We start from the raw sequence: 1,153,433 nt of genomic DNA, 5'->3' as shown, positions 1-1,153,433 counted from the left end.
GTGAACGAATATTGTCCTCTTTAAAAATGACAAGGGATACAGTAGCATGACAGGCAACACAGGAGAACACAGGATGTCCATGATCTATGCTAGTGCCTTTAGAATTCCCTCAATCACTACCAGCCGAATGGCTGGTCTCACATGAGTACACAGCATCTCCATTTCCTTTACAACGATCACTCGACATCTGATGCTGTCCATGTCATTCATACACCTAGCAGACCTAGTAACAACACTAGAGATGAACAACACTCAGCACTCTGGAGGAGGGACGGAGGGGGGGGGGGGGACGGGGGGGAGTGGTTTACCTGTCATTAAATGATGTGTAGATGCCTGTTTGTTACATTGAATCACCGCAGTAAGGCGGCTCATCATGACACAACGTCAGGATGGACCACACTTTGAAAGAAGTTGTCCAATTTGTTTTTGTATCAATGCGGATTGTCTAATGTGTCTACAATGAATAATCTATCACCTAATTAGGAGTTCTATAAGGATTCTGGTACACTTTGTTTACAATGGCCATTCCGGACCTCTCTGACCTGGAATGCGGTCATTGATCTTCAAGATCATCATGTGACTGAGGACAATGACCTAATGATGCCATCATCCTTATCAGTGATACCATGCATAATGTCGTCAATGATCTTGGACTCATGATATCATCCGTATCAGTGGCATTGCCATCCTTATCTGTGGGAAGCCATGTCCCCATCCTTATCCCTAGCCAACCATAGTGCAGTTTTAATAATAGCCCAATTGAGTTGGTGGAAAATTATACATGATGTACTCACCTGCCCATCTCCAACCACTCACAGTGCAGTACTCCATATCTCCAGTCAATCAAAGTGCGAAATGGATCAGTAGTGGTATACATTCTCTCCTCTTTGCAACCAATCAGAGCATAGTATTAGACAGTAGCCCAATTGTGCTAATGGTAAATTGAAGAAAACCCTTTTCCCCTTTCCTGTCTTCAGCCAATCATAGTGCAGTATTAAAAAATCCAAATTTGGCGGAAGCAAACCAATTGCGCTTTATAACTCATGCCCCTACTCTCTCTCTCTCTCTCTCTCTCTCTCTCTCTCCAATAAATCAGAATGTAGTATTTAAAATATGTAAAAAATGTGCAAAATTACATTATTTCCGAGGTATACATATCACGCTCATTCTCCTTCCTCCCCTCTTTACCTCCAACCGTGATGCCGGAAATAGTCCAACTAAAGTAATGGAAAACTAAGAATCCTCCTCGCTATCTGTCTCCAGTCAGTCATAGCTCAGTATTAAAAATCCAGATTGATGGAGACAAACTAGTTGTGCTTTATATCCCACGCCCTTCCTCCCTATCGCCAACCATTCAGACAGTAGTGCAAAGATGGTGTCAAATTACATTATTTCTGATCCATTCAGAGCACAGTATTAAAATTAAGCGCGAGATATGCAGTAAAAACTTACGCAAACTCCTCATCTATGGAAACTGTCGTCTCTGTTAGTCAAATACTGTTCCTCTTGCAAAAATGTAATCTCCATGTATTTCTTGCATCAAATACTATACTAATTAAACATCTTTCTGAATCAAAGTAATTTTTTCTCTGTATTTTCCACGTCAAAAATTACTGTGCACACTTGTGCTCCCTCTCATGCAAAGTAACCATTCTCTCTACTCTCCCTCTCCTTCTCTCTCTCTCTCTCTCTCTCTCTCTCTCTCTCTCTCTCTCTTTCTCTCTTCCTCTCTTCCTCTCTCTCAGACACACCACACACACACACACACACACACACACACACACACACACACACACACACACACACCTCAGTATTTCATAAGTCAGATGTACTATACTCCTTAAACACAAGTTTGATCAGTAATCAGTTCTTGTCAATTTTTCCTGAAATTGCAACAAATTTCCCATTAAATTCCCAGAATTACCCTCTGTACCGTCTCGCCATTTAAATTAAAATATTTCCTAATTATATCTCATCTCACATATCACTCCTGGAAATTGAAATAAGAACACCGTGAATTCATTGTCCCAGGAAGGGGAAACTTTATTGACACATTCCTGGGGTCAGATACATCACATGATCACACTGACAGAACCACAGGCACATAGACACAGGCAACAGAGCATGCTCAATGTCGGCACTAGTACAGTGTATATCCACCTTTCGCAGCAATGCAGGCTGCTATTCTCCCATGCAGACGATCGTAGAGATGCTGGATGTAGTCCTGTGGAACGGCTTGCCATGCCATTTCCACCTGGCGCCTCAGTTGGACCAGCGTTCGTGCTGGACGTGCAGATCGCGTGAGACGACGCTTCATCCAGTCCCAAACATGCTCAATGGGGGACAGATCCGGAGATCTTGCTGGCCAGGGTAGTTGACTTACACCTTCTAGAGCACGTTGGGTGGCACGGGATACATGCGGACGTGCATTGTCCTGTTGGAACAGCAAGTTCCCTTGCCGGTCTAGGAATGGTAGAACGATGGGTTCGATGACGGTTTGGATGTACCATGCACTATTCAGTGTCCCCCTCGACGATCACCAGAGGTGTACGGCCAGTGTAGGAGATCGCTCCCCACACCATGATGCCGGGTGTTGGCCCTGTGTGCCTCGGTCGTATGCAGTCCTGATTGTGGCGCTCACCTGCACGGCGCCAAACACGCATACGACCATCATTGGCACAAAGGCAGAAGCGACTCTCATCGCTGAAGACAACACGTCTCCATTCGTCCCTCCATTCACGCCTGTCGCGACACCACTGGAGGCGGGCTGCACGATGTTGGGGCGTGAGCGGAAGACGGCCTAACGGTGTGCGGGACCGTAGCCCAGCTTCATGGAGACGGTTGCGAATGGTCCTCGCCGATACCCCAGGAGCAACAGTGTCCCTAATTTGCTGGGAAGTGGCGGTGCGGTCCCCTACGGCACTGCGTAGGATCCTACGGTCTTGGCGGGCATCCGTGCGTCGCTGCGGTCCGGTCCCAGGTCGACGGGCACGTGCACCTTCCGCCGACCACTGGCGACAACATCGATGTACTGTGGAGACCTCACGCCCCACGTGTTGAGCAATTCGGCGGTACGTGCACCCGGCCTCCCGCATGCCCACTATACGCCCTCGCTCAAAGTCCGTCAACTGCACATACGGTTCACGTCCACGCTGTCGCGGCATGCTACCAGTGTTAAAGACTGCGATGGAGCTCCGTATGCCACGGCAAACTGGCTGACACTGACGGCGGCGGTGCACAAATGCTGCGCAGCTAGCGCCATTCGACGGCCAACACCGCGGTTCCTGGTGTGTCCGCTGTGCCGTGCGTGTGATCATTGCTTGTACAGCCCTCTCGCAGTGTCCGGAGCAAGTATGGTGGGTCTGACACACCGGTGTCAATGTGTTCTTTTTTCCATTTCCAGGAGTGTATTTGCGCACATCTGTGCACCTATGTCTTATTAAATGTGATCTCTCATAACTTTTTGCGTAATAGAGTAAATACTCCGATACCCCACAGCGACAGATTTAGAGAGTACTCTACATATATTTTTCCATATTCTTCGCAATCACAGTAACATGGCTTCGATGCATTGTAGCTGATTCTTCCACTCGTTTACAGATGTTTATGATTATGAACTACGTGTGCGTTATAATTCTTTAGATTATGAAACAAAACAGATATCGTAAAATTAGGTCTACAGTTTGCATCACAGCGCTGCAGCACGGAATCTGCCTGTAAAATGGCAGTGATACCTGTGCTTCACATCTGTTGTCGTGAGGAGTTCTTTGGAGATGAGACAAATTTCTGGTTCTTCGTCTTCTGCAATAATAATCATCTGCTTTCTCCGCATCAGGTAATTTTTTATTCGCTCGGCAATCTGATACAGCTGATTGCAGTCTGCACTGCAGTATAGCTACAACTCTGAACATTCGTCACTGTAACTGTAGTGCAAGTAAAAATGTATGCTATAAGGTTTATGTGCATGAATTTCGTTGCTAAGGTTGATTGGACCAAGCATTCGATGTCGGCATAAATGACAAATAGTAATATTAATTGTTTGTTACACGGCTTATATTTAATGAACCATTTCTCCGCTTGAGGCATGATACTTCCACTGATTTGAACTGCAAACAGTCAACCAATTTCTCTTTAGAATAGAAGTAGCATAAACACCTTTGACGTACCTCATTCGAGCGACAGCAAACAGTGATGCTGTGTCTTAATGACCTCAATCGGTTTTTAATGTAGTAGAACAGTAAAAAGCTTGCGATGGGCGGCATCAAGAGATTCCCGTGATTCTCGCTTTTTTGAGGTTTCGACGCATTCAGTGAAACCATTTGAAACTTTTTTCCTTCATGTTCCTCTTCTGCCCCTCCTATAATCATCCACTTGTACTCAGATTACAGTATGCTGTACACATTAACAGATACACTTACGTTCATTTCTCAGATATGGTCGCTTTAGAATGGTCCACATCAAGGGGGCTTTGTCCCTAGGCTCTCCGTTCATTACTTCGTGTTTACCTGCTATTACTGAAGTTTCATGTCTACTTTTGCAAAAAAAAAACCTTTATTTGTAATACGCTAACACAAAATCTTGTGGTTTTTCGCGAACTTGGAATCTTGGAAAGTTTAACAGGTTTTTTTTTTTTTTCGGAAGTCGCTCTATGACACTGCTTGAGATACATTCACAGACCCCGTCAAAAGACGACACAGGCATGTTCTTGGTGTTCATGTCCTATCCCTAACTTCGCCTGTCTTCAGCAAAAAGGGAGTTGCAGAGTAGTCAGACATTTATCCTGACATACCGATTCGACTCCAACACTTTGTCTATAAACATCGGGAGACAAGCGACAAGAAATCATTTGGGGTCTTTGAACCCATGATGACTGACTCTTACGCCAGTACATATTTGATGTTTAAAAGCTGAATCATCAAAAACCTATTGTAGACTATTATCACTGACTTGTAGATGGCTCACCATGCCTTCGCAAAGTACTACTTCACTTGCTGTCAAGTTGACGGCGACAGTGTCCACAAAGTTACGGTTGTCTTTCTCTTCTTCTGCTGCTGCTGCTGCTGCGCCCGATCAGTAGGACTGCAGATTCTGTAACATTAAACGACAAAAAACATGAATTCATAGTTTCGGCGAACAAAATGTCGGAATAAAAATGTAAATATAGCGTGACTAGGGCCTCCCGTGGGGTAGACCGTTAGCCGGGTGCAACTCTTCCAATTTGACGCCAATTCGGCGACTTGCGCGTCGATGGGCATGAAATGATGATGATTAGGACAACACAACACCCAGTCCCTGAGCGGAGAAAATCTCCGACCCAGCCGGGAATCGAACCCGGGCCCTTAGGACTGACATTCTGTCACGCTGGCCACTTTTTTTTTCATTTTGTTCGGTATTTTTCGTTGCGTTTGGTCTAGGCGGACTTCACAAGACATCCGTTCAAGTTGATCGTTGAATCCTTTACTCAGTTTTCTTTTTTTATTACAGAGGGTGAGCGGCCCTCTGACCGAACACGCTGAGCTACCGTGCCGGCACCACTCTGCTACCGGAGAGCGGACAATGTCGGAATGACAGTGTACATAAGAAGAACAACGCATCGCACCTCTAACAGGCCGCTAAATCAACTGATGTTAATCTTGTAGAAATTACTTGGGACTATGTGGAACACAGGGTGAGCCGTAAGAATCAACATGACTGAAGTATGGTAAGTATAAGAGATCTGATTACCAACTAGTGGCTTCTCCTACGGATGAAATCCTTCAAGAAACTTGTGGATTCTTTGTCCTCGTCGAATTGAGGCCGACTATTTTTTTCGGACGTGCTTATTTACTAACCATATTCCCTGAAGAAATGCGAAAATTTATTAACATTAGCTTCGAAAAAAAAAAACGCGCATCGGTCCCGACGTCGTCAGAGCCGATCAACGCTAACCGGTAGAACGCCTGAACTAAACACGGCTGTGAGCGTGTGTGCGTGGTTGAGTGTGGCGCCTTTCCAAAGCGGTGGTGTTGCTGGCAGGTCGCGGACGCTGACGGCGCTTGCCATGGCGAGAGAGCTGTCCCCCGCCTACCTGCGGCTGGCCGGACACTGCACCAACCGCCTCAGCTTCCATAAGGACAGCCTGCCCCAGGACCTCGCCCACAACTACACCATCACCGGTACGTAGCGCTGCGTTACCTGCCAACATCTATTCCTGTCACCTCCTCGCCACTGTTACAATAGCGTCTTCCGGAAAGTTGGCTTTCACGTGAAGTAAAAATGAAGGGCCGACCGCTGTGGCCGATCGGTTCTAGGCGCTTCAGTCCGGAACCGCGCTGCTGCTACAGTCGCAGGTTCGAATCCTGCCTCGGGCATGGATCTGTGTGATGTCTTTAGGTTAGTTAGGTTTAAGTAGTTCTTAGTCTATGGCACTGATGACCTCAAATGTTAAGTCCCATAGTCCTCAGAGCCATTTGAACCATTCGTAACTATTAAGGTATACGTTTTAGAGCACGTGTCTGCTGGACATTTTCTTCTTATTTTTGTCCAGACTACCATTTCAGAAAATATGGAAAGCAACGAACTTGCAGTAAAGAGATTTGTTTCACGGTATCAAAGACGAAAAATTGCTCGTAGCTCTTAAGTTATGCATTTTCGACCCTATGTTTACTGAGACTGAGAGGGGGGGGGAATGAGATGGAATGAGAGAATGGGGAGAAGGAGAGAGACAGTAATGGAGTGATTGAGGGAAGAGGGGACAGTCGTAGAGACGGGGACTGAGGAGTTGATTCGAGAAAGGAGGAAGTCATGTTGGACATTGAGAGAGTGGGGAGAAGGAGATGGACAGAGAGAGGAAGGAGGGTGATATATGTGTGACATACATGTCAAACACAGGTGGATCTCCTCCCACTCTGTTCCCTATCACATACACACTGTGCGAAGGCAAGGTGAATAGAAAGGGATGGCAGGCTGAAGTTTGGCGAATGCATACACAAGTAAGTCTTGCGTATTTGGTTAGTACAGAAGTAATACAAAGATGTAACTTTGAGATTTTTCTAATTCATTTTCCTTAGTACTTCACTTATAGCTTCGCATACTGAGGTAGCGTGTGGTGAGTACAGTAGGCGGGTGTTGCATGTTTCAGAGAGGCAGTGGGTGTCGGTGGCAGGGTTTGCGCAGCACGCGGGCCTGCAGCTGGTGGTGGCGCTGCCGGCGCGGCCCAGAGACGGCCTCGACTGGGACCCACGACCTGCCCTCCAGTTCATCGCCTTCTGTGACCGCCTGCGGCTGCCCGTTGCTGCCTGGCAGCTCGGATACGGTATGGCGCGCCAGCGCTCCGTTACTCTGAACACTCCGTCACTTCAGCATAAGCAGTGGATGAGCCACAGACTAATGTGTAGTAGTACATGGTTAGCTAGGGCTGGATAAAGGAGGTTCCGCTGCAAACACTGCCCCAAGGATATGCATGTGAGGCCACATGAGTCGGCTGACCCAGTGTCCACACTGCCAGTTTCCCCAAGGTACTGGATACTGGATATCGTGACGAGTGCACAACACGAGTGGTAGAACCATACATGCTCAGTGGCCCTACACTCCTCACCTCTCGGATTCAGAAACAGAATAAAGTTCATGATACCCCAGTTGTACAATTTTATAGTTAACTAGCATTTTTCCCCTGGCTTCGCCTGCGTATGCATTTCATACATACACTGAACACATTTCCTCCTCCCTATCTTTATGTCCACCTCTTCCTTTCTCTGTCTGTCCACCTCCCACCTCTATCTATCTCCTCCTCCCCAATCTCTCTCTCTTCATGTCCTTCTCCCTCTCCCTTTTTCTATTTCATCCACTTCTTCTTTCTCACCATATCTTCCTTCCCCCTCCCTCTGACCACATCCTCCTCCCTCTCCCTCTTTCCATCTCCACCTCCCACTCTTCCTTTTACAACTGACCACCGCCCACCTAAACCTTCCATCTCCCTCGTACATCTCCCCCTCCTCCCTTCTCTCTGTCTGTTCCCTCCTGCATCCTTCACACCCTGTCCTCACCATGTTCATTAATACATATGGACTCTACAATAGAGTTCAATAAAGCAGGGAAGATTACACACGGGTATGGATGTGTGTGATGTCCTTAGGTTAGTTAGGTTTAATTAGTTCTAAGTTCTAGGCGACTGATGACCTCAGAAGTTAAGTCGCACAGTGCTCAGAGCCATTTGAACCAACCAGATTACACATCAGGGGATTAAAATCATTTATCTGCCTCTGGCATACAAGCTGCCATGCAAGTCAGGTCGATAAAGCAGGTTGATACTATTTGAAGATAAAACTTCTGTCAGGGAGGGCAGCCTGCATGTCAGAGCCCAGAAAACCATTTTGCGCCCCTGACTTATAGGCTGCCCTACAAAGTAAGATGATTTAGTAGGCCAACAATATTCCTACACAACATGCTTGTCGGCCATGGCAGCCTAAACGCCAGAGGACTGAAACAACAGGTTTTTGCCAATATATCCGCTCCTGTTGTATGAGTGGTTAGGAGGTTATAAGATCCCGGTGACCATACCCATGAGGCGTGCTGTTTCTGTGCCAAATTTCGTTGAAATCGATCCAGAGATTTGCAGAAGATCCCAGACATATACACATACACTCTGCTTCATATACATAACAGATTTGTAGAATTTCTACAGGTATATGATAAGTTGACTTACATGGTACCCATGAAGTCCTGCTATCATTTCAAAAAAATCATAACTTGTAAACTATTAGAGATAGAGCATCATGCTCTGTTACATATTTAGCTGCTCTCAAAGTTTTCTTCTCCCATGTCAAATTTCAGAGTGTGTACTATTCGTTGTTCATAGAACGTCAGGATGACATTTGAGTTCTACCCATGTAAGGATCAACACTGCAGCATCAACAGTCCTGATTGATTCATTGACTCATGTGCGAAAGGTAGCAATTTAATTGACTGGTGGTGTGTACAGATGATCCTTGACATAACACCACAAAAAGAGGTGTGATGGCGTGCCATTAGGATAGTACAGGGCCTATGTGATGGGACCATCACGATCCACCCACCTCTCAGGAACTGTGTCATTCAGCACACACCAAACGTTGAAAGACCAATTTTGGGGCGCACCATTATGCTGGAAGGTGATAGACACATGCACCTCTTTAGTTTGTGGTAGCAGTAACTGGTCAAGCATGTCCATGAAATCATTTCCTGTCATGGCTTTCTTTGCACCCCGTTGTGCATAAGGTCACACCAAATATTAAGCTTAGGGCTATCATTGATGTGTTCGCATATGTTTTCTGAGCTTTTTGAGCACCAAATACTAATCTTGTGGAGATTCACATGTCCATAAATGTGAAACGTTGCTTCATCCAAAAACAAGCACTTTTTCAGGTAGTCTTGTCAGTATCTGTTGAGGTCAACATGGAGGACACGTATACTGCAGTGGATGATCGTTTGGTTGCGTAACGTTTAATGGACAGTGGATCTTTCTCCCTGCAATTTGCGCGACACACGGTGAATTGACTTCTGGAGACCGCATTGAAATGCAATTTGCACTCTGTAGACACGTGCTTGAGGCACATAGGGATGTCCACTTCGAGGAAGATCTTTTCCTGTCTCTTTAAAGTTTTTGAACCACCTCATTATGCCCGTTTTTGCTAGCGTAGCGCTCCTACACCGGGGTCGGTAATTCCTCAGTACCATTGTCACAGATTTAGATTCTGCAAACAGTTCAACTTCTCCTGGTCTGTCACCATTTTGATATATTCCAAGTCAAATCTCTAACAAAGCAGAAAAGAAAAAATGTTTTGAGTGCCTTAATGCTTAACAGCAAACCACAATAGTTTCCAAGATGATTTTCTTGAAATAGTAGTACGACTTAGGGGCAACCTGTACATAATTTTAGTCTTATTACAATTTATTTCCTGGCATCAAAGAAACTGTGCTAAGTTCAGCCATTCGTTCCTGGAGTTTACCTGCATTAGAGGCATACAGTACACTGCAATCAACAACACGACGGTTGTTCAGCCATGTTCTCCTATCACATATTCTGCCTTCTTCTCGTAGGTTAGATATAGATGTAGATGTGGATGAAACTAAGCCGAAAACCATCTCAGAACATATTAGTTCAAGACTTCATACTAATTTCTCCGTTTTTTAGTTTCCATAACGACTTACAATTTTTTTCTATTCTGTTAGGGATAATATTGGTGAATATCATGTCAATTCCAGAAAGAAGACTGTTAGGTCTATAAATTTTATCTGTTGTTAGTTTCCTTGTAGTGAACTAAAGACACTTTTCTAGTTTCTGGAAACTGTCACGCCGGCCGGGGTGGCCGAGCGATTCTAGGCGCTTCAGTCTGGAACCGCAAGACCGCTACGGTCGCAGGTTTGAATCCTGCCTCGGGCATGGATGTGTGTGATGTCCTTAGGTTAGTTAGGTTTAAGTAGTTCTACATTCTAGGGGACTGATGACCTCAGAAGTTAAGTCCCGTAGTGCTCAGAGCCATTTAAACCATTTTGAAACTATCACCCTCTGCAGATATTCTGCGAACAAGTTTGGGAGTTCCTTTCCTACAACATTAACCAGTCGTTTTCAGACACAGTTTTCGTCTTGCATTCAAGCGCGACTCGAATCAGTTGCAATACACTCTGCAACTCACACTGACTTATACTACTTGTTCATATCATAGCCGTGGGCTTTGCTAAGGCCAGAGGTAACACAAAAGCCATTCTGGGAGAAGATGAATTTGAGTTACCAAGAAATGTAGGAACACGCAAGGTAACACTGAGCGTATGACTTAGCCCAGTAGATAGGCTGAAATAAGGCAAAAACACTGTACAGCATTCGTTTCTGACAATGTTGACTGGAAAACATTAAATTCCGAATTTTTCAGGCATCAAGGGAAAGGAATCAAGCGAAAGGTGATATGGTAATGGAGGAAAGTGCGAACGGTGAAAATTGTAGATGGTGACCAATACGTGACTAAAGAAATCACGTTCAAGTGAATATTATGCAGAGATGAAGAGACTTGCGAAGGTGTGGGGCCTTCATCACACTAGTCTTCAGGCTGAAGACTAGAACAAGGTTAATAATCAACTGAACACGAGAGTAGTCAGTACCTTTGAAATCACACTAAAACTGTGCAACACCGTCTCTAGCCTTGATTATGGCCTGAATATGGTGAGAAAGAGACTTCAAAAGTTTCTTCAGGTGTGCCATGCATATTAAAGCGAATCATTGATATTGGGATCCCACAGAGCCAAAAAAAACTGTGGGATATTGATTGCTATGTATCACCCGCTGTTACAAACAGTCCCAGACATTTCCTAGTGTATTAGGATGGGTCATTTAGCGAGACAGCCGAGGTGCGACAGGGTGTCTAAGTATCTGTCAGAACATGAATGTATATGTATAGCTACATGAAAACGGATGTTCTCATCTTGAAAAACGGGAGTATTCATAGCGTACTCATCATGAAGATATACACTGCCTGACATACAAGCAGAGGAGGAAACGAAAGGAAACTTCACGGGTTGAGAGGGTATCTGATGTTACTGCAGTGATTATAAAATCGAGTCAGATTTACAAAGTTGGCAGTATGAGTCTGTTTATCAGTAAGATCTTTCACCCCTTCTGGCTTGGATGTGTTCTGATTCGATGAGCAAGGCTGTCAAAGCCGTTGTATCTTCTCCTACGGCAAACTGGCACACAACTGTTGCAAATGGTCCTAGTTATCAACGATACTGGCACCGGAACTTACGTCCAAGCTGCTCCAATACGTGTTAGATCGGGGACAGATCTAGGACTCTCACCGGTCACAAGAGTATCTCAACATCACGCAGGTCACAGATACACGTGCCATCTGTGGACGAGCATTGTCCTGTTGAAAAGTGGCACCACAATACTCTCGCATGAGAGGTGACATACGAGGACACAGGATGTCCCTGGCGTACTGTTGTGCCCGGAGTAACCATCCTGCGTCTTTCTGAAACCTTGAAACAATCGTACTTCTCTCCAAATCGCCCCACTACTCACAGACGTTCTTTGGCATGAAGTAGCGCAGAACTGTGAGTCACGCTGAACACAGTGTGAGGCTATATTAGCAGTCCATGTTTTCTGGCCACTGCATCATTCCAGTCGGAATCGATCGTATTATGGCGTTAACTGTCGCACTAGTTCGGCTGCTGCTAGCGGTATGGCACAGAATGTTGCAGCGACTCCATTGCTTGTTCTCGGATTTTAAGCGCAGGCGTGTAGTGTTACAGTGTGCTTGGTGCACAATACAGCCATCCTCCCCTGTTGGGGTCAATAGTGGTCGGCTGGAAACTTGACTACAAGTACCCCTGCCCTCATGTTCCCATGCTGTTCGACATCGGACGCCTGTCACATCGGAAAGCCCCACAAATCTGAATACAGTTAAGTCAACTAGCAACCCAAATGGAAACTCACAATCAGGCCTCTCTCAAACACTGTCAGATGATGATAACGTTGTCTCTCACAGGTACATGGAATTTCTGTGTCCCCCACAGTGATCACTCGACATGTGACTACATTCACAATCCTTATATACCTTACCAGGCGTCGTAACAACACTAAACACCAACAGCACTGACACACTCTGGTAGCCGCTACATCTGTCACAGAGAATTGCAACTCTAAGCATGTCTGTACCCACTGATGATACGTACATGTACGAAGCTACATTGACATCGGACCATGTCTTCTTGATGCTTCACTTTTTTGCCACGTCTGTTGAAGTAAGGGGGACAGTCTGTCACCGAGAATTCTGAAATATACGTTCTGGTTCATGGTCACGATCAACTGAATAAGTGGGCTCCAGTCATCGTACGTGAAATACCCTCAAAACATCATAGGACCATTCCATCCTGACCTACGCCCTCCACACGCTGTGGGTTGAATGCCTCATTGAGCAGTTGGTACGTTTGATGACTTGCATAATTTAAAACGAGATGAAACTCCGAATTTTCTGTGTTTCTGTAGTTAGCTACTGTGCTGTCCTTGTGTTGTTTGGTACACTGAAGACGTGCAGGCCGATGTGTCAGTATGAGGCCTTTTGCGCAGTGCCGACTCAAAATGTCAACTGCATGCAGATCCCTTCTCGAAACTTTGCTCAGAAATCGGTTGAGGTCTGCATTCACTGAAACCAGCAATTCTGTTTTGGTTGGAAGACGATTGTCATAGACAAGGCGTGTCACTGGTCCCCGATACCTGTTGGTTATGATCTTCTTTTGACCACTGTTCTCACGCTACGTTGGATGCCTGCGAGTGGTACACCATTTACTGCAAACACGTTGGTCATTCCCCATTGATACAGTAATAATTCGGGCAGTGTGTTAAACAGTGTTTTCGTGGTCACATCCGAATGCGTTAGGTCTGTACAGGGTGTCTAGCCAGTTTGATTTACAGGATGTAATTTACTCAGAATCCAAAATTTTCTTTTATACATAGCTACAGGCGAGCTACAGGCTTGGAATATAGACTGAGTTCTTGCAGAGCTTACGGGACCAACCGGCCTGCCCGTCAGGACAGGAGCCGTCCTTTCTGAAAAAAAAACCGCTGACAGGGTACAATTTCGGCATCTGGTGAATAAGCTAAAGGCCAACGCCACCGATCAACCAGTGAGATGCATGAGAGAGGAGTCACGTGGTTGCTACTAGCCGCGTCCTTAGGAGCAGAATTTTGTCGCCTCGCTCACTTGCGACATAGCATACAGACACAGTAGACGCTCTTCCTTTCTTTGTAACCTCGTGACGCAGCAGACGGCCGCGTACCGTCTGCCTGTGTGTCTGCTCTCGCTGACAGGCCGCCAGCTAGTTCAAAGTGAACCAACTTTCCTTCTTTTCCCGTATTTTTCGAACACCCAGACTGGCATATGCCTCTACATTCCAGTCCGGACGAGCCCTCATGTACTCAATAAGTATCAGGATATACCACGATTTTTCAATCCTTAGTTTTCATTTTTAAAAGGTCTGTCTTCGGTAGCTGAGTGGTCAGCGCGACAGAATGTCAATCCTAAGGGCCCGGGCTCGATTCTCGGCTGGGTCGGAGATTTTCTCTGCTCAGGGACTGGGTGTTGTGTTGTCCTAATCATGATCATTTCATTCTCATCGAAGCGCAAGTCACCGAAGTGGCGTCAAATCGAAAGACTTCCACCCGGCGAACGGTCTACCCGACGGGAGGCCCTACTTCCCTTCAGGCTCTCAGAACCCATCCCTCTCCCATCCTGGACACAGGCTGCCTCGACACCAGGTGCAGTCTGTACAGGATTCTGCTGGTGTGTTGGCACACTCTCACATTAATGATCTTGCTATGCTGACTCCATGCAAGTAACTGATACATACACACCACGTTCTTCCACGACGTAGCCAGCGATCTACATCTACATCTACATGACTACTCTGCAATTCACATTTAAGTGCTTGGCAGAGGGTTCATCGAACCACAATCATACTATCTCTCTACTATTCCACTCCCGAACAGCGAGCGGGAAAAACGAACACCTAAACCTTTCTGTTCGAGCTCTGATTTCTCTTATTTTATTTTGATGATCATTCCTACCTATGTAGGTTGGGCTCAACAAAATATTTTCGCATTCGGAAGAGAAAGTTGGTGACTGAAATTTCGTAAGAAGGTCTCGCCGCGACGAAAAACGTCTATGCTGTAATGACTTCCATCCCAACTCGTGTATCATATCTGCCACACTCTCTCCCCTATAACGCGATAATACAAAACGAGCTGCCCTTTTTTGCACCCTTTCGATGTCCTCCGTCAGTCCCACCTGGTAAGGATCCCACACCGCGCAGCAATATTCTAACAGAGGACGAACGAGTGTAGTGTAAGCTGTCTCTTTAGTGGACTTGTTGCATCTGCTAAGTGTCCTGCCAATGAAACGCAACCTTTGGCTCGCCTTCCCGACAATATTATCTATGTGGTCCTTCCAACTGAAGTTGTTCGTAATTTTAACACCCAGGTACTTAGTTGAAATGACAGCCTTGAGAACTGTACTATTTATCGAGTAATCGAATTCCAACGGATTTCTTTTGGAACTAATGTGGAACATCTCACACTTTTCGTTATTTAGCGTCAACTGCCACCTGACACATCATACAGCAATCTTTTCTAAATCGCTTTGCAGCTGATACTGGTCTTCGGATGACCTTACTAGACGGTAAATTACAGCATCATCTGCGAACAGTCTAAGAGAACTGCTCAGATTGTCACCCAGGTCATTTATATAGATCAGGAACAGCAGAGGTCCCAGGACGCTTCCCTGGGGAACACCTGATATCACTTCAGTTTTACTCGATGATTTGCCGTCTATTACTACGAACTGCGACCTTCCTGACAGGAAATCACGAATCCAGTCGCACAACTGAGACGATACCCCATAGCTCCGCAGCTTGATTAGAAGTCGCTTGTGAGGAACGGTGTCAAAAGCTTTCCGGAAATCTAGAAATATGGAATCAACTTGGGTCACGTGACCGCCTGGAATCCCCTACCATCTACACGGCCCAGAACGCCCAGTTTGGTCTAAGTCTTTGTCCAATGCGGATGCCTCGCTGTGAGCTGGTGTGCTGCTCGTGCCGGCAGAGCTGCAGTACGAGCGCGCGACGGCGTGGCAGCTGGGCCGCGACGTGCTGCGCCTGCGCCGCCTTCTGGACGCCTTCCCGCGCTACGCGGGCTCGCAGGTGGTGGCGCCCGACGTGGTGCGCTTCCGCGAGCGCGCAGACGCCGAGTGGCTGCGCTCCTTCCTCGACAGCGCCGGCGACGCCTTCTCCGCGCTCACCTGGCACCCGTGAGTACTCTCCTAACTATGAGGGCTATTCGAAAGTAAGGTCCGATCGGTCGCCAAATGGAAACCACAGTGAAAATCAAAAATGTTTTATTTGCAACATTTAGCTTCAGTCCAGCTGCTTTTCTACATAGTCGTCCCCCCAACTCAGACATTTGTCATTGCGTTTCGCCAACTTTCCAGTAGGAGGCAGCCCCCTGTGCTTTCCATTTCTCTACACTGCTCTGCTGCTCGCTGCCTGTGCCAAAATGTTTTCAAAGCCAGCAGTTCGTGTTAGCAGATCTGATGCTCAGGGGGAGCCATTCACGGGCTGTATTGTGCGTGACCAAACACTTCCAATCGGAAACAATGCAGGAACATCTTCATTGCACCTGCAGACTGCGGCCGAGAATTGTCACGAAGAAAGTAATGCGTGACAGTTGTGTTATATGGGCTGCATAACATCAGGCGGAATCAGTCACGAGGCCCCCATACTTGTCGGCAGAATTACTTTCTACATAGTTATACATGGTCATGTACTTTCAGAACAGAACAGATCAACGTAACGCGATCGATGGGCCTACTACAGTCACTGCCCAACACGTCTGTGCAAAGCTTCATCGGATTTTCACAATGATTTCCATTTCGCGCCTGATCGGACCCGCCATTCCGAATAGCCTTCGTATTTCGGCATCTGGTGTTATTAAAGGATACCATTAGGTCATGTACTCTTTTCATTGTATGTCAATGATTTGTCGGCAGTGTTGTCCTACTGCAAATACCACATGTACGCTGATGACCTCCAGTTTTATCTAAGTGCAGAACCAATTAACCTGAAGACAGCTATCGAAAATCTCAACACCGACCTGTGAGCACTATCAAAATGGGCACAGAATAGAGGGTTAGAACTCAACCCATCCGAAACCCAAACGGTTCTGGTTGGTCATGTAGGCTTGTTAATCTGAGATATTAGGACTGCCTCAAATCCTAAATGGGATATATATCAACTTCTCTCAATGAACAAAAATTCTAGATATAAGGCCGGCCGGTGTGGCCGAGTGGTTCTAGGCACTTCCCTCTTGACCTGAAAAACAAACTAGTACAAATACTTATATTCCCAGAATTTATTACAGCGAGATATCCCGCAATGTCTTTTTCTGGAAAGATCACGGTGCCTGGAACTGGTTATGAGTGCCTGTGTTCGTTATATCTGTGATTTTAGACCCTTTCACCACACTTCACCATCACATGCACAGCTATCCAGGCTGTGTGCAGACAAGTGCGTGGATTCCTGTACTATCTGTCTTCTCTACTGTCTTATCAGCGAACATTTTTCCTCATGTCTCACGTCGACTTGAATGCTCTTACTTCAACAACGTTGTAGAAACGTCTGTGCACATCAGAGCACAATCCTTTCTCTCTCATTCCATCGTTCATCTGCTTTCTTGAAGTTCCTCTCAGTAGCAGGAATCGGACTCCAGAAAAACCTCCCATATTATATTAGAGAACTGAGTAACACCTCCAGCTTCAAAGGACAGTTAATGATATATCTACTGAAGCAAAAACGATGATTACCGTTACCCCAGTACGTTATCCCTCATCATCCTCACTTTCCAATACTCTTAGCTGGTGCAGTCCTCTTAAATTTCCTTTCCCAGAACTCCGTATATCAGAAAAATTCTATTTTACACACCTATAAATTCTTCGTATATCTGCCACTATCATTACAGTTGTTAGTGTCATTATTCTTGTCATACTGTTATTATTACTATTAGTAGTAGTAGTAGTAGCAGCAGCAGCAGTAGAAGAAATACTGCTGGTATTAACTTTATCAGGCAGCAAACCTTCGTCATGGCAGCCGAGCCTGGACATACAATTTTCAAAAGATAAGGCCGTTTGAGCTGCACGATCTCCATTTATAAGTACGTAATAGGAAATATTTCATTGAAAAACTCACGAACTTATCAATCTCAGTACGTACCCATCTGGCCCTGTTGGACATTCGGAACGTGTATAAGAATACATCTATTGACCAGCTAGAGTACATAATCGGTCACAATCTCAGGGCACTCAAGGGTCGTCCGACAGATGAGATCAACGCTGTGCTGAATTAATTTGGGTTATTTATGAGATTTCGTTATTTTAAATTCGCGGAGTCCAGGAGTCCACATATTTACAAAAGCTAGAGTTAACTATGGGTTCCCCGCTTGCCTTGTACCTAGCGAATATCTTCATGGCCGCTTTCGAGGGCGATGTCATGAACCATTTCTCTACATCTAGTTTGAGAACTGTTGCCTGGTACAGGTATGTGAATGACATTGTCTTGCTATGTGTAGATACACGAGATGACAGCTACCGAATCGTGGTTGAACTCAACCGCTTACACCAAGATATTCAATTCACTGTTCGACACAATGAACACGGTTCTTTACCGACCGGTGTTATATTTTTAAAATTAACTTTATCAGCTCATAGTTAGTGCTATTTACTCACATTGTCTCTACAGACACTGAAATCATTTTAGTTCAAAAATGGCTCCGAGCACTATGGGACTTAACATCAGAGGTCATCAGTCCCCTAGAACGTAGAACTACTTAAACCTAAGGACAGCACACACATCCATGCAAGAGGCAGGATTCGAACCTGCAACCTTAGCGGTCGCGCGGTTCCAGACTGAAGCGCCAAGAACCGCTCGGCCACAACGGCCGGCCTCATTTTAGTAACATTTTTCATATTAAGGCATGATGGCCCTAATCAGATCTGGTTCAACAAATGAATAAATAATAACATAAAATATCCGTGCCGTTACTAATATTCCGTAACAGCCACCTGTTTCTGGTGACTTTTACACCGCGGCTGAGGTCCAGAAATGAAATAATTTATTGTAGTTGACGAAATATTGGTTCGATTGAAAATAAGGGAAATATCGTGAATGGAGGATGTGTTTATGTGCACGTGGAAGAAGTTTCGTGAATAAGTGAAGCATCGAAAACTATAAGTAATGAAAGAGGATTGTGTAATAACACGTGAGTGGCAGGCTTTGATATCGCATGAGAATCTGAATATAATAAAGGTGACCGTCAATATAACTGGATACCAGGAGAAGGTATATACACTGAAGAGCCAAAGAAACGGGTACAGCTGCCTAATATCGTGTAGGGCCCTCGCGAGCTGGCAGAAGTGCCGCAACACGACGTGGCCTGGATTCGACTGATGTCTAAAGTAGTGCTGGACGGAATTAACACCATGAATCCTGCACGGCTGTCCATAAATACTAACAGTGCGAGGGCGTGGAGATCTCTTCCGAACAGCACTTTGCAAAGCATCCCAGATAAGCTCAATAATATTCATGTCTGGGGAGTTTAGTGGCCAGCAGAAGTGTTTCAACTCTGGAGAGTGTTCCTGGAGCCACTCTCTCGAAATTCTGCACGTGTGGGTTGTCCCATTGGCCTCCTGGAAATTCCCAAATGCACAATGGACATGAATGGATGCAGGTGATCAGACATAATACTTCCGTACTTGTCACCTGTCAGAGTCGTATCTAGACGTATCAGGGGTCCTATATCACTCCAACTGCACACGCCCCACATCATTACAGAGCCTTCACCAGCCATTCCCTAGCCGACATGTAGGGTTCACGGATTCATAAGGTTGTCTCCATACGCGTACACGGCCATCCGCTCAATACAATTTGAAACGAGACTTGCCAGACCAGGCAACATGTTTCCAGTTATCAACAGTCCAATGTCGGTGTTGACAAGTCCAGGCGGGGCGTAAAGCTTTGTGTGCAGTCATTAAGAGTACACGAGTGGGCAGAAAAAATGAAACAAACATGCCAAATTTAAGCAGACGCAAAATCACCCAGATTGGCGATATTTTACAGAAGCTGCCACTAAAATTGTGCAAAGAAATGTAGCAATTGTTTCATTTTTAACGAAACTATAATGGTTTCATATACTTATATGGATATGGCGTCTGTTCTTTCGGACATGTCCGCATGGACAGATACCATTGATGACCTGCAGCCGTCTAGAACGAAATTAGAATTATAGTAATACCTTCACGTGCTGACGGGCGTTGATATACAGCAACGGGGACAGGTGAAAATGTGTGCCCCGACCGGGACTCGAACCCAGGATCTCCTGCTTACTCTACAGAGGCTCCATCCATGTGAGCCACCGAGAAGACAGAGGATTGGGCGACTGCGGGGACTATCTCGCGCACGCCTCCCGCGAGCCCCACATTCTCACCTCGTATGTCCACACACTACATTCGTAGTGTCCCACCCCGACACACTAATTATTCGTGGAAGACATTCTTACCAAGTCTCGTACGAGTTCGGGGAATATGTGTGCATCCGCATAGAAGAAGAAGGTAATGGCCGGTATTGCCAGAACTATTTACTCACATGGATATGGTGTCTGTTCTTTCGGACATGTCCGGCCATGACCTCCTTCTTCTGTGCGGATGTACACATATTCCCCGAACTCTTACCGGACTTGGTAAGAATGTCTTCCACAAATAATTAGTGTGTCGGGGTGGCACACTACGAATGTAGTGTGTGGACGTAAACGTGAGAATGTGGGTCTCGCGGGAGGCTTCCGCAAGATAGTTCCTGCAGTCACACTATCATCGGTGCCCTCGGTGGCTCAGATGCATAGAGCGTCTGCCATGTAAGCAGGAGATCCCGGGTCCGAGTCTCGGTCGGGGCACACGTTTTCAACTCTCCCCGTTGACTTATATCAACGCCCGTCAGCACCTGAAGAATGTGAGAAAATACTGATACTCAGTTACATGCGTCTTTCTCGCATCAACTCAGAGGACCGACGGATACCGAGATCGGTGTAAAAAAGACATATAAGGGACATAAAATAACTGCATTTTTTATTCTTCAATTTTCTGTCAGCGTAGATATAATCATACATCCCTATGATATCTTTGCCGTAGGGAGACAGCGCGAATATTTATTTGTATCGTAGGGCATTTAAAGAACTTACACGCTATCTGTATTTAGATTTTTAGGTTTTATTTCCAATAGGTACTGAAAATAAAATCTGGAAACCAAAATACAGATAGTCGATGGAATTTTAGTCATAAATTATACTTCCAGAACGAGATTTTCACTCTGCAGCGAAGGCCGCGAAAGGCAAAGGTCCCGAGTTCGAGTCTCGGTCCGGAACACAGTTTTAACCTGCCAGGAAGTTTCATATCAGCGCACACTCCGCTCAGAGTGAAAATCTCATTCTGGAAACATCCCCAAGGCTGTGGCTAAGTCATGTCTCCGCAATATCCTTTCTTTCGGGAGTGCTAGTTCTGCAACGTTCGCAGGAGAGCTTCTGTAAAGTTTAGAAGGCAGGAGACGAGGTACTGGCAGAAGTAAAGCTGTGAAGAAAGAAACATAAATGCATGTGTGAGAGAGGAAGTAGGAACCGACTATTTCTCTTTTTTTGCACATTATTAGAGACCGATGACCTCAGCAGTTTGGTGCCATAAGACCTTACCACAAATTTCCAATTTCCAAAGGGTAACACTGATTTTTTTCCACTGTTTTAACAGTTGTTAAATGTTTCATATCTTGTACATCTGTTGCTGTATTTGTAACATTATGTGCGCGAATACTATTTGCTGTCTCTCCAACTGGAAATGAGTTTCTTCAACTTACGGGGGACATCATTTAAGGTACATACATACGTAAATACATACAGTTTGTTTTATAACGCCGGACGATGTGGCCGAGCGGTTGTAGGCGCTTCAGTCTGGAACTGCGCGACCGCTACGGTCGCAGGTTTGAATCCTGCCTCGGGCATGGATATGTGCGATGTCCTTAGGTTAGTTAGGTTGAAGTGGTTCTAAATTCTAGGGGACTGATGACCTCAGATGTTAAGTCCCGAAATGCTCAGAGCTATTTGAACCATTTTTTAACTAAAAAAAGTGTTTTCATGGAACATACTAATAAATTTAAACCATTCAAAACTTTACAGGTATATGCATAGAGTATAAATATCTATGGAGTGAGCATGGCCTACTGCGCATATTCTCGACATCAAACCTGGCTAGTGACGTCCTATTCGGACGTCACTGCTTGTCTGCAATTTGTGATAACAGTGAAACTTTAATATTGCACTTATTCACCTGTTTGTACATACATTTCTACACGTTTGTGTAGTAATAATAGCCATTGTGCAGTATTGTTGTTGCTACGGATGTAAAGAGAAAAGCGTGACAGGAGGACCAGTTACTTTTCATAGGTACGTACAACAAATCTCTAATAGTGAATATCATATTGATGTGAGGCACTTTATATGTTTAAAAATATCGGGACGCGGTATTATAATGTCTTGTATTGTAGAGCAAATGTCTGGTATTTTTATTTTTTATTTTATTTATTTATTTATTTATTTATTTTGCCGTGTGTTTCCTCGAATTTCTATAAAATGGGAACCACCTTAAGCAAAGTTACAAGATTGTATTTATTCCAAAAAAGACTTATTTGTCCTACCCATTACTAAGGTAATTCATGTGATGCTAATTAGTGCTCTTCACAGCTTCAAAACTATTTCAGTTGCAGGTATAAAATTTTTAAGATGTCTATAAAACGAATATACAAAGTTTCAGGATACTTCTGAAGACGATCTATCTGTTCTAGCGAAGTAACACTCAAGCTAAGCGCTATACGGACTAACATGCGCCGTCCCAATACCACGTGGCTTGAGCAGCAGGAGATGTTGGGAACAGATTTCTCGTTCTGGGCATCCGAATGCTCACTCCATAGAAATTTATATTCTACGGGTACAGCCCAAGACATTCTTGTACATCTCTCCAACGTCACAACTATACAAAATGTGCACTAGATTATCACTGAAATATGACCCGATGGCTGTAAGCTCTGGTGTATGACCACTACACGGCATCGAACATTAATTGCACAACATAGTTTTTTATCACGTGGGAATAATGAGTAGGTAGAAAGTGTTCTATCAAGCTGGAGATATGAAATGGTTTATCAGTTTTTCGCTAACGACGTACTGTGGGCGTTCAGAGGGCTTGTTTACAAATGTTACAGACGGCTGTTCTCACTGGCCTGAAAATCCCGTTGCTGCTACTGTTGAGTAAAGGTGTAATGTCAGCAGAAGTGTGACGCAGAACGTGTAGATGGCTGCGTACGATAGAAGACGTAGCTCTGTGTAGCCTATCACCTTGCCATATAGCAACTTTCGTTTCGCCAATACCAGTCACGATAAAAAGTGGACATTAATGCAGTATATTCCCTTCTACTCTAATTTTCTGAATGTAGCGTGATACTCAGTCAATAATTTCCGGTGTTGACTGCTACTGTGTATCTGGATTTAGAAGTTTATTACCATCCTTGTTGATTACATGAATTTCCTCTTCGGAAGTAAGGCACTGTCGCTACATATTGTCCATGTTTCTCGTCCACAGGCAATTTGTGGCGCCTGCCGCAGGGTTGCACCAGCACCAGGGGAGAAGAGAAGACGGTGAATACGAAGATGAGACTGAAGGCGAGCTGTACTTCCCGCCAGATTCGATAGTGTGGGACCGAGAGGCTCTCAACAAGGCGCTCGGCCGGCAGGGCTCTAGGCTGCCCCTCTGGATAGGTGGGTGGATGTAGTCTTTAGATACCTGTTTGGTGAGCGGGACCCACACATAACAGGGCAACCCAAAAAGTAAGTTCACTTCTTTGAAAACAAACTTTTTATTGTGAAACCAACCTTACAAGAAACATCATTTCTCTAATATAATTGCGTAGGCTTCTGCGGCCAGAGTCAGTCGACATAAAAGTTTTCTGGGTTTGGTAGCGCGTCATAATGAAAAAACTACTGCTGCTACAGAAAAACCAACGTTTTGGCCACGATTGCAGCGGCCTTCTTCTGGGTCTGATTTTTACATTATGACGTGGTACCAACCCAGAAAACTTTTATGTCGGTTCTTTCTCTACATAACACCCTCAACCTTTATACACTTGTTATACATCATTGAAAGCGTCCTACTTCTGTCCTGGAAGAAACTTTGTAGCACTGACAGCATCCACTCTTGCCCCACCTTCACAACCTCGTCAGACAATGAAAAACTTTGATTCACGCAAGTGATACTTCATAGGTCCAAAAAGGTGAAAGCCACTTTGAGTTAAGTGCTCTTACAGCTCACCAATATTTTGAATACAATGAGTTGTTTTCCCAGATGGATGAGGAGATTCATTATCCTGTTGGAAAATCACACTTTTTGAAAGCTTCCATTTCCCTTCAGTTTTGGTTTCGAATATCAGATCTCGCTGTGCTCCCAGTAGCTGTCACTACTCATTGTTTGATCTTTAGGTGTGCATCGTTCATATACAAAAACAATGTCATCATCAATTTTTCTGCAGTAACTAGGGCTCTGAACTTTTTTCTGTAGGCGGATGTTTCTACAACATGTTCTAACGCAGGGGTAGTAAAGAATACAGCTAGCGAGCTGTGGCCTGACTCAAATGACATAGGGCTCAGATTCGCTGCAAGTTTTCCCCACCGTCATGCCACGACGTTAGAGGGCGGGAAGAGGGAACAGGGGGAAACTGCAAACTGCATTTCAGTGCCATTCCAGTTTTTTGCATAATACCTGGTTTTATATTTCACATATCGCAACGACATACATAACAAACAAAACCGATTTTCAGTATTATTTAATTATTTTTGGCGCGCTGAGGACAGTTTTTATATGGTACAAACCGTCGGCATACGGACAGACCCAGTTTTACAGATTTTCACCCTCAGACAGTTACGTAATCGTGACTTTTTTAGTTTCACAATCGAAAAAAGGTCTCCTCACAAACATCTCGACCGAAATATTGTAGCACTTTTGCAACCTCGTTATGAAGTCGTCGAAACTCTACCAGAGGAAAGCAACGAAGACGTCCTGTCAGTTTCAACGTCAAAGGATTTTCCATTAAAACGCGAATTACCTTTCAGGTCAATCAGCTACATCTGCACATGAAAGGGGCGCTTTCATCTGAAACGGCGTCGGAAACAACTCGAAAACAGGTGTAAGATTGCCAGTGTACTCTGAACGTCTAGGGAACTGTCCTTGTAATCCTTTCAAGGCCACAATGAATTCTTCGTACCTCCTGTTTTTCCGTAATTGCAGTGAACTTAGGGAACCGGACTGTGTTTGTCAGAAGGTGTCCCTTCTGTAACGTGACTTTCCTTTTAAATGAATCCCCATCAAATCAGAAATAACTTGTTTCTCAACTTGCAATGCCTTTCTGTGGGCAGTGAGCAGTAAAGCCTACTTAAAACGTGAGGTCTATAATCCATTCCGGATGTTCGAATTTTCGTTCCTGCATTCCCTTTCCTTTAATTAATTCCACAACAGCGAATTTTGAATCGAAAAATCATTCCAGGCAGGCCCCTTAACTTAGTCAACGTACTTTTCAGGAGTATATAAAGTCCCCATACTCTTCGTTCAGTTCTGTCGAAAACAGTTGCAACTGACAGTGGAATAATGCCTGTGAATTCAGAAATGTTACTGTTCATACCACCAATTTCTTCACAAGCTGCATGCGTACAAATTTAGCACAAAGTGATTCTTGATGCACAGAACAGTGGATCTCGTCTGTCGTTCGTAATTTTTCGCTCTTTAATTGTCAACAAATTCTTTAAATTCCTTCTGCATGGTGTTGTAATATCATTTCATAACAAATCTGCAGTACTCGTTACTTATAAGACTGAACAATATACATTGAGGATTCTCATCCCTGTCTTCTGTGTTTCCCATCCATGGATCGCTAAACTGTCTCTTTTTGTGTAAGGAGCCACTCGACATGTGAACGTGCTTCATACTATGATTAAATAGAAAAGAGTAAACAGCGATGACACCATGTTTCTGCCCAACTGAAAAGATTTGTACCGACCGAAAAATGCCACAGTGCAATACTAAACAAAATGCCGCGCTGTATCGAGTATCTCCGTGAAGGACCGATCAAAACTGACACAGGACAAGCCTTCACGTATACCCGGCCCGGGGTCAGGGATTTTCTCTGCCTCGTGATGACTGGGTGTTGTGTGATGTCCTTAGGTTAGTTAGGTTTAAGTAGTTCATAGATCTACGGGACTGATGACCATAGATGTTAAGTCCCATAGTGCTCAGAGCCATTTTTTGAACACCCGGCCCGCGTGAACTTCGGCACGCCGTGGCCAGCCCTGTTCTAATGTTTACCGTTTGTTACAATAAACCCAAGTCTCGTCAATGATACTTCTGCGACGTCCTCCTCGGTACGTGCGCGGTCAATGCAGCGGATTGCTAACCGAAGGAGCTTGGGTTCAATTTCCGGCCCGGTAGGAGATTTTATCTGCTTAGGGGCTGAGTGTTGTGTTGTCCTTACACTCGTATCTGTATAAATGGCGTTCCACCATTGAAATGGCTGGATGGGCACGTCCTGATAGCCAATAAACTAAAAAAAGAAAAGAAAAAGTTATGTGACCCTTGTCCTTCCGCTTCAAAATACCTTCAACGTAATTTCGACATTTCCAAACGTTATTATTCGGTTTGTCACTTTACATTGAACCCAAAGAGTACTAAATTCCCCATAGTTAGGATATTCATGAACGACTTAAAATGTTCAACAGTTGCTAATATTCAGCTTACGTGCAATATCATCAATTCTTAAATAGGAATCATCGCTAGTCACTCGCTCAGACGTCTCGCATTTCCTGCTCGTTTTCGATGTGATGACAGCCTAACTCTCTTCATGAGACACATACTCGCTTTTAAAGCAGTGTATCCACTTCTAAGCTTTTCATTCGCCATGACAGCTATCACCATACTTTAGCCCCTTTCAACAATTAGACTTTTGTTTTGTTTTTAAAAATGTAGATCACGTTCCACGCAGTAGTGAAATGCGTGACATTAACAGTGAGGTTTAGCTGCAGTGAAATATTTGTGAACGAATAAACGGTATTTTGAAATTATATTACATCCTTTCAATGACACAGAAGCGACTCGCACTAACATAAAGTATAACTTTTCCTCATTGTTATCATACATCATAAAAATTACTTTTATTCCTAATATTTAAATTACGTAAAGTTTACTCTTTGCTTTCCAAATGAAATATTATTAACTACCAGTGGAGGGAGATAGAACACTGAACCCACGACGGATGATTCCTCCTGTATACCATCACATAGATAATGTCAAACACAATGAAATCTTTGCACAACAATAATTTCTCAGCTAGCGCCTGGTGCAAATAGAGCTCAATGCAAATTGCTTTTTTCCCAGAAGCATCGTCTCACTATAAAAGCTTCTCAGAAGTTAGCCTTTATCCTTAGTCATACTTCATGGAGCGTCTCAAATAAAATTCCATTCTTAGTCATACATCAAGCAGCGTCTCAAATAAAATTCCATTCTTTGTACGACACGTCCGCAATCCAAGCTCTGCGAAGACACATCTCTCTCTCTCTCTCTCTCTCTCTCTCTCTCTTTCTCCCCCTCTCTGCAATTCACTCACTCACTCACTAGCCCGAGCTCTACTCAGTAATAAGCCTCTGGTACACAAAGAATACGTATCACCTATGTATTCAGGCACGCTAAGAAACGTATAGTGCCAAACATACCAATATGCTGTCCTGTTGGCGCATTAGATCGTCAGAATCCCGAGCTCGTTGGAGCGCCTCGCGCATAATGCTCCAAACGTTCTCAGTTGGGGAAAGATCAGGAGCCTTTTTGACCAAGGTAGGATTCGGAAACGGACAAGCAGTAGAGACATTCGACGTCTGTGGGTAGGCATTATCTTGCCGAAATGTAAGCCCAGGATGGCAACAGGACGGTACGTAAAACATCGTCGCTTTCCGCTGTGCTGTAAGGGTGCCGCAACGAGATCCTGCTAGACCCTCAATGCTAGCTGTCGGGTCATTTGGAGGGCGACAGTCAGGCTAGTATTCCATCACTGCCCGTGGAGTTTCTGGACATGTCTTCGGCATGGAGTCTCACTGACTGGAATAGCATCGTTTTCAGTGATGAGTCCCGCTTAGAATTGAGTCCTAATAACCAAATAAGACTTGCTTGGAGACGCCCCGGACAGTGATGGAATATCAACCTGATTGTCGTCGGCCGTGGTGCCCGACGACCTGGAGTGTTTTTTTTTTTTTTGTTTTTTTTTTTTTTTTTTTTTATAGCAGGACCTCCTTGGTTGTCATCCGCGGCACCCTTACAGCACGCTGGTACATCCCGTTTTGTTGTCCTTAATGACAAACGACCCTGGGCTCACATTCCACCAAGATAATACTCGCCCACACACGGCGAGTGTTCTATCGCTTGACTTGGCCAGCAAGATCGCCGGAGCTCTCCCAATTTCAGAAAGTTTGGAGCATTATGCGCAGGGCTCTCCAACTACCTCGGTATTTTGACGATCTACTACACCAGCTGGACAGAATTTGGCACCATATCCTTCAGAAGGACATCCAGTAACTCTTTCAATCAATGCCAAGCCGAATAACTACTTGCATAAGGGCCAGAGCTGGGCCAACGCATTATTGACTTGCTCAGTTTGTGAAGCTCTTTCTCTTGAATTAACATCTAGTTTTTCTGAAATTGTAATCAGTTGTTTGTCTGTACAGTTACTTCACATGTACCGATTTCCATCCCATTCGGATAATTCCTTCTTGGTGCAACTTCTTTTTTTTTTTTCCTTCGAGTGTATCAATGCTGCTTGGCGAGGGGCCCAGGGTAACGAACAATATTCGACAATCCGTCGAGAAAATGTTTCGTAAACCCCTACATTCGTGGATGAACTACAGGTTTCTCCCAATAAATGCATCTCTAATGTTAGAAAATTGGCTTCGGAATGTTGGTAACTAGGCACATGAGCCATAACAATAATGACGTAAGTGTGCCTGTGTAGTGAGCCAGATGGTGTGTGTGTTGCAGCGGAGTCACACAGCGGGGAGAGCCGTGGCTGGTTCGTGGACGCGCTGCAGTGGGCGCACAAGCTGGGCGTAGCCACTCGAACCGGCGCCAGTGTCGTCTTCCGACAGCCCGACCCCAGGGCCTTCAGCACGCCCACGCCGGTGAGTCCCGCCTGCCCTACTAAACCCTCATCACTACTGAAACCAGCGTACTTTCATCACAGAATAAACCTTCCAAGAATATTGTTGTAGTTCTGGTCTTCAGTCCAGAGACTGGTTTGATGCGGCTATCCATGTTACTGTATCCTGTGCAAGATTCTTCATCTCCCAGTACCTACTGCAACCTACATCCTTCTGAATCTGTTTAGTGTATTCATCTCTTGGGCTCCCTCTACCATTTTTACCCTCCACGCTGCCCTCCAACACTAAACTGGTGACCCATTGATGCCCCAGAACGTGTCCTGCCAACCGAACCCTTCTTCTAGGCAAGTTGTGCCACAAATTTCTTTTCTCCCCAATTTTATTCAATACCTCCTGATTAGTTACGTGGGCTACCCACTAATCTTCAGCATTCTTCTGTAGGACCACATTTCGAAAGCTTGTATTCTCTTCTTGTCTAAACTATTTATCGTCTGTGTTTCAGTTCCATAGATGGCTACACTCCGTACAAATACTTTCAGAAACGACTTGCTGACATTTAAATGTATACTCGATGTTAACAAATTTCTCTTCTTCAGAAACGCTTTCCTTGTCATTGCCAGTCTACATTTTATATCCTCTCTACTTCGACCATCATCACTTAGCTCGCCAAATAGCAAAACTCATTTACTACTTTAAGTGTCTCATTCAATAATCTAATTCCTTCAGCATCACCCGATTTAATTAGACTACATTCCATTATCCTCGTTTTCCTTTTGTTGATGTTCATCTTATAACCCCATTTCAACACACTGCCCATTCCGTTCAACTGATCTTCCAGGTCCCATGCTCTCTCTGACAGAATTACAAAATCGCCAGCGAACCTCAAAGTTTTTATTGCTTCTCCGTGGGTTTTAATTCCTACTCCGAATTTTTCTTTTATTCCCTTTACTGCTTGCTCAATACACAGACTAAATAACATCGGGGATAGGCTACAACCCTGTCTCACTCCCTTCCCAACCACTGCTTCCCTTTCATGCCCCTCAACTCTTATAACTGCCATCTGGTTTCTGTACAAATTGTAAATAGCCTTCCGCTCGCTGTATTTTACCCCTGCCACCTTCAGAATTTGAAAGAGAGTATTCCAGTCAACATTGTCAAAAGCTTTCTCTTAGTCTACAAATGTTATAAACGTAGGTTTGCCTTCCCTTAATCCATCTTCTAAAATAAATCGTAGGGTCAGTATTTCTACGGAATCCAAACTAATCTTCCCCGAGGTCGGCTTCTCCCAGTTTTTCCACTCGTCTGTAAAGAATTCTTGTTAGTATTTTGCAGCCGTGACTTATTAATCTGGTAATTCGGTAATTTTCACATCTGTAAACTTCCAAATCTCTCATTAAAATACAGCTTCAACTCACATGCGCACGAGCGTTAGCAATAAAATTTTAGTTATCACTTCAAAAAAAGTGAAGTTACATGATTATTTTTGTCCCTTACAGAGACATCTCTAAAGTCCTAGTATACATTAAAATAATCGCGCCACAGTATCATACATGGCCTAGTTACAATAATGTGACCACCGCCTATTTTCGACGTCAACGTTCAGTTATCACTCCGAGACGGCAGGCGGCAGCGCTAACATGGGAGGGTATACGGCGTGTCAGGGGATGCGGAAAACAATGCAGTCGTTGTTGTAACGCAGAAATGATTTATCTGACGTCCAAAAGAGCAAGATCCTCCATTTCAGAGTCAAGGGTGGAAGCATTTCAGGAATGACTAAGTTTGTAATCTGTTTGCGTGCCGCCATCGTTAAAGCATACCGTGCACGGCAAGCTGGCGTTATACAAAACCTGCGCTCAGGCAACTGTGGTGCGCTACGGGCCACAGATGACAGGGCAGAACGACAGCTGCGAACAGACGAGCAACTGTTGAGCAACTGACCGCCCGAACGAACCAATGGGCTAGCAGCAGTGTCTCCCCAACGAGCGTTCAACGAGCCTTGATGCGTACGAGCCTCCGCAGCAGGCGCTCCGTTCGTGCATCCATGCTGTTCATCGGCGACGAATAAGAGCGATCTCGTCATTCTGTAAGGCACAATGGATCAATATAAGTTTGCATCTATCCTTGGGGACCATGCCCACCTGTACGTCAAGTGGCATGGTGGCATCTACTAGCACGTCAATGCAGCGAGTCACACAGCTCACAGACTGGCCACTAGACTCCCCGGATTTAATCGCGGTCGAGAAAGTGTGGGACCACCACAAAGGGGCCGTCCGCGCCGTGGATCATCAACCAAGCAACCCAGCGCACCTGGACACGGCACTGGAGTGAGCATGGCTCCACATGCCTGTCCGTACCTTCCCGAACCTCACTGACACTCTTCCTGCACGTCTTGCCCAGTAAAAGGTGGTTATTCACGCCCTTGAGAGCTAGTCACATTAATATAACTGGACAATGTATTTATGTTAAAAAGGACGTAAATATCATAAATTCTGAACAAATGGCGTGGTCCAATTCCTTTGTGACGTGTTGTACTCTATTGAGAGCTAGGATACTACAAAGCACCGCGACGCAAATGTTTCAAAGAGGAATAAGATCAAAGAACTCTTACAAAATGAGTAGAAAGACTAGCATGACTTGTCCGCAGCTCGTGGTCGTGCGGAAGCGTTCTCGCTTCCCGCGCCCGGCTTCCTGGGTTCGATTCCCGGCGGGGTCAGGGATTTTCTCTGCCTCGTGATGACTGGATGTTGTGTGATGTCCTTAGGTTAGTTAGGTTTAAGTAGTTCTAAGTTCTAAGGGACTGATGACCATAGATGTTAAGTCCCATAGTGCTCAGAGCAATTTGAATTAGCATGACTTGATCAAGGAGGACCAACTAATATAACAAGAGAAGGAAAAGTAGAACAGAAAAATAGTACTTGATTATTAATGTTTAAGTTGCAATCCAATGCTAGGTGACATCAGAAACCGTAAGTGTGTAGATGTGCGTAGGTGCTGATATTGGAATATCATTGGAATTTATCGTGAAGCATCAAAATGCGAACAGACAGATGAAAGAAATAAGAGAGTCTGATAACAACCTCGTGATATCCATGCTTTAGCGTCGTTCAAAAGATTGTCCACTTTAGCTTCTCCAACGCTCATCAATTAGAATGTCCCACTTAACAGTACCCCAGTTTCAGTAGCTGTCATTTATCCAGCTTTGAGGTAACACTTGTAACCAACCAACTACAGGAAGTCACGCCAATAGTAAACCTTCTGAGTCCATTTCTGTACCCCACAGCATAGAGTCATGTCTGACTGATTTCCGCATTACTGAACCACATATATGTTGTTCTTGACTGTAATCAGACTTTCTCCTGCGTCATCCGGCTACGGAAAATGTTTGGCTGTATTCTTGTCGAGAACTGTAGTCAGTGCCAAATAAGGCTAGCTTACTACGATGACTCTGTTCCGGTAAGAGTTTAAGCTCGCTGCTTCTGTGGTCAGTGCTACAGTAGGCCAGCTGAACAATGACGTCCAGGCCAGCACCATAGACTACCTGCACAGTCAAAACTGTCGATTTCTATTAGGTTTTTAGCGAGAGACTCTGTCCTGTAAATACACGTCTGACAAAAAAAGTAAACATTTCAGAAGGGAAGGGAAAAACGAAATGAAACTTCACGGATTGAGAGGGTAATAGATATCATTCCAGTGATTGCAAAATCGACTCAAGTTTACAAAGAACTTTGCGGAATGAGCCCACTTTGTCTGCGTGCATGATCCTATTCGGTTGAAAAGGGTGTCATAAACCCACTGTATCCTCTCCTGAGACAAGATGCCCGACATCTCTTGTAACCGTTCCTTAATATGCTAGATACTAGCTCTGGGACAGAGCTGACGTCCGAATTGGTCCATACATGTTCTGTCAGGGACAAATCTGGTGACCTTACTGGCGATGGGAGTACCTCATCGTCATGCAAACTGCATAAAGACATGTTCCATGTGTGGATGAGCACCCGTTTTTGTTGTGGTGGTGTCAGCAGCCTACGCATGGGATGGCAATTCCCTAGTCCAGCTGCTGATAGTCTCTGATCAACAGTGCAACATGACACTGAATGTTGCTGAGAGTCCATAACTTGTTGTCGGATGGCAGGTGCAGATGTGCTTAGCGCCATTCTCCCTAATGGTGCGATTCTCCCTAATGGTGGTCAGTCATGGCCGACCAGAAGCTTGACGACGAATATGCCTGTCCTCCCTTTCCCATCCAGTCAGTCATCGAGCCGCTGTCACGGCCGAGTGCTCCACAAATCTGGATGTTGCACGATTCTGCCAGCCGACCAAGTGGAAACCAACGATGAGCCGTCTTTCAAACACCGTCAGGTTCTGATAACGCTGTCTCATACGGAAGTACGGCATCTCAGTGTCTTCACAGTGATCACTTATCATCTGACGCTATTCATGTCACTCATTTCCCTGTCAGGCCTGTTAACAACACTTACCACCAACGACACTAAGTCTGTCGGCCGTTGTACCTGTCACAGAGAATCACAACTCTCATCATTTACAAGACCGCCAATGGTATACATAGTTACACTGACATCTCACCACGTCTTCTGGCTGCTTCACTTTCTTTGCCACATAGTGACCATACTGTGCACAAGTAACACTCATAATCTGTTAGCTCATTCTTAGGATTTGAGTGTGTATCGTTCAGGGTCTCACACGGTATTTCAGGAATACTGGGTGTCGGTGCTACACAAGCGGTTGGTGGGACGCACCGTACTGGACACGCGTCTTGCCGGTAACCGATCGCACGTGCACGCCTTCAGCGCATGCGCGAGACCTGGGTCCATTCCTCACGTCGAAGGGGGAGTGTCAGTCTGGGCCATCAACCTGCTAGCGCGTCGCGTCCGGCTGTCAGTCAAGGCGAGCTGGGGACACGCCGAGAAGGTGCACGTACTCCAGTACTCGCTCACCGCCGCCGGGCCACATCCCCTGCACTCCAGGTAAGCCTTCTCAGTGTCAACTGCTCGCAAAAATTTTTGAATCATTTACGTATCCGAGGACGTTTATAAAAGTCGATTCATGGGGAGCCGGGGCTGAAAGAACAAGCATTATGAAACTATAAAAATTTCTGTGTAACAAAAACCAAACAATAACGAACTTAAAGCAGAATGTACAGCTTCAAAATCAGTTCTCTCTTGCTGGTAACATTCAGTACAGTGTTACTCCATTTGATGCATTGTAACATGTTTGGTTGCTCCTTGGCAAGCTGTCTACAATGTGGTCGAGAAGTGGCTGCGCAAATCTGCCCCTCCCCTCGACCCTCTTAAGGTCATCCAGAGTCTGAGAAGGTCGGATTCGTGTAAGCAGATACCGAATTCCATGCGGCTGATTCCTACGCCTTCGAAGATGATGTTCCTTCTTTGGGAACAATGTGATCGTGTATTTTCGACTAAACCTGTGCTTCCGGACATGCGGGTAGTTACCCGCTGAAGGTTGGTTGGTTGGTTTGTGGGATTCAAGGGACCAGACTGTGACGGTCATCGGTCCCCCCGCTGAAGGGGTAAAATTAAAATTTCTACGGGGTAAAAACAAAATATTTTAGATAAAGTTTTAGTGACCATTGAAATTAATTCGTTAAAAATAAGCTCTGTTACCACAATTCCGGACAACTGTCGTATATAACAAATAATCAGCCATCTGATGTCCACTGCAGGATAAAAGCCTCCTCTAGATACTCAATGCACTGCGATCTTCAGAAACATGAATCAATTGTCGCTCTTGCATATCTTCTAACGTCAGCTATCTGATTTCACTTAGTTTGCGTGGTCAGTCTTCTCTCATTTCTTGGCGTACAGAAAAGAACTTCTTTGGGTACTTACCATCCATCTTACTGAGTGCTCTTCAGCCCATCTCCACTAACTTTCATCAGTATCATAGTTACGACTCCCATTCTAATCAACTCCCTAATCCAATTACTTTTTTTTCCTCCCTCTCCCAGTAATTTGCAACATGCATTTCTCCAACAGTCGATGAGCCATCCCCAAAATTTGAATGCCACCGTGTTAAAATTTCACATTTCACTGTTGAGAGCCAAAACTCTTAATACTAACTGTTTGTTAACGTTCAGTTTCATACACATTAAAAGCTTCATTTTGGAATATTTTTTCGTTTACAACAGCACTCAAGGTCAGCTTTATTGTTCTATTCATTGCTTTCGCTACCCATCCAGACAATAATTACTTGCTGTCAGTAATAAATTCAATTTTTTTTCAGATTTGGTTAACTGACCAGTTTCAGTGGATGAATAAATATTTTCAGGTAGTGAAATTCGAGACAAAGTCACATTTCTTGGACCTTGCAAAGGCCAACACACTATTAACAGATTTACATATCGAGAACAGAACTTGCTTTGTTTTAGCGAACGGTCTGTCGTTAGTAGCTATAGCGATTTCATTCGCCACAAATTGCAGGTCTGAAAGTAGACTTTCGATTACGGTAGCGATGGAAACAAAAGCTAAAACCTGAATGGACTTGATACACGACTTCCTTTGTGCAATGGCGGACAAAACGAAATATAAAAACGTTGTTAGGCATAAGCAGAAATATACATTCAGTTGATTCATTATTTTTTTGGGTTAGTGAAGCTGTTTGAACACAGCCGGCCGGAGTGGCCGAGCGGTCCTAGGCGCTACAGTCTGAAACCGCGCGACCGCTACGGACGCAGGTTCGAATCCTGCCTCGGGCATGGATGTGTGTGATGTCCGTAGGTTAGTTAGGTTTAAGTAGTTCTAAGTTCTAGGGGACTGATGACCTCAGCAGTTAAGTCCCATAGTGCTCAGAGCCATTTGAACCATTTGTTTGAACACTATTATTATAAATTATATTATTATTTTTATTATTATTAAAACTATTATTACAAATCATTTGTAACTTTAAGAATAGGAGAGTTCAGTTAGAAGCAAAATAAAGTTTAAGGCACTGGATGATACCTGATCTGCCGGCCGCGGTGGTCTAGTGGTTCAGGCGCTCAGTCCAGAACCGCGGGACTGCTACGGTCGCAGGTTCGAATCCTGCTTCGGGCATGGATGTGTGTGATGTCTTTAGGTTAGTTAGGTTTAAATAGTTCTAAGTTCTAGGGGACTGATGACCACAGATGTTAAGTCCCATAGTGCTCAGAGCCATTTGAACCATTTTTGATACCTGATCTGCCGCTGCTGTGGCCGAGCGGTTCTAGGCGCTTCAGTCCGGAATCGCGCTGCTGCTACGGTCGCAGGTTCGAATCCTGCCTCGGGCATGGTTGTGTGCGCTGTCCTTATATTAGTTAGGTTTAAGCAATTTCTAAGTCTAGGGGACTGATGACCTCAGATGTTAAGTCCCGTAATGCTTAGAGCCATTTGAACCATTTTTGATACCCGATATCGTTCACGGGTAATTATCTCAGAAAGGTTGGGAGCCTTTGGTCTGGAACATGGGAAAGTGTAGCTCATCCACAGACCGCGTATAGAGCACTAGTGTAAATCCTGGAAAACTGTTCGAGTGTTTGGGATTAAAGGAAGGCACTGAAGCAATTCATAGTTGTGCTGCTAGGTTGGCTACCAGTAGATTCGATCAATGCAGGAGTATTGCGGAGACGCTTTGTGTACTCAAATGGGAATACCTGGAAGAAAGACGATGGTTTTATCGGGAAACACTATTGAGAAAATTAACAGGACTGACATTTGCTACTGACTGCAGTACTGTTGGTCTTCAGCCAACGTCATTTGCCGTAAGGACAAAGAGGACAAGAGAAGTTAGGACCCCATTTGCGATTGGAACCGGAAAGAGGATGACTATTAATGGTATAAGGTACCCTCTGCCATGCTCCATATAGTGACTTGTGGCGTATGTACGTGTATGTAGAAAGACAAACCCATCGTGGAAATGTTGATTGTATGGCTGGATTACAATATGCAGGATTGTGTCCCGTTTCTTCACAGCCCTCAAGATATCATCGATAGCAATAGGAGGAGATGAACATCCGTATATGACAGTGGCACAAGATATGACTAACCCACCTCCCTGCCGAATATGTGGGGCTGTGTGGCTGTGATGAGCATTGGTAGCTAGGGCCACCTCCCCTTCAGACAAATCCTGCATTCCCCCGTGACAAGGGCTTGACCCTACTAATACAGATTCTGCTACAGTTTTTTTCGTGCACAATGATCATTCTTGATTAAGCAAGTTTTTCGTGATTGACCCCTAACATTTCCTTCTGTATTAGCATAAAAGGAATATTATTGTATTATATTCGGCAAACCTTACTGTAACAATGGTTTGGTTCACTTAAATAGTTCTAAATATTTTGAGGACAGAAAAAGACAAATAAGTGGAACGCTTCTTGATAATTACAACCTCCAAACAGTTTTTAATAATGGTGTTTCTAATTAGTAGGATAGTCGATGGATCTCGTTGGCGTAGCATGCCTCTAGGTAAAGGATATCCAGCGAAGAACTCCCTGATTTCAAAATTAAATATCTCGAAAACTAAAATCAAGAGATGAGCGAAAGAAGATGTATGTCCCTAGTAAAAGCAGTAAGAATTTTATACGGAAGTTTCAACATAGTTCGAAAAGATGCTAACAGATGACGCCGTGCTCTGTGCAGCTCGTAGAGTATCAGCGTTGCATAATTAAACTCGTCCTCTGTAAGCAGTATTTGCAGTCACATCACAGTCTTTTCGAAAAGTCCACCGCGCACAGTCTCTAGTTGGTGCAAACGAATAATGAAATTTGGCATCATATCTTGTAGTGTCTCAACGGAAATGGAGTCAGATGCCACACAGATCGCCGATTCAAGCTTGTCCAGAGTGGTGGGATGGTTCCAGTAGATAATGTCTTTCAATGTGCCCCACAAAAATTAGGTAGCAATGAGACAGATCCACCAAATGTGGAGGCCAGTTCACACCTATGTCAGTAAATGTGCAATAATCCAACACTATAACTGTATTCCCGAGGTATTCCCCCCCCCCCCCCCCAAAAAAAAGCGAAAAACCTGTGCGGTACAATGTGATGGAGCCATATCTTGCATGAACCCCTCGGTACCTGGTCGATATTCCGCCGCTAGCTGTGTGGCGACAAACTGTTGGGAGATTGCAAGCGTAACGTTCACTATTGATCGTTTCTCCCACGAGGAAGGGCCAATAATGCAGCCCAAACTTTGGAAGAATACAGTAATTTCGCTTCAGACAAATGAGCATTTTCGGAACCCCAAAATCGCTAGTTTTGTTTATTCAGTCTATGAATCAGATGCAACCAACATCAAAGACTTACTATGTAAGAATCTAGTTCGAAAAGTCGGCCCTCCGTCACACACCTCGTACAGATATGACCAGGTGGAATTGTATTTTGCATGGAAACATGTGTGAGCTTTATTTCTGTATTTCCTGCGTGCTGGTACGCTTCAAACCAGTCTCTACTGAAATCCATCAGAGGGACATCCTTGTATTTTGCTGAACAATTGCAGAAAGTATAGTGATATTTTCTGGAGGAACTAATTTGTCTGGGGCCAACATTCCAAGCTATTTCCTCAGCCACCTGCGTGACTTTTGGAATTTGGCAAAGAATTGCAAATGGTTTTCGCATCAGATCCTTTTGGAACATCAAATCGTGCTTTAAAACTGCGATTTGTTATCATAGGAGTGTGTTCTAACCTGTGGTATTCCAGTGGCAGAAAAAAACGTTCAATAGAAGACGTGATTTAGACCTCTTCCTTCGGTAAGCTAACAACGGTTGGACTGGTGGCACTGAGGTGCAGCGCAGTATTTATAGGCCCTGCATATTGCGATTACAGTGCCGTCAGTTTGCAGATTTTCGAACTATTTTGAAACTTCTGTATTAAATTCTTACAGCTTCCACAAGAAACATACCGTTTGTTGCACTTGTCTACCGATCTCATTTTTCAAGATATTTAATTCTGAAATCAGGAGGTCCTTCGCTGGACACGCTGTATATTTCCAGACTTAAGGGTAGTGAGTTTCTCTGTTTTAAAAACTTCTTTTGAAGAACAGTTCACAATACACATGAACGTCAAATAACATACATCTTTATAGCAAATGTCCATCTTAAAACCACGAAATTACAGACTTGACTCGCAACTACTCAGTCCTGTAAGAACGCAAAGTGAACTACACGGAAGTGTTATTTGACATTAAGATGAAATTACGTTTAATTATATTTTTCATTTACAATGTAGTGATTTGATTTTATTATGTTTAAATTCAAAATTAATGCTGTAAGTAATAGTAGTAAAGTATAAAAATGTCCCCCCCGGTAGCTGAGTGGTCAGCGTGGCAGAATGTCAATCTTAAGGGCCCGGGTTCGATTCCCGGCTCGGTCGGAGATTTTCTCCGCTCAGGGGCGCGTGTTGTGTTGTCCTAATCATCATCCCCATCGACGCGAAAGTTGCCGAAGTGGCGTCAAATCGAAAGACTTGCACTTGGCGAACGGTCTACCTAACGGGAGGTCATACGACATTTACATTTTATTACAAAAATTATAATTAACATTACTGGTGATTTCAAGAGGACAAAATACGTTTGACAAATTTCATAGTATTACGCTGCTTCATCCGAAATAATTCTTCTGTAGATATTTTTACTTTCGTACCTAAACAAATTACACTTTAATACCTGCTTGGATGTAAATGAAAACCGAAACCTTATGTAGCGCAAAAAATATAACTGGATCAGGTTGTGACCTTATTGCACAACGGAGTGCTTAAATGATTTGTCTTTGACGATAGCGGTTAAGTGTCCAAGTGGCTTCGCTGTGGTATACGCCAATTCAGCGTGCAACTTCCCCTTGCTGAGAGCGCTTCTTGCCGCGTAGGGACATTTCACCACGGGCTGAGCTGGAAATCACCGTTCTGGGCACACTGACAACATGGACGCTGCACACGAGCTGATTTTGTCGTTGGCGAATGGAGCGAAAGAGCACACGGAGAATAAACGGTTTTCACTTTTACCTCTGTTACTCAGGTGGATGTACGAGGACGACGCGATTTGTTCTGGCAAAAGAGTATTGAAAATGTGGTTTCCGATTGAAGGAAAACATAAGCAGTTAATCAGGGTTGTGCAAAGCCTTTTTTGTGTAGTTTGTTAAAAGTAGTGGGTAATGTGCCGGCTGCCCTCAAGATGTTCACTACAGAGCTAAAGCCAATGTAAACACCCCAGTAGTCTCTTTTAACGACAGTCGAGCGTCTCACATTGGTCAGCAGTTTTCCCCCGTCAGTTAACATTCAGTGGGAAGGATAAATGAGCTTCCCACCTTGATCACATATATTGAGGGGCGTGCATCTGTTAACAAACGATCAGCCGATTTCGGCTTTGACACTTTCACTGCCGGCCCGTAAGCCTTGCCGGGTCTCAGAATGCTGAGCATTTTAATGGTTTTTCAGTATTTTTTATTGGGATCACTGAGAACACTAGGCAGTAGTTAACTGGGGTACTATCCTTTCACGAATGCCTGAAACTTTTTTTCTTCTGGACTACTTACGTCTAGCTTCTTTGAATGTATCGCGTTTTCATTACGTTTTTAATGAATTTCTGAAAAAATATGAATGTTTAACAAAGTCAAAATAGTTTTCATTTATTACGCTAGTCCTCTATTCTGCTTTTAATAATTGAAGGTTTAAATCCTAAAACTATAATTACAAATTGTTACACATCCTTTTGCAAATACACTCCTGGAAATGGAAAAAAGAACACATTGACACCGGTGTGTCAGGCCACCCATACTTGCTCCGGACACTGCGAGAGGGCTGTACAAGCAATGATCACACGCACGGCACAGCGGACACACCAGGAACCGCGGTGTTGGCCGTCGAATGGCGCTAGCTGCGCAGCATTTGTGCACCGCTGCCGTCAGTGTCAGCCAGTTTGCCGTGGCATACGGAGCTCCATCGCAGTCTTTAACACTGGTAGCATGCCGCGACAGCGTGGACGTGAACCGTATGTGCAGTTGACGGACTTTGAGCGATGACGTATAGTGGGCATGCGGAAGGCCGGGTGGAAGTACCGCCGAATTGCTCAACACGTGGGGCGTGAGGTCTCCACAGCACATCGATGTTGTCGCCAGTGGTCGGCGGAAGGTGCACGTACCCGTCGACCTGGGACCGGACCGCAGCGACGCACGGATGCACGCCAAGACTGTAGGATCCTACGCAGTGCCGTAGGGGACCGCACCGTCACTTATCAACAAATTAGGGACACTGTTGCTCCTGGGGTATCGGCGAGGACCATTCGCAACCGTCTCCATGAAGCTGGGCTACGGTCCCGCACACCGTTAGGCCGTCTTCCGCTCACGCCCCAACATCGTGCAGCCCGCCTCCAGTGGTGTCGCGACAGGCGTGAATGGAGGGACGAATGGAGACGTGTCGTCTTCAGCGATGAGAGTCGCTTCTGCCTTGGTGCCAATGATGGTCGTATGCGTGTTTGGCGCCGTGCAGGTGAGCGCCACAATCAGGACTGCATACGACCGAGGCACACAGGGCCTACACCCGGCATCATGGTGTGGGGAGCGATCTCCTACACTGGCCGTACACCTCTGGTGATCGTTGAGGGACACTGAATAGTGCACGGTACATCCAAACCGTCATCGAACCCATCGTTCTACCATTCCTAGACCGGCAAGGGAATTTGCTATTCCAACAGGACAATGCACGTCCGCATGTATCCCGTGCCACCCAACGTGCTCTAGAAGGTGTAAGTCAACTACCCTGGCCAGCAAGATCTCCGGATCTGTCCCCCACTGAGCATGTTTGGGACTGGATGAAGCGTCGTCTAACGCGGTCTGCACGTCCAGCACGAATGCTGGTCCAACTGAGGCGCCAGGTGGAAATGGCATGGCAAGCCGTTCCGCAGGACTACATCCAGCATCTCTACGATCGTCTCCATGGGAGAATAGCAGCCTGCATTGCTGCGAAAGGTGGATATACACTGTACTAGTGCCGACATTGTGCATGCTCTGTTGCCTGTGTCTATGTGCCTGTGGTTCTGTCAGTGTAATCATGTGATGTATCTGACCCCAGGAATGTGTCAATACAGATTCCCCTTCCTGGGACAATGAATTCACGATGTTCTTATTTCAATTTCCAGGAGTGTAGTTCAAAATGGCTCTGAGCACTATGGGACTTAACATCTATGGTCATCAGTCTCCTAGAACTTAGAACTACTTAAACCTAACTAACCTAAGGACAACACACAACACCCAGCCATCACGAGGCAGAGAAAATCCCTGACCCCGCCGGGAATTGAACCCGGGAACCCGGGCGTGGGAAGCGAGAACGCTACCGCACGAGCACGAGATGCGGGCTTGCAAATAGTATAATAATTTTGTGTGATACACTTTGAAACAGGGCTCTCTGGAAATCGCGGGTTTACATTCACTGAACTCTACAAAGTATCTTTGCTTCCAGACTTTCCATTTTACCCGTAACAAACAAAAAAATTTCAACGTTCAGAAAATGAAGAAAACATCATAAAAGAACTTAACGTCTCAGCAAACGTTTTACGAAAAAAACGAGACGACACGCCCACCAGAGGTTGGACAAAATTCTCCTCGCACAAAGTCGTGATCATCCTCTGAGTCGTCGATGTCGTCATTCTCACTGACATTGTCAACGAAGTCTTGCTCCAGTCCACACAAAGATTCACCATCCGTAGAAAAACGCGAAGCCACGTCTTTAGTTGCTTTGCGTTCTGAATGAACAGCTGCTGTCCTCGAGCAGCATGATTTCAAACAACAAACGGCTGTTTCAAGAGCTTCATGTCCCTTGCAACACAATGAAGACCGATCGATCCAGTCAGTATACGTGGTTTCGTACTTAAAACCGGGAGAAATCGAACCCCGTCAAATGTCAGCATGCGCAGTCTACCGAAATTTTCGTGTCCCTTCAGTTGACGAGATTGGCAGTCAAAGTGGCAGTCACTGTCCACTTTGGATTGGTGTAAAGTCGAAATCGGCCGAAAGTGAGTAAATAAATTCGCGTTCATCAATAAATGCAGCCAAGGCTAAAGGTGAATACTTCCTTACCCACTGCAAAAATGGTTCAAATGGCTCTGAGCACTATGCGACTTAACATCTGAGGTCATCAGTCGCCTAGAACTTAGAACTAATTAAACCTAACTAACCTAAGGACATCACAAACATCCATGCCCGAGGCAGGATTCGAACCAGCGACCGTGGCGGGCGCTCGGTTCCAGACTGCAGCGCCTATAAACGCACGGCCACTACGGCCGGCTTAGCCACTGCAAATCTCTAGGACGGTCCCTAACAATACTCCGCAGAGTTAGATTTGTTAACCGTAGGTTCGATCAACACGCGAATATTACGGAGATGTTTCGTGAACACGGCCGCTGTGGCCGAGCGATTCTAGGCGCTTCAGTCCCGAACTGCGCTTCTGCTACGATCGCAGGTTCGATTCCTGCCTCGGACATGAATGTGTGTGATGTCCTTAGGTTAGTTAGGTTTAAGTAGTTCTAAGTCTAGGGGACTGATGAACTCAGCTGTTAAAGCCCTTAGTGCTCAGAGCTATTTGAACCATTTTTTGCTTCGTGAACTCAAGTGGAAACACCTGGAGGGTATTGAGAAAATTTAGAGAAGCGGCATTTCAAGTTGACTGCAGAACGGTTCTACTGCCGCCAACGTACATTTCGCGTAAGGGCCACGAAGTTACATAAAATTAGGCACATCGACAGTCTTTCTTCCCTCGCTCTATTAGCGAGTGGAACAGAAAAGGAAATCTGTAGTACGGTAGTCTTCGCCGTTCATCAGAATGCGGCTTGCCGAGTATGTATGTACATGTAGATGTTGTTGGACACTGATGTCTTCACCGAGCGAGGTGGCGCAGTGGTTAGCACACTGGACTCGCATTCGGGAGGACGACGGTTCAATCCCGTCTCCAGTCATCCTGATTTAGGTTTTCCGTGATTCCTCTAAATCGTTTCAGGCAAATGCCGGGATGGTTCCTTTGGTAGGGCACGGCCGATTTCCTTCCCCATCCTTCCCTAACCCGAGCTTGAGCTCCGTCTCTAATGACCTCGTTGTCGACGGGACGTTAAACAACAATAACCAACCACTGATGTCTTCTCCGTCCGTGTCACAGCAAATAGTGGCAGTTAGGACGGCATGTGGAGTTGGCTCCAACTAGTTCTGACAGGTCAGCAAACTACATTATACACTGAAGCGTCAAAGAAACTGGTATAGGGATGCGTATTCAAATACAGAGATATGTAAACAGGCAGAATACGGCGCTGCGATCGGCAACGACTATGTAAGGCAAGTGTCTGGTGCAGTAGTTAGATCGTTTACTGCTGCTACAGCGGCAGGTTATCGAGATTTAAGTGAGTTTGAACGTTGTGTTATAGTCGACGCATGAACTATGGGGCACAGCGTCTCCAAGGCAGCGGTGAAGTGGGGATTTTCCCTTACGACCATTTCACGAGTGCACCGTGAATATCAAACATCAAGACTCCGACATCGCTCCGGCCGGAAAAAGATCCTGCAAGAACAGGACCAACGACGACTGAAGACAAGGGCAACCCTTCAGCAAATTGCAAGAGATTTCAATGTTGGGCCATTAACAACTGTCAGCGAGCGAAACATTCGACGAAACATCATCAATGCTGGCCGCGGTGGTCTCGCGGTTCTAGGCGCGCAGTCCGGAACCGTGCGACTGCTACGGTCGCAAGTTCGAATCCTGCCTCGGGCATGGATGTGTGTGATGTCCTTAGGTTAGTTAGGTTTAAGTAGTTCTAAGTTCTAGGGAACTAATGACCACAGCAGTTGAGTCCCATAGTGCTCAGAGCCATTTGAACATCATCAATATGGGCTTTAGGAGCGGAAGGCCCACTCGTATACCCTTGATGACTGCACGACGCAAAGCTTTACGTCTCGCCTGGGCCCGTCAACGCCGATATTGGACTGGTGATGACTGGAAACACGTCGCCTCGTCGTAAGAGTCTCGCTTCCATTTGTATCGAGTGGATGGAAGAGTGCAGGTATGGAGACAACCTCATGAAATCATGCACCCTGCATGTCAACATTGTCCAAGCTGTTGGAGGCTCTGTAATGGTGTGGGGTGTGTGCATCTGGAATGATATGGGACCCCTGATAGTCTACATACGACTCTGACAGGTGACACGTACGGAAGCAACCTGTCTGATCACCTGCATCCATTCATGTCCATTGTGCGTTCCGACGGAGTTGGGCAATTCCAGCAGGACAATGCGACACCCCAGACGTCCAAAATTGCTACAGAGTGGCTTCAGGAACACTTTTCTGAGTTTAAACACTACCACTAGCCACCAAACTCACCAGACATGAACATTATTGAGCTTATCTGCGATGCGTTGCACCTTGCTCTTCTCCACCCGCTCGTACTCTTATGGATCTATGAATAGCCCTGCAGGATTCATGATGTCAGTTCTCTCTAGAACTACTTCAGACATTATTCAAGTCCGTGCCACGTCGTGTTCCGGCACTACTGCGTGCTCGCTGGGGCCCTACACGATGTTAATCAGGTGTACCAGTCTCTTTGCTCTTCAGTGTGTATCAGCTTTGTGTGTTCAACGAAAACTTCGGATATGCCCTAAGGGAACTTAATTACACTGTTAATGTCCTAAGTAACCGTAGGTAAATGATTTGTTAAATAATATCAGCAATAGTCTCAGATTGTTGGCTGATGCTTCTCTGGTCCACTGAGAGCGTCATCACTAGATGATTGTATAAATGAAAGATACTGAGAATAAATAATTGAATTAGCCCAATGATATCAGATTACAGTAAGACTCGTAAACTTGAATCCTTAGGAAATAGAATTGTACTTCGCGAAAATTGGAAAGTGTTCTAACGAGAAACAGATTTACTGGGAAAATTGTGGGGAAGTGCACTGCCGCTGTTAAGGAAACATACCCAAGTGTAGACTTTTAAAAATAGTGCTCCAACATTTGCGGTTATTTTCAAGTAAGCCTAAGGGAAGGCACCATACAAATTGAGAGAGATGCTCCCAGGACAGTAACAGTTGATCATAGTCTTCACGTAAGAGATGTGCTCAGGGAAATTAAACGAGCATTGCTGGAAGAAATTCTGGGAACAGTATAACAGGGGGTGACCTCACATAATAATTATTCCTGCTTTGTGTAAGGGGCGATCAAAAAGCTTCCTTTTGAGGGCGTTGTTGCAGCATACAGTATACGCAACGTAGCTCGACTCCGGTGCGGGTATGAAAAAACCAAAATGTAGGCAAGTAATCAGTATGGCATTCATGTGTTTCCAACGTGCGTTTGGCAAATGCGGAAACGTGAACTTTGACGACGTTATTATCAAATGCGCCCAAACAGGGCCAACGTGTTAATATTCTTTTCTTGGCTGCCGAAAGACAAACACCGGTAGACATCCATGGGAGAATGAAAAGTGTGTATGGGGCAACATGTCTGTGAAAACCACCATTGTGTAATGGTGCGCGACAAAGGGTGCTACTGCTTCGTGATGAAGCACGTCCCCACATCGCAAATGTTGAAAAGCAGAAATTACGCCAACTCCAGTGAGAGACACTCGAGCGCCTGTCCTGTACCCCTGATCTCTCCCCAAGCGATTATTATGCCTTCGGTTCCTTAAAAAAGGCCTTGAAAGGTCAGCGAGTCCTGTTGGAAGAGAATGTGCAGCAGACAGTTAAGGACTTCCTCACGCAGTAGGACACGGCGTTCTACCAGGCGGGTATCTTCCACCTCGAACGTGGCTGGGATAATTGTCTCAGTGCTCTCGGGATTTTGATTGGCAAACCGATTGTGGACTCTACGGCCTTCGCACGGAAACTTTTTGATCGCCCATTATAGCAGGGCATCGCAGTCGTCCTGCACAGCTCTTCAAAATCGGGCACGTGTGATTATTCGCAAAGTCATTAAATTTAGGTTGGAAAAGGTAAACAGGGAAGCTAAAATCTCAATACACAGCATGCCTGAGACGGTAGCAGGAACCGCTAGCTATTTCAGTTACACGATAAAGTGAATGAAGGAGGAGAGGGGAAAGTTAGCTACAAGTACTTCGCAAGGCTTCGCTACTTCAGGAAGAATACGGAAGAAGAAGGAAAAATTGTTATATTTAGGTAACATTGACGAATAGGTTGCCAGGGAACTGAAACACAGTTCCCATATGGCGTATGTTACTTATTTACGTGGTTATTTTCGTAGCAAGCAACACTGTCCGATTTGCGACATTTTTTACACATTTTTGTCTGTGAGATTTCCTTCTGGCAGCATGAGGTCTGATTTATTGCTTACTCTGATCGTCTGTTTACGCGACTATGTCTTTTCCGATGCTCTAATGAGAAACTATTGACAATTAACATCTGTATTTGCCGAATTATTGGTCGTACAGATATAAAATGTGAACACAATCGATTGCAGATTCGTTAGCTGTAGCTTTCGAGTTATATTACATACACTAACTGAAGAAAACTATCCGGACACCCCTATGTAATGCTGAATTAACCACTAGATATCACGTGAGACGGACCTGGCAATATGAAATGAGGCGGGGGATATTGTGTTGTTAGTAGAAAGGCAGTAACAGCAGAATGGGTTGGTCAGCAGAGCTCAGTAACTTCGAACGTGGACTGGTCATTGGATGTCAAGTGAGAGACAAACCCGTCAAGGACATTTCGACCCTTGTAAAGCTGTCCGAGTCAACTGTTGATCGTGTGACTGTTAAGTGGAACAGCCACCAAGGAACAAACTCGGCTAAACAAAGGACATGCAGATGTCATGCACTGATGGACTGGGACTGTCGAGCATTGCAGAGGCTGGTTGTAAAAAATCGTATGGAATCAGCAGAAAAAAATCATTCGGAAGTTAGAAACAGCTACCACCGGTCCAGTCAGAACAATGTGCTTAGGGAGTTAAAAAAATGGGGTCCCATTGTCGAGCAACTCCTATAAGCCACCTATTTCTGTAGTCAATGCTAAGTGACGCTTGAGCTGGTATAAAGAGCGACGCCACTGGATAACAGATGGCCAGAAACGAGTGATTTGGAATGACGAATCACACTATACCATGCAGCAATTCGATGGTAGGTTCTGGGTTTGGCGAATGACTGGAGAACGTTACCTGTCATCACATGTAGTGCCTACAGAGCCCAGTAAGCATTTGGTGGTGGGGTTGTTGGTGTTACGTAAGGAGGTGCGTTTTGTGGATACGGAGGGGTCCTATTAAGGAAAACACTAAATGCGGAAGGACATGATCACATTTTGCATCATTGTCCAAAGGTACGGAAGAGGAACAGTATGGAAACCATGACTGACTGTATCACCATGACAATGCACCCTGTCATAAAGCACCCTCCGTGAGGCAATAGTTTTTGGACAATAATACTCCTAAAATGGATTAGTCCAGACCTGAACGCAATGAAACACTTTTGTGATAAGTTAGAGCACCGACGTCGATCCAGACCGCTGCGTGCATCATTACCTCCTCTGGTTTCGACTCTTGAGGAATAATGGGCTGCCATTCTTTCACAGACATTCAGGCACCCCACTGAAAGTGTCCCCAGCGGAGTTCAAGATGTCAGACAAGGGAAGGGTGGAGACATTCCATAATAGGTGGCCTGATACTTTTGGTCAAATTACGTGTCCAGCTACACCTCCCCTGCCGCGCACGGTGACCATTCGCAACAGGGGTTCCAGCACTACCTTTACCTCCTTCTGTGCAGCTACAGATCAATTTATTTTGTGAGCAGTCTACACAGTTGTGTCATCCACGCGTAGCGCAGTGGCTTGCGTGGTTTACTGTTGCTCCAAGACAGAAAAAAGGAAACGGTGCACCTCGAAGGAATTATCCGAAAGAGAAGAAAATCGGTAGATGTGACGTAAATGTGCAGACAAACAAATGATTACAATTTCAGAAACACTGGATGATTTATTCAAGAGAAAGAGTTTTACAAATTGATTAGGTCCGTAACGCGTCGGTCCACCTGTGGCCCTTACGCAAGCAGTTATTTGGCTTGGCATTGACTGATAGTTGCTGGATGTCCTCCTCAGTGATATCGTGCCAAATTCTGTCCAAATGGCGCATTGGATCGTCAACATCCCGAGCTGGCTGGAGGAACCTGCCCATAATGCTCCAAACGTCCCCTGTTGGGAAGAGATCCGGCAACATTGCTGCTCAGTGTAGTGTCTGGACGAGCGTTATTTTGCTGAAATGTAAGCCCAAGACAAATAAAACGGTAAGAAAACAGAGCGTAGAATGTCGTCGACGTACCATTGCCCTGTGAGGTGCCACGGTTGATAACCAAATTGGTCCTGCTATGGTATGAAAAAGAATCCCAGTCTTTACTCCTGACTGTCAGACCATATGGCATGTGACACTCAGGTTGGTATCCCACTGCTGTCTAGGTCGTCTCCAGACAGGTCTTCGCTGGTCACTGGCGCCCATTTCGAAACGGGTCTCATCACTGAAGCTAATTCTACTCCAAGTAAAGAGATTTCAGGCCGAAGACGAATCTGGAGACGCCCCAGACAGCGGCGGGATACCAACCTGACTGTAACATGCCATATGGTCCGACAACCAGGAGTGATGGCCTGGAGTTTCGTTTCATATCATATCAGGATCCCTCCGGTTATCATCCACTGCACGCTTACTGCACAGTGGTACGTTGACGGCCCTCTACGTCCCGTTTTGTTGCCCGTCATGCCAGACCAACATGTGCCTACATTTCAGTAAGGTAATGCCCGCCGACACACGGCGAAAGTTTGTACTGCTTGTCTTCGCGCTTGCTAAACCCTATCTTGGCCAGAAAGGTCGACAGATCTCTCCCTAGTTGAGAACGTTTGGAGCATTATACGCAGGGCTCTCCAACCAGCTTGAGATTTTAACGATCTACCGCGCCATTTGGACAGGATATTGCACGATATCCCTCAGGAGGGCACCCTACAACTCTGTCGATCAGTGCCAATCCGAATAACTGCTTGCATAAGGACCAGATATGGACCAACCCTTTATTGACTCCCACAGTTTGTGAAGCTCTTTCTCTTGAATAAATCATCCAATTTTTATGGAATCGTAACTTGTTTGTCGGTACATGTACATCAAATGCACCGTTTTCCTTCCCATTCGGATAATTTCTTCTTAGTGCGACGTTTTTTGGCTCAGAGTGTATTATAATGAAATTACTAATCATTTTGTGGTCGAAGCTACTACTTTGTGCGCTTTTGCTTACTAACAATTTTGTTCTTTCTTGACTAAGCATAGTTGTTTTACTGCCTATACATGCTTTGGAGAAGTTTCTCCATGTTCAGAGTCACTGAAGATTAAGAAAATACTCCGAAACTTGAATGGGTAGTAAAACAAGATAACTGTCTGCTCAAAGCAGAGTCCCATTTCCTTATTACAAATTTAGTAATTAATTAAATTTTCCTTTGGTGCTTGGCAGAACATGATAACAATATCAGAAATGAAAATACTTCCAATGTTATGCAGAATTATATTTATTTGGTCACGAGCAGGTTTTCGGCTTCTCAAGTGACGAACTGAATCTCACAAACACAGATACATCGACATATCAGAACCAGTACTTAATTTTACAGTTCAATGGCTCCTTTTGAAAGAAAATTTGTTCGAAATTCTCCATGAAAATTTCGGATAGTATAGGACTAGGAGGTGAAGCCATCGCTACACCATCAGACTGACTGTAATATTTATTTTGAAACTGGAAGCAATTGGGTTTTGCATATATTTGAGTGGCACCAATTATGACACGTAATTCTACAGGATTCACTTTGGATATTTGCAAAAGATCTGTTAGTATGTTTATAGATTCGCCAGTATGAGTATTTGTAAATAGGATAATGACCGTAAGTATTGGTTCAGATAAGTCGATGATGCCCTGTGTTTGTGAAATGGTACCACTAGAAAGGTACATTACTATAGCGTTTCAACTCACAATATAAGAAAACTCAGTTTGCAATGCAGCTGGGAGGCTCTACCATAAATTTCTTGGACTTTAATTTACATATTAAAACAAGAAAACACATATTTATCATTTACAGGAAAAAACATATGTACTGATACAGTAATCCACGCAAACTCCCAGGATCCACACAGGCACAAACATACAGCTTTCCATTCAGTGGTGCAAGGCTTCTTATATGCTCCATTACACACACCAGTCTTTCAAAGAGAACTACAAACCATAAAATAAATCGTTTCCAGCAATGAGTTTAGCTCTGTGCTGATTGATAATACTCTACAAAAATGTAAATGAATAAAATAACACCGTTTCTGTACGCTGACCAACTGCAATCACTCTATAGTTTTAAAGCCCGGAGCAAAATTCCATACACTGGCAACAATACCGACAGTCGTGTAAAAAAGTTAGTCTCGCAACTACAGAACTGCCTATTTTAATACCAATAACATAACAAAACTTTTATTTAATAGTAATGACAAAATGCAACCCTTGCCACAGAGTGGTGTGTATAAAATGACTTGCAAACGGTGTGAAAAAGTGTATATTTGTCTGTCACGCAGATCTGTGGCAACATTAACATGAAAAAAAGCTGGCGATTAAGGAATAAATATGGACCTCTGCTGATCATCATTAAGCAGAAAACTATATATATGATGTAGAATGTGAAGTTTTACATTCTGTCAAAAAGAGCAGAAAGATGAACCTACTATGAATAATGGAAATCATTAAACACACGACACAAAATGCCAGCCTAGTATTATACGATCAGATTCAATTTCCATTTTACCCTGTATTAAATTAAGTTTTCGTTAGAAATACTAGATTCAAACTCTAAATTCATTTATTTCTCATCATTTGTACGAGGGCTATCCACAAAGTACATTACGTTTTGGAATTAAAAATAATTAAAGTATTGGATTTTTTTTTATTATATATAGATGAAAGCCACACTTAAATACTACTTTTCTACACAGTTGGCATTTAAATTAAGGCACTTATCGTAGCGATGGACGAGCTTGGAAATTCCTTCGTCGTAAAATTCGGCCGCCTGCGCCTTCAACCACATGGTTACCTCTTCTTGAAGCTGTGCGTCGTCATCAAAACGCTGCATAGCCAACCACTTCTTCATTGCTGGGATTAAGTGGAAGTCGCTCGGTGCCAGGTCGGGACAGTACGCCGGATGTGGAAACAACTCCCACTTAAAAGATTCGAGAACTTCACGAGTGGCATTTGCCGTGTGGGCCCGGGCGTTGTCGTGAATCAGCAAGATCTTTGAGCCCAACTTTCCCCTGCGCTTGTTTTGTATTGCTCTTCTGAGGTTGTGCAGAGTTTGGCATTACCTTTAAGAGTTTATTGTAGTGCCTCTTTCCAGGAAATGCACAAAAATCACACCTTTTCTGTCCCAAATTAAGAGGTAACGTGGTTGAAGGCGCAGGCGGACGAATTTTACGACGAAGGAATTTCCAAGCTCGTCCATCGCTACGATAAGTGCCTTAATTTAAGTGGAAACTATGTAGAAAAGTAGTATATAAGCGTGGCTTTCATCTGTATATAATAAAAAAAATTCCAATACTTTAATTATTTTTAATTCCAAAACGTAATGTACTTTGTGGATAGCCCTCATATATATATACATTGATAAGCCGAAACATTATGAGCAGTGCCCACCACGACGATGGATGTCGTCTGATGGCATTCCGGGCACGTGACGCGGTAACAAAAGTATGAAAGCGGTGCAGAGATGGACGGGGGATCAGCCTAGCGAAGATGTGGGCTGAAAATGAGGAAATCTTTTGAGATAAGCAACTCTAACAAAGGGCTAGTTATTATTACCCAGGGCCCGTGAACGAGTATCTCGAAAACGGCGAAACTGGTCGAATTTTCAGTGCTACAGTCGTGAGCATCTACAGAAAGAGGTAGGACAGTGAAACTATCACTAGCCGCTAAATGGCTGGACGTCCACGACTCTTCACAGAATTTGGCGTTCGGAAGCTTGTCTGCTCTTTAAACTAGGACAGATGCTGATCTGTGGCATTTCTCCTGAAAGAGCACAGTGATTGTGCATGCACAAGTGTTTTAGAGCACAATGTTCCTCATGAATTGTTGAACACGGGGCTCCACAGCAGACCACCCGTACGTGTTCACATGTTGACCTAACGACATCATCAGTTATGACTGCAATGGCCCTGGGACCATCGGGATTTGACTGACGATGAAATTTTGCTACACGAACGGCGGCTCGAAACGTACAGCTCGCCACAGACTTGGACTGGTGGGAGCAGTATTATGCTGTGGGAGACATTCTCCTTCGCTTGCATGAGACCTGTGGTAGTAATCGAAGGCACTCTCACAGCTGCGAACCATTTGCATCCCGTCATGCTTCCCCTACGGCGATATGATCTTCCAGCAGTATAATTGTCCGTGTCTCGGAGCCAGAACCGTGTTACAGTGTTTTGAGCAGCGTTATAGAACTCACGTTGATGTCTCGACGACCAAATTCGCCTGATGTAGATCCTCTGGAGCCCATCTCGGTCGCTATCGGGCGCCATCACCGCGTACGCAAATCAGCGGCCCGTTATTTGCGTGAGTTACATGACCTGTGCGAAGACATCTACTGTCACATACCTGCACAAAACTAACAACAAACTGTCGGATCTGTGATACGTGGAATCAGTGATGTATTTCGTTACAAAGACGAACGGGCAAGCTATTAAGTAGGTGGTCATAATGTTTTTCTCATCATCGTATCTCTACTCTAAAACTTTGATTACACCCACTCTTTCTTAGTCAGGGTAATTATTTCAATATTTTCATATGTAAACACGTTGTCATTTTTGTACTTTCTGTACGAATAACATCTGTGTAAGTCGCGCATCATGTTCCTCTGTGTTTGTGACATTCAGTCACCTGAAGATGGCCTGAGAAGCCAAAAACCGTTAGTGACCAAAGACATAACATTTTGCAGAATATGAGGAAATGATATCCTATTTAATACACATATCATAAAAAGGTTTGCATCATCCCAGTTCCAGAACTACTTAAGATAGACGTTGACTGGATATTGTGTCACAGACACAGCCCCTTTCAATGCTCAGAGATGTCACTAAACCCACCCAAAGATGTAAACAACCATGCATGAACAGCGCCTATTAGACAGAGGGGGTCCAACAGCCAATCAGTTCCAGTCACTCCACCAGGAAGGAGGTACACGGCTCGTGCTGTGCGTAGTTCAACCATTTTTTTTAATCTTATGGGACCTAACTGCTAAGGTCATCAGTCCCTAAGCTTACACACTACTTAACCTGAATTATCCTAAGGATAACACACCCATGCCCGACCGAGGACTCGAACCTCCGCCGAGGCCAGCCGCACAGTCCATGACTGCAGCGCCTAGACCGCTCGGCTAATCCCGCGCGGCAGTTCAACCATACCTAGACGGTCAATACCGTGGGTCGATCGCATCCGCATTGTTACTTTGTGCCAGGAAGGGCTCTCAACAAGGGAAGTGTCCAGGCGTCTCGGAGTAAGCCAAAGCGATGTTGTTCAGACATGGAGGAGATACAGAGAGACAGGAGCTGTCGATGACATGCCTCGCTCAGGCAGCCCAATGTCTACTACTGCACTGGATGACCACTACCAACGGACTGTGGCTCGGAGAAACTCTGACAGCAACGCCACCATGTTCAGCAATGCTTTTCGTGGAGCCACAGGATGTCGTGTTACGACTCAAACTGTGCGCAATAGGCTGCATGATGCGCACCTTCACTCCCACCGTACATGGCGAGGTCTATCTTTGCAACCACGATACCATGCAGCGCGGTACAGATAGGTCAAACAACATGTCGAATGGACTGCTCAGGATGTGCCTCACGGTGTCTTTGTTGATAGGTGACGCGTATTCCATCAACCGGACAATCGTCGGAGACGTGTTTGGAGGCAACCCGGTCAGGTTGAACGCCTTAGACACACTGTTCAGCGAGTGCAGCAAGGTGGAGGTTCCCTGCTGTTTTTGGGATGGCATTATGTGGGGCCGACTGTACGCCGCTGGTGGTTGTGGAAGACAACATAACGGCTGTACTATACGTGAATGTCATCCTCCGACCGATAGTGCAACCATATCGGCAACATACTGGCGAAGCATTCTTCTTCACGGTCGACAATTCGCGCCCCCATCGTGCACATCTTGTGAATGACTTAGTTCAGGATCGAGCGAGGTGGCGCAGTGGTTAGCACATTGGACTCGCATTCGGGAGGACGACGGTTCAATCCCGTCTCCGGCCATCCTGATTTAGGTTTTCCGTGATTTCCCTAAATCGTTTCAGGCCAATGCCGGGATGGTTCCTTTGAAAGGGCACGGCCGATTTCCTTCCAAATCCTTCCCTAACCCGAGCTTCCGCTCCGTCTCTAATGACCTCGTTGTCGACGGGACGTTAAACACTAACCACCACCACCACTTAGTTCAGGATAACGACATCGCTCGACTAGAGTGGCCAGCGTGTTCGGAAGACATGAACCTTATCAAACATGCCTGCAAAGGTCTGTTTATGGACGATATGATCCACCAATCACTCTGATGGATCTACGCCGAATCGCCATTGGTGACCAACAGTGCCTTGATGAACTTCTGGATAGTATGCCACGAAGAATACACCATGCATCAATGCAAGACGACGTGCTACTGGGTATTAGAGATACTGGTGTGTACAGCAATCTGGACCAAGACCTCTGTCTCGCTGTATGGCGGTACAACATTCAATGTGTGGTTTTCATGAGCATTAAAAATGGCGGAAATTATGTTTATGTTGATCTCTATTCCAATTTTTTGTATAGGTTCCGGAACTCTCGGAAACGCGGTGATGCAAAACTTTTTTTGATGTGTGTATAAAGTTACTAATTGTTTGCCCACTATGGTTATTTTCAGTGTGTAACTTGTCCTAGCGACTGCTGGCGGCAGCAGGTTTATGAAGGGCTAGGTGCCGAGTCTGAAAGCGAACGGCGGTGACGGTTTGTTGCAGGAAGGTGTTGCTGAACGGGGAGCCTCTGTCGCTGCTTCCCAGCGGGGAGGTGCCCGAGCTGCAACCGCGCCAGCGTCTCCTAGGCCGCGCGCCGGTGCTGCCCCTGCCGGCGCGTTCCGTCACCTTCCTGGTGTTCCCGGAGGCGCACGTGCGCGTCTGCCACGAGGAGGCAGCCGCCGAAGGCCCCCACCACAGCGCCGAACAGGAGGAGGAAGAGGTAGAGGAAGAGGGCGAGGGCGACGATGACTACGTGGAGGAGGAGGAGGAGGCTTCTGACGAAGAGGACGGCGATCCAGCGCAGGCGGCAACCACGCGCGACAAGCGCAAGTTGTCTGAGAAGCACCACCTCGCCGACGAGACTGACCACGAGTCGCACATCAAGCCCAAGATACCCAAAGAAAGGTTCAGGCACAGGCTGGAGAAGAAGAAGCTTCGTGGCAAGAAGCAGAAGGTCCGAGAACATTTGGATCTCGAGACAGACAAGAAATGGGTCCCAAAGGAGGGCTTAAAGAAGCACTACGCAAAGGATGAAAAGAAACATCGGATTCAAGCGAAGCTGAAACACCATGAAAATGAGAAGCCCAAGCGCATTCTTAAGGCACACGAAAAGTACGCTCTACCTCGTCCAGTTTACGAGAAAAAACATCACATCGGGAAACAAGCTGTCCACCTGGCCGCTGAACACCACGAACAGGGTGATCCGGAGCACACACTGAGTGAGGAGGATCTCCACCACGCACTGGAAGAAGCGGCGCATTACGTCGAGCACAAACTGGAAGAAGCAATCCATCGGGAACCCGTCGTGAAGCACGTGAAGCACACTGCATTTCGACCCGTTATCGAAAAGAAACATCACATCGGCAAACACGCAGTCCACTTGTCCCCTATACACCATCAACACGAAGAGCTGGAGCACAAACTGAAGCATGCGGAGCCCCACCGTTCATCGGAAGAGACGGCCCACCACGAACCCACCTCAGAGCACGAAGAACACAAGGTAGAGCATCTGCACCGTAAGGATAACCTGAGACATTACCACCATCTCGACGACGACTATCACCACGAAGCTAGTGCTGACACCCACGACCTAGTGAGGCATAGGAAACAAGCTCCAAAGCATTACCCCACGGGAGACGCACACAGCTCGGAGGCTGATGGGGAGCCAACCCACTACGATCACGCTCCATATAAATCGAATCTCAGATACCTGAAGAAGAAGTACGGCTATAACGACAAGAGTCACGTGTCGGAACAGAAATCCAGAATTTATAAATATAGCGTCTCTCCTCAAAGTCTACACGAATATTCGGACGATGACACTGGGAAGGATTACTACGCAAAGCGTAAATATTACTCGCGTAAAGGATCACCTACGATAAGTGAGATCCCGCCACCTTCGTCGTACAGTGGAAGCACCGTCGGTGAACAACACACTTCCACAACGGGACCGACGAGTAACGGATCGAGTGACAGGCAGTTAACAGAAAATATAGATATTCAGGCGCATGGGACATCAGCTCAGAAGATCAGGCACAAATTCAAACCATTCGAAGACTTCGAGAATACCACTGTCAGCCATTACAGCGAGAGTACTCGATCACGACAGACAACACATGTCGACGGGGTATCAGACAGGGCCAGCGGTGAGAACAAGACTGTTGATCACATTCAGGCTGTGAACACGTATCCTTGGTATCTATATAAGTCATACTCTAGTCCAAATATACACGTAATTTATCAGAATACAACGACGGCCAGCACACCTCCAGTGACACACGGCAGTATAAGCCCACCGGAAAACGTAACTGAAACTACGGCGATTGCAGTGGAAACTACCACTACACAGACACCTTATGTCTCACACAAGCCAGAACAGCTGTTTACCACAGTCGGTTCAGCAACTTCCGACCGTCACATCGCCTCGACGACACCTCCCTCAGGGGAACAGCTCTCTTTAATAAAAGTTTTAGACCAATTTCCTGAACAGAAGAGCACCGAAAGGGGAGCACGTGTCCCCAGACACGTTCCTGATTCTGGGCCGTATGTTATCCCCCGCCCCGCCAACGAGTTAGGCCAGGCATTTGGGAAAACGAAGAGCAGCTTCAGGCGCCGAAAGGAGGAAGAGATGAGGCTGATGAAGCGGAAGAAGAAGCTGAGAGAAAGTATGAGAGCCAGTAGGAGAAAGGACGACTCCGGAGCACACAGCCAAAGCTTCTTGTACGATCCTAACAAAAGCGTCAGTTACGAAGACGCTGACTATTTATTCGGTGCCGCTAAACGTCCAGAGAAAGGCGACAGCTTCCCGAGTGGAGACGTATACTTGACAGAGGGTGAATCGTCAGAGGAGAAAAATGAGGATTACGATTACGTGGAGCCCGATTCTTCGGAGGACGGTTTGGGCGAGCAACTGACGCAGTCTAAGAGAAGGACGAAACATGTAGAGTCGATAGAGGAAAACGACATAGAGAATCCAGGCTATTGGCAGTTCTTCGAGGACATTAAAGTTCAGATTCCGCGGAAGAAAAGTAAGTACCCTGCGTTCGGGGAATTGTGGGAAGCTGAGAGCCATAGCGATACCAGTCTGTGGTTAGAAGCAGAACCAGAAGAAGAGGAAGACACCAAGGTCGTCCAGGAGCCAGAACCTACACCGGAACAGGACACCAAAACGAAATCATCGGTCGCGAAAAATCTCAAAATGTACTTTGACAAGACACAGCACATCAGCAAAGAGAAGGAAATGGAGGACGAATTCCGAAAGAGAAAACAGAAAAGGAAGTATTACGCAGACGACGACGTTAGTGAAGAAGAAGAAACGGATTTAGAGAGAATTACGGACGATTACGACGTCGATGACATAGACGAAAGAGTACAATCGCAGGAAAGCAGTCTCAGAATAGACGGCGACACACCACAGTACTCTTCCTCAGGAAGAGCTAAGTCCGCACACGGTAGGGAGAAACGATCACTCGAGAAAAAGCACATTTCGCTGGCTTCTCATTCAGGTAATGATAAAAAACAACGACCCAAACTGGACGAAAAGGAGTTAGAAAAGATGGTCGATAAGATAGTGGCAGCAGTAAATAAGCTCGACGAGCAAAGCAAAGCTAAATTAATTACAATCGATATAGATTCAAGTGAAGACGAAAAAGTCTCCCAGCCGGCCACGGACGCGACAGACATTTCATACGGGGGACGAGAACGGCGGTCGGCAGTCCCAGCAGCCTACGACCACGAGACGATATCTAAAGTAGGACACGAACCTAAGTCCGAAATCCCACTGAATAAGCAAAACGGACCACATAAAGGAGGAGGAAAAGTACATTCAGAAGAGTCTCCCACTGAGAATAATATGTCAACTGTGTCTACCACTTCGAGAACTGCTGGTATGATAAGTACACACAAGGGCGTCACAGGAAATATACGTCATAATAACTACGAAGCTTCGTCGAAGCATCATTCACAGTCTCAGTTTGGAAGAAAGCAGCAAACTAAAAAGAAAACAGCTAATTCAAATCACACTCGTGACCCTGGGAAGGTAAGAAGCGGGAAACACAACAGTAATAGCGACATAAATTTTACCGACTCAAAAAGAGCTGCTGCAATTAACGCGGAAAAGCTGTCGGAAATTGTTAAATTTAACTCAAAAGCTAATCTGGACAGACATGCATACGTTGTCCAGCCTCATAACCATAGCCCAGAAAACAGTGTCAAGAAGGATCTCAAGGCCTCGTACGTCATACCACCCACAAAACTAAAGGAACCTAGTAAAGGCACACGTGAATCTACAGGAGAAAAGAAAGCACCATACAGTGAGATATCCGCCGGCAGTGCCCACGAGTTACATAAGAATCAAAGTCATCACAAAGGCAGCTCTGAATTCAAATCTGAAAACGGATTCAGCAGAAAGCTTGCCACTCAGTTGCCGAAAAAGAGTCAAAAAACTCAGACTTCTGGAAATTCTGAAGATCAGCATCCACAGATAAGACAGCGCAGGTCGGCATTCGATACGGAAATGGAAGACGTGCCGGCGCATCAAGTCGAGATACCAGCAGCAGGAAGCGACACACTGCACAGAAATCTTTTCGGAGAATCAGGTCTTTTTGGGGAGACTGTGTACTGGGAAGATGGCTACCGGGGATCGCCGTCAGATCTGCGCTTTATCACGGACCAAGAAGGACCTCAACTGAAGTTATATGAGAATAAGAAAGACGTGGCGCCATCGGACGAACATAGCTCGTCCGAAGAAAGCAGTAGTGAAACAGACAAGTATCGTCATGAAGCTATGACTTCTGCCCACCCAGTGGCAACAAGTGGCGCTTCTTTTGTCTTCGAACATACAGGTGACGATGAAGATATCGCAATACCTCTGAGTGATCGCATATACCCTCCAGGAGTGGCTGAAGGACATAGAATGCACTACCGAACACATGATTTTCTCATTCCCGATTCTATAGATACCATTGTTCTCCCAGAAGACCTTGAAACTGTAGAAGACGATTTCATTCTGCCGAGAGAGCATCTACCATATGATAAATTTTATTACAAAACGGATTCCAATGCGAATACAAACGGTATCGTAATAGACGACGATCCGGTTTCTGAACCAGAATCCGCTGCACACATTTTGACAGTGGACAACAACCAACCCGAGCAGATCAACAAAAACGGTTACCCGTTCGAATATAAAAAATCTGTTTCAGGCTCAGAAGAGTATCAGATACTGGGCGTGAGTGACGAAGTGCAAAACGAACTGAATAAAATACTAGGAGGTATTAAGAACGTCGTGATAGCACAAAGAACCTCATTCGAACCAATAGAGGATTACTTCGAAGATCATGTAAGTGTGCATTCCAGCGACAAAAAAGCCGGTCGACATAAGAGATCTGTTGCTGAAGAAGACGAGGTCGAAGAAGAAGAACAAAATACTTACGATGAAATTGTAGAGAAAAAGCCCTACAAGCTAGATTCGCGCTTGAGATACGTGTTCGATGACGACGAGGGGGACAGCGCAACAGTTGAATTGTTACCTAATGACACTGTTTCAATGAACGAAATCGATGATGATGATTCCGAACTCATCCAGAACAACGTCATTCGGAAACCCAATAAATACAAGCAGAGTCGGCTGAGCCCCGCTAAAGGTTTTAAATCCCTGGACTCTAATAGTTTGCCATCGGCATCACGAGAAAGTCTAAGTCAACAAGATGACGCAGAAGTCGTATCAGAACACAAATCAAAGCCGAAAATCGCGTCGAAACTTTCTGACGTGCACAGTGCTTCGGACGAGGCATCTCCTAGCATAACAGCAGCAGAAGCGAGTCTAGAAAGCCAACAATCGGCCGCTCCAAATCTTGATTCAGACCGTGATGAAGGGAGCTCGTTTCACATCTCAGATGTGTCAGCTACCGACGAGACATTAATCGCAAAATCACATCTGCCGACGCTTGAGATGTCGCCCCAGGAATCTGAAATGACGACAGGTGAACCTAAACTTGGCCTCAACAAAGCAAATACAGAAGGAGTTGGAACATCAACTCCAGCCGAGAAAGAGAGTGAAGCCGAAGTGGAATCAACAACTCACTCCTCAACTAGCAGCTCCTCTACTTCTAATGAAACAGTGTCGATAACCCACGACGAGAAGGACGTCAGCGGCTCTGAGGAAAATAGTCAAGAAACTCAACGGGAAGAGAAGAAAGGATTCTTCCAGAGAATTATGTCGAAAATAAACAGTGCCTTCAGAGTAATGGGAGCCTGGATGTTTCCACATAAAAGGCAGCCGAGTCCAAGTTCGTAAAACAAAAATATGTGCAACGTGACCTTTAACAAAAGTTTTGTTTTTGTACTTTTATACATATGTATAGATCGGACTGATAGTCTCCTTAGTATTATAACACTGCCTATGTATATATTCAGCATTATCATAATGTTAGTATTAAGTATAAAAACAGTACCTTTCAAAAATCCATTTATGAATGAACGTACATTACCTTGTAATTGTTGCTGATTGTCAGTTTTCTAATAAAATCATTGTAAATAATGAATTTCGATCTCGTTCCCTGAAATCGTAACTGATGTTAATGTGTTTTCTCGTAAGTTTCAAATACCTAATCATTTTTAGTATTAATTGATTGGTTGTTAAGTGGCCACTTCCAATTCCTTCCGTGAATCGGGTCAAGCAAGTTAATTTATACGGTGAGATGAAAGAAGCAAAATGTCACAGGCAAGTTAATTTATACGATGAGATGAAAGAAGCAAAACTTCACATAAACTTCAAAGTCCATGGGGTCTTTCCCGTTACCCCTGTACACTCTACAACCCACTGCAGCTGAGCGTGCTTCGCACCAACATTAGCCATTTTCTGACGTATTCCAACTACGTATTCAACGACGAACAAATTTCTGTCTAGAAGCCTCTTCCGGAGCCTTAACCTCGACTTCCTTGTGGTCTTCACGTGAGACATAAGATACCTGCAGCAGAAATGTTGCACTGTATTCCTCAGCTATCGTATCTCTCGGTTAAGCCAACAAGATTCCAAATAAGTTACCAGAGACCTCTTGTTACAGCATCCTATGGGTTATAAGCGGTTCTCACTGAGGCAAAACGATATTCCTTGCAATACAGGTCACGCGACGTGACGGTTGTCGTTTTCCCACGGGAGCGTCACATATACTACACGATACGATTTCAAATTCTGAAGGTGGCACGGGTAAAATACAGGGAGCGAAAGGCTATTTACAATTTGTACAGAAACCAGATGACAGTTATAAGAGTCGAGGGACATGAAAGGGAAGCAGTGGTTGGGAAGGGAGTAAGACAGGGTGTAGTCTCTCCCCGATGTTATTCAATCTGTATATTAAGAAAGCAGTAAAGGAAACAAAAGAAAAATTCGGAGTACGTATTAAAATCCATGGAGAAGAAATAAAAACTTTGAGGTTCGCCGATGACATTGTAATTCTGTCAGAGACAGCAAAGGACTTGGAAGAGCAGTTGAACGGAATGGGGAGTGTCTTGAAAGGAGGATATAAGATTAGCATCAACAAAAGCAAAACGAGGATAATGGAATGTAATCGAATTAAGTCGCGTGATGCTGAGGGAATTAGATTAGGAAATGAGACGCTTAAAGTAGTAAAGGAGTTTTGCTATTTGGGGAGCAAAATAACTGATGATGGTCGAAGTAGAGAGGATATAAAATGTAGACTGGCAATGGCAAGGAAAGTGTTTCTGAAGAAGAGAAATTTGTTAACATCGAATATAGATTTATGTATCAGGAAGTCGTTTCTGAAAGTATTTGTTTGGAGTGTAGCCATGTATGGAAGTGAAACATGGACGATAACTAGTTTGGACAAGAAGAGAATAGAAGCTTTCGAAATGTGGTGCTACAGAAGAATACTGAAGATAAGGTGGATAGATCACGTAACTAATGAGGAGGTATTGAATAGGATTGGGGAGAAGAGAAGTTTGTGGCACAACTTGACTAGAAGAAGGGATCGGTTGGTAGGACATGTTTTGAGGCATCAAGGGATCACCAATTTAGCATTGGAGGGCAGCGTGGAGGGTAAAAATCGTAGAGGGAGACCGAGAGATGAGTACACTAAGCAGATTCAGAAGGATGTAGGTTGCAGTAGGTACTGGGAGATGAAGCAGCTTGCACAGGATAGAGTAGCATGGAGAGCTGCATCAAACTAGTCTCAGGACTGAAGACAACAACAACAACAAGAGATGTCCAATATGGACGAGCGATAGATACTGTTATTCTGAAGAAGGAAATATAAAACGTGATGCAGCTCCGCATTCTCCATAGCAGGCGGCAATATTCTTCTCGCATGTGGCGTGTAGCTGCCAGTCTCATCGAGGACAACCTGCAACGTATCTTGAGATCTGTTAAGACGTATCGCTCTCCTTCCACCCATAAAAACGAATTCGATTTGTTAGCTATATTTCGTATTCAGCAATGTATGACCTAAAATCCACCAAAAGGAAACTAGCCAGCAACTACATTTTTCGCTGCAACCTTTTCAAAATATGGTGGACTGATAAGCTAAGGATTGAGGAAGTTTTGCGCAGAATCGGAGAGGAAAGGAATATGTGGAAAAACCTGAAAAGAAGAAGGGAGAGTGTGATAGGACATCTGTTAAGACATCATGGAATGACTTCCATGGTACTAGAGGTAGCTGCAAAGAGGAAAAACTGTAGAGGATGACATCGATTGAAATTCATTCAGCAAATAAATTAGGACATAGGTTGCCAGTGCTATTCTGAGATGAAAAGGTTGGCACAAGAGAGGAATTCGTGGTGGGCCGTGTCAAACCAGTATGCTGAAGATTGATGAGTGTTTGTTTTCATAAAATTCGCCCAGCAGATGTGTTATGAAAACAAACACTCGAAACCGACGTTTCACGTAAGTCACATGCAACGAAAATCTGTAACGCAACCATCTGTGTATGGCGTGTTTATAATTATGTATTATTTATATTTTAAGACAATTAATCTATAAAAAACACATCACAGGTCATAAAGAAAGCATGTAAACCGTCTGAGGATGAATCACAACGATTCGAAACCGGTAACGGTAGCCTTTGAATAAAGGAACTGAAAGTAAATTTGTCGCTGGTTCCTGTCCTAACACCATCAACATTTACCTTCTAGTGTACCCGGCGCGTTGGGGCCGCCCTCACCTCAGGGTGAGTGGCGGTAACGCGTTCGCGTCGCTCGAGGCGGAGGGTCAATGTGGAGGCTGGCCGGTTGGCCTCGCCCGTTCTTCTTGTCAGTGGGCAGGTGGCCGCTCCTTCAGCAGGGCCCGAGCAGGCACACGGGGGCAAAGGCTTGCTGCTTATTGGGAGCTCCAACGTTAGGCGGTTGATGGAGCCCTTAGGGAAATAGCGTTCAGGGCTGGAAAGAATTCCAACGTGCTCTCGGTTTGTCTGCCGGGGGGCCTCATTCGTGATGTGGAGGCGGCCTTGCCTGCGGCTATCGAGCGAACGGGGTGCAGTCGTCTGCAAGCAGTTGCTCACGTCGGCACCAATGATGCCTGTCGCTTGGGTTCCGAGGCGATCCTCAGTTCGTACGGGCGGCTGGCGGATTTGGTGAAGACCGTTGGCCTCGCACGCGGGGTGCAAGCAGAGTTTGCAGCATCGTTCCCAGAGTGGATCGGGGTCCTTTGGTTTGGAGCCGAGTGGAGGGTCTCAACCATAGGCTTCGTCGACTGTGGCGGTCTTCGCTGCAGATTTCTAGACTTGCGCTATTGTGTGGGAAATTGTAGGACGCCCCTAGATAGGTCAGGGGTGCACTACAAAAAAGGAAGCGGCTACTCGGGTAGCAGAGTACTTGTGGGGTGCACATGGGTTTTTTTTTAAGCTAGGCAGTAATGCGAGGTGTCCTGGTGAACACTCCCCAGTCGAAGTGGAGGCAGGGAAATCAGGACGCGCTCAGTGTGAAGACACTTAAGCTATCCAAATATCAGCAGTAAATTTTCAGAGTGTTCGGAATAAAGTTCCTGAATTTACTGCCCACCAGGAAGCGTGTGGCGCGCAAATTATTCTCGGGACTGAGACCTGGCTGAACCCTGAGATAGGAAGTTCTGAAATATTTAGTGAGGGTTGGAACGTGTATCGGAAAGACAGATTAGACACCGTAGGAGGTGGTGTCTTCATTTCAGTTGACAAAAATATTGTGTCTACTGAGGAGGAGGTAGAGTGTGATTGTGAAGTTATCTGGACACGTTTAACAGGGCTAGGAGAAATAAAGTTAATTGTTGGGTGTTATTACCGGCCACCAGGTTTCACCGTGACAGTTCTAGAATCATTCAAGGGGGGCCTACACTCTCTATCGCAGAAGTACCAGGATCATGCTATATTAGTATAGACTGGGATGTCTATGGATTCATTTCAGGTGGTACAGACAAGCCGTCGTGTGAATTACTTTTGAACACATTATCCGAAAACTGTCTTGAGCAGCTAAATCGACAGCCAACGAGTAATGGAAATATTTTAGATCTGGTAGCCACGAACAGACCAGACCTCATCGACCGTGTCAGTGTTGAGACAGGGATTAGTGATCATGCTGTTGTAATTACGACTATGGTTACGAAAGTTAGAAAGTCAGTCAAGAAGGCTAGGAGAGTATTCTTACTAGTAAGAGCAGACAAGCAGTTGTTAGCATCCCACTTAGAAAATGAATCGACTTTATTTACTTCCGGTACGATGGACGTGGAAGAATTATGGGCAAATTTTAAACACATTTTAAATCACGAATTGGACAAGTATGTGCCGAAAAAGTGGGTTACGGACGGAAAAGACCCACCGTAGTTTAACAGCGCATTTCGGAGAATGCTCAGGAAGTAAAGACAGTTGCACTCGCGTTACAAGAAAGATCGGGAGAATGAGGACAGGCAAAAGTTAGTAGAGATTCTTTCTGCTGTAAAAAGGGCGATGCGCGAAGCATACAACCACTACCACCGTCATACCTTAGCAAAAGGTCTTGCTGAAAACCCAAGGAAATTCTGGTCTTACGCAAAATCGGTAAGCGGGTCGAAGGCTTCCATCCAGTCACTCACTGATCAGTCTGGCCTGGCAACGGAAAACAGCAAAACGAAAGCTGAAATTTTAAATTTAGCATTTGAGAAATCTTTCACGCAGGAGGATCGTACAAACATACCGCCGCTTGAGTCTCGTACAGATTCCCGTATGGAGGACATAGTGATAGACATCCCTGGGGTTGTGAAGCATCTGAATGGGTTGAAAATAAATAACTCACCAGGTCCTGATGAGATTCCAATTCGGTTTTACAGAGAGTACTCTATTGCATTGGCTCCTTACTTAGCTTGCATTTATCGCGAATCTCTTGCCCAACGTAAAGTCCCGAGCGACTGGAAAAAAAGCACAGGTGACGCCTGTATATAAGAAGGGTAGAAGGACGGATCCTCAAAATTACAGACCAATATCCTTAACATCGGTTTGTTGCAGGATTCTTGAACATATTCTCAGTTCGAATATAATGAATTTCCTTGAGACAGAGAAGTTGCTGTCCATGCATCAGCACGGCTTTAGAAAGCATCGATCCTGCGAAACGCAACTCGCCCTTTTTTCACATGATATCTTGCGAACCATGGATGAAGGGTATCAGACGGATGCCATATTCCTTGACTTCCGGAAAGCGTTTGACTCGGTGCCCCACTGCAGACTCCTAACTAAGGTACGAGCATATGGGATTGGTTCCCAAATATGTAAGTGGCTCGAAGACTTCTTAAGTAATAGAACCCAGTACTTTTCCCTCGATGGTGAGTGTTCATCGGAGGTGAGGGTATCATCTGGAGTGCCCAAGGGATGTGTGATAGGTCCGCTGTTGTTTTCTATCTACATCAATGATCTTTTAGATAGGGTGAATAGCAATGTGCGGCTATTTGCTGATGATGCTGTGGTGTACGCGAAGGTGTCGTCGTTGAGTGACTGTAGGAGGATACAAGATGACTTGGACAGGATTTGTGATTGGTGCAAAGAATGGCAGCTAACTCCTAATATAGATAAATGTAAATTAATGCAGGTGAATAGGAAAAAGAATCGCGTAATGTTTGAATACTCCATTAGTAGTGTAGCGCTTGACACAGTCACATCGATTAAATATTTGGGCGTAACATTGCAGACCGATATGAAGTGGGACAAGCATGTAATGGCAGTTGTGGGGAAGGCGGATAGTCGTCTTCGGCTCATTGGTAGAATTTTGGGAAGATGTGGTTCATCTGTAAAGGAGACCGCTTATAAAACACTAATACGACCTATTCTTGAGTACTGCTCGAGCGTTTGGGATCCCTATCAGGTCGGATTGAGGGAGGACATAGAAGCAATTCAGACGCGGCCTGCTAGATTTGTTACTGATAGGTTTGATCATCACGCGAGTGTTACGAAAATGCTTCAGGAACTAGGGTGGGAGTCTCCGGAGGAAAGGAGGCGTTCTTTTCGTGAATCGCTACTGAGGAAATTTAGAGAACCAGCATTTGAGGCTGACTGCAGTACAATTTTACTGCCGCCAACTTATATTTCGCGGAAAGGCCACAAAGGTAAGATGTGAGAGATTAGGGCTTGTACGGAGGCATATAGGCAGCCTTTTTTTCCCTCGTTCTGTTTGAGAGTGGAACAGGGAAAGAAGATGCTAGTTGTGGTACGAGGTACCCTCCGCCACGCAACGTATGCTGGATTGCGGAGTATGTATGTAGACGTAGATGTAAACGATGCAACAACACTGTTTAACTGAGACTTCCTTTGCGAACGTCTCGCTCTTTCCCATAATCCTCCCAACAAATTTAAATTTTTTATCTACCTTCGTTGAAACTGATTTTACATGATCGCCCCTTGTCATATCGCTTATTAGTATTCCCCAGCTTTAACAAAGGGTGATAAAAATAAATGTTGTAACTTTAGAGATTCAGCACATAAATTATGTGCCACTATTCTGTATGTAACACTAAAAAGCTAATACCTGAATAACAACCAAATTTTTAGTAAGAGGATCAACTATTCACAATGTTTGTAACTACAACAAGTTATAGAAAAGAGACGAAAATTTAGCACAGAAACCCATCTTGCCTTTATAGATGTAGAAAAAGCATTTGATAATGTAAATAGAGAAACGATATGGAGTAGAATATCTGAACGGGGTTATTCATCTCATCTGATAAATTTTATTAAGAGTCTACACAAAAACAATATGGGAAACATTTTCACAAAGTCATTGAACACAAACCAAGAGTTAAGACAAGGATGCTGTATTTCTCTGGCACTCTTCAGAATCTACGTAGATGAAGTGATCTGTAAATGAGATGGTGAATAGAAAAGAAGTATTTTTAGATTGTGATGCTAGACTAAATGCAGTTCTACACGCAGATGACCGAATAGTGACTGCAGATAAGAAAGATGACCTTCAAATGGGAGCAAGCAGCCGCTGAATACACCCGGAAACTGCTTGAAGATAAAACGAAGGTTATGACAACCAGTAATATCAACCAAAATAAAACTTTGGAGCAAGTTAAACAGTTGACATACGTAGGAAGCGACATCACACCTGAATATAAACGTGACGTGGGCCATATGTGTCACGATTGTAAAAGACTTGCTGAATAAAGCAGGGAGAGAATCCTAGCTGAAGCTTCTCATAATAGTAACAGCACCAATCCTTACTTATGGAAGTAATGCATGGGTGAAAGCCTGCCGCTGTGACCGAGCAGTTGAAGGCGCTTCAGTCCAGAACCGCGCTGCTGCTAAGGTCGCAGGTTCGTATCCTGCCGCGGGCATGGATGTGTGTGATGTCCTTAGGTTAGTTATGTTTAAGTAGTTCTAAGTTCTAGGGGACTGATGACCACAGCGGTTAAGTCTCATAGTGCTCAGAGCCACTTGAACAACAACTTCTAGTTTATTCCCTGTTAGCCACTTCAGCCGTGAGCCAATCAGCAGACGAATCCACGAACGAATGTTTTTAAAACAGGAGGCATGATATAACAACGTTTCCTTCATTGTCACCAGCATAGTTGTGTTTTTAACTCCGTTGTTTCGACTACTGGAGTTCGGGCGTTCGAGTCCATTTGAAAGCTGCGTTCTTGATTTACCAATGGACAGTCCAGAAATTGCTGTCTGGCGTCATTCCTGGATCCGCAGCTTGGCGACCCTGTAAACTGTTTACAAATACAAGATATAAAAACGACAATTAATACTTCTTTGAGTTTTTAGGTTTCCACTTTCCCTTACGTACCTATGCTTATCATTAAATAAACGGAACACTAATACAAAAATAATCCCAACGTATTTCAATTTCCACTATGTGATAAATTTAAATGCCTGGATTCCCTATTTATACTTTTCTCTGTCAGTGCACGTCTAACTCAACTTCTTCAATTTTGTTGATTTTAAAGTGTGAGTTTGTCACAAGTCTGAAATGATGAGTGGAAGAATTTGTGGAACGGTCGCGATAACGAGAGGGAAGGAGGACTCGGGCGGTTAGAATCTGGACAGTTACACTTTTTAGCAACACAGTTTCGACAGTTCTATGTTACTGGATTTTTGCGTCAGCACTTTCTGCAATAATTTCAAAAGCAAGACACAAACTTGAGAATGTTTTGATGCAATTTATTTATATAATGAAACTTGCGTTCGCCAAGCAAAAACATACCATTTTAAGTACGGCAGTATGAAGAAAACATAGTAACAATGACGGAACTTCAGATATAACATTTACTATTTAATAACATTTAGCATTTAATCAGCGATTTATTTATTATTCTTTCACAAATTCAAGATTTAGTCATCAACGAAAGCATGTTCTAGTCAAATAATTTAACATTATTCCAATCAAATGGACACACACACACACACACACACACAAACTGAAAACTGTACTGGAACATGGACAAATTACCTTAACATAAAATTTAAAGTACGCTTCCAAATCAGCACCCATGTACATAATTTTGCCCCATACGGCATATGCATATACACTCCCGGAAATTGAAAAAAGAACACATTGACACCGGTGTGTCAGACCCACCATACTTGCTCCGGACACTGCGAGAGGGCTGTACAAGCAATGATCACACGCACGGCACAGCAGACACACCAGGAACCGCGGTGTTGGCCGTCGAATGGCGCTAGCTGCGCAGCATTTGTGCACCGCCGCCGTCAGTGTCAGCCAGTTTGCCGTGGCATACGGAGCTCCATCGCAGTCTTTAACACTGGTAGCATGCCGCGACAGCGTGGACGTGAACCGTATGTGCAGTTGACGGACTTTGAGCGAGGGCGTGTAGTGGGCATGCGGGAGGCTGGGTGGACGTACCGCCGAATTGCTCAACACGTGGGGCGTGAGGTCTCCACAGTACATCGATGTTGACGCCAGTGGTCGGCGGAAGGTGCACGTGTCCGTCGACCTGGGACCGGACCGCAGCGACGCACGGATGCACGCCAAGACCGTAGGATCCTACGCAGTGCCGTAGGGGACCGCACCGCCACTTCCCAGCAAATTAGGGACACTGTTGCTCCTGGGGTATCGGCGAGGACCATTCGCAACCGTCTCCATGAAGCTGGGCTACGGTCCCGCACACCGTTAGGCCGTCTTCCGCTCACGCCCCAACATCGTGCAGCCCGCCTCCAGGGGTGTCGCGACAGGCGTGAATGGAGGGACGAATGGAGACGTGTCGTCTTCAGCGATGAGAGTCGCTTCTGCCTTGGTGCCAATGATGGTCGTATGCGTGTTTGGCGCCGTGCAGGTGAGCGCCACAATCAGGACTGCATACGACCGAGGCACACAGGGCCAACACCCGGCATCATGGTGTGGGGAGCGATCTCCTACACTGGTCGTACACCTCTGGTGATCGTCGAGGGGACACTGAATAGTGCACGGTGCATCCAAACCGTCATCGAACCCATCGTTCTACCGTTCCTAGACCGGCAAGGGAACTTGCTGTTCCAACAGGACAATGCACGTCCGTATGTATCCCGTGCCACCCAACGTGCTCTAGAAGGTGTAAGTCAACTACCCTGGCCAGCAAGATCTCCAGATCTGTCCCCCATTGAGCATGTTTGGGACTGGATGAAGCGTCGTCTCACGCGGTCTGCACGTCCAGCACGAACGCTGGTCCAACTGAGGCGCCAGGTGGAAATGGCATGGCAAGCCGTTCCACAGGACTACATCCAGCATCTCTACGATCGTCTCCATGGGAGAATAGTCGCCTGCATTGCTGCGAAAGGTGGATATACACTGTACTAGTGGCGACATTGTGCATGCTCTGTTGCCTGTGTCTATGTGCCTGTGGTTCTGTCAGTGTGATCATGTGATGTATCTGACCCCAGGAATGTGTCAATAAAGTTTCCCCTTCCTGGGACAATGAATTCACGGTGTTCTTATTTCAATTTCCAGGAGTGTATTTTAGCGTCTCCACGTTTCGCTCCATCAACAACTTCATGGGAAAGATTTTCAAAATTGGTGTCTACGAAAACTGCGAAGTGCAGGGTCGTTTTATGCAGTATTTTGCCTACGGACCACGCATCGTTTACAACCATAGGCAAATGTTCTTGTCGTTTTCTTCTGCTGACTGGAGTTTTCCATGGCTGTCTGGGTGATACCTTGGATATATTGCACCAACTGCTGTCCCATCTCTCGGTGGTCGTTTTCCTTACAATCGTCCATGTTTACAAATTTTAACTAACGTTGTGGGGTCCATCCTTTCCACATGATCCTTCCAATTTCTTTTTCTCGTCTACATCCATTTATTTATATCTTGTATTCCTCACTGATCACTTATCGATATATTTGTTCATTTGTCCGACACGGTTGCCTAAACAAAGAAGAGGAGGCTAACAGATAGATAAAAGACTCTATAACGAGCGGCTAAATGAAGAACAAAAAATTGAAGAAAATATCATGCGGAGGGAAGGAGAACAGCATGAACATGAGACGAGGAAAGTGATACTGCGAGCAAAATTTGACACAGAAATGAAAGATATGTCTTAAAAGGCCAGGAGTAGACGCCATTCCATAGCCAAGATAAAACTGGTCCCCGAAATACCATCATACTTTAGGAAGAATGTAATAATCTCAGTACCGAAGAAGGCAGGTGCTGCCCGGTATGTCACCAAACCACCAGTTTAATAAGTCTCGACTGCATACACTGACATGAATTATCGACAAAATAATAGAACGGAAAGTGGATGCCGATCTGAGAAAGATCAGTTTGAGTTCCAGAGAACTGCAGAAACACGCGAACCCTACATATTACCTTGGAAGATACGTTGATGAAAGGAAGAACCCAATTACAGCAAGTCTTAGAAAAACATTTTCGGCTCTCCTTCCTGTCCCGGAAGCGGCGCTTTGAATGCATGGCTATCGGGGTGGGTGCACTGTAAGCAGAAAACTCGCAACTATAATTCCTTTTCCAGATTTCTCCTTGATTCCGTTTACTCCGTTGTTGTTGTGGTCTTCAGTCCAGAGACTGGTTTGATGCAGCTCTTCATGATACTCTACCCTGTGCAAGCCTCTTCATCTCCCAATACATACTGCAACCTACATCCTTCGGAATCGGTTTAGCGTATTCAACTCTTGGTCTCCCTCTACGATTTTTACCCTCCATGCTGCCCTCCAATACTAAATTGGTGATCCCTTGATACCTCAGAATATGTCCTACCAAGCGATCCCTTCTTCTAGTCAAGCTGTGCCACAAATTTCTCTTCTCTCCAATGCTGTTCAATACCTCCTCATTAGTTGTGTGATCTACCCATCTAATCTTCAGCATTCTTCTGCAGCACCACATTTTGAAAGCTTCTATTCTCTTCTTGTCTAAACTATTTATCGTCCACGTTCCACTTCCATACATGGCTACATTCCATACAAATACTTCCAGAAACGACTTCCTGACACTTAAATGTACAATCGAAGTTAACAAATTTCTCTTCTTCAGAAACGCTTTCCTTCCAATTGCCAGTCTACATTTTGTATCCTCTCTACTTCGACAATCATGAGTTACTTTGCTCCCCAAATAGCAAAACTCACTTACTACTTCAAGCGTCTCATTTCCTAATCTAATTCCCTCAGCGTCTTCCGATTTAATTCTGCTACATTCCATTATCCTCGTTTTGCTTTTGTTGATGTTCATCTTATACCCTCCTTTCAAGACACTGTCCAATCCGTTCAGCTGCTCTTCCAGGTCCTTTGCTGTCTCTGACATAATTACAATGTCATCGGCGAACCTCAATGTTTTTACTTCTTCTCCGCGGGTTTTAATTTCTACTCCGAATTTTCCTTTTGTTTCCTTTACTGCTTGCTAAATATACAGATTGAATAATATCGGGGATAGGCTACAACACTGTCTCACTCCCTTCCCAACCACTGCTTCCCTTCCATACCCCTCGATTCTTATGCCTGCCATCTGGTTTCTGTGCAAGTTGTAAATAGCCTTTCGCTCCCTGTATTTTACCCCTGCCAGCTTCAGAATTTGAAAGAGAGTATTCCAGTCAACATTGTCGAAAGCTTGTTTACTCCGTATAGACTGAATAATTTGGTCGGGTAGGGGGAAGCTTTAATTCTGTCTCACTTGCTTATCAATTATTCCACGGGACTTCATCTTCCTTTCTGCTCTAATCAATTACTTATACTATTTTACTTCTTTGGACCTTTGTAACTGCAATCTGGTCTCTGTATAAGCAGTAGATAGACTTTCACTCCCTGTATTTTATCCTGGATAATTTAAGAATTTCAAAGACTGCCTTAGTCAACATTTGTCTCCCTACGATGTCTTTGCAGCACAGGGTAACACGAATAATAATTTTTGCTAATGTTTATTTATATGTGTAGGCCAATTAAAGAACCTACACAACTGCAAACCCTCCCTCCCCCCCCCCCCCCTGTATTCTGGCGTGATCCGCATCACTGGACATCAGCATACAGTGGTGGTGCATTACACTATTTGCACCTTTTTTGTAGTGTCAGGGTAATGAGACCTTTATTTGTGGCCAAGTTTACCTCATTTACTCCCGGAACGTGTCATTACATAACACACATATCTAATTTTGTTTAACGTATACTTCACAAAGTATTACTACTGCGCTAATACTATTTGCAAATTTTTAAAGGATTGCGTCAAAAGGCCCATTTGAATTCAGAGTTTGTAGTGTAATTATTGGAATCTAATCTCTGCTATTGTGCACTGTCCAGCGCGCGCACCTCACTTGGGTTTGTTGACGCTGTAGCGAAGTTCAGCTGTCCATGAGGGTGCTACAATTTCACTTATTTACCCAAAGTCAAAGTGTTTATCCCGCTGTTGAAACGTGGAGTGCTGAGGCTTGTGCATAATGGAACCATCGGTGCACTGGGGACGAGGTTCATCGTTTACTGGCCAGGAGTTTGTTCCTGACGTGATCTACATGTTTCGGTGGTTGGACCAGATTCACACTATCAGCGTCCCAAGGACAGTTGAATGGCTTCAGTAAGCCTCTAATGCCTTTATTCTTTTCCATACCCTCCCTGTGGTAGAATGTCTTGTCGCTACCCTAGGTCACTGAAGATACAAATGTGCGTTACTGCCAGCACTGGCATACATTTTTTAAGAGAACACACGGAATTACGGATTTCAAACCTTCACAAAATGTTCGTAGCACATTTACAGTTATTAGTCCACATATACCGTCCTGGAAAACATGTTCAGCTTTACATAGTTTTTACATTTCATCATTGTTACGATAACATAAGTATGTACATTTTAAAACACATTGACACGCTGATTTCCTAACGGCTAAAATGGGGCTACAGTGTGGAGATAAGGATGATTATATTATTTCCCAGTTTAGCAGTCTATGATCGCTTTCCTCTCAGTCCCATGGACAGGGGTAGGAAGATAGCAGATGGTTTCGCGGGGGCCACCTCCATTTCGTATTTGTATACTTTCATTAAGCCAGGGCGTCGTTCAAAAACACGAGCGTAACGTGATAAAAGCTCTTGCTGTTCTTCCTTTTGTTCTTTCGTGAGATACGCTGACTTACTTACCTTGGCGCGCGCGATCTCAGGGCCTGTTTCCTCTTCCTGTAATTCCTCAATTCCCTGTTTGTTTACAAACATGACGGTAGGACAGAAGAATTGTATTCACACATCAGCAGTGTGCTTTGGTTAGCTTTCTCTGGCGTTTGACGCGACTAGGTCTTCTGAATACTGTTGGTCGCTCACAACGAAATGACACTTCCCCCTATCAATGTCAACTTGCCCCTAGTACTTCCTAAAGGTATCCATCGCGATAAGGCACTTTACTACTGGCCTTTCAACCACAAGAAAAATGCAGTGTAAAGAGAAGCTATCAACTTGAATAGGAACCCTTGCCTGAATTTTACGCTTTTATACTTACCTCCTACAGCTGTTTGAGTTTTACAGTTTTGGATTGGAAGCGTCGATAGACGTCCTCGTTATTGTAATTGATCAAACAAACTCTGTGAAAATATATTCGTGATAGCCCCAGTGTCTGATACTATGGGTATCCTTCAACCACGTATTTGTGCGTTGATTACTACCTGTACTGCGTCTTCATTTTTATCTACACAGTTGGTAATATCTTCCTGACACAGGCCACCTCTGATATGACCACAGTTGTCGTATGCCGGCCGCGGTGGTCTCGCGGTTCTAGGCGCGCAGTCCGGAACCGTGCGACTGCTACGGTCGCAGGTTCGAATCTTGCCTCGGGCATGGATGTGAGTGATGTCCTTAGGTTAGTTAGGTTTAAGTAGTTCTAAGTTCTAGGGGACTAATGACCACAGCAGTTGAGTCCCATAGTGCTCAGAGCCATTTTAGTTGTCGTGTAAGAAAACAGCTTTTAACTAGTTCCATACCGTCACCCCTATTACTCCTCATCGAACGGAGGTCTTTCGAGAACGGTTCGTTCTCCCAATTACCCTCCGTATTGGCCTCCTCGTTAGGGATAACCTCAACTACGTGCACATTATGCATCTGATTTACCCCGTTAGTATCTTATCCGGCTCTTGATTCGAATTTTCGTTGTCCGTGGCCGATATTCGAAACGTAATTTTGATTGCACTGATTATAGGCACGCGGCGGTGGATTATTGGGTCCGCCGTTTGCGTTCTGCCCTTGCTAACGGTCGGCGGAGCGTTACACGCTTGCTGACTATAACCTCTCTGGCCATTAACCCCTGACCAATTGAAACTCTTTCCTTGGTTGTTTGTATATCCGCGCTTGAAATTTTGTCCATTTCCGTTACCAAACTGGTTCCTGTTGGTACTGCTGCAAAGGGAATATGGCTGCCAATCGCATCGGTTGTTATTGCCATTTCCGCTGTGTTGTTCGTTAGTTCGAGTGGAGTCCGCGCGCGCACTGTCACTTTGTGATTGCGCCAGTCTCTCTCCGTAAATAAAATCAATGGAATCCAGAACTGAGAGGAAATTCTCTACATCGTGCTCAGGAATGGTGATTAATTTCTCACCTACACTCCTGGAAATGGAAAAAAGAACACATTGACACCGGTGTGTCAGACCCACCATACTTGCTCCGGACACTGCGAGAGGGCTGTACAAGCATTGATCACACGCACGGCACAGCGGACACACCAGGAACCGCGGTGTTGGCCGTCGAATGGCGCTAGCTGCGCAGCATTTGTGCACCGCCGCCGTCAGTGTCAGCCAGTTTGCCGTGGCATACGGAGCTCCATCGCAGTCTTTAACACTGGTAGCATGCCGCGACAGCGTGGACGTGAACCGTATGTGCAGTTGACGGACTTTGAGCGAGGGCGTATAGTGGGCATGCGGGAAGCCGGGTGGACGTACCGCCGAATTGCTCAACACGTGGGGCGTGAGGTCTCCACAGTACATCGATGTTGTCGCCAGTGGTCGGCGGAAGGTGCACGTGCCCGTCGACCTGGGACCGGACCGCAGCGACGCACGGATGCACGCCAAGACCGTAGGATCCTACGCAGTGCCGTAGGGAACCGCACCGCCACTTCCCAGCAAATTAGGGACACTGTTGCTCCTGGGGTATCGGCGAGGACCATTCGCAACCGTCTCCATGAAGCTGGGCTACGGTCCCGCACACCGTTAGGCCGTCTTCCGCTCACGCCCCAACATCGTGCAGCCCGCCTCCAGTGGTGTTGCGACAAGTGTGAATGGAGGGACGAATGGAGTCGTGTCGTCTTCAGCGATGAGAGTCGCTTCTGCCTTGGTGACAATGATGGTCGTATGCGTGTTTGGCGTCGTGCAGGTGAGCGCCACAATCAGGACTGCATACGACCGAGGCACACAGGGCCAACACCCGCCATCTCCTACCGCGATCTCCTACACTGGCCGTACACCTCTGGTGATCGTCGAGGGGACACTGAATAGTGCACGGTACATCCAAACCGTCATCGAACCCATCGTTCTACCATTCCTAGACCGGCAAGGGAACTTGCTGTTCCAACAGGACAATGCACGTCCGCATGTATCCCGTGCCACCCAACGTGCTCTAGAAGGTGTAAGTCAACTACCCTGGCCAGCAAGATCTCCAGATCTGTCCCCCATTGAGCATGTTTGGGACTGGATGAAGCGTCGTCTCACACGGTCTGCACGTCCAGCACGAACGCTGGTCCAACAGAGGCGCCAGGTGGAAATGGCATGGCAAGCCGTTCCACAGGACTACATCCAGCATCTCTACGATCGTCTCCATGGGAGAATAGCAGCCTGCATTGCTGCGAAAGGTGGATATACACTGTACTAGTGCCGACATTGTGCATGCCCTGTTGCCTGTGTCTATGTGCCTGTGGTTCTGTCAGTGTGATCATGTGATGTATCTGACCCCAGGAATGTGTCAATAAAGTTTCCCCTTCCTGGGACAATGAATTCACGGTGTTCTTATTTCAATTTCCAGGAGTGTATACTAGCTGATGCTATAGACGAATGTTGAATATTAGGTGGACTGATAAGGTAAGGAATGAGGAGGTTCTACGCAGAATAGGAGAGGAAAGGAATATGTGGAAAACACTGATAAGGAGAAGGGACAGGATGATAGGACATCTGCTAAGACATGAGGGAATGACTTCCATGGTACTAGAGGGAGCGGTAGAGGGCAAAAACTGTAGAGGGCAAAAACTGTAGAGGAAGACAGAGATTGGAATACGTCAAGCAAATAATTGAGGTCGTAGGTTGCAAGTGCTACTCTGAGATGAAGAGGTTAGCATAGGAAAGGAATTCGTGGCGGGCCGCATCAAACCAGTCAGTAGACCGATGACCAATAAAAAAGATTAGCTGGTAGTTGGCGGTTCAAAATGTTTAGGACGTCTACGTGTGATATCTGGTTTGTCCAGTAACGGGTTGCATTTAGATACTTCTCAAAGTATCTTCTGAACTCTCCGTGTTTACTGCTGAATGGTGCCGCGTTAAACACTTCGCACCTCAATTTCTCTTGAACTGCGATGGACTAGAACTTGTCTAGGAATGCCCTTTCAACTGTTCGTAGCTGCGACATTTTTCTGCCATGTCCGCGGCCCACAGAAAGTCATCACCGTGTGTGTAAACTACCACAAAACCTATCTTCTCCGCCTCGACCCAATTACTTGCAAAACGTTCTCGTAGGCTCTTGTGAACACGACTGGATTTGTTCTCATCTACATCTACGTCTTCATCTACGTGATTACTCTGCTATTCACAATAAAGTGTCTCGTAGTGGGTTCAATGAACCACCTTCAAGCTGTCTCTCTACCGTTCCACTCTCGAGGGGCGAGCGGAAAGAAAAAGCACTTAAATTTTTCTGTGCGAGCCAGGAGAAAACTGGTGACTGAAATTTGATGAGAAGATCCCGTCGCAACGAAAAACGCCCTTCTTTTAATGATTGCCACTCCAATTCAAGTATCATATCTGTGACACTATCTCCCCTATTTCGCGATAATACAAAACGAATCCCTATTTTGAACTTTTTCGATTTCGCCCGTCAGTCTCACCAGACGCGGATCACATACAGCACAGCAATGATCCAGAATAGGGCGGACAAGCGTGGTGAAAGCAGTCTTTTTACTAGACCAGTTGCAGCTTCTAAGTGTTCTGACAATGAATCGTAGTTTTTCGTTTGCTCTACCCACAACATTATCTATATCATCGTACCAATTTAGGTTAATTGTAATTGTAATTCCTAATTATTTAGTTGGATTTACAGCCTTAATATTTGTGAGACTTATCGAGTAATCGAAATTTAGCGTAATCAAAATTTAGCGGATTTCTTTTAGTACTCATGTGAATAGCTACACACTTTTCTTTATTCAGGGTCAATTGCCACTTTTCGCACCACACAGATGTCTTATCTAAATCATTTTCAATTCCCTTTGGTCATCTATGACTTTACAAGACGGTAATTGACTGCATCATCTGCAAACAGGCTAAGACGGCTACTGAGATTGTTCCCAGTCATTAACATAGATCTGGAACAACAGAGGGCCAATAACACTTCCATGGGGAACGCCGGATATTATTTCTGTTTTACTCTATGACTTCCCGTCTATTACTACGAATTGTCCTCTCCCATGAACCATAGACCTTGCCGTTGGTGGGGAGGCTTGCGTGCCTCAGCAATACAGATAGCCGTCCTGTAGGTGCAACCACAACGGAGGGGTATCTGTTGAGAGGCCAGACAAACGTGTGATTCCTGAAGAGGGGCAGCAGCCTTCTCAGTAGTTGCAGGGGCAACAGTCTGGATGATTGACTAATCTGGCCTCGTAACACTAGCCCAAACGGCCTTGCTGTGCTGGTACTGTGAACGGCTGAAAGCAAGGGGAAACTAAGACCGTAATTTTTCCCGAGGGCATGCAGCTTTACTGTATGGATCAATGATGATGGCGTCCTCTTGGGTAAAATATTCCGGAGGTAAAATAGTCTCTCATTCGGATCTCCGGGCGGGGACTGCTCAAGAGGACGTCGTTATCAGGAGAAAGAAAACTGGCGTTCTACGGATCGGAGCGTGGAACGTCAGATCCCATAATGGGGCAGGTAGATTAGAAAATTTTAAAAGGGAAATGGATGGGTTAAAGTTAGATATAGTGGAAATTAGCGAAGTTCGGTGGCAGGGGGAACACGATTTCTGGTCAGGTGCATACAGGATTATAAATAAAAAATCAAATAGGGGTAATGCAGGAGTAGATTTAATAATCAATTAAAAATAGGAGTTCGGGTAAGCTACTACAAACAACATAGTGAAAGCATTATTGTGGCCAAGATAGACTCGAATCCCAGGCCTACGACAGTAGTACAAGTCTATATGCCAACTAGCTCTACAGATGACGAAGAAATTGGAGAAATATATGATGAGATAAAAGAAATTATTCAGATAGTGAAGGGACACGAAAATTTAATAGTAATGGGTGACTGGAATTCGAGTGTAGGAAAAGGGAGAGAAGGAAACATAGTAGGTGAATATGGATTGGGGATAAGAAATGAAAGAGGAAGCCGCCTGGTATAATTTTGCACAGAGCATAACTTAATCACAGATGACACTTGGTTCAAGAATCATGAAAGAAAATTGTATACATGAAAGACGCCTGGAGATATTAGAAGGTAGATAGATTATATAATGGTAAGACAGAGATTTAGGAAACAGGTTTTAAATTGTAAGACATTTCCAGTGGCAGATGTGGACTCTGACCACAATCTATTGGTTATGAACTGTAAATTAAAACTGAAGAAACTTCAAAAAGGTGGGAATTAAAGGAGATGGGACCTGGATAAACTGACTAAACCAGAGGTTATACAGATTTTCAGGGAGAGCATAAGGGAACAATTCACAGGAATGGGGGAAAGAAATACAGTAGAAGAAGAATGGGTAGCTTTGAGGGATGAAGTAGTGAAGGCAGCAGAGAATCAAGTAGGTAAAAGGCGAGGGCTAGTAGAAATCGTTGGGTAACAGAAGAAATACTGAATTGAATTGATGAAAGGAGAAAATACAAAAATGCAAGTAAATGAGGCAATCAAAAAGGAATACAAACGTCTCAAAAATGAGATCGTCGGGAAGTGCAAAATGGCTAAGCAGGAATGTCTAGAGGACAAATGTAAGGATGTAGAGGCTTATCTCACTAGCGGTAAGATAGATACTGACAACAGGAAAATTAAAGAGACCTTTCGAGAAAAGAGAACCACTAGTACGAATATCAAGAGCTCAGATGGAAACCCAGTTCTGAGCAAAGAAGGGAAAGCAGAAAGGTGGAAGGAGTATATAGAGGGACTATACAAGGGCGATGTACTTGAAGGCAATGTTATAGAAATGGAAGAGGATGTAGATGCAGATGAAATTGAAGATATGATACTGCGTGAAGAGTTTGATAGAGCACTGAAAGTCCTAAATCGAAACAAAGCCACGGGAGTAGACAACATTCCAATAGAACTACTGACAGCCTTGGGAGAGCCAGTCCTGACAAAACTCGACCATCTGGTGAGCAAAATGTATGAGACAGGCAAAATACCCTCAGACTTCAAGAAGAATATAATAATTCCAATCTCAAAGAAAGAAGGTGTTGACACATGTGAAAATCAGTTTAATAAGTCACGGCTGCACAATACTAACGCGAATTCCTTACAGACGAATGAAAAGACAGGAAGAAGCCAAGCTGGAGGAAGATCAGTTTGGATTCCGTAGAAATATTGGAACACGTGAGGCAATACTGACCCTAGGACTTATCTTAGAAGCTAGATTAAGAAAAGGCAAACCTACGTTTCTAGCATTTGTAGACTTGGAGTAAGCTTTAGAGAATGTCGACTCGAATACTCTCTTTCAAATTCTGAAGGTGGCACGGATAAAATACAGGGAGCGAAAGGCTATTAAGAATTTGTACAGAAACGAGATGGCAATAATAAGAGTCGAGGGACATGAAAGGGAAGCAGTGGTTGGGAAGGGAGCGAGACAGGGTTGTAGCCTCTCCCCGATGTTATTCAATCTGTATATTGAGCAAGCAGTAAAGGAAACAAAACAAAACAAAATCGGAGTAGTTTTTAAAATCCATGGAGAAGAAATAAAAACTTAAGGTTCGCTGATGACATCGTAAATCTGTCAGAGATAGCAAAGGACTTGGAAGAGCAGCTGAGCGGAATGAACATTGTCTTGAAAGGAGGATATAAGGTGATCATCAACAAAAGCAAAACGAGGATAATGGAATGTAGTCGAATTAAGTCGGCAGATGCTGAGGGAATTAGATTAGGAAATGAGACTCTTAAAGTAGTAAAGTAGTTTTGCTATTTGGAGAGCAAAATAACTGATGATGGTCGAAGTATAGAGGATATAAAATGTAGACTGGCAATGGCAAGAAAAGCGTTTCTGAAGAAGAGAAATTTGTTAACATCGAGTACAGATTTAAGTGTCAGGAAGTTGTTTCTGAAAGTATTTGTATGGAGTGTAGCCATGTATGGAAGTGAAACATGGACGATAAATAGTTTGGACAAGAAGAGAATAGAAGCTTTCGATATGTGGTGCTACAGAAGAATGCTGAAGATGAGATGGGTAGGTCATATAACTAATGAGGAGGTACTGAATAGAATTTAGGAGAAGAAGATTTTGTGGCACAACTTGACTAGAAGAAGGGATCGGTTGGTAGGACATGTTCTGAGGCATCAAGGGATTACCAATTTAGTATTGGAGGGCAGTGTGGAGGGTAAAAATGGTAGGGGGAGACCAAGAGATGAATACACTAAGCAGATTTAGAAGGATGTAGGCTGCAGTACATACTGGGAGATGAAGAAGCTTGCACAGGATAGAGTAGCATGGAGATCTGCATCAAACCAGTTTCAGGACTGAAGACCACAACAACAACAATAACTACGAACTGTGACCTTTATGACAGGAAATCACGAATCCAGTCGCACATTGATGCGATATTCCATAGGAACCCAATTTGGTTAGAAGACGCTTGTGAGGAACGGTGTCGAAAGCCTGGAAATCTAAAAATATGGAATCAGTTTGACATCTCATGTCGACAGCACTCATTACTTCATGAGCATAAAGAGGTAATTGCGTTTCGCAAGAACGATGTTTTCTGAATCCGTGCTGACTACGTGGCAATAAATCGTTTTCTTCTAGGTTCGAACGTAGTATAGGTTCCAAAACCCTACTGCAAATCGACGTTAGTGAAATGGGCCTGTAATTCAAATGATTACTCCTATTTCCTTTTTGTGTATTGGTGTGACTTGAGTCTTTAGATACGGAACTTCCTGTGGGTGAGCGGTTGTACATAATTGCTAAATATGGAGCTATTTTATCAGCATACTCTGAAAGGAACCTGACTGATATACAATCTAGACTGGAGACCTTGCCTTTATTAAATGATTTAAGCTACTTTGCTACACCGAGGATATCTGCTTCTATGTTTCTCGTCTTGGCAGATGTTCTTGATTGGAATTCAGGAATATTTACTTCGTCTTCTTTGGTGAAGGAGTTTCGGAAAATTGTGTTTAATAACTCTGTTTTAGTGGCACTGTCACCGTTATTATCGCGCAGTGAAGGTGTTGACTACGTCTTGCGACTGGTGTGCTTAATGTATGACCAGAATCTCCTTCGGTTTTCTGCCAAATTCCGAGACAGAGTTTCGTTGTGGAAGTTATTAAAAGCATCTTGCATTGCAGTACGCGCTTTATTTCGAACTTCTACAAAACTTTGCCAATCTTGGGGATTTTGTGTTCTTTTAAATTTGGTATGCTTTTTTCGTTGCTTCTGCAAGATCGTTCTGACCCGTTTTGTGTACCAATGGGGATCAGTACCATCATTTATTAATTTATATGGTATATGTCTCTCAACTGCCGTCGATACTATCTCTTTAAAATCATGCCACATCTTTTCTACCATTACGTGATCAGAACGGAAGGAGTGGAGACTGTATCTTAAGAAGATTTTAAGAGCATTTTTATCAGCTTTTTTAAATAGATATACTTTGCGTTTCTTTTTTATGGTTGTAGGTGTTGCGGTATTCAGCCTAGCAGCAACTGCCTTGTGGTCGCTAATTCCTGTATTCGTGATGATACTCCCTATTTGTCAGGATTATTTGTTGCTAAGAGGTCAAGTATGCTTTCCAGTGGCTCGTGAACTAATTGTTCAAAATAATTTTCAGAGAAAGCATTCAGTAGAATTTTGCATGACGTTTTATGCCTGCCGGCGGTTTTAAACGTATAACTTTTCAAGGATATCGAGGGTAGATTGAAGTCAGCACCGACTACGATTGTATGAGTGGGATACCTATTTGAAATGAGACTCATGTTTTCTTTGAACTGTTCAGCAACTATACCTTCTGAATTGGGAGGGTCGGTAAAACGATCCAATTAATAGTTTAGTCCAATTGTCTAGTGTAGCCTCTACCCATACTATTTCGCAAGAACTATCTACTTCAATTTCAATGCAAGGTAAACTACTTCCGACAGCAATTAATACTCCACCACTAACTGTATTTAAACTATCCTTTCTGAATACTGTTAGGTCGTTTTAAAAAAAATTCGACTGAACTTATCTCCGGTTTTAGCCAACTTTCCGTACCTGTAACTATTTGAGCTTCAGTGCTTTCTAATAGGGCCTGGAGCTAGCTTAACGTCACAAGAAAAAAATCAGAAACTGGCTCTGTCTTGAAAGGCTTCATCCATGAGCGAAGCAGAAAGGCATGCAGCACTGTCCGTTGCCGGCGTGGCATTCCTTTGATGTATCGGATCTGCGTGACAGGTAGCAGCGCCTGCTACATGTTTTACTTGTGATCTACTTCACTTGACGCGTTAGGGTTCAAATGCTGATAGATGTTCTGATCATCTGTCTGTTGACACTTGATAGCTTGGGGTTAAATGTTCCCTTTCCTTTTCAGTGTTACTAACGATGTTAATCCGCGATTTTTCCTACACTGCTTTCAGCCTATGACCTATTTCAGCTCTCTGCCTTCTGTACCTTCATCGCTTCCTCGATCACATTTACATAACCCATGTGTTCCTGGACTACCTTATGCGTCATGGTACTGCCCTGGTCTAGCATACTTGATAGGCTCTATCCTTTATTTCCTTAATGTCTTTATGTCTCCTTTCTTGCTCCTTTCTCATGAACTGAGTATTTAAACTTACACTACTTAGTTGCAATGGCAGGCCTTGCACCTGTTCAGCTAAACCCTTCTACGCGGTTTGCAGCCCGTCAACGGCACCCGTGAGTGTATTTATATTCTGGCACGATTGTTACTGCTCCTACTGCATTTGTCTGAGCCTCAGATACTTCCGTCACCTTTTCCGCGAACTGTCCTAGTTTCTCGCCTACTGATGACACATTTTGGCTTAAATTACTTGCATCTTGTGAAAAATCAGTGAGCAATTGCGTTTTTAGATTTTTCCATATACTACAAGTTTATTCGATAATTCAGTTGAAAGATCAGTGGACAAATCTTTAGCCAAGTCATTGAACTGTTGTGCTAAACCCGGTTTTGGAATCATTGAGGTTTGCTTCTGCTGTTCCCGTAATTGTTTGTTTTTGTTCTTCCGTAAACTCGTCCTTGAAATCATTGATGCTTTGTTTAAATAACTGTTGTAACATTTGCATCGTGATCGAGATTTCCGGTGTGCCAAATGTAGCCCACCCAATCACGTTTGCATTAGGCGTAAGGGTGGCAGACAAAGAATGATATAATAAGTCCGCGTTGCCGCGCGTTACATTTTCACTAGCCGAAAAAATACTCCCTAGAGAAAATTGTGACCTGTCTCATCTGCTATCATTGTCTTATCATTTCGAATGATAATGTTACTACCATTTGCGTCCATTTTAAGTGAAAAATATGATTGGTCGTCGCCAATCCTACTGACGTTTTCAGTTTCCATTTCATTTGCTGTCACGTCCATGTATGCGATATCTTGTGCATGGCTATCCGGCAAAAGACCGGCAAGAATGTGTAATCATTTTTTGATAATTTTTCGAAATAAACTAAGACTTCTGGAATTGAAATAATCTATTTATAATAATAGAGATCCTACTACGAAACCTATTGAGTGGCGCCTTGCTAGCATGTGCCAAAATACAGTACATCATCGGCGTAACTCAATTTTATGCAAACATTTCTCTCCCAAAAATTAATTTATGGCCAAATGTCTACGTTTTTTTACTAGAATGCTTCAATTTGAGAATTGGATTAGGAAAGGTACTACTGTCGCTATTGGCAGACACGCTACTATGCGCAGACATGCACGTAGTGAATCGTGAATTTTCCTACCTTTTCGTTGGCTTTTTCGCTCTTTCCAGAATTAACTCTCCAATTGATTGTGTTTAATCTTTTGCAAATCGTGTGATTTCCATCCTCGATGCGATAATACAGTATCCCATTCATGAAACAGAGAAAGACAACAATTAGTCCAATAGAAAATTTACATAATTATATAATTATTTAAAGTTATTACAAATGAACCATGGACCTTGCCGTTGGTGGGGAGGCTTGCGTGCCTCAGCGATACAGATAGCCGTACCGTAGGTGCAACCACAATGGAGGGATATCTCTTGAAAGGCCAGACAAACGTGTGGTTGCTGAAGAGGGGCAGCAGCCTTTGCATTACTTGCAGAGGCAACAGTCTGGATTATTGACTGATCTAGCCTCGTAACACTAGCCCAAACGGCCTTGCTGTGCTGGTACTTCGGACGGCTGAAAGCAAGAGGACGCTACAGCCGTCATTTTTCCCGAGGGCATGCAGCTTTACTGTATGGATCAATGATGATGGCGTCCTCTTGGGTAAAATATTCCGCAGGTAAAATAGTCTCCCATTCGGATCTCCGGGCGGGGACTAGACAAGAGGACGTCATTATCAGGAGAAAGAAAACGCGTTCTACGGATCGGAGCGTGGAATGTCAGATCCCTTAATCGGGCAGGTAGGTTAGAAAATTTAAAAAGAGAAATGGATAGGTTAAAGTTAGATATAGTGGGAATTACTGTAGTTCGATGGCAGGAGGAACAAGGCTTCTGGTCAGGTGATACACGACTATAAACACAAAATCAAATAGGGGTAGTGCAGGAGTAGGTTCAATAATGAATAAAAAATAGGAGTTCGGGTAAGCTACTACAAACAGCATAGTGAACGCAATATTGTGGCCAAGATAGACACGAAGCTCACGCCTACTACAGTAGTGCAAGTTTATATGCCAACTAGCTCTGCAGACGACGAAGAAATTGAAGAAATGTATGATGAGATAAAAGAAATTATGCAGGTAGTGAAGGGAGACGAAAATTTATTAGTCATGGGTGACTGGAATTCGAGAGTAGGAAAAGGAACAGAAGGAAACATTGTGGGTGAATATGGATTGGGGGATAGAACTGAAAGAAGAAGCCCCCTGGTATAATTTTGCACGGAGCATAACTTAATCATAGATAACACTTGGTTCAAGAATCATGAAAGAAGGTTGTATACATGGAAGACGCCTGGAGATATTAGAAGGTATCAGATAGATTATATAATAGTAAGACAGAGATTTAGAAAACAGGTTTTAAATTGTAAGACATTTCCAGGTGCAGATGTGGATTCTGACCACAATCTACTGGTTATGAACTGCAGATTAAAACTGAAGAAACTGCAAAAAGGTGGGAATTTAAGGAGATGGGACCTAGATAAAATGACTAAACCAAAGGTTGTGCAGGTTTTCAAGGAGATCATAAGGGAACAATTCACAGGAATGCGGGGAATAAATACAGTAGAAGAAGAATGGGTAGCTTTGAGGAATGAAGTAGTTGAAACGTCCCCTTAGAACAATTTATACACGACTGTGCTTAAACTGACACACAATATTTTTTTTAGCGCAACGCAATCTCACTTCCAAAAATCCCTACGAAAGAATGGCCCTGACTAGCATTAACCTATACGTTTCACAAATCACTTACCTCACAAAAATCTTCGTTACTCAAGCTACTGCAATACAGCGAGCGCCACTACTGCCAGCTAAATAAAAGATTCAAACTACTGAAGGCACTAACTACTGATAGGTATAGTTAGCAAATGAAAGATTTTAATAGAGAACAAACAATGTATTTACCTCACTAGTCATAATATATATAGCAGTTCATGACACCAATTCTTACAAATTTCAAAACTCCGCCATCTCTCTCCCCACGTCCACCACTGCTAGCGGCTCACCTCCAACTGCGCAACGCTACGCGCTGTTAGCATCCAGCTGGCGCTGCCCAACACTACAATGGCGAGTATTACAACAATGCCAACCAGCCACAGACTGCACACGGCACAGCCAGTGATTTTATACAGAGCGCTACGTGGCGGCGGCGTTACCAATAAAAAACCTAAACAGCCTACTTACATAGCCCCCATGCTCCCCACAAAAAATTTACAAATTGTTTTGGGCAGTGGCCAATACAGATTTGAAAATTTTTTTCATAATTACAATGACAAAGAAATGAAATGCACACACTTATCGATACAGGGTTGGTCAAAAGCTAAAATTTTCTCACAGTCCATAAAGACAGTCATGATCATTCATCAAAGTAAAATTGCAGTGTTTTTCTCAAAGTCTGAGTAGTAAAAGAAAATGCACACGGAAGTAGTGGATTTCCATGCAGTCTTGAAGAAGTAGTGTTGTCCTTTCAACGGAAAGACAGTGCTGACTCTTGACATGCAGACAGGTAATGGGCCACAGCAGAGTCAGTCGACGTTGAAGACTATCGGTAGGTAGGTCATCACAGAGCAGACCCACTGTAGTCCTGGTAGAGATTACTATTGGTGGGCCACCAGAGGTGCAGACCCACTGCAGTCCTTGTAGAAATAACGGTATTGGTGGGTCGTCAAAGGAGTAGACCCACTGTAGTCCTTGTAGAGATGGCCAGCAGCCATCTGTTTGACTGTGCAGGTGCACAATCACCATTGAAGAGTCTTGCAGATAATATAGCAAGTCCATAACCACCACTTGTTCACTCACAAAAATTGTTTTTGAAATGTTCTTACAACCAGCAATGCTGTTATCCAGTCCCTTACTGAATTATTAACACACGTGCAAACACTATCAGTCCCTACTTCTCACATATTGTCCATATACTATGACCAACAGAAACGTGTGCAGTGAAATGTAATTTACAAGTTACTTAATTTGATGAACTGGTGTCAATTACAATTTAATAACATAAGAATGCCATAACAAAGGTACAAAATACATCTTTAAAGAACATAACAATACAGATAACATTTGCAGTAGTATAGGCTTTACAAAAGAATCGAAATAGCAAATACACCAGTGTTACAAAAATTATGACATAAGTACATACATAAAAGATCAGAATGAGTTTTGAAACATCAACTTCACACATGAGCATTAAAACAAAACACAATAAATAATGTCTGAAAATATTTACAAAGAAAATGAATAGTATTTGAAAAATTCTACAACATAAATCTTATTAGCTAAACACATAAAGACAGGAAAAAGACAAATACACAAGGGTACATAAACACATAGAGGGATAATACGAAAGGAAAGGACAGGGTTTGTTTTACTGCAGTATTTTGCATAGAGATCCCCCTTAGTTCATCATTATTTCCAAAAAGTCCTATCTAAACCTGCTTTCTGTATTCTGTTCACATCCTCTTTCAAAAATATTTTTTCTCCACTGTACACTTCTTTTTTGCCAAACCATTTTCTTAAAGCTTCTCAATGCTTTTCTTCCAATTCATCATAGTTAGTTTCTTATATAGTCTACCCCCTCTTAAGCTAACTTAAATCTACTGAGCTCAGATACTAAACTAAGGGACGACGCAATGCAGCAGCACAAAACAATTAACAAAAACAACAATGATAAAAAAAATGGAAATTGGCAAAAAAAGGCAGCAATATTACAACTAATATAAGGCAATGCGCAGCAAACAAGAAAAATAAATCAGTAATAAAATTGGCTTAACCTAGTAATACAAAGTGACATTCAGTAGCACTATGAATGGCAAACAGTCGCAGCAAATGCTATAACTTATACCTAAACATGACAAAGCTCAAGCAGAAAAAATGTTACACTAAAGACAACAATGCAGATAAGGACAATGTCTATTCACATCTTAATGTCTATGCAATTAAAGTGGTGCACCACAAAAATTTATTGTAAAAAAATATTACCATGTACTTGAAAAGACAATTCTGTATGCAATTTCTGTGAAGGGAAATGTCTTTTTGTGCTACTTCGTTTTTTTCAAGTACATCATAAAGTTATTATTTACTGGATCTGTAGGCATAAAATATTTATATTAGTACATCCATAAAATTTATTTTAACCAATGCTTCAGTGCAGTTAGAAACTAGATATTAAACAAAATGAGTAAATAAATGCATAAAGCATGCCACATGGCATTTCTCTCAACTAGCAGGACAATAGCCATGAAATGTTTCTCGTCGTTTCATTAGGCATTTTAGTAAATATCATAAATTAAGAGCTCCACAGTGTAATCATATGTTTTCAAGTTTGGGCGTGTAGTATTTGCGATGCTTTCTACAAAGGAATCTCAATAGCGAGGATAATGACCTCTTTTTTTTCCACCTGTGCCTCTGACAGGCACACACTAATGGCTTTCTTTTGTCAGGTGGTTGTCGCGCAGCTGGGTGCCCACGACGCATTACATGCAGGTGGTCACTTAACTGTCTTATCGAAATATTTACGACACCAGTTTCCGCTACAGTGGCAGTCTCGTATAAAAAAAATTCACAGGTCAAGAATTTGCGTTACAAATCTGTAGAAATAAAATCATTTAAACATAATTGTGTCCAAAACATTTTCGCCAGCATAGTGATACATTCACGCATATACACTCATTTCATAACTCTTAAAGTACGATTCTCGGTTTCCAACATCCTTTTTCACAAATCAGAGTCCCTAACCACTACTCATTATTTCTTACCTTATTACACATATATATATTCGTCGACACTTCTTCAATATTTCATCATAACAGATACGTAGCATAACCAAATAACTCATATAGCATCAGCTTAAACATACCTCAGCAGCATAATTCACGTCGTCATCGTAATAATAACATCATAACACCACAGTCAAATTCTCAAAATCTCCGTAGCTTCTTCCAATAATTTCAAAACCTAAAAAAAAAATTCTCTGCTCATGTCAAACGTGTCATCTACATCAAACGTACTTCAAAAATCGTGATCCCATACCAAATACATCATTCAAAGCTTTCATAGTATCACAATGGTTTTGAAAAAATATGAACATTTCACAAAGTACAGACAAAATAGAATTTCATAAGTGTGAAATTATCCAACTGTGTGATTGCGTAAACATGTGTCATTGGCGTAATAAAAAAAATGTTTGTCTCTCAGTTAAATGAACAGATATCTGTGTAATTTATGTGTTAGAGAAATATGGTACCGATGTGTAAAGTTGTATAAGCAAATACCATATTAGCTAGGGCTCCTTGTGCTTGCCAAACACATGATACACAAAGTAAGCGTGTACCCCCCTGAGGATTAATGTAATTATATCCTCAGGTGTTACAGATTACAGCAATGGAATGAAATGTATCACGGAAAACTTTCTTTGTAATTCAAATATGTTGAAAAATAAATAGTTTAATGCGTGTCCTGTAGCGCTAAATGTGCTTCTTGCTGTAAGACAATCTCTGTGGAAGTGTCGTAGTTATTGTCCTTCGAAAGCTAAGTTCTGCAGAAGGCAATGTACTTACCTCATTATAAACAAAATTGAAATGCTTTGCGTATAGATATCTTAGTTATTACGCTTATTGCCGTGATGAAGTAAGTAATGTACTGTACGTATTAATGTGCTACAGAAAAGGCTGTCTCATTGTAGCTATACCACAAACGTTACTACTAAAACATGTTTTACTTTCCAGAAAAATTCAGAAAAACTGTGCAGATATAAAACAGATAAACTGCAAAAGCAACATTGTAAATTGTCACTCATTAGTAGCGTCGTGATAAAATCGTGTAGCTGTCACATAAACTAACCACTGTATCATCTGGTATCTCACAGAAAGTACTTAAAACCAGAATGTATTTTCAAGTAAACCAAAATGTTGCATTAAAATCTCATTAGCAATACTGGTAAATGTTCTAAGTATGTGAGCCTTATAGTCGTTACGTAATCGTGCAACTAACAAGCAAGAATGTACACACGCAATAACACAGTGATGTCTGTTCACTATAACAATGCACTCGTAAATACTGTCTAAATATGTTCCGTAGGTTCTAGACTGGATAGTGAACTTCAAAACATTGTTGCATGTTAACAGTTTCTAAGTGTGACAAAGCATACTAGAAATGTGAAGTGAAATGTTTTATGGCAAAGACAAAGTTAAAAAGCAGATTATCTTTCAATAAACGGTTTTACATGTGAAATGTGGTATAAACCTTTACTCTTCCTAGTACGCAGAGTTTCAACTTCAACGCAATTATCATGTGGTATACGTCGGATTCTGTAAGGTCCATTGTAAACTAGGAAGAATTTGTGACTCAAGTGTTTCTTCTTATGTAACAATGGATGAGCTTTAATGAGAACTTTCTGACCAATACATAATTTCTTTGCATTTGCTTTACCGTGTAATTTTTTCCTTTTGTCTGCAGCAGAATTTATATTTTTAATAGCCAAATCAATTATGTCTTTGTGTCAAAGTTTACGTGTATTCGGAAAAGGTACAAGCTCTCTGATTCTGTTTGGTGGTTCTTTATTCTTCAGTACAAGAACAGGTGGTAAAGCAGCGGAGTCATGAGGCATGAGAAAACTTTAACTTTTGACCAACATTGTATCAATAAGTGTGTGCATTTGATTTCTTTGTTATTGTAATTATAATTATGAAAAAAATTTTCAAATCTGTATTGGCCACTGCCCAAAACAACTTATAAATTTTTTTGTGGGGAGCATGGGGGCTATGTAAGTAGGCTGTTTAGGTTTTTTTATTGGTAACGCCGCCGCCACGTAGCGCTCTGTATGAAAATCACTGGCTGTGCCGTCTGCAGTCTGTGGCTGGTTGGCATTGTTGTAATACTCGCCATTGTAGTGTTGGGCAGCGCCAGCTGGATGCTAACAGCGCGTAGCGTTGCGCAGTTGGAGGTGAGCCGCCAGCAGTGGTGGACGTGGGGAGAGAGATGGCGGAGTTTTGAAATTTGTAAGAATTGGTGTCATGAACTGCTATATATATTATGACTAGTGAGGCAAATACATTGTTTGTTCTCTATTAAAATCTTTCATTTGCTAACTATGCCTATCAGTAGTTAGTGCCTTCAGTAGTTTGAATCTTTTATTTAGCTGGCAGTAGTGGCGCTCGCTGTATTGCAGTAGCTTGAGTAACGAAGATTTTTGTGAGGTAAGTGATTTGTGAAACGTATAGGTTAATGCTAGTCAGGGCCATTCTTTCGTAGGGATTTTTGGAAGTCAGATTGCGTTGCGCTAAAAAAAAATATTGTGTGTCAGCTTAAGCACAGTCGTGTATAAATTTTTCCAAGGGGACGTTTCATAGTGAAGGCAGCAGAGGATCAAGTAGGTAAAAAGACGAGGGCTAGTAGAAATCCTTGGGTAACAGAAGAAATACTGAATTTAATTGATAAATGGAGAAAATACAAAAATGCAGTAAATGAGGCAGGCAAAAAGGAATACAAACGTCTCAAAAATGAGATCGTCGGGAAGTGCAAAATGGCTAAGCAGGGATGTCTAGAGGACAAATGTAACGATGTAGAGGCTTATCTTACTAGGGGTAAGATAGATACTGCCTACAGGAAAATTAAAGAGAACTTTGGAGAAAAGAGAACCACCTTTATGAATATCAAGAGCTCAGATGGAAACCCACTTCTGGGCAAAGAAGGGTAAGCAGAAAGGTGGAAGGAGTATATAGAGGGTCCATTCAAGGGCGATGTACTTGAGGACAATATTATGGAAATGGAAGAGGATATAGATGAAGATGAAATGGGAGATGTGATACTTCGTGAAGAGTTTGATAGAGCACTGAAAGATTTGAGTCGAAACAAGGCCTCGGGAGTAGATAGATTGGAAGAGCCAATCCTGACTAAACTCTTACACACCTTGTGTGCGCAAGATGGATGGGACAGGCGAAATACCCTCAGACTTCAAGAAGAATATAATAATTCCAATCCCAAAGAAAGCAGGTGTTGACAGATGTGAAACCTACCGAACTATCAGTTTAATAAGCCAAGGCTGAAAAATACTAACACGAACTCTTTACAGACGAATGGAAAAACTGGTAGAAGCCGACCTCGAGGAAGATCAGTGTGGATTTCGTAGAAATAAGGGAACATGTGAAGTAATACTGACCTTATCTTATAAAATAGATTAAGGAAAGGCAAACCTACGTTTCTAGATTTGTAGACTTAGAGAAAGCTTTTGAAAATGTTGACTGGCATAGTCTCTTTCAAATTCTAAAGGTGGCAGGGGTAAAATATAGGGAGCGAAACGCTATTTACAATTTGTACATAAACCAGATGGCAGTTATAAGAGTCGAGGGGCATGAAAGGGAAGCAGTGGTTGGGAAGGGAGTGAGACAGGGTTGTAGCCTCTCCCCAATGTTATTCAATCTGTATATTGAGCAAGCAGTAAAGGAAACAAAAGAAAAATTCGGAGTAGGTATTAAAATCCATGGAGAAGAAATAAAAACTTTGAGGTTCGCCGATGACATTGTAATTCTGTCAGAGACAGCAAAGGACTTGGAAGAGCAGTTGAACGGAATGGACAGTGTCTTGAAACGAGGATATAAGATGAACATCAACAAAAGCAAAACGAGGATAATGGAATGTAGTAGAATTAAATCGGGGGATGCTGAGGGAATTAGATTACGAAACGAGACGTTTAAAGTAGTAAAGGAGTTTTACTATTTGGGGAGCAAAATAACTGATGATAGCCGAAGTAGAGAGGATATCAAATGTAGACTGGCAATGGCAAGGAAAGTGTTTCTGAAGAAGAGAACTTTGTTAACATCGAGTACAGATTTAAGTGTCAGGAAGTCGTTTCTGAAAGTATTTGTATGGAGTGTACCCATGTATGGAAGTGAAACGTGGACGATAAATAGTTTGGACAAGAAGAGAATAGAAGCTTTCAAAATGTGGTGCTACAGAAGAATGCTGAAGATTAGATGGGTAGATCACATAACTAATGAGGAGGTATTGACCAGAATTGGGGAGAAGAGAAATTTCCACGGTGGTCTCGCGGTTCTAGGCGCGCAGTCCGGAACCGTGCGTCTGCTACGGTCGTAGGTTCGAGTCCTGTCTCGGGCATGGATGTGTGTGATGTCCTTAGGTTAGTTAGGTTTAAGTAGTTCTAAGTTCTAGGGGACTGATAACCACAGCAGTTGAGTCCCATAGTGCTCAGAGCCATCTGAACTATTTTTGAAGAAATTTCTAGCCCAACTTGACTAGAAGAAGGGGTCGGTTGGTAGGACATGTTCTAACGCATCAGCGGATTACCAATTTAGTATTCGAGGGCAGCGTGGAGGGTAAAAATCGTAGAGGGAGAGCAAGAGATGAATACACTAAGCAGATTCAGAAGGATGTAGGTTGCAGTAAGTACTGGGAGATGAAGAGGCTTGCGCAGGATAGAGTAGCATGGAGAGCTGCATCAAACCAGTCTCAAGACTGAAGACCACAACAACAACGTGCTAACTCTCTCGTGATGGCGATGTCCTAGTTCAGTTCGCCATATATAGTGCTTAGGGAGAGAGATAATGTAAATTGTTCAGAGCTCATGTAGTTATGCTAACGCACGTTTAGCCGCAGCACCAGAAATTGTAAGTCCAGAAACGCACGCTGGTATGGATGCTTGCAGTTTAAGAAACGTTCTGGTAGTTCTGGAACATTGATTTAAGATTATTCCTTTGAGTTCTAGTGTGCGGCTTGTTATGTACTTCGTCTCCCCAACGATGTATAACAATGCTGGCGTGACTGCATCGGCTATTCTCTTTTCTTTTTCTTCCCTTCTTTTCCGAAACAGTCCATTTAAAATTTAAGTCCTCTTCGCATCGGGGTGTAGAGATTAGCACGTAGCTCGATAGAAGAACGGAAACTTGCGACTTCCGCATATTATAACTTTTAATTAACACAATATTGGGAGAGTGAAAGCACACAGGTCTTTATCGCACCAGCTCAAAAGACCGACAGACACCGAGATCGGTGAAAAATAAATAGACATACATAAAAAAACTGATAGTGCGGCTTTCAGTTTTCTCTCAGCTTACTCAGATATACCTCCCCACGCTATATTTGCCGTATGTGGACCGCACGAATAAGAATTATTACAAATATTTTATTTCTGTCAGTAGGCCATTGAAAGAACCTACACAATCGCCATTCGTAAGCCAACATATGTTATATCCTTGACAACTGAAGACAGACTAAACATCTAATGTGGCTACCAGTAGACAGGTACGTTTCAAACGTGTTTACCGTCATAACAACGAAAAGTCACGCCAACTGGAATATTACAGCCCGTGAAATTACAAAATTCCCAATACTTCCTGAACACACCTCGCATATACAATCTTCATTCTGTTTAGCTAGTACTGTGAACTTTTTTTACGAGGTTTAAGCACTTCCATCCTCATCTTAACGCGTTTAGTCAATATACAATTTGCGTGAGAACAGAAGCGTCATTTTAGAAGAACTTCTCTCACATGATCGGACCGAGACAAATGATGAAAAAGTATTGAAGTATATGCGATGTACAGTGTAATGATTCACAGAAGTACCAGGTAATTATAAAGTGAATGATTTCTTGGGCTGTTCATCTAGCAACAACGTCCACATTCGTATCGACTGCTAGTATATGCCTGCAGTAGCTTTTTCTTTCTAGCAGCACTTGCTCTGTATCAACCTCAGGATAAATTTCTGCCAGATTTTCCAGGGCTCCAGGCTGAGCGTCATCGGTAGCTACAAACAAATTTTTTTCAACAGTTTGGGTAATTTTAATGAGTTCCTTTATGGCCGTGTATCTACGTGCCAGCTCTTCACTAAGTCAGTCTATGCATTCAAACACTGATCGACGAACTACAACCTGAATCTGTAATCCAACATCATGAGCTTGTTGGCCTGATATTATTTTATTTACTCTTCTTCTTCCTCGTCGATCAGTTTTAATGTTTACACCATTTTTTGTGCCGAAAGTAACAGCTTTGTCTATCACTGCAGTTCACCCGTAAGTACAAACTCATTCAGGGTTTTTAGTTTGGCAAGGCCTTAATCCAAAGTCATTTTCGACGACTGTACATATTGCTAGAATAAATTTACTTTTCTGGTATCGTGCGCCAAATTTTGATGTAGGTCAAAAAAGTAATATCCCATATAGCTCGAAGGACCCACGTTGCTGCAGATCTTGCACCAAGGTTTACCTTTGCGGGATCTTGCATGTCTTGCAAGGTGCTTACAGTTATTCCCTCGTTTCTTCTATGACTTCAACTCAGTTTCAGTGAGTACTCCAGCGAATATCAGATAAATCACTGTAAAGTTTTTCCTGTTTTTTCTACAAGTAATTACCATCTCTATGTTGAAGACGAGAAGAACGAATAAAAATTCTCTCCAGTTACAAAACAGGTGACGCTAGAGCGAACATATGGGAACGGATGAATTCTACGAAGATTTAAGGAATGGCTATCTCAGGGACTGAACAGAGCTTTCGGGCTGACGCGAATTTTTCGTTATACTCCCCCACGTTCACCTGATACTGATGCGGCGCTATCATATCTTGAGCCCTACGTAGCGCAATATCTAGCCCTTGTTTTCCAGCTGCTGCTGAACATCTTTTCACCTATCCTGTATAGTCTCTCCCGACATACAAAACCTAAGAAATATTCTCCAACTTCCACACAGTTATTTTCTATATTGACGTAACTGTACTTACAGTAGACCTGTGTAGATCGTATAGATGTCAAGAAATGTTTTACATAGAATAATTGCTCCTACCTGATTACTGGTTATCTACATCTACGTTCACATTCCGCAAGCCACAGTATGTGGTACGGTGAAGGTACCTTGTAATACAACCAGTCATTTACTTTCCTGTTCCACCCGTAAACAGAACGAGGGAAAACGATTCTTTATGTGCCTCCGTACGAGCCGTAATTTCTGTTATCCTATCTTCGTGGTCCTTATGCGAGATGTACCTTTGCGGCAGTAGGGTCTACAATCGTTCTGCAGTCAGCTTCAAACACTTATCATTGTAGAGTTTTTATCTACATCTACATCTACATGACTACTCTGCAATTCACATTTAAGTGCTTGGCAGAGGGTTCATCGAACCACAATCATACTATCTCTCTACTATTCCACTCCCGAACAGCGAGCGGGAAAAACGAACACCTAAACCTTTCTGTTCGAGCTCTGATTTCTCTTATTTTATTTTGATGATCATTCCTACCTATGTAGGTTGAGCTCAACAAAATATTTTCGCATTTGGAAGAGAAAGTTGGTGACTGAAATTTCGTAAAAAGCTCTCGCCGCGACGAAAAACGTCTATGCTGTAATGACTTCCATCCCAACTCGTGTATCATATCTGCCACACTCTCTCCTCTATAACGCGATAATACAAAACGAGCTGCCCTTCTTTGCACCCTCTCGATGTCCTCCGTCAATCCCACCTGGTAAGGATCCCACACCGCGCAGCAATATTCTAACAGAGGACGAACGAGTGTAATGTAAGCTGTCTCTTTAGTGGACTTGTTGCATCTTCTAAGTGTCCTGCCAATGAAACGCAACCTTTGGCTCGCCTTCCCGACAATATTATCTGTGTGGTCCTTCCAACTGAAGTTGTTCGTAATTTTAACACCCAGGTACTTAGTTGAATTGACAGCCTTGAGAATTGTACTATTTATCGAGTAATCGAATTCCAACGGATTTCTTTTGGAACTCATGTGGATCATCTCACACTTTTCGTTATTTAGCGTCAACTGCCACCTGACACACCATACAGCAATCTTTTCTAAATCGCTTTGCAGCTGATACTGGTCTTCGGATGACCTTACTAGACGGTAAATTACAGCATCATCTGCGAACAACCTAAGAGAACTGCTCAGATTGTCACCCAGGTCATTTATATAGATCAGGAACAGTAGAGGTCCCAGGACGCTTCCCTGGGGAACACCTGATATCAATTCAGTTTTACTCGATGATTTGCCGTCTATTACTACGAACTGCGACCTTCCTGACAGGAAATCACGAATCCAGTCGCACAACTGAGACGATACCCCATAGCTCCGCAGCTTGATTAGAAGTCGCTTGTGAGGAACGGTGTCAAAAGCTTTCCGGAAATCTAGAAATACGGAATCAACTTGAGATCCCCTGTCGATAGCGGCCATTACTTCGTGCGAATAAAGAGCTAGCTGCGTTGCACAAGAGCGATGTTTTCTGAAGCCATGCTGATTACGTGTCAATAGATCGTTCTCTTCGAGGTGATTCATAATGTTTGAATACAGTATATGCTCCAAAACCCTACTGCAAACCGACGTCAATGATATAGGTCTGCAGTTAAATGGATTACTCCTACTACCCTTCTTGAACACTGGTGCGACCTGCGCAATTTTCCAATCTGTAGGTACAGATCTATCGGTGAGCGAGCGGTTGTATATGAGTGCTAAGTAGGGAGCTATAGTATCAGCGTAATCTGAAAGGAACCTAATCGGTATACAATCTGGACCTGAAGACATGCCCGTATCAAGTGATTTGAGTTGCTTCGCAACCCCTAAGGTATCTACTTCTAAGAAACTCATGCCAGCAGATGTTCGTGTTTCAAATTCTGGAATATTCCATTCGTCTTCCCTGGTGAAGGAATTTCGGAAAACTGCGTTCAATAACTCCGCTTTAGCGGCACAGTCGTTGATAACAGTACCATCGGCACTGCACAGCGAAGGTATTGACTGCGTCTTGCCGCTTGTGTACTTTACATACGACCAGAATTTCTTCGGATTTTCTACCAAATTTCGAGATAATGTTTCGTTGTGGAACCTATTAAAGGCATCTCGCATCGAAGTACGTGCCAAATTTCGCGCGTCTGTAAATTTTAGCCCATCTTCAGGATTTCGCGTTCTTCTGAACTTCGCATGCTTTTTCCGTTGCCTCTGCAACAGCGTTCGGACCTTTTTTGTGTACCACGGGGGATCCGTTCCATCTCTTACCAATTTATGAGGTATGAATATCTCAATTGCTGTTGCTACTATATCTTTGAATTTGAGCCACATCTCGTCTACATTCGCATAGTCAGTTCGGAAGGAATGGAAATTGTCTTTTAGGAAGGCTTCTAGTGGCACTTTATCCGCTTTTTTAAATAAAATTATTTTGCGTTTGTTTCTGATGGATTTGGAAGAAATGGTATTGAGCCTAGCTACAATGACCTTGTGATCACTAATCCCTGTATCAGTCATGATGCTCTCTATCAGCTCTGGATTGTTTGTGGCCAAGAGGTCAAGTGTGTTTTCGCAACCATTTACAATTCGCGTGGGTTCGTGGACTAACTGCTCTAAATAATTTTCGGAGAATGCATTTAGGACAATCTCGGAAGACGTTTTCTGCCTAACAACGTTTTTTTAAACATTCAAGAATGCTGAACACACTCATTGAAACCTGCCATGGCACGATAATGGGGCGTTTAACTCCAAACTGCCTCTTATTTACTGGACATATTTTAGCCTTGTTTGAAATCTGATTAACAATAGTCTGCTCCTAGGGGGCCCGCAAATCTCGAGGCTCTCGATACTTGGAAGTCCTCCGCCCCCCTCCCACCCCTACCACCTTAGTCCTTCGCTGGGCATAATGTAAGAGATGAAGAGGTTACAAACAAGAGCTGCTCTCTTTAATTGGCTTGGGAAGCTACGGGACAGACATTGAGCACCAGGTGTCATGTAAGGATTTACTGTTAAAATTTTGATGCTGCACTTTCCACGACAGGTCGAGTACCGTTGTAACACTTACTTTCAATATTGATTGTATTTGCTTCATGTAACCTTGCAACGTACGGAGGTGAGGGGGATTGTACAATTATCGATATATCGAGAAATATCTACTAGTAGTCTTAGACGACCTTGAGTTGCAATCTGTTATAAGCTGGCTCTGTTTAAACAAGCGGTTATGCCCCCAGTATCGTTTACATCGAAATTATCATTACACTCTAATTATTAAACAAAAATATGATGGTTGCTCGCTACGAAATCAATAATGCGGTGATTAGCATATGATACCAAATTAAGATTTATTCAGAAAACAGGATGAGCAATATTTCTAGCCTAACATGACAATCCGATACAATAGCTAACCTAACTAGCCTAGCATTGGCACAATGTATCCTCTTTTCCTAACTCCTTAAGTCAACGCTGAACCCGCAACTGACTCTAGTGAAGTTCTGCCCGAACGGACACAGACTCAGAGAGCGCCAGTCAAAGAGCTAGCGGAATACGAACTCATTTGGAATTACAGTGCCCTACTTTGGCTGATGATTGCTAATATCACCGTAATTCTCCGTGGTGATTACGACGGTAGGCCCAGCTAACGTCGTGATGCCGTCTTTCCCGTGAGCGAACTTGGCTTTAATCTCCAACGTGGACGTGGTTTGCATCCGCAAACTCCTGTACGTAAGTGTTCAATTGCGGGGTCCGTCACGAGTCAATACTCAAGCTACTTGCACATATGCCAAGGGTAGTTGGTCGACTCAAGTGCGTGGCAGCAAAGGTACACTTCAGATTGCATATGAACACCACAAGTTAGTACAGATCTGTTTCTCTTCTCAGAGGAACAAATAATGCTTCGTGTGTGGTGTCGTATGCTCTACACTATTCAGACTTGGAGAGTAACCATTGGACTCAATGCCGGTAATTTCTCCAACCTACTTCTCTCCACGCTCTCCAAGCAGGGCAGCCAGACAGCGCGACTGTTCCGGTCCAGTGCCTACCCCAGAGTCCCTCATTCAGATTTTTTGCGAACTTGGCCGTTCTTCGCTTTATGGATCCGTGGGCGTTGGTAGCCAATCACGACACAGAATTCTCCCGCGGTTACTGTTGCCGCCAAACTTGTAATATGTATCTCTACGCGCTCTGCGCCAATCCCGTCACAGTCTTCGCAAAATTTCCACTGTGGCGCGATATCGTCTTTCTCTCTTTCGCATGTAGCTCTTTCTCACTTCTTGTTGTGATGGCCCAGCCTCTCCCAACGTCTTTGATTTCCTTAAGTGCCAGCCGACATAGAGGTCCGGCCGCGTTCCTGCCTCTGTGGCCATATCGTTAGTTTGACATGTAACACATAACTTCCTTTTCTGTGATCATTCTGTCCTACCGGTGGGCCAATTATCTCGACATGTTAAATGGCTATCTCTGTGTATCAGAAGAATGTCTCAGTCATACTTTTTAACCAGTAATTCAGAAACATGGGAGATCTTGCAGATAAGACATTTCGGAGTTCTTGTAAACTCTGTCGTGAACACGTCATTTGTTTTGTTGCCAGTTTTCAGTCGTGTACTTGCTTTGATATCATGATCTTGGTTAATACGATTAAGGATGTGGGGGGAAAGTTTACTGTAGATACAAATTTGATCCACACACACATCATACGTAACAGAAAGTTTTCGACGAGAAACGCAACACACGGATTTCATTGTTTAGAATACCTCTCTTCATTAACTGCAACTGCTGCTTCTGAGCCAAAGATACTGGTGAAATGTATTGCTTGTAAGGAACTAGATGAGTGTGGTTTTCAGCTTATAAGACGATCGTAAAAGGTGCTATTTCCAATGCAATGGCAGTGCTTATCGATTGCTGATGGTCTTCTGAACCATATTTAAGTACGTTTGGGATGGCCAGATTTGCCACTTACTAGGAATTAATAGCGTAGTGAAGCATTCTTTTTATCAGGCGCCCATCGATAAATAGAAAATAATAATTTCACTTCTGTCACTTGTACTGGTCATACACAACATTTTTTGTAACTCACGATTTCTAATTCAAAACGAGGAACAACGTCTTCGTCGTTTTACCATGGAAATAGTAAACTAAAGGCAGCGAAGACGGCCAAGTATCAGTTTTGGCATTAATAACCGATTTCCAAAACGATAAATATCATTTGTTTTATTTATTTGCACATACATGATCGCCCAACAGAAGTTTCAATTTTCGAAACAAACTAACTCTACCGTTTATAATATCAGCACACTATCAGGATGTTTGAGTGCACCATCGCTATTGCGTCGATTGGTTCACTGTTTAGGACACCGCAAGGCTGCGTGTCCCTATCGTGATCACAGCCTTACCAAGGAATACCAAGCGAACTAACATTAATGAACGAAACTGTATGGGAAATCTTCAATTCAGAAAAGGGAGCTACATAATATTTGGTTATGCGGTGTTATACCATTAACACACTTTTTCCTGTACACAATGCTCTCGCACGTAAGTTACAAGGTGTTATCGACAGGCCTTTTTTATTGTGTTTACTCCGAGTACGTTTTTCGTCTGGTCGCGTTGGAAATATATTGAAGAGTTCTGCCGCGTATTACTTCCATTTCAGAAATACTGTCGGGATGAGTCCTTCAAAAGGGCTTGCCCATCCTAATCCAACGGGGCTACTGTAGTGACCTCGATGTGTACAAAATGATAAGCTCTAACCTTCCTTCATTCGTAGTCCATGGCTCGAGAGGACCCCAAGCAGCGTAACCGTGCAAGGACGGCGGCTTGTAATGTAGCAGGTGTCCGGCGACAGACAATAAACAATCCGGAAATGTAGCTTCGCGGCGCACCGTGGCGGTACTTTGGGCAGAGCGCGTGCCCGCCCGTGCTGACAACGCAACGCGGCCCCTTGGCTTTATAACAACGGCCCCTCGCTTCCGCGACCTACTTAGTGGCTAGCGACAACAAACACAAGAGCTAGAGGTGAACAGCTAAGCCACCCACTCTTCTGCCCCTCTGACTAGTATACCACTAGCAACTGACGATCAACAAATGTCCTCTCCAGCTGCTGTCCAACTATGGGGGTGATAGTTGGCCCAATTCTTACAACCACTTCTCTAACACAAAAGTTCTGAGATCGTCTTCAGGCTCGGACTGATTCGTGCCGAGGGCGAGAAACGTCTTCCTACAGACAGCGAACTTGTCATCACTGTGCTGAAGCAGGGTTCAGCAACGTGAACAGAGAGAGAGACGATCGTCTTCATCCACCAACTGCTACTGCGGACGACATCGCCGGCTGCCATATACTCCTGCTTTCTCAAAGGGCATCTTAAAGACGGACAGGTAAGCTACGTTTCTCTACTCAATTTTACAATTTCTCTTGTTAACAAATATGTCGTCCATAATGGACTGCTCGTTAAGAGCTGCAGCCATTTAGCTACAAGTAATTATCGTATCGGTACACAGCTTGAGTCACTTTTATTTTCATTTTAACAACAGTACAATTTTCGATGGTCCTTCTGCAATCTTCAGGTGGATTATGGTACTTTTACATCATTGAATTTGTTTGTGACATAGACCTGTACATTCGGGAGGACGACGGTTCAATCCCGCGTCCGGCCATCCAGATTTAGGTTTTCCGTGATTTCCGTAAATCACTCCAGGCAAATGCCGGGATGGTTCCTTTCAAAGGGCACGGCCGACTTCCTTCCCCGTCCTTCCCTAATGCGATGAGACCGATGACCTCGCTGTCTGGTCTCCTTCCCCAAAACAACCAACCGTAGACCTGTATTGCCTGATTGGCAGACACCACTGTGGCAGAGAGGTTATGTGTCGTTAGTCACTGATGCAGAAACATTAGCTTTATTTAAAGCACTGAGAGGATTTGTACACTTTTGTGTATGAACTGGAAAACGATACTTATTTAATTTTTATACAAATCTATTTGCTGTATGCTGCCACAGCGAATTCCACGTGTTTATCACTTTATAAATTCCAATGTTACAATATTTACAGGTGAAAGATGTTTACTTTCACGTATGAACAGACTCTTTGTGAAAGTAGACATATTTGAATAAGACTTGTGAAGATAGTCCAGTGGTTCGTGCTCCTGATTGTTTTTCAAGAGGATGTAAGTTTAAATTCCAGTCTGTTCATCCACATTTATCTTTGGAGGAGTTTCCCTAAATCCCTTTTGGAGAATGGTGGGTTCTTCCTTCAAGAAACCATGGACTGCACCTATACTTCTGCAGCAATGTTCATGATGTCGAACGCAGTTTAACCGTCCTTCTTCAATGTGAACAGATGCCAAAAGGGTATGTGTTGAAGGACATATGTGTTATATACGTTTCCTGTTAACAACAACTACTCTCTCTCGAAGGGGTTTCTCATTTTCATTTTGAGATCTTCTAGGATGATCCTTCGATAAATGATCGTTTTCCACGTAAACATTTATTAACATCAATAAAAAGTAACACATTCGCTTTCCTAAATACCTCAAACAATTTTGCTGCATATCAGCATAGTTGCTGTAAACGATTTTCCATTTGTTGTGCCCTCTCACGGCCACTGGTGATTCAGCCAGTTCGTAGCAACATTCTAGAGACCGCCTTTATTTTTAAAAAACGATGTATGCACTTCACAGTGGTTTGCAGAGTACGGATGTAGCTGTAGATTACCAACCTTATGTTATTTCATCTTTGTAAAGACGAGGAAACCCGAAATCGACGCAGTCTGCTGGAGTGTTCATGAAGTGAACATACTACAAAAACAAAACTGAAATGAAATTGTCAAAGACCGTGCTTACCGTACGAAGGCACAGATACGTGTTGTGAAATGGTTAGACTTACTGACTTACCAACGCAGTTTTTATACAAGGTTACTTCCTGTTATTTACAGTTAGTTCACCAAGTGTGAGATAAATAACGTGAATTCGAAAGAATAAACGTGCGCATAAACAAATTATAGCATGAATTATTCATAAGTTATTGAGCCGGAAGTTTCCTACGCCAACGCGTAACACCTGGTCTCGGCCTTGCCGTACTGCCCTCACTATTGAAGCTTCTATCATTTCCGCTAACAGAGTCAGTTTACGTAAATGTATTCTTAAGGTCGTACCGCGTCATAATGTAAAAAAAGCTGTTGACAGATGAAGCACATCAGTAAAAAAAACGAAACGTTGGTTTTTCCAATGCAGGTTTTTTGTTGTTTTGACGCGGTACGATACTCAGAGAACTTTTATGTCTAATGAAGTTTGATCTGTTACATAATGGGTGCAAAACGACTGAACTACCTTGTCTCGTTGCCAGAAAAGCAATACATTGAAATGTGTAGCTCTAATCTAATTGTCACTATTGGGGAAATGAAAACACATCGCGTTTCTTGTAGTGGCCATTTTCGCAGCAGCTGTATAAAAATTGCAGTTGTTTCAAACAAAATGCCTTTTTTCATGCTGCACATCGAAATTTTTATTTATGCAACCAGACGCGTTGCGCCCTTCTTACAAGGCATTTTCAGTCAATGTCCTGAAATAGTACATGACTTGTCCATTTTTACACATAGTTTATGGTTTCACATCTAGGTTATACATTTAAAAATAGTTCCTTTTGTATGAAATGGAAAGGTACTTACAGGTAACTTCTAATTCATTGCATCCAAGCAAACTGCTTTTTCTCATCTGGCAACCACGTGGACATCTTACAGTTCACTTTCAGTTCACAGTTTACATTACATATCACTGTAACTGCCATCTTTTTAATACAGAGTTTCATTTGTTTTTCTAAGTGTTACCAACATTCTCAGTTTTCTACATTCAACTGTTTTGTGAATAAATATATATATATATATATATATATATATATATATATATATATATATATATATATGTGTGTGTGTGTGTGTGTGTGTGTGTGTATTAGAGAGGGAGAGAGATTTCTTTTTATTTCTTTTTTTAATGAAATAAAAATTATTTATTTTATTTTTATTATTATTTTTATTCATTTATTTAGTCTTAAAAATAATATTAATTATTATTATCATATTTTCCTGTATATACTTATGAGAGGAATCAGATGTGTAATCGTTTGTTGGGATTTCTGTATATTATATGATCTATCAGTGTAAACAGTGAGTTATTAGTCATATTTACGAACCTAATATTGTGGATGAAAATGTATTCTACACGCCTGGCATCCGAAAACACGCTATTCAGCAGAGTTGACAGCAATCCGTACACGACGAACAATGCGCGGTAGCGATCATATTTTCTCTTTATGTCGTACGCACCAGGCTTCAGATTCTTTAATCCATTTGAGAAAAAATAATGTCTCTCCATTTCCATGCGCAGTTGGAAATATTTTGCTATTTACTTTGCTTAAGAAATTTCTTCCAGATGAAGTGAGTAGGAACAGTAAACAGATAAATACGGAGAGTGCGAACAGAAAGACTTCGTTATTTCCAGAGTGAAAATTGTCCAAATTCTGCTCCATCACGTTGATCCTACGAAAGCAGATGCTGTTTACACTGATTGTGTTTCTCTATGGTTGCAAATGATTGTGTCAGTCATTCAAGCGTGCAATCGACGACACTTAATAACATTGTCGAAGCATTTGCAAGTTTCTATTTTTTTGTTTTAATTATACGTATTGAACTTATTTTGCTTATACCTTGGCTTATAAGCAAAAATATTTTTCAGTTATAATCCATAATTACATTCCTGACATGTCATCCCGCGTACAGTGTGTAAATGTATTGAGATTTGCGTATGTATCCTTTTCCTAATTCCCTCCACATCAATTGTAACCCTGTTTTCAATTATCTTCTTCACTTATTTGTAATTTACAGTTCCATATCTGTACAATGTTTCTCCCACAACAATATCTCCCAATTGGTTCTTGATATATATATATATATATATATATATATATATATATATATATATATATATATATATATATAACATCAAATTAGCATGCTTATATCTGCACATGGTTAACGTTGCAATACAACCGCATGAAGCAAACAGGTGTAAAGTCATTTGCATTTGATGTATAACGAAATATTACACGGTGGGTCCTCATGTAAAAATCGCACTTAAATGAAGCTTGTTTGTGAGAAAGTCTTGTTATACCTAATGTAAGAAGGAAAACCCTTTACTAAGATGGGCAGGAATTCAACTACGGGCGGTATAGTGTGGCCTATGAACACTGTGGCTTTTTAGTTTCTTGAATGTGGAATAGACGGGCTCAGGAAAGCCATACTCAACGCCATGCAGGATCTCAAACTTCCTTTGGTTATAGAAACAAAACGACAACCGATACAAAAAACCATATACAATATTGGAAAGAAACTACAAAGCGTTAACCATGTTTCTACATAGCTCTACATTTTTGCAGGCCCTTGTCGTAGCTAGTATGTCTTTTTCACTGAACATTGTCACCTTGATATCAGACGTGTGGTAATAATGTTTTTTTAGACTGACGCAGTTGTCGAATATCTTACTACCAAGGAACGTTTTCAGGCACGAAGAGAAGGTAGTCGCTAGGGATGAATTCAGGTATGTGCACAGGTTGGTCAAACTGTCTCCATCCAAAATCCTGTAAGAGTTGTCGTGGCTTGTTCGTATTGCTAAGGTCGGGCATTGCCATGAATCAAAATTTTTCGCGGCGCGTCTGTACCAAAATACTGTGCAGTTAATTTTTCGAGGTGTCAGGATATGTTTGGCTTTGCCCTTCGTCCACACATTGGTGCTGACAGCAACATTGGCCAATACTTATGGGACAGCGCCCACACATTGGAACCAATATTCGGTTGACTTCGTGTAGAGCCAACGTAAACCTGACTGACGCACATGTCGGGGACGGCGCATTTGCAGTTTTGAAGAGCCGTGGTTGCTTATGAAACAGTTCAATCGAAACAACAACCGATGGAATGGAGGCACATCACGCCACCGGTAAAGACTAAGCCTCGGCCTAACCAGTGATGCCAGTGTTCGTCCAATGTGTGTAAATCTTTGAATTGACATTGGAACCAAAACTGGCCCCAATGTTAGTACGACTCTGTTTCTTGTTGGTATTTCGAACAAATATCAGAGGATGTTGAGCCAATGTAGGTACGCCGACCACACACTGGCGCCAACGTTGCCTTTTGGAAACCGAGTTTTTTTGTCGTTCGTCATCTTCGCATTTCTGTCCAAGTTGAGTGTTTCGAAATGTATCAGGAACATTGGATTAGTATTATTCAAAACACTTTCTATAGCGTTCTTGCAATGCGACTACTTTCGTCACGTCTAAAAGTCATCACCAGATTAATATACTATGTATACACTGTGCTCTGTCGCGAGTAGCATCGTTTAGAGGCCTTCTTGAGAACACCAGCGCAAAACAGCATGAAACTGGTTGCGCCATCTGAATTAACAGCACTGAGGCACTATTATTTTATATAAATATTATTATATAAAACAAAAAGAAAACTGTGTCTGTCAATCCGAAACAGTTCTAATGTTCATGATATAGCACATTACAAGAAATACTGAAACTATTAAAGTAAATGCGTTACAAGGAAAAGATAGTCATATCAGATAACAAAATAAAGACAATATAGAAGACAGTGAATGAGGACACTGGTAGAACCAGACATGAAGAGGGCAAATAGCAATAGGAGTAAATTATACATTGGTGACAGATGTGCACAGTGCTCCAGAACTTTTTAACAAACATTTTATAACTGTTACTCAGAAGATGGGGTTGTCAGGTTCTATAGATGCTGCCATGGGATACATTTCAAGTAACTTCCACAATTGAATTTGACACTCACTACCCCAGAAAAAGTAATGTCCATCATATAATCTTCAAAATCAAAAATATCTAGTGGGTATGATGTAACATCAACAAAGTTAATTAAAGAATGTGATTCTGAGTTAAGTAACATATTAAGCAATCTGTGTAACCAGTCTTTTATCAGTGGAATATTTCCTGAATAGTTGAAATATGCTGAAGTTAAGCCACTGTTTAAGAAAGGAGATGCTGTTCAGAATTTATATGGGGTGTCCCACGAGTATATGCCTAACATATGATAAGAAGCAGATAGAATAAGTGGACAGTGTTGAATTCTTGGGATTACAGTTTGATGATAAATTCAACTGGGGGGAGCACACCACAGAACTGCTGAAGCGTCTAAACAAATCTCTATTTGCAATGCGAATTCTGTCAGACATAAGGGATATAAAAATGAAAAAGCTGGCATACTATGCTTACTTTCACCAATGAAGTTCAGTTTGAAAGAAGCCTAAAGGATTTATTGGTGGCCAACTCCTTCTACTCCATTGATGAATTTCTCAGTAGAACCAATTGATGTGTGTGTGTGTGTGTGTGTGTGTGTGTGTGTGTGTGTGTGTGTGTGTGTGTGTGTGTGTGTGTAAGGTACAATCTAACTTCTGCACCATTTCAGTACAGTAACGTGTTCATTTAAATAAGTGTTGTAGTAGTTCTATTATAAGTTTATTACCTTATAAACCTTGTTTATCTTACAAATTAAAAAAATTAATTTTAAATTCAGTGCATTAATGTAATCTTAGTAAATGAGTGTTGTAAAATGATCCTTTCATATAGCGCTCATTTTAAAAAAAACGATCATTCCACTTGGGACCTGTGGAAGGTACATCAACTTTTTTGTTTTAGTTGTAAATATTTGTCATGTGCTATTGTTTATCTGACATCTTCTGTACCCTAAAGCACCTCCTCTCTCTGGATAAAGTTGAATGAAAGTAAATCTGACCTAATCTAAAAACAAAAAGCAATGAGGCACTATTAGTCGTCAGAGACAACACAGGCGTATTTCTACGTCTATGTATTATAGAGTTCTGTGAACAACTAAGACGGACGAGGTTTGCTTAGTCTAGTGTTGGCAACTGATGTGGTGTGTTATTTGCATGAACTAAGCTATTATGCCTTAACGAAAATGCACCTTTTCTTCCATCTTAAACGAAAATATTCTCTCCTCGAAGAGACAAAGCTTATTCTTAGTTGTGAGTTCACTGTAAAATTTGCATTGCCAAATTTTCGGTTGCACATGGTGAGAAATTGGATACTGTTCAGCATGACAAATCAAACAATAACTGGCTTCTTCTGCTGTTGTTGCAAAAACTTTTGAAACCAATGACTTATTTACAAAAAAAAAAAAGTTTCACTCCTAAGAAAAAATGCATAGGTTGTTTCTACTAAACATGTATTTAAATATGTAAAAGAATGCCAGCATGAACATGCGTTATTAAAGGGGTATTATCAAATCAGATCCTTGATATGCAGGATCACAGAGCTGTTATATTTATTGTAATAGAGATATTATACTATCATCGACCGTAGACTAGGCACTTCACCGGAGTTACTCTAAGACATTTCATTGTGAGAACACCACGCTACAGTTATGAGCTTCAATTTTATCAAGATAGAATAGGTAAACAGTAAATGCGTTATCGGTGAAATTCCAGATAATGAAGATGCTACACTACCTGCAGCTGACGAAACTTCTGCATTCCATAATCTCTGTGGTACAATCACAGTTACGATTCTGTGAACTGCACAACAAATCTCATTAAAAACTCTCGATATCAGGTTTAGTTGTAAACGAAAGAGAGCTGAAGGCATTGTTAATAATTTGAACACTGCAAGATCATCCACTAATATCAGTAATCACAAATCAACAAAGTTTCTTCCAGTATTAGTTAAATATTTCATTTTAGGGGGTGGGGTCCATCAAAAAACTTTTGAATTCATTTGTATTGAAAATGAAGCTTCTAACATAATATATAAAAATATAATGTCAGTTCTGTATGATCACTGCCTTGACTCAAAGTTTGTGTCATTATCTGTTAACAATACAATGTTTTTTGCTTAATTACAAGGAAGCCTTGATAGGAATTTTCTCAGAGATGTGGGTTGCATGGCACATATCATCCACAACAGTGCAGAAACAGCTGTTGGGAAGCTCCCAGTGATATAGAGAATATCATTTGCAAAACTAAAAAAGTATTTTCGTATCTATACTGTAAGGGTGGAAAAGCTCAAAGAGTTCTATTACCATCAACTGACAGGTTACAGCAGTACAAGTTGGTATGCCCCTTTCTGTTCTTGAAAGAAATTTGAACTTATATCTCACTCTAAAACGATTTTTCCTCTCTAAATCACCTTGTCCTTATCTTTGCAATTAATTTTCAACAAAGAGGAATTGGAATTATGATTTTGGTTTGTTCATAGATCAATATTTTTGAAACAAGCACTCAAGAAAACGAAAAGCAGAATGCCTGAGATAACAAACAGGAAAGAAAATAATTTTGTGAGTTTTAAGGTTAAATCTATATAGAAGGAATTATATGACAGTGATCAAGCTGGTCACAGTTGGTTTTATTCCTATGTTCATTCATACTATAATGTAGCACTTGAATATTTGGTTTTTAATTTCTTGGACACATTTGAAAAAGAGCTACAATGGAGTGATATAGATTCAAGTATATCACTGATTCAAAAAGTAATCCATGTAGAAATTGATAATGGCGAACTGTTTGATAAATATTGTATTGCAAAAACCATTGTAGCTGAAAAGTTTAATGACTTGAACGATTCCAAGAAAGAAGTGTATAATAGATGCGATGGAATATTTAAAGTGTCGAAGGAAAACTGCATAAAAGAAAAAGTCCTACTTGAAATTGTAGAAATTGTTCTATGCATCCTGGGGTCGAATGCAGGAACTGATTGATTGTTTTCCAAAATTAATCATTACTGGCCACACGATAAAACATGTGTTTTAGATAGTACAATTGCCAATGCAATGATTCTCAAGCGTAATTTAATCATTTCATGCACAGACTTGTGCAACAGATTGTTGTCCAATAAGAAATTACATGAACAAATTCACTCACATGATAAATATAAACAAAATTCAAGTAATAAGAAGAATCTATAAGTGTACTTCACTTATGCTATTAACAAACACTGTTCTGGTGCAAAGAGCATTTATTCATTATCAAGTTTCTGACATTCTAATGTTCTGTTAACACATTATTTCGAAAATTAATTGAGCAGGTGATCACACCCTTTACAGGTGTGCCATACTTTCAAGGGGGAAAATTGTAGGGTTAAAAATGGGTGTATATATTTAGTGTCAGTGGTGTTCAGAAGCAGCTAAAATATTTACGCTAGTGGCCATTAAAATTACTACACCAAGAAGAAGTGCAGATGATAAACGTGTATTCATTGGACAAATATATTATACTAGAACTGACATGTGATTACATTTTCACGCAATTTGGGTGCATAGATCCTGAGAAATCAGTACCCATAACAACCACCTCTGGCCGTAATAACGGCCTTGATGCGCCTCGGCATTGAGTAAAACAGAGCTTGTATGGTGTGCACAGGTACAGCTGCCCAAGTAACTTCAACACGATACCACAGTTCATCAAGAGTAGTAACTGGCGTATTGTGACGAGCCAGTTGCTAGGCCACCATTGACCACACGTTTTGAGTCGGTGAGAGATCTGGAGAATGTGCTGCCCAGGGCAGCAGTCAAACATTTTCTGTATCCAGAAAAGTCCGTACAGGACCTGCAACATGTGGTCATGCATTATCCCGCTGAAATGTAGGGTTTCGCAGGGATCGAATGAAGAGCCACGGGTCGTAACACATCTGTAACGTAACGTCCACTGTTCAAAGCGCCGTCAATGTGAACAAGAGGTGACCGAGACGTGTTACCAATGGCACCCGATACCATCACGCCAGGTGATACGCCAGTATGGCGATGTTGAATACACGCTTGCAATGTGCGTTCACCGCGATGTCACCAAACACGGATGTGACGATCATGATGCTGTAAGCAGATCCTAGATTCATCCGAAAAAATGACGTTTTGGCATTCGTGCATCCAGGTTCGTCGTTGAGTACACCATCGCAGGCGCTCCTGTCTGTGATGCAGCGTCAAGGGTAACCGCAGCTATGGTCTCCGAGCTGATAGTCCACGCTGCTGCAAACGTCGTCGAACTATTCGTGCAGATGGTTGTTGTCTTGCAAACGTTCCCAACTGTTGACTCAGGGATCGCGACGTGGCTGCACGATTCGTTACAGCCATGCGGATAAGTTGCCTGTCATCGCAACTGCTAGTGATACGAGGCCGTTGGGATCCAGCATGGCGTTCTGTATTACCCTCCTGAACCCACCGATTCCATATTCGGCTAACAGTCATTGTATCTCGACCAACACGAGCAGCAATGTCGGGATACGACAAACCGCAATCGCGATAGTCTACAATCCGACCTTTATCAAAGTCGGAAACGTGATGGTACGCATTCCTCCTCCTTACACGAGGCATCACAGCAACGTTTCACCAAGCAACACAGGTCAACTGCTGTTTGTGTATGAGTAATCTGTTGGAAACATTCCTCATGTCTGCACGTTGTAGGTGTCGCCACCGGCGCCAACCTTGTGTGAATGCTCTGAAAAGCTAATCATTTGTATATCACAGCATCTTCTTCCTGTCAGTTAAATTTCGCGTCTGTAGCACGTCATCTTCGTGGTGTAGCAATTTTAATGGCCAGTAGTGTAAAATTAAACAAGGATCCAGAGGCCGATAGCACCTCTTTCAGATCCTATACAGAATTTGCAGCTGAATTAAATACCATTTTAAGCCTAATATTCCGTCGATCTGTTCAACAGAAACAAGTGCGAAATTATTAGATGAAATCACAGGTCACATCTGACTACAACAATGGTAGCAGAAGTGATCTGCATAGCTACCATCCAGACTCCGACGTCCACATGTGTCAGAATTATACAACATATTCTGAGCTCAAACATAATGAGGTATCTAGTTAACATGGAATCCGAAAACGCTAATCATGTGGAACTCAACTTTCACTTTTCTCACGACATGCTAAAAGTCATCGATAAAGGTAATCAACTGGATTCAGTATATATTGACTTCCGAAAACCATATGATTTATACCACAGCAACATTTAGTAACCAAAGTTAGAGTTAAATGTTGTTTTTGTGGTCTTCAGTCCAGAGACTGGTTTGATGGTGCACCCCAAGCTACTATATCCTGTGCACGCTTATTCATCTCCGGGTAACTACTGCAACCTACATCCTTCTCAATCTTCTTAATGTATTCATCTCTTGGTCTCCCTCTACGATTTTTACTCTCCATACTTCCCTCCAGTACTACATTGGTGATACCTTGATGCCTCAGAAAGTGTCCTACCAACCGATCCCTTCTTCTAGACAAGTTGTGCCACAAATTCCTCTTCTCACCAGTTCTATTCAGTACCTCCTCATTAGTTACGTCAATTACCCATCTTATCTTCAGCGTTCTTCTGTAGCACCACATTTCAAAAGCTTCTATTCTCTTCATGTTCAAACTATTTATCGTCCATGTTTCCCTTCCATAGATGGCTACTATCCATAACCTACAAATATTTTCAGGAAAGACTTCCTAACACTTAAAATCTATACTCGATGTGAACAAATTTCTTTTCTTCAGAAACGCTTTCCTTGCCACAGCCAGTCTACTTTTTATATCCCCTCTACTTTGACCATCATCAGTTATTTTGCTCCCCAAATAGCAAAACTCATCTACTACTGTAAGTGTCTCATTTCCTAATTTAATTGCCTCCGCATCATCCGAGTTAACTCGACTACATTCCATTAATCCTCGTTTTGCTTTTGTTGTTGTTCATCTTATATCATCCTTTCAAAACACTGTCCATCCCGTTCAACTGCTCTTCCAAGTCCTTTGCTGTCTCTGACAGAATTACAATGTAATCGGCAAACCTAAAAGTTTTTATTTGTTCTCCATAGATTTTAATACCTACTCCAAATTTTCTTTTACTGCTTGTTCCATATAAAGATTAAATAACATCGGGGATAGGCTACAACCCTGTCCCACTCTCTTCCCAACCACTGCTTCCCTATCATGCGCCTCGACTCTGAGCCTTTCGCTCCCTGCATTTTACCCCTGCCACATTTCAGAATTTGGAAGATAGTATCCCAGTCAATATTGTCAAGACCTTTCTCGAAGCCTACAAATGCTAGAAACAGGTTTGCCTTTCCTTGACCTATCTTCTAAAATACGTCGTAGGGTCAGTATTGGCTCTTGTGTGCCATCATTTCTGCGGAATCCAAGCTGGTCTTCTCTGAGGTCGGCTTCTACCAGTTTGTCCAGTAGTCTATAAAGAATTCGTGTAAGTATTTTGCAGCCGTGACTTATTAAACTGATAGTTCGGCTATTTTCACACCTGTCAACACCTGCTTTCTTTGGGATTGGAATAATTACATTGTTCTTGAAGTCTGAGGGTATTTCTTCTGTCTCATACATCTTGCTCACCAGATGGTAGAATTTTGTCGTGGTTGACTCTACCAAGGCTATCAGTAGTTCTAATGGAATGTTGTCTCTGAGCTCTAGATATTCATGAAGGTGGTTCTCTTTTCTCCAAAGGTATTTTTGATTTTCGTGTAGGCAGTATATATCTTTCCTCTAGTGATATATGCCTGTATACCCTTACAATTGTCATCTAGCCATCCCTGCTTAGCCATTTTCCGCTTCCTGTCGATCTCATTTTTGAGACGTTTGTATTTCTTTTTGCCTGCTTCATTTACTGCATTTTTATATTTTCTCCTGTCATCAACTAAATTCAATACCTCTTCTGTTACCCAAGGATTTCGTCTTTTTACCTTATTGAACCTCTTCTGCCTTCACTATTTCATCTCTCAAAGCTACCCATTTCTCTTCTACTGGATTTCCTTTCCCTGTTCTTGTCACTAGCCCCCTTCTTCCTCTGTTTCGTTCAGTTTATCCAGGTCCCATTTCCTTAAGTCACTACCTTTTTGCAGTTTATTAAGTTTTAAGCCACAATTTATAACCAATGAATTGTGTTCAGAGTCTCATATGCCCCTGGAAATGCCTTACAATTCAAAATCTGGTCCCTAAATTTCTGTCTTACCATTATATAATGTATCTGAGACCTTCCAGTGTCTCCAGGCCTCTTCCACGTTTATAACCTCCTTTCATGACTCTTAAACCAAGTATCAGCTATGATTAGGTTATGCTCTGTGCAAAACTCTACCAGGCGGCTCCTTTTTTTCATTCCTTACCCCCAGTCCATATTCATCTACTACTTTTCCCTCTCTTCCTTTTCCTACTATCGAGTTCCAGTCCCCCATGACTATTAAATTTCGTCTCCCATAGCCATCTGAATAATTTCTTTTATCGCATCATACGTTTCTTCAATCCCTTCATCAGCTAGTTGGCATATAGACTTGTACTACTGTGGTAGGCGAGGGCTTCCTGTCTATCTTGGCTACAATAATGTGTTCCCTATTTCCCTATGCTGTTCGTAGCAGCTTATCAGCGCTCCTCTTTTTTTATTCATTATTAAACCAACACGTGAATTGTCCGTATTTGATTTTGCATTTATAACCCTGTATTCACTTGACCAGAAGTCTTGTTCTTCCTGCCACCGAACTTCACTAATTACCACTCTAACTTTAAACTACAGATTTATCTTTTTAAATTTTCTGACCTACCTACCCAATTAAGGGATCTGACATTCCACGCTCTGATCCGTAGGACGTCAGTTTTCTTTCTCCTGATAACGACATCCTCCCCACCCGGATATCCGAATGGGGGAATATGTTACCTCCGGAATAGTTTACCCAAGGGGATGCCATCATCTTATAAGCATACAGTAAAGCTGCATGCCCTCGGGAAAAATTACGGCTGTAGTCTCCCCTTGCTTTCAGCCGTTCGCAGTTTTGTTTAATGTTACGAGGCCAGATCAGTCAATCATCCACACGTTGCCCCTGCAACGACTGAATAGGCTGCTGCCCCTCTTCAGAAACCACATGTTTGCGGTTAAATAAGGTATCAAAAAAATCATGATTTTGGATTGAGAATTTAGCTCTACATGTTATCCGGGATGGAGAGTAACCGACAGCAGTGACGCAACACTGCGCATGCCCCAGAGAAGTGCGTTAGCTGTTCCTATTATATATTAAAAATAACGTCAGATCTTTCGAAGATGATTTAGTCATCTGCAGTGAAATGCTGTCTGATAAAACTTAGACAAATAATCTGTCAGATCTTGGTAAATATTTCAAAGTGGTTGGTTTGAGTGATCAAAGATGTAAAACTGCGAACTTCACGAAATGAAAAACGTACTGCGAAGTTTAATTTCCATTTAGATGCAATTTTATGAGCTTTATCCTTTAATATTGATAGAAGTCAATTTTTATGTGCAGTACGGTATTGACAATATGGAGTATTAATTGTAAAAAAAAAAAAGTTATCCCCACATTCAGGATAACGTTTTGACACAAAGTCAGCGAGAGTACAGTTAAATTCATCTGTCACAAATATGGGCTGACCTAGTGCTTCTTAGTATACACAGTTATAACTTTCGTACAAATATGCCCACTTTTAGAGTTCTGGTTTATATATACACACAAAAACATTTGTCACAAAATTTGCCAATTTCGTGAGATTTATTTTTCTGATTTTCCTTAAAATCCAAATAATTATAGGTCTGTCCTCACTGAAATAAAGTTAGAATGAAAAAAATTAAACTACATTAAGCAACGTAATTAAACAAAACTGTTACACACTTATTTACTCCTATTTTCAGTGAAACGGAGGAAAAAAAAACTTTACAACACTTGCATTTAACACAATATCCTCTAAGAAAGGTCATTAGTTCCAACTATTAGATACTTACTTACAATTTCAATAGTATGAGAGAAACGGTCTAACACGTGGAATATAATATTTAGGGCACCTGGGAGTTGTATTTACGATTCAATTTGTAATGCGAAATAAAACATTGTCTTTTTACTAAAACATTCACAAAAGTCAAAAAATGGTTCAAATGGCTCTGAGCACCATGGGACTTAACATCTGAGGTCATCAGTTCCCTAGAACTACTTAAACCTAACTGACCTAAGGACATCACACACATCCATGCCCGAGGCAGGATTCGAACCCGCCACCGTAGCGGTCGCGCGGTTCCAGACTGAAGCGCCTAGAACCGCTCTGCCGGCTCACAAAAGTCCCTAACTTCATTAATGAGACTTGCTTTCTACAATTTCAAATGTCACATTTGTTTCTTAAGGTAAGCACGCAGTCACAAAGCTACCGCTGCAATCTTCGGAAACAACTTTTTCGCTTTCCAGTGGCTCAAGAATATTTTTGTGAAATTTAACTCTTATACAGAATGATCTGTACATTTAGCTTACTGGCATAAACTTACCTTCAGTTAGTCAGCTCGTCCAAGTTATCGGCAGTAGCAGTAAGTTTTCAAGAAATCTAGAGACACGATTTTCCACTTGCCAACAAAATGGTCCCGTGACCAGCTCAAGTGTAATGCACGTACTTGAGCTTCAGTCACTAATGGCAGTACTATGCAAGAACACAATGCAGCAGAGCTATAAGTGGAACGTTATCTGGTCAAAGAAAAAACAAAATGGTGAACTTCTTGTGGTCACTTTGAACGGAAAATTCTTTAGACTCAGAAATGACTCATCGACGTTTATCAATCACTGTGGCACTTTTGCTCCAGATCGCATGATACGCACACCGCTGGTAGCCAGACGCTACAGAGACATTAAAATTGGAACTAGCACATCTAGTAACTGCCTGCATATTATTGTATGGACTACAGGTCCAGGGCTGAAAATTTTAAAACTATAGACTTAATTGAATCTGGGCGTCGAAAAATTCAGATTCGAATTTTTGAGAACAAAACGTAGTTTTCCGGGAAGCGTCCTCCCAAATACGTATCACGAAATGACCACGACGGAAAATTTTAGAAATCAGAGCTTACACAGAGGCTTACCGACAGTCATTCTTCCCAGGCTCTATTCGCGAGTGGAACAGGAAACGGGGATCAGTTACTGGTACCAGAAGTACCCTCAGCCACACACCATCTGGTGGCTTGCGGAGTATTGATGAAGATGTAGATGAAACAAGGCAGACGCTACAGCAGGATTCTACTTGGATAAAGAATTAAAATCGATGGAGAAGAAATTAAAACTTTGAAGTTCGCCGATGATATTGCAATTCTGCCAGAGACAGCAAAGGATCTGGAAGAGCAGTTGAATGGAATGGACAGTGTCTTGAAAGGAGGATGTAAGATGAACATCAACAAAACAACACGAGGATAATGGAATGTAGTCGAATTAAGTCGGGTGATGCTGAGGGAATTAGATTAGGAAATGAGACACTTAAATTAGTAAAGGATTTTGCTATTCTGGGAGCAAAATAACTAATGATGGTCGAAGTAGAGAAGATATAAAATGTAGACTGGCAACCGCAAGGAAAGCGTTTCTGAAGAAAAGAAATTTCTTAACATCGAGTAGAGATTTAAGTGTCAGGAAGTCGTTTCTGGAAGTATTTGTATGGAGTGTAGCCATGTTGGAAGTGAAACGTGGGCGATAAATAGTGTAGTCAAGAAGAGAATAGAAGCTTTCGAAATGTGGTGCTACAGAAGAATGCTGAAGATTAGATGGGTACATCACATAACTAATGAGGAGGTATTGAATAGAATTGGAGATAAGAGAAATTTGTGTCACAACTTGACTAGAAGAAGGGATCGGTTGGTAGGGCATATTCTGAGGTATCAAGGGATCATCGGTTTAGTATTGGAGGATAGCGTGGAGGGTGAAAATCGTATAGGGAGGCCAAGAGATGAATACACTAAGAAGATTCAGAAGGTTGTAGGTTGTAGTAGGTACTGGGAGATGAAGAAGCTTGCACAGGATAGAGTAGCATGGAGAGCTGCATCAAACCAGTCTCAGGACTGAAGACCCCAAGAACAACATCGAATTCACGTTCAGTAAGATGTAGAATGCCGGGCACCTGTGCAAATTGTTACATTTCAACTTCCTGTAGTGGTCTCATATGGAAAGGCTTACACCGCACTACGATTTTTATGGTTTTTTGAACTTCCCACGTGAAACTGAGCAGTTAATAGCAAACCTTACCGCGGACAGGTAGTACAAGTGCAAGCCGGTAATTAACGGTCGACACGTTTCACGTCAGCCGTAGGAGTACCGCACGTAGCAGCCACATCTCCACTACTGTATAAAGTCTACACCGCTAGCATTCCTAAAACTGAATGGTGGAATGAAGGAATAGCCTTATACGCAGATGATACTGCATACTGCTGTTGCGCCCCAATTTGCGACAATATTAATGAACAGTCCAACCGCTACATAAACAGTGTGAAATCTTGGCTAAGAAAGGGGAGGATATTACCTAATCCTACAAGAAGCCTGTTAATATTTTTCCAACATCGGTACATTATTAATTTGCGAGGACAGAAACCAAAAAATACTCGTTTGTGGAAGTCAGGTATCACCCCACAAGCACACGTAAAATCCCACGGAGTTCACTTAGACGAACTGTTAAACTGGCGTAAAGATACAACAGAAAAAATAAGACGAGCAGTACGACAAGTGAAATGTGGAATGCGTGGTGTATTTACATACAAAATATTCATTCCCCCTACACGTGAATATGGTATGCAGGCATGGCTAATGGTACCCAGTCTACCGGCAGGAGGATGTAACGAATTTAGAATTACATATTAATACATTCAGCTGCTGACGGGCATTGATATATATCAACGGGGAGAGGTGAAAATGTGTGCCCTGACCGGGACTCGAACCCGGCATCTCCTCCTTGTTGATCGTTGCGGACGTCACATGACATCCGTCCAAGTTTGTTTGTTGATCCTTCCATTCAGTTTATTATTATTATTATTATTATACAGGCCAACCAGCTCTCTGACCGAACACGCTGAGCTACCGTGTCGGCATCCATCTGAGACACCGAGGACACAGAGGATAGTGCGACTGCAGGGACTATTTCGCGCACGCCTCCCGCGAGACCCACATTCTCACCTTATAGTCCACACACTGCATTCGTAGTACCCCCACCCAAAACACTCATTACTCGTGGAAGTCATTGTTACCAAGTCCCGTAAGAGTTCGGGCAATATGTGTGCATCCGCACAGGAGGAGGTCATGGCCGGTATTGCCAGAACTAACATATGGATATGGTGTCTGTTCTTTCGGACATGTCCATATCCATATAAGATGCAACGAATAGCCGGTGACCTAGCACACGACTTTCCTACTGCCTCATTACATGAAACTCTCACTACAAAGAAAATACAACATCAGCTCAAAGACCGGCCGCGGTGGTCTAGCGGTTCTAGGCGCTCAGTCCGGAACCGCGCGACTGCTACGGTCGCAGGTTCGAATCCTGCCTCGGGCATGGATGTGTGTGATGTCCTTAGATTAGTTAAATTTAAGTAGTTCTAAGTTCTAGGGGACTGATGACCACAGATGTTAAGTCCCATAGTGCTCAGAGCCATTTGAACCATCAGCTCAAGGAGAAATGTGCTAGATACGGATTCTGCAGATTAAAATACACTGGATCCACGAAATAACTCTTTCACCAAGAAACTAGGACCTCGACTACCCAGACTTCAAATAAACGTACGCCCCCAAACGTCATTCTCGAAGGTACATGAGATACACACTCTGTCGGTCACTTGTATTTAATGAAGAAATAAAGGCGATACTTAACACATCAACTACACCAACCGGAAAATGGGATGATTTAGCACTAACAGAAGGAAATGACATAATTACGTTAGCTAGAATATAAAGGATATCACTCCATGACAACAGGTATTATTGATAGATCAGACTACACGAAATGCCTTTGCGTATGACAAACCATTCTAGTTGAGGTTTTACTGCAGGAAGGTTTTTCCTCGGATGTAACACGAATGCCAGGATTAAATAATACATGTATGAACATCTTTCTCCTGTCCACCAGCATTACATACGGCCTACAAGCCGAATAAGAACACAAGATAAAAAAAAATAACAGTGCCGCAGCAGCATTCCCTACAACTGGCTGAAAAGCTCGCCAGCTCCTTTAGAGATGGTAAAAAAAAGGACATGTGCGTTCCGTCACTCATCTAGTATCGTTAATCGCTACAGGGAACAAAGTCTGCTATTTGAAAACGAGTACAGACGAGGCAACGCATGATCGAAACAGTCTGGACAAATGGCTCTGAGCACTATAGGACTTAACATCTGAGGTCATCAGTCCCCTAGAACTTAGAACTACTTAAACCTAACTAACCTAAGGACATCACACATATCCATGCCCGAGGCAGGATTCGAACCTGCGAACGTAGCAACAGCGCGGTTCCAGACTGAAGCGCCTAGAACCGCTCGGCCACCGTGGCCGGCACAGTCTGGACAATTTGTGTGTCAATTTGGATATGAAAAACTGTTCGAAGACTGAAAATAAAGAAATTAGTTTGAAATATGGTACGGATTTGTAGCAAACGATTTCCAACTGTTCTCATCACATAAGCTTCACTTTCGAAAATTTGGAAAGAACGTTCAGCATTCTATTCAGAAGTAGCAACATTCTTACGATTTTTCCACTCATTTTCAGAAATAAATAGTAATAATAAGGAAAGAGATAGAAAAATTTCCGTTGGTGATCTCTATAATTGCAGTGTCTTACTTGAGAGAGGTTCTTGCGTTGACATTGAGAACAATATGCGCGATTGTAGGTGCTGAACACGCATTACATGGTAAGCTCGACACGCGTTCTTCAGTTCTTTGTCCGCAAGCAACCCGTACAAAAGGCCACTTGCAAATTGAACAGCATTGCATCGAGCACGTCAGAAAGAAACAGGTATCTGTTGACTCGCTGGTGGCCTTGAAATGCTTACTTAGTCAGGAAGACGTGGCTGCCAGCCCATGTTTACGTTTTTGTTCCTGGTTTATAATTAGCCAGTAGGCGGCGCGCACGTACTCGCTTGCGTCACCCAAACGCCTATGGCCCGCTGACGTCTAAATAATAAATAAAACTAAATCAACAAGTAAACAAGCACGGAAGTCAGAGCAAGTTCGCCTTTATGCAACAGTGAGCAAACCCATTCCACCAACCGCTTCACACCGTTCCTCACAAACGGCTCGTAATCAAATTGTGCACCTATGGAGTGCCTCGGTTGTGCCATTAGATTTGTGATTTGCTGTCGAACGATCACAGTTCGTAGTAACCAAGGAAGCGTTTACGAGCACGCTTTCTTGTGCCTTTGTCCTGCATCGGCGCAAGAATAACAGGATTAGGAACAGATTTGGCCGGATATCCTTCCTGCCGCCACACCGTTACACCTGTCAACTGTCTGCATTCAAATGAAAGCGAGCGAAAGTTTTCTAAATGTTTGCGAACCGTGTAAATGAGGCGGAATATGACAACCAGCCTGTTATTCACATAGTAGCATGTGGGAAACACCGACCCTCGTTATTAATCCACCGAGCGGATTCGATCCGGGGACTGTGCATCCCCCCCTCCCATCCAACCCCGACCCCCACCCCCCCCCCCCACCACCACCACCACCACCACCACCACCCTGGAACCAGATTTTAAACACGTGCATGGTGCATGCTCCTCCGATAGGAGCTCATGTTTAGGAGACTGACTGACTAGTGGGGTACCAACTGCCTCATTCTTCCTTCTTCAGCACCTTTAACAAGTTCCCAAAAAAAAAAAAAAAAAAAAAAAAGCATAGGAGCATAGCTGTTCTCTTTTTAGCATGTAACTCACCTCTCACTCTCACAAGCTCTCCTAACCGTAGCTCGCTCACACATAAACTAGTTCATCACTGTCACTCGTCCCCTTCCACTCTCACTTGCCCATTCTCACTCTCTGTCACTGTCTCCTAGCTACTGTCTCTCTCGTTCTGTCTTCTTACTACTGTCTCCTCTCAGTGTCACTGTCTTCCTCTTGCTCTCTCTTACTGCAACTCTCATATATTCCTTCCCATTGCTACTGTCTCTTCTCACTGTCACTATCTCTGCTCTTCCTAATTGTCACTATCATAGACTGGAACTCTCATTGTCACTGGCTCTCACCCACTTCCACTTCCTTTTTCTCTTTATTCCTCTCCCTAGCACTGTCTCCTTCACTCTTTTTCTATCACTGTTCTGTCACTGTCAACTACGTTCCACTACTACTGTCTGCCTGTCTTTCTCTCACATTGCCATTGCCTCCTTCAGTCTTTCTCTTCCACAACTGCTGTCTACTATCATTAAGTAATTATTAATTTCTCATTCCCACTGCCACTGTCTCCTTTTCTCTCAGCATAAAAAAGCGCGCATATATTCAAGCCAATATTTTTGGGAAAATTTTTAAATGTGATGAATGTAAAATGAGATTGCAAGTACCCCACTTTTCAGTCAGACTCCTTTAAATAAGAATATATTCGCCTTTTTTGTGCTCCAATAGGAGCATTTTTACCCTGGTTTCCTTCTTTTCCCTGCTACAGTAAGGCGTGTCACTCGTATGAAAAGAACTTTATGGCTTAGCAAAATTTTGATAGTTTACTTATATGAAATTGAAATAATGCAAAACTAATTTTGGACCTCATACTAGAGTTTAAGTGCACAAAAATTTACATGTACTATAGTATTACAGCACAGGGTTCCCAGAACCTTTTTAATGATAGCAGAAACGCTTTACAGCGTATTTCTCCACACTACGTCACTTCACAAACTACGTTTTCGCTTCACACTTGCATATTTTACGTCTACAAGTAGGATAATTCTGAACTGCTGTTTCTCGGAAATGGACAAAGGTACTTAGAAAACTTTTAAAACTGTTCGAGATCAGGATCTGAGGAAAGAACCGTAAAAAATTCAGTCATTTGATATGCATAGCAGTCTTGGAATCCTCGGCTCGGTTTTCGTACGAAAAATGGTAAAAACTCCTTTTTCAAGGGTTTTCTAAGGAGCCGCGTTTGTATTAATAGCGGCGCTATAATCCCCTTAGAGCGCACTGCAGACCAGTCACACGCATAAAGAACCAACCTGTTTGCTCCATTTACCTAACTAGGAGGAAGTATGTAATAATCATACTTTGACACTGTACTGTAGGATACTGGCACTAAGACGACCCTGTTGGGTATGCATATGGTCCCTGGCCCAGGGGCTAACGAAAAATCTTGACTCTGCCTTTCTGTCAACGATAGAACCACAGGTATCCTCATACGACCCAGAAGAATACAGTTTTGACGTGCGGTTTTTTGAAAGATGTTAGGTAGCGCATGTCAGGAGCCCTCTTAAATTGTTTCAGTGCTGCCGGCGTTTATACGTATTAAAGTGGTCAGAACATCTAAACCAATTGCAAAATTATTTATAAAATAATCTGCATGGCGCGAATAGTGGCAACTGAGTCTAAACAATAAAAAGTATGAGGTCATGTATGTGAATAGTAAAATTATTCCATTAAACGTCGGTTACACGATAAATCATACAAGTTAAATACCTAAGGGCTACAGTTACAAATTACTTAAATTGGGACCATCAAATATACAACATTGTGAGGAAGGCCAACGAAAGAATGCATTTTATTTTCAGAAGACTTTGAAGTTGCAACAGTTTAATAAAAGGAATGCCTACACAGCGTTTCTATGTCCTCTTCTGGAGTGTTGTTGCACAGTATGGAATCCTTGCCTGATAGGATTGACGAAGGACATCGAAAAAGTTTAGAAAGGACAGCTTGTTTTGTATTATCGACGAATAGGGAAGACAGTGTCACGGATATGATACGCGAGTTGGGGTCGCAGTATTTAAAACAAAGACGTATCGAGATCTTTCCACCAAATTTCAGTCATCAACCTTCTCTTCCGAATGCCAAATTATTTTGTGACCATCGTAATAAAATAAATCACAGCTCGCGTGGAAAGATTTATATGCTCATTTTCCCACGTGCTATTCGAAAGTGGAACTGTCGAGAAATAGTCCGAAAGTGGTTCTATTAACACTATGTCCAGCACTTAAATGTGAACCGCAGAACAGTCATGTGGAGCTAAATGTAGATGTAAATCTTGCAGGTCAATATCCCAAACCGTATATGACTGCTTTTTCTTTTCTTTTTTTTTTTTTTTTTGTTAAAATTTAACACGGGTGGCACACTGTGTGTTGGGGACCGTAATATTAGGTCAGCATGTCACAAAATTCTTGAAATGATAATAAGACTGGATATGAGTGCGATCGTAATTTTCAAACCGCATAACACAAGCGACTACTTGAAGACAACAGCAATGTTCTCCGACTTTAGGATCAGAATTGTTGCCTGCCATGCAATGAACTTGGAAAGGGGAAGGAGTAGAAGAAAAGTTTACAAGAGAATATGGGCTTAGGACAAGGAACGAGAGAGGAGAAAGACTAATTGAGTTCTGTAACCACTTTCAGCTAGTGATAGCGAATACTCTGTTCAAGAACCACAAGAGGAGGAGGTATACTTCGAAAACGCCGGGTGATACGGGAAGATTTCAGTTAAACAGAGATTCCGAAGTCAGATACTGGATTGCAAGGTATACCTAGGAGCAGATATAGACTCAGATCACAATATAGTAGTGTTGAAGAGTAGACTGCAGTTTAAGACATTAGTCAGGAAGAATCAATACGCAAAGTATTGGAATAAGGAACTACTAAAGAATGACGAGATATGTTTGAAGTTCTCTAAGGCTATCGGTACAGTAACAAGGAATAGATCAGTAGGCAGTACAGTTGAAGAGGAATGGACGCTCTAAAAAGGGGCATTGCAGAAGTTGGGAAGGAAAACATAGGTACAAAGAAGGTAACTGCGAAGAAACCATGGGTAACAGAGGAAATACTTCAGTTGGTCGACGAAAGAAGGAAGTACAAACATGTTGTGGGAAACTCAGGAATGCAGAAATACAAGTCGCTCAGAAATGAAATAAATAGGAAGTGCAGGGAAGCTAAAACGAAATGGCTGCAGGAAAAATGTGAAGACATCGAAAAAGAAATGATTGTCGGAGGGGCAGACTCAGCATACAAGAAAGTCAAAACAACATTCGCTAACATTAAAAGCAAGCATGGTAACATTAAGAGTGCTACGCGAATTCCACTGTTAAATGCAGAGGACAGAGCGGATAGATGTAAAGAATACATTAGAAGCCTCTATGAGGGGGAAGATTTGTCTGATGTGATAGAAGAAAAAACAGTCGTCGATTTAGAAGAAATAGGGGATCCAGTATTAGAATCAGAAATTAAAAGAGCTTTGGAGAACTTAAGATCAAATAAGGCAGAAGAGATAGATAACATTACATCAGAATATCAAAAATCATTGGCGGAAGTTACAACAAATCGACTATTCACGTTGGTGTGTAGAATGTTTGAGTCTGGCGACATACCATCTGACTTTCGGAAAAGCATCGTTCACACAATTCCGAAAACGGCAAGAGCTGACAAGTGCGAAAATTATCGCACAATCAGCTTAAGAGCTTATGCATCCGGGTTGCTTACAAGAGTAATATACAGAAGAATGGAAAAGGAGGAGGATGCGCTAGATGACGATTAGTTTGCCTTTAGGAAAGGTAAAGGCACGAGAGAGACAAGCCTGACTTTGCGGTTAATAATGGAAGCAAGACTAAAGAAAAATCGCCGGCCGGAGTGGCCGAGCGGTTCTGGGCGCTACAGTCTGGAACCGCGCGACCGCTACGGTCGCAGGTTCTAATCCTGCCTCGGGCATGGATGTGTGTGATGTCCTTAGGTTAGTTAGGTTTAAGTAGTTCTAAGTTCTAGGGGACTGATGACCTCAGAAGTTAAGTCCCATAGTGCTCAGAGCTATTTGAACCATTTTTTTAAAGAAAAATCAGCACACGTTCATAGGATTTATCGACCTGGAAAAAGCGTTCGACAATGTAAAATGGTGCAAGATATTCGAAATTCTGGAGGAAGTAGGAGTAAGCTATAGGGAGAGACGGGTCATATACAATATGTACAACGCCAAGAGGAAATTATAAGAGTGGACGACCAAGATCGAAATGCTAGTACTAAAAAGGGGGTAAGACAAGGATGTAGCCTTCCGCCCCTACTGTTCAATCTGTAGATCGAGGAAGCAATGATGGAAACAAAAGAAAGGTTCAGAAGTGGAATTAAAATTCAAGGTGAAAAGATATCCATGATACGATTCCCTGATGACATTGCAATCTTGAGTGAAAGTGAAGAAGAATTACATGATCTGCTGAACGGAATGAACAGTATAAAGTACAGAGTATGGACTGAGAGTAAATCGAAGAAAGACGAAAGTAATGAGAAGTAGTAGAAATGAGAACAGCAGAAATTTAAAATCACGATTGATGGTCACGAATTAGATGAAGTTATGGAATTCTGCTACCTAGACAGTAAAATAACCGAAGACGGACGGAGCAAGGACATCAAAAGCAGACAAGCAATGGCAAAAAGGGCATTCCTGCCCAAGATAAGTCTACTAATATCAAATATCGGCCTTAATTTGAGGAAGAAATTTATGAGAATCTACGTCTGGAGTCGGAACAAAAGAGAATCGAAGCACTTGAGATGTGGTGCTACTTACGAACGTTGAAAATTAGGTGGACTAATAAGGTAAGGAATGAGGAGGTTCTGCACAGAATCGTAGAGGGAACGAACATGTAGAAAACACTAATAAGGAAAAGGGAGAGGATGATAGGACATCTGTTAAGACATGAGGGAATGACTTCCATGGTACTAGAGGGAGCAGTAGAGGGCAAAAACTGTAGAGGACGGCAGAGATTGGAATACATCCAGCAAATAATTGAGGACGTGGGTTGCAAGTGCTACTGTGAGATGAAGAGGTTGGCACAGGCGAGCCGCTTCAAACCAGTCAGAAGACTGATGACAAAAAAAAAAAAATGCGCGAAATGCAGCTTAAATACGGAACAGTGCCGTCTGGGACCGCTGCTGTCTTCTTCAGCCAACAAAAAGTACGTACCGCTCAATGCGCCACTGGCACGTTGCCTCCCTCTGGCGGTTTCTCAGTCTTAGGAACTCTCCATAGCGCGCCGCTACTGCTATGATCTTAGGTGGAGATAGAAAATCGGTGTCTGGTATCTATTACATAGGCTTCTGTAGGTTATTAATAAACTTGTCTCTAACATAAAACTATGCTTTTTTGAGTACAGGTCAAGCAGCAGAAAAATTCTGCTGTCGGAGCGCAAAAAAAAGAACGAATACGTCCCCCTTTAAAAGATTCTGGCAGAAAATTGGGGAACCAGTTGCCACAAACCTCATTCCGCCTTCCTCACCAAAAATTTCGGCATGCGAAATATTAAATGGTTCAAATGGCTCTGAGCACTATGGGGCTTAACAGCTGAGGTCATCAGTCCCCTAGAACTTAGAACTACTTAAACCTAACTAACATAAGGACATCACACACATCCATGCCCAAGGCAGGATTCGAACCTGCGACCGGAGCGGTCGCGAGGTTCCAGACTGAAGCGACTAGAACCGCTCGGCCACACCGGCCGGCGCGAAATATTAGCTCTCTTTGAAGACAGAACGTTCTAAATCATTTTACTTAGTCTCTCTTTCTAGTTAAGCCCTCATACTCAGCATCCCCCTCTCACTGCCACAGTCTATATGTGTCTCTCTCCCGCTGTCGCGTTTTTTTTTTTTTCCATTGATTTACAGTATACCCTGCTGCCCCTGTCCTCTCTCACACTCTCTCATCTACCTACATCTTAAAGTTCGCCAATCTACGTGGGCCTAGACCCCCCAAGCCTTTGTATGGTCTCCACTCATCTGTACTTTTCGTTTCCACTGCCTCTGCCTTTCGCCCCCTTCCTGCTTCTGTCCCCATCCATCTTTGTTTCTCCTTCACTACAACTGTCTCTCACGGACAATCAGTATATCCCCTCTCTTTGGCTCCCACTGCCATTGTCTTCATCCATCGCTCTTTTTCTTTCACTACCACTTCTTCTCTCTCACTATCGTTGTCTCCTCTCCCTCTCTCCCATCGTGACTGTCTCTCTGCTACTCTCTTTAATCGCAAAACGTGCGAATATGTTCGCATGTCAAAATTTTTTGTGAGGGAGGCGGAACGAGGATTGAGGCAGCACGTTCCCCACTTTGCCGCCGGAGTCTTTTAAAGAGGAACGTATTCATCACCATTTTTGTGCTCCAGCATTAACGTTTTTCCGCTGGTGCTCTTCTTTTCTCTGCAACAGCCTTTGCAGACGTAAACAAGAAATAATCACAAAACCGTAAAAGTGTTATGAGAAATATTTTACTGAATTTACGTATTTCCAGTTTTACATAATTTTTTCGTTTCCATGTGTTCACTATTACGTCAGTTAAAACTACGTTTACGCCTCAGATCGGATATTACGTGTATATTTTATGAACACAAGTTCTCTTCAGGCATGCTAAGACCCATTTCAGCCCATCTTTTGTAATTGCGCTACCACTGTGGGTATATTTGTGCAGACGTAAAGCTCATATTATACAGAGACAGCGCATCATGCAGTTTTATTGGTGAAAAAATGCTGACTAAAAACTAGTTTGGTAATCTCAGAACCGTTGCGATGGCACTACAATCGTTTCCGTGTGTTCACTATTACGTCAGTTAAAACTACGTTTACGCCTCATATCGGATATTATGTGTATATTTTATGAACACACGTGTGGAAAGTTTGAACCTCTGGATCTCGGTAATGTATAATGATATCTAAAAAATGTTTAGAAGTTCCCAGAGAATAGTATCTTGAAAACAAATGGTAAAACTTTCGACGATCTGCCATAAAAGTAGCCATCCCCACAATTGGTACGTTTCGTATCCAGAAATTATGGGTTTTCGGGGTCTTCTTAAGAACCGCCCATAAATAAATCATGCTTTTACATGGTGCGTAAGGTTCACTCCAACCCACGCGTACTCCAGAAGAACCAACTGATTTGCTCAGTTTGTCTTGAGCTGGAGGAAGTGTTTGTGACTCTGTACTATAGGACAGTTACAGTATGCCCGTTCCAGCGACAGGTGAAGAAATAGGTGTTAGGTCAAGAGCTATCCAAAACACTTGAACCCTTATCTCTGTGATCAGTAAAACCCGAGATGTGACCCACTGAAAAATCGCAATTCCGCGCACAGCTTATTGGAACGTAGTGGTTCCGTGCACAGCCATGCATGGACCGATTAGAAATTTTATGATTACAAACAATGAAACAATAACAACTCACTACATAACTGAGGCGTTCAGTGGTCAAAAGTTACATAAACAAGATAAACAAGATTCAAATCATTGCTAAATTCTTGGACAACGTCAAAAAAAATTACATGTATACCACCAAAGAGAGAGAGAAAGAGAGAGAAAGAAAGAGAGAGAGAGAGAGAGAGAGTAGAGCGAAATGCATGGCTGAGGGATCGTCCCGTTATTCGAAGTCTTAGTGTTTTCTCCCATTTCATTCACGTATGAAGATCGGAACGAACGGCTGCTTAAATTGCTCTCTGATAGCTGTAAGTATGGATTCCAAGCTTGTCTTCGTTTCACCTGTACATAGGAGGCAATAGTATATTCTTAGATTCCTCGCTTAACTCTGGATCACGAAAAAATGGAAGTAGGCTTTTGATGGAAGATGGGGTTCAGTCTTCAGGCATCTGCCAGTTTAGTTTCCTCACCATCTCTGTAACATTCTAACATGTGTCAGACAAACCTGAGACCATTCGTGCTGCCCTTCTTTGTGTCGGTGTAATATCCACTGTTAGTCCCACACTGAGGTGACGGAAGTCATGGGAATACTGTGTCCTTTTTGCCCGACGTAGTGGAGAATTTCAAGGTGGCACGGACTCAACATGTTGTTGGAAGTCCTCTTAAAAAACACTGAGCCTTGCTGCCTCTACATCCGTCCATAACTGCGAAAGTGTTGCCGGAGCACAATTTGGTCCACGATTTAACCTCTCGATTATGTCCCATAAATGTTCGATGTGATTCATGTCGGGCGACCTGTGTGGCCAAATCATTCGCCCGAATTGTCCAGAATGTTCTTCAAAGCACTCGAATACAATTGTGGCCCAGTGGCATGGCGCATTGTCATCCATAAAAACTCTACCATTGCTTAGGAACATGACGTGAATCAATGGCGGCAAATGGTCTCCAAATAGCTGAACGTAACCCTTCCCAGTGAATGATCGGTTCAGTTTGTCCAGAGGATCCAGTCCATTCCATGTATACACAGCCCACACTATTATATAGCCACATCCGGCTTGCACTGTGTCTTGTTGACAACTTGAGTTCATGGTTTCGTGGGGTCTACGCCCCACTCGAACCGTACCACCAGGTCTTACCAAATGAAATCGGGACTCGTTCGACCAGGTCACGGTTTTTTAGTTCTCTAGGGTCCAACCGATTGGTCCGAGGCTAGGAGAGGCGCTACAGGCAGTATCGTGCTATTAGCAAAGGCACTCGCGTCGATCGTCTGCTGCCCTAGCCTATTAATGACAGATTTCGCCGTGCTCTCCTAACGGTTACATTCGTCGTACGTCCCGCATTGAATTCTGCGATTATTACACCCAGTGTTGCTTCTCTGTTAGCACTGACAGCTCTATGCAAATTCTGCTGCTGCTGGAAGTGGAAACCGCCGGCCACTGCGTTGTCCATGGTGAGAGGTATTGCCTGAAATTTCGTATTCCGGCACATTCTCGACACTGGATGTCGGAATATTGAGTTCCCTAATGGTTTTCGAAATGGAATGACCCATGCGTCTAGTTCGAACTACCATTCCCCCTTCAAACTCTTTTAATTTCCGCCGGGCGGCCATAATCACGCCGGAAACCTTTTCGTATGAATCACCTGAGTACATATGACAGCTCGGCCAATGAGCTGCTCCTTTATAAATTGTGTACAGGATCTTCCCCCCATCTGTGTACGTGCATATCTCTGTCCCATGACACTTGTCGTCTCAGTACTGCACAAGTATTTTGCAAGCATTTTCCTTTGTAAACATTGCATTTTCCTAGTATCTTACCAATGAACTGAAACGAGTCACCTCGCTTCCCTACAAATAACATAAGCCTATGTAACCATTCTATTTCATATCCCCAGAAAATGTTACACCCAGTTATTTGTAAGGTGACTGACTCCAGTTGTGATTAATTAATATTGTAGTCATAGGATACTATGTTTTTACGTTTTGTAAAGCGCCAAGTTTTGCGTTATCAACATTTAAAGGAATTCGTCAGTTATGCCGTACTTTAAAAACTATTTTAAAGTAGCGTGAAAATCTGGCTGAAAATTAGTGCAGCTTTTATCAAACACTATAAGGGGCAGTCCATTGGAAACGAAACAGATGAAAGAAAGTAAGTAAATTGTTTTTTTTTTCTTCAAAAGTAATCTGTGTAACTGTTAATACATTTATCCCACTATGAAACAATATGGTCAATGCTAACATGAAAAAACTCTGCAGCTGCCTACAGAACCACGATTCTACCCAGGCATACACCTCTTCGTCTACATCTACATCTACATACATACTCCGCAAACCACCATACGGTGCGTGGCGGAGGGTACCTCGTAACACAACTAGCATCTTCTCTTCCTGTTCCACTCCCAAACAGAACTAGGGAAAAATGACTGCCTATATGCCTCTGTACGAGACCTAATCTCTCTTATCTTGTCTTCGTGGTCTTTCCGCGAAATATAAGTTGGCGGCAGTAAAATTGTACTGCAGTCAGCCTCAAATGCTGGTTCTCTAAATTTCCTTAGTAGCGATTCACGAAAAGAACGCCTCCTTTCCTCTAGAGACTCCCACCCGAGTTCCTGAAGCATTTCCGTAACATGCGCGTAATGATCAAACCTACCAGTAACAAGTCTAGCAGCCCGCCTTTGAATTCCTTCTATGTCCTCCCTCAATCCGACCTGATAGGGATCCCAAACGCTCGAGCAGTACTCAAGAATAGGTCGTATTAGTGTTTTATAAGCGGTCTCCTTTACAGATGAACCACATCTTCCCAAAATTCTACCAATGAACCGAAGACGACTATCCGCCTTCCCCACAACTGCCATTACATGCTTGTCCCACTTCATATCGCTCTGCAATGTTACGCCAAAATATTTAATCGACGTGACTGTGTCAAGCGCTACACTACTAATGGAGTATTCAAACATTACGGGATTCTTTTTCCTGTTCATCTGCATTAATTTACATTTATCTATATTTAGAGTTAGCTGCCATTCTTTACACCAATCACAAATTCTGTCCAAGTCATTTTGTATCCTCCTACAGTCACTCAACGACGACACCTTCGCGTACACCACAGCATCATCAGCAAATAGCCGCACATTGCTATCCAACCTTTCCAAAAGATCATTTATGTAGATAGAAAACAACAGCGGACCTACCACATTTCCCTGGGGCACTCCAGATGATACCCTCACATCCGATGAACACTCACCATCGAGGACAACGTACTGGGTTCTATTACTTAAGAAGTCTTCGAGCCACTCACATATTTGGGAACCAATCCCATATGCTCGTACCTTAGTCAGGAGTCTGCAGTGGGGCACCGAGTCAAACGCTTTCCGGAAGTCAAGGAATATGGCATCCGTCTGATACCCTTCATCCATGGTTCGCAAGATATCATGCGAAAAAAGGGCGAGTTGCGTTTCTGAAGAGCGATGCTTTCTAAAGCCGTGCTGATGCATGGACAGCAACTTTTCTATCTCAAGGAAATTCATTATATTCGAACTGAGAATATGTTCAAGAATCCTGCAACAAACCGATGTTAAGGATATTGGTCTGTAATTTTGAGGATCCGTCCTTCTACCCTTCTTATATTCAGGCGTCATCTGCGCTTTTTTCCAGTCGCTCGGGACTTTACGTCGAGCAAGAGATTCGCGATAAATGGAAGCTATGTAAGGAGCCAAAGGAAATCGACAGCCACTTAATGTCTTTCTTCAGGGTTCCAAAATATGGGCCCGCCCATAGGTTGCCAAGGTTGTTTCGACTACGCTGCAGAAGTTTCGCTCGGAAGCCCTCGCACGTCCTCCGTACAGTACCGATCTCTCCCATTTCCATATTTTTGGAGCATTGAAGAAAGACATTCGTGGTCGTCGATTTGCTTAGGACGAAAAGGTCTACGCTTGGGTACAAATATGGTTCCGTAGGTAACTGAAAACATTTTTTCATGTTAGCATTGATTGTTTTGCCTCACAATGGAATAATCTATCAACGGGCGATTACTTTTAAAATAATAAACAGTTTATTCGCTTTTTTCTATCTGTCTCTTTTTCATTTGACTGCCCCTTATACTCCATTGCAGTTAACTTCTTCGTCTGTAGAAAGTCTGAAATTGCTATTAATCTGAATGACAAAGCACCCCAACACTCATCCACGTGCCACGCTGAAATTAGTCCCACATTTGTTGTTGACGGTGCATTCCATATAACATGCTACTACCTCCATACCGATGAATCCTCAAACCCTGCCACATATTTCGTTTGAAACTCCATTTGGTCGTACTTTCATTTATTAGCATTTATGTGGTACAGAGTCAAATGTTTTCCAGATAAAACTGGCAGTTGAGTTTCGTCTGACCGATGTTTTAAGAATCCATGGTGGTTGGTATGGACGAGCTCATTCTGTTTGAGATACTTCATAATGTTTGAGCCCGGAATATGTTCTAAGATTCTAGAACAGATAAGCGACAGTGATATTTGTCGGTACTTTTGTAGATTACTTTTACTGCCCTTCTTGTGTTTCATATTTCTCCGTGAGATATAGCACTACTACCGCTATAACTAGTTTATTGCACATTTAAATCTTCTCACTTGTGTTACTTGTCGTTTGTCATTTCAGCTTTGACAATCATTGTTGCTAAAATTTCCGCATGGGTGTTGATACTAGTTTCAGTAGAGATACCCTCGAAAAGGTCAAGTCTCTGTGCTGCTATTAGATCTTTTTTTCACTGCCTTATTAAAAAAGTGGAGCACCCAGAAGCAGAGGTGGAAACGAAATTTCACGGGATGACAGGAACTGTGATTTATTCCAGAGATTATAAAATCGAGTCAAATTTACAAAGAACTTGGCAGTATGAGCCCACTTATCAGTATGACGCTATGACATCTCTGGCCCGATCGCATGCACTGGTTCGGTTGGGAAGGCCGTTGTTTCCTCTCCTGAGGCAAGCTGGCCCACAACTGATGTAAATGGTCCTTTATTTGTCGGGTATTGTCATTGGGTTGCAGTTGACGTCCGATTTGATCCCATACATGTTCTACTGGGAACTGGTTTGGGGTCCTCGGTGGCCAAAGGAGTGCTTCAACGCCACGCAGACGCTGCAGTATGACGTCACGAGTGACACTGCTGTGCCTCTCCACAACATTGGATGAATGGAACCTTTTCAAAGGTCGCTACCACATGCGCCGACGATGTTCGTCGAGGGTAGTGTAGAGCTGCGATTCATCACTGAACACAACGCGATGCCATTCATCAACAGTCCATGCTTCCTGGTCATGGCACCACTTGTCTTCTAGTGCAAGCAGCAGCCTACACATGGGATGGTAGTTCCCTAGTTTGGCTGCTGATAATCCCAGACCGACAGTAGTGGTTGACACAGAATGTTGCTGGAAGTTTATTACTTCTTCTCGGATGGAAGGTGCGAATGTGAAGGGGCTACAATGTGCTTGGTACACTATACTGAGATTCTCCCTTGATGACTAAGATAACCTTGATGGCGATTGTGCTTGCCCTCACATACCCATGCAGCCCAACAGTGGGCCTCTGCCGCATCCAAAGGCCCCAGAAAATTTGATACTGTACGATTCGATCAACTGGTCAAATGGAACCCTAAATGACACACCTTTAAAACTATGTCGGATGCTGATAATGTTGTCTCACATGAGTATGCGTCCGTGTTCTCCACCGTGATCACTCAACATCTGATGCTGTTCACGCTTCTTACCAGGGCTTTTAACAACTTTAAACATGAACAACACTAATGCACTCTGGTGGTTGTTCTACCTTTAATAAAGAACTGGACTCTGAATATTTACATACCCACTTGATCATGTGTACAAGTACAAACTTACATTGACATCCAACCATGTCTTCTGAGAGTTTCACTATTTTTGTCAGGCAGTATAATATATTTCTGCCAGGAGCAGGTTTCCCGACTATCTATTCTAATATGTTTTCAGAGAAAAGAATGAGTATTGTTTCCAATTATTTTTTTGTCACAAGCATCACTTTCAAAACTGGAACTGTCCCAATCGATGCTTGGATGATTGAATTCTCCCCCAATGATGTCAGTGTGATTGGAGAACATATATACTGGCGAACATGGGTTCTTCTTGAAGTTTTCAATTACATCAGTAGGTGAGTCTGGTAGTCAGTAGAAAGACGCAAGTACAAGTGTACGCCTATGATATCGAGCTTTGTGCAAACGATCTCACAAGCTGCGTCAGTTTCTACCTCGGTGGAAATGAGTTACTTGTTTACTGTAATGACTACATCACCACCATTTCTAGTTGGTCCATCCTCTCGATATACCCTTACATTTACTTCAAAAACTTCATTACTATCAATTTCGAGTTTTAGCCGGCTTTCTGCATCCAGTATAACGGGAGCACCACTGCATTTTACGAGTGCTTCAAAAAACTCAGACACCTTGTTGTTAAAGCTTCGGCACTTGATCACTAGTATTTTAATAGTCTCATCTGGGAGATATTAGATTAATATTTTGGGGTCTCATATACACTCCTGGAAATGGAAAAAAGAACACATTGACACCGGTGTGTCAGACCCACCATACTTGCTCCGAACACTGCGAGAGGGCTGTACAAGCAATGATCACACGCACGGCACAGCGGACACACCAGGAAACGCGGTGTTGGCCGTCGAATGGCGCTAGCTGCGCAGCATTTGTGCACCGCCGCCGTCAGTGTCAGCCAGTTTGCCGTGGCATACGGAGCTCCATCGCAGTCTTTAACACTGGTAGCATGCCGCGTTAGCGTGGACGTGAACCGTATGTGCAGTTGACGGACTTTGAGCGAGGGCGTATAGTGGGCATGCGGGAGGCCGGGTGGACGTACCGCCGAATTGCTCAACACGTGGGGCGTGAGGTCTCCACAGTACATCGATGTTGTCGCCAGTGGTCGGCGGAAGGTGCACGTGCCCATCGACCTGGGACCGGACCGCGGCGACGCACGGATGCACGCCAAGACCGTAGGATCCTACGCAGTGCCGTAGGGGGCCGCACCACCACTTCCCAGCAAATTAGGGACACTGTTGCTCCTGGGGTATCGGCGAGGACCATTTGCAACCGTCTCCATGAAGCTGGGCTACGGTCCCGCACACCGTTAGGCCGTCTTCCGCTCACGCCCCAACATCGTGCAGCCGCCTCCAGTGGTGTCGCGACAGGCGTGAATGGAGGGACGAATGGAGACGTGTCGTCTTCAGCGATGAGAGTCGCTTCTGCCTTGGTGCCAATGATGGTCGTATGCGTGTTTGGCGCCGTGCAGGTGAGCGCCACAATCAGGACTGCATACGACCGAGGCACACAGGGCCAACACCCGGCATCATGGTGTGGGGAGCGATCTCCTACACAGGTCGTACACCTCTGGTGATCGTCGAGGGGACACTGAATAGTGCACGGTACATCCAAACCGTCACCGAACCCATTGTTCTACCATTCCTAGACCGGCAAGGGAACTTGCTGTTCCAACAGGACAATGCACGTCCACATGTATCCCGTGCCACCCAACGTGCTCTAGAAGGTGAAAGTCAACTACCCTGGCCAGCAAGATCTCCGGGTCTGTCCCCCATTCAGCATGTTTGGGACTGGATGAAGCGTCGTCTCACGCGGTCTGCACGTCCAGCACGAACGCTGGTCCAACTGAGGCGCCAGGTGGAAATGGCATGGCAAGCCGTTCCACAGGACTACATCCAGCATCTCTACGATCGTCTCCATGGGAGAATAGCAGCCTGCATTGCTGCGAAAGGTGGATATACACTGTACTGGTGGCGACATTGTGCATGCTCTGTTGCCTGTGTCTATGTGCCTGTGGTTCTGTCAGTGTGATCATGTGATGTATCTGACCCCAGTAATGTGTCAATAAAGTTTCCCCTTCCTGGGACAATGAATTCACGGTGTTCTTATTTGAATTTCCAGGAGTGTAGCTATCATCTGGTGTGGATGGAGAGTCACTAATCTTCCCTGCCCCCCCCCCCCCCCCTCCAAACAAATCAGTTCTGGAGACAATGTTACAGGTTATGAACTTCGGTGGAAATTCTGAGTAAGGCAGTTCTTCTCAGTTTTCTCTCACCGTAATTATCCAAGTAGACCGACAGCACTCGGAACAGGAATCGTTCGTCCCAATGTACAACACAATCTGTAGTTGATTGTACCCTGCAGCGTCAGTGGCTGCCAGAAGCCCCTTTTCAAAATGTTGGCGCATAAGCTGCATGCAGAAGACAATCTTTCTTATTCGTCGCTACCACTTTCATAAAGGGTACTGTCACTAGACGTACATTCGAATTGTCAGCAATTAACAGGCCCCTAACCTTCTGCACTTGCTTTCCGAGCACGTAGGATAAAGCAGCCTTCCCAACAGGTGAAGTGTGTCGCACTCAGTTTCAGTGGGGCTAGGAGTTGCGTGCTGTACGCTCCCTACCCGCCCTGTAGAGGGCCCCTAATCCTGACTCTGAGATGCCATTCACCCTCGCGTAATGGTTAGCGCATCTGCCTAGCGAACAGGACACCTGCGTTCGAATTCTAGTCTTAGTACAAATTTTCGTTCGCCGCTTCAGTCTACATACATACATACATAGATGTCTGAGACTTAAAAAGGTCTCTGGAACAACATAGTTCCATTTGATTAGAGCACCTATGCCTGGGTTTCAGGCACGACCCACCTTTTCGTTCGATGCTGAGGTGCTATTCCAGAACAGTTGGAGAGCCTCTACGATGCTGTTCAAGTTTAGGGGATATACCAAGTGGACGGATACGTGAATTGAAATTTGAATTTAGGAGGGAGGCATGGTAGTGTACGCCGTGCAAAGCCATTGTGGCGCACCTGCCTAGTGAGAGACACTCTTCATTCGACGCTTCAGTCTGAATACATACTTTGTATATCTGCTGTGTGTCTCTAGGTAGCCTGCCATACACTTCACAGCCGTCAGGGTGATTTCCAGCTACTTATCGAAGAGCAACTAACTCATCACTTGCCCTAGAACACCAATCATAGTAGGAAATCATTGTGAGCAGTTTAATGTTAATTATCTTTTAATTTCAAGAACTGTTAAACTACAAATATTACAGGATTCCTTTAAAAACTGTAATAATTGAAACCCAGGAAGTGGTTTTGTGTTATAACAAGAGAAAAACTTGGGAAAAAATTTACTGATTCCCTGAAACTCCTTGGAAACTTTTAGTCACAACTGTTTAATAAAATTGTTATCACGAACAGATCTGCGTAACAAACTCAAATATAGCAGTAATTTATAGCAAACGTAGACAATATACATTTCTGTTGAAGGGAGAAACGAAATGAAACGTGATAGGAGAGTAAGTGCTATGCACAGCACCAGTATTACGCTACAGCAGACGACTTTATAGAAGCCGTATTTACATTGTGATTTTAAACATTTCAAACACTTCCGTAAAACAATCTGCTCGATGTCCGGAAAAAGGTAGAAATACTGCACTAACGATAGAAGTATAAGCCCTACAATTGAGGGAAAACGACAGTACAAACCAGATATTGCTGACAAAAATTTACAACGCACAACTGCAGCTGATGTGATTAGTCACATAGAACAGTTCTTCCGATGAGGAGACTACTGTAAAAATTTGTGAAATGCAGAAATGTAGCTTACAGCTGATGGTATGGTACCAATAATTACACGTTGTGCAGCATTCAGCTTTCAACGTACCCAATACACACTGATGTGAGAAAGGTCGTGGGATACCTCCTAATATAATGTTAGACCTCCTTTTGTCCGGTGTAGTACGGCAGCTTGAGTGGCATGGACTCAACAAGTCGTTGAAAGCCCCCTGCACAAGTATTGAGCCATGCCTGTATAGCCATTCATAATTTCGAAAGAACTGTCAGTGCAGGATTTGATCCACCAACTAACCTCTCGATTATGTCACATAAATTTCCAATGTGATAAACGTCGGGCGATCTGAGTGGCCAAATCATTCGTTCGAATTGTCCAGAATGCACTTAAAACCACTCGCTAACAATTGTGGCCCAGTGACATGGCGCGCTGCCGCCCACCAAAATTTCATCGTTGTTTGGGAACATGAAGTCAATCAATGGCTGCAAATGGTTTACAAGTAGCCGAACGAGACCATTTCCAGTAGATGATGGGTTCAGTGTGATTAGAGGATACAGTCCATTCCATGTAAACACAGCCCACACCATTATGAAGCCACCACCAACTCACAAAATGCCTCGTTGACGATTTGGGACCATGGGTTCGTGGGGTCTGCGCCACACTCGAACTCTACCATCAGATCTCACCAAGTGAAATCGGGACTCATCTGACCACGCCAGGGTTCCCCAGTCGCCAAGGGTCCAATCGATACGGTCACGAGCCCAAGATGAGCACTGCAGGCGATGTGGTGCTGTTAACAAAGGCACCCGCGTCCGTCGTCTGCTGCCACAACCCATTAACGACAAATTCCGTCGCACTGTCCTAATGGATACGTTCGTCGTACGTCCCACATTGATTTCTGCGGTTATTTCGCGTAGTGTTGCTTGTCTATTAGCACTGATAACTCACGCAAAACCGCTGCTCACGATCGTTCAGTGGCGACCGTCGGCCACGACGTTGCACACGATGAGAAGTAATGCCTGAAATTTCGTATTCTCGGTACATTCTTCACACTGTGGATCTCGGAATACTGAGTTCCCTTACGATTTCCGAAATAGTACGTCCCATGCGTCTAACTCCAAGTACCATTCCGCGTTCAGAGTCTCAACTTCCGCCGTGCGGCCATAATCACAGCAGAAAACTTTCCACATGGAACACCAGAGCGCAAATGACAGCTCCGCCAATGCACTGCCCTTATATCCCTATATCCCGCCATGTGCATATGTGCAATGACTCCTGTCACCACAGTATACACATGCACAAATTTTTATAAACTTAGTGAGAGATAACTGAGAAACGTCATGAACAACAGGTTTAGTTTGTACGTAAATGTTAGAACCCACATGATCGTAGCCAATTTACCTGATTCTCACGTCGTCTGAATCTTACACAAAGGAAGAATTAGATGACAGATTATACACACAAATAAAGGTGCGACGTCCGCACGTTGTTCACTTATATAATTTTGTGATAGTCTCAGAAAGGTTGAGGACCACTGCTCTAGCATACTCACGAGCGAAGACTCAAGTCATACCCTTAGAGGAAGCAAATAGGCAAAGTGTGATAATTAATGGCCTGCAATTAAAACTTAACACATCATAAGCAGACGCCTAATGAATAGGCCTACCTAATTTTCATCTTCAACATATTTTCATCTGCGCATTTTTTTCGCCCATGGTATCAGAAAATAGCCGTTTTTTTCTGTTTGTTTGTTGAACAAATGCCTAGAAGGCAAGTTTTTATTATTATAATCGTATTCATTTTATGAAGTTATTTCATGATTTCAGTGAGTATTCCTAAGATGTGACATACGAATAACCCGTTGCAGAGTACTGTTCAACAGTCTGGTACTCCCATCAAATAAAACTGATAGAAGAGATGGAGAAGATCAAACGAAGCGCGGCGCGTTTAGTCAAGGAATCGTTTAGCCGACCCGAGAGCATTACGAAGATGCTCAACAAGCTCCAGGGGCAGGCGTTAAAACAGAGGCGTTGTGCAACGCTGAGAGGTTCATTACCAAAATTTCGAGACAGCACTTACCGGGAAGAGGCGGACAACGTATTGCCTTCTCCCGCTTACATCTCGCGAAACGACCACGACGGGCAAATCCAAGAAATTGGGGCGAACGCACAGGCTTATCGAAAATCATTCTTCTCACGCGCCCGTTCACGTGTAGAACTGGGAAGAGGGATCAATTAATGGTGCCAGAAGTGCCCTCCTCCAAGCGCCGTTAGGTGGCTTGCAAAGTGTGATGTAGATGTAGATATAACGCTTTCTCCTTGATAGTGAACCTCGAGTATTCCTTTCAGCCACTAATGGAAATTAAAAACAGCCTTAATAAATATTTGTTGTATCGAATACAGGTGCCACTTCCTTCGCTTAGCTCTTTGAAATAATGAAGTATTTTTGTTTTTCTTTCTAAACTGAGAGCAAGAAAAAGAGCAAAGAGAAAATATTTTGATGATTATTTCCATAAGAATCACAAACTGAAACTTGTTGAACAGTTGCTTCGATAAGTGAGAAATATCATTGAAATTTTTCGATGAAGTCAAAGGCACACTTTTTCTGTATCCATTCTCAAAATTTAGTTTATGCTCTGGCTTTCGTTTCAACTGTTTTAACGCGACATCTGGTGATAGTCCCAAACCTCCGTCAATGATTGAACTCTCTTATCTTCATCTGGAAAGGAGATTGGTTAACTTAAATAAGACGATTAGTGAGAGAAATGGATCAATTTTTATATACAGCCTACCAAAATGTGAAGCACAGTCACGATCGGATGTCAATGTAACTTCATAAAAGTAGGGCCTACACACCATTGAAAGGTATGTAAATGATTAGAGTTACAATTCTCTGAGACAGGTAGAACAGCTACCAGACTGCATTAGTATTGCTCGTTTTTAGCATTGTTAGGCTATAAAGGGTCATGAACATCACGAGATACTGAGTTATCACTGTGAAAAGATGCAGCAGTGCCACATAATCGTGTGATACAGAGTTATCAGTACTTGACAGAGTTCGATAGTGGCTCTACTGACCGTCACCAAATAATGAGCTATCTATGTATGTGGGGCATTTGCATACAACAGAAGCATGATGTTGGATTGCGTGAGGGCAGACATAATCCCATCAAGGTTCCAGTCGACAGCAACTGGCCACCACAAGAGAGAGTCGTCAATCCTACCATTGATTGGAGACTAGCAGGAATTAAACTAGGTTCAAATGGCTCTGAGCACTATGGGACTTAACCTTTATGGTCATCAGTCCCCTAGAACTTAGAACTACTTAAACCTAACTAACCTAAGGTCATCACACAACACCCAGCCATCACGAGGCAGAGAAAATCCCTGACCCCTCCGGGAATCGAACCTGGGAACCCGAATTAGACTAGGAACTAATCGTCCCTTGCCTAGGCTGCCATTACAAGCACAAGACAAATGGCTGCATTTGAGTGATGCCGTAACCAGAAAATGTGGGCTGCTGATGAACGGCATCCAATTGTGTTGAGTCATGAATCACAGTTCTGAGCTATCCTGATGACAATGGTCAGTGAGTGTGGACAATACGGCAACCCCACATCCTCTTGGGTTGCATCTCATTTGGTAGTAATGTGGAGCCATTTTTCAACAGAACAATCCTCGACCACACACAGCATATGTCTCTCAAATGTCTGCAATTGAAGTACTCTTGTGATTAGCAAGATACACAGATACATTCCCAATAGGATCTGTGTGGGACCAGCTTGGAGGTCAACTCCATTCCAGTGCCATTATCTGAGTTTTCAAGGACCTGTTACAACAGCTGTAAGTGAAAGTGCCTCCGGAGAGGATTGACAGCCTTATGACACCCTTCTGAACCTGATCCATGTATGCACCCACACCAGAGGTGGCGCAACACCATTCTGATAATTGGGCTTTTACTGCCAAGTTCTTTGTTAGTTTGCTTTGATTTAACTACACTCCTGGAAATGGAAAAAGAACACATTGACACCGGTGTGTCAGACCCACCATACTTGCTCCGGACACTGCAAGAGGGCTGTACAAGCAATTATCACACGCACGGCACAGCGGACACACCAGGAACCACGGTGTTGGCCGTCGAACGGCGCTAGCTGCGGAGCATTTGTGCACCGCCGCCGTTAGTGTCAGCCAGTTTGCCGTGGCATATGGAGCTCCATTGCAGTCTTCAACACTGGTAGCATGCCGCGACAGCGTGGACGTGAACCGTATGTGCAGTTGACGGACTTTGAGCGAGGGCGCATAGTGGGCATGCGGGAGGCCGGGTGGACGTACCGCTGAATTGCTCAACACGTGAGGTCTCCACAGTACATCGATGTTGTCGCCAGTGGTCGGTGGAAGGTGCACGTGCCCGTCGACCTGGGACCGGACCGCAGCGATGCACGGATGCACGCCAAGACGGTAGGATCCTACGCAGTGCCGTAGGGGACCGCACCCCCACTTCCCAGCAAATTAGGGACACTGTTGCTCCTGGTGTATCGGCGAGGACCATTCGCAACCATCTCCATGAAGCTGGGCTACGGTCCCCCACACCGTTAGGCCGTCTTCCGTTCACACCCCAGCATCATGCAGCCCGCCTCCAGTGGTGTTGCGACAGCTGTGAATGGAGGGACGAATGGAGACGTGTCGTCTTCAGCGATGAGAGTCGCTTCTGCCTTGGTGCCAATGATGGTCGTATGCGTGTTTGGCGCCGTGCAGGTGAGCGCCACAATCTGGACTGCATACGACCGAGGCACACAGGGCCAACACCAGGCATCATGGTGTGGGGAGCGATCTCCTACACTGGCCGTACACCTCTGGTGATCGTCGAGGGGACACTGAATAGTGCACGGTACATCCAAACCGTCATCGAACCCATCGTTCTACCATTCCTAGACTGGCAAGGGAACTTGCTGTTCCAACAGGACAATGCACGTCCGCATGTATCCCATGCCACCCAACATGCTCTAGAAGGTGTAAGTCAACTACCCTGGCCAGCAAGATCTCCGGATCTGTCCCCCATTGAGCATGTTTGGGACTGGATGAAGCGTCGTCTCACGCGGTCTGCACGTCCAGCATGAACGCTGGTCCAACTGAGGCACCAGGTGGAAATGGCATGGCAAGCCGTTCCACAGGACTACATCCAGCATCTCTACGATCGTCTCCATGGGAGAATAGCAGCCTGCATTGCTGCGAAAGGTGGATATACACTGTACTAGTGCCGACATTGTGCATGCTCTGTTGCCTGTGTCTATGTGCCTGTGGTTCTGTCAGTGTGATCATGTGATGTATCTGACCCCAGGAATGTGTCAATAAAGTTTCCCCTTCCTGGGACAATGAATTCACGGTGTTCTTATTTCAATTTCCAGGAGTGTACATCTATATCTACATTTATACTCTGTGAACCATTGTGAAGTGCATTTCAGAGGGTATATTCTGCTTTACGAGTCATTAGGACTTTTTCCCTCCTAGAGTCATCATTTAAAGCTGGTTCTCGAACTTTGTCAGTAAACTTTCTCAGCACAGTTTCTGTCTGTCTTCAGACACCTGCTAGTCCAGTTCTTTCAACATCTCTGTGACACTCATGAGTCAGACAAATCTGTAACAAATGAAGTATCATCTGCATACATGACAGCATGTCCACCTACTATTTTGGGCATTTTATTTACATGTAAAATAAAAAGTAGTGGGACAACACTGATACTTGAGGCAATCCACATTTTAAAAATTCAAAATCTGAGTAAGTTTACACATTTGTAATAGTATTGTTCACATTTTGCTTCAGGTCTACGTACTGTTCTCTATTTTCCAGTAACAGTTATATGATATCAGCTGCTTTCCCCCTCATAATAATATTTTGTGGCATACACAATAACCAGCTTTTGAAAAGTCAAGAAATGTACCACGAACTTTCTTTTGTTCATCTAATGTCTTAGTTACACACAGCACAAATTCAGCTATTGTGGTACTGATGGATCTACCCTTCCTAAACCCATGCTGTTCATCATTCAAAGTACTGCATTTGTCCATAAAATTTACTACTTGTCTTTAATTACACATTCCATTACATTAGATAAGTGTAATAGTTATTGGACAGTAATTTTCTGATCTTCCTTGCTGCCTCCTTTGAAAATAAGAATCACTTTACTCTTTTTTAAACATGTTAGGAATATCCCTTCTTCCATGACTAAATTTATGAGGAAAGTTAGAGGCTTTAACACACATTACAGGCAAGATTTAACTAGTCTAGTAGATACACTGTGTAGCCCTCAGTATTTTTTGCTTTTAACTGGTTCATTATTTCACTAATACAGGTTCATTTGTTGGCAGAAGAAACAAACTTTTTGTCTCATGAGGAGTACTTTGCATGCATTTTGTGTCAGGAGATTTTTGTTGTGTACTGTTGTGCTGTCAGAATTCCCCCATTCACTACCAGCTGTAACCTGAAGCCGTACCCGACAGCCCAACACACCTTGATGACAGGAGTAACACAGCTGTGCCTCTCCAAAATACTGCAAGAATGGGACCTCTTCCCAGATTGCTGCCATACTCATCCACATTTGTCATCTGGGGTTGTACAGAACTATGATTTATTTCTAAACACAATGTAACACCATTCACCAGCAGTCCATGCTACCTGGTAACATCATCACTCTAGTCACACCCATTTGTGTTGTGGTGTTAATGGCAGCCTCTGGATTACATGGCAATTGCTCTGTCTGTCTGTTGCTAGTTTTTACTAAAGGCTATTTAGAAAGAATAGGCAGTAACAGCATATAGTGTTATTTTTACCTGTATAGCACAGATCCTAATAGCTATAACTTCACATGGTTTACCATCTTATTTTCTTATGTGCTGCATGAGTGGGCAGCTTGCATACCCAAACAGTAACATGTTTAATTCCTTTGGTTTTATTTCTACATTAGCATAAGATGTGCATGAAAGTGGGTTAAGTGATGGCTGCTGTACCTTTCTTTATTATGGCAGATCAGATTCCCAAAACTCCGGGATGATGCAAATGGTGTAAAAACAGTATTTCATTCAGAGAGATTATACAGTCACTTTAAATTTATTTACTTCTTTTACTGATGCTGGAAGGTCATTATATAATTTTATTCCCATACATTTAATACCATTACTGTACAGGTTTGTTAAGTGGAAATTAGTCTTAAAGAGATTTTTGATCTTTTATCATGATGGTGCCAATACATATTTCTGTCAAGTTTGTTAATGTTTTTCTTAGTGAAATGTAATATTTCTAGTATATATAGTATGTACTGGCCCAGAAGGGACAATATTTATCATCTTCTTAAATAGCAGTTTACATGTTTCATTTTGGTGTTTGAATAAAATTGTCCTGACTACTTTTTTTAGTTTAAATAACTGACTCAGAACTCTGACCTCAAAAAATAATCCCACAATTAACTATTGAGTGGAAAAGAGCAAAATACATTGTTATCACTGTACTTGGGTTCATAACATTCCTTACTGATCTGATCGTCAAACATACTTTACTGAGTTCTGTGCTAGCTAAATCAATGCGCTTTTTCTAAGAACAGGTGCCAGTTATGGAAACCTCCAAGAATTTAATTTCATTGCCAAATTCAACACTATTATTGTGCAGTGATATAGTTGCTACAAGTGGATTTCTATTTTGGTCAGTGTGAAAAGTTAATCTAACTGTCCTTTTTATGTTGCAAGTTCATTTGATCTGTGGTTCTATCTACAGCAGACTGGAGGGTTCGTTCCATAGAAGGTATGAGAACAGTAACATCACCAGCAAACAGAAGGATTTTGGTGTCTGATAGGCTATGAGGAAGATCATGTACACAAAGTGAAAACAACAAGACACCAAAGACTGAGTCTTGGGGAATGCCTTGCTTCATGGTTTCTATGTTAGAATGCGCAGTGCTGGCTGTTCCTGAGGGCTTGATTTGATTTAATTCAAAATATCCCTGTCAGTCTTTCAGGCAGCCTTTAAACCAGTCATGGGATGTTCCTCTTGTTCCATTGGTTAACCATGTCAAAGGCCTTTGTAAAGTCTAGAAAAATTACCTATGGTCAGAAGTTTCTTGTCAACAAGCTCCAGAGTATGATCTAAGAATTCATGTATTGCATCAGCAGTAGTTTTCTTTCCTTGGAAACCAAACTGAGCAGATGACAAGATTTTTTTCTTTGTTTAGAAATGAATTAAGTCTGATGGTCATTATATACTCAAACACTTCACTAAATATTGAGACCATTGCAAGAGGTCAGTAGTTGCTACGATCTTCTTTACCCCCATTTCTTACAAACAAGTGAGATTTTTGCAATTTTGGGCTTACTAGGAAATGTACCATTCAGGAGTGAGGAGTTTATTATGCGAGCCAATGGTTTACTGATAAAATTACTGTAATCATGAAGGAGAAAGCACAGAATTAGGGCTTGTCCAGCAAATGATTTGTCTATCTCTGTTTCTGGTGTTCGCATTAAGAATAGTGTATCAGCACATAAATATAGTTCTAATTTTGGAAGACCATTAATGTTGAGGTAATCAGTCAGGTTTTCAACTACTTTGTGTAGTAGTGTTTGAATTCATCTGCTGTTTCTTTTTCACTGAAGAATAGCTTTCAACTTACTTTAAGATTAATATCACTTGGTTGTTGTTTTCCTCTACAAGTGCTTGTGTTAATGATTTGCCACATGCATTTGCTTTTTGGCTACACTGGCTACATTCCTAAATATCTTTCTGTATGAAGTAAATTAATTCCTAAATTTTTCACTATTGCCTAATTCAGTTTTGGTAACAGAGAGAAATTCTCTTTGCCTTTGAGATGATCTAATGATCCCTGGGGTGATCCTGTCGTGATTCTCGTCCCTGTTTATACTTTTCATTTGTATGGGAACTTACAGGTAAGATAGTAGCAGAAAAGTCTAGGAGTGCTTAAATTTACTGATAACTCTGTCTTCTGTGAGTATGCAGCACTTCTGTGTCCTTCATAGTGATCACTCAACATACGACACTGTTCATAGCCCTTTACATACATTACCAGGCATGGTAACAAAACTAAACATGAACAACACTAATGCACTCTGGTGGCCATTCTACCTGCCACAGAGAATTACAGGTCTAATCATTTTCATACCCACTGACAGTGTGTATGTGTACAAAGTTACACTGGCATATGAGCATGTCTTCTGGGTGCTTCACTTTTCTTTTATCGGGCAGTATATATTCTGATGAAAACAAAGACACTGTGAGTGATATTTCATTGTTGGCACAAATGTAAGCTCTGGTTGCACTGGGCATTACATCAATTACATTTGTGTAATTCCTTTACTTCTTCACAATGAAATTGCTACCTCTTCATTTATATTGAACAGGTACTGTTAACCTCTCTTATTGCCAGCTTAATATTTATTTGATTACTTTAGACTTTTTCAAAGAAAATAGTTACTTATGTCTGTATATATTGAGTCCTGTTCACAGTCATAACAAACTGTCATACAGCTTTAAAAAAAACACTGCTGCTTCTCACATAGCTAACACAATTTATCTATTCTAAAATCTAGACATTGACATAATTTGTAGAAACAATGCCTAATGAGGTTTTCTTTTTTGAAAATTTTGTTTTTACAGGTATCTTGGTGGAATTCAGAATTTCTTGCTTGTATTAGATGGGATCTTGAATGTTTTTCCACCAGAGTACATAACTCCACTCTGAACCCTAGTCAAGGAGGTAATGTCTACATGACTGTATAACAAAATGAGCATAAATAATTCTAAGATCATCAAAAAGGCTTCTATAGAATCAATGATTATCTACTACTGCCTTGCTTACAGCAATTCAGTAATGTCCACAATCTGCAGCATACTCCACAAAAGTAATCATGGCCCCCTGGATCTGAGTCAAGTGGAATGTTGAACCAAAGGCTTTAAAGGTTCTTTGATAAGCTAGGCTGTAATTACCTTGACTTATGGCATAACTGAGAACTGTAAGTCTCTCTAAATGAGTCCAGGGTGTACTGCACATGAGTGACTGCTAGTCAGCCAGCTGACTGAATGTTGAGTGCACACAAGGGTTTATTTGGTTACACAAATCTCCCTTCAATTCAGATATTGATAGCTCTAGATCGTGAAATATTAGTTCAAGGACCAAAGAAATGGCCCACACAGATGAAATGATTAAAATTCTGATGATCAACTGTTGGAACATTTGCAAGAAAGTATCCAACTTTGAAGTAGTCCCAAACAGCACTGAAACCCCTGTAATACTAGGTACAAAAAGCCAAAATTCATAGCAGTGAAATTTTTCAGAAAATCAAAGAGTATATCAAAAAGATAGACTAGCAGAAAATGGATGTGGTGCATTTGTCATAATGGACAAGAAACTCATATCCATTGAGATACAAATTGATGCTTCTGGTGTGATTTGTTTAGGTAAGACTCGGTATGAAGGGTATACTTGTATTTGGATCTTGTGATAACTTCAAGTTGAACAAATATATTTCAAGGAAGATGCAATACTTGAAAGTCACAGATCAAGTAAACAGAGTAAGACGTGTGTACATTTTAACTGTCAAATCATAACTGAGTCCAAGTCTAGCGGCCGCTGGCTGGCTGGCTGCTTAGGTGGCGCTGCTGCTGCATGGCTGGCAGACAGTGCCATATGTAGAGGATGTGCACAACTGCATGGCGGTACTTAGAAAGATCAGTGAGTCACAACAGATCTTTCTATCAATGATCTTTCTATTGACCACCAAGCTCACTGCCAGGTGTAACCAAAACCTTTAGAGAAAACCTCTGTTTACTTGCATCTGTGTACCCCAATCACAGTGATAAGTGAAGGAGACTTAAATCATCCAACAGTCAATTCGGATACTTAAAATTTTGTAAGTGATGGTCATGGCAAGACATATTGTGAAATATTACAAAAAGCCTTCTTTGAAAACAATCTAGAACAGATAGTCTGGTAGCCTACTCATGATGGAAATATATTGGACTCAATGGAAAAAAAAACGGACCTGACTTCTTTGAAGATGTCCACATTTCAATCTGTGTCAGTTATCATGAGGCAGTTGAAGCAGCAATGATGACCAAAGTATGAAGGGCAGCTAAAACAAATACGAAGATTTACTTCTTCAGAAAGCTGCATAAAGTGACAGCAATGCCATATCTTGAAGAGGAACCCAGAACATTTACCTCTGGGTAGAGACATGTACAGGAACTGAGTACTTCAATAAGCCTATCTACCATGGATTAGCTGAGTCAGTATTCTGTCATAGGCCTCTTTCTCAGAAGCTTTTGGAAGGAGTGAAATAGGTCATTAATTAGAGACAATTTACTTATTGCCAGCTTTATATATGGATGTTACTACAACTTTTTAATGGACTAGTTTCTATGAGATGTTTGGTTATGGAGTTTACTGTGTAATCTCCTGTGAAATAAATACTTTTTTAAAAAAATTAGCTACACTTCCCTGTATGACTGTGCAATAGGACAATGTCAAGTGAAAGTACAATAGGAATCCTGTTTGCATGTCAGTACAGTGGAAGAGACCTCCAAATGCAAGAAGAGGGAACTGAACTTTGTGCTTAATTTAACCCTAGATTGGCACTACTTCAATTAGTTATCCACTGTGATGCCTTGGAACTTACACACTGTATTCAGTGTGTGCCTGCTTCTCTCTGTTTGTGGTACCTATATGTCACTTTTATTTGTCTGTAATTGAGTAATATGATTTTCAATAAATTATGTGACATAACTGCTTACCAATGTTCAGGAGATGACTTGTGTGGTACTGCTGATAGACACAAATAAAAGTAAAAGTGACCTATCTAAAGGTGAGTCCCTCTCATCCTGAGATCTAAGTTAGCTGCCTTTCCTCTTTAACCCTCCATGACATATCCCTCCCTCTTTCCCAGTGAAGGAACTATGGGTTCCAAAAGCTTGGTAGTCTGTCACTTTTGCTTTTAGATGTGTCTATCGGCAGTACTACACAGTTCGTCCCTGAAGAAAGTATTGGTCAGCAACTCTGTCTCATTATTTATTAGATCTCTTGACTTAACTTTCTTTTGATATGCTGTAATACAATATTGTTGTAATATTAAAAATTAAACTGTTTGCTACATACCAGATACAGAATTATTTCACTATTGACCTGGCTGTGTGGTGTATGTCTGGTACATATGTGTTTGAACCTTTTGTTGGTACAGCAAACATCACAGTTTTTGGAAAGTTCTCCAGTGTCCTTGGCAAATCATTTATGTATGACAAGAGTAAAAGTTGTATATCATATTTACTGTTTTCCTACTCAGAATTTATCATTTGGTAATGAGTCCATTTGTTTTCTGTTGGTGAGATATGACTCCATCCTTGCTATTGGACACTTTTCAAGCGATAATGTTTTAGTTTCCCATGATCTAAGGCCTGGATAAGGACACAGACACTGGCAGTGGAGTAATTTTTGTTTAATTCAATTGCAGCTGAGTTTTTGAGATCTTTTATTGCTTCCTCTATAGAAAATGCTTTGTGGAAACAACCCTAAGCATGTATTAAAAGCTCAATGTAAGAAAACTGGTTTAGTATTCTGCTTTAAGCTCCCCTCTCAAAAACTTTTGAAAACATGGGAAAGAGGGAAATGGGTCTATAATTAGAGGTCACTTGCTTATCTCCACTTTTATAAATGAATATTACTATTGCATATTTCAGAATTTCAGGGAATACCTCTTGACTTCTTGAATGATTACAGAAGTAACTCAAGGGAATACATTCCACTCAACCCAAGATTTCAGTATTTTTGTAGAAATTACTGCTTTTCAGTGACCTAGTAATTTATATGAGCTCATTAACTGGTAAAACTGATGTCCCTTGGTGGAGTATGCAGTGCCTGTCTCAGTAAACCTAATGGTCCACATTCAATGGTCTAAATATTTGTCCTCATGTTTTGTGCTACAATTTTAGAAAGAATTCATTGAATATAGTGGCAAATGATATGAATCTAACATCATCTGTCATCAGGGAGCTGACTACCATTTATCTTAATGAGTTTATGCATTTCATGGCTAATAAAGCTTCAATTTATCAAGGAATTTGTGCTTTCTTGTACAAAGTGAATGGTTTTTGATTTTTTAATTACTAATGGTCAATTTATCTGTATTAATTTTAGTGTACTTTTATGTCATGATTACAGTTAGCCCTCTCCATTAAATAAAGCTCTCTGTTTTTGGTACAATATACTTTGATCCCAGGTTATAGGCACCCTTTCTCTTGGCTTCTGCTATAACTGACCCTGGGTCACTGTAAAGAAAACTATTATTCATTTATTAATTTGCCTTTGAATACCATGACTGAGTCAGCATTTATGATTCTGTGAAACAGTATTTCTTCCTTCTTAGCTAAACAGATGCTTCATTGTTACCATTTGAATATATTGGTCATGCCAATTACTTATTCTGGGCTAAAAGTCTGTTTCAAGAAAGGCACTTGGATTTTGAAATCAATTATCACTCACTGTAGTGCTGTATGCTACTTTCTGGTTAGGAATGATACTGTGGCAGACAAATCAAAGTTAGAGATCTGTGACTGTAGGAGCCAATACTGGAATTACAGCATACAATGGTTACCCAGTTATTTCCATTAAGTCTTACTGGTACTAAATGACTCTCTCTCTCTCTCTCTCTCTCTCTCTCTCTCTCTCTCTCTCTCTCTCTCTCTCTCTCTCTCTCTCTCTCTCTCTCTCTCTCTCTCTCCCTCTCTCTCTCTCTCTCTCTCTCTCTCTCTCTCTCTCTCTCTCCCTCCCCCCGCCCTTTTAGAAAAACACTGGCACTAGAGACTCTGGTTACAGGGAGTGCATCTGAAAATTACTCAAGCAAGTAACTTCTTACAATAAACATTCATTTCGGTGCGCCATGCAACCAAAGGTAATTTATTGAGTCTTTAATAAAATGCATTTACTGTAGCAGAAAGTACAAAGATCAACAATGGTCAAATTAGCACGATTAACACAAATGAAAATTTGACTTTATTTATTACTTTCAGAAAACAGTGCCATGGAACTCTGTCAGCTGGAAGTGGGAATTTTATTTCATCTATTGGCCTCATACTTGAGTTTTTGCAACTTGAACATGGTACACTGTGACAGGTAAGTGCTCAGTGTGATTCCATGTTACATAAAAGTATTTCATCATACTATAGAGAAATTTGTATCTATATCAGTAGCATTAGTCACTCAAACAACATTCTCATGTGTCCGCTACTGCCATACAAAATGCGTAATTCACAGAAAATAAATATCTGAATCAACACTGAAACAGCAAAAGGCAGACAGAGAAAAGTATGAAGAGTGTGAAATAAATTCGTGTTACTATGACCAATTCAAATTTCTAACCACAACTAATGAACTAAGATAGCTTTGCAAAACTGATTAAGATTATTCTACCACACTCACCAAATAGAGCTACTGATTAATAACACAGAAGCATAAGACAGATGTAGATGATTACAGGATCATAGTTAGAGTTTGTTTTTGGATTATATCAATCCTACTTCCTCACCAAGTATTGTTAACCAAGACCTCAAACTTCCCATGTAGTGACAGATGTAAATTCTGGAATCTTCCACCAAAGAATGTTCCAAATGCTTTCTTGAGTGGTGGTGTGCTCCTTATTACATATATTAAATTTTTGTATGTTTCTACACCATCTGCACCCTTTTATGTTCAATTCTTTACTTACTTAATTTTACATTTCTTTAATTTTCAGCCAAGTTGCTCATACAGCTAATCACCAGGCTTCAAATACAGAACAATGGCTTGAACTGACTGAACTACAGACACCAGTATCTTTTATTAATAGTAAGTTGGATATTAATGCAGCCAGAGACAGAAACAAGGAGCATCCCCACGATTTGTGGAAAATAAAAGCTGCATCATCTGTAATTAAAGACAACTTAGAGACTTTACATTTTAACAAAGCAGATAAATCAAAAATATTTTTGAAAAGTGATGTAAATTTAGATGGACATTTGAAAGAACAGCAGGATCAGATAAAACAAGACAATATATATAATTCATGGACGGCACCAGATCAATATGTAGCATTACAACCACCAGCTACATTATTACATAATAGTTACCATAAGCTAACACCAAACAAAGGAAGCAGCAGTCATACTTTTGTTGACAAAGCAGCTTCCAGAGAGAACAACATATTACTTGATGTTCTGAACAACATTGGTTCCTATAGAAAATATGTGCCTGAGAATTTAGTAAATAATTCAAGAGATACATCTACTTCCAAAGACATATTTCCAGAAAACACACAAACAAAAACAAGCTTTCCTCTGCATTCCATTGCTAATACCAAAGAAATTAAAGGAGAATATGCTACATCAAGACCTAAGAGAGGATCTGCTGCTGCACAGTACATGACAATTCCTCTGCAAGAGTTAAGTCCGGATACAAAAACAGAGCACAGAAAATCTTCTCGTAGGAGAATTTACAAGAGGTATTTGAGAAGACTGGGTGACAAAAACCACAAGACAAGGCAACAACATGAAGCTAAATTTATTCTGTGTAGTACAGGAAAGCATGTAACAAAAATGAGACTTGACACTGATCACACCAGCTCAGAGGAAATCCAACACCCAGAAGAAAGTTACAGCTCAGAGTCAGCAGGCTCTGATGTTTCTGCAATATTAACTCCAATTTATGCACATGAGTCAAGGAATAGGATGACACAGTCACTAATACTGAATACATTAGCAGACAGAAGTTACACTGATTTGTCTAGAATAATAGTTCCAAATTATGAATACAAGCTGGAAAATAGGTTAGGTAATGCACTGAAATTCAAACCATTAATTAGTTACAACCATGAATCTCTAGATAGCTACTTTGCATCTAAAGAGACAGAAGAATTAAGTGAAGAAGAGAGAGAAAACTTTATTGACCATAACAACATAAAACTTTCTAACTGCTTAGTGACACCAAAAAAAGCAAAACTCAATAAAATTATTGTCCTTGGTTCGCCAGTGCCAGTAAGTGATAAACTAAACAATGATCACAATGTAACGTCACAACCTGCAAAGAAACCGGAAATGTCAAGTAAGGATTCAAAAAAAATTACTTCCCCCCACCCAGAATGTGTAGTAAAAAGACTTAATGTTACTCAGTTCAAAAATAATCATAAAATTATAAATACAAATAAGCAGCATTCATTGTCAAAATCTAGGCTAAATAAGATTATAGGGTTGTCTCAGATTGTTGGAGATCAAGACTGCCACAGAGAGCTTTATGGTTCTTATAAATCAACTGAGAAGGCACTTAAAACTGCAATACACACAGATATGAAACTTAGGGCTGATAATGTAAGATACAGGATAAAACCTGAAACACAACAAAAAGTGTACGATGTGAATCCAGTTGGTGACACAAATGAGAATGATTTCTCAAATGATGAAAATACAGTAACGGATGCGAATTTGTTTTTTACCACTTTTTTCCCACATATGCTATCAAATTATGATATCAGTAAGAACCTTGAGTATAAATTTGCCTCAGATCACTCAGAATATTCACAGACAAACTATAAACAACCCAGAATGTTTATCAATTACGAACCTTCCCAGGTAAATTATGAAGCAATTTCACAAGACAACAGATCAGACAAAGTAAGTGAGAATACAAAACAGAAATCTAGACATTTTCACAAAACAAATTCACCTGTAACTAGCAGACAACAAAATGTACGTAAAAACTGGAAACATTTTCATGAACACTCAGTAGATGAGGTGAAAGTTGGGAATACAAAAGAATTTACAGAACCCCATATGGTCAATAATCCGAACACTGTTGATACAGTATCACTGAAAGGAGTAATTACACAGTACGTAACACCAAGCAGCCATCAAGTTTCAGATGAAACAATACATAAAGATCATAATCATGTTCAGTCTCACCCTGAAAACCTCATGGAGATTCAAGGGAATTTATTTCCTAGTATCTATGAGTTCCCTACTTCCAGTCTGCCAAAAAAATTCCATTGTAAGCATCTATCAGATACTTCAAGCTTGGGGTCAAAGATGGAAGAAACAAAGGACTTAAAAGTTCCAAATGACTTTGTTGTTTTGAGAATAACACATCCTAACAAAGCTTGTCAAGTGCAGCCAAAGAATTCTATGCATGGAAAAATTCCTGTGGACACGAGAAGTAAGGAAATGGCACCAGAAGTCTTTCTTGAGAAAGAAGTTATTTTTTCACCAACATTTCCTAAAGACCAATCTTCAGACACTGCTGAAATAAAATTTAAAGAAGAACAAATGTTAGAGCAAAGTGCTCCAAAAAATATTGCCCAGTTCCACATAAAATTACCAAAAGAATTCCATCGTGGGCAGTACCTAGATATTTCACACTTAGGATCAGAGCCTGAAGTGCATAAAATAACTTTAAAGGACTTTGCTTTTATGCCCACTCCGTATTCTAATGAGCAGGGGCAATTTATGAAGACACATGTGAAATCTAAAAATGAACAGATAACAGCAGGAAGTTCTGAGAAAGAATCAGGTGAATTAAGTAAAGAACAAGGCACAGACATTACAGAAATAATATCACCAGAGAAAATCCCTTGGTCCCTCACAGGATCACCAAAAGAATTCCATAGTAGTCAATACCTGGGCACTACACATTCAGATTTAAAACAAAAAGCAGCAGTACATATAGTAATTCCAGATGACTTTGCTTTTCTTATGGAACCAGTTCACAATGATTTGATTCATGCAGACTCCATGAATAGTGCAGACATACATACTCAACTGAAAGATACACAAAAGCAAATAATATTAGCAGATTTTGATGAGCAAATTATTACTTCATCTCCTGAAACATCTCAGGGACTCCACCAAGACATTGCAGAAAAAGACATCCAGCATGAGGAAATTTCAATGCAAGATACTGCAGATAAGTTCCACATAGCAGTACCTGAATGGCATCATGGGCAGTATCTACGTACTATTCCTCAACATTCACAGTATGGACCAATAAGAGAGACACCAAGAGAGAAACAAAACTCTGCAGCCCATTACCAAGCACATAAAATAGGTGACGTGAAACTACACCAGACTGTATCTAGTGATGTAAGAGACCTATCACTTATGTCAAAAATGGAAGGTAGTGAGCTGGGGAACAAAAATGTTCTTTTTACTGATACAGATAGTAAACATTATAAACAGAAAATACATTCTGCAAATGAACAACCCAAGCAGTTCCCTATAAATGCTGAAAATGAACCAGAAAAAATTATTTCAGTGAACAAGCTTCAAGAAATGGAACAACATTATCAAAAATCTACTACTTCAGCAGATTATCCAAAAATTGGTGACTTTTCTTTGAACACTAGATCCACTGTATCTACAACACTAGACTCACACAAAAACCAAGAAGCAGATACAGTGATACTTGAAAAGCTAGCTCCGCATGGGTATTTCCAAAAAACAGACATCAGCAAAAATATTCGTAGCGACTCTAATCATAATTTTGAGAATAAAAAGCAAAATATTATTAGTAAATCCACAATGAATAGCTCTGGGGCTTTAAAAAGTCACTTGACTGTGGATGATATTCAGCAAGGAAAAAATAAATATTTAACAGGGCTCACTGTAGATGATATAACACAGAATGATTCAGTAATATCCTATGAGAATCCCAGTACAACATATCTGGAAATGCATGTTCAGCAGGACAAATCTTTAGATATTCTTCTCCCTGTTAATTCTCTGTCAAATGAGCTAAAATATGCTCATAAACAGTCATTGTCAGATAGCCTACACATTATAGAAGCTACACCATCCAGGATAACAGATGTAAATCATATACCAGTCAAAATTCCATGGACTTCAATGGAAAGAAATGTATTTCATCATGATGTAGCACAACCATTTGAAGCAGACAGCCAGCAATTGGAGAGAATAGGCACTGAAATACCAAAGCAAAAAAACAATCTAGAGCTCCAATCATCAGATTATGCAGCCAAACACAAAGATACTAATCAAACTCCCAGAAGCCAATATGTGACCCAAGTGCCCACATATGCAACTGAATACATCAAGAACACAGGGGCAGAATCGCATCAGTTGAACAGTGTGGAAGTGCACCATTATGTTTCACAGAGACTGGGCCACAGATATGAAAAGTCAACATCTACCCTACCAACAACCACACCTAATGCTCATAGTGTCATGATAACTGACCGCCTCAATATGGGGCAAGCACAAGATTTGTCAGAGAGCAGTGAATTTAATGAACCTGAAGTTGATCAGTGGGACTTGCTTAAACAACATTACAAAGAATCTTTATCTCAACCAAACCGTCAGAAAAAAACAACATATAAAAGTTTCATTTACAAAAAGGACACCATTCATGATAAACAGATAGAAAACCATATTGAAAACTATGTAGGAAGGAGTGTGAAAGCGAGTGAGAAGCAAACAGATATTGAGATATCAACTACCAATATGGGTAAAAATGTGCCATATTCTGAAACATTTTATCGGCCTGAATTGATCAGCGACAAGAAATTACATTTATCTGAAGATGTAGACTTACCAGATGGTACTACAAACATGATATTTAGTAAACAAGGTTCCCAATCAAGTGAACACATGGGTGTAGAACACATTATACTTAATCCAAAAACAGTGTCAGCCACAAACAAAAACACTGAAAGGGCTGTAAATGGTAAAATACAGCCAGACATGAAGTTGGCAAAATCACTGCATTCACAAGAAAACAACAATATGGAGGTGAATGCCAGAACATCTACTCACTTCATAAAATTCTTAGGTGAGTATGAGCTCTCATCCACTACTCCCCACAATAATGATGTGCCAATGTCTGTAACGACTGCACCACTTCTAAATATAGTCAACATGAGTGCAGATGAAAATGAAATTCATGTTACAATAAACCATGGAGGCAACTATCCTGATGTAAACAAGTCACAAATACCTATTTCTGCAAGTCATTCGATTAATGCTTCTACCAATATAAATAGCCCACAGGATAGCCAAACAATTTTGCTGGCCATAATTCCTCTCAAACTCAATGAATCAAGTGTGGAACAAAATAAAACAGTAATACCAACTGCACATAATGTAAGCCTCAGTGAAGCAGAAGATAGTGAACAATCAAGCACACTTTCCTCTTCCAAAACCATAAAGTTTGCACCAAATTTTAAACAAATTATTACAAAACCAAGAAGAGCTGCACGAAAAGTGGAATACAGTACTTCAACAAACAGAAACAGTGACAGAAATTCCCATTATGAAGCTGCTAATAGAAATTTAGTTTCACTACCTGGGCTTACAAAAAGGTCAGTACAGAATTTATATCCCAATGACAATAATAGTACAGGCATGCAGCTAAATAATGTTGATAATCATTTAATACATAGTAAAGAGGCTACAAAAATTTTAAAGACAGACAGTGGCCCTACCAGAAAACAGTACAATGACATAGAAAAGGGAGAATCTACTGAACTGGACAATATTATGTATGACCAATCTGCACATTTGAAGATTCCCAATGAAATTCACACACATACAAAAGATTCTCAAAGAGATTACAATAAAAAGGAATTAGAAAAAAGTCTGCAGGTTCAAAATCAAATGATTCAACATACAAAAGAATCAGAGTGGAACATTCACTCAGATTTTAAGCCTCCATTACATCAAGGAAATAATAAAAATGGTAGATACAAATCTTCAATGCTGCAGAAACCAATTGAAGTTACCCCTCTGGCCAACAAATTAATTACATCTCATAAAAACAGACCTATTATTGAGTCAAACCTTGACATAGTACGTAATGTCATTTTTTGGTTGAGAGACTGTGTCGCCGATGTAGATAAATTCACCTGCAGGAGGAATCACAATCTTATGCAAGGGTGACACAGACCAGATAGATACCCATTTTTCAAAAGTTATTACTGACAGTTGTATTCTGATGGCCCATACTGACATTATGCTTTGACTTGCAAATTCAGTAGGCCTCGAATATTAAGATGAGGGACATACTCTAGTGCTCCAAAATTAAGTGTAAAAGATCATCACTTTTTTTTAAAAAAGTAGCAAAACATTTCATAACTGTTTCCTATGAAATGCTACATAACTCTTGTGATAAGTGTTCACTTCTTCTCAAGGCATTGCAGATGAAAATGAATTTATACCGAAGTTTATCTCTAAGAAGTTAATATAAAACTATGTTCAGGTTACAAGATTTATATTTTTCGTTAACAAATGGAGACACCAACATGTAAAAGTTCAAATAATATCAAACATTGTATACAATGAGAAATATTTGAAAATCTGAAAAAGTTGAAAAATATAATAAACAGGATTAAACTATGAAAAAGCCTTTATCAAGAGAGGCTCATTTGGTAGTAACAAATGAAAATCAAAGAACATATAACAAAGATTCATAATATTGCTTCATTTCCATTCTGCTACATATCTTCCATTTCTCTCTTGGTTTCAGGTCGGTCTCTCCCGACCCACCCAAGTGATAAAATTAAAGTGATACCACTCTCACAATGCTAAGATTCTATTAACTCTCTATAATAATATCTTTCTTGTTTTCAATCTTATTTTGGTATCACATTTCAATTGTTTTAAATGGTTTGTAAATTCTCATTTATAGGTATTTCTATCCGGTATGTGATTAAGCCCATAGTGTTAATAGACTAATGAAAAATGAATTCAAGTAAAAATATGAGTTATGTAACATTTTTATATAATTGTTAAAATAACCTGATCAACATAATGGATAAGACATTGAGAAAGCAGTTGCTTACAACTCATATCAGAGCCATATTGTAATATTACAGATACATTTAAGACACACATATAAAACATAAGAGCCTGTAGTAAGACAATGTATACTGCTTCCTTTTGCTCCGGACTTCATTAACGGTGACGTATTAATACCATTGTGTATTATGCATAAGAATGTATATTTGTACATAAAGAATAATTTATTTGATAATGACTAATAACAGTCATATTTATTGTATTGTACATGTGTAAATAGGCTAGGTTAGACTGCACATTTATACATAATCTGTCTCTTGTAAGGAGATTTCTGCATTTTTACTGCAGAAACCTTGAGGTATTGTATACTAAAATTTTCTAGAATTTCATGCAATTTGTACAAGACAGGCAGATTAAGTAAACAGAAAATAAATTCTTAAACATTTATTCATTTTCATTTCTTATTTATTTTTGGTGTGTCTATATTATGACATCAGACATAATTTACATTCTGTAGAAAATTATTTCCGGCAGACAGAACATGCATTTATTCATTCATCCTAAAAATCTTTCCACTTTCTGGGAGACAGTACGCACGTGCATTCGCACATGCCCGCACCTGCACCCGCAAAAGCGCGAGCGTGCGCGCAATCCAGTGTAAATTTGTATAACACTATTTGTAGTGAAGGTTTTCTTACCTCATGTCCTTACTGACTAGATATAAAACTGTTGTTTTTCATTATCATACTCATGGATATTAAAGCTGTTGTTTTTCATTATCATACCCATGGATATTAAAGCTTTTTTTATGTCTTTTAAATTCTTTTTGACATTCTTACAAGTTTTATAGAATATACATATAGCGCAGTGGAAGGATTAACGACTTTTGAAAGACAGGTTTGCAAGAAGCTATTTGTTGAGCATCATGATTTGTTCTTACAGTTCTTTTCAGAGATAAGAAAATGACTTAACTAGGTGGTGTATTATTCCAGAATATAATTCCACATAGTAGGATGCTGTAGAATTGGACAAAGCAGGCAATTTGGACAGTGTGAAAACTTGTTTTAACAGATAGTGAACACAGACAACAGCGTATTTTATCTAGCATTCCATTTATTTTGTTTGCATTTGAAGTAATTTTGAAGCCGTATGCCTAAAAACTTTGTTTGCAAAGAAGATGTCACTTTCGTGGAATTTATTTTCACATTGGTGCTGCAATCACCAACTTTTAACCAGATGTTTTGGATTTTTTTTTTTTTTTTTTCGCTCATCAGTAGTTTGTATTATGTGAATCATTTTAGTGCAGTGCCTCTGATGCCATGTATTTGGAGCTTCACCAACTATATTTTGTGGTCCAGAATGTAAAAGGCTTTACTTAAGTAAAAAAAATTGCTAGTGACATTTTGTTTTTTCTCCACTGTTTCTGGGGCATTTTGCATACAATCATATATGGCAATAATTGCCCATTTATTTTTCCTGAATTGGTGCTGCATATCAGTGAGAGTTTTATTTTAGTCTTAAACTTCCATTAATCTATTATAATTATTTCTTCTGTGATTTTACTGCAGCCAGACAATAAGACAATTGGTCTATAGTTTTCTTTACTTGATTTGTCTCCTTTCTTATGAACACAGACCACTTAAGCAATTTTTAGACAGTCTCGGACTGTGTCTGTCAAAAAGGTTGAATTGGCTATTTAAGAGGCATTGTGTAATATATTGGTTTATGATGTAATCTGGAATAGCATAAATTCCTGATGACATTTTCTTCGGAGCTCGTGCAACATGGATGGTTTCAACCGGAGTTCTTTTGCAAGTATAGATTGATGAGGGACAAGAGTGTATATTGTTTTATGCCTCAGGATGTGTCCTATTAGGCAATCCATATTTTAGTCAAGTTGTATCATAAATTTATTTTTTCCCCACTTGGATTATGTGCTATCTCATTAATTATTCAATTTACCATCTACTCTTCAGCATTTTCTGTTGCACCACATTTAAAAAGTTTCTATTCTCCTCTTATCTGAACTATTTATTGTCCACATTTCACTTCCTTACCAGGCTACACTCCAGATAAATACCTTCAGAAAAGATCTCCTAACACTTAAATTTATGTAACTCTTCAGGCTTTCCCGGCAAGATTTTGACATGTGGAATAATCGGGTCCACTGCTGAACATTTGTGTCGCTCTGTCACAATATTTCAGCCATGTAACTTGTTGCCTTCTTCAGGTGCTACCTGAGGCTGATGTATTGGAGGAACTTGTCCAGTATTTATGCCCAGAGGGCGCTGGGTGCTCTCTTTGCCATCCACACCCGCCTGGTACTGCTTGTAATGTGTTGTCTCTTCCCACTGCTCCCTCGGACGCCCACATCCGACATGGTCGCCATCTGTGGCAGCTCTCTGAGGCCCGTCCTGTGTTCGGCGTTCCGTTTGCAGTCTGTGCCCAGCTGGTGCTGCTCCTGAGGCGTGCTCCGACGGTCGTCCATCATCTGTGGTTGTGGTGGCTATCAGAGGCCCATTCTGCGTCGGGAGTTGCGTTCGCAGTCTGCGCCCGCCTGGCGCTGCTGCTGCAGTGTTACAACTTCTTGAGCAGTTTATTGGTTCCTTTCATCGGGACCTGATAAGCTCCGGAGCCAGACTCCACACTGAGCTGAGTTGGTAACCACTGTCTCAGTTTATTAGGTTGTCTGTGACCTTGATCTCGATGGCCTCCTTTATGACACTGTCCCAAAATCTTGGTGCCTATGTCACAATTTTGGTGTTGTTGTAGTCCATTGAGTGGCCGAGCTCCAGACAGTGCTCCACTATGGCAGATTTGGTTGCCCGTCTGAGTCTGGTGTGCCTCTGGTGTTCTTTGCACCTGACGTCCATCATCCTGGTTGTCTGCCCAATGTATGACTTTCCACGCTGGCACAGGATGTTGTAAATGCCTGGTTTACGTAGCCCCAGGTCGGCCTTCACACTCCCTGGCATTGTCCCAATTTTGGAGGGTGGACAGAAGGTACTCTTTATATCATATTTTGAAACTATTCTGCTCATCTTTGCAGAAATAGGTCCAGTATATGGCAGGTATGCCACCTTCTCTGCCTCCTCTTCTGTACCCTGTGGTTGGCTGGTAGCATGAAGTGCCCTTTGGATGTCTGTGGAGGAGTATCCATTTCTGCTGAACACCAGCTGTAGATGTTCTACCTCTGTGGCCAGACTTTCCGTATCTGACAGAGCCCAAGCCCTGTGAACTAATGTTTTCAAGACTCCATTCTTCTGTGCCAGGTGGTGGCATCTACTGGCTTGAAGGTATAAGTCAGTGTGGGTGTGCTTACGATACACACTGTGCCCCAGAGTGCCACCTGCCTTCCTCTTGACCAGGACATCCAAGACTGGGAGCTGTCCATCCTTCTCTAGCTCCATAGTAAATTTTATACTTGGGTGGCGTGGACTTAGATGTTCCAAAAAATCATCTAGCTTCGCCCTGCCATTGGACCAAATGACAAAAGTGTCATCGATATACCTAGGAAAGCATTTGGTTGGCAAGTGGCTGAAGCAAGCCTCGCACTGGTAAGAGAAAGAGTGAGTGACATGCGCCACCGCCTAGATATCATGTCCAGGGAGTTGCTGTATCTCCACCTTTCCATAGCAGCTACCCTGACCCAATTAGATTGGGACCCAGTTGATGGTGCCTCCTGATCCTTGGCTGAATGCACCATGAGGAAATCAACAGCATGTCAACAGGCCAAGTTTGAGCACCTAAACAAGAAGGTACAACAGGATGGGGACACATGGACAGTTGTCAACCTGTGCCTTCTGAGGATGCCTGACATTTATCTCCAGATAACGGCCTTGGTGACACAGCACATTCTCCCAGTAAAACATCATTGAGCCAACTCTACAGTCTTTTCTCCATGCACTCATCAACATAGCTAGTCTTATCAATATTTGCAGTTTTCCTTGATTCTTTTTCCCATTATAAAGGACAATCTCAAAGCCTTAAAAAGAAAAATTTCTGGCTCTACTTTCTCACGAGAGCTCATTGAACACTCCTAGACTCTAAAAAGTTTCACTTTGTTCATCTCATTCTTTCAGCATTTCATAATTAGATTTATCATCTCCTGAGAAGGGGCGCCATCTGATTCTCTTTTGCCTTTTCTTATTAGGTTTGGGCAATGGAGGAGAGACAGACGCCTCAGTTGCAAGAACCTCCAGGTCTTTAACTGAGATGCTGTTTCCACCAGGTACATATAACTTCTTCCTCCTCTACTTAACATCGGTTGAGGCTATTAAACATTCACTTCTTTATTTCTCCAGCTGCTCTAAGAATACATCTCCTACCTACCATGTAACTTCATTTTTGTTCATTGGCAAGCATTCAAGAAGCTTTTGCATATTTAGTGTGACAATTACAAACTTTTCAAATCTGGAAATGAGGTTTTGGGACACAGTCTCTATTAAATCCTTCATCAGCTCATTTAAGAGCAATGGTTACCTTTACGCACTGCAGGAAGCTTAGAGCTGGACTTGGGACTCTTTCCACTTCACCCCTGACAATAGTGTCATCATTGGAGCAAGTTCAGCAACATCCAATGTTTGTGACAGATGGCTGGAACACTATAACACTGGTGCATGCAATTTACCTTGTTGAAAAGGTGAGAAATTCTATTCTTGGTTGCGGTACAAAGTCCTTAATGTGGGATAATCTCATTATTCAGCCAGGACTAGGTATTTAAGACAACATACCTACTCTTAGTCAGATTCCAACCTGCACCCATGAAGATTGAATATCACATTCATCTAAAGATCATTCAATAATTTTTTATGCTCTCTCACTCTGAATGTGGGCAGTAGTTCTATCGGATACCATGTAAAAATTTCTGTCTTCAAAACCAGTGTGATTTTTAATCGGCCACAGCAACCTCTTTGATTTTCCTGTTGCTGTCCCAACCCAGAGATCACTCAGATTCAACCCCCTGTCAACCATTCATAGCTTCCTGATCCCTGACCACGTTTTGCTAACTTACTACATGTTCCATATCCCAAAAACTTCTGCCACAGTCCATAAAACACCCTACTCCTGAACACTCATCCTGAAACACTGCTATTAACCTTCCCACCAAAACTCTGACCCCTGTAGAAGTCTCAGTATTTTCTAAAGGCTTCACCTTTAGTTCAAAACCAAAATTAAACAATGCTGTATTTATGAGTGACTTTCTTTCCTTTATTCATTCTCTGCAGTTGCAACACTTCTTCATCATGCACCTCACTGACAACAGCCAACCAAAACCCCATAAAGAATCTGTTTACAACTGTTCCAAACTCCCTCCTACAATTTCTTCCACCCTGTCTCATACAGTAATCTTTCAAGAATTTTTTCTCTCAATGTATAAAATGCATGTTTGACCATCAACTGTTTTTATTTTAAACCCAGTTAGTCTTGGACCATCTTCAACAGGTAATGGTTAAAATGGTTAAAGTCACGACATTACATTTGTCATGACAACCAGTTGGTATTTGAGTTTAAAATAAAATAAAATAAAATAAAATAAAAAAACAGCTAAAGGTCAAACATGCATTTTATACATTACTTGATTGCTGTCGATAGTCACCTTCCAAAAATGTTCTTCCTGTTAACCTGACCTCAGCTTCCTTTCGTAAATCCCTCCCCAACGAGTTAACATCACAGCTATGGGACCTGAAAACAATCCAGACCTTATCCAATTTCCTGTGTATCAAGTCTCCAACAGGCCAAATCTATAAAAAAAATCCATGGTACTGCCATGGGTACTTGCATGGCACCCTTTTATGTGTAGCTAGCTTACTTGTGGTCTTTCCAGAGGAAACCTTCCTGTCTAGAAAACAGACCCCAGTTCCCCCTGGGGTACCCCAGGTGGCCTTGCTTTCTACCAAGTCACCATTTGTTGATTCTGTTGATGGTTCTGGCTTCCACTCGTTGGGTGGGCCAGTGGTCCTGTCCATATTGTCATTTGTTGCATGTGTTAAGAGACTACCCATAAAGTGGAAGCCATGTGTTGGGTATGCCATCAGACTGTCACAAACAGTTGCCAAATGGACTGTCAGTGAGCTGTGAGTCAGTCATTGGACACTCCTGTGTTATTACTGGACTCTGGGGGCCACCCTCGATGCCCCATGTGTGTCACCCCAGTGTACATTGCTAGCGTCAGTAGTGGATGAGCAACCAGACAGATTTCAAGTAGACATGGAAGCGATGTATAGCCTCATTACTTTAGATAAATACAGGCTCTTGGAGTGACCACAGTTTCAGTGGCCTCTACAAAATATGTTACTTTATAGTAAACAGTGCATTCCTTTGTGGGTCAATTCTCTATCTCTCAAAATTATAATAAAGTGGAATGGCTATTTACATTGTTAGGGTCAATTCACCATTGCTGCAGAATATTTTTGGGCTCAACGCTTTTTCTCTTTTTGGTTCCCAGATAGTGGACGAAGGGCATTTATTGTCTCAATCCGTTCCTTTTCACAATTTGATGTTTCACTGCAGTCATAAGCGTACTGTTAGAGAGTACCTTAGATTGAGCAGAAATTTTCAAGGCATATGTTTCCCTTAATCTATTTGCGGTAGCTAAATTTTGCCACCCCAGCCCCCACCCCCACCACTATAGGCAGCAAGGTAAAGGACAAGTGTTGGTAGGATCAAAGCATCTTTTCTCCTATTTTGTGAAGTCTCTGGACTACCCTTTGGTGATGATTCAGAAGCCTGATAGTGCTGTGCCCTTCTGTGGCAATTTTGAACATGGTCAATGCACAATCTGCCACAGATTTGTATCCAATTCAGCAGCCGATGGACTTCTTGGTGAAGTTGTCAGGAGACCAGTATTTTTCATTTATCAGCTTCCACAATGTCTACCTGTAGTTGGCATTGGATGCAATTTCTTGAACCTTTTGGTCCTCAACACACTCTTTTCATTTTACCTGTTTAATTGTTTGCCTTCTGGAATCTTGTCTCTGTGGGGTATGTATCAACATCATTTGGAGCAGTTGATTAAGGACATTTCCTGTTGTGTCAATTACCTTAATGACAGTTCAGTAATAGGCCATACAAGGGAGGAGCATTTATAAAATCTTCAGTCAGTTTCCAACACCTCCTGCAGAATGGCCCTCATTGCAAGCTTCAGTTTTTTCTCCCCACAGACACATTTTTGGGACATGTGCCTAGCAAAGATATCCTCATCTCTACTGACACTTCTGATTGGTTTGGATATTATTAATTACCAAGTAGCAGCCTAATAAATGAATAAGGCTGACTGTGTCCTAAGGATAAGGCTGATTGGCTAATTTTGGTGTGGGAGTTGGTTTGTATCAGTGTTTCAACTGCTCAGTAATTAATTAACACAATCAACAAGGTTCTATTTCAATAAGAATCACTACAGTGTTCCACTGTAATTAAGTGCTATATTCTTGGTTTTATGCAAATGTGAGACAGTTACTCCTTTCACCTTACAGTTTAATGGTGGTTATAATCTTCACATCATTCTTTGATATCTTCAGGTACTGTTGTATTAATTGGCACAAACACATCAGAATCCTCACTGCAATCCAATTGTAGGCGGCTAGCACAGTTGACACAAAAAATGTAATCACAGTATGACCTAGATAATTAATAAAACCACTTCAAAATAAACTCTCTGTCATGATAGGTACATTGCTGAGGGTCAACCCATGGCGTTGGGGATACACTCAGTTGACAATATAAATAACAGGTGGCCATCTGCCATTACACTATGTCCTGCTCGCTTAGAGCTCTCTTAGCAACTTCTCCTCCAGTGCACTGTTTGCACTCCACTGACTGACAATTGCTGTATCTCTCTGGCACTCATGGTGCTCAACTATTGATATCTAGCCTACTGCGACCAGTGTGAGGCAAAATTACATTTATCTTTACATAAGGGGCTGAGGAACCCTTACATCTATGCCCAAAAAGGCTTCTTTATTGCTGGAGGCGAAAAAGAATGCAGGAAAAGTTTATACAGATCTAAAAAGAATGAACACATTACATCCAAGTAAACACTGAAATTATAAACTATCAAGTAAATTCTCTCTGACTCCAGTTATAAACTGCCTCTACACAAAATGTTACACAAAAACTTCATCATACCTTTTTGGAAAAATAGGAAATAGTTTACAAAAATTCTGTAGATTATGTGCAATAAATTTCTCTCTTCAGCAGTTTGTGTGTGCCATAGAACACTACATATCTGTTATACCAATGAAAACAATTTTTGAAAACATAATTTAATTTGATAGATAAAAAAATCTACTTTCCACGTGGTGGTAGGAGACACGTACAAAAATGAGGTTTTACTTATGCAAGCTTTGGGAGCCAGTGGCTCTATCTTCTGGCAGAAGGGTTGAAGGGGAAGGAAGATGGGGTGAAGGAAGAGGGGGCGAAGGAAGGGGAGGAGCGAAGGAAGGGGAGGGGGAAGGAAGGGGAGGGGAAGGAAGAGGGGGAAGGAAGAGGGGGGAAGGAAGAGGGGGGGAAGGAAGAGGGGGGGAAGGAAGAGGGGGGGGAAGGAAGAAAGGCTGCAGATTTTTAGGAAGAGAGATAAAGCTCAGAAAAATCATCCAGAGTTCCAGGTCAGGGGACACTTGCCAGATGGGATGAGAAGGAAAGACTTATTGTTGGGAACCGCACTGGATGAGATTTGAAAATCTGAGAGATTAAAGGTGGAACACCTAGATATTCCAGCAGAAGGGTTTATGGGGAAGGAATAGGAGTGAAGGAAAAGGACTGGAGAGGTATTGGGATAAAACAGTATCGTTCTTGTAACACCTTCTGAAATCTTTCTTCGTTCTTTTGGTCAACTTCTCGTAACATTTCTTCATTTTACTTCTCCATTTTCAGGATTCTTTCTTCATTTTACTTCTCCATTTTCAGGAATCTTTCTTCATTCTTCTGTTCAAACTCTTTCTTGCTTTGCAAGATCACTGCTTTCATTGATTGCATCTTCCCCCACCTCTCCTCATCTGGATCTAGTTTGTTTTCCATTGGTTTTATTGGTGTTTCAGTATAAGCAACTGAATGAGCTAATGGGCTCTTAACTGACAATCGACAAACACTGATTTCTGAATCATCCCTATTCTCCTGCACTACCTTCTTCTTCCCAAGTTCTACCTCCTAAACCTCTTGCTTAGCCTCAGTAGACATTTTTGGTTATGTGCTATACACTGGCAAGTAGTATACAATAATTCTTGGGTAACCCAGACTATCCTAATTATCAACAAATTAAACAAATGCTGATTGTAGGACCTCAGCTAAACCACATTAACACAATATCTATAATCACTGAATACAGTAAACCTCACAAGCCTATCAAAATCAAATATCAACAAAACACGCAAAATAGGATACACATCACAAATTACTACACATACAAACCTGTAATTAAGAAATAGTGTGATAGCATCTGCATCGAAGCTGTTAGTAGCTGCCCCACTGATGTAAACCTGCATATCCATGCACACTGTATTTTGGAGCAAAAATTTCGAGAAAAATGTCGAAATTACTATTGTAGTTATTTATACTGATTCAAAATATGATATGAGGTTACTTAAATATTCACTGTTATCTCATCCTAACAGTGCCACATCTGCTGATGAGTGAAGCTGTCATCTTAGTAGTCCAATGGTCAGTGGCCAGGTGGAGCTGCAGTAGACAGTTCAGAGATTTACCACGCGCTGTCACGTGGGCATGTTACGAATACACCCACTTGGAGTTGCTGCAGTAACCATCCAGTGTAGTTTGTCTGTGCTGTCCATGTTCTTTGTGCAACCTGCTACAATGTCGCGTTAGAATTACCTAGCTGCTCGATGTTCTTTGGTAAGGCTGCTACACGAGTCTGCAAGATGTCATTCAATAATTACACCAAAAACTTTGATTCTGAACAGACTCATAGCCAAGCTTCCCCCAATGCTTCTCATGGTGAGGCATCATCCGGCAGACAGTAGACAGCATGTGAATGACGCAATATGAGGCTCGATAAGTGAGCTCTACACTATGAAATTAAGAGATATGTGAAAGAGAGCAATTGGAGTCTTGGAATCTGTACCCTCAAAGAAGAAGAAACAGGACCAAGTAAGAAATACAGTGCCCATCTGTGAACTCACTGATTTCAGACTTAAGGTTGAAGACATCAAAAGAATGAATAAGGAAATAGAAACATTAAAAAAGAAAAATACAGCGTTAATAATGACCCTAAAATATCATCATGGAACCCTGAAAAGGGCCAAAACTGTTACTTGCACCTTTAAAAAGAGAGAGAGAGAGAGAGAGAGAGAGAGAAATAAGTAGATATGTGAAAGAAAGGGTGTTAGGGAAGAAAGTAGAAGACTGTATTATCTAAATGTTCCACTCCAGGACAAATTTGATGTGTTACAAGGCAACCGACAGATTAAATGGAGTTCCTATGACACTGCCAATACACTAACCCTTTCTCAAAAAGCTTATGTGTATCTGAACAAGCACAACATTCCTATGGCCTGTCATGCAGTCCTTCAGAATTAGGCTAGAAATTTTAAGTGTGAACCAAGTGTTTTGGAAGAAGTCTTGAAAATCTTGAGAGCAAAAACTGGTACATTTATTGTGTAAGAAAAGAAAACTGTGCTATGTTTCGACATTATAAACACTGACTGCTGCATCTGCAATGATGCGTCAGAAGACAAGATTTTACAACCTCACAGCAATGTGCTAGTTGTGATGATTTGTGGTTTATGTAAATCTTGGATCCAACCAGTTTGTTATGATTTTGATGTGACGATGAATAGTAACCTGCTTCAAGACATACTACTGGATGTTGAATGTTAAGGGCTACATGTTGAGGCCATAATGTGTCATATGTGAGGAAAAATTAATGGAGGGTGTAATGAGCTTCGTGTCAACACACATCTCAAACACTTTTCACAAATCCAGTGGAGAACAAAAAGAAGAACTGAGTTTTTCTATGATGTGCCTCACTCACTGAAGCTTCTTAGAAACCAATTTTTGGATGAATGAGTAGTTCTACCTAATGTTAATTGACAGCATTTTGAAAGCATAAAGGTGACCTGAATATAACACACCACTTACCAGAAGCTAACCTTAGTGTCACAAGTAGACTTGATAAAATGATAGGATGGCTACTCATTAACTTTCACACCACGTGGCTAAAGCTCTATTGTATGTTCTAGGAAAGGAGTGTGAAAGTATTTTCTTTGAATTAGATAAAGATGTTTTCAATATTTTGAACTTAGAGTTCCCTTTGCCTGCCCCCCATGAACCATGGACCTTCCCGTTGGTGGGGAGGCTTGCGTGCCTTAGTGATACAGATAGCCATACTGTAGGTGCAACCATAACGGAGGGGTATCTGTTGAGAGGCCAGACAAACGTGTGGTTCCTGAAGAGGGGCAGCAGCCTTTTCAGTAGTTGCAAGGGCAACAGTCTGGATGATTGACTGACTTGGCCTTGTAACAATAACCAAAACGGCCTTGCTGTGCTGGTACTGCGAACGGCTGAAAGCAAGGGGAAACTATAGCCGTAATTTTTCCCGAGGGCATGCAGCTTTACTGTATGATTAAATGATGATGGCGTCCTCTTGGGTAAAATATTCCGGAGGTAAAATAGTCCCCCATTCGGATATCTGGGCGGAGACTACTCAAGAGGATGTCGTTATCAGGAGAAAGAAAACGCGTTCTATGGATCGGAGCGTGGAATGTCAGATCCCTTAATCGGGCAGGTAGGTTAGAAAATTTAAAAAGGGAAATGGATAGGTTAAAGTTAGATATAGTGGGAATTAGTGAAGTTCGGTGGAAGGAGGAACAAGACTTCTGGTTAGGTGACTACTGGGTTATAAACACAAAATCAAATAGGGGTAATGCAGGAGTAAATTTAATAATGAATAGGAAAATAGGAATGTGGGTAAGCTACTACAAACAGCATAGTGAACGCATTATTGTGGCCAAGATAGATACGAAGCCCACGCCTACTACAGTAATACAAGTTTATATGCCAACTAGCTCTGCAGATGACAAAGAAATAGAAGAAATGTATGATGAAATAAAAGAAATTATTCAGATAGTGAAGGGTGATGAAAATTTAATAGTCACGGGTGACTGGAATTCGGTTGTAGGAAAAAGGAGAGAAGGAAACATAGTAGGTGAATATGGATTGGGGGAGAGAAATGAAAGAGGAAGCTGCCTGGTAGAATTTTGCACAGAGCACAACTTAATCATAGCTAACACTTGGTTTAAGAATCATGAAAGAAGGATGTATACATGGAAGGACCCTGGAGATACTAAAAGAAAGATTATATAATGGTAAGACAGAAATTTAGGAACCAGGTTTTAAATTGTAAGACATTTCCAGGGGCAGATGTGGACTCTGACCACAATCTATTGGTTATGAAATGTAGATTGAAACTGAAGAAACTTCAAAAAGGCGGGAATTTAAGGAGATGGGACCTGGATAAACTGAAAGAACCAGAGGTTGTACAGAGTTTCAGGGAGAGCGTAAGGAAACAACTGGCAGGAATGGGGGAAAGAAATACAGTAGAAGAAGAATGGGTAGCTTTGAGGGATGAAGTAGTGAAGGCACCGGAGGATCAAGTAGGTAAATAGACGAGGGCTAGTAGAAATCCTTGGGTAACAGAAGAAATATTAAATTTAACTGATGAAAGGAGAAAATATAAAAATGCAGTAAATGAAGCAGGCAAAAAGGAATACAAACGTCTCAAAAATGAGATCAGCAGGAAGTGCAAAATGGCTAAGCAGGGATGGCTAGAGGACAAATGTAAGGATGTAGAGGTTTATCTCACTAGGGGTAAGATAGATACTGCCTACAGGAAAATTAAAGAGACCTTTGGAGAGAAGAAAACCACTTGTATGAACATCAAGAGCTCAGATGGAAACCCAGTTCTAAGCAAAGAAGTGAAAGCAGAAAGGTGGAATGGGTATATAGAGGGTCTATACAAGGGCAATGTACTTGAGGACAGTATTATGGAAATGGAGGAGGATGTGGATGAGGATGAGATGGGAGATGCGATACTGCGTGAAGAGTTTGACAGAGCATTGAAAGACCTGAGTCAAAACAAGGCCCCTTGAGTAGACAACATTCCATTGGAACTACTGACGGCCTTGCAAGAGCCAGTCCTGATAAAACTCTACCGTCTGGTGAGCAAGGTGTATGAAACAGGCAAAACACCCTCAGACTTCAAGAAGAACATAATAATTCCAATCCCAAAGAAAGCAGGTGTTGACAAATGTGAAAATTACCGAACAATCAGTCTAATAAGCCACAGCTTCAAAATACTAACACGAATTCTTTACAGACGAATGGAAAAACTAGTAGAAGCTGACCTCGGGGAAGATCAGTTTGGATTCCGTAGAAATACTGGAACACGTGAGGCAATACTGACCTTACGACTTATCTTAGAAGAAAGATTAAGGAAAGGCAAACCTACATTTCTAGCATTTGTAGACTTGGAGAAAGCTTTTGACAATCTTGACTGGAATACTCTCTTTCAAATTCTAAAGGTGGCAGGGGTAAAATACAGGGTGCGAAAGGCTATTTACAATTTGTACAGAAACCAGATGGCAGTTATAAGAGTCGAGGGGCATGAAGGGGAAGCAGTTGTTGGGAAGGGAGTAAGACAGGGTTGTAGCCTCTCCCCAATGTTATTCAATCTGTATATTGAGCAAGCAGTCAAGGAACCAAAAGAAAAATTCAGAGTAGGTATTAAAATCCAGGGAGAAGAAATAAAAACTTTGAGGTTCGCCGATGACATTGTAATTCTGTCAGAGACAGCAAAGGACTTGGAAGAGCAGTTGAATGGAATGGACAGTGTCTTGAAAGGAGGATATAAGATTAGCATCAACAAAAGCAAAACGAGGATAATGGAATGTAGTCGAGTTAAGTCGGGTGATGCTGAGGGAATTAGATTAGGAAATGAGACACTTAAAGTAGTAAAGGAGTTTTACTATTTGGGGAGCAAAATAACTGATGATGGTTGAAGTAGAGAGGATATAAAATGTAGACTGGCAATGGCAAGGAAAGCGTTTCTGAAGAAGAGAAATTTGTTAACATCGAGTATAGATTTAAGTGTCAGGAAGTTGTTTCTGAAAGTATTTGTATGGAGTGTAGCCATGTATGGAAGTGAAACATGGACAATAAATAGTTTGGACAAGAAGAGAATAGAAGCTTTCAAAATGTGGTGCTACAGAAGAATGTTGAAGATTAAATGGGTAGATCACATAACTAACGAGGAGGTATTGAATAGGATTGGAGAGAAGAGAAGTCTGTGGCACAACTTGACGAGAAGAAGGGATCGGTTGGTAAGACATGTTCTGAGGCATCAAGGGATCACCAATTTAGTACTGGAGGGCAGCGTGGAGGGTAAAAATCGTAGAGGGAGACCAAGATATGAATACACTAAGCAGATTCAGAAGGATGTAGGTTGCAGTAGGTACTGGGAGATTAAGATGCTTGCACAGGATAGAGTGGCATGGAGAGCTGCATCAAACCAGTCTCAGGACTGAAGACCACAACAGCAGTAGTTCCCTTTGAGCACAGCACACTTCTACGTAGCAGATTCAGTTTGAATTTTCGAAGCCAAGAGACGTTTGTCATGATATGCACTATGGAAACAGTAAGGGTTTGTTGTCATTTCAAAAGAGGTTTATCATCTCCACCACATCATTTCTAGGACTGTTTGAAGAAGTAAGAAAAGATAAAGGTAGGTATAACTTAACATGCAAACTAAATCAAGACTGTCTGGAAAATTATTTTTTGAGAATTCAAGGTCTTAGTGATTCCTGTAACAATCCTTCAGCACTCAATGACAAGTACAGAATTTGGCTTCCTGTTTTAACAGGAAATGCGGACAACTTATCAAGCAGTGCATCGGTTGCTGATGAGAGAATCAGTGCAGCTGCTGCAGACTCCAAAACACACGATGATGAATTCATGAAATTTGTATTGATGTGACAGAGGAAAACCAAGTGAAGGCTCAGTGTGCAAGTATTTGTGAGAGTGTACACATTATGGAAGAGAAAGAAGAATTCCTGAGAACAATCCAAGAAATAGAGCAAAAAAAATCTGATGCAGAGGACATTTCACCTGAGTGTTCATTATGTGGCAGGCTACCTAGCATTTAAGAGTCAAGCTGCTGAAAAATCCTTGGGAACACAAACTGAAATGCACTCAGTTCCTGGAATACATTCCGATTTCTGGATATCTGCTGCTTCTTGAGGCACAGTTTATGCGTCCATACAGAATTGATCAATTTTAATAATTTGAACAGCGGTTCCAAGCATAACATCACTGGAACACATGTCTCTGATACTCACAGGATGAACATTTGGCCTATTTCATCGCAATAACGTTCACATGTCTCTCATTAGTATTCAATTTTCACTGCTTTGTACATGGGTTTTCCCATTTGTCTTTTGTGAGACAGCTTCTTGGTACCACTTCTATTGTCTAAAATGTCAAAACTAGTCTGTTCACTATTACAAGACTCTTCTGCATTGTCCTGGTCAAACATATTGTTTCTTCCCATGATTTTTTATTTTGTTCGCTACATTGTAGTAAACCGTCCAAAGTTTGATACATGTTATTCTGTTCTGTTCACAGATTCTAGCCATGGGAACAGTGATCAAGTATTGTGCGCCAAAATACTGTTCTCGACTCAATATTTTGCAGTTGTTTGTGCGCCCATAAATCAAGATAAAATCACAGCACAAAGTTAAATGTTATGTATTGTAGTCCTCTTCATCTGAAAATTGCAAATGGCCTTTCATGGAAAGCCATGGTGAAACACTCCCAGTTGGTTTGGGTATTGCTAATAATTGATTAGCAACCTAATAAATGAGTTATACTGGCAATCTCCTAAGGATAAAAGGCTGATCGACTAATACTGCAGTGGATTTGTTTCATACAAGTGTTTCTGCTTCTGAATAATGAATTAACACAATGAATATGGTTCTATTGTAATAATAATAATTGCAGTATTCCACTATAATTAAGTGCCACATTCTTGGTTTTACACAAATGTGAGGTAGTTGCTCTCTTCAACTTACAATTTAATGACGGTTATACTCATCACAGGTCGCTCTTGGATATCTTCACATGCTATTGCATTAATTAGCCTAAACACACAACAATCCTCACAGCAATCTAGTTGTTGGTGGTGGTCATGGTTGACATGAAACGCGTAATCACAATATGATGTAGGTACTTGAAACAACACTTCAAAATAAACTCTTTTGTCATGATTGGTAAATTGCTAAAGATCAACCCACGGCACCAGGGACACAATCACACTATGTATTACGGGCAGCCTTCCACCATTACATCAGATCCCGCTCCCTTAAGGCTCTCTTAGCGACTTCTGCCCCTGCACACTGCCTCCAGCCCACTGCCTAACAACTGCTATATCTCTCTGGCACTTGACTATCATTATCTAGCCTACTGCAACCTATGAGAGGCAAAACTACATGTGTCTTTATGTAAGGGGCTGTTGACTCCTTACATTATAGATGACCACATCATAGCCATCATCAGCCTGCTGGGTCCAAGAACCTGAAGAACCTCCATCTTATATGGGTAGGATTCAGTATTACGCCCATTTCATTCCCCTTTCTGGTCTATCAATTGTCAATAAGCTTTTCAGTCTCTGCTCTGTTCCCTGTCTTTTACACCACATAAAAGTGTAATCCTAGCCTGTGACTCATTCCACTATGGTACTGGTGCAGTTCTATCCCATTGGAACCCAGACAATGCCAAGGAGCCTATTGCTTATACATGGAAGATGGAATAGGAGATGCTAGCTACTATTTTTGGAGTTAAAAAGTTTCATATTTTCCTGTATGGGGCTATGTTCTTCCTCATCACTGACCACAAGCTGCTAGTTTCCTTATTTGGATCTCATTCTAGGCTCCCTGATACAACTGCCCACCGATCACAGAGGTTGGCCCTCTTTTCAGTACCTCTTCTATAACATACATTACTGCTCCACTGCACAGCATGCCAATGCTGATGCATTAACACAGCTGCCAGTGGCGTCTGACCCAGAGTTTGATCGCCAAGAGGCCATTGTGTTTTTATTGCACGATGTCTTGCAGTAAACCCTGTTGGATTTTCCATTAACAGATGAGAGATCATTACAAGAATGGCCGGTGACCTGCTTCTTCAGAAGAGTGTTTCATGGTCCAGACTGGTTGGTCGGAGTGCATCTATTCAGCTGTGGAGCCAGTGCGGCCTATGTTTTTTCTCCTATGTTATCACCTCAGTGTTGTCCACAGAGTTCACATGTTTGCCACAGGGGAGCAAAGCTGGCATGTAGTTGTCCGAGGAGCAAAGCTGGCACATGGTTGTCCCTGCGGCATTACACCCTTGCATGCTCCAGTTGACGCATGTATTGCAGTGGGAAATGACTTGTATAACGGCATTGACAGGCATCATGTCTACTGGCCAGCAATCTATTGTGATGTCGAACCTGTAGTGTGGGCTTGTGGGGCCTGCGCACAGAAACAGGTGTCACTGCTATGCCAATTTTCTACTTGGCTGGTACAGGACCACCCTCGGGATAGAGTGCAAGTCAATTTCACAGGTCCATTTTTTGAACAGTGTGGGCTGGGTGAATGATGCATTGTCCTATTTCCCATACATAGCCAAGTTGTCATCCACATCACTGACTGCCACTGTCTGTCCATTGTCAGCTATTTCTGTCACTGAGGGATCCCCAAGGACCATCATCTCCAATAATGATAGGTAATAGTTTTGAAAACTTCTGCATTTACATGATTACCACCCCATTTCAACCAGCTTCTAACTCAGAGATGGAACACTTCCTTTGTACATTCAGATGCAAATGAAAAAGTCTATATCAGTCTCTCCCCATGACAGTGCATTGTTGAGTTTTCCGGCTACAACTGGGTGACACTGGTCAACAGGCACAGTTTGGCAGAATGTTTGCCTGGGTGTCAGCCACAGGGTCGCCTCAGTTTGTTGCAACCTGACTTGTGTGCCGCAGACCACCATGGCCTGCTGCACTTTCCTTCCAGTGCTGCCATTTGGACCCGGTTCTTTGGCCGGCAGCAGAGGTGGCTGCCAGGTGTTGTAATGGGCCACAAACATTGGCAGTTGTTTGTGGCAGATGTCAGTAGGGAGCAGCTGACCCATCAAGCAAATCAGTTTCACCCACATCCTGATGGGACATCACCACTTCAGTCATTTGGTCAGTCAAGTGACAGTGTTGGTCATGATGATGTTCCAGGAATGCAGTAGTGTGCCTCCCCATTTCTACCCTCTCTGCATTCCTGTCACCCGTAGCCTCGGACCCTTATGAGGCTCATGCCTGCCTCTGCTGATGTGGAGCCCATGGATTCTGATACCCCTTCCTCCTCCTTGCCTCAACCTCCACACCCTTCTGCCCTTCCGGTAAAGTTAGTGGCATCAATGTTGCCTCCTTCATTGGTCAGATCACTGCTTCATTCTACAGTGGCCTCTCTGGTTCTGTGATGGAGGTCACACCCCAAGTCTGGCCATTTTCAGCTCTACATGGCCTTTTCAGATTTATTATCCCTTCTAACAGATATCACAATGGAGGCAGCTGAACAAACATGTGTAGCACAGTATAACAGTATGGAAATCTGCCCTGGAGTGTGCATGCAATGCATAGTACGGCCTGACACACTGAAAGGAAGTGTTTATCTGTGGGTGACAATAAGATGGGCGAACCAGTGCTTACACCTTTTTCAACCACTGCGGACATAACATTGTACTACATCATGTGTTCAGTCATTAGCCACCCCCACCAGCTGGTTTCAGACTTTCTGCTTCCCATAGATTGACTAGCATGGTGAGTTTGCATTTCCTCTCATGGGCTTCTGTTCCCAGGTTATTATCAAGCCACCCTCAGCCCATAAAATACCTGCACCGACAGTGCAGTGTAGCGGTGTTGTCTATGCATATACTACCCAAGATATTTTCCATAAGAATGTTTTATAGATTTTCACACCAGTTTCCACATTGACATCCACTTCTTATGTGACATTGGAATTAAAAAGTGGTAGAGTCATGTACACCATGCTCTTGTAAACCATGCGTCACTATTCCAGCATCAGTTACTTGTATAATTCTTTATATTAAGAAAAATGAATGGTTTGTTTAAAAATTGCCCTTGGCTGACTTAAGTGCTAGGATACTGGTCAAACTGCTGTATCTGTTCTTGTACCAATGAGACCAGTAAGGAAAATACAGGTCAGGAATTTGGAAAATTTGAAAAACTGCTACAGTTATTAATTGTGTTGTTCTCTTTCACTTATGGATTCCAATTAGATAACACTTCAAATGTAAGAAAATTGTTTATCTTTAAAATTTGGTAGAGGTAGGCAGAAGAATTTGGGAAGAGTGTTTGAAAGGGGAAATCTTGAGGAAAGTAACATAAAAAATACAGACGTGAGATTTGATCCTGAAAGACAACAAAGCTAAAAAGCTAATTTTAGAAATATGATAACATCAGAAAGTATGTAATGGTAAGGATATTATTTGCAAATAACACAAAGTTACAGAAACTCATCATAGTCCATTCCACAAAGCAGTTGATATTGGCATCCTATATGACACTATGTACTTTTACATCTGGGTGGCATTTAATGTGGACCATATTATCTCCTAATGAACAGAATACAAGTTTACAGAGGATTGGACCAGACTAAACAGATGACCTCTTAACAGACAGAACTCAGTAAATTATTCTCAAAATGAGGAATTATCAAATGTAAAACTAGCTTTGAGAGGGTGCCAAAGAAGTGCTATAGACCTTTTATCATTCCAAATATACATAAATAACTTAGCAAGTAATGTCAATAACTCTGTGACAGTGTCACCCTGTTCACGACATTGAACACACTGACTGCTGCACACAAGTGATGGATGTTTTGTGACAGGGCAGGTCCATGTGTCAGGCACAAGGCCAGATTGGCCTCCTGACAGTCATTGTGTTAATACAGGTGTTGTGCAAGCAGATTTCTGGATTGCATGACACCCTAGATTGACAGTAATAACTAGTACACACAATGTGCTTTACTTGCCATGCCTAACTTGTCTCATCTGCTCACACACTTTCCTGCTTTATATATTAACTCTCAAGCCTGGTATTTAACCAGTGCACTTCAGAGACAATATAAGTACATTGCAATACAGCAAAACTAGAGCAAAATGCAGGAAAAGCTGTAGTGGACAGGTGCTTGGCACAAGGACAGGCAGTTACATTCAACACAAATTTATATCACATCACTTGTAAGGAAGTTTAAAACTCCATTATTGTTTGACTAAAACATCAGCAGTCATTGAAATTTGTGACAACTATGAGTTATTCAGACAGTAGGTGTCCAGAGTGACTTAAAGGTTGGATAACTACATAAATGTAGATGTAGAAAAGGCAGATGCCAGACAAATTAAATGGAAGGATCCTACGGGCATGTAACTGATACAAGGAAGAGACAGCTTACAAAATCTCCATTCAATTGAATGCTCATTGGTCTGGGAGCATTATCAGGAATCAATAGTGTTGAGGGAGAAGATTCATAAGAGAAATGCTCCTTTCATTGCAAATTTGTTTAGAAAACAAAAGATTGGGATTTAACATACTCATCTCAGAGACATAATATAAGCTTGGATGTGTAAAGTATAGGGAAGGAAACTGGTCACTGTACTTTCCAGAGCATTAACCACTGTGTCACGTTGCTCGCTGCAGGCGTGACAATTTTGTTGGATTATCCACTCTTTTTGCCAATTTAAGATCAATTGTAAGCACTCAGTCTAAACATAATGAAAAGCTTCAGACTGAAGTCTCTTTAATTCTCATAACTTTAATTTTCACATGACAAGGAGTTGGTTCCATTACCATAACAGAGACTTCCAGGTACAGATCAAAAGTGTTTGAAATTATTGGTTTCATTCACACCAGTCATTTTACTTATATTACTCTATCATGTCCCATTGTATGATTCAAGTTTTCAATTTTGGTTTCATTTTTATAAATAATGACCAACACTGTTAACATTTATTGAAAGTCAGAACCAGTAATAGGTTTTGCGGGGACAACTCCCATGACGTAATCGCACATATCACGGTACAAAAGCTCTGCTCTACTTATTTTTTAAACACATTTTTTCAGTGTGTTTGAAGCAACAGAAATATCTCAGTAAATGCAGGAGGTACAAAATACCACTATTAGAAGACTTATTTCACCTACAAGAAGGTTCATTCACTAATCACTGATAAATTTTCAGAGTACTTCGCCTTTACAAAATCAGAATTCAGAATTTTACACCCCTGTCCAAGTACCATCAATTGAATTCTGTAGCAGTAACATTTTGTTCAATGACTATTTGGACAAATTAGTAGTGATTTATGTTTTTGGTTGTTTTTAGCCCTTCTATGTTAATCTCCACTTGGTCCAGTCAACATATTGTAAACATAATTTGCTCGCAAACAGAACTAGCAATCTGTGAGGAACTCCAATTTTTATTTTGAGGCACTGAATCTTCCATGAAATCAGCTTCAGTTTAGTCTGAAATTATAGAATAGATAATCTCTATTGCAAGACATACTGCAATCTCAGACGTTTGGTTTTTTTGGTGACATAACCATGACCTCAAAAGGAACCATTAGAAAAGAAGGTACCTAAGCTGAAGAGGAGACAGAGTAGCAGATTATCGGCAGGTTGGGGCAGTAAATATTAGCGGCTGGTCTGACAGTAATTGCATCACTTCAGATGGCACTGTACTTGCATTTACAGTAATGTTATTCTGGTAACACTGATGGCAACTACTCAAGTGCCATGCTGTACAGGACTCAAGTAATGTGAGGTCCCGAACAGCTGCACCGGTGCACTGGTTTAATAGTAAAGATATAAAACAAGGCAGCAGGTGGACAGATGAGCCAAGCTGTGAACGACACATATGTTATGTTTATTGTCTATTATGTTTATTGGTTATGGATATAAAAATAAGTTTTCACATAGTCCAGAAGTCTGAAACAGTGATGTGCTGACTACTTCATTACACAAATAATCTATAAATGCCATTAAGAGGATACAAGTTGAGGACAATCACTGGCTTGAAACCTAAATTCGTTAATAGTTTCTAGAAGTTAAATATAACCAGCTGCAGATTTATTAAGTTTCAATAGGAATAACATGAACCAATAAATATAAGCACAACACAATAGCTACTTTGATGAACAAGTGCAGATTCAGAATATCATTTAGGGATGTGGAGTACATCTAAGTATACATTAAACATAAGTAACTATTAAACTACTACTGAAAGTTGTGCTAACAGTTAATTACCACCAACAATGCTCTCCAATGATACATCATAAGTTTTTTCCCTACAATATGTAATTTCTAAGTCATATGCATAATATATTTTCAATTCACTGCATTTTATCAGACATATTAAATTATGCCATCATTAGGTGTCCCAGTAAGAAAAATGGCGCTGTTAAGTTAATAACTATCAGCCAGTCTCATTTCTACACTATTAATTTTTTATGTGACTGTCATCAGAAAGTTATTTTTTATTTTAACTGTTCACAGAAACTTTATGAACAAGGCAATTAAAATAAAAATTATGCACATCATATGATCACTCTCGAAATTGACATTTTATCTCACATTCTATTCTTACATCATCATCAAAAATTTTTGAGGCAACAGTATACTCTAGTGTTTTCACCTGCAGGTGTAGAAACAAAATATTTAATCAACCACAGTTTTTATATCAAAAGGTTTGCTCTGGCCAGGTAGTTATTTATGGTTAAACTGGGCAATAAATAAATAAATAAATAAATAAATAATAAAAAAATAGGATACATGCTTCAGCACAGCATCCAAAAAAACTTAACATGACATTCACTAACTTTCAAGGTACAGGACTTTGTACACATAGCCACTCTTGTCTTTCCTTTCTGTGTTTCTACAGTGTTCTGTTAGCTTGTATATACTTCAACATCTAGTGGCCAAAAAGACAACTGAGTAACTATTGTGGGTTTTGTGGACTTGAAAATTTAAGTTTTTAAGTATATTTTAGTCAACATTCTATGTACTTTACATTGAAGATACTTTCTTTAGCATACGCAGCAGTAGCAGTATTGACAGGTTATCTGTATGCTGAAGTTTCAATAGGCAACCTATGTCTGACTTCTCTTTACATGTGACCAGGACTGAAGTATTTCTCATAACTAACTTTACACACTTGCATATCTTTTCACGTGTACTCCTTGTAATGAATATCTAAATCAGTGTCCTTTTCTTGTTACATAAGTGAATATTTTACAGCCTATATTGTGCTTTAGGATACCCAATTTATTTGAAATTCCACTGTACGTAACTTGCACCTACTATTTTATTTACATACATATGGCTGACCCAGCTGAACATGAGCTCATAATGAACTTAGCACAATGTCACATGTTTACTTATTTTTACAACCTTTTTTGTTTCTTTATATCTAAAAACAAAGATGATGTGACTTACCAAATGAAAGTGCTGGCAGGCTGATAGACACACAAATAAACACAAACATACACACAAAATTCAAGCTTTCGCAACCAACGGTTGCTTCATCAGGAAAGAGGGAAGGAGAGGGAAAGACGAAAGGATATGGGTTTCAAGGGAGAGGGTAAGGAGTCATTCTAATCCCGCGAGCGGAAAGACTTACCTTAGGGGGAAAAAAGGACAGGTATACACTCGCGCGCACATGCACACATATTCATCCGCACATACACAGACACAAGCAGACATTTGTAAAGGCAAAGAGTTTGGGCAGTGTTTCTTTGCTATAGTTAACTAATTTTTGACCGTGTGTGGAAATTGGGGGAACTGTATTAGGAAAGTGGACAGTGGGATTCATTGTAAGGATTTTACAATACGTTCCCACTGGGGCAAATTGTAACGAGTGGAGAGGAGGGGGGGGGAGGGGGGAGAGGGGGAGGGGGAGGGGAAGGGAGATAGGGGTGGACACTGTAAGTCAGAGAACTTCTCTTGTAGCTGCAATACACATAGTAACAACAGCCTGAGAGAGGAACAGGAAAGGGATTGGAGGTATTTGGGAATTCATACAAAAGCTGAGGACTATGACGACATGGTCTGCCAGCTCTGTTGTAAGTACCCAAAAGACGTTCCGGCAATGTCAGAATTGAATGCAGACAAATGTCAAATGGGAGTACGGGTAGTAAATATGTACAGCAGACGTGACCTGAAAAACTGGGAATATCACTAATGTGATTTCTTAAGTTATCTCATCAAATTAACTATTTGTATTGTTCTCAGGTAACCCACCAGACGGAGTAATTTGCTAAACACAGATTTCAAAAGTGTAGCTTTCCATCATCTTCAGGTGATACACACAGAATGATTGATTTCCACATCACACCTCCTTTACACTCTTATCGTTTCCCACTACCTGGCCGCAAACCTCTCTTGCAATTGCCAAATGCTGGGTGTGAACTTCAGTCTCTCAGAGCTTCTGCTCCCATTGTAGAGTCCATAAGTTGCTTCTGACCATCATTGTCACTTTCTTTAGTTTGTTGAGTGCTGCGTTCTCCAGTTTACTGAGATTGAAACTACTATGTCTGTTGCTCAGGCCACTGGAAACATTAAACTCAACAACCCACTGAAAAAATACAGTCCTAAAATGACAAGGATTGTCTTAGCAGATCCATCTGTTGATGTTTCAGTAAGTCTCGTGCAGCTATGCGGTGTTCAGCAATCACAGATTTTGAGGGTTGCATTCAGAGTGTGTCCTGTGCTCCTGACAAATTTCTGACTATCCACACAATCTGCACAACTTACACCTTCCGGCATTTGCGCGGAATAGAGTAGGCACCAAGCTTAGAGCACCCAAAGTCATCTCTCGCTGTACCTACTACTATATCCATTTTTGGAGGCGGACAGAAAATGCATTTAATGTTGTGAATAGCCATGATTCTGACAATATTGTTGAATAATTTGTCTATGTATGGCAGATATGTGCCATGTCCTATTTGCTAGGCCTGTATTTTCTATCTGAAAGCAATCTGGAACTCTCACCACAGCCTCTCTTCTGGAATACGTCCTTAAGGTGGCCAAGTTCTTTTGGTGGGTTTGCTTCATCTGCTACTGCACAGGGCCTTGTGTGCTACCAGTGTATGTAGCATACTGTTATGCTCTCGAGGACGAGGATAACTGAGGTGTACAGGAATAAATCAGAGTAAGCAGCTTTCCTTGTAACCCACATTACCACCCTCTTTGCACTCGATTGGGAGGTCCAGAATAGGAAGTTCACCATTCACTTCCACAGTTAATTTAATGCGCAGCAGTGGGGGGAGGGGGGGGGCACAGATGGTTGAAATGTGGGAAGAACTTCTGAAGTCTTTCACATGCATTATGGGCTTCGTGCAGTTTCCTCCAGAGCTTTCTCTTCAAAATCCCGCTCAAATAAGTTTGTCACAACCATGACAGAGGGAACCCATGATGATGCAATCTGTTTGTTCATAATAGTCACTATTGATGAGAAAGAATATAGATGTGAGGAAAAATTTGAAGAGGTTAGTCACTGTGTGGCTGAACTGGCTCATTGTACAAATGTCACCTGAAGACAATGGCAAGGTATGCTACCGGAATATCCATCTGGCTGGACGCCGAAGGGAAATACAAACAATACAAAAATCCTCACTGATGTCATGTAAAAGAATGTCTTGCTGCTCAGTAGTAGTCATTTTAGGAACTTTATGTAAGGATTTCACTAAAGATGTTCAGGTAGTAATAGTGGGTGGGGCAGGGAATAGCCTGGAAGGAAACAAAACGCACACTGCAGGTGATGACCTAACAATACAGCCTCATCAACTGGTGGTACACACTTGTGACTTGCTGAGCTGCTTCCGCGATTGGCCTCACCTTGGCACTACTGTATGGGGAGTCAATATGGACATGGAAATGGTGATGACAACTGCTGATCAGGCAGAGGTGTAGATTTGCTAGCCATGTACTGACCTAAATAGGTTTGGGAAAGAAGTGTTGATGGGCTAAATAAAAAGATTGTAGTCTTTAGGGGTGGAACCACAAATGGTCAAATCCCTGTTACGATGGTTAGAAGAACATCTTTTTTAAATTTTTTCAAGGACCGATCACAAACTGGGTCTCCTGATCAAAGAGTGCTTTGACCACTTTCTGCAACAAGTATGTATAATAAAGAATGATTTACCAAATTGGGGCGCACACTCACAAGTAACATTAAGGAAAGAGAAATTGTAAGGACACATACCACACATATATAAACAGTATTATCAAATCTTTATCAGAATAACCATTACAGTAAAAAAAAAAAGCATGGCAACTTGAAGTTTGCATCAGGAAAAAAATATTAGTAAGTATATTCATGAATAGTTTTATACACCATCACGAGACAAGAGCCTGTTAGTACTTTTTAACCATGGATGTTGTTTTTCTTGTTACTGTTGTTGTCATCATCATCGTTTCTTCAGTCCGAAGACCAGTTTAATGCAGCTCTCCATGTTATTCTCCCCTGTGTAAGGCTCTCCATCTCCAAATAACTACTACAACCTACATCTCCATCACATCGACAAGACTACTCTGCGGTTTACACTTACATGCCTCTCAGTGGGTTCTCTGAACCACCTTTGGACTTCTACTCTACCATTCCACACTCTAATAGAACACGAGAAAAATAAACACTTAAATCTTTCTATACAAGCTATGATTTCTCTTATCTTATTACAATCATCATTTCTTCCTATGCAGGCTTGCGACAATAAAATATTTTCACATTCAGAGGAGAAAGTTAGTGGCTGCAATTTCATGAAAAGATCTCACCACAGCAAAAATGAGGTCTTTGTTATAATGATTGCAAATCCGAATTCACTTATCATATCCGTGTACCCTCTCCCATATTTTAAGGTAATACAAAACAAGCTGACCTCCTTTGGACTTCTTTGATGTCATCTGCCAATCCTATTTAGTAAGGATTCCATGCCACAAAGCAACAATCTAGCAGAGGACAAAGAAGCATAATGTAGGCAGTCTCTTAGTAGGCTTGTTCATCTTCTAAGCGTTCCGTCACTAAAACAGTCTTTGGTCTGGCTTCCCCGCAACATTATCTGTATGGTCACTCCAATTTAAGTTGTTCATGATTCTAATTCCTAATTATGTATTCAAACTACCAGCCTTTAAATTTGTATGATTCATCGAGTAACTGAAGTTTAACGCATTTCTATTCATACTCAAGTGGATGACTTCATACATTTCATTATTCAGAGGCAATTGCCACTTTTTACACTAAACGGATATTGTGTTGGTCATTTTGCAATTGGTTTTGATCTTCTGATCACTTTACTAGATGGTAAATGACAGTATCATATGCAAAAAATATACCGGGCTGCTCAGCTTGTCACCTAAATTGTTTATACAGTGGGGTTAGACACAATTTGAAAAGCTTGTAAAAGTGTTGGAGCACAGTCTGGGCTGAGAAATAATTGTTAAGAAAAAAAATATGACATGTTGCACCATTTCAAAGATAATTAGCATTAAAATTAGCCAACCAGGCCACTGGGTGTGCAAGTGCAAGGGGCCCACTGGAGACAGCCTCAACAAATGTGTTCATTTGGATTCCAAAAACTGAGCGAGCGAGAGAGAGAGAGAGAGAGAGAGAGAGAGAGAGAGAGAGAGAGAGAGAGAGAGAGAGAGAGAGAGAGATACAAAAGTTGGACTTGAGTCAGCAGTAAGATCAAACCTCGGCGAAAGGCTCAGCAATCTCGTCATGCATTATCACCTACATTGTAAGAACTGACACTAATTGTACATAGATTGGCTAACTTCATTGCTAATTAACTCAGAAACAGTAGAACATACCTTTTTTTTTTTTTTAACAATCATTTCTCTGCACAACCTACCATGCAAGGCCGTAACCAACTTTTCAGACTGTTCCTCACCACAACTGACAGATTACAAACATAGGGCGCCTATAACACTTCCTTGGGGAATGTTGGATATCATTTTTGTTTTACTTGGTCATTTTCTGTCAACTGCAACATGCTGTGACTTTTCTAATAACAAATCCAGTCGCACAACTGAAATAATACTCCACATGCAAGCAATTTGATTTGAAGTCTCTTATGAGGAATGGTATCATGAGCCTTCTGGAAATTTAGAATCAATTTGAGATCTCCTGTCAACAGAACTCATTACTTCATGTGAATAACGAGCTTGTTGTGTTTCAGAACAATATTGTCCAAATCTGTGCTCACTATGTGACCATTGCCTTTGAGGTAATTCATGATGTTTGAAAATCATATATGTTCTAAAATCCTACTGCAACTGACGTCAGTGCTATGGGTCTGTAATTCAGCAGATTACTCCTATCTTTCTAGTGTATTAGTGTGACCTGTACAACTTTCCAGTCTTTCGATACAGATATTCCGCTAAGCGAGGAGATATATATTATTGTTAAGTATGAAGGTACAGAATCAGCAGTCTCTGAAAGGAACGTAAGTTTATGCTATCTGGACCGGAAGACTCGCCTTCATTAAATTCTCTATGGTGCTTTTTAATACCGAATATATCTACTTCTAAGTTTCTAAGATTCACAGTTGTTCTCATTTCGAATTCTGAAATGTTTGCTTCTTTTTGGTAAAGGAATTTTGGGAAACTGCATTTAACAACTCCACTTTCATGTCACTGTCATCAGTAATATCAGCATAGCTATTGCACAGTGAAGGTATTGATAGTGTCTTGTCAGTGGTGTACTTTACATACGACAGTATTTCTTTGTATTTTCTGTCAGATTTCAAGAGAAAGTTTCGTTGTGAAAGTGATTGAAAGCATCTCACACTGAAGTCCAAGCTAAGTTTCAAGTTTCAGTAAAACATTACAAATTTTGAAAATTTTGTCTTCTTTTAAATATGGCATCCTTTTTTTGTTTCTGCAACAGTGGTGTGACCTGTTTTGTAAACCACGAGGGATCAGCACAATCTTTTATTATTTGGCACAAATCTCTCAATTGCCTGAGATACTATTTCTCTGAGTTTAAGCCACATCTCATCTGCACTTAAATACATAGATAGGGAGGAGTGGGGACTGTCTTAATAAAGCATCCCATGAATTTTTATGTGCTTTCTTAAATAGATATATTTTGCATTTACCTCTGATGGATTTGGATGTTGCGGTGGTCAGTCTCGCTACAACAGTCTCACATTCACTAATCCCTACATCTGCCATGACACTCCCTATTTGCTCAGGATTATTGTTGTTATGAGGTGAAGTATGTTTTCACAACCATTTACACTTCACGTGGGTTGCTGGTATAATTGCTCAAAATAATTTTTGAAGAAAGCATTTAGTACAATTTCTGACAATCTTTTATACCTACGACCAGCTTTGAACATATATTTTTGCCAATATATCGAGGGTAAGCTGAAGTCACCACCACTAACTATAATTGTATGAGTGGGGTGCCTATTTGAAATGAGGCTCAAGTATCCTTTGAACTGTTTAGCAACTGTATCATCCGAGTCCAGGGATCCAGGGGTCAGTAAAAGGAACCAATTATTAATTTATTCTGGGCAACACATATGGACTCTACCTATCCTAAATCACAGGAGCTATCTACTCAATTTTGCTGCAAGAAAAACTACTTGCAACAAAAAAGCCATCACCAACTGTATTTACTCTATCATTTCTGAACATCATTTGGTTCTTTGTAAAAATTGGAGCTTAACTTATCTCTGGTTGTAATCAGCTCTTGTTGCTTATAATGGCTGGAGCTTTACTGCTTTTTATTGCTGCTTGGTGCTCCGGTTCTTTCCCTACACAGTTAAAACAAATTACAGCTACAATATTGATTGTTGTTATGTCTATCCTCTCCCTGTGATCACCCTTCACTCTTTGAGACTGAACCTCTCTGTTTTCTCGAGACCCCCTGATCTAAAAAAACTGCCAGTCAATTCCACATAGCACCATTACCCATGTAGCTGCCTTTTGGGTGGTGTGGACACCTGACATATTAAATGGAAACTGAAATCCCACGCCGGCCGAAGTGGCCGTGCGATTCTAGGCGCTGCAGTCTGGAACCGCGTGACCGCTACGGTTGCAGGTTAGAATCCTGCCCCGGGCATGGATGTGTGTTATGTCCTTAGGTTAGTTAGGTTTAACTAGTTCTAAGTTCTAGGGGACTAATGACCTCAGAAGTTGAGTCCCATAGTGCTCAGAGCCATTTGAAATCCCACCACCCTATAGCACAAGTCGAGAAATCTGCAACCCACACAGTCATAGAGCATCTGAGCCTATGATTCAGACCCTCCACTTACCTCTGCATCTAAGGTCTGCAATTGGCCCTGTCAATGATGCTACAGACAGTGAGCTCTGCCTTCTTTTTGCAAGCAAGACAAAGTCATTTACCACCTCAGCTAGCTGCTCGAAACCAGATATAATGCCTCCTGTTTCAAAGTGACACCTGTCATTAGTACTGATGTGAACCACCAACTCCAGCTGGCCTGCACTCTGAGCTCTTCATGGCATCCGGATGCAATCATTCCACATCTGGAATGACTCCTCCCTGTATGCACACAGAGTGCACATCGGATTTCTTCCCCTCCTTGGCAACCATATTTCTAAGAGTCCTATTTCACATCTGACACTGGTGCTCCCAACTACCAGTAATCTTACTCTCAGTGATTGCACAGATCTTGCAGGCCGAGAGGGTGCTTCTGGAAAAGGACAAGCAACTGCATCTGGCTCGAAGTCTTTGTCAGTTACAGATATAGCTTGAAATCTGTTCATCAGGCGAACCGGGCATGTCCTTCGATTGGCACTGCAAAAAGTCTTTTGCTGCCTGCCACACTTTGGAACAACCTCCCACTTGATGTGAGGAGTCATCCTCAATGCGGGCAGTAACTGGGGCAGTCACGTAAGTGGACTGATTGGGCAACACGAGGGACATATCCTGCACCATCACGTCAGCCCCCCCCCCCCACTTTGATTGCCATTGGTAATGGCCTCAAGTTGCTTGACTGAAACCAGCATCACCTAGAACTGTGAGAAAACTGTCATCAAATGTACCATATCTGAATGCAGCAATCCCAGACCCTACAAATACTAAGGTTGGAGGAACTATGGACTAGACTGTAAATGAAATGTGGAACTGTGGCAACTAGACACACAAATACACAAGAAATTTACGATTTTAGACTAAAATACACACAATAAATAAAAATGTAAGTTGCTTCCACTTTTTAGGATCTTGTTACACCTAACACACCAAAGCTGTGCTTTGAAGTGCTGTTGCCCAGACAAGAGCAGCCGCCAAACTTCTTTCTGAACACACTTACTAAATTTATCGATAATCGGGCACAAAATAAATACATAGAAGTGAGACACAAAAACAGATAAAATTCTGTTTAGAAAGAGCTGCTGTAAAACAAATAATCTGGAAATGTGAGTCAGCAGTGCAAGTTCGTTATACAGAAAAGTCCTTTCACCAAGCTAATTAATTTGCGGGTATTGGCTTATTAACATCAGCAATTTACATCTGATGGAATTCAAAATGTCCTTGGTGGGAAACTTTAATCAGTGCAATCAACAGAGTAAACAAATGACTCCTGATTGGATTAAAGTTAATGTCAGCATTAAAGAATGAGTGATAACTTGGCTTCAGATAATGTGTCTGTATGTAGTTTTGATTTCAGGTCACCATTAACTGCTTAATAAAGGCCTCGGCATAAACAATTATATCAACATACTTCATTACGAGATAGCTACATAAAGTTCTAGCATTTGAAATAGCCATCTACGGCACAGAACATAAATTTAATCTGAGATGTCACTGGAAAAGAATTGTTGAATGGTAAATTGAAAACTGACTTGAATTTTCTAACCCATTTTAATAATGTTTACTGATGGGAATTCATATTGACAACTCACAGCAATATAACGTCAGTTGACAATCAGCAATCTGATTACAGAGATGTGCGTGCTGCAGCTTCCTACCTGAGACCACAGCAGTAGGTTCTCTGGCGCCGATACTCTGTTGTCTCATTGCATGCTGACCTGTCAAAATACTCAATGATCACCTTTCCTTGTTTCAGAAGGGTGGGCAGGCAGACTGAGTACATTTTATATACAAGATTATTTCCAGAAAACAACAGTGGATAGCTGGCTAATATTCACCCTGACCTGCAGTCCACCAGTTTATTTATCACAAAGCAAGAATTAAACTGTTTAGGAACTTGGCCGTCACATAAATTCCAGATACAGTTATGAGCATATGGAATCTGATCACACACAGTTCGCAGTCTGAAATGATGACAGTCTGTTTCACTCTTAGTCTTCAATTGTACTCATCATAAATCACTATTGTTCCTCAACTGTCCCTTTCTAGCACTCTCCATAAATATTAATTTTATTAATCAGGAGAAGCTCCTCAAATTACAACAAAATTACATGAGAACAACATTAGACCATAAACAATAATACTGATTCTACAAAATACATTACATTGCATCTGTAAATACAAAATCATTATAATCCAAGATGAGCAACATTGACACAGAAAAGAAAAAACACACACTGGTTTCATTAATATTTTACAGACAACGATAAGTAGTGGTGAAGGTACTATACAGTAATATATGCCAAGTAAGCTGTAGCGGTTCACCTACTTTCTTTCTTCCATTGTTTTCCTAGGTATCGACGCACTGGCTGAAAAACTAGAGGGTTGACGTGCAGTACTGTCCACTGTAGATGATGTAGCTGACAGACGCACAGTTGCATTTCACAGTCTTACTTTCACTTTTCACAACCCCCACAAATAATACACAGTTATTTATGGCCAGTGCACTATTGTTTAACTTTCGATAAGCCTCATTAATTGGTTGCAAGCGAACATCCACTTACTGCTACAATAGTCTACTGTTGAACATCTACAAGCAGTAAAAAACATAATCACAAATTCACAGTTCTTTAAGAATAGAAAGGTACATATGAAGCAGACACTGTCAGTGTTTTAACACATGGCCTACTGGTGTAACACTTATTTCACTGTTAAGATGATGCATTGTTGTCGTCTGAAACTCGGCCGTGGACTGTCTCCTGACCAAAAACTGGGCGCTTATATATCGTCACAATAATAGGTGCTGAAACTACACATTGTTCGAAGTTAAATTTACAGAAATTACAAGTAAAACTTAACTCATTAAATTAACTGAATACATTGAAAAATTGGTTCTTTTTAACAGTTTCACCTGCTATGAGGGTTAAGCCGAATTATTTGTTTAAATGATGAAATCAACATATATAGTTACGTAAACAATACTTTTGACAAAACTGTTAATTACTTTGGAATTAATTAAGGGTTGGTTTTGCTAACACGTTTTCGAAGAGAGCCAAAATAGATACTTTAAGAATACTATTAGTTGTTCCTCCAAATGTTAATAATTAATACAGAATTTATATTTGTTTATAAATCAACAATAGAATTTAAGTTACGAAGCAATGACTTATTTCACCCTATAATGAAAGATACTAGCTAGGAGTAGTCAAAATAAATTAGAAAACAAATTAGATACACAAAACTAAGCACAAAATTAGATCCTGTTTTATGAAGACCAACCTTTCTCTATTATGAAAACACAGATTATACTCTCATATGTTAATGGTAATTATTTCAAAAATGAAAAAACGAATTTAAGTAGGCAGATGGCAAAATAAGAGGTCAAGTAAAAATATCCAAGCTTGCTTCATCACAAAGCCCATTACACCTTTATTGCTTAACACTGGTTTTCATCTGAACTCCTGATAACGAACTACTGCTCAAGATTAAAGAAGAAAAAAAAACACCTTTATTTAGAGAGGCAGTGAAAAGAGTACCTCTTAAATAATATATATTCCACAACTAAAGATACTTCCATAGAATGAGATTTTCACTCTGCAGCAGAGTGTGTGCTGATATGAAGCTTCCTGGCAGATTAAAACTGTGCCGGACCGAGACTCGCAGTTGGGAGATTGTTGACATGTTACCTTGGCCTGCTCAATCACAAGATCTATCTCCAATTCACATATGGGACATCATCTGGCAACAACTTCAGCTTCTTCCACAAACAGCATTAAACATCCCTGTATTGACTGAAACTGCAACAGGTATGGAAATGCCATCCAACAAACGATAATTGGGTCAACAATGAAACTGGTATTGGCAGAATCCTATTCTGAATGCCATACAGCTTTCCTTGATGCTGACCTGATCTCGCTGAGTGTCAGCTATACACTTCTGTTCACATTAAACCTATTGACAAACGACAGTACCTACATTTTGACAGCTGCCATTCTATGTCAAACGTTCCTCCTACACAGCCTTGGCATTGAAGGCAAATGTATTTTTTTCAGATGCAGATGTTTTGCAGCAGTACACCATCATTTACACTTCAGCCTTCACTGGATGTAATTACCTCACCATCCAAGTACGAAAGCAGATTACCTGGTCAATCACATCCAGTCCTGGTACTGTTGATCCATTTAATAAAACAGCTTCATAGTACACCTCGTCACTCTGTATTATCCTGGTCATTAATACATTAATCAGGTACTTCAATGAGGCTATGACTTCCCAAAATAATGCCCTGAAATGAGGTCCATTCTGCCTGTCATTTTGTCCGCCACACCTAGAATAGCTTTCCGTAACCTTCCCAATCTCCGCAATATCCTTATCAAATCTTATGCTCCTTCTTCAGCCATTTCCTTACCTTGTGGCTCCTACCACTGTTACCGTACCCACATCAAACCTGGCCTATACACCCTTCTGCCAACACATGTACCAGCCCTGTAACTGGCAAAACATACACTACCAAACAGAGAGGCACCTGCGAAACAACATGTCATGTACCAGCTATTAAACACTGGCCTTTTACATTGACATGACTACCACCAAATTATCGGGTAGGATGAATGGGCATAAGTAGAGGGTGCATACTTCCAACACACAATTTCCTGTTGCAAAGCATACACTACAACGTGACAGTTGTGACCATGGTATCTCTTTTGCCATATGTGTTGTCTGGATTCTTCCCTGCGACAACAGTTTATTTGAACTTCACAGGTGGGAACTGGCATTACAACATGTGGTTCTTGCCCGCCCCCCCCCCCCCCCCCCACCTAACCTTAATTTACATTAATTTCTTCCCTTTCAGTATTTCTTCTCAGTAATTACTTCACTCCTGTTTGGTTTTCTATATATTTTATTTTCTGATTTATCTGTTTTTCCATGCCACCTCCCACCACCACCACCACCACCACCACCACCACCACCACCACCACCACCACCACCATATACAATGCAATTAACTATCTGCTGTTATTAACCAGTGTATGATATTTAGTCTTTAATCTTCTTCATTATCCTATCTTATACCTCTAAGCTCTAAGGTTTTCAAGTCTTCTCAGGTGCAATCTCCAACAATCAATCTTTCCTTCACATCCAGTTTGCAAAGTCTCTCCTGAAGCAGGGTTATGGTCATGTTTTCCAAACTCTCACCATTTCTTAAACGTCATTAGTCCTTTACCTTCATCCCTCTTCCTTCCCCTTCAATCTTTTGCCAGAAGAAGAAGCAATTGGTGCTGAAAGCTTGGAAAAGTTATGATACCTTTTTATATGTGTGTTCTCCTGCTGTCTTGTGAGTGTTTTTTTCAACTAACTAATTACATTACATACTTTAAGTTACAGTGCTTTGCTTTCCTAGTACCCATTTCATCTGTAATTATATTTACATTGCAACTCTGTTTTGGAAGAACTTACCCTCAAAAGGATTAATGAGAACACTGGAAACAAATGAGATTCAAAGTATATGGTTTTGGGCTTACTGGAACCTTCTGACAATTAACCACTCAAGCAGATTCATACTAGCAGCGTTCAGATACAAACATGCTGTCCATCATACAACACTGTGACGGGGCGACACATTGGTTGTATTCTTGAGTGTACACCTCTCTCCCTTTCAGCACATAATGTTTCACAGTACGCTTCATCTTGGACTTATTAACGGTGTGGTGATTTATGCAAGAGAACTGAGCATTATCAGTGAACTGCCTGATGTCATCCTCAACTGTATAATTAATGTTGATGTCAGCCTTGTGTCTATGGACAGATGACCTTTTACACAACAACACAGAATGACTTAATAAACACTACTTCATGAGGGAAACTTCTAAGTAAATAAAAACATCACTATTTCTCTTATATTGACTACCGTAAACCCAAAATATCAAAGAAGAATAAATATAACATTATGTAAATGAATTAAGTAAGAGGCGGTCAAAGAAATCTATGAAGTTCATTACCTGCTTTAGACAACATTATTCTTGTTTATATTTGCACAATGAATATTTTTGACTTTACCTGCATTACCATAGAAGATAATTCCATACTATGACATGGGGTGAAACTATGCAAAATTAACTAACATTCACGTCAGTTGTTATCCAACAGCTCAGCACTGCAAGTGTGTCGAACTGTTATGTAACAACAAGAACTCACTCCTACAAAAGTCTTCACATTAGAAGAGTAAGCATATAGTATGCAGTTAATACAAAGGAGTCCCCCCCCTCATCAAACAATACCACACAAATTGGAATGACAGAAATGTTTGCTCCGTTAGGGTTTCACCAGTGTCTGGCCTTCCCCTAGAATGAAGAACACCTTACCCATTGTAATACTTATTCATCTCTAGAATGCTGCTGCCCTCCACTATATCTTTTATTGACAGCAGTTTCTCATGATGAGTGCTCCTGTTATAAGGTAACTCAATGTAATCCAACTAGGTAGGCACGTCTTAGGAGTTCAATGATTTTTTTTACCTTTTGAAAAACCTTCAGTGGTGCTTACTTTTATATGGCAAACAGATAACAAATAACAAAAATTACAAAAAGGATACATTTTATCATAATTGCTGATATTCCAACCTTGATGTTACATGTTGAAAATATATTTACAATTAGTCATACTATTTAAATTGCACATATACTTTATGGCATCAAGGAGTAAGGCAACTGATGCTTCAATGTTATGCATGACCTACAAACAAGTCATTGATGTTTACAACCTGGATGTATTTCAGCACACCTCAGTGTATAGATACAGTTTTAATGGCATGAATATTGTTGGCTTCACATAATTGAATGTTACATTTTCTATATATTTGTTACTTGAAAATGAAAGCAAGTTCCATACAAGTGGAGCCATAATAATTATTTAAAAAAAATTGAAAGTCAAGGTCAATCTATGTGTTCGCTTTTACTGAAACACATCCTTCACTCGTTTAACATTCATGGCCTCGAATCCCCTTAGCGCTGTCTTCGACTTAACTATGCTCACCCTCACTGTACTAATGCATTCAGACTTCACAATCCTCTTGGCACCTTGTATACACACACATCTTTTCTTTTACTCTTGAGATGCTTTCTTCTTCCTGTACCATTTTCTTAGCATTTTTAATAGGGACCCCTTGACTTGCACTATTTGGAGGTGCCAGCCATCTCACCCACACACAAGGCAACATTTTATGTCCTTCATGCTTTTTAATTTAAAGAGAAAAATTGCTCCAAAGTCCTGCCAGATGATGTGCCACACCATCAAGCTTCAATTCAGCATAGTGATACTATCCTAGCTTTACTCAGCTCACAGCACTGGAGGCATTCACTTGGTTAATTGTGTTATTTAAACAAGATTCAATAATGATGAAAATTATGACAAAATTAAATGTTTATTTACAATCCTTCAAAAATTACAGATCGTTTAAATACTAAATGTATGGACATTACACATCAGCTTGTCCTAAGGGGTGTAGCCATTTCATGCTCATATTCAATTTCAACATGAGGCTTTCTAGACTTTTTCACACGGCGTTTGGATGACATTTTACTGGCAGTTGATGGCTCACCACTTTTTTTGTGTTTAGCTGCCAAATCCTGCAAAGAAGAACATCATTAATAAAAAATTGGCTAAACAAATTTTGAAAACTGCACTACAGAAACTAAGGTTCTGGTCAATACTTGCCTCAATATCTGATGTATCAGATATATCGATGTCACTTTCTACTACTTCGACATGTCCAGAGTCTGAATCCTAAGAAGAAGAAATAAACAGGATAAATAAACATATCCAATGTTTGTAGCACTACTGGCAATTACACATTAAAAATTATTGTACAAACTAAAATTACATGCTTTTATCTGCACTGCTGTGACTCTGGCACTACTGTGTTTATCCCTGTGCTTGCTCTTGTACACACTCAATATTTACACAAATGCATTATTGTACACGAGATCACAAAATAAGGTCAATCCAGACAACTGCCTTACCAAAAATACCTTGCATATTCTGCACAAGTGATGAGAAGTATACTGTATTTCTATTCTGTGCCTCTCAAATGTGTATCAACCGTCAAATCATTGCACTGCCTGATGTAATGGTTTATACTGAAAGCAAATCATTTAAATAATTTATTGCTACAAGCTTCTAAAGATGTCTGGAGAAAGGTACCACACAAACAAATTAAACTGCAGGATGCCATAGGAAATGGTATAAAATCGGAATTATTAATAACTGGCAGGAACCTGTCTCTTCCAAGTGCAGATATTACCTCAACCTACAGAATAGTAGCTATTACCTCAATCTACATAGTAAGTGAAACATATGTTTTACTGAAAGTCATATTGTCAGTGAAAAAACATCCATGTGGGTTCTTAGAAGAAAACAGTTAAATTTCAGCTTCAGTTCATACTGAGACACCGAATGTGTACATATATAATCTTTCCGTATTTGGCAACAACACACTATGATCAATAACAATAATAAGTTTATTAAATACAAATGCTTTTTGTCATTAAAACATGTAAGTAACAGACATACAGAATTAAAACCTTCTTTATGGTCTGATGGAAATGTTTGCAAATGCATCTGTCATACAATCCCTTTTTTATAAAACCCTTCATTAATTATATTTTCACAAATAAAAGTCTCATTTTGCGGTTTGTCTTCTTTACTTCCCTGTGCACGCTCTGTAATTTAATCGTGCAAGCATGAGTCATAGTCAACACTTAATATTTCAAAACTGAATTAAACTTCTGCAAAACTAACAAACTTGTACCTATTCAAATTGTTTTCCACATCCAAATTGCTTGTGTTCAAATGAAACTTCTTGCTTGAAGCCACCTTAGTGCCTACCACACATTAACACAACAGATATGTGTTTCTAATACTCAAAACTTCACATGGACAATGTTTTGTATTCACCATTGCAAAACATTCTAAAATCTTTTATTGAACAGGAGAACAGCTTTAGGATTAGACTGTGACTAGTACTTTTTGCAACATTATTAAATTAAATATGGCACTAAATTGGTTCATTAAATATGAATTCTCTTTTAATGACTGAAAATGAGTGGTCCTGCCAGACAGCAAACGAACTGAAATCCATCCTCCCTACCTCTCTCAATACAAGTAAAAACATGAATGGAGAATGATGATATCCGTACAAAAAGTTACTGTAAAAATATAGCCAAGAAGGACGAGTACAGAGTTAACACCCCTCAGTCTAATGATGTGTAATTCCACCCTTCGTATGCATACAGCAATGGCTACCCATCAACACAAAGACTTGACTTTTAAATGTGTTTGTCCACTTCTCAATACCTCCTCTATGTGGTGAGCAGCAATCTATCCAAATTCTTTAACTCTGAATGCAAATTAGAGTAAAATATGCACCAAAGTCATTATGCAGAAAATGAAAGCCACATAGAAAAAAAAAGAATTTTATCAAACAACAGCTGCCTCCCAAATTGAAAGAAAAAACCTGAAAGGAACACACATTTTACACACTCTTCCTCAACAACACACACAATATTTCTGCAGAAGAACAGGCAGAGGCAAAGCATTAAAACACAACATCCAAGCTCCAGTGGATCAAATGAAACTCATTAGTAGCGTCAAACAATTTAATCATCACCCTTGAGAAATGAATGACAATAGCAACCTGCCACAAAATCAACGAAATTATAGATAAGGATATGAGAAGAGAAGGAAAAAAGTCATAACATGTAACAAAGACTAAATTAAATACAAATAAAATAATAACATAAGAACTGAAAATGAAATACACCTGTAATCATCAACAGAGTAACATATATAGAGGAAACTCTAGACTTCTTAAAAGGCCACAACATAACAAATACCTAAAGACCAAACAGCCAGAATACAAAAAGAGATTAAATACATTTAAAATATAGAACTTCCTACTGAATCAAAACACACTGTAGCAATGATCTTGCATGCACCTTGCCTCATGATGAAACCAATACACAAAAACGGAACTCTTATCAGGACTACAGACAATTGTAAGAACAGTTCAAATTCAAACTCAACAAAAAGGTTTTCAAAATTCTTAAATAAACATACAGAAAGTAAGTAATAATAGAACAATTAGAAACACAGAACAAACATCAAACATACAAAAAATCCTGATGCAGCCACACTTGCCTCACTTGACATACACAAACTATTCCTCTGTTCCAATAGCTCCCATGTTACAGATAATTAATGCCAATCTAAACAGCAGAAACTAATGGAACTGTTACAATATTCTCACACACACACAAACACACACACTATTTCAAATTCAACAATACACTCTACAAACAAACTGATGCTCTGGCAATGGGATCAAACCTGCCTAAATTAGTAGCTGAAATATTTACAAACAACTTGGAAGACAACATTCTGAATTCCGACTACTATCATCCTCAAAAACATTACTAACATCTACAGATAAGTAGTAGTAGTAGTAGTAGTAGTAGTAGTAATCATTTTAATTAATGGCACAAAAGATGACATCAATGAGTTAAACCATTTGTTCAACAACTTCCATGAAAATATAAAGTTTGCAGTTGAGCACCAAGTAAATGACAGTGTAAACTTTATAGACCTGAGTGGTAGAGTAATAAATAATAGACAGCAATTTGAAATTTATTTTACCATAGCAAACACTACCTACCACAACTCACACTACCATCCACAACACCTCTCATCACCCCACAACCCCCTAAATGGCAGAATTCCGCTACATGGTCAACAGAGTGGTTGAACTACCACGTCTGAAGTTCAATAAAACTACATCTATACTCTACAAACCACTGAAGTCCATCGCACAGGGTATGTCCCATTGTATCAGTTATTGGAGTATTTTCTCATTAAAGTCACATATGGAGCACACGTAGAATGGTTATTCAAATACCTCTGTGCGTGCTGTGATTAGTCTAATCTCATCCTCACAATCTCCATGGGTGCGATAGGTGGGGGGGGATTGTACATTCCTAAAATCATCATTTAAAGATGTTTCTTAAAACTATGTAAGTGTAGGGTTTCTCGGCATGGTTTATGTATATCTTCAAGAGTCTGCTAGTTCAGTTCCTTCAATATCACTGTGACACTCTCCTGCAGGTCAAACAAGCCTGCGACCATTCAGGCTGCCCTTCTCTGTATATGTTCAATATCCCTGTTAGTGCTATTCGGTACAGGTCCCACACTCTTGAGCAACATTCCAAAATGTGTTACATGAGAGATCTGTAAGCACCATCCTTTGTAGACTGATTGCATTTTCCCAGTATTCTACCAATAAAATTACATCTACTACCTGCTTTACCCATGACAGAGCCTAAGTGATCATTCCTTTTCATATGTCTACAAAGTGTTACACCCTTGTATTGTATGAGTTGGCAGATTTAAACTGTGACTCATTATAGGACGAGGAATTCCACCTTATGCAAGACACCTTTTCAGTTTTGTTTTACCCAGAACTGCAACACCACAAGATGATTGCGACTCATTAGATATTATTGTCTTAGGATAGGATATTTGTTATTTATGTATAATTTCTTTGTAGAAGGAAATAATAAAACAAACAGCCATTGAAAATCGCTATAACAGTTCCACAGTAATGGTAAAACAATCGCAGCACAATAAACAAATGGAAGGTAAGATCTTCAGTACAATTCAATTTCTGTGTAGTATTTCATGTCAGATTGCCAATGTCTTCAAACAAAAAAATTATGCATCAGCAGGAGCCAACCACTTGCTTGAAACTAAACACCATGCTAATAACATTAAGTACCAACATCCTATTTATATCCTGCCTAAAAGCAAAAAACTAAACACCCTTGGAACACACCAAGCATACTACCACCAAAGTAAAGAGTGCAAGTCCATGTTAATTGACAAAAATGACAACACTGAAAATAGCATCATGTCTATATCAACCGCGGCCTACATTATTAATTTTGTGCACCCCCGACCTCTCACATCCACACACAAAATTTAACACAGTAATAATATGTAAATTTTTATTTGTGCATAATTTTTCTGCCACTGGCAACATAATGTTTTCAATATATCACTTGGTCACATGCGAGTGCTGCTCAAAAAGTATCTAACTTATTTATAAAATCAATCTTGATTTAGGTGCAACTGTCTGACACTAGTCACCTTCAAAGTAGTCCTATTCAGCTCCTACACACCTCTCCCAACACTGCTGGCACTTCTGGAAGCATCTTTTGAAAGCCTCTTTTGGTATAGCGTGCAGCTGCTTCATCGAAATCTGCATGTCTTCACTATTCTGAAATTTTGTTCCTTCCAGAGTATTTTTCAGTTTAGGGAAAAGCCAGAAGTCACTTGGTGCTAGGCCAGGGAAACAGGAAGACTGACAAACCACAACCATGATGTGTTTGGCTAAAAAAACTCTGAATTAACTGAGAACGATGAGCAGGTACGCCATCTTCGTGAAGATGCCAAATGCCTGCTGCCCCAAAGTCCAGCCATTTGCATCTCACTGTTTCACAAAAGTAGTGCAGCCCATCTGGTAGTACTTGTTATTGCCAAGAGTACCGTGTAGGCATACTCATGATGGACTATGCCACTGGAGTGAAAAAAGATGGTCAGCATGACTTTCACACTGCTGCAGACCTGCCTCACCTTTCTCATCTCAGATACAATGGATGCTTCCATTGCAAAGACTAGAACTTTGCTTCTGGGTCATACCTATAGACCCAAGACTCATCACAGTGATCACTGTGTTAAGAACGTTGGCAATACATTTCACCGTATCCAGCATGTCCTGTGCAATCTCCAAATGATGCTGCTTCAGCTCAACTGTTAGCAACTGCGGCACAAATTTTGCTGGGATCCTATTGAGGTAGAAATGTTGCTTTGAAATGGAATGAATGGACCCAATACTAATTTTAACCTTGTGTGGAAGTTCTCTGATTGTGAGTCATCTATCCTTCATCACAAGGATCCTTAAGTGATTAGTAACAACCCCATTCGTGGATGCTGGGGGCCTACCTGAATGTGCTCCACTCTACACTGATGAGTGACCATCTTTAAAGTAGTTGTAATACTCTCTCACCTGTGTGGTACCCACTGCTTTGTCACCAATCACTTGTCGAATCTTGTGCATTGTTTCAACTTGTGAATCACAGAACTTAAACCAAAATTTGATGCAATAACATTCGGCCACTTTTTCTGTCACTTTGCCTACATAACTGATGACTAGTACTTACATTTTTCAATGGCTAGCCAGTGACTGGCTGCTTTTGCAGTGGTGGGAAAAAAAATTATAAATAAAAAAAATAGAAATTAGGCTGCGCATTATGCATGCCTGCAAACACAGGGAATGTGTGCACCACTGATACCTTGATAGCTCTCCTGAAAATAAGGTTAGATACTTTTTCAACAGCCCTTGTAGATGTGCATGGCACAAAAGAATTTATGTAACACTGGGGACATTTACACTAACAAACCTATTCATCTACACAGACAAAAATCTCCACAATCTTGCTCCAAAACTGTGTTTCTTTGCACTTCTTAGTTCTAAATGCAATTTGTGATCAAGCAAAGTTTGCAGCGATGGTTTATATGTGATTTATCATGACAGAGGAAGGAGCCTGTGACCACTGATTGTATTCTATATTTGTTACTTTACTTTCACATTTAAACTTATGTTCATCTTTAGTCAAACTGCTCCACAAAGCATTGCTCTGAAACAAACAGTAAACTTCTTGTTTCATTCACAATCCTAATTCATATTTTTATTCATTGTTTACCAGACAATTTTATACATTCTTCAATAATTAATTATAAAACAACCCTCTTGACCATCATTTGTCAAAAATTATTGGGAGAGTCTTTGGACAAGATACGATGTCCACATACTTTAAGAGAACAAGCAGATAAAATAAAATGTTCAGATACAGATGCAAGAATTTCGGAACAGTCCACCCTTTAAAAAGAAGAAGAATGCACACAGTGACTGACAATACATATGAACTGTAGGGTTGCACAGACATACGTAAGTAGGAGGAGATTGTTACTTGGCTATCAAACTAGCATTGTTTATATGTTCGTTATCTGTATCTATTTTCTGTGATGTATGTAATTTTGATAGCTAATTAACAATAATCTCAATGTTTTATGTGTTGTACACTGCCCATTTCCACATATGTACAGAGAGTGGTCATTCATTCACTTGTTTTATTTTCCATGTAAGGTTTTGAGTAGTTTGTTAATACTGTCCCTATAAAGTTGGAAAGTAAGTAGTGGAAAGAGTAAGGAAACAATTCACTGAATAGTTAGAAGTACTAAGTCAGTTATGGAAACATAATCAAGACTGGGTACACAGCTAACTTTCAGATAAATCCTTCTTCAGAGCTATAGGATACAAACATAAGAAACACACATACACAATTGCACAGCTGAATTGTGCCTGTATTGCAGTGCAACCAGGGTGAGGAGAGAAAGGAGGAGGAGAGACTGGGGAATGATGGTAAACGGCTTATTTGAAGAGGCAGAAGGTGCAAGGAATAGAAACTTAGCAGTGATGAGTTCATTCTGGCAGCATGTAGTCAAGAGGGGGGAGGGTGGCATGTCTACACACTACAGATCTGAAGGAGGTCTGACCAAAAGCTAATGAAGTTCACTGTTTCGTTAATGTGTGTGTTGATATGTGGTGAACTATTATGTAAGTTATTACCACTAGTTTTTCTATTACTGTCTTAATATTCCACAAATAACTTTCCATTCCCGTATTTAACTCAGGAAGTAATTGCTTTAAGGGAAAAATGTAATGCCTTTCAGCAGGTGAAGGAACGAAGAAGATTGTGACTATCATTAAGTTTATAATAAAAGTGTACAAATGCATTGTTAACAATGGTGAATACGCCATAGATTACACTGTATACATGCCAAAAACAAACATGAACATACAGCATACATATAAAATGTAATACATGTATTTTTCTAATGCTCAATTTTTGAGAAAGTGGCTAATTATGAAACAGAATGCTTACTGTACTTACCACTTCATCATTCATGTCATCACTGCCTTCACTTTCATACTCATCACTACTCCCAGCCATGACATATTCTTCATCATTTTCCAATTCTTTATCCAATTCATTTTCGTACTCGACTTCAGCCTAAAAACAGGAAACAATTTATCTCGCTGGCAAGTATCCATCTAATTTAATATAAGTGTATAAATTTAATTTTGACCATAAATCTTTGAGTGTGGATTAAACCAAATTTGACTATGGCAGTAGTAACTGTTTACTGATCTAGAAAAAAAAACATTTATGGTGTTAGTTTACTAGTTTTTGGGTTTGCAGCCAAGCCTTCACTTTATTTTTGCACAATATTTCGATATCTTCCCTTGTTTTTGCAGTTATAATATGCAGATTTCATTGCTCTTTGTTTGTACTCTACCAAACTGAATAGTTCAGTTTGGTTGGAGTCCAAACAGCAAGCAACAAAATCTGCATTAAACCACTGACAGAGACAATTAGGGGATTTTCTTGAAATATTCTACAAAGATACTCTACTAAAAACCAAAAAACTCGTAAATCATCAATTTCACAAAGAAAACCTGAAACACCTCATCAAACACTGTGACTATATACCACTTGCTACTTACAAATAGATTTCCACATGTCTAAATTATATTATATATATTTTTCTTCAGAGTTGCACCAGATTAAACCAACAGATTCACCCTGTTTTGATTTCAGCAGTTCTGTTGTATTCAAAACTTCTAAGGAAGTGAAGATTTATCAGCATCACATGTTTATACTCTGAATTAATCTTTTGATGAAATCTTAATCTTTTGATGAAACATTATTACAATTTATTTATGGTTACGAACTATCAAAATTCCACTGAAAGTCTCTTGAACTTTCATGAAGCAGAGTCCATGTAACCTGTGTTATCAGGAAATTTCTATGATTACGGTACTGACAGGAATGAGACATATATGCCTACAGTGCATTTAAAATTAGTTGCAACTTTTGATTTTTGGTCCACATGAGAGAATGGCGAGCCGGCTTTTCCTACCATGCCACCAGCAGTTCTGTCGGTATAGCATGTCCGTTTCCACACCAAACAATATCATGTGGTGTCACACGTTACATGCCACCACCTCTAGTTGTGAAGTGGTATTTTTTGGTGCTGAAGTGTTCTGCAGTCATAAGGTGTTGTGAACAAGAGTTTTATATTGGTGTTGCATTAATAACAACAGTGCAGCACATCTGAACATGAGATTCACAATAAAAGTACGTGTCGAAGGGCATGTTCACCAGTTGTGAAGATATCAAGTGTTAGAAGGGGAATTCCAATCCGTGGTCACAGCCATGAATTTGCATGGTCTGTGTAAAGTTATTCTGGACTTGAATGCAATAGTGACTGATTTTAGATGTTACATGAGTGGTGGAAAGACCAGCAGCGGCATTTAACATTCACCGATCTACGGTTTTGAGAACTAGGAAGGAGAAAGAAGGGAAGACGTGTATGATGAAACAACGCCAGTTCATTCTTTACAAGAAACTCCGAGCAACAAAAGTAGTTAGGACATGTGTGTACCCAAGATGGATTCATTCAAACAGGATTCAATGTGAAAATATGTGTGTGTCTATTATCAACACAAGGGATACTCTACTCTACATAAACTACTTTACAGCCTCAAAGAAGCAGAGCTGTTCAATGGCAATAGCTCATCACTTTGAAATTGCCTTCATGAGCTTGGACTCAGCTCAAGTAGTTTCTGTGACATTCAATGCCAGAGAAGTTACACAGTGGCCTGGAGACACCAATATCTATGCACCATCAGGAGCATTTCGTTCAAAGACATTATGTGGCTGGACAAGGACTGAGTTAATGTGTGGCACACATTGACAAAGGGGGAATGGACCACACAGCATTAGGAACAATGAAAGCTTTGCAGGGTCATCATCATTCACACTGGCTCTGCTTGCAGCTTCATTCCAAACTGTTTATTGCTCTTCCATTCCAGGAATGATGACAACTATCACCAGGAAATGAATGGCAAAGTTTTCATGGAGAGGTTTGTTAATGTTCTGCTGAAAAATATTCATCTGAATCTGACAACAGAAAAGGACAAGGTGTCATACTACTCTGTTATAATCGATAAAGCTCCAGCAATGCAGTGAAGGAAAGCAGTTATTTTGCTCCAGGCACAAAGGATTGTTCCACTGGAAAAGATGTACCTGGCACAAAGGATTGTTCCACTGGATAAGATGAACCTGGCTTGAATAATGCAGAGTTAATGGAGTTCGCAGCACTGTACAAGTCAAAAACACAATGTTACCAAGTCGGTGAACTGGCAAAATGCTAAAGGGAATAATGTAATCTGGCTTGCTTTACGTCACACACACTTAAAGCCGACTAAAAATATATGGGGCCATGTGAAAGGCAATGTGGCAAAAAATAATAAGAAGTTCATGTTCGGTGAGGTTGAAATGCTAACATAAGAAGCTATTGCAACTGTTACTCCACATGACTGGTCTCAAATTGTAGGCCATACCACAAAGACAGTTTATGAGACATGGATTCGTGAGAACTGCTGGAAAAACACATTTAAGAAAGGGTCATTTCAATTGGCTCCAGTTCCATGTCCAAGGAAGGGGTTTGCTCCATTTATGCTGTAACTGTATGTATAAAAGATTCAATGATGTAACTGTTCTGTTCAGAACTGTCATTCCTTTACCACAAAATAATTTTTGCCTGGTGGCTAGCTAATGGCTGTGAGTTAAGGTACATTTGGCATTATCGGCACCCTCTGGTGCTCTCAGCACATGCTGACAAGTACACTTCCCTCCAGTCACTCCATACCAAACTGTCAAAATTCACAACCTTTTTTAAATGAGCTATAATCATGTCTAGTTTTAATAATTGTTCTAAAAGTAAATGAGAAATATCACAAAATACACAGCCAAATGAGACTGTTTCCTTCTAGCACCAGATGTGACTAAAGAAATCAGCCTTATAAAATTTATTCATTAGTAGATTAGGAGAGATGCAAAACTGATATCATTTTTTATTATTTATGTGATCAAAACACCAAATTTCAAAGGGAGGAAAGATTTACAGAAGGAATTTTGCAATATAATATTTTATGCACAAATTGGGAAAACAAATACAGAAACAACTAAACTTTTGAAATGAGCTGTCAAGCAAGCAGATCAAATGCAGGGATACAAACAGTTCTCCCAGTTCAAGACTGTCTATCCATCACTTGAAAATGATTCTTGACAAGGAATATTTTGACCTCAGTTAGTAGTGCTCACCTTGACAAAGTCAAGGATCTGAAGTATAGCAATTCTTGTCCATTAGAAAAAACTGACTGAAATGACAACTGATCCACGTTATAAGACGTTTGAAAATGTACTGAATGGCAGCAAAGCTTGCTCCTTGCACAATGACCAAGGAGCAATAGGAATGTTCGTGACAAACTAGTTCAAGCAAATGAAGATGACAAAACAGAGATGCACAGTGCAGTAGCCACCAGAAAGATCGCGGGAGGCGCACATCGGCACAGCACGTCACGGACGGTAGTTGCCACAAATAGAGTCCCGTCCACCAGAGGGCACGCGAGAATTCGGCCGCGACCTCTGCCAGCGGAACAACAACAACAACAACAACAACAACAACAACTCGGGCAGCAGGGGCCGTGTCCAGTCAGTTCACATCGGGCATGCCTATGAGACAGTTCCCGGTCTACTCTGAAGTGCGACGTAAAACGTGAACCGTGTTACTACACAATTGGCAACTACCGTCCGTGACGCGCCGTGCCGATGTGTGCCTCCCGCAATCTTTCTGGTGGCTACTGCACACAGCATTATCATCAGAGAATAGAAGACTGTTGCGTCTGGCCACAACATTGAGACAAATGTCCAGTCATTATATCATGGACTGACAAAGGATCTCTGTACTCTAAAGAACCAAACAGTTCCTAGTGACTTTTTTGTTTGTTTTTTAGTTTTTGCTTCAATCCATTTTAATCTGTACACTATCCATAACAGTAATAAGAATTCAACACATGCCCTGAAGGACATTCCAAGAGAAGCTTTCCAGAGCTGCACTGATGAGTGGAAACACCGCACTCACAGGTACATAGAAGTCCTCTGAATTAGATAAAGACCAAACATAAACAAGCTGAATAAATACTGTTTCCATTTTTTAACAGACCTGTTAACAGAAATACTTCAAAAAGCTCTTGACTTACCTCTATTTCTTCTTCCTCTTCATCTCGCTCTTCCTCAACTTCTTCTCTCTCCAATGCCTTATCAAATGCAGTCTGGGGGAAATTGTATATATCACCATGCTGCAAGGATAAAAAGATCTTAGTATCTTATATGAAAAGCAGATACATACTACATCTGAAAAATGAAATCAGGCAGATCCTCCAAGTATGACAAGTGAGACACAGGTATCAGTTATTTTAATGCTTTATGGATCATGATTGTTACCTATCACTATGACATGGAACAAGTCAGTTTTCCAATACAGCACACTTTCTCAGTACACATGTTCATTCTATTACATATCTGAACATTCAGAAATTATTACATGAAGTAAAAGGAATTTTCAAGCAGATATGACTTCAGTTTGTGTTTGAAGTTAATTTAATTATTTATTAAGTTCTTTATATCAGTGGGTACATGATTAACATTTTTGTGGGTGAATATCTTATTCCTATCTGTCAATGAAAATAAGCAATTTCTGAAAATATAACGAAACTCCATACAGACAAAGAGAGAGAGAGAGAGAGAGAGAGAGAGAGAGAGAGAGAGAGAGAGAGAGAAGAAAAAATTACTACCATAGCAGCAGGAGCAAATGCATCAGAGTTAACGAATTGGGCAAGATTTCAGAGCCAGTGGCTCCCTTTTTGTGGAAAGGTTGAAGTGGAAGGAAGAGGGATGAAGGAAAAGGACTGCTGAGGTCCAGGAAATGGGAAAACTATGGGAAAGTTGCTCAGAACACCAGGTCAAAGGAGACTTACCAGATGGGATGAGAAGGAAAGACTGGTTGTTAGAGGCTGCACTAGGCAAGATATGAAAACCTCAGAGTTTAAAGAGTGAAGATAGGGTAATAAGCATGACAGAAATTACTGACAAAACATAATTCTCCCCATAGTCTTCCTTGGGTGTAATTATCCTGTCAGCTCAGTCCAAAAGCAGATTTCCAAGGCCATCACATTCAATCCTGGTACTGCTGATACCTCCAAAAAATAACTTAGGAGTATACCTCTTGTCACTCAGTACTATCCTGGTCTTCAATGTATTAATCACCTACTTTGACACGGCTATGACTTCCTAAAACCATGTCTTTAAATGAAGTCCGTTCTGCCTGATATTCTGCCCATCACATTTAGAACAGCTTTCCATCACATCCCCCAATTTCCACAATATCCTTATAAAACCTTATGCTCCTTCTGCATCCACTTCCCTCCCATATGGCTACTACAATTGTTACTGTCCCTAAGGTAAGACTTGCCCTCTTTACCCTCCTACCAACACACATACCGGCCCTGTAACTGGCAAAACATATATGTCGAACTGAGAGCCATTTGTAAAAAGACGCATTTCCAATACCAGCTATTATGTAAACACTGTTTGGCCTTTTACACTGAAGCACCAAAGAAACTAGTACAGCACGCGAAGTATTCAAATACAGAGATATGTAAACAGGCAGAACACAGCCCTGCAGTCGGTAACGGCTATGTAAGACGACAAGTGTCTGGCGCAGTTGTTAAGATTGGTTTTACTGCTGCTGCAATGGCAAGTTACAAAGATTTGAGTGAGTTTGAAACAGCATCTCTGAGGTACCAATGAAGTGTGGATTTTCCCATACAACCATTTCATGAGTGTACTGCCAGTATCAGGAATCTGGTAAAACATCGAATATCTGACATTGCTGCAGTCGAAAAAAAGACCCTGCAAGAATGAGACCACTGACAACTAAAGAGATACGTTCAACAAGACAGAAGTGCAACTCTTCCACAAATTGCTACAGATTTCTGTGCTGGGCCTTGAACAAAACATCATCGATACGGGCTTTCAGAGCTGAAGGTCGACTCGTACCACTGATGACTGTACAACACAAAGCTTTATGCCTCAACACAAAGCTTTATGCTTCTCGGGGCCCGTCAATACCAACATTGAAATGCTGATGACTGGGAACATGTTGCCTGGTCGGACTAGCCTCATTTCAAGTTGTATCGACCAGATGGATGTGTACAGGTATGGAGACAACAGAGGACTGTTCAAGCTGGTGGAGGCTCTGTAATGGTATGGGGTGTGTGCAGTTGGACTGATGTGGGACCCCTGATACGTTTAAATACGACTAACAGATGACACACACGAAAGCATCCTGTCTGATGACCTGCATCTGTTCATGTCCACTGTGCATTTTGACGGACTTGGGCAATTCCAGCAAGACAATACAACACCCCATACTTCCAGAATTGCTACAGAGTGGCTCCAGAAACACTCTTCTGAGTTTAAACACTTCCACTGGCTACCAAACTCCCCAGACATGAACATTATTGAATACATCTGGGATGCCTTATAAAGCGCTGTTCGGAAGAGATCTCCACCACTCGTACTCTTATGGATTTATGGACAGCCCAGCAGGATTCATGGTGTCAGTTCCCTCCAAAACATTAGTTGAGTCCATGCCACTTTTTGTTCCGGCACTTCTGCAAGCCTGCTTGGAAACTACACAATATTAAGCAGGTGCACCAGTTTCTTTGGCTCTTCAGTGCACATTGGTATGACTACCACCAAGTTGTTATCAGTTTGCATGAATGAGCATAGACAGAGGGTGTATACTGGCAACACACAATACCTTGTTGCAGGGCCTGCTCTACAACATGACAGGCATGATATTGGTGCTGGTCATCCCCCTCCCCACACCAGTTTCTCAAACTATGCACATGGGAACTGGTGTTACATGCCCTTGCTTCTTGCCACCAAACTGGCCTTCATTTATGTTAATTTAATCTATGTTAACATTTCTTCTCGGTAACTATTCTTTTCTTCACTCCCTTTTAGTTTTCTATATCTTTTATTTTCTAATTTGTATATTTTTCCCTGTCCCCACCTCTACTATGTCTTACATACTTACCTTTCTGCTCTTATTATCTCTTGCACAATATGTTATCAGTAACCTCCGTGTCCCCCCCCCCCCCCCCCCCCCCACCGCCCAGTAAGTCTCCTCTGGATGGGGTTCTGGACAACTTTTCCATAATTCTTCCCAGTTCCTAAACCTCATGCCGGTCCTTTCGCTTCATCCCTCTTCTCAGCCCTTCAACCCTGCCACCAGGAAAAGGAAAAACTGACTCCAAAAGCTTGTACATTTTGTTAACTTTTGTGTGTGTTGCCGCTTGGTGAATGGATTTTTTTGTCAACTCAGTTATATTATATAACATCTTTCTGTGTCACACTGACAAACTCCATACAGGATCAAATGTACTATAAAGCTGTTGTCAACATGTCCTACTGTTAGAAGAACTGCTTACTAGAGGTTCAAGCATGGTCTTCATGTGTCTTTATTACCTGCTTCTGTGCAACGAATACCTTTTTCCTCAAAATGCTGTAAGATAACGGTGTATGAATATAAGAGTAGCAATAACCTTGTAGACTTTTTCATTTCTAGTATCTTCCATAATAAACTCCAAAACAGTTACATATAGCTTTTATATACAATTCCCTGATAGTTAAAGAAAACAGGAACTCTGTTACAAACTAAAAAAAGTAAATAAAATACTACTTTACCACTTCTACACAAAATATCTTTAGTTTTGCCACACTTTTAGATCAGTTAGCATCACAAAATGTCACACCATAAGAAAGATGAGTGTGGACAGTTATTCGATACAATTTTGCTTTGAAAAAATTAGTCACCCACGTCAGTCTACAATATTCATATGCTTCAGAGAAATTTAGAGTAATACCTTTAATCTCTCTGCTCATGCCATGAATCACTGAAAAGTTCCTGCAGTACGGAAACTAGTGCAGGAAGACTGCTGTGATAATACCATTGCATAGATGAATCAATCTACGGACCAGCCTGCATTTGCAATTGACATTATTCTGCAAGACGACACTACGGAAAAGATTATTTGTTTTTGTTTGTGCCCCACTTTCTGACAAGCAAGTAGCACAATGTGTCTTATGAAGTAAAGACGCACCAAAAATTTTTGTTAGTGATGTATTTAGCTAACAATGGGACCACACCTAGTCATCGTCACTGATTTCATCCAAACTTACGGTATATACATGGCTTGGCCAGAAGTGAAGATGACAGAAGTGGGAGCTCCTGATATCCAAACATTTAGATAAAATAGTATTTTTGATAGGGATCAGGCAACGCGTGAGTCATTTATGTTAGAGCAGATTCCAGTCAGTTGCTGGCACAGTGAAAAGACTTCAGATAGGTAATCCGAGGGTTGTGGAGTGAAGTCCCGTAGCAGAACCTCTTTTATTTTTTATTTTAAATTATTATGTTACTTAAATTGCAATCATTGACACTTTCATTAACAATATGAGAAGCGAAGGAAAAGGAAAATTTGGAATTGCAAATAAATTTCCAGGCACGGAGTGTAAAGCATACACGAGACGTTCATACGTAAAATCAGATTTTTTCATTGTATTACAGATGATGATTTACATGTATTGAAGTGATATTCACCATAAAAAGAGGGAAATCTATTGTTCATGTGCAGCAGCCGAGGGTTGCTCGAAAGTCAGATTGAAACTAACAGAATACAAAATCACATATGCTTTAATTGCTATCCATACCTGGAAATTTATTTGCAGTCTTCATGGACATTGTAAATACTACCCTTCTTTGTTGGAAATTACTTGCAAGTCCAATTTTCTTTTGCCTTTCCTTTTCGTGCCTTTTATGAAGATATTAATACGAAGGTTGGAAGTTAAATAGCGGCAACTATTTATTCATAACTGATACAAAAGAGTTAAGTGTTTGCACCTGTTACTGTCCTTCAAAGTAGTCACCAGCATTGTGTAGAACCCATTGCCAGCAATGTGGACGGCTTAGTATACCGTTAGCAGTGTCTGTTCTGTTGATGGTGCGAATGGAGAGGACTATTGCCTGTTGAATCTCTGGAACAGTTCTGAAGTGAATGCCACGAAGTGTTTCCTTCACCTTCAGAATCAAATCAAAGTCACAAGGGCTTAAGTCGTATTACCATTCATTTTTGGAGTATCACCTGCAACCTGCTTTGCGAAAGAAGCGGCTACACTTTCTGCGCAGCCCACCCATCATTTTGCATGACAATGCACGGGTGCTTACAGCGCAAGCTGTGACTGCTCGGTTCAACCGATGGGACTGGGAAGTACTGTACCATCCACCATACTCCCCAGACTTAAGTCCTTGTGACTATGGCTTGATTTCAAAGATGAGCATTCGCTTCAGAATTGTTCCAGAGAGTCACCAGGCAGTAGACTGCTCCATTTGCACCATTAACAGAACAGGCTCTGCTAAAGGTATACTACGCCTTCCACATTGCTGGCAACGAGTTCTACACAATGCTGATGCCTACTTTGAAGGACAGTAAAAGGTGCAAACATGTAACTCTTTTGTACTGGTTGTGAATAAATAGTTGCCACTATTTAAGTTCCAACCCTCATATATACCACATATTGAGCATTATTTCTGTTTATTTGCAGTGTAGATAAGGGGAGTGAGGATCGTACCAGTACAGTGGCTTGACCCCAAGACCCTTGGATTGCTATTGTGAAGCCTTTACACTGTGCTACCTGCTGCCAAGAAATTGCTACCAAACTGCTCGTACCTCACATGATCCCCCCCCCCCCCCTCCCCCCAGCAGCTGTGCCAACGCCTACTTATACCAAAAACCTCGACAAAATTGATGGTGATAGGACACACAGTTCCCTTGCAACTGAATATTACTGCTGCAGGCATATGACAGTGAGTTTTCAATCAAGTGTGTTTGAAGTGACATTCTACACATGTTGTTGGGCAAAAATCTTTGTCAAGAAAAAACTTCGGTTCCATATCTCTATCAGTTATAGCGGAACCCTTACTGAATCACTTCATTGTGTGTCTGTTCAGCTGTTAAGACCTATTTTTCTCAGGAACAGGTAGGGATATCAAGTTGAAATGTATGTCAAATAGCAAGGTCTACAGTTCTTTGGCAAGAAACAAAGATACAGCGAGATGCGTAACATCCTCGGTATATCTCTCATCAAAACCTATAGATGAATTATCACCATACATGTTGGGCCTGGTGGGCTAGCAGCAGAGCAAATGCCTGGGAACCAATGAGGTTACAGGATTGAATCTCAGTTGAAGAAAAGATTTTCTAATCTTTGTTTTAACCTAGCCTTCACGTCTCAATGATATGAGGAGATGCTAGAAGCAACACATGGTTCAGATTCTATGTCAAACCCTATTTAAAACCATGTGTTCTAGTTCTTTCAGCATAGCAATGCTCTAGTTTATCCTTTTAAAAAAATTACACCTAGTTAAGTTCAACAGGCTTAAAAGTTCTTGAGCACCTGCTCATCATCCCTAATTTTACACCCTGCAAGTTTATCATTTCCAAAAGCGAAGACTTTGTTGATAGGATTTACTACAACGACAGAGCTGCTACAAATCTGGAATAGTGAATGTTCCACCTGGCAGAACACAACAATGAGAGCCTCTAATCCCTGTACTATGGAATAAAAAGAAGGGCTGGAAATGTTCGTGTAGAATTTCCATTAACATAACTTTTTTTTTGCAAAGCTACAAAGTATTAACAGCAATTGCTGGAGAACTGTGACAAAAAACAGCTAATGATGCCAAGCAAATGGCTTGTGTGTGTGTATGTGCGGATGGATGTGTGTGTTCGCGCGCGTGCGCGAGTGTATACCTATCCTTTTTTCCCCCCCAAAGGTAAGTCTTTCCGCTCCCGGGATTGGAATGACTCCTTACCCTCTCCCTTAAAACCCACATCCTTTCATCTTTCCCTCTTTCCTGACGAAGCAACCGCCGGTTGCGAAAGCTCGAATTTTGTGTGTATGTATGTGTGTCTATCGACCTGACAGCACTTTTGTTTGGTAAGTCACATCTTTGTTTTTAGATATATTTTTCCCACGTGGAATGTTTCCCTCTATTATATTCAAGCAAATATACAGTTAGCCAAGATGCGATATGCCCACTGTAGTTCGAAACATGCTTGTGCATTCAATTGTCTGGGCATTGTATTGGTAAAATACTGCATTTTGAGTTACCTGAATGAAGGTAAGTACCTTGGGCAACAGAACATGCCTGCTGTTACAATGTCATCAACACACCGAAACCCAAACTATCACACTTGGTGTTTGTTAGCTTCAGAGCTGAAATATCTTCACATGAAAAACCCATTTAAATAACACAGAGTTATCGTAATACTTCCTGTCAAGGAAGCACATTGATTTAAAAAAGAATGCATGGATTTCAAAAAGAATGCATGGATTTCAAACTAGTATAACTGGCTCTGATTTGTTCACGTGCAAAATGCACTCACATCACTACAATTGGTAACATATCCAATTTAAGAGCTGTCATGTATTCGATTTTTTAAAGATAATATCAGGCAGTTAGCAGCCTTCTTCATGAATACACATTAAAAGCCTTTGTTTGAAGTTCGTCATCATTTTCGTCAAGACATCACATGAAACAGCAGCAATTTCTGGACATAATGCAGCTTCCAGGTCTTTTTGAGTGTACGAAGTTTGTTGCAGCACACTTTACTTTTTAGGTAACCCCGTAAAAAGAAGTCACAAACCGACGAATCTGGCAAGCATGCTGGCAAGTGGACATCGCTGAAACGGAAGATCACATGTTGGGGAACCGTTTCTCGAACAACTGCCATGGAACCATTAGCCATGTGGGCTGTGGATACATCTTGTTGGAACTAAATGTCTGCCATGTTCATCCCTGTAGTGTCCAGTTGTGGCTGTATGAAATTGCACAGCATTGCAAAACAACATGCAGCATTCACTGTTACACTACCACCACCTTCTTCCAATAAAAAAAATAAGGCCCAACGATTCCTACTTTGGACACTCCACACCACACTCACTTTTGCACTGTGCAGTGGTTTTTCACACATTTCTTGTAGGTTGTCTGCTACCCAATAGTGACAGTTTTGTTTCTTTACATAACCATCTAAATGAAAGAATACTTCCTCACTCATCGTCAATATAGCAGCAGCAGCAGCAGCATCAAGCATTCTCACACAAAACTGTCTCTATTCATCATAATCACAATTGTGAATCTTCTGCACGATCAAAATTTTGTAAGAATGAAAATGTAACTCATTCTTCATGAAACACTGCAGCGAGCAACAAGACAAGTCCAGAGTTGGAGCATGCTGCCTAGTGGAGCAGTGGAGACTTTGAAGAACAGATGCTCTTATTCTATCAACATTTTCCTGCATTTACACCATGTGAGGACGATCAAGCAACTGATGCAGTCATGCAAAAAGATACACCCCAAAGCAATATCATGTTGCGACCAGGTATCTAACTATTTCCCAGAGCACTGAAGCACATTCGGAAAAGCCGTTCAAATGTGATGACAAGGTCATTTCCTTCGAAGAAATGTTCAACAGTGAAAATGTAACGATCCACGGTCCACTGTGCCATTGCTACTGAAAAAGGACACTCCAAAACAACACATCCCTCACTGTGACATTCCATTCCCATCACTAATAATATACGAGTCAAATTTGTGTGTTCTTTTTGCACCACCCTTTATATTACTTTCATTTTTTCACTTCACCTGAGGCCACCCACTTTGCTTACACATTGGAGTATATGCTAATCATTCAGCAATCTGAATCACTTACTGTTAGTACAGTATTGCCAACAAAATTGGAAAGGGCAGTATAACAAAATAAAGAGCAAGATTATAATAACACCTCCTTCCCAAATACAATATCAACATGTTAATGTAGTAAGGAAGTGGAAACAATTACAATGGGCGTGTATAATTCAGTTGCAATTTCAAAATACTGTAAAACGAGATCTGCTGCTCAGAATGGCAGTAAATTTGAACAGAGTATAATTGAGGAGGGGAGAAACATTACAGAAACACAAAAATTTTATGAAAATATTGCCACTAGATGGTGCTGTAAGTGGCAGAATACAAAAAATATAAGAGGCAGGGTACACAAATGTTCCTCAGTTAGCGTCTGAGATGCTTGTCATAACAGTCTCAATATAAGATCAGGTGTTGCTTGGTAAGCTCTTTTACAAGAAAGGTGACTGTGCACCAGTAGCCCTGTAAAAGTTCTGGACACTCAATGGTATGAAAAAAGGTAATTGTCCAACGTCTGCCGCGGTTTTCAGGAGAATGATTATAAAAATTCAAAGTGAGAGGTTCTTTTCAAGTACAATGTTGCAGAGGGAGGAAAACAACTGATCCACTGTCAGTATAAGATATGGCCGCAGCACTGCAGGAGGGGTTTAGTGGTGGTATGCAAACGTGCAGTGCGTGGGGAATTACTGGAGCTTTGGACACACCTGTGAGCACAGCACATAAAATGCTACAAAACATCCTGCATTGCTATCCTTACAAAATTGCCCATGTTAAGGAGTTGCTTTGTACTAACCAGCCAGTAAGACTAAAGTATGCTCTAGAGTTTCTTGTTCACATCGAAGTACACAACGAATGGCCACGGACCATTCTGTGGGCAGACAAAGCCCATATCCACCTCCAAGGACAAGTCAGTACACAAAATTACAGAATATGGGCTAGGAAAATCTGCTTGCACATCAACTGGTACTGTTTCATTCTACAAAGATAACTTTATGGTGTGGGCTGATAACACAGTTTACTGTCGAGCTATGGGTCCTATGGGTCCTGTTACCCCCACCATCTCTGGTAAACACAATGGGAGTCTTTTGTGCACCAAAGTCATTCAAACCCTTCAACGGTGTGGTTGATTTTGTAGGATCATTTTTATCCAAAGTGGTACTGCTTTGCGCTTGGTACAGCCAGTGAAGCAGCTGCTGCAAACAGCTTTTTGAAAATACTACAATTATCAGCTGTCATTTCTTTACAGCCTGGCCATCCAAATCACCTGATCTTAAACCTGTTGGCTTCTGGCAGCTGTGTAATCTGAAAAATGCTGTATTCAGCGATCTGATCTCAAACACATTTCAATTGAAGGCATACACTGAGCAATGCATTCTTAACTTGAGCCCCGAGACATTATGATCTCTTTTGCATCATGCTGTTTCTCAATTTCCACTTGTGGCAGAGAACTGTACAGCATATTGAACATGTCTTGTGCCAGCTTCATGACAGTTAAAACTGATATTATTCCCACTTTTTATGTGATTTTTAGACTCAGGCCAGTTAAAAACTGATTTCATTGTCGCTTTTTATGTGGTATTTGCCTCACGACAACTAAAAACGTATTTTTCTCATTCGATGTGCCATAGTGGATGGGCTTACCTAATTAACAGTGCCACAACTGATGAATGCCAAACTGATGCCATCACGCATGTTGTACAGCACAGTTGGTTCAATGTGCAACTCACACCACCGTCATTGTATTGTGATTCATCTGTTAGTTGTAGCTGAACCCATTTACGTTATAACACATACAGAGCAATTTAGTGATAAAATTTTCATACCTTCCTCCCCACCCCCTCATTACTTCCCCCTCTTCTTCTATAATATTCTGTTCAAAATTGACATAATTCTTAGCATTGTTCCTTTTTTGTACAGTGTTCCAAAACAGGAACTTTTAACTATAATTAGCCTGTACTTTCCAAAACAGAGTACTTTATTTCTGTTTTGCTATGTGCGTTTTATGAGTAAGGACTATGAAACTGAATGTTATCTTTTATAATAACTGGATTTATTTGTCACTGCAGAATAAAAAAAACATAAATAAAAAAGTTCTGATTCTTACCACACCCTGCCTCAGTCTATTTATAAGTTCTTTCTCTATTGCAGTATCAAGTCTTGCTGCAACAAGTGCTTTAACTTCTTTCCTTCGCTCTCTTCGTTCAATCTTGCGCTGCAGAGGGATTAACTTCTTCCTGTAATAATAAGAAAAAAGTATGAACTTACAGACGCAGATTTGTTCATTTCACTTCAGAATTGTTTTAGCTACTGTGCAGTTAAAACAAAATGAGACTTTTGACAATTCTGATTACAGTGCAAGGGAGTGCTGTTGCCAGACCAAACTGAGTGTGCCAAGCCCACTTTCAGCAAGCATATGATCATTAAACAGCCATCACAGAAGCCTTGTTAAGTAATAAAAACAATAATACCTAACTACGTACTTATGCCAATGTATGTTTTATAAATACAAACAATTATGGAGTAATCAGTTTGGAAGGGAAGAATCATCATTTCCTCTTTCTTTGACCTAGAACTGGTGTTGGAGTTGATAGGAATCTCCATATCTTATTTGTTCCTCCAACAACACTTCCCAGACCTGTTTCCTTGAATACACTCCTGGTGTAGCTCACAACACAAGCTCAGTCCTGGGGGCATAGCTCCAGCAATAACATTTCATCGTCATTTGCAACTCAATGAGAATTAACTTTTTATTGTTCCTTGGCACATAGCTTTTCATAGGCCCATTAAGTTCAAAATGATTGAAACAAGTGTAGTATGGAGAGAGCTACACCTGATTCATTGACCTGGTAGAATTAGTTTCTTTACCTGTACAGTTTTACAAAGTCTCATTAACTCAGCCTTTTATTCATGACAATTTCAGTTTCTCCAATAGAATATTTCTCTGCATCCAAAGCAAAATATCTTATTTCCCCTACTGCATTTTCAGAGCTCTGACACAATGAAGTAGTATGGTGCCTCAAGCATTACTCTTGTAATTCAGGGAATATTTTGTATTGAAATGGATAACCTTTGCATAAAAACTCGTGAGTTCGCATGGTAGCCACCTTGCTTTCAGGAACAAAACAGCAATAAAGGATCTGGAACAAAGCTAAGAGGCAAGCCAATGTGAAGGACAATTATCCTGCCCCCTTTCCTTTCCTATCAGACTTTAGGTGTTCCTTCAGCTGTGCAGTCCATCTAGTTTACTGCCTTGTGAGATATGCATTAACCCATGTCCCATCACACCAAATGATATTGTAACAATGAAATGCCTCTACAGCATGAACATACTGGCAACTCTAGGACATTATATCACTTCCCTCAATGATAACCATCCAACAAAAGAATGTTTTATGTCAGAAATCATACCACAAAAACAGTTTAGAGGAGCTGACTTACTCCCATTAGATGGAAATGAGCGTTTGGCATCATTGACCAGGAGGTCTCTTCCGGGGCAGGTCAGACCGCCTTGGTGCAGGTCTTATTACTTCGACGCCACATTGGGTGACCTGCGCGCTGGATGGGGATGAAACGATGATGATGAAGACAACACGGAGAAAATCTCCGACCCAGCCGGGAATCAAACCCAGGCCCATAGGACGGCAATCCGTCACACTGACCACTCAGCTATGGGAGCAGACACTCCCATTAAATAACTGTGCTTCACTTAACGATAAAAAAAGCTTTTTACATAGGATTACCCCTTGTATTGATAATAACCATACACAATCCTGTGTATTGCATCTTACTAGAATGTAGCGATCTATATTATGGCCTCTTCTCTTGCCCATTGTTTCCAAGAAAGAATGACCTGGTGATGCTTCATTGTTCTCTTTTTTCTCACTTCTTTCTCCTTTCAAATTCTATGTGCCATGTTCATGTCGGATAACCTTGCACACTGTAGGCTCCTCTCTTCGTCCTGCATTCTCTTGCGCCGCACATTGCACATCATGCAAGATAGTCGTATGGACAGTCGCCCCCCCCCCCCCCTCCCTTTCTGTAGGCACACAAAATATTTCATATTCTCATGAAAAATCAAAATAGTCATTTTTGGAATAAAATCAAAATTGTCATGAACTCACATAAATTGTTGTGCACCCACAACCATGCCTTAATAAAAAAAATATACTTTTGCAGGGGACATGGCTGATCTTCCCTGCATATCCCCTTCCCCCATAATTACCCTCAGCAAGGCTGCAGCCCAAGACATGGAGGTGCCAACTCTCCCCGTCGACATTTCCACCCTGTGCACTGCCCAACTTGAACAAGACCTCACTGCCGCCCATCAGACAGCATGGGCTCAGCGAGAGAAGGAGCACATTCATCATCGCCTAACTGGCAGGGGCATCAAATCACAAACAAAAACACCAACACCACACATGCAGCCAGCTATCACATTAAACATGCCAACGCTATCACCGCTGTGGCCTCCCTAGTTGAGAGAGCTGAATCCAGGAACCTCAGAGGAACAGCAAAACAATGACAAAAGACCTTGGTAGCTGGCAGGTCCTGGATGCAAACACAAAGAACACACACAGACATTGAGCCTACAAACACACAATCCAAACACGAAGTTCTTCTGCCAACACCAAAAACACTGGCTCCCACGAGCTCCAAGTACCAGCAACTCAAGGGATCCCACAAACAACCCTGCAACAGCTAACCAACACAGCTCTACACAAGCAGCTATGCAGAGAAACACATCGATAGGCTTCCCACCAGTCACAATACGCAGCTACACTTGCCTCAGCAAGCTAAACACATTATTTGTAGAAAAACACTCCCTACAACATATCACATACAACTCTTAGGGGACCACACATAGGTGTATGTGGGAAATAAAACTGACTACACCAGCCTTCTCAGCTTCCTCAAAGCTGAGGGATTAGAGGACCCGGATGAAAAGACACAAATTTATGTTGTGAAACATTATAAACCCTAAACACATACTACACGAAGCCCTCGGCTGGGATTGTATGATCATGCACCAATTTCTTCACAGCGAAACTAGCTCGTGGAGCTAGCCGACATGGCTCTCTCCTGGGGCTTTCTGAAGTAGCTCCTGCTTCATATGGTCATTGTGGTAGAAATATACACACCATTGTGTGCCCCTCAACAATGCCACAGTTGCTAGCAGTTTGTGAATGCAGTCAAGAGCAGAATTCAGGGATTCTGCAAGTCTGCTGGCAACCACGAAGCACAACTCCACAAACCTGAGACAGCTGTAATATGCACCAACTGTGGTAGTGCCCATGTGAACCACAGACTGTGCGATGCATACAAAGAAGCTCTGTGGCATAAAAATGCCAAAGAAAGCCAATCGGCCGCTAGAACATGTTCCAGGTCCCCCACACCCAGTGAGGAGCACAATCTCCTTTGCTGGCATTGTAAGTGGCAGGGGATGGGCCGAGGAGGCTCAGAGTTCCACAAGCACACAAAACACTTCCACAGCAACAGAACCACAACAAACACACACAACAACTGACACCACTCCAACACTGGTTGCAACACTACTTGCCCCCAAATCACACCAAGTAAACTCTGACCACGCCAGACAGTGACACACACAAAACCTAAGACGACGCACCACCACAAAGAAAGGAAGGAAGCAAAGGGACCTGAAAAAAAAAGGGCAAACACTTCAACAGCACAAAAAATAAACCAACAACAAAACAGAGAAACTCAGGCACAGAGTCAAAGAGACAGCCAAACCACAACCCAATTATCCCCCCCCCCCCCCCCCCGCCAATCATACCAACAACACAGGTGACCAAAAATGAGATACAAAACACAAACACTCAAGACAGCCCATTCAGAACTCCAACAGAAGAACCAGCGACCACCAATACTACAGCCAACACAGCAGCCAACTTAAACATCCTCACAATGACCAGTGGAGCAGTGGAGACACTACTCCCCACTCACATGTGGGTTAAGACCCTCCTGAGGATCTTAAACTTCATCATCACAAAAGGCACACAGCTCTTCACAACCACACCTTGCCAGCGTTTGGCTGCCATAAAAACAGCTCTCACCATGCTCCCTACACTCTTCCATGGATAATACACCACAATCGCTCTAACACGCAAACAACAATTCACTGACACAGGTCCTGTTCTGAAATGCAGGTGGGATCAGTAACAAAAGGTCTGAACTAGCCGTATCCATGGAGAAGGGAATCCAGATCATTCTCATGAACAAAACTAAACTCCCACCAAACAGACAACTATGATTTTCAGGCGACTGCATCTACCGTACCGATTGACCAAACAGCACAGCTGCAGGTGGAACAGCAATCAGCACACACCAAGACATACAACATAGAAACAATGATCTCCCAGCACTTGAAAGATTCAAGGCCACAACTGTTACAGTCAGATTCATCGGTGTCAACATTACACATACACTGGTATACAATCCTGCTGGTATCATCATCACATGTGATATCAGCACAATACTCAATACAGTAGCGCACATTACAATCGCTGGCAATCTTAATGCTAAACAACCTGACTGGAATTCACACATACGAAACACCAACAGCAAAAAGCTGTATGAACACGCACTACGCTGAAACTACTTTACACTGGCGCAGGCCGAGCTGACGCACATTCACTACCGCAGGGAACAAAGGCCAGATGTGACAGACATGCCTTCTTCAAGGGAGGCACATTCACTCACAATGTTGAAGTTGTAAATGCTCTGGCCTTAAACCATATCCCTCTAATATTACACACAGACTCAACTACAAACACACAAATTGGGCACTGTTCAATGATACACTTGACAGTTGTATCCCAGAGCCTCACACAATTATGCTAACTGCACAAATTGATGAAGCTGTCAAAGCACTCACAATTAAGGATTCAGGGCACAATATCCGACTCCATTCCAGTACTCACACCACAACAGCATTCAGCAGCCCTGCCTCCAGAAATCCAAGGACTGGTCTAAATGAGAAACCATCTCCGGAGATACTGGCAGTGCACCAGGCACCCACTGTACAAACAGCACATTAACAGGAACTGGGATATCATAAAGGGAAAAATACAAACATTTAAAACCACAAAGTGGGACAGCATACTCGCAGAGTTAGATGCCGCACAGCAGGGTGTATGTAAACTAGCCCATCACTTCACCAAGGAGAAACACTACACATCAACTCTACAATGAATGTGGAGCAGAAGCCTGAACAGATAACCAGGATACTAGCAGCATCACTCACACGGAACCTGGTTCCTACCGACCGCCCTCACACTTGAAATGGACCGAGAGGTCACACGACCTGTTATCCAGCCGAAATGCGACATAATAAAATGAACTAGCACACATGAAATCGCATGGGTCATCAAGCATACCACAGCTGGAAAGGCTCCTGATCCCGATGGCACTCAAAACTGTGTCCTCCAGGTGTTCACGGATAAAGCTACAGAGTACCTAACACACACACAACAACAACTTCCATCTTTCAGCACCAACCCTTCCCTGCCTATTGGAAGACAGCCAAGGTCCTGAGGTTCAGGAAGCCAGGGGAAGACCTCTCCCTCCCACAAAATTGCTGACCCATCAACCTGCTGTGCTCACTCAACAAGGTTGCTGAGAAGGTAATTCTCAAATGCGTCACTAGCCACTGTATCACCAGCAACACACTGAGGCTGGAGTTCAGGAATCACCACGCCACAACAAAACTTCTCCGTGTAGTGGAACATATCATAGACAGCTAAAACACCAACAAAGCTAAAGGTGGTGTGTTCCTGGACATCGGAGAGGCCTTTATCATCTAAGGCACAATGGTCTCACTCACAAACTCAGCAATACTGGCTTCATGCTTCTATACTGATGTTCAGGGCAAACAATCAACACAACACAGTACAGTACACAAGCGTCAGTACCCTAGGGCCCCACTTATTTAACATCTACATCTATGACTTCCCAGCTACACAAAACACAAAGATAGCCGTCTATGCAGATGATACCACCATCCTAGCACAAGACTGGAAACCGTCAAACATTAACTCACAAATACAGACATCACACAGAATAGCCATGCCCTGCCTTGTCTGGAACAATCGCGTGTTAAGTAAATGTTGATTAAGTGTCAGCTATTCTGTTCACATACAAACCGAAACATCTACACAAACACCGAAACTGCAGACCAATAACACTACACACACGTCAAATATGTTTCTGTAAGGAAGTCAGATACTACAGTGTCAGGCTGGTCAAGAAACTTACATGGTGGCACCACACTGAATACATGACTAACTGAGGCTCAAACAGCTTTACCCTAAGCTTAAGAGATATAGACCACTGATTATGTATGCAGCTCCAGTCTTGGAATGCACAGCTCAAGCACGTCTGCACTGCCTGCAGATCATGCAGAACCAAATGCTACTTATCATAAGCAAAACACACACACACACACACACACACACACTGCAGACCTTCACAGTTAATACCACCTTGAGACTCTTAACACAGGTATTAAGAAAGTGAGACATTCGAAAAACCCTTTCATCATTAACGTGTGAAACCATTATCACAGCCATAGGTGGGAACATAACCATCCAAAAACATTAAAAATCAGGGATAATTAACCACCTATGGATAGCACCAATGCACAGACAGAGAAAATACTGGTGAACACCTGCAGCACAGCAAAGCTAACAGGAATTGCCAGCTGCAAACTTATCGATTTATGACCAATTGACCAAACTTAACGACCTTGGCTTGTTACAGGTACAGATGCTGCATCTGACTCAGGAGACTCACACAAGCCCAGCCCGATAGTACCTCTCCTTTTTCTTGATAGGGCTGGTACTCTCTGTGATGACCTAAGCTATGACAACAGTACCTAGCATTGCACAATACCCAAAACTAACAACAATCTCACCCTTGCATGACCTGTCACAATAGCAAGAAAACCACTACTGCTCTTACTACCCCACCAGACTATCACAGACATTTTGCCCCTTGGTGTTTGCCTTGGCACTTTTTTCTTCTTTGTCCTTGAAGCTGCTACTCTTCATTCAGTTTTGTCCACTATCTGTCTCCTCGATGTGACTGTATTGTGGGTAGCCCTACCCAGATGTACGGATAACACTGCAGCCCTACATCCCATGAAGTCTTCGATTAGTAACTAGCAAATACGGAGGTGACAGTAGAACTTCTGTAATTGTCATCATGTTTGTGTGGGCATGGAGAGGCCCCACCCTTTAAAAAAGGTCCAAGTGAAATGTAGGAACATGTAAGGTAATATTGCCCCTACAACTTATCTTTGAAGACAGATTTATTAAAGGTAAACCCAGACTAATAGTATTTGTAGATATAGAGAAGGCTTTTGACAAGTTTGAATTTTCAATCTGCAGTGCAGTATGCTGCTGATACAAAACTTCCTGACAGATTAAAACTGTGTGCCATACCAGGACTCAAACCTAGAATACTTGCTTTTTGTGAGAAAATGCTTTACCAACTGAACAATCCAAGCATGACTCATGACCCACCCTCGCAGCTTCACTTTTGCCAGAAACTTTCCTCCTACCTCCCAAACTTTATAGAATCTGCCTGGAAGTTTCACATCGGTGCACACTGCACCGCTGAATGAAAATGCAATCTAGAAAAATACCCTACGCTGTAGCTAAGCCAATTCTCTGCAATATTCTTTCAGCCAGAAGTTCCACTACCAAGAGTTGTGCAAGAGAACTTTTTGAAGTGTGGGAGGTACAAGAAAAGGTATTGGCAGAAGTAGAGCTGTGAGGACAATCTGTGAGTTGTGCCTGGATAGCTAAGTCAATAGTGCACTTGCCTGTGATAGGTGAAGTTCCCAGCTCAAGGCCCAGTCTGGTAAACAGTTTTCATCTGCCAGGAAGTTTCAGCTTTCAATAATACTGACAGAAATACACTCTTTTAAATAATGAAGGGAGCTGATACGAGGGTGAGTCAAATGAAAACATTAAATTTGTAATAACAAATCAAAATTTCGCACTGTTATCCTGTAAGTTGGTAAGCGTGCTACAAACAGCGTGCAGAATGGCCATTAGGTGACAGCATAGGCAGATGCACACACACCGCCACAGTATCAGTATAAAGATGGCCAACCCCACTTGTGACTTAAACCAGGGAAGAACAACATTCTGTTATTCGGTTTTTCCGTAGTGAAGGTGTGAAACCTATTGAAATTCATTGATGAATGAAGGTTCAGTATGGTGATGCATGTTTGTCACAGCAGCAAGTTTATGAATGGAGTAGGAAGTTCACAAATGGTGTAACTTCAGTGGAAGATGTTCCTAGTCCAGGTCAGGCACAATGAGTTGCGATTAGACAGAACATTGCAGCAGCTGAAGACATAGTGAAGGAAAACCGACCGTGTGACACCAAGTTACATTGCAGCATGTATACAGATTAGTCATGGGTCAGCACACCACACTGTGCATGATGTGCTCCAGTTTCACAAAGTGTCTGCAAGATGGGTGCCACGGCAGCTGTCTCCTGAAATGAGACAACAATATGTTGATGCTTGTGAAGAGCTTCTTCGGCACTTTGAATGAGAAGGTGATGCGTTCCTTGCAAGAATCGTTACTGGGGATGAAACCTGGGTTCACTTCCACCAACCGGAAATGAAGAAAGTGAGCAGAGAATGGCGCCATTCCTCATCACCAAAACCAAAGAAGTATCGAATAGAACCATCAGCAGGGAAGGTTACGCTGACACTCTTTTGGGATGAAAAAGGCATCATTTTGGAGCATTACATGCCTAGAGGGACCATTGTCACCAGTGTATCATACACAGATCTCCTAAAAAATCATCTGCAGCCTGCAATCAAATCAAAGTGAGGTGGATTACTGTCAGCAGGTGTCCTTTTGCAACATGACAATGCAAGGCCCCACACTGCCCATACAACAGTTGCAACAATCACAGACCTGTATTTTGAGTGTCTTCTTCATCCACCATACTCACCAGACCTTGCCCCTAGTGATTTCCATATGTTTGGATCACTCAAAGACTCAATGGGAGGAAAGAAGTTCCATTCTGATGAAGATGTGGTGGTGGTGGTGGTGGTGGTGGTGGTGGTGATTAGTGATTAACGTCCCATCGACAACGAGGTCATTAGAGACTGAACGCAAGCTCGGGTTAGGGAAGGAGAGGGAAGGAAATTGGCCGTGCCCTTACAAAGAAACCATCCCGGCATTTGCCACAAACGATTTAGGGAAGTCACGGAAAACCTAAATCAGGATGGTTAGAGACGGGATTGAACCGTCTTCCTCCCAAATGCAAGTCCAGTGTGCTAACCATTGCGCCACTTCGCTCGGTCTCTGTCTGATGAAGAGGTATGCCACGCGGTGCGTGAGTGGTTGCGCGGACTACCAAAAGATTTTTTTTTCTAAAGGAATTTATGCACTTCGTAAGTGCTCGAGGACCTGCATTGAGCGTGGGGGAGATTAGTTCAAAAGTGATACAACCTTGTACCACTTCTGAACAATAACTAACATTTTTTTAAAAAAATTTAAGGTTTTCATTTGACTCACTCTCGCATAAAGCACAGCGAGTGGATGGTCATCTACAATGTGTTGTAGCTTATGCCAATGTTATTTAATCTGCACAAGCAAGATGTCACGGAAATCAAGGAAAAATCTTGAAATAGAATTAAAATTCACAGGGGAAAAAATACAACTTTGAGGTTTGGTTATGACACTGTAATCCCATCAGAGACAGCAAAGGGGTTGGAACACTAGCTGAACAGAATGGATAGTGTATTGAAAAAAAGGTTGTAAGATGAACAACAACAAAAGTAAACAAGAGTAGTGGGGTGCAGTCAAATTAAACAAGGCAATGTAGAGGAAAATAAATTAGGAAATGTGAAGTATTAGCAGTAATTGTGTTTTGTTATTTGGGCAGCAAAATAAGTGACAGTAACTAAAGGATGGAGGATATAAAATGCAGATTGGCAATAGCAACAAAATCATTTATAAAAAAAGGCTGTTAACAGCGAATATAAATTTACGTATTAGGAGATGTCTTCTGTAGGTATCTACCCTGGTTGTAGCATTAAACAGGCATGAAAAATACAAACAGATCACACAAAAGGACAGTGGAAGCTAAGTATGAATGCTGAAGATGAGATGGGTAGGTTAGATAGCTAATGAAGAGGAACTGAAATGGAGAGAAATGAAATTCAGGGTACGACCTGACTAAAAGAAGTGATAAGTTGATAGGACCGCACCTGAGGCATCATGGTATCATCAATTTGTTAATGGAGGAAACTGGGGATGGGGATAAAAATTTTAGAGGCTGACTAAGGCTCAACTACAGTAAGCAGGTTCAAATGAGTTTAGGTTGCAGTAGTTACAGAGATATGAAGAGGCTTGCACAAGATAGTTAATGTAGAGGGATACTTCAGACTAGTCTTCGGACTCTAGATTACAGCAACCTTTCTAATACTTATATTTGTCTTTGAACAAGGATAGGGAAGGAATTTAAAGAGCCTAGCATCTGTTTTAAGCAGTTTTGATGAACCATGGACCACCTAAATCTGGATGAGTCCCACTCAAACAAGAGTGAGTCCAGTACTTTAAACACTGTACCACCTCACATGACAGAAGATATTTTAAGGTTTCATTGTTAATGTGAAGCCTTTAAATCATCAAGGTCACATTATTTCTTTCCACCAGCACCGATAAAATGTAATATACTTTAGTTCAAAAAGATATGAAATTAATTTGCTATCAAAATAAATAAATACATTGTGGTTCCCACAACACACAAATTTTTGAAAAATCATTAAGTGACTCCAGTGCAGTTGCAAGAGCACAAGATGAACGCCAGACACCACAATGTTACATACACTGATGAGCTAGAACATTATGACCATTGCCCACTGGGAGATCGATTGCCACGTGGTGGTGAATAAGGCACACGACATGGGAAGTATATAAGCAAAGCAGAGACAAATGGGTACATTATTCCAGTGATGATAAACGACACCAACAGGGAAATACACTGAGCAGCTCTGACGAAGGGCATGCTGTTATGGCTCGATTTCAGAGCACGAGTATCTCTGAAATGGCAAATCTGGTTGGCTGTCACATGCTACTGTCAGGGACAACTAAAATTGAAGGATAGTGAAAGAATGATAAGGCGACAAGGTGTAGAACGTCCAAATCCCATCACTAAACACAGAGATTGTTGGAGGCTTACTTTCTATGTCATTTATGACAGACGGCAATTTGTGGCAGATCTGACAGAGTACAAAAGTGGTGAACATGCAAGTGTTTCTGAGAATACTATTCATTATTGTTGAACATCGAGCTTCACAGCACATGTCACCTATGTCTCCCCATGTTACCCAAATTGCAGTGGGCATGCGATCATAGAGATTTAGCCACCCTCAATGGAAATGGATCACTTGGTTGAACTACACTTCTCAAACACAATGTTGGTGGAAATGTCCAAACACACCATCATCCAGGACCCTATGTGAACATTGCTGCATATCACGAGTCTCTTCATGCTACACTGGTTGCAGGAGCAATGTAGTTAACTCACAGTGATGACTTGGCCACCAAATTTACTGATTTGAATCCAATAGTCCACCAAAGACCGGCCCACAATTTAGGGTACAGTAAACTCTAGATTATCCACAATAATCTATAAGTGGCGTTGAAAAAGAATCGAGCCAGAGTTTGGAATACGCAGACCAGTGACAGGAGGGTAGTACCATGGCGTGTGTAACGAGGTGTGGTTCCAACCAGAGCATGGAAGTCCACAGCCCGTCGCTAGAAGGCACACGTGCATGTCACGTGACTATACAGAGCTAGCAGTAGCATGCATCAATCATCCAACGCTACCAGTTGCAATGCAAACAGTGACATGGAGGCGTCAACAGAAGAGCAAAGAGGTGTTGTTTGTTTTCTGACAGCGAAAGGAGGAGGAGGAATGCACATTCATCAACAAATGTCACAAGTGTACAGCGAACACTGAATGTCCCTTGCAAGGGTCAAGGCATGGCACAAGCACTTCAGGGAAGGATGGGTGTCATTAGCTGAAGATGCACGGTCCGGAGCACCACACTGCATTACCGATGACATCATCCAGCTAGTGGATGAACTCATTACCCAGGACCGCCAAATGACAGTGAAAGCCATAGCCACCGTCGTCAGATTGAGCAACAGAAGTGTTCACACCATCATGACGGAATGACTGCACATGTGCAAAGTGTGTGCCCAATGGATGCCCCACAGTCTTCAACCACACCAGGAGGCATGTCGAATGACCCACTGTCTTGTTCATCTGCAGTGCTATGCTCGGGAAGGGAATGCGTTCCTGGCATGAGTGGTGGCTCAAGAAAGTCATGGTGTCATCACTTCGAACCAGAATCAAAATGACAAAGTCTCCAGGGGAAGCATCCAGGGTGACATCACCAAAAAAAGGCCACCAAGATGGCCCCCTCTGATTCACTTCCTGTAGCACGGGACAACAGTGAATGCCCTGCGTTAGTCAAAAACCTTGATCACCCTTCGCCAAGCAATCAAATCAGAATTACCAGGCAATCTCACCCATGGAATTATTCTGCTCCATGACAATGCGAAGCCTCATATGGCCAACACAGTCACGGCAATCATGCAAGAAATTCAAATGGGGGGTTCTTGATCACTCTCCATACAGTCCAGACCTCTCTCCCTGTGATTGCGCCATTTTTTGTTCTGAGGTGCAAACGATTCACCTTGGAAGGAGACATCCAGCGGTACATGCACAACTGGTTAACATGGCAGCCCCGGGAATTTTATGAAAAAGCCATTCACCGCCTTGCACCACTGTGGGACAAGTGTCTCAACAGTCAGGGTCAATGGTTCTGTAATTATACCTTTGGCTTGTTTCTTTCTGAATGCCCCTTATACTTTAATCAGCACAGTGTATGTGAAAATTTGGTACACGACAAGACAATTTCACATCATCTTACACAACTTTGAAACAAAATACAGTCCAGTACTTGAAATGTTCGTGCAGCACATTGTTTACTGCACAAGTATTGTGACACGAGATTAATACTGCTCAACTACAACCATTCAGAGGTTAAAGAAAAATTTTCAGCAGAAAAAAGAAGTGAGAGAAAAGGGCCACAAATAATCTGCAAATCAGATAATTTGCCTGAGGATAATCAAGAGTTTACTGTAATTGCATGGCCCGTAAATGTAGATATCTCATGCTACATAACTCCAGACACCTACCTGATCAAAGCTATGCGATTTCCAACACCTTGCTAAGCAGGTTGTCAAAATGTTTTGGCTCATCAGTGTATCTTCTTGTATTTCATAGGATTAACAATGACAATGAAAAATTTAAATTTGATGGCTAAAAATACTTACTGTCTCCGTAAAGTCAGTTTCCTCATACGAATGAGATACTGTGTTATTTTGGTGAATCTCTGCTTACATTTTGTCCTAATGAACCCCGGCCAGTATAACAAGTTCTCCTTTATCTGATGGATTGCTTTCTCATAATTTCTTGAAAGTTTCACTTTCTCCCATGTCTTTTTTGGAAATGCTGATCTATAAGAAAACAAAACATGCTCCCATACATGAATAAACACATTACCAGTCCATTTTTTAAAAAGAATACAAACCTTTCAGCTGTTTTCATGTACAAATAGATAATTCCTTTTTCTTCTCTGACAGTTGCATACTGACTGTTGGCAAGAGGACAGGCTGATCTGCTGCACAAACCTGAGACATTATACTCATTTCTGCAGAATCTCTGAGTCTTGGTACTGCAACAAGTTGTAAATCATTTATAACAGAATGGAAACTATATTTATCACAGATGAAAAAATAGGATAGACAACTGATGCAGATATTAAAAGTGTGGACTGCAGATATATTTTGCTAGTAGTATCCTTTCCTTTCAAAAGACAAATTAAACATCTTAAGCTGTGTCATATCTCTAGGAGGTCGTAAGATCTTCCTATTTCTTTACTACAGTACAGAAATTCTTGTAATCCATTTTCATGTAAAGCTTCACTTTCTAGAACACTGAAGTAAATATAGTTTTTCCATGCCAATGTGTAATGTGTGAAGAATTTTCTGTTTATACATAACTTTTACTTACAATGCCTGCACCATCTTATAGGGTCTCAGGAACTCCTTACTCCTCTCAAATGCAAGGAAAGAGCGCATAATTTCTGATACAAATATTTCCATTGCCTGGCAAACACCAATGAAGTACTAAAGAGGTTGCTATAAGCTGTGTCCGGAAATAACACACATTCTCCACAGTTCATCCTGATTAGATCTCAACCACTCCATGTTCTAAACACAAAAGAAAAATCTGGAACTGTCCCTCAATGCAAAGCTTGCCATATGCAGCCTTCAACATTCACCTTATTTGGGTCTGCCACAGACTAATGCCAAATGACCTATTTTATGGTGTACTCCAGATGTGGGGTCTGCATATGGGCAATCTCGTCTAATGTAGACCACTGTAGAATCTGGGCAGAACTGCGAACTTGCCCACTGAGTGAAAACTGATGCAGAAGGGGAGCGATGCCAAGAGGCTGAAAACATTGCGAGCAGGGTATTTGACCTGTATATACTGAGCTCAATGTGGCTGAAGATGGGGAGTGGCATGATGTCACTGCACTCAAATCAGTGCAGGTGTTGTCATATTTGGCTTAGTGGTAGGTATGGATGCCTAGCCAACTTCACAGGACAATGGGAGTTGGTTACTGTGTGTATCCAATTTCACCAGCTGCCAGTTGTCAAAGTACAGAAGGGGCAAGATCAGTACTTCAAATTTGAGTTTCTGGAGTGTTTCAGCAGTGCGGGTGCAGTAGCCATCAGAAAGATCGCGGGAGGCGCACACCGGCACGGCGCGCCATGGACGGTAGTTGCCGCAAGTAGAGTCCCGTCCACCAGAGGGCTCGCGAGAATTTGGCCGCAACCTCTGCCGGTAGAACAACAACAACTCATGCAGCACGGGTTGTGCCCAGTGAGTTCACATCAGGCATGCCTACGAGACAGTTCCTGTTCTTCGCTATGTGAAGGGCGACGGAAAATGTGAACCGTGTTACTTCACAATTGGCGACGAGTAGGGTATGGAGGATTTAGTGCGGGTTTTGGTTGAGCAGCAGACGGAGCTCATGGCCACCATTAAACAAGTGCTTCGGCGTGGCTCTCCACGGCGTCTGCTCCAGTGCCGTTCCCTCCTCCCTTTCCCCCGTATGACGAGACGGCGGAGGATTGGGATGCATATGAACATCGCCTTCGGCAGCATTTTCAGGCATTTCATGTTGCCGATGCGGAGGTATGTAGTGCTCTTTTCTTGTCTTGGATATCTCCCTCGCTAGCGCCGTTGCAGGAACCCTTGTCCTTGTCTTTGGACGCATTGTGTTCATTGCTCTCTTCATATTATAGCCGCCGCATGCATGTTGTGGCGGCTAGGGTCGTGTTCTATCAATGCAAGAAGCAGCCCCATCAGTCTTACCGGGCGTGGGCCGCTACCCTGCACGGTCTTAGTCGCAAGTGCCCTTTTGCCACGGAGCAGTCGATCCTTTGCCTCATGCTGATGAATTCTTCTCCGTCGTGGTGGGAGGCCAATATTCTTCGAAAATCGATCTTTCGGAGGCTTATCATCAGATACCACTTGATGAGGACTCCAAACAGGTGGCAGCTGTCAAAACCCCGTTTGGCCTTTACCAATACCAGCGATTGGCCTTCGGCATACCCAGAGCCCCGGTGATATTCCAGTGTTATCTTGAGCATGTCACGTCGACAATCCCTCATTGTATTAATTACCTGGACGACATCATTGTCACAGGCCACAGCACGAAGGAACACTTGCACAACCTTCACACACTCATTCTCAAATTCAGGTCCGTGGACTTGCGTTGCAACCTGCGTAAGTCAAACTCCTTCCAAGCGTCCATTGAGTATGTGGGTTACACCATCTCTTGGCACGGCGTCCAGCCGCTAGGAAGTTTGGTCCAAGGTATCGTCGACATTCCACGGCCCGCTTCGCTGAAGGAGTTACAAGCCTCTTTAGATAAGGTTGCCTATTACCGCCGGTTCATTCCCAGGGCTTCCACCATAGCCCGCCCCCTGTACTGCCTTCTATACAAAGGTGTTCCTTTTGATTGGTCGCCTGTATGTGAGCGAGCGTTCACCTCGTTGAAGGGCCTCATCACGTCAGCGCCTTGTTTGGCTACTTTTGACCCCCATAAGCCGTTGGTCCTGGCTACAGATGCTTCACAGTATGGGGTGGGGGCAGTCCTGGTCCCTCGCAACGTGGATGGTTCCAAGCAGCCACTGGCGTTTGCGTCTAAAACTCTTAGTCTCGCGCAGGCCCATTACTCCCAGGTGGAAAAAGAGGCTTTGGCCATTGTCTACGCTATTACCAAGTTTCAACCTTTCTTGTATAACAAAAAGTTTCAGTTAATCACTGACCATAAGCCGTTAATATCGTTATTTGGCCTCACCTCTCAGATTACGGATAGGGTGGCCTACAGACTACAGTGCTGGGCTTTGTTCCTCTCTAAGTACCATTATGACATTCATTTTCGCCCTACCGGTCAGCATGCCAATGCAGACGCTCTTTCCCGTCTTCAGGTGGGCCCGGATCCTTAGTTCGATTGAGAGGAGATTGTGTGTTTTCATTTGGATGTGGCGTCCCGCCAAGTGGTTAATGGTTTCCTGATCACTGGTTCTAGCGTCGCCGGGAAAAAGGCAGCTGACCCGGTTCTCCGACAAGTAGTTCGCCTCATTCAGCAGGGGTGGTCATCCCGACTTCCATGCCGGGCCTCGGACCCTCTTCATATTTATTTGGTTCTATGAGACCGCCTCTCCGTCTTGGAAGTTCTCCTTCTGGCTACCAATGATACAGCTCCTCGTGTGGTTGTCCCTGCAAGTTTGTGAAGAGAAGTCCTCACGTTATTACATGAGGGGCACTGGGGTGTTTCCCGTACTAAAACCTTGGCTCGCAGACATGTGTACTGGCCTGGTATAGGTAGAAAAATTGAGCACTTGGTGGCCACCTGTTCCCAGTGTGCGAGCCAACAGGCATCTCCCAGGTCAGAGTTCTCTTCATGACCACCTGCAACACAGGCATGAGAACGTGTTCACATCGATTTTGCAGGCCCGTTTCTCAATGGCTTTTGGCTCATTGTCATTGATGCTTATTCCCGATTTCCATATGTGGTTTGCTGCTCCTCAACCACTTCAGAAGTTGCAATCCAGGCATTAGCAAAAATCTTTTCTGTGGAAGGTCTGCCAGTCACCCTGGTCTCCGACAATGGACCTCAGTTTATTTCACGGAACTTCCAGGATATTTGTAGGCGCTACGGTATTCGGCACATTTGCTCTCCCCCCTTTCATCCACAATCGAATGGGGAAGCCGAGCTCATGGTGTGCACATTTAAGACACAGATGAAAAAGTATGTGCACGAATTTCCTGCGGAGGAGGCATTGACATTTTTCCTGACGGCATACCGGACCACACCAACGGGAGAACGCAGGCCCGCAGAGCTCCTCCACGGGCACCAACCTAGGACTCTGCTGCACCTCCTCCAGCCTGGTCCTGCCAGTCTTCACACAATGGAGTACCCGGCTTTCCACCAGGTATGTCGGTCTGGGCACGTGGGTTTGGTCGCAGTCCACGTTGGATACCGGCGGTGGTCCTGCGCCAAAACGGCCGCTGGCTCTATACCTTGCAGGCGGGGGACCGAAAGGTACATTGTCAGCAAAATCAGCTATGTCCATATTTGGGCACCCACCCTCTGACCCCTTGGGCACCGGCTCTCCCATTGCCGGCACCCGTGTCGGTTTCTCAAGGGATACTCCGCACCTCCCCCCTGTGACTCCGCCACACTGCGGTGGTTCTCGACCTTGGCAGCCTCCAGTAGCTCCAGCACCGGCATCGCCATTGTTAGAGATACCCCAGCGAGAGCCGGCCCCCCTCGCGGGCCCGGTTTCTCAGGAGGCTGGTTCACCAGTGGTCGTCCCTTCCCCATCGTTCCTGCCACTGGGTCTTGCCTCTCCCGAGGTGGACCAGGATCGGGAGTTTGACAGTTTGTCTCCCGTTCTGTCCCGGGCTCCAGTGGCGGGATGACGGGGGCCTCTTCCTGTGGGCCACTTCCGGCTCGAGGGTTGGCAGACCCCCTTGACTCCAGCCTTCCAATGGACGTGGAGGCCATCGCTCCTGCACGACGCTCCACCTTCTGACACAGTGAATCACAGTGGCTTCACCCCCCGAAGGAGGAGTGCAGTAGCCACCAGAAAGATCGCGGGAGACGCACATTGGCACGGCGCGTCATGGATGGTAGTTGCCGCAAGTAGAGTCCTGTCCACCAGAGGGCATGCGAGAATTCGGCCGCGACCTCTGCCGGCGGAACAACAACAACAACAACTCAGGCAGCACGGGCCATGCCAAGTGAGTTCACATCGGGCATGCCTACAAGACAGTACCCGTTGTGCGCTATGTGAAGGGCGACGAAAAACGTGAACCGTGTTACTTCAGTGGGCAGCAGTATGCGGCGGGTATTGTCGTACAACAACAAAACACCTTTTGACAGCAATCTTTGGTGTTTGCTCGAATCACAGGCTTTAGCCCAGGAGTAAGCATCTCACTGTAACATACACTGTTTATTGTTGTGCCCCTTTCCCCATAATGTTCCAGTATTGGACCTTGTGCGTCCCAAAATACGGTAAGCATCCGTTTTCCTGCAGACGCTTGGATCTTGAACTTTTTCTTGCACGGCGAATTTGGATGTTTCCATCCCATACTCTGCCGTTTACTCTCTGGCTCATAATGATGGATCCATGTTTTGTCATCAGTACTGATCCTGTCTAAGAAGTTGCCCCCATCATTACCATAGTGATCCAAAAGCTTTTTGCAGATGTCCAAGCATGTTTCTTTATGCAACTGTGTGAGTTGTTTTGGGACCCATCTTGCAAAAACTTTATGAAACCCTTATCTGTTGTGGATGATTTCGTAGGCAGAAAAGTGGCTAATTTGCAGATGATGTGTCACTTCGTCAACAGTTAATCGTCTATCCAAGAGAATCACTTCATGTAAACGCTCAAAGGTTTCTTCATTTGTGGTGGTAAACAGTCGTCCGGCTCCTTCATTGTATGTAACACTTGTGCAACCATTTCGGAATTTTTCAACCCATTTGAAGACACTCCGTTGTGGCAAAACACTGTTCCCGCACTGTACCGAAAGTATTCGATGAATTTCAGCCCCCGATACACCTTCCGACCACAAAAAACGTATCACTGAACATTGCTCTTCTTTGGTGCAAATAGATAGCAGAGCAGCCATGATTAATAGCATGGCAGAGCTAACAATACTAGCCTAGCAGCTTGAAAATTGCATAGATAAAACAACAAAGAAACAAAGCATGTGTCATCAATATAAAATGACAGCAGCACCAAAATAAACAAAAATATAACTAAATTATGGATCATAATTGACTTACCCTCGTACAATTACTGATACTGGTATTAGACAACTATTCAAGCAGCAGTTACAGAAATAAATACCCATTTCCTCAAAACACTTAACTTCAAAAGCAAGTGAAATAGCAAAAGGAAAAAGTTATTTGGACACACCCAGACATTCCTGCTATGAAAATCCATTTCATGTTGCTCTGAAACATTATGTCTGGAATAAGGCTAGTGGCATATTTACATGTTTTGTGAAGGAACATTGTCAGCACTTGCCATAAAGTATGATGGGGACAAATGTAGGTGTCAGTTGTTTGTGTTGCGCAGCCAATGAGCACAGTATGTGAATAAATGCTTTTTAAATTAAATCGAGGGTAAACGTACAAGGATCAGAGTTTTTTCATTAAATCATGGAAGAAGGTAGGTGGATCAATGTATGTTAATATATCGAAACTGCGATCCTATCATTAACAAATATTGATCCACCTACCATCTGCCTTCATTGAAATAATAAATATTGATCCACTTACTCACGGTGGCAGCTTATGCTGCAGTTCCAAATGATTCCATCCAAACAATCCTTTGATTCTTTAAAAGTCATTTCACCACAACATCTGATACATTTTCATGTCTCTGAAATTAATCCATGAGACATGGACCAACAGGCGATGTCACTGTGCAAAACTGTATCACTTAAATCAATCCACTGCACTTCATAGCGTTCACTGCCATAATCACAAAGTACTCCTCTCAAAGCTCTTGAATACACAAAAACAGCAAGCAAGAAAATGGTTTCAGTTTCCGCTCTAGAAACAAATTGCCTCTGTTCTCACCTCTCACTTCTTATGTCTGTCTTACCTTAGTGGCTATGCAAAACTGACACACTGTCAACCTATCAGCAGTAGTTAAGCACAGTCGTGACTATCCCCGACCCTGATCTACACTTCAGCCAAGGAAATATGCATAGACATGTGCTGCACTAATTTGAAATATACTTTGTTTCATCACAAGTCGTATCGCAGGGAAGAAGTACATAGAGCCATACCTAATGCTTTTGTGTATACATCTAAAGCCACAAGAAAAATGTTGGTTGCACGGGTGTGCAATGTGTCCTGGTGCTGAAGAGATCACTATCGGAGCATTACACCTTCAGGATACGGACAATGACAACCTATGCACTGTCGAAAGAGGAGAGTTGGTAATGCAGACAATGGAACCAGGGATTTGAGTTAAACATAAGTTAACCATTGGATCACGACAGGATTAGTTTCCCATCATATCTGCAGCATTTTGAGACACGCCATAGCAGAAGTAAAATCGGCCACATCCTTCATTTTGAATTTTCTGAGAACTATTCTGTTGCATAGCAAAATGAAGTTCGAAGTTACCACTTGCAGTCATCTGAAGTGTAAATGTTCACACGAGTTGCTCTTTTCCTTCAAACCTCACACTGTGTTTCTATTTGTGATAACCTCATTCCTGACTGACGTGTATAAACTGTAATATTCATTACGAGACCTCTGCTTTGACCAGCAATGTAAGAAAAGTGCGACAAATACCATAAACAACCACCAACCCAAACGTTCTACAGACAACTCTCAATCACATTAACAGCTTCCAACCTAACATAAACCTTGGACTAAGCTACACAACAGTCTGTCAACACAATCAGAATTTTTAACTTTCACATTTGTTGGATTAACCAACTAACAACAAATCTGTGAATATAAATCCAAAAGATGACGTCACAGCAGCCATTAACATCATGGCAACGGTTAAAGCCGATGACTCATACCGAATATCCCTCTTGACCCAATGATAGAATACATGCAAACTACACTGTCAACAAGACTAAATAAGTAGCATAGATGGTGCAGTATCTCATTTTAAAAACTGGTTTCATGATCTAGGAAAATACTGTTCAGAAAATAAGACAAGAAAACAGATATTTTCAGCAACTGTGTATGGTAAAAATGCTGTGATGGGGTAGGAAGTCTCTGTAAACATCTTGCAACAAAATTCAACTTCCAGCACAAAGCTGTTGATGCTATAAAAGATGCTATTGGATTTGCACAGACCACAACAAAATTACTACAAACCATAAAACGCTTACTTCACAATAGAAGTACATATGGGGAATTCTGTTTACAGAAGAGACAATAGTGTCGATTACTCGATAAATAGTACAATTCTCAAGGCTGTCAATTCAACTAAGTACCTGGATGTTAAAATTACAAACAACTTCAGTTGGAAAGACAACATAGATAATATTGTGGGGAAGGCGAACCAAAGGTTGGGTTTCATTGGCAGGACACTTAGGAAGATCCAACAAGTCCACTAAAGAGACAGCTTACACTACACTCGTTCGTCCTCTGTTAGAATATTGCTCCGCAGTGTGGGATTGACGGAGGACATCGAAAGGGTGCAAAAAATGGCAGCTCGTTTTGTATTATCAGGTTATACGGAAGAGAGAGTGTGGCAGATATGATACGCGAATTGGGATGGAAGTCATTACAGCAAAGATATTTTTCGTCGCGGCGAGATCTTTTTACGAAATTTTAGTCAGCAACTTTCTCTTCCGAATGCGAAAATATTTTGTTGAGCCCAACCTACATAGGTAGGAATGAGCATCAAAATAAAATACGAGAAATCAGAGCTCGAACAGAAAGGTTTAGGTGTTCGTTTTTCTCGCACGCTGTTAGGGGGTGGAATGGTAGAGATATAGTATGATTGTGAAACTTCCTGGCAGATTAAAACTGTGTGCCCGACCGAGACTCGAACTCGGGACCTTTGCCTTTCGCGGGCAAGCGCTCTACCATCTGAGCTACCGAAGCACGACTCACGCCCGGTACTCACAGCTTTACTTCTGCCAGTATCCGTCTCCTACCTTCCAAACTTTACAGAAGCTCTCCTGCGAAACTTGCAGAACTAGCACTCCTGAAAGAAAGGATATTGCGGAGACATGGCTTAGCCACAGCCTGGAGGATGTTTCCAGAATGAGATTTTCACTCTGCAGCGGAGTGTGCGCTGATATGAAACTTCCTGGCAGATTAAAACTGTGTGCCCGACCGAGACTCGAACTCGGGACCTTTGCCTTTCGTGGGCAAGCGCTCTACCATCTGAGCTACCGAAGCACTACTCACGCCCAGTACTCACAGCTTGTGTATGTAGTGACAATATTGTCATTTCGTAGCAGTTACCGCAATATCGATGACGTCTTGGGTCAAAGCAGGCGGTTGGAATCGCACGCTTCCATAATGCTAAATATTGGCCATACTAACTGTACCTTCCGCAAGTACAATGACCAAATCATGTACCACGCAATTTTTGAAATATTTAGAATGGTTTGGAGAAAAACTTACAAAGAAACAAAAAATTCTTAAACTTTAATTCTTATTAAGAAATATTTCGATATTTAAGAAGCTACGAGTTTAGCATCATTGCTGGCAGCTTGTCGAGTTTCCACGTTATAATTTCTCAAGATGGTTAACATCCTATAACTATTAATGTTTTCAAACAAATTCTTAAGTTTGGAAAAGTTACTCACATCCTTCAGTTCCCCAAATTACAAATGAAAATAAGGCTCAAAAGTGCCTGTCTGTTAATCATTTCTTATAGGCCAGTATTGTGAACAATGTTATGGCTAAAAATAATTTCATATTACTAACTGTTATTTACAACTTTTTTTTCCTTTCCGTTACGAAATTTTCACAAATATTCTCATTTATACAAATAAACAGAAAAAGTAAATATTTAATAAATAAATGTAACTTCATTTATACTTTTATCAGCAACTTTGAAATAGTGAAAACATGTGACAGACTAATAAATGACCTGTATCATATGAGATTAAAAACTGACTCTACGAACTTTACACCTTTCACTTCGAAATAGTCTATTCGTTTGGACTGAAAAATTATATGAACATAACAGAAACGCCTGAGTGCGTACGGTAATGTACTTACTTAACTTTGAATGAGCAGAAAGATTTATTTATAACACTCCACACAACCTGGAACAATGAGAAACCGACAACCAAAGCTTAATTGAATCCAACTGACGTTATAGATATATGTTATTAAACATATGTCAGTACACATCCTTAAACACTTACGTCGTCGTGCTGCATCACGTAAAATACAACTCCCCCTGTAAGCGCAGTTTCTCAATGAAATCTGAAATTACACAATTAAAAGCTCACCAATAACCAACTACACACACCTACACACAACCCACATGGTAACTAACATGTCAACACTACGTCAAAGATCAACAAGTTGAACGAAACAACATTTCATGAGAGAAATACACGTTCCCACGTGCACTGAAAACTTGCACGTGAAAATCTCATCCAACCCCTAAAAAGTTACCGACAGAACTAACAATGAGGAAGTTCAAAAAACCATTATCGTATAAACCGAGAAAATGAAATGCGCTCATCCGGTTAATCGACATGCAGGATACAATTTGTGCGCTATATAGATGTTTTGACTATGAAGGTTGTTTCACACTGATGTTACATCACATCACCGTCACTTCAGTCACCTTCACGGCACGTCCATTCGCTTACGCCAGTACCAAAGGGTGAAAGTGAGATAAGATTATAAGCTAACATCCATAATACAAAAAGTCGGAGTGTAGCATCGAAATTGAAAAACTAACAACGATAAAGTTTATTATCAAAGAAGACACCACAACATGTGTTCTTGATCAATTTTTTATGGTAAAGTGCTGAGAAGTGAAACATTTCAAAATTTCAACATTTATATGCTAGTGAATACGTGTATGTATAAAAATACATACAAACACATCAAACGATGTTTATAAGGAAATAAATGAAGCCTGCTTACCTTATCTACTATGCTTTTTATTCTTACTCAATTAATAATCAGTAACAACTGTATTTTCCTCCTTCATTACAGCTGACTTTTCACTTAAAACGTTATTTAGTGAAAACTGCGTCGTCAACTTATGTTATTATTTACATATAGTGTAGATGTCAGCTCTGTTCTCCTATTATAAACCATAATTATTTCACGCATTCACATATGTAATCACACTTTTGGAACAAAAATAAATTTGATAAACTATACAAGTTGTCATGGAACATTTGCAATTTGCTGCGAAAATAAGCACTATAATAAAATGAATATTAAAAAGTAACAAAAGCATGAGATCCATTACTATTCCACGAATGAGCGCGGCGGAAGTGGATTAACTTCTCATCTTAACAAACGACGACACAATCAAAACGTTATTCCCGAGAAACTGTCACTGCCTTATTCAACTTCGACGAGTCTCTACCTGCATGCATGTCGCCATTTAAAATACGTTGTGAAACGTTCTGAAGTGACGTGACGGCCAGTCGGTGCGCGTTTTTCCGTTATCAGGGATAAAGTGAATGACAAAATAGAAGAAAACAAGGAACAAAGTGAATTGAAGGCATATGATACTAATTCAGTGTGTTTTAAGTCTAATTTTGTAAATAAGTTGTCCGATTCCAGCGGTTAGTGGGTGAGTAAGGGACTATTCACACTTGCCATCACTTCACGTCGAAACATTCCACTATGAGTTACAAATGGGGGCATTCAAAGTGGCCATCTATGGACCTTCGTGTCATATTACATAACGACATGTCACCTCACCTCACATCATGTCGCCTGCGAGGTTTCTCGAGAAGAAAGGTTGACAATGTCGTCGTCTGTTAACACTGGAAGTTAACCTATCTTCACTGCACTCACTAAAGGTATAGTAATGAATTCCATGTTTCATCTTTTTTGATTATTTGGTTTTCTTTTCGTATCAAATTGCAAATATTCCATCCTATTTTAGGCATAACATTCTTTAAGGAGTCAGGAATCAGGCACCTCACTATGAAAGAAGTAATACAATACAAGAGCTCACAAATTGATTCAGAATGCACTGCAAGGTAATGTTAACTTATTTCAACAGAATATTAAATGATTTAGTAACAATGTAGGTTAACTTCTTGTCTCTTTGGAAAATTTAGATAGCTCGGAAAAGACACACTTCCTGTGCTTATCTGAGCACCACATAACCAGAGGGTTAGAGATGTTAAATATACTTACATCTCAATGACGTAGTAGAGGTTGATATATCCAGAAACGGTCTGGTGGTAGTTGTTGGCTGTCAGATTGGTTTCAAGTGTACTGTCTCTTCTGAAAGCGACAGAGATACCATTTATCCCTTTCAGTGAACACATTGTTTGGTTTGGTATTTATCTAGAGTATCCTTGTGTACGCATCTCTTTCTAAAACTGGATAGGGTCCTGTGTAAGATGGTTCCAAGGGCCCTCTTACACAAACCAAGTGGAGTATGAGATGGGAGCAGTGAACAAGGTCTTTATGCACAAATATTGGCGGTTGCCCATGAGGGGACGACATCAAAGGCCAAAAAGCTCAGGATGCAGTTTCTCATCTGTAACACCAAGGAGCCAGGGTCCTATGTGTGGTATCCATGTTTCATGGAAAAAAAATGCAAAGGCATTCTTGCAGTTTCACCACACACTATTTCCACACTTGATGCACCATGGTCAGATTTGAATGCTGTGTGTAGCACCAGTGGTAAAGGGTCAACCAGGAAGACTTATGGCAGATTAATGCTGACTTATGTGTCCTGTGCTAGCATTCCACCATGCCACTGATGGCTGCACAGTAACAGGATTGATGATAAGCAAACCTGCATAGTACAGTCAGCTCGTTGAAAAGGGCTGATTCAAAATGATGGTCCTGGTCTGTCATCACATCCCCCGGGTACCCAAACCTCGAATACCCACACAGTGAAGAATGTTCTTGCCATGATGTCCAGGATAGGAGCAACATTTACCCATCTAGTAGACCTGTCGATAGCCATGAAACATAGCTAAGTCCTTGCACCAGTGGTAGTGGTCTTTGAGTTCTATGTGCACATATGAAAACGACCTATTTGCTCCAAAACTGAATCAAGTGGCATATAAGCACGACATCCTATTTAGATGGCTATTTCGTTGTATACCCAGCCACACATATCTGTCCATCACTATGAAAATGATTGCATTGCCCCCTGCATGTGCTAGTCAATGAATTGCATGAAACACTTACGCTCTACAACTTGGAGGCATGAAGATGCAGGATCGGCTCTGAGACACATCACACCAAATGAGGAAATAGCCCAACAGTAGTTCTAGGGGTATCCCCAACATTTGTATTGAATGGAAACTCTGGATTCCTCCACCTATTTCCTGTGACACAGACAGTTGTTTTAGATCCACATCTGCTGAGAATGTATTGATTCTGGAGAAATAGTCCATGACAATGTTGTCTGTTCCTTTCAGGTGATGGATATCGGTTGTCAATTGTGCCACAAACTCTAGGTGGCGAAGTTGTCGAGGACAGAAGGAATTGCTTGGGCTACTGAACTGCAAGGAAACAGGCTAATGATCTATGATAGCAATAAAGTGTCACACTTCAACTTGTGTTCAGAAATGCTTGATTGCTGCATAGACTACCATAAACTGTAGCACCATCCCATCTGATTGGCGTCAACGACCATTACTAGCGGTGCCAAAGCTATGGGATGAGCTAGGAGTACTGTTTCTCACAATGATTATTCACTTTGTCAACTGCAGCTAACATTTCCAGAGTCCATACAATAGCTCGCTGTTCCAACGAATAGATGCCCAAAAGCACTGCTGCAAGCAATACCTGTACCTGAGATGCCTGTGATAGGTGACATCTGTGAAAATTGACCATACCCAGGAACGAACATAATTTTGTATGTTTCCTGAAGCATTACTGCCTGTAATGAGTCTACTTTAGACTGAAATGACTTAATTTCTTCCAGGGTTATCCAATGTCCTAAGATATTCACAGCTTCTTTGTGAAGGACATATTGCCTTTGTTCATCTGCACTCCATATTCAGTAAGTCTTCCAAAAATCGTCTGTAAGTATTTTCTGTGCCCAGAAGCAAAAGTATTAAAAAATCAACACATCATCCAGATATGCAAAACAGAATTTTGGGCCAAGTAGGACCTTATCGACAAACCTTTGCCAGGTCTGTGTAGCATTCTTAAGGCCAAATGGCATTTACACATATTCAAATAGGCTGAAATGTGTGATAACTGCAGTCTTTTTCAAATCTTCTGGTGCTACCAGAATCTGATGATATGACTTCTAAAAATCAACAATACTGAACGCCTTGGAGCCTGCTGCTGCGGTCGTGAAAACATGTAAGTGCGGAATTGTATAGTGATCTATATCTACATGATTACTCTGATATTCACAATAAAGTGCCTGGCAGAGGGTTCAATGCACCACCTTAAAGTTGTCTCTCTACTGTTCCACTCTCGATTGTCATGAGGGGAAAAACGAGCACTTAAATTTTTCTTTCCAAGCCCTAATTTATCTTATTTTATCGTGATGATCATTTCTCCCTATGTAGGTGGGTGCCAACAGAATGTTTTCACAATTGGAGGAACAACTGGTGATTGAAATTTCATGAGAAGATCCCGTCAGAACGAAAAATGCCTTTGTTTTAATGACTGCCACTCCAATTCATGTATCATGTCTATGACAAGATCTCAGGGGAGATATTGTCATAGACATGATACATGAATTGGAGTGGCCTTTGGCGATAATACAAAACGAGCTGCCCTTCTTTGTACTTTTTCGATGTCATCTGTCAGTCCCACCTGATGCGGATCCCGCACCGCACACCAATACTCCAGAATAGGACGGACAAGTGTGGTGTAAGCAGCCACTTTAGTAGACCTGTTGCATCTTCTATGTGTACTGCCAATGAATTGCAGTTTTCGGTTTGCTCTACCCACAATATTATCTATGTGATCGTTCCAATTTAGGGTATTTTTAATTGTAATCCCAGAGTATTTAGTTGAATTTACAACTTTCAGATTTGTATGACTTATCACATAATCGAAATTTAGCTGATTTCATTTAATACTCATGTGAATAACTTCACCCTTTTCCTTATTCAGGGTCAATTGCCACTTTTCGCACCATACAGATATCTTATCTACATCATTTTCCAAGTCGTTTTGATCATCTGATGACTTTACAAGACGGTAAATGACAGCATCATCTGCAAACAATCTAAGGCGGCTAATCAGATTGTTTCCTATGTCGTTGATATAGATCAAGAACAATAGAGAGCCTATAATACTTCCTTGGGGAACGCCAGATATTACTTCTGTTTTACTCGGTGACTTTTTGTCTATTACTGCGAACTTTGACCTTTATGGCAGGAAATCACAAATCCAGTCTCACAACTGAGGCGATACTCTACACACATGCAGTTTGGTTAGAAGACGCTTGTGAGGAACCGTGTTGAAAGCCTTCTGGAAATCTAAAAATATGGAATCAATTTGACATCCTCTGTCGATACCACTTACTACTTCATGAGTATAAAGAGCCAGTTGTGTTTCACAAGAACAATATTTTCTGAAATCGTTTTCTTCGAGGTACATCATAATGTCCGAATACAGTATATGTTCCAAAATCCTATTGCAAATCGACGTTAGTGATATAGGCCTGTAATTCAACGGATTACCCCTACTTCCCTTTTTGGGTATTGGTGTGACTTGAGTAATTTTCCAGTCTTTAGGTACAGATCTTTCTGTGAGCAAGTGGCTGTATACAGTGACTGGTATACAATCTGGACTGGAGGCCTTGCCTTTATTAAGTGATTTAAGCTGCTTCATTACACCGAAGATATCTACTTCTATGTTTCTCATCTTGGCAGTTGTTCTTGATTGCAATTCAGGAATATCTACTTCGTCTTCTTTGGTGAAGGAGTTTTGGAAAACCGTGTTTAATAACTCTGCTTTAGTGGCACTTTCATCAGTAACTTCACCATTGTTATCGTGCAGAGAAGATATTGTTGTGTCTTACCACTAATGTGCTTTATACATGACCAGAATCTCTTTGGGTTTTCTGCCAGATTCCGATACAGAGTTTCGTTGTGGAATTATTAAAAGCGTCTCGCATTGAAGTGCACGCCATATTTTGAACTTCTGTAAAACTTCGCCAATCTTGGGGAATTTTCATTCTTTTAAATTTGGCATGCTTTTTTTCGTTGCTTCTGCAACAACGATCTCACCCGTTTTGTGTACTATGGGGGATCAGTACCAACACTTATTAATTTATGTGGTATATATCTCTCAACTGCTGTCGATACTATCTCTTTGAAAACATTCCACAACTTTTCTACACTTACATGATCAGATCGGATGGAGTGACGACTGTCTCTTTAAAAGACGTTAACAGCATTATATTCAGCTTTTTTGAAATAGATATACTTTGTGTTTCTTTTTGATGGTCGAGGATGTTACGGTATTCAGCCTAGTAGCAGCTGCCTTGTGGTCGCTAATCCCTGTGTTCGTCACAATACCCACTATTTGTCCAGGATTATTTGTTGCTAAAAGATCAAGTATGATTGAAGTCACCACTGACTATAATTGTATGAGCGGGAACTTATTTGAGATGAGACTCAAGTTGTCTTTGAACTGTTCAGCAACTATATCCTCTGAGTCGGGGGGGGGGGGGGGCATCGGTAAAACGATCTAATTAATAGTTTAGTCCGATTGTCAGGTATAACCTCTACACATACTATTTCACACCAACTATCTAATTCATTTTCGCTTCAAGGCAAACTACCTCTTACAGCAATAAGTACTCCACCACCAACTGTATTTAATCTATCCTTTCCGAACACTTACATTGTTTGAAAAAATTTCCGCCGAACTTATTTCTGGCTTTAGCAAGCTCTTTGTACCTATGTCTATTTGAGCTTCAGTGCTTTCTATTAGGGCTTGGAGCTCTGGTTCTTTCCCAACACAGCTACAACCATTTACAACTACAATACCAATTTTTTTCTACAACTATCTAACTGTATTTTACCTGCCCACTTTTAGACGAACGTCCCTTCTGTGGTTCCTTGGGACCCTCTAACCTAAAAAACCGCCCAGTCCCTTTCACACAACTCCCGCTACCCATGTAGCCACCTCCTGTGTGTAGTGGACTCCTGACCTATTAAGTGGAACCCAGAAACCCACCACCCGATGGCGCAAGCAAAGGAATCTGCACCCTACATGGTCACAGAACCGTCTGAGGCTCTGATTCAGACCCTCCACTCGACTCTGCGCCGAAGGTCCACAGTCGGTTCGATCAACGATGCCGCAGATGGTGAGCTCCGCCTTGATCGCGGAAGCAAGACTGACAGTCTTTACCATTTCCGCTAGCCGCATGAAACCAGACAGAATCTGCTCCGATACGAAGCAACACACATCACTGGTACCAACATAAGCCACCACCTGCAGTTGGCTGCACCCTGTACTCTTCATGGCATTTGGAAGCACCCTTTCCACATCCAGAATGACTCCTCCTGGAATGCACACGGAGTGCACACTAGCTTCCTTCCCCTCCTTGGCAGCCATGTTCCTAAGGATCCCCATTATGCGTCTAACGTTCGAGCTCCCAATTACCAGCGGACCCACCCTCTCTGAATGCCCAGACCTAATGGGCCGAGAAGCTCCCTATGGAACAGGGTGGATGACTGCATCTGGCTCAGAGACATCGTCAGCCACAGATAATGCCCGAAACTTGTTCGTCAAATGAACTGAGGAGGTCATACAATCGGCCTCTCAGATAGTTTTTCGCTGCCTGCCAGACTTTGGAAGGATCTCCCACTCGAACACGTGTGAGGTGTCAACCTCACAGCAGGCAGTACCCGGGGTGGCTACAGCAGTGGACTGATTGGAGAACACGTGGGACATGCTCGACGTCCCTCGCATACCTGTGCTCTATCCCCACAGTGACGCCCCTTGGCAGCAGCCTCAAGCTGTGTGATGGAAGCCAAAGCAGCCTGGAGCTGTGAGCGAAAGGTCGCTAGCTGAGCTAGCATCTGTACACAACAATCACAGTTCCTATCCATTACTGCAGTCATTTCTGTTTGAAGCTCGTAAAAATAAGCAACAAATGAACGATGTACACGCCTTATTAGCAGTGGGAAATCGAAGTACTCTCTCACTGACGGTCTAACCGACACTGAGCTGTTCTAACCACACAAACAAAAGCCTGTACGATACGAGGGTCGATAGCAAAGGCGGTACTGTACAGTACACTGTTATTGAAATAAATGGTTGTGCCTAGTATGCACTCACATACACAAGAAATTACAAATATAAATTAGTAACCACCCAGATAACTGAAAATAAGTCGCTCCTGTTTAAAGCTCGTAAAATATTTAACAAGTGAATGGTGTACTCGCCTTATTAGTAGCAGGAACTAGCGGTGCGCTCTCACTGATGGTCTGTTGTGGTACTTGCATTCAGGGCATGACAATCTCCACGTGGACACCACGACCCACTTTTCTTCCTCACTAGACGTTGGGGTGTTGCCCAAGGGCTGTCAGAAAGTCTGATGACCCCTGCTCCAATTACTTGAACTTGTGTTTTGGCAGTTGCTGACGCTGCAGAATTTCGCAGCGTCCTCAAATGCCCATGTACCACTTCGTTGTTCATCTGTAATGTAGCAGCTCATATAAATACTGTGATATGATGGCAGTATTAGTAAATCAGCTTCAAGACGTCAGCAACAGGAAAGTCCATCTTAATTTTTGAGAAAAACCTAGACTTGCAGCTGCCTCTTCATTGTCATATATAGGAATCTTCGATTCATTTGCTGCCGTTGGCCATGGTTGTATGGGAAAACGATTAATTGATATTGCCAGAAGGAAGCTGACATCCAAGCCTGTGTCAACTGAAAATGAGGTGGTAGTATCTGTCTTTGACATAAAGTCCCTGTGATGTGAGGATACTGTGAAGTCGAAAGTGCTTACTTGTCCACCTCAACACAGATACACTGCTAATCCTAGGAATCACATGGTTATGGCATAATACAGCGTTATTATCACATATCAGGCACTGTCCATTGGAGTGACAGGCCATGCGTAAGTCTGGTCGCTTTACTCATTTAGATAAGTAGATGGATGATTCCATTTGTATGCCAGCTGCCCAAAGGATACATTTTACCAGCACAGTTTCCCCTTTTGATAACTGTCATCTCACGTTCTCCACCGTCTTTCAGGTTGGGAGCCAGTCAAAGGGTTTGCTGCTGTACAGACATGCTGCTGGAGAGCATCAAAGTTCCATCATAGCACACCCATCTGTTCCTCTAGTGGAAATTGTTGATCATTGTCCTCAACGTCTGTGTATATAATCTCTACACTATGTCGTCCAATTTGTGGAATTCCTCTTGTGTCTGGGGGCATCAGCGCATGATAAAGTTTGTCTGTGATTAGCAGTTTTGAGTCGAACGAAAAGGAGGCGCCAGAAATGCAGAAGATAACTGATTAATACAAACTTTTCTACGTGTAGCGTCAGAAATCTTAGTTGCAGAAACCACCGATCATGGACGTTGCTAAAAGACCGAAGGAACCTTGCCCCCAAATGTTACTCTTTGATGTGCATCAGTTTGCGTACTCATTGGGGTACATTGGTTTTGATGTGTGCGTATTTTCCTTCTGGGGACGTGTTGTGCACTTTTAAAAGAAAAGAAAAAAAATTCCTTGACGTCTATATTTATGTGCTGCTCCATGACTCTGCTGTCAATATCTTTATTCTTGGCTTGTGTGTAGCTTCTTTTTCTTTTTTTCCAGTAAATGTGTTTTTTTTTGTTTCCAAGGTGTAATAATAAAGTCAATAAAATGTTTTCTTGCCTTTAAAATAATATTTTTCATCCGGTCATGGGCCCGGTACACGTGTAAAGGCAAACAACATAGTTTAATTAAAACAATATTTGAAATGAGCCTATGTCTGTAAAGAAACATGACTGCTAGCGGCGATTATAAGGTCGGCATTGATAAGCTTGAAGGACCTGAGGACTGGTCCAAATGGAAATGGCATATTTCTATGGTGCTGCGTTCATATGGACTAGAAGATATTATTAACGGTACACGTGAACGTGTAGAGTTGCCGCAAGATGCGACAAGTGCACAAAAAGAAGCGTATGTGGAATGGTACAAGGACGACGCAAAGGCAGCAAGTCTTATAGCAAGTGCGCTAAGTAAACCTGTTGCAGAACTCGTCTTAAGATGCAAGAATGCTAAAGAAATCTGCGACAAATTAGGAGCCCGATTTGAACGTAGCAGTACTCAGCGTTTGAATATGTTGATTGAAACATTTTTCCGTGTTAAACGTGATGAAACGGAAGATATTAGTGCACATGTGGCCAAACTGCAAAAGTTATTTGTGTACCTGAACGATGAATTAGCAAAACATTAAGAAAATACGCTATCCAAAAGAATCTTAAATGCTCGAATTATGTCTACACTGGGAAAAGACTACGACAATTTTAAGGATCTCTGGGATACGATGCCGACAGAAAAGCAAAGCTTGAATTTATTGATTGAAAAACTCTGTACTATTGAACTGCGTGAACAAGACATTAATGGAAGTGCAGCTTTTGTCGTTTCTCAAACAAGAAAACGGCAAACAAGTAATCAGCAAGTAAAGATGACGAAGTCACAATTAAAATATGCAAACAATTAGGTCACTGGGCAGCAGAGTGTCCACAGAACACTCGTGACAGCAATAAAAGAAAAGAGAAGAAGCGAGAAAGTGAACACGCTGCATTTACTTCATACGCTATGGGTGTGTGTACCAGTAATCAGTGACCCAAATAAATGATATTGCGACAGTGGCGCTACAAATCATATCACTCCTAACAAACAGTATTTTGTTTCGTATAGTGAATTTGATGCTCCTCAAGTAATTTCATTGGGAAAACAAGATGTCAAAATGTGTGCGTACGATCAAGGAACAGTTTACATCCAAATTCGACGAAACAATAAATGGCGCAATGCTAGAATGGACAATGTTTTGTACGTCCCTGATGCAAGTGCTAATCTGTTCTCTGTGAGAGCCATTGCCTGCAAAGGCTACAGGACTAATTTTAGTTATAATAATGTCTGTGTTCGGAAACAAGTCAGTGGTAATAGTGATATGACAGGTTATGTGAAAAATGGACTTTGTGTGTTGAACATGCATGTTGTTAGAAATGCAAAAATGAATCGTGTGAACTTGAAGACTTCATCCGAAACATTGCAAGTGTACCATGAAAGGTTTGGTCATAAAAGTAAACAGCATGTGAAGAATATTTTAAAAGGAATGAACATTAATATGGAAGATGCCAAGAATGAATTTTGTGACCACTGCACGTTTGGAAAGATCCATAGGCTGCCATTCAAAACACGAACAATACGCTGTACCAGTACTGGTGAATTAATCCACATGGATGTCAATGGACCAATGAGCACGAAATCTTTTGGAGGTAAGCATTATATGTATGTTTCAACGACGATTTTAGTAAATTTCGTTGAATTTTCTTTTTAAGAGACAAAAGTGAAGTGTGTACTGTGCTTAAGCAGTTTTTAAATGAAGCACGAACTAATGGACATTTTGTCAAACAATTTAGATGTGATGGTGGCAAAGAATTTAACAATAAGAATGTCAGTGAACTGCTTGCAGACAGGGGAATAGAGCTACTGATTCCTCCTCCTTACACTCCTGAACAAAATGGTGTGGCTGAACGGAAGAATAGGACCATTGTTGAAGCTGCCCCGTCAATGCTAAATCAGAGTAAATTACCTAAAGGGTTATGGGCAGAGGCATGTAACACAGCAGTCTACCTAATAAATCGTACTGGAAAATCTTCAGTTGAAAATAAAACCCCTTATGAACGATGGTTTTATCGACCAGTAGGACGACTTGATCATCTCAGAATTTTTGTCACAGGCTGCTATCTTCCCATTAACAAACAATTCCATTCCAAGTTTGATGATAAGGCAGCTTTTGGACGACTTGTTGGATATGTTAATGACAAGGATAGGTTTAGAGTTTGTATTCCATCTAAGAGAAAAGTGGTGTTGTGTCATGATGTGAAATTTAAGCCAGAAATTGTTTGTGATTTACATAGTGATCATGTTGGATTTGAAGTCCCTCAAGAAGAATTTAATGATCCGAATCATCTAAAGATGACCAACGTAAATCTCCTAGACTGGACACTTTTGGAGGAAGTCAAACTCAAGGAAAAATTGGCATTCTCGATTCTAGAGAAAGTCAAAAGTCGAGTGAGTCTGATGAAAATGAAGAATTAACAGAATTTCTAAAAGCAGAAGCTGCTGAATCTTCTAATGAAGAGAAACAGAAGAATAAAAGACAACGAAGAAAACAAACTTGGATGGAAAGTGGTGAATTTTGTATGGCAACAAAAGTTGATGCACTTGAACACAAAGATCCAAGCTATTTTTCAGGAATATTGGAGTCAAACGAGAAGGAAGGAAGGATGCAAGCTATCAGTGACAAACCTTAATCTCTAAAGAAAAACAATATCTGGATACTGGTTGAGTGTCTGAAGAATGCCAAAGTATTGGAAAACCGAAGAAGAATTAAAGATTTATGCTGATGCAGATTTCGCAGGTGATAACTGGACAAGGCGCTCAACAACTGGAATTCTTGTAAAGTACTCAGGTGGTGCAGTGTCATGGACAAGTCAGTTGCAGAAAGTAAAGCAATAATTTCATTATTTTTTTCTTTTGGAGGAAGTGATAAAAGAAAAGAAAAAAATTCCTTGATGTCTCTATTTATGTGCTGCTCCATGACTCTGCTGTCAAAGCTTTATTCTTGGCTTGTGTGAAACTTCTGTGCTTTTTTTTCAGTAAATGTGGTTTTCTCGTATCCAGGGTGTAATTATAAAGTTAATAAAATGTTTTCTTGCCTTTAAAATAATATTTTTCACCATGCACCACATGCACTCGTAACAATAATGTTTGCGAGTCCAATGTTCCCATGGTGATGAGGAATTGCATGGTATTGTCCATGATTCTGTAGGTTTCGAAAGAGAGCTCAAGAATTCAGAACCAGATATCTGACTGTTGCGGCATACACGGCGGAGAAATAAGTTTACTACATGATGCAGAGGATGCAATGCAGCGTCTTCTCTTGGCGGAATTTCCATGACTAGTTCGGACGTTAATATTGGTTGCACAAATAGTCTGATGTTCTTTACTCGCTCTTGATATGCGTTCTGCCTCGTTAGACGAACTGATTTCTCTCTTAATTGATTTATCTTCTGCCAGAGATGGGGTCACTACTTGTGGGTACTACACTCTGTAATCTATTAAAAGTTTCTGTAACTATATTTTTTTCGTTTCAATCACTTCCGAAATCTCGATATCTCCAAGAAGTGAATCCACATAATTATAAAGTTACTAAGTTGCAAAACAACAACAAAGACTCTTTTTTCATCCATCACCTAGGTCCAAAGAGATTCTACCACACTACTTGCTCCCCTGTTTATGTTGTGATATTTTGAGTAAGTCTGACAATTTATTGCAGAATCAATAAACGTTTTATGTTTTACACAATGGTTTAATAAGCAAGCTTTAATCTCAGTATAAGCAGAAGATAATACACTGAAAATCTATCATAGTACTAAGCAACGGTATTTAATTGTTACAAATATGATGCAAACTGCAGTGAAGTAATTTTCAGTCCTCTCCAGTAGTGTTTCCTTTGAAAGCGTATTTTGTTAATAGATTGTACTGCTGAGAAAAGAGATGAATTGTTATCTTGAAGAACAAAGCTATAAAATTCCTCACAAAACATATCCATATACTGCACCAGGTCTGTAAAATTTCTTTGGCTGAGTTTACCAACAAATTCTCCTTTTCTTTTGTTCATTTAATAATTATAAGAGAAAACGCAAGTTCATTAGATATGCATTGCGAACAGTAACCACAAAGTAGAACTGCCAAACTTTAAAAAATCCTCAGAATTTTTTTGGACACTTAATTGAGCATGAAGCCAGATGTGGGACTTGATCACGTCATCCCTTGATTTTCTTCTGTGCTAAGATGTAGGTAGTGGGGCGCGGGCGTGGTAATTACGACGATAAATAATCACTCGTATTCCCATCACTTTATTACTTTTACTTTTTTAAATGCGTTTAGCATAGAGCGCCTACTATAGAGATCTGATCTGGCAAAGATACAGTTATTCTAGCTGCGGTAGGGCAGCGATATTATTGGAGGGTAGAGCCAGTGTTTCTAGGTCCCCACAATGTCTTTCAAAGATCACAGCGCCCTTATATCCCATATTAACGTAACTATCACACATTGGACATTTTCATTTCGTCTGTATCCAAAGCAATATGCTTTTTATTTGTCTGAGAACTTGCCCTGCCCTTTTCTCCTTTCGCTACTGTGTACCTGAATAGAGGACATATTTCTAATTATTAGGATGCAGCTGTATACAGCAACAGTACAACAGTAAGATTCTCAATGAATAAGTACTTCTAAACATGATAACATTCGACAACTTCGACGTCAGACGATTAAAGGCAAATTCACACTGGCCATCGTAGCATTATCATATCACACCACTGTCACGTCAAGCCATCAAGGTATATTCACACTGACACGTCGACTTGCATGGCTGTTAAAAACTGTTTTGTCGCTGGAATTAAAAACAGAAAATGCGCGTACACGTGTGGTAGCTTATATATGCAGATGCAGGAGTGCATATTTGTGCCTAAACGACATTTATTAGACTAATACGGTTTGCTGCTTGTAGAGGTAGATCGTATTTTAGAAGAGGAAATAAGAATTGCGAATGCAAAATACAAAAAAAAAGAAACGTGTGGGTACGAAAAATGCTGTCATTACTTGGTACAGAAGGGGATTTCACTTATTTTACAAGATGATGATGATGAGCGTAGGGGAGGTTGGAGGTGGTTGGAGGTGGTTTGCCATTGCCTTCCTCCGACCGTGATGGGGATGAATGATGATGATGAAGACAACACAACAACACCCAGTCATCTCGAGGCAGGAAAAATCCCTGACCCACTGGGAATCGAACCCGGGACCCCATGTGCAGGAAGTGAGAATGCTACCGCAAGAAGCACAAGGAAGAGGAATCTGCATTTCATAAATATTTTACAGTATTGAAGCACCAATATCTTTTAATTTGGTCCGTCAAATTGCAACCAGACTTACTGAAACGAACACAGTGTTACGAGCTCCAATCACACTACATGAAAAATTTGGTTTGTTTAAGGTTAATGTGATCAGGCACAATAAATGAAACACGAAAATAAGCTTGTTTGTGCGGAGTTTATTATAATGTGTAACAGCTTACAACTAATGGCAGGCAACAACACACAGAATAAAAAGAAAAAGCTAAAGCATGTAACGAATGGAGGATAACACAAATCAAAGAAAAACAGTGTTGCTTCTTTAAGATAAAATTAATATTGTGTTATTAATACCATCCGTCAATGTTAATTGCCAGTGTCAGAAAAACAAACAAGCTCTAAGTAGCAAATACTCTTCTCGGGTTTGCCGCCGGATTGTATTGTGTAACTCGCACAATATTTCGTCGATGCAACTGCTCGACATCATCAGGTGGTGGTAGCTGCTGTTATGCGAGTTACACAATACAATCCGGCGGCAAACCCGAGAAGAGTATTTGCAGCAGATCCGTCGGGAAAGCATGAAAAGTCACAAGCTCTAAGTAAGTTCTAACAAGACAAAATTTTTAAAATTTTATTTTACCTAGTGGCTTAGCTAGAACATCAGCTTGTTGGTCATTTTTGCTAATGTGCTTTAACCGAACTTTCTTAGTGAAAACTCTCACTCTCACAAATAAGAGCTTCGTGTCTATATGCTTTAGTTTATGACGGAACTGTAGGTACTTGCAAAGGCTTATTACTGGCATATTGTCTTCATAAAGTACAACAGCTCTTTGACTGCCAGAAAGACCGCGATACAAATTACTGAGCCAACAGGGTTCACTAGTTGCAATGCTTAAGACTACAAATTCAGGTATTAATGATGACAGACAAACTGTAGGGTGCTTCTTAGATGCCCATGAAACACTAAAACTCGAAACTTTGAAAAGGTACCCACTTCTAGACTTACTGTCTACTCTGTCACCAGCCCAATCAGAATCCACATAAAGATGAGTAGGATCTGTACACTTTTCATCCATAGCAGATAACATACGCACTTTTAGGGTTTCCTTAATGTAACACAAGACACTTTATATGGCATTCCATAAATCCAGACTTGCACATGATTTTCACCTGTGTAGAATATTTTTAGCTGTGCAAACATCCGGTCTGGAACGTAACATAGCGTACATCACTAACCCTATTAATTTTCTATGCCTTTTGTCAATGTCTTCATTTTCAGGTTTTTCTCTTGTGACCAAACTTTCCTCCATGAGAGGCGAAACAGAATTACATTTTTGGTTATCACAGTAGATTAGTCGAGAGATAACTCAGTTCTATGTGAAATATACATTTATTGAACGCTTGTACATATGACAATTATGGCTGTTACACTTATCACGAGCAGAAAGTTCATGCCAGACTAGCTAGTCCAAAGAAAAAGGTTCCCAAAGATATAACACTCTGCACCAGAGACGCCACACATTCAAATATTCCAAAAACTTTCAACATTTTTTCAAGGTAGATACTTTGGCAAACAGTAATAGTACCCTCCCTTAAATTTTGAATAGTATTTATTCCCAAATAGTTCCTAATCATACCCAAATCTTTTATTTTAAAGTTACCACTTAATAACAGCTTTAAATTATCAATTTCACTCTGGGAAATTGAAGCTATCAGCAGATCATCTATGTAAGCAAGTATGTAAATTTACGGCTATTTTCTCTCTTTACATACAAGCAATATTCAAAATCACTTCTTACATATCCTAAGGTAGTTATTAATGTGTGAAATTTAACAATCCAATTTTTGGGTGAGCCCTTTAAACCATATAGAGCATTTCTAAGTTTACAAACTTAACCATTCATTTTACTGCAACATCCAGTAGGTAATTTAACATAAAAGTCTCCAATTTTCTCTCCATAAAGAAATGCACTACTAACATCCAATTGGTGGACGGGAAAGTTATTATCATTACAAAAAAAAGAGAAGACTCACTGAAATTAGTTTTGCTACTGGAGTCTATATCTCTGAATAAGACAAGCTTTGTTGGGAGTCTTTTGTAACAAGATGAGCTTTATAAGAACCAGCATTACTTTTTTCATCTTTTTTCACCTAAAAGTGGACTTTGTGTCAATAACATTACTATCATTTGAGTTGCATGCATAATCCCATGTGTTGTGTTCTTCCAGGGCTTGCAGCTCCTCGCTATGCATCTTTCTAATTTTTAGTTTAACTGCAAAGCGTTGCTTCAGTGAAGGTGCTGGGGTCTTCATCATTCACTGCTGTTAACTTACAATCATCCAACTAATTTGGGTATTGAATTTTCCTATATAGTCTAATATTCTATGTCTTCTTGTCATCAAAAATTACATCTTCCTCTGCATCTTCAAAAGAAATGTCTGTGTTTCACTGTCTTCACCAATTTCTTGTTCTTCTCTAGGCTGTCTTTTATTTTCTTCCACACTCTCAGTCTTTGCTACTTCTTTCTGTTCCTCTGAATCTGGAGCTTAATCTATGTTCTCTTCATCACAACAGATAGTATTTTATTGTCTAATGTGAACATCAGTTTTCTTCTTCCTTTCAAATACTGCTGGTGGCAAAAGAAAAATTACATCTCAATGCATCTCAATTTTCTTTGTGGCAGCTATAAATATTCTGTTCCCCTTCACATCATTACCATAAACCATAAATAAACCTATCTTGTAATTAGGATCTAGTTTCAGTCTCGTTTCTTTGAGTAAAAGGACAGACACATGACTTCCAAATCTGATACAGATAATTCTCTGCCGCAAAAAGGCTGCAAAAGGACGTTTGCCTTCTACAGCATTTGGACCAGTTCGATTTAGTACATAAGCCGCTGTGTTAAGTGCTTCAGCACAGAAATTTTTGTCAATTCCTGAAATCATTGAATGAGCAGTTTCAACCAAGATGTGCACTTCCATTCCATCTGTTCCATTTTGCTGTGGTGTTCATGCAGTGCTTCTTTGATCGGTTATGCTATTTTCACTCAAAAATGTACCTAAGCCAGCGTTCATAAACTCTAGTTCATTATCACTCAGAATTTTAATCTTCAGACCAGTTTCTCTCCCAGTTTTTACAATAAAATTCCAAATCAAACCTTTAACTTCATTCTTTTGTTTTGTAAAGAATACTTCGAGATGATAATTAAATCGACACCCTAGCTGCAAACAGGCATTGATATATGCCTGTTTGCAGCCAGGGTGTCGATTTAATTTATTAATTCTAGAGAAGCTGCATGGTCATCAATGGTATCTCTTCTTTCGGGAACAGATACTGCCTTCATATTTAGTTAAAATATGGCTACCTGGCCATTGACCTTGTTGTGCAAACATGCACACTATGTACCAACTTGTACACGACTTGGTAGATTAATCTGCCACGAGTAATGAGTGTGATGGGCAAACATCTATTAGGCGCGCTACAAATGTAATAGTGTGGACATCTTGGGAACATGCAGATGCACAGAGAGTAGTAATAGAGTGTCCAGGAGATCTGAATGCATTAGTACAAACAGTGGATAAGATAGCACAGAATTATCCCTCAAAGTGAGCTGCAACACTGATGCTGCAACAGGATAACACGTCAGCAGTGATGTAGCATAGTTGCAGTCTCAGTCAACAGAACGAACTACACAAGTTGCCACATTGCAAACAGCAAGTACCAAACAACGACAGCATCGACGTTTTTCAAGAAGTTGTGACCATTCGCCTGCAACATCAAACACCTGCTGGCATCACGAAAAATTTGGTAAGGATCCACGAAAATGCACACCACCATATAAATGGAAAGGTAACAAAATCTGTGGCAACAAATGTTGTTTGTAAAATTATTTCACTTTTACAATAACAGAACAGAGCTGTTACATACACTGTGTATAAATAATAACAAAACTTCATTAAGGGCTTTTGATTAAATACCATCTTAAAATGAAAAACTCAGTTCTTACAATGGAGAAAAATGCAGTTGTTTATGATGTTATTAGTTATGCAAAAACAAATGTACAGGATAAGGTAAATAGGCTCTACTTATTCGGTTATAAATATTGTTTGAGGTGTTTGTACGCAGTGCCTATATATTTTCACTAGAAAAGAAATGTTGTTTCACTTTTCAGCAATTAAACACATAAAATTGATCAAGAACATATGAAGTTTCCTTTGGCCATTAATAAAATTTATAATTGTCAGTACCCAAATTCCAATACTAATCTCTGATGTTTCTCATCACAAGTGGTATGTCATAACCTCACTTTCAGTATATTAAACAATGTAAATCTACACTTTTCTATGTATGTAAGGCTCTAGCTTCTTTGAGATTTTCAAAATAAGAAAATCCCTATGTTAATATAGGGACAATAGTCCAAAGAGTACACTCTGTATTTGTGAACAAGTTTGGGCAAGTAGGGGCCAATAAAAGCTACATTCTAGTCTTAAGCAATACAACTCATGAGAAACAGTCATTAAAGTTGGCAGTGCATCCCTGCTCCATATGATGGCTTTGTCTGAGCACTGCGTGTCCCATCTCATCTTGCAGTTTCCTTTCTCCTGCTCATCAGCACTGTCTTCCCCATGTTTCAGGTTCTCTAACAGTTCTCCCCGATGGCCTAATCTTTCTTTATCTAAATTTAACATTTTTTTCACTGTGAAACAACTAACAGTTCGAAGCAATATTTTATGAACTTCACACAATGCAAGATTTCCTTCATTGGATGTTACAACTAAGTCAAGGACATAAAACTGCAGTGTATTAATTGACACTGGTGGCGTACACTGGTGCCAGCACACCATGTGGCAGAGATATTATGAGAGAATCAATACAGGCCAACGACAAGACTCACTGGAAACACGCCGCCAATGCGCTCTCAACCACCAGTATTTAGAATCACCGCTGCAGACCAGAGGGCCAGTTTAGCCAGTCAGTTTAGCCAGTTAGTTCAAGCTTTTTATGCTCCTTAGTTCGGATCTGTACACCGTGGAGTTCCAGCTTGTCACCAAGACGGAGCCACAGACTTAGCCTGTAGCACAGAGACAGGCAGCACACAGCAGCCTTATAGTGGACATAGCAGACTTCTACAGCATTGAGGTTATGAGGACTATACAGAAGAAAGCTTATACCACAACACATGGAAACTTAAAGTTAAGTAGCTCTTTGTTTATGAATAAAGAGACCAGTTATGAATTGAGTGCAGTTTGTGTTATAGATCGAGGATTCCGGCCACCAACCAATGTCCTCTCCTTGCTTCCCATGGTACATCTCTACAGAGACAATGAGATGACATTAAAGTGGCTAAAGGGGATATAACAGAGGTGTTGAGAACACTGAAGAAGAAATTTGCTTCCATCTCTCTTGTTTCAGATTGCAGGTGTACCTAACTGCAAATTTGTTATTGTGCTCTTGCATGTATTCCAGGATGGGGGCTGCAGAACTAATTAAATTTCTCTTTTAGAGGCCTTGCTTGCTTTTTGCTATAACATATTTGTATAAACCATGGCTACCACGCCCCTGCGCCTCAGCCACAGACAGACAATGTCATGGACCCAACACAAGCTTTTCAGTTGCAGAACCAACAAATTGTTGCCTTGCTGATGAGAGTACAACAACTTCTGTCTGCACAGACGACGGTGGCTGCCCTACAGACTGGTCGATTCACCCAACAAGGGCCGCCAATCACTATTCCTACATTCCAACAATTTAACGACACTGAACAGGAATGGCATGAATACCTGATACAGTCCCAAGTTCATTGTGCAGTTCATCACATTCAAGGTACTGTGAAGCTTCAATACTTTCCTCCAATTTTGCGGTTACCAATGTGAGGTTAGTACAAAAAAAATTCCCAACTGTGTCTCCTGATGAACTCAGTTATGATGCAGTCATTGCTGCATTAACCAAATACTATGACCAGCAAGTTCAAGAAGCTGCAGGCAGATACCAGTTCTTTCATTTGCAGCAAAAGCTGCAACAGACGTCCTGTCAGTGGTATACAGAATTAACAGGCATGAATAGGAAGTGTAAATTGAAGTGTAGTTGTGGCAACTTTTACAGTGACCTCATGATTCGAGGTGCTATAAAATCAGCGACCCCAATAGGGAACAGATACTAAAATACCCTGATCCTTCACTTCCTCAAGTGTTGCAAATCTTAAAGAAATGTGATTCAGGTGCTATAGAGGCTGATAAATTTGATCAGGCCCCGATTTGTTGGGTCAAGTCGCCCCTTGTTCAGAACCGCCCCCGGGAGCCACAGCAGTGAGCACAAACACAGCCGTGCGGACAGCCTCATAAAATGCAAACAGACCTGTGATCTTAGTGAAGTCTTGCCCTAGATGTTTTGCTCACTATAAAAGGTAAGACTGCCCATCACATAACGCAACATGTTACACATGTGGAAAAAAAGGCCATGTACAAGCAGTTTGATTGCAATGGCCCAAACACACCAATTTTGCCCAATCCCAGAAAAAATAGGCTTGTGCACATTCTGTTTTTCAAACGTACAACAAGTTCTGACGAACATAAGATTAAGATTGTGCCTCATTCTTGCCCTAGTGCTGTGCAAGAACATTCTAACAAACTATTTGTCTTATTATGCATTGCTGTCCATTATACACTCCTGGAAATTGAAATAAGAACACCATGAATTCATTGTCCCAGGAAGGGGAAACTTTATTGACACATTCCTGGGGTCAGATACATCACATGATCACACTGACAGAACCACAGGCACATAGACATAGGCAACAGAGCATGCACAAAGTCGGCACTAGTACAGTGTATATCCACCTTTCGCAGCAATGCAGGCTGCTATTCTCCCATGGAGACGATCGTAGAGATGCTGGATGTAGTCCTGTGGAACGGCTTGCCATGCCATTTCCACCTGGCGCCTCAGTTGGACCAGCGTTCGTGCTGGACGTGCAGACCGTGTGAGACTACGCTTCATCCAGTCCCAAACATGTTCAATGGGGGACAGATCTGGAGATCTTGCTGGCCAGGGTAGTTGACTTACACCTTCTAGAGCACGTTGGGTGGCACGAGATACATGCGGACGTGCATTGTCCTGTTGGAACAGCAAGTTCCCTCTCCGGTCTAGGAATGGTAGAACGATGGGTTCGATGACGGTTTGGATGTACCGTGCACTATTCAGTGTCCCCTCGACGATCACCAGAGGTGTACGGCCAGTGTAGGAGATCGCTCCCCACACCATGATGCCGGGTGTTGGCCCTGTGTGCCTCGGTCGTATGCAGTCCTGATTGTGGCGCTCACCTGCACGGCGCCAAACACGCATACGACCATCATTGGCACCAAGGCAGAAGCGACTCTCATCGCTGAAGACGACACATCTCCATTCGTCCCTCCATTCACGCCTGTCGCGACACCACTGGAGGCGGGCTGCACGATGTTGGGGCGTAAGCGGAAGACGGCCTAATGGTGTGCGGGACCGTAGCCCAGCTTCATGGAGACAGTTGCAAATGGTCCTCGCCCATACCCCAGGAGCAACAGTGTCCCTAATTTGCTGGGAAGTGGCACTGCGTAGGATCCTACGGTCTTGGCGTGCATCCGTGCGTCGCTGCGGTCCGGTCCCAGGTCGACGGCCACGTGCACCTTCCGCCGACCACTGGTGCCAACATCGATGTACTGTGGAGACCTCACGCCCCACGTGTTGAGCAATCTGGCGGTACGTCCACCCGGCCTCCCGCATGCTCACTATACGCCCTCGCTCAAAGTCTGTCAACTGCACATACGGTTCACGTCCATGCTGTCGCGGCATGCTACCAGTGTTAAAGACTGCGATGGAGCCCTGATGGCCACGGCAAAGTGGCTGACACTGACGGAGGCAGTGCACAAATGCTGCGCAGCTAGCGCCATTCGACGGCCAACACCGCGGTTCCTGGTGTGTCCGCTGTGCCGTGCGTGTGATCATTGCTTGTACAGCCCTCTCGCAGTGTCTGGAGCAAGTATGGTAGCTCTGACACACCGGTGCTAATGTGTTCTTTTTTCCATTTCCAGGGGTGTATTAACTTTCAGTTAGACGCAGGTGCATCAGTCACTTTGCTTAATCATGCCATGTATGAACAGTTAGGCTCACCAAGCCTTTCTAAATTAATTTATTTATTTATTTACACATCAAGTTCTAACATTTTCCGGGTGACCAGAGACTGTGTGGTACTGGACTGCAAGACTCACACATGCGTCATTTATGTATTGTGTGCAGCCAGTCTTCTTAGGACAGACAGCTGTTTTCATCTTCACAATGGTTTTCTAGGAAGATATTGTGCTGGTTAGGGAAAAGATACTGAACTACTTCTATACTTTTGAAATGATTTCCTACTCTCATCAGAATATTTTCTTATCAATTTCGCTATATTTTCTACTTCACAATAAAACAACTACACAAGTTCCACATGCACTTTCAAGTCTCACAAATCATCCCTAACTGGTAAACATTAGTACTTAACATTACCATTACAGTGTCTTTTGGTTTTAGTAACCCTTGTAAAAACAGTCCTTGCTCCTACCAATTCAAACAACAGAGTATATGAGTCTCTGGATAACACATATTTCATTCGTTCCCAACAGTCATTACTATTTCACTGCCAAAGAGTAGCCCTTGATTACTCCTTGTACTGCTTCCAAGGCGTGCATGGCCACCACTTGTATACGTCCACAGACCGCCACAACTTTAGTCTTCTCGTAACACACACCCATCCATCACAAATATAAACCGTGGCGCAGTATACACATTTACACTCTCACACACTCATCCTTAAATTATCGTGTGTTCCAGATGGTGAAATACGAGTGTCTCTAGAATTTACCCCGAAATTCTAGAGGCACTTCAAAGTTCCATAGGACCAAATTGAGGAGCAAATCTCCAAGGTCATGGAACATGTCAGTACATGAAATTACAACATGAAAGTAATAACAGATAAAAATAAAGTGTTTATGAACCTGAAAAAGGTCAAGTCATAAGGTTAAGTAAACTCAATCAACAATACAACAAGAATAAGCTTGATTTTTCAAGGAACTCCTCGACAGAATAGAAGTGACCCATGAGGAAACTCTTCAGTTTCAATTTGAAAGTGCCTGGATTACTGCTAAGATTTTTGAATTCGAGTGGTAGTTTATTGCAAATGGATACTGCACACTTTTCTGCACAAGAGTTAAGGAAGTCTGATCCAAATTCAGGTTTGATTTCTGCCAAGTATTTACTGAGTGAAATCTGCTTGTTCTTGGAAATAAGCTCATATTGTTAACAAGAAATGACAGTAAGGTGTATATATTGAGTGGCCAATGTCAAAATATCCAGACTTGTGAACAAGTACGTTTGCCATAAGTCGCGGATTTTGAGGACGAAGAGGAAAATGTCCGCGAAAAAAGTGGATAAAATTAAAAAAAAAGAAAATTACGCAACTTTTGCCACTGGCCACCGGTCAAGTGTTTCATAACACTTGCAAACTCGATGATTGCCGTTGAAACCTGTGCTGATATTCCGTATCACTGCAGAATCGCTCGTCTATTTTAGAACAGACTGTGGAAGCAGTGCAATAATAGATTCCTTGCGATTGTTTCAGTTTTGTACTTTGGTCGTGTAAAGGCGCATTTACATCTTCGACCATAGATACTAGTAGACTGGCCTTGCTGTGCAGAAGCTATATGGCTGGTGTGGCTCCAGCATAAACCACGTGACTATTGGCAAAACGTGGTGGGATTTCAAATCAGCAGTCTGCCATCCTATGTTTGTATCGTATTTTCCCCACATTTCTCAATTGACTGCCAAACGCTTTCAACAAAAATTACTTTTTATTTGCGAAAAATTATGCCAGAACTACATTTGACCTGGATTTGTTCACAGTACAATTTATAAAATCTAACAAATACATCGAACGCCACTCTGGTGCGCAGCAGGACGAAATTACCATAAACTATCAATTAAGGTAAAATTTCGTTAAAATTCTTTTAAACAGTAAGAGTGGGCCCGTGTCAAAACTTTAAACATTGGATTCGCCGCGTTTTGAGCTCTAGTCACTTATAAAAGAAAATGGGATATGGGAATCATGTCAACTATAGGTCCCAAAATTTTCAGTATCAGTTTTAGGTGTACTTCAAAGGTTAATTTCCCAATATTTTTACAAAAGTTTAAACTATCAGTTTTTTTTAAAAAAAAAGATATTTTAGATGAAAGGTGGGACTTTCAAGTTTCAGAAAATAATTTTGGAGCCTACATTTATGTAACAGTATTAGAAGGTAGAAAATATCCTCTTAATGTGTCAACTATAGGTGCTCTTACCTTACTATAATCTCACTTCAATATACAAATCCTTGCTACCTGTGGGCTATTAAGTGCCTCAAAATGAATAATGCATATATCAAAGTGAATATCGTGCACCGTAGTAAAAGATGTCAATTATGACTCAAGAAACACCTACAAAATTTCAACTGAAACAGTCTTTACGCCTCTCAATTTAACAAGGGCAGGCCATAAATTAAAAGTTCCAAGAGACTATGCAATGATTTTAATTTTTTAAAAGGTATGTCTTCACAGTTGATGAAAACAATCTAAAGGAAAACTCTTTTCAAGGTTAAAACACTGTTGTCAGCTTCTGTCTTAAGATAGTCATTCTGTGGGGAAAGAAACTGCAAAATAACTGTGACAGTATATAATTTTTTAAGAAAACTATCTAAGGGACAATTTTCACTCCTAATATTGCAAAATTGTACTGACCCTCATCCAGATTAAGAGCTATTTTCCAGGGCACAAACAGGTTAGAGCTCATCTGCCAAAACAAAAACATTTGGCAGTCTCTCAGTACAATAAGAATAGGGGCTCTTATTTTAGAAAAATAATGCCAGTACAGTGATCTGATTTTGTTCTGACACTGTGTGGGATCATGAGGAAACTTTTCCTTGCCTCTGCATAATAATCATGTGGGGATAAATAAAATAAAACTCCCCTTTAATTATCATTGCAGTTTGTGAACAATTTGAATAGCTTACTACAAATGCAGCAGAAGACAATTAGTCAACCTAGAGCTTAAAAACTCACTTTTTAACAGAAATTTTAGGCTTACCTTAGGAGTAACCTTTACAGACAGGAAAAGTTGTTCTTACACTGAAAAGTGAGGTATGTTTTCTGCAGAGTTCATAAACTGCCAATGCCATGCACAATGTCACATTTGCAATATGTTTTGTACCAAATTTTGGAAACTGTTGCATATGAATGAAATATATATACCTGTACTTGCTTCATTCAAACAACATTCCAAATTTCTTACTGCAAGCTTATGCGACAAATCCTTAGTACCTGGTGTCTGTAGTGGATGCATATTGCCAGAGGTGAACACTATCAATTGCAGTAACAATTGAGGTAATAGAAATACTTTTGTGCTTGACGCTCCAGTGATATTTACAAACATGCACTGTCAACACCATGCACAATCTCACTTTTTCACTAGGTTCCTTAGCAAATTTTGAAAGCTGTTGCATATGAATGAAATATATGTACCTGTACATGCTTCACTCAGAGCCTACTGAATTTTGTATTACAATCTCATCTGACAAATTCTTACTACCTGGTGGCTATTACATATCTATAGCAGACAGTTTACCGAAGTGAACACAATCCATTGCACCAACTATAGTTGACTAAGAATCAAGAAACTGGTTTAAACTTTTAAGTGAAACAACTTTTGGGCGTTTGAGTTTCCATAGATAACATAAAAAGAAATATATGTGGATTCTTTCAAGTGCTTTTCTCATTTTAAATTTATTACACTTTTTTCTCAGTTGCTGCAAGTATTCAAAGAAAACTAAGATCTCTTGGGAAAAATAGATATTCAGAAAAATTAACTCAATACTTTATTTCACATCATTATTTTATTTCTTACAAAATTTTATTTCCCATTTTCTTTCTTACAACAGAATATTCTCCAACAGATTTATTTCTTAAGCCCATATTCTAAGAGGGCAGAACAGTGTTTAACAGATAAAAAGATATAGAAGACACTGACAAGAGAATAAATCTAGTAAAAATATAAGGGCCCAAACAAATTAACAACACAACATACAGAACTAGAAGAAACAAAAAATAAAAAACGACTACATAAATATATATTCTGTTAAGAGCAAAAGAATATCTAGTTTTACATAAAACAAATGAATCCAATTGGTCTGAAAACAGAAGTAAAGTACAAACATGCATTGAAAAAGGCTTTGTGGATGCAGTACGGGCACTTAGAAAGGCTAAGAACTCCAGATACCTCTGTCTGTACTTTGTGTAGACATCATGGTTCAAACATTAATAATAATAAACAACATAACCTTGGCAATTATTAACTCTAATGTAATAGGGATCAGGCATAGAATATTTAATGTCCCTTAAACAGCACAGTTTTTGTATATAAACTCCTCACACAACCTTTCTGGAATGTTTCTGTCACAAACTTTCCAAAATGGTGATTTCTAATTTTAAAATACTCAAATAAAATTGATTTAATTAGAGAATTTCTGTGATTTTCTATGGGCTCAAAGTCCATAATATGTTCACTGGTGGATTGAAAAACACCGCAATCAACATCTGCCATAGCGCATGAACCAAGAGCAAGCATAACATTTTTCTTTTGCAACATTCCCTTCGCCTGTTGCAACCGATAAGCTTGCTCTGCTGCTTTGCGAATTTTAATAACGTCAGCAGAAGGCGTAACTAAACCTCCCACATCCTTACTTCTGATTAGTCCAATGTCACTGTCCACTACCCCACACAAGGAATTTGCACATTCTACACAATGTACTGACTTAGTCAATTTACGCACAATGAATCCTGCTATGTATGCGATAACATTCCGTACATAATTTGACAGCTGTTCAAATGAGACAGCAGGAATGCTGTATGAGTGATCATGAGAGACTGGTGCAACATCTAGGCCTAACTTCTCTGAATTACAATTGATAGCTGATGTAAATGGGTTAGATTGCATCACATCCAGTCCAGAAGATACACTGAGAATGGAACAATCTGCAGTATCCAAAGTAGATCCAAATTCTGACCCTCTTACCTGCTGATAGATAAGCAATCGTTCGTAGGCTGCTTTGAATTGAGCTGCTGTGGGATTGTTGTTATCACCACCATATCTTCTGATTGAGCTGAAAAATGTCTCTATGTGGTCCTGTAGCAATTTATATGTAAGCAAGAAATTTAGTTTTGGTTGAGAGCTGTCTATGAGGGAAACATATAATTTTCTTAGGCTCTGTATACGTACAAGAAAGCCAAGGAAACCAGTCTTTCTGTTAGTATGCAAAATAGATGGCCCATTAGCCTCAAGTCTCAGCACCTTATTATATTTGTCCACTTCATCAAGAAATGGTAAAATATGGCCAGCTATCTGCATTGACAGAGGTGATTTATGCCCTTTGGACAGGAGATTCCTACTATTGCAACAATCAGAAAGGTTGTTCATTGTCCTTATAAATTTAACTGTATGTTCACATCCTTTAAAGTCAGCTAGCTGCAAATCTTTGTCAAGGAATTCTAGAGCGTTAGCTACACTAGCACTAAATGTTCGCACAGCAATCCTTTCATTCATTTTATGACGATAACACTCAATGTGTTTTGTTCTTATTTTTGTAGCAGCCAGAAGTGCAGCTCATGTGACATGGATCAAGGAATATACCAACATCATCCTTACGTAGCGGGTGTTTAAAAAAAGATTTCATTCTGCACGTTGAAAGACAGGCCCCTAGCTTGTCTACCATTGCAGTGTTTATGTGAGCACCATCAAAAGTAATAGAAATTACTTCTACTCAAGTATCATATGTAAATTTCAACGCCTCCTTAAGTAGGTTTGATTTTTCAACAGTTTCCAGGCCATTGACTAAAAAGTAGCCAATTGGAATTTTCCATGAACCATTAACAGCAGTCTACATGAATGTTAATGCCTCATTTGCAACAGGCAGATTGTCATTGTCAAGATCTGTACCATAATCAACGTAACCAATAAACTTATTTCCACAAAATTCAACATGCTTCCTTATGGCAGTCTCATCAAATGACATGGCACAAAGCAATTTCTTACCTTTGCTAATGAGTTCTTGACTGTTTTATTCTAAGCGCTATTGCTGCTTCTTTACTGAAACCAGGATCCTCATCAACAATACTGTACCATTTTCTTAATGTTCGTGGATGTGGCAGTGATGTTTTAAAATTTTTCCTTACACAGCTATATGCCTTGCTACTGTAAAAATTTAGTGTTAGAGCAAAGGTCCGAAGAGCTGCTGGATACATATTTGCTTCTTTACCTTAACTGACACATTGGAGCAACTCCGAAGTACCAGTTGGCAGCATCTGATAGCAAAAAGCCACATCATTTATGAATAAGTATTCCAACCTGCAATCAGTCATAAATTTGGAAAATGACAGTCATTGTAAATATACTTGCATTTAGTCAATTAGGCAGGGATTCATTTATAACACGATTATTTTCAAGATTATTTATCAAATATTTCAAAGACAAGACTTTCTTCTTCATCCCACGAGATGACCGCTGCAAATTCTTTAACTTTCTGGCTTTGATGCTAATCTGACGTCTTGCCACATCTATAACTTTTTCTGCTATGCCAGGAGTACACAAATCGCTATTCAAAAAGTCCCCAATATACCTGAAACTTTTGTTTTTCGAGGTGTTCGTTTCCATATCGCATAACGTTACTGTAAACAAAACAAAAATGCATGTTTTGAGGTATAATTTGTGGGCAAAGCATGTCCGAAATGGCACTTAACGAAACGTGCTACAGTTCTATTCTAATACAATACTTTACTAACTCGCAGTTGTTACACACATTCTAATAACATTCAGACTTACAGGCATTGGAAGCACAGACTTCAGAAGACGAGGCATCATCTAAAGAACGTCTTCTAGTGTGCGATTTACGGAGCTTAGGCCTCTTCGATTTCATATGCTCTGGAAAATCGAAAAGTGTCGGGATAGCATCACGTCTTAGCCAAATCCCTCCAGTCTTAGCCCTATAAAAACATCAGGTTTAAAAATGACAGACATTGTAAATAAAATTTATAAATATACATTGTAAATAATAACTAACCTATCAAAACATTTCTCCTCGAAGCGCTCCGAGCAAAGGCGCGTATGTGCACATCGCTTAAAGTTTTTCCGCTTCAGGGGCTGTATCCAATGCTGCCTTCGGTTTCATCCTTAGGGAACGAGAAACAGTTATACTTACTTCTGTAACCGAATTATCGCAGATACTTTCCAAAATGTAATATGAGTCTCACTTTACAGGCATCACTTTAAACACTTTAATTTACATGATACTCTATTTCAGGTGTAAAAACATAGAAAAGTCACTTCAGCAGATTTCAATATATGCACCTGCACTATCATAGAAACACACGTGAAATGTAATGCCATTTCCCCTGACAAAACGCTGAGTACAGCCATAAGCGCAACACGAAACAACCATGTTTTGCCAACATTCACGTGACTTCAGCCCAGAGATGTTGGAGCCACGAAAATGACGTCAGGGTCAGTCTATTATATTTATGGTCTAAGATTTACTCTGAGCTCAGAAAATGTTTTTGTTCCTTACATTGTGTGCAACTTGTTCGCTCAACATGTTGGCAACACTGTTCGTTCTTTGTTGTTTGCATTCCCGTTTACACCATGGAGGTAAAAATAAGAGGAGTTGTCATGACGTCACAAACTTGAAGCCGACCCAAGTGAAGCTCCGCCATGTTAGCTACCCCTAAACATTCGCTTCTGGTGGATTGATTCCGTGTAGTCGCGAAGTGTTTTGATAAAAAAAAATGACGGCTTGCGTTGCTTACAGGTGTACTAATCGTTCTGATTGTAGTCTAAAGTTTAAACAAACCACGTTTCATTCATAAGAGGGCTTATTGAAGCGCTATTTTCTTATATATACTTGAAATTCTGATGCACGGTAAAGTTTTACAGTATGGTTTTATTTCTATGGTTTGACGTTAGATTTCCGATCAGTCCAACGGGAAGAGCTCTCTGGAGATGGTTTTCATTGTTTGGTTATTCCCAAGTAACTGAAAAGCCCTGGCTAGAAATATCCTGGAAATGTTGACTAATGTTTTAAAATGTAATGACTTAATACAATAGTAATGTAACTACATGTAGTAAGTTAAATCTTCAGTAAAACATGTGGAACACCTGTTACAGTGGTTAAATTATAAGCACTTCAAGGGTTACATATTTGTTAAAGCAAAGTTTCCTATCTAAGTCCAGGCTATTTAGATCATTACATTAATCATTGTGTTGTCGTGTTACCCAGTAAATTGCTGTTATTTGCCGCACTGAATGTCACTTGGTAGGTACAATTTAAAAACAAACCAGATGTGTAAACTACAATGGGCCTGACAATCTTAAATTCAGTTCTTTTCCTTCGTAATTTAAAGAACCTTTCACTTTTTTGACATGAGAACTGGCTTGTTTGTATCATCCCTGTGTACATCTATGGGACACCAATGGAAATAAGGTTAGTTTCTTGCAAACTTGAACATTTAAAATTTGCATTTGACTTGAAAATGCAACGAATACAAATCGGTGCCTCTAAACTATTAATCATTTCTTTTGGAGTTCTGACTTTATCAATTATTGAAACAAATACAATGAAAGTGAATAGAAATGGATTACGAAAGCACGCTTTTCATAGCACATACTTCTCTTCTGGGTAATTCGAAGTGTGTAATCAAAAAGGAATTATAGTACTGAGGCCAGAAGCGTCATATTTTCGTGTCGTATTACTGCATTGAATACACATTGAAGAACAGAAAAACGTTTGAAGTTGTGTTCCCTATGCTGTGTTGTTCACTAAAACAGTGCAACATTAACTATATAAAACAAATATCACGTGCACACGACAGAAATGACAAACGAGAAGCAATTGTAGACACTCTTCTGCTAATGTTTTGGGGGACCCAAGATGGCGGTAGGCCCCGCCTACTGGCTTCAAAACGGCGTACAGCGTAAGTCTGTAGCGCCATCTCCCCTTATTCTAACTCCATGGTTTACACTAACGGCCAGCATTTCTATGTATTCGCATGATCTGCTGCCGTGAACTGATAGTGTAACTCTTGATGTGAATACACAAGGTAACCTATGTCAAGTGAAGAGGAAGAATTCATGACATTTGGTGCTGCATTAATAATACTTAACGAAATGAACAGATGAAGAAAAACAACGTAGTCGTCGTTGGAGGACCAAAACATACTATAGAAGACGTGGCGGGAATGTCATACTTTGTGAGCTGAATTTGGAAGACGGTTCTGGCTTTCATAACTTCACTAGGATGTCGGTGTCAGATTTTGAAATGATGTTGAGTATTACAGGACCAATTGTTTCAAAGAAACACACAAATTTCAGAAGAGCAATCCCTGTGAAGCAAAGACTTGCTGTTACTCTTCGTTTTCTGGCATCAGGAGACACCTATCACACCCTTGCTTATTTATTCCACATTTCAAAGCCAGCCATATCTCAAATAGCTCCAGAAGTTTGTGAAGCTTTGGTTGAAGGATTATGTAAAGGTAATTAAACTATGTTAGCAGCACTGAAACACATACCCCAGCAAGAAAAGTGACAACTCGAAAATGGCAGTTTTGAGTTTATTTCACTGAAAAATATGGATACAATTACAGTATTACTGTTGTAGGTAATATAACAGAATGCCGTTAAATACTTTCTTGAAATGTAAAAGAAGCTTGTTCTACTTCACTATAAGTTTCGTATAATTCTTTAAAAGTATTTTCTCAAATATTGCATTTTTGAGTTGTGTCACTGTTCTTGCCAGGTTGCGACGTATTTAATTGTTTAGATATTTATTTTTGTATTAGCATTTACATATTTGCATCATTCCATGAACATAATTTCTTCAGACTCTAAATCAGATATGACGCCAATGAATGTGATAGGGGAATCTGAAGTTGACGCTGATGATCCTACTGCACGTATGTTTATTACTGTATGCTTTTGCTTCCTTAGAGCATTCAGTTCTTCCTCGTACAGCATATCAATTATTCGTTTTGTAGCCACCGCACTTTTATAGGGCGGAAGCTCTTTCAACTTAGTGACAACAAATTTTCCAAAATCTGTTGCCGTGTCCTGTTGTTGTCAGCACTGATGTTGCTGCTGCATAATATCATGCAACATTTCTGCTGCATTAAGTATGGGGTCGCTTCTTATACCCCCCCCCTCTTGGCTTGTTTATGTGGAGGGGGTGTGCTGTCTTCTTCGTCTTTCAGATGCTGCATGTTGTGGTACCTCTTGCGAAACAGGAAGCCAAATTTACTTGTTTCAGGTGCCAGCTACTGACGACAAATGGCGTTCAAAACAAAAGTGTGTTCGACCAGGCACTCCACTTCCCTCATTGCGTGGGAGCAATTGATGGGAAGCACATGGTTCTACAGTGCTCTGTTGCTAGTGGGGGCGAGTTTTATAACTATAAAGCATCGTTTAGCATTGTGTTCTTGCTGTAATTGATGTCAACTACAACTTTTTATATACTAACGTTGGCTGCCAAGGGAGGATTTCTGGTGGAGGTGTTTTCAAGAATGCCTCCATAAGTGAGCTAATTCACAAAAACAAACTGAACTTGCCACGTCACGAGTGTTTACCTGGAGGGACAAAGCCACTACCATACGTATTCACGTCAGATGATGCTTTTCCACTACCGAAAAACATCATGAAACCGTATCCAGGTAGGCACAACAGAGGCTCGAGCGAAAGAGAGTGTCTGTAACTACAGATTTTCAAGGGCAAGGATGTGTGTGGAAAACACGTTTGGTATTAGGGCTACAGTGTTTCGTGCCTCTCTGCAAACCGATGCTATTACTACCACAGAAGGTACAAACCATCACAACGACTAAGAGGACTACCCATGGCAACGCCTTCCAGCTGTTCGTAGTCCAGTGGTGGCCAACTTCTTCATGGAACATTTCGAAGCACAGGCACTGGACTCGGCGACTTGTAAACCTAAGGTGTGGTACAGGTACGTCGATGATACTTTCGTCGTGTGGAGCCATGGTGAAGAACAGCTCGGTGACTTCCTAAGACACTTGAACAACCTCCACGCCAACATAAAATTTACCATGGAAGTGGAAAAGGACAAAAAACTACCATTTCTAGATGTGCTGGTCACAAGGGATGGCCAAAACCTGGGACATAGCGTGTACCGAAAACCGACGCACACGGACCGATATCTGCACAAACTGTCAAACCACCACCCGAGCCAGAAAAGAGGCATGATTCAGACGCTCGTAACGCGAGCAGCACGAATATGTGAGCCGCAGCACCTTAAACGCGAAATGCAACACCTGGAAAGTGTTCTGAGGAGCAATGGGTACTCCACAAATGATATTAGAAGTGTAACAGAGCCAAACCACCGGCGAAGTAAGAAACCAGAAAAAGAAATGTCGGGTACGGCCTTTCTGCCATACATTCCCAGAGTGACGGACAGAATCGGCCGTATATTACACAAGCACGGCGTAAAGACGATTTTCAAACCGACAAGGAAGATCAAAGAATGTCTTAGATCGGCAAAGGATAAAAGGGACCCACTTGCAATGTCAGGAATATACCGCTTACCATGCACATGCGGGAAAGTTTATGTCGGAATGACTGGAAGATCAATCAACACCAGGATCAAAGAACATAAGCGACATTGCAGGTTGGGACAGGTGGAAAAATCGGCCGTGGCAGAACACGCACTGAGTGAGACCGACCAGGTACATGTAATAAAATTCACCGACACGGAAGTTCTGGCTGTAGAGAAGCACTATCACACCCGCTTGTACAGAGAAGCTGTAGAAATACACAAACACGGGAACAGCTTCAACAAGAAAGAAGAAAGCCTTAAGGTAAACGGCTCCTGGCTTCCCGTACTGCAGAGAACGACCGTAGCAGGTAGCAAGAGGAGAAACGCACCGGAAATGACCGCGGAAATGACCGCGGAGAAGCCCTCGGACGTTGGCGCGCAAGGTACATATAGTCTGCGGCCGCGAGCCCGGCTCCAGTTCACCTCCGGCAATGGAGGGTGAAGCTTTGACAATGCCAGCCACTCGTGCTGGCGAAACGTCAGCAAAATCATCACACGAACGTCGGCCGAAGAACCCGAGACAGAAGCAAATAAGCAGTTTGTCAACAAGTGGCCACGAAAGTCTTAACAATTTTGTACTCTCAGAGGAAATGAACACTAGCGCTGCTTAGCGGAATTTAGTGGTAGCAGGCCACGAACAATGTTTCTTTGATCTCTACCAACGTAGCAGTGGAACCAAGTACCAGATTCGACTCTAGCGACAGCGAAACAATGGGAAGTGACGTAGTTCACAGAAGATACCACATTCATTTGAAGGCTTTGCGAGTATTATCTTTGAAGACGAAATTTTTGGCGCGCAGAAAGATCTGTGCTTGTTATTGTTTTCGTCGAGGTGGTATATGCCACTTGTAACTTCTGTAATCTGTAGTAACTCAGTAATAGCACAGTCTAATATATATAGTCCCGACACTTACTGCTGTGAAAGTTGTTACCATTTGACAGTTCAAGTGACATTAGCGCCCCTAGCGGCCAGAAAGCTCGCCTTCCTCTGACAGCAGATGTGACGTAAAAATAATGTTTGTTTTTAATTCGTTTTGTACGTAATTTACAAAATAGTTAACATATTTTTGCGTCACAAATGTTAGGAGAACAGCGAGAGACATAAATGAGCGTGAAATGTAAGTAAACAGAGCACAAACTATTGATTGAAGTGACATAAGCTGCAACATATTCTTGAAGAAATAATTAAGAAGTAGCATACAGTCGCACTTATTCCACTGAAAGTAAGAGAATACACACTGTATATCCCACATATGAAGTACATAAATCATCTTCTTGTGTAAAAATGAAGCGACACATCACTTTTCATTACATTCTGCTTTGCAGGAAGCCTGCTTCCAAAAATACAATTTCCGTCTTATTCTTTGTGGTATCAGATTATCTCAATAAAAATTATGACTGTTTTAAAACTTTATTATATCCCATTGATACATTTAAGGAAAATAAAATTAAAAGAATGAGTCAGTCCTAACACTTTAGCAACCCAAATGAGTCAGTCCTAACACTTTAGCAACCCAAATAAGCCAGCTTCATCACTTTTTTATTTCTTCTCTTGCTTCCACAGACTAAGTCTTGATTCCTGAATTTAATAATGTAAAAGAGCCTCACTTTCACAAACAGTCTTATTAACAGCAGCTTGGTTCCAGCACAGCACCCAGGTGGAAAATTGGGTTCAAATGGCTCTGAGCATTATGGGACTTAACATCTGTGGTCATCAGTCCCCTAGAACTTAGAACTACTTAAACCTAACTAACCTAAGGACATCACACACATCCATGCCTGAGGCAGGATTCGAACCTGCGACCGCAGCGGTCTCGCGGTTCCGGACTGAGCACCTAGAACCGCTAGACCACCGCGGCCGGTGGAAAATTGAGGATGACCATCAACATGTTCACAAAGAAAGCATCACAATTACTTATGTGAGCATATTCTTCAAAAGTAGAAGTCATCTTAGTCTGACAATGAGTTAAAAATTCTTTGACATCTTCTGTACAAATAAATAGGCTTCCAAAGTTGCCTTCATGACTTTTAAAATGACAATAAACTTTGTCATTTGCGTCTAAGTCTTGGCTGTCATCTGCAAGTACTGTCCGACATTTATAACAGTCATGAATGGTAAGCAGTTTCTTTACTAAACAACCAAACACGTATGTCATGCTGTTTGCCTCTCCAAGGTCTGTTTGGACTTCCACATTTGGTAGTCTGATCACTGAACTCGTGTCACTGATGTTCAACAGCGGTGAAAAAAGTAATTTGGGCGCTGCTTTCATCTCCACTATTGTCTGGCCCCAGTTGATCCCCTCACAATTGGAGGTAACTACACTATGTGTGATCATTAATTTGCTTAAAGCACAATTATTGAATGCAGCAGAAAACTGCCGTGGTGATGGGTTGCTACAAAAACCACCTTTATGCCTTATCAGTGAGAAGAAGTTTTCCACTGGATCTTGATTAATTTTGCGTGTTAATAAATATAACTTGGTTCCATCCAAAAAGTCATCAACAAACATGTCCAAAGCGCTTATGTTACCCAGAAGTCCTTTAACACACTTAATCCTAGATGAAAAATCTTTCCCATCAACATCTACAAATTTCCATGACTGTATCCATGGCTTCAATGTCTTTAATATTTCTAAATGTCTTGAGGCACTTGTAATGCAGTTCCTTAAGGATACAGGCTCTTTAACACTATTTGCATTAAATATGTCATATATATCGTTTACTTTTTGGCAAAAATCTGCAGTAGCAGTAGCAGATGATGATATGGTGCCACAAGTAACAAGTGTATCAATGCCTGCTGCTACTGTATGACTCAACACACGTTTTGCTGTGCTTACCTTCATTTTTGAAAATTCTGACAGTTGGACAGCTCTTTTAGTGAGCTTGGAGGCCAACTTGTACTTCCTTTCACAATCACTTGAATACAACTGAGAAATGTCCTTCCATGAAGCAGTGCCAATCCCTCCTTCATCTGTTGTGTGGATAATGTTATACCTGAATAAATTATTATGTATGCTTTTTATCAAGTGTGGGGTGTCATAAAAAAGTAGATCTTACTCCCTTTGGGTACTAAGCATGGATTAACTGGTGTGATCCGCAGTCTGTTCCTCCACTCCACAAAATTCGAGCCTTGGTCAGACACACATGTTTTTAGAACCAAACCAATCTCTGTGAGTTTTTTGACAACTTCAAAAAATATGCACGTCAGATGGGTGGCTCCTTGTGCTCCTTTGGAGAAATAATATACTAATGGCTGTTTAAAATTTGAGAAGATGACGTTAATCATTATAACTAATGCAGTATTGGCAACAACAGATGTACGTATGAAACCCATGTCTTCAAATCCAATAACACGATCCCTAGAGCTGTCATATATCAAATTTTCCATTAGTGACATCTCATCCATTGACAAATTAACATTTATATCAGTTTCTGGTAACTGCTGCACTTTCTGCTTTAAAAGATGAAATATGTTATTATTTATCCCACAATTTAATTGTATATCTTCTACATACCTTTGTAAGGTACGTACTGATGGAACACTGAAACAGTGTGATAAAAAACTGTATGCCTGAGTACTGAATACAACAAATTTAATGCAAATAATTTACTTTCATCTTTCCATCTCGCACCACGTTTCCCATTCAATGGTATACTGATTTGACTCATCAATAAATCGAGAGCATCTTTTTTCAAGTACTTGGAACCAATACTTTTTAAAATGAGATTGTCCTTTTGTACTTGTGTCCTGTGACGTGGTTGCAGTTTATTCTTACGATGGGCACTTTCTGTCACGTAGTAATTTTGTATGAAGTCTAATGATTTGCACATTTTTACATTTCACACGATTTTCCGACACGCGAATAATTTCATGTAATCTAAGCATTTCATCTGCAAAAGATTTCTGTGTTGCAAATTCCGTTTTTAGTGATTTTATATGTGCCTCTCATGTAGTAACACTTGTGGTAGCTGTTTCTTCTGTGTCAGGAGACAGTTTTATTGGTTTTGCAGTAACACTTTTACGTTTGTATGGCAATTTTCTCTTCATCATCACTAGTTGTGGCTTATTCAGCACGCCAAATAACGTAGGAACTGCATTCCATACCAATGTCTTCTTTTCCGTGCTCATGAACTGGTTTGACTCGAAATGTAATGCACAAAACTTCACGTTATTGTGCAAATAAAGGACATCTTTTTGCAGCAGGTCGTGTCTTCTAGTATTTATTAACAATTTCTTACTCCTAAAAAAGAAAAACAAATTCAGTAATTCAATACAGTTTAGAAAAACATCGTCAAGAAGGAGCGCTCTAATGTGATGTTTCATACCTCTCAGAGTCCTTAGGAAACCTGAAGAATGGAAAATGTGGTGTCTTCTTCCTATTATTACTGCAATTGATTGCGCTACATACGCTGCCTTTCGTAAATACCATCTTGAAAATGAATATAAACGATACTGTTTACATTTACTGAATACCGTATTCAGCAGCGTAGCTTCTCCACTGCTTGGGGCGCTGTTGTCGCCGTGTATAACAAAAATCAGCGAGAGCGTCGTGACTGTATATATTAGACAGTGGTAATAGGCTTTGTGGTATTGTGATTTCTAAGAGACGGAAAGTGGAACGCACAATTGATGGAGAGAAAACAGGAAACGTAATATACATTCACATATAAGCAAATAAGCTTATCGGTTAAAATGATTGTGGTTAGAATATCGTATTTTCCCATAGAATATAAATGTATTGGATTTATTTAATACTGTGACATATGTGCTCAAGCTGCACGTGTAGTGTTGTACTCATGAACGTTATAAATGGCAGATTTAGTTTCATAGCTGTGTTGTATGCAACTTAGTACTGTTGTAGTGGCTGTTGGAAGGCTTCTTCAAATATAATTATTGTTTAAACATGTTGAGATGTTAATAAATGGAGTTGTTGGACTTTATTTTTAACCACTGAAATATATGCTGCAACGAAACAAGCTGGGACAATGTTGCAACAAAAGACTATGATTCATCTGATTCTATTCTTCAGCAATTGAAAGAAGAAAATGAATTACTGTGTGAAGAAATTAGGCGACTCAAAGAATGCTGTGAGCAGAGCGACCAGGAACTATGTAAAAGGTTGGTTAATAGTGAGTCATTAGAAATAGGTTATAGCCCTAATATCGACGCCAACTGGCCGCCACTTAGAAACAGGACTGATACTAGTCAGGTAGAACAGTGGAATATTGTGCCTCTAAAAAACAACATAAAATCTGTTAATAACCAGAAAAACCCGAATCGTGATCGAACCCTTTCAAATAACTATGGTATTTTGGAAGCTATCGATGGGGCAGAGAGCTTCGCCCCAGACTGCATCCAAACCACTTCAAGGACTAACCTACAACTGAAGCCAACAACAAAGACTACTAAACAAGTCCCCAGAAAGTTTGTACCTAGGCCTAGAAATGAGTAAGCTGGAATAAGGGAGAAAAGCAACTTCAATGTTACTAGTTTTGTGAGACCAGAGTCGTGCTTCAAACAAGCCACCCAAAGTGCTGCGAGAAGTGTCAAGTCAGACCTCGACATTACTGTACTACTGGCGGCAACAAACAATGTAGTGAGAAATGAAAGGCAAAATCTTATCTTCTCGCTGAAAGACAGGTTGCAAGACTGCTAAACTTATCTGTGTTTTTTCTGTTCCAACACAGTATGATCTATCTGTATGGTCAGCCATCAATCAAGAGGTGTGTAAACGCTTTAGGAATGTCACTTTCTTTGACCTCAGCAACATTGGTAGGAGGTTTCATACATCTCATGGTTATCACCTAAATAGGTTAGGTAAAAGATTTGTCTCAGATGTTATTGTAGACATAGTAGCAAAATTTTGTCTGAATCAAGTTAAGTACCATAATGCAATAGCATTAGAATACAATGTTAACCACCCTGTACACTCTGATAATACTTTTTTAGTCTAACCAAGCGCATTGATTTAGCAGTGAATAGTAATATCAGTGCTGATTCTAATCCCTCAGAAAATAACCACAGTCTCAGAATTTGCTGCCTCAGTGTGTAAGGGCTGCGTACTAAATCCCTAATATTGAATGAATTTGCCTTAGAAAATCGGTTTGATGTGATTTGTGTTAATGAGCATTGGTGTAAATATGATGAAATTTAATTTATTCGATTTGATGACTTTAAACTGATTAGTAACTTCTGCAGGGATAAGTGTATACACAGTGGTACTGCAGTTTACGTTAAAAACTGTTTGCTTGGCTATAGTAGCAAGCTAGATGTGAGTTCTCTGTGTAAGGAATTTGATTTTGAGGTATCAGGAATATGTATAAATGAGATAAAGTTAGTAGTCTTATCTCTGTACAGATCCCCAGATGGTGATCCCTCTTTTTTTCTTGAAAAATTGGAGGAATCATTAAAGTTTTTTTAATGGTAACAAGTGGAAAAACTACAAGATATTAATTTGGGGGGGGGGGGGGAGCGACCTAAATGCTGACTTTGATGTCACAGAAAATAAACCCAGTGTATGAGAATTTAAAAATTTACTTAGGCAATTTAACTTTGTCTACAACAATACCAAATCAACCAGAGGCTTGGCCAGCCTTGCTAACTTCCTAACAAACTACTTAAGATCAACTTTTTTCATGTGGTCTAGCCAACTTACCCTTTTCTGATCATGATACTGAATTTCTCATTTTTGAAAATTCTTTTTATTCTGACAATACATCTCATAAGTCCAAATTAGTTGTAACAAGACCTGTTTAATTTTAGATCCCAGCTTAGTTCCTTCAGTTGGTTTGATATGTTTGCTAAAACAGAACATTTGTGAGCTGTTTGTGTTTTTGAGAATTCTTTTTTTAATATTCAATACTTTGTTTGAAATGATTATTCCGCAAAGAAAACGTAAAATTAAAGTGACCACCAGTGAATCTAAAATCAAAAAGAGAAAAGAGTGGTTTACTCCAGAATTAGCGAATTTAAAGAATAAAGTTATGTTGTTTTTCGATCTAAATAAAAAGATTTATAATCAGCAATCCATTTTTTTACTTTACAGAATCTTAGAAAAAATATAGGGCAGCTATTATTGAAGCAAAAGAACAACTTAACACTATAAGTATCGAGGCATCAATAAATAAATGTAAAAGAGCTTGGAATATAATAAACCCAGTCGCCAAAATAAACAAACGAAAAGCGGCAGCTGTCTCAGCTAACGATTTTAACAATTTCTGTATACAGTCAGTTAGGGATATTCATAATAATATCATTAAACCCACGGAAACTGCTGCTCAAAGGATGGAAAATTGTAATTTGGGGTTTAAGTATGACAGACATAATTTTGTGTTCTCTGAAGTGACACAGCAGGAGGTTTTAAATATTGTAAATAAATTTAAGTCTTCGAGCAGTGCTGATGTATACGTCATAACCTGTAAGATATTGAAAAATGTTATTGAATGCATTGTTGGCCCTCTAACTAATGTTGTAAATAAGTGTCTGACACTTTTCCCCAATGTACTGAAGTTATATAGAGTTGTTCCTGCGTATAAGAATGGAGATGGAAAATGTCCTTCTAGTTACCACCCCATATCCCTCACTGCTGTTTTTTCTGAAGTATTAGAAACTGTTATGTATAACCAAATGTGGAACTTTCTGGATAATAGTTCTATTATTTCCAATGAGTAATTTGGTTTTAGGAAAAATAGATCGACCACTTGTGCTATTCGCTCGTTAAAAAGGTTCTCCAGGTATTCGAAGATAAGGAGTTTGCTCTGGTCACCTTTTGTGATCTGAGTAAATGGCTTGGGTATTCTTAGGTCTTTTTTGGAGCACAGTAAACAGATTGTTTGTATTAATGAAGACAAATCCTATGTAGCCGATGTCCTGTGTGGTGTGCCTCAGGGCTCAGTGCTTGGCCCACTGCTTTTTCTTATTATGATTAAAGATTTACCATCTAATCTAAGTTCCCATTGAATCTTATATGATGACAATACACCCTTTATCAAGAATGACCCTGACATTGAATTGTTAAAAAATATAACAGAAAATACCATCAGTGAAGCATCAAAATGGTTCAGAGCAAACAGTTTTTTATTAAATGAAAATAAATCACAGTTCATGTTTTTCAGCTTAAGAGGTACCTTATTTCTGAATGTTTCAAATAATGTTAAATTGCTTGGTATATATTTAGATAGTAAACTTAATTGGAATTACCATATTAACTACACTCCTGGAAATGGAAAAAAGAACACATTGACACCTGTGTGTCGGACCCACCATACTTGCTCCGGACACTGCGAGAGGGCTGTACAAGCAATGATCACACGCACGGCACAGCGGACACACCAGGAACCGCGGTGTTGGCCGTCGAATAGCGCTAGCTGCGCAGCATTTGTGCACCGCCGCCGTCAGTGTCAGCCAGTTTGTCGTGGCATATGGAGCTCCATCGCAGTCTTTAACACTGGTAGCATGCCGCGACAGTGTGGACGTGAACCGTATGTGCAGTTGACGGACTTTGAGCGAGGGCGCATAGTAGGCATGCGGGAGGCCGGGTGGACGTACTGCCGAATTGCTCAACACGTGGGGCGTGAGGTCTCCACAGTACATCAATGTTGTCGCCAGTGGTCGGCGGAAGGTGCACATGCCCGTCGACCTGGGACCGGACCGCAGCGACGCACGGATGCACGCCAAGACCGTAGGATACTACGCAGTGCCGTAGGGAACCGCACCGCCACTTCCCAGCAAATTAGGGACACTGTTGCTCCTGGGGTATCGGCAAGGACCATTCGCAACCGTCTCCATGAAGCTGGGCTACGGTCCCGCACACCGTTAGGCCGTCTTCCGTTCACGCCCCAACATCGTGCAGCCCGCCTCCAGTGGTGTCGCGACAGGCGTGGATGGAGGGACGAATGGAGACGTGTCGTATTCAGCAATGAGAGTCGCTTCGGCCTTGGTGCCAATGATGGTCGTATGCGTGTTTGGCACCGTGCAGGTGAGCGCCACAATCAGGACTGCATACGACCGAGGCACACAGGGCCAACACCCGGCATCATGGTGTGGGGAGCGATCTCCTACACTGGCCGAACACCTCTGGTGATCGTTGAGGGGACACTGAATAGTGCACGGTACATCCAAACCGTCATCGAACCCATCGTTCTACCATTCCTAGACCGGCAAGGGAACTTGCTGTTCCAACAGGACAATGCACGTCCGCATGTATCCCGTGCCACCCAACGTGCTCTAGAAGGTGTAAGTCAACTACCCTGGCCAGCAAGATCTCCGGATCTGTCCCCCATTGAGCATGTTTGGGACTGGATGAAGCGTTGTCTCACGCGGTCTGTACGTCCAGCACGAACGCTGGTCCAACTGAGGCGCCAGGTGGAAATGGCATGGCAAGCCGTTCCACAGGACTACTTCCAGCATCTCTACGATCGTCTCCATGGGAGAATAGCAGCCTGCATTGCTGCGAAAGGTGGATATACACTGTACTAGTGCCGACATTGTGCATGCTCTGTTGCCTGTGTCTATGTGCCTGTGGTTCTGTCAGTGTGATCATGTGATGTATCTGACCCCAGGAATGTGTCAATAAAGTTTCCCCTTCCTGGGACAATGAATTCACAGTGTTCTTATTTCAATTTCCAGGAGTGTATATATCTGCTAGGCTTTCTAAAGTAATCTATTTGTTGAGAAGGTTAAAAGGTTGTGTATCAGATCTGTATATTAGATCAGCATATTTTTCATTCTTTCAGAGCATTATTTCTTATGGTTTACTGTTATGGGGAAACCATAGCCATGCACATGACATACTTCTACTGCAAAAAAAGTTGTAAGAATCATCACTGATTCTTGTAGACTAGATTCCTGCAAGCCATTGTTTAAAGTTATGACTGTTGTTTTTATATATATATATATATATATATATATATATATATATATATATATATATATATATATATATATATATTGTTGTTCTACATACCATGAACAATTTATCAAACCAGTAATTAAGAGAAAATATACATTCATATAATATGAGGAACAAGAAATACATCGATGTACCTTTTCAACGTTTGACTAAGACTTTAAGAAGCTATCATGTAATAGGTTCCAACTGTTGCATTCAATTTTCTCTTTGTAAATTCGATTGTCCTATTGAAAAGATCAAGCCAAAACTGTATGAGTGGCTGGTCAAGTATCCATTTTATTTCCTTGATTAATTTCTTGATTGCAGTCAAAAACAAATAATATTATAAACTTTGGATGCTCCCAATATACTATGTTAATTATTTCATTAGCAGTTCTAGTTGCCTATTTGTTAGTAGCTATTAATAAGCATTAATCTGTTTTTCTCTGCACAGTTGCAAATATTTCTTTGTATACAACATGTTTTCCTGTCTTGCTATTCTGTAATCTGACTTTTTCCTGTATTTTATACTGGTACATTCTGATTTATTTGGTTGTAATACCTCACTTTATATATTGCATTTTCTGTCTATTGACTATTTATAAAACGATTGTAATATTATACTTATAACTCTTGCAAATGATTTTGTTTATATTTTGTAATTTGACGTTGTCTATTGCTTCTGTACACTTAACTATAATAAAATATTATTATTATTATTATTATACCGATGAAACTCGCCAAAAACAGGAAGAGAAATGCAGAAAAACTGGAGATACTGTGGGAAATTCGCATTTGCAAAATAAGATGCTGAAATAGCAGGCAAGGATTCATATGAATGTCTCGCCTGACATTCATAAAATTCGTAAATCAAATCAGTGTGTAGTAAATTCACTCTTCATTATTAATCATAAGGACCACTAGGGACTATATGGTTTAGGATGTAAGTATTGAATTTCAATGTTAGAATGGATAATTTTTGGATCTTAGGTGCGCTGCTTAGAAACGAAATGCTGTGGGACAGATTGAATAAAAGTATTGTGTTTGTGGGCCAGTACAGTGAGAAAGATATCGAAAGTGCAAAGCATGCAGTACTGGCCTTTTTGGGTTGTACCAAAAAGATGCAAATTCTGAACAAATGTTCCAGCAGTAAGATTCATTCTTGATAATTTAAACCTGTTTTCTTATCAGTTGGCAGTCATTGCCTCATCACCTGGGGCTAACGTGAGGTTATTCGAACAAGGGCAGGTGCTGATGCTACACCCATCTGCTTTGACCTGTAATGTCACGATGAGCCTTGATGTTTTTGAATCTTTGTGTTTGTAGATTGCGTTTTGTAGTATCTGGTGGCTCTCTGTTGTCCTGTATGTTTGTTAGTGTGTAGTTTGAGATGAACTGAATGTTTCATGTTTGTATTAAATGAATTTGTGCTGGCTTTCTGTTGAGTTACTTTGAATTTGCATATTTTGGCTGATGGATTCATTTTTATGTTTGGAAATATTAGTGCGTGTGTCTTTCTTGTGGTCGGAGGTTTGATATTTTTCTTTTTTCTTCTGTAGTGAAGAAGATATAGATATTTATGAGTAGCTCATAGCTTGTTGCTATGTGCGAAGTTGTTCGTGTATATTGTAATTGGTGGTGGTGAAAGTTTTCATGAATTTTCGGGATTTCCTTGTTAGTGTTCAGTAATTGTTGGGATGTTATTGGTAGGTATCATGGGTACTGATGTGCCATCGTTGTTTAGGATACATTTCTGATATTAGTCATGTGAACATGCTTTGGTTTGTTGTACTGAAAACTTTGCTTCAGATAGAGTAAGTGAAAGTGTTGTATCTAGTGCTTTGCTTGAGTTTTGTGGTTGAAGTGAAATTTGCAACACCATGTTTTAGATGTGTTGGTTCGTGGTATCGAGGGCTTTGTTGTAGCTGTGTAGGTCAAGTGAAAGTTGCTGAGTTTTTGAGCTCTGTGTGGGTTACTGGTATTGAGGTCTTCATTTGAGATATACAGGGTGGTCCATTGATAGTGATGAGGCCAAATATCTCACGAAATAAGCGTCAAACGAAAAAACTACAAAGAGCAAAACTTGTCTAGCATGATAGGGGAAACCAGAAGGCGCCATGGTTGGTCCGCTAGATGGCACTGCCATAGGTCAAACGGATATCAACTGCATTTTTAAAAATAGAAACCCCCATTTTTTATTACACATTGATGTAGTAAGTAAAGAAATGTGAATGATTTAGTTGAACCACTTTTTCGCTTTGTGTTAGATGGCACTGTAATAGTCACAAATGTATAAGTACATGGTATCATGTAACATTACACCAGTGCAGACGGTATTTGCTTCGTGATACATTACCCATTTTAAAATGGACCGTTTACCAATTGCGGAAAAGGTCGATATCATGTGGATGTATGGCTATTGTGATCAAAATGCCCAATGGGCATGTGCTATGTATGCTGCTCATTATCCTGGAACACATCATTCAAGTGCCCGGACCGTATGCCAAACAGTTACATTATTTAAGAAACAGGAATGTTCAGCCACATGTGGAATGTCAGCCATGACCTGCAACAAATGATGATGCCCAAGTAGGTGTTTTAGCTGCTGCCATGGCTAATCTGCACATAATTGCAGGAGAATTGGGAATCTCAAAAACATTGGTGTTGAGGCAGCTACAACAACATAGATTGTATCTGTACCATATTTCTAAGCACCAGGGATTGCATGACGACAACTTTGAATGTCGTGTACAGTTCTGCCACTGGGCACAAGAGAAATTAGGGAACAATGACACATTTTTTGCACACATTCTATTTAGCGTCAGTGTGTCATTCACCAACAGAGGTAACGCAAACCGGCAACGGAAAATCCATGATGGGTGCGGCAAGTGGAACATCAGTGACTTTGGCGGTTAATGTATGATGCAGCGTTATGGGAGGAAGGATAATTGGCCCCCATTTTATTGATGGCAATCTAAATGGTGATTTACTATGTAATGTTCTACCCATGATACTACAAAAATTTTCACTGCCGTACGGAATGGCGATGTACTTCGAACATGATGGATGTCCGGCACATAGCTTGGTGTGTGGTTGAAGCGATATTGAATAGCAAATTTCATGACAGGTGGATTGGTCGTCGAAGCACTGTACCATGGCCCGCACGTTCACCGGATCTGAAATCCCCCGGATTTCTTTCTGCGGGGAAAGTTGAAGGATATTTGCTATCGTGATCCACCGACAATGCCTGACAATATGTGTCAGTGCAATGTCAATGCATGTGTGAACATTATGGAAGGCGAACTACTCACTGTTGAGAGGAATATTGTTACACATATTGCAAAATGCATTGAGGTTGATGGACATCATTTTGAGCATTTATTGCATTAATGTGGTATTTATAGGTAATCACGCTGTAACAGCATGCGTTCTCCAAAATGATAAGTTCACAAAGGTACATGTATCACACTGGAACAACCGAAATAAAATGTTCAAATGTACCTAGATTCTGTATTTTAATTTAAAAAACCTACCTGTTACCAACTGTTTGCCTAAAATTGTGAGCCATATGTTTGTGACTATTACAGCGCCATATATCACAAAGCGAAAAAAGTGGCCCAAAAAAGACATTCATATTTCTTTATGTACTACACGAATATGTAGTAAAAAATGGGGGTTCCTATTTTAAAAATGCAGTTGATATCTGTTTGACCTATGTCAGCGATGTGGCCGAGCAGTTCTAGGCGCTACAGTCTGGAGCCGTGCGACTGCTATGGTCGCAGGTTCGAATCCTGCCTCGGGCATGGATGTGTGTGTTGTCCTTAGGTTAGTTAGGTTTAAGTAGTTCTAAGTTCTAGGGGACTGATGACAGCAGTTAAGTCCCATAGTGCTCAGAGCCAGCCACCTATGTCCGCGCCAGCTAGTGGGCCAACCATAGCACCGTCTGGTTTCCTCCTTCCAGCTAGACAAGATTCTTTCTTTGTAGTTTTTTCATTTGACGGTTATTTGGCCCGGTCATGATCAATGGACCACCCTGTATAGGTCACATGAATTTACATCACCAATAGTCTTAATTTTTGACATGTTTTTGTTAAGTTTTGAGGATTTCGTGTGCTTGATTTTTGGGTGAATATTTGTTACGCAGTGATGTCATTATTCTTACTGCCATTTATTTAGTTTGTTCCCTTCATGCAGTTTTCCTGTTAGTTTCATTCTATTGCTGCAGTTAAATACTTCACATGTTATTTACGTTTGTTTGCAGGTGTAATGAGTGATGTCGTGGTCAACATATTGTACGTGCTTGAAATACTTCACATGTTATTTACGTTTGTTTGCAGGTCTAATGAGTGATGTCGTGGTCAACATATTGTACGTGCTTGAAATAGTGTACACCATGTTGATGGCATTACTGGTCAAAACAGGCACGTAGAGTCATGACTTTACGTCAATTTACCTTTTATAATTGATAAGTAGATGACTTTATATAAACTGATTTTGTTCTTCGGATATAGTTTGTGTGAGTTTTGATTAGTTAAAAATAATGCTGTGTTCCAAAGACCATTTGTCTGTTTCTATCAAAACAGTGTAGATTACTTTGGATTTACACTCTGTGTCTTTGTTTATGGCTACATACTGGATATTTATGGATTACCAGCTAGATTATTGGTTGAAAAGTAATGATAATGAACATTGGTTTAAGTCACTGCTCATGTTTCTGTTACGGAATGTTTACATCTACTTTTAAATAGCATTAGCGATCACTGTAGTCTTTTTATACCACAAGGTTTTTGTTAAATATCCATCTTTACAGCAGAAGTTGCCAGAAGAAGCAATTTCAATTCATATTGAAATTCTTGTAAAGGGTTACATCAGCCAGTTTTATTCTTCAGTTTCTTGTTTTAAATTAACAATCGATTAATCATCAGTCAGTACATATTTGGCATATTTGCAGCATTCTTGTGGCTCATGTAGCTATGGCAAGAGAACAAAACATATACACATCAAATGTGGTTAGAAGTATGTACAATTCACACCTGGCCACAGCTGCACAACTCCAACAAAGCTGCAAACATGCAATAAATATGTACCATTTGATGATATCTGATGATAGTGATTCAAAACTGGTCTTGGTAAATAAAGATTGAAAAATAATACAAAATCACAAATATAGCACCTCTCAGATTATATTAGTGGCACAACAATAGAAACACTTTTGTGGCTATTGTTGGATGCTTTTGTGAAACTTTGACAGACTTAGTGATAAACAATTATTATGTTTTCTTCTAAATTTTGATTAAAATAACCTCTTGGTTGACAGGCAGCTATGTGGGCACAGGGTCGTTCATTACATACATCATTCCACATACTTAGAACAAGCAAGAGCTGCACATGCAATGCAGATAGAGCAAAACATACATTCAGATTAATTTTATTGTTGTCATTGTCAGCAGCATTGGGAAGTACATCAGTGGGGTTGGTGGATATGGCAACAGTTGGCTCTGACCTTCCTGTGCATCGTACTGCAGCTGAGAAAGCTGTGTGGTGCCTAAAACCTTAGTCATTATAGTGGGCACATAGGTGTAAAGAAAGAATGGCAGTTGGCTGACTCTTAGCCACTACCACTATCACAGAGTTATTTTAATCAAGGCATAGTGTGGTTGTGAAAAAATCAGTTCAAGCTGAAATTTGATCTGCTCTACCAATACAAGACAGAAATATAACATTTGTGTAAACTTTGCATCTTTAACTAGGATTTAACAAAGTTATGTACTATGGTATGAAGATATTTGAGAATCTCCCAACTAACATACAACAAGTAATTATTATCTCAGCAAATTGAAAGGAAAATTTAAAACATATCTCATTAGTGACTCCTTCCACTGATTATCTTAGTGCAAGGATTTGATTTCTTCTTTAGACAGATGGCAGGTAGTGTGTTGTAAACTGTCCCATGTAATTACATATTTAGGTTACTGTTTTCTTCGAAAAAATACTTGATTAATTAAGTAAATATTAAGTTTCTTATAAGACATCCTGCAGCTACCGAATATAACTGAAGTAACAGCAGCTTCCTTTCTTAATTCACTAGAACACATTTAACTGGCATAAACAGAACTAGCATTAAGCAGTGTTAGTTTCTTGTTAATATTGTGTACAGCTTAAGCAATGTTTAGTTGTCTTGTGTTAATGTTTACCTTCACTTGCTCCCAGTAGGTTCACCTTCTTGGTGGTAGAGTAGAAGAAATTTCTATTCTTGTTCACCTTCTTGGTGGAATGTACAGTATATGACGAATGAGTAGAACAAATTTCTATTCTTTTGAAATTGCAATGGTTTATTTATGTCAAACCATATTAGTAAGTGTATATAATGTGAAGGTGCTATTATAAAGCTTAATGCCATTAACACACACCTACATAATGACTGTCGGTAAATCTGTAGCATCACTATCTTCAGCTGCCCAGATGCAATATGAATGCAATACATGATCACGTATGTTCCACCATTTAACAACTTAATATGTATCCAAATGTAGGAGTTTTTACTCCTAGGGACTTAATTTTGATTGATTTGCACCTCATTGGCAACAGAGTGGTGTACTCCACATACAAAATTCATGTTACTGATCAGTACATACTTAATTCTTTTCTAATTTGACAGCTAGTGATGTTATTCTGCTTATATTTGTTGTTTCCATTACTGCCAGATTCTATCAAAAAATATTCAATAATTCATTCAATATATTTTTTATTTATTTCAGAAGCACATTGCAAATCCAGACTACAGGATTGCACAACCAAACATTCTCTGCCACCACCCTATATTTTCTGGGATGGTTGCTAGGGACAGCCAACAGTCGGTACCCAAGATCATTATCTTTATTTTACCATCTGTGCCAAATTAATGTGTCTGGTAATATATTAATGTTATGTCACTGTCTGTAGTAATATCATACATACACTTTAAGAAAATGAAATGGTTTACATTCCACTGTGAAAACGCACTATCATAAAATATTTATTGACTTGGATGACTCTTGTATCTCTTATGTTGGAGTTACTGTTGCAATGAATGTGATTTTTTAGTATGACATGTTAAAAACAACTGCAGTAAAATAAATTTGTTTATTGCAAAGGGAGTTATGTCTTTTATATATGTTGTATTGTGCCATTTTATAAGTGTGTTGTTCACAATCCCTGCTCCCATCCCCACCCAGAGAAAGTAATTACAGAATCAAGAATCATTAGTTCAATGGTTCATCCACTAATGATTATAGGTCCAAGGATAATACTTTTTTCACTGAGTTGCTTACATTTCTTCAAAAGTAAAACTGTGAAAAGTATGAAATTAAAATATTTTGTGATTGGTTCTGCATGGAATGTTGAATGTTTTGTTATAACATATTAAATTATTCAAAATTTATTTGCTTACTGTGAACTATTAGACATCAGCTGTATTAGGTATGTAAGAGACATGTGAAAATTTCTGCTGGACTGCAACTTGAGCCTCATCAAAGATTCGCTGTGTATATGTTTAGAATAAGGTATAATGAGCCAATTGTAACACATTCGGCCAGTGATATACAGCTTATTTCGCAAGTGTTCAGTTCATTTTCTTTGATTCTTTCCACACATCACCTCTCCTCTGCTTGTAACTTTAGATTGATCAGTCTGTGAGAGTACATAATGGGCTATGAAAATGAATACTTATTTACAACAGTTTCTTTTAGATATGTTCAGTTTGGTTTGACCTTTTGAATGTGACATGTAAGATCAGTGTCCAGTGGGAAACTCAGCTAGGCAAGTACTAAAGATGTTAAAAAAGTTCAAGATACTCACAAAAGTAAAATGAAAAATAATGTTAGTATATTTCATCAAAATATTGGGGGATTGAAGATTAAAATTGATGATCTTCTGCTTTGTTTAGAAGATATAGAAACTGAGAATGTAATAGATGTACTATTCCTGTCTGAGCATCACATTGTCACTGATATGCAAAAGGTTAGCATCAATGGGTACAATTTAGCTGCACATGTAAGTAGAGATAATATGATGAGAGGAGGAGTTGCCATATATGTCAAAAGCTTCCACGGCGCAAAAAATTTAGAAACTAAAAAATTTTGTGTAGAGCAACATATGGAAGCATGTGCCATTGAACTAAAACTAAATGATGGAACTTTCATAATTGTAACAGTGTATAGGTCCCCCTCAGGGAATTTCCAGCTATTTCTAGAAAACTTGGATGCTTTGTTGTGCTATCTGTCAGACAGGAGGAAGCAAACTATCATTTGTGGGGATTTCAATGTTGATCCCCTGAAAGAGTGTAATAGGAAGATGACCTTGTAGTATTACTCAGTTCTTTGAATTTGAGCTCCGTCATTGATTTTCCTCCACGGATAACAAAGAACAGCAGGACATTGATAGATAACTTTTTTATAGACCAAGATAAGTTTAAGGAGATAAATGCTTATCCTGTTGAGAATGGTCTTTCAGATCATGGTGCACAGCTAGTTACAGTACATGACATAGCTCCATTCAGTATATCAAATCAGAATTTCAAAGCAGTGCGTTCAATTAAAAATATAAATACTGCAAACTTTAGGGGAAGCCTAAGGCAGCTAGACTGGGATGAAGTGTATATGGAACCCGATGCAAACTTGAAATATAACATATTTTATGATACATTTTTAAGAGTATTTGAAAATTATTTTCCCAAGAAAATAGTTAAACATAATTCCAAGAAAACATATAAAATATCTTGGCTAACTAAACGAATAAGAATATCTTGCAACCGTAAAAGAGAACTGTATCTAACAGCAAGAGGGAGTACTGGGCCCAAAATTGTTCAATATTATAAAAACTATTGTGCGGTACTAAGAAAAGTTATTACAAAGTCCAGAAGCATGTGTATCATGTCTGAGATCAGTAACTCTGATAATAAAATTAAAGCAATTTGGAATATTATTGAAAGGGAAACAGGGGAAACCAAGAGCACAGGAAGACTTTAGTGCCTTAAAACTGAATGACAAGAGTACTAACATCCAATCAGAAATTGGAAATATTTTCAATAATCATTTTTTAAATGTTGTGGAGAAAATAGGATCTAGATCTTCACTAGAAGAGGCAAGACTTCTAATAGAAGAGGCCATACCTGTGCAGTTTGAAACAACTGTATATCCTCCAACCTCTCCCTCTGAAATCAGTAAAATAATAAACTCACTGAAAAGTAAAAGCTCTTACGGAATTGATGGCATTTCCAGCAAGATACTTAAAGCTTGTTCCCCGCAGATAAGTAGGATTCTCAGCCACGTATGTAATAGCTCTTTGGAGCAGGGTGTTTTCCCAGATAGACTGAAATATGCCATTGTAAAACCATTGCATAAAAAGGGGGATACGTCGGATGTCAACAACTATCGCCCAATCTCTCTTCTGACAGCTCTATCAAAAAATTTTGAGAAAGTAATGTATCCAAGAGTAGCCTCCCATATTTGTAAAAATAAAGTACTAACAAAATGTCAGTTTAGTTTTCAGAAAGGCTTTTCAACAGAAAACGCTATATACGCTTTCACTGATCAAATATTAAATGCTCTGTATAACCGGACATCACCCATTGGTATTTTTTGTGATCTCTCAAAGGCCTTTGATTGTGTAAATCGTGGAATTCTTTTAGATAAGCTAAATCATTATGGTTTGAGGGGGGCCGTACACAAATGGTTTAATTCATACTTAACTGGAAGAATGCAGAAAGTTGAAATAAGTGGTTCATGTAATGTTAAAACAACAGCTGATTCCTCAAACTGGGGGGGGCTATTAAGTACGGGGTCCCACAGGGTTCGGCCTTAGGTCCTTTACTGTTCTTGATATATATTAATGACTTACCATTCCATATTGATGAAGATGCAAAGTTAGCTCTTTTTGCTGATGATACAAGTATAGTAATAACATCCAAAAACCAAGAACTAAGTGATGTAATTGTAAATGATGTTTTTCACAAAATTATTAAGTGGTTCTCAGCAAACGGACTCTCTTTAAATTTTGATAAAACACAGTATATACAGTTCCGTACAGCAAATGCCACAACTCCAGTAATAAATAAAGACTTTGAACAGAAGTCTGTAGCTAAGGTAGAATTTTCAAAATTTGTAGGTGTGTCCATTGATGAGAGGTTAAACTGGAAGCAACACATTGATGGTCTGCTGAAACATCTGCGTTCAGCTACGTATGCTATTAGGGTTATTGCAAATTTTGGTGATAAGAATCTCAGTAAATTAGTTTACTATGCCTACTTTCATTCACTGCTTTCGTATGGCATCATATTCTGGGGTAATTCATCGTCAAGTAGACAAGTATTCATTGCTCAAAAACAGGTAATCAGAATAATTGCTGGAGCCCACCCACGGTCATCCTGCAGACATCTATTTAAGGATCTAGGGATCCTCACAGTATATATATTCACTTATGAAATTTGTTGTTAATAATCCAACCCAGTTCAAAAGTAATAGCAGTGTGCATAGCTATAACACCAGGAGAAAGGATGATCTTCACTATGCAGGGTTAAATCTGACTTTGGCACAGAAAGGGGTAAATTATGCTGGCACAAAAGTCTTAAGTCACCTACCAAACAGCATCAAAAGCCTGACAGATAGTCAACCAACATTTAAAAATAAATTAAAAGAATTTCTAGATGAAACTCCTTCTACTCATTGGCTGAATTTTTAGATATAAATTAAGGGAGGGAAAAAAACTAACTTAAACATTAGTGTCATGCAATATGTTGTGTAATGTAATATCATGTACAGACATCTTTCATTAACCTGACAAGTTCCACATCATTACAAAGTGTCGTATTCATGATCTATGGAACAAGTATTAATCTAATCTAATCTAATTTCTAATCTTGAAGAAATAAAACAAGTAGAAGTAGTAAAAGTTATGACCAGTGTTTGATTTATAAAAAAGAAGAGGTACCAGTACTGTGACTTACTAGAGGTAATAGTATGGCATACCATCACAAATCGAGCACTGGTTATAACAACAAAAGCAGTTGTTTGTTTAAAATAGTGATGCCAGTAACTGTACATGGATTGCTTTGTCTTCTCACAGCAATGAAAAAGGAAGACTTATGTTTGACAGTGTTATGAAAGTCGCTGATTTGCAGATACACACAACAAAAAGGCTGTCTTTTGGCTAAACAGGTCTTCATTAGATTTAGACAGCACAAAACACAACACACAAGCACAATGTGCACACATGTGGCCACAGTCTCTGGCTGCCAAGGCAAGACTTTGAGCATCTTGCACTGCTGCTCACGTTCTGGCCTTGCAGCCAAAGACTGTGGTCACGTATGTGTGTTTGAGTTGTGTTTATGGACACTGTCACTGCCACTCAAAGAAACTGATAAACAAAACTGGCCTTATGAATTTTTGAGGGTGGAGGGAGGGGGGAGGGGGGGGGGGCGGGGTGAGAAGGGAATGTTTGCACTTCTCACATGGAAAACTCTATCTTAGTATGTGTTAGTTAAGAAATCTCAACCAATCATGGATCTGCCATTATAGATTTATCATTGATTCAACATAGCAATATTAAAAAAAATTTGAAAGTGATGAATGAAGTCAAAATATTTTGTGATTGGCTCTGCATGAGATCTGAAACCTGTCACATGTCTTTTTTGCTGTAATATATTTGGTTACACTGATGCAAAACTTCATGAAGAGTACACAAGATGAAAGCTCCACGAAAACAAGACTGATGGAAAAAAAAGTGAAACCTCCATAAAAACAAGACTGATGGGAAAAAGTAAGTTAACTGTTCAGTATTTCAAAAGTAATCACCATACATTTATGCCCCTGTGAGACAAGATGGTCAATCGCTTCATGGAAAAATGTTTACGGTGTTCTACAAAACCATGATTGTACCCATGTGTACACCTCTTGGTGTGAACCAAACAAATGGCCAAGAATGTTTCTTTGGGGCTCCAAAAATATGGAAATCACACGAGGAGAGATTGGGACTGTGTGGAGGTTGTGTGAAGCCTTCCCAGGCAAAACTCTGCAGCATAGTTTAAGCAACCTGCCAATAAAACACCTGCCAAAGCTGTATAGAGTATGTTGCAGAAGTTTTGTTGAGAAACACGTATACTCCATAAAGCTCCAGTCTCTCCCCACGTGATTTCCATATTTTTAAAGTGCTGAAGAAAGACATTCATGGCTGTCCCTTTGCTTCAGATAAAGTGGTGCATGCCTGGCAACATTTTTCCACGAAGGCGTTGACCATTGTAAGGCAAGAACAGTGGAATAAATGTGTTAACAACTATGGCAAGCACTTCAGTGTTAATGACTAGTTTACTTACTTTTTTCCACCTTTTTTGTATTAATTTGACTGCCCTTGTATGCTACTCTCTTAAGATCGGTTTTGTAGATTTGTGTGGTATGTACACAAGTGCTCTATTATTATTTTACAGCATTTTATTTTTTTATATACCTCGTTCCCCTCAGAAACTTGCAGCTGTGTGCTGGGTTAAAGATATCCAAAATTTGGTAGGTTTTTTATAATCCAGCTAAATTATCTGCAGTGCTAAAGCAATCAACAGTAGCTTCATAAACACTGATGGACATGCACCATTTTGGATTTCAGAACTGTACACTCACTTTTTTAAGGTGGGGACAGTAGAATACATACTTCTATTGCACAGACAAGGAACTTGAACTTAGCAAGTTGGAGTAACCCCATTTTCCATAAATATTCCTTAGAAAACTTTCTTATTTCTTTTTTATATTTTGCTGGTAGTAGATGTGCCACATTGACACCATTCCTCACAAGCGACTTCTAATCAAGCTGCGGAGCTATGGGGTATCGTCTCAGTTGTGCGACTGGATTCGTGATTTCCTGTCAGGAAGGTCGCAGTTCGTAGTAATAGACGGCAAATCATCGAGTAAAACTGAAGTGATATCAGGTGTTCCCCAGGGAAGCGTCCTGGGACCTCTACTGTTCCTGATCTATACAAATGACCTGGGTGACAATCTGAGCAGTTCTCTTAGACTGTTCACAGATGATGCTGTAATTTACCATCTAGTAAGGTCATCCGAAGACCAGTATCAGTTGCAAAGCGATTTAGAAAAGATTGCTGTATGGTGTGTCAGGTGGCAGTTGACGCTAAATAACGAAAAGTGTGAGATGATCCACATGAGTTCCAAAAGAAATCCGTTGGAATTCGATTACTCGATAAATAGTACAATTCTCAAGGCTGTCAATTCAACTAAGTACCTGGGTGTTAAAATTACGAACAACTTCAGTTGGAAGGACCACATAGATAATATTGTCGGGAAGGCGAGCCAAAGGTTGCGTTTCATTGGCAGGACACTTAGAAGATGCAACAAGTCCACTAAAGAGATAGCTTACACTACACTCGTTCGTCCTCTGTTAGAATATTGCTGCACGGTGTGGGATCCTTACCAGGTGGGATTGACGGAGGACATCGAAAGGGTGCAAAAAAGGGCAGCTCGTTTTGTATTATCACGTTATAGGGGAGAGAGTGTGGCACATATGATACACAAGTTGGGATGGAAGTCATTACAGCATAGACGTTTTTCGTCGCGGCGAGACCTTTTTACGAAATTTCAGTCACCAACTTTCTCTTCCGAATGCGAAAATATTTTGTTGAGCCCAACCTACATAGGTAGGAATGATCATCAAAATAAAATAAGAGAAATCAGAGCTCGAACAGAAAGGTTTAGGTGTTCGTTTTTCCCGCTCGCTGTTCGGGAGTGGAATAGTAGAGAGATAGTATGATTGTGGTTCGATGAACACTCTGCCAAGCACTTAAATGTGAATTTCAGAGTAGTCATGTAGATGTAGATGTACATAACGCACCAAAATTCATATTTAGGTAATGTTTCAGTAAAATTCATTATCTATCAGTTTAACTGAGTTCTGCTAATGCCAACACTGTATGTGTTCTTTTAATAGCAATCTGTAATTTGCTCAGAAGTCATATGCTCAGGAACATATTGTGATCTAGCAATTGTTTATTTACAGAATGACATAAATTATTTGAAAGCCCTCATTTCATTATATTGGTAAACATTTTATTATTTGTGAAAAGTCATTAACTAAAATGTTATTCATAATTAAAGTTTCCACACCAAGAAAACAGTATTACTATCTGGACCTTTGAGTATGTCTATAAAATCATAGGTGTGGTTATAATTTTCTTGCTGTAATTTTTCTGAACTAGAAAAAAGCTTTGGTTATCAGAGTAATTTGACAATTAAGAATTGGAGACAACTACTATCCCATTAAAATTACAAGAGGCTTTGGTAAATTACCACGGCAGTCCGCATGACATGAATAAAATAATCCAAACAACTATTTTTATTTCCCAATCATCTATCACATAGATAAATCAAATTATTAGTTGCTTCCCCACAATGTCATTGCCACTAATTTCAAAATTATCTCTTTATATAGTAATAGGAATTTAGGTCCTAGTAATCATTACAGTAACTTCTCCACAGTAGAGTCATGATTAACTATTTTCATCTTAATATATCAATGTAAAAATCCACAGAGTGCACTCATCCATTCCACATTACAATGTCCAAGTCACTAATATGAGCAGGTCTTACTATTACAGTCACTCATTGCAATTATTCAATGAACTTGTTTGGAAAATTCATCCACATAACTTCTCTGTGTTAAAGTATTAGTAAAGCTTCAGTGACTGAGTTCTTTCAAATGCTATTTTCTGAAGATTTACTTTTTTGTAGACTTGGATGATGACTTCGCCATGGAAAGAACCTGTCACTGTTTTGAGTTCAAGTGTAGTAGCTGACTTGGTCTATTTGAACTATAAAAATAGTTGTAGCAGAAGTTAATCTTCATCATTGTGCATTTTGGCACCAAGAAATGTGAAGTAATCTCAAGTTCAAATCAATGATGTCATGTCCATCACTGAACTAGACTATATCTTCAACCAATTTCAGAGAATGAGACTTCAAAAATTTAGCATTACGAAAGAATACCAAGAATATAACCAGGTCAGTTATGTTACGTAGAGTGGTTAGCTTTTCGCTGGGCAACTGTAGAATCCCTAATGATAATGAAAAGCTTCCTAATGATGCACTAAACATAAAATGTGGCTACCCATACAACCAAGTATGAGAGGACTGCACATTTTTAGAAAAAAAAGAAAGAAAGAAAGAAAAACATTTTGTAAGCAACTTCCTTTCCAACTGGAAAAACAGGTTTTCCAAAACTGCAATGGTAAAAACTATACTGTACAGTGCACTCACTGACACTTGAAGTGTTTGTTTCTATTTCGTGAAGTAAACAAATAATATGAGGAATGAGTCCATTTTGTAAGTATTTCCATTCTTCATATACAAGATATGCCTGTAAGAGTTATTGTTAAGTCAAATTTAGGAAATCTAAAATTACAAATGGGGGCTAGATACCTATACAAAGTGTTAATATGCACATTTTACAATGAAATTATGGAGTAGTCTACATACTAATGCAATGAGTTTGTTGAGGCTATGAATCCACAAACAATAAACACATTCCAAGCATATGAAATCTTGGCTGAATAGTGTTATACTGCTGAAGGCTAAATAGAATTAATAAAAAAAGTACATGAAACCTTACACTGCATTTGGGTAACTTTCTGGATTAAAATGATCTTTCACAGATGAATAATATTGAATTCAGTTTGTGTTAATCACGAAAATTTTAATTAATTCAGGGATAAGCATTATAGCTCTTGGATCACACATAATTCCTTCCTTTTGTCAAAATGGTAGCACCTTCTAATCATAGTATTTCTTTGGGTTAGTACACACAGTAACAGAACACTGCTGTTATGAATGAGAGCAGTAATGCTTGCACCAAATCTATATCCATGAAGGTGCTATCCAGCATAAATATTTTGTTATATGTATCTAAGTCAAAGAGCTACAAAAAAGGACTCTGGGTTAAGTAGGTATAATCTTGCATAGGAAGGACCTCATGTCAGGACATGATACAAGAAAACATAAAAAAGGTATTTACTTTCACAATTACTTTTTTATTTTCCATGTACCATTAAGATTAATCAAATATGTGTAATAAGATACTTGATCACAATACCATTACTTCAGACAAACAAAAATTTATGAATAAACACAAGTTGTAGAACAGCCTGCCAAGATAGCAGGAACTGAAATTTATACAGGTAGTGCATAAGCAACATGGATTGTGAACTTCTTAGTACTGTATGGCATAGTCCAAAATAATAGAACTGTGATTGTACAATTGAGAGATAGCAGAATCCAAAAACTGAATCTTACAATTCTGCAAGTGGCGCCAGTTGCACACCAATTGCAGTAAACTATACATTAAATCGTGATCTCAGTTTCAGATATCACTATGAGTGATTGACACTTACAATGAAAATCAAATTATGTGTGTTTTATGTACTCATGTAGAACTGACAAAAATTGTTTGTGCAAACATTTTGAAATCCCACTTGTGAAATGTGAACAACAATATTTTAGAGTCATTGGTGAATCTAGAAAATGGAAAAAGGAAACTGAGCAGTCAAGGGAGAGAGTGGGAGCATGCTGGGACATAGTAGAGACAGGACAATGAGCTCCTAGTTGCAGCATCTGCAGGCTATGCTAGGGCTGTGGGGGTTCAAATGGTTCAAATGGCTCTGAGCACTATGGGACTCAACTGCTGTGGTCATCAGTCCCCTAGAACTTAGAACTACTTAAACCTAACTAACCTAAGGACATCACACACATCCATGCCTGAGGCAGGATTCGAACCTGCGACAGTAGCAGTCGCACGGTTCCAGACTGCGCGCCTAGAACCGCGAGACCACCGCGGCCGGCGGCTGTGGTGGAAGTGGAGTAAAGTAGAGAAAGGAAAAGGAATCTGCCAGTGCACCGGTGGGGTAGAAGGTTGTGCAGGGCTGGAGTGGGAGCAGGGAAGGTTGAGATCAGGGTGGTGGTGTGGGAGGAAAGAATCCATTCAGTGCAGCAGCCATTGAATTCAAGCATATCTTGTTGGGTGGCATGCTTAGCAAATGGGTCATCCAGCTATCTCTTGGCCAGTTTGGCACTGGCCATTCATGTGGACACACAACTAGGCAGTGGTCATGACCATGTAGTATGACGGAAAGTGGTTGCAGATAACTCGGTAGATCACATGACTGCTTTCATATTTGCCCTTGCCTTTCATGGGATGGGAGATGCCAGGGACAGGACTGGAGTATGTTGTAGTATGGGTCAGGTTTTGCATCTATTACAGGATAAGCCCCATGGGACAATTGGTTCGGAGCAGGGGTGGAATAGGGCCTGACAAGGATATCGCGTAAGTCGGTAGACAGCGGAATACCTCTGTATGTGTGTGTGTGTGTGTGTGTGTGTGTGTGTGTGTGTGTGTGTGTGTGTGTGTGTGTGTGTGTGAGGGGGGGGCATATTTTTCATTTCAGGACATTATAGGAGGTAGTCAAAACCCTGCCATTCTCTGAAGTATCATTAATGAACCCTGACGTTGACAGAACAATTGTTATGAACTATCATTAATGCAGTGCAAGTCATCGACTCTTAGCATTTTAAGAAATCTAAATTGTGTGGTTGACTTAGTCTTAAATCAGTATTTATGTCTCCAAGAATATATATCCTTTCCTTAGACCATTTTGCAAAAAATAAGTTAATTTTCTCCAAGGACTGCCCGAATGCTTGAATATTAGTGTCTGGCATACAGTACAAAAATATAGTTATGATTTTTAACATGGGCTAAAACAGTGCAGCTGCTACCACTGAATTTTTTAGGCTTGTATCATCCACACTAAGGACACTGTATTGCATAAGTACTGTAAGCCCACCAACCTGATTTATGTACTCTCTTCTATGATACCTCTTCGGTAGCACATCATTCTGATGTCATAAAGTGAAGAATCTTAATGAGCTCAAGATGGTGTTTGCACAAAAATGTACACACCAGCACAATTTTGGTTTCACTTTTTCATATATTGTCTACATGGTCCCACTGTGATGACCAATTTCTTAATGTCATATGAAAATAAAAAAATACTACTCAGAATAGACTATAATTATTAACAATAACTTGGTTAGTAAAAAGAGTAGTGATCTAGGACTTTGGAATAGTATATGGAATCATTTTATGCATCTGCATTGGCACTAATCCATTTATGGGTACAAGCACAATACTGAACATCATGGGAGATTACACAATTTTCATAACTAATGGCTCAATTAGTTAATGAAGTAAGCCACCATAAGCATAAAAATTGCAGTAACAGAAGTACAGCACTCAGAGATGAAGTCTAATAAACACAGAGTCAAAATTTGCAATGTAAAATGTGTCTACTTCTGAACTTTAATGATAATTATCTTGTAAATCAATTTTTTCCACAAAAATTTAACTGTATTACTGAAAAGTAGGAATGCTAGTATTTACAAAGAGTGGTTTCATCCTTACCAAATCTATTTATTGGCTCAGAATATTTTCACTGCTATTTACTATAGTAAATTTTTTAATCAGTCATAACTTTTAATTTACATGGTTTTAAACAAAACTAATTGCATTTTTGCTGTTGGATACTGAGACTACAACTGTACCAATGAAACCTGAACTAAATAACAAATGGGCAGATTTATGCCTACATCACATACAAATATTACTGAAAATCAGAACAAAAAGACACCCAGAGACAGAAAAGACAGAAAAAATTATTGGTAGTAGTTGGGGTGTAATTAGAGCAGGTGGTGGATGCCAGCTTGATAAGCTGCAGTGTGCCAGGACCACCCCCCGTGATATGTACAGTTGTAGCTTATCTTCACTGAGCCAGTGTTTATTAACACATAATGTAGTCTTCTTGTTTACACCTAACAGAATACTAAGAATACCAATTTTATTTTTTAATTTTTTAATGACCTGACATTTATATGTAAGAGTAATCATGAGTCATCACAACAAAGGGGTAAAGTTGGATTCTTAGGCAGCAGCACATCCTTGTCTTCACTTTATACATAGTCTTCTGTTATAAGGACATTATGTACATACAACAGCAGCCTTCTCCTTCATTGCATTGAATCCAGATGCTTCCATCAAAGTAATTTGCTCAGAACCACCCATAAAAAAATCACTGTTCCTTTCTTGTTCTGGCAGAGTCTCATACAGTGACTTTTTTGTTTTCATTAAAATTCTGTGTATATGTTTTTTGCAATGTCCTACTAATATAATTGAACATTTGTAATACTATCCTATGAAAGAAATGCAATTGCTTCCTTTTTCATGGATTTGTCTATGCATTTTTAGCAGTAACAGTAAATATGAAAACATGACCAAAGAATGTAATATTTAAATTTTTAGTCATTGCATGGAATATAAACAAACAGTGATATACTGAAGTCATGTAATAATACCAGTTAGAGCTTCTCAACTATTTATCATGAAATAAACTAGAACTATTTATTATATGTGGTTAAAAGACAGTATAACATTCCCCCACTACATTTTTTTGGTAGATTACGTGCAATGTATGTCGTGCACTCATGAAATACTTGTTTGTTATCCCGTATGTGCTTTTTGAATTTACCTTGCAGTTTGTTTTTATAACAAAAAGAGCACTAAATATGGCATGAACATAGACATCATGCTGCTCTACAGATCATTATGTTACATCTAGCTCCAAATAGCTTGGCAGCCACACAGTCCCAGGTGTGTGTACCTTTTTGTTACAAAGGAGTGACCATCTCAGTATGCAGTAATCTGCTGATCAGTGTGCTTAGTACACTATCAGCAGTTGTGTTAACTGTTAATGGGGTGATTTTCTTACTAGCCACTTCAGTCAGTTATATTATTAGTCATACTGGCATGAGATGTCCTTATGATCTTTTGCAGACTCGCTAACTGCAGCTTAGGAGTTCTGCTTTTGAGTAGGCCTCATTCATTGAACTGAATTCCCCCTACCAGGTAGTGATCATACACAATGAAACCCCCACCACTTCCACAGTACCCACCCATACAATACTATCTGCACAAGTATGGGACAATAGTTTACTTCTAACACTCTGCTTTCACATTCAGCTTGGCCACAAGTAACCGAACTGTCACCTAGCCACCCTAACCTAATCCTCTGGTTACACTACAGATCAGTCATCACAACAAAACACCTATTCAATATTGTTATGTCAGTGTTCATTTAGGGTGATAAAGTAGGTGTTTACACAACCTTAAAAATTAATTTGCATAAGAATAAAGTGTCTGAAATGTAGTGTTGCAGAAGAATGGTGAAGATTATATGGGTATACCAGATAACTAAATAGGTGGTACTGAATAAATCTGGAAAGAAGAGAAATTAAAGGCACAACTAAAAAATGGGACTGACTGTTAGGACACATCCCGAGGCACCAAGGAATCATAAAATCAATTTGGTACTGGAGGGAAGTTGGTGGGGTAAAAATTACAGAGGTACACCTAGGTTTGACTACTGTAAGCAGGTTCAAATGGATGGAAGTTGCGCCTTATAACACAATGTAATGGAAGCTATGCCTTATAACAAAATGTATCCAAGTTTCCTGAATAAATTAATTACAGTTACAATCATTGCTTTTAAGTGTGATGTCCCCAAAGATTTGTGCATCAGTACAAATTGTCAGCATTGCTTCTTAAGGGTATCAAATATACATTTGTATCATTATTATTTTCGATTAACTATTCTCAGTTCCAATATTTACTATCAATAAACATTTGATATAATAGTCAGTGGATGTAGACCCATTTATAAAATGGTTCCAGCATGTTCAAGAAAGTATTTAAAAAAAATCACCATCTGAACAGCCCTTGAAGACCCAATGGTATTGACTGGCTGCTGTGTCATCCTCAGCCCTTAGGCATCATACAGAGGGGCATGTGGTCAGCACACAACTCTCCCAGCTGTTGTCAGCTTTCGTGACCAGTGTCACTACTTCTCACTCAAGCAGATTCTCAATCGGCCTCACAAGGGCTGAGTGCACCTTGTTTGCCAACAGCACTTGGCAGACCCAGATGGTGACCCATCCAAGTGCTAGCCGATCCTAACAGCTCTTAACATCGGTGATCTGACGGGAACTGGTGTTACCACTACAGCAAGGCTACTGGCCAAGAAAAATATTGGTTTCATTTTTTACTATGGTTGGTTGGATGTGGGATTGAAGGGACCAGACTGCTACGGTCATCGGTCCCTTTTTCCATAACTTCAAACACTCACACAGAATAAAAATGAACAATGGAGATGACAACAGATGACACAGGACAAGAAAGACTCAGACAGAGACCAGACAAAAGGAATTAAAATCACACAGAGTGTGACACTGGTTGGCCAACCATACAGACAAAAAAGGGAAAGCCAACCACCTAGAAACACACTAAAAAAAGTAACCCTGTCTAAAATCCTAGGCCAAAGGCCAGACTCAAAAAAATGACAAACACTCAGATTAAGTGATAAAAGCCCCCTGCCCAAACAAAATGCAAAACTAAGCCTGCCATGGCAGTGTCATCTGTTATAAGGGCAGGGAGCGTATCAGACAGTGCAAACGTCTGCCTGAGGACAGTTAAAGGGAGACAGGCCACCAAAATTTGGACCACCGTCAAAGTGGGTCTGCAGCGACATAGAGGTGGGTCCTCATCGCGCAATAAGTGGTTGTGCATCATCCGGGTGTGCCCAAAGCGCAGCCGGCAGAGGACAACAGACTCCTTGTGAGAGACCCGCAAGGAGGAGCGCCACACACTGGTAGCCTCCTTGATGGCCCGAAGTTTGTTTGGTGAAGGCAGGGTGTGCCATTCTTCACCCCAGTTGTGAATTACATTCTGCCACAAAACTGGTCTGAGGTCACTCTCCGAAAGCGCAATCGACAAGGCTGGTGCACCGACAGCCTGTTTGGCCAGCATGTCAACACGTTCATTGCGCGGGAGGCCAACATGACCAGGGGTCCACACAAAGACCACACAGTGGCCGCAATGGGCAAGAGTATGGAGGGACTCCTGGGCAGCCATCACCAGACAAGAGCGAGGGAAACACTGGCCGACAGCTCGTAAACTGCTCAGGGAGTCGCTGTAGATAACGAAGGACTCACCTGAGAAGGAGTGGATATACTCTAGGGCACAAGAGATGGTGACCAGCTCAGCAGTGAAAATGCTGCAGCCAGCTTGCAATGAGTGTTGTTCGTAATGGTCCCCTAGAGTGAGAGCATAACTGACACAACCAGCAACCATTGAACCATAATTGTAGTCAATGGCAAAGCCCTGATATGTGACAGGGATGGAAAGAAAGCGGCGGTGGAAGGCCTCAGGAGGGACCAAGTCCTTTGGGCCCTGTGCCAATTTGAGCCGAGGGCAGGGGCGGGGCACACATCATGGGGGTGTATGCAGAGGGGCCTGGAAATGAGGAGGAAGAGGGAAAACCCCAAGCCTAGAGAGAAGCTCTCTGTCGTGAACTGCGATCATACAACCCGACCAAGGCCAATGTTCTGAGAGATGGATGACAGACTGAGGGAACAGGAGATGATAATTTGGATGCCCAGGCAAGCTACAAACGTGTGTAGTGTAAGCCGTCAGTAAACGTTGGTGCCGTAACCACAGTGGAGGGACACATGCCTCCACAATTATGCTGTTCACAGGGTTGGTCCGGAAAGCTCCAGTGGCAAGTTGGATCCCGCTGTGAAGTATGGGGTCCAGCACCTGCAACACAGAAGGGGATGCTGAACCATAAGCCAGGCTCCCACCATCCAGATGGGACTGAATTAACGCCTGGTAGAGCCGTAAGAGGATAGACCGGTCGGCACGCCAGCTGGTGTGGCTCAAGCACCACAGAGCATTAAGATGCTGCCAACACGTCTGTTTAAGCTGCCAAATATGAGGGAGCCAAAATTACACCCAAGAACCAATGTGTCTCCACAACAGCAAGAGGTTCGCTGTCGAGATAAAGCCATGGCTCAGGGTGAACAGTGTGTCACCGCCAGAAATGCATAACACAGGTCTTGGCAGCCGAAAACTGGAAGCAATGTACTACAGGCCAAGACTGCACCTTGCGGATAGCGCCCTGAGCTGACGTTCAGCAGCTGCAATGCCAATGGAGCTATAGTAGAGGCATAAGTCGTCAGCATACAAGGAAGCTGAGACAGACGTTCCCACTGCTGCAGTGAGCCATTTAATTGCAATTAAAAACAGGCAGACACTTAAGACAGATCCCTGTGGTACCCCGTTCTCCTGAAGGTATGATGCAACAGAAAATTTAGTATGAAAATAGGCAGCGGACCCCAAAGACCCCAACCATGAAGCTTAGAGAGGATGTGATGTCGCCATGTCGTATCGTATGCCTTCTGCATGTCAAAAAAGACAGTGATTAGGTGCTGACGGCAGGCAAAGGCTGTATGGATGGCAGACTCCAAGCTCACCAGATTTTCGGTGGCAGAGCGGTCCTTAAGGAACCCACCCTGAGATGGAGCCAGAAGGCCCCAAGACTCGAGTACCCAACTCAACTGCCAGCTCACCATGCGTTCAAGCAACTTGCAAAGAATGTTGGTGAGGCTTATGGGGCAGTAGCTGTCCACCTCCAGTGGGTTCTTGCCAGGTTTCAAAATGGGGATTACGATGCTATCCCGCGATTGCAACGGGAACTCACCCTCGACCCAGATACAGTTGTAAAGGTCTAGGATGCACCGCTGGCAGTCCACTGAGAGGTGTTTGATCATCTGACAGTGGATGCGATTTGCCCCGGGAGCCATATCAGGGCAAGCGGCTAGGGCACTTTGGAATTCCCACTCACTGAACGGAACATTGTAGGATTCAGGGTGGTGCATGTGAAATGAAAGGCTCTGACGCTCCAACCGCTCTTTAATGGAGCGGAACGCTAGTGGGTAATTTGTAGAAGCGGAACTCTGAGCAAAATGCTCTGCTAAGCAGTTGGCAATTGTGTTGGGGCCAGCAAAAACTGCTACATTCATTGAAAGCGCAGGGACATTGACGGGGGTCCGATAGCCATAGAGTCACCTAATCTTCGCCCAAATCTACAATGGAGAGGTACGGAGGCCAATGGTGGAGACATACTGTTCCCAGCACTCCTGCTTGTGTTGGCGAATGATGCATCAGGCCCGCGCACGGAGCCGTTTAAAGGCAATGAGGTGTTCTACTGAGGGATGCTGCTTGTGATGCTGGAGTGACTGCCTGTGATCTTTAATCGCCTCAGCGATCTTGGGTGCCACCAAGGAACAGTCCTCCACCGAGGGGACCCAGAATAACAGGGAATGGCAGATTCTGCTGCAGTAACAATGCCGGTGGTGACTGAGTGAACCACCGCATCAATGGCATCGGTGGAAAGAGGCTCAATAGTGGCAATGGAGGAGAACAAGTCCCAGTCAGCTTTATTCATAGCCCATCTGCAGGTGCACCCAGAAGAGGGATGCTGTGGCAATGACAGAAAGATCGGAAAGTGATCGCTACTGCACAAGTCGTCATGCACACTCCACTGGATAGGCAGTAAGAGGCTAGGGCTGCAGATCGAAAGATTAATGGCTGAGTACGTGCCATACGCCACACTGAAATGTGTGAAGGCACCATCATTTAAAAGGGAAAGGTCGAGCTGTGCCAGTACATGCTCAATGATGCTGCCTCGGCCTGTTGCCACTGACCCACCCCACAGAGGGTTATGGGCATTGAAGTCGCCCAGTAACAGAAAAGGTGGTGGTAGTTCGGCTATCAGCACACCCAGGACATGCTGTGGGACATCACCATCCGGTGGAAGATACAGACTGCAGACAGTAACAGCCTGAGGCATCCATACGCAAACAGTGACAGCCTCTAAAGGTGTTTGTAGAGGAACAGGCTCGCTGGGAAGGGAGTGAAGGACGTAGATGCAGATGCCACCAGATGCCCTTTCATAAGCTGCCTGGTTCCTATAGTAACCCCGATAGCCACGGAGGACGGGGGTTCGCATTGCTGGAAACCAAGTTTCTTGAAGAGCAATGCAGTGGAAATGGTGAAGACTGAGAAGTTGTAGGAGCTCAGCTAGGTGATGGAAAAAACCACTGCAGTTCCACTGGAGGATGACATTGTCCATGGCCGAGAAAGGTGTGAAGGGACCAAGGAGGCAAACTACGCCACTGGGTTACCTGCTGCCTCTGATTGAGTACCTGTGCAAGTACTACCCATTGCATCTGATGAGCCGGTGAGATCCAGGTCCTCAGTGAATGCCAGAATCTCCACATCATCCTCAAATGCAGAGCTTGAAGGGTGCGGTGGGGTGGGGTGTCATCTTCTTGGATTGCTCACGATGCTCCTTGTGTTTCACTGGCTGGGAGGGCTTCTCCGATTCAGTCTCCGGGACAGAGGAGGATCATGAAGCCATACAACCAGCTGGTTGTGGGCACTTATCACACTGTCGGGTGTCAGCCTTCCTGCTTGTGGAAACCTGGGAAGAGAGGGACCCAAGGGACCCCTTGTGAGCAAGAGGAGCCAAAAAAGTTGGATGCTTCTCGGGCTTAGAAGCGGGGACGGACGTCCCCGATGGGTAGGAGGGTGTTGCTCCCGAGGTAGGTGGCGCAAGAGCAAAAGGGGGGATAGTGCCCCCTACGGACAATCTCGACATGTGAGGCTGGAAGTAGAGCAGGAAGACATATGACCAAACTTCCAGCACTTAAAGCACCGCATTGGGGGAGGGATATAGGTCTTGACATCACATTGGTAGACCATCACCTTGATCTTCTCTGTTAATGTATCACACTTGAAGGCCAAGATGAAGGCACCGGTAGCAATCTGATTATCCTTCAGTCCCCGATGAACGCACCAGACAAAATGAACACGTCAATGCTCTAAACTGGCGTGCAGCTCGTCATCAGACTGCAAGAGAAGGTCCCTATGGAAAATAATACCCTGGACCATATTTAAACTCTTATGGGGTGTGATGGTAACGGGAATATCCCCAAACTTGTCACAAGCAAGTAACAGTCATGACTGTGCAGAGGATGCCGTTTTTATCAAGACTGACCCAGAGCGCATTTTGGACAAGCCCTCCACCTCCCCAAACTTGTCCTCTAAATGAAAATTGAGCCCAAGAACGCTTAGGGACTGCTGGCGGCTGGCCACCAGCGAGAGATGATGTACCACACTTCATTGAGGGTCATCCACCCTGATGCCACCCACTCTGACCAAGGGCCCTCCCCAAGGGTGCCACCCAGCCTCAGCAAGTGGATACGTTCCTGCATGCATTTTCCGCAATGCAATGTGCAGTGCCGCTTTTCACACTGACAATGAACATGGACTACTTGTCACCTAATATCCAGCACAGTAGCCAGTCTGTTGTGGTGGGGCAACCATGTACCCTGTTGGTTGTAACCCCCTGACAACACAGGGATCACTCTGCTCATGCCTGCGCCGTTAACTCCCCGTGTATGCCAAAGAGTAGGTGCCTGTCTCCCTGGGGCATTGGGACTCCCAGCAATGGCCATCCTGCCAGGTGGCGGAAAATGCATTCAGGAACGTATCCACGCCCAAGAGGTGGAGAGCGGGCAGGACTGCAATGCAACGGCGAATAAGCTGGAGAAAGGTCTCAACACACGATGGACACAATGCACCAAGTAAGGTGCCCCTCCCCGATTGGCTCGCTCCTTGGAAGAATTTTGAGATATGGAGGTCAAAACCGACAGGGGATCATCACATAAAGGTCGAAACGTTTGAGACTTCTTTTATTCACCTCTTATGAGAGGCAGGATTACTGCAGGCGTGCTCTTACCCCCGCACCCGCAGGGGGGATTTTTTAGTATGATTTGACCAAAGGAAACTAGGATGCAATTGTCTTCCACGTGTTCCTTGATGTATTACAAAACTCACAGACATCAGGATGTTTACACAAAAAACATTAAATACAAAATAATTTTTAATCATTATGGGCTCCAAATATTTATATTTTCTGTGTAGTATTATCACTCCCAGTAGATTTGTATGTTTGTGATATTTTTTATTTCAGTGTTACAAAATCACTAATTAAAAAATTGGCTATTTAGAAATTGCTTTCCTATGAATAAAGGGTATTAGATATGTATTTCAACACAGGAAGCAAGCTCTACAGCATACTCCCTCAAGACAAAATTCACATCCTTTGGCAGTGCTTTGTCAGTGGTGTTACTAATGCAATATACCTTATGCCCTTGGTCCCTGCAAACCAAGTTGAACCTGGAATATTAGACAATGAATGCCAGTGTAATAAAATCTCAATGAATACAGTAATGCTTAATACAATTATAATTCCACATTTTGCTCATCTTTACTCTCGGTGAATTTCCTTTGCCACAACTGAATAATAAATCTGTAAAGATGTAATTGTAACGATCCCATTACAGTTTGTAGATATGCTATCAATACTGTTCAAATTACAGTGAGTACTGTTATTAGCTAACAAAAATAGACACTAAATTAACCATTGTTGATTAGCATGTATATGACTTTAATGTAGAATAGAAGCAAATTCTTCAGAAAATGAGGCGTTAATACAGAGAAAAATTTTTATACACACATCAAAATAAGACTTTAAAACTGTATCAGAATGATGGCCACAAAGCATGAAACTCAAGAAATGTACCGAGAACTGTTCTTCACTTGTTGATAGGAAAAAAAAAACTACCTTAAATGCACACATTGTAAGCTATTCATTTTACAAATCTTATATATTGTACTTAGCATTCCATGATTGGAATACAGTCATTCTTTGAACACTGCCATAACATCCTCTTCCTGCCTGTTGAGGGGGGGGCTCAGATAGCAATATAAGTAAGATTGGTATGGTGACCAACTGCTGGTGGGATGCAACACCAATGCCCACAACCTAGTGTGGGGCAACAGTAGAGATGACTACCTTCTTGAATTCCTCTTAGCTAACAACTTAGAGGTCCTGAATGGGGGAAATGAACCTACATTCTGGAATAGCAGAAGGGAAGAAGTAATTGACATAACATTTGGTTCCATGATGATGGGTAGCTATGTCAAACAATGGCATCCTCATCGGACTACATGTACATTAAATTGAAGGTTGAAATGAGAATCAGACAGACCATGATTTATAGGAATCCCGAGAAAACAGACTGGCACACATATAGGAGGGACCTTGACTTAGGCTTATCAGAGATTAAAACCACAATAAGGAAGCCAGTAAAATTTGAGGAAGTAGCAGAGACTGTTACCTCTGCCATAGTGACCTCACATCAGGACAACTGCACAATCACCAGGAAGTGCACGAATAGGAGTGTTCCTTGGTGGAATAACAAATTGGAAACAAAAAGAAAACAGGTATGGAGACTGTTTAATATTGCGAGATGCAAAGGACAATGGGCTAAATGCTGTGAACACTTGTCAGTTACAATCTTGCAATAAGACAAGCAAAGGAGACATCCTGGAAGGCATTCTTTGAGGAAGTGGAAAGCATGGCTGCACAAGCCAGACTTCACAAGATTCTCACTAGAGTACCAACTAATCCAGGAGGTATGTTGAGGAAGGAAGATGGGGAATATACAAAGACAGCACATGAGATGCTGGAATTGCTCCTCAAAACTCACTTTCCTCAATATGCTCTGCCGAATAACACAGACCAGTATGTGACCCCAGAGAGACAACGGTTCTCAGACACTTGGAGACAGGATTGGGAAACGGCCAAGGAGTGTGTGAACTTCAACAAAATCCAGTGGGCAGTGGGAACATTCCAGTCGTTCATGTCACCTGGCCCAGATGGAATTTTTCTGGCTCTCCTGCAACAGGCAGGAGGAAAGCTTATAAGAATCCTATGCAGGCTATTTAGGGTCAGATAAGCAGTAGTAATCATTCCCAATGTTTGGAGGGCAGTGAAGGTTGTCTTCATTCCAAAGCCAGGGTGGTGGTGGTTGTTAGTGTTTAACGTCCCGTCGACAATGAGGTCATTAGAGACGGAGCGCAAGCTCGGGTGAGGGAAGGATTTGGAAGGAAATCGGCCGTGCCCTTTCAAAGGAACCATCCCGGCATTTGCCTGAAACGATTTAGGGAAATCACGGAAATCCTAAGTCAGGATGGCTGGAGACGGGATTGAACCGTCGTCCTCCCGAATGCGAGTCCAGTGTGCTAACCACTGCGCCACCTCGCTCGGTCCCAAAGCCAGGGAGAATTGATCATACCAAGGCCAAGTTTATGAGACCAATCAGTCTGTCCTCCTTCACTCTCAAAACATTGGAAAAACTGGTTAATGTATACGTTGGGGAGAGAAGGCTGTGTAGGGACCCTCTATATCTGAACCAACACGCATACCAACTAGGTAAATCATGTGAAACAGCTCTCCACCAACTCGTCAGGAAGGTGGAAAAAGCACTTCACTTCCAAGAAATACACTCCTGGAAATTGAAATAAGAACACCGTGAATTCATTGTCCCAGGAAGGGGAAACTTTATTGACACATTCCTGGGGTCAGATACATCACATGATCACACTGACAGAATCACAGGCACATAGACACAGGCAACAGAGCATGCACAATGTCGGCACTAGTACAGTGTATATCCACCTTCTGCAGCAATGCAGGCTGCTATTCTCCCATGGAGACGATCGTAGAGATGCTGGATGTAGTCCTGTGGAACGGCTTGCCATGCCATTTCCACCTGGCGCCTCAGTTGGACCAGCGTTCGTGCTGGACGTGCACACCGCGTGAGACGACGCTTCAACCAGTCCCAAACATGCTCAATGGGGGACAGATCCGGAGATCTTGCTGGCCAGGGTAGTTGACTTACACCTTCTAGAGCACGTTGGGTGGCACGGGATACATGCGGACGTGCATTGTCCTGTTGGAACAGCAAGTTCCCTTGCCGGTCTAGGAATGGTAGAACGATGGGTTCGATGACGGTTTGGATGTACCGTGCACTATACAGTGTCCCCTCGACGATCACCAGAGGTGTACGGCCAGTGTAGGAGATCGCTCCCCACACCATGATGCCGGGTGTTGGCCCTGTGTGCCTCGGTCGTATGCAGTCCTGATTGTGGCGCTCACCTGCACGGCGCCAAACACGCATACAACCATCATTGGCAGCAAGGCAGAAGCGAGTCTCACCGCTGAAGACGACACGTCTCCATTCGTCCCTCCATTCACGCCTGTCGCGACACCACTGGAGGCGGGCTGCACGATGTTGGGGCGTGAGCGGAAGACGGCCTAACGGTGTGCGGGACCGTAGCCCAGCTTCATGGAGACAGTTGCGAATGGTCCTCGCCGATACCCCAGGAGCAACAGTGTCCCTAATTTGCTGGGAAGTGGCGGTGTGGTCCCCTACGGCACTGCGTAGGATCCTACGGTCTTGGCGTGCATCCGTGCGTCGCTGCAGTCTGGTCCCAGGTCGACGGGCACGTGCACCTTCCGCCGACCACTGGCGACAACATCGATGTACTGTGGAGACCTCACGCCCCACGTGTTGAGCAATTCGGCAGTACGTCCACCCAACCTCCCGCATGCCCACTATACGCCCTCGCTCAAAGTCCGTCAACTGCACATACGGTTCACACGTCCACGCTGTCGCGGCATGCTACCAGTGTTAAAGACTGCGATGGAGCTCCGTACGCCACGGCAAACTGGCTGACACTGACGGCAGCGGTGCACAAATGCTGCGCAGCTAGCACCATTCGACGGCCAACACCGCGGTTCCTGGTGTGTCCGCTGTGCCGTGCGTGTGATCATTGCTTGTACAGCCCTCTCGCAGTGTCCAGAGCAAGTATGGTAGGTCTGACACACCGGTGTCAATGTGTTCTTTTTTCCATTTCCAGGAGTGTAGCTCTCTGCATCGTCCTGGATATCAGGGGGGCCTTTAGTAACATGACCTTCGATTCCATGGTAAGGGCAGCAGAGGTGCATGATCTGGGGACCACTATATGTAGGTGGACCAGAGCCATGCTTAGTGGAAGGAAGGTAGAGGCTACCATGATGAATGAAAAGATGGCAATTAAGATATTCAGAGGCTGGCCACAAGGAGGAGTTTTGTCTCCACTATTGTGTAATCTAGTAGTGAATGAACTCATTGAGGAACTAAATTCCAGACAATGCTTCTGCTAAGGATACGCAGATGACCTTGTCATAGTAATACTTGGCAAATTCACTGACACAGTCAGGAATATGACACAAGGAGGGTTGGAAATTGTGCAAAAATGGTGCCTTAAACAGGGTCTGAGAGTTAATCCTAAGAAGACTGTTGTGGTGCCTTTACAAAGAGACATATTCAGCATGCAAGTTGGAACCTAAAGCTCTTCGATGAAACTCTGCCTGTGAAGGGGACAGTGACATATTGAGGGGTAACCTTGGATGAGAAGCTAACTTGGACCCCTCATATTAAGAGTATCTGATCCAAGGCAAAAAACACTTTAGTGAGTACTAGGAGAGCTTGTGGCAAAAACTGGGGCCTAAGCCCCAAGGGTATGCACTGGATATACACCACAGTGGTTAGACCTAGGATTTCCTATGGGGCCGTAGTGTGGTGGAAGAAAGTAGAACAGTGGGTTGCTGCTAAAGAGCTTACTAAGGTGCAGAGATTGGCCTGCTTAGCCATAACAGGCGGAATTAGCAGCACACCAACAGCTGGAATGGAAGCCATGGTGGATATGCCTCCACTTCACCTTTGGGTTAAGATGGAGGCAGCATCTGGGGCATACAGACTTAAAACTGGCCAAAACTGGGTCTCATTTGGATATCCAGAATCACACACTAACATAGTGAGTGAGATAAATACAGGTATGGCTGGGGAAATGCCCACTGACTATATAATAACTCCGAACTGTTCGACAAGCCTTACAACATAATAGTTGGAAGAGAGCAGTGGGAGAAAACAGTTTGACACCATATGGGGGACATCGTTTGGTTCACCGATGAGTCGAAAACAGATCTAAGCGTTGGGGCAGGGTTGCACGGGTCCAGCCAAGACTGGAGAGCAGCATCTCTCTAGGGAAACTGGCCTCTGTCTTCCAAGCTGAAATTACTGCAATCAGGGCATGTGTGGAGGAGAATATGAGTCGGTGCTACAATGACCATAGCATCTACATCTATTCAGACAGCCATGAAATCGTTGGCAGCCCCTGCAACAAGATCTAAAATTGCCGCAGATTGCCACAGGTGGAGCTAGGGGGAAGCAATAGGGTGTACCTAGTGCGGGTCCCTGGCCACTCAGTGATCTGTGGCAATGAACAAGCCGATAGATTGGCTAGGATGGGGGCAACAACTCCATTTATTGGACCAGAACCTGTCTTGACAATCACCAAGGCTATGATCAAATTAGAACTACAGAACTGGCTTAGAAAACAGCACGTAGGATATTAGACCAAGGTCCATAAATAAAAACATGATAAGGTAATTATGCCCAAGCCATGTTTTAAAAGAAGCTCTGTAATCCTGGGATTGAACAGGAAAGAGATCAAACTCATGACTGGACTGATGACCACATATGGGAACTTCAAAAAACACCTACACAAAATGGGTATAATGGAAGAGGACCCTAAATGTATGATCTGTGATGAGGGTGAAGAAACTGCATCACACCTAATCTTCGAATGCATGGCATTGGAGAGTAAAAGATACAGAATCTTCAGGAGAACTAGACCTGAAGAAATTCTGTCTAACAAAAAACTGGTAGAGGACTCCTTGCACTATTTAAGGGCACTGGTTGGCTTTACTAGATATAAAGGGAGTGATACTGCACAATAAACCTAGTTTCGATGTGGGCAGTGGTGGGTTGGACATAAGCTGTTTTAGCTCTCCTGTTAAAATCAAATCAGATCAATCAAAAATAAGATACAGTGTTAAGTCATATTGTTCATGACATGGCATACCCATGGTTCTAAATTTCTGTTACTCAGGGAATTTAGTTGATAGTTATTTATCTGTGTTATTTCTTTGAGATAACATTATTTATTTCCAAACAGTTAAGAATAATCAATGGACAACCTGTAGCTTGCCGCCTTTCTTATACCCCAGGCAAATTAAGAAAAATAGGGGAAATAATTTATAAGCTTTTGAAACTTTAGGAAAATAGTCATACTGGATGTGGTAATGAGAAACAGTAAAGTTCCCTCCTCTAGTGGGTGAGCACCTACTCCATCACCCCTTAATTCAATTTTTTTATCTTTATTTTTCTGTTTTTATGAAAAACAGTTCATCTTTCGAAGACATCTGTTATGACACAAAATATTTCAAGTGAAATTCTGCTCAAAGAAGTTCATATGGATGTTTTAACCAAGATAAAAACATTAGGATTACAGGAGAGCACTCACTGAAAAACAGAAGTATTGAGTCGTTGATAGGCACAAACGAAAGAAGGAAAACTTGCTAACTTTAATATTTATCCTTTGCCGAGCTAGACTAACAAAAACACACACACACTCACTCTCTCCATGCTGCCAGCTACGCTGACAGTGTCAGTGCTATTTTGATTTTGTGGCAGGTGGGCTGATTGCGGTGTGATACTGTCAAGCAGGGTGGGTAGAGGGCAAGGAGGTGGGAAGGCACGGAGATGAGCTGGTAATAGGTAGCTAGTAGCTCGGATGGAGATGGCCAGTTTGCCAGGTAGGAATGTGAGAGGGAGGGGTGGCAGGTATATGAGCTGGCACAATTGTAGTGGCCTGTAGGAAGGGGCACATGCTGAAAGCAATTTAACTTGGGAGGGGTGACAGGATGGAGAGGATAGAAATTGTTGGGTTGAGGATATGGAGACAGCAGGTTACTGTAGGTTGAGGCCAGGATAATTTCAGAAACAGAGAATATGTTGTAAGGATAACCCTTCCCTGTGTGGTTCAGAAGAGCTAGTGCTGGAGAGGAGGATCTATATAATCTGGGTTGTGAACCAGCCATTAAAATCAATCAATTTATGTTCAGCTGCAAGTTGTGCCAAAAGTACGTTCTACTTTCCTTTTGGCCTTAGTTTAGGGGTAGCCATTCATCCTGGTGGACAGCTGGTTGATAGTCATACAATACAGAAAGCTGTGCAGTGATTGCACCAGAGCTGGTATATGATGGCAGACAGGTGGCCCAGGCTCTGATGGGGTAGGATAAGCCAGTAACATAACTAGAGTAGTAGGTGCTGGGTGTGTGGATTAGGAAGATCTTGTACTTTGGTCTGCCACATGTATATGATCTCTGTAATAAGCAGATGAGAGTAGGAGTGGCACAGAGATACATTAGGATGATTTGTAGGTTGGGTGGGCAATGAAACACCATTTTAGGAGGGGTGCAAAGGATCTTAGGTAGGATGTCCCAGGAAGAGAGATAAAGCACTGGTGACAATATGGTTCACTTGTTCCAGTCCAGAGTGGTATTGGGTGATGAGGGGGCGCTCCTTTTAGCTGATTCTTGGGGATGGTGGGAGGATTCCAGGTGTGTGAGGATAGGGCATTGGAAATTTGCTTGTGGACTAGATTGGGGGAATGTTGCTGCCTGCAAAGGCCTTTGCGAGCCCTTCAGCATACAGGGCAAGAGAGTTCTCCTGAGAGCAGATATGTTGCCCACAGGTAGCTAAGCTGTATGTGGGGGAATTTTTTGTGTGTTGAAGGGATGGCAGCTGTCAAAAAGTAGGTACTGTTGGTGGTTAGTGAGTTTGATGTCAACTGAAGTGTGGATGGAGCCATCAGAGAGGTGGAGGTCAACTTCCAGGAAGGTGACACATTGCATAGAGGAGGACCAGGAGAAATTGTGTTGAGGTTCTGAAGGAATGGCGATAGGTTGCCTTGGCCCTAAGTTCAGATATATCATCAGTGAACCTTAACCAGACTGGGGATTAGGTGATGGATCATTGAATATTTGTGGAATGATTCCATAACTGTACTGCTCAGTCAGTTTGTACTCTTAAGCATTTTACAGTAATTGTATCACAGTCTGGGAGTCATTCATTGGCTTTCTGCAATAAATCCTACAGTGAAAATTGGGATTTCTCTGAAGACTCCAGAAAATTGTATACTTTCGTGCAAAGTGGCATCAAACTTGGTACCAAGAGTGTGGCCCCCCTTTATAACAAAAGGGGTTGACACTAATTTAGCATAGCAGTCTTGATGATAACAGTCTTCTGCAGGTACTGAACACAAAACATTGTTGATATGTTCAGTAACTTTTCTGCAAAATCCATAGTTACATTTCTCTGCTTTCTGAGGCAGTGTGTGTTTCAACATTAATTGTATCATTGCCATCAATATTTTAGTGAAACTCTTGTGAATGGGTTTCAGTGATCCAGAAAAGTGCCTAACACCAGCAGCCAGGTGCATGTCAAAATATGTTGTTGAGGTCTTCCATCACAGCACTGCATAGCAGGAGAGCTATCAGGCAGACATTGAAACCCTGTGGCTCCATCATGTTTACTGCAACAAATAAACTACAGTGGTGCTATCTTTTTGTTTGGTCATTAGCCTACTCAGTTACAGATATGAGATGACAGTGTAAACTTTCTAACAAGACACCCCCCTTCAAAAGAGAGAGAGAGAGAGAGAGAGAAGAACCCTCACAAAAGTCTAGACATGGCACTCAGTAGCCATACACCATGAAGTGAACTGTCATAACCATCTCTCAACTACATCATTTACATTAGCTATGGCTTAAGTTACACAATCAAATCAGTGCCCCCAACTAGACATTTCCAATTCAATCACAGAAATTTTGTCATTAACATTATCTTGTGACATACACAGAAGCAGAGTATCTATTGAGACGTTATTTTTCCTACACATGTTTGCAGAAATAAGTAAATTATTGACCAGATCATCCTAAAATGATGGATTTATTGCATCAGAAGACCTGAAGTTCTCACAAACTTTGCTGCTAAAGCATAAACCAGGTAAGTAACATAGCTGTATGATATGTTACATTATTTTAAATGGTATTCATCCAAGGCAAAAGAAGTAACTTAATTCTTGTAAGTTTATGTCTAAAGCAGTTGGTGGCCTCTGATAAAGAATTTACATCACTGTACTATGCACCTGATAAACAAACAAATTCACAGTCTTAGCAACAACCCATTTCATCTTCTGTAACTGTCTCACTGTAATGTTACTGGAAACTTATTAGCTATAGACGTATTGTCACTGAAGAAACAAATACAACATAATTGACTTTGTTTTTGCATAAATGCAAAAATGTGCACAGACACAGGTCATTGTTGTGTGGAGAGCAGTTCATGTACCAAGACTTCAGCTGATGGAAATTGAAATGATCTCTTCAGTGACAAACTGTTGCTCCCTAGAAAGTGGTGCATCAACATGGAGATCTGTCTTGACAGTTATTCACAGTGCAAGACACTCCACCAGTTGTTGATTCTTTGCAAGCCTTTCCTGCTCTTCACTGCAGTCTTCCAGCTTCTCAGCCTCCATACAGACAAATAGCCTCGCATAACTACTGAAGCTCCAGTTACGCAGTATTTCATTCTTTTGATGTTACGTGGAATTTCCATATTTTTTTACCTTGTTTGACTTGAGCAGGATATTTTCCACCTTCATTTGCATTGTAAGGAAATGAAAATCCATCATTCTGGCAGGAACGGCTGTGCCACATATGGCAGCTGAAGAAAATCAGGAAAGGAAAGCAGATAAATGGAAATAAATAAGAGGCATGAAATCAAACTTGCTATACTTCAGCTGCCACTAAAATCTTTTTTATATATAAATTTAGTTTGGGGATTATTCTCAAACATACTGATGAAAAGAAACTGTCATGAATTTCAATTAAGAAGAAAACTTTACTGGGAAAACACATTATGTAGTGTAAGCCAACTATTGGTCAAAGAATCTGTCAATTTAACATCAGTTTCAAGTTTACGCACTGAACAAATTTCGTCTCTGTTTATTTTCGTTACTTATCACTAATTCTGTCTGAGGCAACTCAGCCACAAATCTGATGCGAAAAGCCTGGAGGAAGACTGTGTCCATCTTGATGGAGACCACATAGTAAGAGATAAGCTCTCTCTGTTGGTGGAAACCTGATAATCTCTCCTTTCTACTGTGGTCAATGGTACATCAAACACTAATTTTCACACAATGGAAAATCCATTACATAATAATGACAAAGTAATGAAAAGGCTAGTTGCTACTCACCACATAGCGGAGATGCTGAATATATGTTGTCTAATTGTGATGAATGCGTTTGGCTGAAAGCTTTGTTTGACAATCTCTTTGTTGTGCCTAACTGTGAATCAGTATCTCCACTATATGAGTAACACGTATCCTTTTTATAATATTGTCAAACAATCTTCCTTTTTTATTGCTGTGAGATTACAAAGCAATCCAGGTACAGTCAGTGTGGCTATTATAAATCAGACAGTTGCTTTTGTTGTTATAACCAGTGCTTGAATTGTAATGGTATACCATACTGATACCTCTGATACTAAACCACTAAAATAATGTTTTAAGACAATAATAAAAAACAGTCCATGGTAGGTCACTGTACTGGTACCACTACTTTTTTACAAATCAAGCACTGGTCATAATGGTTGCTACTTCTGCTTGCTCTATTTCTTCAAGATCATGTCATATCCAAAATTACAAACCAAACAACATATCTAGAAGAACTAAGTGTTCATTTTCAGAGCCCATTATGTACTCTCACAGACTGATCAATCTGAAGTTACAAGCAGAGGAGAGGTGATGTGTGGAAAGAATCAAAGGAAAAGAACTGAACACACGACAAATAAGAAGCTGTGTATCATTGGCTGAGTGTGTTACAAATGGATCATTATACCTTATACTAAACTCTTCTCAAAAGTGCACTCCCCCTCCCCCCTTATAAGACATACAAACACATGATTTAACATTATGCAATGATTCTGTAATTACTTTCTGAAGGTGGGGATGGGAGCAGGGATTGTGAACAACACACATATAAAATGGGACAATACAACATATGTAAAAGACATGACTCCTTTTGAAATAAACAAATTTATTTTACTGCATTTGTCTTTAAACATGTCATACAAAAAAATGACATTCATTGCAACAGTAACTCCAACACAAGAGATACAAGTGTCATCCACTTCAATAAAATTGTATGACAGTGGATTTTCACAGTGGAATGTAAACTGTTTCATTTTCTTAAAGTGTATCTGTGATACTACTATTGACGGTCCCATAACATTAATATATTAAACAGACACATTAATTTGGCACAGATGGTAAAATATAAAATAATGATCTTCGGTATAAGCCATCGCCTATCCTTAGTAACCATCCCAAAAAATATAGGGTTCTGGCAGAGAATGTTTGGTTGTACAACCTGTAGTCCTGGTGTGATACTGGATTTGTGATGTGTTTCTGAAAATAAATCAAAGGTATACTGAATGAACTATCAAATACTTATTGATAGAACCTGGTAGTATAGAAAAGATCAAACATAAGTAGAATATCATCACTACCTGTCAAATTAGAAAAGTATTAAGTATGTACTGATTAGTAATATGAAATCTGTATGTAGAGTACACCACTCTGTCACCAATGAGATACAAGTCAACATACTACGAAGAACCCATAAACCTCTGAACAAATATTAAGTTGTCAAATTCTGAAGCACATATCCAGCTAATTTGATAACATATTGCATCAAATTGTAAGTGAGAAGCTGGAGATAGACACTAGTGCCTAACAACTGTCATTTTGTGGGTGCATCTTCAAAGCATTAAGAATTCTCACAGTACCTTCACAATATATTCATTTACTAATGTGGCATGACATAAATAAAAAATCACAATTTCAAAAGAATAGTGATTTCTTCCACTCAGTGGTAATAATAACATCACTGCAAAACAAGTATTCACCCAAAAATCAAGCACACAAAATTTAACCAAAAAATTACAAAAATGAAAACTATTGGTGTTGTACATTTCACGTGACCTATATACCTCAAATGAAGACTGCAATACCAGTAACCCATACAGAACTCAAAAACACAACACTGTTCTCACTTGAGCTACACAGCTCCAAAAAAGCCCTTGATACCACAAACCAAAACCTCTAAAACAGGGTGTTGCAAATTTAACTTCATCCACATAGCTCAAACAAAGCAATAGATACAACACTTTCACTTGCTCTATCTAAACCAAAGTTTTCAATACAACAAACCAAGCCATGTTCACACGAATAATATCAGAAATGTATCCTAAACAACGATGGCACATCAGTACCCATGATACCTACCAATAACATGAGTCGTGCTTCGATAGCTCACTTGATATAGCACTTTCCCGCCAGAGGCAAGGTCCCGAGTTCAAGTGTCGGTCCGACACACAATTTTATGCGAAAGAACTTGCCCCCCTTCTAACAGCTGTGTACCGCAAGTCTGTAGAGGAACAGAAGGTTCCAAATGATTGGAAAAGAGCACAGGTAGACCCAGTCTTCAAGAAGGGTCGTCAAGCAGATGCGCAAAACTATAGACCTATATCTCTGACGTCGATCTGTTGTAGAATTTTAGAACATGTTTTTTGCTCGAGTATCATGTCATTTTTGGAAACCCAGAATCTGCTTTGTAGGAATCAACATGGATTAGGGAAACAGCGATCGTGTGAGACCCAACTCGATTTATTTGTTCATGAGACCCAGAAAATATTAGATACAGGCTCCTAGGTAGATGCTATTTTTCTTGACTTCCAGAAGGCATTCGATACAGTTCCGCACTGTCGCCTGATAAAGAAAGTAAGAGCCTACAGAATATCAGACCAGCTGTGTGGCTGGACTGAAGAGTTTTTAGCAAACAGAACACAGCATGTTGTTATCAATGGAGAGACGTCTACAGACGTTAAAGTAACCTCTGGCGTGCCACAGGGGAGTGTTATGGTACCATTGCTTTTCACAATATATATAAATGACCTAGTAGATAGTGTTGGAAGTTCCATGCGGCTTTTCGTGGATGATACTGTAGTATACAGAGAAGTTGCAGCATTAGAAAATTGTAGCGAGATGCAGGAAGATCTGCAGCGGATAGGCACTTGGTGCAGGGAGTGGCAACTGACCCTTAACATAGACAAATGTAATGTATTGCGAATACATAGAAAGAAGGATCCTTTATTGTATGATTATATGATAGCGGAACAAACACTGGTAGCAGTTACTTCTGTAAAATATCTGGGAGTATGCATGTGGAACGATTTGAAGAGGAATGATCATATAAAATTAATTGTTGGTAAGGCGGGTACCAGGTTGAGATTCATTGGGAGAGTCCTTAGAAAATGTAGTCCATCAACAAAGGAGGTGGCTTACAAAACACTCATTCGACCTATACTTGAGTGTTGCTCATCAGAGTGGGATCCGTACCAGATCGGGTTGACGTAGGAGATAGAGAAGATCCAAAGAAGAGCGGCGCGTTTCGTCACAGGGTTATTTGGTAACCATAATAGCGTTATGGAGATGTTTAACAAACTCAAGTAGCAAACTCTGCAAGAGAGGCGTTCTGCATCGCGGTGTACCTTGCTCGTCAGGTTTCGAGAGGGTGCGTTTCTGGATGAGGTATCGAATATATTGCTTCCCACTACTTATACCTCCCAAGATCACGAATGTAAAATTAGAGAGATTAGAGCGCGCACGGAGGCTTTCAGACAGTCGTTCTTCCCGCGAACCATACGAGACTGGAACAGGAAAGAGAGGTAACGACAGTGGCCCGTAAAGTGCCCTCCGCCACACACCGTTGGGTGGCTTGCGGAGTATAAATGTAGAATGAACATTCCAACAATTATCGAACACTAACAAGGAAATCCCGAAATCATGAAAACTTTCACCACCACCAATTACAATATACACTAACAACTTCACCCAGTGGAACCAGCAATGAGCTACTAATAAATATCTATATCTATATCTTCTTCACCACAGAAGAAAAAACAAAAATATTAAATCTCCGACCACAAGAAACACACGCACTAATATTTCCAAACATAAAAATGAATCCATCAGCCAAAATATGCAAATTCAAAGTAACTCAACAGAACGCCAGCATAAATTCTTTCAATACCAACATGAAACATTCAATTCACGTCAAACTACTCACTAACAAACATACTGCACAACAGAGAGCCGCCAAATACTACTGTAAAACGGGGTGACTTGGGACACTTTTTGTGTTTCCTTAGCTATTTCTCAGAGCCCATGCAACTTATGAAAACGATATGTATATTAAAAGTTAGGTCTGGGACAGTAGATTACATTTATGAATGAAATATTATCTTAAATTCAGTCATTTATTTCTAATTTAATTTTTTGTTGGTGTCCCAAGTCACCCCGCAGAGTGGGGTGACTTGGGACATGTGTAGTGACTTGGGACACCTACAAATATTTTCCACAAAGCTGAATTCACCTCACCTTAGATGCGACTGGGGACAGTGAAAATGTTTTTCTTTTTTCATTTTAAATATGCAACACCAATTTTAAGGTCTTTTAAGATGAATTAATCAAAATTATGGTATATTAAAATTAAAAACAAATCTTGAAAAGTTAAAAAACATCAAAAGATATTTTTATGATATTTATTGTCTTAAAATAGTGTTTCACATATATAAAAGTATAAAAATGAATTGTTTCATGTTGTTTATAATTAGATTTTTTTTCACATTAGGTACTCTGCAGTTTCATACGGGAACTTGTAACTACCATGACGAACAAAGAGGGGAACAAGTTTGCACAGAACTTGTGAAATAGAAACTTCTTGAATTTCTTCTACATTTGGAAAAACATAAATGTCTGATTGCTTCTGAGACTTTCTCATAAATGAAGTTTTCACTTTGGACTCTTTTATAGCCCATATTTTCCCTATGAATGTTTTCAGAGCAACCTAGGATTTTCGTCCAACATAGTTAAACATTACAGAAATGTATAACTCATCCTCTGAAGTGATAGGTACTGGTGTATTAGTTTCTCTAATTGCGGCATCTGTGTGCTCATTGTATTCGTCAGTTGAAAGATGATCATGTGTGTCATTATCATAGCTCGGATATGTTTCACTCTCTGATCTTAAACTGTCTTCAGCAGAAGGCTTAGAAGTTGAAGGTAGTAATGGAGCATTAGTGTCACTATTATCATGAGAGTTTGAGTCATCAAGATCATCCAAATCTACATTTGAAATGCTTTTACCAGGTGGAACTGAAAGTCTGTTTGGTCTCACACGAAGTGGCTGTGTATCCTTTCTGAACAATTCACGCAAAAATGTACGAAATGCATTGTACAGTGTTTGAGAGTCACCTTCATTTTCAGTAGTTTTGGGAAGGAGTTTCAAGACCTGTTATGGATTGAACAGAAAAATTCCAGTTTCCTTGAATCCCGCTTTTAAGTTGTGTCTTGTTTGGCCATTGTAATTCATAACGTTGGGCGTCTTTTTTCAGTGCTGCAGGAAATTTGTCCTTCATAACAGGACCCTGATTCTTCAGCTTCCATTCTTCTAAAACTTTGTGCCACTCAGCCTTCAGTGGATGGAAGTAAGCCACGTCAAGATGTTGGCATAGATGTGTTGAATTGGGTGGCAGTAATATAAATTTAATGTTATGCTCCCTGCACTTCTGTAAAACATTTATGGAGATATGACAGGACAAGTTATCTCCTATTACAGCCTTCGGCACTTCTTTGGGCAGCTTTTTCACATAAGGAAGTATGATTCCTTCGAACCAATCTGAAAATATAATTTCATTAAACCAGGAAGTTTTTGAACATCCATAAAATTTGAACATCCCTGCCGCCAAGTATCGTATATGTGCGATGCACCATAATTTACATATGGTGGAAGCAGCTCACCACTAGCTGTGCCACAGAACATAACACTAACACTACTTTTTTAACTGTCCATTATATGATCTTCGATCAATGACCCTTTTAACTCCAGGATTGTCAGTAATGTTGGTTTCATCATAATTGATTATTGCTTCAGGAGGAATGCCATCTAAACTTTTTTGAAGTTCAGAAAAATATTCTTGCATCATTGTTTGGTCAATTCTAGCACGTGCTCTTTTGATATTCATACACCACTGCTCAGAAAGAATTTGCTTGTGTTTGTTTAGGAAAGACACAATCCAGTCCCATCCGGGAAGGTTGTTATTAAACATTTTCACTCTTTTTTCCCAGCCTGTCTAGATATTGTTTGACAATTACTCTAATATCCATTGAAGTCAAGAGAGAGCCCCACTCACTCGCAGTTACCAAATTGCTTACTATGAGGTCTTCCTCAGGAGAACTGAGAGAAGTTTGGCCACCGGCTTTCTTCGGAGAGTCTTTTGCTGATGATACCCATCTCTGAACAGAGCTCTTGGGGACACCATACTTATCAGCTGCTTGTCTAACAGACAAAGTTTTAGCTTGAACATCTGCTACAGATTTTGCAAGATTCTCCGTAACACACTGTTTGTAAGGCCAACCACCAATCTTCCTAATATACTCTCTAGGCATCTGACACAACATTAACAGTTTTCTTGTAGATATTTAAAGTAATATGTTCTTCAAACTATACTGCAAAACCAAACACATTGATAGACAAGTACATTCGGCAATATCAAATGTGATGTAACCTAACATAACCTAACCTAACCCCTTAACCTAACCATAAAATAATAAGCAAACACTAACAATGACTCCAATGTGTATAAGAAATACCAACAACTTCATTTTAATGCGCTTTTATGCATACAATTCTCTTCAGTTAAGTCTAATGAAAGGTTTCTGCCAATCAACGACATGTCCCAAGTCACCCCAAGTTTACTGTCATTTTCAAAATCGAAAATTTCATTCCAAAATATGGGCCTAAATATTTATCTTTCTGTGGTTATTATTAGAGATAGAAGTGCGGATCTCATTTAAACATTAACTACATTTCCACTATAAATCCATAACAATCAGCTGGCCTTCCTATTTCACTATCATTTTTTGTTAATATTTTGACAATTTTCAAATATTTTAAAGTAGTACTTACATTGATAACAAGTTATTCCCTTTATCCTGAGGACATCAGCACGCCATCACATAAACGATAACAAAGAGCAAAACACAGTCCTGGCCACCCACTACTGCCAACATAATTAAAAAAACACTGTCAAAATGTCCCGAGTCACCCCACTGTCTCAAGTCACCTCGTTTTACGGTACAACATGCATTCTACAAACACAAACACTTTCATTTTATAGGGCTCCTGCAGGAAAAATCTGTATTTTTCTAAAACAGTTAGAATCTCTGTTACCTCATCTCTTTGCAAAAACAAAATATATTATAATTGTAGGGGATTTATTCTAAACGTAACTCTAAAACGTATATTGAATGGGCTCTCAGACCATGCTGGTCAACTACTTTCAATTGATAATGTTAGCCCTCTCTGTAAGAACAACTCCTGCAGTAAAACTTTCAGAGTAATTAACACACAGTCTATCAATAGCTTCTGTCATGCCCTACAAGAAGTAGACTGGGACCAGATTGAGCTCTTTGACAATGTTAATGACAAGTACAATGCTTTTCTAAATGAATTTATCTGCCAATTCAAAGCGGCCTTTTCTAAAAGGACTGTCAAATCAAAACGTGAGACCTACTCTGATAAAAACTGGCTAATTCTAGGCATTAAAACATCTTGCAGAAGGAAAAGGAATCTGTATGCCTCATTCAAATCCAGTTATAGCATAGAAAAGGAAAAACATTATAAACTATACTGCTCTATCCTTAAAAAAGTGCTAAGAAGGGCAAAGAGTATTTCTATAAAATCAGAAATTGATGTTTCTAGCAACAAAAATTAAAACCATATGGGGCATAATAAAAAGAGAAACAGGTAAAATCCCTGCTGCAGAAAACACAATAGAAATTAAAACAAATGATACAATTCATGACAATGTTGAAATAATCACTGACATTTTTAACAACCACTTTCTGGCATCAGGAGTACAAACTGGAAAAACACGGTCTGTTAATGAAGCCATGTTATCCCTTCAAAAAGCTATTAATAAAAAAACCAAGCAGATTAAAGTGTCTCCTGTCACATCATATGAAATTGAGAATATAATTAGAGAGATGAAGAGCAAAGATTCTGTTGGCATAGATGGTATCTCTTGAAGATTACTGAAGGAGTGCTATAAGTCGATAATCAAAATACTGTGCCACATATTCTATGAATCCATCTAGCACGGAATTGTTCCTGAGAGACTAAAGTTTGCTATTGTCAAACCTCTCTTTAAAAAAGGCGGTAAAGCCGACATTACCAACTATCAGCCTATCTGCCTTTTGACAAGTTTTTCTAAAATTCTTGAGAAATTGGTTCAGAAAAGGCTAATTGAACACCTCATGCATTATAAGGTATTAACCAGTAGCCAGTTCGGATTTCAACAGGGTGTATCAACAGAACAAGCTATTTTTTCTTCACCCATCAAATCTCAGAATCTTTTAATAATAAATTGTCTCCTGTTGGTATCTTCTGTGACCTTTTGAAGGCCTTTGATAGTGTTAATCATGAAATCCTCTTAGCAAAGGCTAAATATTAAGGTATAAGTGGCTCAGTTGGCTCATTGATTAAATCCTACCTAGCTGGAAGAAAGCATGTCATGTTGAACGACATTAAGGGGTACTCTGTGTCATCTAGCTGGGGCTCTATCGGCTATGGTGTTCCTCCGGGCTCTGTACTTGGCCCCCTTCTCTCCCTCATCTTTATCAATGACCTTCCCTTGTGTACTAGCTTTAAAACGCACTTTACTCTTTTTGCTGATGACACCTCTATCCTCATCAATAAAACTCCCAACCTCAATCTTGAGGAATCGGCCAATATCGTCTTTAGTGAAGTATGTACTTTGTTTGTAAATAATGGGTTATCACTAAATGTTAATAAGACTCAATTTGTACATTTCCAAGTAAGGAAAAAAGTTGAGGATCAATTAAGTATTACATTGAATGGTAGTGAGTTACTATAAGTTGAGTCAAAAAAAGTTTCTGGGTGTACACATTGACAACAGTCTAAAATGCTCTGAACGTATTTTGCACCTCCACAAAAAACTCAGCTCAGCAACATTTGCTGTTCGTATTATTTCTGCTGTATGTGACTGAGACACCACAAAAACTGCTTATTTTAGTTATTTCCATGCACTATTGTTGTATGGCATAGTTTTCTGGGGTAATCAGCCGTTATCCCAAAAATATTCATTGCCCAAAAGAGTGTTATTAGGATAATGAGCAGAGTCCAGCCAACACATTCTTGTAGGAACCTTTTCAGAAAATTAGGGATACTGACAACTGCATGCCAATATATCTACTCCTTGTTATGTTTCATTGGTAAAAATGAACAATCATACAAAACCAATGATTCATACCATACCCACAATACCAGGAGGAAGATGGACCTCCATTATGAATCAAAAAACCTTACTATTGTACAAAAAGGAGTCCACTACATGAGCTGCAAGGTGTTCAATGTTCTCCCACCCTCACTGAAATTACTTATCCACGAGCTTCCCAAATTTAAACAACAGCTCAAACAGTATTAATTAGTTAATTCCTTCTATTTTGTAGAAGAATATTTCAGTAGAGTTAACTGTAACTGATTTTTCATTTACTACCTTGATGTGCTATTGCGCATTACGATAATCATAATCACTGTTAACATTACCGTGTGTTTCATTTAGCTATTCAGATCTACTATTTTAATGCCATTTTTTCTATACCTATTACTGTGTCTTATACCAGATATCCTCTTGCAAGAGGTACTTTTATGTATTCCTTTTGTATTATTTGTAATAATTCTGACATGTCCTACATCCATGCGAAACAGGATTAAATTATCAAGAATGAAACTTATTGCTGTTGGAACATTTGTTCAGTTTGCATCTTTTTGGTACAACCCAAAAAGGGCAGTACTGCATGATTTGTACTTAGGAGATCTTTCTCACTGTACTGGCTCACAAACACAATACTTTTATTCAATCTGTGCTACAGCACTTAGTTTTTAAGCAGCGCAGCTAAGATCCAAAAATTGTCAATTCTAACATTGAAATTCAATACTTACATCCTAAACCATTTAGTCCCTAGTGGTCCTTATGATTAATAATGAAGAGTGAATTTACTACACACTGATTTGATTTACAAATTTTCTGAATGTCAGGCGAGACATTCATATGAATCCTTGCCTGCTATTTCAGCATCTTATTTTTCAAATGTGAATTTCCCACAGTATCTCCAGTTTTGCTGCAGTTCTCTTCCTGATTTTAGCGAGTTTCATCGCTATATACTTAAGTGGCTAAAAATAAAGTGCAACAACTTCAAACATTTCAACATATTTAAACGAGAGTTACGTTTGAAGAAGCCTTCCAACAGCCACTACAACCGTACTAAGTTGTATGCAACACAGGTATGAAACTAAATCTGCCGTTTATAACGTTCATTAGTACAACACCACACGTGGAGCTTGAGTACATATGTCACAGTGTTAAATAAATCAAATACATTTATATTCTACGGGGAAAATACGATATTCTAACTACAATCATTTTAACCGATCAGCTTATTTGCCTACCAGAATGCGAATGTACATTACGTTTCCTGTTTTCTCTCTAACAGTTTTGCGTTCCGCTTTTCGTCTCTTAGAAATCACAATACCACAAAGCCTATTACTGAGTTGCTACATACAAAAGTTCCACGCGGCATATACCACCTTGACGAAAACAATAACAAACACAGATCTTTCTGCGCGCCAAAAATTTTGTCTTCAAAGATAATACTCGCAGCGCTTTTAAATGGCTGTGGTAAACCATGGAGGTAAGAATAACCTCTATGTGGTAAACCCTGTGAACTACGTCACTTCCCGTGTTTCGCTGTCGCTGGGGTAGCATTCATCTCGCGCTCATAGTGACGTAGCACGCGTCATCACGAGTTGTACTATCGACTGTTCTGTGCGTCTTGAATCTGCATTGTTATTTGCTTATAAGCCTATGCCTTCATTGTCCTCTTGATTTTCCTATTGTCCGGTGTTGCTAGCGTGTACGTCGTTCTGAACATGGGCTCTAACGGAAATGAGAGAACTTTCGAACAGATCCATGAAGATGGTCTGAAAGATTTCATTATCTTTCTTAGTTGATTTGCAACGCCAAGACAAAATTAAATGGAACTAGATGGTTTAATGTTTCTAGCAGCATTCAGAATTATCTTCAGAACCACTCCAATTTCTCAGTTTAACGTTTCTGCGCACATGAATTATGTACAATTCATTGGATTTTATAAAAAATACTAAACACTTTAATTTCTTCATATTTCACGTTTTTACCCACGTGATTTATTGAATATTAGTGGGATTGAAAACATGACTAGACCCTTTTTTAACTTTCGTTATGGTTGTGATTCGTTTATTCAGATATTCGTTACGTTCACGAAACACACAATAACATCCCACATTCTTTGGATTGCGGCTTAATAATTAATTACTGCACTTTTCTGTCCACACGATTTATCCATGATTCGTCGGATTTAAAAAGAATGACAAGCTTTTTTTTATTTCGTTATGGCTCCTTCGCTCAGACATTAATTATGTTCATGAAATACACTATAACATCGCAAATTGTTGGGATTACATTTAACAATTCATTCAGCTGGGATGAGCATATCACAACTCCTGCCACTTCGTTTGTACACATGTATTTACATTTAGCTTTGACGTTATTGGTACATCTGGAAAGGTCGATATACGTAATCATTTAGTAGATTTAGGTTATTCACGTCACGATGACGTAGCGTTACGTCATTATGACGTAGGGTTCTCCTCACCTAGCGTGAGATGAATGCTACCCCTGTCGCTGTGGAACATTGATTATTGATTTTCTGTTGGGAACGTCGGTAGTCCACCAACAGTGATGCAAACCCAGTGTAAACGCGCCGTATGTCGAAGCGAAAGGTACATTTTCGAGAAAAATGTATTGATGCGTTTCCAAGTATTAAACGTGGAAGAAACGAACATGAGGCTATTTGCAAAGTGTGTGGGTAAGTACAATGAATTGTAGGTATGTAACAATAAACAGTACCTATCATTTGTAGAAAGCATACAAATAAGTATTATAGTTGATCAGATTACTCAACTGTACGTGTTTAAAAAGCAAGTCTCCCGCAATTTTATTTACTGGTGATAGTTTTCAGTTATTGAAAAAAATATTTTCATCGTGCCATCAAATTTAGTTTTCAGGGCGAGCTCCTAAAAGCGTGTTTTGAGGCGTAAAAATTTAGTAGGTGTGACACTTGGAAACATAGCACAATAGATTGTCCATGTTTATGAAATACTGTACATAAACTAAAATGTTAATTCGCATGCTTTTGGTTAAATGGCAACTAATCCTAAATTATTTCATTACAGTTGCTACATTGTAATCGCCAATGTAGGAAAACGAGCTCTCAGTTACCATATAACAAGCAAGAAACACACAAGAGCTGTTAATTCTGCTTCAACTTCCAACAGTTAACCAGTTTTTTTTTTAGTTCCAATCAGGCAGAATCTAAAAAGGTTGCTGCGGCAGAAGCAACATTCGCGTTTCATGCTGTGAAACACCACCATTCATACAATTTTTTTGTCTTATACATCAAAAATCATAAGTGAACTTTTTAGTGATTGAAAGGTAGCAATTCAGTTTTCAACTGCAAAAACTAAAACTGAAGCAGTTGTTAATAATGTTATAGCACCTTTCATGAAAGAAAATGTTAAAAATAGTCTGTCAAAAGTTAACTATGTTGGGATCAGTACAGATGCTAGTAATCACAAGAATGTTTCCTGTTCTGATCCAATACTTTGAAATTACACAAGGTGTTCAAAGTAATTTATTACAGTTGAGTGAGTGTGACAATTAATTTGGTGATGATGCACCATAAAAAGTGGGTTAAATTTTTTGAGGAATGTGTTTTTAAAGAGCAGTATTCAGAACTGCTTGCTATTGTGCAGTACTATTTCTCCATTCCAGGGCATAATGCCAATGTGGATAGAGTGTTTTCCCTAGTGAATGCACAATGGACAGAAGAAAGAAACTGGCTAGCTTTAATATCAGTCAATGCAATGCTCCAAATTCAATACAACATGAAAAACACAAATTGCACAAATTTTCATAGACTGATTCAGAATCCGAGTGAGTTTCTTTCTTATGTCCAGGGCTCAGAGCAATATCAGTGGTTTAAAGCATGAAGTGGAAGATAAATATCTGTGGGGATCGAGACGTTACATACGGTAATATCAAACCCAACATTAAGTATTCGCTCGTTTATAATGAATTAACCTTATTTTGATCATGTCGGTACAAACACATCCACTCGAATACAGAGTTTGGAGCACACTGAGATCAACAGTTTTCAAAGAAGTTCATTCTCAAAGATGAGGCGGTTGACTCTTGCAGTCGATAACTGCCACAGTGCCTCCGCTGGTAGTGCGGAGCACGGTAAGTATGATGAGAGGCGTGTGTGCACCCGGCCAGCTGAGGGCGCAGCTGCGCATGACGACCGTGTCATGGCAGGCGCCAGTGCGAGACACGATCGGACCGTTTATCGATGTCTTGGTAGGCACGACCAGCGGAGGGAAGGAGGTGCGGAAGGCGTCCACAGGTTGACTGTGCCATACTACTGATCGCATGGTGGAAGCCGTAGGTGGTGGTGTGTCAGTAGGGAGAACATCGTCGTGCCGAGGCCGTGCGGCAAAGCGGGGGTTTGATCCGATCGAAGGCGCAGAGTGCATCGAAGATGCGATGAAATGTATTGCCAAAGTATTTGCCTGCGAGCGCCGCGGTAAGTGCAACGTGTCCGGTAATGGTTTGTTATTGGCCGTACAACATAAAGGAGCAAGAATGCTGTGGCTTAACAGGTTGCGTAAGAGATGCCAGATGAGCAACACTCACGGTAATGACGGATTTATAGAGGCGCTTGATGACGCAGCAGGGGAGAAAACAGCAAGCTGCACATGACTGACCTTGGCGGCAGATGACTTCGGTGTAGACGGAAGTGTCACCACAGAGTCCATGGATGGTGAGTGTGTTACAGTGGTAGATGGCAGGGTGTTGAGTGTCGGTGTTTTGATGTGCAAAACAGCCACAATCGAAGGTTGGGAGGCACGGCCGTGAGCCCTGTGCATGAGGCATGGCGACGACGAGAGATGTGGAAGGCGGATGTTTTTGGCGAAACCACGGTCGGAACAGGAAGGCGATAAGACTTAATGTGAACGTGACAATGTCAAATCGGCAGATGAACTACTGGTCTGTGGCGGAGAGGCGACACAGTTTGATGGAACTGGAGCTGCGTGTGTGCTGTCGAGTTGTAAGGCTGCAAGCTGCTCGCGTGAAGCTACTGCACAGTCATGCTCACTTGTCGTAACAGAAACAGCAGATGTGTTGGTTGTACATTGCGGAGGTAGTGAAGAGGGCGGCAAAGCAAGCAGCACTGGAATGCGGCTGGTTAAGCCGTGGTACAGAAACGAAGTGTCTGGAACTACCAACGAAAGGTGGCAGCGATGTAAATAAGTTGTGTATCACATCAGTAACGTAGAATTTCCACTTGAGGCGACATGATGCTGACAGTTGTGACATCTGGGACATAGATCCATGTAGCGTGATTGTCAGGGTATTAGTTGTAGCTGGTAGTAATGGAGAAGGATCGTCAGCAGCCGCAGGCGGAACAATGACAGGAGCATCTCGTTGCATGTCGTGCTCAGCCGGTGTCGGCTGCAGCATGTGTAACTGATCTTGTACCAACAATTTGTATGTCACAATTTGCTCATGTAGCTGTTGCAGTTGTTCAGGCGAAAATGTATGTAACGTCAAAGGATTGTCAGCAGTCGGAGGCAGAACAATGACAGGAGCATCTCTTTGCATGTCGTGCTCGGTCGGTGTCGGCTGCAGCATGTGGAACTGATCTTGTACCAACAAGTTTTATGTCGCAATTTGCTCACGTAGCTGTTGCAGTTGTTCAGGCGAAAATGTATGTCATGAAGCAGTCTGCTGTGTAACACTGAGTAAGATGGGGTCGAAACCACAATCTGTAACCTGTAATCAAAGGGTAAACTGGCGTACAAGACAAGGTCGGCGGCACGCTATTGACGTAACACTTTGAGTAGAAGAGATCGTGTGTGTGATTGCGAATGTGAAACTCAGTACTGGGCGGCGGCAGAGTGAGAACATGTTCACTGCTGTACGAAGCATTGATATGGATGAAATCGTCGTCTGGGGTGGGTGAATAAGTTGCGGGCATGATCGAGTAGTGAACGGCCGGGTGGTAAACGTGTGTAGTGTCGACGAGTTGTTGACAAGATGTGGGTGCGGTAGCCGTGGCAGGATTGTATGTCGCGCAGCTGTTTGTTTTCACTGTGTCGAGGTCTGTGAGCCAGCAGGCAGTGGCCGTGACGTCGCTGTTGGTAGCTGTCGAGCAGAGCCGGTGCGGCTTGGGTGCTGCACAGAGGGAGGAATGGCACGTCCAGTGTTGCACTGTAATTGGTGCATTGTCGTTGATCGATAGGATGTCCTTGATGAAATTGATCCTGTGAATTCGACCAGGCATGCAATTTAGCCATAGTTTGGAGTTCGTGCGAACTGGGATTTGCAACATAGTCCCCGTTTGTTGCTTTCCATTGTTTGGCATGATTGTCCGATATCGAAGCACTGCACAAAGTTAATTCATTACACAGAAGCAAGTCAAAATTGTCCAAATTAATTGGCGAAGGAGCACTGCACTGTCCATAAGTGAAATTACTGACACGTTGAACGGGTTTCGGTGGAAGATGTGTGCGCCCCGGTCGCATTGTCGATGTGTGAGAAGGTGACGAAAGTTACCAAAAAGCACGATTCACACAAGAATCAGGAATTTACACACTAATTACACTTCCTGTACACTGCATCCAGATGCGAAGTCGATGGATGTAGAAATCCGACAAAGGGTTGCTGCATTGTTTGTCCATGGCGATGTTCCATTACATATTTCTGGCATCGTAAGCGGCGTTTGTGAGCATCGGGGTCACCAGTGTGGGGATCAATATGTTACGTATGGTAATATCGAACCCAACATTAAGTATTCGCTCGTTTATAATGAATTAACTTTAATTTGATCATGTCTGTACAAACACATCCGCTCGAATACAGAGTTCGGAGCACACTAAGATCAACAGTTTTCAAAGAAGTTTGTTCTCAAAGATGAGGCGGTCGACTCTTGCAGTCGATAACTGCCACAGATCAATCGTAGCAGCATGATTGTGTACTTGTTAATAATTTGTGTTCAGTGCTTTAATTAAAAACTTATTTAATGTCAGTTGCAATTAATTTTCTTCATCATTGACCACTCCTTTATAGACACCATTAATGCTTGGATAAATTTTCCTTGTCAAATTACAACTTCTTTACTGACAGAATTACTGTTTGAATTATGGTAATTATGAAGATTTGGACATGCAGAAAGGTGGAAGGACATTGTGTGATCCAGGTTTTAACCACATCTTCATAATTATCACTGTAAAGTAATGATGAAGATTCAACTGAAATGCAAATCAATAGTCACTTGCACAACATATCGGTCCGTGTTTCAACCACATCTTTATAATCACCGAATTTTGTCCTTGATTTTAGTCTTTGGATTATGGCAACCCTAACAACAGGGGTTGACAAGAGGTTTTTGAACTTACACCACTTATGGCCCAAACCGCCCGCCTATGAGCAAAAAATATCCTTTTAGAATGGGAATCATTACCAAAAAAATACAATATGATGCAATGAAAATAAGCAAAGTAGACTAATTTTCGTGTTAAACGATCACTCACTTCAGATACTGTCCGAATAGTAAAAATGACAGCATTAAGTCTTTGAACAAGATCCTGAACATGGGTTTTCCATGAAAGTTTACTATCTATTCGAACACCTAGAAATTTGAGCTCTTCACTTTCACTAATGATATGTGAAATTAAAGTGTCAGGTTTTTTTTTTAATTGTGTGTTAGAAGCTGTAAAAACAGTCTTATTCTAATTTAGCTTTGGTTTATTTTCCACTAGTCATGAACTTAGGTCATGAGGTGCACTATTTGAAACTGAGCCAATGCTGCACACACATCCTTTACTACCAAGCTAGTGTCATCAGCAAACAGAAATGTTTTAGAGTTACCTATAATACTAGAAGGCATATCATTTATATAAATAAGGAACAGGAGTGGCCCCAAAACTGATTCCTGGGGCACCCCCCCCCCCCCCCCTCTTCCCCAATTGACAGTACCCCATTCAGACTCCACATCAAAGCCATTCTTAACATTATGAATAATGACCTTTTGCAGTCTGTTGGTAAAGTAAGAGGTGAACCAATTGTGAGCTACTCCCCATATTCCGTAATGGTCCAACTACTGGGGCAATGTTTTGTGAGCAACACAAACAAACACCTTAGTTAAATCAAAAAAGTATGTCTAGTGTCCAAAAACTTTTGTTTAATCCATCCAGTACCTCACAGAGGAAAGAGAAGACAGCATTTTCAGTTGTTAAATGACTTCTAAAGCTGAACTGTACATTTGACAACAAATTATGTGATATAAAATAATCAATTATCCTTCCATACACAGCCTTTTCAATAACTTGAGCAAACACTGATGTCATAGAAATAGGTATAAAATTGTCCCCATTATCTTTTTCTCCCTTTTTATAAAGCGGCTTTACTACTTATTACTTTAATTATTCAGGAAACTGACCATTCCTAAAGTAAAAATTACAAATATGACTAAATACTGGGTTAACATGTGCAGCACAGTACTTTAATAGTCTGCTAGGGACACCATCAGATCAATGAGAGTCCTTAGTCTTCAGTGATTTAATTATTGACTCAATCACCCTCTGTAGAATCTAAATTTTTGTTTAATTCAGCAGCTATGCTCAGGAAATGATTGTTAAATATTGTATATATATATCTGATTTTTCAGTAACAAATATTTTTACTACGAACTGATTTTATATTGTCGACCTTGTGCTGCTGATCAGACACTTCCTTCACGACTGACCATGTGGTTTTAATTTCATCCTGTGAATTAGCTATTCTGTTTGCATACCACATACTTTTTGCCTTCCTAATAACATTTTTAGGCACCTTACAATACTGTTTGTAATGGGCTACTGTAGCTTGATTGTGACTACTTCTAACATTTTTATGTAATTCCCACTTTGTTCTACATGATATCCTTATCCCACTGGTCAGCCACCCAGGCTGCCTTTTACTGCTGGTACCCAATTTAGAATGTTCTTATGGAAAGCAACTGCCAAAGAGCATGAGAAATGTGTTAAGGAAAGCATTATGTTTATCATCTATTTTATCGGCACTATAAACATCCTGCCACTCTTGTTCCCTGACAAGGATTAAAAAACTCTATTGCTGCTGGATTAACTTTCCTACATAGTCTGTAATTACATGTGACACTTGTTTGAGTACAAAAGCCTTTTGGTGTTAATATTTGAACATAATGGTCTGAAGGGCCATACACCATTTTACTAACATAATGCCCACCTAGTAATGAAGAATGATTAAAATTATTGTCTATGGATGTGCTGCTGTTCCCCTGCACCCTAGTTGGAAAAAACACAATCTGCATCAGATCATATGAATTTAGGACTACCAACATCCTTTTCCTTGCACCATAATATATAACATTTATACTGAAGTCACCACATATAACTAATTTCTGGTGCTCCCTACAAAGTGAATCAAGAACCATCTCTAGCTTGAGCACAAATGCTCTGAAATCAGAGTTACGGGACCTATAAACAACAATAATAAGAGGTTTAGTTTCACTAAAGTCAACTGCTCCTGCACAACATTCAAATGTCTGTTCAGTGCGGTGCCATGATACGTCTATAGACTTAAATGGAATACTGTATTTTTTTTTCTTTTTGTACATCATTACTCCCCCACCCTGCAAGGAACTCCTTGAAAAAACAGCCAGCTAATCTGAATCCTGGTAAAGGAAGCCTCTTAATTGTAAAATTATTTAAGTGGTGCTTCAATATACTAATAATTTCGGGGCTCAACATGTATAAGCAGTTCACTAACTTTAACTCTAATACCTCTTATATTTTGATAAAATATGCCAATTCCTTCTTTGCATGGAAAGATGACGTCCTCTGAAGACGAGCCCTTAGTTAGAGGCACTTCCTTGAAGCAGGTATACCTATCAGCTGACTTCAATCTAAACAAGGTGCTGCTCTAACACCAACTACCACAGGAATTTTTCCATGACTGATCCCATCATCACCCACTACACTGTCACCTATAAACTTTGCAAGCCTCCACTTCCAATACCTATTGAGGTGCAGGCTACACCTTTGAAACTTGATCTACTGATAAACTCAACTGTCACCACTGAAATGTAACCCATGCCCTCTGCCACCAGTGCCTTTTCCATGTTAACATACCCAACAGCTGCATTAAGTTGAGGCTGATCATGACACTGAAACAGTTGCATGAAATACACATTAGTGCCACCAGTTTGAGTAGCTATCTTTATCAGGTCACCATCTACATCATATTCCCCATTCCTATCAAGACTGTTCACTGCTCCATCCACTATCCTCCTCCATAAAATTCCTACATAACTCCCCTATGCTCTCAAGTCACCTGAGCCAACCCTGCACTAGGCTGGTGACCTGGTACTCACTCCCCAAAACTTCCTAAAACTGCTGGGCTACACCTCTACCATGCGAACTACCTAGCAGCAGAACCTTCTTCTTTCTATTAGACTAAGCAATTGACCTAGGCCTGCTAACTGCTGAGGACTGCTGCATGTTCCCTACATATACAGCTACAAGAGGCTCCTCTCCAATCAGCTCTGACAGATGGTCTAATCTATTGCACATACGGAAAGTATAACTGTCTGAATACGTCCTCCTCCTAGCTGCCTTCCTGCCAACTGCTAGTTCCCATTCCCCACCACCCTTCACCCTCCTCAACCCATTTAGTTCCTTCTTTGCGCATTGGAACTGCACTTGAAGGGCATAGATCTTATGTTCCTGCTCCTCTATGCTCTACTACAGATTCTGCATTCCCAGGAGAGGATCTCGCTAGAATGCCCACTGGCTTCCTCACTGCATTCCTCCCCAATGAAAATACTCCGAACAAATCCCACACTGGGTTACACTACTCACAAACCTATGACAGAGCCCACACTTCTCACTCATGGTAAAATTTTACAGTTACTGAAAAAAAAAACTATAAGTCTATGTTACCTGAGTTCAGTTTCACCAGTAGAACTATTTGTAGAACTAACAATACCGGTCTCAACATTCTGTCTACTAAGAAAGCTACTACTTCCTTTAATACTACTTCACCACAGTTAATACCAATACCAACAAAACTTCATAAAATAATTAGCTAAAACTAAAAATTCAAGCTATGACTGGAACACTCAACAAAGTTAAATCACTGAATGAAAATTTTACTGAAACATTTCACTAGAAACAGTTAGAAATGTCAGCTGAAAACTAAAACACAAAATTTACTAAAGGGCTTCAACGCACAAAAAAATCTAAAAACAGTGGGCCAAAATTTCCAAAAGTTTATTAAATCGTTATTTCACCACAAACAACGTGCAGCACCGTTGAAAACTATTATATTTAATAACTGTATAACAGGGCACAAATAACTTTGTCAGTGCTTAGCTTTATAACTGTTACACCTGCAACTGCACACCGCAAAATGTAAACACAAATCCAGCAAACACCTCACTGCTTACAATGGGCAGGAAATTCCAGTGCTTGGACAGTGTAGTTTGCCTGCCACTTACAAATCTTACATTAGGACAGTGAATTTTACTGTGTCAAAGTCAAAAAACAGTGTGAACACTTTCGGTTCAGAGGCCTTCAATTTCTTTGGTCTTAGCATCCAGGACAATGTACTTTCCTTATGAGCTTTTGATCTGAAAGCCATTGTAGAGAGCTTGCTTACTGAATTTCCTGGACTACTTTCCAAAGGAATGGGAAAAGCTAATAACTTTGTAGCACATGTCACATTGAAAGACAATACACAGTCTTCAGTTTTTTCAGGCCCACCCCGTTCAAATTGCTTTATGAGACAAGCAAGCCACTGAATTGGAAGAGTTGTAAGATAATGATTAATAGCTCCCATTCAGCCTAGGCCTTCTGGTCAGATTCACGTTTGTGTTGACCTCAAGTCTAAAACCCACAGACAGTAGTTGGCACTTATCCATTACCTCACCCTAAGGAACTCATGGACAGGCTCGGTGCAGGATGTTACTTCTCTGAGATAGATTTGCATTATATCTATTTGCAAATTCCATTGGATGAAGAATCACAGAAAGTGTTTGTTGTAAAAACACACTTAGACTGTTCAAGATTTACTTTTGCTCTTTGGCAGTGCTTCCGCAGCTGCCATTTTTCAATGTTACTTGGAACAGCTGACTGAAAAAGTGCCATTTTGCTCAAACTATCTTGATGATATTGTCGTCTCAGGTCATACACCAGAGGAATTAATTGCCAATCTGTATGCTCCTTTTCAAGTGTTGTCAGAAGCAGGACTCGTGTTGTCTCGAAAAGTATGACTTTTTTCAAAGTGAACAACAATACTTAGGTCATGTGATAAACAGTCAGGGTGTGTATCCCTTTCAATCTCATTTGCTTGCAATCCGTGACCTGCCTGTTCCTCGCAATGTGTCTGAATTGCAGTCAGTACTAGGCAAGATGACATACTGCACTCAGTTCATACAGAATGCCACTCAGGTCTCGGCTCCATTGCATAGTTTGTGTTGCAAAAATGTGCCTTTTGTGTGGTCTAAAGATTCTCAAGATGCTTTCAGAAACTCATAAAAGCTTTGCTTAGTGACAGATGTTTAGTGCATTTTCAGTAGTTTTGCAAATCGATGCTTCTTCCTACGGAATCGGCACTATGCATTCACACATAATTGGTGAACAAGACAAACCTATTGCTTTTGCCTCAAAGTTGTTAACTTAATTGTAGTTATTCTCAGATTGAGAAAGAAGCTCTTGATATTGTGTTTGGTGTGACAAAATTTCGTCACTATTTGTATGGTCGCAAGTTCTATTTAATGACGGATCACAATGCTTTGCAGTCCTTGTTTCATCCATCAAAGCCGGTTCCTACAGGCACTGCTCAGAAATTGCAATGATGGGCTTTGTTGCTTTCTCAGTATTGGTATGAAATTGTTTAAAGACCTATGGTAAAGCATGGCAATGCAGACACCCAATCTCGCCTTCCAATTGGCCCACACTCTAATTTTGATGCATCTGCCGCATCTTGTTGCCAAATCTGAATTGCTGGAATCTTTTTCCTTGAACTACAGAAAAATAGCACAGGCGATGGAAGCAGCCCAGAGCTCAAGATTTTGTTGCATTATATTCGCACATCTTGGCCTTGTTCATTTAACAGTACCCAGAACTCAGTTGTGATCCCATATTTTGCACATTGGCATAGTCTTTCATTTCAACAGCACATGATTATAATTCAAAATGACACTGAACAATCCCGTGTGCTTATTCCTGAAATGTTGCAAAAGGATGTGCTGCGATTGCTCCATCAAGGACATTGGGGAATTATTCGCAATAAACAGTTTGCGCGCTGGCTCTGTACTTGGCAGGGCATAGGTGCCCGCATTGCATGTGCAGAGAACCAATCTGCTCCATCACAGACATTTGCAGATTGGCCTAAGACTCAGTCACCATGGCAACAAATGCACATAGACTTTGCAGGACCATTTTGGAACATTTATTGGCTCATAGTAGACTCTTTCAGCAAGTTCCTATTTGTGGTGCCTCTGAACTCTACCACATCACATAGCACCATTCAAGTGTTGTCCTCAATATTTTGCATAGAAGGTTTGCCAGAAGTATTTGTGTCAGACAATGGATCATAGTTCACTTCACATGACTGAACAGTTTTGTCAGTGCAATGGCATTCGTCATCTAACGGGTGCTCCATTAAACGCGCAGTCCAGTAGAGAAGCAGAACGCTTTGTACACACATTCAAGCAATAGATGGCCAAGCTTTGCACCACCCACACTGGGGAACAGGTGCTGCAACACTGTCTCACCTCCTATTGCTCCCACCCACGAGATGGACCATCACCAGCAAAACTTCTGTACGGCTGCTGCCATTCGACACTGCTACACTTGCTACTACCACAGCAGCAGATAGTGCCAACAATGGTCCACAAATATTGCTTTGTGTCACACGATCTTTTTCTTTTCAGGGTTTATGGCAACCGTGGGCACTGGGTAAAGAGGCATAATCCAAAACGCATTGGCTCATACGTGTACTTAATTGCAGGTCCCGATCATTTGCAGCAGCACCACCAGAACCAAATTCGCACGTGTAATTTGCCCCATTACTCTGCTGCTTTTCTTCCTCCAGGTTCACGGCTTAATGAGACCGTGCAGCCTTTGCAGCTGGCCTCTGGTGCGACCAGAGCACCCCAGGAGGATGATGCATCCTCGCCCTCGCCGTCCCCACTTGCTGCCGACCCCGTGGACTTGGACCCACCATTGCCATCGCAGTCAGCGCCCCGGCACGTGCCCTCGGGTCTGGACGGGTGTCCTGGCAGCAGTTTTCCGGATGGTGGGGTATGGTTGGTATTCCACCGTCCTCCACCGTCACGGCTCCCAGCCCATCACAATGTCCAGCATCCTGCCTCCCTCCTCCCCATTGTTGTTCGGAGCCTCACTACACGAGAACAGTGTGGCATTTCTGGGGGTGGGGGGGGGGGGGGGGGGGTTGATGTGCTGGTGTATACTGGTGCCAGAAAACCATGCGGCATAGAGGTTACAAGAGTATCGATAGAGGCCAATGGCAAGACTCACAAGGAACATGCCGCCAGTGCCTTTTCATCCACCATCATTTAGGTTCGCCGTTGCAGACTGGAGGGCCAGTTTAAACAGTTACTTTAAGCCTGCTACACCACTTACTTCAAGTCTGTATGCCTTGGAACTGCAGCATGTCACCAAGATGGAGCCGCAGACTTAGCCTGTAGCACAGAGACAGGCAGCACATAGAAACTTTATAGTGGTGGTAGCAGGCTTCTACTTCTACAGCAATTAGGATATGAGGACTATACAGAAGAGAGCTTGTACCACAGCACATTAAAAAGCTTATTAATTGTGTTTCATTGTGAAACAACCAATAGTTTAAAGCAGTATTTTCTGGACTTCACACATCGCAATATTTCCTTCACTGAATGTTACAACTAAGTCAAGGACATAAAAATGCAGTGTATTAATTGACACTGGTGCCAGCACACCATGTGGCATAGAGATTATGAGAGAATCAATGACAAGATACACTGGAAACATGCCACTAACTCCCTCTCAACCACCTCAGAACCTTCTTTAAAAGAATAATATACAAAATACCAGTAGAAATAACAACAGAACCCAATGTGAAGACACCAAAATCCTGTTAACATCAAACATTATGGTGTAATTATGAATTAATTGATGCAAATAGTCACTGTATTGTTATCAATGTATGTCTCATGAAATTTTAATGCAAGAACTGAATTATTTCAACATAGTAATTACTTCAGGGATGTTACAATTTATCAAGCTAAAAGCTGTAACCAGTTTTATGACAACACACAAATTTCATTTGTAAGTTAAATTATGTGCAGTTTGAACAATATGTAGAACATTCTGTGATTGTTGGATGTTATATAAGGAGTAGCAGCAGTAGCCATGGTAAGTTAGTTATGTGTTAGTTTTTTGTCAGTATTTAGTCAGTTTTAGTGCAGTATTAGACCCATATTGTGTTAGTCGTGGATAATATTTGGTGTATGTCTTTTTAGAAATAAACTGGTGAATGACTAACTCCATCATGTTGACTACATCATTTTAATAATTAATGTATTACAAAAGTCACAAGAGTTTGGATACCAGGCATGTTTCATGAAGGAAGGATATTCATTTTCTGAAATGTGACACCACCTGTCTGACAAAAAACAGCAATGAAACTTGAATATTTAAGTTTATTCCCAGTAGCAGAGGAACATTATAACTCCACTCTCGTGACTAACTGTGTCTTGGACTCTGACTGGCTTGAACTTGGATGTAGGGAATAACAGAATTGTATTCACATTAATATGGTTAGAACTCTGTGCATGTTCTTATTTGTGTGTGGAGTTGCTGGTACTACACAAATGATTATGAGGGCAGTTGCACTTTCACATGTGAACATTGCCAACACGCTATGACAGTAGACAGGTTTATGCAGATGGTGCTTCAAAATTTACTGCTGGAAAGCCAAAAATGTTTGGAATTGAACAACAGGAATACACAGCCATATTGGTCAGGATTTGGCCAGAGTACTGACAAAGCCCCACAGTATTGACACATGGTACAGGATGCAGCAGCAGAGAGTACATCATGTAACACCATTTCCATCCCAAGCATAGTTTTTCCACTCACATGTGGTTGCCTGTTATACACCACCATGTTGTGTTCCCCATTATTCCATAAATAACATTTATATTTCCTATTCGAGTGCATTTTATTTTGCAGACTCAAGCAAGCAGTGACCCACCTCTGCCTTTTGTGATTGACATTACTCTAAAATCTCTCTAAATGCTGGCTGAAAAACTAAAAATAATCAAATAAAATCTTTTATATAGAGCAAATTATATTTTAAAAACAAAGATTCCAAGACTTACCAAGCGGGAAAGTGCCGGTAAATAAGCACAATGAATAAAACACACATACACAGAATTTCGAGCTTTCGCAACCGGCGGCTGCTTCGTCAGGAAAGAGGGAAGGAAAAGGAAAGATGAAAGGATGTGGGTTTTAAGGGAGAGGGTAAGGAGTCATTCCAATCCCGGGAGCGGAAAGACTTACCTTAGGGGGAAAAAAGGATAGGTATATACTCTCTCTCTCTCGCGCGCGCGCGCACACACACACACACACACACACACACACACACACACACACACACATCCATTGTGAAACTTATTGAACTATCAGTTAAAAAAGTCATGGATGCAAAATACTGACATGAATTCTTACAGACAAATGTAGAAACTGGTAGATACCAACCTTAGGGGAGATCAGTTTGGATGCCGCAGAACTATAGGAACCATAGAGGCAATACTGATTCTATGACTTATCTTAGAAGATAGTTTAAGGGAAGGCAAACCTATGTTTATAACATTTGTAGACTTAGAGAAAGCTCTTGACAATGTTGACTGGAATACTCTCTTTCAAATTCTGAAGGTGGTAGGGTTAAAATACAGGGAGCGAAAGGCTATTTTCAATTTTTACAGAAACCAGATGGCAGTTATAAGAATTCAGGGGAACTAAAGGGAAGTAGTGGCTGAGAAGGGAGTGAGAAAGGGTTGTAGCCTGTCCCCAATGTTATTCAATCTGTATATTAAGCAAGCAAAAAAGGAAACAAAAGGAAAAATTGGAATAGGAAATAAAATCCAGGGAGAAGAAATAAAAACTTTGAGGTTTGCTGATGACATTGAAATTCTGTCAGAGGCGGCAAAGGACTTGGAAGAGCGGTTGAAGGGAATGGACTGTGTCTTGAAAGGAGGATATAAGATGAACACTGAATGAAATCAGGCAAGGCTGAGGGAATTAGACTGGCAAATGAGACACTTAAAGCAGTAAATGAGTTTTGCTATTTGGGTAGCAAAATAACTGATGATGGTCGAAGTAGAGGGGATATAAAATGTAGACATGATGACACTGAGTGCAGACTTAAGTGTCAGTCTTTTTTGAAAGTATTTGTATGGATTGTAGCCCCACATGGAAGTGAAACATGGATGATGAAGAGTTTAGACAAGAATAGAATAGGAGCTTTTGAAATGTGGTGTTACAGAAGATTGCTGAAGATTTGATTGGTAGATGATGTAACTAATGAGGACACGCTGAATAGAATTGGGGAGAAGAGGAATTTGTGGCACAAGTTGACTAGAAGAAGGGATTGGTTGGTAGGAAACAGAGGCATCAAGGGATCACAAATTTAGTATTGGAGGGAAGCGTGGAGGATAGAAATCATAGAGGGAGACCAAGAGATGAATACACTAAGCAAATTCAGAAGGATGTAGGTTGCAGTAGTTACTCAGAGGTGAAGAGGCTTGCACAGGATAGTGTAGTATGGAGAGCTGCATCAAACCAGTCTTTGGATTGAAGACCACAACAACAGTAACCATAGAGCAGAGTGTTCAGTTCATCTTTCTGTTTCTTTTTTCTTGTTTAAGCATTTATGATTTTGAATACCAAGTTTGAACCCAGACAAATCATTTGCTGCTTTAATGGAAGAGAATGAAAATTTTATTTAATAGAAAATGAAAAATTCTTGCTTTCTCACTGCCATAAAAAGTAGCAAAAAATTATAAAACGCTTGGAGATAAGGAAAGAAATGATATAGGTACGTAGTTTAACTTCATCTCAAAATTTATTTTGTTTCATTTTCATTACACACCACATTCCTTCTTCCTATACTATTGTTTGTTTCACATAAAACATGAATACATTAGGTGAACTTATCTTGCCATGGAATTTTCCCATTTTCAGAAACAAAGCAATTAGTGAACTGATTTCTGATAGTGTTCGCTGACATGCCACCTCTTACTGATTGTGTACGTGGCAGTTCTTGCAGGTCAGAGTCCACATCTATAGTCAAATCCACACACAGAGTATTAAGACCCTCTTCTTTATGGATGGAATTTTGTAAATGTTAACAGCAACCTGCATCTGGGTTGGTAATTTCCTTGTCTGGCTGCTGCTAGCCTATGACAAACAGTGTAGGTTGATACAGAATGTTGCATGGAGGCCATAACTTGCTCTCAAATGGCAGGCACACATGTGAAGGCATTAGATGTGCTTGGTGCACAATATGATGATCATCTCTTACAATAATCAGAGGTGTTCGAATGCAGCCTTGACAAGTATGCCTGCTCTCACATTCCCATCCAGTGCAACATCAGGCCACAGTCACATCCAAATCTGAATATTGCTCAATTTCGTTAGCCGGCAAAATGAAGACCCAAGGTGAGGCTTCTTTCAAAATCTGTTTCCCATAAGTCATGGCATCTCCATGTCCTTCTCACTGACCAATCAACATCTAACACTTTTCACATCCCTTACATGCCCTACTAGGCCTAGTAAAAACACTTAACATGAACGACACTGCCAGTGGTGCGTATGTGTATGAAGTTATATCGACATTTGACCGTGTCTTCTGTGTACTTCACTTTTTTTGTTGATCCATATCAGAAATACATGCTGACTTGAACTTTGCAGATTATTGTGTGTTCTTGTCAAAACATTCTATGCATGTTTTTGCCACTGTAGCTGAAAACAGGCTGTCTCTTACTGTCCAGTGAGTGTCTCTGATTGAAACAGTGGAACATCTAAGGAATTCAGTGACACACTGTGAACTCTCCCCCCCCCCCCCCATCCCCCCCACCACCCCTCCCACATTCGTTAAAATACTCTTTGGATTCACAGGTTCACTGATATTACTAGCCATTGCTATCAGAGGAAAGCTTTGACTTCTATATTTCAGGAAGCCCATACAGTCCTGGAGAGGGGCAGGCTCATAGCAAAAGCTCTTAATAATGATATGTGCTAGGTATGTAACACATCATCTTATTCTGATGTGAAAGATTGAGATCTATATCATAACAAAAAGGGTGAACATCATGTTCTTGTAGCCCACATGTGGTATATGGCAATAGTGCTGCACTTATTGGCTGACTTGTTTGGATAGCTTTGTCCTTTCTCACACAAAAGAAGATCTAAAGCTGATGTGAGAAATCAAACTGACACATAAAGAGTGGTACATTATCAAAACTCATCCACGTATAGTTGCAATTCAGATAAAAAGCATGTCACCTGTCGAACACAACTAGGTGAAACATCAGAAAAAATGCTCAAAAATGATTGGACACTGTAAATATGTTGCCTGTTAATGATGATAGAAAGTTATAGAAATCACATAACTTTGGACCATGCTTATATAAAGCATTTAGCATCTATAATATTGTACCCTGCCTGCCACATAATAACATCCTATTTTCTTTCTCTATTGAAGTATTAAGATTTAACGGTATAATTTAAGCACTAAGTCAATGAACTGCACTGAAGTCAGCGAATATGTAAGCCCACATTAATGTGAGTGGCGTATCATTATTATCTGTGTTTTGTTCTATATAAGAATAGGTACCTGTCTCTTTTCTCTCCTCTCCTTCTTCTTTAATGGCATGCCTTTCCGACAGCATCTTACGCTATCAAGCACCTGTTTTCTTCCATGAACTAAAATTGTATTCCCGTTAGGAATTTATTTAATCATTCCATTATTATCACCAATTGTGACTACTGGTAGGATCTTATTATGAATACTTTATTCTTTCGCTCCAGAGTTGAGCTAAGATTATTGTAATTTCCAAATATTTCGCTGAAATATGGAACAATTCTTTGTTACGTTCAAAACTGTGAGAATTATTCACAAAATGTTAGATTTCAGTACAAAAAAAATTATTTTGTTAAATATTAATTGTTTAATTTAACATTTCTATTTTCATTTTGTAGTAGCAATCACAAATTCCCAATTCATAAATGTTACAGTTTTTTTTACTACATTTTTTTTCTTATGATGCCAATGCAATACAAGATTAAATTAAATCATTCTGAATCTCTCGCGAGGTGATAAGCTAGTTAGAAATTTCTTTGAGGTTACAAAAATCCAAATTAAACACTATTCAGCACACTACAAGTCTACTGACCTTCACTTCAAGTAATAAAAGGTAAAAGAGAGAAGAATAAACTAAAAAGTGTCTTGTGTGAAACAATTCATTTACTTTTAGTTAATGGTAAGAAGTGATATCTCTAAGTAATCCATGTACCAAAAGTTGTGAGTGATATTTAAGTAATAAAAATCAAGAAAAACTGGGATACATTAAGTTGAAGAAATTCTGCTTAATAATCAAATATTTATTCAATTACTGAATTATTTCAAATATATGAATATACTTAAGCTTATTTTACGTCCATTACAATTTAGGCTAGCCGAAGCATAAATTTCCATAATTCCATAATCATATCCACCCATATTTAGAAAATGCTGTAGTTAAAGCTTCAGGGTACATCTCATGGGTAGTTGCATACAGTCTATTAACAGGCCTGTTTTCTTATGTTGGTGGAGAAAGTTAAAGTGTAAACACTTATTATACAAGTGATGTTTCTCGAGATGTGGAAGAATTGTAGTTAATATTCAAGAAGCATTCAAAAATAACTTGTTGCTACGAGGGAAAGAAACTGGCACCATCTATTGTAACACTGAAATATTGCCATCACTGGCTTTGTTATATCAAAGAAATTAATAGTAAATTTAAGGAAAGAAGTCCTGTAAGATAATAGGACAGATGTTTGTTGCACCTTAGAGGAACTATCAGGTAGCTGGAAGTGCAGTGAAGTAATGTAGTACCATAGTCATATTGGGGAAGTAGTGCATTAGTTTTAAGACAGAAATCTCACAAGGAAGTGGGACAAAACTACATTGTGCAGTAAAGGAAAATTTAAATAGTTAGTTGCCTAATAGCATATGGAACGAGAGTAAACAAAAGAAAGATGAAAGTTATGATCAATAATAGAAATGAGATTACTGATAAACTGGTAAACTCAGTAATTGGTGACAATTGTTATATTCCCCAGTGTTAATGGTTTATTTTGTAGAAGAGAGGCCTCTCTCTTCACTGATAAAATGAAAGGAAATGATTGTGTAGCATTGATGGTCGGGAGGAACCATCCAGGAAGTTCAGCTGCCAAGTTGCAAGTCTTACTTCAAGTGATACCACATTGGGAAACTTACATGTTGGTGATGATGAAATGATGATGAGGACCACATGACACCCAGTCCACAAGTGAAGAAAATCTCCAACCCACCCAGGAATCAAACCTGGGCCTGCTGCATGGAAGGCAAACACATCACAATTCAGCTAAGCAGTCAGACTTCTTGAGTGGTGTTTGCTGATTATGAGTTAGTTCACCTTTATTCTTGACTGTGGATAAAACTCAGAACTAGCAGTTTCAAACGTGAACATTTGATAGGAACCAAGGTGAGTGATGCAAGTGTGATGGTTGGTGTACACAACTTTTTACCAGTTGTGTTGAAACATAACTGCAGTGAAATGTGTTTGTCAATCCATCCATCTCTGTGCTGAAAAATCCTCCAAAGTTCTACCATGCCAATTAGAGCTTCTAATAAAGTGTAGTGGATTCAGGGTGGTTTTCTGCAGAGAATACACCAACATGTTGAGAACTATATTTTATTGCACATCATGGCAGAACGACTCATACGGAACTGAACTTCAACAGGGCGGGAAGCCAAGAAGTCAGAGATGAAAAACAATGCAAAGATGGTTTGTTTATGTGTCGATGTTTCTGGTGACGAGTTTATCAGCGCCACAAAAGGAAAAAGGAAAGGCATAACAGGTTTTCCTACATTCCCAAGAGATTAGTCAGTACAGGGAACTGTACAAACTATTAATGGAAAATGCACTCTAAACAAAATTCATAGTCTTTGTGGCACGCACTGGCTTTCAAGATTTATAGTTATCAAGACAATTCGAGAACAGTGGGATAAACTGAAACTTCTCCTTTCACTAGCAAAAAATGCAGGTAAATGCGGCTGAGCAGCTGTATCACATAATAGACTGCCCAACAGACAAATCCTTCTTACTTTCTTTATGAAATGAACTAAAATCCATTTGCAAAGTGAATGTGATTTTCAAAAGTGACAGTACTGAGCCACTTAAAATATTAAAAGATCTATTTCTCTAATTTCTATGCTTAATGAAAATGTCCCTTCTCAATTAGATCAGCGAAAAGATTCTGACCTCACTCAATTTGACTTTCAGAACTACACAATAAATATTCTTGCCATTTACTTGTATTATAACATTGAATGTTAAAACCAGACGAGCCTGCTGATATACGTGAATGGCATAAGAAATGTTTCACTGTGACATGCAGCAAGCTGCAGAAACATCTTTTGCAACATCACTGCAGAGAGCAGACATGATTCTGATCATCTCAAATTTCAGCAGACACAGGTTAAATAGAACAGCTGACGAAATTGTCAATATGGAATAACTATGAAATAGATGTGAAAAAATACATCAGATACCATACCATTGTCTGCTGAACTTCTAGCATGATAAATATATAGCTAGGAGTGCCCAGTTTGATAGCATTGCAAACTTTGTCATAAGAATATTATCACTTCCATGACAAATTACACAGTGGAATGTGCCTTCTCTGTTTTTTAATGAGATAAAAACTAAAATTAGAAATAGAAATTCTTTGGAACTGAACAATAGCGTTAAAAATATGCTAATATTTGAAAACACAGAAGATATGCTGTACAAACTACCAGTCCTCAAGAAAAATGTTGACAAAATGCAATTTATCTGTATATGACTGAAGAAGGATGGAACTGTCAGACAAGGAATCAGCCATTCTGGAGAACTTATGAGATCTTGAAGCAGCAGGCTTCCAGATGTAAGTTGAGTTCAGTTAATTTCATATCTAAGTTTAAAGGTGCATGCTATACCAGTCCCTGGTAGTTTCTCAAATTTTTCTGTGAATGCATCACACACACAAGCAAGCGCATGAGTGCACACGCATGCCCCCCCCCCCACACACATACACACGATTTTCTTACTATTTAGGGAGATTATGTTGTCAGACTAGGGAAACTTTGGTGTCAATGTTGGCAACTCTGTCTCTATGCTCTGTGAACTGAGTTGTGCTACTGACATTGTTACTACTCACTGCTGTAGCGTAGTTTTGGACTTGATGAAACAGCAGTAGCCCTTTGTAATCATGATCACTTTTCAAATTTCTTTATTTGTAGTGCTTGTGTATTCCATCACAATTCTCTGCTATTGATACGGCTGTCAATGGCAACAGTGATAATTTTGGATAAATCTTCAATTAAAATTCACAAATCTCCTTCAATAAATCTGTTCTTTTATATATTTATTATTATTATTATTAATCATAAACTTCATTCATTTCAAGCAGTAATTGTTATCAATTCTTTCACCAGTGTTGTCAGAATGTAATGTGTCTCCGTAAAGCACTTGATTTAGCACTTCCAAGAGCCATGATTAATTTAAATTTAATTATTTCATGCACACTGTTGATTTCTTCCATATTCAGTCTGAAACGAAATTTTTGCACATGATTACCAGAATGCAATATTCCCTGATGTTAATGATCTATTTTGTAGAAGTTTGGCTTCTCTTGAGTGGTGACTGCTGATTGAGTTAGCTCACCCTTATTCTTGACCATGGACAAAACTCAGACTTTGTCTTCAGATTCAGCAATAAATATTGGAAGCAAAGAATGTAACACAATAAATAAATACAACACTTCTCACATCTATGTGCCACATACTCTTGAAGTAAAATAAATTAACTCTTCATCAAAAAATACTTCTTTAGGTGGAACATTACAATAATTGATTAACTCTCAATGGCAAAGTGAGTGTGAAGTTGACAGATTGAAATATAACAGAATGAACACATATTTGTAATTATTTTGTTCACTTTAGTTGGTTTCCCTATTATCGCCAGTGGCTCTTGCTTCAGGGCCAATGCACTTCTCCAGCATGGAGTGATGATTCATGGAGCATCCTTAAATGTGCCCAACAGGTATTGCCACTTGCATAGTTAATGCAGTCGTCATCAACCCCCCTCCCCCCCCCTCGAAGACATGCATTGTGCTCCAGATTAATTTCCACATACCAAAAACTGCACAACATTTGCACCATCTACATCTACATCCATACTCCGCAAGCCACCTGACGGTGTGTGGCGGAGGGTACCCTGAGTACCTCTGTCGGTTCTCCCTTCTATTCCAGTCTCGTATTGTTCGTGGAAAGAAGGATTGTCGGTATGCCTCTGTGTGGGCTCTAATCTCTCTGATTTTACCCTCATAGTCTCTTCGGGAGACACACGTAAGAGGGTGCAATATACTGCTTGACTCTTCGGTGAAGGTATGTTCTCGAAACTTCAACAAAAGCCTGTACCGAGCTACTGAGCGTCTCTCCTGCAGAGTCTTCCACTGGAGTTTATCTATCATCTCCGTAACGCTTTTGTGATTACTAAATGATCCTGTAACGAAGCGCGCTGCGCTCCGTTGGATCTTCTCTACCTCTTCTATCAACCCTATCTGGTACGGATCCCACACTGCTGAGCAGTATTCAAGCAGTGGGCGAACAAGCGTACTGTAACCTACTTCGTTTGTTTTCGGATTGCATTTCCTTAGGATTCTTCCAATGAATCTCAGTCTGGCATCTGCTTTACCAACGATCAACTTTATATGATCATTCCATTTTAAATCACTCCTAATGCGTATTCCTAGATAATTTATGGAATTAACTGCTTCCATTTGCTGACCTGCTATTTTGTAGCTAAATGATAAGGGATCTATCTTTCTATGTATTTGCAGCACATTACACTTGTCTACATTGAGATTCAATTGCCATTCCCTGCACCATGCGTCAATTCGCTGCAGATCCTCCTGCATTCCAGTACAATTTTCCAATTTGCAACCCCTCGATATACCACAGCATCATCCACAAAAAGCCTCAGTGAACTTCCGATGTCATCCACAAGGTCATTTATGTATATTGTGAATAGCAACGGTCCTATGACACTCCCCTGCGGCACACCTGAAATCACTCTTACTTCGGAAGACTTCTCTCCATTGAGAATGACATGCTGCGTTCTGTTACCTAGGAACTCCTCAATCCAATCACACAATTGGTCTGATAGTCCATGTGCCCTTACTTTGCTCATTAAACGACTGTGGGGAATGGTATCGAACGCCTTGCGGAAGTCAAGAAACACGGCATCTACCTGTGAACCCGTGTCTATGGCCCACTGAGTCTCGTAGACGAATAGCGTGAGCTGGTTTTCACTGGACCGTCTTTTTCTAAACGCATGCTGATTCCTACAGAGTAGATTTCTAGTCTCCAGAAAAGTCATTATACTCTAACATAATACGTGTTCCAAAATTCTACAACTGATCGACGTTAGAGATATAGGTCTATAATTCTGCACATCTGTTCGACGTCCCTTCTTGAAAATGGGGATGACCTGTGCCCTTTTCCAATCCTTTGGAACGCTATGCTCTTCTGGAGACCTACGGTACACCGCTGCAAGAAGGGGGGCAAGTTCCTTCGCATACACTCTCCTAAATATTAAATTATTACGTCATTTCCATAGTTTGTGAGCATAATTTTTTTGCAAGGCAGATGTAGAGCTACACTTCACTATTCCAGAATGATGTGTAACATGATACTGTGAAGTAAGCAAAGTAAAGGAATTCTGCTTCCTTGGAAGCAAAATAGCACATGATGGACAAAGCAAAGAGGACATAATAAGAAGACTACTGATATCAAAGATAGGTCTTAATTTACAGAAGATATACCTCATAATGTACATTTGCACAGAGCATTGTGTGGTAGTGAATCATGGACTGTGGGAAAACTGTTCAAGAAGGAAATCAGAGCATTTGAGAATTGGTGCTACAGAATGATGTTGAAAATTAGGTGGACTGCTAAGATAAGGAGTGAGATGGTTCTCTGCAGATTTGACAAAGAGAGAAAGATTTGGAAAACACTGACAAGAACAAATGACTGGATGATAGGACATCTGTTAAGACATCAAAGAACAACTTCAGTAGTACTAGAGGGAATTGTGTAGAATAAAAACTGCAGGGGAAGACAGACTTTGGAATACCCTGTACATCCAACAAACAGTTAAGAATGTTTGGTGCAGGTGCTAGTATTATGAGATGAAAAGGTTGGCACAAGAGAGGAATTTTTGATGAAATGCATCAAACCGATCAAAAGACTGGTGACACACAAAAAAAGGGTGTACTGGCAGATTGTGAAAAATGAAATACAGAAACTCACATCAAAATACATTTTGTGTTATGTATTGTAACAAGCTAGGAGCAATGAGCGTGTGAGAATTAGGAAACAAATAATCAAATGTAAGCTACTGTAACAATATTAACCCATACGTATAATAAGAATAGAATTATTACTATATAATTCCTGAGTTACGTGAATTACAAAGCATTATTAATGAATGTCAGAACAAACCAATTGAGTAGGCCAGATGCAAAAGCTGCTAAATGCATTGTTTGTCAATTTTGAATTGAGCACACTATTATATAGACTTTTTCATTCTCGGCACAGTGGAACAGGTTTCAGGGTGCAAAACCCACTATAAATGTTGAAATTGGCTGTAGAAAATTGTGTTTGGTTGCTAAAGCTGCTAACTGCATGTAGTCTTTGGGTGCAAAGCCCACTAAATGTCCAATGTTAGCAAAACATGCCAAGTTCAATAGGCATGGTGGTCACCATGCCATGTCCGGATGCAAGGAATGCCAGCTGACATCAGACTTACCAATCTAGACATTTGAAGCTACCTTTCTGATTGATCTGTTTCAAAGGGATATTTTTCTTATTCAGAGTTAGGATGGCTGTGCTGTAGCAAACACATACATAACAGTGAAGTTCTCACTGCTGATGCCTCATCGAAATAGATGCCAATAAGCACAGTTCAGCTGATCAGTAGGATGTTTGTTGATGTATTTGCATGAGTGTTTTGAAGAAAATAAGTAATTTTGTGGACAGTTTAAATGCGGAGATGGTACAAATCAAGTGGGAGCAATTGAAACAAGAAATTCTGCAAGAAGTCGAATCCATCATAGTAGTTGCAGATTATCAGAACAAGACTGAGGGCGAAGGTCCCTCCCAGAAAACGAAGAGGCGTCCCGATCAGTGGAAAAGAAATGTTTCCATTGTTGACATATAAACAAATATAAGTTCTGTAATAATTATAAACATTTGGAAGACAAAATGCTGGTATTCTTAAGGTACCTATTTGGCTCTATTCGAAAACATGTTAGCAAAACCAGTCCTTCATTGATTCCAAAGTAATTAACAGTTTTGTCCAAGGTATTGTTTATGTAACTATTTGGTAATTTTACGACTTAAACAAATAATTTGGCATAACCCTTGTAGAAGAAGAAACTGCTATAAAGAACCAATTTTTCGGTGTATTCAGTTATTTGAGTGAGTTAAGTTTTAATTGTAATTTCTGTAAACTTAGCTTTAAACTGTGTGTTAGATTAGATTAGATTAGATTAATACTTGTTCCATAGATCATGAATACGACACTTCGTAATGATGTGGAACGTGTCAGGTTAATAAAATATGTCTGTACAAGAAATTACATTACACATATATATATATATATATTTTTTTTTTTTTTTTTTTTTTTTTTTTTTTAAAAAAAGCTCTTGATATCCATGCAATTGGTTCTCCTTTCTCCGAAGGTCTCTTTAATCTTCCTGTAGGCAGTATCTATCATACCCCTAGTGAGATAAGCCTCTATATCCTTACATTTATCGTCTAGCCATCCCTGCTTAGTCATTTTCTACTTGCTGTCGATCTCATTTTTGAGACGTTTGTATTCCTTTTTGCCTGCTTCATTTATTGCATTTTTATATTTTCTCCTTTCATCAGTTAAATTGAGTATTTCTTCTGTTACCCAAGGATTTCTACTAGCCCTCGTGTTTTTACCTACTTGATCCTCTGCTGCCTTGACTATTTCATCCCTCAAAGCTACCCATTCTTCTTCTACTGTATTTCATTCCCCCATTCCTGTCAATTGTTCTGTTATGCTCTCCCTGAAACTCTGTACAACCTCTGGTTCTTTCAGTTTATCCAGGTCTCATGTCCTTAAATTCCCTCCTTTTTGCAATTTCTTCAGCTTTGATCTTCATTTCATAACCAATAGATTGTGGCCAGAGTCCAAATCTGCCCCTGGAAATGTCTTGCACAAATATTGGTAATATAAGTTATATCGAAATAGGTATGATCTTTAGCAGCACGAATTTAAATGTTGTGGTGTCCTAACAGAGGATGGAGGGAAGATAGGGGTTTAAGGTCAGTCTACAAGTTCTGAATGGTGAGAAGTAAATGCCGGCAGACAAATATCCAGTGAAGGGAGATTGATGATTTGGATCAGCGTCAAACGGTGTCACAGGGCATCTACAAGAGATGCAGATGTTGAGACTCGATACTTGCAGCAGGGGTCTGATTAGCACATTTGATTTGTGTTCAGACTATCTATTACACTGAATGCTAATTCTAAACATTAGAAAAGCAAAGGAGGCGATTTGTTGCACAACACAAGTCAATATCTAGAGCCACGGGAGCTGCACTACATGAGTCTGCCGACAGCCTCTCTCATGGATCATATCAGCAAACGGAATTGTTTTTCAACGGCTGGCGCAGATGATGGATGTAGTGGAGTCTCATACAGGTACTAATCGACTGCTACTATATTTTTAATGATCGGCCTATCCAAAATTCATGCATGTGGACCATAAGGGAAAGGGCAAGTCTTGGGATTTTTAATAGTTTGGTGTACAATAAACGCAATATTCTTGTAGAATATCAGACAGTACATGGGATGTCAGCACTACGACCACACCTATGGGAAACTTTGACGAAAAATTGAATAACGCATTATACGAGGTTTTTCTCGAATTTTACCGATTTCATCACGAGATACTGATGTGAAATACGTTGAAATTGAGGGAAATGCGATAAAATATGTAAAATCACGAAAAACTAGTTAAATATACAAAATTAGAGAAGAATGCCATGAGATATGAAGCTAGCGAAATCAATAGGACTGCATATTCTGGAGGAGGGTGGTAGAATGGCGCTACATAAAGACACCTTAATAGCGGAGATGGCAATATTATCGTGCACATGAGCAATACAACCTAAAATCGAACCATGACATCTGTGTGCAAGAGGAAGGTTACAAGGGGCTATGGTAAACTGTAGGACTGTTACACATTCTCTGGCACTGCCTGTAGTGCTTATTTCCTTGTAAGCTGTCGCTGTTCCTTCGTATGCATTTTTGCCTGCTGACGACCATTTTATGGGACTGTTGTGAAAAGATCACAATTTCTGAACTGTAATTGGCCTTCATACTTTTACAGAGGTGTATGACACCAGGTGTTTACAAAGTTGGAGTGTTTGTTTTACTAAGAATTAATGCCTTCTTTGGCGTGATAGGTAGTAGTTTTATCACCTTACAGTGCGTCACCATAGTTCACCATAAAGAAAGTCACAGGAAGAATGTATATCATGCGCTTTATTACACTGGAATATTAACAGCGTTGTATTCCACACGACTCAGAAGTCACAAGCAGCACAGCTCTAGCATTATAGCGTGTTTAATGCAGGACCATGTAGCCCTTGGAATGTGTTTATGTTCCACGATCATTTCTCTCTTTCTGATACCTTACTTGTATGGGCGCCAAACACAGGACCAATAATTTGGAATATTTTATATGAATCTACTGTGCTACCAGTTCTAAACTACATTCGTCTGGAGCTCAATCATGCACAAATTTCTTCTTTACGATCATCTGTTATATCATCACAACACTTTCATATCTACCATACACCGATAAGGGGTGCTAACCTCTTCCACATGTCTGCATCTGGAGATGCGCTGTGAGTACGATTGGTGTAGAATAGTCTCCCTGAACACCTGTAACGGATTCAGCTCTAGATTAGTTTCAGGACCTATTATTGTGATGATATATAAGGCTCCTGTTTTTGCTCATGAGACAGTCAGTCCATGGCCAAGTTTCAGACGAGTAACCTTGTGCTGGTTAGAACAAAAACAATGCTTAAATTTAACTGTGAAATCAATGTTGAACAATTAGGCTGTGTGTAAAAAACCAATGACAGTGACTGTTCCATATGTACCTGATAATTCTTCAAGAACTGTTAACTTTGTAGTTAGGTTTTTAGGGTGTATACGATCCAGGAGACCTGGGAAAAATCCGGGAATTTTTCATCCGGGAGAAAACCAAGAAAAACTCGGGATTTTTTTAGAATTCCGGAATTTTTTCATTGTATTAGTTTTCAGTTAAATTTTTGTAACATTGACTGGTAAGAACGAATACTCTAAAAAAGGATATCACTGTATCTCGCTACTGCAGCAATAAAACATGAAAGAGAAAAAAACGAAAATAAAACTAATTTGCCAAGGAAATGCGCCATATACAGCAACAAAACACTGTGCGCGCACAAGCGTCTGCTAACAGCAAAATGTGTCAACGGCTTTAGGAAGCCTATGTAATGCTTCATAACAGCAAATTGGTTCCGATGAGCGTGACATCACAACTGCTTAAAATACATTCATTTCAGCAGTTGCGAGCAAGTGCATGCGCACTTGAGTTGCGCATGAGTAGTACCTTCTCCTGCTTATGGCTACAGAAGTGTGGCAGTTAGCTGTATAAGCAATAGCAGCCAAACACTACCAAAAAACAATCTTACTGGCACGCCTAAGCTGTCAGATTCATGCAAGCGCAGCAGGCCTGGATATAGGGGCTGGGAGCAAACTGGGGTATCTGCCCCGGCCGGCAATTTCTGCGGTGGGGGGACACTGTTTCAAAAAGCGCCTAGAATCCAGCGCACGTCAGTCTATAGATTATTCTTATGATTTTGAAATGCGTCCCTGTTAAATAACAGGTAAGAAAGATTGCGTATTATCTTTTCGGTGTATCCAAGAAAATGAAATTTTGGCACAAAACCTTTTGTCAGAATGCTACCTCTGGTAAGGACCAGTTGTACAGATCCCGGCTAGCAGTCGCTAAAGTTCTGCTCTGGGAATAGTGCGGAAAACACGTTGTACGAACATGTAATAACGCGAACAGGAGAATAAACGCGGAATAACTAAAACATTGTTTGTGGCATATTTAGTCAAGTTAACCGGAGAATAAGTTTTAACCCTGGTAGAAATAGTTACAAAATTAGTGATGACAAGATTGATTTTTAGAACGAGGAAGAAGAAGAAATGGGTTCATCACACAAATTATGGAAGAATATGACAATTTCAGATCCATATAAAAATATCGTACTACTACTTTTCAATCTCAAGCTTCAGAATCTACAGCTTATGAATGAAATGTGAAACTATTTCCTAACATGAAACTTTTTGCTTGCAGTAGGCGTAATAGGCATTAGATATTGGTACTTCATGATTATATTCTGTCGTGTTATAAAAATGACCATTTGTGCCAAAACAGTGTCGTTTATTCAGTGTGTGTGTGTTACAATTCCTGCAATATTAGGCAGACCTGTTATCTAGCAGACAGTGATAAAATACGCTTCATATAGAAGAAGCACACCTGTCTTGATTACTATTAGTATTAATACCTTTTTCAGTAGTAGACAATGACATTTGGTTTTTTTCGTGTAGCAAAACGTTTGATGAGCTAATAGATTCTTGCCCAAAAGGAAAGCACGTCATGTAAAGCTGCACTAAGGTTAGTGAGAAAAGCAATGCAAGGACTTAAAGACTGAAGAAATGTGTACTGTCTTGATTTTTTATTGCCTTTACTGGTTTTATGTATACTATATTTAATTTTGTGTCACTCAAAAGCATTACAAAATGTTACACGGTTGAGTTCCACAGAACAAAATATAGTGACGTGCAATAGAAGAATGCTGTGTGAAGAGGCGTAAGACCAAATAATATGTATTACATTTCCTCAAACACATATGTTTTATGTACCAGACTCTTCAGAAAGATGTGCACTGCAAAATGGACATACGTTTGAAAAGTTGTTTTTTTTTTTTTTTTTTTTTTTTTTTTTTTTTTTTTTTTTTTTTTTTGCGTCCTACCTCTAACGCTCGAGGGAGGAGGGGGCGCCACTATCTAGTATTGCCCCGGTTCGTAAATATCGTAGATCCGGGGCAGATATACTGAGCAGTCTTAAGTTGTAATGGGGAGGTGGGTAGTCTCACGTGACCTGTGTTTAGGTTTAGTAATTTTGCTGTTTCCTTTTCGTTCATTGCTCTCACGTCAAATGAGTACAAAACGGATTTTTGTGACAGGGATCTATCAAGTGAATTAAAATACATTCACATAATTACGGAAGGCTAAAATATGTTATTAGTTTCAGATTTGATTTTATTTCCCCTTTCTGACAGTCAAGCATTCTCGCGTTGCAGAACAGTGAACTTATTTTTGTGCATTTGCTACAGAAATTTGGTTTTATTAATATTTTCCGCTGAACCAGCCAGTTTATTTGAAATGGAGTGTTTAATTCCAGACTATTGGCTAGTTTCAATTGATCGCTGAATTTCAGCTGCAATTTTTCATCTTATAGAACGTGTGGCATTATGCCATAATAAAGAACCAAACATGAGGTAATACAGTACTGATACTCCAAGAAAACTTATATCCGAATCTGGACGTACGAATGTGCACTTGAAGCCGAATTATGCATTTTAGTATGCTTCACGAAATTCCCATACTCTTGGTGATATCCCTAATATCTTGTTTCTTTTGCGACATTATGTAAGACGCTTGTTATCTGGCGCTCTCTGGCAATTGCCGAACGAACCTCTTTCTAACAGGTCATGGGAAAATATTGTGAATGGTGGTTTCAAAAGCGTTACTTTCAAAGTAAATTTCCTTTTACGCAATGTACGATGAATTTCTTAAATCACAGAGCTTTTGACTCTCACTTAACCCTTTCACTACGCATTTACTCTCAGCGGCTCCCGCCCTGTGCACGTTATTTTCACCCGGTGTGTATATACAGGGTGTTGCAAAAAGGTACAGCCAAACTTTCAGGAAACATTCCTCACACACAAATAAAGAAAAGATGTTATGTGGACATGTGTCCGGAAACGCTTCATTTCCATGTTAGAGCTAATTTTAGTTTCGTCAGTATGTACTGTACTTCCTCGGTTCACCGCCAGTTGGCCCAATTGAAAGAAGGTAATGTTGACTTCGGTGCTTGTGTTGACATGCGACTCATTGCTCTACAGTACAGTACTAGCATCAATCACATCAGTACGTAGCATCAACAGGTTAGTGTTCATCACGAACGTGACCAAATTGTAAATTTTCACAATCAACATGTGTGGGCTGACGAGAATCCACACGCAATTGTGCAATCATGTCATCAACACAGATTTTATGTGAACGTTTGGGCAGGCATTGTTGGTGATGTCTTGATTGGGCCCCATGTTCTTCCACCTACGCTCGATGGAGCATGTTATCATGATTTCATACAGGATACTCTACCTGTGCTGCTAGAACATGTGCCTTTACAAGTACGACAGAACATGTGGTTCATGCACGATGGAGCTCCTGCACATTTCAGTCGAAGTGTTTGTACGCTTCTCAACAACAGATTCGTTAACCGATGGATTGGTAGAGGTGGACCAATTCCATGGCCTCCATGCCCTCCTGACCTCAACCCTCTTGACTTTCATTTATGGAGGCATTTGAAAGCTCTTGTCTACGCAACCCCGGTACCAAATGTAGAGACTCTTCATGCTCGTATTGCGGACGGCTGTGATACAATACGCCATTCTCCAGGGCTGCATCAGCGCATCAGGGATTCCATTCGACAGAGGGTGGATGCATGTATCCTTGCTAACGGAGGACATTTTGAACATTTCTTGTAACAAAGTGTTTGAAGACATGCTGGTACATTCCGTTGCTGTGTTTTTCCATTCCATGATTAATGTGATTTGAAGAGAAGTAATAAAATGAAGTCTAACATGGAAAGTAAGCATTTAAGGACTCATGTCCACCTAACATGTTTTCTTTCTTTGTGTGTGAGGAATGTTTCCTGAAAGTTTGGCGGTACCTTTTTGTAACACTCTGTATACGACTGTAGCAGTCTACCGTTATTATTGAGATAAAAATGAGACGCAAAATCCAGTATTGTCAGTGTAAATAGTTTCCTTTTTTTAAAAAATCTTTGTTCAGAAAGCCTTATTTTGTTCAAAAAGGTACTTTAATAGGAGAAAAAATACAAAACATATTATAGTAGTAATACTTCAAAGTGTGATATCTCTCGAAACAAAAATTCAAACATAAAGGCGCATTACATTTTACACAAATGTATCTTGTGTCACTTCGTTTATCATGTTTTGCTCATACAATACACCTTCTCTGGGCGGCCTTCTTCTTTGAAGTTCCTGGGATTAGCGAGATAAAGTGGCGCTCGGTTAAGCATAAGGGATTGTCACCATCAGCCGATCTCCTTCCACGACGTCCCTCTGTTTGCGGTTGGTGGTGAATCTCTAGGATCTCCTTGATACGTTTCTGTTGAAAATCAGATACTGAAGTATTTTCCTGTTTGATTTTTATATAATGCATGCGCATTGAGCAGACACAGATCCACCAAATGAAAAAAAATGCTTTTTTATACCATTGTACAGTTTTTCGTACACATTATACTGAACTTAGCATCATGTCGTTCCCGTCGACGGCCCCCATTTTTTCAGTGTAGCTTACGATGCAAGCTGGTTTTGTTTTTGGTTCATTCGTGGTTCTGTCAATTTTGTCAGTCGCTGTAATTTTGCTTGTATGAAGAGTTGAAAGCATCCTCACTTCCCACTTGTCCTTCCACTTCAGAGCAAGAAGTTTATCTGTTGACATAAACACGATCTCGCATTTCCTAAGTTTTTTTGATAAAGCAGGCATGCCTTTGCGGTTTGTTCTCACACTCCCACAGGCATTAGTCACTCTGTCGTGCAAATAAGAAAATAACGTTGGGCTAGTGTACCAATTGTCAACATATAATGTGTGACCTTTACCAAGGTAACGTTCAAGTAAAGTGAGAACAATGCTTCCAGGTATTCCAACATTTACACCAAAGTCAGTTTCTTTTTTTACGTCTGTTGCTGCACCCACATAAATAATAAAGTCAAGAACATAACCAGTTTCACAGTCACATAACACAACAAATTTTACACCAAATTTGTGGCGTTTGCAAGGAATGTACTGCTTGAAGAAGACACGACCTTTGAAGAGAACTTGACTTTCGTCAATGCACAAATTTTTAAAAGGATAGAAGCACCTGGAAATACTTTTCTTAAGTGATCCACAATTTGACGTAATTTCCATATTTTTTCATCTCAGGGTCCTTACTGTTCTCAGAAAAATGTAACATTCTAAGTAACAGAAGGTATCTATCTCTCGGCATGATTTGCGCAAACATTGGAGTAGACAGTAACTGATCATAGGTCCAATAACTGTTTATTTCATTTTTTTCTCACTTGAGCCATCAGAAAATTTACAGCAACGAAACAGTAAACTTCGTCACTGTTTGTGTTTTTCTAACATCACAGTCATGATTTTTCACTGGCATCATTGCAAAGGTGTTCATAATATAAATTACATTGCTCAGCTATATAGCTCACAATTTCTTGCCTAAAAAAAAAAAACTTGGAAGCACTCGTATACGGTACATAAATCATCTAAATTGACGATTTTGCAACCGGAACCACTGTTATCGAAATTATACACTTCAGGGACCAAATCAGAGACTTTCCATATAAAGTCAACTGTTTTGTGTCTCTTAGGAGATTTTTCAGGCATATGCTCAGGCTCTTCTTCGGGATCGGAGAAAGAATCGACGATAACATCAAAATCTGGATCTGAATTTACTGGTTCAACGTTTGTTGGTTCACAAATATTTTTATATTTGTGGTGACAGATTTATCTGCCAGCTCGTCGTCGTCATTATCTGTCCACCCATAATCAGCTGGATTGGGCTTGATGATGTCCTCGTTGTCACTTTGGTTTAGAATGCTCAGCAGCTCATCGTCTGTAAACGGACGGTAACGCGGAAACGGCCGCACACAAACTAGGTAATATAGCGATACGAATGAACTCAGCTGAAAGAGAATTCAGCATTCAATAGTCGTTCAGATATTTCACAGTATTCCAACAATTAAACTGCATACTTGCGCAACAATTACTTCTGACTCGCTATCCCGATTGTCGGCGTTATACGTAACTATACGACTGTAGCAGGGAACCGCTGTAAGTATTTTTATAGCAAATAGTATATATATGTCTGGAGCACTGAAACTATTAGCGTATATTTACGTCTGGAGCAGTGAAAGAGTTAAAAATCAACTCTGAGTACCGATGATTCAGAATAATTTCGAACTCAGAAGACCTGACATTTATGTTGTTCTTAAAAATTTTACTGGCACTTTTGTGTGATGTAGCTTAAGGTGTAACACGCCCAAAAAGGAGCAACATTATATGTTAAAGCTTTTCTTTTCTTGTAGCAGCACTTCACATATTAATTTAAACCATTAACTTTTCCTATTTGTGTATTCGCGTTACTTAACAGTGATGTTGCTATTGGCAAGGAACATAAAGCTATTGGCTAACTGCATCACGTGTCCTATGTTCTGAAAATCCACTGTCGTCGGCTGGTGAGATCACGTGGTGTGAGATATGACAGGCTTACTAAAGCACATCATAATCACGATTTCAGTGTTTCGGCAAGTAACATGAGGTGTTTGATGGAATTAGAATTTATACTTTCGTATGCAGTGTACATATAGCTGCACGTCGAACATCTTCCAAAAACATGTTTTGTCCCCCAAGTTTTGTTTTCTAACATGCCGGGAAATTCTACGCCTGTGTATAAAACCATAACTATTCAAAAGACTGATAAGTTTAACAGTTCTGAGGAAAAGTATACTCTCACTTAACACAGAAAAGGGGTATTTCCACCCGGAAGGAAGTGTACTTTTAACTGGGAATTCCTTGAAAAATCCTTTTTTTTCCTCTACCTTTTTTTTTCTTTTTTTCTTTCCCCCCCCCCCCCCCCCCCCCCATGTATAAACTTTGGTTTTCCAGTGAACTATTGTAGCAGTATGTGGAGTTTGCCTGCTAAATATTATTGAGGCTTATTGAAAGCTACATAATAGTGCACTGGCCATATGACTGTAATATTGGGGGTTGTGCAAAGTGATAATTAAAGTACTGTAAAACATATCTGTGCATCTATCAGCTAAACCGTTTAAAGTAGTCAGTGTCGGAATGCACAACCCATTTTTCAGCCAGTGTAGCAACACAATATGTTGACACAAAGGACAAGCATCAACAAATTACGAAACAAATAAAGCAGATGGAACCACCACAACTTGAATAGTATTATTAAAGCAATGTAAAACAATGAATACTGTGTTGACACTAATTGGTATGCCGTATGTGGAAGGATTAGTGAAAGTTACTAGTAACTGGAAAATGAGCACACAAATGTCGGGTTTGTGGAGCTCTTTCAGCACCATGATTGGCCATGAGTAAACACTGCTTTAAGTCATGTTAACACTGAGCTGAACAGGCTCCAGACACCGGCAGAATCTCGCCGAAGTGCTGTTCCAGTCGATGCTATTGGTAAGTGGTGATACACTACACATGGCATGAACCTAAATAGGAAGGGGAAAGGTAAGTTAGTTCCTCTACTAGCAGATACTGTAAAGGAGCCAAAGTCACACTAGGGATGATACCTGTGGCTAATGGGACCAGACAGATAGATTTTTTAGGTTAAAGTCAAACTAAAAAAAAAAAAAACCTAAAAGGTTCATGTACATTAAATAGGGATAAAGCTATGGGTAATATGAATTTACATTACTGGCCATTAAAATTACTATACCAAGAAGAAATGTAGATGATAAACAGGTATTCATTGGACAAATATATTATACTAAAACCGACATGTGATTACATTTTTATGCAATTTGGGTGCATAGATCCTGATAAATCAGTACCCACAACAACGAACTCTGGCCGTAATAATGGCCTTGATATGCCTGGGCATTGAGTCAAACAGAGCATGGATGGAGTGTACAGGTGCAGCAGCCCATTCAGCCTCAACACGATACCACAGTTCATCAAGAGTAGTGACTGGCGGATTATGACGGGCCAGTTGCTCGGCCACCATTGTCCATATGTTTTCAATTGGTTAGAGATCTGGAGAATGTGCTGGCCAGGGCAGCAGTTGAACATTTTCTGTATCCAGTAAGCCCCATACAGGACCTGCAACATGCGGTCGTGCATTATCCTGCTGAAATGAAGGGTTTCACAGGGATCGAGTGAAGGGTAGAGCCACGGGTTGTAACATATCTGAAATGTAACATCCACTGTTCAAAGTGCCCTCAACGCGAACAAGAGGTGACCAAGATGTGTAACCAATGGCACCCCATACCATCATGCCGTGTGATACGCCAGTATAGCAATGACGAATACACACTTCCAATGTGCGTTCGCCACGATGTTGCCAAACACAGATGCGACCATCATGATGCTGTAAACAGAACCTGGATTCATCAAAAAAAAAAAAAAAAAAAATGACATTTTGCCATTCATGCACCCAGGTTCATCGTTGAGTACACCATCACAAGCACTCCTGTCTGTGATGCAGCGTCAAGGATAACAGCAGCCATGGTCTCCAAGCTGATAGCCCATGGTGCTGCAAATGTCATCGAACTGTTCGTGCAGATGCTTGTTGTCTACCAAACGTCCCCATCTGTTGACTCAGGGACTGAGACGTGGCTGCATGATCCGTTACAGCCATGTGGATAAGACGCCTGTCATCTCGACTCCTAGTGATACAGGGCTGTTGGGGTCCAGCACGGCGTTCCATATTACCCTCCTGAATCCACCAATTCCATATTCTTCTAACAGTCATTGGATCTTGACCAATGCGAGCAGCAATGTTGCAATACGATAAACTGCAATTGTGATACGCTACAATCCGACCTTTATCAAAGTCGGAAATGTGATGGTATGCATTTCTCCTCCTTACACAAGGCATCACAATGACTTTTCACCAGGCAATGCTGGTCAACTGCTGTTTGTGTATGAGACATTGGTTGGAAACATTACTCATGTCAGCACGTTGTAGGTGTCGCCACCGGCGCCAACCTTGTGTGAATGCTATGAAAATCTAATCATTTGCATATCACAGCATCTTCTTCCTGTGGGCTAAATTTCGCGTCTGGAGCATGTCCTGTTCGTGGTGTAGCAATTTTAATGGCCAGTTGTGTACTTCACCAAAATATCAGGGAATAAAAAATAATGTAGATGACCCATTAGTGTGTTTAGATGCTCTCAAAAATAAGAATGAGATTGATGCACTTTGTCTGTCTGAACACCATTTATCTGTGGGGATGGAAAATGTCAGTATAAAGGGGTATAATTTAGCATCTTATACTTGCAGATCTAGTATGGATAAAGTAGGAGATGCCATTTACACAAAACAAGGGTATAAGTAAAAACTGTAGAAGTAGGTAAATTTTGTGTCGAGCAGCACTTTGAAGTTTGTGTATGTGAACTACAGCTAGATAATGCAGTGTTGATATTAGCAACAGTGTACAGGTCCCCATTAGGTGATTGGGAGCTATTCATACAAAAGTTTGACTCCATGTTATGCAGTCTGTCAGATAAAAAGAAGAATTTATTAATATGTGGTGATTTCAATGTAAACTTTCTATGCAATTCTGATAGGAAAAGCAAACTAGAAGTGTTATTAATGACATATAACGTAGAATCAGTTATCAACTTCCCTACAGATATAGCTCAAGACAGTAGTACTCTAATAGATAATGTATTTGTACAGCAAGAGAGTGTGAAACTAACAAATGCTTTCCCTGTGATTCATAGATTATCACACCATGATGCACAACTGATTAACTTACAAAACCTAACAGAGTGTACAGTTCAGAAACCATTAAGTAAAAGTGTAAGGCTGGGCAAACTGTCATCTATAGAATAATTCAGAGGAAGTTTAAGAAATGTTAATAGGGGAGATGTATACAATGAGCCAAATGCTAATGATAAATGTAACTCATTTCTTGATAAATTTATATCCCTTTTTGGACATTGTTGCCCCCCCCCCCCCAAAAAAAAAAAAAAATACTAAATCTAACACTAAACAGTTTTCAAAGAGACCTTGGATTACTACAAGTATTAAAGTGTCTTCAGAAAGAAAAGGAAAATTTATGAGACAGGAAGAAATTATTAAAGACCAGAAGTAATTTTACATTATAAGAATTATTGTAACATGCTGAGGAAAGCTGTCCTAAACTCAAAAAAATGTGTATTAGAGATGAAATTAACAACTCGGGTAATAAAATAAAATCAATATGGAATGTTAGAAGAGAAGCAAGAAAAGTAACCATTATGTTATCAATATTACTATTAAAGAGAATGAGACCATCTTAACCAATGGTACACAAGTAGCTAATGTATTAAACAACCAACAACCATTTTTTAAGTGTAGGTGAAAAAATTGGTGAGAATAGTTCAAAAGAAAAGGCCAATTAATAAATGGAAATGTCAGTTTTGAGAAATCCTCCTCCATTTTCATTAAATCTTTGAAATCTAAATGTTCTGTTTGAGTAGATGACATCTCTAGCTAGATATTAAAACAATGTGGAGCAGTTACAGCTGAAGTTCTGAGTCACATCTGTAATGCATCACTTACTCAAGGTATTTTCCCAGACAAGTTAAAACATGTCATTGTCAAGCCTCTCTATAAAAAAGGGGGACACCACAGATGTGAATAATTACTGGCCTGTATCCTTGCTTACAGCAATCGTCGAGGAAGTATTCCACTCAAGAATGGTTAGCCATCTATACAGTAATGGGATACATAGTAAATCACAGTTTGTGTTTCAAAAATTCTGTTCTACTGAAACAACAATATACAACTTCACTGCCCACTTAATAGTCTTTAAATAGTAAAATGTCACCAATAAGAATTTTCCGTGACATATCCAAAGCATTCGATTATGTGAACCATAACATAATGTTACAGAAATTACAATTATTTGGTATAAATGCAAGAGCATACAAGTGGTTTAAGTCATATCTACAGAACAGGAAACAAAATGTTTCTTTACATGGTCTCAGTGATTTAAGGAAGTTTCCCCACTTCATCTGACTGGGGTGAAATTACATCAGGTGTTCCACAGGGTTTGATCATGGGTCCCCTTCTGTTCTTGATATATGTGAATGACCTCCCTTGTTATCTAGATGAGAATCTTAATTGGAAAATTCATATTTTGGATATCCCAAAGTAACTAGGCTCAGCAACTTTTGCAATCAGAACAATTGCTAATTGTGAGGACCAGCTTAAAAACAACAGTGGTGTTCATGATTATAATACCAGATGAAAGAAAGACTTACACTATCCTCTACTTAAACCATCTTTGGCACAGAAAGGCATAAAATATGCTGCTTTAAAACTTTTTGATAAATTACCAGATGAAATAAAATGTCAGGCACACAGCAGTAATAGTTACAAAAATAAATTGAAATCACATCTCCTTGACAACTCCTTCTACGCCATAGATGAATTCTTGAATATGAATAAATAACTTAGGCACCTGACATGTTCCACATCATAACGGTTACCGTGTGATTGATCAATGGTAGACGTAACTAAGTAACTTGCATATCCGGATTCAGAAAGCCAAAACAATAATATTCATGTAAAGCAAAAGCAAGATTTGTGTAGTTTGGAGCCCTTATACAAATTTGAAGCTGGAGACGGGAAGAGCATCCTGAAGAGGTGAAAAAATTTCAGCAAAGGAAACAGCCAACACCAATCACAGCTGGTATAAAACTTTCAGAAGCCAAACTCGGAGACATCAAAAAGGTTTTGTAGCTCCATTTGACGAAGACTGGACAACCAATGAAAAACTTAAATTCTACACCAAGGTGTTAGATGAGCAGGAAGGCATTCCTACAGTCTCTCCTGCAACTGCCACAACTTCCTCAAATCCTGCCTCAAAATGAGATCCATCCTTCATGAAATACTCCCCACTCCACCAAGAGTGTTTCTCCGCTGTCCACCTAACCTTCGTAACCTCTTGGTTCATCCCCATGAAATCCCCAAACCACCTTCCCTACCCTCTGGCTCCTACCCTTATAACCGCCCCCAGTGTAAAACCTGTCCCATGCACCCTCCCTCCAACACCTACTCCAGTCTTGTAACCCAGAAGGTGTACACGATGAAAGGCAGAGCCATTGACCTCCCTACACTGTGACGCTTTCTATGTGGGAATGACCAGCAACAAACTGTCCATTCACATGAATGGACACAGGCAGACAGTGTTTGTTGGTAATGAGGATCACCCTGTGGCTAAACATGCCTTGGTGCACGGCCAGCACATCTTGGCACAGTGTTACACTGTCCACGTTATCTGGATACTTCCCACCAACACCAGCCTATCCGAACTCCGGAGATGGGAACTTGCCCTTCAGTATATCCTCTCTTCTCGATATCCGCCAGGCCTCAACCTCCGCTAATTTCAAGTTGCCGCCACTCATACCTCACCTGTCTTTCAACAACTTCTTTGCCTCTGTACTTCCACCTCGACTGACATCTGTGCCTGAATTCTTTGCCTTTACAAATGTCTGCTTGTGTCTGTGTGTGTGCGCGCGCAAGTGTACACCTGTATTTTTTTCCCCTTAAGGTAAGTCTTTCCACTCGCGGGATTGGAATAACTCCTTACTCTCTCCCTTAAAACCCACATCCTTTCATCTTTCCTTTCCCTTCCCTCTTTCCTGACGAAGCAGCCGCTGGTTGCGAAAGCTCGAAATTCTGTGTGTGTGTTTGTGCGTTTTATTTATTGTGCCTATCTACCGGCGCTTTCCCGCTTGGTAAGTCTTGGAATCTTTGTTTTTAATATATTTTTCCCATGTGGAAGTTTCTTTCTATTTTATTTACATCATATATATTTTTTTTTTTTTTTTTTTAAGAAAGAACCTGATGTTGAGCATTCATACCTGTTCTCTTTTTGACGTTAAGTTAGTCAGTTTTTCCTAGTAAAATAATGTCACCTATGTATATTTTTATATGCCAGTTTTTTTAAGATTTTCAGATTTCTCTTTGAAATAAAACATATTCTGTTTGTATTCACAATAATTAAATTCCACCTATCTGTCATTCTTAACATATCACCTAAGCGTACTTTGCAACTGAATGTTTGCTTTGCAAACCCTGCTAACTGCATAAATCGGGTGCAAAAACTGCTGAGTCAATGTTTCACTTAAGATTTTAATGTATAAAACATAATCACAGATTTCAGCCATTAGTAGTGTGTGATTAATTATCTTTTTACTTATTTTTAGAAAAAAATAAGTCTTTTAACTTGAATAGTTTGGATGGAACAAGTTTTTCATGATTATCTCAGTTTTGCTTATCATGCAGTGGATTTTGCATCTGGGCTTCTCAATTGAAATATTTTCCTGATAAAAAGAAAATAAGAACTGAGATTACAATCTAAATCATGTGTAAACAGATACATGAGGTTCAAGTGTTCAAATAGCAGTATAGATTATAGTAGTAATGATGGTTATACAAACAGGTGAAACATAAAAAATGTCCATACTTCTTTGCCAATTAATTAATTCATATCTGAAGGAACATATTTTCCCAGCTTGAATGAAAATAGCTGGAATCTTGCCACTGTACAAAAAAGGAGATCCAATGTTTTCTGACAAGTACAGTCCAGTTTGTCTGCTACCAATTTTCTCAAATGTTCTTGAAAAAATAATATGCATTAGATTTATGCCTGTTTTGAATGAAATGGCATCATAAATCATAGATAGTTGGCGTTCCATAAAGAAAAAAAAAATACAATTTCCATTGCATTTTAATGTATAAATGTAATCTCAATGGGTTTAGCTCAAGGCCTAAATCCTCATGGTATATTTTGTGACTTGTCTAAAGCTTTTGACCTAGTTGACCAGGACATCTTAATAAGGAAACTTGACCACTATGGGACTCAACTGCTGTGGTTATCAGTCCCCTAGAACTTAGAACTACTTAAACCTAACTAACCTAAGGACATCACACACATCCATGCCCGAGGCAGGATTCGAACCTGCGACCGTAGCACTTGCACGGTTCCGGACTGCGCGCCTAGAACCGCGAGACCACTGCGGCCTGCTGACCACTATGGGATTTATTTATATATTTATTAATTTTCCATGGATCCTTGAAATGAGTGCATTGCTCAGATTTAGAACATGTCAGATTACTAAAATAATAACCATATGTAAAAGGTCATGAGACTTACTTTCTAAATCACCTGTAAGCAAATACACAAAGTTCAAGTGTTCAAATAACAACATAGTTTATAGCAGTAATGATGGTTACACAAAAGAATTATAAGGTACTTTCTAATTCATATAAAAAGCATTGTGTATTGAATCATATTATTTTTTCATTTTTTTTTTTTATTTATAAGCTATATGTAAAGTGAATGAGTTGTAGACACCGCCAAAGTTAAATTAACAAGTTGTTTTGTGGCAAGAATAATGTTTTGGTACATCATTAAATATCACTATGAAACAAAGTAAGAAATACGCTCTTCAATTTATTAATTCATGTATCTGCACCCCCCTTTTTTTTCTGGACGTGGTACCGTATGGATGTACACTTTGATCCGTCATACCAGCATTATAAAAAATGTGTATTTTAACTGTTCATTAAAAATATTTTAAAAGTAATTAGAAAAGGAATATTTATTTATACAATTATAAGGTCAACTCCTATCTGTTCCTAATTTCACTTGCCACCAAGATCCTACATCAAGAGGTTCGGTGCAGACAAGAATAATTTACACAGTATCCAGAGGAGCATTCCTGCATCGACATTGTCGTGATCAAAACTAAACACAATGGAATTAGTGTAAAGGTAATGACTCAGACTTGAAAGTCACCTACTGAACTTGGTTTAATTATACTAAAATTATTGCGCTTCATGTGACAGTGGCAATATCAATGGTTACGGTGATTATTTGGTACTGCACACTACTGGAAGCAGCAGTGACCTTAAATGTAATGAAATTAAAGATCTGTTGATATTGCTATCAGTTAAAGTTCAACCAAGGCTGTGCACAGATTCATAAATTACTTTCAAAATTTCTCCAATTATTCAAGCAATTATTAATCCATTCCCATTTCCCCATACCTATTCAATGGTGACCATTTAAAGGATGGCACGGAGTGAAATATGAACAGACCTTTCAATTGCTGAGATAAAATTTTTTGAGATTAATGATTCATATTTACATACTGTTCATATTTACATATTGTTACAAGGAGGTAATGAAACTTTCATTGTATTTGTTACATGTCCACAAGATTGGGAATGACAAAAACATTGAAGCAGCAAATTAAAATTAAATTCTGCCTACAAACAAGACGAGCTGGGAATGCTGATTTCAGCGGCAAAATAGGAAGCTGATACGCTGTATGATTATATGGCCACACTTGGCGTCATCTCTCTTGCAGTAGATTATCGTTTTTCCTTCCATTAATATCCTTTATGGAAAGTGCATTTCTAAAGAAAAGACAAAAAATTGTACAAAGTCATGATTAAAGTGCAAGATAGGTCATTCAAATACTGTAAGACTGTGTCAGATAATAATCAGGTTCATTAGTGAATATGCAACTAAACCAACTTTAGTTGAAAAGTACTGATACAAACAAAATTTCGCTGTTGAAAAATTTTATTCATAATTTTGTTAAAAACTATTCACAATGGAGTCAAAGGAAATGGCCATTGCTGAAAATTCATTACAATTCATGAACACATTACTGAACAGTTTTGTTTAATGCAGCATATTCAGTCTTGCTCCCCTCAATTTATCTTTAATATACTTCATTCATCATAAGAATAAACCTGATGTAAACAACAAAGACATGTAGATTAGCAGTAGCGTACGCGCGCGCGCGCGCGCACACACACACACACACACACACACACACACACACACACACACACACACACACAGGTGCTGTTTTGCTCTTGCAAGTAGATGCTACTGTGGGGCAGTGGGCAAAATAAATCTAAATCTTTGCCATTTACGTGTGTGAAAACTATTTTTGCTGTCAGTCAGAAAACGATGGAGGACATACTGACCATAATTCCAGGTCTGCAATTCCACATTACTCTTTGTACTCACTGTAAGAAAATGTTCCTACTTACTATTTACTCAGCAGAATCAGGAATTATGATTATAAATAAAAGTTTAGAGTTGTAATTGATTAATATATTCAGTAAAATTTCACACACGCAAAAATAATAATATTCCTGATGATGATAATGATGATTATAATAATAATATCCCTATTGGAAACAGCACTATTAACAGTTCAGAGGTGACTTCAACAGAAATAAAATGGTCTATCACCCTGACTTCAAATCATCAAAATGAATTGGTCGCCTTAAAAGTGGAAAATAATCTCACCCCTGGATACGTGGTATTTCCAATGTTATGGGTGGCACAGAAGCAGTTACTCCCATAAAATCTGAGTGATCCTGGACAGTGTACAGTTCTCTCAAGTTCACTTCCTACTTTCACCGAAAATACTTTTGGTAGCTATCTGGCTGTGATATTATCTGAGTACAGTGTACACAAGCATTTGAGTGAATCGGGCAGGTTGATATCTCGGTGCAGTGTGTCTCTTCTTACTGTCTCTCTGGGTGCATTTATATATGGATGCAGTGGACCACCAAACAGAACTGCTCTAGGCAAAGGTATCATCATCTAAATGGCTGCTTTCTTGGTCACATATTAATTAATAACCCTGTCATTTAACAATTTACAATCTTCTTAATTTTTATATAATTATGGTTAAGTTTGCTTTAGTTACATAAAAAGTCTTAGCTCGACCACATTTAAGCTTTGCCAGCTAGATTGTTTAGAATGGAACCAACAGTAGAACATGACCTCTGAACCAGCTCTTTAAAATTCATTGTAACTGTGGTTATTTACAATAAAGTCTTGAAATTTGGTACAGCTATATTATTGCTTTAATGTAATTGAGTGCTGGAATTAGAACTTTCTATAACAAATACTAATGATACTTAATCTATTATGAAGAAGGAAGTTTTCATTCAAATTTGGTTTTTAGTAAATAACTTGAAAACTAATAGAGCTTAATGGAGTCACATAGTTAATGTTTTATATGATACTGAGGCTACATATGAATTTTCATCTTCCTGAGTCTAATATTTAGCACCTACAAATTTTCATAAAAATGCCGATTTTGACCAAAATATTGCCTCGATCAAGTTGAGACTCGTAACTTTTGATTGTGACACACATTTGCACATTCTGAACAATTTGTAGCTTTCTAGTATCATTTAGCAAACCATATTCATTAGATAAATGTTAATATTAATAAACTGAAGCACACACTGACAAAGTTTGGAAATTTATTTTAATTTTTAATTTCACTCTTAGATTATGGTGCAATCCTTTGTATGCTATGCACACATGTGTTATGACGACATAGCACAGACAATAGTGAACTGGAGTAAGTTCCAGCATACTCAGTTGCCTCTGTATCACTAACAATGATACAGCACTTGTTTCACCGCACTACTTAGGTATTATATATCACATTACCGTAAACGGTACTTTAAGATATTCTAATGCATTAGCCAACGGCATTTTTTTTTGATCATGATACAGGGTGAAAATTAATGACATTGACTAACTGCAAGGATAGATTCCGGCCGGCCGGGGTGGCTGAGTGGTTCTAGGTGCTACAGTCTAGAACCGCGCGACCGCTACGGTCACAGATTTGAATCCTGCCTCGGGCATGGATGTGTGTCATGTCCTTAGGTTAGTTAGGTATAAGCAGTTCCAAGTTCTAGGGGGACTAATGACCTTAGAAGTTAAGTCCCATAGTGCTCAGAGCCATTTGAACAGATTCCTAACTGGAAATGGAGGAAAAAAGGTCCTTTGAATATGTATCTAGCAATGCATCGAGGTAGATGGCACTGATGAGTGACAATTCCTCCAACCATGTGTCATGTGTTCCTTATGTGTTGCAGGCTGTGTGACTGACAGAGCATGCTGTAAGCAGCAGAATGGTCCGATATTCATATCAGTGACAAGATGAGATGATGTTTGTTTACGGCCAAGCAGATGGAAATGGTTGCTAGACAGAACAGCTATAACAAAACGAGTACCCTCACTTACACCATCCACATCACATGACATTTCAAGCCCTTTTTGTACTAGAGTTTGTCTCCATATCCCGTATAAACCAGTCCTCCAAATCTGATATATGCACAGTCCTCAGCCTCCCTGTATGTTAGTCTGTCTGAAAGGACAAATGATCACACAAATGCCCCAAAAGGGCTTCTGTGATGTAGTTTGTATCTGTTAGGATAATTGTTTCGGGTATAGCCGTGCTGCCTCATGGCCCTTTCCATCTGTTTGGCATACACAAATACCATCTCAGCTTGTTCCTGACATGAATACCGGACCATTCCGCTGCCTACAGTATGCTGCATCAATCACATAGCATGAAAACACATGGCACATGGTCAGAGGAACTGTCATTCGTCAGCACCATCTATCATAGCAAATATTGCATTTCCAATACAGCTGATGCAGCTTCCTGTTTTGTAGTGAAACATGGGTAAAATAGAGAGAAACAGGATATTCTTAATGTTTCTCACAAGTTTACGTAGAAATTCACCTCTGAAGTTTTCCAGGGAACTTCGGCGCATATTTAATGTTAAGAACTTTTTGTAAATTATATGCAGGGCTCAGTTGTTAATTACTGATGAATGTGTAAACTGTGCATAACTGATTCAAATGTCAGTGTGGGCTTTCATTATTTTCATTTCTAATTTTTTTCTGGCCAGTGGCTTTGCTGCAGTGGTAGCACCAGTTCCCGTCAGATCACCAAAGTTAAGTGCTGTCAGTCTGGGCTAACACTTGGATGTGTGACCACCCAGTCTGCCGAGCACTGTTGGCAAGTGGGGACCACTTGGCCATTGTGAGGCAAGCTGTGGAGCTACTTGACTGAGAAGTAGTGGCTCCAGTCTCATTAACTGACTTACAGCAGGCAGAGTGGTGTGCTGACCACTGCCCTCTGTATCCACATCCAGTGAAGCCTGAGAGCTGAGGATAACACAGTGGCTGGCGTGTACCGTTGGGCCTTCCAATGCCTGTTTGGGCGGAGTTTAGTTAAGTAATTTTTTTCTGATCAGTTCAGGTACTTACATCATTTAGCTATAAAAATTCATTAAATGCTCATGTATGCTAGAGCATATACTAAATCATAATTTTTTGAACAATGTTTGTTTGTAATTGTATATCACCAAAAAAACTCAATTTCCATTGTAGGTATAAATTCTTAGTTAGCAATATTTTATAAAAGATTATTAATAAATATTGTTTAAATTAAGAAAACATTAAATTTTTGGGACAAAAATGAAAACCCAAGTACTCTTTTTTTTACTGTGTCCATTGTTTTATACCACAGATGTGGTCTCATATCAGTCAAAGCAATAAGCATCATCAAAAAATAAGAAACAATAACTTTCATGTCATCAACCATACTATACAAATGCTGCATTTTTACAATTGCTACCATACCATTACAATCTGATCCCAATACAATTGATCTGGATCCAAGTTCAGAGGTTTTTCATGAGAAATAACAAGATACTTAAGCTGCCAGATGTACTGGAAATAATGCATGAGGCTTTGTCACACATCACTGCCAAACACATCATAAAAGAAGAAGAGAAAATGTGATGCTTGAGTGGCTTCATGGATTCTGTTGTTGATGACAGTTCCAGTACTAAAATGTGTTCCTCGGATTCAGATGTAGAAGAAATTTGGAGATTACCAGATGACTGACAATAACTAATACCTTCAGTGGCTTGAATATTTAACCACACAGTGAAATCCCTGCAGTTGCTTTTACATCACACATAGGTCACACGAAAAATTACTCTGTGTCTAAATTATTATTATTATTATTATTATTATTATTATTATTGCTTTTAATTACAGTACTATGTTAGCTAAGAATGAGGATGTGTTATGTTTTCAGTCAGGTTCCCCAAGAAGTGTATTGCCACAGTTTTGCTGTGTGGTGTATTATTTCACCCCGTTTACAAATTAAATGACAATCTAAATTGTTCAAACAAAGGAAAACCCACAATGGGATGTAACAATATTATGAAAAGAGTAGTTGTACTCATCACATAGTGGAGATGCTGAATCGCAGATAGGCATTATGATAGGCACAACAAAAAGACTGTCACAAAATAAGCTTTTGGCCAACAAGGCCTTTGTCAAAATTAGATGACAGACACACACTCACACACACTCTCTCACACTCACACACTCACTCTCTCTCTCTCTCTCTCTCTCTCTCTCTCTCTCTCTCTCTCTCTCTCTCTCTCTCTCTCTCTCTCTCATGCACACATGACCATAGTCTCCGGTAGCCAAAGCCAGAAGACTACGAACAGCAGTAGCATTGCATGATGGGAGAGGCAGAACTGTGTGGGGGGTAAGGAGGAAGCTGGGTTGGGGAGGGTAAGAGAGTGCACGGTACGGATGGCGGACAGTGAAGTGCTTTTGGGGAGTGTGCAGGAATGACGTGGAGAGTGTGTAGGGCAGCTAGGTGCAGTCACGAGGTTAGATGGAGGATGGGGGAGAGAGGGGTAGCAAAAAAGGAGAGAAGTAAAAAGATTGCGTGTGTTGGAACGGGAACAGTGAAGGGGCTAGATGGGAGAGGGCAATGACTAACGAAGGTTGAGCCCAGGAGGGTTATAGGAACATAGTATATACTGCAGGGAGAGTTCCCACCGGCAAAATTCAGAAAATCTGGTGTTGGTGGGAAGGATCCCTATGGCACAGACTGTGAAGCAGTCATTGAAATGAAAAATGTTGAGTTGGGCAGCATGCTCAGTGAAAGGGTGGTCCAGTTGTGTCTTGGCCACAGTTTGTCAGTTGTCATGTCCACATAGAATGCAGCATAGTGCTTGCAGCTTGCATGTAGATTACTTGACTTGTTTCACAAGTAGCCCTGCCTTTGATGGGATAGGTGATGTTTGTGACTGGACTGGAGCAGGTGGTGGCAGGAGACTGCATAGGACAGGTCTTGCATCTAGATCTATTACAGGGATATGAGCCATGAGGTAAGAGATTGGGAGCACGGGTTGTGTAGGGATGGACAAGTATATTGTGTAGGTTCAACGGATACTGGAATACCACTGTTGAAGGGGTTGGAAGGATAATGGGCAGGACATTTCTCATTTCTGGGCATGACAAGAGGTGGTTGAAACCGTGGCGGAGAATGTAATTCAGTTGTTCCAGTCCTGGGTGGTACTGAGTTATGAGGGGAATGCTCCTCTTTGGCTGGATGGTGAGACTTGGGGAGGTGGTAGGTGACTAGAAAGGTAAGACATGGGTGATTTGTTTTTGTACCAGGTTGGGTGGATAATTACAGTCTGTAAACCCCTCAGTGAGACCTTTGGTGTATTTTGAGAGAGTCCCTCATCACTGCAAATGGAACAGCCATGAGTGGATGGGCTGTATGGAAGGTACTTCTTGGTATGGAATGGATGGCAGCTGTCAAAGTGGAGGTATTTCTAATGGTTAGTAAGTTTGATATGGACAGAGGTACTGTCATAGCCACCTTTGAGATAGAGGTCAATGTCTAGGAAGTTGGCTTGTTTGATTGAGCAGGACCAGGTGAAGCAAATGGGGGAGAAGGTATTGAAGTTCTGGAGGAATGTGGATAGGGTATCCTCACCCTCAATTCAGATCATAAAGATGTAATCAATAAATCTGAACCAGGTGAGGGGTTTAGTATTCTGGGTGTTTAGGAAGGAATCCTCTAGGTGGCACATAAATAGGTCGGCATAGGATGGTGATGTGCGGCTACCCATAGTAATACCCTTGATTTATTTATGGGTAATGTCTTCAAAGGAGAAGTAATTGTGGGTGAGAATATGGTTGATCGTGGCGACTAGGAAGGAGGTTGTTGGTTTGGAACCCATCGGGCTTTGGGAAAGTTAGTATTCAATAGTGGTAAGGGCATGGGCATTAGGAATGTTAGTGTAAAGGAAGATGGCATCAATAGTGACGAGCAGGTCACAATGTGGTAAAGGAACAGGAACTGTGGAGAGTTAGTGGAGGAAATGGTTGGTATCTTTTATATAGGAGGGTAGGTCCTGGGTAATAGACTGAAGGTGTTGTTCTGTGAGAGCAGAGAGCAGTACTCTCAAAATATACCTAGGGTCTCACTGAGGACTTTACAGACTATCCCGTTCCCTATCTTTCCAGTCACCCACCACTTCTCAAAACCTCACTGTCCAACCACAGAGAAGCATTTCCCTCATAACTCAGCACCACCCAGGACTGGAGCAACTAAATTACATTCTCCTTCAGGATTTTGACTACCTCGTGCCATGCACTGAAATGAGAAATGTCCTGCCCTCTTTCCTTCCCACCCCTCGCATTGTGGTATTCTGCCATCCACTGAACATACACAATATACTCATCCATCCCTACACAACCCCTGCTCCTGACCCCTTATATCATGGCTCATACCCCTAAAATAGATCTAGATGCAAGACCTGTCCTATGCATCCTCCTGCCTCCACTTACTCCAATCCAGCCACAAATATCACCTATCCCATCAAAGGCATGGTTACCTGTGAAACAAGTCAAGTGATCTACACGCAAGCTGCAAGCACTGTGCTGCATTCTATGTGGGCATGACAACCAACAAGTTGTCTGTCTGCAGGAATGGCCACCGACAAACTGTGGCCAAGAAACAAGTGGACCAACCTGTTGGTTAACATGCTGCCAAACATGATATCTTTCATTTCAATGACCACTTCACAGCCTGTGCCATATGGATCCTTCCCACCAACACCAGCTTTTCTGAATTGTGCTTGTGGGAACTTTTCCTGCAATACACCCTACATTCCCGTAACCCTCTTGGCCTCAAACTTCAGTAATCACTGCCCTCACTCATACAGCCCCTTCCCTGTTCCTGTTCCAGCACTACACAGCCCTATATTCCACCAGCACACCCAATTTCTTTCGCTTCTCTCCTTTTTCGCTAACCCCCTGCTCCCCCCCCCCCCCTTTCTCTTCCCTGCCCTCTGTCTAACCTCCTGACTGCACCTAGCTGCTCTACCCTCTCTCCACCTCATCCCTGCACACTCCCTAGCAGTAATTCACAGTCCCCCACCCCTACGCAGCTATCCCATGCCATCCCCAGTCCAGCTTCCTCCTCGCCCCAATGTAGTTGCCGCTCCCATCACGCAGTGCTGCTGCTGCCCGTAGTCTGGTTTCAGCTACCAGAGACTGTGGTCATACACGGGTGAGTTGCATTTGCACAAGTGTGTGTGTGTGTGTGTGTGTGTGTGTGTGTGTGCGTGCGTGCGTGCGTGCGTGCGTGCGTGCGTGCGCATCTGTCACCTACTTCTGACAAAGGCCATGTAGGCTGAAAGCTTATTTTGTGACAGTCTTTTTGTTGTGCCTTTCTGCAGCTCAGCATCTCTGCTATATGGTGAGTAGCAACTATCCTTTTCATAATATGTATTGTTATATATTCTTCTTATATCTTAACTGCAACTGTTCACATCACTGCAGATTATTTGGACCAGCTGGCTGGCCAGTGCTCTCCAAGTTCAACGTGTCATTAAAGCTGTTGTCTCATATTGGTGAGTCACTGTGAGCATATCACACAGCATAAAATGTATCTTTATTATCATATGTGATTGTAAGCAAGACAGCTAGGCCTCTGTTCTATGTGAAACAAAATTCAATTAGATTCCAGCTAGAGTACAGAGTGTAAAGTCTACATCAGGTTTATTTGTCTGAAGAATACTGTATATAATTGCCTTGTTCCATCTGCATATTCCAAATTTCCCCCATGTCAAATAATTGCCCCTTTATCTTCATTTTCTAAAATGCTAATCTTGTTGCTAAATTTAATGTTATAAACTCCTATTTTTAAATAAATTCTCATACTGTCTGATGAACCTGTTTCTCTCTAGTTTGGTATTTATTTTTACTCTGGATCATACTTCTCTATAGACATCTCTTTTAAAGTTCTATCTATAAAACTTCTCAACTGTTAGTAAAAAAATTGTCATTTTTCATTTGGTCTTTATCAAACCCAAGGCTTGATTTGTGACAGTAAGTGTTGGAATGCCATACCTGTACCTCTGGTGGAAAAAAATGTTAAAATAATGTTTAAGACATCTAAATTAAAAAACAACTACAGAAGGCCACAGTACTGGAATCACTTTTTTTACAAATCAAGTACTGTTCATGCCTATCCTTTGCTTTTTCCTGCAATAAAGTATAAAGACAAATGTGTTGTTACCAATCTGCTTTCTCCTGAAAGGAAGTATATTGACAAATGTGCTGGTGTTCTCCTCAAATTCTATTAGTGTGTGACCTTTGTTTTTTCCAGACTTATGTTCAAAGCTTCCCAATGAAGAATCATCCTCTAGTTTTTAGCTTACTTTCATATTAAAATACCTCATTTACCATTTGCTGTTACTCTCTGTAAAGATCTAATACTTCTTTATCTGAATACAAGCATGTTACTGTGTAGAATCATGAAAATTTTCATGGAATCTGTTGTGTTTATTTTTAGAACAATGTGTGCTATTTTGTGTAAGGTTCTTTCAGCATTGGTAATTTTTTTAAATGGTTTGCAACAAGATTTACACTTGAATTCCCTTTGTGATTTGTGTTACTCTGTGTTGTTTCCATACCCAAGTTCTGTCGATCCATTACACCTAATATTCTTTCATCCTGTAGCCAGACTATACACACTGCAGAAACTTGGAGGTGGAGCATAGTCTTCAACAATCCCTACCCATTTTATTCCAGCATGCTAGCCTGCCATAGCTTGAAGAAGATGGTGAGAATTCATCCCCCTCCCCCCCCCCCCCCCCTCCTCCTCTGCCCCCCACATCTTTCAGGGTAGAGGCCTGCCACCACAACTTAGACACAGGACATTCAGCCTGTGCGCCACGAGATCGCCCTCTCTCTTTCAGTTCCAGGTCTTGCAGAAGTCTGCTCTCCCTCTGTGCCCTCCCCTCATCAGCCTATGAAAGAGATGCCATCTCCCCCTCCTCACAACCTGTGTGTGTCATCCCGTCGCCTTTGGTGATGCATGGTTGCGTGACTTGACTCCACACCATTTCCCTCCTATTTTGACAACCGCTCCATGATTATTCAATGGAGCTGTACTGAATACTACCATCACCTCCCAGAGCTGCAATCCCTTATTGTATTTTACTTTGAAGCTTATGTCATTCTCCAGGAACCTCATTTTGCTGATGCTCACCCACCAACCTTCGTGGGTTCTTTGCCTTCTGTGGGAACTGAGTTGGCCCTTTGAGGGCTTCTGGTGACATCTACATGTTGGTCCGTACGAATGTTATTAGTACATAGATCCCACTTCATACCACATTGCAAGTGGTTACTGTTTGGATCCACTTGGACTCTGCCATCATAGTTTGCAATCTCTATCTCTCTCCTGATAGGCCACCTACATCTGCTGCCCTAACTGACCTCCTCCAGCAACTTCGCCCTCCCTTCCTCCTCCTTGTGGATTTTAATGCCCATCACCCTTTGTGGGGCAGTGCTTCTTCATCGAGCTGGGGACTCCCCATTGACCAATTCCTTGTGGACCAAGATCTGTGCCTTCTTAATGATGGTTCCATTAATCACTTTAGTGCTGCATTTGGCACTTTCTTTGCCATTGATCGTTCAGTCTCTTCCCCCCCTCCCCTTCTTCCTTCCTTACACTGGACACTACACAATGACGTCTGTGATAGTGACACTTTCCGTTGATTCTCTCATTCCCTTTCCACCTCCCTATGACCAGGTTTCCATGCTAGGCTTTACATCATGCCGACTGGCCTCTAAATACATCCCACGTTGTGTTTCCACCTCCTTTGTCAGGTTTTATTGACAAAATCATCCATGATCTGTTCGATATGATAATCCTCACTGCCGGCATTGCCGTTTCCCACTTGACAGGTACTGTTCACTATCGGCCAGTTTCATGGTGGAGCACAGCTGTTGCCACCACCATCTGCGATCATCACTAGACCTTGCAACATCTTATGCAGCACCTGTCCTCCACCGATCTAAGTACCTTTAAACGTCTTCACTACAAAGACCATTACTTAACCAAACAGAGGAAGTGGGTGTGTTGGGAACACTGTCTCCTCCCTAGGTTCTTCTGGCCCTTCATCACAGTTGTGGGCTACACTCCAAGATTGTCAGCAGCAGTCTTCCATTCTGGGCCTTGCCCTTCCAAGTGGCCTTCATACATCGCCATCGGTTCTTGTGGAACACCTCACGACTCATTTTGCATTTGCATCGGCGACAGACTCCTATCCAACTGCCTCCTCTACCGGAAACAGCAGGCTTAAGCTTCCCACTTGTCTGGTCCTCTCTTCTTCTCATGATTCAGCTCGTGGCCCTGACTCCACCCACTGCCAATTACTTCAATTCCTCAATCCTCCACAATGGCAACATCTCCTCCAGGTGGTTAACCATATTTGTCTCCAAGGCATTTTCCCCTCTCAATGGAGAGACAATACTGTGGTCCCTGTCCTTAAGCCTGGCAAGGATCCATCATCCCTTCAGAGTTACCAGCCCATCTGCCTGACAAATGTCCCTTGCAAGTTACTAGAATGGATGGTGGCTTGTCGGCTCAATCGTGTCCTTGAATCTCAGGGTCTTTTATCTCCTTACCATTGTGGTTTTCAGGAGGGATGGTCTACTCTCCGATCAAGCATCTGCTTTGATTGGAAACTACTGTTCAGTAGGCCTATAGGCCTTTTCTCAGCATCACCACCTTGTTACAGTTTCTTTCGATCTGTGTAAGGCCTACAACACAGCTTGGTGCCATCACTGTCTCCTTATATTCGATGAGTGGGTTCTTCGGGACCCCCTCTCAATTTTTATTCAGCAGTTCTTATCCCACCAGTCATTCAGAGTCTGGGTTGGCACTGTTCTCAGCTCTTCATGGATCCAGGAGAATGGCATTCCACACAGTTCCATATAAAGTGTCCTTTTTCTAATCACTATTAACGGACTTGTGGCCTCTGCCAGACCGTTGGCCAACCCTGTTCTGCATGTAGATGATTTTATGTATTTGGGCTAGCTCCCGCTTAGTGGCCTCTGTGGAACGACAGTTCCAGGGTGCCATCCAGCTTGCTTCCATGTGGACACTCTCACACAGTTCTCAAACCATCTGAGGCTGGTGCATTTTTGTTGTACTTCCATCCATCCTGATCCTCTACCTCGATACGTAGCTCCTGACCATGAACCCTCACTTCTGTTTCTTGGGTCTTCTTTTTGACAACAAGCTTGTAAACTGAATGTTTGTGTGGTACTAAGAAAAGTTATTAAAAAGTCCAGAAGCATGTGTATCATGTCTGACATCAGTAACTCTGATAATAAAATTAAAGTAATTTGGAATATTATTGAAAGGGAAACAGGGCAACCAAGAGCACAGGAAGACTTTAGTGCAATAAAACTGAATGACAAGTGCACTAACAAACAATCAGAAATTGAAAATATTTTGAATAATCATTTTTTAAATGTTGTGGAGAATATAGGATCTAGATCTTCACTAGAAGAGGCAAGGCTATTAATAGAAGAGGCCATACCTGCGCAGTTTGAAACAACTGTAATTCCACCAACCTCTCCCTCTGAAATCAGTAAAATAATAAACTCACTGGAAAGTAAAAGCTCTTACGGAATTGATGGCATTTCCAGCAAAGTACTTAAAGCTTGTTCCCCACAGATAAGTAGGATTCTCAGCTACGTATGTAATAGCTCTTTGGAGCAGGGTATTTTCCCTGATAGACTGAAATATGCCATTGTAAAACCATTGCATAAAAAGGGGGATACGTCGGATGTCAACAACTACCGCCCAATCTCTCTTCTGAGAGCTCTATCAAAAATTTTTGAGAAAGTAATGTATTCAAGAGTAGCCTCCCATATTTGTAAAAATAAAGTACTAACAAAATGTCAGTTTGGTTTTCAGAAAGGCTTTTCAACAGAAAATGCTATATATGCTTTCACTGATCAAATATTAAATGCTCTGAATAACCGGACATCACCCATTGGTATTTTTTGTGATCTTCAAAGGCCTTTGATTGTGTAAATCATGGAATTCTTTTAGATAAGCTGAATCATTATGGTTTGAGTGGGGCAGTGCACAAATGGTTTAATTCATACTTAACTGGAAGAATGCAGAAAGTTGAAATAAGTGGTTCGTGTAATGTTAAAACAACAGCTGATTCCTCAAACTGGGGTGCTATCAAGCACGGGGTCCCACAGGGTTCGGTCTTAGGTCCTTTACTGTTCTTGATGTACATTAATGACTTACCATTCCACATTGATGAAGATGCAAAGTTAGTTCTTTTTGCTGATGATACAAGTATAGTAATAACATCCAAAAACCAAGAACTAAGTGATGTAATTGTAAATGATGTTTTTCACAAAATTATTAAGTGGTTCTCAGCAAATGGACTCTCTTTAAATTTTGATAAAACACAGTATATACAGTTCCTTACAGTAAATGGCACAACTCCAGTAATAAATATAGAATTTGAACAGAAGTCTGTAGCTAAGGTAGAATTTTCAAAATTTTTAGGTGTGTCCATTGATGAGAGGTTAAACTGGAAGCAACACATTGATGGTCTGCTGAAACGTCTGAGTTCAGCTACGTATGCTATTAGGGTTATTGCAAATTTTGGTGATAAGAATCTCAGTAAATTAGCTTACTATGCCTACTTTCATTCACTGCTTTCGTATGGCATCATATTCTGGGGTAATTCATCGTTGAGTAGAAAAGTATTCATTGCACAAAAACGTGTAATCAGAATAATTGCTGGAGCCCACCCACGGTCATCCTGCAGACATCTATTTAAGGATCTAGGGATCCTCACAGTAACCTCACAGTATATATATTCCCTTATGAAATTTGTTGATAATAATCCAACCCAATTCAAAAGTAATAGCAGTGTGCATACCTGTAACACCAGGAGAAAGGATGATCTTCACTATGCAGGGTTAAATCTGACTTTGGCACAGAAAGGGGTAAATTATGCTGCCACAAAAGTCTTTGGGCACCTACCAAACAGCATCAAAAGCCTGACAGATAGCCAACTAACATTTAAAAATAAATTAAAAGAATTTCTAGATGACAACTCCTTCTACTCATTGGCTGAATTTTTAGATATAAACTAAGTAAAAAAAAAAAAACTTAATCATTAGTGTCATGCAATATTTTGTGTAATGTAATTTCTTGTACAGACATCTTTTATTAACCTGACACGTTCCACATCATTACGAAGTGTCGTATTCATGATCTATGGAACAAGTATTAATCTAATCTAATCTAATCTAATCTAATCTTTGCTTTGCCCCACACCTATATGCCTTCACATCCTTTGCTGGCACGGAACACCATCTCTTGCCTGCCAGGTGTGTGTGTGTGTGTGTGTGTGTGTGTGTGTGTGTGTGTGTGTGCGTGTATTGGGGGGGGGGGGGGGGGGGTTTACTGCGGAACTGATGACTATCTATCAGGCCCTCTGTTTTATTCAATGGTCCTCCCTCATCCAACTTTTGTTATGAATAGATTCAATCAGTGGCCTTCAGGCTATTGCTTGGTGTTTTTCCTACCACCCCTTGGTCTCTGCAATCCATAACCTCCTTGCTGATCATGGTGCTGCTGCTTGTTCAGTTGATTTCCTTGGGGTTCCTGGCCATGTTGGTTTCCCGGTTAATGAACTTGCTAATCATCTGGTAGAGGGGAGGAGGGGGGGGGGGGCGATTAGCTACTCCTCATTCTCCATGACCCCTTCAGGGGCGGATCTGCAGCTAATCCCTTTTCGCTCAATCGTGGGCTTACTCTTGGGAGACTACTCTCTTGTCTAAAAGAACTCCACACGATCAATGACTCCCCCACCAGGTGGTATTCCTTCCTCTGCCACTCCTGGCGGGAATCTGCCATCCTTGCAAAGTTCTTATTGGCCATACTAGGTTGGCCCATGATTTTTTACTCCATAATGAGCCTCCAACCTCCACCACTTCCCCCTTCTTTATCTTAGGTGTTAGTGGACAATCCATGCACAGTTATGCCTGTCCTTGGTCTTCTTCGTGAAAGTGGTTTGTACTCTCAAATATAAATCCTTGAATTCTCCTCTGTCATTTGAGACCCTCTGTTAGCATAGTATTGGTCACAGAGGCCTTAATCTTACCTCCAAACCGGTCAGGTTCTTCCTACATTTTGTTTGACATGTTGTGCTGTTTTCTGTCCCCTTTTCTTGTGTCTTCTTCCCCTGCTGTTGTCCCCTTTGTATTGTCATAATTGTATGGTGTGGATGTCAGAACAGGTTGGTGGCTGTGCTGGTACCCCCACTGCATGTAGTGTTTCTGGGGCAGCCCTCTCTTTTCTATCCCCTTCCTGCTGCCCTGGTTTGCACATTAACCCTTCCCCTTCACTGGACTATGCTGTTTATGTAGTTTCTCCCTTGATTTCTGCTTTCCTAGATCACCCTTGATATCTGCTTTCCTAGGTCATGGGACCAATGACCATGCTGTTTGTTCCCTTCCCCTAAATCAACCAACTAATATTTTTTGCCACCATTCTTCTGACTGGACTGATGCGGCTTGCTATGAAGTCCTCTCATACCAATATCTATATTTCAGAATGCCATGTACACTCACAACATCCTCAATTATTTTTTGGTATATTATAGTTTCCATCTCTTTGTTCAGTTCTCACCCTCCACAGCTCTCTCAAGTACCATAGAAGTTACTCCTTGTGATCTCTCGGTTTTTCTCAGCTCAGTTGTTCAATGGTGTTCAGCTAAGTCATTGTTTTCATTTCACATGCAATATTTCAACAGCTGCCCGTGTCTTCTCTTTCGGGTGCATGGACTTCAACCAGACTGTGAGCTATTGTCTGTCTCAAGCCACTGTTTACAGCAGACTGTGAGCTTGATTCTTCCCGATGCCCACCATGCCCTTCGTTTCAATTATGTTTACTAAATGTTGTGACCACCATCATAATTCAGTGACATTCCCAGAGCACAGAGAAGCCAAGGGTTTCTAGTGTATGCTTCTCGTATGTGCTACTTTGGTGCAGCTAGAGTAGGGCACAAAAAAATCTCTGTGTAAGAACGTAGCTTAATGGTAATGCCATTCTGTGTCTGTATATGTGTGTTTTCTGTAAAACATTTATCAACAGTGATGATGTGCATGTTTTAATTCAACCGCCCACCCACATGCATGTGTCAATACTTGCTGTACATGTAAAAATTACAACACCATTTCATGCTCTTTTGTTTTTCAGAGCCAGACAGACATTCCATGAAACATACATTCTCTCAGCATTTCCCATCTTTGATGGATCTGATGGCCAGTGAGATATTAATAAACTGGGTACTGGACCACAAGCCTTGTTTTAATTGAAACCTTCATGCCTGTTCACTAGGTTTTCCAATATTTTTATTTCAATACTTGGTGTTGTACCACAATAATGATCTAATGATATTTCTTTCATTGTTAAATTAAAGGTAGGGCTTGATGGTAGCGGATTTGCTTACCTGTTTTAGCCAGATGTGTCACTGACGTTCCTTGCATCGGTCCTCAACTGCACTAACAGTCTGCTCCACAAAAGACCTGCCACATTCATCTGAAATCTTTGTCTCAGTCTCAGCCTCTTTCTCTGTCTCAGGATCAATGATTTTCAAGACATCCTTGATTTTGATTGCAACACCCATGCTGTTTCATGATTTGAGTAATCAATCATAGGGAACACAGTTGCAGGTGTAATTACTGAGGGAGGCTTTTCTTGTCTGAAATTGTTTGAGCTCTACTGACACAGTCTTTAGCACTGAATTTCTTTGTGACAGATGGTGATTGTTTAAGATATAGAGGTCAGTAGTCAGTTGTGGTCAGAATAGTGTTGTGTGTAGTTTTAAGTGCATATGCCAGAGTCAAGTGAATTCGAACATGGGTAAATCATTGATGACAGTATCGTGAGTGATTCCATAACCAAGGTAGGCAAAGGGTTTGGTGTTTCAAGATGCACCTTATTGAAGGTTTATACCACATACAGGGAAAGTGGAAAAACATCATCGATTAAATCACAATGCAGATGAAAGTGTGTTGAGTGTTTGTGACACACTGTAACTGAAGAGGACGGTGATGAAAAATAAGAGGACAACAGCTGCAGAAGTCACTGCGACTGAATGTCACATTCATGAATCCTATCAGCAGCAAAACAGCACAAAGGGAGCTCCATAAGCTGGGAATTGCAGGGTTGAACTGGAATTCAAAAATCACACATCACTAATACAAATGCCCATAACAGGAAAAAATGGTGTGGGAGTGATGGATTTTCCAATTGGTTGGGTGAACTGTGATTCATACATTCTACAACTTCTGATTGAGTTAACATCTGGTGTACACCATCCTAAACTCAGTAGACTTCTTACTGACAAGAGTGAAAGGAAGTGGGGGTTTGGTGGTGATTTGGACAGCCATACTGTGATATTACACGGATCCCATGGGAACTGCGCAAGGTTGCTTTACTATCACAGATTATGTTAGCATTTTGGCTGATCGAAGTACATCCTCTGGTACAATGTTTGTTCCCCAATGATGATGCTGTTTTCCATGCAGCTTGTGTTGTCTAGGACTGGCTCTGTGACCATGAGGGTGAATTGTCACATCTCCCCATATCACCACAAAACCAGATCTTAGTATTATTGTGCTTTGTGGTCTACTTTGGAGAGAAGAGCACATAATCAGTATCCACCTCCATCATCGTTACTTGAACTTGCCGCTATTTTGCAGGAATAATTGTATAACATTTCCTTAAAAACCATACAGAATGTACATTTAGTCATTCTGAGATAACTGGAAGCTTTTCCGAAAGCCAACAGTTTTCCTACACCATGTTAGGGATGGCAATTTGTAGTGTAGGAGTACTATGCGGCCCTGTGGGAGACTTTCCTGCTGGGGGAAATTTACTAACAAAACACAGGAAATGTGTTCAATGAGTGCACATCCACACTGTATTCCCTGGACACTGGATACACTCAGTGTACATGGCTAAGTCATGCAAGAGTGAAAATGTGTGTTCCCGACACTTTAAAATGGGGACCCACATGTTAAGGGGGCAACCGTAACAGAAAACATCAGTACTCCAGGATCCATGGGGGTTGGCGTTGGGCTGACCTCCCATTCTGTAAAAACCAAATACTCAGAAACCTAATAATGAAATAGCTGGTCTGACCTGTTTACAATGAACAGGAAGATAACTAAAGGACTTGAGATTGGGATCAAGGAATGTTCTATCTCTCTATCAAGCGGAGCTTTAAAAAAATTATTTTATCAGCTGAATGAGTACTGACTGGATTTTACAGCTATTCAAGAGGTGACAGAAGAATCACATAATTTTTTTATACCTACCAAAAGAAAGATCACATATTTGGTACTGGTTTTATTGTATATAAAAGGGAAAAAAATCTTATTATGGAATTCCAGGCAAAACCACACAGATTATGCAGCCTCAAAATCAAAGGAAAATTTTTCAGCTATACTGTTACAAGTGTTCATGACCCAACTGAAGAGAAGAGGCAAGAAGAGAAGGATTCTTTTTATGATGCGTTAGATGACGTATGCACTGCATGTCTGAGAGGGAAAAGTAATATAATTTTTGGAGATATGAATGCTAAAATAGGAAAAGATGATGAATATCAGTCTTGTAAAATGTAAACTTTCATAGCAGGGAATGTCACAATTAATAAAGTTTTCCAGGCTGTTATGCTGTTGTTGAGTGGATTTCACCTTAAAACCCAACGCTTCATCCCCACCTGCGGGTACTACTGATGAGCCAGGGAGTGAATCGGACATTCAAAGTAGCTACGATGCCCCTTGAAAATGTCCTCTGCACAAGGACATGAAATGTTGGTTTTTAAGGTGAAATCCATTTGACCATGGCATAATGGCAGAGAACATTTTATTAATTGTAATGTCAGTCTTGTTTTGGAAAATACAATCTACATGAGAACTCAAATGACAATGGGATCAGACACATACACTTTGCTTCTTCAATAAATGTGGTAGTGGGCAATACAACTTTTAAACACAAAGATATACCTAAAATGCCATGGGTATCTACAGATAAAAATATTTTTACCCAAATTGACCAACCCCTAATAGATGCAAGACATCTGTCCAACCTAATGGATGTTAGATGTTACAGGGGTACTAAAGTTGAGTCTGACCATTACTTTGTAATGGCAACATCGAAAGTCAAGTATCTAAAGCAAGGAAGGTATGTGGATCTCAAGTAAGAAAATTCCATATTGATAAGAAGCAGCCCGAGTCTGCTCACAGGTTCTCTGACCTCCCCAAGGAAGACCTGGCACACTTTCCCGACAGTGAGAGTATTGAGGAAATGTGGAAGAACGTAAAAGGCTCTTACAAAAGCTGCTGATGAATGGTGGTAGTGGTAGTGGTGGTGGTGGTGGTGGTGGTGGTGGTGGAGGAGGAGGAGAGCATAAAAGAAAGGAAAGAAAGAAACAGCTAACAGCTGAAAGAGATGCATGAAAAGTTAAATTAGAGACGAAAGGATTTTCAGACAAAGATGAATTTATGTAGAAATATAAATGGTTTAGTTTTGAGTAGTGATGGACTGATGAATGGTGGTACAGCAGAGAACCTAATAATGTGGCCTCCTGTAAATACAATGAACACAGAGGTAGAGGAACCAGTACCAACTGCTAAGGAAGTGGAGGCAGCCTCAAGAAGCTGAAAAATAATAATGCCTCAGGAATGATTTAATAAAAGAGAACTCATTAAAATGTGGAAAATGAACTTGCCAAACATTCCCATAATCTTTTGATTAAGATTTGCAGAGATGAAAGTATACCTGACAAATGGAACACAGATACCATGTGCCCAGTACATGAGAAAACGGTATTACGGTGTGCTCTAACTACAGGGGAATTTGCCTGTTACCTACAGCATATAAAATACTCTCCAACATCCTTTTTAAAAGGCTTACACCCTATGCTGAAAATGCTGTTGGTGACTATCAGTGGGGATTTCATCAAGGAAGATTTACTGTTGATCGGATCTTCAGGACATGGCCAATATTAGAAAAATGCAACAATTGGGATTGATACACATCTCCTCTTTAGAGATGTCAGATCAGCTTACAACAGTATTGATAGAAGGGAGCTGTATACATCAATGGAAGAGTTAGACACTCCTAATAAATTAATTGCCTTAGTGTAAGCTACTATGGAAAACACACAGAGTCAAATTAAAATACAGAATAATAATTTTATGAAAAGGATAGATTGCTACTCACCATATAGCAGAGATGCTGAGACACAGACAGGCACAACCAAAAGACTACTAAACACATAAAACTTTCAACCAGTAGGCCTTCTTCCAAATTGGACAACACAGCTCACACACATGATCACTGTCTCTCACTGTCGTGACTAGACACTGAGCAACTGTGCATGATGGGAGAAGCAGTGTGGGAGGCTGGGATAAGGACAAGTCTGGGGAGGGGAGGGGGAGGGAGAGCAGAGTATGGATGCTGTTTATGAGAGCACACAAAGACAAGGTGAGCAGAAGGTACGGCAGCTAGGTGCAGTCGGGTGGTACGACAAAGAACTTGTGGAATAGGGGGGCTGTGGGTGGGAAAAGGGAAGGATATACGTGGCATGGCAACAAACAAGCTGTCTGTCTGCATGAATGGCCACTGACAAACTGTGGCCAAGAACAGCCAGTTGCTGGGCATGGTACGCAACATAATATTCTTCATTTTAATGACTGCTTCACAGCCTGTGCCATCTGGATCCCGTCTACCAACACTAGCTTTTCTGAACTGCACATGTGGGAACTCTCCCGTTCCCACTCTGCAGCCTCATATTCCACAATTGCACCATCAGTCTTTTTATTTCTCCCTCCCCCCTTCCCATCCTGTGTCTTAACACCCGAGTGCACCTAGCTGCCCTAACCTCTCACCACCTTGCCTCTGTATTCTCCCACAAACAGCACTTTACCACCCCCCACCCTCATCCTGCTCTCCCTCTCCCTCTCCCTCCAAACCCCAGCCTTCTCCTTGTCACCACCACACACATTGCTTCTCCCATCTGGCTGATGCTTATGTGTTTAGTAGTCTTTTGGTTGTGCCTGTCTGGGACTCAACACCTACGCTACATGGTGAGTTGCAATCCATGCTTTTTGTAATATTGTCCTCATTCCATCTGGGATTTTACATTGTTTAAACTACAGTATATGATATGAAGTGCTGTGACCACAAAAAAGAGGAAAGGGACACACACTATGCTGCCTTCTGTTTAAGACAGCCATGTAAGAGGTCAGAAGAGAAGCAGTCATCAATACAAGAGGAACTACCCTGTACAAATCAGTTGATTTGAAGATGATATTGATATAATTGCAAGAACAAGATTATCCTATAGATAAACGAAACAAAAACAAAGTATATACCTGCAACTACAAGGGGAATGTCATAAATAATGCACAGGATTACATTTAAAATTTTGTCAGATGCAGTTGGAAGATTGAGGTCGAAGCACAAGTTTTTGTTTTTTCACTGTGTACTCTAAGATAAAATTGGGAATCGGTGTACAAGGACCCTGCAAGGGTCTCAGGCAGTGTGAATGTTGAAGACTAGTAGTCATACATCAAAATCGAATCTTTATGTGGCAAAAACCTGACAGAAATCCACAGTGTACTAAGTGCAGTTTGTGGTGAGTTAATCATATCTGTGGTGGTCATACGAGCATAGGCAATAATCCAAACCCTGGAAGGCCCAAAATGTCGACAGATGAATGAAGTGTGAAACTAGTGGCAAATGCTCTTGAAGAAGATTGCACTATGACTTGTGAGGACTCTCTAAAGCCATGGGAATACCCTCAACATCAGTATCCTGCATTGTGACAAACGATTTGAAGAAGAGAAAAATTTCTAAAAGAGAGGTCCCACACTGTTTGACTGAAGAAGAGCAGCAGAAATTCCTTGACATTGCAACCTTGCTCAAACAACAATTTGACCATGAAGGTCAAGAATTCTTGTGTCAATTTGTGAAGTGTGAATGAGAGACTTTGAACTGGGATTGAAATCACAGTCCAGTGAGTGGAGAACTTTAGATTATCCATGTCCAAAAAAATGGCTACATGCTCAGTCAAAGCTCAAGCAAATAATGATTTTTGCTTATGATCACCAAGGAATCATCATGACAGAGCAATGTATTATCATATTTTCCTGCAAAATCTGCACATAAAAATGGACAAAACCTGACCTCAGTTGCTTGAGGCTGGGCCACTCATTCTCCACAACAATGCTCGCCCACATATTAGCAATGTTAAAGCCCAAAAACTGCATGAATACAGATGGGAAGTGCTTCCGCATCCTCCCAACAGCCACGACACAATTTCACCAGACTTAGATGTGTTCCTGAAGTGGAAAAAACCTAAGCGAGGGTGTCATTATCTGTCTCTGGAAGAGCTACCTACCATTCAACACATAAATAGGAGTGGTGTTCTAGATGGAATAATAGAGCCACTGAGACTTGGAATTCAGTCATAGAGAAGCAGGGAGACTAGACTGAATGACTGAAAACAGATATTGAAAAAAATGTGTAAATACACCAACAAAATAGTGTGTGAAACTTCCTGGCAGATTAAAACTGTGTGCCCGACCGAGACTCGAACTCGGGACCTTTGCCTTTCGCGGGCAAGTGCTCTACCAACCGAGCCACCGAAGCACGACTCACGTCTGGTACTCACAGCTTTACTTCTGCCAGTATCCGTCTCCTACCTTCCAAACTTTACAGAAGCTCTTCTGCCAACCTTGCAGAACTAGCACTCCTGAAAGAAAGGATACTGCGGAGACATGGCTTAGCCACAGCCTGGGGGATGTTTCCAGAATGAGATTTTCACTCTGCAGCGGAGTGTGCGCTGATATGAAACTTCCTGGCAGATTAAAACTGTGTGCCCGACCGAGACTCGAACTCGGGACCTTTGCCTTTCGGGGGCAAGTGCTCTACCAACCGAGCCACCGAAGCACGACTCACGTCTGGTACTCACAGCTTTACTTCTGCCAGTATCCGTCTCCTACCTTCCAAACTTTACAGAAGCTCTTCTGCCAACCTTGCAGAACTAGCACTCCTGAAAGAAAGGATACTGCGGAGACATGGCTTAGCCACAGCCTGGGGGATGTTTCCAGAATGAGATTTTCACTCTGCAGCGGAGTGTGCGCTGATATGAAACTTCCTGGCAGATTAAAACTGTGTGCCCGACCGAGACTCGAACTCGGGACCTTTGCCTTTCGCGGGCAAGTGCTCTACCAACCGAGCCACCGAAGCAAGACTCACGTCTGGTACTCACAGCTTTACTTCTGCCAGTATCCGTCTCCTACCTTCCAAACTTTACAGAAGCTCTTCTGCCAACCTTGCAGAACTAGCACTCCTGAAAGAAAGGATACTGCGGAGACATGGCTTAGCCACAGCCTGGGGGATGTTTCCAGAATGAGATTTTCACTCTGCAGCGGAGTGTGCGCTGATATGAAACTTCCTGGCAGATTAAAACTGTGTGCCCAACCGAGACTCGAACTCGGGACCTTTGCCTTTCGCGGGCAAGTGCTCTACCAACCGAGCCACCGAAGCACGACTCACGTCTGGTACTCACAGCTTTACTTCTGCCAGTATCCGTCTCCTACCTTCCAAACTTTACAGAAGCTCTTCTGCCAACCTTGCAGAACTAGCACTCCTGAAAGAAAGGATACTGCGGAGACATGGCTTAGCCACAGCCTGGGGGATGTTTCCAGAATGAGATTTTCACTCTGCAGCGGAGTGTGCGCTGATATGAAACTTCCTGGCAGATTAAAACTGTGTGCCCGACCGAGACTCGAACTCGGGACCTTTGCCTTTCGCGGGCAAGTGCTCTACCAACCGAGCCACCGAAGCACGACTCACGTCTGGTACTCACAGCTTTACTTCTGCCAGTATCCGTCTCCTACCTTCCAAACTTTACAGAAGCTCTTCTGCCAACCTTGCAGAACTAGCACTCCTGAAAGAAAGGATACTGCGGAGACATGGCTTAGCCACAGCCTGGGGGATGTTTCCAGAATGAGATTTTCACTCTGCAGCGGAGTGTGCGCTGATATGAAACTTCCTGGCAGATTAAAACTGTGTGCCCGACCGAGACTCGAACTCGGGACCTTTGCCTTTCGCGGGCAAGTGCTCTACCAACCGAGCCACCGAAGCACGACTCACGTCTGGTACTCACAGCTTTACTTCTGCCAGTATCCGTCTCCTACCTTCCAAACTTTACAGAAGCTCTTCTGCCAACCTTGCAGAACTAGCACTCCTGAAAGAAAGGATACTGCAGAGACATGGCTTAGCCACAGCCTGGGGGATGTTTCCAGAATGAGATTTTCACTCTGCAGCGGAGTGTGCGCTGATATGAAACTTCCTGGCAGATTAAAACTGTGTGCCCGACCGAGACTCGAACTCGGGACCTTTGCCTTTCGCGGGCAAGTGCTCTACCAACCGAGCCACCGAAGCACGACTCACGTCTGGTACTCACAGCTTTACTTCTGCCAGTATCCGTCTCCTACCTTCCAAACTTTACAGAAGCTCTTCTGCCAACCTTGCAGAACTAGCACTCCTGAAAGAAAGGATACTGCGGAGACATGGCTTAGCCACAGCCTGGGGGATGTTTCCAGAATGAGATTTTCACTCTGCAGCGGAGTGTGCGCTGATATGAAACTTCCTGGCAGATTAAAACTGTGTGCCCGACCGAGACTCGAACTCGGGACCTTTGCCTTTCGCGGGCAAGTGCTCTACCAACCGAGCCACCGAAGCACGACTCACGTCTGGTACTCACAGCTTTACTTCTGCCAGTATCCGTCTCCTACCTTCCAAACTTTACAGAAGCTCTTCTGCCAACCTTGCAGAACTAGCACTCCTGAAAGAAAGGATACTGCGGAGACATGGCTTAGCCACAGCCTGGGGGATGTTTCCAGAATGAGATTTTCACTCTGCAGCGGAGTGTGCGCTGATATGAAACTTCCTGGCAGATTAAAACTGTGTGCCCGACCGAGACTCGAACTCGGGACCTTTGCCTTTCGCGGGCAAGTGCTCTACCAACCGAGCCACCGAAGCACGACTCACGTCTGGTACTCACAGCTTTACTTCTGCCAGTATCCGACTCCTACCTTCCAAACTTTACAGAAGCTCTTCTGCCAACCTTGCAGAACTAGCACTCCTGAAAGAAAGGATACTGCGGAGACATGGCTTAGCCACAGCCTGGGGGATGTTTCCAGAATGAGATTTTCACTCTGCAGCGGAGTGTGCGCTGATATGAAACTTCCTGGCAGATTAAAACTGTGTGCCCGACTGAGACTCGAACTCGGGACCTTTGCCTTTCGCGGGCAAGTGCTCTACCAACCGAGCCACCGAAGCACGACTCACGTCTGGTACTCACAGCTTTACTTCTGCCAGTATCCGTCTCCTACCTTCCAAACTTTACAGAAGCTCTTCTGCCAACCTTGCAGAACTAGCACTCCTGAAAGAAAGGATACTGCGGAGACATGGCTTAGCCACAGCCTGGGGGATGTTTCCAGAATGAGATTTTCACTCTGCAGCGGAGTGTGCGCTGATATGAAACTTCCTGGCAGATTAAAACTGTGTGCCCAACCGAGACTCGAACTCGGGACCTTTGCCTTTCGCGGGCAAGTGCTCTACCAACCGAGCCACCGAAGCACGACTCACGTCTGGTACTCACAGCTTTACTTCTGCCAGTATCCGTCTCCTACCTTCCAAACTTTACAGAAGCTCTTCTGCCAACCTTGCAGAACTAGCACTCCTGAAAGAAAGGATACTGCGGAGACATGGCTTAGCCACAGCCTGGGGGATGTTTCCAGAATGAGATTTTCACTCTGCAGCGGAGTGTGCGCTGATATCAAACTTCCTGGCAGATTAAAACTGTGTGCCCGACCGAGACTCGAACTCGGGACCTTTGCCTTTCGCGGGCAAGTGCTCTACCAACCGAGCCACCGAAGCACGACTCACGTCTGGTACTCACAGCTTTACTTCTGCCAGTATCCGTCTCCTACCTTCCAAACTTTACAGAAGCTCTTCTGCCAACCTTGCAGAACTAGCACTCCTGAAAGAAAGGATACTGCGGAGACATGGCTTAGCCACAGCCTGGGGGATGTTTCCAGAATGAGATTTTCACTCTGCAGCGGAGTGTGCGCTGATATGAAACTTCCTGGCAGATTAAAACTGTGTGCCCGACCGAGACTCGAACTCGGGACCTTTGCCTTTCGCGGGCAAGTGCTCTACCAACCGAGCCACCGAAGCACGACTCACGTCTGGTACTCACAGCTTTACTTCTGCCAGTATCCGTCTCCTACCTTCCAAACTTTACAGAAGCTCTTCTGCCAACCTTGCAGAACTAGCACTCCTGAAAGAAAGGATACTGCGGAGACATGGCTTAGCCACAGCCTGGGGGATGTTTCCAGAATGAGATTTTCACTCTGCAGCGGAGTGTGCGCTGATATGAAACTTCCTGGCAGATTAAAACTGTGTGCCCGACCGAGACTCGAACTCGGGACCTTTGCCTTTCGCGGGCAAGTGCTCTACCAACCGAGCCACCGAAGCACGACTCACGTCTGGTACTCACAGCTTTACTTCTGCCAGTATCCGTCTCCTACCTTCCAAACTTTACAGAAGCTCTTCTGCCAACCTTGCAGAACTAGCACTCCTGAAAGAAAGGATACTGCGGAGACATGGCTTAGCCACAGCCTGGGGGATGTTTCCAGAATGAGATTTTCACTCTGCAGCGGAGTGTGCGCTGATATGAAACTTCCTGGCAGATTAAAACTGTGTGCCCAACCGAGACTCGAACTCGGGACCTTTGCCTTTCGCGGGCAAGTGCTCTACCAACCGAGCCACCGAAGCACGACTCACGTCTGGTACTCACAGCTTTACTTCTGCCAGTATCCGTCTCCTACCTTCCAAACTTTACAGAAGCTCTTCTGCCAACCTTGCAGAACTAGCACTCCTGAAAGAAAGGATACTGCGGAGACATGGCTTAGCCACAGCCTGGGGGATGTTTCCAGAATGAGATTTTCACTCTGCAGCGGAGTGTGCGCTGATATGAAACTTCCTGGCAGATTAAAACTGTGTGCCCGACCGAGACTCGAACTCGGGACCTTTGCCTTTCGCGGGCAAGTGCTCTACCAACCGAGCCACCGAAGCACGACTCACGTCTGGTACTCACAGCTTTACTTCTGCCAGTATCCGACTCCTACCTTCCAAACTTTACAGAAGCTCTTCTGCCAACCTTGCAGAACTAGCACTCCTGAAAGAAAGGATACTGCGGAGACATGGCTTAGCCACAGCCTGGGGGATGTTTCCAGAATGAGATTTTCACTCTGCAGCGGAGTGTGCGCTGATATGAAACTTCCTGCCCGCGAAAGGCAAAGGTCCCGAGTTCGAGTCTCGGTCGGGCACACAGTTTTAATCTGCCAGGAAGTTTCATATCAGCGCACACTCCGCTGCAGAGTGAAAATCTCATTCTGGAAACATCCCCCAGGCTGTGGCTAAGCCATGTCTCCGCAGTATCCTTTCTTTCAGGAGTGCTAGTTCTGCAAGGTTGGCAGAAGAGCTTCTGTAAAGTTTGGAAGGTAGGAGACGGATACTGGCAGAAGTAAAGCTGTGAGTACCAGACGTGAGTCGTGCTTCGGTGGCTCGGTTGGTAGAGCACTTGCCCGCGAAAGGCAAAGGTCCCGAGTTCGAGTCTCGGTCGGGCACACAGTTTTAATCTGCCAGGAAGTTTCATATCAGCGCACACTCCGCTGCAGAGTGAAAATCTCATTCTGGAAACATCCCCCAGGCTGTGGCTAAGCCATGTCTCCACAGTATCCTTTCTTTCAGGAGTGCTAGTTCTGCAAGGTTGGCAGAAGAGCTTCTGTAAAGTTTGGAAGGTAGGAGACGGATACTGGCAGAAGTAAAGCTGTGAGTACCAGACGTGAGTCGTGCTTCGGTGGCTCGGTTGGTAGAGCACTTGCCCGCGAAAGGCAAAGGTCCCGAGTTCGAGTCTCGGTCGGGCACACAGTTTTAATCTGCCAGGAAGTTTCATATCAGCGCACACTCTGCTGCAGAGTGAAAATCTCATTCTGGAAACATCCCCCAGGCTGTGGCTAAGCCATGTCTCCGCAGTATCCTTTCTTTCAGGAGTGCTAGTTCTGCAAGGTTGGCAGAAGAGCTTCTGTAAAGTTTGGAAGGTAGGAGACGGATACTGGCAGAAGTAAAGCTGTGAGTACCAGACGTGAGTCGTGCTTCGGTGGCTCGGTTGGTAGAGCACTTGCCCGCGAAAGGCAAAGGTCCCGAGTTCGAGTCTCGGTCGGGCACACAGTTTTAATCTGCCAGGAAGTTTCATATCAGCGCACACTCCGCTGCAGAGTGAAAATCTCATTCTGGAAACATCCCCCAGGCTGTGGCTAAGCCATGTCTCCGCAGTATCCTTTCTTTCAGGAGTGCTAGTTCTGCAAGGTTGGCAGAAGAGCTTCTGTAAAGTTTGGAAGGTAGGAGACGGATACTGGCAGAAGTAAAGCTGTGAGTACCAGACGTGAGTCGTGCTTCGGTGGCTCGGTTGGTAGAGCACTTGCCCGCGAAAGGCAAAGGTCCCGAGTTCGAGTCTCGGTCGGGCACACAGTTTTAATCTGCCAGGAAGTTTCATATCAGCGCACACTCTGCTGCAGAGTGAAAATCTCATTCTGGAAACATCCCCCAGGCTGTGGCTAAGCCATGTCTCCGCAGTATCCTTTCTTTCAGGAGTGCTAGTTCTGCAAGGTTGGCAGAAGAGCTTCTGTAAAGTTTGGAAGGTAGGAGACGGATACTGGCAGAAGTAAAGCTGTGAGTACCAGACGTGAGTCGTGCTTCGGTGGCTCGGTTGGTAGAGCACTTGCCCGCGAAAGGCAAAGGTCCCGAGTTCGAGTCTCGGTCGGGCACACAGTTTTAATCTGCCAGGAAGTTTCATATCAGCGCACACTCCGCTGCAGAGTGAAAATCTCATTCTGGAAACATCCCCCAGGCTGTGGCTAAGCCATGTCTCCGCAGTATCCTTTCTTTCAGGAGTGCTAGTTCTGCAAGGTTGGCAGAAGAGCTTCTGTAAAGTGTGGAAGGTAGGAGACGGATACTGGCAGAAGTAAAGCTGTGAGTACCAGACGTGAGTCGTGCTTCGGTGGCTCGGTTGGTAGAGCACTTGCCCGCGAAAGGCAAAGGTCCCGAGTTCGAGTCTCGGTCGGGCACACAGTTTTAATCTGCCAGGAAGTTTCATATCAGCGCACACTCCGCTGCAGAGTGAAAATCTCATTCTGGAAACATCCCCCAGGCTGTGGCTAAGCCATGTCTCCGCAGTATCCTTTCTTTCAGGAGTGCTAGTTCTGCAAGGTTGGCACAAGAGCGTCTGTAAAGTTTGGAAGGTAGGAGACGGATACTGGCAGAAGTAAAGCTGTGAGTACCAGACGTGAGTCGTGCTTCGGTGGCTCGGTTGGTAGAGCACTTGCCCGCGAAAGGCAAAGGTCCCGAGTTCGAGTCTCGGTCGGGCACACAGTTTTAATCTGCCAGGAAGTTTCATATCAGCGCACACTCCGCTGCAGAGTGAAAATCTCATTCTGAAAATAGTGTGTATTATTTATGAAACATCCCTTGTAAGAAAAACTATCCATATGGGCTCCCATCCATAGAAATTGGTTCATATAAGTTTCATGTCAGGCGTAATTTCACTTACCTTGCATCAGAGGTAAACTGTAAGAATAATGCAGTGCTGAAATCCAAAAATGAATATTGTCTCCCAACAAGTGCTACCATGGCCTCAGAAAACATCTGAAATCTAAGTTGCTATTCAGGAAAACTACAGATACGAAGCTTAAAGTTAACCATATCTCAAACATATTAACTCTCTACTTTTTCAAATTTCTCAGAGTCAATGGTTCACTTACAGACAATCCTGTCCTACAGATACCAATCCTCAGAAACCGGTTTTTTAAATTAAGATCCATGTTTGATACCAGTACATTTCTTTTTGCCAGAAATGCTCTCTTTGCTTGTGATAGTTTTTTATGTCCTCCTTGCTTCATCCATCATGTGTTACTTTGCATCCAAGGAAGCACAATTCCTTCACTTTGTCTACTTCATGGTCCCTAATTTTGATGTTAAATTTATTGCTACCCTCGTTTCGGCTTCTCCTCATTACTTGTCTGTGTGTCTCTTCAGTCTGCTCTAAGCCCTTAGGATGTGCTCGTTAGACTGTTCAATCTGTTCAACAAATCCTATAATTCTTCCTCACTTTACCAAGCAGGATGGCACAGTGGTTAACACGGTGGACTCTCATTCAGGAGGACTACAGTTCAAACCTAAGCCCAGCCATCCTGATTTAGGCTTTCCATGATTTCCCTAAATCACTTCAGGAAAATGCCAGGATGGTTCCTTTGACAAAGGTCACAGCCAATTTCCTTCCCCATCCTTCCTAACCTGAGCTTGTGCTCCTTCTCTAATAACCTCACTGTTGACGGGACTCTGAACGCCAATCTCCTCCTCTTCCTCATTTTCATTGAGGATAATAAGGCCATCAGTCAACCATATCTTTTCAAGCTTTTCACTGTGAATTTTAATTACACTTCAAAATCTCTCTCTTATTTCCAACATTACTTCTCCAAAGTACAGATTGAACAGTAGTAGTGAGAGATTACCTCATTGTCTTATACCCTTTCTAAACCCCAGCACTTCATTCTTGGTCTTCCGTTCTTATTTTCCCCCTCTTGTTTCTTGTATCTTTCCCTATAGCTTATACTTCCTTTCCTGAGAATGTTGAAAATCTTGCATCATTTTACTTCATTTTTTTAGTCTTGCTTCCGTTATCAAGTGCAGCATCCTAAATGCTTCTCTGGTGCCCTTGTCTTTTCTAAAGCCAAGTTGATCACTATCTAACATTTCCAAATATTTGTTCCAAAATGATGTAGTCTAACTGGTAGCTTCCTCTTTCTCCAGGCCTTTCCCAAGTGTATCTTCTTCTCTTTTGACTTTTGAACATTGTATTCACTATTACTAGCTGAAAGTTGACAGAACTCAATCATGCTTCCTCCTCTCTCATTTCTGCTACCCATCTCATCATGTAATGCAACTCTGTCTTCTATTTCTTGATTTTTCATTTCTCTTCAGAAGTTCAACATCATATATTTTCTCTACCTCTGCATCAATATCCTTCCTCCTCTCTCATTCCTACTACCCATCTCATTATGTAATGCAACTGTCTTCTATTTCTTGATTTTATCATTTCTCTTTAGAGGTTCAATATCATCATATATTTTCTCTACTTCTTCAGCTCCTGCTTGTGATATCTGCATGTATAAGCAAACTACCATATTGTTGTTGCTGTTGATTCTGATAAGAACTAAACTGTTCACAGTAACTCACTCTCTTCCCTACTTTCCTGTTCACGACAATTCCTCCTCCCATTCCACCATTTTGTGCTGCTGTTGACACTATGCTGTACTCACCTGGCCAGAAACCCTGACCTTATTTTCAAAGACACCCACTATACCTTGACTGAGCCTTTTCATTTAAGATTTTTCAGCTTCTCTGTCACTCTCAGACTTTTGACATTCCCCATACTGACTTGTAGAACGTTATTCTTCTGTTGGTTATTCAATCTTTTCGTTGTCATTAGTCCCCTTCAGCAGTTCCTGCACAGGGCTTTGAATGGTGACTGATACGAAATCTTTTGGCTATGAAGAGATCATCGTGATAGTTGTTTTCAATTACAGGCCATATGTCCTGCAGATACATGTCATGTGTCTTTTATGATAAGAAGCCTTCAGCTGCCTTTGATGATGATTTTTATTCAAAATTTAAGCAGTGGTTGGGATTGAAGCTGGACTCAGGACACATTCGATTACTAGTCTAAAACTTTAGCTCTTGGCCACACTAGAGAAATGGTACGTGCTTCATCTCAATTCCTGGTATCAGTACGATCAATTTTTTTGCTGATCATGTGAAGATTTTTTATGGTACATCTACATCTACATTCACAATTAAGTGCCTGGCAGAGGGTTCAATGAACCATCTTCATGCTCTCTCTCTCTACCGTTCCACTCTCAAATGGCACGCGGGAAAAACAAGCACTTAAATTTTTCCATGTGAGCCCTGATTTCTCTTATTTTATCATGATGATCATTTCTCCTCATGTGGGTGGGTGCCAACAGAAAGCTTTCGCAATCTGAGGAGAATACTGGTTATTGAAATTTCATAAGAAGATCCCATCACAACGAAAAATGCCTTTGTTTTAATGATTGCCACTCCAATTCACATATCATGTCTGTGGCGCTATCTCCCCTATTTTGCGGTAATACAAAACAAGCTGCCTATCTTTGAACTTTACCAATATTATCCATCAGTCCCATCTGATACAGATCCCACACTACACAGCAGTATTTCAGAATAGGGCAGACAAGTGTAGTGTAAGTAGTCTCTTTAGTAGATCTGTTGCATCCTCTACATGTTCTGCCAATGAATCACCGTCTTTGGTTTGCTCTACCCACAACATTATCTATCTGATCATTCCAGTTTAGGTTACTTGTAACTGTAATCCCTGAGTATTTAGTTGAATTTACAGCCTTCATATTTGTGTGACTTATCGCATAATTTTCTTTACTAAGGGTTAATTACCACTTTTTCCACCACACAGATATCTTATCTAAATCATTTTGCAACTCGTTTTGGTCATCTGATGACTTTACAAGATGGTAAATGACAGCATCATCTGCAAATGATCTAAGAGGGCTACTCAGATTGTCTAATATGTCATTAATATAGATCAGGAACAATTGAGGGCCTGTAAGACTTCCTTGTGGAATGCCAAATATTAATTTTGTTTTGCTCAATAACCTTCCGTCTATTACTACAAACTGTGACCTTCTGACAGGAAATCACAAATCCAGTCGCACAACTCAGGCGATATTCGATAGGCACACAGTTGGGTTAAAAGGCGTTTGTGAGGAACTGTGTCGAAAGCCTTCTGAAAATCTAAAAATATGGAGCCAATTTGACATCCCCTGTTGATAGCACTCATTACTTCATGTGTATAAAGAGCTAGTTGTGTTCCGCAAGAACAATATTTTCGGAATCTGTGCTGACTATGTGTCAATAAAACTTCATAATGTTGGAATACAAAATATGTTCCAAAACCCTACTGCAAATCGACGTTAGTGATATGGGCCTGTAAGTACTCCTATTTCCCTTTATGGATGTTGGTGTGACTTGAGCAACTTTCCAGTCTTTACGTACAGAACTTTCTAAGAGAGAGTGGTTCTATATAATTGCTAAATATGGAGCTATTGCATCTGCATACTCGGAAGGGAATCTGACTGGTATACCATCTGAACCAAATGCCTTGCCTTTATTAAGTGCTTTATTAAGCTGCTTTGTGACATCAAGGATATACTTCTATGTTTCTCATCTTCACAGTTGTTCTTGATTGGAATTCGGGAGTATTTACTTCGTCTTGTTTTTGTGAAGGAGTTTCAGAAAACCGTGTTTGACAACTCTGCGGTGGCATTGTCATTAGTGACTTCACCGATATTATCGTGTAGTGAAGGTACTGATTTGTGTTCTGCCACTGGTGTGCTTTATATATGACCAGAATCTCTTTGGGTTTTCTGCCATATTTGGAGATAAGAGTTTCGTTGTGGAATTAAAAGCATCTGGCATTGAAGCACATGCTATCTTTCGAACTTCTGCAAAACTTTGCCAATATTTGGGATTTTGCGTTCTTTTAAATTTGGCATGCATTTTCGTTGCTTCTGCAACAGCGATCTGACCCGTTTTATGTACCATGGGGGATCAATACCACCACTTATTAATTTATGTGGTATATATCTCACAATTGCCATTAATACTTTCTCTTTGAAATCATTCCACATTTTTCTACGCTTATGTGATTAGATCGGGAGTGGAGGCGCTCTCTTAAAAAGGCATTACGAGCATTTTTATCAGCCTTTTTAAATAGATGTACTTTTTGTTTCTTTTTTATGGTTATGGGTGTTATGGTATTCAGCCTAGCAGCAAATGCTTTGTGGCCGCTAATCCCGGTATTCGTCATGATACTCACTATTTGTTCAGGATTATTTGTTGCTGAGAGTCAAGTATACTTTTGCAACCATTTACGCTTCGAGTAGGCTCACAAACTAATTGTTCAAAATAATTTTTTGAGAAAGCATTCAGTAGAATTTTGGATGACATTTTATGCCTGCCGCGGCTTTAAATGTATAATTTTTCCAGCATATGGAGGGTAGATTAAAGTCATCACCAACTATAACTGCATGATTGGGGTACCTATTTGAAATTAGACTCAAGTTTTCTTTGAACTGTTCAACAACTATATCTTCTGAGTCGGGGGGGGGGGGGGGGGGGGGGTTCAGTAAAATGATCCAATTAATAGTTTAGACCGATTGTCAAGTACAGCCTCTACCCATACTATTTCGCAGGAACTGTCTACTTCAATTTCACTACAAGGCAAACTACTTCTGACAGTAATAAATACTCCACCACCAACTGTATTTAATCTATCCTTTCTGAACACTGTTACGTCATTTGAAAAAAATGTCCACTGAACTTATTTCCAGCTTTAGCCAGCTTTCTGTACCTATAACTATTTGAGCTTCAGTGCTTGGAGCACTGGTTCTTCCCCAACACAGCTATGACAATTTACAACTACAACACCGATCATTTCTGCAACTACCTTATTGTGTTTTACCTGCCCCCTTTTAGACAAACACCTTTTCGTTGGTTACCTGGAACCCTCTAACCTAAAAAACTGTCCAGTCCCTTCCACACAGCTCCCACTAACTGTGTAGCCGCTTCCTGTGTGTAGTGGACTCCTGACCTATTAAGCGGAACCCAGAAACCCACCACCCAATGGTGCAAGTCAAGGAATGTGCAGCCTACACAGTCACAGAATCTTTTGAGCCTCTGATTCAGACCCTCCACTCAACTCTGCACCAAAGGATGACAGTCGGTTCTGTCGTTGATGCTGCAGATGGTGAGCTCCATCTTAATCTTGGAAGCAAGACTGGCGGTCTTTACCATTTCCGCTAGCTGCCCGAAACCAAAGAGAATCTTCTCCAATCCAAAGTGACAAGTCATTGGTACCGACACAGGCCACCACCTGCAACTGGCTGCGCCCTGTACTCTTCATGGCATCTGGAAGCACCCTTTCCACATCCGGAATGACTCCCTTCCAATATGTACACGGAGTGCACATTGGCTTCCTTCCTCTTCTTGGCAGCCATGTTCCTAAGGGGCCCCATTATGTGCCTAATGTTGGAGCTCCCAATTACCAGCAAACCCACTCTCTGGGAATGCCCAGACCTTGCAGGCCAAGAAGCTTCATCTGGAACAGGGTGGACAACTGCATCTGGCTCAGAGACTTTGTCGGCCATAGATAACGCGCAAAATCTGTTCGTCAAATGAACCACGGAGGCCCTATGATCGGCCCCATGAAAAGTCTTTCACTGCCTGCCAGACTTTGGAATGATCTCCGACTCTGCCACATGTGAGGGGTCAACCTCAGTGCACGCAGTACCCGGGGTCAGCCACAGCAGTGGATAGATCGAGAGACATGTGGGTTGTGCTCAACATCCCCGTGTCCGGCCCCCCACAGTGATGCCCCTTGGCAGCAGCCTCAAGCTGTGTGATGGAAGCAAACACTGCCTGGAGCTGTGAGCAAAGGATCACCAACTCAGCTCGCATCTGTACATTGCAGTGTACACACGTTATTAGCAACAGGAACTCTTGGTGCTCTCTCACTGACGGTCTAAGCAAAACAAACAAAATCCTGTACAATACAAGGGTCGATACAACGGTCGATAGCAACGGTAGTACTGTACGCTACACTGTTTCTAAAATGAAAGGTTGCTCCTAGTAAGCACTCAAACACACAAGAAATTTAAAAAAAAAATACTACTAACTTCAAAGGTAACCGAAAAGCAGTTGCTCCTGTTTGAAGCTTGTAGAAATATGTAATAAGCAAATGATGTACTCGCCTTATTAGCAGCAGGAACTCATGGTGCTCTCTTACTTGACGGTCTAACCGACAATCAGTAACAGTGAATAGAGTACTTCTATGCCACTGCTCTTTTTATAAAGAGAAATTACATCAGATATTAAATGTAGCATATGTACAAAGTGTGGACATTTTTGTGTAAATGAGAAGACATTACTTGCACAACTAATAGGCAGAACATGTTACCCTATCCTTGTGGTTTCCAGTATTTTCATGAAGACTTTTTTAGGGTATTTATTTCCAAACAACCAGCTGCCAAACAACTACAGACACAGTTGTACCAATCAGTGGAGACATAAAATATGGCAGCTTGGACAGCACAATAGGTAACAACCATAATTCATTTGAACTTCTCCAACAAAACAAACATTTTCTTAAATAAGAAAGATGAGTATCTCATATCACAAAGGAAACAAAAAAATTAAAGATATTTATACAGATATGTTACACACAAAAGATCATCATTCAGAAATCATATAAAAACTGAACAAATGTACCTACCCGGATACAAGTCACTATTAAATTACAGTATGTGTGATATAAGGAAAAGGAGAATAGCTACATACACAAAAAGTGGAAAAAGTCCCAGATTATAGATCTAAATAAGTATTGCACTGAAAGTCTCTTTTTGTACTATGCTTCAATATGAGACACGAAGTACACACAGTAACAGTTCTGACAATGTATAGGCCCCCAACAGCAAAGGTTTCAAACTTCATGAAGCATTAAGGGTGCTAACCACACTTAGTAGAAATAACTGAGAAGTGGTTGGTTGTGGACTTGTCAATACTGATTTCATCTCAGATACATCTGATCAAGGACACTTAGAATGATTTGCATCTAGTTGAACAGACTTACAACTGCTTCACGGTGGAAAGATAACCCCTTAATCTTACAGAAAACAAATAACATGCTTTTCCAAATACATAAAAATTTCTTAGAGATATCAGAAGTAGACATCAAAGGACATAGAGAATGAAGTTGAATATGTGAAGTTCCTAGTCATCCAGATGGTTAATAAGGGAAGATAGTACTATCACATGAGTAAGTTAAGAAAAAAGCTTAGTTCTGTCCACTTTGCACTTAGGAATCTCTCTCACTGTTTTGACCTGCAGTTGGGATTGATAGAAGATTTTTCATACTTTCATTTAGTACTGTTCTATGGCATAATCTTCTGAGGTAATGCAGCTAAGGTCAAAAAGTATTCCACAGAAGAATGCAGTAAAAAGCTGACGAAACATCTCACAGAAGCCTTCTCAGGGACCTGCGTATTCTCACATTTATGTGTAAATACATATACTGCCTGAAGGTATTTATGTTAAATAACACAAGTGAATTTAGGATGAGCTGATGAGCTGTACAAGTCACTCCCACAACTCTAAAAGTAGAAATAAATTCCACTGTGCCTATGTAACCCTATAAAGAGTTCAAAAAGGAATTTTATATTTTGGTGCCACATTCTATGATGGCTGCCAGTAGATTCATAGAGGACACTGAAAATCCCCAGGCGGTCAAAAACAAAGAACAGGGATGCTTCATCAGCCTCTTCTTCTACTGTTAAACAGGATCTAAATTCTCCTTAACTCTAATGCCACTGTTAACAGGATCATAACTTTGCCAGCATACTGATAGCTAAGAGCATTCTTGAGTTAGTAAATGATTTGTTTGAAGTATTTGACAAAAATGGCAGTCAAGTAGGTAGAGAGAGAGAGAGAGAGAGAGAGAGAGAGAGAGACTTTTGAAAAACTAAGTGTTTGCTCCTTATGTATGTAGACTAGCTAAAATTTGAATTAGCCTGCAGTGCCTCCATTTTTATCTTAATAAATAGCTTGACTCATTCTTGTCCTTTACGTCTCTATTTCATTACAGATTTACAGAACATGATATATTAATGAATGACTAAATGAGAAGGATGGTGGATTGAAAGGTTGTTTCGGTAGAAAGAACTTAAAAAATAAGTACATCATTTGTGCACCATTTTATAATACAAAAATCTTTGGTATTTATACAACAAAATAATTTAAAAAATTAATACATACGGTGTACAATATAGAAAAACATAAATCCTTTAGTGTCACGTAAGGACTGGTGAACTTTGAAGCTGTTCCATCATGTTTCCATTCCCAACTCTAATCAACAATCCTGATAACATACTCTGATGACAACCAGTTGTAACATACAACAATCTTTGACTACACAACATTTCATTGACTGTATATACTCAGGCAGCATAATTCATTTGTGAATCAACTGGTTGAAATTTCAGCTACAATAATCTAACTAAGACATACCACTTTCAAAACAAATGATGTTTTTTAAAGGCAATCTTGTTATTACAACATGTGTAAACTGTCACTGCATCAACTTCTCCAGCACTTGTGTGATTGTTACATGCTTCATAGAGCTGAACAACAGCATCTGTTTCTTTGTGAATCATAGCAGTTTCGAATACATAGTATTAAAACCTGCCATAGAGACAATTTTACAAACATGACATGAAGAAGTTAGTTAAGTTTATGTAAAATGCACAAATAACTGCAACCATTATCCACAGGAATTATGCTGCTCTAGTACACCAAATTTCAATCTTGTAATAAATAATATGAAGCACACACATATACCATATACACAAGGTTTTTTACACTGACATGGTATTAACATCTGAGTATCACTGATACATTAATAATAGTACAGGCAGAGCATTTTTACAAAGTACACTGAGAATCAAATATTGACATGCTAGAAAAATCCATATCTCACAGACATTAGGAAAATATAATCATCAAATCTGGATTGTCAGTGCTAATAATTAACAGCAAAATCTACATAGTTTTACAGGTTATAACAGTGACTCTCCAGTAGATACCTTTAAATTTAAAGTGAAATAGAGAAGTATTATACTTTCAGAAGGAAAACTTGTCATAAAATACTTTTATAAGAGCTTAAAATTTAACTCAATCAGCATTATCACTAGTTTTGTAATTCACTGTTCTGAAGTGTCACAAGCAATTTTATATAAATGAAAAATAACTGTGTTATTGTTGTTGATGTCAGATCTCATTTTTTAGTATGCTGTATGACCAAAAACAGATATTCAAAGAATTCATCACTTGTTTGACTGCCCTTAGCAGATGCAAATCATTACCACCATCAGTTGAAGTTACTACAATATAGCATTAAAAAAATATCTTCACCAGATGCAGAAAGTCACAAATATAACCAGTACTTAGAGATCAACTTCCTAACATTTGTTAGTTATTTCGAAGCATGAGCACACATACATAAATACTGAAGTCTTGACATTTTACTAGAAATACGGAAAGGAACAAAGCAAAATTATTTCCCGAGAATTGAGATTCTTATTTTTTTCTACAATAAAGTGCAGGAAATGACAGCTGTTCTCTGTAGAGAAGAAGGTGTAGCACAACACAGAAATGGATGTACTGTCTTTTTGCCAAGTAAGTACATACAAAACTAACATGTAACAGATTCAGTTCTGACTGTTCTATAGCCAATATTAGCATGAGAATAAATGCCACCCTAAGTAATTATCCTGATGCACATGATGAAAAGGGCCACTTGGAACAACGTTATGGCACTTCCTACTACACTGTATTTTAATGATATGAGAACAGTATGTCTAAAGCAGAATATAAATTAGTCAGGTTTATACACACAGATGCATACAGGTTGCAAGCAGGACATGAGCTCAAGCATTAGACAAATGTATAAAGCCTAAGCCATCACATTATTGTGTCTCTAAGTGGGAAACTTGCATATAATTGAAAAAATATAGATTCTATAAACAAATATTAAATGAAAAGTAATTCAAATCATTGAAGTCACATAAAACATATTGTATGAAGATGAGTGTTGCATTTTGTTCAACTACAAAGGAATTAGAACATCTGCATGCCAGCATTTGAGACTGCTTATTGCATTGCTTCCACCATTACTGATAAGAACTGATACAATTCAGAAGTTAGTTTTCGAAGTTTCAGATTCATTGTTGGGGTTGATAATTAAGTATATTCCAGTGCTAATTTAACTGTGCCACCTTTGCATTTTAAGACTTGAGGGAAAAATTAAGATTATTGCAGAAGTAAGAATATTCGAACCACAGTGAGTCCCCACCCCTGTCTCAGTAACATGAACTATATCAGATTTTGCACAATAATTCTGGCACACACTTGCAGAACATGTATGATGTGTGCATGCACATGTGTGCGTGACACCCCCCACCCCTACCCCAAACAAACAAACAAACACACACACACACACACACACACACACACACACACACACACACACACACACACAGAGAGAGAGAGAGAGAGAGAGAGAGAGAGAGAGAGAGAGAGAGAGAGAGAGAGAGAGAGAGAGAGAGAGACCTATTCTACATGCAGTATTACATACAAAGCTTTGGAAACCTATGCAGATTCATTTTATTTTTTGGACTATACTTTCTTTATAGACACTAATTAAGAATCTCATCTTCTTTGTTTGCAGATATGTTCATCTGAGAAATAGATACAAGAACAAGGGAAAGATTATATTTAGTGTCTCAGCTCCCAGAAAACAGACAATTTTGGTGTCAATTGTTATTCTATTGTACTGCTCTTGCAAATTTAATTAATATTGTAACTTACGAAACTCAATTGGAAACAGTGGAAGTCGCAGTACATTATTTTAATGCAGTAGTTCTGCACTTGCATCTGATGCAGCTGTTATGCCAATAAGATTATGTACTTCACATGAACAGCCTCCTCTCCTGCCCTCGCAATTCCATATAACAAAATTTCATCCAAAATCTTAGTAGAGACGCTACCCATGAATCTATAATAAAGAGTGTCTTTTGCAAGATATCAAAAACACAGTGAAATTAATGAAGCTGAACTCTTAATTGAATATTTCATTAAAATATTTCTTCTGAAAAAAAAAAAAAAAAAGAAAACTATTTGCAGTAGCTTAAAACAGCTACAGGGAGGGATGTAGATTTCCATTGATGGTAAATAGTTGGTGGTTCGTGGTGGTTAGTGTTTAACGCCCCGTCGACAACAAGGTTATTAGAGACGGATCGCAAGCTCAGGTTAGGGAAGGATTGGGAAGGTAATCGGCCATGCCCTTTCAAAGGAACCATCCCGGCATTTGCCTGAAACGATTTTAGGGAAATCCCGAGAACCTAAATCAGGTAAATAGTTATTCTATGCTCCAGGTCCATAGCACCAGTACAAATTGGCCAGTGTTTAGTATACCACATCTGCCACTGCATATAAGATTTAACCACACCCCATTATGTCTAAATCTGAATTTTTATATCAGATCCAAGTACAGCCAATTGCTGACAACTACACTATCATATAACACGCATTATACAAAAGAGCTACTATGTGGGTACACACCTCCAAAATAACACCACACACAACATTCATATATATCAAATAGCTGATATGCTTGACAGTCAAAGAACATCACACAACTAAATGAAATGAAATACTGTTTTCTGAAACAAAGAAGATGGAGTAAAGTGATTGTTCAATTCAGAATTCAGATTAAAAATGCAAAAACTGTTTCTCAGTAACTGAAGCAACTTTTACTTTAAATAATAATGAAAATGCAACTTATGATCTGTCATGACACAAAACCTACATTCAAGGGAAGTAACAGATTTTAAAAAAATAGGTTCATATTTCAAAAAAGGGAAGAAAATTAGATATTGGAAACGAATATAAAAGTTTCCTATTTTAGCACCAAGGCCACACATCCGAGTCATCACCAAAAACACCTCACCGCTAAGACCTTCCTTTAACCAATATTCTCACACATATGCTGCCTCATTCTAAAGATTTCTCCCTTCATTTTTCATATTAACAATGCTTTGTTTTGCTTCTCCATCCCTCTTACCCCTGTATGATGTGGTTCTATGTCATCTCGATTAAAGAAGAATAGTATAGATATAAAACTGATAAAACGATGTCACAATATATAAACAACTGCAGAATCAATAAATGAATAGTGAATTACACAAATGCCACCTAAAGATTATTTTCGCCACAGCAACAGGTTTTTTTTTTTTTCCATCCCCAAACCTTTGGGTTAAAATAAAAACACTAAAAATATATACCCTGCACGATTGTTACATGATTAAAACCACCATATAGCTGTATTTATAATGATGATAATAATAAATGGTCAAAAATATTGTTTCACTTACATGTGATAAAAAAAGAAAAAATTACGTGGGATCCATTTCAAGTATGGTTGAATAACAATGCATTCTTGAACAGTAATAATCCAGATGTTTAGAAGTTTTCTTCAGATGAACAGTCCAATTCAAAATGCAATAAAAAAAGTGTGATAACTTCCTCTTCATAACTTTAATTTACTATTAGCAACATAAAAATGGCAACATCTGTGTTTATCGAGTATCCCAGTGAAAATTTAGGTGATATGGAACAGAATAACAGTGTAAGAGGAAAACTGTACAGTAATTCAATGAGTGGCCCATAAGTATGCAACATGTGGAGGAATGTGACAAGTGGAAGTGTGACTGCATGTCTTATACTTTAGTCTAGTTGTCATACAAAGAACTCTCTTATTAAGAGCTTCAAATATCTGCAAACAACAACAGCTCTTCAAGTTGATAGACTTGTAAAAAAAGAGATGTGCAAACAATACTGTGTAATTAAAATTGATAACTCTGAAGTAATATTGCCCGGAATTTCTCAAAAAATTGTGAACTGAGCTGCTGTCTGACATGGATGAATTCACTGAAGCTCGAATTAGCACTCACTGTATGTTAGCATTGGTAATTAACAGGAAATTATCACAAGAATAGTACCAGCCTCTTTCTTTCTCTCACAGGTAATTCGTTTAAATTAATTCTGAATGTGATCTTGTAGCTGCTAACCAATCATTGTTTTGTTCTTAAGTTCTGGCATATGGTGCAAAAAACTCAGAGCAATGATACCAATAATGGTCAATGAATCCACTTTAATTCTCAGATTGTCTGTGCTATCCTGGACTCAAAATGTATCTCAAATACATGTGTTTTACAGACAATGTGCTGTAAAAAATAGCTGCATGAGCACAGAAAGTTCTGTAGCTATTCACAGATACAAGCATGTAAAGAGAACCATAATCATACTCTTACTTAAAGTAAATTGATGAACTGTAATATAACCTTACTTAATGGTCCCTTGCTGTTGTGCAACACTGTTTATAACCACCTCAGATAAGTAATCTACCTAAAACAACAGTTATTCAAACTTTCAAAAGTGATGTACAGTTGCACATAACTAGGCTTTTACTGCAAGATCTCCTCCAATAATGTATAAGCCTACAGGAACAACTACTTCCCCCAATTAAATAACTACAACTGTAGTTCAAGTTTTGTGTGGAATAAAAACATTTTAAAGTGTTGAAACAATGGAAATCCTTTCATCAGCATTTTAGTACCAATAATAATTCCCAAGCAAACCCGACACACTACATTATAGAAATTAGCTTATTTTATAAAGGGGAGAAAAGGTTAACATAACAACAACAACAGCTATTTCCATCTGATAGGAAAGTGGAATGATTTGTTCATACTGTATATCCTGTAATTCATAAAAAAGGTAAAACTATAATTCTCCCTGCCTCAAGTATCACATTTACTGGACAAGGACATGTATTTTCCTACTGCAATACTTAATACCCACTTTAGAGTTGCACTAACAGCTCTATGACTTAGCCAGATTTCAACTTTTGAAAAGAAAGTTGCCATTTCAAGACTGCAAGGTAAAAAGGTAAATTACATAAATGGTTTCTTTTAAGCCTCCTTAATTGTTAAAAGAACTGCAGTACTGTTTTCCTCTTATGTTTCTTCCAATGTTCGTGACTGTACTGGATAAATACAAATTGAAGCATTGCTCTAGATACCATTATACAAATTACATTAACAGTAAACAATTTACACAATAAAAAAAATATTATCACAGTTGTCATGTAAACATTTAAACAAACCTGTTACCAGTATCTTGGTAACAATCAACAAGTTGAAAACTCTGCTATAAAAAGTATATGTTATGCATTAACAAAACTTTAAAATCGTCTGCCACATTGCACCACTATGTTTTCATAGTTCCAATAATTCTTGTAACACATAAAAGTGATCTGGAAAATTAACATTGTTTCTTAAATTGTTCATCAAAATAAGAAACATATTTTGGATACCATAATATGGTAATGAATGTAACAGGAATGCTTTGATTTTGTTTCTCCAGATTAAAGGTTTTCAGTCCTAGGCTAAAAAATACATTAATCAGTTCACCACAGTGTACACGGTACAGAGCCATTTTCTTAAATACAACACAGCAGCAAGATCAGTGGCACATTTCCTACAATGCTCATTAGTTTGTCTCTCAGCATTGTTAGTCTAACTTCAATTTCTCAACTATTCTGTGCACATAGATGTTGTGAGTTCTAGTTCTTCATTACAATAAGCACCATTACAGAACTTCAAAAATGGAAACAAAATGTTCTGTGAGAAATGCCAGAAAAGATATAAAAGTTACATAAGACACTTATCTCATCTGATGGCCATGCGAGTCATATTCTCACTGAATTAGGCATTCAGCACTACACCTTGCTTATGAAGCCTCATACTTCATTGTAACAAGAATCAGAGCAGCATTAACTCTAGAACAGAAACACATATTCTTCACTTTTTAAAGGAAACAGTTCTTCCTGAATCAGAAATGGGTTTTGAACTTGCACTGGGTGAGGATGGTTTAACTTTATTTGAAGCATTTGAGGGTACTCTTGAGCTTGTTACAGACCCAGTGTTCTTTTCTGATACAGTTTCAAATTTTTGTTGCAAAGATGCAACATGGGAAAGCTTGCTGGCAGCCTGGCGAGCACCAGTGGGCACTGTTCGATTACCAGAAGATTCCGATGCTGACCTTGCAACAGTAGGCCCCTTCCCTGCTGTCCTGATACCACTTTCTTTTCCACTGTTTGACACATTCCGTTTATCTGTTGCACTGCTAACAGATCTTGGTACTGTTGGCTTTGGAGCTGTCTGTGGTTGTTTCCCTGAAACACTTGCCTTCCCTAATGTCATCTGAGGTTGTTTTGCTGGTCCTGTTGCACTAGAAGCTTTAGAAGCACTGGCAGATGTTGCACTTTTGTTATTATTTGTTGCTGTGCGTCCAGCAGTCCTTTGACTTATTTGTGTTTGTGATTTATCAACATTTGTTGGCACCACATCAGGAGACCTAGCACCTGACCTACTACCTTTTCCACTTACAACATCAGGAGATTTCTCTGCAGATCCATTCTCAACAACAGAACAACTAGAAACTACATCAGGACTATTATTTACATTACCAGTTTTAACACTGTTAACAGATGTTTTATTTTTACTTGAAGTAGAGCTAGTAGGAGAAGTTACTACATTTCCTTTTGTTATAATTGCAGAAGTTGGTTTCTGAGTTCCATTTGCAGAAGCAGCTACTGGACCTGACGCTCTGGTCTGGGCAGCTGCACCTGTTGCAGGCTTTGGTGCTGTTTTTTCATTCTTTATGCCTATTTGTGCTTTTGTTACAGATTCCGATGATTTTTTTGCATCTGTTGTCGTTGAAGGTGATGAAACACTTTCAGATTTTAATGCTGAGGCTACACCTTTATTTTCTGAATTGATGTTGGCTTTTGTATCAAGATCAGCACTTCCTGCATTTTGTGGTGTTGAACGGAAAGCTGCAGCCAATGGGCCAGAAGAACGCTGGAGAGAAGAGCTAAACGGTTTGTATGATGACACATCAAAACTTTTAGAAAAACTTTCTGTTGTGGATGCTGCTGAGTGACTGGGAGTAGCCTTAAAAGTGCTAAAATCGCCAGGCTTACTGCTTATAGTGTTTGGTTTTGTAGTGCCCATTGATCCAGAATTGACAGCCAATGGACTCAGGTAGCCACTACTGGAACTGGATGAACTGTTTGAAGCCTTTGTGCTTGGAGGACCCACTCCACTCTGTGAAGTGTTACTGTATGTGCTGGCAGAAGATCTGTATATGCTGCTGGCATATGGTGCATTTACATAAGTGCCCAAAGAACTGTTAGAAGAAGCTACTGCACTTAATTTTTCAGGAAAAGGTTGTGGTGATCCCGAACCAGCCACTGAAGAGTCTGTGCCTGTTACTGTAGAAGAAGCATCATCGTCTTCTGTTTTGTGTGTGTCGTCTGCTTTCTTTCCTCTGGCAACAGTAGAACTACTATATATAGATTCCATATTCCTTGCCTGAATTTCATTTACTATCTCTGAAAGTAGGCCAACTGATTCAGCACTCCCAGCAGAAACACTGTTTTCCAATGGTTTTGGTGAATGGTATTCACTAAATGAGGGTGCAGCATACTCAGATTTCTCAGCTGTTTTTGTGTTTCCGTTTGTTGTCTTTGCAGTTGTTGAAAAGCCTCTTTCAGTATTCTTCCTACTTTTTTCAGGAGGACTTTCTTCAATCACAGCATATATGTTGTCAGCACTCACGGGACTTGTTTCTTCATCAATGTTAGCTAATGGGACAGAACCTTCTTGTATGAGATTTAAGCAGTCATCATAAGCATATTCACCATTGTTTACTGCAGGTGGGTTCTGATAGCCTGGTAGTCCTATGATTCCTGTATGTAATTCATCAGCTTTGGTTGTCGGAGGTGGAGGTGGCCGAGGTGGAGGTGATGTAGGACGACTTCCGGCTGGAATGCTTGTAGGTCTCTTTGTGGCAGAAGACTGTCTCATTGACCCAAATGTAGGAATAGCCGGTCTCTGCACAACCGATCCTGTGCTCCTCATGCTCTGAGCTCGCATGACAACATTCTTGTTGGGCTCTTCATTTGATACTGATGGAGCAGCTCTTACTGGCAATGCATTCTGTGGAACTTCTATTTCTTGCAGTGGTATTGGCTCAGAAATCTGCAAGTTTCTAAGTGTATCGCGATCAATTTGAAGTTTAGCGGCTTTAACAGCATGATGGTGTGTTCTAGGAAGTGAGTTTGTGCCATCACCTAGTTTATTTTTCAGTTTCTTTTCATTATTATGACCTGTTCCATGAGCACTTGACTGTGATCTATTTACTGGATTTTGACGCATCATAAAAGATGCAATTCGAGTAAGTGTGGGATAGCTTGATCCATTTTCTTTAGATTTTCTGTCTTCTAATGACGAAGAGAAAGCAGACATATTAACAGCAGATGTGTTAGGTATAGACACAGGCCTGGGAGGTTTATTTGAACTGGTATTAGTGTCTGAAGGTATATTTGCAGGAGGAACTTGAGGTGCTGGCCTTGTAGGTACTGACGGTGCTGCTCGAGCAGCAACGAGCTCCTTAGCAGTGCAAGTAGTTGCATCAAGAATTGGGTTGCTAATAACTGGTCTAGATGCAGGTGCACTCGTTACTGATGTGGACAGAGGTGCTGATGCAGGAATAAAGTTATTCTGTGCAGCTGTGGTACATGTATTACTTGATCTTGCAGGAAAATTAGTTGGCTTTGGAGGGAGTATGGCGACAGAGGGGACTACTGGAGGAGAAACTGGAGAGGCCAGTGTCCTCACAGGTGGCGAATGAATCTGCGAAGATCCTTCTGATGAAGAGGGTAATGGTGTAATTGTGAAGCCTTTAAAGTGTCCAAGTAAATTATTCTGAAGATTCCCCGAACTGTTTGTATTTGTTGATGCTGCTGAACCAGTAAGTGATCCAGAACTGCTGTCATGTGCTGGAAGCAGAGAAGCACGAGCACTATCAGAAGCACTTCGGTGGTCAGCAGGAAGCGGAGCAGAAATTTCCAATCCATTGCTTTTATCAGGGTGATATGCCAAGGAATTTCCACGGCTTATTCTCCGTAGTTGACCATTTTTCTTCTCCAAAGGTTTCATCCTATAGAGAGAATCATTATCATTATATTTCAAGCAATTTACAGCACACAAATTTAAAAGAACATAAGCAAATTACACACACTCTAGAGAATTCCATAAAGAGGAGTTAATGTCACAGTCTATCATTGCTGCATGATAAATAAGCAACTTTAGTAGGTGACAAACAAACACCACACACATCACATGCATGTTAAAAGCAACTTCAAAAGCAAAGCAGGAAGCCAGATGAAAAAAAAAGAAAGATAAATTTACTGAACCACCTAAAGGAAAAAACTGCTCAAATATTGTTTGTTTAGGAATCTGCAAATAGTGATGATAATAATAATAATAATAATAATAATAGTAATAATAATAATAATAACAATAATAATAATAATAATCTTGATCATCAAAATGACTACAATCTAACACATTTACAAATGTGAAAAGTATGTAAACACTACATACATTATAATAACTAAGTGTAATAATGTATGGTAAAATGTAGTTTATGAACTATTTATGTGTTTTAAAAAATTTCATATTACTCAGAACCAGAAATCTGTCTAATGTACTACAGTCTGTCCCCGTCCAGATGTATATCAGAAGGTATGTTGTGTTATGATTGCAGGTACATATCATATCTTAAAGAAAAGATAACATTCATTGCAAATCACACCCATGCTTTAAAAATTAAAGAATTACATTCATAAATTTAAAAGAGCTTACAGAGCAACAGACCAACACAATGTTAAGTTTGAGACGATAATAAATTATAAAAAGCTTTCCCATTATTTAGCTATTAAAAACAACTAGTAACTGAAAATGAGCCAATTACTACAATGCTACAAAGCATTTAAGAAATTTACAGATGAAAGCTCTGCAGGGCAATATAAAATAAAATTAGCACCTGAGGGTAGTATGAGCATGTTTTTTCATGAATAACACAATTAAATAAGTGTTACAGTATGCAGTTGTGTTTCTCTGATTTCAACATAATGTTTTGCGTAATGACTGTAACAAAAGAGTCATGTGTCTACAGAAATTGATGGTGGCTTTACTGAAACCATGTTTCCATTCAACAACTCTGTTATGATTATGCCAACAAAAAGTGGAAGATAAAACATATATGTGCCACCCCTCTGGCAAACGGAGTCAGCTTAAAAGCACGGGATATTTAAATTATACTTGAAAAACTTCATGAAGTAATCTCATTATATGGAAAAAAGCATCTACATTATGCCTGCACTACATTATTTTGAGAGGCAGCTGCTTCAAATCTTGATGCAAGTGCTGAAACACTTGGCTTGCTAACGACAGGTTTGAAGGCCACATCATTAATCCTTAGCATTGGTGGTGTTTCTGGTGTAGAAGCACCAGATGAGTCTGACTGTTGCAACAATCGTTTTTCTGAAGTTGCAGTTTTTATGGACAAACCTCTAGAATTTTTTCGAAGAATATTTTTGGTGGAATTCCTAATATGAGTGCCTACAGATGTAATATTACTCTCAGTGCTTATGCTCTTGGGATGTAGAGTACTTTGAGTAGTTGTAGGTAGATGCACTTCAACATTGACTGTGTTTATGCCACCATGTTTTGTCTCTTCACATAGTCCTGCAACATTGTTAGGCACTGTACCTGGTATCTTTGATTCATTAACAATCTGGAAACCTTTTTCAGCATTAAGAATATTGATAACATTACTGTTTGTTGTGGATATTAATCCAGTTTTAGTAATTTCTTTCTTACTTCCAGAAAGGCAACTGTTAACACCTGCACCAGCAACAGAAAAAGAATGTATTTCAGCAGCTGAAGCAGTTTTCTCGAAGTTGTTTTGGCTATTTTCATGCACTACATCACATTTAAAGTAAATATGCATTCTGTCACTTAAACTACTGAAGTATTCATGCACAGCTCTGCACAGACCATTCCCACATTCCACTCTACAACAAGAATTACAAATCTGACGCAGTCTCTGGTGCAATGAAGTTATGAAGTGAGGCATTACGTACGATGGAGGGCCTCTTCCATTCATTGTATTGGTCGAAGATGGGATGTTGCTGTTCTTCTTCCACCAGTACTTCACATTTCGCCGTGTGTAATGAATGAAAACAGCAATTATGGCTACTAAAGGAACAATTCCTAAGAATATCACGTACATTGCTGTGATTACATCTTTTCTTCCTGAAAGAGAAATAACATTCATTAGCAATTTTATATACTAATATGAAAGAAAAAATGAAATACAATAATTAGGGAAAGCCCAAATGCAACAAACAACAAAAGACAGTGGTAATAAATACAGTTAACCAAGCAGATGAATAGAAAGGATTTTTAACAGCCAGAAATGCTACAGTAGTTTAACCGAATAAAAAAAAATTGAAAGTAAAATGTTTGGAAAACAACACAGATGTCCTGAAGAAATTAAATTACATTACTGCAAATGAAGACATGTTCGAAGGCATCCAAGCATTCATTTTCATAAAATTCCTAAAAGTTACAATGATATTTTTCACAAATAAGTTGTGGAAAAGTTCGTACAACATGAGAGTTGTAAGAAGGGCAAGTAAAAATGGGCATGACAAAAATGTATTAAGGAACATAACAATCAATTGGTCTTAGGAAAATTAGATATTGTGTGCAAGATGATGACATGCAATTACAAGAAAATAAAAGATAGTGATGTTATACATATAACAAATATCAATAAATGAGGAAAAATCAAGAAATAAAGTTCACATTAGTAAGAATGTAAAGCATGTTTTGTTGCCTTTGTTGTGTTATAGAAACCCTAAAAGTAAAAATAGGATGAAAGAGAATTTCAAAACATGAACAAAACTCTAAAGGAAATAGATACCAATGCACAGATGAAAAAGTAGTTCATCCCAGAAGTAAGAAACAACTAGAAAAACTATTGTCAAGAATGGCCTGAGTCTTCAATGTGACTACTGCAGCAAGTCAAAATATTGGTCTCAGTATATCACAACATGATAATGCAGCCATGCATCTCGAAACATTTTTGTTGAAGATAACAACAGCCACAGAAGCCTACGCTTACGTAATTCTCAGGCCAATTAGAGAAGATGCTGGGTCAAGCTAAAACGAAACAGAGGCAAAAGTTATGAAAAGTGGTAGAAAGTAGGATAATAACATCCCATCAAAACTGGACCTCTTCAATGTTGATGTTTAGCAAATTCATTTTACAGCAGGAGATGTGTAATCATTGACCTATTTGGAAAGCATGATTTCAAAAAAGAGAAGAGGGGGAAGATTAATCTTTAATACATCATTGATGATAGGGTCATCATAACTTGAGAACATCACAACTGGACAAGGATAAGAAAGGAAATTAAATGTGTCATCTTCTGATCATCCATCCTAGCTTTCATCTTAAGAGAGACAGGCAAAACACAGATAATCCTGCTCTTTCAGTATGTGAACTCAGTGTCTTCTTAACCACTGTGCCACTTGTATAAATACTGATTTCAAAAGATGAGAAAAATAAAAAGAAAAAAAAAACGTAGAAGATTGATAATGGTGAAGAAAGTTATCCTCGATAAAACAGATCTATTGATATCAATTATTGAACAACTGAAACTCTGGCATGGAATAACAATAATATAAACTAGGATAGGTTGCCACTCACCACATGGAGGTCGCAGTGAGCTGCAAACAGGCGAATTTAAAAGTAGACTATTGGATATTATTAAGCTATCAGAAAAGGTTGCTCATCTAATGTAGGGAAAAAAAACCACACACACACACACACACACACACACACACACACACACACACACACACCTCATAAGCACATGATTATTGTTGCATCCAGAGACCCAACTTCAATCATTTCCTCTACAGACTTCCCACATTTACTGCCCTTTTCCCACATTTACTGCCCTTTATCACCCAGCACCCTGCTTATCACTTTCAGTTTGTCTCCATTAACAATATCATCCCCGGTGCCTACTGTCTTGCTGCCACTGAACAGTACCTTTCTCAAACCCGACTGTCTCCAAACCTACAACCTACTTCCTGGTCACCAAGACAATCTACATCATCACCTGTAATCACTTCTTTGAGGGCATCACCTGTAAATAGATCTGCAGTACAGCCATGGGTACCTACATGGCACCATACTATGCCAACCTATTCGTGGACCATCTAAAAGAATCCTTCCACTCAGAATCCCAAATCCCCTTACCTGGTTCAGATTCACTGATGATGACATCTTCACGACCTGAACCAAGGGTAACAACATCCTACCCACATTCCTCCAGAACCACAACACCTTCTCGTCCTCCCCCCCCCCCCCCCCACTTTACCTGGTCCTTCTCAGCCCAACAGACTACCTTCCTTGATGTCGACCACCACCTAACAGACAGCTCTAACAGTACCTCCATCAACATCGAAACTACCGACCACCAGTACTCCATTTCAACAGTGCCACCCATCCAAAACCAAGCTGTCCCTTCCACACATTCTAGCCACCCATGGCCATCTCATATGCAGTGAGGAGCAGTACCTCTCTGCCAGGGTTTCAACTAACTTTTGTCATGCCCGAAAATGAGAAATCCACATGGCATTCTGACACCCACATCCATCTGTCCCTATTCCCAGGCCCAGATCTAGGAGGGGCAAACTGGGGTACATCCTTGTTGTTTTTGAGCATTTTTGAACACATTCTACTTTTATTTCTGAATGAATCATAAGTCAAGTTTTGAATGGATGCACAGTGTACATGATATCTCTGCCAGGGGAATTCCGATAACCTCTAGAAATAAAAAGCTCCGGCAGACAAAAGGGGAGGAGGCCAAACGAGCTGAGCTGAATAAACTCGAATGTGTGAATGCCAATCGCTCTTTGTTTATGCAGTTGATTGGGTATGCAAACGATCAGCATTGTTATAATTATTAGCAAAATCCATACATTCAGACAACCACAGTGGAAATAAACGACTAACAGGAATAACAGGTAAGTAAGATTACATATTAATCTTCTTGGTGTGTCCAAGAAAATGAGATTTTAACAGAAATTTTTGCCAGGTTACCACATTAATGAAGGCCAGTTGTACAGTCCTCAGTTGGCTGCCACTTAAGTTCTACTCTCAGAATAGTGTGAAAAACATGTTGTACGCACATGCAATGGTGCCTAACCAGAGAATGAATGTGAGATAACTAAACTAGTGATTCTGAAATGGTTAGTGAAGTTAACCAGAGAATAAGTTTTATAAGTTTTGACATTAGCAGGAATAGTTGATGACAAGATTGGTTTTAGAATTAGGAAGGTGAAGAAATGGGGACAGCACAGAAATTATGCGGAAGAATATTCCGCTCCCAAATTTATATAAAAATTTCATACCACCACTTTTTGATCTCGTGTTTGAGAAACTGGAGCGTATGAATGAAATGTGGAATTATTTCCTAATGTAAAACTTCTTGCTTGTAGTAGGCCTAATAGACTTTGATACTGGTATGTTGGTGAATTATATTCTGACGTGTTATTTATATAAATGAGGTAGACAAAAATGACCATTTGTGCCAAAACAGTCTCACCTATTAGCTGCGTGTTACAACTGCAGCAATATTAGAAAGGTATATTTCGTTTTATCTAACAGACAGTGACAAAATAGTTGTAATCAAGCCGAAAAACTACACCAGTCTTGGATACTATTTATATTAACAGCTTTTTCAGTATTACACAATGACTTTTTGATGTTTCAGGTAGCAAAATATTTGATGAACTTTAATGATGTAATAGATTCCTTCTCAGAACCTTCTCAGAAAGGAAAGCATGCTGTGTAAAGCTGTAGCAAGACTAAAGAGAGAAAAATGCTGGGACCTAAGGAATGAAGAAATGTCTGCTGTCTTGCTTGTCTCTTGTCCTTACTGGTTTTATGTTCTCTATATTTACTTTTATGTCATACAAAAGCAAAAGTTATGAACTATTAGGAAATAAGGAGTGCAAATTTTCTGAAGAGTTTTTATTCTCCTAGTTACAAATAATCCCACCCATTATTAATTGTGAGTTTTTTTTTTAAAGGAGGGTAGGATGTCAAACCGGCAGGCTGTGAGCCAGAAAGGCACAAAGTGCACGCGATTGAATTCCACAGAGCAAAATACAACAATGTGCTGTAGAAGAATACAGTTTGAAGAGGTGTGGCACTGCACTTTGACACACTTAAGCCCAAATAACATGTCTTACATTTCCTCGAATTTACAGGGTGTATCATAATTAAGGCATTAATGCATACAGTTTTCGTACACAATACTAAAAGCAAAAAAGTCTCAGTAAATGCAGGGTCAAAAATGCATACCTTAAGAGCTATGAGCAATTTTTCATCTTTGATACTGGGAAGCAAATCTCTTCAATTGCAAGCTCTTGTTCATTAGAAGAGTTGTGTTCCAAAGTACCGCAGATGAACAAATGCTCATAGCACTTAAGGTATGCATTTTAGAGCACATGTTTACTGGACATTTTTTTCTTGTTTTGGTCCATATTATCACTCCCCAAAATATGGAAAGCAAAGATCTTGCAGTAGAAGAGATTTGCCTCACAGTATCGAAGATGAAAAATTACTTGTAGCTCTGAAGGTATGCATTTTTGACCCTATGATTACTGAGACTATTTTGCATCTAATATCATGTACTTTCAACTGTATGCACTAACGTCATTAATTATGATACACCCTGTACATATGTTTTATATATCAAACTCTTCAGAAAGATATGCACTACAAAATGAAAATATATTTGAAAAATTGACTTTCTTATTTAATTTTTGATGTCCTATCTCAAACACTAGAGAGAGAGAGAGAGAGAGGGGGGCGGGGGGGGGGGGAGCACCAATATCATGCTTTTTCCTTGGTTCAGAAATGTTGTAGATCCAACCCTTTTCTCTACTATTCATATTCTTATAAAAGACCTAGATATAAAACCTGTTCCATACATCCTCCCACTATCATCTATTTCAGTGCTGTCACAGGTATTTCCTACCCCATCAAAGGTGAGGTCACCTGTGAAAGTAGCCATATGGTTACTTTCATAGCTGCCACCACTGTGCAGCATTTTGCATTGGCATGACCACTCACAAGTTGTCTGTCCACAAGACTGGTCACTGTCAAACTGTGGTCAAGAGAGCTGGATCGACCAGTTGCTAAGCGTGACATGCACTGTGGTGTTCTTCACTTTAATTACTGCTTCTCAGTCAATAACATCTTGGTTCTTCCTATCAGTACCAGCTTTTCTGAATTGTGTATGTACACTGCTTGACGTCTGCTAAGGAACATAGATATTGTTGGATAGGAACAATAACAGGCACTGAAGAACATCTTAAAATATAGCACATACATAACAGATGTGTAGTGGTATATCTATAACAAAAAATGGTACAGATTTCACCACATGGGAAAGCAGGATGACAGACATAAATAAGCTCACATCTGACACAGGTTATAGTCCCAGCATAAAGGTTGACATTGGACTCTCGGTAAGAAATATGCCTTCCTCCAGCACTAATGCATATTTTGCAACTTTCATGCTGGTTACCAAACAGTTGAGAGGTCCTTGGGGGGTATTGTTCCACTCCTCTCTCAAGATAATTTTCAGTTCTTATGGTTCAGAGATTGGGTGTTTGTTGAGAAACATTTATGCAAAGAGCATCTCAAGCATGTTCTATAGGGTTTAGGTCTAGAGAGTACACAGGCAGTTCCATATGTTAAATATCTTCACTTTCCAGGATTTACAACACCTCAGCAGTACTGTGTGGATGTGTACTGTCTTCCATAAACAGGAAGTTGGAATCTATTGTGCCCCTAAACAGATGAACATGATCCAAAATAATCTCCTTGCAATGCTGCTGTGCTGTACCTCGTGCAAAGATATGCAGCGGTGTTCGACAATTTTGCATAATGCTTGCCACACCAAATGCCTACACCATAGCAATGGCTTTCTTGAACATTCTGTGGTGTCTAATGTGATTTCCCCTCCCCCTTCTATCTTTTTCCTCTATCCACTAACTGGTGACAAGAATCACTCGCCACAGTGAAGTGGGATACATCAGAGAACATCACTGTGGATTGCTGTTGCTCACCCCCATGTATACGCTCCTTACATGAATGAACTCTTTCTCAATGATGGCGAGATTGAAGTGGGATGCAGTTAACAGTCCTCCAGACATCACTGCAAGATGGTTCTGGCAGAGAAATGTGTACCAGTAGCAGTTGCAAGGTCTGCAGTGATCTCTGCCTAGGAGTGAGATGTCTGTTCTTTTCTGCCACTAGGGCTACATAGTGATCCTCTTGGAGTGTGGTGGTCTATCTACAACCACTGGCTTGCTTTCACACAGTACATCCACCTTCAGCGGTCTTTTTTAATTGTGAGATGACAAGTTTTGACACACCTATTACGGCAACCAAGCAGTGACACTTTTACCTGCTTTAAGCCATCCAGCTGTTTGTCCACAATCATAAGCACTCAAATGATAGTGTGTAGACAGGTTGCCTTACCACACAGAATGTCACACTAATCAGTTCCACAGCCACCCTCATCAAACACCACACTGCATGAATTGTTGAACGTAAAAAGAGCATTCATGCATAGGCTTCGCTGCAGTCAGCACCGTCTATGTTTCCTTTTACTATCACTGAAAAGATGCCCTGCAGCAATTGTTAGTTTTTCTCGTAGCAATTGGCAGCGGTTCCTTAGCACTTGTCAGTTGTTCCTTAGCAACTGTCGAGCAGTGTATGAATGTGTGTGTATTTTTCTACATTTATTGAAGGGCTTTGTCCAGCAGCTTAATAATATCCAACAATCCAATTTTAAATGTCCCTGTATGCCACTTGTGAGTAGCAATCTATCTTAATTCATAATGTTGGTATCAACTATTAACTAGGACCTGAGAAAGATAATTCTGAATTACTTAATTGTTATCACAGCATAAAATGAACCACTAGAATGCCAGAGATAAAGATACTGAAACCATCTGAAATACATTTCTATAGAACAATATTAAAAAGGAACAACAACTAATTAAAAGACATGTGAACAAACATCCACAAGAAAGAGCAGCCAAAAACAGACATCTGTTTGGGCCTCTTACCAAAAGAAAAGACAACTGAGATCTGTGCCAAGGAATACAGGATCATTAATCTGCAAGTGGATGCAAAGGCACAGTGAAAAATTGTAGGGAGAAAGCAAACAACGGAAGATGAAGAGAGATTGTTAATGAAGTGGGGAGTAGTTGGTATGCAAAGATAAAAAGGACAGCACAGAGGAAGGGATAGAGAAAGTGCCAAATTAATCAAAATACTGTCAACAAGGAAGCTCAAGGAAATGTGAGGGTTACTTGAAGGATTTACTAAAGATTCATATGAAACTGTCATTTGATAGCCTTGTTGAAGTTCTGTTTCAAAGCTGCACTCACAGTTTTCACATATGCCAACAGTAAGACTTGCATCATATAGGCACTTTTTTAAAAACTATTACCACATTTTCCATTTTTTGTAACAATTAAAGATCTTGTTGAAATTCTGTCACAAATATCTCTGTGTGGAAATTACAATAGTGCTTAACCTCTTCAACTCCAACAACAAAAGGCACTTGATGTTGAGAATTGTGTGTTCTACTCTCATGATAAGCCTCATTCGACATGATTTTTTGTAGCTTTCACATGCTCCATTCACAAATCTGACTGTACTAGGCACCAATGCTACATATTACTGCCATCTATGGAAGCCTACGTTAGCACAGTATTGAACTGTAGCAGTTGTATTGAGAAAAGGTTGTAATTATTACATTCAAGTTAGTAGGTGCAAAATGGTTTGTTCTTCATGCACAGCCCTTTCTGACGAAGAGATTGTACAGCTTTCAGAGGAATGTCTAAGTTGAAAAAAGAGTGACAATGCTTTTGGTGACAGTGATTTTGATTATGACTGATCCATTTGTACACATTTTGAGTGAAATGACGACGGAAACACCTCACACCAAAGAGTCCAAAAAACTATCACACAATGGAAAGTTTTGTATTTTAATGCTTATGTAAGTATATTTGAATGAAAACACACTTTTTGTTTTTACTGTATACCCTAATTGTTGGTCAGTGGCCTCACTGTTTCCACAAAGAGACCAACACAATTCTCTGTGTTGTGCCCACCATCCAGATGGCGGCAATTTAAATAAGAGTGCACGGAGATGCACTGTGTCTGCATTACGGACTGCAAAGGGTTGAAGAACTTGGAATGTTCTTTGCAACATATTATTCTTCAATAATTGTCCTAATGAATTAAAATCAGTGCTGTCATCTGGAACACTTTCCAATACACCAATGCATTTATGTGTAATTTCTGAAAACTCACTTTCAAACACATGTAGCTTAGGGAATAGGAAATAATTAATTTAACATTCTAGGCACAATCATGTAGAAACATATGTGATAATGAAATAAACAACATGTAACCAGACTTTGCTGAAATAATCATACTAGCAAAAAATAGTGACTTCAGAGTAAAAGACTGAAATCACTAACAACAAGTTACAGAAATTTTAAAAATGTGTGTTGATGACAAACTCTGTGTAAAGAATTAAAAGAGATCTATTACACTATTCAGTCCAATGGAACGAACATACAGTACACAGTTCCAGTGTGCAAAATACACACAGTCACAAATCAAACAATTTTTAGTCTAAATTACTAGTAAACTGAAAAGTTAATTATACTGATGGAGAAAATGTACTCATCAAATGGCAGTAGATTTAAATATGTAGAGAGCTATAAAATTGCTAGCTTTAAGATATAGGGAACTCATTTTTCTAGAAGAAGGAATGTGATTGGGGGGAGGGAGGGGGGGGGGGGAGACTGGGAATGCTTAAGGGCCTAGGTAAGCTCACTCGATCCCAGGCCAACAGACAATAAAAGAGGGGTAAATTAAGCACAAAAAACATTGTAAAAAGGATCGAAAATAAAAGAAATTAAAAGGAAGAACAACGAAAAAGAATAAAAGAAGAAAGAGAGAATACTGCATAACTATCAAAAACTGAGGCCAAGGAGAAGGCAAGAACCAAGTATACGTTGTGGAGCCAAGTTCTGAGGAGGTATCAGGAGAGAGAATAAGATAGCATGTGTAGTAAAATAGGTATAAAGATCATGTGTATGGTACTGCAGAGTGTACTTGGCCATGACACAAAGTACAGGCAAGAGCAAACATCCTTATTGACCATGTGGTGGCTGTCACATGGATAAGAAATGTTAGATAGTGATCATATTATGATACAAGTTGTTTAGCAGATGTTTCTCACTTTGAAGAAATTGGTTTTGCCAGTAAAGGGGCTTGTATAGTATCAGGAGGGTGAACAAGGCAGCATGGGCAGTCACACAGGGATAAGCAACACAAGGCACCAGTAGGTAAAATGAATGATGATGGAGTGTTGGGTCTGATGAGGATGTTCCTGAAATTGAAAGATGATGAAAAGTAGTTGTCTGTGGGAAATATTATGTAGAGCACATCTCATTCTTGGACTTGATTTCAGAATATGATAGTCCCATCAAAGAAGTTGGTTGATTCATTACTGCATTATAAACAAAAGCATAGTAAAGGACAAAAAGACATGCTCTTCTGTCTTGATTCTGATATGTATTGTCAGTATTACACTGGTTCTTCCAAACAGATAAGATTGCATCATTACCAAAGCTATAGAGGAGGAAACATTTCACATGGAAGGGATGACACTTGTTAAATGTAAATATTTCTGTTTGACAGTTGGCTTTATATGTACAGAGTTGTGGACTTCATCTTCTATATTGATGATATCAATATTGAGGAAGGTGTTACGAGATTTACACAGAGATCATGTGAACATTGTTTAACAGTTCATGAAGAGAGTAGCATTGGAAAGGGCTACCATTGTTTCATATGGGTGCAACCCTGACTCATTTCTATTGTTAGTAAGTGTGTGGCTGATTCTAGTGAACAGTCATTGGTATGTATCAGAAGAGTTTTCATTGCAGTAAGGTTTAGCAGCACAAACCATGTATATGAGGAATTTTGGTGTAGAGGTAGGTGACTCAGTGGTGACTAATGAATGTTATGTAAAAGGAAAGTTTTTATTACATAAGTTTCAGATGTCCGTCATCACAGGAATTACCCTGAATGTGTAGTCCATTCCCCTCCTGAATTGCTCGCATTAGCCAAGAGACTGACTAGTCTTAGGGCTAACTACAGCAGCGTAAGACCTATTTTCCTTTTCACACATTGGTTGCAAGTTATTACTTATTTATGCAACCTCTAGTACACATTGAGATAACCAATTAGAGAAGTACTTAGACTTTACCAGCTGCCATCCTTTACAGGTGAAACAACTCCTTCCCTACAACCTTGGCATTCAGGGTAAAGTTTCTTACTTGGATGCTTGCTCCTTATGAAAATATAATGCCAGTCTGATTCTGTCTTCACTTCCTGTAAGAATCCCACCAGATAGTTCACAAACAAATTTTGCACATGACCTTTGGAAGTCGCATATTTCTGATCCTTTTCAAATAAAAAATGAGAACAATTCTTATTACCCATTACCAACATGGTTTAATGTATTAACGAACTTCTTTAGTTGGCCTATGATTTCCCAAAACATTCTGTTCAGATTCCATGCTCATCCTTGGTCAATTGACTTATCATACGTTACTTGTGCCTACTCCTGTAGTACGTCAACCTTATGCACTCTCTTACCACTACCTGCAACAGCCCTGGTAGTGTCAAAACATGTTCCACCAAAATGAGTGTCACATATTGGCACAAACAGATTTGTGTATAGTAAATGTCTAGCCTTTTATAGATGTATGATAGCCTCCAGAAACAATTAGTAAGGAAGAATAGCCCTAGACAGGAAGCATATACTGGTAACTCTTAGCATCACATTGCAGAGTTCATTACCCAACATCATAGTTATGACCGTGATATCAGTTTTTCAGTATGTGCAAATTTGTATTCTTCCTCTCAATGCGAGTTCCTTCTTTTTCTCTAACTGTTTTTCTCTTCAGCATTCCTTGTAATATCATTTATTTTATGTATCCCATTACAAATTTTCTTAGTCTTCATTTCCCTCACTTTTTTGGCTCACTTGTGACATATTTTCATTCATCTTTAATTTGGATATCCCTCTCCTCCAAATGTGTGGACACACACACACACACACACACACACACACACACACACACACACACACACACACAAATATATATCAACTACACAGTTTCCATTCTCATGCTGCCTGTCAAATAAGGCACCCCTGACCCTGAGTGCTGGATACTTATTCTGACAGATACCAGTAGTTTTTTCATCATCAGTCTTCTCTTGTTCTGCCAGAAGTGGTACTCCCCGATTCCGAAAGCTAGTAATTTTATGTTGTTTAAGTATTTCTATCTGCTATCACATAGTGAATAGGTTTTTCTTGATCAATATTGTAAACAGTAATTTATGAGAATCTATTGTTATGAGAAGAATTTTAAAGCAATTTGTAGTTGCTAAAAGTGCTTTGTATCAAGTATCAACATAAAAGGAAACTTGATGGAAAATGTGACAGTGCGCAAATTTAATTTATTAGGAAAAAAATAACTTTTTAACCAATATCCACCATACAAAGGCAAAGGGGTTGTTCATGTCTTTGTTCATTCAAGCTGCACATAATAATCAACAGCAAAACATGGTAAAAGATGATTACTTGCTTATCACCTGTATTTAGGACAATTACTTTCTTCACTAAGAAAAAAAATCAAAGTAAAAATTGAGAAATTATGAAAGACTAAAATAAAATTTGCCATAGAAAAGAAAAAGTCACAGAGACGGTCAGCTGTAGTCAGACTTAACAGATGTAGGAGGAAGATAAGTTTGCTGCAACTGAGAGCTGGGAATGCAGAAATTCTTTCTGCTTTTTATTACTATCTTCCTGTTATTAGTAATTTACTCATCTTAACAACAACTTAATAGTATGTTTAAGTGTAGGCTTTGGTGGCCATTATCACTGTCAATACAATTCTTCAAGATATGTGACCGAATTGTTTGTATGTAAAATTCTCCGACATTTCGGCCATATTTGCGATTGACTTTCCTCAGGACCTTATGCTTACATTCAGCAAAATACACTGAGGAAGGCCATTTGCGACAGTGGTCAAAATGTCAGAGAATCTTTTTATATTAATAATATAGTCACATATCACATTTTATTGACAGTTAATATCACATACCTGAAGTCAGACATCCTTATTTATTACACTATACTGTACACTAACTGGTGCTCAGACAATTTTTGGGTCTAAAACTTACAATAGAAATGTTACATGAAATGAAGAATAAACTATTAAATAAAATGTCCCGAAACATAATCTTAATACAAAGGTCCAGTGCATGACTGTAATGAACAAAGCTTTAATGATTAGGGTGTTTTATAAAACATTAAAGATATCAGAATAATATTGATGTTCTCTACGAACCATTTGGATCTGAAGCAGGTCCACTATCTTCACTGCCACCAGTCCCAGGATAGTCACACAATGGAGGAGCAAATCCTGTAGCGCAGTGGCAATGACCTCGACTGTTACAGACACCATTACCATTACAGTTCTGGGGGCACACAGCTGCAGCTCGCAGTGAGCCCACTGGCATACAACGCTGGCTCACACACATCTATCAGAAAATTCAATACAGTACACAGTGAATTCAATTGTGCTGACACTGACTACTTCTCAGTTTAATAAATCATCATGAACAACATTATCAAGATAATATCAAATACACGATCTTCATGCACATCCTGAAGCAAACTCATTTGTAAATCAGATTGACAGCAGTATTATAAGGTTGGAATCAAGAATCATTTGACTGTCAAAAAACTTGTTAGCAGAAAAGAAAAATCACAGTCAATAAGTTACATATTCTAAGAATCACCATACTCTTATTTTTCTCTCTGCATTTTTTTCAATTGTTTGAGTGCATGAGATGCATGAGGGAAAAAGGGGGGGAGGGGGGAGAGAGAGAGAGAGAGATAGCACTGTGGTTCACTCCCAAATAACAGCCTTTTGAAAGCATTACTGTGACTACACATTTCAGTCTTGTTGCTGCACATGCATGCACCACAAACAGCCTAGGATAGAACTGAATGAGCTGTATTGGTAGTAACAATTCCTCTTTCCACCCTCCAAAGTGATCTTCAAACACAAAAAAAGTGTACACAACATATTTTATTATTAATAATTTGTCATATTTATTGTCATATTCATTCTAAGAAAAATGAGACAAATAGGATTATAGGTCGCAACATAATTTAAATTATGGCTGTAACCAGTGCCTTGTTTTATTCTTTATATCCACAGTGAATACAATGCAATTATATTTTTCCCCCTAACTATTCAAAATGATCTGTTATATTGCATCCTCGAACAGACCTACTATGCATTAAATATTGTAAGCACCAACCTGTAAACCTTGCCATGCAGCAACGTGAATTTTGAAACAAATGAGTTTATGATTCCCTCACTGGGTGCCCACCGATCAATAGCCAGTGAGAATTTTAAGGAACTGAGGATATCATTTATATCTCACATTTGTTAAGATCAACAGACGAATGACTTAAGGAACAAAGATGGAAAAAGAAATAAGCTGAGGGCATTTTCGTGGAAACAGCTCAGCTTAATATGAAATGATTTGGGGAAATCATTATATTGAGACAGTCAGACAATTATTCAAACTCTTCTCCACCCAGACAAAAATGGTACAATTGGTAACACTGTTATATAAGCCAATTTCCATGTCTGTCAGCTAATTTTCAGTGAAAAAGATAGTATGAAAACAAGGAGTTCCGAAAATGTTCTACAGACCTATGTTCACAGTCACACTGCAAAGATAATAGTCCAGGGCTTGAGGAAAGTATTCCAAACTTAATTCTACTTTAGAGAGCTGTTTGTGGGTGTTCTGTGGAGTAGAATCTGAGTTTTCGATCTTGAGAACCCTATGCTAATATCATAGGGGCTGACAAAAACCTTGAAATTTTAGGCCATCATTATTTCACAAAAACAGCAACAAAACACAAGTTGTTTTTGCCTTATAAATTTCATTCATCAAAAATTCTGTGAAAATTGTGTTAGGTGCAACATACAATTCCAAAAGTAGAGGTTTTCTCCCTTTCAAAACAGTTTTCTTGCAGTTGCTCAATGTAAATGCTCATTGATGACTTCTTATTCGAGTGACATAAAAACGTATTTTTTGTGAACATGCTGTAATTCGAATTATTTTCGTGGTGGTAGTGATCTAATATGGCAAGTATTTCACAAGCAAAGAAAGTCTGGCAGAATGGTAAGTGATTGCAGTTAAAAAGAGAAGAGTTGCTATGCTTGTTGCCTCCAGTGTCAAATGCAAAACGCCTGAACATCAACAGTTATTGGAAGGAGTGGCGGAAATTACTGTTCACATAGCTTGTCAAACAAAATTAAAACAATGAGAAACTGTTTTTGGTCTCATTATGTCTTGAAAATGACACCATTACAACTTCCCCCAAACCAACTCGCTTGGGTAAGTCATCATTATCATTTGATTTCAACAACAAATGCTTCTCAAGTGAGGAAGAGTTTACTGAAGAATTCTGATGTGCAATCCCATGATCAAAAGTAACAATCCCAGAGATAGCAATCACAATTTTGTCATGTGCAAGACTGAAAGGTGATGACTGGGAACAAAAAATTTAAAACTGTATGAGCATGTTGGATAATACAGAGACAGATTTAACTGCAGATAATGTGGCATATCACCAAAAGCGTATTCACAGTTTCTACAAAATATATGGACGTATTCGTTAAACACCGGACAACCTACTCCCAATATAGATCACAACATTGAAATTATATTCACCTTTCCCAAGGAGAGCACTGACAAGTGCCAGTTTTCCCTCGGACAGTTGCTTGACGAGGTACCTGGAAATTCTCGTCCAGAAGTTAAAGCTGTGAAAAAGCACATGAAAGAGAAGTATAAACATGACAATCATCTTTGATTCACCCAAGAGAGGAAAAATTGTATGTTTCAAGAAAACTGACCAAAAATTTTGTCAGGCAACTGATACTCTATAAAGAGGTAAAAAAGAAGACACTCAAGAAGAAATGGCTCAAATTGTGAAAACTGCAGGCAAAATTATTTTAGAAGATACTCGCTCTTAAGTGTCCAGCACTACTGCTTACCCTCCCATTGATAATTTTTTTGGTGATTCCCACCACGTTGTCCCTGAGCCAATGCATCTCCTCCTCCATATAAATTGGGTTCACTGGAATCACGAAAGAAGAAATGTCTTGCTCTGGCACACATCAATAAGTTAGCCATGCAACCAAAATTATTCTTGTCTGCCATTTTAATTGGGATTGCCACATAAATGAACAAGAAGTTAGGATCCAAACTGCTTCTAAATCTCCTAGCAACATTAGGATTTTCAGCTTCCTATGATGAAGCTTCTAGGCTTCATGGATCATATGTGCTGCTGGCAAAGAAAGCTGTAGTTGGTAAGCCAGCCATCCATTCACCTTGTTCATATGTGACAACACTGATGTCAATGCGAACATGCTGGCTGGTACAGGCACATTCCACATCCCGAGAGGAACAGACAATACCTTTCAAAATGATGGCATATCTAGTCACAGTCAAGTACAATATAAGGATGATTCAAACACAGCTGGTAATTGAAAACTCAAGTCTTAGTCTTATTTAAAACTCGGAGGGACTGCACTGAAGGAACACACATCACCTATCAATTGTGAATAGAAATGCTCTCGCCCCCCCCCCCCCCCCTTTTACAAGTCAGATTTGAGGAGCCATGAGAGTTAAATCTTATTTTTGTGAACAATAATCCTTCTCTCTTACTGGTGGATCTAGTCAGTTAATTTATTGCAATTATATCAAATATAAGATACCATAACTGTGCTTGTCATTACAAAAAACATTGCTCTAAAGTTTTAATTTTTCTGCATATCATCATATTTTGGAGCAACTGCTCACAGGTATTGTGCATAACAAAATTCTCACCTTTCCTTCACCACACTTTGCTCCATTTGGTACAAGGCCTGGATCAACTTCATTGAGACCAAGGTCAACAAGGGCAGTTCTGCAGGGGATAAGGCTTCCACCAGCATTTATAAAGGAATGTGCCAGCCTGGCCACTGATTCCATTCCAAATTCAAGCTTCTCATTCAGATGCTTGCAGTGTAGCATTCCACAATATATGTCTCTGAAACAGTGAACAGCAACAGTAATAAATAAGAAAAAAATCTGGGACAGTAGTGTAGCTGACACAATATCGTAAATTTTTTAGTGCCATCAACAAATATGAGTGCAAAAATCTGCTAAATAAATGGAATATGTTGGAAGCCAACAGCAGTTAAAATTCTGCTTACTCTCAACGTATTTATGTATGCATGGGAAAGAGAATACACACATTAATGAGTATATATGTACAAAAATAAAAAAGTAGCTTACTCTTTTGTGCACTTGTGAAACGAGCGGTTCAAGCGATCAAATCCACAGTTGCCATTTTGATTGCCTTGTTCATTCATTTCATAACATTGCATGTCAGAGCTCTTCCCTGAGGGGCCCCACAGCAGACGACATTGGTCAGAATGTGTGCGGCAAGAACCTTGATAGCAAAATGCCTGCAAGAAATTTCCCATTACTATGCACAACTGTTTCATAAGTTACCTGAATTATATGAAGACACCAGAAGAACCTCTGATATAGTATCTGCAATGCAGCACAGGAAATTTAAATAAATAACTCAGTTAATGGCAAGAACCCAAGAAACAACAATTACCTGTTCCAAAAGAACATATTTTCATCCTAAACTAACTTGTGCAGGAAAGAGTTATAATTGCACTTTATTAAAAACAAATTTACAGACCTGCTGTTCCTTCTCCTGAAGCTCCCGCAACAGACGGCAAATATAGGCACAAGGATTACTTATTTTGATGATGTGTTAATATGTACAATTTTTGTTTTGCGTTAGCTAAAAGAAGTAACTGATTAGGCTACCCAAGCTCATACAAATACATTAACACAATCTATTTTTCTTCTTCTTTCTTCTGCATTGAAAATCTAATAAACATTCTACAACTGAACATTTCCCAGACATACAAACGGTTAGCACACAAAACATAAAAATCTGTAACCTGCCCTCCCCCCTTTCTCAAAAGTTGTGCTTTAACCACAAGAAGGTTGTTGTCAAGAAAAGGATATGAGACCAAAACAATCATGCCTTACACAAATTTGAAAATTTTGCTTTTACTAATATATTAGTACATAATAAGACAGATAAGGTCATACCAAAAGAAAACAATTGTGCTTGGTGCCCAAATGGATTAATCTAAACAAATATTGTTGATACAGGCATCTGACAAAAATTAGCACATAGCAGTAAGGAAAGTTTCAATACCCTAGACTTAGTGTAGGTTACTGCAATGCCGAATGATTTCATTTAGTTCATGACTGCATGTCTATTGTCAGACAATAAAAGTGAAACAAGCCTACATATGTTCAGATATAGTATTTGGTGCAGCCAGCAGCTATTCATTCAGTATGGCAACTGACTGTTCCATTTCTTTTCCAATTTTAAAAAAACTGATCAAAGGCAAGTTCTGTATTGCCAATTCGTTTGTTTTATGCTATATTCAAGGTCTGATCCAGTCCCGGGAAGTATTCTGTTACAAGTGGGGCACTTTTGGGGTTCTTCTGTGAGAGGTTGCAGGGATACGACTTCCTAAAATCCTGCCCCGAAATGAGATCCATCCTTCATGAAATCCTCCCCACTCCACCAAGAGTGTCTTTCCGCCGTCCACCTAACCTTCGTAACCTCTTGGTTCATCCCTATGAAATCCCCAAACCACCTCCCCTACCCTCTGGCTCCTACCCTTGCAACCGCCCCCGGTGTAAAACCTGTCCTATGCACCCTCCCACCACCACCTACTCCAGTCCTGTAACCCGGAAGGTGTACACGATCAAAGGGAGAGCCACATGTGAAAGCACCCACGTGATTTACCAACTGACCTGCCTGCACTGTGATGCTTTCTATGTGGGAATGACCAGCAACAAACTGTCCATTCGCATGAATGGACACAGGCAGACAGTGTTTGTTGGTAATGAGGATCACCCTGTGGCTAAACATGCCTTGATGCACGGCCAGCACATCTTGGCACAGTGTTACACCGTCCGAGTTATCTGGATACTTCCCACCAACACCAACCTATCCGAACTCCGGAGATGGGAACTCGCCCTTCAGTATATCCTCTCTTCTCGATATCCGCCAAGCCTCAACCTCCGCTAATTTCAAGTTGCCGCCGCTCAAACCTCACCTGTCTTTCAACAACTTCTTTGCCTCTGTACTTCCGCCTCGACTGACATCTCTGCCCTTACTCTTTGCCTTTAAATATGTCTGCTTGTGTCTGTGTATGTGCGGATGGATATGTGTGTGTGTGTGTGTGCGAGTGTACACCTGTCCTTTTTTTCCCCTAAGGGAAGTCTTTCCGCTCCCGGGATTGGAATGACTCCTTACCCTCTCCCTTAAAACCCACATCCTTTCATTTTTCCCTCTCCTTCCCTCTTTCCTGACGAAGCAACTGCCAGTTGCGAAAGCTCGTAATTCTGTGTGTGTGTTTGTGTGTTTTGTTCATGTGCCTGTCTGCCGGCACTTTCCCGCTTGGTAAGTCTTGGAATCTTTGTTTTTAATATATATATATATATATATATATATATATATATATATATATATATATATATATATATATATACGAGAGTGGGGGAAGGGGGGGGTTGCGCAAGAGCAAAGAAGTGAGCTATGAGTAACTGCCCAATTGGTTAATACCATAGGGTGGATAAACATTACCTGATAATTAGGATAATGGAAATTAAATCAAGCAAAACTAAACAACCATGGGCCAGAAATGCAAAGTTGTGAAGCTGCAGCAATAAATCAGTGATGAGCATGTAAAAGTTGGTTCAATAATTGAAAATTTTTTGTTGTGTCTAGCAGTGCAGGTACATTTTATCATTTTAACAAATTAATGGCATTTCATTCCATTTGGTGTGGTTGATTTAATAGTCAACCATTACCCCACAATCACCACAGATAATTTATGTCTAATGCAGTCAGCCATGGAGTGGAATTTAAAGTTTGCCTTGCTTCGGCTGTTCAGCTCAAACAATTATCTTTGGCTTACTGAATTAGTAACTGCACTCTTTACCACAGCAGATACAAGCTGGGCAAGCTGGTTTAGATGCATACACATCAAGGCATTTGTCACTGATTGACTGTCATTTTATGGCCATAGATCCACAACTGTCCATTTCTGACCTACAGTTCTCTAGAAAATTTTGCTCAATTTTGTGGCCCCTATCCTTCTCTCACCATTTTATCAGGTTGTTTTTCTCCAACCTATAAAACAGGCACCTCCAACAATAGTCATCAGTGCATTTTCTATGGTGCTAAACAAATATTTGCAATTTCATTACTGCAATATGGGTAGTTGGAGCCAGCACAAACTAGTATTATTCATTATGTGTTTCATTTGAAGCAGACTATCAGCAAAAAAAATGTGTGTTTCTAACTACAAAAAAATGTGTCTTAAAGAGTGAATGCCCTTTTGACACAGATGTGTCATATTAGTCTAATGTGATAACTGGTTTAACATTATGTGCTGGTGAGAGTAAAACATGCTTAATAACCAGCAAAGTGGCAGCGATCTGGAATATTTGCTCCATGGCAACTTTAAATTAGACAGCATGGCACAGAACCGCACATGAGATGGAGCAAGTTAGTTAAGAAGGACGTAATGAACAAATGCTCACCATGTCAACCAGTGCAAGCGGACACTGGAGCAGACTTTTCTTTTAAAATTGCAAAGCACATTATGCACAGACGTATTTTTGTGTTAGTGATATGGACAATTAAAAATTACATTATTTTGGAAAATGTCTTCAAAGTTGTACTGTCATGGGCTGTACCAGTACTGTGATTATAAGGCTTGTGCTGAGCAGCCTCTTAAACATTCATGAGGAACAACAGACACTTAAAAATTGGTAAACATTTGTTCACTACTACTTGATAGCTCAACTTGCCCCATCTCATGAAGGAATTTGCTCTGTCTCCAAGGGCCATTCAGCTGTGTTATTTAGCTACTGATAGAGTACTCATTATCCTTCACATCTGCCATAGTTAACAGACACTCTCTGTTGCACTTCCTCTTATGTCTCTCATTGTTCTCACAAAAGGTAGGCTCCTCTCAACCTGAAGTCTGAATGACCTGACTCTCCTTCGCAAACTTCCTGGCTATCCTTCCTTTCTCTTTGAGGAAGGCACTAACACAGTTAAAAAAGCTAGATATAGAATTAATACATGTATAATATGCATACAATTGTATGCACAGTTGTGTACAATTATAATACATATCAGCATACTTCATGTAATCCTGTCTCAAATAGCACTCTATGAGCAAAATATAAGCACATGACATTTGTGTTCCATGTGCCACTGTTTAAGCAAAGTGGCCTCTTGTTTTCTTCCTATCGTATCTTATTTCTGCATACAATTCTGTGCATGTTGCTCACTGGCAATGTACTTGAATCATGTAATACACAAAAAAGTTGCTGAAATCTTCAGAATGATTACTAAAATTCTACCTCCTGCTAAAGGATACTCCCCATAACACCACATATTAAGTTTTTCCTGTTCCGTTCAAGTATGGAGCACAGGAAGAATGGCTTCTTAAATGCATCTAGGTATTTAGTAACAGATTTTCTATATTGGTTTCATATGATTTCACTAAATGTTGTTTACAATAGTAATTGAACAAAACACTGCCATCACTATATAAATCACTCTTCTACTTCTGCATGCCAAATTACAATTCACAACAATAAAATGTAGTTCCTTGAACTTACTTTTCCCCCATCACACACTTCACCATCCATCTTGTATACGTCATCAGGACAATACTCTGATTGGCCTGTGCAGTATTCTGGAAGATCACATTCATGGTCAGCAGAACGGCACATTGTCCCTGCCTTCATTGGATGACATGTCTTGAAAGACAGCAACAGGTATAATTTATTAATCAAAACTGTACCAAACTAAATACTGTTTTGTAAAAAGAGAATGAAACACTAACGAACTGTAGCACTATAACAAGAGCAATATAGTTTCTTATAAATAAGGAAAATGCATAGCAACCATCAACAAAGTCATGTTTTCTATTTCATCCATAAAAAGAAAGAAAAATTAACTGGTGGATGTGGATGAGGGAAGGGGGTTGGAGGCGGAGAGGAGATGTAAATGGTCTTGATCTCTGAAGTTATTCTTCAGATAGCACTATATAGCAACTGTGAACTTTGAAACAATTGTGCATGAACACTAACCATTCAGCTTGATACTATTTCAACATTTAAAATATGGTCAATATTTTATGAAAGTAAACTGATACATTCAGTTCAATTTAATGGCATTAATAAATATACAGTCACTCATATAATTTTTCTAATTAATTAAAGTAAGTAAAAATGTTGACATCAATCCAAAATCAATCAGTGAATAGTGAGCAGAATATGGAAATTCCACACAGTGTCCAGGTAAAGAGGCAGTTATTTGTAAGTGCCTTCATCCATATCATGCAGATTATTGACAAGTGCTTGCACAATATACTGTCGTGTTTTTGTTGTTATAGATGAATATGCAATTAAAGGAACAGGAAGGGTGAAAACCAGTACCAGAACATAACCTACCCCCTCTTGGATAGCACAAAGGCTACCTCCTATGTTCCCATCCAACAACAGATAAACATTAAACGTGGCACTGCAGAGAGGTATGAAACTTAAAGTCAAGACGCTGATCCATAGTGTGATGATCAATAAATTTATAGCAGTCTGCTCTTAGATTAATTTTTCCATCCGAGGACAGATCACCATCAAATGTGCCACTGCAGAGAGGTTTGGAATTTCAAACAAGACACTGTTGCTTGGTCTGATGATCAAGAACTTTATCAAAGGACTAGATTAAATTAGATTCGTCTACATCTACTCTCTGCAAACCACAAGGCGGTGCATGGCAGACGGTACGGGTGACAAATCAGAGATATGAGTACATTAAGTTAATTAGGTACTTTGTGGGTGGCTGGTAAGAAATTCCTGTGGGTGGCTGGTATGAAATTCCTTTACAAATAAGACACTACCCTGTATGTAGAAAAAGACTTTAAATGCAGTAAAAATGTGTGGAGTTCAGTTGTCTTTATAAAATAAGTAACAGTGACTAAAAGGGATAAATGAAGTATTTTATCTCCAAGCACATAACGCACACATTTTCTTTCACATCTTACAATCAAGGAGGTGTTGTCACAAGTATTTTTTTTAGAAATAGAATGCAGGCTGATTGAATCTTTCTGGGTTATCAGCCAAGTGACACTGTAACCTTGAAGCAATCATTCTCAGACGAAGTAGGGGGTGCTGTGGGATGTAATTTTTTACTACACCTAACACTCTTCAACCAATGAAGTATCAATGGTACCAGTATCTTGCATCTAGAAGGGAAAGTTATAATCTGTGGTGGTGGTGGCAGAAGTCCAGGTATCACATTCTGCTGCTGTATGGCCATCCTGTCCTCTGCCTGTTGTGATGGATTGCCCGCTTTTATTTCTTCATTGATTGTCTTCGGTGTCTACATATTGTCTGAAAAAATAGGGGGTGGAAGTGCAGTACTGTCTACTGTAAATGATGTAGCCGACAGATGCAGAGTTACAGCCCCCCAATATTACACAGTTATATGACCAGTGCACTATTGTTTAACTTTCAATAAGCCTCATTACTAGGATGCAGGCAAACATCCACATACTGCTACAATAGTTTACTGTTGAACATCTACGAGTACTAAAAAACATAACCACATAGCCCACAGTGCACCAGGGTGGTGAGCACAGAACTGTGTGACAGGTCTTGATGAGCCCTCAGCTCCACAACAATCTGTGTCAATATGATACTGATATGAGCCAAAACACAGATCCATATATAGTGAGCCACAGACTACTTAACCAAAAAAATAGAGGAGACACATTTATAATATGTGTAAGAGAAAATGGCAGCAAAACAGCCTCTACTAAAAAATGTGGATGTGGTCTTTAATTACATCTTAGTGTGAATTAATGCAAGAAACTGGAGTACAGCCTGACACATGAATTCAGAAATTTACACGACACATCTTTTAGTACCCATAAGACAACAGTCTTAAAGAGTTACTTTGTGAGGAACAAATGTGGAAGAGCTACCCACTAACTCACACTGCATACAGAATGGTGGGTCCAAGTCTGTTACATTCTGGGTTAAGTGTTTCACAAGTAACAAGGAGACAGACTGACTGACTGCTAAATCACAATATTTACGACACTGTTGGTCAGGGGCGATTCTAGAAGTCGATCAAGTGGGGGGTGGGGAGGGGGTGGTTAGTGGAATGGAATATCGCTTAAGAAAAGGACAGTTGGGGGGTCAGCCACTGACAAATTCGTAAGATTTGGTGTTGCTCAAAGTAGATTCTGGTAACTATTTTGGAGTTCAGGGTAAAAAATATGTATTAATAAATAATAAGATGCCAATTTCAAGTTAAATGATATTTACTGGTTTGCAGTAAGCTATCTGCCGCTCTTATTTTTTTGGAGTAATATATTCTCTGATTTCTGAAGTCATTTTATCCAGTGTAATATGATACTCCATTGGGGGGGGGGGGGGGGGGGTGGGTCTATAGCCCCCGGGGTAGGGAGTGGGGGCTATAGCCCCCATAGCCCCTCCCTTGCCACCGCCCCTGATGTTGGTACACTTACCAGTATGCAAACTGATCATGATGAATCAAGTTCCTATTTAGCACTGTCTCCCATAACCCTTTAGCTATGGCAGGATTGTTGAAGAGCTTGGTGCTACATGCAAGTTTCTGGAATGCCGTTAGTCCAACATGAGTGAAAGAATATTTGGAGTAGAGGACTGAAGAAACTTGGATAATAACTTCAGGTCATTGGGGTGGAGGGGGGGGGGGGGGGGAGGCATTCAACCACTTCTGTCTCATTAAATTTGGCTAAGGAGCCTTAAGGAACACGACTGCTTCTATTATATTTTCAGGATCAGTAAATTGCAGTACCTTATAGAATCTGACATAGGCTACTGAAATTAAAAGAGAAGTTGAATAAGATCAAATGGGATGTAGTGGAAGAGCAGTAAAAACTAACAGCCAAATGAATGGGATGTAGTGGAAGTGCAGTAAAAACCAACAGCCAAATGGAATTAAAATAAGATTATATTAATTATTACAAGGGACCAAAGCAGAGAGACATTTCAGGTGTTTGTATACAGGAAGATGAAAAACAATGTTGCAGATACTGGAAGAAAGAATTGCAAGACACTCATAAAAAGAAACGCAAGCTATTGTACGGAAATCATCAAACATGCTCACATCTTGATAATTGGATAGAAAACCTTTCCGAAGAGTTACAGAAACTGAAATCACAGCATATCCCATAACAATATGGTAGTGGATGATATTAATGTAACAGCAGAACAAAGCCAAACAATGATTTATCAGTGGGAAACATCACAAGAATTGATTGAGGTCACATGGTAGAAAAATTTAGAGAGAAGAACAACATGCTGGTCCTGAAAACAATATTCCAGAAGAAAATGAAAATACAATAGGCTTGTCATGGATCACATAGAATTTAATATGAAATCAATTACATTTTACAGATATGTGATGGTCTAAGACAGTTTCAAATTATAACTGATCATTTTGCTAGTAAAATGCTTACTCACCTTCAGATCACAACATTCCCCTGTAGCACAAGAAGCATTAGAGAAAAGCATACAAGTTGTGGCATTACAACATGGATTGTCACAGTGTTCAGGTAATCCACAGTCACACTGCTCTCCAGCTTCCACAAATCCATTGCCACATACTGGGCCATCAAACAGACTGCAACAGCGAAAAATTTTGTGGTGTGGAGTCTTTCAGTATTTTCTTTATAATATAATAGTATTTTCTTGGTGATTTAAGTACATAGTATTGGTAGCCTTCTCTGAACATACTTTCAAATTAAAGAAAAATTATTGCACACAATGAATTGAAACAAACAAAAAATTTTAACATAAAATCTTCAATATCCCTTTAAATGCTGACTACATACAAGCGTGCATTCTAAAGAATCAATGACAAAGGAGACAAAAATATCGTAAGTTACCTCAGTATTAATACACAAACACAAAAATTGTGCTTTCAAGCATAGTCTGATTATCTTCTTAAATCTGTACATTTGATTTTACAATAAAATAGTAGTACTCCCAAAACTAATATTATGAACATAACATTCTCTTTTTCTTCAAAATAATAGAGTTAAAGGTAAATGGCTCAAACAATAATGTATATAACAAACTTATAGAAACACTCAAATTTGCGGTCACTTACCTTTTAGGTTTGTTTCTTAAGCAGTAATCCATACCATGCTCAAATGCTAGAGCTAGGTACTCCAAACTACATGAACTCCAGTGAGTTGGACTCATTGAGCTAGAACATAATGATTATTGATTAGATCAGTGCTCCACTGAGTAGAAACATATGAAATCAGATCAGTCATAAACGACAATGAATTCTGAAAAAAATTACTTAAATTGGTAATAATGCTTGAAAATGATTAAATCAATTGAAATGCTGGTTAACCAATTACACATTTTATTTAAAATAAGTTAATGATATTTCTGCATTGTTTATACAATTTTACTTAATGCTTCTCTGAGAGACATAACAGATAAAAAGCTGAGAAAATGGAACAGGGAAGGCAATTCTTCAGTAATACTGAATACAATGAAGTCCATTCTGCAGCTGAGTGACCAGCACATCTGACTGCTATGAGGAAGATCCAGATTCTATTCTTGTTACTCTCAGGGATTGTTTCCTCTGGGGTAGAACTGGAATAATGGTGCACTCAGCCTCATGAACACAACTGAGGGGCAGCTCCATGGTCAGGAAAACTGATGACAAGTGGGAGGGGGAGGTCACCACATCCCTCATATTGTGACAGACTGAGATTCAACTACTGTAGTATACAATACACCTGATTAGTTAACAATACAATGCTAAATGATTTTTTATTACATAGTTGTATATTTGTGGTCATGTAACAATAGTTTAAATAATTTTTTTGTTCAAGTCTTATGAAATTAAGTGCCACAATGGATTAATCACAATGAAACAGTTATCTCATTCAAAGTTTTCAGTAGTACTTGAAATGTTTTTTGTTGTAAAGTTTTAGTATTCATGACACAAACAATGATTGGAATTTGTGTACATAATTATTTTAATGAATATTTTTATATATTTGTGTAGTAATTGTTAAACATATTTATTTTACTAATTTATTACAGAAAATTTTTGTAACTGACAATAGTCTTACTTGAAAACATACTTATATTTCTTCTTGATTGTAACATCACTTGTGAAATTACTTTTATCAATCTTTTTCACTGAAATTTATGTATAACAAAGATTTTAATCATATCTAAGGCTGTTGCATTGCATTGTAGGAATCTTTTAAATGTGATGGTGGCTGCAACTGTATAGTAGTACAGGGTTCATTATTATGAGTAGAAGTGGGAAGCAGTAGAAGTGTTGTCAAGTTTGATTAGTGTGAATAAATGAAATTCTTTAAAATAATATGATTCAAGATTATAATAATCTTCATGATCTCCAGTTTAACCAGATGAGTATCAGATTACTTTAGTAACCTTTTCCTACTTCAAAACTCAGTTTATAACTTTTCAAGACTCATCATATTAAAATGTAGCTATTGCAAATAACTAATATTGTTGAACTGAAACTTTGACTTAATTCTTGTCTGTACTGTGTAGTAAAGTTACACATCCAGCAAAGGATGACTTGGCAGCTAGTCAACATCACAGTCCTCTGGGCCTGATCACAGAATTACTTCCAAACAGTTATTGAATACTGTCTGATTTCCTTATCAATACAACTGAATGGAGGAATCTTTTAATAATGGCATGTAATCAGCATTATACCTTATAAAAAATTGGGTTATGTATGGGAGATGACTGCAGCATGTAAGATTCTTTCAGTTTGCCAGTTGCCCTTTCTTCTGCACTAATATTTTCAGCTCTGTGTATTTAATCACCTTTGCCCTCCTCCCAAAATTGAATTTCATCATGTTTTCACTAATAATTAATTTTCAGTAGTTTATACAAGGCGTGAAACTGTAATAGTGGCAACTATCTATTTACAGCTTAAACAAATAGATACATCTACATCTACATGCATGACTACTCTGCAATTCACATTTAAGTGCTTGGCAGAGGGTTCATCGAACCACAATCATACTATCTCTCTACTATTCCACTCCCGAACAGCGAGCGGGAAAAACGAACACCTACACCTTTCTGTTCGAGCTCTGATTTCTCTTATTTTATTTTGATGATCATTCCTACCTATGTAGGTTGGGCTCAACAAAATATTTTCGCATTCGGAAGAGAAAGTTGGTGACTGAAATTTCGTAAAAAGGTCTCGCCGCGACGAAAAACGTCTATGCTGTAATGACTTCCATCCCAACTCGTGTATCATATCTGCCACACTCTCTCCCCTATAACGCGATAATACAAAACGAGCTGCCCTTCTTTGCACCCTCTCGATGTCCTCCGTCAATCCCACCTGGTAAGGATCCCACACCGCGCAGCAATATTCTAACAGAGGACGAACGAGTGTAGTGTAAGCTGTCTCTTTAGTGGACTTGTTGCATCTTCTAAGTGTCCTGCCAATGAAACGCAACCTTTGGCTCGCCTTCCCGACAATATTATCTATGTGGTCCTTCCAACTGAAGTTGTTCGTAATTTTAACACCCAGGTACTTAGTTGAATTGACAGCCTTGAGAATTGTACTATTTATCGAGTAATCGAATTCCAACGGATTTCTTTTGGAACTCATGTGGATCATCTCACACTTTTCGTTATTTAGCGCCAACTGCCACCTGACACACCATACAGCAATCTTTTCTAAATCGCTTTGCAGCTGATACTGGTCTTCGGATGACCTTACTAGACGGTAAATTACAGCATCATCTGCGAACAACCTAAGAGAACTGCTCAGATTGTCACCCAGGTCATTTATATAGATCAGGAACAGTAGAGGTCCCAGGACGCTTCCCTGGGGAACACCTGATATCACTTCAGTTTTACTCGATGATTTGCCGTCTATTACTACGAACTGCGACCTTCCTGACAGGAAATCACGAATCCAGTCGCACAACTGAGACGATACCCCATAGCTCCGCAGCTTGATTAGAAGTCGCTTGTGAGGAACGGTGTCAAAAGCTTTCCGGAAATCTAGAAATACGGAATCAACTTGAGATCCCCTGTCGATAGCGGCCATTACTTCGTGCGAATAAAGAGCTAGCTGCGTTGCACAAGAGCGATGTTTTCTGAAGCCATGCTGATTACGTGTCAATAGATCGTTCCCTTCTAGGTGATTCATAATGTTTGAATACAGTATATGCTCCAAAACCCTACTGCAAACCGACGTCAATGATATAGGTCTGTAGTTAAATGGATTACTCCTACTACCCTTCTTGAACACTGGTGCGACCTGCGCAATTTTCCAGTCTGTAGGTACAGATCTATCGGTGAGCGAGCGGTTGTATATGAGTGCTAAGTAGGGAGCTATAGTATCAGCGTAATCTGAAAGGAACCTAATCGGTATACAATCTGGACCTGAAGACTTGCCCGTATCAAGCGATTTGAGCTGCTTCGCAACCCCTAAGGTATCTACTTCTAAGAGACTCATGCTAGCAGATGTTCGTGTTTCAAATTCTGGAATGTTTCAAAGTTTTACTATCCTTCAAAGTAATCACTAGCATTGTGTTAACTCATTTACAGCAATGTGGAAGTCTTAGAATACCCTTATTAGTGCCAGTTGTGTTGATGATGTCGAACAGTCTATTTAGGGTGGCCAACTCTCTTGTATTTCCCGCGATCTCCCCTATTTGAACACATTTTTTCGTAATCTCCTGGTTCCCGTATTTTCAGGCTCATTGGGCATTTTTCTTCAGTTTTTAGATTTTTCTTTTTTTCATATGCACACACATTTTTCAAGAATTTAAATTTTGCATGCACAACCAGAATTCATTGAAATGTTGGACAACAGAGACAAGTGATTCTATATCGACATTATGTCTATTGATTATCTTAAAAATTGTCAACCGGCACTTGGTGGTTAGACGGGACTTCGTTTCAGTGCCAGTGCTTACTGTGAATCATTATTCAAGATTTTACAGTCGGCAATGAGGACAAAGCTAAAACATCACCAAAAAAGAAAACAAAGTATATGTGTACATATCTTAAGAAGTGGGAAGCTTTATATTCCTGGATTGGACCAGCATGGTCAAATGTTTATACAGTAAATTGCTCTACCTGCAAATGTGAGTTCAGCATCGCACACGGCAGTTAGAACAATTGTGTACGGCACATGAATACTTCAGGTAATAAATTATTACTAAGTATTCTACAAAATATATATCTTGCTATTCAGCAAGTAGTAATTAGTAATTGGCAATTGTCTGAGTTAATTTCTTGTATTTGCTTGTAGGTCACAAAAGCAAAGCAAATGATGTCACTACTTCATCCATGATAACTACCCCCTTCACCTCTCCTCACCTGAGAAAAGGCCTAACAAACAACAACATAACAACATGAAAAGCATTGCCAGTAAACTTTCATTTATCCTACCACAGAGTACAACACAATCTAAGCTACAGGAACTTGGACTGTGCAATCAAACTTTCAAAAAACATGTTCAGTGAATCTACTGTGTCAAAGAAAATATCTTGCAGGTGAACTAAAACTGAAATGATCATAATGAACGTATTGGCCCCAAGAAGTGCGAACGATTTTATGAAAGTTTGACCCCAAAAAGTGTAGCAAGTTCTTTCCTTTAGTAACAGATTCCTCCAATCACCTAAACAGGAAAATGTTTCAACCCCTTTAGTGGAATTCAAAACAAATGAACTTTAAATGTATGTCCAGAGGTAGTTAAAAAACTCTCTGAAGTCAAATAATTTGAATATCAGTAATATATCATCTTACTGTGTTGATGGTGCCAATATGAATTATAGCAAGCACCATTCAGTCATGAAACTGTTAAGTAATGAGAATGTAAAAATCCTCAAAGCCAGTTTTTTTTTTTTTTAACCATGTGCTTCATACTTCCATGAAATGTGCACGCAATTGTTTACAATATGTAGATGTTGAAGTGCTAGTATTAAGACTATATAGCCACTTTTCCTGTTATGGCAAATGATGAGAAACGCTAAAATCATATTTTTTTTTTTAATTTTTTTTTAAGTTGTTGATGCTGAATGGGTAGAAAGTACGCAACATGTAAATACTAGATGGTTATCTCTCACACCTGTTGTAGAAAGACTTTTGAACAATTTGGAGCCTATAAAAAGCTATTTTAAAAGCATAGATGATTCAGACTGTCCCAAAGTTTTGAACAAGTATTTTTGCAATGAAAATACAGAAGCAGACACAATTATTCAGGCTTATATTAGTTTCCTTGTGAATATTGGAAAGGTTTTGATTCAAAAAGAAAAGTAATTGGAGAATTCTGTTGTTAGTATTATGAAATCTCATGAAGCTGTACAGTTGGACAGAGTGGGTAAAGTTAGACAGAGAAAGGAAGATAGATTTTTTGGTAGTGGTACTCATGAATTGTTAGCCACTGTTATTGATCAAAATTTAAATACTACTAGTGAGAACAACGTCATTGAATTGTGTGAGTCTTTAAATTCTTACTCAGTTAGCAAATTTAATGATAGTTTAAAGTGTTTAACCCCATTATGCCTCAAAGGGGAATTAACATTCAATGACATGCATGAAGTTGTGGAATGTGTCAAGCTGGATTGGGTGAATGAAGATGAATTATATAAGGACTTTTGTAGTTCTAATGATGTAACTAAATCTGTTCTCTCTTTAGAGGGTTGCGTTGGCCAGAAATGGATAAAGTTTTTAACACCTTTGAAATCAAATAATGTGAATTTTGAAAACTTTGGTAAGCTGGTAGATTATTGTATGAGTATACCAAGAAGTAGGACTCACACTAAGAAAGTATTTTCTCTTATGAATAATAAGTGGACAGATGTAAGGAATAGTTGCAATGAATTTTCCTTATTATGCAGTGAATTCTTTGAATTTGCTAAAAATGATATAAACTACTGACTGAGGCAAAATCTGTTGCAAAAAATGTGTAAGTATTTGCAGTGCATAATTCAATAGCTATCTTTTACAAATGCTGCTTTGATTTTTGGTGAAATTTTACCTTGCTTTTAATCTCCCTTATTTTTGCCAAGTATATAAGTATTTCCCTTATTTTCTTTTTAAAAAGTTTGTCACCCTAGGTATATTGCTTGGTGGATCTCTGTAATGGTTCTGAAGTGAATGCCATTAAGTGCTTTCTTCAATTTTGGAATCAAGTTGAATTCATCAGGGCTAAGTCCGAGTGTGTAGAATGGTATAACAGACCCCAGCCTCATCGATTGAACAAACCAGTCACAACTTGAGCATTGTTGTGCAAAATGATGGGTGGGACCTGCAGGAAGTGTTGCTACTTCTTTCTTTACACTGGTCGCAGGCTATGATCCATAAATGAAAAACTCAAAGAAAGAAGCGGCGACAATTTCTGAAGGACCCACCCCGCATTTTTTGGACAGTGCTCGCACACATATGGCACAAGTTGTGACTGATTTATTCAGTTGATGTGGCTGGGAAGTGGTGTACCACCCGGTGCATGCACCAGACTTAAGCTTCACTTTAAAACAGTTACAGAGATTCATCAGGCTATAGGCTACTCCACTCCAGCTGTCATCACAACTGGCACTGCTAAGGGTATCCTACGACTTCCACATTGCGGACAATTTATTATACGTAATGCTGGTGACTACTATGAAGAACAGTACAACTTTGAAAGATGTATCTATTTTGTATAAGCTGAAAATAAATAACTGTCACTAGTAAAGTTTCATCCCTCATATATGCCTCAATGTGATTTCCAGCCATATAAAATTCTGCTTTTGGTAATCTTCATTCCTATCTCACTATCTATATTTTCCCACTCCACTTGAAAGGACATACATGTGATAACAAATTAAAAGCTGATAAACTTCAATGTTGTCTCAGGCAATGAGATCATCATGATTTGTATGCATTAAGGAAAGTCACTGTCTCTTCCAATAATGTAACAGGATATGTTTTGCAATAAACTACAGATGTTTTTGTGAATAATGAAAAGCACACCATACAGTTCTGACCAGATCCTTACCAGTGTAACCTGACATATGCTGCAGAGCACTGTCTCAACTGTATGCACCATGATCTACAAAGGTACCTATCCGCTGTCACAGACATCTAACTTCCAGAAATACTCATGAAACACTTCATCAAAATCAGAATTTCAGAAAATAACTGCAACTACAAATTAGAGTATCACCTTAATAAATTTCAGCATATTTCTTACTAAGAGCTATTTTGCCCTATGTTGGCAGGAAAATGGTAATGTTTTTGAATTTTGCATATCTCCACACTCTGATATTGTGTGGTATAATATACTCGGAAAATGCTGCACAAATAGAAATAGTTTTTAAGCAACAAAAATGAGTAGTGAAGTCGACTTGTGGTCTTATAAACTGGACATCCTGTAGGCACCTATTTGAGACACTTGGGATACTGACACTCAAATCAGTACATCTACTCATGATGATATTTGTAATCAACAACAAAAAAGTTTTCTGAACTACACTACTGGCCATTAAAATTGCTACAACATGAAGATGATGTGCTACAGATGCGAATTTAATCAACAGGAAGAAGATGCTATGATTTGCATATGATTAGCTTTTCAGAGCATTCACACAAGGCTGGCGCCAGTGGCGACACCTTGAGCATGCGGACACGAGGACAGTTTCCAACCGATTAATCATACAAAGACAACAGTTGACCGGTGTTGCCTGGTGAAACATTGTTGTGATGCCTCGTGTAAGGAGGCGTACCATCACGTTTCCGACTTTGGTAAAGGTCGGATTGTAGCATATCGCCATTGTGGTTTATCGTATCGCGACATTGCTGCTCGCGTTGGTAGAGATCCAATGACTGTTAGCAGAATATTGAATCAGTGGGTTCAGGAGGGTAATACGGAATGCCATGCTGGATCCCAAAGGCCTCGTATCACTAGCAGTCGAGATGACAGGCATCTTATCTGCCTGGCTATAACGGATCATGCAGCCACGTCTCGATCCCTTGAGTCAAGACAACAACCATCTGCACGAACAGTTCGACAATGTCTGCAGCAGCATGGGCTATCGGCTTGGAGACCATAGCTGAGGTTACCCTTGACGCTGCATCACAGACAGGAGCGCCAGCGATGGTGTACTTAATGACGAACCTGGGTGCACGAATGGCAAAACTTTTTTTTTTTTTTTTTTTTTTGATTAATCCAGGTTCTGTTTACAGCATCATGATGGTCGCATTCGTGTTTGGTGACACTGTGGTGAACAAACATTGAAAGTGTGTATTCGTCATCGCCATACTGGCGTATCACCTGATGTGATAGTATGGGGTGCCATTGGTTACATGTCTCAGTCACCTCTCGTTCGCATTGACGGCACTTTGAACAGTGGACGTTACATTTCAGATGTGTTACAACCTGTGGATCTATCCTTCATTCGATCCGTGCGAAATCCTACATTTAAGCAGGATAATGCATGACCGCATGTTGCAGGTCCTATACGGGCATTTCTGGATACAGAAAATGTTCAACTGCTGCCCTGGCCAGCACATTCTCCAGTTTTCCCACCAACTGAAAACGTCTGGTCAATGGTGGCCAAGTAACTGGCTCGTCACAATATGCCAGTCACTATTCTTGATGAACTGAGTTATCACGTTGAAGCTGCATGGGCAGCTGTACCTGTACACGCCATCCAAGCTCTGTTTGACTCAATGCCCAGGCGTATCAAGGCTGTTATTACGGCCAGAGGTGGTTGTTCTGGGTACTGATTTCTCAGGATCTATGCACCCAAATTGCGTGAAAATGTAATGACATGTCATTTCTAGTATAATATATTTGTCCAATGAATACACGTTTATATCTGCATTTCTTCTTGGTGTAGCAATTTAAAAGACCAGTAGTGTAATTGTGAATATCACAATCATGACGCAGGGCAGAATCAAAAGCTTCACAAAGAGTCAGCAACTGTCAATAGAGAACAAAAAGGAATTATCCATCCTGGAATAAGAATTTACAATAAGCTTCCTCTAAATATAAAAAAAAAGATCTCTGTCAACCCTAATGTACTCAAGAGGAAACCGAAACAGTACCTCTAAAACCATCTGCATGTAACTTAAATGCATTTCCAGAGCTGTAAATCTTGTGAAAGATGTATTACATTATAAATGGCATTATAATACTACAGTATGCTAATGTACATAATGTTTATACCTTGTGTGTATATTGTCTATAACCTGTCATTTTTCTTGAAATTTTGAAAGTAATCTTATATAACTAGTATATGTATTGTTTACGGTATTTCATGTTTTTCTCCATGTCACATCATATTCCTTGACTTATCCTACATTACATTACATCATTTGTACAGTATGTAATTGACCAAATAAAAGTCAAATCAAATCAAATCAATCTCTCTCTCTCTCTCTCTCTCTCTCTCTCTCTCTCTCTCTCTCACACACACACACACACACACACACACACACACACACACACACACACAAAAAAAGCTACTTACTGAACAGCAGAAGTCAATGCCATAAACTGATTATCATCAGAAATTTACACAACTAATACGATAAGCCAAAAGAAAACTGAATAAGAAAAATCTTAAAAATTATGCAGGTTATTTCAGGTATAATGTCAACACTTTAGGAGTAAAGGACAACAACTTACAAAAAGCAGGTTTAGGATGAAAAGAAGCCACTAGGTGGTATAATAAGATGCAATGTTGGGCACCAAGAATACTTGCTTGAAGGGGTTTGTAAATATAGAAGCATAAAACTCCAAAGTGACGGGTCAAGTTGACAATGTGAGTGACCACAGAAAAGAAAACAGGAATAGAAGTAGAAAAATGGAGCTTCCAAAGTGAAAGTGTGATACAATGAACATTTATGAGTGTTGATTAGGGACTTGCTTAGTGGAACTGAATCAACAGTACAGAGTAGTAAGTGAACTAAACTTATTCTCATTGATAAAACTGCTCTCATCAGTAGTAATTACAAGTTTATATATATTGTGAGTCATCATGCACATATTAGTGAATTTAAGAACTTTATGTATGCTTCATTACCACTATTAGCATAACAATGTTATCCTTTTAAATTGTGAAATAACATTAATAGATACCAACAATTAATCAGAGGCAATGTTGAAACTTCATACATGGTAATAGGCTGGTCAATTTAGTATACCATGTATGTACAGTACTCAGTGGAACAGACAAAATAGAATGGTGAAGATACATCAGCAATTTTTTTCAGAAACGAAGAATACTTTGCAGATAGAAAAGATTTTAGAAAATGTATATGTCATTTCTCATGACATGGCATGTGGCCATATTTTTTACTGAGAACTGTAAATGTCATGTGGCAATATTATTTACTGGAAAAGTGAGTCATAACAGTGACCTGATTCTTTCCACAATTGTGACTAACAGAACATGTGGATAAGCAACTAACCAACCCCATTTGCAAGTAAACAAAGCTTTAACAAAATACGGTAAAAGAATGCAGTAAAAGTAAATAAGTTGATGCTGAGGGAATTAGATCAGCAAATTAGTCACTTAAAGTAGTTGATGAGTTTTGCTATTCGAGCAGCAAAATAACTTATGATGGTGGAAGTAGAGAGGGTGTGAACTGGCAATAGTGCAATAGTGAGAATAGCATCTCAATAGAAAAGGGGAGGGTCAACTGGCTGGGATGATAGCAAAATCTTTAGGAGGGGCACTGAAACTCATGAGAGTACTTTTCTAACTTTTCCCGGCAAGATCAGTGTCCAATCATCCTACATTGATTGAAATTAAGCTTAATGAAAAGTTCAAACAGACAGGTACTAGAGATGTGAAAATATCACATGATTATCATAACAGTACAGTGAAAAATAATGTTAGTATGTCACAAGATTCACATAAAAGTATAGTGAAAAATAATAAAATATTGCATCAGAATATCAGAGGATTAAAAAACAAAGTAGATGAGCTTCTTGTTTGTTTAAAGATTTAGAAACTGGGGGTGGAATAGATGTACTATGCCTGTCTGAAAATCATATAGTCACAGGTATGGAAATTGTAAATGTAGGTGGACATAAGCTTTCAGCACATGTAAGTAGAGACACTATGGAGAGAGGAGGAGTTGCCATGTATGTTAAAATCAGTCACAGAGTGAATAATTCGGAAACAAAAAAATTTTGTGTAGAGCAACATATAGAAGCAAGTGCATGTGAGTTTAAACTAAATAATGGCACTTTTATAATTGTAGCCATGTATAGGTCCCCACTGGGAAATTTTCGACTATTTTTGAAAAACTTGGATCCTTTGTTGTGCTACCTGTCAGACAAAGGAAAGCAACTTATTGTTTGTGCGGATTTCAATGTAGATTTTCTGAAAAGTCCAATACAAAGCTTGACCTTTAAGTATTACTTGGTTCTTTCAATTTGACATCAGTTATTGATTTTCGTACTCGGGTGATACAAGAAAGCAGCACACTGATAGATAAAGTTTTCATAGACCAAGAAAAATTGAAACAAATAAAAACTTTTCCTGTTAAGAATGGTCTGTCTCATCATGATGCACAGCTAGTTACGGTATATGATATAGCTCCATACAGTAATGCAAAACAGTCCTCCAAAATAGTGTGTCCCATTAACGATTTAACAATTCAAAATTTTAGGGAAAGCTTGCAACAGTTAGACTGGGACTAGGTGAACAGGGAACATGATGCTAATTTAAAATTTAACCTATTTCATGATACCTTTGTGAATATATTTTTCTCTAAGAAAACAATGAAATATAATTGTAAGAAACCATGTAAAAAGCCATGGCTTACTAAAGAGATAAAAATATCTTGTAAACAGAAAAGGGAAACATACCTTATAGCTAGGAGGAGAAACAATCCCAAAACAGTGAAACATTATAAAAACTACTGCATTGTATTAAGAAAAGTTATTAAAAAGTCCATTATGTGCATTAGGCCTGAGCTTATCACATCTGATAATAAAATTAAAATGATTTGGAATATTGTGAAAATGGAAAAAGGGAAACAGGGCAACTGAGAGCACAGGAAGACTGTATTTCTATCAAACACAATGAACAGTTTGTTAACAAGAAGTTAGAGGTAGAAAACATTTATAATAATAACTTTTTAAGTGTTGTAGAGAAAATAGGATCCAGCTATTCATTAGAAAATGCAAGGCAGTATATGGAAGAGGCAGTACCTATGCAATTTGATAAAACTGAAATTCAACCCACCTCTCCTCCTGAAATTATGAAAATAATAAATTCACTCAAAAGTAAAAGCTCATATGGAATTGATGGCATTTCTGACAGAGTACTAAAAGCTTGTTCCCAACAGGTAGGGTTCTCAGCCACACATGTAGCAGCTCACTGAAACGGGGTATTTTTACCGATAGTTTGGATCTGGATTGTTTGGGGGAAGAGACTAAACAGCGAGGTCATCGGTCTCATCAGATTAGGGAAGGACAGGGAAGGAAGTCGGCCATGCCCTTTCAAAGGAACCATCCCGGCATTTGCCTGGAGCGATTTAGAGAAATCACAGAAATCCTAAATCAGGAAGGCCGGACAGGGGATTGAACTGTCATCCTCCCTAACGCGAGTCCAGTGTGCTAACCACTGCGCCACCTCGCTTGGTTTACCGATAGTCTGAAATACGCTAATGTTAAACCACTGCATAAAAAGGGGATAGATCTGATCCTAACAACTACCGCCCAATCTCACTTCTGACAGCTTTATCCAAAATTCTTCAAAAAGTAATGTATTCAAGGGTAGCATCACATATTTGTAAAAATGAAGTACTAACAAAATCTCAATTTGTTTTTCAGAAGTGCTTTTCAGCAGAAAATGCTGTATATGATTTCACTGATCAAATATTAAATGCATAGAATAACCGAGCAAAACGTTATGGGACCTCTCAAAGGCTTTTTATTGTGTGAACCATGAAATTCTTCTAGACAAGTATTGTGGTATGAGTGGGACAGTGCACAAATGGTTTGATTCATACTTAACTGGAAGAATGCAGAAAGTTGAGATTAACAGTACAGATAGTCTGCAAAAACCAGAAGAGTCCTCTAACTGGGGAGGTATGAAGAATGGTGTCCCACAGGGTTCAGTCTTGGGTCCCCTATTGTTCTTAATATATATTAACGACTTGCCACTCTATACTCGTGGAGATGCAAAGCTAGTTCTTTTTGCTGATGGGATCAGCTGAGGAAATTGCTAATAATGTCTTTCAGAAAATTATTAAGTGGTTCTCTGCAAATGGACTCACTAAATTTTGAGAAAACACAGTTTATACAATTCTGTACAGCAAATGGCATAACACCATTGATAAATATAGACTATGAATGGAAGTCTGTTGCTAGGGCATAATACTCAAAATTTCTTCTAGTATTGTAGCTATGCACTTTGCTGTTATTTTTTAATTGGGATGGGTTATTGACGAAAAATTCAACTGGAAGAAACACATTGATGATCTGCTGAAACGGTTAGGTACAGCTACTTATGCTATTAGTGTTATTGCAAATTTTTATGATAAACATATCAGTAAATTAGCATACTACGCCTATTTTCATTCACTGCTTTCATATGGCATCATATTTTGGCGCATTTCATCATTAATAGAAAAAGTATTCATCGCACGAAAGTGTGTAATCAGAATAATAGCTAGATCCCACCCAAGATCACCTTGCAGACATTTATTTAAGGAACTCGGGATATTCACAGTATCTTCGCAATTCATATATTCACTTATGAAATTTGTCATCAATAACCCATCCCAATTTAAAAATAACCTCGAAGTGCATAGCTACAATACTAGAAAAAAGAATGATATTCACTATTCTGGATTAAAGCTCACTTTGGCACAGAAAGGTGTGAAATATGATGCCACAAAAATCTTTGGTCATTTGCCAAATAGTATTAAAAGTCTGACAGATAGCCAACAACACTTAAAGGCAAATTAAAAGAATTTCTGAATGACAACTCCTACTACTCTATAGATGAATTCTTAGATATGAAGCAGTGACTGGAAAAAAATTATTTAATTATTTTGCGTAAAGAAAACTTATGTTAAAGTGACATGTTCCACAACATTATGAAATTTGGTATTCATGATCTATGGAACAAGGATTAATGTGTGTGTGTGTGTGTGTGTGTGTGTGTGTGTGTGTGTAGTATTTCTGAAGAAGAGAAACTTGCTAACACTGAATATAGATTTAAGTGTTAGGAAGTCTTTTCTGGGGGTACCTGTGTGGAGTGCAGCAATGTATGGAAGTGAAACATGAGCAATAAACATTATCGACAAGAAGAGAATAGAAGCTTTTGAAGTGCGGTGCTATAAAAGAATGCTGAAGATTAGGTGAGTAGATCGTTTCAGTATTAATTATTCACTGATCAGAACTGATCACTATTAATTATTCACTGACCAGAAATTGGGGGGAGGTGGGGGGATAATAAATCTGTGGCACATCTTGATTAAAATAAGGGATAGGTTGACAGAACACATTCTGAGACATCATCAAGGGATCACTGATCTAGTGTTGAAGGAAGTGTGGGGGTTAAATTTTAGAGGGAGACCAAGAGATGAATACAGTCAGCAGATTCAGAAGGATGTAGGCTGCAGCAGTTATTCAGAGACGAAGAGGTTTGCATAGGCAATAGTAGCATTGACAGCTGCATCAAATCAGTTTTTGGACTGAAGACCACAACAACAAAAGTGCTGCATGAAGGTAACTGATCATGCCAGGACAAAGATATTCATCATTAATACAGGTTTTCAGAAATGAAACTATATTATTTAATAAATGTAGCTTATTCAATATGAAAATAACACCAAGAATACCTTGATTTTAAAAAGTCTGACAGAGTATCAACCTGGAAAGTAAAAGAAATTGTACTTATTGAAAATGAAAACAGCATTGACAAAACAACTTCCTTTCCATTCAAGTTCTTCTATTTGTCTTTTGTAGCATTACTACTTCACTTTCCACATTCACATGTAATAAGTAATTATGTGTTACAAATAATACCTACTACTGTAAGAGCCATTATATTTTTCTTCCAATGAGAGACAAGGCCTACAAATCTAGACATGTGGAACTAACAAGCATGTGTAAGGACTTTTAATGTGATAATGTAACTAAGAGATTTACATTACCTGGAAGATGGAGCCATTATACAGCGCTCACTTGGACACTTGCACTCTGCTGTGTCATGCTCCATTCCAAAGTTGTGACCCATTTCATGTGCCACTGTTGTTGCTACTAGTCCGACCACACTACTATGATCCATACTGACGCCACCAGAAAATTCATATGTGCAGATTGGTCCCTTGAGAGCCTTCCCAACAACACCACCCTCAAACTGCACTCTCCTAATTCAAAACATAACACATTAATTTAATTATCAGTAATTTTTTTGAACTGAATATTCACACAAACAACAAATAAAGAACAAACCTTTTAAATTTCAGTGAAGCTTGTGTCCCAATAAAAATTAAATTCAGAGTTATTCTAAATGATTGTTGAGGTTTGAAAAACAGTAAGACAAAGTACAACTGATGTAGGAATATAAATCTTATCTAGTGTGTATTGTAACTCAAAAGTATTTTTATATAGTTTTACAAAGTCTTGTAAAATTACAAATGGCCAATATGAATTATTTAGGAATAAATGAGGTGACTCACCAGAATGCAGGAGTGCCTTGTCTTTGATAGGTACATAAACAAAAGGTAAGGAGCTTGGCTAGCTTTTGGAATGCAGTTCCTTTTTTCTACCTGTAGAAAAACATGACCCCTCCTCCCGCCACACACAGGTGCCTGTCCCCCTACATTGTGCTCAGTTGACTGCCAGCTCTTTATTGCCCCACAGTGAGTGTACTGGGGCGAGGTACGGGTGTAGGGGTGGGGTGGGATGGGATGAAGAGAGTTGGTAGACAGAGAGGGGGTTGAGGGAGAAACCTCTAGCAGCTCGTGGGAGAGTGGAGAGCCATCTGTGGATGCAGCTAGCCAGACAGCAGGGCACACAAATTCACAGACTAGGGCACGAGATAACTGGGTGGGGGTACTGGGGTAGGGGATGTGTGCATATCTCTCTCTCTCTCTCTCTCTCTCTCTCTCTCTCTCTCTCTCTCTCTCTCTCTCTCTCTCTCTCTCTCACACACACACACACACACACACACACACACACACACACACACACACACACACACACACACACACACCTACTGGGTGGAGGGTGGGGCAGCGAGTTATCTTAAGTTTAGAGCAGGAAGATTATGGGAGCGAAGGATGTGCTGTAAGTATAGCTCCCATCTGCACAGCTTAGAAAAGCTGTAGGTAGTGGGGAGGATACCGATGTCATTTGAAGCAGCAATAGATATCTTGCACTGTATCCTCCTGCATGTTGTACCATTGGGGTGGTTGCAGCAGAGCTGGCATATAACATGGCTGCTTTCACAAATGGCCCAGCATCTCATGTGGTAGAATAAACCTGTGATGCGACAGGGGTAAGTTTTGCTGGGTGAGTGGATTGGGCAGGTCCTGCATCTGGGTCTTCCTCAAGGGCATGACCCCATGGCAGGGGATTGGGGGTGGGAGTGGCATAGGGATGGACTAGGATGATATAGAGGTTGGGTGGGCAGTGGAACACCACTTTGGGAGGGGCTGGAAATTTCTTTGGTAGGATGTCCGTCATTTCAGGGCATGATGATAGATATTCAAAGGCTTGACGAAAGATGTGATTCAGTCGTTTCAATCCGGGGGGGTACTGGGTGACAAGGGGGGTGCATCTTTGTGATTGGTTCTTGGGATGGATGTGAGGATCAGGTGTATTATGATCACATGGCATGGGAAATCTGATTGTGAATTAGGACTGGAGGGAACTGCCTGCCTGTGAAGGCCTTTTCTCACTGCAGATGCCTCTACGATGGGTGGCCAGGCTGTAAGGGAGGGATTTTTTTTGTGTTGAAGGGGTGGCAGCTGTCAAAGTGCAGGTACTGTTGGTGATTGGTGGGTTTTATGTGGACCGAAATGTGGATGGAGCCATCTGAGAGGAGAAGTTCAACATCTAAGAAGGTGATGTGACAAGAAAGAATTTGTTGAGTTTGGGGAGGAATGAAGATAAGGTGACCGGGCCTTGAGTCCAGATTATAAAGACATCATCAATAAATCTGAACCAGACCAGGAGTTAGGGGTTTTGGGGAGCTAGGAATGTTTCCTCGAGGGGCCCCATGAAGAGGTTGACAAAGGAGGGTGCCATATGTGAGCCAATGGCCTCGCCATGAATTTGTTTGTATACCCAAGATGCTTCCAATTCCTCCCAAAGTCACAATCTGCTGGCCACCCAACTTCCACAACATCGTAGCCCATCCCTATGCCACTCTCACCCCCAATCCCCTGCCAATGAAATCTTACCCCTGTGTAAAACCCAGATGCTAGATCTATCCAATACAACCACCCAGCACCACCTACTCCAGTCCTACCACAGGCCTAACCTACCCCATCAGAGGGTATGCCAACAACCAGCTGTCAATTACCACCAAACTGTTGTCAAACTGTTGCAAAAAAGAAGGTGGACCACCCAGTGGCACAACGTGCAGCAGAGCAGCACAACGTGTGAGATTTCAATGGGCTGCTTCACAACCAGTACCATTTGGACCCTCCCCACCACCACAAGATTTTCTGAGCTGCACAGATGAGAACTATCCTTACAGCACAGCCTTCACTCTGTAACGTTTCTGGCTAAATCTAAGGTAACTTGTGCCCCCTCCCTCCCCAACCAACAGAGAGAGAGAGAGAGAGAGAGAGAGAGAGAGAGAGAGAGAGAGAGAGAGAGAGAGAGAGAGAGAGAGTGTGTGTGTGTGTGTGTGTGTGTGTGTGTGTGTGTGTGTTTCCTACAGATAGAAAAAGGAACCACATTCCGAAGATTCGTCTCCTTTATTCCAAAATAATTTGTAATTTCCAACTAGAGCTTTCTGTACAAATTTCCAATATGCTATAACATTAAGGATACCTACTGCTTCATCCTTTACATACACAAGGCATGGCCATAAATTCATTAGACCACCTGGGCACAAAGTTGTCAGAGGGAGTGTCCTTCATGCATATCATTTGAAAATGCTGCTGGACTATAGTAATAGAATGATGATGATGATGATTATGATGGTGATATTCAAGAGTACAAAATACTTTCTCTTTGCTGCTGGCTGCTATTTTGAAAACACTACTATAACTATCATCTGGCAGAAACCGAGGCAGCTACTATCGAGGTAGAACAAGATTTCAAGAGTTTGTCTATCCATCACTTTAGTGATATTAACTGTATATTTTGCATTACCTAAAACAAAATTATTTATAATAACTCTGTATCACGAGCAATTCACAAGAATATATCACCAATATGTTACCTCCTAAAACACTACCAGTGAGAACTGAACACAATATATGTCCATTAAACTCTATAACCACTGCTCACTCAAACAAAACAATTAATAAATAAAGTTTTGTAATGGCAATTTCTTTCATCAATTTACCTACTGCTATGGTATCTGCAAAACTTCACATAATAGCTAATCACAGTACAAGAGGTAAAAACTTACGTAAGAAGCTGTGCATTATCATTTGGATGTTCTTTGACAAGTCTCTGACGACGGTATGTAAGGAAATTGGTGAGTGTAAAATCTCCATTAGATAAAAGTTGGATTTCATCATTTTCTGTCCACACGACTACACCAACCAATGCAATGAAAATATTAAGTGGGACATACAACTGAAAACAAGAAATACATATAGCTGAAATGAAAATTATTTTTAATACTACCTGCATGTATAACACAATCAAAATTTTATGTTTAGTGAATACCTGAAGCCAAATACTTACTGCATTAATAATGTTCGCAATATTCTTACAATGTTCATACACATTATGTCGGCTTTCTCCATGCGCTTTATATTCCTTATTGTCCACAACTAGAACCAGTTCTACATAACGAGACTTTTTGTCTGCATTGTATGGTCCTCGTACCATCTCAGCCTCCCTTTTATACTGTACATAAAGTAAGGTTAAAAATCAGAGAGTTGAATATAGTTGGAGACACAAAGATAACAAAACCAGAGAGTTGAATATAGTCGGAGACACAAAGATAAGAAAATCACACTTTTGTTCAATGAAGTATCGTTTAAATGAAAATCAGTATGTAATATGAAGATGTAAATGAAATATCCTTTTGAATGGTTTTTACTGTATCAGTCTTTAACACTCTCTGCATAAGTAGTAAGTAATCTTTCTTAAGCGTGGGTCTATGGCTGTGTTAAAGTTCTCAAAGTGAGTAATTTTCATGCATTAGGCTGTTATTACAGTTTTATTATTATTATTATTATTATTATTATTATTATTTGAAATGAACACTTACATCACTTGATAATACCTGAGGTGGCAAAATTAACTAACTGAAAATGAAATAAAGTGTTCATTTCTGATAACAAATAGCCTCAGTAAGGAAGATGCCTTTTCAAGAATTATCAATCAGTGCTCTTCACAGAATCTATTCACTTCACTTCACTGACTAAGGTGACTAATTAGAGATTAAAATAATGTAACATAAAAAAGAGAAACCAATCAAAAAATGAATCATATTTAACTTAAAAATGTATATTCAATAGAACTGAACATACCCTGAGAATTCTGTTAAATTCTTCACTTATTATAACATCATGAGGAGTGTCATGGTAACCTGTAAAGTAATTAAACAAATAAGAGAGTTACACTGCCTGTCAGTTACAATATAATTAAATTACCTTATGTAAGATTTACCTCCAACAAAGATGGACTTACCACATGTATGGTTTGTAATAAGATCTGAATGGCTGTACAAAATGTGAGATTCCAGTTCTTCACTTCTGCCATCTCCATCCCCTCCTCCGCCAGCATCTTCTATCTCGGTATCCGCTGGGCCTCTTTCTAAGTAGTGCATCTGTTCCCCATCAAATATGACACCTCTAAACAAATAAATTGCTGATTTTAGTAATGGTCAAGCTGATAAAAAATTAAGAGTTAGTGTTCTAGTTTTCGTTGTGGTATGTTTTACTGACATATACGATGCACCTTCCACATATTTACAAGTCTCTTACTCTAAATGCAAGTATACGTAAGCTATCGAGCACTGTGAAACTAACAACAGATTCATCCAATGTTCATTTCTACAGTCAATACTAAAACCATGGGCAAACAGAATTCTGTGGCACTACTCATTTTGTTTCTGTTGCAGTTGCTGCTGGGTGGTGTGATTAAGTTTTTAAATTTCTAACAACACAACAGTTGCAAAATAACTCATATAGACAGCAATTTTTGTGGCTGATAGTAACTAATAAGTTTATAAATATAAAGTATAGCATTTCCACACTTACACTATAGTTAAAATAAAAACAGACAGGAGTTTATCATTCCAGATGAACACACACACACACACACACACAGCAATTTTTGTGGCTGATAGTAACTAATAAGTTTATAAATATAAAGTATAGCATTTCCACACTTACACTATAGTTAAAATAAAAACAGACAGGAGTTTATCATTCCAGATGAACAACACACACACACACACACACACACACACACACACACACATACTCTCTCTCTCTCTCTCTCTCTCTCTCTCTCTCTCTCTCTTTCTCTCTCTTTCTCGCACTTTAAACAGCTTTTGTTCAAATGTGTATTTGCTGCAGCCCAATTGAGTGCTATAAATATCAAAAGCATCCTCTTACAATTTTCTACATCATCATGGATACTCTGCAAATCACACTTAAGTGCCTGGCAGAGGGTTCACTGAACCACCTTCACAATAATTCTCTATTATTCCAATGCAGAACAGCGCGTGGAAAAAACAAACACCAATAACTTTCTGTGCAAGCTCTGATTTCCCTTATTTTATTATGATGATCATTTCTCGCAGTGTAGGTCTGTGTCAACAAAATATTTTCGCATTCAAAGGAGAAAGTTGGTGATTGAAATTTCGTCGCAACAAAGAATGCCTTTGTTTTCATTATGTCCACCCCAAATCCTGTATCATGTTGATGATAGTCTTTCCCCTATATCATAATAATACAAAATGTACTACTCTTCTTTGAACTTTCTCGATGTGCTCCATTAATCCTATATGGTGAGGACCCCAAACTGTACTCCAAAAGAGGATGGACAAGTGTTTCTTTAGTAGATCTGTTATGTTTTCTAAGTGTCCTGTCAATAAAATGCACAACATTTTCTATGTGTTCTTTCCAGTTTCAGTCATTCATCATTGTAATTCCTAGGTATTTAGTTGAATTTATGGCCTTTAGATTTGACTGATTTAATCATGTAACCAAAGTTTAACGGATTCCTTTTAGCACTCATGTGGATGACCTCAAACTTTTCGTTATTTAGGGTCGATCACCAATTTTCACACCATACAGATATCTTTTCTAATTTTTGCATTTGTTTTGATCTTCTGATGACTTCACTAGATGATAAATGTCAGCATCATCTGCAAACAACCTAAGACGGCTGCTCAAATTGTCTCCCAAATTGTTTGTAGAGATAAGGAACAGCAGAGGGCATGTAACACTACCTTATGGAATGCCAGAAATCACTTCTGTTTTACTCAATGACTTTCCATCAATTACTATAAACTGTGACCTCTTTGACAGAAAATCATGAATCCTGACACATAGCTGACACAATATTCCATAAGCACGCAACTTCACTGCAAGCTGCTTGCAAGGTGCAGTGTCAAAACCCTTTTGGAAATCTAGAAATTCAGAATCAATTTGAAATCCCTTGTCAGTAGCACTCAACACTTCAAGTGAGTAAAGAGCTAGATGTGTTTCAAAAGAACAATGTTTCCAAAATCTGTGTTGACTGTGTTTCAATAGACTGTGACATAATTCATAATATTCGAACACAATATGTGTTCCAAAATCCTGCTGTATATTGACGTTAATAATATGGGACACTAATTACGTGGATTACTCCTACTACATTTCTTGACTATTGGTGTGACTTGTGCAACTTTCTGGTCTTTGGGCACAGATCTTTTGTTGAGCTGTTGCTTTTCTTATACAACTAGTTGTTGTCAGAATATGTGCATCCACTGCATCCACCTGTCAGCAGAAGCTGTAATTTGTTAAGTTCTGTAGGGTTGTGATATGATTTAGTACATAAATTACTTTCTTAAATCTTGTCTTAGAGTAAAAGTAATTTCCCCCAGGATTTGATGTTGATTTTAATTATTTCAGTACTTTTTTTAAATGTTTATGACATTTTAAGATTGTATGACAGGTTATATGTCTTTGAGTAATTACATTTGAATATGAAAAATTAGTGCTACACCTGATAATAATAAAATAATAATGACATTAGCAAAAAACCAGACCACTACATTCATTCGTACAGCCATTTTAAGATGGAAAATGAGGCAGTTACCACAAACTGTCTTTGTAACCAATATTAAAATCTGTTTCATGACCACAGCAGTTTGTATTATGCTATACTGAGTACAGATATTTGGGGGTTCTCTACTTACACATATGACACCAGGAAGAAATAACACATACACAAGACAGCTGAGAGAAAGAAAGGGAGACAGAGGGTGGGGGAGAAGAAAAAGAAGAAAAGCTGTTGCTTTTATTATGCAACTAGCTGTTCTCACAATATGTGTATGCACTGTATGCATCTCTCAGCAGAAACTGTAATATTTTTAAAACTAAGTTCTGTAAGGTTATGACATGATTTAATATGTATATTATGAAATGAGCAATGATATTTCTTCATTAAAGACCAAAATAAATCTCTTAATAATACCTTAAACCATTACAAGTTGATATGGCAGCCCACGAATTGCTGTATCCACGCAACTTTCCTTGGTATTGGCACAATTCTGTTTCCTGAAAACAAAGGAGTAAATTAGGTGTTTCATAAAGTACTTCTGAAACTGTTTGCAGCTGCTTTAGAACTTATTTTTCACATTTTATAGAAAATACAGTTAACCCCTTAATCCTGAGTCTCATGAATTCACATTGTACCAATGTGGAAGGTTAACTCTTTTCTAATGCCAGTGCCAGTAGATGCTGATTCTTCATGAAGTTACCAATGCTTCTGACAAGTGCTGCATTCTCCTGGGTATTACGGGTACCTCTAAAGCACCACATTTTACTTTTACCTTTCATGTATAAATTTATTCAGGCATTAAGGGATTAAAAGTAACACTTGACAAAAGGAACAGGATCAACACCTCCAAGAAACAGAAAAAAAGCTTATATACCATCACATTCTTCACAGCAAAATATCCTCAGGTAGTGTACAAAGAAAGAAAGGCTTAGTAAATAGGTGCAAGAAGTGGACAAGAGGAAGCTATCAGAGCTACAGCAAAGGAAACATTTAGGTGCGAAGGACAGGTGAAAAGTAGAATTAATAAAAATATAAAGTTATACACAAATGGATAGGACACCCAGTTCAACAGGATGAATATAACTAAAAGAAAACAAGAAAGATAAAACTAGTGGTTATGAATAAATTACTGTTTTCTCTTACATTATTCTTATTATCCTTCATAAAACTATGGTGCGCTGTTCCTTTTTTTCATTACTTTAAAATCTCATTTTTAGGCAGGTCACATTAAAATTATTATAAATTACTTAACTCTTCTTTTTGTGTGTCAGGCAACTTATCCAATAATGAAATGAATGCAACAATTTGCACAGAATTTACTCACTTCTACATTGAATTTGTACTCACTTTCAAGCTATGTGAATAGTTCCATACTACTTTTTCAGTAACTGTTCCGTGTTCATGTCAGACTTGACAACTATCTAAACAGTTCAAATTTCATTTAGATTGACATTCCACCAATGGGCATCCAAACATATCCATACATACATTCAAGGGAGGAATGACTACGTTAAAGTTTACCTCTTGTGATTAGTGTCTTTATATGGCATCATTAGACCTCTTCCATAGCATAGCGCTAGAGTTACCACCCACCACGCAGGGGGCCCAGGTTCGATTTCCAGCAGGGGTCTGGGAGGTTGTGTGTCCTTCATCATCATTGACCCGCAAGTGGCTGATGTGGTGTCACCTAAAAAGGACTTGCAATACGGCGGCCGAACTACCCTGAATGGGGCCTCCCAGTTAATAATGCCATACGATCATTTCATTTCTGTGGCATCATTTTTAAAATGTTGCTGTAAGTGAAGATTACAGGCAGCATGGTGCCTAGGAAAACTTGTTTCATACAGACAAAACCACAGATATATATAACTGTTTCGTTACAAGGACATTAAAATTATCCGTCTTAATGAAAATGTTCAGGAACTCTATTAACTGAAATGATGTCCAATGAATATATCCATACCTTACTTTACATCAGAGCAGAAATTGTCCAAAGCTCACTTTATTCTCATCTGTATCATTGGTTCCATTAGCCTCTTGCCTGTACACAGCTATTCTGTCAAATTTCTGATTATGATTTTTTATTTTCGTAGTTTCTCTCTTTCTGTATGTTTTTATTTGTCTATATTGTCTTACTTGCACTTGCTCCTCACACCATCTTTTCTGACTGTGCTTATATTTCATACTCTGTAACACATTGACCCTCCACTCTCTCAAGATGCATCGTTAATTTCTCTAGTACATCTATTTCTTTACAAAAAGGAATATATGTGCAAAAAAAACAGTACTTTTTATACAAAACAGAGTCTGCAGAAGCAGTCCTCATATTTTCATAGTGTGGATAAAGCCAAGGTACTCTCACTTCTTACCTTAGATGTTGGTCTGTTGATTACATGCTTGCCATTGTGCTGGTAACGTTCGAAGTATGTATCAGGAATTAGTTCTCTGTAAGAAAATTGATGTTTTGTATTATTTTTAACCACATTTCACTAGACTGAACACAAATAATTTTTTTAAATATTTGGCGACACCATATTTTTTGACAAAAACACCCACGAATATAATAGACACAAGGGATACATTATAGGGTGGAAATGGGGTGACAGATGTCTGCCAGTTGTGCCAAAAATATGAATTTCTAAAACAAGTCACTTCTTCTGAGCATCTAATTCTCAGTATAATTATGAAATGATGGTGTTGCCAAATATATAAGACATAAGAGAGAGCTTATTTGAAATATTTAATACCAATAAGTCTGAGGATAAAACAGAAAATAAAAAAAAAACATGTGCAGTAGTAAACGAAGAGAAATAAGATAACTGAAGAAAGGGAGCTGGGAACATACACTTTCAGACAAAAAATACGAAGCACAACCAAGGAGTTATGCAAACTGGCCACAAATTGATAGACATACAGGTATCAACAACAAAAAAAAAATGCTGAAGTGTATACTTTGGTGGAAAATGGATGTGTATTTGACACTGCAGCACAGTTTCACTGCACAGCTGGCATGGATAGTGAACAGGGAACATGTTAATACCAGGGCATAGATTCTTTGCAAATTTCATTCTTTGTATTCCTTTGGACATTAACCATGCCTCACAAACAAGCACAAGAACAATATCCACAGATTTCAGCATCTGACACAGGACTTGGAGTTGAGGTCAAAAAAGCCGTTTGGACTAATTGGCGAATTGCTCAACATTTGAATAGCGTCAGCGTAAAGAGACAACAGAACGTGAGGACTGAGCAGAGATGCACTCACAGCTATGGACTCATCATTATTATCAATGTGTCTTTCATATGGTGCTTCACTGACCACAAAGACCATGGCAGCTCATGGAAAGGGGGCTGAACCCAAGGTGCCCCTTGTGCTAACTACCAATGACCTCTGTACCCAACAAGCCCATCTGCAGTGGTGTGTGACACATTCAGTCTGGAATCTCATTGACTGTAATAAAATAGTCTTCCGTGATGAGTCTCAGTTCAAACTGAGCCCCGAAGACAAGTGAAGATTTGCCTGAGAATGCCTTGGACAGTGGTGGGACACCAACCTGACTCTGTCTGGCTTATGGCCTGACAACCAGGAATGAAGGTCTGGGGGTGCCATTTCATTTTATAGCTGGATCTCTTTGACTGTCATCTGCATCACCCTTACAGCACAGCTGTATGTCAACAATATTCTATGCCCACTTTGATTACTCTTCATGGCAAGCTGTCCTAGGCTCACAGTTCAGCAAGGTGATGCCCCCCCCCCCCCCACCCACCCGCACACACACACATCAAACACAAGGTCACTAGATCTCTCACCAGCTGAGAATGTTTGAAGTATTACAGGCGGTGCTCTCCAACCAGCTCGAGATTTTAACAATGTAACGTGTCAGTGAGACAGTATTTGGTATGATAGCCATCAGGAGGCTCAAGGCAGAAGTTATCAGCAGACTATCAGCTTCGCAAGAAGAGCGTCTCCGCCAAGTTCTGGCCTGAAGGACATCGGAGGTCGTAAACCGTCGCAGTACTTGCAGCACCTGCGAAGCAAGATCGACGCTGGTACTGTGCCTGACACCATGCTGAGAGCCATCTGGAGCAGTCGGTTGCCCCCTGCCACCAGAGCAATAGCGTCGCAGTCGGTAAAGCCTTTAGCCACGGTGGCGGAGCTAGCAGACAAGGTACAGGACGCTATCTCACCTGCGCAGCAACTGCGCAGTGTGCGATCACGTCAGCTACAGTTTCGCGCGCCGACTACGGTGCACTGACGGCAAAGTTCGATATGTTGACGCAACAGATCGGCCAATTGATGTCTCGGTGTAACACCAACAGTGACTGTGGCCGACCGAGATACCGGAAGCGCTCACGCAGCAGATCATCAAGTGCCTCATCTGCGCCTGTGACTGAAACACAGCAGGGGATATGCTGCTATCACAGAAGATTTGCTGATCAAGTTAGTCGCTGTACCAAACCCTGCACATATCCAAATGCCAACGGCGATCGGGTGTAGACACTTCATTCGATTGCCAGTCTGCGTCACAGCATATTTGTGAGTGACCGGCGTACAGGCAAGAAATATGTGATTGACACTGGCTCTGGTATGTGTATTTTCCCGCGAACAATGTTACACTGGTGTAGGCCGCGTACGTCGTTCTGTCTACCTGCCACAAACAATTATTCTATTGCGACGTATGGTACACATCGTTTTGAAGTAGCTTTGGGCCTATGCCGAGTGTTTGCGTGGGATTTCACGATGGCGGACGTCGCCGAGCCGATAATAGAAGCGGACTTCCTGGCACTTTATACCCTTCTGCCTGACATCGCCAACACACGCCTGGTCCACCAAACCACTGGAGTGACGGCTGCAGGGTTCCAGCGCCACGCAACCATCCAATCCGCCAATCTGACTGAAGCAAAGACAGCGAGTACGCCGCCTTACTTCGGGATTTTCCGGCGCTGACGAAACCTCCAGGTATGCCTAAGGAAGTGAAGCATAGCACAGTGCACTATATAAAGACCACAGAGGGGCCGCCATTATCCTGTAGTCCTTAACGGTTAGCCCCGGACCGGTTAGATATCGCCAAGGCCGAGTTTCAGTATGATACGAGAGGGTATCATGTGACCGTCCAGTAGCCCTTGTTCATCACCCTAAGAAGTGCGGTTCGTGGCGCACGAGCGGGGACTATAAGAGCACTTAACGCCCGTACAGTGCCCGATCGTTACCCAGTTCCGTTGCTCCGCGATTATAACTACGCGATGAGCGGTGCCCGACTGTACAGCGTGTTGAACAGTGCCAAGGCATACACGCATATACCTGTCGCCGAAGAAGACATCCCGAAGACAACCACAATTACGCCGTTCAGCCTGTTTGAAAGCAAATTCATGACTTTAGGCCTCAGAAGCGCTGCACAGACATGGCAGATTTATCGACTCAGTGTTGCAAGGTCGTTATGTTTCGTCTACCTTGGCGACATACTGGTATTTTCAGTCCCGCCAGAAGAACATCGCCAGCATCTCATACAAGTTTTTAAACGGCTAGACGAATACGGCGTCATTCTCAACACAGCAAAATGTATTTTTGGTCAACCACAAGTAGATTTTCTTGGCCACCGAATCTCTCTCTCTGGCTCACTACCATTACCTGACAAAGTGCAAGCCATCCTATAGATCTCAGGCCCGTCCTCAGTTAAGGAGCTGCGACGATTTTTGAGGATGTGGAATTTTTACCGCAGACAATTATCTCACGCAGCGGATATTCAAGAACGATTAACGCCTGTGCTGGCAGGTCAGACATGCAAAGGGAACGCAAAAATACAGTGGACACTTCGTTAGCGTTGGTTGTAGATGCAAGCCAGACAGCTGCGGGTGCAGTGTTGCAACAATACAACAATGACGCGTGGCAACCTCTAGCCTTCTTTTCGAAGCCTACGATCGAGAACTCTTAGGCGATATACGAGGCAATCAAATACTTCCGTCCTCAGCTGGAGGCCCATGAGTTCACCATATTCGCAGATCACAAGCCGCTGACATATGCCTTTCGACAGAACAATATTAACAGTTCAACAAGGTAGCACAACCAATTACTGTATAATGCGCAGCTCACCACGAACATCCGGCATATATCGAGGATCGAGAATGTAGTAGCGGATTGTCTCTCAGCAGCGTCTCCAGCATACACTACACGGATCTCGCAGGAGCACTACTTACAGTCCCGGAACTACAAGAGCTGTTGCAGGAAAACAAGTCTACATTAGATATGCAGTTAGTCAACGTTCCTGGCACAGGCATCAAGCTGTACTGTGACGTGTCCGCAGCCAAACAACGACCGTTTTTACCGGCAAGATTCAGGAAAAACGCGTTTACATCCAGCCGGCAGCTGTGGCCGAGCGGTTCTATTCGCTTCAGTCTGGAACCGCGCGACCACTGCGGTCGCAGGTTCGAATCCTGCCTCGGGCATGGATGTGTGTGATGTCCTTAGGTTAGTTACGTTTAAGTAGTTCTAAGTTCTAGGGGACTGATGACCTCAGATGTTAAGTCCCATAGCGCTCAGGGCCATTTGAACCAATTTTGAACGTTTACATCTTTGCATAACCTGTGTCATCCTGGAGCACGAACTACAATACGCCTAATCTCAGATCGCTTCGTGGGGCCAGGGATGAAGGAAGACTGCCGTGAGTGAACCCAATGTTGTAGACAGTGTCAGCGCAGTAAGGCCGGCCGGTACGAGCACGCACCTATAGGAAACTTTCCTGAAACCACTACCCGTGTTACGCACATACACATCGACGTCGTGGAACCGTTACCACCTTCAAACGGCCATCTATATTTGACAATGCTCGACCAATTCACGCGTTGGCCAGAAGGGACCCCAACGGACAATGTCTCGGTAGAAACCTTGGCGTATGCCTTCATATTAAACTGGGTGTCACGATTTTCTGTCCTTTGCACATCACCACAGATCGTGGTAAACAATTTGTATCTATTTTGTTCGCAAAGCTAACAGCGTTCTGTGGGATGAGTCAGCACAACACAATCAGCTACCACCCGGCCAATAACGGCATGATAAGAGCGTTCGCCCCGCACTTTATAAGGAGCCCTGACGTTCCACGATACCGGGTGGGCAGAAACTCTCCCGATGGTCCTGCTTGGCTTACAATACTCACACAATCCAGATCTAGACAGTTCCTCTGCAAAACTAGTGTAAGAGAGTCGTTACGGCTGCCTGGCCAATTAGTAGACGTGACTCCACAGCCTGATACAGACTCGTCTACCTTCGTCAGTTGCCTCCATGATCATGACAGAGAAATCCGACCTCCGAAACTGTCTAGGCACGGAACTGTTGCCAGCCTTTTATACAAAGACATCGGAACGGGCACTCACGTTATGTTACGAGCCGATGGCGTCAAACCGGCCCTCCGGGCCACATCGAATCATCAGTATGGGGTGATGGCACCCTGTATATGCTTGTGGATGGGAAACGAGCCACTGTTACAACTGACAGGGTCAAACCAGCCTACATTATCAACAACCCCCCTCCCACTGAGACTCGGCGAACACAGCACCGCCCAGAACTTGGTCCGGCAAAACCAGCCCCGGCACCACCATCGACCAGGACGTCAGCTCCAGGGGACCAGCCCACCACGAGGTCCGGCCGACTTGTCACTTTCCCGGCGCGCTTCCTGGATGTCGCTCCGCTCCCGCCGAGGAGGCTGTTGTAGAGACCACAATTAGTAGTGCAGCGCAGTTCTATGCAGTGCAGTTCGGTTCATGAGTGCATCACCCGTGTGTCACACCCCAAGTATTTTATTTTGCGCGGATAAATTACACTCCTGGAAATTGAAATAAGAACACCGTGAATTCATTGTCCCAGGAAGGGGAAACTTTATTGACACATTCCTGGGGTCAGATACATCACATGATCACACTGACAGAACCACAGGCACATAGACACAGGCTACAGAGCATGCACAATGTCGGCACTAGTACAGTGTATATCCACCTTTCGCAGCAATGCAGGCTGCTATTCTCCCATGGAGACGATCGTAGAGATGCTGGATGTAGTCCTGTGGAACGGCTTGCCATGCCATTTCCACCTGGCGCCTCAGTTGGACCAGCGTTCGTGCTGGACGTGCAGACCGCGTGAGACGACGCTTCATCCAGTCCCAAACGTGCTCAATGGGGGACAGATCCGAAGATCTTGCTGGCCAGGGTAGTTGACTTACACCTTCTAGAGCACGTTGGGTGGCACGGGATACATCCGGACGTGCATTGTCCTGTTGGAACAGCAAGTTCCCTTGCCGGTCTACGAATGGTAGAACGATGGGTTCGATGACGGTTTGGATGTACCGTTCACTATTCAGTGTCCCCTCGACAATCACCAGAGGTGTACGGCCAGTGTAGGAGATCGCTCCCCACACCATGATGCTGGGTGTTGGCCCTGTGTGCCTCGGTCGTATGCAGTCCTGATTGTGGCGGTCACCTGCATGGCGCTAAACATGCATACTACCATCACTGGCACCAAGGCAGAAGCGACTCTCATCGCTGAAGACGACACGTCTCCATTCGTCCCTCCATTCACGCCTGTCGCGACACCACTGGAGGCGGGCTGCACGATGTTGGGGCGTGAGCGGAAGACGGCCTAACGGTGTGCGGGACCGTAGCCCAGCTTCATGGAGACGGTTGCGAATGGTCCTCGCCGATACCCCAGGAGTAACAGTGTCCCTAATTTGCTGGGAAGTAGCGGTGCGGTCCCCTACGGCACTGCGTAGGATCCTACGGTCTTGGCGTGCATCTGTGCGTCGCTGCGGTCCGGTCCCAGGTCGACGGGCACGTGCACCTTCCGCCGACGACTGGCGACAACATCAATGTACTGTGGAGACCTCACGCCCCACGTGTTGAGCAATTCGGCGGTGCGTCCACCCGGCCTCCCGCATGCCCACTATACGCCCTCGCTCAAAGTCCGTCAACTGCACATACGGTTCACGTCCACGCTGTCGCGGCATGCTACCAGTGTTAAAGACTGCGATGGAGCTCCGTATGCCACGGCAAACTGGCTGACACTGACGGCGGCGGTGCACAAATGCTGCGCAGCTAGCGCCATTCGACGGCCAACACCGCGGTTCCTGGTGTGTCCGCTGTGCCGTGCGTGTTATCATTGCTTGTACAGCCCTCTCGCAGTGTCCGGAGCAAGTATGGTGGGTCTGACACACCGGTGTCAATGTGTTCTTTTTTCCATTTCCAGGAGTGTAGTTCCGCGCCGGCCGCCAGGAGGGCTGTGTTGTGTCCGTTACTCCGTGATGTTTATTCTTAGTATACAGTTTTTTTTTCATGTTCTTGATTTCTCCATGTTAATTCTTAATAATCTTTTTTATACTTAGTGCTTTAGTAACCAACCAACAAGTCACTTACGCGTTTCCGTGCGAGTCTTGCCTTGATGTACATTGCGTCTAAAAGACGTCCTGAATTAATTGCCGAACAAACAAATAAAGATCTTGTCATCTCAGCATTGCTGATATCGTTATGCGTTATTTATCGCAAACTAGCAGGCTAACCGGTCGGATGGGCCAGGAAGTAACCCTACGGCCAAAACTACTACAAGGATGTGAATAGAAGAAGACAACATGTAATCGCTGGTTGCTATCATTTAATATATATAATCGTGCGATAAAATTATCGCAGGGGTTCTGTTCGTTTCGGTCTCTCTTGTTATTGCCTCGTCGTTTTGTTCGCTTACTACTGATCTGATGTACTCGATGTAATAGCGAATTGCTGTAATTGGGTCTGTTATTCTGTTAATTGATTTATTCTGAAATAGAGACTTAGCAGTAATGTGGTTACACGTTTTCATTTAAAGAAATGTAATTCTCATTTGTCACATTCTTGAGTTCTCAGAATTTTCTGCGCACTCTGCCGCGAAAACGAACTTAACATCTCTTGTCTCCTTGGTGTCCGCCATTATGCGAAAATTATAACTTTCATTAATTATTTATGAAATAGTGCAACCTAAAGCGCACAAACAGTTATATTATCGTTCCACAGGAGTTCTGAAATTTATTACAAATATTTTTCTACAAAAGATATAGAGCTGATCTAAGTAAAAAGTTCAGAATCGAAAACGGCTTCTGGTAAAATAATACATTTTCAGTTTATGCTGGTGTAAAATGGAAGATACTGAACCTTAACAACATTACTGATATGGGGGATATTTTGCAGTACTCACACTGTGTTTTTGTAGTGTTTAATTCATACTTTATGTGCACGTAGGTACACACGCTTAACGTCGCGATGTTTCTTTTTGCACAGACAGACTACATTATTTTCACTTCAACCGGAATACTTTTAGAGACTTAAGCTCCAGTTAGTTTCTATATATAAAGCATTGAGCACGACAGTGGATAGATATTTCTGTGGCCTATGTCTAACGTAAAAGTGTACTAACAAGAACCCATGTTATTACTTTCAATTTTATAGACGAAGTATTAAACTTTCTGATCTTAGAGAATGTACCACCTTTAAACATTTATAACGTAAACCACCTGCAAAATCATTTTGCGTACATAACAACAATAATTTCTCCTGCCAACAGAAACCAGCTCTCTAAAAAAAAAAAAAGTAATATTTTCCAATAAGAAATTACAGTCCTTAATGTCACAATAGAAAAACAGGGAAAATACTATAAAGAACTTTGGCAGGAGCTATGCAAACAAGCAGTATGAACAAGGAGCATGACGCTTGCATAGATTTGATAAATATAGACGAAGTATTGCAAGTTTTGAAAGAGTTTGAAAATAAGAAGTCACCAAATACAGACCCTATTAACATTCATTAACATATTAACATTCATCTATTTTATCTAATATATTTTCCAAGCTTTTCTTTAAATGATTAGTAAACTTTGCCATACCTAAATCACGTGATCAGCATGAAGCCCTTGTTGTAACAATACTTAAAACGAAAAGTAATAGAAATAACTGTCAGAATTACTTAATCTACAACAAAATATTAACAAGAATTCTAAATGTTATTTCAGGTAAGACCCTATTAAATAACCAACATTTCTTTAAAGAGGAAAATCCTGTATGTACCATATATTTCATATGACATAATTACTTGAAAAATATAAGGAATTCAACGGTCTAACACTTATAGCCTTCACTATTTGTTAAAGCTTTCGACAGAGTGGCTAGATACAAACTATGTGAAATTATAGAAGAGAAGTGAGTCCCTGGTAATCTGTTAAATAATGATATAAGCAAAACGTAAATGTGTACAAAACCAAGCAAATAATTGTAATCAGAGGTATCAGACAAGTTTCCCCTATACCGTAAGCATTATTTAACTTTTATAACTGAAATATTCCTTGGCTCTGAAACATAATAAATAGCTACCAAAGGTAAACTTTGTAAATGACAAAGTGAATATAGAATAAGGAGACGATTTACAAAAGTCAGTACACAAAGAGTACTTAATTCCAAAAGCATTTAATTTCGAAATACCTGTATACAGAACTAAGGAACAGGCATTTAACAGGAGACAGCTCCAAGAGCAAAAATTTTAACAAGAGACAAACCATTGGAAAGCTCACTGTTTTTAAGTGTCTTTGTTATAGTTTAAGCCTTGACAATTCCAGTGGCATTGTCTCCATGACTGAATCATTCTTTAGTTTATGTAATGTAATTAAAAGAACATTAAATGGCAAAGCCAGATTTGAATCAATGGTAAATTTGTGTAGAATCATAGCAGTTACTACATCCCCTGTGGAGCAGTGTGTTACACTCTGACAGAAAAACAATGAATCCAGCCAGCAGAAATGAGGTTTTTACACTCGACTCGAGGGTACACAAGAGCTGAAGCCTTCCAAAATGAACAGTATGACTCCGATTAAGTGTAAAGGGTATACCAGAAGAAACTGATGGGTAGCAGATAAAATGATAAAACCGTGTTAAAAGAATGGCTGACAGTGTATATCTAAAAACAATGTATAATTACACAATCATGGCATAACGTAATAAAAGAAGATTACAGAAAAGATGGAAAGGGAAATTTTGAGATCCCTCAAGACTGAACACTTAAAAAAACTAATCCCTGATAATGGTGATGACCACATATCCCACAAATGAGAACTTACATTTTTTGTTGTTGAGAATGACAGTGTAAATATACCCACTTAAAATTGTTGTAAATTTCAGACTAAAAGAGTTATGAGTACCCGTACAGAGTCTTGAGTTTCCGGACAGTAACCTGTGTTCACATTAGTTGCTCACATGTACATGGCAAAAGTTTGGGTTATAGATTACGTGGTTTAAATGCTGATGATACCTTAATTTTAGAGAATTCTTTACGCTGTTAATGCCCTTCTGCTACCTAATTACATGACTGGATGTCAAATACAGTTGCCTCTGCATAATTTCCAATTTAGTTTCAGAGAGAGTATTTTTAATTCGAACCCTCCGCTGTGGCTCGAGTCTATCTCGATTAGGATTAAGTTCCAAAAACCAAAGACATATTCTTTCTGTTATCTGTACGTCAGCAACATTACAGTTTTTATCTCTGCGACCAACAATTACATGCTTCTGTGGTGTCTCCAAGGATAGTCAGTTTTCTAATATACAGCAGACACAATCTAGGAGGCAGTAACCTCATGAAAACATTCTTTCAAGCTAGCGCTCTGATTTCCAGTATTTTGCAAAGCAACAAAAAGAAATTAGTCATAGCAAAGAAATTCGAGAGAGAGAGAGAGAAGGAGAGATAATAGAACACAGCAAATTAAATACCTGTTTAGGCGAAGATCCAATATAAAATTTTTTCCATCTACAACAAATCCGACAGTGAGATCGTGGATGTGGCCCCCTTCCTGAAAAAAAAAAAAACAAAGTTGTGGTCATTAAAATTTCTACCATGAGAAATTAGAAGATGTATTTCATACATAATTTCTAGAGAAGATTATCACTATTCCATAAAATTAAGAAAGGAAAACATATGTTTTTGGGCTGTAGTAATATCTAAATGTACAACCATCAACATCATTACCTCTCTTATACGAAACACAAAGGGTACTAGTTCAAAGAGTCTCTCTCTCAGGTCAAACCTTCTATATTATTGATACAACTTTCACTAAACCTACCTAGAGTGATGAACTGTAGAGGTTTTCATGCTAAAAGCTATCATGTTGTTTGATTATGGAAGCACATACAGTACAGCCAACGATCGAGGAAAGAGCAGCTTGTAAAAGGTGGATGGTAGGGGCACTGGAAAACTGGGCTGTACGGTGACTTCCATCTACAAGAGGTGCCTCGAATTGTGGTCTAAGAAGCAAAGACGAAAGTGAAAGAAGTTTCAGGAGCGGAATTAAAATTCAGGGTGAAGTGATATCAATGGTACGATTCTTTGATGTCATTGCTACCCTCAGTGATAGTGAGGAAGAATTACAGGGGGCTATTTAATGGAATGAACAGTCTACGAAGCACAGAATACGAATTGAGAGTACATACAAAAAGAGAAAAGTAATGAGAGGTTGCAGAAACGAGACTAATGATAAACTTAACGTTAAATTTGAGGACCAGGTAACAGATGAAGTAAAGGGATTCTTCTATCTTGGAAGTAAAATAATTAATGACGGACGAAGCAGATTTTTACAAGCAAAGAGGACAATCCTGGCTAGAAGAAGTGTTCTAGTATCAAATATAGTAATTAAAATGAAAAAGATTCTTCTGAGAATACACATCCGGAGCACAATAGTGTATTGAAGTGAAAAGTGAATCGCGGGAAAACAGGGAAAGAAGAGCGTCCAAGGGCCATTGGCACCATCCCCCTCCCCTCCCCCCCCCCCCCCCCCCCCCCCCTCGGCAACAGACGTGACGTTGTAGGCAAAAGGTCTTGCAATACTGTTTGTTATTCAGTGATCGCGACTTACTGCCACGATCGCAATGGAGAAGATGGAATTAGCTGTTGTATAGAGAGGCCTTGCTTGCTACGAATACGATGCTCTGTTGCAATGGTGGATAACGGTTTCGTACACGACTTTCCAGCTTCAGTTTATTTTTCTCCTGTACATCTAAAAACGTTGAAGATTCTACAGTGTCCCAGGATAAAAATGAACTGCATATGGAAACTCGTGTCTGAAACCATCATTCACTGAGGCAACAGAGCATCACATTCATTGGAGACAAGGCTTTTCTACGCAGCAGGTATCTGCACTTTCTCCACTGGTGATGATGGCAATCAGCCACGATCACTGAACTACGAATAACATTGTGACACGTTCCGCCTTCGCTCCATCAGCGTACGAAGTCATATTTGTTGCTGAAGGGGTAGACTAGTGACAGTCGCCGGCACATTTATCTTTGACGCTCTGTACCATCACGAATGACATTTCCGGACACGGGTTCCTATCCTCGATTTGTTCCTCAAGACAACCTCTACAACAACTCAAAGTATGTTGCAATATTTCTGGGACACCCTGTATATTCAGCAAATAACCGAGGACTTTAGGTTAAGTGCTTACTCCGAGATGAAGACGTAAAAAGAAATCCTTGTTAGTAGAGATTAAGGGGACGCTATCAAAGGGCAGGATTAATCCTTGTACATCAAGCAACATACCAGGCGTCAGTAAGATTTAGTTTTCAGAATGTGAACAAAAGCGTTGGTTTTACCTTCATTTCAGCTTGAAATCACTGAAAATCACTATTTATTTCACTCATTCCAACTGTCAGTTTTACACATGAGAAAGTGACTCAAAAAGGAGAAAGTTTCATGTGATCGACGCTACGATAGTTAAAAAATTAATTATTTACTGAAACTGCATACAGAGTCACAATGATTTTGTTTACATTACAACACTGTTCGACCATAAAAGATGGCAACAACTGGGGAAAAACAGAACTATTTTAATCTTTCTACTTTTACCAAGTGTGTACTTGGGAGCTGAGGTATCAATAAAAAGTAAGTCCCAAACTGATCTAACAATCGCATTCAATTCTGTAATACAGTAGCAAGATCAGGCTACACATCCTTTCATCTGAGAGGACTTCCGGCCACCGCAAAGTTAAAATAACTTAGCCAAAACTTGAGCACTGCGGAGCCTATCCTAGACGGCGTAAACTCTTAACGAAAACAACAGGAAGAAACCGCTTAGGCAGAATGTTTTTTCTTTCGAGAGAGAATAGATATTTTAGCTGCCTAATAAAAGTGATGGTGTGTATTGTATCTACGTCACTTTCTGAGTAATGCGATCCCGATTTAAAAAACCATTTGCTCCGGGACGAAAAATTTCCGCGACAGAAGGCGTAGACTGCCACGAGCTCGCCAGGCATAGCTCTGAGGGTGCTGAAAGTACCCTGTGGTAGACCTGAACGTGTTCAGCAATGCAAAAGATAATAATAAAGCAAATTCCTGATAATCCGGGTGCGGCGACATTTGAAAAAAAAGCCTCAAGTATGTATACATATTAAATTTAAACTCCCCAACCGTGATTTCTGTCTATTTGTTCTGGTCAATCTCAGGAACTTCCGTAGGGATTTTGATACGGTTTCCACCAATAGACAGACTGATTCACGATTTAAGTTTGAACATACCATAAGCAAGTTTTCCGTCCGTAGATACTGTCTCCGATCTCGTAAACGGACAACGGTGAGGAGTGCGATTTGCTGTCCGCTTGCCCCGCTATATCCTCATCCAGAGATGCCTCTCGGTGAGGGTGACACGGCAGTCAGTCGGTGCCGATGGGCCTTCAAGGCCTGTTCAAATGGTTCAAATGGCTCTGAGCACTATGGGACTTAACATCTGAGGTCATCAGTCCCCTAGAACTTAGAACCTGCGACAGTAGCAATCGCGCGGTTCCAGACTGAAGCGCCTAGAACCGCTCGGCCACAACGGCTGGCAAAACCTGTTCGGACCGAGTTAATTAGTTAGAGAGATACTTAGTGCCATCTGTGCGAAGCCCGAGCGGGTCGCTAGTTCCGTTATAATTAAAACAAATATTTTCGTTTGGAATGCACAGTAGGCATAAGATTTCGTGTTTTAGGGGGAAGACACTGCGGACTCCAACCCCTCCGTCATAAATCCCAGAAATATTTTTCCACTGCTTCCCAGTCTTTGCCAGGTAAATGCACGGATTATACCCTTGTAACACACCTCTGAGCAAGACACAGTTTCTAAAAATCCCTTATCATAGTATCTGCACTCGACAGTATTTGTAAGACTTGGGAGACGCGAAGATAACAATAGATCGCTAGTAGGGGAGGGGGGGGGGGGAAGCAACCCTCCGCTGAAAGTGGATTTGGAGGATGTAGAACCGTGCACTTTACAAAATGAGAAACGTAATATCCTTTTACTATAACTATAATGACTCACTGTTGGAATGGGCCAACTTGTACAAATACCTGGGTGAAACACTTTATAGGGATATGAAATGGAATGATCACATAGGCTCATCCGTGGGTAAAGCAGGTGGTAGACTTCGGTTTATTGGCAGAATACTGACGAAGTGCAATCGGTCTACAAAGGAGATTGCTTACGAATCACTCGTGAGATCCATTCTAAAATATTGCTCAAGTGTGTGGAACCCGTACCAAATAGGACTAACAGGGGACGTTGAACATATACAGAGAAGGGCAGCTTGAACGGTCACAGGTTTGTTTGATGCGTTGGAGAATGTCACAGAGATACTGAAGGAACTGAACTGGAAGACTCTTGAAGATGGACGTAACTATCCCGAGAAAGTCTATTAAAAAAGTTTCATGAACCGTCTTTAGATGATGACTCTAAGAATTATTACAGCCCCATATATATCGCTCACATAGGCATCGTGAGGATAAGACTAGAGTAACTAGTGCGCGCAAAGAGGCATTCAAACAATTATTCTTCACGCACTCAATAAGTGAAAGGAACGGGAAGAAACCCTAATAACTGGAACAATGGGACGTACCCTCTGCGCGTGTCCCTCGTTGATTTGCAGAGTATAGATGTAGTAGAGACGTAAAAGTCCTGAGTTTTCGGTATATGAGAACCTTAATCAGGAAAAAGTGAATTAAAAAAAATCCACGATTATGTCCCGAAAGGCAACTGAAAACAAGTGATACGAAATAAACAATAAACAGTATGTTGGCGTAATTTTGTGCATAAGGGGTTTCAAACGTGACATGTAACATGTTACGTAAATACAGTAAATAGTAATTTCCGGTAAAACTTGTGTATTCTGGATTATCCGTCTCTTCTAGGTTACACAAGCAGTCTTGTGTCCGCATTAGACTCGTGGCAATATTCCGGTGGGACACGGGCCATTGTGAGAAGGTCGCCCTCAGAGATTCTACAGAAGCAGCATCGGCAAGGACGAGCATGCGGCCAACATTCCTCGCGTGGAGGCAACGGCCCGGCATTTCCTGCCAGCACCAGCCAGCCAGCCAACCAACCAGCGATGGGTAGTTTCTAGTGCCGCTGCTGTGGTAAGGTCGCGACAAACTGACCACACGACAAAATATCATTCTAACGAGCGCTTTTTAAATCAAGTGTTCATCTGTATAATGCAGTCGACCGTGTTGGGTGCTTATCACTGCAAAGAAAGAAAATTATGGGTGTGTGTGGGGAGGGGGAATCGTAGATCAACTAGGATGGAGGTCGATATCGACCACGCAGCCTTCTCTCCAAAGCAGACTACAAAGGTTCCATAATAGTGAGATTTGATGATTGTGGTAGGGAGAGGGCATGCGGCAGTTCTCGCGCTCACAAAAGCAGTCCTGGACGATGTGAGCTGTTTGGACGGAGGTCCTGCCGTCTTGGAAAACAGCATCACCACAGGGGAGCAAACAGCATGCCCTGAGACGAACGTGATCAGCCAAAATGGTCACATAACCATTGGCAGTAATGCGACCATCCAGAGTAACCATGGGCCCGTGGAATACAAGACATGGCTGACCAAACCACCACTGAACCAACGCCACCTTCCACTCAAGACGCAAACTCGGCCTTAGTGCATTTTTATAGCTTCGAGTTTCCATTTTATTTTATTTTTTTAAGCTCGCCCTGCCATTCGTTGTGTATGCAGCTCCCTTCGTATTGTTTTGGCGCCGACTGGGTTCGGGAGTGCTACATTCAGTTACGCTGTGACCTTTGTTGCTGTTGCCCTTTTACTTTTCGCCATTATCCTCTTCAGTGACCGTCTGTCATGATAATACAACACACACTTCTGTCTTCGTTGTGACTTAGCGGATGATGTTCTCCGCTTTCCTTGTATGAGGTATAAATTTTCTATATGATACCTCTTGAAACATCAAACATTACAGCTACCTTGTTTGCGGAAGCTTTCACCATGCGAGCACCAACAGTTTTCCCTCGTTCGAATTCAGCTAGCTACGACATAATGCACTCACAAGTACGCAGAATTCTGTTGTGACTCCTGAAACGTGCAGAGGACATTTCACAGGTGTAGTTCGTGGTCAAATACAATGGCGCAACCTGCAGGCTTGGCAAGCGTCTGCATTGATGTTTATGCATTTGTGTGGTTCTATATTTTTGTCGAACCCTTGTAGACTGCAGCCAGATATGAAGCGGTTTGCACAAGATACGCTAGCGTGGAAACCTGAATCACAACTTCTTGGAACTGCAAACCACCACCACCACAGCAACGGCGACAACAACAGCAACGGCGACAACAACAACAACGGCGACAACAACAGCAACGGCGACAACAACAGCAACGGCAACAACAAAAGCAACGGCGACAACGACAAAGAAGACGACGAAACTCGTTGCTCTTCTTTGGATCTTCTCTATTTTGGGTATTTATCCTATCTAGTACAGATTCCTGACTGGTGAGCAATATTTAAGTACTGGTCGAACGACGGTTTTATAAGCTACCTGGACTATACACCACGTAGCTCGTTAATAAATAACAGCTTCAAGTAGGCGAGGCAGGTATTGGTGGATGCCAAGCATACTTTGTCCGCCCCTTTGGTCAACAACCAAGAGCATCTGATTTCTGCTTGGAGGACCCAGGTTCGATTCCTGGTATCGTCGAGGATTTTGCCTTGATAAACGTATTGGAATGCAGATAGTCTGCTGAGGATAAAAAGGATCCACGTGAAGAGAAGGTAGCAGCTCGGTTTAGTAATGTCAATACTCACTACTGGCAGAGAACTGTGCAAATCACATGGCCCTTCCTACTGTTTGATATTTTCACAGAGATTTAAAAGTCCTGCTTATCCACTACGATCTGCGCTTATCACATAGAGATGAACTCAGCAAATAGATGTACATGTCTTTCGATACACCGGCATACTATTTCACACTGAAATCTTCGATGCCGTCTTCATAGTCGGTAACAAGAAACTGTTAGTAATCTTTCCACGTTCGACCCGATAAGAAATATTAGCTCGGGAACCTACAATTCTCAATCCTCGTCATTTCCAGTGCGTTATTTTTTACGTTGATTAAATGAATTCATACCACTGATTAGCTTTTAATTACTATTTTTTTCCTATGTAATGTTGGATGTTAGACACGTATCTTTGTGTGCTGGTCCATTGAACTAATGTAAGACTGTTATTCGCATGATCTTCCGTCTCAATATTTATAAGCCGCGCGGAGTGGCCGCGCGGTTATAGGCGCCGTGTTACGAATCGTTCGGCCCCTCCCGCCGGAGGTTCGACTCCTCTCTCGGGCATGGGTGTTTGTGTTGTCCTTAGCGTAGGTTAGGTTAAGTTAGTTTAAGTAGTGTGTAAGTCTAAGGACCGATGACCTCAGCAGTTTGGTCCCTTAGGAATTCACACATTTGAACAACATTTATAAAGTTTAGGTTAAGTTAGTTTAAGTAGTGTGTAAGTCTAAGGACCGATGACCTCAGCAGTTTGGTCCCTTAGGAATTCACACATTTGAACAACATTTATAAAGTTTATGTTCTCTTCGACTTATGTGACTGTAAACAAACTTGTTGGTACAACACAGAAGAACAAAAAATAGTTCAAATGACTCTGAGCACTATAGGACTTAACTTCTGAGGTCATCAGTCACTTAGAACTACTTAAACCTAACTAACCTACGAAAATCACACATATCCATGCCCGAGGCAGGATTCGAACCTGCGACCGTAGCGGTCGCGTGGCTCCAGACTGTAGCGCCTAGAACCGCTCGGCCACTTCGGCCAGCACATAGAAGAACATACGATGCGATTGGTCCGGGATTCTTTGGCGTTGCCAATTCTGCACAACTTCTGCTTTTCGTAGAATAACTGTACCTGGATTCAATGTGATCGTTGTTGCGAGAAAAAAAATCAATGTTAACAACGATCTCATATTTGAAAATCTCGTAGTAACACCAGCAATCTTACAAAATTACGAATCCCGATTTTCTGAATCAGATAAAAGAGGAGCCTGTTTTTATCACTGCATAGGCTAAATAACGCCAAATAAAACAGAATACTGTGCTGCACGTATGTTGCTGACGTAAAAATGTCAGAAAACTGAAGCGTCGCGCAAAAAAACTGGGCTAAGGTAACGAGTGATGAAATATAGTGAGAGGCTGTGCAGAAAAAACGCAGGAACATTCACATGCCTGCATTTTCACAATACAGATGCGGTGTATCACAGCTACGAACAAAGCGAGTGGGAAGAGGAGTAACAAATCTTCCCTTATCTTCCGTCGCACCTAACAAAGCGCTGCCCCTGCTGCTTTCTGTTTAAGGGAAAGAAGTGGGGGTGGTTGCTTTGTCAACGAAAGGTACCGACAGCGAGTTTTCCACTGTGAACTGCATCGCACCGCACAGTTCACAGTTATTCTCCCAGACACAAGTTTGCAGTATGCTTTAGGCCTGTGGAGCTTCCATGTTATTTGCAAATACTTTATCTAAAGTGTTTACCTTATTCCGAGGACAACTGGCATGCTCGTTGAGAATCATCACAACAATAGAAATTGTTCCACGCGGGCACAATTCGAAATCGTAGCTCTGTGACGGACGTTCAAAGCCGAGACACGTAACTGTCCCCATTTGTTTCACAGAAACATTTGGAAAGTAATAAAAATATCATTGATATGGAATTGATGACACATATGGCTGAAAGTCATTTATTAATCAATTAGTCAGTGTAATGATTTACAGTGTCAGCCACCAAAACCGCAACACCAGGAAGGATAGCAAATTTTCTTTATATATCATATGCAGTATAGTAGGAAGAATACGTGATTAAATTTGTTACTGATTCAGAAATATATTGGGTGATTTAAAATGGAACAACTGATTTCAGTTGTTCATTACAGGCAAAATATAGAAAATAAAAACGCATGGCGCATGTCACTGGTCAGAGAATGATACTAAGTTTTGACACAGCTGAGCTGCGCTGTTGCTTGACTGTAGAAAAATGGCCACTATGCCACAAGAGAAATCATTTTGCGTGTTGGGAGTTCGCGCGAAGTCCATCCAATGTTCATTGCTTTTGGCCTCCAAGGTCATCAGACCACAACTAGCGATTTTTTTCTCCGGGGACACATAAAAGACAGTGTATTTGTCCCAAACACGGCAGTTACTCTTCAAGAGCTAAGAAATCGAATTTTTGAGGCTGCCGATTCAATAAACTGGGACCTATTGATTCACGTCTGTGGAATGAATTGAACTACTGTTTCGATGTTTCTAGAGCAGCGCATGGTACTCATGCTGAGTGTACGGTATAGTGACCCTAGAAAGATGCAAGACGAGTCAGACAAAACTTCCAGTTGGTGTGAAGAATGGCAGTTAGTTCTAAATGTGGAAAAAATGTAAGTTATGCGGACGAGTAGGTAGACCAAACATGTAATGTTCGGATACAGTATTACTCGTGTCCTGCTTGACACAGTCAAATCAATTAAATCTCTGGGCGTATCGTTGCAAAGCAATATGAGATGTAACGAGGATGTGAGAACGGTGGCAGGGGAGGCGAATGGTCGACTTCGTTTTATTGGGAGAATTTTAGGACAGAGTGGTTCACCTATAAAGGAGATCGCAAATAAGGCGCTAGTGCCACCTATTCTTGAGTGCTGCTCGAGTGTTTGGGATCCGTACCAGCTCGGATTATACGAACGCACAGAAGCAACTCAGAGGCGGCTTCTAGATTTGTACCGGTAGGTTCGAACAACAGGTGTTGTGGAGATGCTTTGGGAAATCAAATGGGAATTCCTGGAGGGAAGCCGACGTTCCTTTAGAGAAATACTACTGAGGAAGTTTAGAGAACCGGAATTTGGAGTTGACTGCCGAACGATTCTACTGCCACCAACACACATTGCGTGTAAGGACCACGAAGATAAAAGATAGCCGAGCGGTCTAAGGCGCTGCAGTCATAGACTGTGCGGCTGGTCCCGGCGGAGGTTCGAGTCCTCCCTCGGGAATGGATGTGTGTGTGTTTGTCCTTAGGATAATTTAGGTTAAGTAGTGTGTAAGCTTAGGGACTGATGACCTTAGCCGTTAAGTCACATAAGATTTCACACACATTTGAACAAAGATAAGATACGAGAAATATGGACTCAAACGGAGGCATGTAGAAGTCGTTTCTCCCTTGCTCTATTTCCGAGTGGAACAGGAAAGGCAGTGACTAGTACCCTCCGCCACGCACCGTACGGTAGCTCGCGGAGTATCTATGTAGATGCAGATGCAGATGCAGTGTCTGTGCGAACATAAAACTTTTAGCATTCCTGTACGCAGTGACATGCGAAATGTGCTTCCATCTTTCTTAGACTGTCTGTAATAAACAATTGAAATCTGTCCTCTCTGTCTGAATCGCCCATTACAGTGTGTGAAATTAAGTACACAGGGCTGCCAACTTTGGCAGCAACAGGTTGCATACCGAGTCTAATTGAGTTTGGATGCTTCAACACTATGCTAGAGACCAACAGTCGCAGTGGCTGGCGAGTGGTGGGGCACCAGTCCCTCATCAGCCCAAAAATGGCTCTGAACACTATGGACTCAACTGCTGTGGTCATAAGTCCCCTAGAACTTAGAACTACTTAAACCTAAGGACATCACACACATCCATGCCCGAGGCAGGATTCGAACCTGCGACCGTAGCAGTCGCACGGTTCCGGACTGCGCGCCTAGAACCGCGAGACCACCGCGGCCGGCTCTCATCAGCCCATGTCCAAGTGTTTTTAATGGGTGTGAGATTTGGAGAATGTGCAACATTCTAACACCCTCCCTATCGACACAGATCAGAACACCACGGGCAACAAACGGTTGTGTGTTATCGTGTTGAAAGATGACATTACGGAGTCCTCGAAGAAAAGGCACAGCCACCAGCCTTGAAGCCTTGACACATCAGAACTGTAATGCCTGCAGTCCAAATAACTGTTTACGGATCAGAAGTAAAAGTATTTTATGCCCACTGGCACCCTATAAATTATGGCGAGGTCGAGCGCAATCTGGTAACGTTTCTTCTCCTCGGAGCCTCCTCACATGGGTACGTCCATCGTGATGCTAAACTCCGAACCGAGACTCGGATAAAAAGTCGACGGGGGACCACTCCTGTTGTCCAATGTCGTTGTGGCGCACACGACTGCAGGTGCTCTTCTCTCTGCTTTCGACTCAGGGGAGAATGGTCGCCGTGCTGACGATCCGTGGTGTTTCAGACGTCGTCGCAGCACTGTTTGTGTGGAAACTTGCGATCCTACAAGGTGCCAATTTCCTGACTCAAGGTATGTAATGTGACTAGGCATCTTGCACGGCCGAGAGGACAAAACTCGTGTGTCTGTCCTCTTGGACTAGTCGCGTGGAGTTGTTGAGATCCTGCAAGGCGTTGAGCATTGCCCTCCTGAACCCATTGATTCCACATTCAAATGGTTCAAATGGCTCTGAGCACTATGGGACTTAACATCTATGGTCATCAGTCCCCTAGAACTTAGAACTACTTAAACCTAACTAACCTAAGGACATCACACAACACCCAGCCATCACGAGGCAGAGAAAATCCCTGACCCCGCCGGGAATCGAACCCGGGAACCCGGGCGTGGGAAGCGAGAACGCTACCGCACGACCACGAGATGCGATTCCACATTCGCATTAATGTCGTGGTATCCCGACAAACGCGTCCAGCAATGTCGTGGAACAGTTACCGAAGTTTCGGCAGGCTATGAACCTGATATATGCTGTAGACGTTTTTCATCTTTACCCAATGGCACAACACAATCAGTCAACATTAAAAAGTGATTTTAAACATCTGTGTAATATTTCCTTTTACAAAGGCTTCAGATGACGTTAATCCAACCTCCGTTGTATTTTTGTGCTGAAATCCTAATATCTGCATATATGTACACTGTCCCGTCACATTAAAGCAAACATCTGTCAAAAGCCTGAATAGCCCTCTTTAGCAGCGAGGATCGCTGCGAACCGTGCAGGAAGAGAGTCATTGAGGTCCTGGAACGTAACGACACGGATATGGACCCATGCGGACTCCAGTGCCATGGGCAGCAGCGGTACGTTTCTCTGCTGACAATCCATGGTGCGAACAGCCCGATCGAGGCGGTTGCACAGGGCTTAAATCGAGTGAGTCTGGCGGCCAGAGGAGTATGGTAAACTCATGCTGGTGTTCTTCGAAAGGCGCACGTACACTCTGAGCCGTGTGACAGGTACTGTTTACTGTCTTGCTGGTGAATGCCATGGTGCAGAGAAGAAACAAACTGTATGTAGGGGTAGACACGGTACCCAAGTATACATGTATACTTGTGTTCATCCAATGTGCCTTCCAGAGTCACCCTGATAATGGCACAAAAACATTCCGCATAACATAACGATGCCCTCTGGTTAACCGGTGTTCGCTTTCAGACGTTTCACGCTGTACATGCCTAAAACGATCTGACCGATGGAGCGCAAAACGTGTTTCATCTAAAAATGACACCTGTCGCCACTCACTGGAAGTCCAAATGTGGTACTTGTGTGCAAATTCCAGCTTTCGTCGCCGGTGAACAGCAGTCAGCATGGGAGCATGAACCAGGCGGCTGCTGAAGTGGTCCACGCGCATCAACATTCACTGAACGGTCGCTGAGGAGACATTATTGGCAGCCCCTTGGTTCATCTGGGCGGTCAGTAGCTGAACAGCTGCAAGTGTATTCATTCTGACATATCTCTGCACCGTCGTTCACCCCTGTCATCTATGGCCCACGGTGCACCACAGTTACCTCGGCACTGGTTTCGGATAACGCCATTTTACCATCCATGGTATACTTTAAACACTGCGGCACGTGAACAGTTTACAAACGTAACCGTTTCGGAAGTGATTCCACCCCTGGCCCGAAAGACAATAGTCATACCCTTGTAGACCTCAGGTAAGTGGTTCAGTTTCCGCATTCCGACAATGACTGCACTGTTTTCCGCGTCCTCCCGACACGCTTCACATACACTCCACTGCTACTACAGCCACTTCCCGATGACGTCGACCATAGGTGGTGGTCACGTTTAATGTGAGTGGACCGCGTAATACAATTCATGCCAAATCAACGTTTGTTGCAATGCGTCGCAATACTAACAGCGTAGTATAGGCGATGGAAGCCTAGCTTTGAGAGTGCGTTTCAGTAGTCGACGACAATGAGAAAGGAGGAGTGTAAACCTAGAGGCAGGACGTTACCTCGGCCTCTTGATGAATCGCCGAACTTAACATTCTCAGTCGGACGGACGGTTCACATATTCTCACTTCAGGAGACATTACCTGTTGGAATTTAACCCAGCCCACTGATGCACTGTCTGGTAATCAGGAGCGACACGGTACTGCCTTTCCTTCATTTGTCAGCCAAAATATAGTGGTGTCTTGCACCATCAGAATTTCAACAGGCGATCTCCAGACTGAACACCACCGCGTTACCTATCCTGGAAATGCAGTCTGCTTTGACACTCGGATCTAAACAACCCGCAAATATCCCAGAAACACCTCAGATACTTCCCTCGTTTGATGCCTTAACGTTCTTATCATAACGAAGACCTTATTATAGTTCTGTGTCACGTGAAAGAACACGTGCTTCAAGGATGCAACGTAATTATAGTCGTAGTAAATGTGTTTTTATCGTAATTACTCATGTGCAGTGCACAGTTTTTGCTTAGAGGATAGTTACTTACAGCGTTACAATATTTTTGATTTCCAACTGCATGGAAACCGTTATGTAGTTTGTATTGACTGACTTGGGGAAATCACTCGAAACCGTGACGGCGATATAGGGATCACAACTAAAACTTTGCGGTCGTCCATCTTGATTTAAACGCTTCAAAATTTGTCAGAGAATAGTCGTTTGAGGACACAGTGAGTGACTGTCCTGGCGCTACGCCTCTTCCGTTCAATTAAAATTAAGATCCATCAAGCAGGAAAATGGTCACACCTCCAACGGTTATGTAACATTTGACGGTAAATCTCGTAGTATTTCAAAATTAAAAGCAGGCTGGGGCGTAATCAAAAGAAGAAGAAACGCATTTTGACTCCTCAGTGAAACTCTTGTGCCGCACCGAGAGCGTCTCTAATGATCTCAACGTCGACACGACACTCAACTCTCATCTCCCTTCTTTTCTCTCTGCTTCTGAAGACAAGGGACTGCTCTGTTGTCTGGCTTGGAAGCAACGTCAAAGAGATTCGGTTTAAGCCTCAGCTCAGCTGCGCCGCCTGTTTTCTGCTAGCATTCAGAGGGCTTATTACACAGAAACGGTGGAGAGCGGAGAGATGGGCGGAGCGTGGGCGCTACATTCCACTATGACAGCTCAAAAGTAAATGTGGAAGAAAGTAAACACCACAGACAGACGGCCACATTACAGTCCCAGGGCAAAAAAAACATTTTTGCCTTTGATGATGTTTCCAACCTGCTGGGTCGAGTAGGCCACGCTATCACGACCACCCTGAAGCCTGCCCCTGTTGTTTGCGGCCGCATCTAGCAGTGTGATTAACCAATTTCGATACCTTCGCGCCAAGCCAGGACTTTTACGTCGATGCATCAATGTTGAGGTGGATGAAAACGCTGTCCATTTGCTTCAGGGCCTCCTAATCGGCAGGGTTCACTAAATTTTGATTTATAGACACGATTCTGCTTGCAGCCTGGTTCACATAGAGACAGTCACCTGTTACACTGCAGCATAGGGAAAATTACGCATTGTTGTAGACGACGCCCACCTCTGCCATCTCCGTCGCATGGAGCTATGCAGCTTCCACGACGGTCAGTCACCACACGAATTTCATTTACCACAGGGCATTCGAACAGTTCAGAAACTTCGCTGTTTCGGAAATACTGTACCTGATGGACCGAATTCTGATCACTATCCCTTTTAATAGTACGAATAAATGGCTTCTTTTACTCACAACACAGAATAAAATTCGTGTAAATATCACGACTGTCTCCTATACGTCTATTCTCCATGGGTGTTACGCGACTAGCTAAGCACTGCTTCCAGGATGCGTTATAACAGTGTGACTCGACAAGATACGTACATCCCTTTTTCTTTTTCACAAAATTGCTGTTCAAAGTCTGTTGTGTACTGGTGGTGATGGTGGTTGGTGGTGGCAGTGCCGAACTATACACTATTATCGTCTGTAAAGCTTTAGTAATGCAACAAAATACTGTATGAGATGCATCACGCAACGAAGGATCGATTGCCTATGAAGTTGACATAAACGGACGGATAAAAAAAAATATTACCTGAGTGTAAACAGATACAGTTTATGCTCATTTTTCAACATAAAGTAAAATAAAGCTGGCGTCAATTCTAAGGTTAGTTTGCACACCGCAACACTTTACTAGTCACAGATGTGGCGTGTTCTACATTTCAACGTGGACGCCGAACCATGACGGAATTTCGCATCTGTCACATATGCAATTCATTTTAGATATGAAAGAAGCCATAAGTGACACAACAAACCATAGATCTTCCGCTTTACCCTTCTTTGCCACTAAGCTACACTTTCTACACAGTCACAATTATTTTCGAAATGCTTCTTTTTAAAATCATGTACAGAGAAAACCACCGCCTGGGGTAACAGCCAGTCTAGAACTGAGGCAGGTCCAACACCTTATGACCACCAAAACGTTGAGAATCAAACTAATTTATCAGTGAGGAAACATGTGATAATAACTGAACCAACCCCTCCTAGCCTTTGATTTTCAATATCGATGATTACCTTTTAAATTAATATTTCACGGACATGGTTAACCAGAAGAGTAAGTCTGGGGATCTCTTCGTTATGTGAGGTATGCAGTCATGATTATCATGTCTAATGCACTAACCCTACGAGTCAGCCTGTGATTTAGATCTTTGGATTAAAACTGAAAAGGGGGAAGTGGGGACGGGGCGGCGTTCAGAAAGGCCTCACCCGATGTTGATAACAGTCTTGTGTAGTGTGGCAGTGTCGTAAATCAAAACCACTACATACCATAGCTTTCTGCACTCAACTTCCGAACGTGCGGGACAGAAAGGCATTACTAGCCCATGTCCATGCAATCGACCGAGAGCTATCTTTCTGGTCATGAAACAAAGGTGCCATCGTTTTCTGTGCTGATTATATTTAGAGTTCCACTGCTTTGATGAATCTGAATTACCATTCTGCTTCCGTTACTGTTTAGGCTCTTACCGTCTTAAGAAAATTATCCTTTAACAGTATTCGCTATGGAATTGCAATTTTCGTGCAGCGACATTGTTTTTCTCCGTAGCCGTTCTACAGTAATCCGCTGTATTACAAAGAGAAGGTAATAAAGGTATGAGGAATTTGGATTACTCGCGTACAGAAGATCTGCTCGCTCGATTCCTAACAGACAGTCTTGTCTGTCTAGTTTTGTGCAGCTTAAACTATTATTTCAAATGGTTAAAATGGCTCTGAGCACTATGGGACTTAACATCTATGGTCATCAGTCGCCTAGAACTTAGAACTACTTAAACCTAACTAACCTAAGGACAACACACAACACCCAGCCATCACGAGGCAGAGAAAATCCCTGACCCCGCCGGGAATCGAACCCGGGAACCCGGGCGCGGGAAGCGAGAACGCTACCGCGCGACCACGAGACGCGGGCAAACTATTGTTAACTATTCCTTCTTTTCCTGTAAGTGTTACTTGTACCTAAGTTTGGTATATGTCCTCTCTGTAATTTGGGCATGTTTTATGTGTTTTATTTAGTCTATGTTCACTGCCGTTTTTTGCAGCAGGTCGGGCCATGTAATGGTCCCCCTCGCGTGTTGCAGGTTACACTAGTTCACAGTAAGCCTGTTTTCAGACGGCCACGACGTTTCGTAGAATTGTCGGGTGGTCTGTTTGAATCGGTTCCATAACACAGGAATATCGGTCACCTGATGAACTCCCGGGCAGGGAAATCTCTTGGAAGATGTATGGTAAGTCTTTCGGTTCTACACTGCAAACCTCGAAGCCGATGAATATGGCAATCTGCGTTTCCTCACACCATGGCCGCGTATTCTAGCACTGGTCGGATCACTGCCACATATAGAGCGACACCACAGTGTGAAGAAAACATCGACTCACGGTTTAGCAAATGGGAAGTGCTTTCACAGCGCCAAAGTTACCCGTGTGAAATGCCTGTCAAGGGTTACCCCAAGGTCATTTGGTGTGCGAGAGCATGGGATCGGGACTCCCAACATCCGCACAAGCTCAAGGTCCAATGACGCTCTGCGCCGCATAATCATAATTCTCATGCAGCAACACTGCTTGTTTTCGTAGTCGTTCTGATCCACTATTAGAAGGCAATCAAGGTATGATAAATTTGGTCTAGACGCGCACGGGTGATGTATGCGTGAGACTGTGGAAGTGGAGGTGTGCACTGCAGCAAATCATATTTACTACCCAATAACATTCGCCTCTGAAAACCACCGCGAAGCCTGTGGCCGAGGGTCTCTCCCACGGAATCTCTTACTAGGGCTTATTTCCATTCCATTCACATGTGGACAGCGGGAGGAATATTCGCTTAAACGCATCATTGCACGGTGTAATGTTATTCCAGTCTTTTCCTCGCAAATATTACGGGAGCGATAAAGGCGGTTGTAGTATATTCCTCAAGATGGCTCTCATAAGGCTAGCTCTCAAATGGCTCTAAGCACTATGGGACTTAACATCTGAGGTCATCAGTCCCCTAGACTTGGAACTACTTAAACCTAACTAACCTAAGGACGGCACACACATCCATGCCCGAAGCAGGATTCGAACCTGCGGCCGTAGCAGCCGCGTGGTTCCGGACTGAAGCGCCTAGAACCGCTCGGCCACAGGGGCCGGCTCATAAGGCTGGTTCTTGAAACTTTGCAAGTAAACCTGCGCGTTTATCTTCAAGCGTTTGCCAGTTCAAATTTCTCAGAATCTCCTTGGCGATCACCCGTGGTCGAACAAGACTGTGCGCATTCGTCTTCGCCGTCTTTCTATACGTTCAACATCCCTTGATAATCTAGTTTGGTATAGGTCGTACACATTTCGGATGTATTCTAGGGTAGTCGCACAAATATTTTTTTAAGCAGTCTTCTTTGTAGATCAATTACATTTTCCCAGTATCCTACCAATAAATCGAAATCTGCAAACCTGCTTTACTTACGACTGAGCTTATGGGAGCGATTCCGCATGTGACTCGTTGATACTGTAGTAAGTGGATACCACGGTTTTTTTTTTTGTGAATCACATAATTTTACATTTCTGGACATGCGAACCAAGTTGCCAGTCTTCGAAACCTTATTAAGATCCGACAGAATACCTGTGCAACATTTTTCAGAAAGTGCTTCATATTAAGTAACTGCATCATCGGCGCAAAGTCTGAGATTGCTGTTAACATTGGGAATAGGGCCATTAATACTGTCGCGGGCTGTGCTGCATGCATCGTGCCGTAGCAGTTAAAGAGTCGCCGGTTACCGTGCTGCAGGTCGGCAGTTAAATAAAACCTGACCACCAGAAATTATTCCTGACAAAAAATTAAGCAATCAGAAGGGTAGGAGGAAACGAAACTCTGCGGATGAGAGGATACGTGACGTTATTTCAGTGGTTACAAAGTAGAGTCAAATTTACACAGGACTTAGCAGTACGAGCTCACATGTCAGTACGACGTCGCACCCGCTGAATTCTCCAAGCATACACTGATTCGGTTGGAAAGGGCGTATCCTCTCCTGGGGCAAGCCGGACCACAACTATTGTAACTGGTCCTAGAAATCATGGATGTCTGCATCGGGACGGAGATATCGTCGCACGACACGGGAGTACCTCAACACCACGTATCAGTTCATAGACACACGTGCTACGCGTGGATTTGCATTCCCCTGTTGAAAAATGGGGCCACGATACTATCGCACGAGAGAAAACATATAAGATCGCAGGATGTCCATGATGTGCCGCTGTATCATCAGAGTTCCATCAACCACTACTAGCCAAGACCTTTAAGTCATACTCGCCGGCTCCCCACACTACGACACAAGGAGTAACACCGTTGTGCCTCTCCAGAACAGTGGAAGAATGGAACCTCTCCCCAGGTGCCGCCATACTCGCCAACGATGGTCATCCGGGGTACTGCAGATCCGCGATTCATGGCTGGACATAATGCGACGGCATTCAGCATCCCGTGCTTCTCGGTCACGGCAGCATTCCAAATGCAGCCGTTTGTGTAGTGGCGTTAACGGCAATCTTCACATAGCACGGTTATTCCCTAGAACGATGCAGGTTGTCCTTTACTTGTTCTCGGACAAGAAGTGCAGATGTGAAGGGGATGCAAGGTGCTTGGTGTACAATAAAGCGATCCTCCCATGTGGTGGCCAGTCGTAACCGGAAACCTGAAAACGACTTCGCCTGCCCTTACGTTCCCGAACAGTCCGACATCATGCCACTGTCACATGCCAATACTCTACAAATCTGGACAATGCACGTTTCGACCAGCCGGTCACATGCAAACCAATCTCAAATAGTGTCAGTTGCCGTTTACTCATACGAGACAGCATTACCGGCATCTCTACATCTACATTTATACTCCGCAAGCCACCCAACGGAGTGTGGCGGAGCACACTTTACGTGCCACTGTCATTACCTCCCTTTCCTGTTCCAGTCGCGTATGGTTCGCGGAAAGAACGACTGCCGGAAAGTCTCCGTGTGCGCTCGAATCTCTCTAATTTTACATTCGTGATCTCCTCGGGAGGTATAAGTAGGGGGAAGCAATATAATTGATACTTCATCCAGAAACACGCCCTCTCGAAACCTGGACAGCAAGCTACACCGCGATGCAGAGCGCCTCTCTTGCAGAGTTTGCCAGTTAAGTTTGCTAAACATCTCCGTAACGCTATCACGCTTACCAAGTAACCATGTGACGAAACGCGCCGCTCTTCTTTGTACCTTCTCTATCTCCTCTGTCAACCCGACTTGGTATGGATCCCACATTGATGAGCAATACTCAAGCATAGGTCGAACGAGTGTTTTGTAAGCCACCTCCTTTGCTAATGGACTACATTTTCTAAGGACTCTCCCAATGAATCTCAACCTGGTACCCGCCTTACCAACAATTAATTTTATATGATCATTCTACTTCAAATCGTTCCGTACGCATACCCCCAGATATTTTACAGAAATAACTGCTACCCGTGTTTGTTCCGCTATCATATAATCATACAATAAAGGATCCTTCTTTCTATGTATTCGCAATACATTACATTTGTCTATGTTAAGGGTCAGTTGCCTCTCCCTGCACCAAGTGCCTATCCGCTGCAGATCTTCCTGCATTTCGCTGCAGTCTCCGTGGACTTCAGTGACCACTCAACATCTGACAATGATCACATCCCTTACAAACCCTGCAATACTAAACACAATAACACCAACACATCGTGATGGCCGCTATACTTTTACAGAGCATTTCAACTCTAAATCATTTACATTCCAGTCGATGGCATGTCCAAGTACGAAATTACAACAACATCCGAGCACGTCTTCTGTGTGGTTCAGTTTCTTTGTCAGGCAGTATGTTACTTTCATCATTTCTTGAAGATTCTCGAAATTCCTGATGTTCGTGTATGCTGGTGTGTTCGATGTTTATATGAAAGCAGCACTCTCCGTTCGAAGGTTCAATAATGTTCTGGCTATACGATGGCGTTCGTTATAAACGTGCTTCAGTGGGTAAGAGTTTTTTACCTCGCTGACGACCCTGCTTGAGGATTTTGACTTGATTACGGTTACAACATGTAAAGTAAGGTCCACTTCTCTAGGGTACGTCTTAAGTTAGTCCTATATCTGTCTGCATGCAAGATAACATCCTGCCTCCTCCCGACTTAAAAATGATCAATGCAGTCACAAATTTCGTTTGATACGCCCGTACGATAATACTTTTGTTAATAGGCGTACCCGTGGCACCGAATCTAGTTTTCTGGACAACAAGGTTGTGGAGAGAAGCAGCGATTAGTATGATTAATCAATAATCCAAAAACAGTCTTAATCGCATTTATTATTATTATTATGATACCGCCAACCGGTTTCAAACCGACGTAGGGGTCATCTTCTGGGCGTTTACACCATTGGTCGACTGCTGGTGGTGTCACTCCTGTCTACATAACGACCAATGGTGTAAACGCCCAGAAGATGACCCCTACGTCGGGTTGAAACCGGTTGGTGGTATAATAATAATAACAATAATAATAATAAATGCGATTAAGACTGTTCTTTCCGGAAGTCAATAAATACTTCATCTATCTGCGTGCCTAGATTTATACCACGATCGATAAAGGTCGAAATAATTAGATAAAGGGAGAAAATTATTGAACTATATGAAAAAATCGTCGTAACTTCTGAACGGTTTACGTTAGTACGTTCAAACTGCACGGTTCGCCGCAGGGCATGATGGGAATTATTAGTATATGTATAGTTTCGTTTAGCGGAGATGCCCACTTTCATTCGGATGGGTTCGTCAATAAGCAAAATTGGCGCATTTGAGGGACTGAGAATCCGCGTTTCGCAATTTCGCAATCAAGAAGTCCCTTCACCCTCAATGGCTGACTGTGTGGTGAGCAATGTTCAGTCACGGAACAATCCGTGCGATATTCCTTGATGGCACGGTGACTACCGAACGGTGCGCGATCGTTTTGGAAGATGACTTCATCCCCATTATCCAAAGTGACCCTGATCTCGACAAGACATGCAAGACGGAGCTCGATCCCATCGAACCAGGAGTGTGTTTGATGTCCTGGAGGAACACACAGGGGACCGCATTCTCGCTCTGGGTTACCCACAGGCCACTGGCATGGGCCTCGACTGACCGCCATTTTCTCCGGATCTGAACACATGCGACTCACTTTTGTGGAGGTATATTAAAGACAAGGTGCACACCAATAACTCCAAAACCATTGCTGACCTTAAAACGGTCATTCAGGAGGTCATCGACGTTACGACACTTCAGCGAGCCATGCAGAATTTCGCAATTAGTTTGCGCCACATCATCGCCAATGATGGCAGGGGTATCGAATACGTCATAACCTGAATCCGAATATCTGTAGTGACGTTTACATGTTGAGCAAAGTATGTAAACGGGCCATAGTTTGTAACTAATTTACCTTTTTTTTTCTCATATAGTCCAGTAACTGTCACCCGTAATATAAGCGCGCTCAGTAATTCCAGGACTCGCTGGCGGAACCGTGATGCCGGTGTAAGAACAGTGCCGGTCCCGGAATCCTGTTCTGTGCAGACAGCGGCCGCCTTTGTTGCAATCGGCATTCCGCGGCAGTGCGTGCCCTTCCAGGGACGCTTGGTGCAACGGCTGTACTCTGCACTCGCGCTCATCAGTCTGCGCCAACAGCGCGGCGCGGCGCCTCTGTGCCACGTGGCAATCCGCTGAAAGCCTGCCTGCCTCCTCGCCACACACACACACACACACACACGGCCCTTTGTCTCAACGCTGTCTACCGCAGTCGGTACAATGAGGCGGGGATATCGAACCGAAGGCCTTCTGGGTCATGACATCCACCCCTCCAAAGAACGTTTCACTAGAAACAGCACGGTCCCGGCTAGCTCCCCCACCCACCGACAAAAAAGAAAAAAAAAACACATCGTATTGCAGCGGCGTACAGGTCTAAATTTACAATCATAAATCTAACACCCAAATCTCCAGATGTCAGCCAGGTCGGTACCAAATCGACAGAGCATCGGACCTACTCTGATACACTTTCTGCCATGTGCCGTCGTCCACGAGAACACGCGTAAACAGTACATCTACATACATACTCCGCAATCCACCATACGATCCGTGGCGGAGGGTACCACGTACCACAACTAGCATCTTATCTCCCTGTTCCACTCCCAAACAAAACGAGGGAAAAATGACTGCCTATATGCTTCTGTACGATCCCTAATCTCTCTTATCTTATCTTTGTGGTCTTTCCGCGAAATGTAAGTTGGCGGCAGTAAAATTGTACTGCAGTCACCCTCAAATGCTGGTTCTCTAAACTTCCTCAGTAGCGATTCACGAAAAGAACCGCCTCCTTTCCTCTAGAGGCTCCCACCCGAGTTCCTGAAGCATTTCCGTAACACAAGCGTGATGATCAAACCTACCAGTAACAAATCTAGCAGCCCGCCTCTGAATTGCTTCTATGTCCTCTCTCAATCCGACCTAATAGGGATGCCAAACGTACGAGCAGAACTCAAGAATAGATCGTATTAGTGTTTTATAAGCGATCTCCTTCACAGATGAACCACATCTTCCCAAAATTCTACCAATGAACTGAAGACGACTATCCGCCTTCCCCACAACTGCCATTACATGCTTGTCCCACTTCGTATCGCTGTGCAATGTTACGCCCAAATATTTAATCGACGTGACTGTGTCAAGCGCTGCACTACTAATTGAGTATTCAAACATTACAGGATTCTTTTTCCTATTCATATGCATTAATTTACATTTATCTATATTTAGAGTTAGCTGCCATTCTTTACACCAATCACAAATCCTGTCCAAGTCATCTTGTATCCTCGTACAGTCAACGACGACACCTTCCCGTGCACCACAGCATCCTCAGCAAACAGCCGCACACTGCTGTCCACCCTATCCAAAAGATCATTTATGTAGATAGAAAACAACAGTGGACCTACCACACTTCCCTGGGGCACTCCAGATGATAGCCTCACCTCCGATGAACACTCAGCATCGAGGACAATGTACTGGGTTCTATTACTTAAGAAGTCGTAGGGAGTAAATAATGAGTAACACCTGACCTATGGAGGTTAGGGAAAGCATAACTGTCGTGCTTCGCTCCCGCACGGACATCCATAGAACGTTAGTTTGTCGAACTTCGGAGTTTATAACAATGTTCTATTGGCGTTTATTTGAAAGCAGACGTAACTAACCTTAGGACATCACACACATCTATGCCCGAGGCAGGATTCGAACCTGCGACCGCAGCAGCAGCGCGGACCCGGACTGAAGCGCCAAGAACCGCTCGGCCACAGCGGCGGGCACATTTGTAGTTTTACAGAACAAACACGAGTAATAGGAACAGAAGAACAAAGAATCAACTGTACAGCATGTGCGGAAGTATTAATAGTGATAACGGTAACAAGAACAAAATACTAAGTTGCTGTACTTAACTGACCTACAGATGCTTCTGTCAGATCACGTTTTCATCAATATACACACCGAAAATTTGGAACAGTCTAAATCGTTTACTGACTCCAGTTCATGTGCCACATGAATTGTTGGTATGACTATTTCTTGAAGGGAACTGAATACAGTGAAGTTTCTCAAAATATATGGAAAGCTCATTTTCAAAGAACCAAGTAGTAATCCTTTGAAAAACATCGTTAACTATTTCTTGTGTTGCTTTCTCTCTTACGGGGTTTATTATAAGGCTAGTGTCGTCTGCAAAGGGTACTTATTCTGGTTGATGAATGTTAAGATGAAGGTCATCCATATATGCAATGGGTCGCAGTGTAACAAAAATTTAACCTTGTGGGACTCCTTTAGTGATCTCCTCGAGCCACTAAAATTTTCTGTCCTAAAATTATTGGAATTATTCAGTACAACTAACTTTTAGCATTCTGCTTGTTAGGTACGATTCAAGTAAGTTGTTTGTAAACCATCAATTTCATAAAATTAAGCCTTTCTAATGAGTAACATGTAATGGTACAGGGTACCTCCGTCATGCTCCGTACGGTGGCTTACCTTAGCTTAGGGTGTATCGATGTAGATTTACGCACACAAATTGGAAAGACCACAAAAATAACAACGTACTGGTTTTACCTGGTGAGATACAGGGTAATTTGAGCAATCTATTATCAACTACTGAAGCAAAGCCGATCGCAACACCAACACACTCTGATCCTAACCTAAACTGATGTCACGTTCCTTCTATTTCTGTTGTAAGTAAAATACGTTTTTAACAACAGAAAACCAATGCTGACTGCTTGCTGATTCCATAGACACAACACAGTCCTTCAAAAACTGCATTTTAAGATCCTTATAAGTAATCCATATTTCGAATGTTGAAACCATTTAAATTCATTAATCCGTATTTTGCTACCAAGAATTGTAGGAAGTCATAGTAGAACAGTAGGTTTCATGGGGTATCTATTCTTTTCGTTAATTCAAAAACTGTATCACGTATTGGCAAAGGGATATATTCTGTTATACTTAAATTCAATTACACGGTGTTTTCAAAAGCACAGTTCATTCAGCTAATGCTAGGGGACAGAAGATCATGTTTTATACATACATCTGGAACCCAACAGCAACAGCTGAGTAAATATTAATCGCAATATTAAAAGTCTCTGTGACTGCAGGCATGTCACAGACTTGCGAAATTCAAGCCCAGTTTTAGAATCAGCACAATAAATTCTTTAATATGAGACATTTTACACACCATTCCATTCTAAAGTTCGTAAAACTTACTTTTATTTTTTGCTACGATGGCACAATGAATCGTGGAAGGAATAACTGACAAATATTTTCGATACCACAATTTTATTTGCATTTCGACTATACAAACGAAAGTCTCTATTATGTAAAAACTAGTATAAATTAAAATAGTGCCACCTCGCAGCTTCATCCTACTATGCAGTACAAATTTATATTTCAATTATGTGATCTCACCCCCCTTAAACAAGTGTGGAGATGCATGCTTTTATATAGAATTTCGTGTAGAAATTTAGGAGACGCCAGAGGGTATTCTAACTGTGTTGATGTTTGAGGAAGGTCGTTAAGACCCCCAGTACAATATTTTTTTGTGAAAGCCTGCCAAAATTAAGTTAGCAACAGTGCAGGAACATGGCCGATGGTTGTTGTTACTGCGAATGTTGTGAACCGTGTTCACTAATATAATAAACCATGTAATTTGAATACATGTGTAATTTATTACGTCGAACACAGCACCTTTAACACACATGAACTTTGGGCAAAACTCCTCAAATAAACTATAACTGGTTCAATTCCTGGTGGAATTTGTAACGTGGACTGGTGGCATAATTTATGCGGGCTTGTAATTTAACTGCTTTTATACATCATGTTACAGGCAACGCCACAATGGCCAACCAGATTTAGTATTTTGTTGATCTCTAGCATTTGTTATTAAAAAAAGTGGTACTGTCCTCAACACGAAGGTGGGATTTAATATAATAGTGCTTTAAAAGGCACGATCCTATTGGATATGGCACACCCTTGCCTTTCATGGACGTCTGAGCTAATTTAACCGGTCAGTTATAAGAGGATTACATTTTAAGGTGGGTTCCAAGTCATTGTGCGATATGGCATTTTTCATACTAACAGATAAATGCCGTAGGTGAAGAAGAAGGTAAGCGACAGAGAACATTGTAGGATCGTCCAAAGACTGAACCCTGGAGCTTCCGATTTGTAGTCCGGCACGTATCCGCTCTGCCAATAAGAACAGACTGAACTCATATTGTTAACCCGTTATTTACTTCTTATTATTACAAAGATGTGTGATCGCACATCAGTGCATATCAACAGTAGACACTTACGAGCAATTTGCGTCTTTTGCGAGCAGATACAGGGTGTTTAAAAAATGACCGGTATATTTGAAACGGCAATAAAAACTAAACGAGCAGCGATAGAAATACACCGTTTGTTGCAATATGCTTGGTACAACAGTGCATTTTCAGGCGGACAAACTTTCGAAATTACAGTAGTTACAATTTGCAACAACAGATGGCGCTGCAAGTGATGTGAAAGATATAGAAGACAACGCAGTCTGTGGGTGCGCCATTCTGTACGTCGTCTTTCTGCTGTAAGCGTGTGCTGTTCACAACGTGCAAGTGTGCTGTGGACAACATGGTTTATTCCTTAGAACAGAGGATTTTTCTGGTGTTGGAATTCCACCGCCAAGAACACAGTGTTGTTGCAACAAGACGAAGTTTCCAACGGAGGTTTAATGTAACCAAAGGACCGAAAAGCGATAAAATAAAGGATCTGTTTGAAAAATTTCAACGGACTGGGAACGTGACGGATGAACATGCTGGAAAGGTAGGGCGACCGCGTACGGCAACCACAGAGGGCAACGCGTAGCTAGTGCAGCAGGTGATCCAACAGCGGCCTCGGGTTTCCGTTCGCCGTGTTGCAGCTGCGGTCCAAATGACGCCAACGTCCACGTATCTTCTCATGCGACAGAGTTTACACCTCTATCCATACAAAATTCAAACGCGGCAACCCCTCAGCGCCGCTACCATTGCTGCACGAGAGACATTCGCTAACGATACAGTGCACAGGATTGATGACGGCGATATGCATGCGGGCAGCATTTGGTTTACTGACGAAGCTTATTTTTACCTGGACGGCTTCGTCAATAAACAGAACTGGCGCATATGGGGAACCGAAAAGCCCCATGTTGCAGTCCCATCGTCCCTGCATCCTCAAAAAGTACTGGTCTGGGCCGCCATTTCTTCCAAAGGAATCATTGGCCCATTTTTCAGATCCGAAACAATTACTGCATCACGCTATCTGGACATTCTTCGTGAATTTGTGGCTGCACAAACTGCCTTAGACGACACTGCGAACACCTCGTGGTTTATGCAAGATGGTGCCCGGCCTCATCGCACGGCCGACGTCTTTAATTTCCTGAATGAATATTTCGATGATCGTGTGATTGCTTTGGGCTATCCGAAACATACAGGAGGCGGCGTGGACTGGCCTCCCTATTCGCCAGACATGAACCCCTGTGACTTCTTTCTGTGGGGACACTTGAAAGACCAGGTGTACCGCCAGAATCCAGAAACAATTGAACAGCTGAAGCAGTACATCTCATCTGCATGTGAAGCCATTCCGCCAGACACGTTGTCAAATGTTTCGGGTAATTTCAGTCAGAGACTACGCCATATTATTGCTACGCATGGTGGATATGTGGAAATTATCGTACTATAGAGTTTCCCAGACCGCAGCGCCATCTGTTGTTGACAATTGTAACTACTGTAATTTCGAAAGTTTGTCTGCCTGAAAATGTACTGTTGTCCCAAGCATATTGCAACAAACGGTGTATTTCTATCGCTGCTCGTTTCGTTTGTATTGCCGTTTCAAATATACCGGTCATTTTTGAAACACCCTGGACTTAGTCCCAGTCCCCTTGGCAATATGTGCCCCCTTTCGTAATTTCCGTATCACCGACGTATTAATTTTTTTATATTTTACAAGCACGGTCCGTCACCCTCACCGCCATTGTAACAACCCTTTCCTTGAACTCACTGCCCATAACGGAGTGACATTACTCGCAGGCTATCGCCGTGCCCGTCGTGTCTTTCCTACAAATAAGAAAAAGGGCTGCCGTCTATTGGGCAACTTCTCCACCTTAGGCTGTTAAAGAAAAAAATTGTAAATATCTAAGTTTTTATGCTATCTGTTTTGTCCAGTACAACCCGAAATTGCTTTTCTCCGATACAACCCGAACAAACCGCTGTGGTAGTTTAACATTCCCTTGTTAGTACTTGTGCTAGACATTGCCACAGCCTACAATACGGGGAATAATATTAGTTGCATACAACGAGAACGTCGTGTTCCTTACTTGCAAACAAAACAGAAAGTCACTACAGCAGCCGTCACGAAGTAACTCATCAAGGCCACACACACTTCATGCAGCCCGCAGGCGCTAACCATTGTGATTCGGCCGCCCCAGAACTTTTTGTAGCCACAGCAGGTCAACGCCGTACAATACTTTGTTCTCTAGTGGTTTCTTACGTGGAAGGCGTGTGTTTGGTAGTTAGCGTAAATACAGGAGCAATGTCCTACACTGGTTGGTGTGTGTAAAGGGTTACAAGACATTCGAAAATAATTAAGAACGAAATGAAGATTTTTTTACTGACCTAGCCAACAGTAAAGAAGGCACGCAAATATAAATTTTACACAAATTCATAAAATTACAACAAAGCCTTGCGGTATTTACGAATCGACTATATCCCGTATTAACAGTAGAGTAACATCGCCAGAATCTCTGGTGTGAGCACGTGTTTTGATTCTCCAAGAAAAGGATCGAAGTGAAAAGAGAAATTACGGAATTTGAAGATTTTGACAAAACTGTATTTCGATACGCCGCGCGGGATTAACCGAGCGGTCTGAGGCGCTGCAGTCATGGACTGTGCGGCTGGTCCCGGCGGAGGTTCCAGTCCTCCCTCGGGTATGGGTGTGTGTGTTTGTCCTTAGGATAATTTAGGTTAAGTAGTGTGTAAGCTTAGGGACTGATGACCTTATCAGTTAAGTCCCATAAGATTTCACACACATTTGAACATTTTTTTGTACTTCGATACGACAAAGTAGACTACCCGATAGCTAGAAAAATACTGTGTTTCTCCTAATTATTCTGGCTTAAAGAACTCCGTTCTTCGCTCACTTGATATTTGATTCAGAAAGTCTAATGATGGACAAAAAGTTTTAATGGAATGCAAAAAAAAACATCTGAAATTTTTAATTTATGTTATATAACATTTATTTTATATAACATTTATTTTTACAGTTATTTAAGTGTTGTTGAAATACTTTATTTTATTGTACAAAATAAAGCCTGCAGCATTTTACAATTTATCACACAACAGCACATAATTTTGTGTAGTTGTTTTAAATAGAACACACAAATGGACTGTTAGAGTACTGAATTTTACATTCTGAAAAATTATACAATCTCTGTAGCAAATAAATTTCCAAATAGAACTAACTTCCAGGGTTTAAATTTGCGCATAAAAATTCCGCCCGATAGGTTAAAAAAAAGTCTGTCGAATTGACATTCATTGCTGGGAACTACAATTTTCTTATCACCGCTCAGAACACATTCGTTTTTCACAGATACTGTAAGTATTTCACTGGAGAAACAGACAGATCCCCATCACATCTTTCCTGAAGTTCTTTCTCTGAACGACACTCTTGTTCGATAGCAGAACTGTGATCATTGGCTAATGTAAAAATCGTCGTCTTTTTCGTTTCTGTTTTGATCTATATCACTGACAGCTTCCTCCACAGGCCGACTAAAAATTTCATCACACTTGGGAAAGTTAAACTGACACATTCGTGCGTTGTCAAAAATAAACACAGAAGGCGATAACGCAACCGACAACAAAACATCGTAGGCTTGTCAATTTAAGGTGGGTCGGGGGAGTATAGAAGCATTCCACCACAACTGGCCTTGGGGAGCGAGTTCGAAAATTTTCGCGCCGTCTGAGAGGCCACACTTCGTGAGTTAAAGGATATAGTCATCGGTTTCGGCGTTTTTCTGTTGCCATCTATGGATGTGCATAAGATGGAACTGAAAATCTTAGGATAGAGGCTAACCATACCGTATTTCGGAATGATCACTTGCTTTAAACACTCCTTGTTGCTACACGTCTTTTAACAAGGATTGAAAATCCCCAACCGCCTGGCTAGGCAAAATCTTATACACTTCCGACATCCTCAGCGTGGGGGCGACTGTAGTATTCTCGGCCGTATTAAGGCGGGCCGTCGGAACTAAAACCCTAGTGGCGGTATACAGCTGCTTGCGCGCTGTCGCGCAGAGTCCCGTAAATAAAACGCGTTCATACGCGACACTATACAACAATAATGTCTCAGATGCTAGCAAAACTAACTTCATAGTTTTATTAACAATTTTCTCGCTGGAAGCTTCTACAACATTCAACAGAACGCAAATTCATCAGCGATGACATTTTTCGTTACGCAGGCGAAACAGTTTCACACCTCTTAAGGTATTTAATTTTTTATCTCTGTGTCATCTTATATAGTCACGATAACATGCGTATCACGTGCATCTATAAACTTTAAGAATATTCGTAAATTATTTTGTGTGGCAGTAAAATATAATTTCTTCAAAATTTCGTGTAACGTCAGTTTTTATTCTTTTTGGTAGCAGCTGGCAAAAATTTTCTTTTGGAAAGTACACCATCGTATTCTAGACTAAAATGATACGTATGTATTTGTCTCTCAGAATTTTTAATAACACGGGAAGTTATCGCTAACTGGCAATGGGTAATACGGTGAGATGACCTTGCGGTGCCCATTTCCATGACCGCCGCTATAAGAACAAACAAGTTCTTGCCATTTTCCTTCATAGTTCGCACTGCAATGGCGTGACAGGTACTGTTAGTGGCGCTAGAGTTTAGAAATAGCTCTCGTCCGATACAATTCGCTCTCCGATACTACCAGACTTTCCCCTACATATTTTACGCTCCTTCTCTTGCATTCTAGCTGTCTACAGAACCCAGGCCGAAGTATCCTTGGATGCCAAAGAAAAAACAGAAGTAAATATCATCGGAGTAGTGAAGCAACTTAAATCACTTAATAAAAGAAAGTCTTCTGGTCCAGAGTGTATACCGTTTAGGTTCTATTCGGAGTATGCTGATGCACTAGTTCCATACTTAACAATCATATACAACCGTTCGCTCAACCAAAGATCTGTACCCAAAGACTTGAAAGTTGCACAGGTCACACCAATATTCAAGAACGGTAGTAGGAGTAATCCACTAAATTACAGGCCCATATCATTAACGTCGATATGCAGCAGTATTCTGGAACATATGTTGTGTTTGAACATTATGAATTACCTCGAAGGAAACTATCTATTGACACACACACACACACACACACACACACACACACACACACACACACACACACACAAGCAACATGGATTTAGATAACATCGTTCTTGTTAAACACAAATAGCTCGCATGAAGTGCTGATTGCTACTAACAAGGGATTTCAGATTGATTCCGTATTTCTGGATTTCCGGAAGGCATTTGACAATGTACCACACAAGCGGCTTGTAGTGAAATTGCGTGCATATGGAATATCGTGTCAGTTATGTGACTGGATTCGCGATTTCCTGTCAGATAGTAACTGACGGAAAGTCATCGAGTAAAACAGTAGTGATTTCTGGCGTTCGCCAAGGTAGTGTTACAGGCCCTTTCGTGTTCCTTACCTATATAAACGGTTTGGGAGACAATGTGACCAGTCGTCTTAAGTTGTTTGCAGATGACCTGTCGTTTATCGACTAATAAAGTCCTCAGAAGATCAAAACATATTGCAAAACGATTTTGAAAAGATATCTTTATGGTGCGAAAATTGGCAATTGATCCTAATTAACGAAAAGTGTGAGGTCATCCACATGAGTGGTAAAAGGAAACAAACTTCGGTTACACAATAAATCGGTCAAATATAAAGGCCGTAAATTCAACCAAATACCTAGGAATTACAATTACGAACAATTTAAATTGGAAGGAGCACATAGAAAATGTTGTGGGTAAGGCTAACCACAGACTGCGTTTTATTGGCAGGATACTTAGAAAATGTAACAGGTCTACTAAGGATACTGCCAACACTACGTTTGTCCGGCCTCTTTTAGAATACGTCTGGGCCTAGAGGTATCCTTACCAGATAGGATTGGCGGAGAACATCGAAAAAGTTCAAAGAACGGCAGCACGTTTTGTATTATAGCGAAATATGGGAGAGAGTATCACTGAAACGATACAGTACTTGGGCTGGACGTCATGAAAACAAAGGTGTTTTTCGTTGCGGCGGAAATCTTCTCACAAAATTCCAATCACCAACTTTCTCCTCTGCATGCGAAAATATTTTGTTGACACCGACCTACATAGGGAGAAACGATCATCGTAACAAAATAAGGTAAATAAGAGGTCGTACGCAAAGATACAGCTGTTCGTTCTTTCCGCGCGCTGTACAAGATTGGAATAATAGAGAACTGTAAAGGTGGTTCGATGAACCCTCTGCCAGGCACTTAAATGTGATTTGCAGAGTATCCATGCAGATCCAGAACGCGATGCCGGCACAGAAAGGTATGATGGTGCGGGTCGAGGTGGAGGTGATAGTGGGGCGAGGCAAGAGAGAACCTGCAATGATCTCATTTACAGTCGGCGGCGTACGAATTGGACCGCAAACTGCGGTTGCACGCGCCAATGCTGTAATTAAGGGTCGGAGCGCTACCTGGAGACACAATCTGGACCCGAGCGGACAGCGTACTTAGGCGATGCGATGCACGAGACACGAATGTCCGTCGGTCCAGCGCGGAACTCAGTCTGCAAACCCCGCAGCCCGACAGGAACTGCGGAACTCTCGTCCAGGCGACAGACAAAAGGCGCCCGCGTTTCATTGTGCGGCGCATTACGCGATCCAATAAACTGTAAACCGGCGCAATTCAATTACGCGCCGCCGGATAATCTTTTGTAATCGGGTTCCGCGCGAGCGGAGTGAAAAATGTACGTTTCGCCTGCGAGGACCCCGCACGCGCTGTTTTTCTCTCTGGTTTTCCTTTCTTTTATTTTATTTTATCACAGAAAACACGTACTAGGTACGAAAAAGCGAGCGTGCTGTGCCCCAAAAAAGGGGGAGGGGGGATTCCGCGCAAAAATAGCTCGGCTATACAGCTATTTATTCAAAAGTTCGGTTTGTGAACAAATTTTAAAACAAACACGCCCATCTAGTCTATGACAATACCGATACAAATAACTCAGAAATAAACTCGGAAAAAGAGGTGCTCCAGAGGAATATACACTCCTGGAAATTGAAATAAGAACACCGTGAATTCATTGTCCCAGGAAGGGGAAACTTTATTGACACATTCCTGGGGTCAGATACATCACATGATCACACTGACAGAACCACAGGCACATAGACACAGGCAACAGAGCATGCACAATGTCGGCACTAGTACAGTGTATATCCACCTTTCGCAGCAATGCAGGCTGCTATTCTCCCATGGAGACGATCGTACAGATGCTGGATGTAGTCCAGTGGAACGGCTTGCCATGCCATTTCCACCTGGCGCCTCAGTTGGACCAACGTTCGTGCTGGACGTGCAGACCGCGTGAGACGACGCTTCATCCAGTCCCAAATATGCTCAATGGGGGACAGATCCGGAGATCTCGCTGGCCAGGGTAGTTGACTTACACCTTCTAGAGCACGTTGGGTGGCACGGGATACATGCGGACGTGCATTGTCCTGTTGGAACAGCAAGTTCCCTTGCCGGTCTAGGAATGGTAGAACGATGGGTTCGATGGCGGTTTGGATGTACCGTGCACTATTCAGTGTCTCCTCGCCGATCACCAGAGGTGTACGGCCAGTGTAGGAGATCGCTCCCCACACCATGATGCCGGGTGTTGGCCCTGTGTGCCTCGGTCGTATGCAGTCCTGTTTGTGGCGCTCACCTGCACGGCGCCAAACACACATACGACCATCATTGGCACCAAGGCAGAAGCGACTCTCATCGCTGAAGACGACACGTCTCCATTCGTCCCTCCATTCACGCCTGTCGCGACACCACTGGAGGCGGGCTGCACGATGTTGGGGCGTGAGCGGAAGACGGCCTAACGGTGTGCGGGTCCGTAGCCCAGCTTCATGGAGACGGTTGCGAACGGTCCTCGCCGATACCCCAGGAGCAACAGTGTCCCTAATTTGCTGGGAAGTGGCGGTGCGGTCCCCCTACGGCACTGCGTAGGATCCTACGGTCTTGGCGTGCATCCGTGCGTCGCTGCGGTCCGGTCCCAGGTCGACGGGCGCGTGCACCTTCCGCCGACCACTGGCGACAACATCGATGTACTGTGGAGACCTCACGCCCCACGTGTTGAGCAATTCGGCGGTACGTCCACCCGGCCTCCCGCATGCCCACTATACGCCCTCGCTCAAAGTCCGTCAACTGCACATACGGTTCACGTCCACGCTGTCGCGGCATGCTACCAGTGTTAAAGACTGCGATGGAGCTCCGTATGCCACGGCAAACTGGCTGACACTGACGGCGGCGGTGCACAAATGCTGCGCAGCTAGCGCCATTCGACGGCCAACACCGCGGTTCCTGGTGTGTCCGCTGTGCCGTGCGTGTGATCATTGCTTGTACAGCCCTCTCGCAGTGTCCGGAGCAAGTATGGTGGCTCTGACACACCGGTGTCAATGTGTTCTTTTTTCCATTTCCAGGAGTGTAGTATCCACAAAAGAGGAAACATGAACACAGAAAAAAGTTCCGTTGTGTCAACAGGAGGGCGGTGCATAACAGAATGTCAATGAGGCGATCTCCTGCATATTGTCTTTCAACTCGTCGTACCGCTTCAGTTACTTCACAGTGCATCTGGGGGTATTAACAGACAACACATCGCTTCCAAGATGGGAATTATACAGCTGGCAGAAATAGAAAGAAAAGATAATAACATCTCAAGAAATCCTTATTACGTTGTTCGTCAATGCGTGAAAAGATAAAGTGACCTGCAACACAATTCAAGACTCCTCTAAGCTGGTTTAGCTCTTTTTAACTGACACCACTTGGCGCCTTGCATGCCAGGATGTAACTCTCTCATCTAGATGACTGCAATGTTTATGTGTATATAGTGTGTTCTTGTTGCTTTTGTTCTTGATAATGATGAAGGTACCAGCACATGGCCTATTCCTGTCGAATAGCGTAAACCTTGAAGACACGATCCAAGGACGAGAATCACCGTGAACGCCCCTACTCCATGAGGCATTGCAGACAGATTTGGAATTTAATCTCGGACTTCACTGTAGAATGTGGTTGGTGGTCAGAAAATGTACGCCATCACTTCTCCTCCTTTTGCCGGCCAAATAATACGAGCGATGAAAACTACAGTATTTCATTCGATGGGAACTGCCACCTCACGAGAGTGGGCATGACCCGAAACAATGAATTCCACCTACGATACGGAATGAGGAAACGCTGTTGTGATTATAGGGCACACATTGCCGGTCTAATTCCATCCATGTCCCCTTGTCACTCCTTAAGAGGAGCTGATTTCCTCGAACCTACCTGGTCATTCTAATACAAGTTTCCCATGGCTTAACTTAGTCTCTTCAGGTGAATACTAAGGTGGGATAGTGAAAAGAATCGTATTACCATTATGACTTCAGTTTTTTATCTCCAGGATTAGGCATTTATATTAGGCATTTACTGTCGGATAAACAGAGTGAGACAATCAAACGGGAATATCTGAGGACTGGCTGGCTGTCCTGGTGGAGGGCCATGGGGACGGGGGGACTTGATCACCTACATGCAGCCAGGCGGAAGTAGCCATGAGATCAAATGCGTGACTTGCGTCTGCTGTAAGGGCGTAAAACTCGGATATTTTTGTTGGAGTTCAACGTGCTTTCCATCGAGGATTTAATTTACGAGATTGTAGCAGTTCTCTTTAAGCATTTTCCAGGTTTCATCGAGCTATGTTACTTGGCTGTGACACATCATGCGAAAAGTTAGTTTCGTCCGTAAGTTTTGCACGCCACCAGTGTATCTTCAGTACTAGTGATCCAGATCCAGTAACAAATTCGGAACACAAAAACACTTTCAAAAAGTAAAAAACAGTTGCTATGGTCGATTGACACTAAACGTTGGCAGTATGCGACGTCACCGTCAAATAGTGGCGCGTACACACTAGAAGGAACGTCAAGACAACGTTGTTTCACTTAACAAGGGTATAGGATATCATCCGTGATAAAAAAAAATGACGGGATATAGATTCAGAATTAAGCAACTAGCAATGATCAAGCTTATTAATAACTAAAGCAAACCTTATCTCGGACGTCCTTGATAAATTTTGCATGATACAATGCTAACAAGTGAAACAACAGAAATCTTATCGGCGAAACACATGAAAACATCGAAGCTTCTTTACCCCCCCCCCCCCCCCCACACACACATGCATTATTTATAAGGCAATACATAGAGCCTGTTTAGCTTACTCAGTTTTTTTTTCCTTAAGCATCAAATATCGCCAATAACAACTATAGCTTTCTCCTTTAATAGGGCTGACTTTTTCACTCATAAAGATAAATTACTTAATGAAAATAATTTCTTCGGTATGTATACACAGTGTAGGCTTTTTATCTGTTCGGCTATTGTGAAACCTCTGCTCGTATGGCGAAGCGTGCACAGCGCTAATTTCCGAAACACCAAAAGTGAATGAAATCTGGATATAATTCGCGCGGCGGATTAACGACCGTGGCTGGCGCACCGGCCAGCCTCGGGGTGGTTTTTACGCGGTTTCCCAAGCTCGTTTATGCAAATGCTGGACTGGTCCCTACTTACCGCCTCAGAAAATACAGGACACACTTAAATACGATCTCTCTCTCTCTCTCTCTCTCTCTCTCTCTCTCTCTCTCTCTCTCTCACACACACACACACACACACACACACACACACACACACAAAGTTTACGCAGTTCACAGACAGATGGCGGATGCGACTTTTTCTCACTAGGTAACTGATGGATGCGGCGCGACAGGAGGGGCATCCGGCCGCGAAGTTAAATGAAATAAAACTGCCAAAACTTGGCCCATCCCAGACGACGTAACGAAAATAATAATAAGAAGAAGCTATTACAAAACCTAAAACGTGTATTACTTTCAAAGATCTGGTCTGACTTGTGGAATAACACTCAAAGGGAAAAGTATCCAACTAGTCCTGCAACATTTCCATTGCGTCACAAAAACAAAGCAACCTAATAACACTGTATAAAGACAAAGAAAACGCAAAATCACGAAATCTCCCAACTACAGCATGAGTGAGCGCGGCGAAAAAAGGTTATCTTCCGATGTTAGCGGACGACGACACCGCCTTCCTCCTTCCCACCTGCCAACGTCAGCATCAAAACTTCCTGTCACACCTTCATTTTTGACGTCCCGTTCCGTGTGGTGCCGCCGACGGTCGGCGTGAATCCTAACATTTGAAATGCAATGTGGAATCTTCGATAAGGATAGAGGTTGAAGAAATGAATTAAAATTTGTGCCATGCGAGGGACTTGAGTCCAGGTCTCTTGCTTACTAGGAAGATGTACTATCCACTACACCACCGTCGCACTAAGGCTCCCACAGATGCACAGAAGACCGTAGTCCAATGCCCTCCTTAACACAAATTTCAATTCACATCTCAGCCCATCTTGATTTTTTCCTCCTTAAATCGTCAGTATTGGGTAGGTTCTCCAGGAAAACGTAACAACGTCACATCATTAGATAGTCTACGCCTCAAGTACAGGCAGGATTTCGCCATTACGTACAGAGCTAGGGTGCTATTCCGATATCGGAGATTGTCGGCAATACCGGCAATTTAAGAAGGGGAAAATCGAGATGGGCTGAAGCGTGAAATGAAGTTTGTATTAGGGAGGGTACTGGGCTAGGGTATTCCATGTAACTGGGTTAGCCACACTGCCAGGGCAGTGTAGCGGATAGCACATCTGCCTAGTATGCTGGGTACCTGGGTTCAAATCTTGGCCTTGGCACAAATTTTAATTCATTACCTCGGCTTTTATCCTTATCGAAGATAAAGAAGAGACTCAGTATCAAGTGTGAATCAATCTTTACGAGCTAAAGGCTTTCACGCTCCATACGCTGTGCCTAATCCACCTACAGCATATGGCTTCATCATCAGTCAGTATGCCATTGAAATATCGTTATTTCTGCATAACGCTTTTACATTCATCAACTCTACTACTGTAGTTCGTATTACCTGTTCATACATACCAGGTTTTTATAATTTAAGTGCAGCTACTCACAAAGAAGCCAGTTTACGCTGGGAAAAAAATTAGTTCCAATTTAGGCAACCAGATGCAAATCTGGCGCCGTACAGCATCTGATCGGCGCCTCCAGTACTCACACTGAACGAATGTGTAAGAGGCAGTTAGAAATAATATCATCATCATGTCCTTCCTTGCTTGTTCGACGTTTACTGCTCACACCCCGATCCTAATCCATTACACATGGAAGCGTCTCTATACGTCTTTTTGCATTCACAGCGCAAGATTTGCATCTGGTGGCCAAAACTGGAACTAATTTTTTTTCAGCGTAAATCAGTTCCGCATTAAAACATTAGCAAATCGACTATGTTTCGCTCCCATACGATAATGACAGCCCACACTGGTTATCTGTGAGTAGCTCCACTATAATTTTAACCACCCGGCATCGGATATATAGTTTTGTAAGAGCCGTAAAGAGCTCCAAGCCAAAAGTGAATGCAGCTGTAGCTGTGCGGTTGCAGCTGTGGCCAAATTGCCTCCGGAATCAATAGACACGGAGGGGCGGTCGCGTTCACCTTAAATCAAGCGTCCCGATTACCGCATTAACCGCCAAGCGCCGCCCGGATAATGTAATGAGATTAGATGCACGCTAACGGCAGCTGCAGCCAGCTCAAAGGAGAGACAGCTCACTCTACCAGCACCAAGAGCCGCCGCGGTCCGCGTGGAGCGCCCGCAGCTTCTGAAACAGCGCCTTGCAAAGGAAGGCGCTTGTTACGTGCGCCGGTTTGAATAAAAAAACATGTCCGCAAATTGCTGCTGACTCACCTCCACCGCAATTACATATTTTTTTTTTATTATTTTCTCCGTGTACCAAGACATCGCGGAAGTACTCTGACCCACCAGCACACAATCGCAGAGTTGTGTTCAACATACATAAGCAGTTGGTCAGATAGGAAGATCGCCAGCTCTATATGACTCGAATTTGTTTCTTTAATTCCAGTCTATGACCATAAAAATTGTCATCCTCCAATCAATTTCGATCGATAATGACCATATTCACATCTGATTAAAACAGACGAAGACTTATACAGAGTGAGCCAAAAAGAACGCCCCTTTTCAGCTGTTAACAAAAACCTCACTAACACGGGCATTCATGATTTACAAATGCAGAAGTGTTGGTGAGACTCTGGATTTTAATGCTGTATATAGCACTCACTTCTTAAAGATTACATCCTCAGATGAGCACATTCTTACTGTAGCAATCAAGCAGATGAGCTATGAAGTTGCCACACAGTGTTCTCCACATCACCAGATCGGGAGATGAGACATCCAGCAAACCATTTACGCAGTTCATCCACCGACAGATGGGCGGTGTGTGTGCAGTTTACTGTCCTGTTCATACCACGTGATTGGACGGTGAAGGTTTAACCTGCAGAAAGCTCGTTGGGCCGCTACTATTGACTTCGTCTCACCGTAAAGCTTTACCATATAAACGTGGTCTTGCACACTCCACTTCTCCATCGTAACTGAATTTCCGACTTCCTTGCAATGCAACATAGCGCGACACCGACAACTTCGGCACGCACCCGCACTCAGATTAATTGAAAAGGACGTTATTTCTGACTCACCCTTTACTGTTCTAACGTGATTTAGACAAAGTGACGTCGTCAATGGAACTGTTTCGATGCCATTCTGTAGAGATATGTGTCGTCCTAACGAATATCTGAAAAGACTTGGACAACATTTCCATTTGATATAACGAATGGCAGCACTCTTTACTGTGGATAAACGCCAGACACAGCCGGTAATAAAAAGAACGAACCCGATACTACCTGATCACTATGTTACTGGTAAAAATCTTGGGCACATCACTTCCAACGAGCACCGTGGTTTAATGCTCAGAAGCGACACAAAATGGGACAATCACGTAAAATCAGTGTTCTGGAAAACGAATGGAAAATGTAGTATATCTGTAAAGTAAAGGATTTAGATAAGATATCTGTATTGTGCGAAAGGGTGGCCAATTGACCCTGAATAAAGAAAAGTGTGAAGTTATTCACATGAATACTAAAAGAAATCAGCTAAATTTCAATTACGCGATAAGCCACACAAATCTGAGTGTAGGGAAGCAGCCTAATCACGCCGTATAAAATTCACAGCAGTCTTTCCATTGTGTGCCAGCCAGTCCGCTGTAACTAGCTCTGACGTCATAAATGTCGCGCAAAACTTTAAGAATCAAGTAAATAACCTGAAACGTTTCTAGCATTTCAGGAGTAATACTAAATCAATATGTGTTGAATTTCAGTTCAATAACTTTAACCACTTTCGTAATTTGGAAGTTTTTCAGTAAAAATCATTGGCGCAACAGAAAATAGCTAGAAACTTAAAAATTCATATTTAGATTCCGTTTGCATAATAATTTAGTAGGAACAGTATTCTGGATCTCATAAATTAAAATTTTAGTTGAAATTCGGTTTTTGTCTTAAAAATTAAGGATCAAGATAGATTAAGTAGGTGAATAAATAAATCTATGATGATTAAATTTAAGTAGAAGGGAGATACGCTACAATCATAAAGATGTGAAAAGTTTCAACAGAACAACTATAAAACTATAGCGATAGCGTATCTCCGAAGAGCAAGTTCAGAGCTCGTCTACTGCGTGTAGTGTAATTAAATTAATTCTCTCGCCCAAAACATTGGACTTAGCCACGTCAGACTTTTATTATGATTTCTTACCTGTGTGCTGATTGCACATTTAAATTGAAAGCTTCATTGGCCACCAACAAAGGAAGCAATGATTTATTTGATAACTTAAAGTAGTGCATTACTAGCCCAGCCGTTGTGTAAATATGACATAGCTTAATATGCAGGAGTGGTTTCATTTTAATAAATATTATGTGGGTGTTGGCGTTACTTTGTCCTGTCCCAGAAGGCTGTTAAAAGAGTTCAACGTCAAACTGACAGCGCTGTCTCCAAGGACAGGATCATAGCTCAGTACGAGAACAGACGTGGTCACGATCTCTGGCACGATGACGTCAAAACGACGTAGGTTGACCAATTGCAAGACAGCTACTGCTTTAAAAGGCCGCTAAAGAGGCAGCCATGACACTTGAAAACCCAGTACAAAAAAGTGGCTGTGAGCACTATGGGACTTAACTTCTAAGATCATCAGTCCCCTAGAGCTTAGAAACACTTAAACCTAACTAACCTAAGGACACCATACACATCCATGCCCGAGGCAGGATTCGAACCTGCGACCGTAGCGGTCGCGCGGTTACAGACTGTAGCGCCCAGAACCGCTCGGCCACTCCGGCCGAGGAAACCCAGCACAACTGAGCAGAAGTGTGCGTTACCTCGACATCACATAGGGCACTAGGTTAACGGGGAGCCAGCAGGTACAGAAACAGGTGGGGAGGAGGGTTAGGTTCAAGCATGTCAGTTCGCTGCGAACCCCAACATCAACTGTATCAGGACATCTCGACTTCATCCTGCTCAACCCCTCGTTCCGAACAGTCTTGGAGAAGCTCTCCGTAGTGTGTATGTGTTTGTGTGTGGGTGTGTGGGTGTGTGGGTGTGTGTGTGTGGGGGGGGGGGGATTTACGTATCCAGCTCCCACAGCGCGTCCAGAGTCGTTTAACGGACCTTTAGTGTGCGAGGGCACTCTCGCTACAAATAAACGGAAAATCAAACTCGGGTAGCGTAACGCATAAGGCTACAGCGAGAAGAAGGGTGGAGTCCGAGTCGAATCATGCGTCGAATTAATGTCTGACACATGGGCCATCTTGGGAGTAGCTTTTAGTCTTATCTACATATAGGTGCACTAACAGGCAATGAAACACTTTCATGTCTGAAAGAAGTCTCGAAGGCGACAGTCCTTTTTGGAAAGAGGTGTTTTTACAGATTGGGACAGCACCATGGGCGCAACCTGTGAAAAAGCCGTGCGATAATCACGTATTTTACAAGCTGACAAGAGGTCTCCCCTACAAAAGGTGTCCCGAGTTTTAAGTGAATACGTGCCGAGTATGTGTGTAGCGTTAGAATTTCACTCTTTACGAGTCCACATTAAACTGCGGTCGTCCCAGTACCTGATTGCGTAAGTCAGTTCAGACGTCGGAGGAAGGCAACGGCATACCACCTGCAATAGCACCGCACCAAGTATAGCAGTGCGGTACTCAAGCTAACCTTTGGGTTGTGACAATTTAGCTTTTGCTTTCGCTTCTCCGAATAAGTCACACCTGAAGAAATTTCTCATCTTATTCAGTTAACTCTCTCTCTCTCTCTCTCTCTCTCTCTCTCTCTCTCTCTCTCTCTCTCTGTGTGTGTGTGTGTGTGTGTGTGTGTGTGTGAGAGAGAGAGAGAGAAAGAGAGAGAGAGAAGAGGTGGCATCTCTGCGTATGAACGCGCGCAACCTCGCGTTCTTTTGACAGGGCATGGGCTGAAACAAGTGCCAAGCTGGAACTCTGAGTCAATCCTAGAGGCAGGAGGGATCCTGATTAAGAGTCCCCATCAGACAGACAATTTCATTTCCTCAAAGATGTCAACGTCTTATTTTACTGTACTTCATTATATTACTAGCAAGGAATCTCCTCTGTGTTTTAGCCTCAGATGGCCCTAAAAACCAACAGCAGGTGCTAATAATGTAGTTGTCCGTAGTCATCACATTCCAAGCAGTCAATTTGTGTTTAAGGATTATCAAAGGGGAAAACACGAACTGTACCTGTTTTACTGTTTTCACTTAGTTCCTTCACCGGTCTTCGGCTTTCATGGGCACCAACAAGCAATCACTGATCACGAAGATAAAATCAGTCTCACAAGAAGATGCACACTTTTCCGCTGCACCACTCACTAATGGACAGAGGCGAAACCTCGATATACGGTATAATTAAAAGTACCCTCTCTTGTGCAATTCAGAATGATCCATTGTGTACAGATGCATATCTAGAACAGACACATTTGGCGAGGCAGTCAAATATTTAGTCATGTATAACACTTTGAAACGTGAAATTAAAATAAAACGAAAACAAAGTGGATAATCAAGATGAGTGAATTAATATGAAAGAATAGCACTGGCTGACAAAAAAATTGAGCACCGAGAAGGGGAGAAGGAAACGAAACGAAACTTCACGAGGTGGGAGGTTATGTGATGTTATTTCAGTGATTACAGAATTGAGTCAAATTTTCAAAGAACTTGGCAGTATGAGCCCACTTATCAGTGTCACGTTGCTACCACTCTGGCCTAGATGCGTGCACTGATTCGGTCGGGAAGAATGTCATAAGGCTGTTGTACCCTCTCCTGAGGCAAGGTGGCCCACAGCTGTTGTAAATGGGTCTTGACATCCTGGATTCCTGCACTGGGCCGGAGATAAGGCCCGACCGGGTCCCACACGGTTGAATAGAGGACAGATTTGGGACCTTGCTGACCTTGTGAGTACCTCAAAATCAAGCGGACATGTCATAGACACACGTGCCGTATGTGGAAGAGCATTGTTCCATTGAAAAATGGAATGACGATATCGTTGCACGAGGTAATACTAGAAACGCAGGATGTGCGTGACGCTCCGTTGTGCCGCCAGAGTTCCTTCAATCAGTACCAGCTCGTGTCCTAAAGTCAGACCCAACTGCGTTCAGCAAGATGACGTTGAAGTAAACCCACTGCGGTTCTCCGATACACTGGAAGGCTGCCGCCACACTTTACGACGATGGTCATCAGAGGTAGTGGAGAACCGCGATTCGTCGTTCGATACAATGCGATGCCATTCATCGACAGTCAAACCTTGCCGGTTATGGCCGTGCCCCAAAAATGTTCAAATGCATGTGAAGTCTTATGGGACTTAACTGCTAAGGTCATCAGTCCCTAAGCTTACATACTACTTAACCTAACTTATCCTAAGGACAAACACCCACACCCATGCCCGAGGGAGGAGTCGAACGTCCGCCGGGACCAGCCGCACAGTCCACGACTGCAGCGCCGAAGACCGCTCGGCCAATCCCGCGCGGCGCCGTGCCCGAAACGCAGCCGTTTTTGTTGTGATGTTAACGGCAGCCTACGTACGGGACAGTAATTCCCTGGTCCGACTGCTGCTAGTCTCAGACTAATGGTGCAGGGTGACACGGAGTCCATTATTTGTTTACAGATCACAAACTCGGATGTGTAGGGGCTACGACGTGCTTGGTGCAGCGAACGGTGATCCTCGCTTGCAGTGATCATGAGTGATCGACCATAACTACCACGATGACGACAACGACGACAAATATGCCTTCTGCCACATTTCCGTGCAGTCCAACATCGGGCCCATCACGTGTTAATGCCACACAGCTTGCCAAGTGGAGACCAACTACGAGCCTCTCTTCGAAAGTGCCAGGTACTGATAACGCCGCCTGACACGAGTACGCGGCATCTCCGTGTCCTTGAGAGTGAGCACTCAACATCTGTCTCCGTTAACGTACCTTATAGGCCCTAAGAATCCTGGTAACAGCACTAAACACGAACAATCTCTGCCGGACGTTCTATCCGTCACAGAGAATTACAACTACATACCGGTCACCATCGATGGTGCGTAGTGTGCGAAGATACATTGACATCAGACCATGTTTACTGGGTGCTTCACTTCTTTTTTCTCAGGCAATATTCTACAGACAGCGTACAGAAGTGAATCAGGACTTAGATGAACTTGAACTGAGGGGAACTGTTAATTAAGTATTGATCTTCGAAAATCAAGTGAGGGTTAATGACAGACGCTTACCAACGACATCTACAGCTACAGGACTAGTCTGCAATTCAAAATTAAGTGCCAGGTAGAAGGTTAATCGAACCAATGTTAAGCTATCTCTACTGTTCCACTTTTGAACACCGCACGGGGAGAACGATCACGTATGTCTTTCCATGCGATGTCTGATTTTTCTAATTTTATTATGATGATCGTTTTTCCCTAGGTAGCGGGGGCGCCAACAAAATAAATTCAAAGTATTCTGCCAGTAAGTCGCTGTGTGTAATTTGTTTTCCCCACAACATTATCTACGTAATCGTTCCAATTTCCGTTATTCGTAATTGTAATCACTAAGTATTTACCAATCCATTAGTATTTGCTAATATCAGAGGCTTCGAATAAAAGCAACAGGCTATTTACAGTTTGTTTTTATTCTTAAATGTGAAACAGTTGTAGCAAGCAGCACCCGAAGAATCCACTGGAATATGCCGCCAATAAAACATCCCCGCCACAAACTCAAATATCTTTGCTGAAGCAACCGATTCCGGAAAGTGTTATTTCGCCTTAAGGCGTTTACGCTCTATTGCCCATGGGAACAGCAGAATTGTTGTGTGTTTGAGCACTGATCTAATAAAGGCACTTCTACTCCGTCGGTAATAATTTATTGACAAAGTATTGCAAGTACCTACACTTAAGGCTTGGGGAAAATAGTGTTGAGTTAGCTATAGGTTTCGTTTCGCCACGAGTGAATCTTCTGGCGAGTGGCGCATGCACAGGGCTTTAAAGATCACGGCGCTTACGTAAGGCCGCTGCCGTCCCCTCGCCGTGGGCGAACCAGCCTGCCCAGCTAGCCACAGCACCAGAGCCAAGGGCGCCAGCTGCACCGCGTCACCTGCTCTCCAGTACTACCTACAGCGATCAACGTCTCCTTCGTTTACTGGGCCGCCTCATACATGCCGTTCCATGGCTACATTTGTGTACGACAGTGGTTCCCAACGGTCCTTAAACCATTGCGATTATCAAAACTATTTTTTTTTTTTAATTCCCGTTGTTCGTCTGAAAGTTATACAAAATATTCACGTTCTGCGGCCGTAACCATTTCACTGAACTGAAAACATCTCCCAGTAAGAAATTTCTTTGGCTGCAGGACTAACTCTTAAGTCAAGCTGGAAGGATATTTCAACAGAGGTACTTCAGAAGCATGTTTCCCTATTGCCAAAAAGGCATCTTAGTCGACGGGGCACCGTTCGAATGAAGAATGCTTTTTTTCAACCTCGGCTCTTTCTGGAGCATTTTTTCATCCTGGGTTTGTTCAAAACACTTGTCTAGTACTCGCCAGTTATTTCTTTGGCATTTGTAATGGAAACGATAAGAGATATCGCTTTTGTTTCCCGGAAAACGTTGGTCCTTATACCGGTACATGTCTGCCGTAACAATTATGTTGCAGATAAAGCCTGTAATGACACTGGTATCCACTGGTATATCTACGGACATCCGCTACATTAAAGACTAAAAGAATACTTCGAATAACATATGCTTTTTGAGTGGGGTCCGCCTATCGTAAAACACAATTTTGTTTTTGTCCCAAACATGTTTCACTGCAGTTGCAGCATCATCATTGGGTTTTTTACTATTATGGCTGTTAAACATAAGGAAACATAAATATATAAAAACATTGGTTTCTAAATCGCAATTACAGGTTTCTGAAGAGCACATAAAACTGTGTGTTCATACCTTCTTACCACATTCTGTGGTTTTGCTGCTGTATTACGTTTTTAGTGACTGCTTTGCTTTACAGTTCGTCACCTGCTAACTACAAACAACTTAATGTAGGCAGAACATTTACGCAAAAATTATGATTTTTAACTGCTATGGCTATGTCTAAGATTAATAATTCATGTGAAACGTTGTGTGTGTGTGTGTGTGTGTGTGTGTGTGTGTGTGTGTAACTCTATTTACATTATGTTTCAATTACTGTTTCTTTTTTCGTCATCTGCTTCATTGTCAAGTTCTACGTATTGAATTGTCACTGTCACTGTTTACCAGCTGTAATAACAAGATGGCGGACAGTGGAACAGCAGAAGGTGTGAAAAGAAGATTGCAGACGGTGAAACAGTTGAAGATGTCACTGGCGGTTGTTTTGAATTTCTCAGAGATGGTTCAAATGGCTCTGAGCACTATGGGACTTAACATCTATGGTCATCAGTCCCCTAGAACTTAGAACTACTTAAACCTAACTAACCTAAGGACAACACACAACACCCAGCCATCACGAGGCAGAGAAAATCCAAGACCCCGCCGGGAATCGAACCCGGGCGCGGGAAGCGAGAACGCTACCGCACGACCACGAGATGCCGGGCAATTTCTCAGAGGAAGTGTGTGTGTGTGAAAAGAAAGGGAAGGGTGGGGGAGGGGAGAAGGAGAGAGAGAGAGAGAGAGAGAGAGAGAGAGAGAGAGAGAGAGAGAGAGGGAGGGAGGGGGGAGGGGGAGAGACGGAAACATGTCTGGGACAAAAAAACAAAATTGTGTTTTGCTAAAGGCGGAGCCCACTCAAAAACATATGTGATTGTTAAATCAAACACAGACGAAAGAGTTTCAACATCAAGATGAATACTTCGAATATTTGAAAGCTGAGATTAACCAAAACTCTCCTTTGTTCTTAAAATTTTAGACAGCATTATGTTAACTGGAGCTCAGCGATTGGTATAAAATGCTAAAAATCAAATAAAAACATTCTCGATCTCCCTGTCAGATTTTTTATTTGTTAGCAACTGGTTTCGGCCCTTTCCTCAGACCATCTTTCGGCTTTAGACTGCCATTATGCCTGCTGGTGGCCGCAGACGGAGAGGATCCTTAGAAGTAAGGTTGTCTTTGCTTTGTTCTTACCTTGCAACATCTGTTGGCTTTGTGACACCTATACGTTATCTTTCATGCAATATGAGAAGTATATTCCTAAGAAAAACCTAGTCGTCAGCTACAGGCGAAGTGTGAGCCGCGGATTGTCTGTCACCCTAACTTAACGCCATGGCGTGCTTGACACATCACTTAATGGGTGCATCGGAGTTGGCATTATCGAGAGTTTGCACAACCAGTCCTTCCGTATGGACACGAGGCAAGCGCTTCTTCCTGAATTTAGAGGTAATCACATGAACATCGAAATTACATACTACCAGCAACTAACTTATTTTGAACAATTTCTGGTGGCTCAACAAGTTGCGATAGCAGCCACAAGGACGATTCTAAGATGCTCCTACAGTTCAAATCATCGTCGCATGATACAATTCCTGCCGGTCACATATCACATACTCCCTGTTTGGTGCTAATCAATGCCATTATTAAAGTTTACCCTGACGCTTTTTTATTTCGCCTGTCTCATTACTACGGCCTAGCCCGTATTCCCCTCCAGCCGTGTTCCTGTCGCCCATGATTATTAGACTTTCGTATCCCTTTAACCAATCAATACCCTCATATAGTTTCTTATCTCTCTGTCTCCTGCTTACGACGTCGCCATGAACAGTTCACAGTAACGTCACTCCCTGCCCTACATTCTTATTCATAACGAATCCTACTCCAGTTATACCATTTTCTGCTACTGTTGGTATTACTTATATTCCTTTGACTGGAAATTACCTTGTTTCAATTCACTGACCCTCACTAAATCTACATTTAGCCTTAAATAACATCTCCCTTTTCAGATTTCCAGCTTTCCCACTATTTTCAAACTTCTGGAATTCCATGTTCCGACTCGTACGACATTATCCCTACGATTGTTATTCCACCTTTTTCTCATGGTCACCTACCGCTTTGCAGTCTGCTACCAGAGATCTGCAACCTCTTGTCAATCGAGAGACATCATGACACTTTTTCAATTACAGGTTATATGTCCTTTGGTTATACATAATGTGTTTTTAATACAGTAGTTTCTATGTCCTGCATTCTCATGCCGTTGGTTCTGTGGGGAGAGGGGCGGTACATTTAATACCCACCTTTTAAAGTACTGTAACCTAATCAGATACTTTATATTTCAAAATTTTGAAACATATTTGTTTCTCATGAAATCTTCAACTTGATTCCATTTATTTTTAATTTTTCAGTTAAACTTAACCAAAGAATTTGAGTCATAGCAGTAAACGTCACTTTCCCCAATGAATGTTATATTTAATATTTTCAGTTTGAGGACCTTACTTACAGATCAACATCTCTTCAAAAAGTATGTTGTGTAACAATTAACGAAATTTGCATCTGTTTACATTTATTCCCCTTGGTAGCACACGTTACTGAAAGTGTGTTGATGTTGCTGACAATGTACTAAAAGATATTTTTTTGTTCTGTACCCTACTTAGAACTCGCTGAACTTATCAACGGAACGATAGAGTAATTGCACCAAATTTGGTCAAGATAGGCATTTGAGTTCCAGCTTTCCCAAAGGGTACTAGTAAAGTTTTGTAAGACGACACAACAATTAGTCTGAGTAGGCTGACTTCGCTATGTTCTGGGAATGCTTCATACTTGCATTGTAGCCGCTATGCAAAATCTGCGGGCGCAGTCGTTCACTAGCAGGGTTAGTGGTCGCGAAGTGAGATTCGGCCAGTTTTGCGGTACAACTTCGAGCGTGGTTTAAACATAGACCAGTGCTTTGAAGAAATGGCTCTTGCACTCGGTGATATGTCACCAAATCGTAAAACTATATTCGGTTGGTGTAGACAATTCCAAAGAGGAAATTTCACTCTGGAGGACGCTGAGAGGATGGAAAGGCCACGATCATCGGTTACAGAGGAAAACATTGACGCTGTGAGGAAAAAGCTGGCCGAAGACGGGCGAATGACCTATAAGCAAATAGAGGATACCTTAGGGCTAAATGCAACAGCAATTCGTTCGATTCTGTACGATCATTTGTAAGTAAAGAAACTTTGTTGTCTCCGGGCTCCGCATAGGCTGACGGAAGAGCAGATGACACGACGTGTGACTTGGTGCCGGGAGATGTTTAAGAAATTTTTTAAGGGACAATCTCAGTATGTGAATAACATCGTTAGAGGTGACGAGAGTTGGCTGTAGTATTATGACGTGTCAACTAAGACTCAAAGAAAGTTTGGGTAAAGATGATGGCACACCTGTAGCTGTCAGAAAAACCCGATTAATAAAGAAGAAAATTTCTTTTTAGTAGATCGAATAGAATTGTGGAGCGTGTTGTTTTGGGCACAAAGAAGACAGTCACAGCTAAGTGGTACACTGAGCAGTGTCTGCTCAAAGTCATCCTATCTTCGTAGAACCTGCGACCGAAGTTAAGAACAGACACCTTGTTTCTCCACCCCGAGAACCCTCCAGCTCCCCGCGCCAAAGCATGCACCGAATATTAGCGGGTACAGGGCTGAAACTTCTTAAGAACCCTCCTTACAGTGCAGACCTTGCTCCTTGTGACTTTTCACTCTTCCCTCATTTGAAAATGAAGCTGAAAGGAGTGCGTACCTGGCTAGTGGACTTTCATGCGACCGTCCCTTGTTTCCGAGAAAACCAATGTTGGAGTTTTATGCGTAACTTATACACTTACGAGGAGGACACGGCAAGTGCCAAAACTTGTTTTTCCAGAAACTTCGTTCAGTGAAAGTGGGGTCAAAAGAAACGAACACGTGTGTCTCCTTATGCGAAGTTACTGGACGGTTTCTGAGAAACAACCGTCAAGTTCTCGAGATGCCTCTTAGCGCGCGATAAGCTCAGCGTCGCGGCCTCTCAATTTTGCTTCCCGTGTTGGAAACCCGATTACTGTTTTTATTTATTTTATTTTATTCATTTATGAATCCTTGCCTGTAGAAGGTTCCAAAGGAATGTTTCTTGTCAACTTATGGATACAAGTGCGCTATATTAATCGTAAAACTATAGCTGGTTTACAATAAGTGTCAATATGTGTTATGGCATTTTCAGGGGTCACAATCGTTTTAAATTCTTATATTCTTATAGTTCATTCTTATACTAGTTCTTCATTCTTACACTTTATTCTAATGTTTATTCTTCAGGAAGATTTGGTGCATTCTCTTGAATGGTGCCGATCGTAGAAAGATTTGAAACAGAGAAATTCCAAACCATGCGAACATCGCGCGAGGGTAGGTTTGCCACAACGACATTTTGTCGTATGAATCCCTCTCGGCAATGAAACGACGTTACCACTGCTGAAGATTTCACGCGCTGGCAATAATTTCGTTGCAAGTCACGCATAACGGTTCAATTTTCCGAAAACTGGCGCTTGCAACTGATTATGAATCAAAATACACCACAGGAATGTCATCGAAAATAATTTCAAATAATTTTTCCATTTATTTATTGTCTTTTTGTCTTCTTATTTCATTCACCCTGCAAATAGTACACAAATAAGGGCAATTATTTCAGCACATATCGAAAACATTCTCGTAGTAATCTCTATGGACATGGGTAGACAAACAAAAATAGAAAAATATAACAATCTGTTTTCGAACACGGGACACAAAAGTATGGACCCGTGACGCTAGCCACTGCGACGCCGCTTCGGTTGGCTACTGACTCGCTAAAAGCTACATGAAGTAGCCCCACCTCGAAAAACATCGATCGTCGTTTTCTCAGAAACGGACGAGTATCTACGGATGAGACGAGACACGTGTTGGCTTATTTTCAACCTTCGTCCACTGGGCCAAGTTTATAGGAAGTCTAGTAACGGCACTTGCCATGTTCTCCTTGTTAGCCTTTTTCCGAACAAGGGAGCGTAGTGCAGCGACTCAAGTTCACGGTTACAACACCGGCAGTACGCGTTCGAATACTGACCACATCTTTTTGTATTTTTTCCCCTCTAGTTTCATCATACACAATACCTTTAATCAGTGTATGCCACGTACAATATTCAAAAGTAGTCATTTTCGTCGTACTAATTCCATTAATAAAACAACCATTAGAGCAAACTTTCTTCAAATGTGTGTTCGTATTGTTACAGAAAACATTACAGAATCGTCTCACTAGCTATCGCTTACATCGGTTATTGCGCAACAACAAAATTCTGGATGGTATTTGTCCTAGAAGCAACCGAGCCACAAATTTGTAGAGCACCACACACATTTAGCGAAAGCTACTGCCATGCACACACAAGCATTTTTCAGAGGCGGTACCGGAAAACATACTTCGTTTGAATTCAAATGTTCTTTCGTCAGTCAACTTCGATGCGAAGAAGAAGTATTTTGACCATTCCTGTTGTAATTTTTCCACCTATCTATGTAATTATGTAGTTCTCAATTCGTTCGAGCAATCAATCTTTCTTAATAGGGAACACAGTCGTAACTGTCATTCAAAATGATTCAGAAATTTTACTTGTTAAAATGAAATCAGGCGATGATTCTTCTTCTCTGCAGGCTCGTGCTTTGCGGCAGTCTGCTAATCTGTACAAATAAAATGCCTCGTACTTTTGGGAGCGTTGTATAATCAGTCGGGAAACCTCAAATCAAGTGGATATTTGGCTTTGATGAAGTTTAACCTTACGAAGAAGTAATGGAGCTCTTGGATTATTAAATGCAGGTCAGTATCCAGTCTTTCGGAAGTTCCCTTCTGATTAACAACTACGCAATATATCGATGAATATCATTAATCCTCAAATGTCAAATAATGTAAATTGTTACACGCCTTTGGTATGAAGGATATCCTTTTTAATCGTATAATTTCGTATCAGTTATCTTTTGTCATATATCTCAATATTAAGATTACAATTCTTCAGACAATGATCAGGCTAATCGGCACAAAGACAATCTCGGAAGCTTTTTTCTAACAACCCCCAGAGAGAGAGAGTACTACAAAGAATATTGCGCTCATGCATAGCTATTGTATGACACTACTTTGCGCATGGATTCTGCGAGTATGACGATAGAAAATTAGTAAACGTCATTCAAGGGTAGAATTGTATCTGAATAATTCAACGAATGTAAAGAGATATTACACAGTGAACGCAGGACCGCTAATCTGAAGCACAATAAAAGAATGTATGTTTTATGGAATCTTTCTTCAAAGCGATTTCTCTGTTACTCTTCACTAGTGAGGTGCTTTTTGAATTTCTTTCGTGAAAATTTAAACCTGCCTGTGCAAATAAACATTACAGGGATGGCAAGGTGGAATACATTTGGTTGCGATAATTTTTACGGTGTGGGTGCATTCATTTATTTTATCTAAAAATATTTTACCGAGATGTGTCTGACGCGTCTGCCCTCCGCACGAATCAGTATTGTAAAGATATTTGTCACACGTATGGAAGAATGACACATTTTAAAATCTCTTCACACAGTACTTTCGTCAACTTCTACCGCACACCAAAGTTTTCAATTTTTTAATCAACACTTCAACTCTTCTTTGAAAAATCCGACCAGATTTCCCGGATTGTTGTTGCAAACATAGGAAAACGTAACGGAATATCTTTCGAGACTCAGTTATAGTATACTGTGCCCGGAAGGAATGACTAATCTTGTTCACACGTTTTTTTGCACAGGGATAGTTTTCACTCCTTGTCTCTGAAGGAGTCAAAAAAGCAAGATCTGATCATACACCGCCAGAGTAGAACCTATCTACCTTAGCCGCTGCACTGCTCTTTCTTGCTCGGTATATGATTAACTTTAGGGTGTAGGAGGTCCGCGTAAGACTTCAACATCGATTTTCTCGGAAACGGGGGCCGTCGCATGAAAAGATGCTAGCCAGGTACTCCGGACAGGTCTCTACTTATTAATAAACTACGACTCATCAAAATCTGTGGTTATCGGGTATGAGGGTCCCCTTGTCGTATGCGGGACAAATCAGAGGCACTGGCTTACCGCTCAAAAAAAATGGCTCTGAGCACTATGGGACTTAACATCTGTGGTCATCAGTCCCCTAGAACTTAGAACTACTTAAACCTAACTAACCTAAGGACATCACACACATCCATGCCCGAGGCAGGATTCGAACCTGCGACCGTAGCAGTCGCGCGGTTCCGGACTGAGCTCCTAGAACCGCGAGACCACCGCGGCCGGCGCTTACCGGTCAGGAAACCGTATATTCCTCAAGGCATTTGTGGTACGAATTGCAGTGTCCGGTCTTGCATTAAGGAGCTGCATGACCTTGAAGGGCACGATGAGAGAGTTTACCTCGCATTCCGGGGAGCATTCAGCCTCCTAGCAGAAATTACCAAATCGCTCATGTTCTCATATTCAATAGCTTCCTGATCCATGATTCCAAAGAGTTGGAAAGGTACTCGCCTCGCGAAACCCTTCTTGCTAGGATCTATCTCCGTCCCCTCTCTTTCTAATAATTCAACGTTTCTCAAAGTTCGAAAGATGGTAATACGTCATCTGGGCATGCTCTGTTGCGATCCCCAGTGGAAAAGATTCAGCAACGTTACAGGCACTCAGTGGCCATCACGTGATCGCACATTCTTCAGATGAGGGAACGGCTTTTCCTGTAATGAAAATATGCGAAACTTAGCCATCAACAAATGCCACTGGCATGCAAGCACTGGCGTAACAAACCGTTAGCGTCCGGTCAACGTGTCCACGGTGTAAGACAATCCATTTCCGTCGCTATATTATTCTTAGTAACTGACGACTGCTAGATCAATGACAATAGAAATGTTACGTAAAAATCGTTTATACCGGCCAATTCGCGAGAAGTTATCAGAGGATGCGTCGCGGTGCTATGAGGTCTTCTGTATCGTGAAGAGGAACTGCCGTGGGCGCACAATGAGAACAACGTCCTTTACGAGAACAAGACTCCATTAACGTATGGTCCGGTAGGTCGGTTCCGAGTACAAAGCTATGGGACGAATGCGCGCTGGAAGTATGGCGGTAAATCAGTAGCACAGAGGTGTGCTTTTCCACGAACGCGTTCGACCCCCTTTCCCAACGAGATAATGGACGGCGGTACGCGCCGCGAATAATCAACTGCTGCCAGCCCCAGGGACGCAGGCGAATAATTAAATGCGGTACAGCACAGCCGGCAGCGCAGAATGCATTCGGTGTGGCACAACGGCTACATCGCCCGTGTTAAGACAGCGCCGGAAACAAGCTACCGGTCCAGCGGTAATGTCGCAAATACCCCCCCCCCCCCCTCTCTCTCTCTCTCTCTCTCTCTCTCTCTCTCTCTCTCTCTCTCTCTCTGTGTGTGTGTGTGTGTGTGTGTGTGTGTGTGTGTGTGTGTGTGTAACTACTGCAACTTCTGCTCAACAATACCGTTAATTAACTCCTGCCGTGATAATTTGTACGAAACAGCAAGTAGGTTAAAATGTTGCTTTCACGTCGCAAATGAAAGGAAGCAAAGAAAGGAATGAGTACTATCAACAGAGAACTTCAAAAATATTCCATATTTCCAGAATGTTTTTGACGCCGTTCCTCGCAAGTGACTTCTAACGAAATCGTTTGCCTATGAAGAATCGCTTCAGCTGTGGGACTCGATTCGTGATTTCTCGTCAGGGAAGTCACAGTTTGTAGTAAGTGACGGAAAGTCAGAATAAAACAGAAGTAATATCTGGCGTTCCACGACTAAGTGTTATAGGTCTTCTGCTGTTCCTGACCTATATTTATGTATTTATTATTTTTATTTCTACTGATATGATTGGGACCATCAGGCCCTTTCTTACATGTGAGACGGGGTTTACAGAGACAGTTCATTTTTTATATCGTAATTATGTAAGAAATAACAATTTTAACACGATAATTAGTATTTTAATGATACGAATGTCTATAGAGACAATGTAATTAGATAATATTGACTATGAACCAATAAAGCTAATATTGGCAGTACTTCCACTAATGCCGCCGCTGACACTAAAAATAATAATAATAATAATAATAATAATAATATGAATGTCAATAATAACAATAATGACAGCGGCAGATACATATAGAATTTATAGGCGTACAAAATATATGTTTTATGACGTAGCGACGTCTGGAGAAACAAAATTGAAAGAGACTACACCAGCTAAGAATACCGGAGAATAAGGAACATATGATTGTACAGGGGTAAAGATAACGAACAGGAACAATGGTAGTCATTTTTATTGCTACAGCAAGTATGTCACCAACAGTCTTCTAAACCTGGAGGCGATAGACTCGTAAACGATTTAGGGAACAATCTGAGCAGCTCTCTTAAGATTGTTTGCAGAAGGTTCTGTCGTTTATCATCTCGTAGTCAGATGGTCATCAAGGCCAGCAGCAAAATGATTCAGACAAGGTACCTATACGGTGCGAAAAGTGGCAACTGACTCAAAATAATGAGAAGTGTGAAGTCAATCCCCTTCAGTACTAAAATGAAACCGCTAAATTAAAGTTGCACGACTAATCATACAAATCTAAGGTCAGTGAATTCAACTAAATACTTAAGGATTACAAATACGAATAACTTAGCTTGGACCGCCCAGATAAATAATTATGTGGGGGAAAGTGAACCAAACACTGCGATTTACTGGTAAAACACTCGGCAGATGCAACAGGTTTACTACACAGACTGCTTATACCTCGCTTGTCCGCTTCTTCTGGAGTATTGCTGCCCTGTGTGGGCTCCGCATCAGGTAGGATTGACGGAGGACATCGAAAAAGTTCAGAGAAGAGCTGTTCGTCTTGTATTATCTGCTAAAAGGTGAGAGTGAGCCCCGGATATGATGATACACGGATCATTAAAACAAAAACGTTTTTCGTTGCGACAGGATCGTCTCAGAAAATTTAAATCACCAATTTTCTCCTCTGCAAGCGTTAATATTTAGTTAGGGCCAACCTACACATGAAGAACTGATCATTGTAATAAAATAAGAGAAATCAAAGTTTGCACGAAAAGATGTAAGTGTTCGTTTTTCCCGTCCGCTGTTCGAGAGTGGAGCCATAGAGAAATAGCTTGACGGCGGTTCAATTAAACCTCTGCCACGCGGTTAATTGTGAACTGTAGAGTTATCGTGTACATGTAGATGTAGATTATGTACTCGTAATATTAGAATAAAATGAAACTCGTACGGTGAGGTTACTATAGTTTGTTGTTTTCGGGTTCCAATTGGCGTTGTAAGTAGACACCGGTAACGTCCGTGTTAGAAAATCCACTTCAGCGTTGCTAGGGAATTAGTAAAAATTATCTAAAACATAATGTCCGAGCGTTTCGTGAATACGGTGTCTTTTTTGTATGATTAAGAAACTCAACACGACGCTCTCAAGGGAACGAAATGACATATGTTAAAGTTATTTCAGGAGTAGTCTACCCCGACGAATCGTTACTACTTAAAACAAACACAAATTTCGCGTGGTTAACTTAGGAAGCTCTACACCAGAAGTCGGTAGCGAAGTGAGGGGACACCTGCCGATTATCGCTGACTGGTGCAGGAACTGCCATTTGAGCCTGAACGGGAGTAAAGGTAGTGGATACAATGGGTGCGACACTGGTTGAACACGGTCGCCTACGATGTTTCCTCGTCCTTATATTGTCACCTTTTCTTTCAATGTGACGGCTGGACGCACTGCAAACGACTACATGACCGTTAGTATCAGCGCAAAACATTCACCATGCTTCACTGCAGAGGCTTCTGCTTACCACGGTTCCCACAGCTTTTACCCCAGGTAAACACTTCTTTGTATATGACCTAAGTTTAGCCATGTAAAACACACTTTACATTGTATACTTAATTGTACGGAGGAATTACATAAACAAAAATTTACAGAATTAAAAGTTCAAGCTTCCACTATTTTTTCCCACAGTATTTTTTTTGTAAAAAACCAGACATTTTTCTGTTATCAAATCTTGCTTCAATTTAATCATACGCAATACATCCAAATGAAAATGTAAATATTGCTAAAACCTTAAGATTTTTCCCTATAATTGTAAGGATGGTTCAAATGGCTCTGAGCACTATGGGACTTAACATCTTATGCCATCAGTCCCCTAGAACTTAGAACTACTTAAACCTAAGGACATCACACACATCCATGCCCGAGGCAGGATTCGAACCGGCGACCGTAGCAGTCGCGCGATTCCGGACTGAAGCGCCTAGAACTGCTCGGCCACCGCGGCAGGCAGTAGCTCTTCAGTTTGCCTCACATGGCCTGAGTGCACCCCGCTTGCCAGCAGCGCTCGACAGACCGGATGCTCACCCATCCATTAGTCCAGCGCGACAGCGCTTAACTTTGGTGATCTGACGGGAAACCGTGTTACCACTACGCCAAGGCCGTTGGCACGCTATACAACACACTATTAATGATAAATTGGAAACAGTGCCTACCGTGAAATATCTAGGAGTAATTATCCAGAATGCCCTAACTAAAATGACGCTATACAGCAAACAGTAGGAAAAGCAGATGCCAAACAAAATCTTAGGAAGACTCTTACGGAGATGTAACCCATTCAAGATGGAAGTGGTTTACAAAATGCGTTTTCGACCAGATTTTTTCGTACTGTTCATCGATCTGGGACCCTTATAAGGTAGGACTAATAGGGGAGAGGGGTTAGAGGGGGAGAGAGAGAGAGAGAGAGAGAGAGAGAGAGAGAGAGAGAGAGAGAGAGAGATCCATCGAAGAGCGGCATGTTTCGTCATGCGATCCTTTTGTTGGCCGGAGAGCGTTACTGAGATGCGCAACAAACTCAAGTTCTGCACGTTACAGGAGAGGCGTTCTGCATCGTGGTAATGTTTACTATTGAAATTTCGAGGCAGAAACTTTCAGAAAGAGTCTGACAACATTTTACTTCCTCCAGCATACATTTTGAGAAATGATCCCGACGAGAAAACTCTCGATATTAGAGTCAATACAGAAGCTTACCGAGAAACACTCTTCTCACACACTATTCGCGAGTGGAACAGTTAGTGATACCAGAAGTACACTTCGCAACACACCGTTACCTGGCTAGCGGAGTATGTTAGAAGCCTGCCCGGTTTGCCGTGCGTTCTAACGCACTGCTTTCCGGGCGGGAAGGCGTTCCGGTACCCGGCACGAATCCGCCGGCGGATTAGTGTCGAGGTCCGGTGTGCCAACCACACTGTGGGTGGTTTTTAAAGCGGTTTTCTATCTGCATCGGCGAATGCGGGCTGGCTCCCCTTATTCTGCCTCAGTTACACTATGTCGGCGATTGCTGGCAAGCACTGTCTCCACGTACGCTTACACCACAATTACTCTACCACGCAAACAGCGTCGTGGTGTGAGACGTTCCCGGAAGGCATGGGGGGGTTCCCCACTGGGGCCGGAACCGCACTACTGTGGGCCACGGCGGGGACGAAGCGTCTCCGTCTTTTCTAGGTCCCCAGTTCAACACAATACAATGTTGTAGATGCAGATGAATAGAAGAAATTGAATGAGAGATGTAGTATACCATACTCACTAATGACTCCAAAAAAATTCCGATGTTTCTTAGTAATATTTGGGACACCATAACATCGGTTTCTAACTCATAATAACAAATGCATGTGGCAGTACCGTGTACGTTGGTTCTATGTAGGCGTACAGGAAAAGAGGTGCAGTTAAAGCGGAGTTGAATAATGACAGAAATCGTTGATCTGCCGAAGTTTTCGTAAATCAAGGAATTCAACATTGTAATGCCGCACAATACCCATCTTTCATTTGTTGGTACACGATCCACATCTCTTGTCACTGATATTTTAAGTGGCACTTAATATCACATAGGAAGTCTGCATACGGCGATTTCAAATCAAGAACAGTTCCCTCAGCGGCAGTTTGCTTCGCTAATATGTCAGCTGCCTCATTATAGCGGTTGCCAGCTTGTGAGTGGATCCATAGCGGATGGATTTTCTGTCCCCTCTGTTTACAGCGAATAGACTCCAGTACAACATTCAGTATATAACGATTCGTTGCTTTATTCCATCTCCTGTGTCCGTAATATCGTTGAGAATGAAACTGAAGGTGCAAACCTGTGTGCTTCCCAAATTGCCACTGTTTCCGCTCTAAAAACTAAAGCGCTTTTAGGTAGTTTCAAGGCTTTACTGACTTGGATCTGAAGGCTTAGAGAAGCACATCCAGTATATCCCTCTTGCGGAATTTTGGATCCCCCTCTAACGCTATAGCTAACAGCGTAAAAACAGCGAAACTCCTTTCCAATTTCCAATATTCGGCGGCGGTTACATTTGTGCTGCTTGCAAGGGCGAAGTATCTTCTTTGCATTCATTGTTTAACAACAGGTTTGGCTTTCGCACCTGAACGCCAGGAATATTGGTGTAAGCAGGTGTTTGCATTTTTTGGATGTCTACAAGTTCTGACAAGGCTGTGGACCAACACAATCTCACGAAGATTACTAATTTACAGACAGGTGAGAGCGCTCCACAGATTATCTTCACCAAAAGGAGAAATCAAAGATGACGTCAATAAAAAATTCCTCGGTCGTGTGAGAATAGTTAGATTGGTTTGCCTCCATCGTGCGCAACAGTTGTTCGGTAGCTGTTGACAGCATGTGTATTGAAATTAAACGGCCCAGCTGCCACATACATTGCAGTTTTATTCACGTAACTGTCTCGGCTTAATTACCTGTCATTTCAAAGTTTGTTTGGTGTTTATGCCGATAACAGCACAGTCACGTAATATACTATATAAATTCGGATGATATGCAATGTTGAGAATAAAATATAACTGACACTGGCGCATGTCGTCCGGATAAATAATTTTATTATGTAACTTCGCGGCCCTTAGCGTAAACATGCATCATACTTGAGAATGGGATACAACTGAGTCGAAAACGGTTGTGCGAACAAAACAACATTATTGGCATCTGGAGCGTTTAGTTTCAATAAACATAACATCACTCCGTTTCAGATCACTAAGTAAACAACTCCCGGAAATAATGTGTTGATACCAGAATCTTCGCATTATCTCAATCATACCTCGAACAAGACATGAAAACTTCATATCGGACACAAGCGAAATTACCTGTTTTCGAGCAGCTTTTCAGTCTGGGAAATATTGTGCATTTTATATTTCCGCGTGTGTGGTCGAGGGAGTGAGGAAAATTCGAGTATTTTATCATGTAGAAGATCGATAATTAGTTCGGATTATCTTCACACATGAGGCACTACGTAGAACAATTCCTTGTATGTAACGTACATTTATACGAAAACCCACCTTCTAAAGTTGTTTATAATGAAATAAAATAGCAAACTCCAGTAATAAGGATGTAGTCACTATTCATTTCACAAAACACCATTCGAGGACTTTGTGGACAAATGAAGGAAACAATGGGTGCTCGGAGAAAGGGTTTCCCTGCGGCGCATAAAAATTATACAGTTAGTTGCGAAACTTCAAAGCACTTATCGAGCGGAGTGGCTTAGTGGTCAACACAGTACATGAGAGTTCTGGGAAAAGAGCGGTTCAAATCTCTGTGCGGATATTATGTTAAGGTTCCCCGCAGTGTCGCTGAATTACTTCCAGTGAATGGTTGCCCCATCACGGTCACGACAGATTTTCATCGCTCTCGTCAATCCGACGTGGCGCTCCGTCTCTAACGAACTCGCTATCGGTAAGAAGTTATGCTATTAGCGTCTCCTTGGCCGCTGAACACCTGCCTGTTCACGAGAAAAAAGAAAGCATGTGATCTTTCTGGTACTAAATCCGACGCGTCCCAAGCACCGCACGCACTGTCAATACATTCAACCCGAAGGGAACGTTTTCATTCAGTTTGTTGTATTGCGAACAGTGTACGAGAAAGTTTAGTAGTTTACATCGTGGGAAAGGCTGGACAAGAGTGGAATACATCTAACACAACAAGCCTGAACGAGAGCCTTTAGCCGGCAAACTCAGGCGTCTGGAATGAAGGACCATGAACACGCTACCTTGCAGCGCTCTTCGTAGCTTATCCCCACACCTGCGTTCGATTACATCCGTAAAGGCCTTGTTGGCGAAGGTCCACGGACTGCCTCTAAACAGACGCGAGTGAAAGGAGAATCAGACTCAAGTTTACTTCCTGCACGTTAGACAACTAGTATACTCACTATGAAAGTCATCATCTACAACTCTCTTACGCCCTGGTAGTCGCAGGTAACAACACCGAGGCTGTTGCAGATGATTCAGAACGCCACGCTTGGCTCTACGTGTTTGCTGTCGCAAAACTGAACTGGATTAAGAAAATAAGAGTGAATTTGCTATCATATCAAAGGAGCACTTCGGCGCACAAAGGTATTCTTCTGTGTAATCCATTTCAAATTCTCGATTGGGCAAATGCGGAAATACCGGTATCGTGTACCGGTGTACCGCTGAGGAGAAACCTACACTACGATTGAACGCGCATGCGATGTTAACGACCGTTGACACGATACGTAGGCTCGGCGATTATGGCTTTTTGGTGGTTTCTCGTAAACCAGGGAGCCATAAAACAAGAGACACACAAGACTCACTATTGCTTAATTTACACAAAGATGTCATAAGTCTGGTGTTACATTAAGGAGTGGGAAATTCGGTGTGTTGTCTTCACAGGTTGATAGAAAGAATAATGACTGTCGAGGCCTGATCTGTTACTGTCAAAACGTTCTCATCGTAACAGTCACAGAGAACAGCTATGGAATATGCGAGACCTTTCAACAAAACTAGTCACTAGCTTCCAACAACTCGCTCTGCCTCAGTGCGTAATACCTAGGTTCTCACAAAATTGAGCCTGGTCTCAAAAAAGTCAGCCCTGTTCTTCTTACAGTGTCTTAGTCGAAACACTGAACAAAGTACACATTTTTCTCCCTCCGTTTACAGAACATTTAAGAGATGTTAAGGACAATAAAAGTATTTTTAATTAGTTTTTTTAATCTTTCTTCGTTAATACGTCATTTTTGTGATATTTTAAGCTATATCGTACTTACTGAAGTTACGTTGCTTGTTCTGGTATTTCTGTTGATAAAGATCTTTCCTTCAAAACTAACTATAGGACTTTTTTATTGTCGTCGCAAAGGATACTTTGATTGGGAATTTAAAAATGTTCAAATGTGTGTGGAATCTTATGGGACTTAACTGCTAAGGTCATCAGTTCCTAAGATTACACACTATTTAACAGTAATTATCCTAAGGACATACAAACACACAACCATACCCGAGGGAGGACTCATACCTCCGCCGGGACCAGCCGCACAGTCCATGACTGCAGCGCCCCTAGACCGCTCGGCTGATTCTGCGCGGCGATTGAGATTTGCTTCACATGAATGGGTAAATCGGTGCTGGGTCTTTGAGGACAGTAGCGTTAATGACAATATTTTGCACGATTTTAACTTGGGAACGGGTACGGTTACAAATTTTCGGCTGATTCAGATTCCACAGTAGTATTCTAATCATAAACTGATAAGCAGTAATACAACTTTCCTCTTTTCTGTTAAACCTGACTGCGAGGAACATAACGAAACAGTACACTGTTTTGTGTACAAATTTTGTTTGCCATTATACGTAAGGAGAAAGCATATTTTATACTCCTTCCTCTTGAGGACGTGTAAAATTACTAACTCATCTATACAAAAAAGTGTGTGTGTGTGTGTGTGTGTGTGTGTGTGTGTGTGTGTGTGTGTTTGTGTGTCACAGAGAGAGAGAGAGAGAGAGAGAGAGAGAGAAATGGTTCAAATGGCTCTAAGCACTGTGGGACTTAACATCTGAGGTTATCAGTCCCCTACACTTAGAACTACTTAAACCTAACTAACCTAAGGACATCACACACATCCATGCACAAGGCAGGATTCGAACCTGCGACCGTAGCAGCAGCGCGGTTCCGGACTGACGCGCCTAGAACCGCTCGGACATTGCGGCCATATATATATATATATATATATATATATATATATATATATATATATATATATATATAACGGGGGGTTTTGTCCAAAGTTGCACATTTAATGACTCTTCCAGTTTTATTACCTATAATCTGTTATCTGTGGCCTGAATTTACTAAAATTGTTTAAAACGGTTGACTTGCCTCTTCAGATTTTTTATCGGTGCCTATGGCGTAGCAATTTGCAGGAAACAAACACTTTGGATATGACAGGGTTCCGAATCGAATACTTTATATTTACAACAGCGAAAAAAATATTTCTATTCACGTGATAACAATTATAGGAAGTTATTTACATTACATAGCAATTACTACTTATCGTCTGTGACACATTAGCAACAAGCCGACGAATCATGTTGGGAAATGCAACATGCACCATGCGAGAGGGAGTGTCCGGCAGCGAGTAGTGTGCGCGTTGGCGCTGCTCCAGTGCAATCGATCAGAAGCAAGAACGGGAATTCTGCAAGACCTACATTACACGAATTTGGGTTCGAAGCGTCGGTACACGGCAGCGCCTTATCGGCTTCTCTCTTCCGCCTGCTTTAGAGGGAACTTGGCCGAAGGCAGTGTCTATTTTAATTGCAAATGGCGCCCAGGCGGGATAATAAATTCTTCTTTTTTTTTCCTCCTGTACCGCGTGGTTCCCGGCCAACAGCCTGGAATGAATAATGAGGTCTGAACAGACAGCGGGCAGGAGGGCCAGTACTTCCCGACATCTCTGCACTGCCTCGACCACAACGACAACCAAAACCGCAAGCTACTCGGTGTGTCGTGACTACACGCCTCCAAGTGGGCTCTCCGCCCTTCAGCCTGTGGACGAGTCACAACAGGAGAACTAGTTTCGTCTACGGGAAAGTCGTACGGCAAATGCTCCGTTTTTCCTTTTCTTGTTACCCGCCTGAGTATACAAACTGTTGTGTTGGGACTCATCGGTAGCACTACTGTTGCTCTCTTCAATCTATTTTAACGTTTCCACCTGCACTTTCAATAGGGTATTTTTTACTTATAAATGAATATATACGAAAAATTTGCCAGGTTTGACGTTTGAGTTTGTGAAACAGATCTGGCGTTTCATTCTCGGCAAATATGGCAAATATCTTATATTTCCAATCCCTGAAGCATGTTTAAATAGGTGTAAGAGGCCTGATGATAAAGTGTTCTATTATAAGAACAAAAAGTTCTGTATTACGTTTATACAGGGTGTTACAAAAAGGTACGGCCAAACTTTCAGGAAACATTCCTCACACAAAGAAAGAAGGTATGTTACGTGGAAATGTGTCCGGAAACGCTTACTTTCCATGTTAGAGCTCATTTTATTACTTCTATTCAAATCACATTAATCATGGAATGGAAACACACAGCAACAGAACGTACCAGTGTGACTTCAAACATTTTGTTACAGGAAATGTTCAAAATGTCCTCCGTTAGCGAGGATACACGCAACCACGCTCCGTCGCATGGAATACGTGATGCGCTAATGCAGCCCTTGAGAATGGCGTATTGTATCACAGCCGTCCACAATACGAGCACGAAGAGTCTCTACATTTGGTACCGGGGCTGCGTAGACAAGAGCTTTCAAATGCCCCCATAAATGAAAGTCAAGGGGGTTGAGGTCAGGAGAGCGTGGAGGCCATGGAATTCGTCCGCCTCTACCAATCCATCGGTCACCGAATCTGTTGTTGAGAATCGTACGAACATTTCGACTGAAATGTGCAGGAGCTCCATCGTGCATGAACCACATGTTGTGTCGTACTTGTAAAGGCACATGTTCTAGCAGCATAGGTAGAGTATCCCATATGAAATCATGATAACGTGCTCCATTGAGCGTAGGTGGACGAAACAGAAATGAGCTCTAACATGGAAATTAAGCGTTTCCGGACACATGTCCACATAACATCTTTTCTTTATTTGTGTGTGAGGAATGTTTCCTGAAAGTCTGGCCGTACCTTTTTGTAACACCCTGTATAAATGTTACGACTGTCTTTCAAATTTAAAATTTCGATACAGGATTGTTGACACAACCAGCGTCAGCTGGTGAACGTCTTTACAACTCTTTGTAGTTTATTGAGCGACCATCAACTGTCGATTCCTTTCCAAATGGGTGTACCACTACAAAGCAAAAAAGCTTCAAGGGTGACGTTGCAAAAAATTTGGAATATACCGTCCGCCCAAAAAACTCCGAGACTGATTTCAGTGCTGGCATATAAGCGACATCAGAGCAGTTAGTATGATGGCTGCTTGAACAAACAACTGTAAAACAACAGACTTGTATTCGACCAGTGAGCTGCGAGCTAGCATAGTGTATCAACGTCGTCGTGTCACAAATCGCTACGGAACGACACATCTAAATCAAGTACTGAAGTTATTCTCCAGAAAGTTACAAAAAAGAAGAAAATGTGTGTGCAAAGCGTGTCTTGACTTCCGAACAAAATCGACGCGTCCACGCCTGCCGCGACTTGCAATTCTTTTTTGGAAAAAAATCGTCACGACTGACTAGACTTTGTTTTAGCAGTACGAATCAACCATAAAATAACAAAGAGCACGAATGCACATAAAACGTCAACGCTTTGGGGCCTGAGATCAGCAACATTCCAAAATAGGGATTTTCTCACAGTTTCACATGGCTGAACGCTCTGCGCCTTGCACTAAGAAGGGGAAAATACTATGTAGAATTCCTAAACCATTACAACTGCCGCCTTAATCTTTCTCCATTTTTATTGACCCAATCTCGAAACTTGTGGACTAACGTTAAAAATATTTCAGCATTTTAAAATATTAACTTGCCAAAATTTATGTAATAATCTGAACTTGTTGCTTACGGCAACAAGCTCCATTTACAATTAACTTTTAAAGTTAGTTACGCAACAGTTTGTGATAAACATGGTCGTTTGGTTGAATACGACAAGAAAATTTAATAAAGACCTATACTCTTGACGATGTTGAATTGCATCCTGCAAACATGATTTTAATTCTAACAAACTCCTCCATTATCTTTTAAAAATTGTCTCCGCCCCTCCTGTATACCCACCGAACTCCCTCACCGTCCCCCGTAACCATGCATTTCGAAACTTACGCTTCCGTGTCTTGAAGTATGGTAAATTGGTCTAAAATGACGGCAAGACATAAGCTGAGGCAAGTGGTAAATCATACTGCAGGTTTCAGGAATCATTTCAAATAATAATTGTGGGGAAACAGTTGCTCTGAAACTGATGTCATCGTAACTTAATGCCAGTAGCTAGAAGCTGTAATGTAACTAAGACCCCCCTCATCGCAGCTTGCAGCTTGTCTTATTAGTGTATTCTTCCAATATTGTCTGAAGTCTTTCAGTAGCTCCGAACACCATGTTTCATCCATTCTTAATAGTTTCGAAAACCATCGACTCCCAGCTCGTTAACACTACACCACAAATAAACACACACACACACACACACACACACACACACACAAACACACAAACGCGCGCGCGCACACACACATACAAAGCCTCCTCCTTAATTAGCAGGCGTTGGTGCTTTTCTACCTTTGCATTATCCATTTCTTTGACCACAGTTTTCTCTCGGCTTTTTGGCTTTCTTACCTTAAAAACGGCTAAGACAAGTCATAGTGTTTGTGTCTGTGGAATACCAAGCGGCATCTTCTAGAACGTAACTGCGCTGAATGTAACAAAGAATTCGCAACCAGCGACAGGAACAGGGCGGCGCCGTATTACCTGAGTGAAGTTGGTCAGGAGTCGGGGCATGTGTAGGCAGCAATGTAATTAGTCCGTCGATTGGTGCGTGTGTAGGGCCCTTGATAGCGCAACACATTTTCGACAGCGAGGCCATTACAGACTACCCGCTAATTGAAATTGAAGTGGCGGTGGGAGGAAGTCGCCTATGGACTCGTTAAAGGAATCTTCGAGGCTTTCGCTTGCAGTGGTTAAGGCAGACCACACGGTTTAAAGTTGTCACCACTGCGCTACCATGACCCGTGAGCGCTGAGCAACGTTTTCCATCACTTTCGCTCAAGCAGAAGATAGCTCATGTCGACCGCCGCGATGATGACATTTTGCGATCATTTAATGACACTTCTTTTTCTCTATATGAGGGAACCAAAAACAAGTCCCTGAAAGAAGTAACACGTATTGCTTCCAACCAACTTTACTTTACACTGCTGCTGTTATAACCACGCTAGTGCAAAGTGTGCAAACCTCTTCATCTCAGCGAAATGCTTACTATAGTCAAACCTTCGTCTCCCTACCTCTACAATCTTTATCCTACATACACTCCTTCATTGCCAAATCAACCATTATTTCTTTCCTCAGCATGATTCCTACCTACGGTTCCTTCTTTCGGAGAGTTTCAGTTACTGAAGTGTAATTTGCAACGGATAATTCGATAACCTTTTTTTTTTTTTTTTTTTTTCATCAGTCTTCTCACTGGTTTAATGTGGCCCAGCACGCTGTCCGTTGTTATTTGTTGGATATATTCCGATCTCTATCTTCACCCACACTTCCTGCACTCTGTACCTACCTAGATAACTTCTGTTACTCGTCATTACTTTCCCCTTTCTTCAGTTTTCCCTCAGTCTATAGTGTTTTTCAGGTTAACAGGCCTTGCAGTTCTTCCTCTCTTTCACTCAGGATAGCACTGCGAACAGCGAATTTTATCATTGATAACTTTTCATCCTGAATTTTAATCCCACTCCTGAAAAGTGTTATTCTTCTCCAATGCACGGATTGGACAATAAGGGCGAAAGGTTTTATAAACTTCCTGATCCGAGCACGTCGTTCTTGGTCCTCCATTCTCATTTTTCACTCTCTGTTCTTGTACATACTGAATATTACCCCTCTTTTCCTGTACCTTACATCCACTTTCCTGAGAGTTTCGAACATCTTGGAGCATTTTATGCTGCCGAACGCTTTTTCTAGGTCGATAAATCCTATGAAAGTGGCTTGATTTTCCTTAAGACTTGCTCGCATTATCAAACCTCTGAGGTTCCTTTACCTTTCCTAACGCCATTTAATGGATCCTCAATATTCTTTTCCATTCTTCCGTATAGCATTCTTATCAGCAAATTGGGGGAATGAGCCGCAGACTCTGCGATAGTTTTCGCACTTATCCGCCCTTGCTATCTCCAATCCATAAATTCTGCAAACCAACTTAAGTAGTCGTTTCTTCCAATGATTTCAGAAATTCTGAAGGAATGCGATCTACAGGTATGTATTCCGCCTTATTTGCTCGTCACTATTCTAAAGCTAAGTCAACAGTGACTGTAATACTCGATGTCCCTTGTCTTCCGTATCGACTTACATTTCTTCTTCTATCATGTATCAGGCAGTTTCTCCTTCTCATAGACGTCTTCAATGTAATCTTACCATTTATCTGCTCTCTCTTCTGTGTTTAACAATGAAATTCCTCCTCCAGTCTTAATTCTGACACCTTTGTTTTTGATTTGACAGAAGGATGTACTGACTTTTCTATGTGCTGCATCTGTCCTTTTGACGACCATTCTTTTTCGACTTCTTCGCATTTTTGCTGAAGCCATTTCACCTTGGCTTTCTGTTTATTTTATACACAGGTGACTTTTATTGCTGTACTGTCTTTTCTTGAACATTTCTCCTTTCTTCTTACGCAGATCAATCCCTTGTGTTAGTGAAGCTTTCTTCGCAATTTCCGTCCCCGTACCTATAGCTGACTGTCCAAATTCCGTGAGCGCCCGTTTTTACATTCGTCAATTCCTCTTGAACTGAAATGCCTATTGTATTCATAATGGCAGCTTCCACTGTCTTAAAGAACTGCAAACGCACCTCATCGTTCTTCAGAAGTTCAGTGTGCTACTTCTTTCCTCACTCATTCTCCCGGACGCATTCTCTTAACCTTCAGTCTACTGTTAGTCATTATTAAATTGTGAACAGAGTCGATATCTGCTCCTGGGTTCTCCCTGTAAGTGTAAAGGGCACTACTGTCTACATGTGATAGCGGTATCACGTAGCAGAAAGTACCTCTTAACGCATCGCTGGTTCTCTGTACTTAAAGAGTTCAGCGTGCCCTTTCCAGAAGGGCACTGTCTTGCTGTTACTTTTCACTTTTGCGATGGGGGGAGGGTGGCTAGGAGGCCGAACAATAATATAAATAATACAAGGAATGGGCCAATGTAAATAGATATCACACAAATTGCTGTTTTAAATGTTACACTGATGCGACACGATCTATTGCGACGTTACCGGTAACCGGTCTGTAGCAACAAGTAGTTAACAATACAGAAACCAGGGGACCAGCTTGGCCATGCGACAGCGGCCGATGTGTCCGTGTACTCACCGGATGGCGAGAGCTGGAGATCTCCCTCTTCTCGCGGGCGTGGAACATGCGTGGGCGGACCACCCTGTGGCGGCGGAACTCTGGAGCCAGGCCTGTCAACAACAAAGAGAACTTGTTAGCAACCCGGCCGGCGCCCACTGAAAGGAGAGCTGACCTACAATTGTACAGAGTCAATGTGTCTGCTACGTAACAATCTAGCCAAGGAGAGGCGTGAGCCATCGCCAACAAAGAAAAAGTGGCTGCAGGAGTCCTGAATGAAATATGCGTTGTTTTTGAGAATCCGAGCAATGCGCAAAACTTTGTATTTAAAAAGTAATTTAACGGGAAACAGTTCTACACCACTGCAATATTTTTCAATACAGCCTGGAAAGGCCGACAACAACCCTAACAGCTTGCAAAAAATATTCAACCTGTTGCACACAAAGTCGTTGTACACTGTCCGACTTCCGTCTTTACTGTAACAGAACTTAGTCCCAGCTTTACCTTTCTCCTCGCTACAGAAATTAGAACACATCACAAATAATAAAAAGCAAACAGATAGCCCGTTATTTCGTGCACGCCACTCAACGACTGTACATTACTAAAGCTTAAGCTGAAAAGCTGCCGACCGACTGAGAACAGTTTAAACCAGTAAAGGGTGCACAAAAGAAATTCCGCTCGGTTTACTCGACAAGCAGACATTCTTTGGACGTAAAAGCGCGTGAGATGTCAACTACAAGAATATTAAGGAACTAATTATGTTTAAAAAGTTTTCGATGGTCCTGAGCCAACAGTCAAACGACTGTTTATTCTTTCAAAAAATAATTATATTTACCTACAGCCTTTTCCCTGCGGCTTTGCCTGCATATGTGTTCGACACATATGTTGAACACATCTCCTCCTCCCCTCTGTGTCCACGTCATCCATCTCAGTATCTCCATCACCCTACTCTATCTCCATCTCCCCCTTTCTTTGTGTATTCATATACTCTTCCCCTCTCTTTGTCCATTTACTTCAGCCCCCAACACATATTTCTCTCTCCCATCTTAGTCCCAATACTGCTCCAACACAACGGTCATGCAAGGAATGCTACTCATCAGGTGGTTGAAAATCATTTATTTGCGCCTGATATACAGTCTGCCATGCAAAGCAGGTTGATAAAGCAGGCTGATACTATTCTAACACAACACGCCTGTCACACAAGGCAGCTTGCGTGTCAGGTCCTGGAGGAAGAAAACACCACCCAGTCTTTCTCAATCTGTCTCGTTTTCATTTGATTGCCCCTTATATAACCGAAGCATCAGAAGAAGTTTTTTTTTTTTTTTTTTTTTTTTTTTATATATAATTGGATGGCAGTACAACTGTACGACTTTTGGTTGGTCTATGTTACAACTGAAATTGTCTGGTAGCTGGGGATACGTCTTGGATGTGACGCATTCAGGATATTGAGTTCTTAACAAATTAATTAGTTTGTGGTGCAGTCATCTCACAGGAATTATTTAGATGATAGCAAAGGCTTGTGGTCCCTAATGTGAGGATTTGGTCCATAATTGTCAGTCATCCATTGTACACAAAATTCTGATTTGCTGCGACTGTGGCTTTTCGACATGTCTACGACAGTCAACGAAACCACTGCTGCCCTCTCCAACCTATGATTTCAACATCATTAATGACGACATCGTACATAAACAACAGTACGAGATAAATACAACCATCCAAGAACAGTGCAATATTTTAAAAACTAGGGATTATTTTTCCTCCTTCAATTAGAGTAGTTTTTAGTTTAATGAATAGGCCTGTTCACAAGCGCATTTATAATTTCCTCTGTCTTTATAAAAGAGAACTTCAAAATTTGAGGATCTTTTCTTAGAGAATGGGTTTTACTAAATGTGGTGGCTTTTAATTGATAGTGCATTCACACTAATGTTTTCTGTAGGTTAACTATCTCGTTGCATTGTGTTTTATGTTTCATGGTGGAAGACGAATGTCCTGTTTGTATCATTATGTGAAACACCGGAATCTCGCGAAGTGGGCTTTGCCTGAAACCAATGAAAATATAATTCCTGATCTGTGCACTGCCGTTAGCAGGATGAATTGACTGTACATTCAGAATGACAGGTACTCCGATTACCCACCATCCTTAAAAATCGGTTATGTATTAATCTTTACTGTAAGCACTGTTACTCCACTTCTTAGAAGTAATCTCCTAACTCTCTCTGTTCGAAAGTGAAACGGAGAACGAGAGTTTCATTGAAATTCATTTGATTTTGTATCTAGATGCTAAACTGTGATACGGTACGTATGTTCCTGAAGTTTCCTAGCTACAAAACTGAAGCAGTAAACTGATGATAAATACAACCGCGACGTGGACGTACAGGACATTCTCTCCGTCCGTCAAGTGGGCATTCTTCAGAGAGGCGTTTACTGTACATGATATCCAGTACTTTCGAAGGAGAATTCAATTTGACAGTCCCTAGCCGAGAGAGAACTTGTTTCGGAAATAGTTACATATTTTCACTTCGTTTTTATCTATTTACATTTCATTTTGTGCGAATGGTTTCGGCGTCGTAAGAATGAACCAGTCACTGTTAAGTTGTGGCCGCACTGCTTTCAGCTCTAAGGCAATAGTTTCTAAGGGCGTTTGCGAACAAAATTTTTCATAAGGCTTTTCAGAGCCAGTTCCATAATTGATAGGTATCTACACTCGAGACTGCTATGACAAACAATGTAACGAGAGATGTGTAGACTTTTAACCTAACAATTGCCGCTTTCTCCAATGTAAATGAGGTCCTTGATCATTGTGAACAATTCCAAGGCGGGAGTGGTAATGCCAAGAATTGAGAGTCCGCTCATAAAATAATCTGCAGAGTATGCACTTTCGTACACGTCATTTATCTGCCACTGTTTTGGCTCCAAAATATTATTTTTCCAAAATAATCTACGTTCAATGCGACCATCTTACACCATTTTACTTGGAGGGCCTGTATGCCAGCATGATACCACTCTACTGCTCGATGTCAGAGCAAACGACTCGGTGAACCAATAACCTCCCCATCAACCACGTGCCGCAGGGTGCATTCTTCATTGGGCCAAACAGATGGAAGTCGAAAGTTGTGAGATCCGCGCTGTAGGGTGTATGAGGAAGAACAGTCCAATTACGTTTTATGAGCATCACCAACAGAAGCGTCCACTTGGGCGGCGAGGTGTTTGAATGTGATCCGTCGATCACATCGAATGAGAGTGTCCGCACGTTCCAACACTGCGAGAATCACAGCTGTTTGCTGCCAGTCGGCACGTTGCAGATCGGACAGGTTTGCGCTATCCTGTTGCGATGACGATGGACGCCTCGCAAGCGACTCGCCGTGATTTTGTTCACAGTCAGGTCTCCTCAGACACACTGCAAGCGTCTGCGAATATCTGCGATTCTCTCGTTTTCAGCCAGAAGAAACTCAGTGAAAGCTCAATTTTAGGACGCACCTCCTTTACAGACACCGTGATAGCTACGTATAGCGTCGCTAACTATCAAAACTTCATGAAGCTATGGAGGCTGAAGCGGGAACATTCCACGATGTACCACAACAAATTCCACATTTTGCAACGAAACTGGTACAGAAAAAAAAGTGTTGCAATACTAATTAAACGTTCCTCGTATAAACATAAATGACGAAAGCAAAAAGAATAAGTGCATTGCTTCGGAAGACAACATATATCATCAGCGACATTGTGATTTACTGTTGTCTTAAGAAACTGTATAAAACTCAGAAGTTTGTCTTCCCTATCTTCACCAAGTTGGAGTTTTGATAATAATCGTTATGAAAACAATCTTAAGTTGCACAGCGCAACTTGTGTAATCATACCCTTGTGTTTGTTGACATCAACATATATAGAGGGACACGGGGCCAACAGGGAATCACTTGCAGAGCGTCCCCCGTCGTTGGCCAGCTCGTGTTCTGCAAGTGCGAGTAATTATTGTAATGGCGTCGTCCTACACGCAGGCAAACGAGAGAGCAGACACGCCACGTCAGCGGCGCCTGTCGTCACGCGGAGTCTCGCTGTGTGGGACTGCGGCCAAGCGAGGCGCAGACCACAAGCTGACCGCAAGTGGGGGCCCTGAGAGCATTCGCAGAAATGTCTCGGATAACAACCGCATGTTGCGGTGGCAACTGTCGCTCTTGTACTTCAAGTTTCGGCGCCAGGTTACGGCGTATGATGAACGAGCAACTGCGAACGAGTAGCCTTGTAATACAAAGCCACGTTAGCTCGTAGAGGATTGACGCCTGATTTCAACTTTTCGACAGCCTACACTCGCACAGCTTGTGCGTCCACGAAGGCACAAGTCCACTCACCTGCACTCATTGCAAGTCCCAGCTTCTCCACAGACGAACCCCAAATTAAGATATGCTCACCCTACTGTAATACCTGCAATGAACTCCAACCCACATATTTCCGAGAGTTTAAGGCTATATCTCCGAGGAAAACCGAATTCGGCGATCTTGTCCGACTAGTCATCATCTCAAAATGGTTCAAATAGCTCTGAGCACTATGGGACATAACATCTGAGGTCATCAGTCCTCCTAGAACTTAGGACTGTTTAAACGTAACTAACCTAAGGAAATCACATACATCCATGCCCGAGGCAGGATTCGAATTTGCGACCGTAGCGGTCGCACGGTTCCAGACTGAAGCGCCTAGAACCACTCGGCCACACCAGCCGGCTCATCATCTCAGACCACCGTCATCAGAATACGTGGTATCACGCGCAAGTATGCTCTTGCCTCACCGCACGGCACAGAAGCTTACAGGCACGCCCTACATTCATGTTTAAAGCAATCAGGAATTTTCATGTTTCAGTTAGTGTATTATTATTATTATTATCATTATTACAAACTTATTAGTACTCAAATAACAATTATACACGGTACTCATTACCGAGGTCTCCTTCAACGAAGAAACAGTGAGTTCGCTGTGAAATCTTCTACCAAGATAACGTATCGTTTATTGGTGGCTGTTTTGCCATTAGAACTTCACTTTCAGATCATTACGGAATCCGAACCTTTCGACTGGGACATATTTAGCACCTGCCTCCCGCACTAATACATTACGTTGGTAACACCAGAGAACCTGACAATGTTAAGTCCTGAAGATGCATGGAGCCAACTGCCCCGGTTTCTCGCACTGCCTTCTCACGACTGCGAAAGTAAATGGTTCGTTCCAAGGTATAGAAGAATAGAAGACACCGGTGCGTCCCCAACTTTCATCGCAGGTCATGTAGTGCGCGAAGTGGAGCAGCGATTAATACTGTACCCTCGAGGGAATCAAATTCTAATTTAACTTTTCCATGTCTTCCCGAAATGACTCTGGATGAAAGCTTGTACGCTTCCTTCAACAAGAGCATGCTGATCGCCTCTAGCGTTCTAGTCCGTATGAGACAGAGCTTCCTCTTTAATAAATGGGACGCTAATTCTATCGTTCCTCCTGCAACTAATACAGTATTACCTTTGACCACATAGTGAGCTTCTTCGATGTTCATACAAGGTCCTACTACATATTAGGAAGGAAGAAGGCAATCTCCAGTTTAAAAGGGCGGTCAAAACCTATCACGCTACAAATATGAGAATTGTAGAAGCAGCACAGCCGGTATTGGCGGAAGCCGCTAGAAAATGTGGCTGTTGGCAGAAATGCGGTGCTTGGAGGAAGCGTAAGAAACGTACAACGCGAGATAAGTAACGATTTTCAATCGAGTGTTAGCGAACAGGAAGTTTGCCACAGAAGATATACACTGAAGAGCCAAAGAAACTGTTAAAACTGCCTAATATCGTGTAGAGCCCCTAGAGCACGCAGAAGTGCTGCGACACAACGTGGCTTGGACTCGACTTGTGTCTGTAGTGCTGGAGGAGACCATTAATCCTGCAGTGCTGTCCATAAATACGTAAGAGTAAGAGAGGGAGGAGATCCCTTCTGAACGGCACGTTGCAAGGCATTCCAGGTAGGCTCAAGAATGTTCACGTCTGGGAAGTTTGGTGGCCAACGTAATTATTTAAACTCAGAAGAGTGTTCCTGGAGCCACTCTGCAGCAATTCTGAACATGCAGCATGTCGCACTGTCCTGTTGGAATTTCTCGGAATGCACAATGGACATAAATGTATGCAGGAGATCAGACAGAACGCTTATGTACGCGTCACACGTCAGAGTCGTATCTAGACGTATAAGGGATCCCATATCACTCCAACTGCACACGCCCCCACCATTACAGAGCCTCCACCAGCTTGAACAGTCCCCTGCTGACATGCAGGGTCCATGGATTCACGAGGTTGTCTCCATACCCGTACACATCCATCCGCTCGATACAATTTGAAACGAGACTCGTCCGACCAGACAACATATTTCCAGTCATCAACAGTCCAGTGTCGGTGCTGACGGGCCCAGGCGAGTCCTAAAGCTTTGTTTCCTGCAGTCATCACGGGTACACGAGAGGGCCATCGGCTCCGAAAGCCCACATCGATTAAATCTCTCCATGGCTCTCTTTGCTGTCCTCTTTCCCTTTTGTAAATGAGTTCAGTGTCCATGTCTCGCAGCCATGGAGATTTCTGGCCTTATGTCTCCCTTCATATTTATAATCTGGCCAAGGTAGACATATTCATTGACCTCTTCTAGTAGACTGTCCTTGACTTTCACATCTCCAGCTGGGACCCATTTGTTGGATATTACTTTTGTTTTGGTAAGGTTCATGTTCAAGCCAACCATCTGACATTCCGATGCAAGATCTGTAACTAAGTTTTGGAGCTCTGCGAAGTCTTTGGCCAGTAAGGCAATATCATCAGCAAATCTCAAGTTGGTAAGCCTTCTTCCATTAATTCTAATTCCCATACCTTCCCAGCTCAGCTTGGACATAGCCATTTCCAATACAGCAGAGAACAGCTTTGGGGAGATGGGGAGATGGGATCGCCTTGCTTGACACCCCTCATGATGCGGAATTCTTGAGTTGATTCGCCGATGTTAACATAAGCTGAAGAATTCTCGTAGATTTTCCTGAGCACTTCAATGTATGCTGCTCCCACTCCTTGCTCACTCAAAGCTTGGAGGACAGCTTCATGGCTAACGGAGTCAAATGCCTTTTCAAAGTCAACAAAGGCAATGCAGAGAGGCAGTTGGTATTCATTCGCTCTGCTTATCACTTCACTAACGGTCAGAATGTGGTCAATAGTGCCAAAATTGCTTCGGAATCCTGCTTGTTCTATAGGTTGGGCTGAGTCTAGGGTGGAACTAATTCGGTTTAACAAGATCTTTGTGAAAATTTTGTACAAAATTGAGAGCAAGCTGATAGGACGGTAGTTTTTAATATTGTGAATACTTCCTTTCTTGTGTATCAAAATAATCTTAGCCTTGTTCCACGATAATGGGATTGAAGCATAGTGCAGGCAGGAAGTAAATACTTTTGCCAAGTGATTTATTGTTACCTTTCCTGCCAGTTTGAGGATGTCAACGCTGAGCTCATCATCTCCCGGCACTGTTCCCTTCTTCATGCTATCTAGAGCACACTTGACTTCCGATGGGAGTATATCTGGAACACTAGTTTTAATTTAGATACACTCAAATTTTCCCCTGGATTTCTATACCAATTGCTATAAAAGTCTCTGATGAACTTCAAAACCGCCTCCTTTTCAGTGTTTCTGCACGTGAAAAAATTGGGGGACTAACCATGTATGAATATAGAAACATTAGACCTAATTTATGGTCAACCAAATAAAAACACTCCGCACTGTAGTACAATACCTTCGAACCGAACGGTCCTTCACCCTGTGTACATGCGATATCTGGAAGGAGGGTTGAAATTGATCTTAACAGGTTAATGCCACTCCGTTCCAGCCGTTTCAAACTTGGAAATCCCCTTCGTGTGAGATCGCGGTTAATCCACGAAAAGACCTTAGAACGATCATCGTGTATAATCACGCACACCCATTAAAAAAAAATTAAAGAATGCTACCCTGAGGAGACATCACGCGAATGGCGTATAAAACCGCTTCTAGTGTTAATAACGGCTTTATTTCCAGGCAGAAGAGTGTCCGCGAGTTTTTTTTATTTTTTTTATTTCTTAGGTACGTCATATTCAGCTAAATCCACGCACTTACGATTAGATCGATAAAGCTACCAAATAGCGAAGACGCTGACTGCTACGTTTCACCCGCTCTTCCAAATGGTCGCAGACATTTTTCTTAGGATTACACGGAATAATTTAACGGGCCAGTCGAGATGCGACTGGGCGCCTGAGTGTTCGTGAAACCAGTAACGCACGTGTCCCTGTCCAGTGTACGCGGCTGTTGTCATCTAAGAAGAAAGGACGGTGCACAGCATACACGCTATGGAGACGTGGAAGAGAGGGCAACAGTGAGTCACCTGAGGATGTCGCAATAAACATCCTGGTAATCTGAATGGGTGGGGCGCATGGGACGAAAAACATCACAGAACAACCTCTGACCTGAATTACTCCCTTCACACACTGCGACTGTTGGTGCACACGATCCCTTTTAACACTACACACTTTCGACTGGCTACTGTTGACTTTCTGTATTGTTTTTCTCACTGAAGACTTGCAGCTTTATGTGCTGCTGTGAGCAAAAGCGTTTTCCGAAGTACGAATGTCAGATGCGCAGTTCCCTTCGTGATGTTTCGGAAACTTTTTGACATCGACTTGCAGTTCACTGATGAGCCGCGAAATTCGACCCCAGTCACCGTCGGTCACGACGTTTTTGTTCTCGTGTCGTGCTACATGGCTGCAAGTGTTACATCGCTCCTTGTAGACACGTTGAATACGAGGTGTCTGAGGAAAGTAATGGCACTAGTGAAGTTGCGAGTGATCTGGCAACGCTATATTATTCTGCTTGTGTAGACCGGTGTGTTCATACCTTCCAGATGCTCAGACCGAGTTTCAGCTCCGTTCAATCATCACACGATTTTTGAGAGCGCCATCAGTGAAGATGTGTTTTGTTGTGTGTTACGGAAATGGAACAAACTGTCAACTAAATGTTTTACAAAGAAGACTCGGGCAGAGGCTGAATCTGGTGAGCCGCTCGGATATTGCAGAGAATTGAATGCTGCTCCACGGCAATGCCTCATGTCACGTGGCCACTTCCATCACGGAATTTTTCACCTTAAGAGGCATTCTTGTTGTTCTACAGTCTCTCTCTCGCTCTCTCTCTCTCTCTCTCGCTCTCTCTCTCTCTCTCCCCTCTCTCTCTCTCTCCCTCTCTCTCCGCCACCCCCTCTCCACATGATTTACATGATTTGAGTCTTTGTGACTTTTTTTTCTTTTTGTGAGTTTGAAAAGTATGTTAAAACGATTCGTTTTTCGACTCTGGAGAACATTCAAAAGAATGTGACCGACGAGTTAAAGGCCCTAATAGCTGAAGCCTTTCAGCGCTGCTACGAAGACTGAGAACGACTTCGCCGACGTACTGTTGGCAAAGGGAACTATTTTGAAGCGGACAATATCGTTGTTCGGAAAAAAATAAAATCTTTGGTAGATAAGAAATCAGTCTCATCACTTTTCTCACACACCTCGCAGGCTGCGTTGACGTTCAAGTGATAAGGACGCTCAACCAGTCATTCAGTCAAGTCTCCATGTCGGTGCTACTTCCATTCAGCCGACTGGCACACGAACAGACCACTAAACCGCCACGAGCTGCGTCATGGAAGTAGGGTGACATGACTAGCTGGTACCATTCTACAGCATCTACCCCGCTTCACAGCGACCAGTGTGCTAATATGTAGCCCGGGAGCCTATTGTTCTCACGGTAGCTGTTTTGAATCTGAAGCGAGGCGACGTCACTTACGGCACGATGGGGCGACGGTGCTGGGAGCGATACTGGTCGACTAGACGAGGCGCGGCAGGTCGTATTCCGGGAGTCGGTAGGGGGTCCGCCCTTCTGCAGCGGCGACCTGAAATAGCGCGCCGGCTGCGCCCGAGCCTGCGCCTCTAGTCTGGGCTGGGCTGCGCTGCAGGGACTGCCGGAGCCCGCCGCCTGCCCACGCCGCACACCTGCGCCCACACTCGCGTGCAGTGGGCGGCGCCGACCGGCTCGACCCGACACAACACCGCTCACCCGCTTACCTTTCGCAACTCTCGTGCGCTTCAAAACAAAACAGCTTCCACTTTCCTCTTCCCTTGAATTGACCTCCGTGAGCGAATCAGCACACCAGATGCCAAGTTACTAGGCCGCGGACAATGCGCCCGAAACTTTGTGGGCCATGCGCAAAGTCGTTTCCCGGCCTGGGCGAGTCTATCCTCTTTATGGCAGTCGTCACGTCTCATTTAAATCAGCTTAATGAAAAACTACGTGGGAAAAAGAAATTCAATTTATTCGACATTAGTTCTTTCATTCGGAAAGAAATTATCGCTTTTTGCTCAAGTTTTTGAAAGACAATCTTTCGTTCTTTTCCGAACCTGCTGAAACATCGCCATAAAAATAATTCTGAGACTGGTATCTGCTATTTAAAAACAACACTTTTAAATATCAGGACCGCTTTCCACAACAAGTTTCAGGATTTTAGAAACAGCAAAGCCACGTTAGCCTCTGTAAAAAACAACCACTGAATGCTACTGCAGAAGAATTACATTATTCTCTCTTTAATATTGACAGTCGCAAATTTGAAATACATTAAAAACAGAGAGCTCAGAGAGTTGTGGACGTCTTTGTGCTCATATGGAACTACTGCAGCAAGAAAAACGTAAACTTGAGTCGTACCAAAAGTGGTTGCTTTGAAACACCGGATGAAGCGGCATATGTCGACTTTTAACACGTGACTTATGTAATCACCTGAAAGAACTAGCGGCCGGCCGGTGTGGCCGAGCGGTTCTAGGCGCTACAGTCTGCAACCGCGTGACCGCTACGGTCGCAGGTTCGAATCCTGCCTCGGGCATGGATGTGTGTGATGTCCTTAGGTTGGTTAGGATTAAGTAGTTCTAAGTTCTAGGGGACTGATGACCACTGCAGGTAAGTCCCATAGTGCTCAAAGCCATTTGAACCATTTTTTGAAAGAAATAGCATTTGCTGTTCTTTCCTCGTTGGGCGCTACACATTCATACGAACAATCATTTTCAAGCATGAACCTTATCAAGAGTAAACTGAGAAGCCCCCTTATTGATGACAACCTGTAATTCTGCCTAAACTTTGGAAGAAGATGTTTACATTAGTGTTTGTCCGTCATTGTCATGGTTTAATTTTATTGAGACCTAACAATTTAATTTTATCAATAAATAACACCGTTTTAAGTACGATATTAAAACTTCGCTCAAGTTACATAGAATGTAACAGAGACATGCAAATAAAGTGTTAAGTTTATTAAATTAAATTTAGGGAGCGCTGTAAAGTGAAAGAATATGTAGTGTCGGGTATGGAGACCGGTATGTTGAGATCGTCTGGAATACAGAGAGGACGAAGTAAAGTAGATAGATGAAGCTGAGTTAATGAGAACGTGACTACCTGCGTATTTTAAATTTAAAATATTTGGCTCTCAAAACAAATTTCAGTCGTTGTACTGCTGACATTTGGCTCCGTGGACTAGGAAGTTTGCTGACCAATGGACTAGACCGTACCCCTGTATATGTGAATTCCACTTGCGCGTCTTATCCACCTTGCTTCCAGGGTTTTTCCTCGAGAAAACTGGAACCGGGTGGATCTACGCTCCTGAGGGTCTGATTGGAAGACGATGAGCGGCCCCAAGGTCTGGAAAGCTTACAACGGCTGGCAGAGCGGTGTGCTGTTCCCATACCATCTCCGTATCCATTTCGAATGACATCTGGCAGGGGCTGACACGGGGGTCGATCACCTCAAAAATGGTTCAGATGGCTCTGAGCACTATGGGACTTAAGATCTGAGGTCATGAGCCCCCTAGAACTTAGAACTACTTAAACCTAACTAACCTAGGGACATCACACACATCCATGCCCGAGGCGGGATTGGAACCAGCGACCGTAGCAGCCGCGCGATTCCGGACTGAAGCGCCTAGAACCGCTCGGCCACCCCGGCCGGCTAAGAACAGTTCGATGAAGTTTTGTGAACTCCTCTAGGGTGTACAGACTTCTGTAAGGCCTTGCGTTGGCAGGGAGAAGGAGAAGTTCGTTTTCATTTTTGTGGCGATGAACGCACTGAATTTGTTTCCACAGTGTCCTGAGGGTAGAACAGTGCACTTCAGAATTAATCGTTGCAACATCAGGGAGGACATCAATCATAAAAACCGCTCCAGAGATCCAGAACACCGTAGCTTTGACTTTACGGGCTGAGAGTACGGCTTTGAACTTTTTCTTCGGAGGAGAGGCGGTGTGCCGTTTCGTTTCCAGTTGGAAGTGAGGATCCCATGTTTCATCGCCTGTGACGATGTTCGACAAAAAACTTTCACGATCATCCTCGTAACGCGCTAGCATTCACGCACAGTTGGTCCTTTGGTGCTCTTAAGGATCTTCTGTTAGGCGGCTAGGAACCCAAAGGGCACACACCTTTTGAACACCACAACTGGTGGACGACAGGAGTGTCAGCACTACCAACAGAGAATTCCAGTTGTGCAACGAAGTGTTTGATTGTGATCGGTCGATAACTCCGAATGCGGATGTCCGCATGTTTCAACATTGCATGAGTCACAGCTGTGTCCGCAAGCGGGAGATTGCACTGGTTTGGTGCGGTGATACAGATGCCTCGCCCAACGAGTCACCGCGCTTTTGTTCACAGACACGTTCCCGTACACTTTCTGCATGCGCGTATGAATATTATGCAACAGTCTACTTTTCCGCGGCAAGAAACTCAATGACAGCCCGCTGCTTCGCACGCACCTGTATTACAGACGCCATTTTGAAAGCTATTTATAGCGTCGGCACCAATCGCAATTTCATGAAACTGGAGGGGCTGCAGTGGGAATATTCCGCCATGTCCCACAGCCGAAAATGGCCGAGAGAAAAAAATGTATTGCATCGCTTATTGAAAGCCCCTCGTACATCAACATAATATAGGAAACAGCAGCCTGAAACCGCGTAGTGCTGAAAGCAAAATGAGTGAGCTCAAGAACGAGGTTTGAGTTTTATGACCGGTAGACAGTGGGTGGAAACAATCAGCGAGTAATAGTGCCCCATCAATTAAATAATGTGTATATGAGGCACATATACGTTACGGAAGGGTACTCGAGTGAAGTGGAAAACCGCAACTTTTGGTTCGGACGCCGAAACAGCCCCTCCAGTAAGGTTTTCGGAACCTTGCGTCTCCCGAGGCGTCGCCATACTTTAAACGGAGCCAAACGCACCAGCGAAACCTTCACCCGCACGGGCGTGGCTGGTTACGGGCTGTAAATATGAAAATTTAGTACTCGCCAGCAAGCGCACCAGGCGGTGCGGAGGGCGGCAGTTTCAGGCACACAACCTCAGCACCGCACGTCGCGTACAGATACGGCGGCCATCTACGGGCCAGCTCAGCTCCCGCACACCTGTGCTACTTCACTGGCTTCACCACGCGCACGCTGTTGGCCTTTTCTTCTTGTTCTTGAACGCCGTCAGTCTACTCCCCGTAAAAACATGCTTTTCATTCACAGATTGCATAGGCCGACGAAGAAATATTCTTTTATCGCAGCTTTTTTAGTAATCTTCATGCTTTATCTGACCTTTCTCTATCACGTGAAGTATTGTCACAACGTGATTTTGGCTGTTTTGTACTTTCTAGCATACACCTTTATTTGGAATGAAAAGCAATTTAATTTTTCAACATGGACAGAGGATTTCTTAAAGAGTAAAGATGAAGGTACCTCATTCTTTAAATTGGATTATAGTTTCTCTCTTTCCCTTAATGCATCTTACAACGCTTAAAGCACCTTATATAGCTGTCTCTCGCATCATACTGGTATTCCAGAGGCCATGACATCGTCTTTTGTTAAAAGCGCTCCCACCAGTTCTCACTCACCTCAGCCACAATTTCAGGAAAAGAAATAAAGATAACTGTTTAAAAACTGAGTCTTGAGCCTCATTGAACATCCTAACTTCTTGAACGTGTCCAACAAGTTGACTACAACACGAATGTAAGATGGTTCCTTTCTGATGCCTAAACATTTAGAAACATCCTCAATGATTCCTAACCAATCCGCCCTCTTAACTACATTCACTTTTTACTCATAGCTGGAATCTATCATCATTATTAGAATTTCACGTTTAAAACTACACTTTCAATTTCGTCTCTGGTACGTGAAAACACTCCCAAAGATACTTGGCTTCCTCCGCTGCTGCGGAACTCAACACACTAATACGTCAGCCGGATGCTGTGGCCGAGTGGTTCTAGGCGCTTCAGTCCGGAACCGCGATACTGCTACGGTCGCAGGTTCGAATCCTACCTCGGGAATGGATGTATGTGATGTCCTTAGGTTTGTTAGGTTTAAGTAGTTCAAAGTTGTAGGGGGTCTGATGAACTCAGATGTTAAGTCCCATAGTGCTTAGAGCCATCTGAACTAACACGTCGGAAATGTTCCGATCTCTCCACTTGACACTCCATTTTCTAGCGCCCACAGTTCGTCTCACTACCTCTAAATAATAAAATAAGAATAAGAAAACTCCAATAGCAACAGTGAAATACAAATAAAAAGTGACGATCGATAAATAAACCTATAGTAACCAGAATACCAAAATGCAAAACAAAAACGCTACGAACCTAGATGCCAACCTAATACCTTTTCACAAACACGCTGAATGTGGCTTACACATTTCTCTGACACTTTGCAACAGCAGCTGCTTACCTTGCTTGCATGAATCTAAAGCAAGTGTGATTCAAGATTTCGGCACCAATACAACATTAAGCAGCAGGTGACAAGATATCGTCCTCAGGTATTAATTATTGCCCAACGTTTACAGGTCGGCTCGCATCACTGGCTTCAATACTTGCTGTACATGTTATAGCCGTAACAATGTACATTACTGAAAAAGTGCCATTGTTTATGATAGAGCTTAGTGCAATCGCATGGTGGACTGAAACTAGCCGAGGACTCTCCACTTTCCAATCTGTTGTTTACGCCTGTCGCGAGCTGTTAGTGGAAGTTACGATGGTGGATCAGTTGAGTTGTATAATCAATGCACACCTGAGTATTTCCGTACGAGGTCTGACTTCTCTTATTTTATTGCGATGGTCATTTTCTTCTATGTAATCAACAAAATATTCCGGTTTATGTAGTTCCTACAGGACCAACAACTCATTTAATAATTCTTTATTTAAATTTCTGTCACAGTTGCATGTAATTTATACTGATGACTAGTTTCGAACGTAGCCGTTCATTTTCAAACCAAGCCGCAAAAGTGCTTATCACACATCAAAATTCCACTAATACACTCTGTTAACGACCACACAACACGTAGTCATACAGCGGATATGATCTTATTACATGCGTGATGCATTCAAAATATGAAACTGCTCTGCTTAGTGCAATTGACAGAATTATAAAATATTTTAGCACTCGGAGGGGAGAACTAGTGACTGAAATTTCGTGAAAAGATCTCGCTGCAACGAAAACACCATGTCACATTCTTGATACGCTCTCTCCTAATCAGCGATAATACAAAACAAGCAGGTCTTCTTTAAATTTTTTCTATGTCGTCTGCCAGTCCTATCTCGATAGGACCCCAGGCTGCGCAGCAATAATAGAGAAGGGGGTTGACAAGAGTAAAGTAGACAATTTCTTTACTAGATTTGCTGCACCTTCTAAGTGTTCTGGCAGTAAAATAGTCTTTGGTTGGCACTGCCCGTAACATTTTCTCTGTGATGGCTTCATTTCAAGTTGTTCGTAATTGTAATCCCTACGTATTTAGCTAAATCTACAACGTTTAGATTTGTATTATTTAACGTATTCCTGTTAGTACTCACGTAGAGGACCTCACATTTGCTATTGTTCAAGGTCGACTGTCACTTTTCGCACCATGCAAATAACTTGTCCCAATCATTTTACCTTTGATTTTCTGATGACTTTACCAGACGATAAACGACAGCATAATCTGCAGAAAATCTAAACGGGCCGATCAAATTGTTTTCAAAATCAGTTACGCACGTTAAGAACAGCAGACTACCTGTAATACTTCTGATGGGAAACGCAGATATCACTTCGGTTTGCCGTCAGTTACTGCGATCTGTGACCTTTCTGAGAGGAAACATCGAATCCTGTAAGAAAGAAAGATTAAGGTACGAAATTATATATTGCAACTAAAGCAGCTTCACGCTTTGGCTACTACATATGTCACGTAAGGCAAACTGAAACTCTTCGAAACAACAAGTTGCTGAAAATTACTTCGAACACCAGTATTCGAAATGCCCACCTCGTTGGCTAAAGCTACTGCTTTGGCGTGGGTTAAAGGTATAGTAAGCACTGTTATTTTACAGTATCTCGTAACGTCAGAACGCTCCAGGGCACGAATACGTTTCCCTCTCCGCCGACCCTGCGGCGACTAATCCCCGAAAGTGGCGACGCCGGCTACTCTTTATGGAACATTCGTAATCCGAAGGCGCAGACTGCCCCTCTAATCCGGCGAGAGCGTAATCCCCAACGTTGGCCGTCCTGACAAATTGCGTACGGAGAAGCTCGGCGTCAGCTGGACCTGGACGCATTATCGCGTCGTCGCCGCACCCTCTTCCAACACTAGGAGATGTCCCTCCTCCGCATAAATCCAGCCGTTTTGACACGTCTCTCTTTGCGCCGCTGTGTCCATCTGCCTGACTGCTGCACAAACGCTTCCCGGCACCTTATGTACTCACACGAAGCCTCCCACTATACAGATTTACTGCCTAAAGCAATCTCTGAATATTGGAGCTTTGCCTTTCGAACCACATGCCGTTCGGCATCTTATTTGATGAAGTAGTACCAGTATTTGGTTGATTTCGATTCTAATGAAAATAAGAGCCATGGAAAAGACGAGGAAGCGTGTGTGTGACCGATAGTGGTTCCTCGCCACCCTACTTGGCTTTCTTTCCACCATCACTGCTTCATCTCCATATGTACTCCGCAAACTGCTACACTCCTGGAAATTGAAATAAGAACACCGTGAATTCATTGTCCCAGGAAGGGGAAACTTTATTGACACATTCCTGGGGTCAGATACATCACATGATCACACTGACTGAACCACAGGCACAGGCAACAGAGCATGCACAATGTCGGCACTAGTACAGTGTATATCCACCTTTCGCAGCAATGCAGGCTGCTATTCTCCCATGGAGACGATCGTAGAGATGCTGGATGTAGTCCTGTGGAACGGCTTGCCATGCCATTTCCACCTGGCGCCTCAGTTGGACCAGCGTTCGTGCTGGACGTGCAGACCGCGTGAGACGACGCTTCATCCAGTCCCAAACATGCTCAATGGGGGACAGATCCGGAGATCTTGCTGGCCAGGTTAGTTGACTTACACCTTCTAGAGCACGTTGGGTGGCACGGGATACATGCGGACGTGCATTGTCCTGTTGGAACAGCAAGTTCCCTTGCCAGTCTAGGAATGGTAGAACGATGGGTTCGATGACGGTTTGGATGTACCGTGCACTATCAGTGTCCCCTCGACGATCACCAGAGGTGTACGGCCAGTGTAGGAGATCGCTCCCCACACCATGATGCCGGGTGTTGGCCCTGTGTGCCTCGGTCGTATGCAGTCCTGATTGTGGCGCTCACCTACACGGCGCCAAACACGCATACGACCATCATTGGCACCAAGGCAGAAGCGACTCTCATCGCTGAAGACGACACGTCTCCATTCGTCCCTCCATTCACGCCTGTCGCGACACCACTGGAGGCGGGCTGCACGATGTTGGGGCGTGAGCGGAAGACGGCCTAACGGTGTGCGGGACCGTAGCCCAGCTTCATGGAGACGGTTGCGAATGGTCTTCGCCGATACCCCAGGAGCAACAGCGTCCCTAATTTGCTGGGAAGTGGCAGTGCGGTCCCATACGGCACTGCGTAGGATCCTACGGTCTTGGCGTGCATCCGTGCGTCGCTGCGGTCCGGTCCCAGGTCGACGGGCACGTGCACCTTCCGCCGACCACTAGCGACAACATCGATGTACTGTGGAGACCTCACGCCCCACGTGTTGAGCAATTCGGCGGTACGTCCACCCGGCCTCCCGCATGCCCACTATACGCCCTCGCTCAAAGTCCGTCAACTGCACATACGGTTCACGTCCACGCTGTCGCGGCATGCTACCAGTGTTAAAGACTGCGATGGAGCTCCGTATGTCACGGCAAACTGGCTGACACTGACGGCGGCGGTGCACAAATGCTGCGCAGCTAGCGCCATTCGACGGCCAACACCGCGGTTTCCTGGTGTGTCCGCTGTGCCGTGCGTGTGATCATTGCTTGTACAGCCCTCTCGCAGTGTCCGGAGCAAGTATGGTGGGTCTGACACACCGGTGTCAATGTGTTCTTTTTTCCATTTCCAGGAGTGTATATAGCGCGTGGCGGAGTGTACTCCGTATCGCTACGTCATTTCCTTTCCTGCTCCACTCGTAAATAGAGCGAGGAAAAAAGGACTATCTGTATGCCTCCGTATAAGCTCTAATTTGTCGCATGTTTATCTTCTCGGTCCTTACGCGAAATTTGTGATGACGGCAGTAGAATCGTTCTACTGTCAATTTCAAATACCGGTTCCCTAAATCTTCTCAGCAGAGTTCCTCGGAAAGAGCGTTGCCTTGCCTCAAGGGAGTCCCATTCGAGTTCCCGAAGAATCTCCATAATACTCGCGTGTTACTCGAACTTATGGCAACAAATCTAGCAACCCGCCTCTGACATGCTTCGATGTCCGACCTCGTGGATATCCCAAACACCCGAGCGGTACTCAAGAGCAGGTAACAATAGTGTCATATATGCAGTCTCCTTTACAGATGAACCACACTTTCCTAAATTTCTCGCAATAAATCGAAGTCGATCATTCAACTTGAATACCACAATCCTCATTCGCTCTTTCCATTTCACATCACTTTCTAACGTTACGCCCAGCTATTTAAATGACGTGACTATGTCAAGTAGAACAACTAATGCTGTAACCGAACACTTCGGGTTTATTTTTCCGACTCATACGAATTAAATTACATTTCTCTACATTTAGAGCTAGCTACCATTATTCATATCAACTACAAATTTTGTCTGTCATCTAGTATCATCCTACAATCCCTGAACTTCGACACCTTGCCGTACACCACATCATCAGCAAATATCCGCAGATTGCTGCCCACCCTGTCCGCACGGTCATCTATGTATGAGAGGAGTTCAGTAAGTAATGCATTTTTTCGGTCAATTTTGGTTGAGAAAATGCGTAACTGTTTGTAGGAAATCGTGGAATACTCCGCCTTCAGCCGCCAGTAGTTTCATGAAGTACCGCTATGCCTTCAAAATACCGTCTGTAACGAAGGCGAGTTCCAAGCACAGAGTTGTCATCGAGTTTCTTTTGGTGGAAAAGCTGAGAATCGTAGATATCCACAGGCGCTTGCAGAATGTCGACGGATTCATGGACGCGAACAAAAGGGTGGTGAGTCGTTGGGCTAGGCGCCTGTCGTCATTTGCAACAAAGTCGCGGACGCCTGTCCGGCAGCACACAACTGTGATTCCTGCAATATTGGAACGTGCCGTCTCACTCGCGCTGATCTACGGATAACGATCAAACACCTTCCTGCTTAACTGGACGTCTCTTTGGTAGTTCTGACACACTAGTCCACCATTTTGGGATACTCAAAGGTGTGTCCCCGCTATTGAGGCTGGACACCATAGGAATATTATTTGGGGAGGCAAACTTAATTGAATCTGTGTTGTTTCTTGGACATTGCGGTCTGAATTACAGTCTCATGGCGGAGTTCTTATGGCAGTATTTCCATAGAAACTTTCATCACCAAACAAATACTTATTTACTACTCAAGCACGAATTTTCATACATTTAGCTTTAAAGTATTTTAATATAACGAAATATTTTCATAAAAATTTTCACCTCCTCTTTCACTCTCTTAGGTGTTGCACTTCCAAAACCAATAAAACATGGTTTTTTTCCGAACTGAGAAGTCAAATATTAATTTTGACTGATGTAGCTTGAAAAATGCTTTATTAGAACATTAAAATTGATTTATTTTGAAAAAAGCTCTCGCCCATTATTTTACCCCCTTATTGATTGAATTTCCAAAAACGCTGAAGCAAGTACTTTCTAATTTCTGACAGAGAATTCAAATTCCAATTTTTGTAGTTCAAGCTTAAAATTTGCCTTAACAACGACATATTTTCAAAACATTTTCATCCCCAATTACACCTCCTGAGCGGTGGAAATACTGCCACAAGAATTGAGACTGTAATTCAGACCACGATGTCCAGGAAACAACACAGATTCAGTTGGGACTGCTGCCCAAATAATGAACGTTGCCTACTGAGTAACACCATCATCCTTTCCAAATTTCAAGTTTCTGTTAGTAGTTTGGGCTAGTAGATGATAAGTGAGTCAGTCAGTCAGTCATGACACGGCCTTATATATATATATATATATATATATATATATATATATATATATAAAGATTATTAGTCAGTTTAGGCCTGTGGGTGTCTTTAAATGCAGAAAAAGGTGGGTGAGGTATGGGTTATCAATTTAAAAATCAGTTCGAGTTAGGTAGCATGAGAAATTTGTTCCCACATAGAATTAAAATTTCCCTGCACATAAACACAACAGCCAAATTTTATTATATGAAAGTAAATTTTACGTGTGTATGTGGGAACACTATGCCACCCATCTAACAGGAATTGATTTTTAAATATGACGACACATACGTCAATGGAGTACATCTGCATCTGAAAGTAGCCATAGCCAGAAACTGTATAACAATGTGAAATAAATACTGAAGTAAAATTATTGCCTACTTCATATAAATTAAACAGCCTATGCTGCTGAAAATGGTTTCGACTTTCAGGAAATAGTCCTCGGTCGTCACTACACAGCAGTGGAGCTGCGGCGGCAGATCAGCAACGAATGTTTGGAAGTAGAGCTGGTCGCAAGAAATTTTGTGACCGCCGCAAATAATTACAACTAGTGCAATAATGCCAAGTCTCGCGGGTTTCCAGCCACGTCAAGTGATTACAATTATATTAGCTTGGAGTCCAACTATAGCGTGGCTGAAGAGAGCACATAGAACGCATTCAGCATACGCCCATCTATGGCAGTGCCGCAAGCACCAGTAGCGTCACAGCCGGCAGCTAGTGTATTTAAAGGTCGTACCAACAGCCCACTGGCAGTCAAGTACTACCTGACAACGGCCAAGGAGTGCCTGGCCGAAAGAAGCTCGTGTATTTTTAACAACTTGACCCGGTTAGAAATCGGAGAACTTTTTATTCAGTGACAACCAGGTGTGTCATGTCCGAGAACAGAAGAGCCGGACTCGACATTACATTTAGCCGCACATTTTGCTATAAAAACCAGACTACCTATTTTAATTAGGATCAATAGGGCATTTTCAATTGTTTGTTAACATTCAACTACAGTAAGTTTTTTGCGAGAACAATCTTGACTGTGCTCAAACGTAAAAAAAAGATGGCAATTTTTATAGCAACCAAGTGCTAGGTATATAGAGTGTGTCCAAGAAATATTACGATAAACTTCGAGGGGTTAAAAGGTGTATCGAGGATAGGATTCCGTGCCCCTGAACGTCATCCAACGAAGCTACAAAGTGCCAAACTTAAAGGCGACACCGCCTGCCATTAGGCAGCACACGTGACTTCGTACACTGACGGACCATAGGCGGAACGTCTCGCAGTATTGTTTGTTATTCAGTGATCGCGACTGATTGCAACGATCGCCAGTGGAGAAGACAGACCCAGCTGATGCTTAGAAAGACCTTGTTCCCTGTGAATGCAGTTGTTCTGTTGCCTCGTTGGATGACAGTTTCGGACACGGGTTTCAATCCACAATTTCATTTTCTCCTGGAACCCTCTAAGATCTCCAATGTTTTCCGTTATACAGGAGAAAAATTGCAGATGGAAACCTGTGTCCGAAACCGTCATCCATTTTTTCAACTTAGCATTGCATTCGTAGGAGACTAGACCTGTCGATGCAGCAGGTAGCTCCACAGTTCTTTCCACTGAACATTTCTCTACATTTTTCAGTTAGCTCCATTGGTATTTCTTTGTCCAAGCAGATACTCAGGCGTTCATGGATGAGAGAAAAATATTGATGGTATTTGTACTCAATGAAATGGTTTTTTAGTTCTACCAACGCTGTGTGTTTCCTTTCTTATGAAATGGAATCATTACCGACATAGACCAGTCTTCTATCAAGTTCCATTGCTCCATAAGCTGTTAAACACTTCATGCATGTTTTGCAAATTCCTATCTCCTGGTGATATGCTTATTTTGGGAGTAATACGATCAGTCTAAGTGATTTATTATTTTTTACTTTAGCTATAGTTTCTTGGGCTACTTCTTGTAAGATGTTACGTCACTTTACAACTGGAATGTTTGCACGACCAAGTTTTCCATTTTTATGCGTGTACAACATATTTCAGTATGTTCTCCACGGACCAAAAGCTAATTCTGTTGGTTATAACTTTTCCATCTTCATCTTCTACAAACAATGTTCTTTGTTTGAAGGATCCTGTAACTTTCTTTATTTCACTGAAAATGCACTTGGTCTCACTGTAATCCTGGAATATCAGGTCTCTCACATGTTTCACTGATGTAATTGTTTCTTTCTCCTTGGTTATTTCCCCGTATTAACGCCAACAACCTGCGGACTAAGTCGAAATAAGGCCTCGGGGAAGACGATAATCCGTTAGAACTGCTGATAGCGTTGGGGAGCCAGCCTTGACAGAACTCTTCCATTTGGTGCACAAGATGTTTCAGACAGGCGAAATGTCCTTAAACTTCAAGAAGAATTTTGTAATTCCAATTCCAAAGAAAGCAGTTGCTGACAGGCGTGAAAATTACCGAACTACCAGTTTAATAAGCCATGGTTGCAAAATACTAACACGGTTTCCTTACAGAAGAATGGAAAAACTGATAGAAGTTGACCTCATGGAAGATCAATTTGGATTTCGGAGAAATATAGGAATACTTGGGCAATACTGATCCTACGGCTTACCTTACAAGATGGTTATGCAAAGACAAACTTACATTTATAGCATTTGTAGACTTGGAGGAAACTTTTGACATTGTTGATTGGAATACTCTCTTTGAAATTCTGAAGGTATCAGGGGTTAAATACAGGAAGCGATACTCTATTTACAACTTCTACAGACACTTGGGGAGGGGCATAAAAGGGAGGAGGCGGTTGAAACGGGAGTGAGACAGCGTTGTAGCCCATCCCCGATGTTATTCAGTATGTACATTGAACAAGCAGTAAACGTAACAAAAGAGAAACGTGGAGATGAATTAAAGTTCACAGAGTAGAAATAAAAAACTTTTGAGGTTTGCCGATGACATCGTAATTCAGTCAGGGACAGCAAACGACTTGGAAGAATAGATAAACGGAATGGACAGTGTCTTGAAAGGAGGACATAAGATGAACGCCAGCCAAAGCAAAAGGAGGATAACGGAGCGTAGTCGAATTAAATCAGGTGATGCTAAGGGAATCAGATTAGGGAAGGAGGCACTTACAACGATTAAATAATTTTTGGTATTTGGGCAACAAAAGACTGAAGATGTCCGAAGTAGAGAGGATATAAAATACATACTGGCAATGTCAAGAAAACATTTCTGAAGAAGAGAAATTTGTTAACATCGTATATAGTTTAAAGTGTCAGGAAGTCTTTTCTGATAGTATTTGTATGGAGTGTAGCCATGTATTGAAATGGCACAGGGACGATAAACAGTTTCGATGAAAAGAGAACAGAGGTTACGAAACGTGGTGCTACAGAAGAATGCTGAAGATTAGATGGGACGATCATGTAACAAATGATGAAGTACTGAATACAATTGGGAGACAAATTTGTGGCACGACTTGACCAAAAAAGGGATCGGTTGATAAGATACTTTCTGAGGCATCAATGGATCACCAATTTAGCATTAGAAGGATGCGTGGAGGCCAGTAAACAGATTCACAAAGACGGAGGTCGCAGTAATATTTCGGAGATGAAGAGACTGGCACGGCACAGATTAGCATGGAGAGCTGCACCAAACCAGTTTTCGGATTGAAGATCACAACAACAACAAATTGAGGTACTGCTGAGTTCACTGTAAGTCTCTCACTCTCAGCACTTTCCTATTCTCAGTTAATTGTATGATTAAGTTAGTAAGCTATAAATTTTTATTCTTCCATTTCTCTGCCCTTGACTACTTTTTCAGTTGCTGTAACCAATGTCTCAATCGGTAAATTCCATTACTCTGCAGATGTCATAATGTCTGAATGATCGGTCGAAAGTAGTTCTTGGACTAGATTCCTAAAAGACCCAATTTCATCCTTTTGCTCTCGTCTTCTTGGTTTTGGAGGAGTTCCTTTACATTTCGACTGCTTCATACTCTGTTCAATACATAGATGATGAGGGTCGGAACCAGAGTCGGCACCAGGGAGTGTCTTACTGTTTTTAACGAAACATTCCATTTTAAGTCATTCAAGCAGGTGTTGGTAATAACAAACTTATTTTCGTGACAGAGCTGAAGCAGTCGATCTTAACGATCATTTCTTGTACCCAAGATGTGACAGCCAGGTACTCCATTTGATGAGCTCCATTTTCCTGTCTTAGTGCAGTGGTATCTTTCTTTTTGGGTATGACTCAAGGCAGTTGGAAAGAGGCTCATAAAATTCTTCAATCTCTTCATCATCAGCTGTTGAAGTCGGTGGAAATTCCTATATAACATTCGACTTGCAAGGTCTAGTGTTGAATTTCACTGGTACTATTCGGTCGCTGACAGACTTGAATCCATAACAGCAGCATTCTCCCCCTTGTGTACTAACAAAGCAACACCACTGATCTACCAGAACAATATATGTATCGCCGTTAGCTGTTTTGTAGTGCCCACCAGTTTTGTAGTGAGCCTCTGCCAACCACAGTATTCCAATTTTATTTCGCTAGTATTCCCTTTCTAGAATCTGTAGCTTTCAAAATTACATAGGACGGAAATACTCTAGCTCTCTTGTGAAGTAACTCAGCGTTTAAGGTTAAGGATAACGTCATTTTCTTTCTTCTTCCTTGGAAACAGGATTTTTCAAGATCCCAGTACTACGGTTTTGGCGCTACTCGAACTGACCGGTATTACCATCGACCAACGGCGGCCGTGGCTATGCCGAGGCAGCTGCTAGACCAGAGCCTCGTCAGCGATGAAGGCGGCTGCCGAGGTCAGCCGGCGGGGTGATTACGTCCCGTCTACCTGGCTGCGGCGCGCCGATGGGGCACAGCGTATCTTATCACGCTTGCGCGAGACACACTTTCAGCGGTATGAGATCCCTTTGTGTGCCACTAAAGTCACGCTTTAATCACACAGTTTTGCGTTCGCATTTGGTAGCATCGCCCGGTTTAACATAATGTTCCGTGAGAATCCATACCTACGTAACTACACTACTGGTCCGTGGCTCTATCCTTCATTCGATCCCTGCGAAACCCTTCATTTCAGCAGGATAATGCACGACCGCATGTTGCAAGTCCTGTACGGGCCTTTCTGGATACAGAAAATGTTCGACTGCAGCCCTGGCCAGCACATTCTCCAGATTTCTCACAAATTGAAAACGTCTGGCGAATGGTAGCCGAGCAACTGGCACGTCACAATACTGTGGTATCGTGTTGAAGCTGCATGGGCAGCTGTACCTGTACACGCCATCCAAGCTCAGTTTGACTCAATGCCCAGGAGTATCAAGGCCGTTATTACGGCCAGAGGTGGTTGTTCTGGGTACTGATTTCTCAGGATCTATGCACCCAAATTGCATGAAAATGTAATCACATGTCAGTTCTAGTATAATATATTTGTCCAATGAACACTCGTTTATCATCTGCATTTCTTCTTGGTGTAGAAATTTTAATGGACAGTAGTGTACTTTACAATTCACACTTATATGTTTGGCAGAGTGTTCGTAAAACCATCTTTAGACTGTTTCTCGACCGTTCGACTCTGGAACAGCATGAGGGCAAAATTAACAATTAAATCTTTCCGTGCAAGCTCTGCTTTATTTTATCACGACCGTCAATTGCCCGTATATAGGCGGAAGCCAACAAAATATTTTCATATTCGGAAGAGAAAGTTGGCTACTGAAATTTCGTGAAAAGATCACGCCGCAACTAAACAAGCCTTTACTTTCATGATTGCCTCCCTACGTCATGTATCATATCCGCGACACTCTCTCCTCTGTTCCGTGATAAAGAAAAATGCGCTGCTCTTCTTCAAAATTTTTGATGTTCTCAATCAATTCTATCTGGTAAGAATATCGTACCACGCAGCAATAACCCAGAAGACAATGGGCAAGAGTAATGTAGGCTATGGGCAGTCTAGGAGATTTCTTTCATCTTCTAAAAGCTCTGACAGTAAATCAAGACACTTCCTTGGAGAAACCCCAGATAACACCTGCTACGAACTGTGACCCTTCAAACATTAAAGTAGTATGGTGGTAAACGCTGCAACTGAATAAAAGCCAACAAAAGAAACAATATAACGTACACGGCGACGCAGCAAAAACTTATACCCAGTTTCTTTTACGAACCGTTCAAGATATAGTAATGAAGTTTTCAACTTAAAGGGTGCCCAGGACGAAGGATCAGTACCTAAGTATACGACAGGACCGCTCATTTTAAGCAAGAAACTTCACTTGGGCTTACGCTCTATTCCAAATGGAATAACGTACATCTATTTTAGCGCAAGTGGTGCCCATATACGTGTCTTACCGACCCAACTTCTTTGACGTTTTATTCTACCCAAAACTACCTCGTTGCTGATAGGAAAGGATTACTTTAATTTTTTGAAAATTCGTTCGCTGAACACCTTGAGGACACATCTTTCGCAACGCGGACTGCAATGTACTTCCAGCACGACAGAGTCTTTGCACGTTTTCCCATAGGTGTGAGTAAATATCTCAACCGCACTTATCTTATTCACTGGAGTGGTCGCGGTAGTACAATTAATCTGCCACAAAGGTCGTAGGACCTTACACCATTAGATTTATGTTTATGGGGCTGGATGAAGTCTGAGGTGCTTGGTCGCATTCCGGACGCTGCTGCCTTCATTAATGGATGTGCAGAGGCACTCAGACAAATGTTGCACATGGCTTTGAGCACTATGGGACTCAACTTCTGAGGTCATCAGTCCCCTAGACTTAGAACTACTCAAGCCTAACTAAACTAAGAACATCACACACATCCATGCCCGAGGCAGGATTCGAACCTGCGACCGCAGCGGTCGCGCGGTTCCAGACTGTAGCGCCTAGAACCGCTCTGCCACTCCGGCCGGCGCACTCAGACAAGCGACACATTTTCTCCCAAGAGTGCACAAGTGCACTGCAGTTGACGGTGATATATTCGAACAGTTATTGCGAATTGTACAGCAGCTGTAATATGAAATGAACGATAATGCTTAGAGGTAAATGTGTTAAAAGGGCGTATTTTTAATTGATACTTTGTAAAACGCATGTTGTTATGTTTACTAACTGTCGTACATATTTGAACCTCATGATGTACCGAATAACACAGAAAATAAATAACAGTGTACATCAAATTTGCTCTAGATGACATCATTTGGAGCAGGGCATAAGTGCATATGTAGTTTTTTTGCTTCAAATGACCATCCCTGTCATATATCCCTGAATAGAGACCATTCTCTCTGGAACACACTGCACAATAGTACGCAGAGGGGCACGTAATTCTATTGCAAGTTTAATCCACTGAACTGTTGTATCAACTGAGATTACTGAAGCAATGGTTTGTAATGGTACGATATGTTTCTGTACCGCCTTTCCGACGTGTTTGAAAATACGAGTATACTGATATTTTGTAGTTCTCTTAAGACCGAAGCCCGGTTTGGTACAACTCTCCAAGCTAATCTATCTTCTGCATACCTTTTCCTTTCTGCACAGCTGCTGTAAGATACCTGGTTAATGTCTTCACAATTTTTACCCTCCCCACTCCCCTAAAATGTCAAACTGATGATTTCTTGACGACTATGAACTCTTCTTTTCAAGAGCTTTAGAAAGTCACCGAAAAAGTATTCGTTCTACTTAAAAAGCCATACTTGCTTCAGTATCTCAGTTGATACAGGCGTCAAGTGTATTAAACATGCAACAACACTACGGGCTCCTCTGCCTGCTGTCACGTGCCGAAAACCTCGTTTCCATGTCTTGAACAGATCAGAGTACACTTGGTCACACGAGGACAAGGGACAAATTACCTTACGGTGTTATGACACTGCTGTATCGATATGCTACAGCTGCTTCAAAGCAGACTTCTTTATGGAGTATCAACAGTAATTTGAATAATACTTACATACCACAATACTACACTCCTGGAAATGGCAAAAAGAACACATTGACACCGGTGTGTCAGACCCACCATACTTGCTCCGGACACTGCGAGAGGGCTGTACAAGCAATGATCACACGCACGGCACAGCGGACACACCAGGAACCGCGGTGTTGGCCGTCGAATGGCGCTAGCTGCGCAGCATTTGTGCACCGCCGCTGTCAGTGTCAGCCAGTTTGCCGTGGCATACGGAGCTCCATTGTAGTCTTTAACACTGGTAGCATGCCGCGACAGCGTGGACGTGAACCGTATGTGCAGTTGACGGACTTTGAGCGAGGGCGTATAGTGGGCATGCGGGAGGCCGGGTGGACGTTCCGCCGAATTGATCAACACGTGGGGCGTGAGGTCTCCACAGTACCTCGATGTTGTCGCCAGTGGTCGGCGGAAGGTGCACGTGCCCGTCGACCTGGGACCGGACCGCAGCGACGCACGGATGCACGCCAAGACCGTAGGATCCTACGCAGTGCCGTAGGGGACCGCACCGCCACTTCCCAGCAAATTAGGGACGCTGTTGCTCCTGGGGTATCGGCGAAGACCATTCGCAACCGTCTCCATGAAGCTGGGCTACGGTCCCGCACACCGTTAGGCCGTCTTCCGCTCACGCCCCAACATCGTGCAGCCCGCCTCCAGTGGTGTCGCGACAGGCGTGAATGGAGGGACGAATGGAGACGTGTCGTCTTCAGCGATGAGAGTCGCTTCTGCCTTGGTGCCAATGATGGTCGTATGCGTGTTTGGCGCCGTGCAGGTGAGCGCCACAATCAGGACTGCTTACGACCGAGGCACACAGGGCCAACACCCGGCATCATGGTGTGGGGAGCGATCTCCTACACTGGCCGTACACCTCTGGTGATCGTCGAGGGGACACTGAATAGTGCACGGTACATCCAAACCGTCATCGAACCCATCGTTCTACCATTCCTAGACCGGCAAGGGAACTTGCTGTTCCAACAGGACAATGCACGTCCGCATGTATCCCGTGCCACCCAACGTGCTCTAGAAGGTGTAAGTCAACTACACTGGCCAGCAAGATCTCCGGATCTGTCCCCCATTGAGCATGTTTGGGACTGGATGAAGCGTCGTCCCACGCGGTCTGCACGTCCAGCGCGAACGCTGGTCCAACTGAGGCGCCAGGTGGAAATGGCATGGCAAGCCGTTCCACAGGACTACATCCAGCATCTCTACGATCGTCTCCATGGGAGAATAGCAGCCTGCATTGCTGCGAAAGGTGGATATACACTGTACTAGTGCCGACATTGTGCATGCTCTGTTGCCTGTGTCTATGTGCCTGTGGTTCTGTCAGTGTGATCATGTGATGTATCTGACCCCAAGAATGTGTCAATAAAGTTTCCCCTTCCTGGGTCAATGAATTCACGGTGTTCTTATTTCAATTTCCAGGAGTGTATATAGTGATTGGGAACGTAGCACGTAGTGATGGATCAGGGGTTCCTGTACAGCTGTCGGCGCAAGTGTAAGTTTTCATGTGATGTCATTTATTGCTTTTTGATAGTGATACACAATAACAGTAGAAGGTTCGCACTCCAGTGTGGTCTACGGAGATAATAATAATTATTTTCATACACGTTACCGCTATTACCTGAAGTATTCTGTATCTAAAGTATTTTTCAAACGATGTTTCAGTTTTGTAGAAGACGACATATTTCACCATTCCGCATCCAGCAAACATGTCTGCCATTGCATCATTCGGTTGTTCACCTGCGTATGACAGACTCTATGGAGGTTGGAATTCGCTTCCTTCATGTTAGGAGAATAGAGAGAATGTATTCATAATATCAAGAGGCGCAAGTAATTTCCTCTCTCTCTATCTATCCTTCTACTGTAGCTTAGATATCAACAAAGCCTTACTATCTGTCATTTAAAAGGACACAACTTTTCAGCGCATGTGAACAGAGTCTTCTTGCATCCACCGTGACTTTTTTTCCAAATTTTCACTGCGTTGAATAGGCCATTACAAGCCGACAAGGTTCGTTTGCATATAAATGGAAAAACAGTCGTGAAAAGGAAAGAATAACATTATGAGAAATTCAAGCCTACAGATAACACCGAGTAAAACATTGGGAATGGGGCAGCCGAGCAACTAGAGCACTAACCTTTAAGAGAAGGACTTTTACTGAACCAGTGATTAGTAAAACAAGGAGTACAGCGCAGTATATAGTATCTCAGTAGAAATAAAATGAAAGTGGGTAACTCACGTCCATTCACACGTGATAAAATCGTGCTGTGCATTGTACTCATAAAGAGGAAAGGTACGGCAATAAAACCTTGGAGTGTCAATCTGTAGTTCGTGCATATCACTCCACGATAGAGTGCTTGCTCTACTTTTGAGAGAAATTACGTGGTGCTCTGTCGCCTTGGAATGATTTTTTTTTTCTTGGCGCATCTCTCCGCATAGCGGTGGTTAGAATAGCTTTACACACTCGAGCTTCCTGCGTCTATCTACACACCATTAACTTCAGCAGCTGGAGACTCTTTTGCACAGCTATCGTGTCAGTCTGGACACAGATTTAAAATGTGAGCACTCTTAAAAAAAAAAAGATAAGTCGATCGTACATGGAAACGGCTAATTTAACGATAGAGCGACGCCAACGCCCGCATCGGGGCAATGGCAACAGCCAGTTAGCCTCTGCATCTACACGCCCACAGCTGCTGCAAACTATTTTATTTTTCACTTTATGGTTGCTCCTGTGTAATTGCAAATGGTATTTTCTTGCAGCTGATGATTATTGGTTTAAGGAGACTCAACATCTAGGTCGTGACTCTCCCGAAATTATCTTCTCCAGCATAACTTTTTAATAAATGGTATATACGGCGTATCCCTCATAGATTTCTGCAAACACTTGACTTTCACCAGCTGGTTATATTATTTCCGTGTGAATATAACTTCTTTCCAAATTTTACGCTGTTGTCAGGATTTGTCATGCGGCATCGCTTGCCTTCGACTGCCAGCTTATACTATGCAGAACACGCAAAATTAGTTTGTGTGCAGATTCCACATTTTACATCTACGTCAACACTGTTGCTGAGCCCCCGTGTAGGCTCAAATATCTCTAATTTTACCTCCATAGTGTTTTCGCGATATACGTGTAGGACGAAGCTATTATGGTAGACTCTTCTACGTATGCTCTCGTAATTTTGGCATTAAACCACACCGTCAAGTACATCTCTTTTTCTAGTGGGAGTTGGACGAACATCTCAGCGTAGATTTCCCGCTTAGTAATCGAACCCGCCACGAAAACAGCTCTTCGGATCTTGTTTATCAAGTGTTCGAGACTGAGGCACTGTACAAGTCCACCAACAGCTCTTTGCGTACCCCCAAAGCAAGGTCCTGTTCAGTCTAATGTACGAGTCCAATATTGTTTTACCTTCAGCAAATTTCAATTTTTTTAGCTCATACCTCAAGGTCAGTACCGGTGTAGATGAATTCCGTGTCGGAACATCACATTTTTGTATGTAAAACATCCTACAGACATTGTACAATAGTTATTCCGTGATTCATTTGTTTTTACGCCAAGTTCTTGTTACTGAAACCCACACATTTATTAAAAAAATGTTATGAATGAGTTTGGCGAAAGAAGCAACGAAAGTTACGTGAGAGATAAATTTAACATATCGCGTTAGCCGTGTCTATTAAAATACAGTAACACTGTTGCAGACACTAAGTGTGTGCCGAAATATTCTGCGCATTTGCGATTAACACTGTGTCCCGGTGGCGCAGTGGGTAACGCATCTGTCTAGCAAGCAGGAGATCCCGGGTTCGAATCCCGTTCGGGCACACATTTTCACTCGCCGCAACTGATTGCACATAAAGTCCCAATGCAGCTGATAACATCAGTTCCCTCCATTTACACTCCCCTCCCCCCCCCCCCCCCTCCATCTTCAACTTCCGTAAAGATACGTATTATCGGTGACAGCTGCAGCTGTAAGCAAGCGTTTACAATATAACGGTTCGCAGTTCCTTCGTTTCTGGCTTGCTTGTTTGTGACAAGCTGAATGTCAATCAAATAGCAAGTAGCACTCGCATTTTACGCAACATTCACACGTCATCAGTCTTCTGACTGGTTTGCTGCGGCCCGCCACGAATTCCTCTCCTGTGCCAACCTCTTCATCTCAGAGTAGCGCTTGCAAGCTACGTCCTTAGTTATTTCCTGGATGTATTCCAGTCTTTGTCTTGCTCTATAGTGTTTGCCCTCTTCTGCTCCCTCTAATACCATGGAAGCCATTCCCTCATGTCTTAACACATGTCTTATCATCCTGTCCCTTCTCCTTATCAGTGTTTTGCACATGTTCCCTTCCTCTCCGATTCTGCGCAGAACCTCCTCATTCCGTACCCAAGGCTTTACAATCACGATTTAATGCACACGTAATTGTAGCAGACCTGCATTACCACGTGATTGGCTCTGGCGCCAACGAGGTCAGATGCAAACGTGCAAGGGATTCAAAACACGCGCGACCGAAGCCAACAAAATTTATGGCAGCAAGCCGGTGTGTTGTTTTAAGAACAGCGCTCGAAAACCTGTTTCCGGCCGCTGCAGACGCGTTTATTTTGGCTCGTACGCCGCCTCCGCAGGGAACCCATAAGGAAAGCCGGGTGTCGGGCGTTTTTACGAGTGCGAGGCCGGCTCGGTTGCGCTGCCAGAGCGCGGCAGCGGCAGCTGCAGCTGCGGTAGCCGGCAGGCCGGCAGCTGGCGCGCTGAGTCAGCGCCGCACACCGGCCAGCAGCCGGCTGCGCGCGGCACCGGCGCAGGGTCCGAGCGTCAACCCCTGCGCACAGCGCCGCGCTGCGCTTGCCACACACCGCTATTATTGCCCGAGGCAGCCCCAACTGCCGCATTCTCCCTCCTCTTACTGCATGTCTCTCAAACACGACTGACGCTTCACCATGTGGGTACGTGAGCTCTGTCCGAAAACTAACATCCTTTAAACTTAAGACACAAAATAAATACGGAAACTGTTCAAGCAGCGATAACAGATTAACTATAAAACCAAACGTTTTTATTACTCTCATAATAACACCATTCAGATTTAACGAAACTGACGTACATCCTACTTGGCTTTAAAACGTTGATCACGCCATGTTTGTTTTCACTTAATTGTGTTGTTTATTCTTGGACAGACACAAAAGCCACATGAGGATAGGGCAGTCTGGAGCACTTTTAGGACGATTTCTTTCCATTTTTTAAAAAAATTGTTTAGTCTTACAACATGGTTAATTAAGTATAACTTGCTATAAACCTGGTGATTCAGCTACCCCTACCGATGTCGTTTAATGCAACCCGCAATGCTATATGGCCCTAAAAAATCATGTGCGCAATTTTCGTATTCTCCCGCTCACTACGCGCATACTATCCGTCCCTCAAAAAAGAAGACAGGACCTTTCTGTAAATAAATTAGTTAAAAATTATACTTGCATACGTTTTCGCTAATGGCCATAGTTTCAGAGTTATTCAAGGAGACGTGCAAAAGTGGCCTTCAAACGCACCCCCACTCCGACTACGCCCCCAACTGTCAGTATTTCTTTCTTCTACTACTACACAAAAATTTGCGACTGCACGATTTATTTCCCAAATTAGACCTTTTCTGGTCTCCACTGGCCTTATTACGTCAACAGCTTAGTCGAGGAGCACTTACAAGCTGTAAAATTAACCTTTACACAAATTTTACATAACTAATTTTCTGAATTTAAACAACATAAAATAAACAATTACATCGCTATATTTCCTGCACGCTCAACAGAACGTAGTGTGTTTGTATGTGAAGGTCGACCGGCTGGTGTGGCCGAGCGGTTCTAGGCGCGCAGTCCGGAACCGTGCGACTGCTACGGTCGCAGGTTCGAATCGTGCCTCGGGCATGGATGTGTGTGATGTCCTTAGGTTAGTTAGGTTTAAGTAGTTCTAAGTTCTAGGGGACTGACGACCACAGCATTTAAGTCCCATAGTGCTCAGAGCCATTTGAACCATTTTTGAACCTACCATCCGTGATACAAGAAGTCAAGACTACAGTATCGGAATTATGGAACCAGCAACAACAAAGCTTATTAATGGACGAAGCAAATTTCATAACGGGTGTTTAGCATTAATTTTGTGCGGTAAATTAATGAGAAGTGAAACAGCATTGTAAAACATGCATATTTATTTGATAGTGAAAATACACTGTCCGTTCACGTTGTAACAAACTGTCCTAAACCTGAATAACCACATGTAGCGGCACGTACTATTACGAGACATGTAGGAAGAGGGTTAATGATCTTCTGGAAGGTACCGACAGAGGTGTGCAGTCGTGTCGACTCCAATGCGTTGGCCAGCTGCGCTAGGTTTCTCGGTTGACAACCCATGGCGCACACAGGTGGATCAGGGTGGTCCCACAGATCATCGATTTGGTTTAAATCCGGGGAGTTCGGCGGCCAGGCGAGTACGGTAAATTCCTGCTGGTGCTCTTCGAACCACGCACGTACACTGTGAGCTGTGTCACACTTTGCATTGTCCCGCTGGTAGATACACTATGTGATCAATAGTATCCGTACACCTGGCTGAAAATGACTTACAAGTTCTTGGCGCCCTCCATCGGCTGGAATTCAGTATGGTGCTGGGCCACTCTTAGCCTTGACGACAGCTTCCACTCTCGCAGGCATACGTTCAATTAGGTGCTGGAAGGCTTCTTGGGAAATTGTAGCACATTGGTCACGGACTGCTGCGCTGAGGAGAGGTATCGATGTCGGTCGGTGAGGCCTAGCATGAAGTCGGCGTTCCAAAACATCCCAGAGGTGTTTGAAAGGATTGAAGTCACGACTCTGTGCAGGCCAGTTCATTACAGGGATGCTATTGTCGTGTAACGACTCCGCCATAGGCCGTGCATTATGAACAGGTGCTCGAACGTGTTGAAAGATGCAATCGCCAACCCCGAGTTCCTCTGCAACATTGGGAAGCAAGAAGGTCCTTAAAACATCAGTATAACCCTGTGCTGTGATAATGCCACGCAAAACAACAAGGGGTGCCAGTCCTCTCCATGAAAAACACGACCACACCTTTAACAACACCGCCTCCGAATTTTACTGTTGGCACTGCACACGCTGGCAGATAACGTTCACCGGGCATTCGTCATACCCACACCCTGCCATCGGATCGCCACATTGTGTACCGTGGTTCGTCACTCCACATGTTCAATCGTCCTCACACCAAGCGGGGCGTCGTTTGGCATTTACTGGCGTGGTGTGTGGTTTATGAGCAGCCGCTGCACCATGAAATCCAATTTTTCTCACATCGCGCATAACTGTCACAGTACTTGCAGTGATTCCTGATGCAGTTTGGAATTCCTGTGTGGTGGTCTGGATAGATGTCTGCCTATTGCTCATGACGACCCTCTTCAACTGTCGGCGGTCTCTGTCAGTCACCAGACGAGGTCGGCCTGTGCGCTTCTGTGGTGAACGTGACCCTTCACGTTTCCACTTCACAAATACATTGCAAACAGTGGATCTAGTGATGTTTAAGACTTTGTAAGTCTCGCATACAGACGTATGACACAAGTGACACCCAATCACCTAATGACGTTCGAAGTCCGTGAGTTCCGCGGAGCGCCCCTTTCTTCTATCTCATAATGCCTTCAATCTCACGATGTCTAATCACTACTAAGATCGCTGATATGGAGTACCTGGCAGTAGGTGGCAGTACCATGCACCTGATATGAAAAGCATATGTTTTGGGGGCTGTCCGGATACTTTTGATCACATAGTGTATGTTTCCAAGGAAAAACTTACTCCACGTAGGGGTCCACCTGGCCCACAAGGATAGATACATACTTGTGTTGTTCCATTTTGACCTCCAGAATGATATCGCCCAGGTAATACCCTCCGGCCTGGACCCTTCCGACAACTGTTCGAAGGAGTTTCCTTTCAGACACTTCACGCCGTACACACCTAGGGCAATCTGTCCAATGCAGCATAAAACGACTTCCGTACCGGCTTGCAAATTCCAGCCTTCGGCGCCGACGAACAACAGAGTGGGTGCATGAATCAGGCGCCTGTTGCGGAGGACCATACGCAGCTACGTTCGCTGGACGGTCGTTGAGGAGGCACTGTTGGTAGCCCCTTGGTTCATCTGGGTGGAGAGTTGCCCAACAGTTCCACATCTATACGTCCTTACACATACATATGCCTAGACCGAGTACATCCATACAGATCCGGCAAAACCACGAAATTCATTTCTATAACAGCACGCGAAAATAGATTATTTTTCAAAGTTAGCAATGACGACACAGTCATCACCCACGCCATTCACTCACCAACGTCAATGTCAAAACTTTCTTTCCGAGAAACCTCCACGGTGACGTCTCGTTCTGTGCCGTGGGCGGTCTGTATAAATGCAGACATCTGAAATGCATTCTGAAATGTTTTGACGCGACGTTACGCTTCATTCCGTCAAGTGTGAATCGGCCTTATAAATCACAAAACTTATTTGTCTTTACGCCCAGAAGCGGAACACCAAATGTAGTTCAAACCAACATACCTTGAATCAGTTAGGCGCTATACAAATGAGAGAATGAATTGCACATTTCTTTCGGAGTTTACGAAACAAATTGGAAAAGAAAATGACTTCGCTTAAGAAACTCACAGAGGCTGTGGGCCTACACACGAAGAAAACTTCACAGTTGTGTGTGAGTTGACCATTAACGAGTTAACAAATCCCCTCTTGCATAAAACTCTGCTGCCTGTGAGTGCAGCCAGCGCCTGACGGCGTCTTGAAGTTCTTCATCGGAGTCAACACATCGTAAACCAAACCACTTTCTCAGGAGCATGATCGAAGCTTGGTCAGTAGAAGAGATGTTCAAAAAATTCCCTTTTGAACTGATGCAACAAGTCGGTGTTTTCCGAGCAATGAATTGCCAAGCACTGTCGTGCAAAAGCACACCAGTTGCTTTTTTTAAAAAAAAAAATACTCTCGTCAGTTTGCTTAATTTCTTACAGTAGTTTGCGAACTATTTCTCTTTCTGCGGATAGCGGACCGTAGAAGAGATAATCAAATTATGAAACTACGCTTTTATAAATCTTTTCGTCAGATTTCATTTACGAATTCGTTGCTGACTACAGATGGAATGTCACCCCTGTCTTAACCACGGGCTTCGTCTTTCCATTTTCAACCAAACGACACCAGCGGAAGAACACCTTTAGTCATCTTATTCGTTCCGTGTGTGCAACACCAATTTCACTCTGATTATGTTACATAACGGATTTTATATTTCGCAGAATTTTCAACTTCAACATTCCGTGTTCAACGTTTGTCGAACAGCGAATAATTTTTTTCCCCACTAACGCAGCTTTAAGCTCACTAACGTGTTGCATCAGTCAATGTAACGACTGTTTCGTATCACCTATTACTCCTCGCCTTTCATGAAAATGGAATTTATTGTCAGGATAGCCTTCGTATATGAATCCAACTGTTATGGACTTTGAAAAGTAATTCTAGGTGTAAAGGCAAAGGTGTAGCGAATCCATTCGGACCGTGTGTAGTAAAGTTCTTTCGTGTACGAACCTACCTCCGAGTTGCCTCGATAGTCTATGTTGCCAACGCACGATTTTGCGGTGGCTGTGGCGCTTGACCCGGTGAAAGTAATTTTCATTTCTGTTATGTGGCCTGCGAGGGGAAAAGAGATGATGGCACATCAATTTCTAATAAAGAAAGCTTATTCGAATGTCATCGGTTAAACTGAGAATCTCTTCACAGGGTCTCCTGGAGTGAACGGAAGTTAGGGAACAAGGCCGTCGGCACACGGACTGTGCTGTCGAACGTTAACGCTGAGCGTGCCACGCTCAACGTGCTGCTGAACGCTCAGGAACGATGTGACTCGTGCACACGGTACGTGGGCCCCAACGTGGTATACGCGAACGCAATGCATTCCAGCGGCAGTTGAGGTATGTTTCTAGTTCGTAAATCACACTGTTTACTCAATGGGCGCGCGTAAAATTCCCACGTTTTTTTAAACACACATTTCCTCCATCGTCCACGTTAAGGAAAGTACCATGTCCAATCAATAAGGGCACAGGATTACAAAAGTTCCATTACAAAGAGTGCGGTACAAATTTGGAATACTTCTCCACATAAGATAAACATTATTTCATCATTTCCACATGTTAGTAAAACCCCAAGGTAAGTCTTACTTGATCACTGTTCCTACGCAGTAGCACAATTTTTGCAACATGTGAATTTCAAAGCGTAAAAGAAAAAGGAGCAAAATACCTTTACACACGTAGCGCAAGGTGTCCTGGAGATCAAGCCAATCGAACACCCAAAGAAAGGTGAACTTATATTTCCGTAACATCAAAAATTATAGTATATACTTATATTAAGCTAATAATAAAGTAATAGAACCTTATAAAAACGCACGTGTTAGGAAAGAAAAATTATGTACTGGCGAGTCGCAAACCACCGTCCAAACATAAAAATTTCACCAATCAGTGACGCTCCTCACCACGCTTTTTTTATCTCATTTTTGTTCGCTTAAGTTCGTTGCATCTGCTCGGGACGGACGTCATAAAACACCCATTTAAGTTCGTCGTTGATCAATTATCTCAGTTTTTTTATTACAGAGGGAGCACGCTAAACGAAACATTTGGAAGTTGACTGCCATTCTTAAAATGTTACTAATCTTAGCACTTGCTGAAAGCTTTAATCGTAATTATGTTACTAACTGAAATTTAATTGTAACAAATTGTACCAAGAACAATGCGTTTTGGGTGCATCCTAAATGTATTGCTGCCTTCGAATAGCATACTCTCATAATACGCAAGTTACAATAAGTCTTTTGCCACGAATATGTAGTTTCTCATTATTTTATTACGACGGATCACACAGTTAGCAACGGGTTTTCCAGTGATTCTCAAATTGCTCGTGCTCGGAAACGGCATATAAACGTGTAGGCTTGAAATGAATGGCGCCTCACAACTTTGTGCTGAAGGGAGATGGCGTACATGTGACGTAGGTGGAGTTGTGCCAGCTCATTGGTCAACGCTCAGACGCACGCTCAGGATATCTAACATGCTAGATATTGCTCTGCACGTTCGGAAAGACTCCCGAACGTGCTATTCCACGCTATGACGTCAGAAACTCGGCACGCTCAACGCTCAACTTTTGGATGCTCGGTCCGTGTACCGACGGCTTAACGTACCATCGACAACAAGGTTATTACAGTACAATCTCGAGCTGGCCAAAGAATCGGAAAGCAAACCGGCTATGTCTTTTTTGGAAGGAACCAGTACAGCACCTGAAACCGGATCCTCCTGAATGTCTTAACCACTGTGCTGTCTCCCCCAGGTTCGTGCAGTAAAACACTAAGGCAGACACGTCGATGCTAGGCTAAAGAAAATCTTTATGCGGCTCAACTCACTCAAAATATGTCAGTTAATAACGTCTTACAACTTTAATTTTACCAACTTTTGTGTCTATGGCCGCTGTTCTTACACAGAACGAATTAAATTGGCCAGTTACCTTTGATCAACAGGGCGAGGTAACGGAAATCGCAGATTCGAGACAGGCAATAGACGTTAAGTGACGAATAACAGAGCGCTACTCTGTACAGGAAAATCCTCATACTTCTGATCACGGAGAAATGACGTCGTAACAGTCGACTTTCGTTGTCTTAGTGCTTCCTGTATGATCCTCCAAGCTTAGATGTGATTAAGTGGCCAAGTCAGTATCACCCTTTACTAAGTACTAAGTTTTCATGTGTATGTTTATCTAATGATGGGTATAAAAGATGGACGTACCAGTTTCCGTGTTGACGACGACAGTTTATGTCGTCTTGGCCAATATGCCAATGTGCCATCGTGTTTCTAAAGTACTTCACACGCCGACACAAAGCCGAGGTCTTGAGTGAACACTTCCCTTCACTTCCACGGTCATCCATATAATTTACACGTCTAATTAACTTGCCTGAGGTACTATTTCGGACAATATCAATTTCTGTCCAGGTTGAAGCACCTCGTAGAGAAGTCCAGCTCGTTAAAGGTAATTTCCGTTTTATTCGTACCGCCAATCGTCATACCGCAGTGATGTTGCATCCAACGGAGCTGCAGCTACGTCTCTAGTTGACGGCAGGACGCTCAACTTTCCTTATTTCATTTCTTCCCTCTTATCAGTTTTCAAGAGTCTGAACTGAAGGGGTGGTTATTAAGAGTATCTTTCACAATAGTACTTAAAACAACGTCCTGTCGCTCACAGGCAATGGCAAGCTTTACAACTTGAGTCCATTCCATTGGCTTTCGTATCTATGTGGCTAACTGTGTAAGGAAAGTATGCTCACGGAGTTGTTAATACTAAATCACTCCGTATCTCTCTTGTGGCGTCTGCCACGTAGGATGAGCATCTCTGTGACCTCTTTGATGCTTACTAATTAAACGAAGCTTTGACGAAAGGCGCTGCTGTTCTTTGGATTTTCTCTATTTCCTTTATCAATCCTCTGTATCTGATAAGGGTCCCAACATGGCGAGCAGTATTCCAGTATCGGTCGAACGAGGCTTTTGTAAGCCACCTCAAGGGGGGGGGAATACACTTCTTGAGGACTCGTCCACTGAATCTGTCTGTTATCCGCCTTTCCTAGTATTACTTTTATGTTAGTGTTCTGCTTCAAATTACTCTGTACGCATACGCCCAGAATATTAATGGATGTGACTGCCTCCACTGAATGTCTGGAAATCGCGTAGGCGAACAATAGCGTATATTCCACCTATTTAAGCGCAATATATTACATTTCTTTATGTTGAAGGTCAGCTGCTAGTTCCTAGACAATGCGTCCGTCCTCTGCAGTTCTTCCTGTATTTCGCTACCGTTTTTGAGCGCTGAAGCTTCTCTGGGCACAACAGCATCATCCACGAACGGTCTATGGAGCTTCCGGCGTTCTGCTTGTTTGTTCAACAACTCAAAAGGCCACACGAGATTGAGTTAACTTTGCCTGTTACCTTCCCAGTTCACAAGAATTCGGGTTGTTCGACGGGAATCGAACCCGGAACCTCGCGACAACAGACCGTGATGTTAACCACCCAACGTGGGGGCCTTCAAGGATAGGGCAGGGGGACAGAGAGGAAAAGGGAGAGTGGAGAAGAAAGAAGTGGGGGGGAGTGATGTAGGCGGCCTCCACGCAGCTTCAATGCTGACTGCATAGCGAGTAGGGAGCGTGAGGTTACAAGCCGAGAAGATTCTCTGCACGACAGAAAACTAACAAACGATTGCACTGCTGCCGCATTCGGCATTTTAGTGTCTGAACGCTGAAATATCACTGACTGCGGGCATGAAATACTAAATGGGCTCTGTTGTTCAGCAATTCAATTCTCTGGTAGAAAAGTTTTTGTCATTTAATAACCAGGTCCCGCGGCGGGCCGGAACTGCTATGAGCTGCCCAACGCGCCTTCCCGCGCACGCATCACTGCAGCCCTTCATAGAAGGTTTCAGAGTCGGTTATTGCGCCAATATAAACGGAACACGGCGCCGCCCCCGGCACTCAGTGGCTTATTCACTTCTGATGATGATGATGATGATGATGATGATGATGATGATGATGATGATGGGAGAGGCAGCTGTACTTTATTTGAAATGATGTGACTTGGAAACCGAGAACATTTTATACACGCGTAACTATTCGGAATCAGTTTGAAAAGAGTCACACCATGTAACGTACACTGACTGATACTCCGAGGAAATGATTGTGACACCGTGGGCTGACAAGTGGGGAGTAGCTGTACGTGTAATACTGAAAATGCCAGATCGCTCTGGTTTCTAAAAGAAACCAGGAGCAGTGTATCTTCAATTCGCGATGGATTCCTCGCCTTCCCAACAATTGTAAAAAATCACGCACGCGCACACACACACACATACAATTAAAATATAATACCGAAATTATTTTTGTATGTCTGAAAAACATATGTGTGACAGAAAAACAATGCGTACGCATCTCTCACAAAATATGCTCTCTCAGTTGAAAACAACTTAAAGAGTAGGTGTTGAGTGCTAGCATTAGTATGTCTGGTAATTAATAAACATATTGCTTCCAGTGGTAGCATTAGTATGTTTAGTAATTAATGAATATATTGCTTCCAACAGAGTTGAGGCTTATTTTGTAACACATAATGCGCGTTTCCTTCACCCCTTCCTGTTCCACAAGACTAATATTACTCGCCGCCCCTCCAACTGAAATCCTCGGCGCGGTCTTGTACACTGCGGTGACACAAGTCATGGGAAACCGATATGCATTTCAGAAATCGTTAGGGAGTTCACTATTGCAAAGTCCGCAGTGTCCAGAGTGTGCCCAGAATACCACATTTCAGGCATACCTCTCACCAAGGATAACGCAGCGGCCGAAGCTACACTGTGTCAAATGTGGGACGTACAATGAACTATGAGTTTTGGAGAGTAAGGCGAAATTTGGCGTTCATGAGTTGTGACAGCAGACGAAAGAAGCGAGTGCCTCTGTTAACAGCACAACACCGCCTGCAGCTCCTCTCCTAGGATCGGGACCATATCGCTTGGGCCCTAGACTACTGGAAAACCGTGGCCTGGTAAAATGAGTCACGATTTCATTTTGTACGAGCTGATGGTAGGGTTCGAATGCGGCGCAGACCCCACCAAGCTATCGACGCAAATTGTTAAAATGGTAGTTCGCAAGCTGGTGGTGGCTCCATAATGGTGTGAGCTGTGTCTGCATGGAACGGACTGCGTTACTGACTGGAAATGGCTTGTGTTCGGCTACTTGGAGACCGTTTGCAGCCATTCGGGGATTTCATGTTCCCAAGACAATGCGCCATGTCTCTGGGCCACAATTGGTCGTGATTGGTTCGAGAGTTCAAGCGAGTGATTCGGCCATCGAGATAGTCCGACATGAATCCCATCGAATACCTATAGGACATAATGGAGGGGTCAGTTCGTGCACAAAATCCTGCACCGGCAATACTTTCGCAATTATGAGCGGCTATAGAGGCGGTATGGCTCAATATTTCTGCACGGGACTTCTAACATCTTGTTGGGCCCACGCCACGTAGAGTTACTACACTTCGCCGGACAAAAGGAGGTCCTAAGCGATATTAGGAGATATCGCATGTCTTTTGTCCCTCAGTGTCGTTTTGTGTGGTATATGGAGGATGTTTACAGAATGAGCTTCGTGTGAATTGAAGTTCCGGGTAACGCAAGATAAGGCGTTGCCTAGCGCACACATAGCAGATTGTTCTTAAAGCGCATATCTGCACAGTGTCCCAGTTTGGATCCATTCGTTCAAGCAGTTCTTCTCGTATTTTGCAGTTTTCACTGACGTTACAACAACTCTCTAACACGTACAAAAACCTAGTCCCGAATCGTGATACTACATTTCTTCGTCCTCAACATTTACTCTGACTTTAAACTGAAACTATGTTGTAAATAAGTTATATAAAACTGCAAGCAGTCACTTTTTTGAATAATTATATTTTATTCCACAAACCGGTTTTCGAACCTTTTCAGGTTCATCTTCAGATCGTTCCAGGAGGTTACATCATTATTGCTAGCATAATGCTATGACAAAAAGATGGAACAAGCTTTAATGTATCGCCATGACTATTACTTATCTGTCGATATGGATGGAAATTTGCTTTTTTACTTACTGCGGCAGTACAGGCGGCTTTTTCGGTTAGTGTCCATCTTTCTGCCTCTATTTTGATGTCCATTGTTATATCACTACACACACTTCCACACAAACTTAATTAATTTACAATCTGACAGCGAGACTTTTCCAGTATCCAGCGTGCGCTTTACAACTGTTGCTCGTAACAAAGATCTTGACAAAAAGATATGGCATGGGCCTACTTTGCACAGAGATGTCATTTGTTCTTTTTTACATGTATTAAAGTCGATATAGGGGCAATATTTAAATCAGACTGGCGATAACATCAGAGCACAAAATAAAATAAATAAATTACTACAAGCACAAACTTCAGATGATCTGATATCTTATTTCTATTTGTATATCAACGTATACTACAGCCAGCTTATAGCAAATATTTTAATCATGACTGGCGTTGACATGAATGCCCAGGGCTCAATGATGCAGAGTTATTGTATTTGCCAGCTGTCTGTATGACTAGCTCCTATATATTTATATTTTTAAATTAATGACAAACCTTCAAATGAACTGTTGACTTTTTTTTCTATTGTTACGTTAACATGATTTGGGATATTAGCAAGAGTAGATTCTTTTTATTTTGGCTAAAGGCATATGTATAAAAGTTACAGTGTTTGTAATGGAATAAAGATGTTTGTATTACCGTACACTTTACATTTAAAAACCAGAAACAAAAGTTCAGCTCTGTATCGTTGATTCCTGGGCATCCATGTTCACGCCAATCTTGATTAAAATATTTGCTATAAACTGCCTATATTATATGTTAATATACAAATATAAATAAGATATCAGATCATCTGAAGTTTGTTCTTGTAATTATTTATTTATTTATTTTATTTTGTGCTCTCATGTTATCGTCAGTCTGATTAAAATATTTGCCCTTATATCAACTTTAATAAATGTAAAAAAAAGAACAAATTACATCTCTGTGCAAAGTAGGCCTATGCCACATCCACTTGTCAAGATTTTTGTTACGAGAAACAGTTGTAAAGCGCATGCTGGATGCTGGAAAACTCTGGCTGTCAGATTGTAAATTAATTAAGTTTGTGTGGAAGTGTGTGTAGTGATATAACAATGGACATCAACATGGAGGCAGGCAGATGGACAGTAACCGAAAAAAATCCGCCTACACTGTAGCATTAAGTAAAAAAAAAACTAAATTTACATCCATATCGACAGATAAGCTATAGTCATGGCGATACATTAAAGTGTGTTCCATCTTTATGTCATAGAGCCGACACCCATCATTATGTTAGCAATAATGATGTAGCTTCCGGTAACGATCTGAAGATGGACCCGAAAAGGTTCGAAAAACCGGTTCATGAAATAAAACATAATTATTCAAAAAAGTGACTGGTTGCAGTTTTCTATATCTTATTTACATTCAATTTACAGCCACGGTTCTAAAATATCCGTAATGGATAAGCATTATCTGAAACTATGTTATTTCTGGTCGGAGCAGGCATCCCAGATCGAACACGTGGCGGTTTGAGAAGAAACAGAAACACATTCCTTCGATCCGGAAAATAACAGGAACCGTAAAGACGACAGTCCCGAGGAAGAAACGAAAAATAATCCCGCGAGCGGTGAGTGAGAACCAACGCGCTTGCGGCGGCTAGTTTAGTAGGAGTTAAGTGGCGGGAGGAAACTGTGAGAATGTCGGTCGCGGCATATGCGGGCCTTTCGGCTGCAGCGTGGCGCCTTGCCAGCCACGAGCCTGAGTCTGCAGTGTGGTTGCCGCCCGCAGGGCGAACCTGACACACTTTGCATTCCTCTACTCGGACCAACAGAGACGGGTTTCCAAAGCTGGTACACATCGCAAGCATACCTGATTCATCGTATAGAAACATTAAACTTTTATCCTTTGCAAATGTGATACATAACGATTTTCAGAAATAACTGTAACCACTCGTCTGATGTGACGGTACAATTTTGACTTTACCATAACTTGTTTCAAGTCGCCCAGTTACTTATCGTCAGATAGTACACAGTGTTTGCTGATCTATTGTAGCAATATGGGAGTCGCTATGTATAGTTATTTGCACCCATGGGTTTCATCCTAGTCCACAAACTATTTTGGAAAACATATTTCATGTTTTCCAGTTACGTTGATTACTCACTTATGTTCTTGGGAGTTGTTGACTGCAAAACCAGTTCCGAGGGCTTTCAACTAAGATCTTTCCCAACATCAGACGACATTAAAAATTGAAAAATGTATTTAGACTTTAAACATTTTTTATCAGGCAACGGCCCTGCCGCAGTGGATACACCGGTTCCCGTTAGATCACCGAAGTTAAGCGCTGTCGGGTGTGGCCGGCGCTTGGATGGGTGAGCATCCGGACCACCATTTTTCGGGGTGCACTCAGTCTCAGGATGCCAACAGAGGAGCTACTCCACCGAATAGTAGCGTCTGCGGTCACAGAAAACCATCATAACGACTGGGAGAGAGGTGTGCTGACCACACGCCCCTCCTATCCGCATCCTGAGGATGACACGGCGGTCGGATAGTCCCGATGGGCCACTTGTGGCCTGAAAACGGAGTGCTTGTGCTTAACATATTTTATCATGTGTGTATATCAACATCGAGGTATCATTTACGAGCGATCATGTGTGTTAAACTCTAGTGTATGCTCTTCAGAATATCATATGAAAGGACAATTTTTAAAAAATGGTTCAAACGGCGCTGAGTACAATGGCACTTAACATCTGAGGTCATCAGTCTCCTAGAACTTAGAACTACTTAAACCTAACTAACCTAAGGACATCACACACATCCATGCCCGAGGCAGGATTCGGACCTGCGACCGTAGCAGTCGCGGTTCCGGACTGAAATGCCTAGAACCGCTTGGCCACCACCGTCGGCAAAGGACAATTTGGAAAACGAGAAATTCTTGTTGTTCATTATTACTCCCCTGTAAAACAAGCTAAATTTGTAGCAGTGAACAGAATATACAATGTGTGCATCTTTCGGACTTTGTGATGCAAACGCTCGAGAATTTCTGCCGCAATAGATACAATTTTTTTTCTTTAAAATAGTTCTGTATATGTAAGCACATTTTCCATAAACATGTGTCACAGACAAAAGGTTTCACTGGAAGGAGAATGAATAAACAAAATGTCCAACGCAATACAATATTAAGATGGGCTCGGTTTTAACTAAGAGACTTCTAATCAGTTTCGAAATTACTGTTCAGCAACGCTACATTGACACTAGTAGAGACGTCTGCTGCTTGTGTTGGGAGCGTTGACGTGCTCCACGACAAACATGTCGTCAATATTCCGTTGAGCGCGAATTTACAAATTTTTAATGTACCGTTACTGATTACAATTTACGTATTTCGTAAAATATTGTTTAGTGTATTGGGCTGGATGTAGATAAATCATCAGTTCGAAGCAGAGCACTGGACGATTTTCTTGGAGGTGTTGAAATTGGGAAGTGATGTCAAAAAAAAAAATGTTCAAATGTGTGTGAAATCTTATGGGGCTTAACTGCTAAGGTCATCAGTCCCTAAGCTTACACACTACTTAACCTAAATTATCCTAAGGGCAAACACACACACCCATGCCCGAGGGAAGGCTCGAACCTCCGCTGGGACCAGCCGTGCAGTCCATGACTGCAGCGGCTCAGACCGCTCGGCTAATCCCGCGCTGCGGAAGTAGTGTCCCTAAACTAAGTATGTATCTGTCTCGTGTCGGTGACTGTGATTGGTACTTGTGCAGTATGCTCCAGCGTGTTTGTGTTATTGTAAGCAGAGTTAGTATACCATACAGCTTGATTACATCATGGTGAGACAGAGGCTTAGAAATCAGCTCTACCTACGGAGCACAGGTACGTCTCAATCACAGTTTAGTTGCGATGAAGATTAGACTGAAGTTTATGAAAATCGTACGGACGAATCAGTGAGGAAGGAAAAGGGCCACTGAAGTACTAAGGAACGACGAGATGCGTCTGATGCCCGCTGAGGATATGGATACTGCGATAAGGAATATCACAATAGGCAGTTCAGCTGTAGACGTATGGAAAACTCTAGACATGGCAATCGCAGATGTTGAAGAGACAAACACAGGGACAAGAAAGTTAACGGCGAAGGAACATTCGGTAACAGGGAAGTACTTCAACTAACTGACGAAAGAAGTAAGTGTAATGATGTTCAGGGAAATTCAGGAATACAGAAGTTATCTTTCAATGAAATGAACAGGACGTGCAAGTAAGCCTAGGCGAAATGGGTGCAGAAGGCGGCGTCCGGCGCGCAGTAACCGCTAGCGCAGCAGATGCCTCCGGAAGCGCTGAGTCAGCTGGCGCGGTGTCGGGAAGCCGTTATGACGGCGCGGTGGCTGGCAGAAATACCCGGCTGGACCGCGGCCAGCCATCCTGTTCCGCGGAAAACGCCAGCCGCAGCGCCAGTCTGGCCCGCGCCCCGCTTCACTGGCGCCAGTGCGCCGCGCGGCCACACACTGGCGCCGGCCGGTGAATGTCACGCCCCGCTACACCTCCATCACGGCTGACGCTCCACACTACACTGGGACTTCTGTCACTGCAGTCCCAGTGATGAAAAAAGTATGTCGAGGAGCATGGTGCTTCCTGTTCCGTAATTGCTACCTACCTGACACCACTAACGGGTTGAACTCAACTGTAAAATTACTTGATAGTTGACACTTCAAGCATTCAAGGTGATTTCTTACAACCTGAATGCTCAATGTCGCACCAGAACCGTTCGCCATTGCCAAACTGCCACAACAATTGGTCAGTTCACTTCCAGTTCTTCGTCCGGCTCCTTTTCTTGATGCATTTGGATCCCGGAGCGTGCGGCTAGGCTATTACCTAGTATTTCATCACACGTGATAACCAACCCCCCCCCCCCCCCCCACACACGCACACACCGGCCGGGGTGGCCGAGCGGTTCTAGGCGCTACAGTCTGGACCGCGCGACCGCTAAGGTCGCAGCTTCCAATCCTGCCTCGGGCATGGATGTGTGTGATGTCCTTAGGTTAGTTAGATTTAAGTAGTTCTAACAAGGGAAGCTCCCCATCGAACCTCCCCTCACATTTAGTTATAAGTTGGCACAGTGGATAGGCCTTGAAAAACTGAACACAGATCAATCGAGAAAACAGGAAGAAGTTGTGTGGAACTACGAAAAAAATAAGCAAAATATACAAACTGAGTAGTCCATGTGCAAGATAGGCAACATCAAGGACAGTGTAAGATCAGGAACGCCGTGGTCCCGTGGTTAGCGTGAGCAACTGCGGAACGACAGGTCCTTGGTTCATGTCTTCCCTCGAGTGAAAAGTTAGGTTTTTTTTTATATTCAGACAATTTTAGTGTGGGAGTAGACGTGATTACCATTCCTCCAAGTTGTACACCTCTTGTGCAACCGTTAGATGTGTTTGGTTTTCGGAAAGTGAAATACTTTGTGAAAAGATTCTATAATTTTGCGAAGCTGCACAGGTACACAGAGCAGTATTGTTTACGTGATCGTGTGTCAATTATCAAAGTTCAGGCACTCACACATAATCAACTTCGCTCTCCAAAATTCCAGGACATGTTCAGATTTGGTTGGACATATGCAGGATTTGACGGTCTACACAAGGAAAAATTTGAAAACGTTAAAAACATATGTTTTGACAGAGCACACGGAAAACTGTGCGACTGTGAAACTGTTGCATTTATTTGTTGCAGTTTATGTGACTATCTCTTATGTTTTCATCACTTTTTTGGGAGTGATTATCACATCCAAAAGAAAACCTAAATCGGGCAAGGTAGAACAATCTTTTTTCGCCGCCAAGTGTACAAGTTAGGTGGGGGCGACAAAATATTCCTGTCATGTGACGCACATGCCGTCACCAGTGTCGTACAGAATATATCAGACGTGTTTTGCTGTGGAGGAATCGGTTGACCTATGACCTTTCGATCAAATATTTTCGGTTCCCATTGGAGAGGCACGTCCTTTCGTCTACTAATCACACGGTTTTGCGGTGCGGTCGCAAAACACAGACACTGAACTTATTACAGTGAACAGAGACGTCAATAAACGAACGGACAGATCATAACTTTGTGAAAATAAAGACAGTAAAATTTTCACTCGATGGAAAACTTGAACCAAGGACTTCTCGTTCCACAGTTTCTCACGCTAACCATGCGACCACGGCGCTCCTGCGGTTATGCTATCCCTGATGTTGCCTATCTTCTGCGTGGACTACTCAGTTTTTTTCTTATTTTTTCATAGTTTCACACAGCTTCTTCCTGTTTTCTCGATTAATCTGTGTTCAGTTTTTCAAGGCCTATCAACTGTGCCAACTTATAACTAAATCTGAGGGGGGTGCGATGAGGAGGTTCCCTTTTAAGTTCTAGGGGACTGATGACCTCAGATGTCAAGTCTTATAGTGCTCAGAGCCATCAAAACACACACACACACACACACACACACACACACACACACACACACACACACAAAACGATGCTAATGAAATATTCACACACAGATCAAACACTGTTTGATCCTTCCGCACTAGTGTGATTCAGCGTCAAATATACAGTTATTATAATGACAGATATCAGCTTACATTAGGTAAACTTTGCATGACATCGCGTGAAGCCGATTTCTTGGACCTTGCAATTCACTTGCAACAGGATCACCAGAATGACAAATATAACAACCTAATGCAGTATAGTGGCGTAGTGCAGTGGTTAATCAAGAAGAAGATGATTTGAATCTCTTCCAATCCAGCGACTTTTTATATTTGTAAGTCTAAAGAATTCATTATTTTCTGCCAGTTGATTGGTTCGAATGCATATTTTTATTTCTAGAAAAAATTACGGTTTGCTTTTAGCGCTTAAACAGGAATTTTTCTTATCGATTTTGCTCATAGAGGTTAGCTTTAATCGCCGTGAGCAAAGCGATCGTGATTTCTGTTCTGCCACATATTGCTGACCGCCTTTCCTTCGGATACATTGCACATCACAAGGTTGTGGTTAGATTAGCGCACGAGTTTAAATTCAGAGTTACAAAACGTGTTGTCCGCCGCAACTGACTCATTGATCACTTAAGGTCAACTGTCGACAGAGCATCTAGCACTTTTGTAATACCTCGCGAAGGCCGTTTCCAACATCGTTCCGCGTTGCACATGAACAACATTTGTCAAGTGACCCGCCGTGTGTGTATGTGTGTGTGTGTGTGTGTGTGTGTGTGTGTGTGTGTCGCCTATAACCGAACGGTAACTTGCAGCCGATGTGGTAAGCACTTTTAGCGGCAAGTGACAGATTTCAACTGTCAAGTAATTTTAATCAGACTATAGTTACGACTGGTATGGGGTTTAATCGGCTTCTGTACTTTTCGAGCAGCGTCGCTACCTTGGAGGTCGCGAGTTCATGTCCCGCCTCTGGCACGGCCATGGTCCCACAAAAACACGTACACACAATTATCTGTCCTTTAAGTGGTACTCACATCATATTGCACATTTAATGAAAACAATACAATAAAATGATTGCGGAACGAAAGCAATACTGTCCGAACAAACACCTATTCTTGGTCCACCACGTCGGAACCAATCTTCTACACCAGACAATCCGTTCCGGAATCAGTCTGTTTGCTTCATCTTTCTTAACGGCGCGTGCTTATTATTCCTGTAAGGATTTCGGGACACGTCGGCTCTGCACAATAGTAAACAAAAAAATCTCTTTCTAATAGCGCTTTGCTCTTTCGTATACGGCTCCTGCTAGGCTGACGTGGAACGCAGGAATACGAAAACGAAAATGTTGGAAATCAAGTTTCGCTGACGAGCTTTTAAGTCAAATAACGCTGATCGTCAGCCGTTTTACACCAGTGGCCTCTGGAAATACACCATCTAATCAAAAGTATCGGGCCAGCTATTAATGGACATTAATATGGGGCTAGTCCACTCTTCGCCTTTATGATGGCTTCAGATCTGCTGGGGACACTTCCAATAATATGTCTGGATGTCAGGACAGGAATGGCAGCAACTTCTTCCTCAAGAGCCGAAAACAGAGAAGCTAGTAATGTCGGACACTCGTGTCCGGAGCGAAGTCGACGTTCTTACTCACTCAAAAGGTGTTCCATTTGGGTCGCGTCGGGACTTTAGCAGGCCAGTCCATTTCAGGGATGTTAACAGTCCATAAACAATTGCGTCACAGACGCTGCTTCATGGTAGGGGACACTGTCATGGTGATACACTCATTTACGGTCTGCCAACTGTTCCTCTGCTGTACGCAGTACACAGGGCTCTAGAATATGTTGATATCCTTTCGCATTCAACTCCAAACACTTCCATTGGAGTGCCACAGGGTATAGCGTGATTCATCACTCCAAATCACCTGTTTTCAGTCGTCCACTGTCCTACGACGACGCTCTTTATACCCTCAAACGCCGCTTAGCACTAACCACAAAAATGTGTGGTTTACAGGATCTGCTTGACATTAAACGCGCTTCTTTTTAACTACCCGCAGTCGCCGTGCTAGTTGGACTATGGTAGTGCTTTTGTACTCACATGATTCCATCCGTTGATTTCATGCGATTTTTTACAGTCACTCTCCGTAACGCTCGATGATCCCTGACCATCAGAACATGAGGTCGCCCTGGTCTTGGTTGATCCTTCGCGTCCAAACTTCAGCATCACATACAACCGTCTAGGGTAGCTTTGGAAGAATTAAATATTTCTGATGGATTTGTTACTCACGAGTCAGGTGAGATCCGAAATCAGTTAGTTGTCCTGGACCATCCCATTCTGCTTTTATAGCTCCTCTACTGACAATATAATTCTCTCCGCCTTCGGGTCAGCCTCTCGAGACATCTAGTTGTCGATTCCGCGTTACATAGGGGTTTCCGGATACTACAGATCAGAAAGTGTAAGTCATCAAAGTCTCGCTGCTTCCCTTAAGCAGTGGATAACTTCTTGCTTAGTCTGATACTTATTCTTCTTTTGCGCCGTACAAGTGATTCCGTCCAGATTAATCGATATTTTTAACAATTAGTACAAGCCCACGCCTGTTTCAAGAACCGTACAGCGTTTACATGGGAGCGAGTATCCATTGTGGATAAGAAATCTGACAGCTAGAACCGTATTTGCCAAATCGATGTTAAGGTCTTTACATAATCAATCACAGACGGTAATGAGAAGTCCATTTACAAAAAATTGGATTTGGGAGTCCCCCGGCAAACATAGTATCTACTACGACAGGATATCTTTGGCATCTATTTAGTCTTTTGTATACACTACTAACTTTGCCCTAGTGGAACGTCTCTTGAAAATACGACGTGCTTTCCTGAAGTTGCCGAGTTATATTAATATTATAACTTCATAAGCAGATCTTCATCATCTTCAAAGTAGTTCCCTTGGAAGCGAATACAACGATCGTAGCGTTTGCCCCCTTTTAAAATGGAATCTGGAAGTCTTTGGTAACGCGTTTAGCACACTCTGCGACTGCGCTTGAATCTCCTCCGCTGTATAAAATCTTCACTCCCTTCAATTTAATTTTCATCCAGCGGATGGGAAAGAAGTTATACAAAGTCTCGTGAGAACGGCGGTTACGGAAACAGCTGTCATCTCATTTCTAGTCAAATTTTCTTGAATGGTGTAAGCCGTATGTGGGCGTGGTAAAGTACCCAGTCGTTCCTACGCCACTTTCGGATGTATATGATACAACTGTTCGTAAAGAGTCGTCTCTCCTGTTCAGACGGTCGTTCTACTGCGATTTTATAAGACGTTTTTGTGAGGACATCTGGAGAACACGTCCGCAGACTTGGCATACGAACGACTTTGTACTCCACCATGCCCGCATACGACCTGTATCGTCCAGACATTTTTGAACTAAAAACGAGATGACACTTTTTCCGCAGCCGCCATACTCCCCAGACTCCACGTAATTTCTTTCTCTTTCTCTTTCTCTTTCTCTCTCTCTCTCTCTCTCTCTCCCTTCTGCACGTGCGCGCGCAGACACACACACACACACACACACACACACACACGCGCGCGCGCGCGCGCGCGCGCGCTTGTTTATTATCGTCTTGGATCTGGCACAAACTTCGCCGCGATCCTTCTCATTTACAATTCTTCTGACAGAACACATTCACATGTACATACCTTATTCTCGGGGTGTAACAGAAGTCTTGCTTGGTCTGTCTACCACCTTCCAGAATGAGATCCCCCACTTTGTGAACATATTCCGGCGTGATGCCAGTTGATGGCCGAGCTGATTTCTTCCCTTTTCTCGAATCGCTTGGTTCAAATGGTTCTAAGCACTATGAGACTTAACACCTGAGGCCATCAGTCCCCTAGACTAAGAACTACTTAAACATAACTAACCTAAGAACATCACACACACCTATGCCCGAGGCAGGATTCGAACCTGCGACCGTACCAGCAGCGTGGTTCCGGACTGAAACGCCTAGAACCGCTCGGTCACAAACCGCCGGCTTCGAATCGTTGGTACCTGTCGTGCAAAACTGTGGTTAGCCTAGAGCGTTATCTCCATAAGCTTTCTTTAACATTTGGTGCGTTTCTAGAGTGATTTTTCCGCGTTTAACACAAAACTTTCTACGGACGCTTTGGTCTTTCGGCCAAGCCATCGCACAACCGCAAACACACGGAGGCACGATAATGGAACTACGCTCACAAACAAGTTACTAGACCACGCTGTTAGCAGCCACTAACCACACTGTTTAAAGAATGATGTATGCGGAGAAACCGACGGCATTTCGGCGCACTCGTAGCCACCTGCGCGAACAAATCAAATTTTGCGAACTTCTGGGTACCATCTTGTATTTACAAAATTCTTTACAGTCAATGTTTCTAAACAGTATATTGGCGATTTAACAGAACAGTTACAGTGGTATTAGTGCATGCTAAACCGGGTGTCTGAGTGAAATGCGGAATTTGATTTCATCTTTCTTTATCTGTAATGGTGTTTTAATTATTTCCCTCTGTGGATGTGATACATTAATGACAGTGACGAGCCGTCGGCACAAAGTAATACGCCGCGGGCGCCAGTGGGTAGGTGTGAGAGGAGGGTGGGGCAGCGCAGAGTGAGGCTGCGATATTACTTGTGCTCGCTGAGCTGTACGGCCCCAATATGCTGCAGGGAACCCGCCTCTCCCCCCCCCCCCCCCCCCTGCTCACCACCACCACCACCACCACCACCACCACCACAACTCACCGCATCGACGCCTGTCCGTCACGCGTGCGCTACAACCGGCACAGATATTTGCTCCGCTATCTGGCTTCCTACCGCATCGGCCTGAATCCATTTCCGGCGTTCCCTCAGCACGCCTGGCAGTTTTTAGCTCTGCTGTTTATATATACACTGGGTTAAAAAAAATTAGTACAAGGCCCATCGCACACGTCTCTTTTACTTATTTTGCAACCGCGAAACGTTAACATTTTCATTCACAGAGTATTCGGCCGCGTGTAGCGCTGACGTGAGAATTCTCCAGCAAGGCTGAAAACTCAATATTTCGGCGTGTACAGGCTTGCTGCTGTAAATACGGGAAAGAAAAACAGCGATTAACATTTTTAATATGCCACCAACTTACTTTTAATTATGCACGGAGACAATCTGTTTAACTTAACGCTCAGAATGCCACTTTCGTTAGCCAGCCAGTTTCTGTACTTCGTAAACGATTGCAGTATGCTACCGCACGGGAGTTGAGTCGTTTACGAAGGAAATGGTCCAAAGGAACGGTTCGCCGTTCTGAACTGTAGTTCATCGTTCCCTTCAAGTCGGTCTCCTCCTTTATAGAGAGATCGCTTGCTGCTCGTTCCAGGTCCACCGTTCTTCGTTCATTACAAAGTAGTTGTTCCCCTCGTTCACTGCAATCGCCCGTTCTTACTGAATTTCAAAGCTTTATCGAAATGTCGACACCTAGTTCTTTGCGTACGCAGTTCAGCGTGCACAAGTGGTAATTCATCACGCATAAATTACATATTAAAATTAAAACAAGAAGTCCCGATACGCCGGAACTCACCTTTTTAGAAATTATAGTCCATAATTCCAATTTTAGCTTTTAAAACTTTGTAAACGTGTTAAAAATATAATTTTGAACTGAATTTAAACGAATTTATCAAAACAGTTCCCTGTACAAATTGGCTTAAATGGCTCTGAGCACTATGGGACTTAACTTCTAAGGTCATCAGTCCCCTTGAACTTAGAACTACTTAAACCTAACTAACCTAAGGACAGCACACACATCCATGCCCGAGGCAGGATTCGAACCTGCGACCGTAGCGCTAACGCCGTTGCAGACTGTAGCGCCAAGAACCGCTCGGCCACTCCGGTCGGATTTCCCTGTACAGTTTTTGCTTTTTAGTTTCGATTCCATACGGAACGAATGTGCTCAGTGGCCGTTAATAAAGTTGAGAAAGTGCACAGCAATTAGTCGCTCAGAACCTATAACGAAATAGACAGTCTAGTAGGGGCTATTTTTACAGACAAGCGATACTGATCATTTAACTTGCATCCGACGGCACTGGTGATAGCCGCAAAACAGTTGAAATCTAACTCTGAAATAAAAGACACTATTTGCGACTGACTGCTGAACATTTTCTCAACTGCCACTTTTCAGTTCGCGAGGCACTGCTCGTAGTCATCTGGAAGGATTGAAGGACACTCGGATTAACTGGACTGCATTCAAATCTGCTTTCTTCGCTCAAGTCACTAACTTTTCTTGTTCTAATTTTCAAAATTTCTAACTTAACCAGAGTTTGGCCTATATAAGATTTTTTATCCACTTCAGTTTTTAAAACGATAAGTTTTGTATCGGTTAAATTTTTTTGTCTTGATTGCAATAAAAAAATAAACATTTTCTGTTTACCGATTTAGGTTGATTAACAACTATCTCCACGGTTAACAAAGAATCTGCGTATGTACAATGTTGACCAGAACATCACAGTTACTAAGTGTAACTCAGAATCATTCTTACCCAAGAAAAAGTACCGAAGGATTTACTGTTAGCTGATGTTGCTCAACGCATGGCTATTTAAGGTTTAAAACCACCAGAAGACTAACTTGCGAGCTGATGATCTGGCCAACAGGGTACTTAGGTACAGATTCCTTAGCAAGGATGATTCTGGGTTTCTATAAGTAACGATGTTGTTCTTGACCACCATATAGTTTTTTTATCAACCAGAACAGGTAATAGGCTAATTGTAATTTCATTTTTATTGCGACCAAGACAATTTAAAAAATTAAAAAATAGTACAGATCGCAGTCTTTGCCTCACCCGACGATATCATGTCTTACAAATATTTTTATTGTTTATGTACCCGTCTTATCTCTTAACGTATTATGCGTCATGAGACTGTGTTCTCGTAAATAACGTTTCTGCATTTTCGTTTAAAAAAAAAATGTCTGGATGAGTATACCCATAGCTCAGTCGGCGATCCTGGCCGGCCACACAGACGGACATATCGGTTCAGTGTCAGTCTGAAATATGGTGAAACATGAATACTGACTAGTAGCAAGGGTAACCGGAGGCTTCTTTTGTGAAATTTCAAATCTGTTCTGCCATTTACCGTGAAAATAGTCATTATTCCCCCTCTCCCCCCGGGTAACTCAGAGTCTGGGTAGGCTCTTGGTATTGGACACAGTACTTTGTTCTTCACCTTGGCTTTTTTTAAACCCAAACAGCGTTACGCAATTAGATAAAAAAGAAACTGTGACTGAGTGAAAATGAACATTAACGGATCCCAAAAAAGAACTGGTCACCAGTGAACTGATTCCCAAGGTGAATGAGTTTTGTGTGTTCTTTTTTCATATACACGTATGTATGTCTACACGGTTGCTTGTTGTGTAATTTTATCCTCGAGCACCGTGTGGCAGAATTGTATATTTTAATGATTCTCGTCAGATGCAAATAAGTCACCTTCTTTCTCCCTTTCTGCAAGTTTCTCGATTGCAAATGTCATTTTTCGACGGAGGATAGGGGGAAGGGTAGGAAAGATCAGTTACCCTGCCCCACCCCTCGCTAGTTAAGCCTTCTCAATTTGATTTTCGGTTTCGGCAGTTTCTCTCCATAGTTTCAGGTGAACGTAACGACGGTTCTCTCAATGGATTTCTTGCATCTCCGTTCCACTGGGCCATTGCTTCGCCTCTGAAGACTTCGAGTCGCGACGGAAAGCTGAACTCTAACCTTTCGTTTCCACTTCTACACCGGAGCACTTCGGAAGTTCACAGTAACTGTGAAAAAAGTTACCTTCGGGGACGTATAAACTTTGCTTCGCCGGGCAACATAGACATGCAGTGTTCCTACTGGCGTGCTGCTAGTCAGAATTTACTTCGCGTCCTTGCCGTTCGGTACAAACAACCTTTTACTTTCACCGAAGAAGCAGTACACAAGTTAGTGAACTGTCAGCTGAGTGAACGCAACAGTAGCATGAACAAGTCTTCCTGAACCTCTGTAGCACGAAAGATACAGAAAAACTTACTTTCATCTACCTCTGCATAGTTTACTTCCACGTCTCAACGGCGCGTATAAATCAGTGTAACATATTACTCAGTCGTTTGTGCGCGGAATAATTTGCATTTTAAGAACACAAAACACCATATTGTAAATGTTATACTAGTACTTACGAATGGCTACTTACTTTCCAAGTGCTGGCCGAAGTGGCCGAGCGGTTCTAGGCGCTTCAGTCTGGAACCGCGCGACCGCTATGGTCGCAGGTTCGAATCCTGCCTCGGGCGTCATTGTGTATGATGTCCTTAGGTTAGTTATGTTTAAGTAGTCCTAAGTTCTAGGGGACTGATGTCCTCATATGTTAAGTGCCATTGTACTCAGAGCCATTTAAACCACTTTTTTACTTTCGAAATAATTTGCTTTCTGGTGTTTGCCCTTCAACACGACGTCACTCTTCTGATATTTGCGTGTATGACTTGTGAACCGTGTAATTATGTAGTTCCGGACTGTGATGAGTGTGCTTAGAGTGTAAGTTAATCATGAAGAGACAGCGCCGAGGGAGGAGGAGAGGGGGAGGTGGAGGCTGTACCTTTCTTTTTTTCCGTAATAGATTAACATAGTAACTGGGCCGTATATTGCTGGAAACGATTTGCACCAAGCAGCCAACAAGACACCAGTTTTATTTTTCCCTCCGTCACTAATGTTTCTCTATCCATCTATGAAAGATTCATAATTAATTTATTACGTAAGAGAAGTAGCATACCTAATATCTCTTTTCAAAGCTCGAATTTTCGCCTTCCTCCTCATAAGAATGACTACCGAAACGACACAGCACACTGAAAACATGAGGTTACAGCATAACGTTAGATACACATTTTTCTGCAACCGCATGATGAAGACACGCCGACTGCGTTTACAATGAATTGTTAATATTTCGGTACCATGTCTATAAAACAAAGTAGAAAATGCGGGCGCTGAGAACAAATATTAGACCTGCTACTTATTTTACATAAAAAACTATACACTGTGAACCTAAATTCCATCCAAGAAATTTCGGGGGTTATTCAGAGAACATTCTGAGTTTCTTGGTACATAGATCCGTGGCCTCTGGTGAGAGTAAATGCGTTTAATTTGATTTCTTACTGCCATTTATCATCGTCTGAGTATTGCACTGAAAAATCAGCACAACAGTGCAAGTGTCAGCGGTTATGCTGTGATTGGAAACAAACTCCTCTCGTCTTAATGGTACTCGTTGCTGCTGACAACAATAATGTTCACTTTATTCTTCGCCCTCAAGCTTGCATTCAATAGTGCTTAGCCAGGTTGTGCCGGCAGTGTTAATTGTTCGTTAATAGTGAACACATCAATATGCATAAGTTCACCGACGTGCACCTCGTGTAAGCAGTGGAAGAGCGGTGTAGCGCTAGGCTGGGATGCTCCTGCAGCGACAGCAACCGCAATTCTCTGCTTTTGTATCTATTCAAATGGTTCAAATGGCTCTAAGCACTATGGGACTTAACATCTGAGGTCATCAGTCCCCTAGACGTAGAACTACTTAAACCTAACTAACGTAAGGACATCACACACACCCAAGCCCGAGGCAGGATTCGAACCTGCGACCGCAGCAGCAGCGCGGTTCCTGACTGAAGCGCATAGAACCGCTCGGCCACAGCGGCCGGCTTTAGTATGTATTCATAGGCTTATTACTCTGTTTTGTGCAGTACGAGGGTTGTTCAATAAGTAAACCAACACTTTTTTTCCCTGAAAGCAGGTTAGTTTTATTCAGGGTTCCGATGCACCATGTAATTTCCCACTCCTTTGGATACAAAACACTATTTTTTCAATAGAACCTCCGTTCAACGCGACGGCCTTACGCCACTTTACTGGGAGAGCCCGTGTGTCCACATGGTACCAATGTACTGGTCGACGTCGAAGCCACGTCCTGCTGCATCAATAGCCTCCCTCTAGTCCACGTACTTCTTCCTGCGGAGTGCTTTCTTCTTTGTGCCAAAGAGGTGGAAGGTGCGAGATCCGAGCTGTAGGGTGGATGAGGAAGACCAGTCCAATGAAGTTCTGTGAACTGCTCTCGGGTGATAAGACTTGCTTGAGGCCTTGCGTTGTCATGGAGAAGGAGAAGTTAATTTCCATATTAGTGACAACGAGCACGCTGAAGTCGTTTCTTAAATTTCCTGAGGCTAAGACAATAAATCTCAGATTTGATCGTTACATCATGTCGGAGGACATGAAATAGAATAACACTTGCAGAGTCCCAGATGACCGTCGTCATGACGTTACCGGCTAAGGGAGCGGCTTTGCACTTGTTCTTCGGAGGAGTGGCGGTGTGGTGCCTCTGTGGATTGCTCCGATTCGAAGTGATGAACCTATGTTTCATCGCCCGTAACGATGTTCGCCAAAAACTGTCAGGATCAGCCTCGTAACCTGCCCAAGCTGTTCTGCACCGACGGTCGTTCGTAGTTCTTTATGGACTTCTCTTAAGCGGCGAGGAGCCCAGCAGGCATACGTCTTTGAGTACCCAACTGGTGAAAGAATGTGTGAGCACTACCAACTGAGATGTCCACTTGGGCAGCGAGGTGTTTGTTTGTGATCCGCCGATCACCTCGTATGAGGGAGTTCGCACGTTCCAACATGGCAGGAATGGCAGCTATGAGCGGCCGTCTTCAGAGCGATTGACTGCCGTCAGTCGCCTTGAGGACGAACACTTCAAAGATGGCCGAATTAGTTCGTTAGTGTTTAGAGTTTTAAGCACTATACAGCGAGGGCGTCAATGTCCGTGCACGAAATAAACAGGTGAGAGTGGAGCGAACCCAGTAAAAAATTACAATAAAATTTGGAACCAAGCTGTATAATAATTTAAAATAAAACTCTGACATTGGGAGCTTGACAAAGAAATCATCCATAAAACGCAGATAAAACACAGCAGACTAATAAGATAAAATGGAGTATAAAATACCAGTACAGATACATTTAAATGAGGCTTGCTTACTGTGGCTAGGTGACCAAGCTACTCTACAACATGCTAAAATATTAAACCCAGTCTTTTGAGAAAGAGCCCTGACAATACATTAAACCATGAAACGCGAACCACACCCGCCTTGCTGTCATTTACATCAGAGGGCAGGTCCTGCGGGAGACCGAAGTCTGACCTCAGTTCGTCATACACAACGTCATCAATTGAACTATGCTGTATCGACACGTATGTTTCATATCTTTCATACTTGGGGCTCCTCGCGATAGAAAGCCTTGTACTAATGTTTAAGTTCCCATTCTGAGCCACGTGAGGGTTAGTTCGTCAACTCGTATCGGTCGGAAGGAGGTAAGCCATGGACGCACAGAATGTTTCACTGACAGCAACTTATCGCTCCTCACTTACTGCCATTTTGCTTCCCACCAACACATGGTCTTGCAGGTCACCTACGTCGTGCCTGCCCGTAGAGGACAGAACAGCAAGCGTTCAATGACTGGTATCCATACATTTTTGACACAGCGATCACGTCAATCATCACCAGCAGGGAAACATCTAGGGATACGTCACTGAATGCTGGCCCCATTTCGACTGGAGGAGAGGTGGGAATACTCCCACACGTCGGTCAGCGGGTCTGAAGATGGTGTAAAATATAGCCGAAATTGGTTGCTCAATAACATAACAATTTGGAAATTTAGGTGGCTGACAGGTTGATTTGACATTCTGTACTGAACAGCCGAGGTCCCGCAACCATCTGTATATAGATGGGACACATAGAGACTTGAGATCACTCGGTTTAAAGTACCGCCTCAGTTAAAGGGTGGGACGGAAAGTACATATGTAAGGAGCTACCACAAAACTGGTATTTAGGGAAACGACACAAAACCAAAATGAAGTTAGCTAGATGGAGATATGAAGAGAGTTCCTAGCACGATACGTGTCCCTGATTGAAACAGCCTCGCAGCCTCACCTGCCTATAACATTTTGGATAAGGTAACTGTTGCTTTCAAGAATTCTCTCCATGTAGCTAATTAATACGATGCGTCGAGTTCTAAAGACAATGTAACAATGTGGCTCTACCACCCGTCCACATGGCACACCAGAGTTTTTTTTCTTTTTTTTTGTGCCTGGCTATAAGTCTCTTCCGGATAACGTGTTGGGTTTTGCCTGTCGGGATGTCTTCCACCCAAAACACTAATCGTGCAATGGATGAAAAGAAGGCGCTTCCTTTAGTGAACACATATAAAGTTATTCGCTCGGCTTCTTAACGCCCATGGAAGAGAGTGGAGTGCACGGTCCCATTTTTGTAACCACGGCTTATGGCCTGGGAAGGCACTAGCTGTAACGACGTGGCCCTCATATGTCCTGTCCGGCGACACGAATGTGTGCCAAGGAAGCTCTGACCAGGCGCGTCGCACGTTCGCGCCCTTCTTTAGGCGTAGCTGCGCGCGCATACCAACAGTTAAACTGCTGAGGTCGAATGCTCATGCCGGTGCCAAACAGCGACAGCAGTTCAGGCATACACGTCAAACATTAAACCGGTGCTCGATGCGTTCCTGCACCACGGCTGTTCTGTTTATATAAGTCGATTATACGTCTGTGCCACGATGCCGACATCTACACCTAATTTCTCCGGTAACTGGTGGCACATATTCCAATATTTGATTACTCCCTCCATCCTTGCGACGATTATTTTGATCCTTGTCTCTATTGCTGTAACACCGGCCAACTCGACACCTCTTGTAGTCAGTCTGCCGTAGAATTATTTCCCACCTTATTCCTTCCTGAGTCTTCATAGCTGGCCAATAAATTTTTTACACTGTACTTATAGTTCCTTCTTCCTCTGTTTTCCCACAGTTAGTTTTCTATTTCCACAAATTCTGCCCACTGGGCGTACAGTTACAGGAACACCTTTCATTAGTTCCATGCTGCTTTATACATCTTCCATTGTTTGCTTCTCAATTGTTTCGTTTCACTTTACATACAGTGTTTGTTTCGTCTATTCTTACCGATTCCAAAAGTCACGTGATCTGCGGACCTGAACATGGGTAACTGGTATTTCTTTCATTTCGAATTATAAATCATCATTTCATTTCTTCATTACATCCTCTACATACAAACACTGCGTGCTACAACAAAACCTGTAAGACGAGCCCGTGCCTTACACCGTTCTCAGCGAAAGCTTTCTTTCTTCCCTTTCTATTTTTATTATTTTCACTAGAATTTTGTATTAGGTAGAAAGCTTTTCCCCTGCTTCTTTCGTCCATCCCGTTTGCCATCAGGTTTCACAATTCGTTTCGGTGGTATTGCCTAAGTAGGTGCATAATTACGTGCCTCGCAATTCCTTCCATTCCTAAGCAAAACGTCAGGCTTCCCCTTTTCTGATTTCGAAATATCAATAATAATCAATAACACATAATTAAATCGAGAAGGGTTTATAGCAGGTTCTGAAAGTTACCTACAGTAATGTAACTGAATCGAAGTTCATAATCGAAACAAACATAACTTATTACTGTCGCATAATTCAACAGTCCTTCCATATGACTTAGGCATATTCTCAGTATGCTAGTGCGTTGGCAGCAAAGTACTTGTATTCTCGTTATTAAGATATCATTTCAGAAAATAGCAGACAGCGGATTTCCACCTCCCACCCGACTATATAAAACAGGTAAACGATTGATTATTGATAAGGAGGAGCAAGATCGCGAACAACAGCGTGTTTCATCTTTCGAAATCCGTCTGACAATTGCAGGGAATCGCTATTGATGTTTGTTACAGATTTATTACATTTCGACTGTTTGTAGGTAACGATGTGAGGGGTACACAAGTAATTGAGCATTCTTCAGCCGCCTTTCAATAAGTTGTCAATACGAGACCACCAATTATGTAAAACAATGAAAATATTGTTTAAAAAACTATTTCGACAGCGTTGTATGTTAAAATACGAAAAAAATCCTTGTGAATCCCTCGAAACTGGATACTTATTAGGTTTTAATTATTCGTCCACTTTGTTTAAATTTGGCAGTTAATGAAACAATGTAGCTGCTATGATTGCGAGTACTGGATACATAATGAAATTTAGCGCGGAATATGATTAAACTTTTACATCATTCTGAGGAATACTTTCACTACGTTTCTTGCCTGTTCCGAAGATAAACTCCCACAGGCACATTTACACTTTCTGCAATGTAACATTTTCATATGCCGTGAGGTATTTCCGCCCAAGTTAACTACAGATGATGATGTGATACTACAAAAGAGCACCGAGCGAAGTAGCGCAGTGGTTAGCACACTGGGACTCGCATTCGGGAGGACGACGGTTCAAACCGACGTCCAGCTATCATGACACATGATTCAGAATTCCCGTGATGTCTCTAAATCACTTCAGGCAAATACCAGTATGGTTAATTTGAGAGGGCACGGACCACTTCATTCATCATTCTTCCCTACTCCGATGGAACCAATGACCTAGTTGTTTGGTTCCCCTTCCCCAAATCAATCAAACAACCAACAAAACAGCTTTATTTACATCTATTATTTTATGTTGCTAAACTAAAAGACAATATCTTGTATGGAAAACTGAAGGCAGAATAAACTGCCGCAACAATACACCAATAAAGGCATATCTTTCTTTCATTTCAAATACATGCTAATCTTAAAGAAAATAATTAAATCAAAAACACTCTATTTAAGTGAATGTTAAGTGTTGTTAAATCTATTATTTGCTAATAGTTTTTGACGGTTCCAGTTATGTGGGGGAGTGTACTTTAGAAAGCTCTTACGTAATTTCTGCAATTCAATGCTGTTCTGTTTGGAGTCATTTTTTTCTAACTCGTACGTAGCGCAGAATGTCTGTCTCCGAAAAACTGCAAAGAAATATAACAACGACATATTAGGAGAAAACGAAAAAAGTAAAACCCATCGTGCACAATAGTCCTGGAACTGAATGCAATACGATAACGCTATTGTCCGTTTCGCTCTGGCAACTTTGAAAAACGAAGAAATAAAACTTACACTGTCTCTGATGCAACGGCACTGAAACGTGAAAAGTAATTCGCAATACAATAGCCGGTCAAAAATTACTTTCCAGGGCGAACGAGAAAAAACGGAAAGAATGAAATATTTAAGCAGAACGGTAATGTGTGTGAAACAAAAGGTGCGTTTCGCCGGCAGCTGATAAGCGAGGAGAGAAGGAATGGGAAAGGGTGGATGGCTCGGCGACAAAAAGAAACTTAACTATCTAACTATGGAGATTATTCCAATTTAAGAAGTGAAATTTGAGACGCTGGCGGATTAGACCGTACAACGGACTACTTGTAACTTTTATTTTCCTGAGAGGTGAGAGACGAAGGATCGAGGAAAAGGTTCCGAGGTCTAAAGCGTAGGGCCTGATGGATTTCCGCAGCTACTGTACGTTTTCTACGGCATGTTTTCCCTCAAAAAACAAAAAGCAAGTACATACGACTTAAGTGGCGTTTATGCCCAGTTGCGGGTGATAATTTTATTTCATTACACATTTACATTCATTGCTATGACTGAGTATGTCAGAAACGACGGTTATTTTTCCCACTTCACGATGACGGTAAATGAACCGAAAAATATCCCGTATAAATTCTGTGGAACTTCAAACGAAAATAATCAATATCTTATTAACAAATCAATCTCACTATACTGGAATCGTTACTCATACCGATCTTTCATATTTGTAATATTATTTATTTAAGAACAACTTATAACATTACGAGTGGCGGCGAGATGGCCGATCTCTAACATAAATGGGCTCTGCGCGGATAAGTGAGAAACTATTAGGTGCCGTCTTCAAGCAGTCTAGCTTGATATTCGGCGGTGGAAACAAGTAACTCGTTAGCAAACAAATAAGTTATAGTTTTGCTGTTGGAAATGACGGTGACTAGGGCAGCTTTTGTTGTGACATTAAATGACTCTCAACAAAGGACACCTGCATCTACATACATTGCATTGTATGGAACTGGGGACCTAGAAACGACGGAGACGCTTCGTCCAAGCCGTACCCTCAGTGGTACACAACCCCACAAGAGTCTTCAGAAAACATCGCTCTTGTGCAACGCAGCTAGCTCTTTATTCGCACGAAGTAATGGCCGCTATCGACAGGGGATCTCAAGTTGATTCCGTATTTCTAGATTTCCGGAAAGCTTTTGACACCGTTCCTCACAAGCGACTTCTAATCAAGCTGCGGAGCTATGGGGTATCGTCTCAGTTGTGCGACTGGATTCGTGATTTCCTGTCAGGAAGGTCGCAGTTCGTAGTAATAGACGGCAAATCATCGAGTAAAACTGAAGTGATATCAGGTGTTCCCCAGGGAAGCGTCCTGGGACCTCTACTGTTCCTGATCTATATAAATGACCTGGGTGACAATCTGAGCAGTTCTCTTAGGTTGTTCGCAGATGATGCTGTAATTTACCGTCTAGTAAGGTCATCCGAAGACCAGTATCAGCTGCAAAGCGATTTAGAAAAGATTGCTGTATGGTGTGTCAGGTGGCAGTTGGCGCTAAATAACGAAAAGTGTGAGATGATCCACATGAGTTCGAAAAGAAATCCGTTGGAATTCGATTACTCGATAAATAGTACAATTCTCAAGGCTGTCAATTCAACTAAGTACCTGGGTGTTAAAATTACGAACAACTTCAGTTGGAAGGACCACATAGATAATATTGTCGGGAAGGCGAGCCAAAGGTTGCGTTTCATTGGCAGGACACTTAGAAGATGCAACAAGTCCACTAAAGAGACAGCTTACACTACACTCGTTCGTCCTCTGTTAGAATATTGCTGCGCGGTGTGGGATCCTTACCAGGTGGGATTGACGGAGGACATCGAGAGGGTGCAAAGAAGGGCAGCTCGTTTTGTATTATCGCGTTATAGGGGAGAGAGTGTGGCAGATATGATACACGAGTTGGGATGGAAGTCATTACAGCATAGACGTTTTTCGTCGCGGCGAGAGCTTTTTACGAAATTTCAGTCACCAACTTTCTCTTCCGAATGCGAAAATATTTTGTTGAGCCCAACCTACATAGGTAGGAATGATCATCAAAATAAAATAAGAGAAATCAGAGCTCGAACAGAAAGGTTTAGGTGTTCGTTTTTCCCGCTCGCTGTTCGGGAGTGGAATAGTAGAGAGATAGTATGATTGTGGTTCGATGAACCCTCTGCCAAGCACTTAAATGTGAATTGCAGAGTAGTCATGTAGATGTAGATGTAGATGTACTCACCCCACCGCCGCCCCACATCGAACCCAGGGTTATTGTGCGGTTCGGCCCCCAGTAATGAGAATAACGAAAAACTCAACATCAGAATTTATGTTCACGAGGTAGAAGTAGTTAGGAATTCTACTACCTAGGCAGCCAACAAACCAATGACGGACGTAGCAAGGATGGCATCAAAAGCAGGCTAGCACAGGCAAAAATGGCATTCCTGGCCAAGAGTCATCTACATTTATCAAAGGTAGGCCTTAATATGAGGAAGAAATTTCTGAGAATGTGCATTTGGAGTACAGCATTGTATGGTAGTGAAACATGGACTGTGGGAAAACCGGAACGAAAGAGAATCGAAGCAGCTGAGATGTGGTACTACAGACGAATGTTGAAAATTAGGTGGACTGATAAGGTAAGCAATGAGGTGGTTCTCCACGAACCCGCAGAGAAAGGAATATATGGGAAACACTGAGAAAAAGAAGGGACAGTCATCTGTTAAGACATCAGGGAATAACTTCCATGGTACTAGAGGAAGTTGTCGAGGGTAAAAACTATTGAGGTAGACAGAGACTGGAATACATCCAGCAAATAATTGAGGACGTAGGTTTTAAGTGCTACTCTGAGATGAAAAGGCTGACACAGGAGAGGAATTCGTGGCGGGTCGCATCAAACCAGTCAGAAGACCGATGACTCCAAATAAAGAGAAAAAAACCACACACACTCGTAAATGGGAGTGAGAAATCAAACGAAATGCAGTTTTTATCACCGGAGATCACACAAGTGTTACGCACGATGAATGAGCCGGACGACCGTTCACCGCCACAAATGAAGAAACCGTTGAGCGTTCACGTGAAATGATTCTCTTAGACAGACGACTAACTATTGACGATGTGGCACATCGTTTGCAAATTAGTCACGTTTCTGCCTATGAAATCATCCACAGCAGACTTCGGCTTCATTAAATTTGGGAATGATGGGTCCGAAAAAAACTCACATAGCTGCATAAACAAACGCGCTTGGGCATCTGCAAAAAACATTTGGATCGCTATGATAAAGAAGGGGACAACTTCTTAGACAGGATATTACTGGTGACGAAACATGGGTCAATCATTACGAGCCGGAGAGTAAACGGCAGAGTACGGCATGGAAACATTCAAATCCGCAGTGCAAGAAAAAGCTCAAGACCCAACCGTCCGCAGGAAAACTGATGCTTACGGTTTTTTGGGACGCACAAGGTCCAGTACTGGAATATTATGGAGAACGGGGCACACCAATAAACAGTGTACGTTACAATGAGATGCTTACTGGCAGCTAAAGCCTACGATTCGAAGCAAACACCGAGGACTGCTGTCAAAAGGTGTTGTGTTGTTGCACGACTATGCCCGACCGCATACTGCAGTCCACACTGCTGAAACGTTCCAGAAACTCAAATTTGAAGTATCGGATCATCCTCCATGTAGTCCCGATCTTGGCCCTTCTGACTATCACTTGTTCGGCCCACTCAAACAGTCATTAAGGGGCCGTCAATTTGCCTCGGACGAAGCAGTGAAAAGAAGCGGTGCATTCCTGGCTCGCAGCTCAATCGAGATCCTCCTTTATTAGGGCATCAGGAAGCATGTACAACAACAGACAAGTGCGTTAAAACGCAAGGGGACTATGTCGAAAAATGATGTTCTTGTAAGTTTCCTAATGATTACAATCGAATAGTAACATTCCTTTGCGGATAATAATTGACTTACCCTCGTAAATAGCAGGTCTAATATTTTTTTGTCAGCGCTCGCATTTTCTTCTTTCTTTCTTTTCATAAAAGTGGCTACCGAAATTTTAACAATTTACTGTAAACACAGCCGGCAAGTCTTAATTGTGACCTTAAAAATGGTTCAAATGGCTCTAAGCACCATGGGACTTAACATCTGAGGTCATCAGTCCCCTAGACTTAGAACTACTTAAACCTACCTAATCTAAGGACATCACACACATCCATGCCCGAAGCAGGATTCGAACCTAAGACCGTAGCAGCAGCGCGGTTCCAGACTGAAGCGGCTACAACTGCTCGGCCACAGCGGCCGGCAATCGTGAGGTAACAGAAAAATAATGTGCATCTGACGTTAGGCTGTAACCTTGTGTTTCGGATGACGTTTACCGGCGCTACTTCGTGTTTTCAATGTGCTGTATTATTTCGGTATACATGCGTACGAGAAGAAAATGCGAGCGTTGAAAACAAATATTAGACCTGCAACTTAATAAATTAAGTATGCATCTTTCGTAGTTGGATAAGAAAATACCACTAAAGTATAGCAAAATAAAATTGATGCCATGTTCACGGGTTGTTACAAATCGATTCCAGCACTGTACGGCCCAATCACGATGTTAATCCATTATGGAAGAAAAAGAAAAGCTGAAGCCTTGGACCTACCCTGTCATTGTCTCTTCATGATCAACGATACATTCTACATACATTCATAACAATTCGTGGTAGGCTGCTCAAACCAGTCACAAGGCTGATTAAAAAAAATAAAAAAAATTAAAAAATTAAAAAATTCTGCATGTGGGTTGGGTGCACCGAAGTGAGCGGACGCACTGGAGGAGGAAGAGGAGGAGGAGGAGGAGGAATTAATGTTAAACACCTCGTCGACAACGAGGTCATTAGAGGCGGAGCACAAGCTCGGATTAGGGACGGATGGGGAGGAAATCGGCCGTGCCCTTCCAAAGGAACCATGCCGGCATTTGCTGAAGTGATTTAGTGAAATCAAGGAAAATCTAAATTGGGATGGCTGGACGCGGGTTTGAGCCGTCGTCCTATCGAATGTGACTCCAGTGCGCTAATTACTGCTCCACCTCGCTCGGTGCATGCACTGTGCTGTGCTACGTGTAACTTAATAAACGTAATTCTTACATGAAATAAATTTTTTCCTTTTTTTGTTTTACTATCTGAGTGGAAATAAGAGAGCGGAGTATCTTTTCACACTGCACTCTAAGAAACTAAATGTGCGCTCGCAGGATCAGAGGCTTGCAGGTGTGTAGTTCTGTACAACAACAACAACAACAACAACAATAATAATAATAATAATTAAAATAATAATAATAAAAATAATTATATAAGCCAAAATCTGTAAAAATGTTTTACATAGATTTTGTCTGGATGCAAAGACATTCACTAAGAAGAAGCCGCAACGAGTACTAAGGCAGCAGCCGACACCACAAAGCTCTTAAGCCTGTTGAAATAGAAGTTCCGGTATGATTTTATATATACATATATAATCTCCACGCTACTGTAGACTCCAGATATGCATTGTGGCTCCCTGACTCGGAAGGTGACTGCCCTGCGGATGCCGCGTCACACTGGGTTTCGTACTGCCACACAATGGGAGGAGGATGAAGCTGACACAGGCAGAACGGCGGCTCCACACAGTGCAAATGTGTGCATCTGCGTCACGGAACAGAAGTAACTATGGAGGACCACATCATTGTTCTGAGGATGAATCTTCCTCACTCTGCAGCGTGGTATGCGCTGTTTTGAAACTTCCTGGCAGAATAAAACTACAGTAAGAGCAGTGACCGCAAAACGCAAATACCTGGGTTCGAGTCCCGGTCTGGCAGACAGTTTCAATATGCTAGAAAGCTTTACGTGTGCGCCAGCTTTCCACAGTCGCACATTCTCAGAGTCCGGATTCTCCTCCCGTTGTTTCTACGTGTTGCAATTGTTTGCAAAAGTTTATACGTTTTCCTTAAATCGGACCCGAAGACTGGCTTCTACTGCCGTGGCACTTGGCAGTCGCCTGCTCTGGTGATGTTGCAAAGGAGAACACGATATCAGGGGACCACATGATGACATGTACAGAGAGTAACATCTTACGCGTCACCCGTAGGTCGGAGGCGGCCACTGGCATCCCGCTGAGAACTTACAGGACAGCAATGCAGGACTTCCATGTTGCACCTAAAAGATTTCACACAGTTTGAGATTTCCAATTTTTTTTTTCGCAGTACTAAAAACCGAAAAGAACGTGATTATTGCAAAATCTTGTTAATAAGATCGAGACAAGAGACCCGCAATACTTCTCTGTACATTTACTTGTCAATATCACAAAATAAAAAAAAGCAGCTAGATAACTGGTTTAAGCTGTTTAACAACCACCTCACATCAGAACTTTTCATGTAAATAGTATCAGAAAGCGTATTATGAGAGATAACCAGTAAGGGCGTGTTGCTAACAGCAAACTCTCAAGGCGCTGAAAATGTGTCCGATGCGTTACCTGCATCTAAAACACTTACAGGAAGAATGAACCCTTCGGCTATGTTTAAAAGTTTTGGTTTGTGTGGTATTGATTTCGCCGCTAGAATGCACCGTCTTCAAGCCCCTGAATACAGTAAACGCATTTGTTGTCTTATCTGTGAATAGATTGTTTTAAATCAGACTCACTATTATACATTAATTCCATTAAACTAAAACAATTCGAGTTACCGTGTGCTCCACACGATAACGATAGAATAAAAACTAAACAAAATGCGAAAACTACGGATTAGGTTATATAACAACTATCTCCTTCCTTTTTTTCCCTTGCTTTTATCCAGAATTTTCGAAGGGTCGCATGTTAATCTGGATTGGGCAATGTTAGTGATACACTCCTGAATATTGAAATAAGAACACCGTGAATTCATTGTCCCAGGAAGGGGAAACTTTATTGACACATTCCTGGGGTCAGATACATGATCACACTGACAGAACCACAGGCACATAGATACAGGCAACAGAGCATGCACAATGTCGGCACTAGTACAGTGTATATCCACCTTTCGCAGCAATGCAGGCTGCTATTCTCCCATGGAGACGATCGTAGAGATGATGGATGTAGTCCTGTGGAACGGCTTGCCATTCCATTTCCACCTGGCGCCTCAGTTGGACCAGCGTTCGTGCTGGACGTGCAGACCGCGTGAGACGACGCTTCATCCAGTCCCAAACATGCTCAATGGGGGACAGATCCGGAGATCTTGCTGGCCAGAGTAGTTGACTTACACCTTCTAGAGCACGTTGGGTGGCACGGGATACATGCGGACGTGCATTGTCCTGTTGGAACAGCAAGTTCCCTTGCCGGTCTAGGAATGGTAGAACGATGGGTTCGATGACGGTTTGGATGTACCGTGCACTATTCAGTGTCCCCTCGACGATCACCAGAGGTGTACGGCCAGTGTAGGAGATCGCTCCCCACACCATGATGCCGGGTGTTGGCCCTGTGTGCCTCGGTCGTATGCAGTCCTGATTGTGGCGCTCACCTGCACGGCGCCAAACACGCATACGACCATCATTGGCACCAAGGCAGAAGCGACTCTCATCGCTGAAGACGACACGTCTCCATTCGTCCCTCCATTCACGCCCGTCGCGACACCACTGGAGGCGGGCTGCACGATGTTGGGGCGTGAGCGGAAGACGGCCCAACGGTGTGCGGGACCGTAGCCCAGCTTCATGGAGACGGTTGCGAATGGTCCTCGCCGATACCCTAGGAGCAACAGTGTCCCTAATTTGCTGGGAAGTGGCGGTGCGGTCCCCTACGGCACTGCGTAGGATCCTACGGTCTTGGCGTGCATCCGTGCGTCGCTGCGGTCCGGTCCCAGGTCGACGGGCACGTGCACCTTCCGCCGACCACTGGCGACAACATCGATGTACTGTGGAGACCTCACGCCCCACGAGTTGAGCAATTCGGCGGAACGTCCATCCGGCCTCCCGCATGCCCACTATACGCCCTCGCTCAAAGTCCGTCAACTGCACATACGGTTCACGTCCACACTGTCGCGGCATGCTACCAGTGTTAAAGACTGCGATGGAGCTCCGTATGCCACGGCCAACTGGCTGACACTGACGGCGGCGGTGCACAAATGCTGCGCAGCTAGCGCCATTCGACGGCCAACATCGCGGTTCCTGGTGTGTCCGCTGTGCCGTGCGTGTGATCATTGCTTGTACAGCCCTTTCGCAGTGTCCGGAGGAAGTATGGTGGGTCTGACACACCGGTGTCAATGTGTTCTTTTTTCCATTTCCAGGAGTGTAGAAGGCGGCCGGAGGCCCTTCCTCTCTAAAACGGCCTGAAGACTGTAAAGCTGACCTCGACTAGAAGTAAAGGGAAACCTTTAAATACATAATCGAAAGATTTATTATTACTCCAAAATTTTTTTAGCAAGGTTGGTGTCTCCCAGTATATCTGAAGATGGATGTATGAAAAGCACGAGACTGGTGGAACTGAAACAAATGACACACCCTGGGATATTTAGTAATTCTGGGCTTCCTTCGATTGAAACGATTGTCTGATGGTCATCTGCACCTTTCCGTCAAAGTGAAAATGTTGTCCGCAGAGGAATTTCTTCTGACCCAAATAAGAATGGTTACCTGTGGATGTACCACCGGTACTATAGGGTGGATGGTCACGCAGCTCCCGGCGTAGTGCCCGCAAGAATTGTGTTGAGCCGTGCGTGGCACAGCGTTGCAGTGGATCAGCACATGAGCAACTGGCATCCCACGCCTCCTGTACTAAAACGTCCACAGTAGTTACCAGCAACAGGACACCTTCTGGAAACGGCTAACGACTTCCCTAACCATACGGCGGTAGTTCCCCTTCGATGCGCTACCGAGTTAATAAGAAAAGCCGCCCATCCCGGACCGTGGATCTTCACATACTACGCGAAATGACCTGAATCATTAATGCACTAGCTGTTCACTCATGAAGTTCTGTCCATAAAGTAAACGAACCCAACGCTAAATTTGGATAGGTGTAACGTAAAATCGATTACTCGTGTATGGTGAGAGTAGGGAGGATCAGAACTGCCAATTTCAAGCGTTGTAACGTTAACACTAGCAATCATGAAGCGCCAATTGTCGCACTACAGCGGCGTGTGCAGCTTCCGCGTTTACATCTTCGCATTTCACAGCGTATGGCTTGCCATATTTAGTCCAATATGTGATGAACTTAATTAAGCCTCGTAATTCGCTGAAAAGGGCAACATTAGCATCAACACATGTTCTGCAATTAATCTTTCTTTTCTTTCTTCAGGATTATGAGTTCCAAGTGTTCAATTAAAAGAAAAAACGAGAGTCAGTGGACGTGGGTGAGGTCGCTAAATCACGCTTGTGCAGTGACGCTCGGCCGGGGGCTAAGTCGGTTCGTATGCCTGCAAGATAACTCAACGTGTTCAGTGAGAGGGCTGGCTGCCTCTGGAATAACAATAAAAAAAATTGAGTGAAGGAATCAACGATGAACTTTCACGGGTGTCAAGGGACGTCTGCCAGACTAAGTGCAACGAACAAAATGGAAAAAAAGAAAAAAAAAGTCCTGCTCGTGGAATAAATTTTGTCTGAGTATTTGGCTGGCAAGGGAAGGGAGAGGTGGTGGCGTGAAGCTCCTGATCTGTCCTGGTCTGAATACCAAACGTCTCCGCACTGCCTCATGGAGTAAGGGCATGTGATACTGTGATGGTGATCCGTCCGTCAGATGGGGATGTTAACCTTGGCGGCCCCCTTTGGTGCTATTCGCGAGGAGCAGGCTTTGTGCCGGACACCAGTTTTCACCCTCTCACTTCACTCGTCGTCAACATTATCATCCACACACACACACACACACACACACACACACACACACACACACAAATATTGTAATGGATCATGTTGCAAATAAATAAAAAATGAAAAAGGTATTGGATCCACCAAACTGATGGCAGTTACGCCGGGTACGAAATAGCAGGGATTGGTTAGAAGTGAAAAGTTCGACAGTCAGTGTATTTGCTGAGAAGTGTTGCAGTTTACGACCACTCAGTAGCATACCTGCTTGCGTCCTCCTGCACATTGGTAGATATTGTGTACATAATATTTCTAATGCTATTAAAATGTTCCTGTAATACCTATTTAAGGTTGAAAAATAAACCATGTTTTTGTTTAAACGCAATTTGTTTTTTAATCTTAAATATGAAATTGTTCAACCAATAAGTGACGAAAGAATTCATAACTACGACACAGAAGGTAGTTTGGTACCTAGTGGATATTTATTAGATTAAATTTCTCATCCAATAAAGTTAGTACAGCATTACCATATTACCACAGATGCTAATTTCTGTCTCACATAATACAGGATGAACCCAAGCCCCACTGGTAAAAATTCAGAATTTGGAAATTTGTGGTAAGTTTCTATGGGACTAAAGTACTGAGGTCATCGGTCCCTAACCTTACACACTATTTAATCTAACTTAAACTAACTTACGCTAAGGACGGCACACACACATCCTTGCACGAGGGAGGATTCGAACCTCCGACGGGGGATGCCGCGCGGACCGTGACGAGACGCCCCAGACCGCTCGGCTAGCCCGCGTGGTTAAAATTTCAGAAGTTGTTACGGGAATTAATGAGTACTTCTGTAATAAGGACCTGCCGGCCGGAGTGGCGCTACAGTCTGGACCCGAGCGACCGCTACGGTCGCAGGTTAGAATCCTGCCTCGGGCGTAGATGTGTGTAATGACCTTAGGTTAGTTAGGTTTAATTAGTTCTAAGTTCTAGGCGACTGATAACCTCAGAAGTTAAGTCACATAGTGCTCACAGCCATTTGAACCATTTTTTAAGAAGGACCCGTCGTCTTCGGTGGTTCATTACAGAATAATAATGCAATTATGATTTACTCAGTTTGTTACCCCAATTACATTCGTTCCGGAAAAAAACCTCCAACAGTGAAAAATTATGTAATATGTAATCATCCAAGCAAAAGGGTCCGATCTCTCGTGAGCGCCTAAGTACAAATACAGAAAACAGATGTAAAGTGAGCATCACTATTATCACAGAAAATAGCATGAGTGACTGGAACAAGTTTAAAAACAAGGCAGATATTGCTTACTGGCTTTGCCACGGTTTTGCAGATATTATCAGTGAAATACACACACAATGATATACAGAGGTAAGAATTAAGACGAAATGCCGTTGCTCGGCATCGAGACATCGGTGACCAGGACTTCCTCATGACAGAGTACTCGGAAAGTGTCCCTGACAAACCTCCGAAATTCTGTCGGTAGCCTTCGTGATCACCCTGTGTAGTGTTTGACGTCGACAGCAAAGGAGAAAAATTGCTAAATTACGCCCCCACGACATTAGTACAGGAGCAGATCAGTAACACACACCTGGTCCCAGCGACCGACGTGCTACCTCACTGTGAAGTGCGGCTGCAGGTCTGCTGACCATTGGAGGCCTGCTAACGGGTTTACCGGCAAAAAAGAACGGCAGGTCCGCTACGATCAGGCATCCAGCACGGCGTGCGCGCTTCGCACGTTGCCTATATCCACAGGCGGCAGGGGCAGGTAGCGCAGCGTGCTTATCAAATCAACTTAGTTGTGGCAGTCTCTTCACCATAACTTCATTAATTCGTCCTAGAGACGACACAAATGGTACAGACAAACGTAACACATACGTCACATTAAACGAAACTATAACTCCTTCAATCCGAAGACGGAGATGACTTCATGGTGTGGTCACACAGCCCCTTGTAAATGGTGCTTTCGGTGGTTGTGAGAGTAATCTACGTCGAGAGAGGGAAGCTCGAAAGCACGCGATAACGCGGCTGTTTTCGGCTTCTTAGCCGATGAGTGGAACCATGTGGAGCTGAATTCTCTGTTATTACTTGTTATACTATCAGCGAATACTGGAAAATACTAAGATGTAAAAGGAAGCGAATACGCATCTTCTTCCGTATAACAGATGCCATCGAAAACTTTTAAAACAGTTTCTTCAGGTTTTGTTAAAAATACTAAATACGAAATATTTTCCTAATTTCCTGCAGAATATTACTTATTTTTAACGAATTATCTTTATAGACATCTTAGGGGTACCTTCAGGTGATACCTGAATTACGCAAACACACAAAGGAAACTTTGAGTTTATGTGACACAAAAACGTGATAAAATTTTTGTCTGTATATCGTTACATTTAACAACAGATGAAAAAAAGTTGAATTTACAACTGTTATCTAATATTATTATTTAATCTGTGTCTGCAACTTTCAGCTGTTACCCGACGATGGCGTAAGAAACGAAAGCCTGTTCAGGACCATATAAATATTATTTTGCAGAACATTAGAAAAATGTTTTGTATTTAATACTGTCGTCATATTGTATCAGGCACAAACGGAAAAATCATTACTTAAACTGAGAAGCAATAGAGTGATGGGGTATCTGTTAATACATTTTAAATTCGGCGCATCACATCATGTGCCAGATGTTGATGCCAAGTCTCTGTTCTGGAGAAGAGAAAGTCCAAATGTTACTCGCCACAAACCTCTATTATGTTTTCACTTTTCCGCAATTTAGCCTGCGACAAGCGCAACTGATTGCACCTCAGACACGTCCCTGGCGAAAAGCTACTGTTATATAGGTATGGTGTCTGTTCTTTCGGCCAAGCATGTACGACTTCTCGCGGGAATACAGTACGGCTGCGTGCGATGAGGAATAACGGACAAGGGACCTGTAGCGTGTGGCATATGCAGATTTGGATCCGACAGATACAACGTTTGGAACTTTCATCTGTCGCCATTGGGTTATTTCAGAGCCCCAATGCAGCAAAAGTGGGAAGTTTCTGTCGTCAGAAGCCACCTTGTTGTATTTTCATGGCTGTATTATGTTCTTTCTTTCTAGCGTCGTTGATCAAAAGAAAAAAACCTCGGAGAACTAGGAGTAATCAGTCTTCTTTCCTTCTTTCAATACTGACTACCGGTATCATTGCAATACGATCTACCCAACCTCTTTGTTTAGTAGAGCAAATATTTAATTTCAACCTCGCGCACGTGATAATAAAGACACATGCTGTAAAGTACAGTGCGAAAAATAAACACACAGAAGTATGAAAGAAGTTGAACTAGTATCTTCGTCGGTCAAGCGTAGGGAAATTCAGAAAGACTTTGACAAAATATCCAACTGGTGTAATGAATGGAAATCGTCTGTGGATGTGGATAAATGTACCCTGCAACAAGGAGAAACAACCTAACAGTACATGATTACAGGATTAGAGGGTGAACATCTTGAGCAAATCACATCGTACGAGCACTGATGCCAAATACTAAGAAGCAACATAGAATGCGACGATCACGTAAGATTAGTATGGCGACATCCGAAGAACGAGGTACCGTGGCAAAGTTACCCAGACTGTAATCTTCGTCATACACTATAGCACCGTCTCACTACAGCCAGTAGTGCCAGAGTTGTATTAGAACCAAAAAGCATTGTATTAGAACCAAGTAGCAATGTTTATAGTCAATTGTACTTTGGGAGAAGAAAATGGTTCAAATGGCTCTGAGCACTATGGGACTTAACATCTGTGGTCATCAGTCCCCTATAACTTAGAACTACTTAAACCTAACTAACCTAAGGACATCACACACTCCATGTCTGATGCAGGATTCGAACCTGCGACCGTAGCGGTCACGCGGTTCCAGACTGAAGCGCCTAGAACAGAACGGCCACACCGGCCGTCAGGGGAAAAGACTATTATCTTGTACTGTAATAACAAATTCACATGACACTCCAGTGGACATGCACTATTTCAAAGTAAAGCATTTCAGTAAATGATTTAGCATTGTATGATGTAGCGTCAACACAGCCTCCAACAGGTATAAATCTAAGAACCCACCACAGTGTCGACGAACGTTTTTCCATTCGGCACAACAATCAATATCTGGAAAACGAATAGAAAATGCAGTGCATCTGCGAAGGAAATCGTTCCACTGTTGACAGTCCTAATCAAGCAGGAATGCAAGCAGACACCGAACGAATTCAGGGATGGGCTACTAGGATAGTAACACGTCGGTGTAGGCCTTGGAAAGTTTAACAGAAATGCTCCGAGAACTTGAATGGGGATCTCTGAGAGAAAAACGACGTCGTTCTCATGAAACCCTGTTGGGTAGATTTAGGTTGGTTGGTTGGTTGGTTTAAAGTGAGAGAGAGAAGGGATCAAACTACGAGGTCATCGGTCCTTGTTCCTAATAAAACAATGCCACAAGGGTGAGAATAAAACGGACGAAACATATAAAACAAAACGGAAAGAAAGCAAAAGCCACAAGAACGAAGGGAAGGCAATGAATACTAAAAGGAACAAAAGAGCACAAGAAAACCAGCGATAGACGCTAGAAACAGAAGGGAGTAAAACATGAAAGCAGATTACAGTGGCTGGCCAACCACGAGGATAAAAAGGGAAAGCCAGCCACTCTGCAACACCTTAAAACCTCCACCCTAAAAGCACTAGGTTGGAGGACACGGAGGGACAAATGAAATGCACTAAAGTCTACCTAGAAGTATAAAACCCACTTTCACGGATAAAACTTAAAACTAAAGCTGCTGTGGAGGCATTGTCGCCCAACACCGAAGGGAGGGAGCTGGGAAAGTTAAAAGTCTGCCGCAGAGCGGCTAAAAGTGGGCAGTCCAGCAAGAAGTGGACGACTGTCGTTTTGGAGCCACAGCGACACTGAGGTGGGTCCTCGCGACGGAGTACGTAACCATGCGTTAGCCACGTATGGCCAATGCGGAGCCGGCAGAGGACAACTGACTCCCTGCAACAGGCCTGCATGGAAGACTTCCACATATTCAGAGATTCCTTAATGACACGCAGTTTGTTGTGCGTCCTGTTATCCCATTCCGTCTCCCAAAACAGGAAAACCTTGCGGTGTAAGAAAGAGCGCAGGTCAGCTTGGGAGATGCCTATCTCCAGATGCGGTTTCCGCGTCGCCTGTTTGGCCAGCCTGTCGGCAATTTCGTTGCCGGGGATTCCGACGTGTCCTGGGGTCCACACAGACACCACAGAACAGCGGGACTGTTCCAGGACATAGACGGACTCCTGAATGGACGCTACCACAGGGTGGCGAGGGTAGCAATGGTCGACAGCTTGTAGGCTGCTCAATGAGATTCAGGGAACCGGTATTCGAAAAAGACTGAGCGACCATGAGACGTTGCCAGTACGGTAACTACCAAGAAAGAATCATTAGAATAAGATAAAGAGAGACAAGCGCACACAGATCGACATACATATCGAATTGGCTTGCTTAGTATTTACGTAAATGTACTTGTGACGCCTCCTTACTCGCTCGGGGTCTAGTAGCGTTGAGAACGAGTGTTCGAAGCGTGCAGATGCTGGCTCCACCAGTCGCGCCAGTGGCTGCGGTCCTGGGATTCATCACGCGGCACCGCGAAAGAACGCCACTGTTCGACCATGGTGGTTGAAATCAGGTGCCACGTCACCACGCCACATCGATTTCTGAGCACCGGCCGCCGCCCGTCAGCTGTCGTGTTCATCGTACAACGCTCTCGCACCGTCACCGAACGTCCCACAACGGGTCGAGGATCAACCCTTCGTGGTCGTTCTCAGCGTTATCGACATACATGGCCATGGCAAGCAGTGTCACAGTGAAGCTATTTAATGCCGCATTCGTTGGAGTTTGCTTGATGTAGAGGTAGGATTTCTACAAACTCGATACTGAGAAGATCTTCCACGATTTTCGTCACCCAATGATGCAGAACAATTCAAAAATACTTCTACAAACTTACGAGACGGGTTCCTTACACCAAGCCAAGAAAAAAAGCTCATTCAGGAAATTCATTTAGAAGAACTCTTTGTGTACACATCTCTAATAAAGCGAACGTGTGAGAGGTGGTCAAAAGAAAAGATGCGAAACAAGACGATTGGTATAATCGAAATCTTAATTTAAAAGTAATCACCAGAGACCTGAACAGCACAACTATCCCACTGTTCAACGAGCAGTAGTTGTGACAGGAGCCAGCCCTCCACTAGGTCCTTCAGCTGGTCGCCCGAGTTGAAGCGCTTCCCTTTGAGATGTTTGTTTAGCAGACCAAACACATGGAAGTCGCGGGGCGATATGTCCGGGCTGCAGGTTCGACGCTCCAGCGGTTCCCACTTGAGGCCATTACACTTGGACACGCGCGTTATCGTGGAGCAGAATCACTCCCTCCGTGAGCAGCTTAGCCTTTTTTTGTCTTATGGGCTACGTAGCGTCTACAGTACATGTCACTGTTAATCATTTTTCCGGCCTCGAGGAATTCGATGAGCATCGCACCTCGGAGGTGGAAATAAAACGGTGAGCATCACCTTGGCTGCTGAGTGCACAGCTTTCATTTTTTTAGACGGAGGTGAAGATGCATGCTTTCATTGCTTAATGTCTCACTACGTTCCAAAGCGCCATATGCAAATATCAACAGATTTTGTTGTTACGTTCGTACCTTTTCATTTGAACACTCATTATATTTTGTTGTGCATACAACACAAGAAAGTAGTATTTCATGTCCCGTGGACCTAATGTCATTAGATACGGACTACTAATTCAAAGAGGAGTAGGGTGCGAGAGAATCTGACTGTTGCATTTTTGTCTGAACATTCTCCAGTTATAACATCGTAGCAGGCGAGCCTTGTGCCAAAAAAAGAGTAATGATTAACAAAATTTTGTACATGGCTGCACGTTCAGAGACCGTGAACAGTTACAATTGAAAACAGCCCTCGGTCACCATTTTTAACGAATTAGCCGGGTTTCAACACTGCTAGGAATGTCTTCTTCAGAATTTAAGTCCAAGAATGGTCTATAACATGGTCACAGAATGACTAACAACGTATAATACAGATCATAAGTACAGAATCATCGTGAAAGACTGACAGTACTTATATGTCATTTATAAAATAATAAATACGCCAAAAGGGCATTAGTCACAAAGATATTTAAGATAAAAAACTGTGATGGCGATTCAATAAGGGCTGCTCGTAACTTACGCGGTTACAGGTTGCAACCTTTGACTTCAATTCTGAAGAAGACACTCGTAGCAGTGTTGAAACCAGGTTAATTCGTTAAAAATAGTGACCGAGGGCTGTTTTCTTTCAATTGTATTGCCATAACGCTATCTATCACAGGCAGAGGAAAGTTTGTGAGAAAAGGCATCGTTTATTACAGCTAATTCTGGAGGGCCGGTCTATAAAATCGCCAGGGACCCGCTCGTATAGCGTAACGCGCAGTGCCGAAGTTTACGAGACAGGAATGTAGCCAGAATTGGGTCAAATCTGCGCGACGGATTAAAGACCGTCGGCTGGTACACTGGCCAGCCTGAGTGTGGTTTTTAGACGGTCTCCCATGCTCGTTTAGACAGATGCTGGGCTGGTCTCGAAATTCCTTTTCGATGAATACGACACACAAACAAAATACGATGAAACACACAACAAAGTTTACAGGATTCACTAACAGATGCTGCATACGACCTCGCCTCGTGTGGCGTCAGGAAGTTAAATAATAAAGTAAAATTTTCCAAATCCTCAAAAGCAGACCCCGCAACACGGGATAAACGCTACGAAAAGGAAGAAAGGAAAACATCTTACAGCTACTACAACTCCCTCGTTGGAAGTTTAATAAAAAGTAGATAAATCTTTAGAATCAGAAGCAAACAACGCGTATATGCTCATTTTACCAACGACAAAATTTAACGATTAAAAATCATAAACGAGCGCAACCAGAGCCCTGAAACCTCAGTTGTGCTCCTGCTACGCTCTCCATGACGCTCGGGACTAACCACAGGCGATACTGTAAGCAGTGGCCTGAGATCTGCTCAGCTCTGCAAATTAGTTTCGCTCCTTATGACACCGGCACGGAGTCAGTTGAGCAAACTGCATGAATTCCATTCTTCTATGTCCTCACGAGGGAGTCCCTCTTAAGGCATAAACTACTTTTCCAGGGGCTATTTCCTAGAACGTTACGTTTATAGCCTCCTTTGCTGTGGTGGTACTACGAGCGCCTCAGCTGTCTTTAGAAAAAGAATTCGTGACTTCAGTCATGGACGTGCTTGCTGGTAACCGAGCAGAGAATAAACTACCGATGCTATTGCATCTCTGACTACTACTTCTCGACTTGTACGAGAAGGAGAAATCCCGCCGATACAACACAGCTGTTCAAGAGGGGTGGGCCGTAGACATCCCGTAGTGACGCGACACGTCTCTGCGACAGCCACAACTCCTGCTTCAGTACCGTGGGATCTTTATCATACACGCCATGCGTAGTAAGGTGCAGAGAAGCACAAAGCTAGGGAAGAATTCCTCATGGTTTCTAGTTCTGCTCCCAGGTAGTTCGTGTCAATTGGTGGACATCATAATTTCTGACAGCTAATAAAGACACTGTGCTGCCCAAAGTAACTCATGGGTACTTTGGAGTTGCCCACCTCATAAAACGTAAACAAGTGTACACATTGGAACGTTAAGCGTAAATGGCTGAGCTAATAGGCCGTCTGGAATTCGTACAGAGTAAGATGAATAATTTGTTTGCGAAGTTGTGTGGCCGCAGGGCCGAGAGCACGTCACGGCTTGGCGGGCCAGGTGGAGGGGGCGTCAGCAAAGGATCGGATGTGGGAAAATCCCAGTGAGCTGGATTTTGGGGAGGGACGGTAACGTATGAGGACAGATAATGTTCCAATAAGTGGTGGAGCGTCGTATAATCTTAAAGATGGATAACTTACAGCTCTCTGAACTTCGACAATAAATCAATAAAACATAGTCAAATATTAAAGCAAATCTGAATGCATCTGCAACCTCATAAAAATTTGATCCATCCAGTGACACATAAATATTTCAATATCTTTAAAATTACACACATTGATATTTACTATCAAAAACAGTCTTGATCACAATTTATTTATTACGGTGAAAGTGATTCTCTAGCAGATGCAGGTTCTTACTCATTGGTCTGAAGATGATCACAGTAGTGGTCGAAACCGGTCACAGTAATGAATAAATTGTGATCAAGACTGTTTTTGATAGTAAATATTTGCAACATATTGATCACTGTTCACTCTCATAATGTATTCAAAAGTAACACACACTAATGTTTCACACTCAAGGAACATTTACACAATGAACCTCTGAATTAACAACTCTTAATCGCGTCATGACAATTCAAAAAACGATATCTCAGATTATAGCATTGCACTATAGCTACCATCGCTGAAAGCTACGTAGTTGTATGTTTTATTGATTTACGACGTCTTTTATATCTGTTCCATTATGCAAATGTTTGTCAGAACATCGTATCCATACCAATTACACAGCAAATGAATACGACGTGAATACTTCACAATATGTCATACTTGTGTATTTATTTAATAAACAGTTTACTGTTTTGTCAGTAACTTATTCAAATGTTGACTGCAAGTACAATCAAAAAACTGTGCTGATTTAAAAATGGTCTATCGCATGTGTCAGAGGACACCAAAATTGAAAAGAGAATCAAAAGACGCTACTGTCAAGAAGGCATAAAAAATTGTCCCAACAAAACTTAACGAAAATTTGTTGTCATTTAACGTAAGCGCACTTGCACATGAATACTAGCTTATGGACAAAGCTTTGTTTGTAATAACTGCACATGCTCAGAGTGACTGAATGTTTATAACATTTCTTTTATTTAAATGTTATTGTAATACTCGTATATTAGTTTGGTCCAGCAATTGGTCAAGATGAGTCAAATGATTGATGCCTGTAGAATGTAAGAACGGCGTATTTATGGTGGGGACGGCCTTCAGCCAACGGAAAAGCAGACAGTACCGGAACTCTATGGGAGTCAAGGGAATGATTATGGGCACTTTAATGTTTGTGTTGTAAGAAGACGGATCTGCCAGTGGTATCGTGTGGTTTTTTATGCAGTGGGTAACAGATCCTAGGCTGTGAATGGCGTTAGTATACTGGACTCACATTCGGGAGGACGACAGTGCAAACCCGCGTCCGGCCATCTTCTCTTAGGTTTTCTGTGATTTCCCTGAATCGTTTCAGGCAAATGCCAGGATGGTTTCTTTGAAAGGGCACGTCCGATTTCCTTCCCCATCCTTCCATAATCCGAGCTTGTGCTCCGTATCTAAGGACCTCGTTGTCGACAGGACGTTAAACACTAATCTCCTCCACATTCTTCTCCGGTGAATGGCCGCTACCACATTTAATTTGTCAACGGACTTTGTACTTCGACGCGTCTGAATGTGCTCCAAAGTATGACTAACTTTTTTCGCTTGTATTACAGAACTGAGTACCGCGTGTGTCTGTTTGTGAATCATCACTCTGAACTAGGAACTATTTTGAGGTGGTGAATCTCTTATGTATTGTGATCACGAAACGGACATAGTTTTCGCCTATCTTTGATGACTATTTAGTTTGGATATTTTGCTACCATCCTCGTGACACTCTCAACGTAATTTTACTGCATTTGATAAGCGTATTTTCTACCTGTATTTTTTAGGTGAATATCTTAGGACCACGTCCCGTTTAGTTCAGACGCCCTTTCTCGAATAAACATTATTCAACTTAATTCTCTGTCGTGTACATCAGTTACAGACGTCAAATAGAATCCTTGTTATTAAATTACTCATTTAACTTTTATTTTGTATTTAGTATATTTTATTAACTCGCAGTTCTTGCCTATGGATACTCTATTTGACTGCAGGATCACAGCTACAGATTACTATTTGCAGCGAATTAGCTGCAGGGTATGAAAATAGACGTGCGTGGCTCGACAGTGCGACTTCATCGAACTATTCTTTTAAAGCAGAACCGCACATAGCTCAGGTAAAGACGACACTAGTTTCATCGTATGGACTGCTGTTTGGAAGTGCAGCTACACAAGCAGTAACCGTTGGGTACTGTTGCAACATTAGCAGCGGGTGTTCTTTATTAGTTGTACGTAGATACTGTGCTGGTTGCGCCACGAGAAACGTTTGGGGAGGTTGGGCATTTGGCTAAAAACGTACCGTAGCAGCAGGAAATATCGAGGAAGTGATGAGGTGGATCTCTACGTCATTCGACAGCTCACTATCAATCCAGAAAACAATACTAGAACAACGAAATAAACAACCGACAAAAAATAGGCAAGAGGAGTTGTGGTCGTTGATAGAGATGATTTATGGATTTACGGAAACTTATGCGAAATCTATATTACGATGCCCAGACATATTTGAAGACGTAACTCCTCGAAATTGACTCTACTCCTCGAAATTGACTCTACTCCATCACGAAAGAAGCAATTCGACAAGTCGTAGCTATATCTGCAGTTCTAATTTCTGCGGACAGCATTATACCAGTTCACCTATCTGAGTATTTCCTGGTGCAAAATGACAGTCAAATAATCCCTTTACTCACTTCCAAATTTTATAGTTTCCCCTACTGTCCAAGTAGATTTGAGGAACGAATATACACTGTTGAGCCAGAACATGATGACCACCTGCTTAATACCTTGTTTGTTTGTCTTTGGAACGAAATACTTCACTGATTCTGCGTGTCAGAGATCTGACAGTTTCTTGGTGGGTTTGTGGATGTATGTGGCATTAAATGCCAATGCACAGGTCGTGTAATTCGCGTAAACAACGGGCCCTAATTTGCATAAGCTGTTATGACGCCTGACAGCGAACCGGATGGTTTCCATAGGCTTTACATCAAACGAATTTTGTCGCCGACACATCAACTTTGAGTTCACTTTACTGTGCTCCTCAAACCACTGTAGCACGATTCTGGCTCGGAGACACGGGCAGTTATATTGCTGACAGATGACATCGGCTTTCGGGAAGACATCAAACATGAAGAGATGCGGGTGGTTGGCAGCTGTCAGGCGTGTCTTGTCCCATACAAGCGCAGGAGAATGTCACCCATAGCATAACACTGCTCCCACCAGCCTGCGTCTGAGGCGCACTGCAAGTTTCCGGCCGCCATTCACCTCGATGAAGCCGTCTGTGGAGTCTATCACCCACATAGTGCAGAAAAAACGTGATTCATCCGAAGAGCGACACGTTTCCATTGATAGACGATCGAATCCCGATGGTACCGTGCCCACTGCAATCGTAACTGACAATTTCAATTAATCAACATGTGAACACCTAAGAGTGATCTGCTGCGGAGCTCAGTGTTAAACAATGTACGATGAACAGCGTTCTACTAAACACTTGTGCGTGCACCTGCACTGTACTATTTCGACAGAGATGCTATAGATCATCTATCCCACTATACAGAGAAGACAAGCCTCCGAACCCCAAGTTTGTGAAGAATCGTGAACGTTCAACCATTTAGCACCTAGGTGTAATTGCACTGCCCTTCTTCTTCTTTCCGTAGATGCTAGCGACAGTAGCACGTGAACATTCCACCAGCTCCCTGTTTTCGAGTTCCTCTTTCACAGGCTCTGTGTAAAAATAATCTTCCCTTTGTCAAAGTCTCGTATCTCAATGGATTTCTCCATTTGCACCATATCTTCGCTAGGGTTATCCCCCGTCCGTGTACATACTTTTGTTACCGCGCCACGTGCATGTAATTCTACCAGGCGATAGTAGTGTGCGGAAGTGTGGTGTCAACGCTCTCGCAGAAGAGAGTACCATTTTTGGCGGCATCATGTACGCGTGGCGACCAGATGTATAGTAGCAGGAGTACGGACGACGGGCAGAAGAGGCTGCATTAATTACGATTGAACGTTCCTGTAATTACCCGTGGCTCCACAAGATCCTGCCGTCTTCAACAACAGCCGCAGTTCCAGAAACACAGTTAATTGCCGCGGTGGGCAATAGTCATAATGTTTCGGCTTATCAATGTAGAAGCACTGGCATATTGCCGCGCGGGATTAGCCGAGCAGTCGTGGACTGTGCGGCTCGTCCCGGCGGAGGTTAGAGTCCTTCCTCGGGCGTGTGTGTGTGTGTGTGTGTGTGTGTGTGTGTGTGTGTGTGTGCGTGTGTGTCCTTATGATGATTTAGGTTAAGTAGTGTGTAAGCTTAGGGACTGATGACCTTAGCATTCAAGTCCCATAAGATCCCCCCCACACATACACACACTGGCATATTACAGCTAAACGTTCGTACACTCGTGCATTAAGTCCCGATCAAGCACACAAATTTAACTTCGTCATGGAGGTTCAATTTTGCTTTCGCCGTTTCCCTCCGTCTTCAGAGCTGCTGATCAGAAACTGTATCTACTGAAAATGTTACATGCCAGTATTGCCCATGTGATCCTGATTTCCTCACCTTATCTGAGGCACCCGACCCTATTTTTGTCATATTTTTGCAATGGAAATAAGATCACAACAAATTGTATTAGGCGACAGAAGCATCATTCAGGCGCAGTTATTTGTTATTATCAGTTATTTGGGATTAGCGTGCAATTTACGAGTTTCTGTGTACAATCGGGAAATACGTATCAATCACAAGCTGCAGTGTTGCGACGCTTAACAGTCTGCCAGAACATGGCTACTCCTTGACGCTGTCATCACTGTTCTATCCAGACACTTTACTTCGGTTCGTTGTATTGTCCCCAAATATGCCACTGCTTACTGTGAACCCATGCTGCTGGCTCATTCCCAGCTTTGTAGGACATTTCGGCCACTGCACGTTGGCGTAGTAGGGAGTAACTTTCGCCAGCCATGACAGCTTACCTGAAACAACAGGAAACAAAAATTAGATTAGGGTATGTGGTACAGTACCAGTATGTCTACTTAAAACATTTATCTAGCACTCAAAAATTACCAATCTACAGTGCGTAAATTTCGACCGATCTTCGAGTAAAGAGAGATGATGATTATTCTGTATTTGGGTTCAAAAGGCTCTGAGCACTATGGGACTTAACATCTTAGGTCATCAGTCCCCTAGAACTTAGAACTACTTAAACCTAACTTACCTAAGGACAACACACAACACCCAGCCATCACGACGCAGAGAAAATCCCTGACCCCGCCGGGAATCGAACCCGGGAACCCGGGCGTGGGAAGCGAGAACGCTACCGCACGGCCACGAGATGCGGGCCTGTATGTGGGCCACAGTGGCATACGTAGATTTAAGAAAACTCCTTATAGGACGCTGATTCAAGAAAAAAATGCAACATAAAGGCGCATAAAATTTTGAAAGGCATTTCTTTCGCGCAACTGAATGAATATTTTGGGCGGACACTTCATAATATTTTTAAAGTTTATCGACTACAAAACACGATGCTTCTGAGCAACAAGTGTGTGGCGCAAATGGAAGTGTTCCTTATTCAGAGGCAAACTAGATTTTAAACAAAGAAAAAAAGATGTAATACCTAAAGCTAATGAGGGGAAAAAATTTAGAGATGGTTTCACAAAATTCGCGAAATTTGAACGGCTTACAAGTATTCTGAAATACCGTCTGGTGTCTCCCTATATGCCCTTCTTGAATCACTGTGGCAAGTGGCTGCAAGATAAGTCCCTTGGTTGGCTGGTGACGGGCACAATTCCACTGACATGTTTCCAAGAGTTTGCTATTTTGCGATGGCTCACCTGAAAGCATGTCGTTATAAGGTAAGGAAAAACGCTTCAGAAACGCACTAAATGTTGAAGCGGTTTCTGGAGACAACGCTTTAGGTCACGCACAGTCTTACGGCAGGCATACGTTTTAAGAACCGGAGAACATCGACTGATGACGACCGTACCGGTCGGCCGTCAAGTGCCATCTCACAATATATTCAGAAAGCGGGGTGTCTGATCCAGCAAATCGCAGACGGACCAACCAAGATCTCTGCAGCACCTCGGTTACATGCGAAAGTTTTTTGTCAGCAGAACCGAACATGAGAGGTATTGCGGGTAAGTTTGTGTCAGGACTGCTTCAAGACGATGCAGACTTTCTGTCAAGGGTTGTCATTGGTGGAAAAAGTTGAGTTTATGGGTAAGTGCATGATTTGAGAGAAAATCAGCAAACCAGTTGTAGGTTTAAAGGTTCATTAACAATCCTTGACTGCGCTTCAACAACTGTAAAATTGTCTACTTCAGAAATACACAGGCGACGACAAATTTTAGAAGAAAGTAATATGTGACCATCAGTAAAACCAAATACTAATGGTCATATATACCATGTTACTTGACGTAAGTTACGTTGCTCTGAAATTTGTCGTCGCCAGTATGTGATTTTGCGTGTCCATGTACTTGTGAAGAAGACAGTATTACAACTGTCGATAGTCCGCAGCTCGTGGTCGTGCGGTAGCGTTCTCGCTTCCCGTGCCCGGGTTCCCAGGTTCGATTCCCGGCGGGGTCAGGGATTTTCTCTGTCTCATGATGGCTGGGTGTTGTGTGCTGTCCTTAGGTTAGTTAGGTTTAAGTAGTTCTAAGTTCTAGGGGACAGATGACCATAGATGTTAAGTCCCATAGTGGTCAGAGCCATTTTGAACAACTGTCGATAGCATGGAAGTATCCTCCTTCACTTGGATCAACAAATAAGTTTGACGAGTCAAAAGTAGCACAAAAATGTTGTAAGACCCCTGGGAAAGAACATGAGGAGGAAACAAGCACAGAAGTGGCATACGATTCGTCTGGGCCCTCTATCATGACAATGCACGACCGCATACTCTACATTACTCTGGATTTTTACACTAATCACAAGACGAAAGTTGTGCCCCATCCGCCGGACTCAACAAATTTAGCTCTGTGTGACCTCAAAGCTGTCAAGTTGACGGAGCGAAGATTTGTTAGAGTGGATGGATGACATAACCAAGTGGAATCGTACAGGCTACCTACAAGACAGACTTATACAACGCACTTCAAAAACGGCAAATTCTTTGTGATAGATGAATTCACTCCCAAGGCGACCACTTTCAAACAAAAGATCTATGGAATATAACATATTTCGCAGCTTTTGAAAACTCTGATAAATGACAACTGTTGGGAGCAGATTACTTCATTAGTGGGTACGTCACGATACGGTACCAGTAAAGATACTTGTTTTTATCGGATAGGACTATCTCTGATAACTGGACTGTCTGTTGCAGATTACTCACTGCAGGCTCCACCTCACGTCGGAGTGAATACGGTTCTCTCCTCTACTTGTCGCCAGACACAGCACACAGTTGCCGTTCCTCGAAGGCTCTCAGTGAGCTGGTGGTAAAATTCAGCCTACGACTTTGATTTAGCGTCAACAGGGTTCCTAGCTTCATCTGAACGTTTGGCCTCTTCACAACTTCAGCAGTACCCCTCAAAATGGAGGACAGCACAAAGGATCTGGAAGTTTCCTCAAGAGTACCACTGTGGTACAGGCCGACAGAAGTTCTGATACGTCGGTTGACGAATACTATTTTACAAAGCGAACTATTTGATTCGAAATAAATTCCCCAACATAGTTTTAATCCTTCTTGTTAATAAAACCGTGTAGAGAGCTTAATATATTTACATATAAATAAATGAAGTGATCATATGGCGTAGATGGCTGGGAGTCCCCACTTAGGGAAGTTCGGCAGCCGAGTTGCAAGTCTTTTCAGTTCACACCACATTGTTCGACTGGCGTGTCTATGATGTTGATGATGATGAAATGAGAACGAGGACAAGACACCACCCAGTCCCCGAGCGAAGAAAACCTCCGACCCCGACGGGAATCGAACCTGGGCCCACTGCATGGCAGTCAGACACACTGACCGCTCAGTTATGGGGGCGAACTACAAGTAAATACATAAATAAATATGCTGACCGATCTAAACAGTTTTATTCACAAAATATACACAATGATTGCTGATTCATACAGGAAATTAATTTCTTTAATTAAAATTTTTAAATATATTACGTAGTCGTTTAGTCCCTTCTGTCCACGTTTTATTTCCTTTACATGCTGTGTTCCAAACATAAGGGTCCAGAATCTTCTTCAATTCCATAGAAGTGTTCGACACCAATAGGTGTTACGTGTTGAAGGAAGCTGTTCCAGTCTGCGTAGTAATTTTTTTCCGTCTTGTGTGATCCATTTTCCTTGACAGCAACGATGTTGCCTTAGAATGAAGGCAGTCTTGGTTGCAACGTTATTTAACACCATCAATAACACGTTCTGCCGCCCTTTTCGGTATCCATCAGATTGTGCAAAAATAGCTGTATATGTATCTCACCCGTCATAAAAACATTTTCCATTTTATATGGCCAAAAGGGCAAAACGCGTTACTGATATTAAATAACTTTGAAACCAAGACTTTTTATTCTTAAATAATTCAAAACCGGTTTCTATACCACCCTGCCACAATCGAATGGAAATCTTTCTTTTTAACAATGTTTCCCTTCAGCCATTACATAAGCAAAAGATTTATATATGTTTGCGTTGAAAAATTGTCGTCCACCCCCCTCCCCCATATTCAGTTTTCGGTAAGTAATGCCAAAATCATGATCTGAATTTGGACCTTTCCCTTGAGTTAACAAGCATGACGAAAGATAAAAAGGCAACGGCGGCGCACACACACCTGGAGTCGCTTCCGTGACCCCAAAGAGTGAAAACAAATGTGGATGAAATCATCGCGGGCGTGGCCGCTGCTTCGCGGAGGCTCCCTACGACCGTAGCCACAGAACAGGAACGGGGCGGTGACTAACGGGCGAGGCCCTCCTTGGGCGTGTCCACGGCCGGAGCTTCCGGCATCGCTGCACTCAGGGGGAAGGCCTGTAGTGGCCAACGAAGCGCTTGTGAGGCTGCAGGGCCAAGTACAGCTGCCACGCTGCCGTGAGAGACGTGGTACTGTTTGATTCGAACAGGCCAACGCACAGCAGATAATCAAAGGTATTTGAATTCTGTCGGTGCACCTGCCACAGAAGGTGCTTTTATATCATCATACTGTCAGAGAGGCAATTCTGACGTTGTGCTTGGTAATGCACACAAGACTGAAAAAAAATCAATACAGTCGTAGGATTTGTCGACCTGGGAAGGGCGTTCGGCAATGTCAAATGGTGCAAGATGTTAGAAATTCTACGGAAAAATGGGGTAAGCTATAGTGAGAGACGGGTAATGCACAACAGTACATGAGCCAAGAGGGAATAATAAGAGTGATAGACGAAGTACGAAGTGCCGGATTAAAAAGGGCGTAAGACAGGGATGTAGTCTTTCACCCCTACAGTTCAATCCCCTGCTGTTCAATCTATACGTCAGAGAACCAATAGCTGGCTAAAGTAGCCGTGTGATTCTAGGCGCTGCAGTCTGGAACCGCGAGACCGCTACGGTCGCAGGTTCGAATCCTGCCTCGGGCATGGATGTGTGCGATGTCCTTAGGTTAGTTAGTTTAAAGTAGTTCTAAGTTCTAGGGGACTGATGACCACAGCTGTTAAGTCCCACAGTGCTCAGAGCCATTTGAACCTTTTTTTTTTTTGACGTAAAAAGCACACTAGCACTGGCAAAAATGACATTGTTGGACAAGAGAATGTCTAGTGAAATTAAACATAGGCCTTAACCTGAGGAAGAAATTTCTGAGAATTTGCATTTGGACGACAGCATTGTACGGCTTGGTAATGATTCCATGCGCTGTGGGAAAAACAGAACAGAAGACAATCGAAGCATTTCAGATGTGGTGTTACAAAAGATTAGGTGGACTGATAAGGCAAATAAATAACTTCCATGGCACTACAGGGAGCTGTAGAGGGTAGAAACTGTACAGGAAGACAGAGACTGGAATACATCCACCAAATAACTGAGTATGTGCGTTGCAAGCACTACTCTGAGACGAAGAGTTTGGCACGCGAGAATAAATCGTGGCGGGCCGAAACCAACAAATCAAATGTCCTATACCTCAAAAAAAAAAAAGTTTCGATTTATTTATGTATAACATTGCCAGTCATGTGCAATAAAATATGTTACGATTTTATTTTACTTTCGACATCTAAAAACAGTTCGTTTTAAAATATACCACAAACCTAGGACGTCGGCTGGAAGTCATACATTGAGAAGGATAGGAAATCGTGACATGAAACATCAAATTATTCGGAAAAATAGCATGTATATTCACTTTTAGAGGGGATCATCGAATGCAACACTCCGCGCTCACACTGCTGATGAAACATGTGCAGCTATGTACGTGGAGTGGTGCGTAATGCTGCAGGTAACAACTCACACATTGTAAGCATCCATTAGGCAGCGAACTGCAGCTGTAGCACAAGAGCACACGTTATAAGGACGTTCTGTCTGAGTTTTACGTCGTTCCCATAACCATCGGCGAGCGCTCGATGTTCTTCACTCCAGTCACCCGCTTACCTCCGCCCACGGGCCCGGCCAGCAGCCGTCCGAGCCGGCGGGTCGTAGTGGAGGGCAAGGTTGCGGCCCCCTAATTGCTCACTTTAGAGAATTACTCCGGACATTAACACCGGCAGCCTCCGAGGTCGCAGGGCGGCGTTAAAAAGCTGTCCGGCTGACGCTGTTGAGCTCGCGATTTCCGTCTTGTCTGCATCGTGGCAACGTCTGGCACACTGGCTGAGCACTAAACACGCATTTCTGGCGAAGAAAAAGGAAGAAAGGTTCTGTTTTAATGGCACGAACTCGGGTTGAGAAAGAAAGGAGAAGTACAGGTAAATCGGCAGTGCCTCTTTGGAAGGGACCGTCCAAAAGTTTGCCTTAAGCGATTTAGGGAAAACTCCAATCTGGATGGCCGGACGGATACCACCCGCTGCTCTCCCTGATGCGATGCGAGTGCAGTTAACCATCTTGTGACTGAGGCTAACGTATTGTCCGTGCTTGATTTCAAATATATCATCTACAATAAGGGGAAGGAAACAAAACTCCACGGGGTAAGAGGTATGTGATGTTATTTCAGTGATTACATTACCAGCTCAAATTTACAAATAACTTGGCAGTAGGATCCCACTGATCAGTACGTCATTGCACCCCATCTGGTCTGCATGCATGCCATGCATGCTCTACTTCCGTTGGGAAGAGCGCCAGAAAGCCGTTGTATCCTCTCCTGAGGCAAACTGGCCCAAAGCTGTCGTAACTGGTCTTTGATATCCTGGACACTACGAGGGTAATCCCAAAAGTAAGGTGTCCTATTTTGTTTAATAAGTACATAGGCCTGTTTATTTCTACAATGGTTTACATCAGTTTACAGCTTGAACATTTAGCTATTTTTCGACATAATCACCATTTCTGTTGATGCATTTTCGTAGACGCTGTGGCAGTTTTTGTATGCCCATGTCATACCAGCTCGCCGCCAGCTCCGCAGCTTTGGCGAATAAGTATTCCGCCACTGGCGTGATTGTTGCTTGGTGTCAGGAGTAAAGTGGTAAGTGGTATGCCCAGGTTTCGTCACCCGTGACAACTGAGATGGGGAAGTTGTCTGTTCGGCTGCAAGGTGGTGAAGAAATGCGCGGGAAGCATCAGCTCGTTGCCGCATGTGGTCCTCAGTCAGCATGTGTGGCACCCATCTTGCGCACACCTTCCGGTAGTTCAATCTTTCCGTTAAAATTCTGTGAGCGGTGCTTCGGGAACCTCAGAAACCAACGTGCAGAGGGTGCAGAGATCATCCAGGGTGATCCGCCTATCATAACGCATGCTTTGCTCAACCTTCAACACTGTCTCCTCAGAAATTGATGGTCTCCTGCTCCTTTGTTCGTCGAGAATTTCGGCCCGACCAGCTGCAAACTCTCTACACCACTTACGAACATTTTTGACTTCCATGCACGACTCGCCATACACTTCCGTCAATTGGCGATTGATTTCAATCGGCGCAATGTTCTTTGCGTTCAAAAACCGAATAACTGCGCGCAGTTCGTACTTGTTGGTAATATCCAAAAGAAGCTCCATTCTCAACGGCTGCCAAGTAAGACTGAGCGCCTCAGCGCGGCGTGCCCGATGTTTACACACAGCGCGTGAAGCACTCTTCATAACAGTGTGACCAACTGCCACACAAAAAGAGTTCTGTACTTATAAAAAAAATAGGAGACCTTACTTTTGGGATTACGCTAGTAACACTGGAACGGAGTTGAGGCCAAAGCTAGTCTCCACATGTTCTATCGAGGAAGGATCTGTGGATTTTGCTTGCCACGGGAAAACCTCAACATCACGCAGACTGTTTATAGAGACACGTTCCACGGTGGGCGAGCACTGTCCTGGTACCACGATACTGTCACATGAGAGGTAACACACGAGGACGCAGGATGCCCGTGACGTACCGTTGTGTTGCCAGAGTTCTCTCAATCACTACAAGCTGTGACCTGAAGCCCTAACCCACACCATGAGGCAGATTGTAACATCGCTGTGCCTTTCCAAAACATTGGAAGGAAGAGACCCCTTCCCAGGCAGTCGCCATACTAACTGACGATTGTCATCGGCCGTAATTTATAACTGTGATTCATCGCTGAACACAATGCGACGTCATTCATGAGCAATCTATGCTTCCTCGTCACGGCACCACTACGAACGCAGACATTTGTGTTCTGGTGTTAGTGGCAGGCTGTGCAAGGGACGGTAATTTCCCCGTCCAGCTGCTGCTAGTCTTCGAAAACGCTGGGATTCCTTAATTCTTCTCGGATGGTAGGCCCAAATGTGAAATTGTTACTATGTGTTTGGTGCACAACGCGACGATCTCTCCTTGGGGTAGTCAGATGTGTTCGAAGAGAACCTCGATGCGCCCGCCTGCCCTCACCTTTCCATGCAGGTCGACATCGAGCACTGTTACATCTGAATACCCCACAAATCCTGATAGTGCACGGCTCGAGCAGCCGGCCATATGCAAACCCACAGTGAGGTCCCTATCAAACTCTGTGAGACGCTGATAATGCTGTCTTACACAAGCACGCGGTATCTATGTGCCCTTCACTGACACTTAATATTGACACTGTTCACAACCCATACATACTCTGCCCCAGACCTAATAACACTAACGGCAACACTAATACAATATGGTGGCCGTTCTACTTGTCACAGAGAAGTCCAAATCGAATCACTTACATACTCGTCATTAGCGTGTACACGCACAAACTTACGCTGACATCCAACCCTGTCTTCTGGGCGCTTCACTTTTTTTTTCCAGGTAATGTATAATTATGGAAATATGATTCTTCCTTGAGCAAACACTAATTGACATTTTTAACACCCAAACAAGTTTCCGTTGAGTTCTGTCGTCGTCATTGGGTTCAGTGATTTTCTTAGTATAATAAACTGATGTTTATGCGGCTGTCTGTCATTTGCAGTACAGTTGATATATCGGTCCAGTTTGTCATTTTTGGTTGCTTCCGCTTCTTCATGTTCATGTAAACTGCACTTTCTAACTCAAACTGTGTCTGAAATAAGCAAAGTGGAAAGTGAAAAGTAACGAACGCACGTCGGTGGCTGCGGAACTACTTAAACGTCTGATCGAAACATCTTAATGAGGCGTGCGACTGCTAAGAACCTGCGCTCCAGTTGCCGTTCGTTACAAAAGTGACTACATTTATACGTCTTTCTTTTTAGGGTTCCGTACCTCAATCGGTACGCTTTGCTGTCCACCTCTCTGTCCGTCTATCTATCCTACTGATAAGAATCCTTTTTCTCAGGAACAAGTAGACGCCATAAAGTTGAAATTTGTCACGTAATAATGTCTAAGGTCTCTTGGCGGTCCAAAAAACAGGAGCTTCTACGTCAATGCTATCAAGAGATACGGTCATTTGTGTTAACATATTTTGATACTCGCAAATTCACTCATCAAAGTCTATTGCGTACTTCCTGCTGACTTAGAATACTGAAATTTAGCAACAAACAAGCTCTCACAGTGCAACCACAAGAAAAAAAATCCGTAAATTCTTAATTTATAATTATGTCACACGACAGAAAGAAATTTTCGTTTCTTGTCAGACTGTCTGTCCGTCAAGATCCCTCTTTCTCAGGAACAGGTATACGTTTCAAGTTGAAATTTATGCCACACACTGAGGTCTGGTGGTGTAAAAACGTCAATACTGTCAAAATATGTGGCAATTTCTGTCATATATTTTGATGCTCGAAAAGGCACTCATTAAAACATATAGGGTATTTCCCGCTGACTCATAATCATGGAATTTGACAAGGAAGGAAGGTATGACAGTACAAGTAAAGAAAACAAATAGGAAAATTGTTAATTTGCAGTTACATCACACAAAAACATTTTTTTTGTCATTTTTATCCAGCTTCAAACATAAAACGAAAACATTCTCGAAAGTCTTGGATTCGCTGAGGCCGGGATCTTGTGAGTATCAATGTCGATAGCAGGCACAAATGCTCGAGATTCTTGATTCCCGGAATGGATGAACTATTGATAAACATAATTAAGTCCGTAGCGAACCCCCAGTGCGCGACTTCTCCTCGCACCTGACTAACTGTCTTCTGACTCGGCTGATGCGGCCTTCCGCAAGTGTGACACAGAGCGTGTTGGAAGTGCAGTTTACATATGGACATGAGAAAGTAGAAGTAACAAGGAAATAGCAAAACTGGGCAAAAATCAAGTGAACTGTAAAGATGGGCAACAAAATAAAGATCAGTGTGTTAAACTACCATGGTTTGTTTACTATATTTTAAAGCATTTCGAGGAAGCGTTCATGCATGCTTAAATGTTGAAACCATTCAGATAAGAAAATGAAATCACTGTCTTCCGTCACTGCTACGTTTCCAGGCTCCACCGCTAAGCGCAAAGCGCGTCAGAATTTTCCCAACCGGCGTAACGCAACGTTTTAGTCTGTGATATTGTCCTATACAGAGCGTGGCGACATTTTGTTCTTAGGTATCTAAACGGAGTAAGTTTATAATACGACGCATTTTGCGTTAAAACATGAGTTACAATAACATTCAAACTAGTTCGAGTTTGTTTGTAGAAGTAGACGCCTGCATAGGCGGGCAGCTGTCATTTCTGCCTGCCGGTATTAGATCGATTTGGAACCAAACATAGGGAAACTAGAGTAATAACTCCCTGGCAACATTGTCCTTTTTAGTGTAGACACTGCCTAAGTAGGTAGTAGTAGTAGGTATTCTGCCTTACGGAGGTCTTGCTATGCGTTAAGCCTCTTCCACTTTTGTCGGTCCATAGCCAGTCTTTTCATTTCTGAATATTTGTCTCCTTGGATATTGTCCAGCATTTGAGATCTTCTTTTTCTTCTTCCCCTTTTTCCCTCCACCATTCCTTTTATTCCTTCCTTCAATAAACAGTCCCTCCTCAAACAATGTTCAATCCATTTCCGTTTTCTCTTTCTAATGACTTTCAGCATGATTCTTTCTTCTCAAACTCTATTTAAAACTTCTTCCTTCCTAACTCGATCTTCCCATTTCACTTTTTCCACTCTTCTCCATATCCACATCTCTAGTGCCTCCAATCTTCTTTTATCTTCCTTCCTTTCTTCCTTCCTTCCTTCCTCAATGCCCAGGTCTCCGCACCATACGGAGCAACGCTCCAGGTGTAACACATGGCAAGTCTTTTCCTCAGACCTTTGTTTAGTGGTCCTCAAAGTAGTTTCTGTTTCCTCTTGAATTCTCCTTTCGCCATTGCAATTCTCTTCCTAATTTTTGTTGAGCGTCACACATAATCCATTATTACACTTCCCAAATAACTGAAGTTATTCACTTGCTCTATTCCATCTCCCCCTATTTTTATACGGGATTTTCTCCCTTTCTTCCAATTACGATGCTTTTCTTTTTCTTCTTGTTAATCTTCATTCCGTAACGTAAAAACCGAAGTAGGTAGTGAGCCCGAAAATTTTAATTCAACTTAATGGAGGAGATATTTTTTATTCGTTAAAGGAAAAGTTAGCGCTTAAGTTAAAAAAATAAAATTTTTATTCAGTTGCCCCTACCGATGTCACTTTATGCAACTCGCAATGTTATATCTCGCCTTTAAAAACCATGCGCGAGAATTTCATGTTCTCCCGATCGTTAAGCGCAAACTATTAGTCCTGGAGGAAAAATTGAAGATGATTTTTTGCGGGAAATTTAATGTAGTTTTATTTTGTACTGGGATACGTTTTCTCTAGAGACCATAGTTTTCGAGTTGTTCAAGAAAAACTTATACTCTGCCCCCACTGGTCAGAATTTCTACTATGTTGTTCATGACACTCCCTACTACCACTGTACTAAAATTCGAAATTGCACGAATTATTTTCCACATTCGACCCTTTCCGGTCTTAATCGATTGGCCTTTTTTACGCCACCGGCTTAGTCGAGCACTCACAAATTTTGTGAATTTTAACAGCGTAAAATAAACAATTACATCGTTCAATTCGCCAGACCTTCTGATTACGAAACAACGGTTGTTGTAAGAGTCAAGTTTGGGTCGAATTGTCAACGTAACTAACTAGTTTAAGCGTAACTTTTCCAAAAACGTTTTACGTTCATTACCCTCGCGGACACAATTAATACCGTTAACGAAATAGCCGACTATGGGTCGGGCGTAATACTGAGTACCCCAACCAAGAGAGCCCAAAAAAGTCGAATACCGGAACAGTTCGTGTAGTCAGAAACTTTTGTACAGTTGTTGTACGAAGGATTGCCACGAATAACATAGTAGAAATCCTGACTGGTGAGGGATGAGTGTGGGGGTGGAGGTGCGTATGGTTTTCGTGAATAACTAGACAGCTACTGCCTCTACCGAAAACGTATACAAGCTCAAAATTTAACTACATTAAATATCGTACAAAAATGTTCTGTTCATTTTTTTCTACACGCAGCGACCGAGAGAATATGAAAATCTCGTGCGTGGTTTTTTAAGGCCACATGTTATATACAGGATGGATAGAGCGACGTCGTTAGGGGCAGATGAATCATCTGTATAAATGCTCAAATGTGTGTGAAATCTTATGGTCGTCAGTCCCTAAGCTTACACACCACTTAACCTGCATTATCCTAACGACAAACACACACACCCACGCTCGAGGGAGGACTCAAACCTCCGCCGGGACCAGCCGCACAGACCATGACTGCAGCGCCTGAGACAGCTCGGCATCACCTTTTATACCAAAGTCCAATACCACGTACATACAGCTAAACGCACCGTTCATCAGTGCTACTGGCCCTGTGCGATTTTAAATTGACCCTGGTACTAAATGATTTTCACTGCAACACGACTACAGCAATATGTGAAGCGGACAGTCTGTGTAACTATTCATAGTTGCATGCAAAAATAAAATAAATAGGTGCGTTGTATCCCCAACAGCCAACAGCAGCTCCTTAGGCGTGAGATGTAACTCAAAATTACTACCACACGGAATTAATTGGCACAGTGCGACAGCTTGATAACGGGGGGAAGTCGACTGATGCCTCAACAGGTGATTCCATAAAAGCGGAGCGAGCGGCAAAAAGGCACGGAAAAGTCAAGCGGAGTACCCCCAGGCAATTCATCATAATACGGGACGGCGGCTTGAGGCCGCTGGCGTTAACAGAACCAGAACGCGCCCCTCCCTCCAACGCAACCCACCGCCCACTTCAGTTCGGGGCGAGCGGCGCCGGGCGCTCACCCCAGCGGCGCCGGCCGGGCTTGACGTCATCTATTGTTGCGACGGGGCCCCGACGGTATCGACTGCGCACGTAGGTCGGATTTTCACCGCGCCTCGCCTCGCCTCTCCGTGTCCAGGATATCACGGCGGCCACAGCACAGGCGGGGCAGCCGCACGCATCGGACGCGCCCCACAATGGGGGAAGGGGCGGACAGGTCCGGCGCCGGCGCCGGCGCCGCCTGTCACCGCCACGCCACGCCGCACCGCACCGCGTAGCGTCAGCTACTGCAGCCTCACTCCGCTGTCCGATACAATTCTGCCTCATTTCGGCTCCACCCTTCGCAGGGTCTTATAGCCTACCACATGTACGGTTACTCTACACAGAACCTTTATACAATCCGATCACTGATGGTAGTACCGACGTTCGTTGATCAGAAGAAATTTGACGTTGACAATGTTACTAACTGGAAGACATTCCAGGTGAGTGTAATGCTGTGGTGGACGGAGCATTTCTGTAACTCGGTTTTTGTCGGCCATAGCAAACTGACTGTCTCTCGTCCCCCCTGTTTATTAGTTTATTGAGATAAACACGACTTCACATTGCTTAGCCTGTTTACTGGTTTATTGAGCTAAATACGATTCGCGGTTAAAAATGACGAGAAACAAATTCCGTTAATGTTTATCAGGTGATCGCAGATAAAATCGAATGTGAAGTTTTTCGATAAACTGTATTTACGAAACATAAGGTGTTCGTGAACATTAGAAAAAGAAGATAGCGTTGGAGTCTGGAAGCCGAATGTTCTGTCGGTCACTGGTTCGTTCGAATCTCTCTGTTGCATTCCTTTTTTTTCCTTTTTCAGTTCCAATACGTGTAGCATTTAGGTATGAAATTCTCATGAATTTCATATTTATGTGCTATTAATGCCTACGTAATGCTCATTTTTATGAAAAATGCTCTTCTTGTTGTTTCTATTTACGTATCGCACGCAAAAATCCATTTCTCATTGCATACATAAATTATTAACTATTGATATTGTATAAAACATCGTTAATAAAGATTGTTTGGATTAAGAAAACATTACACAACGACGTTTTCGTCAGAAAAATGAAAACTCAGTCTTTATTTGGACTGTGTCCATTGCTTTGCCGGCCGGAGTGGCCGAGCGGTTCTAGGCGCTACAGTCTGGAACCGCGCGACCGCTACGATCACAAGTTCGAATTCTTCCTCCGTCATGGATGTGTGTGCTGTCCTTAGATTAGTTAGATTTAAGTAGTTCTAACTTCTAGGGGACTTATGACCTCAGAAGTTAAGTCCCATAGCGCTCAGAGCCATTTGAACCATTTTTTAAATATTTTTTTTTTATTCGCCCCACTGCAGGTTAGTTGGACCAGCTGGTTGGCCAGTGCTGTCCAAGTTAAACGCGCCGGTAAAGCTGCTGTTTTGTATTGTCGCAGAGCACATGTGCGCTTAACGGACAGTATAATACGTATCATTATTGTCACTACTCCAGACGGCTTGGCTTCCGCTCCAAGTGAAACGGAATATAATGAGATTACAGCAAACGCGGACGAATACACAGTTTAATGTTTACAGCGGGTTTACTCTTAACGATGAATGCAGTATGGATAAGTGCCATTCTCATTACGCGAAGTGAGACAAAGCAACTGTACTCGTATTTTACCTTCGTTGTTTTCCATGTTAGGACTTTGTATTAAACCGCGATTAGCCGAGAGCGTTAATGCGCCGCTTTCGGAATACTGGGAGGTGACACTGTCTCGGATTGAGAGCTAGATGGTGAGCAGGCCAGCGTGAACGTAGTTTTTAGGCGATTACCTCACATCCCACTAGGTAAATACCAGGCTGGTACCCATGTCGAGACTACACTAAAATTTAGAAAACGGTCTCACATTTGCACATAGGATTTACTTTAGACGCAATCATATGCGTTAGACCAGTTCCGTTCTTGACGGTGAAAACGAGACGGATGATCTTAGATGTTTAATCTCCTTAAACCCACAATCAGCAGCAACAGCTTTACACTGTTCATCGAAAAAAGAATCGCGTTCATGTTGTACGCAATGACACATCGGACTCTGCTGTTCGGCGTTGTATGGTGCACAAGACAATTATGGAAATCTGTACCTTTATTTCGTTACTCATTAAACAATGTCAGCCATTTTCACAAAACGTTTGAACAGCGCGAGAATCAGTGCACAACTAGCGCCTGCAGAGGTTGCGACTGTACACGATTTTGGAAATAAAAACTACACAGCTCAAGTTTGACTAACGAAAACGTTGATGGCTGTTCTAATATCTTGAAGTTTCATTTACTATAACATAGTAAATATATATCTGATACGTAAGTAGGACCTACTCCCACGAGCGTTAACGAAACCAGTGCACGTGCGCTACGGCTGCTGATCGATCACCGCGTCTGTGTTTGTTTCGTCAGGTTTATTCTTACGATGAACGAAGTACAGTAGTGGAAGGCAAGAAACTAGTATCACGACGACGGACGTCTTAATGGAAATGTCGCTCAGCACAGTCCAAACCGAATCTCCTCTTGATTCCCTTTTATACATCTCCGCCCCCTTCCAATTTCAGTTTCCTTCGTGATTTCTCTTCTTCTCGTTCCCCTCCTACTTCGCCTCAAATCTCCCCTTCCCCCCTCCCCCGGCTCTCTCTCTCTCTCTCTCTCTCTCTCTCTCTCTCTCTCTCTCTCTCTCTCTCTCTCTCTCTCTCTCCAATGGTGCCTCAGGCACTCGCGCCGGTTGTCACAGCCTAGTCATGCCACTGAGGACTGCCGAAATGGACGGATATAACCCAAGCCGCCATATATCGTTCGTTGGTTAACTCGACTACGTTGATGGCTCCAGTAGTAGCAGTAATACTACTAAAAAAGATGAGGTTTATCATCATGTCGACGAGGTCATTAGAGATGGAACATACGCTCGGAATGAACAAGGATAAAAAAATAAATGTTACCTTTTCAACTACCTCGGCATTTCACTTACTTGCTTTACGGATAAATGAACGTCCATAGCTGCACGGGGATCTGAAGGCCGCTTCTCTCCAGTGTGACTCCAGGGACTAAAGCAACGCAACATCGGCCGGTAGATTAAGTATGTAACAGTAATTCTACGTCAGTTGTTTGGCCTAATTTATCTCCAACAAGTATGAATTCCTTACGTGAAACAGAGCTTCATCTGAGTTCAGTTTGATAGTATTACTTTTTTTATCTCTTTGGTCTGAAGTTTCGCGGCATTAGTTTTATATTTAACGTAATTCTATTTCGTGATTGCCTGTTCCATGAAGCTCTCATATGATCTCGCTACTAGCAGTTCAGATACAGCACAGAAATTTTTCTTCAAGTCACATATTGTCTCCAAAATCATCTTGGGGAACTATTGTTTACACATTTTTGCCCTCCAACACGACGACCCAAAACTAAGACAGTGCTCTTTCCTCTTTTGCATTATATTTTATAATTTTGATTAGAACCATTTGCTATAAACTGCTATTTTCCTAGTATCTCTAACACATTTCGTACGGTTTTATGGTCAAATCCCTTGGAAAGATCTATGCATATTCCTGTAACAGTCACCTTTTGTACCACTTTGAGAACGGTGTTTTTAGTGCTAGTGTACTTTTACCGCTGCGCGAACCAAACCGTGTTGTTCTCTTTACATTTTATACTATATAACTTAAAATTTTCTATATCTTCTAAAATATTATTCATTAAAATCACCATTCATTAAAAATAGGAAACTTGTATGGTTCGCATGTTCTGCAAAATGGCCTAACCAAGCATTTCTTAAACGTAACGGCTGTTAATTTCAAGCCAACGTAGCAGCTCTTTATTTAAGTATCTAATTGGTTTACGTTTGGTTCAAATGGCTCTGAGCACTATGGGACTTAACTTCTGAGGTCATCAGTCCTCTAGAAATTAGAACTATTTAAACCTAACTAGCCTAAAAACATCACACACATCCATACCCGAGGCAGGATTCGAACCTGCGACCTCAGAGGTTTCGCGGTTCCAGACTGTAGCGCCTAGAACCGCTCGGCCACCCCGGCCGGCGTTTACGTTTCATGAAGCTTTTAGTCCACTGATACACCAGCGAGAGAATCTAATTAAGACTACACTCACGTAATTCAACAACCCGTTTGTCTTCAAAGTTAGCTATTCTTCTGATGAGCAAAGCAAACGACTGGTGACTTTGCCGCGGATATGACGTAGAACAACGCACCCAAAGATATACAAGGAGGACATGAGATTACGGGTGCACGCAACACTTGTTAAGAAAAACCGCAGGTCACCCACCAAGTTCCTGTTGTTGTCCAGTTTCCGCAGGTGGCGGAAATTTAGAATGCAGTCGCAAGAATACAGCACCGTGAAGTAGGGCACTCAGAATGTTTAAATGTCAGCAGCACCTTAGCCGTGTACATCTTCGGGCGTTACCAGCTAGAACTTCTCGTTCTCTCTCTAAAACATATCCTGCATATATGCTCGTAAGACTGTCCTACTAAACAAAGTCACACCACCGTCAAACGTCCATAAAACGTGAAATTAATGTCTTACATTCTAGGATCAACTGGAGATTCAGAACAACACACTCAAATCAGTGTGAAAAACAGAAGTTTACGACGTCAGCTTCTTTAACACTAAAACTCACTTCTGTGCCGCGGTTTATGTGAAATGACTCAGTCCCACGATTTATTTTTCGTTTTCTCAGTTTATCGACTTCCGTTTCGTACATATTAAGCCATCTCAGTTACGGAAAGACGACACGACAGTACTTGAGACGATTTTCTTGTCAGTCAAGACGATACAAACGTAAGGTCAACACAACACCCTGTCCCGGAGCGAACACAATCTCCTACCCGGCCAGAAAAGGAAATGGGCCCCTTCGGTTAGCAACATTTCAGTGAAGTACACACGCTCCGGAAGAAACATGGTTTAGACTTGCGCTAAAGGTACTTTCTGGATAGCACGATTGAAGCGGACTGTATCCCTCCCACCCACCACCGGCCAAAATGGCAAAAAAAAAAGAGAAAAGAACAAGAAAAATGTAGCCATGTGATTAGCGCGAAGTATGCCCTTAATGTCGTAAGGAAATAAAGGAGGTACGTGGGTTACGGATCAACAGTTCCCCTAGAACTTAGAACTACTTAAACCTAACTAACCTAAGGACATCACACACATCCAAGCCCGAGGCAGGATTCGAGCCTGCGACCGTAGCGGTCGCGCGGTTCCAGACTGAAGCGCCTAGGACTGCTCAGTCACAGCATCCGGCCAGCCAAAATGCTCACATAATCCTTGGCAATTGTGCGACCTTGCAACGTAACCACTGAATACGACGATATGGCTGCTCACTCAATCATCACCGAACCGCCGCCATATTTCACTCTTGGAATGTAAACACGACCATAAGCTGGAAACAATGAGTCTGCGACCAAATTACTTTCTTCCACTGCTTCAGAGTCCAGGTTTTATGGCTTCGGCACCAGGTTTTCTTGTTATCGGCATTAGCGTCACTCATGACTGATTTTCGAATTCCAGCTCGCCTTTCAATTCCCAGCTTATGGAACTCTATTTGTGTTTTGGTTGGTGACAGGGTTCGCCAGTGCGACATTCGGTTCTGCAGTGACTTTAGCAGCCGTCGTCCTCTTATTTCTCGTCACAAACCACTTCAATTATCTTCTGTCACGACCACTGAACAAGCAATTTTGCCCACGTTGTGACTTAGCGGATAATGTTTTCCCGCTTTCCCTCGATGTCGTGTAAATCACCGATGTGGTACCAACAGTAACACCAAAAACTTTGACTGCCGTCGTTACGGAATCACCTCCCAGACGAGCATCAACAATTTGTCCACTTTCGAATTCATTTAGCTCCGACATAATTCTCTCATAGCTACACAGAACACTGTTCTGACCGCGATTGATATTAGCAACGTACTGGGGACACTGCACAGGTGCCGTTCGTGGTCAAATAAAACAACGGAACCTGCAGGCTTGGCCAGCATCTGCATTGATATTCAAGCATGCATTTCTCGCGAGGTTTCCGTATTTTTGTCCATGATCAGTATGTCGTTTCCAACTTCAAACCTGTGAACTGAAATCACCCAGCCAGTTGTAGGGAGACCTATAGTTCAACGTGGACTACGAATGACGACAGAATACCTTATCACACAGGAAGGAGATTTTTAACCGCAGTGCACGTTTAGAATGTCTCAGACGAATATAGACATCCAGTCCGCAGCTCGTGGTCGTGCGGTAGCGTTCTCGCTTCCCGTGAACGGGTTCCCGGGTTCTATTCCCGGCGGGGGCAGGGATTTTCTCTGCCTCGTGATGACTGGGTGTTTTGTGATGTCCTTAGGTTAGTTAGGTTTAAGTAGGTCTAAGTTCTAAGGGACTGATGACTATAGATGTTAACTCCCATAGTGCTCAGAGCCATATGGACATCCACTGTCGCACAGCAGTTGCCTTATAAAAGGCCGAGAGAGTGTTGGCACTGTCTTGCCTCCGGCATACTGTGAACCAAAGCACATATTTAGGTGCAAATAACAGCATGCAAGATCAGAGAGTCTTTAGAGAAAGTGTTACATAACTTTAAATAATGATCGATAGTGTCTGCTTCTGATAATGACGAAAGACCTGGAAACACTGGAGTCATGGGCGAGATGTGTTCTCTAGACTTCACTAGAGTTTCCATCACTTACATTTCTTCTTGATTGCTTTTAAGCATATTTAATATCAATTCCCCACGAAACACATCCAGGACGTAAAGACACACAATTGCAATTCTTTCCAGAGAAGCTGAAGATCTCGATGGCAGAAGTTGCGACACTGTAAACCGGTTTTCTTTGTTAGAAGAGTCGGTAGTAACAGATGTCAGGTTTCCGCCTTAATTTCTGTATAATTTTCAGCAGTAATGTGTTTTCGCCTAGCTCGCTCTACTCCTCTTGAACGTTGGTCAGTGATGAGCAGGCAGAAGAAGCGATTGGAACATGCGGAAGAGGCGAGTTGTCCCTGCGCAACTGATGGGGCCGAAGGTCAGCTGGTGACTCCCGGTGTCAACGGCCCCTCAACAAGCTGGGCTGCGACGGGGCGGCCACGGGCTCCAGGCCCGTTCGTGTCACCGCTGCCTCACCTCAAGCACGGTATCTTCAAACGGGGATGCAGCCAAATGGCGCGGATTGACGGTCGGAAGAAGAAGTCGGTGAGCTCGTAACTTCCAACCGCAATTGCGGTATTATTTAACTGCAAAAAAATGTGAATAACAGCTGCAGTGCGTAAACTACCCGTGTCACCAGGGAAACTCATTGAAAATAATCTTCGTAAGCTTGGGGTGAGACCTAAATGATTGCCGAAAATCGAAAGCAAAGATGAGCGTTCCTTTATTCTGTCAACTATAGCGTTAAAAGTTGCTGCCACAGATACCTTTGAGGTTCAAACGGTTCAAATGGCTCTGAGCACTATGGGACTTAACATATATGATCATCAGTCCCCTAGGACTTAGAACTACTTAAACCTAACTAACCTAAGGACAGCACACGACACCCAGTCATCACGAGGCAGAGAAAATCCCTGACCCCGCCGGGAATCGAACCCGGGAACCCGGGCGTGGGAAACGAGAACGCTACCGCACGACCACGAGCTGCGGACATACCTTAGAGCATTATAGACGTTTTCGAAGCTGGGAACCCTTAAGAATATTATTCCAATATTACTCAAGAGATTATTTTATCATACGCTGTATATTCTGATTTTTCACTTCAGTTAATTTAAACACATTAATCACCAGTAACTCACGCTTTTTGTCGGTTTTAGTGCCTTGTCTACCAAAGTCCTTCCTCTCAAATATTTCTTCACGTTCGGGAACAAGTCATGCGACTGGCTATGAGAAGAAAGCACCGAAAAGTCTTACCCTTACGCGCAAGGACATTTTTGAGCAGTAGACAAATTCCTAGCACAATAAATCCGCAATATTTATGCTATATAACTCGAAACGATGTTTTTTTTTTCTTACTGAAAAACATCAGTACTGAAATTGCGCGTGTGAAAAAAAGAAGCCGATAAACAACGGACACGGCCTAAAACCAAACATCGCTGCTGAGGTTTTCCGCGTGAAATCGGAGTTTTTAGTCGCGGTGCGTACCACAATTCAATGTACTGTGGGTTATTCTGAGGTGCCAGGTGGCTCCGCTAGCTCCTTTGCCCGTCAGACTGCACATCAGAATCGCTACTCCTCTTTCATCAGCACATGTGAGAAATGTCCATGACGGAACCAGTGGACCTCTTTCCTGTTCCAAAATACAACACTTAGGCACCTTGGAAGGTACCTGATATTACCTGTCACTATCTTACAAAAAACGTTTTTGACGCTTCTGTCCAGTAATCATTAAAAGTTTGTAGGTTCAGACTTCCTTATTTCTGTACCTACATCAGCAGGTTTAATACTGAAATACAGGACTGTTGCTACCAGTGCCATCGGTTGGTGGGCGTCGTTACAACTTGAAATGTAACAACGCACACCAGCTGCAGCCGGTGATGAAAACGGGCCTCCTGTACTTTAATATTACAGCTGATGATGGCACAATTCGGGCGAACCTGATCATACCGGTGAAATAAAACGTGACGTACACTATTTTTTTTATTCGATAATAAAAGAAAATGACTTCTCCTGCCCCACGGTGCCTCCTTTCTGTACTCGTCTAAAGTAAATAAATCAACAAAACTGTTTGTTTTCTGATGTTACTGATTATACGCGAAATGTCCCTACCACTCATCTTTCCACTTTTGACGCTACAATACAGCCAGTGTCATCAGGGTCGAGACGGCAAAGGAACAGACAGACACACGAATTAATTAAAAATTTTTTCGTATACCTCCGGAATGTGCAGCTAGCACACTTGTTTTATTTCTGTTTTTACATTAATTTTATTTCGATGTCTGTCAAAGAAAAATAAGAGGCAATCGAGACGACAACCAGATGTCCTAAACTCTAGAGAGCATTATCCCAGAATCTTATCTCGAATATGGCGATTACGAGAAAAGTTAATACTTACATGAAAATGGAAACAACCGTTAAAATCTGCAAAAAATTGAATGGCTCCCTTCTTCAAAGGGACGCGTTGATATAATAAACATCTACTCTGGCGCCAACTGGCGCTTACAGGATGGGACACCTCAGAGAAATTGAAGGCACTGTCTCATCTCTATGTCCCAGCAGATGCGTGGTCACTGCTCTTTCTAGCATGTGACCGGAAACCTGTTTTTCTGAGGTCAGGAGCTTACTGGGAAGCGGTCACTTCGAGGCCATAAAACTTCGAAACAAAGAAGCGTCAGGGCCTCTGCTTCGCTTTCTCTTTCGACATCAGAAGTCGCCGGCAGTTCGTGTACTCGGAAAATGCCAACGAATATCGCGATCGGCTCCTGGCACTTGCCGCCAAGTGTCATGTGACAGTTCTGCTGTTCACTACCTTGGGCAGAGCCACGTACTGACGCCTGCAACAATGTGCATATTTTACCGTCTGGTAAAAAGATATCACACTCCCCCCCCCCCCTCCACCTCTTTGTCGCCACGACTCCTCTGTCATGTTTTCAGTTCTCTCTCTGATTCCCCTGAAGTCCCGAGAGCGCAGATGCAGAACTTAGCGGTCTGTAGTAATAGCCCCTGTCCCCCACTCTGTTCACTGCCACAGTTAGAAGCCTAGCAATAAGGCTGCTTCCCTTTTAAGTGTTTGTATTAATGTTTTGCATTTCATGTTCCGCGGAAATTTCTGTGAAGACTCTTCTCGGTAGTGCGCAAGGTCTCATTCCAGTACGCAAGACGTAAAAAAAAAAAACACCCCGGAAAACATGTACAATGAGACTGACACTGAATTGAGGCTTGTTCACATTGCTCTGTTCTTGTCTAGGGATACTGCATGCAGTAAAAAACTGTAAACTGTATTCACAGCAATGGGTGAGTGCAGTGCACACATTAGTTCTAACTAGAACAATTTGTCTTTTGTTTGTGAAATGATCTAACATTACAGATTAGTCTTCGCACTTACCAGCATATTGGAAGGCTATTCACTCTATAAATGGACACCACATTGAAAGCCCCCTTTAGCGTTGGCTCACAAGGACATGTTGTATGTAATAGAACGCCAATTACATTGGCTATGCTGTTTCGTAGTAAGAGAATAACGTATTTTCAGCTGTTTACTGCATTCTACAGGTCGTTCATAACAGCGAAGAGCTTGCAGTAGATGAGGTGCGTTTGAGAGTAGTGAAGATGAAAGTGCTCGTCGCTCTTCAGCTCTTAAGGTGTGCATTTTAAAAATGGTTCAAATGGCTCTGAGCACTATGGACTTGACATCTGAGGTCATAGGGTCTCCTAGAACTTAGAACTACTTAAACCTAACTAACCTAAGGACATCACACACACCCATGCCCGAGGCAGGATTCGAACCTGCGACTGTAGAGGGTGCGCGGTTCCAAACTGAAGCGCCTAGAACTGCTCGGCCACAGCGGCCGGCTGTCCATCTATTGCCCACGTTTACTGCAAGTTTTTGTCTTGTTTTCGTCCATAATACAACCTCTTAAAATACACACACACACACACACACACACACACACACACACTTATATGTATAACAGATATATGTGCAGATATTTCTACTGGTGACTGACGACAGCATACTGAACAACATTACATTAGCAACTACGTCATATGTTGCGGACTAATAATTATAGCTATTACATGTCGCATGTTTTTTGTTGGGTAGTACCTCCAAGTAAATGTAGCAAGAGCAAGCCATTAATGCTTATTTTCCCCTGGGCAGCAGGGCAGGTGTCGTTGTGTGGACATGTGGATGGAAAGTGGTTAGGCTAAACTGAAAAGCGTAATCCACTAAGTGGTAATTTACAACCACAAAGACAGCTACTGATATAAATTATGTGATGTGTTTATGGGAAGACTGATTGACGCACAGAAAAAACAAGAAACACACTGGCATGTGTAAATATTAGCGTACTACATACAAAAATATCTACAGTTGTATTACACACACATTATATATATATATATATATATATATATATATATATATATATATATATATATATATATATATATATATATATATGTGTGTGTGTGTGTGTGTGTGTGTGTGTGTGTGGTATGTATCTAGCATTTCTTCATAAACCACTGGATATATTTCAAGCAAATTTGGTACAAATGCTGTTTGCATTATGGGAATCAGTACTCTAAGTGTCAAACTCCTGCTACCCGTAGGAGCACAGATAAAGGCCAAGAAAAGTTTATCTGCCCCTGACATGTAGTCTGCCATACACAACAGACTTCTTTTGCGTGTGGTACATGTGCATATGGCACAGCTGAGCTGATAGAGGGAAGGGATGAGAGGCATAGTGAGAGAGAGGAGAAGAGATGGGGATGGTCATAAACGGGGGGGGGGGGAGGAGATGGACAGAGAGATGGGGATGGTCATAAACAGGGGGGGGGGGAGGAGATGGACAGAGAGATGAAGGAGGATAGGAGGGAAAGAGAGAGGGGGGAGAGGAGGTTATGTGTGCGTTATATATCTGGAATACATACATCAGTTAAGCCACGAGGAAAAGACTAGTATTTTATTAAGTTCATGGTACAGACAGCCTGTATGAAGATATATTTCCTGACTGGTTTCGCTCTCGGATCGTCACGACTGTAACTATACACACGGAAAATAGAAAGTATTAACATACTGGTGATTACGTGGGGGGCAGAAATCAGTCGTGGAATAAAGATATATTTTCAAAGAGCCTTTGTAAGACGAACTTAGTAAAATATAATTCAATCCTACTTCAGTGCAAGGGCACTTTCTTTTTCATTCAACACTTCTGGCTAATTATGTAGTACGTAGATAATACGATGGGTACTGAATTTCCCTGCAAATTCTACGTCGCCCGAAACTGAAAGTTTAGCTAGAGCGGAAATAAGGGCAATAGTAAGGTAACACATGCTAACGTCTCTGATTCTGAACTATTGCGATTTTCAAATTCTGGTCTACCGTCAAGTGAGACCAGGAAACATGATTATTATTATTATTATTATTATTATTATTATTATTATTATTATGGGTTTAAGGAGACCGAACATCTAGGTTAACAGCCTCTCGCTCCACTGGAAATCCCTGTAAGACGGTGTGAAACGAAAGTGGTCAGCTCAAAGATGTTTGAACTTGTCTTCAGGGCTGAAAATTTTCCTGGCAGTAACCGAAGTTAGATAGTTAACAGTGGGGCACAAGCCAAGCAACTGAAAACATGCCCGATAACGGGGACTGGATGGCGGTGCAGAAGCTGGAGAATCCTCGCGTCGAGGCTGGTGGGTAGTCCGACGCCTTTGTGAGAATCTGTATCGTGTGTAAATATATACCGAATTGGCTCCATTATTTGATAACAAAATTCAGTGTTTCACTTCCGTTTTACTAGATCCAGATTTGCAGTATTTAATATGTCTGCCGAAAGTCCTGTACCTACATGAGCGCTACGGTCACCAAAGACAGAAAAAAAAAACTTTAGCGGTGGGCATATTTCATGGAAACCGTAGACGTAGTGTGCACGGTTCTTTCAACATGACAAATAGTGTCCTTATCCAACCCCGACAGTGCTTGGTATGAACCAAACTAACTCTCGAGATTTTACTTGTGTGGTTTGATAAGTCTGGTAAAAAAGCAAGGAAAAAAAGTTTGTTTCGTAAACAACTCATCTCACTTCTCAAAGTAGTCTCTTTCGGCCTAGCGATGCTCCAGCTTTTTCATCGCATTCAAGAAATACTCATTGCCTGCAAGTTCACTACTCTATTTGATGAAAATTTCTTCCTAACAAGTCAAAGTTTCAAGTTAATTAACAGCAAGAAGTCACTTGGGGCTGAGTCTAGTGTATAAGGGGATGAGGAATCAATTCAAAGCCCAATTAATGCACGTTCGCCATTCTTACTACTGACGCGTGGGATGGTGCATTATCTTAGTAAAAGAGCACGTTTTGATGTGTCTGTCTTGATGACCCAGCAATGAAGCATAATAGGGTCCAGTTACGGTTCCGCCTTTTTCCAAGCAATTTATGAGAATTACTCCTTGTGAATCCCTAAAAATAATGGCTATCTCCTTATCAGCTGACAAAATGGTCTTTGCGTTCTACGGTAATGGTCTTTGCGTTCTACGGTGCATTTTCCTCCGCCTTTGTCCATTGTTTTGAAACCGTTTTCACAGCGTAATAATGGATCCAGGTATCATAAACAGTCACAAATCGGCGCAAAAGATCCTGCGCATTGCGATCAAACACTGCCAGGTATTATGTTGGAATGTTGTGCGAGGTGCGCTTTTGGTCGACTGTGAAAAATCGCGGCATCCACCTCGCACACAGCTTCTTCATAGCCATTTTTCCACGCAGGATATTATTCACTCGCTCACTTCAGATAGCTACAGTCCCAGTAATCTCACGAATTCTTATTCGGCGGTCTTGCATTACATCATGAATTTAGTCAATGGTTTCCTTTGTGGTGACCTCAACTGGGCGGCTAGAGTGCGCTTCGTCTTCGGTGCTTGTTCGAAAACGTTCAAATTCATGAATCCAAAACTAAATGGTCTTCAATGATGGTGCGGAGTCCGTGTGAATGTCGTCCTATTCTGTTTTGATCTGGGGGGCAGACCAATCCTTCAAATAAAAACATTTAATAACAGCACGAAACTCTGTTTTCAAAAATCAAATGGTTCAAATGGCTCTGAGCACTATGGGACTTAACTTCTGAGGTCATCAGTCCCGCAGAAGTTAGAACTAATTAAACCTAACTAACCTAAGGACATCACGCACATCCATGCCCGAGGCAGGATTCGAAACTATGACCGTAGCGGTCGCGCGTTTCCAGACTGTAGAAAACTCTGTTTTCTCCATTTTCAATAGCAGTCGACATACGAGTACAGACCATTTCAGATGGCTGTCTGCAATTAACTGTAAGCCAGACACTCTTGAAATACTTTACACTATTCTTGGAATACTTATTAACCACGAATGTTTAACAAAAATGTTCGTTCTTTCATGGGAATTTACCAGATTTATGAAATGCTTTTCTTTGTTTCTTTCTTTCGCTACTGCCTTTATCCCGCAGTGCGCGCAGGGTAAACGGGCTTAAGTACGGATTTGGCATGCTGAAGTTTAAGGGATGGCCGGATGCCCTTCCTGCCGCCAACCCATTCCCCCCAGGACAGAATTAGTGTACCCCAGCTGTCTGCGTCTAGTGTAAATCGTGAAATAGCGTGAATGTGTTTCAAATGTCTGCGAGTCGTGTAACTGGGGCGGGACGTGGGGAATATCCCGGTATTCACCTAGGAGGATGTGGAAAACCGCCTAAAAACCACTTCCACGCTGGCCGGCACATCGGCCGTCGTCGTTAATCAACCTGGCGGATTCGATCCGGGGTCGGCGCGCCTACCCGAGTCCAGGAAGCAGCGCTTTAGCGCTCTCGGCTATCCTGGCGGGTTACCAGATTTATGAAATCTACCCCCGTACATTCAGAAGCGACAGTGCCAACAGCAGCGACTCGACGGTGGAATGGGTTTCCACGAAGCCGCAGTGCGCGGGACGAGCGCAGCCCTAGCACAGAGGCCGGCTACATACGACGAGGGGGGGAGTGCGGCCGCGTCCGCGGAGCGACCGAGTGACGCGTCGGAATTTAGAGCGCCGTTTGTTAGGGCTGGCTGGCTGGTGTGCGCCGCCGCGCCGGACACGCTATCCCCGCGGCGCTGTTGTCTGCACGACAGGTCGCGGATCCGCGCTGACAGCGCCAGCGGGGTAATTATTTCTGGAGGAGGGTGCCGTGCGAACCGCCAGCTGCGGCTGATTGAAGAGCTGGCAGCCGGCGCCATCCATCACCTCTGCCGCCACCGCCGCATCCTCGCCGCGCCGTCCCAATACCAGCGAGCGAGCGCCCGCGCGCACACACACACACTTACGTCTGCAATCTCATTTCAGATTGCGCGATAAAATATCTCGTTCTCTACACAAAAGAATTTATCATCTTCACCTCGATCCACGGAGAACGCACCGGTGAACAATCGCATTCAACCGAAATTGCAATATGCAAGGGTCGTTCAAGGCTGACAGAATTTTCCCTTCAATTCGAAAGTGGTTGGTTCAATGGCTCTGAGCACTATGGAACTTAACATCTGAGCTCATCAATCCCCTAGAACTTAGAACTACTTAAACCTAACTAACCTAAAGACATCACACACATCCATGCCCGAGGCAGAATTCGAACCTGCGACCGTAGCGGTCGCGCGGTTCCATACTGAAGCGCCTAGAACCGCTCGGCCACACCGGCCGGCACAATTCGAAAGTGGAAAGAGACACATTCACAGACTTGTGAAGCTAGTCTCACAACATATTGAGTGATGACACTGAAATAGTAAAGTTACGTAATTAATTTTTCTTCCAGGAGTGCTAGTTCTGCAAGGTATGCAGGAGAGCTTCTGCGAAGTTTGGAAGGTGGGAGACGAGGTACAGGCGGAATTAAAGCTGTGAGGACGGGGCGTGAGTCGTGCTTGGGTAGCTTAGTTGGTAGAGCACTTGCCCGCGAAAGGCATAGGGCCCGAGTTCGAGTTTGGGCCTGGCACACAGTTTTAATCTGCCAGAAAGGTTCATATCAGCGCACACTCCGCTGCAGAGTGAAAATATCATTCTGAATTTTTTAGTTGTTTGCAGGTACATGTTTGCAGTTCTGGTACACACTGAAATCCCCAAGCATAGTAGCGTAGAACACCACTATAGCAGCAACTATGACACAACCCATTCATCATCGAAGTATAATAACGAGAGTTACAACGTAAGGAACTTGAAGTCGACGTCCGCCGTACTGGTAGCCTGTAACATTAGCTTCTGGTGGAATTGTTTTGATAAAAAAAAAAAAGGCCAGCTTTCATACTTTATAGGTGTACTAGTCCTTCCGATTATAGTCTAAAGTGTAAAGGAATCACATTTCATTCCTAAGACGAGTCATTCAAGCAACATTTTCTTTCATATACGTTGATTTTAATTGTGCTGATTGCTTTTACGATAGTGGTTTTAATTCTGACGGTTATCGTCGAACGCTGTAAGAAGGAAACACTGAAAACCGTCCAAACATAACACACTACTTTCCCGCTACTTTCGGGAAGCTGTCATAGACAGAACATCAGTATGGACATTCCACACTAACGAAAACGCTGGGTTACGAAAGCAGCCTTTTTACGTGACAAACTTCCCTTCATGGTTATTCGAAATTTTTACCAAAAGGAGAGTTACGTTAACGAGGCCAGATGGACCGCATTACTCGACCAAAAATGCGTCCTAAAATACCTTCGTGACATTGGGTTATTCACGAAAGCACTGTATTACAGGATGTTTATAAATGAATATCGGGGTTTTAATGCTTTATAATATTTATTATATTAAACTTACGGTTATAAATGATATGTCAAATGAAAGAGCAACTCAAACAGTTTTACCAAGAACCTTATAAATGATCCACGTGAGCACCATTTGTCACACGGCATACATCAAGTCTATAGCCGGTTTCTTCTCACACGTTGATAAGTGTGTCTTCAGTGATTGTAGCAACAGCTGTTTCAATCCGGATTCTTAATTCAGGGAGGTCTGCTGGTAGCGGAGGCACGTACAGACTATCCTTGATGAAGGAAAACATTGCATGGCGTTAGGTCGGGTGAACGTGGAAGGCCATGCAAAGCAAGCCCTGTCATTGGGCCCCTTAAGGCGTATCCAGCTGTTGGGTACAGTCAAGTTCAACTAATGCGGAGGAAACATTGTGTGCTGCGCATGCGCACTGGTGCCAAACAACTGTTTGAGTTACTCTTTCATTTGAATATCATTTATAACTAAATTTTATGTAATAAATATTATAAAGCGATATTCATTTATAAACACCTTTTATTTATTGCCGGCCGCGGTGGTCTCGCGGTTCTAGGCGCGCAGTCCGGAAACGTGCGACTGCTACGGTCGCAGGTTCGAATCCTGCCTCGGGCATGGATGTGTGTGATGTCCTTAGGTTAGTTAGGTTTAAGTAGTTCTAAGTTCTAGCAGTTTAGTCCCATAGTGCTCAGAGCCATTTGAACCATTTTTTTTATTTATTATTTACAACAAGTGTAGCGTGGACACGACAGGAATTTAAGAAGCAGCAATTGCAAACAGTAGTCTGGTAATGTTTAGAGGCTACTATCATGGCGGCGCCTGGTTCAAACCTTATTATAGCTGCTGCTTGCCATACATGAAAAGGAGACTGGCTGTGTCCTTCTGTTTTAGATGGAGGTGACAAAAGTCATGGGATGTCACCTAACATCGTGTCGGACCTCTTTTTCCTGGCATATTGCAGCAACTCGATGTGGCATGGAGTCAACAAGCCTTTGGGAGACCCCCACCTGCAGAAATATTGTGTCATGCTGCCTCTATAACTGTCCATACTTGCGAAATCGTAGCCGGTGCTGGACTGTATGCACGAACTGACCTCTTGATCATGTCCCATAAATGTTCGATGGGATTCATGTCGGGCGATCTGGGTGGCCAACTCATTCGCTCGTATTGTCCATAATGTTTTTCCAAGCAAACGCGGAAACTTGTGGCCCGATGATATGGTGAATTGTTACCAATAAACGTTCCATCGTTGTATGGGAACATGAAATCCATGAACAGCTGCAAATGGTCTCCAAGCAACCGAGCGTACTCCAGTCAACGAGCGGTTCTCTTGGACCAGAAGACCCGGTCCATTCCATGTAAACACTGCCCACACCATCATCTTGGACAGTGCCTCGTTGATAACTTTGGTCCGTGGCTCCGTGGGGTCTGCGCCACATTTGAACGCTTCCATCAGCTCTTATCAACTGAATTCTGGCCACAGTTTTCCAGTTATCAAAGGTCCAACCGATACGGTCACAAGCCCAGAGGAAGCGCTACAGGCGATACTCTGCTGTTAGCAGAGGCACTAGCGTCGGTCGCCTGCGGACATAGCCCATTAACACCCAATTTCGCCGCACTGTCCTAACGGATACATGCGTCGTACAACCAACGCTGATATCTGTTGCTATTTCATGCAGTGCTACATGTCTGTTAGCAGTGACAACTCTACGGAAACGCCGCTATTCTCGATAGTTAAGCGAAGGCCGTCGGCCACTGCGTTGTCCGTGGTCAGTGGTAATGCTTGGAATGCGGTGTTCTCGGCACACTCTTGACACGGTGGATCTCAGAAAATCGAATTCCCTAAAGATTTCCGAAATGGAATCTACGTGCGTGCTACGGTACTGTGGCGCGAGGATTTCAGTGCGTACCACAATTTCAGACACGTACGTACAAACGAACAGAAAGTTAATTACGACACTTCATCTTTTCGAGGTGGTAATTTATACTGTGACTCGCACACGTATGCCTAGAGATCTGCCCAGATATACGCAATAATAACTACTTTCTTTTAAAATTTAAAGTCGAGTCCATGTATGTGATTCTCGTCTACTTGCATTGCATGAGATGGATAATAATAATTTTTGTTCTACTTCACTATTCTTACCCATTCGCAACGGAGTGCCACAATATTCACTTGAATGCGCAGAGAATAGATGCGTTGTTAACGTCTCCACATGCTTTTCTCGCTCAGTTTCCGCAATTTTTACACGTGCATCCTGTTTCCGTTGTACTGGCAGCTGCGTTACGTTTCTGTCATCTCTTATTCGTATGCATCAGCAGAAGTCATTTATGCAGCTGCTGGAAGCTGCGTCTAAGCGACATGAAGGCTATTCTACGACGCTCCATCCATTGTAAACTTTGATTTATGATCTATCCTTACCTGTATATCACAGACGACGTCACAAAAATTCAGCATCAATTTGTGAATGTACCGTTTCCTCTTAAATATGGTTACAAGCCAGCAATGCAATCGTTAAAAAACTGAAAAAGTATCATGTTAACACTATTTACGTTATGGCGCACTAACGTGCATTTGATTAACTTCCTCCTGAAGCATCGTTCACAGAGCCTTAATAAGCTTCTCTCACTTTCAGCACTGGTTTTGATCAGAGGGTCGTTTGTTCAAAACAAAATGGGTTATCCATTGTTGGTTTGCTGTGCCTGTCATAGCTTCTCTCGAGTCCCGTTGGCCGTCACTTTTCGGGACTCCTGTAGGGCCTTCACAGTTGTAGCGGACTCGGGGCACACACAGCCGCCACTGTACTCCGCCCGTATAGGCAATCTGCTTCACACCGTTGCCCGTCTCCCACGACTTTGAGGATTGTGGGATTCGATAAACAGTACGACTATTGAAGTTTGCAGGTTGTGACAACTTATAACTCGTATGCACCTAACTTCCAAATTTTGCGGAAATATTTGGCAGAAAATTTCAAAACCCCCTTTTCAGAAAATACTACTGAAAGTTGTAATTGGGGAAAATATCGAGAACACAAGGCATGCCAAGTAAATTGCGAGTTCCAGCTATTAGGTCTAGCGCAAGATGCGGCATAGCTTCAGCGTACATAATACGTTCCGGTGGTTTACGAGATTTCATGTCCGCCCATGCAAATAAAAGAGATGGATGGGGCGCGAATGCCATTTTTCTTATCCGCGGTGATGCCAGTGTTTCAGATTCGTCATTGGTAGTGTAGGTTAACAGTCCGAAGAGAGGCATTTTCAATGGCCAGCAACACAGTGCACTTCGTCACACCACGATCGCTAATATAGTCCGGAACACAGATCCAAAGGCAAGGTTGCATGGGCCAGGGAAGTGAACTAAGGCAGGCAATATTTCAAGTAGAGAAAGCGCGGCTATTAGCAGATAAAGAGTGTCCCTGACAGTTCTCTCTCTCTCTCTCTCTCTCTCTCTCTCTCTCTCTCTCTCTCTCTCTCTCTCTCTCTCTCTCTAGTCTTATTTCATCTGCTTCGCCCCCATACAGGCGCTGGACAGCGTTTCAGCGATATGCTCTGTTTTGTAGCTGCTATCGGGTGCGTTTATATGCGGCCACGGACAAGTAGTCCCTCAGGGTGTGCCCTAGACACCACGACAAAAGTTGCCCCCTCTTTGCTGCGGGAGAAGATTTGGAGTAAGTTGGAACGGCGCTCCTTCCTGAAATCGCCTAAGTCCGGAACCATCTCCGTGTTTAACTCTTCAAGCCATAAACATGCCTCGGAGATGTCCCCTCTGTTGTTACAGCATTACTCACAAACGAGTTCCACGTTGACGACTTCGGTTTCCAACCAAGACGTAACCCACTGCTTCGAAACTGTCCATATTTTTGCACCCTGTGTCATCATAAACTGTTGCGGTAAACATACTACGTAGCTACTTCCACTTTTCCTCGTACACTGCCATCAAGATGTCTTATCGCTAGGCCCAGCAACCTAGGCCTTGTCATGATAATTGTTCCCCGCCATTTCTTCCCTGTTTCAACAAACCACATTATGTGCTTACCTTAATATACTTTTACCTTATCACAGTTACGACACTGCTGATTTTGTCCTCGCCGGCCACGGTGGTCTCGCGGTTCTAGGCGCGCAGTCCGGAACCGTGCGACTGCTGCGGTCGCAGGTTCGAATCCTGCCTCGGGCATGGATGTATGTGATGTCCTTGGGTTAGTTAGGTTTAAGTAGTTCTAAGTTCTAGGGGACTAATGACCACAGCAGTTGAGTTCCATAGTGCTCAGAAACATTTGAACCATTTTTTCCTCATACTTTCCCAGGTAACTGATGACTACACACATCGCTAAATTTAAGTTTCCCAGCCACTTTTTCTGCCTTATGTGCAGACTAATGTCAGGAACTGCTGCAGGGTTTTGATAGGGTTATCACTAAGAGACCCATTCGCATGAAAGTTGTTTGTGTAATTTATAGCCGATACAACAGACACGTCGTCCGCACAGGGAGCATTTGGCGCGAAATGCGAAGCCGGGTCCAGTCGCTAGCTGCCTTCAAAAATATTTACCATTTGATTACGAACGGTGCTAATGGAGACAGTTATGACAGTTATGACAGTTGACTTGCACTGAGGAGGAGTGGTCTTAAAACCACCATCTCACTACCAAATAAGTATTGTCGATGGCATATCGGAGTCGTTTAAGCCAAGTCCCCAATGTTTCCATTGAGAAGACTACACAGCCGCGCGTGTGTAGCCGAGCGGTCTAAGGTGCTACAGTCATGGACTGTGCGTCTGGTCCCGGAGGAGGTCCGGGTCCTCCCTAGGGCATGGGTGTGTGCGTTTGTCCTTAGGATAATTTAGGTTAAGTAGTGTCTAAGCACTTCAGTCCCATAAGATTTCACACACATTTGAGAAGACCACAGTTCACTTCATACTTCCATCTTTCTCTTCAAAGAATGTGCTGATCTCCTACGACACAGTCGTCAAAAGGACTTGTCTTCCTTTATAAATGAGAACACAAACAGTACTGGAGTAATATTCTACGATACATATTATTTATTTCACAAACTGGTTTTCAGCTGTTACGTCATCATCAGGTACAAATACGTGTGCGGTGAAATTTTTGTAGGATCAAAGCTTTGAACTAGTGCTTCTACACAGTACCTACGTTTCCAAAGATGAAAATTGTTGATGTTAGATTTAGGAATAAAACGGAACGAATTGGTTCAGTGACGATGTGTTGTAAGATCATTTAACTAAGATAAAATGTGACACATTAGCGAGTGAACTATAAAACAATTACAACAACTGTAATTGGAAGAAATAAACTGAATGATGAACATTAGTGACATGTTCCAAGGAAGCAGCTGAACACAATAATCTCGTTTTGTACAGGTCCTAAAATATAAAAAAGATAAAATATAGCGCACTAGTGAACTAAGCAGGTAAGTGAAGCAGCTGTATCCAAAGCGGAAGATCTGTCTTTACCATTGGGCAAGGAATATCAACCGTGTTACGCACATAAAATGTTCTTTTCTTCGGAATAGCGCTACTTAAGGGAAAAATGCCAAAACGGACCAAAAAGGCAGCTAACCTTTTTAGACGAAATAACCCAGTAATACTGCCCTTTCTACGGATTCAGGTACAGCATTCAACTTAGAAATAACTCGCTCCAACGTTATAATTTATTTGGCGTAGATCGTCAGAAATCTTCACTGACGACTGTTCACATAAGAGTTGTGTTCATCTTTAAAGGCTGGAAACGTAAACCAATTTAATTGGTACGCGGGGTAGAAAATGTCGCTGCAGCTGGATCACACAACGACAACTGACGTTAAGGGCTTTCGTTCACCGTCTGTGTAACGAGCAGCTCTGCTTGTGAAACACGGTCTGCTTTTCCACCTGGTCTACGAACTCCATTTTAGGCCTCTCCACAGTCAAACTCGTCAGCGAGTACCGCTGTTACCAAAGCGGGACACGCCAGAGTGTGTGCATATTCTACAGAAAGTGAAATCACAGGAGACGCGGCGCGGCCCGTTGCGTTGCCTTTCATTTCGCGCTGCTCTCGCTTTGTAGTGACGGCACGCTCGCGAGCAAGGAGCCAGCCAGCCAAGTTGGCGACTAACTTTGCGGCGATAAGTCGGCGCCGCCGCCAGGGAGCGCCAGAAGCCGCTAACTCGTTGCACTCGCGTTAAGCTCGCTCAGAGTTTGCTCCGCACAGCCAAGCGGGCTGCCTAGTAGGCCTACATGTCGAGACTTGGTGCGCCCAAAAAATCCATTAAGCAGGTTTACATACTTAATGGCGTTTAATTACCAAGAGCGTTCTGTAAGTAATGCAAGACATTTTTTTCTCGGCCAATTTCGGTTGAAAAAATGCGGAGCTGTTTGTAGCAAATCGTGGAATACTCCCGCTTCAGCCCACTCCCGCTCAGCCCCTATAGCTTCGACAAGTTCCGATAGGTGGCGGCGCTGTACGTAGCCTTCAAAATGGCACCTGTAACTGAGGTGCGTTCCAAGCGGAGAGCCATCATTGAGTTTCTTTTGGCGGAAAACAAGAGCATCGCAGATATTCAAGGGCGCTTGCAGAATGGCATTGAACAAAAGCACGTTGAGTCGTTAGGCGAGGCGCAACAGCTGAGACTCCTGTAAAGTTGGAACGTGCGGACACTCTCATTCGAGATGATCGACGGATCACAATTGAAACATCTCGCTGCTGAACAGGACCATTCTGTTTGTAGTACTGACATACTTATCCGCTAGTCGAGGTACTCAAATATGTGTACCAGCTAGGTTCCTCGCCACCTAACAGAAGACCATAGAGATCAACGGAGGACCATCTGTGCGGAGTTGCTTGCACGTTACGAGGCTGATCGTGACAATTTTTGGTCAAACATCGTCACAGGCGTTGAACCATAGGTTCATCACTTTGAACCAGAAATCAAACGCCAATCCATGGATTGGCGCCACACCACATCTCCTCCGAAGAAAGTGTTCAAAGCCGCAATCCTCAGCCGGTGATGTCATGGTGACACGAAAGCGTTATTCTGTTTGATGTCCTCCCGCATGGTGCATCGATCAGCTCGGAAACTTTTGTGCCGCCCTTAGTAAACTGAAGAAACGACTTCGGCGTCTTCATCGCAACATAAATGCAAACGAAAGTTTCCTTCTCCATGACAATACAAGGCCTGACACCAGTCTGTGCACCCGAGAGGAGCTCACAAAGCTTCATTGGTCTGTTCTGCTCAGGGTCTCGCACCTTCCGACTTCCATCTGTCACGTCAAATGAAGGTACAGTCCGTGGGAACCAGTACGTAGATGATGGGGAGGTTAGGGATGCAGCAAGACGCTGGCTCCGACGTCGACCATAAGAACGGTATCATGTGGGCATAAAGGCCTTCCCGGTAAGGTGGTGTAAGGCCGTCGCACTGAATGGAGATTATGTTGAAAAATAGGGTTTTGTAGCCAAAATAATGGGGATTAATACGATGTATTGGAATCCTCAATAAAGCCAACCTACTCTCAGAAAAAAGTGTTAAATTACTTATTGAATGATTAATATTTCGCTCATATTTGGCTTCTGTTCGCTTCTCTTTGTTGACATTGGGAGTGTCAAACTTGATAGTTTAGGCCCGACCTCTACAGGTATCTCACGCAACCACAGCTCAAAACACCCCCTCTCCAACCCAAAACTGCCACGTTAAAGTGTCCGCATAATATTATGGTTTGCTTTTAGGCGACAATTACTTGTAATGGGCTTAAACTTAAAATCAGTCCTGCCAATTTGCAAGTTTGCCTACGGTTAGTCTTCTCAAACCTCGAGGACAAAACGCTATTGAAATTGACTATGAATTGCCTGATTTATGAACCTGCAATAAAATGCGAAGGAAAAGTCAGGAGCGATCTAATGTTCATGATGAGAAGAAGAACAGTTGTAGACATGGTATTCGGACTCATCGGTTCACTAATAACAAGAATATTAAAGTGAGAGAATGTCGCTTTACACACAAATTCAACGAATTTCAAAGACAACTTCGTTGAGAAATGACACTGCTATGCTGGGTTGTCGTAAACTGCAACCATAACATTTGGGACAAAAACGTTGGCAAGTGTTTCCAAATATCGGTAGGCTAAGATCCGCATTTAGTTGTTCACTTTCACTAGGGTGAAACCAATTTCGAATTGAGGGATTTACCTGTTTCTATAGAGAAACAATGTCCTTTTTAGCCCGTCTGGGAAAGCTTCCCCGATTCGTCAGACATGCCTCAGTAGTTCGTCAACTATCAACATCTAGGTACATGCTCCGCAAGGCACCCTACCGTGCATGGCGGGGATATCCTGTACCACTGCTAGCCATTCCCTTTACTTTTCCAATAGCAAATGGTTCGAAAATAAACAACTGTCTATAAGCTCCTGTACGAGCCGCGGATTGCCTTACCCGTTCTTCCCGATCCTTACGCCGGATGTATACTCGTAGCAGCAGTATCGTTCTGCAGTCTGTCACGAACGTCCTTTATCTAAATTTTCTCAGTAGTGTTTTGCGAAAAAATGTCTTCTACCCTGCAAGGTTTCCCATTCTAGTTCAAGAAACATTTTCGTAACAGTCGCATGTTGATTGAAACTACCGGTAACAAGTCTGGTATCACGCTTCCGAATTGCTTCGATGACCTCCTTTAATTCGACCTGCTGGGGATCCCAAACAATCGACCAGTACGCTAGACTAGGTCACAAAAGTGTTCTGTACGCGGTCTGCTTTATGTACGACCATTCACTTACCCTACAACCCACCATATGTACTCGTTCCATGTTATGCGACTTTGCAACGTTACGAGCAGGTATTACATCAACATGATTGTGTCACCTTAGACGATGAAGACGGCGCATCGTCGCAGGACTGATACTCTGGAAATGTGGTGCTACAGTAGATTAATTCGAACATCACGGACAGCTTATCGAGTTAGTGAATCGATCCTGTGGCAGCTCGGAATCAGAACAAGACTGTCCACTAATGTCCATCAGATTAAGTTGAAATATTCTGGTCACATAGTCTACATTATGAACCTGACAGGAATGGGCTTGCACTAAGCAAATCACTATGCTCAAACAGAACATCGTGGATATAGATCATCAGAGAGTTTCCCACGTGATGCGACTAAACCCTTGCGTAGGTTTACACCAGAGAGAGAGAGAGACCGTGTCCAGCAGCAAACCACTAATACTGTAATCAAACGTAACAAGATTTTGTTTTCCCTGCTCCTCTGCATTATCCTACATTTTTCCACATTTAGAGCAAGCTGCCATGCATCAAGCCGAATGGAAATTCTGTCTAACTAATCCTGTACACTCCGACAGTCCTTCAAAGACGATAATTTCGCGTACACATAACAGCATCACCAGCAAATAGTCACAAATAGGTGCTCACTCTGTGAGATCGTTTATGTTTACAGGGTGTCCCAAAAACAACCAGCAACGTTTAGCATGTTGCGTAGTAAGGCAAACTGATTGGTTTTCGATAAGGAATTCATATCCGGAAACGCACAGTTTGGCCGCTGAAGAGCTTAGATTTCTGAGAACGAACGGTTGTGAGGATTTGTTCCGATTCGTTATGGTGAGTGAATACAGATAGTATGCTACCCTTTAGCCATATGTGTACTGCGGATGGACCACCTGAGCCTAATAACATTCCAGCGCAAGTGCTACGTTCCTCCATACAGACCTCGTGCGCATCCTATTTCGAAGCTTATTTGATCTGTTAGTGCAGTAACTTCATTGACAGCAGTGTGACATGTACCACTACACAGTTGTGGAAATGGCCGACATAGTGTTTGCATATGGCAAAGCGGATTGCAATGGGAGAGCTGCTTCAAGAGTGTATGCGGAACTTTTTCCTAACAGACGTACCCCACATCATTCTACGTTCGCGGCCATCGAGAGATCCCTCAAAGAAGCCGGAAAGATACACATAGGTATTTTCTACCTGAGGTATGTCCATTGTACAGTAAAGAAATTGCACTTGGTGTTCGGTATTTGCGAATACTATCCGCAGTCCACTGTTTGTCCTCTAGTAGGTGCCGAAACGTGATACAGGTTGTCCACGCACGGGTCGAACACAGCATTTGGAGGACGTCGTGCTGACAATATTCGAAACCGACCCAGGCACCAGGACTCGGCAGATGGCACAGGAGCTGCACACGAGTAAAAGCGCCGCGGAGCGTGTTGTCTATGAACACCCGCACCACCATCTGTAGAAACTCCAGTCATTACGGAAGGAGGACTACCCACGACGCGACATGTACAGTCTGTGCAATGGTAGTAACAACGACACATACTACTGCCACATTTCCCGAGCTTTGTGCTATTCACGGATGAATGAACGTTTACTACAGACGGCATATTAAACCTACACGGCATGCGTGTTGCCGCGGACGAAAATCCGAGTGCGCAGGTGGTTCAAAATCATCAACACAGGGTCGGTAGTAGCATTTGGGGCGGTATAATTGGTGACCATATCACTGGGCCATATCTACTGTTACATCGTCTAACATGACCCATCTACCTCACAGCTGTTATATACGTTTTGCCTATTTATTGAATGCTGTGCCACTAAATGTTCGCCGCGCGGGATTAGCCGAGCGGTCTTAGGCGCTACAGTCATGGACTGTGCGGCTAGTCCCGGCGGAGGTTCCAGTCCTCCCTTAGGCATGGGTTTGTGTGTTTGTCTTCAGAATAATTTAGGTTAAGTAGTGTGTAAGCTTAAGGACTGATAACCTTAGCAGTTAAGTCCCATAATACTTCACACACATTTGAACTGAATGTTCGAATATGCAATCGATGGATTGGTAGGGGTAGACCAGTTCCATTGCCAGCATGGTCGACAGATCTGCCGCTTCTCGACTGTTTTCTGTGGGGTAGCACGAAGAGTATAGTGTGTGGTACACCTGTAACGTCAGCGGAGAACATTATTGTTAAGTCAACGGAGGGACTGAAATGCTTCAAAGGCAACCGCACGTACTAGCTGTGCGTGAGACTCAGCAGCGACGACGTAGGCTTTGCATTGACGTACAAAGTACGCAGTTCGATGACCGTTTGTAATATGGGCAGCACGGTGTGCTATTCGTGTTGCGTTTACCGACGTAATGTGGAACGCATACCCATCTCAGGCTTCGACGCTCTGCAGCGCCCAAATGGTGCGTTTCCCGATATGGGTTCCTTGTGAACAACGTACAGGGTTCTATTACATACTAAATATTTGAGGTAACTATGGAGATGGCTGTCAAATCGTGGGTGACGAAAGTTTCTAGTGCTGTTTATATATGTACAGTAATTGCTTCCTCACTGGCTACGAATGCACGATGACATAATAAACCGACTATATTGCCACAGCATACCAATATCTTTTTTTACATATTCTGAAATGGTAAGTCACGTAATCCACCGGAAGTTTATAGCCATCCCTAGATACAGAGCTATAACAAAGTAAATCTAACTCCGCATCAAAGATATGCCTAGCTGCTTCAAAGTCCCCCCCCCCCCTTCCCCCCAGCCCTCCGAGAGAGACGATGGGCCAAGGTAGCTCTTTGTCAGACAGGAGGAGGACGAAGCACCTTCGTCAGGTGACACGAACGGCCACTACGAACTGCACTCGGCGGCAGGTGCAGTGAGCACAGGATGTGACGCAACGCGACTTGTCACCGGTGGATCTGATTACCAGAGCCCGCGGCACCGCCGCAGCTCGGCCCAATTGCGTGAATTACCGCAAACAGTCCACGCCGGCGGGTCGCTTGCAGCCTCCTGGGACCCGCTTCTCTGTACGTACGTCCTGTGCGAAATGCGACTCCGCGTACGCCTCCAACAGGCAAATATTTGCACGTGTTTACAGTGGCGCTACCAGTTGACGTTAATTTCTGTAGCTGATGAAAATTGACGCTCCTCTGCTAGTTATACACTTTAAGGAGGCTGACCAGGACAGAAATTTCTCTACCCTACCTCAACAAGATTCCTCTTCGTAAACTGATTAAATGGTTCAAATGGCTCTGAGCACTATGGGACTTAACATTTTAGGTCATTAGTCCCCTAGAACCTAGAACTACTTAACCCTAACTAACCTAAGGACATCACACACATCCATGCCCGAGGCAGGATTCGAACCTGCAACCGTAGCAGTCCCGCGGTTCCGGACTGCAGCGCCTAGAACCGCACGGCCACCGCGACCGGCGTAAACTCATTAGTTTACGGTAAACAGTCCTAAACCAAGTGCTTGTGTCGCGTCTGCTTAACGTCTGCTACGGTCTCAGGTTCGAAACCTGCCTCGGGCATGGATGTGTGTGATGTCCTTAGGTTAGTTAGGTTTAAGTAGTTCTAAGTGACTGATGACATCAGAAGTTAAGTCCCATAGTCCTCAGAGCCATTTGAACCATTTGTGGTTTTTTTTCCACGAAGTAAAACATCAGTGAAACTTCTTGGCAGATTAAAACTGTGTGCCGGACCGAGATTCGAACTCGAGACCTTTGCCTTTCGTGGGTAAGTGCCCTATCATCTGAGTTACCCGAGCACCCGTCCTCACACCTTCAATTCCGCCTGTATCTCGTCTCCTACCTTCCAAACTTCACAGAATCTCTCCTGCTGACCTTGCAGAGCTAGTAGCATTCCTGGAAGATAGGATACTGCAGAGACACGGCTTAGCCACAGCCTAGGGGATGTTTCCTGAATTAAATTTTCACTCTGCAGCGGAGTGTGAGCTGATATGAAACTTCCTGGAAGATTGAAACTGTGTGCTGGACCCGTCCTCTAAGCTTCAATTTCGCAAATTGTGAGGACGGGTCGTGAGTCTTGCTTGGGTAGCTCAGATGATAGAGCACTTGTCCGGCACACGATTTTAATCTGCCAGGAAGTTTCATATCAGCGTACACTCCGCTGCAGAGTGAAAATTTCATTCTTAGAACGTCAGTGCTTGAAAATGACAAACTAACGTATTTATACAAATAGAAAAGGTTCGAAAGGTAAAGCCAGTCGTGTAAGAAACCCTTAGATTGGTAAACCGAAGCCAGTTTATCGATGTAATTTTGTCAAAATGTGTGTGTTTCGACTTCGGTGAAAAAGAGGCCAACTATGCGGTGCTGGCTGGCATTGCCGATTAAAGGTTTGTTCAAGCGTTATTTAGCTGAATCTTTACTGGCTATTGAATTTTCTTTAATGCTACGTCGTTAAGTAACGTGATGAGAAAGAACTCAATTCCTCTGTTTCGTAAAAGGCCATGAAAATATTTAGTTGAAAATTTGGTAAAGCAAGGAGATGATTACTACCTTTACAAGCGGAATGTTCAAGACTTGCGTTGTCTTACTTTGCCTGGTCAAGACACTCAGTAAATTAACTGTACAAACGTGTGAAAGTTGGGTGTGCTGCGAGCCCGAAACTAATTTCGGAATGTCTTAGGAAGTATCGTTTTGGTTAGAACTTTCTAGAATAGAGAGAGTGACAAAATGTGGTGATTTCCTGTCTTGTTAAGAGAGTTTCGGGGAGGAGGGAGGGAGGAGGAACGAGAGAGAGAAAGAAACAGAGAGAGAGAGAGAGAGAGAGAGAGAGAGAGAGAGAGAGAGAGAGAGACGGGGGGGGGAGTGTTGGTGGGGGGAGGGGCGAAGGAAGAGGGGCCTACGGCAGCACTGGAGCTGTATGGGAAAAATTAGAAGTGTGACACTGGCGGGGGCGATGATGGGGTAGCCGGAGAGCGAATGATAACTTGGTGGCAATCGGTAGACGTCGATAGCAAGGGAGAAAGTAGATTCTGCTGTGGTGCGCCACCAGTCAGCGCCACCGCTCTCACAGAACTCCACGGGACATTCTCAATGTCCTGATATTTAGGAAGTAATCAGAAAGGAACTGAGCCGATAACTCCGGCATTCTCCTACCCTAATACTATGAGGTATCTTGCGGAACCAACCGCTAATTATGTAAGCTGTTAATACGCTCAATAAATCTGCAATCAATCAAGGAATACTTTGACTATTTTCTGAAACTGTTTATTGCGTTACACGTAGTCAAAACTAAATTAAAACCGTTCTTGCATTTCCGCATAATCTTATTATAAGCTAGTGAACAATCTTATTACTATAATAAGCAGATTAGTACATCGGATCGAGTGCCGGCACCGGGGAAATTTCAATTACACGCCGGGCTGCACGAGTTACGTTGGCGGGCGTGGCGGCATTCCACGGTGGAGCTCGTTCGCCGCACCGATTCAGTCGCGAGGAATTTATGCTCGCTCCAGGAAGCACTTACGAAGCGAAGTTACGAGCGTTTATACTCTATTAACTGCTCTGAGAGGCGGGACCCAAGTACAGAGAAATTCTTGGGTGCATTTCTTCATAAAATCGAGCCAGCGCTCCGCGAACAAGTAAACGCACTTCCAGGTCAGCGAAATTATTTTCCGTGTACGTTATTAACAAGTCATTTGAATTTCATTCATTTAAGCTTCGATGTATTTACTTTCACAGTTGGAAATTCAGCACTGAGAATAATTCACAACCTTTTCCCTTAGAAATTGTTTTATACTTTCGGGGTGGAAAAACATATTTCCAAATTTCTCGAAAGTACGTTAGTTACGGTTCCCTCAATGAAGTTTACCGTCACGGTCTTCGATAAGCTTACATTCCTGTTACCGAAATGTTTATTTCCCTTTACCAAATTACTGTATTATATTATTATTTCTTTCCTTTCTCAGACGTTACGTCTGGTTAAAAATGGAAAGTGACGCGGACCTTTATCAAGCGTGACCTCCTTTTAACTGTACATGTTACATTGCATTTAGGAACTTTCGGGTAATTGAACATGTATCAATAATTACAGATTTCTGTTGATGTATATATACGTTTGGATGTAGCTGTATTGCGTTGATGTACTTGTGGATATTGTGTGGTATGACTCCTGTAGTTGATAATGTATAATGTCAACTTTATCCTGATGCCAGATGTCCTTGACTTCCTCAGCCAGTTGGATGTATTTTTCAATTTTTTTCTCCTGTTTTCTCCTGTATATTTGTTGTATTGGGTATGGATATTTCGATTATTTGTGTTAATTTCTTCTTTTTATTGGTGAGTATGATGTCAGGTTTGTTATGTGGTGTTGTTTTATCTGTTATAATGGTTCTGTTCCAATACAATTTGTATTCATCACTCTCCAGTACATTTTGTGGTGCATACTTGTATGTGGGAATGTGTTGTTTCATTAGTTTATGTTGTATGGCAAGTTGTTGATGCATTATTTTTGCTACATTGTCATGTCATGTCTTCTGGTGTATTCTGTATTTGCTAGTATTGTACATCCGCTTGTCATGTGATCTACTGTTTCTATTTATTATTATTATTATTATTATTATTGACCAGGCTTCTTCGCTCGTAGTACGGATACAGGAATAATGTTGCGAAACGAAATATGAGCTGTAACGAGAACAAGAAGTCAGCTGTAGGAAGGGGAATGCTGACAAGGGACTTGTGAGTCCAAAACACATATGCGACAGATACCTGAAAAATGATCGATTTTTGGGATCCACGCGACATCGTGATGATGGAAGATATCGAAATACTTCACGGGTGTGTTGCTAGAATTACTACCGATCCGTTCTATCAGAAGGATCGGTATCTGCAGCGAATTGACGCATGGTGCACGGAATGGCAATTGAATCTCAATGTAGACAAGTGTAATGTGATGCGAATACATAGAAAGATAGGTCCCTTATCATTTAGCTACAAAATAGCAGGTCAGCAACTGGAAGTAGTTAATTCCATAAATTATCTGGGAGTACTCATTAGGAGTGATTTAAAATGGAATGATCATATAAAGTTGATCGTCGGTAAAGCAGATGCCAGACTGAGATTCATTGGAAGAATCTTAAGGAAATGCAATCCGACAACAAAGGAAGTAGGTTACAGTACGCTTGTTCGCCCAATGCTTGAATACTGCTCAGCAGTGTGGGATCCGCACCAGGTAGGGTTGATAGAAGAGATAGAGAAGATCCAACGGAGAGCAGCGCGCTTCGTTACAGGATCATTTAGTAATTGCGAAAGCGTTACGGAGATGATAGATAAACTCCAGTGGAAGACTCTGCAGGAGAGACGCTCAGTAGCTCGGTACGGGCTTTTGTTAAAGTTTCGAGAACATACCTTCACCGAAGAGTCAAGCAGTATATTGCTCCCTCCTACGTATATCTCGCGAAGAGACCATGAGGATAAAATCAGAGAGATTAGAGCCCACACAGAAGCATACCGACAGTCCTTCTTTCCACGTACAATACGAGACTGGAATAGAAGGGAGAACCGATAGAGGTACTCAGGGTACCCTCCGCCACACACCGTCAGGTGGCTTGCGGAGTATGGATGTAGATGTAGATGTAGAAGGACAGCGTTATGGAAATGCTCTGCCACATTATATGATAATCCATGGAAGGTAGGACACCTTCCCACGAAACACTATTAAGAAAGCTCAGAGTTCAGAGTACCATTTGCTGATGCTGAAGTGAGGTTCTGGGGCCTCTGACCTTTTTCCGCGTGAGGACAATATAAGGAGGATTAGGGATGCAAAGAAGCAACCACTTCTCCCTGGCTCCATTTGCTTGTGTGTGTAACACACACACACACACACACACACACACACACACACACACACAGAGAGAGAGAGAGAGAGAGAGAGAGAGAGAGAGAGAGAGAAGCTGAAACCAGTTAAAATCCCGCAGTCCGACTAGGTTTCCGGCAGGTTTGCCTTGCTCATCAGGCGAATGTCGGAACTGGAAATCTCCACTCAGTCCCCAATTGGTATTCCCTCTGCGCCAATGCCAGCGCGTCTAGACATTTGGCTGTAAATGACGAAGTCCTGCATTAACGTGACCTGCTCTCTCTAGTTGCAAATAAAATAAAAGAAGCGGCCTGTGTGGCCGAGCGATTCTAGGCGCTTCAGTCTGGAACAGCGCAACCGCTACGGTCGCAGGTTCGAATTCTGCATCGGGCATGGATGTGTGTGATGTCCTTAGGTTAGTTAGGTTTAAGTAGTTCTAAGTTCTAGGGGACTGATGACCTCAGAAGTTAAGTCCCATAGTGCTCAGAGCCATTCGAACCAAAATAAAACAAAAATAAAAAGTATCTGTAGTCGCTGTCTACCCTGCCGCTACAAACCCTCTTTTTTTAACTGTAAACTTTAAGAAGTAGCTATGTTGCTTCCTTCAACTCAATACTTACCGTTCGCTTTGCAAGACCCACAATTAACACTACAATCGCTAAATATGCTCAGCACACCAAAGTCAACGTGAATGAATATCAATGAAAAATTATCGTCGCGTATACCAGAGCGTACGCTACAGTCAGATGCAGCAGGATGATGACGTCGGCTGGAGCATCGTATGGTGCACCTCTCCCTACTACTGCGCATCGCTGCGCCATCTGCCTTCTTACGTGCACTCGTCTAGCAGCACTACAAGATAAACGCCGCCATGCGAAGTTTCACGTTCGTGCACGAGGTACAAAACAATACTGACGACTGCACAACAGCGCGGTAGGGAACCGAAAAGGTAGGAAGGCTGAAAACACCCAAGTCATGGCGCCCTCTACACCACTACGACATAGCGTTGGGCGTTTACTTGTCGGCTCTTGTGTGGCGGGCGCCCCTCATGTAGTAGATGGAGGGTCGTTCCTTCTTAACGCGACTACCCGACAATGCAGAGCCTGTGTTGGTAAGAAGTATGACACGAGGTTTCCCCGGACATACAGCCATGTCCGAAGAAGCGTTGCATTGCACTTCCTACAAACACAGGCACTACAAAATCGTATTTATTCGCCAATACGACTTTCGATTGAATGTCTACTCTGCCTGAAAATTACAGTAAGTGTACAAGTGCAGGTTAATAACACAGGGACGACGATATAAAGAGCCTTGGGTCTAGACGTAAAGCGTGCACGGATAACCGAAATTGTTAAGGCGAACGCATGCGAGTGTAGGGATGGCGGGAATCGCCGAAACAAGACGTTTTCGGTTATATCGTTTTTTTTTTTCCCCTACGCCAGTTCAACCTGACAGTTAAAACCGCTCAAAATAATCGATTTCTGAAATAACCGATTTTTGTTTTTTCTTTCTATTATTTACGATAATAAAAGCAGATGGAAAAATTTTGACTCACTCAGTTTAAATATAAAAGAAAATTTAGTCCTTAGACCGTTCGCACCTCTTCTGAAAAAGTTGTAAGTAGTTGAACACTGCAAAAAATTACCAGTAGTCTCCTGTTGATTCTAATTTTTTGAAACTCCACTACAAACTTGTAATCGGGGATCATATCACTATTTGGGCATTACGAAATTTCAGTGCTACAGGGTGAAAACGGAGATTGAGGAAGAACTCCATTTTTCGTGTTAATTTGTTCGTTTCCAAGCGCTGCAAACAGATAAAGGTACATTAGACACCAGCAGCAGACCAGCTATTTTCTATTTTTAATGTATACTATTAATGAATTCTTATTAAAGTAGTAAAGGAGTTTTGCTATTTGGGGAGAAAAATAACTGATGATGGTCGAAGTAGAGAGGATATAAAATGTAGACTGGCAATGGCAAGGAAAGCGTTTCTGAAGAAGAGAAATTTGTTAACATCTAGTATAGATTTAAGTGTCAGAAAGTCGTTTCTGAAAGTATGTGTAGCCATGTATGGAAGTGAAATATGGACGATAAATAGTTTAGACAAGAAGAGAATAGAAGCTTTCGAAATATTGTGCTACAGAAGAATGCTGAAGATTAGATGGGTAGATTACATAACTAATGAGGAGGTATTGAACAGAATTGGGGAGAAGAGGAGTTTGTGGCACAACTTGACTAGAAGAAGGGATCAGTTCGTAGGACATGTTCTGAGGCATCAAGGGATCACCAATTTAGTACTGGAGGGCAGCGTGGAGGGTAAAAATCGTAGAGGGAGACAAAGAGATGAATACACTAAACAGATTCAAAAGGATGTAGATTGCAATAAGTACTGGGAGATGAAGATGCTTGCACAGGATAGAGTAGTATGGAGAGCTGCATCAAACCAGTCTCAGGACTGAAGACCACAACATTGAGTTTTTTATTTATTACTGTTACCATAATTTGCTTCCTCGTTTATTACAGCATATAAATGGCAAACAATCTTTAATCTTTTGAGGCAAATGAAGCACTGTACTTCACTGCTATGCCACTTTGTAAAAATATTTTCAGACTAGGGTTGGTGCCATTCTGCTGTACAACGGAATGTCCAACGACTAGAGCAAGAAGGCGTGCCCTGCAGGGGGCACGGGCAACAGCCGACAGCTAGTGATACCGCGGGAGGTGTTGCAACGGGCGGAAGCGCAGAGTGCCGCAGCGCACCACAGCGGACGCGGCGAGCCAAGTAGGCCAGGCGGCTGGTACACACAGTAGCGCTGTCCGCAGTGCAGCCGGGCCCGGATAAAGCAGACCGCCAGCACGTGTGCCGCCATCTGGGAGCCCGCTACTGTCCGGCGAAACGCGAAATCTCTCACCACTGAAGGCTCACTGGTCGAGTTCGCAACAAATAACATGGCTGCGGGTTACGCTCCGCTGTGACGGTGCGCGGTAGGGCATGTGCAGTTCGACAGCAAAAAACCTACGCACAAACGTGTAGCTTACACATAGCGATCCTACTAAAGATCGTATTTACACGTCAGTACAATCAATAATCCTAGAAGTATAGTCTTTCAGATTCAAAAGATTTCTTTTTTTATCAGAGTACCAAAAACATATGTTGAAAACAATAGACTCGCTGGGTGAGATTAAGCTATGTGAACACAAAATAAGCAGTCTCGCATATGCGGATGACTTAGTTGTGATGGCAGATTAAAAAATGGTTCTAAGCACTATGGGACTTAACATCTGAGGTCATCAGTCCCCTAGAACTTAGAACTACTTAAACCTAACTAACCTAAGGACATCACACACATCCATGCCCGAAGCAGGACTCGAAACTGCGACCGTATCAGCAACGTGGTTCCGGGCTGAAGCGCCTAGAACCGGATGGCAGATTCGATTGAAAGTTTGCAAAGTAATATTTCCGAGCTACATCAGAAATGTAAGGACTGTGGTATGAAGATTACCATCTCCAATACGAAAGTAATATCACTGGGAAAGAGAGATAAACGGATTTAGTGCCAAATAGGAGGAACAAAGTTAGAACAGGTGGACGGTTTCAAGTACTTAGGATGCATATTCTCACAGGATGGCAACATAGTGAAAGAACTGGAAGCAAAGTGTAGCAAAGCTAATGCTGTGAGCGCTCAGCTACGATCTACTCTCTTCTGCAAGAGGGAAGCCAGTACCAAGACTAAGTTATCTGTGCACCGTTCAATCTTTCGACCAACTTTGTTGTATGGGAGCGAAAGCTGGGTGGATTCAGGTTACCTTATCAACAAGGTTGAGGTTACGGATATGAAAGTAGCTAGGATGATTGCAGGTACTAGTAGATGGGAACAGTGGCAGGAGGGTGTCCACAATGAAAAAATCAAAGAAAAACTGGGAATGAACTCTATAGATGTAGCAGTCAGGGCGAACAGGCTTAGATGGTGGGGTCATGTAACACGCATGGGAGGAGCAAGGTTACCCAAGAGACTCATAGGTTCAGCAGTAGAGGGTAGGAAGAATAGGGGTAGACCAAGGAGAAGGTACCTGGATTCGGTTAAGAATGATTTTGAAGTAATAGGCTTAACATCAGAAGAGGCACCAATGTTAGCACTGAATAGGGGATCATGGAGGAATTTTATAAGGGGGACTATGCTCCAGATTGACCGCTGAAAGGCATAATCAATTTTAAATGATGATGATAATGATAATGAGTACCCAAAAAGTATTAGTCACGGAAAACAGTGAACATGACCTAATATGCTAAAACACACTGTAATTAACGCACTAAAGTTATGCTATTTCTCTTCGAATGCGAGCCGGAAATTGTACTAAAATTACGCCATATCTCTTTGATTGTATGCTGATATGGCAATAAAACCTAAAATATTGAGAAAATGAAAATTAAATCAAAATTTCAATTTTCAACTTGTTTCATAGTATTCTGTGTGCCAAATCCTACCCCTCCATACTTTCTTACTGAAATTATTTCCTAAAAAAAAAAAAAAAAAATAATCACGGAACAGAGGTTTAAAAGAGTTCGGTTCAAATGGCTCTGAGCACTATGGGACTCAGCATCTGACGTCATCAGTCCCCTAGAACTTAGAACTACTTAAATCTAACTAACCCAAGGGCATCACACACATCCATGCCCGAGGCAGGATTCGAACCTGCGACCGTAGCGGTCGCGGGGTTCCAGACAAGCGCCTAGAACCTTTTTTTTTTAAAATCTCATTTTGTTCGTATTCGTTCGTTGTATCTGCTCTGGGCGGACGTCGAAAGACACCCATTCCAGTTCGTTGTTATTCCACTGACTCAGTTTTTTTTTTTTAGTTACAGAGGGCAGCTAGCCCTCTGACCGAACACGCTGAGCTACCGTGCCGGCTAGAACCGCTCGGCCACATCGGCCGGCAAGAGCTCTCGGTAGATACATTCCAAAGGTAAAGCCGACAATAGGAGGAATGGGGACGAGGCTCGCAGATTTGGCTCGAACTATGTGAGCAGAAGCAGGAAGACTGTCATTTCAAATCCTAGAATATTTTGCCTTAGCGGTCCACAGGAAAAGGTACACTCTAAAAATTTATGTATACAGTGTGAGGGAGTTTTGAGCAGCAGTTTACATACTGACTTGGTAGCGCAGTGATCAAGTGCACCGACGCTTACCATCAGTTCAGGTCCGATAACTACTGCTAACACAGTTATTTTCACTTTATTTGATTCAGTACAATACTAAATGATTAATTATAAAATTTAAATATATTTAAACATTTCTATGTATACACTTAAAATTACTATGATCAATTTTCTTACACGTACTACCCTCATATGCCAAAGGTCTATAAGGCCAAAACATCGTACAACATTTTGCAGGAGCTGCACAGCTGCACATAAACAAAGGATTACCCCATGCAAACCAAGATGCTGCCAGAACGAAGTCCCATAAAACAAAAATAGGACTAACAAACATAGCACAGCAGATTGTGTCGCTACGATATTGGCAAAAGAAAATAATGAACTTGTCTGATGTGGAAATTGTACCTGTTACCCTGTCAGCATTATTACCTAAAAATATTATTTTTCTCCTTCCTCCACATCTTTTAGGAGTAGTAAAGCTTTGGGAAGTATCTGCAGCTAGCCCCCCCCCCCCCCCCCCACTTTATGTAACACTTGGAATAGCTGGCAGTTCCTGCAGCATTCTGTGAGATCTTTGCTTTCTCATTTGCTTTGCCCAACAAAAATTTAATTGCATTGCATTTAATCACACGTGTCTGATTAGCCATGCTGTGTAGTGCAGAAATACCAACAAGAATGCTCGAAGTACATAGGTAGGCAGGCGAATCAACGGAGGCAGCCGCCCCCATGGAGCATAGCGTTCACGACGAAAATGCGTTTCTGCGCTGGTGCCACATTATTCTGCGGGACCTACACTTAAGCACTTTCTGCTGCCTTCAGTACAGCGACGCTTCAAAATGGCTGAAATCTGCACGACAAGTTACACAGTGACTGAAATGGAAGGTCTTACACTACAAACATCTTGACTGAGCGCTATCAAACGCATACTCCATTATTTTAATGTCTGTGAGCTATGTTGATTACAATTTCATCTTTATGCAAGAAGTAAAGGAAAGGAAAGTCAGTTTTTCCACTGAAGAACACCACAACAGCAAAATGCGAGCTTATTTTCAGTAATTGACGAACAGAAAAAAGCCACTTCTAGAGACGAAGAAACGTATAAGACGGCTGCGGAGTGCGTCTCACGTTACTGGAATTTTTCGGGTGGAAATCTGAACACAGTATGCCGAGAGCACTTCGTATGCCGATTATCGACATCTTTAGAACTTTCAGAAAGGTCGAATCACTGGCATCAGAGACATGGGAGTATCATACCGTGTGACTGCACAGGCATATGGGTGTAGTGCAATGACTCAAGAATGAGGTGCAGTACGAACAACAGTTTAGCAACAAGAGCAGGAACGGGTCCTACAGGACTACACCACGAGTAGATTGTTGCGACGTACAAGGCACCCAATCTCGGTAAGGTCCACGTTTCGTGGGGGGAAACCAGTATACAATCTGCTAAAAATCGTTTAGCACCACTTATATAGCTGTAAAAGAATGAGGGCTTTGATTCGAGGGAATTGAAGAGTTAGCCCTATGAAAAAAAGAAAACAGAAAAGAAAAAAAAAGCGCTTCACTGTGAAATGAAAACAAAGCAACAGTCAAGGGCAGTCTGTTCTAAAGTGCACAGCTCTGAACACCTGTGAAATCAAAATTACTAATGGGTAACTTGTAGTGCAGTGTTGCTGCACGCTGCGCAATGTAACATGTTCGTTTCATCCTTGGCATGGTGCCCACAGGCTGGGTGAGACGTTTCTGGTCGAGACTGGCCCATTCTTTGCGGGCAGCCATCGTGTTATCTTTTAGTGGGTAAAGAGGATTCCCCCGACGACGCACAGCAAATTTTAATTGGTCCCAAGCGTCTTCAGGTGTGTTCGTGTCAGCGGACACTGCAGGCCAATTCCATTACACACGCACTTCGCTTGATTCTATTTTCGCAACCACGATCCACTCGTTTCCTGAAAAATAAATTCGTGAGCAATGAGATACCTATCTGGAAACGCACAGAATCCACTTTACTTACGGCACAACGTCTACGAGACACCGATAGCATTTTGGAACCATCACAATCCGTGATAGCTCATCCGTTGCCCACGACTCTACCTTTGTAACGACAAGATTACAACCGACAAAAACGAAGAAAATGAGTTTTCAGTGTGACAAAGTTCTATCTGACTCCTGCCTAAAGTATAACGTACATGTGCTGCAATCTGTGAACAAATAGCTGAGTTGGAAGAACGCCGAAGTTCCAGCTAATATCTCTCTGCTTGATTCGTTGGGATGACAAGGTTCTATTTGGCACATGTAACTTAATTTTTTATTGCTAAATTATTTTTCTTATAAGAAATGATAAATCTGAATATGTGCATAGTTATTAGTTTTCAATAATCAAATCTTATCATTCTAAAAACATTAGGATTTAAACGGGGAAAACACCTACCATGTAAATTGTTCATTTCTGGGAGGAAAAAAAATAACATGAAAAACGAAATCTCCTCTCATAAACTGGCTGAAGAAACAAGCTTAGACGTAAGTAACATGTGAAAGTGTATGAGATACCTGAATAGCATAATCAGATACTAATTTCTTGCAGTTTGCAGTGGTTATTTTCGACAACAGTAGTTTTACAAAGAATGAGGCATGGGGAAGAATAGCAGTTATGTTGCACTTCAATTATTATGTTCTTTACAGTTCATTGTTGACTGGAATACTCTTTCAAATTCTGAAGGTGGCAGGGGTAAAATACAGGGAGCGAAAGATTAATTACAATTTGTACAGAAACCAGATGGCAGTTATAAGAGTCGAGGGACATGAAAGGGAAGCAGTGGTTGGGAAGGGAGTAAGACAGGGTTGTAGCATTTCCCCGATGTTATTCAATCTGCATATTGAGCAAGCAGTAAAGGAAACAAAAGAAAAATTTGGACTAGGTATTAAAATCCATGGAGAAGAACTAAAAACTTTGAGGTTCGCCGATGGCATTGTAATTCTGTCAGAGACAGCAAAGGACTTGGAAGAGCAGTTGAACGGAATGTACTGTGTCTTGAAAGGAGGGTATAAGGTGAACATCAATAAAAACAAAACGAGGATAATGGAATGTAGTGGCATTAAATCAGGTGATGCTGAGAGAGTTAGTTTAGGAAATGAGACACTTAAAGTAGTAAATGAGTTTTGTTATTTGGAAAGCAAAGTAACCAATGATGGTCGAAGTAGAGAGGATATAAAACGTAGACTGGCAATGGCAAGGAAAGCGTTTCTGAAGAAGAGAAATTTGTTAACATCGAGTATAGATTTAAGTGTCAGAAAGTTGTTTCTGAAAGTATTTGTATGGAGTGTAGCCATGTATGGAAGTGAAACATGGACGACAAATAGTTTAGACAAGAAGAGAATAGAAGCTTTCGAAATGTGGTGCTACAGAAGAATGCTGTAGGATAAATGGGTAGATCACATAACTAATGAGGAGGTATTGAACAGAATTGGGAGAAAAAGAGTTTGTGGCACAACTTGACCAGAAGAAGGGATCGGTTGGTAGGACATGTTTTGAGGCATCAAGGGATCACCAATTTAGTACTGGAGGGCAGCGTGGAGGGTAAAAATCGTAGAGGGAAACCAAGAGATGAAAACACTAAGCAGATTCAGAAGGTACTGGGAGATGATGAGGCTTGCACAGGATAGAGTAGCATGGAGGGCTGCATCAAACCAGTCTCAGGACTAAAGACAACAACAACAACAACAACAACAACAACAACAACAGTTCATTGTGACGAGCATTGACTAGTACCATTTAAAACAAACGAAAAACGCTACTCTGGGTGGAGAGACAACTGAATAATGGGTTAATGAAACTTTGACATCAATTTACACGAAACGAATGAATTTTTAGTTGACAGCCTGTCACTCCAAAGGGCCTAACTCACGGAAACTGGTTGGAGCTGTGGACGAGACCTGCACGCCTCCCTCGACGGCGTCCCGACTTCGTTCTGCGGGGTTGAGATCAGGTGCTCGGACGAGCAACACAACCAGCCTAATATCTGTGAAACGATAGAATGACTCGTTGCCTTACTGAAGGCACACTTCGCCACCGGGATGCTATAGGCAAACGAACGGACGAACACCACCTTAAAGTGACTGTAGGGTTCGCCGGTAACAAACAAAGGTAAACTTATCGTGGGTCCCGTTTCATTCCAAGTAAAGAAGAGTATGTTCACGACGAGCAAGAAAGGTTGGAAAAGTCCAGCCGCGCACCAACATATGTGGAGACTCATTAGTTCAGGTCAGGCTTTTCAAATATTCTGAACGTCCAATGATGGTAATTCTCGCCAACTCTAATATTTATATCGTGTGGTGGATGGTGGACACAGGTGAACGTGAAACCCTATTGACTGCAGCTGAATTCCACCGATAAAATCTCAGATAGTACTTAGCACTATTTTTTGAGAATTTTAACATGAAGGACCCTAGGTCTCCGATGGCTAGTTACTGAGTAATAACGTAATGACGATTCATTCGATTTGGCATTCCAGTTACTTTCGCATCTGTGAAAAATATCATCACGACAGAAAAGAGCACATAATATGTAATCACCAAAAGGTACAACAAAAAGCACATAGTAGTGGAACAATCCTCTACGTACACTATGACGTGCGTGGTTGACACTTCTCAGCTCAGAACAGGTGCACTGCGCCTCGGTTCTGCTGCATATAGTGAACCCACACAAGAGGTGCGTATCGGAAAAATCTCCAGCAGTAAACGTAGCCATGCTGCTGTGTATCGCGGTTACAGTAAACTAACGCTGCCGTAAAAACAAACACGAGACAGAACCGAGCAGTGTTTGGCATTTATGTGACTTTGCGGGCTATCGTTTATCACATCACGTAGAACTGCATACGCTGTTGTAGCCATACAGGCCGCTGGAAAAGACAGGTTACCGCCCCACAAGAAACAAATGGGGGATATTACAAGGAATCTTTATGAGAATCACAATGGCAACATTTTTTTTTTATTTTTTTTTTATTTTGTAAAACCACATTTCTACATCCACATCTACATCTATACTCCGCAAGCCACCTGACGGTGTGCGGCTTCCTCTAATCTTCTTAAGTAACTCTTTCCTGCATTGACATCATCACTGAATTGATAACAACCGAGATCTTGGTAGTTAAAATTGACGATCATCAAATTCTTTTCACATTGTACAGACAGTCTATTTCTTATTATCAGTCCAACGTGTATTTAGGAAGTAAAATATCGCCTCCGCAGCTGCACTGCGGGCAGGGATTGCAAAAAAAAAAAATCAAAGAACTTTCAAAAGTACTGAACATTCATCTCCAGAATGATTGTTAATGAAATAACACCATCTGTCAGGTACAGTTTTCTCTGAAAATGTTCTTGTGATAATGTTGGTGTGGTTTTCGATTTGAGCTGTTCACTTAGAAACACTTTTAGGCAACTTGCTTCATCAAGCAATTCACTGTCATCCACAAGAACGTTTCTCTTTCTCAAATAGCCTCAGCATTTTCCACAATTTCCAATAAAGTTCATTGGTAAGAGTTGACGAGACGGACATAGTCAATTAATCGTACTGCCTCATCTACTTCCTAATATAATTTATTTATTTATTTATTTATTTATTTATTTATTTATTTATTTATTTATTTATTTATTTATTTAACCTGGCAAGATTAGGGCCATCAGGCCCTCTCTTACATCTAACCAGGCATTCTACTTATTTTACAGTCATATGTTTCAGTAGGCATGTTAAACTACATCTAATACAAAAAGTGAGATAAACAATTAGAAAGGTACACCTCGAAAAATACATTATTGAAGAGAAAGATTTAAGATAGGAGTGCTGGCAGCAGGGAGTATGAGGGAGACTCATGGTGAAGCGAGGAGAAGAATAGAGAGACATGATGAAACATAATTAAGGAAAATATAAAGGAAAAGGAGACTGCGTGTCTAATAGAGATAGATGAAGAGGAAGGCATCTCAGGAGCAAGATAGGAGACACTAGCTTTGCTATTTGACAGATGAGAGGATTTGCCTTGCACATTAATTTTGTGGAGAATTTTATGCGGATGATAGTAGGAAATGCTTCAACTTCTTCTTAAAAGCAACAGGAGATTGAATTTTCCTCAAGGTAAGGGGCAGTTTGTTCCAGAGGCGGACAGCGGCAACTGAGAAGGAGTTTGCAAAAGTTTTTGTTTTGTGAGTGGGCACAGTTAGGATACCAGATAAGAGTGACCTCGTGTTTCGATTATGATGGTATGACAGGATTTTAATCTCTGAAGCTAGGTACTGGGGTGCTTGCGCGATGAGGAGTCGGTGAAGTAGACATAGAGTGTGGTAGTCACGCAGTTTGTCCGGCTGCAGCCACCCTAGCTCGGAGTATGAAGCACTAACATGATCATATCGGCGAATGTTGCAGGTGTAACGCACACAGGCATTCATGGTTAGCTCTAGCCGTCTTTTGTTTTCACTACTCATGCCTTGTTGAATCACATCACAATAGTGGAGGTTCGGTAGAACGAGTGCTTGCACGAGCTGGCGTTTCAGGTCCTGTGGGAATATGTTCCGAAACTTTTTGAGAGCGTAGAGACAAGCAGACGTTTTTCGGCACACTGCGACTGTATTCTCCGCCCAGTTGAGATGCTCGTCCAAAGTTACACCCAAGTTCTTCACTGTTTTCTGATATGGTATTGGAGTACCTTCGAGCAGAATAGGAGGTAGCCGTTCGCGGAAATCTGAACTTATTAATTTCTGATGGGCTATTAAGATTACTTGCGTCTTTTTTGCATTTAATTTAAGCCCCAGGTTTTTCGCCCATGTCACTACTGAAGACAGATCATCATTCATCAGAGCGATTGCAGTGTTTACGTCTTCAGGTCTGACGCTGAGATAGAGCTGGAGGTCGTCGGCATAGAAATGATGTTTACAGGAGGACAAAACCGACGAAATATCGTTGACATATAAAGAAAACAAAAGTGGTCCTAAGACTGATCCTTGTGGCACTCCCGAAGAAACATGTTTCCAGGAAGATTTTTCATTTGCGCAGACAACACATTGCTGTCTGTCTTTTAAGTAGCTTTCAAACCATCTCATTGCACTATCAGAGAAATTAAGCTGTTGCATTTTTCTGAGTAATATGTCAAAGTTAACAGTGTCAAAAGCTTTGCTGAAGTCCAGTAGCGTCAATATTGTTGCCTTTCGATTGTCGATGGCATATTTCAGGTCATCAGTTACTTTAATTAGAGCAGTGTTTGTGCTGTGATGTTTACGGAAACCGGATTGAAATTTGTCATATAGACTGAATTCATGCAAGTGTTCAGTGATTTGGTCATGAACAATATATTCCAGTGCTTTGGAAACAGCAGGCAGTATGCTAATTGGTCGGTAATCACTAGGCAGTTGCGGGTTTTCGACCTTAGGGATGGGTCGAATTATGCTTCTTTTCCATGCAGTGGGGTATATTCCGTTCACGAGGGAAAAATTAAATATGTCAGTTAAGACAGGTACTAAGATATCGGCAACATTCTTAATCATGGTTATACCGATACTGTCGTTGCCTATTGCATCAGAAGAGATTCTCATTATTGCTTTTCTTGCCGTATTTGTTGTTACATGTTTTAGATGAAAGGTATCGTTGTTAGTTATCCTGTTTGGGGATTCTTGTGGACGGAAATCATCAGCCGTGCTGGTATTCAGAGGTGCAGAGAAGAATTCATTTAATTCGTTAGCTGACACATGAAAAGTAGTTTCCGATTTTGCCTTTCCGACCCCCAAGCTACGGAGATTCTTCCATAGAGTCGTGGGTGTCAGATCGCTGCATACGAGGGAGCGAGCGTGCCTGATTTTGGCATTGCGAATGCATTGTTTCACTCTGTTCCGTAGCTTTCTATATTCTTCAAAACGTTCGGGTTTCGGATCTGCCGTGAAACGCCTGTGGGCAGCATCCCTATTAGTCATCATTTGACGTAATTCAGCTGTCAGCCATGGAGCAGGAGATTTTCTTACACGGACTGTGCGCACAGGTGCATGTTTGTCATAGAGGGCAGTGAGTTTATCACCAAGTTCATTAATTTTGCCGTCGATTGTAGGTTCTCTGATTATTTGATGCCATGAGATTTCTGAGCAATCGGCTGTTAGAGCGTCAAGGTCAATACGTTTCATGTTCCTACAAGTTATGTAACGCGATTTGATGCTTGGGGGCTGCACAGAGTAGGCCAGGAATATTACATCATGTGCTGAGAGGCCAGGGGCCGATGATTGACCAACATCTCTTACTTTGTCAGTCTGTTTCGTTGCGATCACGTCTATAAGAGTATGACTGTGCGCCGTATGGTGTGTAGGTTGTAATGGAAGAATGTTCATGCTATTGCAACTAAACAATCTTCTTAGGTTTATTGCGGAGGGAGTGTCTCTTAGCAGGTCTATGTTCAAGTCACCCATTACGATGACATGTTCGTATTGACACTGAAGTGAATGTAATTCCGACTGGAAGGAACTCATTGAGCTTATTTTTGGCGGCTTGTACACGACGCCAGTCAAGAATTTCCGACTTTGTATATTTATTTCAATGAACATGAATTCAGCCTCTTTTTCTTCAGCAGGATTTGACGTACATAAGACTTTCGCTTTGAGATCTGTTCGTATATATGCGCCGACCCCGCCACCTCGCTTTTTTGATCTGTCTGCCCTAAGAAATGTGTACCCTGGGAGATGAATAGATGCAGAGGATATGTGTGGTTTCAACCACGTTTCGGATAAGAGGATTACGTGGTAGTTTAGTTGGTGGAAGAGGAGGCTAAGTTCTTCGTAATGCGCAGGTAAAGACTGAATGTTGCAGTGAGCTGCTAAAAGCTCGGACGCGTTCCGCTGAGCAGCCTGGAGTAGGGTGGCAGACTGGTTTGTCCCTTTGTTAGGCACTACCTGCCGCGAGGGGCACTGACCGGTGTTTCCGCCAAGTGACATATTCCAGGGGTGTCCGAGATTTTGCGCGCCCTGTTTGTGACTCCGCGAGAGCCGAAAGAAAAGCGACTGCAAGAGATTTCCTGAGGTTGCGGGAGTATAGAAAATGGATTAGTGGTATTCGGTGCAGGGAGAATATGACCAAAATGGTGACAGCTGTGTGTCACTGAGTATCCTATGTCGTAAGAGGAAAAGTGTAATTAGAGTATTTGAAACAGCTTAGGGTGGAAATAAGGGAAAGAGGAGTGATTTAAGAGGCCGATGCTGCCAGCAGAGAGAAGAAAGCTTAATATTTAATAGAGTATCGTAGGAAGCTAGAATTAAATTGAAATTTGCTAAAGTGATACTGATAGTAATTTTTGTTATGCACAATTTAAACCGAAGAGATGGTTGACTAATGAACTAAAGGAGAGACAAATAATTGCAATAGAACTATTACAGAATGGAAGAGAATAAACTGAGAAAATGAAAAAAGTATTAGCAGTAACTAAAACTAAGCAATGGCTACAGCTAAAGACACAAAAATAGTAAAAAGTTAATACAGTTACAAAAACAATTAGTTGAAGGTACAAATAATTGAAAAGTTAATAAGTTACAAAAACAATTAGTTGAAGGTACAAATAATTAAAAAGTTAATACAATTACAAGACTATATCTGAGTATAGGACTGTTAAAATTTGAAAATGGTGTTAAGTTTGACTTTTGGCTCGAGTAGGTTCACTTAATACTATTTAGTTCTGCCATGTTTGTGACTGTCTTCTTTCCAGCTGCAGTCTTAATGATTACTCTGCCATCCTGAGTCCACACATTCTGAAGACCGAAATGGGATATGGCACTGTTTAAAATCTTTAGCCGCTCGTGTGTCAGATCTTCCCTTATTGTAATCCCTGTCCTTGCTAACTTCTTCTTCTGGGTAAAGATCTCAGCCCTTTTTCGGTACGAAACAAATTTAATAATTATTGGACGAGGTTTGGTAGCACCTGGTAGTTTTCGTCCCACCCGGTGGCTCCTGTCAATGTCTGCCTTGGTCACTTCGACGCCTAATTTTTCACGCGCAACCTGTATAAGCAGGTTGTCCGTGTCTTCTTCTTTATTTTCTGCTACTCCAAACAGTCGTAGACTATTTCGCCTTTGGTACTGTTCTAGCTCGTCTGTGGCGGCAGATAGTTTCACTTCCAACTCTCGTGCCTTTTTCTCGTATTCAGACACAGACTTTTTTAGTGCTGTAATTTCGGCAGTATTGGCCTCAACAGTTTCACGCATTTTGGCCAATACTGCTGCCGTTACAGTATCTGATATGGTGCCTGCTATCAGATCGAGATTGTTTTTATCGCGAAGCGCAGCGTTTACCTCAGAGCGAACCAACTCCGCTATACCGGGAGCCGCGGCCGCACCTTCCGCCAGGAGCAGGCCCGCCGCACCTGCTGCTTCCCCGCTGCTGGACGCGCTGCTGTTGATTCTTCTGTTTACCATTTTCTCGCAGATATTGGCGGAGCACAGAAAAAAATAGCACTACTGCACAGAACACTGTTTTTTACACGATTTCCACTTGTACTAGACAACACCACCTGCGAGAACACCTTCGAATTCGACTAAATTTCGCGAGCCGAACTTAACACGTGTTACACTGCAGCCGCCATGAGCAAAATTACTACAAACAGAAAGAAAGTCATTCGTATCTGTTCTCAACATACTAATGAACTGTTCATTGTCACATTTAGAGATGGCACGTCTTACTTTTAGGGGACTGAAGTTATTTTTAGTCCTGTCTTGCAGACTTTATACAGTATCACTCAGAACGAAGTACACTTCCATTACGGTTTCTTTTTCACCTTCAGTAGACAATATTCGTTTGTGCGGATAACAGGAGATGCTATGTACAAACTGTAGTATCATTCAGCCTGATGATTTTTCAGGAAAAGCCTGGTAATAACGGGGACATTACTGTTAAAGCACGAAGAAATATTTAGGAGCCTCGTACATTTACAAAATTCTTTCAGTTGATTGTATAAGTGATAGGTACATTATATTACTACGAGAAAGTATTGTCTTATATTTATTTCCTACAAAATTACAAAATTAAACCAAGTTTTGTGCTCTCAAAGTATAAAATGAAGAATGAGACAATACTTTCTGAACAGGAATTCCCACATCCATCTTCACAATGTCTGAAGCAATTCTGCCAGCATTGTGTACAATATGGCACGAACAGCCACTTTCTAAAATGTTGTGCCTCAACTCTTTCTTCATTTACTGAACACATTGTTGGATGTTCTAGTTCACCAAAATTGGCATAGGCCTTATCACGGCCCCATGCAACACACTTTTGTGACAGATTGTTTTTATAAACCACTTCCATCATACAACTGACTACTGTGTCTGACAAGGAAGTCCAAAAATCGGAGTTTTTACTATTTCATAAATTTGCAACAGGGGGTTGAAATACAGCAATAAAAACATTGTGGAGCCCCGAAAAACCGGATGATTTCGTAATCCTACGAATCAGAATTGGCACCAAGACGCATAAATGTGATATTACTATTATTTACTGTTTAAAGGGATGAGACATCAATCTGACAACGCTTAACACTTTGCCAATACTGATGTCTATCTAATTACAACTATGAAAAACTGAGCAGTAAGAATAAACAAAAGGATTTAAAGATAGGAGCGTTGGCGAACATTGCCACGCTATCACGAAAGTGAGCCCTGCAGAAGTACTACTAATAACTTCCTTGCATCCTTTTTTGTTTTCGACATTTTGCCCACATTCCTATGCCTTTTGCTCACCAAGCTTAATCAGTTCTTCCATTCTTCTCTTTACAAATACACTCCTGGAAATTGAAATAAGAACACCGTGAATTCATTGTCCCAGGAAGGGGAAACTTTATTGACACATTCCTGGGGTCAGATACATCACATGATCACACTGACAGAACCACAGGCACATAGACACAGGCAACAGAGCATGCACAATGTCGGCACTAGTACAGTGTATATCCACCTTTCGCAGCAATGCAGGCTGCTATTCTCCCATGGAGACGATCGTAGAGATGCTGGATGTAGTCCTGTGCAGCGCCTTGCCATGCCATTTCCACCTGGCGCCTCAGTTGGACCAGCGTTCGTGCTGGACATGCAGACCGTGTGAGACGACGCTTCATCCAGTCCCAAACATGCTCAATGGGGGACAGATCCGGAGATCTTGCTGGCCAGGATAGTTGACTTACACCTTCTAGAGCACGTTGGGTGGCACGGGATACATGCGGACGTGCAATGTCCTGTTGGAACAGCAAGTTCCCTTGCCGGTCTAGGAATGGTAGAACGATGGGTTCGATGACGGTTTGGATGTACCGTGCACTATTCAGTGTCCCCTCGACGATCACCAGAGGTGTACGGCCAGTGTAGGAGATCGCTCCCCACACCATGATGGCGGGTGTTGGCCCTGTGTGCCTTGGTCGTATGCAGTCCTGATTGTGGCGCTCACCTGCACGGCGCCAAACACGCATACGACCATCATTGGCACCAAGGCAGAAGCGACTCTCATCGCTGAAGACGACACGTCTCCATTCGTCCCTCCATTCACGCCTGTCGCGACACCACTGGAGGCGGGCTGCACGATGTTGGGGCGTGAGCGGAAGACGGCCTAACGGTGTGCGGGACCGTAGCCCAGCTTCATGGAGACGGTTGCGAATGGTCCTCGCCGATACCCCAGGAGCAACAGTGTCCCTAATTTGCTGGGAAGTGGCGGTGCGGTCCTCTACGGCACTGCGTAGGATCCTACGGTCTTGGCGTGCATCCGTGCGTCGCTGCGGTCCGGTCCCAGGTCGACGGGCACGTGCACCTTCCGCCGACCACTGGCGACAACATCGATGTACTGTGGAGACCTCACGCCCCACGTGTTGAGCAATTCGGCGGTACGTCCACCCGGCCTCCCGCATGCCCACTATACGCCCTCGCTCAAAGACCGTCAACTGCACATACGGTTCACGTCCACGCCGTCGCGGTATGCTACCAGTGTTAAAGACTGCGATGGAGCTCCGTATGCCACGGCAAACTGGCTGACACTGACGGCGGCGGTGCACAAATGCTGCGCAGCTAGCGCCATTCGACGGCCAACACCGTGGTTCCTGGTGTGTCCGCTGTGTCGTGCGTGTGATCATTGCTTGTACAGCCCTCTCGCAGTGTCGGGAGCAAGTATGGTGGGTCTGACACACCGGTGTCAATGTGTTCTTTTTTCCATTTCCAGGAGTGTATATATAAGCCGCGCGGTCTGTGGCGACTTGTCAGGGTTCGCGCGGCTGTCCCCCGTCGGGCACTGTGTGTGTGTGTGTGTGTGTGTGTGTGTGTGTGTGTGTGTGTGTGTGTGTGTGTGTGTGTGTGTGTGTGTTTTGTCCTTGGCGTAAGTTAGTTTAAATTAGGTTAATTAGTGTTTAAGCCTAGCCGGCCGAAGTGGCCGAGCGGTCGCAGGTTCGAATCCTGCCTCGGGCATGGATGTGTGTGGTGTCCTTAGGTTAGTTAGGTTTAATTAGTTCTAAGTTCTAGGGGACTGATGACCTCAGAAGTTAAGTCCCATAATGCTCAGAGCCATTTGAACCATTTGTTTAAGCCTAGGGAACTATGACCGCAGCTGAAACCTTACAACTTTTCCAAAATAAATGCCAACAGTTTATATTGTAGCTGTTAGTGATACTATTCTTACAAAACATTAATCTGGGTAAAATATAAAACAGTGTAACAGTACTATCATGATGTATGCACTAGGAAAATAGTAAAATACTTGGTTAAATCTGTGCGCCTTGCAGCCCTAATTTTGGCACAGGGTAAATATATGTACGAATAAATAAATTAACCGTAAAACCTTCCACCGTTCAAATGGCTCTGAGCACTATGGGACTTAAACTTTTGAGTTCATCAGTTCTCTAGAACTTAGAACTACTTAAACCTAACTAACCTAAGGACGTCACACACATCCATGCCCGAGGCAGGATTCGAACCTGCGACCGTAGAGGTCGCTTTCCACCGTGTTCGTAGCAGAAACGACATGAAACAGGACAAAACGAAGACCGTGATTTCGGCGGAGAGGCAAGTGAAAAGGGCGTCAATGGTAACGTGGGAGGGGGGAGTGGGCTCAGCGCCGGCTTCCGGCCTCTTGCAGGGCTTCAGCACCAGCGATGGTGTCGCTGCTACACGGCAGAAGTTCACTCCGACTCTCGCACCGTTTCACCGTCATCGTGCTCAACTTTTGCTTCCTAACTGTCCCCCCACCCCTCTCCAACTTCGTACCTTGGTATGGCTTGGACCTAATGAATGATCTGAATTGTCGAAACACACTGTTGTGATGCTTATAAGTGCACGTCCCGAAAGCCAATAAAAAGACCGTCGCTTATTATAGTTTTACAATTTGTTTTTCCATCTTCAGCAAAGAAAACACCTTACTATCCCGAACATAAATAGCACGTTTTCCCAAATTCGATCACGAAAATATGTGGCGTGGCTTATCTGTTCGACCCCACAAATACCGATATAGAAACCTTAACTGTGGTGCCCCATCCCTTAGTTCGAAATGCAACAAACACTATCTCTGGTGTTTGGAAATTAATCGTTTTACATTAGATATTATTTTAACCTTCTTAGATTACTGATGTTATATTTAGTTAGTGGCTATTATCGAACTCGTAATTCCGTTATTTTATACGACAGGGCAGTCAAAGCTTTTCTCCCCCTAATTGAAGAGTAAAAGAAGTGTAAAGTCTACTAAATGTCGATAACAAACCTTCGGAATTCGGCGTAGGGCTGATACAAATTTCAAGCTCGTAGTTGTTCGTTATGCAAAGACTACATCTAATCGAGAACCGGGCAAAAGTATGATTTGGACTAATCTATCGTCCGAAGTTGGATCACACTCTCGCACTGAAGACTCCGCTACAAGGAAATCACAACATCGCAAATGAGTTGTGCGACATAAACGAATGTTGGTAGGCATGCTACTATATCTGAAAGATGAGGTCTGTTCAACTTTCGCGCCAGTTGCATAAGAGTGGGGCTAGAAGCGTCTCAATGAGGATGCAAATCAGGTTTTCCTTTAAATACACAATGTTAACGTCGTGAAAGCTTTTAGATTGGACATGGTGATTTGCAGGCAAGTGCAAGAGGCAAGGAACTCCCAACCTACAAACCGAGATCCGGCACCTGTACAAAAATACAGTCCATGCACGTGTGCATGCTTGCATTCAACATGCTGGCGGTTACATCGGTTATTAATGTACCAGTACTTCACATTTGCAATTGTGTATCTCACCATTACATTAACCTGTGATATTACAATGTTAGTAACTTGATTATGTTACCTAGACATAATGTATTACCGAAATTTCATTGCTCCACATTAATTATTCTTTCGTGTTGCGGTTTTTTCCGTCGATGGGTGATCGATGGGCGGGCGGGCGGAGGGGGGGACGTTATCGTATAACGTCACAGAACGTTTGACAATGTTGACTGGAGTACGCTCTTTGAAATTCTGAAGGTAGAAGAGAGAAAATACAGACAGCGAAACGTTATCTACAACTTGTAGGGAAGAAACACGGCAGTTGTAAGAACCGAATGAAATGAAAGGGGAGCAGTAGATAAGAAAAGAATGATAGGGTCATAGCCTATCGCCGATGTTATTCGATTTCTATACTGAGCGAGTAGTATAAAAAAGTAGTATTTAGCTTGGTAACAGAGTGATGGTGGGGAAGGGTGGGGGTGGAAGGCAAAAATGTTGAAGGTTGCAGCAGTCACGCAGACAGGAAGAATGGCACAAGATGGGACTAGCATTCCGAACTTCATCAAACCAATCTTCCGAATGAAAACCACCGCAGACAGACTCAGTAGCGGGTGATCTGGGTGCTGCGCAATTTTTTTTTTCACTTAACAGTGATTAATCCTCCCTCCACCTCCACCAGCAGCAAACGCAGAAAGCGAGTCTTGCCTTATCTACCGCCATATTGACACCAAATTTGGCATCTACTTCGCAGCACAGACATGTGACGTAACAGACAGCGTGAGCTGCGAACAGCTGCCACTAGATCATAAGTTTCCTCATTAGGAAACTAATGAGCGTCGCATGGGCGAATGTTCAGAGGGCCGCGGTATTCCGCGATTCCCGTGAGACGGCGTCGTGAGTGGAAAGCAGTGAAGTGAGGTGAGGTGTGAGGAGTGGGAGCTGTGTGGGCCGGCCTTCAACATTTAATCAACATTCCGGGAACAGGTGGCCGGGCCACAGGCACGCCGGATCAGTCGCGGGCGTGTGTAGTCGCACAACCGCGCAGCACTCACAGAGGGCGCAATATGCGTCAAGATCTGTGCCCGCTGTGAACGGAAATTTCTGCACACGGGAGCCCGGCGCCGACACACTGCATGGCAAGGGTGTGCAGACAGGATGCATCACTGAACGAGAAATTCCTGCGCTGCAATCTCATCCATCTAAAACAATACGACAGCTACGTGGCAAGTTCTGGGTACTGCTGTGAAAGACTGTATCTATTAAATATTTGCCTTTTCCCTGCGGTTTCGACGGGTAGCCTTCTCTCTCTCTCTCTCTCTCTCTCTCTCTCTCTCTCTCTCTCTCTCTCTCTCACACACACACACACACACACACACACACACAATAATGTTCATTGACAGGAAAAAAAACACCGCAGTACCAAAAAAATAATTACGGTAGAGTAATGAGATTTCGGGAATACACGTATCTAGGTAATATATTTATGTGATTTACATCACAAGATTATAGATTAATGTACGCGCGAGATAAGCCATTGCAAATGTAAAATTCTGGTACATTGATAACCAGTGTAACCGCCAGAATGTTGAATCCAATCATGCAAACGTGTGCACACATTGTGTCGTACAGGTGCCGGATGTCAGCTTCTGAATGGAATTCCATTACCTGTTGCAATTGGTCAGTCAGTAGAGGGACGGTTAACGCTTTTTGTGGATGACGCTCGAGTTGTCGTCCGATGATGTCCTATACGGCTATACGTGCTTGACAGGAGAGAGATCTGATGATCGAGCAGGCCAAAACATCAATGCCCTTTCTGTAGAGCATGTTGGGTTACAACAGCGGTATGTGGGCGAGCATTATCCTCCTGGACAACACACGCTGGAACGCTGTTTACGAATGGAAACACACCAGACTGAATTGCCAGATCAACGCACAGATTATGGATAACCACGAGAGTGCTCCTATAGCAAGGAGACAGGTTGGTTGCAGACCTTGCACTGGCCTCCTTCGAACCAACACACAACCATCACTGGCACTGAGGCAGAACCAGCTTTCATCAGAAAACACCACAGACCTCCACCCTGTTCTCCAATGAGCTGACACTTGGACCACTGACGTCGCAAAGGGCGGCGGTTTAGGGTCAGTTGATTCCATGCTGCAGAGCATCTGGCTCGGAGCAGTTCCCTAAGTAACTGATCTGCAGCAGTTTGATGTATCACTGTGGTGCCAACTGATGCTCAAATTGCTGCTGCAAATGCAGTATGACATGACACGCCATAGCCATACACCAGACACGACGGTCTTCCCTGTCAGTAGTGCCATATGCTATCTGAACCCCAGTCGTCTTGCAGCTATATGTTCTCATGACCAACACTGTCACCAATCATGTACAATAGCTACATCCCTGCGATGTCTTTCTGCAATATCGCAGAAGGAACACCCAGTTTCTTGTTCTCCTCTTACACAACTGCATTCAAACTCAGTGAGATGTTGATAATAGCGTCTTTGTCACCTTACAGGCATTCTTGACTATCATCATCTTACCAATCTTAAGCAAATGGCTTGAAATTTTTATATACGTTTTCTTTCACATGTAGGAACACACCTACCAACTTTATGTTGCACAACTCCTCCAGTGCGCTTTTTTTCTGTCAGTTTACATGTAAGTGTGTACTTAACGTATGTATCTCTGCCTGTATGCGTGGGATCTCCAACTAATCCCCTAGATCGATTTCAAGTCAATTTGGCACACAAACAGCACACTTTAACAATATCAGCATTGTGAGGTTAATAACCACCTAGCACCAATAGGTGAGGATGTATGGGTAAAAATGTGTTTTTTTCAGCCCCTGCTTTGCACAACAGGTGTGTTAAACGTGGGAATACTAGTGGCCTGCCTTATTGAACTGCTTTACAGGGCAGCCTACATGTCAGGGGCAAAAAAAGTATTTTAGCTCTTGATATGCAGGCTGCCATGCAAGACAGGTGTGCTGTGCGAGTACCAGCGGCCTGCTTCACGACCAATTTTGTGGGGACTATATCGTTTTCCACAGCAGATAAAATCGACTTGGGCTCTTCTGCAGCAGTATTAGTGAATTCCGTTTGCTGTTTTGTTTCTGTGGTCATGTGACATTCTAGGCCCTATACACAGTGACAATCATGTGAACTAAACCAGGTATCAGAAGCAGGTTAGGACACATAGAGAAAGTTTTCTTTAATGCAGGCTGTCACCAGATAGCTGTTAACGTACAGAAATGTCAAAGACGTTACTGAAAGGAAGAATGGTAGATGGACTGCTGGAAATCCAGAGAAGAAGAAACAGAAAGCATCTGACACACAGTGCTACCGTAAAATGTTAAAATTCAATGGAGAGATAAAGTATCAAATGAAATGCTAAAAGAAGAAAACAGGAATGAGATCTGTAGAACGCCTTTACAGAAAAAAGGACAGGTTGCTGGGACATCAGCTACAGCATCAACTAATACTAAACTTTGTGGTGTAAAGTGCAGTACTTGTTGTGGTCTTCAGTCCTGAGACTGGTTTGATGCAGCTCTCCTTGTTACTCTATCCTGTACAAGCTGCTTCATCTCCCAGTACCTATGGCAACCGACATCCTTCTGAATCTGCTTAGTGTATTCATCTCTTGGTCTGCCTCTACGATTTTTACCCTCCACGCTGCCCTCCAATACTAAATTGGTGATCCCTTGATGCCTCAGAACATGTCCTTCCAACCGATCCCTACTTCTGGTCAAGTTGTGCCACAAGCTCCTCTTCTCCCCAATTCTATTCAATACCTCCTCATTAGTTATGTGATCTAACAATCTAATCTTCAGCATTCTTCTGTAGCACCACATTACGAAAGCTTCTATTCTCTTCTTGTCCAAACTATTTATCGTCCATGTTTCACTTCCATACATGGCTACACTCCATACAAATACTTTCAGTAACGACTTCCTGACACTTAAATCTATACTCAATGTTAACAAATTTCTCTTCTTCAGTAACGCTTTCCTTGTCATTGCCAGTCTACGTTTTATATCCTCTCTACTTCGACCATCATCAGTTATTTTGCTTCCCAAATAACAAAACTCATTTACTACTTTACGTGTCTCATTTCGTAATCTCACTCTCTCAGCATCACCTGATCCAATGCGACTACATTCCATTATCGTTGTCTAGTTTTTTTTGTTGATGTTCATCTTATATCCTCCTTTCAAGACACTGTCCATTCCTTAGCAGGTCCTAGTAGATGGAAAAATAATAGTGGCAAATAAAGATTAGAATATGCCATTCAGATTATAGATGACACTTCGCACGTATTGCACTAAATATCTATGTCGGACAACTTGTCTGGTATAGCCGTAATAAATTATGTACACAAAACTTCCCCAGGAATCAGTCCCTCTATTAGTGACAATCGTTTCTAAAGCAGTTCCCTAGATTAACCTTCACATACAGACAGAAAAAAGCACTGGGGCTATTTAACAGGCAGTATAGCAGTTCGTAGGGATGAAAAGACCAGTGTAAGACAGAACGCGCACTTTAACCAGCAAGGTTATGTGCCGTGAAGTTGGAAAACTGTGGAGTGTAGTTGAATCTACATGTGTTTGCACGAATGGACACACATGAAGCTTGTGAGACACAAACAGTAAGTACTGCACGATAATCCCGCCCTTGTGAATAATGCATATACACTTTAAGGCAAAAGGAAGGAAGTATCCGAACGGGATAGAAATCAGTAGATGCGATGTACATGTACAGACAAACAGATGATTACAATTTCAGAAAAACTGGATGATTTATTCAAGAGAAAGAGTTTCACAAATTGACCAAGTCAGTAATGCGTTAGTACATCTCTGGCTCTTACACATGCAGTTATTCGGCTGTGCATTGACTGATAGAGTTGCTAAATGTCCTCCTTTGGGATATCTCAGCAATTCTGTCCAACAGGTGCGTTAGATCGACAAAATCCCGAGCTGGTTGGAAAGCTCTGCTTATAATGCTGAAAACATTCTTTACTGCTGGCGAAGGTAGGGTTTGTCAAGCTAGAAGACAAGCACGAGAAACACTCAACGTGTGTGGGTGGGATTTATCTTGTTGAAATGTAAGCCCAGTATGGCTTGCCGTGAAGGGCAACAAACCGGAGCGTATAACATCGTCGACGTGCCAATGCGCTGTAACCATCTCTCCTGGTTGTCGCGTCGTATGGCTCAGCCGCCTTCTACACGCCGCCTGTTAATGGTACTAGTGGTCACTGAAGCACCCGTAGTGTACCGGATCGATGACGATGAGGGATCCGGGGCTCTGCGTGCCTCTCTCTCGATTTCTCGGTCCTCACGTTCTGTCGCTTCTCTAGACCGAACGCTTCTTCCTTGACGCCAATTTCGGCTACGGTTCACCGATCCCTACCAACATCACCCTATAGTGGCCTCGGTCCTATTGAAATATTGAACGTTTAGCCGATTACTCTATCCAGTGTCTTTGAACCCAACCACATGTCCTCCCTCAAATGCAGACATCTGCGTGTATTATTCACGCGCCTGTTTGCAAGTCACTTACTGTCCAACTGAGGATACGAAATTAAAAGACTTTACGCCCAGTATCGACATGTCCCATGTTTACTATCGTTGCCAGCTGCGCGATGAAACTACTCTGTAGCGTCAGTCATCCCTCGGTCGCCGACGTTCACAGTTCTGCTTTTTCCGTCGATATCTATATCAATATCAATTTCTGACCAATTGGCGTAACTCCTTCGTGGTGTGTCTTTTTTTATATTAGTCTATTTAAGAGCTGTCACGAAACACTATAAAAATGAAAATAAAATATTTATACCTTACGCAACATATCTCTTAGCTTTAAAGTCCACTGAACGTTCCTAACACAAAGAGGTGAACCCTTTTTCGGTTAAAACAACAGAAAAAATTCAGCTGCAAAAGACGAGTACAAATTATTCTTGTCTACGAGAGAAACAGTTCTGACACAGCAGTTAAGTGAGAATGGCTACCAATACAAACAATGCACTTAACAGATAACTTTAGTTTCAGTGTGATCACAGAAATCACTAAAAACCACATTATGGCAACAAAAATCATTTGAAAACCGTTACCTAGCGACTTGGTGGAAAAGTCCGTATGGTACACTTCCCATGATTTGCACAACTACAGAAAAGCGGAAACGTAAACTCGCCGAACACAAGTGATGCTTTCGTTGGCCGAGTACCCAGGTTGAGAGATCCTTGACCTAATGAAGATGCTTCTTTGCTTTCACCTGGTTTACAAGGGATACGAAAATACCAACTGTGCGGTAAATGTTCTCATAATGGAGTTTCTATCGCATTCGTGTCTTTGGCTTCTCTAGATGTATATTATGATTAGAAATCATCTTCATCGAAGTCCCCTTCTTCCTACAAGTAATAAACCACTTTTAAGCCCTACAGATGGTCACTGTCAAGTTTCGTACCATAAACTTTCTGTGCTGTTACGAAAGTACAAACAGTATCGCTAAATACTATTAGAAGTATTTAGAGTGCTCTTACGCACGTAGCAACTAAGCAGGAACCAACAATTTGCCCTCGATGGGAGTATGCAAGGTCAGACCTGACGGTAGATCAATACAACGCCACAACGATTACTGGCGCACTGGTGACTCAGAAGACTTCGAAGTATGTAAAGAGCTCAAGTCCAAACCAAAGGCACGTAACTGCGATGTACACTACAGGTTCTGGGAATGACGTGTTTATACCAACAGCTCATGCTGTTTTGAGCAGCCTCTGCACGTTTTGATCAATCTAGCACAACAGTCCGTGCCAATGTCGCATCTCCGACGGTGAAGTGGGTGGGTGCTGAGACTGCAAAAGAGTCATTTACAGGTAAAATAATAAACAATGCAGGGATATCATTAAACAAGAAATACGGAGAGACAAGCTCAAACACAGTAGCCTACTAATAAGAAAGGGAATACAGTAATAAATGATCAAAATCACCTAGGATACGGTGTGCCTGATAATTTTTCCAGTGCTGGAGCGAAAGACAAAAGAAGTACTCAAAAGCAAATATAGCAACTGTAAATATTTGTGCGCTATGTACAGTGATGTTACCAATAAACACAGAGCATGAATCAGTAAAACTGTATGAAACCTAAAAAATAAAATCAGCAGATTTGATGAAGTACCAAAATGTGTACTGAAAACAATGTGCACAGAGTACTCAAAAAGTAAATAAAGAAGACTCTCGCCTGAGGGTAATATCCAGAGTATTTAAAACGAGCGAGAGTTGTGCCTATGCAAAAAAAATACAGAAAGGTAATGTAGAAGACATAGGAAATTACTGGCCCACTTTTCTGCTGTCATCATTCTATTTTCGACTATCAACAGTGAAAGACAGATCAAAGAATAACTTCAGTAAATGCATGCTTCTTAAGTTCTAGGGTTTCCAGCCGAAAAACATTGCATACGCTGAAATATTATGAAACTAAGGAAAAGGTTTAGAAACGGTTCACTTCAAATCTAGAAAGCAAGAAGCAGAAGGCTGTTCAAATGGCTCTGAGCACTATGGGACTTAACATCTTAGGTCATCAGTCCCCTAAAACTTAGAACTACTTAAACCTAACTAAACGAAGGACATCACACACATCCATGCCCGAGGCAGGATTCGAACCTGCGACCGTAGCGGTCGCACGGCTCCAGACTGAAGCGCCTAGGACCGCTCGGCCACAGCGGTCGGCGCAGAATGCTGTCCCCCGCTATCAAGAAACAGGAAGGTGTTTGAATCTGACTGGCGTCATGTAAAGAAGGGGGAGGGGGCGAAGGCAAATGCGCTCAAGTTCTCTGTTCTGGGTCCGTTGCTTTTCCCTGAGATGTATCTAAATGATCTACAACTAAACATGTCAGATTACTTCAATATTTTTGTCTTAGCAGACGACAGACACTATTGTGAAAGACGCGGAACGTAAAATAAATCACGTAGTTAATAATTATGGTAGCAACATTAGAGTGACTTCCTGACAACAGAATACGGCTTAAATGGAACAAAACGAAATGCGCACTGTTTCTGATATGGAACTGACGTAAAAGCGAAATTTTATTGTCAAAGCCAGTGAAGTCGACTATTTTACATTCTTAGGACTGAGCGTGTACAGAAGGCTTTCTTAGATGTATCACGTTCATTATCTTGCGCTGAAACTAAATGCTAAAGTCGTCACTATAAGAACGATCTCCGCTGCCTCTGACACTGGCCCGTGAGGGCTTGTTTACTTCGCTTGCTTTCACTCTATTATCTAGCACCGGTGACACATTTTGCGACAACTCTGTGCCATCACCAAAAGTATTCTTACTCCAGAAAAGGGCTGTCAGACTGGTCTGCGGTGTTAGTTCGCGAACCTCAATACTGACTCATTCAGAAGAAACTGCAAAATTCATTCGGTGATCACTAGACGCACTTGAATAACGCTTTGCACAGGAAGGTGTACACCACTGAATAGGTTTCATTTTCAATAGGCTTCCAGTGACACTGCAAAATATAGTGATAAACCCCAAGTAGTAAAATCCGAGTTGGTAAAGTTCAAATGTGTGTGAAATTTTATGGGACTTAACTGTTAAGGTCATCAGTCCCTAAGGTTACACACTACTTAATCTGCATTATCCTAAGGACAAACACACACACACAGCCATGCTCGAGGGAGGACTCGAACCTCCGCCGGAACCAGGCGGAGTACAGGAGTTCCTTGCAGTAGTTGAAAACTGTTCTTCGTTATTCGTAAACTCTCACTATTTTTCGCGTTTTACTGATTCTTTAATTCCTTTGTTTATAAATTTTCTAATCAGCGCTCTTGGAACAATGTGCTGAAAAGCTCCGTGGCCAAGTAGCTTTGATTCCCACGGATCCACGGAACATGATAAATAAATAGCTAAATAAATAAATCAATAAATAATATAAATAAGCTCGTCGAAAAAGCGTTGCGTATCGAAATCACAGTCATCATCTTTTGTTGTCGATATAACGAGGTCATACAACAGCTGTGGTTTCTCTGCTCTAATGAACGTGTCAGGCAGCAGGAAGTCAACAAAACCGGGGAACATTTGCGAGTACCCACATAATATTACTTGTGCAGCGTGATACAAAACTTTGAACAAAAGGAACTTCTGCTCGTTGTTTGCGAACAACATTTAATGCAGCTTGCGTTTCGTTTCGTCTGTTGTATTTGTCCTAATCATTTCATCCCCATCGACGAGCAAGTCGCCGAAGTGGCGTCAAATCGAAAGACTTGCACCAGGCGAGCGGTCTACCCGACGAGAGGCCCTCGTCACACGACATTTCATTTCATTTATGTGTTTTCCGTCTTAAACCATCGTCACGGTACAATGCAACATGTATAATCTCTGTTTTTTTTCGCAATGTGCTATCGTCCAGAGATTGCGGTGCCACTCCACAGATGGCAACACGAAACCATACCGCAAACAGTGCCGAGAGCGCGCTGTAATCCGCAGCAACCAATGCGACGCATTGCAAAAGACCGGCCCTCCGAATCAGCACAGCAGCGCCCTCACGCTGAGGTCAATATAGCGTCGAGCATGCAAGAGTTCAGCCCCAGTACGTGACCTCAGCTGAAGGAGTCAACGGTATAGTGTAGGACTGACGAGTTGTTCAAGTTTCTGATGAAACGTACTTTCGTAAACGTTGCAGTTTGTATTCCAAGAGAGCACTTTATGAATTAGTGCTTTGCTAGCGATGCCTTGCTAGTCAATCACAGTTTAAATTATTCAACAATCCTGCGGCAAAGAACCGTTATTTCACGTGTTCTAGTTCGATAAGCTTTCTCCCAGAAGCCTCAGTTATAGCCAGACGAAAATAGTTCCGTCTGGTCACAATTTTTTATGTTCCGCTGTAGGATGGAAGTCTGGTGAACTTAAGCAGGTCATTATATGGGATTTCCTGTGGCCGTACTACAGTCGCCCTTCTCCATGGCGCTACCGTCCTCTCAGAGGCTCACCACTGCCAGACCGCCCACTGCTCCATCTTCTGCCAGAGTAATCACTAGACGTTGGGGTTCATGTAATCAGCACATCTGTTAACCCGCTGACATTACATGGTCTTCAAGTACCTCTTCAATTGTCCTGACGAAGCTGAATGATCCTATTCTAGTGCGCCCACCAAGGTAAATTCTGTCAGACATGATGGCTGCTAAGCCACCAAGGTGGGCTACCTCTGCTACTGTGACAACCTAACTAGAGTTCTGGCGCCATAAAGCTACCATACATTCTAGTGATGTTAAGGCCATCCTATTTACAAGAATCAAAATGGTTCAAATGGCTCTGAGCACTATGGGACTTAATTTCTGAGGTCATCAGTTCCCTACAACGTAGAACTACGTAAATGTAACTAACCTAAAGACATCACACACATCCATGCCCGAGGCAGGATTCGAACCTGCGACCGTAGCGGTCGCGCGCTACAGGAATCAAAATCATACAAAATGCATATCGTGAATTTCCATTATACAGACTTGTGAAACCGTCCTCGAAAAGAAAAAAAAATCTATAAAAATGCATAATATGAAATCGCAGGTAAAAGCAGCAATGCAGGACGATGAAGAGAAGTTGTACATTTGCTCTGCTACTAACATACGGTACACACTCCTAATATCCTGATTTACAAGACATCAAAAATAACGTAGAAGTAGTTCGGATAGTTATCGTTGTGAGCAGATTAATACTATGATTTCAAGTACACTTCATAGAAGTAGCTTCTAATGGGTTCTTCTGCTTGCGTAACTTCAGTCGTATCAATTGAGTACACAAATGGTGGTTACGTATCAACTGAATACAGAAATGTAAAATATAAACATCACGCATTAACGTCTGAATGAATTGTGCTGCAAATAAAGACAGGAAAATGGCTTTACTTTCGTTCAACATTCCACCAAGCGTAGGAACATGCTCAATGGATTGAACTTAGGAAGGCTTAGTGAATGAAGTAATCCGCCAGGCGGCGGAAACGGCGACGAGAAACCGGGGAGAACCCACTATGGCTGCCGGTTTCGTCTGGCACCATGGCTCCATGTCGATGATATACTCATGGGGTTCATCAAAGTAAGGGATGGAAACTTTCTGCACAAAGGCAGTGCCTGGGAGGTTCAAGCGGCGGGCTACAGAGCGAGTGCTAAAGACAACGGCCCGTTGCGATTCCGTCAGTGGAAGCTCCACGAAACGCTGTGCTTTGTTACAGTCTTTTATGTCTGTCGCTACTGTCGGGGGTTAACAGGTTTGTCCTTAATAGGTTATGAACAGTATCTGATTGCTATTTTTAGTTTTTTTTAATAAAACTAAGGCGTGCTGCAATGTCTTGTCAGAGTTACAGCACGCACCTTTTTTATGTAATTATTACGGGTATACACAGCTTGAAAGCGTGGTCGCGTTGTTAAGTAGTGAAGTCAGACGCCTATGCGAGCAGAACTCTTGGTTGGCGAGCGCAGGTTGCTTTAAAAGAATCCTACAATGAAAATAGCACAGGAGCTATTACCCACAGACATGCGAAGCTCCCTGCAGGCAAACAGAGTAGCAGTAAATATTTCCCGCTTGGGAGCCGTCGAAGTAAACTTACAGTAAATCTGACTTCGTGTGACGCAAAGGTCTCTCAAAGAACAACTACAGAATGCGGAAGTACCAAACATCTAAAACATGGCTTGCTTTATTCGTACACGACACACTGCAAGTAACAGTCGCAGATGAACAGGTAGATTCCATCTTCCTACATTTCCGAAGAGCGTTAGACCCTGTGCCGCATAGTCGATTAAAGAGTGGTAAAGCAGTCATGACTCCGAAGACAGTTGTTAGACCCTGTACCGTAGAGCCGATTAAAGAGTGGTAAATCAGTTATGACTCCGAAGATAGTTTTTAACATCAGTGTGCTTCACTAGACATGGTCCTGTTGGAGGTGGTAGCCCATTACCTTCTCCTGGCCTTTGAACTGACTTATCCAGTGAGTTACAGGACGACTTAAAATTCAACTTGCTTCCCAACGACGGTGCAATGCGCCGTTTTCCACACCAACAAAGATTCCCAAAGGTGAAAGACGTGATCAGTGACAGATAAAAATCTTAGGAATCTCGGAGCTCGAATCCGAGGCCTATGGATTTGTTTACGCCACTTTACCGCTAACACCCAAGTCACGCCATTAGCGCAGGAGCTTCGCAAATGTGTGAGTGTGACGGGCTCGACGAATACTGAACTAGCAGAACCCGATATTCTATACAGAAATCAGGATGACGTCACTTTCATGGGCATCCGTAGAGATGTACCCAGAAGGGGGATAGGGCAAGACCCTAAAATTGCCTTTCTTTTATAAATGAGTCGCTCAGTCTCGAGAAGGTAAAGTATTGCCTCACTGCGTCAGCCATGTAACGCTGTATCTGGGTAATCGAGAGGTTCGGCGGGATCACTGGAAATCACTTCTGCAAGTGTTTCAGAACTCTGTACTCCGGATTGCAGGGGAGGGAAGTGGAGGGGCAGTAGGATGAATACGGATCTCAATATACACGAAAGATTTACCACACAGGACCATCTGTGATATAAGACTGATCTCTGACACTGCTGGTGTCTTCAATAAAGTATCGTGGTCGGACAATCGGAGGGAAATGCAGAAAGAGCTGCACCAAATTTCCACTTGTCGTAACGAACGGCAACTCTCTGCCAATTACATAAGCTCAAGATAATTGCTATGATAAGACAAAAGAACACGACAAAAAGATTAATGATGAATTTCTTGAGTCGTTGAATCATGCAATTACACTGTCTAGTCACAGTAATGGGACAATCTGTCAAAAGCGTGAATGACCATCATATGCAATGCGAGCCGTGCAGAAAGTGTGTCAACGACATTCCGACAGCGATATGAAGCCATGCTGACTCCAGTGTCGTAACCAGCGGTACTATGTTTCACGGCTGAGGATCCATGGCGCGACCAGTCCGATCGTGGTAGTGCCACAGACTCTCGACTGGTTTTGTATCTGGGGAGTTTGGTGCCGAGGAGACAACGGTAAACTAATCCTGGTGCTCTTCAAAATACGCACGTACACTGCGAGTTGTATGACACGCTACGTTGTCCTGCTAGTAGATGCCATCGCGTCGAGGAAAAACAAACTGCCTGTAGCGGTGGACATGGCCCCAAGGATAGCTGCATATTTGTGTTGATCGATTGTATCTTCCAGATTGCTAAGATGACCCAGGGCCCATCACGGAAACATTCCTCAGACCATAGCACACCCTCCGCCGGCCTGGACCCTTCCAACGATTGTTGCGGAGTGTTTTCTTTCAGACATTTCACGCTGTACGCGCCAACGGCCATCTGTCCAATGGAGCATAAAACGTTACTATCTCAAAAGGCTATATCTCGCCGTTCAGTGGACGTAAAGCTGCGGTACTAGCGTGCAAATTCCAATCTTCGTCGATGATATGCTTCCCGTAAAAGGTAGGAATGCCACCGATTTGCTTGTGTATTCTGTTTACAGAGTCACTGCGATGCACCATGGGTCACAGATGACGGTTCTGGACGTGCCACTTTGTCATGCAGTTTACAAACTTAGATGTTGGGATTGCTGCCGCCCTTAGCCCTAAGGCCAATGATCATGCCGTTCTGGACACAATGCAACAGTGGCAATGGAGCGATGTATCTCACGGGTGAACTAGACAGCAGAGACGTGTACAGGCGAATCGACGTGCAACCGGTGAGGAACTGGCCGACAATACGAACCAAGGGGTTACCAAGAGTGTCTTCTCATCGCATACAAGATGATGGCGCAAGTAATTCTAAGGTACTGTTCCAGTTTTTGGAGTTCTTAGTAACAAGTTCTCATGACAACAGACATCAAGCGGATTCAGAGACGCACTGCTAGCATCGTAAGCGTTGCTATAGTCGATATAAAAGCGCGACATGCTGAGAAATTAAATGGGAATCCTTTGAAGAAAAACGAAATAGTTCACGCGAAACCCTGTTGCGTAAATTTAGAGAACTTGTGTTCGAACAACATAATGCTGGAACATTGTGTATCTCGCGTAGGGATTATGAGAAAAGGACGAGAGAGATAAAGCTGGTAATTGTACGTCGCTCGATCCGTGAATGGAACTAGAAAGAAACCAAGAAAATCCAAAATACTCCTACCATGTAACCTCTTCTCGCTCTCCCCCGCCTTGCACTGTACAGTGGTTTGCAAAGTACCGGGTGATCAAAAAGTCAGTATAAATTTGAAAACTGAATAAATCACGGAATAATGTAGATAGAGAGGTACAAATTGACACACATGCTTGGAATGACATGGGGGTTTACTAGAAAAAAAAAAGACAACAGTTCCAAAAATGTCCGGCAGATGGCGTTTCCTCTGATCAGAATAGCAATAATTAGCATAACAAAGATGATGTTCTTTACAGGAAATGCTCAATATGTCCACCATCATTCCTCAACAATAGCTGTAGTCGAGGAATAATGTAGTGAACAGCACTGTAAAGCATGTCCGGAGTTAGGTGAGGCATTGGCGTCGGATGTTGTCTTTCAGCATCCCTAGAGATGTCGGTCGATCACGATACGATTGCGACTTCAGGTAACCCCAAAGCCAATAATCGCACGGACTGAGGTCTGGGGACCTGGGAGGCCAAGCATGATGAAAGTGGTCGCTGAGCACACGATCGTCACCAAACGACGCGCGCAACAGATCTTTCACGCATCTAGCAGTACTTTCTTTTTTTTGTTCTAATAAAACCCCATGTCATTCTAAGCATGTGTGTCAATTTTTACCCCTCTATCTACATTATTCCGTGGTTTATTAAGTTTTCATTTATACTGACTTCTTGATCACCGTGTAAATGTGGAAGCAATCTCAGCGTGCCAAGTCGCTCAGGCACTTAAACTGTAAAACCTTATTTCATGCAGCCACTTGCATTTAACGCTAGACGCCATGTTTATCTACGCGTTCTGTGGTGAGTTTCGCGACCAGCTCGGGGGCAGGACAGCAGTAGGAACACGTGGGGTGGAGTCTCTAATGAGGCAACTCGTCAGCTGCCGCCCACCTAACGGCCCGCTTGATCGGTGACGTCCGTTACATAACGACCAGCCACAGTTCCAATTGAGCTCCCGCGAATTTCTTGCCAGCAGTGAGCCATTACGGCCTATTAGGCTTGCGTCAGCGTTCCCAAAGGATGAGTCTATCTGCGCGAACTCCTTTAGCTTCTACGGTCTAAGAATGAAAATGATGCCGGTTAAAGAGCTGGTGATTACTCTGCAGGAGCGGGTGCGCTGGCGGAGGTAGGGTGGGGTTGGGGAGAGGGACTGGAGTACAAATGAATTTGCGCCCTAGTCGGCTGAGGGGCAGACACGAGTTTAAACATTTGAACAGTTTGCTTTCAGAGCGCTTTTCATTCTCTGGCAGAGCAAACTCATTCTGAAGCGTCCAGTCTGCAGACATGCCCTTCCTTTTCAAGCTGTCACTTGAGAGTATTAGTCCTCTCAATGTTTGCTATCCCGTAGATAGTGAGAATTACATCTGGGAATCGCGCAATTCCAACAAAATTAGTATTAGTCCTTTCAATGTTTGCCATCGCGTAGATAGTGAGAGAATTACATCTGGGAATCGCGCAATTCCAACAAAATAAGCCCCGTATTCTTCGTGAAAGAGATTTGAAACAAGAAGACTGAGAATTTAACGTCCCGTTTACAAGAAACTAATTAGGGACGCAGCAAAAGCTCAAACTGGACAAATGTAAGGCAGCACGTCGCCCTTAGCCCATTACAAGGAATCGTCCTTGCATGTGATGGGAGTGATGTACGAAAACCTACATACATATGGTCGGACGGTGATTTAAATCCCGCTCCTCCCAAAAACCAACCGAGTGTCTTGACTACTACGCCCACACGCATAGCGAAATAGGATGCAGATGTGACTTTTGAAGCACACTGCGATAATTCGAATCAGAGAGCTGTTCCGCAACAGCGAATGTGCTGTTGTTGCTAAAATTTACTCCCAAAGTTCTAATGTTTGGTATATGCTCCAAATGATTATCAAATTCATAAAACTGAGGAAACAATGATTGACTAAGGTCAAGTAATACATTAAGCCTTCACCATATATTGAGGGTATAATCAGTCACAATGTCAAGGAGAAAGTTTTACATTTGGAAAATTATTGCGTTCTCTTTTAGGGGTATCCAGTAAAATGAGAAAATCACTGTAGTTGTGAGAATATTACAAGGAATTTCGACAACTACTTTCTCGTAATGTGTAACACTAACTTCGACTCTGAAGTTTCGCCGTTACCTCGTTTTGTTCGCCAGTGCTGACAGACGGATGGTCCTCAAAACAGCAGTACATACCTGTAAGAAAACGAAATAAACCTTTAATAATGCCTAGAACAAACAAGATACACACATACAATAAATTGAGACATCATGGAACCTTACATAATGTGTGGTGTCACCGCCAGACACCACACTTGCTAGGTGGTAGCCTTTAAATCGGCCGCGGTCCATTAGTATACGTCGGACCCGCGTGTCGCCACTATCAGTGATTGCAGACCGAGCGCCGCCACACGGCAGGTCTAGAGAGACTTCCTAGCACTCGCCCCATTTGTACAGCCGACCTTGCTAGCTATGGTTCACTGACTTCTACCCTCTCATTTGCCGAGACGATAGTTAGCATAGCCTTCAGCTACGTTATTTGCTACGATCTAGCAAGGCGCCATAGTCAGTACTATTGATATTGTAAACCATGTATCTTCAAGAGCAACGTTCGTCATTTTTCTCAATTCTAATTCCCTTGTCATGTTCCAGACCTCCCGCCAGCCTGCGTGAGCTAAAACGCGTGCATTTCGGCCTCCTTTAGGAACACGGTTGGCTCTCCTGTCAACCACAACATAATGTAGCAGCGATGCCATTTAGGCCTTAACGTACAGCCAACATTGATGTACGGTGGCCATGCCTCCCAATTTTTTATTCTGTCCTCAGTGTCCGTTGAAGTATTACATGTCAAGCATATTGGTCCGTCGACTTTCCCGCTTCGCCGACGTAAGTGCACCCTTCTGCCGCTAGAGGGCTCCGACTTGTAACGTGAAACATGGCGGCGTGCAATGTAACTATGTCAGTGCGTGAGAAACAGCGTGCTCTAATCGGGCTTCGCATCAAAGAGTTTGTCCATCAATGGAGCATCCTCTTCTTGAGCATGATAATGCCAGAGCACACACGAGTGCTGCGACACTTGAAGCAATCCGCAGCCTTGGGTTTACTGTCATCGACCTTCCTCCATACAGTTCCGACTTGGCCCTGTTGACTTCTTCATCTCCCAGTACCTACTGCAACCTACATCCTTCTGAATCTGCTTAGTGTAGTCATCTCTTGCTCTCCCTCTTCGATTTTTACCCTCCACGCTGCCCTCTAATACTAAATTGGTGATCCCTTGGTGCCTCAGAACATGTCCTACTAACCGATCCCTTCTTCTTGTCAAGTTGGGCCACAAACTTCTCTCCAATCCTATTCAATACTTCCTCATTAGTTATGTGATCTACCCATCTATCCTTCAGCATTCTTCTGTAGCACCACATTTCGAAAGCTTCTATTCTCTTCTTGTCCGAACTATTTATCGTCCATGTTTCACTTCCATACATGGCTACACTCCATACAAATACTTTCAGAAACGACTTCCTGACACTTAAATCTATGCTCAATGTTAACAAATTTCTCTTCTTCAGAAACGCTTTCCTTGCCATTGCCAGTCTACATTTTATATCCTCTCTAATTCGACCATCATCAGTTATTTTGCTCTCCAAATAGCAAAACTCCTTTACTACTTTAATTGTCTCATTTTCTAATCGAATTCCCTCAGCCTCACCCGACTTTATTCGACTACATTCCATTATCCTCGTTTTGCTTTTGTTGATGTTCATCTTATATCCTCCTTTCAAGACACTATCCATTCCGTTCAACTGCTCTTCCAAGTCCTTTGCTGTCTCTGACAGAATTACAATGTCATCGGCGAACCTCAACATTTTTATTTCTTGTTCATGAATTTTAATACCTACCCCGAATTTTTCTTTTGTTTCCTTCACTGCTTGCTCAATATACAGATTAAATAACATCGGAGAAAGACTGCAACCCTGTCTCACTCCCTTCCCAACCACTGCTTCCCTTTCCTGTCCATCGACTCTTATAACTGCCGTCTGGTTTCTGTACAAATTGTAAATAGCCTTTCGCTCCCTGTATTTTATCCCTGCTACCTTCAGAATTTGAAAGAGAGTATTCCAATCAACATTGTCAAAAGCTTTCTCTAAGTCTACAAATGCTAGAAACGTAGGTTTGCCCTTCCTTAATCTAGCTTCTAAGATAAGTCGTAGGGACAGTACTGCCTCACGTGTTCCAACATTTCTACGGAATCCAAACTGATCTTCCCCGAGGTCGGCTTCTACCAGTTTTTCCATTCGTCTCTAAAGAATTCGCGTTAGTATTTTGCAGCTGTGACTTATTAAACTGATAGTTCGGTAATTTTCACGTCTGTCAACACCTGCTTTCTTTGGGATTGGAATTATTATATTCTTCTTGAAGTCTGAGGGTATTTCGCCTGTCTCATACATCTTGCTCACCAGATGGTAGAGTTTTGTCAGGACTGGCTCTCCCAAGGCCGTCAGTAGTTCCAATGGAATATTGTCTACTCCGGGGGCCTTGTTTCGACTCAGGTCTTTCAGTGCTCTGTCAAACTCTTCACACAGTATCGTATCTCCCATTTCATCTACATTCTCTTCCATTTCCATAATATTGTCCTCAAGTACATCGCCCTTGTATAGACCCTCTATACACTCCTTCCACCTTTCTGCTTTCCCTTCTTTGCTTAGAACTGGGTTTCCATCTGCGCTCTTGATATTCATACAAGTGGTTCTCTTTTCTCCAAAGGTCTCTTTAATTTTCCTGTAGGCAGTATCTATCTTACCCCTAGTGAGATAAGACTCTACATCCTTACATTTGTCCTCTAGCCATCCCTGCTTTGCCATTATGCACTTCGTGTCGATCTCATTTTTGAGACGTTTGTATTCCTTTTTGCCTACTTCATTAATTGCATTTTTATATTTTCTCCTTTCATCAATTAAATTCAATATTTCTTCTGTTACCCAAAGATTTCTACTAGCTCTAGACTTTTTACCTACTTGATCCTCTGCTGCCTTCACTATTTCATCCCTCAAAGCTACCCATTCTTCTTCTACTGTATTTCTTTCCCCCATTCCTGTCAATTGTTTCCTTATGCTCTCCCTGAAACTCTGTACGACCTCTGGTTTAGTCAGTTTATTCAGGTATCGTCTCCTTAAATTCCCACCTTTTTGCAGTTTCTTTAGTTTTAATCTACAGGTCATAATCAATAGATTGTGGTCAGAGTCCACATCTGCCCCTGGAAATGTCTTACTATTTAAACCCTGGTTCCTAAATGTCTGTCTTACCATTATATAATCTATCTGAAACCTGTCAGTATCTCCAGGCTTCTTCCATGTATACAGCCTTCTTTTATGGTTCTTGAACCAAGTGTTAGCTATGATTAAGTTGTGCTCTGTGCAAAAGGATATGGCTCTGACTTGGCTGTGGAACGTCATTCTTGAGTGCACTTGAAAAATGTAAGGCGGATTATGGTCGGTGGAGAGGGAGAGGGGGGGGGGGGGGGGGTTCGAACGCAACGTTCGGCACTTTGTCGCTTGAGTTCTTGCGAGCTATAGAGAATTGCATGCCTTCTCATAGTCTATAGTTTTTATTTCTATCACTAGAGCTAAATTAGATACAGATTGTCAGTCTTCCCCTATCAAGAGAAGAGGGATCGGCTGTTAAGTCTATATTTATTACCTGCCAATTATGGGTGGTGATAAATTAGACAACCAATAGTGATTCGAAAATGCATTCTGGGAGTATAGAGCTCGTAAAACCTAAGTATGGGAGATACCTTGTGAGACAAGCAGGAGAACCACAACAGTGTCCACATGCGAGCCGAACTATCATCGGCCTGTTAAATCGGGCAATTACATGAGAGAGGAAAGGGAAATGTGCCATAAGTGGCTTCCGAGACTTTCAGGCATATTATGGATTTAGTTCACATTCTGCCTTAGGTTACAGGTACGCCAGAACACAGAGCAGAAATTACAAGAGTCTCAAATCGACGATGTACTCGCTTCCCTGTGAAGGATCGATCACGAATTTACCACAGCGTACTATCTTTGACGGATAAATAAGCGCACATTCTCTCCTGGTACAGCGTGCGTCGTGTATTCCGGGTTTTAGACCCAGCCGACGGTAGGGGAAGATAAAGGTAATCCGGACGCAGAAATAAATCTCAAATCGAAGGAGAGAGTAAGTGCCCCGCAATAACAGGAAAAAAAAAAACGAGAAAGATTGGTTGTACTGATGAACTACGTTTTTTTGTGCGCTTTGGTTTTTAAACGACTTCGTACACGTTTACGTTTGACGCATTTTTGAGTGAACGATATTAGTTGATTCTGCAAAAGCGAAATCGACATTTCCTCGTAGCGCAAGTGCTACGCAAATTTTCAGTTCGTGGTGCTGAGCGGCTGGTATAGTCTGTCTGTCTAAATTCATGAGCCAGCAGCCGAGTCCCCACTCTGTCTACCCAGCAACGTCACAAGGTGAAACTTCCTGGCAGACTAAAACTGTGTGCCCGACCGAGACTCGAACTCGGGACCTGTGCCTTTCGCGGGCAAGTGCTCTACCATCTGAGCCACCGAAGCACGACTCACGCCCGGTACTCACAATTTGCGAAATTGAAGCTGAGAGGACGGGTCCAGCACACAGTTTCAATCTGCCAGGAAGTTTCATATCAGCGCACACTCCGCTGCAGACTGAAAATCTCATTCTGGAAACATCCCCCAGGCTGTGGCTAAGCCATGTCTCCACTATATCCTTTCTTTCAGGAGTGCTAGTTCTGCAAGTTTCGCAGGAGAGTTTCTGTAAAGTTTGGAAGGTAGGAGACGGATACTGGCAGAAGTAAAGCTGTGAGTACCGGGCGTGAGTCGTGCTTCGGTAGCTCAGATGGTAGAGCACTTGCCCGCGATAGGCAAAGGTCCCGAGTTCGAGTCTCGGTCGGGCACACAGTTTTAATCTGCCAGGAAGTTTCATATCAGCGCACACTCCGCAGCAGAGTGAAAATCTCATTCTGGGAACGTCACAAGGTGTTTCTAGAGCATGTTTCACAAAGCTGTACCGACCCTTAAGCGTAGCATGCTTCAAATCTGTGGCGACGCCGTGTTGAGATACGTCCAGGCAGTGTTTAGTGTTTAGATTACTAACTTAACACTCTAAGGAATACAGCAAACGAGTGCATTCTTCAGAAACGGAACATTGTAGAGTAAATTGCATTAACGCTGAAACGGAAGCCTTAAGTCAGGATTTATATAACAACTGCAAATATAAAACAGAAAAACAGTTCATGTGAACGCATGTTCATCTGCTACTATGTGCTCCTAAAGCGATGGATATATTTCCATAGGACATTTAGCATACTATGGTGCAATTGTTCTGTAGAATTTAAGACTTCTTATTAAGTTGTGTTTCCGTTAAGAGGTATAAATTTTCATCGAAGAGCTGCGGCAAAACGCAACAATTGTTAATACATGAAGAATGTTCAAAAAGTAAAGGGGACTTTGTAATTTCGCGTGTTGTATTAGTGCGAATCGAGCGTCTTTTTAGCCACTGCGTTGGTAAACATGTCTGAAAACTATCTGTACAATGTCAGCCATTTTGAATGTTTAGCCCAGTGTCAACTGTCAAAAAGGTGTTGCACAACACGCTTCAGAAATTAACTGTGCGTTGGGTAAAAACCCAGCATTAACTTTAATATTCACCGCAGTACCTCTGTTGCCTCTAACAAAATTGTCCATGAGGCCATCAGGCCATCAGCGCCAGGTCCTTGATATTTTCTGCACGTAATGCTGAGGTCCGCACAAACAGTATGAAAGAGCTTTCTGCCTTACTGTGATAATCTCCTTACTTGTATCAAGCATTTGCAGCGGTATTCGCTTCTTTTACTTACAGATCGCTTCAACATAACTCCCATTTCACTCATTGTTTTTCAAAATATATCTTTCTACCAAGGAAAATTATTTTCTGTTTCATATCAATAAGTAACTTGCCATCGACTTTGTAAAGCTATCTGTAATGATTTCTTAGCACCCTTTCTTAGCGATTCCAGTAAACCATACAGATTATTTTCGCGGGTTTCTTTTTTTTTTTTTTTAATCTAGAAACTAAACCAACGATGGTAGCTAATATCACACGAACACAGCCGACATAAATCATCGCACGCTGCACTACAGTGCTAGGCAGAACACAAACACCTGGTTTTTAGTGTGCCTGTAGGGCAGTTTCACGGTTCTCCGGGAAAGGCCACTTCTCCCAAAAACAGTGCTTCTTCCTCATGAATTTGCCGACAGACTATATCTTCCTGTGCCCTGGCGAGGAGGCCCCGTTCTGTTGTATGACGTCCTCTCAGGCTGTTTGGTGAGATCAGGCTTTTTGCCGCGCTTGTTTGCCACTTCAGTCGCCGCAAAAGGATCCCCCTGTGTCCCGCAGCATGTTAACTGCGTCTATGTAAAACGAATGCGCCCGCGTAGCCGCGCATGTTAACGTGAACGCTTCCGGGACGGGGAGTTAGCCGGCCGCGCAACGAATGCGCTCCGCGGATTAACGATGATGGTCAAGCACCACTTCCTTTCTTTCTTCCTTTTTTGTTTAAGTTACCAGCTTTTTGGCTGATCTGAGGCGACCCGCCACGAATTCCTCTCCAGTGACAACCTTTTCAGCTCATATTAGCACTTGCACCCCACATCTGCATTCGTCTCCTGAATGTATTACAATCTCTCTTCCTCTGCAGTTTTTTACCCCCTGCGGCTCCCTCCATTGCCCTAAAAGTCATTCTCTGATTTCTTAACACACATTGTACCATCCTGTCCCCTGTTCTTGTCACTGTTTCCCATATATTCCTTTCCGTCAATTCTACGGAGAATCTCATCTCTCACTGTATCAGTCAATCTAATTTTCAACATTCTTCTGTAGCACGTCTCGTCGGTTCCGGGTTTCCGACCGTCCATGACTTACTATCATACAATGCTGTGCTCCAGAAGTGCATTCTCAGAAATTTGGTCTTCAAATCAAGGCCTATGTTTCACACCATTAGACTTCTCTTGGCCAGGAATGTCCCTTTTGCCAGTACTAGTATGCTTTTTATGTCCTCCTTGCTCCGTCCGTTATCGACTATTATTTTGCTGCCTAGGTAGTAGTAATAGCTTCGTCTACTTCGTGAACACGAATCCTGATGTTAAATTTCTTGCTGTCCGCATTTCTGTTACTTCTCATTACTTTCGTCTTTTTTCGATTTTCTCTCAATTCATATTCTGTACTCGTGAGACTGATTATTCACTCCAACAAATCCTGTAATTCTTGAAGATAACAATACCACCAGCAAACTTACCATTGATACCATTTCACCATGAATTGTCATCCCACCACTGAACCTTACTTTTATGTTCGCTGTTTCTTCTTCGATGTGTACAGTGGACAACAGGGGCGAAAGACATTCCTGTCTTACACCCTTCCGAGTGCTCCTCGTTGTGACTGACCGGTCGGCATGACTCAGCGTCGCCAGAAACATTTCCGAAGATGCGCAGCACATCCCTGGACGAAACGTCGCGAACCGAAAAGGTCCTTCGACTACGGCCATACAGCCCGGAAGATTCATGAGTAATCTTGTGCATAACGTGTATTATCCGTCGTATACCTGTTTGTCTCAAAACTTCGAACATCTTGTACCATTCAACATTGTCAAAGGCTTTGTCCAGGTTAACGAATTCTGTGATCGTGTCTTCATTTTTCAACAGTCTTGCTCTCATTATCAAACCACAATGTCAGAACTGCCTGTCTGGTGCCTTCACCGTTCCTACAGCCTAACTGATCGCCATGTAACAGATCCTCAACTTTCTTTTCCAATCTTCTGTACATTATTATTGTCAGCAATTTGGATGCACGAGCTGTTAAGCTGTTTGTGTAATAATTCTCGCTCTTGACGGCTCATGCAATCTTCAGAATTGTGTGTGTGAAATTTTTCGAATGTTTGATGGAAACTTGCCAGTTTCATATATTGTACAGACCAACTCGAATAGTCGTTTGGTTGCCACTTCCTCCGATGATTTAAGAAATTCTGATGGAATGTTATCTATCCCTTCTGCCTTATTTTACTTTTAAGTGATCCAAAGCCCTTTTAAATTCTGCCTCTAATACCGGATCCCTCATCTCTTCCCCATTCTCCTTGTGTCACGCCATCAGGCAAGTCCTCCCCACCGCTTCAGTCTTTCGGGACGGGGAGAGGGGGAAGAGTGGTGAACAGGTGATTGGTGACGTAACAGCAAAATATAAAACGGGCTGAAGTGGACCGTGGGCAGTTGAGCGATTTCTCGGCGAGCGCATCTTGCCAGCCGCCTGTGCACCAACGGTGCCGTTATCGCGGCCGCAGACGGCACGGCGCCGCACGTATCTGCCGCCCTTCCGCTTCCTGCGGGACATCCGTCACCGATTATGGCATTCCAGGCCGGGGCACCCTACACGGGCCACACAGAGCGCTCTCGTCGCTACATACGCAGTGCCACCAACAACAACGGCGGCTCAATAATTCCACTGGAAATTATACATTTGTGTCATAGACCACATTCCAACGCTCCTTTATGGTTCGAAGTTTTTCTGGTGGTGACAGCGGATGAAGCTCACAAGCTGACTGGCAGAGACAGCTTAGGCACTTGCATTTTTTTTTATTTACTTAAAATTTCATTCACACACACACACACACACACACACACACACACACACACACACAAACGTGCACGCGTATCGGAGGAAGGCTAGTGGTAACCATCACACTGGTCTCTTCAGCCTCATGCTATTTAAACTTCAAAAAAAATCTTTTTTCTATAAATGTGTGTGAAATCTTATGAGACTTAACTGCTGAGGTCATCAACGACATTGGACAACAGGAGTGGTCCCCCGTCGACTTTTCAGCCGAGTCTCAGTTCGGAGTTCAGCATCACGATGGACGTACCCATGTGAGGAGGCTCCGAGGAGAAGAAACGTTACCAGATTGCGCTCGACCTCGCCATTATTTATAGGGTGCCAGTGGGCAAAAAAAACTTTCACTTCTGATCCGTAAACAGTTATTTGGACTGCAGGCATTACAGTTCTGATGTGTCAAGGCTTCAAGGCTGGTGGCTGTGCCTTTTCTTCGAGGACTCCGTAATGTCATCTTTCAACACGATAACACACAACCGTTTGTTGCCCGTGGTGTTCTGATCTGTGTAGATACGGAGGGTGTTAGAACGTTGCACATTCTCCAAATCTCACACCCATTAAAAACACTTGGACATGGGCTGATGAGGGACTGGTGCCCCAACACTCGCCAGCCACTGCGACTCTTGGTCTCTAGCATAGAATTGAAGCATCCAAACTCAATTAGACTCGGTATGCAACCTATTGCTGCCAAAGTTGGCAGCCCTGTGTACTTAATTTCACACACTGTAATGGGCGATTCAAACAGAGAGAACAGATTTCAATTGTTTATTAAAGACAGTCTATGAAAGATGGAAGCACATTTCGCATGTCACTGCGTAGAGGAATGCTAAAAGTTTTATGTTCGCACAGACACTGCATCTGCATCTACAGAGATATTCCGCGAGCTACCGTACGGTGCGTGGCGGGGGGTACTAGTCACTTCCTTTCCTGTTCCACTCGCAAATAGAGCAAGGGAAAAAAGACTGTCTACATGCCTCCGTTTGAGTCCACATTTCTCCTATCTTATCTTTGTTCAAATGTGTGTGAAATCTTATGGGACTTAACTCCTAAGGCCATCAGTCCCTAAGCTTACACACTACTTAACCTAAATTATCCTAAGGACAAACACACACACCCATGCCCGAGGGAGGACTCGAACCTCCGCCGGGACCAGCCGGAGCAGCCGCACAGTCCGTCACTGCGGCGCCCCAGACCGCTCGGCTAATCCCGCACATCGTCGGTCCCTAGGCTTACATATTAATTAAGCTAAGTTAAACTAACTTACGCCCATGCCGACGAGAGGGCTCGAACCTCTGTCCGGGGTAGCCGCGCGACCAGCGACAATTCGTCCAAGACCGCGCTGCTGCCCCGCGCGGCCAGCCGTTCTCTGCAGCGATGCTTCAGAGCTCCATGAACAGAAGCACCGTCAAGTCGCCTAAAATGTACGGTTGCACTATTGTTTTATGACGACGCGGCCTAACACCGAAAAGTCTTTTATTCAAATTCACATCCGTGCAAGCCTTAGAACTTTTAAGCTTTTTTCTATGAAAACGAATACGACTAGTTAAGAAGCGATAAACGACCGATGTTGATTAAATTTCTATACAAAACGTGATAAGCTGTTGCTGCGATGTCGTCACAGTGCTGCATGTAGATGTTTTCGACCCAGGTCCGCTCCTTGGAATTGTGGTTTATTAGTCTCATATAACGTACATAATCAAAATCATTTGATTCAGGTCCAGGAGACACGTCAAACGTTGGTAACATTTACCGTAAACACTGAAAGCTGATGTTTACATACAGCATCGTAATAATAATATAATTTTGTTTTAGATACACAAAACAGAGATAATAACAACAATCATAAAAATAGTATCTAAAAATCTAACACTAATTAACCTAGCTCAAATTATCATGTCATTCTCTAAAAATTCTTCTATCCAGGAGGAGCATTTCTCCCCCAGAATCTGATGTAGCCTTATTTCTTGGATTTCTGGCTTAACATTAAATATATTTTTGCCCATTAATTTGTATACATTGTCATCCCCATCTACTGTTGAGCCCGTTCATATAATTTCAATTTGTGTGTAGGAAGAATAAAATTATTTTATTTCTTGTGCTGTATGCGTGGTTAAAACGATTTTCCTCAAATTACTTTTTGCCTGCTGTGTACGTACCTAATAATTTCATAAATGTATATGGAGGGTACAGTTACGATTTGCAGTTGTCGAAATAATGGGCAACAAGGTTCTGTTTTCTGTGCTCTACAGATGTATCTGATAATTTTTTTTCTGAAGTTTCAGCATACGAGATACTCTAATTTCCCCAGAAAATTATACCATACCTAATGACTGATTCAAAATAACTATGGTATGCCATTTTTCGTGCACTCATGTCGGTAGAATTTGCAAGTATCTGCATTAGCCGAGCGGTCTGAGGCGCTGCAGTCATGGACTGTGCGGCTGGTCCCGGCGGAGGTTAGAGTCGTCCCTCGGCCATGTGTGTGTGTGTGTGTGTGTGTGTGTGTGTGTGTGTGTGTGTGTGTGTGTGTGTGTGTGCGTGCGTGCGTGCGTGTTTGTCCTTAGGATAATTTAGGTTAAGTAATGTGTAAGCATAGGGGCTGATGACTTAGCAGTTAAGTCCCATAAGATTTCACACACATTTGAACCACTCATCTCATTAGAATTCAAATTCAGAAGTCTTACATGATGACCTAATTTAAATTTAAATTAGCTTAAGAAGTTTTGGGTTAATTCTAAAAATACTTTTTGAAACAAATAAATATTATTTGAACTGATTCTCATTTTTGTTGCAAATAATCCATTTACAGAACGCTGTACGTTTAACACACCACAGGAAAAACGGATTCCACAATAAAAGTTGATATTATAATAGGTTCCACATGTCGAGAACATTAAGAAACGGCGATGTACGCGAGTGCTTAAAGGCAGAGGATAGGGCGTTACGTTGGTGAAGGCTCGGCAGCAGCCCAGGGTTTTAAAGTACGGGATTTTGGTCGTCTAGTTCGCTAGTTACAGAATTTGAGAGGATTGTCAAGGAATGTGACCGTAGTAGGGTAATTCCAATATCAGATACGGGGCGAGCCTTCATTATACAAAAAATGCCTACTCCACCATTCCACATCACGCGGCGAATATCACGAGGTATGCGCTGCAGACCCCCCCACATCAGAGACGTGCTCATAATAACGCGACTCCGCAACATATGTGCAGCACGCGACCTGTTTGGACAGTGCTGAGATACAGCGACGTTTTGAGGAATGTCATGCTCGCCGTATTGTGACACTCGTCTAAACGTGGCGGCATCTCAACGCCGCCATATTTTCAATAGCAGATCACGTAGATCAATGAAGCAGTCAACTGCTATTTCAGTCGTGTTCGTCATCTCAACACTATAATACGTAGCACTTGCGTAGCGTGATGCATTGTGGGACTGAAAGACAAAAAAGGCATGCGCCTACATTCGTGCCACTGACATTTCTGCGATTAAACCAAGACCTGTTCAGGCGCGAACTGGCCTCCCTCGTTACCGCCATTCTTAACGGAAATGGTTTATACGTCTACGGCACAGGGGAAGCGGGGCGGAGGGGGCGGAGGGGGCGAGTGGGTGGCGGCAAGAGGCAGACGGGGAGAGCCTGGTAATTACAAGCCGGCGTCACGTGACGGTGGCCTCTGCATATTCAGAAGGCGTCCCTGGGCCCGCCCTCATAACTTGACGGAGTCGGCCTGATCCACGGGCTGACGATTTAGACCGCGCTATTTGTGGGGTCCCTAATTAACAAATTGTGCCTTCCGAAATCACCTGCTCCATTAAGCCGCGCGCTCCGCGCTGATCGTTTAATCAGTAGCCGTGCCGGCAGATAATTTTATCGTCAGTTGGCCTTCAATTCATTACCACATGACAGGGAAAACGGGAGAGGAATCACCAATAAACCGCAGAGAACCATCTGCAAGTTCAGACAGTGCATACAGGTACAACCGCAAAGGCTAAAAAATTAGTACACTAGCATGAGAAGCTGTTATATCTTCCGTTTAAATACATATTAGTAATTTTATATTAATGTTCTTGAAGGGGAACGTATTCTGAGCTCAAACATAATAATTTCCAATAAAATGACTTCCTTCATGTCATCTGTCACGGACTGAGATAACATCGCTCGTGTGAAACGCGACACAGTCATTTATCACATAGCATCCTGAAATACGTGGATCAACGCACTTACACTACTGTTCTAAGGTATTGCACGCCCTTCATTGCAGTGATGATCTTTTGTTACTTATACACTACTTGCCATTAAAACTGCTACACCACGAAGATGACGAGCTACAGACGCGAAATTTAACAGACAAGAAAAGATGCTCTGAGATGCATATGATTAGCTTTTCAGAGCATTCACACAAGGCTGGCACCGGTGGTGACACCTAGAACGTGCGGACACGAGGACAGTTTCCAACCGATTAATCATACAAAAACGTCAGTTGACCGGTTTTGCCTGGTAAAACGTTGTGATGCCTCGTGTAAGTAGGAGAAATGCGTACCCTCACGTTTCCGACTTTGATAAAGGTCGTATTGCAGCATATCGCGATTGCGGTTTATCGTATCGCGACATTGCTGCTCGCGTTGGTAGAGATCCAATGACTGTTAGCAGAATATTGAAACGGTGGGTTCAGGAGGGTAATACGCAACGCCGTGCTGGATCCCAACGGCCTCGTATCACTAGCAGTCGAGATGAAAGGCGTCTTATCCGCCTGGCTGAAACGGGTCGTGCAGCCACGTCTCGATCCCTGAGTCAGCACATCGGGACGTTTGCAACACAACAACCATCTGCACGAACAGTTCGACGACGTTTGCAGCAGCATGGACTATCAGCTAGGACACCATGGCTGCAGTTACCCTTGATGCTGCATCACAGACAGGAACGCCTGTCATAGTGTACTGAACGACGAACGGAAAAACGTCATTTTTTCGGATGAATCCAGGTTCTGTTTACAGCATCATGATGGTCGCATCCGTGTTTAGCGACATAGCAGTGAACGCGCATTGGAAACGTGTATTCGTCATCGGCATATGGTGATGGTATGGGGTGCCATTGGTTACACGTCTCGGTCACCTCTTGTTCGCATTGACGGCACTTTGAACAGTGGACGTTACATTTCAGATGTGTTACGACCCGTGGCTCTGCCCTTCATTCGATCCCTGCGAAACCCTACATTTCAGCAGGATAATGCTCGACCGCATGTTGCAGGTCCTTTACGGGCCTTTCTGGATACAGAAAATGGTCGATTGCTACCCTGGCCAGTACATTCTCCACATCTCTCACCAACTGAAAACGTCTGGTCAATGATAGCCGAGCAACTGGCTCATCACAATACGCCAGTAACTACTCTTGATGAATTGTGGTATCGTGCTGAAGCTGCATGGGCAGCTGTACCTGTACAAGCCATCCAAGCTCTGTTTGACTCAATGCCCAGGCGTATCAAGGCCGTTATTACGGCCAGAGGTGGTTGTTCTGGGTACTGATTTCTCAGGATCTATGCACCCAAATTGCGTGAAAATGTCATCACATGTCAGTTCTAGTATAAAATATTTGCCCAATGAATACCCGTTTATCATCTGCATTTCTTCTTGGTGTAGGAATTTTAATGGCCAATAGTGTTCATCTTCACGCTGAAATGTATACATATTTGATTGTTTACTTTTGAGGGGTGGGGGAGAGGGGCTGGCAACATTGCTAAGCAACAGTGTGACCTCATACTGCCGACTTTCGACTCATAAAGTGCTCTGTGTTAACTGAGGTTTGGCGTTCGCTAGTCCTATAGGTATCGCTGGTTTTTTTTTAAATTTTCTACCGCCTGTGCGTGTGTGGAGTTACCCTCATGGTGGAAACGCCTGAATTAACCATCTAGAAAGAAAAAGTGCATCGAGGTTTTACACAACGAAGGTCTAAACAACACTGTAATTGCGAAGAGATTGCACTGTTCGAGGTCAGCTGTGAGTCGAAATCTGCAGAAGCTGACGGCCAAGGAAACATGAAAAATTTACCACGAAGCGAGAGCCCATGGCATTTCTTCGCCCCGGAAGCGCAGATACTTCGTCGACTAAGCCGAAAAAAGAGAAGTGCTAATTCAAGTGAACTGGAAAAAGTACGGCAGAAGACAACGGGAGTTGGTTCCAGCTCTGCAGCTGTTAGGAGAAGGTGCAATGAGAATGAGTTGCCCAGAAGAAGCCATTTTCAACTGATGTAATGAGGAAAAAGAAGCCATGGGAGCAGACGGCACGTAAAATGGACAAAAGAGCATTGGAGAATCCCAGCGGAAAGCCGACTTTCCATGATGAGTGACAGACCACAGTTAGTCAGGAGTGAAACTAATGGAGGAATGCCTTGTGTGAACCATGAAAAATGCTCCATCAGTAATGGTGTGGGGAGCAATGACATACCAAAGTGTTGGAAGGCTGTACTTTGTTTCGGGAGCAATGAGCAGTTATCAAAAAGTTGTAATTCAGCGCCCTCTGATATTCACTGCACGTGATGCTTTCCCAGTTGAGCAGTGGATTTTCCAAAATGATCTGGCTCTATGCCACACATAGAAAAGGTGAATTTTAGTTGTTTTATTGTTGTAATACAATTTCCAAGGTTACTGCTGTTACATATCGTCCAAATCTATCATTTCAGAATCGTCATGACTGCATTCGGTTTCAGAGAACTTCAGTGCCCAGGAAATTCACCAGACGTTAATTCAATTGAGAATTTGTGACAACTGGTACGGAAAGAGGTACAGAAGTAGCAGCTTGCCACAAAACAGGAGCCGTTGGAGGTAATTGTGAATGTGTGTCACCGTGAAAATGATATCAGTACCATTAGAAAACTGATCGATTCTATGCCTGACAAGACTGAAGGCTGTTTAAAGAGGCAGGGGAGAGTCCAACAAAATACTAAGTTCATTTAAAGTATTACTAATGAATAGTGCACTTGTGATACACAATATATTTTACACTATGACGACATTAAATGGAAACTTCATCAAACTATTTAAATGTACGTTCTGTTGACATACTTCCTTGAATTAAAATATTAGAAACAATATTGTCCTTCATTATAATGTTCAATCATTATAATGTTCCCTCCGAATTTTTGAATATACTTCTTTAATAAATATTTGAAATTTCAAAGACGAATGAGTTTTTAGAAGTTCTGTACCAAAATTCCTAAAATTCTATACGGATGTGCAATAGTTTAGAACAGAAGTACATGTACTTGCAATATTTTTTGACAGTGAAAAAGTATTTTAGTCAGTACCATTCCAACGGTTATTAATAAAACCGTCATTATGTAGGGTAGCAAACAAAATTTGTGACTAGACAGAGAATTTCTAGGTACAGAGGATACAGCACGGAGAGTCATGAACAGACATAGAAGTAACTTCAGGCTAAAAACACCTACGTCTTTTAGAGCCCTTGCTCTGCGTTAATGGCCGGACAACCAATGTAAATTCTAACCTCAGATTTATTTTGGCAGATGATGCAGTTACCTGTGAGACACTGTTCGAAAAAAGCTATACAAATTTTAAGCCTGATAAGACTTCAAAGTGGTGCTAAGATTGACTTCAAAAATTCAGAAAAGGAAAATTTTGGAGTCGACAAAACAAAAGAACGTAGCATCGAATGAGTACAGTAAGTCGTACATGGGATCGCTAAATTCATACAAATACATGGGTGTAACAATCTGTAGAGGTATGAAATAGTATTATCACGGAGATTCAGTCGTATGTAAAGCAGGTGGTACACTTTGGTTCATTAGTACGAAACTGGAAAAATGGAACCAATCTGCAAAAGATATTGTTGACAAAACGTTTATGCAGTCTATCCTAAAATAGGGCTCAGATATGTGGGACACACATCAAACACTACTAACAAGATATGTCAACAGATACAAAGAAAAGGGGGGGGGGCAGCACGTATGGTCACAGGTTTTCTGACCTCGTGGACAGCATTAAAAATGGTTCAAATGGCTCTGAGCACTATGGGACTAAACATCTGAGGTCATCAGTCTCCTAGAACTTAGAACTACTTAAACCTAATTAACTTAAGGACACCACACACATCCATGCCCGAGGCAGGATTCGAACCTGCGACCGCAGCGGTCACACGGTTCCGAACTGAAGCGCCTGGAACCGCTCGGCCACACCGGCCGGCCGTGGACAGCGTAACTGACGCCGGAAAGCTTGAACTGGCAGACAATTGAATATACACGCCCAGTATCGCGCTAAACCTGCTTCTAACGTTTCAAGAACGAGCATTAAGTGAGGAATTTACGAATTTACTACACTCACTTACGTATCGCTCCAGTAGGAAGCTAATTACACCGCACACAGAGGCTTTTAACTGTGCTCGATACGCGAATGGCACAGGAAGAAACCTAGCACATGGTACAATGGAAGGTATCATCTGCCGTACACTTCACAGTGCTCTGCCGAGTACTAATGTAGATGTAGGTACTGTCCGAAAAAGAACTTCAACTTGCCCATTATTTTTGTAGAACAGTGCGCGTAAGGGCACTTTAACGGTTCTGCAGCACACCTAATTAATTTTCCAATTTTTCACAAAATTTTCACACATTTCACCCTTACATGTCAACATTAGGCTTCAAATGTTTTCCAGTGTTTTCTGTCAAATGGACATATTGGTAAGCCATTCATCCGCAGAATCTTTGGCAAATATTCTTTTCGGGAAAGAGACAATGTCTATGTAGGCAAAATTAGCAGTATTGGGTGAGTTCTGACTCCTTATTTCTGTTTTGCAATAATATGATCTTCTATCATCGAAGTCGAGATGGCCTAGCTGAATGACAAGCGTTCCTTCAGGCTTTAATTAACAGTCAAAATCTGTGATCCGCAAAAACATGTCGAAGCGAACACTCGAGACATTTCCCCGTAGCACTGACTCGGTGCCAGTCCTCCACAAAATTGTACCAAAAAGCTATTTTTATTCTTACAGTGCAACATCTCCTACAGTTAAATTGAAAGGAAGCTACGGTACAGTAAGAGACAAGAAGCAACAGCTGCTACGTAAGGGGGATGTGTGCCCAAATGTAAACCGGCACGTAGCAACCAACTTGTCTGGAGTCACATAACTGCAAAATTTCCCTAGCGCACTTCGAGTATTACAGTTCGTCCCGTTGGCTGTGGAGTTCGGCCGGCATTATTTGATAACCAATTTCCTGTTCGTTCGTCAAAGTTGTCCCCTTCTTGGTAACATTGTGCCACAAAGCAATTGCTGAAGGATTGAACGGGAAATTACGTTCCCTTGATATACTGTGCAGGAGGAGATGAGCATTTAATGTCCCGTTGACGACGATGTCACTACAGACAGAGAACAAACTCGGACTGGTGAAGGAAATAGACCAGGTCATTCTCAAAGGAACCATGGTGGGGGGGGAGGGGGGGGGGGGTTAAGTCGCTATCCTCTCGAACGCGAGTCCAGTGTCTTAACCATTGCACATCGTCGTTCGGTTTTATGTAAAAGAGAGAGGAATTCGTGTGAAGTGCCTGTCCGTTTAGAGTGATTATTGCCCTGTGGTAGCTTGTATTTCAAATGTATGTAAACAGATAATTTTGAGGCGGCGTTGGGAAACAGCCTGGCAAAAAAGAACAGAAAACATTTCTGAAATCAAGCGGTTTCAATTAAATAAAAAGCTGAAACTGCAACTCACCATAATATCAAATCTGTGCTCTCAACGAGACTTTCGTGTGATCACACCAGTTTTCGTCTGACTTTTGTATGTAACGAAGATATCAAAATATCCTGGAAAGCGTCTCTCATACCTCAGAAATGAAATAGCTTCAATTATAAGTAACATTTTGTTTCACTGAATGTATTTGTGAGAGAGTTTACTTTTAACAGAGCTAAAGTAAATTCAAACATTTTGATGGTGCGCACATTTCCCGAGGCACTTTTGCTTGACGTCTGCACTCAGTTGGATTATTGCGTACTAATATTGCTTCTGCACTTTTTAAAACAAATTTGTCAGGGTACCGATGCACGTAACATCACATTTTAAAAAATCGGTAAAATAGCTGCGACGAAATGAGGTTTTTATTAAGAGTAGCTGTATAGAAACTATCTGTTATGATAGATTGAAACAATGACTTAAAACGCATAAATGAAAACATCAAGGAGTACCGAAACAAATGGAAAGATCATGTCACATAAACGAAATTAAAATGGCTAGAATAATAATGAGTTATCGATGAATAAGGATAATATCAATAAGTAGACCAAGAAACAAGTGGAGAGATCAAATAGAAACTAACCACAGACAACAGAGGCACTGAACAGGAGGACATATCAGGCAAAGGACTAACACTTGGAGAAGGAGGTGGTGTGAGATAAATTTTAAAACCTGGGTGTTGCCGATAGGTTCTCTCCCAATCCGAACAAAGCTTGTGGATACTGCCAAAATAGTTTAAGGACTACGGTCTTGGTACTCCAGTGTCTGTGTTCCTTAAGTGACTAACATTACTTTGGTACTTTTTACGCTGTAGTTCTATACGATACTAAAACATCCGTAGAATTGATGAAAACCTAGGTGACTTCTCGGAACCTGTGTTGTGCAGTGAATAAGTCTCCCTGGTAATTTATATACTGTAAGATCCCAGAGTGTTCAGAATTATCGCTCAGTCTCTTTTGTGGTTGCTGAATCAGTTCTTGGTAGTACATCCAAGTGAATTGACAGCCCCTTTGGGACCATATAAGAGTAGCAAATGAGCTTCTTACCCAAAATCTAGATAGTGAACAATACAAGATATGAAAAATAGGCCAAACTTCGTTTTAAAAAACAGAAATGACTGCATTGTTACACGAAAATTGAACAGTTAAAATGTAAAAAAAATTGTTAAATTGCTATAAAAAGAAACGTACCCAAAAGAAATTATCATAAAGAGACACAGCAACCTGGGGGAACAGAGGGTGGGCAAAACAAACTCGCCGGAAATTATTTTCAATACGACCGACGGGGGATTGAAGCCTGTTGATGAACGTCGCAGAAGACGCAGTACATAGCCACCGCTGACGTCGATTTATGAAACTGTGGTATATGTGTAGCGTATCAGCCTGATGGACAGCAGCAATGGCATTTTCAGCACTCTGCTGCAGCTCTTCCAGTGCGTGACAATAATCTGAGTACACCTGACCCTTTGTCCCACAGGTAAAAAATTACAGGGAGAGACGTCAGACAGCCCAAGTTGCCGAGGGGCAGTACTCCCTCTGCTGATTGTTCTCACCTCACAAAATGGTTCAAATGGCTCTGAGCACTTAACTTTTGAGGTCATCAGTCCCCTAGAACTTAGAACTACTTAAACCTGACTAATCTAAGGACATCACACACATCCACGCCCCAGGCAGGATTCGAACTTGCGACCGTAGCTGTCGCGCGGTTCCAGACTGAAGCGCCTAAAACCGTTCGGCCACACCGGTCGGCGTTCTCACCTCACAGAACACGTCATTAACTCGTGACGAAGCTGTCAAGAGTGTGTGCGCTGTCGTTCCGTCTAGTTGAAATTATCCGTATAGTCGTTCATATTTTGTGAGTTGGTGCACAGAGGATTAGACAGTTCCTAGACATACCGGTTAGCATTAACAGTTATGTGAAAGGATCGCACCTAATACCAGTTTTAAGATTATGCAACGACTCTTCGACGCTCTCATAGAGATTTTCTGATGACGCATGTTCTGTGAATTATAGACGCTAGAAGGATGAAACAGGCCTCACCACAAGGAATGAAAAATTAAAGTTCGTCTGTGCACTTTAACTCATGCACAGTAGTAAATTTATAAGGATACAGATGCAGGTAATTTTTGATAATGTCTCGACACATCGATCTCTTAATTCTCAGTTGCACATATAAATGCTGAGATTTCGTCTTTTTTAAGCTTTCTCCACTCGAGGAAAGTTTGCTGCTTTTCGAACCCGTTTTCGGATAGTTACGGTTTTCATTCGCCACGGACAACGTTTCGTGACAGTTTGCATTACAGACCTTCCTGGAGGTCTTGCCAAAACGATTCCAGTCTTAAACTTTAGCACAAACAATTTCGCACCCTTTTTATTACTAATTTTCTTCGTGTAACACTCGACAATGAACAATGCCTGTTTTTAGCGCGAGCACCATTTCCTTTGTATTCAACTCTTTTCTACACTCGCCTGCACTTCTCGCTCACTCAGACGTTATGACGAAGCGAAGTACTCGGGACAGAGCACGTGAAGAACGGTATCAGCAACCGTATCGTGCACCAGAATTACAGTTTCGAGCATTTTCTGTGATAGGTAGTTATTCCGTTTATTAGCAAGGGTGAATTCTGTGCCAACTTTTACAGGTATCTTCCGGGCCAGATTTACTATGGTGCAGCTGATGAGATTTTGTGGCTAATTAGATTCGCAGAACAGTCACAAGACTGGTAATTGTTACGAAGGATGGGTGCAGTAATTAAGCCTCGCCCCATGTCCAGTGGATTGTTTTAATGGTTGCTAATAGTGACCGTAGCTTTTTTTTTGAGTCTTTGAGCATCCAGCATGCGTCGGCGACCCATTCCGTGGCAGCAGCATCTAAGCTTGGCTTACTTTTGTACAAGATATTAGGAGCCTCGCTATCTATAGCGAAACGTTTAAGCTGTATTGAAAAGAACGAAGCTCCCTCAAGAGAAGCGAGTTAATTTCGGTTCGTCCAGCGAACGTCGAATATGAATCATAATGTACAGCCACAGCTGCGTGTACTGTGCTCCTGGATATCCTGGTGTTCATGTCTGACGTGGTGTGGTCCGTCATCGTGCGATATGGATGGCCCATTCTTCTTTGAAGGCATCGTAACTGGTGAGGTTTATCTTCACATGCTGCAAACATCTATTTTAGCTGCAATCCGAGAAGTGTTCTGAAATGAAAGATTTTACCTACAACAAGCTGGCGCTCCCCATCACTACAACGGAAATGTCAGAGCCTCCATGGATAAAAATCTACCTGGACTATGGACAGGTCGAAGAGGAGCTGCCCGTACCCACCACGGTCGCCAGTCCTTACAACTCTTGACTTGTACCTATGGGGGACCTTAAAAAACCATCAAGGAGTCCCGTGCGGCAACACTGATAGCCGTGGTGCAGTCGACAGTTCAGTGGCATCGACTTTGGCTGCTAATGGAGGTCACTTTGAACACACAAAATAGCCTCTCCCCCGTGCAAGAATTTTAACAGTATGTTATCTTGTTCCACTAATATTGACTATGAAAGAGTGACTACATTTTTCTGGTACGTACTTTCGATATGAATTTATTAAATTTTAGGCACATTTTTGCTTGTTATTTAGGAATACAATTTATTTTAGGCATTATGAGTTCACAGAAGTTTAGAGATGTATCTAGACGAAATGCGAAATTGCTTTCAAATATATCTCTTGAAATGATGGGCGGTCGAAACTGTATCTCCCAGTAGTTTCAAAGTGAAACCACAACTTTAGAACAATTGATTGTTTATTCTTTGCCAATTTCTTCTTGTATTCGTGGTTTACTATTGTAATGCAGGTAAATTTTGTGAAGGATTTTAAAATTACATTTTTTTTATATTCTTGAGACACAAAGGGTTAAGCAATGTGCAAATGCTGAATGTGACAATATATTTGAGTCTATAGTCATCTTTTCTCTAAACTACGTGAGACTGGTCCTGTGCCCAACAGTCACGTTTCATACGAAAGTGGAAATAAACAGACTGAATGAAGTGGAAGACATTCAGATGGAAGAACTTAAATCTTTTAAAAATCACACGTGAAATTTTTACACGTATGGTTGTTTCGCAATAAAAAAATATGGTAGATGTTACATGTTCACGACTTCTGCCCTTACCATTTACACCGGATTCAACACCTCCGAGAACGAGACGACGGTAGACGGTTGGACTTTTGTCATTCTATACTTACAAATCGTCGCGAGTAATCGTATTAATACGGTTGGAAACACTTTCACTCGTAACAGTGCCAGTAATTAATATCCGACGACAGTACAAATGTCTTTGTGGAGACACTTTCTCGAAAACGGTTCTCTGTAACTGTGTGGTCCTGTACGATAGACAACCAGCTGACCGGGTGTATTGTGTTGTCCTAAGGTCCTTCAATAGCCCGTTATCTAGTCTTTCTTGAAAACGAGATTTCCAGCATTACTGGAACACGTTCCTTCGCCTACAAGAATGAGTATGTTTTTCCAGCATGACGAGGCCCTTGCGCATCCCAGTCGTCACGTGGACACGTCATCTAAATCATCAAGTTCCCCAGAAGATACATCGGCAGAAATGGTAACGTTTCTTGAGCACTAAGATCCCAGGAGCTAATCCCTTGAGATATTTGCCTGTGGTGATGGCTGAAAGACGAAATCTACAAAGAAAAAGTGGACGCAAGAGATGAACCGTGGTGCTTACAAAAAAGAAAGGCAAGACTGCCCGAGAAGAGTTACACCCGCTGTCAAGCGAACTCGGCAGTGTATTCGGTTTACACTCTAACAGCTCTGTCAGTGTAGTCAATAAAAATAAAATGATATAGCGCCACCATTTCCTAAGATATTTACTGTTTATCATGAAATGCTCCGTATATTGCAAAATAAAAGCGTTCATACGGGTAAAAACAATTACAACTATTTATCTGGGGAAGAATTTAAAACAGGCAACTATCGTCATCTTCATATACTTTCAGCGAACCGAATAGGCTGTTTATGAACAATCTGCCTTCATTTTGCTCTATCTTGATATATTACTTGTCTTGATAGTGTTTCCCTGTTTTCTCCTCTAGTCTTCAGATCTTTTTTAATCTCACCCAGAGGAGAAGAAACCAAGTCTTGGTTGCGACGCAGAAATTAATTTTACTTATTCACATAAGGCGAGCGTCTCGCCTTATTCGAAGACATTTTCAGACTGGTCGATAAATGTAGATAAGCAAGTTACGGATATCGGTGAAAAAACAGCCGCATAAATACACTCCTGGAAATGGAAAAAAGAACACATTGACACCGGTGTGTCAGACCCACCATACTTGCTCCGGACACTGCGAGAGGGCTGTACAAGCAATGATCACACGCACGGCACAGCGGACACACCAGGAACCGCGGTGTTGGCCGTCGAATGGCGCTAGCTGCGCAGCATTTGTGCACCGCCGCCGTCAGTGTCAGCCAGTTTGCCGTGGCATACGGAGCTCCATCGCAGTCTTTAACACTGGTAGCATGCCGCGACAGCGTGGACGTGAACCGTATGTGCAGTTGACGGACTTTGAGCGAGGGCGTATAGTGGGCATGCGGGAGGCCGGGTGGACGTACCGCCGAATTGCTCAACACGTGGGGCGTGAGGTCTCCACAGTAAATCGATGTTGTCGCCAGTGGTCGGCGGAAGGTGCACGTGCCCGTCGACCTGGGACCGGACCGCAGCGACGCACGGATGCACGCCAAGACCGTAGGATCCTACGCAGTGCCGTAGGGGACCGCACCGCCACTTCCCAGCAAATTAGGGACACTGTTGCTCCTGGGGTATCGGCCAGAACCATTCGCAACCGTCTCCATGACGCTGGGCTACGGTCCTGCACACCGTTAGGCCGTCTTCCGCTCACGCCCCAACATCGTGCAGCCCAACTCCAGTGGTGTCGCGACAGGCGTGAATGGAGGGACGAATGGAGACGTGTCGTCTTCAGCGATGAAAGTCGCTTCTGCCTTGGTGCCAAGGATGGTCGTATGAGTGTTTGGCGCCGTGCAGGTGAACGCCACAATCAGGACTGCATACGACCGAGGCACACAGGGCCAACACCCGGCATCATGGTGTGGGGAGGGAGCGATCTCCTACACTGGCCGTACACCTCTGGTGATCGTCGAGAGGACACTGAATAGTGCACGGTACATCCAAACCGTCATCGAACCCATCGTTCTACCATTCCTAGACCGGCAAGGGAACTTGCTGTTACAACAGGACAATGCACGTCCGCATATATCCCGTGCCACCCAACGTGCTCTAGAAGGTGTAAGTCAACTACCCTCGCCAGCAAGATCTCCGGATCTGTCCCCCGTTGAGCATGTTTGGAACTGGATGAAGCGTCGTCTCACACGGTCTGCACGTCCAGCACGAACGCTGGTCCAACTGAGGCGCCAGGTGGAAATGGCATGGCAAGCCGTTCCACAGGACTACATCCAGCATCTCTACGATCGTCTCTTGGGAGAATAGCAGCCTGCATTGCTGCGAAAGGTGGATATACACTGTACTAGTGCCGACATCGTGCATGCTCTGTTGCCTGTGTCTTATGTGCCTGTGGTTCTGTCAGTGTGATCATGTGATGTATCTGACCCCAGGAATGAGTCAATAAAGTTTCCCCTTCCTGGGACAATGAATTCACGGTGTTCTTATTTCAATTTCCAGGAGTGTAAATTGCCCCCGTCAAATGCAAGAAAAATAGTGGAGGCAAATACATGCTCCTGTCATGTATTAAAAGTGTAACACCCAATAACCTTGCCGGGACGCGTAATGTGGTTCAGTGAATACAAGGCACGATCAGGCCCTATAATCTGTAACATGGCAAATAAACTGGATGCGCCGTTCTACATCCTGCGACCACGTACTTAGTGCGTATCCAGTACTGTTCAGTATTCTGTATGTGATCGCAACATATACAACGACGCTTCCAGCATATTTACCATCTGACAGATTGCACCGGCCTGATCCTACCTTGTATTCACTGGACCGCATTACGCGTCCGGGCAAGGTTCAAATGGCTCTGAGTACTGTGGGACTTCAACATCTGAGGTCATCAGTCTCCTAGAACTTAGAACCACTTAAACCGAACTAACCTAAGGACATCACACACATCCATGCCCGAGGCAGGATTAGAACCTGCGACCGTAGCAGTCGCGCGGTTCCGGACTGAAGCGCCTAGAACCGCTCGGCCACGACGGCCAGCCGGGCAAGGTTATCGGATGTTATGCTTTTAAATACATAACATGAGCATGTATTTGCCTCGACTATATTTCTTGCACATCACGGGGCAATTTGTTTATGCGAATCTTTTCTCATCGGTATCCACAACTTGCTAATCTATATTTACCGCCCAATCTGAAGATGAATTAGGCAAAACGCGCGTCCTTAATGAACAAATAAATACTGATTTCATCATTGTACCCAAGGCTTCATTTCTTCTCCTCATTATCCGAGTAATGTTCTGACAGGCAGTTAATCTACAGCACATTCAGATGTCTAAACCACTTGAGTTGTGTACTACTTAGTCTCTCAGTCACTTACAGACAATGGCATCTCTCCTCTGGTGACCTCATTGCACATTTTCTCTCTTCTCGTCTACTGTAAGGATTGTGACAGTAACTTCATTTCACATTATTGTAACTTGCCCAAATCTGCACTGTTAGTTAAACACCACTCAGAGCTGTACTCCCTAGCCAGAAGATTCCGGACTTTATAAATCATTATCATTTTTTAAATTTTGTTTCTGCTTTCGTACACTCATTTCGGCATCTTCTGGCTATGACAAGGATGCCGTTTGAAAACGGACGCTGTTGGCCAACTTGTCGGACCTGAATACTGTTTCGCCGCTGACCATTTGTACAGACAATATTCCCATCCAACTAAACGACGCCCTCCTACAGCCAGCTGGTGTCTAAAAATAGAACGAGAATTGCTAGACGTCTGCGGGGGCTGGTGAACGGCGCAGAGGCTAAACGAGCGAGCTGAATGAGTGAGTCATTGGCAGGAAGTGGCGTCCTTGATGGAGCTGTATCGCGCGCGCTGTTTCGCGGAGTTATCTGCCGCTGTCGCGGGGTCACGGCACGGAGCCCACAGCTGCCAGCACAGTAGCTGCCCCCGCCCCCCCCCCCCCTCCCAAAACACACACACACACACACACACACACACACACACACACACACACACACACAGTGCCGCCTCTCAACACCACCGCCGCCCGCGGCTCGCGTCACGGCTGGCCGCCGCCCGCCGGCAAAACCAACGGGCGTCAGCTTCCGGCGGGCCCGCCCGCCAGCAACGACCGCTTCACCACGCTGCTGGCTACTCGCAATACTTCGTGTTAGTGAGCAGTTGAGAATAACCAACTTCGATACCGAAACAGCTCGTATTTAAATACAAATGAATGTTTAAAAGGCATTTTTTAAATCTAGAAAGGGAAAAAATAATTTCTCGTAGCCCCATACAGATTCCTAAACCCATTCACATAGGTCTGACAATTTATGATAGCTATATAAACTATCACAGTATATGTACGATTTAAAAGGAGAACAGTGGGGCGCATGCAACAGATAATACACTGAAAAGCCAAAGAAGTTGGTACGCCTGCCTAATATCGTGTCGGTCCCCCGCGAGCACGCCAACAAGACTCGACTAATCGCTAAAGCAGGGCTTCCCAACCTTTTCAGCTGCTGGACCCCTTCTTCAGTCGAAAATCCATGGCGGGCCCTTAGTCTGTTCCCAATCATCGCGCCCCGCCCCCCCCCCCCGCCCCCCCTCCACGAAGTATCAATAGTCTTTGGTTTAGAGATGAATTGAAGTCAAAAATCTACTTATGAAATAGGTAATGCACTGACAAAGCAAGTTTAACATTTAATGATGCCTGGGGCCGCATACGTGCCATCGAGTCGTGTGATTGGCAGACAAAGCTCGCTCCGCGCATGCGTAAAAGGTTTCAGCGCATCTACCGCCGTGAGCCGGCGCACAATCGACCCCGGTATTGCGAGACAGTCGATCAGAAAAGCCGTATTCTCCAGCACTAAACTGTGTATGCGGTCTCACTTAGAAACCGCAAAGGTTGCCTGGGAATACGACCTGAAGTAAAAGTACACATTTTTTCACACACAAAAAATAGTGATGAATTTGTTTTTCACATTTTATTCAATACTTTTACTCATTATTTTACACGATTTACTGAAGGGTGGCTCCGGACCCCCTAGAAACAGCCGGCGGACCCCTAGGGGGTCCGCGGACCACACGTTGGGAAGCCCTGCTGTAAAGTAATGCTGGAGGGAATTGACACCACGACTCCAGCAGGGCTGTCCACAAATCCGTAAGAGTATACGAGGGGGTGGAGATCCCTTCCGAACAGCACGTTGCAAGGCATCACAGATATGCTTACTAATGTTCATGTCTGGGGAGTTTGGTGGCCAGCGGAAGTGTTTGAACCTAAAAGAGTATTCGTGGAGCCACTCTGTAGCAATTCTGCACATGAGGGGTGTCGCGTTGTCCCGCTGGAATTGCCCAAGTCCGTTGGAATGCACAATGGACATGAATGAATGCAGGTGATCAGAAAGAATGCTTACGTACGCCTCAACTGTCAGAGTCGTTTCTAGATGTATGAGGGGTCCTGTATCACTCCAACTGCACACGTCCCACACCATTACAGAGCCTCCACCAGTTTGAACAGTCCTCTGCTAACATGCAGGGTCCATGGATTGATGAGGCTCTCTCATACCCGTACATGTCCATCCGCTCGAAACAATCTGAAACCATACTCGTCCGGCCAGGTGACATGTGTCAAGTCATCAACCGCCCAATGTCGGTGTTCACGAGGCGTAAAGCTTTGTGTCGTGCAATCATCAAGGGAACACGAGTGGGTCCTCCGCTCCGAGAGTCCCTATCGATATTATTTATTGAATGGTTGGCACGCTGACACTTGTTGATGGTCCAGCATTGAAATCTGCAGCAATTTTCGGAAGGGTTGCACTTCTGTCACATCGAACGATTCTCTTCAGTTGGCGTTGTTGCTCCGTTCTTGCAGGATCTTATTCCGGTCGCAGCGATGTGCGAGATTTGACGTTTTACCGGATTCCTGATATTCACGGTACACTCGTGAAATGGTCGTAGGGAAAATCCCCACTTCATAGCTACCACGGTCCCGCCGACTATAAGACCACGTCCAAACTCACTCAAATCTTGATAACCTGCCATTGCAGTAGCAGTAACTGATCTAACAACTGCGCCAGACACTTTCTGTGTTATGTAGGCCAGCGCCACATTCTGTCTGTTTACACTGTATTTGAATATGCATGCCTATTCCAGTTCCTTTGGTGCTTCAGTGTAATAAGTGAACTATTTCTTCGTTATTACGTCAGTAGTGTAAAAGTAAGGAGCTAAAATACCCATGCATCAATTATCTGTTGTATGCTCCCCACATTTTTAGCTTTAAATCTTACAAGTATTTTCATAGCTGTTGAAATTTCACAATTTTTCAGGACTATCTGTATGGAGTTAGGAATGTGTATGGGCTATACTTTTTAGTCCGTTTTAAAAACGTGTTGCAGTAAAAATTATTTTTTATTCAAACAATTATTTTCTGCTTTTTAGTCTAGATATGACAAATTTTTCAATTGATTTCAAACATTTGATGAAATTACAAGAGAGACAAGTAGTCAATTTAGGGTTCATTACAGTTTCTCTTCAGCTGACTGAACCATTATATAACTTCTTCCTACGTATATCTCGCTAAAAGACAGTGAAAGTAAATTTTAGAGAGATTCCAGCTCACACGAAAGTTCACTAGCAATCTTTCTTCCCACGAACCATTCATGCATGGAACACGAAAACAGAGAAATTCCAGCGGTACACTAATTACTCTCTCCCACACGCCAGACAAGAAAACGAGTAAATTGTCGTCTTGTTCTATGCTATGTTTAACATTTGAAGTCCGTAGCTCATCTGGAAGTTAATTTAAAATCAGTTGCAAAATTTGTACCGGATAGGCAGACAAGTAAGCGACCTAATGAAAACGTGGTAAGAAAATATATTCATAAAGACGTGCTGCCACTTACAAAGATCGCCATGCATAAACTAACTCGGAACTGAGTACTTATTATCTCTGGTCCACAGAGTGGAAATGTTGCTTTTATGCACCAGCATCAAACAAAGGGTTAGAGTGTGGATTCACTCCTGTAAAGTAGTCCTTATTTCTATGTTGCTTCAGAGTAACATTACCAAATAAAAAGTTAAAATAATCCCTATAACGAAGAGAAAGGAACTGATAGACGATTACAAGACTGGTGGTGAACACGTTTAGTACGTTACACCGTGTAAGTGTTAAGGTGTAAGACTAAAAAGTGATATGGAATGGGACGATTACGTAAAATTAATACTGGAGAAGGCGAAAATTTGTTTGGAAGCGTTGTGGGAACGCGCAGCGCAACTGCAAAAAAATTCGCATAAAAGAGCCCAGTGCGACTAATTGTAGTGTACTATTCTGCAGTTTTGAGACACTGTCAAGTAGACGAGACAAACAAACATCGAACGAATTCAGAGACGTGCTGATAGGATCGTAACATGTCCGTATCGCCTACACGAAAATGTAACTGAAATACTCAGACAACTTAAATGGGAATGCTTGGCAGAGAGACGACGAGTTCTCGTGAAACTTGTTGGGTAAATTTAAGGAACTTGTATTCCAAGAAGGCTGTGTTACCACAGCGCTGACACCATCGTAGAGTCGCGCTGGGATCATGAGACTAAAGTAACTGGCCTGCACATGTTCAACAACATTGGTACTAGAGTTTCTCCTGGCGTATACAACTTTCAAATAACTTCCGGGAATTCAGCCTTGAAAATGGCGGGGTGTTCTCCCGCCGAAATATCGGCGGTCGCTGTAAGTGTTACGTATGATCGGTTTAGACGTTTTAAAAATGGTCGGACATTTGCTAGTGCTGCTGGTGCTGCTGCTGCTGCTGCTGCTGCTGCTGCTGATGATGATGATAAACGTTCGGGACGGCCACCTACCGGTATTACATCAGAAAATGGTTGTGCTGTTAGGAATGCCATTGTGAAAGATCGTAGGCAGATTATCCACGACGTCAGTAACGCCCTGGGATTATCATACGGCACATGTCAGCCGATTTTGTCATAAACACGGAACATGACAAGAAAATGTTTCAAATGTGTGTGTGTTCCTTAGGGACCAAGCTGCTGATGTCATTGGTGCAAACACTACTTAAACTAGATTATGCTAAGAACACCCCACACACTCATGCCGGAGGGAGAATTCGAACCTCCGGCGGGAGGGGCTGCGCAATCCTTGCGTGACATGGCACTTCAAACCACGCAGCTACTTGAGAAGCATTACTGCGAAGTTGGTGCCACGGCTCCAAAAAGAGCACCGCATGAATGCATGGAACTAATACAACTACTTCGAACTGACTCCAGTTTTCTCTCTAACGCCCTTACAGATGACGAAAGTTGGGTTTATGTTATGACCCTGAAACTAAAGTGCAATCATGCACATGGAGAAGCCAATCTTCACCTTGGCCAAAAAAGGCCCGTGAAGTTAAGAGCAACATCAGATCCTTCCTGATCTATTTCTTCTATACCGATGGGATTGTCCGCAAGTAAGTCGTGATCAGGCGATTACTGGAGAACTCTATCATTATGTCCTAAGGCGGTTAGGGGAGGCCGGCCGAAGTGGCCGAGCCGTTCTAGGCGCTTCAGTCAGGAACCGCGCGACCGCTACGGTCGCAGGTTCGAATCCTGCCTCGGGCATGGAAGTGTGTGATGTCCTTAGGTTAGTTAGGTTTAAGTAGTTCTAAGTTCTAGGGGACTGTTAACCTAAGATGTTAAGTCCCATAGTGCTCAGAGCCATTTGAATCATTTTTTTGGTTAGGAGAGGATGTGAAAAGGAAACGTCCAGAAAGTGGCGCAGGGGACACTGGGTCCTTCACCACGACACTGCGAGGCCACATACAGCTTTCATCGCGTTTCAGCTTTTGGCAGAAAACAACACGGCGGTTCTTCCTCATCACCGGGTTCACATGACTTTGGCCTTATGCGATTTCTTTCTGTTTCCCAAGTTGAATGTAAAGCTGAAGGGACGAAGATTTGACACGACAGAAGAGATTCAAGTGGAATCGCAAGTGGTTTTGAACACACTAACTAAGAGAGATTTTCAAGGTGCATTCCGACGGTGGCGGAAGCGCTGGGATTGGTGCCTGAGCTCCCGAGGGACTACTTTGAAGGTGACTGTGACGAATAAAAATCTTGTATTATGTGACTGTATTTGGTTTTAAATTTCGGAAGCCTCCTCGCAGCTGTAGATGTTAACTTAAGATTGTCTACAGTTTGTGTTTACCGCACCGAACATTAATTCTGCATACGTCAGGCTGAATCCCCCAAATCAGTCAATGACGACTCTTTGATGCCCACACTAGCGTCTTCGGCACATAGTCTGACTGCTGCTTACGTATACCTCTCGACTTCGCGAGTGTACACTACTGGCCATTAAAATTGCTACACAAAGAAGAAATGCGGATGATAAACGGGTATTCATTGGACAATATATTATACTAGAGCTGACATGTGATGACATTTTCACGCAATTTAGGTGCATAGATCCTGAGAAATCAGTACCCAGAACAACCACGCCTGGACATTGAGTCAAACATAGCTTGGATGGCGTGCACAGGCACAGCTGCCCATGCAGCTTCAACACGATACCACAGTTCCTCAAGAGTAGTGACTGGCGTATAGTGACGAGCCAGTTGCTCGACCACCATTGACCAGACATTTTCAGTTGGTGAGAGACCTGGAGAATGTGCTGGCCAGAGCAGCAGTCGAACATTTTCTGTATCCAGAAAGGCCCGTACAGGACCTGCAATATCCTGCTGAAATGTAGGTTTTCGCAAGAATCGATTGAACGGTAGAGCCGCGGGTCGTAACACATCTGAAATGTAACGTTCACTGTTCAAAGTGCCGTCAATGCCAACAAGAGGTGACCGAGGCGTGTTACCAATGACACCCCATACCATCACGCCTAGTGATACGGCACTATGCCGATGACTAATACACGCTTCCAATGTACACGGATGCGGCCATCATGATGCTCCCAAAAAATGACGTTTTGCCATTCGTGCACCCAGGTTCGTCGTTGAGTACACCATCGCAGGCGCCCCTGTCTGCGATGCAGCGTCAAGTGTAACCGCAGCCATGGTCTCCGAGCTGATAGCCCATGCTGCTGCAAACGTCGTCGAACTGTTCGTGCAGGTGGTTGTTGTCTTGCAAACGTCCCCATCTGCTGACTCAGGGAACGAGACGTGGCTGCACGATCCGTTATAGCCATGCGGATAATATGCCTGCCATCTCCACTGCTAGTGATACGAGGCCGTTGGGATCCAGCACGGCGTTCCGTATTACCCTCCTGAACCGACCGATTCCATATTCTGCTAAGAGTCATTGGGTCTCGACCAACGCGAGCAGCAATGTCGCGATACGATAAACGGCAATCGCGATAGGCTACAATCCGACCTTAATCAAAGTCGGAAATGTGATGGTACGCATTTCTGCTCCTTACACGAGGCATCACAACAACGTTTTACCAGGCAAAACCGGTCAACTGCTGTTTGTGTATGAGAAATCGGTTGGAAACTTTCCTGATGTCAGCACGTTGTAGGTGTCGCCACCGGCGCCAACCCTGTGTGAATGCTGTGAAAAGCTAATCATTTGAATGCCACAGCATCTTCTTGCTGTCGGTTAAATTTCGCGTCAGTAGCACGTCATCTTCGTGGTGTAGCTATTTTAATGGCCAGTAGTGTACGTATCCAGGCCGTCGTGTAGAGCACGTTCAGCTTTTGCCTTCTTTTCCTCAGGAAGACTGCACGTTAGGAAGTAACAAATCCGCTATACCGGAAGAGAGGAACACGGGACGGAAGAAGCGACCAGAGTCGCATCGCGGAGCAACACACCCGCGTGGCACGTCGTGCGCCGCTTCGGCTGCGCCAGACACCAGCTGCTGCCGCCCACTTTGCTTTAGTGTCGCCGCCCGCCTGGGACAGCCATTGTGTTTTTTTGTCCTTCGCGGCATCTGTGCATCGCGTCCGGGAACCGAGCCACCCAGCAGAACAACTTTCGCATATGCTCCGACTCTCTGACACGCAAACAAGTATCTTGTTCCTCAACACATTCCGTACCTCTGAAAACAGATTTCTTCCCTCTGCCAGCAGTTGGCACTTTTTCAACAAACAGTACACAGCAGCTCGGGAATAAAATACTTCATCTCGTTCTTAGCTGTTTCTTTACGAGTATCTGAAACGTACTATGGCAATCGCAGTCATTGCTACAGAAATGTCATAAAAGTAATAAAGCTACGCTGCAAATCTTTTTCATATTCTCAAAGCACAAAACTTAACTGGTCTGTTATGTTTATTTACTTGATTTTCAAAAATTTCGCTCTTACGTTGCGTAGTTTAACATGAGTATTAAAGTTAAATACATGTCTTTGAGATGTTATACATGTCTTTGAGATGTTGCTTACCTCCTGTGGAATTTCTTTGGTGGGTTCAAATGGCTCTGAGCACTATGGGACTTAACTTCTGAGGTAATGAGTCCCCTAGAACTTAGAACTACTTAAATCTAACTAACCTAAGGACGTCACACACATCCATGCCCGAGGCAGGATTCGAACCTGCGACCGTAGCGGTAGCGCGGTTCCAGGCTGTAGCGCCTAGAACCGCTCGGCCAATCCGGCCGGCTGGGAAAAAGAGAGGAGCGGGTAGGGGGAGAGGAGATGAAGCGTCTGGTCTACAAGAAGACACAGATACAAATTCCATTGGTTGCCTGTTTGGCTGAAGCTGCAGCCATTATTAATTTAAGGAAACTTAGAAAGGAAAAAAAATTCACATTTTCGGATTTTTCTCTCATTATAAAATTTGAAATTTTCAGAATCAAATGATATATATCTCTTATAAACTCGCATGGCGGGTATTTGTTTTAAACAGGACCTACACCGGTTGAAAATGTTACAATTTTTACGTGCATTACTTCAAGATCTAATAAAATCTTGTAGTTTGTTTATATAGAAGGCTGTGGATAGCTGTGTTCTAAATGTAATGTCCAGGATTGGCACCAGGTTGAGGAAGTTGAAACAAAGTCTGAGAGAGACAAGAAACTTTCTGGTGGTTAAACCATAAGAGGCAGGCTGACAGACAAACGTATTGATGAACTGCAGCACTATTATGGGATGGCCATTAGAAATAACACTGAGGATTTGTTGAAAATGAAGCAGGCAGCATGGACTGCCTTCTTCCACAGACTGTCAACTGATGAAAAGCCAGTAAACCACCTTTGTCCTGCTGGACCTGATTCATGGTGCAATTACCGCAATGGCCAGTAAATCAAACAGTTCATACAGCCATAAAAATTCCATTCCAGCAGCAGTCATGTATATCATAAAACCTATTTACAGAGACCTGGCAAATTCTGTATTACTGAAGAAGTGTCTGCATGGTCAGACTCAAAATCCCAATGAGTCGTTCAACAATCTTATATAGACTCGCTTACAAAAAAAATGTTTTTGTTGGAATGAAGATAAAGCGGGGGTTCAGTGATACAGTTATTGCTTTTCATGATGGCAACATTGGTAGGGTGAAAATATTGCAGCATACGGGAATTAATCCTGGAGCAAACTGCATCAGAGAACTTGAACGAATGGACAAGAGTATGCAGCATAGTTGGCCACTAGGGAGCCCAGAAAGAAGAAAAAACTTGGAAAAAGATCAAGATGATGATATACAGTATGATGCAGTGTGCTTCTGAGCGACTAAAAAGAAAAAAATTAAGCATATATTGAGTTACAGTATTTGAAACTTTAGAAGCTGTTCCTTAAAATTTACATTTTCTTTTGCATTTTCCCCTAAATGTCAGAAACCACATCGAGTAGGTATAGCGTCCCCAGTGAAATAATAAGGGAAGACTTAACAGAATTTATAAAGAAGAGACATTTAAAATTTGAATAATAAGTGGACACTAGGCGAACATACATTTTTCTCCGTATTATAATATTTTCTCTGTGTCAGTTTTGAGGGCAACAAAATGATCTAAAGAGACGATAAAATACGCCCTTTTGGTAATATTTAGTCGTCTTCACTTCTTCTCTTGCCTTGGTTGCGTGTAGACGGACATCTTGCGGATGCTGGCAAATGTAAGCATATTTGTACTAATTAAGCAGATAATATATTGATTTAATATTATTGTTCACTTTTAATTTGTAAGAGGTGATCCCGATTTCATGTCCACCTTCCTTGAATTAACCAGCATTCGAGTAATTTACAGTGCAACAATCGCAGCGGCCGATGCAGCCAACGACGCCATTACGTGGCGATGTTAATTTATAAAATTCAGCGGAAGCGAAAAACATCCGCTATTAACATAATATACATTTTTCTCCATATCCGCCCGACGTTGAAGAAAATACGCAGCTTTAAGATTCTTATTTCCATACAACAGCCGAGAGCTAGAGCCAGGACTCCGACTGCAATGCAATGGTAACGGAGGTATAAAAAAATACTCTCGCGCGTGTGTTGGCCGCAATTGTAATTAATAACTAAAGATTTTTTGCTTTAAAGTGAGCTGACTAGCCGAGGAAAGTAATATAAAAAGTTTATTCTATTGTTCAACTTATGTACTCATGTTTTAAGATTCAGCGAGTCTAATTCCACTGAAGATTAATATTGTTAAGAAACAAAACTTCAAAAAAGAATTTAATTGTAAATCAAAATTGAATGAAATATCATTTTGATTAAGGCCAACGCGTAAGTCGGCAACAATCAACATTACCAAGCAATTTCTGTAGTAAATAATAAATTAAATTACGGCGACCGACGGACAAGAGATGGGGTATTCAGATTTTCATTGAGTAATAACCTACATGTTCTAAGTCTACTGAACTAAAAGAAGAACATAATGTTATGTATAATTAAAATTATTTAGGATAACGTACAAAAATTACAGAAAATTTTAACCATGTAATTAAAAATTGTATTTCCGAAAGCAGTGGTTGAAATGCAATTATTGTAGTTCAGTAGACTCAGAACATACAGTTTAACGTCCTGTAAAAGTTTCATGTCAATGGCTACAGCGGTTCCCCAAATACAGTGAAGCCAAGTCACTAAATTTAACATTGACGGGATAGAGCGTTCCAACTCCCCTTAACACGTGACTGTTTTGAGCATTTCACAATCATCAGCACGTCTTCAGCACTAAGATGCCTTTTGTGCATAAATTTGAACGAACGACGCCTTCAGGAACATCTCTAAAACAATATTCATTACACGGCACTTTGAACGCAGTCGTCGTCAATCATGCTTCAGGTTAAACACGCGAAAATTATCTCAGAATTCTAGTTACACCAATCATTACTCAAGGGGCGTGGTATGCATGGAAAAAGGTTATTTGCTGAAGATTTTCAAAGTTCAAGACTAGAACGATGCGTCTCGTGTGTACTGCAGCTGCACACCTGTCTGATTTCCGACAGCTGAAAGTAAAGGGGAATACTGGAGTGACTCTGACACATCCGGAGAACAGTACGAAGACCTATGTGTTTGCACTGCAGCAAAACGCGCGCAGCGGAAAAGGTATACTACACACCAATTACGGGGAGCAAACATAGTTTCCGCTGGCGCAAAGCCGTGCACACGCCGCCGGTAAATATTATGACGCAGCTGTTCGCCGGTAACACGTGCACACACAGGACATGCGGGGGCGGCTATTTGTTTACCTCTGCAGCGCACGCATGGCGGAGGCGTGTTCAGACGCACGCGCATGCGCAGTAACGCGCTTCTGAACACTACGCTGCGCTGCGCCGGCCAGCGCGTTGGACACCGAAATGGACATCAGAGCGCTGCTGGTCTGGCGCTTTTTCAACGCCAGTCTTACTTTGTGCAGCTAGCTTGTTCAATGACAATGAGTTTACCCACTGGATCTAAGTCAAAACCTACTAACGAATGGATCGTGAACGTGTAAGGACCCAACGAGAACTCAATCAGCATAGCTGTGGTATTGCATCTGACGTGGTAACACTCAAGAAGTTGCGGAAAAAAAAAGAGGCTGTATGTGATATAGCACTTTGACTGTGTTCTTCATTCCTGGTGGCCTTTGCCTTTGTTTATGCTCCAACTTTTAGCCGAAGGAAATTAATTTTTTGCATGACAATTACCACAGCAACATCTTCTAGAAGCTCCTCCAACAGCCAAGCCAGTTTTTCAGACCTGCCAATTTAGGTTTTCTGACAAAATAAGGAAAGAAGAAGGTTGTATACATGGAAGAACCCTGGAGATACTAAAAGGTATCAGATAGATTATATAATGGGAAGACAGAGATTTAGGAACCAGATTTTAAATTGTAAGACATTTCCAAGGGCAGATGTGGACTCTGACCACAATCTATTGGTTATGACCTGTACATTAAAACTGAAGAAACTGCAAAAGGTGGGAATTTAAGGAGATGGGACCTGGATAAACTGAAAGAACAAGAGGTTGTACAGAGTTTCAGGGAGAGCATCAGGGAACAATTGTCAGGATTGGGGGAAAGAAATACAGTAGAAGAAGAATGGGTAGCTTTGAGGGATGAAGTAGTGAAGGCAGCAGAGGATCAAGTAGGTAAAAAGACGAGATCTAGTAGAAATCCTTGGGTAACAGAAGAAATATTGAATTTAATTGATGAAAGGAGAAAATATAAAAATGCAATAAATGAAGTAGGCAAAAAGGAATACAAACGTCTCAAAAATGAGATCGACACGAAGTGCATAATGGCAAAGCAGGGATGGCTAGAGGACAAATGTAAGGATGTAGAGGCTTATCTCACTAGGGGTAAGATAGATACTGCGTACAGGAAAATTAAGGAGACCTTTGGAGATAAGAGAACCACTTGTATGAACATCAAGAGCTCAGATGGAAACCCAGTTCTAAGCAAAGAAGGGAAAGCAGAAAGGTGGAAAGAGTATATAGAGGGTCTATACAAGGGCGATGTACTTGAGGACAATATTATAGAAATGGAAGAGGATGTAGATAAAGATGAAATGGGAGATACGATACTGCGAGAAGAGTTTGACAGAGCACTGAAAGACCTGAGTCGAAACAAGGCCCCGGAGTAGACAACATTCCATTGGAACTACTGACTGCCTTGCGAGAGCCAGTCCTGACAAAATTCTACCATCTGGTGAGCAAGATGTATAAAACAGGCGAAATACCCTCAGACTTCAAGAAGAATATAATAATTCCAATCCCAAAGAAAGCAGGTGTTTACAGATGTGAATATTACCCAACAATCAGTTTAATTAGCCACAGCTGCAAAATACTAACACGAATTCTTTACAGCCGAATGGAAAAACTAGAAGAAGCCGACCTCATGGAAGACCAGTTTGGATTTCGTAGAAATACTGGAACACGTGAGACAATACTGACCTTACGACTTATCTTAGAAGAAAGATTAAGCAAAGGCAAACCTAAGTTTCTAGCATTTGTAAACTTAGAGAAAGCTTTTAACAATGTTGACTGGAATACTCTCTTTCAAATTCTAAAGGTGGCACGGGTAAAATACAGGGAGCGAGAGGCTATTTACAATTTGTAAAGAAACCAGATGGCAGTTACAAGAGTCGAGGGACATGAAAGGGAAGCAGTGGTTGGGAAGGGAGTAAGACAGGATTGTAGCCTCTCCCCGATGTTATTTAATCTGTATATTGAGCAAGCAGTAAACGAAACAAAAGAAAAATTCGGAGTAGGTATTAAAATCCATGGAGAAGAAATAAAAACTTTGAGGTTCGCCGATGACATTGTAATTGCTGTCTCTGGCAGAAAGGACTTGGAAGAGCAGTTGAATGGAATGGGCAGTGTCTTGAGAGGAGTATATAAGATGAACATCAACAAAAGCAAAGCAAGGATAATGGAATGTAGTCGAATTAAGTAAGGTGATGCTGAGGGAATTAGATTAGGAAATGAGACACTTAAAGTAGTAAAGGAGTTTTGCTATTTGGGGAGCAAAATAACTGATGATGGTCGAAGTAGAGAGGATAGAAAATGTAGACTGGCAATGGCAAGGAAAGCGTTTCTGAAGAAGAGGAATTTGTTAACATCGAGTATAGATTTAAGTGTCAGGAAGTGATTTCTGAAAGTATTTGTATGGATTGTCGCCATGTATGGAAGTGAAACATGGACGATAACTAGTTTGGACAAGAAGAGAATAGAAGCTTTCGAAATGTGGTGCTACAGAAGAATGCTGGAGATTAGATGGGTAGATCACATAACTAATGAGGAAGTATTGAATAGGATTGGGGAGAAGAGACGTTTGTGGCACAACTCGACCAGAAGAAGGGATCGGTTGGTAGGACATGTTCTGAGGCATCAAGGGATCACCAATTTAGTATTGGAGGGCAGCGTGGAGGGTAAAAATCATAGAGGGAGACCAAGAGATGAATACACTAAGCACATTCAGAAGGATATAGGTTGCAGTAGTTACTGGGAGATGAAGAACCTTGCACAGGATAGAGTAGCATGGAGAGCTGCATCAAACCAGTCTCAGGACTGAAGACAACAACAACAACAACAACAAAAATAATGTCATTATGTACACAGGTCCAGTTTGTAAAGAATGCGACAGATAGTCGGACGTAACCTTATAGCAGGAACCATGCGACATTTGTCTGAAGTAATTTGTGGAAACAATGCTAAACCTAAATTAAGCTGGCCGGATGGAGACCGGAGCTTCCACACCCCCGATTACAAGGCGACTCTTGTTTAAAACAGTGCTACCTCATTCGGTTTATCTCGCACTCCTGTAAACGTGGCGATGTAGATAGAATTCGTACTCCAAACACGAACTACTACTGGATTTCATGGCAATTTATGTTATGATTCTCAATATATGTTGTTTTCGCGCCGGTTTCATTGCTAGAAATTTTAAATCCAAATGACGAACGCATTTAATTCATACTTACTAACGGCTGCTCTGTTGGGATGAAATCTTCTGTGAGTCGAGCGTGTCCACTTCTCGCGTAACTTTTTGTCAATTCGGAAACTTAACACACTATCTTTTGGTCCCGACAAGTGTTTGCTTTTACATACAGGAACACAGCACTTCTGTATCGGCACAGTTCTGCAGATATAGCTGACAGTGTTATTAACAACAGCTGAATCACGTAACTGCATCAACTCAGGAACACGGCGATGGCTGTTACAACGCTACTTTTCGTTGTTATACTGTTCTGTTCTTGAGAACAGTCCAAATAACGTGTGACTTCTATGATAGTATGAATGCCATAAAACAGAAAGTGCGCAGGTTTAGTTGCTACTGAAATCGCTGCCAGCTACTGATAATTTGTTACTGTGCTAACTGTGAATTCTCAATAAAGTGTCACACAGTAAAGTCATTTTTTGTCTACTCATATTTTATAACAAGTCCATGGTGACCCGCAAAAGTTTGGCGGTATCTCCACCGGACGCTGAGGCTTGCCTTGAACATGGCTAAATTCACGACAAAAGGCATGGCTATCAATGTGGCCAGACCTTAATTAACGTAAAATTATTGCCCCAATTACAATCCAAACTGAAGAATTAATCGCCTCGCCCCTACCTATTTGGAAATAGTGAATTAGTCCAGCAGCTAATGATAATAGCCGTCCCACTGCGTGAAAACAGAACGCAGGTCTTAGTCCAAGTAAGTACTGAAGTAAAACATCTGTAAAACCACACACACATCGGAACACGGTCGCTATTTGGGGCAGTTGTGTAGACACCTGACGTCAAAGCGAGCATTATCGTTATATCCCTGCTAGAAGATAAAATTAATAGAAATTTTTACTACAAGCGTTGTGCGAAACTTATGTTTTCTATCAACATGCAAGTAAAAAGGATGATTACAGTTTAACATCCCGTGACGTAGAGTTCATGAAAGACTGCGATCGACTAAAATGTAAGGATGGGAAAAAACCGTTTTCTTTACAAAGGAAACATCCTGAAATTGGTTTTAGTCGAGTTGGAGAAACCATGCAAATAATAAAATGGCACGACAAGATTGGAATATGAGCACATTCGATTTTTTGCTAATGTTGTTCCATTCGTGATCCATGTACCTTAACACAGATACAGTGAATTTCAATTCACGTTTGTGTTGCTGGCGGCGAGGGGAGGAGAAGGAAGAAGTAGGATGGTGTTCGCTGTCAGAATATAGCCTCCGCTTCGACACGACACCGACGGTAGTCATTCAAGTAACGAGTAGGTGGAACGATTAATTCTTTCCTGTACGTACTACTCAAAGGTGTGAAATCTGACAGTAACCACTCCTCTCCAGGCCCGCCAATTTCAAGTAAAAAGAATTTAGTACGGCAAATGATATTCGAGGAACTATTTTCCGGTAAAGCGGCGACACGTGATCGAGATTTAGCGACGCCGTTGCCAAAAAATTAACTGGTTGTTTGCGTATGATGATCCCCAATTTCCCAGTCACCGATTTCGCTTTCATTAAACATTCTTTCATACGGACATAGCAGTTTAATCTCGAATTGTTTCACCCAATGTGCAGAAGATTACAGATAGTGAAATTCACAAATAATGCAGGACTAAATGCAAAGAAAACCACATCATACAAGCACAGCGCCTACTGTTGTTATCATCAGTAGGAGCTCTACAACACTGTTCGGCCTGCTTCTCTCTCTCGCAATCGTAATCCGACGTGGCGAACCGCTGCTATCAGCTACGCTGCGGTAATGCTACCACCGAGACCTGCAGCACTCACGCTAATTACAACATGGCTGACCTCTTCTGCAAATACAGGAGCGCGCAAACGTTGACTACCGCCAAATGTCATCAATGGCAGCCCTATGCTGTGGGATGGTCATTTTAGGCATGGTTGTAGTACTTGTGTCCCATAATTTTAGCACGTTCTTTCCAGTCATGATCACAGAAAATCTAAAAACAGAAACACGAATAGAAACCTAGAATAATAACGGCTGGAAAATGTTACATTTTACTAAACCGTCGCACAGTTTACTATCCCACATTTTACTAAAAACTCCGCTCGAACAGTACCGACCGGCCGCCGTGCCGTCCTCAAACCATAGGCGTCGCCTGATGCCGATATGGAGGGGCATGTGGTCAGCACACCGCTCTCCCAACCGTATGTCAGCTTACTAGACACCGGAGTCGCTACTTCTCGATCAAGTAGCTCCTCAGTTTGCCCCAAAGGGGCTGAATGCAACCCGCTTGCCAGCAGCGATCGGCAGACCGGATGTCACCCACCCCGGCAAATATTCAGTGTACATAGGCACACGCCCGTGTTGGGCTTCTGCTTATAGCTAGCCACGGCTGCCACAAGTTGTCAACAGTGCAGCAGTTCTTCAGCACAAGTTGAGTAAAATATATTATTCAAAAATGGCTCTGAGCACTATGGGACTCAACTGCTGTGTTCATCAGTCCCCTAGAACTTAGAACTACTTAAACCTAACTAACCTAAGGACATCACACACATCCATGCCCGAGGCAGGATTCGAACCTGCGACCGTAGCAGTCGCACGGCTCCAGGCTGCGTGCCTAGAACCGCGAGACCACCGCGGCCAAAATACACTCCTGGAAATTGAAATAAGAACACCGTGAATTCATTGTCCCAGGAAGGGGAAACTTTATTGACACATTCCTGGGGTCAGATACATCACATGATCACACTGACAGAACCACAGGCACATACACACAGGCAACAGAGCATGCACAATGTCGGCACTAGTACCGTGTATATCCACCTTTCGCAGCATTGCAGGCTGCTATTCTCCCATGGAGACGATCGTAGAGGTGCTGGATGTAGTCCTGTGGAACGGCTTGCCATGCCATTTCCACCTGGCGCCTCAGTTGGACCAGCGTTCGTGCTGGACGTGCAGACCGCGTGAGACGACGCTTCATCCAGTCCCAAACATGCTCAATGGGGGACAGATCCGGAGATCTTGCTGGCCAGGGTAGTTGACTTACACCTTCTAGAGCACGTTGGGTGGCACGGGATACATGCGGACGTGCATTGTCCTGTTGGAACAGCAAGATACCTTGCCGGTCTAGGAATGGTAGAAAGATGGGTTCTATGACGGTTTGGATGTACCGTGCACTATTCAGTGTCCCCTCGACGATCACCAGAGGTGTACGGCCAGTGTAGGAGATCGCTCCACACACCATGATGCCGGGTGTTGGCCCTGTGTGCCTCGGTCGTATGCAGTCCTGATTGTGGCGCTCACCTGCACGGCGCCAAACACGCATACGACCATCATTGGCACCAAGGCAGAAGCGACTCTCGTCGCTGAAGACGATACGTCTCCATTCGTCCCTCCATTCACGCCTGTCGCGACACTACTGGAGGCAGGCTGCACAATGTTGGGGCGTGAGCGGAAGACGGCCTTAACGGTGTGCGGGACCGTAGCCCAGCTTCATGGAGACGGTTGCGAATGGTCCTCGCCGATACCCCAGGAGCAACAGTGTCCCTAATTTGCTGGGAAGTGGCGGTGCGGTCCCCTACGGCACTGCGTAGGATCCTACGGTCTTGGCGTGCATCCGTGCGTCGCTGCGGTCTGGTCCCAGGTCGACGGGCACGTGCACCTTCCGCCGACCACTGGCGACAACATCGATGTACTGTGGAGACCTCACGCCCCACGTGTTGAGCAATTCGGCGGTACGGCCACCCGGCCTCCCGCATGCCCACTATACGCCCTCGCTCAAAGTCCGTCAACTGCACATACGGTTCACGTCCACGCTGTTGCGGCATGCTACCAGTGTTAAAGACTGCGATGGAGCTCCGTATGCCACGGCAAACTGGCTGACACTGACGGCGGCGGAGCACAAATGCTGCGCAGCTAGCGCCATTCGACGGCCAACACCGCGGTTCCTGGAGTGTCCGCTGTGCCGTGCGTGTGATCATTGCTTGTACAGCCCTCTCGCAGTGTCCGGCGCAAGTATGGTGGGCCTGACACACCGGTGTTAATGTGTTCTTTTTTCCATTTCCAGGAGTGTATATTATTCAAGTTGTACTAATCTGCTTGCCTGCCCACATTCCTACGGCGACAGATCCTTTTGGTCACCTTCAAGCCATCAACAACGAGTACCTGCCATTTGGTTCCTCAGAACACAACGGCTACCGACTCTCATAGCAACACAAAATGTCTTGTTCTATACCGTGCTGCAATCGTACATTTTACGAGGGTTTAAAATCCACGGTTAATGGACTACAGAACGAGCTTTCACCATTCCTAGGTGTTCCAAAGAGCACGTAACCTCCTTTTCTCTCAGTCCGCTTCCGAAGCTGAGTGGTCGGCGCTGCTGACTGCCTTCGGGAGGACCCGGGTTCGACTTCCAGTACTGCCTGTGACTTTTCTTTGGTGGGAGGACTTGTACGGGGTGCACTCAGCCTCGCGAGGCCAAATGAGGAGCTACTCGATTGCTTAGTAGCGGTTTCGAGGTCAAGCAACCCGGCACCGACCATGAGAGCGCTGTGCTGACCACACCCCCTCCATACGCAGAGGGTGATACGACGGTCGGTCGGCCCCGATTGACCCGTCTAGGGACAGAACTCTGAATTTTACCTGTCTTACCTTACGTTTTTCTCCTTCTTCTAATGCCGCTGCTCCTGCAGCAAGCCAGTAGTTAAGCGATTCAACGACTGAATAATTATATGCTTGCCGAAGGAAGCAAATGCCCTGATTTCAAGACCGCCATATGAGTCGCTCGCTTTTTTAAGCACACATAATTTGAGTGCTACTTACTTAATTTACCTGAGGTTTTCGTCCTCTGATGGCTTCTCAAGACATACTTAGGTTTCATTTTGATACTTGTGCCGCCCCGCCGTTCTAATCTTTTATGGAGCGATTGTTCTACAAAGGCTGTCACATTCCCGGCATTACCATTCCCTATAATCGTCACAACTGGTTTACATAAATGGCACCGACAGACTGCACTCAATTACCGAGGACGCTAAAGCGTTTCTACGGTTAGATCAGTAAATCATAAGCCACCTTACGGCGCTTGGTGGAGAAAACGTAATTTACTAGCACCACGCTAACCCATGGTACTTCATTAGTGTTTGATGGGTTGTTAGAACGACCGTGTAAGCTCTGACTAATTACCTAATTTTACTGCCACGTACACGGAGTAGTTTTAGAAAAACTGACGGTTTCTGGACTCATTTGTGAGGACGAAGGTTCAATCCCGTCTCCGGCCATCCTGATTTAGGTTTTCCGTGATTTCCCTAAATCGTTTCAGGCCAATGCCGGGATGGTTCCTTTGAAAGGGCACGGCCGATTTCCTTCCCAATCCTTCCCTAACCCGAGCTTGCGCTCCGTCTCTAATGACCTCGTTGTCGACGGGACGTTAAACACTAACCAAAACCACCACTCTTGACTCATCCTTGAACGTAGCTAGTCGGAATTTTTAGACTCAGCGTTTATGAGATTAGAATTGTTCTTGCCGTAGCGCTTTCCACTGCAGATTGCTGAACCTTTCCGAGACACTCTTCCGTTGATTAAACAAATTAGTGTCGAATTGCTCGGTTCTTTTATTAACACACATAACTTTTCCTTTACTCCAACCTAGACAAATCAACCGTCGATTCTCTTTCGACCGATTATTTTCCTTGCGACCGTCTTCGTACGTGAAGTGCACTTTCTTAAGGTTCTTAAATCCTCGAAACGGTTTTCTCGCGTACAATCACGCTCATTATCTGCGATGAGGACAGTACCATTCAACAGCATTAGAAAGCGTTACGAGTAGAGAAGCTATAATGCACGCAAGAATGTCGTGAACCGTGTCTTCGATAGGTTTTTGGAGCATTCGGGTTTAGCTGCTCTGTCAACCTTTGGTTGAAATAACAATAACAATAACGCGTAACAGGGGAGCGCAAAAAATACAGAAGCATCTCAGACAAAATACTAACTAGTTAAATTTGGCATGTAAATAGAGAAAGAGAGGGAGAACTGAAAATTTGTGGTAAGGACTATGGGACCAAACTGTCGAGGTCATCGGTCCCCAGGCTTACGCACTACTTAATCTAACTTAAACTAGCTTATGCTAAGGACAACACACGCCCATGCCCGAGGGAGGACTCGTAGCTCCGATGAGGGTAGCTGCACAGACCGTGACAAGGCGCCCTAGACCGCACGGCTACCCCGCGCGGCAAAGAGAGAGAGAGAGAGAGAGAGAGAGAGAGAGAGATAGGGAGGGAGGGGGGGAGGGAGGAGGCGGGTAGATGAGATTTTTTATTTTGTTACTTCATATTGATTCAATTTTCAAAAACATTGCTGAATGATACTATTACAGGTATAGAAAGAATAGTAAACACCACATGCGGACACGAATATTCAAGCTTTTGTCGATTACACTTTACGCCATAGCCGACCTATCCGTCTTGTCAGTAACAACAAATGTATTGATATTTGTGATTTGTAAAATAGATTTCTATAATAGAACCAAACGGTTGCAACGAGATTTTGCTTTAACCTGGTGTCGATGCCGTCTACGAGTGTCTTCATCAGAAAGTCCAAAACAATTACCTAAAACGATTACAAAATCATTGAAGTAGGAAAAAAAACAAGAAAAGATGGTTACTGGACCGAACAGATTTTTGAGGTGACTATACTCATACGTCGTAACAGACGAATAGGTTTACGAGAACAATTCTCCTGCCACGTAAAATAACTTACGATATTTAAGATAATTTTCATTTTTTGTTGCGTGTCAGTTGTGCATTTTTATTTCGATTACACGTTTCCATCACGCAGAACCACATATCAGAGCACTGTGATATCAGAGTGCTCTCATACGTGGTTCCAAGACGACAAGACGAGTTGCTGACGCAACTAACTACAAATGAGGATGATCCTGAGTGATCGAAATATGTAATCTAATTAAAAATGTACAACCAAAATTGTTTTTCCTTACAAGACAAGAGTTGCGACTACAGGACTAAAAGCCGACGTTCAACACTGGAATGAGACATGCGAGAGACAGATCTTTTTAACTGGCAAATGTTAAGTACAGTACTCAGAAAATCGGAGAGGTCCTGGGTCAGATCATGCAGGAATTTCACTTTATCTCAAAAATTATTCTGAGTAATTACGGCGTAAAGAATCTAATGGAATGCAAAATACGGCACGCAGTAAAGAAATCCATATTCATGAAGTAATTTTTTCGTCGGAAAGAGTTAGCTGGCGTCTGGAGACTGAAATTCCCTGCATAAAAGGGTCGACGACGGAGAGAGGTAAGAAAGAGTGAGACCTGAAGCGCCGAGCCCGTCGCCAGCGCCGCGGGCGACGCAGAAATGCCGCCCACCGTCGGATGGTTGGGACACGCAACGTCCCCCTGCTGCATTGGCAAAGCGAGCTAGAGCTCCAGGCGCCGCGGGAAACGCCTAGCGGATCCCGGCGGAACTAAGCGGCCTTTTAACTGCAGCACGGCGAAAGCGCGGATTAAAACTTGCCAGCTAAACACAAGCTTAATGGCCTCCGCAGGAAATAAATCGGGAGCGAGGCAGGTCCCCGCAGCACGCGAAGGACTAGAAGCTTGGCGGCGTTTCTCGCCAACGCCATTATCAGCCGGCCCACCTGCAAACAAATCACGGCGCTTTATCGTGCCGGCCCCGCGGGGCTATCTGCGCAACTGCTACTACATCTTACGGGGATTCCCCCGGGTGGCTCTGAATAAGCGCCGCCTTGATAATACTGAATCTTACCTATAGCGATGGTATCTACGTCTATTACGATTCTCTGGAACAGCGCTGACACTCCGTTAAATAGTCCGTTGCCGCACACAGCTAAGCGGCGACGCTATATTTGATACTTCTAGCTATTTTAGTAAATAGGTACTACATAGCATAGAGTTTACTTACGAGAATAGCTGCCACGGAAGACGTGAAACGGAGGAACTCTATACTGCATGCTATACTGTAGAGCCAAAGAAACTGGTACACGTGCCTCATATCGTGTAGGGCCCCGCGAGCACGCAGAAGTGCCGCAAAACGAGGTGGTATGGACTCGACTAATTTCTGAAGTGCTGTTGGAGGGAACTGACACCATGAATCTTGCAGGGTCCATAAATCCGTAAGAGCAGGAGGGGGTGGAGATCTCTTCCCAACAGCACGTTGCAAGGCATCCCATACATGCTCAATAATGTTCATGCCTGGGGAGCTGCGTGGTCAACGGAAGTGTTTAAACTCAGAACACCCACTCTGTAGCAATTCTGGACGTGTGGGGTGTCGCAAGGAATTGCCCAAGACTTTCTTACATTTCGTCCACCAGCTTGAACAGTCCCCAGCTGACATGATGATGATGATGATGATGATTGGTTTGTGGGGCGCTCAACTGCTCGGTTATCAGCGCCCGTACAAATGCCCAACCTTTGCCCAGTCCAATCTCGCCACTTCCATGAATGATGATGAAAACACAAACACCCAGTCATCTCGAGGCAGGTGAAAATCCCTAACCCCACCGGGATCGAAGCTCCGACAGCCCACATCGATGATATTTCGTTGAATCGTTCGCACACTGACACTTGCAGATGGCCGAGCAATGAAATCTGCACCAGTTTGCGGAAGGGATGCACTTCTGTCACGTTGAACAATTCTCTTCAGACGTAGTTGGCCCCTTTCTTGTAATATCTTTTTCCGGCAGCAGCGATGCCGGAGATTTGATGTTTTACTGAATTCCTGATATCCACGGCATACTCGTGAAATGGTCGTACAGGAAAATCTCCACTTCATCGCTACCTCCGAGATGCCGTGTCCCATCGCTCGGGCGCCGACTGTAACACCACTTCCAAACTCACTTAAATCTTGATAACTTGCCATTGTAGCAGCAGTAACCGATCTAACAACTGCGCCAGGCACTTGTCTTGTAAAGGCGTTCCCTACCGCAGTGCCGTATTCTGCCTGTTTCTATATGTCTGGATTCGAATACGCATGCCTATGCCAGTTTCTTTGGCGCTTCAGTGAATTTCTTACAACAGCCGTATACCAGTTCGAATGGCTCTGCTAGAGGTCGGTCGGGTTTGTTAAATATGAAAGTGGGCACTATTTCAGACATACGTTAATTAATCATCATCCCTAATAATGAACTGGGTGTCCTAAGACTACTAAATGAGAAATGAATTCAACCGGTTTGATTTATTTTGATACAGTTATGTATAAAAAAATCAAAAAAACTATTGAAATGCTAATATAAAACATATTGGCATATTAAAACCATTCCCCCCACCCTTCTGTCAAATACGTCTGGACTGAATACATCGTACAAATGGTCTGAGTATGACTGTTCATTAAATTAAAAGTACAAGTCTTCAAACTGAAGCGTGAAGTGGTCAAAATGTTAAGAACTGACTTCCAATTTCCCTATGCATCGTCTTGCGGTTTCGGCTTGATCTCACCATAGTGTTGCAGGTAGAATCTGAAGTCGCTGCAGAATCAGTCTTCGGTATTGCCAATGACAAAGTGCAAATCAGCTCAAATTTTCGCCAAGTCCCTACGTCAGTTCTGGCGACGGCAGGTCGACAGCGTCTCTCACCAGATGAAGCTGCAGAAGTTGAAGTGATTTTTGATCGAATATTTTCTACAAGGAAACCTCGAATTGCCATGTTTCATGTCTCTTATTGTAGTCAGATTGGCTGCGCTTGGGGTTTACCAAGTGGCGACCGATCAGACTGCTCCATAGACCTCTTTAGTTGACTGGTAATGATTTACACAGAAAGAGGTCGTCCCACTCTCTCTCAGTCTCTCATTGACCAAGACCCATGTCTTAATAACATCCACAAAGTGTTTAAAATATATTCAACGTCATTTTTAAGGCACAATTTGTTTCTTCATTTCGTGTGACGTGTATGCAGGTATTTCTGCTGCTTGCAGCCACTCGCCCACATTACATTTCAGTCTTCTGTAAAATATTATGCACAACATTTTATCCAGAATATAGTGTTGAGGTAATGCATTACAGGTAATAGCCAAACTATTTAAAGCATTAATTTATAAATAAACAATGCATACAGTCAATAACTTCGGCGGGATTCGAAGATTTTGCTTTAGGTCGACAGCTGTATTTACTACAATGTCGAGAAAGTGATGTAGATGTTGTGCTGATATCTGCGTAATGTGCTGCGAATACATAGAAATATAGATTCCTTATCATTTAGCTACAAAATAGCAGGTCAGCAACTGGAAGCAGTTAATTCCATAAATTATCTGGGAGTATGCATTAGGAGTGATTTAAAATGGAATGATCATATAAAGTTGATCGTCGGTACAGCAGATGCCAGACTGAGATTCATTGGAAGAATCCTAAGGAAATGCAATCCGCAAGCAAAGGAAGTAGGTTACAGTACGCTTGTTCGCCCACTGCTTGAATACTGCTCAGCAGTATGGGATCCGCACCAGATAGGTTTGATAGAAGAGATAGAGAAGAGCCAACGGAGAGCAGCGCGCTTCGTTACAGGATCATTTAGTAATCGCGAAAGCGTTACGGAGATGATGGATTAACTCCAGTGGAAGACTCTGCAGCAGAGACGCTCAGTAGCTCGGTACGGGCTTTTTTTTTTTTTAAGTTTTGAGAACATACCTTCACCGAAGAGTCAAGCAGTATATTGCTCCCTCCTACGTATATCTCGCGAAGAGACCATGAGGATAAAATCAGAGAGATTAGAGCCCACACAGAAGCATACCGACAATCCTTCTTTCCACGAACAATACGAGACTGGAATAGAAGGGAGAACCGATAGAAGTACTCAGGGTACCCTCTGCCACACACCGTCAGGTGGCTTGCGGAGTATGGATGTAGATTTAGATGCGTTCCAAAATGTCAAAACATGTTACGGGTAACGGTGTACAGGTGACAATACGGCTAGAGATAACTCCCCCTCCCTCCACATTTAAGCCTTGGTTGTGATGAAAGACAATCGTAGACGAACACACTAAGTTTTCAGCAACTGTATGATAACAACAATTAAGGTAGTAACAGATAAAGAATAGTTGCAAATATCTACAATATAATTACAGCTTATCAGGCATTTTTATTCATGTCCAATGAAATGCCTAATTATGACATATCGTAAACTGAATAATTATATTGTGTTCATATCCTTGGTGGCTACTCAAACTTTGGAAAAAAACATTTCCCAGAGAATGCCCGGTGTGGAGGAGGAAGTTGGCGTTAGGGAGCTCCTGATAAATTAATAGTTAGTGAGGTGGGGCATAAAGTAATGACTTTTCTTTCCTCTCAGCTGAGCTATGTACCAGCCATAAGCATTAGTTTAAAGGCAGTTTTTAAACATCGATAATTTATACGGAATAATATTCATATGATTAACCCACTTAGAGCTATTAAATATTTTAAAATTTATGATTTATAAAACTAGACAAAGTTCAACTTCAGTGCTAGGTTAGAAACGCAGAATCCTCAGATTTTATGAAATTTCTGAAATTCCCCGAGATTCCTCTTTTTTCAGATAAAAAACAACGCCCTGAGAATTCCAAGTTTTCCAGAAGAATCGCCACCTTGTTATAATTGCAACAGAGCCAATGGGCAAGCGAAAGGGCCAGGGGACATTAAAAAAAACCCTGATTTTGCCTAACACGAACAGGTAAAACGTGTTCGGTTTAAAGAATAACACGCGTTCTTTACAGAAGATGCTATGCCACTGTATTCATCATTTCAAGAGCTTTCGAACATCCGTAAAAAGTATATAGTTACATTAAAAAAACTTTGTTGTTTCTATGTATCTGCTGATGCAATATTCGAGAGGACTAAGCATTTATCTATACTTGCCGCTCTTTTCATAAATGGCGACCAGTTGTTCTATTCCAAATAAATTGTTTCTGATCAAAACTACTTTGTTCGTCATAAACTAAATTCTACGTAACACACGTTAGTGCTGATATAACACACCTCCGACCACTGGATAAAACAGCTTGAATTTATCTTCCCTTTCCAAACCAATCTTTTATTTTATGAGTTTTCTTCGCTTGGTTGAAGTTCCGTATTTGATTTGTGTTTTGGAAACTATCCCTAAGCTTACTAACATATGTTGGAACTCCCACTCATCTCTTATTCGCAGTTCAAAAAAATGGTTCAAATGGCTCTGAGCACTATGGGACTTAACATCTATGGTCATCAGTCCCCTAGAACTTAGAACTACTTAAACCTAACTAACCTAAGGACAACACACAACACCCAGCCACCACGAGGCACAGAAAATCCCTGACCCCGCCGGGAATCGAACCCGGAAACCCGGGCGTGGGAAGCGAGAACGCTACCGCACGACCACGAGCTGCGGACTTATTCGCAGTGATCAATAAATTTTGTGAGGGATAGCATGCACAAACCAACAATGCGAAGCCTGATATGTGATCACTGCTCATCTTAACAATGACGCTTTACAAAAAATCTTTTCCAGTAATTCAGGTATTTCTTTTCCAGCAATTCAGGTATTTCAATCATAGAACAAGGTAGACATACCTCGATTCTGGTAAGTAGTCTTATTTTAAATAAGATGTTTTACTTAGCAGTAACCATTGTAAACATCGCTGGCTCTGGTAATAGTTTGATTAGAGAAAACTCAGTTTGAGTTTCGCAATACTTTCATCAACCAATCAAGCAGACTGGCGTTTTTTTGTTTTTATTTTGACATTTTCAAGATGTATATTTTCGCCCTTCTTTCACCTTTCAAACCGATTCAATTAGTGCACTGTAAACACGATTTGAAACTTAGTCATAAGTCACGTTGGAATTCTGACTTGACGCCACCGACGAACAATATTGGCCGAGGATGGCCGATCTTCTCAGCTAAGTACGTCAGTACGAGCGCGGTCACACTGCAGCCGATCTTATCGCCCGAACGTACAGATTTCGGAAGACAATCGGTGTAATTCAAATCAGTTTCTCTTACACCAAGTAGGCCTACACTCATACACAAAATGTGGACTGCGAGAAACTGATGTTTGGTCCAAGAAAGGGCCGGTCACTGAAAGTCAAAGTCTTTTTTGCTGAATTTATTTGAAGTTGTGGAGAGTGTTCGTAATCTTGCTTTTCAATGTTAGACCGGTGTTACACTAGCAAATTTATTTGACGAAGGTGCTCTGGCAAATATATTTGACGAAAGTGCTTTGGCAAATATATTTGACGCAGTCTAATACGGAAATTTTGTCAAATGCTGCCTTTCGTCAAATTTATTTTTTCATATCCTGAGCCTCGCCTTGGATTTGATCTCAGAAAGCGATCGTCCCCGTGTTTACTGCAAGCGGCTGGCATGTATAATCAGACCGTAAGAAACCATTCTGTGTTGGGTATATGGGACGGAGAAGCACATTCAAAATGCTAAAGGTAGTCGTATTTAAGAGGTTATAAATATGGGAAGGCGTTTTAAAATCCGGGAGGACTTTTTTTGTCGCTTTTTTTATTAGGCAGGCAGATAGAAATATTCTCTTTCTTCAAAGCGAATTAGAGTAGTCTGTACTGAGAGATTTGTATAAGAATTAAAAACTAGGAAATATGTAAGGCAATTTCATTGTCTGCACTTATGTTCATTTTTTCACTGAAAAGGGGATTGAAAAACTGTCACTGTTCTTCAGGTTCAAAAAATGATCACAATACGATACACTGATGATTCAGTGGTGATAAGTAGTTGAAACGGAATAAGAATTTGACTTTGGTGCTAAATTCAATGGAAAGTGTGTTAGCTGTCGGTTAAGAGACGCACACGAAGAAGGAAGCGCAACAGGCGGAGATACTGGAGGACTGAGTGTTGCTGCCAGGAAAAAGAACCACGATAGGTACGCGCAAGGCATAGAAGCAAAGACAAGACCAAATGGTGTCTTATGAGTAGCAGCCAATGTCCAAGACTGTCTAAATCGTGCCTAGTTCTGAATGCATCAATTGAGTCTGAATCCCGCAGGAAAATCGCGAACCAACTACAATCGGTATAAAGTATTAGAAAGTACGCGAATATACTCATCAGTTCCTTATGAACTGAAGCGCGACAGTTCACAACTGATTTCTCGTGTTGAAGGTTTTTCAGTGATACATTTAGGAATCGGCTATACATTACATTGTACTCAGAATTTATTATTATGTGTTAACATTGGCAGGAGAAGGGATATTAATTTAATTACATTTCATATTCATGTTGGAAACATCACTACCTCATTTAGTTACTATGGACTATGTAATTAGAAGCATTAAAAACAACAGTTCCTCAGTTGATATCGTGCGGTTATTCCGTTATTAAATACCAGCCAATCTATGAGAAATATTTGATGACAGTGTGACACCCCTTCTTCCGCGACGTCAAATATCTGTCTGAAAGAAATGCGACAGTGTAACATCGGCCCTTCAGGGCGGCATCTGGCGACCGTTGTCGGTGCCACTGTGAACGCAGCCTTGGAGCACAACCTCCTGGCGAGTAATGATCAGCTCCCAGCGGCACGTTTCGCATTACAAAGGTGAGAGTTTCCCGCCGTTGCACGCGCGGCGCAAGCTCCGTCGCTGTGGGACGCAAAGCCAACAGCTACCGCACGTGAGAGGCGTGAAGCGACAAGATAAACACGTGAGCTGCGGCTCAGCTCTAACTCCTGTAATTGGGCCGCGTTGCTCAGCTTGCTCTGCACCGGAGAGCTGGGGCGTCAAAGGCGCGATTCCTGGGCCTGTATTGGCCTACAAGCCAACACTTCAGATAATGGATAACGAATATGCCTTGGCTTGTTACAAAAATCAGCAGCGTCAATTTCGTGTCATCTCAGACTAGCCCCGTCGTTTGCCACGAGACATTATTACGAGTTACTTTCGAACTGTTCAGAAACAGACCCTCTGCACATTTGGTCACATGATAATTTAACCTAATATACACCATGAGAAAAAATATTACATCTAAAAAGGCGACGCCGATTTTGAGCAGATCATAGAGCTTTCCGCCGGAGTGATAGTAAATGTACTGATAATGGTTTGAACGTCATCCGTCAGCAAATGCCGTAGTGAGGTAGCTACCAGAGCGACATCTGTGTTCACCATTTTAAAACAAAATGTCAGTGGCCATAAGTCTCAGTGTGGAGCAGAAGTGTAGAACAAGATGGCCATGGTCTTCAGCGAAGAAAGCAGATTCTGTCTGCAAGCAAGTGATTGTCGTTCACGCTTACGATCTACATCCAGTGACAGCTGTCTCGAATAGTGCATTCGTCCGAGACACATTGGTATCACGCCAGACCTTATGGTCCGTGGTGGGATTAGCTACAACTGTCGTTCACGTTTTGGTGTTTGTAGGGGGAACACTCACCAGCGCTCGTTACTTGCAGAATGCTGTGACGTTCTAGCAACAGGAAGGTGTGTACTGTTTCAGTAGGATAAAGCTCGCGCCGGCCGAGGTGCCGAGCGGTTCTAGGCGCTACGGTCGCAGGTTCGAATCCTGTCTCGGGCATGGATGTATGTGATGTCCTTAGGTTAGTTAGGTTTAAGTAGTTCTAAGTTCTGGGGGACTGATGACCTCAGAAATTAAGTCCCATAGTGCTCAGAGCCATTTGAACCATTTGATATAGCTCGCCCTCATACTGATCGTAAAACTCAACGTGCTCTACAGGACTTGCAGCAGTTTCCCCGGTCAATAAGGTCGCCTGATTTGTCACCATTCGAGAGTTTATGCCATTGATGGGGCGACAAATCACTTATGCGGATCGTCCACCCATAACTCTTACAGCGCTACGCAAACAGATCGAGCTCCAGCGGAATAACGTATCCCAAGTCAGTATCCGCCAGCTTTACGATTGACTGCACTGTCGGCCATGAAAGGTACACGACGCAACAAAATGGGTGTCTCAGCATTGGTCCAAAAAACTCTCAAAGGATCTTCAGTTGAAACTTTCGGGCTGAGAGACCGTGGTCGATGTACAAAATTTCCACCTAACGTTTCGTCTCCATCTGCGGGAGACATCTTCTGAGGTCGCCCGGCTACTGCCACACAGGCTCCATGTACTCTTGTATTTATAGAGCGCATAGAGGGGTGGTTAGGACGCTGGGCCACAGCGTATATAGAAAGAACACTCATACGGATCGATACCTCCACAAGGAAACAAACCATCATCCTAGCCAAAAACGAGCTGTCATGAAAACCTTGGTGGACAGAGCCAACATAATCTGCGAGCCGGCTTACTTTCAAGATGAACTGAATCACTTACGGTCAGCCGTCATGAAAAACGGATATACCATCAAGGAAATTGATCGAGCCTTTCATCAAAGAAGAAAAGAAGCCAGAAGTCCAGAGCAAAAACGGTCGCCTACTGGAAAAGTTTTCCTACCGTTCATTAATAAAGTCACGGACTGTATCGGGAAAGTTCTGGCCAGGTATGGGATCGAAACAATCTTCAGACCCACCAAGAAGATTAAGGAATATTTAAGAAGTGCAAAAGACGCCCGACACCCCCTAGCAACACCTGGGGTACACAAAATTCCACGCAGTTGTGGACAAGTATATATTGGAACAACAAAAAGAAGTGTAAACACCAGCTTAGCCGAACATAAAAGAAATTGTCGCTTAGGACACATCGAAAAATCGGCCGTAGCTGAGCATGTTTTTCGAGATGGGAACCATGAAATTAAATTTAATGAGACAAGCGTTCTAGCACGAACATCCCATTATAATGCGCGCATGTATAGACAAGCAATACAGATTCACAAACACTATAATAATTTTAATAGAACAGAGGAAGTTTTAAAGTTAATGAATGTCGACGTTGCGCCAGCAGAATGACGACGCCTTCCAAAGATAGGCATACCGTCGGCATCACGTGACGAATGGTGGTGCCCTCTATGCGCTCTATAAATGCAAGAGTACCTGGAGCCGCAGTGGTAGAAGCCGGGCGACCTCAGAAGATGTCTCCCGCAGATGGAGACGAAACGTTAGGTGGAAATTTCACACATCGACCACGGTCTCTCAGCCCGGAAGTTTCAACTGAAGACAACACCGGCTGTGAAAGCCTACATTGTATGATCTAAAAGGATGTTCCATTTTTTTCCGGCTGTGTAATAGACAGCAGCGCTTCGAAGTTTTTTGCTTACCGTTGTTAGTAGACACCAAGGATGGCCCAGCTGCAAGGCTCACGTCAATTAATATTAAACTGCACTGATACTTCATGGTTTAAGTGTTGAAATTACATGTTCTGTATCCTTTCATGAATGATAATTTTCATTTGAAAGATGAGATGAAAGGAGGAGTTAAGTCAAACTTTATCATAGTCGAGTAAAACACAGTTTTAATTCCAAAACGTTGTATGGTAAGTAATAAAAAGCTGCAATGAGTTAATACACACGCCAACTGATAGTTATTATAGGCGGAAATGTTAAAAAAAAAATACAGAGCAAAATGCTGAATAATCAATTCATAGGCCAATTTTCTTTGATAAAACCAAATAAGTCACCAAGAAATTCCTATTAAACAGTTTAGTCATGAACATACATTCTTATATCTCTCTTTCTTCGGAGCCATCACCAATGTGAACTGCCTAACCACAACTACCATCATGGAGTTTAACTGTCTCGTTGTCACGTCGTAGTTTGCTCCGCTTAGCATCAAGCAACGCAACAAGTGTACCAAATACAGAGGGGTCCAAAAAATGTATCCACTGTTAACAAGTCCATAACTGGCCAACTAATTGACGGAGTTGTCTCATCTTTGGTAGTGTAATAGTTTGTAGTTCCCGCAATCACCACACAAGCGTTGTATTGCGTTGTTTTGTTTTGTCAGATGACTGTCGCACCTAATTACTCAAGTAAATATGGCTGGCGCAAGGCTTACATTTCGATGAAAGGGAGTCAGTTTTGAAGTGGTATTTTAAGTACGAAAATATTAATGGGGTTCAACGGCAATGGCGAAATGAGTGTCAAACAGAGCCACCGACACGTTTAACGATTCGTCACATTCGAGACAAATTTGAAGCCGAAGGCTGTGTTAAAGACGTGCACAAAACAACGATCTGGACGACCTGTAACAGTAACAAGTCCAGCTAACTCCCGTCGTGTGTTACAACAATTCACTCGCTCACCACAGAAGTATGTGAGACAGTGTGCCCGTGAAACTGGAGTGAGTCGCTCAAGTGTTCGGCGAATTTTGAAGACAGCAAACTGGAAGTGCTACATCCCACGATTGCTACACACAATGAACGAGGACGACGCAGATCGCAGAATGGAGTACTGCGAGTGGTTTACTAACATGGTGCGCAACAATGAAGAGTTTGCAGAGATGATTGTGTGGTCTGATGAGGCACAGTTCAAACTCAATGGTACAGTAAATCGCCACAATTGCATCTACTGGGCCGCTGAAAATCGGAACGTAGACGAAGCCGTGAAATTGTCAGGAGTAGACCGCTACGGTCGCAGGTTCGAATCCTGCCTCGGGCATGGATGTGTGTCATGTCCTTAGGTTAGTTAGGATTAAGTAGTTCTAAGTTCTAGAGGGCTGATGACCTAATAAGTTAAGTCCCATAGTGTTCAGAGTCATTTGCACCATTTTTTTTACCGGTGAGGTGTACATTCAGAAGCTTCAGACAACCATTTTACCTGCCATCCGAGACTTGTATGGAGACGGGAGAGTTTACTTTCAACAAGATGGTGCCCCAGCCCACTCCCAAAATCGTGTTATGGCGTATCTTGACGAAAATCTGCCAGGAAGATGGATAGGCCGTAGAGGTGCTGTGGAGTATCCACCACGTTCCCCAGACCTAGCTCCTCTGGACTTTCACCTGTGGGGAACACTGAAGGACGTCGTTTATCGACAAAAGCCACGCACATTGGATGAACTTCGAGAATCCATCGTACATTCGTGCGTAAATATCCAACTGAACACGTTGCAGTCAGTAGTTCGTGCTGCAGTTCGGCGGCATCGTTTGTGTGTGGATGTTAATGGCGACCATTTCGAACACCTACAGTGATATCTTTAAGTTTGACTTCAAGGTACACTTTCACCAAAAATGAGACAACTCTGTCAATTTGTTTACAAGTTATGGACTTTTAAACAGCGGATACTTTTTTTGGACCCCTCTGTATTTGTTCTGCTCATTGTGCGATATAAGACAACTGAAATTACTCAGTGTTTCAAGTAGGTCTTCCCACTTCAGGTGTGAGAACAAATCAATATATTCATTTATTTTACATGTGTAGAACTCAGATAATACAAAATGGTGAAAATAATAATATAATTCTGCCAGGTACTGCTGATTTTCTGTTACATTGACCTTAAGCTCCAGAATTCCACCGTCTTCATAGCCTTGTAACATGTTGCATATATTCTGTGATGCAAAGATCAGACAGGTTCCTAAAGGCCAGGAGATGATGTGCGTCGTGGAAGTCAACTTAAACGATTACACGTGCAAGATGGTACCCTTCTCGTGGCTATAGTTTGCAAGCGTAAACAAGCGAGAACTTGGACAGCCGAGGAGAGACGAAGAAGAACTCCCACCTACCATACTCACTAATTTATTCTTCTGCAAAAGCAGCTCACACTTTGTCACAGCGATTGCGAATGTCTTCTGGTGTCGTGGGAGTCGTACTGGAAGCGTGTCATGGATTAATTTCACTATAAGAAACAAAAACAGCGTGCAAGGAACAATTCAAAGCAAAATCAAGTGAAGAGCACAAAGCATTCCATAACGGCTATAGCGCAATTGGTTGCTGAGGTTTGTTGCAAACGTGGCTGTTCAGGACCTCCCAACCCTACACCTACAACTGCTACGTTACAGTGTGTGCGTAGTACATAGTTTTATTTGTTTACTAACACTGTACATCCGACATGTCTTGTATTTTTTCTTTGTCCATTCCTCGATCTTTACATTCTCTTCTGAAGTCGTTAATACCACGAACACACGTTTACATTCGCCAACACAACAATACCATCCTCCAACTTGACGGTCAACTATCGTTTATGTACGAGCTCACTGTATAAGCCCACGACACCAAACTTGACAAATTACATGCATCGCGACCGCCTTGCTCTCCCTCGCAGACTTCGGCACGGTGAGTCTCGGAAAGGTACATAAAGGCAAAACCGATGTCACGCATAGTTAACGGAAAATGGACCTGCAAAGCCTCCTCCTTATGGTAACTGTGTTTCTCACTACTTCAAAGTAGCCCGAGAGGTGGGACAAGGTGGCGCAGTTGTTAGCACACTGGACTCGCATTCGAGAGGAGGACGGTTTAAACCCACTTCCAGCCATCCTCATTTAAGTTTTTCACGATTTCCCTAAATCGGTCCAGGCAAATGTCAGGATGGTTCCTTTGAAAGGGCACAGGCGATTTCCTTCCCAAACATTGATACCATCCGAGCTTGAGCTCCGTCGCTAATGACCTTGATATCGACGGGATGTTAAACCCAATCGTCCTTCCTTTCCTTGGCTGGAAGCATGTCCGAAACGGCTAAGTTTGTAATCTGTTCAAGTGTTCCAGGGGTTAATGTATACCACGTACCATACATGGCAAAATGGTGTCATCGAAAATGAGCGCCGAGGCAACTGTGATAGGCCACGGGCCATAGGTGACAGGGGTGAACGACGGCTGCGGAGATGTGGACGGGCAAATAAACGTGAAACTGTTGGGAAACAAACTGCCCAGATGAACCAATGGGTTACCAACAGTGTCTCCTCAAGAACCGTGATGCGAAAATTGCTCCGTATGTGCCTCCGCAGCAGTCACCCAGTTCATGCACCCATGCTATATGCTACATCTACATCTACATGGACACTCTGCAAATCACATTTAAGTGCCTGGAGGAGCGTTCATCGAATCACCTTCACAGTTCTCTATTATTCCAATCTCGTATAGCGCGCGGAAAGAATGAACACCTATATCTTTCCGTACGAGCTCTGATTTCCCTTATTTTATCGTGGTGATCTTTTCGCCCTATGTAGGTCGGTATCAACAAAATATTTTCGCATTCGGAGGAGAGAGAGTTGGTGATTGGAATTTCGTGAGAAGATTCCGTCGCAACGAAAAACGCCTTTATTTCAACGATTTCCATCCCAAATCCTTTATCATTTCTCTTAAACTCTCTCCCATATTTCGCGATAATACAAAACGTGCTGCCTTTCTTTGAACTTTTTCGATGTACTCCGTCAGTCCTATCTGGTAAGGATCCCACACCGCGCAGCAGTATTCTAAAAAAGGACGGACAAGCGTTGTGTAGGCAGTCTCCTTAGTAGGTCTGTTACATTTTCTAAGTGTCCTGCCAATAAAACGCCGTCTTTGGTTAGCCTTCCCCCACAACATTTTCTATGTGTTCCTTTCAATTTAAGTTGTTCGTAATTGTAATGCCTACGTATTTAGTTGAATTTACGATGCTGAGTGCTGTTCGTCGGCGACGAAGGCTGGAATTTGCATGTCAGTAGGAATTTGCATGTTAGTATCGCACATGGACCACTGAGTTGCAACAGGTGGCTATTCCAGATGAATCACGTTTTATGCTCCTTCAGACAGATAGCCATTGGCATGTGTGGCCCATTAACGATCACCGGAAAAGTCCAGGGTGCAGGAGGGAGCGTTATGGTCTGGGGAATATTTTCGTGTAATTCCCCGGGTGATCTCGTCATTGTGGAAGACAAACTGGCTCAACACAAGTATCTATCTATCCTTGGGCGCCATGTACACCGCTACACGCAGTTTGTTTTTGTCGGCACGATGACATCTACTAGCAGGACAATGCAACGTGTCACGAAGCTTGCAGTGTACGTGCGTAGTTCGAAGAGAACCAGGATGAATTTCCATTAGTCCCCTAGCCACCAAATTCACCGGATTAAAATCCAATAGAGAATGTGTAGGGGTACCTTGATCGAGCTGTTCGCGTCATTGACCATCACCTGACAAAAACAGCGTAGCTGGCCACGGCAGTGTAGTCGGCATTCAGCATGGCTCCACATCACTTCCTTCCAGAACCTTACAGACACTCTTCCTGCCCGTCCGCACTGTTAAAGCCCGTTATTCCGGCATTTGGCAGGTGCTCTCATTAGCGTGACTGAACCGTGTACCTATGCCTTAGCCGAAGTGAAGCAAAAAAATGGTTCAAATGGCTCTGAGCACTATGGGACTCAACTGCTGTGGTCATTAGTCCCCTAGAACTTAGAACTACTTAAACCTAACTAACCTAAGGACATCACACACACCCATGTCCGAGGCAGGATTCGAACCTGCGACCGTAGCAGTCGCACGGTTCCGGACTGCGCGCCTAGAACCGCGAGACCACCCCGGCCCGCCGAAGTTAAGCGTTTAGCATAAGTTTAACATTTTAAATATTCCAGTTCAACTAACAACAAAATTTTGAGATTGTGAACCATTACATGTTAAATTGCAATTTCGAGTACACAAACAGGATGCTGAATGCACAGCCTTACACTCGTCCAGTTTTAATGAACTGTTGTAAACGGTGGAAGGATATGGAAGGTAATTAAATTAACGGGGGCTTACGAAGATTAGCAAATATCACGGTCCTGGAATACAAGACGTAATATTTTCACATGGAACAGTCCATATTCGAAAAAAAAGACTACGATAGTCAACTACCAAAAAAAGAGAGAGAATTTGCAAAGCATAAATGACGGGACGTCAATCGAAGCGAAAACGCATTAGTGTCTAAAACGTGAAGCAAAACGTTTAGGCAGTCAGTTGGTACGGGACTTACAGTTCAATATTTAATCCGACCGACTGAAATTGTATGTCGAGGTTTTGGATACTCAGAAAGTATTGTCTGATGTGTAATTCCCTTTACATACCATGGAAAAGAATCTGAAGTATATCTCGGGACCGAATCACCCAGTAACACATCATTCCTCAGAACTTGCAAAGGTTCTGAGGAATGATGTATCTTAATGTGGTGTATGTGCATATTCATCACTCACAAAAGGAAAGAACGTTCTGAAACAATAGCTGGTTCCTGAAATGGGAAGAAGCATCGATTTCTTCCCACTGTCCCCCCCCCCCCCCCCCCCATTATTTTCCTCTCTCCTGTGTGTGTGTGTGTGTGTGTGTGTGTGTGTCGGCAGACAGCAGACGAGGGGCGGTACCCCTCTGCAGACATATGTGGCTACGAGGGTTAGTCAGCCCCGCCACAAGGGCGTGATAAAGGGGAGCTACCACTCCACGCCCGCTCCTCGTTGTTCTTCAGCAAGTGCCCTGCTTGCTCGCCAAGCTATACATTTCGCACAGGCCGCAATTTCCGACGACACAAACACGCTACTGTAAGCACTAGAACCACCAATCGCTAAACAGCAACACGAGAAGCTTTGCAAAGTGGCACGAGAGATGAAGTGTCTATTTGCACGCAGCACTGACTTCACAGACCGCGACTTGGCGACGATAATGACTTCTTCAGTCAGTTGGGGTTTTTTTTTCCCTATCAATACGACTGATTCATTATCTCTTAAAAAAGCTAAGAAAAGCAAACCACCTTATTAGCACACAGCAAACGGGATTCACGAAATTCTCTTAAGAGTTTATCAACACTACTCATTTTTAACAAACCAATATAAAAATACACAACAATCTTTGGATATCAGTCAAATTCACTGAAATTACTATTAAACAGCAACAGCACCCACAGTGCGATGTGTAATGCTATTAATGATTATATTCGTGTACGTCGACTCATGAGAAGTAAATTTCATTTTCCTTCGCTCCTAGTTCGGAGGACCTAGAGGGCGGGGGCGGGGGGGGGGGGCAGGGGGGGGGGGGGGGGGCGCTGACTGTAAAAGTTACCTCACGCTTCAGGAGACTCTCAAATTTGCTTTATGGGATCCAGATCGGAAGATCAAGCTGGTAACTCTGACAGCTGAGTGATTTGCTGTTAATAAGGGATGTGTTAGTAACGATGGTAACGAATCTAATTTAAGAGGCAGGCCTGTATCAACTGAAGAAACAGCAGGCAACCTAAGACTGGTCTTAGCTTATTCCTTGTAGTGGGCGAACGGCAGCACTACGGTATTCCTATAAGCTTTCGTCTTAGGGCTCTTACTTTTCCTTGGTATATTGGTGACCTTTCATCAATAACGTTAACAGGTGCCATATAGTAATATCGCTTAAGAACATTTTCATGGACATTAATAAATCATTTCTAGCCAATTCTTTGTGATTAAGGATTGAAACGAAATTCTATACGTAGTTCAGATTTTTTAAGATGTCTCACCCCGTATACGCCTAAAATATGACAAGCGCATAGAGGAAGTTAACAGCATTAAATTTGTTATAAATCCAATTGAGGGGAGCATTTCACAGAACTCCTGAAGCGCGAAACAAATCTTTACTTGTAATGTGGATGTTGTCTGATATAAATGATACAAAAACAAGTAAGCTTCCCTTAACTCCTTAACGTAATACGATTTTTGTCTTTTTTGTTGTAGTTCACCCACACAAGCTATAGTTTTCCGATTTCAGAAACGTATAATGCGAACTGAGATTAAAGGAAGCGGGATTACTAACTCCTCTTTTTCAAGATATTAATTCTTTATTAAGATTTGCCATAAATAAAATACAGTGTGTTCAGAAATTCCAGTTACAAACCTCTACAACTTGTAAAGGCGAATGAGTACATAATTTTGAATAGGAACCCATGTGCAGAAAGCCATAGTTTCCGTTCTACGACGGTTTCAGTTCAGATGTTTAACTCACCTACTTCTGCTTAAGGAACTGAATTAGGCGTAACGCAGTATTATTAGGTAACAATTCGAAGATAAACATAACGAAACGTCCATTTATCACTTAAGCAGATTTGTTTGTATTAACACTTTAACATTATGTGTTTACGTTAATCCAAAACAAAAAAAGAACTCGGCATACTGTACGTACAGAAATGCGTCAACCTAATTCGAGTCCTCAATCAAAAGTCGATGGGCTAAACATCTGAACTGAAACCGTCTTGGAACGGAATTACTTTTCCGGACGTGGATTCCTATTCAAAATATTATATACTCACTCCTTTCTACAAGTCCTAGAAGTTTGTAAAGGGGATTTTCGAACATCCTGTATTTCTTCTTCAAGCCAACCCATCAGATCAGTTCATTAAATCAATACTTCCGTTACGAGTAGTTTTCACAAAGATTTAAAGTCATTTATTTTGGTCCAGATGTCCATTATTCAGGAGCACATATTTTCAGCGACTTGCCACAAGTCGAAAAAGTTTAACTATTAATAATACTACACGTCCTGGGAAAAGTTTGTTATTACGTATTAAATAAAAACAAGTTCAAGATTTTTTTACTTAATTCAAACGCGTGAGGACTTCACTCAGAACCTGGGGAAGGAAAGAATTTATCTATTTCTCTCTTCTGTTCTTTTTTTTAAATGTTTTATGTATTTGTTTTGTGACATTTCTACATCCTTGTGGACGAGGACTGCACATCTAATCTAATGAAACTCCGATGTTAAAATAAATCAGTTTCTCCAAATACTTTTTTACTAAAAATTTAATACGTTTACAATCGGTAACCCGTACACTTCTTAGCACAATTGTTATAACTCCGGATAAATGTCTGTGCAAAACCGTCAGAATATGTTCTTCACGCCAACTGCATCACACTATATTTTCTGTATTCATGGAAACAAGGCACTTCCCTCAGTCTCTTGTGTATTGTGCGGCGATTGTTATTATCTTTCGGTTCGGTAAATATAATGGAAAGAAAATGAAGGGATAGACGATGCACACTGGTAGCTAATATCATACAATTTCCTCGAGACGAGTATTGTAATCGTGGGCTTTGTGTAGGGCTTTGTGAGTGAAACCCTCGGGAGACTACCATTAGTATCTTACCGGGAAATGGTGGGTGGGAGTGTGTAGGGGGGTGGGGTGGGGGTGGGGGTGGGGGGGGGGGGGGGGGGGGAAGAATATCACTGCAAGAGCTTCTCAAATTAGCTTCAACGTTACCAGACTGTATCTCTCTGAAATTGTACTCGCAGTACGATTGCTTCCCATAAAAATGAGGCTCATGTTCGAAGGCAAAATGACGCTGACTGTACGAATTACTTATAAGGAAACGGGAATTCCTTTCGGATAGAAAAAAAGTGTGCGAAAAGAAGAGATTGGCTTTTGCTCCTGCAACATTTCTTAATAGTAACCGCTACTGAAAGTTTACACAATTTGTAGCCGCAGTGATTGTCAACTAAAACCCTTAACGTTCCTAAAATCAATGCTGTTTGCGGTTCGTCCTGCATAGTGCACCTAAAAGGAAGCACGCAATGGGCACCTGTATAAGGTGAAAGGAGTTACTGAAATGGTACGTATTAAGTTGTAGGTTTCCACAATTAACGCTAACTGAAACGAAATGTGTGACCAATATCTATTACCATTGAGTAGTCTGGGGTGTTTTCATCCATTTTGGCAAGGTGCACCCCAGTGACGAATGTGAGAACACCTAAACCGTACAAGGGTATGAATGAAAGTTTGAAAATCTAGAAAGAGACTGACTGCTTACAGCCATTCTCAGTAATAAATTAGTGGGGTTATTGTTAAATGACCCACATCGATCAAATATCATAATCGAAAGGGTGACATGACAGAAAATGTCCAATTTCTGTTATCTTGTGCATAACATGACTTACAGCAACGACCATACCTTACGCAATTTCGAGAACTCTTTCAAGGCGTGGCGTAAGAATGGAAGATAAAATTTTACACAGTCGTTCTTACCTGAATCAGCAGACAGAGGCCTCAAAGAAGGAGCATTTTGAACAAACACAAACGTTCCCAATAAAGTTTCTGAACTTCGTGAAATGTTATAGCAGTGCAGATAACATGATGATAATTCAATATGCCTAAACTATATGCTGTATTATAGTGTAAACGGGAATTTTGCCTCTTGAACTAGATTCTATTTTGGGTGGCAGGCCTCGAGAGGTAGTTTCAAACTCATCGACGGAAAGCGTTTTCTTCTTTTGCGAACAATGACCACTTTCCACGTGATCTAGGAGAGCTATTCGTCAAATGTATCTGATGAATGTAGGTGACTTTAATGGGCGTGTGTACGATGTGCTGTAATGTTTATACTGTTAGATGGCAGAAGGGTAAGGATGAAGCACGGTGCCGGCCACATACCTAGTCTTCTCGAATAACACCAAAGGGGAACAGCTGGCTTACCGTACCCATCTATCGGACGGATCACAATCAACACTGATCACAGTGAATACGATTAATCATATACAGTGTCATATGCACCGATTTCACGAGAGCAGTTTTGAATTTAACCGAAGACTTCGGTGCAAAGCCTTTTGATGGCGACCTTTACGCCTCCACCTGTCCCTCTTTTGGTGGTCTAATAGTGACGGTGAAAATTTCTTCCACCACCAGGATCCGAACTAGCTACCTCCTCATCGAGTGTCTTATCGACGAGTTGCAAATAAGAGATAATACTATCAGCCAGCTACAATTTCTGAAGATATTACTTGAAATAGTGTGTTTCAGACAATAATCTCAAACACTATGTGGTGTAGTGGACTGATTGCACGAGCGGCGTTCGCACATAAATGAGCGGAAAGTGGTGTCAGACGTTGTTCCAGTCTGAAGGCTGGCTTGAAGCTTTTCTCCATCCTAGTGTATCCTGCAAATGCCTCTTCATCTCCATATAACTACTGTAGCCTGTATCCATTTGAATCTATTTGATTCTGTTTACTGTGTTCAAGCCTTGATCTCCCTCTATAATTTTTACGTCCCTCACTTCCTTCATTACCAAACTTATGCCTCAGGATGTGTCCTACAGACCTGAGAGCAGTTATGAGTCCACCCTTTTAATGCAGGACTTGCCCACTGCAGACACCTTCACCAGTTCTAACGGCTGCGATATTATCCAGGGCCCTTTTCCGGACGGTTACGAATCTCGCAACAAATTATCCAGTTTATCTGCGGTATTACTGAGCCATAAACATTTAAACATATGAAGCTTCACCCAATACGTCGCAGGAAAGAGATGGTGTTCCGTGTCAAAAGAAGACGGGAAGGGGAAGACATGTCCCACACGACTGGCGGATTTAAAGCCATCGGTGTAAAAAAACAGTGCCATCTTGAAACTACCGTGTTAGGAACCAACAACGGAACACCACTAGAGTGATGGAGGCTTTCGGAACCCGGAAGAGATGGATCCGAATGCAGGGCTGAGGAATCAACCGGGGGGGGGGGAAGAACATGAGGAAGAGGACAAGGAAGGGAAGAGCAGATAGTGGTGACCCAAGATACCAGGTGCTGGGACTACCGACGCGGAAGGGGAGAGGTCCCAGCATCAACCAGAAGACTATCGACAGGGTTGGTACGAAAGGCGCCAGATGCTACACGGATACGACGTTGAACCAGGTCCAAGAGGAAGTGGCAGCTGATAAATAAACTTGACAACCACAAGGCAGACGAGACAGATCTTGTGTCCAGTAAAGGTGGAGAAGAGTTTAACGATCTGTGTCCCAAGAGGTGTGGCAAGGAAGCAAAGGACAGAGTTTACGAAACCAGCCAACCTTCAAATATCGGATATGGGGCAACCACGTAAACTTGTTGTCAAAAGAAGACCCAAGAAACCTAACTGGGGGACCATGCTTGTGTGTTAGGCGCTCAGGTAGAGTGAGAGATTAGGATGGACCGTATTACAGCAGTAGAAATGCACCACCCTCAACGTAAGGGGAGAACACTGAAAGCCGTATGAGACTGTCCACGTGGATGCTCGCCGGATGGTACCCTGGAGCTGTCGTTCTGCAGAAGCCACCGTGTGGTAAATAGTCCAAATACAGAAATCATCCACATACAGAGCATCCGTGACCAACGGTCCGGCAGAGTCAATTAATAGCGATGAGAAAAAGGACACTTAATATAGAGTCCTGTGGAACCCCATTCTGCTGAGTCCACGCAGAGCTGAGAACAATTCCAACCCTGACTGGTGGGACAGGAACTGGCGAATAAAAATCGGGAGGGGGCATGCAGACCCCACTCATGGAATGTAAGGAGGATGTGATGGCGCCAAGCTGTGTAGTAGGCCTTACGAAGATCGAAGAAAACTGCGACAAGATGGCGGCACTGAGAAAAGGCCTGCCGAACTGCAGTTTCCAATCAAAACAGATGATCGATTGGAGATCACCCCTCCCAAAAGTCGCACTGGCGATGAGACAAAGGTCTTGAGACTCACGGACCTAATTGAGCCAACGAGCCACCATCGGTTCTAGTAACTTGCAGGGGACACTGGTCAGGCTGTTTGGCAGGTAACTACCAAGGGACGACGGGTACCTGCCAGGCTTGAGGAGAGGATCCACAATATTACCCCTCCATTGTGAGGGGCCAATGCCTTGGAGCCAAATACAGTTAAACACCTGGAGAAGATATTGCCATCGTCGAGGGGTGAGGTATTGAAGCAGTTGGTTGTGGATGGAATCAGGGGCAGGAGCTAAATCTTGGGAAGAAGAAATTGCCAGCAGAAGTTGCCATTCAGTAACATGCTCATTATAGGATTACGCCTGACAAGTCGTAAGACATATGCTGGAAGCTTCAGCCCGCTGTTACCGGAGGAGGAAGGCAGTTGGATAGGAGGGTGACTCCGATGCCGTCGCAAAATGGATCGCGAGGTGTTCCGTGAGAGCTGACGGACCTGTACAAAGGACACCTGGAAGAGCAAGGCCCGGAATGGAAGACTGCCGATGACAACCTTGGAGGGTGCGGAGAGTAGCCCCACGCCCGCGACAAAGGGATAGAAGACCCTAAAGAGGAGACAAAGCGTTCTCAACACACCCGCTTGGTCTGTTTTATTTAAGTGGCGGGCTTTGGCGCGAAGACGTTTAAAGGTAATAAGACCGGCGGTGGACGAGTGCCGCTTACTATGTTGCAAGGCGCCGACGACCATACCGGATAGCGGTAGCAATGGCCGTGCTCCACCAAGGAACTGGCCGGCGGCGAACGGGGTCTGTCAAGCGGGGAACGGCAATGTCGGCAGCTCGCATTATCTTATCGGGCAGATCACGGATGACTTCATCCATACAGCCTTACAAAGAAGGTGCAAACACGACCTGGGAGGTATATATGGGCCAATCGGCACGATGGAAAGCCCAGCGGGGTTAACGCGGTCTTCGGGAGGTATGAAGGGAACTAGAGATCAACGGGAAGTAGCCCGGGGTTGGAATCCCAGTCCGGCACAAATTTTCAACCTTCTCCGATCATTTACATCAATGCTCACTGGCAGCTGATGTCATTAATTCCTCTGCGAGTTGATTCAAAAGTAGACAATTGCAGAGGCATTGGAACAGGAGAAAAATAATGTGTAGTGCAGTTGGAAATACCCTCTGCCCTATACTTCACGGAAGTTTGGGAGGTATGAATCTAGATGCAAGAGAAACCGTATAAATGATGAACAGCGTTCTATAAAGTGGCATGGCTAGAGTGACTTGAAAACATACGAGGGGCGTTTGAAAAGTCCAGTCCGTACAAAAATAAGAACTACTTACGTGGGTAAACCTTTTTTATTTTTCGACATAGTCTCCTTTCAGACTTATACACTTCGTCCAACGCTGTTGTAATTTGTTGCTCCCTTCCTAATAATAGGAATTGGTTCAAATGGCTCGGAGCTCTATGGGACTTAACATCTGAGGTCATCAGTCCACTCGAACTTAGAACTACGTAAACCTAATTAACCTAAGGTCATCACACAAATCCATGGCCGAGGCAGGATTCGAACCTGCGAGTGTAGCAGTCACGCGGTTCCGGACTAAAGGGCCTAGAACCGTTCGGCCACCACGGTAGGCTAATACGAATTGTCCAAGTCCGCAAAATAGCTATTAGTTGCTGCAATCACCTTCCTCGTCTGAATAAAACCTTTGTCTCGCCAACCATTTCTTCAAATTGGGGAATAAATATTAGTTCGAGGGAGCCAAGTCAGGAGAATAGGGGGGATGTGAAACGAGTTTGAATCCTATTTCCATTAATTTTGCGACCATAACCGCTAAGGTGTGTGCTGGTGCATTGTCGCGATGGAAAAGGACTTTTTGCGGTCCAGTCGGCGGCGCTTATCTTGCAGCTCGGTTATCAAACGTTCCAGTAACGTTGAACAACAGGCACCTGTAATAGTTTTACCCTTTTCCAGATAGTCGATGACGATTATCCCTCTAGAATCCCAAAAGACAGCCGCCATAACCTTTCGGCCGAAGGAATGGTTCAAAATGGTTCAGATGGCTCTGAGCACTATGGGACTTAACTTCTGAGGTCATCAGTCCACTAGAACTTGGAACTGCTTAAACCTAAATAACCTAAGGACATCACACACATCCATGCCTGAAGCAGGATTCGAACCTGCGACCGTAGCGGTCGCGTGGTTTCAGACTGCAGCGCCTAGATCTGCTCGGCCACCCCGGCCGGCGAAGGAATGGTTTTCGCCTTTTTTGGTGCATATTCTCCCTTGGCAACCCATTGTTTAGATTGTTGTTCGATGTCAGGAATATACTAATGCATCCATGTTTCATCCACAGTGACGAAACGACGCTTAAAGTCCTGCGGATTCTCCCTGAATAGCTGCAAACCAGCCTTGCAACACTTCACACGGTTCCGTCTTTGGTTAAGCTGGAGCAATCGCGGATCCCATCTTGCGGATAGCTTTTTCATGTCCAAATGTTTATGCAAAATATTATGTACCCGTTCATTCGAGATGCCCACAACACTGGCAATCTCATGCACCTTAACTCTTCTGTCATCCATCACCATATCATGGATTTTATCAATGATTTCTGGAGTCGTAACCAGAACGTTCAGCATTACTTGTGCCCGTAAGGCTATTTCGAAAGTTTTAAACCACTTATAAACTGTTCTAATCGAAGGTGCAGAGTCACTGTAATGTTTATCAAGCTTCTCTTTAGTCTCCTGAGGAGTTTTGCCTTTCATGAAGTAATGTTTAATCACCAAACGAAATTCTTTTCCGTCTATTTCTTGACAATCACCCGACTTCCTTGATTCATACGAATGCCAAACACAAAGAAATGGACCAATATGGCTTGAACGTGGTGTGCGTTCTTTCCAAAGATGCTACTAACTAAACATGACTTCGATACGCGCCGGTGGTGCCATCTCTCGGATTTTGCACGGACTTTACAAACGCCCCTCGTGCAATCAGCGCAAGTTTCAATACTTACGGCGATGTTCAACGCTCCAAACACAACTCGATTCTTCACCGCAGGGCCGGACCAGCGTTTTGCGAGCAGCGAGAGTGCAGCTTAAACGCACCATTACTCCAGCTGTGTCACAAATTTCTGTTTTCGGAGAGAAAGTGTACGTCGCAGGTAAGGTACGTTCTCAGCTACTGGTTTAGTTTCTTAAGACACTGGTTGCCTGAGACTAGGCAGGGTTTTGGCAAACACGAATACAAGCAGTACAAACTCCCGCCGTGTGCGGGCATTATCTTTCTAAAATTTACGCCCAGGATGCCTTGCCATTAAGGGTAACAAACTGTAACGGTGGCGCGGATGACAACCAAAGCGGTTCCTCTACGGAAAAAAAGAGAGAGAGAGAGAGAGAGAGAGAGGGGGGGGGGGGGGGGGGGGGGAGATCCCAGACCACGACTCCAGGTGTCGGGCCGTAGAGCGAGCGAGAGTCAGGTCAGTACCCTACCACTGTCCAGGGCGTCTCCAGACACGTTTTCGTGGTCATCGGGGCTCAGTTCGAAGTTGAACTCCTCACTAACGACAATTTTGCTCCAGTCAGTGAGATTCCAGGCCCAATGTGGGTGACACTATTGCTTACTCTATCTACTGGCTTCCAGGGACAACAAAAATATTAGCCGTGCGGAGTGGCCGTGTGGCCGTGCGGTTTAGGGCGCAATGCCAAAGATTGCGCGACGCCTTTCGCTCGAGGTTTCAGTCCTGACTCGGACATGGGCGTGTGTGTGTGTGTGTGTGTGTGTGTGTGTGTGTGTGTGTGTGTGTGTGTCTGTGTGTGAGGGGGGGGGGGGGGTGTTGTTCTTAGCATAAGTTAGTTTAAGTAATGCGTAAGTCGAGGGACCGATGACCTCAGCAGTTTGGTCCCTTAGGTATTCACACACTTCTGAACACATTCTGAACAACGCATAATAATTGACTGTCTTCAATAATTTAAGATGCTCTCATAATCTAATCGTTAAGAGGTATAATCTTACGTCAGAAATCATACGACACATATTATACTGACTGTGTTTCCTCTTGCGGCAGCGTAATTGGCAGCGTGCAAAAACATAATTCATCCAGTGCATCGCAAATTGAATACTTAGCGACTTCCGACGTACTTTCAGCATAGTTTCAAACCTCATCTAAACTACTTCTTGGTTTCATTATTAACATCGAATGTGTAACACATTAACTCATTTGCAAAATAATCAGACGTTTGGGGCTGTTTTATACATACGAATTAGATTCCTGAAAGAGTAAGGGGGTTATTGATATAATCGAATCTTTGCAAACTGTGCTGATCATCCATTGTGCAACAAAAAGAGAAGCTTTTTCAAATTAAAGAGAAGAGGCTGATCTACATAATATGTAGCTAATTTATTGTGTGTGTGTGTGTGTGTGTGTGTGTGTGTGTGTGTGTGAAATCTTATGGGACTTAAGCTAATTTATTAAAGAGGAATATTTCTATTCTTATTGCTAGTATGTTTCCGCTTTTTATTTCTGTACATTGTAGCATTTGCTTTATGGCAAAACGTTCACCTGTCAATTCAGTTCTCGGAAACTAGTTCCGTATTTTACGTTGCTGACTCCGGGTTTTTCGTTTGGGATGGCGCCGAACGCAAGTGTGGTTAGTACCGAAGTCAGAGGCAGGCAGCAGCAGACAACGGTGAGAACTTGTCACGACATGCTTCGTGAAAAGCAGCCATTATGTGGGAACAGGCGACATTGTGTGCGGCGCTTCCTGCAAACACTGCGGGCGTATTCCGCCATCTGCATGCGGAGCCGCCACCTAATGCAGTTAACTATTCAAATGGGCGCACGTAAAACTCGCTTAGCTAATGTAGTTACCTGCAGGTGCTATAAGCGCTCGACACCTGGCGCCAGGGTCATCGCACCCCCCCCCCCCCCCCCCCCCGGGTCTCTCTCTCTCTCTCTCTCTCTCTCTCTCTCTATATATATATATATATATATACGCACTGATAAGCCCAAAAAAAAAAAAAAAAACGTAGGGAGGCAGAGCGAATGAAGTGATGAGCAGTACAGACAAAAAATGGTTCAAACGGTTTTGAGCACTATGGGACTTGACATCTGAGGTCATCAGTCCCCTAGAACTTGGAACTACTTAAACCTAACTAACCTAAGGACATCACATACATCCATGCCCGAGGCAGGATTCGAACCTGCGTCCGTAGCAGTCCCGCGGTTCCAGACTGAAGAGCCTAGAAAATGTTCAAATGTGTGTGAAATCTTATGGGACTTAACTGCTAAGGTCGTCAGTCCCTGAACTTACACACTACTGAACCTAAATTGTCCTAAAGACAAACAAACACACCCATGCCCGAGGGAGAAGCGCCTAGAACCGCTCGGTCACTCCGGCCGGCTGGTAATGAAACAAGACCTGTCTAGCAATGTACACAATGGCTATGACCTGTGGAAATGAAATCTGAAATTGAATCTGAAAATGGAATAAGGTGCATAGAAATTAAACAGGGCATAAATATAGAAGCTAGAAATTGGAAATTTGTGGTAAGGGCGCCTCAGACCGAACGCTACCCCGCGCGGCATAGAAGCTAGAAAATTATTGAATGTCTTATTCAAAATCAATAATTTAGTTTAAAAAACTGTGGTAGCAATACCTAGGAAAAGGCAGGCATATAAATGTGTCAAGTAATGTACGATTCGTACCGACTACAATAATCTACAGAAGAACAGACTTTACCAACTGAGATCGTGGACTTCGATGCGACTGACTTCAGAAATTGTGAAGGTACCTGCCTAAGCAATTCTGACTTCACACTCAGTAACACAAGCAATATTCTGAGGTACCAGAACGGATTATTTTTTATGCAGAGAAAGCTATCAGCGATGTCATTTGGAATATAAATCTTAGGATGTGACATTTACACACCTGTTATCTGTGACAATATCCCCTAATAGTGACATTAAAACAACCACATTAAATCTAAAGAACTCAGTTGTTCGAATCTCCAAACTGCTAAATCGCCACCTCTATTTCACGCCTGCTATTTTGTCCGAAATGCTTTGAAGATGACAGCACACGTAATTCCATAACAACCACAACTGTTCATCGAAGGAGTTAAATCTAGATGACTGTAGACACACTAGAGAATACAGCCATCAGCCATTTGGCGTCCACTGATGGACATAGACCTGCTCTACTATAGACTCTAGCATTAATTACCACCTTCAGCTACACGCTCACATGTTGTCCCTCAATCTCTGGGTATCTCCTACCCATCTTCCACTGGGCCGCCTTCTAGACCTCTACTTATTTCCTGAAAACCAACAAATAACTTCCTGAAAGCAGTCTCCAAAAGGCCACAGAAAGCATGAGCAAGGATGTTTTCGGAACGATGTAATATGAAATGTAATCAAAAGAAAATAGAAATCCTTGTATGTAGGAAAGAGCCAATAGTAGCAAACGTACTTCTGGATGGAGAGAATCTGAAGCAAGCCACCAGCTTTAAGTACCGGGATAGTAGAATAACTGAGTGTGTAGTAGAATATATGAGAATGGTAGACCATGCCATGACATTGCACACACAAAAAAAGGCTGGAGACATCGGCAGTGACTGAACCAGAATGGAAAAGACTACAGACTTTCGAAACATGGTGTTGGACAAGAGTCAAACAGTTTTCATGGGCAGATAACATGGCCAGTGGAGACGTCTTCAAGAACATACGAGAGAACAGATTGTTGTGGGAGACTATCAATAATCGGAGGAACAGGTTGGTTGGGCACTTATGCTGCCTCTTCACTGTGAAATAAATAAACGGAAAAACACCTGAGACGAATACAGGAGGGACATCAACACTTCAGTTCAGAGTAAGTTGTCACTTGCAGATATTCCTTTGTCTGTCTGAGGCACTAAAGAGAATTCCGGAAGATGCTGAAAATGACGAACGAGAATTTCTGTCGGCGAATGTACGGGATGAGAACAAAATAAGGTAACTGAGCAACCGTCAGTTTTCACTTTGACAGTACATGTCTCAATGTCGTTAGTCAAAACTGATGATACATGATCGTAAATTTTTCGTTTTAGTTACTTCTGAGAAAAATATTTAATTTAGCAGAAACAATGAACGTCATTTTCACTCTTGTGTATATTTCTATACTCTCACAATCGTGTCCGCCCATGCAGATTTAAGTTGTCCGTGATTCCCCAAAATCGCTTAAGGCACACACCTTCGATTCTTTCGAAGGGGCAAAGCCTATTTCCTTCGACATCCTTCCTTAATCCGACTGGGCGCTCCATCGCTAGTGACCTCATTGTCGACGAGTCGTTAAACACTAATTTTCCTCCGTCGCACCCAACCTTTATTTTCAGCTGCCGTAAACAGAAAACTCACCATTTGCTTCTACGACTGTGTTGTTAAGACGAAAAAATTTCTTTTGGATGTGATCGTTGTATACTGGTGGAGTCACGTTATAATTTATTTCAGGACTATTTTAAACTTGTCTATTAATTCTTCAATTCGTTGTTGCAGTTTATCTGCATCAGAGGCTATATAATATACAGTTTTCTCAAAGAAATGATACTGCCCCAAACGACCGTCTGCAAAATTTCATCATACGATACAACCCTCAGATACGCATATGCTCACAAGAAATCCTCAAGTCACAACTCGAGGCATCTATCGTTATAAATTACGTTCATCGTGACCTCACACGAGTTAAGTCTCAGTCTCGGAACCCTCTAAGAGGGTAATGCCTTACTTTCTAGTCAAACTCCACAACTGTATTTCAAACAGTCGTCAAATATCATCCAGGACTGGTTTACCGAGCACATTCATTTCTTGCAGTTGGTTTTGTAGCATACAGTGCATCCCGAATTATGCGCTAAATAGGATGCGAGGTGCTGCAATCATTATTACAATTATCCCTTAATTAGGATGCGAGGTGCTTCAGTCATTATTATATCAGAAAGACCACAAGCGGCACTGAGAACGCAGCGCAAACGGATAAAAAAAGAAACAAAAAACAAGTATGTGCTACATTATCGCACTCTGAATGAACCCCATCCATCAGCTCACTGGATTTTTTTAATGTTCAATAACGATACTGCTACTTCAATTGGCTGTATAATTATCAAATAAGCGCTCCTCTGGTCTGCGATGTAACCCAATTTGCTTTAATTTGCGTCACTAAGCTTGGTTGCAAGTTGCAGCGTGTTATCACAGGAATCCTCCTCACACATCGGATAACGTCACCAACGCCGACTTGGAGAAGTGGGACAGTCTTGAGCGAAAACCTTTCGACCGCCTTGTGGGTTGCGTGCCGAAGAGGAATCAAGAATTTTATATATATTTTTGCTGGGTCATCAAATGTACAAATGTACGTTTATTCTCTACCGGTCTGAGTTATAACAACCAGCTTCACACGAGAAAAACTATACGTTACAAGAGAAAGACGAATATAAAATAAAAGATGGTTAAAATTAAACTTTCCCTATTTAACACATTATAACAGTGAAACTAATTACCGTACGAGTACCAAACTTTGCATCACTAGTGCCAAGGACATCGGGAAGAGAAATAATGCAGAATCATTTCAATCTAAACATTTTTAATGTGCTGCTACGGTACATCGTAACATTACATACCGGTACCATTCCACAAAAGTGGCTCAATATGGCGCCCATCAGTGACCAGAAGAATCTTTAAGCGCAGGATTTCATTCTGCACAGCAGAACGAAGCATATCTGTAGGTATGCTGGCTACCTGTCTTGACACGCTGCGCTTCAGAGCAGCACGAGTGTGAATGTTCCCCTGGTAAACCCTGTCCTTCGGGTAGCCCCACAACAGAAATCACAGGGAGTCGGATCAGTTGATCGTGCCGGCCAAGCATTGGAAACGATTGGCTGATAATGCGATCGTTTCCACATGTGTTTCGGAGAAGCAGGTGAACTTCAAGAGCGATGTGCGGTGGGGCCCCATCTTGCATGAAAACTGTCGAGTTCATGCGTGCCTCTCCAGTAGGATGGATATGACATGCTGGCGAAGCATACCGCAGTAGCGCTGGCCAGTCACACTGCACGACGTGAGTACTACATTGTTCAAAAAAGAATGGGCCAATTATGAACGCAGCCGTGAAGCCACACCATACGGTGACACGTGCACCACATAGAGGAACTTCATGCACTGTGACTGGGGGTTAAGATCCCCATACTCGTTCACCTCGCCGTCAGAGAAAAACGAGCATCTGTCGACAGGATGGTCCAGGGCCAGCCGTCGTCTTATTCAATCCTTGCGAGAGAGTGGAGAGCGAAGTCAACATGTCTTTGTGCGTCCTGTGGGGCAAGCTACTGTACGACATGGATTTTTTACGGATACCATTTGAGAACGGTTCGATGCGCTTTCCGTAAAGTGGACCGCGGGATGTTCAACTACCGTAACACAGCACGCGCACTGCCTAACGACCGGGAATTGTGCGCAGCGTTGTCTACCATAGCAACAGCGATTTCATCAACCTCTCTCTTCCCGGAACGGCGCCCAGCTCTCCAGTTGATTTGAACTTCCTCATCATGGTCCGTACAGCAGGTGGAGAGGGAGGACCCTTCCGCAGTCCTTTCAGCTGGCGATATTCTCAAAGTGTAGCTGCAGCATTACTGTTATTTTGAAAACAGAGCTTCGCAAATAATGCCCTGCCCCTTTTGCCCAAGCTCATGTTGACACATCAACAAGTGCACTGCGACTGTTCAGGTATGTGAGACTATGAATTACGATGACTGATCAGGGCACATGGTGACCATTGTTGGAACTAGACAGTGGCCCTGTGACGCATGGAAATCATGCACCCCATACTCCACACATTAATGTGACCAAACTTGGTTCTCGTGCCGTAATTAGTTTTCGTGTTACAAGGTGTTAATAGAAAAATTTTAATCATAATCCCCGGTACATATAGGCACGTAGACAATTGGGGACGTTAAAAAAATATTTTTAAAACCATAGTCTCCTACAATGTACGTCAATGGTTGAAAAATACACTTTTCTCGAACACGACAGAATCGACTGTAGAACATACTGTCATCAAAGCCTGTCTGAACATAATCCACATAAACGTACTGTGCATCAACACAACGTACTGTGCATCAACAACGTACTGTCCATCAACACAGTAACTCGGTGAGAACTTTACACTTAATAACTCTCACGTTAGAATTTTCAAAGGTACAAACATTAAGTGATCGTCAAAGAAATCGTTTGAAACAAATACAATGTATGAATACCTTCAAGGCTACAAATATTCTCTGGTCTCGTCAAAGATTACAGTAACAAAAATATAGTAATGACATGGCGCCCATTCTCTGAGAAACAACATATATACATATAACCTGATATAAAGTGATATGCCAGAATTAAGTAGGATGTATCTGCCTGAACTAAAAAGTGTGCAATGGGTCAATCTAGAGGATCGTAATGATTTGCGAAACATTATACTATGAGACATTGCAGGAGGAGGTTACTGGTGTGTATTGGTCGCCAGAAGCAACAGATCCACGAAAAAGGCTGAAAAGAGGCGGGGAGAACATTTATTTATAATAAACAATTAATCTTGTTCAGCTTCAATATTATGAAGTGAGAATCAACTAGTATCAATTAAATACTTAGATCGTTTGGGAATTTAGCACATATAGATAGGTGGTCATACGACTGAATGTATCTATCTAGCAGTTAAGAGTATTTACATGTGAGGCAATGAAGGCAGCATAAGCAATCTATTTATTCGTTAGCAGAGAGTAATCTGTCTATTACAAATACGTGTTCTCTACACTTCTCTTTATTGTTTTTCGTACTATTATTGCTTCTGTGGATCTACATACACACCAGTAACCGTATCTGCAATTTATCACATAGTATAACGTTTCGAAAGTGCAGCTCCATTGCGATCCTCCAGATTGACTGCCTCCACAGTGTTGAGTTCATATAAATGGTTCCTACCTAATTCCTGTAATACTAAGGTCGACATAATTTACCACATTAAATCAGATTAAGCATCTATGTAGTTTTTTCAGAGAATGGGCGCCATATCATTACTAAACTTTTGTAACTGCAGTCTTTAACTAGTAAAGCGATTATTTGTAATCTTGCAGGTATTCACACATCGTATTTGTTTCAAGTGATCTCTGTAACGATCGCTTAATGTTTGTTTCTTTGATAATTATTAGCTGTCACTTATCAAGTGCGAAGTTCTCACCGAGTATATATAACTGTAACTGTGTTAATGCGCAGCACATTTATATGGATTGTGTTCAGACAGGCTCTTACGGCTTACGTGTCACACCCTGCTACATAGTCGCGAAAAAAACAGCGATCGGGAAAGTGTAGAATAAAGTTCTTCATATCTGTCTATGATCAGACTTGATCTTTTGACGATGCCACTGTGGCTCCACTATATTAGGACAGGTTTTTTTAAAATATACACTCCTGAAAATGGAAAAAAGAACACATTGACACCGGTGTGTCAGACCCACCATACTTGCTCCGGACACTGCGAGAGGGCTGTACAAGCAATGATCACACGCACGGCACAGCGGACACACCAGGAACCGCGGTGTTGGCCGTCGAATGGCGCTAGCTGCGCAGCATTTGTGCACCGCCGCCGTCAGTGTCAGCCAGTTTGCCGTGGCATACGCAGCTCCATCGCAGTCTTTAACACTGGTAGCATGCCGCGACAGCGTGGACGTGAACCGTATGTGCAGTTGACGGACTTTGAGCGAGGGCGTATAGTGGGCATGCGGGAGTCCGGGTGGACGTACCGCCGAATTGCTCAACACGTGGAGCGTGAAGTCTCCACAGGACATCGATGTTGTCGCCAGTGGTCGGCGGAAGGTGCACGTGCCCGTCGACCTGGGACCGGACGCAGCGACGCACGGATGCACGCCAAGACCGTAGGATCCTACGCAGTGCCGTAGGGGACCGCACCGCCACTTCCCAGCAAATTAGGGACACTGTTGCTCCTGGGGTATCGGCGAGGACCATTCGCAACCGTCTCCATGAAGCTGGGCTACGGTCCCGCACACCGTTAGGCCGTCTTCCGCTCACGCCCCAACATCGTGCAGCCCGCCTCCAGTGGTGTCGCGACATGCGTGAATGGAGGGACGAACGGAGACGTGTCGTCTTCAGCGATGAGAGTCGCTTCTGCCTTGATGCCAATGATGGTCGTATGCGTGTTTGGCGCCGTGCAGGTGAGCGCCACAATCAGGACTGCATACGACCGAGGCATACAGGGCCAACACCCGGCATCATGGTGTGTGGAGCGATCTCCTACACTGAATAGTGCACGGTACATCCAAACCGTCATCGAACCCATCGTTCTACCATTCCTAGACCGGCAAGGAAACTTGCTGTTCCAACAGGACAATGCACGTCCGCATGTATCCCGTGCCACCCAACGTGCTCTAGAAGGTGTAAGTCAACTACCCTGGCCAGCAAGATCTCCGGATCTGTCCCCCATTGAGCATGTTTGGGACTGGATGAAGCGTCGTCTCACGCGGTCTGCATGTCCAGCACGAACGCTGGTCCAACTCAGGCGCCAGGTGGAAATGGCATGGCAAGCCGTTCCACAGGACTACATCCAGCATCTCTACGATCGTCTCCATGGGAGAATAGCAGCCTGCATTGCTGCAAAAGGTGGATATACACTGTACTAGTGCCGACATTGTGCATGCTCTGTTGCCTGTGTGTATGTGCCTGTGGTTCTGTCAGTGTGGACATGTGATGAACCTGGCCCCAGGAATGTGTCAATAAAGTTTCCCCTTCCTGGGACAATGAATTCACGGTGTTCTTATTTCAATTTCCAGGAGTGTATATCAAGATGGTCTCGTCATTGCTGACCGAAACCGACAGTCTGAAAACTTAACATTTTGTGATCATAGACGAAAGTAAATAAATTTAGTCTACTGTAATGTGTGTTCCACATTTGGTTGTGTCGTATTTGACAAAAATATATTTTTAATCCATTGATGTACACTGTGTAAGTACTAGGGTTTTAAAAAAAAACTTTTTTTCTGTTCCCTCCATTGTCCACGAGCCACTTTGTATTTTATATTTGTCTCTTTCTGTGCCTTACAGTTTTCTCCTACAAAGATAATCATTATAACTGAAACGGGTGGAGAAAAAATATACAACAGTACAGCTATGGCGCAAATACGTTTCTTCAAAATACATAACAGCCGTAAACGTTCATCCAAGAACAGCATTTTGTGCTATATATAGCGCACTGAATGCAACAACACGGTACTGAATGTTACCCGTCATAAGATTCTCATACCACGGAGGTGTATTTTGAATACACTGTCTTTATTTTATTTTACAACAAAGTTGTTCTTTTTACTTTCAGGTGGTTTATTCTTTATTTCATTGCTCCCCTTGAATCTAAGCCCACACATATTAGGAGATAGGCAGGTCATGCAAAACTTCTTTTGATCTGTTCATTAGAAGTAATACGTAATTGAAACTCGTGTGCCGGCCGGTGTGCTAGGCGCTTCAGTCTGGAACCACGCGACCGCTACGGTCGCAGGTTCGAATACTGCCTCGGGCAAGGATGTGTATGATGTCCTTAGGTTAGTTAGATTTAAGTAGTTCTAAGTTCTAGGGGACTGACGACCTCAGAGGTTAAGTCCCATAGTGCTCAGAGCCATCTGAACCATTTTTGAAACTTGTGTCGTGTTCGTACCGTAATTCACGTAATAGACGAAAATACTCCAATAATTTGACTAGACAATAGACAATAAGTCACAACCATCAAGCATGAAGTGGTAAGTGTTGGGAAGGATTTAGCGTGGAACTTCACATACATCTGTTAGTGGAGAAGGAAGATGCCAGACAAATACACTGGAGGTAACCTAGAGAACTGTAATCCGTATGTAACAGAGTTCATCTATAAATGATTCTTTCGACCAACTACTGGACATCTTTTGACGGCCTGGGCCTCCCAACCAAGCTGGAGTAACAGAAGAGATACGGGAGGTTCAAAGGAAAGCATGCGCACCTTGTCTCAGGTTTATTTAGTCATAGCGACACCGTCACCGTTCTAGCCACAGACAGGTCAATTTTGCCCAACCGACCGCCACGTCATTCTTAGCCAACAGCGTCATCGAGGTGCAGTATGTAGGGGCGTTGAGTCAGCACACAACTCTCCCGGATTTTTCGGGTAAGCAGACCTGGTACCGATATTAATTAGTCACGCAGCGCCTCAACTTGCATCAAGAGGCTGAGTACGTACCGTTCCCGTCTACTCACTAAGAAAAAATCCCTGGGAGTATCAGGTTTCGAACCCGAGTCCCCTACATGGCTGACTACTCATCTAGGGGGAGCTCTTGTACCGCGGAAGATTCTCTCAAAATTCCGACAGCCTTTGTTCGAATACGTTTTACTTCCTCCACTTTATAGCTCGCCCAGTGCCACGACAATAAAATTACAAAAAAGTCGCGCATATAAACAAAAGTAAAGACAGACTTTCTTCCCAGCATCAGCCGTGAACGGAAGGATAAAACGCAAAAATGATACTGGCACACAAAGTACACATGAGCGCATGAGACAACAAGCACTTTTTAGAGCAACACAATGAACCACATAAAACCGTGGAACGAAGTAAATGGCTTCTCTGAACACTAGCGCATTAAATCAAGACTTTCGCTTCTTACTAAATGGTTTGAATCACGTTACCTTGCGCGATCGTCCGGTGCCGAGGTAAGAGTATTATTCATAACTGCGCCATACATACCTGCAACAGACGAGAAAAGGAACTGTACAAAATAGTTCGTTGATGTATATTATTCCATCTCTCTCTCTCTCTCTCTCTCTCTAGGTCTCACACCCTATACTAAGATCTTTGCAGGAAACAAAATTGGCAACACAAAGAAGGTAGGCCGGCCGGAGTGGCCGAGCGGTTCTAGGCTCTTCAGTCTCGAACCGCGCTGTCGCTACGGTCGCAGCTTAGAATCCTGCCTCGGGCATTGATGTATGTGATGTCCTTAGGTTAGTTAGGTTTCAGTAGTTCTGAGTTCTAGTGTCCCATAGTGCTCAGAGCCATTTGAACCATTTTTTTGAACAAAGAAGACAGTACTGCCAAAACATCCATATCTACCTACCTCTTACTAAGACTGCAAACGAGTAAGCGCTGATAGGGCTGGTTGATTTTAAACTGAATCACAACAGACTTGTAAAACTAATCTTAGGGCAGAGTACTGCACCTTGGAACACTAATCACACTTTCGCCTCTACCTAGCCCTGTAATAGACTTTAATGTATTTCCTTATTTCCCTTTTAAATGATAGCATTCACTTTTTATGTATTGCAGTCTTTTTTTCTGAAATTACAAAAACTACTCCGTAAAGCTAAGATTTTTCCAAATGTGTAAACATATCCCAAGGTACAAAACAGTTATGTACCTAATAACAAATATTACAATTTAATAGCGCAGCAATCGATAAAATCTTGTCAACGCCGTATTTACTCTACTGTTAAACTATTACTCCACTATATTTGAAGCCGGCCGGTGTGGCCGAGCGGTTCTAGGCGCTTCAGTCTGGAACCGCGCGACCGCTACGGTCGCAGGTTCGAATCCTGCCTTGGGCATGGATGTGTGTGATGACCTTAGGTTAGTTAGGTTTAATAAGTTCTACGTTCTAGGGGACTGATGACCACAGATGTTAGGTCCCATAGTGCTCAGAGCCATTTGAAACACTATACTTGAATACTCAGAAAGTAAAATCAAATAACGCAAAAGTTTCACTAGCAAAGAATGGTTATAATTTCAGTACATTTTTCAACTGAAGTTATTCGAAACTGAAAAAAAAAACATTTTCAAGACAGGTAAAACTATTTAGATATTAACGAAATTCAGGTAAATGCGAAATTCAGTTCCATGGCAAAAGATTTTCTCCTGTTTAAGGTACAAGTTTGTACACGACACGTTATACACGGTCTAGTCATTGTCAAAAGTCTATAAAACGTGTCTGTCGAGGGTACATAAAACGTTTCCGGGTAGGGGGGGGGGGGGTGCGTGGCGGAGGGGCGGGGGGTGGAGTGACGTGAAAACAGTCTGCTATTGTCGTAATGCGGAAAGGGAGCGATTTCTCTGACGTCCAAAAGGGCACGATCATAGTCGTTCGGGAAATCCTTCCACCCTTGGCCCGAAAGACAAAGTTTGTAAACTGCTCGCGTGCCGCCGTGCTTAAAGTATATCCTGCATGGCAAAATGGTACTATTCACGACCGTGGTCGAGGCAACTGTGGTGTGCCACGGGCCACAGATGACAGGGGTGAGTGACGGTTGCGGAGATGAGTCCAGGCAAATAGAGGTACCAACTGTTGAGCGACTGGCAGCCCAGATGGACCACGGGGCTAAAATACAAGGTGAGAAGTATTTAAACCGACAAACTCTTGGAGGTTGTAGGGGACATCGAAACAAATATTTTTCCCTAATGTCATTTTTTCCTATGAGAAAAAGGTAGAAGAAGATTTCTCTGGTGGCAAATTAATTAAACCAACAAACACTTTTCCATTTTTTATGACCAAAAGCAACACATTAACACAACTCAATTGCAATTACAGTAGATTTTCAAAAATGCCTAAATTGACACGTAAACAAAGGTTACACCGTTGGATCATGTTCTGTGACACGGGTACAAACCCCAGGAGTATCCTGAATTATTCCTGATGCTGCTACTATCTGGGCAACCAGATCCTCTTCTGATGCAAAAGGAGTTGCATAAACAATGTTGCGCATCTCTCCCAACACTAAAATTCCAGAGGGTACCTATCTGGGGATCTAGCAGGCCATGGTACAGGACAACCTCTGTCAATCCACGTTTCTCGGAAACGTCGGTCCAGGAATCGACGCACATGACAAGTGAAATGTGCCGGCACCCTGTCATGCGTTGTGCTGTAGGGAGCGGGACGTCTTCCAGCAATGCTTGGCGAGAAAACTGTGATAGTGCCTGCCATTTAATGGCCTAGGTAGCAGATACCGCCCAATTAAACAGCCCCAACAACACCGACCCACACATTAACGAAGAACCGCACCTGATGTGCGCCAGTAACTGTGGCATGTGGCATGTGGGTTATCCTCACTCCAAACATGCAAATTGTGCATGTTGATAACTCCATCACGCCCGAACGTTACTTCATCGGTAAACAACACAGAGGACGGAAATGTAGGATGCATTTCATTGTTCCAGGTACCACTGCGAAAACTGTGCTCTAGGTGGATAATCAACTGGTTCCAGGTTGTGGACACGCTGTAAGCGAAATGGACGTAACAATTGCTCTCGAAGGACTGTTCTTACATTCGAATGATTCGTCCCCATGTTACGTGCAATTGCACGAGTGCTGATTGAAGGATCCCGCTCCACATGCTGCAAGACAGCTTCCTCAAATTGCAGCGCTCTTACCGTGCGACAGCGTCCCTGACCAGGTAATTTGCTAAATTACCCGGTCTCACGCAGACGATGGTACACAGCAGCAAAGGTCGTATAATGAGAGATACGGCGATTAGGATATTTTTGTTGATAAACCCGCTGTGTAGCTCGTCCCTTGTGGTGGACTACGTAGTATGCACCAACCATACCAGTGTACTCACTCCAGGTGTATCGCTCCATTAGTAAACAGAGACAATGCACTACTACAACTGAAGTTCGTAATACGGCCTCTAACAACTGAAGAGCGTAATACGGCCACCATCGGTTTAAATAATCTTCATAGAAAAAATATTTGTTTTGATGTCCCCTACAGCCTCCCTGAGTTTGTTGGTTTAAATACTTTTCACCCTGTAGTGACCCCTCAACGACCGATTAGCGAACGTTGCTGTGTACGGACCTCCGCAGCAGGTGCTTGGTCCATGCACCCACAGACTGCTGTTCATCGGCAACGAAAACAGGACATCTGACGAACCACACTGGACAGCCACTAAATGGCGACAGGTATCCTTTTCAGATAGATCACGTTTTGTGCTCCATCGGACAGATGGCCGTTCGCGTATATGCTCTGAAACACCTGAAAGCAAACTCCCTGAATCTAGGAGGGAGCGTTATGGTCTGGGGAATGGTTTCGTGGCATTCCCTGGGTGATCTCGTCATTCTGGAAGGAACAATAGATCAACAGAAGTATGCTTATGTCTCTGGGGACCACGCCCACCCCTAGATGCAGTTTGTTTTTCACCGGCACGATGGCACCTACCGACAAGGCAATGCAACGTGTCACACAGCTCGTAGTGTACGTGCGTGTTTCAAAGAGCACCGGATGAGTTAATCGTGTTCTCCTGGCCACCAGACTCCTCGGATGTAAATCCAGTCGAAAATCAATGCTAGTGCAACTGGCCACGATAATGGGGTCGGCACGGTTCTACATCCCTGTCAGTACCTTCCAGAACTTCACTGACGCTCTGCCTGCACGTCTCGCGCTGAAAAAGGTTGGTGCTCAGGCTCTTCTTGGGTGGCTACCATAGTATGACCGGACAGCATATACTTAGTTTTAAAAATACGTGAAATTTACTGTAACATTCTGTAACTGAAGAATCAAGAATATATTCCAAATAGCTTTAATATTTTATACAGCACTTAATTTTTCAGAACTCTAATTATTTACAAATGCTGCACAAAAAATAACACGTCTAATAACCTCTCAAGTGTAGAAATTGGCGCAAGTACCGACTAAGGAACATCACGTATTCCTAGGTAGACTATCAACAAATGTCGATACATTTGTAAGTGTGGATACATCAAAACTTTTTAGTCGGGTAGTGAGCCTGAGTCGAATATCTCTGTTCATAAAGCAGTAGATCTGTGGACGCCAAAGTATTCGACTATTAGTTGCGTTCAGCAAAAGTATAGGATAAAGAGAGGACGAATAGAAATCCAATCAATTATATCTGCAATCCATTATAAGATATGTGTCATTTAGTTTCGGAACTGACAAACAGTGTGCGTTTACGACAGTCTCGGGCTTCGCGAAAGGTTTCTCATGGACTGTTACGGATGTTGAAAAAACTGAGGGTGGGACGGGACAGCTGACCTTTTTTTCTCTACAGACACTTTCACTGTTCTGCTGTGTGATGTGGAGATAAGATAATTTTTATATTCTTATCAGTTTAAAAACTGAAAATTTTTTGTTGAACTTTAATAAGCAATACAAAAGTGAAAATAGAGAACGCACCGCAAAACAGTAGGGAGTATTTGAGAAAACGAACATATTGTGTACCGGTACACGACGAAGTTATTCGTATTTTGGATTTACATGAACAAAACCAATTATGAAGAGAGATCACAGTTTGTATTACGGTTAAATGTTATGGCTGAAGATTGTGAGCTTCCAAGCACATTAAAACCCAACTTAGAAGACACGCCATTCAAACTTTGTTGGCAGAACACTTATCGTCTTTACCGGGGATTGAATAAATTGGAATGATACAAAAGCCGAGTGTGTCAAGCATTTTTCAATAGCAAATAATACTGCACATAATAAGGTTACATACACGGCTGTTAAGCGTTAAGTGCTGCGTACCATTGCAGAACAACTAGTTCTACCGGCGACTGTAGAATTGGTGGATATTGTGATATGCGAGTAGGTGGGGGATCAGGTTTAAAAACGGTTCAAATGGCTCTGAGCACTATGGGACTTAACATCTTAGGTCATCAGTCCCCTAAAACTTAGAACTACTTAAACCAAACTAACCTAAGGATATCACACACATCCATGCCCGAGGCAGGATTCGAACCTGCGACCGTAGCGGTCGCGCGATTCCAGACTGAAGCGTCTAGAGCCGGTCGGCCACACCGGCCGGCGGTGAGGTTTAAAAGCATAATTGGAGAACTCAGCGTACTGTGGAACCTTCACAATTATGACGGCGTGCTGAAAAGTAACCCTTCCACATTTTTTATATCAAGCCTCTTACAGGTTTTTAAATAAAGCAAACGCTATTAACATTCTACATCTTTATTCTTCATGTCTACATATTTATTTCTCAACATAGTAACCCTGGCGACGTACACGTATCTCCCAACGAGAGACCATTTCGTTGATACCATCACTGTGGAATGTTTAACTTCGTTGACGGGGCCATAACCTCACCATTGTTTGATTTATCACTATCAAAGTGAAGCCCTCGATGGTGTTCTTTACATTTTGAAACAGATGATTATCGGGTGGGGCCAAGCCGGTACTGTTTGGAACATTATCGATGACAGTGAATCAAAGGCCGATATCGCACCACCCGTGCTTGGTGTGACACTGTTATACTGAAGGAGTGGGTGTTCCGTGTGTGGAGGAAGTCTTCGAATTCGAAACTCGATTAGAGTGTGCTGTTTCTCAGCGACATAGCTACGCTACACACTACCATTTCACACGCTAGGTTTCAGCGCCCTCTAGCAGCAGAGGCTTCCAAATATGTGCACATGAAGAATTAAGTTGTAGACTGTTAATAACGTTTGTTTTATTGAAAAAGATTTACGAGTTTTCGTATAAAAATTCGGAGGCATTATTTTTTAGCACGACCTGTTGTTGTTGTGGTTTTCAGTCCTGAGAGCGGTTTGATGCAGCTCTCCATGCTACTCCATCCTGTGCAAGCTTCATCATCTCTCAGTATCTACTGCAACCTACATCCTCCTCAATCTGCTTAGTGTATTCATCTCTTGGTCTCCCTCTACGGTTTTTACCCTCCACGCTGCCCTCCAATGAAAAATTTGTGATCTCATGATGCCTTAGAACATGTACTACCAACCGGTCGCTTCTTCTTGTCAAGTTGTGCCACAACCTCCTCTTCTCCCCAAAACTATTCAATACCTCCTCATTAGTTATGTGATCTACCCATATAATCTTCAGCATTCTTCTGTAGCACCACATTTCGAAAGCTTCTATTCTCTTCTTGTTCAAACTATTTACTGTCCATGTTTCAATTCCATACATGGCTACACTCCATACAAATACTTTCAGAAATGACTTCCTGACACTTAAATCTATACTCGATGTTAACAAATTTCTCTTCTTCAGAAACGCTTCCCTTTCCATTGCCAGTTTACATTTTATATCCTCTCTACTTCGACCATCATCAGTTATTTTGCTTCCCAAATAGCAAAACTCCTTTACTACTTTAATTGTCTCATTTCCTAATCTAATTCCCTCAGCCTCACCCAACTTTATTCGACTACATTCCATTATCCTCGTTTTGCTTTTGTTGATCTTCATCTTACATCCCCCTTTCAAGACACTATCCATTCCGTTCAACTGCTCTTCCAAGTCCTTTACTGTCTCTGACAGAATTACGATGTCATCGGCGAACCTCAAAGTTTTTATTTCTTCTCCATGGATTTTAATACCAACTCCGAATTTATCTTTTGTTTTCTTTACTGCTTGCTCAATATACACGCCCTAGTTATCGCAAAATTAAAAGGAAAATAATTTCGATTTCAAACTGATAAGGCCACAGACGATATTTAAGGATACTCGGCGTCTTCTGTTTTATAGGCATTACGCCGTGCTCTAAACCATGTTACTGTGCCTGAACGTTTCGGCTCGTTATCCAGGAGACATCATCAGCGGCTATAAAGATGAAGCCAGTTAATTTTAAAACTCAAACAAGCTCAGTAAGCCGAACCGTTTATACGTACAAACAAGATTCAAACTTTATGCGGAAAATCTAAATCACGATGGCCGCACGTGGATTTGGACCATCGTCCTCCAGAATGCCAGTCAAGTGTGCTAACCACTGCATCATCTCGCTCGGCTCACGGACCCAGCAGCAGTAGACGAATCTCAAACCCAGTAGACTAGTGATTCAAACCGATTTACCAAGTCATTTTAAGTGACTTCCATTTCCAGTGACGGATTCGTTGGCAATAACAATAAACGAGACTCAAGATCAGAGGGAGGGGGAAAGAGGAGATGGCAGAGAGGGCTGGGGAGGAAATGGATTTAGAAGGGGAAGAGGACGAGATGGGCTGAGAGGAGGAGGAGGAGGAGGAGGAGACATATAGATGGGAAAAAAGGTGGACAGAGAGGGGGGGGGGAGAAAGAGATTAGCACGTATATCCAATTCTCAAACATATTTAGCAATTCCAAAGTATTACCGGGTTCGCTAGTCTCTAATAAAGATGATCTGTATTGAAATATAATATGCGTTTTTGAAGATCTCCTATCGACACTTACACAGCGGTTCAAAAAACATTTTCACGCAGGTAATATATCGACAAATGCTAATGGTTTTATGACCGATTCAGAGACGAAGTTCCATCTGAATTTACTACTTCAGAAAAAGAAAATCTTATTGAATGTCTTTCGACAATATAATGAATGCAAAATGTGGCAGCATGGAACTTAACGATTCTGGAGCCTACATGAAAATGAATATCCGTCGCCCTGTAGTAACAAACAAATTGCATTTGCGACATCCAGTTCCTGCGGAGCAGGGATTCCGGTAGTCAAGTAATAAACAGTAAATATTGTGCGAAAATTAACATGCAACAAAAAAGGGTAGCTGTATCCGTTAAATTAAGAGATTTGACAAGTTTTGTAGTGAACCACAAACTCATTACTCCCATGAATTATATTAATGGTCAATCTGTGCACTGCACTTCATATAAATCTTTAACAGGAATTTCATTCATTATTAAAATTTCAACTAATATAACCGTATCAACCGCGTACTTCATCTGCGTTACACAGATCAATATTCTGACTTCGAGTGCTAAAAAAAAATTGTAATATACAGGACTAAAGACGCAGGGAAGCAAATAAATTTAGGCATTGACGGAGAAGCGAGGAATGCAGGTTCTTATGAAGGCAGGGTAAACTGTGTTTATATGAACGTACTGGACAGGTATGTACCCTGCTGCTTCATTCTGGAAAAGAAATTTATTGCTACTTTTATTTGACAGTTGCCTTCAAACTTGCTTTTTATGTCAGTCCTTACATTCACTCACATATGGCTGCTTTTTGTGCTCCCTTAGAAATTGGCTACTCTTACCACCCAAAGGCAACTATTAATATTAAGTAATAACATTAGTTGTCGTCGTGATGGGGGTTTAGTTTCGGTGGTGGGGGGTCGTGTGTGTGTGTGTGTGTGTGTGTGTGCGCGCCTGCGTGCGTGCGCGCGTGCCCCCTCAGTGGTACACAACCCCACAACAGGCCACCACAGCTGTCCACCCACCCCACCGCCGCCCCACACCGAACCCAGGGCTATTGTGCGGTTTGGTCCCCGGTGGACCACCCGGACGGATTCGTACCGGGGACCGGCACGCCTTCCCACTCGGGAAGCAGCGCGCTAGACCGCGCGGTTAGCCGGGTGGGCTATGGTGGTCGTGGCATAGGTGAAGGTGGCAGAATATGCCTCGTGTCATTTTGTTCTGACTATACCGGACACCACGCTCCTTGTCTTCCACATCATTCAACATCGAGGTAAACACGAATGGAACAACGTTCTGTGACATTCACGCTATTGTCACCAAGGAAATAGGATAACAACATATGTGAGTGAATGCAACATATCCAAAACTATCGTTATCAAATTATATATCCTTATCAATATTTATTCGTAGGTAAACATATATGAAAGGTTTTTGTCCTGTAAATCTGTATCTTACAGAGTGGGTTTTTTGACGAACGAGCATTTCATGCATCTGGAATTTCACATCCCCGAAAAAAACAACATAATAATTATTTCTTAACAGTTTTCACTGTTCGAGAATTTCCAACGTTTCATATTCTGATCATCAACTTTGGTACATACAGCTCTACCTTAATTAGATCAAACCACGTTCATTGCTTTTAGTACCGACTTAACAAACAATGGACTGCTCATGCTGATATAATTAACAATTAATGTTTGCTTTAATTTTATTCCAAACAATATTTCAATAATTATCATACATTTCGTGAAATTTAATTAGTAAACAGAAACTCAACTCATAACAAAAACAATGGATTGCATAATTAATCAGAACACAACCACTTCTCTTGAAAGTTCAGATACATGTAACACGGAATTTTTCAAAGAATAACGTTATTACGTTCAGTACTTTATCAACCTAATACCGGTGTCGCAGGTTAGAGGTAGCACACCCATCGTTGCTACTGCCTTTCTTTGTAATAAGTGCAAAATTCTGCAAAATGCACCATTGTATTTCTATTGTTGATAATGAATACAGTCGAAAATGAACGGATAGGGTGAAACTTTGGACCAGAAAGTTATCTTACGGATGAGTAAAGACGAAAGCGACGGGCTTAACACGTCCTTTCTAGAAACGTGCCGCCGTAAACAACTCGTTAGGGCCCAACCGTAATAATGTGTGAATAACTAAGACTTTACTACTACAGCTCCGAGTTGCGATAATGTAACTGCTGTACAAGCCTTAGAAGATAACCAACTTCTCCGTACTCTGTCAATGTCGCACGTGATGGCTGTTGCAAACAACAGACATTCGTAGAATGAATAGCGGGCTCTGGTAAAACTGTCTGGTATACCGCTCGAACACAGCTAACCTCACACAAGGGGCAAAATACTCCCCAAAATGCTTTAACTGATACGAATAACTTTGTTTACGTTTATCCAATTACGACATTAGGTTCCGGAAAGAGTCTATTTACCATCGCTAAACATCATTAATAAGTTCCCTTCGAAATAATCTAACGACTTCATGTAAGAATATACCTGAAGTAGGATCCAGTAATACGATAACGTCTCTCAGGACGGAAACGAAAAATACTATTCAGAAAGCATTCGTTGCTTCAAAATGTTCAAATGTTGTGAATTCCTAAGGGACCAAACTGCTCAGGTCACCAGTCCCTAGACTTACACACTACTTAAACTAACTTATGGTAAGAACAACGCGCGCGCACACACACACACACACACACACACACACACACACACACACACACACACACACACATGCATGCATGCCCGAGGAGGACTCGAACCTCTCACGGGAGGGGCCGCGCTGTCTGTGACATGGCGCCTCAAACCGCGCGGCTTCGTTCCTTCATACGAGAACGAAAACTACTGTGATGGTGCAACGGAATGTCTTCTGCTTTTTCAGAAAAGCCCTGGGAACCTAAATCAGCATGGCTGAACTCATCTCCAATACGTGCCCGCTCTGCGAAGACTTCTTACCATTGCAGAAGTTAGCCCTTTGCGCAAAGTAGATACGGGACACGAAGCTAGTGAATACAGTTATATTTGTAGGTGAACGTTGTTTGGGTTAATCTATAACTAATCAGTTTTCCGACTGTCTGTAGAGAGAAAAATGATGTGTGTGTTTGAGGTAGGAATGTAATTGATTTACCTTCCGCTGCTGTTAAGTATTAGAGCCGGCCAGAGTGGCCGAGCGCTTCTACACGCTACAGTCTGGAACCGCGCGACCGCTACGGTTGCAGGTTCGAATCCTGCCTCCGGCATGTATGGGTGTGATGTCCCTATGTTAGTTAGGTTTAAGTAGTTCTAAGTTCTAGGGGACTGATGACCTCAGAAGTTAAGTTCCATAGTGCACAGAGCCATTTGAACGTAACATTTTTTGTATTACCCAAATGTGTCCAACTTCACTCTTGTAAGTTAAATACCGGGGACCATTTTTATGCACCTTTCTCACTACCTGTTATAATTTGATCTTTGTGATGAAGATGATGATGTTTGATTTGTGAGGCGCTTAACTGCGCGATCAGTGCCCGTACAAAGTCCCAATTGTTATTCAGTCCAATTTCTATATAGCCCAATCTAGCCACTGTCACGACTGATTGATGATGATAATGATGATGTAATGATGATGACAGCACAAACACCCAGTCCGCGGGCAGAGAAAATCCCCAACAGAGCCGAGAATCGAACCCGGGACCCCTTGATCCAGAGGCAGCAACGCTTTGATCTTTGTGAGAAGTTTGTCAATGAAGAAAAACACTGATACATCGTACTTATACATCCATCTCCACGTAGGTAATCTACACTTGAACAGTTAGCAAAATATTACAAGTAAACTGATAATTCTTTCAGTGAACGGACTCGGAAGTGGGTACAAATGCTTCCTTCTCATCTGTAAAAGTTGGAAGCTATCACTACAGTAAGAAGGAAGAGCAGGGGAGGATGTGTTAAGCCTTCGACGTCATTCCTACACGGAAACGAAATTTTGGAATTTTCAATAGCATCCATGGGGGCGCGGTATAATAAGCCGGAAAATTTTAATACAGCACACCATAATGAAAAGAAGTTACAACATAAAAGCCACTCAATAACACAGGACGTAGTGTTTACGTGAACACAGTAACTACCAATAACAGATGTGGATACATCGTAGCCGGGCGGATTAGCCGAGCGTTCTAAGGCGCTGCAGTCGTGTACTGTGCGGCTGGTCCCGGCGGAGGTTCGAGTCCTCCCTCAGGCATGGGTGTGTATGTTTGTCCTTAGGATAATTTAGGTTAAGTAGTGTGTAAGCTTAGGGACTGATGACCTTAGAAGTTACGTCCGATAAGATTTCACACACATTTGAACATTTGATACATCATCCTTCACTCATGATACAAAAATAGAGTGCTAGGCGCAATAGTGATGCACGAGTACCAAACACACACACACACACACACACACACACACACACACACACACACACACACACACACACATAGCTGTTACGGTACTGACACACGTATACTAGTGTGCAGGTAAAAATGGTAACTGTCGGTGAAACTTGTATATACAAAGGATTTTACAGTTCTGTAGATACCCAAAGTAAGTCTTGTGCTTTGTACCAACAGTGCAGGGAACACAGGAGGACATACGCGTAAATTAATATTTACGAAACGGAGTCACTTGTAAGCAATGGCTACATGCCTTAAAAACTGTATTAATGCCATAGTTCTCGCAACCACTATCGTTCCGTGCGCTTTACATTTGAGATCGCGCAATTTTAAGAGCGTGCTATGCACAATTAAGAATGGCATCGATTTTTGAATGTCGAGACGTGGACGATGTATCCACATCTGTTATAGGTAACTATTATGTCTGCGTACGCACTACATCCAGTGTAGTTGTACAGCTTTTATGTTGTAACGTTCTTTTTATGAGCGTGTTACGTTTTTGGACATACTTTAAATGGGCTATGATCGAGAATAGTAGTGTTGAATACAACGGATTTTTAAACTACAGCACGACGTTTCCTCAATAACTGGAATCGTGATTTTGAGGATACATCCGTTAGACCTGGGAGTACAAACGACTTTTACATCAAGTGTGTCGATCTAATAATCCTCTAATAGTTGAAAATACACTGGTGTGCAAAATTTAAAGACAAAAGTTAACTTTCTCATCGTGTGTCACCGCAAAGTAACATGTTGTTGTTGTTGTGGCCTTCAATCCTGAGACTGGTTTGATGCAGCTCTCCATGCTACCCTATTCTGTGCAAGTCTCTTCATCTCCCAATACCTATTACAACCTACATCCTTCTGAATCTGTTTAGTGTATTCATCTCTTGGTCTCCCTCTACGATTTTTACGCTCCGCGCTGCCCTCCAATTCTAAATTTATGATCCCTTGATGCTTCAGAACATGTCCTACCAACCGGTCCCTTCTCGTCAAGTTGTGCCACAAACTCCTCTTCTCCCCAATGCTATTCAATAACTCCTCATTAGTTATGTGATCTACCCATATAATCTTCAGCATTCTTCTGTAGCACCACATTTCGAAAGCTTCTATTCTCCTCCTGTCCGAACTATTTATCGTCCACGTTTCACTTCCATACATGGCTACACTCCATACAAATGCTTTCAGAAACGTCTTCCTGACACTTAAATCTATACTCGATGTTAACATATTTATCTTCTTCAGAAACGCTTTCCTTGCCATGGCCAGTCTACATTTTATATCTCCTCTACTTCCACCATCATCAGTTATTTTGCTCCCGAAATAGCAAAACTCCTTTACTACTTTACGTGTCTCATTTCCTAATCTAATTCCCTCAGCATCACCCGACTTAATTCGACTACATTCCATTATACTCGTTTTGCTTTCGTTGATGTTCATCATATATCCTCCTTTCAAGACACTGTCCATTCCGTTCAACTGTTCTTGCAAGTCCTTTGCTGTCTCTGACACAATTAGAATGTCATCGGCGTACCTCAAAGTTTTTATTTCTTTTCCATGCATTTTAATACCTACTCCGAATTTTTCCTTTGTTTCGTTTACTGCTTGCTCAATATACAGATTGAATAACATCGGGGATAGGCTACAACCCTGTCTCACTCCCCTCCCAACCACAGCTTCCCTTTCATGCCCCTCGACTCTTATAACTGCCATCTGGTTTCTATAAAAATTGTAAATACCCTTTCGCTCCCCGTATTTTACCCCTGCCACCTTTAGAATTTAGAAGAGAGTATTCCAGTCAACATTCTCAAAAGCTTTCTCTAAGTCTACAAATGCTAGAAACGTAGGTTTACCTTTCCTATCTTTCTTCTCAGATAAGTAACATAGCTAGATTAAACTTGGACCATACACACTAACAGCTGCTACAGGATAGCACACATTAGCAGCCTGTTGCCCTTCTGAGGAAGACGGGTTTAAATCCGACGAATCCACGGTAAAGGTTATTTGAAATTCACCAACTCATTGGCTGCCTATTACACCTGCTGTTTTGTAACCTGTTCGGAATATTCAAAAGTGTAGGCTTAACAATCCTCTAATCGTTGGGAACTACCTTCAGTTTCAACGTGGTGGTGTCGAATACACGTCAGACAGCAGTACTGCGCTGTGCGGTCTCCCAAAGCACGGTGGAGCCGCGTTATGCAGAGGGCGTTTGCGGCGCCGCCAGAACCAGGCCGTTTTAAGAGTGGCGCGCCACGGGAGATTTCCCCCGGGTGTTTTACTGCGGCGTTTGTCCGGCACGGACACGCCTAGGAGAGCCGCGCCGTCCGCATCTGAATTACAGATGACGGGCGCAGATGTGCCCCGGGGCTCCGGCTCCGGCGCGAGCCAACTTGGCCCGTAAAACACAAGTTACTCGCCCGCCGTCCCGCGCTAATCTTTCGGATAACTTCACCTGCGCTTCAGGCGCGGACCCATTCGAAACTCATCCGCTCGCGAAATAAAGTTGATAATGAGCAGGCGAGGTAGCTGAAGGAGTTTCCCAACTATTGGATTACACCAAACTTTCCTTGTTCTTCGTCGCCCGGCGTCCTGCGACGCTTTCTTCCCTTCGGGAGGCGCTGTTACAACAGCGAATACTCCAATGTTTCAACGAGCGAGGCGTGGCGCAGTGTTAAAGGCGGAGTATTCGCTCCGGAGTACGAAGCAGTGTTTAAAACCCCATCCAGATTTATCTTTTCCGCGTTTTCTAATTCACCAAATTTACGCAGTTCCTCTGAAAAAAGAGCGACAGATTTCCTACCATATATATATATATATATATATATATATATATATATATATATATATATATATATATATATATATATATATATTAATCCAAGCTTCTGCTAAATCTCTAATGACCTCTTACTGACACAATTACAATCTATATTCATTTTATACATCAGTTTCAATATGTAACAAGTCACAACATACTTCCAAGAATTGCGAGTATCGTCTTTACACACACCTGTCTTCAACGAGTTGCTATAAAGTTGACACTCATATTAACCCAACGAAAGCACCACTTCAGTCATACGTAACACTCGTTATGTCGATGAGTACCACACATATTCGACGGTATTTTATAGTTATACTAGCCTTTTCTCTGTGGCTTTCCCGCATATCCTTTCAACACACATACTGAACACACCTTCTCTTCCCCCTCTCTATCACCTCCTCATCCACCTTCTGCCTGTCCACCTCATCCTCCCATCTGAATCTCTCCCCCTCTCCCTCTCTGTCCATTTCTTCTACCCTCCCTAACGATATCTTCTCTCTCTTTCCATCTCCATCTCCCTTCTTCCTTTTACACCTGCCCACTAATTCTCTACACTTTCCATCTGCCTCATACATCTCCCCTCCTCCCATCTCTCTGTCCTTTTCCTCCTTCCCTCACTCTGTTTATCCTTTCTTCCATTCATCTCACTCCATCCCCACCCAAGCTCATCAGCATGAGTAGATCCTGTAACACAAGACAATAAAACAGGTCGATACTATTTCAATAACACACATGTCATGCAGGGCGGGTGATACATCAAGGGCTTAAAAAATCATTTATATGCCACTATGATAAGAATATGGATAAAGCAGGCTTCAGCACAACACACCTTTCATGCAGAACAGCCTACAAGTCAAGGCCCAGAAAACTCTTTCCAGTTCCTAACATGTAGGTTGCCCTGCAAAGCAGTTAGATTTGGCAGGATAATACTGTTCCACATAACACACCTGCCATGTAGGGTAGCCTACACATCAGGGGCTGGGAAAAACTATTTTGTATTTATCTCTGTCCATATTCTTATAAACCCACAGTGCTGATAGTCTTGAGGCCTGCCTTTTCTGTGCCAAATTTGGTTGAAAAGTGTCCAGGGGTTTGGAGAACATCGATGACGAGGTGATTACGAGTGAAGGTGATTAAGGAAATCAGCCACGCCCATTTCAAAGGACTACAACCACATGTTGCTTCAGTATTTGAAGAATGTCACAGAAATCCTATAACAAGGTTGCCACTTGTAGAACTGATATTTGGTCCTTCCGAGATACAATCCAGTGTGAAATAACACGTTTTGAAAAGCTTTGGAAAAACACAACCCCCCCCCCCTACACACACACACACACACACACACACACTGCTGTATTGTTTACTGAAATTCTGTTCACACTAAAAATAATTTACTCATATTTTAAATGGGAAACATAGTAGGAATACTTATGGCAACATAGTTACAGCATAATTAACAATGTAATCAACATTGTTTAGTCATATAATTTCACTTATTTTTCCATGAAAACAAGAGATATGTAATCTTCTTTGTATCACGTTCCATACAAATGAATTGTAACCACCGGTTGATAACATTTCTTGTAATTATCAATAGCTTCTGTAATTGCAATTAGCCAATTTACTATACGCAAAACACATCAGTTGTTAGCAATAGCATGTAACACGCGCGAGAAATCGTGCGCAAGGTCCAGTACGATGTAAGATCTTGAACGGCACTCGGGGAAGTAATAAATTAACACCTGAAACATAACTACTTTTTACTTCATGTAGGTACCAAGGCGTTCTCCGGCCCGTTTTCAGTTAAAGAACTTACCTGAAACATCAACTGCAATGAAGCAACGAAAAGAAGGTATGTTCTGGTAAATGTTTATTATTTTGAACAAACTGAGTTACACTCACCAGATTTCAAGAACATTTATTTCGGCTACCACTGGCAAAATTAATATTTCGTACAGACGTTTACTTTGTATTATTTTCTGTTGACAACATTTATCTCCAGCAGGATGGTAACACCGCGAACTGGAACAAACCTCCCGTCGACGACGACGTCATTAGAGCACAAACTCAGGATGGGGAAGGGTGGGGTAGGAAATCTCCTGTGCCCTTTCGAAGAAACCACTTAGCCATTATCCTGAAGCAATTTAGTCACGGAAAATCTCAATTTTGATGATGAGATGGGTATTTGAATGGTTGTCCTCGCGAATAAGAGTTCAGTGTCTTACCACTGCGCCACCTAGCTATGTGCAAGCAAACACACAAAATTATAATATTACATGGAGTGTAACAATCAACTACACTCATGACGCAAAACATTTTGACCAATGTCCACTGCGAGACTGAATTTCATCTGGTGGGGTTGTGGCCACAAAGCGTGTTAAGGAAAGTGTATACGTAGAACAGAAACCAATGGGGAATCATTCTAGCAAGTGGAGAAATCCAGTGACATAAGCGACTTTGACTAAGGGCAGATTGTTTTGTTCCGGCGCCTGGGAACGAGCATCTCGGAAATGGAGAAGCTGGTCGGATGTTCGAGTGCTACCGTCGTGAGCCCGTATGGAGAGTGGTTTACGGACAGTGAAACCACGAGTAGGTGACAAGTTGGACGTCCCCGCCTCATCACAGTATGTGGAAGTCGGAGGCTTACACGCTCTGTAAAGCAGGACAGGCGGCACTCTGTGGCACATCTGACAACAGAGTACAATGCTGGTGGAGGAACAAGTGTTTCCGAACACCGTGTGAACATGGGGCTCCGCTGCACAGAATCCTCACATCTTCCCATGTTGGTCCAACCACTACATCAGTTACGATTGCAATGGGCAGAGGATTATCGAGATTGGACGTGGACGAGCAGAAACTTGTGGCCTGGTAGGATGAATCGCGGTTCTTGATGCACCAGGTCCTACATCACATCCGGATATGCCGCCACCAATGAAGCGAACTGCTGATTGAAACGTGCAGTCCACCGCGGACGCATACCGACGAGGGCAGTATTATTCCATGGCGGTCATTCGCCCGGGCTTCCATAGGACCTGTGGTAGTAAGAGAAGGCAGCATGACATATGTGAACATTACTGCGGACCACCTGTGTTCCTCAAGCTTGATATCTTGCCCGATGGCGCTGGTATCTTCCATCGGAATAACTGTCCGTGTCGAAAGGGCAGAAACATCTTTCAGTGGTTTGAAGAGCACGATAACGAAATCTCGATGTTTTGGGCGGCGAATCCGCCCGATCCGAATCCGCCGGAACACACACGGGACGCTATCGTGCGCCAATTTCTCAGCCGCAAACCACCGAAGCGTAATTTACGAGAATTTTATGACCTGCGCGAAAACAGCATCGCTCAAAGGTATTTGTAGACACACAGATACGGAAAACGAATTCTTTAGGAGAAAATTTAAATTATAGAACTTAGTTAGCAAAACTTTATAATGTGTACTCGCCGGCCGCGGTGGTCTAGCAGTTCTAGGCGCTCAGTCCGATGCCGCGCGACCGCTACGGTCACAGGTTCGAATCCTGCCTCGGGCATGGATGTGTGTGATGTCCTTAGGTTAGTTAGGTTTAAGTAGTTCTAAGTTCTAGGGGACTGATGACCATAGATGTTAAGTCCCATAGTGCTCAGAGCCATTTGAACCATTTTAATGTGTACTCCGTTTCCTTACACATACTATACAGTTCTAATTTTTGCGCCCATAATAAAACACAAGTGAACAAATTACATAGGATCAAAAGCATTTAGTGAAAACTAAACAGAAGAAAACAATATGAAGTGTTGATCCATGATGTTCATGGCTGAATACTCGGTTGCACCGCCCTTTGTGGGTATTACTGTAGCACACCTTGATGGCATAGAATGGCACATGTGGATTCTTCTTACATTGCTCACACAGTTTTTTGTAGAAAGCCTCCCTGTTGGCGCAGTTTTGCTGGAGAACACGTCTATCTCGCTCGTCGAAAAATGTTTTATGGTGTTTAGGTCTCGACTTTGGCTTGGCCATTCGAATACCTTTATTTTGCGTTGCTTCAGAGCTGTCTGCACGTAGCCAGAAGTACGCTTCGGATCGTTTTCATGCTGGAATTGGCAATTACGAGGCATACTTCGTCTTTCGTGACGTATCATATGGTCTGTAAATATTTCACCATACTTCAGACTGTCCAGTAGCCCATGAATTTAACCCAGAGGACCCACACCACTTCGTGAGAAATAGTCCCAGACCTTGATACTTTCTCCTTTGTGCTTCAGTATAGGTCTTTGATACTTCCTGTCATTCCTTTTGTTTCTCGACAGTCGAACGTACTGTATCCCGTATGCGGAGAAGAGATTAAACTTGCTTTCATCACTCCACAGGCTTCAGTTACCCAGTCCCGTACTTCGTAGCAAACTGTAGTCTGGCACTTATCACAGGATTTTGAAAAGGTTGCGTGGCACTGAGATCTGTAGGTGCTAAGCGACGTTTAACTATCGAAACATGCACCTTCACCCGATGTTTCACCTGTGGATCATCACCCATTTCGCCGTCTGCCTTTTTGGGAGCAGCCATGGATTACTTTCGGGTGATCCTATCTTCTTTTTGGGTAGTATTTCGTGGCCGACCATTTCGTACATTGTTTTTATCGTCGTCCTTTTTTTCTGAAACCGTGCCCAGACAGTCACAAGCTGTTGTGAAATGTAAAACACCTTCGTAACGAAGAATTGAGTTTGATCTTGACTTAGTTAAGACAGCTTGTCTGATATCTACTAAATATTCTTCAGTTTGAGGCATTGCTGTGAATAAATAAAAACATTAGAGTTAAGTCTACTTTTTTATAGTTAGGTTTGTTGCGGTCTTCTCTTTCCACAAATACTTAGGAACCCCTTGAAACACTGTTTACAGCTGAAGTCAATGCTTACCTGCACATAGCAATCAATATATGTAACCGCGACGAGGTCAAGCACTCTTCTGTCCGGTTTGTTTTGATTCCGCGTATAGAAAAACACGCCTATCAATGTACTAATTCAACTACTAAATTCTTTTAATCGATTCCGTACCTGGCGCCACATACCTACCAATGACTTGTCTAACCCATATCACACACATTCTAATCCAAAGGTGTACCAAAACGCTATTAAGCAGGTGGTTATAGTATTTCGGCTCATCAGTGTATATGGTGTATAATTCGCATACAAGGGCGTGGAAGAGAAGCGAATATGGTTAAACGGAGGAAAATCTGTGGAAACTTCTGTACTAACACCAAAAACCATGAAAAGAACCCAATGCGTCTTCAGCGACGAAACAGGCACCGCCTACGCCGAACAGTTGTTGGTCCTCAATCCCTGTACAGCACGAGAGCTAATAACGCTGTGTGTTTCGTTAGGCTGCTGAGGAACGGCAAGCTGGAGAGAAGAGCGTCTGGTCCCCTCATTAGCGCGCTACGAGGACCTAGAGGCGCGGCGGCGCGGACTGTGTGTCTGTCTCAAGCCAACGACGAAGAGGCTCGTAAATAGCGTCGCGACGATTCAGGAGCAGGAAGAGAGGGAGGGATTGAGGGAGGGGGGGGGGGGGGGGGGGGAAGGAAGCCGATAGCTGCTCCGCGCCGCCTCCCTCACCTGTCTGCGTGTGCGGCCAGCCTTATGCTGTGGGCCGACTCTGGGAAAAAATCAATGCAGCGGGCCCGGCGCCGAGGACACTTTCACTGGCTGACGAGACGGCCCAACAACCTTCACAGCGGCGGCCGCCGTTTGATCTACGCGCACATACATTCCGAGATATGACACATTTCCATGGACGACCGCGTCAACCTAGTCCTAGCGCACATCAGGATGATCTGAAAAAAGCTGCGCAAACTTCCAGTCAGTTTTCGATAGAATTTCAAAGAGCTGCAAAGTTTCTAAACTTGTTTCAAATGTTCGGAAATGTAAAACAGTGCATATCACAAAACGAGACACGGTAGCTTGTTCTCCTATACGCTTCATAGTTGATGCTCAGACTACAGAAGTAGATGTCGAAGTGGGGAATAATACTACACGATGTTGTTGTTGTTGTTGTGGTCTTCAGTTCTGAGACTCGTTTGATACAGCTCTCCATGCCGTACAGTATAGCTGCATGCCGTCGGGAAAAACTACGGCTGTAGTTTCCCCTTGCTTTCAGCCGTTCGCAGTACCAGCACAGCAAGGCCGTTTTGGTTAATGTTGCAAGGCCAGGTCAGTCAATCATCCACACTGTTGCCCCTGCAACTACTGAAAAGGCTGCTGCCCCTCTTCAGGAACCACACGTTTGTCTGGCCTCTCAACAGATACCCCTCCGTTGTGGTTGAAACCTAAGGTACGGCCATCTGTATCGCTGAGGCACGCAAGCCTCCCCACCAACGGCACGGTCCATGGTTCATGGACCTGTATATAAACTATTGATTTCCTTCGAAGAAAGTTACAAATTTAAATAACAGAGGTATGTTTTCCCTCAAATCACTTCACCAGTTGCTGGAATAAATTTCTTCATCACGGCCACGGATGATTCAATTCATCGTCTTCGACTAATTGCATTGGTGCGTCGGCTATAAAAACTTCAATGTCGATGACGTATGACAAAATAACCATCCTTGCTTCATTTCAGAACAAGCTGAGTACCCAGCGTTGCCTGGGATTATATGTATTCCAGTCTTCTAATACATCAAATGGTTCAAATGGCTGTGAGCACTATGGGACTCAACATCTGAGGTCATCAGTCCCCTAGGACTTTGAATTACTTAAACCTAACTATCGTAAGGACATCACACACATCCATGCCCGAGGCAGGATTCGAACCTGCGGCCGTAGCAGCAGTGGCGGTTCCGAATTGAAGCGCCTAGAACCGCTCGGTCACAGCGGCCGGCTCGGTGTCAGGACACGAATAGCAATCCTCTCTCGCAATTGGGTGGGGTGGGGTGGGGGGGGGTGGGGGAAGAAGAGGTTCCCCTTCTGGCCAAATGCGATTAAAAAATCCGGGGGCGTGTTTAAGCATTTAATAAATTAAGTCGAGGGGCCGTGTCCCGACATCTCATACGTATATTCACTTGTCATTGTAGTTACTTTTTTTTGTTCGTGAAAGAGCTAAAACTTAATCACAAAGTACAGCAGAATATGCAAACCACTGAAATTTAATTTATTTCCTGGGCGTTAGTCGTCCCACATTTACTCTGTCCTTAATGCATTAAATCGTGTTAAATGTACGACAGGTAAATCACTGTTTACAATGACTTCTTCAACAGGGCGTAATACACTCAATAATATCGCTTTCAAAATACAGAACGCCATTTAGACAGTGAGATACCATAACACTTCACGAAGAGTTGTTCTGAACGAAAAGTTCTTTAGCTGTAAATATATTTTCAAAGTAAATCGTTTCCACTTTTTCTGTACGAGAAAGATATTTATTCACTGTCACTGCATATGACGTCACTGTTTACCCGTGGATCAGTTAGTCGTTGCATAATTTTCCGGCTGAGTTGCAAACGTGGCTGGATGCACTGGGAATTCGATAAGCTGAACACATTGTACTTGCCCAATACGAATTAGCAATTGCGTTCCCGCAAGATTCCTTCTGCTGCGCCTAGAATTCTTGCAAGCATATCAACGATAGCGATGACTTTCGTACACATAAGAACCACACGCAAAAAAGGTTTGGTCACAAACCACTTACCTGCGAGGGGCAAGGTGACTGTAGGTGGACGTAAGGTAGTGCGTTGTTTACGTAGTGGCTGTGATAAGTCAGGAGTTTCAAATTACTGGCAGAATTCTATAAAACTGCGCAGCAGACGTGTTATAAGAATATCTACTGGGCAACAGTGAACGTCACTACAAAATACGTATTACGTAGGGACTTCTGGGAGTAAGTCACACATTTTGTTCGTTGTTAGGGCCATTGCGCAACGCCAGTGGTCAATGTTCCGGTGGTCATATGCAGTTCTGTTCCGGCACGGATAAAAGGTGCACCACAGGGTGTGAGTGAAATGGTGCTGCGACTAGAAAGGTACTCGAAAGTACTCCCGACAGTACGATTCTCATTGACAAAACGTCTAAATTGCACACAGATTCGCTTTGACATTCTAGTGGTGTAAAGGGCCAAACGTAGTGTCGCGTCCAACAATATTGAAATGGTTCTGAAAACTTGAGCGAGGCCACATAAATGCGGGTAATGCTAATGAAGAAGGAAGAACATCCTTAACGACCACAGACGACAACCGTTCGTGCAATCGAAGACCTGGCTCGCACCAACCGCAAAATGAATATCGCTCAACAGATGCGCGTCTCAGTAGCAGTGCGAATTTCACCATCCGAGATCGTCTGCAGTATCAGAAATTGTACCCACGTTGATTTGCCAGATCACTGCCGCCTGTGCACAAAGGCGTAATATTTATGGCCATAAAGAATAAAGAGCCGTGCAAAATGGAGGTAAAAGAAAACACTGTTCTCATGCACTATAACCCAACGCCATACAGGTATGTTTAGAAGCATCCGCATACAGTCCAGATCTTGCTCCACGCAATTTCCGATATTTTCGGAGAGCTGAAAGAACATTTGGGGGAAAGAGGCTTTGCAACGATGACGACGATCACAAGGCGGTTCTCGAATGGTCCCGTGGCAAAGAAGCGGATTTCTGTCGTCAAAGAACTGAACGAATGGTAAAACGTTCAGAACTTTGCTCACAGATCTTTTGTGACTATTTTCAAAATAGTGTCATGTATCTGTGTCACTTTGAACTATAGTACTGCATTCAATAAAATCTACTTGGTCTGCCATGATAATCTGAGATTTACTTCGTCATATCATGATACTTTAACACTTATTTTATTAATCTATACAAGTTGTAATTCTATACACTAAGGTAAATTTTTTTTAAAAATCAAGCGAGAACTTCAAAGTGTCACCTGCGCGTTTAAACAGAACTGACGAAGATACCCTACGCACATAAAACAAGACTTCCACACTTATCTTAGTCGACAGGTACAACGAGCAGGGAAAGATTTGGATGTTATCACATGGCCATGTGTAATGGCTGTCAAAACAGCCACTCGTTTGCTTGGAAAAATAAATGCTTACGCAGTTATCACGTATAAAAATGGCAGTAGGGGGAGTGGAAACGGCGGGGGGGGGGGGGGGGGGGGGGCAAAAACAACCACCAGCACCTTATCTGACTGCAACGCAAAAAATAGCAGATAAGGACCTCTCAGGCTCGTACAACGAATATTAGTCTCATTACATAGATTTATAGCCCAGCGTAATTTCTCGCGTGTTGTGGCAAGGATGGAGCCGTGAATGGTGTGGAATATCAACATACCGTCTCACAAACAACACTCTGGTTGTGCGTCCCTTACCGTGACTGCAATTATCTATTTGTGGCAGTATCCTCATTACATTAATGCAGCACTACACTGTAATTATACTGCTATCTTCATGACCATCTGAGGACGCCGGTCGGCGTGTACCATCCTTGCTTGGTCAACAACTGAGGCTTGCCGCCGGTGGGATACCAGACCGTGTGTGATCCACCGTGCCTTTCGTAGGCAGCTGTGCATGATCACAATCACGTAACCACGGAAATTGTTATTTGTGTGACTGCATGACATGATACAAGATAACGGAGTACGTCCTGCAAAACGGTATTTTGCACTATAGTGTCCTGAACATGAAGGTATCTTCATTCGGATTAGTGCACTTACATATTTACCGTTATTTTATAGAGTGCTGTTTGAATCCCGTTGCTCTCATGCACGAAATAACGATCTGCTTATCTACTGTGTAGGTACAAACAAGGTTTTTACCGTGTAGAAAAATATGATGTATTAATTCATACAGGCGCCAGTTGAACGTGCCCGAGATATAAAAAAAATTCAATTTGTGGTAAGTTCCTATTCGACCAAACTGCTGAGGTCATCGGTCCCTAGGCTTACACACTACTTAATCTAACTTAAACTAACATATGTTAAGGATAATTCACACACCCACGCCCAAGGGAGGATTCGAACCTCCGACGGGGGGAGCCGCGCGAAACGTGGCAAAGCGCCTTACACCCTGCGGCAGCCCTGCGAGGGGCCAAATATATATTAATTCATATTACGCCCAATTTGTGTAATCTGAGAGGGCGGCGAAGAAATTAAAAACACTATACCTTCAATTTTTTTACAGCCCCTCTTCTCTTGTTTTAATGCTTGTAACGTAGTTCTTCTGCTCTGGTCCTCCGTGGTGTAAGGGAGTATCTCGTTCTACATGTGCCTAACAAATAAAAAAGTAGATAGCTCGTGGAAGAAAACTATTTTATTTCTACTAGCTACAAAGTACACCTGTTCCCCTCTATGTGCATCATGAACCATTAAGTCAAATTTTCGGACGCACGGGAATAACCTTCAAGAAGACCACCGCCGCATCGTCGTCGGTATTATTGTACTGCGACAGAGAAAAGGTAATTATCATTAATGGGAAGAGAAATTTCAAAGTTAATTATTCATAGTTAATGTTGCAGAAGATTGAAAGCAGTACCTATCGTCACGACCTGCATGGAGCTTACGTAGAAGTAAAAACTTAACCAGTCGGCAGACGCCTCTCTCTCTCTCTCTCTCTCTCTCTCTCTCTCTCTCTCTCTCTCTCTCTCTCTCGCCAAATTAATTGTATTTTTATACCACCCAGATATTAGACTTACATAGCAATCAGTAACGCTGCTTAATTTAGTACTGCAGCCAATTTTCCAGTGTGAAGCAAATGTCATACAAATGACATTGGAGAGTGTACGACGGCGATACCCATGTAGCCGCTACGTCTCGTACATTAAAAAACTGGGGGGGAATCACGGCACTGCCGGGGTGGGGTGTTTATTTGTAGCTGTGCCCGGGACTTCGTAGGCATGGAATTTATTTTTTTTATTTTTAATACTTACTTATACATAAAATTTGAAGTAGCTCTCATAGAGGACATGAATGAAGGGCTTGCTTGAGAGAATCATGTACGACGCCAACAAAACATTTTCACACTCTGAGGAGAAAGTTGGTGATTGAAATTTCATGATAAGGTCCTGTCGCAGTTAAAAATGCCTTTGTTTTAATGATTCCCACCCCAATTCGCATATCATATCCGTGGCACTCTCCCCCCTACTTCGCGACAATACGAAACGAGCTGGCCTTCTTTGAACTTTTTCCATGTCCTGCGTCAATCCTAGCTCATGCGGGTCTCACACCGCACAGCAACACTCCAGAAGGTTGCGGACAAGGGTAGTGTAAGCAGTCTTTTAGTAGCCCTGCATTTTCTAAGTGTTCTATCAATAAATCACAGTCTTTGGTTTGCTTTCCTCGTAACATTATCTATGTGATCGTTACAATTTTGGTTATTCGTAACTGTAATCCCTAAGTATTTAGTTGAATTGGCAGACTTTAAATTCGTGTGATTTATTGTGTAACTGAAATTTAGCGGATTCCGTTTAGTACTCGTGTGACTGACTTCACACTTTTCATTATTTAGAGTCAACTGCCACTTTTCGCACCATAATGATATCTTCTGTAAATCATTTTTAGTTTTGATTATCTGTTGACTTTGCAAGGCGGTGAATGACAGCATCATCGGCAAACAATCCACGAGAGCTGCTCAGATTGTCCCCTAAATCGTAGTCAGGAGCAACAAGGGCCTACATCCCGTCCTTCGGGAACGCCAGATATTACTTCCGTTTTGCTCGATGACTTTCGCTCAACTATTACGAACTGTGACCTTTCTGAAAGAAAATCACTAATTCAGTCGCCCAACTGCGACGATAATCCATAGGCAAGCAGTTTGATTAGAAGTATCTTGTGAGGAAAGGTGTCAAAGGCCTTCTGGAAATTTAAAAATGTGGAATAAATCTGACATCCCCTACCGATAGCACGCATTACTTCGTGACAACACAGCTAGCTTTGTTTCACAAAATCGATATTTTCTGAATCCGTATTGGCTGTTTGCCAATAAATCGTTTTCTTAGAGCACAGTATGTCTTCCAAAATCCTACTTAAAATCGACATTAGCGACATGGGTCTGTAATCTAACGGATTACTCATATTTCTTTTCTTGGGTGCTTCTGTGTTTTGTGCAACTTTCCAGTCTTTAGGTAAGGATCTTTCGACAAGCGTGTCGTTGTATGTGATTGCCAAGTTTGGAACTACTGTATCAGTATACCAAGAAATGAACCTGACTGGAATACCATATGTACCGGAGGCTTTGCCTTTATTAACTGACTGAAGTTACTTCACTGCACCGACGAGACCTACTTCAAAGTTACTCATGTGTGGAGTTGTTCTTGTTTGATGCGATCTCGTGGAAAATTTACTTCTTATCCATCGCGTTCGATTATACAGTTTCGATGCGCTTAAATTCTGTCAATGATGTAATCTTTCAGAAAATCATTGTAAAAAAAAAAATTGTCAGCGCCATCCATTGGTTCTTTGATGTACTACGCCATGATGATGGTGACATTGAGTTAAACGTCCGAACTATTAAGCTCAGAACATGATTTTGGGTAAAATTTTAAATTGCTATATCATTTCTCTGGGTATCCGGTTTTGATAAAATGAAGCCCATACGTTGTCCCAAGCTAGGCCCAACTACCCGTCTAGTAATTTTTGAGATTAGCGTGTTCAAATAGACACAGAGACATGACGGTTTTCCAGTTTTATGATTAGTATAGAAGATGGATTCCACCTGTATTTAACTATTTGCGAGTTATTAAAAACCTACTGCTGCAAAGAATAATATGCTTTGATAGATGTTCCGTACCATTGATTATCGTATGATAGTGGATTATTGCCAAAGCAAGCCTTTAATGCTCGTAATACGGACAGAAAACACATTTGCATGGCGGTATGTCTAGCAGAGCATAGTTCTGAAACATTCGCATAGTTTGTCCCGAGATACCTAAAGTCATAAGTCGCCTAATGTTCGTTTATAGATCGACTGGACACAGACGCAAAAGTTAGCGTGACAAGTAGCTTCATCTTCCTTGAAAATGAATAATGAAGTTCTCCTTACACAACTCCACCAAGCGTCAGCGGCTGCCACGTCCATTACGCTGTTCCTGTAAGTGGAGGTCGACCATCACGGAATGTTGAGGCAGCTCTTGGCAAATGCAGGCATACGGACACTTTACCGACAGACTACGCGCAAAGACTGCGTTCCCTCTTCCCGTGTGAAATGTTATTTACATTGGAATCTACTTTCCGGATGATAGATATGACTACTGGCGAATTATCTGTATATCAAAACATTATTTTCTTCTGTACGGCTGGTCCCGGCGGAGGTTCGAGTCCTCCCTGGGGCGTGTGTGTGTGTGTGTGTGTGTGTGTGTGTGTGTTGTGTGTGTGTGTGTTGTGTGTGTGTGTGTGTGTGTGTGTGTGTGTTCTTAGGATAATTTAGGTTAAGTAGTGTGTAGCCTTAGGGACTGGTGACCTTAGCAGTTAAGTCCCATAAGATTTCACACACATTTGAACATTTTTTTACTACTTTCTTCAGCTGTATGACAATATAACTTAAAGAATAGTGGCTATAACTCAAAAGATTATTCAAATCTGTCCATACGCTGTTATGGAAAATCAAATGTAATTTTTTCATGTGTCGTGCACATTAATATAAGTTACAGCTATTAATACTGATTCGCTTGGATGACAAGTGAATCAACACGACAGCGTCAGGCACTTTATATCGATTCTTGATACATTGGCAATGATCATACATAGATAATGAACATCATTTTCGCTAAAGCCTCAGCTGTGTTACCATTATATCTCGTTATATTCTGCAGAAACCAAAGATGAGAAACATGGTATTACACCTACAACTTCTTACTGGTATTTTCCTGTACACTCTCTTACAAGCACACTTTATGCACCGAACTTGCAGCACTTCTTATCATAAGTGTGCTCCTAAATATTAACAGTGTTTCATTTTTATGGGTAATTTTGTGGAACATAATCCCCTCATTACTACAATGCTTGGCCGTGAAGAAGTTTTATCCCACAATTATCGCCGGTATACTCGTGGTTAGGCTATCAGACATTGGTCTAAAAAGCCAAGGCTTTAAATTATTTTGATAACGACATAGATCACATAAACCATAAAATCCACGAATTGATAAATGGATTTAACGTAATATGTTACTTCCTGCACGTTTTAGCTAGGCAAACAGTACTTAAATTAGATCACAGTATCTGGTTGTAGATAATTTACGAACGACGCTTCTTGGCGGATATATCGATTTATTTCCTTTTTACTATAAGAAAAACTTGACTTACGGGAGGAGGTTACCAATCGCTAGAGTAATGAGATCCGCATCTGAATGCGCCTCATCCCCACAGGCATCCGTAGATGTTAAAATACTGTAAAGCATTTTCAAACCCTTTACGTACGTCGGAGCTATGATGGTACGATTGCTCCTAGCAACTGCTTGAGTCGGAGCTCGTAATTTACAACCCACTGACTACGAAAGTAGAAGCCGATCACGGCTACATTTTAATACAAATAGCATGTCATACTGTTGATGCGTTTCGTAAGTTAACAACGTTGTATTACAATGAAGCACATTTTGTGAAATTTTCTGCTGAACACTGCCGCCACAGTCGGGAGTCAAAGTTTTGTTACAAGTTCTGGGCACATATACTAATCAGCCAGACCATTATGACTACCGACCTACTACCGATGTAAAGCCGTCCAGGCGACAGCAGCGCCTCCTGGCGAGGAATAACTGCTAGCCACACATACGCAGCGTACTGTCCGTGTCTGGAATGGAGAAGGCGCGCGATCTATCCGAGTTTGACCGAGTGCAGATTGTGATGATGCAGATTCTCGCCAGCCGTTGTGACCGAGAGGTTCTAGGCGCTTCAGTCCGGAACCGCGCTTCTGCTACGGTTTCAGGTTCGAATCCTGCCTCGGGCACGGATGTGTGTGATGTCCTTAGGTTGGTTAGCTTTCAGTACTTCTAAGTCTAGGGGACTGATGACCTCAGTTTGCTCAGAGCCATTTGAACCACCCGGATTCTCGGCACGAGCATTTCGGAAACTGCACGACTTGTGTCTCCAACACGTGGCGAAACCAAGGTGAAACCACCAGCAGACGTTGTAGGCTGGGCATATTGGTAAAACAGGGCTGGCGGCGAACTGTGGAAGAAGTAGCATCAGACCTTAATGCTGGGTACAGTACAAGTGTGTCTAAACACTTGTAACTATGTGCCTCTGCAGCCGACGACCCATGCATGTGCCAATGTTAACACCACGACATCGGCAACTACGACTGAAATGGACACGCGACCTTCAGCACTGGACACTGGCGCAGTGGCAGAGCGTTGCACGGTCTCATGAATCCCGACACCCTCTTCATCATGCCGATGGGAGGGCGGGAAATACATCGTCTTCCAGCTCCATGACACCTGTACTGCGGGACGGAGACAAGCTTACAGTGGCTCCATTATGCGCTAGGGAATATTCACGTGGACATCCATGGGTCCAGTGGAGCTCGTGCAAGGCACAATGACGTCCAACGAGTATCATACAACCCTTCATGACGATCATATTTCCCGACGGCACTGGCATTTTTCAACAAGATAATACGCCACCTCACAAGGCAAGGTATGTGATGGAATGGTTCGAGAAACACAGTGGCGAGTTCCAACTGATGTGCTGGCCCGCCTTACCAGATCTGAATCCGATCGAACACGTCTGGGATATGGATGAACGTAGCGTCAGAGCTTATCGCCCTCCTCCCAGGAATCTACGCAAATTAGGTTACTTGTGTGTGCTGACGGCTGACGTAGTGCCAACTCCCTCCAGCGACCTGCCAAGACCTCATTGCCTCCATACTATGGCGCGTCGCCGCTGTCAAAATGGTTCAAATGGCTCTGGACCTAACATCTGAGGTCATTAGTTTCCTACAACTTAAAGCTACTTAAACCTAACTAACCTAAGGACATCACACACATCCATGCCCGAGGCAGGATTTGAATCTGCGACTGCAACTTTGTTTGCGCGAATATTACATAGAGTTAGCTTCACTATGGGTTCACACAGTATATCTCCAACGTTTGAGTGGTACCTAAAGGCTGGTGCTGTACATGGGTTTCTGGATTTCGTGTAGGAGGACCTGGTAGCACGCATCTGCCAGGCAAATAGTGACACGGCGAGCACGTAGATTAGACACGTAATTCTGGGCTGATGTGTCTCGCAGTCACAGCCTGGTACGGACTGCACAGTGACTCAGCTATTGCTGACATGCGTCGGACACCTGCCGCGCCGCTGACATTATCTCCGACTGTTCCTATGCCCTGACTGTTTGTCACTTCTGTATCGTCTTGTCCTTAATACATCTTCACACGTTCAATAATATTGTCAACTCGTCAATATACTGACCGTCCGAGGGCGCGTACTGACCCCATTGTTAACACTAGAGACACTGATGAGCAATATTAGTCGACATGTAATTATTCTCAGTATTGTCAAAACATACGGAACGTCTGAGGTCAAGCACTGATCGTTTAATAACATTCTCCATTCAGATGTTGAGAGAGTTTTATGAATCATCCATACGGCGACATTGTGCCTTTTTGTTTTCTATTCACCTTTGAACGTACCGTACCTCAAATTCAATGTTTCATGCAGTCTTTCAACACAAAACAATTATGAGAGATCTACGCGAAGACAATCATTGTCTGTACAACTTTAGGGTGCTCAACGGAGGATTCTGTACGGCATTGCTTTCTTTACTGATTTGAAAATATGGTGTAGTTTGCTGAGTCACATAACAGTGCGAAAAAAGCGCTTCTACTTTAAAAAATACATAGCAATTTGAAAAAAAGTAGACGGATACACCGCTTCCACTTCGAAAAATATGCCGTATATCTGCAGTGACTAGTGAGAGGTCTGCTAGATGAATGTCCGTTTCAACAAATTATCACAAAACTTTTAAAAAAATGTTTTACGGTAATTGCCTGAACATATTCTCGCTAGGCAAATGTAATTGCTTCACAGGTTTACATTAATTTTACTAATTGTGTTTGCTGACATTACAGAACTAAACTTCGACCATTCCAATAACTTGTCTGTCACCAGAAACCTCAGTCGAGTGCGATTGCCTCTGTCATTAACGTAATTTGTTTCTCCATTTTCTCTTGTATCAACATTAATAACTTGACCCAGGGTTCGTCGAAAAATAATTCACGAAATCTTTGGATTCCGTACTTTTGATTTGTCAGTAAATTAACATGTGACAAGATGCTCTTTGTTTTCTTCCAACCATTCTCGGACCAATTCCCTCTTTCTTGCTGTTTTCTCTTGTTTGCAAGTTATAGCTAATATAACTGCAACACACGCTTTCTTATGGGTGTTCGACTTCACGACGTTGAAAAGCAGCGTTATCAACTGAAAATTTTTGTCTGTGTTACTGATGGTGTGACGTCACATCAATCTACTGAAGATTTGGGAAAATTAGGACTATTAATAAATACTGAACGTGTGCAGGCTCCTTTACGAAGTACATGAGGATCTCTTCCGTGGCTGACATTGCTGTGGTTACTAACGAGCGATCCTGGATGTCCACCTCAGTTACCTTCCGTCGTGGGAAATACGGAATAGTGGTCGCTTAGTTTGAGGAAGCCGCCTGAACGAATGAATAGCGGCGCAGACATTGTAGCTTAAGTGTCGTCCCTCACTCTAATGCAGGCAGTTCACAGCCGTCTTACGAGACAAGACACGATCCAACTGAGTTCCAAATCAAAATCTACGCCCACATAAATGATGATGATGATGGTGATACTGTTTAGTTTGTGGGGCGCTCAGCTACGCGGTTATCAGCGCCCATACAAATTCCCAACCTTTTCTCAGTCCAAACTCTCGACATTCATGAATGATGAAGTAATGATAAGGACAACACAAACACCCAGTCCACGTAGAGGGATAATACATGCGTGAGGGGGAGGGGGGAAAGTCATGATGCATTCATCCCACACACACACACACACACATATATATATATATATATATATATATATATATATATATATATATATATATATATATATATATATATATATATATATATATGTGTGTGTGTGTGTGTGTGTGTGTGTGTGTGTGTTTCCAGATGTACCTCCTACTATTCAGAGAATACATTAGTTGTCAACAAAAAAACAGACTTCGCACATGGGCTCACAAGTAGAACTGACAAACCACAAGAAGCTAAACACATGAAGACAGAAAGGGTAAGACCCTCTAATAAGAAAAAAATTGACAAAAGTAATGATGCCTGGAACACAGGCGGAAAAAAAAGATTTTCTCCTCATTCACACTCTCGAATTCCCATTATATGCAGACCTGTGTTTCCAATAGTAGTACTTAGCCACAATTCGAATTTACATAGTGTGAATTACGACGTTGTAGGAGTCTGTCACTGTTATAGTTCATACATCTGCATCTACGTGGTTACTCTGCTATTCACACTAAAGTGCCTGGCAGAGCGTTCAATGAACCACCTTCATGCTGTCTCTCTACCGTTCCACTCTAGAACGGCACGCGGGAAAAACGAGCACTTAAAATTTTTCTGTACGAGCCCTGATTTCTCTTATTTTATCGTGAAATGTCTGAGTACGTTCATTTCTCCTCAGCTGTTTGAAAATCAAATAATGTAAGAGGTTTATCAGCACAGTAATTCATTACTTTTTCTAAGGGGACGATTCAATAGACGCATTCGCTTACCGACCGAGAGCAGCGGCGTTAGCACAGAGTTGTCAGTGCTAACAGACAATCAACCCTGGTGAAATAACTCAGATTTCAATACGGGACGTAAGATGAACATACCCTTCGCTAACACCGCGTCATCGGGTGCAATGCCTCTCCTCGGGGCCTGCCGAAGTGGCCGTGCGGTTCTTGGCGCTGCAGTCTGGAGCCGACCGACCGCTACGGTCGCAGGTTCCAATCCAGCCTCGGGCATGGGCGTGTGTGATGTCCTTAGGTTAGTTAAGTTTAATTAGTTCTAAGCTCTAGGCGACTGATGACTTCAGACGTCATAGTGCATAGTGCTCAGAGCCATTTGAACTCTCCTCAGGCCGTGACCATACCGGTTGCACACTAGACAACTTGAAAACCGTGACCTGGCTCGTTGAGTCCCGATTTCAGTCGGTCGGAACTGATGGTAGCGTTCGAGTGTGGCGCATACCCCACGAAAACATGGAACAAAGTTGTTAACAAGGCACCCTGCGAGCTGGTGCTGGCTCCACTGTGACGTGAGCTGTGTTTAAGTGGAATGGATCGTCTGGGCGAACTGACTACTGAGTGAAAACGGTTATTTTCGGCTACTTGGAGACCACTGCAGCCATTCATGGATTTCTTGTTCCTAAATATGTCACAGGGCCACAATTGCTCGCGATTGGTTTGAACAACATACTGGACAACTCGAGTGAATTATTTGGCCACCCAACTCGCCCGACATGAATGCCATCAACAGTCATGGGGAAGAATCGAGAGGCTACTTCGTGCACAAAATCCTATACCGGCAACACTGTCGCAATTATGAGCTGCTATAGAAGCAGCACGGCTCCATATTCCTGCAAGGGACTTTCGACTCGTTGAGTCCACGCCACGTGGAGTTGCTGCACTACACTGTGGAAAAGGAGGTCCGACACCATATTAGGAAGTATGTCTTTTGTTGCCTCAGTGTATTATCGCATGGAATTATCGAAGTAACGTATAAATTAGAGAGATTGAAATAGTCCCCACTTCCAGCATCATCAATTACACTCCTGGAAATTGAAATAAGAACACCGTGAATTCATTGTCCCAGGAAGGGGAAACTTTATTGACACATTCCTGGGGTCAGATACATCACATGATCACACTGACAGAACCACAGGCACATAGACACAGGCAACAGAGCATGCATAATGTCGGCACTAGTACAGTGTATATCCACCTTTCGCAGCAATGCAGGCTGCTATTCTCCCATGGAGACGATCGTAGAGATGCTGGATGTAGTCCTGTGGAACGGCTTGCCATGCCATTTCCACCTGGCGCCTCAGTTGGACCAGCGTTCGTACTGGACGTGCAGACCGCGTGAGACGACGCTTCATCCAGTCCCAAACATGCTCAATGGGGGACAGATCCGGAGATCTTGCTGGCCAGGGTAGTTGACTTACACCTTCTAGAGCACGTTGGGTGGCACGGGATACATGCGGACGTGCATTGTCCTGTTGGAACAGCAAGTTCCCTTGCCGGTCTAGGAATGGTAGAACGATGGGTTCGATGACGGTTTGGATGTACCGTGCACTATTCAGTGTCCCCTCGACGATCACCAGAGGTGTACGGCCAGTGTAGGAGATCGCTCCCCACACCATGATGCCGGGTGTTGGCCCTGTGTGCCTCGGTCGTATGCAGTCCTGATTGTGGCGCTCACCTGCACGGCGCCAAACACGCATACGACCATCATTGGCACCAAGGCAGAAGCGACTCTCATCGCTGAAGACGACACGTCTCCATTTGTCCCTCCATTCACGCCTGTCGCGACACCACTGGAGGCGGGCTGCACGATGTTGGGGCGTGAGCGGAAGACGGCCTAAGGGTGTGCGGGACCGTAGCCCAGCTTGATGGAGACGGTTGCGAATGGTCCTCGCCGATACCCCAGGAGCAACAGTGTCCCTAATTTGCTGGGAAGTGGCGGTGCGGTCCCCTACAGAACTGCGTAGGATCCTACAGTTTTGGCGTGCATCCGTGCGTCGCTGCGGTCCGGTCCCAGGTCGACGGGCACGTGCACCTTCCGCCGACCACTGGCGACAACATCGATGTACTGTGGAGACCTCACGCCCCACGTGTTGAGCAATTCGGCGGTACGTGCACCCGGCCTCCCGCATGCCCACTATACGCCCTCACACAAAGTCCGTAACTGCACATACGGTTCACGTCCACGCTGTCGCGGCATGCTACCAGTGTTAAAGACTGCGATGGAGCTCCGTGTGCCACGGCAAACTGGCTGACACTGACGGCGGCGATGCACAAATGCTGCGCAGCTAGCGCCATTCGACGGCCAACACCGCGGTTCCTGGTGTGTCCGCTGTGCCGTGCGTGTGATCATTGCTTGTACAGCCCTCTCGCAGTGTCCGGAGCAAGTATGGTGGGTCTGACACACCGGTGTCAATGTGTTCTTTTTTCCATTTCCAGGAGTGAAGCTGCCCAAATAGGGAAAGGCTATTTACAATTTGTATAGAAAGCAGATGGCAGTTGTAAGAGTCGAGGGACACGAAAGGGAAGCAGTGGTTGGGAAGGGAGTGAGACAAGGTTGTAGCCTCTCCCCGATATTATTCAATATGTATATTGCGCAAACAGTAAAGGAAGCAAAAGAAAAATTCGGAGTAGGTATTAAAATCCGTGGAGAAGAAATAAAAACTTTGAGGTTCGCCGATGACATCGTAATTCTGTCAGAGACAGCAAAGGACTTGGAAGAGCAGTTGAACGGAATGGATAGTGTCTTGCAAAGGAGGATATATGATGAACATCAACAAAAGCAAAACGAAGATAATGGAATGTACTCGAATTAAGTTGGGTGATGCTGAGGGAATTAGATTAGGAAATGAGACACTTCAAGTAGTAAAGGAGTTTTGCTATTTGGGGAGGAAAATAACTGATGATGGTCGAAGTAGAGAGAATATAAAATGTAGACTGTCAATGGCAAGGAAAGCGTTTCTGAAGAAGAGAAATTTGTTAAGATCGAGTATAGATTTAAGTGTCAGGAAGTCATTTCTGAAAGTATTTGTATGTAGTGTAGCCATGTATGGAAGTGAAACATGGACGATACATAGTTTGGACAAGAAGAGAATAGAAGCTTTCGAAATGTGGTGCTACAGAGGAATGCTGAAGATTAGATGGGTAGATCACATAACTAATGAGGGGTACTGAATAGAATTGGGGAGAAGAGAAGTGTGTGGCACAACTTGACCAGAAGAAGGGATCGGTTGGTAGGACATGTTCTGAGGCATCAAGGGATCACCAATTTAGTATTGGAGGGCAGCGTCGAGGGTAAAAATCATAGAGGGAGACCAAGAGATTATTAGACTGAGCAGATTCGGAAAGATGTAGGTTGCAGTAGGTACTGGGAGATGATGAAGCTTGCACAGGATGGAGTAGCATGGAGAGCTGCATCAAACAAGTCTCAGGACTGAAGACCACAACAGCAACAACAACAACATGGCAAAACTGATCAACCACTTTTAGTGTCTCAGTTGATAATCTAATTCTATCAACTACAAATTTAGTGAACCGAAAATTGGGCTTTCAGTGCAATGTGAAGCTTCAGCTGTGTGGAAAGTCGCTATCAAGGCCCTTTCCTGGCCACCCTGATGCTGGTGCTAGTTTTGATCGCGCGCCGTCTAGCAGTCTCATCATTTCTTGGAGTAAGATATGAACAAAATACAAAGGAAAGCGGTGGACGCTGCACGATGAAAACTGAAGAGAGGAACGCAGACGATATGAAGTGGGACTACGCTTCGCATAAACGGCCGGCTTTAGTCGGGGCCAAAGTAGCTGAGGGCGGCACCCTTGGCAGCCCGGCAGGAGGTGGCCGTGGGAGGGGCCGCTAACTGAGCCACGGCTGCCTGCGAGGTGCTAACGAAGCCAATCCCGCTAACGAGTGGTCGCCGGGTCGGCCGCGGCTGAGGCGGGCGCTGCGCCGTCCGCAGGCCGCCCCCAACACCGCGGCAAACTTTCTCTCTCCAGGATTCTGCGTTCCGGACTGCTCGAAATTTACGCCCCTGCGTCGTATTCAACCGCCGACAGTGTCGCAAACTCCCAGAGTGCGTGCTGTTATCTGTGGTCTACGTCGCTCGCGCCTTTTACTGGTACAGAACTCGACACGCCGCTGACTCTCGCACAGTTTCGATTCTGCAGTCAGACAACACAGTTAAGAGCTTACAGCCAGCTCCGTAAACACCCTGTAACTACGCTGTGGAGCGCAGTTCAACAAGTTCCGCTGAAATGACGAAGATCCTACTTAGTTCTTGCTGTTTAGAAGAAGGGGCACAATCAAGAGCGTTTGCAATATTACATCCTGTCTTAGTGAAAGTACCACATACTGCCACGAAACAGCAAAGTTATTCAGGAAACTGGATAATTTTCTGTTTCTTCCGTCTCAGTTGCGTTGATACAACATTCAGCTGTAGTAGTTACCGGTTTCAGGCTGACACGCCCATTTTCAAACCAGACACCTGAAAATTGCACAGTATATGTCTTACAATAATGCGTACAAAAAGTATGTATATCCATATTGTAGATACTCATATGCTTATAGACATACCTTGCTATTAACCGTAATTATTGACACACTATAGTACCAAAGGCACAGCAAAGTATACAGCGGAAAACATGTATCGTCATTGACCTTAGACTATTCGTCCGTGGCTACTGACTGACACATAATATTACATGCAATAGTCAATAGGACACCTTTGTAGGTGTTGCCCTCATATAGGCCTATGTGTGCGTATGGCCGCCTTTTAGTTTTCTATGGTGCTGCGCAACCATAGTCATTTATTGATGTTGTTGTTCTTGTTGTCTTCAGTCCTGAGACTGGTTTGATGCAGCTCTCCATGCTACTCTATCCTGTGCAAACTGCTTCATCTCCTTTTTATTTTCTCCTCGGGAAAAATTACAGCTCTAGTTTCCCCTTGCTTTCAGCCGTTCGCAGTACCAGCACAGCAAGGCCGTTTTGGTTAATGTTGCAAGGCCAGATCAGTCAATCATCCACACTGTTGCCCCTGCAACTACTGAAAAGGCTGCTGCCCCTCTTCAGGAACCACACGTTTGTCTGGCCTCTCAACAGATACCCCTCCGTTGTGGTTGCACCTACGGTACGGCCATCAGTATCGCTGAGGCACGCAAGCCTCCCCACCAACGGCAAGGTCCATGGTTCATGGGGGGGATTTATTGATAAGATTTCTAAAAAGTAAAGAAATTTCAATTTTATGTTACAGAAAACTGTGTTTTACTACATAACGTGGCATCCAAATGAAACTATCAATTTTACTTCACAGGAAATGTTAACAATTTTCTACAAAATATCGTAGCGTCCAAATGGAAGCCACAAAGCCAGGAGCCTCTTTGTAGCAGGGTATAATACCAAGTATTACTACCTTGTATACAGGGAATCAATGCTAAAACTTAAAATATGCTCTTCATTACTGCACGTCAGTCACATACTGTCTAAAATAAAATAAGGAGAAAGAGTTGCACCTCTACAAATTACATTTGGATGCTACGTCATTATGTAAAATATTTCTAACATTTCCTGTAAAGTAAAACTGATATTGTCATTTGGATGCCACGTTATTTTGTAAAACAAAATTTTCAATATTTTCTATAATGTAAAATTGAAATTTCTTTACTTTTTAGAAATCTTATCAGTAGACGATGGTGATTCCGATGCCACCACAGAAAACTAATAGGCAGCCATATGCGCATGCACTTATTATGAGGGCGACACCTACAAATGAGTCCTGTTGACTACTGTAGGTAATATCTGTCAGTGTGGTGGTGGTAGTCAGCAGGAATGGAGGCACAGTCTAAGATCAATGAGGGTTCTTGTTGCACACTGTATACTTTGCTGTGCCTTTTGCCACCATATTGTATGAATAATTGCAGTTAATAGCAAAGTATGCCTGCCAAATGCCTTACCGCGGTCGTAACACCAGTTCCCGTCTGATCATCGAAGTTAAGCGCTGTCGGGATTGGCTAACACTTTGACGGCTGACCGTCCGGTCTGCCGACCGCTGTTGCAAGCGGGGCGCACTCAGCCCTGTTAAGCAAACCGAGGAGCTTCTTGATCGAGAAATGGCGGCCCCGGTCACGAAAACTAACAACGACCGGCAGAGCGGTGTGCTCAGCACATGCCCCTCCATATCCGCATCCCGTGACGCCTGTCGGCAGAAGATGACACGGCGGTCGGTCAGTACCGATGGACCTGCAGAGTCCTGCTCGGACGAAGTTTACTTTTTGGTTTTACCAAGGTATGTCTACAAGCACATGAGAAGCCATAATATGGACATACATACTGGACACAGTATTGTACGACACGTACTTTGTAGTTTTTAGGTGTAAGGTTTGAAAATGGGGTGTCAGCCCAAAACTGGTAACCACTACTGCTGAATTATGTATCACTTACAAATAATGTAAATTGGAACGATCACATAGATAATATTGTGGGTAGAGCAAACCAAAGGCTGCGATTAATTGGCAGAACACTTAGAAGGTGCAACAGGTCTACTAAACAGACTGCTTATACCACGCTTGTCCGCCCTATTCTGGAGTACTGCTGTGCGGTGTGGGATCCACATCAGGTAGGACTGATCGATGACATGGAAAAAGTACAAAGAAGGGTAGCTCGTTTTGTATTATCGCGAAATAGGGGAGATAGTATCACAGATATGATACGTGAATTGTAGTGGCAATCATTAAAACAAAGGCGTTTTTAGTTGCGAGAGGATCTTCTCGTGAAATTTCAATCATCAGTTTTCTCCTCCAATTGCGAGAACATTCTGTTCGCACACAACTACATAAGGAGAAATGATCATCACGATAAATCAGGGCTCGCATATAAAAATTTAAGTGCTCGTTTTTTCCGCGTGCCGTTCGAGAATGGAACGGTGGACAGAGAGCTTGGAGGTGGTTCACTGAACCCTCTGCCAGGCACTTTATTATGAATAGCAGAGTAATCACATAGATGTAGATAAATGCAACTAAGACGGATGGAATAAAAAAATTGTCCAGTTTCCTCAGACGTAGAGCACTTGTGGACCTCTCATCCCGTGGCAGCACGCCTTGAGCAAGCAAAAATGTTATTCAGACTTCACTGTATTAGGTTTACGATATCAAGTGCCTCACATCAAACTGTACCAAAGTTAAGTACCATTTTGTAACATACTTTTAATAAATGTCATTCCTTACTGGGTTGCCAGCTGTCTGTTCTAGTACCGCACTGTCAAGCAAGTGTTCAAGCTGACAGCTCTAGTGTGCACTCTGCCACTACTGCACTTTAGTTTTAAACGCATTATCTGCTACCACGGATGTTTCTGCTGCATTTAGTTATAACTTTCCCAGCACCCTTCGTGTTTATTTAGAGGCAAGATGACAACTTGAATACTTGCAATTAAGTCGCTTATATGGGCGATCTAACTTGTTCGCAATCTGGACGATATAAATTCGGGTAGCACACTGAGGCTCTTCTTGGGTTCCACATAAAGAGACAGAGTTGCACATTGAAGCAAGCTGGCTGTATCCACTGGTTTGGTTTAAAAAACGCTATGGGAACCATTCTGAAGTCACCATTCTCGTGTATAGAGCTGCCTAAATATTGTCCGGCTGTTAAATAAGCTGTGTGAGCATCCCCGTTTCAATATTGCAAGTAAGTTGCCCATCATATTTTCTACCGCAAACGGTACATTTAGAAACTAAACCCATCCCCGAAGTAGAGCTCTAAGACTAACCTTAGGATCCTATACAAGATTTCTTCCCTACATCCCTCTCTTAAAGATTGCAAATAACATTCCGCTCCTTGTTACTCCCTCCCCTCGTCCCGCCCCACTCCAAAACCGGCCAGCCGCTCCGCCCGCGGAAGGCAACTTCGAGTACGAATTATGGTTTATTTGTAAGACCAAAATACTCGAATGACGAATCATTTCACTTGCCACACTGACAAAAAACCAATGATATTATTCTAATAGAAACCCTGGTTAAGATTATATTCTTTCACCTTGCACTTGCCACAATAAACCGTGGCAGAGGTTAGTCTTTGTTGTTAGCGCATGCTCGCCGATTTATAGAATGGAGAATGCACAGTGTTGCCGATGAGAATGTTTGACTACGAAACTAAATGTACAGTGTAAGAAACATGTTGGGAACTCTGGCTGGTACATCGTGACAGCCTTGAGAAGATGTGAAGCCTCTTGAGAAATCTGTGATGCCGAAGTCCTTGTGGAGTAAACATATTGCAGCCGTCAGCTGCTCCTTTCGCGCGCTTTTCTGAAACCGCACTGTTAACGAGCTATTCCGCGATTTAGCAAATATAAATACTGAAATACGGTTCTTCTTGTTTGCATTGTAAAAAATAATTTGTGTTTGCTCAAGGCAGAACCGCATTTCCATAATTATATATTTGGAAACAAACCCGGTCAAAAAATTATCTTCAACCACAAGACAAGAAATAGTTGCCTGCCTTGCGTCAAGATTCAGTGTAGTCATTTGTCTTGGTCGTACAGCCCGATGTCCTTGCTTTTCTGCGTTGAGAGATTCTGAAATATTTTTCACACTACAGCTACTTTTTCTTTGGCTTTGTTCATACAGTGTCTGCAGGCAAAATAACAGCCAAGCAGACACTGCTGTTCCGGCCTTTGCCGACCAGGAAGCCAGGAAAGAGTTGCAGGATTAAGATCGCCTTTCCTTGATGGTGGTTGGCAAAAAACTGCACATGTCGACTTCGATAGAAGAATGTCACCCTGCAGTAGCCATTTCAGGCATCCTAGTGGGGGTCCACGCAGTTGCCAGAATAGATACTCTTGGCACTCGCCCCTGAATCATACTGGAATAGATTACTGGCAACGATCATAACAGGTTATTTTTTGAACAGCTGCGAAGACAGCGGAATTTCATCCATATGTCAGCGCCTACGGCATTTAATATAACAAATAAGCAATGTTATCTTACGAATTATGAAATGTATTAGTGTAGGAAAACCAGAGATTCGTGTTTTCTTCAACTTTTTCAATAGCTGTCTTGCGTTTATTGTAACTGTTGAAAAGCAAGAATGTCTATTCGCGAAAATAACCAGTATTACCGTGGAAACATAATGGGGCATTACATACTGCTAAGCTTTTTGTCTGGCAGAATTTTAAGTATTAACGTAGAGTTGCTCGCATACTTTAATCTGCATCTGGGAAGGGAGACACAGATGTGAATCAGACGCCAGCTGAATCCACACTGAATTAACGAGCCTTGGTCTTGTATATCGATCAACCAAAATACATTTGTTTGGCGATTTTAATCACTTGTCTAGGCAAATTACGGCCTGGTGGTTCCTTAGCCAAACATAAAACAATTAAGAATACGAAACACATAAAAGCTTAAGCGCTATAAGGAGAATATGGCACACGATTTTACCTTCCATATGATAGCGGATGTCTGTGGCGACCAAAAGAGAAGAGCACTGAATAAAAAATAATATGGCAGTCTGGAACCGCGTGACCGCTACGGTCGTAGGTTCGAATCCTGCTTCGGGCATGGATGTGTGTGGTGTCCTTAGATTAGTTAGGTTTAAGTAGTTCTAAGTTCTAGGAGACTGATGACCACAGATGTTAAGTCCCATAGTGCTCAGACCCATTTGAACCATTTAAAAAAATAATACGACTGGAGATTGTTTATCATTAGTAACACAGACAAGTATAAACACTTACACCTTATTTTCCGGCGAAGATGAGGTAGTTAGATATGGAACATTATAGTTCACACGGCAAAAGATGAGCCCTAACAACTTAAACGAGCTAAGCGCTGCTGCTTCCCGAGTCCGCTACAGCCATTCACGCCATGCGTGTTGTATACGTCTCCATTGCAACGCGTCACTGCTGCTGTAGCTCTAAAGGCGACTGTTGTTTTCAGTCACGTAGTTTCAGTACCGCCAGCAACCTCGTCGACTGACAAGAGAGCTGCCAGCAACAGCCATGGATCTTCTTTCACCATACGAAGTGTAGCTCCAATCGTGGAACGGTGCGAAAGGAAATGGGCCGCGTTCTTTCGAAAGGAATTCGCTCGGCATTTATCTTAAGCTGTAACGGGTGATCAAAAAGTTGCCTTTCGAAGGCCGTACAGTCCAGAATCGGTATGCCAATCTGGCAAAATAACCGTGAGTATTGAGGTATTCATTCCACAGACGCATCAGGTTGGAGATAACCGTTTGGTGAAACACCATCACCTGTTGTGTGAAGAAGTCCGTAACTGCCTGTTGCATATCCTCGTGTGACAGAAATCGTCCATCCTTGAAGGGCTTATTTTTTTAAGGGACCGCAGGCATGATACGCACATGAGGAGAGATCAGAGTTATAGCGCGGGTGCTCGAGAGTTTCCCACTTGAGTTGGCGGAGCTTCTGCGTTGCATTTGCGATATGGGGCCGTGTGTTATCACGAAGCAGCAGCACACCTTGGCAACCCATTTCACAACGGTGGTTTCGACAGACAAGCTGCCCCATACACATTCTTTATTCTGTGATGGATGTTATCGGTGTTTGCCCTTCCGTAGCCAAGAAAAGAATAACAACACGATGGTCCTGTTCGGACGGATTCGGCAATAACTTCGCCATTGTTCACGTTTCCGTATTTTCAGCACGCACATCGGCGAAGACAAGAGTGTCACAGTAATCCCTTGTCCTCATGTCGGTGCTTATATACTGCCTATTTAAACCTAACTAAGCTAAGGATATCAAACACATCCATGCCCGAGGCAGGATTCGAACCTGCGACCGTAGCAACAGCGCGGTTCCGGACGGAAGCGGCTTGAACCGCTCGGTCACACCGGCCGGCCCACGTAATATTCTGAGAAGTTATTTGAGGGCGCCTACGAGTAACGCTACAATCGTGTTGTAATGGAATGATACCACCCTGCATGTGTCTAGCATGACCTCGAAAGTTACTCAAGTACCAAACAGAAAACATCACAACGCTGTAATTGTAGGGTGCCTCATGCTAAAAAATGCCTAAGGTGATTTTCTGAATTCCAAGGTACAAGTCTAAAACATATCCGAAGATGTTGAGCACAAGAGTGGCATCTAATGAAACTCTTTCTAATCTTAGGAAGAAAATGCATTATTTCGTTAGAAGAGCCCGTGTACGGGACTGTACGCAAATTCCTAAAAAAAAAAAGCTAAAACTTAAATTAGTAGATGCTACCTTAGATGGCTGGGCAGCGCCGCGGGATGAGTAAAATCATACATACCTGAAACAAAAAAGATCAGTGTAAGTTATCAGTATGCGACGGTTACAGATAGTGAAATAAGTCGAGTTATGAGCACAAGGCTATCCAGCTTTGTCTTGCACAAGAGATTATTTAGCGTTAAAATTAAACTACGCGAAGTCTGTTTGCTTTTAAAGGCAAACGCAAAATGTTCAAATGGTTCCAATGACTCTGAGCAGCCGGCCAGGGTGGCCGAGCGGTTCTAGGCGCTACAGTCCTTAAAGGACATCACACACATCCATGCTCGAGGCAGGATTCGAACCTGCGACCGTAGTAGTCGCGCTGTTCCAGACTGAAGCGCCCAGAACCGCTCGGCCACAGCGGCCGGCAAACGCAAAATGTCCTTTTTAACGACACAGTGCTCTTTGTACGCACATGTTATTGAAGACTGTACGCTATTGCCTTCCTCCGACCGGTGAATTAATGTACCCGAACTATAGAACATTCCACAGGATAATGCAATTCACAGACAAAACACCTGTAGGCACTGAAAGAAGTGAAGTTCTTTCTTATTACCTAAAAGAAAACACAAAAATCCGTTTACAATGTCTACATTAAGAATGAAAACGTAGTGTGTTCGAACAAGATACTGACAGTAAAGTTTGCGCTGGGGATAGGGATCAATGTAATTCAAATCCCGTAACGAGCATCCAGACCTGTCATCCACATATATATTCTGCCGACCGCCCAATACCCATCGAATATTACTTATTAAAAAATGGCTCTGAGCGCTATGGGACTTAACATCTGTGGTCATCAGTCCCCTAGAACTTAGAACTACTTAAAACTAACTAACCTAAGGACATCACACACATCAATGCCCGAGACATAATTCGAACCTGCGACCGTAGAGGTCAAGCGGTTCCAGACTGAAGTGCCTAGAACCGCTCGGCCACACCGGCCGGCTATTACTTACTAACTCTATCGAACAAGAGTACCTGGTGGGACGATGAAGGAATCTATTGACCCTTCGTTTTAACAAGCATTGTGGGCCAATTCGCCCGAAGACCGAAATCCACATGGGACCGTCTCCGCTGTCTTGCTATCGGCAAGTCAGTGTCAATACCACATCACTTCCTCGTTGCGCGATTTGTGTTATCGTACTATTCTTCTACTGAATGGGAACGTTGGTTCCCAGTAATAGTACCTACATCCCTTTTCGTAACAGGATTGTTGGAATTGCGTCCGCAATGAAACCCTATTCCACTTATTAGATTGGTCTCTTTCTCATACACTCCCCGCACTAGTTTTAAGGACTGCGACCCCTATTCTCTTATCATATCCGTGACACTCTCTCCCCTATTTCTCGAAAATACGAAACGAGCTTCTCCTCTTCAATGTCCTCCGTCAATTCTACGGTGTGTTCAAAAAGTCTCTTAGCAGTGTTGCATGATTGTTTGCCTCGCGTGCCGTACAATTGTTCGCCTGCCTGGGTTACCTCCCTTCACGTTGGGGACACTTTAATTTAAAGTGAAAATTTGTCAGCAAAAATCAATATTCAATAAATTAATAACTTTTATTTCACTGCGTTTCATTTCGGTTTATTCACTGCGGCATACGGCATGCGGGGCTAACTATCATACGCCATTGCGGAGAGACTTTTTGAACATCCCGTATTTGGTAAGGTGGTGGTGATGTTGGTTGTAGGGCGTTGTGCATCGTGGTCATAGGCGCCCATGCAAGTTCCTAATATTTCTATTTCCATTCTCGCCACGTCCCGAATGAAGATGAGATGGTGAGGACAACACGAACACCCAGTCCCCGGGCGGAGGAAATTCCGGGACCCCGTGATCCAGAGGCAGCAACGCTAGCCACTAGACCACGATCTGCGGACCTATCAGGTACGGATCCCACACAGTAATACTGTGGTAGATCATGGACAATCGTAGTGTAGGCACTTTCTGTAGTAGGTCTTTTGTATCTTCATGTTCTGACAATAAAAAATAATTTTATTAAAAAAGTTGGTGTATCATAAGTATGAAACAATTCGCCAAGATGATTACGCAAACGAAAATGAAGTTTCGGCCGCGCGGGATTAGCCGAGCGGCCTAGAAGCTGCAGTCGTGGACTGTGCGGCTGGTCCCGGCGGAGGTTCGAGTCCTGTGTGTTTGTCCTTAGGATAATTTAGGTTAAGTAGTGTGTAAGCTTAGGGACTGATGACCTTAGCAGTTGAGTCCCATAAGATTTCACACACATTTGAAAATTTTTGAACGATGTTTCGAATTTTGCGTTTACGCTACAAAGTTAGCCCAATATTCTTAAACTGATTGAGCGTATATGAACGGAATTGCAGCAAAAATATGTTTCACAAGGAGAAAAATTTCCTAATAATTACAAGACTTTTGCAATGCTGTATTACTGCAGCGCAATGCTTTTTCGTTACCGTCTTCTCTCAAGTCTCTCGGCGCTGCAGCACTGCCTGCGTATTTCGCTTCTGCCTTCGAGAATAAGAGATGAAGTGACGGTGGTGGATACGGAATTTCCTCCCTCTCAAAAGCATTCCCTGCCGTCATCGGCGAGACCTGCAAAAATTCACCCCCAATTCAGGAACAGTTGCTGTTGCAGTGGTCTTAAAATTCATAGCGACACAAAACGTCTATCTTTTTTCTCCCTCTTTCCACTGAGACCGCTGAAAGCGGTTATCCGGACTTGAGTTATGGCACCGATCCAGCAGTGATGCAAGCGCCGCATTCTTTCATTCTCTGCGGCGCACAGTAATTTAATAAAGAACAGAGAGAGAGAGAGAGAGAGAGAGAGAGAGAGAGAGAGAGAGCGAGAGAGAGAGCGCAGGCGCCATCTATTTATATACCGCGATCCGCGTACCACCTGCAGCGGCATTACGCAGCTTCGGTCACCGGCCTCTCGTCCCGAGGCGGTCTTCACACTTAGCCACTCCAGCTGGGCTCCCAGTAGAAAAACGTTTCTCGAGAGGGAGACAGCACACGAACGCGAAGCGCTTTAAATAAAGACAACAGACTTCAGTTTTCATAATCACCAACAAGTATTTTTCTTCTTCTATTTTCTTTTTACGCTCTTATTAACACACACATTCTCCGTAGGCAAAACAACAGGAACACTATGAATCTATCTTCTCAGTTTCTCCCAGCAAACAGTGCACGTCATGGTCCGTTTACTAAATGATAATGCTTTTTCGCCATTTGATTATTCCTTTTTGCAAGACAGTACAAGCAGTCCATGAGTTTTGCTATCTGGGCAGCAAAATAACTGACGACGACTAATTAGAGAGGATATTGGATACAAAACAGTAACGGCAAGAAAAACTTTTCTAAACAAGAGAAATGTAATATCGAATATAGATGCAACGTTACGCACTCTTTCCTGCAGGTATTTATTTGGAATGTAAGGCATTTGTATGGAGTGCGGCCTTGCAGTGAAACGTGGACGATAAACAGTTCAAAAAGGGAACAGAAGTTTTTGAAACGTGGTGCTGAAGAAGAATGCCGAGACTAGACGAGTACACCTCACAGCTAATGCGAAAGTACTGAACAGAAGCGAGGAGATAATACATTTGCGGCATGACTTGACTAAAAGCGGGAATTATTGAAGGGACAGTTCCTGAGTCATCAAGGAGTTTTCTATTTGATATACCTGGTGGTTATAACTACACTCCGGCCGGAGTGGCCGAGCGGTTCTAGGCGCTTCAGTCTGGAGCCGCGCGACCGCTACGGTCGCAGGTTCGAATCCTGCCTCGGGCATGGATGTGTATGATGTCCTTAGGTTAGTTAGGTTTAAGTAGTTCTCAGTTCTAGGGGACTCATGACCTCACACGTTAAGTCCCACAGTGCTCAGAGCCATGTGAACCATTTGAAAAGGACTCCATAGCCGTTCACGTAATAAAAGCAAGTGGGTAAATCTTTACGATCAACTGTGACGAAAATAGCATAACTGAAGCGATGAAATCTATTCATGGCGGTCCACTAACAATCAGTAACATCGTAACTAATGTTGTGGATTCGGTTGTTCCGCCGAATTGTTGAGAGCATCTTTATGTACAATACTTCTAAGATTCACTTGTATTCTTCAGATGCCGTGAGCTGCAAGCTGAGTAGTAATATGCACTCGCTGTCAGCTGTCTAACCAGGCAGCAGTTACGTATTAATCAAGCCGAATGGAACGTATGGTGATGGAATAAGGTACTTGCTGTGAGTATAAAACATGTCGAGAAAGAGAAATAAATAACGTATCTTAAGCAATCGTTTAGCGGTACAAATGTGCAGGCATTGGATAGCAGGGGCACTTCGTTTACGTTACAGATGTTGCAGCCGATAAACATAATAAAATGTATAAATTCAGCGTACTAATGAACAGAAATGTAACAAGGAGCAGAAGAATAAGGTACCGAGAAAAAATTTAGAAGTTGTTCTATATGTAGCACCGCATATCGGAAACCATTAGACGGTGTCTGTAGAAACAGATGGGAGAGTGAACTGCAAACTGGTGCAGCAATGAAGTCGTATAACATCCTCCACGAACCATAAATCTCATCGGGAGAGTGGTGAAGTGCGTTTTGCATTAGGAGCTGCAGGCTTTAGAAAAAGAAAGAAAAGGCGCACGTAACGTCAGTATTGGGGAAGAACGAGCACAGTTCGCCGGCGCAGGCAGCAGCAGCAGCGACGGAGAAGCGCGCCCGCAGCTTGCTGGAGACGTCGTGCGGGCAGAAAGCAGCCCGGAGACGTCACATGTGTGGGTGGGCGTCGCGGATGTTCCCAGCGGCATCATATCGCCCGCGGGCCGACGCACGCGCACATAAAAACCACGCAGGACGGCCGTTGTTGCCACGTTGCGACGCGTCATCTGACGTGGCGCCGGCCCAGACAACGCCAGGCCAGAGGGCGTGGCTCTCGGGCCTCGCCGGTCGAACTGGCAGCATCGTCAAATCTCAGTCTTAGTAGGCACAGATCAGATTATCGCCGAACACGCCCACCCCTGCTTCACCGCTAACAGTATAGGTCTCCATTTCACACAAAGGCTCCTAGGCAGGGAGCACTTAGTACGTTTCTTAGAGTGTGTGTCATCGACAGAGGTAGAAGTATCTTCTGCCGTGTCCCTGCGAACTGTTCAAATGGCTCTGAGCACTATGGGACTCAACACCTGAGGTCATCAGTCCCCTAGAACTTAGAACTACTTAAACCTAACTAACATAAGGACATCACACACATCCATGCCCGAGGCAGGATTCGAACCTGCGACCGTAGCGGTCGCGCGGTTCCTGACTGAAGCGCCTAGAACCGCTCGGCCACAGCGGCCGGCCCTACGAACTGTATTGGAACGCTAACTGTTCGTAATCTATATTACTGACCTGGCAGCTAATACTAATAGCAGCAGCAGTAGTAGTAATAGTAGTAGTAGTAAAAGAAGAAGCAGTAGAAGTAATGCTGCTCTTCAGTCCCAAAATGGTTTTCTGGAGCTCCCTATGCTAGTGTATTCTGTGCAGCCCTCCTAATTTCTGATTAACCACTGCAATCTACACTGTCCAGTCACACTATGCCCACCTGTCCAAAGCCTGAATAACCATCATTTGAAGCATTTGCAGAGTCAATGAGATTCTGCATGGTATCGACAGGGATGTGGAGCCATGCCAGATGCGCAAGGTTTCCCGGTTGAGGATCCATGGAGAGAACAGTCCGCTCGAGACGGTGGCATGTATTCTCGATTGGTTTAAAGCCGGGGACTTTGGCGGCCAGGGAAGTACGATAAACTCACCCTTCTGCTCTCCGAGCAACGCACCGACACTGCGAGGTGTCTAACATGTTGCTTTGACCTCCTCGTACATGCCATCGTGCCGAGGAAAAACTATGTGCTGATAGACTGTGCTCCGCAGCTCGTGGTCGTGCGGTAGCGTTCTCGCTTCCCGCGCCCGGGTGCGATTCCCGGCGGGCTCAGGGATTTTCTCTGCCTCGTGATGACTGGGTGTTGTGTGATGTCCTTAGGTTAGTTAGGTTCAAGTAGTTCTAAGTTATAGGGGACTGATGACCATAGATGTTAAGTCCCATAGTGCTCAGACCCATTTTTTTGATAGACTGTGCCCTCAAGAATGACGAGATCACCCAGGAAATGCAAACGGTCAGATGGAACATATATCTTGATTACCATGAAAAGGCCACTTGTCGTCACTCAGTGGACTTTCAGCAGCCGTACTGGTGTGTAAATTCCCGCCTTCGTCGCCGAAGCCCACCAGTCAGTATGGGTGCATGACAAGGTGCAAGCTGTGAAGGCCCTTACGCAGCAATGTTCGCTGAACCTCCGTTGAGGAGAGACTGTTGCTAGCCGTTGGTTCATCTGGGCGGTCAGGTACACGTCTCCGCAGCCGTCGTTCACCCCTGTAATCCATGGTCCGTGGTGCACCCCCAATTCCCTCGACACTGGTTTTGTATAGTGCCATTTTTCCATGCACGTTATATTTTAACCACAGCGGCAGTCTGAAAGTTTACAAACTAGCCATTTCGGAAATGTTGAGTTTGTAATCTTACGGAACACATCAAATAGGGAGCCAAGATTGGGAGACTACATACAACACTGCATTCATAAAATAACACACGAAGAACGTTGAAACATATCCAAAAGGAAATTAACCACAACCAACCGATTCAATTTTCACCCAAAGAAGTTACGTTCGTAGCGCAATCCTGTCCGTTATGAAATTACCACACACTGGTATACTAAATTCATACTAACTCTCTGTGAAATCTTCCCGAAAAGAATTTGATGCATACACCACATGCTTCACGTGGTCAACTTGGTTTACACAAAGAAAGTAACTCCACAATAACTTTGATAATTAAAATAAATTAGGTCGAAACGCAATTTACAAAAGAAAAACCTCGAAATGGTTACTATCGTCTTAACTATTAACCTGATGGGTCAAACAATTGTATAAGCACGTGGTACTGGTCTCACCAACTACACCCCACGTGGGTTGAACATAAAGAAAAGTAGCTATATTGAAAAATATTGTCAAGACGAGACGTTATAATCTCACGCACATTCACATTTAAGATTGATGATCTTAGTTAGAGTCACTGGTCAACACGTGGTTCCACTTTACTCACAAAGTAGTGACAAAGCAACTACTGGAAGATATTCTGAATTTCACACTCGGATTACACTGCATTGCAATTTAAGATAACATAAGATAGTTTAGAGCTAAACCTGAAATAAAGGTGATTAAATTTTCAGTTAGGCTGAACTTAAGAGATCATTGTCCTACAGACTTAGCAGACAAGCACTTAGCCAGAGATCTTACCACTTCAGACGCTCGCCGCTGACAGACTGACCTGCTGGGCTCCTACCGAGCGTGCTTCACATATACAAACGGAAGTGTCCGGAGAGGCAGCTCCCTATACCAACATGACAAGGGACGGACAGGACCATACTAAGAATAGAAACCTCTTTGCTTCTAGAAAGCGTAGCTACCTGTTCCGACGTTGGCCCTACTGTTCTCTAGCAGACAGGCTTGTCTGCTACCATCAAGCATGCAACTAGAAATACATTTGCTCATTCATCCTCTCACACAGAAGGGAAGGGGGATGACATTATCTTATCATATACAGCATATAAAAGAAAGCGGATGTAAGTTCCGTATGAGACTGTTGACATGAATTACATATAAACTGTGTTTCAAAGTGTAGTAGTGTGACAGATCGTTCTTGTTTATGTGTAAAAGTAACACATTTCACTGCTCAGTCTCCTCCCAGATAGTCAGAAACACCACAGTAAATTTAGAAGAGGAATTTATGCCGTAAATGACAACAGATTTAAGAAATTAATATGAAAGGAATCCAACAGAGACCTTTCACAGTATCATGGTACTTTGAACGCCAAACACATCGCTCCATTTCCGTATTACCGCAACGACTGTACTGTTTTCCCCTCCCCCTCCCCACACACTTGTTACACCCCGACTCCCCTCTGTTCGTGCTGCCACCTGCCGTCTGCGAGTGGTTATTGCACGTTCACGTCGAATATGCGCGGTGGTCACACCAATGTAACTGGACCGTGTAGATCCATTTGAATCTGCCAACTGTAGTCAAGTCTAGGTCTCCCTTTACAATTCGTACCTCCCTCCCCTCCCTCCGCTTCGTTTTACAACCAAACTGACGATTCCCTGATGCCTCAGAATGTGTTCTTCCAACCAATCATTTCTTTTAGCCAAGTTGCGCAAAAAATTTCTCTTTTCAATTTGTAACATATATTTCTATTTTACCCTATCCAATTCAGCACTTCCTCGTTAGTTACGCGAACCACGCATCTGATCCTCAACATTCTTCTGGAGCACCACATTTCAAAAGCTTCTATTCTCTTCTGGTCTGAGCCTATTATCGTCCACGTTTCACTTCTGTCAGGCGACATTGCATACGAACACCTCGACAAAAGACATCATAAGACTTAAATTTAAACTCGAAGATGTAGATGACGCTGTGAACTTTAATGAAAGACAGACAGAAAAAACTGCACAAATTTCCAGTCGGGTTTCGATAAGGTTTCAAATTACTGTAAAAATTGGAAATCTGTTTCAAATGTTCAGAAATGTGAACTGTGTAAAAAATGGTTCAAATGGATCTGAGCACTATGGGACTCAACTGCTGTGGTCATTAGTCCCCTAGAACTTAGAACTACTTAAACCTAACTAACCTAAGAACATCACACACATCCATGCCCGAGGCAGGATTCGAACCTGCGACCGTAGCGGTCGCGCGGTTCAAGACTGAAGCGCCTAGAACCGCTAGACCACCGCGGCCGGCGTGAACTGTGTACTACACAAAACCTATCAACGTAGTTTCCTGGGAAAACAACATCAATGAGTCACACCTGGAATCAGTCAGCCTGGGTTAACAATATGTAGAGATATTAAATGCAATGATGACACGCTTTGTCGAAGGTAATGCTACCGGTAGACTCCGATTCACTGACAGGATATGGAGAAAACGCATTCTGTGTTTAAACGAGATTGTAAATATCACCTTACCAAACGGGAGATAAGATGATAAACAGAACGCCGGTACGAATGGTCACAGGCTTGTTTTTACTGACGCGAGACCGTTACAAAAATGATGAAAAAGTTAACTGACAGACTGTTGAAAACAGACGCTAATTATCCCGTGAGAGGCTACTTATAAAGTTTCTGTAACTAGACTGAAGTGAAGAATTTTGGAGATATTCTTCAGGCCGCTACCTATCGCTCCCCTAGGATGATTATTATTATTATTATTGGTGTTTTTTTCACCTATGGGTCTTACTGGATCACGTGCTGTATGAGTAGGGACACTTTCGGAGGGTTTACTTTTTCCCCCAGTCTTTCAGAACGGCCTCTTTTCCGCTTGTCATATCAGGTTGATTCGGTATTTTTTAGTTTTTCTACCAGTACAAATATCCATCCACTAATTTTCTGTGTGCTATATCAAGTCACCGCTTCTCGCCTGATGTCTTTCATTCTACTGCACCCATCCGTCAGTGTTTCAATTTTATCTGGACTGTGACTTCCCCAGTATTCCACAACCTGTCTAGTCATTCTGGTTGGTTCCACTCGCTAAACACGCCCAAAAAAATTTTGCTTGAATTTTTTTCATATACGAATGCTCTTAGTCTGCGAACGTAACGTTGTGCTTAAAAAAAATTGCTCTGGGCACTATGGGACTTAACTTCTGAAATCATCAGTCCCCTAGAACTTAGAACTACTTAAACCTAACTAACCTAAGGACATCACACACATCCATGCTCGAGGCAGGATTCGAACCTGCGACCGCAGCGGTCGCGCGGTTCCAGACTGTAGCGCCTAGACCCGCTCGGCCACGCCGGCCGGCCGTCGTCCTGATGGAGTGATCAAAGACAGTTTTAAAAGAACAACTTTATTAACAAAAGGAAACTCAGTTATAATGTCTTTGAATGCATATCTACACAACTGCATACAACAGAAGTATCTCTCCTATGACCCTAAACTGGTGATAGGCAGCGGCGTGAAGATGTGGGACGTTACTGGGTCAGTGCTACCGGCGTGTGACAGCTGTTCGTGAAGACTGCGATGAACAGGACCGTGCCCGGCACCGTTGAGCGCCGAGACAAAGCTGATGGTACCGGCAGCTTGTAGCGCTGGGACTGAATTGCTGATGTGGCTAGACGGAACTGCTCGTACAGTCGATCTTAGGCATACGGGGCAATTGACTTCGCATGGTCCGGCGGTGGCCTAAATAGTCGGTAGCGGATTGATACCCGTGCGGCGGTAGACGTGGCGTAGCGAAATAGTGGCCCGTCGACAGCGCTCTCTGCCGCGAAAGGCACATTGCCTGTCGGCGAAGTTGGCGCCCCCAGACGTTGTGGAAGCGATGTCTAACTCCAAGGTAAACACCCCAGGCCATACAGGGAAAATACCTCAGCGCTTATGTTAGCTACATCCCCATGCCCTGCTCGTGGGACGGCTGCCCGTACGCCCAACCTGGTGCGCTCATGAAATGACTACGAGGCGGGTACAACATCAGCATGTTCCTGCTTCAGCATAATTTGGACCTAAAATCTTCCTGATACCTTTACATAATCTCTTTTGGACTTATTCAATGACTCTCTTTCTGGTTAAAACGAGTGTTTAAGCTCCTTAAAGACACTCTGGTATGATGACTGTTTTGTAGTGTCTCAGTTTTGTGTACCTATTTATTTATCAGGTTCCTTGGACCGATGGAGGCCAAAACTACTTAGTCGTGGAACAAGAGAGTACAAAACTTCCACAATAATCATTAGAAGACTTATAAACAAAAGAAGCTACCGAATTAATGGAACAGGGGGCCCGGTTGTGGCAGAATATATGAATAAATAAAGCACTTCAGAGAAAAGTTATTAACTTCTCCCCACCTGCAGTAATATACGAGAAAAAGTTTCTGCAGTAATATACAAGAAAACATTTCAACTCATATCAGAAGACTTGGCTTTGTAATTAAATTATTTCCGTTCTGCTGGAAGTCTATTAAAAAATGAAACCTGCTGAACTGTGCAAACCTTACTGAAGAATTGTTCAAATGGCTCTGAGCACTATGGGACTTAACATCTGAGGTCATCAGTCCCCCTAGAACGTAGAACTACTTAAACCTAACTAACCTAAGGACATCACACATACATCCATGCCCGAGACAGGATTCGAACCTGCGACCGTAGCGGTCGCCCGGTTCCATACTGAAGCGCCTAGAACCGCTCGGTCACCACGGTTGGCACTGAAGAATGTTTAAGGAAGTGTCATTCAAGTGCAAGTCGTTTTTCCGTCTAGTGCCCATTGAGCGAGTATTATACTTTCTTCTGAATAAGTCAATATTGTCAACGATAAATCCCATGATCGAATATATAGTGTCACTTAGTTGCCCCTACCGCTGCGTTTCCTGCAACCCGCAACGCCTTCCAATACTGACAAGGGAATCTCCCCATCGCACCACCCTCAGATTTAGTTATAAGATGGCACAGTGCATGGGTCTTGAAAAAATGAACACAGATCAATAGAGAAAACAGGAAGAAGTTACGTGGAACTATGAAAAAAATAAGCAAAATATACACACTGAGTAGTCCAATGGCAAGATAGGCAACGTCAGGGATAGTCTGAGCTCAGGAGCGCCGTGGTCCCGTGGTTAACGTGAGCATCTGCTGAGCGAGAGGTCCTTTGTTCAAGTCTTCCCTCGACTGAAAAGGTTATTTTCGCAAAGTTATGACCTGTCCGTTCGTTCATTGACGTCTCTGTTCACTGTAATCAGTTTAGTGGCTGTGTTTTGCGACCGCACTACAGAACCGGGCGATTAATAGACGAAAGGACGTGCCTCTCCAATGGGAACCGAAAACATTTGATCGCAAAGTCATAGGTCAACCGGTTCCTCTACAGGAAAACACGTCTGATATATTCTATACGACACTGGTGACGGCATGTGCGTAACATGACAGGAATATGTTGTCAACCGACATTTGGCGAATGGGTAAAAAGATTCTTCTACCTTGCCCGATTTATGTTTTCTTGTGGATGTGGTAATCACTCCCAAAAAAAATTATGAAAACATAAGAATTTGTCACATAAACTGCAACAAATGAATGCAACAGTCGCACAGTTTTCCCTGTGCTCTGTCAAAACACATGTTTTTAACGTTTTCAAAGTTTTTCCTTGTGTAGACTGTCAAATCCTGCATATGTACAAGCAAATCTGAAGTTGTCGTGGAATTCTGGATAGCGAAGTTGATTATGTGTGAGTGCCTGAACTGTGATAATTGTCTGAAAATAAAAAATCACGTTAACCACGGGACCACGGCGCTCTTGAGCTCACACTCTCCTTGATGTTGCCTATCTTACACATTGACTACACAGTTTGCATATTTTGCTTATTTTTTCATAGTTCCACACAAGTTCTTCCTGTTTTCTCGATTGATCTGAGTTCAGTTTTTCAAGGCCTATCCACTGTGGCAACTTTTAACTAAATCTGAGGGGGGGGGGGGGGGGGTTGCGATAGGGAGGTTCCCTTGTGAGTAAAAGATTTTCATATTATCTTGCTCACGACAAACTATTGGTCCAACAGAAATAAAACGACCAGGACCGTTTTGTAGGAATTTTAATGTAATTAAATTATGTTATGGGATAAGTTTTCGCTAGAGGTCGTAGTTTTCGAATTAATCAAGAAAAATGTACGAAAGTGCCTTCAAACGTGCTTTCCTCGAATGACTCGGAAATTGTATGTACAGGGATCCACAGAGTTAGAATTCGGAGAAACACGAACAACAGTCTATTCGAAGTTCGCTTGCTGACGACCGATAACGCTCCTGGTAAGCGGATGGAGTTGTATTGTAATGAGACCGGCAATGTTCATCGCTTCAGCCACTTGACGGCAATGTATCTGCAAAATTTCCGTAGTTTCCCGCCAACTGGGTAGCAATATCTGACGAGGTTTTCTGCAGGAATATCTGAATAAGAGCACAAGGTTTTAGGGAGCATAGAGTGGAGACCCAGGAGAGCCGCTATTACGACGAGCGCTAAAGCCCGCGGCACCAATGAGTGAGCACGCAGCACGGCTGTGGCGGACGGCCGTACGTCTGCGCTCGCCACGGGCGGCGCGGCCATTCGTTAGGCCGGCCAATTAGCGGATGGCGGACCCCAGGCGCCGGCAAATCTGGCGCGCCCGCCATGATGAAGTGCCGGCGGCGCAGATTAGCGTACAACACACACCACACCACAGCACACCACTCGCTACTGTCCGCCCGCGGTGTGCGACGCGACTGCCACACGCCACCACTGGACACACTCGTTGCTACGAAAGCAGACGCGGCGTCACAGTTGTAGAAACACTAGCACCCAAAGTGGCGAGAAAGCCAGCTGTCTCCAAACCTCACGTACGCTCTAACGCTAACGTCTGTCTTGGTTCAAATGGCTCTGAGCACTATGGGACTTAACATCTGTGGTCACCAGTTCCCTACAACTTAGAACTACTTAAACCTAACTAACCTAAGGCCATCACACACACCCATGCCCAAGGTAGAGAAAATCTCTGACCCCGCCGGGAATCGAACCCGGGAACCCGGGCGCGGGAAGCGAGAACGCTACCGCACGACCACGAGCTGCGGACTGTCTCTCTTGCCTCGAAGGAAACGGTCTATTGACACACACTCAACATGGGTTTAGAAAGTATCGTTCCTGCGAAACACAACTAGCTCTCTATTCATATGAAGTGCTCAGAGCTGTTGACAAGGGATTTCAGATCGATTCCGTATTCCTGGATTTCCGGAAGGCTTTTGACACTGTACCACACAAGCGGCTCGTAGTGAAATTGCGTGCTTATGGAATATAGTCTCAGTTATGTGACTGGATTTGTTATTTCCAGTCAGAGAGGTCACAGTTCGTAGTAATTGACGGAAAGTCATCGAGTAAAACAGAAGTGATTTCTGGCGTTCCCTAAGGTAGTGTTATAGGCCCTTTGCTGTACCTCCTCTATGTAAAATTTTGAGGTTTGCCGATGACATTGTAATTCTGTCAGAGACAGACTTGGGAGAGCATTTGAACGGAATGGATAGCGTCTTGAAAGGAGGATATAAGGCGAACATCAACAAAAGCAAAACGAGGATAATGGAATGTAGTCGAATAAAGTCGGGTGATGCTGAGGGTATTAGATTAGGAAATGAGACACTTAAAGTAGTAAAGGAGTTTTGCTATTTGGGGAGCAGCCGGCCGCGGTGGCCGTGCGGTTCTGGCGCTGCAGTCCGGAACCGCGGGGCTGCTACGGTCGCAGGTTCGAATCCTGCCTTGGGCATGGGTGTATGTGATGTCCTTATGTTAGTTAGGTTTAAGTAGTTCTAAGTTCTAGGGGACTTATGACCTAAGATGTTGAGTCCCATAGTGCTCAGAGCCATTTGAACCATTTTTTATTTGGGGAGCAAAATAACTGATGATGGTCGAAGCAGAAAGACAAGGAAAGCGTTTCTGAAGAAGAGAAATTTCTTAACATGGAGTGTAGATTTAAGTGTCAGGAAGTCGTTTCTGAAAGTATTTGTATGGAGTGTAGCCATGTATGGAAGTGAAACATGGACGATAAATAGGCTCGAAAAGAAGAGAATAAAAGTTTTTGAAATTTGGTGCTACAGAAAAATGCTGAAGATTAGATGGGTAGATCACATAACTAATGAGGAGGTATCCAAAAAATGGTTCAAATGGCTCTGAGCACTATGGGACTTAACATCTATGGTTATCAGTCCCCTATAACTTAGAACTACTTGAACCTAACTAACCTAAGGACAGCACACAACACCCAGTCATCACGAGGCAGAGAAAATCCCTGACGCCGCCGGTAATCGAACCCGGGAACCCGGGCGTGGGAAGCGAGAACGCTACAGCACGACCACGAGCTGCGGACTGAGGAGGTATTGAATAGGATTGGCGAGAAGAGAAATTTGTGGTACAACGTGACTAGAAGAAAGGATCGGTTGGTAGGACATCTTCTGAGGCATCAAGGGATCACCAATTTAGTATTGGAGGGCAGTGTGTAGGGTAAAAATCGTAGAGGGAGACCAAGAGATGAATGCACTAAGCAGATTCAGAAGGATATAGGTTGCAGTAGTTACTGGGAGATGAAGAAGCTTGATCAGGATAGAGTAGCATAGAGAGCTGCATCAAACCAGTCTCAGGACTAAAGACCACAACAACAACAACATCTATGTAAACGATGTGGGAGACAATCTGATTAGCCGTCTTCGGTTGTTTGCAGATGACACTGTCGTTTATCGACTAATAAAGTCATCAGAAGATCAAAACAAACTGTAAAACGATTCAGAAAAAATACCTGAATGGTGCGAAAAGTGGCAGTTCACCCTAAATAACGAAAAGTGTGAGGCCATCCACTTGAGTGTTAAATGGAATCCGTTAAACTTCGGTTACAGGATAAATCAGTCAAATATAAAGCCGTAAATTCAACTAAATACCTAGGAATTGCAAGTACGAACAACTGAAATTGGAAGAAACGCATAGAAAATGTTGTGTCGAAGGTTAACCAAAGACTGCGTTTTATTTACAGGACACTTACAAAATGTAACAGATCTACTAAGGAGACTGCCTACACTGCGCTTGTCCGTCCTTTTCTAGAATAATGGTGTGCGGTGTGGGATCCTTACCAGGTAGGACTGACGGAGTACATCGAAAAAGTTCAAAGAAAGGCAGCACGTTTTGTATTATCGCGAAATATGGGCGAGAGTGTCACAGAAATGTTACTGGATTTGGGCTGGAAATCATTAAAAGAAAGGCGTTTTTCGTTGAGGCGGAATCTTCTCACGAAATTCCAATCACCAACTCTCTCTCCTCCGAATGCGAAAATATTTTGTTGACACAGACCTACATAGGGCGAAACGATCACCACGATAACATAAGGGAAATCAGAGCTCGTACGGAAAGATATAGGTCATCATTCTTTCCGCGCGCTATACGAGACTGGAATAATAGAGAATTGTGAAGGTGGTTCGGTGAACCCTCTTCTAGGCACTTGAATGTGATTTGCAGAGTATCCATGTAGATGTAGATCTTTACTTTTTTTCTACTTAATTTTCGAACTTACCAATAAGGTGGTGCATAAATTCGTAGCGTTTTCGTTTTGCATGTTGGTATTTCACTTGTTGTGGTTTATTTATCGACTGTCATTTTTTAGTTCTAGGTCACTGATGCCATTTAATTTTGCACATTATCATTTTGCCATTTCGACATACGGACTGGAGCTGTGGATGCTAGAAAATGGAGTGCCACGTCGATAAATCGCAACATTTCCAAGATACTATTCTGTTTGAGTTCAATAGAGAGGGTACAGCAAAGGAAGCAGCCAGAAACATTTGCGCCCTGTATGGGGATAACGCCACTGGGCAGAGCACGGCGAGAAAGTGGTTTTCTCGTTTTAAGGAGGATCGTTTCGACACTACTGACTCTAGTGGTCCATATCAATGTACACGAGAACTGGCAGATGTTATGAACTGTGATCATTCCACCACCGTGCGACATTTGCAACCAATGGGGAAGGTTCTAAAGCCGCCCGAAGTGGTCGAGCAGTTCTAGGAGCTTCACTCTGGAACCGCGCGACCGCTACGGTCGCAGGTTCGAATCCTACCTCGGGCATGGGTCTGTGTGATGTCCTTAGGTTAGTTAGGTTTAAGTAGTTCTAGGTTATAGGGGACTGATGACCTCAGATGTTAAGTCCCATAGTGCTCAGAGCCTTTGTGAACCATTTTTTTTTTTTTTAAGGTTCTAAAATCGGTTGTACGGGTACCGCATGCTCTAAGCCACAATAACAAAAATCAGCGAGTCGCCATATGTGCATCTCTGTTTGCTCGACGTCAATTGTCTCCTGAAAAACACCGAACATTCCTATCCTGTATCTTAGTGTTGAGGAGAAATGGTGTCTTTATGCTAACATACGGAAAAGAAAGGAATTGAGCACAAACAAAGCAGGAACTCCCCGTACGAAGCCCTGCGGGCATCCAAAAACCGTTATGTTAAGCAGACGGTGGAACACCGTCGATGAGGTGTACTACGAATTTCTTACCCGAGATCTACCCATCACTGCTGACATATATTCTCAACAACAGAGGCGTCTTGGAGAAGCAATCCAAGAACAACGACCAGAAAGACTGCGTGAAGTAGTGCTATTCCACGAAAACGCCCGCCCGCATTCACTATACATTCGGAAGTCATTCCGCACCCATCTCATTCACCAGATCTTGCGCCCCATGATTTTCACCTTTTCCGTTCTCTAACGAACAAACTTCAAGGTACTAAATTTCCGGATGAAAATGCGCTTCGCCTCAAAACCACGTGATTTCTACAGTCGCGGAATCGAAAAGTTACCCCAGCGTTGGCAGACTATTGTAAACAGTGAAGGATAATATATGATTGACAACTGAAGTCTCTGTTATGCGTATCTCTTTCGTTTATTAAATTTATTGAATAAACGAACTTAAGCAGCAACCCAATATATTACTGCATGCCACGCACTGGTAAAATATCAAGAGACGCGAATTATCGTAAAATAAATATAGCAAGCGTTGTGCCGGCTGACAATATATTCGTCGGCATAATGGTGGGATGTTTAGTTTGCTCTGGGAGAAGACTGAGTGGATTCTATAACACATGCATTATTAGTTCTCTTTATTACAACCCAGATAGGAAGAATTACTTAACTTTGTACAATCTATTGCCACACGAATGACGTAACTATTTGAAACTATCTCGTGATATAGACAAAATTGCAAGTATCTTCACGTGAAGTACAACTGACATAACTTCACTTCTACCTAAGGTACCGATTACACAGGTGGCCTACTAGAAGACTATGCTATCGTCTTGCTCGATGATTACGATATGAGCCGAGCGATCTTATGCTCGATCGTAAGTAAATGAGCCGTTGCGGCGGCGTAGCGGAACGTTTGCAGGCGTGATTACGCCGGAGTCGCTCATTCGTCTAAGGCGAATTGCAGCAACTATCCTTTCTTGTGGTTGCTTGCAAGATACCAACCACACTTTGGGACCTTGCTCTTTGGACGACACCACAGCAGGAGCCGAAACTCGCCAATGGATTGACAAAAACTACAAACAAAGTAGTCATGAAAAATACTGTCGAAATCGAATAGAACTGTAGATTAGCCAACTAAAAGTTAGAGAATATAAAAACAGTACTTCACGTACAAATTGCGTGTATTTCTGTACTGACTGTTCATATCGTGACAGGCAACTTCCTTGACCCGCTACAATTTAGATAGGATCTGATACGCTCGTATTTACACTTCATAGTGCATAACGTGCTTTTGGAACAAGTGTAGTCATTTACTTGTTTATGATGTCAAACTGCACAGACAGTAAATAAGATCTATATGTAAAATTGGCTAGATGTGGAAGTACACGTCGTACCATTCACACTTTTTAAAAATAAGACCCAAGAAGAAACGAGAGTATAATTTTATAAACTATGGCTCTTCCAGCACTACTTCATCGGACTGAATGAGGTACCTGCGTAAAAAGAAAAAAAAATCATTGGGTAAAATACAAAACGCAGCAATGAAGTTTCTAAGAAAAAAAGGTGCTTAAGAACAGACCACGGGAAAAATGAAACACTGCCGACAAGAACTAAAAGTGGAGCCAACTGAAAGCAGAATAACCAAACACCGCAACACATGGTGCGAACACATAGAGGCACGGACAGCAAACGACTTCCCAAACTTGTCTTAGCTTAGAAACCGACAGAAAGAAGGGATGTCTGAAGACGTAAGAAGATATGGACAGTCAATTTGTGAAGACGAAACAGGCTGAATATCAAATCCATCAAGTGTAAAAGAAGGATAAGAACAAGAAGGACGACGTTGAAGGTTTATGGCTCTAGTGTTTCTCATTTTTTGGATTTGATGCAGCAGAACTATACAATTTGTATTCTTGGAAAACATTTTTAATGCTTTTGACGTTTTAGTATCACGCATGTATGGTAGCTTTCTATTCAGTTGCACTTGTTGCCGCTTATGCGGTACGTCAAATAATGTAGATACTATGACATTTCTTTTTAATTACAAATTAAAATGTTACACTATTTTTTGCATATACGGTATTTAAAACCAAATACTTTAATTTCTCAGTGTCTTTATATCAATAGTAGTAGTAGTAGTAGTAGTAGTAGTAGTAGTAGTAGAGGTTTTTTTTGGGTGCACGACAGCAAGGTCTTCAGCGCTTTATATCAATGTATATCAATAAAATCGTGGGCCTGAGAGGCTAACTATATGCAACGTTTTAACAAGCCTACGTTTCATATTCATTTGTCACTTACGTACGTATTTGTCTTTCTGTTCTGCCGTTGTGGAAGCAACACGTAAGTTACGTGTATAGCCCGCTTACGTAATAATAAGTTAACATTAATTGCCTAACTGTGTAATTTTGCAGTACTAAATCAAATACCTTACTTACATTACCTGAATATCATTTTTGGAAGATAGGGCTATTTATCATTTTCAGAGGACGTCTTTAAAGGATTGGAGCCGGAATGTTCAATCAGCAAACGATTCGGGAAAGAACCTACCTTCTTCAAATTCAAAGTCTATTACATTAATTTTTACATTTCTTCAGTGTAGGAATTTTATTAAACTTTCGGAGCCGATGAAGTTTCCCTTTGAAGAGGCTTTTCTATCGAGAGAGTTCGTTTCAGTACAGCATTCCGTACTAGTTTGCTATTTTTGCATTTGTAAACTGGTTTGGTGAACGAAGTGTAGCGACCGAACTCTGCGTCATTGTGTATACGTCTTTTTCCAAAAGATCATTTCTTCTGCTGTTCCAAGCTGTTTTCTGTCCATAAAAATAACCGATATTGTTTACTAAACGTATGTAGGTGTCAAGAGAATCGCAACCAAACAGTGTTGTAACATGTTGTCTGATACCTCTCAGGTCCCTTAGGAAACTTGATAATGACAAATATGGTGTCTTCCTTTTTTTATTGCCGCCATTATTGTGCTGCGTGCGCCACCTTTTGTAAAAAGTAAGTTACAAGATACATTGTAACTCACTCTCTAACACTGATACCGACACATCTGTTCGCGCTATTTCAAAAGCTGTTTGTTCCTATGAAACTCACGTAATCAGTGATGTGAGAGCATCGTCCCCATATTCACTTCCGCCGAGGTCACTATGCCGTGTTGACGCTGTGGAATTCGATGAGTAGGGCATAAATATGCGGAAAATGCCTTTATTGGTTGATTACGGAATCAGTTGCATCCATGAAACGTCAGAGTATGGGTACGAAGCGATTCACCATGGAATGACAACACGAAACTAATCGTAGGGAAGGCAGATGTCAGACTGATATTCGCTAGAAGAATCCTCAAGAATGTTCCACCCACGAAGGAGGTACCTTACAAAAACCTCGTCCGATCGATACTTGAATACTGGTCGTCGGTCTGGGATTCGTATCAAACAGGACTGATAGAAGAGAAGATCCAACGACAGAGCGACTCGTTCCGTCAAGGGTTTGTTTAGTGAAGTGCGATAGCGTTACGGATGTACTCAACGAACTCCAGAGGTAACCGCTACATGGGAAGCGTTGTGCTTTCCGGTGTAGCTCGTATGTATAATTTCTAACTGGGTCGGGTACGGCAGTATCGTTTGTCTTTTTTATGCACAATAATTATTAAGCCAGTGAAAGTATTGTTTAGTTTGTGCTTAAAATTTATTTATCTGTTGATAGCGGGTATAATTAGAGACGGTCGGTCTAAAGACGAAGATATAATGTGCTAAGAGATATCCATGAACAAACATCATACTGCCTGGACTAAGGTTCCACATCATTATCCATCAGCTATACGCATTGTAACCAACAATACTAGTGAAAAGCATTTAAGGCCAGCTAAGACAACCGATCAGTTCGAAACTGTCATGAACTATGTTAGTTACATGGCAGTTTACAGGACCCTTACAACATGGAATGAATGCCCTCGCCCCAGTCACCAGGAAGCCGATGAAAAGAATTTCAGTAGACTCAAGTATGTACAAACGACCATGATTACAAGTTTTCTATCAACTTCTTATATGAGTGTAATTTTCAGTGTCGAGCACCTTATTAGGAGGCGATACAGCATTCTTGTGCAGAGTCCCAAGACATCGTTTCATTTCGCCCAGAATCAGGCAGTTTTAGTTGAGGATAAAAACCTACATGAGAAGAAGATAAGTTGGTTTTTGCACGTCATCGCCTTGATCACACAATACGTGATTTTACGAAAATGCACCTTGTTCTCAGTAGCACATTATCAAATCACGCAGAGAAGAACGAGCAACTGCTAGACATTAGGTTGATTCTTGGAGGAATAATTTACTCGCGTCTCCAGTCGAGCCAAAAGTTGTCAACAAGCCGCAGTTAAATCTGACTCAATTTTGTAACCAATGTAAACAAAATCAGTGTCGGTTGAAATCTTAATCGAGGACCACGTGTCTTAAGACGAGCAGCCACATCTGCAACAGGGTACCGCACATCTGTAGACCTGCCCATCAGCTTCTTCACTCCTATGTATGTACCACTGATGCGAGTCCAGGTGACGCTCATGAAAAGGAATGTCGCACTGCAGTCGATAGAGTTCTCAAGACACGTTTCACAGAGGTACTGCCTCACCAACGTGGTGGAATGCGCGAGGCCCCACCCCAGTTGAAACGTTCATTCATCTGACGTGGACCAGCTAAGTACCGGGAGCAATAGTCCTAAGTACCGCGTTCCAGCAAGGTTTTCAAAACTTCCTTGTTTTATTAAGTTTTAAAGACAGATCGATATGGGAATTATTACCTTCATTAGCTTCTACATTTGAGGCTAGCTGTTCTCGGGGGTGAATCCTACGTTTTCCCCTAAGTTCCCCTAGATCATCGACCTAAAGAATATTAATTGTGAAACTAGTCGGAAAATTACTGTACACCGCAGCTGCGTAAGCGAGCGAGCTGTTCCATTACCAGCGAGTATTGAGATGCCAGTGTTAGAAACGTGTGCATATTGTATCAATCATCAGGCTCGCTTGGAGCCTTTGACTACGTAATTTGTTTCACATGCTGATGATGATTCAAGTACAAGCACCGTTTTATGCTACGGACTGGAACTCGATCCCATGACTTACGGTGGGCGACGCCCTTACCAACGTCTCAAAGCCTACCACACTGCTCCAGCTTCATGTGCTCCTCTCTAGTAGTTTCCAAACTCCTTGTAAGTCGTCCTGCACACTCCGCTAGATGAGCGCTTCTGAGGGACTTAGATGTACCATGTAACGTAACGCATATGCCGGCGAGATATCAGCCAGATGTGTAACTTAAGAGCTGGTTCGGCTGAAGGGCCAGGGTGAAGGACGATCACCAAGGCTTTCACGGCAGGCCGTGCGGTCCCCGACAAAGCTAGTACTCAGCGGCAGCTAATCTGCGGTATTTCCAAAGAAGCAGGAAGCGACTGACCGACTGCAAGGTCTGATGTAAGGGACCTGTACAATGGCAGCACTTTCAACATGATGGGAGATGGCTACCTTCAAATTTCCAAAATTGCAAATACAAAATCATTAGTTTTTTACTCTTTCATGTTAAAAGTAAAACGTTCTCGGAAGAACTATTTTAGCCATATACGCAGCTTGCTTCGTTTACAAACAGTACGTTCTTTCAGCAGCGCAGCAGACGGCGCAACGTTTAGCTTTCAGCTCTCTTTGAATCGCACCTAGACGCGGACGCCATTTCTTTCTTTCTTTTTTTTTTCTCGTGGAACGACGGAAAAGTCTGACACAAAGTCCACGACAAAGCATTGCGGCAACGTGTGTGAACACATGCATCAGTGCGTACTAAAGGTATTGTCACGGGCTATGTATCTAGATTACGCATGTTTATCTTTCCTTATGTTATTTGTAAACATATTAATAACTCCTGATACGTTCCCATTATTATCGTGAGACGTCACTCCCAAACGCCAGTTCAGTATGCAACACACAACTTCATGCCTCCAAACAACTATCCTGGTGTGTGCCGCTTAAATCGCTTAAGTTATGTGAAAGTGATGGTATCCAGTAACCTAACGTTCTTTTCTGAATTTTGTCTCCCGCCGGAGGTTAGAGTCCTCCCTCGGGCATGTGTGTGTGTGTGTGTGTGTGTGTGTGTGTGCGCGCGCGTTTAGCGTAAGTCAGTTTAAGTAGTGTGTATGTCTAGGGATCGACGACCTCAGCACTTTGGTCCCTTAGGAATTCACACACATTTAAACGTTTTTTCTACGCAATGGCCAGCAAACAAAGTCGTCCGTAGATAATACTAAGTGCGAAGCCACGTGGAGTCGCTGGTACTAAATACTTCAATAGTAATTCAGTGTCTAATCGCAGTGTAAATTCTAGTCGTATCAATACACTCGCGGCACTGAGGTGCATCTATTATTAAGACTTTTAATATTAAAATAATTACAAAAACTACATAACTTAAGGTGATCACAGTAAACGAATACTCTTTCAATAACAAACTGAAAGTGATTAACTACTGAACAATTCATACGATCGTGATACACAAGATGCTGGATGATACCCTAGCACTGCAGCTATCATCGCAGAAAGCCACACATTTGTAGTCTTTTACCAGCTGAAAAATATTCCTGTCGGAACGCAAAAAAGGTGAATATACCCCTCTTTAAAAGACTCTGACATAAAACTGGGGAAACAGCTACCTCAGATCATCATACCGCCTATCTCACCAAAATTATTTTCCTCTTCCCTGGACTTTAATCATTTCATAAAACTTTTCTTTGGCTTCTTTTACTGCTTGCTCAGTGTGCTGACTGAATAACATCTGAGATTGGCTAGATAGGTTACAGTCCACTCTCGCTACCTTCTCAACCACTGCTTTCCTTTCATGTCCTGTAAGTCCTATCATTCAATTATGGTTCCTGTACAACTTGTAAACAACCTTTGACAAGATTCTTGAGTTTCTCCCAGCGTATTTGATAATCAAAATATCCACGGGTGTAATGCCGGTCTACAGTGTCCAACGGGCACAATATTTCGGCGACCATAGAATGTCGCCATCATCAGGTGAACTGACGGAACGTGCCGGCACGGAGATCCATACGCTATGGCTGCTCAGAGGGAACTGGGTTGTGACGACCACGGCGGACAGAGCCATCACTCCGACGTCATCTCAGACGCCGTCGCAATCTGTTCCACCGCGAGACCGTGGCGCGGGGCGCGGACAGAGGAGGGAGCGCGCCGCGGGCGGAGGGTATTTAAATTGGCCGCCGCCGCGACCGAACCCAGTTAACTCTGAGCAGCCATAGCGTACGAATCTCCGTGCCGGCACGTTCACAGGAGCTCAGTCCGTCAGTTCACCTGATGATGGCGACATGTGTGATCGCCGAAATATTGCGCCCGTCGAACACTGCAGACCGGCAGTACATCCATGGATATTTTGATTATCAAAAACACCAGAAGAAACTCAAGAGTCACAGGAGAGAAAATGACTATTAGTGGAACAGGGTACCCCCCCCCCCCCCCCCACGCACTGTACGGTGGTTTACCGAGTATTTATGTAGATGTAGACCAGAGGTAATTCGATGCAAATCTTTCTCTATTTGCTTAATGTCATTTAGTGATCATACTTCCTATATTGTGATGAAGAATGGCTGTGTGTGGTCGGCGATGGATCCAAGTGCAGCAGAAGAAGACAGTTCAAAGATACAAGAACTGTTTGTTTACAAAAAACGATTCAAATGGCTCTGAGCACTATGGGTCTTAACTTCTAAGGTCATCAATCCCCTAGAACTTGGAACTACTTAAACCTAACTAACCTTAGGACATCACACACATCCATACCCGAGGCAGGATTCGAACCTGCGACCGTGGCGGTCGCGCGGTTCCAGACTGTAGCGCCTAGAACCGTTCGGCCAGTCCGGCCGGCCTTTTCTTGTCAAATGCTCTCTGCTACCTTCTGAATTTCTAAGATTGTATTCTAGTCAACACTGTCAAAAGCTTTCGTGTTTCTACAAATGATATAAACGTAGGTTTGCTTTTCTTTGATTTAATATAATCCAGTATGGAGTCGAGGTAGCAGTTGTTATACTGGTTATCACTGTAAGCATTCAACGGCGATTCGGAAGGGTAGTACTGCCACGCGTGTATCAACATTTCTCCGGTACCCAAACTGATCTTCCCCGAGGGAAGGATTTATGACTGGAAATGGAGGAAAAAGGCGAACACGTGTCCGGAAATACATATTCGCCACGGTAGATGACAATGACGAATGACACTTCCTCACACCACGAGCCATGTGTTCTTTGTGTCTTCCAGGCTATGTAATTGACGCAACGTACTGTAAGCAGCGGAATGGTACGGTACTCGTGCCGGTAACAAGCCGTGATGGGGTTTGTGTACAGCCCATCAGATGGAAACGTTCGAGAGGCAGAACGGACATACCAAAAGAACACGTACCTTCACCAACCACAGCACACAAAACTTCAAGCCCTTTTTCAGCGTCTGTGTGATCGTGGGTACTTCCAGACAGAAGGAACGTGCAAGGAGGCGGAGGACTTTGCGTACCCCAGATCTGGAGGACCAGGTTCTACAGTATCTTAAGATGAACACTAGTACAGCATTACCTTCGTAGTTTAGTGCTGGCATGATACCTGATCTCTTGAGATTTAGCCAGTTCCTTCTGTTTAATAAAATGGTCTCTCTAATTTTTCTACAGGCATCATTCATCCTCTTCCTAGTTAACATGATTCTACAGCCTTGCACTTGTTCTTCAACCATTCTTGCAACGCCATTTTGTATTCCCTTTCGCCAGCTTCATTTGCCACATTTCTATATATTTTTTCATCATTTAACTTCAATATCTCCTGCAGCATTTAAGGATTTCAACTGGGCTTTGACCTTCTGCTGCTTCCACTATTACATCTCTCAGTTCTACCCATTCTTCTTCTGCATTCCTTTCCCCCGTTTCGGTCAATTTTTGCCTAATGCTTCCTGGAAAACTACCAGCAAGCTTTGGTTCTATCAAGTTATTCAGGTTCTATCTCCTTAATTACCTAACTTTTTGCAATTTCTTGAGTTCGAAGCTATAGTCCATAACCAATAAATTGTGATCATATTCTACAACTACCCATGGAAACGTCATAGAGTTTAAAAGCACGTTTCGAAACCTCTTCCATACAATCAATCTGAAAACTCCCAGTGTATCCAGCTCTATTCCACGTATACAACCTTCTTTCATGATTCTCAAACCAAGTGTTAGTGATGATTAAATTATGCTACGTGCAAAATTCTACGAAGCGTCTTCCTCTTTCATTCATTTCCCGCAGTCCATATCCTAGTACTATTTTTCCTTGTCTTTCTCTTCCTATTGCCGAATTCCGGACACCCACAACAACTAATTTTTTCTCTTCCTCATTTATCTGGATAATCTTTTATCTCATCATGTGTTCTTTGAAATTCTTCATCACCTGCGTAACTAATTAGCATATAAACCTGGTGGGTGTTAATGCGTTCATATGCTGTTCGTACTAGATTACCCGCAATCATATTTTCTGATTCGTTGTTATACCCATCCCATTACCTCTATTTGATGTTTTTTTTTTTTTTTTTTTTTTTTCAGCCCTTTACTCACTAGGTCGTTAGTCCTGTATTTCCCGCCACCTCACGACACTAATACCCACTATATCTAACTTCAACCTACCCACTTCCCTTTTTGAATCATCTAATCTACCTAGCCGATTAAGATATCTAACATTCCACGCTCCGACCCATAGAATGCCAGTTCTACTTTTCCCAATTACGACATCACCCATAGTAGCCCCACCCAGAATCCCGAATCGGGGACTATTTTAGCTCCGGGATATTTTAACCAAGAGGATGCTGTCATCATTTAAACGTACAGTAGATCTGTCTGTTCTCGGGAAAAAGAACGGCTGTAGTTTCCCCTTGCTTTCGGCCGTTCTCAATACCAGCATAGCAAGATCATCAGGTCTAATGCTGTAAGGCCAGATCAATCATCTAGACCGTCGCCCTTGCAACTATTGAAAAGGCAGTCGGCCCTTTTCTGGCAACTCCACACATATCCCCAGATATAGTTGCACTGTTCTCAACATCACCAGTCATTTCCTTCTTTTTTTTCCAATTTTCCAAATCGCCTTTGCCAGAAGCCTGCAACAGAAGAGCCTTGCATAAAAAAGGAAGAAAGAATTACATTGCATCGCCACTTGGAGTCGGCGTCAGGCAGCAGCCGCTTCTACGCGATGGAGGAACTTCATCCTCGTCGTAAGCCCAGACTAACGAAGATAACAGTTAAATTTCGCGTAAGCGCGTAAAAGGAAATAGGCATTTCCCGTCGATGAAAAGTGCAAATGAAACGGCGCCAGCTGCAGCGCCGCACGGGAGCTTAATCCCTTAAGGAATTCTGCGGGAGCGACATAAATGAGCAACTGTGTTGCGCCGGTTTCCAGCATCAGCCGCTCCGTCCCGCGCTTTAATTCTCAGCCGGTCGGCGTCGCGGAGCCCGCCGCTTCTGCGGAGCTTCTATTTCTGGAAGCGGTGCGGCGCGGCTGCCTGGCACTTCTTGCGTGTTGCGGAAGCAGCCGCAGAATGGCCCACTAAGCCGCGAGGCGAACACGTGTTCCGTGTTTATGGGGCCATCGCCTCGCACCTCTTGCTGGGGGAAGCCTCTTTCGAAATCACTGCTCGGAAAAAAAAAGAGTTAGGTGTATAGGTGGAGTTGAAGGAGAAGCAGCACGAACTCGGTTGACGAGTTTGAAGAAAAATCCTGATATTCACCCGGCACTGAGCAGGGAACCACTCGATAGAATCGCACTAAGGATTCCACCCCTCTGTCTTTGAAAAATAGTCATGTTGCTGTGGTACATTCTTAAATCTGTGAGCTGACGTCCGGTGTTACCGAATTGCAATCCTGGGAGGCGTTGCAAAGGGATGCCTGGGTAACCTCCAAAATAAAATAACGGGGGAAACTTATGACTAATTAATGAGCCATGAATTACAATTACTTTGATTTAGTCCAGTAAAATGACTGATAAATAAATAAACAAATTGCAACCTGTGACAACAGTACAATAATACATTGGCATATCTGATGCAGAGTGGTAGGGGGGGGGGGAGAAAATAAGAAGATGCTAATAATCATGCAACTGAATTAATTACAATCGTGAAGTTTAAAACTCCAGAAAGCATTTTGTAACTTGAGCACAGTGATCGGTATAAAATGCTAAAAATCAAATAAAAACAGTCTCCAACGCCTTTTCAGATTTTTATTTGTTAGCAACCGATTTCGACCCTTTGGTAAGACCATCTTCAGGCTTTTCCCCGCCATTATGGCTGCTGGTGGCGGCAGACGGAGCCAGATCCGTGGAAGCAATTGCTGAAACTGGTTGCTAGCAAACAAAAAAAATCTGAAAACGTGATCGAGATTGTTTTTATTTGAGTTTTAGCATTTTTAACAATCGTGAAGTTACTGCCGTGATGGAAAACAGATACTACCACAAAATGGAATACGTCACACCTGTGGCTTTAAAATCTTCAGAATGGAGCTTGAGGGAATTCAGTTACTATAAAATGACTTTAATGCCCTACACATCGTCTCGTGGGTGAGGCTCGATCTCACCATAGTGGAGGCTGAAGCAGCTGCAGAATCAACCATCGGTGGAATCAACGACCTTCGCCAGCAGTTAAAAGTAAATCAGTCCATAACGTTTTCTACGTTCTCAATACATCAGCTCAGGCAGCGCGGCAGGCCGACAGAGCCTCTTGCCATGGAAGTCTGGCAGTGGATGGTTCCACTAAGTCCATGCCCGAGGCAGGATTTGAACCCGCGACCGTAGCGGTCGCGCGGTTCCAGACTGAAGCGCCTAGAGCCGCTCGGCCACAGCGGCCGGCTCTGGCAGTGGAGGCTCTCTATGATCGAGCGATTTCTGATCGAATGTTGGTTAAAAGGAAAAACTGCTCCTTACAACACACGAGTGCCCTGCTTCTATCTGGTTAATCAATGAACTTACGTCCACCATCAACCATAGAAAAAAGTCACGTCACTCTCCCTTCATATCTCTCTGTAACCAATGAGGTGCTCTTTGTCGTCATTGTCCCACGTCTCTTTGTAACTTTCAATGTATTTATGTTAGCCAACGGGGCAGTTTCTACACTGTGTATCGAGCTAGGTGGTGCAGTGCTTAGCACACTGGACTGGCATTCGTGAGGACGACGGTTCAAACACAGATCGGGCCACCTTGATTTAGGTTTTCCGAGCCTGTGCATCATCTGTAACGACGTCGATGATGATGGGATGCTAAACGCAATCTTCCTTCTTCCTTTCATTCTGCATTGCATAAACATTTATTTTATGCTAAGTCAAAACGTCTATCAGTGTCTCACGTTTTGAAAGGCCCTCGACTGTGAGAACCGAACACGTCTTCGAGATGTTTAGCTTACAGTGATTTATGGAGAAATGGCCAGCTTCCTAAATTTTGAGCACACCAGTGTCTTCCGCTAAAAAGCGAGCTTTCTCACTGGACTACCAGGTGGTAAAATATTTTCAACAGGAATTTTTTCGACGGGAGAGGTATTGTGTTTGTACGTCAGGTGGCCGGACATCCTAGGACAGAACTACAAAGAGAGGGTGACGACCGGTGGGCTGTTGACCCTCGGCTCTCACCTGGCAGTCCTTCTGCTAACTGGCTCCAAGGGACAGACGACTCTACTGCCTCTGGTAATCCACATGCCTTGTCACCATTCAGAATGCTCTCAGCGTTTTCTTACTTCTACAAAGCATGTAAATTAGAATTAACAACAGAAGAATAGTAAAACTGCACTGGCCAGTTCTGCTGTTTATCATATAGGAAAAGAATGCGTGATCTCACTTGCCTGCTTTGAAAGTCACTGCCAGTCTTTTGAACGGTTTAATGTGGTCCACCACAAAATCCTGTCCTGTGTCAAGCCCTTCATCTCAAGAGCACCAGTTGTATCCAACATCGTCAACTGCTGTAAGTCTTACAAGGCGTTCCCTGTTACCATGGAAGTTAATCCCTGGTGGCTTAACACACGTCTTTTCACTTTGTCCAATCCTCCAGCCTGTTTTCCACAGAGTCCTTTCCTCGTCTATTCTGGGAAGAACTTTATTTCTTACCAGTTCATATAATCTCCAGCAAACTTCTGGAGCACTGTGTAAACTAGACACCTTTCACTTACATTTCATACAAACGTGGAGAGGCCTTAATGGTCTCTTCGTGCAACCCGTACAGAAGGAAGAGCTGCGTACTAGTAAATTAATGGAAGATACAATGAAATTAGAAATTCGGTGAGGCAATGACGGGTCAATAGCGGGCATGTTCATTAAGTGTAGAAATCTGATATGAAAATTTCATCAATTAGAACAATTTTAAAGGAGTATGCGCAAAGAGTGATTTGAAATGGAGAAATCACGTAATATTAACCACATATAAGCAGATGACAGTCTGAGGCCCACTGAAAGATTCGTCAGGGCTCAAAAATGGTTCAAATGACTCTGAGCACTATGGGACATAACTTCTGAGGTCATCAGTCCCCTAGAACTTAGAACTACTTCAACCTAACTAACCTAAGGAGCTCACACACATCCATGCCCGAGGCAGGATTCGAACCTGCGGCCGTAGCGGTCGCGCGGTTCCAGACTGTAGCGCCTCGAACCGACTGGCCACCCCGGCCGGCGATTCCACAGGGGACGCAGTTTATTAACACGCCAGAGAAGACTGACGGAGGAAATAGAGTAGATCCAAAGAACAGCAGCACGTTTCGCAACGTGTTCATTTGGTAGGCGCGAAAGCGTCGCGGAGACGCTCAGTCAACTACAGTGGCGGACGCTGCACGAGAGGCGTTCAGCTTTACGTTACGGTCAAGTGTTAAAACTGCGAGAGCTTACATTGATTGAATACTCGACCAATGTATTGCTTCCTCCTATGAATACCTCGCGAAAAGACCACGAGGATAAAATTACAATACAGCGGAAATGATAAGTCTTAAACATGCACAACAAAAAGACTGCTAAACAGGTGTAAGCTATCGCCCAGAAGGCCTCGGCAGTCAGAGGCTGTGGCCATGTGTGTGGAAGTTGCGTTTGTACGACTGTGTGCTTGTAGAATAAGCTTACTTGTTTAGAAGTGTTTTTGTTGTGACTGTCTGCAACTCAGCATCTCCGCTAAATGGTGAGTAGCAATCTATTCGTTTCATAATACTGTCAGTATTCCATCCTGGATTTTCCATTGTTTGATTCTGTTGATAAAATTACGAGAGATCCGATCCCATTCGGAGGCTCACCAGTATTAGCTCTTCTCGTGAACCATACGTGACTGGAACAGGAAAAGTGGTAAGTGGCAGTGGTACACGAAACATCCTCCGCCATACGCTGTAAGGGCTTGCGGAGTATAGATGTACTTGTAAAACCTACGGGGCAGACTGCACGCCCTGTAATTCAGAGCCGAATACGATTGGATAAAAAATAATATCCGCCACGCAACGTACAGGAGATTATTAATGTAATTCTCACACAACATTATTAGAATGTTTCACCTAGTCTCCGCCTCGGCATCGGCTGTTCTACGTACGATAACAGTAACAGTGTGTTAGATCGCCGATCCGGCAGCAGTCCGAACAGTAGAAACACCTGCGCTACGGGGCGAGGCCGAGACCCAGTTGCGAGGCGATGGCCTACTGGTGGGCAGCGAGCGGCCCTGCAGAGGTTTCGGTAACAGCCCCGGGGCCGCGGCGCGGCGCGGCGGCGCGCTGAGGACAATGCGCATTGTGCGTGGGGCGGGGCAGGGCCACACCCACACTCCTACCCTTCCTCCACCCCCGCAGCCGCCGCGCCCATCCCGGTCCAATTTATCGCCTCCCGGCCGGGCTTCCCGAGACAAAAGCCAGCTGCCCGCTTCCCTACAGCCTGTTACGAATGCGACACGCGACGCGCCCGTCGAGTCGTGCCAGCGTTGGGTGCAGGCGCAGTTGCTGGGCTTCAGGTAGAGACCTTCTCCCCGCTCACGCGAACTATTCGTAACGCGCGGGCGCCACGAGCTGCTGCGCTTCAGAAGCAACCAGTGATGCCGTGTTTCTGCGACACGACCTGCGGACGACAATCACAGCAAATGTGGGAGAACAAAACTGTTTCGCACGTTCCCCTGCACGTCTATAAATGATTCAAAAGCTACCTCGTTAGAACTACATGCGAGTGCAGGCTTTCTCGGCGGTGGGCCACGGTCCACATCATGTGAAAAACTCGGCTGAGTTTGTGAAAGTACTATAGGGAATGCGGCTGAAAAATGAAGACCTACTAGTCAGTTTCGATGTGACATCCTTACTCACACGAGTACCAATACAGGACTCCCTGGCTTTACTCGAAGAACACTTCGAGGAGAATATCATCACGCTCTTTCGCCATGCTCTAACCACCACCTATTTCAAGTGTGGTGGGACGGCCTACGAACAGATAGATGGTGTAGCTATAGCACCAAGCATAGCCGACCTATACATGGAGCACTTCGAAAAGCTAGCACTGGACACTGCTAAACACAAGCCTAAAGCCTTCTACAGGTACGTTGAAGATACCTGTGCAGTTTGGCCACATGGCGGGGACAAACTGCTACAGTTCCATCAACACCTCAACAGCATACATGGAAATATCAAATTTACAATGGAGACAGAACAGAAGCTTACCCTTTTTGGATATCCTGATAACAAGAAACATACGGCACGCTGGGACACGCAGTGTATAGAAAGAAAACACATACGGACCTCTATCTTAACGCCAATAGCTGCCACCACCCTGCGCAACGCAATGCTGTACTCAACACCTTAGTGCACAGGGCCAGGTCCATCTGCGACAAGGGAAGTTTGCCAGGAGAATGACAACATCTAAAGGACACCTTCAAGAGAAATGGATACAGTGAGACACAAATAAGAAGAGCTCTGGAGACCGACCACGAGAAGAGAGACAGGATGAAGACGAAGCAATAGGCTGTGCGTTCTTGCCATACGCGGGTCCTCCGACGTCCAAGATCGCGAGAATTCTCAAGAAACAAAGTGAAGACCGTTTTCCGCGCAGCAGGAAAAATCAAAGACCTTCTCGGTTCAACCATGGATCCACCAGGTCTGACGGCACCAGGTGTATACAAGATAGGATGCCAATGTGGGATACAATATATAGGACAGACGCAGCGTTGCATCTCACAGCGCCGCAGTGAACACATTAGGCAGGTACGCTGGGGTCAGACCACCAAATCTGCTGTAGCGGAACACAGTATTGACGTGAAGCACACCTTCGATTTCGAGGACACAAAGAAAATATGCAGTACTAATGGATTTTGGGACTCAGTAATCAAAGAACCCATAAAAATACGGCTACACGACAACTTTATCAACCGCGACAGTGGCTACCATTATCAGCACAGCCTGGGAGCGTGCAATCTGGAAAATCAGAGAAGAACGTTCCGTTCCACCAAGGGCCGCGAACGGAGCAGACAGAGACGGACGCCGGGACTCGAACCCCGCCCACGCGTCCCCCCCCTCCCAAACACACACACACACACACACACACACACACACACACACACACACACACACACACACACACACACACACCGGACGATCCAGGCGCATCGGGCGATTCAACGGGCGCGTGATTGGCCGGCCGCGGGAAGCGTAGAGCGGTCCAGCAGAGATATAAGCCCGCGACCGACGATATACTGATCCCATGACGATCTTCGACGATTAAGTCGACGAGAAAATCCCAATATCCATTCCCAAATCCTGCTCCCACCCAAATAACTACAATTATCTCGCCAAACCTCAGGCAAGTACCAGACACACACACAACCATCATCACATTTCACAGACACCAAAAAGTACAGACAACCACACACACAAGTACACAGGGGAGTAAAAGCCGAAACGCTACAAACTCCCCCTCACACTTCCCCAAAGAGGGGAAAGTAATAGATGAGAGCAGCAGCGATATCCTGACACTTCGCCTGAAGATGATGGATACGCATTCCATTGAAACGTTACTACGAGACGACGATGCTACTCGGCTGACAACCCGTGAAGACTTCATATACTCGTTACAGCTGTTACACGGATAAAAATTTACAATAAGAAAACAAAAATTGTGGAAGGCTTACTTCGCATTAGTTGATTCACCCATTAGCGGTGTAACATACTTTGGGATACATTATGTCAACAATTTTGCTTCCGCCGTTTTGCAACAGATGGCAGCATCGGCAAGTGGTGGCGAGGTGTAGGTCCTAAGTGTTATACAACAAGCTTAGGCATTTGTAAACACAGCGCCATGAAATGATCGTATGGCATTGTCAGCCGGGAGTCCCCGCCTGGGGACAACAGAGCACCCAGTCCACGAGCGGAGAAAAACGAACCCGCGCCCGCTGCATGACGTCAACTGCGCTGACCACTCAGATAATGGGATCCATCAAAATATTAGTCGATTTGTGATTGCATCATATAGTTATTCTCGGTTGAATATGTCAACTTACGAGCCCAACTCTCGTGATTCGTCGCAAGTTTTAATTTGCTACTTTATTATGAAGAAATCTGCAACCGAGATTCAAAAATTGCTGGATGAGACCTATGGCGAGATACCCATTAGTCAAAGAACGGTGATTTTGACAGAGAAGGTTTTCGAAGCTATTGAAACTGACGGTAACAACCACAGGAGATTGTTATCCATAGCAATTTATGCTTTTAGGCCAAGCACTGAAAACAAACGGGCGCAATATACCGAAAGACATTAAAAGGTGACTTTGCAGAATGACAATGCTTGAATGTCGAAAACCCCGTCAAAACATACTTGGGAACTTTGAAATGGGAAGTCCTTCACCCATTACAATTCTCCAGACATTGCTCTATCTCACTACAAGCTTTTTCGATCCATGGCACACGGCCTGGTTGTCCAACACTTCAGATCATAAGATTAAGTGCAAAATTGGATCGACTCTTGCATCTCGTCAAAAGACGCCCAGTTCTTTCGCAGCGGGATTCGTATGCTGCCCGAAAGATGGGAGAAAGTAGTTGCCAGCGACGACAATACTTTGAATCGTAAATTTTTGTAAGTTTTTAAAAATAAAGGATCGAGATTCGAGAAAAACGGCTGAAGCAAAGTTGTAGACATCAGAGATGACAGAATAATAAATATCCCGAATTAGATTTTCACTCTGCAGCAAACTGTACTCTGAGACGGAACTTTCTGCCAGAAACTGAAACTGTGTGCCGGACCGGAACTCGGGACCTCTGCCTTTCGCGGGCTGACTAGAGCACTGCACCGCGCAAGGCAAAGCTCCCGAGTTCGAGTCTCGCACCGACACACAGTTTTAATCTGCCAGAAAGTTTTCAAGACTAAAGATGTTTCGAGGCTGAAGAGTGTCAGAATGAAACAACATTATAAATTCCGGACTGAAGAGATTAAAAGTGCAGGAATAGAATTTGGAAATTCGGTGGCAGAATCGTTCGGCATACCCTGAGTATCTCACGACTAAAGGAGCAGAACGATGGATAGCTTGATGTAATGACCTCGAATAAGATTCGCAGAGAAGCGACCACGCCTCGTTGTAGAGGTGCGAGCGCTTTAGCTGCATTTGATTCATTGGTACAAATGGCTCTAAGCAATATGGGACTTAACAACTGAGATCATCAGTCCCCCAGACTTAGAACTACTTAAACCTAACTAACGTAAGGACATCACACTCATCCATGTCAGAGGCAGGATTCGAACCACGACCGTAGCAGCAGCGCGGTTCGAACCGATCAACCACAGCGGCCGGCGATTCACTGTCCAGCCGCCTTTTATGCCGGGGTATTAACACCGCTCCGTAAACAGAATTTATTAACGCTTTCCACTACAAAGAGAATGCTTCTCAGAATTTTACGACGCGGGGACGATCCAATTAGTGTATGACACAGGCTTAATTATCTCATTAAGCTCGCCAGCGGTACCTGTTTACACTCGCCGCCGCGGGCGGCCGCCTCGCTCTGAGTCCACCACATCCGTGGTACCAAAAGCTCGGGCAGTGGCTGGTAAATACAAGAGTGTACATAAAAATCCAAGAACATTTTCGATTATTTATTACACTAGAACCAAACAGTGTACAGATGTCATACATATTGCATATTGAAGAGTAAATCTGTTGTGTTTTTTTTTTACAAACATCCGATATTCAAACCATGAGTGACCCGACAGACGTCAAAACGATAATCGAATTCTTGCCATACCCGTCCCAGCATAGCATCGTCGACTATGGCAGTAGCTTCCTGTGTTTTCTCCCGGAGTTCTGGTACATCACGTGGTAGAGGCGGTACATACACCAGATCTTTAATGAGGCTCCACAGAGAAAAGTCACACGGAGTGGGATCTGCTGAGAGGGGAGGCCATTTCATGAAACAGCTCGCTCCGTACCTGAACTCGCCATGTTTGCGACTAGCGCTGACTATCGGCAAATTACCAAACTACGCTGTGGCGGTACACATGGGAAAAATCTTTCAGGGTTTCTCTTCAAAATGACATATGAATGATATCTTTACAATCTTTGGTTCTCGTGAAATAAATAATTGAAAGTTTTCCCAGACTTTATGTACACCCTGTACCATGCGAGCATAAGCAGCAAAATGGGTTGAGGAGGAAGTGGAGAGGGGGGTGGGAGGTGGAGGCGGCGGAAGAAGAAGAAGAAGAAGAAGAAGAAGAAGGTGGAAGAGGAAGAAGAAGAAGCAAGTAAGAGGAGAGGGAGAGGGAGAGGGAGAGGGAGAGGGAGAGGGAGAGGGAGGAGGAGGAGGAGAGGGAGGAGGAGGAGGAGAAGAAAGAAAAGAAAGGAGGGACGTGGAGGTGGATGAAGTAGGGGAAGAAGGGAGGAAGAGGGGATGTGTAAGAAAAGGAAGGGGGGGGGGAGGTGGAGGAGGAACAACAAGGGACATAAAATAATTACACGGGCAGGACGAAATAATTTCAGTAATATCATTATAAACACACTGTAAATAGACATCATAACCTGAACCCTTGCGAAAATTGATGCCAATCAACTCTAGATATTGATCAATTTCTTTTCGTACAAATAATCGCAAATAAACGAAGAAAAGAAGGGAATGTAGACGCGGTCATTAGAGGCGAAGCACAAGCTCGAACTATGGAAGGATGAGGAAGGAAATCGGCCTTCTCTTTCAAAAGAAGCGTGCCGGCATTTGTCTTCAGCGATTTACAGAAATCACAGAAGATCGGAATCTCGACGGCAGGAAGGAAATACGAACCGGAGTCCTTCCGAATGCGATTCCAACTCGCTCGTTCGCGAGCAAACTCTTCCATTTTCTTTAGATATGCTGGAGGACGGTAAGGGGCCTTCAGACAATACACGAGCGCTGGGACATCTGCAAAAATACGACGCCTTGGGTTCTCTGTCATCGATCGTCCTCCATACAGTCCCGACTTGGTCCCATCCGATTTTCATGTTTACAAAACTTAAAGAATGCCTTCGAGGCCTTCACTTTGATAGTGACGAAGCGGTACAACAGGAGGTGAGCTCTTGTACATTACTTCATTGATTTGAGCAATGGGATCTGCTCTCTTTGCAGCATTAAACCCTGCACTTGGTGTTTACTTGGTTTACACGAAGGATGTTAACAGTAAGTCAATAACGAATGTTTTATGTACGAGGTTCCACTCGCTATTTTCGTTGACAATTAACAAATTGTCGCCACAGTCGACTCCAATTTGGGAGGAAGCGTGTTCGAATCTATGTGCGTCAATCTTTATTCAGGTTTTCTGTGGTTGTCCTAAACTGATTACAGAGAATGTCGAGATGGGTCTATTCCCTTCATGATTTCTTGTGTTCGATCTCAATCTCGCCGTCCACTATATCTCACAAGAAGACCACAAACATACAGAGAGATTACAGCTTCCATGGAGACTTACCATACAATCGTACTTGAAGTATCTTCCGCCATTGGCCGTAAGGTGACTTGCGGAGTACAGATGTGGAAGTACTTGGAGGTAAGGGATAGGAACAAAAAACCCTATGGTTGACCAGGGATCGAAAGGCGGATCACTAGACTCGCAGTCTGGAACCAGTTTAATATTTCCTACTGAGCCACTACACTGAAAAGAACAATGGCAGGAAGCAAGTTCCCTTGTTAGACTCGCAGAGCACAATCACTTTAATGAGCAGCGAAGTTTCAAATTACAGTACATTGACCAAAACTTCCGCAATGGACATGGTGACAGGTCGTGCGGGTGTTGCAAGCTGGAATGAAATGTGGGCATCATGTGCAAGCGGCGGCTAATCCGAGGGGAAGGACGTAATGCGCAAGCGCACACTCGCTGCCCGAACGGCGGCTTTCGCTGGCCGAACAGGCGCCGGTGTTTCAATATTGATGCTGTCCGCTGACGCAAACGACGCCTACAGCTCTCACGGCACACAGCGGCGACATCCGTCGATAGGCATTGCCGATATATCTGCTCCCACGCCCAGGCGCGAACTGCTTTGCCTTCTGCGAATTAATGCCGCGCTGCTAGCATAGTGGCTACAGACGGGGGGGCCTTAATGACTGAATCTACATCAACAGGAGAGCGCAGAGGGTGAAAGGACTGCGCTATCGCAAAGGGTCACGTCAGAACTTACTTCAAATATAAATAACTTTGTGTGCTGTACCTTTCATTACAAACAAGCGCATTTTGTACTGCCTACAATAAGATCATTTTTTTTAATCGCAGTGTTTTTGCGTTTATCAAGTATAGACAGAATTTCTGCTTTCAAGAAACGTTATTTAAATTTTAAAACAACTGCTGCTTTGTTTGGTATACACTGGCTAGTCATTTACAATTACTCAACCTCATTGTATTGGTTGAAAACTGTCTTGGTCGCAATTTTACTTTTTTTTTATTTTTCTCAACTACGCGTTTCGCCTTATTTAGGCATCTTCATGTTGATCTTAATTTGGTATTTCTTAAAACGATCATTTAGACAGTGTTGCCAAAGGGCATCGTCGAATAAATCAGGCCAACCATCGCCTTCTTTAAGCTCAGTAACAATTTTTCAGATGGACGCGAGTGACTCCAAGATCTGAAGCCCTTTGGCTTCGCTGTCTAAAGGATCGTTTTAAGAAATACCAAATTAAGATCAACCTGAAGATGCCTAAATAAGGCGAAACGCGTAGTTGTAAAAATAAAATAATAAAATTGCAACCAAGACTGTTTTTAATCAATACTGTTAAGCACTGGTTTGCTGTACGCCAAATATGGATTGGAAGAAGTTACTCAACCTGTCTAATCTTACAAACAAGAACAAAAACAGAGGCCTATAAATTACATTAAGAAACCAGAATAAATTTTCACTCTGCAGCAAAGTGTGAGCTAATTTGAAGCTTCCTGGCAGATTAAAATTCCGTGCCGAATAGGGACTCGAACCTGCGACATCTGCCTTTCAAGCACACAGTTTTAATATGCCAGGGAGTTTCAATATTAAGAATGATGCATGCAAGCTTTTGAACTAACGTTATATCGACGGCGAGGTTTTTATAGATGAAGTACAAGCTCGAACAGGACAAGGATAGGGAAAGAATCGGCCGTGCCCCTATCAAAGGACAGGCATCAAGGATAACCCTTTCTATGTCTGTCAGGAGAGGAACAATGACGTGAAACTACTTGCTGCTTTCCGGCAGTTTCTTCTAAGCACAAGAAAGCAGTGTTAAATTGAAAGAACGCCTTCCAAACAAGTAGTTCTGTTTCTGTGTATCATCAAAATCTTCAAATATACAAAGCACTTTTCTCGTTTATATGAGATAATACAAGTGTATATATAAAATTTGATGCGCATAATCTCTTTCGAGTCCTCTTATTTTATATTCCACTTAGTCTGCAGCTGATATGTCAAGATTCCTTGGCTGTAAGTACTGAACTTACGTGGAAATTGTATAATAATTAGTGATCAATTATTTAAATTGTGGTTCCTCTGAATACATGATTTTATATCTGTGCCAAACTGTTGATGGTATGGTTGAATAGATTCTGAGGAAAACAAATCAAAGGAAATGTCTCAGCATTTATTGACTATCGTTCGGTATACATACATACATACACACACACGGTTTCGAGAAACCATCGATTTATAGAAACCACGGAAAATTTAAAACTGGATGACGATACGGGTGCACTTTCCTGTGTCTTAACCATTGCGTCGTCTCGTTTGGTTAAATAATTTTTTTGCTACGGATGTTTTCCAGATGAAAGCAAATTGCGTAGTGTTTACAAAAAAATGGTTCAAATGGCTTTGAGCACTATGGGACTCAACTGCTGTAGTCACCAGTCCCCTAGAACTTAGAACTACTTAAACCTAACTAACCTAAGGACATCACGCACATCCATGCCTGAGGCAGGATTCGAACCTGCGACCGTAGCAGTCGCGCGGTTCCGGACTGCGCGCCTAGAACCGCTAGACCACTGCGGCCGGCCGTAGTGTTTACAGGGTTTTACTACATCTCAGCAACAAAACAAAACGCAGTTTGTCATTTTACGAAAGGGAAGTCTTCAGCTCCGCCGGCGAAGCACCAATACGACAAATGCCACTAATAATTTCTAATTGCGACGCTAGTATGATACAGACCAGTTAATAGTCGTTGCACTTAGGCCCACGTGCATCAATGTATCTGCAACTATGCTACAAAATCGTTTCACTATCACTAGCAAAGTCCTACGATGTAGATGGTTCCATCTGCGTTCCTTTGGATCATTTACCGAGCGAGTAACTGTGTCTACGACTGGAAAATATGCGAATGTTGGTGCGTAGCTTACGGTTTCCGAAAAACTCTAAGATAAGATATTCAACGACGAATTATTCACTTTCAACGATGCCATTCGTCTTCACTGCAGAAAGCGTGGGGAGACATCGACAAATTGAATCTAGCGTCGGGGAACTTTGATATTCTACTAAATAAAGTCAAACGTTCTGTGGGCCTATTCCCGGACGAGACAGACATGAGTTGGTCATGCAGTGCGATCTGCAAACGATAAATGCTTTATCAAATACTGGGAGCTCACGTAAGACATAATCAGTTGACAATCGACAAATGGCCGGAGAGCGTGAGAACGGAGCCGAGTCGTGCTGTATGCGCGCATAGAAAGCTGTGATTCACCAGTTGGTTTTGGCGCCGTGCGCATATATTTTATTATTTATATTTACTGTTTAAATATAGGTGCAGATTTCGAATTACGCTGAAGACATTATCCAATGATTACTTTAAATTACCATTGAAGCAAGTCTAATTTCACATTCAAAGCTTCGTTAAATATTAATGGCGGACTGAATTGACCAATCACGAGTGCACCCTGGCGGGCAAGAGTGAAACAGACACGTTAGCTCACTAAACGTTTGTAAACTCAATCTTCCACTAGTTTTCCGAGATGCAATACGCGTGTTGCCTCGGTAGCATTTGCGTGCGATTTCTTTATGTCTACCAACTCGTGTGATATCAGTTGTTACATATTTTTACGGTGCTCCATAAGTGGTAATTACATTCAGCGATCTTTGATGCAAACCTGGTTCTTTGAAAATGTTCATTATGACATATCGGTACCCGACTGTGAGACTGAACTAATAAAAAATCAGGTAGTATCCCAGCATTCTGAATTTTAATTATCGTGGTGTCGAAATATTCCCATAACGTACTCCAAGATTCACTGTTTAGCATGCATGTTGGAATATGCGGCCGACAGAGAAGAAATCCAGTTGAGTCAACGAGACAGTTACAGAAGGTACGAGGCAAGCATATTTCTTCCAGTTCACGCTAGGGGATACTTCTGGAATGTTTTCTCGAAAAATACTCAACGTAAGCCGGCCGCGGTGGTCGTGCGGTTCTAGGCGCTCCAGTCCGGAGCCGCGCTGCTGCTGCTACGGTCGCAGGTTCGAATCCTGCCTCGCGCATGGATGTGGGTGATGTCCTTAGGTTAGTTAGGTTTAATTAGTTCTAAGTTCTAGAGGACTGATGACCACAGCAGTTGAGTACCATAGTGCTCAGAGCCATTTTTTTACTCAACGTAGCTCTACACATGCAACGATTTGCAATGAACAACTTTCGTTGTTTGGATGTCAAACGGAGTAATGTGTCACAGTAGAAGCATTCAATATCTCACCCTAGTTAGTTTTAACTACCAAACCGTTAGTGAATCCCAGGAACCAGTCGCAACTGTCAAATTTCTAGGACGCATTCGTCTGGAGTGATTTAAAGAGGAACAATTACATAAATCCAGCTGTATGTCAGGCAGGAGCCGACAAATCCATTATAAGGTGGAGGTCATTTACAAAAGTCTCGTTCGTCTGAGACGTCTTCGTAGGTTTAAGACCCTTAGCAAGAGGAAGTAATGATGGGGGGGGGGGGGGGGGGGAGATGAGCAGCGAGATTCGTCACAATCTTATCTTATCGCCCCGAGAGTGTCACAAAGATGTTTAATAAACTGCAGTGTGAAATGCTATCACAAAAAGTGAATAGGTCCCGGAAAGGTTAAATCTTCAAATTTCTAGAGAGGTCATCCCAATCTGAGGCACAAAATACATTGATCTGTACTATAATGAAAAATGACACTTGCCTTGATCGCAATGGATGGGCCAACAACAGTTTATCGGGTTCGACTCCACTGAATAATCATCAGAACCAGTATCTTTTTTAAAAATACAGCTGAGATGTTAAAGTGGTCATCCCCTTTCTCGCTAATGGAACAGGAAGAGAGAGAGAGGCGTTGTATCGTGGAGCACAGGCGCAGATACAGGTGTGGGTTACCGACGTCGACGCCGACATTAAGGACAGAGTACTATTTCTGCTGATCAAGATAGGATCGTTCTGTCATAAAATGGGAAACTGCGGTTGGATGCCGGACGAGAATGTAATCCATGATCCCAAAATACGTCTAGTGTCTTAATCGCAGCACCAGGTCGCATGGTAGTTAATATGATGATAAACAACGCAGCTCAATTAGCTGCTCTTCCCTCACCACCACAAGCACTGGAAGAGTTCACCACGAAATTCTATGCAATGCTGATCTATACCACTTACGAGGCGCTAGCAGTAGTAACCGACAGGAAATGCGTGGAGGATGGCACGTAGTATAGTGGGGAACTACGTCTGGTGCCGGAGTTACTCGATGGCAGTCACGAACGTCTTTGACGGTGTACGTCACCTGGTTCCGGGCAGTGTGCCGCGAGAAGCAACAATAGCCCTCAGTCGTGCCTTCCTCCTTTGCGATTTCCCGCTGACGATCCTGAACCCGTCGCGCTCACAGCCATCCAAACACGCCTCGAAGTTTCAACAAGGAAATAGTGGCTACCCCTTTCTAACTGCAAAGAGGCCTTCTTTTCGGTTATTGGAGAACTTTTAAGTCTGGTGGTAAATTTTCCAAGATTGTGCTGATATTAGTTAATTACGATACGGAACCTTCGTTAGACAGGAATGAAATGGTGAAGAGACGCAACATAGGTTTCATTAAACTAAATTAACACTGCTCCGTACAATATATTTACTTCCGGTGAAAAGTTTTCGTATCGGTAAGTTCAAATGGCTCTGAGCACTGTGGGACTTCAACATCTGAGGTCATCAGTCCCCTAGAACTTAGAACTGCTTAAACCTAACTAACCTAAGGACATCACACACATCCATGCCCGAGGCAGGATTCGAACCTGCGACCGTAGCAGTCGCGGGGTTCCGGACTGAAGCGCCTAGATCCGCTCGGTCACCGCGGCCGGCTATCGGTAAGTGTCTCGCAAGGTTATTTGTGCAAAAAGTTACTAAACACTCATTCGGGAACCGCGAATATGTTGCAGCAGGTTTGTAAATTTGTTCAGCAGTTTCCTCATTCCATAAATATTTTGAAACAAGACAAATCTTACTGCCTGAAAAGTCTGTGGGAATGTGTGCCAGGGACTTCAGGCTAATTAGCAGTACAGAGGCGTTCTAAATTTAGGACTAACATTCATTTGAAACAGGAAAGGAGTAGGGCTCTGATGGTATGCAACGTAGTGCGAGGAAAGTTTACTGTGAATGGAAAGTTTCTTCTGTCAGACATGTATTTTTTGGTTTAACATGACATGAAACATGAACTTCGTGTTTGCTAAAACGCATTTCGAGAATTCAGAATGAACTAATTTTGGCCACTTAGAACGCATTCAGCGGACCCGCAATACACATCCTGGAATAGTAAGTAAAACTGGTACAGTGCAATTGTCTTGTTCAGATTCTTAGGTGCTAAATATCTCTATTTTCAGAGATGATTCTGCTTACTACGGAAAACGTGTATTGGAGGTAACGTGTCCGTGGCTCAAACTGCGAGTGGCCAGTACTAGCTGAAAGAAGGTGAAGTTGCAGAGAAAACCATCTATATCTAAAATAAATAAATATGGCCCAAAAAGGAGAAATAAAATCCACCATTTTCTGGTCTACAATAACCGCAAATGAATATATGCTGTATTGAGCCTCGTTTCGTGATACTCGGGTAAAAATGGACTTATCATCAACTTCCGACCGAGCGAGGTGGCGCAGTGGTTAGCACACTGGACTCGCATTCGGGAGGACGATGGTTCAATCCCGGGTCCAGCTATCCTGATTTAGGTTTTCCGTGATTTCCATAAATCGCTCCAGGCAAATGCCGGGATGTTTCCTTTGAAAGGGCACGGCCGACTTCCTTCCTCGTCCTTCCCTAATCCGATGAGACCGATGAACTTGCTGTATAGTCTCCTCCACCGAACAACCCAACCCCTCAACTTCCGAACCGTACCCATATCACTCCAATGAAATCACACAGAATAAACTGCTACGCAGCGTAGCACAATGGGAAGACGGGCTAGCCTGATTGGGGTTGGCGTAGCTTGGCTTGGACGAGAGTAAAGTAGCCTGCCCGTTCTGATGATAACATGCGGCATCTTGCGTGCCTGGCTTCAGAGCAAGCATGGACAGGTTAAAAAGGAGAGTGTTTACAGCTCTGAGTGGATGACCGTCCCCGTGACAATACTGAACTTAGTAAAATGAACGTGAAGTACCTACCTCAAGCTAAAGACACGAAAAATTACTACTTGCATTTAATTTCACTATAAATTATGCTCCACTTTTTCAAGTCCGTGTCTAAGAGTACTTCTCATAGCGCCACACATTAGGTAATAATGTCTTGTTGTTCCCTTCGGGCGTGGGCCGCAGGAAGAATGCTGAAACGTCTTTGTGCGCATATAGTCTCGCCGTCGCAATTCCTCAGTCAGCTCAGACTGTCTTCTTGCCCTTCGCGGTTCTTACGACTGAGCCACTTGAACCTACCCCATGGACTGCTTCTAATTTTCGCTTTCTCCTCTCCATTAGTTACAAAGTGTGTGACGTTGTACGTCTGGAAAGAATGGAATAGAGCAAGTGTCAAGTCGAAGCGTTCAGGATTGCTACGGGGCGTGTTCAACTGGTTTAAAAGCAAGAGCGCAGCTCACGAAAGATAGGTGTGTCCAGGTTCGGTTACTGGTCCGTGACACTCGCCACGAACGACCAACATAGCGTATCATTCGGCAATAATAAAAAGAAAACAATCCGAGGGAGTTTAGTTTTTCGTTCTTGCACATCTTCCCAAGCAAATAGGAGCGTTAGTTCTCCTAAACAAGAGTGGAACTCGGCCAACGACAGCGCTGAGGCCCTTCGATTTAGCAAATCACTGTTCTTTCATCCGACGGAACGATTGAGCCCCCTCGCAATCTATCACTGTAAGCGTAGTGCTAAAACGGGGAGCTGTCCTCCCACCACCACCCATCCCACCGCCAAGCATTCTGGAAGGAGCTAATGCCCAGAAAGCAGGGCGTGCTCCGCTGTCGGACAAGCGGTCGAAGTGTCCGTGACTGATATTCCAGTCACAAATCAAGCGGGCCGTGGGCCGACAAAGGCCAGGGCCGGATGCGGCGCCAGCACACAATGGGGAAACGGGCCGTCCATCACGGCCGCCTTCCGGCTGCCCTTCGCTCTGGCCGGCCCGTCCAGGCCCGACGAATAACAAACACTCGGCTCGCGACAGCCGCTATCATCGGCTCGCCGGCGCGCTAAACGTTTCCCGCTGCGATGCGAGTGATGGTCCGCACTTTGATCGTTCCTCCAAAGAGTATTCCCCCTCCGCTTTGCTGTACGGCCGCACTGACAGCGCCAAGGTAAAAAGTCCCATCCGTACTGCCCCAGGTTTTCTGTAGCCTTTACTAGTTACACATTCATAGTTACGGGTATTTTCCCTCTAACGAAAATGGTTCAAATGGCTCTGAGCACTATGCGACTTAACTTCTGAGGTCAACAGTCGCTAGAACTCAGAAGTAATTAAACCTAACGAACCTAAGGACATCACACACATCCATGCCCGAGGCAGGATTCGAACCTGCGACCGTAGCGGTCGCTCGGTTCCAGATTGCAGCCCCTAAAACCGCACGGCCACGCCGGTAGGCTTTCCCCTAACATCTTCCAGGTATAAGGGTTACCAAGTGTCGGCTTTAGCCGGACATGTTCGGCTCTTTACGATCGTGTCCGGCCAAATATACATGGTGTTTCCGTAAGAGCGGGCATAAATTTAACAGGACATAGAGGACGTTCCGCTGGAAAATTTGAGGTAGGGAACCTGGCATCGCCGGGCGTAGTGACCGAGCGGTTCTAGGCGCTTCAGTCCGATACCGCGCTGCTGCTACGGTCGCAGGTTCTAATCCCGCCTCGGCATGGATGTGTGTGATGTCCTTAGGTTAATTATGTTTAAATACGGGACTGATGACCTCAGCTGTGAAGTTCCATAGTGCTTAGAACCATTCGAACAATTTTTTGAACCTGAGGTCGGAGAGGCCAGCTTAGGGAGATATGTACGTAAATTTGTCCATCGCTTTGTCTAGCATTTTTCTAGCTTATGTACAGCTAACAACACGTACTGTGCTGTTTACTCACATCTACATTTTTATCCAGTACTTTAGGTTCGGTGAAAGAGTTGTTGGAGAAGTGCGGTACCCTTGGCTGTTCGTGAGAGGGTGTGGGAACATGACGGCAGCACCGCCTCACTTTAGTGTGGATGTCCGCAACCATCTCAGTGCTGTATTTCCTGATCGCTGGATTGGAAGGGGAGGTCCTTTCCATGGCCTGCGAGGCCAACTGACCGGAATCTCCTCGATTCTTTCCTATGCGGATAGTTTATGTCACTTGTGTATGTGACCCCACTGCATACACAGACGGAATTAGTTGCCCGAATTGTAGCTGCCTGAGATGTTATTCGAAACAGAGCATGGAGATTTGTCAGGGTGCGTCAGAATCTTTTTCGCCGATATCATACTTGCACTGAGGTTGGTGGCAGTCAGTTGCAGCACATTTCGTAAGCTACATTACAAATGGTAAGTTCATTGTGTCAATGATGGTATTTGCAGCTAACTGTAACTAATGAAAATTAAAAAGTACACGGTAAAGTGGCTGGCTCCTCCGACACCAGCTTCCATACCACAAAATCGTCAGTGAAGCATCTTTATGTCCTGTTAAATATTTGCACGCTCTTACGGAAACATCGTGTGTACAAGTAAGTCAGGCCTGTCCGGCTTCTGTTAGGTATTTTAGCAATGAAGTACCGGGTGATTAAAAACAGAAAGACCAAGTTCCAATTGTTTATTACAGACAAAATGATAAAAACGTCGAGCGAAAGATGCCTTCACACAGAGGCCTCGAAGTCGACAATGGGGACAGACCAGGAACTTCAACTTCCTGAAACAACGGTGTAGCATGTTCTTAAAAGACGCCTGCACATGAAGCCTTGCAATTTTTAGTTTCTGCAGCAGTTGCGTCCTGGCAACTACAACAGAAGGTACGAATTTTGCATTTCACTTCTCCACGATACGGTGGAAGACACTTTTCAAACGACTCATCTTTTCAGACGAATCGACGTTTCATCTATCGGGTACAGTAAACTGCCATAACGTAAGAATTTTGGGGTCACAGTATCGTGGCATCGTCGTTGAACATGGAAGACATTCATGGAAATTGAATGTCTCCTGTGCCGTTTCTGTTCACAAATTTTATGGACCTTTCTTTTTTTTGCGGAGTAAACAGCGATAGGGATGTCATACTTCAATATTTGAGTCTTTGTCCCAACTAACTATGGAAACTACTCTTCCAGAGCTCACAAATCGAATTGTAGAAGCTGTCGATTCATTAAATGTGTGGTGCTCATGTTGAGCGTATAGTATAGTGCCTGTACGAACATAAAACTTTGAACGTTCTTCTATCCAGTGACATGCGCAGCGGTTTCTACGTTTCATAGTCCATCTGAAATAAACAACTGAAATCTGTTCTTTCTCTTTGAATCACTCAGCATAACTACGGCCCGTTCCAAGCTAAAGACGTAAGCACAAGGAATAATTAGTCTCCGGCTGGTCCCCGGAGGTTCGAGTCCTCCCTCGGGAATGGCTGTGTGTGTGTGTGTGTGTGTGTGTGTGTGTGTGTGTGTGTGTGTGTGTGTGTGTCCTCAGGATACTTTAGGTTAGGTAGTGGGTAAGCTTAGGGACTGATGACCTTAGCAGTTAAGTCCCATAAGATTTGACACACATTTGAACGCCATACGAATATATAGAATATTAACCAGTGCTGTTCTCATGTATCTGTCCTTTGTTTTGCTTCGGAGACCGAACAAGCCTGATACACGTCACAACCAAACTATGCTGAGCGTGGCGAAGTAGAATGTACCGATCAACCACATGAATTACAGTAGATTCTTTAATTAGAGCCAAAATTTCATACAATTCATGCAAAAAAAGACAAATCTTCTATTGAAGAGCTTTTCATATATGAAAAATTGGGAGTTTATTCGGAATTATTGAAATTGGCTGTTTATTACTTCGCAATACAAAGTTACAAAGCAACATTGTAAAGGTGTTCTGTTTCATAAAAGCAAAGTGAACAAAGGAAAGCAATGAATTGCAAACCGACAAACAAAATCACGAAGATGCTGTTGTCTTTGTCGTGAAATTTAAAATCATCATGTCAGGAGTTCTATGAAATTACTTTCAAGAAAAATAACGTACCTGAGAAACTGAGGTCAAATGAGAAATAAGATACTTAGCTACAGGCAATTGTTATTCCTTTTTAACTCTAACTGAAGTGAGCGAAGTTACTGAATATCTTTCCGATTTTCGTCCCAGAATAACAGATAAATCACCTATTCTGACATTTGATTACCTTAGGAAGAATATTAAAAACACTGAGCACTTCTTTGCTATCGTAAATGTCAAATTATAAGGCTGTTTGGTGTGATTTTTTTTTTAAAAGTTTAAGCACGTTTAAGGTTAGTAGTGCAAAAACTGCAACTGATTATTAATAAACTTTTGAAAATAGCCAACTGACTATTTGTATTTAAAAATAGATAGTCCGCCTTTTAGGCAAAATGCTGACTAAATACAGTGACGGAAAAAAATCGCAACACCAAGAAGGAATTGTGCGACATAATCGGAAGTTGGTAGGCGTGTATCTACATCTGAAAAATGACTTCAAATTTTGCGCCAGTCGCATAATAGTGGCGCTAGTATTGCTACTACGAGCTTTGCTTTAAATATACGTTATAACGGTCGCGAGCGTTAATTAACTTTGAGGTTCGACGTGGTTAGTTGATGTTAGTTAGAAAAGCCTTTAAGGCGACAAAGACGCCATTATCAGCAACTAACCGAGTTCCAACATGGTGGTGTAATTGGGGTACGAGAAGCTAAATGTTCCTTCAGTGATATTTTAGAAAGACTTGGCAAACATGTAGCCACTTTACAGTATAGTTAGCAGCGGCGATCTCGAGAATGTACGGTCGCGAAGATTACCGGGCTCCGGACGGCGACGTGGTACAACCGAGAGGAAAGACCATCGTGTTTGGCGCATGGCTCTGGCATATCGGTCTGCATCTCCAGCAGCAGTTGACACCACACTGACACAACTAACTGTTACAAATCGGTTAATCCAAAGACAGCTCCGAGAGCCAGGCTCTCTGTAGCATGCATCCCACTGACCCCAAACCACCGCCTTTCGCAGCCTCAGTGGTGTCACGCTAGAGATCAATGGAGGGCAGGACGAAGGTCTTTTGTGTTTTCTGATGAAAGCTGGTTGTTTATTGGAGCAAGTGACAGCTGTGTGTTGGTTAGGAGGAGGCCAACTGACGGCCTTCCACCAACCTTTCTGCATGCTAGACACAGTAAGACCACACCTGGAGTTATGGTCTGGGGCACTATTTCATATGACAGTAGGGACTCTCTCGTGGTTATCTCACGCACCCTGACTGCAAGTCTGTATGTCAGTTGTGCTGCTATTCATGAACAGCTTTCCAGGGGGTGTTTTCCAACAGAATAACGCTCGCCCACATACCGATGTTGTAACTCAACATGCTCTACAGATTGTCGGCATGTTGCCTTGGCCTGTTCGATCTTCAGTTCTGTCTTCAATGGAGCACATCTGCGACATTATCGGAGAACTTCAGCATCATACACAAATAGCATTAACCGTCCCTGTACCGACCGCCTAAGTGCGACAGGCGTGGAACTCCATCCCAAAAACTGACATTCGGCACCTCTACAACACAATGCATGCACGTTTGCATGCTTACGTTCAACATTCTGGCAGTTACACCGCTTATTACTGTTCATGGTCGTTGTTCTGCCTCTCTTGTCTCTTAGTCGTCTTTTGTGTCTTTACTGGAACAGGAAAACAGCAAATGAAATAAAAAAATACTATTTTCTAACATTATCACCTAAAAAATCACAATATTTGTATTTTAGTTTTCTCCGTTAGCAGTAAAGACAGAAAAAGACGATCGGTAGGGAAAGAGGAGCCAAACAACAATGACGCAAAAATCACATGAAAAGATACCGATGTAAATATTTGCACTTGATAGTGATGATCAATTCTGGAAACGCTTGAGGAAATGAGAGAAAAGAACGTATCCGGTGAGGTGTTTTATTATTTGAAGTATACACAAGGCTTTTATTTATTTTTATTATTATCTCTTTTGGTATTGCTGCCTTTGGTAGTACAGATTCCGTCTAACAAATCTGGTAAACACTAAAACACGAGGATGAGCACTGACAGGAACGCCATATAAACGCTTCAAACACTTATTTTCTCAGTGAGTGCAGCTGTTCTTAAGCCGTATCTTGGTTGGAAATTTGCGTTAAGCGAATAATTTGGAATGGTGCTTCAGATAGCTGCCCATCGTCAAATTATATAAAATTATCTTACGCTGGGACGCGGCAACTGACGAAAAAAATTGTCTCCATTCTTTGTGATAGTTTCATTCTCCTTAAACGAGAATGAACTAATGTTGCGAGCTTAAAGGAGACACATTTGGGCAGTACATCTATATCCTTTGCAGCTAATGTCATGAACCTCGCATTCAGCGAATAATTTGAATTGACTTTTCTATTTTAATCTTTTTTTTTTAAAGCAAAAACAGAAAATATTTTAGCGAATGAAGACAACAAAAAATTTTGCCTTTCAATGTGATGCAACCTTCTGAAACAAGTTGGCCAATTTGGTCGGTAGCTATTAGACATGTAGGGATTATAGGTTACGAGCACACTCATGCTTTCCACTTGGTATAATGAATGCCAGTGCTCTTTAAATGCATATAAATTTGAGATTATGAGTGTAACACACACACACACACACACACAGGGGGGGGGGGGGGGAGGGAGAGAGAGAGAGAGAGAGAGAGAGAGAGAGAGAGAGAGAGAGAGAGAGAGAGAGAGTCGATGGTATCCGATTGGTTGCGAACACCTTGAGCAGTACGTCAGATCGTGTTATTATTTACGGGTAGCGCTGAAAGCAAGTGGATAGACTGAATGGTGGCGGATGAAATTTTCACTGTCAGTACTTGGCCGACAAGCTAACGAGACGTGGTGGTGTGAAGTTCCTAGCCACCAGTCTTCGTGCGAATGTCCTAGATTAAATTCCAGACCACACACAGCGTCTCGTGAAGTGAGGGTATCTGACACTGCTAATGGTGGTCCATCCGTAGGATGGTACTGCCATCGGCGGGCCTGTTGATGCCATTCGAGAGGTGTCGGCTGTCTGTCAGTAAAGGTTTCACCGTCTCCTTTCATCATTACTACCGTCATCGTCATGCAACACGAACATACGCATGCATCCATTACATTCACCTACACTCCACAAATACAAGTACTTCAGAACTCTCGCATAGCCGCAGGGAAAGGGGCCAATGTACGAAGACGTTTGAACCTATCCCTTGGAACATCCCAGCCAATTATGCCGTACGACATTTACATTTTTGTAAAAGTTGCATGGAAGGGGACTACAACGTAAAATAAGGTCGTTTCTCGTAACTATTTCGCTGCACTTCAGTGAAAGTGATGCGATATGAAAGGAAGTCTCGTAAGGAAGTGTAGCACGATAGGGTTCAAAATGGCTCTGAGCACTGTGGAACTCAACTTCTGAGGTCATTAGGCCCCTAGAACTTAGAACAACTTAAACCTAACTAACCTAAGGACATCACACACATCCATGCCCGAGGCAGGATTCGAACCTGCGACCGTAGCCGTCGCGCTGTTCCGGACTGCGCGCCTAGAACAGCTAGGCACGATAGGGGAGCCAGCATGCAAGAGCGGCTACCACGAACTCGGGCGCGTCGCGCTTCCTGCTCCTCCCTTCCGGCAGGGCAACGCCGTAGCCTCCGGTTCGGAGGCGTAGGCTCATCACACCGTCAAAGAACTTTAACAAACGTTTTTACAAATTTCACCGTTTTGTTTTACACTGCGATACGAGCCGCAGGCTCTCGGTTACCCAACGCCGCTCATCTATGTTCCGCGAACTCTAGTTGTGACTGTAACATAACATCAATGTTCCACGTCGTATTCACCGTAATCCGATTAAAATTAATTGACAGTTGGCACCTCGTTGACTGGAGGCGGATTCCTCCAATCACAGCGCTGAACGTCACGGCCGAACCGCCCGCCTTTGTCAAACTGCCACAACAACTGGTCAGTTCACCTTGTCCGGCTTTCTATCTTGTCGTCTTTGGATACCTAATCCTGGATCTGTTCCTTCACTTTCGTACTTCATCACGCATGATAACCACAAAATAACAACACACACACACATGATATACAAGCGTTCCATACACAGCACCAACAAAACGTACTACATCCTTCCGCACAATACGGGATTCTGCATCACATACACAGTTATTAGATCCACAAAGATCGGCATACATTAGGAAAGTTTTGCACGACATTACGTGCAATCAAATTTTTAGAAACTGCAATCCATCGTTGCTACGGGACTATTGCAATCTTAAATGTAACAACTTTATGCATCTTGTGTCGTAGCCTAGTGGTTAGCGCATTAACCGAACATGTTGGTTCGAGGCTCGTAAAACAAAGAAAATTTTATTTTTTAAATCTTATCAAAATAAATTTATTATTTTTATTCAGTTAATTGAGTCAAATGTAACTTTTGTAATTTCTCATATTTTACGGCTTCATTTTCACTATCGTATTGACTTTTTTATTGGCTCTTATTTTTCTTCCTGTCATTATTTTCTTCGTTTCGAAGCTGCAAGTATCATGTATAATCTATAACCAAGTCCCAAGTAGGACTGCTAATCTCTTGGTAAAGCGACAGTTCGTGTAGCCAGTGTAAGGATAGTTTCAGGTCACCAATGAATCATAGCCAGGAGTTTTTTCTTAGCTCTGAAACTAAAATTTTTCTGTCTTGAGTTTGTCCATAGATCGTGATTGTTCACCGCCGTTTTCTCGGATACGTTGCACATTACGAGGTTACGGGTAGGTTAAGACATGAGCTTAAATTCAAAGCGTCGTCTGCCGCAGTTTAGTCACTGGTCGACAGAGCATCTCGCATTTTCGTCATACCTCGCGGCGGCCACTTCCAACATTGCTACGCATTACACATCAACAGGACTTGTGAAGTGAGCCGCCGTGTTTGTATGTCACTCACAACCACAATTTATCAGAGTTTGCTATAACCGCGCTGTACCAGGAGAGTACTGTTCGAATCCCGACGCTTTTACAAATTTTCATTCATCACTTCAGTCTGCATACATACATCATGGATGTTTGAGACTTGAAAAGGTCTCTCCGAACGTATAGTTCTATTTGAGTAGCAGAAATCTAATGATAGACCGCTGGTGCAAACCTCTAAGAGTGCTGCCATCTTGTTTGGCTGATTCCCAGCGTCCTCTTCGCGAGGCTGGCGTGCCTGCCCCATTTGATGATAATTCTAGGACACAAACTTTGTGGATGTTTTGTATTTCCATACACCTTTCCCGGTCATTTATTGATTGGATCTAGTATAATGGAAGCTCTCCACTGGAAGCTCCGACTCGAGGAGACCACACCGCATTGAAGAGAAGGAGTGCGCAGCACGTTGCGTGGACAGCATATTCCTTCCACAGCACTTGTCCCCTCCATCCCCATACAGTTTCCCTTCCCTGCGCTATTGTCTCGTGCAGAGGAAGAGTCGAGGAGGCTACGCCTTACCAATTCATAAATATTCGGCATCCGCGCAGAGGTACACGATGATGAAGCGCCGCTGGGAGGCATTGTGAGCGCAGACCCAGCCGGCGGCGCGTCCTCAGGATGTGAGTGACGTCAGCGCGGCCGCGCTCGCTCGCGCCTCTTGCGGACACGGCGCGCGGTCCCCGGAGGCACAGCCGGCCAGCGGACGGATGTGGACGCCCACACAATGAGCGCCGCAGGAAACCGAATCCTTTGTGGCAGGCCCGATACCAAGTCTGTGCGCCACCGTATCGCGAAGGCGCGGCTCGCAAACGGAGGGGCAGCGGACACATTTGGTGACTACTTGTCTCCGAGCCGCGTCTACGACACACGGGGCTCCCACTACTTATGGAGCAGCCGAAATCGAAGTCTGGTGCTTGCTAATGGACACCTATTAAAATCGTACAATGCTACTTTGGTGCACAGCCCGATATAATTCATCTCCTTCAGCCATTATCGCGCTCACTGAAGGGTTCGCACCCGAAAACTCTGTGCTCGTGTGGTACTGCATTACCTAACAAAATACGTAAACACCTGAAACGCAACGAGAACGTGGCAAGATTCTTGATAAACACACGCAGTAAGGAAGGAGAAAGTACAATCGGAGCCGAAAGGAAGCAATACATGAAACATACAAATGGAAATCGAAATTTTAAATGTTCTGAGAGCCAAATCTCACATTTATCAAGGAAAATAAATTTAAATAACATACATTTTTTGTACGTAAATATTGTATCCAGAAATGTAGAAAGTATCCTGATACCACAGAACCATGCTGCTCACAGCATCGCTGCAATACGTAAGACAAATTAGAAAATAAACAGTTTATTAAAAACGTTCTAGCTGCCACACTGATTTTAAGTGCCAATAAGAATGCTTTTGTTTTATGTGCCGTTAATACTGAGGCATTACTTTGTGTTTCTGACAACAGAAGTATACAAATACACCTGTCGTCAAGAAACACCATTTCTCACATCTTTTAATTTCTCTACAGTAAAAAAAATTAAATTCGAGAAAAAATATCTCAGTTCTGACTTCTGTACCGTGTCAGTGTCGTTTGATTTATATCACTGGAAATAAACCTAATAGTTCCTGTTCTCATTTTCACTCTTTATTCCCTTACTTCACAGTACATAGATTATCTGCACTTAGGGCGTCTTTTTTGTGTTATATTACAAGCAGTGTTGCAGACTTCATTATTCAACTAGTCACAAAGATAAGCATACCTCTTAACTCATTTTTGTGAATTTGTTAGTACCAGGGTCATTAAATAATTGACGAGACAAATTGGTCTGAAGAAAAAAGCGTTTTATTTTTACAAAACAATACTTTTTCTACTGTTCAACGTAATCCCCTTGAACATTTATGCACTTTTTCCATCGAGCTAGAAGCTTTTCTTTTATTCCGGCTGGAGAGAACTCTGAATCTAACCTAACCTGTATCTTGATGTTTGAACCAATGTCACACAAACTTTTTCACGTCCTCGTTGTCCTGGTTCAAATGGCTCTGACCACTATGGGACTCAACTTCTGAGGTCATCACTCCCCTAGAACTTAGAACTACTTAAAGCTAATTAACATAAGGACATCACACACATCCATGCCCGAGGCAGGATTCGAACCTGCGACCGTAGCGGTCTCGCGGCTCCAGGCTGTAGCGCCTAGAACCGCGAGACCACCGCGGCCGGCCTCGTTGTCCTGGAACCTCCTCCCACGTAACACCTCCTTCAATGCACCAAACATATGGAAATCACTAGGTGCTAAATCATAACTGTAAGGCGAATGAGACAGTACTTCCCAGCCCATTTTGTCGATGGTTTCACGGGTTCGTTGAGCAACATGAGGACGTGCGCTGCCTTGCTGGAAAATCACACCTCTCCTCTGAGATCCACGTTTGTCTCTCATGGCTGGCTTGGCCTTGCTTAAAAGCAAATCCGAGTAGTATTGGCTGTTTATTGTACGCTGCTCTTCGAGGTAACCACAAAAAACTGGACCTTCAGCATCCCAAAGCTCCGTCAACACGACTTTTCCTGCTGGTGCTTGGGTTTTGAATTTTTTCTTGACAGGTAAATTGGTGTGCTACCACTCCATGCTTTGTGTGTTTGATTCCGGCTCATAACATCACAAGTTAAAATTTTGTTGACGAAGTGCTCACCTCCTTTTTCATAATGTTCCTTTAGCTCTATGCACACTCTCAATCTTGTTTCCTTGTGTGGCCGCGTCAACTGCTTTGAGACCCATCCTGCACATGTTTTGCGGTACTTCCGATTATTACAGATAACGTTATGAACTGTACCAGTACTAACCTGAACCTCATTAACTATCATTTCCACAGTCACACGGCGGTCGACACGAGTAATGTCATCATTTCGACTTTCAAGTAAGAGGCATCACGTCACCTCACCAAAAACTACAAAATTTCGTGAGGTGACAGGACTTCGTTCACCCCGACAATAAGAAGAATTTCATAACACTGCTTCTAATACGTGCAAGAGTGCCTACGGAAGGGGGAAAAAATTTTTTTTTCAGGTTGGTGCTAGTGCACAGGGAAGCCGGCTGCGGTAATTAATGCGACACCGTGCATCCAAGAGTGATCCGATTTAGTTGTGGGCGCGTAGTGCAGGTTTTGGGTCGCCGACGCCATTTAACAGCCTTTACTATGTCGTTGCCTTCTGACGCGCATCGGCTGTCGTAAAATGTGACCGTAACCCAGCTGCTTGAGGCGTAAAGCTGCCACTACCGCTGTTGCTACAGGGCATTAATAAAGAGAGATCATTATTCGAATAGGTCACCCGACCCATCCATAGCACTTCGTGTGCTGGGATACTCGAGTGATTTCCATCACAATAAAAGCATCGCTACTTCTTTTCTTAAAGCATTTGGCCGTCAACCAAAACATGTCTGTGAAGATAGAAACTATTCTCGAAAGAACAGATACCATTGATGACCGTGCAGCTTCTGTAGAATAACTGATGATTAATTGAAACCCTCAGCTGCCGACAGGTGTTGTTGTTATACTTCGATGGGGACAGCTGAAAATGTGTACCCCGACCGGGACTCGAACCCGGGATCTCCTGCTTACATGGCAGACGCTCTACCCATCTTTTTTTTTAATCTCCTTTTGTTCGCTTCTGTTCGTTGCATCTGCTCGGGGCGGACGTCGTAAGACATCCTTTTATGTTCGTTGTTGATCGATTGACTCCGTTTTTTTTTTTTTTTTTTTATTACAGAGGGCAGCTAACCCTCTGACCAAACACGCTGGCAGGCCGAAGTGGCCGTGCGGTTCTAAGCGCTGCAGTTTGGAACCGCGAGATCGATACGGTCGCAGGTTCGAATCCTGCCCCGGGCATGGATGTGTGTGATGTCCTTAGGTTAGTTAGGTTTAACTAGTTCTAAGTTCTAGGGGACTAATGACCTCAGAAGTTGAGTCCCATAGTGCTCAGAGCCATTTGAACCAAACACGCTGAGCTACCGTGCCGGCTGATCCATCTGAGCCACCGAGAACATAGCTGAATGGCGCGACCGCAGGGACTTATCCCTTACACGCCTTCCGTGAGACCCACATTCCCAAGTGTCCACAATCTACATACGTAATGGTTCAAATGGCTCTGAGCACTATAGGACTTAACATCTGAGGTCATCAGTCCCGCCCAAAACTTAGAACTACTTAAACCTAACCAACCTAAGGACATCACACACATCCATGCCCGAGGCAGGATACGAACCTGCGACAGTAGCGGTCGCGCGACTTCAGACTGTAGCGCCTAGAACCGCACAGCCACACCGGCTGGCTACATACGTAATGTTCCTAATAGATATTTGCCCATCCACTCATTACTCGCGCACACTAAGGTGACGATTCCCATAAGAATTCGGGCAACCTGTGCGCATTCGCACAGACGAGGGTCCCTGCAGCCGCGCTATTTAACTGTGTCCTCGGTGGCTCAGATTGACAGAGGGTCTGTCATGTAAGCAGGAGCTCCCAGGATTGAGTCCTGGTCGGGGCACACATTTTCAGCTGTGTCCATCGAAGTATATCAGCAACACCTGTCGGCAACTGAGGGTTTCAATTAATTATCAAAAAATGTCTGATGGTGCCTGAAGCGAAACTCACAGAAAGGTGGTGTGTGACATATATTAAAAGAAGAACGGTAAATCAAAGAAAGATACCCAGCCCCAAAAGAACAGAAGATGACACTGCGAAATGAATAAATGAATGGACATATAAAAAGGCTAGATCCAGATAGAAAAAAGATTAATTTTTGCTGACAAACCCAAAAACATCAATGATGTGGATCAAAGAAGTTGCCCGGTCGGTGTGGCCGTGCGGTTCTAGGCGCTTCAGTCTGTAACCGCGTGACCGCTACGGTCGCAGGTTCGAATCCTGCCTCGGGCATGGATGTGTGTGATGTCCTTAGGTTAGTTAGGTTTAATTTGTTCTAAGTTCTAGGGGACTGATGACCACAGAAATTAAGTCTCATAGTTCTCAGAGCCATTTGATCAAAGAAGTTGAAGTAGATCTTAGGGAAATGCAAATAACGGAAAAATGCGAGTAACAGAAAAGGTCAGGGTGAAAGTAAAAAGTTTTGTGTGCTGCTAGGGAAAAAAAAGAAAAAGACAGAAGCAATATGGACAGAACAAAGAAGAGAACATAGGGAAATAATGAAAAACTACTGTATCATGTGGTTCTCAGTGAGGGGGGGGGGGGGGGAAGAGTGAAAGAGAGAGGGGGGAGGGAGGGAGGGAGCGGGGGCAGTCGAACAAAAACCAGTCTTCGAAGACACCGATTTAAACGGATGCACAATATTTTTTTGCATGGAAAATCCTTCGTAAGGTGAATAGCTTGGGATCGTGAGAGGGCATCAAATTTCGTGCAGAAACTATAATATGGGTCATACTTTTTAATCCTGCCCGAGGCATAGATGGGGTGTTATTCGTCTTCCTGTTTCGGAGAAGTGTCCGTGGTTCTATTCTCCGGTCACCAGCTCTGCAGCGCGCAGTGAACGTACATTACCGCTGTGTGTTGACTGTAAATTATTTATATGTGGCGCGTTCCGCGCGACGTGGCAGTTGCCAGGGCGCTGAAAACACAATGTGGCGTACGTGCGAGAGATCTATCGCCTGGCAGGCGGGACGGGAATTCGAATCGAGAAAGGACGGCGGTTCCACATCAGCTGCCTGACAGCCAATTTCCGGGCAAGCTGTGAACACGGGGATGGAATATTTGCGCACCTAGAATGTCTGCACGCGAGGGGTTGGGCTTCATTTACATGTTCACAGAGCGTTTGATGTGGCAGCTGTCGAATCTACTTGACTGACAACTTATCCCAGCAGCAGGAACAAATTTCAGGTTGAAATGTTTCTTTCACCTATGTGTGGTAATGGCTCAAGCGATTTCGATCACTGAATGAAGCTGTTTCTGACAACGAGCACTATGCAGGACCTGCCTGAGCATTCAGTTTTACTGCACATTTTCTAAAGTCATTCTCCCGTCTTTCACTACGTCGTTGTATAAGACTTCTACTTACGCCTTCAACTTCACTCACAACCAGATTGGATCAATGATAAATGAACGTTTGCTGGAGAGTGTTGGGTGAGCGGTCGTCTACAGTAATATTATTGTGTATGTCGGATAGCATAGTAATGATTTTTTATATATATATATATATATATATATATATATATATATATATATATATATATAGTGTGTGTGTGTGTGTGTGTGTGTTGGAAAACTGATATTCATACCTCAGTACGTCATCTGGTTCGAGATGCAAGATGCATGTAGGAAGGACGTTCCGAAAGTAATAATCGTCATTATTTTTAAAAGAGAAGATAGTACACCAGGTGACACAAACAAACACCATATGAATCCACACCCGATTCTGGTTCAGTGACGGGAAGAGCGTCAGCGGAGGAGGAATCACGCTTGCGCAGAGCGCCGAGGAAGAGAGAGTAACAACTGACCGGCGTGCCCGAGGTTATTCGAGTGAATTCACCTCACGATGGCAGACGGACGTATACAGACAACGTAGTCGTCAATGGAAGTGCGTTCTGTTATCCAGTATGTATGGACACGTGGAGCTAGTATGCCCCTCATTCATGGACGCCAAAGACGGTACATGGCAAAGAGGTCATGTATCGTTAAATGTTTTCTCACTGGTGTCACATGTTCAGTTAAGGAAGGCAAAGTGTGGAGTATAAAAGTCGAAATAACATTACCATAGTTCACGACGAGGTGTAGGACAGGCACGTAACAGAGTCGGACGTAGCGTCGACGCTATGTACTGGCCATGCTCGGGCTCTTAACACGCTCCACGATGTTTTGGGTTTTTGAAAAGTGTTCGCAAGATGGGTGCCGAGAAACCTGACCCCGGATCACAAGAGTGCAAGAATGGGAATCGGCCGCGGTCACTTGACGCGGTACGCGCGAGAGGAAAATTAGTTCCTGTTCAGAATCATCACAGGCGATGAGACATGAGACTTTACCCCAGAATCGAAGGCCACCTCAGTGACGTGGGAGCGTCCCATTTCACCTATGAGGGAAAAATTCGAATTGTCACTCTCAGCAGGAAAGGTTGTGGCTGCAGTGTTCGGGAACACGAACTGTGTGATTCTCCTGAATTTCCTCCACCCGGACCACCATCAAAGTGACACGCTATTCCTCACTGCCAAGGCGACACGCTACTGCCTACCGAACTCGGGTCCGCCGTTCGGACCAGCGCTCTTGACTGACAGTGTTGGCCGCGCGGGATTAGCCGAGCAGTCTCAGGCGCTGCAAAATGGATCAAATGGCTCTGAGCACTATGGGACTTAACATCTATGGTCATCAGTCCCCTAGAACTTAGAACTACTTAAACCTAACTAACCTAAGAACATCCGCCGGGAATAGAACCCGGGAACCCGGGTGTGGGAAGCGAGAACGCTACCGCGCGACCACGAGCTGCGGACCAGGCGCTGCAGTCATGGACTGTGCGGCTGGTCCCGGCGGAGGTTCGAGTCCTCCCTCGGGCATGGGTGTGTGTGTTTGTCCTTAGGATAATTTAGGTTAAGTGGTGTGTAAGCTCAGGGACTGATCACCTTAGCAGTTAAGTCCCCTAAGATTTCACACACATTTGAACTTTTTTTTTTTGACTGTGTTGTACTCTTGGTCGACAACGCAAAACCACACCCAGGAAGGCTCATACAGGATCAGATTCGTCACCTCGAATGGGAGAGATGGGATCACCCGACCTACAGCCTTGATCTTGCCCCAGTGAGACTTCTACAGGTAGCCTGCATTGAAAGCCGCTCTCTCTGGATGTTGCTTCCAAACCAACGCTGAAGTGAAGAAGGCTTTGAGACTATTCCTTGCATCGCAGGGAACACAGTTTTACTCAGAGTGGTTTCTTCAAAGCTGACTCCACACAACAGTAAATGTTTCATGGTTTGTCGTGACTATGACGAAAAATAGTGCAAGGTGTGTAGTTCATGATGCCTTGGGTGGTGTATTTGCTTTCGGCAATAAAGTTTCCGTGTGAACAACAATGACGAAACTCACTTTCGGGACGTCCCTCGTACTCCCATTGTCGTCGACATTACTGTTCTGGTCAATATTAGAGATCGTACCTGAACAGGTTTGTAGTTGCTTATGTACGAGATACTACGCGGCACTGACATATTTCCAGAATGTATCCATATGTTGTAGACGACTGTGACAGGCGCCTTTACAGTGTTCTCTGGTGTTTGTATTTGTGCTGAAGATAAAAAGTGCAACCTGGCGCTGAGTCTACACCTATTGAATAACATTAAGGAGTTTGTAGTTGTCGTATGTCTCCATTCAACGAACAATCACCTTCCGCTTCACACGCAATCACTTCGTGAGATACGCTTCTCAAAAAACCTCTCAAAAATAAATAGCAGTAATAGCCAATCCGCCCAGTTCGTTGGAGGCGATGAATATGAAGACTGATCTACGTATGGGAATCAAATCCTGTTCTGCGAGTTTGACTTTCAGACGTCTGTATTCCACATCATATTTGTCGCAGCTGTAGATTAGCAGAGCGAAACTGACGGTCATTTTGTTTGTATTGTGTTTTCTCTAGACGACAGAAAGCGTAACGGATCGACACAACACAATAAATATTGTTTCGACGGTCACTGCGTGCTGTTACGCTCTGTTTCGTTGAACCTCGGTCTTTTTACTTTTTCTGGTGAAAAAAGCATGAGACTGTGTATACAATCACAACAAAAGGGAAGTTTGAAACATCAGAAAGAAATATCGAGTACTAGTTACAGTTAATAACTAACTACAAACACAGCTGGAAATTTTTTTGCTCTCAGTCGAAAGATATTGTTCACGTGGTTTCGTGAAATTTTCAAACTGTCTAAACACTTTTTCTCTTAGTTTTTTCCCGACTGGCGTCGAGTAAGGGCTTGCCTTCTCCCCATTCAATGCAAATGAAAATTAACTCCTCCTTTTCTTAGAATTTAACGACGTGTCTATTATACCATTATCCTTCCTTAATGGCGACCCAAGCGCTTCTGTGTTTATGGTTACGCTCCCAAAATAGCATACACTATCGCCTACACGTAGACGCTGTTGCATCACTGATTCCTGTTTCGTTCCGATGTAAACCTCTGAGCCCCTTAACTCGTGAGACAAAAGTTCTTTGGTGTCACTGCTGCCGTCGCGGTGATAAGTGTCAGCTTTCAGAATGCTTGTTAACTGAAGTGCCGAGCAGAGATTGAGTGAATCACGCAGTGATTTCACTTCTAAAAGCCAAGGACACCGACAGCTACTCAAATAGAGGTTATACATTTCCTATGGACAAATGTGTTAGTGGAATAACTACTTTAAACAAAGACAATTACACCACATAACGCTGGAGGCGCAAGATGTCACTGATATCCTATTACTGCTTCAAACATTTAATGCGGGTAAAAAATAACTAAAAGAGACAGAGCCATATTAATATCAAAAGGAAATTTAAATATTGGAAAGCCTTTTCTTAAAGTATTTTTCATATTTGGAGGCCAAACGTAGACGATGAACAGTGCAAACACATGCAGTATAAAAGCTTTTAATGGCAGGCTAAATATCACATTCGTAGATCGAAATACTAAAAAGCACGTACTGGATCTAATTATGGTGAAAAGAAATTCGCAGCACAGCTTGACTAAAAGAAGGAATAGGTGTTAATAGGACACATGCTGACTCCTCAAGGAAGACTTATTTTGGTAATAGTCGTCGTGAAGGCCCTGTGAAGGCATCAATACACTCTTTCCCCCTATCCGCTCTTTCCTCTGAGTTTAACGCTAGAATTCCCATTGCACTCTTAACGTTGACGCCATTTCCATTAATGTCACCACGGCTCCTGCCGCAATATCGCCATGGCTTGCTAACATTTACTTTTTATTTCATTTCTAAGTGGCACATTCTGCACTAATGATTTTCCATGAACATATTTGTACTTTCTTCTTTCGTCGATCAGCTGAAGAATTTTGGCTGTTCCCCAAGGCTTCGTCATTAATTTCCTTGTGTGTGTGTGTGTGTGTGTGTGTGTGTGTGTGTGTGTGTGTGTGTGTGTGTGTGTGTGTGTGTCCAGCTTCTGTGATTGCCATTCTGAGAGATGTCCATTCCTCTTCAACTGAATCGCCTATCGAGCTATTCATTATCGCACAATCTACAGCCTTAGAGAACTTAAAACGTGTTCAATTTCGTTGCAAACTGATTCTTCCGAATGATTCTCTTAAACTTCAGTGTGCCCTCCATCATTACTAAATTGTGATCGAACATCTGATTTCGGAATCCCTTTGTTCTTGAAGCAATCCATTTAGAACCTTCCTGTATCTCTAGCCCTTTTCGATCTACACCTTTTGCGGCCGAGCGGTTCTAGGCGCTTCAGTCTGGAACCGTGCGACCGCTACGGTAGCAGGTTCGAATCCTGCCTCGGCCATGGATGTGTGTGATGTCCTTAGGTTAGTTAGGTTTAAGTAGTTCTAAGTTCTAGGGGACTGATGACCTCAGCAGTTAAGTCCCATAGTGATCAGAGTCATTTGAATCAATCTACTTCGGCCATCATCAATTATTTTGCTGCCCTAAGGGCAAAACTGATCCACTACTTTTAGTGTCTCATTTTTTAATTTAAACCCCACAGTATCACCTAATTTAATCCGACAATATTCTACAATCCTTGTTTTACTTTTGTTGATGTTCATCTTGTGTCTTTTTAAAACACTATCCATTCCGTTCAACTGCACTTCCAAGTACTTTTCCGTCTCTGGGCAGAATTAATTACAGACATAGACTATTTCAATGGTTCTTTAATGGAAATTATGTGGGACAAGTCAGTTTACAGGATATGTATGCAGGACTACTGTTAACATTAATCAGCACATTTTCATTTTATTCCTGCTCACGAAACAACACTTAAAAACTTTTTTTTTTTTTCAATGTCGTCGGAAAATCATGAAGCTTTTATTCCTTCTCCCTGAACAGTAATTCCCTTTCCAGATTACTCCCGGTTTCCTTCACAGCTTGCTCAGCGTGTTGACCGAGTAACAATGCGGATAGGCTACAGCTCTGTGCCACTCCCTTCTGTTTTCCTCTCATATCCTTCGAGTCTTACAAATAGCTGCAGTTTAATTTCTGTGCAACTTACGAATAACCGTTAGCTCCAAAATTCTGCTAGCTTCGAAGTTCTGTCAACGCGGTCAAAAGTTTTCTCTAAATCTACAAATGATATAAGCCTAGACTTGCCTTTCATCATAAGAGAGAAAACTGATATTTAGCATCCCGTCGTCAGCGAGGACCTTAAAAGATAGAACACAAGGTCAGATTGATTCAAGGATGGGGAAAGAGATCGGCAGTGCCCTGGCACAAGAACCATAACGGATTTTGTCTGGAACTATTTGGAAATCGCGGGAAACCTAAATTAGGACGGCTCGAATGCGAGCCCTGTGTACTAACGAAAGCGTCACCTCGCTCAGTGTCTTTCGCAGGCCCTCTTCTAAGTCGCAAGGATAGATACCGCCCCGATTTGGTTACACCTACGATACGGCTATCTGTGTCGTAGAGCTTAGTAAAGCACCCATTTCGGCAAGTACCATATTTCATGGTGACAATGACTATAAGCATTGGAAGACGAAAATGTAAAGTGTCAATGTACAGAAGGACCATGGATTTAGGAAGGCTATATACTGGTTCGAGTCCCTTCGGATTTTAATGAATGACAATACTTGAGATAATTACTTATTATTCACAGTTAGGTTCTATTATGTACCCTTGGAGGGATGGCCAACTAAACATTGTCCCTCAGGCACAAATATCTCCAGAGAGGGCAGGATCTCTAGCGGTTCGGTCTAATTTTGCGACCAAACAGTAAGACCTGTTTCACAGGTATGCGGTTCCATTGGGCTCGGTTTCTGTTCGGTACCTAATAGATACAGTAGACAACCGAATACGAATATAAGAAACTTCGTCATGTTTCTACAAGGTGCGAACTCGTGTCCAAGGAACAAAAAGCCATCAAAGCGTTCGCGCACCCACGGTTCAGTTTCTCTTTGACTGACAGCGAGTGGATGTTTCTAAAAATTCTCCTACTGTTATTTTTTGAAAGACATTATCGCATTTTTCTGATAAAAAAGAGTCGTTTACCAGATGTTGTTATGGATCGGCTGATTTCTGCAGTAAAGTTTAAACCAGTACTGTGGGACAGAACTTGTGAAAAATATAATCAAATTTATGACGCAAGAAACATGGAAAGACTGTGTTGAAATTTTCCACGACTGTGATGCATTTGAAGTAAAAAAAAAAAGGAATTGAGCCAGTATTGGAAAATTATCTGTGTCGAATAAGAAATGTACGTTAGAACAACTGGTAAACTCACAGAGATTTTGATGAAATTTTAAAACGAAATGATCTGAAAATTGAATAATAACAGATGATATTTATTTAAAATACATATCACTTTACAATACAATATATCATTTTTGAGTTAAGTGTTGGGTAAATCATATTTTAGGAAATTGCTAACTCACCGAACCTACTTCAATTATGAAAAAGTCTTTCAATACATCTCTCACCTTTCTACGAACATACGACTTGCCTGATTACTCCTCATTTCACCGGAGAGGAGATCTTCAAAACCCGAGGAGAAGGACTAAGTGTTTTCCACTTTAAATCCATCTCGGTCTCGTCAGACTGGTTGGTTGATTTGGGGGGAGCAGAAGGGGGGAGGGAGAACCAAGCAGCGAGGTCATCCGTCCCTCTGGATTAGGGAAGGAAGTCGGCCGTGTCCTTTCAAAGGAACCATCCTGGAATTTGCTTGAATCGATTTAGGGAATTGATGGAAAACCTAAATCAGGATGGCCGGACAGTAGTTTGAGCCGTCGTCCACCCGAATGCGAGCCCAATGTGCTAACCACTGCGCCATCTCGCTCCGCGGTCTCGTACGAAATTGGCAATATAGTGACAAGTTCACTCCTCTTCATGCTCACTACTGAGCTTGTGTACGGAAGTAAACACAAAACATAATATGAAACTTTTGTGAACCTTGTAGAAAACGAATGTAACCGAAAGCAACAGCAAACGGGTGAAACAGGTGTAACTGTACCAAGCTGAAACGCTGTCAGGACGGACTCACAATGACCAAAATGAGTAGGCGAAGTTTAGTAAGCGACGTTTGGCATCACGAAACGTTTGATCGACCAGTGGATGCTGATTTTGCCTGCAGCAAGACAGTGCTGGCGTTTTACTGCTGCCTGCCGCAGAAGTAGGCCTTTGGCGCAGTGACCGCTTGGGCAGCGCGGCCTAATTAGAGGATCTGCTGTGGCTGTGCGGCGTTGCTTTGAGGGCGCTCCTCCTGTCCCCGGCGCTTGCAGAAAAAGTCCCCCCCGCCGCCAAGTTCGGCGAAGGCCGGCGCCGCCTAATCGCACCGCTAATTAGCAATGAGTCACTAATTACCGTCGCAGCGCCACGAGGCAAAAAGTGTTGCGCGCACTTCCTAAACCTCCAGCATCCCTCTGGGAGCCCTCGGGGTTACACGGGTTTAATTAAATTTCTTTGTACAGACGAACGTTGTAAAATTTCTCGGCCTGGAACCACGATGCTAAGTGTGTGGGCAAAATACAATCAACATTGGGAGTCAGCTTACGCAAGGAAAACAACCGACCGCTTAAAACCGATTTGTATTTAACTCTGAATAACCTGTATATTCTGGTATTCGTTTGCTCTGCTGTAACTTTTTTTCATTTTTCATTAATAACCGAGTAAGAAAGCCGGTATATCGATTCACCAAAGCAGCAGTGCTAAATTTTTTGGTTTTTAAATAAAACTTTCTTTAAAGACTAGTAATATTAATTCGTAAAATTTCCAGATCTTCGACATATTGTATTACTATGGAAATTGGGAAATGCCATCAACCCTATTTTAAACAACAAACACGTGAGTCGGCACAGCATTGCAGAGACAATAGTGTACCTGCTGCAGTGTGGTGTGGTCTCTTAGATGGTATGCATGTATGTGCAGTGTGCAAGACACTATACGGTAGAGACGGGGGTTATCGCTGAAACAACCGGTTTTCGGTCATACCGTTTTTTTTTTTTTTTTTCATGCCTGTTTAACCGGTCTGTCAAAACCGCACAAAATAGAGGTTTTCTAAAATAACCGATTTTTGCTTTTCATTCCTACTATTTCCTGTAATGAACGTGGAAATCGAATAAAGACTGAAAATTTTTGACTGCGGTCCAGGATATTAATTTAAACACGCAAACAGAAGAAAAATTATTCTGCCGACGATTTACAGCTTTTATCGAAGAGTAATAAGTGATTTAATAACCAGTGTGCTCCTATTGATTCTAATTTTTTGAAACTCTGCTCAAAAATCAGGTTGTAATCGGGGATCGTACCATTATCTGGAAATGACGAAGTCAGTGCTAATGGGTGAAAACTGAGGTTGAAGAGCTATTTTGTGTGTTAATTTGTCCGTTTTCAAGGGCTACAAGCAGATAAGGGCACGTTTGTAGACAGACGTTGCAGGTCATTTCTATTTCTATTGTATGCTACGGTCGAATTGTTGTTAACTGTTTATTAATATTACCATATTTCCTTCCTCCTCTATCATTCCATAGAAATGGCAAACAAGTCTTTAAGCTTTTAAAGCAAACGAAACCTTGTACTTGTACTTCTTTGCAATGTCAGTTTGTAAAAACATTTCCAGACTAGGGTTGACGCCACCCTGCAATACAACAGATGCCCAGGGACGACAGTGAGAAACTGCTGGAGGGACCAGGGGCCCTATGCTGCATCTTTCCGCCATTTTGCCGATCGGTTCGGTACGCGAGTGCACCAAACGGACTTTTTTTTCGAAACAGGGCCCCAAACATTATTCAGTACGCATTTCGAAAGCGGTGCCGAATGGTCCTGGCGAACCGAAACGCTGTTGTCAGTTCTCGCACCAACCAATGAGGAGCCATCTGCCTCAGATCCGCGCATGCGCACTGCACCAGCACAGCGGCACGAACTCTAAGAGGCTAGCTGCCGAAACAGGGTTGCCATTCTTCACAGTACCGAAAAGTGTGGTTAGAGTACGTAATGCTGTTCAAATTTCGCTGACCACAGGCTTCCATGAATGCTTGATAACGACAGAATATCGACTGTGTTCTGGAAACTGTCGTAAATGTCACATTAAGTCATTTTATTCTCATTCACATCGACGTCTTGTTTTGGATTTTACGTGTAAGTAGTAATGTAGTACCACATTGTACAAATACATCCATAGACACACCCGAAAAATTTATCACTCTTTCTGTTTTCCGCTGTTCCTTAGTTGTTCAAAATTCATGGAGATATGTTCCGTCTATGCAACTAATTAAGGGCAGTTTGTTTATTGCCATACGCATTTGACTTCCTTTATTCGTGATGATGCTTCACACACAAAAGAAGTGAAACGCGTACGGGAATAAACTACCTTCAATTAGTTGCATAGACGGAACACATCTCCAAGTGCAAGAAAAATTGTTTCAGAAATGTGTGTAAATTTATAAGGGATCAAACTGCTGATGTCTTCGGTCCCTAGACTTAAACACACTATTTAAACTAACTTAACGCTAAGGACAACACTCACACCCGTGCCCGAGGGAGGAATCGAACTTCGGTCGGGAGTGGCCGCACGATCAGTGACAAGGCGCCGCTCACCGCGCGGGCACTCCTCCTCTCGACGTAAAATTGCTTAAGACAGTGTCAAAGAATAAGAAGAAGATGCACAGAATAAGGTTGAAGCTCGCTCCTTGAGATCCAAATGATGAAGTAGCCTGCTTCCCTATATGATACAGCAACGACTTGGTTCATAAAAACAAAATTTAAAAAAAATCGCCTTTTCGAGACCGTGTGGCGAGTGCAGCTAAAGAACTTCGTTGTAGTTTGTGACATGCATCTCATGAATCAAAATGTTTCATATATGGTGGTATAGTCTGAAAATATTGTGGCGGGAACCTTTCATCTCTGTCTACTATTGTTAACGAATTGATCGCAGATAAATACCTGTGACAAAATAAAGTAGAAAGTCAATTGCTGCTAGTCTCATTCGCAGTAATTTACGTTGTGCTCTTAGATTCCTGTCTGACCACACTCTCGGAAATCTCTACGTATTCCGAAAAAAAAAATGAATTATTTGTGACAAGAAGAAAGTATAAATGTCACTGTCAGCTGTTTCACGCACAGTAATTTCATCTTTCATTTCTTGAACATATGGAAGTCACGAAATAGGAGATACTCGTTACTGAGAAAGCGCGCTCAAGAATATTTCAGAAAAATGTTTAACTTTGACGATTAACTCAGAATGTCTTGCAAACACGAAGAGGAGCAAAGCTATTTTCGCATCCAGCATCCTTTGCCAGGGCAGTTCGCCGCCTTACCAACTTCGCTACTACAGCTTACCTGCTACCGCCACTTTATTTTATGTAATTCTACTCAAGAGAGAGACAGGCTGACTTCGTTGCCAAACGATACGGGCGTAAGCCGTAACTGTATGAAATTTTAGACGGTTTCCTCTATCGGGCTTCACGAAATTCCTTTGCATCGTTGCTTAAAAGTTTTACACGCGTTTCGATAGTTAATAAGTAAACCATTAGCGTAAGAAATTACGAAGTCACTAGTAATTTCAGCTAACACTCGTGTAATACACGTAAGCAGAGCGGTTGTCTTGATACTTAATGATCTTTAAACTCTTAATTGCAAAAAAACAACAGTTATTTTGGGAGATTATTGACCGAAAATCATTCACAGTAACAACCTAACCTAACCACATTTCTAACAAAGGAAAATACTCTACTATGAACTCACTTTCCAACCGGACGTGTCCTGTGGTGATTCTTTAGTAACACAATCACTAAACCCAACGCTAAAACCGCTCAATATGTTTAAAATAACAAATCATAGGTGTCAATAAACCATAGCCAACAGAACGACAGGGCCACACCAAAATCCAAAACCTCTTGGTGAAGTTGTCGAAAAATCGTCGGGAGGACCGTTCGGTAGCAGGTCTCAGAAGTTTACTGAATAGGAAATTCTGATAAAGAACCGAAAATGACGTCACTACAGAGACTAACCTACTGTACCGATAGGTACGAACGATGTAGTCCTGCACGTTGCATATATACGCGTACCTTGAGCCGCGACACCCGGCAACAAGGACGTTATTGTCTCACCCATGGTGTACCAAGTTTTATGCCATGTGGTTGCTGCTCGTTTCTGTAGGTATTGTTATTAAAACAGCACTGGTCGCTTTGCCCATTTTCTATAATAACGTAATACTTCAAACCAAGGCTAATTATAGGAATAAAAATTACTTCTTTTTAAAAAAAAGTGCACTTAAAAACGAAAAATTTTAGCACTACTGCTATGGCTTCACCTTCGTAATCTTTGCTGGAGAAAGTGAGATAGATTTCTGCCCCCGTCTCAGCCCCATATCGATCGTGATGGCCTACTTGTACTGAATCTTCATTAGAATTATTCAATCTTTGGTCGGAGTCTGCGTTTATTACTGGAAGTAACAGCAATAATAAGACTGAAAACCGATTATTCTGAGAGTTTTGAAAAGGTGGGTCCAACTGGATACGAAAATAACTGGTGTAAATGAAACCCGGTTACAAACAATCCTGTTGGAAGAACATCCGCAACTGAGCACTCCCTGTTTTTGCGCTCACACGCAGCACACCGCGCCTGGTACACCCGGCGCTCGGGAACCACAGCACAGCTACGACACCTGAAGATGGGCTTTTACGGTCCGAAACCGGTAGTATCAAAATAAAGTAATTTACAACTGAAGCGATATTTTCAACCTCTGCTAAGCCCGGTTGTTTCAGCGATAGCCGCCATCCCCAAGTCTGCTCCATATGTGACACGCAGACAAGTTCCAGTCACATACATTTTTGTTTCTTGCTTGTGCTAACTGTTTATATAGCCAAACGCTGATATTTTCATGCCGCGCGGGATTAGCCGAGCGGACTCAGGCGTTGCAGTCATGGACTGTGCGGCTGGTCTCGGCGGAGGTTCAAGTCCTCTCTCGGGCATGGTTGTGTGTGTTTGTTCTTAGGATATTTTAGGTTAAGTAGTGTGTAAGCTTAGGGACTGTTGACCTTAGAAGTTAAGTCCCGTAAGATTTCACACACATTTGAACGTGTTTTTTTTTTTTTTTGAGATTTTCGTGAAACATGGTTAAAACTCAATTAAAGCTGCAACATTGTACTTAATTTTGGATTGAACCCCCATAGAATAGAGAAAAAGCAGAGTTAGATTCAACTATAAAGGATGATGTGCTTTGCTTTGGGCGATTAACATGCGGGCTATAGAAATAAGAATGGTCGTACATCACGTGATAACGGGATAATCTTACAAAGAACGAGTAGAATTCTCGAAAACAAGAGACCGACTTTATGCCATTATCACCAGTGGAAATGAGCGTATGGCATCGTTGGCCGGGAGGCCCCTATTCGGGGAAGGTCGGACGCCAAGTGCAAGTCTTACGTCATTCGACGCCACACTGGGCGACTTGCACGCCGGTGATTAGGATGAAATGATGATGAGGACGACACAACACCCAGTCCACGAGGGGAGAAATTCTCCAACCCGGCCGGGAATCGAACCCGGGCCCTCTTGCATGGGAGGCGAGCACGTTACCACCCAGCTAAGCAGGCATACGTTATCACCAGTAAGCAGACTTTTGTTCGCGAAAGAGCTACTACGGCAGAAACTTTGTATCAACTTTGGGCACGGACGAGATTGTACCACGTAGGCTTCACACATCTACGCCGCATTCGACAGTCGAGTCACAACTTAGTGAATGTGCAGTCAGGAAGTATGTGCATGGTGGCTATTCAAATTCGGGAAAAAATTCCAATGTAAGGAAGAAGATGGCGACAAAAAGCATCTGATACATTAGTGGCGAGCGAGGGGGGGGGGGGGGGATCAATAATGACACTTTCTTCCTCTCTGAATTATTGAGTTATACACCAAACATAAGCAGTAGGTTAAGCGCAATTTTTAAACATCCATAAAGTATATGAAATAATATTCATATGATTAACACACTTCCCAGATACGAAGTATTTAAAAATTTGTGAACAATAAAATTCAATTTCAACCACAACCTTCAGTCGATAAGTCTAAGGCGCTGCAGTCATGGACTGTGCGGCTGGTCCCGGCGGAGGTTCGAGTCCTCCCTCGGGCATGGGTGTGTGTGTTTGTCCTTAGGATAATTTAGGTTAAGTAGTGTGTAAGCTTAGGGACTGATGACCTTAGCAGTTAAGTCCCATAAGATTTCATAAAAAAAACCTCAACCTTCATTCGCCACCGGGTGACTTTTAACATGTCTTCGTCCAACATTCCAACATTTAAGCTGACACTCCTGCCAGCAAATAATACGGGACACTGTTTCTTTCTAACAGATGAATAACTATTAAGAAAAGATACAACAGCCTCCCAAATTTGAATTTGCCTATTAACTACCACGACAAATACGGCAACTATAGCAGATTCATGTAGGATCTAGGCAGCATCAATGTTCTCAGTAAATTCATCACTTGTGTAAATGTTTTATCTAGCTATGCAGTGTATAAATTAGGTCTAGTCTCGCCCTCTTTCGCAGTATCATTTTTTAAATGACCTAATGTATTACCACATAATATCTCATTCTGTATCTTCGTTACAAGACGTTATCTCTCTCCTCGTAGAAAAATAAGTATTAGCACCATTTGCTTGTGTGTGTGTGTGTGTGTGTGTGTGTGTGTGTGTGTGTGCGCGCGCCCCAATCTCCCACCAACTTCGCTCAGTGGAAGACGGCTCAAAATAATGGAACACGTGCCTTGGCTTATCCGTAGATATTCTGCCGTTTCAGGGAAAATGACGCTCAAAGCTTTCGAGGTACTTTACGTGCCTTTTATGCCTTTTAGCGACTAAGTACCACAAGCGAAGCGGCGGCACAGTGGCTTAACGTAGCGGCTTCACAATTCTGCGCCACGTGTTCTAAACCGCTTATTAGTTTCCTTTTTGTTGTTCATTTATCTACCCATGTCCGTGGAAGATAACTGTACTAATGTTTTCCAATTTGTACTGAAATAACGTTCTCCTCATTCGTCCAACAACTGTAGTCTGGTGAACGAATTAAAAAAAAAAGCAATGAATGGATGAGAAAATTATTTGAAGTCTTTTTCGGTGGAATTCCTGTAGTGCATCTTGAGTTGTAATCACCTGCAAGCGGCAGTTTTCGCACAATGGATCCGTTAGCGTCGTTTGCAGCACAATTATTGCCAACGTATGAAATTTTCAACAATTTAACGACATATCTTTCTACATCTACATCTACATCCATACTCCGCAAGCCACCTGACGGTGTGTGGCGGAGGGAGATTAATAGACGAAATGTCACTGTGGCAAACCTGCCTATTTCTATGTTTCGAATGTTTCTACGATGAAATCATCCAAGGGCATTCAGCAAATCCTACTGAACAAAAAGCATAAGAATAAAATTTAAGACTATAAAAACTAAAAAAGATTGTAACCCTTGAAAATACCACAAATAAATATCACGTAATAACTACACGACGTTGTGGAACGCAGTTGTAATTTTACAATTAATATAACGCCCCTCTATTCCATAACTGGATGAGAGACATTCGTGTAGTTATCTTCTTGGAAATGGGCACATAAATAACAGAAAACAAAATAAGAAGAACCAATAATCGGGTTTCGGACACGCGGAACGAAAGTGAGAGGCCGCGAGCTAGCCACGAACTAGCCATTGCGCCTACATTTCGACTGAGATCTTGGCGCGCTGGATGACACCTAAATCACGTCGAATACATTGATTGTCGTTTTCTCAGGAACGGTCGACTATCTACGGATAAGCCGAGACACAAATTCGCTTATTTAGACTCCTCTTTCATTGAGTGAATTTTCTGGGAATTCACGTTACGGCACTTGCCGTGATCTTCTCGAGAGAAGAGGATCGGAACAGCACGCATGACATTGGCTCGTTTACTACCAAATAACGATGGCTTTAACCTACAGCAGTATTCGAATCAACAACCTTACAATCCTATGTTACGAACTTAAGCTATCGATGCAGCTTTACGAATAATGAACCCTGCGAATAGGACACCTGCTGTAGACCTGTGTTGGAAAGTTATTTTATAAATTATGTAAATCCCTTTTACACATCGACGCCTCAGCCACATGTAACACCATGTACAGTAACTATACGACTATCATTTCCATTTGTAGTTGATGTGTAGTTTATACATTTCTGCCGCACTGACAACATTGAAGACTTCAGACGCACTGCTAAGTGAAACTAAGAATAAAAATATCTACCTAGATTGAGAAATTACATCGTAACATACCGGTATTTGGGCTATAAGAGATGGGATTGAAGTTTTGATCTACTGGACGTTTAGGAAGAGATACAGAAATTAGAGGCAAACGACGAATCAGTCTAAAGAATATACATACACATACAAAACGTCGACGACGCGATGTTTCTGATCGCTTGCGATTCTCCTACCACAGTGATAAAATGAAGATCGAGTATCTCAAAAGAGATTATTTCTCATTGCCCGGCGCTCAAGACGCAAAAACGAATTATCAAGCTACAGCTCCGTTCCGGTTAATGAGAAATTACTGTACACGTCTGCAAAGAATCCAAAGTCTCGCAGGTCCAATTACAGGACCTCAATGACACCCTTCTCTTTAATAGCAGTACTGGAGTCTAAATGGCACTAAAGATCAACTCTCAGAGACGAGTTTATTAAGTACTTCTGCCTTATTCAGACGTTTGAGAAACATGAAGCAGTTTAATCAAAGGGACGACAGACTCTCAACTAGCGTCGAAATAAACAGACACTGAGCTTTGGTAGTTTCGTTAGCATCCTAGTAGAAAGTGGTACCAAACGAATATAGCATTAGAATTTATCCATGGTAAGCTGAACACCAGAAAATTAGAAATTCACACCGTGTTTGTGATACATTTTACGTCACACTCAATCCTGCAATTCTTAAACGGCGGTTTAAAAAAACCGCTTTAAGGTCTCTTTATTTCGCTGAGTCACGAAAAATCTGCGAACTCGTCATAACTTTTTGTCTACGAGAGGCTACATGCGCTGTTGCGGTATCACTGCGAAAATGCTATACTTTCATTACTCGTCGTGGGGACGTAAGTGTGGGCTACGATTATCCTACGAAAGTACTCTCTTGCAAAAGTCAGTTATGTCGAAATGGGCACATACTGAGACAGACTACAATTTCTGTATTACAGCACACACAGGAGAACTTTTATTGCTTTCGATATTTACGAAACAGCCACTGAGTGCGTAATACCAAAAGTTTTTCTTTTATTGGTATTATTCCGAATACATTAAAGATAGCTCACAAACCTCATGAAGCTGCCGTCAAATTGATATTTACGTCACGCCCTATTTAGGGGCCATCAATCTCCGAAAGGGAACCGTCCAGCGTAAATTTCTATTTATGTGTTCGTGTTTGCAAAGGCCATCAATCATTGACGACCCGATATCAATTATGGAAACAGGGTAGTTGGCCTTATTTTGTTTTTTGGGAGGGAAAAAAAAGGCAATACCGAGCAATGAGATCGGTTTTTGCGAGTAAACCGTCGGCAGTGGAACGTATATGCCCCTGATTTTAGACTACAATTCAAAAAGCTTCCACACCTTGAATTTATTTAGAAGTAAGGAATATGCACTGGTTTTATTGTTGGGCAGCAATTACTTTTTCTGTCCGTATTACTTGATGCAATCGCATTTGTTCTCCCATTGTCGTTCGTACAAAATATACGTGCCCATGAGTAATCATCTTCGGCGTAAGCATAAAGACGGCAGACGTATGACCCATCTGCAAAAAGATTATCGCGGAAAAAGTATCAGTGCGTAACGAAACAGATGCAATGTTTGGCAAGCAGTGGCGTATGTTAATAATTTAAATTTCGTAATAAGTTACGTCAGTGCCATGTAATCAGTATTTTCTGACGCTATCTAGTTAACTGAAATACGAGTTGCTATGCAGAACGACATCGAATTAAAGGGTAGCACGGGGCCTGATGGCTACGGAGGCGCTGCTTGCAACCACCACCTTTTTCCATTTATTATTCTATGGTTAAAAGTAAAAACTGCATCCTTTAAAGTCACTGCTGGATATTTTTAACTCTTCTAGCTAGTGGTATAGAACGCAGTAAACCACACAACATCAAATCGCTACATTATTTACTAGCTAACGACTTAACACTGGGATTAAGAATATATATAAATGTTCGTTTGTTCAAAATCATTTATCTACGAAAGTTCTTCGCCGATTGCTTTAAATTTTGTCACAACGTCGCATTCGAATACGCGCGCCGTTTTAATTTAATTTGTGCTAAGTCCCTATGGCGCGCGCACACACACACACACACACACACACACACACACACACACACACACACATTCCCGAGGGAGGACTCCAACCTCCGACCGTGCCAAGAAGCTTTTTTATTTACTGATTTTTCAAATATAAATAATACATAAATAAATATGTAACGTTTAAATAAAAGAAACTCAAAGTACTCTACCGATTTACTTCAATTTTTACATTATATATATACTAGTATTTTAATCATATATTATAGACTATTTACTAATCGACAAAGAAGATTAAAGATTGTCTCATATCGGCAAAGGATAAAAGGGACCCATTTGCAAAGTAGGGCATGCGGAAAAGTTGATGTTGGAAGGACTGGACTATCAGTCAACAAAAGGATCACAGAACATATGTGACATTGCAGGTTGGGACAGTTGGAGAAATCGGTCGTTGCAGAGTACGTGCTGTGCGAAACCGGCCACATAGTAAAATTCGCCGACACGGAAGTAATGGTTGTAGAGAAGAGCTATCGCACCCGCCCGTCCTGAAATTCAGTACATACAGACACACACGAACGACCGTTGCAGATGGCAAGAGGAGAACCGCACTGGAAATTACCGCGGAAATGAAATGAAACGATCGTATGGCATTGTTGGCCGGGGGGCCCCATTCTGGGGAGTTCGGGCGCCGTACTGCAAGTCCTTTTTAGGTAACGCCAGATCGGCGACTTGCGAGTATGTGAGGATGGACACACAACACCCAGTCACCTGCCGGGAATTGAACCCGGGCCCCTTGCCCCCTTACCACAAGCTGTAACGCTACCGCTACGCTACGGAGGCGGATATGACCGCGGAAAAGCCCTTGGGCGGTGACACATACAGTTTGCGGCCGCGAGCTTGGCTCTCAGTCCACCACCAGCAAAGGAGGGTAAGACTTTGACAATGTCAGCCACAATGTCGTGCTTGCGATACGACAGAAACACCAGCAGACGAATGTCGGACGAAGAACGCGAGACAGAAGCCAACAGGCAGCAAGGGCAGGACTTTAGCCTTTCCAGTGTCTCCCAGTTACCAATCACCCCAGCCAGTACTTGCTGTCGTCGATGACAACTAATGGCCCACAAACATTATTACTCTCTTTCTTCCAGTTCACTCTCAAACACGCACACAGGAGAATAAAACAGAAATGCCGACGTCTTTGGTTGCAATGGATCATACACTGTCTTCTATTTCTATATTGCTAATTAGCTGACTGGATGCTGTCCGGAGACCAAAAACTGAAAGAAGTCAATACTTTCCGTGAGAGGTTTAACCATGGATATTTGCCTGGCATAACATCCGCCACTGGAATAATACCCGACCTTTCCTGCGATTGTACCAAATCAACAAAAAACAACATTAATCATACACTGAATTTACGCTACGGGAAAGAAACAGAAAATGATTTTACAAAACTTACATCGCCTAGTAAAAGAACCACATGTTCCCATTGTCCTCTCTCTTTGAGCAATCTTAAAATTAATAAGATTCCAGCAGTATAAAATTTTCCATCTTACATGATAATAGTGTATATTACGCATGATAATGAAACTATCTTGTTTGCGGTTAGGAGTATCTAGATATATTTAAAGGAACTATAGTCAAACTGTCTACTGGGACTGAAGTTTTCCTACGACGCGTGATTTATTTTAAACACATTGCTGAAAGGAATTTTAGTGTAATGATTAGATTTTATTGTGCTTCATAATTGGAGTGATAGACTAAACAGCATAAAAAGTTCGAAAATTATTTTATATCGTGTTTGTTTAAATTACTATACTGTACATAATGAATTGACAATAAGGCCATTTATTACTGAAAAAGTTACAGACATACTTAACACGACTGACTTACGTTCAGAACCCTTTAATTACATTGTTTGTATAAATAAGCCTTGTTACTGTAATTATAGATGTCACGTAACTACAGAAAGTACTATAATGATCTGTACTTACTGGAATAAGTAACCCTGCATAAATGTCGGTTAACTGTAGCGTAAAATGTATACCTAACATCGTCGTAGAAAACGTGTCACTCCTTCAGTCTGTGACTGACATTCTTTGAGTAACATCGAGGTCATACGTGACTACGAGCACAATTGATGTAATATTCTCATGGTATATGAAAATTATAATTACCCGTGATGTTTTACTTGTTACTTTTTTAAGTTTTGTATACATCATGCTTTCATATTACAATAATACGGCTTATATGCTCATCAACTGATCATGTTTTATACAAATATCACAGCAACTTCGTTTCCTTGTGTTTATACATCAACAGTCTACACATGTATAAGCACTTACTGTAAAGTTATTTCCTTTGTACAACTGACAGTCTCAGGATGGTCCAATATAGATGTAAATCGGTTGCTGGACAGTAAATAAAAACCAAGTACAGCTGTACACAGAATGGAATTGGTCGAATATTAACCAAGAGTTGCTTACATCTATTACACGCTGTCACGGTAATCGTTTCAAAGCATCATTGGGAATTACATTACCAATCATGCGTGTATTTGGTCTAATTGTAATCGTTTCTTAACTGAAATGTCGCGGATTACTATCTCTGTTACTTATTAGGGTTATTGTTTTGCTCCCTTGCCATACTTCATCAACTAAGTGTTTGCATTACAGGCATACAACCATAACATTCATATATGATTTCCCATTATTACAATGGACAATTGTAATTTAATCAAATTTCTTCCAGGATTCAGCCTTGAGCCCATCATTATTTCGTGTTTTGCTCATGCATCTTTCCGCGATATTACATCCTCATCAGTGGTCATCTTTTGTATTCTTCACAGCATCATACTTGACTGCTCATGGTTCTACCTGTCTTAAGCAGTACAGATGGCGTTTTGTTAGTAACACAGTTTGTCATCTACAGTTTTATTGGTGGTAGTGCTTTCAACATAATCAGTCCTCTATAAAATGTGGTCAAAAAGTGCGTCGAAATGAAGGTAGGATAAATCACACGTTCTCTCCCCTAATTACTAATTACGAACCTCTAATGAAGCAGCAGTGCGAGAAATTTGACTCATTCAGGAAGATATCTTATATGTCTGGTTCTACTTTTACTTTGAAACTTTTCGTAGTGCCGTTAATTAATTTCTCCAGTTCAAACTCGAATAGCTCTTGCAGTCACTAGGCAGTGAAAAAACGGAAGCTGGTCAATTAACACACATCATACACACAACCCAGCTGTTAAAATCTGAAAAACAAAACGCAATAGTGATAGTGTTTAACTCTCAGAAATTATCTAACGGACAGACTCTTCCAATACACTAGGTTCAAGATAAAATGAAGAACTGGATTGCAAAATACAAGAAGAAAGCCGAGTAAGTTTAATTTATTCACTGACCTCGAAACACTCCGACGCAATGACGTATAAATTTCCAGTAAGTTAGATGTCATGAAAACATGTTTATACGGGTATTTCATATTTCCGGTTCTTTCATCCATAAGACAGCTTCCAAATGATCAAACAAGAAAAAATCAAAACGTTACCATAAACAAGCGAAGACAGGGTCGCAACAAATGGTTCTGCTGATGGATTCGGCGTACATACCTGTAAACAAAGATTGAGATTAGTTGCAAAGGACAACTGATTCAAGGCAATCTGGGGCAGACAGCATTGCATTATATGTTAGAGAACACCTATCATTTTTGAGATCGTTGTTAGATTGTATTCGTCTGACAGTAAAAGACTGTGTTTATGGGTGAATACCGGGCCTATTTTCCGACCTAGTCCCCTGTGAGATTCACGGACTTTGTTCAACAATTTACCAGCAGCGATTCGCGCCAGGTGTGTAAGTAGCCATTTACAACTACGATAAACTTTTAATTACAGTTAAAATTTAAACCTGCAACATATTTTTGCTGGTGTGGCAATAGGTGCATGTCGGAAGGTATCAAATCTGGTAGTTAAGATGAATGCTCCAACATTTTCATACTTAAGTTTTCCAATTGCCAAACCACCTTGTGGGCAGACGCGTCGTCTTGGTACAGCATTTTATCACGTACGCTTGTCATCTTTGTAGACCGAATGACTTGAAAAGCGTGCAGTAATTGCCACTATTTTCCCCGAAAAAACAGGCACGTAGCTGTCACGGCAAACGAAATAGACTTTACCTTCTTGGTGCATGGACACGAGTGGGAACCACGTTTAATGCTTCGTTTTGAATTTAATGCATGTCACGCGAGAACAACAGTTACAGTTTTTATACATCAATGAAAGAAAGAAGTGTTTGGTATGAAAGGCACTAGTGCTTCTAAAAATCACGACTGTTGCGTGCGTGCGAATCAATTAGGGAAACATTTTCCCCCCTTCAATAGCTTTCTCGGCGTGAGGAAATTCGTTGTCCACCTTTTTTTACACAATGATAAAAAAAAAAAGTCTTTTGGTGACAACAGACCTATGTGGGCACCGAGATCGTGACTCTACGTCTTTGTCCGTCAAATAAGCTGTCTGACGTGCTGTGTCACAGCTGGCATTCTCTCGATGAAGAAAGATGCGACGTTTTCAGTTGTTTTCCCGAGTTCATAGATGACTTTGTGGCGGTACGGTACTCTTACATTTCGCTCTAATGAATGCAACATATCCTATTACGTACGGTTTGTGGCTCACGCCAAAAAGGCCTTTTAGAAAGCACAGCGAGGCGAAACTCGCCACTTCTGTGTTAGCCACGGCTTGGTTAGGACCTTAATGTTGTTTCTCTCTTTCATTACTTCATAATGTAATTGTGGCACAGTAGCAGTCAGGATGTATTTTTGTAAATCTCTTTATGTCTGCACAAATAGTGCCAGTTTCATTTGTACTTTATCAACTTGATCAATCTCAACGTACAAATAGATCACCAAAGAATATAATGAGGAAATCATTTATAGCGTTCACTGCAAGAGGTACAAGAGGAGGCGGTACACTTACAACTTGTGACATTATTTTATACCACTTAGCAGTAATTGTTGCCGGCCGGTGTGGCCGTGCGGTTCTAGGCGCTTCAGTCTAGAACCTCGTGACCGCTATGGTCACAGGTTCGAATCCTACTTCGGACATGGATGTGTGTGATGTCCTTAGGTTAGTTAAGTTTAAGTAGTTCTAAGTTCTAGGGGACTCATGACCACAGATGTTAAGTCCCATAGTGCTCAGAGCCATTTGAACCAAGTAATTGTTCTTCGACCTTATTCTCCAGCGTAACCATAAAAACAAGCGACCATTATTTTTGAAAACGCTTCGTGAACGAACAATTTCCTTCGGTTTCGTTTCGTCTTAGAACACCCAAACAACTGACTGTTTCTTAGTTTCTGGCTCGAGCGAATATATCAAAGTTTTGTTTCCAATTATGACGTTGTATAAGGTTTAGAATACCCTCGGCTGAATATTCTGAACATCTATGCCCACAAGAGACTGATTTTCAACTTCGATCAAACTGAACATAATTCAGTTCAGTCCCATACCGATCCTTTCCCAATCATGTTGCGCATACCGTCATTATTTAATTTATTTTTTAGAACAGCAAATTGTGTTTGACCTTCACAAAGTTCATCGTTCGTGGAAGCACGACCTCGATGAAATTTTCCAAACCAATTGTAAACAGTCTATTAAGAAAGTGACCGTTAACCGAAAGTTGAACGACGCGATGTGAGACAGCGATGATGAGTGAGACCTTTACGAAAAGCATGTGAAAACATTCCCGTGAAATTTCTACTTCTTCCTCAACACTTTCTTTAAAAACGCTAGTTAGAAATAAACTAATCGTCAGCTGCAGTTATTTAAACAGTAATAAATCACACATTTAAAACAACAGCAACAGGTGGACGGCCACACAGTTGGAACATATTTTAAACAGCATTTTATAAGTCTTCATTTGTCGTTGAGAGTTTCATCCCCAAATATTAGGCGTAACTTGATTCTTACTAAACAGAGTAGGTGTACTTTGCAGCGGTTTAACGCAGTGCCACTGCAGAATTTCAAATTGTTTAGGGTAGACTACCGCACTCGGAACCAGTTTCCTAAGGAGATTGTTATTAGTGGCAAATTTCAATGCTTCTCGTACGCAAAATATGTGCCAAGTGTCATTCCCGGGATTTTGGAATATCTGATAGTTGCATTTCAACCCCTGAGCAGACTACCTTTAATTTCCAAATGGGTTTCCAGTCTGTCAAATGGAAACAACGTACTTGAGTCTCAGATGGATTTGATTTAAGCTGGTTTGCACTGCGGTATCGACACAGTCCTTCATTATTGGGGGCGTTTTCCATTGATTTCAAGTGTATGCCCTTGTTCATTCACTCAAAGACAAAAAAGAACGAACCGCGGAGGAATTATCCGGATGGGACGAAATGCGGTAGAGGTGATGCACATGTACTGTCATACCCTTTACATCACAGAGATATGTCGACGACATTCTACCCCCGTTTTGTTGCCCTTCATGGCGAGCCATCCTAGCGATACGTTTCAGCAAGATAATGCCCGTCCGCATACGTCGAGAATTTCTACTGGTTGTCTTCGCGCATGCCAAACCCTACCTCGGCCAGCAAGATCGCCACATCTTTCCCCAATTGACAAAGTTCGGAACATTATGGGCACAGACCTCCAACCCCTTTTGACGATCTAATGCGCCAACTGTACAGAATTTGGGGCGATGCCCCTCAGGAGACCATCCAACTGCTACCGATCATAGCCGAGTTGCTCAGACAAGGGCGAGAGGTGGACCAAGATATTACTGACTTAATTTGAGAAGCTCTTTCTCTTGAATAAATCACCCAGTTTTTTTCTGAAATCGTAATCATTTGTTTGTCTGTCTGCGTACATAACATATGCCGATTTGTCACCTTGGGCTAATTCATTCGTGGTGGTCCACCCTCCCCCCCTTAGAGTGTATATTGAACAGGAATCGGCCCAGTACACTTCCTTCGCGGAGACCACTCTTCTGTAACCTCCATAGGCTGTGCAAGGCTGCCCGTGATTGAAAGTCAACGCAGAACCTACGAATCTGCAGAAGAATGGCGGTGAACTCGGTGATGAAGATGCCCTTTACGGATATCTTCGCCACAGAACACAAGAAATGACTGTTCTGTGCACGACGTACTTTGACCTTGCGAGGCCACAAAGACGCCTCAGTACGTGACGACCGCCAGTAGCCGATAGCAAGTCAGAAGCGGAGAGCTCGCGTGGCAGCCGGCAGCTCCCGTCTGAACTAGCGTGGCGTGACGCCTGCAGCAACGGCGGGAACGCCCACCTCGTGCGACGAGCACGCCTCCCGGTCACGCGCGACCTACTCTGTCTAATCGCTGCCCAGCGCGGGACGTGTCCGCCCTATCTTCGCGTATCGTCCAGTCACCGCCTGGGACGTGCAATACCGATACAGACTTCGGAGCGACAATCTATCGTGACTTCAGGCATCAAATATGCAAAGCAAAGTTGCGTTTGCGGTGTAAATCCATACTTGAGCAATCCACATCTACACTCCGCTAGCCGCCTTATGGTGTGTGTCAGTGCTCCGTTTTCCCGTTCCAGCCACGAATGGTTCGCGGGAGAAACTATTGTTGGTAAGCCTTCATATGAGCTCTAAATGCTCCATTTAATGGTCTTCTCACGAGATATACGTAGGAGAAAGCCATCAACTGGTTGACTTTTTTTAGCGACATGTGCTCTCGGAACTCAACAATGAACCACGTCTTGACGCAAAACACTTCTCTCGTAGTGTCTGCCACGCGCGTTGGCTGACTATCTTCGTGGCGCTTTCGAGCTTTCTATAGCAACCTATAGCAAAACTTGAAACTTCCTCGCAGATAAAAACTGTGTGCCGGACCGTGACTCGAGCTCGGGACCTTTGCCTTTCGCGGGCAAGTGCTCTACCAACTGAGCTACCCAAGCACGACTCAAGCCCGACTCAAGCCCCGTCCTCACAGCTTTACTTCTGCCACAATCTCGTCTCCTACCTTCCAAACTTTACACAAGCTCTCCTGCGAATCCTGCAGAACTAGCACTCCTGAAAGAAAGGATATTGCGGAGACATGGCTTAGCCACAGCCTAGGGGATGTTTCCAGAATGAGATTTTCACTCTGCAGCGGAGTGTGCGCTGATACGAAACTTCCTGGCAGATTAAAACTGTGTGCCGGGCCGAGACTCGAACTCGGGGCCTTTGCCTTTCGCGGGCAAGTGCTGTATCAACTGAGCTACCCAAGCACAGTCCAGTTTTAATCTGCCAGGTAGTTTCATATCAGCGCACACTTCGTTGCAGAGTGAAAATCTCATTCTATAAAGGAACTTCTTTGGATCTTCTTTAGTCGCTCTCCATCACTCCTATGTGGTACGCATTCCAAACTGACGAGCAATATCCGTGATGTAAGAAGGTAGCAACGCCAAAAATCAGTAACGCTTTGCAGAAGGATCTACAGAGGACTGATAAATGGTGCACAGCGACTGGCAGTTCACCCTGACCGAAAATAAATGTAACTTACTGCGCATACACAGAGGAGAAATCAAGTACTGTACAACTATATTAGTGACGACGAATCGCTGGAAACAATAACCACCGTAGATTACTTGTAAATGTCTGTCTGGAATGACCGAGCGAGGTGGCGCAGTGGGTAACACTGGACTCGCATTCGGGAGGACAATGGTTTAAATCCGCGTCCGGCCATCCTGATTTAGATTTTCCGTCATTTCCCTACATCGTTTCACCCAAATGCCGGAATGGTTCCTTTGGAAGAGCACCGCCAACTTTCTTGCCTGACCCCAAATCAACTAACCAAGTGGAATATCCATATAAAACAAATAGTACGAAAAGCAGATGCCACACAGATTCTTAGGAAGAATCTTAACGAACAATAATTCATCCACTAAAGGCCTACAAAGAGCTTGATCGGACGATTCCCAAGTATTGTTTGTCTACCAACCTCACCAGGTGGACTGATGGGAAAGGTAGGGAAGATCCAAGGAAGAGCTGCGTGTACCATCACGAGGTCGTTTGGGCGGCGTGAAAACGTTACACGGATGCCCAACAAACTCTACTATGGAAATTTTGAGAGTGCACTTTTTGGAAATAAACTACATTTCCTGATGATTCTTCGAATGAAACTGTTTAGCTTCTGCATAGTCTGCGATTGTTTTTATGTGGTGTACCACTTCAAATTGGTCCTAGATATTTTATGGAATTAAAAGCTTCTGGTGATCGTTCTGCAATCTTACAATTATAAAATAATAGGTCTTTCTGGCTATTTGTGAGCGGTACGGTACATTTCGTTATATTGAGGGTCAACTGCTACTTGCTGCACCAAAGTTTTCCTGCATTTCGCTAAGATTTTCTATCTTTGCAACTTCTGTCTATACAATAGCACGTCATTATTTGTTCGTTTATGATTACTGGACAGTATCAACTGAAACAGATGTATCTCGCATGAACTGTAAATAAATTGTAAATAATCACATGAATGCCTATAGAGAAGTCTGTTGGAATGAATTCAAAGAGATAAATTTTATACCATGGAAGCAAAAAATCTTACCTAGCAATAGCGGAGACATAATATCTACATGTTATCTACTTTTAAATACTAAATAAGCGGGCAGCAGCTCGTCTCCATGTCTGCCGGTGAAGGTGGTCCTGAATTCGTTGCCGCCATAGATCGATATTAGAACTTATTTTCAGTGTGTATAATCAAACATTTACATACAATTCAGTTGTTTAACAAGTGACTGGTGAAGGGGCGTTTCTACTGTCTATTGCCTCTCGATAGATCTATTATATTTTACACGTTTCGCAGTTTATTCATCCTTAATGCCATGTTTTGAAAGCTGTCAAACCATGATCAGTAAATACAATAAGTTCCCGGTTATGAAGGTGCGGATTATCTGTAAATAGTTCGGCATATTTTAAAAAGATAAAAATGAAAACGGACATGTTGTGTTACAATTAGAACGAATATTTTGGCTTAGAATACGCTACTATGCATGTGACTCATGTTTTACCACCGGACATCCCTGAAATATTTTTTCTGTTGTTCGTCGTTTGTTTTCTTCAATTTATTGGTTTTCGTGAAGTGCCCATTCAGACAGCTCAACAGTGGAGTGTCAATTACGATGATAAGAACGTAAGGACAGCACCCAACACCCAGTCCCCGAGCGAAGAAAATCTCCGACCCTGCGGGAATCGAACCCAGGCCCCTTAGCTTGGTAATTTGCCGCGCTGATCATGCAGCTACCGACAGGACAGCTAGGAGCTAAGGTTGTTAACTTCCAACTCACTTACATCGAGCATTCGACTCTGTCGAAGATGAGATCTACAGTCAGGAAAAGGAGTGAATGAAAAACAGAAACAAACAAAATTTGTAGAATTATTCCCAGAAAGTAATTTTTGTCCACCTCGGTAGCTGCGCGGTCAGCGCGGAAGATTATTAAGCATAGGGTACCGTCTTCGATTCCCGATCGGATCGGAGATTTTCTCCGCTCGGTGACTGAGGGTTGTGTTGCCCTTACGTTCGCGTCATCATAACTTAAATTACACTAGTGAGATGTCTGAATGGGCACGGCCCGAAAGCCAATAAACTGAACCAAAGAAAGTGTACTTTTGAAAATAAATTGTCGGTTTCTGCAGGTAATGCAGTTGGCTTTGACATGTGACATGTTATGTAAATACAGTAAACGGTAATTTCAGGTAAAAACGTGTGATCTGGATTATCTGTGGTTTAAGATTATTCGTGGAGTTTCGCGTCCGCATTTACTCGGATAATCGTGAGTGCTGTATTTCTCACGTACGCCATGAGTCGTAAAGAAATTAATGCGTTAAGAGGCTTTTCTCGCAGATGTCTCGCACCGCAGACAGATGAACGCTGAACAACTGAATGAAAATGTTAATTTATGACTGGGGCAATGAAGGACACTATCCTAGAAATAAATTAAAACTGTTCCCACCCTCTCCCCACCCACCCTAATTCCGATCAAGATTTTCTTAGTGGTCAGGTAAATATAGGAACTGATAATCCCCTCCCATTTATTCGGAACTATAAACACACTTTGCTTCGCTATCAGCTCGCCCGGTATTCGCTGAAAACAGCTGCGATTCTATAATGGGCTCGATCTACTATAGCCAACTCTACTGCTTGGAGCAGAGGATTTATTTTTTAAACAAAGCACAACCGGACAGACATATCATGTAGTCGAACTCAGCACTTGTCAGGTACATTACCACCTTTACACTGTGTGCACGTCAGCAATTACACATACAGATATAATTTTTTGTCTGGGACAGGCGGCCCCAAGGTAAAAATAGTTACCAGCGCGCAGTCCTGGTCCACATTTTCGAGAGGTTTCCCTCGGTTGTAAGGAACTGGAAACCTCTTCTAAATCTCCCCAGCTTGCTGGCTGAAATGTTTCTGTCACTACAATAGGTCATTATTCAAATGTAGAGAACGACAAGTGTTTAAAAGTGAGTGGAATGTGTTAAATTAGATTTAAGGAACAGAAAGACATTATGAAAAAACTTTAAAGTGTTAAAAGTTTGTTTTTGGAAAATGTGGCCACGTACTTACACGGATTCTAGCTTTAAAGCTGAGCATTGTATCCCTAGAATAAAAATATATGGAATACTTCATACCTTGTAAGTAGGCTTTTAGGTTTTTATGTTGGTAACGCCATGTAGCGCTCTGTCCGAAAATCACTGACTGTGCTGTGTGCAGTCTGTGGCTGGTTTGCATTGTTGGAATTCTGTATTGTAGTGTTGGACAGTTGGATGTGAACAGCTCGTAGCACTGCGCAACTGGAGGTGAGCCGCCAGCAGTGGTGGATGTGGGGAGAGAAATGGAGTTTTGGGAACGGATGATCTGGACGTGTGTCCATCAGAGACAGTAAATTTGTAAGACTGGATGTCATGAACTGATATTATGACTTTTGAACACTATTAAGGTAAATACATTGTTTGTTCTCTATCAAAATCTTTCATTTGCTAACTATGCCTATCAGTAGTTAGTGCCTTCAGTAGTTTGAATCTTTTATTTAGCTAGCAGCAGATAGAGTAACGAAGATTTTTGTGAGGTAGGTGATTTGTAAAAGGTATAGGTTATTGTTAGTCATGGCCATTCTTTTGTAGGGATTTTTGAAAGTCAGATTGTGTTGCGCTAAAAATATTGTGTCAGTTTAGTGTTGATCAGAATAGGTAAAGAGCGAAATGTCTGAGTACGTTCAGTTCAGCTCAGCTGTTTGAAAATCAAATAAGAGGTTTATCAGCACAGTAATACATTAATTTTTTCAAAGGGGACGTTTCAACTTGTAATAAAATCATTCTGCTGTCTTTTCAAAAGCGCTTTCACTGTGGTAATGTACATTATAGATGCTCCTGCTATTTGCAGGTGCTTGCCCTTAGGCATCTGCTTTCACAACTTCCTTGGTGACTTTAATTACTAATTGAATGCTATGAAGGTAGGTGACATGTAACATTGTGAGTGCTGGAGGAGCTAGATCTAGGTAAAACTGCTTGACTCAGACAACATCAAATCCTTATTAATTACTTAATAACTGCTCCTCTGCTTGTCTCCCCATTTGCTATATTGTTTAAACGGCGCCTTCTGTAAACATTTTAACCCACTCAAAGGACGTCTCTGTCTTTCTTCGATGTCACAAGGATTAAATTTTAGGTACACCATCGGTCTTAAGAATGCTGACTCGTGAGAGGAAGACAAATGTGCATTACGCGATTTTTTATCCACGTCTATTCTACTTATGAATATCGCAGTCTTCTATCGGTGCTACGTCGGTAATAAAGCCCTGTGGTTCTGTGTGCAGAACTGATGCTTTACCAGCATGCTGCTCTTGCAATAAGTAAATTTTAAAGCTCACAACGAATGTAACGGCGATGACAAGTTGACAGATTAATATTGTTTAGGACAGTGTTTCATGGGAAAGATAAATGAAACAGCACTGTCAAGCGACAGAATCAATGTACTCGTGCAAGAGCCTTGAATTGTTGTGGGAAGCCTGTGACGCCGACCTGTGAAAACAAAAGAGGAAAAGAAATGACAGCTGTGAAGCGGCAACATCCCAATCCAGCATAAGCTCTGAAGGCGAGCCGGCGAAAGCCGGATTATGGGGCTGTCGGATTTCGGAACGTGCCACTCTCGCTGTCAGAGGTAAGCTGATTTCTGTCCAGGAGCTTCCCCGCGCACACACCGGTACGAGTGTGTGCACAAGCTGCTTCAGCAGCCACCTGGGCCCGCGGCTGTTTGCGCGACAGCGTACACAGTGGCACGAGCCACGCTCTCTGCACTGGCAACCAGAGATAACGTGGCCTTCTTGTTTGCTCGCGGCTTCGTGGCACACTTGACTGGCGACAGTTTTGTGTGTCTGGATGATCCCCGTGCAAGCATATGGTGTACAACTAATCTTGGGGAGACACATAACGCAGCCAGTAGCCTGGCTGGCGTGGACTTCCAGTCGTTTTCACCAGAAACTACACGTTCATTTCCTGGTAGTTTTATTAACAGTTACTACATTTAGTCAAATCGCGTATAGCGCAACTAAGCAAGTCACTTAAAATTTGCGCACAGGGCGAGCCACCGCTGCCAGTACAGATAGGCAGCAGTGGTTCGTCTTAAGGCGGGTCCACACTGAGCGCGCAGCGCCGCGCTGCTGCAGCCCGCGCACAGCTGTAGCAGAGAGGAGTGAGCCGCTCCGAGGCGCGCACTGAGTTCCAATTGGAGCGCGCGCACGGTCTGAAGATGGAGCGAGCGAAGCCCCGTCTAAACTGGGCGCGCGGAAACGCGCCACTTCCTTTGATGCACCGACAACAGCCAGAAAACTGCGCGGTTCGCCGTCCACACTGAGCGCGCACAGCCGCGCAAGGCCGTTTTGCGCGGCGCGCGCTCAGTGTGGACCCGCCTTTACAGTTGACCGGCGTGGCTGGGTAACCTACACTGAAAGAAGCAAACGCTGATCGTAACGTAAGCGGTAGCGGAATATAATCGCATTTAAAAACGATGAGGTCGACCTGATAACGGAAAATGAATTGCGGAACAATCAATGGCTACATCACAAAACTTTAACATCTTTTTGCATCTTCTGACAAGATTCACAAAGGTGAATGCACAGCTTAGTATCATGGTGGGTAATGTTCTTATACTTGGGTGAAGCCCGTCCCGTACTCCTTGACCAATAGCCAAATGGGCCTTTTGGAGTGTCAAATAACTCTGAGTCCGCGACGTAAAATCGAACAGCACTAGTTACTTCTTTCGACCATCGTTACGTCCCAATATTTCTAAAGCCAACAGCCCTGTGTAGGATTGACTTCAGTCCCGATATATCGGGAACGTCACTGCTAGGGACCTTCTTGCCCCGACATCCCGACATCCTGACAAGGCCCAATTTCTTTCCGATTTTGCAAAATACTGTTACGAGCTTGGCTCAACCTGTAAATGAAGCCTCGGTTAGTTTTATACACGTCAACAAGTTTATCGGACAAAATCGTTTCACAGATGACGTTTCATGTTGCGTATCCTGTATCGTCGATGCAAACGCCATCTAGATCTACCGCCTTCATTAGAGAAAACAGCAGACTTCCCCCGCAGTGCGCGGCTGGAACTAGTTCAGCAGCGCAACGCGGAAGAATGGAAGGGTTCCCATTTGAATAGCGATCTGATAAGACGATTCTTTCTAAACGTAATACGAACATCGAGTGCAAGTTAGTAATGTCTGAAGTACATAGTGACGCTTACTTTGATGAATAAAGTGTTATTTTCGACTGTTTACCATCTAATAAATTAATCTTATCGTAGCTTACGAAAATGCCTAAGGATGGAAAGAGAAAGTGTCCTTTCGGATGATTACACAAAGGAGTGGTCTTTTGTCAAGAAAGAACGTACAGATCAGGAAGCGTTGAGCGAGATTTTGGCTCAGTAACTCACGAACGTAAGGCAGATGTGAGGCATCACATTTTTACGAAGAGTCATACAAATAGATTCACGGTAGCACCGACATTTCCTACATTCACGATTAGAGAAAATACCCAGGAAGAACAGCTCGCTGCTGCTACTGAACTAACAACAGATTATAAAGTTGCCAAGCGTCACCAGTCCTTCAGTTTCCTTGACTGTACAGTAAAACTGAACGCCGTAATGTAGCTAGAGTCCAAAACCACCAAAAGGCAGTCTACAACCCGGACCAAAGCTACAGCGATTGTTAAAAATATTCTCGCACCACCCTCCGTGTCTGAATGCATAACACAATTGCAAGAAGTTTCATTTTATACGGCATAGGCACCGACACATGGAACCACAAGGCTGAAAAGAGCTGTTGTATTATTACCAGATTCCTAACTCAAAAGTTCTCAAAATCTTGTAATTAGTCTTTCGAGTGTGTTCATTTAAAAATGCAACAATTTCGTACGAAGGAAACTTGAGTTCCTTTAAGTGCTTGAAGTAGAGTGTAATATTTCAGAGAGAAAAAAATTTTTAGTTCGCGTGGCATCTTTTCGGAGGTTTTACTGGGAGCGAAAGGCTATTTACAATTTGTTCAGAAACCAGATGGCAGTTATAAAAGTCGAGGGGCATGAAAGGGAGGCAGCGATTGGGAAGGGAGTAAGACAGGGTTGTAGCCTCTCCTCGATATTATTCAATCTGTATATTGAGCAAGCCGTAAAGGAAACAAAAGAAAATTCGGAGTAGGTATTAAAATCCATGTAGAAGAAATAAAAACGTTGAGGTTCGCCGATGACTTTGTAATTCTGTCGGAGACGGCAAAGGACTTGGAAGAGTAGTTGAATGGAATGGATAGCGTCTTGAGAGGATGATATAAGATGAACAACAAAACAAAAAGAGGATAATGGAATGTAGTCGAAGTAAATCGGGTGATGCTGAGGGAATTAGATTAGGAAATGAGACACGTAAAGTAGCGAATGAGTTTTGCTACTTGGGGAACAAAATAACTGATGATAGTCGAAGTAGAGAGGATATAAAATGTCGACTGGCAATGGCAAGGAAAGCGTTTCTGAAGAAGAGAAATTTCTTAACATCGAGTATAGATTTAAGTGTCAGGAAGCCGTTTCTGATAGTTTTTGTATGGAGTGTAGCCAGGTATGGAAGTGAAACGTGGATGAATAGTTTAGAGAAGAAGAGAATAGAAGCTTTCGAAATGTGGTGCTACAGAAGAATGCTGAGATTATATGAGTAGATCACATAACTAATGAGGAGGTATTGAACAGAATTGGGGAGGAGTTTGTGGCACAACTTGGCTAGAAGAAGGGGGTCGGTTGGTAGAGCATGTGCTGAGGCATCAAGGGATCACCAGTTTAGTACTGGAGGGCAACGTGGAGGGTAAAAATCGTAGAGGGAGATCAAGAGACGAATACACTAAGCGGATTCAGAAGGATATAGATTGCATTAGGTACTGGGAGATGAAGAAGCTTGCACGGGATAGAGTAGCATGTAGAGCTGCATCAAACCAGTCTCAGGACTGAAGACCATAGCAACAACAACAACAAATCTGTAGTGTCAATCAGCAAGCAGCGATCATCAAACGAAAGTTTGGAAATTATCATTGAGTGATTGTCCTGGTATATTTGGATAGAAAGAGAAGCCCTGGCAGCTAAGAGTTTAGCAGAAAAATCCAGAGAAAGGCTACATGAAGTAATCAAAATGGTAAATTTTACTGAATGTTCGTCTTGTTCAAGATTATTTCTACAGCTCTGTAAGCTAAAGAGCGGCACAATTCGGCAAGTACTGCACTCCAATGTTCGCTGCTATCAAAATGCACAGCATTAACACATTTCTTTGTGCTGAGACATGAGATAAAAATTGTTCTTACGTAATAAAATACCCCACCTACCAGACCGTCTGCTTGACTACAACAAACCCCTAAATCTCACTTACTTGTCCGACTTATTCCCACACTCAAATACAATAAATTGGCCTCTTCGGGGAGAAAGAAACAACAGTTTTATTGAAGATACCAGAAATATTTATTTGTTCAGCCTGATCAAATTAAACATTTCAGGATTCCGCTTACAACGTATCTACAATAACAACATTTACATGAAGTCAAGTTGGTAGGTACACGTAGTGTTTGTTCCAATACATTCCAATCTGATTCACGTAAGATTGGATTAGTTGACACGAATTCTCTTTATGCGGCTCAGATATAAGAACTGACTTTCTTTCGGAGAGGAGTAGAATATGAAACACACATCTACAAACGGAGCTAGAAAAAAATGTTAGTGCAGCAAAATCTCCCAATATTCTAGCTTCATGATTTCAGTATTACAGTATTTTCGCGATAAAAGAATAAAATGAGAGGTTTGTGACTACTGATTTTTACTTCCGTGCGTGCGGGTGGCGGAGTAGGGGGTGGGGGGCAATCATGTTCTGTGCTAGTTGACGCAAAATGTTAACAGGAACTATGTAAAAGATGTAAAGCGCGATTGATTCCCGGCATTAACAATCTTGTGTTAGTGAGAGGCAACGTCACTGTTATTACTAATTTCAAAAGAAGTTGTTCAGAAGTTGTATGATTTTTGCTATACTTGTGTTTTTTTATAATTATAAAGCTTCATTTAAAGTAAATAAATGCTGAACTAGACCTTTGTCTTGATTTTCTCCCGTAAAAATCCATTTCTGTCTGGAAGCTAACCTAAATTGCGCCGTCTCACTCTCTTCAACACTTACTAATATTATGCAATACAAATAAATTTAGTTACAGTTTGGCAATTTGTTATATTGCTACTCTAGATACGGTACTGAAACGTCAGAATGGTTCACTTTTCAAAGGGTCCATCATTTCGAACGACTGAGAAACGCTGATCTAGACAACCGCCTGCCGTGCATGGTGCAACCTAGGCTTTAACAACATACTATGAAAAGAGAGGGACTCCTAGGCGTCAAGGAGATCCGCCTGTATGCAGCTAGTGAATGATACTAAATAAAAATACCATGAGCGGGACCAATGCCTGTGACACTTGTATCCTGAGCAGAAGTTGTAGCAGTTCTCTCTCACCACACGAGGAAGCAGCAGTGAATTTAGGCAAATTTCTTCATCAGTCGAATTTATCTCAGTCGTATCTTTGTTCATCACTATAGAGGTATCTTTGTTCATCACTATAGAGACAGAACAGTACGTCAGTGCGAGACTCTCCGAGAAAAAAATGCAGCACTGTAGCAACTCATATTTTTTCAAATATTTAACGGCGATCACAGTGTTCAAAATGTTTGTAAAAGACGAAAGTTAACGAGGGATGGAGGGGAGGGAGAGGGAGAGGGAGGGAGGGAGAGAGAGAGATACGCGTGTAATGGGCGCGATACTGGAACAAAGGAGTTATGTTATCAGCAGCGTTCCTGCGGTGAGCAGTTTATAATAGCCTACCGTTCGGCTTGTAATCACGTTGGCCTAGAGAGATCCTGTTCTCTCACAAAATGCTCTTAGAACGAGCGCGGACGTAGCACAATGGTTTCCATCAATGGATGTCTGTTCTTCGTCTCTTTCTAAAATACTTCTGCCTATATTGCAGAAATGGGGCACCCGCAAGAAACAGAACGATCATTAATCAGCTGTTACGAAAGCTAAAAATAACTGTACCCTGATATGCGTTTATGTAGTTGCTTTTCCACGCCAAAGAAAGCTCCGGATATTTCAGCCGAAGCTTCTCTTAAAAACGGAACAAAAATTCCCGTAAAAGATCTCACTTTGCCTCGCTAAGCTAGCTGTGAAGTTAGCTTATTTTGTTCTAGATACAGAAGGTGGTCGCGCACCTTTACATTATACTTGCATGCGTGCCTGGGGCTAACCGTTTCTTGTCTAGCAATTAATTACTGAAAAATAAATGCACTACAAACTTGTTGACTGGACTACACGGTTTGGCGTTTGGGAGGTAGCATGGATCAAATAACGCCAGTGAAATTTTACAGAAACCAGATTGCGGCTCTAAGAGTCGAAGGACGCGAAAGGGAAGCAGCAGTTAAGAAGGGAGTGAAAGAGGCTTGTACTGTATCCCCTGTGTTGTTCAATCTGTGCACTGAGCAAGCATCAGGGAAAAACATGGAGAAATCTGGAAATAAAAGTTCAGAGAGAAGGAATAAAAAGTTTTTAGGTTACTGATGACATTTTAATCTGCGACGCTACTGAACGGTTACGGCTACTGTAGTTGCTCTTCCACGCAGCATCCTATACGAGCAAACCACTCGCCTATTTACCTGCGGATACTCGTATTTTATGTTCTTGGGCTATGCGCGCCTCTGTTCAAAAAGAATAGCTCGATATAATCATAGTGTCGAGCCCCGCATGTCTGCTTCCATACCCGGCAGCCAACTCGCTGCGAATAATGATCTGTAGATGTGATCCAGCACCCAAAAACTCTATACGTTGGCTAGAATTGAGAGTTAATAAAAACACACATAAATACAGAATAAAAGTTAAATGAATAATTTAATAACAACGGTTGTATTCTAATGTCTGTGACTGATGTAGACGACAGATAATTATGGTGAACAATGTTTATACAAGCAAGGACATCTCAAATAAACGGGAAGTGGTCCTACGCTATCCAGTTAAAATACAGATAGAAAATACCATTATCAAACACAGTGAAGCTACGTTGAGAGGGTTACGGGAATGGTAGCAAATTCTCCAGACTAAAGAGTCATGAAAGATACGAGAAAACTAAGATGCCCAAGTTTCCTTACTTAATTGAAAATGTCTTGCACTCTGAGGTTAACATTAATTTAACACCAAGATACGCTTTCCCACTGTTACAAAGAAGGATCACGCCATTCAAGAAAAAATTAAACACTTAGTAAAAATTATCGTTCGTTCGGCAGAGAAGTGAATTGTCGAAAATTATGTCTATAGGTTGCTGGTTCGAATCCAGCCTGCGCCAATATTTAAACTTATTTGTAAAATAAATTGCCTCTCCTTCCACATCAAAACCAAATCACAGTTAGGAAACTTCACGACACCCATTAGAAAAACAGTATTTTTGTCTTTTCCTTGACGTTTCCATGCGCTTACATTTGCAATACGATATTAACATCAAAACGATATTTTCTAGTTATGTGACCACACAGTTTTCACTTTATTAGAAACGTTTTTTATCTTGGTACTGTTCTGCTAGAATCCTTATTGTTTAAGCTTTTGAAGTTTCACCATCTTGCATAAAATGAAGTTCACTATGCTTCGGAAACTAACGTTAGTTTACACTTTCAAACAGCACAGCCCTTACGTTTGTGTTACCTGCAGGTTGTACATGCTTTATATCTCACCGCATACAAAATCTCATCGTCCTACAGCTCGTTATATTGTGGGAGTGTGGTGATATCTTCACTACTAGCAGTGCTTTCAAAGAAAGGTAACTGACTGTAAGCAGCCGTCAGTGTGGCCGTTCGGTTCTAGGCGCTTCAGTCTGGAACCGTTGACCGCCACGGCCGCAGGTTCGAATCCTGCCTTGGGCATGGATGTGTGTGATGTCCTTAGGTTAGTTAGGTTTAAGTAGTACTACGATATAGGGGGCTGATGACCTCAGATGTTAAGTCCCATAGTGCTCAGAGCCATTTGAACCATTTGACTGTAAGCACAGTAAATGCGTTTATCCTCAGTTATTATAGGGTTTCCGTCCTAGTCTTAATGCAATTTAATTAAAGAGAATTGCAGTAAACACAAGACGGGAAACCAATAACAACTGATTTTAACAGCTGCGGCGGAAGATGGCCATGCAGACAAACATAGCATTTATCCTCAGCTGTCCATTTCTCAGAATAAGATCAATGTGAAGCTATAAATAATACATCACAACATCGAAACAACTGCCGCTATTTTCGTATTTCATGTAAAACTTTTAAAAACAAGGGACCCTTCCCGTATTCGAACCTGTGTTCTTCAAATCCGGAGTCACATTTCGTGTGAAACTTCTAAAAGGTTTCGAACCTGTGTTTTTCTTATCCGAATTCAGATGCGCTATTCGTTGCGCCTAGAGTGCGAGCTATGGCCTGTATATCTGCTGAGTATACTGTGGAGCGAAAATCAAAAGTAAGGTTTGTCAAGAATACTTGTGTTGTGCTGTGGGTCGTCGTTCGTGACTGATAGTCGACAATCAAGAAAAAATATAAGGATCCACTTTGAAAAGTTATACAATTCCTTAGTTTTGCACGAAGCAGTGAAAAGAATGTCCACCTTGCACATATAGCAGCTCTAAATGAGTGGGGCATAAACCATCACTATCGTAAGGTTTCCATTATCAGCGTTCACAAATTATGTTTATGTTGTAACTTAGAAGTTGTAAATGCGTTTTCCATCACTAAATATTTGCAGAAAAAAATACGAAAAAACCTAGTAACTTAAGGTAACACTCCTATAACACACATAGCTTCGTCTTACTCCTAACTTGTGACGTCACCAGAACTTCAACCAATAACAAAGCGTTTTCGATAAAAATATTTTATGACGATATTGATCGTAAATGCAATTTGAATGTTGCAATCATCCAGAATAACAATAATCCGAACCATATTTTGAACACAGGAAAATATCCTATTATAGGCGGCCAATAAGTTCGCCTAAATAAGTGTAACGTTACAATCTGTTTCAGAAACGGCAAAAGACTTGGAAAGACAGTTGAACAGAATGAATAATAGGGCCTCGAAAAGAGAGTATACGATGAACATAAAAAAAGTCACGCATGCAATGTAGTCTAATTGCATTAGTCGATTCTGACAGAATTAGGAGTAGCTGAGCTGTGGTGGTTTATCTGGCAGCAAAACAAGTCACTATGGCAGAAGTAGGGAGAGTGTAGTTTCTTTGGGAGTAAAATGTGGAAGATTAGCGGTTCAAATGTGGTGCTGCAGAAGAATTTTGAAGATTAGATGGGTAGACTGAATAACTAATGCGGAGGTACTGAATCGTATGAGGGAGAAAGAAATTTATGACACAAGACATCCCGAAGCAACAACGAATCATTAGTCTGGTAATGGAAGCAATAGGGACGGGGACGGGGGGGAGTAAGAATGTTACAGGGAGACCCAGGACTGACTACGGTAAACATGCTGAAATGACTGTACGAGAGCGCGCTGGAAAATAATATCTCCGAATTTTGTATTCTGTTCTCAATATCAGCTTAGGTGTTCCGTGATATGCGTATTATTCAGTCGACTTTCCCGCTACGCTGACGCAAGTTTCAACCCTCTCCCGCTAGAGGGTTCCGATTTGCACTGTGTAACATGTCAGTGTATAACGTAGCTATGCCGGTGCCTGAGAAAAAATCGAGGCTCCGATTCGAAGAGTACGACCACACATGGAGCAACTTCTCCTTCGGCTTAGCAATGCCAGACCAAACACGAGCGCCGCGACTTCTACAAAAAGTTTGCTTTGGGTCGACTGCCATCGATCATCCTCCATACAGTCCCGACCTGTTCCCGTCCGATTTTCATCTGTTTCCAAAACTTCAAGAACACATTCGAGGGTTTCACTTTGATGACGATGAAGCGGCGCAAGTAGACGTGAGGTTGTGGCTCCGTCAACGTCAAAACACTCTACAGTGACGGTATCAACAAACTGGTCTCTCGTGGGGAGAAATGCGTTCGTCGCCATGGTGACAGGACTGGAGACCACAACAATACAGGAACAATTATTGTAGCTTCCTATCCTACTTCCATTATTCTGGTAACTTCACAAAATGCTCGCTACAATTTCATTAGTCCGTAAACTTACCACCAGCTAGTCTTAACAATAATCCTCGCGAAAGACTGTTGTTTATCGTTAATCATCATTTAAGGATGTAGTTGTAATTTGCTGCAAAATCTGGGCATTTCCAGAAAGAAGAGTCCCTGCTAGAAGTCGGCAAAATTAAATTCCAAGTGCTTATCTCTGAAGAGCAGCTACCGCGTGTTCCGCACAGCACATTTCTGAGAGCCACCTGGAGCTAGAAGCGTCGCCATGCAGATGCTCCAAAGAAAAATGAGACTGCGGCAGCATGTGAAAAGTCTGCAAAGTAACAGCACCGGCCGCAGCGGCCTGCACAGAGAACTTTACGTCAAGAAACAGAGGAATAAAGGCGCGGACCGCGGCAAGCGCATTACGGGAGGACGAGAGCAAACACACCAGCCACTCCAGCAGACGCCCGGGGCTGGTGGTCGGCTTACTACAAGAAGGGAACTCCATCTTCTCGGCTCTTTTGTTTCTTGTCCTCAGCATTACTGGTGCAGCTTCCAGGCAATTTACACACACTCCGTGTCATGTGTACGCCACATATTTTAATCGAAGAGAGAACGGGTATAACACAGTTATAGTTGCTAATGATTATTCCGTCAAAATATCGCTCGAAGGAACGATCTTTGAACAACTAAAAACTTCATGTACTTTGAATATTAGGCGACACAATTACGGGAGATTATATATATATATTAAAGTACCATGAAAATCGAGAGTATCGAAAACGACAAAAGGATTATGCAGGGATATGCAGAGTCATTCAAAATTATGTTAAAACTGGAATGGACATAACACGTAGAGTACAGAAATAATTTATTGAAACAAATTGTACCCTGTATTACGTTGTATTTTTAGTTTAAGCACAGCTAATCATTGTAACGTTTTCAGTCTCATCTGTTTTTCGTTGACACAATGGCAGAACGATTGATACTGAAGCGAAGCAGATTTGCAAGCCTGATGGAAGTGCATGGTTCGCTGACTCTTATCCCTGAAACGTTTAGGCATTGATATGCACGTGAGCCACCAAGCCGTTTAACAATGTACCGTATCTGCAAGAAGTTTGCGGGTACGGAATCGGCAGCCAACCATTACCAAGGCAATGCAGGACATCCAAGCTCAGGCAGATGTGAACAAAACATCGCTGCTGTAGAGGAAGACGTGTTGTAGACTCCTCCGAAATCAAGTGCACGATGTAGTTTGGAAACAGGAATTCCTCAAAAAAACAATGTGCCGCATATTGGAACACGATCTTGGGATGAAACCATACCGCATCCATGTAGCCCAAGCTTTAACATTAGCGCAGAAACGTAAGCGGGTGGAAAGTTGTCAGATTTTAGTTGAAATGACGAATATCCGGCAAGATATTCTGAATGTAATGGCCTTCAGCGAAGAAGCAACTCGTGATACAAGTGGATTTGTGAACAAATGTAACACTATTTTATGGGCCACCGAAAACCCACGAGTCACTTGGGAGCATGAATGTGACTCCCCTAAAGGGCACGCTATGACCGCCGATGGAGTAATTGAACCCTGCTGTTTTACAACACGAAAAGTAGCTTCTGACGTCAACTTACGATGTTGCAGGAGTACACCACTGATGAACTAGCACTACAAATCCGCTGTGCAGGGTATCTCCAACAAGATAGCGTTCCACCGCAATGGGCTATCTCGATCCGATGTTTCCAGATCGACAGATTGATCGTGATGGATCACTGTGCTGGTCTCCACAATCTCCTGAATTACCACCGTGCGATTTCTTGTCATGGGGCATGATGAAGGAGCGCGTTTACAGTAAAACAGCGCGACATCTATGACGTAATAGACCGGATACCGGATAGGATATCATCCAAACTCAGTGAAATGTGGGCACGGGTTTTAAATGCTGCTGTTAATCGTTGGTTTCTGTGTGTTGAACGTGATGGCGAACAAACTGAGTTCGCAGTGTTTAGCATTTGCAGCACATAATTTAACACATTGGATGTATTTCGTTTATAGATGTAAGTAAAGTTAATCAATTGTTTCTGCCATTTGAGTGTTAACAACATGAACACTGTCTATAATTATAGTCTACATGTAACACAGGATACTGGTAAGTCGTTTATGTGAGCTTGTCCACTTCGTGTGCTCACGACCTGACTGACTGGTGACGTTCTAGATAGGTAAAGATGCAAATTCCCTGACTGATCATACCTGGTGTCAGCAACAAATACGATGCGGTTCGGAAGTCTGCACGTCGAACGACGAAACACAGAAAGATTAGTAAGAGAAGATAAAAACGGAAAGATCTTCACAGTTGTACTGGTAAGTGAAATACTAATGATGGTGTGTGTTCTCTTCAAGTTCTTAAATTAATTGCACGACACATGTTTATATCAAATTTATGGACGAAAACTTTTCAAATATTTTTTTTCTGAAAATACTGACACGAATTTTGTACAGACGAATTGAAAACTGGTAGAAGCCGACCACGGGACAGATCAGTTTGGATTCCATAAAAATGCTGGAATACGCGAGGCAACACTGGCCCTAAGACTTATCTTAGATGATAGGTTAAGGAAAGGCAAACCTACTTTTCTAACATTTGTAGAGAAAGCTTCTGACAATGTTGACTTTCCACACTCTTTCAAATTCTGAAGGTGATAGAGGTCAAATCCAGGGAGCGAAAGGCTATTTGCAAGTTGTACAGGAACCAGATTATAAGAGTCGATGGACATGAAAGGGAAGCAGTGGTTGGGAAGGGAGTGAGACAGGGTTGTGGCCTATCCCCGATATTATTCAATCTGTATATTGAGCAAGCAGTAAAGGAAACAAAAGAAAAATATAGAGTAGTAATTAAAATCCATGGAGAAGAAACAAAAACTTTGAGGTTTGGCGATGACATTGTAATTGTGTCAGAGACAACAAAGGACTTGCAAGAACAGTTGAACGGAATGGACAGTGTCTTGAAAGGAGGATATATGATGAACATCAACAAAAGCAAAACGGGAATAATGGAATGTAGTCGAATTAAGTCGGGTGATGCTGAGGGAATTAGATTAGGAAATGAGACACTTAAAGTAGTAAAGGAGTTTTGCTATTTGGAGAGCAAAATAACTGATGATGGTCGAAGTAGAGAGGATATAAAATGTAGACTGGCCATGGCAAGGAAAGCGTTTCTGAAGAAGAGAAATTTGTTAACATTGAGTATAGAATTAAGTGTCAGGACGATAAATAGTTTAGACAAGAAGAGAATACGAGCTTTCGAAATGTGGTGCTACAGAAGAATGTATAAGATTAGACGGGTAGATCACGTAACTGATGAGGAGGTAATGAATAGATTTGGGGAGAAGAGGAATTTGTGACACAGCTTGACTAGAAGAAGGAATCGGTTTGTAGGACACGTTCTGAGGCATCAAGTATTGGAGGGAAGCGTGGAGAGTAAAAATCGTAGAGGGAGACCAAGGGATGAAAACACTAAGCAGGTTCAGAATGAAGAAGCTTGCACGGGATACGATAGCATGGAGAGCTGCATCAAACCGGTCTCTGGACTGAAGACCATAACAACAACATTTTTTTCCTGATTGCAATACTGTGATGTGATGCTAAAGCAATTTTACTAAGTACTGATGTAAACAAACTAATATGTCATAGTTATTGTTAAAATTGTAGACATCTATGGCAAGTTAAAAGTGTGGTGTTTCGTGGGGAGTAACAACCTGCGACCCTCTTCTTTCAGAACCGAAACCTGTATGCAAGCCTGGGCAGAAAATGGAAGCTGAATGAATATCTATGCGTAAAATAGCTTTTGAAAAGGTGAAAGAATTGTTGACAGTAAATTCCGATAGAACTAAGAAATAGCATAACGTTACGTGGCAGCAAATCATATACAGTCAAAGAGAAAGATTAAATATATTTGGATGATTTGGAAATGTGGTAGACAGAAAAATGCTAAACATGAACTGGACTGTAATAATGACGAAGTACTACTTCTCAAAATAAGAGAAGAAATAAACCAGTGGAAAGGATAAAAATAAGGGAAACATCGTCGCTAAGATATGTGGCGAAGAAACTACCTGCGAGAGAGAGTCTTCGAAGGAAAGACTGCAAGGCGAGGAAAAAGACACCTTAGAATGTTGGATGTCACTGAAAAATGACAAAGGTACCAGCAGGTTTAGGGAGAAACAAGACGTAGGCAAGTGGAAAGAGTCCATTCGATATGGCAGACAAACAAAAAGTTGAAAAAGAAAGAAGTTGTAAGGAGACACTTATTTAGGATATTGCTGCAATTGATTAACTTCCGGTCTCCATTCTATGTAAAGTGGATCTTTTCTTTATAATTAGCATTGTATTCAAAACTATGTTTGTTCACTGTACACTGATTTAGTACTTAGACAATAGCACGTGCAGTGGAAACAAACAAATATTACGGTGAAGACAACTAAACGTATTTCAGAGAGAGGGCAGAACTGCTAAGTGGATAGGACAGTACGCAGACAAAATATGTATGACAATACGGGGATTCAACATAGACAAGAAGCGTCTCGCTGGCGCACCTTCCCTAGTAGTAGTTCTTTGCGAGTGTGTGTGGCGAGAAGCGACGGAGACAGTACGTGGAGCGTGTAAAACACAACTTTGGTACCGCCAAAAGCACTGCAGAATTACGCCGTTGTTGTGTCTAATGGTGGCCGAGTGTCCAACATTTATTTAATAACCAACTTCCGCAATGTTGAAACGTGTTTCATAGGTTGGCTTTGTATGAGTAGTGGTGCCATTGCAGTAACGTGGTCCCTATTCTGCAATCGATGAATAAGCCAGCTTCTTTGTCTGTTCTTTGTTCTGTCCTAACGTAACGCTTCTACAGCATACTCGTGATTGTGTGTTTACGAAATGAATAAAACTTTAGCGGCAAGCGATGGCTTGATTATTATCGTACTTGGAAGCAAATGGAAGTGTCTTAGACATTTTTGTAGCCATAATGTCCGCAATTACTTTACAGGTAAATTCAGTCTGTGCAACTATCAAAAATGCGCTTTTACACTTCCATAAACGTTTCGTTTTACGGCTGTAAAACTTCGTCAGTGGTCTGAAAAAAGGGCATTTAAAATTGATTTGCTTTCTAGATCTAAAAAACAGTTGGTTATAAAATAAATGGAGGTGTTATTTTTTTTACTTGCAGCACTTAATGTACAATTTTTTTCTTATATCAGGAAGAAAATTATTGTATTTTTAATTGCAGGCTACTGACGATTTTTTATATCAGTAAAACCAGACATGGTTGGTGATAAAAATGCGCATTTCCTACAGTTGCACAGACGAAATTTAAACAGCTTAAATAATTTAATAGTTATGTATACGAGGGTTCGGTTACGGCAGATTCGCACTTTCAAACTAGGAGTATGAGACTTTCAGCTTGGGTTAGTTGCCAAAAGCGCATATGATTCCATTAACAAAGAGCTCGTGTGTAATCTGCGGATTTAATAAGCTACTGAAAAGTAAGTAGATGTCAATGTAAGTGTAAGTGTAAATAAATAATAAATATACTGTGTTCGGTAAACAAACAGCTCATGTGTAATCTGCAGATTTGATAAGCTGCTGGCTTGATGAGAGCCGACGCAAGCCAATCAGAGGGGATCGTTGCAGTGATATCCACACCAGTGAACCCTTCCTTGCGCGTGTGAAAAGTAACGCAGTTTACGGAAAACAAGTGCTAGCCGCAATACGTTTTATTCTGAAACATTGGCTGAAAAGTTATCTGCGGCATAGCCCAGTTGCACATTTAAGGTGAAACCGACCGACGCGACACTTGAGCATATGAGGGTTTAAAAATGCAAAAATAATACGGAATTTAACATTCAAAGTCACAATCAATGTTCAGATTTGATCACTATAAGTAACAACGCATTGAAGTAGATTCATTACCTGAATGAAAGAAATTCATAACCTGAATGAAAGCGACCACGTGAATGGAAATATACAAATACTAGGAGGTAGAAATCAGTGGTGAAAGGATTTATGTGAATGTGTTACTTCGACTCAGAAATACGATGAGAAATCATACAACAGTTACTGAGAAAAACAAAGAAACTGAAACAATACTACAGCTGAGCAGTTACTGACTACTGAAATGTCCTGCATAAGAAATATATGCAGCGATCACTACTCTTTCGAAATTACGTTCATTTATTCCCTTTCTTCGCATTGCATCTTCTGCTATTGTTTTCTCGACATCCTTGGACTAACTTCAAAATAACAAATGTTGCGGCGCTTCGTTACTGCCGGGTCTGAACTGTGTTGACATGAAAATCATTTAATTTATTTGTGAAAAGAATAAACCCAATGAAGCTAGACTAGGTGCTGTGTGTGTGTGTGTGTGTGTGTGTGTGTGTGTGTGTGTGTGTGTGTGTGTGTGAAAGAGAGAAAAGGGAGGGCGTATTCTCGGACCAGTCATCTTTTTCGGGTGTACACTGGGTTGAGCACAAAGCATATCAAGATAAAAAAAACCTTCAGCATTAAGGACTAAATATACCTTCAGTGAGAACGTCTATGTATTAAATTATTCATTTTCGTTTCGCTGCATAACAAGAAATGTCCAAAAAATAATGAAACAGTCATAAGAAATGTACAACAGATGTTTGCTGTCAATCAAAATTTTGATTGAACTGACAGGTTTGCCACGCACACTGAACACATTAATGTATAAATCCACGATAGACACAAAGAAATCAGACTTGTCAGTGGCAAACACAACATAATGCGTACATCGAAACACATTTTTTCGGTGAAAAAATCGTCTCTTTCAATATGTCGTTTTAAAATGAAAGAATTGTTTTGCTTTTTCGTCATTTATTATTATTAAAAAAAAACGATATGCATCAGTAATACATATTTTCTCTTTCAGACAACAATTCACATCTTGCAATGCCCTAGCAAACCTGTTGCTGTGTAATGCACTCACAGAGAATTCAGTGCAAAAATAGAGCTCACAGAATGTGGGTTAACAAAGATAAAAAAAGATGTATCGGTAACAGTGACTTAGACTACACATGAGATTAGAAGGTGATTATTCTGAAACCAACATTTCTTTCAGATAACTGGTGGATATTTATGGAGCAAACATTTTCTTTTTTTGTTTATCGTGGTGCTTAACCGAGATAGTTCGATTATAATCCTTGAGTGTTGAGCAGCATTTGGCTACACGGAAGAGCACATGACAGGAAATAATATTTCGTTCAACAAGTAAGGTCGTTTTAAATATGACACAATTTTGCTAACATAGCAAATGCGATTGTTCTGTTAGAGAATATTTATTTGTGTATTCATGTTCCAAATTTATTTGTATAGAGCATTTATACCGTAAATTTTTTGTTAGGATGGACTATCAAAACAGAAAAGTCCTGAGATTAGAGGAAAACTTTCCACACACAATAGCGCTTATAAGGAACAAGGAAGTAATAAATGACAAAATCAGTATAAGTAACAACTTACCGATCATGTTAGCCACTAAAATGACAATACATGTAGAACATGATGGACTATATAAGAATACAAAAAAGTAAAAAAGAACACACACACACACACACACACACACACACACACACACACACACACACAGCACGAACAAAAGACGACTGGAAAACGATGTCAATATATCTACGCAAGCCGTAGTGAACTACGAAAGTGAGGTGTTATGTCTAAATATGTTCGACAAATGCAGAAAATTCTAAATCATGTGAACGCAGACCAACTGACTACAACTCCAGGACGGCACATGTGCACTAATAATATCACAAATTGTAAGCAGAAACAAAAAGTAATTTTACCTCCCGAAATTTGTGCCACAAGAAGCTGTCTCAACTAAAAACAAGTACATAACAAGGAACTGTAATGCCATAACAAATCTGTAATTATTATATACAAAAACAATCATGTATTGTAGACCACTGGAGGTGGTTCGCAAATAAAAAGAAGTGAAACGCGTATAGCACAATACAGATGGCCGTTCATTTAGTTGCATTAGATTAACCACATAAGCAAGACCATTGTATATCGTTCTCATGGGGAAAAGTACGGACATTTATTAAATACCGATTACTTTCCTTTCCTGTTCACGAAACTAACTTAGTAAATTCCTTTTACGTTACTTTCTGTACTGGTAACAGTTTTCAAGCTCGTAATGTACAAAAAATGATTAAATACGCTTGTATTTGTAGTTTTCAGATGTGAAGATGGCCTAATTCGGCCTTAACATGTTACTAAATTATTTTCGGCCATAATGGCTACCTTTGTGAACCATGACTGTGTTAATAAACTTCAAATTAAAAAAAAAAGTGACCTGGACTGCATTATCCACAAAATTATTATACAATATTAAATTCTGCAGCCTTTCTATACACTTCTGAGCAACTCTTTCTCGTTCCGATGCGATAGCGATCGTTTACTTGGGCTTTAATTGTATTGAGTTATTAAATAATGCCTTGCGCACGTGCCACGCAATTGACTTCAAAACGGAGGAAAGCGAGTGGAGCAACTACCTTCGCCTGCCTCCAGCTTAGCACCCAGCAAGAGAAAGTAAGTGATCAGCGTGGCGCACTCTGTCGCCAGGTTCCGGGCCACGTGTCGTGACGTCACGGCCGGAAGGGCTCCCTCACAATAGCTCGCCTCGGGCGCGGCGTTCCAGTGACTCACGCCACGCGACCACGGCAGCGGGCACTCTCTCCTCCGCTGTGTACCTGACAACCAGTTCTGCCCGAGCCAGACTTCTACTGCAGACGCTGTGAACGTGGCCTCAAAAGTTTTCTACATCCACTAAGGATGTGGATGGTAATCAAATTCTCATCTTGTGAACAGGACCGTATTTATGCACGGGTTGTCTACGCTGGAGTCTAGGGGCTACTACCACTAAAGGGCCTGTAACACCAAATTTTAAACATGTAGTTTTCACGTTGCGTTGCGGTCCCCTTATAATCGTACAAGACGAAACATAATTATTTGTAGGTTTTTTTCTTTCTTTCAGGGCGAGTTTTTTCAGTGGACAGATGACCGCAGTTAAGTCAGTATTCACCTCTCAAAGTCCGCGTTTTTTCGCGTCGCCAAGTGACACCCCTGTCAAAGCCGTGGCATTTCAGATGGCAAAAACAGCTCGATCTTCTGAAAGAATGGCTATCGAATTTTTGGCAGCTTGAAATGAGTAACATTTAAGAAAATTCGTATCTTCTTTCTCGCGTCATCCAAAACACTTAAAACGTCAAAGATGTTTTCGAAATATCGACATTGTTCCAGGGATGCACCTATTACTTATTATCATAAACAACAGTGGAAAAAGGTCGTTTTCAAAACGGAAGTAGATCAAAATGAGGTTTCGAAACCTCCATGTTACAAGAAAACAATACCCTGCCATCCGTCAGAAATGACAGTGGTAATCTAAGACAACTAATTTATGTACATCCTCTCGTAACTTCATTGATATGAAATGTAGGTGCAAACTAACTAGCTAATAATATTATTTAAAAGTATCGTTTTAAGGCAGATTGTTTGGGAAAGTATTGCACTTGGATTAAACATAGGTAAATTGCTCCACTGACCTATTCCTTTTTGTTACCTTGCATTAGTCTTAACAAATATGGAGCTACAGTACGTTACTTTTAAAACTGCAGTAAATGAATTTTCCATGTACATTAAAAAGAAGTAAATATAGTTGTTAACAGCGATATTAATAAATCTTGGTAACTACTCCAATGATTTCAGTTTTTTATGATTTAATCAACTGATGAGATTAGAAACCTAAACTGAATAATAACATTCAATACAAATGAATAATAAGTCCTCCGTTCAGGATTTTTAATTCGAAAACTTCTATAAATGTTATGTTTGTTGATTAGCTATGAAAACTCCCCACAGAAGGGCCCGTACCACAGGTTTAGCCTAAAAATTTACGGATTCTAAATATAATCCTGCTTCCTATGATGTTCAAAATCTGAAACCTGTGCAGTTAAAAAAAATCCAATTCAAGACAGAATTATTGTCGAAATTTCTCTCTCTTCACAAGATATTTCAAAATCTTTAAGAGTTGTGGTAACCCGAACTTTGTTAGATCGTGAGAATATTACTCAATTGTCAGTTGGACTAACGGATCGGCCGTTGCATTGTACAACGTCAACCCCATTTCCATAGACAAAACATCTGAAGTTGTTCAGGGTTATTTTCTGATTATTTTAGAATACGAGACCTGTGCACCTCAACGGCTGGTTGCAGATAATAATGTACTCGTAATTATCATTTACTGGTTTGTTGCTCCCATTATCTAAGTTTCTGTGAAAATACCTTCACAACATTGCAAAAGCGTGCAATATGTCGTTGAACAATACCGCACAACTGAGTTTTCCAGATTTAGGTCAGTCGGCATTCTTGACTCAGCGCACTTGCTATTGCCAAGGGAGTTACTAATTTTCAATAATTTATTATGAAAATGAACCTACTTTATTGATAACTTATCAGGAAGAAGTCTGGATACATAACGTGCAAAACTGGATGATAAAGGATGGTTACACAACTCCAAACAGATGGTTAATCTTCCCGATGCAGATACAAAATGCACAAAGCAATATGCAGTTTACCAGGACCTAGACAGCTTTCATCACGCAATAAATAAAGCCTTCTGCTATATATTACTACTTGATGCGATCACTCAGTCGCAGAGGCTAACATCAGTACTATAGTTTTAGGTTGAATAACAAGTAAACTGTTTTTGTTCTACTGATTTTTGTTTACTGCAAAATATACTTCAGGAAATAACTGAATATCGTCTGAAATTGACACTAGTTCTTACGTAACCACAGACTATTGGCAACGACACACACCATTTGCATAGTATGTTGTGCATCACACTTGTTACTTAACCTTGAAATTATAATTTACACAATGGACAATGTTAAGTTCACTAAATACTTCAACTGCTCAATGCCAATGTTTAATAGACAGTGGTCAATTATGTCACGAGAATTAAAATGCGTGTGTGAACAAATCGCAACAAAATACAGATTCCAGCATTCTGGCTACAGCTGTAGGTATTTCTCACGAGAAGGGCTGCAAACAATGTGCTACGACAGCAGTGTACACGATAATTTGTAGGAGGGATACCAAAACAAAATATCTACATGGAACTATGGTTCAAATGACTCTGAGCACTATGGGACTTAACATCTATGGTCATCAGTCCCATAGAACTTAGAACTACTTAAGGACAGCACCCAGTCATCACGAGGCAGAAAAAAATCCCTGACCCCGCCGGGAATCGAACCAGGGAACCCGGGCGTGGGAAACGAAAACGCTACCGCACGACCACGAGCTGCGGACCTACATGGAACTATAATCCGTTCATCATAATAATAAACCTGGTGTAAACCTTGCACTATATATTCTTCGGCGTTCGTCGGAACGTCATTGGATTTCCGTTTCCCGTGGGACTGCAGCCAAGCTGTCTCGAGTACTGTCAAATACGATAATAATGGTAAGTTTTGTGTTGTGCATTACGCGCAGATCGACTTACCGATATTACAGGACAACAGCTTTACTGGCGCATGTAAATTATGTTTTCTTAATTTAAGCAACTTTTATGAACACTCTTTCATAAAACACCGATAATTAAGAATTTGTATTTGAAATGAAAACAGAAATTTCGCGTCCAATATGTAATTAGAAACAAGACGGCGTTCATTGTTCATAAAAATGATGATGAGTTTTATAATTAAGAGATGTATTTCAAATTGAACGAGAAGAAAATATGATACTGGGAGGTTTGAATTAACGTACTTATTATCTGCTCGTGGTCTTGCGGTAGCGTTCTCGCTTCCCACGCACGGGGTCCCGAGTTCGATTCCAGGCGGGAGCAGAGATTTTCCCTGTCTCGAGATGACTGGGTGTTGTTGACTGTACTACCCCAGCATTGGGAAAACTTTAAACCGATTATCTCCGTAAATTTATGAAAAACGTTAAGAATAGCGTATTTCTCGGCACATTTTAACCCTGTTCCATGGAACAGAAAGCACCCTCGGCCATTTTCATAATGCGGACAAACGGCGCAACAATCAGAGCAAAACGCTGCAGAGGCTGTGACTGTACACGATTTTTGAAATAAAAACTAAGTAGCTAAAGCGTGGTTAAGAAACACGTTGATGGCAGTTAATACATTTGAATATCTTTATGTTTCATTTCTCTAAAACAAAAGTAGGACGTACTTCCAAGAGCGTAACACCATCAGTGTTTGTGTGCTACGGCTTCTGACCAATCATTGCGTTTGTGTTTGTTTAGATCAGGTTTATTCTTATGATGAGCGGATTATAGATGTTTTACTTCGTTTAGTTCTAAATCTACTGTAACACTAATAGCTCTCACAAATACACTTAGTTGTTACCTAGGGCTTGAATGTAAGGACGCAGACGCAACCCTGTAAAATATCACCCTCGTTTTCAGAAATTTGCTGAATAAAATATTTTCTTGAAAAATGGACGTTACCTCTTGTATGGTTTGGGCATTCCCCACAGTACAAGTCGTTGAGTTTTTATAAGATGTACTATTTGAAGAAAAATAAATTGCAACGCGTATCAACATTCTAAACATATCCATCAGAGTATACAGATTGATAACGAATCCTGTAAACATCTGGTACTTCTGGAGTATTTGCCATTTACAAATATCTTGTGGGCCAGAAAATAAAGCAAAATGTGACTCACATTCATACGCACTTTTATTTTCGTGTTTCCAGTCACTGTTTCGCCGCCTCCCTCCACTTATCAAAAAAGAACTTTCTAGGAAATCCGTATGTTGATTAGGTTACAATCCCTCATAGGGAAATTTCTGAAGCGCTTCTTTTATGGCAGTTATTAACTTTTGTCGTGTTAGAAAACACTCCAGCAGTATAAGCCTGCGTTCATTAAGCTTGCCGATGACGTCTAAACCAATGACGAACTTATTCCCTAATGGAGCTCTAACCACTCGGGCGGGCGTCGAATCGATTATCAGCCAACTGCCCCGGCCACATAACACGCCTTCAATGATGTCTTTATCAGCCGCGTAAATGAATTACTTCCGGTTCGGGCAGCTCCAAGTAGGAGCTGCGGAGAGTCCTCGTGACTTACTTAACAGCGCTAAGTTATGACGGCATTACAGGCGAACGAAACATACGTAGCCATTTAGAAGTGCCAAAAATAAGCCAATAAGAGTTCTTTAGTGCGGCGTTTCGTAAATGACGACATGCTTAACGTTGCATATATCGGCACCCTGCTAGCGATGTATTGTTCAGTAACTATTTTCCCACATCCATTAACAATGTCAGACATATTTTACACCTGAATGGGTTTTTCTTGTGGTGATATTTAACCGACAAGCGGTCACATTACTGTAAGACTGATCTGTTGTATTGTGCTTACGAGTATGCACTTCATTTGAGTGTAACGTAAGAGTAAGCCGAAGGACGCAACTCAAGGGTACACCACCAAAACGAAGCATACTCACACAAAAGTGTCCAATTTCTGGAACAGCATAATGAGGCCATTATTTGTTGGCATGTACTGCAGAGGCCTCCCTCCAATGTCACCCACATTTGTTCTGGGCTGAAGTGGTGGAATTTCAACATACGTGAGCGCGTTAAGAGTATTTCTGCATTTAGTACATTTTATGTACAGGAGAGGCATTTTATGCAGAGAAATGAGACAGTCAAAAGATTTACGTTACTAATATCGTGGTTGGATTTTTGTCTGTCGAAACAGTGTTATGAAACACGAAAAAAAGAATGGGTTCTAAAATGTTTGCCCGGAATCCTGATACCGTTTTTACTTACTTGTGCAAATTCACACTAAGACAGTACTCCTATGTTTCTTTCAACTCTGTGACGGGTAATATCTTTGTCTCTTCTCCTATGGCAAGCACCTGACAATTAATGGTTGAACAACATGCATGCCATACATGTTGCGTAGAACTCTTCTAAGAAAGAGCTACGGTTATAGTGAAAAATCAAACTAACAAAAGCAATTCACACTTAATGCTTGTTTCTCATTGTTAAAACGGGTTGTTTTAATCCTAGCGTACTTTGACTTTTGATGAAATTCCTTTTTATTTCTGTCTCCAGCCAAGCGCCCCCCCCCCCTCCCCCCCCCCTCGTCGATGGGTTGAATGGTATCAGCAATCCTGGTTTTTTTTTCTTCATGTTCTTGGCTTTGTTTCCGCTTTTTTAATTTAGTCCTGTTTGCTACATTGCTTCCAAAGCACTTCGTAGTATAATATACATGTCGTACAGCTTCTATGAGAGCAGACATTTTAAAATTATAGCTTAAATTTTACCACATTAACGTCAAAAAGGTTACGAGAGTTACCCACAAAGTAATGCACCGCATTTTTTGCAGCTGAAAACAATGCTACGAATGCGAAACGTTACGTTATGTATTATTTGAAGTCTACTGAGTGAGTGCGCCAAGTTTCCGCCATTTCAGACAGATATCGTAGCTGCAGGACAGTTTCAAAATGGCGTCTGTAGGTGATGTACGCTGCAAGTAACGTGCCGCCACTGAATTTCTAACTGCAAAGAAACAAACTGTGGGGAACATTCACAAACGCTTGTGCAAAGTCTATGGAGCATCCGCTGTCGACAGAAGTACTATTAGACGCTGGGCACGAAGGGTGACGTCACCAGGTGGTTCGGCGGAGCTTCACGATTTGCAGCGGCCGGGATCAACCACGGCTGTCATCACACCTGACTGCCCTGACCTAGCCCCCTCGGGCTTCCACTTGGCTGGGGCATTAAAGGATGCCATTCGTGGAATACACTCTGAGAACGATGAGGACGTGATTCACACAGGGAAGCACTGTCTCCACCACCAGGAGGAGGAGTGGTACGACAGGGCATACACGCCCTTGTTTCGCGCTGGAGGAAGGCCACAGAACAGAATGGAGATCACGTGGTGAAACAGGGGATGTACATAAAACCCATTCTTTCCCGTGGGTAATTCTCATTATGTTCAATAAAGAATTGTTCGAGAAAAAAACTGCGGCGCATTACTTTCTGGGCAACCCTCGTATAGTGTCCAAATTTTATTTTTTTATTATTAACTCTGTTTATTTGCTTATGAAGAATTTTACTGTCTTGTCAATCTTTTCATAAAAAACGACAGTACATTTCAGTGCACGAAGGGACACACAACGGCTAAGCCTCTTCGTTGCTTGTACCGTAGAAGCAAGCATAATACGCTGACAGTGACATAACATTACGGAGAACTGTAATTGTTTATCACAGTTTTGTTATGTTTTTACTTCTATTGACGGTGCCTACGTTGACAACAAACTGTTTATATTTTATTTAGTACTGTAGAATGTTGCCTCTTAGCTGCTTCTCGTGTTAAGTTACATACGTGCTACTTCCAGTACTGTCGTATGCTATTGTAATGTTCCTATTATAATTTTGCACGCTGTTTTTGTCTTTTCGAAAGATATCATAATGATCGTAAATGTGAAAAGCTGTTATAAAATTTCTGCGCTCAGAGACAATTTTAGAGCACAATTTAGGGAAACCATGGAAAAACAAAAACTGTATTGCCAGACGGCGGATTTGAACAGCCGTCTTCCCGATGGCGTATCCAGTTGCTTGTGACTGGCTCGGAGAGTATGTGTCTGGCTAGAAATCCAGACGTCTGGGGTTCAATTTTCGGTCGGTCCAAAGGTTTTTTTCTGTCATTAATCGCTTGTATCACCTCTGGCAATAATTTTATGGCGTGTAAAATGCCAAGTTGCGCCGAAGTTCGGCGTCCACGTCCAACTGTATATCTCCATAAATTGGCTACGTATACCAACGGAAAAGTAGGAGGAAAGGAAGAACTTACTACCTCCAAAATAGGATTGCCACGTGGTGGCGTTGTAGACACGTGACGCGGTAGATAAACTATATAAAAAGAGCAGACCCGAACGGGGAATCATTCTATCGACGATAGGCCGCCAATGCGGGGAAATCTACCGAAATAAGGAACTTGCAGACTGTTATGGTCCAATGCCTGCAAATGAACCTTTCAGAAATAGTGAAGCTGTTCGACTTTTCGCGTGCTGAAGTCAAATCTATGGAAACTGGCTGAAGGACGCTGAAACCACAAAAAGGGGACAAGAATTGCATGTCACGTGTCATCATAGAACATGGAGATCGAAGACTGCCTGCTCTGTGGGAAAGGATAGGCGGCGATCTATGGAAGAATTGGCGATAGAGTGCAGTGCTGCTGGGGACACAAGTTTTTCTGAGCACATCGTTCGGGGCACATAACTGAACACAGTATTCGCCAGTAAACGACCCCTAACGTGTTCCTATGTAGAAGCAACATGGTCAATAATAACTGCAGAGGGCGCAGGGCCATCGTAATCAACGGAAACTCATCGCCTGATCGAATAATGGCGTTTTTAGCTTCAGCAGGTAGACGATGATGTCCGGTTACGGCTCATCCGGGCGAACGGCTGTTCGAAACATGCTCAGCACCCCGGACGCAGTATTATTCTATAGAGCTCTTTCACTAGGGCTTCCATCGGACCTGTGGTGTTAAAGGCAACGTGACATCTGTGGACTGAGTGAACATTATTTGCGAACCACTTGTCTCCGTTTATGCTTGATGTCTTCCCCAGTGGCGATGGCTTACTCCAGAAAGATAACCGTTCTTGTCACAAGGCCAGAATCGTGCTACAGTAATTTGAGAAGCTTGATATTAAACTCACGCTGGGGTCTAGGCCACCAAATTCGCCTGACGGCAATGCGATAGAAGACATCTGGGGCAATACTGGGCGCAGCTCGGCACCCACCAACAACGACCCAAAATTAACGGGAGCCCTGTGGCCTGTGCGTAAACACCCGGTGCTACACACCTCCGGAAGCATACGAAGGTCGAATCCAAATTGTATCGCTGGTGTAGTGCGTTCCAAAGGCATCAATATGTTATCAAGCACGTGGTCGTGATGTTTTTCTCCACTACTGTACACAGTAATTCCACTACTGTGTTAAATACAATATTCGAGTTGACGACAGCTTTAAATTTCATGCCATGTCGGATGCTCGAATGGACAAACCTCACCCTTGATGATCAATGGGAATGGTGCGCGGTTTCAGCTGGCTGCGGGTACAGAATACCAATAGTCGGTGAAAGCGCAGGCAAGCTGCGCCCGGTGCAGATAAATTACAGTCATAATTCTGTTACCCGGTCCATCGAGTCGAGCGGCTTTGTGGCTGCTCCCATTAATTTAGCATTCGGCAGGCTGCGCTGCTCGCTATTAGGCGCTAATACATCGGCACGGACACGGCGCGCAGAGGCGGTGCGATGCCACGCCAATGGCACGGCTGGGCGCGCGCCCGCCTACAATAATATAATTCACGTGATTTACGGTCGTCAGTAATAGCGGGCGTGGCAGGTATGGAAGCCACTCTTTACCGGAAGTCGGGAGGTTTCTATCAAATACGGCGGTCGATTCCATTTCCGCCAGGGAAACGGCGCAACTGGGGCGCGCCGTGGGTTTAGAAGACGAAAGCCACCGTTTGTGCCCAACCGTCGTGCAACCATATCGACGCACGGCATTGCACTGCGAACTGCGCTGCACTGTTCTATTCTCGTTTTCAATGACTTCGTAAAACTAAAAGGAACTAATAAGCTAGTCAGTATAAGCTTGAGGGTAGAAGACTCATTTGGCATTACTCGGTCAAGAGAATAGTCTTTGGTTTCAGTAGGATGAATCGTATTTCTTACAGATAGCACTATTAAGCTATATTACCGTGACGATGTCCGCCCCCTTAGTTGAGTGGTCAGCACGTCTGACTGCCATGCAACCCAGATTCGATAACCGGCAGGGTCGCAGATTTTCTCCGCTCGGGGACTTGATGTTATGTTGTCTTCCCATACGTTCATCATCATCATCATCATCCGCGCGCACGTCACCCAATGTTGCGTCGACTAAAAAACCTGCGATTCAGCGGCCGGACTTCAGGTTGGGGATCCCCGGCCATCAGCGCCATACGACGTTCGGTAATCAGCAAGTGTCTGATGGACTGGCGAATCCATTTTTCCACGACTGATCTAAACATCTTCGTCAGGGGCTGCGAACGATGGGCTATGATGTGACCACTTTCTAGATTCGGACCAGAGCACAACGATCATCGCTTGCAGCATCCAACAAAGATCACTCCGTCAACACGGCAAGTCAATAGGCAAAATGCAGCAGACATCAAATTGTTAGGATGTGAGCTACGTGTTTGGATATGCATGTGATAGCATTGATGTGCAGCCGCACACAGCAGTTAGGAGTAACGGTTTTTATGTAAGGAAAGATCACGCAGCGGATTTCTCATTCAGAAAATACATTTGGTAGCTGGTTTCTTGTAAGAAAATCGTGTTGTGGCTCGTGTAAGAAGGAGAAACGTCTACTATAACATATCCAGTGGCTCTTGAAGCCACAGCTATTTGCACATGTCGCATTTCAGTTGAGCGAAGGTACAGTAGCTAACGCACGACGTCATAAAGTGTAGTAAGAATGACAGCTATTACCCGGTTATAGCAGTCGTGGGGCCCCAACGGAATCGTCTTGTATTCTAATTGGCTATTGTAATAAAAGATGGCGGGATCACCCTCTAATTCGCTCACCAAAACTCTTATTTTCTTTCAATAAGTACTGCCAAATTAACAGTCTTTGTTCATAACAACATGGGAGCATCTATGACTACTGTGCTATTATAAAATCAAAACATCATGTTGTTATCAACTTTTAGAAAACATCTGACTAACTAGTAGGCGCCGAATCAGTTAATATGTTATTGGTTTTGCGCAGAATACCGATTACCGGAGTTGTTCTGACCAAGGAGTTAATTGAATGGCGGATGCACTGCAGTGCCCATCTAACCCTTTCAGATCTGCTGGCTACAACTGTGTATGTTAATTTTTAGTCCGAATTAGCTGAAACAGAAATATTTTCATCAATGGAAATCTCATGTACACATCTGTGAATGTTCAGTCTTTTGATCAGCCGCAACTGCTCCCACCTGCTGAGCACCACTAAAAATATCAACAAGTGAGTAACGGAACGCGCAGTAGCTTGCGACTGCCAGAATTTAGGAAAGTTGTTGGTTTTTATACTCCACTGTGTAACTGAATATTGTTATTTGGCATGGTACTTATTGAACTATTTTATTTATTACAGGAGTGAATAGTTTAAAATTATTTTAGCCATAAAAACAAGCCATGTGTATAACGTATGCATAGAAAACTGGTACATATATTTGTATAAATCATGCATCTAAAATCGTTAAAAGATAACATAAAATCATTAGACCACAAAGAAAATTTTTTATTCTTCTGGACACAATTCAGGTCTGAAAGAGTTACGATTGCTAAGCTACGAGCAGAGCAGACTATAATAGCGTTTCGAACAGAGTAATGTAGCTTGTGAAATGTTATTAATAGATACCACTCCATTGGAAAATGAGAAAGAACTGTATTTTAACGAATTGTTGTGTGATCCCTGCAGACGTAAAAAATAGCTGGCAGCCCTGTAAACTCCGGAACTTACTATTTCCGTAAGAGAGAGCGTCAGTCTGCTACTTGGTGATTCCATTACAGCCTCAGAGCAAAGGGAGGGGACTACATATCGACGTGCTACTTCTGTGCTGGGACGACATCTCTTAAAGACGCCACATTGACAGACACTTCAGAAATTCTGTATTTTGTTTTGACGCAGCGAGACACAACTAGGCCCTTTACACGTCCCGCTACTCACGTACAAATGACGACGAATGCGTGACATCTGTGGTAACAGAGAGAAGCGAGCCGTAGTCGCAGCGATTACTAACTCTCCCCACATTCAATTGCGATCCTCTGGTTTTGAATCGCCAGACCACCAGCACTAATTGTAATTAAACAGCAGCAGGATAGTGGCCATCGAAATTGTGCTTTATCTTTCCGTGATGGTGGTGCTCGCCATGTTCGGATCCCAGCACTGTCATGGGAATATGGAATAAATGCCAAGCACCAGCCCTACGGCCCGGCTCGACAAGCACCCGAGAGGACAGACATGTTCGCTCGGCCATACAGAATCGTACTGCCACGCCACGTACCCCGAGTTGGAAAGTGGGCTTGTTTACAGCAAGACAAGTACCCTTAAAGACAGTGTGATGTCTGAAACACCATGGACTGTAAGCACAACGTGCAATGGCGCCGCTTCCCTTCACGCGGAGCAGATACGCGCACCCATAGTGGTGCCTCCAACGACAGCACTGACACCACACCGTCTCTTCTGGCGAGTCCCGGTTTTGCTTGTCAGAACCAACGGTGCCCAGTACTTGGTCCATGGTGTGGAATGGGTACACATCACGATCATCTGTTACTTTGGACACAAGCTATGACATTTCTGACGCGGTAAGCCCAGAGCCTGAGCCTTGTCTTCAAGGTCTGCATGACTTTATCTTTCAACAAGATAACGCATGAACCCATGTTGTACTTACTGTCCTTACGTATCTAGATAAAGGTGTACGACTGCTGGCCTGGCCAGCATGTTTTCCACCTCGGGTAAAGTTCGTGAAGAGTGAATGTGTAAAGTTCAAACGGAATGTCTTCAAGAAAGGTACACAACCAAGGTGCACAGAACAGTAGATATTTCTACGTCACTGATACCCGGGAGTAATGCTCCTGAGCTAAACGACTCATCTCCCACCTGATGATGGAGCAAAGTCTATGAAGCGCGTAGAAGATAAAAAAACTTACGTTTTGTGGTTGGTAGGTTGTTATTTTTTTATATTTCGCCTCGTTGTTGCAACTTTAATCGAGACGACAGAGTTGAAACCGGCCTCCCGCGGGACGAGCTGGTTGATATGATTCACACTTTCAGAGCAGTCTGGCGGCAGTTGTCGGCTTTATTTGGCTCGCAAACCAAAAATTTACTTACGAAAACGCACGATATGAGATACATACTAATCGAAGTTATTCGTTAACTGAAATCCATTTTCATCCCACTTTCGGTTTTGAATTGAATACAGTTAAAGGATAGTGTTTGTTTAGTTAGTTTACGCTTGCTATATCCATATTCTCGACGTTGCAGTGACTACCAGGAGCCTCAGTAACATCCATCATACAGATTTCAAGATCGACATTCGTTTCACAATTTGTTTCGCGTTTACTTTCTAACATAATTGACTGGCATTCACGTTAAGATTTATGACAGTGGTCATCAGTCCCCTAGAACTTAGAACTACTTAAACCTAAATAACCTAAGGACATCACACACGTCCATGTCCGAGGCAGGATTCGAACCTGCGACTATAGCGGTCGCGCGGTACCAGACTATAGCGCCTAGAACCGCTCGGCCACCCCGGCCTTCGCAACAAGAACTGCAGCAAAATAACATCGACTTTTGAGATAATACTGCAAATAAATGATAAAGAAGACCCAGAAACTTTTGGAGAACTAACGGTTAAATATATATATATATATATATATATATATATATATATATATATATATATATATGGGAGGAGGTGGACGCAAACCTGCCATCTTTGTCTTATGCCCCTATAAACTGCGCTACAGTTTCAACTAACGGCCGGGTCTACAGACTGTATTTACAAATTGATAAGCAAACTGTACAAAAAGACGCGCGTTTGACAGATAATCATTGGGCCGTAGCATTGAAACAGTACACATCTGCAGCTCACGATTTATAATACTAAAAACATAAAATACAAGAAGTCATTACCTGCCGATATGCAATTTCCTCTCATTTCAATATAGCAAATCGTAGTTAAAACGACTCATTTTCGAGAGCCTCAGTTTTCTGATGCTGTGAAATAGCTTATGTTCGTACCACGTGCTCTATGAAGGGGAAAAAAAAGTCATGTAACTCAAATGGTTCAAATGGCTCTGAGCACTATGGGACTTTACATCTGTGGTCATCAGTCCCCCACAACTTTGAATTACTTAAACCTAACTAACCTAAGGACATCACACACATGCCCGAGGCAGGATTCGAACCTGCGACCTTAGCGGTCGCGCGGCTCCAGACTGAAGCGCCTAGAACCGCTCGGCTACACCGGCCGGCATTTAACTCAATTCAGTGTGGCGATTCTCCAGTTCTGCTTCTGAGGTAAAAACGGTGTCGCCTCTCACTAGTTACATTCCTCTGCACAAAGCAAAAATCTGACATGCCAGATTCTTCTTTACTCGCCCCGCGGTGTAGTGGACCGTGTAAAGTCACCAGCTCCACGTCCACGTGCCGTGAGAAGACGGTTTATACTGGGTATAGTGCGGCCGTGGCAGCGAGGGTCGCCCTCGCCGGTGCTCGGGCTTTTATCGGCGTCCAGTAAGCGGGTGGCGTGTCGCGGCCGCCTAATGGCGCGGCGGGATATACTGGCCGCCTTGCTGCCTGTAGGCCCAGATAGCGGAGCTCCCCGCCCGCCAGATTGATTCGAGCAGTCGCTAGCCGTCGCGCCGTTTACCGCCGAAATGGCACACAGAGTCAGGCTCTCGACCGACGACTGCACTTACTCAGCAATGCCCCACAAACGCCGGACCTCCCGTTACCGTGCACTTCATCTGGATTAAAGTGGCGGTGCACACACGATGTCGTAAATCAGTTTGGCGGCCACTGTTATGTTTCGATAGTAATACTGCGTCCGTGGCTTCGTACATCAATTGTAAATTTGGGTTTTTGACTCCTGCCTCGTTCCATTGTTATTGTTGTCGTTGTGGTGGTCTTCAGTCCTGATAATGGTTTGACGCAGCTCTCCATGCTCCATTTTCCTGTGCAAGCTTCTTCATCTCCCAGTACCTACTGCAACCTACATCCTTCTGAATCTGCTTAGTGTATTCATCTATAGATCTTCCTCTACGATTTTTACCCTCCACGCTGCCCTCCAATGCTAAATTTGTGATCCCTTGATGCCTCAGAACATGTCCTACCAACCGGTCCCTTCTTCTTGTCAAGTTGTGCCACAAACTCCTCCCCAGTTCTATTCAATACCCCCTCATTAGTTTTATGATCTAATCTTCAGCATTCTTCTGAAGCACCACATTTCGAAAGCTTCTATTCTCTTATTGTCCAAACTATTTATCGTCCATGTTTCACTTCCATACAGGACTACACTCCATTTGCTAAGTATATGTTATGGCCCTTACCTAGCGAACTTTTCGAGGTTTTCAATATGTCTATTGCATACAACCGGGGAGGGAATTCTCCACAGCGCGTTTATGCAGTTTTCCCCAGCTGACACGCAAATTTTCATATCCAGTAATAAGGTGCCTTATTTTATTTTGGTCGTGTATTCTGGGTATCACGCATACACTGTGTTGGTATCCAACAATCTGCAACGTCCAGCAATGGACAGAAGGATAGGAAAATAAACGAAATTTCATTGGCTGTGTTCAGTAAAGCAAGAAGAATTCGTGACTAAATTAGAAGGTGATTTGTTGCTATACAGAGTGCAAATGCTGTAATATCTCTGATAATTCATCAGGTTACCTTCAATTCAGAAAGCTGTTGCACTCAGCGACTGTTATATTGACTTGTAAATTATAGATTGCAGCGATCATTCGTCCTTTGTAAATTGTATTGTGCAGGTATAGATTTCGGCTACAAGCTGGCCATTCTCGACGCACTATTATTTTCGCTCAATGAATTCAATGAACTGTGGATGAAGTCCGACTATTAGGCATTACATGCATTGAGTGAAAATAATAGTGCATCGAGAATGGCTAGCTTCTAGCTGAAATCTAGATCTGCACAGTAAAATTTAGAAAGGACGACTGATCCCTCCGATCTATAACTGACACTGAAGACCGTTTGACAAGTTTTGTGTTCCTATAGTATTTGTCGCTCTAGTAAAAGCGTCTGACAAAGTAAACTGTGGCAACATGTTCGAAATTCACAGGAAAATAGGCGTATCATATACGGAAAGACGAGTAAAATGTGGCAGGTAGAAGAGCTGAATGGGAATAATAAGAGTGGAAGACGAAGAACTGCTCGAATTACACAAGGTGTCTCTTGTTCCTTATTGTTCAGTCTATAGGTCAAAGAACCAAAGACAAAAATAAAAGAAAGGTTCAAGAGTGGGATTAAAAAGTCAGGGTGAAAGTATGCCAATGCTAAGATGACTTTCGCAATCCTCAGTGAAAGCGACGAAGAATTACAGAACCTATTGAATGGAATAAACAGGCTGATCAGTATGGAACTTAAGTAGGACTAAAGCGAAGAAAAACGACAGTAAAGGGAAGTAACAGAAATGAGTTCAGCGATAAACTTAATCATCAAAATCGGGACTATGAAGTAGCCAAAGTGAAGAAATTCTGTTGCGTTGGATGCAAAATAACCCACGACGGACGAAACAAGGACTTAAAACAGTGGGGCAGCACAGCCAAAGAGGACATTCCCGATGGAATTAACTCTTCTGGTATCAATCCGCCATAAACTTTAGGAAGAAATTGTTGAGAAGTTTGGAGCACAGCACTGGATGTGAGAAAAACGGAAAAGAAGAGAATCGAAGTAATGTATTGCTACATAAGGATACTGAAAACTAGGTTGACTGATAAGGTAAGGAATGAGGAGGTTCTCTGCTGAATCGACGAAAGGAAGATGTCGAAAAACATTGATTAGAAGACGGGATAGGATAATGTGGCATGTGTTAAGGCATCAAGGAATAACTTCCATGGCACCTGAGGGAGCTATAGAGGCTAGAAATTGAGGAGAAATATAGTTGGAATATATCGAACAAATACCTGAAGTAGCCGGGTGTAAGGGCTTCTCTGAGAAGAAGAGGCTGGCACAGGAGAGGAATCTACATCTGCATTTACATACATACTCCGCAATCCACCATACGGTGCGTGGCGTCCGGTACCTCGTACCACTACTACCATCTTCTGTCCCTGTTCCACTCCCAAACAGAACAAGGGAAAAATGACTGCCTATATGCCTCTGTACGAGCCCTAATCTCTCTTATCTTTGTGGTCTTTCCGCGAAATGTAAGTTGGCGGCAGTAAAATTGTACTGCAGTCAGCCTCAAATGCTGGTTCTCTAGATTTCCTCAGTATCGATTCACGAAAAGAACGCCTCCTTTCCTCTAGAGACTCCCATCCGAGTTCCTGAAGCATTTCCGTAACACTCGCGTGCTGATCAAACCTACCAGTAACAAATCTAGCAGCCCGCCACTGAATTGTTTCTATGTCCTCCCCCAATCCGACCTGATAGGGGTCGCAAACGCTCGAGCAGTACTCAAGAATAGGTCGCATTAGTGTTTTATAAGCGGTCTCCTTTACACATGAACCACATGTTCCCAAAATTCTATCAATGAACCGAAGACGACTATCCGCCTTCCCCACAACTGCCATTACATGCTTGTCCCACTTCATATCGCTCTGCAATATTACGCCCAAACATTTAATCGACGTGCTGTGTCAAGTGCTACACTACTAATGGAGTATTCAAACATTACGGGATTCTTTTTCCTATTCATCTGCATTAATTTACATTTATCTATATGTAGAACTAGCTGCCACTGTTTACACCAATCACAAATCCTGTCTAAGTCATTTTGTATCCTCCTACAGTCAAACGACGACACCTTCCCGTACACCACAGCATCATCAGCAAACAGCCGCACATTGCTATCCACTCTATCCAAAAGATCATTTATGTAGATAGAAGACAACAGCGGACCTACCACACTTCCCTGGGGCACTCCAGTCCTTGGCCGTAGCCTACAAGTCAGAAGACGGTTGAAAAGTGAAAGTTCTGATGGCAGTAGCTGAAACGGCGTTATAAATAAAGAAATGTATTAACCAATTACGGCCTTATTCACAGAAAGATACTACGCTGAGGCTCAGACACGGTTCTGAGGATCAGGGGACCTTTTGAGTCATAACAGACCACTCATTGAACTGTATCCTGGTGAGTGAAGTAGTCACTCCGAGACTAGTGCTGCAGAGACGCTGCTATCGCTGTCCAGAGTAAGTGACGACGCATCGACCGCAGTGTTTACCGTTAGGGCAAAGACCCCCGTAAAGATGGTGGCGCGTGTAAAGGCGTGACACGCTCCCTGCTGATAGCGCGGCCGCTCTAATTACTCTAATGGACGCAGGAGGAGCCGGGGCGGCACCACCCTGACGGCGTCATGCGGTCCGTCCAGAGAACGGGGAACACTGTGCCCTGCGTCAGGATCTGATCTGCATAGTAAGCATATGTATATTATGTGAATGCGCGGTGTGTGTTCTTACGGACACGTTGAAAGAACAGACAGCACACGTTCATAAAACTGATTCGCCTTTACGGGAAATGGACCCACCACATTCAGCGCGGATGCACAGTTACGCTCGGCCTCCTGTGGGAATCTGAAAGTAGCGAGCATGGAGGACGTGGACAGGTTTCGCTAGGTGGGATTGTGGGTAGGCCGAGAGGCCCGAAGAGATATAGTCCGCGGAGTTGCGGTAAACAGTGTCCGGATGGCGCAGTGGTTCACCGAGCTGCCTAACAAGCAAGAGATCCCGGGTTCGAATCCTGATCCGGCACACATTTTCACTCGTCGCGCCTTACGCGGCACGACTTTCTGATGCAGCTGATATCAATAATCCCTTCCCTTTCCTTTCTACCCCCTCCTTCTACAATTTACTTCATATGCATGTTGTGACATTTATCTACCGGCACTGTGTCATGCATGTGTTGCCAATTTATATGGTTGTCAGTAACACCAGGCGCCTTCAGTGTGCCGGCCGGAGTGACCGAGCGGTCCTATGCGCTACAGTCTGGAACCGGGCGACCGCTACGGTCGCAGGTTCGAATCCTGCCTCGGGCATGGGTGTGTGTGATGTCCTTAGGTTAGTTAGGTTTAATTAGTTCTAAGTTTTAGGGGACTGATGACCTCAGAAATTAAGTCCCATAGTGCTCAGAGCCATTTGAACCATTTTGAACCTTCAGTGTGGCCTCGTTAAGTCAGGCTTGAGAACGAACCAGTCAGTCCGAAATTGGCCGCCAAGATATACGAGGCGTGTTTTTTTTTTTTTTTTAGTAAGTACAGTTTTGAAATTTAAAAAAGATATCTCAATAATTTTATTTTTACATGAAAGCCTGCTCCTTAATCTACTTTTCTACATAATTTCCGTCCGCCCCCCGGCAGCTGAGTGGTCAGCGCGACAGAATGCCAACCCTAAGGGACCGGGTTCGATTCCCAGCTGGGTTGCAGATTTTCTCCGCTCAGGGATTGGGTGGTGTGTTGTCCTAATCATCATCATTTCATCCCCATCGAACCACAAGTCGCCGAAGTGGCGTCAAATCGAAAGCCTTGCACGCGGCGAACGGTCCACCCGACATTTTTATTTACTAATTTCCGACAATATTGAGGCACTTCTCATAACGTTGTACCAGTTTTTGAATACCCTCCTCATATAAGTCTGCCGCCTGACTTGTTAACCACTGCATCACCACTGTTTCGACTTCGTTATCGTCTATTGCTTGCGGAATTTCTGCCTCGTAATGAGACAATCAATGCAGCAGCTTAATGTAAGACATTGCACAATCTGCGCCGTTCAGTTCAAAACAAAAGACGTGGCAAGTTGGGCAAGGGCATCGTTTTGCTGCAAGACAATGCCCGTCCGCATGTGGCGAATGAGACGAAAGATCTCATCACATCTTTTCGAAGGGAAACTCGAAATCATCCTCCGTACAGCCCCGATCTTGCACCCAGTGACTACCATCTGTTCCTGCACTTTAAGAAACACCTGGGCGGTCAGCGTTTTCAAGACGATGACCAAGTCAACACAGTGGTGATGCACTGGTTAAGAAGTCATGCGGCAGGCTTCTATGAGGAGGGTATTCAAAAACTGGTACAACGTTATGAAATGTGCCTCAATATTGACGGAAACTATGAAGAAAAGTAGATTAAGGTACAGGGTTTCACGTAAAAATAAAATTATTGAGATAACTTAGCACGTCTTTTTTAAATTTCAAAAAGGTACTTACTTAAAAAACACGCCTCGTATTTATTGCAACTTAAAACACTCTTAGGCCGGTATTACATTATCGTATTTATTTATCAAAGTTGATGTGTCAAATATTTGTGTCAAGGAAATAAGACAGTGTGAAAATAACCGTCTAGGGCCTCACCGTAGATTTGATCATAAAAGTCGTTCGTCTTCTGTTCTCAGCAATTTTAAAAGTAACCGCTTGGGGCGCTGGCGTCGCTACAGCTATTTGACGTATGCAGTGTCTTAGTATACACGGCTGAAAAGCTTTGACCAAGGGCTCAAAAATGGCTCTAAGCACTATCGGACTTAACAAATGGTTCAAATGGCTATGAGCACTATGGGACTTACCGTCTGATTTCATCAGTCCCCTAGAACTTAGAACTACTTAAACCTAATTAACCTAAGGACATCACACACATCCGTGCCCAAGGCAGGATTCGAACTTTCGACCGTAGCCGCAGCACGATTCCGGACTGAAGCGCCTAGAACCGCTCGGCCACATGTGCCGGCCTTTGAGCAACGGCTCAGTGTATGTTGCTAATTGTGTGAGATAAGCTGCAGGCGGCTTCCGATCCACAATCACAGCTACAGCCACCCACCTCTAAATCTAGAAACATCCAGGCAGCTTTTCAGTAAGGCAGCATAGAGAAGGAGAGTACACTCTAAAATAAAACAAAAATCTTAGCGCTCAATTCTGCGTAGTCTAATTTTGAATTCTGAGTAATGCCCTTGTAGTGTAACAGACATTTATTTAAGTTTATTTACATTCAGATATTTCTCCTTCAGTGGCTTTATAACTCGCCTCCAGGAATTACTTTGGTTAATGTGCACTGGTATTCGAGTGCTGTATTGTTAGCCGAGTAGCTCTCTCTCCTGTAGTGAGAAATCGCAGTGTTATGGTGAGCCTGTCTTCTGCACGTAGAGCTTTTCTCAAGCGAGTATTCTGCTTTGTAATATGAGGAGACCCTTTACTGAGCAAACACTGAAACGCGCTCTATCCATTCGTAAGTAATTTATATGTACTTGACTTCCTCCAATTGCAGCTCTCGTAGCAAATTTTGCTGAATGCTTTTGTTATCTCGACGTAAGACACACGTTTTCAGCTAGTGTGTTCACCATTTTTTTCTGCCGCTTCTCTTTCAAATGCAAACCATACGGTCCAATTATGGTAGAAGCAGCTGCAGCTCACAATATCAAGTTGTTGTCCACAACATTGAACTTTCACAAAAAATATGATGACAGTCTAATACCCCTTTTTACCACCACGTCAAAGATCTCTGTCACAGAAATTTGATCATATTTCTTTGTCAAAGAAATGTGATAATGCAATACTGGCCTTGCCATAAAGAATGTAATGCAAAGCACGTAGAATGCCTGGTCGGACGTAAGAGTGCGCCAGATGACCCAATTCTTACCAGGTTAAATAAATCTAGAAACACCGTTCACAACAAAATCGAACACATTACAATAAACTTCAAGCCGACTGACTGCTAGAAGGCAGTGATGCAGACTCCAAAATTACTGGATGTCATGATTCTGTTGTTCAGTATGCGAGACTGACAACGGAAGTATACACCCAACAGGTCATCAATGATGCCCATATTTGGCTCGAGTGTAGTACATATTTATATCTAGATACGTTTACTGTGTTATGACTGATCTAATCTTTAATACGAGCAAAAGGCGTGACTCGAACGCATTCGGGCAGACTTCTAGTCAGCTGGGTTGGCCGGTTGCGCTACGGCCCGTACGGCACTGTCACAGTTCTATGCTTCTCTGAGAATTCTTAAAAGCTACGGGCCCACTCTAACTTTTTTTTCATAAAGGACATGATAAAAGTACATCCATTCCACCATTAAATACTGTATAAAACATAAATTATAAGATATATCTGACAAAATTATAAGATATATCTGACAAAATACATTCACTGTGTAGTAAGTAAACAATTTATTAAGTAAACAATTTATTAAGAGTGTACTAAGTGCAAAGAAGAAAGGTTTTGTTTTAAGTGCCGTTAATATTGTGGCGCTAAATTTACTTTCAGATAATCAAGTACAGAACTACAGAAATAATGTTTTAACCAGTAAAACTGTTGTCAACAAAAAAAACACTTCTCGTATTTTTTAACCATCTCATATCTTGAAGTTTTTACAAGATAAAACCAAATTAAAATAAAGGAAAATCTCAATCTTGACTTCTGTTTCTTGCTAACTTCATTTTTTGGGCTCAGATGTTGCAAAGTTTGTACTAGAACTAACTATCTGTGCTGTTGAGGAAGAAATGGCAACATCGTCAACAGGTCTTTCAGTTTTACATCTCATGAACATGGCTGGTATTTCACAAGAACTGCATCATGGCACACATCAGCCATGGTCTTATCTTCTGAATACATTGCAATTTTTTCATTCTTTTTTTTTCAATGTAAGAGTATTTACCAGCTATCTGAAGTGGATGAGTGTGACACACAGCATACTTAAAATCAAAGGAGTCAGTTGCAAGCATTGGAATTGCATGCAATGCTTCAGCTGACTCAATACCACTGTGTCAGTTTTGCGGGATGCAGAGCACCTGGTATTTCAGAACGAAGCTCTGCTTGACACAATGATCACGCACCATCTAGTTGTTTGTGTTTCAAACATCATCTACACGTTTTGATACTTGAATCAAGTCTTGGGACATGCGACGGAGCACCGAGAACACAAAAGCACCAAAAACACATTTCACAAAAACATGACGGCTTGATATTTCTAATCTTCAAATATTAGGACCACTTTTTCATGGCTAATTTTAAAGGAGTTAAGATAAAGTGGCAATAATGGTCTGTCTGTCGTGCTGTTATGCTCAGTGAACGGACGTAATATAGTCACCCGCTTGCATTTCCAACGTGAAAAAGTAACTTACTACTGTCACATTTTATTGGCTTACTATGAAATAATTATAAGAGTATAGCTCTCTACGATAACAGATGCAAAAATACTAAAATTAGAGCGAGCACACGCTGCGAAGCAAAATGGGTGGATACGTGTCACACGTAGGCCACTTCTTCGTTATCGGCAGTTTGAAGGGTTCCGTCGTAACTGACATTTAAGGTTTACAATTTTTATAGCACAAATCGGACGTCGGGCCACTAAAATTTTCATCATACGAACTTAGACGAATATTATATTGTACGACAGAAAAAACCTTACTGGCTAAACAACGAAAAATTTGGAGTGTGCATCAAACATTCCGGAACAGACTGCTTAAGACAGTAAGGCGCTTGCAGCACTACCATAATTTTCTTTGAATTTCCTTTATTTTGCTCTTTGATAACGGCAATGTCACCAAAATTGCTTGTTCTGCACATATATCAAGCGGCAAACATTCAGCAAGATAAAGCAAGACAATTTTACATGAAGACAAACGACGAAGACATTATCGCACAGAAGTCGAGGTTGTAAGACAATTTTACATGAAGACAAACAACGAAGACATTATCGCACACAGAATTCGAGGTTGTCAGACAATTTTACATGAAGACAAACAACGAAGACATTATCGCACAGAATTCGAGGTTGTAAAATGTCAATGACCTACGAATGATTTTCAGAATTACATATCTCTCAGTGCCCATAAATACTAACTATCGTTCGAGAATTGGGAAAGACGCAACCCCGAATACAGAAGCGGAAGATAGCAGATCCTTTCATACTTTCATTTACTGATCAGATAAGTCATTATGTCCATCAGCTTAATAGAGTGTTGGTTTGGCCCAAGGGCTACTACTGCAGTGGATGACAGCTACTTACGGATTATGGCTCGGAGGAACCCTGACGACAACACCACCATGTCGAATAATGCTTTTCATGCAGCCACAGGACGTCGTGTTACGACTCAAACTGTGTGCAATAGGCTGCATGATGCACCCCAGACGTCCATGGCATGATCCGTCTTTGCAACCACGACACTATGCAGCGCGGTACAGATGGGCCCAACAACATGTCGTATCGACCGCTCACGATTGCATCACCTTCTCTTCACTGAGTGTCGAATATGCCTTCAACCAGACAATTGTCGGAGACGTATTTGGAGGCGAACCGGTCAGACTGAATGCCTTAGACACACTGTCCAGCGAGTGCACCGAGGTGCAGGTTCCCTGCTGTTTTGGGGTGGCATTCTGTGGAGCCGACGTACGCCGCTGGTGGTCACGGAAGGCGCCACGATACGTGAATAGCATCCTCCGATCGATAATGCAACCATATCGGCAGCATATTGGCGACACATTCGTCTTCATGGACGACAATTCGCCCCCCCCCCCCCCCCCCCCCCCCCGCCGTCGACCACAACTAGGCATCGCTCGACTAGAGTGGCCAGCATGTTCTCGTGACATGGACCTTATCGAACATGCCTGGGACCGATTGAAAGGGGCTGTTTATGGACAACGTGACCCACCAACCACTCTGAGGGATCTACGCCGAATCGCCGTTGAGGAGTGGGACAATCTGGACCAACTGTGCGTTCATGAATTTGTGGATAGTATGCCACGACGTATACAGGCATGCATCAGTGCAAGATGAGCTGTTACTGGGTATTAGAGGTACGGCTGTATACAGCAATCTGGACCACCACCTCTGAAGATCTCGCTGTATGATGGTACAACATGCAATGTGTGGTTTTCATGAGCAATAAAAAGGGCAGAAATGGAGTTTATGTTGACCTCTATTCTAATATTCTGTGCGTGTTCCGGAACCGAGGTGATGCAAAACTTTTTTTCATGTGTGTATTTCCTGAATTCCCATCAGTACTAATGCCGGCTGCATAACTAAGTACGTCGAAGCTGTTTCCAACTCGCTGCACATCAAAATCTTTACTTTATCAAAGCCGCTTAAATCGACTGTCATGTCTGGTCTCCAAACAGCGTCGGCTGCATGACCAGCATCTGTTACATGCCATTCTCACCGTGTCAAGTGCCATTAACATTACCTGCGAGTGCTCATTCTAATAAAAAAAAAAAAAAAAATTGAAGTTAACAATGACCAAAATGCATCCCTAACTTTAACAACTCAAATATGTTGCTTGAATCGCCCATTATTATCAATTCTTTGAATTCATCACTACGACTGCTTTCCGAAGAGTTAACAGCTCCCCCGCAGACTCTTTCGATCCCGCTGTTCACTGATGCAGCGTTGCTGTCGTGTCATCAAAGGCGTGACAAACCCACGAGATGTGTTTAGAGTACATCGTTAGAGGAAATTTTCTGAGAAAAGAAACTCTCTCGCGCGCATAATCTCAAAGCGTGGGCAGGCTAATGGGCTCTTTGCTTTTTATGCTTCCGGATTAATTCCAAATCCGTTAACTATTGGTCGGATCCGCTCGCCGGCAGAAATAAAATATAACCGTCTTTGCGTGTGGAGCACCGTTATATTTCTTTGTGTGGGAGGTCTTTCAATTACCGCGGCCTTGCTGTGGGGAGGGGTGGAGTGGTGTGGGAGGCAACAGAAGTACATCAAAAGAGATGGAAGAGATCGTACCGACGCCGGTAGCGGCGAGGCAGACGAACTGCCGTCTGAGTGGCAGCGGGGAATGGAGCAGACTGACGACGGCAGAAAACGAGAAGAGGGAAGCGGAGATGGAGGAGGAGGAGGAGGAGAAGGAACGAGCGAACAACCGAGTCACTCGACGTGTTATGATCCGGCCTAAATCAAGTTATCCCGGATCAATAGCATAACGCTTCGCTGTCGACTTATCGTAACGAGATGTTAGTCTACACAGTTAAAACATAGACCGAAAAACCACTGGTGTGCTAACCAGTTGTTTAATTATACACCGTCGACATAGATTTCACCTCAAATTCTCTATAGTGCTCTCTGGTAGTGCCATTCTGAAGCTTGCCTTCGACTAAGTATACAAAACAAAAAATTACAACACTAAATTTTAACTCCACCTATAACCAAAGGCGTATGTATGGAGCGCCTGAAGAAATAGAAGGGGAGGGTAAAATGAAACGTAACTTCACGGGAAGGGGTGGTATGTGATGTTATCTCAGTACCGACCGGGGTGGCAGAGCGGTTCTAGGCACTACAATCTGTAACCGCGCGACCGCTACGGTCGCAGGTTCTAATCCTGCCTCGGGCATGGATGTGTGTGATGTCCTTAGGTTAGTTAGGTTTAAGTAGTTCTAAGTTCTAGGGGACTGATGACCTCAAATGTTGAGTCCCATAGTGCTCAGACCCCATTTTGTTATTTCAGTGATTACAAAATCGACTGAAATTTACAAAGAACTTGGCAGCACGAGTCCGCGTAAAGGCAGGATGTTTCACCCGCTCATTCGGTTGGGAAGAGAGTCATAAAACCAGAGAAGCTGGGCCGCAATTGTGGTAACTGGTCGTTGAATCCTGGATGCTATCACTGGGACGGAGTTGGCATCCAATCTGGCACTACACATGTTGTATCGGTGACAGATCTGAGGATCTTGTTGGCCAGTGGAGTATCCCAACATCACGCAGTCAGTTTATACACACACGTGTGGACGGGCCTTGTCCTGTTAAAAAATGGCACCACGATTCCTATCGCACGAGAGGCAACACGTGTGTGTGTGTGTGTGTGTGTGTGTGTGTGTGTGTGTGTGTCACTACCAGCCATGGCCTGAAGTCATGCCCGGTGGCTATTTCCACCATGACTCCGGGAGTTTCACTACTGTGCTGCTCAAAAACTTTTGCAGAATGGGATTTCTCCCCAGATCGCTGTCATACTCCCTGACAAAGGTCATCCGGGATAACATAGAACAGCGATTCATCGATGGACACCATGCATCAGTAGTAGTTTACTGCTGACGGCGACCGCATCTGAAGTAAACGATTTTTCTGAAACAAGCGGCTCTCAGTTGTATATCAACTTTTACAAGAACACGACCGGTTAACTGATTTCAAATCACATTCTTCAGGTGTACGTAAATCGGTAAAACATTTAAGCCCTGAGCCCCCCTCTTTACCGTATCAGGACTTTAATGTTTTACTGATGTATGTGCACCTGAAGAAGTGATATGACACCACGTTGGTGTTCCTGTAAAAGTTCATCAGCAACACATGCTTTCCCGGTCGTGGCACCGCTCCAAACGTTTCTGTTATTGTGTTAATGGCAGCCTACTTATGGTACGGCAATTCCCTAGTCCGGCTGCTGCTGATCTCCGACCAATAGTGCGGGATGACATACAGCGCTGCAGGGAGTACATTACTTGTTGTCAGGTGCGAAGGGTCCGCAGCTCGTGGTCTCGCGGTAGCGTTCTCGCTTCCCGAGCACAGGGTCCCGGGTTCGATTCCCGGCGGGGTCAGGGATTTTTCACCTGCCTCGTGATGACTGGGTGTTTGTGTCGTCTTCATCATCATCATCAATCATCCCCATTACGGTCGGAGGAAGGCAATGGCAAACCACCTCCACTAGGACCTTGCCTAGTATGGCGGCGCGGGTCTCCCGCGTCGCTCCCCTACGCTCGGTAAACGGAGTATGGGACTCATCATCATCATCAGGTGCGAAGGGGGGTCCGATGTGCCTGGCGTACAATACTTCGATCCTTCCTAGAGGTGGTCAGACGACGTGGACTAGAACCTGAATGTCCAAGAAAATCTGGATAATGCACGAGTCGCCCAGCCGGCCAAATGGAGACCTACAATGATGGTCGCTTCACTCTGTTCAGGTGCTGATAACGCCCTCTCACACGAATAAGGGGCATCTCCGGGCCCTTCACACTGATCATTCAAATATTGGCGCTGCTCACGTCCCTAATATACCCTACAAAGCTAGGTGACAACATAACACGAACAACAACAAAATGGTTCAAATGGGTCTAAGCACTATGGGACTTAACATCTGAGGTCATCAGTCCCGTAGAACTTAAAAGTACTTAAACCTAACTAACCTAAGGACATTGCACAAATCCATGACCGAGGCAGGATTCGAACCGGCGAGCGTAGCAGGCATGCGGTTCCGGCCTGAAGCGCGTAGAACCGCTCGTCCACAGCGGCCGGCACACGAACAGGACTTACTCACAGTGGGTGCCAGTCTTCCTGTGACAGATAATCGCAACTATCAATCATTTAGATATTCTCAGATTGGGTGTAACGGAACGAAGTTACACTGACATCTGACCACGTCTTGTGGGTGCCTAACTTGTTTTGTCAGACAGTATAGATATTTTGTGCTCGAGTTTAAGAAATTACTGGACCTCCCTCCTCCGTTTTTATTACTGCCTATGAACAAATGATGAACTCCAAACATGTAATAAGTACCAGCAACAGAGAAGATATCCTCAGCACAAAATAAACGAGACTAGTCCCATTACTAAGGATCAGTTTCACCGAACTCTATCAACCCCAGGAATAGTTTCCGACAAACATGTTCCTCCGCCGTAAATTGGCGATTACAGTGCCTGTTAAATTGGCGATTACAGTGCCTGTCAGAAAACAGAGAAGATTTACACTGCAAATTTATTTATTTAACAATTATGTCATTTACTGTTGGTCGTCTTCAAATAATGACACAAGTAACTCAATGAACGTCTGAACTTCTACTTTCCATTGCGCAAAACGTTCCCGAACGTAATTCTACATAAGGCTGCGCATCAGTTCTGTCGTTTATACCGTGTGGCAAAGCACAGTAATACGTCAGTAGTACTGTACACAATTCGGCCACTACCACAGCAGATGATCTGTTTTTATGAAACGTGTCAGTCTAAGAACTGAGTCGAAAACATGCCACGCATAATACTCTCAGTAAAAACGAGCAATCTTGTTTATTTTATGTCGAGATAGTATTATAAATGGTAGTCGATATGTTTTTGGAAATGGACAAGACGAATGGATGGATATTACGTCACACTGCGATACAGGTTGTTTTTCTTCTCCCATTCAAATTCTTTGTATGTGTTTTAAATATTTTCGTAGCAATTAAATTCAATATTATGTATTCCTCATTGTTAATGGCCTACAGGTGAACAATCAGATAGACAAAACTACTTGAGGTACAATATGATAGGGAGTTTCTGTTCGTTATTCATTTTTAGACCTCATTTGGAGGGGTTGTAATACGGGCAGTAAAAACGTTACACACTTCCCAGATCACAAGCCAAGATCCGCCTTTTCCTATGTCGCACTCTCTCTCCCTCTGTGCCAAGTACACACTTGGACGATCAAGCAATAAATACACTCCTGCAAATTGAAATAAGAACACCGTGAATTCATTGTCCCAGGAAGGGGAAACTTTATTGACACATACCTGGGGTCAGATGCATCACATGATCACACTGACAGAACCACAGGCACATAGACACAGGCAACGGAGCATGCACAATGTCGGCACTAGTACAGTGTATATCCTCCTTTCGCAGCAATGCAGGCTGCTATTCTCCCATGGAGACGATCGTAGAGATGCTGGATGTAGTCCTGTGGAACGGCTTGCCATGCCATTTCCACCGTGCGCCTCAGTTGGGCCAGCGTTCGTGCTGGACGTGCAGACCGCATGAGACGACGCTTCGTCCAGTCCCAAACATGCTCAATGGGGGACAGATCCGGAGATCTTGCTGGCCAGGGTAGTTGACTTACACCTTCTAGAGCACGTTGGGTGGCACGGGATACATGCGGACGTGCATTGTCCTGTTGGAACAGCAAGTTCCCTTGCCGATCTAGGAATGGTAGAACGATGGGTTCGATGACGGTTTGGATGTACCGTGCACTATTCAGTGTCCCCTCGACGATCACCAGAGGTGTACGGCCAGTGTAGGAGATCGCTCCCACACCATGATGCCGGGTGTTGGCCCTGTGTGCCTCGGTCGTATGCAGTCCTGATTGTGGCGCTCACCTGCACGGCGCCAAACACGCATACGACCATCATTGGCACCAAGGCAGAAGCGACTCTCAACGCTGAAGACGACACGTCTCCATTCGTCCCTCCATTCACGCCTGTCGCGACACCACTGGAGGCGGGCTGCACGATGTTGGGGCGTGAGCGGAAGACGGCCTAACGGTGTGCGGGACCGTAACCCAGCTTCATGGAGACGGTTGCGAATGGTCTTCGCCGATACCCCAGGAGCAACAGCGTCCCTAATTTGCTGGGAAGTTGTGGTGCGGTCCCCTACGGCACTGCGTAGGATCCTACGGTCTTGGCGTGCATCCGTGCGTCGCTGCGGTCTGGTCCCAGGTCGACGGGCACGTGCACCTTCCGCCGACCACCGACGACAACATCGATGTACTGCGGAGACCTCACGCCCCACGTGTTGAGCAATTCGGCGATACGTCCACCCGGCCTCCCGCATGTCCTCTATACGCCCTCGCTCAAAGTCCGTCAACTGCACATAGGTTCACGTCCACGCTGTCGCGGCATGCTACCAGTGTTAAAGACTGCGATGGAGCTCCGTATGCCACGGCAAACTGGCTGACACTGACGGCGGCGGTGCACAAATGCTGCGCAGCTAGCGCCATTCGACGGCCAACACCGCGGTTCCTGGTGTGTCCGCTGTGCCGTGCGTGTGATCATTGCTTGTACAGCCCTCTCGCAGTGTCCAGAGCAAGTATGGTGGGTCTGACACACCGGTGTCAATGTGTTCTTTTTTCCATTTCCAGGAGTGTATCAAAATTTCAAGCTGTTTCCAGCCCGAAAGACACATTTTTCATATAAATTATTTCTTGCTACTGTTTTACCATCGAGTCCAGCCAGCCCGCCAAATAACTGGAAAGGGGGGATGATGATGATGATGATGATTATGATGTAGCTTTGTGGGGCGCTCAACGGTGTGGTTGTCAGCGCCCGTACAATTCCCCATGTTTTCACTGTCCAGTCTCGCCATTGTCCCAAACGATGATGAAACGATGAAGACAACACAAACACTCAATCCCAGTGCGGATAAAATTCTCAACTTGGCAGGGAATCGAACCCGGGACCGCGTGATCCAGACGCAGCAACTAGACCATGAGCTGCGGACAACTGGAAGGAAGGAAGATATGATACGAGTCTGCTCAGAAATCTCATTTTTCCCCTCTTTAATCTAGATATCATATTCTTCGTTGTCTAAATGGTATTCTCTAAGTCATTTGCTACATAATGCTATGTGCCATAATCGTGTTTCAAGTCTTGTGTCGTTTTAGTTCCACATTCAAGCGTAAGAGTACAAGAAACTCAAAGTCTTCCAAACGACTCAATTACACGTTTGACTGGTCAGCCGAAGAACGGAATAAGGAGACTGAATCGTTACCAATAAGACCGAACTAAGGACGCATTGCATACATCTCTATTGTTCCAAAGCACATTAGTAGTTGTTATACTTTTCCTTCCAATCAGAAAATTAAAGTACGATTATCTCACGGTCAGAATGAACAAGATATATGGCGTTTAACGAGCGAACTGACAATCTTTTACATTCACGGCTTACTCACTACGTATTTGGATATGCTCCTGATCACTGTACCGTGAAAGGCCACAGCTTAGTGGTCAACGAACTGGTGCAGCGGCTAAGTAGTTTTCGCTTTTCGAGGGAGACATTTTCCAAACAAGGCGCCCCCCCCCCCCCCCAAATGGAAGAAGGGGGAAGTATCGAACGATACGGAACAGGGTGTGGCGCTAATAACTCCGTGCAACGACTCACTGGTCTGAAAAATGGCCAGGCATCCGGCAGCCAGCAGGGAGGTCCGATCGAAGCGCCCCGTTCTTCCTATGGCCTCCGACTGGCAGCCAAAGCAAAAATCGCGACGCGTTTCCTACAGAATATCGACTTCTCAGACGTTAAATCGTACCGAGAAATCTCCTCAACATTTAACAGCAATTAAGTTCAATCTACATCTGGCTTGTCAGATACACGCACATTCAAAGTTCGCTCTTCTGAAATACTTGGTAGGAGACCACACTGTTCACATAGATGAGGAAAAAACAAACAAAAACATGTAAATCTTACGACTAACCACTGCAAGACACCAGATTTTAGACTTTCATAGCTAGTACACCAGCACCGTCTGTGCTAATGTCCAAGTATAGCACCCTACTCCACTGGCGGGAAAAAACAGCAATACCAAAAAATAATTAATATAGAGTAACGAAATTTCGGCAATACATTTTTCGAGGTAACCTATTTAAGTGCTTAGCACTGCAAGATCATTGGTTAATGTAAACTCAAGATTTAAGCCGTTGTAAATGTGAAATGTTGGTACATTAATGAACAGTGTAATCGCCAGAGTCTGAAGGCAGCAATGCAGACGCGCATGCACTGTGTTGTAGAGGTGCCGGGTGTCAGTTTGTGATATGGAATTCCATGCCTGTTGCACTTGGTCGGTCAATTCATGGACGGTTAATGCTGTCTGTGGATAACGCTGGAGTCGCTGTCCGATGGTGTCCCATGTGTGCTCGACTGGAGACAGATCTCCATACAAACCCATACCCCAGTCCATAAGTCCGGATATTGGTATAGCGTGTCTAGCACGCAAACAGGTTTGTTACAGGCCTTTAGCTGGCAAACTCCTAACCAACAGACGACCATCACTGGCATCGAGGCAGAACTGCTTCCATCGGAAAACAAAACCACCCTCCACCCTGCCCTCCATGAGCTCCTGCTTGACGCCACTTAAGTCGCAAATGGCGGTGGTTTCGGGTCAGTGGAATGCACGCTAGAAGGTCACTGGCTCGGAGCTGCCCTTGAAATAACCTATTTGTAACAGTTTGTTGTGTCACTGTGGTGCCAGCTGCTTCTCAAATGTTTAAAGCAAACCTGATCTGCATCCTCATAGTTGCGCTACCAGAGCCACTCCTATGCAGCTGGCGCCCCATCGGAATAAGCGCCATCTTTCAGAGTTGTTTACGTCGCATAACTCCAAAAATGGTTCGATTGACTCTGACCAATAAGGGACTTAACTGCTGTGGTCATCAGTCCCCTAGAACTTACAACTACTTAAACCTAACTAACCTAAGGACTTCACACACATCCATGCCGGAGGCAGGATCAGAACCTGCGACCATAGCGATCGCGCAGTTCCAGACTGTAGCGCCTAGAACCGCTCGGCCACTCCGGCCGCTTCGCGTAACTCCTTTTGGTCCGTCCGCTCGGCCAATCCGGCTGGCTCGCATAACTCCTTTTGGTATTGCGTCTGTGTAGTAAACTACAATCTATACAGCTTCTTCAATTATTTCAAATACAGGTGATAAGCGAAGACCGAAGGCTTCGACCTAGAGCATCAAAAATAAAATTGGTGTGTACCATCTGTGAAGCGTACTGCCTACTTCAGATTACGTAAAAACTCCTAAGGACTGTATTCAGTATATTATATCGAAGCTAAATACGGAAACCATGTGTACGCAGTTGATATGGATAAATGTGAGATAATTAGAAGTTGGACTGATTACATAACCAATGTGTTTTAGTGACTGGAAAAAAAATCAAATGTTTCTGATCTTAGGATCCACCTATCCTTTGTTGCTCTCCGCCACCGTTCTTGACGAAATCTCCATGATGAGCGCACGTCGTTACACGATCTTTCAAGATTGAGCGTGTGTCACCATGTAAGAGGCCGTGCTGTAAAGTGACGCATCTGAATTTTTTATGTGAAAACTCTTAAAAGCCTTTTATGTAAACAAACGTTAGTTCCATTGTCCTACATATTCACTCTTCATGTCTGCCTATGTATTTCTCAACATAGTCACCCTGGCGACGAAAACATTTCTTCTAACGAGAGACCAATTTGTTGATAACGTCACTGTAGCATAGTTGACTTCGTTGACGGAGTCACAACCTTACCTATGATTGCACGCCTTTATTATTACCAAAGTGAAGTCCTTGAAAATGTGCTTTAAACTTTGCAAACAGATGAAAATCGGATGGGGCAACGTCTGGATTCTATGGACGATGATCGATGACACTAAAGCCAAGGCGTCGGATTGTTGCAAATGTCGCAGCGCTCGTGTGTGGTCTGACACATGATGTTGAAGATGAGGGTGCTCCATGTGTGGACGAACTCTTGGAATTCGGAACTCAATTACAGCACGCCTTTTTTCACGCACAGACATAGTTACGTTACACGCCGCCATGTTACGTGCTACAATTTGTAGCCCTCTATCGGGAGAGGGCTCTGAACATAGTCATGAAGAATAAAGATGTAGATTGTTAATATAGCTTCATTTAAAAAGCATTATCGAGTTTTCACGTAAAACATTCGGAGGCATTACATTTGAGCACGCCCTCGTGCTTTTAAAATATGACATTTGTTTAAAATGTGGGTAATGATGCTGGTGGAAAGTGTCTACCTTTCTCTGTCAACAACTATCTACTTCTCAGGCAGTCTGTTCATCCATGATAGTGTGGTTATTAACACGCATAGTAGCAAAAAAAGTAAGAGATGTGTATCATTTAAATTAAAATCTAAACCTTAACAGCATTGTCCTTCCGATTACTACGTACACGCGACTATGGCGAAACCTATCAAGCAGACGTAGTATGGCATAATTTCCAGCTAAGGGGTCCGCTAGGATGCTATTTGAAGTTGCCAAACAAAATTACATTGCAGCCAGCCAGGATACGGAAATAACGTCAAATGTGATACTTAGACAAAAGCCTTTGTTACACTGTGTTACAAATCATCCACTGCTCTGCCTTTAGCGTAATCATATAACGTAATGTTTCAGTTATAGCCTGCCCTCAGATAACGTCAGATTAATCTCTAATGACGCAACGCTTGAAGTTTTTCCTTTTTGTTTTTATTACTTAAAAGCTTAGCGTCCTTTCGTTAATACGGTTGCAACGAAGCGATGGCTCACTTGGAAGAGTATAACAGAAGGAATCAGTTACGACCTTACTGACAAGAGCATCGAACGTCCACTCTCATAATTTAGGGATACTATACAACACCTAAATGAGGCAACCGGAACGGGATGGAAACAGAGAACCTCAGTCAAGACTACCATGGCCGATTTGTTAAAAGGTTGCATATGAGAGGCTAAAATCAAGGTAGGGTGGATGTATTGTCAACGACAATTCCTGTGTCCTAATTAATTGGGTTACAGCAGTCAAAGCGTGTGACTTCCAAGCAGACAGTACGCCAACCACACCCAAGATCACCTGGCTCACAAGAAATTAGATTCCTGAAAGGTATGAAACGAAAGAGAGATAGATAGATAGAGAGAGAGAGAGAGAGAGAGAGAGAGAGAGAGAGAGAGAGAGAGAGAGAAGCGTTTCGACCATTATTGTTGAGGTATCCCTAAACCATTCTACGATTATTCTTTAAAGTTTACTGTCGCTGTCCAGTGTTATTATGAAACTAACCCAGTGTTTCGTGTCCAATGAGGTCGGTGCCAACGAACATAAAATTATAAATTTCCCGCCACTGACTCAAACTATTTCTTTTTAGGCTCTTTGTTTGATGACCGCCGGCCGCGGTGGTCTAGCGGTTCTAGGCGCTCAGTCCGGGACCGCGCGACTGCTACGGTCGCAGGTTCGAATCCTGCCTCCGACATGGATGTGTGTGATGTCTTTAGGTTGATGTTCAGTCCCATAGTGCTCAGAGCTAGTGCTCAGAGCCATTTGATCCTTTTTTTTTTTTTGTTTGATGACCATGAAACCAACCATAATTTAAACATATGAGTAATAAGTGTCAGTTTTGACTATTATCCATATACATTTTTACATCCATTTATATCAACAGAAGCATAATTTCTGTAAAATTGGTATCTATATATTATACTCATCTAGGTGCAAAATTTGATTTGCAGCCAGTTACAACAAAAGGTGTACTATTTTTAACTAAATAACTGTGTACAAATCACTTCGCTTTGTGTGTCCGATTTGTCTTCTGATGGATTGGGTAACTGTGGTCTGTGCTCCAACCAATGCAATTAGTTTCTGCTCCCCCCCCCCCCCTCCCCCCGGAATGGCCGCTCTCCTCCTCCTCCAGCCATATTCGTAGGATCTAGATTCTGACGTAGCAGATTATATGGAAACTTCTACTTACTTGAGATCTCTGTATATGAGTTTATACACCGTAACGACTCTTGTTTCCAGAAGAGGGGTAACGCAGTGGGGCTTTGTATCCATTAGCACGCAGTCGATTTAGTGTCCCATCTATCCTGTCTGTGTTTTCTGGACATCTTAAAATTATATGGTTTGTCTTCCTCTCCACAAGTACAAATCGGTTTGTCGATCGGTCCAGATCATTGCTGATGCATTTTTTTTAACGATCGTGACTGAATTACATTCGTGCAATGGTTGCATTTTTTTAAAAATCTCATTTTGTTCGTTTTCGTTCGTTGTATCTGCTCTGGGCGGACGTCGAAAGACACCCGTTTCAGTTCGTCCTTAATCCATTAACTCAGTTTTTTTTTTTTTTTTTTATTACAGAGGGCAGCTAACCCTCTGACCGAACACGCTGAGTTACCGTGCAGGCTGCATAAAAACCTCTTGACTTTGTTTCATACACCAATGCGTTGATGGGAACACATGGTGTATAGCTCTATAAAATTTCCCCTTTGTCATTGGTTCATTTGCTACTTTTCTAATCTTATTCGCATCGTCCTTTTGAGTCGCTGTATGAAGACTTGTGTGCGGTACCTTTGGATGACACGGTGTTTCCCAAAGCTGCGCCTTGTTTAGCCAGTTGGTCGTCTTGTTCATTGCCGTTGTGGCCTTTCACCCAGATTCATGTTCCTCCCATCTGCTGATTTTGTAGCCTACTGACTCGCTGCATAATTTCATAAGCGACTCGGTTGTCGTGACGCTGTGTAACATGGTTTTTCAGGAAACAAGCTCACAGGGTCGCTGATAAATCAGTTACCTTCGTGCAGCCAGTAAATCAGTTACCTTCGTGCAGCCAGTCTGGAAATTGTTCTGTCACATTGACAAGTTTCACTACTGAATTACTTCGCTTGTTTTTAACTCGCAGGAACACTGCAAAGAAATATTCTGTACCGAGCTATCGATTTCAGCGAGCGTAGTTGTCTTTTATACGTTCATTTAGGTGGCATGTATACATTCCTGGACTTTCCGCGTCCGCGAGTCAATGAGATTTGAGCGCGCCCCGTAATGGGCGCTGGGCGGTGAGTTGGAATGGGACAATTATGTTTATAAACTGAGTCTGCTGGTCACTGGCAGGTATCGAGCAGGTAAAGCGTGTCTATTTTCCCAGTTCGTGTTGTAAGGCTTGATGAGGAAATTTCAGCGGAATCTTTCAGGACTTTAGAACGTGTTTTCCGTGTTGAGATGTCGCATTGTGAATAGGGTGACCTTCGATGCACGATACAAAACCGGTTTTGCTATTAGTCTGTCAAAGTAGTAGGGCATTTAAACTCGTTACATTCCCAGCCAATGAGCTTCATTCAGTATTTTGCTATACAGATGTTCTTTTGTTTTAACATTTCAAGTGTTGTGGCGTGTTCTGTGGACTATTGTCATGCATGCGTACCATCGTGAGTTAGCTATATTTTGGAAGTGACTGTATGCCTACCTACTCAAATGTTCTCAAAGTCATCAGGAATTTCTTTCCATCATTTTGCTATTCTGGCGAAATCTCGCTGGGTTGCATTTTTTGATCACCAATAAACAACTCTTCCATCAGCAAACGAACTATTTTCTTGAGTTGCTTATATGGCCAACATCTTGAACAACCACCGTAAACTATACTCACCGTCTTGCTGTACATATTTTTCAGAATGGAAGGTGAGCCAGGCGCTGAGGAGCTGGCGGAGTTGCAGTTCATCATTTTATATACAGTGGGACTTGCATTTGCGAGTTATGCTTGCAGACTGAGCGCAGCATGCCCCTTGCACAAGGTGTAACAGGGCGTTTGTGTTTACAACAACGGCCGCAGAGGCCTACGTTTTTATGTCCACAGAGTTCTTCTTTCAGCTATTTCTATTAATATAGCATTCCCTACGGTACCTGATGAACACCACGTTTTTATATACAGCCTTAGGCTATGCTCAATTTCTAAAAATTTTCAGCCATATAAACAACAATCCCCAGCCATGAAAATCACAAGCTTCTATATTTCAAAACTTGTGATGAAACTTACAATTAGAAATCCTTTATTTACACAACGCTGCTCCGAAATACAGGTTTTCAACACATTATTTATTATAATAGAAACAGTAAAACCACAATATTTAATACAAACAACAGTTGCTATCCTCTGTCCGTGAAACAGAATAGTCGATGAGACGTGCTCCGAATGGTAGTGACTTAACGACCAGGACTTGATGGCTGGCGGCCGTCTTACTGCTCCCTTAATATAGCTGCTAGTCTATTGAGGGTTCATAATACACTAATGTCTGTAGATCACCTGTCAGTAATGAGGTCGGTGCATGTGCGACCTGAGTGCCGCCCCACAATGTCGGTATTGGCTCTTGAACAAAAAGTATGACGACCGCTAGTCTAGGGTATGACTTTTGGAAGACCATTAAATCGCTTTGACTCGCGACTGAACTTCTGTCGGCATCCACAACGTTAAATATCATGGTCACTTTAAGCCTACCTGAGACGTTAGTGACGGAAAACAGGTCGACTTCTCAGTATGCTACTTGTATCAGTCAGTTAAAAAAAAAATCTGGGGAGAGAAGCCCTGGTCTTGGGTGATGTGGCAGCTCGAGCCAGGGAAGCGTTGAGAGCCGCATTGTGTGAAGCAGACTGCCGCAGTGGGCGCCAGCAGACAGCCGGCTGCGCCTGAGACCTCGTTTCTACCGCAGAGCAGCTGCCTCACGCGACACGCGGTGGCCGATAAAGCGTTAAGAGTTTAGCTCTAAAAGGCAACTAAATAAGACAAAATAGCTCGCACTTCACTGATAATGCCGCGCAACGGAAGCGTGCAAACAACTACTGAAAGCCAAGGCCTCTATAACTGCAGACCATACTCCTCGAAATGTTATACGCAAATTTTACCCCCCCTGCGTTCAGCTTAGTGTACCGTTCTCTACAGGCAATGTATAAGAGAGCAGTGGTACATGTTAACACACATCTACAGGAAATGAACTTCCATTCTTTTGTGTGTGAGGTACTAGCTAGCAGGGCTAAACGATATTTTGAGGGCAGCAGGTATTTTCGTAGTTTTGATTGTGTGGATCATGCAATAGTTTTGTCTTAGCTGGACACTAAGGAAAAAGCTCAACAATGGTTCACTTTGCATCTGAAAAGTAGGAAGCACAAGGTCGTTCCCCAGAGTCAACCAGCGGGGATGAGATTAGAATCTGGCTGGGGTCATGTAACCTGGACGTGCTACACGGTTCTGTTTTGGTTCCATTGCTTTCCTTGACGTATATCAATTATTTGCCACTAACTATGAAAAAACACTCAAAAAATTCTCTTTGCATGTTACACAAGTGTCATTGTGAAAGACTTGCATCGTAATAAAAAATGGTGTAGCTGATGGCTCAGAAACATCAGCGCGTGGCTTTCACGTGTCAGATTAACGCTTAACCGTTTCTGTCATGGACATCTTCTAAAAGTTGAATTTTATGGTCCCAATGTGGGCAAACACACGCCACTTCGAAGGATACCGATAGCGCCGCCACCTATTGGAATTTCATGAAACTATAGGGCATGAAGCGGGAACATTCCACGACGTCCCACAAAAAATAACGCATTTTGTCAACCGGAATTGACAGAGGGAAAAAAGTGCTGTATTACTTACTGAACGCTCCTCGTAGATTAATGTAGTAAAATGTGGCCAGCCAGGGTGGCCGAGCGGTTCTAGGCGCTACTGTCTGGAACCACTCGACCGTTCCGGTCGCAGGTTCGAACCCTGCCTCGGGCATGGATGTGTGTGATGTCCTTAGGTTAAATAGCTTTAATTAGTTCTAATTTCTAGGGGACTGATGACCTTAGAAGTTAAGTCCCATAGTGCCCAGAGCCATTTGAACCAAGTAAAATGTGGCAGCGTTTTGGCCACTGTAGTAAGTGGCTTTTATCACGGTGTGTAACATAAGAACCCAAGATGGTTTCATGGAAAATTACAATTCGATGAAGGATTATTGCAAGTTATATCCGTGGAAATTTTTCGCCACTCGATTATTAAGGCTATGAACACTTACTCGAGGAGATTCAAATCCTCGTCCAGTCCACCAGATTTGCTATTGTCCCTCCAGAAGCCATAAACGCTTGTGCCAGAATATTCATACGAAATGGACTGGCCGATTCTGTGTGTCTTCCTCGTTCTATCCCAGATTGTCGTCGCTGCTAATGTCGTGTGACGAGGGCCTCCCGTCGGGTAGACCGCTCGCCTGGTGCAAGTCTTCCGATTTGACGTCACTTCGGCGACTTGCGCGTCGATGGGGATGAAATGATGATGATTAGGACAACACAACACCCAGTCCCTGAGCGGAGAAAATCTCCGACCCAGCCGGGAATCGAACCCGGGCCCTTAGGATTGACAGTCTGTCTCGCTGACCACTCAGCTACCGGGGGCGGACGTCGTCGCTGCTAAAAATTCAGTTACGGAAAGGAGTAAGCAGACCTATATTTAAGGGAACATTTGTTGTATCTCATATCAGTTTCTCTTCTAGAATTTGATGATTGTCTTAATTTACAGCAAAATATTTGCAGTAATCTTCCGTTCATTATTTATCCCGTTGAAGGTTAAGTCCGTAAATAATGTTACCTCACACTCCTTCGAAAAGGCAATCCATATCTGCACTGATATAGAACTATAATTAAGTCTTCAGTTGTAAATGTCAGCAGAAATCTAACTGTCGGTTATCGTGGCGGCGCAATATTTTGACAAACTAACACACAGCAGGGCGCACCTGATAATGACGATTTGTTTGCGGAAATGTTGTGCCCAGAGGGCATTTCACTTACTGAATATTCAAAGGACCAGAACGGGCGAAAATCAGAATTTGCAATCAAGATTTGTGACGTGGCACCAAAGGCGTACACTTATAAAAATGACAAGCAACACCCCCCCGTAAACTGTGTGTGAATATGTGTGTGCGTAAACGGGGGAGGGGAGGGGAGGGGGGGGGGGAGGTAACAAAGAGAACGGGGAGTGCTCGGAACCCTCATCGCTGCTTACCTAAGTACCTTCTACAAAGTCACTTCACTGGAAACTTTTTTCCCAGTGGGACCCATAAGATCGCTCGGTGGTTAAGACACTGGACGTCCACTGCGTCAGGTCAACCATATTTACGTTTTTCCTAAATCATTCTTCTTTATATTTCACACTTGGCGGTTCTACACAATGATCACTTTACATAACTTCCATTCCACATGCGTACGAAAATCACTTTGTAATTCAGTATGTTGCAGTCTTGGTTTTAACTTTACAATTAAATAATTTCACTTCTCTTATTTCTTCCTGTCCTAATAAAGACCTTTATTTCAGACCATATCTCTATGAAGGAGCATTTAAGTCCACCAAGAAAGCCCCGCCATTTTGCTACCTTTTAAGAGAAGTGTTATTTCAGAGTCCTTAACGTGTTCATATTTTGAGTCGGGAAATGACACGACCTGCCACAGAGATACAATAGACTCAAACCTGTAAGGAGACTGCCAAAATCATGCCCGTCCATACGTATTTCATTTTTCTAAGCTTTCTCTAAATTCTAAAAGTAAATTATGGGACGTTTCCTTTACTCACGCCGTGGCCGGATTCTCGGTAAGTCTTCATCCAACAGTCTCGTGCTCTTGCTTTACATGAAACTGGTTGTTGTTGTTGTTGTTGTTGTTGTTGTTGTGCTACGTCTGAAGACTGCTTTCAAGCAGCAGTAGGGCTACGTGCCTCAGGGAATATAATGCCTGTAGTTTACTCCTGATTTCAGCCTTCTGCACTAACAGCCTAACAAGGCCACTGTTAACGTTACAAGGCCGGATCAGTCAGTCATCCAAACTGTTGTTCTTAGAGCTACTGAAGAGGCCACGTAAGTTACACTATCGCGAGAAAATCCATTGTTCGTGGGGCACGCTGTGAAATTTAACAGTTTATATATGAAGTTCCGAACTGCCAGTCTGCGATAGCCTAAGGTAATTGTACAAGTTATTAGGGCACTCAACACGTCTTTAAATAGGCAAGTTGTTGGATAACAATTTTGCTGCTCTGAAGAAGTTATATTCTAAATATCCTGTAGATGTTGGGGGTCACCAGAGAGGGGGCACTAGCTTGGATAGGGTGTTGAAAGACTTGTGCAGGACGTCGTTTTCTGTGATACGGAAGCCATGGAGAACGTAAACCAATAAAGCAATGTGGGGTTTGAAGCAGAGTCCAACGTGTTAGTAGCTGCGGCGCCCCCGTGGGTAAGTTTTTAGAAGTCTCGGCCACTCCACTCCTTTGCTGCATAACTAAACGTACTTTTTTATTTTGTTTATTTATAAGGTCCCGTGGGAAGTTGAGAACCAAAGGTAGTTAACAGAACGAGTCCGTACATATTTTACAAAGAATCGAGCTGAAATTTATAGGCCGCGTGGGATTAGCCGAGCGGTCTTAGGCACTGCAGTCATGGACTGTGCGGCTGGTCCCGGCGGAGGTTCGAGTCCTCCCTCGGGCATGGCTGTGTGTGTTTGTCCTTAGGATAATTTAGGTTAAGTAGTGTGTAAGCTTAGGGACTGATGAGCTTAGCAGTTACGTCCCATAAGATTTCACACAAATCTGAACATTTGAAAATTTATAAACAAAGGAATTAAAGAATTACTAAAATGCGAAGAAATGAGACAATACACAAAAAAGTAACACATTACAGAGAACGTTTCTCAACTGCTGCGGGGAAGACTTGTGCAATGATGGCCGTGAGGCTCCATCCGGGGAAGTTCGGCCGCAGAGTTCCAAGTCTTTTTTTCAGGCGACGCCACATTGGGTGACTTGCGTGCCGGTGATGATGAGATGATGACAAGACTACACAACACCTAGTCCACGAGCGGATAGAATCTCCAATCCGGGCGGAAATGGAGCCCAGGACCTCTGCGTGGTAGGCAAATACGTTAACACTCAACTAAGCAGGCGGTATGTACAGGATAAGGTGTGTCCTACGAGGAAACGTCTCAACTTGGATATGAATACTTAAGACTTGCTGAATAGCGCACAACTACTTTTACAAATGTCCACTAAATGAATGTTGGAGTTTCTTCTGAGTGTGTCCTTACTGCCATCAACATATCGCATAATGAAGCATAAATACAGGGATGTCAGAGTTGGGATACCGAGGTGCGTAACAACGACCTACAAGAAGTTCGGGAACTGACATCGCAGATCCATCTGACCAGCCTTTTCAGGGCTGTGAACATTCTTGATGAATGCTCAGTGTTTCCCCAAAATATACCACCATACCAGGTAATAGAATGAAAGCAATGAAGCCTTCGCGTTTTGGTGTCAGAGACACTAGAGATAATTCTTATCGTTAAGACAGCATCATCTACTCTCTGCACAGCATCTTGAACGTGATACTTCTATCCCCCTGACTCATAATAGAGATAGGTCGTTCGCGAACTAACGGGTCCAAAGGAACTGTTCACCAAGATGAACGAAACGAGCGAGGAACGACTTCAGTTGCAGCTTTCTACTTATAGTTCCCGGGAATGGGAAACGATCGGTCTCCTTCCCGCAAAGCCACGTCAGCCGATCTCGTTCCAGCCTCGGTCCCGATCCCATCTGTCTCCGTCTCGCTCGGTCAGACTCGTCCTTCTTCGCGTAGCCACTCGTCGCAGTTCCAGTGCTTACTGCTCAGAATTAGTTCAGTATCGATTGTTGTTGGTGTTGTTGTTGTTGTTCGTTTCGTTCGCTTCGCACGCCCATTCTAGATCTGTTTCAAACTTTTTTTGAACTCTGAACTTCTGCTTCTTTTCGTATTGTATTCACCGCTCACGACCGGTAGTTAAAATTTATTTTATAATTACGTAAACAACATAAAAATTATGTGGTATGTAATAGATACATCTTTTCTGGTAACAAAACGGCGTACGAGCTTACTTCACTATTTCGATAAATAGCAGAAGAAATACTTGTAAAAAGGCAAGATTTTTTGTTATTACCCATGCAAAGAACTTCGGCACGGCACAAACGAATGCCCGTTTTCCGTCTTTTTTTGATCCAAGGTAAAAGAGAATGTTCGTTGTTATGGAAGACAGACCGACTTACAACCGAATGATGACCGCGCTTCGTAATTGAGTGTATGGTGTCACATTTTGTAAAGAGAATGTGACACCTGCTACATTATAATTTCAATGGCACAGGATGGCTCACGAAAAATTGGCCCCGAGTACTAGGCTGCTCATTGTCGCTTACCAAACGTCATGTATTATTTCGAAGCTGTTTGCATTAGCTTATCTGTTATTTCTTCACTGCCTAATTATTACATGTTTATCTATTCTGCTCGTAGCGGTCAACAAATCGTGCGTAACTGGAGAGCAGTCTGTACTCGGGGCCGGTTTTTCGTGCGCCACCTTATATTATTTGACTGCGATCAGCCACATAATGCTATAGTTGGAAAACGAGATAAAAATGGTTCAAATGGCTCTGAGCACTATGGGACTTAACATCGGAGGTCATCAGTCCCCTAAAACTTAGAACTACTTAGAAGTAACTAACCTAAGGACATCACACACATTCATGTCCGAGGCAGGATTCGAACCTGCGACCGTAGCGATAAATACTATTGAGAGATGTACAGGACACCTTGATAACAAGAGTCTGTTGCAGGTAACTGTAAACAAATTTCATTACATCAGAACTTGTTATACATTTTTAAATTGCTGGTGGTTGATGGCGAAAGTGGGCGTTTGACGTAACGACATGTAATGAAAAGCAGTTCGACAGTGCGTGCATTTTCTCCTTTTGTTATTGCCGATGACGGTGGGTCCAGTTCAACCAAGAAAAAAAATGCGGGTCGAAAATTTGGAACACGAAGAGAGACTTCGGAGTGGCGGCCGGCGGACAGCTGACAGTGGCTGGGCGGGCAGGCGGCGCCTTTCACCGGCCAGGCCACGTAACGCCTCAGCTGGCGTTCCGTTGTGTAACGGCTGTCCGCCGGGCGCACACCGGCTGGCGCCGGTGCATGGCCGCCTGGGGCTCACCAGCCCACACACGGATTCGGTTAAAGCGAGGCTGAAGACGAACAAGCACAAATATGAGGCACGGGGGGTATGAAACACAACGGAAGATCAGAAGCAGGGTATTAGTCCACTGACGCAACGGTGGAAAACCGACAAAAGGTGAAAACCGAATGTTCGTCGTGCAGCTTACAAGGAACCATCCACGCTTCCATGTCAACTGAATGATGGACACTAGAGATAACGTAATATAAAACGATGAATTCAACCTCCCTCGCCATCCTTCTATTCGAATATGATTACATCCAGTTTCTTAGCTTAAAGCGACTAACAAAACCATGTAAAATCAGGTTAAGGCGAGAGACAGGCCGACGAGCGGAATCACAGCGCCTAAGACAGGCGAGATACAGCAAAGACCGTAAAACTAGTGTAAGAGAAATGAGATTTTATCGCTAATCACACTTCGTATTGGTGGTGAGGGATTGATATAAAAGAAAGAGATGAAGGGGGAAAACAGAAAGCAGGAGTAGAGTGGAGATTATGGAAAAATAATCATCGTAAGATGCATAAGGGGAGGGGTGGCAGACAAGTGGTGTGTAGTGTACCCAACGTAACTTTGCCACGTCATATATTTCCGAAATAAAGAAAAGAATGTGAAAAATGCAGTTGGTCAGAGACGCGCCTATGTCAGGCGCTTATACAATGGGCAGGAATGTACAATCCTACAAGGAAACAAACAATTTTCAAGACAAAATCAAGTTTTTTTTTAAAAAAAAAGTGGTACACATGTTTTTTCTAGCTAAATGAAAACTAAAAGTACAATTAGTGATGGCACACTTGGTTTCGCATGATGTTAACCTTTTATCTTCTGGAATACTTAGACTTTAAATAATGGAAACGGTGCCACAGTATCAATGGTAACGCTGTAAAATGCCGTAATGTGGGTTACCTGCGCTGTCCAGAAGCCTGCTGTAAACAGCCCTTCCTTTGCGCTTTACAGCAGAAACTATGGCGCAGTTGCCACACTTTAAAGGATGAGGCTCAGGATAATGAAAACAAGTCTGCTGTCACTAACTGTACCTAAAGTTTTCACTTCCGTAGAAGAAACATACATGTGATATTTTAAAAAATGTAACTTGTGCTGAAAGTGATGTTTGTTTACGCTTATGGATTAGCAAAATGGCTCTGAGCACTATGGGATCTAACATCTCAAGTTATCAGTCTCCTAGAACTTAGAACTACTTAAAGCTAACTAACCTTAGGACATCACACACATCCATGCCCGAGGCAGGATTCGAACCTGCGACCGTAGCGGTCACGCGGTTCCAGACTGAAGCGCCTAGAACCGCACGGCCACACCGACCGGCATGGATTAGCATTTCTGCCCATTGTCTGAGCCCCTGACAATTTTATTTTTCACATTTTGTTTTATTTCGGAAATTATAAGGTGGCAGAGATAGGTGGGGCACCCAGTATATAGGGGAGTAGCCAAGAAGACAGTGAGACAGTGGGGAAGGGGGGGGGGGGGGGTAATGACGATATGGAGAATACAACGAAAAGCGCCCCAACTTCATACATAATTAATGGTAGGCTAAGGCGAATAGACAAGAAAAAAGCTAACTTGGATCAAACACGTGATTGAAGTAGACATCGACGTGAGGAAAGAAAGAAAGAGAAACGATTTTTGTGCTAAAGGAAGACAAATCAAGCAGACAGTCAGTTAGAGGGTACTAGTCTAAATAATTTTCAACGATCTTCTGTAGCACCACATCTCAAATGTTCCAATTCTTCTCTCGTCCGGTTTTCCCTCAGTCCACGATTCACTACCATGCCGCACTCGAAACGTACATTCATACAAATTTTGTTCCATAATTAATACCAGTAGACTTCTTTTGGCGAGAAATGCTCTCTTAGCCTTTGCCATAAAAAGGTCTGCTGTTTATGTCCTCCTTACTTAGTCCGCCATGATTTGTTTTGCTTCCAACGTAGCACCATTCCTCACCTTCGACTACTGCAAGATCCCCAATCCTTATGTTACGTTCCTTGCTATTCTCATTTATGCTGCTTCTTATTACTTTCGTCTTTTTTTTTCGGCTTACCCTCAATCTGTGTTCTGTACTCTTCAGAATGTTTATTCCATTCAACACATCATGCAATTCTTCTTCACTTTTACTGACGACAGCAATGTCATCAGCGAAAGACTGCATACTTACAGCATACCCCTTTTTCAATGCGAGCGCTTCGTTGTTGGACTTCCAATCTTACCTTAAAGGTATAGCACGAAACTGAAAAACACAACAACAAAAATCGAGAATGCATTCTCTAAAGAAAGGGAAGATAACATCACTCAAAGGCTGTCGTTATAAGCGACTGTACGAGCAAGTGGACAGATAGTAAACAATCCGGATGGAGCGAGTGAGACTCGCGCACCGAGGGTTCCGTACATACGTTATAATGTATACAGGTATTTCATACATCCCAGGAGTGAAGAATCTCTACAATTTTTACCTGTTATCGATGTCGATACAGACAAGACATAAGTGTACACATTACTGAGTAAAAGAGGTCTTCACAGAAGGACAGACAGCCGGATAACAAATGACAAATAAAATAAGTTTCTCGTGTGATGTCATTACAAATTAACAATTTTCGAATTTTCCTTTGCTTGTACTGTGGAATACTGTTTGTTGCACAGTATAATGATTCTAGGTCAAAGGGAACTACCCTATAGAGTCTAATGAGTGAGTTTGTGAATATCAAAATACAAATGTGTGTGTGTGTGTGTGTGTGTGTGTGAATTCCTAAGGGATCAAACTGCCGAGCTCATCGGTCCGTAGACTTACACACAAACTAAACTAACTTACACTAAGAACAACACACACACACAGTGTCTGTAAGTACGGTGGTGGTCGCCACATCAAGCCGCTGTTGTAATGCATCAGTACTGTTCTGTAAGTACAGTCTGCTGGGTTCTTTTTTGTTTTGGAGAAATGTACAAAGGTAATATTTAAGTGTTAATACAAACAAACGAGCTTAAGTGATAAATGGATGTTTCGTTAAGTTTCATTCGAATTGTTACATAATAATTGTACTCCGTCACGCCTAATTCAATTCCTCTAGCAGAAGTGGATGAGTGAATATCTGAATTGAAATTGCCGAAGAATGGAAGCGGTACGTTTCCCGACATGAGTTTCTATTCAAAATATTATGTAATCATATCCCGCTACTAGTCCTAGAAGTTAGCAACAGAAATTTTCGAACACCCTGTTGTTATTGTTGTTGTTGTCTTCAGTCCTGAGACTGGTTTGATGCAGCTCTCCATGCTACTCTATCCTGTGCAACCTCCTTCATCTCCCAGTACCTATTGCAGCCTACATCCTTCTGAATCTGTTTAGTGTATTCATCTCTTGGTCTCCCTCTACGATTTTTACCCTCCGCGCTGCCCTCCAATACTAAATTGAGGATCCCTCGATGCCTCAGAACATGTCCTACCAACCGATCCCTTCTTCTAGTCAAGTTGTGCCTCAAACTACTCTTATCCCCAATCCTATTCAATACCTCCTCATTAGTTATACGATCTACCCATCTAATCTTTAGCATTATTCTGTAGCACCACATTTCGAAAGCTTCTATTCTCTTCTTGCCCAAACTAATTATCGTCCACGTTTCACTTCCATACATGGCTACACTCCATACAAATACTTTCAGAAAAGACTTCCTGACACTTAAATCTATACTCGATGTTAACAAATTTCTCTTCTTCAGAAACGCTTTCCTTGCCATTGCCAGTCTACATTTTATATCCTCTCTACTTCGACCATCATCAGTTATTTTACTTCCTAAATAGCAAAACTCCTTTACTACTTTAAGTGTCTCATTTCCTAATCTAATTCCCTTAGCATCACCCGATTTAATTGGACTACATTCCATTATCCACGTTTTGCTTTTCTTGATGTTCATCTTATATCCGCCTTTCAAGAGACTGTCCATTCCGTTCAACTGCTCTTCCAAGTCCTTTGCCGTCTCTGACAGAATTACAAGGTCATCGGCGAACCTCAAAGTTTTTATTACTTCTCCATCGATTTCAATACCTACTCCGAATTTTTCTTTTGTTTCCTTTACTGCTTGCTCAATATACAGATTAAATAACATCGGGGATAGGCTACAACACTGTCTCACTCCCTTCCCAACCACTGCTTCCCTTTCATGCCCCTCGACTCTTATAATTGCCATTGGTTTCTGTACAAATTGTAAATAGCCTTTCGCTCCCTGGATTTTACTCTTGCCACCTTTAGAATTTGAAAGAGAGTATTCCAGTCTACATTATCAAAAGCTTTCTCTAAGTCTACAAACGCTAGAAACGTAGGTTTGCCTTTCCTGAATCTTTCTTCTAAGATAAGTCGTAAGGTCAGTTTGCCTCACGTGTTCCAGTATTTCTACGGAATCCAAACTGATCTTCCCCGAGATCGGCTTCTACCAATTTTTCCATTCGTCTGTAAAGAATTCTTGTTAATATTTTGCAGCTGTGACTTACTAAACTGATAGTTCGATAATTTTCGCATCTGTCATCACCTGCTTTCTTTGGGATTGGAATTATTATATTCTTCTCCGTATATGACATAAATGGGCGTATCGTCTGATTGACCTAGACGCTTGGATTTATTTACACCGTCAAAGGATCTTAGATCTTAATATATGAATAAATTTCAAACTGTTATAATTACCCTTTCCTGAGACAGAGAGACGAAGTGATCCAATAATGGTTCCATTTTTACGGACTGGGGAACGGAACGTTGAAAGGAATAGGCCAATGGCTTGGAGGGAAGGAAGGTGTCCAGAGGCGAACAAGGCGTAACGTATTTAAAATATTAGAACGCAGGGACGAGGAGGCAGTCAATGGCGGGAAGAAGGAAAGGGACCGGTAAGTGGACACGTGAAAGACGCAAGCAGACACCGTGATACAACACGTGTGTCGGCCAGGAGTGGCATGGGCACGCAGCAGCGCGGGTGTCTGGCAGGCGTATAGCTGCACGCATGACAGCAGCGGCTGCACGTGTGTAACCGGAGCCGGCCCAGCTGTCCCCCTGCACGTGGCAGGGACCGTCACGAGGGCTGCGCCTGTTTACTCACAGCCAACTGGCGAGCCGAGGCGGCTGCCCGCACTCCGCTCAGGGGTGGCGCCGCCGGCTCCAGAGAGGCGCTAACGATCCACACGCCTCAGACGAAAGCACTCCTCCACAAATCAATACCCCAGCCCGGCACTTGTCGTACACGCCGGGTCCCATCACAGACCAGTGTCCAACAATCGCTGCTCAAAATAGCTCTACCCCCACGTCCAGCAAGGTGTAAATAGACAAAGAAGCGTAACGCGTCAAACAAGGACTCTTGCCACTGACTTTCTGCGGATATGTGTAGAGAGTGCCGGCCGGAGTGGCCGAGCGTTTCTAGGCACTTCAGTCTGGAACCGCGCGACCGCTACGATCGCCGGTTCGAATCCTGCCTCGGCCACGAATGTGTGTGCTGTCCTTAGGTTTAAGTAGTTCTAAGTTCTAGGGGACTGATAACCTCAGATGTTAAGTCCCATAGTGTTCATAGCCATTTGAACCATTTTTTTGTGAAGACTGATTGCCGAAATATTACGGAAGCGCAGACAAGAACAATATGAAGAAAGGTTGTATAAACCAAGGTTACTTATCAAATTTGTACCTCCTACATTGGCATATGCCACATAAATTTTGTCTGTGCTGACTTGTTTACACTCCATCTCCTTTCACCTGCTGTGGCAAATGCGCAGTGCTACGTTTTTTTTCCCCTCTATGCTTGGAGGTTCTGTATCTGGTTTTCATCATATTCCATATATCACCTCACGGCGTGTTGAGAGGGATACATACTCATCGCTGTCATTTATATAGCTCCCCTTTGACAGCGACAGTAGTATTGCCAGTTTCCCTCAATACCGGGCTAGTATCCACGTCCAGCCTCAGTTATACGATTCACACGGAAGGCTGATGTGGCCGAGCGGTTCTAGGCGCTTCAGTCTGGAACCGAGCGACCGCTATGGACGCAGATTCGAATCCTGCCTTGGGCATGGATGTGCGTGATGTCCTTAGGTTAGTTAGGTTTAAGTAGTTCTAAGTTCTATGTGACTGATGGCCTCAGATGTTAAGTCCTATGGTGCTCAGAGCCATTTTTTGTTCTCGCACTTTCACACGAATAACGCTAGACTCAATCAGCTGGGATATATAATTCACGATTCTCCGTCCTGGTGTGTGTGTGTGTGTGTGTGTGTGTGTGTGTGTGTGTGTGTGTGTGTGTGTGTGTACGCGCGGGGTGCGGGAGGCGGAGGGGGCCGGCAAGAAGGCCATCAGATCACCCTATACCCATAACCTAACATTCCCACAATCGAGGTTAACATTAAAATAGCATGGAGATACGGGAGTACGACGAAGTATCGCCTGCAGAACTGCGTAGGTTTTCCACGGTTATGTCTTTTCCGGAAAATATCATTTTCACTACCTCTGTATTGTTACATAGTAAACGGATGCGATTAAGAGCCTTCCTTGCCTCTGTATTGTTCATACTGAACAGAAATGATGAAGAGGGCTTTCGAGCTTCGTTAGTGAAAATGTCGATTAGCACGGTTTTGAAGGCATGAGGGCATAAGCTAGCATTCACATGGTAACGGGGCAAACCGTACAATACCGTTACCGGAACAGTCCGCCGATATGCACACGGAAGAACTGAACTGCCCACCTACAAAAAAATAACTTCACAATTTTCCGTTCTGCTTCTAAACATTTTTTTATCTTAGCATGGTCTCGAGTATTTATAGTTCTTTACAGTTTTTCCACAAAATGTCTACACCGAGGGGCGAAACGTCACGGAATACTTCCCAACATAGTGTTGGATCCTTTTTTGCGCAGCGTAATGCAGTATCTCGACGTAGCCTGAACTCAACACGTCGTTGGAAGTCTGCTGCAGAATTACTGACCCATGCTGCCTCAACAGCCGTCCGTACTTGCCAAAGTGCTAACGCTGCAAGATTTTGTGAGCGAACTGACCCCTCGGTTCTGTCCCATAAATGTTCGATGGGATTTATGTCGGGTGGTCTGAGGGCTCAAATCATTCGCTCGAAATGTCCAGAATGTTCTTAAAACCAATTGCGGATAACTGTGGCCCGCTGGTATGAGGCATTGTCATCCATAAAAAATATCATCGTCATTTGGGAACATGAAGCCCACGAATGGCAGCAGACGATCATTTTCAGTCAATGGTCGGTTCAGTTGGACCTGAGGGCCGAGTCCATACCATGCAAACACAGCCCACGCCATTATGGAGCCACCCCCAGCTTGCACAGTGCGTTGTTGACAACTTGGGACCATGTCTTCGTTGAGTCTGTACCACACTCGAATCCTACCATCAGCTTTTACCAATGAAATCAGCGCTCAGTTGACCAAGATACGATTTTCCAGTCGTCCAACCGATATGACCACAAGCCCAAGAGAGGTGTTCAGGGCGATTTCGTGCTGTTAGCAAAGGCGCTCGCATCCGTCGGCTGCTCCCTTAGTCCATTAACGCTGCATTTCGCCACTCTGTCCTAAAGGACGCGTTCGGCGTACGTCACAGATTGATTTCTGCGGTAATTTCAGGCAGCGGCGCTTGTCTATTAGCGATGACGACTCTACGCAAACGCCGCTGCTCTCGGTTGTTAAGTGAAAGCCATCGCCCATTGTGCTGTCCACGGTGAGAGATAATGCCTAAAATTTCGTATTCTCGGCACACTCTTTACACTGTAGATCTCGTAATATTGAAATCCCTACAGATTTCCGAAGTGGAATGTCGCATGCAACTAGATCCAGCTAGCTATCGCGTTCAAAAACCGTTAAGTCCCTTCGTGCGGCCATAAACAAGTCGGATACCTTTTCACATGAATCAACTGGGTAAAAATGACAGTTCCACCAAAGCAATGCCCTTTATGCCTTGTGTACGCGATACTACCGCCATTTGTGGAAGTTAATATCGCTATCACATGACTTTCGTCGGCTCAATGTAAACAGTTCCTAATGCATACAACATCTAACAGAAACTGCTCCTTAATCTTTGGTTCTGGCTAATGTCTTCTTAAGCTAATCCTGTTTCAGGAGTACAAGCTCTGAATACTCCAACAACAGAGCTTCATTTCAGCTCTCCACTCTCACACGGACGACAGACCTCTGTGACCAATTGTGAGCAAGCCGTTCGTTTTTTCCAAGTGCGTTACTCTGCTAAGGCTCACATTCCACTTACTCTTGCTGAAATAACAATTACACCTTTCACTTGGTCTTTTTTATCCTTCCTGCGGTATGTTTGTACATAAATATTTCACTTTCTCATGCACAGATACTATGAGGACCTGATTGATACTAGCAGTCTGATTCATCCTAGAAGCTTCGCCAGTTGCTAGGAAAATGATCGCAAATGCCAGAGATGTCTCTTCAGCTACCGATCGGTCATAAGCTCTGTCAATCAAAAACAATAATTCAAGTTCCATATGCTGCACACTGAGAAGTTTATTGAATAAATCAGTCATTGCTGCAGTTTCCACAATTCAGAAAAAGCTAAATATTTTAATCGCTCATCTTCAGTACTTGGTGAAACAGACATTCCGATCAGGGCAAAAACTGCGTCGAATCATTAAATCTCGGCGCCTTCCGCAACGTCTTGCACGTAAGCGCTCAAGTATTCCTGATGAATCAGCTGGCGTTTCATGTGTCTGACGGTGAGTAAGGACAGCGACTGGTTTCTGTGAACCAAGTCTTTAAACGCACATGTGATAAAATTACTCTCCGATAGATTCGAAACATCGCTAGCCAGAACATAAGAATACCACGAGTTCTCTAAAAGTACTGTACTAGCGTCGACTCACGCTTTTTAACAAGTTGGCAAAATTTAACCGTGGGTACAACATGCCTTTTAGACACAGGATTTACATTAAGCTGCTATTATCTTATGAGTCACGTAGCTAAAACGTGTTTAAATCTGATCTTACTGTTTTCAGGTTTCTTTTACCACAAACACCTTCTTCCATTAAACAAATTCATAATGACATCACATTTCTCCTTTCATAAATTGAGAAGCTAAATTATTCTGACTCTTCTGTCTTGTTGAAATAACTATTACCCCCTTCACTTGATCTTTCAGGTCCTTCTGTTTTCTATTACGCTAGTTTTATTTCACCTAGTCTAGCTCTCAAGTTAATTTTTATCTTTTTCCGTAGCACCACATCTAAGGAGCTTCTAATTTCTGTCTTTTCCTTCGTTTTCTTCCAAATTTTCTCCCATATTGCTCCTCGCGCTTCAAACATATAATTTGGCACTCTTAAATGAAACGAGGCCAATATCTGAGATTAAGGGACAAATGTTTCTTCAACAGTGCCAGATTGTTGCTTCGTCTTTGTTGTATGGGAAACTTGAGAAATCTCGAGTCCTACAAAAAATTTCACTTCCTGCACTGGAAACTGCGCAACCTGATCGTTTAGCTAGATTCACTCTCGTTTCTGTTACTTTGATCCTTATATTTTTAAATGGTCCGTTGTGTGAATAAACTTACGCTTGTTCAAAGTTTGTGTGGCTTTTCACTATACAGACAACGTCACTGGGAACCTGAACATTTATATGCGTTTGTATTTAAATGAAGTAACACTGCGAATGGCAACAGATTCCTTCATAATCAGTTAGGAGCAGTAAGCGATAGGCACAGTCCAGCATACCAAAGACGCTACAAAATTATTACTGGCAGAGAAACTTTCACGCCTGGAAAAGGGTTTCCCTGTAATTGAGATGAAAAGTTTCTAAGTAGCTAACGGTTACTCAAACTCCAGAGTAATTACGTAACAGCCAACACGGACTCAGAAAATATCGTTCTTGTGAAAAACAGCGAGCTCTATAGTGTAATAAGTGCTATCGGCAGGGTATGTCAAATTTATTCCACATTTTTTAGATTTCCAGAAAGCCTTTCACGCCGTTCCTAATAAGTGACTTCTAATCAAACTGCGTGCGTATTGATTATTGTGTCAGTTGTGCGACTGGATTCGTGATTTTCTGTCAGAAAGGACACAGATTGTAATAGTTGACGGAAAGTCGTCAAGTAAAACGGTAGCAATATCTGGCGTTCCACAAGGAAGTGTCATAGGCACAAGTGTTATAGCATGTTTATTGTTCCTGATCTAAAAAAACGATTGAAGAGACGTTCTGAGTTGCCCTCTTGGATTTTCTGCGGATGGTGCTGTAATTTACCGTCTGCTAAAGTCGTCAGATGATCAAAACAAATTACAAAGCGATTTAGACAAGATATCTGCACGATGCAAAAAGTGGCAACTGATTCTAGGTATGAAAAGTGTGAAGTCATTAACATGTGTACTAGGTAAAAGGAATCCGTTAAATTTCGGTCACACGATAAATTCAACTAAATACCAAGGAGTTGCAATTATGAATAACTTATAAACTGGAAAGATCACGCAGATAATGTTGTGGGTAAACCAAACCAAAGATTGCGATTTATTGACAGAAAATGTAAAAAAAAAAAAAAATACAACACGTCTACCAAAGAGACTGCTAACACCGCGCTTGTTCGCCCACTTTTGGAGTATTGCTGTATGGTGACGGATCCGCATCAGATAAACTCGCGGAGGATATCGATAAAGTTCAAAGAAGCGAGTCGTGTATTATGGCGAGTTACAGGAGAGAGTGCCACGGCTGTGAGACGTGAACTGAGGTGGAAATCATTAAAACAAAGGGGTTTTTCGTTGCGTTAGGATCTTGTCGTGAAACTGCAATCGCCAATTTTCTGATTACGAAAGTATTCTGTTGGTGCCCACCTACAGAGGGAGAAATGATCGTTATGATAAAATAATAAAATCAGAGCTCGTACAAAAAGATTTCTGTGCTCGTTTTTTCCGCGTGCTGTTGGAAAGCGGAACCGTAGAGAACTAGCTTGAAGGTGGTCCGATGAATCCTCTGCCACGCACTTAATGGTGAATTGCAGAGCAGTGATGTAGGTGTAGAACCATTATTTATTCCACCTGTTACCTAAATTATCTTTTTAATCTGTGAAAATATCGTGACAACAGTGTGACATCCAGCAGTGTTCAGTCACCAAAAGGTACAACACAAAACACAGAAAATGCAACACACGTCAAATGCAAAAATACTGTGATGCGGATGTCGTCGCTGAGGGAGCAATTCAGCATACACAGCGCCGTTGTGCCGCGTCCAATTGCATTCATCCAGAGAACCCGCACACGATTGGCATACCGGCCATAACCTCCCAATACTGCTGTGTTTGACTGTTAACGCGCGACTAATGCTGCAAGAAAAACAAACCACGGGCAGAGCTGAGCAGTACCGAATGCAAACTTGAGGGGGACGGATAAAATGCACATTCCTTTCGTCAACAGCAAGTACTGTTGAGTGAATCTAACGAGTCGCTTTACAAACAAGACACACAGCGCATACCGTCGACATATTCATTGCTTTGTAGTTTTTTTTAATATTTTGTTTCACTGCATCGTAGTTCAGATTCTACAGTACCCTCTTACAACAATAAATGAGAAAAACAACTCAGCTGGTTTAGTTTGTAATTTTCCGTTACCAAAGAAATTTTGGAAGCTACAAATCTGACTGAGAAATGAAATTCTGATCCATGACAAACAAGTTGCACAGTGAATCTTGTGATAAGTTACGTTTCCGCTAAAATCCGATATGGAGTCAGGAAGGAAATATGACGTACATCAGTTATTATGAAAACCCAGTGACATTTCTTCTTTCGAGACTGTGGAGGTTTGGAACTGCTCTATCACAACATTTCCCCTCCTCTACCCTTCACACCCAAATTATTTGGACTCTACCTACTTTCTTCTCCTTTAACTGGCACGTAACTTCCTTTTGTATTTACTGTCACGGAAACTGTAATTCTAAGAGAATGAATTCAGTAATAAACCTTTAAAATTTTCTTTCCTTGCCAATACAAAGGATTGTGACAACTGACCTGATGAATTTTCTGCAAAGACTTCACAGTAGATAAGACTTGGAGCCGTTAAAAAAAAAAAAAATGACAAGGATGAAATCTTACCATATTATTGGTATTCTACAGAAAAATAACTCATGACTTCCCATCCAACCAATGTCATCTATTAATTTGCGCAAGCAGTTGCACATTTAATACTTCGTGTTGTGAATGATGGGACTCAACACGATACTGAAGAAAAAGAAACATTAATATGAAACTTTTGCTTTACTCATTACGTGAAACAAAAACACAGGAACCTGGTATGAGCTGACTGAAGAAGCTCATGAGCACGTCAGCAGACGATAACAAAACAAAAGCAAAGGGAGGAATTAAAAGAAAATATTGCTCGTAGATGCTCGCTGCAAAGGCTCCTACAGCAGATCTAGCATACCGAACCAACCCAAACAAGATTGAAGCTTATCTCTTTCCTGCAGAGGTTTACAGGAGTTATCGGAAAATCCCGTCGCGAAGAGGAGCTAAGAACCGTGCCAATAAGGATTAAGCCACCCGGCGCCTACAGCACACACCAGCTTTAGCTTTACCAGTATTTCTGGGAGGAATTAAAACGGTACAATTCCACAACTAGAGCCCTGTCACGCACAGTACTAGAACCGAATTGGCAATTCGAGCACCACACTTTGGTACTTGCAAACATGTACGGTTATTGCGGCTATAGATTTCCTGCTGTATTAAAATGTCTAGCATTGGATTTGAACGAATTTGTTCACTAAAATGTTTCAGCTTACTGGAACGTTTGTAGTTGTTATTAAAATGTTCCTGTCTTGTTAATCGAGACCCCCAACTGCTAAAAAAACCTGTATCAGTGGGCATAATTTCAGTGGGTTCATGACACGGCAATACAACGGTATTACTTAATGCAGCAAAAATCCGAGCAGCCTTAAGTGGAATGACGACATAAAACTAACAGCAGGAAAAGCAGATGCCAGACTAAGATTCATAGGCTGAATCTTAAGGAAACCTAACTCATCCACGAAAGAAGTGGCTTACAAGGCGCTTGTTCCACAGAGTATTGTTCATCAATGTGGGACCCTTACCGGGTAGGACTGATAGAAGATATAGAGAAGATCCAACGAAGAACGGCACGTTTCGTCACAGGGTCGTTTAATCGGTGCGAGAGGGTCACAGAGATGCTCAACTAACTCCAGTGGCAGAGGCTACAAGAGGGACGTTGCGCATCACAGAGGGCTTTAGTACTGAAATTTCGAAAGAGTGCTACCCAGGTATGACTTATTTCTTCCTCCCACATAAATCTCAGGAAATTAGCACGATGGGAAAATTCGAGAAAGTGGAGATAATACTGAGACTCGACGGCACTCATTCTACTCACGCGCCATTCGCGAGTGGAATAGTGAACTGGCGTCAGTTAGTGGTACCAGAAGTACCATCCCCTAAACACCATCAGGTGACTTGCGGAGTGCTGATGTAGATCCAGATTTCGAATGTATTCAATGACAATTATATGACACCTACTTGCCGACTTCAAACAAATTTTGAACAATACAGTATACTCCGTATTCAATTATATTTCAATGAAACTTCTTTAAATAACGCGTTCCTTTTCATATACCTATTATGAGATGCGTATCTTCTTTAAGTTCAGGTTTAGTGTTATCTAGGTGCCTTTATTTCGGTGTCTTGTGCCAAGCAGTGCTATCACTTGCTGGGTAAAGACAAATAACAGAATAACAGCACACAATTTTTTTCGTCCGCAGCTCTTGATCGTGCGGTAGCGTTCTCGCTTCCCGCGCCCTGGTTCGATTCCCGGCGGGGTGAGGGATTTTCTCTGCCTCGTGATGACTGGGTGTTGTGTGATGTCCTTAGGTTAGTTAGGTTTAAATAGTTCTAAGTTCTAGGGGACTGATGACCATAGATGTTAAGTCCCATAGTGCTCAGAGTCATTTGAACCATTTTTTTTTAACATTTGTGAGAGCAGTGGCTGAGTAAACGTTAAACGCAAAAGGACTGGCATTATATCATAGCTTCCCTGTCAGTAATGGAGAGCCGCGTACTTTAGCTATTCGATTATATCCTAGTTCGTAAAGACGGTCGCACCGCATGGACAACTAGCAGAAAGGGAGCACCACAGTGGCATTAAATACAGCGCTGAATCTTTTGTCCCAAGAAACTATCGCTGGGTATCTTTTCAAGTAAGTATCAACAGCGTGATTCAATGGCTGTGTAGAAAATAACAAATTCCAGAAGTCTGAGGTTCAGTCCTCAGTTTGTCACGCACTTTTTTCCCGTCACTTATGGTTTCTTTCAGGTCCCGATTTGCTTTTGTAAAAAACATCAAACTGTACATGCAACTGGCTGAGAACGCTTATTTAAAGGTCAGAGGGTGCAATGGCGTACCACTTCTAAAAAGACCACGCCTAGTATAAAATTGGTGGTTCCAAACAAATATTCCTTACACGTCAGCTTTACTTTCCGTCCGTAAATACAATGCATATAAAATGCTATATTGATAATTAGTTACTGAAGTAATTCGTATCAGACCTCCAATAAAGACAAACAATTGCTAACCGAGTTTGATTTCAACGCCGTGGCGTATTTCTGCTCACTTTACAATAGCGTATCACCTAGCTGCAACCTGAAGACCAAGACACCTACAGGTGTCATAGATTTTACCTTGGTAGTTAAGTCCGGTAGCAAACAAGCGTTCAAATATGTTAATTAATGATAAAGAAGACAATATCGTTAAGCGACAGGAGATTTGTAATCTGAGATGTGCTTGCTGAGTCACAGATCAGCTCACCTACATCTGAACTCCCTCCCTGCCTCCTTCCTCTGCAATAAAATCTCTATATATTGATTTTTGCTTCTACTTGGTCTTCATTTTTCTTCACACAACTGAAATCCACGACTATATTCTATTCGATGAAATTTAATTCTTCTTACAGTCCATTATCCTATCTTCGGATTTATTGTCCCCAGAATGAAAAGTAGTGGAAGATATAAACTAGATTCACTGTCAGAAGCAGTGGGATATACTTTCTCTTCTGCTTTTTTGTCTCTTACGATCAATAGAGGACCATGGTATGATTCAGTGTCTCGATTAATTAGACTAGAAATCCACAGGTGATTACTTTTTAATATATGGGCATTACTACAAACTTGAAAATTTTTCTAATTTAACACTGTTTCCCGATACGTGATTGTGCGAGCGGTGTTAGGTCTCAGAATGGTGTGCTGTGTAGTATGATAATATATAGTGAAATCCTATGGTACTGAAAGCAAAGGTCATGTTGAGTAAGACTAATACGACTAAACAGAGTGGTGTGGCGTGGCGTAGAATAAAATGAAAGTAATTACGGAAGGGAGGAAAGAATTCGAGATCATTACGCAGTCCTCCTACGGGGCGAGATAGCTAACATTGACGTGGAGCTGTACGATTTCTGAGACGTCAGTTCCTGTTGTTTCACGCTGGGGGCCCATTGCGCCGCGTGAAATATAAAATAAGTTTTCAGATATTTCGGCAACGTGCCACGTCAATTGGATCCATAAGAAGCAAGAAGCCTCTCTGCGTTACAAGCAGAACTTCTAAGACGCCATATTGTATACGTCGTTTTCTGAATCCCACATTCCGTGGATGATGTAATTTAACTTACAGTGTGTGGACATACTTTGTTTCTATGCAAAAGCACATGCATGGTTCCTCGAAAACGCGTTATTATTGGCACAGCTCGTTGCAATAAAATGACGGGGAACGTTGTATTGGTGGTCAAAGAGTTTTCGTATTTAGTTATTTTTCGCGTTATACGTCTCTTGTTACTAAAGTACGCCACTTTAAGGTAACGGTACATTAAAGATTCATAAGATATGCCTCATTCTTGCTAGGATTTGTTATAACGGAGTGGCCGTGCGGTTCTAGGCGCTACAGTCTGGAACCGAGCGACCGCTACGGTCGCAGTTTAGAATCCTGCCTCGGGCATGGATGTGTGTGATGTCCTTAGGTTAGTTAGGTTGAATTACTTCTAAGTTCTAGGCGACTGATGACCTCAGAAGTTAAGTCGAATAGTGCTCAGAGCCATTTCAACCACTTTTTTGTTATAATCAAACGCCACATAATAGCATGCCAGCGCTAAAATCCTTCAGAAAATCTTAACATTCAAAAGGTCGATTGTTCTAGAAGTTCAGCGTACCATGGTACGTAGAGGCGCCGAATTACAAAAAAATTACGTAGCAGGTTCCTATCTTGTTGTATCCTATTTTTTGCTTTTTTTTCACCTTCGTGTTTTCTAAAATATTGTGGGACTTATTAAATTAATAGAAATATTTTCTGTAATGTTATGTGAAGATAAGTGAGATCGTCCGATTTTGTGAAGTATTTATGTATGCTACAGACAAAACAACATGACGAGCATATGGACAAAGCAGGAAACGTATGTTTAAAAATGGTTCAATTGGCTCTAAGCACTATGGGACTTAACATCTGGGGTCATCAGTCCCCTAGACTTAGAACTACGTAAACCTAACTAACCTAAGGACATCACACACACCCATGTCCAAGGCAGGATTCGAACCTGCGACCGTAGTATGTTTAAAATAGCTGACGTAGGAATTTTACGTGGATCCACCTTCGGAAACAAATAGCCAGACACAGCCGACAGTTGCCGCTCAAAAACGTTAAAGGAGCAAATCGCGTTGACCAACGCGTCCCATGTGACGCGGGCGGTGTGTGTCGCGAGGTTGGGTTCCCGTCCGCGTCCACGTCCACGTTAGCTGCCTCGCCTCGTGTGAAGACGGCTGCGGCCCTCGTCACGTGACCGCTGCCCGCGAGAGGAGAGCATCCGGCGGCCTTGACACGGGCTGCGCTGCCGGCTAGTGCCCGCTGCTTATAAATAGACACACATCCAACGGCACCGCACGCCACACATCGTCCTCGGGCAAGGACAGCTCCATAGAGCCAACGGTCGCAGATAATGCAAGCAACCTACCGCCGAGTTTCGACCCGAAATAGCATCAGTATCAGTCACTCTGAACTTAATTTCTGAATATCATGAGATACTAACGTTTCCCTCACATTAGAAGCCTTATACGGCCCACACCACTATTTTTTCTAGTGGCGCTCTAACTGCATGTAGACCAAAACAACTTGAAATAAACGAATAACAAGAATGCCTTCTGAAGACGCGAATGGAATGTAAGGAGAAGTTAGGTTAGATTATCGTTCTGTGGCCACAGATGTCATCAGAGACTGCGCACATACTGTGTTGGGCAATAATTACAAACGAAATCTACTGCAGCTATTTAGAAGGATATATCAAAGCATTTACCCGTGAAGATTTCGGGAAATCGCAGATTCAAACGTAACAACGAAAGTGAAAAATAAACATTTTGGCAGACGGTCAGAAATGTGTGGTTATGGGAATTAGGTTTATAGTAAAAAACTGCCGTCTGGTTGCAATTTTCACGGGCAGTTGTATCAGCTGCATTCGTTGTCTAATGGCGTTGTTTAACTTGAATTTTCACAACTGATAAATATCACTAAAAGCCCGAACGAGCAGGTCAGGTTTGGTAGTACGGAAAGCGAATGTTCGACTTCGTTTTATTGGGAGAATTTTGGGAACGTTTAGCTTATCAGTAAAGGAGACGGCATATAGAAGGCTAGAGCGACCCATTCTTGAGTGCTGCTCCAGTGTTCAGGATTAAACGAAAAACTCGAAGCAACTCAGGCGTTCTGCTAGATTTGTTCAATAAAGGTTCAACTGTGTGTGAAATCTTATGGGACTTAACTGCTAAGGTCATCAGTCCCTAATCTTACACACTACTTAACCTAAATTATCCTAAGGACAAACACACACACCCATGCCCGAGGGCGGACTCGAACCTCCGCCGTGACCAGTCCATGACTGCAGCGCCTAAGACCGCTCGGCTAATCCCGCGCGGCCTAAATTTGTTGCCGGTAGGTTCGATCAGTACGAAAATATTGCGGAGATCCTTCGTGAGGTCAACTGGGAATCGCTGGAAGGAAGACGACGCTCTTACCGCGAGGCACTTTGCGGAAACGTAGAGTACCGGTATTTGAAGCCGAATGCAGAGCACAAGCCCGTACCGAGGCTTATGGACGGCATTCCTCCCTCGCTCTATTTGCGAGTGGAACAGGACAGGAAATGACTGGCAGTGGTGACTGGTGGAGATACGTGGTAGCCTCCGCCTTGCGCCGTACGGTGACTTGCGGTATGTTTATAGATGCAGCAGATGTAGAGGAATTGCTACCTCGGCACGTTGGCATCACCAGTAGGGCAATGCAAAGTGTCGCACAGCTCGCTGTGTACGTGCGTGGTTCGAAGAGCAGCAGGATGAGTTCATCGCAGTCCCCTGGCCACCACACTCCCTGGATTTAAGCCCAGTCGGTTATCTGCGGAACCACCTCGATCGCGCTATTCGCGCCACAGTTGCAAAACAGAGCAAACTAGCGCAGATAGTCACTAGCGCAGATAGTCACTGATATTCTTCCCGCGCGTCGCGCACTGCAAAAGGTGGTTATTCAGGCTTTTGACAGGTGTGATCAGACAGTGTATATTGTAGTTATCTGAAATAATGGATTTCTAAATTTATCTAAATTCTCTCTCTCCAACAACTTCACCTTTCTTCCCATGATTCCCCTATGCTTACTAAACCGTCCAGTCGATCTCTTGTCTGAATTTTTTTTATCTCTTTCTCGACTCCTTACGATCTAAATCAAGATTTGTGTAGCGAAACACTTGCGTTTTTCAGAAACTAAATAATTTCATTCCTCACTACTCTGAGGGAGCTCCGTTTTTACACTACTGGCCATTAAAATTACTACACCAGGAAGAAATGAAGATGATAAACGGGTATTCATTGAACAAATATATTATACTAGAACTGACATGTGATTACATTTTCACGCAATTTGGGTGCATAGATCCTGAGAAATCAGTACCCAGAACAACCACCTCTGTTCGTAATAACGGCCTTGATAGGCCTGGGCATTGAGTCAAACAGAGCTTGGGTGGCGTGTCCAGGTACAGCTCCCATGCAGCTTCAGCAGGATACCACAGTTCATCAAGAGTAGTTACTGGCGTATTGTGACGAGCCAGTTGCTCGGCCATCATTGACCAGACGTTTTCAGTTGGTGAGAGATCTGGAGAATGTGCTGGCCAGGGCAGCAGTCTAACATTTTCTGTATCCAGAAAGGCCTGTACAGGACCTGCAACATGGGGTGGTCCATTATCCTGCTGAAATGTAGGGTTTCGCAGAGATCGAATGAAGGGTAGAGCCACGAGTCGTAACACATCTGAAATGTAACGTCCACTGTTCAGAGTGCCGTCAATGTGAACAAAAGGTGACCGAGACGTGTAACCAATGGCATCTCATACCATCACGCCTAGTGATACGCCAGTATGGCGATGGCAAATACACGCTTCCAATGTGCGTTCACCGCGATGTCGCCAAATACGGATGGGACCATCATGATGCTGTAAACAGAACCTGAATTCATCCGAAAAAAAAACAAAAAAAACGTTTTGCCATTCGTGTACCCAGGATCGTCGTTGAGTATACCATCGCAGGCGCTCCTGACTGTGATGCAGCGTCAAGGGTAACGGCAGCCTTGGTCTCCGAGATGATAGTCCATGCTGCTGCAAACGTCGTCTAACTGTTCGTGCAGATGGTTGTTGTCTTGCAAACGTCCCCATCAGTCGACTCAACGATCGAGACGTGGCTGCACGATCCGTTACAGTCATGCGGATAAGATGCCTGTCGTCTGGAATGCTAGTGATACGAGGGCGTTGGAATCCAGCACGGCGTTCCATATTACCTCGTGAACCCACCGATTCCATATTCTGCTAACAGTCATTGGATGTCAGCCAACGCGAGCAGAAATGTCGCGATACCAGAAACCGCAATCGCGATAGGCTACAATCCGACCTTTGTCAAAATCGGAAACGTGATGGTACGCATTTCTCCTCCTTACACGAGGCATCACAACAACGTTTCACCAGGCAACGCCGCTCAACTGCTGTTTGTGTATGAGAAATCGGTTGGAAACTTTCCTCATGTCAGCACGTTGTAGGTGTCGCCACCAGCGCCAACCTTGTGTGAATGCTCTGAAAAGCTAATCATGTGCAAATCACAGCATCTTCTTCCTGTCGGTTGAATTTCGCGCCTGTAGCACGTCCTCTTCGTGGTGTAGCAATTTTAATGGGCAGTGGTGTAAATTTGTGTTCCTCAGATTTTCTTCAGGTGTTGATTACCGTACTGTACAATGTAATTGAATATAGAGTTTGTTTCCTATTAAAATGCAGGTACCCAACTATTAGAACTGAATTAAAATTCTTTTAAGGTACGAAGAATTATCTGTTCCGCAGTTCATATAGATGAAATATCTGCAGAAGTCTGCAACTGTGTACAACTGATGTTTTACGGTTAACGTATATACAGGCAACAGAAGCACAAGCTCTGAAGAAACAGCACCTTGTAAAAGATAGCCGTAGCTGCCGGCTTCACAAGCTGTATATGAGCTGATATTCAGCAGAGAGCTCCACACCTACCTGAAGCAACATATGCAGTGATTAGTAAAATTTCCCAAAACAGAAACCGAGCGGGGTGGCGCAGTGGTTAGCACACTGGACTCGCATTCGGGAGAAGACGGTTCAATCCCGTCTCCGGCCATCCTGATTTAGGTTTTCCGTGGTTTCCCTAAATCGCTCCAGGCAAATGCCGGGATGGTTCCTTTGAAAGGGCACGGCCGATTTCCTTCCCCATCCTTCCCTCACCCGAGCTTGCGCTCCGTCTCTAAAGACCTCGTTGTCGACGGGACGTTAAACACTGATCTCCTCCTCCTTCTCCCAAAACAGAAGCTTCTGTGCTGTATATTCCTCCCTTATCTGTCATGCAGATGCGTTTTGCTTAGTAACACATGATTTGTGCCGCTCGTAAGTCTTTTATCCGGTGTCGTTACATCAGCGGCATGTACTTCCGTTGTCTTCGTATTATTTTTGAGATAATTTACTGTGATGGGTGACAAGGTAACAGATCATATTTGACAATAATTTTTATTCGGTTTTAGAAGTCCGAGCTATGGTACTTAACTTGCTGTGCGACTGAAATTTAAGAATGATAACACCTATACCTCATTCAGTAAAGTCTGGTTTAGTAAGTAGTTTACCACTATGTAGTTTACTAAATTACGTTTATATATGGCTTACTTGCTGCAGTCATTTACTATTACATGTAATATTTGTAGTAACAAACTTTATGTGCAGAATAACTAGACTCAGGCAGTACAACAGTAAGAAAAATACGACGCTTTAGTTATCTGCGATATCAAAGGAACAGTTATTGGCTGTTTCAAATGGCTCTGAGCACTATGGGCCTTTACTGCTAAGGTCATCAGTCCCCTAGAATGTAGAACTACTTAAACCTAACTAACCTAAGGACTGCCCGAGGCAGGATTCGAACCTGCGACCGTAGCTCTCACGCGGTTCCAGGCTGAAGCGCCTAGAACCGCAAAGGCCACACCGGCCGGCTCAACAGTTATTGTTTGATACGTCGGATGATAACGAAACGAAGGGCACGAAAATATTTCCCAGGCCACAACGCTCCCTCCTCTGGCCCGCACCAGATCTGTCTGACGATCCAATGGTCATCTGTCTGCTCAACCACAAACTGTCATTCATCTGAAAAGGCCGGTTGTCGCCACTCAGCGGACGTCCAGTTGCGATACTGGCGCGCAAATTCAAACATTCGTCGGTCGATGAACTGCAGTCAGCATGAAGCAGAGCACACGCTACGGAGACCCATACGCAGCATCTTTCGCTAAACAGTCGTCGAGGAGGCCCTGTTGGTAGCGGCTTGCCCCATCTGGCGGTCAGTTGCTCAACATTCGCCCGTCTATTCGCCCGTACATATCTCTGAAGCCGTTATTCGCTCATCTCATCTATGGCCCGTGGTACATCACAGTTGCTTCGGCGTTTTCATTGGATAGCGCTTAGCAGTTTACGAAATGCTTCGACCCTTGGCCGGAAAGCCAATGATCATGTTTTGGAAACTCCATTGCATGACGAGAAAGACACGGTATGGGTTGGATTTACGACATCTACCGTTATCGGGCCATTTTTCTTCGAGGAAATGCGTGATTCTGGTTTTGTAACTACTACCGTGACGGGTGAGAGGGACGCCGATATGTTACAGAATCGCATCATCCCTAGCCTAGCTGATAAATACCTGCTGGAAAGTACGATGTTTATGCAGAATGGCGCTCCACCCCATATTGCTAGACGCGTGAAAGATCTCTTGCGCGCGTCGTTTGGTGAGATCGAGTGCTCAGCAGCCACTTTCGTCATGCTTGGCCTCAGTCCGTGCTATTATTGGCTTTGGGGTTACCTGAGTCGCAAGTGTATCGTGATCGACCGCCATCTCTAGGGATGTTGAAATACAACATCCGACGCCAATGCCTCACCATAATTCCGGACATGCTTTACAGTGCTGTACCTCGAATACAGCTATTGTTGAGGAATGATGGTGGACATATTGAACATTTCCTGTAAGGAACATCATCTTTGCTTTGTCTTACTTTGTTACGCTAACTACTGGTACTCTGATCAGATGAAGCGCTACCTGTCGGACGTTTTTTGAACTTTTGTATTTTTTGGTTCTAATAAAACCCCACGTCATTCCAAGCATGTGTGTCAATTTGTACCTCTCCATCTACATTATTCCGTGATTTATTCAGTTTTCAAATTTATACTGACTTTTTGATCACCCGGTATATACCGTCCACTGCTGGTGGTGCCACGTGCCATCTGTGAGTGGTTATTGCACGCCGACGTCGAACATAGGCAGTGGTCACACTAATGTTACTGGACCGTGTAATTCCACTAATTTCACCGAACACTGTATTTGTCGTAAAGATTAGGACAAGAATATTACAGGTTGGGTACGACAGGAACATAAGGCCAAGCCGCTAAATATGCTCTGCAGTAACCTCCCCCATGTTCTACACAGTGAATCGTCGCAGAATATGAACGCAGATGTTGACTCACCCTTCCGTCGCTGTTTCGTATAAAAACTTCATATTTATAAATGAGAAGCACACATACGTGGATGTTCTACAGAATCAATTTATTTACCTTGATCGATTTTAGGCATACAATCCCGCCATCAGACAAGCATCCCTTGAATCCGCCTCTGAGGAGGGTGACTAAAATAAGTTATCCGCAAAAAATACAGGAGCACGATTGGATGACATCAATGTATATACGACAAATCAGATGTAATTGTCTTCATAATCATGTATTCCTTTAACTGCTGGCTTGCTTAACGCAGGTGGAATTTCTTATCAAAAATCCGTGTGGGCTGGACTTATTGCGGAAGAAGAGCAGGCTGAAAAAATTTGTTAAGCAGAATTGCAGTAACCACTGTTGTATGAACCTTCCTAACAACGAATAATAAAATAAAAGAATGACAAGTAAGAATTACAAAAAGCACTTAAACAGTTTTGCGGAATCCAGTCATTTTTATACGGCATTGATGCTTCACAAGGAGCCACCAAAACTACACCTACTAGAGCAATTCGGGTATTCAGATGTTCATACGTAGGTGTGTGCAAAGCACAGACGGGAGATAGAGGGTGGGCTTTTGTGTGACTCGACACCGGAGCACACAAAGGCTTAACGTCCAATGCTGTCGTTGTCAATGGTACTGACGCTTTCAAAGCCAGCAGCTACCGCCGAAGGTTTCGCCTATAACCCTCTCACTGAAGTAAGCGCGCACACGGTCGATTCAACACAGCGGGCAATAAGTTGTCCTGCTTCTAAATATCTAGCACAATGATTTCGTGCATTGTGCTAGAGTATGCTGTTTCTTTCGAGTCTTGTATTGCTTGCTCCTTTACTTTGGAGTCTAACATACCCCGCTGAACAGTCTCGACGACACGTCTTATTTTTGACCTACAGCTACCAGTTTAAATTGGGGAGAAAGGCGCCAACGCGCTTAAAGTATAGCGCAGGCAAATAACGTATACCTGGAAGTAGGTAGACATACATCACATACTGATAAAACAAGTATCTTGACGTAAATGAGAGAAGACAGTCATAGTGACCAGACGTTACACGAAATATTTAGTAAAAATTGCAACGTCTCTGGAAAACTAATGAAATTGACACATGTCGATTATGTTGTTGACAGACCGACGGAGCATGCGAAATCGCAAATAGGTCTAATGGCAAAGAGACTAGCTACGATGGAGGAGAATTGGCAGACAGCAGCTAGCTCTAACACGAGGGTGCTACATTCAGTGTTCCTCCTCTGTTCATTAACTTTGACCCAGATAGCTGAAATTTTCTGTTATGAATTCAGACCCCATTCCAAGTACAGCATACCGCTAAAAAAGCCTACCCAGCGATGGTGCAAGGGAGAGCAGCTGTCCCCCCCCCCCCCCCCCCCCGGCCGCCCACCCTCGCGAAATACACAGAAAAAAAATCTTTGCAAAAACGTAACGCGCACCCTTTCGCGTCAGACAGACATATCAATTCATTATCAGTCGGAACAGCGACAGTAAATATAGAAGATATCGACAAGCAGGAAGTCTGCCCAACGTACGGTTTTCTCGTTGTGTGTCAAAATTATTTCGTAATTCGCCCTGAAATTCAAACGGACTATTGCTGCAGTCATTGAATTTTATATCATCAAAGAGCGTACCCTTAATCAGGAAAGGGTCCTTATTTTGCAAGCAAGTGACCAAATATCCGCCAAGAAATGCAACTAAACGAAACAAGAAAATCTGTATTTATTTCAAGTTTCTGTTACCAGTCACTTTTTATTTTATGCTTAATCTAACATAACGCAATGCGTTTCGAACATGTTCTGTTCATTTTCAAGCGTTTATACATACATAGAGAAATGTTACTTAAAAATAAATAGTCTTAAACTAGATAAATCTAGAACACTTGGTCCATTGTTTTTACTGTAGCTCCTTGTGTGGCATTTGGAGGGAAGCAGAGGGGCGGTGTATGTCTAGAAATCGAAATCAGTGATGTCTTCTGTTGGTTTTCTTCTTTGTTGTTGACTATGTATATCTCGGCCTGTATCGGATGCAGACAGATTTGCATCAGTTATATGTTACGAAAATAGTGTGAAAGGCTTTTATGTGACAGTTGATTGCTTACAATTTCATCTTCTTGCTGCTTCACTTGCATCACTGGTGTAATGGCGGAGCTGGTGATTGACATTACACTATTGCACATTATATTTTGCACTGATTTGCCACTGCACAAATGGATTCGATGTTATACACACAACATGAGATAGCGGATTGTGGCATGTGTCTGTATCGATTATCGAGGTTTTGTATCGTTCTTGGTTATAATCAATTATTTACATTGACATTTCGTGAATCAATTGAGTTAGAAAATCTGTCCTTTACCACGAACGCAATCACCGCAACTCGCCAGAAAAGCAATTGTTCGTCATTTTCACAAAGCTTAGAAGCCACAGCAAAATCTGGCGCTCATTAAAATATAAATTACAGTTTCTGCAATGGCTCTGATACTGCTTGGTCCGTATAATACGGCTGTAGCTGGGCTGAATACTCTGCGGAGGTATCAATGATGATTTATCGTCACTGGACCATCATTATGAGGGTGACAAAGGACACTTACGATTCGTGAAACTCTGTCGATGGGGAAGGAAATATGGTGCTTCGCGCGCAGAAGTACTCCAGCTACCCGGTACCGTGAGTCACAGTTTTAATGACATCAGTGCCAGGCGCCCACGCGCAGTCAACGCAGCGTGACAGCAGAGCGGCATTAAAAAAAGCGGCCAGCGGTGGCTGGGGCGCTGTAGAGCTGAGCAATCGCAGCAAGGTGCGGTGAGAAGAGTCTCGCGAGGGCCAGACCTGGCAACGCCGAAGGAAGTCCCCAAGGAGACGAGCTAGGTCTCGCACCAACACAAGGGGGCGCTGTGTGCCGGCATGTCCGCCGTGACGTCACGGCGACTGCGGAAGTGCCCGTGTCCCCTGGGAGGCGACTGCACGACACACACACACACACACACACACACACACACACAAACCGCATCGTATCGTATACGTGGTAGCGCTGCCTCCCAGCATCCGCCCAGGAAGTACTATCAGCACCATTCCAATGCCTTAAACTGTGGTCTGAATCCAAAACACAAGAAAGCACTGTTAAACACACATCTACGCCTTTCGGAAGTCACTCATGATCTGGCTGATCGTATTTAAATCGGTAAATCGACGTCGCAGAGAAAAAGTTCTCGTCTTAATTCGACATCGCCAACTGGTGTCCTACCCTTCCGTACCATCATACTATCGCTACTTTGATAGAGTGCATAATCTTCCGCAAAGTATCCGACAGCGCGCACTTGTTGCACCAGCTGACCGGTACTAAAATGACAAGGACAACTGTTGCCTACTATTCCAAAGATAATAATTAACGTCTATGCCCATTTACATACTTACATTAGTTATCTCAGAGTTTTCAGCGCGTACGTGTTTATGCTTTTACATTAGTAACAGGAAACGTCCATAAAACCGTTAAGGAATCGTTTTGTTTAACGACTTTCGTACAGAATTTTTTGTGTCGAATCTTTCAAGTTGGTCTGATTTCTTACCCGTCTTTCCTTCTTGCAAGATCAAAAATAAATAAACCTAGAGCTGAGCTGGAAGAAGCAACTGTGATTTCTACCGGATGAAATGATCAGGAATAGGGGTTACCTTCCAGCCCAGCAGCCATTAGTAAAGGTATTGTGTCGTAGAGTTTTCATTCTCTTTTCCAGGAAAGCTATTCAGTAAATCATCGTCCTCTAGTGACAGCTGATTGAGAAGCAGAGGTTGGTGGAGTACCTGTATTGTTGTGGAGTACCTGTATTGTTCGCGATGGGCTGCAGGCCGGACGTGGCTAATCTGTTTCGCGCGGCTATGTGATGGCTGTTTGTGGCGTAGAGGGGGGGGGGGGGGGTAATGAGGGGAGGAGGAGGAGCGCGGAGTAGTTGTGAGTCAAGGTGGGGGGGGGGGGGGGGGGGAGCAGAGGTGAGGCGGTAGCGGAAGCCCCCAGCCGCGCTGACTCACCTGCTGTAGCGTGGCTGTCCTGACTCAGAGCTCTACAAGGCCGGCACACAACGGCCACTCACCCTGCGCTCCCCTTTCACATCGGAATAAGACTACCTACCTCTACTTATTCTTAGCACTATTCAACGCCTTTGGCTATACCTATAAAATAAGTGTTAGCCTTTCAAAAAGACGGTCTGTACGTGGTCTATTGTGACTGGATAATGTGATTCACGTTACTGAAGCCTGTATTTCGTTGCTTGTTAGGGGCGATCGTGTGATAATCAAATCCTAAGATTTCCATTCAAAATGATAAAGCATGCTTCAATTGAAACTTCCTGGCAGATTAAAACTGTGTGCCAGACCGAGGCTCGAACTCAGGACCATATCAGCGCACACTCCGCTGCAGAGTGAAAATTTATTTCTAGAAACATGCTTCAATTGCTTCGTTTTAGGAGTTTTAATACCGATAAATATAAAAAGGAGATACATTCGATACTAAATGATTCTCCGCCATGCTTTTTAGGTATAAATAAATGAGCTGCTGAATTTAAACGTAGTACAACATCCCCTGTAAAATAATGAGCGCTCAGATCGTTCAAAAAACCAGTACCGCCGACGAGGTTGTGGCTAAAATCCACAATTCCTCAGTCAAGGAAGAAAAAAAGCTGACCAGATGTTTGTTAGTAGGACTCCCGGACTGAGGGTTCCATACAACATAAATTATGCGTATAGACAGTTCAGCCCCTCTGGGGATCGATAATCTTGACAAATTTTGCCTATTATCGACAATCATACTAGCCAGATATCGCTCCTAGGTATTCCAAGACTTTCGAGAACGTTTAAATTTCGAGACTGAAGTCGAATAACAAGTGACAAAAGAAATATTTTTTTCGTGTGATATAATTTCAAATTAACAATTTTCCGATTTTTTCCTTTGCCTGTAATGTTAAACACCCAAATTTCATGATTCTACGTCGTCGTAGGTTTCAATGAGTGAGTTTGGGAGTGTCAAAATACGATACGAATGGCCATATCTTCTGTTTGCAATGACTTAGAAGCTTCACTTTTATTAAAAACGCCGAGGAACCACAGACCTCAATATGTGACAAATTTCAGCTTGATACCTCTACTCGTTTCTGAGAAAACAGGTTTTGAACACACAGGTAAGCAGGCATACACACAGACGAACGGACAACAAAGTGATTCCATAACGGTTCCGTTTTTACCAACTGAGGTACAGAACCATAAAAAGGGGAGCTTAGGGTCTAACGTCACATAAAGACCAAGTAAATAAAGACGCAGCACAAATTTGGTTTTGGGAAGAATGAGGAAGGAAACGGTCGTGTCCTCATGAAAAGTGGGAGAGTTGAAGTACGGGAAGTTTAACTACTGCCCCCCTGAACACGTTAACCACTGAGTCATTTGTTCCATGATGTCTTAATGAACGATCGCAGCATCAAGGTACGTGAGTTCGCTGACACTGCAAAAATTCCGATACAATGAGTTCGCCAAATTTTACATCAAATTTTCGCGATGAAAAAGGCTTGTGGTCTGTGAGCACCGTACAGAGTGGAGTAGAGCCGTTATAAGGCACTAGATTCTTAGTCGGTCTTCGAAGTTTTGTTTTTTCGTGATTTCAATAAATCATTTAAAATAAATGCAACGATAGATGTTCTTAAAATAGGTCATGGTCTAGTTCCTTCCTCAATCCGAGCTGGAGCTCCATTTCTGATGGCCCCTTTGTCGTCGGGACGACAAATCTTGTCTTTTATGGGCGCTAAGTCTATTAACCAACTACAGAAATGCATTCGAATGAACACTAATCATAAGTGTTTCAATCCATTTATACGAAATTTCAGTAAACTACATTTCTAACATTAATAACGAATAAAAGATGAACGTAACCCATAAACAGGAAGCCTGTTCCATTAGCAGGAGAAATCATCGATACCTTTTGGTTCTTACTAAATGCTAAACGCCTACATTTTGCAAAGCAAAAAGTTCTCTCTCATTAAGATAAAGCACTTCAAAAACGTTTCAGATCGTTGTTGCAAAATGCTACGACTATCACTGCGAAGTGCTTCCACACTTGATGGATTTCGCTCGCAATGATTACTTTTCGTTCAAGTTGTGGTTGCGTCGACGATGATTCGCATCAGATGTTGAGGTTGAAATGCATCTTCCATACAACTGGGTCAGTGTTTCTTGATGGAGATTCAGAAAAATTGGCAAGCCGCTGAACTAAATCCATTGATAAATACGGTTACTATATGCTGAAAACCAAAGAGCATAATTTGTTATAATCTGTGCTTTAATCAGGCCAAGAACCTCTTGACCGTTCCACGACGCTTATTCTCGCCACTCTTGCGTCTTAAATTAGCTTATGCAATTCTAAGCTTGTGGACCAAGTTAATCAAATTACGCATGGAGGCCACTACTGTTATAGAACTGGAAGACGTTTTATTATTCCATCTCCTGATAACGCCCCAGCTCTCTACTTTATAGAGCATTTCTGATAGATAGTACCTGCGTTAGGTGCAGTTATCAAGAAGTACGAGGATGCTAGGACGTTGTGAGTTTTGTAGTTAATGAACAATTAGGCATCAATGCGTTCTCGGATGGGAGCTAGTGCACGCACGCACGCAGACGCAGACGCACACGCACACACACACACGTACGGAGCCCGCTTAATAACAGCAGATACGCGGTTTTAGATATCGTATGCGGGTAGATGTGGGATCTGTTACGAGAGGAGAAAAACGAGGAGCGCGCGTTATCCACGTGGCAGGACCATGTCACGTACTCTTACACAGTGGACTGTCAGTGCCAGCTTTTCTCAATTCTTACCTGCCGTTTGCACTGCGGGATTGAGATTGTACCGAAATTCAGCCTGACTACCACTGCTTATACATTCCGCGGATCACAGTGCAGTGCATGTTGCAGGGCACTCCTCGCCGAATTTTCCTCGCGAACAGAGCGTGAGGGAAATGACACTATGCCTCGGAACGCAATCCCATCTGATCCTCACAACGCCAATGCGAATTATAAAATGTGTTGGCAAATGTCATGGGATAGCTACATGCACATAAAGAGATAACAGTAGTATCGCGTACACAAGGTATAAAAGGGCAGTGCATTGGCGGAGCTGTCATCTGTACTCACAAGATTTGTGTGAAAAGGTTTCCGACGTGATTACGGCCGCTCGACGGAAAATAACAGACTATGAACACTGAACGGCTGTTGGAGCTAGACGTGTGGGACATCCAGCCGGCGGGTGTGCTGAGCGGTTCTAGACGCTTCAGTCTGGAACCGCGCGACCGCCACGGTCGCAGGTTCGAATCCTGCCTCGGGCATGGATGTGTGTGATGTCCTTAGGTTAGTTAGGTTTAAGTAGTTCTAAGTTCTAGGTGACTGATGACCTCAGATGTTAAGTCTCATAGCGGTCAGACCTTTTTTTTGGGGGGGGGGGGGGGGGGACATTCCATTCCGGAAATCGTTACGGAATCCAATATTCCGAGATCCACAGTGTCAAGAGTGTACCAAGAATACCAAATTTCAGGCATTACCTCTGACCACGGACAACGCAGTGTCTGACCGTCTTAACGACTGAGAGCAGCGGCGTTTGGGTAGAGTTGTCACTGCTAACAGACAAACAACACTGCGTGAAACAATCGCGCCGGCCGGAGTGGCCGTGCGGTTCTAGGCGCTACAGTCTGGAGCCGAGCGACCGCTACGGTCGCAGGTTCGAATCCTGCCTCGGGCATGGATGTGTGTGATGTCCTTAGGTTAGTTAGGTTTAAGTAGTTCTAAGTTCTAGGCGACTGATGACCTCAGAAGTTAAGTCGTATAATGCTCAGAGCCATTTTGAAACAACCGCAGAAATCAAATGTGGGACGCATCCGTCAGGACAGGGCAGCGAAATATGGCGGTAATCGGTTGTACCAGCAGATGACAGACGCGAATGCCTTTGCCAACAGCGCGATATCGCCTGTAGCGCCTCTCCTGGGCCCGTGGCCATATTATTCGGATCCTTGATGACTGGAACACCGTGGCCCTGACAGATGAGACCCGATTTCAGTTGGTAAGAGCTTGTGGTAGGATCCGAGTGTGGTGCTGAACCCACGAAGCCATGGATCCAAGTTGTCAACAAGGCACTGTACAAGCTCCATAATGGCGTTGAGTGTGTTTGCATGGAATTGACTGGCTCCTCTGGTCAAAATGAATCGATCATTGACTGCAAATGGTTATGTCCGGCTACTTGGAGACCATTTGCAGCCACTGATGGAAGTCATGTTCCTAAACAACGATGGAAGTCTCATGGATGACAATGCGCCATGTCATCGGGCCACAATTGGTCGAGATTGATTTGAAGAACTCTCTGAATAATTCGAGCGAATGGTTTGGCCACTCAAGTCGCCCGACACAAATCCCATCTAACATTTATGGGACATTGTCGGGAGGTCATTTCGTGCCCAAATCCTGTACCGGCAACACCTTCGCATTATGGACGACTATAGAGGCAGCGTGGCTCAATATTTCTGCAGGGGACTTCCAATGACTTGTTGAGTACCTGCCACGTCGAGATGCTGCACTACGCTTGGCAAATGGAGGTATCCCATGACTTTTATTACCTCAGTGTGTGATGGAGACAGAACGATAGATAGCACAGTGTTCCCCGAATTCAACCGACAAAGTTTTCGGAAAATGAGTGAGTGGTGAGACATGTCAATGTACTCATACATTAAGCAAGCAGTAAAGGAAACTAAGGAGAAAATCGAGAGTGAATTAAAGTTGAAGACGAGGAAATAAAAACCTTAAAGTTTTTTCTGTGGCACTACACATTTATCATCGATGGCAAAGAATTTAGATTGATCAGTATAGCGTCTTAAAAAGAGATAAGATGAACATCAACAGAAGTAAAACAGGGTTTAAGAAGTGTGGCACAATTAAGCCAGAGGATGCTGGAGGAATTAGATGACGAAACGAGACACAAAGTAGTTGGAGTGTTCTGCTATTTGTATGTATGTATGTATGTATGTGGTATCTGTTCTTTCGGACAGCCAGCAGCCACTAAGAATTAAGACACAAAGAAATTACAGACATTGGCTGTGAGTGGGCATTGATTTAAATCAATGGGGAAGGTTTAAAATTTGTGCCGGATCAGGACTCTTACCCGAGTCTCCTGGTTACAAGGCAGATACAATGACCACTGAGCCATCTGGTCACAGTGGTAATCGCAACTGCACAGACTATCCTAACACACCTTCAGACACACCTAAATTGTCAATCTGGGCGAGAACAACCAATGATGTCTTCAGTGCGGACGCACACCAGGCTGTAACTCTTACGGAAATCGCCAAAATGCTGCGAGTATTGAAGAATATGTCCAAGGGACACTATACCAGTAGTATGTTGGTAAGTTGTGAATTTGGATCTGACAGAAGGTGTGCATGGGTAGTCACTGCAGTTGCGATGACCAATGAGTCCGGGTGGCGCATTAGTCAGCTCATCTGCCTATTAAGCAGAAGACCCGGGTTGGAATCCTGGTCCGGCAGAAATTTTCAACCTTCCACACTGATTTAAATCAATGTCCCCTCGCACCAATGTCTGTAATTCCTTTGTGTCTTAACTCTGATATTTGGACAGTAAAATAATAGGCGACGGCAAAAGCAAACAAAATATCAAATGTACGCTGGCAATACCAACAAAAACTTAACCGAAAAAGAGAATTTATGTGCTAGAAAGTTTTTTTCTGAAAGTATTTGTCTGAAGTGTTGTCCAACAGAAGTGACGGGTGGGTGATACACATTACACACAATAAGAGAATAGAAACTTTTGAAATGTGGTACTGCAAAACAAGCGGAGGATTAGACGGGTAGATCAAATAGATTAGATAATTATATAAAGTAACTAATGAAAAAGTACTGAATCGAATTGGGGAGAAGCGAGCTGTATGACACAATTAGACCAAAAGAAGGAATATCTTAATAGGACAGATTCTGAGGCATCAAGGAATATTTATTGTCGTAATGAAGGGAGTGGAGTAAAACTTGCAGAGCGAGAGAAAGGCTTGCATACAGCTAGCTGATTCAGATTACTGCATGGAATATTAGTTATCCAAGAAGGTCTGGTGTGGAAAGCTGCATCAAATCAGTCTCCTGACTGAGAACTAAGAGGCCACGGGGGGCTTCCACCACTAGGGCGTTGTCAAGAGAGCGATATGGAGTTACATTTGGTGCTAAAAAGTATTATTTACGTCGTGCCATTACCTTTTATGGTGGTGACAACAGGCAGTTGGTTCCGGATTCTAAAACTAAGTTATCTCACGCCCTATTCTTGTTGGCAATGCAGAGCTGTATCGTGCGGTCTCCTGCCGTTCTTTATCTGTTTGCATATTTATTAGATGAAACACGCGCCAGGTGAATGATATTCAGCATTTCCGTTACCTGGATGATTCATGGCAGGAAGTCTAAAAGGAAGAAATGATAATGCCATTTCCTGGTCCCTGGCGGGTAGTGGGGTTTGGAGCGTGCCTAGAAAGCCACTACCGATGGCCTCTTCTGCTTCTCCCCATTCGTTCCTCATTTACCAATTCCAGCCGCTTCCTGACCCGTGTGACGACCCCGGACAGTTCCAGTTACGTTGTTTTCACAGGGAACTCACCGAAAGGAGCATCTTTACTACCCGCGCCATGGAAGGTCTTTCGCGGACTGGCTACGGTTGTCGACTTTGCTCCTACCGCCTCCTTTTCGGCACCTCGTCTTTCATCGATATGGCAAAACTATTTCGGATAAAAGCGTTTTTATTTTAAAAAAAAGTTCTGCTGTTAAACGTAACTGCATTGTTTGTTACCTGCTGTTCTTTGTCCGCTTTCAGTAATTCGCGAGTGATTACATGTGGAAACCTTACACGTGATTCGAACTTCTTATAAAAAAGAAGGGTTGCTGGATATATTCATGTTGCACATATGAACTAATATTTACGCACTAGCATACATTTCTGCACCACAAAACTATACAAAGTTTCACAGTTTGCAGCTCTGTATAGCAATTCGTAGATGACGTAACTCTATACCGTATAGTGGGCTATTCGTTACAAAATTCAGGAGAACTTGCAGTTGATCTAGGTAGGCGCAGAATAACTAAAGTCACGTTCGACAAATTCTACACCAGTGTTAATCCACCTGGGATTCTTGTCAAGTTGTATTAACGGAAAAAATAGAGCATATAATCTGTAGACGTGCGCTATTCGTTAATGATTTGTTGAATTAGCCCGGGAGCGGCATAAATATGTTGAACACGTTCAAACAGAAACGCGTCGGTATTACCTTGTTACTGTTTGATCAAGCTGCACACATGTTATGTCGCTGCAGCACTCTTCGAATATTTTTTCCAACGTCAAAAGAATATAGATTCATTTTGCTTACGTTAGATAATTCGGCATACTGTCCGCTTCATCTTGGCGGAAACCGCAGCTTGGTATACAGGGCATAGGCAAAATAATGTGAACAGTGGTAGTAATGGGATGGTTGTGTTTTAAGTTTTTTTATCTCAATTGTTCTTTTTCTGCTCTTTTAATAAGGTTAGGTTTAAATGAGAAAAAGTTAATTTGATTGAATAGGATTAAAGTAGATGAAAATATAATGAATAGGGAGAATCGTATGAGAGGAGATATTTGAGGGATTTTGACAGTCAACACCACAGGAAAGGTACGTCGCAGTGGACTCTGCGTGTTCAGTACGGACTAGGCATCAGTGCAGGTTGTTTACGAGTAAAGCGCACATCGTATTTACATTCAGAGGCCGAGGTCGACGTGCAGTGAAAGACTTAAAGTTCCAAAGAGGGCACGTTGTGGGAGTCCGTTTTGCTGGAGCATCATTAACCAAGACAGTCGACTTATTGAATGTTTGAAGATCAACTGTTTCAACAGTCATGACAGCCTGCACAAAACATGAAAAGACATCATCTTGTAAACGTAATAGTGGGTGCAAATCAAAACTAAATGACAGATCATCGTACGCTAACACGAATTTTGTCGGAACAACATAAAATTACGGCGGTTAAAGTGACTGCAGAGCTCTATGACCATCTTTGAAACCCCGTATCTATCGACGTTGTCCGCCGACAACTCCATGAAGCGTTTGTTCGTGGACGAGCTGCTATAGCGAAGCCATTAGTGAGAACAAACAACACAAGGAAACGTAAAACATGTTATCAAGAGCATAAATCCTGGATGGCTGATCAGTGGAAACGCGTCACAGGGTCCGACGAATCAATTTTTACGTTGTTTCCAATATCAGGGCACCCAACCAGGACAGTACAATCGTGCTATGAGGAGCATGCAACTGAACTGCAGTGTCTTCCCTGGCAAGCAGTCCCAGGATTTGAACTTTATCGAACCCTTGAGGGCGTTATCGGAGCACAGACTCCGAAGCAGATTTCCGCATCCCTCGTCACCACAGGAGTTAAAAAGAGATTCTGATCGAAGAGTGGCAAAACATTACATTGGAGAATATATACTCGTTATATGCCAGCATTGCAAGAAGAATTGCAGCTGTACTACGGGCAAATGGAGGTGATGGTGGTGGTGGTTAGTGTTTAACGTCCCGTCGACAACGAGGTCATTAGAGACGGAGCGCAAGCTCGGGTTAGGGAAGGATTGGGAAGGAAATCGGCCGTGCCCTTTGAAAGGAACCATCCCGGCATTTGCCTGAAACGATTTAGGGAAATCACGGAAAACCTAAATCAGGATGACTGGAAACGGGATTGAACCGTCGTCCTCCCGAATGCGAGTCCAGTGTGCTAACCACTGAGCCACCTCGCTCGGTAGGCAAATGGAGGTCCACCCCCTTATTAATAAACCGTTGCCAAGTAAATACTGGTGTTCACATTATTTAACTACACCCTGTATCTAGTGACACAGCATACATTCAAGGTGGCTCGTCTTGCGCCTCACACTGCATACGGGGCCGGATTTGTAAATCCGCCCTTCTGCTGGTACAAACATGCACTGCGTGATAAGTGGTTTTTTTATTATGACTGTACTCTTCGCTAAATGCTGATACCTGTGATGAGTGCGTCCTCCGGTCACTATAAAATACGATCATCCGATTTTAAGAAAACTATCATCCGATTTTAAGAAAACTATCATCCGATTTTCATCCGATTTTAAGAAAACTATCATCCGATTTTAAGAAAACTATCATCCGATTTTAAGAAAACTATAATCCGATTTTAAGAAAACTAGTCTCTGAAAAAGATTGATTTTTGAAAATTTTACAGTCTGATGTCTTTGCTAGACAAAAAAGGACTGAATTTATTTTCGTTACACGGTGCATCAAATTAAATGCAACACTGCACAAAATTTTAAAGCGTTTCCAGAGATAAAACGCGTTGCATAAATTTCGCGTCTGGTTGATTTTTGTAAATAATTTAATGTATCGTAGCTGGATTCAGCCACTATTAGTAGAGTACAGCGTGCGTGCCTCCTCGTACGCTGTGGGAAGTCCCCTCAGGTGCTGAGTGATGTATGAAATGCTGATTAGGTCTGGGAAGTTTATTTAAAATTGAGAATAGAACAATATCTCATTTCATTCCCGGTTTATTGGTGTTTATATCTGAGCGACGTTCGCGCGCAACGCGCCCATTTCCGCCAGTGCGCACTGATAATTGCTTGGTCGTGACAGTCGTCATATTTCATAAACAGTTCAAAATATGGAACTAGAGTTTTTTCTGCTAATGATAGCAAGCAAAGGGCACATATGTTGTATGACAAATACTCGACCGAGCGATGTGGCGCAGTGGTTAGACACTGGCCTCGCATTCGGGAGGACGACGGTTCAATCCCGCGTCCGGCCATCCTGATTTAGGTTTTCCGTGATTTCCCTAAATCGATCCAGGCAAATGCCGGGATGGTTCCTTTGAAAGGGCACGGCCGACGTCCTTCCCCATCCTTCCCTAATCCGATGACCTCTCTGTCTGGTCTCCTTCCACAAACAACCCAACCCAACAAATACTCGAAATTTGTATATTCACCAAGATATGAAAGTTACTCGTCCGCTGACGTGAGAGGTCTGCGGCTCAGGACGCATACAGACGTCAACAGCACTGTAGGAAAACCCAAGTGGCGCGGATACATACGTCCGCACGGCGGAGCAGGACTCATACACACGTCCACACCAACGAAAGGACTAGGCCAGTCGCTTTTTGCCGCCCTCATCCTCATCTCCTCTAACTTTCGATAATTTTAGTTTTCATACATTTTTGTCGGTGTGGCCGAGGTGGTCTACTGGTTAGAGCACAAGACTGGCTGTGGAGGTCCTGGGTTCGACCCCAGATAGGGTGAGGATATTTCCTCGTTCGACTCCCTCCATGAAGACCCCAGGTCCACTCAGCTGATAAAATGAGTATCGGGGATCATCCCCAAAGGGTTGAAGGAGGCCAGAGCTACGGGGTTCGTAATCCCTCCCTCTCCTAGTGCCAAGCGAATAGAAAGGCTACACTATCTGCAGTCAAAAGCTGTCCGTAACCCTTCTACACACACCCTACGGTGGCTTGCGGAACAGAGATGTAGAGGTAACGGATAAGGCTACCGCTGAGGCCAAGATAAATGGACGCAAAGGGGACTGAGTGAAGAAGAAAGCTGTCAGTGAGTACCCGTTCCGCTGGTGACAGTGCTGAGTCCCTGGGGGTCGACGCCTGCAACGTACGGCGCTCTGGCTGGCGTGGCGCCAGCGCCCTCCGCCACCCGGCGTCTGTGTCGGTGGCTGTGCCGCCTGCGGAATGTCGAGTGCGGCTCGCGGCCGGGGGCGACCCATTTGTGGCGGCTCACTTCAGAGCGGCGCCGCTAAAAGCACTGCTTTCATGAAACACTCCACCAGAAAACAATATTACCTGCACCCCGGTCACTCAGCACCTGAGGGGACTTCCCACAGCGTACGAGAAGGCACGCACGCTGTACTCTACTAATAGTGGCTGAATCCAGCTACGATACATTAAATTACTTACAACCAGCTAGCAATTAAAACGAAATTAACGGCGTGCTTTTAATTTTTTTCTTCAACCGACGCCGCTGCCAGTTCTAATGCCTCCGGCGTTGCTGTAAGGATGTCCTGGATTCGCGCACATGGTACACACGAATTACTTAACAGTAGCTACAGGTGGGCGATATACATCGATGTATTAAAAACACTATGTGTAGTATCAATTGCATCGCACGTAACTGATGTATTATTAACGCTTCGATATATACGATGCATCGATACTGTTTTATCCGATGGTCGACTAGCCGAACCTACTTTCTTAATTGCTTTTTTGTCACCTAAAAAAGTGACCTTTCTAAATTAGCCAACTGTCATTCAGTCAAGATGGTATACTCAGTGATAAAACAAAACAGTAGGCTTTACCAGAAATATCGACCCTTCGACAATGTGTCTAATAGTGTCTTTTAAATACGACAGTGTGCCATCTTAAGTACTGTATAACACTTAAAACACTTGATAATCGCACTTTGAAGCCGAAATCGTGATCGTGTAAATGTAACACTGCAAATAAAGAACAGTCTAATGGCGGTACTGACTTTAAAGCTTTCTAGATTAGTACAGCGAAACTGCAGTTTTTGTGGTGAACTTTCAATTTATCTTTTTTCCCCTATCACGCTCACCATAAAACAATGAAAGGGAAAAATTTTATCGGTTACTATATTTTTCGATGTTTATGCAGGAAAACTTCAGCATAAGGTTTGACGTGTTAATGTATTACACAAACTCAATGGGAAATACAGTTGCCAGACAATATCCACATTTACCACTGAATGCAGCTACAAAATTGTATGATTATAGGACACACAGTTCAGGAGACACACATATTCATAAACACTGAGATGCGTGAAAAACTACGGTTTCGCGTAATCAGCCATAAACGTTTTACATGGTTAACGTCGAACACTTAACACATTAACTAATTTTTAAAGTAATCAGACGTTTCAGATTGATTTATACATGGGAGTTCGAGTCTTCAAAGACACGGGAGTGGGGTTACTGGATTATAATGTAGAATTCCATTATCTGACAACTGCTGGCCAGTGTTTTCCATCTCGGGGACTACTTTGACAGAAGGCGCAAGTTTTCAATCAGTAACGAAATCGATTGAAGGTGAGAAAGGTGGGAAAAATTCCGGTTTTGAGAAACATAGAAAACAATTACGATATTTTAAGCGGTATTCTTGTTATAACTTCCTTTATTGTATGTAATCAAACATTTTTAACACTGTGAAAGTATCTGGATTGTTTCAGCTTCGGGCATATCTAAACCATATCCTTATTCAACTGTAAAAAGCAATGGAAGCATTGGAAACATCGATGTACGACATACCATCGATGCCGCCATCGAAAACACAACGATACGTATATATTTTTCAATGTGCATCCGTGATAGCAGGTGCCCCAACATCTGCTCCTCTCCTCACTCAAACAGCGTCGTCTCCCTGCTAAAGCGTCACTCCCCATGACTGCCTCCACTTACTGTAATGCACGGGTGCACTGTGTTGTGCGCCTTACACGTCGCCCAGCACAGTGTCCCAGGGACGACCCTCGTCTGCTTCCAGCAACTGATTACTGCTCCAAGCCCTTGCACGGTAGTAGCTTGCTGCAATGTGTCTTGTCTCTGGTACGCGTAACGAAGAGAGAATAGAACGGGGACATAAGTGCAACAGAAGGATAATACAGTGCTACTTACCCTTCACGCATAAATCTACAATAATTGTAAGCAGCTAGGAGTTTACACAAATTACTATTATTTCCGAAGTTAGAGGACTCCCGTATCTCGGGCGATGAGTAAATAAGAGGAAACATAGCACCCCGAAACCATGGGAGCCCATGTAGTTTCATTCCTTACACATATTGAATTTTACGAAGCGTTTCACGCAACTGTTTGAAGACTGGCATCCAGGTATGTGTGTGTGTGTGTGTGTGTGTGTGTGTGTGTGTGTGTGTGTGTGTGTGAGAGAGAGAGAGAGAGAGAGAGAGAGAGAGAGAGAGAGAGAGAGAGAGAGAGAGAGAGGGAGGGGGGGGGGAGGGGGGGGAGGGAGGGAGGGAGGGAGGGAGGGAGAGGGGGCATTTTTACACATGCTTCATGTCTGAAATAAGGCTCCAGTTGCATAAATCATATTTTGCATCACGACGGATTTCGATCATTATGATAACGAAAACATGGATAGAATATGGACATTTAACACAGAAATAAACTAAATTAAAAAGAGAGATTCTAGCTTCCCTGCCACTTTTGCAGTTGGAACAGGACTAAATCATCAGCGACCAATATTTGTATGAAGAAATAGTTGTTCTGCTGATTGCAAGAACAGGGCCAAAGCGCAGTATGCACTATCTTTATGCCGGACATTTAAATTTTTTTAAAGACTCCACCAGGAACACTGGGCGATATGAGGGTACTGTAAGGTATCAGACAGCCGATTATGTAAAAGCAGGGGAACACTACGTAAGCAACAGGTGGGTTGCTAACAAGACTTCCACCAGAGCGAATGCGCCAGTCAAGAGAGCTGTCCCATAGAGAAAGCGCTTTTCCCAGAAATCCAAACCCACAAATATGCGCCACAGTTTACCACATTCACAATGTATGTCAACACCACTGACACTAAACAAATGGGAAGTAATAAATAATTACAGGATGTCTTTTGCGCCATATAGATAACGGAATCATCACAAACGAAGTAGTCGCAACTAACAGTGCATGGAAAAGATAAGCTGCTACCTTGTACAGAAACCTTCTCCACATCTAAGATATCTAGGATGATAAACAGGGTCCGACAACTTCAACTGCACTCTCTTTGAAAGAAAATCTACGTTTAAAGTATACAGACATAAACCGGAAGCAGTGTTCTGCACTAACATATCGACGTCATCGACGGCACTGTTCGCAAGCACAGGTCTGCGCACGGCATCACAAGAAATCATGTTAACTGATTCTTCTGTAGCTTCTTAGTAGAACAATGTAATTATAAATGAAAAACACAATATTGTGTATGTTCCTGTAGAACACACACAATATTGAGTTTATTATTCGTCATCCCATTACCGTTATCTTGAGTTCATTTTGCAGTATGGTCAGATGATTGGATGTCGCCAGTGCGATGAGTCTGCGCGGGACGTGATAACAGTAAATCCAAAACAATCGTTTTCAATTTCGTACGGATGCTAAAGATCAGATAGGTAGATCGAAAAACTAATGAAGTGGTACTAAACAGAACTAGGAATAAAAAAAAAAATTGTGTCACAACTTGACTGAAAGAAGAGGTAGGCTTGTAGGACACATATTGAGGCATCAAGAAATCTTCAGTTTCGTAATGGAAGAAAACTGACGAGAGTGTGAACACAAATTCTAGAGGAAGAAAAGGGCTTGACTACAGTATTGCGAAACAGTTTCGTATCCCCCGACTATGAACTGACATCAGCTGTTTGCGACACGAGACAATCCGTGCCGGACTGGGGCTCGAGCCATTACAACTTCGGCTATCCGAGCACGCCTCCGGGAACAACCAAACTTCCGTTAAGTCACGCAGTTACATACAACCATTATGAGTGCACAATTCGTGATTCGCGCTCTGTATGAACACATGCTATGACCATAAATGATGTATTCATGCCTCGAGGGGCTAAAATGGCGATATATTCATCTCCGTGTGCGAGAATCGTGCCAGCATAAGGTTTGTGACTACGTGACGTGTGGAAGTTTGGGTCGTTCCTGGAGGCGCGCTGATTTAGCCGAAATGGTCAAGGCTTACGGCCGAAGCGGCCGAGCGGTTCTAGGCGCTACAGTCTGGAACTGAGCGACCGCTGCGGTCTCAGGTTCGAATCCTGTCTCGGGCATGGATGTGAGTGATGTCCTTAGGTTGGTTAGGTTTAAGTAGTTCTAACATCTAGGGGACCGATGGCCTCAGAAGTTAAGTCCCATAGTGCTCAGAGCCATTTTTTGCTCAAGGCGACCTTCACGATAAGTGTGGAATCTGGTTTTGAGTCACGGTCGGGCACAAATTTTCGAATGTTACGAGCAGCTGAAGTCAGTGCATAGTTACAGAATGTGAATGAATTTCGTAATGTTTACCACAGATGTCAGTGACAGTGTTTCTTCAGACACACATGAATTGTGAAGATACGGACTCTGTATAAATACAGACACTGTAACCATCAATGACCGACTATTCCACGCAGGTTCAAAGGGGTGTAGGTTGCAGTAGCTATACAGAGATGAAGAGGTGAACTGATCATACTTTATGAATTAGGCAAAACGCGAAACTGTTCCTTTTATTCATCACCCATGCATATTTTGTCACTGATGTGCCAATGGTTACGATCATCATTTTGTCTCTTAGTTAACGTAATACTTTAATAAGTGCAAGCTTACAGTGTGACCTTTGCTAGACAGATTACATGGATTAGCAACATGCCATTCTAAAATATATATTCGCTTCCCGCCAGTCTAAAATATATATTCACTTCCCCTCATATTCTCTGTAGATCTTTCGGTGAAAATTGTTTCTAGCACCTTATTTCACTGCACTGGCAAGGAAGAAACTGCCGAAACTATTAAGCGCACTCCGAAGATGGAAAATAAACAGTAGCAAGAAAACACAGTGGTTCGAATGTGTCGTAATTTGCACGTAAAATGTATGTCACATCACTGCTGTCGTCAGCGAACGGTAGCGTCAGAGGTACATCGCACACGACGTCAGGTGAACGATTTTACTCACTATCCAAAGAAATAATACAGTTGGACATTAACTAGGCTTCCAGGATCTTTGTCCACGAGTCCAGTCCTCCCGACCGTATCTGATCAAGGATTTCGCAAATTTTTCCTCGATTGTAAGGCATCAGCCGGAATCAAAAGTAGACACCCACATATACTGAACTGGGAATATCTCTGCTCTGCTATTTGTTCGCCTTGTGTTTGGCTGAAAAAATCCTGAATCTACAATGGGTCAGCCCGCACTACACTTTTTGTTCTTGTTGTGGTCTTCAGTCCTGAGACTGGTTTGATGCAGCTCTCCATGCTACTCTATCCTGTGCAAGCTTCTTAATCTCCCAGTACTTACTGCAACCTACATCCTTCTGAATCTGCTTAGTGTATTCATCTCTTGGTCTCCCTCTACGATTTTTACCCTCCACGCTGCCCTCCAATGCTAAATTTGTAATCCCTTGATGCCTCAAAACATGTCCTACCAACCGGTCCCTTCTTTTTGTCAAGTTGTGCCACAAACTCCTCTTCTCCCCAGTTCTATTCAATACTTCCTCATTAGTTATGTGATCTACCCATCTAATCTTCAGCATTCTTCTGTACCACCACACTTAGGAGTAGAGAATAAGAAGTATGAAGGAATAAATGAATAATGCCTACGACGTACCAGTCGTCCCTATTCTGCAAACCCCGACTCCTCTATATCCATCTGGACATGCAAACAATGAGAAGTACATGCTTACGACGACAGCTCAGTTTACTAATAGTTATACGGTTATCTCGGTTCAAGAACGGTTTGCAGATGATTAATCTGAGATGCACAATATGGTGAATCTCACACAACCCACAGAACGTTCAATACGAACATTTCACAAATAACCACGGCAATTTCCAAAAACTAATTGCGAATCGTTGTGGCTGATATGTGAATCTTGGAGCAACCAATCAGTTCCAACGCTTCCAATCGAAATGGTATGTCTACAACAAGAAACAATATCATTAATTTAACCTTTCGCAGGGCATCTTATCACAAGTAAAAATATTTTAACACATGGATTGTAACTAAGGTTGCCTTGGTGAGCTTATTCACAAAATCAGTCACTTATGGTAACAAGCAGCGGCTCCTTGAACTTCCACGGATCATCGGCTAACATTATGGAAGGGCTGTAGCTGAAGGTTTCGTCGATCGCAAATCAAGTCAAGTAAAATACCAGGCGCTGCAGTTCTCAGACGCTACAAACAATCTTAGAAAGGAAAGTTTAAATAACCGTTCGAACTCACTTGCGGTTCGACTTTATCGAAGAGCAAACTTTCGCGAGATAACGAGAACAAAGTTTGACGGAGTGGGAGCACGGTCTTCACGGTAAACAGCCCCTCCAAGAAATCAGCACGCCCTTATAGAAATTTGCACCGCAAAGCCATGACGCCGTTTCGTCTCAAAGCACAGTAAGTCATTTCCCTGCATTTTTAAGTGTTGGGTGTTGGGAAAACAATGTTCTCTCGCACACAATACAATCGTTTAGTGTATGAAAAAAATAATCTGCAATTCGGATCAGTTGAAAAGTGTTTCCATTACTTATGATGGTACTTACTTTAAGCAATGTGCGCGTCTGCCCCCCCGCCCCCCCCCCCCCCTTTCCCTTGCACCTCCGCCCGTCCCTCCGTCCGTCAGTGTGGGTCCACGAAGAGGTCGCACGGTGAGCGACAAGAAATCCACAGGATGCTTCGACCTATAATATATGCTATTAAATTACAGTGAAGGACAACAGTGGTATTGTATGCGAAATACAGTGACCGGCGATGGCGGGGGTCCTACGTTCTAAATAGTTACGCAGCGCTAAACTAGTACTCTCTCTCTCTCTCTCTCTCTCTCTCTCTCTCTCTCTCTCTCCGTAAAGTAATAGCACGCCGAGGATTGCTTAAAGTGACTTCCTTGAGGAATCGAGAACTAGTTTTCTCTGGAAGAGTGCACAAAAACAATTGAGGAAGAATGCTTTTCTATAGCATATAACCACGAATACCGCAGCTACGCTCATACCAAGACACAGTTGTGCTACTCCTTGAACTGTTGCGGAGCATCTTAAGTGTTTTTCCTAACGAAGTGTCCGGCAATAAGATGGTAAAGCAAGGAAGATTTGGATTTCGCGTCCCGTCTATGACAATGTCATTAGAGACGGAGCACAAGCTCAGAAAGATCAACGATAGCGAAGAGCCGACCGTGGTAGCCACGCGGTTCTAGGCGCTGCAGTCCGGAGCCGCGCGACTGCTACGATCGCAGGTTCGAATCCTGCCTTGGGCATGGATGTGCGTGATGTCCTTAGGTTTACGTAGTTCTAAGTTCTAGGGGACTGATGACCTCAGATGTTAAGTCCCATAGTGCTCAGAGCCATTTTTGATATCAAAGAAACTGAGCCAGAAAGTAAAAATTTTGGCATCCACATTAATCGGTTAAAAGAAACAATGCAACACATTGACCACGACTGGTGGACAGGAACTTGATTCTGGTTCCTATGCAGTGCCTTAAACAACTCGCTGGGCATGACTGACTTTCAGTGTAAAACTACTCTCATTTGTAATAGCATTATTCTGCTACCTGTATCTAACGATGTGAAGAAAGACGGCTGTGCAACATTTCATAGCACCGTATAAGTAATTTTTAAGTTTTGCGCAAATACGTAGAATCGCAAAAGGTTTAGTTTTATACTGCAACGTATTTCATAATTTCATTTATTCAGTATCTTCACTGTAATATCTCTGTATCTGACGGCTTACTTCTGAGTGTTTTCCTTTTCACTTTTGCGTTATTAAGCACCCGTAAGTGCTATTACCTATCTTTACATTTTATTGTATTTATCACAACAATTGATTTTGTAAACACAAAGAAATTACAGATATTAGCTGTGCGTCGGTATTGATTTAAATCAATGCAGAAAGTTGATTTTTTTTTTTTTGTGCCGGGTGGGGATTCGAATCCTGGTCTTCTGCATACTGACCAGAAGCACTGATCACTACGCCACCTGGACACAATTGTCAACACAAATGCACGGACTACCCCAGCACACATCCTGTCAGACCCAAATTCTCATCTTACCCACACACTACTATCGCTTGCCCGTTACCCCCACTGAAGGGACCATTAGCCGTCTTGGCATTAATTATACGCATGTCCGAAAGGAACAGCCACCACAAAAATATATAACCAAAGCGTCTCAGTGCAGAAGCACACCGAGCTCGGACTCTTGCGGAAATGGGCGAAATGCCGCGAGTAAAGAGTACAATGGACAAGGGGTACTACATCAGTTGCATGTGGATAAGTTGAGAACCTGGGTGTGACAAATGGCGTGCTACAGCAGTCCGTGCGGTTGAAACGACCACTGTGTCCGGATGCCGCAGTGGTCAGCGCCTCAGCCTAACAAGCAGGAGACGCGGGTTAGAATCCCCGCCTGGCACTATTTTTCATGTTTCTCCATTGATTTACATCAATGGCCGCTGTAAGCTAACGTCTTTAATTCCTTTGTCTTCAATCAGTCGTAGTGGTTGCAGGATCAAAATTTTGACTTTTTCAGACGTGTCCGGAAGAACGGACACCACATATACACGAGAGAAATTAGATTATTGCCTACTACAGCAGCTCAGCCAACTTTCCGGCATATGAGATTCTGAGGAGGTGGATGTTGTCTATATCATTGTTAACGATGGTGCATCGGCATTTACCTGTTGAATGTTCATACCACGCACTGAAAGATCGTCTATCCGTCTGCAGACGCTCTTGAGGAATTTGGTTTCAAATCCATCCTCGGCTACCACATTCATCTGTATACACGGTGGTTTGCAACAGGAGTACAAGTCCGCAAACTGTCGGAAGCAAACGATCTAGACTTCACAGTAGTTCTCTAACTTTCCTAGCCGCGCTGGATTAGCCGAGCGATCTAAGGCGCTGCAGTCATGGACTGTGCGGCGTCCTGGCGGGAAGGTTCGAGTCCTCCCTCGGGCATGGGTGTCAGTTAAGTAGTGTGTAGGCTTAGGGACTGATGACCTTAGCAGTTGAGTCTCATAAGATTTCACACACATTTGAACATTTCAACCTGCCCGATCGTAGCGTAGTTGACCACTTTTTGGACAAATTAGATTTTCATGTTCACTTTTTCAGTCCCTCTCCGCGTATTCTTCACAGTTGTAGAATGGAAAGTAGGCATCGTGGCCCCAGATAGTCTGGGAGATGTGTCAATAGCCGAGTCACTACGCTGCCTCTATAGTCGTTCACAATTGCAAAAGTGTTGCCGTGCAGGTTTCTGTGAACGAAGTGACCTGTCGATTATGTCTTGTAAATGGTTCAAATGGCTCTGAGCACTATGGAACTTAACTTCTGAGTTCATCAGTCCCCTAGTACTTAGAGCTACTTAAACCTCTAACTAAACTAAGGACATCACACACAACCACGCTCGAGGCAGGATTCGAACCTGCGACCGTAGCGGTCACGCGGTTCCAGACTGAAACGCCTAGAACCGCTTGGCCACCTCGGCCGGCTACCCCGTAAATGTTCAATGGGATTGATGTCGTGCGATCTGGGCGACCAAATCATTCATTCGAATTGTCTAGAATGTTCTTCATACCAATCGCGAACAACTTTCGCCCGGTGACGTTGTGCATTCTCATTCATAAAAATTCGATCGTTGTTCGGGGACATAAAGTCAACGAATGGCTGCAAATGGTCTCCAAGAAGCCGAATATAACCATTTCCAGCCAATGATCGGTTCAGTTCCACCAGAGGACACAGTCCATGCCTTGTAAACACAGTTGACACCGCTGTGGAGCCACCACCAGCTTCCGCAGTGCCTTGTTTCGGAACGTTGGTCCAGGGTTTCGTAGACTCTAGCCCACAATCATCAGCTCTTACGAACTGAAATCTGGACTCATCTGACCAGGCGACGATTTTCCACTAGTCTAGGGTCCAAATCGATATGGTCACGACCCCAGGAGAGGCGCTGCAGGCGATATAGTGCTGTTAGCAGAAGCAGTCTCGTCGGTCGTCTGCTGTCTAAGCCCATTAACGTCAAATTTCGCTGCACTGTCCAAACGGATTTGTTCATCGTGCGTCCAACACTGATTTCTGCGGTTATTTCGCGCAGTATCGGTTGTGTATTAGCACTGACAACTCTACGCAAAGGCCGCTGATCTCCGTCGTTAAGTTACGGTCGTAGGGCACTGCGTTGTTCGTGGTAGAGGTACTGCCTGAATTCTGGTATTCTCGGCAGACTCTTGACATTCTGGGTCTTGGACTACTGAATTCCCTAACGATTTCCGAAATGGAATGTCCCATATGTCTAGCTCCAACTACCATTCCGTGGGCAAAGTCTGTTGCTTCCCGCTGTGCGGTCATAATCATGTCAGACACCTCTTTCCATATGAATCACCTGAGTACAAATCACATCTACTGCCCCTTTTACACCTTGTGTACGCGGTATTACCGCCATCTGTATATGTGCATATCGCTGTTCCACGACTTTCTTCACCTTTTTGTGCGTTTTCCTTTAATAATAGATTGCATATGTAGAGCCAAACCTTATTTATCTTTGTTTGCACGCTGCTCTTGATCTAAAGCTAGCATTAGCGAATCTGTGGTTCTGTCGCCTGAGCACTAGACCGAGTTTTAAAACAGATAATCGGACAGTATCCTTCCGCTGCGATTAAGCGAATAGTGTGAAGAACGTTTTAGCAATCCGCTGGCCTCGAGCTATAGCGCTTTCGATAGTCTAGACAGATAGAATTAGGTAGGATAAGAGGGCGACGGATACAGCAGAGGCTACCGAAGAAAGAACAGAGGAAACAGAGCAGGGGTCAGACGGCGGCCAGCCGCTTAATTGGAGGCACTTGAGGCCAGCCGCGGGGTCGCGAGTCACCCACCGGCCCTCTGCTAGCGCGGTGTGGGAAAGGGGGAGGGAGGGGGGGGGGGGGGAGTGGCCGTCCCACGCGGCTGCTGCCCCCCCCCCCCCCCGAGCAATTACACCAGGCTTAGCCACCCGTGGCGATCCGCAGCCGGAGGCGGAAGGCACGCCTCTGCGCTCCCCAGCCACCTTTCCGCACTCTGCTGACGCATTGCCAGTGCACGAGTTCCCTCGAGAACAGGATGTCACTTTTATTTTCATTGTCTTGTCCACGTGAATATTCTTAACATCGAAAATTATACTAGCGTTTAAGTAATCCAATCTATTACACCCAGGTGAGAAAATTCATGGGACGGCGATATGCGCATACACGGATGTCAGCAGTATCGCGTACACGAGATATAAAAAGGCAGTGCATTAACCGAGCTGTCATTTACACTCATTTTCCAATAAAAACACCGCCATCTGACTGTATTGTTCTTTATTTAATTACAACCCAGGTTTCGGCCCTGACCAATTTGATTGCCGTAGGGTGCTCAGAAGCGCGTTGAATTAAATGTTGAGAGACCGCCGCTGTGCGCTGCTTCATTATGCAGATTCCTAAGTAGCTTGTATAACGGATGTAGAGATATTTTATCGATATAAATCGGCAGCCTTACATCTGAGGGTCGAAGCATTCAGAATATAATTTCTGCAATCTTTGCTACGCCTTCCCTGAAGAGCTTCCTCGTATGTTTTAGAAACATTTTCATGCAATGTTGGTACCGATTTCTCAATCCTACCATTCGTTGATACGTACGGTGGCTGCGCTGACAAAAGGCAATCTGCACAAACTGAAACTTCAGACATGCCGCACCGCTGCGAAAAGAACTTCTCGCATATTATTTCGGTATTGTCATGGGACACGCGCTGTAAAGCAGCGAATGAAGTCCCTTGTGGTGTGGACCTTGAGATACACGCGCCCATTATCCGACGCGTCTTGCCACAGCTGCTAAATCTTTATATAAAAAAGGACCTGTTTAATTTCCGGTCTCCTTCCAGTCCGCTCCATTAGAACTGTTCGCCTGTCGCAAATGAGATACGCGCTTCGTTATCGGGAAGAGAGAGAGAGTCGTGGTCGTTCTGCTTCCGTAGGCAATGAGCTAGTGCAGAGGGCGCGGTGGTGTTCCGGCAGCTGGGACAGGACAGGACAGAACGCGGAAAGTGGTGAGGACTTCCGGCCGGCGTCAGCACATGTGAGCCAGCTGCGGCGGCGGCGGCGTTCTATTTGTGTGCGCCGCCGCTGTGGCAACACTGCCCTACCCCACACAGGGCGCGCCTCCGCCGAGCCGCCCTCGCCAATTCCGGCAGCCGCCGGCCGCCCCCACGCCGTGCAGCGCCTGCAGGCGTACTGGGGGATGCAGATGCCGACACACCGAGCGCTCTGCACACTTTGCACACGAACCAGTCAATTCCCAGCTCAATGACATCCGTCCATTACGAAACAACTACGAGAAGCATTCAGTAAGTAGTGCAACACTTTTTTTTCCTGAAACCAGACTGATTTCATTCAGGATTCCAATATTATTCCCCACTCTCTTGGCTACAAAACCTTCCTATCAATGTATCTCCGTTCAAAGCTATGAAATTACGCCACCTTATGGGGAGGGCCTTATGCCCACATGGTACCATTCTACAGATCGACGTCGGAGTGCTGCCTCAATGACCTCCCCATCATCCACGCATTGTTTCAAGCGGAGTGCACCCTTCATTGGGCCAAAACGGATGGCAGTCAGAATGTGCGAAATCCAGGATGTAGGGTGGCTAAGGAACAACAGTCCAACGAAGTTTTGTGAGATCCTCTCGGATGTACAAACTTGTGTAACGCCTTGCTTTCTCATGGAGAAAGAGCACTTTGCTGTCATTTTTGTGGCAACGAACACGCTGAAGCCGTTTCTTCAATTTCCTGAGGGTTGCGCAACATACTTCAGAGCTGATCGTTGTTCCATGAGGGAGGACGTCAAACAGAATATCTCCTTCAGAGTCCCAGAAGACCGCTGCCTTGACTTCAGCGGCTTTGAACTTTTTTTCGGAGGAGTGGTAGTGCAGCGCCAATCCGTGTTTTCTCGTTCTGTTTCCCGTTACAAGCGATTAACACATGTTTCGTCGCCTGTATCGATATTCACAAAAAGTTGTCACGATCAGCCTCCTAGCGCGAAAGCAATTCCGCACAGATGGCCTTTTACTGATCTTTATGCCCACCTGTTAGATGCCGAGGAAGCCAGCAGGCACACACCTTTGAGTACCCTGATTGGTGGATGAGTATGTCAGTACTACCAACAGAGACGTCCAGCTGTGAAGCGAAGTGTTGGACTGTGATCCGTCGATGACCTCGAATGAAAGGATCCGCACGTTTCAGTATTGCAAGAGTCACAGCCGTGTGCGGCCGGTCGGCGAGCGAGAGTTCGGAAAGGTTGGCGCCATCTTGCTAAGATGATGACAGAAGCCTCGCCCACCAACTCACCGCGCTTTTGTTCACTGTCACGTCTCCATAGACATTCTCCATGCACCAATGAAAACCTACGGTGCTCTGGTTTCCGCCTAATGAAACTCAGCGACGACACTGTTTTGAACGCACCTCCGTTACAAACGCTATTATGAAGGCTACGTATATCGCTGGCACCTATTAAAACTTCCGGAAACTATAGGGGGTGAAGCAGAGATATTCCACGAAGTCCCACAACAAATTCCGTATTTTTTCAACCGAAATTAGCCGAGAAAAAAATGTTGCGTTACTTATTGAATGTCCCTCGTACACGCAGAAATTACACTTTATTATTTAAAGCACTGCGCCAGCATTTTATTTTTTTTCTCTCCATCGGTAGCACGATGAATTGTAGAAATTTATTCCAGTTTTCAAGCACTGTTAGACTTTACTTAAATAGTTGATGTGATATTTGTGTGTGTCTCTTTCCCTGCAATCGCCTTGTTCTCAAAGTATTGTGGCTCCGCCACAGTGGAATTCATGCACACGCAAAACTTTAGCCACAGTGTTTATCAAGATGAGGAAGCTTTTTAGAAGGAAGAGTCATTCACATTTTCTACTGCAACGAAAGCAACGACGAATGGCGAAATAGCTTTGACGTTTCACAAATAGTCAATATTTAACTCTTTGTTCTGCCTTGTACCTCTGCTTTATTGACTATGCCAAAGCCTTTGACTGCGTCGATCACAACAAATTATGGAACGTACTGAAAAACATGGGTGTACCAGATCACTTCATTCATCTGATACGAAGTTTATACCTTGACCACGGTGAGAACTATGTATGGAACAACGAAATGGATAAAGACTCAGAAAGGGGTCCGGCAAAGCTGCATACTGTCACCGTACTTATTCAATCTGTATGCAGAACATGTTATGAGGAATGCGAGGCTGATGAAGGAGAAACAGGAATTAAAATAGCTGGAATAAATGTAAACAACCTCAGGTACGCGGATGATACGATCCTATTGGCAAAAAGTGAAGAAGAATTGAGAACACTCTTACTGAAGGTGAAAGACGAAAGTGAAAAGGCCGGTCTTATGCTGAACGTGAAGAAAACGAAAATTATGGCAACTACACTTACCAATTCGTGGGATATAGCAGGAGAAACCATGGCGGTAGTGACCACATTCAGTTATCTCGGTTCCCAGATCTCTGCTGATGGCGACTGCAGCCATGAAATCCGCAGACGCCTGTTGCTAGGTAGACAGGCGATGTCAAACCTTGACAAGGTTATAAGGTCCAGAGAAATAACACTAGCAACAAAGTCCGTATTGTGAGGGCTATGGTCTTTCCAGTTGTGATGTATGGATGTGAGACCTGGACCATTAGAAAGGCTGAACGGCGAAGAATTGACTCCTTCGAATTGTGGTGTTGGAGGAAACTTCTTTGAGTTCCATGGACTGCAAATAGAACCAACAGATCAATATTGGAGCAAATAAAACCAGATTTCTCCCTGGAAGGTCTAATGTTAAAACAAAAGCTGACCTACTTTGAACACACCATGCGAAGGCATGCCTCGCTGGAAAAAAACATTTATGCTGGGGAAGATTGAAGGCACTGGAAGAAGAGGACGTCAGAGGATGAGATGGATCGATGGCATCACAGAAGACCTTCCTGGAAGGTCTACGGGAGAAAGTGCAAGACAGGATAAAGTGGCGTGATTTGGTTCGTCACGAAGAGTCGGAACCGATTAAACGAATAGAGAGAGAGAGAGAAAGAGAGAGAGAGAGAGAGAGTTCTGCCTTCCTTCAAACCGATGCGCCTGTATGTGCAGCGCGGCAGGATGTAAATATGACTTTTTTTGTTTTTGAGAGTGTGGAGCTGGGCATGAGCCGCCAACCCCTGCTCCGCATTGGGTACGTCCTTGCGTGGAATTATACATAAAAACAATACACATATCAAAGTAACAAGCTCCGCCGTCCTCGCCTCAGACGGACTAATATGGGCCGACCGACCGCCGTGTCATCCTCAGAAATGGTGGCACGTGGGACAGGTGTGGAGGGGCGTGAGGTCAGAACACAGCTCTCCCGGCAGTTCTAGTCTTTGCAGACCTCGCAGACGATACTTCTCATTCATGTGGCTCCTCATCTGACAACACGAGCCTGAGTGAACGCCTTCCCAGACTTCCCACCAAGGAAAAATCCCTGGCATTATTGGGAGCTGAGTCCCGTTCCTCCGCACGGCAGTCAGCCACGCTGGCCATTCAGTTACGGAGTCGAACAAGGTAAGAGGATTCGGTAATTATCGTGAGGCTTTGTTACGAGAACAATGGTTCGTTAGAGTCACTTATTTTAACGGGCTATAGCAACAATCACTCGTATAGGGATCAGAAAGAGTGCTCCAACAAGGAAGAAAGCTATGTTCTACGTTTAGTGTACTTAACTATACTCGTCATCGGGTCTCAGTTTGAAGCGGGACTCACCAGTGAATACGTTTCTGGAGAAGCCCCGGCCAACTGTGGTGTACCAAACTAATTGTCACCGCCGTACGGCTCGGCAACCAGGAGTAATGTTCTGGGAGTGACATTTCATTTCATAGCAGGACGCCTTTGGTTGTCATCCGCGATACCTTTACAGTGCAGCGGTAGGTCGACGATATTTTACACCCTGTTTTGTTACCTTTCATGGCAAACCATCCGGGGCTCACATTTCAGGAAGATAATGCCCACTCGCACACGGTAAGTGTTTCCACTGCTTGGCGTGCCTTGCCGAACCCTACCTGGGCCAGCGAGGTCGCCGGGTCTCTCCTTAACTGAGAACGCATGCGCACTATGAGCAGGGCCCTCCAACCAGCTCGGGATTTTCACGACCTAACACGCCATTTGGACAAGATTTGGCACGATATGCCTGGGAAGGAGAACCAACAACTCAGTCAATCAGCGCAAAGCCGAATAACTCTTGGCTGAGGGCCAGAGGTGGACCAAAACATTACTGACCTGCTCACTGAAAAAATGGTTCAAATGGCTCTGAGCACTATGGGACTTAACTGCTGAGGTCACCAGTCCCCTAGAACTTAGAACTACTTAAACCTAACTAACCTAAGGACATCACACACATCCATGCCCGAGGCAGGATTCGAACCTGCTCACTGAAACTGTAATCATTTGTTTGTTCATGGACATCACATCTACTAATTTCCGCCCCTTCAGAATAATTCATTCGTGGTGCGTCGCTTTTTCTGGCTCAAGAGTGTATTTACTAGCGGTATATACTTGTTAGTATTTCCGTTACAACACAGATATAAAAAAGGCTAATGTTAACACATTGATTATGTCTATAAATAATACATAATACTACTTCCTCTGAAAGTGGATGCTTATTTTTTGGTGTATGTGTCGATCTGTCGGGCATCTACATCTACATGGATACTCTGCAAATCACTTTCAAGTGCCTTGCAGAGGGTTCATCGAACCAGCTTCACAATTCTTTATTTTTCCAATCTTGTATAGTGCGCGGAAAGAATGAACACCTATATCTTTCCGTACGAGCTCTGATTTCCATTTTTTTTATCGTGGTGATCGTCCCTCCCTATGTAGGTCGGTGTCAACAAAATATTTTCGCATTCGGAGGAAGAAGTTGATGATTGGAAATTCGTGAGAAGATTTCGCCGCAACGAAAAACGCCTTTCTTTTAAAGCCCAATCCTGTATCATTTATGTGACACTCTGTCCCATATTTCGCGATAATACAAAATGTGCTGCCTTTCTTTAAACTTTTTCGATGTACTCCGTCAGTCCTATCTGGTAAGGACCCCAGACCGCGCAGCAGTATTCTAAAAGAGGACGGACAAGCGTAGTGCAGGCAGTCTCCTTAGTAGGTCTGTTACATTTTCTAAGTGTCCTGCCAATAAAACGCAGTCGTTGGTTAACCTTTCCCACAACATTTCCTATGTGTTCCTTCCAATTTAAGTTGTTCGTAATTGTAACACCTAGATATTTAGTTGAATTTACGGCTTTTAGATTAGACTGATTTATCGTGTAAGCTAAGTTTAACGAGTTCCTTTTAGCACTCATGTAAATGACCTCAGACTTTTCGTTACTTAGGGTCAACTGCCACTTTTCGCACAATTTCGATATTTTTTCTAAATGTTTTTGCAGTTTGTTTTGATCTTCCGATGACTTTATTAGTCGATAAACGACACTGTCATCTGCAAACAACCGAAGACGGCTACTCAGATTGTCTCCAAAATCGTCTACATGGATAAGGAACAGCAAAAGGCCTATAACACTACCTTGGGGAAGGCCAGAAATCATTTCTGTTTTACTCGAAACGGGACGCGCCCTGATAGCTGAGCGCGTTAGCACGCCGTTCCCGGGATTCCAGGAGACGCACCGGCCCCGGACAGATTCCGACCGGTGTCCAGGTCAGCCTTCATGTGGTTCTTAGGAGGTTTCCCACATTCGACAAGGCAATATCGGGCTAGTACCCACGTCCCGTGTACGTTTTCACGTTTTGCATTGCAAACAAATAGAAACCGAAATTTATTTTCGGCTCTTATGTCCCAAGGAAAATTTAATTCCATCAGATCAATATAAGGCGGAATTGTTGAGGTTTCCGGGACCGCTTGTTGACAAATCACCTGTTCGCTTCCGTCTCGAGTTCTTCGGCCGATGACTGATGGTTTTTCTGACGTTTCGCAGGCACGAGTGGCAGGCATCGTCGAAGCTTCTCCCTTTATTACTAAGTGGCGGACTGGAGTCGCGCCATCGTCAAAGGGTTTTTCCGTGATCATGACCGCTGTTTTTCTATCCTTGCTAGCTGCCACAGTCGTTCGCTGAAGCAAGGGAATCCATAATCCGTTAAGACTTTTCCTCTTTCTTGTTGAAGCTATTGTCATGTTTAAGGATTTCTATAGCTTCCCTGAACGAGAATGTTGCAGCTCGGGCACAGGACCCAAGCAGGTAGGCTTAGCAGGTGGACCCATGCCTCCCAAACCCATCAGTCCTGCGACGCTGTTGCTATTACTGTCATCTGAATAGGAAAGAAAATGCTACATAACAAAGGTTACGGTTTTGGATTCCAAAAATTGTAAAAAGATGGAAACACCAAGAATTGGAAAAGTTTTATAAAACTTCCTCTACTGAATACACTGAAATGCCCGAGAATCAAGACGACCACACACACGCAAAAGTAGTTGGTGATAAAATTCAGAGGCAGAAAAGGAAAGCTACAAAATATGTAAGTGAGAGACCAACAAAACTTATCCACAATCAACTGAAAAGAGAACACACAGGGCAAATAACCATTACAGGCGTCGACAGCTTTCATATATTCATTTACAAAGCTAGGAGGAAAACTCTGCTGAAAATACCCCCAAGTATTCAGGAGGTTCACGTTGTTCTAAACACATTACGCATGAAAACTACGGATGGGGCCGATTTGCTGTTAGTTAATGGTGCTGACAAAAACGCCGTAAATTTCTGTGAAGCTGAAAGTCACAAAATACTTTGTTACTGTGACAATATTTGCTGGTGGAAATTTTGTGTTGTGCACGAAGTTTTCTGTCCGCTATTTACGATCCATGGGCTTGTTAATGGACAATATTATCTAATGGCTTTTTCTTTGTTGAACGCTAAGGAAACTTGAGCACGTCTTTTCATCAGCTTTTTGATAAACGTGATAATCTAGGTCTGAAAGTACCTCCATTAACAACGTTTCTAGACTCTGAAGAAAGCATAATGAAAGCTGGAAGTGAAATGTGGACTGACGTAAGAATCCAAAGTTGTGGCAAAAGATACAAACGTTGAGACTTGTATATGGCTACCGATCCAGTGATGAAATCTGAAAGTTTCTGTCTTATATGCTTGGTTTGCCAATTCTGGACCATGATACGTCTGGTGACTGTTTTGTTGACGACTCAGTGTCAGTGATGCCTGTGTGTGAAAAAAGTACGAACGTTCTGCGTCTACTTAATGGATACTTATATAGACGAAAACGCACTGTTTCCTTCGTTCATATAGGCAGAACGAACAATAAACAGCAATGAACTGAGAACTACCTATGCTTGCGCAAGTTTCCACCTCAAGTACAACAGTCATTTCTACTCCAGCAGGCCACATATATTTAGATTTCTTGAGGTACGCCGGCTGTGGTGGCCGATCGGTTCTACGCGCTTCAGTCAGGAACCACGCGACCGCTATGGTCGTAGGATCGAATCCTGCCTCTGGCATGGATGTGTGTGATGTCCTTAGGTTAGTTAGGTTTAAGTAGTTCTAAGTTCTAGGGGACTGATGATCTCAGATGTTAAGCCCCATAGTGCTCAGAGCCATTTGAACCATTTGATTTTCTTGAGGTACTATAGAAAATTCAACTGGATACCAAAAGTGCAATCAGTTCCTCAAAAAACAAAGAGAAGAAAAGGTCTTGTTCGGGTTTACAATTCATGAAGCAACAACTGGAATACTTAAAGGCCGGAAAAATTACAAGAATGCAAGGTAAAACCTGGAAGCACAAAGTAACAAACTACTGCCGACTTCAAAGACGGGCATACATATCAGCTTAATATGACAATAAGTTTGTAAATATATTTCAACATAAAAAATGTAAATTTCTAAATACTTTTGGGGTTTGAGTTAGTCTGCCTCATCTCGGTGCACCCTATGTGACGGTACAAAAACCACTACTTCGTATTTAAGCAATTGAGACCCATTTTGTTTTGATCTTGACGTGCAAGATAATCAGAGTAGTTTTTCCTTATTACTTACGGCAGAAAAAGGTTTTACAGTTTCGATTAAATTTATGTATGTTACTACCTGCTTTGAACGGAAGAACTAGGTTCCTTCCCTAATGGTAGGCGGATCTTTAACGGTCCGCGAGGAATGGTTTCTATCTTTCTGTCTGAGGGAAGCATGGGTCCTGCACGCCGTAGCACTCCTCACAGAGCAAGAACTTTCGTGTAGGCGAATTTTATTACGTGGTCGATCTCAAACACCCTGTGTTTCGCCAAGGCCAATTTCCCCACCTGTCCCAACACTGTAATGCTGGTAGCGATTGATCTTCCAGTTATTCCACCGTATCTTCCACATGTACATGGTATGCGATATATTACCGACATTGCTAGTGAGTCCCTTTCGTCCTTCGCCGATCTGAAAAGCTCTTTGATCTTCTTTGTCGATTTCTAAATAGTCTTTAAGCCGTATGGTCATCATTTTGACTTGGTGCTCTAGCATTTGCCGTGTTTGCAGTTATATGCAACAAATTACGGCCAATCCTGTCCGTCACTTTGGGACAGAATGGTCGTACCCGGCATCTCTTCTTTCAATGTGTCACTTCATTGAATATTTAAATCCGTGATAATTCTTGTAAAACTGGTGGAGTATACACTGTTCCTCATAATGCTTTCCATGTGTTTCACCTCGCGTCTGAAGTAATGCGGCTCACATATTCGTCTTGCACGCATTACGAGCTTATTAATCATCCCTCTTTTCTGGTTCGAGAGATGATTTGACAATATGTGCAGGTAATAAATTCGTGTGTGCCGATTTTTGACACACGAAGTCCCAGGTTTTCAGCATCCCTCATAATCAGCGCATCTAGAAAGCTGGCGACAGTAAGGGAAGCCGATGTAGAGACGGAAGAAACAAAAGCTTCCTTATGTCAGATTTAAGTTGCTGCTATCGAGACTAAGCTCTGAACAAGAAAAACGGAAGTATTCATTACAGGTGACGGAGATGGAGTGGCAAGGTGAACAGAATGCTTCAGACAATTTAACTACTGAACTGATACTGGATAGGTTCATGTTCCAGGAACTTACCAGAATGTCAAAACACGATTTCGAATATCTTGTACATGCAGTTTATCCGAGAATTGCTGAAACCGATAGAAATATGAGAGAGTGTACACTAGACACAACCGTACTGGCGATTGGGTTTCAGCTAACGGTGATTCGTAAAGTTGTCATATGCACATGTTTAAATTCACTATTTATCAACAAAACTCATGGTATAAGAAGTAAGCAATGCTTTGGTGCAAGATCTGTAAGATTTAATTAAATGATGCTTGAAATAAGGAACACAATATTTATTTTATTTTTGTCCACCAGCACAAAGCGCTGTTTACACCATCAATTTTTACTTCAGGTACGTCTCGATGTATGAAAGTCCTAACATAAAATGCAAACCATACGGATGAAGAGGCATCTATGCTTCGACTCTTCATGTGTAGCTTTTTGTTTCGCTTTTGACATAGATCTGCAGACTTTAAACAACTACAGCACATGTGGCTACATGTACGCGCACCAACATTCGAATAAAAGCGAAACTATGTTGTTATCGCTCAGAGACGTGACTGCAGCGCTTTCGGTGAGAGAAGTAAGAAACCAACGCCAGAGCGAAAGGGGAGCATTTACAGACAAGGACAGAGAAAGATTCTGACAGTACGAAATATTCGCTGCCGCCCTAGGTGGGCAACACGGCAACCCCTCGGCAATACGTCGGCGACTACCTGAACATCAGCAACATTGCCCAGCCATACTGAAAAATTGTCTTATGTTGCAGCCACATTGCAAAACTGTTGATGCCAACGCTATTAACGCCAAATATTGCCGTAAAATATGGTCCATATAAACGCACCTGTAACGCGAATATCCACTGCGATTGAGAACACTGTGCAGCTTTTCAGATTTACGATTCCATTTATTTCCCTAAATCGCTCAAGGCGATTGACGGAGTGACTCCTTTGAAAGGCATTACTAATGTATGGATTTCGAGATGCCTCCCAAATGTCCAAAAGTCATTGGTTCAAATATTATTTCTCGATGCATTGAGATGATTCATGAAATCATCGCATACGGTGGTATCAAGAGCGCTTTGAAGCGGTTGAGGTTTGTCTTTTCTAAGAGGCATCCCGTTGTGCGCAAGTGTCTGCTACTTACCAGCACGCCTGCTTCGATAACAAGGCATCAGCTGCCGTAAGAGTTTGGAGGGGGAAGGTGCCGGTGACGCAAGCTATCATGATAGGTGTCTAAGGGCAACTCGCCACTGAGTAGGTTTTATTGAGCCCATTTCACGTCGGTCTGTCACACCAGTTTCTTTCACGAGAAAACCTCTCTACATCTATTCTCACACAATTCCGCCAGCTTATTACAAGGAGGGCTTTTGTAATCTTCAGTGTTACAGTATACCAACATACAAAATTCGTAACTGTCACTACTCCTGATGACATATTTACTCAATGTTCGGACGAACTCCACGATGTAGCGCTTGCTCTCTACATATTTCACATCCTTGAGCCTACGGACAAGTGGAACCTATTCCCTGTACCAAACACTAAAATTCTAGAAAAGACACAGCGTTAAGAGGACGACCTTAAAGTATCTCCCTTTTCAACTTTATTACTTCGATGACACTTATTTTCCGGGTTCCCTCTTCTACATCACCTTCTTCTCCATTACTGACTCTTTGCAATTTATTCTCTCAATTTGCTGTTCTTCACAATGTCCTCCATACCGACGTTCGGTCTAAAATCAAACTCCTAATGACTTTAGTGCATCTTTTTGTTGTTTTGCGGTTTTCCGTCCGAAGACTACTGTGATGGAAATGTCTTTGTTTGCTTTCCTGCGCAAGCTGCTTCTTAATCCACGTAAGTACTGCAACTTCCGCCCACTTAAGCCTTCTTACTGTAGTCCAAGCACTGGTCTTCCTCTACGATTTTTACTCCCCCCTCCCCTCCCCCATTACCAAACCGACTAGTTCTTAATGCTCAGTATGTGTCCTATCAAACGACCCGCTTTCTTCCGTCAAGTTGCGCGACACATGTATTTTTTCTCCAGTTTCGTTCTGTACTTGCTAACTAGGAATTCGATCTACCCGTGTAATCGCCACTAATCCTCTGCAGCACTACATTCGAAAGCTTCTAATCTCTTCTTGTGTTAACTGCCTATCGACCACTTTTCACTTCCGAACAAGGACACACTCCAAACTCCTTTAGGACAGAGTTCCTCAAGCTTAAAATTATATCTGATGTTAACAAATTTTTCATTTACAGACAAGCATTTCGACCATTGTCAATTATTTCGCTGTCCAAATAGCAAATTTCGTCTTCTAATGTTTTATTCCCTAACCCGATTCCCTCATCACAGTCTGGTTTAAACGAAAAAAATCCTTAAACCTAATTTTAATGTCTGTTGATATTCAACTTAATTCTTTTCAAGGCACTATCCATTGCACGTACAGCTCACTGAGGAAGAATAATGCCGCGGGAGCCATAGAAAATTAAAAAGAACTTCGCTACACACGCCAGATAGCAGCCAGCAGTTCCTGCTTCACGGCACACTGCAGTCAGCAACACGCGATCTAGTGTCAATTTTCTGCAATTCGCCATTGGAGATCAGTAGTAACGAGGTCGTTACAAAAGGAGCACAATTTCTAATTTATTGTAAAAGGAAGGAGACGTGAATCGGGCGCGAACCCACAAAAACCACAACGGCATCTGCATCAAAAGGCGTAGGGAATCCGTGGTAACCTAAATCTTGCTAAGCGAACGGACTCGCGATTCTCGCTCTATTAATATGTGATTATGTATCGCCTTAATTGTCCATGCCAGAGAGATGAATCAAAACATTGTGAACACCTGCTTAATAGCTTGTTCGTTCGTCTTGGAAGAAATACATCACTGGTTCTTCGTATCAGGGAACCGACAGTTTGTTGGTAGGCTTGTGGGATTAGATGTCTTCGCACAGGTCATGTAATTCGCATAAATAACGGGCCGTTGATTTGCGTAAGCGGTGATTGCGCCCGATAGCGAACCAGATGTGTTCTATAGGCTCTACATCAGGCGAATTTGGTCGCCGATACATCAGCATGAGTTCACTATAATGCTCCTCAAACCACTGTAGCACGGTTCTGGCTCCGAGTCATGGACAAACATACTGCTGAAAGATAACGCCGCCGCCGAGGAAGATATCAAACATGAAGGGATGCAGTTGGTTCGCAGTTGTCAGCGTGTCTTCGATTACTACCACAGGTCTCACGCAAGCGCAACAGAATGTTTCCCACAGCATAATGCTGCTCCTACCTGCGTCCGTGACGAGCTGCACGTTTAGAGCCGTCGCTCACCTCCTTGATGCCGTTTGTGGAGATGATCATCGACCTAATGTAGCAAAAATATAATTCACCCGAAGAGCCGATACGTTTCCATTGATCGACGGTCGAATCCCGATGGTCTCGCGTCCGCTGTAATCGTAACTGGCGATGTCATAGGGTAAACATGTGAATATGTAGGAGTAGTCGACTACGTAGCTCCGTGTTCAACAATGTACGATGAACAGTATTCTCAGAAACACTTGTGCGTGCACCAGCGTTGTGCTCTTTCTGCATAGATGCCACAGACCACCCTCTATCCTACCTTACAGAGCAACAAGTCTCCGAACCCAACGTTCTATGAAGAGCCGTGGACGTCTAATCATTTAGCACGGAATGGTAGTTTCACTGTCCTCCTACCTCTTTCTGTAGATGCTCACGACAGCACCGCGTGAACATTCGACCAGCTTCGTAATTTACAAGATACTCGTTCACAAGCTCTGGGTAATAATAATCTGCACTTTGGCAAAGTCGCTTATCTCACTGGATTTCCCAATTCGCAGCCCACATCTTCGCTAGGCTGATCCCACGGCAGCTGACGGCAGCCAGAGTCGCGTTGGGCCACGGTTTTGGCTTATCAGTATACGTATCAGCAGAACGAAGTCACTTCACCCACTTGAGGTTCATACCGTAGCGCATATGACGCTCACTTCGGAACGAACTGCAGAGATTTCTGAATTTATTGCGAATGAATTTGTACTGGTTTTTATGACGCAGATGTATGACATACGATAACAGGCTTTAATCTGTTGTTTCAAGTTGGCACAATGTACGATTAGTAGAAACAGTAAAAGGACCTCCACTGCCCTTCTGAACACGCAAGTACAATGTATGGCTGAGTGCTTCTAGCGCTCTCGAATTAATTTCCTTTCACTGCGAAAATGTTTTGATTGGTTAAACGATTTGACACACTCAATATGTTCTTCTGACGATAAATGACGGATCCGATGATCCGCAACAACTATAGCGAAAGGAAATCCGTTTAGACTGCAGCGTATAGGCAATTGAAGAAGCTGTCTGCTTCACATATTCCCATATTTCGCGTTATTTATAGTTTATTTTAGTGGCCGGCTCTAACAGATCTTCCAAGTCTTCATGTCAGATGGATGTGCTGTCATTATCATACCTGTAGTAGTCCGTGAAAGAAAATCCGTGGCAGCAGGCAATACTACTGTCATAGAGACGTATACAAAGCCGCGATACGTGATTGGTTGAAGCAGACGCGCGGAGCAACCGCACTGCAACTGTCAGGGCTTCTTCCCCTTTCCAACCAAAAAACATTCATCATAATATCTGGCGTCAACTCACAACTGTATCATTTTAACCCAGAGAAAAGCTCGTAAGCATGTGCCAGCATCGTCTCGTTCCATATATGTTATGGAAATTTGGACAAAATGATTGCGTGACATCTTCGCGACAGGCAGACATGTCACCAGCCATTCTTGAAGGGTGTCGACACTAAAAGCAGACCATGTGTTGGAATGTGCCTGCCTAGGCTTTTTACAAAGATACTAAAAGAGGGGATCGGCGAGTCAGCGATATTGCTTTACGGTTACAGTGTGTAGTGCTTGGGGTAGAGCACAACAACGTCAACGACCCAGTTGCTTGTTCACAGGAGTGGCAAAACACACAGCGCTTCTTGATAAATCTCCAATCCTGGTTATAGTATCGTCACCATGAAGGCTGCTGGGTCTTACCCAAGAAGCCTTCTTGAAAAATATTTTCAGGGATTGGTGTCGCAAAATGAGATTGAAATGGACTACATAATATGGAGGAAAGTACACTACGATGACGAAAAGAAGGTACGGTTTTCTCAGCCTAATCTTCGTCCACGTTTAAGATATCTACTTATTTTCTTTGAATATCAAACATGGAAAGACGAGTCTCCATCATCTTCACAGTGGACGCGTTTGTCTCCACTGAGCGGTGGGACAACTTCTCGGCCAGCCGCATAATGTCCAAGGACGTCAAGACCGCTTCTTCATCGGTATAGGGAGCGCCACGGCTTAGACACGATGCGCGGTCTTTATTGTTCCTGATATAATATTACAACAACAGAGACTCAAAGGAATTACAGACATCGGTTTTCAACTTCACCAAATTATTTCAATCAATGCCCGCTTGCAGCCAACGTCAAATTCCTAATGATTGCTGGATAAATATGGTGTCTGTTCGTTCTTTCAGGTTTGTCCGAAAGTACAGACACCAAATATTTACTAACTGCAGTAACCTTACATTCTGCTGTGCGTGGAACTACGTTCCTGATAAATATTTTTGACATACCACTAGCCTCTACGAACAGACACAATCCATTAAAGGACGGGCCAATTTTGCATACATCACGTGAAGTGTTTCATCTGTAGTTACGAATCCACAATCACCGATCGCAACGAATCTTCGGGGTAGTCATCGTCAAGTTCGTCGACGGTTGACTTTGCGTCTCCATACCGCTTACTTGCACACCGTCGGGGGACCCTAAATTAGCCCTTGACTCTTGATCTACCTAAACACTTACAAGCGAAAGAAGATATATCTCATAAAAAAAGGGCCCCGGATGAATTTCGCCTAGTATCTCGACAGAATTATGCTAGTTTCCTGCCTTTAACCGCTTCGCTATTGGTAAGAAGTCAAACCGTAAGACATTGAAGCTACTACTAACGTCAATTTGCTTCGTTAACACTTACACATTTTCGATTTAAATTTTGAAATTATTCATCAAGTTGACAGTTCTCAAACCGCACTTTCTGTGACATCCACTGTCGAATTAAAGCAATAGCAAAATGGAAGGAAGATTAGGATTCAGGAACCCATCAACAAGGTAGACACAGACTACAAGCTCATATTGGACAGGGATTTGGACGTAAATCGGTCGCTTTCTCTTCACGGGAACCCTCTCAGCGATCACTTTACATTTTAACCTGGACGGCCGGACCGATTACTGAAGCGCCGTCCTCCTGAAGTGACCCCAATGTCTTCCTACGGCAAACAATAGTACGATACACATACGGTTTTCCTTTTGCTATCAATAAAAGGGGGAAATAATTATTTACGAAAAGCTTGCACCATAAGGCGGAAGCTCCGATTCGTGCAGTCGTACATACGTTAATAAAAACATGCGGAAATTGTTAGAAATACGCATCACTTGTTGCAGTAAATAACTTATTAACCAGGCATTCTGCGATCAGGGTGACCTTAACTTGTATGTTCTCCTCAGAGTGAGTCAGAATACGAAAAGTCAATGTTGCTGCAATTCACTTTCCTGCATCTTATAGCGCACATTCCTGTGAGGAATTCTACAAATTTCATCTTTCTAGAAACATGAATTGACGGGTCTTTCATTCTCTACCTTAGTACTGATACGAGCTCAGAAACCACATAGCCCGCTATAAGCTTTCCGCAACTCATATTTTCCACTGATATGCCGCCTGACGTTAGGCAGCGACAGAATTTCTGGAGTTGATTCGTACGTGGACATGATGTACGAGTGATACAAATTATAGACCGTGAGCAAGAAGTGCACCTAATATCAAAAGACGAACAGATACTTCGGCCCAGCCGGTTTGACAATAACGAATGGATTATTTCTAATTCAGACCACGATCCTTCCTCAAAAAACTAAAACCCAAAATGGTTGGATACAGTTTTATGTGAATTAAGCTGCTTCATAAGAATGTGATTCTTTCCTGAGGCGAAATATTTTCATATATTTTCGCAAATTCTACAGCCCTATCAAATATCCATCCTTTCACTTTGTAACACCCTCCCGGGACAGCTTTAAACTGACTGATGTTCTAGGCACAGTTTTGCAAATAAGATCTGTATGAACAGGGTAAATAAAATTATCATAGAGATGAACCTAACAAAGATCTCCATTTTTCCAAATCTGATACAATGTTAATAATTTTCCACGTCTGCTGGATCTAACAGTGTCACGCGTCTATTACTAAAAGCCTAAATAGAGGCAGGCCACAGCCTCTCACCGGCTTCCAGCAGCAACAAAAATTTGATTTTCAATATTTCATAGAAGCTGATCGAATTGAAAGAGCTATCAAAATCTACTCATTACGAGCTACTATCTTCTATTACAGATTTAACACCGTAAGAACTACGTCATGAGGCAGTGTAACTCACAGCGCGCAAATTATCCGGACTATGTTCTTCCAGTGTTTGAGAAAGAGGGCACCTAACAACTTTCAACTTCGCACAGAATTTTAAACTTTTCCGATATTTTTTTTTTTTTTTCCTTTCTGACCACCCCCCTCCCCCCGTACACGCACACACACACACACGCGCGCGCACAAAAAATGAAGAAAGGAAAAAAGTTTATGCTTATTACATTTTCACATTTTAGGTGTACATGCAGTAAAATTGCAGCAACAGGCACGCCTACAGAATCTACATATATCACTGCACAACACACAGTCTGGGAGATTGTACACGGGAGCTAGCTAGATTCTTTAAAGAAACGGGGCGGGGTTGGAGAGGTGGTTACAAGTTATTTACGAAACGGTTCAAATGGCTCTGAGCACTATGGGACTTAACATCTTAGGTCATCAGTCCCCTAGAACTTAGAACTACTTAAACCTAATTAACCTAAGGACATCACACACATCCATGCCCGAGGCAGGATTCGAACCTGCGACCGTAGCTGTCGCACGGTTCCGGACTGTCTGCGGCCGGCTTACGAAACGGTTCATGGCACAAAGACATTATAATAGGAAATATATTTTTTACCATTTTTCAAGAAAGGAATCATGTCTACATTCGCAATGTTTTTAAAATAACTTCTTTTGCCTTTATGTTATTAACATTTTGCAAATGCCGCTGACTGGAAGACTAATATTTGAGAAACAAAAAAAGGATTCTACTGGTTTAGCAATGGACAAAAACCTTCGCTTCTAATTAAGTTTTGTGATTAACAGTAATGGGGTTATTTAAAACGAATTGTACTGCAGCCCTATCGAATACGTAAGTTTGTTTACCAGCCAGTAAAACTTAGTTTTATCTCACTCTCACCGAGTTCAATGTATGTACAGTGGTAAATATAAAAATATGCTTCACATTGCGCATACTGGCTGGAAACACAAAGGACCACACTGAGATGAAAAACTTATTGCAGCTATTTAGTGTGCTACAGTATGCGTAACACATCCTTTAGAAAACGTACAGTAATTCTGAGGCTGCTCTGACCAAGTCTAAAAGCCGAAATTGAAATAAACGTCTAACGGTTACTAATGTTTGTTAGTGTATATCAGTCTTTTCCCACAGAGAGATACTGTCGCATCTGCATAACACAAGTCCTTCAGAGAACTGTCTCTGTCGGCAGTGTAGGGTTTCATATCACACAGTCCGCTGATTCTTTAGGCTCTGACTAGTACACAACTGGGACAAAAATCCTGAATCATCGTCGCTTTACGTTACACAAATCTTCAAATTTGGAAACGCCATAAAGCTCTCGTGGCATCAAGGACTTACAACGGCAGAGAATACTGCTATAAAAATATTTATGGCTACTGTCCACGTAATACATAGTGAAAATTGTACTGTTACATGCAATTTTTCTTTTGCTCGTGATCTCGTGTACAAATACACACAAACACATACATTTGGTGTTTAGCGTTATTGGTATACAAACGAAATACATCAGTTAGTCATTGCTTATTTTTGACATAGAAATGATAAATTAAATTTCGTAATGCTTTCGAAGTATAAACTACCGTTTTTCCTTCTTTTTAAATCACCGACTCATTTCTAAAAAAAAACGTCACTGCTCATTCTTCCCTATTTCATTGTCACTTTACAACACTTTTTGTACACAAAACCTCTATTAAAACTGAAATCCTGTTGTTATAAACCAATGATTAACATTTTTACAATTGCTACCGTCAGTACATCGAAAGTGCAGAAAGAGAAGTTTATTGTTATAATCTCTTGGCTCCGACAACACAACAAAAACAAAGAACTGCTATCTTCACTCCAGTACAGTGACATTTGTCTCGGGCGCTTTAAAGAAGCCAACACCAGCAAAATTCACTGAAACTTGGGAGAGTGCAAGAATCAAAGCATCGTCAATCGCTTCTGCTTACCATTTCTGCTGCGATGATCATACTCCGTTGTTGTTACTCGCTGTATCACAAAGAAAACACACAAACACACTGCAACTCGTGTATCCCACGCCATTTTCGCTTACGGACTGAGCCGTATTCTTCCCAGGAACTGGCGACATTGACGCCAGCGCTCGTAGCGAGCAGCGGCTGAACTACGTCGGAAGGCGATCGTTTCAAACGATCAGCCTTCGCCGTTCATTTTGGAGCGGTCTTTAAGCACACAGTGTTGCAAGAAAAAACAACCTTGCTATTAACGTGCCACAGAGTAGAGAGTTTTAAATCTTACGTGCAAACGGAAGGAGAGGAAGAACGGACAGCTGATTCATAGCAAAATTATTGCACACAATGGTTCTAGTACCATCAGCGTTCATCATGTGGCCGTCATCGGATATGCAGCTGCTTATCTAGCCGACATTGAAATGTCAGCGTATGTAAATTTTCCATTCCTGATATCATCTACAATAAAATAAATAGATTCAATTTTATAAATTGCCATCGATTTCTGAAATGTTTTATCGTACATGAATGTAAATGTTGCAGAACTGGTTGCTTATACATCAAAAGCGTCCATTCAAATGGGCACAAACGAAACGAACACGTAGAATGATGACATCTTCATCTACACATATACTGTGCAAACCACTGAAGTAAAGGGCAGAAAGTACTTACTACTGGAGCACGTATAAGTGTCTCTTCCGGTTCCATTAGCGCATGGAGGGCAGAAAGAACGACTGTTTAAATATCTTTAGCTGTGCTGTAATTATGCTCATCTCCGTGTTCCCTACGGGGGCGACTCGTAGGCGAGAGGGTGGGGGACCAAGAGGCTACAATGCACAGGGTGATAGAGCCGCTCCTAACACTGTCGTTTAACACAACCTGCGATATTTAATCTGGACTTCAAAAATCGCGTGTGATATTTTCATATTCTCTCGCTCGCTACACGCGAACTATTAATCCTACAGAAAAACTGAGCAGGACGTTTTCATATGAAATTTAAATTAGTTAAATTTTTATACCGGTATACGTTATCTCTGGAGGCAACGGTTTTCGAGTTATTCAAGAAAATCGTACGAAAGTGACCTTCAAACGCACCTCCACCTCACACTCATCGTCACCAGTCAGGATTTCTAGTTTATTGTTCGTGGCACTCCCTCTTACCGCTGCACAAATATTTCCGACTGCACGAACTGTTTTCTACATGCGATCTTTTTTAGTCTCTACTGATCGGGCTATTACACCACCATCGTAGTCGGCTATTTCGTAAACACTATTAATTTAATCGTGCCTGTGAGGTTAATGAAAGGAATCTGACTATTGCAAACTCTACGAAAAATAAATTACGTTGACAATTCCATCCAAACTTAAACCTTACAAGCATAGTAGTTCGGAAGTCAGAAGGCCTGACGAATACGGTGATGCTGTTAAAATTCACAAAAATGTTGGGCAAAATTTCTACAAAAGTCAGTTTTACACTTTGTACGCTCTCGACTAAGCTGGAATCGTACTAAGCCCAATCAATGAAGACCAAATAATGTCCAAGGTAGGAAATAATTCGTGTAGTCGCAAATTTTTGCACAGTGGTAGGACGGAGAGCCAAGGCCAAAGTACCAAAAATTCTGACTGGTGCGGGCTTAGTATGTGAATAGAGGAGCATTTGGTCCTATTTGTACGGTTTTCTTGAGTAACTCGAAAACTATGTCATCTACCGAAAACGTATCCCAGTACAAAATTTAACTACATTGAATTTCCTACAAATAAGGCCCTGTTAATTTTTTCTGTAGGACTAATAGTTTGTGCTTAGCGAGCGAGAAAATATGGAAATCTGGCGCTTGGTTTTGAAGGCCAGATACGACACTGCGAGTTGCATAAAACGTCAGTGGTAGGGACAGGTGAAGCACCCTCTATTCCCAGATTCTATTCTTAACACTGATTCTTGAAAATTTGTAAAACGACTTTCGCAAGGATAACTGACGACTTTCTTCGAGCGTCGGCTTTTTCCTCCTTTTTTTTTTTTAGCATTTTTGGTGACTCTGCGCTTTGCGTCAAACAACCCTGCGGTCCTTCATGCTGACGTTCTTTGTATATGTTGAATGTTTCTTGTTAATTCTATCTGGTATGTGCTCCACACACTTGAGCAGTGTTATAAGATTGGAGCATCCTGGCAGATTAAAACAGTGTGCCGGACCGAGACTAGAACTCGGGAACTTTGCCTTTCGCGGGCAAGTGCTCTACCAACTGAGCTACCCAGTCACGACTCAGAACCCCTCCTCACAGCTTTAATTGCGCCAGTACCTCGTCTCCTACCTTCCCAACTTCACAGAAGCTCTTCCGCATACCTTGCAGAACTAGTACTCCTGGAAGAAAGGATATTGCGGAGACATGGCTTAGCCACAGCCTGGGGGATGTTTACAGAATGAAATTTTCATTATGCAGCAGAGTGTACGCTGACTAAGCCATGTCTCTGCAATATCCTTTCTTTCAGTAGTGCGGAAGTAAAATTGTGAGGACGGGTCCTGAGTCGCGCTTGGGTAGCTCAGTTGGTAGAGTAATTGCCCGTGAAAGGCAAAGGTCCCGAGTTCGAGTCTCGGTCCGGCACACAGTTTTAATATGCCAGGAAGTTTCAAACCAGCGTACCCTCCTCTGCAGAATGAAAATTTCATTCTGTCCTATCAGCCAAAGTCATCTGCCTTGCCTACGACTTATGATCTATAATATTTTCATACACCAACAGATTGTTACACCCACGTGTTTGTTTGAGATGACTGATTCCACTTGTAACTCACTGATATTGTACCCTTGGGATACTAGATTTCAGCGTCGTGAGTAATCCATAGTTTTACATTTCAGTACATTTAAAGCAAAATGTCGTACTGTACCGCTTTTAAATCTTATCAAAATCCGACTAAATATTCGTGCATCGTAACTGCATCACCCGCAAAAATTCCGACGTTATTAGTGCTACTATGTCAGGTGTTTAATACGCAGTATGAGCAGCAAGGGTCTCAAAAATCTGCACTGCTCATTTCAGACAGGTTATGGTTCATAATACGTCAAATATCTTTAAGAAAACAGCACTTTTCAGATCGATTAAATTCGCGGTTGAGTGTTCACGGTACGAATCTGGAGTTTCCATAAAATATTCAGTATAAAATTGTTCCGATTTAATCTATTCTCTAAAAATTTATACTAACGACGCATTAATTCGTCAAATTCGTGAATTATCTCAGATATCATACTCTTGAGCGTCTACTGTTCTATAATGTTCTACTTTTGGTGAAATACTTAAATATTTATATAGCTTTCCAATAACACTAACTTTATACATTGTCTTAACTTTTAGACCTTCTCTGCGTACCAGGGCAATATTTTCGTTATCAGTAGAAACACAAAACATATCATAAAAGTTACTTTACATACACCGTAAAATAACAGTTCAGGCACACACAGTTTTGTGTTCACCCATGTTACTGTACACGAACTTTTAAAAACAGTAAAATTTCTTTTCTTATTCGACATTTCATGGCAGAGAAATTCACTACATATTTAAGGAACCAAGGTTTTGGTTTTACATACAATTCTGTCAATGCTCGCGATGTAGCCCAGGAACTTCAGTTGTTAGTAACTTCTGTCATTTAATTTCCGAGTGATGATTTAGTTTAGTGGCTCTCTGCCATTTCAGCTAACCGTGGCCATGGTCCAATTATCTCTACCTAATCTGGATGTATAACAGAAACTTACTGAGCGGGACAGCCGAGAATGATTCCCGTACTTCGTGGCCCCATTGTAGTCAGACAAGAAACGATGTCACTAAACGCAAAACGAAAATACAGTGTCTCAAATGAAAGTTCATATTTAAAGAGTTCTGCGCAAGTGCAGTTCATCAGAGGAGATTGGAGGCTTCTTTCATCGGTTGCTTGGTCTTTAGGAATCCAGTCAATATGGTGCGCTTCTCGGGAGCGGACCGCGCGTTCCGAGTGTGAGAATTTTACAAAAACGGTCATCTGGCGAATCTAGCACGGCAGGAATTTTGCAGTGATCGCGGGTTGCATAATGAAAATGAAGCCCCAATTGTTTCCCTTACCCAGAATAGGATCAAAACGTGTGAGGAGACCGGATCAACATTGGCAACACCGAAATCTGGGCGACAAAGGCAATCAAGAACGGTCCAATCCGTGGAGAGTGTAAAACGGTCTATTCGGAACCTCTCCATTCATATGCGTGCAGGTTCTTTAAATGTGCATAGATCTTCAATCCACCGAATTCTGCAAAAAGGCCTTAAACTACCTCCTTACAAAATCCAGTTGGTGCACGAATTAAAGCCTCAGGATGCTAGACACGGAAGGTAGTTCGTTAAAAATGTGACTCGGTGCCTTCATTTAAAAACATCTTGTTTTCTGAGGAGGCCTATTTTCATCTGAATGGTCAAGTCAGTATGCAAAGTTGGCTCTACTGGAGTACAACGAATCCTAAACAAAAAATTTGTGCCCTGCGTTACGACAGGTCTTGTCATGGGGGAAGCCTCGAGGACAACACAACACCCAGTCCCTGGGCGGAGAAAAGCTCCGACTCAGCCGGGGAACGAACCCGGGCCCCTCGGAGCGACAGACCGCCGCGCTGACCACTCAGCTATCGGTGCGGACAATCATAATTGAAAGTAAGAGAAATCCCTTCATTCGCCCTAAGTTAGCGTAGGGGCTGCGATGTCGGCTAGAGGAATATAGGCCAGTATTTTTTCGAGGACGGGAGCGGTCGTGCAGCTGACGATGATTGATTTGTGGGCCGCTCAACGACGCGGTTATCAGCGCCCCTAAGTTCCCAGACTTAACGCTGTCCCGTCTTGCCATTTTTCCGAATGGCCGTGGAATGATGAGGGCAACCCCAACACCCAGTCCGATGGCGTAGAACATCCCAAACCCACCCGGGAATCGAACCCGGGACCTGGCGAACTACAGGCAGCGACGCAAACCACTACTCAACCAACTACAGTCAGCGGTCAGGCAGTCACAGTGAATTCGGGCGATATGTTATTGACGATATTAAATGACGTTTAGGTGCCTGAATTGCAGGTTGTAAACATAGAAAAAAGTTTCATCAAGTCGGAGTCACAGCACACACATCCGACGGGTGTATACTCCGAGTTTGCGAAATTTTCCTGCCATATTGGTGTCCAGTAGGGGTGACATAAATCGGCCCCCCACAGTCAGATTTCAGCTCCATGGATATTTTCTTATTTTGATACGCCAAATCTAAACTGTATGTCAATAATCAGACTTCTCTGGAGCTAATGAAAGAAAATATCAATAACGAAGTGGCAGCCATCCCAGTGTCTACATGCCGAGCCGTCATGCAAAATTTTGTTTATCCTTTGAATGACTGCCGTGTGGATTACATTTAAAAGACATTACTTTCAAGAAGTAATTTCCAAAACTGTGTATTTCAATAATAAATAAAGGACATTGTAAGTAAGGCTCCACTTTCAAGTGCGTCTACGTTGTCCTGACGTATGCATAACATACACTCCTGTAAATGGAAAAAAGAACACATTGACGCCGGTGTGTCAGACCCACCATACTTGCTCCGGACACTGCGAGAGGGCTGTACAAGCAATGATCACACGCACGGCACAGCGGACACACCAGGAACCGCGGTGTTGGCCGTCGAATGGCGCTAGCTGCGCAGCATTTGTGCACCGCCGCCGTCAGTGTCAGCCAGTTTGCCGTGGCATACGGAGCTCCATCGCAGTCTTTAATACTGGTAGCATGCCGCGACAGCGTGGACGTGAACCGTATGTACAGTTGACGGACTTCGAGCGAGGGCGTATAGTGGGCATGCGGGAGGCCGGGTGGACGTACCGCCGAATTGCTCAACACGTGGGGCGTGAGGTCTCCACAGTACATCGATGTTGTCGCCAGTGGTCGGCGGAAGGTGCACGTGCCCGTCGACCTGGGACCGGACCGCAGCGACACACGGACGCACGCCAAGACCGTAGGATCCTACGCAGTGCCGTAGGGGACCGCACCGCCACTTCCCAGCAAATTAGGGACACTGTTGCTCCTGGGGTATCGGCGAGGACCATTCGCAACCGTCTCCATGAAGCTGGGCTACGGTCCCGCACACCGTTAGGCCGTCTTCCGCTCACGCCCCAACATCGTGCAGCCCGCCTCCAGTGGTGTCGCGACAGGCGTGAATGGAGGGACGAATGGAAACGTGTCGTCTTCAGCGATGAGAGTCGCTTCTGCCTTGGTGCCAATTTTGGTCGTATGCGTGTTTGGCGCCGTGCACGTGAGCGCCACAATCAGGACTGCATACGACCGAGGCACACAGGGCCAACACCCGGCATCATGGTGTGGGGAGCGATCTCCTACACTGGCCGTATACCTCTGGTGATCGTCGAGGGGACACTGAATAGTGCACGGTACATCCAAACCGTCATCGAACCCATCGTTCTACCATTCCTAGACCGGCAAGGGAACTTGCTGTTCCAACAGGACAATGCACGTCCGCATGTATCCCGTGCCACCCAACGTGCTCTAGATGGTGTAAGTCAACTACCCTGGCCAGCAAGATCTCCGGATCTGTCCCCCATTGAGCATGTTTGGGACTGGATGAAGCGTCGTCTCACGTGGTCTGCACGTCCAGCACGAACGCTGGTCCAACTGAGGCGCCAGGTGGAAATGGCATGGCAAGCCGTTCCACAGGACTACTTCCAGCATCTCTACGATCGTCTCCATGGGAGAATAGCAGCCTGCATTGCTGCGAAAGGTGGATATACATTGTACTAGTGCCGACATTGTGCATGCTCTGTTGCCTGTGTCTATGTGCCTGTGGTTCTGTCAGTGTGATCATGTGATGTATCTGACCCCAGGAATGTGTCAATAAAGTTTCCCCTTCCTGGGACAATGAATTCACGGTGTTCTTATTTCAATTTCCAGGAGTGTATGATGTGAATCTATCTGGTGACTTTTCTCGTTGTATTTCACGTTAAATTCTAAAATATCGATTTCACGTCGATTTTGTGCTGTTTTATACAGTGTGACGTAATATTCTGATATACACACATCAACAAAAGTTTTGCGTCACTCCAGTCACCAGAGCTCCAAAAGATAGACCTTGACTGTGGATATTGTATCACAGACACAGTCCCTTTGGCTGTTCAAAGATGTCACTAAAGCCACCCAAAGATGTTAACAACTATACATGAGCAGCACCTATTAAACGGAGTGCGCCCAACAACCGATCAGTTCGAGTCATTCCACCAGGAAGGAGGTACACGGCTCGTGTTGTCTGTAGTTCAACGATGCCTAGACCGTCAGTACCGCTGGTCGATCGCGTCCGCATTGTTACGTACTTTGTGCCAGGAAGGGCTCTCAACGAGGGAAGTGTCATGGAGACTTGAAGTGAACCAAAGCGATGTTGTTCGGACACGGAGGAGATACAGAGAGACAGGAACTGTCGATGACATGCCTCGCTCAGGCCACCCAAGGGCTACTATGCAGGGGATAATCTCTACCTACGGATTATGGCTCGGAGGAATCCTGACAGCAACGCCACCATGTTGAATAATGCTTTTCGTGCACCCACAGGACGTCGTGTTTCGATTTAAACTATGCGCAATACGGAGCATGATGGCGTAACTTCACTCCCGACGTCCATGGCGAGATCCATCTTTGCAACCACGACACCATGCAGCGCGGTACAGATGGGCCCAACAACATGCCGAACGGATCGTTCAGAATTGGCATCGTGTTCTCTTCACCAGTAAGTCTCACATGTGCCTTCAAGCAGACAATCGTCAGAGACGTATTTGGAGGTAACCCGGTCAGGATGAATGCCTTAGACAGACTGTCCAGAGAGTGCAGCGAGGTGGAGGTTTCCTGCTGTTTTGGGATGGTATTACGTGGGGCCGACGTACGGCGCTGGTGGTCATGGAAGCCGCCGTAACGGCCCTACGATACGTGAATGGCATCGCCGACCGATAGCGCAACCATATCGGCGGCATATTGGAGAGGCATTCGTTTTAATGGACGACAATTCGCGCCCCCGTCGTCCACAACTTGTGAATGACTTCCTTCAGGATAACGACATCTCTCGACTAGAGTGGCCAGCATGTTCTCCAGACATGAACCCGATCAAACATGCCTGAGATAGATTGAAAAGGGCTGTTTATGGACGATGTGACCCACCAACCACTCTGAGGGATCTACGCCGGATCTCCGTTGAAGAGTGGGACAATCTGGACCAACAGTGCCTTGATGGACTTGTATGCCACGACGAATACAGGCATGCATCAATGCAAGAGGACGTACTATAGGGTATTAGAAGTACCGGTGTGTACAGCAATCTGGACCACCACCTCTGACGGTCTCGCTGTATGGTGGTACAACATGCAATATGTGGTATTCATGAGCAATAAAAAAAAGATGTTTATGTTGATCTCTATTCCAATTTTCTGTGCAGGTTCCGGTGCTCTCGGAATCCAGCTGATGCAAAACTTTTTTGATGTGTGTAATATTGTAGACATTTCCCTGTAATTTTTGACAGTTCACAACTTAGATGGTTTGTGTTTACATGGTAACAGCAATATCGATTTCACTTCAATTATGTACTGTTTTTTACAGTGTGGTGTAATATTTTGATATAATATTGTGGATGTTTCCATCTTAGGTGTGAACTGTCAAAAATTACTGCGAATGATCCACAATATTATGTCAAAATATTGCACCATGCTGCATAAAAAGTACAAAATCGACGTGAAATCGGTATTTTAGAATTTCAAGTGAAATATAACGAGAAAAGCCACCAGATACGTTCACACCAAATGTTATGCATTCGCCAGGACAATGTAGACGTATCTGAAAATGGAAACCTCCCGAAACAGCTGTCGTAATAATCAATAAATATTTTAAGCTGTGATACTGGAAACTTACTTAGAATGTCCTTTCAAGACATATATTTCACTGCATTCCCAATCATCAAGAATAAGTAAAAATTTTGCCGATTGAGGTCAATTGCTGTTTTATGTTGACACACCAAACAAAACTTTCTTTTGAGACACCCTGTATTTCCGATTCTGCGCCGACGTGAATCTGCTACATCGAATGTTCCAGATTTCGGGTAATGAACAAAATAAACTGTTTCAAAACTAGTTCAGAAAAGGTTACAGTTCTGCCGCATCATTTCAAAAAACTCGTGTGTAATCTGGACATTGACTCGCTAACAGGAATCTGCTTCTTCTTTATTGTTACTAATACTTTACTCATCCTTTTCAAAGACATTAGATTCAGCAAAATAAAGATTTAAGCAGATGTAAAGTGTTTCAAACAACGCTGACCCACCTTGAGAAAAGTAATGTAGTGCAATATAGCTATACTCCATAGGCCGCCTTACGGCATGTGGCGGAGGATACTTTCGGTCATAGGCATCCGTAGAAATTTTGTCAACAGGGGGCGGTTTCAGAATGTGTCGTGCCCCAAGAAATAAATTCGATAAGAACTACACAAAGCTAGCGATTGCCATTAGGTATTTTTAAAAGAGATTACTTTGATACCTTAACGGCAATCTTACTTCAATAGTACGTACGAAGTACAACTTTTTAGTCTATAAATTTGAGTATAGATGTCAACGTTATCATTCCGTAATTCCTTCCTCATTTTATTAAACTCACGGTATCCAACGAGTTATGAAATAAAGCAAGAAAATGTTGACAAAAAATATTTATCCATATTCGCATAACGTTAGATTGCAACTGAAATAGAAAAAGGTACGTACGATTCAGAAAATTCTCTTAGATATTAATAAAAATAACCAATAAAGGAAGCTCCTTGAAGTGGAGAAATAGGGCGTAAAGATTAAAAACGACTTACTCTAACTTTTTTTAATAACAAAACTTACGGAAGGATGCTGCCATTTTTATATCGCGTTGAGAATCCGCACGTCATTGTGTTGGATTGATCCCTTCCTGCAGTCCGATAAGAGCGTTACGAGGAAGCGCGACAGAAAAGATGGAGGGCGCTATTTCGGCATTGTTCTGTGAAGGGTCGCATCCATCTTGACTGTAAAACTGCGCCAAAACCAACGCCGCACAAAGGAATAGATATACTTTCCAGTGAACAACATGACAACCAAAAAAATCGAAGACATATAGTGAACGTTAAAGTCACAGCATTTAACGTCGTATTCGATAACGGCAAATCTGCAGTTTTGTGGGGTCGTGAGTTGTAGACAATCACCGTACACATTTGCTTCTAGTACTACTACCATCTTGTCCATCTATCCTGTCCCATTTATGAATTAACCTATAATTTTGTCATCACAACCAGGATTCCTAATACAAACGAAATGACTGACATTTCAACATCAAAGGTGCAAAGAAACACACCCATCAATGACAGAAACGTCAATATGCGTCAATCGCAGGCTGTGTAGATAAGGCGGTGCACAAAATAAGATTAATTCATTCGTTAACGGCATTAAGCAGTATTTAATTAACAACTGTTCATTGGCTACTACATGATATTCTCCCACTGGCTGCCCGCAACTTGACCTAGGGAAGTTTTGCGACGATCTGCATTGTACTATTAATAAGGCCAACCCGTGGACGGTCGTTTGGAGTAACTCAATATAAATATAGACTGAAGTACGTAAATGCAGAGAAACGCGTAGGTAACTGTTTCAATCTACAACTGATACTTATGCATGTAGAGCTTGTATAGGAGTTGAGTTTTAACGGCTTTCTTTCGTGTATGGTGACTTAAATATCGTCATATGGAAATTTCCCACGTGATTCGCTCTGACACGTTATTACTGAGGATAAAAAATTATGTATGAACTAACAAAGTACTCCAGTTGTTAACAGGTTCAAGGGAACCGACTTCCTAAACACACTTGGCATCTGTAGTGATGCTGCCACCGACAATAGAGTATTTGATTGTTTCCTGAAAATCGTCTTAAATTGTTGATTTTGTTATTTTAGGCGCATAGCAAACTTTCTTCTCTGTTGAACTTCAGCATTAAAAAAAAAGAAATTAAAACAATTTGATAGCCCATAGAAACGCTCCATTTAATTCATGTGACATCACTGGCTAGTTCGCTGCTCCTGCTGCCATAAAACTCATTCACAGTGAAACCTCCCGTTATAAAAATTTATGAATGATTGTGCTGATAAACCCCTTACGTTATTTGATTTTCAAACAGCTGAGCAAAACTGAATGTGCACAGACATTTCTCTCTTTACTTATTCAAATCGTCAATAAACCTACACAATATTTTTAGCACAACGCAATCTGACTTTCGATAATCCCTACAAAAGAATAGCCCTGACTAACAATAACCTATACCTTTCATGAATCACTTACCTCACAAAAATGTTCGTTACTCGAACTACTGCAATACAGCGAGCGCCAATACTGCCAGATAAATAAAAGATTATAACTACTGAAGACACTAACTACTGATAGGCAGCCGGCCGCGGTAGTATAGCGGTTCTACGCACTCAGTCCGGAGCCGCGCGACTGCTACGGTCGCAGGTTCGAATCCTTCCTCGGGCATGGATGTGTGTGATGTCCTTAGGTTAGTTAGGTTTAAGTAGTTCTAAATTCTAGGGGACTGATGACCATAGATGTTAAGTCCCATAGTGCTCAGAGCCATTTGAACTGATAGGCATAGTTAGCAAATGAAAGATTGTTCAAAAGTCATTATATATATATATATATATATATATATATATATATATATATATATCAGTTCATGACATCCAGTCTTACAAATTTACTGTCTCTGATGGACACACGTCCAGATCATCCGCTCTCAAAACTCCGCCATCTCTCTCCCCACCCCACCACTGCTGGAGGCTAACCTGCAACTGCGCAATGCTACGCGCTGTTCATGTCCAACTGCCCAACACTACAATAGCGAATATTACAACAATGCCAACCAGTCACAGACAGCACACAGCACAGCTAGTGATTTTCATACAGAGCGCTACGTGGCGTTACCAATATAAAAACCTAAACAGCCCGCTTACAACAGCGATATCTTGTTTCGGAATTTTCATTCGGAAAATGGGTAACAAAGTACCCAAGTATACAAACACATGTGTAAAAACTCCTGGACAATTGCTTTTTCAGTGTTCAAAAGAGTGAGAACATGCGTAAAATTATGTTGCAGGCAAAATGCCACCATGTCGATGTACTAGTTCCGTAACTTACTTGAAAATGTCTTTCACTCTTGTGTTAGCATTAATTTACCTCCGTATTATGCTTTCCCACTGTTGCAAGGAAGCAACGAAATGAAAACTGCCAGAACGGACTGTCATTAGACCAGAAGTTACACCATCCTTCGGTAGGTCAGTTGGTAGAGCAATGACCTGTAATGATTTATAAGTATTATTCATAATTATAGTAAAGGGAGAGATTTAACTTATTTGTAAACGATTCAATAGACTTCTTGTATAAAAACCGGATCCCAATTACAAAACTTCACCACACCGATCAGAATTGAGTTTTCCCTACGGTTTACACACGCATCCATTTCCAATCGCTGTTCACACACGCCACCTTCAAGAAGATTACTAGTTAATGTGACCACACACATTTTACTTTATGGAAAACGTACAGGACCTGCAACATGCGGTCGTGCATTATCCTGCTGAAATGTAGGGTTTCGCAGGGATCGAATGAAGGGTAGAGCCACGGGTCGTAACACATCTGAAATGTAACGTCCACTGTTCAAAGTGCCGTCAATGCGAACAAGAGGTGACCGAGATTTGTAACCAATGGCACCCCATACCATCACGTCGGGTGATTCGCCAGTATGGCAATGACGAATACACGCTTCCAATGTGCGTTTTCCGCAATGTCGCCAAACACGGATGCGACCATCAAGATGCTGTAAACAGAACCTGGATTCATCCGAAAAAATGACGTTTTGCCATTCGTGCACCCAGGTTCGTCGTTGAGTACACCATCGCAGGCCCTCCTGTCTGTGATGCAGCGTCAAGGGTAACCGCAGCCATGGTCTCCGAGCTGATAGTCCATGCTACTGCAAACGTCGTCTAACTGTTCGTGCAGATGGTTGTTGTCTTACAAACGTCCTCATCTGTTGACTCAGGGATCGGACGTGGCTGCACGACCCGTTACAGCCATGCGGACTAGAGGCCTGTCATCTCGACTGCTAGTGATACGAGGCCGTTGGGGTCCAGCATGGCGTTCCGTATTACTCTCCTGAACCAACCGATTCCATGTTTTGCTAACACTCATTGGAACTCGACCAACGCGAGCAGCAATGTCGTGATACGATAAACCGCAATCGCGATAGGCCACAATCCGACCTTTATCAAAGTCGGGAACGTGACGGTACGCATTTCTCCTCCTTACACGAGGCATCACAACAACGTTTCACCAGGCAACGCCGGTCAACTGCTGTTTGTGTATGAGAAATCGGTTGGAAACTTTCTTCATGTCTGTACGTTGAAGGTGTCGCCACCGGCGCCAACCTTGTGTGAATGCTCTGAAAAGCTAATCATTTGTATATCACAGCATCTTCTTCCTTTCGGTTAATTTCGCATCTGTAGCACGTCAATTTTGTGGTGTAGCAATTTCAACGGCCAGTGGTGTATAAAGTTGAACTAAGCCTGCTTCAAGCAATGACGTAAGTTTCCACTCACAAACGTCACTTGCGCTTGTGTTACTAGCATGGTCTACACGCTTTATAGCTCTCCACATACAATACCTCATAGCCCTTCACCAGGTTGTATTGCGGATTCCAAAAGTGAATGCTGTGTACACAAATTAAATGCATTTATCCTCAGTTGCCCACTTCTTCGACTAAAATTAACGGGAAGATGTATATAATACATTCCACCATCGAAACAACTACAACAATGAGTTCTTGCTAACGCTATTTCGTATTTCGTGTAAAAAGATTATGAGTCTGCTCGGATTCGAACCTAAAATCTTCTAGTTTGTTATCAGACGCGTTATTCGTCCCGCTATAGAAAACAGTTACATAGAGACGTATCTGCTGGTTAACTTATGTTCAAGGAAATCAGCACTAACGTTTTCCAAGAATCTTATAGTGCTTTTGTTCGTAGTTCATGTCGGATAGTCGACAATCTAGATAGAAGATACGGACCTACTTGCAAAACGATCTACAATTCTTTTGTTTTGAGCGAGTTTAATAACGTTGCAGGGCGCAGGGAAAAGAATTCCCGTCCGCACACGTCACTTCTCTAATTGGCTAGAGCATAAACGCATCAGCTTTCGGAAGGTTTCCACTAATAGCCTGCACAAAAGTTTGTTTATGCACACCACAGCAGAACCATGCCCTTTGCAGTAATGCTCATCCTGACAATTGACTAGCATCAAAAGAGAGAACCGAGTTACACAGTATTGCTTTTGAAATTTTTTTAGCGTGTTGCTGATCACGCAGTTGCAGCGGCAGGACGAGGTAAGTTGTCCGTTGCGTATAGGATCATTGCAGAACAATCGTTAGGAATTGTTAGGGGCCGGCCGCGGTGGCCGTGCGGTTCTAGGCGCTCCAGTCCGGTGCCGCGCTGCTGCTACGGTCGCAGGTTCGAATCCTGCCTCGGGCATGGGTGTGTGTGATGTCCTTAGGTTAGTTAGGTTTAAGTAGTTCTAAGTTCTAGGGGACTAATGACCGCAGCAGTTGAGTCCCATAGTGCTCAGAGCCATTTGAACCAATTGTTAGGGAATATTTTAGAACTCGCAGTCAGATACTTGAGGACTGATTTGTTGATGATTTCTGTTAATTTTTGTTCTCAATCAGAATTATATTATTGTCAGAGATACAACGTCACGTAGTTCCGTATGTCTTTCAGCAGAACAAACAATAATTACAAATCTTTATGTGTTAAAAAAAATTACGAATAGTTTCACCTGTCGACTTGTCTACCAGGATTTCGTTTCGTTGGGCGATTTCACAGTTAGATGCTTCCTCTTGCTACTGTTGTTGTTGTGGTCTTCAGTCCTGAGACTGGTTTGATGCAGCTCTCCATGCTACTCTATCCTGTGCAAGCTTCTTCATCTCCCAGTACCTACTGCAACCTACATCCTTCTGAATCTGCTTAGTGTACTCATCTCTCGGTCTCCCTCTCCGATTTTTACCCTCCACACTGCCCTCCAATGCTAAATTTGTGATCCCTTGATACCTCAAAACATGTCCTACCAACCGATCCCTTCTTCTAGTCAAGTTGTGCCACAAACTTCTCTTCTCCCCAATCCTATTCAATACCTCCTCATTAGTTACGTGATCTATCCACCTTATCTTCAGTATTCTTCTGTAGCACCACATTTCGAAAGCTTCTATTCTCTTCTTGTCCAAACTAGTTATCGTCCATGTTTCACTTCCATACAAGGCTACACTCCAAACAAATATTTTCAGAAATGACTTCCTGACACTTAAATCTATATTCGATGTTAACAAATTTCTCTTCTTCAGAAACGCTTTTCTTGCCATTGCCAGTCTACATTTTATATCCTCTCTACTTCGACCATCATCAGTTATTTTACTTCCTAAATAGCAAAACTCCTTTACTACTTTAAGTGTCTCATTTCCTAATCTAATTCCCTCAGCATCACCCGATTTAATTGGACTACATTCCATTATCCTCGTTTTGCTTTTGTTGATGTTCATCTTATATCCTGCTCTCAAGACACTGTCCATTCCGTTCAACTGCTCTTCCAAGTCCTTTGCCGTCTCTGACAGAATTACAATGTCATCGGCGAACCTCAAAGTTTTTACTTCGTCTCCATGAATTTTAATACCTACTCCAAATTTTTCTTTTGTTTCCTTTACTGCTTGCTCAATATACAGATTGAATAACATCGGGGAGAGGCTACAACCCTGTCTCACTCCTTTCCCAACCACTGCTTCCCTTTCATGCCCCTCGACTCTTATGACTGCCATCTGGTTTCTGTACAAATTGTAAATAGCCTTTCGCTCCCTGTATTTTACCCCTGCCACCTTTAGAATTTGAAAAAGGGTATTCCAGTCAACATTGTCAAAAGCTTTCTCTAAGTCTACAAATGCTAGAAATGTAGGTTTCCCTTTTCTTAATCTTTCTTCTAAGATAAGTCGTAAGGTCAGTATTGCCTCACGTGTTCCAACATTTCGACGGAATCCAAACTGATCCTCCCCGAGGTCCGCATCTACCAGTTTTTCCATTCGTCTGTAAAGAATTCGCGTTAGTATTTTGCAGCTATGACTTATTAAACCGATAGTTCGGTAATTTTCACATCTGTCAGCACCTGCTTTCTTTGGGATTGGAATTATTATATTCTTCTTGAAGTCTGAGGGTATTTCGCCTGTCTCATACATCTTGCTCACCAGCTGGTAGAGTTTTGTCATGACTGGCTCTCCCAAGGCCGTCAGTAGTTCTAATGGAATGTTGTCTACTCCGTGGGCCTTGTTTCGACTCAGGTCTTTCAGTGCTCTGTCAAACTCTTCACGCAGTATCGTATCACCCATTTCGTCTTCATCTACATCCTCTTCCATTTCCATAATATTGTCCTCAAGTACATCACCCTTGTATAAACCTTCTATATACTCCTTCCACCTTTCTGCCTTCCCTTCTTTGCTTAGAACTGGTTTGCCATCTGAGCTCTTGATATTCATACACGTGGTTCTCTTCTCTCCAAAGGTCTCTTTAATTTTCCTGTAGGCAGTATCTATCTTACCCCTAGTGAGATAAGCCTCTACATCCTTACATTTGTCCTCTAGCCATCCCTGTTTAGCCATTTTGCACTTCCTGTCGATCTCATTTTTGAGACGTTTGTATTCCTTTTTGCCTGCTTCATTTACTGCATTTTTATATTTTCTCCTTTCATCAATTAAATTCAATATTTCTTCTGTTACCCAAGGATTTCTAGCAGCCCTCGTCTTTTTACCTACTTTATCCTCTGCTGCCTTCACTACTTCATCCCTCAGAGCTACCCATTCTTCTTCTACTGTATTTCTTTCCCCTATTCCTGTCAATTGTTCCCTTATGCTCTCCCTGAAACTCTGTACAACCTCTGGTTCTTTTAGTTTATCCAGGTCCCATCTCCTTAATTTCCCACATTTTTTGCAGTTTCTTCAGTTTTAATCTACTCTTGCTACTATGTCTGCAAAAATAGTACTTCGTCAATAGTTGTTGCATGGCATTTTTGTTGCTTACGTACTACTCCGCATCAATTCAAACTTTATATTTCAGCGGTTTTCTAGTTCAGTACTTGTTTTGTAACGCTGAAGTTAACAGTTTTGTGTAAGGCAGTTGTCTTGCGTTTCGTATTATTTTCTTTATTGTCACAACGGCGATGAAATCTAGAGCACAGCCGTGAATGGACGAAACGGTAGAAGTAGCTCCAAATGAAGTTTTGGTAAATTTGAGACATGGTATAGAAAATACTTCTCAGGATAATGAAGTCAGAGAACTTTCAAACAGGACTGTGAATAGTAAGAGTGCAGTCATGCTTGGCGAACTGCAGGCAACTATGTGCAATTCAGGTGATCAAAATAAAGTGACACAATCCGATTTTGTTATGAGAGATTCAGCTATTGCTTCTACTTCTACAGAGCAAAATAATTCTGTCTTCCCCTCTTTCAATAATAATGTTACACAATTAATAATAGCTCAACTCGATGAGATGAGAAAATCCAATAATGAACAGTTTAGAAAATCTAGAAACGAAATTTTAGAGAATTTAATAATGAGAATCAAAAATGGAGAGATCAGAGAATCTAGCAGCAAACAGGAAGAGAATTTCAATTTGTTTTGTGACAAGATAAATGACAAGATCAAGGAATCTAGTAGCAAACAGGAAGAGAATTAAAAAAAATGTTTCGGGATAATATTAATGATAATTTAAATTGTAAATTCGAGGACTAGATTAGATTATATTTCCTTTCATTTCAATTGATCTGTTTTGAGGGGGTCCTCCAGGGTGTAGAACATGTCAGAAAAACAATAATACAACTGAAACAAATAAGCTCATGTACCTTCCACAGGTCCCAATTGGAACGATCGTCATTTTTTTAATGAACAATACATGAAAGAATCATTTTACAAACACACATTTACTAAGATCGCATTAATGCACTGAATTTAAAATTAAATAAGTTTTTTTAATTTATAAGGTAATAAACATATAATAGAACTACTATAATACTTATTTATAATGAATACATTACTGCACGGAAATGGTGCAGAAGATATAATCAGTTCTATTGAGAAAGTCATCAATGGAGTAGATGGAGTTGGCCACCAATAAATCCCTTAGGCTTCCCTTAAACTGAATTACATTGGTTGTTAAGCTTTTTATGGCTGCTGGCAAATTATTGAAAATGTGTGTTCCTGAGTAATGCGCACCTTTTTGTACAAGACTAAGTGACTTTAAATCCTTGTGAAGAATATTCTTATTTCTAGTACTGATTCCATTAATTGAGCTGTTGGTTTGAAAAAGTGATGTATTTTTAATGAGAAATTTCATTAAGGAATAAATATATCAGGAACCAGTAGCTAGTATCCCTAAACAGGATTCTGCAGGATGTTCTTGAGTTCACACCACATATAAATCTTATTTTACGTTTCTGTGCCTAACTTTAGCTTGGCTTGATGAATTACCCCAAAAAAATAATCCCATTTGACATTGTGGAATGAAAGTAAGCATAGTATGCCAGCTTTTTCATTTTTATATCCGCTATGTCTGGCACAATTCGCATTGCAAATAGAGAACTGTTAAGACGCTTCAGCAGTTATGTGTTGTGCTCCTCCCAGTTGAATTTATTATCAAGCTGTAATTCCAAGAACTTAACATTGTCCACTTCTTCTATCTCCTTGTCATCACAAGTTAGGCATAAACACATGGAACACCCCATACAGTTTCTGAAGTGCATGTACTGCGGTTTTTCAAAGTTTAGTGACAAAGAATTGGCTAGGAACTGGTGATTAATGTCCACAAATATTTTATTAGCCGATCTTTCTAAGACTACACTTGATTTGCTATTTACTGCAACGTTTGTATCATAAGCAAGCAAAACAAACTTGGCATCTGGTAATGTTATTGATGAAAGGTCATTGACATAAACAAGAAAAAGTAAGGGCCACATGGAATTTGCTTCCAGTTGGATGATGCCTGATAGCTTAATACATGTCTCTTTCCTAATAACACCCTTTGTTTCCTGCCAGAGATATAAGATTTGAACCATTTTGCAACCTTTCTGTTACACTGTAATTCTAATTTATGTAAAAGGATATTGTGATTTACGCAGTCAAATGCTTTTGATGGATCACAAAATATACCAATTGCCTGCAATTTTTTGTCTAATAAATTAAGTACATTTTCACTGTAAGTAAGAACATTCACTGGTATCCTTGGGAAGGCAGGGGAACCAGATCTATCATTGACTATATAATAACAGATCAGGAATTCAGGAAGGCTGTGAGGGACACACGTGTATTCAGGGGATTCTTTGGTGACACTGCTCATTATTTAATCTGCAGTGAAATTGGGCTTGTGAGGCCGAAAGTGCAGGTGGTCAGGTCCATATGTAAGAGGATAAGAGTGGAGAAACTTCAGGATAAGGAAATCAGGCACAAGTACATAACAGCGATCTCAGGAAGGTACCAGTTAGTTGAATGTAGCCAATTACAGTCATTGGAAAAGGAATGGACAAGGTATAGGGACACAGTACTAGAAGTGGCCAAAGAATGTCTCGGAACAGTAGTGTGTAAAAGTAGGATGAAGCAAACAGCTTGGTGGAATGATACAGTCAAGACAGCCTGTAAAAGTAAAAAGAAGGTGTATCAAAAATGGCTACATACTAGAACTCAGGTAGACATAGAAAGTTATGTTGAAGAAAGAAACAAAGCCAAACAGATAATTACAGCATCCAAGAAGAACTCTTTGGAAGACTTTGGAAACAGGTTGGAGACTATGAGTCAAGCTGCTGGAAAACAATTCTGGAGTGTAATTAGCAGTCTTCGAAAGGGAGGTAAAAAGGAAATGACAGGTATTTTGGACAGGTCAGGAAAACTGCTGGTGAATCTTGTTGATGCCTTGGGCAGATGGAGGGAATATTTTGAAGAGTTGCTCAATGTAGGTGAAAATACGATCAGTAATGTTTCAGATTTCGATGTACAATGGGATAGGAATGATGATGGAAATAGGATCACATTTGAGGAAGTGGAGAAAATGGTCAATAGATTCCAGTGCAATAAAGCAGCTGGGGTGGATGAAATTAAGTCGGAATTGATCAAATACAGTGGAATGTCAGGTCTTAAATGGCTACACAGGATAATTGAAATGGCCTGGGAGTCGGACAGGTTCCATCAGACTGGACAAAAGCAGTAATCACACCAATCTTTAAACATGGAAACAGAAAAGATTGTAACAACTACAGAGGTATCTCTTTAATCAGCGTTGTGGGTAAAATCTTCTCAGGTATTGCTGAAAGGAAAGTGAGAGTATTAGTTGAGGACCAATTGGATGAAAATCAGTGTGGATTTAGGCCTCTTAGAGGTTGTCAGGACCAGATCTTTAGCTTACGGCAAATAATGGAGAAGTGTTATGAGTGGAACAGGGAATTGTATCTATGTTTTATAGATCTAGAAAAGGCATATGACCGGGTTCCTAGGAGGAAGTTATTGTCTGTTCTACGAGATTATGGAATAGGAGGCAAACTTTTGCAAAGAATTAAAGGTCTTTACATAGATAGTCAGGCAGCAGTTAGAGTTGACGGTAAATTGAGTTCATGGTTCAGAGTAGTTTCTGGGGTAAGACAAGGCTGCAACCTGTCTCCACTGTTGTTCAAATTATTTATGGATCATATGTTGAAAATAATAGTCTGGCTGGGTGAGATTAAGATATGTGAACACAAAATAAGCAGTCTTGCATATGTGGATGACTTAGTTGTGATGGCAGATTCGATTGAAAGTTTGCAAAGTAATATTTCAGAGCTAGATCAGAAATGTCAGGACTATGGTATGAAGATTAGCATCTCCAAAACGAAAGCAATGTCAGTGGGAAAGAAATATAAACGGATTGAATGCCAAATAGAAGGAACAAAGTTAGAACAGGTGGACGGTTTCAAGTACTTAGGATGCATATTCTCACAGGATGGCAACATAGTGAAAGAACTGGATGCAAGGTGTAGCAAAGCCAATGCAGTGAGTGCACAGCTACGATCTACTCTCTTCTGCAAGAAGGAAGTCAGTACCAAGACTAAGTTATCTGTGCACCGTTCAATCTTTCGACCAACTATGTTGTATGGGAGCGAAATCTGGGTGGATTCAGGTTACCTTATCAACAAGGTTGAGGTTACGGATATGAAAGTAGCTAGGATGATTGCAGGTGCTAGTAGATGAGACCAATGGCAGGAGGGTGTCCACAATGAGGAAATCAAAGAAAACCTGGGAATGAACTCTATAGATGTAGCAGTCAGGGCGAACAGGCTTAGGTGGGGGGGGGGGGGGGGTCATGTTACACGCATGGGAGAAGCAAGGTTACCCAAGAGATCGTGGAGGAATTTTATAAGGGGGCTATGCTCCAGACTGAACGCTGAAAGGCATAATCAGTCTTAAATGATGATGATGATGATTCACTGTAAGTCTAGATAGCCTTTCAATATCAGAACCCTTTAGAAATCCGAACCGCGACTTTGACAGTTTGTTATTTGTGATGAGATGGTTATTAATGCAAGTGTACATTGCCTTTTCTAACATTTTTGAGAATGCTGACAAAAGTGAAATTGGACGGAATTTTGATGCTATTTCTTTATCTCCCTTCTTAAACAGTGGCTTAACTTCAGCATATTTCAAGCATTCAGGAAATATTCCACTGATAAACGACTGGTTACACAGATAACTTAATATGTTACATAACTCAGAATCACATTCTTTAATTAACTTTGTTGATATTTCATCATACCCACTAGATTTATATTTTAAAGATTTTATGATGGATCTTACTTCTGCTGGAAATCTCAGAATGGTTGAATACTCAGATAGGCTAGGAACTCAAGTCTGATATTAAAAATCTTGAGTCCAGACTTCTTCAAGTACTATCTGTTGATATTGTTGAGTTCAGACAATAGACATCACAACAAGAATTGCAAACAGTGCAATTGGCACAAAAGTTTGTTACAGGAAATAAGAAAAATCTTCACAAGGGTTTTAAGTCACTTACTCTTGTAGAAAAAGGTGTGCATTTTTCAGGAACACACATGTTCAATAAGTTGCCAGCAGCCATAAAAAGCTTAATAACCAATGAATTTCAGTTCAAGAGAAGCCTAAAGGATTTATTGGTGGCCAACTCCTTCTACTACATTGATGAATTTGTCAGTAGAACCAACTTTTATATTGAAATGGCCTGGGAGTCGGGACAGGTTCCATCAGACTGGACAAAAGCAGTAATCACACCAATCTTTAAACATGGAAACAGAAAAGATTGCTTTATATATATATATATATATATATATATATATATATATATATATATATATATATATATATATATAATTTAATTTTAAAATCAGTGCATTAATTCGATCTTAAAAAATGAATGCTGTAAAATGATCCTTTCATATGCTTTTCATTAAAAAAAACTTTCGATCATTCCACTTGGGCCCTGTGAAAGGTATATTAGCTTATTTGTTTTAGTTGTAAATATCTGTCATGTATTAATGTATTTCTGTCTCTGCAATGATGTAAGAAGGGCAGATGAGGATCAATCAATAAAAGAAACGTAAAAAGAGATACAGGAACAGCTGGTCAATATCGAGGAAAAGATCGGTTGTGATGACAATACCAGTAAGTTCAATAATTATCATGTTGGAAATCAAAATGAACGTACATCTTTTGGAAATGCTGATCACTTTTCTCGTGAACGTGATATGTTTGCAGGACACAGAGATTGGAATGCAAGTTACGGTATGAGAGAAAACGCATCAGTTCAGAAAAACGATGGTTTTGATTACAAATATTTTCTCGCATTTAAATTACGTGTTACATGCTACTTCTATTATATGGGAAAGCGAATTTGTACCGTACTGTCTTGGCAAAATGCAAACTGTGCCAAAAGGCAGAACCACCCACCGCTACACACCGAACACCAGTATTTCCAATCATCCCCGTGAACTGTAGACTTTTTCGATTTTTTGCGAGATCTAAAGATGGTCATTCATTTGTTTTTGTAGCTGTTGAGCTCATCTTTAAATTTCTGTCATTCACACCTTTACGGAAAGTTACTGCAAAATCTGTTTCTATAGCACTTGTAAAGAATTTTCCGAGAGAAGTAGGGCAAGTTGACAATGTATTTCTGACAATGGCCCACACTTGCGTTCTAATACATGGCTAAAGACTTTGAGACGTAGAAGAATTAAACCGATATTTACATCACGTTTATTCCATCTTGTAACCCTTCGGAACGCATTATGAAAGACTTCGGTACAAATTACAGATTGTATTGCTATCGTCAACACAGAAATTAGGATTTACACCTATCTGATTTTGAAAATATCATTAAAGAAATACCGAATGATTCTACAAATTTGCCTCCACTCCTTGTATTAAGGAATAAACCACCACCAGATCGTATAATATAGATAGGGACACACAACGACTTTTAAGGCACCGTGAAATAATTAATTTAGCATTGGAAAACATCGAGAAAGCCGCAAGGAAAAGGGAGAAGCTACAGAATACAGGAGTGAACATCAAGAGTTTACAGGTTGGTCAGAAAGTGGTGCTCAAATCGCATCGTTTTTCTTGTAAAGGAAAGTTTTTAAGTAGCAAGTTGTTCTTGGTGTATGAAGATCCTTTTCGCATAGGCGAATCGCACATGCAAATATTGTGGAAGTTGAAACCATACGCACACAGAAATCACTAGGTCTTTATCATGTATCGAACATGAAAGTGAACGAAGAGTAGTACCCTAGGGGCTTTACTATACTTTGGTAAGCATATGCAGTGCCGAGCACACGTGCCGCAGCTGTTGCAGTGGATTCTGTTACTTTAGCTTTCAGCACTGTTTCATGTTCTTTAACTAATATTATCTCTGTTAATGTATCTTGCACTGTCAATTTTCTTAATAGGGAATTTTAATGAATAGTGATGATCTACGATTTGTGCTGTGTGAAGAAAAGTACTTTGAATTTGCGAACCATAATCTGATAAACTGATAATACAGGGGAGAGAGGCAATTTTTTGCATCTATATTTGCACTATGACAATATGGGATCAGATTGAAATGTAATACTGTTATCTTATTTCACGAGTTTGGAACTTTTATTTTGAAATCTTGGTATAGCAGAGTAGACTTGGTTTTCAGGTTCTAAGATAGCCATTTTTTATTCAGGGAGATAGTTTTGCACATAACATGAAATTTCTTGTGTCTTGTGATAACTTGATATGCATATTTTGCTTTACCTTTACCAGAGGGAATACTGTATTATTTTTGAGGACAATGCAGGATTAGATGACTTTTGTGTAGGTAAATGTTTTGTGAAGTAGGTCATGAATTCTAGAGCTACTGACTTTATTTTGAATGAGAGACTGTGTGTGGGTAGTTCTGAATTGAGAAAGGTATTTCTGGTGGGCAGTAGTTTAACTAAAATCCTTTCTGACTTATGCTTGTTCTGCTGTTTAGGAAATATTTTGAAGAGTGATAATTTTAGAGTTGTATGCATACACACCGCGCGCTTTGAGGCTTCCTGTCACGGAACTATCGTCCTAACAAACTTGCTTTCCAGTTCAAGCCGAGCGGGGTAGCACTGTGGTCTGAGGCGCCTTCTAACGGTCAGAGCGGCTGCCCCCGCCGGAGGTTCGAGTTCTCCCTCGGACATGGGTGTGTGTGTTGTTCTTAGCATAAGTTAGTTTAAGTAGTCATGTTACCTTCCATTAGGAAAGCTGGTGCACTCAGCGACTGTTATATTATTTATAAATTATAGAGCGCAGCAATTAGTCGTCCTTTTTTGTGTAGGTTTTATTTGGCAAATCCAGATTTCGGCACACAGGGAACTGACATGGTATCGAGACTAGAAAATAGTGAGTGCATTGATAATGGCTAGGCACTAGCCGAAATCTGGATTTGCCAAATAAAGCCTACAAAAAAAGGACGACTGATTGTTGCGCCCTATAATTTATAAATTTATCGTTTAAGAGTAGTGTGTAAGTCTAGGGACCAATGACCTCACCAGTTTGTCCCTTAGGAATTCACACACACAAGGAATACTGTGCGACATAGATAGAGAATATGGTGAGGAATTTTGCTTTAGCATTGTGATGTGAGGTTTATGATGTTATTATGGTGCAACTATGATATATTATGGTGCAAATATGGTATATTATGTAAAGTGGATTATGATTCGTAGAGTAGTATGCTGGCGGTTAACGAAACATGTTCTTCTGAGGAAGACAGATGAGGCATTATATACAGTGTAGTGAAGAATAATTTTTGTAGCTATTTATGGAGCAATACAAGGTAAGGGATGTACACTCTTTAAACGAAGCAACCCACAGCTGTACTAGATGATATTTTCAAAAGAGATTTATTTTGTCATGAAAGGATTTCTGAGAGGCTACTACCACTGAAGTTTTGTTGCTGCTGACGAGATGTATTATGACGCTAAGAGCTATCGTTTATGGAAAGAACATAAATTACAGTTTGAGATGCCAATCATAGCTGCTATGTACACTGAAAAGTCCAGAAAACACGAAACTTTTACCTGAATGAAACACCAGCGCTTGCAGAAGAGACATTTTCTTTTAATCCATTTGGACATATGCGTGCATAAGTGGATGTATTTGTCGAATGATGAGCATAGGTGGTTTTACAAAGATTTTTTTCTCTATTGGTGAATTATGTGAGGTATGTGTGGCATGAATTTTCTAGCAACGCGAAGCTGAAAAATGAAATTGTCTCAGTGTTAAATTTTGTTTCTCTACTTATTACTGTTTACACTTACTGCACTTAATTTTTTGTGTGCGACATGATCATAACTTAATTTTTATCTGTTGTAAAAGTAATAAGAAGAAAACAGAACTCTTTGCATTTGTATGAACTAAACAATATATTTAGTATAACGTACTTAGTGAGCTAATTACATTCTAACAATGCGAATGTTGCAGTGGTCTTTAACGGAGAATTAGACATGCCAGAAGCACCCAGTCGTGTTAAAAGCATTGATCCGTTAGGTGTCTATAAATATGTTATGCATTTGACAACTTTTTCTTTTCAGCTTGTAGTGTGTTTATGCCTTGATGCAAGTTCATCAGCTACATTTTTACGCATCGTGTAAACAATTCCGTAAAATAAGTTACTTCAGTAATATTGTGCCTTTTTATTTAAACAATTTTATTTCAGATTTTTTCTTATACTTCTGCTGCACGAGTGATGCAGTGCCGATTCTATCACCTTGAATTAATGATGGTAAGATGATGATTTTTTATTGTCATTTTGCAATACTGAATCGAAGAGAAGTTATTTGCTTCATTTTCGGGTAATACATCCATTCCTTTCAACTACTACTGAACAGTTTGAGGATAAATCTTTCTTGTATTGCATCTTAGAGTAAGTTATGTAATTCTTAGTTGCTTTGTAAGATAAGTCTTTTGAATGCTGTATTTATTTTGCTGTTGTGTTTAACTATATATGGCCAACGACTCTGTTTCCATAAGATTATGACTATACGATTCTGACTCCACACACATACAAGCTGACATTTAACAGCTGACGATATTGACCTTGTGGTGCTATTTACTATTTTCTGTTCGATGATCATCTTGTAAACATTGCTATAATTTTGAAAATGAAATAATTATGTTGTAATAATAAGGAAGTGTTTGTTGTTGTTGTCTTCAGTCCTGAGACTGGTTTCATGCAGCTCTCCATGCTACTCTATCCTGTGCAAGCTTCTTCATCTCCCTGTACTTACTGCAATCTACATCCTTCTGAATCTGCTCAGTGTAATAATCTCTTGGTCTCCCTCTATGATTTTTACCCTCGACGCTGCCCTCCAATACTAAATTGGTGATCCCTTGATGTCTCAGAACATGTCCTACCAACCGATCCCTTCTTCTAGTCAAGTTGTGCCACACACTTCTCTTCTCCCCAATTCTATTCAGTACCCCTCATTAGTTATGTGATCTACCCATCTAATCTTCAGCCTTCTTCTGTAGCACCACATTTCGAAAGCTTCTATTCTCTTCTTGTCTAAATTATTTATCGTCCGTGTTTCACTTCCATACATAGCTACACTCCATACAAATACTTTCAGAAAAGACTTCCTGACACTTAAATCTATACTCGAAGTTAACAAATTTCTCTTCTTCAGAAACGCTTTCCTTTCCATTGCCAGTCTGCATTTTATATCCTCTCTACTTCGACCATCATCAGTAATTTTGCTCCCCAAATAGCAAAACTCCTTTACTACTTTAAGTGTCTCATTTCCTAATCTAATACCCTCAGCATCAACCGATTTAGTTCGACTACATTCCGTTATCCTCGTTTTGCTTTTGTTGATGTTCATCTTATATCCTCCTTTCAAGAGACTGTCCATTCCGTTCAACAGCTCTTCCCAGTCCTTTGCTGTCTCTGACAGAATTACAATGTCATCGGCAACCCTCAAAGTTTTTATTTCTTCTCCATGGATTTTAATACCTACTCCGAATTTTTCTTTTGCTTCCTTTACTGCTTGCTCAATATACATATTGAATAATATCGGGGAGAGGCTACAACCTTGTCTCACTCCCTTCCTAACCACTGCTTCCCTTTCCTGTCCCTCGACTCTTATAACTGCCATCTGGTTTCTGTACAAATTGTAAATAGCCTTTCACTCCCTGTATTTTACCTCTGCCACCTTTAGAATTTGAAAGAGAGTATTCCAGTCAACATTGTCAAAAGCTTTCTCTAAGTCTACAAATGCTAGAAATGTAGGTTTGCGTTTCCTTAATCTAGCTTCTAAGATAAGTCGTGGTGTCATTATTGCCTCACGTGTTCCAACATTTTTGCGGAATCCAAACTGATATTCACCGAGGTCGGCTTCTACCAGTTTTTCCATTCGTCTATAAGGAATTCGCGTTAGTATTTTGTAGCTGTGACTTATTAAACTGATGGTTCGGTAATTTCCACATCTGTCAACACCTGCTTTCTTTGGGAATGGAATTATTATATTCTTCTTGAAGTCTGAGAATATTTCGCCTGTCTCATACATCTTGCCCACCAGATAATACAGTTTTGTCAGGACTGGCTCTCCCAAGGCCGTCAGTAGTTCCAATGGAATGTTGTCTACTCCCGGGGCCTTGTTTCGACTCAGGTCTTTCAGTGCTCTGTCAAACTCTTCACGCAGTTGTTGGATCTCGACCAACGCGAGGAGCAATGTCGCGATACGATAAATCGCAATCGCGGTATGCTGCAATCCGACCTTTATTAAAGTCGGAAACGTGATGGTACGCATTTCTCCTCCTTACAAGAGGCATCACAATAACGTTTCACCAGGCAACGCCGGTCAACTGCTGTTTGTGTATGAGAAATCGCTTGGAAACTTTCCTCATGTTAGCACGTTGTGGGTGTCGCCACCGGCTCCAACATTGTGTGTATGCTCTGAAAAGCTAATCATTTACTTATCACAGCATCGTCTTCCTGTCGGTAAAATTTCGCGTCTGTAGCACGTCGTCTTCGTGGTGTAGCAATTTTAATGGCCAGTAGTGTAGCTAATATACTGAAATCTTCTTTACACTGTGGTGGAGGTCTCTCTCTCTATATATATCTGTGTACTGAAAACCTACAAACTGACCACAGAGGCGAATTCTACAATAAGAGTTTCATGTTGGTAACGAAGCAATATGGAATAAACTACTACCCGACTCCCCCTGCGGGTCTGGTGTTAGAAGAGATCCGAAGTATTCCTGCCTGCCGTAATAGGCGACTAAAAGGAGTCTCTCAATTTTCGGCCCTATAAGGTCAAGTCCCATTTTATGGTTTGAGCTGCCACTTTCCAAATTCTACAGAATGAGGGAAATTTGGGGAAGGACGCCTTATGTGGTGCATGAGTTATCCATAGTGCCCTTAGATTCGATCTCTTGGACCTCTTGTCATGGCAGTACATCTCCACCTGTGATTCAACTATTTGGGCGAGGACACTTTTCAGGTATGTCATCTTCTTCTATTGTCACCTGTCCTCTTTCGCTCCCATGACAGTACTGGATTTCTCTGCGCCCAATATTCAGCATGGTAGCCTGTCCGTTGTGGTGGAGCCATCATGTACCCATTTGGTGGTAGCCCTCTGACAACACAGGGATCGCACTGCTGATGCCTGAGCTGTAAACTCCCCACGTATGCCAAGGAGTAGATGCCTGTCTTCCTGGGGCATCAGGACTCCCAGCAACTGCCATCATTCCATTTGGCCATTGTTGTGGTTGGGTGACGCCCGTAGTGAGAGCCCCTGATTGGAGTGGGTGGCATCAGGGAGGATAACCCGCAATCAAGCATACTGTCATCTCTTGCTGGAGACCATATGGCGCCAACAGCCTCCAAGAAGGGCAAGATCAAGTGCAATGCTGACAAATACCATCCTAAATCGTTTCTTTCTCTCGCTACACCATGGGAGGAACCAGGCCTACAGACAGAAGAGCCATATTCGCCTCGGTATTTAGTCTGTAGCAGAATGGACGGGGACTCCTTTTCTACCTATGAAGCTTCAGTTTTTTGTTGAACATCTTGAGGATAAGTTTTGGGAAGTGACAGCAATTTCCGATATGAGGAATGGTGCAGTCTTGATTCAGACAGCATCCCCAGCCCAATCCTGGCCTTTACTCGCTTGTGACTGGCTCGGTGATATTCCTGTTTCCACCACTCCCCATAAAAGCCTCAACATGGTCCAGTGGATTATTTTCCATCGCGACCTCCTCTTGTAGTCTGTCGATGAGCTCCCCGCCAATCTAGAACGGCGGGTTGTTCACTTAATTCGGTGCATTGACAGAGGACCCAAAGACAACAGGGTTGCTACCGGTTCCTTCATCTTATCTTGGTCTTTGAGGATCATTCATTGCTTGTAAAGGTGATGGTTTACCAATGTGACATTAAACTATACTCCCCTCCCCCTATGCGGTGCTTTAAGTGCTGGCAGTTCGGGCACATGTCTTGCCACTGCAGTTCCAGCGCTACTTGTCGAGACGTGAGACGACCACTGCACCCAGATACTCGATGTTCACCGCCTCCCATTTGCATCAGCTGTGGAGAGCACCACACCAGACTGCCCAGTACTCCAAAAGGAGCGGAAAATTATGGAGTGCAAGACCCTGGACCGATTGACTTACACAGAGGCTAAACGTAAATTCGAAAGATTATGCCCCATTCGGTTGACGTCCACATATGCTGCAGCTACATTACCATCGCCATCACAAGTCCAAGTCGTACCACACTCTGTGCCACTAACAGTGGGCCCTCTGGACCTCAAGAATACGTCTGCCCCCTTGGTGGTAGGGGGAAAATCTCCTTCCATTGCTCCCAAAGTACCTACTTCGGTAACAAGGCCCCCCAAAAGCAGGAGACATCGGTCCTCTTCCTCCTAGCTGGAGAAGCAACAGCCTCCTCCAGCTCCTCTCACGTGGAATGGGTCCCTTGGGACCCTGTCTCCCAAGGTCTCCACACAGCAGACACTCGCCAATGGGTAAAGGAGTCAAAAGCTGCTGGGCGAAGAGCTTCAGGGTCTTCCTCCATGCTTGAAGCTACTTCAGAGAAGTCCTCTCAGCAAGCCCCTAAAGAGAAGCTAGAAGTCAAGCAAATAAATAAGTCTGCTAAGAAAAAGGACCCTCTGGTAGCCCCAACACCACCACTCCCTACCATTTCTGCACCTGCGGATGAGGTGGAGATCTCTGCATCCCCTGAGGCCCTGGAACTCACTGTTGCCTCTTCCACAATAGGAATGGATACAAATACTCAGTCGGTGGTAGCCTCACAATGACATCATTCTCCAATGGAATTGCTGTGGTTTTGTCCGCCGCATGGCTGAACTATGGCAACTGTTAAGCTTTACATTTGCTTTCTGCTTTGCCCTCCGGTAAACCTGGTTCCTTGCAATGCAGCCCTCTGCCTTTGCGGTTATAGGGGTATTTCAAGAACCGTAGAGACTGTAATAGAGTGTCAGGTGGAATTTGTCCTGAACTCAGTATGCAGTGAACCTGTGCGCCTTCAAACCCCTCTTGAAGCTGTGGCTGTCAGGATAAGGATGGCACAGGAATAATTGTCTGCAACGTATGTCTTCCTCCAGTTGGTGCAGTACCCCTGAACGCATTGTCTGCAGTGATTAATCAACTCCCTAAACGTTTCCTACTTTTGGGAAATTTTAACACCCATAACCCATTGTGGGGTGGCACTGTGCTTCCTTGTCGAGGTAGACATGTCGAAACTTTCCTGTCTCTGCTCGACCTCTGCCTCTTAAATACTGCAGCTTCCACACATTTCAGTGAGGCTGATGGCACTTACTCGGCCACTGATTTACCCTCTGCAGCCCAGGACTTCTCCCATCTGTCCACTGGAGAGCCCACGATGATTTGTGTGGTAGTGACCACTTTCTCATCTTCGCCAGCTTATAAAAAGACGGAAATAGGTGTGTTGAGAGAGGTACATGTCGACCCTTAGGTGTCATACGTCACTTCTACAAGGATGGACGAAGATCGCCGCGCGGTGTGGCCGTGCAGTTTGAGGCGTCCTGTCACGGGCTGCTCGGCCATTCCTGGTGCAGGTTCGAGTCCTCCCTCGGGCATGGGTGTGTGTGTTGTTCTTAGCATATGTTAGCTTAACCTAGTTTAAGTACAGTGCAAGTTTCGGGACCGATGACCTACGCAATTTGGTCCCTTAGGAACACACACACATTTGAACATTTTTTTTTTTGGACGAGGATCAGACTTGTTTGCAGGTACCAGTGCTCGAAAGATGTTTCTGGCATTAACATCAATGGTGTATTATCTACCGACGTACACGCGATTGACAAGCACGTTGCTGAGCACTGTGCTCGATCCCCCTCGTCAGAGAATTGTGCCCTAGCATTTTGCACCCTCAAATGGCGGATTGAAAGGAATGCCCTCTCGTTCACTGGACGTCACTGTGAACCCTATAATACTCTGAGAGCTCCTCAGGGTCCTTGCACATTACCCCAACACAGCTCCTGGGCCAGATCGGATCACAGTCAGATGATCAAACATCTCTTGCCCAACTACAAGCTACATCTCCTTGTCAGCTTCAACCGGATCTGGTGCGATGGCGTATTTCCTCGCAATGGTGGGAGAGCACCATCATTCCAGTGCTCAAACCAGGTAAAAACCTGCTTGATGTGGATAGCTATCGGCCCATCAGCCTTACCAACATTCTTTGTAAGCTGTAAGAAAGTATGGTAAGTCAGTGGTTGTGTTGAGTTCTGGAGTCATGTGGCCTACTGAATCCATGCCAGGGCGGTTTCCGCTCTACCATTAACAATCTAGTTTCCCTCGAGTCTGCCATCCGAACAGCCTTTTGCAGACACCAACATACGGTTGCCGTCTTTTTTTTACTTACAAAAGCTTACGACACGACCTGGCGACATCATATTCTAGCCACATTATATGAGTGGGGTCTTCGGGGCCTGTTCCCGATTTTTATCCAAAATTTTCTATCCCTGCGTACTTTCCTTGTTAAAGTAGGTGCCTCCCATAGTTACACCCATATCGAGGAGAATAGGGTCTCGCAGGGCTCTGTATTGAGTGTATCTCTATTTTTAGTGGCCATTAAGGGTATAGCACCAACTGTCGGGCTGTCGGTCTCACCTTCTTTGTGTGCAGATGACTGCTGCATTTCGTGCTGCTCCTTCAGTACAGGCGTTGCCGAGTGCTCCTGTGCAACCGGATTACAGTCTCCTTTTCCCATCCACGGCGGTGCATCCCCCGCATCGGAAGCCCAGGTCAGGTTTTAAGATTGCGGTTCACGTTCGATCTCTTCTGTCTGAAGTGGAGTCCTTGCCTTTACCACCTATACTCGAGGTCCATTCACGTATACTTCCATGGTTTACACCTAGGCCGAAGCTTCGCCTGGACCTTTCACATGGTCCTAAGGACTCAGTTAATCCCTCAGCTCTCTGCTGTCACTTCCTTTCGATTCTTGACATGTACCAGAACCTTTAATTGGTTTGCACCGACAGCTCGATGGCTGATGGTCACATGGGCTTCGCGTATGTTCATGTAGGGCATATTGAACAGCACTCCTTGCCAGATGACTGCAGTGTTTTCACTGCAGATCTGGTGGCTATTTCTCGCGCTCTTGCCGTGGTGAGTCGTTTATTCTCTGTACTAACTCCTTGAGCAGCGTACAAGCTGTCGACCAGTGCTACCCCCGCCATCCTTCGGTAGCGATCATCCAGTAGTCCATCTATGCCCTGGAATGGTCCAGTCGCTCCGTGGTGTTTGAGTGGACCCCAGGCCACGTCAGAATCCCAGAAAATGAACTTGCCTACAGGCTGGCGAAACAGGCTACGCGGAAACCACTTCGGGAGATCGGCACCCCTGTAACTGTCCTGCGATCATTATTACTCCTCAACGTTTTTCAGCTTTGGGAGCCAGAATGGCAAAATCTTTGTACGCACAACAAACTGCATGCCCTTCAGGAGACTACAGATGTGTGGAAGACCTCCAGGCAGGCCTCTCGCAGGGACTCTGTGGTTCTCTAGCGGCTCTGCATTGGCCACGTGTGGCTAACACATGGTTACCTCCTCCGTCGCGAGAACCCACCGCGGTGTCACTGTGACTCACATATGACAGTCGTCCACATCTTGCTGGACTGCCCACTTTTAGCCGCTCTACGGCGGACTTTTAAGCTTCCTAGCACCCTCCCTTCGGTGTTGGGCGACAATGCCTCAACAGCATATTTAGTTTTACGTTTTATTCGTGAAGGGGGTTTTCATCGTACCATCTTAGGGTGGGCATTAAGCCTTCTGTCTGAGGTCGCCACTGTCCCTTCATTTTAACTCCGTCGCACTTTCTTTGCATTTGTTTGTCTTGGTGGTCGTCTTTTCCCTACATGTGTTCATCTCGCCTTCTCTTTTGGGGTGGACATTTTAATGTGTTGCAGAGTGGCTGGCTCATCCTTTTTTATTATTGTGATCAGCCAGCCCAGACAATCTGGTCTATGGTTTTAATATCTTCTTCTGCTTTTCCTTATGGTGTTTGCTGTCCCTGTTTCTTGTTCGTCCCATTCGTTTCTTTTTTAGGTACTGTTCCTCATTTCTTTTCCACCTTTTACTTTCTCAAACGTACTTTGGGTGTTTTGTACCTTGAGTCTTGCTTGTGCCAGGAAAAAGGGACTGATGACCCTGTAGTTTGGTGCCTCTATACCCCAAACCAACCAACAACCTCCTTCACACAACCTTCTGGTGGCTGCAGGGAATCCAGAGTGAAATAACTCGTATGATGGGGTTCCGCAGCATAAAGACACATATCTACATCTACATCTATACTCAGAAAACCTGGGAGAAGTGCGTGGTAGAGGGTACGTCCACTTGTACCAGGTTTACGACTTTTTCCCATTCCATTCAAGACTTGCTTCGCACGGTAAATCCTGGATTGTGGAAGAAATTACAATTATTGGTATCACGAGAGAAGAATTATTGCTTAAATGACTCTGTGACAGCTGTAATTCGTATAATCTTGTCTTCGGGATCCATCTGTGAGTGATATGTAGGGGACTCTAATATATTCTTTGATTCATCGCTTAATGTGGTTTTAAAAGACTTCTGAGAAGGTTTTCACGGAATGGTCTGCGCCTGTTTTCAAGCGTCAGGCAATTCAATTCTTTAAGCATCTTCGCAGTACTCTCACATGGGAAAGTCATTCCTTTTTGAAGCCAAAAACTCTAAATATTAATATTTCGCAATGAACAGTTTCAACAGAAGCTTACTGTCATGAACTGGTCTACAACGTAACAAAGGATAAATGACATTAAAAGGAGAACAATTTTCCAGAAATGCGCTGGTATATAATGAATTCAGTACCTTCAGAAATTTAAAGTGCATACATATCAATCACATAGTTGGACCACATTCCATTCATAACACAGTGTAAGCACTTTGTTTTGTGAGTAATAAGAAAATCAAAATATAAAATACACATTGCGCCAAAGAATTCGCTAAAGTGACGTAGATGTAAAATAACGTTATAAACCGACAACGTGCATGTAAGAAGTGAAAGGGCGTGTAGGCCAGGGCAGAAATGCAATTGCAGTGATTTTCACGAGGTGGCACTAGCATACCGATCCATAGTTTAAATTACATTATATTTGTTTTTTCACACACAACAACGTAAAAGAGTTTCTGAGAGCTTAGCACAATGCTCTCATTATACTGAATGACAGGAATAAGTTAACACTAACAATTACAAGCTACCCAATTCAAAAACTTCAGAAGGACATCAGAAAAAATTATTTTAAATATTTAGAACAACATTCGTGAAGCAGAAGAACGAAAACAACAATCGTACCACTGACATTTAGAAACAGCTATAACTGTGCATTCAAAGTTTTTAATCTGGAAAATTGTTCTGATACAGTATTATAAAATTCTCCTTTTAATATCATTTATCCTTTGTTACGTTGTAAACTGTATGACAACAAGCTTCTGTCGAAACCAGTAGTCTTGATATAAATGATATTTAGCGATCTTGGCTTCAGAAGAAATGTGCTTTCGATTAATCGACAGATAACTCACATCACACACACAAGTGTAACCTATACTCACCCATGGGTCAAACAAACCTGTGACCATGCGTGTTACCCTTCTTTGTATCCGCTCAGTATGCCTTGTTAGTTCTTTTTGGTATGGGTGGCACACACTTGAGCAGTGTTCTAGCAGTGTTTGGTACACTGTTTCCTTTATAGAATGATTGCATTTCTAGCACTCCACCAATGAACCACAGTCTGCCACCTGCTTTACCTACAGCTGGGTCTCTGCGATCGTTCCGTCTCATACAACTACAAACTGTTAGACCGAGGTATCTATACGAGTTGACCGATTCTATTTGTGACTCATGAATATAATAGTCACATGATACTACATTTCTCTTTTTGTGACGTGCACAATTTTACATTTCTGAACATTTCAAGCAAGTTTCCAGTCTTTGTATCGACGCACGTGGAAGCCCTTGTATGTCTGTGACAAACTTCTTGATCCCCAATTTGTAATTACGATCTGTTACTGTAGTCTGTAAACAGATGGGTCTGTGTCCTATCTGCTGCAAACCCCCCACAACAGACCGTTTGGTACATGACACCCCGACATCATTTGTATCGATTTTATCAGCTCTCTTCTCTCAACGTTACACCAAAAGCTGCAGTCCTATTTTCAGAAATGCAGTTGTCTGCTGTGCAATGATGACATCGGCCGGCTGCGGCGTCGCTGGTTTGGGTATTATGGAGGAAGTGGATTCCCGCCGCTGCTGGTGCATCATCTAGTCAGCTCTATTCCTGACAACGATTGTTACAAGGAAATCTTACTCACTGCGACGACCATCTGTTCTTTCCCTATGATGCTACACTGTGCGTGCTGCTCGGCATAACTATTAATTATCTCGCGGCCTCATATTGGCTGGAAACGGGCAGGCCAGACAAAGTGAGTCACCTCTTAGTGGAGGAAGTACAGACATTGAGACATCTCAACACCTGGAGAATGAATTCTTGCAAAGGAAGTGGCAAACGGCGAAATGACCCGCAGGGTACAAGCATTTTCCTCAACATGAGGGAGTGGTTGAGGATGAAGCAAGTAAATCCCAGACAGGGAGCGGTTCATTTCTTAACCGGCCACGGGCCATACTCCACGCTTTTGCTGCTTGGAAACCTCGCTCAGGAGGCTGATTGTGCCTGGAGAGAGACAGAGAGGAGGGGGCAATGAGCACTTACTTTTGTACTGTGACCATTAGTGGCAGGAGAGAGGGCTAGCACACTCACACAGCTACACAGCACTGTCACTTAGAAACAGACCTTGTGGACCAATCTCAGCGATGCACAGACAGAATATCTACAAAACACAACATGAAGAGTGTTTGCAGGTACGAGAGTCAGACGGCAACAAGTTCAGGCAACCAATGGCTCTAAGATAATTTCAGGCCGAAAGACTACAGTAATAGTGGTAACAGACCAGACGGCACAGCTGCACCTGCGAAGACTAAATGTAGAGGCAACAGAGTATCACGAGAACAAGTGTTCATTAAACAGTAATATCAGATTTCAGGAGAAATACGGAAATAGAGGAGAGCACACGCTGCTGTATAGAGTAACCTAATCTAGATGCAGGATCATGCTACTTGACGAGAGGCTCAAAGCGTTCATGAGGGCGGAGCCCTTGGATGGCGGGTAACAGTAGTATATTGGGCGGTGGCTGCTCAGTGACCAGAGATTCTATGTCTTTTTGAGGTACTTCCTCCTGGACAGCGTCGGTGGTGGTATTCCATAAATCTAACCTCTTTCCTATCGCTCCATTTGTCCTATCTTTTTTATGAATAAATTGTTAACTTTAAGCCCTTCAGTTTCCTAGTTAATGTTAATTTCCATGTTGCTAAAGATACAACTTTGATAAAACTTCGTTAAAATAATGAAAAATCAAATAAGCTTCACATTATTTATATGTACAGTTTAGTGTTGTGAAAACACAACGTTTCTTCAATTGTGTATATCAACGCCCGTTTGCAGCTAGGGTGTCGATTTAATTATCATTTCTTAGTCACTAAGTGGCAGGTCATTTATAAATGGCTGCAAAAAAAGTAAAATAAAAAAATCTCCCGACGACAACAACGGTTATTGTTATACGAAACGCTGCTGTCCTTCCTAGCCGCAACGGTCTGTTTTCTGTCGCGCCCTACCAGATAAGCTCAGGTTTGTTATTCTTTTCTGTTATTTCACAACCTCGTTCCACACGTAACACATCCTGTTCTCAACCAGCAAGATTTAAAATATAAAAAAGTCATTTAAAAGCATAAAAACTATTCAAACATACAAGGTATAAAAGGCAAAACATTGATGAAATAATCTATCTTAAAGAGGTAAAACGGCCAACTTTTAACGAATTTATATACGAGTATAAAACTGATATCTTCCACTGATGTTCAACATTGTTGGTGACGAAGATGGTGCATGATTTGTGACTGTTAAAGCGTAAACATGGATGAAAAATGGGCTTTGTTGATTGCAGGTACAAGTCGGTAATACATAATGATAAAGGTGTTACAGCAGAGTGTTTTGGCAATACACTGAAGTGCCGAAGGAACTGGTGCAGCTGCCTAATTAAAAAAAAATAATAATAAATAAAATAAAAAATGTTTCAAATGGCTCTGAGCACTATGGGACTTAACATCTGTGGTCATCAGTCCCCTAGAACTTAGAACTACTTAAACCTAACTAACCTAAGGACATCACACACATCCATGCCCGAGGCAGGATTCGAACCTGCGACCGTAGCAGTCGCGCGGTTCCGGACTAAGCGCCTAGAACCGCTAGACCACCGCGGCCGGCGCTGCCTAATTAGTGTAGGGCCCCCGCGAGGACGCAGAAGTGGTGCAACACGACGTAACATGAACTCCTCTAGTGTCTGAAGTGGTACTGGAGGGAACTGACACCATGAATCCTGCAGGACTGTCCATAAATCCGTAAGAGTACGAGAGGGTGGAGATCTCTTCTGAACAGCACGTTGCAAGGCATCAACGATATGGTCAATAATATTCATGTCTGGGTAGTTTGGGAACCAGCGGAAGTGGTTTAAACTCAGAAGAGTGTTCCTGGAGCCACTCTGTACCAATTCTGGCCGCGTCGGCTGTCGCATTATCCTGCTGGAATTGCCCAAGTCCATCGGAATGCACAATGGACGTGAATGGGCGCAGGTGATCAGACAGAATGCTTACGTACATGCCACCTGTCAGAGTCGTATGCAGGCATATCAGAGATCCCATATCACTCCAACTGCACACGCCTCACACCATACCAGCTTGAACAGTCCCCTGCTAACATGCAGGGTTCACGGATTCATGAGGTTGTCTCTATACCTGGACACGTCCATCAACGCGATACACTTTGAAACGAGACTCGTGCGACCAGGCAACATGTTTCCAGTCATCAACAGTCCAATGTCGGTGATGACGAGCCGAGGTGAGGCGTAAAGCTTTGTGTTGCACTTGTCATCAGGGCTAAACGAGTGGGCCTTCGGCTCCAAGAGCCCATATCGATTATGTTTTGTTGAATGGTCCGCACGCTGACTCTTTTTCACGGCCCAGCATTGAAATCTGCAGCAATTTGCGGATGGGTTGTACTTATGTCACGTTGAACGATTCTCTTCAGTCGTCGTTGGTCCCGCTCTTGCAGAATCTTTTTCCGGCCGCAGCGATGTCGGAGATTTGATGTACAAGATTCCTGATATTCAAAGCACACTCGTGAAATTGTTTCACTGGATAATCCTCACTTCATCGCTATCTCGGAGATGCTGCGTCACATACACTAAGATTAAAAATATCTGGACACCAGGCTGAAAATGACAAGTTCGTGGCGCCCTCCATCGATAATGCTGGAATTCAAAATGGTGTTGGCCCACCCTTAGCCTTGATGACAGCTTCCACTCTCGCAGACATACGTTGAATCAGGAGCTGGAAGGTTTCCTGGGGAATGGCAGCCCATTCTTCATGGAGCACTACACTGAGGAAAGGTATCAATGTCGGTCGATGAGACCTGGCACGAAGTCGGCGTTCCAAAACATCCCAAAGCTGTTCTATAGGATTCAGGTCAGCACTCTGTGCAGGCCAGTCCATTACAGAGATATCATTATCGTGTAACCACTCCGCCACAGGCTGTGCAATATGAACAGGTGCTCGATCGTGTTGCAAGATGGAATCGCCAACCCCGAATTGCTCTTCAACAGTGGGAAGCAAGAATGTGCCTCAAACAGCAATGTAGGCCTGTGCTTTGATAGTGCACGCAAAACAAGGGGTACATGCTCCCTCCATGAAAAACACGACCACACCATAACACCACCGCCTCCGAATTTTACTGTTGGCTCTACACACACTGGCAGATGACGTTCACCGGGCATTCGCCGTATCTAAATCCTGCCATCGGATCGCCACATTGTGTATCGTGATTCGACACTAAACCAAAAGCTTTTCGTCTGTTCAATCGTCTAGTGTTTACGCTCCTTGCACCAAGCGAGGCGTCGTTTGGCATTTACCGGCGTGATGTGTGGCGTATGAGCAGCTGCTCAACCATGAAATCCAAATTTTCTCACCTACCGCCTAACTGTCATAGAACTTGCAGTGGATCCTGATGCAGTTTGGAATTCCTGTGTGATAGTCTGGATAGAAGTGTGCCAAAGACATATTACGACCCTCATCAACTGTCAGCGGTCTCTGTCAGTCAATAGACGAGGTCGGCCTGTATGCTTTTGTGCTGTACGTGTCCCTTCACGTTTCCACTTCACTATCAGATCGGAACCAGTGGACCTAGGGATGTTTAGGAGTGTGGAAATCCCGCGTACAGTCGCATGACACAAGTGACACCCAATCACCTGACCACGTTCGAAGTCCGTGAGTTCCACGGAGCGCCCCATTCTGCTCTCTCACAATGTCTAATGACTACTGAGGTCGCTGATATGGAGTACCTGGCAGCACGTGGCAGCACAATGCACCTAATATGAAAAAAAACGTATGTTTTTGTGTTTGCGGGTACTTTTGATCACTTAGTGTAGCTCGTGCGCCGATTATAACACGACTCTCATACTCACTTATGCATTGATAGCATGCCACTGTAGCAGCAGTAACCGATCTAACAACTGTGCCAGACATCTTATATAGGCGTTGGCGACCGCAGCGCCGTATTCTGGTGTTTGGTTTGTGGGGCGCTCAACTGCGCGGTTATCAGCGCCCGTACAAATTCCCAACCTTTTCTCAGTCCAGTCTCGCGACTTTCATGAATGATGAACTTATGAGGACAACACAAACACCCAGTCATCTAGAGGCAGGTGAAGATCCCTGACCCTGCCGGGAATCGAACCGGGGACCGAGTGATCGGGAAGCGAGAACGCGACCGCGAAACCACGAGCAGCGGACAGCGCCGTATTCTGCCTATTAATATATCTCTGTATTTGAATACGGATGCCTATACTAGTTTCTTTGGCGCTTCGGTGTAATATGGAATGGAAAAGATGCGTAATAGGGCCCTGAAACAAGGGCAGTCGGGCTATTGCTCCATGTCACCCGAGATTTTTAAGTCTGTGGATATCAAAAGAAAGGAACCAAGAACACAGGAGGAAAAATTTAAAACTGAGAAGTTAGTAAAATCGATCAGTCAAGTGAAGTCTTTCACGGAATTAAAATAATCAATGTTGGTTTTGGAAATCAATCTGACCCAAAGATACGTAAATCATTTAGTCAACTTAAGATGGCAGAATATTCTGTGTTCTGCACATCTGCGTACTATAGTTCAATTCTTTTATCTTGGCGGCTCGAGCATGCCCGCCAGACACGGGAGAGTGCTGCGTTGCCAAATGCATGCGCCAAGAGAAGCAGCGCCATAGTATAGTATAATTGGCAACCTTACGTTTAGAGGAGGGCGCGCAGTTTATGAAGTGAGGCCATCACGGCCGCATTAACCCTTTCGCTGCTTCAGAGACGTGCTCACCTCATTCCGCGCTGGGCGCGATTTTGTCATCAGTGCATTGCTCGCCTGTGCAGACACATGGTGTTCCGACTGCTTTGACACACTTATCATTCGATTTCACAAAAACTATTTGGCCCAAAAATTTGATTTTGACACATCGTCTTGACTGACAGCTTCCCCCCATAAATGACTTAATTTTGTTTCGATGCTCAACGCAGTTATTGTGCAGTATTAAATGTAGTAAACCATTGCACGAAATATCGAAGAGTTTGCAGTCCACTGCGTATACTTTCCGTATAGTCAATTTTAGATGCCACTAGAAATTTCAAAAAATTACATTCAAACGAATAAAATTCATGAAGTAAGACACTTCGAAATTGTTTTTAAATAAAGAAAATATTATGCACCGAACAAGATATGAACTCAGAGGCTCTTGAATAGCAGCCAAACACCTTAACAATTACACTAATGCAGCGCATCGTTCAAAGCATTTCCTAGAGTACTTTAGACAGTCACGCAAAATACCTACAAACACTGTTGGTATGACTATGAATTACTGACATTTCGTTGAAGTACAATAGGAAATAAACAATTACTGCTGTTCCTTATTGCGAAAAAGCGGTTAGTGAGACTGAATTTCCTTGCTATCGCCTGAATTAGGAGACTTATTGCTTGTTTGGTTTAATTAATTAGTAGAATATTAAGCAGTTGATATAAATAATGCTTTTTCCAATCTTTCTTTTATAGGAAGTCTGCTATCAAGACATTGCTTTTGTTCAATTACTTTATTTATGACTGAACGTCCCTAAAACTGAAGACACTTGTCCGTGCTCTGCATTGCAGTCGAGCTCTGGCAACGTCGTTCTCTGTTTATAGGCTGACTGTGTGTTGTGACGTCAGATGCGCAGAACGAACCTAAACTTGGCCGCCGTCGTAAATGACGCGCACTTTAGCGAAAGAATGCAGGTGTAATATGTGGCGTTAGGTATCACACAAATCGTGTGAGTAACTGAATCTGAAGTAGTTGAAGTTTATTGATGTGTTCTGTCAAGATTCTCTTTGCACACAGTATTGAACGTTAAGGTTGGTAGCGACCAGAAGCAAGTGAATATCAGTCCAAAGTCATATAAAGTCTTTCCATTACTGTCAAAACAACTACTCCCGCCAGCCATTGCTCCGAGAGCCTTCTCAGAGTAAACTATTAGTGCATGTTCTGTCAGATCTTACAGTCCACAATAGCGTGAGGGCTGATGTACAAAGGATATTGGTACAAATTACTTATCACTGAAATGAAACACAGTATTACACAATGATGACTATAATATCTGGTCTAACATGAACAGTATCATTTGATCAGCAAAGGTGGCAGCGAGAAGAATGTACACACACCAAAGGGGGAAAAATCGCAATACCAAAAATAATCAATGTAGAGTAATGAAATATCTGGATTACATTTGTCTAGGTAACATATTCAAGTGATTAATACTGCAAGATCACAGGTTAACGTTAATAATCGTTTGGAGCAGAATGCTGATTGCAAGGATGCACACGTGCGTGCACGGTGTTGTAGGCGGCAGATGTCAGTTTGTTGGATCGAGTTCCGTGCCTCTTGCACTTGGTCCGTCAGTACACGGACGGTTATTGCTGTTGTGGATGACTCGATTTGTCCGATGATACCCATATGCGCTGGCTTGGAGGCAGATTTGGTGATCGAGCAGGCCAAGGCAATATGTCGACACTCTGTAAAGCATTTTGAGTTTCAACAGGACCATGTGGATGAACGTTACATTGTTAGAAACACCCCTGGAATGCTGTTCATGAATGGCAGCACAGCAGGTCGAATCACCAGACTGACGTGCAGTTTTGCAGTCAGAGTGAGTGGGATAACCACGAGAGTCCTGCTGCTCTCATGCGAAATCGCACCTCAGACCATAACTCTAGGTGTAGGTCCAGGCTGTCTAGCACGCAGGTTGTGTGCACGTCCTTAACCGGCCTTCTTCAAACCAACACACAGCCATCACTGGCTCCGAGGCAGAACTATCTTTCATCAGAGAGCAAACAGACCTACACTATGCCCTCCAATGAGCTCTCGCTTGGCGCCACTGAAGTCGCAAATGGTACTGGTTTGGAATCAGTGGAATGCACGCTACGGGGCATCTGGCTTGGAGCTGTCCTTGAAGTAACTGATTTGCAACAGTTCGTTGTGTCACTATGATGCGAATTGCTGCCCAAATTGCTGCTGCACTAGCAGTACAATGCGCCCGAGCCATATGTCGAATAAGATGGCCTTCCCGCTCGGTAGTGCAACGTGGTCGTCTGGTCTTCTTGCTACCTTTATACTAGTGATGGGCTAAACTGCGATTTTCCGATATCAGTGATTTCTGTGAATGCTACTTTTCAGTATCTGCTATTCTTAACTGTGATTTGTCGCAGTTAAGAGTCGTAGTTAAGGAATGTAGGTTGCGTATCCCTCTGCCACTGCTATTTCTGCTACTTCCGCAATTTCTGTGACTTCTGCTACTTCTGCGATTTTTGTGACTTCTGCTACTTTTGCGATTTCTGTGACTTCTGCGATTTCTGCGACTTACCACCGTATGAAAAAGTTACAGCTGCTCACACAGAAAATCGCATCTCAACAAATCTGTCATTGGTAAGTAAGTTTTATGTTTGTTCTTCCGTTGGCTTTAATTATGTATTAAAGAAACAACTGTGAAAATATTAATAGTGTAATTAATATGTAAGTAGCCATACTGTAGCGTAATAGTTCGTGTTTAGAAAATGAATTCTAACATATTGTTATGTTCACAGGTACCCGAACTACATTTAGTCACTCAGGAAATTGATAACTCAAAATATCATTGTCAACAGATCTGGAGAAATTGCCACTGCGTCTTTAAACCGTTTTCATGAGACGAGAGGTTAGTTTCTAAGTGTTTCGATGGACTTAATTACTTCAATGAGATCGTTCTTGCAAATGTGAAATATACCCCATTGAGAGGCTTTCATTACAGCAAATATTAGCAATCTACTCTGTCAATTATATTGCTTGTAATTAGTGACAGCAAAAATTGTTTAATAATCCTTGTGATTTTGCAGACACAGTTCTGACTTGATTACTGGTTGCTGTACGTATCTATCCACGTCAAGGCTATTGAGAGAGACTCGTGAAAATTCAGGTCAGCTCTTAGAGGATTTGCAGTTTATAAGTGACATAATTGTGAAATACGTGTGCAGATGAGTGATTAAACTGTGTTTTATTGAAGTTGTTATGCGATTTTAAAGGAATAACAAATGTTAAATACCGTGATTGAATAATGAAAATCTCATTTTCCACATGTTTAAGCCGTCTTATACCCGTAATTTTCCGCCATATATTTACTGGTAAACACTAGTTGAGGAGTGACATGCCGCCCCCCCCCCCCCCCCCCTCCACAATCTTGGTGTGACACTGACCTGTAACATAGCCCGAGGTATAGAATATGCGTTTTGAGGCTGTTGATATGAAAGTGGGAAGTACAGATCTTCCATTTAAATCAGGAATAGCTTAAGTGCAGTACTTGAAAGTAACACAGGAAAAGCTTACTTATGTAGGTGGTTGTAGTGTCGGCAAAAAGTTCGTGTGTGTGAAGTTGCCATGCAGAACACCAGGGGCAAAACTTTTATCCCGAGTCTTGAACTGTGCCAGAACAAAAATGAGGCATTCATATGACTCAATAATGCTGTTTTCATTACACTACACTTATACAGATGTCTGAGTTCTGCTGTGTTAACATTGCAAAGTCCTGTAGACATGTGGAGTATTAACCAAAATTGTCATATTGGAAGCAGAAACACATTTGTTACGTTACTTGATATTTTCAGGAGAAAAACGCAATGTTGCTTGTTATTAATATAATACATTCAGAGTCACAGCTGTGTTTGACCAATCATAACTGATGCTGAATGTGCATGTCGTCATATAATGTGAAGGGCTTATTTCAATAGTGGTACAAGTCCATTACCTCCACTTTTCTGTCTATAATGCTTCTGAAATTAATGATCCAAACAAACATTAATAAAGGTTCATTTCTAGCAAGAAGCCATATGCTTGAATATTTCTGGTATCTCAACTGTAGATTTCAGCGCTCATTTAACTTTACGACTTCGTATCTCAAAATGAACAAAAATGGACTTGTACCACTAATGAAATAAGTCCTTCATACGCACACACAGCACACCGATCTCGTGAGGCACAAGGCTCTTATAACGAAGTACGTACGTCGTTCAACAGATAGCACTAGGAAAAGAATGTTAACTGCGCTTTTTAGTTGCTACTTGTGACTCAGTTGCGATTTGTCACGGAAATCGCAGTTTGACTCGGTAGCGAATAGCACAGTATGAGCTTTGCTCAACAGATGGCACTGCTAACTGCGCTTTTTAGTTGCTACTTGCGACTCTTAGTTGCGACTTGTCACAGAAATCGCAGTTAGACTCGATAGCGTGTCGCAGAGATGAGCGTAGTACGAACTTTGGCCAACAGATGGCACTGTTAACTGCGCTTTTTAGTTGCTACTTGCGACTCTTAGTTGCGATTTGTCACTGAAATCGCAGAAAGCAGTATGGAATTCGCCCAACAGATGGCGTTTATTGTGAAATGCTACTTGCGACTGCTAACTGTGACTGAAATCGCAGTTAGATTTTCTAAAGTTGTTACTGTGATATCTGTGACTTCTCAATCACTGTGATTTCTAACAGATACGCGATTTCCTGCCCACCACTACTTTATACCTTACATTCTAGTGATCACCGCTGCCAGCAATCCTGTACAGTGGCTACATTCCTGCCAAGTCTTTCTGCAGTATCGCAGAAGGAACATCCAGCACCTCGTAGCCCTATTATACGACGTTGTTCAAAGCCAGTGAGGTGATGATAATGGCATTCTTGGCTGAAATGAATCCACTACGTCCAATCTCAAAGGTAATTAACGCTCACGACCGTTACAGCGTGTATTAAAAGCAAAACATGATTTGGATTCTAATAGTGTGGCGCCACTAGCGCCACTCTTATCTACCTCTACCGAATCACTTCTAAGGAAATAAGAAGCCAAGTAAATACTGGAATATTGTATTGGAACTGAGTGTACGAACTGCACAGCCGCAAAGATATTACCTTATTTAACCCTAGAACACTGAAAGGGGCGGGTAAATATTATATTGTCACTAAACCATCGTAAATTTTACTACTTCGTATTGTATTCGAAGGAAGTCACAATTTATGGTTTATGCATTAGTTAATCACAATTGAAAGGCCTCCTGTTGTATGTCACATACAAAATACGTACAAAAGTCCAGTTTTACACACTGTATGGTGATAACAGTTTGGTGGTGTAATACGTGTATATTTATATTGTCTATTGTCAAACCACAATTTATGAAAGATGTTTATATGTTATTAATAGGATTAAGTAGGAATAATTAATATTTGTCATTTTGGAAATAATTGTCGTACCAGGGAATGTCTGCACCAAAGTATTGTTGGCGGGAGAGACCGCCATTGACATAATTTAAAAAGGGCAGGAGAGACCGCGTATGGATACATTTTAAGAAAAGAGCGGGAAAGACCGCGCGCATTGGTACATTTTGTAATGGCAGCAGGGATTGTCTGCACCAGAAAGCATTGTTGGCGGGAGAGACCGCACTTCAGCGTTCGTAGGAAGTCAGTAGTAAGCGAGCTGTGAAGTGAGTCGGTAGCAGGTCTGAAGCGAGAGGTTGAGAGGAGCGGTGTGCCTGCCAGCCACCAGCTATGATTTAGATGAGATTATAAACGGGTGCACAGAGACATCAGCTAACTATTATCATTCTTTGAGAAACTCAAAACTACTGAAGGTATGTTTGCGCAGTGCTAGTTGTAAGATCGTTGTGAAACATAAGTCCCATTTGAACGTTTGTAAAATCATTTCATTACCAACAGTAAATATTTGAAGAATCGTTTTCAGAATATAATTAATTTTTGCCGTCAGTATTCCATTACTGATTATAATCCACCAAAAAACCATCAACGTAAACCTTAGCAAAATTTTGTTGTTGTCAAGAAAAAGATTAACTATGAATCACGTTACTTCAGTCAAATTAATTAAAGAATAACTTCAGATTTGGTAATAAATACAGCCACTTATTATGACAGACCACCAGCAGCTAATAGAGCATAATAAAACAGAGTAAGTATATTCATGTCGCAGTTCAATGTAGCAGTCACATGGCTATCCAGTAACAGTAAAAAAGGTAAGGAGCAGTTATGGGTTATTGCAGGCAACGACTGAGGGCTACGACGACGACACATTCTATGCTTCGTCAAAATAATCGACAAATCACTTTTAATAAGCAGCATTTAAATTTGTATGTGAAGATTGCACTTATTATTATTGAGAAAGAGAATTAATTTCAAAGGGAAGATTTCATTTGTTATTATTAAGCAAGAGATAGAAATCCTAAGGGAAGGTTTCATAGGTTATTGTAGAAGGGAAGGTAACAAAAGAGGTATAGAGGAGACGGGAAGGTTTCAGTGGGAACCTTCAATTCGTACCAACTGCAATATGAATATTACGAGGGTGATCTATGGTTAGTTACACGTAAGGCGAAACAACAATTTCAAATCGTATTTCACTCCTTTTATCAGGGACCTATGATTTAAAAGACCAATTATTTTTCTGACAAAAATATAACTTGATGTTTGAAATTCATCAATAATTGTTCTTATAAAAATATGTTGTTTCATGAGTGGAAAACATATGTTCAAGAACTCACGACTACAGTATCCATACGAGGGATTATACTTGGCACGCAAACTTCGTAGGAGAGTGTATAATTTGTAATATTCCGATTTTCCTGTTATTATCTACAAGGGTTACAAAATTCACTCTTCTCCAACACAAATTTTCTCACAAAAACATTTATAAACAGCATGGATGACTGATCTGTAAAATCAAATTATCCCGAATATAACTGCAGTTCGGAAGACCTCCGTGTAGGAATTTGTGCAATCAAATGGTTCAAATGGCTCTGAGCACTAGGGCACTTAACTTCTGAGGTCATCAGCCCCCTAGAACTTAGAACTACTTAAACCTAAGTAACCTAAGGACATCACACACATCTATGCTCGAGTCAGGATTCGATCCTACGACCGTAGCGGTCGCGCGTTTCCAGACTGTAGCGCCTAGAACCGCTCGGCCACTCGGGCCGGCGAGGTGCAATCGATTTGACTCCTGTGTTTTGAGTGCCGTGGATTGGCGGGACTCAGATATTTTTTGATATTTTACCTTTTGAATGCTATTGTGGCTCCACGCTTTTACCGCCTTTCACAGGTTTTGCTGACTGGGGACATATACATCCCGCTGCTCGCCAGTCAGCTCTCAGACTGATGCCAAGCAGAAACATGGGCCACTGCTAAGACCCCTGTATTCTTGAGAATGGGGGACGTCTTGTCATGTGTCTTTTACCCAAAAGTCTAATGTCGACAGGGTGCTCTAACTTGCGACAAAGCGTCACATGATTTTGCACGACAATTCGCCACTAAAACATACGCATGCGGAGGAATGGGAACGCTACTACTACGAGCGAAGCGGTCGGGCATTGCCGTGCGCTGTCGTATGACCATGCACAACCTTCGTATCACTTTCAATAACACTGGCTAACAGCGAAAATGTAACTGGGATGAAGTAAATCACTACGTTTACATGCGATACGTCTTCCGAAAGACGAAATCAGAATTTCGGAAATCGTTTTGCTAACAGACGTCAGGGAAAGCAGTTGTTCTAGTTTCTGATTTAGTCAGCACAATAGCTGTTTCTCTTCATTTAAGCATTAGAGGTAGACAATTTCATGTTCGGCGTAATATTTCTGTTTCTCGTTCTCTGCACAGTTAGTCAGTCAGTCCATATCTACATCTACATTTGTAATCCGCAAGCCACCCAACGCTGTGTGGCGGAGGGCACTTTACGTGCCACTGTCATTACCTCCCTTTTCTGTTCCAGTCGCATATGGTTCGCGGGAAGAACGACTGTCTGAAAGCCTTCGTGCACGCTCGAATCTCTCTAATTTTACATTCGTGATCTCCTCGTGAGGTGTAAGTAGGGGGAAGCAATATATTCGATACCTCATCCAGAAACGCACCCTCTCGAAACCTGGCGAGCGAGCTACACCGCGATGCAGAGCGCCTCTCTTGCAGAGTCTGCCACTTGAGTTTGCTAAACATCTCCGTAACGCTATCACGGTTACCAAAATAACCCTGTGACGAAACGCGCCCCTCTTCTTTGGATCTTCTCTATCTCCTCCGTCAACCCTATCTGATACGGATCCTACACTGATGAGCAATACTCAAGTATAGGTCGAACGAGTGTTTTGTAAGCCACCACCTTTGTTGATGGACTACATTTTCTAAGGACTCTCCCAATGAATCTCAACCTGGCACCCGCCTTACCAACAATTAATTTTATATGATCATTCCACTTCAAATCATTCCGTACGCATACACCCAGATATTTTACAGAAGTAACTGCTACCAGTGTTTGTTCCGCTATCATATAATCATACAATAAAGGATCCTTCTTTCTATGTATTCGCAATACATTACATTTGTCTATGTTAAGGGTCAGTTGCCACTCCCTGCACCAAGTGCCTATCCGCTCCAGATCTTCCGGCATTTCGCTACAATTTTTTAATGCTGCAACTTCTCTGTATACTACAGCATCATCCGCGAAAAGCCGCCTGGAACTTCCGACACTATCTACTAGGTCATTTATATATATTGTGAAAAGCAATTGTCCCATAACACTCCCCTGTGGCACGGCAGAGGTTACTTTAACGTCTGTAGACGTCTCTCCATTGAGAACAACATGCTGTGTCCTGTTTGATAAAAACTCTTTCCAGCCACACAACTGGTCTGATATTCCGCAGGCTCTTACTTTGTTTATCAGGCGACAGTGCGGAACTGTATCGAATGCCATCCGGAAGTCAAGGAAAATAGCATCTACCTGGGAGCCTGTATCTAATATTTTCTGGGTCTCATGAACAAATGAAGCGAGTTGGGTCTCACACGATCGCTGTTTTCGGAATCCATGTTGATTCCTACAGAGTAGATTCTGGGTCTCCAAAAACGACATGATACGCGAGCAAAAAACATGTTCTAAAATTCTACAACAGATCGACGTCAGAGATATAGGTCTATAGTTTTGCGCATCTGCTCGACGACCCTTCTTGAAGGCTGGGACTACCTGTGCTCTTTTCTAATCATTTGGAACCTTTGGTTCCTCTAGAGAGTTGCGGTACACGGCAGTTAGAAAGGGGGAAAGTTCTTTCGCATACTCTGTGCAGAATCGAATTGGTGTCCCGTCAGGTCCAGTGGACTTTCCTCTGTTGAGTGATTCCAGTTGCTTTTCTATTCCATATTAGTTGAATATTTTGAAATCAAGACGTAGCCTGACAATTCAAGCACGTTTCATCAACGGTTCTGGATTTACATAGGAGCGAAAATCGATTGAGAAAGTGGAAAACCGACAGCTAGACACATTTCCAGAATGGTTTTTGGAGTGTTTACATGACAAACCAGAAACGGTATTGTGAAATAGGTTTAAGAAATCCAGTTTTTGAAGCCCCATGCAAAGGCAATGTGTATTTGTTAACTATAGAGACCACGCTGATAATGAAAACCACAACGAAAAACTCGAATTAACTCTCGTTCCAAGTTAAAGGGCGAGGCATTTAATTATAATTAAATTGTATTAGCATTCATTGTCCAACACTTTCCATATAGGCTTCGAAATCCCGCTTATGGTAGCCAGAATGATGAAGTTCAAGGCAACAATAAGGGTGCGTATTTTGTCGCTATTTTAAGCCTGGGTTCGAAGAAACAAGGGGAAGGGGAAGAGGAAGAGAGTAGCGGAGAATGTTTCATTTATGCGTAGTTAGTCTGTTATAAGCTGTGTTCTGTTCATGTGCTGGAAGAATGTGTTACTGACGTGTAGTTAGTGCGTGTGGTCAATGTAATTCCTGTGATTCAATAGGCCTCGCAAATGTGTAAACAATGCTGACAATTTTTGCTACATTTGCAGACAGGTTACACTGAAATCGCACCTTCAAGGGGCACGCCACTCTTTGACGGGTTCGTGCTTGTCTAACACGGGGCCCCAGCCTTTGCAGCGTTTTTTCCTTCCATGCTGCATGTCTATCCTCTTGCTATTCTTTTTCTCCTCCCTTGGGGAACATGTCTGGAGAATTCTTAGGAATTTTCTACATTCTGTCGCTTACGTACGAACAGCCTCATCTTTGTTTTTGGCTCCCTTTTCCTTTCTTTGTTTCGCTTCTCCTCCCGTTCCCCCGCTTTGGCGTTTGACGAACCTCTTTCTTAATCTTCCTCCCTGTGCGCTCCTCAAGGCTGGCTCATGCGTCTGACACGTAACAGGTGACTGGGTAACACGTAGTTCCCAGCCCTGGATGGACAGGTAGGGCTCGCACGTACCCCCTGGTACAGGCCAGGCCCAGGGACGGGTGATTGCCTGAGCTGCAACCTTCCGAAATTGCCGATTGGTCCCTCTGTCGGATGTTCGGGAGGTGCGACCTGAGGTGTGAACAATCACCTAAGGTGGGTGCGCCCCCTTGTAGGGAAGCCTCCAGTTGAAGGAGCGTGCATCGGAGACACTGGCAATCATCTACCCATTCGACGTCTAGCAAACGCAAACGTAATGAGGCTATTGATTCAAAGACCCTTCCCGCTGCACCACGGTTCCTTGTGGTCTCGTGTACTGAAGACGGTTAGTCCTTTGCCACGGTCAATCCGTTTATTATTCAGAAAGGCGTTGATGCAATTGCTGGCCCTGTGAAATCCTTCTCTCGTTTATGGAATAGCACTTTGCATTTGGAGACAGCTTCTGATTCCCAAACGCAACAACTGTTTGCTGCCTCACTTCTCCGCAGATACCCTGTTCATGTCGAGGCCCATCGCACGTTGAATTCTTCCCATTGAGTAATTTACACCAGGCTGCTTGACGGTCTAACTGAGGCCGAAATACAATCTCACCTCTCCGATCAGTATATGTCATTGCCATCCGTCGTGTTGAAAAAGGTAGATTCTTCCTTAGTGCCCACCCGCACTCTTTTCCTCACCTTTGATAGAGTGGTGCTGCCGTCAAAGATGAAAGCAGGCTATGAAATTATCACTGTCTGGCTGTACATTCCGAACCCAGTGTGATGCTTCCAGTGACATCAGTTCAATCACACTAGAACATCTTGTCGACACCCAGACGAATGTGTACCTGTGGCAGGGATGCACACGAGGGCGATTCTCCGCATCCTTCTCCCCGCTATATCAACTGCAATGGCGGCCACACCGCCTCCTCTCGCGATTTTCCCATGTACCTAGATGAGCGGGCTGTCCAAGAGAAGAAAAGGTGCCTTACCCAGTAGCTCGCAAGTTACTGGCTAGTTGCAAACACTTTGTTCTCCCGTCTGGCACCTATAGTTCTGTTCTTGTTACACCTCGCACCATGAAGGACATGGCCACGCACACACGCGACCTGAAATTCGGCTCTGAGGTTGTGAACTCGCCCAGTGTCAAGGTAGCATCGCCATTCTCCCGTCCCGAATGCAATAAACCGTCAAACTCTCGCCTCAAGGGGCGAAGCCACCAACTGCACAACCAGTAGGCAGGAAAGGACAGAAGGAGTATTCCCGTGGAGACTTCCTCCATCCATCCAGCCAAATACCACCCAAATCTTCCTCTTACCAGAAAGGCTACGAGGAAGTCCGTTAAAGGCAGTCTTCTCCTTCGCCAACTCAAGATCTTGTTCCACGGTGTCGTCGCTTGGTATCTTAGCCCGGCTGACCTCTGTCTTGCAGCTGCGCAACATCAACCGTTTTTCAGCGTTTGACTCCACGGACTGACCGCAAAAGCAAGCTGATGCTTCTGTGGACCCTATGGAGCAGGATCCTCCTGCTTCTGTACCCTGCAGTACCGACTCCGCACCGGCTGCCTCTCGGCGGCCGCCGAGTTGACACCCCTACATCTCTTCCTCCTCATGACTGTCCTCCAATGGAACGTTCGCGGCCTTCGGTCTCACAAAGAGGATTTATGGCTGCTTTTAGCATTGCAGCATCCACTTGTGCTCTGCCTTCAGGAAACGAAAGTGCGCCCTCATGACCGCTTTGAGCTTTCACATTACTTACCGATTCGTTTTGACCTTAGCCCTGAGGTCAGCATTCCATCTCATGGGGGCGTCATGCTGCTCAAACGGGATGACCTTCATAGTCAACCCATTTCCCTGACTACTTGTCTTCAAGCTATTGCACTTCGCATTTTCCTTCCCCACCTGACTTTTTCCCTCTGTACCATGGAGGTACATCATTCGATGTCACCAGAGCAGACTTCCTTCAGCTTATGGGGCAGCTACCTCCCCCTTTTTGCTACTCGGTGACTTTAATGCACATAAACTCCTTTGGGATTCTCCCAGGACCTGTCAGAGAGGTGCCATCTCTGCTGGCCTTCTTAACCTCTTCTGCCTTAACACTGGAGCACCCACTTTCCTTTCTGACTCCTCGCACACCTATTCCCATTTGGACCTATCCTTTTGGACTGCTCAGCTTGCCCATCGTCTTGAGTGGTCCGTTCTTTCTGACACCTACTCGAGCGACCATTTCCCATGTGCTATCCGTTTGTTGACTCCTACCCCATCTGTGTGCATGCCCAAATGGCAGCTTACTAAGGCTGACTGGCAGCTTTACTCTTCCCTGACGACCTACAAAGAACATGATTTCCCCCGTTGTAAAGACCAGGTGGACTATCTCATCAGCTTTATCCTTACTGCTGCAGAACATTCCATTTCTCGCACTTCCTCTTTACCACATCGCATCCCAGTCGCTTGATTGACTGAGGCATGCCACGACGCAATTCGCGCACGTCGACCAGCTCTCTGCGTATTTAACCTTCACCCTACGCTGGCGATATGCATTCATTATAAACAGATGCGTGCGAAGTGTCGTCGCGTTCTTCGGAATAGCGAAAGAGCTAGCTGGCTTTGATTTACTAGTTCTTTTGACAGTTCCACACCTTCCTCTGTTGTGTGGGCCAACCTCCGACGGCTCTCTGGCACCAAGATCCGAAGATCCATTCCCCAATTTCTGGCCTGACAGTCGCTGACGATGCCATTGTGGACACTCTTGCTACCTCCAACATCTTGGGCCGCCATTTTGCCGAAGTTTCGAGCTCTTCCCACTATCGCCCTGTTTTCCTCCACCGGAAACAACGAGCGGAGGAGGCTCGGGCGGTACCCTTCTCTTCCCTTCATCGACAGTGCCATAATGCCGCCGTTACTATGAGGGAGCTAGAACATGCTCTTAGGTCATCCTGATCCTCTGCCCCAGGGCCAGAAGCCATCCACTTTCATATGTTGCAGCAGCTTTCCATTGCGGGCAAGCACTTTCTGCTTAACACATACAACTGCATCTGTGGAGAGGGCACATTTCCTCGATGCTGACGTGAAGCCACCGTCATACTCACACCTAAGCCCGATAAGGACAAAAACCTTCCTTCTAGCTACCAGCCCATCTTTCTTACCAGCTGCGTTTGCAAGGTGATGGAACGTATGATTCATGCCCGGCTGGTGTGGTGGCTCGAGTCTCGCCATTTACTAGCGAATGCATATCGTGGATTTCGTGCACGGAGTTCTGCAGTTGACCATCTCATTACTCCGTCCACCCATGTCATGAATGGTTTTCTGCGGAACTCCTAGACTGTGGCCCTGTTTTTCGATTTGGAGAACGCCTACGGCACCTACTGGAGAACTGATATCCTCTGTACTCTTTACACGTGAGGCTTCCATGGGCGTCTGCCCTGTTTTCTTCGGGCATTTTTACAAGACCGAGTTTTCAGGGTGTGTGTGGGTTCTGCCTTGTCGTTCACCTTTATCCAGGATAATGGTGTGCCTCAGGGTTCCGTCCTGAGCGTCGTCCTCTTTGCTATCACCATTAACTCTAAAATCGGCTGTCTCCGGCCGGGCGTCTCTGGCTCTTACTGTTGACGATTTTACCATCTGTTGCAGTTCTCCACGGACCTGTCTCAGTGAGCGGCGTCTTCAGTGCTGTCTTCGTCGTCTTTACTCCTGGAGCATCGACAATGGCTTTCGCTTTTCCACTGACAAAAACGTCTGTATGAATTTATGGTGGCGCAAATGGTTTCTCCCACCATCTCTACATCTTGGGCCCATTTGCCCTTCCATTCGTTGAAAATACGAGTTTCTGGGGCTCATTTTCGATAGGAAACTCTCTTGGTCCTCCCATGTGTCTTACTACCAGCCCACTGTACACTGTGCCTCAATCTCCTAGCTGTCCTCACTAGAAATTCCTGGGGTGCCGATCGAACCTCCCCCCCCCCCCCCCCCCCCCGCCGCCCCATTTGTACCAGTCCCTTGTCCATTCGAAACTCGACTATGGGTGCATTGCTTATGCATCTGCACGCTCATCCATATTACGCCATCTCAACACTATCCACCATCACGACATCCATTTGGACAAAGGTGCCTTTTACCACAGCCCGGTTGAGAGTCTGTATGCTGAGCTGCTGAACTACCACTGTCCTACCGCTGTGACTTTCTCCTCAGCAGCTATGTATGCCGTTTGTCAGGCATTGCCATCGTTCCTATGCCTCCTTCTTTGATGATTCCTTTGATTGTCAGTATGGCACTCGTCCCTTTTCTCTGTTAACTCCTGGAGTATGCTTTCGCCACTTACTACGGCGGCTTAACTTCACACTACCTGCAACTTTCCCAGTGAATGTGAACCCTTCACCACCTTGGCTTCGTGAAGCGGTCCATGTTAACCTTGGCCTTCATTCACTTCCTAAGGACAGTACTTTAGTCTAGGTCTATCGCCTCCAGTTGCACGACCTTCGCATGGAACTTCGCGATAGTACCTTTGTATACACCGATGGCTCTCGGACTGGCTGTGGGGTTGGGTATGCCTTCGTCATTGGGACCTGTGTCTTTCGATATCGGCTTCCGGCACACTCCTCAGTATTTACAGCTTAGCTCTTCTCCTTGTATCAGGCCACAGAGTACATTCAGCGACGCAGCCTTTCTGATTGTGTCCTCTGCTCAGACTCACTCAGTGCCCTTGAAAGTTTATATGCCCTCTACAACTCCCATCTCTTAGTGCAGCGGGTCCAAGAAACCTTTCACTTGCTCACTGTTGGTTGAGCCAGTGTCATGTTCCTATGGGTCCCTGGTCATGTTGGTCTGCAAGGAAACGAGGCTGCTGACGCTGCTGTCATGGCTGCAGCCCTCGTACGTCAGCCCAAGAGTACCTACATTCCCTTCGATGATCTCTGCTGTCTGCCGGAAGGGGGGAGGGGGGCGTCTGGCATAGCCATTGGTCCTCCATTCGCCAGAATAAGCTTCGGGTTATTGAGCCTCTCCCAGCGCCTTGGACAAACTCCTCTCGGGCTCCCGCCAGGAGGAGATTATTTAACGGCTGCGTATTGGACACTGCCTTTTTACCATCTTCCTTTGCTCAGTGGCGCTACCCCACCACTTTGTCCACGTCGTGCACAAATTTTAACTGTGCACCACTTCCTGTTGGAATGCCCTTTCTTTTTAAACCAGTTACGTTCCAGCTTGGGTTTGCCGCCAGAGTTATCAGCCGTTTTAGCGAATGACGCGCGGGCTGTCGACTGTGTTTTACTTTTTATCCGCCACAGCAAAATGGCGAAGGCCATTTAATTTTAAGTTTGGACCTCATTAGTGTGCGGTGTTTTTTTAACTCTTTTTCCAAGTGCCTGTTTTTAGCTGTCTCCTATTCTGTCCATTGGGACTGACGCATAGTCGTTTAACTGCACTCTGTGTTGGTGTTCTCTAGTTTTGATGGTTCAAATGGCTCTGAGCACTATGGAACTTAACATCTGAGGTCATCAGTCCCCTAGAACGTAGAACTACTTAAACCTAACTAACCTAAGGACATCACAGACATCCATATGCGAAGCAGGATTCAAACCTGCGACCGTAGCAGCAGCGCGGTTCCGGGCTGAAGAGCTTAGAACCGCCCGGTCACAACGGCCGGCTCAAGTTTTGACTTGACCCCAGCCGTTTTTAGCTCCCTAAAACAAAAACAAAACAACACAAAAATGAAATCGCAAAGGAGTACAATACTGCCAAATTTAGGAAGGCGTCACACCGTTCTGTGGCCGTGAAATAAGGGACCAGGGCAAGCCCTGCGTCAGTCACGTATGTTGCAAAACTTGTCTCTAGTCTTCATTTGTGGTTGAACTGTAAAAAATCTTCCACGGGCTTTGCTATACCAATGATCAGGTGAGAACCATCAAACTATGTGAATGATAGTTACTTTTGCATGACAACTCGACTTTTTTTTCATTTTGTTCGATATAGTTCGTTGCGTTTGGTCTGGGCGGACGTCACAAGACATCTGTTTAAGTTGATCGTTGATTCCTAGACTCAGTTTTTTTTATTACAGAGAGCACGCAGCCCTCTGACTGAACACGCTGAGCTACCGTGCCGGCTTACGAGCTACGCAGAAGGAGTTTCCAAGTAGGAAAAAAAGTCACCCTTGATACCCTAGCACATCATCGGCCTCGCGACCTGTGACTCACGGAGACGGACTGCCTGTTTCTGCCCCACCTGACTGTGATAGTGACTAGGGCAGCAGTGAGACTAGTGCCGCTGCATCATCTTCAGGAAGCTGTCCTTCGAGAGATTCTGATTTCGTGGGTAACAATGAGTCTACAGAGATTCGCAAACTGACTTAATGACATAGTGAAAGATCTGAAATTGCCCAAAGGTAAAGTTGAACTGTTGGCATTAACACTACAACAGTGGAAATGTCTTAATAAGACAGTAAATGTGACTGCGTTCCGTAACCGCCATTCCTTCCATTTCTCGAAAGTGAAAACAACTTGTTATTTTGTAGTGCTGTACAATAGGCATTGACTATAAAAGTGATCAGTGGAGGTTGGTTAATGGCAACATGTTACCTTTGATTCCGATGAGTATGCACCTTACATGAAAAAAAAAACATAGGATAACATGGAACAATTGAACTATGACAAGTTTAAATGTCAGATTTCCGGGTATCTGAAGTCATAGGCACATTACTGAGCCTACAACACGGCCACATCAAATTCTATTGTTTCCTGTGCCTCTGGGATAACCGCGCCAAAGCACTTCATTATAAAAAGAAAGACTGGCCTAAGTGTGAGTCACCTGAACCAGGATCTCACAATGTTATACACGAATCCAAGATCATAATTCTCACTGTTCTTCATATAAAATTGGGTCTAATGTAAAACTTCGTCAAGGCCACGTAAAAAAGTGGGTAAGCATTTCTGTATTTGCGGGATAAAATTCCAAGTCTTAGTGAAGCGAAAATGAAAGCCGGGATTTCCGTGCATTCCCTGGTATGGAAATTGTACAGAGATGAGCATTTCAACACCATCCTGACAGGTGGTGAAAATTTAGCTTGGGATGCCTTGGCTCAAGTGTCAAATTTTCTAGGAAATAAAGAGGGCATAAAACTATAAGGATCTTGTGGTAAACCTCCTGCACTGTCACAGTACACTGGAGTGCATGTGACAATCCTTAAAGTTATATTTCCTAGTTTCGCAGTAGGTCTTCTTTCCTGACAACTGTGGTGCAGTTGTAAGTAGGCTGTTAAGATTTTTTTTATTGGTAACGCCACATAGCGCTCTGTATGAAAAATCACTGGCTGTCAGTGGTTGGCTGGCATTGTTGTAATACTCGCCATTGTAGTGTTGGGCAGCTGGATGTTAACAGCGCGTAGCGTTGCGCAGTTGGAGGTGAGCCGCCAGCAGTGGTGGATGTGGGGAGAGAGATGGCGGAGTTTTGAAATTTGTAAGACTGGATGTCATGAACTGCTATATATATTATGACTTTTGATGATATTAAGTTGGCTGCTGGCCGTCTCTACATGGACTACAGTGGGTCTGCATCTTTGATGGCCCACCAATACCATTATTTCTACAAGGACTGCAGTGGGTCTGCACCTCTGGTGGCCCAACAATACCGTAATCTCTACCAGGACTACAATGGGTCTACTCTGTGTTGACCTACCTACCAATATTCTTCGAAACTTCGACTGACTCTGCTGTGGGTTTGCTCTGTTGTGGCCCATTACCTGTCTGCATGTCAAGAGTCAGCACTGTCTTTACGTTGGAAGGACAACACTGCTTCTTCAAGACCGCATGGAAATCCACTACTTCCGTGTGCATTCTCTTTTACTACTCAGACTTTGAGAAAAACACTGCAATTTTACTTTGATGAATGATCAGGACTGTCTTTATGGACTGTGAGTAAATTTTAGCTTTTGACAACATTGTATCGATAAGTGTGTGCATTTCATTTCTTTGTTATTGTAATTATGAAAAAAAATTTCAAATCTGTATTGGCCACTGCCCAAAACAATTTGTAAATTTTTTGTGGGGAGCATGGGGGCTATGTAAGTAGGCTGTTTAGGTTTTTTTATTGGTAACGCCGCCGCCACATAGCGCTCTGTATGAAAATCACTGGCTGTGCCGTGTGCAGTCTGTGGCTGGTTTGCATTGTTGTCTGCCATTGTAGCGTTGGGCGGCTGGATGTTAACAGCGCGTAGTGTTGCGCAGTTGGAAGTGAGCCGCCAGCAGTGGTGGATGTGGGGAGAGAGATGGCGGAGTTTTGAAATTTGTAAGACTGGATGTCATGAACTGCTATATATATTATGACTTTTGATGATATTAAGGTAAATACATTGTTTGTTCTCTATTAAAATGTTTCATTTGCTAACTATATCTATCAGTAGTTAGTGCCTTCCATAGTTTGAGTCTTTTATTTAGCTGGCAGTAGTGGTGCTCGCTGTATTGCAGTAGTTCGAGTAACCAAGATTTTTGTGAGGTAAGTGATATGTGAAACGTATAGGTTAATGTTAGTCAGGGCCATTCTTTTGTAGGGATTTTTGAAAGTCAGATTGCATTGCGCAAAAAATATTGTGTGTCGGTTTAAGCACAGTCATGTATAATTGTTCTAAGGGGACGTTTCACAGTAATCGAAGAGCACGGAGAACGCTTCCAACGTGAAAATGAGATACCAGGGAAAGTGGAATGGCATCAATGTTAGTCGATTAGTGCTGGGCACTAACCAGGGAATCAGCAGAATACTACAAACGCCAGGCAAAGTGGTTGCGCCTTGAGTGACCTCCTTCCTCCGAGGAACAACACCAAGATAAATGCACGTATGTGCCAATACAGGCAATAACGAAAATTATCATAACTATTAAACTAGGGCAAATAGTACACTTTCTTAACATTTTCGTTATCAACACATCCTAAAACATAAAAGATTAGCCCTTTTCATGTCAGTTACAGAAAAAGTAAAATTTTGATCGCTTGTGTAATTTTCCGATCCAATCGCGCGAAACACGTGGATAGCGATGAATTAATCTATCTGCTGCAAGCACGGAGTTGCTTGTGGGACCGAAAGACGCCTGAGTATCACAGGGGGAATGTCACGTCCATGTTGTGGGAGTAGGTAGCTATCGAATTAGATGACACATGTGTTAATGACCAATGAAGGCGGAATTACGAATGTGAATTTCCTTAGTTGGCCTCAAATTCTTAAAAACATTTTGTATTATATTTAAAGAATTATTACGGTAACAATGCTTCCAGATGTTAAGGGGTATTTGCAGTGTGACAAGTTTTTTCCCCCTTTACATTAAACTACACTGAGTAAAAATTACCGAAGACTGGAGATATGGCGTACTAATGTCACATGCCAAACCTGAAGACGAATATGCTAATGGATCGTCAATGCTTAGAAGGCAGTAATTTCTGAAGGCATTTGACAAATTCAAGTTAAATCCTATTGGGTTCTAGACAGTAAAATACCACAGGATTTTTGTAATGATAAAAATGAAGACAAGTAAAATGAGGCTTTAAGTTTAATCAGAAGATGCTTTTACGTAACCAATCTACTTATGTAGTTTGAGATAATGGAGTAGCTAACAGTCACGTAAAACCATTACTTATGTCCTCTGCGGTGACCCTTCACTGTATTTTGCTTCACATATCTTGAAACAAGTTGCACTTTACAGTACCACCCACATGTAAATGATGACAATATTATTTATTAATATAGTATTTAGTCACATGTCTGACACTTAGGAGAATAATTTTTAGTATTCGTTACATAAGATAAACTACTGAGGAGGTATTGAATGGAATTGGGGAGAAGAGGAGTTTGTGGCACAACTTGACTAGAACTGGACAGCCGATACTAAAACCCAAAGTTTTGAATATTAAAACGGTTGCAATATGCATTAAAAGAAGCGTCACTTGTACCAGTAATATAAGTAACAGACATCATAACGGTATTATCATTCCGTTGCTATTGTTAAAGGGGCAAAAAGGTGGTGAAGTCTGAGAGACTGTTTTCGGAGAGAAAGAAAAATATAACGATTATACGTTCGGCTAAGGTTCGAATGCATTCGAATAGTGGCCTTCTTTCAATTGCGTGATCTTCCTGATGGGCACCATCAACCCAAATAACACTCAAAGCAGCTTTAATGATGAAACGCAAGGCACTACTTTCGATGATGAAAATGAAAGGAATGAGGTTGACTAGAATGAAACATGCCACAGTGAAGAGGATTTTAGCGTAAATGATATATAGAAACAAAGATCACACTGTGAACCTGACAACGTTGACAACGAAATACAGATGTTTAAAGCGCTTGTGCAGATATAAAATTCAGAAGATAAATTATGATCAGAAACCACTTGAAACTGAAAATAAGATTTCCCTTTTTTTTTTTCAAAAGCAGGCAGCACGGAGTAAAAACTGTGATTATCCCTTTTTGATGAGTATCTTGACACTTCTGCTTGAGGGTCTTCCACCTAATAAGGTGCAGAACTAATGGATGTCCTCATAAGGTAAGACGAGCAACGGATCTTCCTTCAACAATATTCGACTTCATCCTCTCAAACTTTCTTGTGTTCTGGATACGAATCACAACCACGCTACGGATATATGCTATGGTAAATTTAATTCTGAGTTAAGTGTCGTTTCTAAAAATTTGGTTTCATATTATTTTTGCGCTTATTTTGTAAACTTTTTGTTTGAAATTTTTGTGTATGTAATAACAAAGAATAAATCATTTTCCTTAAAGTAAGAGCCAGATGTTCTTCGGGTGTAACAGTTTCTCTGAAGTTTGCTATATTTTATCAAGTGACCATCAGTATGTGTCAGTAGATATCAAAAGGTACATTTACTCATTCTAAAGCCGGCGAAATAGCTCTCGTCATTATCTTGCTTGTACAAGGTCGGGCAAATAAGTGGCTCAGAGGAGTGGATACCGTTGGACGTGAATGTGTGGCAGTATTAACGGAGATCTTCCGTCTGCAACTTGCTGACCAGGGCCCAAAAGTGCCAAGAGATGAATGGTGGCTATTTTCAACATCTGCTTGAGTCAGATTAGTTCTGTATTTCCTTTCCTCTGCTGTGCTTCTTTGTACCATGAAACTCCACTTTCCTAGCTACTTTAATTGGTCCTTCCCTGTATAAGTGAGAACATTCTACATACTTACTTCTTTGGTGTAAAATATCATTTTCTCATTCTTGTTCCGCCTTGTGTTTCTTCGTCTAACAATCCCTGGTGTGTCATATGCCTAAACAAAAAGTAAGCTGGAGAAAATAGGCCAATAGGCCGACTGTGCTGATTTGCCCGCGCGACATCGTGAGCAAAGGACACACTGTTGTCACGTTATAACGTGATGCACGACAAAGTGCGACGGTCTGTCGCCTATTTACGACGCCGGTGGACACCTAGCCTAAGAGAATATGAGGAAAATAATAACCGCACAGTTAAGGAAACTCTACAGTGATGATAGCCGTGGCGCAATGTGCCTCAAGGAAAAAAGGTAAAAAACCAGGAAAAATTAAAATGGGAAAGAAAAGCGAAAAAATTAGTAAAGACGATCAATAAAGAGAAGTCATTCGCTATATTAAAATAATGAATTAATGAAGTAATGTTTTGGAAATCATTCTGACAAAGATAAAAAAGGCATCGCCCGCGTTCATCTTGTGCAGCCCTCTTGTGAGCACGCCGTTATCTGAAAATCCAGATCGTATCGTTTCGGAATTCGAACTATATCTTCTGCATTTGCGCCTTACAATGCATGTAGCATTGGCTGTGGACCAAATCGGTTCCCTGTCCTCCGCAGCAAATTTACTTTGTTGCCATTTATGAGAGCTACAAATGACTGCCTTAATGACGTATAAAAGAACGCACAAGAGACTCAACAGCGTTAGAGGTACCACGTCTCCTCAGATACTTAAAAATACTGGTTCTTGCACTTCCTCTGAAAAGTGGAAGTTGCTAAGTGCTAAACAGCTACATATTGTTCACAAAATTTTCGCAGTGCATGAGCCGTGATGATAGTCAACAAGTACTCGTTATTAAGCAATTGGTAAGACATTTTTCGCTCCATTTGCTTAGTATTTCTCGTTGCAAGTTTCTCGCAGAAATGAAATTTCCCCAACACGTCTGCAAGACTGTTAATATAGATTTAAAAGTTTCGTGACATATCAGAATAAGTGATTCTCTTTGTCTCGATATTCGCCAACATATAAAGTTCTTTTTACTACTTTGCTAACAGTAATTAGAGATTTTGGGTACTTGTGTATAGAAAGTAACCTCGACGTATTTCGATTTTCATCGTTTCTCTAATTTTACAGTTTAGTTCTTACGTAACAAACAGCGTTATACAATGGTCAAGTAACAATCTTAGGTCGACGTTGTCAGTAGTTATGTAATACCATTTCTAGATTTAAAGGGACGCGATTTGAAAGGTCGCGATGTAAAGGAATGTGATTTAAGGGTAGTGATTAAAGGGACAGGTAATGTGGTTTAAAGGGACAGTAGATAAGCAGAGAATTGGTACCTGGAATGTTAGAACTCTGCTACAAGCAGGAAAACTAGAAAACCTGAAGAGAGATGGAGAAGAATCATATGGACCTCGCAGGAGTTGCTGAGGTAAGAAGGAATGGATGTGGACATTTACGCTCAGATGAATATGTATTGTACCACTCAGGAGGAGAAGTAAAAGTAATGAATGGAGTAGGAATGATTATGACAAAGGTATCGTCTAAATGTGTGGAATATGTGGACTATGCAAATGACAGGTTTATTGGGTAGGGCTGAAAAGAACACAAAAAGATTTACTGATCGTCCAGGTCTGTATGCCAATTTCAGAACATGATGACCAAATTGTACAGGAAACGTACAATGTAACAGAGAGAATAATGGACGAAGATAAAAAATTCTGCAAAATAGTAATGGGAGACTGGAACGCCATTTTGGGAAAAGGGAAAGAGGGAAACATAGTAGGCAGTCATGGTCCTGGAAAGGGAAATGACAGAGGTGAATGGCAATTGACTTCTGCAGGGATAGTGGCAAATAAATGTTTCAAGAAACACAAGTGAAGGCTCTACACTTGGAAATTACCAGTGGGTAAATACAGAAACAAAATCGATTTTATACTGGTAGAAGAAAGATACTCGAATTGAATTAAGAAGGTGCAACATTACCAGGTGCAGATATTAATAGCGACCACAACTTAATTATGGCAAAAATAGAAATAACAATGAAAAATCTGAAGAAGGTGACCATGGTAAAGAAGTGGGATCTAGGGAAGATCCAACAAAGAACAAATTACAGAAACGCCGTCACTTGAGTTTCTAAACGAGATAAAGAAGCACCTGATAATGTCAACGAGTACTAGAATGTGCTGAAAGAAGGAATCATTAAAGCAGGACAGCAAAATATAGAATGTCCAAAAGGGAAAAGGGCAAGAAAAATATAGGACACACGAGAAATGATTTCCAAATGGAGAAGAAAAATTCGAAACAAGAACACTGAAGATGCAAGAAAAATGTACCGAAGGTTAAATAATGAACTGCGAAGAGAAACAGAGCAGGCTAGGAAAAAATGGCTAAAAGAGGGATCTGATGCAACTGAAGAACTGAACAGGAAGGGAAGATAAGACTTACTGTACAACAGAGTAAAGACTATGACATGGGATCAAAACAGAGCAGGAAGTGCTACTATGGAAATTTTAATTAAAACGAAGAGGTAGTGTACAAAGGCCGTGACTATGTCCTCGAGATGGGAACAATATCTAAAAGAACTGTATGACACACATTGCAAACCAGAAGCTCTGTAACTTGAATCAATCGACAGTGTAAGCGATGATGAGAAAGGACCAACCAACATGGTGGAAGAAGTAAAGTCTTCCATAGCTGCAATGAAAAATGGCAAAGCAGTAGGTACAGATACGATACCGGGAGAAATATTAAAATGCTTGAACCAAGATGGAATAAGAGGAATATTGAGGTTATGTAATAAAATATGACATGGTGAATGGCCTGAGGACTTTCTGACAACAGTAATGATTCCATTACCGAAAACAAGGAACCAAGAAATGCAGTGAGCACAGGACAATCAGCCTCATTTCACTTGCAGCCAAAGCGATGTTAGGAATAATTAATAAGAGACTTGAAAAAGTAATAGAGGAGAATCTTGGCGAGGAGAAACTTGGCTTCAGATGGAATTCGGGCACCAGAGATGCAACAGGGTTCCTACGAATCTTGGGAGGAAGGCTTATTGAAAAAGGAAGAGACCTCTACATGTTCTTCATCAATCTAGAAAAGGCGTTTGACAATGTGGCTTGGGACAAGCTGGCGACTATAATGAGGGAAAAGAGAGTGGATTGGAAAACCAGAAGACTTGTAAACTCATTATATCTGAATCAAAAAGCCTCAGTTAAAGTGAGACGAAAAAGTACAAACTGGATCGGAATAGGAAACGGAGTAAGACAAGTATACTGTCTATCATCTTCCCTTTTCAACCTCTACTTGGGAAATATGATTGACCAATGCGCATTAGATGACAAAGGCGTAGAAATTAGAGGAAGAAGAGTAGTGCGTTTGAGGTTTGCTGATGACATGGTCCTTCTAGCCACAGGGGAAAAAGAATTCAGGCTTTAGTGGACACCACTGAAGCTAACGGAAAAAATTATGGAATGAAAATTAACACAAAGAAAACAAAAGTACTGGCACTAGGCGGACATACAGAAATAAAAATTATGCTGAATGGAGAAATATTAGAATAGGCGCAAAATTTTAAGTATCTTGGAAGCAGAATAGACGCCGACTGGAAGTGCAGCACGGAAATTAAAACAAGGATAGCAATGGCAAAAGAGGCATTTTGTAAGAAAAGGGGAAATTTCTGCAGCAGTCTGGGCAGAGAACTGAGGAAAAGACTAGTAAAATGTTTTGTATGGAGTGTTCTTCTGTATGGCGTTGAAACATGGACTTTAAGGAAGAAAAACAGAGAAAGGCTCTAGGCTTTTGAAATGTGGATATGGCGGAGGATTGAAAGAATAAGCTGAATGGACAGAGTAAAAATGAAGAGGTACTGAGAAGAGTGGGAGAGGAAAGACAGTTACTAGATGTAATGAAAAGAAAGAAAAGAAATTGGATTGGGTATACTGGTATATTAAGAAAGAATGACGGACCGATAAAAACAGACTTAGAAGGTTATGTAGAATGCAAAAGGAAGCAAGGAAGGAAGAGATTTCAGATACTGGATGACGTGATGGATGGTACAACATACAGCACCCTTAAGAAGGAAGCAATGTATCACAGAAAATGGAGAGGCAAAGGACCTGCTAA

The 1,153,433-nt window shown here is 42.5% G+C and overlaps 2 protein-coding genes, 1 long non-coding RNA gene and 1 other non-coding gene across 4 annotated transcripts; 2 read left to right on the top strand and 2 right to left on the bottom strand.

The window, feature by feature from the left end:
- Nucleotides 1-201,473: 201,473 nt before the first annotated feature.
- Nucleotides 201,474-248,234, bottom strand: LOC126354489 (protein MAK16 homolog). The gene is made up of 9 exons (XM_050004210.1): nt 247,548-248,234; nt 247,399-247,445; nt 237,622-237,765; nt 237,365-237,547; nt 224,068-224,197; nt 213,352-213,450; nt 209,135-209,254; nt 201,786-201,854; nt 201,474-201,697 (listed from the first exon to the last, which is right to left on the bottom strand). Exons 1-9 carry the CDS (start codon nt 247,560-247,562, stop codon nt 201,554-201,556), a joined length of 951 nt encoding a protein of 316 aa, XP_049860167.1. The 5' UTR covers nt 247,563-248,234; the 3' UTR covers nt 201,474-201,553.
- A 91,520-nt stretch (nt 248,235-339,754) lies between these two features.
- Nucleotides 339,755-353,751, top strand: LOC126355764 (uncharacterized). The gene is made up of 2 exons (XR_007565527.1): nt 339,755-340,931; nt 352,304-353,751. It is a non-coding gene; the product is annotated as an uncharacterized LOC126355764 (long non-coding RNA).
- A 68,083-nt stretch (nt 353,752-421,834) lies between these two features.
- On the bottom strand, nt 421,835-1,086,137 carry LOC126353911 (pneumococcal serine-rich repeat protein). Its single transcript, XM_050003143.1, has 18 exons — nt 1,086,018-1,086,137; nt 564,139-564,230; nt 494,313-494,392; nt 483,921-483,996; nt 481,966-482,048; nt 478,963-479,126; nt 478,803-478,861; nt 478,009-478,173; nt 477,728-477,897; nt 474,288-474,503; nt 459,250-459,348; nt 458,601-458,760; nt 454,704-454,844; nt 450,255-450,427; nt 449,805-450,006; nt 446,237-446,429; nt 433,771-433,942; nt 421,835-431,780 (listed from the first exon to the last, which is right to left on the bottom strand). Exons 1-18 carry the CDS (start codon nt 1,086,109-1,086,111, stop codon nt 428,576-428,578), a joined length of 5,544 nt encoding a protein of 1,847 aa, XP_049859100.1. The 5' UTR covers nt 1,086,112-1,086,137; the 3' UTR covers nt 421,835-428,575.
- Nucleotides 596,277-596,350, top strand: Trnaa-agc (transfer RNA alanine (anticodon AGC)). The gene has a single exon. It is a non-coding gene; the product is annotated as a tRNA-Ala (tRNA).
- Nucleotides 1,086,138-1,153,433: the final 67,296 nt, after the last annotated feature.

Source organism: Schistocerca gregaria, chromosome 3, assembly GCF_023897955.1.
Source record: "Schistocerca gregaria isolate iqSchGreg1 chromosome 3, iqSchGreg1.2, whole genome shotgun sequence".
NCBI classification, from domain to species: Eukaryota; Metazoa; Arthropoda; class Insecta; order Orthoptera; family Acrididae; genus Schistocerca; species Schistocerca gregaria.
Note: the sequence above shows the minus strand (reverse complement) of the source record. Positions and strands in the feature narration are given on the sequence as shown.

Excerpts from the sequence above, each read along its gene's own strand:
- LOC126354489 (XM_050004210.1), bottom strand. Across the intron at positions 237,766-247,398 it reads TTCTGCTCATTCAAAGTTAA|TACCAAGACTCAGAGATTCT; the intron begins GTAAGTACATTA and ends AACTTGTTGCAG. Across the intron at positions 237,548-237,621 it reads TACATGAAAACAGCTGAAAG|ATCAGCATTTCCAAAAAAGA; the intron begins GTTTGTATTCTT and ends GTTTTCTTATAG.
- LOC126353911 (XM_050003143.1), bottom strand. The coding sequence starts at position 1,086,111 with ATGGCGTGGGATACACGAGTTGCAGTGTGTTTGTGTGTTTTCTTTGTG. Across the intron at positions 478,862-478,962 it reads TATTACAAACCATACATGTG|GTTACCATGACACTCCTCAT; the intron begins GTAAGTCCATCT and ends ATTACTTTACAG. Across the intron at positions 431,781-433,770 it reads AATGGAAGAGGCCCTCCATC|GATGAAACCTTTGGAGAAGA; the intron begins GTACGTAATGCC and ends TTCTCTCTATAG.